Here is a 1,019,118-nt window from a genome sequence, read left to right as displayed (position 1 = left end):
AGAGAGATCATACATCCACTGGTTCACTCCCCAAATGGCTACAACAGCCCAAGTTGAACCCATCTGAAACCAGGAGCCAAAGCTTCTTCCGGGTCTCCCACTTGAGTGCAATTGGGCCATCCTCTGTAGCTTTACCAGGCATACTCTGGATCAAAAGTAGAGCAGCTGGGACTTGAACCAGCATTGCAGCTGGCAGCTTTACCTAATATGCCATGGCACCAGCCCCTATAGATAGAATTCTAAGAAGATAACCATATTTCCCTCCCTCCCATCCTCCTCCATTCTCTCCCTCCTTCCCTCCCTTCCTTCCTTTTCCTTTAATTTTTGCAATAACATACTTAAAATTTACTTTGTAAACACAGGCTTCATGTACCACTAACTATAATGTTCAACAAGTAAAAAGTAGAGAAAGATCACTGTTCCACAGGAATATAGAAAAAAAGCCATAAACAATAATCAAATCATAAGATGTCAGTTTGATTCTTATACTTTTTTGTATTCTATATTTGCTACCACATACCAGAGAAAATGTATTTGTCTTGGGGACTGGCTTATGGATACTATAGTTCATTATATAAGGTCTGAGTAGGTAGAGCGGGAAAAGATCAATAAATACTTTAATTAGGAAAGACAAATCATGAGAGATGCATAGGAGTTCTGTTCTATAGTAATTCTGAGACCCTGCTTGACTGACTTTGGGCTTCATAGCCAGAACTGTGGAAGGGCCTTTCAACAAGCCCTGGTTCTGATTTCGGGGAAGGTCTCACTTCTCTTTACTCTGTGGCCCGCGGCTTCACTCTCAGGAGATTTAAAACTCTTTTCTCCCAATAATCTCTTGGTCACTATGAAATGATATTTATGAATACACCTTTCTTGGGGCTTAGTTCATGCTTCTAGGCGGTTGAGGAACTGATGGTGGTTGGTTCCTGATTAATTTTGAGAACTCTCTCAAAAGTCCAGCAAACTACTTATCTAAGTCAATTCTTTTGGGATCATAATTCCTAGAACACCTCTATTTCTTTGCTTTTTGATTCCTGTGACTTTCTCTCCTTCTCTTGATTAATGGTAGATTACTAAAGCTATATATTCTGATTTTTATTCAATTAAAAGGACTTACTAGATGCTTCATTTTGACTCTTGCCCTTAGGAAATTTATTTGGTTGAAAGATTTTGCTGGGAAATTCTCTCTCAAAGTCCTTTTCAATCTTCTGCTTTTGGAGACTATAAATAGTTGTGTTTTTTCACCCCCAGCCTTGCAGGGCTCTGAATTCTGGACTTCATTCCTTTTCATTCCTATTAGTAAACTGGCCAACTCTTTCCTGAGCTTTTATCTTTCTGGTGTTACTTTGCCAAATGCAGAACACACAACTAACAAAGAGGTTTTCTAACCTCTTTCTCCAGAGCTACAAGTTTATTGGATACAAGATCTGCCCCAAGTTACCAGAGGCAATAGTTTTACAAAATGTTTGGCTATTGTATAACATGGATCATCTGTTATCACCCTTCAGTTTCATGACCTGCCACCTGAACATTGTTACAATGCCATTATCTTACTCTTTTGTTATGGTAGCACCTTACTTTTGGGCATCAATTTCTGTATCTCCAGATATACTGCTATGTCATGGCAGCATAGTTTGATTAGATTTGCCTTTTTTGGAATGAGGATAAAACCTTCTGAAAATTAGATTTATAAGCTAAATGTGTACATTTATACCATCAATAGCCCCAATAATTTCATGTTATTATCTTAATGGTTTATACATGTGTGTCCATTTTCTTTCCATAACTAGATTTTGGAGCTAATTATGGTAGAGACTCTATTAGCTTTAATAGTAGCCCCCCAAAATATGTAGTATCACTTGAAACACATAGAATAAAAGTCTTGTTGATTTCAATGTTCAACCAGCTATACTACTTTGGCACATGTAAGGCTGTGCGAAATTCATTCCTAAAACTACAAGTCTTCTGATGTTTCATTTGGGGAGCCATTAGGAAGCCTTTGGAATTAATGTAAGGTGGCCTGGTCCCTAGTGTGTTGTGTTGAATGACAGCTCCAGTGTATCGCTGAAGCTCTAACAGCTGGTGACAGCCTGAACCATGAGTGGTGGAGAGCAAGTCAGTGAAGAGCTTCTACCATAGTCAGCTGAGTGCTCATAGTGTCCCCAGTATTGTACATGATTTATATTACAAGAGATGTTCCATACATGTTAGATGAAATAATCATCAGTTACTAGTTTGGCATCCTGATATTTTTACTGTGATGTGTATGGAGGTATGTGTAGAAAACTTTACAACCACTGAATGTAAAAGTCCTTGTTGCTTCCCTCTCTACATAAAGGGCCACTTCATTCTTCCCTTCAATCCTGGGAAGAATCAGTGTGCTGAATTAGTTACTCCTAGTTTGAAGTGATTTGTTTATTCCTTCCTTCAAGAGAGCTGGTTTTTCTATGCATTGAGAGATGGTTCTGAATGGAGAAGAGACACTGAAGAAAGGGAGTCACTCAACCCACTTAATTTAATCTACATTTAAGGGTCTACTGGATATTTTTCTTTGGAAGCATGAATGAAATAAGCAAAGCTGAAAGCATGGCTCTTGATTTCATGGAGCTACCTTCACTGTGTATATGGAAGGTCATATCTTGTGAGGCCTTGAAAATTCTTTATGAGATGGGCTTAGGATCATCAGTCTGGCTAGAATGGATTTGCTAGAGAACTTGAGGATGTGTTTGCATAGAAAATACACTGCGTAGACTGTGTATTTCGGAGTATATATTTAGATAAGGAGGGTGGATAAGATTACCTGGAGATTGCAAAAGTTACCCCAAAACTAAGACCTTATAGACCCATTCTAAAACACATGATCAAGTGCAAGGTAGACTAAACATAAGGGAAAAGATGATGAGAAAGGGATAAGTCCTGAGAGGATGATTTGAAAAAATTATCTTGGAGTTTAACTTCTGATTGTTTTAGAAGGGAGGTGCAGAGAGGACTCCATAGATAAGGGGAGGGTCAATGTGGATGAAAAGACTGTGACTACAGAATGTTGAGTAGTTTTGGCCTCCTAATGAACCCAATTACAGCTTACTCTTCATTTGCTTCAGTTAAAATAGAGGAAAGTTGTTCAAATGTGCTATGATAGAGGAAAATGACTTTGCTCTGTAGAATGTGCCTTGCCTTTTGAAAAGCATATACCTAGTGTTAATGGTTTTTTTTTTTTTAAAGTAAGTTGCTGGTTGTTTGCAGATTTATGTATAAGTATATTAATAAATATATTTAAATATAAATATATGTACCCTGGGGTATAATTCCTGATAGATGTCCTATACTTAATAAATTTTTGTTGACCTGAATATAATTGAGACAAATTAACTTTGTGCAAGTCATTTAAAATTACATGCCAGAATGTCTAACTTGCTAATTCATTTTGGTTAAAAAAATTATCCCCGAGCAGAGATAGTGAAGGTAATGGTCATTGATATGTTGAATGAATAATGATTATTTATTAAGTACTAGTAGGAGTGTAACTGTAGGATTAAAAAAGAATTGGTGGCTCTACAGGCTAATCCTCTGCCTAGCGGCACCAGCACACCAGGTTCTAGTCCCGGTCGGGGCGCCGGATTCTGTCCCAGTTGCCCCTCTTCCAGGCCAGCTCTCTGCTGTGGCCCAGGAGTGCAGAGGGAGATGGCCCAAGCGCTTGGGTCTGCACCCACATGGGAGACCGGGAGAAGCACCTGGCTCCTGCCTTCAGATCAGTGTGTTGCGTTGGCCGCAGTGTGCCGGCCATGGCGGCCTTTGGAGGGTGAACCAACGGCAAAAAGGAAGACCTTTCTCTCTGTCTCTCTCTCTCTTACTGTCCACTCTGCCTGTTAAAAAAAAAAAAAAAAAAAAAAAAAAAAAAAAAAAAAAAGAATTGGTGCCTGGAGACCATGAAACACCCTAAGGAAAGAATTCCTGAATCTCTCACCGATGCCATTCATTTCTTTTGTTTAGTTTTCCTATCCATAAAATAGAGGTAAAGATAATTCCCTAGTTTAATACCAAGGCTTCTGTAAGGATGACTTATCTCCCATTGAAATCATGGTTCATATTGCATGATTGGAAAATAGAGCATGTGGTGCATGACAAGGGTGTTGGCAATCATGACAGTAATTTGTGACATGGTTCATTTCTGTAGTAAATCGGTGAAGAATTTCACTATTATTTAGCGCAGTGGGGGTGGAGTGGGGTAGAAGAAAGGGAAGATTTGGTCCTTTTTCCGTCATCTCCTTTTAGGGTCCCCCTTTGCTTCCCCTTCAGGAAGTGGAATAGAAAAAAAGAGTCTGCATTCATCAGTAGCTCTGGGTAAACCACAACTTAAAGACAGTAAGCAGGTCAATCAAAATGAGGACAGTGTTTGCTATAAAACCGACAGGTACTGTCATTGACACACACAGACACACACAGGAAGACAATATCACAGGAGAGCTTCCTACCTCGAGCAAGCAACCAGAGCAAAATGACAATGAAGATGATGAATGACACAGCCATGGTGAGTAGTAGCAATTCTTATTTAACAACAGTCATCTGGGATTTCAGAAGAGCCGATTCTTAAAGAAGTGGGCTTGATTGGGATCTGGTGGAGGAAAAATTAGAAAAGTTATGGTGGGGTACAAAGCACAGCTCTTTGCCTGGTGATTAGTGCAGTGCTGTTAGCATGTACAGGTCTTGGGACCATAGATACTTGCTATGGTCTCTGTTGTGGCCACCCATTATAGGGTTAGGTTGACCTAAAATTCTTACCCACTGGTAGGAGCCTAGCTTACTCTTTATTGCATATATATATATATATATATATATACACACACACACACATACACATATCTATATCTTTTACCTGTGCCCTTTTTTCTCCTTTTCCAAGATAAAGGAAATATAAAGGAGCTTAGATTTCATAAGAGGTACATGACATATGACAATGGGGACACTTTTATATTTATTTGTTATTTTAGAGAGCTTAAGAGATGAAATAAAATACAATATCTAGAATATAGGCTTTGGAGTCAGAGAGATCTGACTTTCCTACTTGCTACTTTTGGATTTCTATACTGTCTAATGACAGATCTGACATGCTTAGTTTTTTAATTAATTTGACCATTCTAACATACAGCTGGAAAAGATAGAGCATTTAATGTGTTAACTATTTTTTAAAAGATTTATTTACTTGAAAAGTGGAGAGATGGGGGAAAGAGAATACAAAGAGAGAAGGAGAGAGAGAAAGAGAGGGAGGGAGGGAGATCTTCTATTCACTGGTTCATTCTGCAAATGGCTGCAACAACTAGGGCTGGGCCAAGCCAAAGCCAGGAGACTGGAACTCCATCCAGGTCTCCCAAGTTGAGGGGAAGGAGTCATCATCTCCTGCTTTCCCAGGCATGTTAGCAGGGAACTGGATTAGAAGTGGAGCAACCAGGATTTGAACTGGCACTCATATGGTATGCCCATGTCACAGAGGCAGCTTAACCTGCTGTGCCACAATGTCAACCCCAATAAGTGTTAGCTATAACTAGTGATGGTGTTATTATTACCCTTAAAACTCTCATGAATTCAGTGAAAGTGGGGATTACTTTTCCCATTATACAGATGAGCAAAAGCCAAATTAAGTGATTTATTTAATATGACTGGATACTGTAGGCATAAGAACTAGGACATGAACCCAGGTTTTCTGGCTGCAAGTACTATATGCTTCTCTGAATGGTTAAGAGGCAAGATTTCTGAATTTAATACCATTTCATCCAAGCAAATCTCTTGGGTAGTTTTCTTTTCCAAAGACATTTCCGTTCTGGTTTATCTGAAGAAATCTATTGAGTTGTCAACAAGAAATATGATACTACAAGGGGAATATGAATAGGATTAGAAACTGAGAGGTTGGGACTGGCGTTGTGGCATAGCCAGTTAAGCCTCTGCCTACAACACTGGCATCCCATAATGGGCACCAGTTTCAGACCCAGCTGCTCCACTTCTGATCCAGCTCCCTGATTATGCACCTGGGAAAGCAGTGGGAGATGGCCTGAGTGTGTGGGTCCCTGCACTCTCATGGGAGACCCAGAAGCCAAGGAGACCCAGGCTCCTGGCCTTGACCTGCCCCAGCCCGAGCTGTTGCAGCCATAGAGATATGAGATGTGAAAGTGGTTTCTAAAATATTCTTAAAAGATGAGGCTATTTCAAAGAGTTTACAGAAAAATGAAGTGAAAATATATTTATTTTGCTGCAAAATTTTTTGTCATCCATACAGTTTTTTCAGAATTTTTATTTTCTGTGACCTTTTTGGCCAAAATTAAACTTTATTTTTAATATACTCTATGTATTAACTTCCACAAGATCCCACCTATGTGTTTATTTTGAAAAATTTATGCACCAAAATAAACAAATTTTCCATGACTTTTTTTAGGTACCTCATATAAAAATGAATATAATGACCTGTTAAAAGCATGGTAGTTATTGCTAATGTATATAACTCCAAGGTGCAGTTACTTTACCATTTTGATAGTGAAAATTAGAAATGATTCTGTGAATATCATACAGAAAAGATTAACTTCAGAAACCCAAAGAAGTGATTGATAGGCTTGGGAAGCGATCCAGGGATCCTCTTATCTAAGTTGGTTTCCTTTTCTTTCTTTCTTTCTTTTTTTTTTTTTTTCTTTTTTGACAGGCAGAGTGGATAGTGAGAGAGAGAGAGAGAGAAAGGTCTTCCTTTTTGCCATTGGTTTACCCTCCAATGGCCGCTGTGGCTGGCGTGCTGTGGCCAGCGCAACGTGCTGATCCGAAGCCAGGAGCCAGGTGCTTCTCCTGATCTCCCATGGGGTGCAGGGCCCAAGCACTTGGGCCATCCTCCACTGCCTTCCCAGGCCATAGCAGAGAGCTGGCCTGGAAGAGGGGCAACCGGGATAGAATCTGGTGCCCCAACCGGGACTAGAACCCGGTGTGCTGGCACCGCAAGGTGGAGGATTAGCCTGTTAAGCCACGGCGCCGGCCTCCTTTTTCTTTTTACAGCGATGTATTGCTCAGTCAAGACAGAAGGTGAATGAGGTAAATCTCACATCTCTCTCATCCATTTTCCAGCCTTATCATAATATTAGCTTCATAATTGCCACCTGTATTGAATACTTGCCACGTGCTGTCAGGGCTTTCCTGCTTTCTGTGGATCATCTCATCAAATTTTCACACTTTCTGGTGGAGGAAACTGAGTCACAGCTTCTAAAGTCCTCAACAGGCCCTGGCCATCTGCCTCTAGAGCCCCTGCCCTGAGCCACTAGAGACAAAAACTAGTTGTTAAATGAATCAGTGCATGATTGTGCAGCTGAGAGTAGATGAGTGCTGATTATCTGAAGGCAAATCGGTCTCATTCTGGGTCATCTAGGTCAATCTTGCTTTCAGCTGCTATGACTTCAAAAATTGATGCCATGACCTTTTGGTTTACTCTGATCACTTTTGTCCCCAATATCTGCATTATATAAAAAGAAGGCGGCCTCTTCCAGATGTGAATGTGAACAAATTGCTCCCAGAGCTTCAGCTCCTGTTCAGTGTCATCAAGGGCCTTGTCCGTGTGCAGGAAGGGTTAGTAATGATGGTAGGATAAATCTTGGTAGACAGCCAGGTTTTCAGCTCTTCTTTTAGCTAGGTCTTCACAAAGCACTTTGCTTCTTTGTGCAATCCTATATAGCACCAGATGAACTGATATCTCCATATAAGTATAAAAAATATTTTTTTGGGGCCAGCATTGTGGCCTAAGAGGTTAAGTCGCCACCTGCAATGCCAGCAGCCCATATGGGCACTGGTTTGAATTCTGGCTGCTCCATTTCCATTCTAGCTCCCTGCTAATGCACTTGAGAAAGCAGCAGAATATGGCCCACGTCCTTGGGCCCCTGCACTCATGTGGGAGGCCTGGGTGAAGCTCCTGGCTTCAGCCTGGCCCAGCCCTGGCCGTTACAGCCATTTGGGAAGTGAGAGAATGGAAGTTCACTCTTTCTCTCCCTCTCTCTCTGTAACTCTGCTTTTCAAATAAAAAAAAAAAAAATCTTAAAATTTTTTTCCCCAGAGTTAAAGAGAAATAGTTTCCATATTCTTTGTTGTGCATAATTAGTGAACCTGCTTCTTTTAATTAGTATGGATAATTAGAACCTTGCTATAGTTGGTTTTGCATAATGTTTCTCTTAACACATTCAACTTAACTATATTACTTAAAGTATTGTTTTGCTCATTCATTTATTCACCTACTCATTCATTCAGAAAGTATTTATGTAACACTTGCACTATGCATTTTCTCCCATGGGAACTTAGAATCTAATGGGTGTAGATCTGACTTTAACTCAAACAATACATTTCCAGACAATAAAAAAAATGCTGTTTGATTGCTAGATGGTAAAAGCTTTATAGTTTTAGGAAAATAAACTTCTGATTGAACCACTTTAGAGATGTTTCTCAGAGGAGACTACATCTGAGAGGCAGCATAATGGAAGAATGGGGTTTTGATAGACAGAGGTGGGACAGTGTATTTTAGATGGAAGGAAGGACTTGTGGACTACAAGGCTGGAAATATAGACAAGAGCTGTTATTTATTAAATCTATTTTTGTTGGAGGATGCTTTACATAGAGCATTCTATTTAATCTTGTTAATTTTGTTATAAAATGTTATTATTTAGCTGGGAAGAAGGGAAACCAGCAAGGAAGCCAGGACAGGATTTAAACCCCAGTCCCAGACTCAGACCCTGACATCTTTCTGTCTCCCTGTTTAGGAGCATTTAGTCTATGGAGGGCTTCAGTTGCCAGGCTGACTTAGTTCTCAGTTTGGTACCCTGATATCTTCAGGCATAACTGTTCTTATTTGTGGATGAGAACCTAGGATTGGGAGAGAAGACCTGATCCCATCCAAGGACCAGAAGTGCTTGGGTTAGCAAGAGCATCTGTTACCTCTTGCCAGCAAGTGGCTCCCATACCTAACCAACTGCAACCTCCTCTGTTTCCCAGGTCAAGTCTCTGCTGCTGTTGATGTTGGGACTCACCCTCCTAAGAGAGGGGATGGCTCGGAAAAATCCCAAAGTGGGGGATGCTACCCTCCTAAATCCTGGGAATTGTCCCCCTCTGGAGGACAACAGTGTGAGAGTTGACATTCGCATCCTCAGTCAAAACCAGGGAGTTTCCATCAGACATGACTTCCAGAACCGCTCCATCTCCCCCTGGGATTACAAGTAAGTGCAAGGGAGACTGATTTGTCACATTCCTTTGAAAAATAGGTTAGCTTAATGTAATCACAAAGTAGAAAATTTAGAATACAGAGAAATCCCACGTTTTTTGGGTTTTCACATTTTGCTGTTTCAGGTTAGGTCCACCTATGTGGGTGAAGATCCTGAGATTTTGCTTCCACATTCTCCACTCTTTGCTTTTTCCTGCTTCAAGCAGGCCTGGGTAGAAATTTACAAGCTTTCTATGTTGGGAGAGGGGACTGTATAAAGCATCACACAAAATTACCTCTGCATAAGGGTAGCAGAAACCTCGGGGGTCTAAGGTTAAGGAGTTCCATCAGATTAGACATTTTCCTTCAAGGAGCAGGGCTAAGGAAGCAGTGAAAGTTAAGGGCTATATTAGGAAGTGGGTGTTAAGTGGGAACTTTCAGAGTATAATCTTGTGGTTTTTGTCTCTAGAGGTTCTTGGCGCATCAGGCACCCACCTATACCCTCCAAAAGTAAGCCTAAGTACAGATGCTTCTGGGGTTGCCACATAGCTTCCCCCATGAGGGAAGTGTATATAGTGGCAGGTTGACTGGATTGATTTGTCTGCATTTGTGCTTCCAGTAGGGGAGCCTGTTGAGGGAGAAATTTAATTTTTATTTGTGTGTGGGACAGGGAGAGGGAAAGGCATAAGCAGAATGGAATTGGGATCCTGGAACTCAGTCTGGTTCTCCTAAGTGGATGGAATGGACCTAGATACTTGAGCCAACATCTGCTGCCCCCTAAGGTGCATATTAGCAGGAAGCTGGATGGGAAGCAGAGGACCCAGGACCCAACCCAGCTGCTCTGAAATGGGTAGCTGCAGTCCCAATCTTTTTTTTTTTTTTTTTTTTGGACAGGCAGAGTGGACAGTGAGAGAGAGAGAGACAGAGAGAAAGGTCTTCCTTTTGCCGTTGGTTCACCCTCTAATGGCCGCCATGGCCGGCGCCCTGCAGCCGGCGCACCGCGCTGATCCGAACCCAGGAGCCAGGTGCTTCTCCTGGTCTCCCATGTGGGTGCAGGGCCCAAGCGCTTGGGCCATCCTCCATTGCACTCCCTGGCCACAGCAGAGAGCTGGCCTGGAAGAGGGGCAACTGGGACAGAATCCGGCGCCCCAACCGGGACTAGAACCCGGTCTGCCAGTGCCGCAAGGCGGAGGATTAGCCTGTTGAGCCACGGCGCTGGCCTGCAGTCCCAATCTTAATCTTCACAACCAAAGCCCTCCCTGAGAGAGAAATTGAGAGAAGGCGCTGATTCACCGTCCTCTGGGCTGTTGGTTTTCCTTTCCAAGTGGCAGTCTTGTAGATTGTTCTTGCCGCTAGAGATGTTCAATCTCTAGGTGAAGGATGAACAACAATATAATCATAATAATGCAAGTAGAAATAAGCTAAAAATCTAAAATTAACTGAATGCTTACATAGTATAGTGGGGTTTTAATGTGCTTTTGTATCACTAAATGTTTCCAGCAGTCCAAGGAGGCGATGGTATCTGAGAGTCCCCATTTCATAGCCAAGGAAACTGAGGCTTAGGGAGTTCAGCAAAGGCCAGAGGGCTGTGTATGAATCCAAGAGCGTCTGGCTCCAGATCCCATGTCACAGTCTGGGTTACTCCAACTGCCTCCCTCTCAGGCAATGTCCAGTGCAGCAGGCTCCCCTTCTCTGTCGGTTTCCCTCCACTGGCCTCACCCTTCTGCCTTGGCTTCCTCCTGCAGCATCACCCGGGACCCCAATCGGTTCCCTTCGGAGATCGCAGAGGCACGATGCAGGCACTCAGGCTGCATCAACGCCCAGGGGGAGGAAGACAGCTCCATGAACTCCGTTCCCATCCAGCAAGAGTTCCTGGTTCTCCGGAGGGAGCCCCAGGGCTGCTCTCGATCCTTCCGGCTGGAGAAGGTGCGGGTGACCGTTGGCTGCACCTGTGTCACCCCCATCGTCCGCTATACAGCCTGAGAGCTGCCATCAAGTCAACTGAAGATGCTACAGGAGTGCCTTACCTCACCCCAGTGTCTGGCCATGAATCTTGGTCCCCAATTCCCTCCACTTCCTAGGACCCCCAATAAGACACACATGGAATCCTCAGAGCTCTATATTATAGGATTGATACTCTGGGTGCTTCAAAATTCTTACATAGGCCCAAGAGGTTCATAAGTCCCAACCCCTGAAAATGGATGGCCCTTGGTCCATTCACTCAATGTTATATTATGGCTGCCTTCTGGTCACCTGATCGCCCTGACCCAGTGCCAGTCCCTGGGAGCTCTGCTGGCAAAATGGGCCTGTTTCATGTAGATGGAAATGCTGAAAATATGATCACAGTGTATGGGTATACAGAAGGGGTTGTGCAGGGTGGAGTGCGATAGCAAGGATGGGGCTAGGGATCTGGCACATAACTCTACTAGATAGTTGGCTATAGAGGGTGAGAAGAGCTACTAGGCACTTATATTTGAAAGGAAATTATCCTTATATTTATGACCTAATGATTATATAAAATGTTAGAAGAAAAATTAATATATCCATTACTAATTAATAAAATATTAATAATCATAAATGCTTCAAGTGTTTGTTTCTGTACGCAGATCTCGCCCTAAAGCTGTTGACTTCCTTTGTACTTGTGCTTTGTCATTTCCTCATCAGAACTCTGGGGTTAGAGTCGATTTATTTTTTTATTTATTATTATTATTATTATTATTTGACAGGCAGAGTGGACAGTGAGAGAGAGAGACAGAGAGAAAGGTCTTCTTTTGCCGTTGGTTCACCCTCCAATGGCCGCTGTGGCCGGCGTGCTGTGGCCAGCGCAACGTGCTGATCCAAAGCCAGGAGCCAGGTGCTTCTCCTGATCTCCCATGGGGTGCAGGGCCCAAGCACTTGGGCCATCCTCCACTGCCTTCCTGGGCCACAGCAGAGAGCTGGCCTGGAAGAGGGGCAACTGAGACAGAATCTGGCACCCCGACCGGGACTAGAACCTGGTGTGCTGGTGCCGCAGGCAGAGGATTAGCCTAGTGAGCTGTGGCGCCGGCCTAGAGTCGATTTATCACTAATAGTGCTTGGGGGTTTGTTTCATGGCCAGTCAAGAAAAGGGTACAAATAAAAAGTCTGGCTCCCTGGTAACTCTTTACTGCTTCATCAACCTGCCTACATTGTTTCAAAAAGCAAACACGTATTGGCATTGTGTTAGCCACAGGAGATACAAAGAAAGGCAGAAACTAGTGGAAGGGTTCCAGTGTTGGTAGCAGCTATCCACAGAGGGCCTGGTCAGTGGTCATTTTGATCCTCCTCGTTCTGACTTCTGGGCCCTTTGTAGGAGTCACTGGTGTGTTCTGTCCGTTATTTATGTTTCTTGAGGGCATGTGAGCTCCCGGTTTCTGCTCTTTTTGCCACTCTGGGGAAGCTCAGAGGCACCCTGTGCCTCTCTGGCTCATGTAGGACACATCACATCTTCTTTACTGCTGCTGTGCCACTGGCTCAGAGTTCCTCCGCTTTGCTTCTGCCTTCCAGGTTACAGAGAACAGTGGGATATAAATTTTCACTCCCACCTGGGATTTAACTGGAGAATGGCAAGTGGCAGAAGTCTGGCCCTCATTTCTAACTTTTTACCCAACCACTTGGTGGGTGTGGGAATGGGAGTGGTTGGGGAGGGTGACCCTTCATGTCTTTGTTTCAGAATATTTTGCATTAAGTATACATATTGGCTTTTCTGTTTAAAATGTTTAGGTTCCTGACACCCATTAGAGTCTTTCTGTCATAGCTCTTAGCTTTGGAAGTTCGTTGTGACTCTCACACGTCTGTTTTGATGCTCAGATTCGTAAAATCACTCTTCCTGTTCTCTGTTCATTTTGGCAGTTATAACCCTGCTAAAGTTCTTGCATATAGAAAGCCTTTTGTCTGAGTAGTAGGGGTGGTACAGACAGAAAGGAAATGGCAAGGGAAAAATTATAGCCCTGATATTCAAGATATTTTTCATTACCCATATGCAGATTTAATGTCAAGGCAGTGTGCTTAATACTGTGGTCAGAGTTCAGATTGTTAGATGACAGCTAGAGAATGACAGCTTACTGGAAAATTTCAGAAAAGCTAAGACTTGTCTGAGATGAATGTGAGTTGATCGGAAAGAAGATGAAAGAAAGTCATCCCTAGCAAAGGGAACAGCATAAGCAAAGGCAGGAGGTACAAAAAGAAGCCTGTTATGTTAGGGGAATAACAAGTAGTTCCATGTGCCTGGGGTAGTGTGGGGCAGAGCACAAGGGACAGAATAGGGAACACACAGCAAACATTTGTGGAATGAATAATGACTTAACATGTCTACAGGCCTAAGAACTACTTGCAAATGGATCATTTGTGGATGATTTTCTATGCTCTATTACAGAAGTGACAAGAGCATAGCCATATTTCAGAAGATAAGATTGGTGACAGTATACAAAAAGGATCAGAAATCTGAAGGGCAATCAAAAATTACAGAGAGGGCAGTGTTTTCCAAAGGCAGACTTGCATTGTTAGAGCTGCAAAGATCCCTGTAGAGCATCTGTTCAAGTTTCAGCAGATACGGCTGAGAGGAATTAGGTGACTTGCTCAAAGCTCCTGGGGTAGTTAGTGACAGACACAGGTTAGCCAACTCCAAGTTCATGACTTTTCATATGGGTTTTGCAGCTACATTATAGGTGCCCAGTAAAGACCCGTTTCTACTGTTTCTCTATGTGGCCAAGGGCTGGCTCTGGGAGAGGGGACAGAGGTACTTCCACATCCCACGTCTCCAAATATATTGTGCAGGATGCCCCTGGAGTGCTCTGAGTCACACCTCTCTTTTTCACTAGGACTGAGGGCTGGCTTTCCTTCAGAAAACTGCAGGTCCTCTCCTGCTCACAAGGTGGCGTACTGCACCCCTTTGATCCCAGACTCCTCATCTTAGGGTAAATGGAAATAAATGGGTGCTTCGTGATGGGAGAATCTGTTCGTCTCAGCAAATTGAGACTTGGCTGAGGCAGGATGAACAGGCTGTGTTCTTCAGTTCCTCGTCCAGCTGTCTGGGACTCGAAGTCTCTTGTATTTCCTATACAAGAAATGGTCCAAATTGAATAGTTCATATGTTCAAGTACAATGTTATCATCATATAATATGTAATGTAACAGAATTTTTAAAAATGTTAATGACTTAATATGTGCTCAGGAAATAGGAGGCTTAGTATCTTGTCATTATCTCAAGAGACGCAAAATGGATTGTTTCCCATTTTGTTTGGCTCAAGGAAACTCAGAATTAACTTCTGCTTAAACACTACAGGTGTATTATTTCTCATGGTTATTAAATTTACTTTCTCTACTTGATTTTTATACACTTACACATATATAATGGGCTTAATACAGTTTAAACAGAATCTATGGGACATTTGTAAAAAGGGGGCTGGTGCTGTGGTGTAGCTGCCACTTGTGGTGCTGGCATCTCATACGGGTGCCAGTTTGTGTCTTGGCTGCTCTACTTCTGATCCAGTTCCCTGATAATGTGCCTGGGAAAGCAGCAGAAGATGGCCCAGGTTCTTGAGACACTGCCACCTACGTGGGAGACCCAGAAGAAGCTTCTGGCTCCTGGCTTCAGCCTGGCCCAGTTCTAGCCATTTTGGCCATCTGAGGTGTGAACAAGTGGATGGAAGATCTCTCTCTCTTCCTCTATCTCTCCTCTTGCTATAACTCTAACTTTCAAATAAATAACTTTTATAAAAGGTTTCTAAAAAATTGAAATTAAAAGATAATTTTGGTATATTTTTTTTGAAACTTATGCATAATTTTTTCATGATACCCATTTCCATGAATATTTTGAATATCCTTCTTATGCATGGATTTCAAAAATTTTTGGACCAAAATACACTTGCTTTTTACACTAATTAATTGCACTTATTGGAAAGGCAGAGATAAACAGAGAAAGAAAGAAAGGAAGGAAGGAAGGAAGGAAGGAAGAAAGAAAGGAAGAAAGGAAGAGAAAGAACCTACCATCCACTGGTTTACTCCTCATATGTGTGTAACAGCCAGAGTTGGACCAGGTTGAAGCCGAGAACCAGGAACTCAATCCGGCATCCTAGATCGCCCACATGGGTTGCAGGGATCCAACTACTTGAGCCATCACCTGCTGCCTTTCATGGTGTACATTAGCAGTAAGCTGGAATCCAGAGCAAAGCTAGGGCTCAATCTAGGCACTCTGATGTGGGATGCAGGTGTGCCAAGCACTGTCTTAATTGCTACACAAAATGCCCACCTCCATTTTCCAAGAACTTTTTGAAGTGTCCTCATATATGCTAAATGTATAGATCCCTTGTTTAAACTGCATATCCACTGTGAGAGTCAAGAAAGTTGTAGATTTAACTCATTTGAAAATTCCCTTTTGGCTCAAATGTTCATTTTAACCTACTCCGGTTGTATAATGGGAAGAAAAGCCTGTTTGATTCAGTACTTTAGGGGAGTGATAAAAGTTGATCTGGGTCAGTATGTACTTGACAACTTGTGACTTACTGTGTCTTTCAGGCAGCCAGTTAGTTGGTACTGATTCTGAGAATTTTGCTTGGTATTAAAGAAGAAACTATTTTGATATTAAAAGAATAACCACGATTTGAGCATTAAGTTGTTGCTGTCTACAAAATGCTTAGCCCTTCTCTTGGGCCATGCAAACCTCACAGTATGATGAGTAATTGTAGACATTGTGGCCAGATGCCAGGTTAATATGGCAGCTCTGGAACTTATTGATTATGTCTATTACTAATCATTGTGGGCAATTCACCTAAATTCTTGTTGTCTCCTTTTCCTCAATTGTAAAATGAGAGTTATAGTACTTACTTTATAGAATTGTTGAGAGTATAGAATAAGGAAATACTTGTCTATACAAGGTGCTTTGAATAGCCTGCCATGATGAGTGTATTGTTCAATGCATTATTAAAAAAGAGAAAGTTTATCTATTTTCCAAATGCACTAACATATCACTTTCAATATTTTGTTATCTCCTGCTCATTTGCATCCCAAATAGATACTTTATAAGACTACAACTGTTGGCCGGCGCCGTGGCTCAACAGGCTAATCCTCCGCCTTGCGGCGCCAGCACACCGGGTTCTAGTCCCGGTAGGGGCACCGGATTCTGTCCCGGTTGCCCCTCTTCCAGGCCAGCTCTCTGCTGTGGCCCAGGAGTGCAGTGGAGGATGGCCCAAGTGCTTGGGCCCTGCACCCCATGGGAGACCAGGAGAAGCACCTGGCTCCTGCCTTCGGATCAGCGCGGTGCGCCGGCTGCAGCACGCCAGCCGCGGCGGCCATTGGAGAGTGAACCAACGGCAAAGGAAGACCTTTCTCTCTGTCTCTCTCACTGTCCACTCTGCCTGTCAATAAAAAAAAAAAAATTAAAAAAAAAGACTACAACTGTAACATATAGACAATTTGTATTTAGAAATTTTAAACTTATAATTGTATTTTATATAATTTCCTTGTTTCCTTATAGTGTTCACAAGAATTTTTAAGATTTATTTACTTATTTAATTATTTGGGAGACAGAATGGCAGAAAGGGAGGGAGACACATGTACACACACAGTGAGAGCAAGAGCAGGAGCATGAGAGGGAGGGGACAGAGAGAGAGAGAGAGAGAGAGAGAGAAAGATTTACCAATTACTGGTTTATTCCCCAAATAGCGGTAGTAGCTTAGTGCTGGGCCAAGCTGAAGCTAGGAGTCAGGAACTCCATCCTGGTCTCCATGAATGGCAAGGGCCCAAGTCCTTGGACTATCTTCTGCTGCCTTCTCAGGTGCATTAGTAGGAAGCTGCATTGGAAGTTGAGGAACTACAACTTGAACTGACACTCAGATATGAGACACCCAGATCACAAGCAGCAGCTTGACCTGATGGGCTACAAAGCCAGCCCCACAGTGATCTTTAATGACTTGATATCATTCTTTCAAGTTGATAAGTCAGAATTTACTTGGTCATTACTTTATTTTTAAGACTTTCATTCCCATTAAAAAATTAGATAATGCTTATGGGTGTTTTATAATATCTTTAAAAATGTATGAATTATATAATACAGACAGAAGAGTGTATGTTTTTATATCTATTTAGTTGGCTTACCTGTTAAAGTACTATGTGTATATGCTTGTGTGTTTCTCTATCTAGAGCCTACTTTTGGCAAATTACATTTCTCTGAGCCTCAGTTTCCTCAAATATGAAATAGGATGATAATAATATCTACTAATAGGATTGTGATATAGGTAGGAAAAGAATAATGCATGTGAAGCATTTGGAGCAGTTCTGAAGCTCCAGCTAGCTGTTACTGGTCTTACTGGCTAAGCAGCAGTGGTGGGTGATTGTTCCTTTCTTTTAATTCTTATTTTCAAAGTCAAGTAAGTCAATGCACTAGAAAAAGATGGATTTATGAGTTGTTCTGGCATTGTGGCTGTCACAAAACTCAGAGACATGACTCCACTGGCTTACCTCTGTGGTTTCCTTACATGGTGTCTGTAGGTGACACACCACAGCCCTTTGTATGGCCTGGAGGTGAGGACCAGAACGTGATTGTAGTGGTGACAATACCAGAAGCCCTGTAACCATTTCCCTCAACCACATTCTCATGGCTTTGACAGACATCAGCTCTGGACGGTCTGTGAGTGCTGAATGTTGGAGTTGGATCCGAGTGTGACTGGCCCACATGGTCACGGAAAAGTGTTTAGTGTTCTTAAGATATGGAACCATCAAACAAAAAAGGTCTGGGGTCCCAGCACCTGCTGCTTCCACATTCCTGGGCTTCTCAACATCTAAGAGAAAATTGGCCCACATTTCCCACAGACCACTTGTCAAATGCCTGGCTGCCTTTTGCGGTCACCTCAAACCCCAAATGGAATCCAGTAAGAAAGCAAAGTTTGCTTCTGCCTCTTGCTTCCGATTGAGTCTGCATATGTGATGCCAAACTTCTGAGTACTGTATTTGAAAGTGCACAGAAAATAGAATTAAGTATAAAATGAATCTTTTCTTTTGGATCTGTGTGGCTTAGCTTTGTGAGATTAAGTATAAATGGTCCTTGATCTGTGATAGTTCGACTTAAGATCTTTTGACTTCGTAATGCCAGAAAAATTATCTGTATTCAATAGAACCATACTTGAAATTTTGAGTCTGGCTCTTTTTCTGGGCTAGCAATAGGCTGGACAATATGCTTTTGTAATGCTGGGCAGCAACAGTGAGCACAGCTCCGAGCCACTCAGTCACAAGTGGAGACACCCAACACTCTACACTGTGCCATATTGCTAAGTAGGATATTTGGTAAGTTAGGTGTATCACATGCATTTTCAATTTGCTGTGAGTTTGTTGGGACCAGCCTCATCCTAGGCCAAAGAGCATCTGTACTATGATCTGGGTTTAAGAATTTGCATGAATTGCGATTCTTGTCTTATGGGAGTGAATTTTACCAGATGACGCAATATAACTCCTACTGTACAGTAGTAGGTGAGTACCAAGAGATCCTTTATTACTCTCATTAGTTCTGGAATTCTTGTTAATAAAAGCTAACACTTGTTCAACCAGTGGAGTAGATAGTCTTCTAACTATACACACATTTACTCATGCCATCACCATATTAACTGTCAAGTAGGAGATATTATAAATTGAGTTAATATGTTTCTTAAGATTTTCATAGCCATAAGTTGGTAAACAATGCATTTCATCAGCAAGCCATATTGCTTCTTTGTAGAAAACCCACCACAAACCAATTGCCTGTACTAGATTCTGAATCATGGCATTTTCTCTGAGGCACATTCTCTGTGAATGTTCAGGGAGAGCACATTTATTTCAGCATTTGCTTAGTCACATAATTATAGAATTTCAACCTTTATGGAAAGCTCATTGGAAATGTAGGCAATAGATCCTGAGTTTAATAGCTTCTGCAAATATTGCAAATAATAATGGCTCCCACCTTGCGTGTCTGCAGGAAGTTTGCTCCTTTATAAGGTCCTCTTTCCTGGGAGTGCCTGGGGCTATCTGAGCAACACCCTAATTTACATAAAACTGTCCACCTTTTGGCCAATTGTCTCATTTTGGAAAGTCAATCCCTGCCCCATCCAGCTACCTGCGGGTAGACGCCTGATAATTTCTATAAGGCTTTGTGTTTTCCAAGACTAGGTAAAAAAGTCTATGGTAAAAAAAAAAAAAAAAAAAAAAACATTTAGTTTCTGCAGTAATTTCTTCAGATGCTCTCGGGAAAGCTAACTGTCATGTAAGAAATCCAACTACCTTGGGAATGCCATGCTAGAAGGGCATAGGCATAGGCATAGGTGTTCTGGCTGACAGTCCCCTGTGAGTTCCTAGATGACAGCCAGTACCAACTGCCAGTCATGTGAAGAAGCCATCTTGGATGTCCAGTCCAGATGAGATTTTAATTGATATAGCTCCAGTTAATCTCTGTTGAAAACTGTGCCTTTATACTTTTGCAGCATTTCAGACTATCTCAACGAAAAACACATAAGCAACACCTCTTTAATCAACATAGGATAGGGATAGTTAGGCTTTTTTTTTTTTTTTTTAAAAATAAAAAATTCAGAACAGGGTCTACAGAGAGGCAACTTTACATTTTATATCATCTTTTACAGACAGCAATTTAATCCCTAAGAACCACAGCTTTCCCAGATGCTCTGCTTCCATTTGCATAATTTAAAGGGCCCAACAGCATGCATTTCTCAGAAAAAGTCTGGGGTTTCCAGACATGTTTCAAGCAAGGTGGAAAAATGCTTGCCTTTTGGAAATGCAGCTTTACAAATGCTATCATTTGCACCAAGATTCTGAAAGATAAACAAGCTTATGCCTCCCAATTGTTTCTGAAGTCAGATAGAGCTGAGCCTCTGGTTATTTATTTACCAGATCTCAGTATTTAAGAACTTTACTGTGAGCCTAGAATATGGTGATGAATTGACATTTGTGGTGTTAGCAACCTTAGATGTTGTTTTCTTTCTTCTTCTTCTTTTTTTTTTTTTTGACAGGTAGAGTGGACAGTGAGAGAAAGAGAGAGAAAGGTCTTCCTCTTCCTTTGGTTCACCCCACAGTGGCTGCTGTGGTCGGCATGCTGTGGCCGGCACATCGCGCTGATCCGAAGCCAGGAGCCTAGTGCTTCCTCCTGGTCTCCCATGCGGGTGCATGGCCCAAGCACTTGGGCCATCCTCCACTGCACTCCTGGGCCAGAGCAGAGAGCTGGACTGGAAGAGGGGCAACTGGGACAGAATCCAGCGCCCCGACAGGGACTAGAACCCCGTGTGCTGGCGCTGCAGGCACAGGATTAGCCTATTGAGCCACAGCGCCGGCCTAGATGTTGTTTTCTATGAAACAAAAGAATATTATGTTCAGTTGTTTTAGAGCACTATGTGTGTGTCTGATTTTCTTCTTTGAAAATTTTTCCTGTATGATATACTGGGCTGAATGGTCTTCCAAAATATCCATATTCCAATTCCTAGAACCATTGAATGTTGGTTTGTATAATAAAGGGAACTTGTAGCCGTGACTAAGTGAAGGTTTTTCAGACGGAGATGCTATTTTGAATTATTTGGGTGTACCCTAGATGTACATCTAGACAGAGGGAGATTTGACTGCAGAGACAGAAGGAGTGTGAGGACTGAAACAAGATGCTACACAGTTGGCTTTGAGGGGGAAGAAGAGATCAGGGGCCAAGGAATGTAAGGACAGCAGCTCTAGAAGCTGGCAAAGGTCAAGGAAATGATTCTTCTGATTTTCCTCCTGGGCCCCTGGAGGGAGCATGGCCAACTGACACCTTGAGTTCAGCCTAGTGACCTGTAAGAAAAATAGTAATTGCTGTACTTATTTGGTGATAATTTGTTATAGTAGTGATAGGAAACATGTAAGATGCTCTTTGTAGAGAATGTTTGAAAGTCTTGCCTGGGTAGTTCTGCATGGCTTCATTAGCCTGAATATTCTGTTCCTAGGCTGGAAGAGCGTTCACTCTCGGAATTACTAGATACAATCTACTCATTTGTAATCTGTACCAGCATCCCCTGCTGCAGAGAGTTTGGGCTTGTGGTATCCAAGCCTCCACTCTATCCAATGAGTGTATTCCAGACAGTTTGCTTTATTTGCTGGCCACCCCAGTTGAATACCATCTCTGATACAGCAGCAGATGCAGGCCGGGAAATGTCTCTGACTCACCCATGTGGTGGCTTCTGAAAAGAAGCCGTAAGGATGCTGTTTCAGTTTGACTGCTGTGTGCCTTGTGTGGGAGAGAGCAGAGCATTCTAGGACCTGAAATTGGCTTCTTATCATCTGACCAAAATAGGCAACTTATTACAGTAACCCCAGGGGAAGGAAGTTAGTGTCAGCGAAGCGCTCCTTCCACGCACCTAAACTGAGATGGCTGACCTACATAAGCTACCTCAAAAATGACCTGCGTTCTATTCAGAAGGGTTCAAGGGTAAACACATAAAGGTAAACAAACACATAAAAGTAAACATCATGATTATTTGACAATTCTTTGACTTCATCAAACTTTTTGAAATTTCCAACAAAATGGCAGTGGTTGAGAGTTTTGCCCTGGGTCACATAGCTGGTAAATCCATACAGCCAGGAGTCAAATGCAGGACCGTGTGATCCACCCTGATCACTTTCCACTGAAATGGCCAAAAGATAAACAGACCAGAGACTCCTTCCTGCTCACCTGTTGTAGAGCTGGCTCTGTATTACAGGGTATAGGCCCAGAGGCCCAGGGTCGGGCAGCCTACAGTTCACTGCTTCCCAGCTCTATGACCCTGGACAAGGGCTCACCTCTGTTGTGTGCTTCTTTCTCAGGCTGTCTTTGTAGGTGTGTGCTTTCACGTCTTTAGGAAAACCTTCCCCCTCCACCTACAGGACCTCTTAGTCTTTGTCACCATTCTTATATGGGTCCAGGAATTTCAGTGTTGGATGGGTTGGGTCTCAAGCTTACCACAACAGACCTTTTTCTGTGTGGTGTGATTTGTGGGGGCTCTGAGTGAGGACTCTGCCTCCGAAATATATCTGTGCTCTGCTGAAATTCTCTTTGAAAAGTTGCTTTTGAGAGCTTTTTGAAAAATACACATTAAATGGATGGGTAGATTAAATTTGCTAGACATCTTGTAAAAATTATTCATTTGAAGAGGCCAGCACTGTGTCAGGCATGAGGGAATAAAGATTAATAAAGCACCATTCTTTCTATTGTAGCGCTCAAGCTCTGGAATGGGAGACAGAGAAAAATGTTAGCAAATTTTGACCCTGTCCTCTGAGGTCAACATGTCCATTGAAGTTTAGGCAGAAGTTTGTTCCATCGACCTGGTGGCTCTCCTCCTATTCCTATGAGCATTTCTCAAGAGAATTTTAAGTTTCTACCAATGTCATGATTTCTTAAGGCATTGCATCTATCCTGATCTCAGGGTCAATCTTTTGTGAGATGGCTGCATTTGCCTGGATGCTCTGCCTTCTGAGAAAAGGACACTGGGTATTTGTGTGGTGGCAGAAGTCCCTGAAGCTGTAGAATGATTGAGGAAGGTGCACAGCAGCACTGCAGGGTTAACTTAGCACTCAATCATAACTAGCCTCGTTCCGAGTGGGAAACATTTCTCATAGATTCCTGGTCCTTTTCTTATTAGCACTGCCCCTGGTTCCACCTCTCCTCTCTTGGTTCTCATTGAGATCCCATTGCCTGTTACCACACTCTAGTACCTTCCATTTGCAGTATGGTATAGCCATCTCTTTGTTCCTCTGTTGTCTGCTTAAGCAAGAGCTGGTGATTTTACCTTTATGGACCAAATGCTATCTTTCAAAATTTTGCAGATACTTCTATTCTAGGAGCAAAATTCTACCACTCCAGGACAAAAGCAATTAAATTGGTTGTGCTTTAAAATAGAATTTTTTTCCAATTTAAATTGTCCTATGCAAATGTTTCCAATATAGTGTGATAAAAATTAGACACATAAGAGGAACTGAGGACAGGTAAGTAATTGAATCAATAGTGCATCCTCATTGCCCATATCTGGGTGGAGTATGGGGTGGGAAGAATTAAGGAGTTGAAGAAAACTTTCAGAGATCTGATGGAGCATATGGGTAGAAATATCTGTTTAGAACCAAAGAGAAAAATCTTCCTCTGCTAGCTCACTCCCCAAGGCTGGGCCAGGCCAAATCCAGGAGCCAGGAGTTCCAACAGTGTTCCCATGTGAATGACAGGGACCCAAGTACTTGACACTATCTGTTGCTTCCCAGGCCTTCCACTCAAGAAGTTCTGGGGAGCAACAAGTGCTTGAGAGTGGGGTTGGGGTCTTGGATACAATAAAAAATTGGCACAGCAAGCAGAGATTGCTGGAAAAACTGTTACAAAACTTATTCAAGTAACACAATACTTAGATTTATGTCCTCTGAGAGGTACTGATAAATTTAATGGCCATCTTATTAATAGTACTTACTAGGTGCAAGCATTGTGATGCAGTGAGTTAAGCCACTGCTTGAGATGCCTCTAACCCAAATCAGAATGCCAATTCAAGTCCCAGCTGCTCTGCTTCTGAGTCAGATTCTTGCTAAGGCATCCAGGGAAGCATTAACCTAAGTACTTGGACTCTGACATCCACATGGAAGACTCAGATGGAGCTCTTCATTCCTGGCTTTAGCCAGGCCCAGTCCTGACTGTGGCTGGCATCTGGGGAGTGAACCTGCCAGTGAACAATCTCTCGCTCTCTCTTATTCCTCTTTCTCTGCTCCCCTGCCTTTTAAATAAATAAATAAATATTGAAAGAAAATAGTATTTACTGCAACTTACTATAATTGTTGAAGTATGCATTGTTTAGACATGTGATTTTGGATAAATTTACATGTTCTAAAAACAATATACAGTCAAACATTTGTCCATAAAAAAAAAAATCACTCTGTAAGATGAGTCACAGTCTCTGTCTCTGAAACTTGCCCTTCATATTTGTTTGCCACAGATCTGACTAGGAATGAGAGAGTGGCCGAGCCTTGCTTGTTCTTGGAATGGATGGACCCGATTCTCTTGTACTTGCTGCTTACAGAAACATGGGTGATGAAGTTCATTGCTTTTTTAAGTCACGACTGATTATTCAGCTCATTTGTAGACTTCTTTGTTGTCTTAGTTCTCTTAGATGTAAAATGCTGAAAGCCCATTGCAGAGCATTTGAGGAATAATCCCAACCGAGACAGTTAGAAATATCTTATATGGTGAGCAGCAGTTTCCCCATAGAACCAACTCCCTCCATGCCTAAGAAAGGCAAAAGTCTCAGCGGGAAGGGGAAGAAACTCCATATAGGAGGCATTGAAGGAGCTCTCTTTCAGTCTATACTTTATTCAGCAATATGGTTATTTAAAATAAGAATTTCTGTTGCACTGCAATGGAGAAAGTATATGCATTTTTTTCATCCTTTTTTTCTGTCTGGATCTGAAAGCAGGGCTATTATATTATTGTGGTGAGCATCACTGTGGTGAGCCATCAATTGATCAGGAGGGTGGTAGACAGTTTGGTTAACCACACGGCTTGCTAAGAGACAAGACGCACCGAAGTGAGGGAGGCAGGATCTTGTGGGAGTCAATTTGAATGTGATGCAGAGATAAAGTCTAGGTTATCTAGGACAGTAAAGAGCTTCAAGAACATTTTGCTGAGTAGTAAAATATATTCAAGTGCAAAAAAATAAAGTCCAGATATTATATTATGTGCTTCTCAGGTTATTTCAGAAATGTTGGCAAATAATCTTAAACTCATTGTTAAGGAAATATCAAAGTAAAACGGTTGCAGATATTATACTTCCTGAGGGAATATATCTATATCTATATCTATATCTATATCTATATCTATATCTATATCTATCTATATCTAAAGTACCAGAAAATAAAAAGGAAAATATTTGCAAGTTAACAACTTTATGTATATATATGTGTATATGTATATGCATATATATATATAAATAAATATTTTCCTTTTCTGGAACTTTCCCTTGTGCAAAATTATTTGCTTACTCCTGATATAATGAAATGATAGAATGTATGTTTCTGATATATATATAGCATTTTTTTAAAAGATTAATTTTATTTATTTGAAAGACAGAGCCACAGAGACAGGTAGAGACAGAGAGAGAGGCCCTCCAACCACTGGTTCACTCCCCAGATGGCCGCAATGGCCAGAACTGCGCCGATCTGGAGCCAGGAGCCAGGAGCCAGGAGCCAGGAGCTTCGTCCAGGCCCCCATTTCTTTTCTTTCTTTCTTTTTTTTAAAGCTTTATTTTTTATTTATTTGAAAGACAGAGCCACAGAGAGAGGTAGAGACAGAGAGAGAGAGGTCTTCCATCCTCTGGTTCACTCCCCAGATGGCCGCAACGGCCAGAGCATGCGCCAATCGGAAGCCAGGAGCCAGGAGCTAGGAACTTCTTCCAGGTCTCCCACCTGGGTGCAGGGGCCCAAGGACTTGGGCCATCTTCTACTGCTTTCCCAGGCCATAGCAGAGAGCTGGATTGGAAGTGGAGCAGCCGGGACAAGAACCAGTGCCCATATAGGATGCCAGCGCTTCAGGCCAGGGCTTTAACCTGCTGAGCCACAGCGCTGACCCCTATACAGTGTTTCTGCCTTCAAATGCTCTACCACTGAACTATACCTCCTCTCTATACAGTGTTTCTTACAACAACCTTCGCTGAAATTTGGGCAGCAAGTTGTTTGAGGTTGGATTCTCCAGCAATTGCTTCTTTCACTTTAGCCTAATGATTTTAAGATTGATTCGTGTTGTTGTGGGCCAGTGGTTTATTCTTTTTGAGTAGTATCCTTCTGTATGGATATGCAAAGATTTTTTTTTTATTCATGTAGCAGTTCATGAGTATGTTTGAGTTGTTTACAATTTTGGGCTGTTATGACTAAAAATTTACATATTAGCCTTTGTGTAGATACATGCTTTCTTTTTTTTTTCTGGCTACATACCTAAGAACAGGATCACAGAGGCATATGGTATCTATCTAACTGCCAAACTATTTTCCAAAGCAACTTGTTAAAAGACAAACTTACAGCAAATTTAGCTAAAATCTATTAACTGGCCTTTTGTTCTTTAGGTTGTAGAATCAAATAACACCTCATTCTGTAAAATAGAATGAGTGAGATGGCTGGGTCATAAGGTAGATCTATTTTCAGATTTCTGAGGAATCTCCATACTGGTTGTACCAGTTTACATTCCTACCAACAGTGTATTAGGGTACTTTTTTCCCACTCCTGAGGAATATACCCAAAGAAAATGAAATTACCATATGAGAGTTATCTGTACCACCATGTTTATAGCAGCTTAATTAACAATAGCTAAGACATGGAATCAACTCAGATGTCAATCAACTGATAAGATAATTGGATAAAGAAAATGTGGTATATATAAATGATGGAAACATACTCAACCATTAAAAGAATGAAATCCTGTGTTTTACAACAAAATGGATGCAGCTGGAGACCATTATGCTTAGTGAAACGTCAGATTTTTTCCATGATTTGTGGTAGCTAGTATGTAAGTGCAAAATAAAAACCTTAATGTATATGAGTGAAATTGACATCTTACGATTTAAATACTATATAATGGCCTTGTCTATATTCCTGCTGAACAGTGATCTCTCTGCTTTTTACTTGTTGAACTATTTATTTAGTGGACCATTAAGCCTCTGATTATAAAGTAAATTGAAAGTATGCTATTGCAAAAATTAGAAGAAAAAAGAAATGAAGGAGGGAAGTTTCATATACTTATAATTACAAATTTGAAATACATGAAATCTGTTTTCTTTATATTAATAATTAAAAAATAAAAAGAAAAAATGAAATGAGTGTTCCAATGAGCCGAGCAGATGAAGCTAGTTTTATAGGCAGAAAAGGACTGAAAAGAAGCAGAAACAGAGAACAAAAAATGGATTAATCACTTCAAAGTTACTTTTCTTCCTTCTTAAAAAAACTTTATTAATTTTACTTGAAAGGTAGAGTTATAGGGAGAGAGGAAGAGAGACAGATGACAGACACAGAGGTCTTCTATCCACAAATACTCATTACAGCCAGGGCTGAGCCAGGCTACAGCCAGGAGCCCAGGGCTTATTCCAGGTCTCTCACATGGGTGCCAAGGACCCAAATATTGGAATCATCATCTGCTGCTTCACAGGGTGCATGTGAGTAGGGAACTGCATCAGAAGTGAAGGAGCTGGGACTCAAACAAGATACTATGATACAGGATGCAGGTATCCCAAGTGGCGACTTAACTGCTTTGTCCAATGCCTGCTCCAGGACTTCCTCATTGTGCTGAACCAGGCTGACTTAAGTCTCCTGGTTTTTAGGAAAAAAAGGACCTATTTCAAAGTTTATTTTGGTTACATGGAACTTAACACGAGTGACTCCGTTTTGACTTGGGCTGGTCTGTTTCAGTCTAGTGTAGGAAGCGCATCCAAAATAATGGTCTCCCCTAACCTTTGTTTAATAAACTGTTACTCTTTGCATCCTTGCCAGAAATGTATGAAAGTTCTAATTGTTTCCACTCCTTTTCCAGAACTTGGTATTGTCGGTTTTTAAATTTTAGTCACTGTAGTGAATATGTAAGGCTATCTCAATGTAATTTTATTTATTTAATTCATTAGACACACATGGGTATAGGGAAGCAAGCAGAGATTCCATCCCCTGGTTCACTCCCCAAATGCCTGCAATGACCAGGGCTAGGCAGAAGCTGGGAGTTAGGAACTCAGTCTCTGTCTTCTGTGTGGGTGGCAGGGACTCAACTACTTGAACCATCATCTGCTGCCTTCTAGCATGCCCACTAGCAGGAAGGTGGAACTGGGAGCAGAACAGCACTTCAACCAAGGAACTCCAATTTGGAAGGGTCCAAATGGCATCTTAACCACTGCACCAAAGGTCCACCCATCAATGCACTTTTAATTTCCATGTCACACTATATGTATTTAAACATTTCTGGCATAAAAGAGCTCTGTTCTTTCATTTACGTGTTATTGTTTGGGGTCTATATGCGCAAGTGGTGCATTCCACGGACCAGCAGATCCATGTTAGATGATGATGCCTCCATCAGAAAAATTGACTTTTCACCTCTCTTCCTCTAACTCCTTGTCATGAGCTTGTGAGAGTACCAATGAGCTTCTCTGCACAGGATATATGGTGTCTTATGTATCTTTTATACTGAACCCATCTTTTGCCTTTTTCTTATCTCCTGGTAGATAGGCATTCATCTTTATTCTGAACCCAGGCCAGGTGGTATTGAATTTATGGGCTTCCCTATTTGTGCGATAGTCAGTTGATCATGGTCACATAAATAGAAAGGTTTGGTCAGTTATCATTGATCATTCCCATTCTCCAACTGATTAGGTGCTATTCACAATGTCCAGTGATTCTGATGGATCTGTTATATTTTTAGTAAATGTCTTGGGACTGAGACTTAGACCAAAGTTCTAGGAAGCTGAATCCACATTGTAGAGAGATTGGAGGTAATTTTGGATGCTTTGTTTATAAAGATAACAGCTGAATCCACAGATCTGAAATTATGTCCACATTTAGGGCTCAAGACAAAGAAGTGAAACCAATATGGTAACAGAAGAAATTAGGATTGCTAAGACCTGGAACCAACCCAAATGCCCATTAACAGTAGACTGGATAAAGAAATTATGGGATGTGTACTCTATAGAATACTATACAGCAGTCAAAAACAATGAAATCCGGTCATTTGCAACAAGATGGAGCAATCTGGAAAAAATCATGCTGAGTGAATTAAGCCAGTCCCAAAGGGACAAATATCATATGTTTTCCCTGATCAGTGACAACTACCTGAGCACCAAAGGGGAAACCTGTTGAAGTGAAATGGACACTATGAGAAGCAGTGACTTGATCAGCTCTTGTCCTGACTGTTGATGTACAATGTAATACTTTATCCATTTTAGTATTTTTTTTTTTGTTCTAGTACTGGTGGTTGAACTCTGTAATTAACACACAATTATACTTAGGTGTTTAAATTTTAACTGAAAAGTGATCCCTATTAAATATAAGAGTGGGAAAAAGAGAGGGAGGAGATGTACAATTTGGGACATGCTCAATCGGACTTGCCCCAAATGGTGGAGTTAGAAATGTGCCAGGTGATTCCAATACAATCCCATCAAGGTGGCATGTACCAATGCCATCTCACTAGTTCAAGTGATCATCTTCAGTTCACAATTGATCACACTGATAGGTCTAAGAGTCAAAGTCTGCTAATACTAACTGATAGATCCAAAAAGGGAGAGAACGATCCAACATGGGAAGTGGGATACACAGCAGACTCATAGAATGGCAGATGTCCTAAACAGCAGTCTGGCCTCAGAATCAGCCCTTAAGGCATTCGGATCTGGCTGAAGAGCCCATGAGAGTATTTTAGGCATGGAAAGCCAAGACACTCTGGGGAAAAAAAAATGACCTAAATGAAAGATCTCTGTGAGTGAGATCCCAGTGGAAAGAACAGGGCCATCAAAGAAGGAGGTACCTTTCTCTGAAGGGAGGAGAGAACTTCCACTTTGACTATGGCCCTGTCAGAATAAGATTGAAGTCGGCGAACCCTAAAGGCTTCCATAGCCTTGGCAACTCATGACTAAAGCCTAGGGAGATTACTGATGTCATAAGCAAGAGTGTCAAATTGTTAAGTCAACAACAGGAGTCACTGTGTACTTTCGTCTCATGTGGGATCTGTCCTTAATGTGTTGTCCAATGTGAAGTAATGCTATGGCTAGTACTGAAACAGTATTTTTACACTTTGTGGTTATGTGTGGGTGCAAACTGATGAAATCTTTACTTAGTATATACTGAATTGATCTTCCACATATAAAGATAATTGAAAATGAAAAAAAAAACTTGGTTTTAAATTGGAAATTGCATAGAAAATTAATCAATTTAAAAAAAATATCATGTAGGATCTCTGTCCTTAATGTGCTGTACATTGTGATTTAATGCTATAAGTAGTACTCCAATAGTATTTTTCACTTTGTGTTACTATGTGGGGGCAAACTGCTGAGATCTTTACTTAATATATACTAAACTGATCTTCTGTATATAAAGAGAATTGAAAATGAATCTTGATGTGAATGGAAGGGGAGAGGGAACTGGAAAGGGGAGGGTTGTAGGTGGGAGGGAAGTTATGGGGGGGAAGCCATTGTAATCCATAAGCTGTACTTTGAAAATTTATATTCATTAAATAAAAGTTTAAAATAAATAAATAAATAAATCTTTAAAAAAAGAAAAAAAAAGAAGAAATTAGGAAACAGATGAGGTCAAGGTTCATAATATTACAAAAACCAAAGCAAGAGAGAGTTTTAGGAAGGACAGTTGTTCAAAGGGTTCATGTTGCGTGAAAGTTTAGAAGAAGAGAACTAAGAAGTTTCTCTAGAATTTGAAATTAAAAAGTCATTTGATTTTGGAAAGAATAGTTTGTGCAAAGCAGTAGAATCAGAAGCCAGTATGCATAGGAATAGGTAACTGGGAAAAGGAGGAAATAGGACAGATGTGTGATCATCTTTCAGTGGTATGGCAGACATAAGGTACTTCCATCAGAACCATCCTTTGCTCCTTCCAGCAGGGAGGAGGTAGACATCATCCTGGATTGTAGACATAGCAATGCCTTTATTCTCCTGAACTTTCTCCTATGCCTTCAACTTCTTGACCATTTCCTCCCATCATTAACATGCTTAAGAATTTTTAGTTCTCAAAAAACAAAACCATAAAACTACAACTAAGTCACAGGTCCAATGGCCATTATGCTATCATTTTTTTTTCCTATACCCAAGCCACTTAAAAAAAAATCCTTTTCTGTACATCACACTTCCTTCCCTTCCATTCATACCCCAGTCCATTCTAATCTGATTTTGGCCTCCACCACTGCAAAGAAATGTCTCCCTCCATGGCTCAGTGACTTGCTTTGTAATAGCTGACAGACGCTCTTCCACTACCCCCTTTTTAAAGTTCTCTATTCTGCTTCCTTCCCTCTCTAGTTTTCCTTTGTACCTCTTTTGCTGTTCTTTCATAGTCTTCTTCATGATTTTTTCTCTTCTTCTTGACCTTTAGACACCAGAGTTCTCAGAGTTCAATTCTTGTCTTTGAAATCCCTTCCCTCTATAACTTCTATAACTTCATTTTAGAAAACACCAATGAACTCAGGGCTTCTTCTTCTTATTTTTTTTTTTCAAAATGCACTTTTCTTTAATGGGTTTGTCATAATTAATTAAATTATATTTGCCTTTATTTTTCCCCAGAGACCTTTTATTTTAAGGAATACAAACTTCATGCATTTCATAAGTACAACTTTAGGAACATAGTGATTTGTCCCTTTGTACCCTCCCTCCCACCCACTCTTTCTCCTCACTTTCCTATTCCCACTTGTATTTTTTACTAACATCGATTTTAAATTACCTTTATACACATATGATTGACTGTATACTAAGTAAAGAGTTCAACAAATAGTATGAAAAAAAATGTTCTTCAACAGTCCAGACAAGGGCTGTTCAAAATCACTGCATCTTTAAGTGTAAATTTTACTTCTTTTAGGTGTTCTGTTAGTATTAACAGATCAGGGAGAACATAAGGTATTTGTCCTTTTGGGAGCTGCTTATTTTAATAAGTATGATATTTTCCAGTTTCATCTGTTTTGTTGCAAACGACAGGATTTCATGTTTTTTTTTTTTTTTTTTAACCGCCATGCGTGTAGTATTCCATGGTATACATATCCTATGATTTCTTTATCCAGTCTTTAGGTTCTTCAGGTGATAGATATTTGGGTTGAATCCATATCTTAGCTTTGTGAACTGAGCTGCAATAAACACGGGGGCATAGATCAATCTTTCATATGCTGATTTCTTTTCATTTGAGTAAATTCCCAGGAGTGTAATGGCTGGGTCATATGGTAGGTCTATATTCAGATTTCTGAAGTATCTCCATACTGTCTTCCATAGTGGCTGTACCAGTTTACATTCCTACCAACAGTGGACTAGTGTACTTTTTCCTCCTCTCTGCATCCTCACTGACATTTGTTGTTTGTTGATTTCCATATGAAAGCCATTGTAACCAGGGTGAGTTGAAACCTCATTGTGGTTTCAATTTGCATTTCCCTGGTGGCTAGTGGTCCTAAGCATTTTTTCATGTTTCTGTTGGCCATTTGGATTTTATCTTCTGTTTAAGTCCTTTGCCCATTTCTTAACTGGGTTGTTTGTTTTGTTGTTGTTGAGTTTCTTGATCTCTTTATATATTCTGGTTATTAATCCTTTATCAGTTGCGTAGTTTGCAAATAATTGAGAAGTTTCTCAATTTTATGTAATCCCATTTGTCAGTTTTGGCTTTGATTGCCTGTGCTTCCATGTCTTTTTGAAGAACTCTTTGCCTATGCCAATGTCTTGTCATTTGGTCTATAGTGTCAATTAACTCCATTGTTTCCTTGCTGATTTTCTGTCTGGTTGATCTGTCCATTCCTGAAAGTGGGTATTGAAGTCCCCATTACATTTGTATTGGAGTCCATGTTTCCCTTTAGATCTTTAATACTTCTTTTAAATAGGCAACTACCCTGTAATCAATTGCATTTATGTTTATTATAGTCACATCTTCCTGTTGAACTGATCCCTTAATCATTACATAGTGCCCTACTTTTTTCTCCTTTATTAGTTTTTGTGTTAAAGTCTATTTTGTCAGATATTAGGATGGATACACCAGTTCTTTTTTGGTTTCTGTTAGAATGGAATATCTTTGTTGGTAAGATGTGTTTCTTGTAGGCTGCAATTAAATGGTTCTTGTTTTTTTAATCAATTCAGCCAGTTTGTAGCTTTTAACTGGAGAGTTGAGACCAGTTACATTCAAAGTTACTATTGATAAGCAACAATTTGTTTCTGCCATTTTCCCATAAATATTCCTATTGTTTACTTTGGATTTTCTTTGTACTTTTCCTGGAAGACTTTCTGCCTTCACCTTCTTTCATAGTGATGACCATGTTTCTGTGTTTCTGTGTGTAGCACATCCTTAAGCATCTTTTGTCACACTGGATGAGTGGTAACAAATTTTTTCAAATTTTTTTTTGTTATGAAAGGTCTTTATTTCACCTTCATTCATAAATAAGAGCTTTGCAGGTACAGTATTCTGGGTTGACAGGTTTTTCTCTTAAGATTTGGAGTATATCTCACCATTCTCTCCTAGCCTGTAGGGTTTCTGATGAGAATTCAGCTATGAGTCTAATTGGAGATCCTCTGAAATTAATCTGATATTTCTCTTGAGTACCTTTTAGAATTTTTTCTTTCTGCTCTACTGTGGAGAGTTCGACTACAATGGTTCATGGTGAGGATCTTTTCTGGTCATGTCTATTAGGAGTTCTTTGTGCTTCCTGTACTTGGACACCACTTTCTTTCTCCAAATTAGGGAAGTTTTCTGTAACTATTTCACTAAAAAGGCCTTTTAATCCATTCTCTCTTTCCACACCTTTAGGAACTGCTAAGACCCATATGTTGGGCCATTTGATTATATCCATAAATCTCCAACACTATTTTTTGGTTTTCTAATTCTTCCTTTGTATTCTGGTCTGACTGTAAAATTTCCAGAGGTTTGTCTCCCAACTTGAATATTCTTTCTTTTGCCTCACTGAGTCTGTTAAGGCTTTCCACAGCATTTTTATTTGTTCTATTGTATTCTTCATTTCCAATATTTCATTTTTATTTCTCTTTAAAATCTCAATTTCATAGGAAAAGTTTTTAATCATGTCATGCATGGACTTTATTTGTTCATGGATTTGCTTCTGATTACTTCTAAGTAATCTTACAATCAATTTTTTGAATCCTGTTTCTGGCATTTTTTCAATCTCTTCATCTTAACATTCTAGTATGAAGTGTTGTGTTCTTTTGGGGGTGTCATGTTGTGTTGCTTATTTTTATTTCTTGAATTTCTATGCTTATTACTAGGCATTTGTGGAGATATTTATTATTTTTTTTTGCCCTGTGATGGCTTTTGTCTTTGGACTATGCCTCTGTTGCTCAGTGGAGTGTCTGCTCTTTCAGTGAATACTCAGAGGAGTGTTCTGGATGTGCTCAAGGAGTTCTTTTCAGTGCCCAAGAGTGAAGGGAGTGTCCAAGGTGACACCCAAGTTGGGCATGATAAATCTCTCTCTCTCTCTCTCTCTCTCTCTCTCTCTCTCTCTCTCTCTTTTTTTTTTTTTTTATCAGAGGGGAGGTTTGTTCAGCTCTGTTGGCATAGTCTCATGTTCACCTCCTCAAAGGAGACCAATGCCTGGTACTAGTCCCAGTTGGTACAAGATTCATCCACCCTTCCACAAGAACCACACAAAGGATCTGTGCAGTCCTTAGTCTGAATATGGATCCCATGGCAATGAGCCAAACCAAGGAATCAGGGAGCCCTAAGCATGTGGAACCACTCACAGTGATTGTCCAATGTCCCAGCCACATCCTGTGCCCTCCCACACAATCACAGTATTTTCACAGACTCAGAACAAACCTCCCACAGTCACGAGCACCCAGCCCTCTGTCAATTCTCCGAGCCAGACTCAGGCATCTCTTAGCTGGTTGCTGGGTGACTAGACAAACTGGTGCAGCTGTTACACATGTCCAAAATGGCACCCATTCTCTCTTGGCTAGTTACAGGCTGCTGGTGCTGGGTAGTCAGGGATACATTTTTTTTTTCTCTCTCTCTAGGTTGGCAGGTACACTGTCCCCTACAGGGCTCCAAGCCAAACTCTTACCTAACTCTTCCTGCAGCTTTATCACCAGTGGCTTGGGCTGTGGCAATCTGGTCTCACCTCATTTCAAAGGTGATGCTGAGGCTCTTGGCTGCTGGGGTCCTGTTGAATGCCTCTACACCTTCTACATAGGTCCACAGTTTCCCTTTAATTTGCATGGAGCTTCCTCTGTAGTTTTTTCTCTAACTCTTCCCTGAAGTTGCAATCTCTCTAGTTTTTTTTTAAAAAACAATATTCCCCTGGACTAGAGCAGTAAGCTCCTTCCCTATTGCTCCATATTGAAAGCTCTCTATCCTCAGGGCTTCTGGTCTCTACTTGTAGGTACATGCTATGCTTTACATTCCATTTGCTTTTGCCTGAGGGACCTTACTCCCCAAAGATTCTCATGTTCAGACCTCTGTGAGCTTTAGGCTCATTTCTCCTTTTTCCCACTGTACCTCTCTATTTGGATGTCCTACAAATGTCACAAACTTGGTCTATTCAAAATTAATTTAGTACTCCCATAGCCCCTAATCTCCTTCTTTTCCTTACCTTATTGAAGGACATTGTCATCTACTCTATTTATCTGACTCACATTTAGCTAACTCCTCCATTTGTTCTTTGGCTCCCATCTCCTCACTTCTTCTTAAGTTAGTTTATAGTTCAAGAATTCCCTCCTACAAAGGTATGTTTGAAAATTTTGTTTAATATACTTTGCCACAGAGTTCCCCCAACTGGAAATGCTACTTGGCTATGTAAAATTTTTTCTCCAAGGATTTATTTATTTATTTAAAATGCATAGTAACAAACAGAAATTGGAGAGAGAGAGAGAGAGAAAGAGAGAATCATCCATTCTCTGGTTCACTCCCTAAATGTTCACAACATCCAGGGCTGGGCTAGGCTTAAGCCAGGAGCCAGGAACTCCATCTGGATCTCCCAGATGGGTGGCAGGGTCCAGAGCATTTCTGCTGCTGCTTGCACATTAATAAGCAGATGAATGGAAAATGGAGCAGTCCGTTCTCAAACTGGTGCTCATGTGGGATGCTAATATTGCAAGTAGTGTTCCACTACACTGGCCCCTGTGATATACAATTTGTTGAATATAATTTAATATAGTATTATCCATATAGGATGATATTGTGGCTAATGTTGCTTTATTCCTGAGTCTATTACATTTGCTTGCGTTATTCCTAATTAAAAAGTAAGGTTATTATGACTTCTTTACTATCTCATTGCATCTCTCTATTTTACTACTAATTCTTCACTACTTCATCTCCCTAATTCACTACTAGTTGTAGTGAGTTTTTATACAATAGTCCATAACACAAATCCAAGACAGAATGATTTTGGTTGGACATTGAGAAGGACTTCTTGACTTGGAGGGTAATTCATCACTGCATTGTGAGATTTGCATATTTAAAGTTCTTAAAAATAGATTTAAACTGATGAGATCTTTACTAATTATATACTGAATCGATCTTCTGTATATAAAGATAATTGGAAATGAAAAAAAAAAACCTGGTGTTAAATTGGAAATGGCATAGAAAATTAATTTTTAAAAAAATATTATGTAGGATCTCTGTCTTTAATGTGCTGTACACTGTTATTTAATGCTATAACTCGTACTCCAACAGTATTTTTTTCACTTTGTGTTGCTATATGGGGGCAAACTGTTGAAATCTTTACCTAATATATACTAAACTGATCTTCTGTATATAAAGAGAATTGAAAATGAATCTTGATGTGAATAGGAGGGGAGAGGGAGCGGGAAAGGGGAGGGCTGTGGGTGGGAGGGAAGTTATGGGAGGGGGGAAGCCATTGTAACCCATAAGCTGTACTTTAGAAAATTATATTCATTAAATAAAAGTTTAATAAATGAAAAAAATAGATTTGATATATTTACTTGTGAATAATATCACTTTGTCTTATCTTTTGGCAGAGAAATGAAGTGGAAGATGATTCAGTTTCTTTCAGGATAATGATTTCATAATTAGCCTTTTAATCTTCCAGTAAGTCAACTAAGTAATTCTCTAAGAAGGCATTGGGCAGGTAAAGGTGAATGGATCAGCCTTCCCACCATTATCTTACCAGTAGTTAACACCACAGGTGTCCTCAATAAATGTTAGTTATGATGAATCTTTATCATCATCACCGTCACCATCACAATCATCATCCATATTCAGCACTCATATGGGATAATGCAAACCACTGTGTGGTGTTACTCCTTCCAGGAACTCATGAGAGTAACCAACCTGTGGTGTTCCGGCATGAGATATGTGATGTACAGGTCACCTTTGATCTGAGCCTTTCAAGCCTGTTTGCTTTTAACCACAGACATACATTGATTTCCCCAAGATCATGAAGAATGACACACTTTAAGAACCAACCTTGTCAGTTCTGCTCTAAGTTATACAACTGATAAGAGTTGGCCCCTGAGAATATTTGCATGTGTGTTGATGAACAACCATCCTTGCAGTATCTAGGCTTCTTTTTAGTGGTTAGCATAATCCTTCCTTATTCTTTTTATGACAGGTTTTGAGCTTCCAAACTTGGATCTAAATGTGCATTTATAGTCAAAGAAACATGAAAAACACATGCCATGTTCTTTCTCAGGCTTGCTCTTGCTCTTCTAAATCTTCAATTCCTTTTCCCACTTCTATTCCCAGTTGCTCTGAAATGTTGCCCCAATACAGTTCAAATTCCGTCCCCTGGGTGAAGCTCTTCCTCACCATCCCATTAAACAATGAAGTTCTTTTCTTCTGAAAGTCTTTTATACTTACAATCTGTCCCATCAATTTAGCCTGTGTCTTGCTTTGAGATACCAATTTTTTTTATAAGATTTTATTTATTTATTTGAGAGGTAGAGTTACAGACAGTGAGAGGGAAAGACAGAGAGAAAGGTCCTTCCGTTGGTTTACTCCCCAAATGGCTGCAATGGCTGGAACTGCGCTGATCTGAAGCTGGGAACCAGGTGCTTCTTCCCAGTCTCCCAAGCGGGTACAGGGGCCCAAATGCTTGGGCCATCTTCTACTGCTTTCCCAGGCCACAGCAGAGAGCTGGATTGGAGAGGAGCAGCCGGGACATGAACCGGCGCCCACATGGGATGCCAGCGCCACAGGCAGAGGATTAACCTACTGTGCCACAACGCCGGCTCCATACCATTTTTTAAAAAATTTTATTTGTCTTACATCCTCACTTCCCTTTGCCCCACTAGACTATAGAGTTTTTGAGGATAGGAACCTCATCATTCATTTTTTAATCTCTTCATAGCCCCTACCTCAGTGTTTTTCCTCCCCAAATAAGTTCTCAACATAATTTTAAAAATAAATTGACCAATTCATATTGCATTTGATCCATGTCCTTGTAGACAACAATTGTGGTGTATGAGAAAAATTCAACTTTATCTGATTTTTTGGGTTTGCTTTGATGGAGACCAATCAAGACAAGCTGTAGTTGTTGAAATCAAGTGCTCTCTGTCTCATTGCAAGCCTTCTGCACCACTGGTACTCTGAAATGCCTGCATTTGGTTCCAGTCCTAGTTGTCTGAGCCCACTTGTGATCTTCTCACCACTCCCTGTCTTCTCAGAGCACCTCCTTTCAAGATGCAACAAAAAAGAGGCCTGAGACTTGTATCCCAAGGATGGCTTGGGATGTACAGGGAAGAGTTTTGTTGGTAGTAGGCAAAGTGCAAAGCATGGAGCTTGAAATATGAGGACAGGAATGAACAAACACATCACAAGAATGTTTCTCAGAAACTCTGTCGTTCCTGTAGAATTTTCCTTAGGCATAGTCCACTTGAGATCCTTAGGGGCTGAGCCTTGGAACTTAAAGGAAGAGGTTTCTGATGTATGCAGGTCCTTTTGACTTAAAACTATTCAGCTTGGAGTAACTTAGCTGGGAACTCTGCACACTTTAGACTCTGAGAAAACTAACAAGAAACTATGAGTTACTGAGTTATTTCTCTGTGAAAATACTTGGCTTGGAGGTAGCTAAATGAATGATTGGATTTCCTTGACTGACACCCTGATTGGGGCTCAGAGAGTTTAAGTAATGTACGCAGACTCACAGAGCTACACAATAGATATCTAAGATTTAAACCCAACTTCAGCTGGGACTGTTTCATTCTATAAGCCCTAGGGCACAGTGCATAGGGCTTAAAAGCTTCTTTAGGTCCTAAAATATGCTTGAGAAGTAGGAAAAAAGAATAGATTTGCTGCAAACTGCTAAAGCCAAAAAGACTTACATGAAGTTAAATTATGAGCTTTTATAAAATCATATATCATGTTAATCAGTTGCAATTGTTCAACTCAAAAAGTTATACGTGGGATAAGTGTTGTGACAAAGATGGTTACACCACTGCTTGGGACACCCTCACCATATCAGAGTGCCAGTTCAAGTCCTGGCTACTTTGGTTCTGATCTAGCTTCTTATTAATGCATCCTGGGAAGGCAGCAGATGATGGCCCAACTGCCTGGGCTCCTGCCACCCCACTAGGGCTCCTACTTGGAAGATTCAGCTGAAGTTCCTGGTTCTTGGATTTGGCCTGGCCCAGCCTGAGGTGTTCTGGATATTGGGGAGTGAACCAGTGGATGGAAGGTCTCTTAATCTCTATCTGTCTCTCCCCTTGTCTCTCTGCACTCTGTCTTTCAAATAAATAAGTAAATATATATATATATTTGGCCAGGCAGAGTTAGACAGTGAGAGAGAGAGACAGAGAGAGAGTTATAGACAGTGAGAGACAGACAGAGAGAAAGGTCTTTCTTCCATTGCTTCACCCCCCAAATGGCCGCTACGGCCGGTGCGCTGCACCGATCCGAAGCCAGGAGCCAGGTGCTTCCTCCTGGTCTCCCATGCAGGTGCAGAGCCTGAGCACTTGGGCCATCCTCCACTGCCTTCCCAGGCCACAGCAGAGAGCTGGCCTGGAAGAGGAGCAACGGGGACAGAATCCGGCTCCCCGGCTGGGACTAGAACCCAGGGTGCCGGCGCCGCAGCCAGAGGATTAGCCTAGTGAGCCATGGTGCCAGCTAAATGAGTAAATCTTAACAATTATACTAAATAACACTTACTGTTGGATGTGGGGTCTATTTTTATTGTTGAGTCTAGTGTGAATTGGCTTTCAAAGGAGTGCCTAAGTCTTCAGACGTTTGTAAAATGGACCCTTCTATGCATTCCTACTTCTAGAGAAGCTGTCCCTCTTGGTGAACTTTTATCTTAAACAAGCAAATGCAGAAGAGGGGAGGAGGAAACTCAGGAGTGGTAAGCATCACCTCCTCTAGAGAGATGGCTGTATGTTTCCCCTTTTCTGTTATAAAGACATAGTATAAGAACGTGCACAGATTAAGTACTCAATAGATATTTTGAAAATTGAGAAACTCATCAAAATAACAAACCCCACATTATTTTGAATTTTGCATCTCTTTCCTCTTATGCCTGATTAGGGCTAACAAAAGGCAGAAAGTGTGGGGCAGACTGACCTCCACATGGATATATCCTAGAGAAGGGAGTGGAAAGAACTTTGCAGTAGTAGCAGAAACCCACCCCAGGAATAAGACAAATTGTGAGGCAGCAGATGTTGACTTAGCCCTTTCTATTTTCTCTGTACTCCACCATATTATGGAGACGCGGGATTTCCTATTGGACACTCTTGTACATGGTATAACCAGTGGCCTATCAGGTATGAAAAAAATAACACATGTATTGAATGTTTCTATATCCTAGGCACTACCACCACATCATTTAACTTTCAGAACAAATTTGAGGTTGTTTTTATTGTTCTCTTCATTTTCCAGGTGGGTACCTGAGGTTGTAAGATATCAAATAAATTGCCTAAGTTCACAAAATGACTAAAACTGAGGCTGGAATCCAACAGAGATGTTGAAAATGAGCTTAGGCTGCTCACCGTATACTCTGTTGCCTCTAGTTCTTGGTAATTTAGAAAAGGCTTCTTTGCTTTGCCTATTGCTGATGCCTGTGTATCCCACTATGAGAGCAATTCTTCTGGGTTACTAGAGATCCACTCTGGGAATGGAGATGTGTGAGGATTGATGACAGATGTATGTATGCTACTCATGTCCTGATGTGGACTAGAAAGCTCCAGCAAAATAGCTGAGACAAGGACTCAGAGAAAATAGAAAACTAGATTTGTTGGAGAGAGGTAAGTAAAAGGATAATTTTGAGTCACAGGAGGAAGAGCCTCCATTTATCTCATCATCGTTGTGTAAAACAGTTTGAATTTTAAATATTTCCTCCATTGCCCTCTGGAATCCATCCCCAAAATTTCAACAGTTTAAAGTACTTTTTAAATTTAAAAAAGTATTTATTTATTTATAAAGGAGAGAAGAAAAGAGAGATCTTTAATTTGCTGCCTCACTCCCAAAATCCATGAAACAGCCAGGGTGAGGCCAAGCCAAAGCTAGGCAATGGGAATTCAATCTCAGTTTTCTATGGGATGTCAGGAACCCCAGTACTTGAGCCATCACTTGCTGTCTCCCAGGGTGAGCACTAGCATGAAGCTGCAGTTGGGAGAAGAGCTGGAACTCAAACCCAGGAACTCTGAAATGGGATGTGGGTGTCCCAAACAGCATCTTATCTGCTATGCCAAATTCCTACCCCAAAACTTTAAGTTTCCATGTCTTCACCTCAAATCCTTCTCCCCTAGAAACTGTTTCCAAACCTCTTTTAGACCTCATGTCTTCATGTACTTTCCCTTTGTAAATATGGTTAGCGTGGGGAACTGCAGCTGGAAGCCAGTAGACAAATCACTGGGGAAAGGAATCATTAAATGGCCCAGGGAAGCCAGATTTCATCCCATTCACAATTTTATCTAGGGCAGGCTTACTGTGAGTCTATTAGACAGGGCATCTTGATAGGCACTATGAAAATCTTTCAGAGCCTAAGACATTTAACTACAGGTACTCCAGGAAAACAGATGATAGATGATCTTCCTAACATGAAGTCCAGCCAGGTGCACTGGGTTAAGTGTTGACTATAGGAGTCCCACCTCGGGGTAGGGTGAGCCGCAAGAATCATGGATTTCCCTAGTTCTCTGGGGCCAAGTTTAAAGTGGGTCATTTGCTTCCCTCTAGGAAAATAGCTCAGACTTTGCTGGCAGCAGAAGAAAGAGGCTTCTGACACAACCTGCCTGCCACAGCCTGAAGAGGAGACCAAGAGGAAGGTTGGCTGGGCCTGGAACTCAGGTACTTGTGACAGGTATGTGGAGTTTGATGCTGAAGATAGAGGAAGGGTAGCCCTGAGGACTAACTATGTTCACCTGCCTGTCATGCAGAAGAGCTCGTAAGTGTGAGATTTCTTTACTTCATCTTTGTCATTAATGCTTCAAACACAGTCATTTCACACCTGAAGAAAACTTGCGGGTGGGAGGGTTAGAGGTGGAATGGGAGGTGGGAAGAAAAGAGAAGGAGGACGTGCTCAAGAATCTCAGGTGTGACTGAGAGGCAGATTAAGATGAGGACAGAGAAACGACATTGAAATCTAGCAGCACTGAAGCCACTGGTGATGGTGACAGGAGCCATTTTGGAGAAAAAACTGAGTGAAAGCTTAATTAGAAGGAGTGTGATAATATTTTGAGAACACTTACAATTTGAGAGGTGGAAAATTACTCTTGCTGCCTCAGCGTTTCAGTTTGTGAAGTTTTGGCACTTACGAGCTTCTACTGAACCCAGTTTCTTCCTGTGTCCCCACATCCACCCCTACACTGCCACCACACATTGCTCTTGATTATATTGAATTGGTTTGTCACCTTAGATGTCTCAAAGCTGAAAAAATGATGGAGATGTGGCAGTGATGACCTCATTTGATCATTAGTCCATTTGGACAATTGATGCCCTAAGTAGACTTGCTGAGTTCTTCAATATGAATGGTTGCTTAATTGTGCTATAGAATGCATCATATTTGGCTCTAGATCTTTGGTTCTGGGGAGCCAATACTGATGACATAAAAAGGAGGAAAACGCCTGTTAGTTAAGGATGGCTTTGTATGTACGAGAACTTTTCCCTGCTGTTTTGGAGATGAAGCTTTTTTTATGGCGTATTTGCTATATATTGCAGTTTTATTCAAACTTGAGTGGGTTCTCATTTTGTTCTTTCTCTATTTTGTTATGCAACCACCAGGGGATGCAATAGGCCATAACCTAGGAAGACTGTTGGACTGTTTTTTTTTTTTTTTTAACTTGATTTTTAGAGCCTTTTCCACACAACCTTCTTCATTATACTGTTGCTCTAAGAATGAAAGTAACTTATCTAAATTATTCAATACAATTATTTTTAAAGCTGCTGACTTTCAGATTATGAATTTAAACTCCCCATTTTAAAAGAAATAGATGCTCACTTACAATCAAAAATTACAAAGAAAAAGTCAAAATTATCCTTTTTCAAAACATAGAGTAATTCCTGGGAGGCAGCAGATGATGACTTCAGTAAATAGGTCCTACTACCATGTGGGTACCTGGATTGAGTTTTGGATTCCTGGTTTCAGCCTGGTGGAGCCCAGGCTGCTACAGGCATTTTGGGTAGTGAACCAGTGGATGGGAGATCTATCTATATCTTTCTTTCTGTCTTTTCAATAAATAATTTTTTAAAAAAGGAAGTTGGGTTCTTGAATCCCAAATGGAGGAGACATGTCCTGCCCACTGACCAGAAGCACCTCACTTGAACTTTTATATTGGTGAGAAATAAACTTCTGTTTGCACATTGTGAATTTTGGAGTCTGTTCTTCAGCTCTCTAGCCCATGTTAGTCGATTGTGCAGGTTCTTGATGTCAAGAAGAAGTACGGTCAAGATGAGCAGGGGACCAGCGCTGTGTCACAGTGGGTTAACGCCTGGCCTGAAGTGCTGGCATATGGGTGCTGGCATATGGGTGCTAGTTCAAGGCCTGGCTGCTCCACTTCCAATCCAGTTCTGTTGTGGCCTGGGAAAGCAGTAGAAGATGGCCCAAGTCCTCGGGCTCCTGCACCCACACGGGAGGCCCAGGAGAAGCTCCTGGCTCATGGCTTTGGATTGGCACAGCTCCGACCATTATGGCCAATTGGGGAGTGAACCATTGGATGGAAGACCTCTCTCTCTCTCTCTCTCTCTCTCTCTGCCTCTCCTCTCTCTGTATAACTCTGACTTTCAAATAAATAAACAAATATTTTAAAAAAAGATGAGCAGGCAACTCTTTATTTTCTTGGGTTGAGTCTACCATGCCCAATCTCCCATTTTCAAAGATAGATGCTTTTATACATTGGTGGGAGAAATGAGAGCCTAAACTAATTAGGCCGTGGGGCAAGGAGGAGACAAGAGGAAGTTCATCAGCTCACAGCCAAGAGAGATCAGGTATAAATAAAAGTCTGGGATAGAATTACCTGGACATTCTGTCCTCAAATTCAAAAGACATCTGAGTGGCAGAGGGGATGCTGCTGACAAATCTTCAACATGTCTGTCCTTGGATCATATGGCGCCAATCTGGACTGGGTAATCTCTACCCCTGGTGCATAGCTGTCATATTCTTAGACCTCCTTCTGAATCTTAGCAGAAAATCTCTTAACCTGCTTCCTGTGCATTCAGTTTCCTAACTTGGCTGGTTTTCTCTATTGCTTTGATGTAGTACATCCTCAAGGAATTTCATTTTTATTAATTTATTAGCTTTTATTTATGAGAGAGAGGGAGGGAGAGAGAGAGAAATCTCCCATCTATCTGTTGGTTCACTCCCTAAATGCCAGGGCTGCACCACTTAATCTGGGGACCTAACCCAAGTGTTCCACATGGCTAGCAGGGACCCAAGTCCTTAACCCATCACCTGCTACTTCCCAGTGTGCACAGAAGCCAGAAAGTAGAACAGGGTCAGAGTTGGGACTTGAACCAGGTATTCAGATACGATGTGCCGGCATCTTCTTCTTCTTTTTTTTTTTTTTTTGACAGGCAGAGTGGACAGTGAGAGAGAGAGAGACAGAGAGAAAGGTCTTCCTTTTTGCCGTTGGTTCACCCTCCAATGGCCGCTGCGGCCGGCGCATCGTGCTGATCCGAAGCCAGGAGCCAGGTGCTTCTCCTGGTCTCCCATGTGGGTGCAGGGCTCAAGGACTTGGGCCATCCTCCACTGCCTTCCCGGGCCATAGCGGAGAGCTGGCCTGGAAGGGGGGCAACCGGGATAGAATCCGGTGCCCCAACCGGGACTAGAACCCTGTGTGCCGGCACCGCAAGGTGGAGGATTAGCCTGTTAAGCCACAGCGCCGGCCTGTAGCATCTTCATTGCTAAGCCAAATGCCTGTCTCCCAACTAGTTTCCTGAGGAAAGTTGCATGGGCAGCAAATTATTTGAGATCTGGCTTCTCTGAAGAATTTCTTCTTTCTTCTCTCATAATACAGTTTCACTGTTTGGCGTTCTATGTAAAAAAAGATTTTCTTTTGGAATTTTGAATATATTGTCCCATTGTGCTCTATTTTCCTAGAACCATAGTTGAGAATTCTGAAGTTGTTCTGATTTTGACCTTTTATATATGATCTGTTTTTCTCCCAAGAAGCCTGTGGAACTTTCTCTTTCTCTTTTGTGTTCTGAAACAGGGTAGGAGTTTGTTTCATTTAAACTGGAAACTGAGTCCTTCTCTGGCAACCCGTTTTTAAGTTCTGGGAATTTTTGGTCATGTGTTTAGTTACTAGTTTCCACTCAGTTTCTCACTGTCCTTTCTATCTTTTTTTTTTTTTTTTTTTGACAGGCAGAGTGGACAGTGAGAGAGAGAGACAAAGGTCTTCCTTTGCCATTGGTTCACCCTCCAATGGCCGCCACGGCCGGTACGCTGCGGCCTACGCACTGCGCTGATCTGAAGCCAGGAGCCAGGTGCTTCCTCCTGGTCTCCAATGCGAGTGCAGGGCCCAAGCACTTGGGCCATCCTTCACTGCCCTCCCGGGCCACAGCAGAGAGCTGGGCTAGAAGATGGGCAACCGGGACAGAACTGGCGCCCCGACCGGGACTAGAACCCGGTGTGCCGGCGCTGCAGGTGGAGGATTAGCCTAGTGAGCTGCGGTGCTGGTCTGTCCTTTCTATCTTGATAGAATTCTTCTTGGATAGTCTCTTTTCTTTTCTCTCCTATTTTTCATCCTTCTGCTCTGCTTCCTGAAACATTTTCTCAACGTGCTCTTCCAGCATTCTTTTCATTGCTCTATTTCTGCTACAATAGTTTCAATTTCTGAAAGCATCTTCCCCGCCCCCCCCCCCCCCAATCCTTGGTATTTTCTTTTTTCTTGTTTCATCCTATTTTGGTTTCATAGTTCCGTGATTTCATAGATATTCTTTGTCTGAAGATATATTTCTTCTGCTTTTTTCTTGAATATTTTTAGCTTCCTCCCAATTCTCTTTTCTGTTTATTTTGGTGTCTTCATGTTAGATGCCTGTTCATGAGAAATATGAATTGGGGGGTCGGCACTGCGGCACAGCGGATTAACGCCCTGGCCTGAGGTGCTGGCATCCCATATGGGCGCCAGTTCTAGTCCCGGCTGCTCCAATTCCAATCCAGCTCTCTGCTGTGGCCTGGAAAAGCAGTAGAAGATCGTTCAAGTCCTTGGGCCCCTGCACCCACATGGGAGACCAGGAAGAAGCTCCTGGTCTTCTGGATTGGCTCCTGTCTTCGGATTGGCGCAGCTCCAGCCGTTGCAGCCATTTGGGGAGTGAACCAATGGAAGGAAGACCTTTCTCTCTGTCTCTCCCTCTCACTGTCTGTAACTCTACCTCTCAAAAAAAAAATAAATAAAATCTTTAAACAAAAGTGGAGTCTTTGAGATACACTATGAATTTTATACTTATAGTACCACTTGATCATGACTAGCCAGATTTCAGTTATCCATAGTCATGAGTGCTTGGTGGCTGCACAATTAGACAGTGCAGTATAGGTTCTGCTCATCTGAGAATGTGGAGTCTGTCAGCCTGGATTCCTGAGTGGCTCAGTGGAGACCCTGGTTGGACAGTAACATGCACAAGAAATAACCCTCTGTCCATTTTAGCTTTTACTGTTGCAGAGCTCTTAATTCCTAATCTCTCCAGACTCCTCTTAAAGTTTTAGAGACATTAAGTGATTAAATATAAAAAGCAAAGCAGAGAGACCAGTGATGATCATATTATAGCAACTACTTTGGAGTTAGGAGGGGAATACACAAGAGACATTGAAGTGGGGCTTGTCACTGATTTGAGGAAATGGGGGGCAGAATGCCATGTTTCTGGCTCAGGTGATGCCATTCCAGGATACAGAAAAAGCAAGAAGAGCAGCCAGTTTGGGAGTAAAGCTAGAGTTTAGTTGTATCTCTGTTGACTTTTTTAAAAAAAATATTTACTTGTTTATTTAAAAGTCAGAGTTACAGAGAGACAGAGGCAGAGAGAGAGAGAGAGAGAGAGAGAGAGAGAGAAAGTGTCTTCCTTCCACTGGTTCACTCCCCAAGAGGCTACAATGGCCGGAGCTGGGCTGATCTGAAGCCAGGAGCTTCTTCCGGGTCTCCCACGTGGGCAAAGGGGCCCAAGCACTTGAGCCATCTTCAACTGCTTTCCCAGGCCAAAGCAGATAGCTGGATCAGAAGCTGAGCAGCCAGAACTCAAACCATCACCCATAAAGGATCCCAGCACTGCAGGTGCCATGTTTACCCACTACGCCATAGCGACAGCCCCCTCTCTGGTGACTTTGAAGTGCTTATCAGCTACCAGTTCAAAGTTCAATTCAGTATTGATCATCTATCTTTTGACATGTCAGGTGTTGATGTCCCTGATCTCAAGGGACTGCAATTGGTTAAAAAAATTAAAGCCAATATAATCTGCAGGGGAAGGCATTTGTCCTAACAGTTGATATGTCTATATCTCACATAGGAATGCTTGGGTTTGAATCCTGTCAAACCTGTTTAAATTCCTGATTCCAGCTCCTGGCTAATGCTGACACTGGGAACCAATAAGCTGTGTCTCAAGTACTTGGGCCACTGTCAAACACCTGGGAGACCTGGATTGAGTTCTGGGCTCCTTGCTTGAATCTAGCCCAGTTCTGGCTCTTGTGGGTATTTCAGGGAGTAAGCCAGCATATGAGAGCTATCACTCCTTTTATCCTTGTCTCTTAAATAAAGAAAATAATTGTTAAAACCAAACAATAATTAAAAATATAAAGTCTTTAAGAGCAATTATAAAAGATAACCATAGCACTCTTGGAGCTCAGAAGAGAGAAACCTATTGATGAGTCTGGAAGCCAAACACCCCCATCTAAGCACTGCATTGGCTTTGTCTCTCTCTCTCTCTCTTAAAGATTCATCTTCATTTATTTGAAAGACAGAGTTACAGAGAGAGGTAGAGATGGAGAGAGAGGTCCTCCATCTGCAGATTCACTCCCCAAATGGCCACAACAGCCGGAGCTGCACTGATCCAAAGCCAGGAGCCTGGAGTTTCTTCCGGGTCTGCCATGGGGGTGCAGGGGCCCAAGGACCTTAGCCATCCTCTACACTTTCCCAGGCCATACCAGAAAGCTGGATTGGAAGTGGAGCAGCTGGGACTCGAACCGGCACCCATATGGGATGCTGGCACTGCAGGCCAGGGCTTTAACCTGCTGCACCACAGCACTGGCCCCAGCTTTATCTCTTTCACTAGCTTGTGGTCCCTTGAGATGAGGGACATCAAGGCCTGACTTGGCACATTGGTAGACTATCAATACTAAACTGAACTTTGAAGTAGCTCATAGACATCTCAAAGCCAACAGAGGTACAACTGAACTCCCTAGTTTTACTTCTGAATTAAGTGGAGTCTTAAAGCATGAGCAGAACAGTGCAGGGTGGGTAGGACAGGGCAGGGCATGAATAGAGGAGCAGCAGAGGTGACCACATGACTCCAGGATTGGGGTCAAGAATAGCACTGGTGTGAACCACAGGAACCACAGGAACCTCAGTAAAATGGGAGGGTACACCAGGAAGGAGGTGGCATGAAATAAAGCAGGAGAGGCAGCAGACCAAGTTACAGAGGGTGCTTTTTGTCACATTTGACTTTGTGCTGTAGGTAGATAGTAGAGGATTGATTGAGGGGCACAGGAGCAATGGCCGCAAAGGAAATGAAAAATGGTGAGATCCTGAGCCTCGACAGCATGGTATTGATAGGTAGAAAGGGGTTCATCTGAGAGCTTTTGGGAAGTGAAACCACTGACTTTGATGATGTGTAGGCTTAGGAGAAAGGGAGGAGAAGGGGGAAGACTCAGAGAAGCTTCACAGATTTATAGCTTGAATTTTTGGGTGGACAGTGGTGCTCACTGGGGAAAAAGAACAGTGAATAAAAGCAAAGCATTTCAAGGGAGCAGGGACATGGAAGCAACTTTTCCCATTCCAAAAATTTTCAGAGAAACAATCATGTGAATTAATGGTTAGGACCATAGGCATATAAGGGGTCAAAAAGTTCATGGAAAAGGTGTATTATGAAAAAAACTAAGGTTGGAATTTAAATTTTTTGCGCCAAAATAAACATCTTTTTAAAATGTTCAATTTACTTATTTGAGAAGGAGAGAGAGGCTCCTATCTACTGGATCACTCCTTCAATGCCTCCAATACCTAGAGCTGGACCAAGCTCAAGATATTAGCTAAAAACTCAATCTGGGTCTCCCATGTGGGAAGCAAGAACTCAATTACTTCACCCATCACCTGCTGCATCCCAGAGTCTGCATTGGCAGGAATCTGGATCAGGAGCTGGAGTTGAGGATTGAACCTAGGCACTCTGATGTGGAATGTGGGCATCTTAGCTAGCCTGTTAACCACTAGGCTAAAATACCCATCCTGAAATTCATTTTTTGATTCCACTGTTTTACAAACTTTTCGAAGTACATTTGTATATATGCCCTTTTGTTGCCTTCTTCCTCAAAAACCGAAACCAAAACCAACTTTTTTTTTCTTTTTTAACAATTTACTTATTTATTTGAAAGTCATAGAGAAAGTTACACAGAAAGAGGAGAGACAGAGAGATGGAGAGAGGTCTTCCATCTGCTGGTTCACTCCCCAGTTGGCCGCAATGGCTGAAGCTGTGCCGATCTGAAGCCAGCAGCCAGGAGCTTTCTCTGCGTCTCCCACACTGGTTCAGGGGCCCAAGGACTTGGGCCATCTTCTCCTGCTTTCCCAGGCAAGTAGCAGAGAGCTAGATCAGATGTGGAGTAGCCGAGACTTGAACCAGTGCCCATATGGGATGCTAGCACTGCAGGCAGTGGCTTTACCCGCTACACCACAGCACTGGCACCCGAACTTTTTTTCACTGTCACCATTCAAAGCGGAAAAATGAGCAGCAGATCTCACTGCATAAAGGCCATGAGAAACTGCTAGTGGAAGCAGCCAATGGACTTCTTGTAGTAAGAGGGTAGGAATCAAGATGTAGTAGCTTAAAATGACAGTGAAGGGAGGGGCTAGAGAAGTTAACCTCTGGATTTGGAAGGGTAAAAGGAGTAGAGAAAAGTCATGGACTTCCGGCTGGGTCTGGAGCAGGCGGGAGGGTGAAGGGGACAAGCCTGAGAGTTTCCAGGGCCTCCAGAAGTAGGGCAAGGCAGCACAGTGGGCCAAGGGGCGGAAATGGTTGTGACTCGAAACTTGAAACTACTCTGGAATTGACTATGATTCCGTTTTTATTTTCCCGGGGATGAATTTATATCAGCTCCATATTTGTTTTGCCACATTGGGTCCTTTATGTTTCCTAGGGTTCACAGAATCAGAAAGAGGACAGATTCCAGGAATGTGGCCTCAGCAAGAGAGGCATCCCCCTGTTGATCTCTGGTGTGCCTTAATCTTCATTACCTCTGTCTCCTAGGATCTACATTAGCAGCAAGCTGGAATTACGAGTGGAGTCAAGTATAAAACCGGGACACTAATGTGGGACAGAGGTATTTTTTTTTAAAGATTTTATTTATTTATTTGAGAGGCAGAGTTACAGAGAGAGAGAGAGAGAGAAAGAGAAAGGTCTTCCATCTGCTGGTTTACTCCCCAAATAGCTGCAATGGCTGGAGCTGAGCTGATCCGAAGCCAGGAGCCAGGAGCTTCTTCTGGGTCTCCCATGTGGGTGCAGGAACTCAAGCACTTGGGCCAAATTATGCTGCTTTCCCAGGCCATAGCAGAGGGCTGGATTGGAATTGGAGCAGCTGGGACTTGAAACGGCACCCATATGGGATGCTGGTGCCCTAGGTGGTGGCTTAGCCTACTATGCTACAATGTCGGCCCAGGGCACAGGCATCCTAAGCAGCATCTGTAACTGCCAGGTCAACCTCCCCTAGTTCACTTTTATTTTATTAGTTTTTAAATGTAGGATATTTATTTATTTAAATTTGAAAGAGAGGGTATTGGGGAGTGAGGGGGAGAGAGAGGCAGAGATAGAGAAAGAGAGAGAGAGAGAAGATATGAGAACTTGAAATCTTGCATCTTGGTTCACTCCCCAAATCTTGAAACTTTGCATCTTGGTTTACTTCCCAAATGCCCACAACAGCTAGGGCTGGGCCAGGCTAACACCTGGAGCTTGGAACTTACTCTGACTCTCCCACATGGGTGATGGGGATCCACCTGCTGGATTTATCATCTATTGCCTTTTAGGGTGCAAATTAGCGGGAAACTGGCTTGGAAGCAGAGTCAGGACTCGAATGCAGGGACTCTGTTTTAAGATGCATCTGATATAAGATGTCCTAAGGTGTGTCTTAACTCCTGTGCCAAACACCCACCCTTATTGTACTTTTAATGACCAAGAATAAGGAAACAAATTTCCTACACAAAATTTATTATTACAGAGTGATTTTATTTCTTTAGCAGAGCACAGTTAGACTTGTCATCTCTTGTGAATTCTCGACAATTTACAAAATTTAAGTTAATAAATATTAAAGTAAGCTTAGTTGTTCTGTTTAGCCATGTCATGCACTTTCAAGAGAAAAAGAAGAAAAAACACTATTTTTGTATGAAGTAAATACTCAGAAATTTTCAACTGATTCAATTCTATCAAGGATAGATTCTCTAGATGTCAGAACTGATAACCAGTCTCCCACCTTTCTTTAAAGACTGAGCAACATAAATAGATTCATAAATATCTCATATAAATATAGGTTTATCTTTTAAATAATAAAATTCCTGAGTCTTACATCTTGTCTTCTTTTAAAAAGAAATACACGCTAAAAGCGGCAATTCATTAAAACAAGTTCTTAAGATTCAAAGTTACCTCAGGACATATTAAATACATAAATAACTTAAAGCCCTTAGAAGAGCAAACAAGAAGCAAATTGATATGCAGTCCAAACCTTTCATCTTGGGGAGAGGGAAGGTAATTCAGATCCCATCTCAGAACCAAAGTGTTGCCTCTGGAGCTTCAACTGGATGAACTGTTTTAAGAACCCTAGTGAATTTGGTCAGAAGTGGGGCTGGGTTTTTGAAAGATCAGTTCTTGAGGGTCTGGAAAGACTAACAGTTGCAGGTTGCTTTGGATCTGGCTCCAAGCCCTCAGGCCATGTGATGGATGATGGGGGTTACACAGGTGCATCCCACAGCCACCAGCATCTTCTCCAGCCGGAATGAGTGGGGGCAGTGCTGGGACTCCCTGCGTAGGACCAGGATCTCTTGCTGGATTGGGACAGAGTTCATGTGGTGGTCCACATTCCCTGCGGCACTGACACAGCCCAGGTGGCGGCACTTGGCCTCCCAGATCACAGAGGGGTATCTCTCAGGATCCTCGTTGCGGCTGCAGGGGAGACAAAGGCCAGGAGGAAAGTGAGTTCTTGATACTAAAGAAGGAAATCGAACGGGACTAAATGAAGGGAGATACATTTACAGGGTGACAAAATCTCTAAGTGATACTAGCCTGAAGAACTTTGAACAAAAACTTAGATTTTCAAACACACGATGTGTAACAATTTTTTCCAATTGCTTTGAAGAACGAACAAAATAAAATAGGCTGAGGCTACAGAAAGAATTTAAGCCTGACACAAATGATAATTTTTTAGGGTAGATTTGGGAAAGTGAAAAAGACTGAGGAAAGAATTGATTGGAGTTATTTAGGAACAAAACAGCTGTTTATCTGACTAGATAAAATCCATCTTCAAAAGACGAAGTGCAGCAAAATTTTGCTAGAGCTGATATGCCTGACCTGGAAAAAAACACCTCAAGACCATAACCTTCTCTTCCCTCTCTCCCTTATCTGTATAAATGATTTGCTTTGACTGTTGAGTTAACTATTAGCAATGGGAAAGAGAGATGAAATCCTATAATGAGCAGAATCTGTAGACATCACTTAACTGATGCTCATTTCATAAAATCAAATAATCAAAGTAGATTTTGTATTTAATCCTTAATGGCTCGAAATACTGAGTATACTAAAGACACTTGCAGGTGTCAAGTATGTTGGGGGATGTATATAAAATCTTACTCAAAATGAGGTGGAAGCACCCAACATGATACTTCTTCCATTAGAATTCTAGCTATATTTTCTTAGAGTTAATATGATTTTTAAAAAAGGCACAGAAAACCTGGTTGATGACTAATTTTCAACAAGTTAATTCCAGCCTTAATCCCCTATGATAAACTCTTTGCATTTGTTTTGGCCTTAATCAGTAGTAGACTCGAGATCTCACAAATACTAGCATAATGGCTGCCATTAATTTGCGTTGGATTTTGGTGTCAGTAGTAATGAGAGTTAGCAGGATAGATGTTACAGTGGGGGAAGGTGGTGTTCTGTGCTCTGATAGATCTGTAGAATGAAAGCTTGAGGATCCTTGCTTTGCACAATGTCCCTTGCTTGATGATTCTGAATGAACAAAATCACCCGCAAGATGATTTAATTGTTAGGCACATAGGAGGATTGAAGAATATGGAGATTTTATCTGGGGCCCTTACGTACTGGAGAGTCCAAGGTGAAGTAGATCGATTGTAGTAGTCTGAAGGCCTTCGGGAATTTACACTCTTGTTAAGGATGTTCAGGCTGACTTGTACATTCTGGGGGAAGTTCTTGTCCTCAGCGTTTGGACATCCTGGATTTCGTGGCATTGCTACTCCAGTCTTCACAGTAGCCACCAAACACAGCAGCAGCAGCAGTGACTGGAGCTAAACAGGAAAGGACAGAGAGGTGGGAGAGTGGATTAGTATGTGGTTTTAATTGACAGCTTAATTCTGACAATGATTATATTGTTAATCATAGAACACATACACGTTTTTGGCCAATATTTACTAAATTTCAGATCCTTTAAATAAACAATAGTTTATATGACAAAAAACAATGTTGAGATCATGGCATTTTTTTAAACCAGGTTTCAATTTTCTTCTTTTGGCCTAGGAAAGACACATTATACATTGGATGTCAATAAATAAAAATGTCAAGTCATGCTGTGTCATTAAACTGTTAGCACATGGATCACTGTCAGGTCCTTGGGAAAATAATGACCCTGAATTTGTAGGAGGAAATGTCTGTCTACATCACTGTTTTCAGTCTTAGCATTCTGGGAAACCTATGTGAAGTGCATCTTGGAAGAAAATGCTGTAGAACATCTGTGTGCTCTCAGTATTCATGTTAGAAATGGTGTGGTATCCCTGCCAAACATCCGATTGTAAACTAGGTCCCCATTACATCTTCTTAGGTATATTTTCTAATTGTTCTGAATTTACCATGTATTGACTCTGTATTAAAATCAGATTTCAAAAAAGAGGGAGGTTTTAGATGAAATATTTTTAAAACCTATTATTCTGAAGCATGGTTACACATATATTTAATTATTAAATAGTTTTTGATGTTCCAAGATATGAAATAAGATAATGGAAACAATGGTTGCTGCCCTAGCTTTCAAATCCTTAGGAACAGTGACTCCCTTTATTATGGATTAAAGATGTCATGGGAGAATTATATTAAATCCTTTGTACTCAGGAAAGCAGACTTTCTACAAATATTTTTTTTTCTTATCGCTCAGCATCATGTGATGCTTTTTGTGTGGTTTAGCCTCAATATAGCTATCTTTCAGTTTTAATCTCATCTTTCACACTGATATGCATCAGTTCTTAAAAATGCAGCACAATGACTTAACTATCTACCAAATATTTCATTTCCTATCCTACATATTCAGTATTCATGGATCTCCATAGTCAGATTGCAACATGCAAGCCACAGTACAGAAATATTATCTAATATAAAGTAATGAGCACATCGAACATTGGTGCGGGACTCACCACAGATGAAATCCTCCCAAGCGACATCGTTGCTTCTCTTGATCAACTGGGGTTGGACAAGCCTGTGTCTGCTGTGAGGTGGACAAAGTGTGGCACTACATTCTCTCTTTTTATAGGTCTTTACTCCTTCTGTGGTCACTTACGTTGGTGTCACAGTGGGTTCAGAGGTGACACCATTTTGGTTAAAAGTTCCAGCCCCAATTGAGGTCAGAGAAGAACCTTCCCTTTATGACAGGTAATATGAGGGTACGTCAAAATTATTCACGGAAAAATGGAATTAAAAGTATGAGTTCATTGAGATGTAAAAATTTTTGCTTCAAATTTTTTATCCACAATATATGGAAAATGCATATTATGAAAAAAACTACGCATGAATTTCAGAAATTCTTTTGCACTAAAAACCTCATAGTTCCAATTCTATTTTTTCATGAACATTTTGAAGTCCTCTCATATCTGTTTCTGAAGGAAAATGGGAAGAACAGAAGTTCACATTTCTAAAAACTATGTCCTCTCTTCATTCATCAAATTATTATTACTTGAACAAAGGTGCTTTGCTGAGGGTTAATACCAAGTATTTATGAATATGTGAGGGAACTTCAAAATGTTTTTGGAAAATATAATTAAAGGTAAATTTGTTTTGGTACAAAAATTTTGAAATCCATGCATATGAGGGGTATTCAAAAAAGTTCATGAAAAATTTGTATCATGAAAAACTATGCAAGGACTTCAAATTTTTTTTATGCCCAAATAGACTTATCTTTGAATTCCATTTTCCTAAGAACATTTTGAAGTACTTTTATATATGAAGCTGTCAAAAGAGCTAGTATCTGTTATAATGGCTCAGAGTGAAATAAAAGTTTGACATAACATACAGGTCTTCTAGGGTTACATATTTTACTTCCCACTTGATTTTTCTTTTCCTCACCAGATTCACTGACCATATGTTGTAGAGACAAAGTAAAGACACTTCTCATATAAACAAAATAGATAAATAATTTAATGATGATAGGATACAGTCTGTTTAACTGCATTTAACAACAGTTTTGTTGGGTGTCTATCTTGCCCAAAGGGCTATCAACTAGGTTCCAGAGACATGAGATTTAACAATACAGGCAGATCTAACACTGCATGCTTCCAGGCACCTTGGTACTCTGGGTGTTTTGAGGCTGTCTTTGGGAGGAGTGAGATGGAAAAATGAGAGTGAAGGGATTTGGCTGGACAAAGTGAGGAAGGAAGTTAAAATAAAGATAGAGACTGCAGAAAGTGACAGGAGATAAAGCAGGCAAAAGGGAATATGGAGTAATGAGAGCATGTAAGAGGAGGCATGAGGGGGATGGAAGAAAGGAGCAGCTCTCTTCTATGTACTCTCTAAGTGAGATGGGCTTTGATGTTAGGTCCTTGAGACTAGTTCTTCCCCAGGAATGTAGAGGATTCAGACAAGGATGATAAAGAAGGCAGATTGGTGGATACAGATGTGGCTGACTTACATTACCCTTCTCCGCAGCCTAGTGACAGTGAGATGAATGATGTTTCTCATATTCCACCCAGTACCTCAGGAAGTCTGATTAGCAGTTCCAGCTCTGCAGTTGGAGTGAATAGTAAGTTTGCTGGATTCTAGATCTGAGTGTTCTAAGATCCAGTCCTCCCTACTTTGCTCCATTCCATAGCTCAGAGGACTCACCCTGTAAAGTTACTTTATCAGACTCCTTTGACAGCTGGATTTCATTTGCATTTAGCCAAATGGAGAGTGAAAATGGGGAATAGGAAGATGAGTGAGAGGACAAGGCCTTTCTCCCTCTCTCCTATTGTTCCCTTTGTCCCTCCAAGCCTTAGGATAATGATAACCCTTTGCTGATGGCAAACTCAATTACTAGTGTAAGTGTTATGGGTGAAATGGCAGTGGAGAAAGATTACCTCAGTTCTTTGTCTCATGTGAAATAAGAGTTTGCACACAGACAAAGCAGAGATTAAAGCAAGATTTATTTAAATCAGAAACATCCTGCCAAAGCAGCTGGGAGGGGCGATTCTACACTTCTGAGTTCCCAGTTTATTGTGAAAACCTACCCCACCCTTTTGATGGCTCTTTTGTTTTATCATAAGCAAGCTAGACAGGGAAAATAAGATTACAAATCAGGCTGTCCGGTGAACTACTCATTGCTGATGCCCCTGCTCCCAATAGGGCACTCAGGCCAGAGGAGAGGGGAAGAAGCAGAGGAGCTATTCGTTTATGTAAGCAGAAATGGCTGGAGATAAGAGAGGACCTTTCTGGTCCAGAAAGGTGAGAGCAATAAATAAGCATTTTTGCCACATATCCAGTAAAGGCCTTATGTATTTAGGAGCTTAGCTCATATTGAGGTCATGTAGAGGGGTTGGATTTTAGAGTTTTTATATGGGAATGAGGCTTAATATGTGCCTTATAGATGTCAGAGATTATAATGGGGGAATAAGCACAGGTTTGGCTTTGGACAATGAGCTCTTGGTGTGTTTGGCCATCCAGGCATGAGTTGGCTCAGGCCCAATCTTGGGCTGGGGCAGGCTGGTTGTAAATTGAACCTCAAGTGGACTCGCATAATCAGTAGTGGTGCTGAAGTTTTGTTTGCTAAGGAATAATAACTTGGCACATTTGGGAAACGGTGTTTTTTGGAGGGGAAGAAAAGGAGCAGCAGCAGCAGAACAATCAAGGTAGTCATATCGGGATGCCAAGAAGAGTTATGATTCCTGCTGGGTAAAGTCAGACAGGATTTTTTGAAGAAATAGGAAAAGAATAAAAATCCTTAAATTTGGAGGAAGATAGATGATTTGTGCTAGAGGGAAATATAGGAGAAGTTTCTTTCAAACAAGAGAGGATGGAGACTGACCATGAGCTGTGTTCATGAGTCTTGAGAGTTAGGGTGAGGATTACCTGAGCCTTGTCTTAACACTAAGTGCAAATCTCTGACAGCTTTGCTGCTCTATTTTGTGGATGAATTTCCTCTGGGGGAGAAGCAGTCTTGACCCTAGAGAGATGGAACCATGGGGAAAAACCTCAGAGCTTTCTTGCTGTTGCATTGTTAGAAGAACTTGATGGGGTCTGGTCCAGACAGTTTCTAAGAGTTTCTTTTCCTGTGATAGAGCTTTGAGGTATAGCTTAAAGCTATATGTGCAAGCTCCATGTGCAAGTTTAGGGAGTATGTGTGTCCTGAGGAAGTATAATCAAGCCTTGGGCTATGTTGACTTTGATAGTTATTTATGGCCTCCATAATTTGCCCTAGAGATCGGATATGCTTCGCCAGGTAGTGGTTTCAGGGTCTAACAAGAGGTCTGTCTGGAGGAAGGGTTTCCCATAGAGAACTTCAAACAGGATGAGATGTGTCTAAGGTCTTGGGGGTGTAGTTTGGGACCACTGACCGGTTGCCCCTCTTCCAGGCCAGCTCTCTGCTGTGGCCCGGGAGTGCAGTGGAGGATGGCCCAAGTGCTTGGGCCCTGCACCCGCATGGGAGACCAGGAGGAGGCGCCTGGCTCCTGGCTTTGTATAAGCGCGGTGTGCCGGCCGCGGTGGCCATTGGAGGGTGAACCAATGGTAAAGGAAGACCTTTCTCTCTTTCTCTCTTACTGTCCACTCTGCCTGTCAAAAAACAATTTCCATTGTATTGTTCTCATGTGTATAAGCCTGTCTTCGGGTCCTCTTAGCCAGCCCTTTGGGGTTCAGATTAAGCCTTTCTCTAAGGCCTTTTGGGCCTCTTCCTGGTGAACTAAAGGGAGGAAGAGGTCAAGTTGGGAAGGGACAGTCTGGAGGCTGCCCTGGCCAGCTCGTCAGCCTTGTTGTTTGCAGTGGAGATCTCATTGTCCTCTCTGTGACGGGCTTTGCAGTGGAAAACAAAAACCTGAGCTAGGAGCAGGAGAGCCCCCGACAGGGCTAGAATTTCCGGGGTGTGTTTCAGAGGGATTTTGGGGTTGCCATTCTCACCAGATGGCAACATGAGCATGTACCACCTGGAAGGCAATAGCCAAGTCAGTGTGGATGTTGAGTTTTATACCTGACATTAATTGCAGGGCTCATGTGAGGGCAATGAATTTGACCTTTTGTGCTGAAGTGGTTTTTCCTGAAAGGGGCCCTGGTTCTCTTACTTCAGTAAGGCTGGCGATGGCATATCCTGATGGTTGAGCTTCCACTTTCAGGTTGCTGCTGCTGTCTGTGACAGATTCTCAGGGTTGGTGAGGGCCATATCTTGGAGATCTGGCCATCATGACATGTTAAACGTAGGGTTTCTAGGTCAAAATGTTCCAATGAGGTTTCTGGATTTGGGTCTGGCATAGGGTGGTAAGGTTGAGGGTTTGATGTTTAGCTCAGGGGTTTGTAAGAGAAGATCTGATATCTGTTAGTTCTAGCATTTGAGATCTAGTAGAAAACCTTGCAGTTAACGATGTCAGTTACCTGATGGGCCATGTAAACAGTCATTCTTTGACCCAAAGTCAGCTTTGAAGCCTCTTCAACTAAAACAGCCACATATGTCAATGCCTGAAGGTAGAGGCCACACTCATGTCACTGGGTTGAGATTTTTGGATAACCATGCAATTTGGTCTTGGGAGGGTCCAGAGCCTGAGGGCAATGCTTTTGTGGACACACAAATGAAAAGGTTTTCCTCATATCTGGCAATGCTGAAGCTGTGGAAAGAACCTTTCCATTCCCAGGCTCCATTCTAAGGGATCATTCTTTGGTCCCTGTAAAGCCTCATAGCCCAAATTGGGGTACAGAAGTTTGACAAAAACCTGCATATCCGGGAGGGAGCACAATTGTAGTTTTGTTGATTGGACTGTCGTATTTAAAATAAGGCCTTTGCAATGGTCTGATGGACACTGTTCCAGTATTAAGTAAAATCCTAGAAACTGTCCAATTTGGGAGGAAATCTGGGCCTTAGAAAGGAGACATTAGAAGGAGACAGAATATAAGGTGCTAACTTTTATAATACCATTATAGTGTTTGCGTTTGAGATTCTTTCATCTTGGGTGTATATAAACAAATAATCAACATATTATAACAATGCACTACCATAGGGGAGCTAAAGGGTAGACAGATATTTGTCTAGGGCCTGTCCAAATAAATGTAGGCTCTCCCAGAACCCTCTGGAGAGGACCATCCTGGTCAGTTGCTGTGTGACCTGGGTGGAAAGATCCTGCAATTCAAAGGCAAACAAAAACTGGGAATCAGAGTGCACTGGGATATAGAAGAAAATATCCTTGAGATGTAACACCATACACCAGGAAGTGTCAGAAGGATCTGCTATAGAAGGGTAAATTGAGTAGGGACAATAGGGATGTAGGGATTACTGCCTCATTGATGGTTCTCAGATCGTTCACCATCTGAGAGGTGCCATCTGATTTCTTTATTGCCAAAATGGGGTTGTTGCACTGTGAGTTGCAGGGAGACAGTAAGCCAGTGACCAAAAACTTATCAATTAGGGGCTGTACATCTCTTCAAGCATCTTGCTTTAAGGGGTATTAGAGTTTTCTGGGAAAGAAGCTAGGGCCTTTTAAATGAATTCTTATGTGATCTGCAGATAATGACCATCCTAGGGTGGAGATGTTCCATCCTTTTGGAAGGACCTGTTGGAGAATAGAGGACTAGCATATTAGAGGCCAAAAGTTCTGATAAAGGGCAGGCAAATTCATTTAAGTAAAGATCAGTGCAAAGCTTTGCTATAATACCCCTTCTGAGTGAAGGGTGGAATAGTAAAGGTGTAAGTAAAGGTATTTCCTGTAGGGTACATACTAAAGGCTAGGTTGTCCATCTACATTGGAAAGGATGATTAAGAATTCAAAGGTAAAGTAGTAAGAGAAAGTAGTAAGGGCAAAGTGTGTGGCCCCCCACGTCAGCTAAGAGCTCTATTTTGTTACATGTCACATCCAAGGTGACCCAACGCTCAATTATGCAGGTGGAGAAAAACAGAGCTAGCATAGCCCTCTTCTGTTTCATTGAGTTCCTCATAGTCAGGGAACAGAGTCAGTGGCATTTACTGTCCCTGTGGCTGACAAATCAGCAGAGTCCAAGAAGCAAGATTTGACAGTACTGAATTATGTCCTGGTTGGTGGTAGTAGGAGCAAGTATGAAGTGCCTTGGCAGATGTTGGTCCCTCAGCCACTGGCTTCTTCTTGCACCCCTGAGTAGGCAAGAAACCAATGATGGTAGAGGAGTTCTTGGTTCATTGTGAAGAGGGTGGTTCGGGGTGAAAGTAAAAGAAGGGTCATTTAATATGCCAGGGTGGTCCATGTGTCCATGAAATTTAGCAAAGTACATTCTGCAGCATTTGGATAGGTCAGGGTTTCAGTAGGGCCATGAATACTTGAATGTAATGGACCTCAGACCATTTAGAAAGATTGCAATGGAAGCAGAAGGGCAGTATTGTAGCTCAGAGTTCTGTTCAAGTGCCAGGCCCCTACTCCAGAAGTTTACATCGGGGCCACACAACATTACAAGAGAAAACTAGATGCTTCCATTTCAGGATCTGTGTTTCAAAGTGATCTTAATTCTTTGGAATGTGTTTCAGGGGTGAATCAAGAAGGATGGAAGGCGATTGTCCCATTCTTCAAAATAGCTCAACTAAGTGGTGAAGAAAGGCTCAACTAAGGGACTACCAGTGTAGACCCTGTCTGGGGTGTTCCACTGGAAGGGAGACACTAAATTTAAATGGGTACCCACTTCAGCAGTAGCGTCCCACCCACTGAAGTGTACCTTTAGTGCTCCTTTGCCTAAAAGGAAGCCATGACATGTCCCCTCAAAGAGAGAAACTCTTTGCTGCTGAGTAGCCAGTCCAGGTCTGGAAGAAAGGAACATTAAGTTGTATTTACCCTTGAAGCATAAATCCTTCAGGCTCAAATGATTCCAAATGGGTGGTTAGCCAAAAAATTGGAGAGCAGTAGGCCTTTGACCTTTGTGAAGGACAAAGAGAACCTGCTAAGATGGAATGGAAGGGCTCCTCATCCCCAGGGTGATGGGTACGAAGTATCCAAGAACAAGGCCTTTGAATCACTAGTTGCCCATGCACTGGCAATCTATCCCCCAGGGACCAGTAATAGATGAGAAGGAAGGGCTAGGAGTGATCAGGGGGCCAACAATGTGTGTGGATTTGCCCAAATGACCTGCCATTGCCTATTACACCACAAATAGGAAGTTGGCTCCCTATGATCAGAGTAGTCCCTGTGTGGACCTCCAGAATGTCATGAGAAGTGATCAGTTGAACAGAGCAGTCTGATAGAGTTGGCAGAGTTAGATTTGTTAAATATTCTTCAAGGGATCAGTGGACAGTCAGGACAACTAGGATCTGGCTGCTGCCCAGAGACTACTATATATAAAAATATATGTATATAAAAATATATTTATTATAATATAAATTTATTACATTATATTATTTATTATATTATTTCCTATATTATATTATTTATTATAATATAAATATATTATATACTTATATATTATTTATAATTATATCTTAATATATATGTATATATATATATAAAGTAGTTTGCTCTTGGCTAGGAACTTTTTTTTCATTTGTAGTGATTGCTTTATTGCTAGAAATTTTCACTAGTGTCTTCCTTATTGGTGGACCTTTTCTCTAGTGACTTTCTTATCATTAGGTGACCAGGTGACCTCCCTACCACAATTGGTTTAAAATAAAGATGGAAGGGCTAGCATTGTGAACCAGTGGGTTCGTTTGCAGTGCTAGCATCCCATATAGGAGTGCTGATTTGAGTCCCAGCTGTTCTGCTTCTGATCCAGCTGCCTGCTAATGGAACTGGGAAGGCAGCAGAGCATGGACTGAGTACTTGGGCCCTGTCACCCATGTGGGATGCCATGATGGAGTTCCTGGCTCCTGGCTCCTGGCTTTGGCCTGGTCCAGCCTTATCCATTGTGGTCATTGAGGAGTGAACCAACGGATGGAAGATCTCTCTCTCTCTCTCTCTCTCTCTCTCTCTCTTACTCTGACTTTCAAATAAATAAATAAGTAAATCTAAAAGATAAAATCATGATGGGATTCATTCTTTTTTTTTTTTAAGTTTTCTGATTTTAATATTAGTTTGACATAGCATTAGTAACCATGCTCACTGAAACATGTAATGATACAATCTGAATCATATAATTCATTAAATATTATACCCCGCTTCCCCAGAATATTTAGGCTGGTCATAAGTTAACATTGTGTAAGTAAGTACATAAGCATGATCAGGGACAGCCTCTTGTTTAAGTTGCTCTTTAGCAATACACAAACTGCCTCAATGATTTATGCTTATAGGTAGACATTCAATTATACTAATAAAACAGCATGTCCTGAAAATATGGGCACATTTTAAAACATATTAAGACAATTCTGTTAATCGTAATAGTCCCACAGTATGACTGAGTAATAAGATCCTACTTTAAAAGCAAAAATCTAATCAGTATAGTGCATGATTGATTCAACATAGTTCCCAGGGAAGAGACCAGTCACTCGATTGCAGACTCCTTTATACCAGCCATCATCATTCTTCTTTATAACATAAATGATTGCACCCTCCATGAAGGACAGCTCATCATCCTTGTCTTTTGTGTAATCATATATTGCAACAACTTTCTCAATATAATTCTTGGGGGCCCAGGCAGGATCCCCATCTGCATATGGATCGTTATACTGGACCACAGCAGCCTCCTCGTCTTCGTAGTCCACTGGAGGTGGTGGTGGTGGAGGCGGAGAGTCATCAAACATGGGAACATCATCCGGCGGAGGTGGTGGTGGGGGCGTTGGACTATCAGCAACTGGTCCAACTGTCGGTGGCGATGGTGTAGGCACAGCAATGGGAATGCCAATACTACTACTTCCACTGTTTTCTCGACTTCCACTTCCTCCACTACTTCCACTGTGTGTTCTTGGTCTCTGATTTAAAGAAGCTGTCCGGCCTGGACTATGTTGACTTCCAAGCCTAGCAGGACTTGTCATGTAGTCATTAGGAACTGTTGGGGGTTTAACAGGTTCCAGGGTTTTATACGGAGTATTCCGTCCCAACGTTCCCCGGCCTGACATGGGAGGACTTGGTGGTTTCTGAGTAGGAGGATTTGTTCTCGACAATGTGCCAGTTCTTGCAGGCTGGTTATTTCCATGCTTGGCTTTTAGCCACTTGACACCATGGCCCACATCATCCAAAACTGTGTAGTCAATAGGTTTCCGAATATACCTTACAGGGCGCTCCATATTTGCAGGTGCTATTATTTTGTGAGTTCTTGATGTATTCTTATTGGTTGTCAAAATACCAATCTCTCTTCGAGCCACTTTCTCTTTATGAATATCCACAGTCTGTGAGATATGATTGATGGAAGACTCCATTCTCCGAAGCTGGGAGGCTTGAATGTCCAGCAATTGGAGCACATTGTTGGCCAGTGCATTTATCTGATAAGCAACACTAGCTAGAGATTGGGTTGTGTAGGCTTTGGTCTCTTCTAAAGCTTTTCTCTTGTCTGTAGCCTGTATGTAGTTGTTTTCACAGTAGTCCGCCACCCGGGTCAGGTTCTGGTAACTCTCTATCAGCGCCCTCTTGCCAGACGGGATCTCCTCCTCTAGTAACATCTGCAGCTCTGCCATTTTCCACCCCTCCGCATCGCTTCCTCGCGCGTGAGAGAGACAGGGGCAGCAAGGTCCGCCGAGGCTCGCAGCACCTCACAGCCCGGATACACACCCGGGATTCATTCTTTTGACATGGCGATTGGAATTGGGTGTGCTCAGCCTTGAGTAGGGCTGATTTCCTTGGCAAGTGCTTGAACTGGAGAACATCTGGAAGTACAGAGAGGGTGGTAGAAGCTCTTTCTCTGGGGTTGTTTGCAGAAGCAGCTGACTCAGGTTTGCATCACAGTCATTTGAGGCAGAATGAAGGCTGGACTGAGAGAGCAGATGGAACGCGGGAGAAGAGGGCACCATTGTTTTAATTTGACTTGGCTCTGCTTCTTTTAGGCTTAGTTCATCTTTCTGAGACTTCCTTCCTTCCTTTGTAAAGTGGGTCTTTAAGTCAGCTAATCTTTGATTATGAATTTTAGAGGAAAAAATTAAAGACATTTTATGACTTTTTGGAAAAAGAAAATAATAAAGAACAAATGGGAGCAGTTAATTTAGGCATGATAATTTTGCCTAGTGATTATCTTTAGGTTTATCAATCCAGCTTCTCTGAGGGCTAGAACCAGATGACCAAACACAATAGGGGACTGCATGTTGAGAGTTGGAAGCTGGGTAGCTGGGGAGAAATTATGCAACTTGAGACTAGGAAATGTTCCCAGGAGCCAGAAACATTTTTGAAGAGGTGATACTGGTGAAATGTTTGTAGGTTTACTGACTTAGGGAAATGATTTTCAAGGCTTCTTGAAATTATTAGTCCATTTAACAGGATATCTTTCTATTTACAGTAGAGAATAATACAAATAATGAAAGAAAAAATTCTTCCTTTTGTATCCAGGAAAGTATTGTAGAGCCTTTTGTGTAATTGTAACATAAAAGTAAGACTGTTACTAAAATGTTAAATAAATAAATAAATATTTTTTGTTTTTGTTTAGGTGATAGCAGTCCTTTGAGAGACTATTTGCTTTCTATTTTACTTTCTAATTTCTATTTTACCAGCTTTTAAACAAAAATTAACAATGATCTCCACTTAGGAGGAGTATGGTGTGATTATTACTGGTTAATGTGTTCTATAGTATTAAGACAATGGCTATTCAAGGAGGTGTGTTGCATTTTGTTTAATGCTATGTACATCATGGGGCAAGACTTCTCTCTCGCTCTTGATCTTATATGTAGAGAATAATGAGTAGCTGGAAGGCATTCTCTCAGGTGGCATGGTCTTTTGAAAATGGGCCGGCATACAAGAAGCAATGTCAAACAGACATTTAAAAGGAAGAGATGATAAGAGAGGAGAGTATTTGCAATAGAGAACCATCTTGATGGCATTGGAAGGTTTGTAAAGGAGGATTTAATTGAGATCCAGATTTAGATGTAGTTTATCAAGATCTGGAGTATCTACCCTAACTTCAAGGCTTTCCTATTGTTACATACCAGAGGTTCATCTCTGAGGTTAAAGATATTGTCTTGCAAGAATTCGAACTTAATAGATTTGAAATTAATATGGTTTGTTAAGTAGGAAATAGCAGTCTTAGTATCAGCCCTGAAGTGTCATTGTTCTCACACATAATGTTGTTATGTATTTTCTGTGGCTGTGAAATCTTGTAAAAGGAATTAATGGTAGGAACACTCCAGGGGCAGGTACAAGGGAAATCCCTGTCTTATATGACATGATGATTAAAGGCATGAAGACTTTTTAACTGAGTTGTTAATGATCTGGTAAGGGCTAAGAGACTGGAGGCAGAATCTTTTCTCAAGATTTGGATTCTGTGTTTTTTCACCTTTGGCCATGGATCTGTGGGTTAGTGTCCTCCTTTGGTGAAAATCATCTGTGAATATGTTCTGTAATTTTCTTTCCTCTACTACAATTTTTTGATGTTTGCTCTACCTAATAGAGACTAAGCTTGCTTTCTTTCTTTCTTTCTTTCTTTCTTTAGATTTATTTATTTATTTGAGAGAGTTACAGAGAGTGGGAGAGACAGAGAGAAAGGTCTTTCATTCACTGGTTCACTCCCCAAATGGCTGCAAATCTGATACCAGGAGCCAGGAGCTTCCTCCACGCCTTCCACACAGGTGTAGGGGTCCAAGCTCTTGGTATATCTTCCACTGCTTTCCAAGACCATAACAGAAAGCTGGATTGGAAGAGGAGCAGCCGGGATATGAATTGGCAGTTGTATGGGATTTGCTGCAGGTGGAGGCTTAGCCCACTTATCTTAGCCCATCTGCTTAGCCTACTATGCCACAGCGCCAGCCCAGGCCAGACCGAGCTCTCTTAATATGATGGAATCAGATCACAAAATGCTTTGGGCTTCATTAAAAAATAGACCTCCTCTGTATGACCCAAAGAACTTTGAGCAGCTATGATGTTATCTATGCTAGGCATTTGACTGAAAGGTATCCTGTCCCTGGTGACTTTTCAGTAGTGTGTAATGCCTTTACTACGTGAGTAAAAGAGGCTTGCTCTTCATTCATCCTGTTTCCCAGCCCCGAATTACTGATGTAGAGCCCAGAAGTGTAAAAAGACCTATCCATGCAAAAAAGATGTGTCACCTCATGCCATATCAAAGCAACCACAATCCATCAGTGTTTCCCCAATCCCTACATTGCGATCTACAAACAAATCATACGAGCATGTCAATTTCTCCTTTGAGTAATGACTACTGACCTCATGGAAACCAAGCCTCTTCAATATGTAAATTTCTCAGTAATCTTTTACTGAAACACTGATTTAAAGTGGGTCAGAAAACTTTCCATTTTTTTTCCAAATACATTTACTATTAGATACGTAAACATTAGCAGTTATATGCAAATCTGTTTCATGACTGGTCTTCCCTTTGGTAATAATGACTTCATCTTACACTCTAAGAATTAAGGTCAACAAGTGACTGAACGGATGTCACTGAAAAGTAAAGCCTAAAATTAAACAAGAAAACTAAACCAAATATTGCTGTTGGACAATTGTTATCAGCTTTATTTTCTTTTTAACAATTTTGAAATTAATATGATTTAGAAACAACCATACAATGTGTTTGAAAGGACAGTACAGCATGTGAATTTGGAACAAATTACTAATTGGTCTTTCTTTAAACAGTATAGAGCATTCTACAAGGAGGTGACAGATCCATGAATTGGAAATATGGTAAAATCAAGACACAATGATGCTAATTTCTCTTATTCCAAAGGCTTTTGAAGGATTTGAGATGATTTATAATAGAATATCAGATAATAAAATTAGAAATAAAAATATGAATGTAGAAACAGTCAAAGTCAACATCTGGGAAAAGAAACCCCAAAGTCACAGTCCCTAATGGCCAATACAGTTATATTTGTCTCTGAGCTTCCTGGTAGCCAAAAAGAAAAGGAGTTACATAGTTACATAGCTGTCATTATTATAAATGAAGATGCTAATTAATTACATAAGGGAGGTGCATTTTTTCTACCATTACATTTTGAAATAAAATTTTTGTCTGAAACTTACAAAAGTATCTTGGTTAAGGATAAGTTTTTGGCTTCAGGAATCCTGTGATCAGATCAGGTCCCAGTTTCACTGTAGTAGCCTTGGAGGAATGATATCACCTATATTTCAGATTCCATGCCTACAAAATGGGAAAAAAACAATAGAACATGCCTTGTAGTTACATAGTTATGAAGAGTAAGTTATATAATGCATGTGGTCTGGCACATGTGTCAGATGTATTATGTGCTCAATGATTATTGATAAATGCTAACATTTATATGAATGCCAGGGCGTGAGAATCTGTCAGAGGGTCTGAGGGATGTTGCTTGTCTGCTTACTTGAATGTCCACTCTGAGGAAGTAGGGGGCTTTCATCAGGCTTATATGAACTAGCCTTTCATTGAAAAAGTGTTTCTTGAGGGCTTATTTTTTTTAAACTTTTATTTAATGAATATAAATTTCCAAAGTACAGCTTATGGATTACAATGGCTCCCCCCCCCCCTTAACTTCCCTCCCACCCACAACCCTCCCCCTTCCTGCTCCCTCTCCCCTTCCATTCACATCAAGGTTCATTTTCAATTCTCTTTATATACAGAAGATCAGTTTAGTATATACTAAGTAAAGATTTCAACAGTTTGCCCTCACATAGTAACACAAAGTGAAACATATTGTTTGAGTACTAGTTATAGCATGTACACAATGTACAGCACATTAAGGACAGAGATCCTACATGATATTTTTTTAAAATTGATTAATCTTCTATGCAATTTCCAATTTAAAACCAAGTTTTTTTTCATTTTCAATTATCTTTATATATGGAAGATCGATTCAGTATATACTAAGTAAGGATTTCATCAGTTTGCACCCACACAGAAACACAAAGTGTAAAAATACTGTTTCAGTACTAGCCATAGCATTACTTCACATTGGACAACACATTAAGGACAGATCCCACATGAGACGTAAGTACACAGTGACTCCTGTTGTTGACTTAACAATTTGACACTCTTGTTTATGGTGTCAGTAATCTCCCTAGGCTCTAGTCATGAGTTGCCAAAGCTATGGAAGCCTTTAGGGTTCGCCGACTTCAATCTTATTTAGACACAGTCATAGTCAAAGTGGAAGTTCTCTCCTCCCTTCAGAGAAAGGTACCTCCTTCTTTGATGGCCCTGTTCTTTCCACTGGGATCTCACTCGCGGAGATCTTTCATTTAGGTCTTTTTTTTTTTTTTTTCCAGAGTGTCTTGGCTTTCCATGCCTAAAATACTCTCATGGGCTCTTCAGCCAGATCTGAATGCCTTAAGGGCTGATTCTGAGGCCAGAGTGTTATTTAGGACATCTGCTATTCTATGGGTCTGCTGTGTCTCCCACTTCCCATGTTGGCTCGTTCTCTCCCTTTTTGGATCTATCAGTTAGTATTAGCAGACACTAGTTTTGTTTGTGTGATCCCTTTGACTCTTAGACCTATCAGTGTGATCAATTGTGAACTGAAGATGATCACTTGGACTAGTGAGATGGCATTGGTACATGCCACCTTGATGGGATTGTATTGGAATCCCCTGGCACATTTCTAACTCCACCATTTGGGGCAAGTCCGATTGAGCATGTCCCAAATTGTACATTCTTGAGGGCCTATTATATGCGTGGCACTGTGCTGGACCCTGGAGATGCAGTAGGGCACAACAGATAAGATCATCCTTTCAAGGAGCTGACATTCAGGGCTAGGCTTATTCATATTCTATGCTCATCATGCTATTTGCTGGCTAACAGATTAGGCTTCTCAGGTGGATAACCCGGTAACCAGGGCCCCGGATAGCAGACATGGGCATTCTACTTACTGGAAAGGAATTATCCTTTCCACAAAATACTAAATTGTCCTTCTGGTTTATAAATTAATTCACTGACAATAATGGGATTTCAAAGTTTACTACATACTATGTTGAATTTAAAGTAAATTGCCATTTTCTGTGTGTATATTTTATCTTTTTCTGTCTTATCTATCTATCTATCCATTCTTTCATCTATCTATACAGCACACTTAAGAGAAAGAAATCATAATTAATTCATAATCCTAGTTCTTAGAAATAAACTTTTGGGGATGGCACTGTGGTACAGCAGGTTAAGCTGCTGCTTGTAGAGCCAGCAACCATATGGGTGCCAGTTTGAGTTTTGGCTGCTCCACTTCTGATCCAGCACCCTGAAAATGCTCCTGGAAAAGCAATGGAAGATGGTCCAAGTGCTTGGGCCCCTGTCGCCCACATAAGACATCCGGATGAAGCTCCTGGCTCCTGGCTTTGGTCTGTCCCAGCCCTGACTGTTGTAACCATTTGGGGAGTGAACCAGTGAATGAAGATCTATCTCTTCTCTGTCTCCCCCCATTTTTCTGTAACTGTGCCTTTCAAATAAATAAATAAGCCGTTTTAAAAAAGAAATAAACTTTTAGAGTATGCTTCCTGTATTTCACAAAATTGAGACCATCTTAAGTGTATTGTTTTAGGTTTAAAAACATCATTTAAAAGATATTTAAATACTATTATATAACAAATAGTATTATTTAACAAAATTGGGCCATATAGTAATAATATTTTTAAATATTTACTTATTTATTTAAAAGGCAGAGTTACAGAGGGACAGTGAGAGATCTTTTATTTGCTGGTTCACTCTCCAAATGGCTGCAATGGCCAGAGCAGGGCTGGTCTGAAGCCAGGAGCCAGGAGCTTCTTCTAGTTCTCCTAGATGGGTGCAGGGGCCCAAGGACTTGGGCCACATTCTGCTGCTTTCCCAGGCACATTAGCAGGGAGCTGGATCATAAGTGGAGCAGCTGGGACTCAAACCAGCACCCATGTGGGATACTAATGCTGCAGGTGACAGCTTTACCTGCTGTGCCACAATGCCACAAATAATAATATTTTTAACCTGTCACAATATATTATAAACATTTTGCCCTCTTTTTAGTTTTTTCTATATGTGTTTATGCACATGAAATAGATTGGATACCAAATATCTTGAGAAATGAACAAGACTATTTAATAATTGCCTACTCAAACAGTTTGCTGCTAAGTTTTCATAAAAAATGAAAAATGAAAAACTTTGAAAAACTTTGACTCTCTATGCTATCTCCTCATAGCAATAGCAATCCTAATATTTGAGTGCTAAGTAGAATTATTGTTGAGTTCTACACTTGCAGAGTCTGGATTTGCTTGAACAGTAGTACTGTCAAGTCATACAAGGAAAGAGAGAAAGACATATAGAGTTATGCAGATTGGTTGCAGAAGTAGAGCAAACTTTGTGAACTCATAACACAGGGAAATTATGACTGCTTTGAGTGATAATTGACCTCAGAATTGAGCAAAAATTAAAAGAAAAAAACAACTTGATGACAAGACCCACCAAAATGAATTAGGAGGACAAAGCTTGCTTTGTTGTTGTAGTAGTATGAAAAATTCAATTAAAATGGAACACGTTCAGTATTATAGTGGTTATAGCAGATAAATGATTAAAAACTGAAAGATTTCATAGTTCAGGCTTTTCTAAGTTGCAATGATCTGCTTTGTTCTTTCCTGAGGTATACCGAAAGGCTTAGTAAATACTTTGATATTTATTTTTCCACCAAGTTTTCCTTAGCAAGCACTATGACTTGAATATGATCTATCCCCTTGAACTCATGAAGGAGTTAAAGCCCCCAAGTTATATGTTAATGGTATTAAGAGGCCAGACATGTTATCTGACTATGGTGTTTAGAAATGGGGCATTTGGGAAGTGATTCAATTAGATTAGGTCATTAGAGTGAAGCTCCCCTGGTTGAATCCTGGTGGCTTTATCAGGAGAGGGAGAGATCACACAGCGATACATGTGTACTTCTGCCTTGATGTGATATAGCCCAAGGAGGCCCCTGCTACAGCCTCTCTTATGCTGTTTAGACTTTGAATTTCCAAAATTGCAAACCAACTAGCCTGCCTCAAGTATTTCATGATAGTATTGAAAAGCTGACCAATACAGTAAGAATAAATAGAAACTGTACTGATATCAACACCTGTATTAAGGAAAGTATGCTCTCTTGTCCAAATGAGCATGACTACAGTGTACTACAATCTATTCACAGATATGTGACTATCAAGTCCGATGATAAAAATAATGCTAAAGATAAATTGATGGAGACTTACGAAGTTTTCTATATAGTATTATCACAGGGCAATAGTCATTAAAAATTGCCAGCAAAATATTTAAAACAGAAAGGCCAAAGACTATGAAAAACAGTGGCCTGCCATATGGTAAGTGGCAAATGTCAATGATACAAGTATTGTCACTCTGAAGAGCAATACTTTTTTGTATTTATCCATTTTCTTCTCTACAATAACGTATAGGATACTATTATCCAAATTTATAGAAACAAACACTAAAGGTCAATGGGTTTTAGTAACTGGTCCAGGGTTATCTGGTTAGTAGGTGGTGGCCCTGATCCAGATATATAGCTGACTCCCGAATCCATGATCTTTTTACCATAACAGACCGAAACACTGATGTTTAAAACCCATTTAACACTTAATTCTGGAGCTGACTTCCTGATACTTGCAGTTTCAAAAATTATCAGATTATCTTTGGTTTATCTGTTTGATGATATCACCTCCTTCATTTACCTGTTTCCATTTTATAAATGATTCTCTCTGCTGGTACTACACCTGTGTCTAGACTAAGTCAATCAAAACATGTGTTGATGTTACGATCTTCTCAAAGTAGACATTCCATAAAAGTAAATAAAGGAAGATCAGAATTAGGTGCAAATATGGCCACATTTCACTGAGGATCAAGTGAATAACCTTTGCTTTCTTTTGATGGTTTTTCTGAAAAGGAGGGTTGGATGCAGTTGAATGTAAGCATGAGAACCACACAGGGAAATCTTACATGATGCCTAATGAATCAGATTGGTTTTGTTCTGAAAAAATAAGACATTACAGTCATCATGCATTTTAGCTATGGAGAAAAAATTTGCGTTAGTCAAATTCTAAATTTTGGGCCAGTTTTGAGTTAAATATCATATAAAGTGTAACATGATGGCAGGTAAAGAGAAACTAATTTCAAGAACTCTCTGATGTGCATATTTTTAATATTTGACTAGAAATTAATATTTGACTAATTTACTCATTTAGCCTAACATTAACGCATTGTAAATTAATTCCAAATTATTTGTTATTAACCAAAACAGTGATAAAAAATCTTATTAGTTAGAACTTTTCTTGTATTCATATGATTATTATAGGATATATAAGGATTTTTTTAATTGCTGCCAATGTTTTGTTAAAAATAACCATTGGGGGCTGGCATTGTGCAATAGTGGATAAAGCCTCTGCCTGCAATGCCAGCATCCCATATGGGAGTCGGTTTGAGCCCTGGCTGCTCCACTTTCAGTCCAGTTGTCTGCTAATTTGCCTGGGAAAACATCAGAAGATGGCCTAAGTGTTTGGGCTTCAGTATCCATGTGGGAAACCTGGAACAAGCTCCTGGCTCCTGGCTTTAGCCTGATCTGTTGCAGCCATTTGGGAAGTAAATCAGTGGATGGAAGATGTCTCTCTCTGTCTCTCCCTTTCTCCCTCTCTGTAACTTTGTTCCTCCCCTCCCCTTCACTGATTTATTCATTTACTTGAGAGACAGAGTTATAGATAGAGATAGGGAAAGGTTCTCCATCTACTGGTTCACTTCCCAAATGGCTGCAATGGCTGGGGCTGGGCCAATCTGAAGCCAGGAGCCAGGAGCTTCTTCTGGGTCTCCCAGGTGGGTACAGGGGCCCAAGCACTTGAGCCCTCTTTCACTGTTTTCCCAGATCATCATCAGGGAGCTGGAATGGAAGTGGAGCAGCTGGGACTCGAACTGGTGTCCCTATGGGATGTTGGCGCTGCAGACAGATATTCAACCTACTAGGCCACAGCGTTGGCCCTGTAACTCTGCCTTTCAAACAAATAAATCTTAAAAAATAACCTTTGATGACGATATAATTTCATTCTTTGCTTCTTTACTCAATTGAGGGACGGCCATTTGGCTGCTTGGGGTACAGGAATCCCATATTGCGGTGCCTGAGTTGATCCCATCTCCACTCCTGATTCCAGCTTCCTGCTAACGCACATCCTGGGAAGAAGTAGGTGATGGCTCACACGATTGAGTCACGGCCACTCTCACAGGACACTGTTTTGAGTTCCAGGCTCCTCGCTTTTGCTTGGCCCATCCCTGGCTGTTGTGGGCATTTGAGGAGTGAACCAATGGATGAGAAACTTCTTTCAGTTTCTGTGTCGTTTCTCTGTCCATTTTTTCTTTAAAACAGATAAAATTGTAAAAAGGAAACTCAATTGAGATAGATTTAAGCAGAATGGGATTGTGGAATTAATTATAAGGATATAAAGGTGTCTCAAACAAGCAAGGGAAGAAATCGCAGCAGGGATTTAGGAATATACTAGAACAGCAGCTAAAAAACAAGTAGGGGTCAAGGCAGTTGCTTTCTTCACCTCTCAAACTCCCTCTTCCCCTGACCTCCTGACCTATGTCAATTCCCTCTCTCTGCAGATTCCTGCTTCTCTGGCTCTTTGTCTTTCCCAAGTTCACACATTCCCAGGGGCACTGTGATAGGCATTTCTCATTTCAAGCCATAATTTCAGCAGAGTCTGATGTCTTGAGTTGCATGCCTCATAAGCTATGATAGAAGAGGATTACGTGCTACAAACAGGGATGCTCAGGTCTGACCTCATGGTTAGGTTAGTCCATTCTGGAAGAAGGGAGTTGTAGATGGGCATACTTTCTAGAAGATGTGTGTAGTCTAAGTAAACTCCTTCCTGCAACAGAGAAAAAGCACATAGATAGCGAAGTAATTTCTTTCCTTTGTGCTATCAAATCTTGGCAAGGATGCCACCAGGTCTGAAAACCTTATTATTTCACTTCAGTCTGAATGATTTGACTGGCCTTTATTTTGTTTATGGTAATATATTTAAATTATTTTTATATATTTTGTACATGTATGTATATGTTTATTATGAAATTTATATATATGTGTGTATCTATACATTCTTGTGTATCTTGATTTTAAACTTATTAGGTTTTAATTCTTAGCATTTTGAAAAGTACAAATGATAGATTTTACTATCTTTGCAGGATATTCTCCCTGTCTGGAAAGGTCAGATGTAGACCTATATGTCACCTTTAAAAATAGTCACATGCTTTATGTAGGTCTATCTCAATCTTGTTGAACTGATGTGGTTTTTAAACTTTTCTTTGGTAAAATTTGCTGCATAAGGCATTGTAACCAGTTGTGGTGAACTTAACACCTACAAGTGAGAGACAGAGAGCCAGGGCCCCATCTGGGCTAAACCTAGCATCTACTGGAGATGATGAGTAAACAACCATTGAGGAAGTGGTTGGCAGACTATTTGGCACAGGTGAGGAAATCTGTCATCTCCTGCCTTAATGTTTGTTGCCAGGAGAATTTAAGGAGATGCCTTGTGCACATGTAGTAGCACTCTATTTTGTTTGGGAGCCTGAATCTCTGCAGAAATGTGTTGCCTACTGGCTATGCTAATTCATCAAATACTTCTATCCATCCATCCACCCATCCATCCACCATCCATCCACCATCCCATCTATTCATCCAACAAACATTTGAAGAATTACTGTATAAAAAGCAGCTGAATACATGGTTTTAGACAATCACTGGGTTAAACACATATTACAGGTTCACAAACCATAGGAAAGTTTTGGAGTTAGACACTTTTGAATTCACTCCATTGTGTAATAGCTATGTGACCTTAGTCAGGTTACTTAATATTCTTTCAGCCTTAATCCTCATTTTAAAAATGGCAATAAGAGTATTAGCATTTGCATTATAAGGCTACTGTAAGGATTATAATAGATAATGTGTGTAATGCTATTTGGACAGAGACATAAATGTTATACATTGTTATTTTTAATCAGTCACCATACTCATAATCAATAACAATGACTTTTATTGGAGTTCAAAATGATATACCTTGTAGAATATGTATTTATTCAAGAGGTAGAAAAAGAGAAAGAGGCACTCCCATCTTCTGGCTCACAAATATCCAGGGCTTGGCTGAGGCTGATGTTGGTACCCAGGATCTCAATTCAGTCACCTATGTGGGTAACAGGAGCACAGTTACTTGAACCATCACTGCTGTATCTTGGGATCTGCCTTTCTAAGAAGTGTAGTGAATTGGAGCCAGAAATGGAATCCAGATACTATGATGTGGGGTACGGGCCTCTTATCGTCTAGGCCTGAGGCCAACTCTGCATTATGAAACAGAAAGAAATGTAAGTCCTATCTGCTACAAGCTGTCTCAGTAAGAAATTCCTCCTGTGAGTGCATCCATTAAAATAACAAAACATTCAAATAACAAAAATCCATGTCATCAGAATACTTTGTTTACTTTTTGCTGGATAGTACTTGTTTACGCACTATAACATTTGGATGGGCTAAGTTTTTCACTTTTCATCTTTAGATTTGAGTAGCTTGCAGACAGGGCTGTAGACTCATAGACATGCAGGATAACAATGGGAATAATCCAGAGAGCTCCTCTGATGATCTTCTAAGTGTTCTTCAAAATTTGTTTTAGGCTAGCGGCGCCGGCACACCGGGTTCTAGTCCCTGTCGGGGCGCCGGATTCTGTCCCGGTTGCCCCTCTTCCAGGCCAGCTCTCTGCTGTGGTCCAGGAGTGCAGTGGAGGAGGGCCCAAGTGCTTGGGCCCCATGGGAGACCAGGAGAAGCACCTGGCTCCTGCCATTGGATCAGCGTGGTGCGCCGGCTGCAGTGCGCCGGCCGTGGCGGCCATTGGAGGGTGAACCAATGGCAAAGGAAGACCTCTCTCTCTGTCTCTCTCACTGTCCACTCTGCCTGTCAAAAAATTTAAAAAAAAGCAAAACAAAACAAAACAAAACAAAACAAAACAAAAAAACTTGTCTTAGGGGCCATGCTCTATTTAAACACTTTGAGAGAAAGAAAAACCATAACTGCCCTGGAAATTTACTCTGCTTTTTTTTTTTTTTTTTTTTTTTTTTTTTTTGACAGGCAGAGTGGATAGTGAGAGAGACAGAGAGAAAGGTCTTCCTTTGCCGTTGGTTCACCCTCCAATGGCCGCTGCGGCCGGCGCACTGCGGCCGGCGCACCACACTGATCAGAAGCCAGGAGCCAGGTGCCCCTCCTGGTCTCCCATGTGGGTGCAGGGCCCAAGGACTTGGGCCATCCTCCACTGCACTCCCGGGCCATAGCAGAGAGCTGGCCTGGAAGAGGGGCAACCGGGACAGAATCCGGCGCCCCGACCGGGACTAGAACCCGGTGTGCCAGTGCCGCGAGGCGGATTACCCTGCTTTCTAACTGAACTCACACTTCAATTGTAAATCCAATTCATTTGTTTTGTTTTATCCTTAAGCAGTATCTTCTTCTTCTTCTTCTTCTTCTTCTTCTTCTTCTTCTTCTTCTTCTTCTTCTTCTTCTTCTTCTTCTTCTTTGTAAGAAGCATCATGTTATCTTGTATATTCTTTAATTTTTTCTTTAGAGATTCAGACCATGATTAAAGAAAAGAGGGCTGTATTATATTGGCTCCCTTCAGCCCAGTGTTACATTTATTCCCTCTTTTTAAATCTTTTTTTTTAACTTTTATTTAATGAATATAAATTTCCAAAGTATAGCTTATGGATTACAATGGCTTCCCCCCCTTAACTTCCCTCCCACCCGCAACCCTCCCCTTTCCCACTCGCTCTCCCCTTCCATTCACATCAAGATTCATTTTCAATTCTCTTTATATACAAAAGATCAGTTTAGTATATATTAAGTAAAAATTTCATCAGTTTGCACTTACATAGTAACACAAAGATAAAAATATTGTTGGAGTACTAATTATAGCATTAAATCACAATGTACAGCATATTAAGGACAGAGATCCTACATGAAGAGTAAGTGCACAGTGATTCCTGTTGTTGACTTAACAAATTGACACTCTTGTTTATGGCATCAGTAATCACCTGAGGCTCTTGCCATGAGTTGCCAAAGCTATGGAAGCCTTTTGAGTTCACCGACTCTTATCATATTTAGACAAGGTCATAGTCAAAGTGGAAGTTCTCTCCTCCCTTCAGAAGAAGGTACCTCATTCTTTGATGACCTGTTCTTTCCACTGGCATCTCACTTGCAGAGATCTCTCATTTAGGTCATTTTTTTTTTTTTTTTGACAGAGTGTCTTGGCTTTCCATGCCTGAAATACTCTCATGGGCTTTTCAGCCGGATCCAAATGCCTTAAGGGCTAATTCTGAGGCCAGAGTGCTGTTTAGGACATCTGCCATTCTATGAGTTAAGCAGTATCTTCTGAATCAACCAAACCCAAACCCTTTTCATTGTCATTGACTTTTCATTATCTTTTTCTCTTCCGCTGCTACTTCCCTCTAAGTCTGCCACCAATTTCAGTTGGTTCCCAGGTCCTGTTGATTGTCTGGTGTTCTGACAGGGAGGGGGTGAAGTTCTTTTCACTCTGGTTTAGGTCCCACTACCTCCTGCTTTTACTTTACTTATTGTCTCCTACTATGGACTTCAAACTTCCAGAGCCTCTTTCTAGTCTGTCTTGCTCCACAAAACCACATCTGTCTTCCTTAGCCTTTTCACAGGTTTTCCTATGTGAAATTCCTGTAGGCTAAATTTTAGACTTCCCAATTTTTGATCAAGTCCTCCACAATGGGAATTTTCTTCTAATCCACCTCTGTCCTTTGTGATTCCCAGTTCTTCCGTGCTACCCATTTTCTGTCTTTCAAATACAGTGCTCCCCTCTTTCGCCAAGGATTTGCTCCCATCACTCACTTCCTCAGAAAATAGACAACCCCTCTCTTTTTGATTGTTACATGGCCGAATGGCTCAAAAACTGTGCAAGTAGTAAAGGTTTGAATTTTTGCTAGTAACCCATTATAGGAGAGAGAGATTGATAGGAGAGCAGGATAACACAGGATATATGGATGTTAGTGATCTATGCTTGCCTGTCAGCTTTGGTTTCCTCAGACCAGAACCTGGGAAGATGGGAGGTTATGAGACAGAGGTGCCCATCTAGGGTGTGAAGAGAACCCCTCTTCTGCACTGATGTTTGTCATAGTGGTCCTTCACTTACAGCACGCCTACCCCCAATATCCATAGCCTACGCGCTCTTTGATCATAGTCACATCCATGGGGCTGTATCTGTACTGAATCTTGGACCAATCACTCACTCCCCAGAGCAGTGCATGCTAACCAGGGAGGAGTTTGAGGAGCTTTTAAAAAATACTCTCCCCACTATTCACTCCAATTAAGGACACATACTGTGTGTACCACATGTTAAAAAAACATGATTCTAACATTTATTTCTCTGTGTATGCACATGTTGCCTGTGATTATATTTCCAGTAATACTGTAAGTTCTTTCAGGGTAGTTGTAGCCAGGTACATGAGTTGAAATCCTAGCTCTTCTATAGTCTACGTTATTTAAAATGAACTACACAAGCTCACCAAACCATGGTTCCTCATCTGTAATTTATCAATCCCTAATTCAGGATAATGTGATAAACTCCCTGAAGGCATTTTAAAATATTTTATACTGAGAAGAATTTAGGTTGATAGTATTTAAGAACAAAAACATTATACTTAAGACTGAGATAACTGAAAAAAATGTGTCCTAAGTTACTCATGTACTAAATGTCATAAAAAAGTAAGGCTTTTTATTTCTGAAGTGACACTTCAAATATGAGTGAATTCAGATTTAATTAAGTAGAATTCACTGGCAAATTAGATCCCATATTAGAACTATAAGGTGTAAGAAGATAATGTTTAACATATTTCTGATAATCAAGTAGAAATAAAGGCAAAGAGAGGAAGTATATATAGTTTGTTTATTAAGGAATATTATTAAAATTATTAGGATGAGGAGTCTATAGTTTATGTCACCTAGCATGATAATTAAATGTTGCTGAGTTAACAAAATAGGTCAATACTTCCAATATGTAAATCTTTCAATGTTAGTAAGATGGATGAATTCAAAAGAATTAAGATTATTTTATGATCTATTTTCTAAGGAGATAAAGTTTCAAGTTTACTTTCAGAAACCATGCAAATGAAGAGATTGTATCTCAATAATGACAAGTCAATAGGATGAGAGATGTTAAAGGGATATAATTTCCCAGTAAAAATTTTTTTCTGACTGAAGTTAAAAATGCAATTCAATCCCTACAAGACATAAGAATATATGAATATATATATATATATATATGAGAAATTATGGAATGGCTTAGCAACTTTCGTAGGCTTGTGAAGATAAGAAAAACAGCATGTAATAGGAAAGATATAATTGAAAAATAATTGAATGAGTTTGAATTTATGCCTCAAACAACATAGCAAATAAAGGAACAATGTGGAAAGTGTCTCGGATAGATAAATGTTGGGAATCAATATTGTGGCACAATGGGTTGATTTTTACAATGCCTACATATCCTATATGGGAGTGCCAGTTCAAATATTGGCAACTCTGCTTTAAAACCATCTTTCTGTTCATGTATACTGGGAAACAGAACATGACAGCTCAAGTACTTGGACCTCTGCCACCCACACTAGAGACCCTTATGGAATTTTGGGCTCCTGGTTTTGGCCTAACCCAACCGTGTCTGGTTGCAGGCATTTGGGGAGTGAATCATTGAATGGAAGATCTCTCTTTCCTCTCTTTCTACCTCTCTCTTTACACATCTTTCTCTCTCTCTCTGACTTATGCTTTTTAAGCAGGTGAAAATGAAAACAAATATTTTTTTAAAAAAGCTAAATGTTTAAAATTTAAGAATGGAATTGTAATAGCAATGGACTCTTCATTGTTACAATACTGAATATTTTATTATTATTTATTCTTAATAAAATAATTATTTAATGTCAGTTATCACAAATGTAAGGTAAAAAAATCAAAAAAACAATTTTTTTTTGAAAATTTTAAGGAACTTTTAAGAAAACAAATGTAACCGTGGGTTTTGTTCTTCAGATGTCTTTGATATAGGAGATTGCAGCATCTTATCATGACTTAAGAGGAGATGCTCCTTTTCCTAGCAGGCAACACTTTAAGAGGCCTGAGATAGACTCAGATGCCTTTTGGGTACCTGACCCTGGATTAACAGGTGGAGAGGTGTGGCTTCTATGGTACATCCACGGTCATCAGAATGTCCACTTCCACAATACAAGCTTTTGCAACTTTGGGAACTCAGAAAGTCACATTCCATTTTTTTAAACTTGTGGCAATGGTGTATTTTTTCACCAGGAACATTTTATTTGAGGTATACAAACTTCATGCATTTCATAAATACAACTTGAAGAACATAGTGATTCTTCCCACCATACCTGCCCTCCCACCCTTATTCCTCTTCCCTCTCCTATTCCCATTCTTATTTTTTATTAAAATCTATTTTCAATGAACTTTATTCATAGAATACTAACTCTATACTAAGTAAAGAGTTCAACAAATAGTATGAAAAAAAAAAAAAAAAACACCAAAAACCTGTTCCTCAACAGTGCTTTGTTTCTCTTTCGATTTTTTCTGTGACCCATGGTTCATTCAAGAACATGTTGTTCAGTCTCCATGTGTTTGCATATGTTTTAGAGATTCTTGAATTGCTAATTTCCAACTTCATTCCACTGTGGTCCAAGAAGATGCATAGTATGATTTTGATTTTTTTGAATTTGCTGAGACTTGCTTTATGGCCTAGCCTGTGGTCTATCCTAGAGAAAGTTCCATGCACTGGTGAAAAGACTATGTATTCTGCAACTGTAGGATGAAAAGTTCTGTAGAATCTATTAGGTCCATTTGGTCTATAGTATCAATTAACTGTTCTTTTCTACTGATTTTCTGTCTGGTTGATCTGTCCATTGCTGAAAGTAGGGTATTGAAGTTCCTCATTACTATAGTATGAGAGTCTATGTCTCTCTTTACATCTGATAACACTTCATTTAAATAGCCAGGTGCCCTGCAATTAGGTGCACATATATTTATTATAGTCACATGTTCCTGTTGAATTGAACCCTTAATCATGGCATAGTGCCCTTCTTTGTCTCTTTCAACAGTTTTTGTGTTAAAGTCTATTTTGTCTGCTATTAGGATGGCTACACCAGCTCTTCTTTGTTAGCAGAATATCTTTTTCCATACTTTCACTTCCAGTCTGTGTGTATTTTTGTTGGTGAGATGTATTTCTTGTAGGCAACAAATAGATTTTTTTTTTTAATCCATTCAGCTAGAATGTATCTTCTAACTAGAGAGTTGATACCATTTACATTCAAGGTGACTTTTGATAAGTAATGACTTGGCCCTGTCATTTTTCCATAAAGATTCCTATTGTTTACTTTGGCTTTTCTTTCTACTTTTGCTGGGAGATTTTCTGCCTTCATCTTCCTTCATAGTGATCACCATGTTTCTGTGTGTAGCACATCCTTAAGCATCTTTTGTAAAGCTGGATGAGGAGTGACAAATTCTTTCAATTTCTGTTTGTTACGGAAGGTCTTTAGTTAACCTTCATTCATAAATGAGAGCTTTGGGTTGACAGTTTTTTTTAAATCTTAAGACTTGAAATATACCTTGCCATTCTCTCCTAATCTGTAAGTCTAATTGGAGATCCTCTGAAAGTAATCTGGCATTTCTCTTGCGCACATTTTAGAATCTTTTCTTTATGTTTTATTGTGGAGAGTTTGACTACAATGTAGTGAAGATCTCTTCTGGTCATGTCTATTAGGAGTGCTATGTGCTTCTTGTACTTGGATGTCTCTTTCTTTTTCCAAACTAGGGATGTTTTCTATAATTGTTTCACTAAAAAGGCCTTCTAATCTATTCTCTCTTTCCATGCCTTCAGGAATTCCTAAGACCTACATTTTAGATCATTTGATAGGATCCCATAAATCTCCAACACTATTTTTTTTTAAATTTTCTAACTTTGTGGGTTTTTTTTTTTTTTTTTTTTTGGTTTGACTGCAAAATTTCCAGAGATTTGTCTTCTAATTCGATATTCTTTCTTCTGCCTCAGTGAATCTGTTTTTAAGGCTTTCCACCACATTTTTATTTGATCTCTTGAATTCTTTATTTCCAATATTTCATTTTTATTTCTCTTTAAAATCTCAATTTCATGGGGAAAGTGTTCATACATGTCATGTATAGATTTATTTAATTTGTGGATTTGCTTTTGATTAATTCTAAGTAAATATACAATCAATTTTTTGAATTCCGTTTCCAGCATTTCTTCAATTTCTACATTTTCACATTGTAGTAATGAAGTGTTGTTTTGTTGCTTTGAAGACATCATGTTGTCTTCCTTATTCTTGTTTCTTGAATTGCTATGTTTATTTTTAGGCATTTGTAGAGATATTTGTTGGTTTTTTTTTTTTTTGCCTTTTGATGGCTTTTGTCTTTGGACTATGCCTCTCTGGATTAGTGGACCATCTGCTCTTTAAGTGAATACCCTGAGGCATGTGCTGCATGTGGCCAAGATCTGTTCAGTGCTCTAGGGTGAGGGGAGTATTCAAGGTGACACCCATGCTGGGAATGGTAAGTCTCCTCTTTTTTATTTCTTTAAAGAGGGGAGGTTTGTTCAGCTCTGTTGGTGTAGGCTCATGCTCACCTTCTCTACTCCAAGGAGACCAGTGCCTGGTCACTAGCCCCAGTGGGTATAATATTTGTTTGCACTGCCACAAGAACCACACAAAGGATCTATGCAGTCCTTTGTGTGAGCACAGATCCTGAGCAATGATCCTCACCAGGGAAACAGGGAGCCCCAAGTGTGTGGAGCCTCCCACAGTGACTACCCAAAGATGCTGCCTTACCCTAGACCCTCACATGCAGCCACAGTGTTTTCACAGTCCCAGGACAGAAGACTCCCACAGTCATAAGCACCCAGCCCTCTGTCAATTCTCCCAGCCAGCCTCAGGCATCTCCCCTTGGCTGGTTGCTTGGCATGTGGAAACGAGCTGGCGCAGCTGTTACGTATGTTCATATGTCCAAAATGGCGCCTGCTTCCTCTCAGCTAATTTTAGGACGCAGGTGCAGAGTGGATGGGGAGAGAGAAATGTGAACCCTCTGCCTTTTTTCCCTCTAGACGGGCAGGTATACTGTCCCCCACAGGGTTTCAAGCTGGATTTGGAACCTTTAATGAGAGTTGCTCCATGTTTGGATGAGCACAGACCAAGCCAATCTTGCAGGCATTAAGATATCAAGACCAGGGACTGATAAACCACATTGGGGAACAACACCTTCTTGCTGTCCACAGGGAAAGAAAACAGAAAGTTTAACACTTACATGCCAAAACCCAGGTAACATTTGCATCTAGGGAAGCTAGAGTGGTTAAAAGGCTAAGGAGATAATTCCCACCCACACCCCCACAATCTTTACTATAAGCTGTAAGTCTCTTTTTATTAAAATTAAAGTAGAATGGTAATAAATCATGCTCAGGGTGGTGTGAGTTACTTGAGAAGGGTCTTTCTTGATTCTTCAAGAGCACCTGGGGATTGCACAGAAGAAGCATAGGCATGTGTGGGGTAAGGGTAGAGTAAGGGTGCTGAATGGAGTATTGTAAGGGCAAAGGAGATAAATTTTCCTTCTCCCTCGCCCACTCAGAGACTAGTCTTTTTAATCTTCAAATCTTAGACTTGAGTAGAACACCTTGACCTGTAGCCACTTTAAAATTCAGCACCAATTGGAGTCCTGGACATCTTCAGTCACATGTCCGTGCTGATTGCTACTGGCTTGGAGGAACATTATGGCAAATAGCACTTCTATGCACATTTTGGTAAATTGAACCCTATACAAAAATATTCACATGGTAATAAAATTCACCACTCATTACCTACATGTAAATGACCTTAACTTTTTGTTGCATTTCCCCGTTTCTATGTCTATTGTTTTCTGTAGTTGAGATCCAGCTGGTTATACAATTTTATAACTGACAGGAGTTGGGGAAGGGGTGAGTTAGCACACAAGTTGATGGTTGCACACAATGAAGGAGTGTGCAGAAGTTTTCTTCCCAGGAACTGAAGGTACTCTGTCACTGGAGGAGCATCCTGTATATTTTGCTGAATCTGTTAATATAGATTGTTTTAAAATTTCCATCCTGGAGAATGGATTCTGATAGCATGGTTTAATCATGAAACTTTAGTATGTCAAGGCATCTTAGGATGCATCTGACTCTGAGGAAGTAGGTCCAAGGAAATTAAAGCACCTGGTCAAGGCTATGATGCGATCAGCATCCTGCCATCTGACTTGACTCCCCATTCAGTTATCTCTTCACTGCAACATATGGATTTAGTCATTTGAATTGAGAAATTCACAGTCTGACCAAAACAATAAATTTTCATTTAACAGAGAGATATTTTTATACTGCTTGTTTTTAAATTGACTAAAATTAAACAAAATTTGAAATTCACTTCCTCTATCCTGTTAGCCACATTTCAAGTGCTCAATGTGCACATATAACTAGTAGCTATTTCACTGGACAACATGGCTTTAGAATATTCCTTGACAGAGGTCATTTTCTAAAATAATTTTTATTATTTATTTGAGGCTTGGGTGGGGAGGGAGAGGGAGAAGGAGAGGGAGAGGGAGAGGGAGAGGGAGAGGGAGAGGGAGAGGAAGAGAGAGAGAGAGAGAACACTTCCACGTACTTATTCACTCCCAAATGTCTACAATGGCCAGGGCCAGCCCAATGCCAGGAGCCAGGAACTCAATCCAGGTCTCCCACTTGGGTATCAGAAACCAAATTACTTGAGCCATAATTTCTGTCTCCCAGGGTCTGCACTGGTAGGAAGCTGGAGTTACAATCTGGAACCAAGATATGAATCAAGGCATTACAATTGGGTCACAGGTGTCCTAACCAGTGTCTTAACCACTAGGTTAAATGTCCACCCCAACAGGCTATGGTTTACTTCTTTATACCAATTCTCTGCAGTAATCCTACTCCTCCCCTCCCCTGACACACACACACACATACACATACACACACACAACCCTGAAGTCTGCATATCCATTGGTAGCATAATTTAGTTTGGAAAGACTAAGGTCATGGTTCTTGGGGTTTAATCAAACTTATACAACCGTGTTTTCTACATAAATCTTGAGAATGACTTTTCAATGCTTCAAATAAAAGACAGTCAATAGTGGGAACTGGGAAGATGGAAAAATGAGAAGATGTTATTTAATGGGTATAGTGTTTCAGTTTGTAAGATGAAAGATTCCTGGAGATCTATTGCACAACAATAGGAATATAATTAATACTACTAAAGTATACACTTAAAATGGTTTAAATGGTAAACTTTATGCCAAAAATTTTACCAAAAATTTATTTGAAATGAGTCTCAACAATTTTTATTTGAGACTTATTTACCAAAAATTTTTTTGGAAAAATCATTAAAAATAAGTCAAAATCAACCAGGGCTGGAATCTGAATTTTTTTGCAGATGCTTGGAATTTTATTTCATGAACAACTGCTTATATTGGTTTGGGCATAGCTCATTCACTGTGAAAATCTGGTTTAATGTAAATCTATAGTTCTTGAATTTTTATTGGCATTTGTGGGTATCCAGTTTAACATGATTACAGCCATCTTGGCTGTACACATTCTTGTTGCTCTTCATCTGATGTCTGGAATGTCTCTTATCTGACAATTAGAATGTCTCTTATAAATGTTAATATTTTCTGATGAATTCCAGGTACATTCTGGTTGGCCACAAGCCATCTTTGTCTATAATTATAAACTCTCTTTCTTCTGCCTTTTGGTCAGAGATCCTCACATCTTGCTGCCACCCAAGACATGTTTGTCTGTAAGTCCCTAATAAATTACAGTCTGTGTAATTCTGGATTTGCTCATCTCTTGCTTCAGTCCCTTGGCTCCTTCTGCTTTTGGTAGTTAGGCTTCATACACAGGGTTTTTCTAAAATTGTGGTGTTATCTCAAAATGCCTGATAACTACATGCATATTAATTAGAGTGTGCTCTTCCATGTTTAAATACTTGTTGGCAGCATGCATTTTAGGCTAAGAATTGTTGAGACTCAGAACAAAATGCACCGAATAATGGTACCTTGGCATACTGTGTGCTTTGAATTGAAGGAAACTGTGAGGATCTCAAAGCCAGGTCTTTCTGACCATCTCCCACTTTCCTCTTTCCCACAAGCACCTCACAGAAACTAGCATTTCTCTATACCAAGGCAGATCATAGAAACAAACTAAAGTGACCATAAAACCTAGGAAGGTCTTTGGCCTCCTCTTTTCCCCCTCCAAGGCCCTCATCTGACAGGTGTCCTCTTCCATTCCCAGAGGGAAGCAATAGCTTAGAGGGGCACAGAGGAGAAAAAGAATCTGGGCAAAGAGGTTTTGCTGAGCCTCCGTCACTCCCATCTATTCTCATTACATCATATCCCTTTTTGTCCAATCATATTTCTTCACAAGTCTCCTCCTCCTTCACTGGACTTAGCATAAAAATACAGTGATCACTAGATGAAGGCTTCTCCATCATATACAACTTTGTTAAATGGACGTTATGCTTTTCTCTTCTGTTTTTAATCTGTCTTTTGTTATGACTGTCAGCCATGACACTTGTGATGAGAGGGGAAAAGATACATTTTTTTTCTCTTCTATAACATTCTAGGGAGTAAAGGAATTTGATTCTTCAGCAGGATTTTACAAAGGTGTGTGCTTAATAAATGCTGAACAGATGCCCTCAGGAAAGTTTCAAATGGAGGAAACATTGGTCAGCTGTCCTGGGCTGTTTTTCCCATTGTCAACTGCTGTCACCTGGTGGCAAGTTTGAGGAATAGCATAAGTCTTCCAAATCACAGTGATTCCCTCTCTATGTTCAGCAAAATGAATTGGGTATTTTCACTGTATTTGCCTCTGGTGTATGAAAAACTAAGTGGTTCTTGACAAAGTTAAGATTTATTATAAGCTAACACCTTAGGTTATCTTTCTCCACGTAATAATAATAATAAACCATATTCGTTGAGTGTGCTGAAGACCAAGTCGTGCTGTAAGAGCTTCAGATGGGTCACATATCTCATTTAACATTTATGAGACTTCCGTGAGCTATATATCATTACTGCCTGTCTTTATTCGATTGAGGCATTGACAGGTTGAGAAACTTTCTCAAATAACACTAATGATAAGTGGTAGAGCTGGAACTATAATCCAAAGAGATCCTTTTCCTGTGCTCGTGCTTGTAACTACTGCTTTACAATGGACACTTAAACTAAGCTGGCCAGTGATAGGGAATAAACTGCAAGTGGGAACTTGATTGTGACTTTTAGCTCAGTTTCCTAGTTAATAATAATTCTTTGTTCCAAGACTTAGGTCAGCAGATATCTGAGCTTGGCCATATTTCACTTTTGTGATCATATTCCCATTTCTTGTTTCTAAAATCATGGGGTCGGACAGGATCATTGACTTCCAAGCTGGGATTTGTGATATACAAGTTGTTCAGCATACATGAGGGATATAAAGGAAGAAGATGCTTGACAGGTGGGACTAAGGGCCTTATGCCTACCACTGCCACTTTCCCTTCTTTTGCATAAGAGTCTTCTAATTTAGCTTTTGGTTCTAGAAGCTGTGTATGTCTAAAAGAAAAATTTAGAAAAAACAGGGCCAAAGCCTTCTGGGGATTCTCAGAAATATTTGGGAGGAAGATTGTGCTTAGACAATTGTATGTGGGGCAAGCCATTGAGACAATGTTTCAGTGGTCTTCAGGGGAAATGCAGTTGACACTCTGTTCCTACTTCCATGCCTCCTGCATTTTGAAATGTGGCAACCTGGTTGTTTCTGTGGAACATGTAATCACTTATTTATTTGTGGATTTTTATTTGCTTTTGCTTATTTGAAATGGAGGGAGACAGAAAGATATGTCCAGGGGCCGGTGCTGTGACATAGCAGGTAAAGCTACCTACTGCAGTGCCAGCATCCCATGTGGGTGCTGGTTCAAGTCCCGGTTGCTCCACTTCTGATCCAGCTCTCTGCTATGGCCTGGGAAAGCAGTAGAAGATGGCCCAAGTCCTTGGGACCCTGCACTCACATAGGAGACCGGGAAGAAGCTCCTGGCTCCTGGCTTTGGGTTGGCACAGCTCCAGCTGCTGTGGCCAGTTGAGGAGTGAACCAGCGGATGGAAGACCTTTCTCTCTCTTTCTGCCTCTCCTTCTCTCTCTGTGTAACTCTGACTTTCAAATAAATAAATAAATTTTTTTTTTCAAAAAGTGATCATCTATTTTATTTATTTTTTAACTTTTATTTAATGAATATAAATTTCCAATGTACAGCTAATGGATTACAATGGCTTCCCCCTCCCATAACTCCCTTCCCACCCACAACCCTCCCCTCTCCCGCTCCCTCTCCCCTTCCATTCACATCAAGATTCATTTTCAATTCTCTTTATATACAGAAGATCAATTTAGTATATATTAAGTAAAGATTTCAACAGTTTGCACCCACATAGAAACACAAAGTGAAACATACTGTTTGGGTACTAGTTATAGCATTAAATCACAATGTACAGCACATTAAGGACAGAGATCCCACATGAGGAGCAACTGCACAGTGGCTCCTGTTGTTGACCCAACAAATGGACACTCTAGTTTATGGCACCAGCAACCACTCTAGGCTGTCGTCATGAGTTGCCAAGGCTATGGAAGCCTTCCAAGTTTGCCGACTCTGATCATATTTAGACAAGGTCATAAAAGACAGGGTGAGGATAGTAACCAATGATCCTAAGAGTGGCATGAACCAAGTCTGAACAATTATACAGCATTAAGTGGGGAAGAGGACCATCAGTACACACAGGTTGGGAGTAGAGCCATTGGTGGTAGAGTAGAGGTTATGATTACAAAGGAATGAGGCCCAAGTGTGCTAGACAGGGTCTAGAACAAAGGACAGAGTCATTATTAGAGGAGCTAAGAAAGGTGCTGTCTAAGCTACAATTAAATTTTCTGATTGAGAGGCAAATAGAACCTGATAGAAGGGGCTTGATAATAATCTGGTGGGCTTTAGGCCTTGTAAGTTAAGAGGCCCAGACCTATCTATCTCTTCACATGGGGTACATCCTAAGGGAGGTGTGAACCTCCTAGGGGAAGGCACTCTGTTGACTTTCATTACTTAGCTGGCCTGGGGTGCATAGCTCTTAACCACACCATTTAAAACAGGGAGGGCACATATTACAACATATTTTTGTGGGGTTACTTTCCTTGCTACCATAACCGTTAAAAACTATGCCAAAGAAGTTCAGCAAAAACTCAGATCTTTGAATTGCTGTAAGCAAAAAGATGGTGTGAGAATAAAACAGTTTTTGTAGCATTAAAAAGAAGATAACTGTTTCTAAATTTTTAAATTTTTAATTGACATATAGTATTTATACATACTTACAGGGCACAGTGTGATCATTTGATACATGTATACAATGGGTAATGATCAAATAAGACTAGTTAACATTTCCATCTCCTTAAATAGGTATTCATTTTTTTGGGGGGGAAATATCTTCTAGTTCTTTTTTTAAAAAAAGATTTATTTTATTTATTTGAAAGAGTTACAGAGAGAGGTAGAGCCAGAGATAGATAGATAGATAGATAGAGAGAGAGAGAGAGTAAATGAATATTTTTTAAAAAGATATTTCCACTGGTACACTTTCCAAATGCCTACAACAGTTGGGGCTGGGCCAGGCTAAAGCTAGGAGCCAGGAATTCAATCTGGGTCTCCCAAAGGTGGCAGGGACACAACTACTTGGGCCATCATCAGCTGCTTCCCAGCGGGCATATTATCAGGAAGCTGAATCAGGATCTGAGTTGAGAATTAGAACTAGGCACGCTGATATGGGATGTGGGTGTTACAACTGGTGTCTTACGTGCTGCAGCAAATGTGGGTCTTCTATGGAGTGTGTAGAAGATGCATTTATACTATACTTAAAATATTGCAGAAATCTTTGTTGACACAAAGAACCTAAGAGGAAGGCTATTTGTTTTACATTTGGAATAGGGCACATATTTAAAGCCAAAACACTTGCTTTAATACTTTTTGGGGGAGGAAGAGGTTAATTCAGAAGCAGTAAAGGAACAAACAAATCATATAGTATTAGTCTTAATGTTTCAGAATTTCTTTTGCCTATCAAAGATAATCAACTATTACAGATATATTTATATATAATTTTATTTTATGTCACATTATCTCACTTATGCATTATAGGCAGTTGTACATCCAGTCTTTGAAGGTTTGGTTATGAGAAGTAAGTTTTATCTCAAACACAGAAATCTGTATCTATTTTTACCACAGTGCCTGGTGCATAGTAGGTGTCCAGTAACTATTGCAGGAATATTATCCTTGAGTGAACATGCTGTATTGGATACTATTAAATTTTATTCTCTGGCTTTAGGCCCTACTGAGTATTCATTTATTTATACAGTTAATTTTCATTTACTGGATTCCTCATTTTGTAGAAATTTCCTGGCTTCTGCAATTTACAGAAATTTACGGAGGCCAGGAAAACAACATTATTTCAAAGTGTTAGAGAAATTCAGTCAGAGAGAATCAGAACCTAATTTTTTCTGATGGCTCTATGTCAGGACACCAAAAATCAATATCCCAAATGCCAGTCTGTCAACTGATCAATGCATCATGTTGTTTATTTCTGACTACACAGATTTGGGTGACCTACTTTCTCTTCTTTAAAAATTTTTATTTAAGAGGCAGAGAGAGAACAAAAGAAAGAGACACACACACACACATACAGAGAGAGGGAGAGAGGGAGAGAGGGAGAGAGGGAGAGAGGGAGAGAGGGAGAGAGGGAGAGAGAGAGAGAGAGAGAGAGAGAGAGAGAGAGAGAGAGAGAGAGAGATCCACTTCCCAAATGGCTGCAATGGCTGGAGCTGGGCCAATCTGGAGCCAGGAGTCGGGAGCTTCTTCCAGGTCTCCCTTGCAGGTGCAGGGGCCCAAGAACTTGAGCCATCTTCTACTGCTTTCCCAGGCCATAAGAGAAGCTGTATTGGAAGTGCAGCAGCCAGGGACTTGAACCAGTGCCCATATGGGATGCCGGCACTACAGGCAGCAGCTTTACCTGCTATGCCACAGTGCTGGCCCCGAGTGACCAACTTTCATAATTGTATTTTATGGGACATTAAATTTGCTCTTGCCTCTGCTTCTGCTGCTGCAATTGGGTACTGAGGAGTGCAAGGAGGTAGGGCTGAGGAAGGGATAAGGGTGATAGTAGGCTTATTCATAGAAAAAGATTTTTATAAGAAAATTTCATTTTAAAGAGTACATTCAAAATTCGTCATGAGCATATTCCCTCATCCTCTTTGAATAACAAGGTTGAGTTCATCATTCTTAATTTATTAAACATTAGCTGTGGTTGGCTTAAGCCCTCTTTCTCTTTGCCTCTCCCTCTTTCATCTTATTCCCTCATCCTCTTCTCTTACTGTCATCCCATCCTAAGCAAACATTAAAATGAGCTTAATGTGTATGTTTTTCCTTGTATGAGTTCTTGGGGAATGTGTGCTGTTTTGTGCATATGCTTTTTTTTAAAACTTCCCCAAATGTTAATTGTACTGTAGATCTCATCCTGTTTCTTACTTGGTTCACTCAGCACAATGTTATAAGGGCCATCCAAGTAACTGCTTGCAAATCTTGACCATTGATACTGACCCCATGATGTGTATCCTCCCCATTCTACCCAGCCCCTCTCTCAGTGTAGATTCCAGGTTGCTGTCAACTTCTCCTTTGCTCCACCACAAGTAAGAATGCAATAAATATCCTTATACATGCTCATTTACTGTTCTTACTGGGGATCTCTTTAAGCTACACATATAGTAGAACTTCTGTATCATAAAGCATGGTCACATCTACTTATTGAGATGTGCCAGAACCCTCTTCGACCTTCACTTCCTCTAGAAGTACATGAGGGCTCCTCTATCCAGGTTTATATATAATATTTTGCAAATCTATTAGGTGTCAAGTTATATCTCACTGTTGTTTTCATTAGCATTTCTTTGATTACAACTAGTTTTGAACATCTCTTTCTAGGCTTGTTAGCTTTTCATATTTCTCATCTTATTGCTGAATGGCGAGATCTGCTTTTATGTTATAAATACAGTATTAATTTTTTTAACTTGCACTACCTTATAAAAACTTGTTGTACAAAATTGGGTCATTCTTGTCATATCCTACTAAATAGGAGGGTGGGACCATGGGAAAGAAGAGGAAACACTCAGGTTCCGGGTGCTGCTCCAGTAGCTTTGCTACAGAACCTAACCTAGTAAACAGCCTGTCCTATTTTTACTTGGCAATTGACCAGCTACAACCTAAGACTAGCTTTACGCAGTAACTGCTTTCACTTGCCAATCAGACCTTACCAGCTCCCTTAAGCACCTAACACGCCAATGAAATTTTCTTCATAATATTTTTTCTCTATTCTAGTAAAACTGCCAGTCTTTCTTTTGTTCTCCAGACATAACAAAAGGCACTCTAATCCTATTCTTTATCCCAAATAAATCTCTTTTATCAGAAATACAGTGAGAGAGAGAGAGAGAGAGAGAGATATCTTTTGTCTGCTGGTTCACTCCCCAAATGACTGCAACCATCAGGGCTGAGCCAGAAGCCAGGAGCTTCTTTGAGGCCTTCCATGTGGGTGCAGGGGCCCAAGCACTTTGGCCATCTTCTGTTGCTTTCCCAGGCACATTAGCAGGGAGCTAGATCATAAACGGAGCAACCGGGACTTGAACGGTCACCCATGTGGGATGCCTGCATTGCAGGTGGAAGCTTAACCTTCTACTTAACTGAGTCAGCCCCTAGAGATTCATTTCTCTACTTGTATGCATAGATTTAGAAAAAGTTTTGCACCAAATAAACATATTTTAATTCCTTTTGTCATGAACTTTTTGAAGAACCTTCCTATTTTTGCTTGACTTTTTTAAAAAGATTATTTATTTATTTGAAAAGCAGAGAGGAAGAGGCAGAGGCTGCGAGAGAAGTCTTCCATCTGCTGGTTCACTCCACAAATGGCTGGGAAGGCTGGAGCTGGGCTAGACTGAAGCCAGAAGCTTCTTCCGGGTCTCCCACATGGGTGCAGGGGCCCAAGTAGTTGTGCCATATTTCACTGCTTTCCTAGGTGCATTAGCAGGGAGCTAGATCATAAGTGGAGCAGCTGGGATTCGAACTGGCACCCATATGGTATGCCAGTGCTGCATGGGGTGGCTTTATCTGCTGCACCACAGCACTAGACCCTTTTGTTTGATTTTCACAACCTGATTTATGCATTGAAAAAGTTTTCTGTAACTCTATGGTCTATTTGATGATGTTTCCATGATTATACTATGAATTTTATTGCACAGTTGAATGTAATGAATTTTGAATTTATGAATTTTGCTTCCTAACTGGAGATTTAACAAATATAAAACTAATTAATTAATTTGAGAGAGAGTGAGAGAGAGAGAGTGTACTGAGACTGGGGCCTAGGAAAAGTCAGGAGCCAGAAACTCAATTTAGGTCTTCCACATAGAAAAATCAATTGAGCCATCACTACTACCTCCCAGGGTCTGCACTGACAGGGAGCTGGAATCAGGAACTGGAGCCAGGAACCGAACCCTGGTACTCTGATGTGGGACTCAGACATGTTAACCGCTAAGCTAATGCCCTGCTCCCATGGTTGGAAATTTTAAGAGTTGCTTCTCCAAACCCAGGTATCAGGGATATTCTTTATTGCCTTCTATTAACTTCAGAGCTTTATTCTTCACATTTAAATCTTTATTTGAAGTCCACCTTTGCAGGTGTTGTTAGGTGGAAATCTGGTTTCATTTATTTACATAAAGTAATCCAATTTTCTCTCCACTATTCTTTTCCATTGACTTATAGGACTTGTTTTTTAAATAACTCATTGTTTCTTTATGCATGAGGATCTATCCATAAAATTTTCATTATTTTATTTTTCCATTTTGGATCAATTCTACATGGAACTAACTTAAAGCATGGTTTTCTGATCGGTCTTATCATGTACTGTGGAAAGATACTTATCTCATTTTTAGGTTGACTTAACCAGCTGTTAGAATTTATTCTTTCATTATTTTGTAGCCAAATGGAATTCATTTCTAAAAGATAAAGAAAGCCAAGTATCATTTCATGTGAGATTACATTAAATGTTTAAGTTTATGGGGAGAATTACTCTACCAACCATCCAATAAAAGGGCAAAAATCACATATTCAGTTCATTCTTTACTGAGTTTAAATGTATCTTATTTAAGGAAAAAAAAAAAAGACAAAGGATTGGTGCTGTGGTGTAGCAGGTAAAGCCATCATCTGCAGTGCTGGCATCCCATGTAGGCACTAGTTTGTGTCCTGGCTGCTCCTCTTCCAGTCCAGCTCTCTGCTATGGCCTGGGAAAGCAGTAGAAGATGGCCCAAGTCCTTGGGCCCCTGGACCCACATAGGAGACCTGGAAGAAGATTCCAACTCTTGGCCTTGGATCGGCCCAGCTCTGGCCATTGCAGCCATCTGGAGAGTGAACCAGTAGATGGAAGACCTCTCTCTTTCTCTGTTGCTCCCTTTCTCTGTCTGTAACTCAGCCTTTCAAATAAAGAAAGAAATCTTTTTAAAAAAGACTTAAAAAATAATGTGAGAGGAAGAGAGACAGAGGAACAAGGAGATCCTGGGAGATAGAGACAGAAAGCTCCCTTCTGCTGGTTCACTCTCCCAAAGCCTGCAAAGGCTGGGCTGGCCAGGACTGAACCAGGAGCTGGAAACTCATTCTAGGTCTTCTCCATGGATATCAAGAACCCAGTTGCTTGAGCCATCACCTATTTTCCTCCCAAGGTCTGCAATAGCAGGAAGCTGGAATCAGGAGTGGAGTTGGACTTGAACTCAGGCCTTTGATATGAGATGTGGTGTCCTAAAAAACAATGTTAATATAGGCCAAATGCCCACCTCCCAAAATATCATACTTGAAAAACATATTTTGCAGTTGGTTGTTAATGTTGAGAAATGCTGTTGCTTTTTTTTTTTTTTTTTTTTTTGGTGAACAAAATCTTACTTCCTTCAACCTTGCCAAACACTTTTTTCCTTTTCTTTTCCCAATAGTTTTCCTGTTAATTCTGTTGGTATTTTGTAGGGGGATGATATTATCACCTATACATAATTATAATTTTTTATCTTTCCTTCAAATGCTTAAACCACCTGGTGCCAACATGTTGTCTGGAATCTCCAACACCATGTTTGACATAGTAATAAGGGCAAGGGGAGAGGAGGCAGTGTTTTTTGCCTTGTTCACGAACTTGAATGGAATGCACTGAAGTTTTTCTATGAAGTGTTTGCTGTTGTTTTTTGGTATATAGCTTTTTACCAAATTGAAGTATGATTTAGTTTGTGTTTAAAGTTTTAAATAGTCAATGAGATACCAGATGCTTTTTCTTTCCTATTGAAATAATCAAATGATTTTGCCTTTTTTCCGCTCCGTTAATTTTACCTTTTATTAATGTTGTAGATACACACATATATTTTAGAAGTCCAACTATATCACTTCTAGGAGGAAAAGTCTACTTGATCCTGATATATTATTTTTGTTTTATTATTTGTTTTATTATTCTCTGGATTTTGTTAGCTGATATTTTACCTAGGACTATCACACATTTGTATTCATAAGTGAAAAGGAGAGTAGAATTTTTTGTTATCGCAGTTTGTAAATGGTTTTAGTATCAAGATTCCACTATTCTCATAAAACAAATGGGTAGCATTTGTTCATTTCTATTTTCTGGGCAATCTGTAAGTGGAAATTAGCTCTATTTTGGTAGCATTAACCTATACAGGTTTCTCAATGTAGGGGGAGGATTTTGTGGTTTAGATGACCTTTATATTCATTTAATACTTGCTTGCTTCATTATTATAGTTATCATAAGTGTGTATATAAGAGAAATTTATTCATAGGAATATATTCCTTGGAGATTTTTGTGATCATTTGGTATGCTGAATATTGTACATTGGCCTATTTATTTTCTTGGTCATCCATTGAAGTGTATGTTCCTTTTTAACATTTAGCACCATTCTATATTTCTTTATGAAAACAATTCTAAAAGGAAGTCCTTTTGCATAAACCTTTGAGGTTATAATTTCACGGATGGGAACATATGTTTTAGTAGTACTGATGAGTGAGGTGGATGGTGAGATCCGCCACTCAGATTTCTGTGAGGGACTTGACCCCATGGGACTCTGATGATGCCCTGACCTTTTCTAAACACATCTTTTAGCATCTTTATCTCTAACAAGCAAATGCAGGTGATTCATTAAGCAAGTAATATAATGATCAAAATGTGAAGCTATTTTGTTCTTTGGGCTTTGTTGTATTTCCCCCTTGCCTTGGCTGCCAGGAAGCTCCTAGCTGGGTTTAATGCTTGACTGCAGTGACCATCTTTTCCTAAGTTCTAGGTTGCTCTGCTTGCATAAATATTTCAGTTCTTATCTCTGACTCTCTGCTTTCAAAAGCTCTTGAACCTTTGAAAATATCTAAATCTCAAGTACATGATTATAGTATGTGGTTTGCAAGTTAATCACCTTCAAAATGGAGACAAAAACAGCCATCTGCTAGGTTGCTGTGAGGATTGAATGAGACCATGGACGAAATGAGAACCCCTAAGTCTGAGGGACAGAAGAGCAGCCTGCTGGGGTTCCCTCACTTCCTAAATGACTCACTTCTCTACAACAGCCTCAAAAGGAACAGAAGTTCCTGTTTCAGCAAAATTATAAATTACTGTCATGGGCTTTTGGAGTCACTTACAAAATCAAAACTACAGCCCAAGGAGTTACTACTTTTGAGAAAGTAGTATATACACAAACTGCAGAATACTGGAGAAAGAAGGTGCCCCTTGGTGGCCCTAACCAATAATTTATCTAAGTTCTCATTCCCAGGATGCTCTCGGCTTTGTTTACATCTCCCCTTTCGCTCTCAAGCTGATGTCAGACAAGATGTCTGGCTCAGTCCTTCCACTATTTCAGCCAGTGTGAAGCTTGGAATCTCTGGCTGGAAGGACCTTCCAGAAAATCAATGAAGTTCTGAGGGCAAGTTGAGATCCCATCCCTGAGGAACCGTGTCTTCCTCCTGGGTGTGATGCCCACAGAACCAGATCAATCCCATGAGACTGGGGCCTCTTGTCAAGTACAGGATGAAGGCAGCCACCTCCCACAGAAGTCCAATGAGGTGCAATCAGGGAGGGATGAAGGAAAGCAAGAGAAGCAAATAATGTTACAAAGATACATACCCGCAGCTAGTAACACGTGTGGGTTTTGGGTAGTGCTTATTCTTTCCGTTGGTTTTTTCTTCTCTAAGTTTTTGCCTCTTGTTAATTTCCCTAATCCGTTTACTTGAGACTCTTTTGGATCCTTCCTCCTTCATTGAATAATACCTCTGTGGATTAAATAAAAACAAAGCTACATTGTTGGAATTTGCAAAGGAGTTAAATCCATGGGGCTGGCGCTGTGGCATAGCAGTGGGTTAAGCCATCGCCTGCCGTGCTGGCATCCATATGGGCGCTGGTTCTAGTCCTGGCTACTTCCACTTCTGGTCCAGCTCCCTGCTAATGCACCTGGGAAAGCAATGGAAGAGGGTCAAGAGATTGGGACCCTGCAACCACTTGGGAGACCCAGAAGGAGCTCCTGGCTTTGGTCTGGCCCAGCACTGGCCATTGTGGCCATTTGGGGGGTAATTGGTAATCAGTGGATGGAAGATTTTCTCTCTCTCTCTCTCTCTTTTTCTGTAACTCTGCCTTTCAAATAAATAAATAATTTTTTTTAAAAAAGGGGGATTAAATCCTGTTTAGAAACTTCTCAACATAAAACTACTTATTTGAAAGATTTATGATTCAGAAGTGCAGTGTTTACGCTCAGTATTTTTTTAAAAAAACTTTTATTTGTCTTCCATTCTCCCTCCTCTACTCTTCTGTCTCCACTCTTTCATACCCTTCCCAAATCCTCTCGTCCCACCACACTCCATTCCTTGCACATTGGTTGGCTTCAATGGAGAGTGACTGAAAGGACCATTTGTCCCACTTGGAAGGGCTAGGATCTAAAGGAATGTCTGTACTACAAAAAGTTTATTTTTTTTGAGAAGGATACTCTTTCTCTATTGCGCATATGTGTGTGTGTGTATTTGTGTGTGTGTGACAAGGACCTCTCTTTGTCATAGGCTGTCAATGTTTTATTTTGGCATGGGACTCTGGCTGCTGTGGAACATTCCAGTCTGGATAAGTTGAGCAGAACAGTGGGTCACTTTGGCTGACATGTCTTATCAAGCGCCCTTGGTTTGGGAGGTCGAAGCCCAGGAAAAGCTGGTCAACAGGTGGCTCTTTTTTCTAGGATGTCATTTTTCCAGTTCTCCAAGGTTCCCACAGTTGCTGCTTCTGGAAGAGGATATGGAAAGATAGGGGGACTGGGAGGGGGAGACGGAGGCTATGAGTGCTGTTGTTAAGTGCTGAACAGCTGAGTTGAACAGGGTCAGGCAGCTTCAAGGCCATTCCTATGAGCTTAGGCCACTGGGCTAAATGTCTTTGACCAGTAATCCTCTCCACAAAGTCGAGAAAGGAACAGAAATATGCTTATTTGCTCAGAAGATACCACTGTCTTGGTTAGCAAAGCAGTGCTCAGGGGGCATTTGGAAATCTCAGAGAAGGTTCCAGAGAGAAAAGGAAGGCGAGAGGGCGACAGCAAGGGAGGCTTCAGCTGGGCAGAGTGTATTGCTTTCTTGCAGGGTTGCTCTCTAAGGACTGAAAGACCACTGAAACTTTCTGCTTCAGGTAGCTCCTGGGACCCTGGGCCTCCATCAAGCTTTTTTGGGTGCTGAGGGCTATTTTAAAAGTTATTGTGGTATGGCTTGTTGGCGCACTTCAATGGGAACTGAAAAATGAGGCATGGATAAATTCAAGTGATCTTCATCCTTCTTCCCTGGATGATCACAGAGGAGACAGAAATCTGGGATTGGAGGGAGTTTCAGGCTAGAGAGAGATCTGGGGGAAATGTGGCTATACATATAACTTTGTTATAAAGAACAGTTGAAAAGTTGATGGCTGGTTTGTAGAGTCATGATATGGATATAAACATCCACATTCCACTGAGGTCAAAGCAATGGCCACAATAAAATTTTGGATATACAGGCTAATATGAGAAAACAGAGAAGTAAGGAAATCTTACATAGCAACATTTTTTCTCTCACATAGATTTTTTTTTTTATCCCCCAGAATTAGGAGTTAAACAGACTATTCTGCCTCTTTGCCAACTGAAAGAAAAATCCAGCTTCCTTGCACTACAGAGTGATCAGGTATTTGGTCAACATCATTCTGGATGTTTCTATGGGAGATGACATAGACATTTTAATAGCAGGTCAAATGAAAAGAGGATAGCCTCCTATACATGGGTAGGGTTGGATGTGGTTGGGCCTGGCCAACCAGCTGAAGGCCTGAATAAAACAAGAAGGTTGACCTGCTCCCAAATAAGAGAACTCCTCCTATGTGGCTAACTTGGGACAGGAACTACACTCACAGAACTTCTGGATCCTGAAGATCTTGGGACTCAGTTTCCCTAAATGTGAGTCAATTCCTTACAGTAAATCTCTTTATAATAAAGGGTACATCAAAGATTTTAGGAGAGTTGGAATAAAACTTGTTTTCAAAGACTTATTCCATTTTAGTGTATATACTTATGTCTCATAAATTTTAGTTAGACCAAAGTGTCCGACTTCATTGCTTGTTTTTTTTTTAGGTGATTCTTTAATTAATGACAAAATTTGTTCCCAAAGACTTACTGTCTCTTAAAGTATTAAGTGAAGGATACTCATGTCTCATAAGCTACAGTTATGTCTAAGTGCTTGCAAAAGATGTATCACTCTTGGGTGCTTCTTTAAAGTTAATTAAGTTTCTCAAAAAAAAAAAAAAAAAAAGGAAGAGAAATTAACATCGAGATGCAATGACTTTGAACAGCCCTTGTCTCAACTGTTGAGAAAATTTCTTTCTTATTTTTCTTTTACTTTTTTTTTTATCATACAAATTGATGAACTCTTTACTTACTATAGACTTAATCTTCTGTGCATAAAGTTAACTGAAAATAGATCATAGCATAAAATAAGACTGGGAATAGGAGAGGGAGGAAGTGGAGGGGTGGTGGTGAGGTGTGAGGGTGTGTACTGTAGAAAGAATACTATATTCCGAAAGTTGTACTTAAGAAATGCATGAAGTTTGTATTCATTAAATAGAAGGTTTCTCTGAAAAAAATTAAAAATATAAAAAATTTTTAGAAAGGAAATGAAAAAATATTTATTTTGGTGCATAAATTAGAAATTCAAGTATAATTTTTTTGTAATGTACATTTTTCCTGAAATTTCTGAAAACCTTCCCCCACCCTCATCCTATTGGTTCTATTTCTCTGGAGAGCTTTACTAATAGATCTATGGAAATATTTAAGCTTTTTATGAAGACAATTATTTGAGCATTGCCCCTTGAGTCTAGCTTTGGAATAGCAGTGAGTTGGGCTTTCTATACATATCTATATTTTTAAAATGTAGTTCCACAAGTGCACTTTTTATTCATAACTTATTCTATTAAAAGAACAAGAATTCATTCTATTTCACATAAATACAGGGGACCCACTTATTGATCTTCTATGGAAGAGAGAACTGAAAATTATTTTGGGGTGGAACATGCAACTGTTATTAGTTTCCCCAGAGAAGAACTCAATGGGAAATGAGTTTAGAAAGCAGTAGGGGGATTTATGTGGGGCATAAAGGAGAGTTTTTAGAAGCAAGGTCCTTTCAAGGGTATATGTGGAGTCCCTCCTTGGAGAACAGGATGGTCATGAAGGTTCCACATTGGGTCTTGAATGGAGTGGCATCAGTGACTCCATCTGCCACTTCCCAGGCTACTCCTGTCTGCAGGGACTCAGGGGGCACTGTACAGGGACCGAATCTGTCAGAACCAGGCCTGCCTCTGAAGAGCCATCAGGCTCTTTAGTCACGTGTAGAGCAGCGATGGCCAGATCTGACCCAAGGGAGATCTTCAAACTGCACTTCCAACAATGACCTGTGTTCTTTTCTTAAATATATTTTATTGTTTTGAATGTTGATACTATCATGAGGTGAAAATTGGGGGTGGTCCAGGAGACTCCTGTTTTTCCCAATAAGCTTTACAAATTTCAACCTGGTACACATGTAGCTCTGAGAGAAATTTTTAAAAATATAAAAAAATAAAAAATGTTGCTGTTTACTTTTTGTACTACATGTTAACCTAGCAAAATTTATGGCAGAGAAGTCCTGCCCTCAAAATCTACCAGCTAGAAATATTTACTATTGACCTTAGTTCTAGAAGCTTCTATATTTTTCTCAAAGTATACACATAAGTATTTTTTATAAAACAAGAATGGATCATGTGAATCTGCTGCTATGACTTGACATCTTTAGAATAAACTCCTATGTGTCAAGGGTATGTGTCTGAAACTATAGGAGCTAGGAGCCATTTGTCTCCAAGTGATAGAATTTCAGTGTTAAGTGACTTAGGTAAAAAGGGCTATGGATCTAAGGAATTGGGTCTTGGGAACAACCAGGTTGAGGACATAAATGTCATCAGGCCTCTGCATCTCTTTTCTCTTCAGTATCTTCTTGTGTAACTGGTTTATTTTCTCTTACTGAACACTGGTGGGAAATATTGGCATTCGTTGGGGAGCTTCATATCTTTCCATTTTGGTTCCCCAGGGAAATATATCCCTTATCTATACAACTCACAGTCCAGACTTGCATGAATGGGCTCGCTGGATAGCTTACATTAGTGGAGTGCAATTGTGAAAGGGTCTTGTAGGAACCTGGTGAAAGGAGAAAACCAGAGTCATTTTCAGGATGGCAAGGAAGGGAGAATGAGTTATTAACCGAGGAAGAGAGGACTCAGGTCAAGCACGATAACGTGAGGATTCTTCAAAAAGTTTGTGGAAAGTGAAATTGAAAGACAAGTTTATTTTGATGCAAAAAAATTGAAGTATATGTATAGTTTTTCATAATACATTTGCCAAGAATGTAAAACCTTTTGTTTAAAAGCTTTGTTTGGTTTATTTATTTAATTTACTTGAAAGAGAGAGCAAGTTCCCATCCACTGGTTCACTCTCCAAATGCCCACAACAGCTGGAGCTGGGCCAGGCTGAAGCCAGGACCCCATAACACAATCCAAGTCTCCCATATTGGTGGCAGAGACCCTGGTACTTAGGGTATGCATTAGCAGGGAGCTGGATGGGAAGTGGAGGTGGGACTCTAACCCAGGCTGTCTGATAATGGGATACAAACACCTGCCCTTCCATGAACTTTTTAAAGATGCTGCCTATGCGTGGATTTCAAATTTTTGGCACCAAAATAAGCTTACCTTTAATTCCATTTTCCATTAATTTTTGAAGTCCCCACAGTATCCTCAGTGGATATGTTGATAAATTATGTTTTAAAAAACCTATACCTGTGTCTACTCCCTCTCACAGCATATAAGCTTCCTGTTAGCCAACAGCCTTGCCAGCACTGGGAATTACCATTACAAAGAAAACTCTTTGGTGAACTACATGTAATGAGATTTCCTGTTTGAATTTCTGCAAGATAGACAGCCTTAGCATTATTTTCCATCAAAACCTCTGGGGAGCTTGTGTGCTGTTACTTTCCCTTCTTAGAGACAATGCTCTCCATACGTGAGGGTAGTATCCAGAGATGTCGTATCTGTGCAGTGTGATGACATGCGTCTGTCTCTTACTGGCACAGGAATGATTATACAGGAACACACGTGAAGGGGCACAGCAACCAAACCGCATGCCACGCTGAGTGGCCTAACCTAGATTTCTGCCCTGAAAAGGGGCTGTGGAAGCATGAGCAACAGCAGCCCTGGGGCAGGAAGTCCATTTCTTTGATTTTCTGTGATTCTTACTAAAATGCAGAGTTTGATGTTATGGAACACTTGGACATGAGTATCAAGACCATTCAGACTTACCAGAAAATGTACGTGTTCTTAAAGTTTTTGTCAGTCTTTTTAGTGGTGAGTAGGAGCAGGAATATATTTGTTCCTTTTCTGGTTTTATGCAAATCAAACAGAAACTTGTACTGAAGTTGTAGTTGCAAGGAGCTGAATAAGAGGGCCCAATATGGTGTCATGACTTTGGATGCAGGCGGTGGCTAGAACTGCTTCTGCGCTGTGGCTCTTTAAGATGTGCTGGTCAGAGAGCAAGGTGGGGAATGAAGCTTGCATGGGAATGTTCACGTCTTGTTCTCCAACACTTGCCAGCCGTCCTGTTACCTGCCAAAAGCAGCCAGGAGGTGGATGTGGCTAGGGGCCTTCCAACTCTGTGGGTTTGTTTCTTTCTAGCATTGCTTACTCTTAGTCTTATTAGTCCTTCCAGTTTTACCAGGCATTTTAGCCATAAAATCCCAAATTTGAAAGTGGCTCTCTTTACTCTTCTGTTACCTGTATCTGCCATTGTTCAACCTAATTTTTACCTACCGATCCTTGCCCTCTCAGGTGGAACATGTCTCCTCTGTTAAGCACATCTAGTATTTGACCTTGGAATATCTGTTTTGATGTGATTTACCCCTTCTGTTCTTCAGGGTGTCTGCCAGGTGGCAACTGCCAAGACCACGTGCCGAGATCACCCCCTTCCATCTCAAGAGACTTAGAGCTAGCTCCAGGGAAGGCTCCATCACACCAGAGAACTGGGGAGGCAGAGAGAAGCTGGCCAGCGGTCCTTCTCCTTTGCTACTGGTTTAAACCCATGTGCCATGTTTATAAAGATAAGCAGAAATAGTTGAACTGCAAAGTACATGATTCCATAGTTTGTGTTTAGAACAAAGAAGAGGATCATTTATTAGATATGCTTTTATTGAATACCAATTTAATTTCAGGAACGCTTTATGTACATTGTCAAAGATGAAAACTCTTGAGAACTTCTTATGTACCCAACATTAGTTTTAGGCCTTTACATGTATTTTTATTTCATTCTCATGAAAATCCTATGAGGGAAATACTATTATCAATATCTGCACCCCAAAACATGAAGAAATCCAGACTCAGAGAGGTAAAAGACTTGCTCAAGGTGACACGGTCAGTAAGAAGGAGGCTGAGACTCCAGCGAGGGCAGCGTGGCTTCAGCGCCCATGTCCAAGCTCCACTTTGTGCCATCCTTTGGGATTTACACTCATGGTCTTCGCACACCCAGGAGGATGTGATGCCAGATTGGATCTCAATGGCACTCACAAATGAAGGCTTCCCAGATGGGATTTTCTTTTATTTTTTAAAGATTTGTTTATTTGAAAGTCAGAGTTAGAGAGAGAGAGAGAGAGAGATTCTCCATCTACTGATTCACTCCCCAAATGGCCACAATGGCTGGAGCTGGGCATAGGGAGCCAGGAGTCAGGAGCTTTCTCCAGGTCTCCCATGCAGGTGCAGGGGCCCAAGCACTTGGGCCATCCTCCACTGCTCTCCCAGGCCACAGCAGAGAGCTGGATTGGAAGTAAAGCATTTGGGTCTTGAACTGGCGCCCATATGGGATGCTGGCACTGCAGGCGGTGGCTTCAGCAGCTATGCTACAGCACTGGCCCCCGAGATACTCGTTTTAAATGATAATATCAATCTCACATAAGACGCATATTTTTAAAAGTGAAACTTGTCATATATTAGTCATTTGTATTAGGGTGAATGAATGCTACATAATATTAGAATTAATAACTGGAATATAAAATACCCTGTAATAGGGTCTTATTTATTTTTTGAGTTATTTTATTTTGATATTTGGCCTAGTATTTAAGATGCCAATCAAGACGCCCACATCCCGTATCTGAGTGCCTGGGTTTGAGATCCAGATCCACTCTGAATTCTAGCTTCCTGCTAATGCATACCCTGGGAGGCAGCAGGCAATTGCTGAAGTAGCTGACACCCAGGAGACCTGGATTGAGTTCTCAGCTCCCAAAGTTGGCTCAGCCCACCCCAGACCTTTTTGGGCATTTGGGAAGGGAACCAGGTGATAGGAGGATTCTCTTCTATCTCTGTCTCAAATGAATAAAAGTTAAAAACCTCTCTGTCATTGAGAATGTCTTACAAAAAACTTGTCCAGGTATGAGTGCCCATGGACAAAATGTTGACCTTGTGCTGTTGTCATTGATAATGGTAGAACCACAACATGTACCATTTATTCAGGGCTTATATTTAGCTCTCTAAAAGCATTTCTATTTAAAAACTTACATTGACATAAGTATCTTTGTCTCCATTTTACAGATGAAGAAACTAAGGTTTGCACAGTGTTAACTACTGAGGTTCAGAGAGGAGTCATCACAGCTAAGGAATGAGAGGGGTTGCATTCAAACCCAGATCTCCCTGACTCCAGAACTTGTATGGGTGACCACTGTGTGCTCTGTGTGGACACTATGAAAAGCTGTGGGCATTTATGTTACCACATTGTGTCAGAATACAGCTTATGAACACACGTTTGTAGAACTGAAAAAACCACATGCTTCTCCAGCACTAGCTAAGTAGCATCCTAGAGATGCTACTAGAAATACCATCATAGATATAAGTCTTGGAGGAGAAATTGGAAGACCAGGTTAGGAGTTCCCCTTGATAACAGGTAACAGCTTTTGAGAGCTTTCCATCTCCTTTCCATCTATTCTCATTTCATTCTGCACAAAGTCGAATGTGGCAGATACTATTGTTATTACCTCCATTCTGTGGATCAGGAAACTGAGGCATGTGCATGTTGCTTAGTGCATAGTTATCCTGGGCTGAATGGGTCAATAGAGAGTTGATGACACATGATGTACCAGGCATATTTAGTGGGCTATATAAGAAGGCTATATCTAAGAGCAAGTAGCCATGATTTGCCCTGATTTGCAATGCCATTGACTTGTGCCATAAACATACATCCAGTTTCTTTACTTAGACTATCTGTACATATTAGTTGTCTTCTCTGGTTCAGCTCTTCTTCTGGCTGGTCAGGGCTGGCACAAACTCCATATTCAAACTCTTAACTGACTGTGTGTCAAGGGCTTATGAGTGTTCTAGCTGTGAGTGCTCTGTGTTGGACATGAAAATCTTGCTCACTTTTATCCCTGGGGCTCCTCTCTTCTTCCTTCCTTTGGAGCGTGAGAGTAGGGTGACAAAACCTGAGTGGTTTTCTCAGGGAAAAGTCTTAGCAGGTGACTTCAGCTGCAGGTGACTCTCTTCTGTCTCTCCAAGGACCGGGCATTGCCAGCCCTGCTGTAGCTGGTTGAAGGGGACCAAACCTCTCAGGAAGACGGACTTGGTTCCGTTTGACCAGCCAGAGCAGAGGGCAGCTCCCTTGGGAGGTGACTGCAGCCTCTTGGTGTGTAGTAAATCTTAGTGTGGAGATACCTTGGAAGGTCCCAAGCATCACTTGTCCAAGCCTGTAACACAGAGAGCACCAGCATTAGCATGTATCAAAGCCCAGGAGGTTTCTTTGCCCAGGGTTTGTCCTCTCACAAGGTTTGTGACTTAATATTTTTTTTCAATAGAAATGTCATAAAGAAAAAAATGGTATGGGATTATTGAATATGGAAAATGACAGTATCCCATAATTCTTTATTTAATCTTATAAAATATATTGGACATTTTGGAGTACTCAAATATTCTTTGAATATCTTACATCTTAATTTGTTTTATTTTTATTAAAATATTTTTATTCAAATACATGTAAAAATATATGTATTACATATGCCAGTAATGACACAATGATAAAACCAACACCCACAAACAACCATCTACCTGAATATATAAGAACATTTTTCCTGTTCTTCATGTATACTGTTTAAGTTTTCTGAATACTTTTCCCATTTCATCTCTTTATAGTGCTCCCCAAGGGTAACTCTAATGTGAATTTCATTTTTCTTATAATTTGAATATTTTTCTTTATAGTATTTTCCATTTGTGTGCCTATATTCCTAAGCAACATATGTGTCTATTTTAGCATATAATGGTATGATATTACAGGTTTTCTTCTGTGACTTGATATTGTCTCTTAAAATGATATAGTTAAGCTTCATACATATTGATGTGGTAGCTGTAGTTGATTAATTTTCATTGTCTTCTGATTTTCTACTATTTGACCATAATGCAGTTTATTTATTTCTTCCCCCAGAAATAGACATTGAGGCTATCTGATTTCACAAATGGGTAGAATCGACTAAGTTTCTCAAGGGAGGTAGGGAAATCTTTTATTCTTGTCTATTTTAAAGAAGGCTGGGTTCCAATGTGAAAGAGCCCGTAGGCTGATCTTGCAAAGGAAAAGCAACAATTTGCCAGGTCCAAACATCTGGGGAGGGGGTCTAGAAATGTGTACTATGACTTGCCCATTAGATTTTGATACAGCCACAGGTGGGGAGCCACCTCCCGGTGGAGTCTAATAAAAGGGGCAGGGGAATGATTCGGAGAGAAAGGCAGCCTACCTGACTTTAGGACATATTGGAGCAGGTGGGGAAGAGGTAGGCAGAGGGGACAGTTTGAATGATGTCAGAGAACTGCTCTCCTCCTTTGGGGCTTAGCATCACATGTCTTTTTACTTCCCTTCCCTGATGAAGAGCTGTGTCATCAAATGGAAAGCATGTGGCCTTGGAGTCACACTTCTGGGTTCCAATTCCACTGATGGCTTCCTGACTCTTTTACTTTAGGAGGTTGTGTGACATTTAAACCACAATTTCTACACCTGTACAGTGGGGGAGCATAACCACTTCACTGGCTTGTTGCAAGGCAGACAGTGTTAGGGGTTGTGGGAGCATCCTTAGAGACAATTCTGACTGCTTTTGAGGCCTGTCCTTTATGTGTTTCTTTTCCCTCAGCTGCTAGGATTTTTATTTCTTCTCTGAAATTGTTGAAACCACTGATCAGGAAACCCAAAACTGGTTTAACCATCCAAGCAGACTCCCAGCAGATGACTCCAGCTTGGGAGCTCTGCCTAAGATAAATAAGAGCTCCCAGACTTCAGCTCACTCAATGAAGCACCATAGAAATGACACCTGAGTGAAAACACACTGTGTGTGTGTGTGTGTGTGGGGGGGGGTAGTATGAATGCAGGGTAAAGTGAAATATGGCTTGGCTCTAGAACAGTCCATGCAGGGTGATGTTAACAAAGCTGCTTTCTTGTAGCGAGGCCCCTCCTACGTGGTATGCATCCTCCTGACTCTGCAACCAGGCACCTACCTTCTCCTTCCCCTCCTCCCAGCGGCATTGCTGCCTTGGGGCTGCTGCCTGCCAGCCCTTCCCCTGGCTGCCCTCCTCTCAGCCCACACTGTTCCCTTTCCAGTTCCTTCTGTAGAACAACGGAGTAGGCAGCAGAGAGTAACCAGGCAGACTGAAACCAGGCCTGAAAAAGCACACCTGTCCAGCTCATCAGAGTGACAAGCCCTGTTCAGTGACCTTTCTTCAGTCTGGACACTGGTCTTCAGCCATCCTTTATCCATGTCTTGTCCCACCTCCAGCAACACACCCACCCATACAACATGCCCCTGATTTCTGAGCAGATGCCATAAAACCAACCTCAGGGATAAGGAAAGAAAACCATCTTTAGAGCAGTTATGATTTAGGAGAGGTAAAGGGCTGTCCTTGGAAAGAAGCACAACCCTGGGCCACAGACATGAAGATTAAGGTTCAGGGAACAGAGGACAGGAATGTTCCCTGGAATGCATGGGGTGCCATAGAATACTGATGTCCGATATCTCATTCATTCCAAGCACCACCATCCCCAGCAGGGCTTCTCAACCTTAGCATTCTGCCATTTGGGATCGGGAAGGGGGTTGTCCTGTGCATTGCACAGCATTTAGCAATGACCCTTGTTTCCACACGCTACATATCAGGAGTTCCCCAGCTGTGACAACCAAGAATGCCTCTAGACATTGCCAGATGCCCCTTGGGATATAAAATAGGCTCTGACTAAAGAACCACAGGTCTAAAGCCATATGTTTCTATGTTCAGCCCTGTAAGGGCTGCGTCTCTATGAATTCCCTGATGTTCTTCTAAGACACCCCTCCCCTTTCCTCTGCAGAGCACAGGATGGTGTTTCATTGAAGGCAACGCCACAACTCCACAGCTCCTGGAAGAGGTAGCTGGGTGGTGTCATGGGTGCTGCTGCAGCCCAGATGGGGATGGTGGGAGATTCTCTGCCTAGTGTGTGTGCTTCAGGCTGCTGCTTCTGAGGGGATGAGACACTCTGTTTCCAGCCCTCTGTGGTCCTCTGCCTCTGTGTGTAAACACAGCCTTTCCTCCATCCTTCCTTCCCTTTCTTCCTCTCCCTGGATCCTTGTCCTGTGCTGCTAAGTTCCACTTACAGCCTGCTTTGTGCATCTTGGTATGTATCATAAGCCCTGTGCTGTTTCGTTGTGTGGGCTGGTATACATTTAGTGTGGTGCCATTCCATCCCATCCCATCCCATCCCATCCCATCCCATCCCATCCCATCCCATCTCATCTCATCTCATCTCATCTCATCTCACACATACCTTTCCTAAAAACAAGGAGGCAGAGGCATTTGAAGCCATCCTGAGACTGGGGTTCCCGTGAGAGAGAGAGAGACCACTGCCTTTTCCTCCCTCGCTCTGGAACTCTGCACTGGGAATGGGACACACCTTGTGTGACTGTGGTCTCTGCTCCAGTACAGGCCTTCCCTCTGTAGGTCCAGCTCCTGCTTGGTGTGGGCTCAGGTCCTTGAGAATCGGAACTAGCAACACAGGGGCGCAGGGACCAGAGGAGAAAGGAACTTGGTCCATCAGAGCAATGTATTGCTATTTTCACATCTCAAATCTTTTCCTCAAACAGCCTTGCCAGAGGCTTCACTCGTGCAGTGCATGCGTGGAAATGACAGCAGAGCAGGGTCAGGAGATGGGGACCCAAGGTGACTCGCTTTGCTCTGGCTGTGCTTTCCCGAGTTTCTAGCCCCATATTTGGACAAAACACCTAGAAAATTTGCAAACTGCTACAGACACATGATGCAGTCACAAAGAAACTGCCATCCGATTCCTTAGAAACGTCTCATTTCAGGAACTGTATGGCCAGAGGAAGGAGCCAGGAGGGCGAGGGCTGAGTATGTGAAAAACATTTGGGGTGAGGAGTAGGGTCTGAGAGGTGGGCTGTGGAGGGGACTCCGGGACATCAGTCAGTGTGCCTACAACTTCAAGAGGGGGAGGCATTGGAGAAGGAGGAACCCTGAATGAGGGAGACCCCTGCTGGCCTAAGCCCTGATGAAGAAGCAAGTCATCAAGCCTGTTCTCTGGGTGGGTCCATGGGGCCAGCGAAGAGGCGCCTGCCGAAACCACACACTTCCTTACATTCCATAGCAAAGTAATCCGTATGGGGATATAAAGAAGCATGTGGCCTCGGGAAGCAGGGTCATCCGAAGCAGTCCAGCATCTGTGATGGGGCCGTGCACATCTTTCCTCCTTGCCCAGGGCTTGAGGGAGATGCTTAGAGTGCAGGCCCACTGGAACCTGGTCTCATCCATATTAAATTGCACCCTCCACCCCTCAAGCTGTCCTAGAATAAATCTACCATGAGGAATGGGAATGGAATCTCTTCCGCTCCTCTTTGTTCAGACTGGAACTGCATTGACTTTCACTGATTTACAATCTATCAACTCCTTTGTTTGTAACTATGAATTAATTTGCTGTGGCTGCTTTGTGTAATGCTCGGATTTCAGTGAATTAGTAAAGAGAGAGAGAATCCAACAGAGACATATTCTGTGTGTGCATGGAGTGGCACTCATGTTTAAGAGCATGTCCAGGCCCTACTGTACTTCTTACTGTACGCCTGCCCTGCGGCCTGTGCATGGGCTGCAGCTGCTGGTGCTGCATTCCAAACACAATGGTTCATTGTGGGAAGGCTCCTTTTGTTTGGCTTCCACTCCCCCTAGCCCATCACCTGCCCCACAATCTGTGAGGCCTGAGCTGTGGAGGAGGGAGGGACACTGGCAGCTGTCTGGCCAGGCCACCCCTGCTGGAGAGAGCTGGGGTTTTGAGCTTCATGGCATCTGGTTCTATGCCAGGAAACAGGGATAAGCAGGCCAGGAGAATAGGATCACAAAGAAGGTTTGAGGCTCACAGCACTGACAAGGGTGGTGATGAAACCTGATAACAGACAAGAAAATAAGGAGCAACTTTTTCAAAGCACATCTTCTATGACAGGATCATTTTCAGTGCTGTGCCTGTGTAAGCTCCTTGAATCCTCACTACCCTATGAAGAAGCTCTCTTAGCTGGCTTCATAGATGAGGAAATAGAAGGTCATGGAAACAAATTAATTTACACATAGGTAAATGGCAATTCCTCTTAAAAAGATTAACTGGGTTGGAGGCGCAGCCTTGGATCTACTTATGGAGACAGAGATGGAGAGAGAGAGAGAGAAAGAAAGAGAGAGAGAGGCATGGAAATGAGAGGTGTTGAGAAGGCAGGCAGGCAGGCAAGCAGACACCAGGGCTTTGTACCTTTGTCCATTTACTCCTCTGTAGCTTTGCAGGTGGGGCACTGGTGGTGCTGGCTTAGAAACCAGGCTTGTTCTTAGGAAAATAGGAAAACGTCTTAGACATCCCAGTTGAAATCTCTCGGACTGATCTTGGGAATTATCCAGCAACTCATTTAATCCAATCCAATTGGTGAATAAGCTCTGCTCCTAAGCCAGTTTTCTCCCACGCTCAGGTATAAGCTCCATAGGTGTGAGAATTTGGTACTTGGGGTGGTGGTATATCAAAAACACGGTGTCGGGGCAGATGGGGAGGGGAGGTGGCTGGTCTCCAGCCAAAGGAGAAGAGGAGGTTGTGCCTTTGAGAAAATTGTCTTATCTCTTCCCAAGAACCAGACCAGGGAACTTAAGAGCTGAGCAAATGTTCATTTTAACTAGCTAGACTAGTTAACTAGTTAAATCTGTCAGGTCAAGGACCTCTGAAGTGTCTGACATATGAATTGTTAGGAGTGAGGAGTTGCATAGATGACAGGGACCATGGAGGTTTATGGTCCAAAGAACCAGAAAGAACAAATCTTAAAGGCCCAGAAGGCATGAATTCATGTGAGAAGACAAAATGGAAAGATTTCTGGGATAAAGATTTTAGATGACCAAGAGAGTACTCACCAACCCCTGGCATTATCCCCAACATTTGATGTGAATTGTTTTGTCTTCATTAAGCCCAATCTTATATAGTCAAATGTTTCTTAAAAGGGGGTATCAGTGGGAGCCCCAGCACTTCCACTTCTGATCCAGCTTCCTGCTATTGCATCCTGGAAGGCAGCAGGTCATGGCTCAAGTACTTGGGTTCCTGACACCTACCTGGGAGACCCAGATGGAATTCTGGGCTCCAGGTTTTTGCTTGGCTCTGTCCTGGCTGTTGTGTGCATTTGGGGAGTAAACCAGCAGATGAAATATTTCTGCCTTTCTTTTTTTTTTAATTAAGATTTATTTATTTATTTGAAAGGCAGAGTTACAGAGAGGCAGAGTTAGGGAGGGAGGGAAGGAGGGAGAGAGAGAGAGAGAGAGAGAGAGAGAGAGGTCTTTCATCCATTGGTTAACTCCCCAACTGGCTGCAATGGCTGGAGGTATGCTGATCTGAAGCCAGGAGCCAGGAGCTTCTTCCAGGTTTCCTACGTGGATGCAGGGGCCCAAGGACTTGGGTCATCCTCTACTGCTTTCCCAGGCCATAGTAGAGAGCTGGATCAGAAATGGAGCATCTGGAGCTTGAACCAGTGCCCATGTGGATGCCAGCATAGCAGGCAGTGGCTTTACTCGCTATGCCACAGCACCAGCCCCATGCTCTGCCTTTCAAGTAGATGAAAATAAATACAAAAAAGGTAAAAGTTCACTTTAAAAACTGCAGAAAGACATTTAAACATGTTAATGATCCATTACTTGATAGTTTATGAGTTCAGGAAACCAAATTCTTAATAAGTTTGAACCCACAAAGAATTTTGAATATCAAGAGAAAGTTTGGAATGAGAACACCTATGATAATGAAAGTTCTATCTAAACCCTCATTCCACTTTTCCTGAGCATCTAACTTAAGATGCAAGGGGGGTTGACGCTGTGGTGTAGCAGGTAAAGACACCACTTGCAGTGCCAGCATCCCATATGAGTGCTGATTCGAGTTCCAGCTGCTCCACTTCCCATCCAGCTCTCTGCCGTGGCCTGGGAAAGCAGTAGAAGATGGCCCAAGTCCTTTGGCCCCTGCACCCACATGGGAGACCCAGAAGAAGCTCCTGACTCCTGGCTTTGGATAGGCCCAGCTTCAGCCATTGCAGCCATTTGGGGAGTGAACCAGTGGATGGAAGACTTCTCTCTCTCTCTGCCTCTGCCTCTCTGTAACTCTGCCTTTCAAATAAATAAATAAATTTTAAATAAATAAATAAATAAATGAGATAGAAAAAAATAGAAGAAAAACAATGAATTTGGAGGTGGAGAGAGGATGATAGTCTCAGAGCATTTTATTCCTATACCCTTTGGCATTCTTGGATGTGGACTCAGAACCAGGCATATCCACAGTTTGCTGTGCAGTTGGTCAGGACCTGACCAGTCAGCTGAATGAGTTAATATGAGGGTTCTTCAAAAAGATCATGGGAAAGTGGAATTAAAAACTAAATTTACTTTCATGGAGATACCTTGAAATCTGTGCATATAAGTGGTCCTTCAAAAAGTTCATATAAAAAAAAGATGCAAGGAAGGAAATTATTGGAACAGATTGCAAAACGGAGTATAAAGGTAATGCCTCCAACCCAATTAGTCTTTCTAAAAGGAATTAGCATTTACTTATATATAGATTAATTTATACATAACCCAGTTTCCTGATCTATGAAACCAGATAAGAAAATTACTTCATAAGCTAGTGAGGATTTAAGGCATTTACATAGGTAAAGCATTGAAAATGATCCTGTTATAGAAGATGTGCTTTGCAAAAGTTACTTCTTATTTTTATGTCTGTTAACAGGTTTCATTCACCACACTTGTTAATGCTATGAGCCATAAAAGGTAGACCAGAAAAACAAAACAAAACAAGAACTGCAATAAAACTAACATATTTAAGACCAGGAAAACACATGGAGGATAGGAGGAAGGGGTAAGGACAGGAGTCTAGAATGAGGAACATAAGATTTCTCTGCATTTAGCATAGGACAAATGACATTGATACAGCAACTAGATGTAGGTTTTTCTGAATTACTTAATTTCCTACCTGATCGAATCTTTTGACTTTAGTAGATAGGATTGGGAAGTTTAATGTGTCACCTGGCCTCAGATGCGCTGTGTGATACCAGTAAAATCACCACCTTTCTGCCTCTCATCCCTGTAACTGATCCCGTGTATTTTGTCTGTAAATAGCAGTTGTGTAACCCCATCTGCCCACCACATGGTGGGTTGGAGATAAATGAGATAACATATGTGAAGATCTTGAGTTTTTTAGAACAGGCCAATGGTGATATAAAATGTCACTCGACATGTTATTGAAAACAAGATTTATTCCTCTGCATCCAACTCTGCCCCGTAAGCAGACAATTGTTCAAAAGCTTTAAATCACTAAGCCATGCTTCCCTGTGTTTCTGAGAAGCGAGTACCATTTAAAACATTTACGACTTAATCAACAATAAAAGGAGTTTCAGAAACATCAACGGCAGTCATGGTTCCTGTTCTATTTCTTTCACTGCACAGCACACTGTTTGAAGGTAAACGACCGAGACCCGACGTTACAGTGACATAAAGATGGTGATTCCCACTAATGGTCCTGAGACAGTTTCCTGCATTTGGGGAAAATCAAGGACAGATTGAGACAGAGAGAAGTCTGAATTAGAGACTAACACAATGCTGTAAACCTCAAGGTTATTGGCTGGTGAGGGGTGCAGGGAGGAAGAGCATGGCTTGTGCATCTGTGACCTTGATCAAGCTACTTAACCTCTTCGAGTTTCAGTTTCTCATCTGTAAAGTGAGAATAGTGTGGATGCATTAGAGGGCTCCATGAGATATATTTACGTAAAGTTCCATGATCATAATATTAGCAGTCTAATCAATGATCTCTAGTGCTACTAGAATATTACCTAGTATCAGTTAATATTAGACTATAATGACATTTTAATATTACTACAGCAACTGAATCTATCCCACTCTATGGTGTTTTATGTTTGATCTTCTTAAAAGGATTTCATTAGCATGACAATTGTTTTATGCCAGAAGGAACTGAAAGATACTTGGGAAAAGTTTAAATAAATGTTAACAAAAAATTCCTCCCATAGTTTTAGCCTGCTTTAAAAAATATCATTTTCAAGCATTTTTGTATGTTTGAGAAGGCTATGTTAGAAAAAGGCACTTGTTTGTATCATTTCTAACAAGAATCATTAGAGATTCTGAGTTCCCAGCCTCATTTTAAGGGCCTTTATGAGAGGATATGTATGTTGAGATTTTCACATTGTCCTTTATTGACTACAAAGCGTTTTCCTTTGATACCAGCTCTGACCTAAGTTCATTAGCTCTTTGCTGGGTGAACCAAGGAAACTCTACGGACCATCACCTGTAGCTCTCTCTTGGAATTTCTGATAAGTACCAATATCCTAGCATTCCTATTCATTCTCTACCTTCAGACAGGCCTGGAAGTTTTAAACAACTGTTGATAGCTTTTTAAGATGTGATCAGAACTGCATATTTCAATGGGGACTAGAACCCCGCAAGTATCTGCAGGAGGAGTGGCCGGCCCAGGTGCACCCATTCGGAAATCTGAGAAGCTGTGACCTTAGGCACTGATATCTACCTCTGGTGTTCTTGGTGGCTGTCCATGAAACAGAAGCTGTTCTGGAGCTCACCAAATAAGAGCCAAATTATTTGAGGCTTACAGTCATCTGGCTGAGGAGGTAGGAAATAAAGTAGAGGCAATCCTTGTAAGGCACTCCTGGTGGCATGTTGGGGTAGGACTTCCCTTCTTGTTCCTGGGACTCGGCCAGTATGTCTTGCTATTTTTAGAGGACGGGCCAGATTCGAATGCTGATTCAATCACGGGCGTGGGTTATATGTTAGCTTCCCAGAAGCAAGAGCAATGCCAGTTCTGAGAGCCCATCTTCTTTCTCGGCAGAAAACGATTGCCCCTTTCTCAGAAGAGGTGAGTGTTGCTGACATTTCACCTTCACTGCTGCCCTTGTCCTGGTCCTCATCCAAGAGAGGTGGAACTGGAACTTCAGTGGGGGAGGGGATCAGGAGCAGAGAGGGGCCAACATTATAGAGAGCCATTTCTTAGAGTGTGTATGCTTTCAGCAGCCCTATGAAGTACATTTTATTACACAGGAAAAAACCATCTGAAGCACGTGAAGTAATTTTGAGGCAGAGAGTGGTTAGGAAACTTAATAACACAGCAAGTAGATGGCAGATATACCACTTGACGTTTCTCTCTAACCCAAGGCACATGTTCACTCTAATACCTCACATTTTCCAACTTGCCCGATTCTTAGTGCCATCAACTATATTGAAGAATCCTGTTCCCTACACTGTGCTCCAGGGGCACAGAATCAGAATCTGCTGAAATGACTGGGGATCCAGCTTTTTAACAGGCACTCCCAGATGACTTCCATGTTCAGTAAATCACAGCTCTCAGGGAATTGTTCTCAAATGTGAGTGAACGTGAGACTCACACAATTCTTTGCAGATTCTTCTAATTGCTCTTGAAAATGCTGACATAATTGATCTGGGTGAGGGCCCAGGAATGTGCATTACCACTACTTCCATTTTATTTTGTTGCAAGTGGTCAGAGAACTTTGAAAAGCATTGATCTAATAACATACATATAGAGAGAGGGGATTCTAAAGAAATGAAATATTTAACACTGGAAAGGACTCTCTTCACAATGGTCTAAGGGAAATTTTGCTTGGACTGAAGGAAAAATTTCTGTAACACTGATAAATGGTTAGAATCAGAAATAGGGTATCACCATGAGAAATTCCTATTCTAGTAACAGAAAGGCTACAACTGATGTCTTATTTTCTCAATGTTTCTGATGCTTACTTTCTACCTGGAATATTCTTTTTCCTTACTCTTTGAGTTAAAATTCCTCTTTCTTTAAGGCTCAATTCAAACAAACTTTCTTTACCACATTTTCTCTCAGTTGTTTGTCCCTCTTCTCAGTTCCTCTTGTGCGTCATCGGGCACACATTGTATCACCTCTTACCTTGCAGTCTAATTCCTTGTGTACCCGAAGTGCATAAGGAGCTCCCCTCCTGGAGGGCTGCGTCCTGGCTGCTTCGAGTTTGATTTCTTAACCCAACTGGTAAAGGCCTTTTGCACAATAAGGTTGAAGCAGATTCCCCACTCCAACGCCATTATGAAATACCTACTGCATGCAGCAATGTTCTAAGCACTGTAACATAACGGGTAATTTGTATTAGAAATATTCTTTTTTTTACAGATGAAGGAAAACAAGAACCACGAGAGTGTGTTTATTAAGGACTCTCCTTTGGGAAGTCTAGCCTTTTAGGCAATAAGCATTACATGTGTAAGAGATCTGAATACTGTGGGCTTAGGAAACCATGCTTAAAAAATCTTAGCCTTCTAATTTAGTGCATCAGAATCACCTGGAAAGCTTGCTAAGTCACAGCGCACTGGGTCTCACTGGCAGACTTTCTGATTCAGGAGGTTCAAGGGTGAGATGAGGGAATGTATGTTTCTAACAATTCCCAGGTGATGCTGCTGCTGCTGGTCTGGGACCATACTGTGAGGCTGACTACTCTAGGTAGGTGTTAATGGCACTGCACAATCCTAATGTTCTGAGCCGCCTAAAAAACCAGGAGGCAAGGAAGACCAGGAAAAGCTACACAGAAACCCATGTCAAGGATGTGGTTGTAGGCACTTTCTTCGACGAGGGTGTAGACAGACCAGCAACATTACAGAGAGGGGAGACCCACTCTTCTTTGGGACATTACTAAATGCTTTCGGTTTGGGCAGTAATGTGTCATTGCTAATGATCTCTTTAGCTTCCAAGTTTTACAAGTGCATCTCAGTGGGGCTTGGTGAATCATGTGTAAGAGAAGTGACTGCTGAAGTCAGCCCAGTAGAGGGCTCACTGACTCATATGACCACACATGATTGCAGAAGGAGCATACTATAGTAGTAGAGCACAACAATAAAAATCTTTAGCCCCTCAAAATCAAAACCAATCTCTCTCTGTAGGTCTCAAGTGCACTTATTAAATTGATAATAAGCATTGCTTAAGGCCCAGGGACCAAGTTAGGAGCAATGGGTCTTTATCCCAGTTTTCCTAAGAAATACATGCCTCAGAAACTTCATTTATTAGTTTGTCAAAAAGATGTTAGCAGTTCATGTTTCTTAGTGGGAACAACTCTGGGGTCATCTGACACCCATTCCCATTCAGCAATGGAGTATCTGAGACACATTACTTTTTAAATTCCTTTGAGTTTCTTGGAAGAAAAATTCAATATACATTAAACATATTTTGGCAAGGCAGTCAAAGGGCAAGCCACAAGTTCAAGGTCACATGCTGTCCAGTTCTCATCCACTCTCCCCTCCCCCACAGCTGGCTTTTAGGGAGCTGACAAGCCCTTGGGTGACTGCTGTAAGTCTCACCCACTAGCTGCCTTTCATTGCCCCTGTCTTCCAGGCTCAACCTCCGCCCCCTCAGCAGCTACTTCGAGCCTCAGCACACAGAAGCAAGTCCATTGTCAGTGCTAGCCAACAAGTCACTCTCATGCGTGGACCTTGTGGGCCGAGGCGCCATTTTTCTCATTCATTTGCCCTCCCCGCGCTCTGCCTGATGGACCTGGATTCCAGCAGTCTCCCTCCCTGCACAGCCCCCATTTAGAGACACAGAACTGGGAGCTTCACCTGCTCCTGAAGACACTGCAGCGCTGGCTTCAGATGACAGAAGCTGATTGCCTGCAGGGCTTCCCAAAAATTCACAAAGAAAGAAAGACAGATGGGCAAGGCAGGAACAGCCAGAGGACAGTTAGAGGAGAAAGCAGCGCAGCAGCAGGAAAAGCTCAGCACCTACCTGGGGAAAAGTTGCAGGCAGGTCCCTCCTCCTCTGTGGGATTTCTCCCCGCTGGCAGGCCTCAGCCCCGGCTCCCCCGTTGACGTGTTTAGAACAAGGATCGTTACTTATTTATTTATTTCTTTCCCAGCGCTAGCAGGGTTGGCTTGCGTTTCTACACCTTCCTGTCAGAATTCTCTCAAGGAAACGGCAGCTGGTGAGCTCCGAGATGTCAGTCAGAATCTTGGCCTAGTTTGGGGCCTTGAAGATTCTTACGGAAAGTTAAAAAGGTTTCTGGGCCAATGTCTCCTTTGGGTTTTCCCTCTCCTGCCTCTCACCTTTCCCATTTTCTTTCTTTCTTTTTTCCTTTTTTACCCTGGTAACTAGCGACTTAAATTGCCTGCTTCTGTCTTTCCGATGGCCCCTCTTGGGGCGGGCTGTGGCTCTTCTTCCGGCTCAGTCCAACAGCCTGGTGATTTTCTGAGCATTTGAGTCGGTACTTGTGCGCTTCTTACTTATTTTCTCACCTCACCTATTCCCTTTTTACTCCTCCCCCGCCCTGGCCTGCATGCTTCTTATCTTTTTAATCTCTGTCACAGTCTCACAGAAAGTTCTCGTCTTCCTCTTTCCTTTTCTTGAATTCCCTATCCTCACCGAATAGTCTGTCATTTCCCCCACTAGGCCCTGTCCACCCGTTTCTCTTTTCTTTGGTTCCGTCATTTGTTCCAGCATTACCTCTGACTTGTGTCCTGCTCACAGATGTGGCCTAGCTTCGGGTCTCCTCTTCTCTCCTCTGCTCGGGCAGTCTCAACACCCTGCCTCCTCTTGTCTCTGCTCTCCAAAGGCAAGCTTCCTCCCTTTTGAATGTTCCAGCCCTCTGCCCACCCCCAGCACATTCTCCCACCTGTTTGTGTCTTTTAAGGGCCATGGTCATGTCCATGCCTTCTGTCCACCTCAATCACCCTGGTGACGGGCCTCTGAAAGCTGTTAAATTACACCTCTTCAGCTGTCTCGGGGCAGGAGAAATGTCCTTTGCTAAATCCTTTCTCAGATAGGCAAATCCATATTAATGCTTCTGTTGATGGAATATACTGAAATGGTGCACGCATTATTTCAGAGTAAGACCATCACTTTTTTCAAATGAATGAATCCCCCTCTCTTGGTACTGGGTTTCTTTTGGACTATAACAATATAAATCACTTCAAATGCAGCTATTTTATCTTGTCTATAACTTGTTTGGTTCATTTTTCCAGTGGGAAGATGGTTGCGGTAGAGTTAGGGAAAGCATGAGTAGCTTGGAGCTTCACTGGATACTTAAAAACATATGAGAGTACTTTAAAAAGTTCATGAAAAATGGAATTAAAAGATAAATTCATTTCAATACAAAAACCAATTTTAAATCTATCCATATAAGAGGACTTCAAAGCATTCATGGCAAACATGTTTTATGTAAAAACTGGCGCTGCGGCTCAATAGGCTGATCCTCTGCCTGCGGCGCCGGCACCCCGGGTTCTAGTCCTGGTCAGGGCACCGGATTCTGTCCCAGTTGCCCCTCTTCCAGGCCAGCTCTCTGCTGTGGCCCGGGAGTGCAGCGGAGGATGGCCCAAGTGCTTGGGTCCTGCACCCCATGGGAGACCAGGAGAAGCACCTGGCTCCTGCATTCGGATCAGAGCGTTGCGCCGGCCACAGCGCTCCAGCCGCCGCGGCCATTGGAGGGTGAACAAACGGCAAAGGAAGACCTTTCTCTCTGTCTCTCTCACTGTCCACTCTGCCTGTCAAAAACAAACAAACAAACAAAAAAACACAAAAAACTGCATGAGATTCAAAAAATTTTGGCACTAAATATACTCATCTTTTGTTTCCATTTTCCATGAAATTTTGGGAGTATCCTTATATATTTAGTTCCTGCCAGATTGTAGCATACCATATTTCATTTTATTCTTGAAGGTTTATTTATTTGAAAGGCGGAGTGACAGAGCAAGAGAAAGAGATCATCCATCCAATGGTTCACTCACCAAATGGCTGCAACAGCCAGGTCTCAGCCAGGCCAAAGACAGGAGCCAAGAACTTCATTCTAGTCTCCCACTTGAGTTGCAGGGGCCCAAGTACTCTGCTTTCCAGGTACATTTAGCAGGGAGCTGAATCAGAAGCAGAATAGGTAGGCCTTGAACCAGTGCTCTGATATGGGATGCCAGCATCGCAAGGGGAGTCTTTCTTACCCTGCTGCATCACAGTATGTCCTGTGTATGTATAATATATTAAGCTTGAGAAGAATGTAGAAATGTTTATGTTCCTTGCTTTTAAAATATTTACTGTTTTTTTGTTTTTTGTTGTTGTTGTTGTTGTTGTTGTGGGTTAGGACTTGAATGTGGGAGGAGAATATATATGGAACATAACTGGTGACTGATAGTGCAGAGAATATGTCCTATTGGCATTCAGAAACAGAGATCAGTAAGTGGTGGACCAGGTAGTATCACTTCCTGGAGGAGGCTGGGTTTCAGCTAGGTCCTGAGGGATAGAGAGGGATTGCATACAGAGCGAATAGCAGGGGTGGGGGGCAGGAAGCTTTCTCCTATGGGGAAGGGAGAGTGGCTTGAACAAAGGACTGGAGGTAGGAATGTGTAGAGTATGTTCAGAAAATACTCACTAACCTGTAACTGGATCCAGTGCTTTGTGAAGGGTTAGCTTGTGGAATACCTTGGGCACAAAGCAGCCATTTGGATAAAATATATTGAGAGTAGGATATCTCAATTTTTAAAAGCGTTCTATAGATGTCTTTTCATTTGATTATTATTTATAGCCCTGGCCTATATTCCTGATGAATTATGATCTTTTTTACTTTTTCTTTGTTAAACTCTTTATTTTAGTATGGCATTAAGCCTTTGACTATAATGCAAATTAAAAATATGTTATCTCAAAAATAAAGAAGAAAACAAAAATGAAAAAAATGATTCTTTGAAACAACCCATATACAGGCAACTTCATTTGAAAAGGGCTATGGTTTTGATGGGATTTGCCATATGAATATGAATTTGAATTTGTTGATAATTGTCATCTAAATAACCATGGTCTGAAATCTATTGTTATTGAATATTCAGAAAGAAATAGACTTTTTTTTTCTAATTTATAAAATATTGAAAATATCTATTTTCATCTGGCATTTGTTACTGAGAATCTACTGTAGAAAACTACTAGCCCGACTCATTCACCTTGTATCAGCAGTTCTGTCTCCTTCCTACAGCCTGCCTTGAACTCTAGTTAACACTTTTTTTTTTTTTTTTGACAGGCAGAGTGGACAGTGAGAGAGAGACAGAGAGAAAGGTCCTCCTTTGCCGTTGGTTCACCCTCTAATGGCCGCTGCGGTAGCGCGCTGCGGCCGGCGCACCGCGCTGTTCCGATGGCAGGAGCCAGGTGCTTCTCCTGGTCTCCCATGGGGTGCAGGGCCCAAGCACTTGGGCCATCCTCCACTGCACTCCCTGGCCACAGCAGAGAGCTGGCCTGGAAGAGGGGCAACCGGGACAGGATCGGTGCCCCGACCGGGACTAGAACCTGGTGTGCCGGCGCCGCAAGGCGGAGGATTAGCCTGTTGAGCCACGGCGCCGGCCTCTAGTTAACACTTTTGCCTTTACTGAAAGCTCAGATCCAAGCTGCCTGGATTACACATTTGTTATGGATCTGCATATGCTTCAACATGTCATTATACTGTTTTAAAATTTATTTTACTTTTTTTGGGTGCATGTGTAAGTCTAGAATTCACAACACAGTGAACTCCTGGAGGTCAAGTGTACACTAATTTTGATTTTTCTTGTTTCTAGCATAATATAAAACATACTATGGGCTTCCAAAGAATTGGACCAAAGGTTTACTAAGAGGGTACAAGAAAATATAAACCCACCAGGTACCCTATTAAGAAGGTAAGCATATTTTTAATGTAGTATAAATCTTTTAGTTCTTCTGATACTTACCTAGTATCGAAAGAGGAAACTGATGGTGATTTAGTGATTTATATGTATGTAGGTTTATGCTTTACATTTTAAGTTACAAATCCTCCTGTGTCTTGTAGACTGGGGTGGATGTCAGCGAGGTCTTGATATTCCAATGTAGAAGATGGGAAATCAGCAGTATACAGCAATGAGGAGACTTGCTGAGGACCACATGGATAATTTTCTAAGAAATTTTCTTTTTTTTTGATAGAGACAGAGAGAGAGAGATCAGTCTTCCATCTGCTGGATCACTCTCCAAATGGCCTCACTGTCCAGGTCTGGCGCAGGCCGAAACCAGAAGCCTGGATCTCCACCCGAGTTTCCCACATGGGTGGCAGGGGACCAAGTATTTGGACCATCCTCTGCTGGCCCCCTCCATCGCACCCTCAGGCATATTAACAGGGAGCTGGATCAGAAGCAGAGCATCTGGGACTCCAACTAGTGCAACAGTATGGGATGCTGGCATTGCTGGTGGCAGCTTAGCTCACTGTGCCACGATGCCGGCCCCACAAGGCTAGTTACTGAGAAATATGGAATCAAACACATGTGTAATGACTCCTAATCAATTCTGTTGTTCACCTCAGTATGTTTTAGTTCAAGAATTCTGACTTCATTTGATAAAGAGCCACTTTTGTTTTCCCTAAAGTCTTGTATGAACCAGATTGGTTGTTAAGGATGAAAACTGATAAGTGAAGTAGTCATTAAAAGTGGAGTGAGGAGAATCTCCCTGAGATCTTTCTAAGTAAGGTGCTGTTTCCCATGGAAATCTCCAGGAGCCAGAAAAAGTGTAAAATTAGCCTGATCTAATTTCAGTTCACAATTGATCACACTGATAGATCTAAGAGTCAAAGGGATCACACAAACAAGACTAATGTCTGCTAATACTAACTGATAAAACAAAAAAGGGAGAGAAGGATCCAACATGGGAAGGGGGAGACACAGCAGACTCATAGAATGGCAGATGTCCTAAATAGCACTCTGGCCTCAGAATCAGCCCTTAAGGCATTCGGATCTGGCTGAAGAGCCCATGAGAGTATTTTAGGCATGGAAAGCCAAGACACTCTGGGGGAAAAAAAAAAAAGAAGAAGAAGAAGAAGACCTAAATGAAGGATCTCAGCGAGTGTGATCCCAGTGGAAAGAACGGGGCCATCAAAGTAGGAGGTACCTTTCTCTGAAGGGAGGAGAGAACTTCCACTTTGACTATGACCCTGTCGGAATAAGATCGAAGTCGGCAAACCCTAAAGGCTTCCATAGCCTTGGCAACTCATGACTAGAGCCTAGGGAGATTACTGATGCCATAAACAAGAGTGTCAAATTGTTAAATCAACATCAAGAGTCACTGTGTACTTACGTCCTATGTGGGATCTGTCCTTAATGGGTTGTCCAATGTGAAGTAATGATATAGCTAGTACTGAAACAGTATTTTTATACTTTGTGTTTATGTGTGGGTGCAAACTGATGAAATCTTTACTTAGTATATACTGAATCAATCTCCTGTATATAAAGATAATTGAAAATGAAAAAAAAAAAAACAAAAAACCTTGGTGTTAAATTGGAAATTACATAGAAAATTAATCAATTTTAAAAAAAATCATGCAGGATCTCTGTAATTAATGTGCTGTACACTGTTATTTAATGTTATAACTAGTACTCCAACAGTATTTTTTCACTTTGTGTTGCTATGTGAGGGCAAACTGTTGAAATCTTTATATATACTAAACTGATTTTCTGTATATAAAGAGAATTGAAAATGAATCTTGATGGGAATGGAAGGGGAGAGCGAGTGGGAAAGGGGAGGGTTGCCGGTGGGAGGGAAGTTATGGGGGAGAAGCCATTGTAATCCATAAGCTGTACTTTGGAAATTTATATTCATTAAATAAAAGATAAAAAAATAAAAATAAATAAAAAAGTAAAAAAAAAAAAGAAAAAAAAGAAAAATACCAGAAAATAAAGAAGTTAGAAATAAAAAAAATTAGCCTGATCTGAGCAAGAAGTATCCTTCAAGACTCTCTCACTCAGTTATCTCATTTAGCAAATAAGGAAACCAAGGCTCTGGTTAGTAAGAAGCCATGGCTTTGGTCATAGCACCAGGGTTCCCTGACTGCCAGGTTGGGATGCTTTATATCAGTGATGATCATCTCCTGCTTGCTGGAGAACCCATCTAAGGACCTTCTCCTTCTCAACAGGCCCACAGGACTGGGTGGTGGTGATGAAGGGAGAACTCAGGCTGGCTTATTCATGGCTGGAAGTCATCTCTTGTAGCTCTTCAACAGTGAGTGGAAACTGAGGGAAAAGGGACCACACAACTGTGAGGGGAGTGTAGAGAACAAATTGTTCCCTGTTGAAAATGGTTTCAATGCTTTGTAGTAGGCTCCTGAATTTCATAAGGGTGATAATAATAATAATGAAATCATGGGTTGATAATAATAAATCCTTTGAGATGCTGCCAGAATTACATATTGCAGGCATTAGAAGCCAATGAGCAGCTGCTTGGCTAAATGTGGCCCCCAGTTGTCAAGAGAGACCCACCCTGATACAGAAGAAACAAATCAACAGGGATGTGCAGGGTACACAAAGGGCAGAGCCACCTGGAGATAAAGGCTTCAATTCAGACACTATCTCTGCACTTAAGGAATTAGCAATTTGAAAATGTGCTGGAAATTTCAAGCTTGACACAGAGACATGTTTGTCTTCATGAACTGGCTGGCACAGATCAGGGATCAAATAAAGTATCAAGTGCCCTAGCTGATCATCCTGTTTCCAACCAAGTGGCTGACAGTTGTCAGTATGGTGGAGGGAAGAAGAATTAACCTTCAGCTTCTGTTTTGTGTTTCCAATATGGTTGAGATTCCTCAGAGCTAGAAGGTAGGGCTTTTTTCCCCTATAGGGTGATTGCCAGAATTTACTGATCCGTACCTCAATATCCGCTTCTAAAGTCTAGAGGTCATAATAATTGAAACATGACCCATTCCCTTTATGTTTGTTTAGAAGATTAAATGAAGTAGCTTATTTGGTTTGGGTTTATTTGTTTCAGTTATCTTTTGAGTGGTAAACAGCGAGTGATATGTTAAAAATAAGAGACCAGTTTGGGTCCCATCAAGGCGCATTCAGCTTGGGGCACCACAACTATATATTAAGGGAAGATCTAATCCAAATTTCTCATTTTGTAGTAAGGTAATGGAGTCCTGAGAAATGAAATGACTTTTTTAATGTTATTTTTGTTTATTTATTTTTTACATTGCCACTCTTTTTGGAATAAGCATCAGAGAGAGATAGCTAGGATCAGAATATAGACCTTTTGGCTCCTGACTTATGATAAAGAGCTGGGCAGATCTGTTCTTCTGACGGAGTGGGATCAAATGAGATGATTGTGACAGTTATTTGTCAGCAGTACAACGATACACAAATGTGAAGTGTTATTTTATTGAAATATGTCCTGCAAAGCTTGTTATGGCAGAAAGCTAATATTCACCCTGGGTGATGGCAGAGATAAAGGGCCTCGAACACCAGCTGTTCCTCTGGAGGTTTTTCCAGCTGCTACCAAGGCCTGATCTGTGGTGGAGGAGCCCAGAAGTGGGGTATTCCAACAGTGCAGATTCCTTATAGGACTGGGCCAAAGCAGGTCAAAAGCAAAACAGTTGAAACTATTTGGCGTAACAGGTGGGAACAATGGAAAATTCATTTGGTTAAATGTATGCTTAAGTCAACACAAGTTGACCCAGTTGCTTGGTTTTGGAGGACAGTGAATATAGTGTTTAAAACCTTCCATCTGGGGCAGGTGTTTGGCACAGTGGTGAAGATGCTGCTTGGGATGCCTACAGCTTTTATCAGAGAACCTGGTTCAAGTCTATGCTTCCTGTTAATGTGTACTTTGGGAGATAGTAGATGATGGCTCAGGTATTTGGGTCCCTATCACCTACCTAGAAAACATGAATTGAATTCTTGTCTCCTGGCTTTGGTCTAGCACACCCGGGCTGTTATGGACATTTAGTGACTGAACAAGTAGATGGTGATTTTTGTCGGTCTCTCTGCCTTTGAAATGAGATAAGAAATGTTTTAAATTTTAAAAATTCCATCAGTGTTCTTCCTTCCTTCTTTTCTTCCTTACTCTTTCTCCCATTTCCTCATCCCCTCACTCTCCATTCCTTCCCTTTTCCTTTCTTCTGTTGTTATTAGCATTTGAGGATCGTTTAGAATTTAAAAGAAACCTGAAAGATGATTTAACTCTTTAGAGCTTATGAAGTGTTATTAAGTGAAAGTTGATTCATGTGGTCCACCCCTCAAAGTAACATGAGGATATGTGGTTTCATTGAACCAAAAGAATTTTAGTTAAATATAAGGTAAACTGAGTTTTATTAGGTTGTTGGGCTGAGAAACTCCTAGCCAGCTGGTTTCACCCTTTTTTTTTTTCTCATTTAATCCTTATAAAACCTCTCTTTTTCCCAAAATAGATGCTGAACTCCAGGGATTATTTTCTTTGTCCTTCATATCATGCTGCAACTTTTTGAATTTGGATTGTTATTTTAAAAACACAGCCTTATTTGTGTACTGCTTAAAAATAAGCTTTTTAAATGACACATCCTCACATGGCAACATTTATATCTGTACTTCAAAATTATAATTATTTGAAAGAATTAATTTCTGGGGTATTATAAATACTGACATTTAAAGTTCAAATGTTATATCATTCTTCTAAGTATATCCAATGAAACCTAATCCATAGCAATTTGACACTCCCTATCTTTCATAAAGGAAAGACAAAAGCAAGCTCTTCTAAACAGTTGAGAACTCTTCTTTTTCTTCTGGAACTTGTATTACCCCATTTTATTTCCCACAAGAAAGTTTATCCTAATGTAGTACAATCTATTTGCAAGTATTTTAACACCTTATGACAATTTGCTATGAAAAATGTATGTAAAAATATTGAACTACTTAAGCTCTAATTAAAGATAAAAACTTTTAAAATTTCCTGTACAGGAATAGAGCTCAGTATAAAAATTGTCCTTTTAGATTGAATTATAATTATTATTATTACACAGTAACTTAAAATAGTATAAATGTGTTGCAGTTATAATTACTAAACATAAAAATTATTTATTGGAAATACATCTTATGAAGTTAATAGGGATTTTAAATTTTCCATGAGTTCATGCATTCAGAAATTGTTAGAGTGAAGGTTTGACATCAATTCTATTCTTTTTTTCCATTTATAGATATGAGCACTGAGAGTATTTGCTCACATAAGCAAGAAGGTATGAATCAAATGTTCTTATGGCAATTTCACAAAATACTTTGAACTACAGTTGTGTTTTAAGCCAGAAATCATATAGTATTCTATTATCAAAATCATCATTAATGATCCATCACTGAGAACTTCATGAATTTCTCCTTCAATTTTGTTAAAAGAACTGGAAATGGCAAAAGTTGGAGAACTTGTTACCTTATCATAGGAGTATTTTCTTGGGAGGCACAATCCACCACAGGTCCTGAATGTCCCTGCATATTCTTGCTGGGTATGTGAAGAATGCAAGGCTCTCACTGCTTTTCACCAGAGCCATTCCTCAGAGCAGTGAGAAATCTCAAGAGGAGGTTGTATCTTTTCCCACCCAAAGAGCAGGCTTGCTTCTTGCAAGGAAAGTGGTAAATCCCCCAACTTCAGTGTGGTGGAATAACATACCATATGAGACACTATCTTCTTTTGTCTGAATTATTGCCGTAGCCTCCTAATTGGGAATAAGACAGAGCCCTGTTTCTGCTTGTGTCTTCTTATAGCTATTTTTCAACAAAGCAGCCTAAGGAATCACTTAAAACCATTGGTCAGGAGACGTCCATCCTCTGCACAACCCTCTGCATCATTCCCCTTTCACCCAGAATAAAAACCATTGTCTTTGACCTACAAGATCCTACAGATATCTCCCATTGCTATTCCAATTCCCGGTCCCCTGATATTCTCCCCTCTTTTCCACTCCCCTCATTGCCCTCCTTGATGCTCCCTCTGCATCCTGAAGATACTTCTGTTTTAGAATTTTGCATTCATTGTTTCCTCTGTCTGACATATTTTCCACAAGTATTTATATGGTTGATGTCTTTATCTCCCTCAGATTTTTGTTCAATTGTCATTGGCAATGAGACCTACTTGGAGATTATTATTAAAAGCTGCAAGAATATCTCTTGGCTTAGAATTCTCAATTGCCTCTTACCCTCTGTGGTAGATTGCCTATCTGATAATCCCCAGTGATCTACACTTCCAGGTATTCCTAGCCTTGTGTAATCCTTTCTCCTCAATCAACTTGTTTTAAACTAATAGAGTATGGCAAAGTTGAGGAAAAGTCACTTCCATGATTATGTTATATAACATTTTGTCTTCTATCTTGCTAGCAGACCCCATTGCCTTCTCAATGTGTATGCTTTGATGAAGCAAGAAGCCTATGTGACAATAAAGTGAGGAGACCTCTGGCTACCAACTGATAGTTGCTTCGACTCTCAGTCCAACAACTTGTGAGGAACTGCACGCTGAGTGGACCTGGCAGTGTGTATTTCACGAGCCAAGACTTTGGATGAGACTATAGACCCTGAACTGACACTTTGTGAAACACAGAGAAACAGGATCACAGTGAAACCTTGTGAGAGACAGTGAAGCAGAGGATCCTGACCCACAGAAACTGCTAGGTAAAAAATGTCTTACTTTAAGCCACTAAACTTTGGAGCAATTTGTCACTGATAACAGATAACTAATATCCCCTCCATATTTTTATCTTTATAAGCTCCATGAGGGTAGAAATCTTTGTTTTCATACTAATATATCCTGACTATTCTTAGTAGTGCTTGGAACTTAGAAGTTACCCATATTTGTTGGATGAATGAATGAATGAATCACTGAGTCTTGTCATCTAGCATCTTTGCATCTACTAACAGTGCCTCAAGAATCAAACTTTTTCTGCAATCATATAACCCAAAAGTTATTTTACATTCTTGCCAATACTCTCAGTTTTCATCAACAACAACTTAATGTGTTGTTTCCAACAACACATTTCCACTTGTTTAATGTTCAAATTTAGATGTTTGATGTTTGTCATGTTGGAGCTATTTGGTTTCTTCACTGTGGTGTTTTTTCTTGTTACACTGTGGCTCTATATTAAGTGGACTGTCTGCTTTCAGTGGAGCCTTAGATTAGTGGAGCTTGAGATGAGTGTGGCCTGAGAGCTCTGTTTGGTTCCTCAGGGTTGAGGGTATGTCAAAGATGACACTCCCAGGTTAGGCGTGGTAAATCTCTCTTTCTTTCTTTTTTTGATTCAAAAGGGAAGTAATTCCGCACAGCTGAACGTAATTGGAGGTAGTTAGCAGGCAAATGATATACCCACAGGAGCCAGAGATTGGAAGCTCTTTCCCAAGGACCACACAGGGAATCTCTGCTGCCCTCAGTGTGGGCTCCAATTCTCCTGCAGTCTCCCACTGGGTTGCCAAGTTAGATGCTAATCTCCTGTTATTTCACCCCTCCCGCCAGAGTCAGGTTTTTCTGCTAGGCTCAGGGCTGGTGCAGACCTGAGGTCGCCCTGCTTATGATGTATGTCAAAATGGCGCCTGCTCTTTGTCTTGCTCACCTTTGAGGGGTGAGCGGAGAGAAAGAAACTTGTGTCTGTATCGGTCACTTTTTTTTTTCCTCTCTCTCTCTTCTAGTTAGCCTGGTGAACTTTTCCCCACGGAGTTTCAAGCCTCGTTCCCTCTAGTCTCCTCTTTCCGCTTGCCCGCTGGTGTCTCGGGCTATTGAGGTTCGGCTCACCTCGCGTTCCAGCGCTGGTGTGTTGATTCTGCCGCTGGTGTCCCGAACTTGGGCTCCCACGCTCTCCACGCAGATCCACTGTGAATCACTAGTTCCGGAAGAGTTTCCTCTGCTGTTTCTTCCCCTACTCTTCCTTGACCCTGCAGTATCTCCACTTTTATTAAACTGTCTCTGCCCCTGGACTAATAGTGTGCTCCCTTCCTATTCCGCCATCTTGCTGCTCTCCCCAAATTTAATTGTTTGAAAATAAAATATATCACAAGGTTCCATGCTATTGCTTGTATCTACTGTTAGGTGACTCAGGAGCAATGCATTATTTGATAATAAGGAATTAAGGAGATTTAATCATTAAAATAAAATTGTCCAAAAAATTGCCATCATTCCTCTGACGTTTTTCTATATATCTAAATTCAGAGCATCCTAATGTTAACCTAAAGTTTCATTTCTAATGTCAAACTTTGTTGTAGGAGAAATATATCAAAGAAGAGAAAAACAGGTAGCTTGCTCTATTGTAGTTTCATAGGGTCTTGACTTAAAAAAATATTTATCTATTTGAGAGGGAGAGAGAGAGAGGGAGAAAGAAAGTGACAGAGAATGAGAGGTACGGGAGAGAATGAGAGATGGAGTGCTCCCATCTTCTGTTTAACTTTCCAACTACTGTCAACAGCCAAGCCTGGGTCAGGCTGAAGCCAGTAGCTGGAAATGCAATCTAGATCTCCTGTGTGAGTGGTAGGAACCCAATTACTTGAGCCATCACTACTACCTCCCAGGGTCTGATTTAGCAGAAAGCTGGAGTCAGAAGTCAGAGCTGGGAATCTACTGTGGAACATGGGAAGCTTAACTAGTGTCTTAATTACTAGGCCAAACACCCATCTCTATGGGGTCTTGACTGAAGCAGGCTAGTCAGTCACCAACATTTCAAATTGCTCCATTGTCTAGAATCTCAGAAATGCAGCATAGGAATAATCAGAAGGGATTGAAAGTATATATTTCTTTGCTTAGCCTGGAATAAATAGGACTGTGAAAGCAGAAGTAGCAAAGGACAGCTAGATTGAGATAGTGAAAGATGAGTTTTAGCAGAGAGTGTACACAGGAACCAAGATCTAGGAGGAGGTTGCTGGAGAACTTTCTATGTCCATAGCTGTTGGGAAGCCTCTGTTTACTTAGGTTTTCAGATCTCAAGGCTAATCAATGGAAAAATGGTTGCTTGCAGTTGGCCTGCAAAGAAGGGTTGAAGATTCATGTGCTATTTTCGTGGTATAGCTGACTGGGCTGACTTCCTTCAAGTTAAAGACTTTCACTGTTAAGTCATGAAGCTAAGTATAGAAAGTTTTGTCCTCCTCAGAGTCTACAGCATTTGAGAGTCATAGATTTTATAGATTTAAATATATTAGCATATACAAGGATAAAATAAGTTCACTCCAGTGAAAATGTCTAAGCAAGCAAAACCATCAAAATTGGAGGGCGACATGAGAGTATTTCAGGCATGGAAAGCCAAGACACTGTGGCAAAAAAAATGACCTAAATGAAAGATCTCTGTGAGTGAGATCCCAGTGGAAAGAACAGGCCATTAAAGAAAGAGGTACCTTTCTCTGAAGGAAGGAGAGAACCTCCACTTTGACTATGGTCTTGTCTAAAGAAGATTGGAGTTGGTGAAATCAAGAGGCTTCCATAGCCTTGGCAACTCATGGCAAGAGCCTCGGGTGATTACTGACATCATAAATAAGAGTGTCAATTGTTAAATCAACAACAGGAGTCACTGTGCACTTTCTTCCCATGTAGGATCTCTGTCCTTAATGTGTTATACTATGTGAATTAATGGTATAACTAGTACTCAAACAGTACTTTATACTTTGTGTTTCTGTGTGGGTACAAACTGTTGAAATCTTTACTTAGTATATACTAAATTGATCTTCCATATATAAAGATAATTAAAAATGAATCTTGATGAAGAATGGGATAGGAGAGGGAATGGGAGATGGGATGGTTGCAGGTGGGAGGGTGGTTATGAGGGGAAAAGCTGCTATAATCCAAAAGCTGTACTTTGGAAATTTATACTTATTAAATAAAAGTTAAAAAAATGGAGGGTGAGGTCAAGCAACTACCTTTAATATTTTTATTTTTTTTAACCCAGAAACCTTTTATTTAAAATATACAAACTTCATTTATTTCATAAATACAAATTTTAGGAACATAGTGATTCTTCCTACCCTACCTCCCTCCTACCTGCATTCCCACCCTTCTTCCTCCTCACTCTCCTATTCCCACTCTTATATTTTACTAAGATATATTTTCAATTAATTTTATACATGTAAGATTAACCCTACACTAAGTACAGAGTTCAACAAATAATATAAAAAAATACTCCCCAATAATCAAGACAAGGGTTGTTCAAAATCATCACCTCTCAGTGTCAATTTCACTTCTAAGGATTACCTTTTAGGTACTCTATTAGTTATCACAGATCAGGGAGAACATATGGTATTTGTCCTTTTGGGACTGGCTTATTTCACTATTATAATGTTTTCCAGTTGCATCCATTTTGTTGCAAATGACAGGATTTCATATTTTTTTTTACTGATGTGTAGTATTCCATGGTGTACATATCCCATAATTTCTTTCTTTCTTTCTTTCTTTCTTTTTTTTTTTTTTTGACAGGCAGAGTGGAGAGTGAGAGAGAGAGAGACAGAGAGACAGAGAGAGAAAGGTCTTCCTTTGCCATTGGTTCACCCTCCAATGGCCGCCATGGCCGGCGCGCTGCGGCCAGCGCACCGCACTGATCCGAAGGCAGGAGCCAGGTGCTTCTCCTGGTCTCCCATGGGGTGCAGGGCCCAAGCACTTGGTCCATCCTCCACTGCACTCCCTGGCCACAGCAGAGAGCTGGCCTGGAAGAGGAGCAACTGGGACAGAATCCGGCGCCCCGACCGGGACTAGAACCCAGTGTGCCAGTGCCGCAAGGCGGAGGATTAGCCTATTGAGCCACAGCGCTGGCCACATAATTTCTTTATCCAGTCTTCAGCTGATGGACACCTGGGTTGATTCCATATCAGAGCTATTGTGAATTGAGCTACAACAAACATGGGGGTACAAACAACTCTTTCATATGCTGATTTCATTTCCCTTGGGTAAATTCCCAGGAGTGGGGTGGCTGGGTCATTTGGTAGGTCTATATTCAGATTTCTGAAGTATCTCCATACTGTCTTCCAGAGTGACTGTATCAGTTTACATTCCCACCAGCAGTGGATTAGGGTACTTTTCCCCTACATCCTCACCAGCATTTGTTGTTTGTTGATTTCTGTCTGAGAGCCACTTTAATGGGGGTGAGGTGAAACCTCATTTTAAAATCATGATTTAAAAACCAACTTGATTGAGATCAGATTGGATTCCATCATTTTGAATTGTACTTTTTATCCTAGTAGTTTCACATATTATGAGTTCAACTAGAGAGACTTATATGAGAATAAGTAGGGGATATTTCTGTCTGTGAGTTTATTAATATTTACTCTATGTAAAATAGGTACAAATTTATAGAATGATTCAGAGGAGGTGTGTTTGAGTAGATTCTATGAGAAGTAGCATTGCATCTACTTTTTTTTTTTTCTACAGTACCCAAGGAATTGTCATTGGCACCAAACAGAGGCCTTTGGTAGCTTGTGCACTTATTTGTGAATATATAACCACCCCCCACCCCCAGGCATCTCAGAAATTGTGATGTATTTAAGGGAAATTGTAAGAAGCCAAAGTTCTGCTGAGCATGTAGAAAAGAGCAAGTGCCAGGGACATCTGAGCTAATGATACCACATTTGCCACCACATTCCAATGTAGGGGGCCCTGTGGAAACTCCGGTTACATTTAAAAACTTTCGTTCTTTGTGAGCAACAACTGGTGAAAGTCCTTCTTTCTTCCCTATCAGCTGTCTCTTGAGTTGCCACCCCTAGAGCCCTCGCCCTTTCACAAAAACCTAAGACTGGGAGCTACTATTTTTTCAATAATTCTGAGTGAATTAAGCCTTTATTTTCCCTGATTTTTTTTCCAAAGCAAAACTGAACCTTCTCTGTGAACCCTCTGCTGGACTAGTTAGAACAGATCTCAGTCTTCCTGGCAATCACTTGAAGGAGACAAGGGAGGTTAGCCCTCTCGAAGGCTGCAGGAGAATGGTGAGTGCGAACTGCCTGGCCTCCTTCATCTGCGGACAGTGTCACTGCCTCCCACCTGTTTCCTCACTCCAGCCATGCCCTCTCGGCCTGAGACTGGCATGTTGCCTGGTTAATGTTTAAAACAAAAACTTGTCGAACAGAAGGAATTTTCCTAAAGCACAAAAGGCCTTCTTGCTAACCACCCCCTCCCACCCGCCACTGCTGCTGGCCCCCACTTGAATTTCCTTTTGGTGGAGAACACCATTTGTATAATTTCAAATAATGCCTGATAGGTAGAAATTCAGCTTCTTGGGAAGAATATTTTTAGCGTTTATGTCATGAAAGATACTATAGACTTTTAGGGCAAGGTTGGAAGTAGCACTGAGATCAGAGGTCTCTGGACACCAGTGTGGGTCTTGGGTACTTTGAACACAAACAATTTAAAAAGTAGGCCATGAAGTGAGCCCATAAATCAGCAGAATGGTCAATGGAGGACTCAGGCAGAGTGGTTTCTGGGAAGGAACATCCATCAACTCTTTCGTGATGAGACAATCATTAACTAGTCCTAACCACACTTGAAGAGTGTTTTGGAATTTTGATTTAATGTGGGAATCAGGAGAAAAGAACTAAGTAAATGTTTGACATTGAGCCTGTGCTCTGGAAGAGAGGAGGTGAGGAGAGACTACTGAAATAAACTAGTTTATTTTGAAATGTTTAATAAGACTGAAAGAACATACGCTAGGAGTGTCTGCATCTCTTCTTCCCCAGATTGAAGTATCCTAGCTGACCATTCATGGACAGCCTCCCTTTCCCACTCTGCTAAGGATCTAGAGGTGGTCTCCTGGGGTTACAAATGTCTAGGGCATATCAAGATTGACCCCACAGGTGGACAAATGAATAGTTATTAGAGGATATTTACCTGCATGGTCATGCTCCTATACAGGCACTGCCTGGACAGTAGAGGAATAGTCTTAGTGCACAGGTAGGATAGTGGATAAAATAATACATTGGATGTTTTATTCAATGATGTATTCTAAATGATTAGGACTTGTTTGTGAAACAAATGGTTCTGCTCACATAATGGCCTGCTAAGGCTTCCAACACCTGAGTACTTCACACAAGAGTTGTTTCCCTCATGCACTGCTTCTGCATCTTCTGGGTCATAGCTCAACTTTGTCACAACTCTGGGTTGTGACCCAGGCATCCAAATTCCTGTGCATTTCCAGTGCCCTGTCCCAGTGCTTTCTCACAGTCTGTCTCTCTTGCCTACCATCTTAGCCTTCCTACACTACAGGTAAAGGAAGTATTGATTTTACCCCTTTTCACAAATGATAGCATTCCTTCTTCTTGTCTTTTTTTTTTAAAGACTTATTTTATTTATTTGAAAGACAGAGTTACAGAGAGAGGTAGAGACACAGAGAGAGGTCTTCCATCTGCTGGTTCACTCCCCAATTGACTGCAATGGCCAGAGCTGTGCTGATCTGAAGCCAGGAGCTTCTTCTGGGTCTCCTTTGTGGGTGCTGGGGCCCGAGGACTTGGGCCATCTTCTATTGCTTTCCCGGGCCATAGCAGAGAGCTGGATTGGAAGTGGAGCAGCCAGGAGTAGAACCGGCACCCATTAGGGATGCCGGCACTTCAGGCCAGGGCTTTAACCCACTGCGTCACAGTGCTGGCCCCCCTTCCTCTTGTCTTAAAGAGAGCTTTCCTTATCCCTATGTATACCTCCTCTAAATAGGAGCTAGCTTTACAGTTTTAAGATGAATAAGCAAACACACAACTGCATAATCTTTCAGGATTTTTGCCGCATGTGAAATCTGGCTGCCCATCCCCATGCTCCCACCATGTACCTGATTTCTAAAGTTTCCCAGGTAACATAGATACCATTTGCAGTTATTTTATGGGCTAGAAGTAGCTATTCTTTATTCCATGGGCATAATAATTGGCCTGGCATCAGCTAGGCTGATTTGTGATTTATTTCATAGTGATAGAATTGAGGGGCCGGCGCCGTGGCTTAACAGGCTAATCCTCCACCTTGCAGCGCCGGCACACTGGGTTCTAGTCCCGCTTGGGGTGCCGGATTCTGTCCCGGTTGCCCCTCTTCCAGGCCAGCTCTCTGCTATGGCCCGGGAAGGCAGTGGAGGATGGCCCAAGTGCTTGGGCCCTGCACCAGCATGGGAGACCAGCAGAAGCACCTGGCTCCTGGCTTCGGATCAGCGTGACGAGCCGGCCGCAGCGGCCATTGGAGGGTGAACCAACGGCAAAAAGGAAGACCTTTCTCTCTGTTTCTCTCTCTCACTATCCACTCTGCCTGTCAAAAAAAAAAAAAAAAAAAAAAAAAAAAAAAGAATTGAGGAACAGGAAAGCAAAAAGGGAAATGCTATTTTCTCTCTCTCTCTTTTTATTATTATTATTATTATTTTATTTTTTTTTGGATAGGCAGAGTGGACAGTGAGAGAGAGACAGAGAGAAAGGTCTTCCTTTTGCCATTGGTTCACTCTCCAATGGCCGCCACGGTAGGCGCGCTGCGGCCGGTGCACCGCGCTGATCTGATGGCAGGAGCCAGGTGCTTATCCTGGTCTCCCATGGGGTGCAGGGCCCAAGGACTTGGGCCATCCTCCACTGCACTCCCTGGCCACAGCAGAGAGCTGGCCTGGAAGAGGGGCAACCGGGACAGGATCAGTGCCCCGACCGGGACTAGAACCTGGTGTGCCAGCGCCGCAGGCGGAGGATTAGCCTAGTGAGCTGCGGCACCGGCCATATTTTCTCTCTCTTATCATTAATTCATTCAACGGACATGTTTTGCATACTTAGTGTTAGGCAGTGTTGCTAGAACTTGGGAATACAGTATTAATCAGGGCAAGATCCCTGTCTTCCTGAAGCTTACAGTTTATCAGATAAGTTAATGCTTTCTTTCCTGTGTCAGTGGATATAGGAGTCATATATAGTTGGAAGGCTTATAGTCATCTGTGACTTCTACCAAAGGACTCTAATTAGAGGGCTGGGAGTACTTGGGTGCAAATTAGCCTGATGTAGTCCAGATTGTGTTAATTCCTGGTGAGGCCTAACCTGATTCAAGGAAAAGAATTAACAAGATCATATACAAAAAAGTTTTCTAGTCAAATCTGGAAGTAAGAAAGGATGCATTTTTTTTTTTAGCTCCAGTTTAGTGTTGCAACATAAGCTAAACCAATGGAATAAAAGAAAAAAATATTTTTTTTTCTATTAGAAGAATACAAAGGCTATCTTAAAAGACTACAAATTGGGAGAAAATATTTGAAATCTACCCATGTATACTCATATATCAGCAAAAGTAATATATCTGTAATAAATAGAAAGCCAACATAAATAAAAAGACATAGAGTAACATAAATAAAAAGGCAGAGTAAGATTACAATTCAAAAACAGGTATAGATTATTGTGTTGGTCAAGTCCCAGAGGAAACAAGGACTATTCAAAGGATTTCAGTGAAGAAGAGTTTATGAAGGGACTGTTGATAGAGTTGTAGCCAAGACTAAGAGGATAAATAAAAAAGGCATTAGCAAACGCAGTAAGTATTACCATTAGTAGCTCTGAAGACACAAGGGGAAGAATGACTTCATAGAGCTTGGAGAGAGTTGGAGTTCTGGTTGAGGGGGTTTCCTTCCTGTAACAGTCTCAGGAATGTAAGTCAGCATCCCTGGTCAAGGCCAAGGCATAGAAGGGTGACGAATGGATCTTTGGTGGAGGTGGGGACAAACAGAATAAACAGGACAGTCATAAATAGGAATCCCCAGCTTAAAAATACATGTCTAATAAATCTTTATGTAGAAGCTCCTCAACATCACTAATAAGCAATGAGGTGTAATGAGATATAATTTTATCCCATTAGTTTGGCAGCATTAAATGAAAGTATACTATTTAATATTGCTGGGATGAGAGGAAACAAGAATTCTAAAATTATTGGCAGTACAAAGTTGATAGCTTTCTGCAGAATAATTTGCATGAACAGCAATTTGACCCAGCAATCCAGCTTCTTGAAGTGGCATCTTCCACTGAGCAACAGTAGAGCTGAATTAGTGGAGCTGTGGTTTTCAGATGTCATCCCTGTCCCTCTGGAGGTAACCATCTATAAAGGAAGATAATCCTTTCTTACCCCTTGCTAATAACTTGCATCCCAAAGATGGAGGTCAGAAAATATTTACAGGGTACCTATTGTATAACAAAGTTTTTAGAAGGAAATGAAGATAAGAAGTGAATAAACCTTGGACCCTGTCTTTGAGGGCTTACAATTAAATGGCAATAAGGTTATGCACCAGATAATTTAAATATAAGGTAGTAAAAATGGAAGTAGCAGGCACATTCACAGAGTCAAGTCGGGCAAAGAGGAAAGGGAGAAACACTCAGCCCTGGGATACAGGGGATATTCTTAGAGGAATTATCATGTAAAATGAGTTTTGAGAGATAAACAAGAGAGCTATCCAAATCAATAAGGAGGAAAAGTCACTCTGAATAGAAAGAATAGCTTGAGAGAATCATGAAGGCAGGAAACAGAATGGCATATTGATTAGAAACAAGATCAGCTTAGCAGAGATTTCTGCTACCAAAAACTCAGTCAAAATACATTAGACACGTTTTGAAAAAGCTGTACATCAGGAAGTGGACAGTAGTTCTTCAGAGACAAAAACAAACGAGGTCCTAAGATATACCAAGATTCCTGTTTTGAGAATGTGTTCAGGCTGTGGAGCAGGGAGTAGGAGCCCCGATGGAGCTGAGTGCAATCTGTTGAGTTGTGGAGATGTAGCTTAGAGTCTGGGGAGGCCAAAGGGCCTATAAAGTCATATGTTATTTAATGACAGAGATGGGTTTCATTATATGGACTTAATAAAGTACCCTTACACAAACCCATCTGCATGATAGAGCCTGTTACACACCAAGACTATATATATATATATATATATATATATATGCTTGTATGAAGTTCATTATTGACTGAAATGTCCTTGAATGAAATGCCATTATGCAACACTTGCCTATGTTTCATTGATATTTGTAAAGTGTGATTAAGAAAAATTGAAGCAGATCAAATAATGGAGAGATATATGTATCATTCATGTATTGGAAGACTCAGTATTGTTAAGACATCAATTCTTCCTAAGTTGATCTATAGATTCAATGCAACCTCAAACAAAATCCCTATAAGATATCCATTCCATTCTATTCCTTGATATTTCTTTCTTTTTTTTTCACATTTTGAGATTTGATTTTTTTTTGTTTTTTTTTCTTTTTAAACTTTTACTTAATGAATATAAATTTCCAAAAGATATTTCTTTAAGACAAAAGAAAAAGCATGTATCCATTCAAATACTTGTACATAAATGTTCATAACACCTTTATTTGTAAAGACCAAAAGTTGGAAACCATCAATTGTTCATTAACTGTTGAGCTGTAAAAAATTGTGACCTAGACATACAATGGAATACTACTCAATGGTAAAAAAAGAATGACTTTTTTATGCATAATACAACATGGATGTATATAAAAATAACTGTGCTTGCTGAGTGAAAAAATTCAGATAAAAATAATAAATATTAGATAAATTACTTGTTAAAAATTCTTGAAAATGTAAATAAATCTATGGTGATAGGGAGAAGATATGTGGCTGCTTGGAAAATTAGGTTGGGGGTTGGTGAGAGGGAAGTATTACAAAGGGGTATGAATAAAGTTTTGGGAGTGATAGATATTTTTGTTATCTTGATGCTGGTGATAGTTTGATGTATATATTTATATATGTAAAATGTATCAAATGGAACATTTTAAATAAATACAATTTATCATGTATTAATTATACTTCAACAAATCATTAAAACTGTCAGTCAGTGTACAATGATGGAAGTTAAGATTGGAGAGGTAGGCAAAGGGTAGGGTGTGTAGGGTCTTGTATGCCATCATCTTTCAGATCATGCTATCTTTTGTACAGCCCCTTCTCTCAGTTGTGAAGAAGGTGAATTTGAGAGTGGCAAGGTTTGGGCTGGGCTGAAGCTGAAGCCTGGCATTGGGAACTCAATTCAGGTCCCCACATGGATGCCAGGAATCTAATAGGAAAATGGTTAGGAATGGAGCCGTGAGGAGATACAGAGATTTAGGGGTATGTGTTGGAGGAAGAACCCTCACGAATTTAGAGAGCATAGAGGGTGGACAGGGAGGAGTCAAGGAATAAAGGGTTTGAAGAAATTAATGATCAAATTCCATTTTCATTAATTTTAATACTAATAATAGTATTAGAGCTTTTTATTAGTTCCTATTGCTGAGTAACAATTTACCATAACTTATGTGCCTAAAACAACACACATTTATTTTTGTAATTGAGGTAATGAGTGAGAGATTCTCCTGCTGACTTTGAACAATCAAAACTGCTGCGTTGTGAGGTGCTTATGATAAAGGCTAAAAGGAGAAGGCCTATGTGTTATCTCTAGGAGATAAGGTGGGGAGGGTCTTTAGCTGAGAGCCAGTAAGAAGCCAGGGTTCTCAATCTTGCAGCGATAGGGGAAATAATTCTGCCAAAACTCTGAATGAATTTGGAAGCAGATATTTGTCCAGTCAAATCTCCAGATGAGAATCTCCATTCATTACCTGAATGACCAAGTGCAGTGTAACTGGGTCTTTGCAGGGGTGGGTGAATGTCTGTCCTGCGGAACCTGTAAGGCTGGCAAAATCATCTGGTCTGGCTTGCTAAGGCAACTGCAGGCAGGTGCTGCAATTCAATAAATCTGCAGCAGGCTAATTTTTAAGTTGATAATTCTGTATGGCCTGTAATTGACTTTATAAATACCCAAATGGTCCTTGGCAGAAAATGGAGTCCCCACTCCTGGTAGGGTCTCTTAAGACTGCAATCAAGGTATTGCCTGCTCTGCATTCTCATCTGGAGATTTGAATGGATAAGAATCCACTTCCAAATTCATTCCAAGTTTTGGCAGAATTCATTTCCCCTCTAGCTGTAAGACTGAGCATCCTGGCTTCTTACTGGCTGTCAGCTAGAGCTCCCCCCTCCCTCATTTCCTACAGACAGAACATAGGTCTTCATTTGGCCTTCACAATAGGCTGCTCAATATAGCCATTTGATTGTTCAAAGTCAGCAGGAGAATATCTCACTCATGTTTGCTCAAATGCATTCTTATATAAAGCAACATAATCAAAAGAAGGTCATCCATTATCACACTCTATTGGCTAAGAAAAAATCATGGGTTCTGTAATCACTACGAGGGAGGAAATATAAGTGCATGGTGCATTGGAGTCACTTTAGGGTGTACCTTCTACAGTCCTATTAGGTACAGGGATTTCCAAGACTCAGAGAAGTGAGGCTGGTTAGGAGGTGGTGACAGTAACACAGGTACAGGGTGCTGGGAACTGAACAATGTAATGACTGTGGACAAGATGAGAGCTGGCTGGGTTTGAGAGACCAAAAAAAGACCTTAAAGACTTGGCAATTGTGGGAGGATTGGAGAGTAAGGAGGCAAATTTCTGGCAGGGGCATTGTAAAGGTAGACAGTGAGCTCAGTTTGAGCATGTTGTAGTGATATTTAGTAGCATACATGATAAATAGTTTGAGGGGAGAGAGTGACAGAAAGAGAGAGAGAGAGGGAGAGATAGATAAATAGATGCATGGATAGAAAACTTGTTTAAGATGAAGATTTGAGCCTCAGCAACATATTTGCTTTACTATAAGGCAAAGAAATTGTCTAGTCCTCTCTTTCAGTCACTTATATCTGTGTCATAGAATAAAACAGTGTGAAGAACACTATACCATGTTACTAAGTGAAACAAGTCCAAGTCCATTTTTCTAGCTTATTTATGACCAGCAGACATAAAGACAGACTTGACACTCTTATTGTTTAGATGGCAAGGGTGGAGAGGAGAGACCCATTAGTCATACCTCTCCCCCATTCAGCACATCTGCTACCCCTGTGATGGGAAGGCTGGTAGTACAACTCCTAAACACTGGCTGATATATGAGGGCTACACGGGACTGAGCTGGTGGCTGAAACTAAAGAAATCCCAAACCAGTTGTCAAAGCAGCTGCATGAACCATAAATTGCTTGTAGAAGCAGACCCTGTGGCTGTTGATGGGAATGGAGTGAAACAGGAGCAGCTACAGTTGGTATAGGTTTCCCTATCCAGCTTAGAGCTGCAGAATTCTGGATTCTTTCTTGCGGGTGGAAAAAATCCATAGTTATAGTTTCCTTTGGTGTCCCCTAATCAGGATGGTGTAGACAAGCTTCCCTATGGTAGCTGGTCCTACCACTGCAATGACTCATTACCAAGGGAGCATTGAGAAATTTCTGTCCTGTGAGGTCAGTAACAAGGCAGCTCTTTTCTGAGTCTTTCATTTTTTTTAAAACCATGTTGCTGTTAATGGCACCATGAATGTCTTTTTACAGATGAGGGGAAGCAATCTTGTAAATTCATCTCTGTTTAGTTTCTTCCTTTGCAGATGGCAACTTAAAACTTTGGCCAATCAAGTGGAATCCTTTGTGTGTATCTAAGAGAGTAGCATAAACAAGGCAGGAATCATATATTTTTGCATTTTGTGTGTGTATGTGTTGAGGAGAGGTGCCTCATTAATAAATTCATGTTTTAATAAGGGCTTTAGTTTGTTTGGTGTTACTGAACTTTAAAGAATCTTACTCTCTCTTTCTGTTTTCCCTTTCTTCTTTCCTCTATTCAACAAATCCTTACTGAGTAGCCGATATGTGTATATTATTATATTAGGTGCTGTGTGTATGAGATAAATTAGAGGCATTCCCTATCCTTGAGGAGCTATCCTTAGAGCAATCCTACATTCAGAAGCAGGTTTGTTGTATACATCAGTCAGTAGTAACCAGCTGCGTATTTCTTTGGTGCCATAGCTGACCTATTTTCATCGTAACCTGCATTTGGATCTTTTTTTTCTCAGCTGAGCCAATTGATTTGAGATGATCTGCTGTCAGATGGCTAGGTCCAGGTTCTTATTTCTGATGCAAGAAAGGATTCAAGGATATGATGTAGGTAAAGGTCATCAGAGAAGCAAGATTTATTTGCAAGCAAAGTGAAAATACATACTCAGTAAGGAGCATGGGCATGTTCAAGAGAGAGCTGCATTCCGTGAGGTTCAGATTCATCCCTTTATATCATCTAGAGGCATAGGAGGTGGTACCTAGGGTAGAGTTTAACTGAATATTCACAAGGGCTTGGGTTTGGGCTGGGGCTTGAGTACCAACATTTTCTTGCCCTTTTTTGGAGCATTGTCAAGGCATGAGGTGCATCATAGGAGTAGGACAGTCAGCATGATCATTTTATTATAATGTCTTTATAATTAGATGAAGATTTTTTAGGGAAATAAAGACAGCAGCCATGTGTATTATTTTTGGGTAGCATAGAAACCATGGATTTCTGGTACACAGAAAAAGGGGAGAGTTTGGGAGGTACAGGTGAACTTCAATGCAGGCAAGTCTGCAAGGAAAGGCTGGGAACCTCAGCTCCTCGCTGGATACCTCTTTACATGTATCATCTTTTTTCCCCTTCAGAAATTTTCATCCCCTAATCTTTTTTTTTTTTGTATTTTTGACAGGCAGAGTGGACAGTGAGAGAGAGAGACAGAGAGAAAGGTCTTCCTTTGCCGTTGGTTCACCCCCCAAATGGCCGCTTCGGCTGGTGCGCTGCCACCAGAGCACCGTGCTGATCCGAAGCCAGGAGCCAGGTGCTTCCTCCTGGTCTCCCATTTGGGTGCAGGGCCCAAGCACTTGAGCCATCCTCTACTGCCTTCCCGGGCCACAGGAGAGAGCTGGACTGGAAGAGGAGCAACCGGGACAGAATCTGGTGCCCCAACTGGGACTAGAACCCGGGGTGCCAGTGCTGCAGGCGGAGGATTAGCTAAGTGAGCCATGGCGCCAGCCAGGATTTCACTTTTTTTTTTTTTACCACTGTGTAGTATTCCATGGTATACATATCCCATAATTTCTTTATCTAGTCTTCAGTTGATGGACATCTGAGTTAATTCCATATCTCAGCTATTGCGAATTGAGCTGCAATAAACATGGGGGTACCGATAACTTTTTCATTTGCTGATTTCAAGGAGTGGGATGGCTGGGTCATATGTTGGTCTATATTTGGATTTCTGAAGTATTTCCATAATGTCTTCCACAGTGGCTGTACCAGTTTACATTCCCACCAGCAATGGATTAGGGTACCTTTTTCCCCTGTCTTTGCCAGCATCTGTTCTTTGTTGATTTCTGTATGAGAGCCATGCTAACAGGGATGAGGTGAAACCTTATTGTGGTTTTGATTTGCATTTCCCATATGGCTAGTGATCCTCATCATTTTTTCATGTGTCTGTTGACCATTTGGATTTCCTCTTTTGAAAATGCCTGTGTAAGTCCTTTGCCCATTTCTTAACTGGATTGTTTTGTTTTGTTGTTGTTGAATTTCTTGAGCTCTTTATATATTCTGGATATTAATCCTTTGTCAGTTGTATAGTTTGCAAACAACTTTTCCTATTCTGTCAGTTGCCTCTTCACTTTGTTTTTTTGCAGTGCAGAAGCTTCTCAGTTTGATGTAATCCCATTTGACAATTTTGGCTTTGATTGTGCTCCTGGGGTCTTTTCCAAAAAGTCTTTGCCTATGCCAATGTAGTGCAGGGTTTCCCCAATGTTCTCTTATAATTTGATGGTATTTGGTGCAGAGTTGTAAATTTAGGTCTTTGATCTATTTTAAGTGGATTTTTTTGTAAGGTGTAAGGTAGGGGTCTTGCTTCATAATTCTGCATGTGGAGATCTAGTTTTCCCAGCATCATTTGTTGAAGAAACTCTCCTTGCTCCAGGGGTTCATTTTAACTCCTTTGTCAAAGATAAGTTGGTTATACATGCATGGATTGATTTCTGGAATGTCTACTCTGTTGCATTGGTCTATAGTTTTTGTGCAAGTATGAGGTTGTTTTGGTTGTAACTTCCCTGTAGTATATGACACAACTCTTTGAGGATAGAAGCCTGCGTGGCAATTCAGAACAGAGTAAATGGCTCCTTTATCAGTTAGAAAAATCGACACTCATACGTGTGACATTCAGTATCACCCTGGACTCCAGAACGTGGTGGTTATATGGGTTATGGAAGCTAACTGAATGTCTGGGCCCCATCAGCTCTTGGGTAAGGACATAAGGGAGTCTTCTTCTCTCTTCAAAACCGAGGGAGATCCCATTTTCAGTGTCCCTCTTGTTTACACTGGTGAGATTTTAAGGTGGGAACATTCCTTACACCAATGTCCCAGCTTTCCACACCCAAAACATTCTCTCTTGGAACTTTCGTCCATAGTTGGATGCCCCCTGTGTTGGAAGTGAGGTCTCAGGGCACTAGTTAAAGTGACTGCTAACGTATATGAGTCTATTTTTTGGACTGTTGCTTCCCACGCCGGAGTTCCTTTCCTCTTTAGCCTTGTCTCCATTATTCAACACCCCAAAAGCTATATCTAGCATCTGGCTCATGGGGCTCCATTGTCAGTTTCTGGATTTTCCTCTGAATATTTGGGGCTGACTGACTGATGAAATAGGTACTGAGTAAGCCCTGTCCTTCAGGGTTTATAGGGTCTTTTTAAGTCTTCTAACATTCATCCCTGGGATAAGGCAGGATTCTCTTTCCTATGTTGTATTACCTCCCCGATTTTGTCATAATGATAATATATTTTTTTTCATTGCAACCTTATGATCTAAGCACACTGGATCCTCATGAACGCTTTGATAGTCCGAATTAGTATCTGTTTGTGGGACTGCTGTGGCACTCACAGAATTTTGGTTGGGCTATTAAGCTGTAAGGGAGTCAGCATGGGCTTGAATTTTGGCTCAGATTTGCTATTATTTTAGGGGTACAAGAAATGGGCAAGATAATGTGTAGGTCACTCCAGGTTAAGTTAAAGGCCAGAGTTAGGGCCTGAAATTCTTCGGTTAAGTTTGGTATGATTTTCTGAAAGCCCCTCTAGCTTTTGTTTACTTTGATTTCAGTCAGTCATAGAAAAAGGGACATATACCATCTTGTTTAAAGTAAAACTTAAAAGCCTTACAATAACCTCGTCCACAAATTGTATAGACTTGCTGACTTTTCTCATATTAGTCCTTACCACTTTGCCCACACACTAATCTCTAATCACACTGGCCTCTGTCCCACTCCTAGGTACTCCTTCTCATGCCCACTTCACTCCTGCTGCAATTATTATTCTTTTGTGTGGAATCCTCTGCACCCAGATCTTCATGTGCCCAAATGCTACTTGACATTTTTGTCTCAGTGGACACATCATGGCCTCAGAATGGACTTCCGCGTAAATTTGAAGATGCTAGAGAAGCTCATCTCCCCAATGTATCATTGTGTTTTACTTTTTATTGTCAATTTTTTTTCAATGAGATTTTCTTGTTGATGTATTATTTTTGGTGTATGACCTGCTTTCCCCCAGTACAGTGTGACCTGGGACAAAGACCTTAATTGTCTTATTTAGCATGCAATTTCCAGCATGCACAATAAAATGCAGAGTAAATGCTCTCATGTCACTCTTCTTCTGAGGATCCTATACTTCTTTCCACCTTATGATCAGTAAAATCTTGTACTTTTGCCAACCTAAAAGGTCCTATATGATCTGAAACATTTTCTCTGTCTTCCATCCCTCAACCACCTCTTTATGAGATAAGAGAAGAGCTTACCTTCTTTCTTTCTCACTTCAGTCCCACTGGCCTGCTCACTAAAAGTTGAAGAAACCAAGCAAGGCCCTTTCTTAGGTCTTTATAGTTTCTGTTCTTCAGCCAGGTGCTCGCTTACTGAAGGTATCTATGGATTTGTCCCTTTATTCTTTCATTTTTTTTTTTTTGACAGGCAGAGTGGACAGTGAGAGAGAGAGACAGAGAGAAAGGTCTTCCTTTGCTGTTGGTTCAACCTCCAATGGCCACCATGGCCGGCGCACCACGCTGATCTGAAGGCAGGAGCCAGGTGCTTCTCCTGGTCTCCCATGGGGTGCAGGGCCCAAGCACTTAGGCCATCCTCCACTGCACTCCCTGGCCACAGCAGAGAGCTGGCATGGAAGAGGGGCAACCGGGACAGAATCCGGTGCCCCGACAGGGACTAGAACCCGGTGTGCCGGCGCCACAAGGCGGAGGATTAGCCTATTGAGCCACGGCGCTGGCCTCTTTCATGTATTTTTAAAAAGATTTATTTAGTTATTTGATAGGCAGAGTAATAGAGAGAGAGAGAGAGAGAGAGAGAGAGAGAGAGGTCTCCCATCTGCTGGTTCATTCCCCAAATGGCTGCATTGGCTATGGATGGACCATATCAAAGCCAGGAGCCAAAAACTCCATCCAAGTCTCTCATGTGGGTGTCAGGAGCCCAAGCATTTAGACCATCCTTCCACTTCCTTCCCATTTGCATTAATGGCAAGCTGGATCAGAAGTGTAGCACCTGGGACTCTATCAACAATGCTCTGGTATGGGATATCAGTGTTGCAGGCACCAGCTTAACTCATTGTACAACCACACTGGCCCTTTTGTGTCTTTACTGGAGAGCTTCCCTCAGTTTCTCATCACAAACTTTAATTTCCTTCCTGATATTTTGTCTTTTCTTTATTTTTCTCCTTACTAAATGCAACCTCACCTGCTTCATATCTTATTTATTGATTTATTTTCTGTTTTTCCCACTGGAGTGTAAGTTCACTAGTGGCAGAGATTTTGGTTTGTTGCATTCACTGCTAAATTTCAGTGTTTAAGTAGTCAGGCACAGAAACATCCTCAGAAAACACTTATCTAGTGAATAAAAAATCATGGAGAGCCTCATAGTCTCTTAAAATTTTGTATTTCATTGGAAAGCCATGAAAAAATTTAAAGAAAAATATGTAAATTAGATTTCCATTGAAAAAAGAGTCGAGATAAGTGGGTTGGAGAATACATATGGACATTGAACGACAGATCAGGAGAGACTGAGGTCACCTAGCTAGTGGTGTGGCAGTAAGGATGGTGAAGGGTGGTAAATCTGAAACGGCTCAGAGGCTGAATTTATAAGATTTGGTGATAGGTAGGAGTGGGAAGCTATACTGTGTCACAATGAGTCTAAATTTTCTAGCGTGAGTACCTGTGTGAATGACTGTTCTATTCCTGGAGACAGAAAGCACTGGAGGAGGAAGAGATTTCAGGCAGATTAAGGGCTCAGAGTCCTTGGCCTTGCTGAATTTCAGGTGTCTGAGAGATAGCTGAGTGGAAATAGTGTGTTGGCAGTTGGATATTCAGGTCAGGAGCTCAGAAGATTTGAGTCATCAACACATAGATAGTACGTGAGGCTACGGAAGTGGATGATAAACTAAAACCAGTATCAGATTGCACGTGTGAGATCAAAACTCCCTAAATATTTTTGTACTTCCAACATTGCTATTTCTCTCTGGGAAGATGTTTGCTGTATTGAATGTCTTAGTATTCGCAATCTCCAACTGGAAACTTAGAGATGAATTTCTTCTTCCTGCTGAGTCCTACCTGGGACCTCCTATCAAAGGCTACTCTGGACACATAGTCAGTCTTCCAGATCAGTAGGTTCTAAATACATGGATTCAGCTTTGGACTAAAAGATTCAGAAAAAAGTTGCACTTTACTAAACACGTATGGATCTTTTTCTAAACAAATACAGCATAACAACTATTTGCATATTTACTATTTATATTGTAGTAGGTATGAGAAGCAATCTAGAGATGATTTTAAGTATATCAGGTGATATACCTAGGCTATATGCAAATACTATGTCATTTTATTTAATAAGGAACTTGAGTATGCATGAATTTTTATATTCTTCTTGAGTTCTAGCACTGGTTCCTGCAGATACTGGCGATGACTGATATGGAAACCCTGTGTTTCAACTCAGTATGTTTTTGAGTCTCCTTTCTGCCTTACTCCAGAGTTTGCCCTATTAACAAACTGACTGTGAAGGAATGAAGGGATGGTGACCATCATTCAGCCCAGCTACAAATGGGAGCATTTTCTTCTTTTGGTGGGGGAGACATCTGTAAGAGAGTACTTCAGAAAGTTCATGGAAAAGGAATGAAAAGGTAAATTGTTTTTTTGGTAGAAAATAATTTAAATCTGTGCATACCAGGGATTTTTTTTTTTTTTTGACAGGCAGAGTGGATAGTGAGAGAGAGAGAGAGAGAAAGGTCTTCCTTTTCCGTTGGTTCACCCTCCAATGGCCGCCTTGGCTGGCGCACCGTGCTGATCCGATGGCAGGAGCCAGGTGCTTCTCCTGGTCTCTCATGGGGTGCAGGGCCCAAGCACTTGAGCCATCCTCCACTGCCTTCCCTGGCCACAGCAGAGAGCTGGCCTGGAAGAGGAGCAACCAGGACAGAATCCGGCGCCCCGACCGGGACTAGAACCTGGTGTGCGGGCGCCACAAGGTGGAGGATTAGCCTAGTGAGCCGCGGCGCCGGCCACTAATACCAGGGATTTTCAAGAATGCATATTATGAAAAATCTATATAGATTTCAAAAATTTTTTATATCAGTTAAACTTGTCTTTTAATTACATTTTTTTTTGGTTTTGCTTTTAAAAATCTCTCATTGGTTCCTGTTATGCAGTGTTACCTGGGAGCAGAAGATGGCTCAGGAATAAAAAAGGCAGGAGTGATGCATATGTCTTCAATTAAAAACACATCTTGGTATAGTTACACGAATATTGTGTTATCTTTGTATAACTGAATCAGTTGTAGGAAACTATATAATGTTTTGCTTTTCCTATTTAAAATACTTTAAATTCAATTAAATATTTACTGTAAAAAGTTCAGAGTAGCAGGGTATAAGTGAAGAATACAGACTCTTTTTTCTCCTCTCTCTCTTTTAATTTGAAATGGGTCCAGTTGATTATCCTGTTAAGTTCTATTTTAAATTCAAATTTGTGTTCAGCAACTCAACACAACTCATTCTGTCCCACTCAGATTTCTTAGGAGCAGCTGTTTGCCATGAATGAATGTCTTGCTTGTGCTGGGGTCTTCCATGTGGCTTCTCCAGGCAGCTTTTGACGCTAAAGCACCTGGGAGTACAGTCAGATCTTTTAATTCTTGGGCAGGAGATGGCTTGCTCTGAGGACAGGCAGCTGCCTCCTTTCAGAAGGAGAAGGAGCAGGTGGGACGAGAGGGCAACGTGCCACCAAATCCCTTGCAAATTTTCCCCCTTCCTCAGCAGAGACTGCCAATCTATCTGAATACCACAGGGAGATTTTTTCCACTGTGAACAACTGTGTCTGGGTTGGCGATCCGGGGATCACATTTCAGGAATCTCGTGTTGCCCTTGAGAAGCCATGCGTGCGGGTGGTTGTCAAGTGTGTGCAGGGGATCAGAAGGCTCCAAAGAGAGATGATTAATCACCAGGCACTGGGGCAGAGAAGGGCCTGGTACCTCCAGTGTTCACTTCAACTTTTCATGAAAGGGGATAATCAAAATCCTAACAGGTCACATTAAAATTAAAAAAGAAAAAAAAGGTCAAAAACAACAAAAAACAGAGAAAGAACGGCTGTGTGTATCAGTATGACTGCAAATATATTTTGACAGTCTTTGTTTTGTACCTTGCTCAATCCAATGGTTAGGAATGTTATATTACTATAATAAAAAGGATAGTTTCATTTACTCTAGCTTTTCCTCTCCTTTTAAACTTTTTCAGTTCATTTCAATTTAGTTTTTAAGCCAATTTGAAATATAGTATTCTGAAATCTGATTTAAATTTAATAATTTATTAAAATTTCATTCCTAGCACCATCCATCTCTGCATTTTAAAATCGCATATGATGTTACCCTCTTAGTAATACTTTCTTTTTTTTAAGATTTTTTAAAAAATTTATTCGAAAGAGTTACAGAGAAAGATAGAGACACAGAGAGAAGTCTTCGATCCACTGGTTCACTCCCCAGTTGGCCACAATGGCCAGAGCTGTACCAATCTGAAGCCAGGAGCCAGGAGCTTCTTCCAGGTCTCCCACGTGGGTGCAGGGGCCAAGGACCTTGGCCATCTTCTACTGCTTTCCCAGGCCATACCACAGAGCTGTATCAGAAGAGGAGAAGCTGGGACTAGAACCGGCGCCCATATGGGGTGCCAGCACTTCAGGCCAGGGCTTTCACCCACTGTGCCACAGTGCCGGCCCCCAGTAAAACTTTCAAATAACACTAATACCTTGTATTTGAGAGTATGTTACAGTTTACAAAGTATACTCATGATTATTTTCTCTAGTCTTCGACATAAAGAGATAAGTTTCCCATTTCTTCTGACAGCACAAATGTGAAAGAAAGCGAGATAGAAGGATTGTAGCAGTCAAAACAGGATCTCCATCCTCTCTATAGTGCCATCCCTCCACCATGTGCATAGCTGAAGGGGAGCCAGTGTCCCAGGAGGGTGCTGCTGACAGACACCCCAAAAGGAGGTCCTTACTAGAAAGTACATAAATGCATATCTTTTGAAAGATGCTGGGAAAACAGCCTTTGCTGGTAGAAACTTCCAGAACAAGTATGGGGCAAGGGAGCAGGAGAAAGAGGCTGCCTGGAGGTGGGAGGTCAAATGGCAAAGCAAATCTGGTCTTGTTCTTAACTTAGTTCAGTGACTGTAAATCACTTTCCCAGAGCTTCCATGTGGCTCCTGAACCTGTCCTGATGCCTTTGTTAAAGTCACCCAGCTCAAATCAGGTGACATTCTTAGATCCTACTCCTGGAGGCTGGGAGCGGGGAGGGAATGTGGTAATGGTGCGGTGATGTGTTGATTAAGGGAATGAACAGGGGCTCAAGGAGGCCGCCAACAACACAAAGTACAAACAGCAAACCCTGGATCTGTGTTGTGACATAGTGGATAAAGCTGCTGCCTGCAACACTGGCATCCATGTGGGTGCTGGTTTGTGTCCTGACTGCTCCACTTACAGTCCAGCTCCCTGCTAATTGCTTGGGAAAAGCAGCAGAATATGGCCCAAGTGTTTAGGTCCCTGCCACCCACATGAGAGACCAGGAAGAAGCTCTTGACACTTGGCTTGCACCTAGCCCAGTTCTGGCTGTTGCAGCCATCTGGAGAGTGAACCAGCATATGGACAATTTTTCTCTGTCTGTCTCTCTCTCTCTCTCTCTCTGTCTCTCCCTCTTCCTGTGTAAATCTTTTTTTTTTTTTTTAAAGATTTATTTATTTATTTATTTGAGAGGCAGAGTTACAGACAGAGAGAGGGAGAGAGAGGTCTTCCATCTCCTGGTTCACTCCCCAAATAGCCTCACTGGCAGAGGTGGGTCGATCCAAAGCCAGGAGCCAGGAGCTTCCTCTGGGTATCCCCTGTGGGTTCAGGGGACCAAGTATTTGGGCCATCCTTTGTTGCATTCCCAGGCCATTAGAAAGGAGCTGGATTAGAAGTGGAGCAGCCAGGAGTCGAATCGATGCCCATATGGGATGTCAGTGCCACAGGTGGAGGCTTAGCCTACTATGCCACAGTACTGTCCGCTCTGTGTAATTCTATCAAGTAAATAAATAAATATTTTAAAAATCCACAACAAACCCTAGGGAATGATATCCACGTTCTAAGCCCATAGCCCTTCTCCACTGGATCCCCTTGAAATTCCTCGTTGTTAAGGCAAGCCAACTAGGTGAGGTGGCTCCCTCTCTTTCCATTCATTTCCCTCCAGCACTAAGTTATGTGTTTTTGAGTTACTTAAGTCAGTATTTGGAGCTCAATTTGTCCACATCTCACTTGCATAGACACATTGCTGAGGGTGAGACTCAGAAAGGTTTGTCCTGGATTCCTGCACTCTAATAAAGAGAGCCAAACCCACCAGGACTCCATCCTCGGGGTCTGGTGAGGGGCCTCGGTTTCATCACTTTCTGCTCCCTGTCCCCTTATCTCAGTTATCAGCGTTAACTCTCATTCTCCCTGTGGTGGAGAATTAGGGAAAACAGCTTATTCTTTTTTTTTCTTCTTTTTTTGTTGACATCTAGTCATTGTGCATATTTATGAAGTATGGTATGATATTTCAATACATATATACAATGTATACTGATCAATTCAGGGTCTTTGGCATATCTGTGACATCACACATTTACCATATATTTGTTTTGGGAACATTCAAAATCCTCTCTACTCAAAACAGCTTGTTAAGGCATGGGGTAAACTGAGGCTTGGGTTTGTAAAAGGAGCCAGTGCCAAAGCTGCAAGAAAAACCACATAGGATTGCCTCCAAGTTTGTTTTCATCAAAGGCCTCCTTTAAGGCAGCTGAGTTGGGTGATGTGGGAAAGCTGTGAGGCGCTGGGCCTGGTTTTGCCCCCAGCAAGCTCTGCGGTCTTGGGCAAATAATTTCTGTTTCTAGGACTCAGTTTCCTCATCATTAAAAATGAAGAGATTAATTACGTGACTGATATTGATAATATTGATATGAGTAATTGACAGATTGGTAATGCAAGCAGTAAGGCCTCCCAGCTCAGGATATTGATCTATGGCTCCGTTTTGCTTTGTAGTCTCCTCCAGACTCCCTTTCTTCCCACTCCACACCAGTGTGTATCTCCCCCACTGCATTCTGTCTACATCTAGATCTAACCTACTTCGTTCTGATGCCCTTTATATTCTGGGAATAGATCCCTGCTGAAGAGCCACCTGATGATGATGACGTTACTAAGCTGCCTCAATTTCCCCCATATGACTGAGAAGAAGCATCTGAAGAGACACATTGGCCACCTGTCTGTAGAAGCTGCTTAAATAAATAAGATCCTGCACATCAGAGTTCCATGGGAAGAGTCCTGTTTATAGGAAACAATGGTGCTTTTGCCTCCTTCCCAGGATGTCTCTAAGTTCCTTCACTGGTCATGCATGCCAGAACTGTTTTTTTTTTTTTTAAGATTTATTTATTTATTTCAAAGTCATAATTACAGAGGAAGAGAGAGGAAGAGACAGAAATCTTCCATCTGCTAGTTCATTCCTGAAATGGCTGCGATGGCCAGAGCTGGACTGTTCTGAAGCCAGGAGCCAGGAGTTTCTTCTGGGTCTCCTTTGTGGAGGCAGGGGCCCAAGCACTTGGACCATCTTCCACTGCTTTCCTAGGCACATTAGCATGTAGCTGGATCTGAAGTAGAGCAGCCAGGACTTGAACCACTGTCCACATGAAATGCTGGTGTTGCAGGAGGAGGTAGCTTTACCTACTATACCATAGTGCCGGCCCCTATGCCAGAATTTTCAAGAACAAATCTCTCTTCTCCTAGCTCATAATACAAGTTTTTTGGTGACTGAAGGATGGATTAGCATTCAAAAGGATGCCTAATTCTTCTAGAAATGGTTGAATTCTACCATTCAACTACAGAAAAAATCAGTTTTGGAAGTCCAACTGGCATTTGTGAGTGTATTGATTCTGTTAGATGATATATTGGGGACTTTTGTATCACAAAGAATGTTAGAAACACTACTGTAGTAATGTACAAAATAGTACATTCGTGATGGAGTAAGTGGGAGATACTTGAACAAACTTAAATAAGATTCCTTTCTTCAGTACTTCTTAGAGATGTTAGTATACATTTAAGTCTTTAGGGAGGGTGTAACTTAGTATCTTCTAAGCTTATTTAACTATAAACCCATTTTCTTATGGATAATTTTTCTAAATCATTGAATTTTACAGAATATACTTCAGCTGAGCTTTAATGCAGCCGGGATGAGAACCGGCTCCCATATGGGATGCCAGCACTTCAGGCCAGGACTTTAACTCGCTGTGCCACATCGCTGGCCCACAAATCTTTTAAAATGGATAATACATGTAAGTAAAATGAAAAAGAAAAATCCAGAATCCTATTACTGAACAAGTAACTGGCACCATTTCCATGTGTATATCCTTTTATTCTTTTTCATCTATACATATGCATACAAATTCATATCGCACCTCCAAATCTAAAAAAAAGGTTTTTCTTTCCCCTAGACTTTTTGGAGATATAATTCATTTGAACTTGAATTAAGATTCTGCTTTTTAAATATATTTTTTGCCCTTCTTAAGGGCCTAGGAGGAAGAGAGTAAAATATTAAAGGAATAACTCAGACCTAAGTAACTCACTATGATTTATACACGGCTGCATGCATGTCTTCCAAGAGGGAATGTATATAGTTGTAAGGTCACCAAATGAGCATGTTTCCTGGCTGTGTTAGCTCCTGAAGGCTGCTGTTTATAGATTCAAACAACACTGATGTATTATCTTACAGCTTTGAAGGACAGAGTCCCAAGTAACTGTCACTGAGCTAAAGACAAGCATTGGCAGGGCTGATTCCTTGAGCTTCTGTGTGGAAAACCTGTTTCCTTGTGTTTTAGTCCTTTTTTTTTTTTGCTATACCAAAGTAACAGCAACCTGAGAAATTTGTAAGGAATTTTATTGAGCTCATGGTTCTGGAGGTCGGAAAGTATAGGAGCAAGGGACTGGAGCATCTGCTCAACTTCTGCTGATGTCCTTCATGTTGCTTCATAACATGCTGGGGGGCAGAGAGAGAGAGAGAGAGAGAGAGAGAGAGATAGTGAGCAAATGAGCAAACCCAAACAACCCACTCATGCCAAAACCTATCCACTCTCATGAGAACAGCACCGATCTACCACCCTCTTGACCTAAACTTCCCACTAGACCTCATCTTTCTACCCTTCTTCATTAGGAATTCAGGTTCCAACACATGAGTTTTTTTTTAAACTTTTATTTAATGAATATAAATTTCCAATGTACAACTTATGGATTACAATGGCTTCCCCCTCCCATAACTTCCCTCCCACCCGCAACCCTCCCCTCTCCCCACACATGAGTTTTGAGGATATGTTCAAGCCACAGCACCTTGCCTTTTTTGACTCCTAGAGGCACCTGTATTCCTTGATGCAGAGCCACTTTTTTTTATTTATTTGACAGATAGAGTTGGACAGTGAGAGAGAGAGACAGAGAGAAAGGTCTTCCTTCTGTTGGTTCACCCCCTAAATGGCCGCTACAGCTGGAGCTACACTGATCTGAAGCCACGAGCCAGGTGCTTCCTCCTGATCTCCCATGCAGGTGCAGGGACCCAAGCACTTGGGCCATCCTCCACTGCCTTCTTGGGCCACAGCAAAGAGCTGGACTGGAAGAAGTGCAACTTCTAGAACCCGGCACCCATATGGGATGCCGGCACTGCAAGTGGAGGATTAACCAAGTGAGCCAGGGAGCCGGCCCCCAGATCCACTTTCTTTTGTCACATCAACCTCTCACTTCATTCATTGTGTTCCCTGCTACAGAGTGACCCTCTTGCCTCCCTGTTTTGAGGACCCATGTGTTTATATTGGAGTTAGCTGAATAATTCCACTCTGAGCCTCTTAACTTAGTCACATCAGCAAAGTTCCTTTTCTTATGTAAGGTAACACAGTCAGCAGGCTCTGAGGATTAAGATTTGGACATCTTTGGAAAGGCTATTATTAAAGCTTCTATGATGAAATTTTGGCTTATTTGGTTTTAAAGATTTTAGGTAGAAATTGGGTGGTTCATTTTCTGGAAATCATGATCTCTAACAGTCACGGATTAATTTGGTGAATATGAAAGTCAGATGGTGGCAGAAAGCCAAATGAAATGCCTGTATTGCCTGCCTTGGCTGAAAACTGCACTTTGGGGATTGACATAAAGGACTTTGGCCATCTACTGTGCTCAGGGGGAAGTGGGACATTCTTGGAGTGGTCAGGGCTAGGTCTCAGAGCTGCTGTGCACTGTGCTTTCCATTTTGAACTTGAGAACTTAGCACATCAGAGTGTTCCCTCTGTATCTTGGGCTTGGCTACGTGCCTCCTTTGAAGTTCTGAACCAGTTGTTGTTTATAAATAAGGCATGCCCCAGTGCCATCAAAGCTTTGAGATGAAGGGAATGGCTCACTTATGAGAACACTGAAAAGGCAGTGCAATGTTAGGGAGGGATCCTGGTTTCACACTTCTTCCCCAACCTCTTCTCAATCCTCCCACCTTCAACTTGGTATAAAATATGCATGAAGGCCCCACAGAGAATAATCAAAGCTCTGTCACACTTGGCAGACTGTTTCTTGCTTCCCTTTATTAGGAAGCAAGAAAAAAGAAAGGAGAACTTGGATTGGAGCCCATAGCCCACATCAGTTCAGACTTTCCCAGAGCAGTGATACCTCCTGCCCATCTCCTCCTGGACATCTCCCTGAGAGGTAGAACTAATGATAAGTTTAATCTTAGCCTGAATCCTGGCAGGAATTCAGAGAGTGAATCATTTCTAGGAATTGCTCCTCTTTGAGATAAGTAAGCGTACTGAACTTTTGTACTACATAGCAGTCAGTCAAGTACCTTCGGGTTGCTTTGGGGGAAAAGTATAATCTTCCAGGCTTTTCTGGGCATGGTGGTTCCAAGGGCTGAGAATAAGTCTCTGGAAAAAGGTGCAGCTATAAGGGAAGCCATCCTCACAGCATCTGGGGCATCAGTCTGATAAAGGGGATCTGCACAGCCCCCACAGTCTCTTAGTCTTTAGACTGCCATTCATCCAGTTTCCCAAACTAGAGATCTCACTCTTCTTTGGTGTCTTTCTATCTCATTACCTTACTGATGAACTTCTTGCTTTCTCTTATTTATTTATTTAAAGGGAGAGAAAGAGAGATACCTTCCATATAGTGGTTCTCTCCCCATATACCTGCAATAGCCAGCCAAGCCAGACCTAGGAACTCCACCCTGGTCTTGCGCATGGATGACAGGGATGCAAGTAGTTGAATCATGACCTGTTGCCTTCCCAGGTGCATTAGCATAATGTCAGGTTGGAAGTGGAGGAGCCAAGACATGAACTGGCACTCAGATAGGACATGCAGCTTAACCTACTGTGCCACAAGGCCCACTCCAAAGTCTTTTCTTTAGATCTGTAGCAGAAATTTCTTTCAAACTTGCTCTCTGTTCTCCATGCCTCTGGCTGCTATAAGAATTGAGGTAGTCATTATTATTATATTATCACTTAAAACATCATTATCATAATTGTATTTATTGATTTTCCTTAGACCATTCTCAGTGCTTCCTCATTTCTTTTTCTGCATCTGTTTTCCCCTCCACCAATCCACACAGCACCCAGAGTTATCGTTTGTGTTTTTATCATTTAATGGTCTAAATCGTTGATAGGATTCCAAAACCCATAGGATAAAAGACAGTTATGTGTTGTTTAATGACAGGGATACATTATAAGAAATGCATTGTTAGAAGAGTTTTTGTTCATTGTGTGAACATCATAGGGTGTACTTATACAAACCTATATGGTTTAGGCCAATCCCTCTATGTGACCTCTTGATGCAGTCAAGAGACAAGATAAACAACAAGATGTCATGAGGCTGCTGCCTATGTGACATGGCATAATGTATAACAGTACACTTGTTTTTGTAACAGTAGGCCATATAGGAATGATAAAAGTATAATATGATAAATGTATGAACCAGTAATATAGTTGTTTACTATCACTGTCAAGTGTTATACACTATACATAATTGTATGTGCTATAGAGTTCTTCAATTGGCAGCTCAGTAGGCTTGCTAACAGCAGCATCATCACAAAGGGATGAATAATTCATTATTCTATGCTGTTATAATGGTTATGACCTCACTGAGTGATATGCAATTTTTAACTTACAATTATTTATTTATTTATTTAAAAGGCAGAGATATATACCAACATGGGAAGTGGGATACACAGCAGACTCATAGAATGGCAGATGTCCTAAATAGCACTCTGGCCTCAGAATCAGCCCTTAAGGCATTCGGATCTGGCTCAAGAGCCCATGAGAGTATTTTAGGCATGGAAAGCCAAGACACCCTGGGGGAAAAAAAAAAAGAAGACCTAAATGAAAGATCTCTGTGAGTGAGATCCCAGTGGAAAGAACGGGGCCATCAAAGTAGGAGGTACCTTTCTCTGAAGGGAGGAGAGAACTTCCACTTTGACTATGACCCTATCGGAATAAGATCAAAGTCGTCGAAGCCTAAAGGCTTCCATAGCCCTGGCAACTCATGACTAGAGCCTAGGGAGATTACTGACGCCATGAACAAGAGTGTCAAATTGTTAAGTCATCAACAGGAGTCACTGTGTACTTACATCTCATGTGGGATCTGTCCTTAATGTGTTGTCTAATGTGAAGTGATGCTATAACTAGTACTAAAACAGTATTTTTACACTTTGAGTTTCTGTGTGGGTGCAAACTGATGAAATCTTTACTTAGTATATACTGAATTGATCTTCTGTATATAAAGATAATTGAAAATGAAAAAAACCCTAGTGTTAAATTGGAAATTGCATAGAAAATTAATTAATTTTTAAAAAATATCATGTAGGATCTCTGTCTTTAATGTGCTGTACACTGTTATTTAATGCTATATCTAGTACTCCAACAGTATTTTTCACTTTGTGTTGCTATGTGGGGGCAAACTGTTGAAATCTTTGCTTAATATATACTGAACTGATCTTCTATATTTAAAGAGAATTGAAAATGAATCTTGATGTGAATGGAAGGAGAGAGGGAGCGGGAAAGGGGAGGATTGAGGGTGAGAGGGAAGTTATGGGGGTGGGGAGGAAGCCATTGTAATCCATAAGCTGTACTTTGGAAATTTATATTCATTAAATAAAAGTTAAAAAAATGTTTTTATTCGGGTCTTCAAAGAAGGAGGTACCTTTCTCTGAAGGGAGGAGAGAACTTCCACTTTGACTATGACCTTGTCTAAATATGATAAGAGTTGGTGAACTCAAAAGGCTTCCATAGCCTTGGCAACTCATGATAAGAGCCTAGGGAGATTACTGATGCCATAAACAAGAGTGTCAAATTGTTAAGTCAACAACAGGAGTCACTGTGCACTTACTCCTCATGTAGGATCTCTGTCCTTAATGTGCTGTACATTGTGATTTAATGCTATAACTAGTACTCCAACAGTATTTTTCACTTTGTGTTTCTATGTGGGTGCAAACTGTTGAAATCTTTACCTAATATATGCTAAATTGATCTTCTGTATATAAGAGAATTGAAAATGAATCTTGATGTGAATGGAAGGGGCGAGGGAGCGGGAAAGGGGAGGGTTGCGGGTGGGAGGGACGTTGTGGGGAGGAAGCTATTGTAATCCATAAGCTGTACTTTGGAAATTTATATTCATTAAAGTTTAAAAATGTTTTTATTTATAAAAAAATAAAAGGCATAGATATATAGAGAGAGGAGGAAAGAGAGAGAGATCTCCCATCTGTTGGTTTACTCTCCAGTTCGCTGTAACAGCTCTGGCTGGACCAGGCTGAAACCAAGAGCCAGGAGCTTCTTCTGGGGTCACGCACATAGGTGGCAGGGGCCTAAGGACTTGGGCCAACTTCAGCAACTTTCCCAGGTGCATTAGCATTGGAAGTGAAGAGGCTGGGACTCAAACTGGCACCCATATGGGATGCCAGTGCTGTAGGCAGACAGCACCAGCCCCAACTTATAATCTTTTTAAAAAATATTTACTTATTTGTTTGAAAGGCAGACAGAAAGGGGGGGGGAGACAGATGCACACACAGTGAAAGAGAGAGAGAGAGAGAGAGAAAGGGAGAGAGAGAGAGAGAGAGACGTGAGAGAGTCAGTCTTCTATCCGCTGGTTCACTTCCCAAATGGCTGCAATAGCCAGGACTGCTCTGTATCAAAGCCAGGAGCCAGAAATAACATCTGGACCTCCTAGATGTGTGGCAGGTGCCCAAGCACTTGGGCCATCTTCTGCTGCCTTCTTATGTGCATTAGCAGGAAGTTGGATCAGAAGTGGAACAGTCAGGGCATGAATTGGCACTCCAGTATGGGATGCTGGTGTCACAGGTGCCATTTTTGACCCACTGTGCAACAAGTCACTTTGTTATAATCTTATGGTATCATAATCATATATACAGTCCATCATTAACCAAAATATCATTATGCTGTGCAAGGCTGTAATGCATGGCTCATGATGCTTTTCAGACGTTGGCCCATCCCACTTGTCCATCAGTATTTCTCTCCTTCTCCTATTGCTTCCGTAACCACATAGAGCTGCTCATCCATTCACCTACTAAGTTTTTGTTGGATGATGAATGAAGAGTGGTTTCCATTTCAGGCATTTAAGAAGAAATTGTCTATTTTTAAAGGATTTTTTACAAGCTAGGTTACTGAAAGCAGGAGCTCTGGTTTTAATTCTAGATCTGAATCACTCTCTCAAGATGTGAACTCCATTTCCTTTTATGATCCATTTGCTTTAATTTGAACTACTTTAGTTAGTGTAGTTTAAGTTAAAGCAAACCTTATTAAGGTCTATTTGCTTGTTTGGGTTTTAAGTATTGGATGATCAGAGATTATTCTGTAATGATCAGAATCTAATCTCTTTTGAGTCTTCCCAGGCTCTGCTCCAAACCCTGCAGTGTTTTCATTTTATTTGACTTAGTTTGGGGATCCAGCTTGGCGTAGCAGTGTGGGATTGAAAAGATTTGCAAGAAATAATGATTTTTAAAGATGATGCTAGTAGTCACACGATAAATAACAAAATACGTTACTAATTATAACAATTTTTCTGCAGCGCTGGTCAGGAGTGCATGGGGCCAGCTAATGGACCAAGGGGATGAAGCTCAGAAAGGAAGCAAGATGCTCCCAAAGTAAGTGTGGCCCAGTACCACTGGACCCCTTCAAGTGCAGTGTTTTCTTTAAGTGCAGTGTTATTCGAGAGTGGGTCAGAAAGGTGAAAGCCATGTCTGAGTCTGAAACCAGAGGCAAATTCCCAAGTCCATGATGAAACTCACTTTAGAAACCTGATCCATAAGCATAACAAGGGAAATCTACTGTAGGGTGGGTGGTTCTTCACCAAATTCTAAGAAAATTCTTATTCTCCAGTGCTCATTAGTTTGTGAGCTGGGAGATCTTGGATGGTACAGCTGTCTCTTTACACCTATGCCTGAGAGCCCAGCTGTAATCAGATGCTTCCTTGGTGGCATGAAATCAGAATTAGGGGCTGCTAATGGGATTTGCATGTTTGAGAGCATCCAGCTTACACACCTGCTGCAACCTTGTCCACAAAGAGTGGTGTACTGGAGTGGAATCAGGCAGATCTCATTAGCTGGATGACCTTAAACACCTTTCTTGGAATCTCTGTGCCTTAGTTTCCCTATGGAGAAATTGGTAGAGCCAACTTGTTAAGGTGATTGTGAGAAATAAATGAAAAAACAAAGAAAGGATTGATGATGAGCTCATTAAAGGCTAGTAATTCTCAGAATTAATGAATATAGACCTACTATATGATCTGGCCATCCCACTTCTGATAATTTACCCAAACCAAAAGAAAACAGTATATAAAAAAGCTATCTGTACCCCCATGTTCACTGCAGCAAAATTCACAATAGTTAAGACACGGAATCAACCCAAATGTCCATCAACTGATGACTAGATAAAGAAATTATGGTATATATACACTATGGAGTACTATTCAGTTGTAAAAAAAAATGAAATCCTGTCTTTTGCAACAAGATGGTCACAACTGGAAACCACGGTACTTAGAGAAATATGCCAGTCTCAAAAAGACAGATATCGGATGTTCTCTCTGATCCAAGGTAACTGAGTACCTGAAATATAATGTATTATATTAGAATGAAATAGACATCTTGAGAAGCAATGATTTTTTATAGCCATTGTCTCTTCTGTTGAGGAACAGCGTTTTGTTTTGTCTCCTCTTTATACTATTTTTGTATACTATATACAAAATACATAAATAAAAAATTCATTGCACCAAAAAATGTGAGATGTGAGTGTGCACTGTTTGCATTCATTTACTTATTCATTCAACAGATATTTACTGGGCACCTATTATGTGCTAGTTGCTGTAAACCCTGTCCTTGTACTGGTGGAGCCTATTCAGTCATAGTCAGTGAACTCTGAGGAGACCAAGACACAGTTGGTGGTGGTCTTCTTTAATTTTTTTTTTTTTGACAGGCAGAGTGGACAGTGAGAGAGAGAGAGAGAGAAAGGTCTTCCTTTGCCGTTGGTTCACCCTCCAATGGCTGCCTCAGCTGGCACGCTGTGGCCGGTGCACTGCGCTGATCCGAAGGCAGGAGCCAGGTGCTTCTCCTGGTCTCCCATGGGGTGCAGGGCCCAAGTACTTGGGCCATCCTCCACTGCACTCCCTGGCCACAGCAGAGAGCTGGCCTGAAAAAGGGGTAACCGGGACAGAATCCGGTGCCCCGACCGGGACTAGAACCCGGTGTGCCGGCGCCACAAGGCGGAGGATTAGCCTGTTGAGCTGTGGTGCCGACATTGGTGGTCTTCTTTAAAATGTTGAGTATCTGACATTTTTGTTCTTAAGTTTAAGCTACAATAGCCAAATGTGGACTGCTGCCTTTTATTAGTTTCGATGAGATCACTAACAAAATGCTTATGACAGTTTTTCTTTAAAAAAGCACCCCACTACCCAGCTTCACAAATAGGCTATTGGTGGGTGGGCATTGTGGCACATCAGGTTAAATGCCACTTAGGATGCATGAATTCCTTATTGGATTACCAGGTTGAGTCCCAGTTATTATGCTTCTGATCCAGCTCTTTGCTAATATAGCTGAGAAACAGCAGGTAGTGGCCCAAGTGTTTGAGTTTTTGCTGCCCATCTGAGAGACCTGCATGAAGTTTCTGGCTCCTGGCTTCAGCATGGCCCAGCTCCAGCTGTTGTTAAAATTTGGAGAGTGAGGCCGGTGCCGCGGCTCACTAGGCTAATCCTCCATCTGTGGCGCTGGCACCCTGGGGTTCTAGTCCCCGTCGGGGTGCCAGATTCTGTCCCGGTTGCTCCTCTTCCAGTCCAGCTCTCTGCTGTGGCCCAGGAAGGCAGTGGAGGATGGCCCAAGTGCTTGGGCCCTGCACCCACATGGGAGACCAGGAGGAAGCACCTGGCTCCTGGCTTCGGATCGGCATGGTGCGCCATCTGCAGCGGCCATTTGGGGGGTGAACCAACGGAAGGAAGACCTGTTTTTCTGTCTCTCTCTCTCTCTCTCGCTCTCACTGTCTAACTCTGCCTATCAAAAAAAACCCAAAAAACAAAAAACAAAAAACAATTAGAGGAGTGAAAAAGATGATGAAGAACTCTCTCTCTCTTTCTCTTTCTCTCTCTCTCTTTCTGTATTTCTTCCCCCTCCTTCCTCCCTCTCTCCTTTTCAAATAAATAAATATACCTTTAAAAAGATATACTATCAATTTAATAATAACTTAAAAAAATGGTTTCTTCACTATATTAAAGAGGCTTTCAGACTTACTCATCAATGTAACCATTTGCTTTTGTTGTCATTGAAATATGAAGGCAATCTTTTTTCCAGATTTCTAGAGTCTCCTCACTTTCATGTCCCTCATGTCAGGTATTGGATTCAATGCTGCTCTATCAGCTGTGCAACATTTGCCAGTAAAGGGCTAACATTTTTCCCATTTTAAAAACAATTTTCTTTAAGATATAAAACTTGACAGTATCATAACATTCTCCTGCTAAGGCAAGCTTTACACTAGGCTGCAGAAATGCAGGACTTCAATGTCACTCATAATTTAAAAACTAACTGTGAGATACGCTTCAGAAATCTCAGTTGGGCTCCTGGACCTCAAATAGTAACATGATATCAAACTAGGAAGAAATTAATTGCTTTCGTGTTGTTGCTCCCTGCTGGTATGTTTTATTTTAAATTCTACTAAACCCAGGGAGCAAGGAGTTGTACTGTAAATCAGAAGCTGACATATGTTGTTTTTTCCCACATCTCTCTCAGAAGCTCTGAATTCAAAGAAAAGAATGTTTCTGTGGTCTGGAAAATGTTGGCTATTGTAACATCTATTTTATCTGATATGGCAGGAATTTAGTTACTTCACAAAAGTCCTGAAGTGTGTTCCCTTTGACTGCTAAGTGTTTTAGCAAATGTTTAACTTTTTTGGAATAAGATTTGTCTAAAGCATACCACACTCATTTTGCTATGGTATTGGATAGAGGATGATCAGCTATCCTAGCTGAACTGTGACTTTCATGATTTCATTTAAAAATCACTTATTTATTTAGTCTTTCTATTAGGGAAGCAGTGATAGACAAAGAGAGAGAAAGAGAGCAAGCACTCTTATCTGCTGATTCAGTTCCTAAATGCCCATAACAGCCCTGGACTGAAGCTGGGACCTGGGAAATCAATCCAGGTTTCCCATGTAGGCAGCAGGGAACCAACCACTTGAGTCATCACTGCTCCAAGGGTCTGTATTATCAGGAAACTGGAATCTAGAGCAGAGGGAGACTCAAACCAAAGCATTCCAATATAGGATGCAAGTATTCCAACCCATATCTTAACTGCTAGCCAAATGCTTGCCCCACTTTCCTTATTTTAACACTAAAAGTTTCATGTCCTAGGAATATTCTTGAACTGAAGCAAAATGTGTAGTGTTCTTACAGCTGGATGTGGACTTGCTTTTATGACTTTCTGAGTTGCAGATAAACTTCCACACTTTCCAGGGGATACTATCACTACTGTTTTAATCATGCTGTATTTGAGTACTTCACTTTTTGAAGTATATCAGATGATATACCATCCTATATCATAACGCCTGAGATGTAATCACTATAGTTTCTGCTCCAGCCTCGTAATGTGTACACTAAAAGGCAGCTAGTAATGGTTCAAGTACTTGAGTCCTTGCCATCCATGTGGGAGACCTAGCTGGAGTTCCTGGCTACTGGCTTTGGCCTGGCCCAGCCCTTGCCATTGTAGGCATTTGGGCAGGGAACCAGTGGATGGGAGATCTCTCTGCCTCTCACTCTTTGTCACTCTTCCTTTCAAATAAATAAAAATAAAAACAAAAATAGAAATAAACCAAACAATGGTGCCTATTTTTAAACAGATAGTTTATTTTGGTTCAAAAATTTTGAAATCCATACAGTTTTCTCATAATACATATTTTCAGTGAACTTTTTGAAGACTCCTCATATTTTTGGGAATTAAATAGTATCTTTTGGGGCATGTTTTCCCAGGTCTATAAATGATCCTTGAAGGTGGAAACTCATTGCTATCAAGTTCTACCAAATTATTTTCTGAAAGGAAATGGTAGAGAAAGGAAATATTAACATATGGTCAGGCACCACCAGACAGGGACTGACATGATTAGGAAGCAGTTGATCTAAATTGGAATTGACAGTAAAACAGGGACAGAGAAGTTAGATATAGGCCAAGTAAGAAGGCTGTGTTGAAGTGGGCATTTAGCTGAGTGGTTGAGATATGCACATCCCGCATTGGAGTACATGAGTTTGACTTCTGGCTCTGGTTTCTGATTCCAGCTTCCTGAAAATATAGATCCTGGGACGCAGTGATGATGACTCAAGTGATTAGGTTCCTACCACTAATGTGGGAGACCTGGATTGTATTCCTCCTGGCTTTGACTCTTGCCCAACCCTGGCTATTGTAGGTACATGGAGAGTGAACCAGCTGATGGGAATTCTTGCTTGCTCTCTCTCTGTCTCTCTCTCTGTCTCTCTCTCTCTCTCTCTGAGTCTTAAATAAATAAATAAGTAATTTTGAAAAAGGAAGTGATGACCTCCCTTGGCACTCTGGTCTGTGATTATTTACCTGGAGACAGTCAAAGCAACAACTCAGACCTATGGTCTTCCTACTAGAATGTGATGGGTGCAAGGCAGGGATTTTCTCTGGTTAGGAAAGCAAGGTAAAACATCTGCATGTTGAAATCCAATTTTCCCAGCACCATTTGTGGAAGGTACTGTCCTTTTTCTAAGTACTGATTTTAGCTTTTTTTTTTTTTTTAAAGGTTAGTTGGTTTTAGGTGCATGGATTAATTTCTGGAGTTCCTATTCTGTTCTGTTGGTCTACACGTCTATTTTTGTGTCAGTACCAGATTGTTTTGATTGTAACAGCTCTATAGTATGTCTTGAAATCTGGTATTGTGATCCCTCCAGTTTTGTTTATATTGTTTAAGGTTGCTTTGGATATTTGGGTCTTCTGTGTTTCTACGTGAATTTTAGGAATTTTTTTTCTGGTTCCTTAAAGAATGTTCTTTGAATTTTTATTGGGATTGTGTTGAATCTGTATGTCACTTTGGGTAGTATGAACATTTTGGTGATATTAATTCTTCTAATCCATGAATATGGAAGATTTTCCCATTTTTTGGTGTGCTTTTTCTGTATCTTTCATTAATGTTTTGCAGTTTTTATTATACAGATCTTTCACATCTTTGGTTAACTGGATTTCCACATGTAGAAGTTTGGAAAGACACCTACCTTACACCCCATACAGAAATCAAATCAACCATGCACCAAAGATCTAACCTTGAAACTTAAAAATAATCAAATTACTAGAGGATAACATATGGGGGAAACATTGCCAGACATTGGACTAGGCAAAGACTTCTTAGATAAGTCTCCAGAAGCTCAGGCAATAAAAGCAAAAATAGACAAATGGGATTACATCAAATTAAGAAGTTTCTACACAGCAAAGGGAATAATTAATAAAGTGAAGAGGCTATATTGACAGGATGAGAGAAAATATTTGCAAACTATGCTCTAATAAAGGATTAATATCCATTGTTATGCTTAGTGAAATAAGCCAGACTGAAACACAATATTGTGTTTTCTCTAATTGGTTGTAACTAATATATAGAATATAAAAAATCAAGCTAAACTATCATCTTGTGATTTGATTGTTGTCTATAACCCCTGTCTATACCCTGCAGAACAGTGGCCTATCTATCTTTTACTTGTAGAGCTCTTTGTTTAGAGGAACACGGAGTCTATGAATATTAAGTCAATTGAAAGTATGATATCACAAAAAATTAAAAAGAAAAAGGGAGAGAGAGGGGAAGGTATCACTGTATTCTTAGAAGCATATCTATTAAATTCATTAAATCTTTATATATTAAAAATTTAAAAATTAACAATCAAAAAATTAAAAATCCAAATTCTGGAAAGAAAAAAAAAGAAGTGTTGATATCCAGAATATATAAGAAGTTCAGAAACCTCAACACCAACAAAACAATACAGTGAAGAAATGGGCAAAGGATATGAACAGGCATTTTTCAAAGGATGAAATACAAGTGGCCATAAGACACATGAAAAACTGCATAGGATCACTAAATGTCAGATAAATGCAAATAAAAACCACTCCAGTTAGAATGGCTATTATCCATAAACCAAAATATAATGAATGCTTGTGAGATTGTGGAGAAAACATATTCAAAAACACTTTTGGTGGGAATGTGAACTGGTAAAGCATACTGGAAAACAGTATGAAGTTTCCTCAGAAAGCTAAAAATAGACCTGTCATCTGACACTGCTATCCCATCCCACTCCTGGGAATATATCCAGAGGAGATGAAATCAGCATATGAAAGAGATACCTGCAGTCCATGTTTATAGCAGCTCAATCCACAATAGCAAAGATAAGGAATCAGCCTACATGTTCATCAAGTGATGATTGGATAAAGAAACTGTCATATCTATACAAAATGGATTATGGACTTAGCCATAGAAAAGAATGAAATTCTGACATTTGCACCAAAATAGATGGAAGTAAAGATCATTACGCTGAGTGAAATAAGCCAGAACCCAATAAACAAATACCACATATTTTCTGATTTGTAGTAGTTAATATATAGAGATTAAGAACTGAGTGGATGTCATATCATTTAGTATTTGATTATATATATTGCTTTGCTGAATCATACCATGTAATTGACAATGAACATTTCTCCACATTATGATCATTGTCATGAACTCCTCACTCTGTGATATTAATATCTCTGTTTTCTTTTTTTTATCTTTAATTAAACTTTTATTTAATGAATATAAATTTCCAAAGTACAGCTTATGGGTTACAATGGCTTCCCCCTCCCAAAACTTCCCTCCCACCCACAACCCTCCCCTTTCCCGCTCCCTCTCCCCTTCCAATCACATCATGATTCATTTTCAATTCTCTTTATATACAGAAGATCAGTTAAGTATATATTAGGTAACGATTTCAACAGTTTGCCCCCATATAGCAACACAAAGTGAAAAAAAAAATACTGTTGGAGTACTAGTTATAGCATTAAATAAGAATATCTCTGTTTTCAAGAAAAAATAGTATACATGTGTATGAATATAATGTCTACATTTATTATTGAAGTGAATGTGGCAAATGTTAAAAAAATAGTAAAACAATAATAATAAAAAGCAAGGTCATCATCAAATTATTAGAGAGCATTGGAGAAACCCTGCAAGATATAGATACTGGCAAAGACTTCCTGGAAAATACCCCAGAAGCACAGGCAGTCAAAGCCAAAATTAACTATTGGGATTGCATCAAATTGAGAAGTTTCTGTACTTCAAAAGAAACAATCAGGAAAGTGAATAGGCAACTGACAGAATGGGAAAAAATATTTGCTAACTATACTACAGATAAAGGGTTGATAACCAGAATCTACAAAGAAATCAAGAAACTCCACAACAACAGAACAAACAACCCACTTAAGAGATGGGCCAAGGACCTCAATAGACATTTTTCGAAAGAGGAAATCCAAATGGCCAACAGACACATGAAAAAATGTTCAAGATCACTAGCAATCAGAGAAATGCAAATCAAAACCACAATGAGGTTTCACCTCACCCCAGTGAGAATGGCTCACATTCAGAAATCTACCAACAACAGATGCTGGAGAGGATGTGGGGAAAAAGGGACACTAACCCACTGTTGGTGGGAATGCAAACTGGTTAAGCCACTATGGAAGTCAGTCTGGAGATTCCTCAGAAACCTGAACATAACCCTACCATTCAACCCAGCCATCCCACTCCTTGGAATTTACCCAAAGGAAATTAAATTGGCAAACAAAAAAGCCGTCTGCACCTTAATGTTTATTGCAGCTCAATTCACAATAGCTAAGACCTGGAACCAACCCAAATGCCCATCAACAGTAGACTGGATAAAGAAATTATGGGACATGTACTCTATAGAATACTATACAGTAGTCAAAAACAATTAAATCCAGTCATTTGCAACAAGATGGAGCAATCTGGGAAACATCATTCTGAGTGAATTAAGCCAGTCCCAAAGAGACAAATATCATTTGTTTTTCCTGATCGGTGACAACTAACTGAGCACCAAAGGGGAAACCTGTTGAAGTGAAATGGGCACTATGAGAAACAGTGACTTGATCAGCTCTTGTCCTGACTGTTGATGTACAATGTAAATCTTTATCCATTTTAGTATTTTTTTTTGTTCTAGTACTAGTGTTGAACTCTGTAATTGACACACAATTATTCTTAGGTGTTTAAATTTTAACTGAAAAGTGATCCCTGTTAAATGTGAGAGTGGGAAAAAGAGAGGGAGGAGATGTACAATTTGGGGCATGCTCAATTGGACTTGCCCCAAATGGTGGAGTTAGAAACGTGCCAGGGAATTCCAATACAATCCCATCAAGGTGGCATGTACCAATGCCATCTCACTAGTCCAAGTGATCATCTTCAGTTCACAATTGATCACACTGATAGGTCTAAGAGTCAAAGGGATCACACAAACAAGACTAGTGTCTGCTAATACTAACTGATAGAACCAAAAAGGGAGAGAACGATCCAATATGGAAAGTGGGATACACAGCAGACTCATAGAATGGCAGATGTCCTAAATAGCACTCTGGCCTCAGAATCAGCCCTTAAGTCATTCGGATCTGGCTGAAGAGCCCATGAGAGTATTTTAGGCATGGAAAGCAAAGACACTCTGGAAAAAAAAAAGACCTAACTGAAAGATCTCTGTGAGTGAGATTCCAGTGGAAAGAACGGGGCCATCAAAGAAGGAGGTACCTTTTTCTGAAGGGAGGAGAGAACTTCCACTTTGACTATGACCCTGTCAGAATAAGATCGAAGTTGGCGAACCCTAAAGGCTTCCATAGCCCTGGCAACTCATGACTAGAGCCTAGGGAGATTACTGACACCATAAACAAGAGTGTCAAATTGTTAAATCAACAACAGTGTGTACTTATGTCTCATGTGGGATCTGTCCTTAATGTGTTGTCCAATGTGAAGTAATGCTATAACTAGTACTGAAACAGTATTTTACACCTTGTGTTTCTGTGTGGGTGCAAACTGATGAAATCTTAGCATATACTGAATCGATCTTCTGTATATAATGATAATTGAAAATGAAAAAAAAATTTGGTGTTAAGTTGGAAATTGCATAGAAAATTAATCAATTCTTAAAAAAATATCATGTAGGATCTCTGTCCTTAATGTGCTGTACATTGTGGTTTAATGCTATAACTAGTACTCCAACAGTATTTTTCACTTGGTGTTGCTATGTGAGGGCAAACTGTTGAAATCTTTACTTAATATATACTAAACTGATCTTCTGTATATAAAGACAATTGAAAATGAATCTTGATGTGAATGGAAGGGGAGAGGGTGCGGGTGGGAGGGAAGTTATTGGGGGGGGGGAGCCATTGTAATCCATAAGCTGTACTTTGGAAATTTATATTCATTAAATAAAAGTTTAAAAAAAAAAGCAAGGTCATGAGGGAGGATGGAAGTTAAAAACAGAGTCCCTTCCTTTTTCTGTTTCTTTAAGCCTCCCCTAAGGTAAATGCATGAATGCTAGCCCATAACACAGATTAGCAACTCTTCTTAATAAGACCCAGAACTCCCTGTGAAGACAGATCAGTCTGTGGCCCTTTTTCATGGGGCCTTTCTTTGGTCCATGACTTACTGGTAAATTCTTTCAATTATTGAATGCTGAATGCTGCTTTGTCTCACTAGATGGACTTTTACTTTAAGATTCTTATCTGGGACACATGCAGTCAGTGGAGAAAAATGCAAAACACTCTCTTTGGTCATTAATAAAGGGCCTGAGGAAAAAGCCAAGGTAGCTTATGTTAATCATTAAACTTGCCCCATGGTCAATTCTGAACTTTTACTCTGGTATGTGTTTGGACAGGACACAAATGAGTTGGGTAAGTTATACTCCAACATGAATTAGTTACCTGCATGGTAGCTGTAGATGAGGCTCTAGCTAGGTAACAGGATCACTGGTTCTTGGTAGAGAGAAACAAAGATCATTTGGAGAGGAAAGGTAATTTCTCCCTTGAATCTCAAGATATAAACAGAAAAAGGTACTGTTCTCTCTTTTCTGGGTATTGCATCTCTTGCTAATATTATGGTGAACAAAAGGAGGTGAGAGATCTATAGTGGCAACCTTGCAACTTCATCTCTCAAAGGTCTCAAAGGAGGGGAAAATGAGAGGGGAGGGAAGGAGAAAGGAAAATGGAGTGAAAACCACAAGAGAAGAGAGAGACAGAAGGAGAAAGAAGATCTGCTTAAATGGACATAGCTATTTTCTGCAGTTGAAAGTTTTCTGGTTAAAAGAATAAAGGGATTGTGAGTTTATCCTTAGGAAGAGTTAGTGAACTGATTAATTCACTTGAAGAAAATTATATATTGATTGTTCTATTTTTGAGGAAAAGATGCAAGTTTGAATATAGGTTTTCAAGAAACCAATGTGTGAATATTTGTTTTCATTGTTATAAGTTGGGAGTAGGCACTAAGATAAAATGTTAAAAATCATGTGGCCAGATCGAAAATAGAATTTTCTGGGCTGAGTATATTCTATTGGGTGCAACAAGCAAGTCAGATCCTGTGCTTTTGGACTATGTAGTAAATACTCCTGCGTGCATTGTCTATGCAGTAGCTGTATCTCTACAAATTGAATGGTTATAACTTGAATTCTATTACAATAGGCCTAAAAGTGTAGGGCATTTTGTGACTTAAGGGAACACTTGCTGAATCTACTTGTAAATTAAAGTTCTTTTTCAGAAATGCAAACAGCTTCCTGTTTGTGCACAAGGACAGGTGCACAGATTATTTGTTTTCCAGATTCCTAGCACAGTATTCCCAGCATACAGTAGTACTATAATAAATATTTTCAATATTAAATTAAATATAAATTTTTGTATTATGGGCTCTCTTAATCAAGGCACACTTATCAGGTAAGTTTATTATGAGTTTTTGGGCAGATGTTCTTTTTCTTGGAGTTTATTGTGGCTTCTATCTTTTCTGAAATTATGTAATTACTTCTGTTTATCTCCACATTTTCTTTAAAAATTAAATGTCTATTGAGGGATACATGCATATATATAATTCTGCAATTTCTTGAACTTTAAGAATTTATCAGAGCTAAGGTCTGTTAGAGGGTTTTGCTGATTCAAGCTGCCTGGGTTCTGGAGAATAGCTTAGCACTCTAGGTCAGAGCGGGCATAGGGTGTTATTGAAAGCATGAGTTTTTAGCCAGGCTTCTGAGGATTCTGCCCATCCCACATGGATATGGAGGTCATCTCTCAGATTAGGTATGGCCAGATTTAGGGTGTTCACATATGTATTCATTACTTAGAATTTACTGAGCATCGTGTGAGCCATCTGTAGTAAGAGGGTGTAGAAATGGGTCCCTGGATCTTGTCAAGGAATGTAGTATGTTGAAGAGGCCTGTGTGTTACTGTGTTTTCTGGTCCAGGTTCTGCAGAGGTTTATTATTATTATTACTTTGAGATGAGGGAGGTTGATGAGAATTGGAATGGCTGGGGAAAGATTCAGTGTGGGAAGTGGCCCCTGAGCTGGGCCAGGTGGGAGGGCCAGGATCTTGAAGAAAGTTTGGAGAAGCCAGGAAGGGAGTAGCAGGAGCTAAGACGAAGGCTGATGTGTGCAAGTCTTGTCTGAGTGATGAGGAGAACAGTATGGTGACAGTACAGGGTTCAAGTAGAACCATGGGAGGGAAAGCTGAAAAGCTAGGGCAAACAATGTGAAAACACACAGTTCCCCAACCACATTAACTAGTATTTTAATAAATAGAATTTATTTTTAAAATTTAAGCTTTGATTCAGTTGATGAAAGAGGTTACTATTATTTAACCAGCTTAAAGATGCTGAAAATAAGCTAGTGAAACAAGAAAGGAGGAATGGTGATGACTGCATATAAAATTCTTGGATGGCCCCTTTCTACCAAGCTTAGAAAGACAGTGGGTCCCTTTGGAGACACTAGGGCCATTTCTGTGTCATCTCCTTAATTACTCAAGTTTTGATACAACAAAGTGATGGTATGGAAGCAAAAATGTTAGTAATTTTTACTTTATCTTTTATATAGCAGAACAGCTATGGTGCATCCATCAAAACAGAAAATGATCTTAATGTCTAAGAAATCTTGATTTAAGTAGACACAATGACTGGCTGGCTGATCTCTCTGATGAGTATTGAAGTACTGCTTTTGGCAGGTGAGTAGAATGTGTGTTGACAGGGTTACAGATAGGAACATCATAGGTTCCCTTGAAAAATATTACTGATACTTAGACATGTACTACTTCTACTTATCAATTGAAAAAATGAATTTATCAAGTTTTTTTTAGTGGCAGAGATGAAGCATCTGCTTCCAGATTTAAATTTCCTGCTTAACTTTTTCCTGATTACTAGCTGAGATTCTGTACTAAACTGTTGTGAATATTTACTTAAACTTTTAATGGCCAGTGGAAATCGCTGTTGTACTTCAGCGCTTTTAGTAATGACTTGTGACCCTTCTTTTATAATCAGCTTTTGGACTTTGTGTTCTAATTAATTTTAGATTTTACCGCTTTTTCTTCCCAAAAGGAGTAACTTATTTTGTCTTAGTGATTAATGCTTGTATTATAATGTCCTCTTCTCAAGCCATGTCTTCAACTTTCTCCGAATTTCTATTATACTCTGTTACATCTTCTTGTGGCATTGGTTTTTGGTTTTCTTAGTTAAAAATATCTCACCATCTCTGACGGCTATGGTTGGGAACTCCATGAATGGTTATGTTGATGTGACTCTTTCTCCATTACCTCAGGTGTGCAGTGTGCCACCTGTATAGCTGCACGTGGAAGTCCTAGGCCAGCCACAGTTAGCATGACCTGCGTGAGCCTTTATCATTTTTTTCTGATATAAAATTGACAGGTGTTCTATAGATAACACTTTCATTGCTTATTTCCTTACTGAATGCCTGATGATTTTTGCTGATTTCCTTGAAATAGCTTTTCCTTTGCCAGGGCATGTCCCTGAACATCTTTAAAGATGGAAGGATTGATAATGGTCAAGCTCAGCTGGTGGTCTATATGGGAAGACTCAATCTATCCCAGCATGTGTAGTCAATAGGGCTTAGCTTTGTGTAAAGGAAACTCCTCCAGCAATGATCCACACACTGGTCCTGCTATGAGCAGGTGAGGCTAAAAGCTACAGAATTTCGCATCCGTCTGGGAATTCACTCTGATCACTTATTCCAGGGGAAAGTAGAGGATGGTGGGTTAGGCAGGAAAATTGAAGTAGCAACAGCTTCCAGAAGCCTCTCCTCCTCTCCCCAAAGTGGAAATATAAGAAGCAAGTGGTGACTTCTACAATTAAATATGGTCCGCTGGTAAAAAGGTGGGAAAGAGAGGGAAGATTCTGTGGATTCAATTAGGGAACAAAGTGAGCCTGTTCCCAAAGGAAAATGAAATTCAGGATTGTCCTTGTGGGTACTGGGTTTTTGAATGTCTAAAATGAGAGGGCTAAGTCAGAGTTTTCCACAAAATCTGGGTTCTGAAGGTGTGGTCCCCAGACCGGGGGCACCAGATTAGAAATGTAAATTTGAGGGCTGATCTCAGATCAACTGAACCAGAAATTCTTGTAGCAGAGCTCATCATCTGCATTTGATCAAGTTCTTCTGGTCATTCTAATGCATGCTAAGTCTTATTTATTTATTTAATTTTATTTGAAAGAGTTACAGAGAGAGGGTACAGACACAGAGAGAGAGAGAGGTCTTCCATCTGCTGGTTCACTCCCTAAATGTCCACAATGACTGGGACTGGGCCAGGCCAAAGCTGGGAGACAGAATCTTCTTCCGGGTCTCCCACATGGGTGCAGGGGCCCAAGGACTTGGGCCATCCTCTGCTGCTTTCCCAGATGCAGTAGCAGGGAGTGGGATCAGAAGTGGAGCAGTGAGGACTCGAACCAGTGCCCATGTGGGATGCCAGTGCTGCAGGGTGGGGTTTTAACCTGCTGCACCACAGCACTGGCCCCCTGCGTGTTGTTTTACTTTAAAATGTTGGGGAAGCTACTGGATCAAGTTTGACCTTCAAAGCCGCTGTTTTTCTCATTTATTGACAGTATCACACCTGACTTTACGTATTGAGCCCAAGGAAGGTAGCCTTGCAGGGGGAACGTGGATCACAGTTATTTTTGATGGTAAGTTTGAATTTTATCAAATGTGAATTTCTTAATGGACACACGATCCTAAAGAACAAAATTTGGTTGTCTTCCTTTTCTAAGAACAAGTGTAAAAGAGGGACTGAAAGGAGAAGGACAGAGGGACTAACATCTTTCTCTCCAGATGCTCACTGGCTAATTCAGAGAAGCAGAACACTTGGTGATGTGTAACATCATAGGACTTCGACAATGTGTTCCCCAGAATCTTTGCTGTCTTCCTTATAGATAATTTTATACAAATGGGTCCCTGACTTACAATGTTTTTTAAAATTTATACATTTACTTGAGAGGCAGAGAGACTGAATGAGCAAGCGAGCTCTCGTTTACTGATTCATTCTCTAAATGCCTGCAATGGCTGGGCAAGGCTGAAGTTGGGGGCCAGGAATGCTTTCCAGGTTTCCCGCATGGGTGGTAGGGAAAAATCCATTTGAGCCACCATCTACTTGCCGCCTCCCAAGGTGTGCAGTAACAAGAAGCTGGAATCAAAAGCAAATCCACGTGTCAAACTAAGGCACTCTGATATGGGATATGGGTATCTTAATTGCTGTGCCAAATACTTATTCCTATAATGGTTTGACTTCTGATTTTTCAACTTCACTATAGTGTGAAAGCAATACAGATTTGCTAGAAATTATACTTTGAGTTTTGAATTTTGATGCTTTTCCTGGATAGCAATATGCAGTACACATACTTTCATGGTGCTGGGTGCTGGCAGTGAGCCACAGCTCCCTATTGGCCATGCAATCAGGAGGGTTAGCAACCAATTCTCTACAGTGTGTGATGTTCCACAGGTGAGGTGTATTGGTTGCATTTTGACCAGGTATTCTCAACTCTTTTCAACTTAAAAAGGGTACATGGAGATGTAACCCAGTGAAAAGGGATGGGTTCTATGTTGTGGACTTTCTAAACCACAGTCTAGCATTCCTGTCTCCCATACAATGCAAAATAACTTTCAGGGATGAAACATTTCTTGGATTTAGGTAGACCTAAAGAGACAAAAATCCCTTTATAAATCCATAAGTTAGAACATCCCAATAGATAGCAGCCATAAATGCCTTTGGAAAGGAGTAATGTTACTTTAATCCTTAGGTAAATTTAGCATAAATTACATTGTCCCTATATGGCCATGTTTTGACATTTCCCTGAGTGTCTCATAACTCTGGTTAGCTGAGATTTCCCCTTTTCCTTTGTATTTAGGCTTGGAGACAAGTGTCCTTTATCCCACCAATGGCTCTCAGCTGAAGATACGCCTGGTGAACATGGTGGTGCCTGCATTGCCCAGTGTCCCCTGTGACGTCTCTCCTGTCTTCTTGCAGTTGCCTGTGGTGAAATGCCAGACCAGGTGCCTATCTGGGAATAGGAAGACCAGACAGGATGAGCATATGAGTGCTTGTCTTAGTAGCCTTTGGTGACGTGTTAAGGGAACTCCTACTGCAATTAATTACCAGTTATAGTTCTCTTTCCTTCTCTCCCCTCCCCTCCCCTCCTCTCCTCTTCTCTTTTCTCTCTCTCAAATCAGAATTATTGAAGGAGAGGGAGACACACACAAACGCACACACACACACACAGAGAAAGAGAGAGAGAGAGAGAGAGAGAGCGCTTCTATCCACTATTTCACTCCCTAAATGGCTGCAATGGCCAATGCTGGGCCAGGCCAAAGGCGGGAGCCAGGAGCTTCACGTGGTCTCCCACATGAGTGTCAGAGGACCAAACACTTGTGCCATCTTCTATTGCTTTCCCAAGGCCATTAGCAGGGAGCTGGATCAGAAGTAAAAGCATGAATTGGCACCCATATGGGATGCTGATGTTGTGGGGTGTGACTTTACCCACTATACCATGACGCTGGTCTGCAGCTATAGTTTTTGAGAATATTCCATGTGAATATCATCCTTTAAAGGTCCCTGTGGGGTTCTAGGGCTTAAGCAAGGATGACAATATGGAGAAAGATTTTGAGATGTTTTTAAGGACGGATTGGATTTTGTTTATGATCTTATGATTTTTTTTTTTTTGCAAAAAGTTCTATGGTTCTTAAGCTTTCAATAAGTGGCACCATTTTGCAATTTGAGCACTAACTGTTTTGAATATGCATAATAGTAATGATTGTGCATAAACCCTAAGCCAGTTAGAAAGGAAATTTGCTTTTAGCTATGCTACATTTGATATTATCTCTGTTTGGGACACATTTGTATAAGGTTGCAGACAATCTATTATTCTATACAGTTTTTTGTGAGGGTTACACTATTTCCTGCTTTGTTAACTCATGTGTTAGAGTGGCTGGAGGAAAGTAGAACATAGGTGAAGAGAAAGAACAATGTCATTTCCTTGAGTTTCCTCTTTCAGGAAGATTCCCCATCTTCCATTTTTGCCTGTTGAAATCTACACTGTGAATTTCATCTCTTCCCTGAACATTCAACTGAGGATAATCTTTCCTTTCTTTGAAAGGGGAAGAAGGAACACCTTTTAGTACTTCATCTACACACACATTTTCTTTTGTAATTTATCATACTGAAAGAAATTCTTTTTTGTAATTTACACAAAGGCACAGCGAATGTAACTTCAATGACACTGTTTTTCAGCCTGTGTTTTCATGACACTTGTCATGTTCATCCTCATAGAATTAAGTGCTTTGAAGGCAGGGGATAAGTTTGATTTCACCATATTCACCCTTTGGTGGACTGCACAAGATTTTACAAACAGAAGATGTTCATTAAATGTTAGTTGAGTAAGGGGCCAGCATTTTGACACAGCAGGTTAAGCCTCTGTCTATGATGCTAATAACCCAGATGAGCACCAGTTCCAGTTCTAGCTGCTCCACTTCTGGTCCAGCTGCCTGCTCATGTACCTGGGAAAACAGTGGAAGATGGCCTATGTGCTGGGGCCCCTGCACCCATGTGGGAGACCTCAATGAAGCTCCAGTCTTCTGGCTTCAGCCTGGTCCATTCCCTGCTGTTGCAGTCATTTGTGGGTTGAACCAGTGGATGGAAGATCTCTCTGTGTCTGCCTCTGTCTCTCTCTCAGTCTTTCAGAAAAATAGAAAAAAAGTTGTTGTTTGAGATTCTTTGTAGCATTATTATTAGTTTTAAACCCTAATTTACTTCAAAACATTTGTGGAAGTTGGAATTAAAAGATGAGTTTACTTTCGTACAAAATTATTTTGAAATTCATTCAGAGTGTTTTCATAAAGTGCATTTCTGTGAACCATTTTAAGAATCCTTTTATGCTTCATTAAGTTTTATGGCATTTAAAAAATATTTATTTATTTATTTATTTGAAAGGTAGAGTTACACAGAGGCAGAGGCAGAGAAAGAAGTCTTCCATCTGCTGGTTCACTCCCCAAATGGCTGCAATAGTTGGAGCTAAGCTGATCTGAAGCCAGGAGCCAGGAGCTTCTGCTGGGTCTCCTACATGGGTTCAGGGGCCCAAGCAGTTGGGCCATCCTTTACTGCTTTCCCAGGCCATAGCAAAGAGCTAGATTAGAAGTGGAGCAGCCAGGACTTGAACTGGCACCCAGATGGGATGCTGGTGCTGCAGGCAGAGGCTTAGCCCACCGTGACACAGCGCCAGACCCCTTTATGGCATATATATATATTTTTTGACAGATAGAGTTAGTGAGAGAAAGAGACAGAGAGAAAGGTCTTCCTTCTGTTGGTTCACCCCCCAAATGGCCGCTATGGCCGGAGCTACACCAATCCGAAGCCAGGAGCCAGGTGCTTCCTCCTGGTCTCCCATGCAGGTGCAGGGCCCAAGCACTTGAGCTATCCTCCACTGCCTTCCCAGGCCACAGCAGAGAGCTGGATTGGAAGAGGAGCAGCCGGGACTAGAACCCGGCACCCATATGGGATGCTGGCACTGTAGGTGGAGGATTAGTTTATAGCATATTTGAACATAGACTTCCTGCAATAACTTTCTGTAAAATAAGCCAAAGGCATAAAGATTTTTGTGTCCTATCTATTTACTTCCAATATTTTTGGATGTACCATTTATATTGTATCATCTTTTTAGAGAAAAAGAAATACTACTCTCTTAAATATATTCATTGATTGAAATATGACAGTAAAGTTAAATTAACATTCAGGTGTAAAAAATATACAGTTTATTACTAATGAAATGCTGGCATGCTTATCATATAAAAAGGCAAAACAGCCCATATGTGAGTAAAATCAACACTGCCCAATCAAGATACAATGTAAATACAAATGTAATTTGAAATCTTCTAATAGCCACATTAAAAGGTCCAAAGAAATAAGAGAAATTAATTTAAAAATATATTTTATATAACTCAATATTTTCCAAATGTTCTTTTTTTTTTTTTTTTTTTTGACGGGCAGAGTGGACAGTGAGAGAGAGAGAGAGAAAGGTCTTCCTTTTCCGTTGGTTCACCCCCCAATGGCCGCTGTGGCCGGTGCACTGTGCTGATCCGAAGCCAGGAGCCAGGTGCTTCTCCTGGTCTCCCATGCCCAAGCACTTGGGCCATCCTCCACTGCACTCCCAGGCCACAGCAGAGAGCTGGACTGGAAGAGGAGCAACCGGGACAAAATCCGGCGCCCCAATCAGGACTAGAACCTGGTGTGCTGGTGCCACAGGCGGAGGATTAGCCTAGTGAGCCGTGGCACCAGCCTCCAAATATTCTTATTTCAGCATGTAATTATGTTTATTATTAATTAGATATCTTAGATCCTTTTTTTGCATACCAACTCTTCAAAATATAGTGTGTATTTTATGCTCCTAGTCTATATTAATTGGAGCTATCCACATTTCAAGTGCTTGGTAAACACATAATGCTAGTTGCTAACACAATAGACACTTCATATTTAAATATTTAAGGTCATAATGAATATTTTGTTGGGAAGATTTGGCAAAGAAGCATAGCTTAAATCTAGCTTTTTTCTTACTCATCATATCTTCCCTATGACAAAAACCCATTGTGGATGGCAGCCTCAGAGTGGCAAAGAGGCCACTGTGATATTTATGCAAAGAGAGAAGAACTAAGTCCCTTTGTCTTGATGGACACATGAGATGTTTAGTAGCTTCTTGGAAGATGTAGATTCATTATTGCTATTTTTGGAAATGAGTAAGATCGATACCTTTTATGAGAACTAGGATTCAAGCCCCTTTTTGTCCTGACCCTTTGGTGTTCATGCACATAAGTTAATCTATCTATAACTGTCATTTTTAAAAGATAGAAACTGGGACGAGAATATCAAAGCACCTTCTAATTCTTAAATGCCTATGAATTGATGATTCTGAGAAACGGGACTTCCCCCCACCCACCCCTTGTAAGAAATAGGATTTTTGTTTCTCTTAAATTTTAGAGACTTTTCAATGACATTGCATTTCCTGAAAGATCCAGTCTTTAAAATCTTTAAAGTCTATGTAGCACAGTGGGTAAAGCCGCGGCCTGCAGTGCTGACATCCCATATGGACGCTGGTTTGAGTCCTGGTTGCTCCACTTCTGATCCAGCTCTCTGCTGTGGCCTGGGAAAGCAGTAGAAGATGGCCCAAGTCCTTGGGCCCCTGCACCCACGTGGGAGACCTGGAGGAAGCACCTGGCTCCTGGCTCCTGGCTTTAGATTGGTACAGCTCTGGCTGTTGTGTCCATCTGGGGAGTGAACCAGTGGATGGTAGGACCTCTCTCTCTCTCTTTTTCTCTCTCTATCCCTCTCTCCTTCTTTCTCTGTGTAACTCTGACTTTTAAATAAATAAATAAATCTTAAGTAAAAAGAATGGATCTAGAAAGTGAAAGGTAGGATGTAATACTTTTGATTAACTCTGTTCTACAAGCAAACAGGGAAAAAACTGGAAGTGATTAAATGAGCTGCTAGCTTTTGGAATTAGTGTTTTTTGATTCATAAGTGTTTCCAATTTCTGCCTTCAGATCTCTGCTTTCTGAAGCCCATGAAGGTCTATACTCTTTGGAAGTGCATTCTGAGGGACGGGTGTTAGAGAATCCGAGTCCAGTATCAAAAGACAGCTGTACTTTCAAGGTGAGTTTTACAGATGGAAGAATGTTTTACACACACATACAGAATTTCAGACAGACAGATGTAGAGAGAGACAGAGATATCTTCCGTTTGTTGGTTTACTCCCCAAATGGCCACAATGGCCAGGGCTGGGTCAGGCTGAAGCCTGGAGCCTGGAACTACACCTGGTCTCCTACATGGATGACAGGGGCCCAAGCACTTGAGCCATCTTCCACTGCTTTTCCAGGTGCATTCCCAGAGTGCTGCATTGAAAATGGAGCAACTGGGACTCGAACCAGAGGACACATGATATGCCAGAATCTCACGCAGCAGCTTAACGTGCTGCACCACAATGCCAGCCCCAGGATGATGGAATGTGTATTTTCTTAGTCTGAGGGTATGCTTGTGTTACCAACACTCAAGTTATAAATTAGCCAGAGTCTGTTTGAAAGAGTAAGAAGAAAGTTAGTGATACAGCTTCATAGACTCTACTATGATTAGAGACAAGTGTTGAACCTTTGTATGTCAGGCTGTAGCTGTTTTATGTAATTGTCCAATTTAATGCTCACAAAAATTTTATGGGTGGATATTTATTATCCTGTTCCAACAGATGCACAATTTGGGCCTCAGGGAGATTAACTAGTTTGCCCATGTCCTGTAGGTGATAAAGGACAGAACCAGGATTTGAACCTTCACCTTGCTTTAAATGTCACCTAAACTGAACCTCATAAAGGAACCATAAAGGCTGTCTTTATGAGATCATGCAAAGTCTCAGGATAGTGAGGGTCCTCAGGGACCCAAGTTCTAATTCTCCCTCTGCTTTATGGTAGCTTTCTGCTACTCTTTGCAACACCAGACTCCGAGGCTGTATGCTGGTGAAATACTTCATGCTCAGATAAACTGAAAGGGAAGCAGAGAGAGAAGTAACAGAAGCAGAGAGAGTCTAGAAGGCCAATGTTGACTTATTTTAAAGCCTCATTATCTATACTGTAGCTTCAGTTTATATTTTGTTTAGTTCATTGGCCAGTTCAGATTAGTTTTTTTTTTTTAACCAAAGAAGAATCTTGGGATGGGTAGGTCCTAGACTTTTCATAAAAAGCAAAAAGCTTTTCAGTACTCTTACTTGACCTGATTGTTCTTTACATAGGGTGCTTCTGTTAAGAGCTGTTCCAAGGAGTATAATCCATGCTCCTTGAGAACAAGACTTCACCATCTGACTTCATCTCTAAAATGGCCCCCATTTTATATAGCAATTTGTGTTTGAAATTTAGTGTTTGCTGTTGATTCACATCTAACACTTTGTTTCTCAGTTAAGAGACCCCTGTTTTCTGGAAATTTTGCTTCTGCACATATGCAGCAGGAAGCAAAAAAACCAAAATCATTCTTATTAAGACCTGTCCACTGTCTCAGGGAATGTAACAGAAGAGATACAGCTGAAAATGTTTCATCACACCATGTTTCTCTTCATCCCAATAGTAGTTTTCCTACTTATTAAAAGATCAGTAAGGAGATAGAAAGGGGAAAAGAAGAGAAACATATCCTAATATTGCACATCAAAGAAACAAGTCCATGAGCAGTTTTTCTAGCTGGGGGAATTGGAAAATCACCAGGAGATGCAGTTAACGAGAGGCATCCCAAGCTCAATGCAATACAGTGTGTCTCTTTGTTTGGGGACTTGGACTCAGGGAACCACACATATGAAAAATTAATTCCACCTTGCCAGTCCACTCCAGAGAGCCTGCTGTGGGCACTGACAAGTTTGCACAGCTCACAGAAGGTTTATCAAGCAGCTGGTGGCTGTGGCTTTGCTGTTCTAATCTGCTGTTTTCCTCTCTCTCTCGGTGTTGCTGACCTCACTTGGGCTCAAGGATCAGCATGCAGGAAGCTTGATTTGGAAGCTTATTAATTTTTCACTTTGTCATGTCTCTAGCTTGGTGGATAACTAGGAGCCTGTTTCTCTTAGAAATGTACGATTTTTATGTTGTGTTGGCTCAGAGAGAATCACAAGTGGAGCCCTTTTTGAAGCTTCAACCTGAGTCTGCCTCACTACTATGAGGAGTTGGATGGAATGATAAAGGAGTGGCAGTATTCCCCACAGACTTTAGTGGAAGGATTAGATCTTACATGTCAAGTCTGAAATCAAGAGATATGCTTCCTTATTTGATTTGGGCTTGGTTGTGCCATCTGCCTCGGTTTCTAACATCTGTGAGAGAGGGCAATGACCACCACTTCACTTCACTAGGCTCTTCTGGTAAAGTTCCAACTGGAGGGAGGTAAAGTCATGGGTGCAAAAGTTGACTGGAAGGGTGGAGTGGGGACTGAATGTTTGGCAAGTGTGCATGAAACTCCATTAATCTTTAGCTTTTGGTGGGATCAGGGCCAGCTCCCAATCTGTGAAATCACAGCATTCTTATTTTGACTTCTGACTGTACGCATTTTCTGTGAACTATTTCCAAACCCTTTCCCTTAGAAAGTGAGGAAACTAGCCTTGATAGCAGACCATACAGCCATATGGATCAATAGTTAACTCCCCACCTGTCAAGCCGCCATCAGCTTTGTAGACAAATCTATCGATTGTCAATGTCTGATTAGGGCTGTTGATTAACAGTGAAGTTATCTTGTGGTGATATTCTCGCCTGGAAATATAGACTGCTAAGGTGCTGGAAGAAGACCAAACTAAACAGTTTGCTGCAGTATGTTTGCCAGTGGGAAGCACTATGGGTTGTGTGGAATGTAGGCATTCCAGGGATCTGGAAGAGGTGGGGATGACTAGGTATCCCTGGGTGAGTTGTTGGCTCATGGTTCAAATCTTTGTCAAGTCAGTCTGTCCTTCTGCTTCTCCATTTCGTCAGATGAGCTGCCATGTGATGGCCTGATGTAGTAATGCCCTGATCTCAGACTAACCTAGATTCTTACGGGTGAGATGGAATTCTGGCATAGTTTCATTCCCTACTCTCCTTCCAGGTAGTATATCAATAATCTCAGAGGAGGACACCCCAGTCTTTCACAAAATTAAATGTCTTCCACATACCAGACTCTGCACAGGGTTTACCAGCAGCTGAGTTGGGCATTGTCTCTGCCTTCATTGAACTCATTATGAGCTTCAGGAGGAGGATCAGTGTAAATGGATCTGGAGTGTCACAACCAGGCTTCCCCAGGATCTCACCTCTCCATCAAAGCTGCTTTCCACTTGCTTGCAGAAAAATGTTGCTTTCCATTTCTTGAATTGTTTTGAATAATTTTCCTCTCAATTGGTACCTTCTATTTCTTCAACAAGCACCTCTCTCATGTTCCTATTCAACTTTCCACTTTTTTATAGTTTGCTGATGCATAACAAAGTTCTGGTGATAATAATTTAAGTTTGAATCTTTCCAATTAAATAAGTGAATTCTTTTCTAGAAAACTAAAAATCTTCATGACCTAAAGACATCAAATTACAACAGTGAAATGAAAAGTTGACATTCTGGATGATAGCGTGCCTATCTTTCCTTCTGCTAAAATATGCTATTGGGTATGCTAGGTGGGCATGTAGAAACAGGCTTGCCAGGGTTTAGAAAACTTGATGCGGGCTAGGGAGCTCTATGACCTTGATCAAATTCTGTTTACCTCATCTATTGAAGAAATAGAATAATACCAGTCATCTGTGCATCATAGAAATATTATGAAAATAAAAGTAAGTAGGTTTGAGGGTGATTTAAGGAAAAATGAACATTTGCTTCCTTAACCCTATGTTTTATGAGGAATGGCTTGTGCTTCTTGTGTTTGTGGTATTCTAATGAAATGCTCACTTGTGATTATCCTTATTTTCTAAACAGTTTTCCAAGGCACAGACACCCATTGTTTACCACGTTAATCCATCAAGTGGAGTTCCAGGTAAGAAATCTTTTAAAGTAAGAGTAGTTGTAAATCCTGTCACCAAAACTTATTGCAAACTCTTCTGCCTGGGTGGTTAGTCTCTGTAAGTGGGAAAATTTAGCTGCTTCTATGTTGCTTTTTTGAAAATAAGTTTCAGTCTCTTGTTCATTTTTAACCTGATTTGGTTTTACCCCAGGTACTTTTATTCTGTTACTTCACTGATAACAAAAAGAATCTAAACACAAAAAGAAAAAGAGACCAACAATTTCAAACCAGCTGATATTGGAGGAAGGAGGAAATATAAGTCATAATTTGTCTTGATTTTATAATCATCCACACATTTTCTTTGGTCTCTGTGTACCAGGTTACATTCTAGGCTTTGCACATACATTAATTCATTAGATTCTCACAAAACCTTAATAAAATCACAGATGTTGTGATTCCCATTTTGTAGATGAGGAGATGAGGTAGCAAGAGGTTAAGTAATTTGCCTATAGTCATAGAGGTCGTAGAGATAGTAAGTGGTATAGCTGTTATTTGACTCAGACAGAGGCCAGAGTAGTCCAAACACCCACAGCTTTATCTTGTGTTGAGGTGAGTTGGACATCACCTGAAGACTATTAGCCCTGATTTTCATTCAGGGGATTTGTTTGTGCATTAGAGAGCACACAGTTTTACAAGAAGTTTCATTTTGAAATTCTTGACCAGTCAAGCTAATCAAAACAATAAGTTCAATTTATGCATTTTGATGCAAGTATAGATAGTTATATTTATATCTATAACTGTAACTATAGATATAGATATGGAAAAAAGATTCTGAAAAGCTGCAGATTTATACAAAAAGAGAACAGACTACAACTCAGAGATAGATTCAGGAATGCTAAATCTGTTTTAATATTGGATGATAAACATGGCTAGGATTATATATAGTTTGCTGACTGATTCTTCATAAATTTATACTTCTATTCCAGGCTTTAAAAATATTTTATTTTACTTATTTTTTGAGATAATTTTTAAAAAATTTGTTTATTTGATTGGCAAAGTTCCACACACACACACACACACACACAAAGAGAGAGAGAGAGAGAGAGAGAGAGAGAGAAAGCTTCCATCTGCTAGTTCATGCCCCAAATGGCCACAACAGCTGGGTCTGGTCCAGGCAAAAGCCAGGAGCCATGAGCTTCTTTCAGGTTTTTCACATGGGTGCAGGGATCCAAGGACTGGAACCATCTTCCACTGCTTTCCAAGGCATATTAGCAGGGAGCTGGATTGAAAGAGGAACAGCCAGGACTCAAACTGGCATGCGTATGAAATGCCAACATTACAGACAATGGCTTAATCCACTATGCCACAGTGCCAGCCTCCAGATTACATATTTTTAATTTACATTATTGTCAAAGGCTTATTGGCACCACTACACAAAGAGTTCAACAGATAAAAAATAAAAAGACCATAGTCCAGCAGAAAAATAGGCATGAGCTATATACAATAATCATAGGAAGGTTTTCAACTTCATTCATATACAGTAAATTTTAAAACAGTCAAAACATCATTGAAACGATAGGAGTATATAATTCCTATCAATTTGTTTGACAAGTATTTAAAATATAGTTTGATAAAAAACAGGGTTTTCATTTGTTTAGGGATTCCAAAATGATATAATTGTAGAAACACAAGTGTTAAATTTATATCTATAGTTGCATCAAAATGCATAAATTGAACTTATTGTTTTGATTAGCTTGACTGGTCAAGAATTTCAAAATGAATATATAGCTTATTGAAAAGTACACATTTTGTGAATGTATGTGTATAAATACAGACTTTAGATATGTGTATTTAAATTGTATTCTGAAGGATATGAATTTGGCATTATCTTATTCATCTGGGTTTTACATAGGTTTGTTCTCTTCTATTTGCATAATCAAGACGCAATAATTTTTTATGAAAAAGAGATGTGGTCTGTGAAAATCACATGCAGACATTTTGATTCCTGCTGTTCTGGGGGTAGAAAACTCCTGTTTAGATGGCAGCAGTTCTTATTAGGATGAGGGATGAGGAAGGAGTCAGCCATTCGAGGTGTGAAATAGGATGTCAGCTAGCACCCAGATCTGTCAAGTCCATTTCTCCCACCAAGCTGGAGTTCTGCGCACTATCTCCTCCACCTTGTGGGAGAAGGATTGGAGGCTGTCCTGGCTGGAGTGGTCCCTCCAGGCAGGATCCACACGGCTACATCTTTCCAATGTCTTTCCAGATGATTGCTCTCATTTCATTTGGGAAGCCTGCCAAGAGTATCAGCCAGCGAGATGGGGAATGTGGATGAGGCAGGCAAGACAACATTTTGTGAGCAGTGAAATTTCTGTATGTGGTTAGCAGTCCTTCACTGTGATGCAAATTCCCTTGGTACCATGGTCTGACTTAGTCATTCATCAGTCTCAGGGTTTGGCCTCTTTATTTAGAAACAAAACAAAAACAAGAACTGATAATGTCTAAAATCCATTATTAGTTTTTTTGAACTTTTATTTAATAAATATAAATTTCCAAAATACAACTTCTGGATTATAGCAGCTTTTTTTCCCCCATAACCTCCCTCCCACCCACAACCATCCCATCTCCCACTCCCTCTCCCATCCCATTCTTCATCAAGATTCTTTTTCAATTATCTTATATACAGATGATCAACTTGGTATATACTAAGTAAAGATTTCAACAGTTTGCACACACACAGATACACAAAGTATAGAGTACTGTTTGAGTACTAGTTTTACTGTTAATTCACATAGTATAACGTGTTAAGGACAGAGATCCTACATGGGGAGCAAGAATACAGTGACTCCCATTGTTGATTTAACAATCAATGCTCTTATTTATGAGGTCAGTAATCACCCGAGGCTCTTGTCATGAGCTGCCAAGGCTTTGGAAGCCTCTTGAGTTCACAAACTCCAACCTTATTTAGACAAGACCATAATCAAAGTGGAAGTTCTCTCCTCCCTTCAGAGAAAGGTACCTTCTTCTTTGATGGCCCGTTATTTATGCTGGGATCCCACTCACAGAGATCTTTCATTTAGGTCATTTTTCTTTTTCTTTTTTTGCCAGAGTGTCTTGGCTTTCCATGCCTGAAATACTCTCATGGGCTTTTCAGTCAGATCCAAATGCCTTAATGGCTGTTCTGAGGCCAGAATGCTGTTTAGGGCATCTGCCATTCTATGAGTCTGCTATGTATCCCGCTTCCCATGTTGGATCATTCTCTCCTTTTTAATTCTATCAGTTATTATTAGCAGGTACTAGTCTTGTTTATGTGATCCTTTTGACACTTAATCCTATCATTATGATAAATTATGAACTGAAACTGATCACTTGAACTAGTGAGATGGCATTGGTACATTACCACCTTGATGGGATTGAATTGGAATCCCCTGGCATGTTTCTAGCTCTACGATTAGGGGTAAGTCCGATTGAACATGTTCCAAACTGTACATCTCCTCCCTCTCTTATTCCCACTCTTATATTTAACAGAGTTCACTTTTCAGTTAAATTTGAACACCTAAGAATAATTGTGTGTTAATTAAAGAGTCAACCAATAGTATTCAGTAGAACAAAAAAATACTAAAAGGAGTAAAATAGTAAGTTGTTCATCGACAATCAGGACAAGGGCTGATCAAGTGTTTGTTTCTCATAGTGTCCATTTCACTTCTACATGTTTCCTTTTAGGTGCTCAGTTAGTTGTCACAGATCAGGGAGAACATATGATATTTGTCCCTTTGGGACTGGCTTATTTCACTCAGCATGATGTTTCCCAGATTCCTCCATTTTTTTGCAAATGACCAGATTTAATTTTTTTTACAGCTGTATAGTATTCTATAGAGTATATATCCCATAATTTGTTTATCCAGTCTACTGTTGATGGGCATTTGGGTTGATTCCATGTTTTAGCTATTGTGAATTGAGCTGCAATAAACATTAAGGTGCAGACGGCTTTTTTGTTTGCCAATTTAATTTCCTTTGGGTAAATTCCAAGGAGTGGGATGGCTGGGTTGTATGGTAGGGTTCTATTCAGGTTTCTGAGGACTCTCCAAATTGCCTTCCATAGTGGCTTTACCAATTTGCATTCCCACCAACAGTGGGTTAGTGTCCCTTTTCCCCCACATCCTTGCCAGCATCTATTGTTGGTAGATTTCTATATGTAAGCCATTCTAACCGGGGTGAGGTGAAACCTCATTGTGGTTTTGATTTGCATTTCCCTGATTGCTAGTGATCCTGAACATTTTTTTCATGTGTCTGTTGGCCATTTGGATTTCTTTTTTTGAAAAATGTCTATTGAGGTCCTTGGCCCATCTCTTAAGTGGGTTTCTTGTTTTGATGTTGTGGAGTTTCTTGATTTCTTTGTAGATTCTGGTTATTAATCCTTTATCTGTTGCCTAGTTTGCAAATATTTTTTCCCATTCTGTTGGTTGCCTCTTCCCTTTCCTGACTGTTTCTTTTCCAGTGCAGAAACTTCTCAATTTGATGCAATCCCAAATGTTAATTTTGGCTTTGACTGCCTGTGCCTCCAAGGTCTTTTCCAAGAAGTCTTTGCCTGTGCCTATATCTTGCAGGGTTTCTCCAATGTTCTCTAATAATTTGATGGTATTGGGTCATAGATTTAGATCTTTAATCCATGTTGAGTGGAGTTTTGTGTAAGGTGTAATGTAGGTGTCTTGCCCATGCTTCTGCACGTGGAAATCCAGTTTTCCTAGCACCATTTGTTGAATAGACTGTCCTTGCTCCAGGAATTGGTTTTAGATCCTTATTCGAATATAAATTGGCTGTAGATGTTTGAATTGATTTCTGGTGTTTCTATTCTGTTCCATTGGTCTATCTATCTGTTTCTGTACCAGTACCATGCTGTTTTGATTATAACTGCCTGTAGTATGTCCTGAAATCCGGTACTGTGATGCCTCCGGCTTTGTTTTTGTTGTACAAGATTGCTTTAGCTATTCGAGGTCTCCTGTGCCTCCATATGAATTTCGGCATCATTTTTTTCCAGATCTGAGAAGAATGTCTTTGGTATTTTGATTGGTATTGCATTCTAGCTATAAATTGTTTTTGAGAGAATGGATAGTTTGACAATATTGAATCTTCCAATCCATGAGCATGGAGATTTTTCCATTTTTTGATATCCTCTTCTATTTCTTTCTTTAAGGTTTTGTAATTCTCTTCATAGAGATCTTTGACATCCCTGGTTAAGTTTATTCCAAGGTATTTGATTGTTTTTGTGGCTATTGTGAATGGGATTGATCTTAGCAGTTCTTTCTCAGCCATGGCATTGCCTGTGTATACAAAGGCCATTGATTTCTGTGCATTGATTTTATATCCTGCTACTTTGCCAAACTCTTGTATGAGTTCCAATAGTCTCTTAGTAGAGTTCTTTGGATCCCCTAAATAAAGAATCATATCGTCTGCAAAGAGGGATAGTTTGAGTTCTTCCTTCCCAATTTGTATCCCTTTAATTTCTTTTTCTTGCCTAATGGCTCTAACTAAAACTTCCAGAACTATATTGACTAGTAGTGGTGAGAGTGGGCATCCCTGTCTGGTACCAGATCTCAGTGGAAATGCTTCCAACTTTTCCCCATTCAATAGGATGCTGGCCAAGGGTTTTTCATAAATTGCTTTGATTGTGTTGAGGAATGTTCCTTCTATACCCAATTTGCTTAGACTTTTCATCATGAAAGGGTGTTGAATTTTATTGAATGTTTTCTCTGCATCTATTGAGATAATCATATGGTTTTTCTTCTGCAGTCTGTTAATGTAGTGTATTACGTTGATTGTTTTGCGGACGTTGAACCATCCTTGCATACCAGGGATAAATCCCCCTTGGTCTGGGTGGATGATCTTTCTGATGTATTGTTGCATTCTATTGGCCAGAATTTTATTGAGGATTTTTGTGTCTATGTTCATCAGGGAAATTGGTCTGTAATTCTCTTTCTCTGCTGCATCTTTTTCAGGTTTAAGAATTAAGGTGATGTTGGCTACAAGAAAGAATTTGGTAGGATTCCATCTCTTTCAATTGTTTTGAATAGTTTGAGAAGAATTGGATTTAGTTCTTCTTTAAATGTCTGGTAGAATTCAGCAGTGAATCCATCTGGTCCTGGGCTTTTCTTTGTTGGGAGGGCCTTTATTACTGATTCAATTTCTGACTCGGTTATGGATTTGTTTATTTTTTCTATGTCTTCATGGTTCAATTTAGGTAGGTTATATGTGTTCAGGAATCTATCCATTTCTGATAGATTTCCCCGTTTGCTGGCATACAACTCTTTGTAGTAATTTCTGATGATTCTTTTTATTTCTGTGGTGTTTGTTTTTACTTTCCCTTTTTCATTCCTGATTTTATTGATTTCAGTCTTCTCTCTCCTTTTTTTAGTTAGTTGGGCCAATGGTGTGTCAATTTTATTTACATTTTCAAAAAAACAGTTCTTTGTTTTGCTGATCTTTTGTAATCTTTTTTGGATTCAATTCTGTTTATTTCTTCTCTAATTTTAATTATTTCTCTTCTCCTACTAGTTTTGGTTTTGGTTTGCTGTAGTTTTTCTAGATCCTTGAGATGCATTGATAGCTCATTTACTTGGTGCCTTTTCAATTTCTTGATGTAGGCACCTATTGCTATAAACTTTCCTCTTAACACTGCTTTTGCTGTATCCCATAAGTTTTGATATGTTGTGTTGTTACCTTCATTTGCTTCCAGAAAGTTTTTGATTTCTCTTTTGATTTCTTCTGTGATCCACTGTTCATTCAGGAGCATGTAGTTTAGTCTCCATGTGTTTGCATATGCTCTAGGGATTCCTGAGTTGCTAATTTCCAGCTTCATTCCATTGTGGTCTGAGAAGATGCATGGTATTATTTTGATTCTTATGAATTTGCTGAGACTTGCTTTATGGTCTAGTATGTGGTCAATCCTAGAGTAAGTTCCACACACTGCTGAAAAGAATGTGTATTCTTCAAGTGTAGGATGAAAAATTCTATAGATATCTGTTAGATCCATTTGGTCTATAGTGTCAATTAAATCTGCTGTTTCCTTGTTGATTTTCTGTCTGGTTGATCTGTCTGTTGCTGAAAGTGGAGTATTGAAGTCTCCCAATACTATTGTATTGGAGTCGAAGTCTCCCTTTAAGTTTCTTAACATATCTTTTAAATAACCTGGGCCCTGTAATTAGGTGCATATACATTTATAATAGTTACATCTTCCTTTTGGATTGCTCCTTTAATCATTATATAGTGCCCCTCTTTGTCTCTCTTAACACTTTTGTGTTAATGTTTATTTTGTCTGATATTAAGATGGCTATTCCAGCTCTTTTTTGGTTTCTGTTGGCATGGAAATCTTTTTCCAACCTTTCACTTTCACTCTGTGTGCACCTTTCTTGAAGAGATATGTTTCTCGTAAGCAGCAAATAGATGTGTTTTCTTTTTTAATCCATTCAGCCAGTCTGTGTCTTTTAACTGGAGAGTTGAGGCCATTAACATTTAATGTGACTATTGATAAGTAGTGACTTTGCCCTGCCATTTTCCAAAAGATATTTCTAATATATGCTTGGAACTTCCTGTGATCTTTTAGTGGGAGATTTTCTTCCTTTATCTTTTTTCATATTGATGACTGCGTTTCTGTGTTTCTGTTTGTAACTCATCTTTAAGCATCTTTTGCAGGGCTGGACAAGTGGTGACAAATTCTTTCAAATTCTGTCGCTATGAAAGGTCTTTATTTCACCTTCATTCACAAATGAGAGCTTTGCAGGATATAGTATTCTGGGCTGGCAGTTTTTTCTCTTAGTACTTGGGCTATATCTTGCCATTCCCTCCTAGGCTGTAGGGTTTCTGATGAGAAGTCTGCGTGAATCTAATTGGAGATCTCTGAGAGTAATCTGGCATTTCTCTCTTGCACATTTTAGAATCTTTTCTTTATGTTTCACTGTGGTGAGTTTGATTACAATGTGTTGTGGTGAGGATCTCTTCTGGTCATGTTTCTTGGGAGTTCTGTTTGCTTCCTGTACTTGGATGTCTCTTTCTTTCTCCAAATCTGGGAAGTTTTCTGCTAGTATCTCACTAAAAAGGCCTTCTAAGCCTTTCTCTTTCTCCATGCCTTCAGGAACTCCTAGAACCCCAATGTTGGATTTTTTAATAGTATCCTGTAGATTCTCAACAATATTTTTTAGATTTCTAATTTCCTCTTCTTGTCTTTGGTTTGACTGTATATTTTCCTGTGCTCTATCTTCTAAGTCTGATATTCTCTCTTCTGCCTCACTGATTCTGTTTTTAAGGCTTTCAACTGTGTTTTTTATTTGTTCTATTGAATTCTTCATTTCATTTTGATTTCTCTTCAATATCTCAATTTCACATTCTATTAAATTCCTCATATGATTTTGATTCCTCCTTAAGATTTCATTTTTATGAGAGAGATTTTTTTGTCATGTCCTGCATTGATTTCAGTAGTTCATCCATTTGCTTTTGATTACTTCTAAATGTTTTTATCATAAATTTTTTGAGTTCCATTTCTTCCATTTCTTCTATCTCATCATCTTTATAATCTTATATTGATGTGTCATGTTCTTTTGGGAGCATCATGTTGTCTTCTTTGTTGTTGTTTCTTCGGTTTTTGCGTTTGTTGTTAGGCATTTGTAATTGGACTGTCTGCTTTCAGTGACTCTCTAGAGGCTTGTGGTGGGTGTGGCCAGAGAGCTCTGTTCAGTTCTTCAGGGTTAAGGGTGTGCCTAAGGTGACACACCCAGGTTTGGCATGGTAAATCTCTCTCTCTCTCTTAAATAAGAAGCGAAGCGATTCTGCTCAGCTGAGCTCTTCTCCTCAATGGCGATCAGTACCTGAGTGCTAGCCCCAGTGGGTATAATATTCATCTGCTCTGTCCCAAGGACCACACAAAGGATCTGTGCAGTCCTCAATGTAAGCTGATTCCCCTGCTATGTCTCTCACCGGGTAGCCAGGGCTACCTGAGCTTATGGCATCTCCCACTGAGACTACTCAAGTCTCAGTCACACTGTGAGTTCTCCCACACACCCTCATTTTTTTTTTCACAGGTGTGGTTCAGAAGCTCCACACATTCACTAGGTCTTAGTCTCCTGTTATTACTCCCCACCAGAGTCAGGTTTTTCTGTTTGGCTGGTTGCCAGGATGGCACAGCTGTTACATATGTCCAAAATAGAGCCAACTCTATCAGCTCATAGACTTTTGTAAGGTGATTGGAGAGAGAGAATCATGTCCGTACTGTCCTTTTTATTTTTTCTCTCCTCTAGTTAGGTGGCACAATTTCCCACATGGGGCTTCAAACCATGTTCCCTCTAGGCTCTTCCTGCCACTTTTCTGCCAGTGTCTTGGGCTACTGCAGTTTCGTCCCACCTCTTTTTCCAGCACTGGTGCGGAGACTCTTGGCAGCTGGGGTCCCAAGCCGTGGGCGCCCATGCCCTCCATGTAGATCCATTGTGTCCTTCTAATTATAAAAGGGTTTTTTCTACCATTTTTTTCCCTAATTCTTCCCTGAGATTACACTATCTTCACTTCTATTAATCTGTCTTCTCCTGGACTATCAGTAAGCTCCCTCCCTATTCTGCTATCTTGGCTCAGCTTTTATCTTTATAATATGTCTCTGTGGCTTAGTGAAGTCTGGTCTTTCAGTGAATACCCAGAAGCATGTGCTGAGTGTGGCAAGGGAGCTCTGTTCAGTGCTCGAGGGTGAAGTGAGTATCCAAGGTGATACCCACATACTACATTGTAAATCTATCATCATTTTTTTTTATCAGAGGGGAGTATTTGATCAGCTCTGTTGGCATAACTCACCCTCACCCCCTCTCCTCTAAGGTGACCAATGTCCAGGCTCTAACCCTAGGGGATGCAACACTCATCTACACTGCCACAAGGACAACACAAAGGATATATGCAGTCCTCAGTGTGAGCATGAATCCTGCAACTGTATACCCACCCCAGGCAAGTAGGGAAGCCCCAAAAGTGTGGAGCTGCCCAGAGACCCAGCCACACCCTGCACCCTCCCACACAGCCACAATGTTTATATAGTTCCAGTACAGAAGGCTCCCACAGTCATGGGACACCGAGGATCCACTCTACTCTGCCAGTCCGTCCCACCCAGAGCCAGCCACCTGTGATGTGCTGGAGGCACATTCCTATGTGGGAGCCTAGTTTCCTGTTAGTCCTTCTATCCAGACTCAGATGTCTCCTCTTGGCTGGTTGCTGGGTGCGTGGACACAAGCTGGTATAGCTGTTACATATGTCCAAAATATCATCTGCACTCTCTCAGCTAGTTGCAGGGTGCTGTTGTCAGTGGGTTGGGGAGAGAGAAACCTGCTCTTTTGTTCCTCTAGTTGGCAGTATACTGTCCCTCACAGGGCTCCAGGCTGGACTCATGCCAGGCTTTCCCTGCAGCTATAACACCAGTGGCTCGAGGTGCTGCAGTCTGTTCTCACATCACTCTCCAAAGATAGTCTGAGGCTCTTGGCTACTGGGGTCCTGTGTCATGTCTATTTTCATGCTGCACATCCACACCCTCCATGTAGATCCACAGTGTCCCTGTAATTTCCCTGGAATTTCCACTGCAGTTTTCTTCCTATCTCTTCCCTGAGATTGCACTCTCTCCACATTTTTTTAAAAAACTATCTTCCCCTGGACTAGAGTAGTCAGCTCCCTCTCTATTCCACCATCTTGGAATTTCTCCCAATGGTTCATCCTTTAGCCATAACTCTGATGCTATTTTATACTATTCCAAAGTTCATATCCATTTGGGTCATCTGTGACATTTATCTTTTACACTTTGAGGTGTAGAAAAAATTAAGGATCCCTGAAGACCCCTTAGATTGTATGAGATGAATAAGTTCATGTCACATATTCATTTTAATAAGTGTTCAAAAGAAAGTCTCATGAAATGTGGAACACCCCAAGGCACATTTTCCTTAAGTCCAATATTGAGCGGATGGTCTACATGCAGCAAAGAGAATGGAACGTGGCAGTGTGTGGAAACAGGCCCTTCTTTGCTGAAATCTTCACTCTTTAAGGAACTGTGAAGAAGATTGATTATTCCTTCTATGCTTTATGCACAGACAATAGAATTGGTTATTTTTAGCCTTTCTAGTGCATAAACTTGATCACTGGGTTTTATCATTGACCATACTGCTGTGGTTTATAACAATTGTTAATTTTCTGGGTCATGACCAACTTTGCCATGTTGGGCATACATATACAAAAAGAAATATAGTTTATGTTGTACATTTAGAGTTTGAGCTTAGTACATTAAATTTTAAAGAATCTTCTTAAAACAGGAAACCTAATACATGTGTATGGCTGGATTTTCACTGGAAAACTGGAAACATTTGATTTTGATACCGAGTACATTGATAGGTAAGTATGTTTGTTTTTGTATTTAACTAGTTATGCACTTGTGTTTGGTGGTAGCTTCATGAAAACAACTTTCCTGATAGCAATAAATCGTAAGCAGTTGTCCCAGAATTGCTGTTTTCCTTATTGCAGTTCATGGTCTTTCATAAGCTGGACTTTAGCAAACTTTGGTAATATAATTGCAACTGGTTGATCAGGTTGATTCATTCATTTACTGACAACTAGTCAGTCTGGGCTCAGTGTGAATTGCACCGTAATTGCATCTGAATTTTCTTCTTTGATTTTTTTATTCTCCCCCCGACCTTGTTTCTCAGTCCAAAGTAAATTCTTATAAGTACCATATGCTACCAATTGTGCCCAAAGTAAATTCTTTAAAAATGATGTATAAACCTCAAAGCCCATTAGAATTTCCTTGTTTGGTTGTTATTTTTATACACTTAGAAATTCTGCTAGTGGGATCAGAGGAAAATGAGGACACAGGTACTATAAGCTATTGGACTTCTAATGTTTTCTGGGAATAACTAGGAGGTCAACATGACTTTTACAAGAGACATCTTAAGAAGATGTCACTATTACCTCACCCATGCTAGGGAGAAGAAAACTAGACTGGGTATTGAAGTTGTGGATTTTGTGGGGCACTTTAATATTTCATTTCAACAAATGAAATAATTGTAGTGGGGCTTTCTAAGGTAGAAGGAACATACTCTCACTAAGCACTCAGCTAGGTAGGTTCTATACACTGTATCTGATTTCATTCACCTCTGGACAGGTTGAAGGTATTTTCCTCTCTTTTGCCCTGTCTCCCTGATTCTGCCATATTTAAAGAAAAATGCGATTTGACTCCTCTCAGGATCTAAATTCCTGGCATTAAGTAATTGTTAACTTGCCTTATAAGGAAATTATCCTTTCTGCTAGGGATAGAGACCCAAAGTAAAACCTTGACAATGTGCTATATCCACTACTTGGTTCCATCTCAATCTTGGTCTGAGATTCAGCCTTAGAAAGGGGGAATAAAGGTGTAAAATCCACAAAAGTGCCACACAGAACCAATGTAATTAGCGTGGATGTGATGAAGATTTTCTTGAGAAAGGGGAAATGATCCCTCTGCAGTGTGAAGTGTGGACCACGAGTTCACCTCTACCGTCTGGTTGAGAATTTGATGGACATAACCTTTGGGCATAATAGTCCTCATATCCTCATACATCGACAACACTGCCTGGTAAATCCAGAGGTGGATGTTCCAACCACGTTTGTTCTGACTTTCATCAGGAATATTTACTAGAGCACTGACCTATTGTTTCCTATCTTTTGTTTGTATTTTTAAATCCAGCCCACTGGTCTTGGAATCTCAAGGAGACAGATGGGTCACTCCTTGCTCTCTTATAAACTGGCAGACAGGAAGCTGGTGAGTGTCTTCTTTTTCTTGCCAACATATATACTTTTCAGTGCTTCCTCATGAATAGAACACATACATATAAATCTGTTTTAAAATATGAATTACAACTGTTGATTGCCCTTATCTTTAGACCCTGCAAAAGACACATGAATTGATTCAAAATGCTGAAATGGATTCTTAAAAATATCTGAGGAAAAAATCATCTAGTATTTATTAGGAGTTGCTCTAATGCCCTGCATTTAGGTCATCCAATAATCTTGAGTGTGTTTGACTATTAGTCTCACTTTATAGATGAGGAAACTGAGGCACTGAGAGGTTAAGCAACTTCTTCAAGTTTCACAGAAAGCAAGTGGCAAACCTGGAATTTAAATTCTGTCTAATTAACAAACCTCTAGAATTCATGCTCTTAGCAACTCTACTATGTTCACTAGAATAACTACGATTATTTTTAAAATGAACGTCTACTCAGTTCAGACAACTGATGTGCTTTGTTTTACTTCAATCTGTATTAGGTGGATTAATTGTTGAGGTTATTATTATAAGAATTATACTCTTTGACTTAGCTTTTGGTACTAGTATTTTTTAAAGATTTTATTTATTTATTGGAGAGGTAGAGTTACAGACAGAAAAAGGGAGAGAAAAAGAAAAAGGTCTTTAATCTGCTAGTTCATTCCCCAAATGGCCATAATGGCCAGAGCTTGGCCCATCCAAAGCCTGGAGTTTCTTCTGGGTCTCCCACACGGGTGCAGGGGCCCAAACACTTGGGCCATCTTCTACTGCTTTCCCAAGCCACAGCAGAGAGCTGGATCAGAAGAGGAGCAACTGCGATACCAACTGCTGTCTGTATGGGATGCAGGTACTGCAGGCAAAGGCTTAGCCTACTATGCCACAGCACCAGCCCCAGTACTGGTATTTAGTACAGTCAATTTCTATGAGACAGTTTCTTCATGATATCTTCAATTTATCAGGTCAATTTTGTCTTTTTTTTTGGCTTTATACTTGATAGCAGATCTTTTTGGATAAAAGGTTTCCTGTAGTTGTCAAATAACAGATTTTGGAAAGATAGGATCAAATGGGGATTAGGCGTAAGCTAAATTTTGTCTCTTACACTGTGTATATCTGACAGCTTATAAACTGATGATAACACTAATTTGTTTTACACAAAGCATTTGCCCCAGTGAGTTCATTATATCTCAGTACCTATCAATATTTTCTCACTAATTTGCCTCTTGTGTTGTGTTTTACATTTCTGGTTAAAGAGTCACAACTTCTGTGTGAGTTGTCTGGTGATTGTAACTTTTGTTTGCTTTTCCATAGCTATCCTATTCAGGAAGACCATGGTCTTGGGACTCTACAGTGTCGTGTAGAAGGAGACTACATTGGTTAGAGAAGTAACATACTTTTAAAGTCTTATCCATTTCTCTGTACCCCCCTCCCCACAAAAAAAATCAGAAACTGATTCTCATGAAGATAACAATAATAACTATCATTTGAGAACTTCCTGAAAAACACTGTACGAGGCAGGCTATATAAAAACTAATTTAATCTTCAACATTAAATGAATTATTTTTACTTTATAGGTGAGAAAACTGAAACTAATAACTAGAGTATTGGGATTTAGATTATGCTTGGTCTAACTCCAAGCCTGACTCTCACTTGTTATGCAATAGTACATTTATCCTTGTGATTAAGTCTTTATTGCTGATGGCACTGAGGCTGTCAGGTGTTTATTTTGGGCAATCTTAAAGAAATTATAGGTTTGGATAGTAACTTGATGACATTAGTGTCTTTGGGTTTATGGTAGCAAGAGCCCGACCTAGGGATTCAGGAAGATTTCTGTATTAATGTCTGTTTCTTTGTGTTGCAGGTTCCCAAAATGTTAGTTTCTCAGTATTTAACAAAGGAAAGTAAGTGTCTGAGAATAGGCAAATCTGTCATCCTCTTATGCTATCCACCTTTCTCATTTTGTTTACTTTCTTCAACCTTTTATCCTTGGGAATTTCAAGCATATACAAATAATGAAACTGCAGGTGCCTTCTCGATTTCTTTTACTGGGTGAACATAATGGTGTCCATGCCGTCATCCATAGGCAATGTAAGTGTTTCAGAGTGGTGACGATACAGAAGTTTTGAAATTACTTCTTTAGCAACTGGAAAGTACTGAGCTTAAACTGTCATAAGAGTCTCATGTGGCATATAGTTTGATAAAATGCCTTGTCCTCATTCCAGGAAATGTCTTCTTCAAGATGAAAAGGGTCCAAATCTTGTCAACCTTTGGAGAGATCATCTATAATTCAAAATTTCTCTGTGTCTTACCACATGTGTTCTACTGTATAATTTGCCTGGCATTTTCCTTGCAAGTTCATTGCCTCTCTGATACTAATTTTATTGTGATGATACTAACACATTAACTATAGCTACATAACTCAGAATATGGAGGTCATCTCACCCCTATGAAAGACAGTATCTTGAGAATCTATCATAGGCCAGCTCTGAATCAGGCCATTTTAAGTTCATCACTCCATTTAATGCTTGTGCTGTGGGTATTATTATTATACAATAATTTTATAGATAAGAAAATAAACTTGAACCCATTGGTGTTGTTCTCTAGTCATCAAAAGGATCAAAATATCCCAAAGATCACTAAAATTGTTAGAAAACATAGTCTATAATTGTAAAATCTATTTATAAGCTGTGTCAAACTACTCTAAATGATGCTAGCAGTTAGTTCACTATTAGTTCACTATCTTCCTTTCAGGAGACCAGTTTAAAAAATGCTATTTCAGATATGTTTTCATTCAAAACACAACTTTTTATCTTTTGAAGGTCAATGGTACACAAGAATGCATGGCTGATCAGTGCTAAGCAGGACCTCTTCCTGTATCAGACACACTCAGGTACTATTTTCCTTTATTCTGTACTCCCCCATCATGCCTCACCCCTTGCTTTCCTTCTGGCTATTTCTATTTGACCATTAACACTTGAAACTGTTTCTATAGTCATGGATGGTCTTTTGGCTTTTGTTGAGATTAAGTTGCCTGTTTCATTGTCAGCTTTAGTCACTGTATTAAAAGAGGTTTGATCATAGATATCTATAGAAAGCAGATAAAGATAATGAAAGAAATGGGAATTATGCCTTCTCATGTGTTCTGAAAAATAACAGAAAAGTGGTGACACTTAAAAATCTAAAAGCACATCTTTCCAGTTGTTCAAACACCCCATATTTGAGCATTTTTTCAATCATTTATGACTTATTTATATGGATGCTAACTTATTACATTACCATATGATGACAAGTAAACCGTCCTACTAAAAAGTAAATGCTGGGGCTGGTGCTGTGGTGGAGTAAGCTAAACCCTCTGCCTGTGGCACCAACATCCCATATGGGTGCTTGTTCATGTCCTGGCTGCTCCTCTTTTGATCCAGCTGTCTGCTTATGGCCTGGGAGTGCAGTGGAAGATGGCTCAAGTGCTTGGACCCCTGAACCCATGTGGGAGACCCAGAAGAGGCTCCTGGCTCCTGGCTTCGGATGGGCACAGCTCCAGCCATTGTGGCCAATTGGGGAGTGAACCAGTGGATGGAAGACCTCCCTCTCTCTCTCTCTCTCTCCCTCTCCCTCTCCCTCTCTCTCTCTCTCTCTCTCTCTCTCTCTGTAACTCTGTCTTTTAAATAAATAAAAATAAATCTTTAAAGAAATAAAATAAAGTAGGTATAGATTAAAAAAAAACCTATACATCCAGACTTATCAATTACTTCCATTTCTATGAACTTTTGTTTTTAAAGATTTCCACATCAAGCACAAACCTGCATTGCAGCATTGCAGCCTCCAGTGGCTTCCCATCCCCTGCAGAAAGAGGCCTAAGCTTCTGATCTCTTCTTTGCCCCTCTAACTGCATCTCTCTCTCTCTTGCATATTCTAGCAACTCTCATATGCACATGCAATCCCCCACACTCAGGCTATATAGTTTATTTATTTATTTATTTATTTACTTTATAGCAAGATTTATTGAAGTCAGAAACCTCCTGCCACAGCAGTCAGGAGGGGGTTCCAAGAGAGGAAGGTTTATTTTACTAATTTGAAAGAGTTACAGACAGAGGTAGAGCCAGAAAGAGAGAATTCTTCCATCAGTTGGTTCACTCCCCAAATGACCGCAACAGCTAGAGATGAGCTGATCAGAAACCAGGAGCCAGGAGCTTCTTCCAGGTCTCCCATGCAGGTGCAGGGGCCCAAGGACCTGGGCCATCCTCCACTGCTTTCCCAGGCTTCAGCAGAGAGCTGGATTGAAAGAGGAGAAGCCAGGACTTGAACTGGCACCACAGGCTGGGGCCTTAACCTGCTGCACCACAGTGCCAGCCCCATCACTTGCTTTAAATTTCCCCACTTCCCCTCACTTGGCCAGTTCTAATTCATCCTTTAAGAGGAAGCATGGATGCTGTCTCCAGAAATTTCCTTCTACTTCTCTATTCCTCCCCAACCCTATTACTAAACTTCTTCGTTCTTCTTCTTTTTCTTTTTCTTCTTCTTTTTTTTAATGATTATTTATTTGAGAGGAAGAGTGGTAGACAGAGACATGGAGAGACAGAGTGGTCTTCCATCTGCTGGTTCACTCCCCAAATGGCTGCAATAGCCAGGGCTGAGCCAATCCAAAGCCAGGAGCCAGGAACTTCTTCTAGGTCTCCCATATGGGTGCAGGGGCCCAAGCACTTGGGCCAAATTCTACTGCTTTCCCAGGCCATAGCAGAGAGTTGGACTGGAAGTGGAGCAGCCAGGACTCAAACCGGTGCCCATATGGGATGCCAGCACTTCAGGAGATGGCTTTACGTGCTACGCCACAGTGCCAGCCCCAACTTCTCTGTTCTTTCCTATACCCTAACTTCACCAACACAAGTTTTATAATTAGTGTACCTCCTTTTTGCCACACTGATCTCCTTGAGGACAGGAACTACTTTGTATGCATCTTTATATCCCTGCTGCCATATACTAGGTGCTCTGTGAAAGTCAAAAAGAATTATAAAATATCCATAACTATGTTGAAAGCTTAAGAACTTTATAAATCATTTTGTCTGTGGTCTGTGAAGTTTTGAATGCATAACAGAAGATTGTATTAATCTCTACATGATGCCTATACAAAATTTCAATGTCAATGTGAAAAAAACAATGAAGAATTTTAAAGGAGTGGGTTAAAAGAAGGTGGTTATTATCAGTGTTGAATTTTGATATTGAGTGTGGAGGATCAATCTTTGCCCCTGTGTTGCCTCTGCTTTGTCTCATGGGCAAAAGCATTAGGAAACATCTTTATAGAATGCACAGTTTGAAGTAGCAACCATTCATGATGCATACCTTCAGTTTATCAGGGAGCAGAAGTCTTCTTCCCCTTGGAGGGAATAAAACACAGAACTGTCAATGTTTGATCATAGGACAGGAAAGGACGAGACAAAATTAAATTCTTGGGGATCTGTCGTATATTATGTTGGGGGGTTTCAAACTATTGGAAGCAACATGAAAGGTGACAAGTGCATGTATGTAAAGACACACATAGCAGGGTAGGTGGGGAAGGGCATTTATCACACTGTGGGGGCCCGAGGACAAGGAGGGCTCACAAGAGTGCCTATTCCAAAGAAAACACTTGGAAGCCCAATTGGAAGAGACATGGATTTATTCTATTTATAGAAGTGACCGATGGCAATCAGTCAGTAATTTGCACCACCTTGTCAGAGTGCACAGCATTAAATAGCAAACAATAAAAGCAAACGTCATTGGTAGTCGCAGCCAAAGCAGCTGAGCGCCAGTGTTCTACAATAACAAGGCGACCGACTCAGGACTCAAGTCACAGCTGCGGTCAGCTTACATTTGCCTTTCCCACCAGATTCTACTTAAGATGTTTACCCTGTGTAAGATGTTTACCCTGTAGGGGCGTCTATCCCGGCAGCCACCACCTCCGTCTCCCCTGGGCACACAGTGCTCTTTCTCATGGGGCAGCGCTGCCTCATGAGCCTTCCTGTGGGCTTCCTGCTTAGAGCAAACTGCAGATTCAAAAAGGTAACTTGAGGCATTACCAATCCAAAGTTGATTTATCCATATGTAACCTACTATTCCCTAAGCTATAAATAGAGTCTCTGAAGTCAAGGGTTAAATTTTCCAAGAGGCACCACAGTGTGTAGTGGTTTTTGTTGATAATACTAGTGACTGCATTTCCCCTTCCTTTCAAATGTTGATCCTATGTACTATACATTGATATATAATTATATATATATATATATATCATATAGTATAAAGTGGCTATTTCTGGGAAAAAAAATCCAACTGTTGCTGGACTTAGAAACTTAAGGTAAGAAATAAATTATGATTGCTTCTATTGTTATCCGGGTCATATTCTGGCCTTAATATGGGAGCTTATTTTGTGTTGAACTCTTGCAGAAATACTATCGGTGTTTCCAGAAACTGGGAGCATTGGGGGAAGAACAGATGTCACAATTACGGGTGACTTCTTTGACAATTCTGCTCAGGTTACTATTGCAGGTAACTGTTGGAATGGCTGACAATAGTTCAGTTTGAAAAGCTGTAGGAGATTGTATGTATGTGTTTCTTCTGGCCTGGGGAATGTGGAAGGAGGCAGGTCTCACTCCTGACTAATGATGCTACCCTGCTCTGAGGTGTTTCACCTGTGTTCAGTTGAGATCAGATGGGATTTCATTCCTGCTGCTCTACCAGTGTAGAACAGCAACAGAATGTCCTGTGGCCATGCTCACTGTACATGGGGGATTCTCTCTGCTATTTCCATTAAGGGAGTGAAGAAAAGGCAGAAGTACAACTGCCTTCATGAAGGTCCACTCTCTCAACCCTTCCCCCCTTAGAAGGAGTGGGTGGGCGTTTCCTCTGGAATGTCCCTCCCACCTTGGCAAACCCTTTTGTGGTACCTGTCTAGAACCTTCTGTTCTGCCAGGTGCGATGCTCCTGTAGTTGGTGTAAGACAGTGGGCTCACACTGCCCTGTCACACTTTCCTTCCCAGCTGAGCCCAGTGGTTCAGTGCACCCCAGCAGATGCCACCGCACTGCTTGGTTTCTTTCTGATTTCTGTAACCTGACCTATGCTCCACTATCTGCACTCTCCCTTTCTTAGTCTCCTTCAGTTGGGATAACCGCTTTTGATATTCTAGGCACATCCAGCTCCTTGCCTTAGAACACAGGCCTGTCTGCCTTAGTCTGGCCCTGCTATGACATCTACATGTCTCTCTATATTTGTATTGGTGAAACTTTTGAATTCTCCTTAGGCATTCCATGTGATGTTCGACATGTGTCTTCCAGGAAGATTGAGTGTACCACCAGGCCTCCAGGAAAAGGTGCAAGGCTCACTCCTCCCCAGGCAGGTAAGGAGGCCATCAGAACTGTTTAGTGAAACTCCAGTTAGACTTTTAACCATGAGAGATTGGGGAGTAGAAAAAAAAGCATTTGAGGATTGTCACCTCTGTGTGTCTGGTTAGCTCAGTGAGCCCTGTCCATAACACCATTGTCAAGGTTTTCATAACAGGGAGGCACTTGCTTTGCTCTGATGCCTTCCAGTACTATACCTTTATCTCTGGTCAGATGTATGGCCAGGGATTCGGGGGAGACCACGATCCTGAACGCCTAGCTGCCGTCAAGACACTGTTAAAGTTGTTGGTGGACACACACAAACTGCTCCCTGCTTACTACAGGTCAGTTGCATGCCCATTATCCATTAAGAAAGAATCGATAGTGTGTTCTTCCATGCTGATCACAATGCCATGAGATTATGCTGCAGCGTGAGGCACACTGGTATGCATTTAAATGTTTTTACTTACCAGTGGGCATATGTCTGCTGCTTTGAAAAGTAGTGGTGGATTGTGACGTTACCACCAGTTTGTGCCTGAAGTAGGCAGAATGGAGGAGACCAGGTGGCAGTTTCCACAGATGCAAGTGGAACGCACAACATTTTCCTGATAAGTATGAGAACAGGAGATATACGTGTAGTTAGGGATTAAGGGTGGATGGCATGTTATCCTGCCTGGAACTACAGATTACCCTCCTGCACACAGGGGCTGACTTAACGGTTAAACTACAGGCAGTGAGCAGAACTCCAGGGGCTCAGTACCTATACATAAAGTTGCCCGGTAGGGGACAAAATCATTCTAAAGAAAGGCCAGTCAGGTGTGAAAATGCATGCAAAGCTGTGGTTTGAGAATTCTCAGGCTCCCCATCTGCAGTTTTGAAAGCTCCCATCCAAGGAAGCAAAACTATGAAGACAAGTAATTGGGAGAATGTGTATTTCACATATCAGGAAACAGTCTGCTCTCTCTGAGCAATTCCTGCTCTACCTATTTGGGTAGTGGTAGGATAATTTCCTTAATGTAGCTGTTTGGGAATTATTTAGAAATTTCCTTTATGAAGAGATTTTTGACATTTCTTCTGTGGAAATCTGGGTGTGTTACTATGTAAAGTAGTGGTTCTCCACTGGGTGATTTTGCCTCCTGGAGCTCTTGACGATGTCTGGAAATATTTTTGGCTGTTATGCCTGGGGTGGTATTAATAGTAGCTTCCAGGGTAAAGGCCAAGGGGACTGTTAAATATACTGCGATGTAATACAAAGGATGGAGTTATTCAGCTTAGAATGTCAGAAGTGCTGAGATTGATAAACCCTGATTTAAGATAATATTCTTAATATATGCTCTCAATTTTCTGCTTATGTGTTATCTTTCTCCATTATAGGAATTAACAGTGATAGTTTAAAAGAACCATACTTATAGCTAGCCTTTATTGAGTGTTTACTATATTTCAGTCTTTTGTATATATCCTGTTTCCATTTGTCCCAGTTTCTATTCTTAGCCCCATTTGATGTATGAGAAATTGAAGACACAGGTGCATTAAGTAACTTCCCCAGAGCTACACATTACCTTGTAGCAAGTGGCAGAGCTGGAATCAGAACCCATAGCTATGAGTCTGGAGTTTTTAACCCTCAACCTAAGTCAGTATCCAATATTGACTGCATCTGTGCCTTTGGCCACAGGGTTTGCTTAATATAAAACAGAAATTTAAAAGTACAGTATCATTTAAAATGCCACTTAATAGCAGCATACCGCATACTTGGCTCTGTGTGCAAGTCCACAAATTAAGGCCGTAGCTCTTGAAAAATTTAAAGATTGCCAATTTTCTGGGAAAAAGGGTTTTGGGGAATAGAATTTCCAGGCTGAACTGGACCTTCAATGGTACTGAAGTGCACTTATGGCTTTCAGAAACATAAAGACAAGTTGTGTCACAAGCACACAATCACATTGTTCTTCTTGTATTCAACCACAGCATTTGTTTGCTCTTCCATATTTTCTCTAAGACCTGGTTCTCTGCTGTAGGTGCTTAAATTAAAAAGGGATTCCTTCTCTCTCCGGTCCTCTGAGAATATCTGCCCTTACTGTTCCTTAACAAGTCTCTTCTGTTTTCCAGTGTATTTTTACTATCTTCAAAGCTTCTCATGTGACTCTCTGGGTTTTGGTCTATTTTCCTTTACAAACAGTACCTGGATTATCTTTCTTGCTGTAATTTGAAATAAAATAATGCTTGAATCTGGGGAGTACTGCCTCTAGTGTTCACAAGCCATGGATCTCTTCCAGGAAATCGAGGACTTCTTTTTGAAGTTGCAGATGCTGCTGAAGGCTTGGAATTGACTGAAACCACACCTGGGTATAGGTGGCAGATTGTCCCTAATGCCAGTTCTCCAATTAGATTTTGGTCAAGGGAAGGACAGCCTTTCAGGTATGTTGTAGGAAAATTGGAAGTTTGTATAAAAAGCATCTTTATTAGCCTTAGTGAGGGTAGAGTAGAGACAAGTAAGACAGTGATATTGTCAGAAGAGAATTTACAATACCAGCCAATTCAACAACAACAGAACTTGACGGTTCTCAAGGGTTGCTCATGCTAGTGACCAATAAACCCTTTGTTGGTATATGGTTAAATTTTTTTTTAGCTTTTATTTAATGAATATAAATTTCCAATGTACAGCTTATGGATTACAATGGCTTCCCCCTCCCATAACTTCCCTCCCATCCGCATCCCTCCCCTCTCCCGCTCCCTTTCCCCTTCCATTCACATCAAGATTCATTTTCAATTCTCTTTATATACAGAAGATCAATTTAGTATATATTAAGTAAAGATTTCAACAGTTTGCACCCACGTAGAAACACAAAGTGAAATATACTGTTTGAGTACTAGTTATAGCATTAAATCACAATGTACAGCACATTAAGGACAGAGATCCCACATGAGGAGTAAGTGCACAGGGACTCCTGTTGTTGACACAACAAATTGACATTCTAGTTTATGGCGCCAGTAACCACCCTAGGCTGTCGTCATGAGTTGCCAAGGCTATGGAAGCCTTCCAAGTTTGCTGACTCTGATCATATTTAGACAAGGTCATAAAAGACAGAGTGAGGATAGTAACCAATGATCCTAAGACTGGCATTTACCAGGTCTGAACAATTATACAGCATTAAGTGGCGAAGAGGACCATCAGTACACACAGGTTGGGAGTAGAGCCATTGGTGGTAGAGTAGAGGTTATGATTACAAAGGAATGAGGCCCAAGTGCACTAGACAGAGTCTAGAACAAAGGACAGAGTCATTATTAGAGGAGCTAAGAAAGGTGCTGTCTAAGCTACAATTAAGTTTTCTGATTGAGAGGCAAATAGAACCTGATAGAAGGGGCTTGATACTAATCTGTTGGGCTTTAGGCCTTGTAAGTTAAGAGGCCCAGACCTATCTATCTCTTCACATGGGGTACATCCTAAGGGAGGTGTGAACCTCCTAGGGGAAGGCACTCTGTTGACTTTCATTACTTGGCTGGCCTGGGAGGAGAGCTGGCCAGGTAAAGGCAGGGGGCATCTCTAACAAGAAATTTACAGTTCTGCCTGCAATGTTGCTGACCCTACTTGGCCGTCCCCTCAGCTGCAGTGGTCACATTGGAAGTTGGGCTGAGTGAAGGGCTTTTCAGCTTAGAGCCAATAAGATCTGTGGCTCTGACCTGGGCATCCTTCGACTCCAGGGCAGGTCCATTTCCAGTGATCCAACTCTTGGCAGAGCTGCCAGGGCTCTTCACAAGCTGACTTCTGCTGAAGCCCAGGCTTGCCACATTGAAAGCCACTGAAGTAGACTGGCCTGTTGGGTCTCCTTGAGGGCAGATCACTGTACAGATCAGCCATTAATAGGCCTGCCACCCATTGCTTCTGATGCCTAGCTTTCTTTTCTTCCTGGTTTTTGTTAAAGCAGACCAGAGGATGCAAGTCAAGGGAGTGCCTGTGTCCCATCTCTAATCTTCTGTGGCCTGAACTATAAGTCTATAGTCACAGGCATGTTCTGTAGTAGTTTTTCTAAGGTAGACAATGCCCATGAGGAAAATTATATTCTCACTTTAAAACTTTCTTTCCCTTTTGTCTGAAAGGGAGGTTTTTTCTACTTACTGTATACTTCGCTGATGGCGAAGTGAATCTAGCTATGAGATTATTATTTAAGTTCTTATTTTGGCTATGCTATTACAGAAAAATGTTAGCCATATCTTTTATAAGGTCTAAAGATTAAATTGTGTGTCCTACAGATTCCTTCATAATAGAATTAGTTTCCTACCTTGAAGAGAATAGAGAAATGAAAGAAGTTGGGCTTAGAATAGAGAAATGAGGGAGCAAGTCCTAGATCGCTTGCTGACAATAGCAATATCACATGAATACTTAGCGAACCGTTTCAACCATTAGATAACAACTTAAGAAAACATTTACCAGAAGGTCCAATGCCTTCTATAAATTTTAAGAATCATGTATTTGGAAACACCTCTTAAATATCTAACATGGTGTAGTTTGTTTAACCAGTAAACTTAAGCACAACGATATAAAATGTTTTAGTTTCTTTCTACCAACAAGTATAAAACATATGATACAGAGAATCAGGTCACATGAATTAAAATGTATCTTTGATTAATTTTAGCAGCTTAAATTTATGGACAATCTTATCTATATGCCAATTAAAATAAAATTCTCAATAAAATTTTCCCATGTGGACATACACTATGTACACACATATAATATAGCATAATAGACCAATGTAGCAATTTTAATAATAGCTTTTAAAATCTTTAACTCTTTTTGTAGATTGCCAATTGATTTGAATTGCTTTTTCTTTTTAGTAACCTCAGTTAACCATACTTTCTCTCAGTTGGTACTCTTAATACATTATTGGCTTCATCTGTTTACAGAGCCATCCCAAATTACTGAATACAATAGAAGTGGCTGGAAAAAGTTCATAGGAATCTATAGGAGGACAGCTAACCACAGAACCAACAACACTTTAGTTTTATGAGCAGCAAATCATATATAACTGTGGATGACAAAAGACTTTAAGTCGCCATGTTTAAAATTATAAACTCATCAACCAACAAGAGGCACTTGCTTACTTCACAGTATTTTTGAAGGATTTTGTGGGATTTTATAAGTATTTAACCCTATAGGCCTCAGGGGCTTTCTCATTAAGATAACTATCATGTCTAGTAACACAAGATCATTAGACTTTTTAATTCTCAAACATGTGTATTAATAGCATTTTCCATTATAGAAACTTAAAATTTAGTACCACGTCACATCTTGACAGCACTTTTAATATAATGCAAATAGCCTGATTAGTTGGTGTCTCTATAAGATGAGAGACATAGGTCCTTCGATTTTTTCAGTTGGGCCCAAACTGGAAAAACCAAAGTCCAGGATTTACTGGAAATTTTAGAGTCCAGATTGTTTGAAACTTTGATTTTTTGAATGCCTGTCAAGAATGCCAAGAAGGCTCAAAATCCAAAATATCTGGTTGAAATAAGATTCCTTAAAATCATGACATAACATAGACCAAATTTGATCATTGTTCCAAGGTAATTATTCAAATCTTTGAAAATAAGCACATATTTAAATAACCCATAGCTCTTAATAAAAATTCAGCTGTTTTTGAACAATTAGAATTTAACAGACATCAAGAGAACATAATGGATTACTTTAACACATTGCTTTAACAGAGCATCAGAGTTTAATTCTATGTCAAAGAGAAATTGAGCTTCCTGTGATCTTTTGCTGTGAGGTTTCCTTCCTTTACCTTCTTTCATATTGATGACCATGTTTCTGTGTTTCTGTGTGTAACACATCTTTAAGCATCTTTTGCAGGGCAGGACGAGTGGCAACAAATTCTTTCAGTTTCTGTTTGCTATGAAAAGTCTTAATTTCACCTTCATTCACAAATGAGAGCTTTGCAGGATATAATATTCTGGGCTGGCAGTTTTTCTCTCTTAGTACCTGGGCTATGTCTCGCCATTCCCTTCTAGCTTGTAGGGTTTCTGATGAGAAGTCAGCTGTGAGTCTAATTGGAGATCCTCTGAGAGTAATCTGATGTTTCTCTCTTGCACATTTTAGGATCTTTTCTTTATGTTTCACTGTGGTGAGTTTGATTACAACATGTTGTGGTGAGGATCTCTTTTGGTCATGTTTATTAGGGGTTCTATAAGCTTCCTGTACTAAGATGTCTCTGTCCTTCTCCAGAACCGGGAAGTTCTCTGCAAGTATCTCACTAAAAAGGCCTTATAATCCTTATAATTCTTTCTCTCTAGGAACTCCTAGAACCCGAATATTGGGTTTTTTAATAGTATCCTGTAGATTCCCGACAATATTTTTTAGATTTCTAATTTCCTCTTCTTTTCTTTGGTTTGACTGTTTCCTTTCCTGTGCTCTGTCTTCTAAGTCTGATATTCTCTCTTCTGCTTCGCCCATTCTGTTTTTAAGGCTCTCTAATGTGTTTGTCATTTGATCTACTGAATTCTTCATTTCATTATGATTTCTCGTCACTATCACAGTTTCTTGTTCTACTAGTTGTTTCATTTCATTTTGATTCCTCCTTAATATTTCATTTTCACGTGAGAGATTTTTCTATCTTGTCCATTAAGGATTTCTGTAGTTCAAGAATTTGTTTTTGAGAACTTCTTAATGTTCTTATCAATTTTTTGAGATCCACTTCTTGCATTTCTTCTATCTCATCATGTTCATAATCTTGAATTGGGGTGTCTTTTTCATTTGGGGGCGTCATAGTGTCTTCCTTGTTCTTGTTACCTCGGTTTTTGTGTTTGTTGTTTGGCATGTTGCAGATATTTGGTTTCTTCACTGTGGTGTTTTTTCTTGTTATACTATGGCTCTAGATTAAGTGGACTGTCTGCTTTCGATGGAGCCTTAGAGGCTTGAGATGGGTTTGGCCTGAGAGCTCTGTTTGGTTCCTCAGGGTTGAGGGTGTGCCAAAGGTGACACTCCCAGGTTAGGCGTGGTAAATCTCTTTCTTTGTTTATTTCTTTCTTTTTTTTGATTCAAAAGGGAAGTAATTCCATACAGCTGAACGGAATTGGAGGTGGTTAGCAGGCTAATGATATACCCACAGGAACCAGAGATCAGAAGCTCTTTCCCAAGGACCACACAGGGAATCTGTGCTGCCCTCAGTGTGGGCTCCAATTCTCCTGCAGTCTCCCACTGGGTTGCCAGGTTAGATCCTAATCTCCTGTTATTTAACCCCTCCAGAGTCAGGTTTGTCTGCTAGGCTCAGGGCCAGTGCAGACCTGAGGTCGCCCTGCTTATGCCGTATGTCCAAAATGGCGCCTGCTCTTTGTCTTGCTCGCCTTTGAGGGGTGAGCGGAGAGAGAGAAACTTGTGTCTGTATTGGTCACTTTTTTTTCTGTCTCTCTTCTAGTTAGCCTGGTGAACTTTTGCCCACGGAGTTTCAAGCCTCATTCCCTCTAGTCTCCTTTTTCCGCTTTCCCACTGGTGTCTCAGGCTATTGAGGTTCGGCTCACCTCACGTTCCAGTGCTGGTGTGTTGAGTCTGCTGCTGGTGTCCCGAACTTGGGCTCCCACGCTCTCCATGCAGGTCCACTGTGAATCACTAGTTCCGGAAGAGTTTCCTCTGCTGTTTCTTCCCCTACTCTTCCTTGAGCCTGCAGTATCTCCACTTTAATTAAACTGTCTCTTCCTGGACTATCAGTATGCTCCCTTCCTATTCCACCATCTTGCCCATGACTTAAACTTCAAAAATGGTTAAATTTTAATATAGAATTTATATTTCTTACAGCTCAGTTTGTAATCTACTGGGGGGGGGGGGTGGAGGATTATCACTTGTAACAATGAACTCCGTAGACCAGGAGACTTGGTTTATGGCAGGGTAAAACTGGCTGCAAGTATGCAGTTGAGAGAGATCAAACTAACACCTGCCTCAAGCCAAGAAAATGCAAGAATTTTGTTTCTGGGAAATGCCCTTTGGGCATATTAGGGAGCAAAGGCATGGCAGCAATAATCCTATTGGAGCAACCACTCAGAGCTGAGGATCAATCCAATGGCCAGTGTATCCCAAGGGAGGCCCTTACAAGCTCTGTAAGACATTGCTTTCTAAAGGACTGATTACATTAGGATTATGACCTTCATGTTTATCACTTTCCTGTTTATTATCCCTTCAAAGATGTAGCCAGCATTTCCAATATTCTAAAGTGAGAAAATGGTCAAAAATTGCTCAGATGAAGTTTCCTTCATGAGTTCTCAGTGTCTATTTAGAGGGATAAATCATTGACCCTGTGACCCATCCTTTCTCCCTGAGAAATCCTTCTCAGAGTGGTTAGTGGTGATTCTTGAATGTGAATTTCAGCCAGGTTATGACCTTTGCCAAGGATTTTAACATTCTTGATCTTGACTCCATTATGGAATGAAAGCCTCTCTTGTTTAGGGAATTTCAAGCATTGAGGAAATCAATTAGGGAGATAATCTGTGAAAAAAGAGCATTTTCTGAAGCCATTCTAACTAGATATTTAATGGGAAATCTATGGTTTTAAAGTGGTGATAATTTGTGATCCATTATAGCACCTAATAATATACCTATAAGTAGATCACAACTTTTGAGGATCATTCACAACATCCAAAGGAATGCTATATTCATTGTGCTTCCCTCAAAAGGCAAAGAACATTTTAACTAGTATGGTAGGATTTGAAGAGATGCCCCTTTTAACTGACATTTTCAGGAGCAACCAACCTCAATTTCCATTTCTTCTAATTTATTTATTTCAAATCTAAAGCTTTTATATAAAATCTGATGTGTTTATTTGGTAAATTTAATATTATTTCATAGGTCTTTAAACTACGAAATGACTCAAGTGTGTAGGAAATGGAATGAAGATTGCTTTGGTGCAGCAGTTTTTGAAATCCACGCATAGTTTTTCATGAAGTATATATTCTGAAATTTTGAAGACCCCATACAGTTATTTTTGAAATTATTTTCAAATTTAAATTTCTAAACAGAATTTATATTAGTGATATGTAGATTTTTAAAAAAATTAGTAGAGAATATATTTGTTAATACAGTTTAATCAGTTTTTAACTACATCTCTACATTAATCCACTAGAGTTTAAACACTTAAAAATGGTCTTATTTTCAAAATATTTTATAAAACTGCCTGCAATCTTCTTAAGTGTTTCATTTTATGGCTTTAAATTTAAAATGGTTTATACCCTGAGTTGACTCTTCTCTCTACTTTTTTTTTCCTTTCAATTGGAGAAATGCTCTGCAGGTGTTGAGGTCCCTGGTAAGTTCAGAACAAATTCTAATTGGTGACCTCTTTTTATTTCTGATAATGCTAATATTTACTGTAGATTGAGTTCCTACCGGGATCCTAGACCTGTGCTGGCTGGGATAGGTGTCTTCTCAGCTGAGCCTCCACAGCAGTTCCCATAACATTCCCAAAGTTGATGCAGCTGCAAGGAGACATGTACCTAGTATGAAGAGGTAGATTGGGACATTGAGACTATGCAAGCACTATAGCTCCTTTTAGCCAACTCTGGACAGTTACGCAGGGGAAAAATAAAGCTCATATCATAAAGGAAAAAAAAAGTATAAGGGCGATCATTCGTTGTTCAGTGATTTAAGCTGTGGTTGCTTTCGCTTGACTTTGTGCTTTTCTGCTTTGCAGAGCACGGCTCAGTGGGTTCTTTGTGGCCCCAGAGACAAATAATTACACATTTTGGATCCAGGCAGATAGCCAAGCTTCCCTGCATTTCAGCTGGTCAGAGGAACCAAGGACTCAGGTATTTACCTTTACCTCATTATCCTTTTCTTTATTACTAGTGCCTCTGAGAAAAGGAAAGAACCGAAGCTTGACACTCTAATGGTCTACAGATCGTTCTTTCATTAGGTGACTGATCAATTACTGAAAAGGAATTTGGCCAAATGCCATGACTCTTACTGTTTCTTGAGCATTTACTGTAAGCCAGGCATCATGTTACATCTTTTCCATGCTTCATCTCTCATCTTTACTATAGCTCTGTGAGACACACATATTTATTTCCATTTTCCAGATGAGGAAATTAAAGTTTAATAAGACTGGTTGGTCAATCAGGACCATTTAGATAATAAGAGTATATTCAGAATTAAAATCCAGATTTGTCTGATTCTAAAACTTGTGCTGGAAAAGGTATAGCCAATCTTCTGTAGGAATTTCCCCATCAACTTTGAAGGATAAGATGCCGTGACAAGCACCAAAATTCACCTGTACAGTTGATCAGGAGGCATTTTTTTTCCAAATTATTAACATGCTTCTTTGAAGCTGGTTTGCTAGAGGGTTAAAGAAACATCATGGATTTTGATATGGCCAAGTCATTGCAGGCCCTTCAAAGACTTCCCCACAGCATCATGTAAACCTAGGGATTTATATTGGCTGGTCCTGCTCTTAACAATGGGACATTGAATATCATTTGAGTACTATCCAAATGAGAGAGGAAGGGAAAGAGTGAGGCAGAGAGGAAGCATAACTAACCAAAGGACCAAAGTGACTGGGCTAACTTGCTGAATACAGTAGAACACTTAAAACATCTCCTGTTAGTGGTATCCAGACAACGTTTCAGAAGAGCGCCTAGGAACTTCATAGCATTCATCCTGATGTGCTTACTTGGGCACAGGTGAAAGTGGCCTCTATCAGGGCTGGCACCGCTGACTGGTTTGACTCTTGGGAGCAGAATGGAGATGAAGGAGCTTGGCAACGGAAGACTCCCAAGTTGGAGCTGTTGAGTGGAGTCCAATACTACCTGGAAGCAGAGCATGTGGGGATCTCCCCTAGCAAGGGGATGAAGATTGGTGTCCAGATTCATAACACCTGGTTGAATCCTGATGTGGTCAACACTTACCTCCGGGAGAAGCACCAGATCCGAGCCCAAGCCCAGAGACTTCCAGAAATACAGGTCTGTGTCTCTTCCCAGTTCATGAACACTAGACTCTAGAAATAAAAGTCTTACCTGGCCAAAGGACCACTGTCTGGGAGCCCAGGTACCTGAGTAATAATAGTAACTCCCAGCACCAATGAAATAGGGTATCTATCCAACATGGTAGTAAAGATGTTTTTTAAAAAATAGTCTATTTATTGAGATTATTTTACTAATTGACTTAGTTTTGGCTATTTAACTTCAAAGTAATTTTTCTTTTAGAAACATAGTCCCCAGAGTAAAGGTCCTTCAAACACATGCACACACACATATGTGCACATACATGAACAAACACATAATTTTTTAGGGATGGTAATAAGTGTTTTTTTGTCATTTTAAACCACTAAATTTGGGAGTTGTTTGTTTTACAACAATGTATGAATCATACAATTGCAGGCACACACATACAGCCCAGACTCTCTTTCTGTGTATGTGGTGGTTTGTAAGTCTACTTTCCAAAGGTCATTCTGTGGGTCTCCTTGTTGTGCCCATGTTTTTCTTGAACACATTAATGCAATTTTTGTTCACATTTTGGTGCACAACAATGAATCAGTATGGACCCTACATTCTAAAGTTCACATTTTAACAACAACATGTATGCAGATAACCATAGGACAAAGTAAAAAATAATAAGTGACTTAAGGGGTTAAAGAGTATGTAGATTTCACTCTATAGCCAGAGTGTATTCTGCACAATGGGGAGCATGTTGGAAGCAAAGTGGAGACTGAACAAGTCTCCAAGACAGTGTGGCATACCACACTTATGGCTTATGACTAGCAGGCCACATCGTGGAGAAGGCATCTGGTGGGAAGGGATGAACCTGTAAGTCTCATACTCTACAAAAAGGGGCATGGATAGATAGGGAGATGGACATGTCTGTTATTTTAGGAAAAGATTTCATTAGGTGATAATACTGTGTCCATCAAGATTCCTAGATGACAATGTGTTTTGAACACTGACATTATAGGGAGCAGAAACTTAGCCATGGGTTTGATTCTGGGCTCCAGCTTCCTGAAAAATGCAGACCTTGGGGACAGGTGATGGCACATGTAATTGAGTTCCTGTCATACATGTAGGAGACCTTGACTGATTTCCTGGCTCCTAGCTTTGTCTGGGCCCAGCCCCAGCTGTTGCAGGCATTTGGGGAGTAAACCAGGAGATAATAGAGCTCTGTCTCTCAAATTTAAAAAAAAATATAATGGAAAATAACAAACTGAGATATATGCCCTGGCTTCCAAGACTGGCTCTCTGGCTTGTTAGCACGTATCATTTAGTCCTGTCTCTCTTGACTTTTTAGATGTTGAACGTGTCAGGCAGAGGAACATTTTTCCTTACTTGGGACAATGTCTCCAGTCAACCAATCCCTGCAAATGCCACAGCACATCAGGTGGGAACTTTCTTCAAATAATCAAGTGTGGGAGAAGTAGAGGTGCTCTCTATGGTCCCAATAGGAGATCCCAGTATGTTTTTTCTTTTTAATAGATTCAAACAACCCTTGAAGAGCTACTTGCAGTAAAATGCAAACTGGAACCCCATTCAGCTAACATCTTGCTCCGACTTGGATTTGAACAAGGTACTACCTCTCTTTTGATAAACTCTGATCTTTTCCCTCATTGTGTTTTTATACTTTTTTCCTATAAAATGGGAATAATCTCCATATCTTATCCAAGGTGCTAGCAGAGTTAAATAAAAAATGAAAACTGGATTTGGACACTGAGTGGCCAAGGAAGTAACCATGAGTTCGGAGGGAGATGGCTTGGTGTGGATGGCAGTAGAAAATAAAACAGTCTTCCTGATGCACCACCTTGTTAGATAGGGCAGAGCACTCCCCAGATACATCCAATGCTATTCATGGGGACAGGGCATAGAAAACAGGCAGAGAACAGAGAACACTGTACAAATTCATTTATCCCAAAATGCATCTAAAGAGATTATTTATAATAATATCTATTAAGATGTTATAATGTTTTAAAAATTTTTAACTGTCAGTTATTTCAAATTCTTATTATTGTAAAGAGAACAGGCTTTATGTGTTTCATAGATCCAATTCTATGAACATGACCATGACCATACCTTCTTTGCTTCAATAGCTCTGCTGTCCTTTATGAAAGAGGTGCACTCATTTGCCACTTTGGGAACCAGAGTGGGTCTTGCTGGGGTGGTGGAGCTTGGGGATAGGCATTTGGTAGAGCATTTAAGTCACTGCTTGGGATGCCTGCATGCCTTATTAGACTGCTTGGGTTCCAGTCTCAGCTCTATTTCCAATTCCAGCTTCCTGCTTATGCACACCTATTTGGGAGACCTAGATAGAGTCCCAAGCTCCTGTTTTTGGTCTAGTTCAGTCATAGTTGTTTTGGGAAATTTGGGAAGTGAGCCAGTGGATGGAAGATATCTGTATATCTGTCTATTTCTTCTCCCTTTCAAATAAATGAAAATAAAAAATTTTAAAAAGTGCTAAGGTGAACTAAATTCCTTTTGACTTTGTTTATATCTCTTTGCTTCTCAATAATTTTTCATGTCTTGGTACACAGAAAAAATGGAAATGGATTTTCCATGTTTTGGGGCAGACAGATAGGATTTCTTAAATAGCTGGAGCCTTCAGGCTGGCGGTGCTGGCCACTCAGGCCCTGCCCAACTCCTCAAGGGCTGAGGTACCAGTAATACAATGAAATCACTACTCAAGTCCTGCACACTTGTTGAGAGCGCTGTCTGTTCTCTTTAAAGAGATTCATTTTACAGGAACAGAGATAGTGATAGGGGAGAGAACAATCAATTGAGCACAAGAGCACTCCATGGTGTGCACTGAGCTGAAGCTGAAACCTGGAGCTGGGAACTCAATTCAGGTCTCCCAGGTAGGTGGCCGCAACTAGATAATTTGAGCCATTACCGTTAAAATGCAGAATTTGCATTAGTAGGAAGCCAGAATCAGGAACTCAAGGTGGATGTTGAACTCTGAATGGGTCATGAACATCTTAAACAACATCTTAACTGCTACTTCAAATACCCACACCAGAAGCTCTGTCTGTTTACCATCAATGCTTGTCTTCCACTTTTATTTGAATCACATCCAGGCCTAGAAGGTTACAGCTCTGATGGAGATCCTACCACTGGGACAGAGCCATTTTGTGGCAGGTTCAGCCTCCGTCAGCCTCAACACCTTGTCCTAACCCCACCAGCCCTCCAGAAAAGCTTTCGGCTAGATCAATATACACACGTGAGTAGCAGGCTATGCTGTCAGGCCACATGGTTGGTGGGAGGGCAGGCATTGGTATGATCCTCTGGATTTGGGACCCCCAAAACAGAAGCACAGAAGAGTGATTTGCCAAAGGCGTTTCAGGTTGAGGTTCTAGGTCTGTTAACTGCTGTTTCAGACACCCCTGGCCTGTTGTATATTGTTACTTGGAAATGCATTTCTATTAGCTGTAAGACCTATGGCAGGTTTAATTGGCTGTATTGTTTTCTTTGATCTCTGGGAGTGCAAACTTAACTCTACCTACATTCCGTGTGCTCTCGATGTCTTACTTAAATATGTGCTATGTTTAGCTTATATAGCCGCAGAATAGGTAACCGTGTGGCACAACTCTCAGCATAACTTAGTAAAGTGCTTGCACAGATGTGAGGACTCAATGAAGACTCATTATTTAGTTGTTCTTGACAAACTTGACTTTTTTTTTTTTTGCTGTCAGTTCTTTCAAAATTCTTATAATTGTGGCTGGTGCCGTGGCTTAACAGGCTAATCCTCCGCCTTGCGGCGCCGGCACACCGGGTTCTAGTCCCGGTTGGAGCGCCAGATTCTATCCCGGTTGCCCCTCTTCCAGGCCAGCTCTCTGCTATGGCCCAGGAAGGCAGTGGAGGATGGCCCAAGTTCTTGGGCCCTGCACCCACATGGGAGACCAGGAGGAGCACCTGGCTCCTGGCTTCAGATCAGCATGGTATACAGGCCGCAGCAGCCATTGGAGGGTGAACCAACAGCAAAAAGGAAGACCTTTCTCTCGGTCTCTCTCTCACTATCCACTCTGCCTGTCCAAAAAAAAAAAATTCTTATAATTGTAAAGAGAATAGGCCTTATGTGTTTCATAGATACAGTTCTAAGAACATGACCATACCTTCTTCGCTTCAATAGCTCTGCTGTCCTTCATGAAAGAGGCACACTGAATTGCCACTTTAGGAACCAGAGTGGGTCTTGCAGGGATGTTGGAGCCTGGGGCAGTAGTTCCTAGTCTTTTCCTTCTTAGGGTCCAGTGGGAGTAGGGGTTGAACAGTTCAGGTCAGGAGTTCCAGTTATCTTCAGCTCCCCCTTTACTGCTGAAGCTCCGGATGGGGGTGATTTTGCTCCATAAGAGAGAGCTGGTGGCTGGTGCCACGGCTCAATAGGCTAATCCTCCGCCTGCAGCACCGGCACACCGGGTTCTAGTTCCAGTCGGGGCGCCAGATTCTGTCCCGGTTGCCCCTCTTCTAGTCCAGCTCTTTGCTGTGGCCTGGGAGTGCAGTGGAGGATGGCCCAGGTCCTTGGGCCCTGCACCCGCATGGGAGACTAGGAGAAGTGTGCCGGCCACAGCAGCCATTGGGGGTGAACCAATGGAAAACGAAGACCTTTCTCTCTGTCTCTCTCTCTCTCACTGTCCACTCTGCCTGTCAAAAAAAAAAAAAAAAAAAAAGAGAGAGAGAGAGAGAGAGAGAGCTGGCAATATATGGAGACAGTTTTAGTTGCCACAATTGGGGAAATGTTATTGGCATCTACTGGGTAGAAGTCAGGAATGCTGCTAAACATCCTATAATGCATAGAGCAGCTTCCAAAACAAGTCCATAGCCCCCAACATGTCAGTATTGCTGACAGTAAAAAAAAAGTCTGTTTTAGATCAGTCCCCTTATTTTCTGTAAAGAGTCCAGAGCTAAAATATGATTTGTAGAAATTCCATCAGCCTATTGGTAAAAATTCCTGAGCTCGAGTATTCTCTTGCCACTAACTTTGCCCTTAATTGGGTTAGAAACCAAGGGCCTGCTTAGTTAGAGTTGAACTGAGGCTCAAAGGGGTTAACAGATTTGCTCATGGTTGCACAGGTAATTGGGTTAGAACAAGGATCTTCCAATTGAGGAAAAATCCTCACTGCCAAGTATGGTGGAAAGCATTAAAACACCTTGGTGAATTACAATTTTTTTTGGTCTCAGAAAAAGCAATTTTGACTTTTCTCTAGCTCTACTGTGGTAAGTAAATAACAATGTACTATACATTATTTGTCTCTTCAGCTAGACTGGTAGGCTCCAGGAAGGCAGGAATCGTTTTGTCTTCTAGCTTGTGGTAGGGTTCTAAGGATTTAGACTCCTGAGTAGATATGGCTTGAATGGCTGCTTCTTGCATTACTAGAACTGAAGGGCTTGTTTGGTATCCTTAGCTATGTATTGCATACAAAGGTCAAACGAGTAACATTCTGAAGATGACTGTGTTCTTCACACTCGGCTTGCAAAACATCATAAAGAATACCACCTGTGACTGGAGTCTCCCTGGGATCAACCCCAACAGGTATCTGATGGATGGGGGCATGTGGGAATTTTGCCTACTGGGAGCATTCCTTTGTTGAGGACAGTGACCCACCCAAAGTACTAATGATCAGGCTTGAATATATTTTATTTGACAAACAAGTTTGATTCAAGAGCAGTTGTTAAGAATATAATACTTGGGCAGACATTATGGTATAATGGGTTAAGCCTCTGCCTGTGATGCTGGCATCCTCTATGGGAGCCAGTTTGAGACCTGGTCGCTCCACTTCTGATTTGGCTCCTGGCTAATGCACTTGGGAAAGCAGCAGAAGATGGCCCAAGTGCTTGGGCCCCTGCACCCATGTGGGAGACCTGAAGAAGCTCTGGGATCCTAGCTTTGGCCAGGAGCCTCTGCTATAGGAATGAACCAGTGAATGGAAGAACTCTCTCTCCTCCTCCTTTTTCTCTAACTCAGCCTTTCAAATAAATAAATAAGAAAGAATATAACACTTGCTAGAAGTGACTTCTGTCATAGGATAGAATCGTAGAACATTTATGGGGCACCTTAGAGAATATTCTTTGACAGGACAGATGTGGAAAACCAAGAAATTTTAGTTAATCAAAAATGCAGTTGGCTAGTAATTCTGGAATAAATTTCAGGTGTCTTGATCCCTTGATCAGTCACATTCTATATATTTTATGTGAGTCTTACAAGAGATTTTAAATCTAAAATCAAGGTAATGTGCAAAATATCAATCTGCTTGACATATCTCTCTGTCTCTCATCTCTCTAACTCTGCCTTTCAAACAAAATAAATCTTTAAAAATCCCACACAATTAAATTGTGATTTGAAAATACTGCTGACATTGAATGTCATGAATGAATGCTTGATTTAAATTCAATCAGTGTTATTACACCAGGTGCCGAGCTGAGTCCATCTTGGTGGAATGTGTGTACCTGTGGCACATGGGGCTGTTTGGGTGCAAGGGATCAGCAGGTCTCTCTTTGCTGCAGAGTCCTTGGGAGACAGCTATAGATGCTTCCTGGGAGGCCCCTTTTCACTCTGTGTTGTTTTGCAGCTGGCAGTTCACTTGTGAGAACCTCTGGGAGACTTGTGTGCATCAGTTCGGGGATCTCCAGCCCCGTTTGGCAAACCCTCCAGTGCTGATTCTTCAGATCAACCTCCTCCCTCTGGCTCCAGAGAAGGGCCTGCTCTACGTGGATGAAGTTATCATTGCAGACACAAATCTGACAGGTGACAACTCCGTTCTTCGTGGGCCTGTCAAATGCCTACTTCAAGCTAGCCTGCCGAGGGTGGTTGTTCTTCTAATGGGGGGAGGAGAGGTGAATGTCTACCTTGCCTGCCTTGGTTCTAGGAAACAGCTGGGGTTGGGATTTGATTGTGTGCCCTTGATTCCCTTTCTCTCTAGCTACTTCCGCCTCTTTTCCTATTTACCAAAGTGTTTGCTCTTGCTCTTACCCCAGTTTTTGCTCTTATTTCAATTTTACCACCTTATTGCTGGGAACCCTTGATTTCCTCATCTATAAAATGGTATGATAAGAACTATGCCTAATTGGATTACACTGAAGATTAACTCACAGTTTAATACAAAGCTCCTGCTATGGCCATTACAAGTCTTGACCATAGTAAGTCCTTAATAAATAGAAGCAATTGCTTGTATCATTATTGTTGCACCAGCAGAATTTGTTCAAGTACTGGAAGGAACAAAGCAATTATCTGATCTTATAAATGCGTTGAAGGTCTGATTTATGAACTTCAAGATGGATAGCAAGATTTGGAGGGTAACCATATCCTTCAGAGAGAATGCCCTTATCCTTTATGTCTATCTACATTCTTCCAACTCATTGTTTAGAGTTCACAACTGACATCTTCCATGAAGTCTCCTTGGACCTCTCTTTTTCAGTTAGTGGTTCCACGTAGCTCTGCTTGCCCAGTAGTCTTAAGGACAAAGTGCTTATCAGGAGTCCTACTGAGGTTGGCTACATATGATGTGTACCCATGGCCAAGACTGATGGTGAAGTGTGCTATCAGGGTTCCCTAGCCCAATTTTTCCACATTCTCTTTACTATCAAATCCCTTATGACTTTGGGATCAGCTTTCCTGTTTTCATGGCATTTTTTCCCTCCCCAAGGTGAAAAAGATGATAGTTATTTATCTTCTGACTTACAGAATGTGCAACTTTTAAACCTTTTGCCTAAAAAATGGAGAGCTGAGGTCAGAAGAGCTTGGAAGTAGGTGGCTATGGGACTCTCTAATCAGTCCTGGAATTAAACATCATCAATACTCATCAAATTCTACCTTTTACCTGTTTTAGTGGTTGAAGTGTTTTTGAATCAGATTGGGCCATAGCTTCTTATCCAAAGCCTATTCATTTTCTGGCACAATTCAAATAGTGTACTGGGATGGCTGATTGAATATCTTGCTGCATAAGATAACTAGTTAGGGGACTTTGACCCCAACTGCTGCCCAGATGTTCAGAGGGCTGAGATGATTGGTATCTCTCTTGAACCCGCTAGTTGGTAAACTCAGGGCTAGATAATAGATGCTTTTTCACTCTCTTTTCTCTTCTTTACATGTCATCCTGCCCTTCCAAACCTTTGAAGGCAAGGATTTGGAACCCTTTTTCATTGCATCCTACTCTTGATCACAAAATGCTCTGTGAATCTGGAATCATCCAGAGGTGAGGTGAGGAGGGGAGATTGAAGGGAGACAGTGGAAACAAGAAAGAAGATTTGGGTTGATTTGGGCGAAACAATTGGCTTCTTGCTTTGTTAGGTTACCCTACTGGCAGTGGCTGTTTCGTAAGAATCATTTAATGGTCAAATAAAATCTATGTGATTAGTCTTGATGTTCATAGTTAATTGTATGTCATTTTTTTATTAATTTAATCATTGATTATATCTCTCTGATGTCTTTTATCTAGTGGTGCTTTCCAATTATTTCTCATTTAGTTGTCAGAGGCCTAAGAGATAGCCCTAGTATCCCCACTCTACAAGGGGTGAAAGCCAAGGCTAAAAGGGGTTGAGTGTAGGCCAGCGCCACAGCTCACTAGGCTAATCCTCCTCCTGTGGCGCCGGCACCCCGGGTTCTAGTCCCATTTGGGGCGCTCTCTTCCCTATTGCTCCTCTTCCAGTCCAACTCTCTGCTGTGGCCCGGGAGTGCAGTAGATGATGGCCCAGGTCCTTGGGCCCTGCACCTGCATGGGAGGCCAGGAGAAGTGCGCTGGCCACAGCAGCCATTGGGGGGTGAACCAATGGAAAAGGAAGACCTTTCTCTCTGTCTCTCTCTCTCTCTCACTGTCTAACTCTGCCTGTCAAAAAAAAGGGGGGGGGTGTTGAGTGTCATGCCCTGAGCACCCATCTATGTTGTTGATGAAGATGGGAACCCAGCCATCCTTGACACCTGTGCTGAACCTACCTGGCTGAATGAATAGTCATTTATTGAGCACCTACTCTGTGCCTAGTGCTGTGATAAGCAATGGACATGCAAAGCTGAGTAAGACAAAGATGTGGCCCCACAACTCTTTGCCATATTGATTGTGAACAATCTTAGGGACTGTGCATAGTAGGAGGGGATAATAATTTTAAAATATGTGGTGCAAGTCATTTTAAATCTGTAGTCTCACTAAAATTTCTTGCTATGATCCTCAGTTTACAAATGTAAAAACTGAGTCTTAGGAAAGAAGGGAGGAGGAGGTGATGGGGAGGCAGGAAATATCATATTTTTAGAATTGTATCTATGAGCTACACTGAATCTGTTTTCTTTGTAGTAATGTCACATTGAGAACTGGTGATTGCATTTGCTGTGACCCTGATAATCGAAAGAATTAATAAATTTCTTTAAAATAATTAACTCTTGGGAGCTTACGTGGATTAGCTGAGTGGGTACCCAAGAGGATTAGGAACATGATTTGAACAGTGGTCTCATAAAGCCTATACTCAATCTGCATACATGCTAACTCAATACTGCGCATCAGCACTCAAGCACCCCCAGTGGGTGCCTGTGTACTCTGTGTTTTTTAGGATAATGGGCCATATACCTGCTAGAGACTGGGGGAAGGAAGGAGGAGAAAGATGACATAAATGATGTATGTAGGGAAGTTCTGTAGCACAGAGAGTGACATTTGGCTGGACTTAGCTATGGAATCAATCTTTCTCTGCTTGAACTATGCAATTTCCTTTTGGCATTAAACCAAATGGTGGATCCTCTGGCCTCCTCTCCCTTTGCTTTATGACACCGTATAGGTAGGAATCTATGCTGTATGTGTGTGCTGGGATCTGAGAAGGTTAGCAACTCTAGTTAAGATTTTCCACACAGCAAGTCTTGAGTTACTTCATACTAACTGGATCATTGGTTTCTAGTTTCTCAAGAAGATTCTGGAACAGCTCGCCCAGGTGGGAATCTGGTGGAATCAATCTCTGTGACAGGATCCCCTCCTGTCTACAATATATCGTTGTTGGCAGGGTGTGTCACAGAGCTCCCACTCATCACTGCACGGTAAGGAGTGGTTTTTATACACCTTTCCCTCCTTGGGATTGCTGGTTGGCTTGGAGGACACAGTAGTAAGAATTTTCTAGAAAAAGCTACCTGTCTTACTGCCTAAAGCAATATTTTCTGTCCTGAGCTGGATATTTTGTTAAAACTCAAATCATGGGGCTGGCTTAGTGGCACAGCAGATTAAGCCAGTATCTCATGTGAGAGCAGGTTTGAGTCCCACCTGTTTCACTGGTGATCCAGCTCCTTGCTAGTGTGCCTGGGAGGACAGTGGAGGATAGTCCAAGTGCTTGGGCCCCTACCACCCACATGGGATATCTGGATGGGATTCTGGATTCCTGGCTTTGACTTGGCCCAGCCCTGGCTGTTGTGACCATTTAGGAGAGTGAACCAGCAGATAGATTACTCTCTCCCTCCCTCTCTCTCTTTCTCTAAATCTACCTTTAGAATGAACAAAAAACTCTTTAAAGAAGACCCAAAATGCTGGGCTCCACCCCCATAATCTGATTTGGTATGTTTTGGGGTAGATTCTCAGAATTTGTACTTTTCCACAAGTTCTTGGGTAATGCTGATCCTGCACATCTGGGGACTACAGTTTGAGAACTAATTTCTATGGCATTTGTTTTTAAAAAGTAACCATATTTTATGCTTCTCAGAGGATCACATTACCAGTGGTTTCTGATTTTTTTCCCCCTCAATCCATTTGCCATATATTAATTGTTTTGAAATTCTTAGAAGGAAAATGAGATAGTCCAACAAAACAGGTATTTCTAAGAACTCACCACCAGATGGCACTAAAACCCCATAAGTGTTGCTTCTTAGGTGCAGTTCCTAAAGCAATAATTAAATATCAGGTTCCTGCAAATCACTGGAATATATGTATGCTTTAATTTACCCTTTTAATTTTTCACTTAAGCCTCAGTAGAGTATGGATAGTTGAGATGCTCTGCCTTTTATATACAGATGCATATATATGGGGAAAGAGGGGGAAAAACACAGGGCACTTCAAAAAAATTCGTGGAAAAACGGAATTGAAAGTGAAAATTTTTGCAGTTCATGCCTAATTTTTTTCATGTTACACATCTTCCATGGACTTTTTTGAATACCCCATATATATTTATTTCTGTTTTTTTCTGCCATGTTCCCACATGAGTTCTCCTACGCGCAGCATGCTGGGGTGGTATATCTAACGCAGGTGCAGAAAACTTGAATCTGTGCTCCACGTTCCTGGACTTAGAGTCTGTTTCTGGTCCTCTGGGTGAAAACAATAAAACCATCAATAGAATGAAGAGGGAAGAGAGCTTCAAGGGCAGACAGGAAGGAAGCTACTGTTTTGGCAGGCTCCAAATGCTGAAGTTACTAAATCTGAGATAATACAAACTTCTTTATGTAACTCTGAACAAGTTTGTATTTGGAATGGATGATTTCAGGATCCCTCTGAGTTTCCTGCAAGTTCTTTAGCTCCTTCTGGAAGCCTCTGGCCTGAATGAGACAGGACAACCTTCAGACTAGATTCTCCTAGGTGTGTGTCCCAACCCAGTCAGTGTCACTCTATTTCTATGCTTCTGTGTATACTGATCAATATGCAGTACTTAAATAATATTATTGAATGTTATTGATAGAAATCATATGTCTATTGCTGAAATTTTAGGAAACAGAGAAAAACACATAAAGGTTAAAAATCATTGAGAATCCATCAGGTGAGAGGTGACTTCTATTAATGCATTGAGTCACATTCTAATGTCCTTTTAAAAGAAATTTTTATATACTAATGCATATATACTAATGCGTAATTCTTAAATTGAGATCATACATTATATTATATTTGTAATGTGTCCTTTTTATATAATGGTATTGATTGACTATGCCCCATTTCATTAAACATCCTTCTAAAATTATTTCTAATGACTTGCATCAACTGCTTTGGCTGTTGTAACATAATAGCATAGATGGAAACCTTGATAAACAATAGATATTTATTGCTCAGAGTTGTGGAGGAAGGCAAGTCCAAGTTTAAGGCACCTGCAGATTCAAGGTCTGGTGAGTACTTGCTTCTGGGTTCATAGACGAGACCTTCTTGCTGAGTCCTCACGTGGTAGAAACTATGTGGGCCTCTCTGGGGGTGCTATGGAGGGCTTCTCTGGGGATGCTAGCCTCATTCATGAGAGGTCTGCCTTCCGTCACCTTTAGGAAGTGACCTAATTATCTCTCCAGAAGCCCCGTATTCTACTACTGCCACCTTGGGGATTCAGACTGGACATGACAACTGTGGGGAAACACAGACATTCAGTCCATATTAATGGCTGAGCAGTATTCTATCTCACAGTGTGTCACAATGTACTGGACCCTCTTGTTATATTAGAAGCATGGTTGGACAGGCAATGTGTTTAAACACAGGAGCTTGGTTACAAGCGAGCCAGCTCAATGGCCATGTTTCAGTCAGGGTACTGGATGGGGAAGCCTCTGGAGAGGGAACACTGACTTTTTGTTTGAACATGCACACAGGGCTAGAGAAAACCAGATTCTTTCAACTCTGCAGCAGGACCAGAACTCTGGTGATCACGTTTACTCCTGCGCTGGATGCCTTGCTGGCAGGATCAGGGCAGTGAGAGGAGTGGAACATTCTCAAATCATCCTGATGCTTCTTATTGTGCTTTTTCTGGTGTTGCAAGAGAGGGACACCCAGTATTTGGGAGTTTGAGCTCAGAGCCTGAAGCCATGGGAGGCAGCCTGATCTTGGAGACAGAGCTGTATTTGGTCTGGATTAGCACGTCTTGATACCTACTGTGAGTAAAGCTTTGCTTTTGACATGCCGCAGCTCTGTGCCCACCAACGGAACCGAAGAAGGACCTGAACTGGTCCAGGGGACAACGCAGAGACTGCAGAGGACAAGTCCACCTTTGGGAGGACACTTTCGCATCCACCTTCCTAATGCAGTGATTCCCGGTAAAGGGGCAGTGGGGGAGTGGTGGTGGTGGGGCTCTTCTCATTTCCGTATTTGGAGGTATTCACAGGGAAGCAACAACTCTCAGGTTGTCAGACAGGGAGGTGGTCTTAAAGCTGCTTGTTTATTTTTCAGTATCTGAAAATGATTTTCTTAAAGATCTGGAAAGGGACTTATTAATATGATTCCAGTCGTTTTATTTTGTAAATGTGGAAACTGAGTGAATTAGCTTCCTGTGCCTATTGTAATAAACTACTAGAAATTTGGTGGCTGAACGTGATCGAAACATGTGTCCTCCCAGTTCTGGGGTCAGAAGTTTCTCTCAGGTTGTCAGTGGGGCCACGCTCCCTTTGAAGACCCTAGGGGTGGATGTGTTTCCTGCTTCCTTGAGCTTCTGGTGGCTGCTAGCACTCCTTGGCTGTGTCTGCCTCTCTCCAGCCTCTGCCTCCCTTGTTGCATGCTGCTGGGGCTCCTGTCTCAAAGCCTCCTCTGCCTGTTGCATAAGGATATATGTGATTGCATTTAGGATAATCCAGGACAAACACTCCAAGATCTTTAACTTAATCAGATCTTTGCCATGTAAGGTTAGATTCTTTTTTTTTTTTTTTCCTTTTAAAGTAATACTCATGTATTCTGGGAATTAGGTCACTAACATAACTTTTAGAGGCCACCACTTAGCAAACTGCACTGAGGCTTGTCTGAAGGTCATACGAAGAGTTGTTGCAACATCTAGCTGTGAACCTGGGCATTTGGGTCTCAGGTCAGTTCTCTTCTCGCTAGAGAATTCTAGACTAAGATCCATGGTGGCCAGGGTGACACCATACACTAGGTGTGGATTTTTGTGGCCACAGAAAATACAGAAGAGCTTTTCGATAGAGTAGAGCCTTTAAATCTTCAAGGAACACACATTTCAAAAAGGACAAAGATTAGAACTGTTAAAGATACAGGGGTACTTTAAAAAAGATGTGGAAGTGACATTAAAAGATAAGTATTTTGATGGAAAATAATTTTGAAATCTTCATGTTTTTCATAGCATGCATTTTTATGAGTATTTTGGAGACGCATCATATGCATGGATTTCAAAAATTTCTGCAGCGTGAATGTTTTGAAGCTGTGTCATATGTTGCTTACTTGGTAGAGTGAACCAGAAAGGCTCAGGAGAACTCAAAAGCAGCTATGTGGCAGGTGCCACGGCTCACTAGGCTAATCCTCCGCCTTGCGGCGCCAGCACACCGGGCTCTAGTCCCGGTCGGGGCGCCAGATTCTGTCCCGGTTGCCCCTCTTCCAGGCCAGTTCTCTGCTGTGGCCAGGGAGTGGAGTGGAGGATGGCCCAAGTCCTTGGGCCCTGCACCCCATGGGAGACCAGGAGGAAGCACCTGGCTCCTGCCTTCAGATCAGCACGGTGTGCCGGCCGCAGCGTGCTGGCTGCGGCGGCCGTTGGAGGGTGAACCAATGGCAAAGGAAGACCTTTCTTTCTGTCTCTCTCTCATTGTCCACTCTGCCTGTCAGAAAAAAAAAACAAAAAAAACAAAAAACAAAACAAAACAAAAAACAGCTATGTAAGATTTGGCGCGTGGTACAAAAGTTTCTTATCCTTCTAGCAGAATGGTGTTAGGCTTGCAAAAGATTTTTCTGGGCTGGAGGAACAGGAGTGTGTATTTACTATAAGAGGGAAACTTAGGATCCCTGGCAATTGGAATCTGATGTGTAGGGGAACCTAGCGCTAACAATGTCCTGCCCCCATGAGGCCCACTCTTGTGCTGTGTTTCTCTTTTCACAAATGAGAGCGTTTACCTGCAGAGACTTCTCTACTCCAACTTTCTATTGTGGATGTTCTTCCCATCACTGCCTGGAAAACAACTTCTCAGCCTTACCCTGGCCTTTTCAAATGGTGAGGATCTGGGGCAGGTGTAGTGGTGCAGAGAGTTAAGCTTCCTTTTAGGCTACTCACATTCCTGACTACTCTCCTTCTGCTCCAGCTTCCTGCTAATGCATCTTGAAGGGCAGCGGATGATAATGATAATTCAAGTGCCTGGGCCCCTACCAATCACATGGGAGATCTGAATGGGGTTCTGGGATCCTGGGTTTGGGCTGGCCCAGCCCTGGTTGTTGTGGGCATTTGGGGAAGTGAACTAGTGGTTAGAAGAGATCTCTCTCTGTCTTTCAAGGAGATGAAAATGAGAAAATAAACTTAAAATGGAGAGCATCCAAATTCTTGCATTAAGTATAGCAAAGGTTTTTTCAAAGGTTGAGAATTTTCTCAGCAAAATTTATTTTGCAAACCTTTTAAGGCAGTCTTGGAATTCAAGAGGAGAGGTCTTGAATAGGCAGAGGGCAACCTCTGTTCTAAGCTAAATCTGACTTTCTGGGTCGGCTTCTGAATGCTGTTGGGTTTCATTTCCTTCATCTCTAAGGTTGCCATTAGGGTACCCAAATTACCCACTTCTCAGGCTATTGGGAGTTGCTAATGAAATGGAAACTTTTGGTAAAGCACGAAGCAGAGTTCAAACTTAGAGCATTGTTATTTCTGTTTGGAGATGTGGAATGGGGAAGCAGGTGGTTGGGCTTAAAGGAAATTCTAATAGAGAAACTGAAGTTAAATGCCAACATTCCCCAGCTGGGTTAGCTAGCTTTTTATGGGTGTCAGCTGCTCTCTGCCTCCCTCACTCCCTGTGAAAAGTGGCCAACTTTTCTCTGTTCACAGGGCCAGCTAATTTTTTCCAGGGAAAATCCAATATTTAATTAGGCTTTCAGTCATTACAAAGGTGTCTGGAGCTAACATTTCCAGTTAACAGTTGAGATTGTTTTGTCTGACATGACTGTGTTCTCTGCTTGCTACACGATATGGTATTGATAAAAGGAATTATGATGTTAAAAGTGGGTATCTACTTGTGTTTGGCTTAATTAGGTCTAACTAGCTAGCGCTTGACATTTTTTTTTTTTTGAGAGGTAGAGTTACAGACAAAGAGAGGGAGAGACATAGAGAAAGGTCTTCCATCCATTGGTTCACTCTCCCAAATGGTTACATTGCCTGGAGCTGAGCCAATCTGAAGCCAGGAGCTAGGAGCTTCCTTTGGGTCTCCCACATGGTTGCAGGGGCCCAAGGACTTGGGTCATCTTCTACTGCTTTCCCAGGCCATAGTGCAGAGCTGGATTGGAAGAGGAGCAGCTGGGAAATGAACTGGTGCCCATATGGGATGCTGGCGCTGTAGGCAAAGGCTTAACCTATTATGCTACAACACTGGCCCCTGGGCATTCTTTTGAAGGTGTATCTTTGAGTCTCCTAAAAATTTAGTAGGCATCCTATTATTTACTTTCTGCTATCCTTGTTGACGAGACCCTGAAAAGTGGATTAATTAGTGTCTTGCTCATCTCTTTTCTCTTTCAAACCCTTCTCTCACAGATGTCCCTGTGCATATTTCTGCTAATTATCTTCAGAAGCTCTTACAGAACAATGCTGATAACTTCACATCCAGATACCTCAATGTCACTGACTTCACGGTAAAGGAGGATCTCAACTCTTGCTACGAACATATTTGGACACTTTCCTGGTCCACTCAGATTGGGGATTTGCCCAATTTTATCAGGGTATGTATGGTATCCCTTTGGTGGTATCAATTAGGTGCCCTAGAGAAACTTGGAAAAAAAATCAGAATTATACAAGTGAAAACTGTCATTAATTATTAATTTTGTTAGAATATTCAAGTAAAAAGATGCAATAATCTATTTCTGGAAGCTTTTAAACACAGTTTGGACCTCATACCCCAGTAAAACAATTTAAATGCAACATCCCCTTTTCTAACTGGGGAAAAGTAGAGAACAGTGGTCAGTGTCCACCATACAATAATTCTACATCTGTTATTGGGTAATTTAAGCAGATGTGATTGACTTAGATTATCATGGAGGCAGATGGCGTAGCAGAAGGAAGTTTAGAAAAGGATTTGCTGTCTTTGGATAATGACAAAACCAGATGCTCTTGCATATTTAGGGTTTTAAAAAATAATCTAATAATCATCTAGCATTCAGTTATTATAAATGAAGCCCAAGATGAAATTTTATCTTGGTTATATGGTATTGCAGGTCATCTGTTTTTCAAAGTCCTGGAGTGGAGATGGAAGACGGATAGTGGTCCTTGCTCTCATCCCATATTGCTGTTTCTTTTCATTTTATTATTTTCAATTGTAAGCATATAAAATAGAGAAATGTATTGAAACTAAATATCTCAAGATTTAGAAGATTGATTTGTTATACCTCTTTGATAATTCAACACACAAGTAGATATTCCTCTAAGCTACTGGGACTTTATTTTTTATTTTTTTTAAAAAGATTTATTTTATCTGAAAGGCAGAGTTAAGAGAGACAGAGGCAGAGAGAGGAGAGGTCTTTCATCTGCTGGTTTACTCCCAAGATACACGCATCGGCTGGAGCTGCACTGATCCAAAGCCAGGAGCCAGGAGCTTCTTCCATGTTTCCCACTCAGGTGCAGGGGCCCAAGGACTTGGGTCATCTTCCACTGCTTTCTCAAGCCATAGCAGAGAGCTGGACCAGAAGTGGAGCAGCTGAGACTCGAACTGGCGCCCCTTTGTGATGCTGGCACTGCAGACAGCGGCTTTACCTGCTTTTCATTACTTTTAGGTTTCTAGATTTCAATTCTCTTTCACCCCATTTTCACTTTTTAGCTATCTGATGTTCTGTAACAGAATTGAAAAATTTATTTGTTTTTAGTTAGCATTGAATTTCTGTTCCATGACTGAATTTATCAGAAATGTAACCCCCTCAGGTCTCCGATGAAGATCTTACTGGATTGGATCCTGTTGCAACTACTCGGGTGGTATATGATGGTGGGGTTTTTCTTGGACCCATATTTGGAGACATGTTGGCTACTGCCAATCAGCACCCTCAGGTGAGAGTGGGTGAGCGGTTTTTTCAAGGTTTATTTTGTTCATTTGAAATGCAGAGTTAGAGTCAGAGGGACAGAGAGAGAGACTAGTCGTCTACCAGCTGGTTCACTCTGCAAATGGCCATAACAGTCAGTGCTGAGCCAGTCTGAAGCCAGGAGGGACTCCCATGAGGACTCCCATGAGGGTGCAGTGGCCCAAGCACTTCTGCTGTTCTTTGGTGCATTTCCAGGCACATTAGCAGGGGGCTGGACTGGAAATGGGGCAGCCGGGACTTGAACCAGTGCCCATATGGGATGCCAACATTGCAGGCGGTGGCTTGTCATGCGACGTCAACCCCTGAGCATTTAAAGTACCAGTTTCCAAGTCTTACTGATACTCACTGATTTGTAATATAGGCTCATGCATTTAGCAGCTGAGGGTAATATTTTCAATCAATAAAACTAAGGCAATTATGGTTGTACTCATTCTACTTCCACAGGGTATGTAAATTACAGTGAAAATATTAATGCTTTGTAACATATTGTGTTATAATTATTGATGCTGTTATTCTGTTGCAAAGAAGTAGAGAACCTAGAGGAAAATATTATCTATGCCTCTAGACAGTGGCATTGGAAAGCAAATGAGCTAAGTCAACTTTTTTGTTTTAAAGGTGTTCCTCTTTCCCATCCATCAGCATTCTGGTTAAAAGTCATTTTCTTTTAATTTGAGAAAAATTTAAATTACAAAAACAATAAGTAGCAGTACAACTAACACCTTGGAACCTGAACAGGGTTAACAAATGTCAACATCAAATATATTTGTATTTTAGGTCTTTATGGAAAGAATAAAGCATTATCAATAAAATTGTAATGTTCTTTATTACCCCTGCCATTCTGATACTATTCACTTATGTAAGGAAGTGCTATCATAAATGTCATATCTGTGCTTTTAATCCATTTTTATAGGTAGAGAATCAATTGAGTCCTATATTTTCCACCTTCCTGATTTCCAAGTATTGAGTTCTGTCAGATTAGCTTTGGTTTCAGTGAATCGGAAAGGCATAGCCTCTTCTTTGGGACCTACCAATCTGGAACAAAAGCGGACCCACATCATATATCCAGGGATGTATACAGTCACAGAGTGATATTATACATATACAGTTACACATATACACATATAGTCATAGACTGATGTTAGAAGACAGGTGCCTACTTTGTTGGTCTTTATTAACAAGCAAAGGGCTTGCAGTGAGTAGCTAGTTGAAAATATGGAGAGAGAAATCCTTGTGCATTTTAAGTTAATGAAGTTTACTTCTAAGTGATAGAGATTTACTCAAGAATTTGCATGTTTAGTTCTGAAATGGATTTTACAATATCCATCATCACGTTAGGAAAGCTTAGTATGTTTTGTGGTATTCATTACAATTTAAGATTTGTACTGTGAAACTAGAAGAAAATGAGAATAAGTCAAATTATTAACACATTTTTATTTGGGGGAAATTCACAAGTGCTTTATGAATACCTTGTGCATATGAATTGCATACTTTTAAAAATGCTTTTGCCTTTTTTCAGGTGGTTGTGCTAGTAAATGACATACCAGCTCATTGCCCAGGGACCTGCTCTTTCCAGTACCTCCAGGAGTCAACACCCTGCATGCATTCTGTGTCGTATTCCCTTGGTATGACTTGAGACTTGGCACTGAGATTGGCATGAACCTCAGAGTTATTTTGCTAGGAGAATATAGCTGGTGATGGGGAAGGGTGTAGATTATACATCAGTTCATTAGTTGGATGTTGAGTGACACAGCAGGAAGCACATTTTTGTCTGTCTAGGGGATATGATCATGAGTTGAAATGGGAAAGAGTAGATTTTTGATTATTTAAAATGTTTAATCTCTAGCAATCCTTCATGACTAGTTTGAGAAAATTTAAAGTGGGAGCTCTATACTATGGAAATACATGTGTATATTCAATAGTTACATTAGTGTTCAACTCTGCACTGGGGAGCAGGGAGGTGAGAAGGAATGAACATTTAATGTAAAAGAGGATTCTAAAGTGGAGTGATATCACTGAGAAAATGTTTTTTTTTTTTTTTTAAATTTCTTATCTCATTTAAGATGGTGACATCAACCTACTGGTTTATATTAGTGGAACTGGTTTCTCTGGTGACTCCAAATCTTTGCAGGTTACAGTGAACAAAACAAGTTGCAAAGTTATTTTCTCAAATCAAACAAATGTGGTCTGTCAGACAGACCTGCTGCCAGTTGGAGTTCATCAGATCTCCATGTTGGTGAAACCCTGTGGTCTCGCTGTCAGTGCCAGTGGAGAAGGCCTCCTTCTCAATGTGGAACCCAGACTGGATGCTGTGGAGCCTTCCAGAGCTGCAGAGATTGGTAATCTGGGGAGGGTTTCCCAATGCATCTGACCTTTGCATGCTAACATTTTGGCTGATCTGTAGGTCCTGAGTGTCTTAAATCCCATATCTACTATAATTCACAGCCTTTGATTTTTTGAGTATTTCTTTTAATGAACAAACTTTTAAGCCTTAAATGAACTCACTTGCCACATTAAGCATTATAGTTTGGCTGGGGTGGAGTCAGGCACAATTGGGTCAGCCACTGAGTCATCGGGGCCACTTGCTTTACTGGAAGCAACATAGGATTGGTAGTTAGCACATATGCTTGAGTTTTTGTTCTTCCCCAAGTCAGATGTGTGAGCCCAGAATTTGCAGTTACTTCTCTGATACTTGGTTTCCTAATAAGGATGATGATGAAAGCCATAATAGCATCACATCGTTTATTTAATACCTGTGCTAAATTCTCACATACCTTACATGTTTAGAACTGCCTGAATGGTAGAATTATTATCCCCATTTTCAGATGAGATAATGCTGGTTCTAAGAGGAGAGTGATTTGCCCAAGGATTCCCATGGAGAGAGACAGAGCTAGAGTGCAAACCAGAACTATCTGATGCCAAGGTCCTTGCTGGCTCTATGAAGAATCTTCAGAAAGATAATGGAAAATGAATATTATGAAAAAATTATGCATGGGTTTAAATATTTTTATTAATAAGCTTATTCTTTAATAATGATGTGGCAAGTGAATTCATTTAAGGATTAAAAGTCTATTCAATTTTTCCATAAACTCTTTGAAGTACCCTTGTATGCACCATGCTGTCTTACAAGATAAGCCCAAACTACTTGACTTATATAATGCTTAGTTCTGTGTGAGGTGGGGAAGCTCCTTTACCTGTACAACTTTTGACAAATGTGAAGTGCAGGCTTTCCTCAACTACTAGGGGATTTACACATAGGTGATGTTTCACAAATGTTTGTTAACTGACCAACACTGGCTGCTTGGTTAGCATGCAAAGCCAATGGCCACTTGAGTAGTGGGGAATACAGAGGGCAGTGGGTCTTGTCAATATCAACTCCATGGATTGGGTAAGTTTTATGGGAAATCAGACTTCTCTATGACTTGCTGCTTTCTAAAGGACAAGACTAATTAAAATCAACCATGCTGGATTTTAAAAATCTGAGGAATACTCATGCTTATGTTTGCTAACATAAGATATGCATACATTCCAGAGCATAAAACTCATTTCCCAAACTTTAGATTTTTGTCATTGCTTATTATAGTGGTCAGAGGCATGCACTTCAGAACATATTTTAGAGCAATGTGTTCTGGCCACAGACGCATTGTTCACAGGAACAGATTATTTGTGACTCTACTTTGCCTGGGATTGTGAATTGTGAAACCCACCCCACCTCATTTCTATAATTAAAACAGAGCAAGCAGCACTTACTCTCATGTCTCAGTGATTTAAGGAAGGACACAGGTGCTATGTGGTGTACACAGGGAAAGTTCATATTCTAGTTTATCATGATAATTGTCGGTTTGTGTTTAAGGCACATACTAGTCTTCTCATGAGAGTCATAGGTGTTTTGATCTTTATAGTTTTACTTTTGCAGTCCAAGCCATGCAACCTTCTTTAACTTCTCTCCCCACCACTAGATAGTAGGTGACTCAGTCATCTTTGTTTCCCCTGTACAGAGTGCTTTGCACACGTAGGTTGGCTAACTCTCAGTTTTCCTGGTACTCAGAGGGATCCCAAGATGCAGGATGTTCCATTTTAAAACTGATTTGCAGAATTCTTAGTGCTAAAACTTGGTCCAAAATTGAAATGAGTTGATTATCCATTAGGGAATGCTATATCCACAGTATTTCATGAAGGGACAGGGAGTTCTGGGAGGATCATATCTCATTGCTGTACATTTCAGCAAAAGATGGAAAACTCTGAGAAGGGGTAATGCCAGATGGATGCAAAGTAACTTTCATTAAAACTAAGGAGAGAGGGAAGGTGAGAGGGAAAGGCTCCAGGTCTGCTTCTTTAAAATTGGATTTAAACTTTCCCTATTGACCCTTTCTGTGCCCTATTACCTACATAGTAGCAACCAGTGTTAATCTGCCACTTACGTACCCATTCAGCACTGATGGAGCCATTCTGCATACCACCCTGTGCTAGATGTTAAAGACTTTGGGCTTCAAGTGTGGTCCTAGACCAGCAGTTTTTGTATCACCTGGGAGCTTGTTAGAAATGCATAGTCTTAGATCCCATCTCAGAATTCCTGAATTAATCTTTGTTTTAGCAGGATCCTCTGGCAATTTCTATAAAGAATAAAGTTTGAGAAATGTGGCTATAGGGAGGTCAAAGAGAACCAGGCTTAGGCCTACCAAAAAGAAATCTATAGCTGAATAGATAGTCAATATATATAATAATGAATTTAATAATATTCTAAATTATCATTTACCTATATATGAAGCAACCCACAATTTTTGAGGAAAAGACTGGTTTTGCCTTATATACTCTTGTGATTCCCTTTTAAAAATTTTTATTTACTTTATGCAAGTTTCACGTATTTCATCTATACAGATCTAGGAACATAGTGATATTTCCCACCCTACCCTTCCTTCCATGCATGCTCTAACCCTTCTTCCTCCCTCTTCCATTCCCATTTTAATTTTTATAAAGATTTTTCATTTTTGGTTTACTTAATGATCATAAAGTTAACCCTACAGTAAGTAAAGGAGTTTGACAAATAGTATGAAGAAAAAAAAAACTTTCTCAATAGGAGAGACAAAGGCTGTACACAATCACCCAATCTCAAAATATCCATTTCACTCCAATACTTTACGTTTTAGGCGCTCTATTAGTTACCTTGGATTGGGGAAAACATATGATATCTGTCTTTTTGGGACTGGCTTATTTCACTAAGTATAATGGTTTCTAATCAGGTAAATTTTGTTGCAAAAGAGAGGAGATACAGGTTTTTCTTCTGAACCAACTTTTAAGGAAAAATCTCCTCCATGCCACTCTCCTGGCTTCTGAGGCCACTGGAGCCTTTGGCTTTCCATGGCTTGTAAAACATCACCTGCCTTTATCTTCACATGGCATTCTCCCTGTGTCTAGTCTGTGTTCAAATCCCGCCCCCCCCCCCCCTTTTTTATGAGGACACCACTCATGTCAGATTAGGGGCACACCTTACTCCAGTTTGACCTCATCTTAACTAATTATATCTACAAAGATCCTGTTCCCCAATAAGATCACATTCTCAGGTGATGGAGATTAGGGCATCAACATACAAACTTTTGGGACACAGTTCAACCCCAAATAGTCCAGCTTCATGATTTTATGTATGCATATGCAGTTGCCTGACTTTGTATTTGGATGAACACACTAGTATATAACATCTCAGAAGTGGAATTGCCAGGTGAAGAGATTATATGTATGTAGAATTTTGATAAATAGAAAAAAAATCATCCTTCAAGGATATATGATTTATTCTTTCTCTCTCTCTCTCTCTTTTTTTTAAAAGATTTATTTATTTATTTGCAAGTTAGAGTTACACAGAGAGAAGAGAGGCAGAAAGAGAGAGGACTTCCATCGGCTGGTTCACTCCCCAGATGGTCGCAATGGCCAGAGCTGCGCTGATCCGAAGCCAGGAGCCAGGAGCTTTTTCCGGGTCTCTCACGTGGGTGTAGAGGCCCAAGGACTTGGGCCATCTTCTGCTTCCCCAGGCCATAGCAGAGAGCTGGATGGGAAGTGGAGTAGCCGGATCTTGAACCGGCGCCCATATGGGATGCCGGCACTTTAGGCCAGGGCATTAACCCGGTGCCACAGTGCCAGGCCCTATGCTTTATTCTCTATGCAGCAAAGCATGAGGGGGCTTTTACAATTTTGTGGAAAAGGGAATCAAAAAGGCCGGCGCCGTGGCTTAACAGGCTAATCCTCCACCTTGCGGCGCCGGCACACCAGGTTCTAGTCCTGGTTGGGGTGCCGGATTCTATCCCGGTTGCCCCTCTTCCAGGCCAGCTCTCTGCTATGGCCCGGGAAGGCAGTGGAGGATGGCCCAAGTGCTTGGGCCCTGCACCTGCATGGGAGACCAGGAGAAGCACCTGGCTCCTGGCTTCGGATCAGTGCGAAGCGCCGGCCGCAGCGGCCATTGGAGGGTGAACCAACGGCAAAAAGGAAGACCTTTCTCTCTGTCTCTCTCTCTCACTATCCACTCTGCCTGTCAAAAAAAAAAAAAAAAAAATCAAAAGATAAGGTGGCCGGTGCCGTGGCTCAATAGACTAATCCTCTGCCTGTGGCGCCGGCACACTGGGTTCTAGTCCCAGGGAGTGCAGTGGAGGATGGCACAAGTGCTTGGGCCCTGCACCCACGTGGGAGACCAGGAGAAGCACCTAGCTCCCGGCTTCGGATCAGCATGATGCGCCGGCTGCAGCGCGCTGGCCGTGGCGGCCATTGGAGGGTGAACCAACGGCAAAGACCTTCCTCTTTGTCTCTGTCTCTCTCTCACTGTCCACTCTGCTTGTCAAAAAAAAAAAAAAAAAGATAATGCAAATTTCCCACAAAATTTTTGAAATACTGGCAAATGAGTATTGTCATATCTTGCTAAGACACTGAATCATCAAACTCTGTAGTAACTGTCATAGGAAAAAAATAATTTTTAATTTTTATTTGAAAGGCAGACAGATCATTCTAGTGAATCTCTGGTTCACTCCACAAATACCTGGAACATGCAGGGCTGAGCCAGGCTGAAGTCAGGAGCCCAGAACTCCATTGCAGTCTTCTGTGTAGGTGACAGGGACCCAAGTACCTGTGTCATCATCTGCTGCCTCCCAGGTGTGCATTAGCAGGAAGCTGGAATTGGGGTTGGAGCTGGGACTCTAACCCTGCACTCACTTCAATGTGGGTTGCAGTGATTTTTAACAGCTCTTCCAAATAACTGCCACAATAAAAATTTTGAGAGACATTTAATGTAGTAAAGAAGAACTTTTTACCCTTATTTTTGAAATTTTATTTTCCTGGTATTTTAATTTTCATTAAATTTTCAAAGCAGCTTATCTAATTTAAACAAAAATCCCATTTATATTTTCTTTGAAATTACATTAATGTTTTTGTTTAATTTGCAAAGATAGGATAGCTTTATGATATTCATTCTATTCATTTATTTTAGTATTCTTATCCAAGTTTTCATCCATCTACTAAGTCCTTTAGCATCATTTCAAAGTTTCTTTGATTTTTTTATCTTCCCAAATTTTTCTTGTCAAATTTGTTCCCAGGCATTATATCTTTTATGCTACTTTTTATATATTGCTCTTTTATTTTATCCTCTACCTTTGAAATCTATCGTAGTCTTGCTTTGGACCCTTTAGGGGAAGTTACACATTCAACTTTAGGGTATTATTGAACCCAGTCACATCATCCTCAAAGGTTTTCCTCAGATTGTGTAAATCCCCCTTTTTCTCCCTGATGTGGCTGGGGAAGGTGACCTTGCTCCTTCACCTTAGCCCACTGTTAAGGGATACACCTCTTTGCTGGCCTTCATTGCCTCTCCATATTCCTCCTGGGGGGTGGCAGATATGAATCATTGAGTTCATCAATAATAAGTGGTTTCTCTGTACATCAGCTGGTCAAGGGTGGCTCCTCCAAATGGGAAAGTGTGACATGATATCAGTAGAATGAGTGCCATCTTTCTTCTTACCAACGTGAACAGTGAAGAGCTGGGAGCTGGGGGTTTCTCTGGTGGCTCTGCAGTGGGCATCATATAAGTCCTGATGGCAGTGGGTAGCAACGCCTGTCATTTCTATACCACCATGGTGCCTAGAGCCTTGTATGTGAGGTATCAAATTGAAAAGGTAGAAGGGAATGCCATCAACAAAAGATGAGGAAAATGGGGACCAATGCACTCTAGGATGATACTACCAATGGCCTGCTTTAAGTGGGCCCACTGCTCTTTCCACATGATGCTTTCTTATATTTGGCATCTGAAGAAAATCTCGAATTTTATGGGGTTGGAAGGAATGATGTTCTAGAATCTAGGGCAGAATTATTTTTCAGAGACTATCCACTTCACTTCTTTGATATTACATCTCCATGCTTTAAGATAAAAGGTCTCCTGGATGCGTTACTACTTCCTCTATCCTCTAGTAACTATCTCTCCCCGATGTGTGTTAGTTTGTCTTTAACTTCAGTTTTTTCTCTTAGTTTGTGTATTGCCTTGTGTTTTTACTGAAGAGTTTTATGTATTGATTCAATTTTATCTCTTTTCAATGATAGATTTTTGCCTGTATGGCCATGCTTCCCCTTTGAATATGTTCTTTTTGCTACAGGAGGAATCTGGGCCACTATCCGAGGCTCTAGTTTGGAGGGTGTTAGCATGGTGCTATTTGGATCTCAGTCTTGTGCCATCGATGTCAGTGCAAGCAATTCACAAAGAATTGAATGCAAAGTTCCTTCCAGGGTAAGTGGAGTTTTTTTTTGGCATCTCTTTGTCTCAGGGTGCTATTTCCTGGGCTGCTAAGGGATTTGAATTCAGACACTTCCCTGGTGCTGTTGGTGACAGTCACAATAAGAGCTGCAGTTGAACTTTCTAATGTTCCTAGTAAAACCATGACTCAAAAGATCTGTCTATTAACAGATTCCCCAAGAGCTAGGATTCATAATACCCTTTAATCAGAAATTCTACATGTTTATCTCTTCCAATTTGTTAAATATTACAAAAAGCTAGCTTTTATTTGTAAACCACCATGTAATTCCAGTATATGGTGGTACAGTAATCTGTTTATCTATTATTTACTATTGGACATTTAGGTACTTTTTAAAAAAGGTTTATTATTTATTTGAAAGGCAGAGTTACAAAGAGGCAGAGAGAAAGAGAAAGAGAGAAAGAGAGAAAGAGAGAGATTGCCCCAAATGGTGGAGTTAGAAATGTGCCAGGGGATTCCAGTACAATTCCATCAAGGTTGCATGTACCAATGCCATCTCACTAGTCCAAGTGATCAATTTCAGTTCAGGTCTAAGAGTCAAAGGGATCACACAAACAAGACTAGTGTCTGCTAATACTAACTGATAGAATCAAAAAGGGAGAGAACGGTCCAACATGGGAAGTGGGATACACAGTGGACTCATAGAATGGTGGATGTCCTAAACAGCACTCTGGCCTCAGAATCAGCCCTTAAGGCATTTGGATCTGGCTGAAGAGCCCATGAGAGTATTTTAGGCATGGAAAGCCGAGACACTCTGGAAAAAAAAAAAAAGAAGAAGAAGAAGACCTAACTGAAAGATCTCTGCGAGTGAGATCCCAATGGAAAGAATGGGGCCATCAAAGAAGGAGGTACCTTTCTCTGAAGGGAGGAGAGAACTTCCACTTTGACTATGACCCTGTCGGAATAAGATTGAAGTCAGTGAACTCAAAAGGCTTCCATAGCCTTGGCAACTCATGACTAGAGCCTAGGGAGATTACTGACGCCAAAGAGTGTCAAATTGTTAAGTCAACAACAGGAGTCACTGTGTACTTACGTCTCATGTGGGATCTGTCCTTAATGTGTTGTCCAATGTGAAGTAATGCTATAACTAGTACTGAAACAGTACTTTCACACTTTGTGTTTCTGTGTGGGTGCAAACTGATGAAATCTTTACTTAGTATATACTGAATCGACCTTCTGTATATAATGATAATTGAAAATGAAAAAAAAATTGGTGTTAAATTGGAAATTGCATAGAAAATTAATCAATTCTTAAAAAAATGTCATGTAGGATCTCTGTCCTTAATGTGCTGTACATTGTGGTTTAGTGCTATAGCTAGTACTCAAACAGTATGTTTCACTTTGTGTTGCTATGTGAGGGCAAACTGTTGAAATCTTTACCTAATATATACTAAACTGATCTTCTGTATATAAAGAGAATTGAAAATGAATCTTGATGTGAATGGAGGGGGAGAGGGAGTGGGAAAGGGGAGGGTTGTGGGTGGGAGGGAAGTTATGGGGGGGGGAAGCCATTGTAATCCATAAGCTGTACTTTGTAAATTTATATTCATTAAATAAAAGTTTTAATAAAATAAAATAAAAAGACTTCTGTATCCTATGCCATCTGAAATAGAGATGCTTCTCCACTTATGTCACTTTTGGAGATATACTACATAAAAATGGCAAGCCTCCCAAGACAACCGGGATAATTTTCTCATGGGTCTTATCACAAAGCAAAAACAACTGTAAGAGATGTACTTTCCATTTTGCTAAGTAGTTATTCATATATAGATTTGTGCTGTTACTTGAGCATTAAACACTTTGACCAAAAAATATTTATTTATTTATTTTGAAAGTCAGCACTGGAGAGGGAGAGGGAGAAGAAGAGAGAGAGACAGAGAGAGAGAGAGACATAGAGAGAGAGACATAGAGAGATCTTCTATCTGCTGGTTCACTCCCCCAGATGATTGCTAAAGTCAGGGCCAGCCCAGGTAGAAGCCAGCAGCTTCATTCAGGTCTCACATGGTGGTTGGCAGGGGCCATAACACCTGAGCCATCTTCTGCTTTTCCTAGAGCATTAGCAGCAAGCTAGATCAGAAGAAAGTCACCATCTTTTAAAAATGTTTCATCATAATACTTTTTATCCTTGAAGCTCTCTATTTTCCTATTTCAATTGAAGTTGATCATTTTCTAGGTTTATTCAATAATTTTTAGCCTAGAACTTTCCTTTGTCTTACCATGTCTGTCTTATAAAAAAAATCATCATGTTAATAAGTTCCATCATATCAATTATTTTTTTTCTTGAAGCTATCTGTTCTCCTTCAATTGAAATTGATTATTTTCTAGATCTGTTCAATAGATTTCAATTTAACACTTTCTTTAATTGCTTTCCTGGGTAAAGTCACTAATATCTTAGAGTTCACATTTTCTTCTTTTTTGATTATTATTTTCTAAGATTGTAATTTTTAGAACCATGCTACAAAAGAGTATGTGGGAGAAAGATTTTCTGAGAATTTACATTACTGGGGCTGGTAATGTGGCATAGTGGGTGAAGCTGCTGCCTGAAGAGCCAGAATCCCATATGGGCACCAGTTCGAGTCCTGGCTGCTCTATTTCTGATCCAGCTCTCTGCTATGGCCTGGAAAAGTAGTAAAGGATGGCCCAAGTCCATGGGCCCCTGCACCTGCATGGGAGACCTGGAGAAGCTCCTGGCTCCTGGCTTTGGATCAGTCACACCCGGGCTGTTGTGACCATCTGGGGAGATAACCAACAGATGGAAGACATTTCTCTTTCTGTCTCTGCCTCTGTCTCTCTGTAGCTCTGCCATTCAAATAAATAAATAAATCTTTTATTTTTTTAAAGTACTCTCATACATATTGGGTAGTTGAGCTAGGTATAGGCATTTATTTGCAGTTTCCATTTTTTTTGTGGGAACAATTGCTATGTTAATTGTGTTATTCTTGTTTACCTCTTAGAGAAGGTCATTTTGCTTCTGTTCAACAATGCATATGCTTAGTTTAAGCACTTGACTGTGTGTGTGTGTGAGAGAGAGAGAGAGAGAGAAAGAGAGAGAAAAAGAAAGAGAGAGAGATGAAAGTCACAACATACTCTACCGTACTCTTTAATAAAAACTTTTAAAAATTTACCTTCTAAGCTAATTTTGTATGGACTTCTCAAATCATTCTTACTTGCTGAGATTTGATTTTTAAAATTGACTTTTCAGGGGAATGATGGACATACTGTGAATGTGACTGTGATCTCTGGGGACTACTCTGCAGTTCTTCACAGTGGGTTTACATTTGTCCCTTCTTTAAATCCAGTGATTTTGTCTCTGAGCAGAAACCAAAGCAGCATAGCAGGTACAGTTCCCAATATTGCAAGATTGTATTTGTAAGTGGATGGGCTTTGCATTTTTAATTTTACTTTTATTTATATAAAGGGAACCTATTTTGTTTATTTCATATATACAATTTTAAGAACATAATTGTGCTCCCACCCTCTCCCTACTCCATCTTGCCTCCTCGTCCTCTTATTTTTCTAATTTTTACAATGACATTCCTTCAATTTTCTTTATAAACACAAGGTTAACCATCCTATAAATTAAGCATTCAACAATTAGTAAGTAGAAAAACCGGTGTTCCTCAAGAGTATAGACAAGAGGTATAAACAAGAATCAAATATCAAAATGTCAATTTTGCTCATATATATTATATTTTTCTACTCTGTATATTACCACAAATTAGGGAATACATGATATGTCTTTTGGTGTCTGGATTATTTCACTAAGCATCTTTTTAGTTAGAAAAGGTAGGATTTCATTCTTTTTTTTTTATGGCTGAATATTCCCTCTTGAGCTGTATTCCATCGTGTATATTTACTGCAATTTCTTTATCTAGTCATCAGTTGATGGACACCTGGGTTGATTCTGTATCTTAGCAATTGTGAGTTTAGCATATGCTAATTCCATTTCCTTTGGGTAAAGTCTCAGAAGTGGAATGGCTGGGTCAAATGGTAGATATGTTTTCAGGTTTCTGAGAAATTTCCATACTGTCTTCCATAATCTTTGTACTAGTTTACATTCCCACCAAATGTATAGGGTACCATTTTCCCCACATCCTTGCCAGCATTTGTTGTTTTTTTATTTCTGGATGATAGCCATTCTAACTCGGGTGAAGTGAAAGCTCATTGTACTTCTTATTTGCATTTTCCTGAAGGCTAGCAATCCTAAGCATCTTCTCATATGTCTGTTGGCCATTTGTATTTCATCCTTTGAAAAATGCCTGTTCATATCTTTATCCCATTTTTAATTAGATTGCTTGCTTTTTGTTGAGTTTCTTGAGCTCCTCATATATTCTGATATTAATCCTTTAAAAGATATGTAATGTGTTAAATATTTTCTCCATTGTGTCAATTGTTCCTATCAAAAGGTGGCCAATGTCCTGAATACAATTTATTGTATTTTGAATGGAAATCTTTTTCCTGAAAGCTAAGAGACTGTTTCTTTCATCTTCACCATTACTGAATCAATCTGTTTATTAATACTTCTCTATTTCTATCATGAAGATAAGGTGGAAATTAAAAGGTAATAATTCAACAATAATAGACATGTAATGGACATCAATCCAATCCTTGCCAATAATTTGCAGGATCATTAGTCTCAGTTTACAGATAAGGAAACCAAGGATTAGAGAGAATAAATAATTTTTTAAAAAGATTTTATTTATTTATTTGAGAGGTAGAGTTACAGACAGAGAGAAAAACAGAGAAAAAGGTCTTCCATGTCCTGATTCACTCCCCAAATGGCCACAACAATCAGAGCTGGGTAGATCAGAAGCCAGGAGCCAGGAGCTTTTTCCAGGTCTCCCTAGTGGGTCAGGGGCCTAAGCATTTGGGCCATCTTCTGCTGCTTCCCCAGGCCATATCAGAGAGCTGGATTGGAGGAGAAGTAGCTGGGACACAAACTGGCACCCATATGGGATGCTGGCACCACAGGCAGAGGTGCCTTTTAATGCCTTTAAATGACTTTTTAAAGATGCTTCCTTTAGTAACAGAGCTGAGATTTGAATTCAGGCAATGTGTTTGTAGATTCTAAGCTGTTAGCCACCTAGAGTTAACTATAGACTACTCATTTTGGCAATAGGTTCTATTGTAGCCATTATTTAATATGATTAGGGAATAAAGTGCTCTGATAACCAAGATATCTTATTACTTGAGACATACTATATATACTAAAACAAGATTCTTTCTCACCAGCTATGTGAAGTAATTTAATCTTTCTTTGGTGATTCAGATCATATGACAGAGTAAAATTATCACAGTTTATTATTATCAGGCAAAGTAGCAGGTAAAGCCCCTTTCTGGTTAACTGAATTTCCAGTTATTAGAGTTTATGGTAGCTGGATCAGGGCTTTATTATAAGAAGACCATCATGCTTCCCAGAGAAAGAGCCTGAACTCAATTTTTTCTGATACTATTTTCATTTTCCATAGTTCAAGAGTACATAAATAAAGGGAAGTGTCCTTTAGCTTCTCAATATTATTCAGCTCAGATAGTGCAAAAGAAGAATTTGCTGCCTCAGGCAAGCGAAGTGTGTAAAATTCCTTAGTGGTACAGGTTCTTCCCAACAAGGTAGAAAGGGGAGGAGGGAGCCCCATGTTATATTCAGATTTCAGTGATTTTGCCTTTTAATAAAATTTCTTACCTATAATGAAACGAATAAATACATTGCATCAGTGCCTCAAAGGCATCTAGGATTAGCTTGACAATTGACCAAGGGCCCAAGAAGCTCATATTATTGATACCTACAATTCAGTGCACTCCTTTCTGAATTTATAGTTGCATTTAAACCTTTCCATGAGCAAAATAAGGAATAACATGCTATAAAAACCCACAAAGTATGTGAGCCTCTTGGGAGTTTTTTTTTTTTTATGTTGGAGTGCTACATTGATGATGGTGAAGTCAAGATAAAATGGAAACCAAAGAGGAGGAGAGCAGTGAGATGGGAGAAAGAATATGAGGTATAGGATTATCAATTTGGTTTTGTAGCCAGAAAGAACTGGATCTGAATTAATCCCAGCTCAACTACTTGTTAAAATGAAAACTTTTGACAAATTCAAATTTTCTTCTCAATAGATAATCTCAGTTTTAAATTTTGTTAAGTATGTGTAATATAAAATTTACCATTTTAGCCATATTTAATTGTGCAGTTTCATGGCATTAACTGTATTTACATTGTTATACAACCATCATTACTATCTGTCTCCAGAATTGTTTCATCTACTGTGTATACCTATTAAATAGTAACTCCATATTACCACGTCATTCCATCCCTTGGTCACCTCTGCTGTCCTAGCTATGAATTTGGTTTTTTTTTTTTTTTTTTTTTTTTTTTTGGATAGCTCACATAAGTACTCATACATTAATTGCCTTTTGTATCTGGTTTATCTCAACAAATTAAACAGATTATTTGAACAAAGGATGACTTACAAATAGGGGAGCTCTGAGTATCAGAAAATATTACAAAATTTTGCTTTACGACATGAGTAGGCACCAATTATAGCCAGAAAAATGGAAGTCGGGGGCAGAAGCAGCTTGATTGGCTCCAGTTCAGTGTTTTCCTTACTTGAGCATGGTCTGGTCAGTTGGCAGCTTGTGATTGACTGATCCTTAGCTAGCTGTTACAAAAAAAAAAATACTCCTGAATTAGGCTCTCAGTTTGTTTACTATTAAGTTAAGGTTGAGGTTCATTATACAGGGACTCAATGTATAAAGGCGATCTCGGGAAAAAATTAGTTTAAGTTAACATATTCCTTGAGCAAGATAGTTAACTTCTTCTATCTTTGGCATTCTTATTTGTTATGTGGGAGTAATTATTTCTATGTAAATGTGAATATTGAAGAAAAAGTAGGTAAAAGGACTTAATCCAGGAACTGACATGAACTAAGCACTCAATACTTTGTTGAAGTGAAAGCTGCCATTTTGCCAGCTACTTAATGCACTATCAATGAGTCGAAGATGAGCTCTGTATGTTGGTTTTATGTTATTTGCTTTATAGCACCCTGGGACCTATTGGGTCAAAAGCCTACCAATGCCTAATTCAAATTTTTATACATCCAAATGGTTTTAAATATAACCAAAAGAAGCAGAATTTTTAGCCATGTAGAGTCAGCATGCTTTACATACCTCACAAAATTCTACCCAGCACCAGCCAGTCATAGATAAATCTTGGCCTGAAATGCTGATGGTCTTTGGGGCTATGTGACCCAGAGACTACGTATGAGGCTGCTGAATGCATCATGTATACATAGAAGCCCCTTTCTGATCTCTATGTCTCCCTGAGAGACTTTTGCATTCCTTCCCTTCTGGGTGGTGGCCCTGTAATGTTGCCTCTGGAACAGCTTATGTCATGAGACTTCCTCCTTTTGTGTGACCTGGTCAGAGACACCCAAATAAAGTTCATTTTGTGCTACTGCCACTTACGGTCATGTATTTTCCCATGGTCCGCCCTGAAATTTCTTGAACTCACTACACTGTAATTCCTGACAGCACAGCAGAGGTTAGGAGGACATGAACAAGTCAAGAAGTTGTGGGGCAAGGAAGAAAATGAAGTTAGTTGAGGTCTTTTTGTGTCTGTGCTATATCAGATGATTCCCAAAATAACTAAGGTAGTTCTTACAACAATAGGATGGGCTTTATTGTTATCTTATTGATGAAAAATCCCAGACTTGGAAAGTCCAAAGTGAGTCACTCAGTCATGGAGGTGGTTAAATGATAGATTAAAGATTGGAATACAGATCCACACTTTTCCAACTTTGCCACATTCCTCTTCTTTGACATTTTTCTTTCAAGCAACCTCTTTTTCCTCTTCACCTGTTTGGCTGTGGCATCCTGCAGTTGCAAGCGCTGCAGTACATCTCAAATGTTAGAATCTTAAGGAACTTTAGGCCAAACTATGGGCACATTGAGGCACAGGAAAGGTAAGTGTATTTATTTCCACTCTGGCCATGCATACTGGATCTGGCCTTCATTTAGACTATAGCTGTGGGCAGATTGAATATTTTGTCTCTTATGTTTTCATTTTACTTTTCTTTTTTTAACTGAAAAGATGGCTTCAATCATATCCTTCATTTGCTTAGAAACCTTTGGAGGTCTCCACTAGCCTCTGAATTAATGTAGATAATCCTCAGGATTAGTGTTCTTCATGTTCAATCATAGAATCACCATCGACTAAGTCTACTCCCATACGTGTACCTGTAGCTACATGTACATTGTTTTCTATAATGTTACCCAGTTTTCTTTTTTTTTTTTTAAGATTTATTTTACTTATTTGAAAGGCAGAACAACAGAGACAGAGATATCTTCCACCTGCTGCTTCATTCCACAGGTAGTTACAACAGCAGGAACTGGGCCAGGCTGAAGCCAGGAGCCTGGAACTCCATCTGAGTCTCCCATGTGGGTGTGACCATCTTTGGCCATCTTCTGTTGGCCAAAGGGAGCTGCATTGGAATTGGTACTTATATGGATGCTGGCATCTCAGATGTTGGCTTAACCTGCTGTTCTACCATGATGGCCCTCCGTTCTTTTTCTCATCATGCCAATAAATGATTGAGAATATGTTACAAAAGACTTCAGATAAAGTTGTAAAATTTAAAAAATAGATTATAAACCTTCTCTATCATTTTCTCTTGATTTACCTTTCAGATTGAATTTCAAGTGCCATCTTGCCTTATCATAGAGCCTTTCCCGATATTCAGAATGCTGCCCTGCTTTGAATAATCCTAATGCTTAATTGTTACGCTTTATAGGATGTCTTCTACTGATGCTATTTTTCACCTATTTTACGACTTTTGAGCCTCTTTTAGGGCAGGGTCTGTCTTTAACTTATTTTTGTGTGCTTTGCATCCTCTTCTTCATGATGTTCTGTTAATACTGAGTTAAAAGGGGTTGAATTAAAATGTTCATAATATACATAATATTTTGGTAGAGTTGCAAGTTAAACTGAAAAGTTATTGAAATACAGAAGTCATTGAAAGAAAATTGCGTCCAGATCTTGACTGTTCCATTAATGAGCTTTGAAGCCATGGTGGTTAAGCCTCAGTTTCCTTAAATGCAAAATGCCTGTCATATTATCTGTCTCATACACAAGCAGGTTTCAAAAGATTCATGGAAAATGGAATCAAAAATAAGTTTATTTTGGTGCACACATTTTGAAACTATGCATAATTGCTCTGTAATAAGGATTTTCCACAAAGTTTTTGAATACCCCCATATGCCATTAAAACAGTTTGACTACCAAATAAGATAATATGCATGAATGTTCTCTGTAAACTATGATGACTGTATTGGCTTGCAGTATCATTGTAAGGCCCAGTGCTCTCTGAACATAAAGCTTAGAATTCTATCATAGAAAATTGGAGGTTAAAGAAAAGGACATGGGTGTTATTTGCTGATTACAAATACTATTAGTCTTGCAAATTACTTCCCAATTTTCCTTTATATGAATATTAGTCTCTCTTCAGTACAATTGTCCTCATAGTTTTGCTTTTCATGCCCTTAAGGTTATAGGCTTTAGTTCTGTTAAAAAGATTGTTAGCAATTTCATGAAAAAAAATTAGGTTGGTATTAGAATTCTTAATTAGAATATTATACATGGTGCAAAGCATGTATATAATCCTAAAAAAAGTTTTAGAAAAGAAAGGTGACAGAAGCCACAGATCCATATCACAGAGGCTAATAGATTCTTTTCAACACAGGAGGTGAAGCACTTTTCATCAGGATGACACAACTGGTGAACTACACAGATTTGGATATGGAAGTTCACATCCAGGATGCCTTGGCTAAGATTCATGCACAGACGGCTCAGGGACTGGAAGTGGTGCTGCCTGCACTGCCAACCGGCCTCTATGGAGTTTCAGTCTCCATCAATGGGGTCAACATTTCCTCACAAGGGTGAGGTGGACAATTGTCATTAATATTGTATATGTTTGATGGTCTATTGATTCAGCTGGGGAAATTTATACACATATATGTGAGAGGCAGAGAGAAAGTAAGAGATCCCCCATCTGCTGATTTATTCCCTAAATCTCGCCAAACTTTGGCTGAACCTAGGCAAGGCCAAAGCTGAGAGCCAGGAACTCAATCCAAATCTCCCATGTGGGTTGCAGAAAATTCTTGAGCCATCACCTACTGCCTTGATGGGTATGCATTAATAAGAAGCTGGAATTGGGAGTGGAGGTGGATTCAGATATGGGAAGTGGGCAACCAGGCAGTATCTTAACTCCTATGTCAAAACCCACCCCTTGAATTCTGTTTTGCTTTTTTCTTTAAGATTTTATTTTATTTATTTGAAAGGCAGAGTTACAGAGAGGCAGAGGCAGAGAGAGAGGGAGAGAGAGGGGTCTTCCATCCGCTAGTTCATTCCCCTGGAGGCCGCAATGACCAGAGTTGTCCTGACCCCAAGCCAGGAACTTCCTCAAGGTCTCCCATATGGGTTCAGGGGCCCAAGGACCTGGACCATCCTCTACAGCTTTCTCAGGCCACAGCAGAGAGCTGGATTGGAAGCGGAGCAGCTGGATCTTGAACTGGCACCCACATGGGATGCTGGTACTGCAGGCAGTAGCATCAACCACCACACCACAGCACAGGCCCCAGAATTCTGATTTTGCATTAAGGCTTTCTCCCCTGACCCTTTTTCTTCTAAGTTATGGTATAAATCATGAGAATCATAACGTGAACAAACCTTGGAGAGCTCCAGACAGCTCAATCCCAAGACTAATTCAGGAGACATTTTTGGCTTACTAGCTGAGGAAATGGAAACTTCATGGAGCTTGGTTGGGGTGAGAGTGGAGTGGGCACTGCCCTGAAATCTCTGCCTGGCATTTCTCAAGTTCCCTCTGCTTATTCTAGAATGTAAAGTCTATGGTACAGATGTCACCACTGAACAGTGGTCCAGGACAGTGTCCCACACATCTTCCCACCACCATTTCCTTTCTTTTCTGTTAGGTAGTATCATTCACACTTGCTGTCCTTCATGCTTGCTCTCCTTTATGCTTCTATATTTTCCCAAAGACATACATTTCTTCTCCCTGATTCTCTTCTGCTTTTCTAGCTCGCTCTATTCTTTCCTAACCACCTTCCCATCTCCTCTAGGGTTGATCTCCACATCCAGTACATCACAGACGTTTACAGCATCCAGCCTTGCTGTGGGTCTCTTCTGGGTGAGTGGCTCTAACACAGCTGGTGTCATTTATCTAGAAAGCCTGTTCCCTGTATATGCAGATTTTGTGCCTGGATTAGTGATCATGGAGGCCAGCAATAGGGGGCAGACAACACGTTAATTTTTTTTTTTAAATTCCACAAAGTGAGTGGTATACTTCAAAGGGTGTCAAAACCCAATGATTCCATAGCTTGGTTAACTCTGGAAATTAAAAGGTGCTTATGAAAAAGTGATGTGTATCTGATTTTCTTCTCATGAAGAAGCTGAAACACCTAATGGGCAGTGCTTTTGAGCAGAGTTAGGAAAATGAAGAGTTTCCATCAGCCTTTTAAACACTGTATGTGCCAGGCAGGAAGGAAAGTGACTTTGATATCTTCACTTGCTTCTCTGGAGGCATATGACAGAGTCAGGAATAAAACACAAATGCAAGTATGGGAGATATCAAGACGAGACTCTAGAGAAATGACTATTCATTTTCAGAAAAGCTGAAAATATGTGGATAACCATTGAGAAAGCGTAGTGTATGAAACAGAAGATTACCTTTTTGAGATCAGTGGAATTGTTTTATAAGGTGCTATGGGTTGTGTTGGTCCATTTCCTTTTCTGAAGATGGGGTTTGATTTTGGATCATAGTTCAATAGGAGAGTAAGACAAGGTCTATGAATATAGCAGCAAATTCATTGGGATGATTCAGTGGTCATTGATGGGTTTTTCATGTACAACAGAAAATATAGAACATATGAGGATATATAATATATAGGATGTTACAATATTATACAGATTAATATAGAAGATAAGTAGAAGACTTCAATGAATTGATTTTTTCATTAGTAAGTTGACTGTATGTAGGACAATATATATATATATTCTACCTAACCTACGCAACAGTAAGGTAATATAGCAGATGATGAGAAAAGTAAAAATTTGATTTTTCCCTAATGTGTGCTGATGGCAGTGGTGCCTTCTAGGATATAAAAGGTGCTTGAAAAGTTTCTCCTTAAGTATTACAAATGGCTATCCTGTATAACAATTTACATATTCTTTTCTGTTATGTGAATTTTAGGACATCTGACAATTGTCTAGTTGACAAGAGGTTTCACTCACACCCTGCTTCGGGGCACCATCCGACATAGGTGCTGTAAGTTCTTAGGTCTGAATATCAGCTTTTCAGCTTTTTTTTCATCTTCACATCTCAGGTGGAACCATCCTCAGCATCTCGGGAATAGGGTTCAGCAGGGACCCAGCTTCAGTATGGGTGCTCGTGGGCAATCGGTCCTGCGATGTTGTGAACGTCACTGAGGTGAGCGTGTGGTGCGAGACTTCGCCAGCTCCTGTGCAGCCAGACGCCAATGCTCTAAGTGTCCCTGCCCCTGTGGAGGTGTGGGCTGGCAGCACATCCTTCACCCATGGATCCTCCCCACATTTGGTGGGGAAGGGCTTTACTTTCATGTACGAAGCAGCCTCAACACCGGTGGTTACCACCATGTGGGGAGAAATCACAAATGATAGCTTGATGCTCTATGTGCAAGGAAATAACCTTTCGGATGCAGTCATCCTTCTGGGGAGCCTGACGTGTGAACTTGAGACACACTCTCTGGGGAGTCGCACGAACCTGTCTGGGTGCGCCTTTCCTCTTCTCAGTTTGGAGGCGGGCATCTATCCTCTCCAAGTACGTCAGAAGCAGGTGGGATTGGCTGATATGTCTGCGGTGCCCCAGCAATTTGTAGTGACACCTCAGATAACCACCATCTCCCCAACACGGGGTTCTGCCTGTGGTGGGACAGTGCTCACTGTGAGGGGCGTGGCTTTCCATTCCAGAAGGAGGTCAGTTCAGGTTGACCTTTCGGGTCCTTTCACTTGTGCGATTTTGAGTTTGGGAGATCATGAAATTGTCTGCCAGGTTACCCTGATAGGAGACCCTTTGCCTGGAGCTTCCTTCAGCTTGAACATCACAGTCCTGGTCAATGGGCTACTCAGTGAGTGCCAGGGGAACTGCACTGTCTTCATGTGGGAAGAGACAACTCCTACTGTGGACTCCTTGGCCACAAACACCAGTGGGTCTCTGACCACAGTGGTGATGAGGGGTCAGAGGTTAGGCACTGCAGCAGATGAGCCGTTGGTATTTGTGGATGACCAACTTCCTTGCAATGTCACGTTCTTCAATGCAAGCCTCGTGGCCTGCCAGATAGGTGACTTGACTTCAGGACGCCACTACTTATCCGTTTTTCATGGAAGGAGTGGATATACTTGTTTTGGGAACATTTCCAGATACTTTCATGTTATGCCTCAAGTGATTCATTATTACCCAAAGAATTTCAGCATATACGGTGGAGGCCTCTTGGCCATAGAGGGCACAGCCCTGAGAGGACAGAACACCACATTTGTCTATGTTGGCCAGCAGGCCTGCCACATGGTGAACATCAGTGCTGAGCTCATCTGCTGCACTGTGCCTGCAGGAAATGGCTCAGCCACCTTGGAAATAGAGGTAGATGGACTTTTATACCACATGGGAGCCATTGGCTACAGCACCGCCTTCACCCCAGAGCTGCTCTCTCTTTCTCAGACTGATGACATGGTAACATTGGCAGTGGGCCGGATCTCAGGAGCGCTGAATGTTGACATTTTTATTGGGACGTCACCCTGTGTGGGAGTCTCTGGTAACCACACCATTCTGCAATGCATGGCCCCTCTCCTTCCTGCTGGACAATACCAAGTCACGGGCTACGACCATACCAGAGGGTGGGCCTCATCAGTGCTGGTGTTCACATCAACAGTTAGGATTTCAGCAGTCACCGAGAACTTTGGTAAGTCAAGTGAATGAGACAGGGCATGTGAGCATATCTGTAGCTCCTCTCTGTTCCGTGGGGAAAGAAGTCAACATAAGTTTGCACACAAGAAGGAACAAGAGGGCTGGCTGGCCTCTTACCATCCCAGTGTTTTCCTGAGACTTTGTTCCATTTATGAGAATTTATATTTTATACCAAGAAAATTATATGTATTCTCTAAGTGCTTGATTACATTTTAATCTGATACATTAACTGGATTTAATTTGTGTTTTAAATGATACCATTTTAAGAGCTCATAATTAGATAATTCAAGCACAGAAATGCCTCCACCTATTTTTAGGCCTGTGAGTATATGCCAATTTGCATTATTTAAAACTTAATATTTCACAGGTGAGCTCATATGCTACCAACAGTAAGCAACTGGCAGAGTATAGCGTCATTGATGCTTTTTCCTGCCTTCTAGAGATGCTGAAGTTCATTGCCTTTTCTTCTGAGGACGGTTTCACTTTCTGATCACTGAAGGCCTGATTGCACTTGAGATAGTTCAAATTTGTGATTTAGAGTGTCTTGGGGAAATTACAGAGGCAGACTATTAGGCTGGTAAAATATTAACCAAGCCATCTCTTAGAACAAATTTGGCCTCAGCTGGGTGGAAAGCCATGGGGATTGGGATTGGCATCTGGAGTCTGTTTCTAACTTAGCTAACTGGGGTTTGATTTTTCTGACTTAGCTTCCTTATTTGATGAAGGAACATGAGATGAATGCTCTCTAAATTCCCCCTTGTACTTTCTAAGATTCAATGATCTTGATGGTAGCAGAGTAGGGGTAGGAAATGCACTCAAAGTTGTCCAAGTGCCTCCTGGACTTGGTATGAGGACTCCTGAGCCCAGAACTCTACTTACCAGTGGGGGTGAGAGGTATGATCTAGTTTTACTCATGCAAATTTCTTCAAAATATATATAGTTATCACAGCACTAGTAATGACAGCAAAAGAGAAGAAATAATGGCAGTATTAATCATGAGGAAAATTGTTAACTAAATTGTAGTGTAATCATGTAATGGAATTCTAAGTGACTATTAAGAGCTTTATTTATATAGGTTTGGAAAATATCTATGCTATACTTTCAAGCAAAACACAAAAAGCAAGTAGAGTAATGTATATAGGATAAAAATTCTGGAAGCAATCATAAGAAACTCTGGACATAGATGCCTACTGGGGAATGAGATAGCAGGTTAGGAGAACTTTCACTTTCGTTTTGTGTTCTTTTGTATACAACATTTAAAAACCATGAGTAACTATTAATTTTCTATATAAAAAGGGTTACATTTTTAAAACGTCCTTCCATATAATAGGTTGTTGGATATGGTTGGGGTCCAGCAGGACCCTGGAGGCCAGAGGGGAAGTGGAGAAGCTGAGGATGTTTGGGACCTAAGGCCAGTTTTGTGGATTCTGCAGGTCATATGAAGAATGGGAATAAAAAAGCAAAGGTTTGAATTTTGAATTAAGCAAGGAGATATTTCCCTCTAAGGTTATGAACTTGTACTTCTGTATTTAAAGGCTGCCTGGATGGAAGGCTGGTGCATGTGTTTGGAGCAGGATTTTCCCCAGGGAATATCTCAGCTGCTGTATGTGGTGCTCCCTGCCAAGTCTTGGCCAATGCTACTGTGTCTGCCTTTAGCTGCTTGGTTCTGCCCCTGGATGGTGAGTAGAAATGCTACTTAGATATTCTTTGGCTGATTTTAGTTTTGTAATTAATGCTGTAATGATCACTATTTTTTCTATGTGTATCTGGGAAAAGAATTTTTCTGTTCTCCATCTGAAATGGTAGTTAGAAACAGGGGCCACCTATTAAAATGGTTCATAGTAACTTCTATCATAGCAATGGGTCATAGTTAAATAACTAATGAAAAATATATCACCTACATTTGCAACTGCAATCATATGATGGAGAAGGTCATTCTGGGTTCTGCATATTCGCTTCAATGATATCAGTAGGCAGTGTGGAAGAAATAAGCTGTGGGTCTTGTTCTAAAGTGAGGTTGCTGGAAAATCTATTTATTAGAGGTAACAGTAAAAGGATGGAGATTATCAAGCTGGACATCTCTTGAGTATTGGCGCTGTGTGTTCCGCTCTTGAATTCCTATTATAGGCTAAAGAGCCAACATTCACATTATTGTCTGGCTCTGCACTGCCCAGTTAGTTACTCAGTCCTTACTCAATAAACTGTCATGATTGTGTAGACAACATGTAAATAGTGGTAAAGGAAGCCTTGTCTTTATGGGGGGAGCAGTTATAGAATAAGGTGCAAAACTTGTGGCTTCACAGAACATGGTAAATATTCACAGAACTTCAGGAAAAAACAAGTGAAAGGAAAGAAATTGTCATTAGGACTATGGGACTTTACTGCAATTGGAATAGCTCAGATTTAACCAGATGATTTTTTTTTTGCATTATCATAGATCTTGTGTGTTTAAGACTTTACACATGTGCTTTCTTGGTGGTATTTAAGCTATGTTCCTATTTTTTAAAAATTATTTATTTCTGGAAGACAGAATGTTGGAGGGAGGGATGGAGAAGGGAAAAGAGGGGGGCAGAAAAAGAGAGAGAAAGATCTTTCATCTGTTGGTTCACTCACTAAATGACCACAATAGCTGTGTCTGTGTCTGGGCCAGGCCAAAGCAAGGAGCCAGGAAGTTTCCTGTTTTCAGCATGTACTCATTTATAATCACAATATTATGGAAGGTAGATTAATTCTACAATGAGAAATTTAAGGTAGAACAGAATAGTAAGCTTCATGGTGTTGTCTGTTTCGTTCACTATGCATATGATAGTGTTGGCACAGAGATGTGCAAAATTGATGCCTGAAAGGATAAGTGAGAGAATTTGAGAAATGGTGAAAAAAGAAAATGTGACTCCATATTGCTAGTTTTGATCCATAATAACTATTGTTTTTAAAAAAGATTTTATTAATTTATTTGAGAGATAGAGTTACAGATAGTGAGAGAGAAAGACAGAAAGAAATGTCTTCCTTCCGTTGGCTCACTACCCAAATGGCCACAACAGCAGGACCTGAGCCGATCTGAAGCCAGGAGCCAAGTGCTTCTTCCCGGTCTCCCATGTGGGTGCAGGAGCCCAAGGACTTGGGCCATCTTATACTGCTTTCCAGGCCATAGTACAGAGCCAGATTGGAAGAGGAGCAGCCGGGACTAGAACTGGCGCCCATAGGGGATGCTGACGAAGGATTAACCTATTGCGCCATGGTGCTGGCCCCTTTAAGTTGTCTCATACACTGCTTAAACTAATACAATTTAAAGTCCATTGACATCACATAAATACACATAATTTTAACTAGAAGTAAAAAAAGAAAAATCATGGTATTGCAATGCAGTGTTGAACAGCAGTAAAGATAAAACAGCTATATTCAGTAATACAGATAATACTGAAATAGATTGAGTAAAAAAAGCATGTACAAGAATATTTTGCATTAATTACATTTTATAACTCCTAGGAATAAAGCAATAAAATTATCTTTCAAAAGATTAAGTTTTGGAAAAGGATTTCTCCAAATCCCTTGATTTATTTTAATAGGAAAACCTGTTAGGAGCTGTAACTCTTATTATTACCACCAGGTGGCACCAAACACTCACCAATTGTATAAGGGACACTGGATAATTTGACTAATTTTCTTCTGTCAGAAAGAAGTCTTTTAAATGACGTTTAACCACATTGTCTAAAGATGAAGAGAAGCTAGTGAGAGTCAACTCCAGAGGATACATGGTAGAATTTCAGGATTCTGTCAACCCTAGGAATTTGGATAAAATATATTGACTGTAGTTCTCTTTTCTAGGAAGTAGGTCCATAGTGGACACCAAATAGTCAAAGGAGATGCATCTCAGAGAATATTAGAAACTACTGGTTAATCCTCCGCGATCAGATGTGATTGCGTATGACCAATGTACTTAAGAATCTGGCATATTTAAAAGGTCTTTCAGGAGAGGACTTCCCAACAGCAATCTCTTCAGGTGCTTCAGGTTCCTCTCAGAGACATCCACCCCTCTGCTTCCCTGATGCTCCCCCACTCCACCTTTTCTAGCCTCAATCAGCCTGTGGCCCTTTGGAAAGCTGAGCATCTCAATCCTCCTAATGTAGCAGTTCTTAAAGTGTGTGTCACGTGAGTGCTGTCAGAAATAGGAATTCTTAATTTTTAGATGTGGATGAATGCGTTTAATTTATTTGAAAGGCATAGAACAGAGACAGAGATAGACACTGTTTCACTCTCCGAATGCCTGCAGCAGTCAAGGCTGGGGTAGGCTGAAGCTGGGAGCCAGGGCCTCAGTCTGGGTTTCTCACATGGGTGACAGGGACCCAAGTATATGAGTCATCCCCTGCTGCAGGATGGTGGAAGTGGGAGTGAAGCTGGATTTGCACCCAGACCCTCTGACAGGGGGATATTAGACCAAATTTCAGCCCTAGAAATTTTCCAAATAAGCATATTGGTATTGCTCCTCTGCATCTTCTGTGAAATTCTAAATTCTTTCCTAGTTTTATCCCCAAACTAGGTACCTACTTTGGGCAAGTGAGTTCTGCCATTCTGAGTAGCATCATAAAATGACTGCATATAATCTAGCCCCATGTTTGTTTATAGAGTCCTTGTTGATTCTAATCTTTTACCTGCTACTATTCAATGCATGTGTGTGTGTTTGTGCGCACACACATGCACGGAGACGCACAGCTGGCCTTTCCTCATATTTATGTGACTTCTTTTATTCTTTTGTAGTTTACTGCCTCCCTCTTCATTGGGTCTTTTGTTTGTTTCTGTTAATTTCTGTGATTTACGCAGGTCACCGAATTACAACCCTTGCTTTGAGTTTTCCTGTGCCGTGTGCACCTCAGAGTGATGTTTCACATTCCAAGCTGTAGATGAGGGCCTAGATTTTAAACTTCCCTCAGCTCTGTTTTGCTTGCCCCTTTGTCACTACCCTGATGTGCAAGGTGGTTACAGCCGAAGCTCTGAAACACTGCTTTTGCTACTTCTGGTGTCACCTGTCTTTAACATCTTCCAAAATTGTATTCTTACAGAAAAGAAAATTTTTACTTTTTCACATGGTGAGTTGTTGAAACATCCTTCTAGGTGGGAACCTAATACTTTGTTTTTGCTTATAATGAGTAAAATCTTTTGCATTTCTTGCATTTAAACTCTGAATTGTACCCCCTGACTCTTTCATGGAGACTGACTTTTGCACGAGACACCACAAGCTGAGCTGAAATTACTAAGGTCACACAGCTCGTCAGAGGCAGAACTGTGAGTAGAATCCATGGATTTTGATTGTCAGCCCTAGGTGCTTTTCTTTCTTTCTTTCTTTTTCTTTCTTTCTTTCTTTCTTTCTTTTTTTTTTTTTGACAGGCAGAGTGGACAGAGAGAGACAGAGAGAAAGGTCTTCCTTTTTGCCATTGGTTCACCCTCCAATGGCTGCTGAGGCCGGCGCATCTCGCTGATCCGAAGGCAGGAGCCAGGTGCTTCTCCTGGTCTCCCATGCGGGTGCAGGGCTCAAGGACTTGGGCCATCCTCCACTCTCTTCCTGGGCCATAGCAGAAAGCTGGCCTGGAAGAGGGGCAACTGGGACAGAATCCGGTGCCCCAACCGGGACTAGAACCCGGTGTGCCGGCGCCACAAGGTGGAGGATTAACCTGTTAAGCCAGGGCGCCGGCCAACCCTGGGTGCTTTTCAAAATGCACCTTTCCGATTCACATCTACTTAATCACCTAAGTGAATTGTTGTTTTACTGCTGTTGGACCTGTTTTTCATTGCTTTAGGGCTTACTCACCAAGGAGGTCTCTTGCTTTGTCTCTCCATGTGAGAGTGTTAGTGTTGGTCATTATAAGCTGGTATAATTTACACAAAACACAATCACAGAGAACCTCCTAGGCGTCAAGTGCTTTAGAATGTGCCAGCAAGGGTTGTGATGTTTGGGTGTGACGGGGTAACTACAAGCTCTCTCACAGGCCCTTGTCTCATCCCTTCCCTGCTGCGCCGCTGTGGCAGGGCAGGTGCGCACTGGCTCAAGCCCATCCTCCTTGATAATATTTGCCACATGCCTCCCCAGCAGACCAGCTGCAGAGGGAGCAGGCAAGAGAAAGTTTTCTTTTTCCCTCTTTACTTTATTAAGGTTTTTCAGACAAAGCTACCCCCAAACCATCTCCTTTAGGAATTTGTTCATTTCCAACTTAACCATTCTGGCCCTTCTGCTTACTGGTGCCTTTTAAAAATTTTTATTTAATGTATACAAATTTCATATATTTCACATATACAGATTCAGGAACATAATGATACTTTCATGTATCTCTGGATCCAAAAAGAAATAGCCTGAGCATGAAAGGACTTCAAATACTTGCTTTGCCTCTTTATAAAACGTCAAAGGCGATAATTACAGGAAAATTAAGAGCTTCTGTTGATCAAGAGATTCCATAAAGAGAATGAAAAGTTTAGCTTAGAAAAGGTTTAAACTTGGAAAAAGTGTTGGTCACCATGTAATCTCTGGAGGATAAGTACCCAGAATTTCTAAAGAATGAAAGTCAATAAGAAAAGGAGACACAGTCTTATAAGGAAATGGGAAAATGTCACAAGAGCAATATCCTAGAAGAAACATGAGTTATTGCTAAACATGAAAAATTGCTCAACCAAAAAAAGCACTGATGAAAATGCAAGTTAAGGTAACAAGGAGGTATCATTTTGTATGTACTTCATTGGCAAAAATGAAGAGTGATAATTTCTTTTTTCTTAAAGCTTTATTTTATTTATTTGAAAGTCAGAGTTACATAGAGAGAGGAGAGGGAGAGAGAGAGAGAGAAAGAGAGAGAGGTGTCTTCCATCCGATGGTTCACAACCCAGATGGCCGCAATGGCTGGAACTGCGCTGATCCAAAGCCAGGAGCCAGGAGCTTCTTCCAGATCTCCCACGTGGGTGCAGGGGCCCAACAACTTGGGCCATCTTCTACTGCTTTCCCGGGCCACAGCAGAGAGCTGGATGGGAAGTGGAACAGCCGAGTCTCCAACCAGCACCCATATGGAATGCCGGCACTTCAGGCCAGGGCATTAACCCGCTGTGCCACAGCGCCAGCCCCAAGAGTGATAATTTCAAGTGCTGTCAATTATGTGGAGTAATGGAAACTTATAATTATGGCTGGTTAGGAATGTACTTTGAAAACAGCATGACACTACCTTGTAAGGTTGAACTTGTACTCACCATTCAATCAAGCAATTTTCTTTATAAGAATGTACCCTTGAGAATAGTTGGTACATGTTTAAAGTGTCAAAGACTCAGAAATACCCAAAAGTCCAATGGTAAGAGAATTGATGAATACATTGTAGTACTTTCGTGCATTGCAATATTGAACAGTGTAAAAATGCATCAATAACTGTATTCAATAATGTGGATGAACAGTGGAAATATACTGAATGAAAAAAGGGTCATGAATATCGTGTTAGGAATTACATTCTATAAAGCTCTGAAACAAGTAAAACTCAATCAGCTCTTGTTTAGGAAAAAAAAGCCATGTGACAAAACTATTTGAAAAATGCCAAGTGGTTATTTCTGAGAACTAAGGGAATACGCTTGGCACGAGTGCACAGATTTAAGAATATCTCTGCTGTTTTCAGATCTGATGTTGGCTGATGGAGTCAGATGAGTGTGGTTTTTTTTTTTGATGATGATTTATATTTTAGAATAATGTTACTTATAGACAGAACCTTCAAAAATTTATAGAAATATGATTTATCTTCTAATTTGTTTTTCTGTGAACCTTTCAAATCCTCTCATATTCTTCTGTGTATGCCCTAGAAACATACCACATTTTATTAAAACAACTGAGCTGGTAACTTCATTTTCTTTTTGGACAAGGAAGGACACGTGAACTTCATTCAGGAAACAATGTGGGCCCCACAGCTCCTTCATGTTTGTTACCTAACCTGTTGTGCACCATGTCCTTAGTGTCCTTGGCTTTCCTGTGTGACCTGAAGCCCGAGGAGGAGAGCTGTGAAGTCGCCAGCCTCACCTACGTGCAGTGTGATTTGACTGTTGCTGTGGGAACGGAGCGAGCGCCTGAGTCATGGCCTTACCTCCACATCTGTGCAGAGAGCTTCCAGAGCCGCTTTGTGCCGGATCATTGGACAGAATCAGCCTTCCCAACCTGGTCGGGCCTCTTCATCAGGTGATGCTATGTTCTCCCTCCCTGAGCCTCCCCACCAAGGTACGGCCAGTGGGCCAAGGGACCCATCAGAACTTGCAGGCCGGGGGGATGCAGCCTCTCACAGGGGCCACTCCATTGTGGATTTCAGCCAGCCTGCATATCAAAGCATCTCCTGTCTTTTTTAAGTGTTCAGGAGAACATCTGAAAAATCTGCCCAGTAAACAGCTCGCTTTGTTCTTGCTTGGATTTTAATATTTATCTTCCGATCCAAAGCAACATCTGGTGAATGCCAATGGGGAAAAAGATTAGACGTTATGAAAAACAGAAGGCTTTTTCCTCCCTTCCTTTTTCTTTTCTTTCCAAACAGATTCGCTAGTATGAAAAAAAAAAGCCATAGAGAAATCCAGCAGATTGTACAATGTTTACTGAAAAGAAGGGGAGGCAGTGCAGGCGGAATTCCTGTAGATCTAGGATTTGGAAGCCGTAAGCTTTAGGGATTTTTTTTGAATTTAAAAAACCCTAACAAACTTTCCAGGCCCCCCCTCTTTTCTAAAAATTATAGGGTGACCCTGTTAGTAACTCTAGATGGCCTTACTTTCAGTAAGCAGTTCTTTCCCTATGCAGGGTGGTAGATATCTCAGGGCATCCTCCTTTATTTCCTGTCTAGATCGAGTGGGTCTGCCTGATTATTTAATCAAGACCTATTTTACCATTCACATAGAAAACTAAACAAGAGAAATGATGCACGATGGAAGGGATAACCCCTCCTTCTAAGGAAATCTGACATTTTGATGTTCTGAAATATTCTGTGTATTCGTATGAATTTGCACCCAGAGGTTTGAGTTTAGCTAGAAAAAAAGAGGGGCCCCTTTACTCCCCATGTTGCTGGTTACTTTCTGGAATGGCATTTAGGAAATGGGGTACTGGGTGTGTACTCAGGTGAGACTGGATTTCAACTCTTCCATAAAGGGCACCAAGAAGTCTGTCAGCAGTTCCTGCCTCCATTGAATGTAGACTTTGGATCCTCTCAGCTATTTCTGGGGAGTTTTCTCATGATTTTTCTCTCACTCTAGGAGGTAGCTGAGCTCACTGAGCCTCAGAACTCATTAAAAGTTAAGCCTTTATTCATTAATATCATTTCAAAAGCGCTGCTCCATGTTCCTGCCATTGCAATAGGCAAAAGTGGGTGTGTTTTCTTAGTAAAAATTAAGAGAAGTGCCCTGTGATTCCAGCAAAGTTTAGGTGTTGATGAGCAGTGTAGGGAAACTGCAGAGTTCTCTATGGCCAGTGGGAAGGCAGCACAAACTCTAGAGGGCTATTGGCGATGCACCAAGAACCTTACACTTCTTCATACTGTGTCCCCTAGCGTTTCACTTGTTGGATTTTAAGAAAGTGGGTGAAAGTATGTAGTGTTTACATACAGCCATGTTCTAGAAGACTCATTCATGCTTGGTTAAATTTATTCTAAGGTTTTTTTTTTTTTTTTTAAGCTATTGTGATTGTGAAAGGGAATGCTCTTGTTTGTTTCTCAGTGAGTCCACTGTTGGTATATAAAGATACAATTGATTTGTGTGTGCTGACTTTGTGTCCTGTGACTTACTGAATTCACTTATCAGTTCTAATAGTATCTTTACGGAATCTTTAGGTTTCACTCTGCACAGGATCGTCACATTTCCAGACAGGACATTGGACTGCTTCCTTTGCTATTTGAATGTATTTTATTTCTTCTTCTTGTCTAATGGCTCTGGGTAAAACGTGCAGTATCATATTGAGTATGAGTGGTGAGAGTGGACATCCCAGTCTGGTTCCAGATCTTAGAGGAAATGCTTTCATCTTTTCCCCATTCAGTATAAAGGTTGGTTGTGGGTTTGTCATTTGTAACTTTTCCTTATAATATTGATGTATGTTCCTCCTGTACCTAATTTCTTCAAGGTTTTTTATTTGTTTTTTAAATCATGAGTATTTAATTTATTGAAGGTCTTTTTAAAAGATTTATTTATCTATTTGAAATTCAAAATTAGGGGAGAGAGAGAGGGGAGAGAGAGAGAGAGAGAGAGAGAGAGATCTTACATCTGCTGGTTCACTCACCAAATAGCTGCAATGGCCAGGGCTGTGCCAGGCCAAAGCCAGGAATTGGGAGATTCACCTGGGTCTCCAATGTGGGTACTGGGGCCCAAGGATTTGGGCCATCTTCCACTGCTTTTCCTGGTACATTAGGGGAGAGCTGGATGGGAAGTGGAGCAGCCAGGACTCAGACTGGTGCACATATGGGATGCCAGTACTACAGAAGGTGGCTTAACCCATTGGGCCACAAGGTTTGTTGTTGTTGTTCTTAATCATGAATAGATGCTATTTTTTGAATGTTTTTAATGTTTCTTTTGGATTGATTGTGAGTTTTGTTCTTTATTTTGTTGGTATGTTGTGTTCATTCATTGGTTTGTTCATTCATTCATGGTTGAACCATCCTTGTATCCCTGAGACAAATCCCACTTATGACTAATGATCTTTTTAAAAATTTGCTTTGCTAATATGTTGGTATGTTTTGCATTTTTGTTCATCAGGGGTTATTGATCTATAATGTCTTTTCTGTCTTTTTTTGATTATATTCTTGTCTGGTTTTTGGATGTAAGGTAATTCTGTTCTCAAATTAATTTGAAAGAGGTTCTGCCTTTTCAATATTTTAGAATAGTTTGAGAAGTGGTTTTAGCTCTTTCTTAAAAATTTGGTAGAATTCAGCAGTGAAACTGTCTGATCCTGGGCTTTTACTGATTTTACTCATTACTAGTCTCTTCAGGTGTTCTGTCTTTGTGATTTAATTTTGGTAAGTTATATGTATTCAAATATTTAACCATTTCTTTGAGGTTTTCTAATTTTTGATGTATAGTGGTTCATAATGCTTCCTAAGGATCCTTTGTATTTCTATGGTATCAGTTGTAAAATCTCCCTTTCGATCTCTGATTTTATTTGAATTTTCTCTCATTTTTCTTAGTTTAACTAAAGGTTTATTTAGAAAACTGACTTCATTTTATTGATCCTTTGTGATTTTATTTTCTATTGTATTTATGTGCACTATGTTTTTACTATTTCTTTACTTCCACTATGGTTTTGGTTTATTTTTGTTTTTTTCTAAGTCCTGGAGATGCATTGTTAGGTTTATTTGTTATCTAGTTTCTAATGCAGGCACTTATTACTATTAACTTCCCTCTTAGAACTGCTTTTACAATATCCCATAAGTTTTTTTTTTTTTTTTTTTTTTTTTACTTTTTGCCAGGCAGAGTTTGACAGTGAGAGAGACAGACAGAGAGAAAGCTCTTCCTTCCATTGGTTCACTCCCTAATGGCCGCTATTACCGGTGCTGTGCTGATCCAAAGCCAGTAGCCAGGTGCTTCTTCCTGGTCTCCCATGTGGGTGCTGAGTCCAAGCACTTGGGCCATCCTCCACTGCCCTCCCAGGCCACAGCAGAGAGCTGGACTGGAAGAGGAGCAACTGGGACTAGTACCTGGTGCCCCAACTGGGACTAGAACCCGGGGTGCCAGTGCTGCAGGCAGAGGATTAGCCTAGTGAGCCACAGTGCTGGCCTCCCATAAGTTTTGATATGTTGTGTTTTCATTTTCATTAGTTCTAAGGAATTTTTAAATTTCTCTTTCAATTTCATCAATGACTCTTTGTTGATTCAGGAGCGTGTTGTTCAGTGTCCATATATTTGTATAATTTCTAGTTTTTTTGTTGACTTTTCCATTTTAATCAAGAAAAATGTATGAATTTTTTTAATAAATTATTGAGCATTTTGTTTTGACCTAATATGTTATCTATCCCAGAGAATTTTCCATGTGCTGACTGGAAAAACAAAAAGAGGAAATTCTATATCTGTGGGATGGAATGTTCTGTAAATGTCTCTTAGATCCATTTGGTCTAGTGTAGTTTAACTTTCATGTTTTTTGTTTTTTTGGTCTGTATGATCCGTGCATTGGTTGACAGTGGGATGTTAGAGTCCCCACTATTATTACAATGAAATTTATCTCTCTCTGGATTGACTAATGTTTGTTTTATGCAATGAGTACACTGGCATTAGGTGCATATACATTTACAATTCTCATACCTTCTGATTGAATTGATCCCTTGATCATTATAGTGACCTTGTCATTTTTATCTGAAAGTCTGTTTTGTCTGATATAAGAATAGCTGCTCCTGTTCACCTTAGATTTCTTTTTGCAGAGAATATCTTTTTCTGTCCCTTCAGTTTCCATCTGTGTCTTTATTGGTGAACTGTGTTTCTAAAAGGTAGCATATTTTTTGGTCTTGTTTTTTAATCCAGAGCTGGTCTGTATCTTTTAATAGGAGAATTTAGTCCATTTATATTCAAAGTTATTGTTAATAATAACTCTAGTCCTGTTATTTTCAAAAATTTCTTCCATTTACTTTGAGTATCATTTGTTCTGTTTCTAGTGGGTTTCACTCTTTTCCATGTCTTTATGATGGCTGATATTTTTCTATAGCTTTTATATATGGGGCTCCCTTAAGCATCATTCATAAGCCTGGTCTGATGTTGATGAACTCTCTCAATTTTTGCTTATCTTAGAAAGTGCTTATCTCCTCTTATTCTATAAAAGATAACATCACCGTGCAAAAGAATCTTGTCTGGCAGTAATTTTCTCTCAGAACTTGGAATATATCATTCCACTCTTCCCTGACCTGTAAAATTTCCATTGAAGTGTCAGCTGTTAATCTAATAGGGTTCTCTTAAAAGTGATCTAGTATTTGCCGGCACTGTGGCTTAACAGGCTAATCCTCCGCCTTGCAGCGCTGGCACACTGGGTTCTAGTCCCAGTTGGGATGCCGGATTCTATCCTGGTTGCCCCTCTTCCAGGCCAGCTCTCTGCTATGGCCCGGGAAGGCAGTGGAGGATGGCCCAAGTCCTTGGGCCCTGCACCCGCATGGGAGACCAGGAGAAGCACCTGGCTCCTGGCTTCAGATCAGCGAGATGCGCTGGCTGCAGCGGCCATTGGAGGGTGAACCAACGTCAAAAATAGGAAGACCTTTCTCTCTGTCTCTCTCTCTCACTATCCACTCTGCCTGTCCAAAAAAAAAAAAAAAAGTGATCTAGTATTTGATATTGAAAATTTTTGTGTTCTTTTGGTATTGAACTTTTGAGAGTTTGACTATAATGGATTGTGGTGAGAATTTTTTCTGTACTTGGATATCCATATCTTTGCCCAAATTAGGGGGAGTATTTAGCTCTTATTTCATCAAATAGTTTTTCTATATTTTAAATTTATTTGACAGGTAGAGTTATAGACGGTGAGAGAGAGAGACAGAAAGAAAGGTCTTCCTTCCATTGGTTCACTCCCCAAATGGCCACTATGGCTGGTGCTGCACCAATCCAAAGCCAGGAACCAGGTGCTTTTTCCTGGTCTCCCATGTGGGTACAGGGGCCCCAGCTCTTGAGCCATCCTCCACTGCCCTCCTGGGCCTCAGAGAGCTGGACTGGAAGAGGAGCAACCGGGACTAGAACCCCACGCCCATATGGGATGCAGGCACCACAGGTGGAGGATTAACCAAGTAAGCCACGACGCTGGCCCGCATAGTTTTTCTAAACCTTTTTCCTCTTTGCCCTCAGGAATCCCCATCATTGGAATATGTGTTTGTTTAATAGTGTTCTACAGGTATTGAAGGATGGCTGCATTCTTTCTCTTTTTTGTTTTGTTTGAAAGGGATATTTCAAAATAACTGTCTTTGAGTTAGATATTATTTCTTCTGCTTGATCCATCCAATTATTAAAGCTTTCAACTGTATTTTTATTTTTAAGATTTATTTGTTTTATTTGAAAGTCAGAGTTACACAGAGAGAGAAGTAGAGGCAGAGAGAGAGAGAGAGAGAGAGAGAGAGAGAGAGAGAGAGAGTCTTCCATCCGCTAGTTCATTCCCCAACTGGCCACAATGGCCAGAGCTGCACCGATCTGAAGCCAAGAACCAGGGGCTTCTTCTGGGTCTCCCATTTGGGTGCAGAGGCCCATCAACTTGAGCCATCTTTCACTGCTTTCCCTGTTTTCCCAGGCCATAGCAGAGAGCTAGATTTTAACTTTGCTCTTTTTTCCCAAAAATTCTCTTTGGCACCTTTTCAAGATCTTTATCTCTCTGCTGAGTTTCTAATCCATGTCATTGTTGTTTCCCCTATTTTATTTACCTATTTGTCTGTATTTTCTTGCATCTCTTTGAGCATGATTATAATAATTCTTTTGAATTATTTGTCAGGTGTCAGACATTTCTTTTTATTGTTTTTTTAAATTGTTTTCCTATGAATGTTTTTTTTTTAAACCCAGAAACCTTTTATTTAAGGTATACAAACTTCATGTATTTATAAATACAACTTTAGGAACATAGTGATCCTTCCCACCCTCAGACATTTCATCAGTCTCTTTTTCTGTAGAATAGAGTCTGTTGCTAAGGCGTTATTTTGTTCCTTTGAAGGTATAATATTGCCTAGCTTTTCATACTTCCTATGTCCTTACATTAACATTTGGGCATCTGTGAATTAGCTTTTTCTATCACTTTTTATAAAAAAATTCTTATTTGACAGGCAGAGTTACAGACAGTGAGAGGGAGAGACACAGAGAAAGGTCTTCCCTCTGCTGGTTCACTCCCCAAATGGCTGCAATGGCTGGAGCTGTGCCAATCCAAAGCCAGGAGCCTGGAGCTTCTTCTGGGTCTCCCATGTTGGTGCAGGGGACCATGTGCTTGGGCCATTTTCTACTGATTTCCCAGGCCATAGCAGAGAGCTGGATTGAAAGAGGAGCATTTTGGACTAGAACTGGCCCCCATATGGGATGCTGGCACCACAGGTAGAGGGTTAACCTACAAGGGCTGAAGTTTTGCTCTTGGTTTGCTGCGCATTGCTGGCAGAGGGTTGGTGAAGGCAGTCTCTTGGCCACCCAGGCTGACACTATGCTGGACTGCGTCTGAGTCTTGCAGCCACAGGATTCTATGTTGTCTTAGAGATGCACATGAAACCAGAGGCTGGGGGTGATTCAGGCTAAAAACTTACCCATTCCACCAGGGTGCAGGTCTCTACCTCATGCCAGGGCGGATCTAGAGGCTGTTTCATTGAGTCCTGGCATGGAGATAGAGGCCTTTGGGCTTTATCTGGTCCTTGGTCTCACTACAGGAGGTCTAACTCTGAGCTTCAGGGAAAAATTTTAAGCTTGCTTTCCTGCCCTGCTCTAACTACTAGGCTACTAGGGTCTTGCTCTGCTGACTGCCACAAATTGGGAGAAGGGTGGTGGCAGAGAAGTGGCAGTCCTTTGGCCACCCAGGCTGACACTAGGCTGTGTCACTTGTGGGTCTCACACACACCAAGCCTGCACATTCCTGGGGGTGCATTTCTGACTTACACTAGACTGGTGGAGACACAAGCAGAAATGAATCCATCTCATCAGGGCTCAAACTTCCTCCTGATGACAGGAGACATCTAGGGGCTGCGTCCGTCAGCACTGACCCTGAAGATAGTCTTGTGAGTTTTACCTGGTGCTGGCTCTCATAGAAGCAGACCCAGCTCTGAATTTCAAGGCGAAGTCCTAAGTTCACTTGCTCACCCCACTCTCCAGTGGCTATAGTCTTATTCTACTTTATGTTGAAGCTTGGGTGAGGAGTAGTGAAAGGAGACTTGACCAAACGCCTAGTCTGTGGGTTCTGGCCTGAGGGCAGAGGCCACGGGTCCTGTCTGACTCTCTGATTCTGTGTTTCGCTGTGGCATATCTGCTGCTGGGATTAAGGGCTATGGTCCAGTTTTTCTTTTCTCTCCCTCTCCTAAGCAGGAGGTATCTCTCTCCCTGCTGTACTACTTGGAGTTGGGGGTGGGGTCGCTTGACAAATCTTTCCTTTCTGCCTTCTTCAATATGTCTTTCCTTATTATTATAGTAAAATCAGCTACTATAGTCTCTCAGCTGGCTTCCGTGGCTCTTGTAAATGTGACTTTATATGTGAATGCCTGTTCAAATTTGTGTCTCTGAGGAGAGAGGACTGGAGTGTCTTAGCTGACAAATACTCTATTTCTTCTTACTTTTTATAAATTTATCTTTGCATTCCATTTTCATGAACTTTTGAAGTATCCATTTAAGTTTTAGTAATAAAGTGCATCCAAATGATACAATACTAAGAAACCTTTAAATATGATAATGCAGAATATTTAATCAAATACAGAAATCCTTATAATGTTATTGCAAAGTGAAAATTCCAAGTCACAAATAGTATATTAAATTAACCATACTGTTGTATATCCTAATATGTTTGCTTACACACAAGTAATTAGAAAAAAAGTCTAGAGGGGCTGGCATTTTGGTGTAGTGGGTAAAGCCACTGACAGTGACATGAGTATCCCATACATGTGCCATTTCTAGTCCTGGCTGCTCTACTTCCAGCTCCCTGATAATGTCATGGAAAAAGGAGCAGATGATGATCCAGGTGCTTAGGGCCCTGCCACTCATATGGGTGACCCGCTAAAGTCCCAGTTCTTGACATCAGCCTGGCCATTGTGGCCCCTGTCCCTCTCTCTCTTCTCTCTAACTCTGACTTTCAAGTAAATAAAAACACATTTAAAAAAGAGAAAAAAGACTAGAAGAATATATTCTAAAATTTTGATAGTATCTATTTCTATTTGGCTAGAGTACAGATCATATTTATTTTCTTCATTGAGATTTTATGTATTTTCTGCTGAATGTATGCTGATTCAGTAACCAGTAAAACACTATATTTTTTCAAGGGACAATAAGAAAATCATGTGCCAAATGGCTTACTTGGTTCCTCTTAAGACTGTGCTTATGAACCTGGAGGACCACTTTCAGAACCTTCCAAGGGAACTGACTCCCATCAAGTGCTTCATCTCCTTGTTAGCTACTACCACTATAGATTTGATGACATTTGATAAAGGCAGATATGTACTGGTAACAAAAATAAACCCAGTCTATCTAGCCATCTAGCCATCATCCACACATTCATCCATGCTTCTATCTATCCATCCACTCTTTCTTCCCTATTCATGCATCTATCTATTCATCCTACATCCATCCATATAGCTATGCATGCATGGATCCTTTCGCCCGCCCATCCATGCATCCGTCCTTGAATCCATCCATGTATCATATAGTATTTATCAAGTGCTTGCTACATTTTACTTGTGCTAGATGCTGGTGAATCAGTAGTGAATGAGACAGGAAAGCCCTCTCTTTAAGGATAGAGGATAAACTCAGAAAATAACAGATAATCATATGTTGTGATAAGTGCTATAAAGAGATGGAAAATGATATGGAGTACTTCAGGCAGAATTTCCAGAGGATGCTTCTCTGAGGAAGTGTCTTTTGTATTGAGTTGAGAAGGTGTTACCGTGGAGAGTCAAGCAGCGGAGGCAGTAAATTCAAAGAAACCATAGGGTTTTATGAACTGTTCAGAAACCAGTAGGTCAGGAATAGGATGAGAAGGAAGGGAACACAGTGTTGGGGTGGAACCCAAGGCTTCTGACTCATGGTGTACTTGGCAAGATGCCATGCTGTAGACACCTGTGATGAAAGCCTTAGCTGAACTGTGTGGATCTAGTGAGCTCTTGGAGCCATAGGAAGCAATTTCAAGTTAAGTGACGGGTATAGAATTCCTGTTAGTGTTTTCATTACTTAGCCTAAAGAGCACACGCAAGAATATTACTTGCTAACTTTACTATCTGATTAGTTGAATGAACAATAGATTAAGGGTTAGGAATATTAGGTTCTAAAACTACCTTTGCCAGCCTTTAGACTAATAATTTTTATTAAATATCCCCCAAGTAATTATGTGTATGCATATATATTTGTATGCATATGCATCTATACCTGTATCTATATCCATCTGCCTTTTCTGTACATACACAGTTTCTTTCTTTTTTTCTTTTTCTTTTTTTGACAGGCAGAGTGGATAGTGAGAGAGAGAGAGAGACAGAGAGAAAGGTCTTCCTTTTTGCCATTGGTTTACCCTCCAATGGCCACTGTGGCTGGTGCATCATGCTGATCCGAAGCCAGGAGCCAGGTGCCTCTCCTGGTCTCCCATGTGGGTGCAGGGCCCAAGGACTTGGGCCATCCTCCGCTGCATTCCCGGGCCATAGCAGAGAGCTGGCCTGGAAGAGGGGCAACCGGGACTAGAACCCAGTGTGCCAGTGCAGCAGGCAGAGGATTAGCCTATTGAGCCGTGGCGCCAGCCTGTACATATACATTTCTATATATGCATACATATGTATGGTCAACTGCACTTTTTTAAAAAAAGATTATTTATTTGAGAGGCAGAGCTACAGACATAGAGAAAGAGTGACAGAGAGGTCTTCCAAATGGCCACAACAGCTGGAGCTGGACTGATCCGAAACCAGGAGCCAGTAGCATCCTCCAGGTCTCCCATGCAGTTGCAGGAGCCCAAGCACTTGAGCCATCCTCCATTGCCTTCCTAGGACATCATCAAGGGGCTTGATTGGAAATGGAGCAGCTGGGACTTGAACCAGTACCCAGTTGGGAAGCTGGCACTGCAGGTGGAAGCCCAACCCACTATACTACAAAGCCAGCCCCTCAACTACACTTATTAATTCATAGAATTATTATGGAAGAAAGCATGGAATAATTGTGCTGGAATGAGAAGGTCATGCCAACATGGCCGCTGACAACAGAAACTTTCTAGCAACAGGCTGTGATTGCATGGCTTCGGAAACCACATGACAACAGAGCCTGACTGACAATAGGCTATGATTGGATGGTTTTGGAAACTACATGACAACAGAACCTGAGTGACAATAGGTCGTGATTGGATGGGTTCGGATACTGCCTGGCAACAGGGTGTGATTGGTTAGGGCATAGACTGCCCCTTGACCAGATTGGCTGCCTTGGCTATATAAGCAGCTGTAGCAACTGAAATAAGCGAGTCTGCAGGCTGCTTGCCTCTGGCCTGCTTTCACCTGACTCCCAGGGTCTGTGTGGTGACTCCACAGCTCTTGCCCCCACCATGCTCTTAAAAATTTTGAAATTTTGTAAATGTCAATGTATTTTTGATATCTTAGTGTTTCAGCTAATTTTGTTGAGCACTTTTCCATGAAAAAATCTGTAGCAAGATTATCAGGGAAAAATACAAAAAGGAATATGAGCTAAAGCTTATTACAAAAAAGTAAATGCTAGAACAAATGGATTTAACTCTTTTAAGAGCAAGAAGAATGTGATTAAGGAAGATGGTGTATTGCTAACAGGCAAACAAAAAAGGAGGACAGAGTGATTCAGCCTATTCTACTTGTACTTTTGACATCAATAAGCCTAGAAAAGGGTAGAAGAAGGCTCTTTGGGAGGGTGGAAGGCCAAGGCTAAAAGGATTTTAAAGAAATTGGTCACTACTTTCCTTTGGTTCATGTCTGTATTGCTAGATCATTCATATACAAGGCATAGAAAACTTGCTTAGGTGATTGATCATCATTTAGACAACTAAGCTGGATACTATCCCTGGCAGAATTCTAGAAAGATTATTAATCAGATGCTTTGTTAGCCTTAGAACTGAAGTCAACTTATCTTTTGGAATGAAATAACAAATGATGTGATGGTGTAGAAAGCTTCTTTGCTGCAAATATAGGAGGTGACTGCATTCATCTGCTTTTAGTTACTTTAACTAAAATGAGAGAGAAAGAAAAAGTTTACTTCAGCTCACAGTTTAGAGCTTATAGTTCAGGATCCAGTGGCCATAGAGATGGGTAACTGCGGATGCTGGTCATGGCAGGTGCAGAGGCACAGTCACATAGTAGATCAAGGAAGGAGAGACAGATCCTAGACCAAACTTGAACTCAAATAATAACCCTCTTGTGAGTACCTCACTCCAAGGGCATGCTCCCAGTGGCCCAAGCACCTCCCACTATCTCCACCTCCTAACTCACACAATTAGACCAAACATCTTCCTTTAATCCACCAACCATCAATATTAAGACATTAAAGTTTGAACAGTTTAAGTACTACAAGAGTTTTGGGGAGACAAGACCTGCTGTGAACATACAGACCTTCTTAAACTATCCCAATAACCTTTCCAACCCAAGTAGCAAAAAAGTTTAAAAAAGTGTTCTGGATACAAAGCCCAAAATGGCCTGAAAGAAACCTCAAATTTCTTTGAAGTCAGGTGTTTCAAAAGTCCATGTGAATTTTGCATTCTATCCTACCATATTTCCATATTTATTTAAATATTACATTACATTTTAATTTAAAAGTTAAATTACTTTGCTTTTCCTTTCTGAGTCTTAGAGTATTACAGACACTCCAGGAGCAAATGCTGTATTTATTCTATGGCTTTGTTTAACCCATGGAAATGGCTCAGCTTGATGGATTTATAGCTAGATTATAGGCTTCAGATTTAAAATATATTTGAGCAATGGGTCCAAATCAGTGAGATGAAATACAACAATAATGAATGTAAATTCCTATATTTACGTTTCCACAATAATGCTATTAACAGAACAACTGCTAAAAACTGTAATAAGAACTGCCTTTATCACATAGTTGCTCTGTTCTAGGTTCTGTGCTAATCATTTTATAAGCTTCATTTTGCTCAATTTTCTCAACACTTCTACAAAATAGATACTGGATTAGCAGTGATTCAGTTTTTTAAGCATGGAAAGGCAAAGGTTACAGATTGATGCCTTCAATGTCATATAGATGGAGAATGCCTGTGCTGGGACCCAAATCTAGCTGATCTTTCTTCAGGTCTAACCTTATCATGCTAGTGCTTCTTGGAAAATTAACTGGGCAAATGTGGCTTGTAGAAATCACTGGGCAATGACAGCTCTGAGAATTGGAATTTATTACACATCTTCATGCAAGTGTGGAGACTACAATGAATACAATAGTGTCATTGGAGGAAAAGGCTTATGTAAAAGGAGAACAGAGTCCCAGTGGTCAGCTCAAACTCTGTATTCAGTTCTGGTGTTGAAATGTTAAAAAACTGACCCTCTCAGTTAGGTCAAAGACAAAGGGTATGGCAGTCACCTCTTAGGTTAATGTAGAGCAGAGAATGAGTTAGCTTGGAAAAGAGAAGATTAAGTGGTGAAATGTGAGTTATCCTGCTTATTATTTCTAGCAAATTGTGGGGGAAACCATTGTGACATTGATTTGATAAAAGATGCTACAGTTCGTTGTGATTCAGTTTCTCAAGAGGTGACCTTTTGCCCTTTCCTCCACACCTCCTGGTGTTCTCATGGGATCTGCCATGTTTTTGGTCTGTGTTCTATCAGCATCTCAAAATCCAGGAGCACTGTTCTAGGAAACAGGACACCTAGGTTCTACTGTTGGAGCTGTCACACTCTTGGGTTTGACTTAATGCAAATCTGATCTTTTGGTCATATTTTTTATACCATTACCTAATTTACAAGCTGAAATGAGGTCATACATATGAAATTGTTGAAAAGCATGAAACATGCATTATTATCCCTACTGGTCTTTGAATTAGTGGCAACAATGCCTAAAGCCAAGATTATTCTTGAATAAGTATCACACCTGTTGGGGACGAATCCCTTCAATGTCCATGCTCTCACTTCTTCTAGACCACACATTGTAAGACTTTGTGTGATGCTAAATTGCTGCATTTTACATCCAGTCTGACTTCTCCCCTTTAAGCAAGAGGACTTTTAAAGTGAGTGGCTGGTAGTATAACTGGCACATATATCGAATCTCCTTAGTCTGGGCTGTTAAGTAAGTTTAATTAATTTACTAAGTTAATGTTCCACTGCTAGCAACAGAGCCTCATTGCCATCAGCTGGGGAGAGGGAATTGCAAGCCTAAATGAGCTCATTTTTTCACAGTTGGAATTAGGGACCAGTTAGCCAGTTGTGTGGGTTTTCCAATTTCTCCCTTTGCCCTAGGGGGAATTCAGGCAATTCACTCCCCCAACACTAAGTGTGAGTAAGAGCAAGAAGAGGGAAGGGAAAAGGAAAACAAAAACAAAAAGTCTCCCCAACATTTGCTTCCATTTTTAGAACTAGAATTGTTGCCTGCATACTGTTTGTTAAGTTGGACTTGGAAACGCTTTTGCTAATGTTGCTAATAGATTTCAAGAGAGAAAGGCCTCAGTGAAAGATATTTACCATGTGCATTTTCATTGCAGAGTGTGCAGATAAAGGGAAAACAAATAAACAATAAAAGAATGGAAACAGAATTACAGAAATTTGCAAAATTTGACAAATGGTGGCCTGTAGTTGCCACAAGCTAATGGCTTGCAATGATTAATAAGAGTAAAAATAATTGCATTTCATTAAGATTGATGACACCCCATTTAACCTCCCCTCTCGTTTCAGCCCTAAAGTAGAAAGAGATGAAGTTCTCATCTATAATAGCTCCTGTAACATTACCATGGAAACTGAGGCAAAGATGGAGTGTGAGACGCCTAATCAGCCAATTACCGCCAAGATTACTGAGATACGGAAAAGCTGGGGCCAGAACACTCAGGTATAATCAAATCTTTTTTACAGACTGATTCAAACAGCTCAAATTAAATTTGTAATATTGTGTACATTAAAAAAACAATTTAGTCCAAATGGCAGCGATATATAATATTAAATGCTCTCAAACTTCGAGAAGCTGGTCTAATGTACAACATCTGAATTCATACTTAACTATGGTTAATCATATATTTTCTCAAAAATAAATGAGCGCTGCCTGGGCTCTCTTAAAGCAAATTCCGAGCAGATAATCTCAGTGTTTTGTCCTGATTTCCGCATGTATGTTTGAAATGGGCTCTCTGGCTTTATTTCTTCATGAATTAGTGGCTTACAGTTGAACGAGGCACTTCTGGAAGGCTTCCAGATCGCTCAGCCATCCTCAGCTTGGGACGGCAGTGTTTGCCGGTCAATCCAGATTATCTCTGTTCTGTGGGGAACAGAGGAAACTTGCCTCTCTGTGAGAATTGCATGGAACTTAGAACTGAAAGGGTTGCAGTGTCACTGGGTTTAGCCTGTTCCTCCCTTTATCCCTTTTGGAATCATCCAACCCCCGCCCTCCACATGGCTCTTGTAAGAGTGTGTTCTTAGCTCCCCAGTGAGAGAGTGTCTACAGCCTCCCCAGGGAATTTGTGAGAATTGAAATCGGAGGCTAAGAGCTCTTTGGAAATGTATCAGATAATCGTTTATAACCCCCCAGGCTTCTCACTGCACACAGATAAAAATAATATTTATTGAGCACCTACTCCCTTAGGTGCCTTTCTTTTTATGAAAGGAACTCTCAGATTTTCCTCTTTGGTCTCTCTTATTTGGAACAAACATTTATTAAGTGCCTATTATGTGCCATACACAAGTCTGGATTCTTTCGTGAATGCTGCTTCAGTCAAGCCATACTTCGAATCCAAAACTGTACTTTCTGGTTTGTATTGCATATTTCTTCTATAAATGTAGTGCCAGTGCTGAACTTGTATGCAATTGCAAATAGCGTTGTTCCTCCTCCCTCCTCACCTTTCCACTGCCCTGGGGCCTTGCTCTCTATCCCATCACTCCTGGGCTTCTCTCTTCCTCCTACCTTCCCTTTCCTTCAGGTGACTTCCCAGGGCTGTCGTTTCATGCATCATTGTGCCCCCTCCCACTGCCTACCACCACTAATCAAAAACACCTTTTCCTTTCAATTCACTGCCAATTTCATTATTTACTTTTATTTTCCAAAATTTTTTTCAATACTTTATATTATAATGTCAATGTATTGTTAACACAGATTCAATTTAGTTCCTAGATGCAATTCTAAGAATATGATGATATTCTCTTCCTCTCTCCCACCCTTCCCCTGCAGTCCACCCTTCCTCCTTCCCTCTTCCTTCCTTCCTTTTTTAGTGTTTGAGATAACACACTTGTAGTTAACATTATGGTCAAGGGCTTAATGCCTCCCTAAATAAAGAAATCAACAAGTAAAAAGTAAAAAGACCCTAGTTCAGTGGTAATATAACAAGGGCTATACACAGTAATCAAATGGGAGCATGACCATTTCGCCAATATACAGTAAAGTTTCAAATAATCACAGATCATTAAAACTATAGTAGTATAACATTTCACTGCCAATTTTAATTCCTCATTTCCAGGAACACTATCTCCTAATCACATCCTCCAATTCACACCATGCCACTTTCTCAGCAGCTGGATGTCGGTGATCATAGTCAGGTGTGACAGTGAGCAATCGTCAAGCCTCTCTGGGCCTTAGTTTCCGTTTGGGTGGATACAAGCCTGGTGTTGGGATATTCATGGGAGCAAATGCTGGTGAAAGGGATGGTGGGCCAGGCTGCCACAGTGGACGTTTCTGTGGGTTTTGGAGCTGGACTGCTCAGCTTGCTCCTGGGAGATGTCAGGCAATTACTTAACTCATCTATGCCCGGTTCTCGCATCTGTAAAGTGGGGTTAATAATGGTAGCCACCTAATAGAGTAATCATGAGCCATACAACATGTGAGCCACTGAGAACCATATCTCACATGTAGTAAATGCCCATCATTATTGGCAGTGGTGGTTCACTATAGCAATGCTAGTACAGAATTATTTCCCTGTAGTGCTTGCTACTTTGACCACATCACTTCACTTAGATTACATTTAATCTGTCACTATTTTGGGATTTAATTATGATTTTTTGGAGCTGAAATACTTTGTAAATTTAAAATATTTATGTCATGTATACAGTTATGTCATAAGTATATATGGTCCTCTGCCACACACTGAAGGAGATAAAATATGGAAACAGATCTCACCATTTAGGGATAATAAGGAGATAAGGGCATATAAGGAAGTAGGTAGGCTACAAAGAAGGGTGTGTAAAGTCAACTCACCACAGATGGACAGAGAATTGGACATAATCCAGGTCAGCCATCTCATTTCAAAGATAACTAAGAATCATAAAAAGAGGTGACTTGATAAAGGTCACACAACTAGTTATTTGGCATAAAGAACTATGTGACCAATAGTCATTGTTGGGGAAGTAAGCCATTTAACCTTAAGGAGCCAGGAAGACATATCTGTCAAAACCTACTAGGCTAGAGCAAGTGAGTAGGAAACTGAGTCCTGAGGGAGTCAAGGGGAAATCGATTCCATATTTGAAAAATGTTGTGGGCAAGTGTTGGTGATAATATTGTAGTTTTAAACTGTCTACTGAGAGCATGACCCTATCAAGTAACCAAGAGTTGTTGTGAAACAATGGTAGGGATTTATAATGAAATCACCTGAGTTGAATGAAATAAGAAACTCATGCACAAGTCATTGTATTGACTGAATCGATATGATAGGAGTGCCTACCATGGTTAAGTGGGCACTTAGTTGCCAAGTGCATAGAAAAACAAAATTCTAGGTCATGGTTAAATTGTTAATTCTTGGTTTCACTCTATTGTAGAATGGCTTGGCTTGCTTCAGAGCTAGGTCTAATGACTTATATAGGTGGCGTCTTATAACTGATATTATAATTTTTTTTTTAACTTTTATTTAATGAATATAAATTTCCAGTATACAGCTTATGGATTACAATGGCTGCCCCTTCCCATAATTTCCCTCCCACCCGCAACCCTCCCCTCCCCCGCTCCCTCTCCCCTTCCACTCACATCAAGATTCATCTTCAATTCTATTCATATACAGAAGATCAATTTAGTATAAATACTTCAACAGTTTGCACCCACATAGAAACACAAAGCGAAACATACTGTTTGAGTACTAGTCACAGCACTGAATCAAAATGTACAGTACATTAAGGACAGAGATCCCACATCAGGAGCAAGCGCACAGTGGCTCCTGTTGTTGACCCAACAAATTGACACTCTAGTTTATGGCGCCAGTAACCACCCTAGGCTGTCGTCATGAGTTGCCAAGGCTATGGAAGCCTTCCAAGTTCCCCGACTCGGATCATATTTAGACAAGGTCATAAAAGACAGAGTGAGGATAGTAACCAATGATCCTAAGAGTGGCCTTAACCAGGTCTGAACAATTATACAGCATTAAGTGGGGAAGAGGACCATCAGTACACACAGGTTGGGAGTAGAGCCATTGGTGGTAGAGTAGAGGTTATGATTACAAAGGAATGAGGCCCAAGTGGACTAGACAGGGTCTAGAACACAGGACAGAGTCATTATTAGAGGAGCTAAGAAAGGTGCTGTCTAAGCTACAAGTAATTTTACTGATTGAGAGGCAAATAGAACCTGATAGAAGGGGCTTGATAATAATCTGGTGGGCTTTAGGCCTTGTAAGTTAAGAGGCCCAGACCTATCTATCTCTTCACATGGGGTATATCCTAAGGGAGGTGTGATATTATAATTTATCACCTAAACCAGGATACTTTTGAGAGCGCAAGGTGCACAATCAATTGTGCTGGAATAAAATGTTACTCTGGTTGGATTTGTGATTATGCTATCTGGACTTGGGAACAACTTCTCACCTACATGTGATGCATATTTACCCTCCCTATTTTGAGACATACAATTTTTCCTACTTTTGGACTTGGAACAATGTGTCACCTGTGTTATGATACAGTTACTTTATCTGGGCTTATATATAAGGAAGAATGGCACTGACAGGTGCTTTATCAGGACTAGAATCCAGGACCCTGGTTTCATGTTCAAGAATTCTCTATGTGAGTACCTTGAGATGCTAGCTCCTTAGAATAGGCATTTGGTGATAGATAAAAGGGTTCCAAAGTCAAAAGCACTAGAGAAAGCTGTGTTAAAAATAGTTGTGAAGGGGCTGGCATTCCATATGGGTGCCAGTTCAAGCCCTGGCTGCTCCACTTCTGATCCAGCTCTGTGCTAATGTGCCTGGGAATTCAGCAAAAGATGACCCAAGTACTTGGATTACTACCACCCATGTGGAAAACCCATTAGAACTCCAGGGTCCTGGCTTCAGACCTGCACAGCTCCGGCTATTGAGGCCATTTGGAGAGTGAACCCACAGGTGGAAGATCTCTTTCTTTGTCTCTTATTTTATTTTTCTCTCTAATTCTGCCTTTAAAATAAATAAATAAAATAAATAAAAAAGTTATGTATATTTTACTGCCAAAGGAATTTTGATAGCTTCAATATGTGAATACATAATATGAATCTCTAAGAAGGGTCATGATGTGGAGTATTCCTCTTGAAGCTGTTATTTGTCTTGTTGCCTTCCTTTTGGGAAGTGTTGCCCTTGCCATGTTTGTTCTGTGAAATAGTAGGAGCTCCAAGATTGGAAAGTCACCTTCAAATGGGCAGTGAACCAAGCTCTGTTGAAGCATTTAGGCATGATGATGCTGACGAAAGGTATTTATGGTGGAGGAACTAGCAAGTACAAAGGCACTGAGCCATGAACTTGGAAGAATGCAAGAAGCTCGGTGCATATATGAAGGGGATTGTTAAGTTATGGATTTGGAAAATTATGTTATGTGTTAAGCATCTGATTTTTTAATTCTGCAGGTGACAATTAATCCTCAAGTAGTCACTGCACGATCAGAGGAATGATCTAGTCATATCAATATGGTAGTTGGGTACAGGATGACTTGGATAGTAAACCCATTGGAGACAGAAGCATCTCAACCAAGTGAGAGGTAACTAGAGTATGGAAATGGCATAAGGAATAGAGAAGAGGAACACACTCAATAGTCAACACTTGCTAATTTCTATTAGACAAAGTAATCCAAGTTATAAGAATTTAAGTATAGTAGATAAGAAAAGTTATGTTCTGGGTTTTCAAAATTTTGAATATTCTTTATCTATGCTCCTGATTCCCAAATTGGAATTTCTGGCCCAGACCGGAACTTCCTCTGAATTTCAAATTCCCATACCTCACTATCTACTGGCATCTCCACTTAGATATCAAAATGTTATCTCTGATTTAACAGATTCTGAATTGGGCTTTTCATCTCCCCTTCTCCCTTCCATTATGCCCTGAACTGAGTTGATGGTAGCTCAATCATTTTACTTAGACTAGATTCCAAATCAGATACATTAGGAAATTCTGTTGGCTCTATTTCTTCTGACAACTTTGTAGCAATTTTAACAGCTACCATCATCACCATCATTTATTTCTATTTATTACCAGGTCTCCCAGCCTTCTTCCTCATCCCTACCTCAACCTTCCTTTGGCCTATTCTAATAGACCACAATGATACTTTCAAAATATACCAGATAATTTCACTCTCCTCTTAGAAAACCTTGCAAAGTCTTTCTCAAAATGAAATCCAAAGTCTTTATAATGACAAAAGACCATTTACTGCATTTGCCTACCCTCACTGCAAGATCCTCTGTGGCTTCACTTCTTTCTTAACTTTGCTTGCTCTGCTCCGGGCACCCTGGCCCTAGTTGTTTCTGGGACATGCTGGGCATACAACCACCCTGGAATGTTTGCATTTGCTGTTTCCTCTGCTTAGAATACTATTTCCTTAAAAGAAGGAGGGCATTTGATATAACTTTTAAGACCGCACTTGGGACACTTGCATCCTATATGAGTGCATGGGTTGGAGTCCTGCCTCTGCTTCTGATTTTAGCTTCCTACTAATGTACACGCAGAGAGGCATCTGGTGACTGCTCAAGTAGCTGAATTCCTGCCAATCATGTTCGAGACCTGGATTGAATTCCTGGCTCCCTAACATTTGAGAAGTGAATCAGCAGATCAGAGTTCTCTGTCTCTGTCTGCCTCTGAGATAAATAAGTAAATGAATGAAATAAATAAACTGGGCTCTTCATCCTCCTTCTTCCCTCGCCTTATGCCTAGAATTGAGTTGATGGTAGCTGTATTTTTTACTTAGGCCAAATCCCAATTCATATCCCCTCTCCTACCCCACTTTTTTCTTTTATTTTTTAAAGATTGTATTATTTGAAAGGCAGAGTTACAATGAGAGAGAGAGAGAGAGAGAGAAAGAGAGAGAGAGATAGTGATTCACTCCCCAAATGGCTTCAAAGTCTAAGCTGGGTCACACAGAAGCCAGCAACTTGAAACTCCATGCAGATCTCCCACATGAATGGCAGTGGCCCAAGTACGTGGGCCATCTTCTACTGCTTTTCCAGGCACATTAGAAGGCACATTAGAGGTTCATAAAAAATAGAGAGATTATTTGTCTAGGGACAGGAGATAGCGTTAGTCTATTGTGGATATTAGGGTCAATGTTAAACTGGACCAAGCTCAAGGAAACTGACAGACTCAGAAACAAGGAAAGGGCAGCATAAACCAGCTTTCTCCTCATTTCAGTATCCAAGGTGTTCCTCTGCTTTTCTCAATTTATCCAGATGTTTAGCCCAGTGATTTCAGTTGAGGACACTTGCAAGGGTTTCTGAACATCTCATGAGTCACATCAGTGGGAAAGACATCAGGAACAGTGCTTATTCTCTAGGATAGGATTTTGAACCTAGAATCTCATATGCAGTCAAATACTATTAGAATAAGAGCAAGATGGCATTCAAAATATATAAAAATTTGGAAAATTTATCATCATGTGCCCACTCTGAAAAATGATGTGCTCTGACAAACTATAAAATTAATCCAAGAGAGAAAATATGGCATATGGAAACTATTGAGGTACAAAGAACACCCCAAACAGCAAGTATGGAGTAAAGTTTGTCAATAATGTGGTGGAGAAGCTTAATGTAGTCATCTGCATGTAAGAATAAACCTATGTCAAGTAGGCAGAAAACAAGAATCGGAGACATAAGCTCTTTCTTTGATAAAATGAGATATTTGTAACATAAACCACATTATGTGAAGATGGAAAGTAAATAGAATGGCAAATGACTTAATAGGATGCAGGAAATAAAAACTAAGCTCTTGTAAAAGGACATTTTTAATGCAATTTTCATATTATATGAGAGATAGAGAGGTACACAGAGATCTTCTATCTGCTGGTTCACTCCACAAATGTCTGCAAGAGGCATGGCTGAGCCAAGTTAGACCAGGGTCCTGGAATTCCATCGTGGTCCCATGATTGAATACTTGAGCCATCTTTTGCTTCTTGTCAGGGTATGCATTAGCGGGAAGCTGCATTAGAAGCAGCTGAGCCAGGACTTGAACCAGGGACTCTGATATAGAACATGGGTATCCCAAGTAGTGTCTTAGCTGCTGGGCCAAACGTCTTCCCCAGGAAATTTGTATAAAGAGGAAGACATTTTACTAGACAGAACACTGGAAAAATGATGAACTTAAAGAAATTTAGGTATCAGAATATAAGCAGGAGGCAGGGGACTACAACTGAGGTTGTTTAACTTTTTTAAACCGTCGTTATATCTACTAGATACTATTCCTAGCTGACTAGGTCAGATAGATATTCTTATCCTACCCTCCAGGAAGCAGATGCATAAATTTTGGGCAAACTGAATTGAAATGATATTATTTAGGTTATTAATACACAGGGAAGATTAGGGGTGGAGAATACTACTGAAATCTGGAGGATAAGTGAAAAGTTGGCTTATTCATTAAAGTGATGACAACTCATTTATCCTTCACAAAGTTCTTTCCTCTGCCCAGGGCCAGAATGCTGGAAAACAAGTCCTACTCCTCCCAGGAAAGAGGCTGGATGAAACTTCCTGGAAAGATTATATCAGAAAAAAGACCCACAGAGACTGGAATTTGGATACTTCATGAAGTATCACTTAAAAAAGTTGGCCACTTAAATTTTTAGTGCATTCCTGTCAAGTATGAATGGATGGACTTCTGGTTTTGGCCATGAGACAGTAATGAGTTTCAGACTTACTCTCTTTCCATATACAACTATAAAACTCATCAAAATTTATTTCAGGCTTTGGATAATGGACAGCACAAGGCTATGATCCTGCCCATAAGGGAAACACAGAAGTGACTTCCTGTCTGAGAAAACACAGCACAGGGAAATAGAACCCAAAGAGAGAGAACCAGTCTTAGCAGAAAAATCAGAGATTGGAGTTCAGGGTTGCTCATGTTGATGGAGTTTGCAGGACATGGTATCAGGGAAGAATGAGCTTTTAAAGAAGTATCTCTGGAAATCTCCCTGGATTCCCTTGAGTCTTTGGCCATATAGTTAACAGTAGTATGTAACAGTAACACCGTGTATTTCCACAATGTCTGTCAGAGACTGGCCACTGGGGGTTTTGAAGTAAATAAAAACAGTAACTGGGAGATTTTTAAATGCTGACAAATTAATGTGGAGAGACCTCATTCAATGACAGGGCGTTGAATTGAGAGCTCAGGAAGAGAACCCCTTAGAAAGAGGCTTAGTTCAGCCCCACAGTAAAGCTACCCTGGACCAATCCAAATGAATCCTGTAAATAGGTACTGACAAAATTAAACTGTTCTAGTAAAGTAATTACCTGTTAGAGAAAAGTCTAACACTGTTTAGAAGAAGACAACTAAATCCAGACTTTCAAGAATATAGCATCCACAAAGCCCAACATCCTGGACCTGGAAAAAAACCAAAAATATGTAATTAACTTAAATAGATTTATGCATGATAGAGATGTCAGAATGTACCAATGACTTTAAAATAATTATAAACATATTAAAGGTTTTAGAGAAACTATAAAATATAAGTTATAGGAAATATCAGTAGGAAAATGGAAACAATTTCAAAGAATTAATGAAAACTATAGAAATGAAAGATGAACATTTCTAATGAGAATTTCACTATATAGGCTTAACATTGGATTGGGCCTTGTAGGAGACAAGATCAGTGTCCTTCAAGACAGGACAATCAAAGCTACTTGAACTGAAGAACAAAAGAAGGAGCAGGTATAAAGGCCAGAGACTCCATGATCTCTGGGACAATGTCAAGTACTCTAATGTTTGTGTAATTGGAGTTGCAGAAGGAAAGGAGAGGTAGAGGTAGAGAAATGCTCAAAGAATTAATAGTAAGGATTTAATAAATTTGGAGAAAGCTACATAGCCACAACTATGAAAAACTTAATAAATCCCAATCAGAAGTAACATAAAGAGAACCATTATTGGTATTTCGAATAGTGTTAAGATGATCCTCCAAACTAAAATGTAGAGTCAATGTAATTCCAATAAAACATCTCAATAGTTTTTTTTTTTTTTTTGACAAAAGTTTCCAGGATCATTTTAAAAGATCAGATGTAAATGCAATGATGTACAATAGTCAAAGCTACCTTTAAAAATTGAAGAACTCACACTCTCTAAATTTGAGTCTTGCTACTAAGTTATCATAACCAATTCAAATTCTAGGCAAAATCTCATAGGCAAAGGATTCTCCTGATAACAGTGTGTTTTAAAATTCTTTCCTAGAACTCAGGCTTGGGGAGGGTTTGAAGTTATGTGTTTTGAGAAATATCAAAAAGTAATATGAGCAGGAGGTCCTTAATGAAATTGGAGACTGTGAGGCAGTATTGGTGGGTGTGAATGAGTAGCAGTGAAATGCGTGCAGATGGCATAGATCACCAACAGGAAACGTAGGATTCAGATAAGGATTGTGACTGAGTAGGAACTTCCTCATGCTTATTCTTGCTATCATTAGTGCTACAGATAGTTTTCTCAAGTTACGTGTGTTTTGATTAATGATGTGGTCTTTTAGGTGTCTTGTTTGATTTGACAAAATCCACCCTCTACATGGCCGGCGCCGTGGCTCAACAGGCTAATCCTCTGCCTTGCGGCGCCGGCACACCGGGTTCTAGTCCCGGTCGGAGCACCGGATTCTATCCCGGTTGCCCCTCTTCCAGGCCAGCTCTCTGCTATGGCCTGGGAAGGCAGTGGAGGATGGCCCAAGTCCTTGGGCCCTGCACCCGCATGGGAGACCAGGAGAAGCACCTGGCTCCTGGCTTCGGATCAGCGCGATGAGCCAGCCGCAGCGGCCATTGGAGGGTGAACCAATGGCAAAAAGGAAGACCTTTCTCTCTGTCTCTCTCTCTCACTATCCACTCTGCCTGTCAAAAAAAAAAAAAAAAATCCACCCTCTACAACATTCTCATCTCATTCATTCTTCTAGTGACTACAAAATACACCTTAGACAACTCTAATGTTTGGATGGTTCAAGCAATGCCATTCTTTTCTGAAATAGTTTTACTTTTATGTTTATTTTGGCTCATCAATGAGAATCTCCACAAGAAAGATTTTTCCTTCCTTTAAAATTGAAGAGTTTTTCTTTCAGGAGATCTCATAAAGATTTTATTGTACTTGTTTTATGGAATCTTTTTTATACATTTCAATCACATGTGTTTTTAAGGTTTATTTATTTGAAAGGCAGAGGCACAGTGAGACAGAGGCAGAGAGAGAGAGAGAGAAAGTCAAAGTCTTCTATCCACTGGTTCATTCTCCAGATGGCTGCACTACCCAGAACTGCACTGACCCAAAGCCAGGAGCCAGAAACTTCCAGGTCTTTCACATGGGTGTAGAGCCCAAGGACTTGGGACATCTTCCACTGCTTTCCCAGGCCATAGCAGAGAGCTGGATCAGAAGAGGAGACTCAAACCGGTGCCCATATTGGGATGCTGGCACTGCAGGCAGTGGCTTTACCCTCTATGCCACTGTGCTGGCCCCTACCTGTACGTTTAAACATCACATCTACCTGAACACTAAACACTCTGAGGGTGTGATCCATGTTGGATTTGTTTTTGATGAGTTGGTGGATTAAAACATGTATCTGTATTGCATTACTGTTAAAAAAGAAAACCATACTTTTTTTTAAGCTTTTTAAGGAGACTATCCTAGAACCATCTGATGATGTGACTCATTTTATATGTTTTTTATCATGTTTATAGGTGTTTACAGGCTAATCTCAAAATATCTTTTATTTCTTAAATATGTTTCTCCTAATTCTGAAACCAAAAACAGTTTTTCTTTTTCAATTTGTTTTCTTTTCTTTCCCTTTGGTTTTTCTTTTATTCTCTCCCCTACTCTCCTACTCCTCCCTTCTCTTTTCCATCCTGCATTTTCTTTCAGATCCACCTCTTTTAATCATCAGGGTCAAGTGTCTGTAGAGTGAGGCAATGTGGAAAGAAGAGTTGAACTAGTTGTTATATCAGAGATATAAAATATAGGAATTTGGCCATTCCCCTATGACCTTGATGAACTGGAGGAAACTTATTGATTCCATGTGACTGTGTTTTGCTTGTGAAATTAGGCTCCCAATTTAGGACAATGAACCTCTCTGAGGTGGGGGATTCTAGGGGACAGAGAGGAGTTGGGAAGGCACCATGTTTCACATCTGAAAGGACTTTACTTCCTTAGGATATTTAGGTAGGCAGCAAAGAGAAAGAGGAGGCACAGTGAACAGGACTCTTGGTGTCTAGTTTCTCTATGACTTGCTTTTCAGTGTAGTGCTGTGACTAGATTTTCCAGCTTTGAGAGGGAGGAAGTCATCACATATGAAAATTCAACAGGAACAGGAAGCAAGTCCAGCAGAGACATTATGATATGCTAGTTATGAGCTTGGGGTCTAGAGCAAAAATAGTATTGAGGCTAATAACTCCTCTACATGTTATAGAACTTGGACAAGTTTTCTTTACTGTTAATTTCAGTCTCACAGTATTATAGTTTGATAAAATACAACATCCTTTCATGATAAAAACCATAAGCAAATTGAGTATAGAAGGAACATTCCTCAACACAATTAATGAAATATCCGACAGACCCATGGCCAGCATTATATTGAATGGTGAAAAGCTGGAAGCATTTCTGCTAAGATTTGGAACCAGACAAAAATGCCCACTTTTATCATTATTATTGAATGTAGTTCAGGAAGTTTCAGCCAGAGACATTAGACAGGAAAAATAAGTCAAAGGGATATAAATGGGAAAGGAGGAAGTCAAATTATCCCTGTTTGCAGATGATATGATGCTATATATATATAGCAGAAGCAAAAGGCTTCATGAGAAGATTATTTGAACTCATAAGAGTTTGGCAAATTTGAGGATATAAAATTAAAACACAAAAACAATAGCTTTGGTATATGCAAACAATGCAATGGCTGAGAAAGAACTTGTAAGATTAGTCCCTTTCACAATAACTACAAATACATTTAAAAAGTTTGGGATAAATTTAACCAAGGGTATCAAAGTTATCTACAATGAAAATTACAAAACATTAAGGAAAAAAATAGAAGAAAGCACCAAAAAAAGGAAAAATCTTCCATGTTCATGGATTGGAAGAATTAATATCCTCAAAATGTCCATAGTACATGAAATAATTTACAAATTCAAAATCCCAATCAAAATACCAAAGATGTTCTTCTCAGATATGTAAAAAAAGACTAAAATTCATTTGGAATAACAAGATACACAAAATAAAGCTGGATGCCTCACAATACCTGATTTCAAGACATATTACAGGGACGTTATCAAAGCAGCCTGCTACTGGTACAAATATCAACACGTGGACCATTGAAACAGATTAGAGACCCCAAAAATTATTCCATGCATCCCAAAGTCAACTTATCTTTGACAAAAAGGCTAAAATCACTCTCTGAAGTGACAGACAGTCTCTTCAATAAACAGTGTTGGGGAAATTGGATGTCTGCATGCAGAAGTATGAGACATGACCAGTACCTTACATCTTACACAAAAATCAACTCAAAATGGATCAGAGATATAGATCTAAGACCTAAAACCATCAAGTTACTGCAGGAAAACATAAATGAAACACTTCAAGATATTGTCATAAGCAAAGACTTCTTGGATAACACCCACCCAGCATAGGAAATAAAGGCAAAAATGGACAAATGGAATTATTTCAGGCTAAGAAGATTCTGCACAGCAAAGGAAACACTCAATGAAGTGAAGAAGCAACTGACAGAATGGGAGAATATATTTGTTTGTTTTTTAAAGATTTTTTTTTTCATTTATTTGAAATGCAGAGTTACAGAGAGGCAGAGACAGAGAAGTCTTCCATCCAGTGGCTCACTCCCTAAATGGCTACAACTGCCAGAGCTGTGCCAAGCTGAATTCAGGAGCCAGAAACTTCTTCCAAGTCTCCCATGGAGGTTCAGGTGCCCAAGGACTTGGGCTGTATTCTTCTGCTTTCCCAGGCCACAGTAGAGAGCTGTGTTGTAAGTGAAGCAGCTGGGACTTGAACCAGTGCCCATATGGGATGCTGGCACTGTAGGCAGTGGTTTTACCCACAATGCCACAGTGCCAGACCCAGGAGAATATATTTGTAAACTAAACATCTGGTAAAGGATTTTTAATATCCAGAATATATAAGGAGCTCACAAAACTCAACAACAAAACAATTCAGTTGAGAAATGAGTTAAGGGTATGAACAGGCATTTTTCAAAGGATGAAATATAAATGGCCAACAGACACATGAGAAGATGCTTAGGATCACTAGGCATCAGAGAAATGCAAAAAAAGCCACATTGAAGTTTTACCTCACCAGTTAGAATGGCAATTGTCCAGAAGTAAAAAAAAATAACAAATGCTGGTGAGGATGTATGGAAAAAAGTACCCTAATACACTGCTGGTGGGAATATAAACTAGTACAAACATTATGGAAGACATTATGCAGATTTCTCAGAAATATGAAAATAGATTTACCATGTGACCCAACCATTCTGCTCCTGGGAATTTACCCAAGGGAAATGAAATCAACATAGGAAAGGGTTATCTCCACCTCTATGTGTATAGCTACTCAACTCACAATGGCTAAGATATATAACCAATTCAGGTGCCCATCAACTGATGACTAGATAAATTGAGGTATATATACACAATAGAATACTACTCAGCCATGAAAAAGTATTAAATCTTGTCTTTCTCAATTGAAGTTGGAGACCACTATGACTAGTGAAATAAACCAGTCCCAATGGACAAATTTTTTCATGATTTGTGGTAACTAATATACAGAGTACAAAAATGTATATGAGTGAAGTTGATATCTTGAGATTTGATTACTGTTTATAGCCTTTGTCTATACTCTTGAGGAACAGTAGTTTTTCTATTTACTACTTGTTGAATTCTTTATTTAATGGAGGGTTAAGCTTGTAATTATATAGCAAATTAGAATTATGTCATTGTAAATATTGAGAGAAAAATAAGAAAGGAAGGAGGAGTGAGGGTAGAGTGGGAAGTATCATTAGGCTGTTAAATAATTATATATGAAATATATGAAATTTGTTCCCCTTATGTAAGTAAAATTTTTTTAAAGAATCAAAAAATGCATGTAGGTCATTTAACACACAATATCTTTTATAGGAAGCCCTCAAAATGTGCCAGGTATTGTATTACTGAGTCTCCATGGAATCATTCCAGTATAGACTGATGGGCTTAGTGGGGAAAAATGGACAAATGTCTTTATAGCCTTTGAATGATTGCTTTCCTCTGTGTCATTAGTGATGTGTTTCCATTCTCACTCACAATCCCCAAGCCCTGAAGATCCTTGGTGGAATATTCTAGTGCTGGGAAACTAATCAAACAGCAATGTTGTAAAAAGTGGAAATCTGTGGGGAGACAGGACTACTTCTAACATTTTTTCTATATGAAGTCTCTATTTCCTCCCAAGAACATTGTGTAATATGGTACACCAAGGAAATTTGTGAAATGACACATATATCTATATCTATAGTCTTTCTCCACATCTATAGATCTGTAAAATCTACTTATAGGTATTTTCCATATGCTTATGCTCTTTCTCTTTAAATTTTACTTTAAAAAAATCTTGTTATGAAGACCAATCATAAGCAAGAAAATTACTTAAATTGACTTAAAGGATAAAGCCACCAGGTTGGTTCAGAGAAAGCTCAGGAGTTTTAGGAATTGCTTGTTCCATCAGCTCAGAGCTCACTATTGAGATGGCTCTTTCCATATTTCTGTTCTGCCTTCTATAATGTCAGGTTCAATCCAAGGCTGCCTTTTCTGTGGCCACAAGATGATTGTCAGTAGTTTCCAGGGGTCTTTGCTTCCGTATTTATATCACATGGAAGCAAAATGGTCTTTCATGGGCAAGATCCTAGAAGGAGGAAGTTTCTATCTCAAATGCCCCCAACAAGTGTCTTCAAATTGAGTTCCTTGACTGCACTGTATGGGGTGTTGCACTTTGTTGTTTTTGGCCAATAAATGCCCATGGTGGACCTTAGAATAAAGCTAATCCCATCCCAAACATGTTGGTGAGAATCTGGAAGCAGTTATACCTGGAAGGAAACTCTTGAGGCTATTGAAAAGCAGGAAGCATGAATGGTTGTTGGGTAGTTATCCAGTGCTTGACCATAGTGGCCCTACTCTTCTCTTAATAGCTCTATACCAAGATCTCTTATCTCTGATTCTCCTCACTGGCTTCCTTTTGATAACATAAGGCATTGCATTTGACAGACATGGAAATAAGGCACCTTTCTAGTATATGGAAATAAGATAAGTGGAGGAGAAAAAGAGTTTGTGGTGGGCATTTTTGGTGAAACATCCTATATCAGAGTGGCTAGGTCTGAATCCTGCCTCTACATTTGATCCAGCTTGCTGCTAGTACACACTCTGGTGCACAGCATATAATGGTTCAATACTTGGGTCGTTATCACCCACATGAGAGATCAGGATGGAGTTCTGCACCTCCTTCAGCCAAACTCCATTATGCCTATTGTGGACACTTGGGAATTGAACCAGAAGATGGAAGAACTCTCTATCTTTCAAATAAACCTTACAAAAAAGAAAACACAGAATACAGTTGGGCAAACCTCGCTTAGAATTCAGTAGAGTGTTTGCTTTTTTAAAAATATTTGATTTTATTTATTTGAAAGACAGAGGTACAGAGAGAGAGAGAGAGAGAGAGAATCTTCCATCTACTGATTGACTCAGCAAATGGCTGCAATGTCTGGGGCTGGGCCAGGCCCAAACTAGGAGCTTCTTCTGGGTTTCCCACATGGGTGGCAAGGGCCCAACTACTCAAGCCATCCTCTACTGCTTTTCCAAGCACATTAGCAGGGAACTGAATCAGAGGTGGGACAGCTGGAACTCAAACCGTCACCCATATGGAATGCTGATGCTGCAGACAGTGGCTTAATCCATTGTGCTACATCACCATTCCTGAGTGTTTGCTTTCAATGAACAAGTAAAGGAGAAAGACTAATGGCTGCATAAAGTGAATATGCCTTCAGTTGCCTACAGGACCACAAAATTAGTTCTCTGTTTCTTTTGTGATATATGCCTTTCTGGTTTAAAATGACAGTAGTTGTTTTGATGATGTACCAGCTCCCACTGAGGATGGCTCATCATTCAGTTCTATTCAAGACAACTCTAATAATATAAGAGCAATAGAAGGAAAAAAATGTTCTGCTTTTATGTTTGCTTCTTATAATGGGTCATCTTAAATTATTTACAAATATTAATTAAATTTCCCAGCCTCTCTTGTAATGAATACTTATTTATAGAGCAGACTAGACCAAATGACTAAAGTCAAATCAAGGACTTTGACTTTTGAGGCTCACAGTCACAATCCCAATCACTCAAAAGCAGTGTCATTTCACTTCTTTTCTTTCCCATAGGGGAAAATATGCAGTCAAGAAGAAGCAAATATATTTTTTCTGTCTCAACTGGCACGGATTCCTTTGACTTTGAAGGACACTACCTAAGGACTTACTTAAGACATAGAACAAATAAAACAATATGGCCAGCAGAGGGGGCATTTTCCTGTGTCAGGAAAATGAGATTACTGTTCTTTAATACTTCTCAAATATTATTTACAGATCACTCAGAGGGCCCCATTCATTATATTAGCAACTCTTTTGGATTTTAAGATTGTATTGATGTTAGTTTAGGACTGTGAAATTTTGAAGGGCTTAAATAAAATTATATATTCAAAATCCAGAGTGTTAGAACTAGTCCAACCCTTGGGATTTTGAAAGGGTTGCATTAATTGTATAGATGAATGATAATACAAGTTCTATCTTGTAGAATATACTATTCAATAAAGGAATATAAAATCCCATGACTATATTATAAGCAAAAATATAATTACAGGATAACAGAGATATTTGTGTTAAGATGTGGAAAAATCAGTGAAAGCAACAACATCTTTTTGTTGGAAAAATCACCTGGAGACGGTGGTCTTTTATCTGAGCCTAAAAGAATGACTAGAAGTTGGATAAGGAATAAAAAGGATACTAGTGTTACTGAGTCCTAGAGGTAGGAAAACAGGGTTTATTTAAAAGTAATTGTATTTGGTTAGGTGTAAGATTTGTAAGAAGGTACTCAGGAAGGGATTGACTGGAAGTAAAGGTTAGAAAACATCATGAAGAGTCTTGAGCACTAAATCAAGGAACATAAGTTCAGGTGGAAACATAGAGCTGTGAGAAGCTTTATAAATTTTGTAGGTGTCACTTTGTCACATAAATGTCCCCTACAGCCCATATCAAAGTCTGAATGATAGTCCTGCTGGATTGTGGCCTATGACAGGTTGGTCTTAAAACATGTAGATGCTTGGATGCGAGTACTTGAAGGGCACTGATGCCAATGCAGCTAAAATTGTAAGGGAGGAGGGGTCTTAAAAAAGCATGTGTGGGAGGATGAAGGATGAATGTAATGGAGGGGAACACAGGCTGACTTCCAGAGAGACAAGAGAGTGTGAGTGAGTGTTGACAGGGTGTTAGATTCTTGATAAGCTACAGAGAGTCAATGGGATGTAGTGGTCTGAGTGCATGGGGTCTGAGTTCTACCTCCCAGGACTACCCATGTGATTGTTTTTTTGTTTTGTTTTGTTTTGTTTTTTTGGACAGGCAGAGTGGATAGTGAGAGAGAGAGACAGAGAGAAAGGTCTTGCTTTTTCCATTGGTTCTCCCTCCAATGGCCGCTGCGGCCAGTGCATCGTGCTGATCCGAAGCCAGGAGCCAGGTGCTTCTCCTGGTCTCCCATGTGGGTGCAGGGCCCAAGAACTTGGGCCATCCTCCACTGCCTTCCCGGGCCATAGCAGAGAGCTGGCCTGGAAGAGGGGCAACCGGGATAGAATCTGGCGCCCCAACTGAGACTAGAACCCAGTGTGCCAGCGCCACAAGGTGGAGGATTAGCCTGTTAAGCCATGGCGCTGGCCCCATGTGATTGTTAATGAGTCCCTGGGAGAACTTCAGTTTCTTCATCCATAATGAGGAATTGGACTAAATACTTTCCAATACTAAATGCTTTCCAGTGTGTATTCTGCAGTTGGGAAGGAAGGATGTCCTGTTATAAAAAAAGCCTTCTGTGTCCAGCAAGTTGGAAGGTAACTACAGACTCCATTCCCCTCTGAGAGTCATCCCGTGTAGCAACATGACAAAGCTGCAGTCCAGCAGGAAGGAAGACAATTTTATTGTTGAAACCAGCCTTTCCCAAATTTACATAGTCATACGAATCTTGTTTTTTTTTTTTTTTCCTTGTGGATCACTTTATGAAACTGGGACCAGGTGGTTCGCAGAGTCCTTCCACTCTCTTGTTTTCTGGAGCTCTGTTACCCTTGGAGGTTTCTTGTCAGTCTCAGGTTTTACAAATCTAAAGAAAGTTTGCTCTTCCAGTCTAGGTGAGCGAATATTGCCACCTACAATAGAGGATTGACTATCATCCCCTAATCAACTTTCTCTCAGTGTTGATACAAGAAGTTCTTAAAAAGAGCTTTGAGATCCTCTGAGGAAGGAAATCCCTGGTGGGTTTGTCATATGACTTCATTAGACACCTTGTATGCTAAGGAGCTATCAACTTCAGCTTCTAGTTTGGAATCATCATATTTCTAACCTACTCTATTAACCAGAAAAGAGCTGAGGGATTATTTTTTCTCCTTTTTTTTTTTTTTTTGCGTTTGTATATAATGTAATTTAACCTAGCAAAAAAGACACTGATTGTCTGTCCCACAGGACTTAATTAACTCCAAGCTCCATGGTGCTCTATGGAAATAATAAGAAAAGTAAAAGTTTGCGTGTTCTGTACCTGTCCACTTCCACCTCTGGTGCATAATGAGGTGTCAGGAACGGTGACACTGATGGGATGTGTAAAAGACACTGATTGCAGGAGGCGGTGAGCTGCCTGCTAGGATCCTGGTAAGTCTGGCCAGGCTGGAAAAATCACAGGCCCAGCCCCAGCAAGGAGCCTTTGCCTCTGGATTACAATTTCCAACATACTCCCCACTTGTCTTTCTGCCCGCTGAGCAGTGGTTTTGTTAACCTTTACCTCTGCTGTCTACGCCCTGGTTGGATATGATGACCATTGTCACGGGGCAGATGCCATGTTTATTAAGCTGCCTGTAGCAAATCTGGACTGGTAGTACAGGATTCTACCAGCCAGCCCTCAGGGGAGCCCATTAAGAAATTGCAAGGCTAATAAAAATCATGCTGGATGAAATTGCAATCCTCTGGTGCCACTGCATGATGGGTTGAATCTGGTTTTACATTTTAATGGGGACAGGGACTGAAGGTTTGAACCAGGACCCTTGCACCAGCAATACTAAATGTGTCCCTTTTTAACCCAGAGCTAGAAAGGGCAGCAAGAGGACCAGCCTGCTTCTCTCTTTGTGTGAGGCTTCTGCACATTTGAGATAGGAATATATTAATGTTTCTGGTATGCTAACGATGCACAGCCTCTGCAGAAAAGCCTCCTTCAGCTGGGTGGCATGAAATTTGTGCCACAGTTAGAGTCATCAACCTTTCATGGAAGCCTTCAGTGCCCGTGCCTGAGGGGAGCCTTGAGAACACACAGGGTGCAGTTGCTTGTCTCTGGGTAAAATTGTTCTGAAAACGTTTACATATGGGTGGCTTCTCGAAAAGGAAGTGGTGTGGAAATTGGGAGAGCTATTCCTGCATTTATACTCATCTTCACACTACACCTGTCCAATCCAGAGACCACTGCATAGGGAAAGGATTCTTCATTCCTTTGCTTCATCCTTCCTGCTCCCAAAATTCTTTACCTCATTTGGATGAATCTGTTGTCCTCACCATTAAAATGAAACAACCCAGTATATAATTGCCACTGGGGGACAACTGAGGAAAACAGAAGGAAACACATAATAGATTATTTAGGACTGGTATGATGGCATTGAGAGAAGTAGATTGTGTAGTTTACAGCAAAGAAATACCACTACTCCCAACAGAAAGTGGTATCGTTTTTTGCTTGCTTCTCACCTGGAACTGTGTGAAGTGCTTTACTTGAACTACCCATTTAATCTTCAGAATGAAGCTTTAGAGTGGTTCCTAATATCATGTCCATTTCACAGGGTAGGAACTGTTCAGGGACCCTTAGCTGGTTTCAGGGCACACAGCGGCTCAGTGCCAGAGCAGGGACTAAACTGAGATGAACAGCCTGTACTATGACTGTTAGTTTTCTTTTGAAAAGAAAAATCTGAAAAGAAAAAAGAAAATTTGTTCTCTTTTGTGAATGTTCTCCAACATAGTTTTGTAAACTTAGAAATTTGTGGAGATAATCATTTTGTAAACTTAGAAATTTGTGGAGATAACTGGATAGTGGAAAACACACAAATCTATGAAAATTTATCTTCTGAGCTTCATCCACAGCTGCGAACGTGGCTTTGACTCCTTGCCTGCCCCTCATGCTGTGCTTCCTATGGGTTCCGGCTCCTTGTAGCATTGTGTTCTAGATCCTTCCAGTGAAATCTTCTGCTTCCTCTAAACTCCTGCTCTGCCAGTTGTTTGAGAAGAAGTGTGTGTGCCTCGGTGGGATAATGAAATGTAATGTAAAGTCTGATTTATTACTTTTCTGTGTTTACTATAGTAGCAAATAAGGTTTTATAAGCAACATTTTTTTGACAAATCTTTTTTTTTTTTTTTTTTGAAAGGCAGAGTTAGAAACTGAGAGAGAGAGACAGAGAGAAAGGTCTTCCTTTTCCATTGGTTCACCCCCAAGTGGCCGCTACGGCCGGTGCGATGCAGCTGGCGCTGTGCCGATCCGAAGCCAGGAGCCAGGTGCTTCCTCCTGGTCTCCCATGCGTGTGTAGGGCCCAAGGACCTGGGCCATCCTCCACTGCACTCCCAGGCCACAGCAGAGAGCTGGACTGGAAGAGGAGCAACCAGGACAGAATTCGGCGCCCCGACCGGGACTAGAACCCGGGGTGCCGGCACTGCAGGAGGAGGATTAGCCAAGTGAGCTGCAGCACCGGCCAAGCAATGTTTTTGGAATCAATCCTTAAAACTTCAATTGTGAGACTTCTAGAAGCTGTTGCTGAGACTATGAGCATCAGAAAAGACGAATAAACCATACTCAGACCAAAGAAATGAGTCAGACCAAGGGTGGTCTCTCTTAGAAGGATCTTCCTACTTCAAAGGAAACCATTTGGTCTCTAAAACAATAATGGTTTCGTCATTTGCTACCTGGGTTTACATACAGATTGCAAAGGCAGAGACATGTTTGACACAATAGTATTCATGCTTTCTGAACTCTTTCATTAGACTTGATAATGTAACATTTGGTACGACATTTTATTTTATTTTGTGTTATAGAGGGAGCCTCATAATTTCCTTTACAGTGTTGTTTTACTGAAGGAATGGGTGGCCAGATCTGTAGTTCTTGGTTGTGTGCTTTAATTTTCTATTTTTTGATTTTCTGAGGAGTGAAGGACGATGTCCTGTAAGGTAGGGGTGATGAATGGTGGTGTGGGAGGTATTGACATTTCATAACTTTTAGGTGTTTTTCTATACTGTCCTATAATTTCAGATTCTATCTTCTTACCACTTCAGCCACTCTACAATACCACCCTATATATATAGGGTGGTGTATATATATATATATATATATATATATATATATATATATATATATATGTATATATATATATATATATATATATATACACTTAGAGTAGAAGATTTGAAAAAAGAATCTTTGAAAGAGAAAGTAAGATCCTTTATCATTTTGGCATACAGTGCTTTGGCTCTGGCCAAGAACGTGTTGCTCAGTGATGGCACAAATGGCTTCCTGGGCACCTTTGCCCTGTGAGTGAGCTCAGAGTAAGCAATTCTGGATTTCAATGTCTACAGCCATTGGGTATAGTAGTATGGTAATATGGTAAAATAAAAGGGCATTCTCTATACATTGAATGAGTAGAATTGGAAGTATCATATAAACAATGTTGAAAATAATTGTGATAATACATTTACTTCTATATGATTATAAATCTACCATAATGTTAATCACGAATCAAATTTTCAGATTGCCTCAATTCATCTTAAGAAACCATCTCTTTAGCTCACATGAGACATTGACTCTTTTCTTTACTTGGCCTATCACAGATTTCTACAACACATTAACTGGAAGTACATTGCAATTGACCTATTTAAGAGAACATATTTATTGGAGCTAATTTTTTTCTTTAACTTTTCAATAAACAATTTCAAACATATGAAAGTAAAAGGAGTAGCATAATAAACTCCATGCACTCATCACTCCGATTCCATAGCAATCATTTTACTTACTTAAAAAAAAAAAAACTTTTAAGAGGATTATGGAAAAACTATCTTTTGATGAAAGGAATCTGATACCATGATTTTAAGGATAAAGGGAAGTTTTGACAGCAGATCTCTCATAATTTAGTATGAAAATGGTGACTATTTTACATTCATTTGAATTCATAGAAGCATGAGACTTCAGGTAATTTAGATAAAAAAAATCAGAGCCACACACACACATACACACACACAAAGTTCCCTTTGAGTCCTTTCATTTTCTTTCTGTTTTTGTTTCTGCCTTCTATTCCACTCCAATTTAAGATTTAGTTCATAAGGTCTAAAGCTTCCCAGGTATGTTTGCGTTTTGAAACAGATTTCTTGGAGATCCAAGTTAAGTGCAATTTTAGTGTAGAAGAATTGACAGTGAAGGTGATTTTTGCATAGGATATGGTCTGTTTGGGACCCTGTCAAATTCCATTGCCTGAGAAACCAGCTATTCATTAACTTTAAGGCAATAAATGGTAGCTCAGATATATTGAACGTTTAAATGTGACAGTCACATGGCACATAAGCATTTTGTCTACATTATTTTCACAGCATTATGGAGTAGAGATTATTAGCTCCATTTTACAGATAAGGAAATGAATGCTTTGAAAGGTTAAGAGACTTGCCCAAGGCCCCATGGCTAATAATGTTGGAGCCAGGAGTTTGAAATGCAGTCTGCCTAACATTAAACTTTCTCTTAACCGTGATGCTGCCTGCTGAAAAAGTTATTAAAAATGAGAGTGAATATGTCAGGGCTGGGAAAAGCTGAGACTGGAAAAGGGTGGAAGAGCATGGGAAATAAATTTGAGTTAGTCTCAAGAAATCTTTTGATAAAATCTCATTTAGTAAAATAACAGCAATACTATGTGAGGTATCAGTTATTCCAAAGATATGACTGTATTTACTAAGAAAAAAAATATTTTTAGTGTATTCTGAAGTTTTTGACTAAAAGGACATGAATCTTTTTGCAGTCCGTCACTGTTTCCCTCCTGAAATACGGAAGGGCTCTCAAGAAGGGGGAGGGGCTTCACTCACTGCTACCCTGATAGAGTGTGAAAAGACGTCAGCTGGAATAAAACAAAGAATTCTGCCAAACAAGGAAAGCAGAAGGCTAGGGAGCAGATATTATCAGTGCTGGGAGAGGCAACATCTGCACAACGTTGTTAAGATGTAGCAAGTCAAGATGGCCGCTGCAGTAACCACAGGCTATGCGAAGAGATAAATGGTTGACCCCAGCCCGTGTCAGGCTACGATTGATGCCACTATCAGCCCTAGTGCCTTCCCAATGATTTTTTTTTAAAAAAAAATCTTTGATAGAGTGTGTTATCTAGTTACTGGCATGAGGGCAATAGCCTGGAGGAGTGAAGGAAAAGGAAAGAATAAAAGGTCACTCCAGGAGGACAATCTGTGTTGGACTAAATGAGAAAAAAAGATCTTGCTTAAAAGAGAAGGAAATAAATAAATAACAATAAAAGCAGCTGCTAGGCTCATGGATGGCATAAGTGAAATGGCTGTTTCCTTTTCTCTCACTTTCCCCCTCTCTCTCTATCCCTTCTCTCCTTCATTCCCTTTTTTACCTTCCTTGTCACTATCTTTCTCACTAGTATAGACATTGAGTTATTACTGTGGAACTTAGCAGATAGAACTATAGATTCTATGTTTTTCTCTTGAACTTTTTAAATGGTCTGATTGAGATTGAGTCTTTTTAAAAAATCCCAGGAAAGGTGAAATAAAGGCCTTCATTAGCCTTCCGTCAGTAAAGTAGTGATAATTTGAGAAGGCAAGATAAAAAATGAGCAAACCAAAACTCTAGATAATAAAACAATATATCATCATATGATATACCATATTAGTTTATTTGTGGTGAATGGGTGAATTCAATTCTGTGATTACTCTCCTGTCTTCCTCCCTGAATGTACACATACACACAGACACACCCACACAGGTATACCCAATGCATGCACAGGTTTTTTTTTTTTTTTTTTTTGACAGGCAGGCAGAGTGGATAGTGAGAGAGAGAGACAGAGAGGAAGGTCTTCCTTTTTGCCGTTGGTTCACCCTCTAATGGCCACTGCGGACGGCACATCTCGCTGATCCGAAGCCAGGAGCCAGGTGCTTCTCCTGGTCTCCCTTGCGGGTGCAGGGCCCAAGCACTTGGGCCATCCTCCACTGCCTTCCCTGGCCATAGCAAAGAGCTGGCCTGGAAGAGGGGCAACCGGGATAGAGTCCGGCGCCCCAACCGGGACTAGAACCCGGTGTGCCGGCGCTGCAAGGCGGAGGATTAGCCTGTTAAGCCACGGCGCCGGCCACATGCACAGTTCTTTGCACAGTTACCTATATCTGCTCTTGGAAGGGCAATAATAAAATTGTTTTTGCCTAGTATTGCTGCATCAACAGAATTCTATTTTATGATAATGGAAACTTTAATTTGCTCCTTTTAGCCTTGAAATAAGTTTTGTAGGGGAAAAGGGAAAGAAGGAAGAACTGAGATATTGTTGTTTTGTTCTATTTTGTTTGTTTTGGTCTATAAGCGTATGACTTTAATTAGCATGAAGTTTTCCTTTTTGTTTAGCCTGGAAAAAAAAAGATTTTTCCCTTTATAAAGTTTTTGTAGAAGGTAAAATGGTAGTGCCAGGGCAAGGTGCCTAAAGGCTGGAGTGTATCCACAGCATTAAGAGTTTCCTATGAGAAGAATCATACTGGATGTTAAAATATTGGTTTCCAAAAAGCAACTCTGGAAAGAGTAAAGAAATATTTTTTGGCAGATTCCATCCTTCTCTAAGCAGAGGTGAGGAACCTTATTTTTACCAAGGAGCATTTGGATATTTATAACATCATTTGTGAGCCACACAAAATTACCCACTGGAAAATTAGCCCTGCTACAGGTTTATTGAATTTTGAGTTCCACTTGCAGTTGCCTTGGCAGGGCCAGACCAAATGATTGTGCAGGTCTTATATGGTCCATGGGCCAAATGTTCTCCACTCCTTCTCTATAGTGACAAGACTTGAACACCTAAACCTTTTATCTTTGGTCCCAGCAGGTAGGGCTCTGCAGCAGCATCTTTAATTGACACAAGTTGGAGGGTCTTGTCATCCCTTCTTCTAGAAAAGGTATTAAGTTAATAATGGGAAAGCATGAGCCTCTGTGCTGGAAGTCTTGGGTGCTAATCCTTGCCAACACCATCTGCCCAAGATGCCTTGTTGGATCCTTGACTTAATTTCTCAGAGCCATGATGGCCCTTAAAATAGTTCATAAAGATGTGGAATCAAACAATACAAATTAAAAAAAATGTTAGTTCTAAACATAAGTTCAATCAAGTGAAAGTTTTTTTTTTTTTGGTTTTGTTTTTTCTTTGAGTAATGATGCCAGTCATTTAATCCGTCCCTAAAGAACTGAGAGTCTGGGAATTTAACCATATCAATGTGGTCTTCACATGAGGGTTATCCAAAATGTTTGTGGAAAATGGAATTGAAAGATAAGTTTGGGGTGGGCATTTGGCCTAGCAGTTGAAATGTGTGTGTCCTATATCAGAGTGCCTGTATCTAATTTCCAGTGGAAGCAGCTGGGTCCCTGTGACCCAGGTGGGAGACTTGGATTGAATTCCTGGATCTTGGCATTTGGGAGTGAACCAATGGATGGAAGCGCTCTCTCCATTTGTCAAATCAATAAATCCAGAAAATTTAAAGATAAAATTATTTGGTGCAAAAAATCATAATCTGTACATACATTCAAAAAGTTCATGAAAATTTCATATTATCAAAAAACTGAATTTCAAGATTTCTTTTCACCAAAATAAATTTATCTTTTAATTCCATTTTCCATGAATGTTTGAAACACCTGTGTACTATGAAGCACTACTCAAAGTCAAGACAACACATTTTCCTCACTCAAGAAGTTGTTTTTCATTATTTTTATTTATGTATATATCATTTGTCATAAATGGTGATGCAACAACTGAATCTTATGAAATCTATTTTTTCTTTGTTTTTGTTTAAGGAAATAGGAGAAAGACAAAAAGTAAACAGTGATATTTATCAAGCACTTGATTTGTGCAAGGCACTGAGGTAGTCTTCACATATATTAAATAACCCATTGAAGGAACTTTTGGAAAATGGATGAGGGGTTAAGTTCCAAGGAAGCTAGGTGGTTAGCAATGTTCACACAATGATTATGTTTGGAGTTAGGATATGAATTTGTGTTGCTTCTCCCAAGCCCAATTTTTTTTTTAATTGGTAAAGTGAACAACTGTTACGAGTCATTAAGAGTTGAGGGACTTCTATGCAATCAAGAAAGTCCTGAAAATCTACATTTTTCAGAAGACATTTCCCATGAGGACAGAAAACTGACTGGATATACCTTTTTAAAGATTTATTTCTTTATTTGAATTGCAGAGAGAGAAAGAAAGAAAGGGAGGGAGGGAGGGAGAGAGGAAGGGATCTTCTATTTGCTGGGTCATTGCCCAAATGACTGTAATGGCCAGAAGTCAGGAACCCTATCCAGTCTCCCATGCAGGTGTTAGGGGCTCAAGCACTCGTGCTATTCTCCACTGCTTTTGCAGCTGCATTACCAGGGAACTTAATTGGGAGCAAGGCAGCCAGGATTTAAACAGACACTCCAATATGAGATCCTGGCTTTGTAAGTAATGTCTTAACCCACTGCACCACAATGCAGCTCAATGATTGGAGATTCAGTGGATTTGATCATCTGAAACTATATTTTTCTTATTGTTTTAGATTTATGAAAACAACCATTATTGAAAAGTTTTTATAGTGTGAAGGAATATAGGCTACTAAAGTCTTAGAGCTCCAAAGCTCTGGCTCAATCACTTTTCTGCATTTTGACTTAGAATATTTTACTTCTGAAAGTCTCGGTTTTCTTATCTGTAAATAGAACCATTCAGGTAGATCCTGGCAAAGTTGATGTGAGGTTTTAAAAGATTATGAAAATGGGCCGGCGCCGCAGCTCACTTGGCTAAACCTCCGCCTGCGACGCCGGCACTCTGGGTTCTAGTCCCAGTTGGAGCACCAGATTCTGTCCCGGTTGCTCCTCTTTCAGTCCAGCTCTCTGCTGTGGCCCAGGAGGGCGGTGGAGGGTGGCCCAAGTGCTTGGGCCCTGCACCCGCATGGGAGACCAGAAGGAAGCTCCTGGCTCCTGGCTTCAGATCGGCGTATCTTTGGCCGTGGCGGCCATTTTGGGGGTGAACCAATGGAAGGAAGACCTTTCTCTGTCTGTCTCTCTCTTTCACTGTCTAACTCTGCCTGTCAAAAAAAATAAAATTATGAAAATAAAGACTTTAATGCAGTGCTTGGCATCTAATAAACCCTTGCTGTTGATCATTATTGTTACTGCTATTATGATTTCCCCCATCCCCATGCCTTCAGCTGAATGTTTTTTAAAATGATTCATTCATTCATTCATTCACTCATTCATTCATTCGTTTTTCCATTCAAATGGCAGCATGACAGAGTAAGACAAGAGGGAAGGAGGGAAAGATCTTTTATCTATTGGTTCAGTCCCCAAATGCCCACCAACAATTTACATAATTTATTACTAGAATGGGGTCATCTGAGTGGGTGAGAAAGTCATCTGACTCAGATTATATCATACACGTGTCTTGTGTATAATCTGGTTGGGCTCTCTGAGCCTCACTAGCTAATGCTCTGTCTTGACACTCATGTGCTGTTTGTACCTACTGCTCTATCTAATACGTGCTGTTGGATTTGATTCCTACTAGATTGTGTATGTGCCTTGGGCGTAGTCCATGTGCCTAATGCTGTGCCTGGTTGTGAGCAGCTGGTGCAGAAATGTTTATCTGATGAATGACATGCCCAAATTTCATCCCTGGCCAAGCTCCTAGTGTTATCGTATATTTGGCCAGCTTCAAGTTTCACAACATCTCGCTCTTGTACTTTCTTGGGGGGATGAGGAATACCACAGGAGATAATTTTCCAGGCAACTGAAAAATTTTCCTTTAAATACCTAACCGTGTTTATTTTGGATATTCTAAAATATAGTGAAGGCTTTCTTGTCTTTTTAATTGAATATAGGCAGTCATACCAAATCGCTTTCTTGATGCTTCTGGATCATCAGCATAAATATTTTACTTTTCAAAATTAATAGGTGCTGACATTGTGGTACAGGGGGTTAAGTTATCACTTGTGATGCTGCCATCCCATTTTGGAGTGCTGATTTGAGTCCTGGCTGCTCTACTTCTGATCCAGCTCCCTGTTAACATGTCTGAGAAAGCAGCAGCAGAAGGCCCAAGTGCTTGGGCCTCTACCACTCGTGTGGGAGACTTGGATAGGATTTCAGACTCCTGGCCATTGGGGAGTGAACCAGTGGATTGAAGATTGATCTCTCTCTGTCTCTGCTCCTCTCCCTCTTTCTCTTTGTCACTCTGCCCTTTAAATAAATAAAATAAATCTTAAAAAATACATCTCCCTTGGTAGGGTAATGAAATTACAGGGAAATGTATGGTTCTTACCAAGCACCCTATGACCCTAATGGTTATATTTTGCCCCTTCTCTTGCTATTAGGGCTGCTGTGTCATGTCTGGATGCTGCGAACAATGCCTACTTTCTTTTAATTGATCTTTCTGTTTTTTCTTCACCAACTGAGAAACTAACAACATTTTAATAGATGTATAGGCAAAATCCTAGGAAAAAGCTTCTGAGGGCAGCCTTGAAAGACACTTCTAACAGAAGTACACAAGGTTTAGTGTGGGTCATCGTGATTGCTACTTCTCTTGCCATTTCTTGTTGGTCATCTTCATGACTGAAACTGTGAAAGATCAGTTTGTGCCTTTCTACCACCAAGATCTAATACAGTGTTTCTATAATACTCCAGCCAAATGCTATATATTACTCACATTTTATTTTTATTAATGTAATAGATACTTATAACAATATAGATCCTTCAAATAGAATGATTCCTGTCTATTCTTCTAAGTTTTTACTTAACTTTCTCTTTTATAACTGAAAATATGGTAGGTTAAAAATAAATTATTAGGGGGGGCCAGTGCTGTGGTGCAGTGGGTTAACACCCTGGCCTGATCCCATGTAGGTGCTGGCATCCCATGTAGGCGCCAGTTTGAGATCCAACTGCTCCACTTCCAATCCAGCTCTCTGCTATGGCTTGGGATAGCAGTAGAAGATGGCCCAAGTCCTTGAGCCTCTGCACCTGTGTGGGAGACTCAGAAGAAGTTCCTGGCCCCTGACTTTGGATTGGCATAGCTCTGGCCATTGAGGCCGATTGGGGAGTGAACCAGCAGATGGAAGACCTCTCTCCCTCTCTCTCTCTCTCTCTCTCTCTCCTTTCTCTGTATAATTCTGACTTTCAAATAAATAAATCTTTTTTTAATTTATTTTTTTATTTTTTGACAGGCAGAGTGGATAGTGAGAGAGAGACAGAGAGAAAGGTCTTCCTTTTTGCCGTTGGTTCACCCTCCAATGGCCGCTGCAGCCGGCGCATCACGCTGATCCGAAGCCAGGAGCCAGCTGCTTCTCCTGGTCTCCCATGCGGGTGCAGGGCCCAAGGACCTGGGCCATCCTCCACTACCTTCCCAGGCCACAACAGAGAGCTGGCCTGGAAGAGGGGCAACCGGGATAGAATCTGGCGCCCCAACCAGGACTAGAACCCGGTGTGCCGGTACCGCAAGGTGGAGGATTAGCCTGTTAAGCCACGGAGCCAGCTGAAATAAATAAATCTTTAAAAAATAAATTATTGGGGCAGGCACTATGGTGTAGCAGATAAAGCTTCCACCTGTGGCACCATCATCCCATATGGGTACCAGTTCAAGTCCCAGCTGCTTAGATTCTGATCCAGCTCCCTGCTAATGTACCTGGGAAAACAGTGCTTGGGCCCCTGCACCTTGGTGGGAGACCTGGAAGAAGCTCCTGGCTTCAGATGTCCTCAGCTCTGGATGTTGTGGCCATCTGGGGGAACGAACTATCAAATGGAAGATTTCTCTCTGTCTCTGTCTCTCTGTCTGTCTCTGTCTGTCTTTCTCTCTCTGTAATTTTACCTTTCAAATAAATAAATCTTAAGAAAATTATTAACATGACGTGTATCAATTGTTAACAATTATCAGAAGTATACTCTGACTCATTAGTGATTACTACAGATTTTTTTTAACTTTTATCTAATAAATATAAATTTCCAAAGTACAGATTTTGGATTACAGTAACTTTTTCCCTCCATAAGCTCCCTCCCACCCACAACCATCCCATCTCCGGCTTCCTCTCCCATCCCATTCACAGCAAGACTCATTTACAATTATGTGGATGCAAACTGTTGAAACCTTTACTACAGGTTTTTTTTTTAAATACTGCCCATTAAGAAATTTCAAGAAATGATTTAGGAGCCATATAGTACATGAAAATAAAAGAACATTAAATATATATTGGGTGTTTTAAAGTAAATTATAATCCAATAATTTTTATGTTTTCTATGGAAAAAGTATCTAGAAATGACAAAAATATCTTGAGATGAAGAGTCTGACTTTCCTGATTATTTCTTGTTCTTTCTCTGCTTGTAAACTCTGCAGCATCTTCGATGATTTGGTGTCATCCTTGAAATGTTTTCCTTTGTGTGGTAGGGTAGCCCATTGCTGGTTTGTGGGTGAAAACCTTGAATTATGTGTTATTTCTAGTTCACAGATTCTGAACTTCCTTTTCTTTGTAACTGAGATTTCCTCTCCATCCCTCAGAGGCATTCCAGGATAGGTTATAATTTTGATTTTACTTTGAGTTGATCCAGGAATGCCCCTGGCAAAGGATACTCCTACAGTCTCCAGCATAACATTGGCTTCAGGGCAACAGTATGGTTTTGAATTTCATACTGATATTGGTATCCACACATGTTCAAGGTCAAGATCCCATAGAAGATCATTGAGCAGAGAACCTTGTTTATTGGACTGTGGTTTGCAATTCAGAATGATTCTCCCACTTTGTTTTAATACATCATGAAGTGGAAACTGACAACATGTAAATTTTATGCAAGACCAGGGTGTGTATGACTATCCTTTTCTTTTTACTCCTTCCATCAACAAGTCAGGATGCCTAAAGCCTTCTTTGTTGAGGAGTAAAGTGAATAGCTTCCTTCTAGTTCCCTCTCTTGGGGAAAGCCCTTCATTAATAATTGATTCATTTTCATTCAATGAACCAGAATTTCAGCTAAGAAGAATCCATGCCATCCTTCTGGCTTCATTGATCTGCTCACTGTGTTCTCTTTCAGGAAAGAATAACTTGAAATGCATTACCAATAAAACATGAGTATTTTTATCCTGTCTTTCTGATGAGCAAATGCTAGGGCTGAAGACTCTCTGTGTCCTGTGTTTTATTGACTTGCGGTGTGCCCCTTTGTCATAACTCAAAGCTTCCAATCTGTCTTTATGATCCAGGTTGCTGCATAGCGAAGAACTTCATTAACGTTTCCCTGCTAGACTTGAAAACAATTAGATCAGTGACTAGAAAGAGTTAAAGAGGACCCCCCCACACACCCCGAAACTCTGAAACCAAACAGACATCACAGAGCAGGGATAGCAGGTAAAGTGGTTGCTATAAACACTTTCTCTTGAAAGCTGTGTCTTTTCAATAAACACACTGTTAGGCCCTAGCAAAATATTTCCAGTTGCCTTCATGGGTGGTGCAGTGCTGGAAGCTGTTAGCTCATGCTCAGTGAAATTTCAAATGTCAAAGCTCATTAATAGTGATTTTAGCCAAAGACAGCTTGTAAGGAGCTGTGCAAACTTAACTTCCTCAAATAAAAGGAGAATAAAGATGACCATTTAACATTGCTTTTCCTCCCCATGCTTTCTTCACCTCCGCTTTGAGTTTGTTTTTGGTTTTATTGACAGTAGGTTTCAAGTTTATATTCCACATTTCCCTTAATTTGCCTTCTCCTTTTATCCACCCCCCCATGGGAAATAGGCCTATTACAAAGGTGTTGTGATGTGTCTTTGAGTTTTAGGAGGAGTGTTTTGTCTGTTTGAAGCAGGCCTGGAGGAGTGTGTGAAAGTGTTAAGGCAGAAGGTTTGGCTTTTGAGAGAGAGAAACACACTGTGATATGATTATGTGCTCAGATGCTGTTTCCAGCCCTGTCTGGATACATATGTACAGAGAGATTCCATTTACACGGTAATGATATTTTAAGTTGAAATATCAAGACAAGCAAGCACCTTCATTATTTGTGATCTGACCAGTTCTCATCACTGTAGTTATCTGGAAAATTAAGTGAGAAAAAATTCTGTTTCACTTGGTCAAAGTTTACTTGTGCAATTGTGACTGTGGGTCAACCCACTGTGTTAAATTCTATGATATAATTCTATTCCAATTACAAATTTGACACTTACTTTGTTCCTCTTATGAGTTGTGGTTTGCAAGCAGCATGCTTTGTGGTGCTCCCTTTCTGAATTTGTAAACACTTGCTGGACACTGACTAAGCCATGCTTGGGACTTCCGCATGTGCTGGAGGAGGCTCACAGAGCCAGGGCACAGGGCTCAGGGATGGTTCCCTGGTAGATTTTGGAATCTACCTGAAAAGTCTCTGTAGCCACAATGCTTTGAGGAATTTGAGCTTGAGTTGCATAATGGTTCTTCTGAGACTCCAAACAGAGAGTAGTGGGAACAGTATGTGGGGTGAGTGTATCAGGGGATCCTGTTGTATCAGAGGTTTCTTCTGAGGGTTTATGGTGATCCCTCTTGGGAGTAGGCATGGATCCAAACAGAGATTGTGACTCTTGTGGCTCCCACTGACCCCTGCACTTTTGGTCAAGATAAGAAAATTGCACTGTCCTTCCAGTCTTTGTCAACAGTTTGTTTAGACTTTTCCAAAGGCTAACTGATTTGGACAAATGTCATGGTGATCCTACTGAGAGCTGTTAAGTGTGAACCATCTTCAAATGAACAAGAATCTAGTTACTTGCTTGAAACAGACTGTATTCAGTTATTGTCCATATTTAACTGACTATGTGGGGCCATGTTAAGTAAAATATGCTGCTCAGAGTATTAAACATTTGCATGATTTCTTTTAAAAGCCAAGTCATTATATATTTCTGCAAGTAGGATCATAGCCTTGGAAGTAATTCTAAGAACACTATATTTTAGCTTTTTTCTTCTCTATCTGCTTCTATCAATGTCCAGGTTTTGCCCCTATAAGAAAAGGAACAAGCTTGTCTTGTTGTAATGATTGGCTTATGTGTATATTTCTTCTCGACAGTGAGCTTCCTGAAAGCAGGGAATTAGGTTATTTATCATTTTATCCTCAGGGTCTAGCACGGTACCTGGCTCAATAAATGTTTATTGGTTGAATATAGTAAAACTTCATTAGTTGATATACTAACAACATTGTAGGAGGAATATTTAACTTAAGAGAAAAATCAATTTTATGGACTCTAGCACATTAATTATTTGCATACAAATGGGGACTGCAAATTACAAATAAGTGCTATCAATTTATTGAAGCTGAGTAGAGGCATTCTGTGGCAGACAGAGTATCAGCAGTTTGAATTGTGCCTTGTTGATTATTTTCTATAATCTTCTAAAAGCATACTAAGTAATTTTAACCAAGTTTAAGGAAGTTGTAAAATTTCAGGCAAAAGAAAGCTTTTGGTGTCTCTGAAGTGCACCGTTTGTTGGCTGGCTGTTCCATATTGGCAGTGAGTTGGTGCATTCATTGCTTTGTTCTAATTAATTTGGTAAGTGCCTACTATGTGCCAGGCATTGTTCTAGTGATTTGAAATACACAGGAGGTTACTATACAGTCTCTTGTAAAACTGAGGTTCCAGCAAGGTACATAGTGATATAAACATGAAGCACACACACAGTGAGAGCAAAGTGCAGACCAGGACCAGCAGATGGAAGATCTCTCTCCCTCCGTCTCTCCCTCCCTCTCTCCTTCCCTCATCTCTCCCTCCCTTTCTCTTCCTTCCTATCTCCCTCATTCTCTCTCTCCCTTCCTCTCAATCTCCCTCCCTCTCCATCTCTTTCTCTCTGTAAAGTGCCTCTCAAATAAATAAATAAATCTTAAAAAAAATCTCCAAGTATGAATCAAATACTAGTGCCTTTTCCATTAAGCTCTCCTATTGGTTCTCTTGAAATGCTTCTCATTTGGCTTCAGGCATGGCAGGAGTAGAAATAGAAAATACTATTATACACCAAGTATTGTGGAGCAGTGGGGGTGGGCACTACAACTGTATGTCCAAAACCCAGTGCAAGCTGTAAGAGGGTTTGGGTGTAGCTCAGCATCAGGTGGGGGTTCTCTAGCAAAAGATTCACAGAGTCAAAGGCATGACCTAGCTTTTGTAGAATGAATGTGCCTGGTACAATAGGGTTGAAAGATTCTTCTAGTTGAAGCTTTAGAGGTAACTCAGTGAGTGAAGATATGGAGAACGGCAGAGTGTGTTTGATGATAGATGAATTCTGTATGCTTTTACAGAGGGAATGGAGGAGAAAGGTAGAAGGGTAAACAGAGACCTAAGGGCTGAAGGCTTGTAGATACACACAGATACACACACAGAAACAGAGCACACACCCACGTTTCACAGAGCAACAAGGCTGCTGTATATGTGGAGGGTTGCCTTTTTTGTTTTTTCAGTCCTTCATTAAGTAACCTTGAGAGAGTGACTTTTGTTCTCTGGGCTCCAGTGCCCTCATCTGCAAAAGGATGAGACTGAATATTCTAAAATTTCCCAATTACAAACTAATTGTAGAAGCTCTGCATGAATTGCAGAACTTTGAGTTTTTTAAAAGGTATTATGAGTGGCTTTAAATCTTATTTATGTATCTAAAAGGTGGCTATCTACCTCTCTGTGTAGAGAGTGGAAAAGCACTCCCATCTGCTGGTTCACTTACCAAATACCTATAATGACTAGGGCTATGCCAGGCCAAAGTCAGGAGCCAGGAACTCAGTCTGAGTCTCTCTTGTGGGTGACAGGGACTCAACTACTTGAGCCATCATCTGCTGCCTCACAGAGGGTGCGAACCTAGGCACTCTGAAAGAGGACTCTGCCATGCCAAGGAGTGTCTTAACTGCTGTGCCAAATGGCTGCCTTTCCTTTTCCTTCCATTGTTATTTTCCTTTGGTGCACAAACATTTTAATTTTGGTGAAGTTCAACTTATCTAGTTTTTCTTTTGTTGCTGTTGTTGGTGTCAAGTCCAAGAAATCATTTCCAAATATAATGCCACAAAGATTTTGCTTTTGTGGCCGGCGCCACGGCTCAACAGGCTAATCATTCGCCTTGCGGCGCCAGCACACCGGGTTCTAGTCCCGGTCGGGGCACCAGATTCTGTCCCAGTTGCCCCTCTTCCAGGCCAGCTCTCTGCTGTGGCCTGGGAGTGCAGTGGAGGATGGCCCAAGTGCTTGGGCCCTGCACCCGCATGGGAGACCAGGAGAAGCACCTGGCTCCTGGCTTCGGATCGGCATGGTGCGCCGGCCGCAGCGTGCCAGCCACGGTGGCCATTGGAGGGTGAACCAACGGAAAAGGAAGACCTTTCTCTCTGTCTCTCTCTCACTGTCCACTCTGCCTGTCAAAAAAAAAAAAAAAAGATTTTGCTTTTGTAAAAATAAATGTTTTCTATTTTAAGTTACCTTAAGTTCTATGTTTAAAATTCAAATCTCCTGCTTAGTCTGCAGATTGTGATTACACTCCACTTATTTTCCTCTTTTAGTACTTTTCTTATAAACATACTTTGGGTGCCACCTTATCTTCTTGGCTGCTTAGGAAGTCAAGCAAGGTTTCCATTGTTTATGACTATTACATTGTCTTTGAATGTTTTCAAATTGTTCAAAAGGTTTATGATAATGTTTTAAAATAAGTATGGTTTAGGTTTAGGTTTTCTTTTTTTTTTTTTTAAAAGCGGAGTTTTTTTTTTCTTTCTTTCTTTATTTATTTTGACAGGCAGAGTGGATAGTGAGAGAGATAGAGAGAAAGGTCTTCCTTTTTTTGCCGTTGGTTCACTCTCCAATGGCCGCTGCGGCCGGCACATCTCGCTGATCCGAAGCCAGGAGCCAGGTGCTTCTCCTGGTCTCCCATGCGGGTGCAGGGCCCAAGGACTTGGGCCATCCTCCACTGCCTTCCCAGGCCATAGCAGAGAGCTGGCCTGGAAGAAGGGCAACCGGGATAGAATCCGGCGCCCCGACTGGGACTAGAACCCAGTGTGCCAGCGCCGCAAGGCGGAAGATTAGCCTGTTAAGCCACGGCGCCGGCCAGGTTTAGGTTTTCTTTGATCTCGTTAGTTGAATAAAGTGAGGAGGAGGTGAGAGTAAGAAGTAAAGGTTAATACAATATATACTTTCTCTCTATTTTCTAAGACAAAAGTAAATACTCCTTTGAGTAGATGCCAGGCAGGGGAAACCTCCTCTGGAGGGAAGATATCAGAACATTGTCAGTTAATAGGAAATGGGGATATAGAAGGCTTAGTTACATGGTCGCCAGCTTTTTCATGGAATCTAATGATTTGACTCCTACCTGTTAGAGTGCAATAGTGTTTGCTCCATCACGAAATTTTTAAAAGAACAGAAATCACTTTGACTTGGATTTTGTCCTGACTCTACCCTTTCTCAATTCATTGGGTAATCTTACAGTAGACACTTCATTTCATGTTCATGAAATGAGGTATTAGAAGATATCTAAGCTTTCATTAACTCTTAATTAGCTCTATTTCTTCCCATTGGAGAAATGGGGAAAAGGTTTGTTTTCTTAAAGTGAAAGAGAGCTACCTGAATAATTAGTTGAGCAATTGATTTTCAGGAAGGGATTAATTCCCCAAAGTTGGGAGAACTGGAGAAAGACTGTTTCTGAGAGGTATGGTGTCTCTGATAACTTTCCAGTATGGCCATTTAAGTTCAGCCTTAAAACACCAGGTAGTTGGTAACTACTGCTATAAGGCTGCTTTCATGAGGGTTTATGTGATTTTTTTAACTTCTAAACCATGAGGGTCTTCTTGAGTGATAACTATGCCTGTGGATTGTTTAGTATTCATCAAGAGTTCTGAGTTTTCTACCTTTAAAGACATATAAGGAAAGTTTTCCTAGTGTTTGTAGAAACTTATGTTTGTATGTTATGCACTCATGTTTATTCTAAATTATGTCAAAGTATACAATGAATTCCAGGTGACTATAAAGCGAATGATTAAAGTGCATTTTGCTATCTGGAAATGATATTGAACTTTATGAATTTTTGGAAGGACTTTGGAAAATGCTTTATAGGGTTTTCTCTGAAGAAGAGTTTATTGTGAAAGAAAATGCATAAATATCATTAATCTTATTTATCATCAGTCAAAACAATAAATTAGGTATATATTTAAAAACATTTTAAGCCCATTGCTTTGATACACTAAAAGCATGATAGTTGATTTTTGAGTATATTATTCTTAATCATCGGGTCATTTAAATTATGTGACCACCTGCTTGTTGCTTCTACCCATATTGATAACAGGCATATGAAAATTTGAAAAAACAAAATACAGATTTTATTTTTCCATCATGTCACTATGGCATGTGGTTTTGATCCTGAGAGTGGAGGGTTTCCATCAGACTGCTATATCTGAAATCTCTGGGTCTATTTCCTCCTTTGCCTGGACTGCTGTTACTGGTAGTTGGTGTTATTCAATTATCTCTACATTTTAACCTTGGTGTTTACCTCTAATGTCGCTCAAGTCAGTAAATGATTCATTGCATCTGGAGCCAATAAACAGGGTTTGGCAGAAAAGGGACAATGTGTGGCGGATGCGTTTGGACTAAAGGGAACAATGCATTTGAAACTGGGCTCTAAGAGCTTAGAAATTCAATTATGCATACATGGTACAGGAGTGGGTACCACAATGCCTGGCTCCAGATGAGCACCTGGTGAATTTTCACAAAAGGTGATGGTGATGATTTTAACCAACGTAACCTGTATAAACGAGAAAGGCATTTGCAGTACCACAGATGAGTTTCTCAAATTCTAGGTTCCTGAGATTTCATCCTAGCTGTGAAATACATCTTTCTGGGGTTCTTCATGTAGGACTGATCATTTTGTGGTGTTAGCATGAGCATGAATTACCTTGTGCATTATCATATACTAGGCAATCCGTGCACGCTCAATGGCACATGATGCTACTTATTGGTGATCAAAATACCTAAATTAACATTCCCTTTGTCCTCTTTAAAAAGTACAATAATCTGTGTTTGAAGCTTAAAGAATTAAGGAATTAGTTTAGTCAAGGCCAGTGAGGATAGCAGGCGCAGGATGGATTTCTTTGTTTTTTTTGGCTTGATTTCCCCCTGTAATGTGTTGCTTTCCCCCTCTTCCCTCTTTACTCCCTTCCTTCCTTAGGAGAAAATAAAAAAGCCAAATCCCTTTCTGTCCTCAGGAAGAAATGTTAGTGAAAGAGCAATGTAATTACTGCCGGTATATTCAAATTTAATTATAACATGGAAATTCAAAATATGAACTTTTTAGAAAAAAGTTTATTTATTTATTTGAAAATCAGAGTTAGAGAGAGAGGGAAAGGCAGAAAAAGAGAGAGGGAGGGGGGAGGGAGGGAGGGAGGGAAAAAGAGAGAGAGAAAGAGAGAGAGAGAGAGAGAGAGAGACAAGAACAAGATCGATCTTACATCTATTAGTTCACTCTCTAAGTGGCTTCAAGGACCAGGACTGGGCCAGGCCAAAGCTAGGAGCTTCATTTGGGTGTCCCACATGAGTGGCAGGGGCCCAAACACCTGGGGCATCTTGTGATCCTTTTCCCTTGCCATTAGCAGGGAACTAGATCAGAAGTAGGGAAACAAGGACACAAACCAGTGCCCATATAGGTTGCAGGTGATGCAGGTGGTTGCTTTACCTGAGATGCTACAACAAGGGAACTTCAAAATGTAGACTTTTAAAAATTATTAGTAGGAGCACTAGTTTGCGTCCTGGTTATTCTACTTGTGATCCAACTCCCTACTAATGCATTTGGGAAGGCAGTGGAAGATGGCTTGAATATTCGGGCTCCTGCCACCCATGTAGAATGGAATCCTGGCTCCTGACTCTTCGGCCTGGCCCAGTCCTGGCCACTGGGGCCACTTGGGGGGTGAACCATTGGTTATTGGATAGAAGATCTCTCTCTCTCTGACTTTCAAATAAATAAATCTTAAAAAAATTCTTAGTATTTCCTAAAGGACACATGTGTGGTTGTATTTAGGTTCAGGAGTATTTTTCATTTCTTTAACAGAGTTAGAGTTTCTGATGATATGGAAGTCCTTGTGGCATTTACTGTGTGTCTTTGGTAGCCCTAACTCTTCCTGAACAAATGAAAGTTCTGCGCCCAGTCTTGTTATCATAAATTTAAAAATTAATGTGATGTTCTGTGTTGGAGGGGGTCATTTATGCAGGAAGAGAACAACCTGATTTTCTGCCTAGCACTGGTATTCCTACATGATCCTGTTGTTATCTGTATCCTTGAGCAATAACTTAAATGAAAAGAGAAAAACCCAAACATCCTCTGTAAAAATTGCTTTCCAGAGAAGACCATATTAGTTTTCTATTTGCTGCATAAAAAATGACCACAATCTCAGTGACTTAAAACAATGTCTATTTATTATCTCACAGATCTCTAGGCCAGAAGTCTGGGCACAAAGTAGCTGGCTTTTTAGGCCAGGTCTCACAAGCCTGAAATAAGTCTTAACCCAGCTTTGTTCTCATCTGGAGAGTTCTTCCCTCAAGCTCATTCAGGTTGCCCAAAGAAGTGAGTTCATTGCAGCTGTAGAAGTTAGGTCCTCATTTTCTTGCTGGCTGTCGGCCAGAGACCACTTTCAGGTTGTTCTGGAGTCCTAGCCACATGGCTGTATGTACCTTCAAGGCGGGGGGAAATCTCTTTTTTATAGAAGCAATAGAGTCCTTAATATTAGGTGACTTGGTGAAGTCTATCTCTCTGTTGATTCATATCAGAGTTAACTGATGTATGAATGTAATAGTACCCACAGAATTCCTCCTGTACTCCCACATAGCAACCTAACTGGGTTCTGATATCCGATCATATTCAGAGACTGCTCCTGTTAAGGGGTGAGGATTGCACAGGATGTGTGTACTGTGGGTGGGGGTCTTGTGGAACACTGAAGAATTTTACTTTAATATATGTCGTATGCAGCATTTATGGCAGTTGGTTTTTTTTCCCTGTGGGGAAGTTTTGCATGATTTCCTGGATTCCATATATATAACTTAGATCTAAGAAAAGGACCTGGTCTGGCTTGTCCTAAAAACTTTAAGGAGGCTAAATTGACAGATTCTAGCTTCCTTAGAAGGGTTCATTCTTGGGGTGCCACCTAAAAATTTGTCCTGTGAGGTGATCTGGAATCTTGGTAAAATATCTAGCCTTACAGTCAGTGTTTATCAAAGATACATCATGTCTGATGCCAACAAGAAAACCAGGAGGATACTTGGAGCTGTGAGGTTCTGATCTAAATGTATTGAATTAGTATGGAGTATCCTTAGACCTAGGAATGTGCCTTGTCCTTTAGGAGCTGTGGACTCAAGTCCTCTGATGAGATAAGAAGAAAGGTGAGGGAACAACAAAGGGAGCCTAATTTGTTAGTGTTAATCAGAGACCTACCCATTCTCCTAATTGATTGTTCACTATGAAGTAGCTTGGCACTTCTTTAGCCTGCAAGCTAAATGTAATCAACTTTTGTTTGTTTCTGTTAAGTTTTTTTTTCCCTTTTCCCTTAAGGAGATCATTATTTCTATTGTATGAAGATGGTAGCCCAAACATTAGAAGTAATTAGAGCAGATGGCAGTGAATACTTTTATGGTAAGATACATTGATGCTTGTACTCTGGCTTTCATTCTCTGGGCTTCTCCCTTTTTACTGTGCTGCCACATATTTATTTTGCTTCCCTTCAGATATAAAGGGGAGGAAAGAAAAGGAGGAAAAAATATATTCCCCTGGTATATGAAACTGAGGAGCTGTCAAAGGTCCATAGCAGGGAAAGTGTGCTCCTGTGTATTCAATCACTGAAATTAACTGTTTTCGAAGGCTGTGCAGTCACGGGTCCATTGCATGGGGAAATAACATGTTGTAGTCCATCACTTAAAATGTTAACCTTGTCTCTTACTGGTGACTAGGAACAGGGACACGTGCGCCATGCTCGATGGTTAAATGGCAGTGTGTCAGCTCTGTGAAAAAGGCTAGCATGTATCTGTCAATCATCTGATTTGGCTCTCTGTGTGTGTGTGCATGAATGCACATATGCAGTTGTGTGTGGAATGTACACACGTACACATTTGTGCTCATACTTCCACTTGTCTTTATGTGGATTTCCATGGCCAGGCTTATTGTTCACTGGAAAATGATAAGAATTGAACCAGTTTCCACTGCTTCGGTATATATTCTTGACTAAGAAATTCTTTTTTTTTTTATTACAGAAGATTCCATTTTGAACATATTTCAATATCGATGGAGTATAGATGTAGTATACTGAGTTTATCATTGATCTTATGTTCATACTATCACCTGAAATAAAACAAGAGTCCCCAAACATTTTCTATAAAAAGCCCAATAGTGAGTAGTTTAGATTCTTTGGGAGCATATTGTCTCTGTCACAAACTTAAAGCAGTGATAAACAATATATAGATGAACTCTCACAGCCATGTGTCAGTACTAAAATAGTGGGTAGGCTAGATTTGGGCTGTGGCTATGGTTTGTGGGTCCTGTTATATATTATACATATTTTATTTAATTCCTTTATCTATGACATATGAAGAACTTGGTAGCATGTAGGTCTTTACACAGTACTTCCCACTGCATCAGCAGAAAGGGTGTGTGTATGTGTGTGTGTATTCCTTTCTTCAGGTCCAGCTGTCCTGTCACTGCTCTTGATGCACTTGCAGTAGTCCACACATGGTCCTTCCTCAGGGCTATCCCCGAGATAGCCTCTAGCTTACACTCTGCTTCTCTGCTCCAATCCTGTATCAGAGGTGCAGCCCCTGGTCATGTGATATCAAATAGCTCCTCCCACCTTTTATTTCTGATCCAGTTTATCCATCTTTTTTTTTTTTCTCCTTAGAGGATATACTATTTGTCTTATTTGTGTTTTATGTTCCTAAAATGTAAGCTCTATGAAGTCATGGCATTGTTTTGTTTTGGACTAGACCAGTGCCTGGAAGCAGTTGGTGCTCATAGATACTCCATGGATGCTGGGATCCATCTAGTGAACAGCTAGAGGCAAGGAGTCTGAAAAGAATCTGTGATTATTAAGTGAGATAGCACCTGTTAAGTGCACTCACTTACTCATTTTTAACATTAAACTGTGGGTGGAGAAAGAAAATACCTACAGTTTTCAGTTGTGAGCATTAAAGATTCTGTAAGTAAAAGTCTAGCACTGCGCCTGGAACATTCATGGCATTTAGCATTCATTAGCTATCATTGTCAGTGTTATAGTTTCCCAGCAAGTGGACTGATGTTCAGATTTAAAATTCAGGAAGAATGTGGCTAGATGAGATTTGAAGATTCAAATGGAGGAGAGATAAAGGAAGAGTCTGCAGATGTGTTCAGTTTGTGGCTTTGATAGTTCTCTGAAGTTCAGGAGTGCTAGTAATTTGCATTTATGAAGGATTGAGCTTGTGTCAGTATTCTGGGAGAAACAATAGAGAACATAAGTATGTAGAACCATAAGATAAGCCAATGAATTGCTTGATTTTTCTAAGGGAGACAAAGGACAAATCTGAATTTGGTACACGTCTCTGGGAAAAGGTGTTATTGACATTTCTTTAAGTAGCCAATGTGCTGGGAATTGTGGAAAGGTTTTCTTGTGTTATCTTCTAATTGTGAAGGGTTTATAAGCACCAAGAAAAGAAAGCGACCACTTAGAGGCAGCATGAGCTTAGTAAGAATAAATTATGCCAAACTAATTTATTTTCCTTTTTGTTCCCTAAAGAGTTGTTAGATTATAGGGCTCTATTCATAATACTGGATTTGTATTTGGTTAACTTTTCTAAAAAAACAAGTATCATTTGTTTCATAATCAGCTGAAATAATCTCAGTTCATGTTAATTTATCTCTAGTGTCCAGATTAAAAAAAGAAAATGTAGGAGCAAGTATTTGGCCTACTGGTTAAGGAACTGCTTGAGATGCTTAAGTTCCAGACTGCAACACCAGTATTTGGGTCTTGGCTCCCCTCCTAACTCCAGCTTTCTGCTGAAGTATACCAGGGAGGCAGCAGGTGATGACTCAAGCAGCTGGATCCTTGCCACTCACACACGTGGGAGACTTAGGTGGAGTTCCTGGCTTCTGGATTCTGCTTGGTCCAACCTTGGCTGTTTCAGATATTTGAGAAGCAAACCAATAGATGGGAGATCACTGTTTATTAGTCTCTCTCTCTCTCTCTCTCTGGCTTTCAAATAAAATAAACAAATAAATAAGAAATAAACATGTGATTTATACACTGGTTTTCAGTGGCAAAACAGTCTCTACCAGGGTCAGTCATCTAATCATCTGAACTCACGTAGCACCTTGGTGATCACATCTTAATTTTCTGATTATTTATATTTTTCTCAATGGTGATATAAGTACCTGAAGAGAAAGGATGAGATCACATTTATTTATTTATTTATTTATTTATTTATTTATTTATTTTTTGACAGGCAGAGTTAGAGAGAGAGACAGAGAGAAAGGTCTTCCTTTTTCCGTTGGTTCACCCCCAAATGGCCACTACGGCCGGTGCGCTGTGCGGATCCGAAGCCAGGAGCCAGGTGCTTCCTCCTGGTCTCCCACGCGGGTACAGGGCCCAAGGACTTGGGCCATCCTCCACTGCCTTCCCGGGCCACAGCAGAGAGCTGGACTGGAAGAGGAGCGATGGGGACAGAACCGGCGCCCCCAACAGGGACTGGAACCCGGAGTGCCGGCGCCACATGCAGAGGTTTAGCCTAGTGAGCCGCGGTGCTGGCCGAGATAACATTTATTTTGGGAGAGATACCTTTGCATGCTCATACACAAAAAGGATTGGGATTTAATTGACTACCAAGCTTAATATTCAGCATTTATTGTACAATGATCAATATAACCAAGAGTAGCAAATACTATTTCATAAGTGATATTAAGATACACAGTTAACTATTTATGGAAAAGCAAGAAGAAAAAACCAAAAATCTGAAGATAATTGAGGAATAATGTGCCAATCAATATCAAATCATACAAATCAGTGCCAACACACAAGCATAAGTGTCAGAATAAAAGAAGGATATCACAAAAATGTAATACATTAAAGATGTTTATTTTTTTAAGAGAGAGAGAGAGAGAGAGAGAGAGAGAACCTGCATCCATTTACTTACTTCCCAAATGTCTGCAAGAGCTAGGGCTGTGCCAGTTAGAAACCAGGAGCTGGAAACTCCATCAAGACCTCCTGTGTAGGTGACAGGGACTAAAATGCTTGAGCCATCATCCGCTGCATCCCAGGCACATTAGCAGAAAGCTGGATCAGAAGCAGAGTGGGACTCAATCCCAAGCACTCCAATATGGATGCAGGTATCCTAAACAGTGGCTTAACCACTGCACAACAATGCCTGCCATTGTAAATAAATTTAGTTTCATAAAAATTAAAATATTTCTATGCCAAGGGATACTAAAGGACAAAATAAAAAATACTGCCTTATATCAAATTAAGTTGAATATTCATTGGTTGAAATATATGTTGGGGTGCCCACTGCATGCCAGGCATTGTAGGTACTGGAGATTCAGAAGAAGACAAAGACTCTCTTGTGACATCTACATTCTATTAGGGGTTGACTGGCCATAAAAGGATATAAAATGTTTTGGGTGGCAATAAGAACTTTGGAGAAAATAAAGGGAACAAAATGATGGAGAAAATGTTGATTACGGGGACTGTCTTTTCCTGTTTCCAGGACTTGCATGCTGGGGAAGAAGACATTCTGATGAGGTGTCAGAGCAGTTCTTCCTTGTCTTTGTCAGTCAGGACACACTGTGACTAGAGAGATTCCCATATGCTCCATCCTCTGCCATCCCAGCTCAATGCAGAGACTACAAATAGGCCTGGTGTTCCAACTTGCTGATCAATGACTTCTTTCCAGATAACTCTGGTGGTATTGCAAATGCATTTAAGGTGACATGAAAGATCTGCAGACACTGCACATTCCCCAAAGTTCAGAGAAGTGCTGACATGCTGTAAGAAGAAAACAAATTGCATAAGCTTCCTAGCTGAGACTTTTTTTTTTTTTTTTTGTGGTTTCACTGGGGATTGTATATTCAGGTAAAAATGAGGGCATGTTCTATATAGTTCTTGTGTATTTATTTCCATCCATGAACTCATAGGCCTGTGCAGAAATGATTTTCTTTGTCTGCAGAATAGAAATGGGTGATTTGTTTAACAAAGAAGAAAACTAAAGCTAAAGGCTAAAAGCACCTTGGAGAGAGCCTGTATTAGGTGGAAGCGAAACCCACATAGACCAATCAGCTGTGCTGGTGATATGGAGCCTTGTATTTACCAAAAATATCATGTTGGTATCAATAGAAAAACTCAGAAAATAGTGACATGCAATCTTTTATGATTCTTTCAATATTCTTGATTGGACCAAAATGAGAGAGATTGTTCGATAAAGGTATTGGAAGGTCAACATCCCCACTGTCTCATGGGGCATTTCTGTGGGAGTCCTGTGTCGGGGATGATCCCACTTTCCTTGATAACTGTGAAAATGTAGGGGTGCTAAGGTTCTTATGGCAGCATGCAAATAAACATGGATTATATTGACAATTGGAAATCATGGAGATACATTGCTCTCCCAGCAGTTAAGAAGTTGAAGCTGCATTGATTTTTATGTGCTTTGGAATTTAGTGATTGTTTAAAATGAAGTCATGAATCACCAGTAAATATTTTATACATCTCATGGATAGATTTAGGCACAAAGCAGTGTCAATCTCTTGAAACTGAAAGCTTAAGACTTATATTCTTCTGTCACATTCAATAGAGAAGGGCAAAGAAAAAATTAGTGGAAGATTTCACAGGAATATTAAATTTTATTCTCAGATTCCAATTCAGAAGTAATCTCTATCATTTTATGTCTAATTACAGCCTGAAAATATGAAAAAGAATGTGAAAATATATGGGCTGTAAACAAATGTATCAGGAGATCCACTGTTACAGGATGTAACATTTTTTTAAAAGATTTATTTATTTATTTGAAAGTCAGAGTTACACACAGAGGGAAGGTGAGGGAAGGAGAGAGAGAGAGAGAGAGAGAGAGTCTTCAATCCACCTGTTCACTAGCCAGTTGGCCATGAAGGCTGGAGCTGAGCTGATCCAAAGCCAGGAACCAGGAAATTCTTCCCGGTCTCCCACACAGGTGCAGGGGCCCAAGGACTTGGGCCATTCTATACTGATTTCCCAGGTCATAGAGGAGAGCTGGATCGGAAATGGAGCAGCTGGGACTCAAACCAGTGCCCCTGTGGTAGCACTGCAGGTGGTGACTTTACCTGCTTCGCCATAGTGCTGGCCCCAGGATGTAACATTTTAAGTCTTGAAACTTATTTAGAGTCATGGAGATGTGTGTGTGTGTGTGTGTTTGTGTGGTGTGATATCTATAACAAAATGCCTGGGATTATCATGTAGAACATTCATTTTAAAAATTCTTCAACAATTTGTATTAAGCACTTACTATTTGTCAGAAAGTTTTTAAGAGTATAAGGGTATACCAATGACCAAAACAAGAGGTCCTATTTCTTTTGAGTGAGCTCAATGATAAATACACAAGGAATCTTATATTTTTAACGTGGTATGAAGCAGCATTGAGGGGAGAGAGTTATTGCAAGTACTTTAGAAAAATAAGAATACAGGGGAAGATGTGCTATTTAAGTAGAGACATGAATGAAGTAAGGGAGTGAGCCATGTGGATATTTGGAGGGCAGAATATCCTAGGGAAGGCCACAGGAAGTGAAAGACATCCAGTGAGAGTTTGCTTCACATGACTCCAATCTGTCTCCATTGCTGTGATCCTTAACATATCATTTGAATACTTTGAGCCTTTGCTTCCCCAATGGTAAAGTGGAGATATAATGGCTCAGTATAGATATTTTTGATGGCTGGCAGACCAGATCAAGATGTTATAATATGTGCTTGCTTCGGCAGCACATATACTAAAATTGGAAGCTGTTATAATACATGGAAGCAAGCTAATGGTGCACACAGGTGCTTCAGATAAAGTCTTTGAGGCTCACCAAAAACTAGGTAATAGATATTGGTACTAATTTTAAGAACCTTAAATATTCTCTCTAATTAACAGAATTAATTAATGAAATGGTTTACTTTTGTTGCACTGAAGTACCCAACTAGTGGCTGTTTCTCAGATCTTTTCACTGTCACGAGCCGTAGTTTTCTCTGTATTTTGTGGCTGAGCTACAGATCTCACTCCCAGGTTAAAGTCTGAGACAGCATTCTGTCACTGAGTTTCTTACAGTGGTTATGGTTTGTCCTCACACCACCATGCCCAGTTTGCTAATTTGGGTCTTGGATTGGAGGAAACTTCTTGGGTCCTTTTTTTTGGATGTAGTTCTCCATCCTGTAGTCCTTGCCTTTTAGTCTTCTAGAACTTTGGTTCACCTTGCTTTTCAGTTAACTTTACTGTCTCAGTCTTTTCTACTTTCTCATCTCTTTATTCCACTCTAACTTCCTATCATCTTTCTGTATTTTATAGGAGTAAAAGTATTACATGAATGTAAATGTACAGCCTTATATATATAAAGGACTTTCGGTTCCTTTTCCTCCCTGGTGCCAGTCCATAGTTTTAATCCATGGATCATCATGGAGGGACACAGTTCACATGGCTCACGGGTCACAGGATGCTTGTATATAACCTGTCCTTTTCTCTGTGGTGCCAAGACTGGGTATTATTGTGCCTTTTGCCTTTTTATCTCTTAAATGGGGAGGAGTCATAGACCTTCATTCATCCTTTGCAGATGTAGAAAATGAAAAGACCTTGCTTTTCCTAATCCCAAAACCTTGGTGATTGGATTAGGTCTGTAACTCAGGACTAATGACCTAGAGGTCAGTACTCCCTTCTGGAAAATATGTATACTGGGTCTTCTGGCAACACATTTTTCCACATTCTCTCTTGGAAAGACTCCAGGGCACTATTCTGTATGTAGGTATAGTTGTCGGTATTATAAATATGCCTTCCCTTCTTAATGATCTTCTCCCATCTGCCTCTCATGCGTCACTGAGGACCTTCTAGGCAGTTTATTTCATAGGAACTCAGGCTTCACATTTGGTTGGAATCTGGATGGGAAAATGACTGTGTGAAGAGAGGGATACACATATTGTGTCATTACCTTGAGGGACTCACCTTCTCTAACCTGATTTTCATCATATTTAACATAATGAGAGATGTATAACATCACCAGACACACACTTGTTCTCAGCATCTTGCATGGGGTTAATACTGAATGCTTTCTGTGGTTTTTATATCCTTGTTTTGAAAAACACATGACTTTAGAGTGATTAGAAATTAACAGCAAAGCCAGAAGTTCTGAGCAGGGGACAGGGGCTGGGAAGGAGAGGAGGTGCTTTTTGCTCTATGGTCATTCCCTCATTCTTGTCCCCTGCCCCTCACTCAAAAGTTTGGGGCGATTCAGTTGCCATGCACAATCAGCCTGCATTGCACCTATGCATGCATGAGCTTTGTTCAGCACTGGTGCACCAAGCACAGAGGGCATGCAAAAATAATATCCAAAAAAGAGAAAAAGGCCAATTGGGTGGATGGATCTCAGTGCTTGAAAAGAGGAATGTTCCTATAAAACAGGAACACTTGGCAGTAGAGCCAGTGAAAAATGATATCAATTACATAAAGCAAAATGCCACCTATCAACCAGAACATTTTAATTCTCCCTATTCCAGGCTATTTATGACTTTTTGTCCAAGACTCAATACATGTCTGTAAAAATAAAAAATGGAATCAACTCCATCTGCTAGGTAGAAGGAGGCCTGTACTGAGGGGAAAATGATATTCTGGGGACTGATTTCAGTGGCTCTTCAATTGCAACTTTGCCTTTTCTATGTTTTTTTTTTTTCCTCTGGTTAGTTGTATGAAGAATAGAGAGATGAATAATCTTACTGAGACATTTGAAATATTTAGCTTTCTCTGAGAAATTTATATTTTGATTGGCCAATTATGCTGTCTTGATGGAAAACAGAAAAAAAATAAATCTCTCTGCATAAAAACAAACAAGCAATCCAGTAAAAACAAAACAACAACAAAAAAAAATCACTTCTGTTTTTCAGGGCAACTTTTCCTTTCAGTTCTGCCGGAGGTGGTCCAGGGCTCACAGTTGGTTTCCTGAGAGAGTGCCACAAGATGGCGACAACGTCACAGTGGAGAATGGCCAGGTGCTACTGCTTGACACCAATACAAGCATCCTCAACTTGCTGCACGTGAAAGGTCCGTGGAGCTTGACTGTCAGGAAAGTTCTTCTACACAGTTCTATCACATGTAGGGGGCTGGAAGGAGGGGGACATTTTGGGTTAGTTCCAGAACTTGGTGGAACATTTATTTTCCAAAAAGTGGTCAGAAGGTTCAAAATGAAAAGACTTCCTTATGACTCTTAGAAGCACAGAGTGTGAGTATTTTAAGTTTTACAAAAGCAAGAAGGTTAACAGTGTTCTCAAAGAATATACTGTTTTCTTCAGGCCCTTTGTAGTTTTGCTTAACCAGTGCAGCCCCCACAATATAGCAAAATGCCTTGAAATCGGTTCATGCTGCTGCCTTTGAACTTCCCTGCCAAGAAAGCAATGTCTTCCTGCTCTCCCCATGTTGTGGTTTTGACTACTTGGTCCCATGGAAAGTCATATAAATAGGCTTCCTTATTGCAAGACAAGCCACATAGCTCTAGGGCCTAGGAACTTGGAGGAGACTGAAAATTCATATTTCAGCTCTTCTACCACATCCTTAAATGATTAAGTTGGCTATTTCACTTCCTTGTGCCATTTGGTACCTTATCTATTAAATAATAATAAAAATCTTTCTTCATCTAGTGGCTGATAATAAAGAATGGTTATCAAAGTGTCCCTGTTAATCAGCAAATGAAAATTGCTTGGGAGATACAATTAGTTTGGGGTATCCACAAAATTGCATTGAAACACTATTCTTTAAGGATGTGTTTAAAGATTATTCATTTGTTAGAGAGCATAGCAAGCAAGTTCTTCTATCCTCTGGTTCACTTCCCAAATGCTGGCAACAGCCAGGCACGGGTCAGGCTGAATTCAGGACCCAGGGACTCCATCTGGGTCTCCCATGTGGGTAGCAGGGGCCCAAATACAGCCATCTTCTGGTGCCCTCCTGGGCACACTAGCAGGGAGCTGGGTTAGGAGCAGAACAGCTGGTACTCAAAATGGCATTCTGAGATGGGCTGCTGACATTGTATAGCTATGCTACCACATCTGCCCCAACTTTAAACATATTTAACACTTACTCAGACATTTGTTCATTTTTTGTTTTAAAGATTTATTTATTAATATATTTGAAAGTCACAGTTACACAGAGAGAGAATGAGAGGCAGAGGCAGAGGCAGAAAGAGAGAGAGAGAGAGAGATCGGTGTTCCATCTGCTGGTTTACTCCCCAGTTGGCCGCAATGTCTGGAGCTGCACCAGTCTGAAGGCAGAAACCAGGAGCTTCTTCCTGGTCTTCCCACATGGGTGGCAGGGACCCACGGACTTGGGCCATCCTCTACTGCTTTCCCAGGCCATAGCAGAGAGCTGGATCGGAAGTGGAGCAGCTGGGACTTAAACCAGTGCCCATATGGAATGCCGGCCCTGCAGTTGGCAGCTTTACCCCCTACGCCACAGTGTGGCTGCAGACATTTGTTCTTATGAGAGTAAGATTATGGGTACATGAGGGGGAAGTAAAATGTTTTGAAGGGGATAAACTTATCTAATTTTGATTCCTGTTTCTTACAGACTGTCAGGTTTTTCTGATTGGGTCTTTTTTGCCATTGTACATTCTGGACACTGTTTTTTTTTTTTTCTTCTCTCATACTAAGAATAATTTTTTAGTTAAATCAATCAATCAATGCCCTTTATGGGCAAAATGTCATTCAGCTAAAGCTCTTGTGGTGTGTGTGTCGCTGGTAGCTAAGGGGAGTACTGATTTGTTGACAACAATAAACCTTCTAAGGACTAGCAATGACAAAAGAAAAATATAGACTTAAAGCCTCATTATAGAACAGATGCTTCTGGTGTGCCTTTAATAGGACTCCCCCCATAGGTGTCACCAAGCTTAGAGTCTTGGATTACTGTCTCTGAGTAGATTACTACTCCCAGATAAATGTTTAATCAACGAATGTAATTGATAGCATCAGAGACCAAAGAGGGAGAAACGGCATCATAGAGACAGAGAAAGCAAAGGGTAGGAGAAAGGCAGGAAGATGTAGAATACACATTCGACTTCTCCTCTAGTTTCAAGTTCTGAGCAACCCAAATATCTGCCCCAACCTGTTACCTTTCAAAAGTGATTTTCTTTGATATTCCTCTTTAGGCAATATTTTACTCTCATATTATTCAGAATGAATGAGTCATATTTGGAAGAACAAACTCTTACTCTGTGGAGAGGGAAAAAGTCAGTTTTCTGATGGATCCATTCTTTCTCTTGAGAGAACAGTTGGTAGGCATATAATATAACTAAGTGGGAACTAGCTTCTCTACAATTAGGACACAAAAGTTGTTGGCATTAACATGGGAAGCAGTATACACAGCTGACTCATAGGATGACAAATGCCCTAAACAGTACTCTGATCTTAGAATCAGCCCTTACGGTATTCTGGTCTGGCTGAAAAGCCCATGAGAAAATTTCAGGCACAGAAAGCCAAGACACTGTGGCAAGAAATGTTGTACATGAAGGATCTCTGTGAGTGAGACCCCAGTGGAAATAAGGGGCCATCAAAGAAGAATGTGCTTTTCTCTAATGGGAGGAGAGAATTTATACTTTGCTATGGCTGTAATTAAATACTGATGGAGTTTGTGGACTCAAAAGGCTTCCAGAGCCTTGTCAGCTCATGATAAGAGCCTTGGGTGATCATTGGCATAAATAAGAGTGTCAATTGTTAAATCAACAACAGGAGTCACTGTGCACTTACTCCCCATGTAGGACCTCTGTCTTTAATGAGTTATACTATGGGAATTAACTATAAAACTTGTCTTAAAACAGTGCTTTACACTTTGTGTGTGTGTGCAGGTACAAATTGTTGAAATCTTTGCTCAGTATAGAGTTGGCCTGCTGTATATAAAGTTAATTAAAAAATGAATCTTTATGAAGAATGGGATGGAAAAGGAAGTAGGAGGTGGGATGTGAGTAGGGGTAGGAGGACTGGTATGGGAGGAAAACCACTATATTCCTAAAGCTGTGCCTATGAAATGTGTATTCATTAAATAAAAGCTTTCTTTAACAAAGTTGTTGGCATGGTGGGGAGTTGCGTAGAATGAAACTCTGAGATTTTTATTGTAAATATGTAGGCCTTCGCTTCTAGAAAGAATGAGAACAGGAAAGGACATGCTCAAATTTTGTTCCACAGACAATTTGTGAATGCATATTAAGTGGCCTGGGAAAGCTGTGTGAAATACAAAAAAATTGTGAGCAATAATAGTTAATGTCAGTGACATTTATTACAGAAAAATAGGAAGTAAATAGAATGAAATTTCTGGTTCTAAAACAGGTGATGCAGAGGATGAGACAGAATGTGGACTGAAGATTAGAGTTGGAGAATGACCAGGAGCTTAGGAGTGTATCATTCGTGTCTGAGACATGTTTTGGTCACATGGATATTAATATACACACAAAATCAAATTTTGAGGAGTTTCAGCATCTCCCTTATTGGAACTCCGTGTGTCCAATCAGGCTACAGCCTTAGCAGATCCTAAACACATTTCTTTTTCTCACATCCGATGAGATGATAAATGAGACGGATAAATCAATCAGTCCATTGTTTTAGCTGAATCTTCAACATGTCTCCCATGTATTAACATCTCCACTGTTATCATGCTAATCCTAACCACCATAAATTTGGCCTGGACTATTTCAATTTGTCTCTTAATTAGTTCCTATGTTTCCAATTCTTTGTCTTGTTTAATGGCAGGATTCCAATTTCAGTTGTAGCAATAATGTACCCAGCTACATTTTTCTGACTTCCTTTGTAGCTAGATATAACCTTATAGCTAAAAGCTAAGGGGAAGTGTTATATGAGGTATCTGGGAATTCCCTATGTAGAGCTGACCTAGAAGGAGGCATAACCTATTTCTTCTTATTTCTTTGGTCTTTCACCTTCTGTTGTTTACGTATAATAGCTGTATATTATGTGGCCATTTTGGATCATGAGGTAACTCATTAGGAAAGCAGAATAGCAGAAACCCAGGACCTTGATGACTTTGGAGTTGTTGTTTGACTGCCCACCTCTGAAATTGGTTTTGTGGTAGAAGAATAAGACCTTGAGTGTTTAAGCTCTTGGGTTTGGCTTTTATGCTGTGGACTAAAGTAAGCCCCCAGTAGCTTAGAGTCTATGTCCCAGTTAGTTCTCTCCTAAAACTCTTCAATGGTTTCTCATGTCACTAAGAATAAAGTCCAGAATCCTTATCATTATTTAATCTCTAATCCTTTCATTAGTTTTGTCTTCCTCATTTATGTTGCCCCAGCTCGTCTATGAATATACTTACCTCACAACTTTTACCTATGACACAATGTCCTTTGTCTGGATTTTTCTTCTTTCAGATTGATGTGACTACCTCACTTATTCCATTTGCTTCTTGATAGAAAATATCAATGTACCAGAGCAGGCCCCCTCAGTCTTCTTTTCTAAAATCACAACCCATCTTCATTATTCTTTTTGTTTTGCATTTACTTTTTCTCATAATACTTATTATCACAGGACATATTAGATATTTATTTGCTTGTTTATGGTTTGTCTCCTCTTCTAGAATAAGTTCAAAAAGGCTAAAGACTCAGTTTATTTCTTGTTGTCTCCCTGAGGCCTAGAATAGTGCCTGACATGTGATGTGGGCTCAAATATTATGTGTTGATTGTTGAGTGAATGGACAAGTAAATGGTGCAGAGTTTTGAGGTATATTTTTAAATACTTACACTTTTAAATATTACTTTCCCCAGCTGACTTTCACTGTCCTTTGTTTTTCTCATGGTTACACATACACATGTAATCACTTACCACACATTTATGTATATATGTATATCTGTACATACACCCATACATGCACATTTATTCACTTCTGTACACATACTATATATATACATATATGTATTTAAATGTATAATATGGACACACACAGTTATGCACATATGTATATCACTAAGAATTGTTAGAAACAAAAGTCCATTGGCAAGTTCTCAGCTATTTCTATAATATTCCAAAGAATATATTCTACATGAAGTAAATATACTTGGGACAGATTAAGGATTAATAAAAGAGAAGGTAGATTACTTAACAGTTACATTTGTCACTACTTTATGAACATACTATGTTCTATATATTATTTTCCATTAATGGAAACCAGCATCCTAATATGTAGAGGATAAGACTCTTACATCAGACAAACCAATCCTTCTGTCCTCAACAGTCTTGAACTCTGTGCCCTTCTTTTAATTCCATCTGTAAAATAGAATCACCATTTTTTTTCTTATAACTATGGCTTATTTAGTGGAAAGGAGCATTTTAAATTTCTTTGCAGTTATTGAGAACTAGCACCAGTGACAAAGTTTTGTGCCATCTTTTATGATGATATAAGGTGATTGTTGAATTTTATTAAAAATGACATTTTTGTCACCATTGCATTTATTATTATTCAACTTTCATTAGAAAAAAATCCAGAACTTTGTCTACTTCTTTCTTCTTCCAGTTTTTTTTTTTAATTATTTTTTGGGATACTGTTAAACACAAAAGAGAATTAACCCAATCAATTAATACTAATGAGCTGGATGGAAATAGGCATATTGCCTTGATTTAGTTAATTATATTTTTCATTCTTTTATGTTAAGATGCCCAACGGCCATAGGCATCGCTGAATTAAAATTTATTATTTTTATTCCAAGTAATTATGATGAGCCATAATAACAAAGAAAGAAACATTACTCTCTTGTCAGAGCAGTAGGCATCTCGGACAGAGGTTTTGGGCATGTGATCTGTAATTGGGAAAGCATTCATTTTTCTTAAATGAATCAATGATTCTCTTCTGACCTGGTGGTCAAGCTGCTTGGCATGAAGTAGCCTAGAGATAATGATCGATAAAGAGTCAATTAAGGGAGGAATAAATTCTCCCTTTGGTATTAAGCTTTTGTATTTTAGACTTGTTCTCTCTCTTTCTCTCACTCATGGTTCGCAAGAGTAATGTGAAATAATATGATAATTTGCTTTATCAAAGTAATCACTTCACTATATATACAAAAAGATTGTTGTAAACCTTAAATATATACACCGAAAAGGACAACATTTTGTATTTTTTTTTCCTGCACACAATGCTATTGCTTTAAAATGCTTGATCAGAAACTTGTTTCCAGACTCTATTGCTGCTTAATAGTGCACTGGTTCCCTTTAATGTGATTTTCTATTTCTTGGACTATTGGCATACACCAAGGCAGTTTAATGCTTGGCAGGCTCTTAAGACAGAAAGAACTTAGTCTGAATCTGGGTTCCACTACTACAAACTCTGTGATCTTGAGAAGCTGAGAATCTCGGTAAGCCTCAGATTTTCCCCATTAGGACAATGCCTAATTATCATGACAGCAACATCAATAATGATAGCTACTACATACGGTTGGTTGTGACATATGTACATGATGATGGGTTGCTGACTTCCTATGGACATTTTGAGTATTGAATGGGGGAATATTTGTAAAGCTCTTAGTACAGAGCCTGGTCCAGAGTTAGGAATTCAATTAATGTTAGTCGTTTCTTTTGGGCTGACAGAGATAACAGCAGAGATGGCTGAATATCAGGCTGAAGTTACAATTTTATTTCCAGATAGAGGCTGCTTCTATACACAAGGCAAACTGGATTACTGAAAGAATTAGCTGGGTAATAAAGACCTTGTATTGCTTTTGCCTCTGTTATCTTCGAAATGCATATTGAAGTGTTTTTCTTTCTTTTGTGACAGTAGGAAGAATACAGACTAGAAGTTGCAGAGTCTATCCATCTGATTGCCTACACTCTTCTTGTTACTTTGACTTCGTAGAAGCACTTTTTCCTGGCGCAGCTTAGTATGGGGTTTCATTTTCTTTAAACTCTTTTTTAGTCCACAATTTAAAGACATTCAGATCTCTTTGAGTTTATTTGGGGTTTCTATGGCATACAATTGGCTTATTGAGATGATGCACCTTTGCTTGAACCACTGTTAATTTCTTTGTAGAAATTCTTCATTCATTGCAAAGGTTTAGGGATTTAAAAGTGAAATATTAGGTGCTACACCCAGAACACACTTTTTATTTTTATTTTTTGTCTTTATTTTTTTGAAAGATAAGAGTTACAGAGGGGAAGAGATGAAGGTGGAGGGAGAGAGAGATCTTCCATCTGCTGCTTCACTCCCCAAATGGCTGCAATGGCCATGGGCTGAGCTAGGTCAAAGCCAGGAGCCTGGAGCTTCCTCTGGGTCTCTCACATGGGTGCAGGCCCCCAAGCACTTGGATCATCTACCTCTGCTCTCCCAGGAGCATCAGCAGGGAGATAGATTGCAACTGGAACAGCCTGGTCTTGAACTGGTGCCTGTATGGGAAGATGGCAATGCAGGCAGAGGCCCAACCTGCTATACCATAATGCTGCCCCCTACCCTCCAGAACACTGTTTTAAATGACAGGTATTTTATGCACTGTTACTTCTAGTTAGCACCAAACCAGCCTCAGATGTATGCTTCAGATAATGCTTTACTATGCAATGATTTAGAAATGCAATGAAAGAAGACTTCCATGAGATATTACTTGTGGCCTCTCTGTGTGTCAGGTCAGTTGAGGCACTGCACAGATTACCCTGTGCCTATAATTTTGAGACCTTACAGAGAGTAGGTTGGACCTGAAGGAAATATATCTGAAGGCAGGATGGAGTTTTGAATAAAAATGAAGTATTCCGTATTACTATTGCTTTCTGTAACTGGAGAATATTTTGATCAATACGTGAGGGTTTTGTGGGCTGGTAAAATTTGTCTCACATTGGTAAATTTTAAATAACTTATCTGCAAGTTGGCTATGAAAGAGGACTTACTGAATTACCTCCTATATTAGCTGAAACATAGCAACCCCTCAAGACCAGGAATGGGATGATTATGTATATATACATATACAGTGAGGTATATGTATATGTATATGTATACATATGTATATACAGTGAGGTTGGCTCATTGCAGATTGGTCAGAAATCTTTGACCCGAGTTCAAATTTGAGTCTGTCACATACTCTCTTGTGGATTTAGGAAAGGCTCTAGTCCCCAAATCAAATCAATGCCCCAGATAGAAATGATGGTGATTTCCTTCCCTTTAGAGGAGGAAAGTGGCTTGTGTAAACCCCTACTGGGTGCTAATGCTTGTGTGCGACTGAAGATGAAGAACAGCAAGGGGGATAATAGACTTTCGGCCTATATTTTCAAGCATGGCCCTGCATGTGGGGCTGGTCTTTGCCATTGTCCAAAGCAGAAGCTTGAGGAACAAGTCAGTATCAGAAGGAATTAACCTTAGATTTGCTAAAGTGTAGGTGTAAGTCCCTTTCCCTCGTGTGTCTTTCTTGGCCAAGCTTTTCTTGGTGACAAGTTAATGTGACTTACTTTTGGGAGCGGATCTTTGCCTATGACTTAAACTAATTGGACCACTGATAGAATTCTGAATTGATTAAGAACTTGAATTACTTTTTTTAAATTATTTATTCATTTTTGACAGGCAGAGTGGACAGTGAGAGAGAGAGAGACAGAGAGAAAGGTCTTCCTTTACCATTGGTTCACCCTCCAATGGCCGCTGCGGCCAGCGCACCGTGCTGATCCGAAGCCAGGAGCCAGGTGCTTCTCCTGGTTTCCCATGCAGGTGCAGGGCCCAAGGACCTGGGTCATCCTCCACTGCACTCCCGGGCCACAGCAGAGAGCTGGCCTGGAAGAGGGACAACCGGGACAGAATCCGGCACCCTGACTGGGACTAGAACCCAGTGTGCCAGTGCTGCAGGCGGAGGATTAGCCTATTGAGCCACGGTGCCGGCCTTGAATTACTTTTGTGTAAATTCTTTACAAATATGATCTTTGGGTACTTTTTTCTTCCTTCTACCTTCAGGGCAGCATATGGTGATCTAGGACGTAGATAAGACTATCTATGTCTTATCATAGATAAGCAGGAATCAGGTCAGTTTTTCTTCACCTTTGCATTACCAGCACCATTGCACTTCCAGGCAGGGAACAAGTACTCAAGCAATTGTTGAGAAGTGAACTAATGAATGAGCTTCTGACTTGAAGAGGCAAATCAGTGGTAGTTGTGAGGTTCTCTATGACCAGAGTCCTTCCTGGTACCCTCAAATGTTAGTGGGTAAGTCCAGACACCAATTTCATTTGCTATTTGTGTATCAGGAGATCAGAGACAAAGGCTTTTTAATGTGGGGGACACTTGGCTCTGAAACCCCTTATTTTTCCCAATCAGACGATGACTTAAATAATTTACCTCCAGAGAACAGTCCCAGACACACTTGATTAGCCTTAAATGAAAGATAAGCCATTGCTATGAGAAAGGACATGCTTCCAATAGATGGGCAGACAGACAGATAGATAGATATTAAACAATTTACAGTTTTATGTCTTGACAACTTGGATATTGTAATATGAAAAATGCTATTGAAAGGGACCAGTCCCTTCCTAGCACAGAAGGTTATAATATTTTCAGTAATGAAAGATAAATGTTTCAAACTTCCTTACTTAAAACCCTTCATTGGCTTTCCATTTAGCCCTTAAGTTCAAGTCTAAACTTAATATGGTTTATAGGGTCCTCCAGGACTTGATCTCTCCTTACCTCTCTATCTCATTTGTTGATTAATGATCCCTAGATCCTATTTATCCAGAATGGGAATGGAGCTAGAAATCTGGAATATTTTTGTATCCAGGATTCTTGTACAAATGAAAATATTATAGAGACTCAGCATTTCATTGTTATTGTTTCCCATGTATCAAATAATATTCCTGGGGTCAGGTAGACAGGAGATATTCTCAATTTTTCAGTTAATGAAATTATAAGGAAGCACTGTTATCTTTCATATCCAACACTATTATCATTTATAGCCAAGTCATGTCTACAATATTCAGAGAAAAATACTGTTTGGAACCTTTTGGGAAAAAAAGATGCTCAGAGGAGTGTATCAAATTGCAGGCTGACAAAAAATTGTGATTAAGTTGATGCTAATTGAACTTTGATAAAAGAGAAGGGAGAAGATTATTTGAAAGAACTTGGTAATGAGAGGAATATTTTTATCTGCTCAGTATAGATATTGGGGAAAAACTTTTTTTTGTCTTTTATGTTTCTCTTTAGAAATAAGTTTCTTTCTGAAGTCTTAAGTGCCTTTTTAGAAACCTATAGGGCAGCTGAGGGCCTGCACATTTAAATGCCAGAAGGCTTGTAAAAAGGAAGTAATGGATTTTCAGAGGTAGAAAAGAAATTCAGATATAGTTTGGTAGTAATTGCTAACAGTAGCTATAATAGCAAGAGATTTATTTGTATCTCAGTGTTTTTTCTTTTCTGAATTTCTGTTTCTGTTTATGCTTTATATTGAGTATACTGTTAAAATAGGTTAATTTGTAAAAACAGTCAAAACCCAAGTCATGATCTTTATCTTTTGTCTCAGTTATCTGTACTTTGGCCAATTCACTAAAACCTGAGTATCTTCATTCACTCAAAGAAACTCAACTTCACTGCAATTTTTCCAGGAGTGAAGACTGTATTTTTTTTCTTTTATTTTAGCACCCAATAGAGGAGCAGGAAAACAATGGTAAATGTTGATTGAATGATTAAGATAATTTATAGTTCTGGGTTTGTATTTATTAGAATGTGTTAGGTGATATCAAGTATTGCAACACAGTAGATGCCTAGAGAATCACTTAATTTACCCTTGGCAGTGGCTTTCAAAGTGTAGCGCTCAAAAGCATGTTTCTTAGCACTTGAGAACTTGCATGAAATATAAATTTTGGGGTCCCACAGCAAACCTACTCTGGAGGTGAGGCCACCAGCCTGTGCTTCTGATGTATGCCTAAAACAATAAAGGGAACCGTGTAGCATTCATTGTAAGGATTAGAAGCCAAATAACCCAGCCTGGCTGCCTTTTTCCCGAAGGCTACTTGAATCTTTGCAAAGAATACTGGAAAGTTGTCTGACCACATTGAATGTGCTTCTCCTGAGCATAGCATTTCTAGTTGCACGTAATTCTTTATCCTACCAGAGAAATCTGAACTGATGACAACTATTGCTCCCAACTGCTGTTATCTGCTGCTCTGAGTCAGAGACTTTATTTAGATATGTTTTTCCCTTGGCATTACCCATTTGACTGCAGCACCAGGCTAATTAAAGAATTAGTATGTGGCATTCATTCTGGGGAGGTGTATGGTTCTTTTCCTGCTTACAGAGAATACTTTTGTAAATACTTTCTAGTTCATATTTTCTTTTTTTAATCAGGCAAAGACATTACAATTAAAATACCATTAAAGTGATTCTGGCAAGTATTGCGATAAGCCTGTTTTTTAATTAAAGGAAAAACAGGGGGATGCATAAGCAGCATCAGCTAAAAAGGAAAATTTCCTCCAATATCTATTTTGATTGAAACAAAAAAGCAATGGAAATGCAGAAGCAGCAGCCTCTTCCTCCGTGTGTGGCTCCATCCCAGGTTGCTAGGTTTAGGTGTTCTGTGCTTGATTAATTAGTAGCCAGCCAGAGAGTCCATTCCCTTTGCCCCCAATCCTTAAAGCCTGATTTATGCCTCACATCCCCCATGAATATGTGAGAGCTCAGGCATCTATTTCCTGAGCTGCTAGTGGATAGGATTATGGAGCGTGGACTGAGCTCTTGGGGGCTCTCGTTTGCCAGCCAAATTGATTTTCCGCCTCTCTGGCTGGGGACAAGCCCACCTCGAAGGCTTCCAGGCTCTGCTCCAGTGGATCAGACACAAGTCTAATCCGGATCTTGCCAACAAAGGAAGCTGTGTGCATCCCCATCACAATGCAAGCTTCGGGCTGTGACTGCCTTCCCTAAATGCTACTCTCCTCTTCTTTACCTCCTTCTGACTGCCCTCCCCAAAGCAGCACGATGTGGTAGGGCACAGCAATGTACCCCAAGTCTGCTCAGATTAATCAGCTGATGCTCCTTATGACTCAGGGCATATTGTCCATCTTCGATGGATGATCATCTTAATTCTTCAGGGAAAGGAAATTCCATAGGCTCCGCTGATGATTCCTTTAACTATTTAACAATTCAAAGGTAATGAGATATAGGCTGCTGAACATTTCATTCTTTTTTTTTTTTTTTTTTTTTTATTTATTTTTTTTTATTAAACTTTTATTTAATGAATATAGATTTCCAAAGTATAGCTTATGGGTTACAATGGCTTCCCCCCTCCCATAACTTCCCTCCCGCCCGCCACCCTCCCCTTTCCCCTTCCATTCATGTAAAGATTCATTTTCAATTCTCTTTGTATACAGAAGATCAGTTTAGTATATATTAGGTAAAGATTTCAACTTTTTGCCCATATAGCAACATCAAGTGAAAAAACTACCATTGGATTACTAATTATAGCATTAAATAGCAATGTACAGCACATTAAAGACAGAGATCCTACAGAATTTTTTTTTTCAAATTAATTAATTTTCTATGCCATTTCCATTTTAACACCAGGTTATTTTTTTTTTTCATTTCCAATTCTCTTTATATACAGAAGATCACTTCAGTATTTAATTAGCAAAGACCTCATCAGTCTGCGCCCACACAGAAACGCAAAGTATAAAAATACCGTTTCAGTACCAGTCGTAGCATCACTTGGCTTTAGACGACACATTAGGGACAGATCCCACATGGGGTGTAAGTACACAGTGACTCCTGTTGCTGACTTAACAATTTGACACTCCTGTTCATGGCGTCAGTAATCTCCCTAGGTTCTAGTCATGAGTTGCCAGGGCTATGGAAGCCTTTAGAGTTCGCTGACTTTGATCTTATTCCGATAGGGTCATAGTCAAAGTGGAGGTTCTCTCCTCCCTTCGGAGAAGGGTACCTCCTTCTTTGATGGCCCCGTTCTTTCCACTGGGATCTCACTCACAGAGATCATTCATTTAGGTCTTTTTTTTTTTTTTTCCCATGATATCTTGGCTTTCCATGCCTGCTATACTCCCATGGGCTCTTCAGCCAGATCCGAATGCCCTGAGGGCTGATTCTGAGGCCAGAGTGTTGTTTAGGACATCTGCCATCCTATGAGTCTGCTGTGTATCCCACTTCCCATGTTGGATCTTTCTCTCCCTTTTTGATTCTATCAGTCAGTATCAGCAGATACTTGTCTTGTTTGTGTGATCTCTTTCAGTCTTAGACCTGTCAGAGCTATCAATTGTGAGCTGAAATTGGTCACCTGGACCAGTGCGATGGCATTGGTACATGCCATCTTGATGGAATTGTGTTGGAATCCCCTGGCACGTTTCTAACTCCACCATTTGCGGCCAGACCGATTGAGCATGTTCCAAATTGTTCATCTCCTCCCTCTCTTTTTCCACTCTTAGATTTAACAGGGATCACTTTTCAGTTAAAATTTAAACACCTAAGAATAATTGTGTGTTAATTACTGAGTTCAACCAATAGTACTAGAACAACAACAATAACAACAAATACTAAAATGGATAAAGTATTACATTGTACATCTAAAGTCAGGACAGGAGCTGATCAGTTCATTGTTGCTTATAGTGTCCGTTTCACTTAACAGGTTTCCCCTTTGGTGCTCAGTTGTCACCGATCAGGGAAAACAAATGATATTTTTCTCTTTGGGTCTGGCTTAATTCACTCAGCATGATGTTTTCCAGATTGCTCCATCTTGTTGCAAATGACTGGGTTTCGTTGTTTCTTACTGCTGTATAGTATTCTATGGAGTACATGTCCCATAATTTCTTTATCCAGTCTACTGTTGATGGGCATTTGGGTTGGTTCCAGGTCTTAGCTATTGTGAATTGAGCTGCAATAAACATTAACGTGCAGATGGCTTTTTTATTAGCCAAATTAATTTCCTTTGGGTAAATTCCAAGGAGTGGGATGGCTGGGTTGTATGGTAGGGTTATGTTCAGGTTTCTGAGGAATCTCCAGACAGACTTCCATAGTGGCTTAACCAGTTTGCATTCCCACCAACAGTGGGTTAGTGTCCCTTTTTCCCCACATCCTCTCCAGCATCTGTTGTTGGTAGATTTCTGAATGTGAGCCATTCTCACCGGGGTGAGATGGAACCTCATTGTGGTTTTGATTTGCATTTCTCTGATTGCTAGTGATCTTGAACATTTTTTCATGTGTCTGTTGGCCATTTGTATTTCCTCTTTCGAAAAATGTCTATTGAGGTCTTTGGCCCATCTCTTTAGTGGGTTGTTTGTTTTGTTGTTGTGGATTTTCTTGATTTCTTTGTAGATTCTGGTTATCAATCCTTTATCTGTAGTATAGTTTGCAAATATTTTTTCCCATTCTGTTGGTTGCCTCTTCACTTTCCTGACTGTTTCTTTTGAAGTACAGAAACTTCTCAATTTGATGCAATCCCAAATGTTAATTTTGGTTTTGACTGCCTGTGCTGTTGGAGTATTTTCCAGGAAGTCTTTGCCTGTGCCTATATCTTGCAGGGTTTCTCCAATGCTCTCTAATAATTTGATGGTTTCGGGTCGTAGATTTAAGTCTTTAATCCATGTTGAGTGGATTTTTGTGTAAGGTGATAGGTATGGGTCTTGCTTCAAGCTTCTGCACGTGGAAATCCAATTTTCCCAGCACCATTTATTGAATAGACTGTCCTTATTCCAGGGATTAGATTTGGATCTTTGGTCAAATATAAGTTGGCTGTAGATGTTTGGATTGATTTCTGGTGTTTCTATTCTGTTCCATTGGTCTATCCATCTGTTTCTGTACCAGTACCATGCTGTTTTGATAACAACTGCCCTGTAGTATGTCCTTAAATCAGGTATTGTGATGCCTCCGGCTTTGTTTTTGTTGTACAGGATTGCTTTCTTTATTTAAGAGGCAGGAAGGGATGGTCGTGGGAAAGAGAAACAGAGACAGAGAGATCTTCCATCTGCTGGTTCACTTCCCAAATGTCCACAATAGCCTGGGCTCTGCCAGGCCAAAACTGGAACCAGGGCCTCTGTCTGAATCTCCAAGATGGGTGTCAGGGACAGAAGCTGTTGAGTCAATTTCTCTATCTCCTAGAATGCACATTAATGGGAAGCCAGAACTGGAAAGAACCCAAGTACTCTATATGGGATGCAGGCATCCTACATGATGTCTTAACCGCTACGCCGTTCCTTAATAGTTCTTAATGCCGGTGACTCCACAACTTTCCAATTCTCCTAATTCAACTATTTATTTTACTCATTTTTAAGAAGCTTTTAATTATTGATGTTTGATAATTTTTCTCCCTCATCTCTCTTCTGCTTATACTCCCTAAAAGATTTCACTTATTTTTGTCACTTTAATTCCATTCTTTCAACAATGACTTAGTGAATGATTATCACATTCTCCAACTGCCAAGAACTGTTCTAGGCACAGAAACTATGATGGGAACAAAATAGACCAAAACTTTGCTCTCATGGAGTTTACTTCTCTAAGGCAAATAGTCAATAAGAAAAAAAAAAAGTATACATGTTTTTAGACTTGTTTGGTGCCATGGAAGAAAGCTGCAGAAAAGTGAGTAGGGATTTCACATAAGGGAGGTAGCTTGGGGAATTTCCACACAGTAAAGGCACAAGTTGTGAGCTGTGGGAGCAAAAACTTCGGTGTGACAGGAGCACCGTGAGCAAGGGAGAGGGCGATAGGCATTGGGCCAGAGAAGACCAGCCCTGAGAGTGTGGTCAGCTTCCATTCTGATGGTCTTGGGAGCCTCTGGAGAATGTGGAGCAGAGAGGTGATATGCGATAGGCTTAAATTAAAAGAAAAGCCAACAATACTGGTGCTGTTTTGAGAACTGACCTTGAGGTGAGGGAAGACATAGGAAGCTGAATAAGGAGTCTGCTATAGTAATTCAGGAGTGGCATGCAAGTGATTAGGCTCCAGCAGTATATTGGAGATGCTGGGAAGTATTGGATCTTGGGGTTATTTTGAAGGTAGGATACTTAAGTTTCCTGAAGGATAAGTTGTGGGGTAAGAGACAGAGAAAGGTCACTAGAGTTTTTGGATGGAGCAAATGAAAGAATGGGGTTATCATTTACACAGGTGGGATAGACTGTGGACATGACGAGGAATTCATCTTTTGAGATGCAAGGTTAAGAAGCCTTTTCAAGTAGAGATGTTGAGTAGGTGGTTGTGTGTCTGAGTCTTCTGCTGAAGTCCAAGGTCAGGGTTGGTGATATCAATTTGGGAGTGATCAGCAATTAGCATCCTATGGTATTTAAAACTTTGGGAGAATATGGATCAACCAAAGTGGAGTTCATAGATTAAGAAGTGTTCAGAGGACTGAGTCTTGAAACTCAAGTTTGTTGTTGGAGGATCAGGAGCATCCAGCAGAAGGGGCTAACAAGGGAATACCTGGGAAGTGGGAAGAGAACTAGGAGAACACAGTGCTGGATGCCCGAGGGGAAGGATTTCCAGGGAAAAAAGAGTGAAAAAGTGTATCAAATGCTGCCAACTACTCAGAAAACTGATGATTAGGCACTGGACTTAGGATTCACCAGTGTGGTTGCCATTTATGATCTAGACAAGAAAAATTTTGGTAGAATGCTCAGGCAAAGGCTTGACTGGGGAGAGTTTGGAAGAGAGTGGAAGGGAAGAGTTGAAGTTAGCAGGTATTGCAGCACTTTTGAAGGGTATCATTGTAGGGTAATATTTACACTAATTTTTTTTCCTGTAGGGTGAAACAGTATAACTATGTACATATTTTCTTTAAAATAAAAACCAACAAATTATTTTGTGGCTATTTTAGAGGATGGTTAATTGTAGGGTTAGCCGAAAACAGGTTTTGATGTTTTTAGCTGCTAAAAGTCTCTTTATTTTCTCTTTAAAATAAATTAAAAAGATGTTTAATGGGAAGAAGTGATTACATGTAAAAAGTCGTGTTCATTTATTTACTTTAGAGGGGAAGTAACAATAATGATGGTTGATTGATTTTTATAAAATTACCCAAGGTCACTTGTGGGACACAGTCAGCTCTCATGAAAGTCATAACAAGCAATTTAAGGGTCACAGCCAAAGACTGATTTCTACCCTGCTCTTCACTCAACTTTCAGAAATGGGGTCAAGCTCTATAAAGTGGAGAAATAAAGTCCTCCCACTGCCCTCTCGTACTCAGGCAACTATTCTTTGAGGCAGTTCACTATATATTTATTTTAAGCTAATGAAGTGTGAGGTTGAAAACTTTGGCACAGAGTTAGGTTAAACATAAGCTTTACGTTCTTTGCCATGAAGCAGCTTTCATTTTGATTAACCCTAAATTCTTCATCAGCCTCTCTTGTGTACGTAGATGTCCTTATACCCACTGATAAAGTGAGGAGGAGCTCCTTTATAGCAGGGGTTAATAATGTCCATATCAATTAATTAGTCCTGCTTACAGCCCTCTTGACAACACAAATCATTCATTTTCTTGGGGCTGAGCTTTTCTCCCTTCATTAACATCATTATTAGTTCCTGTCAGTAAATGATGGTTCAAAATTTCTACCAATTTGTTTCAGTGTGTTTACTATTTTGCTTAATGTCACAAAGGACAGAGTACAGATTTATACATTTATCCACTAATCCTTGTAATCTGCTTCAAATTCATTTTGGAATGAGGCAAGGTGTACCTACATTAACAGAATTGAAACAAATCATATATAAACAAGCCATAGGCAAACTTACTTAGGTTAGCACATGTTTTCTTTTAAGTGTAACCATGAAAACAACCCTAATTAATGAACAAGCTACCAGGCAGAGTTTGTGGAAATGGATGGAATATGAGCATTTCTGTCAGGTAGTGCTAGGTTCTAATGCTTGGCTCTGCCTATTCTGAGTGGAAGAGATCTGAGCTTCTCTTAGCCCACTTACTGCTCTGTGAATTATGGAATGTGACACTGACCTCCCAGGTTGGTTTCAAAGGTCATTTCAGGCAACAAATCTAAAGATTTTGGCACCTGGTAGGTACTTAATAAATGTTAGTCTTCTTGTCCTCCCTGTAGTCTTATTTGAATTCCTGACCATGCATATAAAATCGTTCTCAAGTGAAATTCAAAGTTCACTGCAGCATAGGTGGTATCAAAAAACATGAATTTCTATCACCATTACTGTCCAATGCATATCTGACTGCATTCTTAAAGATACAGATATCAAATGTTCTAACACTCAAAGGAGCCTCAGGAAGTGCGACATTCTGTCTTCCACTTGTTTTAAGGATTTGTTTTATTTATTTGAAAGAATGACAGAGAGAGGGAAAGACAAAGAGAGTGAGATCTTTCATCCATTAGGGTCGCTCCCCAAATGACTGGGATGCTCGAGGTTGGGCCAGGCTGAAGCTAGGAGCCAGAAATCCCATCCAGGTTTCCCATGTGGGTGACAGGAATCAAAGCATTTGGTTCATTTTCTGATGCCTTGCCAGCCTCATTATAAGGGAGCTGGATTAGAAGTAGAGCAGCTCAGACTTGAACTGGTGCTCCTGTGGGATACTGGTGTTGCAGGTGGTGGGTTATACTGCTGTACCACAATGCCAGCCACAGTTTATCTTCTACTTCTACTTTTATGATTAGAAAATAGATCATTCCTAGGCATTGAGTAGGGCATATATGAAAACTGAGTAATCTGAGTCCCAGAAATTTTGTAGGAATTATCTAGGTTCATTGAGAGGTAAATAGCATCAGGACAGTGACCCTGAATCTGTGCCCCACCTTCACCACTTATTCATCAAGGTCAGTTCGGATTTCCTGACTGTTTATGATAAGGGAGTCCTGACATGCAAATTCCTGGTATATCAGTTGAATGTAATTAGTTAGGACATTAATAACATGTGGCTGGGAGTGAAAAAGGTTTAGTAAACATCACAGGTCACATTTATTCCTTCTTGTTCACAGCAGAATTCATGTTCATTACTGCATTTCTATGTGTGATGACAATGGAGGGGAAAATTCAAATTTTTAGTGAATCCTTTAAAACTCTGGGAAGCAATGCGGTAGTTTTCTGGCATTAAGCCTTCAGGTTACCAAAGGTTAGTTCCTTGCTTCTTAAATTGTTTACTTAGAGTACAATGTATGTGACATATCTTAAAAGGAATGTTAAGACTAGAAATAGTGAGACGTGGGAAGAGGATGGTAGGGTAGCACTAAAAGGTGGGGCAACTGTAGAAGAAATAAGGGAGAAATATAGATGGTGAGTATGATGATGGCAGCACACATCATCACAGTAAGTGTCAGGTGGGCATCAAACCCTCGACCAGGGATCTGAAGGTATTATTTCAACAAATATCACCATAATTCTTTGAGGGAAGAAATCTTACCAGGCACAGTTACAGAAGGAGAAACTGGATACCTAGATGGAGTGTGTCTTTCATAACTGGAACAGTAAAGGAAGAGAAATTTAATGGATCTAGTCCAAGTAAACATACCGTGACTGTTACTGATGGTGTGTGGCTTGGGTTTTAGGATGAGGAGGCTTAATGAAAGAAGCCAAGAAACACTGAACAAAAGGTTTGATTAAAAGGTTAGGGGAAAAGTGGCCTCCACATCCATCTATTGGGTTCAAATATTTATTGATCACAATCTCTGCGCTAATATGATGGTAAACAAAAATGCTCAATTTAGAAATAAACTTAGGGCCGGCACTGTGACTCAATAGGCTAATCCTCCGCCTGCGGCACCGGCACACTGTGTTCTGGTCCTGGTCCGGGTGCCGGATTCTGTCCCGGTTGCCCCTCTTCCAGGCCAGCTCTCTGCTGTGGCCAGGGAGTGCAGTGGAGGATGGCCCAAGTGCTCGGGCCCTGCACCCTCATGGGAGACCAGGAGGGGCACCTGGCTCCTGGCCTTGGATCAGCGCAGTATGCCGGCCGCAGCGTGCCGGCTGCGGCGGCCATTGGAGGGTGAACCAACAGCAAAGGAAGACCTTTCTCTCTGTCTCTCTCTCTCACTGTCCACTCTGCCTGTCAAAAAAAAAAAAAAAAAAAAGAGAAATAAACTTAGGTAATAAGTCTTGCTCTCCGTGAACCCTCACTAAGATTTTACTTATTCATGGTAGAATCTGCCTTTTACGCCATTTCTGACATTCTGCTTTCTCCCCAACCTTTACTTTAGCTCATTGAAACAACATATGGGCTTATAGAGTAAACATAACATGCTTTTTGAGAAAGTGGGGCTCTGTGTGTGTGTGTGTGTATGTATGTATAAGGAAATTCAACTGCTTAAATCAGATTCTTAAATTATGGACAAATTTGTTCATTTTCATTCATTTGACAATTATGTGTTAAGTTTCAGCTACTTGTCAGTTACTGTTCTAGACACTAGGAATGAGAAATGAGCAAAACAGCTAATTGTCCTGATGTATGCACATATTGTAGAGGTGGGGTGTGGGAAGGCAGGAAACAAAGGCAGAAACATTATATCTGATGTCACGAGCTATGAAGAAAAATGTATTTGGGTAAGGGACTAGGGCTTGTTATTTTTATATAGACTGGAAAGGAGAGATGTGGATGAGAAACTAATATTTGAATGGAATCAAGAGAGATGGAGAGAGGGGGCCTTGTGAACGTCTGACAGAGGCATTTTCCATATCAATGGAAATTCACACAGATTCAGAGGACTGTTTGAGAATGAATAAGCAGGGCAGTGAATTTGGAGCAGATGAGTGAATAGGTCTGTTTAAGAAGATGATGTTGGAGGGGCTGCCATTGCAGTGCAGCGGGCTAAGCTGCCACTAGAGTCCTGGCCACTCCACTTCTGATCCAGTTTCTTGCTAATGCACTTGGAAAGCAGTGGAAAATTGCCTATGTGCTTGAGCACCTGCTAACCCATGTGGGAGACCTGGATGGAGTTCCAGGCTCCCGGCTTTGGGCTGGCCCAATCCTTGCCATTAAGGCCATTTGGGGAGTGAACCAGCAGGTGGAAGATGTCTCTCATTGTTTCTCTGTCTCTGTTACTCTTGTCTTTCAAATAAATAATTCAATAAATAAATCTTAAAAAAAGATTATGTTAGAGAAGTATTCAAGATGGGGTAGCAAGTCATGAGGGGCTTTTTGTAGCCCCATAAAAGGACTTTGACTTTTATTGTGAGTGAGATGCAAAGCTATTGGCGGGGTTGGATAAGAGGATCTCTGGGGTTCCCATGTAAAGTCACAACTCTGGGCACTTTGTCACAGGGTGGATGAGTCCAATTTATTACTTTTGCAAACCACTCATAGGAGGAAGGTGGATTTGGTGACTAATTTAGTTTGAAGTGCTTATAGGGGATGTTTTAATTTATTTTGACATTGTTGAGAAAATTATATGTGAAGTGTAAATTTCTTAAATCATTTTAAGGAAAGGTGTTAGAAGACAAAAGTTTTCAATATTTTGCAGACAATGTGATTTTATGAAATAATATTCACATGTTATGGCAATTTTGGACAGTAGAGTAAAATGATATCTGTATTTTGTTATTAAATGACAGAAAACAAGTCTTTGTTAAGAAATGGAAATTTTTTAAAAAGGTATTGTGTGGGCCAGCGCCGCAGCTCAATAGGCTAATCCTCAGCCTGCGGCGCAGGCACCCTGGGTTCTAATCCTGGTCAGGGCACCAGATTCTGTCCCGGTTGCTCCTCTTCCAGGCCAGCTCTCTGCTGTGGCCTGGGAGTGCAGTGGAGGATGGCCCAGGTCCTTGGGCCCTGCACCTGCATGGGAGACCAGGAGGAAGCACCTGGCTCCTGGCTTTGGATCAGCGCGGTGCACCGGCTGCAGTACGCCGGCCACAGTGTGCTGGCCACAGCGGCTGTTGGAGGGTGAACTAACAGCAAAGGAAGACCTTTCTCTCTGTCTCTCTCTCTCTCTCTCTCTCTCTCACTGTCCACTCTGCCTTTAAAAAAAAAAAAGGGTATTGTGTGACTTAATGGAAGTCAGTCTGGAAAATCAGGCACAGGAATTAGGAAAGAATCAATGCATTTGGGAGATAGTGGGAGATTGGCCGGGAATAGCCTCTTAAGCAAGGATGCGCTCTTACGCCTTAGAATGTCACTACTGGAAGACATTTTGCGTCTTCTATTCCATTTTGCTCCTCAATCCTTTTGAAACCCAGGTATTAGGCTCAGGCTTTAGGAGGATAAGAAGTTCATTGACAGTCCTACTCTTTTATTGAGGCTGAAGAATTCCTCAAGGAAACGAGGGTCATTATTAAAGCATAATGGATGCCAGTCAGCTAAAACACTACAAATGTCATGATGTTAGATCTAATTGTACATCAGTTTACCGTAATTCTTATAGTTTTGGTACATTTTATTATATTTCCATCTCTTATATACTTGTTTCTCAGTCATTTTTAAACCTTAATTTTATAAGTTGCTTTTATCTCTTATTCGTTGGTAAATTTAGTGACCTTCTTATTCCTTATTTAACTATGGCTAAATTGTTGAACATTTAGATTATTATCTTAAAATATTTTAAAAAGTATCATTGTAGTGATTCAAGATAGCTAACTTAAACTGGCTTGGTAACATAGCACTTCTACTCCTGGGTATCTGATCTACCCTTTTGTGCTCCTGGAAGAGAGGGTAATATAAAGTAAGTATAAATTTCTTCAGGGGTTACAAACACAGATTTCCTCTGACCTTGGAATGATCAAAATAGGGTGAGTCTCAGCCTTCCAGCGACTGACAGTTTTGCTTTGTTCATCCCATTAGGAGGCAAGCTGATTTTCATGGACCTAGGACCCATCGAGCTCAGGGCCCATGCCATCCTTGTTTCTGATGGTGGAGAGCTCCGGATTGGATCTGAGGCTGAGCCCTTCCAAAGCAGAGCTCAAATCACACTCTATGGGAGTTCCTACTCTTCCACCTTCTTTCCCTATGGAGTCAAGTTCCTGGCAGTAAGGAATGGAACTCTTTCCCTGCATGGTGAGTGAAAGAGAGAGAATGAAGTTTATCTGTGTCTAGAAAATCTGTGGGCAATGGAAAAATGATAAAACTATTTAAAATCTTTGGCTCTATGTTGCTGAAGCAATAAGGTCAATTACAACATGGCACCATTTCCCTAAATAACAAATAAAATTGTTATGATTCCTGTGACAGAGTATTCTACAGATTCAGATTACTTGCTCTTCTTTCTATAATAGGATTACTCACCTTTGCCTACTCTCTGGTTATTTTCAATGCTTCCCTATGAGTGGACCACCCTTCCCTGCCCACTGAGAGTAGGCTTAGCCATGGACGTGCTTTGGTTAGAGAAATAAGCAGCAATGATGTACATGACAAAGTGGATGTTTCAGGAGCTGTTGTGATGCATTTATTCTTTTCTCTCTACTTGAGAATAGAGGGGGGCAGTTCCTTCAGTTTGAGAATCTGAATGAAGACCATTGGGACAGAGCTGAGCTGACCTACTGCCATTATGGATGTGAATGAGGAATAAAACTGTGTTGTCATAAGTCACTGAGATTTTCATTTGTAACTACAGCATAATCTAGTGAAAACTGATGGATACAGTTACTTAGCACATACTGAGGTTGTCTCTACATGCAATAGCCTGGCACCACAAACAAAACAGAGATGACTTTATTTTGGAGCTGTTGTTGAGCCCTCTTCTCTATACTCATGAATATGGTTCAATTACAGTTCTACCTATAATCTTCTTACAGATGGGTTGGGTAATCATAAATTCCTAGGAGAAAAATAGAGATTATACTATTGTCTATTTCTGTTCCAATCTTATTGGCTTTCTAATCATCCAGTTACCCTTTGCAAAATGGACATACTTTTCTCTTGAGAGTCAGGAAATTAATAAATCTGCCAGGACAACCCTTAGTATTAATTGGAAACTCTAAGTATAAATTGATGAATGTTTAGTATATGACAGCTAAAAGTTATGGGCTCCAGGGGTAGATATTTTGTACAGCAGTTAAGTCATGGTTTGAGATGCAGCATCCCACATAGGAGTGCCTGGTTCAAGTCCTAACACTGCTCCTGACCCATCTTCGTGCTAAAGCACACACTGGAAGGCAGCAGGTAATGGCTCAAGTGTTTTAACCCTCGTCACCCATGTGGGAGACTGACAGGAGTTCTGAGGCTTCTGGCTCTGGCTTGGCCCAGCCCTGGCTGTTGTGGACATGTGGTGAGTGAACCAGCAGATGGAAAATCTTTGTCTGTCTGTCTGTCTGTCTGTCTCTCTCTGTGTGTGTGTCTATGCCTTTCAAATAAAATAAAAACAAAATAAAAATTGAAAAAGCATGATGCCATCTGCATTGGCAGGTCTATAGTTGCATGACAAAATAAGCTGCCTCTTATTATTGAATAATTCTTTTCCATGTGGTTATGTGACTGTGCTGAAGAGTCTGTCATTTTTCTCTGCCTTGACTCTTGTGTTACAAACTGTGGGCCTCAATCATTGACTACCAACAGGCATTCTCTCCTCTCTTTTGACTTATTACTGGGGAAGCGAGATCTCTTAATATATTTCTAAAGTTTTTGTTATTTATTTGAAATACAGAGCAACACACACAGAGAAGGAGAGACAGAGATCTTTCATCCCCTGGTTCACTTCCTAAATGGTTGCAACAGCTGGGACTGAGCCAGGCTGAAGCCATGATCCAGGAACTCCATCTGGGTCTGCCATCTTCTGCTGCTTTCCCAGATGCATTAGCAGGGAGCCATATTAGAAGCAGAGCAGCAGGGCTGCCACTGTGGCACAGTGGGTTAAAGCCCCAGCCTGCAGTGCCTGCATCCCATGTATGCACCAGTTAGACTCCTGGCTGCTCCACTTCTGATCCTGCTCCCTGCTAATGCACCTGGGAAAGCAGAGTAGGATAGCATAAGTCCTTGGGCCTCTACACCCACGTGGGAGACCGGAAGAAGCTCCTGACTCCTGGCTTCGGTATGGCTCAGCTCCGGCCTCTGCAGCCATTTGGGGATTGAGCTAGTGGCTGGAAGACCTTGCTCTCTCTCTGTTTCTACCTTTCTCTGTAACTCTGTCTTCTAAAGAAATAAAATAAATCTTTTTTAAAAAAAGAGGCAGAGCAGCTGGGTATTGAATCAGCATGCCAATATGGAAAAGGTAGCTTACCCTGCTGTGCCACAACAGTGGCCGTGGAAGGAAGAACTTTTCCTCAAGTATTAATTAATATTGATCATGGGTCAGCCAGTGTGTTAGACTCAGGGGACCAAATTTTATAAGGTTTAAAGATCCCTAGCTATCTGGACAGAAATTCAAAATGCCTACTGTATTTATTCTTATGTTCTTCCAAAGAGATTTGTCTTCCTCTTATCATCAGCAAGTACCTACCCTGACTTTGTAGTCCAGGGTTCATGGGTGTCTTCCCTCTGTTCACACATCAGTCCTGGGCTTCAAAATTTGCTTTAGTCCAGTGGTCACTTAGAATACCAGTCCAAAGTGCTACGGTTTACCACTGAAAAAACATAGGTGTAGAGCAATAGGGAATAGATTAGGGCTTTAGCAGGCCACAGGACATCCAAGGATCCTGGGGTCCCCAGGTTTGAGAGCCTTTACCTCCTAGAATGAGGTGTAAAGTGGAAGTCAAACAAAGAAAGGTGAGAACTCTCCTAATTCCTTTACTCTGCCTCTTTCTTTCTTTTTTTTATTGTTAAACAAATTCTTTTTTTTAAACTTTTATTTAATGAATATAAATTTCCAAAGTACAGCTTATGGATTACAATGGCTTCCCCCCACCCCCGCCCATAACTTCCCTCCCACCTGCAACCCTCCCCTTTCCCTCTCCCTCTCCCCTTCCATTCACATCAAGATTCATTCATTCTGACCACTTCTCTTTTCTCAAGCTTTACTATAAAGAATAAAAAAAAATATTATATGTAGGATCTCTGTCTTTAATGTGCTGTACACTGTTATTTAATGCTATCACTAGTACTCCAACAGTATTTTTTTCACTTTGTTTTGCTATATGGGGGCAAACTGTTGAAATCTTTACCTAATATATACTAAACTGATCTTCTGTATATAAAGAGAATTGAAAATGAATCTTGATGTGAATGGAAGGGGAGAGGGAGTGGGAATGGGGAGGGTTGCGGGTGGGAGGGAAGTTATGGGAGGGGGGAAGCCATTGTAACCCATAAGCTGTACTTTGGAAATTTATATTCATTAAATAGAAGTTTAATAAATGAAAAAAAAAAAAAAAGAATCAATCGGGCTGGCGCCACGGCTCAATAGGCTAATTCTCCGCCTGCGGCGCCTGAACCCCAGGTTCTAGTCCCGGTTGGAGTGCCAGCTTCTGTCCCGGTTGCTCCTCTTCTAGTCCAGCTCTCTGCTGTGGCCCAGGAGTGCAGTGGCGAATGGCCCAAGTGCTTGGGCTCTGCACCCGCATGGGAGACCAGGAGAGGCACCTGGCTCCTGGCTTTGGATCAGTGCAGTGCGCCGGCCGCGGCGGCCATTGGAGGATGAACCAATGGAAAAGGAAGACCTTTCTCTCTGTCTCTCTCTCTCACTGTCCACTCTGCCTGTCCAAAAAAAAAAAAAAAAAAAAAAAAAAAAGAAAAGAAAAGAAAAGAATCAATGGAGGAACTGGTGAGTTAAATTTTGTGTCTCTCTCATGTAAATGTACCCTGCACTTGTAAGCCTTTGTGAGTAAGCAAATATCAAGAAAATCCCCAGTGCTGCTGCTTACAGTCACAATGAAGCAATTAAAGCAAAGCTGACACTTCTAACATGTTTTGAGAGTTCTGAAAGCTAAAAAAATCTTTTTTTTTTTTACTCCAGTCACGTGGAGTAAATGAAAGGGAGACCTCCTCTTCCTGTGCTTTTTTCATTTCTATTTTCTCCCTCCTCTTCTTTTCCCTTTTATTTTCTTCTATCATCCCCCTCTGAATCCTCCTGATCCTCTTCCTGCACCTCGCCTTTCCTGTATTCCTAGACTTGACTGTCATCAACAACTGTTTAATCCACTGCCCAAGGCTCTTCCCACAGAGGAGTCACTAGACTCTCATGTGAACCACAGAGCTGGCACAGTGAACACTGGCGAAATCAAACTGCTTCCTTTTTGATGTGATGCTGCCACATCTCATTCACTAGAAAGAAATACTATGTGGAAAAGAGCTTGGCCATTTGGGTGAGAGGCATTCGCTTCCTGCTGTATCTGTCAGAGTCCCAGCCCCACGTGTGCCCCATCAATCCTTGCCCTTCACTGTTCCTCACCACCTGAGGTCTCAAACAGATTCCCCCTCGGGCAGGGTGGTATATCATGTTTAAAATCGTTACGTAATTTCGCTGGCCTTTTCCCAGGGCCAAAGGTGGGTCTGGTGACACTGGGACATTAGGGAAAAACTAATTTTCTTTTGCTGTCAAGTATGCAAAGTAGGGAGTAACTTGATTCACTGCCTTGTACCCAGAAGGTCCTTAATGAACCAACATTCACTGAGCTTCCCAGAGCAGTGTAGTGAGGACAGTCACCAATACTGGTGTGCAACAGACTCTAGTAGGGGTGTTTTTAAAATACAGACTTCTGGACCTCATCCTCAGAGTCTGATTCAGTGGGATGTGCGTGGGCTAGAGTGGTGCCTAGGAATGTGCATTTCAGTGGGATCCTCAGGGACTTTGATTCAGATAACCTGCTGACTACACTTGAAGATATACTGATTTTAGTGGTTAAGAGTTTTGGAATCAGAAATTAGTTGTATTAAAACATTGATCAGCTATGAGCTGGAACAAATTAATCTCTGTTAAAAGTAGGAAAACCTACCTTGTAGGATTAGTGTTCCTGAAGGTGACAGAGTATAGAACCCACAATAACATGCAAGCAATGTAAGTTATCATTATTTTGATTGCATTATTTTTTCTTTTCCCCTAAGCCCTGAGTCCCTAGTACTATTGACTCCAAATTTACTTTTCGGGGTAAGGGAATGTGGGAAGGGTACAGCAAAGGCTTCTATTTTAAAGTTTGACATGGGGCTAGCTTTGCTTAGAGGTTTTTCTCCTTAATACTAATCTGAGACTAACAAGGACTTTAGCTTTTGGGACCAGGAGGTGCCAGTCTTCCCAAGCATCCTCTGCTTTGTTCCCAACACCCACAGAACACCTTGAGATTTTTAATCTCTGGTGGAGCAATTGCTTCCCAGCTGTGGATAGCCTCCATTCTCAGGCATGGTCACAATGAAGGCTTCCTAGAAACTGTTTGCAGGGGTCCTGTGTAGCCAGACTCAGACTCCTACCCAGCAAGTCAGGCCCTTTGCAGGCATTTATCTCCAATATCCAGCAGTATGCAACTGACGGATCCTGATTAAGCTCCAGCTTGGATCATATAGAATTGCACAAATAGGTCTGCGTGTCAGTAATAAGCTCCCCCGCATCTACCTCGCCCCATCTTGTTCTTCATTATTACCCTCTGTAACTCTTATGCTCCAGCTGATTTTTTATCATAGATTAAAATCACAAAGCAAATAGGCTTGCTGTTCAGCTGTCACAGGGAAAGATGGAGTTGGAAGCAGATTTCACATATTTCTTTTAGTGTGGAAAAGCTCACATGCTTCTACACTATATAGCTACACTTGTGTACTGCAGTGCTCACATGTGTGCACACGCACACACACTTCTTTCAGTCTATCTGGGAGTGGATCAAGACAGGGGTGTTCCAAATCTCTGGTGGAGGTTGTCTAGAGAGTTCTGTCAGCTGCTCACTTGGTTATGTTAATATGACTAAAGGGTTGTGGATTCCTCTAGAGTGGTAGTCTGGGGTTTGGGTGACTGTAGTCAATAAGGAAATTTCTCTCTTGCCTTTTGTCTTGCCCACCTTGTCTGCCAGTCCAGGTTAACCCCCCAAACAGAGTGCCAATCACCTGTCACTTTTCAAGGGGGTCGCTGTCAGCCTGGGCCACTTGAATTTTTGACAATGTAATTATGGCTCTTGCTTCCACAGTGGGAGTCTGAGCAGAATGGTGGGGTTTTTATTGATTGTTCAGCAGGGAAATTTATCAATGTCTCTCATTTCATTTCCAGTTCCTCCCAGAGAAATTTGGCTGACAGTTTCTCAAGAGAAAAGGAATCTTATGGCATTGACTGGGCTTGTGTCTTTGTCCTTTTCAAAAGATTGTAAGATACAGGAATTAAGTATAGATGGAAATTTCTGAGAAGAACTAGTTTATAGGGCATGTTTGAGGAAAACACCAGTGCAATTGTTATGAATGTGAAAGTGGTAGGAATAAAGAAAAAAGGGATAGGCATCAGCAAGTTTGGATATGGTTTGTTTTCCTTCTAAAATACCTAGTGCCTGTATGTAAACCCCATGCTTCTTATAAGTATTTTAGGCTTTCTTCCTATAGTTGCTCAAGAGCATCAGGCTGAAACAATGTATGCGGGGCAGGCTCTTATTCCTCTTCAGTGGCTTCCATATTAGGCTCCATAAAATCCAGATATGTCCTGGATCAGGGGCTCCACAAGCAATGAAATATTTGCGAATCATGCAATAGAAGTTTAAATTTCTCAAGTGCCTGATTCCTAGATTTTATCTTTATTGCATATTTCTGTTCAAAGTAATTAGAAGAAAGAGTTCCACTGTTAAAATTGTGATTTAAAAAACCCCTACGAGGTCATTGTTTTAAACCATACTGAATGGGTTCTTTTGAGGGATCCAGGGCCTTTGCTTGATTAAGCTCCAGGGTGTTTTGTATAAATCCTGTTCTTTGATGTAGGATGAAGCTTCCTGGAACCCATTTTCACCTCATGACAGTTCCTGTCAATGCAGCAATCTGTTTTTAGAACTCTTCTCTTTGTCATGTGTACCAGTCACTTCTGGTCCTTTCCTTCCTCCACTTCTAGCATCTCCTCTTGCCAAGGCTCCTTCCAGACTACAACGCCTCCATTTTTTGTTCTCTCACTCCCTTAGGTTGTAATACAAATCATCGCTGTGATGTATTTTGTATGTAACTGTGTTACTCTGAAATTCTTTGGTTTTAAGGGACAGAAGCATAGTGTAAAAACGCTAGGTAAAACAAAGGATTTATAATCTCTAATAATCACATTGCAGCATAGGCAGGAATGCAACTGACCTTGGCTCTAGCTGTCACCAGGTATACTCATGGCATCAGGACACTCTGTCTCCCACCTGTGGGTCTCTTGTAAGGTATTGGGTTTCATTTTCTCCTATTTCTTGTTGACTGCTCTGTTTGGCTTTGGGCATGTCTTGATTCAAGTGAACTTTGATTTTCTACCACCAAATAGGGATCTCTGTGTTCTTTTAAAAAAATATCCAATGCTGGTTGATTTACCCTGCATGTTTACATCATGCACTGTGATCCCCACCCCCCCTCAGGTCACCGTCTCACTCTTTTACCAACTGTTGTGACCAAGAAGGCAAGGCCATGTGAGAAGATGCAAGTTTTTGTTGCCCAGAGGTGGCCATGAGGTGTGGGATTCTGCATGTGTGTGTATGTGGGGGGAGGCATGTGTGTGTATAAGTGTATGCTTTGGGAAACTATTCACCTAAAGAAAAAGTTATATCTAGCCCCAGAAAGGAGTATATCTAGCAGAAAAGAAAAAAAACACCACAGGTCTTCTGTAGAGTAGTTTAACTAAAATCTTAACCTTTTGACTCAGTCTCTGAATCTCTAGGTGACTGAAGCTCATTGGCAGAAATATTCACATATAATACAGTATGTACTGTTGTGCAGACTCTGTGTGACATTTAGGCTTCCTTTAGGCTGAATGAAGCATATTGTGAGACCAGGTAAACAAAAATGCCCATTTTATTCCCAGCACAGAGCTTAGAACATAGAAATGTTCCATCAAATGACAGAAGAGGTAAATACATATATCTATTGCTGAAAACATTTGCTGCAGTTAGATCCAAAATATAACATTTCAGAGTTGCCAGGAATTTGAAAAGCTCTGTCCTAGGAACTTCATGGAATCTAATTTTCTAGGATATATGCATATTAGGATTTTTCTTTTTTCTTTCCAGAATTTCATCATTACACTATTGAAGAGGTAGAGGTTCTCTGCCTTCCTCTAGCATTTATTACCACAAAATGGTATCTGGAATTTCATGGGTAAACTTGAGCTGGTATGATGTAGAAATCTGCCATAGGGCTACACAAATGGAAAAGGTGCATGGTGTTTAGGAGATGCAAACCTTCTAGACAGAAGTCTGACTCACAAAAGCCCCAATTTTTCTTTAGTCATTATTTCCATCTATATTTTGATGGATAATTTTTTCCTGTCCTTTAATACCTTGGGCACCATAGCATTCCAGTTGCTACCAGATATTAAAAAGGCCAGTCATAATTAGTCCAGTTTAAAATGTCAGTCTCATCTTTGTTTACCATTCCTTTCCTTCCCATCAAGGTTGCAGCTTGAGTGTTTTGGAGCAGCAGGAGATGTTCTATTCCTTCACTCTTTCCTTTCAGTTTATAGGCAACAGAGATAAGATAAGAAGTTTAACAAACTTTTAACTGTGCAATGGTATCCTCTGTTGGGTATTGCTGTCTCTCTGGATGGTACTGGCTGGCTTTTGATTCTTTCTCTTACGATGCCTGCATGAGAATGTTGGGGCCCTGTAGGAAGATTTCCACTCTACAATTTTCCACTGTTGAAGCCTCACCTGGGTTTGCAAAGGGATTAGCTTCCACCCTGGAGGTGACCTTGAGTGGGATACCAGAAAGTTAGTTCAACCAAACCACTTTCTCTAGAGTTCACTTGATCCTGAGGAAATGGCCACACCAAAGATGTCCTAGTAATCACTCCTTGTGCTCTTCCATCTATACCCCTTCCCATTCTTGCCCCTGCTTGGGTAGACAGAAGCAACTTAGTAAATATGTTGCATATGCAGACATTCAACCTGGGAAAATTCAGCCAGTCTCCCGTTCTTACAGGAACTCTATGATCAGTACTTATGAAGCCCTCTTTTTTCACTTTAGTGAAAAGCTAAGAGAAGCTAGATAGAGAAGCACCCACAACTCCCTCTAAAGGAAGGAGAGGTGAAGACCATGTCCACCTAGCCCAGGCTGTTAACTCATCCTCATCCCCAAGGATCTCTTTTAGTTACTCACATAACTGAAAGGGTGCAGAGTTTGCTCCAGGGATGGCTGAGGTGGCAGAGTTAGAAGGGAGACATGGAGGAAGGAGGATGGGGAAAATGTAAGGCCTATTTGCTGATTTCTGTAATCTTAAATTTAAACAAAGTTCAACACAACTCTGGGGATCTGAGCAGCTGGTAGGCATGGCAGATCATAGTTACACTGCTAGGTAGACACTGGTCAGGATGGTTCCAGTGTACCTGAAGCCCTCAGGGTGCCAGGATGGCCAGTGAACAGATAACTAGTTTTCCCTTCAGAACAGAGGAAGATTAGTCCGAAATATAACCAACATCATGAACAAAAGCAAAGACAGGAGTCTTCTTTGTTCTAATAATGCTTCAAAAAAGTACAAAATGCAACTGTTTTGTGCACAGTGGCAGAAGGATATCTGCTGGAATCTCATTGATCTGAACACGAGTGACCTTGGAACTATTTTTAAGAAAGGGTTCCTTTAATTAATAGTATAAAACCACATTTTAAGGAACTCGTTTAAGCACATTTAAGTAAACATGCTGTTTTTAAGGTCTTTTAATTTTAGGTGTTTATATGTAAATGTATGCTGCTAATTAGAAATGAGTTCTAGCTATTCAATAATCCAAATACAGCAGGAACCCCACTTAGAAACACATTGTAAGGTGCTTCAAGTTTCTATATATACTTGAAAGTGTTGGCATTTATCAGGTCTTTTTTGGTGGCAAGTGACAAGAAACCCAATTCAAACAAAAAATAGGGGCGTTTATTGCCTCCTATAACTGAAAAAACTTGAGGCACAGCTGAGTCCAGGTGCTACAATGAAATCATTAAGACTTTGTTGCTTTGAAACTCTTGGTTATATTTCCCCTTGAGTTGGCTTCATCTCTAGCCAAACTTCCTTCACAGGGGAAGAGCTGCGGCCCTGTGGCATGGGGTGAAAGAGAATTTTTTCTGTTTCCCAGTGGCTATTTGACCTCTGACCTATTTTTAACATTCCCACCATTACATTGTATATCCCTCCTTCTGTTATTTCTGCCATAGCATTTAATCTATTGTGTGTGTGGTTTATTTATCATATTTATTATACTTATTCCACTGTCTCAGTACAATCTATATCTATCTATCTATCTACCTACCTACCTACCTACCTATCTATCTACTATCTATCTCCTATATATATCCTGAGGGCAGAGATTTTTCAGTGTTTTTTTTTTTTTTTCATCTATGTGAAATCTACATTTCCTACATCACTGCCTTGACTCATAGTTGGCTTTCAAGAAATATTTATTTCAGGACTGGCATTGAGAGACAGCAGTTGGGATGTCCACCTCCCACCTCAGAGTGCTGGTTTGAGTCCTGGATACTCCACTTCTGATTCATCTCTCTGCTAATGAACATAGGAAACAGCAGATTATGTGTCAAATGTCTGAATCCTTGACATCTTCTTGGGAAACCAAGATGGAGTATATGGCTCCTGGCTTTGGCCTGACCCAGCCCTGGCTGTTACTACTGTTTAGAGAATGAACAACTGCATGAAAGATCCATCACTCTCTTTCTTTGTCTCCCTATTTCTGGCTCCCACAGCCTCTCTCTCTTCCTCTCTATCCCTCCTAACCTCCTTCCCTTCCTCCCACTCTGTTACCCTGCCTGCCAATATAATAAGTAAGTAAATCTTTAAAAAATTATTTTCTGAATGAAAACTTGATCAATAATCTCAGGTTTGACTTTGACTTAATTTGAGCCGTAAGCTCTTTGAGTCTCTGAAGTAGCAGTGATTAGGGAAGTAGTACTTCCATTGTCCAGGTGGACCATGTGACCTTTGCTGGAGCCAAGGATGTGGACAGTCTTCCAGAGCTACTTTCTAGGTCTGAGAGTAAGGGTAATTTCTTGCAATAAAAGGTGTGTTATCTAACCAGAATAAATGGGAAGGGGCAGATTAACGAATAGTCTACTTTTTAAATATTTAACAATCTAATATTTTTATTAATTTATAATTGCAAATTAATAAGATTTTACCAGATAGCCTGCATTAAATATATTTCAAATTTGCTTAGGGTGGCTAGGAAAAAACTCAGTAAACTACTCAATTAAGTAAAACCTTAACACAATTAGTAGAAAATATAGGATTAAAATTATATAGGAGAGGAAATTCAGGGGGCAGAGAGAGGATGGCTAATAGCTACAAAAGTGTAGTGGGACAGGAGGAATAATGTCTAATGTTGTATAGCACAGTAGGATAAGTATAGTTGACAAAAATTAATTGTGAATTTCAAGATAACTAATGGGAGAGTTTTGAATATTCTAAATACATTAAAAATGAAATGATTTCTTTGCCAATTACCCTGATCTGATCATATATTGTACATATGTATTGAAATATCACCACTAGGCCGGCGCCGCGGCTCACTAGGCTAATCCTCCGCCTCGCGGCGCCGGCACACCGGGTTCTAGTCCCGGTCGGGGCACCGATCCTGTCCCGGTTGCCCCTCTTCCAGGCCAGCTCTCTGCTGTGGCCAGGGAGTGCAGTGGAGGATGGCCCAAGTGCTTGGGTCCTGCACCCCATGGGAGACCAGGAGAAGCACCTGGCTCCTGCCATCGGATCAGCGCGGTGCACCGGCCGCAGCGCGCTACCGCGGCGGCCATTGGAGGGTGAACCAACGGCAAAAGGAAGACCTTTCTCTCTGTCTCTCTCTACTGTCCACTCTGCCTGTCAAAAAAAAAAAAAAAAAGAAAGAAATATCACCACTATACCTGATATATGTGTATAATCATTATGTCAATTAAAAATAAAATGTCTTAATTGTCTAAATATGAATGTATATATAAATATGAATATATATATATGTAAGTAGAAAATAACCTAATGATACCTTCTACATTTGGTTATGTCCTGAAAGTGTCATTGATAGGGTGAGGTTGATTTTAAGATGGTTTTTCTGTCAGAGGATCCAGGACCATATGACTGGACATTCTTTTTTTTTTTTTTTAATATGCCACACTTTCTGTGGGTCAGGAGTACAGGCGTGGCTCCCCTGGCTCCTACAAACCTATAGTCAGAGTGCCAAACAGTCTGTGCACCCACCTGGAGGCAGGGCTGGGAAGCACCTGCTCCTCAGCTCACTTGGTTTGGGGCAGAATGCATCTCCTTGCTCCTGCGGGGGTTGCTTCTTCAAAGCTGGCAACAGATTTGCTGGGCTGTTGCACGAGACTGCTGGCGAGATGGAGTTCTTGGAAGGTGCTGCAATTGCGGGAGCGACATGCCATCCCTTCATTACGTTCACAGTACAGGTCTTTCTCTCTGAGTTGCAAGCAGTCTGCAGCGAAGACCAGGTTCTGTTATGACAGTCCCCCAAGGGAAGGCAGAAGGAAGCTCTTGCCATCAGAGAAGAGCAATTTTACCTTGAGCTCCTAAGAACTGGTGCAAGCACTCCTTCAGCTCCCATGAGCCTTTAGTCAGTCCCAGGTGCTCCTGCATGTGCTCAAGTTAGAGAGACGAACCCATTCCTCCTGCTTGCTCCCTGAAAGCCCCACCTAGCACACCTATCACCCCTCAAGGGGTTCCCCCAACAGGTGCATGCTTTCCATGCTTGTTTTAGGAGCAGAGACCAGCATGCCCCATGCCCTCTTCACTCATTGGACATTCTTTTTTGTAAATAGAACATATCCATCAAAGAACACAACCATGTAAATAGGAGAGTGATAACCATCAAAGGCACTGATATGAGCATTGAATATTTGAATTTTGACTCTAGTCAAGAAGAGAATCATTATAGAGCAAAGATGTATCATATGATCAATCCTTCTTTTTATTTTTATTTGACAGGTAGAGTTAGACAGTGAGAGAGAGAGACATAGAGAAAGGTCTTCCTTCCGTTGGTTCAGCCCCAAAATGGCCGTTATGGCTGGTGCTGGGCCGATCCGAAACCAGGAGCCAAGTGCTTTCTCCTGGTCTCCCATGCAAGTGCAGGGGCCCAAGCACTTGGGCCATCCTCCACTGCCTTCCTGGGCCATAACAGAGAGCTGGACTGGAAGAGGAGCAACCGGGACTAGAACCCAGCACCCAAATGGGATGCTGGCGCCACAGGCGGAGGATTAAGTGCCTTTACACTTAAGGGCACAACACAAAACTGGAACTTCACTGCTCAAGTCGAGGACAGCCATCCAGTCCAATAGGAGAAGAGAGCAAACTGACCTAGATAAGACCAGTGTCTCAATCCATGTAGTTAGGAAGAAATTGCCTGTATTCATATACTTTTTATTCTATTGAGATTTTCAACTGATTGGGTGAGGTCTGCCTACTTTAGGGAGGATGATTTGCTTTATTCAGATGTAAATGCTAATCTCAGCCAGAAGACTTCCACAGAGAAACTCAGAATGTCTGGGCACCCTTGCAGCCCTGCCAAATTGATGTATAAAATTAAGCATCACAGTCACTAAAGAGGACACCCATTTTCTACATGGACTCTGTTTTGTATCTCAGACAAATAATCTGGGAAGATATCGAGCCTCTTGCTTTGATAGAAATCTTCACCAGGAGAAATAACTAGATCCAAAATTCATCTCTTTCTGTTGAGATTTCTAAAGTTTCCTTTTTTCCCCCTTTCTTAACTGTGAGAATCTTTGCTGATATTTTGCATCTTTTCTAGGTGACCTTGACTTTGCTCTTTCATGGAACACTCCCATCTTTCTCTGGATTAAGTTTTAGGATCTTGGATTCTGGAAGTAGTCTGCAGGGGTCCAAATTCCTGTGTCCACCACTATCTGGTGGGCTTTGAAAAAATCAACTCTTCCGTGTTTCAATTTCCACATCTACAAAATGGAAATGATACTTAAACGTTCCTCATGGTGGTGTTGTGGGGTTTAAGTCAAATAAAATATAGAAAGTACTTAGTACAATTCAAGCATCAAGTGACTACTCAGCAAATGTTAGTTATTGTCACTGTCATTACGTGCCTACAGTTATGATTTGGTGAAGTTCCCTCATTTTTGTTCTAAGGATTATAGGTCACTGTTTTCCAGTAATCTGTCAGCCAAAAACCTGGTTGTAATTCTTTATACCTCTTTCTCTATTGTTTCCTTTTTTGTGTTCATCAAGAAATATTGTCTACTTTCATTCCTGGATAACTCATGAGCCCATATCCTTTCTTCCTCCTTCACTGCTGTCACCTTAGTTTATGATAACTTCAACTTGTGCCTAGAATACAGTGAACGCTGTCTCATTTGTCTTCTAGTTGCTACTTTTGTCTCTATAAGTTATTTTTTCTTCCCTTGGAGCCAAAATTATCCTATATCATGCTATTGCTCAAAACTCTTCAGTGGCTTCCCATTGTTCATATAAATATGTCCAAAATTTCTTCCCTTCCTGCACATTCTGCCTTGTTTTCCATGCTAATTCCTATCTTTGCACCCCAGTAATATCCTTCTTTCAGTGTAATAAATGGTTAATGTAGTCTTGATTTTGCATTTTTTACATTTTGAGTACCAAAAGAAACTCTACTTTGTTAAATAAATGGAGAGCTGCATAGGCAGAAGCTCATAATTTTGCCTTCAAAGAGAATTCTTCTATTTGCATCATCAAAGCAATACTATTAATAGTACTGCTTTCAGCTTGTCATGGAGAAAGAGTATCATTGAATTGAGTATTATATTCAGTATTTGTTAAAATTGGATTTTACCTAGATCCTGGCACTTTAGAATTTTCAAAGCTTTTTCCCATTCTTTCCTCTCATCTAATTCCCACAACAACCCTGTGAAGTAGGAAAGACTGGGATTATTACTTTCATTTTGGAGATGATGAAACCTGTGCCTTGAAGAAAGGGGAACTAAATTCATTTCATCCTCTTCATTGGCTTAAGGTGTGCACGAGGGTGCTTCTGTTTTATGTATACATAGCTGTTATTTACCTGTGGCAGAAAGACTCCGTTTTATTTTAATTTTTATTTACTTGTAATTTATTTGGGGGAGAGAAAGAGAGAGGGAAAAAGAAATGAGTGAATGAATGGATGAATGAGAATGCATCTCCCATGCTCTCTGATTTGTCCCTGAAATGCCAACAACAGAGGATGGGAGCTCAGTTTGGGTCTCCCATAAGGGTAGCAGGGATTCAGATACTTGAACCATCAGTTGTCGTCTCCCAGGCTGTGCATTAGCAGAAAGTTAGAACCAGAAGTGGAGCTGGGACTTAAACCCAGGCACTCTGGTATGGGGTATAGGTGGCCCCAAAAATGTCTTAACTGTTCCTCCAAACGCCATCTTGCTTGGGCTTTCGAAGCAGTCTTCTCAATTTTAATTTTTCAGATTACTTTAGGATCCCAAGCGGGCTTTTATTGCTCATGGCTCCCTTTGTATCTCTTGATAGAGGCATAAAGAACCTTGTTCTTTCTATTTTCCCTCCAGTATTTTTATAGAGTTTCATGAGCTCTGTGATGACATATCTGCAAATATTTGCTTTTATGGTTTCTGCCTTTAATTCCATGTTTAGAAACTGTTTTTTTTTTACACAGACTATCTAAATATTTACTTGTTTCTTAGTATGTGTATTCTTTCTCTTTTTCTCCTCTTCACATTTGTGTCTTTAACTAGGATCAGTAAACTCTGGCCCCTGGACCAAATATGGCCCACTGCTTGTTTTTGTAAACACAATTCTATTGAAGCACAGCCGTGCCCAGTTGTCTAGGCATTATTTTTGGCTGCTTTGCACTGCAGTGACAGAATGGAGCAGTTATGACAGAGTCCACATGGCCTGCAAACCCCAAACCCTTTATTGTCTAGTTCATTACAGAAAAAAGAGTGCTGACTTCTACTTTAATCAATCTAGAATTTATTTTGAAATAGTTTAGGAGTCAGTTATCCAATTTTTAAAAAAATGGCTATTTTTTCAACACTGTTTATTCAACCACGCAATTGTGGTAGGTTGAAAAATTGCCTTCAAATGTGTTTACTTCCTGATACTTGGCACCCGTGAGTGTTGCCTTATTTGGCAAAAGGGACTTTGCATATGTTATTAAATTAAAGATCTAGAAACAGGAAATTATCTTGGATCATCCAGGTGAGTCTGGTGGAGTTACAGTGGTCTTTGTCAAAGCAATGCAGAAGCAGTCTGAGAAAACGGCCATGCAAGCCAAGCAGAGGCAGGATTGATGGGCTCTGAAGGTGAACGAAGGGGCCGCCGTCCAAGGCAGCCACTAGAAGCTGAAGAAGGCAAGGGAGTGGATACTTCTCCCAGAGTTTCTGGAAGAAATCACCCCTGCCAACACTTTAATTTATATCAGCAAAATAAATTTGAGGCTTCTGATCTTCGGAACTGCAAGATAACGCATTTTTATTGTTTTAAAATGTAACTGTTATGGTCTTTTGTTACAACAGAAATTGGAAATGAATAAAGCAACATTTCTCTAGAAATGTCAGATGTTACCTTTTTCATACACTAAATTGTTATTTGGTTAAGATACAGATTAAGGTATAGGCATTTGGTGTAGCAGTTAATATGCTGCTTGGATTACCCACATCTCATATCAGAATGCCTGGGTTCAAGTTCTGGCTCTGTTCCTGAGTCCATCTTCTTGCTAATATTATCCCTGGGAGGCAGCAAGAACTTGAATCCCTGCCACTCATGTGGCAGACGTAGATTGAGTTCCTGGCTCCTGGTTTCTGTCTGGCCCAGTGCCAGTTATTAATGGGCATTTAAATAGTAAAGAATTAAGTTTGATAATGTTCATAATTACATTTTTATATGAGAATAAAATATTTGTGATATATTAAATAAGGAAAAATTAAGAATCCACGTATAACATATATGTCTTTTAGATAAGGTACTGTGATGTCATCATGTTGTCAAATAATATATGACTATAATACTACTAAAGGATGTTCCCAGCATATTAAGTAAAGGAAAATTACAAAATGGTACATATAGAAATAGAGTTTTCTTGGGGCCAGCGCCATAATGCAATAGGTTAATCCAGTACCGGCATCCCATATGGGCACTGGTTCTAGTCCTGGCTGCTCTTCCAATCCAGCTCTCTGCTGTGGCCTGGGAAAGCAGTAGAAGATGGCCCAAGTGTTTGGGCCCCTGCACTCGCATGGGAGCATGGGAGACCATGAAGAAGCACCTGGCTTCTGGCTTCAGATCAGCGTAGCTCCGGCCATTGTGGACATTTGGGGAGTGAACCAATGGAAGGAAGACCTTTCTCTCTGTCTCTCCCTCTCACTGTCTGTAACTCTACCACTCAAATAAATAAATAAAAAAAAACCTTTAAAAAAGAATTATAGTTTTCTTATGTAAATATGAACAACATATGAACAAAAGAATGGGACAATTTGAAACATATTGACCTGTTACATTTAGATTGTTGGAAGTTTTATGTACTTTTTTGGCTTCTTTATATTTTTCCTTTAAACATTGCATATAGGTTCCTTTTCTAAAAATAAATTGTTATTAAAATTTAGCCATTTTTATCTTTACTGTCACCTTGACCCCAAAGCATAACCCTTAGCAATGATTATCGAAGCAATTATCTCTTTGAGAATGTACCTGGAGTTCTCTGTACTTTCCGGATAACGAACAGCAGCCTGAGCACTGACCATGTGGATTTTCTACCTCCATCTGCAGGATAGTCTTGCTGAAGAACCTGAAATCCTCACAGGAGCTTGGAACAGATCCCAGATGTTCTCACTTATCTTACCATGTGCTATTTCCTGGATTTTTGAGTTTTATTCTTTGATTACTTTCAGTCACTTACTTTGAATCAAAGGAACAATAGTAAAACTCCAATTGGGTAGAAACAAAGCTTCGCTTTTCTTAGCTACTTCTAGAAAATGCTGTCAATCAAAATGTGGCTTATTGCGCCATCCAAATACCTTTGGTTAACCTTGGACTCAGCACATGTGCCCAGAGAATAGTGGACTCTGTCTCCACACTGGAGCAAATGTGCTAACTCTTTTTCCTTGCAGTGTAGAACTATTTGCTTATCAAGTGTGAATGCAGCCAGCAGCTCTGCATGCAGAGGATTGCTCTGGCAAACCTTTCCCCTGCTGCAGGCTCAGGGTCCTTATGCAATCAGGACTCCTAGTGATGAACCCAAAGAGATGCAGGAAGTTCACATAGGGATTCGTGCACGATCCCCTGCCAGGTTTTGTCTTCACCCAAGGAATGAACCACAGCAGCTGGTTCTTAGGGACAGAGGGAAATGAAAGATTCCTGTTTTCCATTTCTGCCCATTTTGTCTTCTGGTTCATGTCAGTCTCTTCTACAAGAGCCAGCTCAGGGATCAATCACCTCTTCTGGGAAGCATCGCTAGAAGCAATGTTCTGTGTCTGTGTACCAAGAGACCCTGGGGTCCTTTCCTCTTAAAACTTAGCCTTGGGGTAGGTGTTGTGGGCACAGTTACAATGCTAGCATACCATATCGGAGCACAAGTTCAAGTCCCAGCTGCTCTGCTTCAGATTCGACTCTTTTTTAGTGAAACTGGGAAGGCTGAGGAAGATGGCCCAAATACTTAGGTGCCTCCACATGGGAGACCTGGATGGAAGTCTTTGCACCCACCTGGCTTGACTTGGCCCAGCCCCTACCAGTGTAAAACTTTGGGTAGTGAACAAGCAGATGGAATATACCTTTCCCTCCTTCCCTCCTCTCTCCCCACATTTCAAATAAATAACTATATAAATCTTTACCAAAAAAGGGGAGGAGTAGCCAGAGTCGTGGTGTAGCATGTTAAGCCCACAGATGTGATTCTGGCATTCCATCCCATATGAGTGCATTTCTTTTTTTTTTTTTAACTTTTATTTAATGAATATAAATTTCCAATGTACAGCTTATGGATTACAATGGCTTCCCCCTCCCATAACTTCCCTCCCACCCGCAACCCTCCCCTCTCCCCTTCCATTCACATCAAGATTCATTTTCAATTCCCTTTATATACAGAAGATCAATTTAGTATATATTAAGTAAAGATTTCAACAGTTTGCACCCACATAGAAACACAAAGTGAAACATACTATTTTAGTTACAGCATTAAATCACAATGTACAGCACATTAAGGACAGAGATCCCACATGAGGAGCAAGTGCACAGTGACTCCTGTTGTTGACCCAACAAATTGACACTCTAGTTTATGGCACCAGTAATCACCCTAGGCTCTCATCATGAGTTGCCAAGGCTATGGAAGCCTTCCAAGTTTGCCGACTCTGATCATATTTAGACAAGGTCATAAAAAGACAGGGTGAGGATAGTAACCAATGATCCTAAGAGTGGCATTAACCAGGTCAGAACAATTATACAGCATTAAGTGGGGAAGAGGACCATCAGTACAAACAGGTTGGGAGTAGAGCCATTGGAGGTAGAGTAGAGGTTATGATTACAAAGGAATGAGGCCCAAATGTGCTAGACGGGGTCTAGAACACAGGACAGAGTCATTATTAGAGGAGCTAAGAAAGGTGCTGTCTAAGCTACAATTAAGTTTTCTGATTGAGAGGCAAATAGAACCTGACAGAAGGGGCTTGATAATAATCTGTTGGGCTTTAGGCCTTGTAAGTTAAGAGGCCCAGACCTATCTATCTTTTCACATGGGGTACATCCTAAGGGAGGTGTGAACCTTCTGGGGGAAGGCACTCTGTTGACTTTCATTACTTGGCTGGCCTGGGAGGAGAGCTAGCCAGGTAAAGACAGGTGGCATCTCTAACAAGAAATTGACAGTTCTGCCAGCAATGTTGCTGACCCTACTTGGCCGTCCCCTCAGCTGCAGTGGTCACTTTGGAAGCTGGGCTGAGTGAAGGGCTTTTCAGCTTAGAGCCAATAAGATCTGTGGCTCTGACCTGGGCATCCTTCGACTCCAGGGCAGGTCCATTTCCAGTGATCCAACTCTTGGCAGAGCTGCCAGGGCTCTTCACAAGCTGACTTCTGCTGAAGCCCAGGCTTACCACATTGAAAGCCACTGCAGTGGACTGGCCTGTTGGGTCTCCTTGAGGGCAGATCACTGTACAGATCAGCCATTAGTAGGCCTGCCACCCATTGCTTCTGATGCCTAGCTTTCTTTTCCTCCTGGTTTTTGTTAAAGCAGACCAGAGGATGCAAGTCAAGGGAGTGCCCAAGTCCCATCTCTAATCTTTGGTGGCCTGAACTACAAGTCTATAGTCACAGGCATGTTCTGTAGTAGTTTTTCTAAGGTAGACAATGCCCATGAGGAAAATTATATTCTCACTTAAAAACTTTCTTTCCCTTTGGTCTGAAAGGGAGGTTTTTCTACTTACTGTTTACTTCGCTGATGGTGAAGTAAATCTAGCTATGAGATTATTATTTAAGTTCTTGTTTTGGCTATGCTATTACAGAAAAATGTTAGCCATCTCTTTTATAAGATCTAAAGATTAAATTGTGCGTCCTACAGATTCCTTCATAATAGAATTAGTTTTCTACCTTGAAGAGAATAGAGAAATGGAAGTACAAGTTGGGCTTAGAATAGAGAAATGAGGGAGCAAGTCCTAGATCGTTTGCTGACAATAGCAATATCACATGAATACTTAGCAAACCATTAGATAACAACTTAAGAAAACATTTACCAGAAGGTCCAATGCCTTCTATAAATTTTAAGAATCATGTATTTGGAAACACCTCTTAAATATCTAACATGGTGTAGTTTGTTTAACCAGTAAACTTAAGCACAACGATATAAAATGTTTTTAGTTTCTTTCTACCAACAAGTATAAAATATATGATACAGAGATTCAGGTCACACGAATTAAAATGTATCTTTGATTAATTTTATCAGCTTAAATTTATGGGCAATCTTATCTATAAGCCAATTAAAATAAAACTCTTAATAAAATTTTCCCATGTGGACATACAATATGTACACATATATAACATAACATAACATAATAGACCAATATAGTAATTTTAATAATAGCTTTTAAAATCTTTAACTCTTTTTGTAGATTGCCAATTGATTTGAATTGCTTTTTGTTTTTAGTAACCTCAGTTAACCATACTTTCTCTCAGTTGGTACTGTTGATACATTATTGGCTTCATTTGTTTACAGAGCTATCCCAAAGTACTGAATACAATAGAAGTGGCTGGAAATAGCCCCTAAGAACTTATAGGAGGACAGCTAAACACAGAACCAACAACACTTTAGTTTTATGAGCAGCAAATCATATATGACTGTGGATGACAAAAGACTTTAAGTTGCCATGTTTAAAATTATAAACTCATCAACCAACCAGAGGCACTTGCTTACTTCACAGTATTTTTTAAGGATTTTGTTGGATTTTATAAGTATTTAACCCTTTAGGCCTCTGGGGCTTTCTCATTAAGATCACTATCATGTCTAGTAACACAAGATCATTAGACTTTTTAATTCTCAAACATTTGTATTAATAGCATTTTCAAATATAGAAACTTAAAATTTAGTACCACATCACAGCTTGACAGTACTTCTAATATAATCCAAATAGCATGATTAGCTGGTGTCTCTATAAGATGAGAGACATAGGTCCTTCGATTTTTTCAGCTGGGCCCAAACTGGAAAAATCAAAGTCCAAGATTTCCTGGAAATTTTAGAGTCCAGATTGTTCGAAGCTTTGATTTTTTGAATGCCTGTCAAGAATGCCAAGAAGGCTCAAAATCCAAAATATCTGGTTGAAATAAGATTCCTTAAAATCATGACATAATATAGACCAAATTTGATCATTGTTACAAGGTGATTATTTGAATCTTTGAAAATAAGCACATATTTAAATAACCCATAGCTCTTAATAAAAATTCAGCTGTTTTTGAACAATTAGAATTTAACAGACATCAAGAGAACATAATAGATTACTTTAACACATTGCTTTAACAGAGCATCAGAGTTTAATTCTATGTCAAAGAGAAATTGAGCTTCCTGTGATTTTTTGCTGTGAGATTTCCTTCCTTTACTTCTTTCATATTGGTGACCATGTTTCTGTGTTTCTGTGTGTAACACATCTTTAAGCATCTTTTGCAGGGCAGGATGAGTGGCAACAAATTCTTTCAGTTTCTGTTTGATATAAAAAGTCTTAATTTCACCTTCATTCACAAATGAGAGCTTTGCAGGATATAATATTCTGGGCTGGCAGTTTTTCTCTCTTAGTACCTGGGCTATGTCTCGCCATTCCCTTCTAGCTTGTAGGGTTTCTGATGAGAAGTCAGCTGTGAGTCTAATTTGAGATCCTTTGAGAGTAATCTGACGTTTCTCTCTTGCACATTTTAGGATCTTTTCTTTATGTTTCACTGTGGTGAGTTAGATTACAACATGTCGTGGTGAGGATCTCTTTTGGTCACGTTTACTAAGGGTTCTATGAGCTTCCTGTACCAGGATGTCTCTGTCCTTCTGCAGACCCAGGAAGTTCTCTGCAAGTATCTCACTAAAAAGGCCTTCTAATCCTTTCTCTCTCTCCATGCCTTCAGGAACTCCTAGAACCCAAATGTTGGGTTTTTAATAGTATCCTGTAGATTCACAACAATATTTTTTAGATTTCTAATTTCCTCTTCTTTTCTTTGGTTTGACTGTATACTTTCCTGTGCTCTGTCTTCTAAGTCCGATATTCTCTCTTCTGCTTCACCCATTCTGCTTTTAAGGCTCTCTAATGTGTTTGTCATTTGATCTATTGAATTCTTCATTTCATTATGATTTCTTGTCACTATCACAGTTTCTTGTTCTACTAGTTGTTTCATTTCATTTTGATTCCTCCTTAATATTTCATTTTCACGAGAGAGATTTTCTATCTTGTCCATTAAGGATTTCTGTAGTTCAAGAATTTGTTTTTGAGAACTTCTTAATGTTCTTATCAATTTTTTGAGATCCGCTTCTTGCATTTCTATCTCATCATCTTCATAATCTTGAATTGGGGTGTCTTTTTCATTTGGAGGCATCATAGTGTCTTCCTTGTTCTTGTTACCTCAGTTTTTGCATTTGTTGTTTGGCGTATTGGAGATATTCTTTGGTTTCTTCACTGTGGTGTTTTTTCTTGTTATACTATGACTCTTGATTAAGTGGACTGTCTGCTTTTGATGGAGTCTTAGAGGCTTGAGATGGGTGTGGCCTGAGAGCTCTGTTTGTTTCCTCAGGGTTGAGGGTGTGGCAAAGGTGACACTCCCAGGTTAGGTGTGGTAAATCTCTCTCTCTCTTTTTTTTTTTTTTTTTGATTCAAAAGGGAAGTAATTCTGCACAACTGAATGGAATTGGAGATAGTTAGCAGGCGAATGATAAACCCACAGGAGCCAGAGATCGGAAGCTCTTTCCAAGGACTACACAGGGAATCTGTGCTGCCCGCAGTGTGGGCTCAAATTCTCCTGTAGTCTCCCACTGGGTTGCCAAGGTTACCGAATTGTAGCGTCTCTGGAGAGTACTCACGTGAATTCTGTGAGTTCTCTCCCCCACAGTGTCTTTTTTCACAGTCTTAGTTCATTAGCACCACACATTCATTAGATCCTAATCTCCTGTTATTTCACATACATACCCCCCCCCCCCCGCCCTCCGAGTCAGGTTTTTCTGCTATTCTCAGGGCCGGTGCAAACCTGAGGTTGCCCTGCTCTGATGTATGTCCAAAATGGCACCTGCTCTTTGTCTTGCTCTCCTTTGAGAGGTGAGCAGAGAGAGAGAAACTCGTGTCCGTATCGGTCACTTTTCTCTCTCTCTCTCTCTCTCTTCTAGTTAGCCTGGTGAACTTTTCCCCATGGAGTTTCAAGCCTCGTTCCCTCTAGTCTCCTCTTTCCGCTTGCCCGCTGGTGTCTCGGGCTATTGAGGTTCGGCTCACCTCGCGTTCCAGCGCTGGTGTGTTGAGTCTGCCACTGGTGTCCTGAACTTGGGCTCCCACGCTCTCCACGCAGGTCCACTGTGAAGCACTAGTTCCGGAAGAGTTTCCGCTGCTGTTTCTTCCCCTACTCTTCCTTGAACCTGCAGTATCTCCACTTTAATTAAACTGTCTCTTCCTGGATTATCAGTGTGCTCCCTTCCTATTCTGCCATCTTGCTGCTCTCCTCTCATTAAATATTTGATGGATGAAAGAAAGGAGACAGGAAAGAAGGCAAGAATGTAGGAAGTAAGACGGGACTGGAGGAAGAAGAAAGGAAGGAAGGAATGAAGGAAGGAAGCTGAGTGTATTTCTGATCTAACTCTCTGCTACTGTACCTGGGGAAGCGGCAGACGACGCTCAAGTACTTGAGCCATGGCCATCCAGGTAAGAGACCTGCATGGGGTTCCAGGCTCCTGGATTTGGCCTGGCCTAGCCTCGGCTGTTGTGGCCATTTGTAGAGTGAGCCAGCAGATAGAAGATCTTGCTCTGTCTTTGTCACTGTAACCCCACCTTTCAAATAAATCATAAGAAGCAGAAAGAACTTACCATGATACACTTACGATTTTTGTCTGCCTGTTTCTTTTTTCGCATTTAAAAATTATTACTATAAAGAGGACAGATTTCATGTATTTTGTAGATATGATTCTAAGAATATGACACTACTTTCCTTCCTTCATCTCTCCCTCTTCCTTCCTTTTTTCCTTCCCTTTTAATTTTTTGTGGTATTCTAATTTCAATTTACCTTATAATCACGGGCTTACTGCTCCTCTAAATAAAGAGTTCTACAAGTAAAAAGTAGAAAGACCACTTTTCTGCAGGAATATAGACAAGGGTTATAAACAATAATCAAATCACAAAATATAAATTTCGCTCATATATATTAAATATTTTTTCCTTTTCTTTGCATTCTGCTTGTTCTTGTACTGGCCAAGGGCACTGAAGGAAATGAATTCTTTTCTCGTTATGTTTATCTTGGTATTTGCTTGACAAATGTTCATCTATGCATAAGAAAAGATAGCATTCATTGTTTTGCTGTGCATAAGATCAAGCTACATCTAGAAATAAGCAGGAAAAAATTTCCATATATTTGAGAATAATATTTCTAACTCTTTTGTGATTCCTTTATAGTTATGATGTGAACATATTTTAAAACATGTGTATGTGTATGTCTATGTCTATGTGTATGTCTATGTCTGTGTGTATAGTGGCACCGTGGCATGGTGAGCTAAATCACTGGCTACAAAGCCAGCATCTCCTAAGGCACTTTTTTGAGTTCCTGCTGCTTCGCGTTCAAACCAGCTCTCTGATGATGCATCTGGGAGGCTAGTGGAAGTGCTTGGGCCCCTGCCCTTATGTGGGAGATCCAGATGGAGTTGCAGGCTCCTGACTTTGGCCTGGTCCAGCCTGGCTCTAACAGCCTTTTGAAGAGTGAACCAGTGGATAGAGGATGTGTCTCTTTGTCTCTCCCTTTTTCTCTCTGTAGCTCTGCATTTAAAATAGATAAATCTTTTAAAAAACTATATATATTTCCTAGTTGACAAATAGTAATTGCACATATTTATGGGTTACAGAGTGACATTTCAATGCATGTATTCAATGTGTAATGATCAGATCAAGGTAATTGGCATATCTATCACCTCAGATATCATTTCTAGTGTTGGAGACGTTCAAATTTCACTTTAATGAAGTGATTCATCCTCTCTCTCTCTCTCCGCCCTTTCTCTCTGCCACCTTAAATGCTTTGGGAAGCTGTTGGCCGTTATTCACTTGGAACAAAGATTTAAGTGCTACAAAATAAAGAACCAGGGGACAACTAGTGATTTGAAGTGTGTTAACCCACAAAGATTATTTTCTTTCTCTCCATGCCCATTTGGTGAGAATGGTTCTCTGGGACTGTGTAATTATGGATGAATGGCACTGAAATGCTCAAGTAATAATTAGTAGGAAATACAATTATGAGTAGAAGTCATTAGTGGGAGTAAATGAATAGTTTGTTGGTTAACAGGTCAACATTGAAAGCCCAATGTGGTTACACATTGTATTAAATTACAAGTTAATAGCCTGGCCCCTTTTCATTTGAGCATATTTATAAATTGTTGAGCTTTTAAACTGTGTTTTATATGTTTTTTTGTTTGTGGCACAGAAAGGAAGGAGCCACCCATTCTGAGTTTCAAGAGTTCTATAAAGAAAAATGACTCATATTTGAAATGTGTACAATGCTTTCTTCATCAGAGAAGTCAATCTACCTTGTGTGGCATTTAAATTATAATTATGAAGTAATGAATATAATTTTTGAGGATCAAAGCTAATTTTATACAGTTAACTTACAGTTATTTCCAGGGGCTGGGACTTCCATGACTTGCCTCATTCTCTGTCCCTAGTTTCAGAAAATCCAATTTCAAGAACTTGTTGCTGATATCTCATTTCTATATGATCCCCTCCTTGAAGTATTTGAAATCCCTATTTGTGCGGTCTATTAAAATAAATCCCAAAAGTAAACAAAAATCTCAAACAATTCTCACTTCAGAATAAAATTATTTAGCATCAATTGGAGTTTCTCTAACTCCTCAACAGATGTGTATGTTTTATGTTTTTTTTTTTTTTTTTTTTTTTTTTTAGATTAGATATTATATAGTCCCAGGGTGCTGGTTTCCATTATTCCCAGGTTGTGAGCCCCAAAGGTGTGGGAGCCTCCACACTCGTCAAGGTTTTCCTGATCACCTGGACTTCAGGATTTGGGGGTACTTTTTTCTCCCTCTCATTCATGATTATGCTTATCAACATATTTGTGGGGCTATGTTATATGCCAAAACCGTGAGGAGTGTTGGTGCTTGATGGTGACGAAGGAAAGGTATGGGCTTCCCTGTCATGTTTAGTAGAGGAGAAAATGGGATTACAGAGTGGCTAAATGGCAGTTGGGTTAAGTAGTAGGAAGGAGAGGGACATAGTACCACAGTTTGTCTTCTCCAGACCCCTGTTGGAGTTTAAGCCCCATTGTGAGCTGTTTAGAGGGTAAAAATTTAATCTGACTATTGTGTCTACAATTGGGGTGTTTGCGAAGTATTTAGGGTTAGATAAAGTCTTCAGGTTGGAGCCCTTATGACTAAAAACTAGTAACTTTAAGAAGAGAGAGAGAACAGAGGAAATACATTTGCATGCATGCTTCATGTTTTTCACCATGTGGTGCCCTGAGCTGCCTCAGGTTTGGGGTAGCAAGAAGGATGTCACCAGATGTGGGCCCTTAGCCTTGGACCAGAATTGCCAGCCAAATGCAACTCTTTTCCTTGTAACTACCCAAGTCTGTGGTATTGTGTTACTAGAAATAGAAAATGAACTAAGCCGCAATGTGATATGGCAGATTGTAATACAGGGTTTGACTAGTCAGTACGGGTTGGCAGCATTTCCTGAAATCAGGTTGAATATGGTTGAGCGTCATCCTAAAGAATGTGGCAGAGTGAGTTCATGAGGGAATCCCAGACAGAGGAGCATGAGGTGCAAAGCTTCCTGGAGAGTTCCTTTAGGGTCTTCCTTCAGATTTAGTCATGGATCCATGTGGTAGTAAAGCTATGCAGAGGCAGAACCCACGTCAACTCTGTAATCCTCTTTCCCCATTTGTTCCTCTTTGCAAGCTGCTTCTCCCATGCAAAGCAACTCAGTGGTCCACCAACCACCCAGATTTGCTTGGGCCTGCCTCTACCCCAGATGTACATAGAGATTTTGCTCAAGTTAGGATTTTACATCTTGGTAAGGTCTGCAGGAGGAGATCGAAGTGCTTTCTGAAATTCATGGAAGAGTTGGGGTTTCTGCTATGCTTTGGAAGCAGAGTTGAGAGGAATAAGGAGCTCACGTAAGTAGAAGGGACAGAATTGGTAGAGGGTAGAGGTGGCAATGATCCCATCAAATGAGAAAAATTAAGGAATCTGGAATTCCTGGAGTAGAGAGTTTATTATGAAGTCAGAAACCATGCTTTGGGATATGAAATTGGGGCTTTGTTACTGTGTATTATAAGGAGATATTGTAGGCTAATGAACAAAGAAAGAATGTAATTAAAAAACTTACCAAAAACTTTTTCAAATAATGTAATGAGTAGTTAGAAGAATAAAAACTGCAGAGTGGCCTAACACAGGGAATTTTTATAATTATTTTGCTATCTTTAGTTTGGGATAATGGTAGCTCATCCAAATGTGATTATCTCCTATGTATCTAGAAACATAAGAATTGGCCGGCACCGTGGCTCAATGGCCTAATCCTCTGACTGCAGCGCTGTCACCCCAGGTTCTAGTCCCGGTCGGGGCGCCGGATTCTGTCCCGGTTGCTCCTCTTCCAGTACAGCTCTATGCTGTGGCCCGGGAGTGCAGTGGTGGATGGCCCAAGTCCTTGGGCCCTGCACCTGCATGGAAGACCAGGGGAAGCACCTGGCTCCTGGCTTCAGATCAGTGTGCTGCGCCGGCTGCAGTGGCCATTGGGGGAGTGAACCAACAGCAAAGGAAGACCTTTCTCTCTCTCTCTCTCTCTCTCTCTCTCTCTCTCTCTCTCTCACTGTCAACTATGCCTGTCAAAAAATAATAATAATAAAATAAAAAAAAAAGAAACATAAGAATGGTACTCAGGAAACATCAGGTTTGATGTTTTATGCAAATACGTATGAATGTTATTTTTTCAGTAAAATATTTCTGGGATTTCACTGCTTTCTAGCAGCTCTGTGAACATTTGAAAAGGCATAAGTTTGTGTTGATGGTTAAAAACGCACTTCCAGGATCCTATGTGATTTTTTTTCATTCATTCTGACTCGGCCGTATTTATAAGAATGATTAGTTAAGAAATATCTTTGTTTTCTCTACTTTTTTTTTTTTGGACAGGCAGAGTTGACAGTGAGAGAGAGAGAGAGACAGAGAGAAAGGTCTTCCTTTTTCCGTTGGTTCAGCCCCCAATGGCCACTATGGCTGGTGCTGTGCCAATCCGAAGCCAGGAGCCAGGTGCTTCCTTCTGGTCTCCCATGCAGGTGCAGGGCCCAAGCACTTGGGCCATCCTCCACTGCACTCCCGGGCCACAGCAGAAAGCTGGACTGGAAGAGGAGCAACCTGGACAGGATCTGGCACCCCAACCGGGACTAGAACCTAGGGTGCCCGCGCTGCAGGCGGAGGATTAGCCTAGTGAGCCGCGGCGCCGGCCAGTTGTCTCTACTTTTGATTCTGCCAAGTGCAGCTTTTGTATTCTTAGGCACATAAAGAGTTGATTGTTGCATATTCACTATTGTGAACAACTGATCACAGAGTTGATAGCATTTTTGTTTTTGGTAAACATTTTTCTCTGTGGAAGAGATTTTTCAAGAACAAATCAGAGTAATTCATATATATATATATATATATATGCATATATATAATAAAGAAATTTTATTTCATTTTACTGTTCCCAAAGGTTAAGATATATGAACAAGGAATAAAATTAAAATTATTTTCTTTTGAGATGATTTATGTCTTAATTTTCACCTGCCCTATAATTAGAAATTTTGAACTCTGTAAATTTTTTTAAGATAAAATTATTGCCCGAGTAAACTTCAGAAATTACATCATTAACCCAGTGACCTTTCTAAACCTAAAACAACATTATTGGTACAAAGTGCCTGCACACACACAGACAAATAAATAAAGAAGAAAGTTTAAAATAATTTGAAAATGATTTATCGTTGGCTGCCTCTGTAGTTAAAGATTCAAGTATTATTACTTTACTTTAGTGCAACAAGGGAGGACAGTAACTTGCTGTGGGCTAAAGGTAAATTATGATCTATTGCAAAGGAGGAAGGAAGTGTACTGAAGAAAGAGAAGGAGTTGGGAGTAAGCCATGTATTTTCTGAAGGATTGCATTGAAGGATGCCTTGAAAAAAATCTTTGCCTTGACCCTTGCTGGAAAAGGCCAGAGTACACTGAGAGATAACTTTCTTGAATCTGAGACAGTTAAGGACTAATGTGCTGTGATGGAGATAGTCAGATGGATATGCCAGAGTGTAACACAAACTAAGATATCTAGAGTCACAGATTCCCCTTTCTTTGACATTACTTAACAATTCTATCCTGGATGCACCCAGATTTAAAGTTTGAAGTAATCACATGCACAGAGACTTAGGATAACTGTTGTGAGGTAATTTTGTTTTTCCACTCGACTTACATAGTTTGGGAAATGGGTAGAAGTCTTCATATTGAAAATTAGTTATAGGTTCTTACATCAATGAGTGTAAGAACTATATATCCTTATTTGAAATAAAAAAAGTAAAATTTCATTCTTAAAATAGAGTGTGATTCAGGGAAGGCAGAGAAAAGACTAACATATTTGGAAGGTTTATTGTGTGGCAATATCCAAGGTAGATGTTTCATAGGTTCCTCAGTTAATTCTCCTAAAATCCTCTGGTGGAAGACCCTGTTCCTTCTGTTTTAACTGAGGAAACTGAAGTCCACCCATAAGTGTGTTACCCAAAGGGCATGGCAGAATGAGGCAAAACTGTGGTTCAAGTGTAAGTTTAGTCTTATTACAATTTCTGTGTTTTTCAACACCTTGCAGTGCTCTCAGACTGCTTATATTAGTACCTTTTATAATATTCGGGTCACCCCCCAAAATTTTAAAAAATTGATGCTTATTGATCCTGAAACTTTCTTTTCCAGGTTTTTCTTTCATAGGATTCTTCAACTGAATAACATCATATTGTTAATAACTATTCAATTTTCTAATCAAGAGGAAGTCACCTGGATTTACAGTTAAAATGCCAGTTAGGGTGCCCAAACCTCATATTGCAGTGCCTTGGTTTAGTACCAGTTCTGGCTCCTGATTCCAGCTTGCTACTAATACTGGTCCTTGAATTCAGTGGTGATGGCTCAAGTAGTTGTGTTCCTGCCACCCATGTACATTGAATGTTTTTGGCCATAGCTGGGCCCATTGAATGCATGTGGGGCAGCGAGCAATCAGATGGGAGTGCTTGCACTTACACACACACACACACACACACACTCCATCTCTCTCTCAAATAAATATATAAAGAAAAATAAATTTGAACAAATTTTCCTTGGGCTGTTTTAGGTTTGCTACCAGAAGTACTTGTTACTCATCTTCGAGCAGCTGCTCAGGCCCAAGACACAGTGTTGGCTCTGGAAGATGCTGTGGACTGGCACCCTGGGGATGAAGTTGTCATCATCAGTGGGGCAGGTGTTGAAGGTGCCAAACCAATGGAAGAGATTGTTGTTGTGGAAACTGTGCATAATGCAGACCTTCATCTTAGGTCACCCTTGAGGTACTGAATATTGGCATTGGGACGTTTGTCTTTTTAAATTTTTTTGTTTGTTTGAGAAATTTATTTACTTGAAAGGCTGAGTTACAGAAAGAGAGAGAGAGGGAGAGACAGTGAGAAGGAGAGAGAGAAACAGAGAGGTCTTGGATGTGCTGATTTTCTCTCTAAATGGCTGTAATAGCCTGTGCTGGACCAGGCCAAAGCCAGGATCCAGGAACTTCTTCTGGATCTCCAACATGGATGCCTTCACAAGTACATTAACAGGGAGTTGGATCAAATGTCCAGCAGCAGACTTGAACTGGTGCTCATATGGGGTGTCAGCACTGCAGGCTGTGGCTTAACTTTTGAGCTACAATGCCAGTCCCAAGATATTTGTCTTTTAATGATGCCTTCTTGCATTAAATAGTTCTAGATATTTTGATAAGAACGTTATAAAGTATAAAACACTTTAAAGATTTAGACTTCTTAATTACCTTTCTTTTGTAGACTCTAGAACTTCTGTCTCATAGCAAGTGTACAGTGTAACACAACAAATATTCTAATATCCATGTGCCTCTGCCCATCATTCACTCTTCTGGGTTGGAGTCTCTAAGGAATCAGACCCTCAAAGGGAGAGGGGCACACATTTAGGGGCTTACTATTCCTGATAAGATTTACAATGATGTCTTTAGATTATCTTCTGCTTTTACTTTTTTTTTTTCCCTAGATATTCTCACAGCTTCACAGAGAATTGGGAGGCTGGGGAATACCACGTCCTAAAGGCCACCGTGGCTCTGCTTAGTAGGAACGTTATCATACAGGGAAATCTCACTACTGAGAGGAAGAGGCTGCTTGCTTCATGCCAGGAGATCAATGCTTTAGAAGGTAGGAAAGTATTTTTTTGGAAAATCCAGTGTATGCAAAAGCATATTTTCACTGTCAAATGATATGTGGCATTGCTTTGGTTGACCACTTCTGAGATAGAGTAAGCCTTTAATCTTTGAATGTCCATAATATGGTGTAGCTTTCAGGATGCACTTGATAAATTGTCATCTAACACTTTATGATCCTTCTTCCCATGCAGTCTGACAACCTGGTGAGATGGATAAAAGGAAAATAAATCAAATTAATTATTTCTTTGAGAAAAAAATCCTTGTGAAGAATTAAATCAGGAGAGCCAATTAGCATTTCTATGTCATATGTTATTATGAAGTTGATTCTAGGCTCTTTCTAAGATTCAGAGAAAAACCATAATTCCAGAATCGTTGGCTCAGGCAGCACTTTCTTATTGACTAGATTTGGAGCCCCTACCCCCACCCCACACACCCTTGCACCTTTGGGTTGTTTTCTAAGGGAACTACCACATATTTTAGGTAAGTGGTGGAAAAAGTCAATTTATCTTCTACTAGAATAACAGGCACTGAATCACACTGATGTGCCTATTAAACATCTATTTCAGGGATGGTTAGTTTAGTAGGTTATGTTTTGGTTTCCCAGGCTGTAGATTATGAGGCTTTCATATGTGGTGAAGACATCATTTGTCAACTTTGGTCTAGGATGGTGTGGATGTCAAGGATGACTTCCAGGCATGAGCTGTGGATGGATGATGAGGCTGTTCACTGAGATGGGAAGAGGAGCAGGTTGTGGAGTGGGAGAGTAGCAATCATGAGTTTAATTTTGTACATGTGGAAACTTGGATGCCAGACTAGCAACAGAGATGTCAAGAAATAGCAAGATTGGAATGAAGATTTGAATCATGTGTGCATATCAGTGCATGTTGGTATAAAGGTTTGATGTCATGGTTGGGGAGTTATTAGTACTGGAGATGAACTTTGACCTTATCCCCCTCCTCCCATGTCATCAAATCACAAATGTGTCCTTCTGAAGAAGACAGCTTTAACAGTAATGAATTAGAATCTACTGACTGACAAATTTAACAATTCTGCCAAATTGAGATTTGCTTTCTATTTTACTCTCTTGATAATTCTCAATTCAGTTGTTCTCAGATTGCATTTTGGAATAACTTTGCATTTAATCAGCTGCCAGTGAGGCCACACTTTTATGTTTGAGTCTAGAAGTGTTATAAAGTTTTTAACTCCTAATGGAAAATCACTGATTTTATCATCACAAATCTTAAACAAGTCTACCGTATTCTCACATTAAGTCATTCTTTTGTGGGTGGTAGAAATATCGAACAGGTTGACTAAATCCAGTGTGATGAGACCTGGATACTGAAACAATATGGTTACTGGCACAAATAATCAGCTTAAATCATCTAAAAATAAAACATCTCTTCATCTTTCTTTTACATTGTATATCCATTCATTCTCTTGATATTAGCAAATGAATGGACTCTGAAATTTACTGGAGAGTGGTACATTGTTTTTTATTACTGGTCCCTGTTTGATTCATTAATGTGGGCAATAAGGAGTTGATTCTGGATACTCTTTCATGAGGTTGGTTCACGTCAGGAAATGCCAGTTGTGAGTAGAGAATGTTCTAAATCCTGAGGTCATAGCCCTTTGTAGCAGCAGTAGCTGTAGGTATTAGGTTCACGTAGTTTGCTTTCCTCACTAGCAGTGCAGCAGGTAAGGAGGTGTTGTTAGTTCAGGAGTTCTGGAGCCCTTCGCCATTTGTATAGTTACATTATTACTAAGTCCCCAAATCATAAACAACACAATACAAGGGAAACCCCATTGGCCAGCTTAACACTAAAATAGGCTGTTATTACATTCAGTGGCTCATATCTTTTCCCTACATTTATCAACCATGAGAAGGCCATTTTACTTCATACTGTCTCAAGGGAATCTCTTCAATTGAAGTCAGTAACTATTTTTGGTTGGATTTGTGGATTTTAGTTTGCCATTTTTGTGACAGTAATTAAGGTGATTGGTTTGGGAGTTTCTGAAAGAGTAGAGAGGAGGCCACATCATGTCTTACAAAAGATAATCAAAGTAAAAGGGAATTAAGCTTATTAAGAAAAACAAACAGTAATTGTCCTTTTGTACTGACAGTGCCTTTCATATGGGAGATTTGTCCCATATGAAAGCATGTTCTACAAGCTTTAGGTCTCCTAAACGTCATTCTGTATTGCAGGTAATCTGCAGAACTGTTTGTATTCAAAGAGTGAGAAGATATTGGGATCCAGGGATCTGGGGGCCAAAGTAATCATTCAGGCCTTCAAAGAGGAACCCAGCTGTGTCCAGTTGAAGGGAGTGCAGTTTCGAGATTTGGGCCAAACTTTCCGTAGGCATCTGAGCTCTCTCACTGTGGTGGGAGCTGTGAAAGGTAAGGGGTCCATACCTATGCCTTTTCATCTTCCTTTCTTCTGTCATGTTAAAGCACTGCTTTAAGAAGGTCATGATAAGTGACACTGGGATTTGAGGGATTCAGAGATTGTTAGTTGTTTATAGTCTAGGTCAGTTATTCTTAATCTTCAATAAGCCAGAACAAATCACTTGGGAGCTTATTAAAATTCAAAGTTATAGACATTCTTCTGACAAATTCTGCTCCAAGGTGGGCCTACCAATCTGAATTTTGATAATATAAACCTTATGATTCTGGAGCAATTAGTCCAAGAAGTTCACTTCAAGAACCATGACTATACATGTGGAGTGAACCACACAACCCTTAGTTTTGAATCCTGCCTCTATGTAGCATTTATTAGCTCTATGACTACAGGCAAATTGATATTGAATAGTTCAAACAATCAGGCCATTAGTGTGGTTGTGCAGGCCCAGCAGAAAGCACTTTTACATGAAGTTGCCTTTACTCAGAAGAATCTTTTTCAAAAAATTATTTATGTTAATTTTATTTAGAAAGCAGAGCGGTGCAGATCTTTCATTCACAGGTTCACTTCTCAAATGCCTTCAACAGTTATGGCTGGGCCAGGTTGAAGTCAGGAGCCCAGATCTTCCCCTGGGTCTTCCACATGGGTACAGGGACTCAATTACTTGATCTATTACCTGAGTGAGCATTAGCATGATTTCTGGATTGAAGGCTGAGGAGCTAGGATTTGGAACAGGCACCCTGATATGGGATACTGATATCCCAAGTGGCAACTTAACCACTGCACCAAGCCCCCACTTCACTCAGAGAAATCATCTGCCTGGGAAGATGGAGATAACTGAGCTTTTTCTGGGAACATGGAGGAGGCAGATCTGCAGATCTTAGCCAGAGCTGAAGACAGAAAAAAGGAGCAGGAAACATCACATCCATGTGAAATTAGCTAGTGAAAAACAAGATCAGAACCAGAAAAAAAAAAAAAAAAAAAAAAAGAACATGGCCAGATGCACCAATGAAAGTTGTGAAGAGACAGGGGCATCCAGATAAATACCCAATGTCAAAAGCTGATATGCAGAGTCATGGACTTGGGGGCCAGATAATAAATAATGAGAACTGCAGCTCTATTTCTGAGTGATTCTCACCATGCCTCAACATCTCCAGCATCCACACATGCAAGTTTTGCCTTTATGGAATGCAGCGAAGTCTGCACTGTCGGGGAGAGTGGGGCGAGGTGTTCTTCCACAAGAAGCAGGGAGACAGGCTTTGGTGAACATGTCCGTCTTTATTCACAGCCACGTGCGCTTTTAAAGGGCAGGCAGAAGGGGCCTAACTAACTCAGGGGAATACTAACTCTATAGGACAGAACTGACACTGGCGCCAACATGCCTCGCCAAACAGCTTGAAGGTCATGTAGCTAGGGTAACTTTCCAGGTGTAACTGGGCCACACCTGGGAGCAGCTTACCTGATTGGTAGAAGGCAGGGGTGGGGAAATATGCCTGGGAGTCACACTGCCTGCCAGCAGTCAGGCTAACCGCATGGGCATTTTCCTTATTTCAAATGATCTTCATGCCGAAGATGTTTATTTATCCTAATTTTCCAGGACTGTATTTATGTATGTGTTTTTGTATGATAGTCATTTAGGGGGATGGTTTCTAACAGCCCCTTCCCTAGTACATGGGTTGATTTGTGCCTTTCTCTCTGGTTCTGCAGTCTGCTGTTGTTTATTGTGCTGCAGAATATTTGCTATGGCAACTGGCTCCAGTAAAAGAGAGGGAAGCAGTCACATGCGAGTTTCAATTGAACATAAACAAAACCCTCTCTTGCTCAAAATTCAACAAATCTGCTTCTAAGACCTCTGCTTCAACCAAAGAAGCTGTGCTTTTACCTATTCATCCTTATTAGGTTTGTTTGGAAAAGGGTTCACTGCTTACAAAAATATCATCATTAATACATTGTCCTCTGTAAATACCTGTGAAACGCAGATGTACTGCACAGAGGGGTAACACACTACCCCAGAAGTTAGAGTCTTCTGGGTGTTCTACCAAGAATCTTTTTGTTTAATGCCCTGAAGACCTTCAATATCTGAGTGGCCAGTTACTCCAGAGGCTAGAGTTAGAAGGCTTAGAAGGCATTAGAACCTTTGCATAACATTAGCAGAAAACTGGAATCAAGGACCAGAACCAGGAATTAAACCTCCCATATGAGTGCTGAGACCCAAGGATTTAGGCCATCCTCCACTGCTTTCCCAGGTGTATTAGCAGGGAGCTGAATTGGAAATGGAGCAGCTGGGACTAGAATCAGAGCCTATATGGGATGCTGGCATTCAAGGTAGCTGCTCAACTGGTTATGCCACAGCACTGGTACATTAATCTTTCTTTCTCTTCTATAATGTACAATTATTAAAACATATACAGTCATGTGTTACTTAACAATGGGAATACATTCTGAGAAAGGTGTTGTTAGGCAATTTTGTGTTTATGAAAACTTAGAATGTATAAGGGTACTTCAAAAAACGTGGGAAAATGGAATTAGAAGGTAAATTGATTTTGGTTTAAAACATTTTTGAAATCCATGGATATTTTTTATTATGATATGCATTTTCTAAGAACTCTTTGAAGATTTCTCATAAGCATAGATTTCAAAAATTTTTATACCAAAATAAATTTATCGTTTGATTCCAGTTTTCAAAGATTATTTTGAACTCCTTGTATAAACAGAGTATAGATCACTCAATGTGGCCTCTTGATACAATCAAAAAAACTGATAAATGTGAGATGTATGAGGCTGAGGCTATTGCTATGTAATGCAGTATGCTGTTTTGCAATAAGCTCCTTTTTTTTTTCTTTCAAAATATAAGTAGAAGTATACTGTAAAATAATGATTAAAAGGATAGTAAAGGGGCCACTGCCCGCTGTGCCAGCATCCCATGTGGACACTGGTTGGAGTCTCGGCTGCTTCATTTCTGATCTATCTCTCTGCTGTGGCCTCAGAAAGCAGTAGAAGGTGGCCCAAGACCTTGGACCCCTGTACCCACATGGAAGACCTAGAAGAAACTCCTGGCTCCTGGCTTCAGATTGGTGCAGCTCCGGCCACTGTGACCATCTGAGGAGTGAACCAGCAGATGGAAGATCTCTCTGTTTCTCTGCCTCTCCTTCTCTATCTGTGTAATTTGACTTTCAAATAAATAAATAAATCTTTAAAAAAAAAAAGTATAGTAAATATATAAACTGGTAACTTGGTTATTTATTATCATTACCAGTTTTATGTGGTGTATGTAATTTAAAATTCTTTAAAATTATTTTATTTATATGAAAGGCAGAAAGAGAAGAGATCAGCCTTTCATCTGCTGATTCATTCCCCCAAATACCTGCAACAGCCAGGGCTGGGAGAGGTGGAAGCCAAGAGCCTGAATGCCATCTGGGTCTCCATAGTAGCAGGGATAAGCCATCACTCTGCCTCCCAGTGTGTGTATCAGCAGGAAGCTGAAATGGAGAGCAGAGCCAGGATTCAAACCCAGGCACTTGGACATGGGATGGGAATGTCCTTAGCATGCCTAACTGGTATGCCAAACAGCCACGGCATGTACATAGTTGCATGTGCTGTGAGTAACATGTTAACTGTTACACCATCACTAGACGATAGAGATTTCCCAGTTTCTTTATAATCTTGTGGGACTACTATCACACATGTATTGGCTGAAACATTACATGGTGTTTAACTATAGTTGATACTCAGTAAATAGTTATCCACTGACTGATCCAGACCACATAACTTGATTTGGGGACCACAGAATATGCCTGTGGTTCTAGTGTAATAATTTCTCTAAATGGCAACTTCTTTTACCAACATGAGGAATGGTTCTCACTTAGCTTCATAAACCTACATTTAATTATGAGAACCTGGGCTGGTGCTGTGGTGCAGCGGGTTAACGCCCTGGCCTGAAGCGCTGGCATCCCATTCGGCATCCCTGGCTGCTCCACTTCCAATCCAGCTCTCTGCTATGGCTTGGGAAAGCAGTAGAAGATGGCCCAAGTCCTTGGGCCCTTGCACCCAGGTGGGAGACCCGGAAGAAGCTCCTGACTCCTGGCTTCAGATCGGCACAGTTCCGGCCATTGCGGCCAATTGGGGAGTGAACCAGCAGATGGAAGACCTCTCTGCCTCTCTCTCTCTCTCTCTGCCTCTCCTCTCTCTGTGTAACTCTGGCTTTCAAATAAATAAATAAATCTTTAAAAAAAAAAAAACTATGAGAATCATTATCCTCAGGGCAGGCTTTGGCTTTTTAGAAAAAATTTATAATTAGAATCTCTGGTCATATTAGCCCAAGAATATTTCTTGGTACATTGTAAATATTGATTCACAAGTCAAGAAACAATGATCGTATCTCCTCCTACCTAGTACACTCTTCCCATTGTCTAACCCACCATCCACCATGTGGTGATGAGGCTTGATGGCAAAGATGGTGGCCAGTTGGGAATCTTGAGTCATATGTTCTTTTATGGTTGGACCATGCTTTCTCTTTCTCAGACGATTTTCTCTTCTAGTAGTCGATCCTTGAAATTCAACGTGTTCATTTTTAGCCTTAGTTTCATGCTTTCTTCATTTGATTGCTGCCTCCAACTCCTATATCTTCCATTTCATTGTTATGAAGGAGAATATTTTTAGCTAGAATATAGATATGCTCAACAGACTCTGAGGAGCCTTTGAGATCTGTTTCCCTTGCTCTTTCCTACTCAGATTCTTATATACAAGGCTGCACAGTGTGGCGCTCCTTCAGCAGAGGTCTCAGCATGGATAGCACCTGGGGCCTGAAGGTGGACAATAATGTGTTCTACAACATTCTAGGCCATGCACTGCTGGTGGGTAAGTGAAGCAAGCTTATTTAATTTCTGCATTTTGGAGTAGTCACAGTTTTCACAAGAATTCTTCCCAAAGTTTGCCTTTCCAATTTATAAAAACATTGGCCTTCTGACCATTCGAAATAAGTCATAGTTAAAAGTTCTAAAGTTAAATTTAGTCATCACTGACTGGCTCACTGACCTTTACTCACAGGAAACTGGCCTTTTAAAGGTTCAGCTCAGGTTAATAAATATATAATGGGAGGCTCTTAAATTTACTGCCAGCAATTTTCACAATAATTGAAGTCACATAAATATCTTCACTCAGCTTCACAGATTGTCAAACTTGGATGCTGGCCAATCTTGAATTCTGTTTTTAGCTGCTCTTGTGACTTGCTTGAAAAGTCCATTTTTTCAGGATCTTTCAATTGGTCACCTATGTCTGCTTTCATTAACACGCAAAACCTGTAATTATCTTTAAAATCTCAAATTGTGTCACATGACTCCTCTCTTTAAAATCCTTTAACTGTTTCTTGTTGCTTAGAATACAATCCAAAACTTTTAACCTGGCTTAAAAGATTCTTCCAATGATTTTGCTTTCTTAACTTCTGTAAATCTGTCTTATAATTTTTTTTTCATGTCCACTAGTGGCAATACTGATTTCTTTTTAATTCTTTCAAAAGTCTACACTTTGCCCTGCCTTAGGGCCTTTGCACACACTCTTTCCCCTCTGTTTATGCCGTTCCCTCTTCTACAAGATGCTGTTTCTCAGATCCCCAAGACAAGTCCTACTTTTTAAAATCTTTAAGCACCAATCAGCACTTCTTGATTTAAAAGTACATGTCACGTTTGTGATCATCAGGTTAATGTGCTTTTACCAACAGATTTCATGAGGACATTGCTTCCTTAGCACTTTATATATCAATAGGTGCACTGTTGAAATATTTATTGAAATGAATGCATGAGTGAGTTAGCAAAGGGTTTCCAGTCCTATCATAACAAAAAAGCGAATCAGATATTTTCACTGAAAATAAGAATAAAACTATATTTGTTAAATAGGGTAATAAAAATAAATTTACTCTGTGATATCAGTGGGAAAATACATATTTCATTTTGGAAAGCTTTTTGAGATAAAAGCTGTTAAAGCTCTAATCCAGAGAGGACAACTGTTGAGTGAGGAAATGGGGATCTTATATACTTGTTTCAATACAAACTTCACGTCTTACATGCAAAGGACAATTGAAGGGATCAGGCATGGAAAATTCATTTGATTAGCGAAAGACGGCCACAGGGAAGCCAAGCTAACAGGTATAGGACTGAATTTCTTTTTTTTAATTTTTATTTATTTATTTATTTATTTTTTTATTTTTGACAGGCAGAGTGGACAGTGAGAGAGACAGAGAGAAAGGTCTTCCTTTTCCATTGGTTCACCCTCTAATGGCCACTGCGGCCAGTGCACCGCGCTGATCCGATGGCAGGAGCCAGGGGCTTCTCCTGGTCTCCCATGGGGTGCAGGGCCCAAGAACTTGGGCCATCCTCCACTGCACTCCCTGGCCACAGCAGAGAGCTGGCCTGGAAGAGGGGCAACCGGGACAGGATTGGTGCCCCGACCGGGACTAGAACCCGGTGTGCCGGTGCCGCAAGGTGGAGGATTAGCCTAGTGAGCCGTGGCGCCGGCCAGGACTGACTTTCTTATTACTATTGTCTCTGCAAGAGAAAAGATGGGACACCAAGCAAAAATTTGAAAGTTGTCCTCATAATATTTATTATTTTAGTAGAAAACAATTACATGACATAGGTATTAACCAGGCAAGGAAGAAAACCTGTGGAGAGAATTTAGTCATTAGTGCCTAAATCTTGTGAATTATTGGCATTGACATCTGATATATCGCAAGTAAAGGGATTAAAATCTTTGTTTACTAATGCATTATAAAGTACTCAATTTCCCATGTAACAGGTTTTCAAACCTAGATATATGAAATGATGTGGGGAGTCCAGATATCTAAAGACCGACCTAGTAATGAAGAGGTTTGTGGGGTTTCTCCCTAGTGATACTACTTAAATAACAAGTCTTTGTAGCATGGGTCATGCTTGCTATTTTATTCCAGCCACAGTGACTCCGCTGTGGTGATCTAGCCTGTTCTCTCAGACATTCTGGATCTTTCTAGGGGCATGCAGGTGAACAACCTGGGATGGGACAGACACAAGATATGTGATTCTTAACTGTGGAATAATATTGTTCTTCTTTCCAGTTAAAATTAACTTCTGATCCGTGATACTGTAGAATAAAAAGCCCATGTGGTCCTTTGGTTCATCAATTAAAAACATAAAAAGCAATTTGTACCCAAAGAAGAAAATAGTACTGCAGTGTCCCTTGTGGTTCTGAGTGATTTCAGATGGGCTGAGGTAACATTGTCTTTTTTTCTCAGGGACATACATGAACATAAGACCTATATCTTGGGAGGCTATTCCTGGAAGAAAATATGGTAAATATGTAAATTAATTTTAAATCTATTAAAGTCCATTTAAAATTGTCATACATTTTATACACAAGCCTAATAGCAAAATGTTAAATGTGTTAAATTTTTGAGCATACTAAATGTTTCCTAAATACGTATATATGCATATACTTATATATGAAATATATATCTGTATTATGTAAACTCTGATGTGAATTAGTAGAATCAAGAGTGTTAAGTTGTGTAAATTTTAATGATGTTTATGAATCCACTTGATTTCTCTCTTTTTAAATTAGACTGGTCAGAAAAGGGAAATATGATCAGAAACAATGTGATCATCCGTGTTTCTGGTGCCGAGGGACTCTCCAGTTCCGAAATGGTGACACCATCTGGCATATATATCTGCAGTCCCACCAATGTTATAGAGGTAAGACCTTCAGCTTCACCAGGCAAGTCAGACCTCAAAGGGCATAGCATTCACTCCAGAAGCTCAGGGGTTGCTACACATAGTACTCATGAAGAAAACAACTTATGATTTTGTGTTAAGTGCTTTAAGATAAATGTAATCATTTCTCTCAGGGTTTCTGTAAATATTCTTTGTAGAAATAGCTATACAGAGAAAAATAAAGTAGACATTGGTCATTTCTGGTCATTTACATCAATGCGAATTTAAGCAGCTTCTTGAGTTATCCACGGTGGGTGCTGATTTTTGTCTCTCTTGATTCTGATACCATGCACTTACTAAACCTGCACTGTCTTACTACATTAATGTTGTCATATTGCTGCTGCTCTTTAAGAATGCTCAAAACTGAGTAGTGGATATATGAGATCATGCCAGATTCCAAGAGGATGAAGTACACTTTAATGACCTTGATTTTGTACCTCACCTTTTATTATATCTTTGTAAATTTCTGTGTAAGCATTTTAAGAAGTTCGTTTTCTTAGGTCCAGTTTAATCATAAGTATGTGAATGAGGAATCTCATCAGAGTAATAGAAGGCCATATGGTTTCTCCTTTTCCAATTATTTTATTCTATGGATCAGCTATGAAAGGGGATTAGTGCCCGTGCCTTCTAGGACACTCCCTGTGAATCCATTGTGCTGTGACAATTGTGTCATGTTTCTGCAGAACTCAGAGGATGAGCATCTTTGTCACCGATCATCTGTTTTTAATTACCATCAACTGAATAACCTCTAATAAAAGTTGTGGTTATCTCTTCAGCCCCTTTAAGACTCTTAATTACGTTTGTTCCAAGCACAGCACTTACACACCGTTTTAGGTGCCTAATGGGGGTAGCTAATACACCAGAGAGGAAAGGAGGCAGAACTGCATGGATTGCAGGAAACCAAACTCTCAGCCAACAAAAACTGGAGCTGCATTTCACTTCTTGGTCAGCACTGGGCTTGTCATACAGCTATTCCAGCAATTTTGGGGGTCTAAGGAGCTATCTTTTTATGTATTTTCTTGTATAGCACAATCCTGATTACTATGAAATGTCCAGAGGGAAGTAAACCTCCAGGGTTTGCCAAGTTCATCTTCCCATGTGAGGCTAGAACATCTTTGCCTCACTGGGTAGATAATGCATTATCTCCTGGACAAGAGTCCTGGCCACTAACAGAAAAGAGAGTTCAGCTGGCCGTAAGGGCAGAGAACCAGAGGGGGCATTCTGAAAAGCTTGAGGGTAGGCATGTGTCACAGCAGGTAAGTTGCTACATGTGACACCTGCATCCCATGTCAGGGTGCCTGGTTCAAGTCTTAGCCACTTAGCTTCAGATCCAATTTCCTGATAATGGACATCCTAGAAGGTAACAGAAGATAGCACAATTACTTGGATCTCTGCCACCCACACAGCAGATCCAGATAGACTTCCAGGCTTCTGGCTTCAGTCTGGTCCAACCCTGGCTGTTACAAGCATTTGGGGAGTAAACCAGTGGATAGAATTCCTTCCTCCCTCTGTCCCTCCCTTTCTCTGTCCCCCTCTCCTTTCCTCTTTCCCTCCTTCCCTCCCACGTCCTTTCTTCTCCCTGCCTTTCAAATAAAAACATGAAAAGACACCTGAGTCTTTGCAGACTGACATGTGGAATGATGCCCAGGCAGATTGGGAAAATGTAGCCAAACTGTTTTTCCCTCCTCAGATACTCTCCATCTCCACTCACTTACTTTCTCTCTCTTATATTTGCCTTACAAAGCTGAAAACAGTTTGCCCCCATATAGCAACACAAAGTGAAAAAAATACTGTTGGAGTACTAGTTATAGCATTAAATAACAGTGTACAGCACATTAAAGACAGAGATCCTACATAATATTTTTTTTAAATTAATTAATTTTCTATGCCATTTGATGTGATTGGAAGGGGAGAGGGAGTGGGAAAGGGGAGGGTTGAGGGTGGGAGGGAAGTTATGGGAGGGGGGAAGCCATTGTAACCCATAAGCTGTACTTTGGAAATTTATATTCATTAAATAAAAGTTTAATAAAAAAAATAAAGTGCTCTCTAAACTGAAAAAAAAAAAGCTGAAAACAAACAAACAATGCATGTGTTTTGAGAATGAGATTTAGGTTAATTAATCGAGTAATCCACAGATTCATTAGGTATATTCCTGATGTATTTATCTTTGATGACGTTCAAGTTCTGAAGTTCTGCTTTTGTTAGCTCATTAGCTTTTTTTTTTTTTTTTGACAGGCAGAGTGGACAGTGAGAGAGAGAGAGAAAGGTCTTCCTTTTCCGTTGGTTCACCCCACAATGGCCGCTCTGGCCTGTGCGCTGCGGCCGGTGCACTGCGCCGATCCAAAGCCAGGAGCCAGGTGCTTCTCCTGGTCTCCCATGTGAGTGTAGGGCCCAAGCACTTGGGCCATCCTCCACTGCACTCCTGGGCCACAGCAGAGAGCTGGACTGGAAGAGGAGCAACTGGGACAGAGTCCGGTGCCCCGACTGGGACTAGAACCCGGGGTGCCGGCGCCGCAGGAGGAGGATTAGCCTAGTGATCTGCGGCACCGGCCATTAGCTCATTAGCTTTTAGACCCTACCATAAGGTCCAAAATAGTCATTGCTCAATTGAAATATATTGGATATAATAAATGAGTGTAGATATAATCATACAACCAAAAAACAGGGTGAAGGAGAAGAAGAAAGTATAGATTTCATGATTCCAAAATCATTCGATGACTGAAAAGCAAGAAGTTTAAATCAGTAGCAGCACTTAGTCCTGGTGGACTAATCTGTTAGTGTCAAAAAGTCCAGTCCAATTTTTCAGCCATGCTACTGGATTTCTGCTCCATTGTGACCTTTGTCTGAAATGTGCCTTCTCTAAAGACATAGATGATAGCTGGACATACATGGGAAAAAGAGTTTCTTTTGATCCATGGAGCAAATGAAGGTCATTTTAGTCATTGGTCCAGTGGTAAGTTAATGGTTATTGAGTGTGTCCTATGTGCATAATACAGAGTATTTTGAAGAAAATAGTTTAGAAACATCCCTTTATTCCAAAGGGATAATAAGAAAGTGACAGTAACAATAATATGTATACACATATGTGTGTGTGTATGTGAATGTGTAATATATGAAACATAAAGTAAAGCCCCTACCCTCCTTTCTCTTAGAGTTGTTCTAGAGTTAGGGACAGAAAGATTCTTTTACTCTGAAGAACTCTTTCACAGGTGGGGAGTTTATATCCTGCTAAGCGGATGTTTCAGGCTTGCACTGTCCCATAAGATAATGTACTCAAGGTGGTTTTTTTTTTTTTTGTCAGTATTACTGTAATTTGGATTTTTTTTGTTGCTATTTTAAACTTTAAATATTGAAATAGTTTCAGATCAATAAGAAGTTATAGAAATTTATGAGTTTCAGTATTAGTTTCCTTGTATGACAACATACTCATCCTCCTATTCATGGAACAATATCAAAAGCAGGGATTTGACATTGCTGTGATACTATTAACCAAACAAAACCTTCAGTTAGATTTGAAGAAGACAGCTTAATCTTCATGGCTGGGCAACCAACCCTGAAAGCCTAAAAACTCTCCCTTCCCACATTCATTAGTCTGACCTGTCATCCCTGACCTGGCAAAGGAGCACTGGAAGAGAGCCCTGTGTCTGTATAGGGGTTTGTGGGTTTTGTTTTATTCCTAAATCGCCCTGATCCAGAGCTTAGGACCAAACTCCCAGCAACAATGTAAGGAATTCACCTTTGCTTCCAGTCAGTCACCTTGGTAGTTCAGTCACCTGCAATCCTGCATGGTACAAAGGAATCTTGGGTACAGTATCCCTTATTAATTTTCATAGTCACAAGTAGTCTGCCTCTCTGGGCTGCAGCTGAGCTAAGTCCAGAAACAAATCCTGAGCTTTAAGCCTTCTTGCCTGCAAGGACTCTGGTGTGGTGTCCTGCTGGAGTCTCCAGTGGCTTTGTGGTATCCCTCTGTATAGTCCTTAGGACTCTGCCATGCTTTCCAACAACAGAGATTCCTGGTGGTTCATCTGGGTATCACCTGTATCCTTCTTCAACAGCTCAAGCATCTGAGTCTCCAAGTATTCCTGCAGGGGATCCTTATCTACTCTTCAGAGACTCTGTCTCTCCAGAAGATATGTCCCATGTGACCTGTTCTCATTCCTGCAGTGTGCAAAGTCTTTGCTCCCAAACATCTAGAGACTGCTCGTTTCCAGAGCTTGAGAGCATCCCATGTTTATGTAGGCACTAGAAATTTCCTGTGGTCAGACGCCTGTTTAGGATAGTCTGTGGAAAAACTCTGAAGAAGAGCCCTTTGGAGACGTGCGTTTAATTTGAGGGGAATTTGTTCTGGTTTGTGAATCAATTTTGTAAGGAACTCTGTGTTTAAAGGCCCAACCTCAGTTCTCCAGCTCTCCCTACTCAATAGGTAATGCATATGTAAGAGCTGCCTGAAGGGTTAACTCACTTTTTTTCTAGTAACTATAGATGCACACCTCAAGGAGCTGGCTAACGTGGGCAGTTAATTTTTCTCTGGAATTTCTCTTGCTTGAATGTCCATAATACATTGACTTCTGCATAGAATTGATTTCCACACAAAATTCCCTGCTTGCCTTAAACCCTTCCCCACATGCCTCTGGCTGCCTGCATAAATATGTGGTTTTTCCTCATGAATCGTTTGTCGCATACTCAATTGGAATGGAGAGTAAAAAGGGCTGGGAGTAATGTGAGCCAACTGCTCAAGTGCTTCTTTTATAAGAAAAGTGAGCCTTATTGGCTAATAGAGAACCAAAGTTGCAGTCTTCTGCCCAGGTATAAATGCACTTGGACAATGTTTATGCCTATACATGATCACCATGATTCTCCATAAATGCTAATGGCACTAGGGCAGACGATTCAACAAATTCATTCACCAAAAGTACGTGATATTAGGGCAGATGATTCAGCAAATTCATTCATCCACTGAAAATACATGCTTTCTAAGCACCGGTGCTGACAAAGTTGATGATTAAGGATGCAGCCCCTGGAATAGAGTTGAAATGCTGGAACCTTTCTCTTCCTTCTAAAGCCTTGGCAGTGAAACAGACATGCTTGTCCAGATAAGCAATCACTTTTATCCTCTAGTGCACATTTCTCATTGTTTCTATACTTATAGAAAAGGTGGATGTTTAAGAAGCCCGCATCTCTGATCCTCAGACCCCTTCTCAGACCCTTATATGTCTGTGACCTTTCCTGTGAGTCAGAGGTGTTGTAGAGACACAGGTATGGTACAGAGTTTATTTGGAAGGTGTTACTTCATGTGTACTGCCCTTGGAAAGGTTTTATTTATATAATGAACAACAGATGTATAGTTCTTTTGTTTATCCATGAGGGCTGGAGAGATGTATTGGACATTTATATTTGTCAACTTAAAGACAGCGACTCTTCCCAAGGCTGAGAACCATGAGTACAGATACTGTATTTCCATAAAAGGGAAGAATCAGGATAATCTATTTAATGCTAATTAAAATATTATTTTGGGGGATGTTTAATATCAGGTTTGATTGTTTTTAAAGATATAAATTTCTGGCTGGCACTGTGGCATAGCAGTAAAGCCACCACCTACAGTGCCAGCATCCCATATGGGTGCTGATTCGAGTCCTAGTTACTCCACTTCCAATCCAGATCTCTGCTATGGCCTGAGAAAGCAGTGGAAAATGGCTCAAATCCTTGGGCCCCTGCACCCATGTGGGAGACCCGGAGAAACCTCTTGGCTCCTGGCTTCTGGCTTCAGATCAGTGCAGCTCCAGCCATTGTGGCGATCTGGGGAGCGAACCATCAGATGGAAAATCTCTCTCTCTACCTCTGCCTCTCTGTAACTCTGCCTTTCAAATAAGTAAATAAATCTTTTAAAAAATGTATGTTGGAAATATGGAATTTGACCAAGTTAGAAGATGGGGTGGATGCTGGCAAGTAGGTATGGTTGTTTTGATAATACAGCTGGCTTCAGTGTACCATAGACCTGGGTTTCTTAACTATGGCAGTATTGGCATTCTGGTAGATAACTCTCTGCTGTGGAGTGCTGATCTCTGTGGAGCAGTGACCCTGATCTCTGTCTATTGAATATCAGTAACACTCTTCTCCATCCTCTAAGTGGTGACAATCAAAATGTTTCCAGAGATTTCCAGTCGTTCCCGGCAGAGCAAAATAATTCTTGGTTAACAACAACCCTATTAAACTATATGCTACTTCAAGATCATTGATGTCCCAGAGAGGGCCTGGTTCCCTAAAGTCATGTTAGCATCTTGAGTTGTAATTCAACTTAATAGCCAATGATATCAGAATCCACTTTTGCTAAGGACCATGTGGTAGGCAAATCATGTGATTACAATTTTAAATGGCTCCAGGAAATTGGAGAATTACCCAAAATCCAAATTAATGAAGTGGAGAATGAGAAAATTAGTCCACACACACACACAAATTTCTGTAGCTGAATAAAAAATGAGGAATGACTGTGTATTTTCAAATGCCCAGTGTAAGAGTCTCCTTATGAATAATAAGCTAAAGTTAAACAAGAAGCATAGGCAATTGTGTCAGTGGTCACTGACTCCCTGACCAGGTCTGACCTTTGCCTGCTGGCCAGGCTCCAGTTCTCAGAATAAACTCTGACCGGACTCATGCTGCCTCAGAGACTGAAATGCCCCATTGGGCATTGGTTTCTCCTTCTACATGAAGCAGGAGTTGAGTGTTGTTGGTTTAAAAATGACCAGTGAGGGTACTTCAAAAATTTTGTGAAAGATGGAATTAAAAGGTAGCAGGCATTTTCTATAATCTTTTTGAAAACCCCTGGTATTTTAGTTTTTTCCCCCAATATTGGGCTTTGCTTGGTCCTGTGTGTTTCTGTATGTATTCCTTGTGGAACATGTGGTGCCTGCAAAAGACAATAAGGTATTTAAGTTACTTTTTATCTGCTGACTATAGGTGCAAATTAAAATTTAATTGGACTTTATGCTGCCTGAATGTCCATGATATGTTGACTTCTGCAATGTATGCTGTTCAGTATATTTTGTCCACTAATGGATAGGCCCAGCAAATGTTTATTCTGCCATTGACTTACAGGCAGGACTTTATTTTGTGTTGACATTCATGTTTCATCACTTCCACCCTATTTTTGGCATCCTTATTCTGGGTTCTGTCTTCATGCCTCTACCCTAGGCTATAGTCTATGACATTTGCAGGATTGGATTAAATGGAACTGGCTCTAACCATTATTTGCTTTGTGGCTTTGGGGATGCTACTCAACATCTATGAGATTCAGTCTCTTTGCTGTGAAATTGTAATAACACATAACTCAATGAATTATTGTAAAAACAAATGAAACTCTAGAATCTGGTTTTTGGATTATAGTGGCTTTCCTCTCAATCTTTACTATGGTTATTATCATATATTTGATCGTAATTTAACAAAAGATTAATAATAAGAACAAAGAAAATAATTCAGCATAAGCATCACTTGTAGTGAACAAGGAAACTTTTTTCCCAGTAATTTTATAACAAATTTCATCCTGACTTTCTAGGTTTCTGTCCTCTTTCAGTTTTCAGCAGTGACTTCCATTTTCAGTGTGTTTCCAAAGAAACTCATGCCAAGATAACAGGAGATGGGATCATTCTAGTATCTTTCTCCTCTCTGAACATCTCTTTCGACCCTTGGTAACTAGACAGTATAGAATTATTTTATAAGTCATCTCTGGAGAAGTAGATCTCAAATTCTGGTCAAAAGATCACCTGCAGCAGAACTAGCAGAGCACCTTTTAGTACTCAAGAGTGTAGAACACCAGCTCCATCCCTTCACTATCACCTCTACCACCTACTAAGCACAAGTTGTAGGCCTGAGGAAGGTTGAGCAGCCTGTTTCTTGACTTTGATTCTGCAAGTAGTTGTGGACATCTTGGCCTTGGGTCAGGCACTCAGAGAGAGAGACAGACATAGGCAAATACATAGGAAGTAGATAGGCATCTTGATCAACAGCCCCTTCATTCTTGCTGCTAAAAGCACCTCCCTACTGCAGCAGCCCAATGGGACTCCCAGTTGTTATCAGAGTTCTGTCCTCCTGATGGTGGAGAGAAGAGAAAGGGTGTGGATTCCTCTGAGATGTGAGAGGATGCTACTGAGAGGACTTAGATGTAATTTAGGAAAACAAATAGAAACTTCCCTAAAACAGCCGTTACAACATTTGTCTTACTGTCTGGAGTTGAGATATTGCAAATTCAAACACCTACAGGGACTAGGCAGGCATCCAAAGTGAGTGAAGCAGGAAAGGAGGCAACTATGGTAAAATAATCCCTAGTTCAAGAAGGCAGACCCTTATTTCCAGCTGATCAACAGCTACATCACAGGAATTTGGGCTCAGAAAAAGCTGAACATCTGAATGTTTATATGAAGTCTGCTGATATTAAAATATAAGAATAAAAATTTGTTAGAAACAAAAAATAAACACTGAAATGGCCAACAACAATAAATCTGTATATGGTGCTAGACCTGTCAGAAAGTCAGTTTTCTAGTCTGTCTTATAGTATGTTACATATGATGAACATATTTTAGACACTTGATAATTTCATTGTGCTCAACTTTATCAAGATTAGATCTCAAAACTCTATGGTCCAATGGAAAATTTAGATTTTATGTGGGTATGTAAAATACATTAAATTATTTAGATAGTAAGTCCTATAATCAAACGTGTGGGTGATTTAATAATGTAATTAAGACAAAAGTACATTAAGTAGTTTTGTTTGTATTTGAAATCAGCCACTGTGTCCCAGAATTAAGCCATGGCTAGTGCAGTCATGTGACCTTTAACTTATAGCCAAGGAATTGATTTATTCAAAGGAATGGACAGAATATTTTATGTAGCCTTGGCTTCAGGATAGGAAGTATTTAGACAGCTTATGGAACACGCACATATCTTTTAATCCTGTTTTTCCCATGAACTTTGTGAAGTATCCTCATTTGTCTTTTCCTTGGAAAGCCACTGTATTCACTACTCACATATTATTGAATGCACTGGGGAGATGAGGAGGCTTAGATTAGATGTCACAGGTAACTTTCTCACCATGAAGGCTAAGAAGGAGGCTTTGACATGAGTTAGTTATTGTGATAAGCAAGTTAAAATCTAGTTAAACTTCCTGGAGGAAGGAGAATGAAGAGTGCTATTTTATTCTAAAAGGGAGATAAAAGAATAAATGGGTACAAAATAGTTTCAGTATACATCTCCATAAGTGAATAATAAAGTAGAATGGCCATAAATGAGAACCTTTCTTTCCAGTACCATTATCATATACAGAATAACTATTTATAAACTGTCTTTAAATTCTGCAGGGAAACAGAGTATGTGCTGCTGGTTATGGCTACTTTTTCCATCTTGTGACCAAGCAAACATCACAAGCTCCACTTCTCTCCTTTTCTCAGAACGTTGCACATTCTTGTACGAGGTAACTTTGGGGAAATTCATCTCTATTCTGAATGTAAGGCTTATGAGTTAGAATTTTTCTCTCAAGTACTCACAAAGAAGGTGTAGCTTTTGGCGTTTGTTATATAGTCTATATATATTATTATAGATAGCTTTCTGTTTATCAATCATTTATTTTAATGTACACAACCTAATAAAACTTGGAGATAAGTATATACCCATGAAACCATCACTAAAATCCAAGATAAAAGCATGTTTATTGGTTCTAAAAGTTTTCCTTGAGACCTCTTTATTTCATTTTTATTATAGTAAGAACTCTTGACATGAGATTTAATCTGTACATTTTTAAGTATACAGTACAGTTTTGTTAAGTATAAACATTATACTGTATAGATCTCTAAGAATTATTCATGTTTTAATTCTAAAACCTAATATCCTTTGTCTAATACTTCTTTATTCCCACCCACTCCCTCAGCCCCCAGTTCCTAGAAACCCATTCTAATCTATGCTTCTATGAGTTTGGGTATTTTAGATTTCTTATAGAAGTGATATCATGTAGCATTTGCTCTTCTGTGCATGGCTCAGCTCATTCGTTACAATATTCTCCAAATTCACCCATATTAAAAGAAATATCAGAATTTTCATTTTCTTTAAGGCTAAAATATTATATTGTAAGTAAATACCAAATTTTCTGCATCTACTCGTCTGTCCATGGACACCTAGATTGCCTCCATATCTTGGTTACTTTGAATAATTTTAGGCATTTTTGATTATAAAACTTTAGTAATGAAAGGTGTCACTTGAGAAGGTAGCAAGAGAGAGTGTACCTTTTAGGACCAGAGAGAATTCAAGAGGGAGAGAAGTTAAACTTCCCTGAGATTAAGACTGGCTGACAGAGCCTCTGTGACACTGTCTCAGGAGCAGAGATATGCCTTTGGAGAAAGGCTCCTTGCCTGTGACTTGCTGTCTGTAAAATGAGAAGAGATTTGTTGAAAATCATTACTTTGTAGAGGGCAAAGCTATCTTCTAAGAACAAGAGCACAGAGAAACAATGTGGGGTCGGGGATTTGGAAAGCATGGGGAAATGCCAACTTGGGCCCTGATTCAAATCCTGACTCTACTCTTAATAAATTCTTGGAAAGCACTAGGAATATAGTAGGTATCAATTATTGAGAACTATAAATAATAATAATAATAGTAATTCTGCTATGATGAAAAGTGAGAAGAGGAATGGAATAAAGATTGGAAATAATTTGTAAGCAATGGTGAAGTCCCAAGTGAGGCTGGGGGTTAGTATTTGTTTAATAATATTATTATGACAATGAAAGTTTTATATAGTGGCCCTTGGGTAAAGGGAGAAAGTATCCAGGGTATTGCAATTATAGGACAATGTAGGCAAGAAAAGTTGAAGGAATGACATATGCTGGTATCATTCTCCTACGAAGGGATGGATTTAGAGGGACTGATAGAATAACAGGGTCCATGTCCTGGAGGGCTAGGCAAAGGTCAGCAGATTAAGTGATAAACCTAGAGGTGGCTGATGGAACAGCAGGGGAATCCTAACAACCCCAAGGCCCAGAGCAAGTCACGGAGGTTAACACAGTAAAACGGCTGAGAGATGGGAAACCACAGTCATAGATGATGACCACAGATATTATCTATCTCCAGTCTCCTGTATTCATTATTTTATATCTGAAAAGGAGTTAATATCTAGAAAAATAAATAATAATAAATTAATAATAAACTAAAGAACAAATTAAATAAAATAATAATAAATAACTCAATAACAAAAAAATGCCATATAATCCAATTAAAACTGGGTGGTAGACCAAATAGACATTTATCAAAAGAGAATATCTAAATGGTTAGGAAATATATTTAAATATGCTCAACATGACTATCACACACAATAGAATGGCTAATATGAAATACATGAACTTTGTTCACCTTAGATAAATAAAAATTCTTTTAAAAAGATAAAAAAATTAACAAATACTGGGAGGATGTAGAAAAACTTTGGCAGAAAGAATATAAACTGAGACAACCTTTAAAGAAAATAGCATGAAGTTTCCTCAAAAAATTAGGAGTAGAACTGTGATGCCATAGTCTCACTAAATGTTTTATATCCAAAGGAAATGAAATCAGTATGTTGAAGAGATATCTGCACTTCCATGTTTATTGCAGCACTATTCATAGTAGCCAAGAAATAAAGACACTCTAAGTGTCCATCAACTAACTTATGGACAAAGAAATATTCTCTTTCTCTCTCTCTCTTTCAAACACACCCACAGAGATGCACAAATGTACATGGTAAAATACTAGTTAGTCACAAAAAGATGAAATCCTGTCATTTGTGCTTGATGTAACTGGAAGACATTATACGAAGTGAAACAAGCCAGATACATAAAGACGATTAATATATGATCTCACTTTTATGTGGACCCCTACAATTGTTGATCTCATAAAAATCATTATAATAATAGTGGTTAATAGAGGCTGAAGAGAGTAGGAAGGAGGGAGGAGAGGTTTGGGAAATGTGGATCAGCAATATTAACTTACATAGGAGAAATAATTTCTGGTGTTCTATTTCACAGTAGGATGAATACAGATAATATATTGCATATTTCAGAAAAAGCTAGAGAGTTTTGCATGTTGTTACTACTAAGAAATGATATATGTGTGAAGAACTAAACATGCTCACCATGATCTGAATATTACACAATGGAAACTATCAAAACATCACACAGTACCCCATAAATATGTACAATTATTATGTGCCAATTAAAAAGTAAAAAATGTGTTAAAATATTTTGTATTTTCTAATGAGAAAAAGTTAGGAGTTGGAAACATAGAAATTAGCTCATTTCATTCTTTCATTACCTTTCTAGGTGTGGTCTATTTGTGTATCCTGAATTTCAGCCACCTTGGGATAATGGACCTGGTCCTACCCTGTTCCGAAACTTCACAGTTTGGAGAAGTGCAGGTGGTGTCCAAGTGAGTTTCTTTAGCTTTTCTTTTTAAATCAAAGCTGTCATTTTCTTTCCCATGGCCATTTATTATTCGTCTCTATTTCAATAAGGACAATGTAGCATTATAACAGAATCCCAGTTTTAAAGAGCCAGTGACATCTGAAGTGTGTGTGGAATAGTTGTTGATTGAACAAACTCTTAGCTAGTAATCCAGGGGTACATCATTTCCTCTTGTGGTGACTTTCTGACAACTGTAATAGAGAACAATAGGATCATATACAACCAAGAGGGAACATACAGGTGCACCTATTGTTTCCTTCTTATCCCTCCTTAGAAATAAGAAATAAAGGCTCAGAAAGTAAAGGGACTTATTGAAGGTCATACAGATTGGTAACACAATTAGGTACAAATCCCAACTTCAAATATTATGCATTTGATACCCTAATATCCTGAGTAATACATCTGTCAATCTTGAGACAAAGCACTGTTAAACATTGGAATACAAAATGTCAATGCCATTCTTGCTTACCTGAAAAAAAATCATGTTTAATCATTTAATTTTAATTATCACAATAATTTTCTTATAAGGAAGATTTGCTTGCTCATTAACAATAGATAAAAATTATTCAGAGACACTGTTTAATGAAATTCTGCTTCTGAATTAAATTTTTTTAGAGTCCACATATAAGTGACATCACATGGAATTTGGCTTTCTGTGTGTGGCTGAACAACACAATATCCTCCAGGTTCATCACAGTCATGGCAAATGACGAGATTTGCTTCTTTTTTGAAGGATGAATAACACCCATTGCATATATATGAATATTCTACATTTTCTTTGTTCTTTCATCAGTTGATTAACACTTAGGTTGATTTTCTGTCTTGACTAATATAAATAATGCTGCAATGAACCTGAGGGTTCAGAATTCTCTCTAGCATAATGATATCATTTCTTTTGGATATACCTAGTAGTGGAACTTCTGAAGCATATGGTAGTTTTATTTATAATTTTTGAGGAAGTAAACAATCATCTAATCTCAAAATGTCAATTTTGCTAGTATGCATTACTTTTTTCATACTCTATTAGTTACCACAGATCAGGGAAAGCATATGATATTCTTCTTTTTGGGACTGGCTTATTTCACTAAATATAATGGTTTTCAGTTGTGCACATTTTATTGCAAAAGACAGGATTTCATTCTCTTTTATGACTGAGTAGTACTCCATAGAGTATTTAATACCACATTTTCTTTATCCAGTCATCAGTTGATGGACATTTGGGTTGATTCCATATCTTAGCTATTGTGAATTGAGCTACAGTAAACATGGGGGTACAGAAAAGACTTTCATATGCTGAATTCATTTCCTTTGGGTAAATTCCCAGGAGTAAGATGGCTGGGTCATGTGGTAGATCTATTTTCATATTTCTGAGTATCTCCATACAGTCTTCTACAATGTGATAGTTTACATTCCTACCAACAGTGGAATAGGGTACCCTTTTCATCACATACTTGCCCTCATTTGTGTGTTGATTTCTGCATGAGAGCCATTCTAACTGGGGTGAATTGAAATCTCATTATATATTTTTTGCATTTCCTTGATGGCTAGTGATCCTGAGCATTTGTTCATGTGTCTGTTGGCCATTTGAATTTCCTCTTTTGAAAAATGCTCATTCAAGTCCTTTGCCCCTTTCTTAACTGGATTTTTTTTGTTGTTGTTGAGTTTTTTTTTTCCCCTCCCATCTCCCACTCCCTCTCCAATTCCATTCACATGAAGATTCATTTTCAATTATCTTTATATATAGAAGATCAATTTAGTATATATTAAGTAAAGATTTCATCAGTTTGCACCCACACAGAAGCACAAAGTGTAAAATACTGTTTCAGTACTAGTTATAGCTTTACTTCACATTGGACAACACATTAAGGACAGATCCCACATGAAGAGTAAGTACACAATGACTCCTGTTGTTGACTTAACAATTTGACACTCTTGTTTATGGCGTCAGTAATCTTCCTAGGCTCTAGTCATGAGTTGCCAAGGCTATGGAAGCCTTTTGAGTTTGCCAACTTCGATCTTATTCAGACAGGGTCATAGCCAAAGTGGAAGTTCTCTCCTCCCTTCAGAGAAAGGTACCTCCTTCTTTGATGGCCCCATTCTTTCCACTGGGATCTCACTCGCAGAGATCTTTCTTTCTTTCTTTTCTTTTTTTTTTTGCCAGAATGTCTTGGCTTTCCATGCCTAAAATACTCTCATGGGCTCTTCAGCCAGATCCGAATGCCTTAAGGGCTGATTCTGAGACCAGAGTGCTGTTTAGGACATCTGCCATTCTATGAGTCTGCTGTGTACCCCGCTTCCCATGTTGGACCATTCTCTCCCTTTTTTATTCTATCAGTTAGTATTTGCAGACACTAGTCTTGTTTGTGTGATCCCTTTGACTCTTAGACCTATCAGAGCCATCGGTTGTGAACTGAAATTGATCACTTGGACTAGTGAGATGGCATTGGTACATGCCACATTGATGGGATTGTATTGGAATTCCCTGGCACATTTCTAACTCCATTATTTGGGGCAAGTCAGATTGTGCATGTCCCAAATTGTACATCTCCTCCCTCTCTTTTTCCCACTCTTATATTTAACAGGGATCACTTTTTAGTTAAAATTTAAACACCTAAGAATAATTGTGTGTTAATTACAGAGTTCAACCAATAGTACTAGAACAAAAAAAAATACTAAAAGGGATAAAGTATTAAATTGTTGACCTTATGGCAACTTTGGTATGCATGTACTGATATTGATGGACATAGCCACTTAAATATTGTATAGCATTCAATTTATACTTAATAATTAAAGAAGTCAGAAGTCTGTAAGAAACACCAAGTTTCAGACTTTCACCATAATATATGCTTTTATTTTATAGATTTTTAGAAGTAGTAACCTTCACCTGAAGAACTTCCAAGTGTATGAATGCAGAGATTTTGGAATAGACATCTTGGAAAGTGATGCAAATACTTCAGTTACTGACAGCTTATTAGTGGGTCATTTTACACACAAGGTAAGTGCCTTATTGTGATTATCTTAGGCTGTCCAGCAAAACAGAATCATATGTGCTAAGCTGCCTGATGATGTATGATATGCAATTCTAATAGCACTCTTTGGTGAATCTTGTATTTAAGTTGTAAAATTTAAAGGGGCTTTTTATTAGTAACAGTGGTGATATTATTAATAAAATTCAAATAGTATCAGGGTTTCAATGTTATGAAAGCATATAAATTATGAAGATTATGGGTAATTCATAGAATTTTTATTTGGTTGCAGTTTAGAATTGTTATTCATACAGATGCAATAACAAACTTAATAATTTAGCTTAAACTAAGTATTGTGAAATAGTATGATTCTATCTTGTTTCTCAGCTCTATAGTTTGACAAATTTCTACATCAACATCTTATTCAGAGTCCTTCCTCCAATTAGACTACACTTCAAATTGGGTCATATAAATTTACATGGTGTATTATAGTATATTGAGATTTTCTATATGATTCCCCAATAATTGCCTAAGTGCAGGTTTCTCTCTGATAAAAATCAGACTGAAGATGACTTCATCATTGCATGGTCAGGGTACCAATTCCCTAGTTGAGAAACCCTAGTTGTCTTTCAGGGAGGTCTGTGGCTACCATTGGTCTCTTAGGATTCAAATATGTCATGGCTCCCTTGTGTTCTTGTTTTCATAAAAATAACATGCATGTGAGTAATCTAATTGTTGTGAAAATCATATATGGAAGAGACCTACAGTATTCCTGAATGCATTGTCCAATTGAAATATACCTATTGACATCTGTGCTTTTATTGGACATTATAGCTACAGATATATACTAGGATTTAAAAATAATTTCTTAATCACCCTCATTTTCCTATATTTAGTTTTCTTATTTAAATCTCTTTTAAAAATATGAGAGAGAGAGAGAGAGAGAGAGAGAGAGAGAAAGAGAGAGAGAGAGAGATAGTTAGTGAGATTCTATCTAGTAGTTTACTTCCCAAACATCTGCAATGACCTGGCTGGGCTGGGGAGCCAGAGCCAGGAGCTGGGAACCTACTACTGCCTTCCTGGGTGGATAAGAGCAGTAAGCTGCAGTAAAGATCTGGAACTGGGAAATGAACCCATGCATTTCAATGTGGGACATGGGATTCTGATGTCTACACCACTAGGCTAAACACCAACTCCTAAATCTCTTTTGAATCATCGTTTTCAGGAGTTTTATACTTGACAGTTCTTACTTTCCTCCCAAGGATTACCACCTGGAAGGTTAATTCAGATTCTGTATATTCCAAGTTTCCAAGATAGGATGGCACCTAGATTGTTTCTGTGATGCTGGTAGATCCAAAGCCTTTACATTTCCCAGAAAAACTTGAGTGTAGATTCTAAAAGCAAAATGCTCATCAAACTGTGTAACCAACTGTCCTGGTAAATTAGTGTTGCAGTGTCTTAATTGATGTTAAATAGACATCATAACTAATGGGAGAGTGACATAAATTAAATTATAAATTATGACAAAAGGGTACTTATCATGAGAAAATCAAAAATAATCATACCCCTGGGGTGTGAGTTACCAGGAATGCAGTGTAGCTGAGGGCCTTTCTTCCTCTTAGCAAGTGAGTAGAAGAGTCCCCTAATAGAAAATATTAAATAGTGCATCAATATATATAGTTTTGTTCGAGGTGTCTCAATGCTGATATGTCACCCAAATATTAAGACTAGGCAGTTTCAGAGTTAATTGTCACCTAAGAGATGATCTAGTTAGAACACTTTAATTTATAATACGGAAATGGAGGTTTTGGAAAGTCTAATGATAACTCAAGATTGATTCCTAGTTTTATGGAGCTAGGACCACAACTGGCTTCAGACTCCTGGAAAATTACTAAATGGCTTTGGCAGTGGACATTTGTTGGTGCCTTTGGCAGTATTCCCTGAAGTACTATTTATGAAAGGCTAGCCCCAAAAGAGTGTGTGGGAAAGGAAATTCATTGGATAATTACATTTAGACTGAGCTGTTTACTGTACCCTCTATTCCTCAAAATCTCCAGCACTTCTGGAGATCTAATGTATAATGTAAGAAGTATAGTTAATAAAATTATATCATATTAGTGATTTTTGTTACTAAATATATTTTAGCTACTATAATCACACCCACAAAATAATAACAATATGAGATTATAGATCTGTCAACTTGTTTCCATATAATAACTATTTTACCATCTGTATGTGACTTATAACATCATGTTTTAAACCTCAAATATACACAGTAAAATTTGTAAAATCAAGCAACAAAAATATTAAAGGATCTGAGACATTCTAGTGTTAAAATAAACAAAGAAGAAAAATATCCATAGTATTTTCAGATTTATGTGGTAAGCAATTGATTGCCATTTGTCAGTTTAAGAAAAAAAATTCCTAACCTCTCTGTGCAATTATGATTTTAGTTTTTATCTTTTGTGCTGTGCTTTTAGAAATCTTTATCTTTTATGCTGTGGTTTTAGAAATCAAGATTTTTAGAGAATTCAGTCTATCTGTTCATAGACCACCCATCCGCATGTAATTAGTAGTATATAATGATCAGTTTAAGTCATATCCTAAAACAAACATCTGTTTCTGGAAGAATTTTTTTTAATTGGATGATATTTCTTTTTCCTCTAAACTTATTTGTATATATGTTGGTACTCTTATTCTCAATATTACCTTTACATTACTACGGATAGAAAAGTTTTCAGTGAGGATAGTTTTATTGAGAAGAAATGCAATACAGCATTTATGTATATCCAGGTTTATTGGTATATCCAGGTTTAAATCTGTTGTCCCAGAATTCCATCTAAATAGTCACTCCCTTCACACTCAAAAATATCCTGGTACCAAACGTGAAGTGGTTAATAAAGTCTAGCAAAATGAACTAAAAAATACATTTACACAATGCCATACACATATAATTCAGATTGTTTTTAGCCACATGGATTCATTCTGTGGCTTTTATTTAAAAGTTGGAAAAAGAATTTTCACGTATTGGAGTGTTTCACATATTAGAGTACTGTCTGAATTGAGGGATTACAAATTCAATTTAAGTTTTTTGGGAAGAGTTTTAAAAGGAGTGCGAACCTCAGCAGATTCTCTAATCTGATGGCCAGGACTGTAGAAGTGCATCCTCCCTCACTGTGGAGACCTAAATAGCTTCTACACCTGAGGACAAGTCAGGAAGTCATTTTGGAACAGTGGAATTTTTTGAGAGTGGGGTAGGTGAGTAGAGTATGTCAAGTGGACAGATAAAGGATTGACACATTTAGCAGATCCTTTTTAAAATAATTCTGTCAGTTCATTCTTGTGTGTTACCTCTAGAAAGTAAATTATACATTTTAGTTTTAGTAACTTTAAAAGTGTTACTAGTAAGGAGAAGGATTTGAATACCAAACATGTTTAGTTTTGATGATTTAACCTTTCTTTATGAACAGTTAATTGAGTTATTGATACTGTGAAATGTCGGGGTCTCCTCGAATAGCCAAAGCAATCTTCTACAACAAAAACAAAGCCAGAGGCATCACAATACCAGATTTCAGGACATACTACAGGGCAGTTGTTATCAAAACAGCATGGCACTGCTAGAGAAACAGATGGATAGACCGGTGGAACAGAATAGAAACACCAGAAATCAATCCAAACATCTACAGCCAACTTATATTTGATCAAAGATCCAAAACTAATCCCTGGAATAAGGACAGCCTATTCAATAAATGGTGCTGGGAAAATTGGATTTCCACGTGCAGAAGCTTGAAGCAAGACCCATACCTTTCACCTTACACAAAAATTCACTCAACATGGATTAAAGACTTAAATCTACAACCCGACACCATCAAATTATTAGAGAGCATTGGAGAAACCCTGCAAGATATAGCTACAGGCAAAGACTTCTTGGAAAAGACCCCAGCAGCACAGGCAGTCAAAACCAAAATTAACACTTGGGATTGCATCAAATTGAGAAGTTTCTGTACTTCAAAAGAAACAGTCAGGAAAGTGAAGAGGCAACCGACAGAATGGGAAAAAATATTTGCAAACTATACTACAGATAAAGGGTTGATAACCAGAATCTACAAAGAAATCAAGAAAATCCACAACAACAGAACAAACAACCCACTTAAGAGATGGGCCAAGGACCTCAATAGACAATTTTTGAAAGAGGAAATCCAAATGGCCAACAGACACATGAAAAAATGTTCAAGATCACTAGCAATCAGAGAAATGCAAATCAAAACCACAATGAGGTTTCACCTCACCCCGGTGAGAATGGCTCACATTCAGAAATCTACCAACAATAGATGCTGGAGAGGATGTGGGGAAAAAGGGACACTAACCCATTGTTGGTGGGAATGCAAACTGGTTAAGCCACTATGGAAGTCAGTCTGGAGATTCCTCAGAAACCTGAACATAACCCTACAATACAACCCAGCCGTCCCACTCCTTGGAATTTACCCAAAGGAAATTAATTTGGCAAATAAAAAAGCCATCTGCACATTAATGTTTATTGCAGCTCAATTTACAATAGCTAAGACCTGGAACCAACCCAAATGCCCATCAACAGTAGACTGGATAAAGAAATTATGGGACATGTACTCCATAGAATACTATACAGCAGTAAGAAACAATGAAACCCAGTCATTTGCAACAAGATGGAGGAATCTGGAAAACATGATGTTGAGTGAATTAAGCCAGTCCCAAAGAGACAAATATCATTTGTTTTCCCTGATCAGCGACAACTGAGCACCAAAGGGGAAACCTGTTAAGTGAAATGGACACTATAAGAAACAATGACCTGATCAGCTCTTGTCCTGACTCTAGATGTACAATGTAATACTTTTTCCTTTTTAGTATTTGTTGTTGTTGTTGTTCTAATACTAGTGGTTGAACTCCGTAATTAACACACAATTATTCTTAGGTGTTTAAATTTTAACTGAAAAGTGATCCCTGTTAAATTTCAGAGTGGAAAAAGAGAGGGAGGAGATGTACAATTTGGGACATGCACAATCTGACTTGCCCCAAATAATGGAGTTAGAAATGTGCCAGGGAATTCCAATACAATCCCATCAATGTGGCATGTACCAATGCCATCTCACTAGTCCAAGTGATCAATTTCAGTTCACAACCGATGGCTCTGATAGGTCTAAGAATCAAAGGGATCACACAAACAAGACAAGTGTCTGCTAATACTAACTGATAGAATCAAAAAGGGAGAGAAAGATCCAACATGGGAAGTGGGATACACAGCAGACTCATAGAATAGCAGACGTCCTAAACAACACTCTGGCCTCAGAATCAGCCCTTAAGGCATTCGGATCTGGCTGAAGAGCCCATGAGAGTATTGTAGTCATGGAAAGCCAAGATACCATGGAAAAGAAAAAAAAAAAAAAAGAAGAAGACCTAAATGAAAGATCTCTGCGAGTGAGATCCCAGTGGAAAGAACGGGGCCATCAAAGAAGGAGGTACCTTTCTCTGAAGGGAGGAGAGAACTTCCACTTTGACTATGACCCTATCGGAATAAGATCAAAGTCAGTGAACTCAAAAGGCTTCCATAGCCTTGGCAACTCATGACTAGAGCCTAGGGAGATTACTGACGCCATGAACAGGAGTGTCAAATTGTTAAGTCAGCAACAGAAGTCACTGTGTACTTACATCTCATGTGGGATCTGTCCTTAATGTGTTGTCTAATGTGCAGTGGTGCTATAACTAGTATTGAAACAGTATTTTTACACTTTGTGTTTCTGCGTGGGTACAAACTGATGAGATCTTTACTAATTATATACTGAATCGATCTTCTGTATATAAAGATAATTGGAAATTAAAAAAAAACCTGGTGTGAATTCGAAATGGTATAGAAAATTAATTAATTTTTTAAAAAAATATTATGTAGGATCTCTGTCTTTAATGTGCTGTACACTGTTATTTAATGCTATAACTAGTACTCCAACAGTATTTTTTTTCACTTTGTGTTGCTATATGGGGGCAAACTGTTGAAATCGTTACCTAATATATACTAAACTGATCTTCTGTATATAAAGAGAATTGAAAATGAATCATGATGTGATTGGAAGGGGAGAGGGAGTGGGAAAGGGGAGGGTTGTGGGTGGGAGGGAAGTTTTGGGAGGGGGAAGCCATTGTAACCCATAAGCTGTACTTTGGAAATTTATATTCATTAAATAAAAGTTTAAAAAAAAAAAAAAAAAAGAAATGTCGGGGTCTCAAGTCCAATGCTAGCCCCTGACCAGCAGGGGCAGCGCAAGCACTCCCCAACAAGGCGAACAGGAGAGGTAAGGTCGATGGGTGATGAACACACCACAAGCACCCGTGAGTCCTGTCAAAGCAGGAACTGCCTTATTGAGGAAGCGTACAGGCTTATAAAGCTTACGAGGGACATGCGCAGTAGGGGAGCCAATCAGAGAAAAGGTCACACAGGCATGGGTGGACCACACACAGTGGCACCTTAAGTAAAGTATAGGGATCATGTACTGTCCACGTGTGCGGAACTAAAGCAGACCTATCCCTGCCGGTGATCTGATCTTACGTAGCTTAACCACAGAGGCTGCAGACACACCCCTCAAACATCCATCAGGCGCCATATTGTAATGGAGATTTTAGGCAATGCCCAACAGTGAAACATATTCATTTGATTTTGATTTTTCTACTTGAGCAAATTTTTTTGCTATTTAATATTCTACTGGAACAGATTTAAATATTTAGCCACGTATGTAACCTCCCCTCCCACCCCCCACTAAGGAACATTAAGACTTGCCAGACATAAGGTATACCTGATATGTCAGTTGTGAAAACCAGCACCTATTAAATTTCACTTCTGGAATAGAATTTATATACATGTGTTGGTTACTGGAAATCTGAGGGAAGTCTTCAAGTTTTGATATTTCCCAGAGGTCAGGGGTAGAGGGAAACATTCTTCAATGTCTTATGTAGGTTATTATGACTATTAAAAATGTAGTCTGTAGCACAATTGTGCCAATACTGTTTTTGTGACTACAATCCTAGGCACGTAGAACCAGGGCCTCTAACCCACACAGGCAGAAAGCTGCATGGTGTATCCCAACAAATACTAGTTTGTCTGGTATCTTTCGAGCCTTGCTCTGTTGAGGAGACTGTCAACTGAACATTATGTCTGCTGTAACTTTGATGAACATTCCATTTTTTGTTATTTATTACTAGTATCTCTATTAAAGTACCATTGTAACCAAAAAATCTTGATTGGGTTTAAATTATGGTCACCTTGCTTTTGGAGATATCTGCAGGATGAATGTGTTTTTGTTGTTATTGTCATTAACTTGAGCAGATGCTGCTACTTTAAAAATACCGTATTCAGACCAACGAATGTGAGATTGCCTCATTCTTCCTCCCGTTTCTGAAGAGGTGATATTCCATTTTCACTTGTGGATATGTCTTGCTAAATTTAAACCTTTCATCATTTTGTTTCTCTAAATTCTATTGTAGCATCCCTTTTCTTCTTAGTATTCTTGCTCTCCCTGGGAGAAATCTCATTTTCTCTAGTGGTTTCAATAACCATCCACATGCTGATGTCTCACATAGGTTTGCATTTATTTTTACTATCTTATTTTGTGCTTTCAGTCTCCAATTCATTTTCTTTCTTACTTTTAAAATTTTTTTTCCTAACTTGATTTTTGCTTGCATTGCATAGTATTTTTTGTAGTTCCTCATTTAAAAGTCATTCATTTTGTTCTGATTGATTTAATTTTGATCTTAAATTTTTAACATGCCTCTTGTCTTAACAAAACATCAGCTGTTAAATTTTGCCTGAACCACAAAGGACATTAAACTCCTTTAACTTCTTGCTTTACTTTCCTATCTTTTATAATAATTTTCTCTAGTATTTGGTCCTTTTTAAAAGTATTTATTTTTTAAAAGATTTATTTATTTATTCAAAAGTCAGAGTTACACAGAGAGAGGAGAGGCAGAGAGAGAGAGAGAGAGAGAGAGAGAGAGAGAGAGAGGTCTTCCATCCAATGGTTCACTCCCCAATTGGCCACAAAGGCTGGAACTGCGCTGATCCGGACCCAGGAGCCAGGAGCTTCCTCTGGGTCTACCACGTGGGTGCAGGAACCCAAGGACTTGGGCCATCTTCCATTGCTTTCCCAGGCCACAGCAGAGTTGGATTGGAAGTGGAGCAGCCGGGACTAGAACCAGTGCCCATATGGGATGCTGGTGCTTCAGGCCAGGGTATTAACCCACTGCACCACAGCGCCGGCCCCTAAAGTGCATGTTTTAAGGTGAGATAACATTTATGGAGAAAAGTACACACATCAAAAGGGGCAAGCTTACTGGATTTTTATAAGGCGAATCAAGCATGTGTGTATCACCACATGAACTAGGGCATGACCAGTTTCACCCCTTCAAGGACCCTTCTATTCAACCCACCCCACAACTCCCTGGGCAAAGGAGAGGTATTATTCAGACTGTTATGAACGTTAATTACTTTCTTTTGCTTTGGAACTTTTATGAATGGAATCATATAGAATATAACTATTGTATGTTTCTACTTTGGGACAACATTGTGAGATTGACCCATTTTTTTGTGTGTGTTACAATAATTTATTCTAATAATAAATGTAGTGTTCCATGTCATGAATGTTTTATTATTTCATTATTTTGCTTTTGATGTTTATTTCCAATTTTTAGTTATAATAAATAATGATATTAAGCTCAGTCTTTGATAAGTCTCTTGGTGTTCATGTGCATATTTTTCTGTTGAACAAATGGCAACGTGTAACATGTCTGAGTCACAGGATACTCCTTTAGCTTTAGTGGGTAGTGTCCAGCAACAGCCCAAGATGTTGACCCCTGCACCTGCAGATATGAGAATAATTTAATAGCTACATCATGAACTCTCCCTTGGCCAGTATCCTGGCGATTTCCTTCCTGTCAGTAGTATTGAAATTCCTATTCCTGATTTCCATGTTTTCCTCATTCTAGTTTAATTCACCATTGGTTAGAGTATAGCCTAAAGTAATTTTCTGAGAAAATGGCCAACTATGGACGGTAAAGTTTTTGAGCTACATCTGGAGACCCTTTATTGATAGGTTATGGTTATAGAAGACTGGGTTAGAGTTCACTTTGCCTTGAAATTCTGAAGGCAGTATTCCATTGTATTCTAGTTTCTAGTCTTGAGGATAAACAATTTTAAGACCCTCTGATTCTAAGGTCTCTAGGCAACCTTTTGTTTTTTTCTCCTGGAGAGCTCTGAGTTCCTTGTCCTTTCCCATGGTGTTTCACAATTTCAACATGATGTGCCTTGGTCTGACTTTGTTCTAATAAAAATGTCTTTAAGAGCTGGATGTAAACTTCAGTCTGGAAAAGTATATCTTTTCCTTCTGGGAAGTTTTATTCAAGTATTTCTTTGGTAATTCTCTCTTATAATTTTCTCTTTTTTATTTCAAATATTATTTGGATAGTGGACTTGTGGGTTTGTATTCCTAATATTCTTTGCTTCTTCTGAATTTCCATATTTTTGTTATTGTGTTCTACTTTCCAGTGTATTTCTTCAATTTTTTTCCTATTGAATTTCTTATTTCTGCTCTTTTATATGTATTACCTTTTTCTTTTTGAAAATCCCATTTTAGACTTCCTTTTGTTTCATGGATATAATATGCTTGTTTCTCTAAGATTGGTAAAGATTGTGTTTAAGTTTTCTTCTGATTCCTTTATTACATTTTATCCACTGGTTCTGTTCTCTGTTGTTTGTCTTTTTTTTTTTTTTTTTTTAAGATTTTATTTAGGTCAGTGCTGCAGTTCACTAGGCTAATCCTCTGCCTGCGGCACTAGCACCCCGGGTTCTAGTCCCGGTCGGGGCGCCGGATTCTGTCCCGGTTGTTCCTCTTCCAGTCCAGCTCTCTACTGTGGCCCGGGAGGGCAGTGGAGGATGGCACCCACATGAGAGACCAGGAGAAGCACCTGGCTCCTGGCTTTGGATCGGCGCAGCGCGCCAGCCGCAATGCACCGGCCATAGTGGCCACTTGGGGGGTGAACCAACAGGAAAAGGAAGATCTTTCTCTCTCTCTCTCTCTCTCTCTCTCTCTCTCTCTCTCTCTCTCTCACTGTCTAACTCTGCCTGTCAAAAATAAAAATAAATTAAAAAAGATTTTATTTATTGGGGCCGGCGCAGTGGCGCAGCAGGTTAACACCCTGGCCTGAAGCACTGACATCTCATATGGGCACTGGTTCTAGTCCCGGCTGCTCCTCTTCCAATCCAGCTCTCTGCTGTGGTCTGGGATACCAGTGGAGGATGGCCCAAGTGCTTGGGCCCATGCACCTGCGTGGGAGACCTGGAGGAAGCTCCTGGCTCCTGGGTCCGGATTGGCGCAGTTCTGGCCCTTGTGGCCAATTGGGGAGTGAATCATTGGATGGAAGCGCTCTCTCTCTCTCTCTCTCTCTCTCTGCCTCTCCTCTCTATGTGTAACTCTGACTCTCAAGGAAAAGATAAATAATTTTAAAAAAAAAATTTTATTTATTTATTTGAGAGGTAGAGGCTGGAGCTGCGCTGATCCGAAGCCAGGAGCCAGGAGCTTCTTCTGGGTCTCCTTTGTGGGTACAGGGGCCCAAGGACTTGGGCCATCTTCTACTGCTTTCCCAGGCCATAGCAGAGAGCTGGATTGGAAGAGGAGCAGCTGGGACTAGAACCGGCGACCATATGGGATGCCAGTGCTGCAGGTAGAGGATTAACCTACTGTATCATGGCGCCGGCCCCTGGTTGTCTATTTTTGTCACTGTTTTTTATATCAGAGGCTCTTGTACAAATCCTGGTGATCCTCAAATGAACAAATAGTTTTAACAATGAAGTCCTAACAATTTGCGTGGACTTTGTTGAAGAAATTTAGTGGAAAATTAAGCTGGAAGCAGTTTTTGCTTCTTTTTAGGATTTACTGAACATTCTTTTTTTATGTTAAGTACAACAAAACTAACTTTTCTTATGTTTGTCTCTGAACTTGAGCACAGTTGTGGAGCTATAGAACCACCACCACTACAATCAAGATTCAGCATAGTTGCATCAATCCTAAATCCCTCATGTTCCATCTTCATAGTCAAAACCTTCTCTTCTAATATCTGACAATCTCTGATCTATTCTCTACACTATAGTTATGTCTTTTGTCATGATGATATAAATGAAACCATGAGTCACTTTTTGAGACTGGCTTTTGCTTCTACATGACAAGTTTGGGATTTATCCAACTTGTTGCATATATAAGTATTTTTTTTCTTTGTTATGGCTGAGTATTATTATACTACATGGGTATAGTTTGTTTATCCATGGGACATTTGAATGGCCTCCAGATTTAACAATTACAAACAGAACTATTATAACAATTTGGGTAAGGATTTTGTATGAATCCAAGTTTTCATTTCTGTAAGATAAATATGTAGGAGCTGAATTGCTAGATCACATTATGAGAGTATATTTAAATGTTCAAGAAATTGCTGGACTGTTTTCTAAAACAGCTGTCCCATTTTGCATTTAACCCAATGTATGAGAGATTTACTCCTCATCCTCATCAGTACTTGCTGTTTTCACTATTTTGGGGTCTTATTTTGCTTTTAATTTTCATTTACCCAATGAATAACTGTGTACTTAACTTGCCATCCTTATGTCCTCTTTGTTGAAATGTCTTTTTAAGTTATTTTTCTGATTTTAAATTGAGTTTTCAAGGAAGAGTATTTGGCCTGAGACATCTGCATTCCATATTGGAATATCTAGATTTGAGTCCTGCTTTGCTGCCAATTCTAGCTTCTCACAAATGTGTCCCCTAGGGGCAGAAGGTGATGGTTCAAGTAATTGCACTCATGTAGGGTACCTGGATTGAGTTTTTGGCTCCTGGACATTTGTGGATGGGAGAGCTCTCTGCCTATCTGTCTCTCTGGCTCTCTAAATAAATAAGTAAATAAATAGATACATACAGAAAGATTGGACTGCATTCTTATTATTCTTTCTATATTTTGCATACATATACTTTGTCATATATGTCATTGACAAATATTTACTCCTAGTCTAGGGCTTGTATTTTTGTTTTTATTGTTCCTTTTATTCTTGCATCATGAATTGTATTTCATTTGGCGAATTCTCTTATTTTTCTTTTCCTTTTTTTTTTTTCTTTTAAATAACAGGGAAGCCTGTGCATGTCAGCTGGGATTAAAACTCCAAAAAGGTGGGAACTGATGATTTCTAACACAACCTTTGCTAATTTTGATCGCATCAGCTGTGTGGCCATCAGAACCTGTTCAGGGTGTTCTCAAGGACAGGGTAAGTTGTTTGAACAGATATGACCAATGGCAAATAAGGCCAATAATCAACTCAATATGATAAACAGTGACAAAGCCTTTGTGACTCATTATTTATTTTCATTATAAGATTATATCAGAATTGCACAAATCTAAAAAAAAAATAGTATGGTCCTCCCATTGTGTTATTTGTGTCCCCATGCTCCTTCTATGATGGTGCCCATCACATTCTATCATGATGCTGCTGTGTCTGTTCTGGGTTCTGTGTTTTATAAAAGCAGAGATCACATCTCTCTGGCTCAGAATTTGATTATTAGTAACGGAGAATCTAGTGTGTATTAGGCGTTCACCGATTAAATTAATTAGTGATGTTGGATGAGTTGACACATGGGCATACACTAACCTGAATACAACATTTCCTGCAGGAGCAGAGTTCAGGTAGCTAATGTACCTGCCAAAAGCTTGATGCATGCATGAGAACCATAGGAATTTTTGCTTACTTGTTAACCATACTCAGAGGCGATGAGAAAATCCTTAGAGATCTCATGTGCCAAGGTGAAAAGAGGTAGAGCTCAATCTAGTTGATTTTATCATTGTAATCAGCCAAGCAACTAATTCAAGTAAATATGCTCTTGTGGTTTGAATCACCAATTGAGATAATTTTTTTTTTAAATTAAATGAATAATCAGCAAGTCTCTGCTTTACTTTTTTTCCCCTCCTCTGTGGGCAGAACCAATAATTGCTTTTATTTGGATAACATCTGAGCTTAAGGTTGTATGAATAATAATAGTAATAAGAAATGTCGGGCCAGCGCCGTGGCTCAATAGGCTAATCCTCCGCCTTGCGGCGCTGGCACACCCGGTTCTAGTCCCGGTCAGGGCGCCGGATTCTATCCCGGCTGCCCCCCTTCCAGGCCAGCTCTCTGCTGTGGCCTGGGAGTGCAGTGGAGGATGACGCAAGTGCTTGGGCCCTGCACCCGATGGGAGAGCACCTGGCTCCTGGCTTTGGATCAGCACGATGGGCCGGTCGCAGCACGCCGGCCACAGCGGCCATTGGAGGGTGAACCAACGGCAAAGGAAGACCTTTCTCTCTGTCTCTCTCTCTCTCTCACTGTCCACTCTGCCTGTCAAAAAAAAAAAAAAAAAAAGAAATGCCTCATGGCAAGTGCTTAAAAATCACAATTCTTTCTTAGCTTCACCATTTGATATCATTCATAAGGCCCTGAAAATAATCACAAAAATTAAAAATTTAAAAAAAATTTTAAAAATTAAAAATTTTTAAAAAAGATTTATTTAATTTTATTTGAAAGAGTTACAGAGAGAGGTAGAGACAGAGAGAGAGAGAGAGGTTTTCCATCCGCTGGTTCATTCCCCAGATGGCCACAACAGCTGGAGCTGTGCTGATCCAGGTCTCCCAGGCAGGTACAGGGGCCCAAGGACTTGGGCCATCTTCTACTGCTTTCCCAGGCCATAGCAGAGAGCTGAATTGGAAGTGGAGCAGCCAAGTCTTGAACCGGCGCCCAAATGGAATGCCAGCGCTTCAGGCCAGGGCTTTAACTCACTGTACCACAGTGCCAGCCCCCACACTACTCTTTATGAACTCGAATCCTTTGTCATTGGATGATCTGGGCTAAATCACCTCTCCATTTGCTTAAAAACTGTTTGTGGGGTGAGCATTTGGCACAGTGGTTAGGTCACTGCTTGGAATGCTTACATCCCATGTCAGAATTCCTGGTTCTAGTCCTGGCCACTCCACTTTCAATAGAGCTTCTTACTAATTTACATCTTGGGAGGTGGTAGATGATGGTTCAAGTACTTGGGCCCCCATCACCCACATGGGACACTTGGCTCCTGACCTTGGCCTTATCCAACCCTGGCTATTGTTGGCATTTGGAGAACAGGCCAGTAATGGAATCTCTCTACATCTCTTTCTGACTTTCAAATTAAAAACAAATAAATTAAAAAATTTTAAAACCCTGTCTATTCCATGGTGTACTTAAGAATGAAACTGGGATGAGGAGAGTACAAAATTTTAAAACACATAGCCCCTATTTTCCAAACTCTTGATATAAACTGAAAAATAAATGTCTAAGCCTGCCATTGTAAGAAAGAGTGATGATCGCAATGCTAGAGGATTGGACAAGGTCAGTGGAGTGACTATAGAGAGTATTAGGTGAGATTCTCAGGGAGGTGACTCTTGAATAGTATTTTTAAATGTGAATAGGAATTTACAATGGGGAATTGACAAAGGGAAAGTTTCCACATATTAGGGACAGCATTAAAAAAATAGATTTCAAAGAACAAATAGTGCCACAGGAATCATATCAAAGTACAATATGCCCAAGGTGTGGAACTGCAGGTGATTATAATATTAGATGACCTAGGAAGTTATAAGAGATGGATTTTTGAAGTCTTTTATGCTTGACTTAATTTACTACATGTACTCTATTTGGATGTAGAATGAGACCATTAGTCTCTTATACATTTTACAGCTATCTTTTAAATTTTTGAATGTCAATGCAATATACTCTAATGCAAAAATATATGGGGAAGTTCAAAATCAACATGTTACCACATCCAATTTTATTCATTTTTGAGAAAAAAAAAGAAAATTTCCAATTTCAAAGGAGAACATATCACTTATAGCTGGATTATAATATCCTTCTTAGGTGATTAGTTTAATGTCAGACTTATCTTTCCATCAGTTTAAGTCTTGACTTTTGGGGTAAAACTTAAAAAAAAAATGAATTATTACCAAACAGTTTAAAGCTTACATGAGGCCAATTATAAGTTAGATGTCAAATTTCAGTAAATTAGCTATGGCTCAAAAATTAAGATAATCATAATAATCATGCATACCAACTACCAATGTGCAACCATTGCTACTCAAATGTACAGTCATCTGCACTTATTGTTGTGTATAATACCACAGTATAGTAGTATATATGCTGGGAGATGTGGACTTAATTTGTGCTTTTAGTGCCATCAGTGTATGAATTAGAAGACCCCTGCCATAGTTTCTGTCTCATCAGTTTGGCTGGTAGTACCAAAGAATCATGTGGCATGTGTGTTGAAGATTGCCAAGATGTACAGCCTTGGAGCTAATTCTTAGAAAGTGTGTTATTGCTCAAATGATTAATTGAAGGCTACTTTTGAGGGTAAATGTTTAAGTGTAATATTAAAGATATTTTGATGTAATGAAACTTACTATAGAGGACTAGAAGTCAGCAGATAGAAAGATAAACCATAGAACCTTTAATGTTTAGTATTTAGTGTTGTCTATTTCTGTTTACCCCTAGATCACTTTCTTAACTTTAGCACTTTAGGAATTTTGGGCCAGATAACTTTTTGTTGTGGAGACTGCCTTGTTTGTTGTGGCGTGTTTTGCGGTAGCCCTGGTATTTGCTCATTAATGCCAAAACTCCTCCCACCATATCCAAGTTGTGTCAGCCAAAAATTATTCAAAATAATGCCAAATGTTCCCTGGAGGGCTAAACTTCCTCTAGTAGAAAGTCACGACCCTAGACCACAGGCTGCTCATGGCAGGGTTAGTGCCACCCCTGTTGTGTTTACTGTGTCCAGTACAGAGACCCTGGTGTTCTTGAATGAATAAGCAAGGTGTAAAACTATAAATGTGCAATTTGAAGTACTGGAAGCATTCAGTAACTTAGTTGTCATTTTTGATAGTTGCCTTTTGTGCCATTGTGTAAAAGCCTTTATATCTTCCAATTTATAGGTGGATTTACTGTGAAGAGCAACCAGTTGACCTTCATAAATTCTCCAAACTTGGTAGCTTTTCCATATCCTCATGCAGCAATTTTGGAAGACCTGGATGGATGTCTGTCTGGAAAAAATAGAAGCTACATTCTTCCTTCTATGGAAACCCTTCCAGCTTCTTGTTTGGACAATGTGAGCTTTAGTCAGACTGTCCATGGCAGCATCTGTCAGGGAGATGTTCTCTTTCATCGCATGTCCATTGGCTTGTAAGTAGAATTCACTGTCCTTTTTAGCTTGTCAAAATGCATGCATATATCATTCAGGCTGTTGAGGTGTGTAGAAGGAAAATTGCCTCCTAGATTATTTGAAATATTTAGTTCTATGAAAGTGAAATGAGAGTAATTTTGATGGTTGCCAAATTATGAATTCATGGTAGTTTTAGGCTGACTGTAATGGTAGCTAGTTTTCAAGATGGTTGGAGCAGATCTCATAGCCCATGACCTCTTATTGACATTTTGAGTTAACAGACCCTTTTAAAAAGGAGTTACAACCAATAATGAACTTGAAATGAATTAAAATTAAAATTATTATTAAAAATTTTGAATAATCTCCATTCTAATTTATATACATGTACTTTCCCCAAGCCCTTTTTAAGTGTTCGCTCCAGGGAAGTAATTGCTGATGCCACCTATTACTTGCAAAGTTGCTTCACTTCAGTTCATTTTCCTTGTTAATCTCATGAACTATTGGGTTTATACAATACATATCCTATTAATATCGGGGCAAGCAATCCTTGGCTATGCTTCTGAAACTACCATTAAATCAGCAGCTGGGCTGTTTATAATGCATAATAGGATTGCTTGTGCCCTCTTTAATTTGCAGGTAATGACTGCTGAGTGTCTAGGGTTCTGTGTTTTACCTATTTCAAATGCATTGTATATATTTAGCTACATTTATTTCCTTCCTTTAAGTGTCCTAATTCCATGAATATTAAGTTGATTAATTCAATCAGACCACCTTGGTATCTTATTTGAACATGTAAACTCCAGAGAGTGAGAGTCATTGTGGTCAGGATTGTACTAACTCTGCATTTTCGATGTATATGGAATCGATATCTTGACCTTAGAAATACACTGTCAGCACTGAATAGGATGAAACATTTTCATTTTTGCTTTCCAGACTGTTCGTTATATCTAAGTTTAATGGGCCCAATTCCAATGAGTTAAGTATGGAGGGATGTGTTTTTATTTCTAATTTTGGTTGTGCAAAGCATGACTTTTTCCATCATTCTCAGAAATGTATCCTGATTTATATTATTCCTGTGATGATTTTACAAAAATAAGTGTTTTGAGATTTACAAAAGTTAGTGATTTATTTCCTATATGCATTCTTTCAAATAGCCTTGTGTAGCTAAAAGGAACAGTAAATGCTTCTATGATATTTATTTCTATGTGTTCCTGATACTCTTGTTATGCCTTTGAGATCTACTTAGGCTGTCACTTGTGGAGGCATTTGTCAAGGTAGTATTAGAAGGCTCTTCAGAGCCTCATTCTTGACTAGGCATCACTCTTTGAGATCTTTAGGATGTGTTCTCAGCTTGGCAGTAGGTCATTATCCCACCATTCAGAGACAGACAATGTCAAGAACATGATCCTGATTCCATATTATAATTAGACTCAAAAGGTTTCTGGTAGAATGAGAAATTCTTCTTGTTTATTTCTGGAATTTTCTTGGTTTCCAAAGGGAAAATTCCATGTCTTGGAAATATTTGCATTCCCTCAAAAGCTAGGATGAGTAAACACGCTACTTCTACTTAAAATTTTCAGATTGTTCCACAGGTCTATGACCATTAGTTAACTGCCTTATATTAGCCTGTAAGTAAGTCTCTGCATGCTTCTAGGATGTTTTTTGGCCATAGTTCCCTCACCTATAGAATAAAGTAGACTAGCAGTATCAGCATTACCAGGGAGCATCTTAGAAAGAAGCTCAGACTAGACCCCAGCTGTCCTGAATCAGAATATCCAGGTGACTCAAATTATCTGTTAGAGTAGCACTGCTCTAAAGTCCTTCTAATTTTAACTTTCTATGATTCTATCCCTAGCTATTTGTGTTCAGTGGCTTGATCTTTGTCCCAGAGCATTATAACCTCATTAGAAACATGTCAGAGCTAATGAGCAATTTGAATTAAGCTTAGATACAAACTTTGCTGCATTTCATGGAGAAAGGATTAATTTGTTGTGCTATTTTGCCCTCGGGCAAGCGCCCTAAGAGTTGATTTACAAAACTCTCACAGTCATGATCTTTTGGGGTTGCTTGTTGATGGAGATCTTATATGGCACAAGCACCCTGCAGTCTTCACTTTCAACTCTTACTCTCTCCCTCAGCAAGAAGTCCCAAGAGAGCAGGGAATGAGGCCTAACATCAACATTTCCTGGCCCCCTTTGAGAAAACCGAGAGCTAAGAGTCTGAATTCTTCTTCGATAGGCCCACTCTCTGGTATATTTTCATGTACATCTTTTTACGATGTTGATAATCTTCTATTTTTGTTCTTCACTGCCTTGTATGAGTCTCATGGGTGCCCACTTTTGTACCACTTCCATTTTTATTGGTTCCTATAACTCAGTGCCAGCAGCTGGGTTGACAGAAGCATATAAATATTTTAAGTTAGCCATAACATTTAATATTTGGGTGAATAAAAAACTGCTACTATCAATAAGGCAGAGTCTAGTTTATATTTTATTAAAAGGATGACATATTTGATCTACATGTGAATGCTTCTGATATTGTTCTCTTTGACCAGTTCTAAAAAACATACTTTCTATAAGAGCCACAGGTTTACTGGAGAAGGTTCCTTTCCCAGGTTTTGTTTCTACCAATCTTCTTCCTGTTGAGGCAAGGGTGGTGGTAACCCTACCAAAGCAAAACCAAGATCTTATTTTAGAAATGTATACCAATAGCCATTATTTTTTTTCTGCAGGGATCCAATAGTGATGATATGCCCACTATAATTCTTGAATTTATACGTCTCAAAATTTAGTAAAATGAATTTTTCTAAACAGAGATCATTATACAGAAGAAGGATACTATTATCAATAGCTATTTTGTGTGTGCTCCTTCTCAATTTCCTTGTAAACTTCTCCTGAATGCTTGTATTCTTTAGGATTCTGTTAGGATATGTTTTTTGCTCTCATGCCATATGTGCTTCCCTGGTGACCAGGTTTCTTTTCATGCATCAGTTAACTTTCAATAAGGATCCCTGATTTTTCCTTACAGTCTACACTACTGTATTGCTCTCCAGACCCTTCTATCCGACCACTCTTAGAATCTGCACTGTCCAGCATTATAGCCATGAGAAACGTATGGCTGCTGAGCATAGTAGTGCAATGTAGCTAGTACAAACAGATGCATTGTTACAGGTAAATTGTGTACCATATTTCTAAGACAGTATGAAAAAAATAATGTAAAGTATCTCAATAGTTTGCTTATATTGATTATGTTGAAATGATATTTTGGATATGAGGTAAAGCTGTTATTCAAATTAATTTCACCTGTTTTTTTTTTTTTTTACTTTTTAAAATGCGACTACTATAAAATTTAAGATGATATCTGGGACTTGCATTAATAGGTTATACTACATTTATTTTGAACATCAATATTGCCAATATTTCCATATATTGTTTAATAACCTTCTCAAACTCATCTTGACAATGGTCTTTCCCTGGGTTTTCATAATCCCACTGAGATAAATACTGTCTAAACTAGAAACAAGGAGTCATCTCTGACTCATCTTCTTATGCTATTTCCCACATTAATTACCCACCAGCTACATTTTATATCCTAAGAAAGTTTCTCTTGAGTCTTTATAAGTCTTCCTTTCTAACTTCCCCTTCTTTAGTCCAGGCTGCTCTTACTTTTCACCTACAAAACTTCATGCCTTGCTTTCAGGGTCATCTCTCAGTGCTCCACCCTCCCTTCTCTGCATCCTTCCCTTAAGCACATTTAACTTCTTTACCCTTTTCATTTCATAATGCTTAGCTTCCATGGTCTAGAGCACTCTATAGCCTTTTCAGCTATGATCAACTTATTTAGATATTAAAACAAAAAAATCAAGCCTTGATTCTGTCTTCCAATTATTGACTAGATTGATGTTAGGAAAAATTGGAAGAGTTTGCATGATATTATAGTCTGGCACTCAGGATTTCTGAGTTTTTCATAGGTTCTTCATAAATACAGTCAGCACATATTCATAGTTGTGGAATTGTTTTTCAGAAACTGAAGAATAGAGAGGTGATTAAGACTCATTTGTGGGTATAAGTCAGAGTTTCTCTCCTTATGTGTATTTTGCCTTATTTTGCTTCATTTTTTCAGTAAAATTTTTAATAAAGTGGACATATAGCATTTATCTCATAAGGTCATTGACTGGCATGTAGTAAATGCCCAATAAATTCTGTCTTTCAAATGTTTCTGTCTTGGGGCCAGCGCTACCCTGTGGTGCCAGCATCCCATATGGGTACCAATTCGTGTCCCAGCTGCTCCTCTTCCAATCAGCTCTCTGCCTATGGCCTTAGAAAGCAGTAGAAGATGGCCCAAATGCTTGGGCCACTGCACTCACATGGGAGACCCAAAAGCTTCTGGCTCCTGGCTTTGGATCGGTGCAGCCCTTGCCTTTGCAGCCATTTGGGGAGTGAACTACTCTGTGTAACTTTACCATTCAAATAAATAAATAAAATCTTCAAAAAAATGTTACTATCTTACCTTTGTTATTCAAAAAAGCAATGCACAGCACATTACTAATTGAGAAAAAGTCTGTGGACTTTTATGTTTCTGTAAAATCAATGCCTGGCAAGACAATGAAATTTACTCAAATGTAACTTAGTCCAATTCCTGAAAAATAGAGAATAATGTCCAATAATCTCATGACATTGTACTGATCTAGCAAAACCTCCTGGTGGTCATAAAATCTGGAGTCTCTCAGGACATACTCTGATTCACTGTACCTCAGTACATTCTGCTGCTTCCTTCCTGCCTTTCCTGGAAAAGAAGTGGTTAATGTTCTTGTTGATCATGTTGATTCTTGGATCTTGCTTAATATCCTCTCCTGTAGTGCTTGCGTTCAGTTTTCACCTATGTAACTGCTCTTAATGTGTCACCATTCAAAGTATGAGGCACCCCCTACCTCTGTAAATGCAAAAGTAAGGAAGAGTTCAAATGGAAATTTTGGCCTAGCTTTCCCCCTAGTAATCACCTACCTCTCCTTCCCACGATAAATAGACCTGGCTCCATTAATGGTATCTTTTCAGTCCTTAAAAAAATACCGAATGAGGCAGGAAAATTGTAAGATATATTATCCTCTCTTGCAGCAGAAGTTACAGAAATGGAATAAAGATCTAAAAACCAAAATGGACCCCAAACTGAAGAATATCAGCAGCACTATTACATGGCTTTTAAGTTTCATGAATAATAAAAGGGCACAGTTATGTACTGGTAAATGTTTAACCACTTAGCACTCTAGACTAAAAAAACCTTGACTTGTAGCATCTGCCTAATACTGTGGTAAAAATACTCTCATCTTCTTTATTGGGAGCTAGAACATGATAATACTAAATAAAGAGTTGGGAAGAGAGGCAAGTCTGTAAGCTGATGTCTGTAAACTCCACCATAGCACCAGGTGTGTATGTGTATGAGAGGAAGACAAGCTTCTTACTCTAAATTCCTATATGATGCAAAACATTGTTTCCAATACTCCTGACAAATGGGTATCTCACTCTGGTTGCATAGCTCCAACAATGGTATTCTTGTGTTCTGAGGCAGCCCTTCATGCTGGGCTCAGTAGATCAAGTATTTGTCCTAATGTGACAACAGAAAGTATGTTGCAAAAGCTATAGCTGCTACCTTAGAGGAGGCAGGTGCCAATTTGATTTTTAGGCTTCTCTACAATAATTTTTTTCTTGACCATCTTTAACCAAAGATAGAAATATACATCTGAAATGCCTTGGAGGAGTGATGTGTGGGCTATGCCCATTAGAAACTCAAGAATTATTATATAATATAACTTTACTCTCTACTGACTATATTGTATCTGAATTTAAAGATTAAAAAAAATTGGAGAATGAGTATTGTAGCTTCTTTCATTTTTGGTTTCTTATCTATTTGGAGAAATATTGAAGTATTTCTGAGACAATAAAGTTATGTATAGAGAAAGTTGCTGGGGCTGTACTGTGGTATACTGGGAAAAGCTGCTGCCTGCAGTGCTGGCATACCATATGGGCGCCAGTTCAAGTCCCCACTACTCCACTGCTATTCCAATCCAACTCCCTGCTAATGTGTCTGGGAAAGCAGCGGAGGATGGTCTAAATGCTTAGGCTCCTGCAACCACATGGGGGACCTGGAAGAAAATTCTGCCTCCTGGCTTTGGATCGGCCCAGCTCTGGCCATTGTAGCCATTTGGGGAGTGAAGCAGTGGATGGAAAATCAATCTCTCTCTCTCTCTTTCTCTGCCTTTCAAATAAATAAATAAATCTTTTAAAAAAAGAAAAAAGATGAACATAAAATATGCCTTGATGGTGGCAGGCCAGCATATGGAATGGTGGTTCTGTGAAAAAGACTGTTATGAGCTCAGTTTCTTTCTTTCTTTCTTTCTTTCTTTCTTTCTTTCTTTCTTTCTTTCTTTCTTTCTTTCTTTCTTTCTTTCTTTCTTCCTTCCTTCCTTCCTTCCTTCCTTCCTTCCTTCCTTCCTTCCTTCCTTCCTTCCTTCCTTCCTTCCTTCCTTCCTTTCTTTCGACAGGCAGAGTGGATAGTGAGAGAGAGAGAGAGACAGAAAGGTCTTCCTTTTTGCCGTTGGTTCACCCTCCAATGGCCGCTGCGGCTGGCACATCTCGCTGATCCGAAGCCAGGAGCCAGGTGCTTCTCCTGGTCTCCCATGCGGGTGCAGGGCCCAAGCACTTGGGCCATCCTCCACTGCCTTCCCGGGCCATAGCAGAGAGCTAGTCTGGAAGAAGGGCAACTGGGATAGAATCCGGCACCCCGACCGGGACTAGAACCCGGTGTGCTGGCGCCGCAAGCCGGAGGATTAGCCTGTTGAGCCACGGTGCCATCCAAGCTCAGTCTACTTTCAAAAGATGCATATGCAAAGCCATGATACAGATATTTGTTGGCTGTGCTCAAATTTTTTTTTTCCTTTTCATGCAGTAAAAAGATGGGAGCAACAGCAGCAACCACAAATATTCACGAGATGCTTGCAGCACCATTTGAGACTAGCTATTTTGATGTGTCTGGCTGAGGAGATGTGTAATTATAAGGGGTTTATTTCGCAATTGTTCCAAATCAAGAGTATTTAGCGCTCAATGCAGTGTTTTTCTTAATACACAGAGATATGGACCCTGAGGAAAAGTAAGCTAATGGTAAACACAAACCAGGGAGTTAATATTTGTTCTCATTGGTATTGTTGATTGGCTAGCAAATCCTTTGTGGGCAGTATACATTCAACAGTTCTGCACAGTACATGGGCACTAAATTACATAACAGTTTAAGCAACTTGTATGGTAAACTGGTGTTTTTTTTCTGGGAAGTCTTCTCAAGTAATAGTGTTATATTTATAACAGAACATACCCCTTAATTTAAAACAGGTTTGATTATTTTTTATAAAGCATAAAAATTACGGTACCCCAGGGAAAATAGAAAAGCTTCATGTAAGCCTTATAGACCTTTTCTGTTTCCGATTGTCCCCAGGCTCTGTTGCTGATACAGAGGTAAGGGTTAACACTTCAAACGGACTGGTTGCCTTCTGATTTCTTGCACATAAAGCCATGAGAAATTCAGGGAGAGACTTCTTCCCTTAGTAATGAAACTCTCTGCTGCTAATGGCCCATGCAGACTCCCTTGGCTCCTCCAAATTAGAAATACTTGTGTGCTCCTTTGCTTCATTAACAGTAAAGAGAGGGAGATTGGTGGCTATTTAGGGCACCGGGAAATTGGTGGCTATTTAGGGCAAGCGAAAATTGTAGTAATTATGGTTGGTAAATTTTCTTCATGGTGTTCTTTGACTATTGATGTTCTTTTGGTGCTTTTAGGAGAGCCCACCACTGTCAGTGCTGGCATTTGGCCTAGATGGCTAAGTGCTGATCTGACGTTGGTTGTTTTTGGCCCTGGTAATGGTCAATCAAGGCATCTTGCCTATTCAGGGATAGGTCTTTTATGTTTTTGACTTTCAGAGTGTACCATATGACCTTTTCTACTACTTGCTGTGATGAAGGTATATTTGATAACATCCTTCTTAGGCTGTACAACAGAAAGCTAGTGCTGCACATGAGTGCCTATGGAATTGGATCCTGAATAAATTTGAATTCATGTAGCTGAATAAATTCAGAGATTTGAAAGACAATGCGGGGACCAGTGCTGTGGCACACTAGGTTAATCTTCTGCCTGCAGTGCCGGCATCCCATTTTGGTACCGGGTCTAGTCCCGGTTGTTCCTCTTCCAGTCCAGCTCTCTGCTGTGGCCTGGTATTGTAGTAGAAGATGGCCCAAGTGCTTGCGTGCCTGCACCTGGCTCCTGGCTTCTGATCAGCGCAGCTCTAGCCATTGTGGTCATTTGGGGAGTGAACCAACGGAAGGAAAACCTTTCTCTCTGTCTTCTGTCTCACTATCTGTAACTCTACCTGTCAAATAAGTAAATAAAATATTATTTTTTAAAAAGGCAATGCATGAGGGGAATAATGCATAGGATAAGGGGAAAGAAGAAAGGATTATAGTATCAGATTATTAGATGCTGGTTATAAGGGAAAAAAAGCATCAAAATACATGTACAGAAGACAGAAGGAAAAGTACAGCCTGGTGGTTTGATACTATCTCGAGAGGGGTTGATGTTTATAGGGGCCTTCAGAAACTGAAGAGAGACTCTGAAAAATGATTCCTTTGAAAATTGTATCTGCAACACATGGAAACTAAATAAGAACATAAAACACTCTAAAAATTGACTTATAAATATTCTGCTAATGGAAAAAATTTGAGAAATAATTAAATCCATTAAAGTGAACAGAGGGATTTTTGTGGTCACATTGCTGGAATTAAGAAAAATCTTGGAAATATCTACCCAACTAATTACACTATCACATAAAACACTTATGTAACTGTCAAGAAGGTAGGAATGATAGGTAAGAAAAGAATGGCAAAAATATAGGTTATTAAGGCAGGGAGAATTATATGTAAGCTTATGGAAACATTTGAACAAATAGTGTTCTTCCTCTGGTCTATAGTAATACTATAAAAGTGGCTTCACTGAGACAAGTTGACTAGAATAGGAGACACATGCATTTTTAAGGAAATCTTAGCATTTTCCTAAACGAGAATCTCAAATTATTATTATTTTTTTTAGTGTGTACTGTTTGTATGTGATCCATGGCAATTTTCTGACTATTAAATGGATGTTTAAGTCCTGTTGGCAAATATCCTATTGATATGGGGTTGCCTACATCAAACTCTGATAACTTACAATCAATTAGTTATTACCTTTGATTAGTAAGTTTCTAATAAATCTCCTGGCACTCATTGTGACTTTCTGAATAGCCTTCTCTGGTGGAGAGAAATAACATTCAGTAGTGAGTTGAAGTGTTTTGATACATTTAACATTTGCTTATTTACTTATCAAAAAGTAATAAATGTTTTATTTCTTACTGTAAATCATCAATTGGACACTTTGATATATCAGTCCTCTCTTGGATTTAGGTCTTGTGATTAATTTTTCAGAGCCCATGTTTCCCAATGAGAGCTGAAAGGATGTGCTTTCAAAAATTGAAAAATGTGGAATTATTTTCTAGTGGACCATGGGGAATCTGATTTTAAATACCAACCCCAATACCTACTCTAGCCAAACTTATCTATTTTTTTAAACTTTTATTTAGTAAATATAATTTTCCAAAGTACAGTTTATGGATTACAATGGCTTTTTCACCCCCATGACTTCCCTCCTACCTGCACCCCTCCCATCTCCCGCTCCCTCTCCCATTCCATTCACATCAAGATTCATTTTCAATTCTCTTTATATACAGAAGATTGATTTAGTATATATTAAGTATAGATTTCATCAGTTTGCACCCACACAGAACATAAAGTATAAAATACTGTTTGAGTACTAGTTATAGCATTAATTCACATTGGACAACACATTAAGGACAGAGATCCCACATGAGTAAGTACACAGTGACTCCTGTTGTTGGTTTAACAATTTGACACTCTTGTTTATGGCATCAGAAATCTCCCTAGGCTCTAGTCATGAGTTTCTAAGGCTATGGAAGCCTCTTGAGTTCGCTGACTTCGATCTTACTTAGACAAGGTCATAGTCAAAGTGGAAGTTCTCTTCTCCCTTCAGAGAAAGGTACCTCCTTCTTTGATGGCCCATTCTTTCTACTGGGATCTCACTCACAGAGACTTTTCATTTAGGTCCTCTTTTTTTGATATTTCTTACTTCCAATTTGCCTCTTCTTACCAAATCTAATATAAATTTATTTCTTATAAGATGATTTTCATTGAATAAATATATTGGTTGGGACTATTGTGCTAGACAGACTCTTGATTCAATAGAAGAAGAAAGAACTAGGATGACTGAGGACAAAAGGTTAGGAAATATAATGGGGAGAGCCAAGATGGCTGAATAGGGAAAAGACATGGGAAGATAATAGAAGAAAATCAAAATAAATGCATTTCCATGGGAGAATTGGAAAGAAGTTTGTAGTGGAATTTTAGAGAAAGAAGAGACGCCATGGGATTGCATACACAGTGCAAACATGCAGCAACACCTGATTGGACACTAGGCTGGTAACTCCTGCAGCCAGGGACTGGAGAAGATGCCACCTTCTGGGACTGAGAACAAGCCTCTGGATATCCACTGAAAAACAGACACTCCACTAAGCCACACAGGCATAGTTCAAAGATAACAGCCGCCAGAGGAAAAATCCAACAAGTATTTCTACAAATGCCTAAAAATAAATGAAGAAATACAAGAAACATGAACAAAGAAGACAATGTGACTCATCGAAAGTAACACAATAACACTTTAATATCAGAATGTGAAGATGAAAAGATTCATGAAATGCCTGAAAAGGAATTCAAAAGAATGATCATAAGATTGCTCAAAAACACAGAGAAATAAATACATGAGATAAAGAAATCCATACAAAACATGGATGAAAAATTTTGCTGGGGGATAGAGATTTTTTTTTTGACAGGCAGAGTTAGAGAGAGAGAGAAAGGTCTTCCTTCCGTTGGTTCACTCCCCAAATGGCCACCACAGCCGGCGTGCTGTGCCGATCTGAAGCCAGGAGCCAGGCACTTCCTCCTGGTCTCCCACGTGAGTGCAGGATCCAAACACCTGGGCCATCCTCCACTGCCTTCCTGGGCCATAACAGAGAGCTGGACTGGAAGAGGAGCAACCGGGACAGAACCGGCGCACCTACTGGGACTAGAACCCAGAGTACAGGCGCCGCAGGCAAGGATTAGCCTAGTGAGCCGCAGCGCCAGCCAGGGATAGAGATATTGAAGAGAAATCAAATCGAAATATTCAAAATGAAGAATTCAATATGTCAAATAGAAAATACACTGGAAAGCCTAACAACAGACTTAGTGAGGCAGAACACAGGCTATCTAAGCTAGAAGGTAAATCCAGCTAGAACACACACAAAAAATAGAAATACTGAAAATAGTGTTTGAAATTTATGGGATGCTATCAGATGACCAAACATAGGTATCTGAGGATTTCCTGAAGGTATGGAAAGACAGAATAGATTAGGAAGCCTATTTAGTGAAAAAGCAGCAAAACGTCCCTAATTTGGAGAAAGATAGGGACATCCGAGTACAGGAAGCACATAGAACTCTCAATAGACATGACCAGAAAAGATCTTATCCATGACACATTATAGTCAATCTTTCTACAGTAAAGCATAGAGAAAAGATTTTACAATGTGCACAAGAGAAACATTAGATTACATTCAAAGGATCCCCAGTTGGAATAACAGCTGGTTTATCATCAGAAACTCTACAGGCTAGGAAAGAATGGAGAGATATAGTCCAAGTATTAAGATAAAAGAGCTGTCAACCCAGAATACTGTATCCAGCAAACCCTCATTTATAAATGAAAGTTAAATAAAGACCTTTCCAAACAACAGAAATGAAAGAATTTGTCATCACATGGCCAGCCTTTCAAATGATCTTGAGGATATGCTACACAGAGAATCAGAGCATGATAGTCATCATTAAGAAAGAATGTGAAGGCAATGCAGAAGTACAGAACTAGACCCCTACCTTACACCTTACACAAATATTGACTCAAAATGGATCAAAGACTTAGATCTATGAACCAATACCATCAAATTACTAGAGAACATTGGGGAAACGCTGAAGGACACTGGCATAGGCAAAGACTTCTTGGAAAAGAAATCAAAAGCACAGATAAATGGGATTATTTCAAGCTGAGAAGCTTCTAAACTGCAAAAGAAACACTTCTCAATGTGAAGTAATAACTGACAGAATGGTAGAAAATATTTGTAAACTATGCAACTGATAAAAGGTTACTATCCAGAATCTACAAAGAGCTTAAGAAATTCAACAACAACAAAACAAAGAACCCACTTTAGATATGGGCAAGGACTTGAACAGGCATTTTTCAAGAGAGGAAATTTTACTGACCAACAGTCATATGAAAAAAATCTTTATGATCACTGTCCATCAGTAAAATGCAAATCAAAACCACAATGTTTCATCTCACCCCAGTTAGAATGGCTCTGATACAGAAATCCATAAGCAACAAATGCTGACAAGGATGTGAGGAAAAAAGTACCCTAGTCTGCTGTTGGTGGGGATGTAAATTGGTGCAGCCACTGTGAAAAACAGTATGGAGATATCTCAAAAATCTGAAAATAGACCTATCATATCATCCAGCCATCCCACTCCTGTGAATTTACCCAAACCAAAAGAAGTCAGCATTTGAGAGTTATCTGTACCCCTCATGTTCACTGCAGCTCAATTCACAATAGCTAAGATATGGAATCAACCCAGATGTCCATCAACTGAAGACTGGATAAAGAAATTATGGAATATATATGATTCTGGAGTACTGCTCAGCTGTAAAATAATCAAATCCTGTCTTTTGTGATACAATGGATGCAACTGAAAACCATTATACTTAGTGAAATAAGCCAGTCCCATAAAGACAGGTTTCATGTGTTTTCCCTGATAAGGGATAACTAATAGAGTACCTAAAATATAATGTATTAGAGTGAAATGGACATTGTGAGATTTGATAATGGTTTGAAACCCTTGTCTCTGTTGTTGAGGAACAGTATTTTTTTCTTCATACTATTTGCTAAACTTTTTTTACTTAGTATAGGGTTACCTATACAATAATTTAGTAAACTGAGAGATCTTTGTAAAAATTAAGGGTGAGAATGGGAGAAAGAGGAGGAAGAATTTTTGCAGCATGGGTGGGAGGGAGTTGGGGTGGGAAGAATCACTATGTTCCTAAATCTGTATATGTAAAGTGCATGAGTCTTGTATGACTTAAATAAAACTTAAAAAAGAATGTGACAGGAGAAAATCTAGTAAGAGTAGAAAAGAAATAAAAAGCAGACAGTAGAAATATTTATAAAAATTGACAGGACCATGTAGTTACATATCAATAATAACCTTGAATGTAAATGGCCTAAATTCTCCAATTCAAAGATATAGACTGACTGAATTGATTAACAAACAAGACCCATCATTTTATGCCTACAAGAAACACACCTCACCAACAAAGATTCATACAGACTGAAAGTGAAAGGATGGAAAATATAATCCATGCTAACAGAAAGCAAAAATGAACAGGTGTGGCCATTCTGATACCAAACAAAATCAATCCATTTTAACACAAACAAAAACTGTTAAAAGAGACAAAGAAGGGCATTATGTAGTTATAAGGGATCAATTGAACAGGAACATGTGACTATACTAAATCTATATGCACTCAATATCAGCTGCCTGGCTATTTAAGCAAACATTACTAAATCTAAGTGGACACATTGATTCCAATACAATAATAATGGGGGACTTCAACATCCCACTTTCATCAATGGACAGATCAAATAGATAGAAAATCAAGAAAGAAACAACAGAGGTATTCTACACTATGGACCAAATGAACCTAATTAATAACTACAGAACATTTCATTCCCACAGCAATATATCTTCTTTTCATCAGTGCAAGGAACTTTCTCTAGGATAGACCATATTATAGGCCATAAAACTACTCTCAACAAATCAAAAAAATTGAAATCATACTATGCATCTTTCCTGACCATAAAGGAATGAAGCCATAAATCAATAACTCAAGAATCTCTAGAATGCATGCAAAAACACGGAGACTGAAAAACATGAATCTTAATAATCAGTGGGCCATAAAAGAAATCAAAATAGAAATCAAAAAATTTGTAGAAAAGAATGAAGATGACAACCTTACATATAGAACTTATGGGCTGCAACCAAAGCACTCCTAAGAGGTGAGTTTATAGCAATTAGTGCCTACATCAGAAAATTGGGAAGACATCAAATAAATGATCTGATAGTGCATCTCAAGGACCTTGAAAAGCAAGAACAAACCAAGCCCAAAATTAGTAGGAAAGAAACAATTAAAATTAGCGAAGAACTAAATAAAATTGAAACAAAAAACACAAAAGATCAGCAAAATGAACAGCTGGATGTTTGAAAAAAATAAAATTGATACACCATTGATATAACTAACCCCACCCCCCCAAAAGAGGGAGAAGACCCAAATTAATAAAATCAAAGAGGAAAAAGGAGATGTAACAACAGATACAGCAGAAATGAAAAGAATCATCAGAAATTTCTACAAACAGCTATATGGCAAAAAAATTTGAAAAATCTAGAAGAAATGGATAGATTTATGGACACATACATTCTACCAAAATTAAGTCATGAAGACATAGAAAACATAAATATACCAATAATCAAGACAGAGATTGAATCAGTAATAAAGACCTTCCCTGCAAGGAAAAGTCCAGGACTGATGGCTTCACTGATGAATTTTACCAAACCTTCAAAGAAGTAGTAATTCCAATTCTTCTCCAACAACTGAAAGGGAGAGAATTCTCCCAAATTCCTTCTATAAGGCCAGCACCCCCTTAATTCCTAAGCCTCAAAAAGATACAACAGAGAAAATGAAATATAGACCAATATTCCTGATGAACAAATACAAAAATCCTCAACAAAATGCTGGGCAGTTGAGTCTAACAACACATCAGAAAGATCATTCACACAGATCAAGTCAGATTTATCCCTGGTATGCTGGGATGGTTTGCATATGCTAATCAACAAATGTGATGCATCACATTAACACACTGAAGAACAAAAAGTATGTGACTACCTCAATAGAAACAGAGAAAACATTTGATACAATACAACATCCTTGTTTGATGAAAACCTTAAGCAAATTGGTTATAGAAGGAACATTCCTCAACATAATCAAGGCAATGTATGACAAACTCACAGCCAACATCATATTGAAAGGGGAAAAGTTGGAAGCATTTCCACTAAGATACCGAATCAGACAAGGATTCCCACTCTCACTATTACTATTCAGTGTAGTTCTGGAAGTTTAAGCCACGGCCATTAGGCAAGAAAAAGAAATCAAAGTGTTCCAAATTAAAATGGAGGAAGTCAAATTTTCCCTGTTTGCAGATGACATGATCATATAAATAAGAGAGCTGAAACACTCCACTTGGTGAATTTCGGAACTCGTTAGAGAGCTGTAGGATATAAAATCAACACACAAACATCAATAGCCTTTGTAAATACAAACAATGCCATGGCTGAGAAAAAATTTGTAAGATCAGTCCTATTCACAATAGCTACAAATGATTAAATGCTATGGAATAAGTTTAACCAAGGAGGTGAAAGATCTCAATGAATGTTAACAAAATATTAAATAAAGAAGTAGAAGACACCAAAAAAAAAAGTAAAATCTTCTGTGTTCATGATTTGGAAGCAATAATATTATCACAATATTCATACTACCCAAAGAAATTTACAGACTTAATGAAATTCCAATCAAAACACCAATGAATTCTTAGAACTAGGGAAAAACATGCTGAAATTCATATGAAAACATAAGAGACCCCAAATAGCTAACAGAGTCTTAAACAACAAAAACAAAACTGGAGACATCACAATACCATGTTTCAAGACTTCTTACAAGGCAGTTATAATCAAAACTGGTACAAAATAGACATGTATACCAATGGAATAGACTAGGAACCCCAGAAATAAATCCATACATCTATAGCCAACTAATCTTTGAAAACCAGCTAAAATCACACCATGGAGAACTATGAAACAAGGCCCCTACCTTATACTGTATGGAAATATCACCTGAAATTGGATCGAAGACCTATATCTATGATCCGATATCAAGAAATCACTAGCGAAAAACATCAGGGAAAGTCTTCAAGACATTGGCCTAGGTAAAGACGTCTTTAAAAAGACTCCAGAAGCACAGGCAATAAAGCAAAAATAGATAAATGAGATTACACCAAGTTAAGAAGCTACTGCACTGCAAAAGAAATATTGGACAAAGCGAAGAGGCACCCAACAGAATGGGAGAAAATATTTGCAAGTTGTAGAACTGGTAAAGGATTAGTATCTAGGATCTATAAAAGAATCTCAACAACAGCAAAACAAATAATCCAGCTAATAAACAGGCAAAGGACATGAGCAGGTATTTTTCAAGAATGAAATACAAATGTCTGTCTGACACATAAAAAATGCTCAGGATGGCTAGCCTGAGCTAGTAATGCAAGTAAACAATGATGTTTCATCTCACTCCATTTTGAATGCCTGTCATGCAAAAATCAAAAAATAATAAATACTAGTGAGGATATAGGCAGAAAGTACCTTAGTCCATTGTTGGTGGGAATATAAATTTGTACAACCATTATGGAAAACAAAATGGAGATTTCTCAGAAATCTAAAAATAAATCTACCATATGACCCAACTATCCTACTTGTGATTATTTACCCAAATGAAATTAAATCATCATATGAAAGGGTTATTTGTATCCCCATGTTTATTTTCGCTCAGTTCACAATAGCTAAGACATGGACTCAACCCAGATGTCCATCAGCTGATGACTGGATAAAAAAAATGTGTATGTACACTATGGAATATTACTCAACCATAAAAAAATGAAATTCTGTCTTTTACAGCAAAATGTATGCAACTGGAAACCATTATGCTTAATGAAATAAACCAGTCTTTCGTTCTTTCTTTTTTTTTGACAGGCAGAGTTAGACAGTGAGAGAAAGAGAGAGACAGAAAGGTCTTCCTTCTGTTGGTTCACCCCCCAAATGGCCGCCATGGCTGGTGCGCTGCGCCGATCCGAAGCCAGGCGCTTCCTCCTGGTCTCCCACATGGGTGCAGGGCCCAAACACTTGGGCCATCCTCCGCTGCCTTCCCAGGCCACAGCAGAGAGCTGGACTGGAAGAGGAGCAACTGGGACAGAACCGGCGCCCCAACTAGGACTAGAACCCGGAGTGCTGGTGCCGCAGGCAGAGGATTAGCCTAGTGAGCCACAGTGCCGGCCAAAATAAGCCAGTCTTAAAAACACAAATACCATATGTTTTCTCTGTTATTTGCAGCTAATATAGAATACAAAAAATGTGTAAGAATGAAATGGACATCTTATGATATAATTGTGCTTTTTAGCCCTTGTTTATTCTCCTGTGTAACTGAGGTCTTCCTAGTTGTTGAATATTATGGTTGGTGGTGAAGTAAGCCTGTCAAGGTAGTGTGGATTAAAATGCAAAGACTGATGAAAAGAATATAGGGGAGGGAAAGTGAGGGATGGGGAGGAGGGAGGGAAGTGTGGTTGCCTCTTGGAACTGTACATATGGAATGTATGCAATCTGTTCTCTTAATATTAATAAAAAAGAAGTAAGGTAAATGTGAAGGGACTTTAGCATTCTTATAGTTTTCTGAAGATTATAATTTAAAAATAAATTCCACAAATGTAACAGTCTTCTATTTGAGAATGTGAACAAGCTCAGCTAGAAGATGGGAAAGGAAGAAATATCACAGAGGGGTTTATGCAGTGGAGTGGAAGTTGGCACGTATGGCTTCAGGACCATTCTGATTCTCAGATTATTAGATAATCATGAGTTAATTATTGTCCTCTAGTTCCGACTTAAGGCCTGATGTAAGTGGTGGGGAAATATCCTTAAGTATCTGAGGCCTAAAAACTGGAAGATGTTTTTCCCCTTCTGCAAGATCTGAAGGTTAGGTGAATAATGCATAAGAAAATCTGGAGGGGGGGCAGCACTGTGGCTCAGTGGGTTAACACCCTGGCCTGAAGTACTGGCATTCCACGTCAGCGCCAGTTCTAGTCCCAGCTGCTCCTCTTCCCATCCAGCTCTCTGCTGTGGCCTGGGAAAGCAGTAGAAGATGGCCCAAGTCTTGGGCCCCTGCATCCACGTGGGAGACCCGGAGAAGGCTCCTGGCTCCTGGCTTCTGGTCAGCACAGCTCCAGCAGTTGAAGCCAATTGGGGAGTGAACCATTGGATGGAAGATCTCTCTCTCTGTCACTGCCTCTCCTCTCTCTGTGTAACTCTGACTTTCAATAAATAAATAAATAATCTTTAAAAAAAAGAAAATCTGGGGAATGAATAGTTATTTTATTTCAAAATGCCTTGAGCATTTCTTTGTCCATTTTATTTCATTTAATTAAGAGATGAAATGAGCATATTTAATCTTAAAAGAAATATATATGCTGCATAGCTAGGGTCAGTGCTCTGTATTGGGAAAGGTTTGGCGTATGATTTTAAATGATCAAATATCCTGGGTAAAATTCCAGACACTGAGATAAGTTATACAGAGTGACCAATCTGGCACAGTTGAGGTTCTGTACCAGGTGAATTGTATATAGGCATTGATGGGCATGGTTAAGGCTACTGAGTGCTTTACATTGTTTAAGTTTCACTGCAGCTAAGTAAATATATATTTACAATGATGAATTTTATTTAAAGAAGAAACTAAAGCTGAAAAAGCATTGGTATCTGTTCAAGTTCACACCCTCCATTGTGCACAGATCTTTATTTCCAATTTATACCCATTTAATTCTGGCTTCAATGCCTAGCATTCAACACTGAAAGTTGCTTTTTATAATATGCCATGGTTTATTAATCAGCTTTAGATACACTTGTGCCCCACCTCAATGTGCAAACAAACATCCTCCTTTGTCTTATTTTCTTCTGCTTTGAGAATTTAATTATCTGCCTACAGCAAAACACGACAGTTAAAGATTCTCATGAAAACCAAAAAGGGAAAGGACAATTACAATGTGTGTTTTTTTTTTCTTTCTGACATTCACATTATTTTAATTTCTATTTTGACTTTGTTTTAGGATCTTAGCATGTGGATAAAAATATTTATATTTTAGTAGTCTTAAAATCACTCACTGGATGGGCTGTATAGAATAATTTGGGGGATACTGGGTCATAAATTTATAGCTGTAGCCCATGACATTCACATATCACTTTTACCATATTCTGCCTCAACTTCCTCATTTGGTAAAATGCAGTTTTTCTCAAAACCCTTTATAAACATTAGGAAAATGGCCCTGACTACTTTTAAAGTAAGATCTTATCCAGCATTTTTCATTCCAAAATACATATGATTTGAATGCCATTGTGTAAAGTGCCCTGGGCCAGGGCAGAGGATTTCAAGAGGAAGACATCTCTAACTTAAGGATCTCACAACTTATGTCCATTTTTTAAATTTTAGATCTATTTTCATTTTATTTCAAGAGGAGAGAGATAGATATCTATCTATCTATATCTATCTATTAGACATCTTTCATTGACTAATTTACTGTTCAAATGCCCTCATTAGCCAGGGCTGGGCAATGCTGAAACCAGGAGCCCAATCCAGGCTTCCACACGAGTGGCAGGGCCAGCTGCCTCTAGAGAGTGCATAAGCAGGAAGCTGGTGTGGAACTAGAAGAGCCCGTACTAGAACCAGCACTCTGATTTGGTATGCATACATTCCACGCATTGTCTTAATTGCTGCACCAAGTGTGCACCCACAATATTTGTTTTTAAGAAGTAAATTCAAGAACACTAAGGTTCTATAATGGCAGTGAGCATTGGAAATTTGATAAACTGCAAGGAGAAGAGCTAGGCTACCTCATTATCAGCTACAAAGCCACTCCTGCTGGATGATTGCAGCAGGGTGTCTGAGTATCCAGGCATGTCAGGTCCTGAGTCTCAGTCACTGCTCACTATACTCACTATAGGAATATGTCATAATAAAAATAATATATTCTCCATTATTGATGAAGCTGACCTATGGCATAATTCTGCCTGTGCACATTTCTTTGTTAAAGTATGTGGTCCTGGTACATATAAACTCATTAGGGTAACATTTCTTAGTGGCTTAAGATCTGAGCATTCCCATTAGCAGATATTAGGCCAGTGAAATGTGCAAGAAATTCAATGACAGCTATCCAGTGGGCTGTTTTGAACTACATGGTGATTACCAAAACCTTCATTGATGTACAAAGAATATAAGAATTAAAAAAAAAAAAAAGAAAAAGTGTATTATATTTGGTGAGGGGAGAATTTGATTGGGAATAGGCAAATAACTTTAGAACTCATTTGTTCCATTTGTTTCTCTTTTAAAATCAACCTAGAACTGATGCTCCTGATGTTTCTTACAATTTAACCTTGACTGACAGCAGAAATAAGTCAACCACTGTCAATTACGTAGATGACACATTGTCTAACCTTCATGGCTGGATGGCTCTGCTCTTGGACCAAGAGACCTACTCATTGCGATTTGAGAATCCTTGGATCTACAGCTCTCTGCAGGTAACCCCAGGACTCCATTCATTGAAGTGCCCCATTCCCAATAAGGAATTCTGATTTTTCTTCTGGGAAATAGGTTGCAAATATTAATCATTGCCTGATGCTGATAAAGAAAGCAACAGCTGCATGATGAGTAGATGTTGGATGTAAGATTTGGATTTTTTTAACTTGGAAATTTAAGAATCTGTTTAAATCTCAATCTTGAGTGCAGAATGGTTTTTCTTGAAATTTTAAATTAATTAATTCAATGAAAATTAGTCTCTAAGAACACTGTAGAATTGCATTTTTTTTAAAATTACAGATCAAAACCCAACAGATCCCAATAGAAGTGTCTGCAGCCAGAGAAAATGTCTTAACCAGGCATTTACACATTTCATACTGCCACCTTGTGGTAAAAAGTTAAGTTGCAAAAAGAGGTCCATGTGAGTTCCCAGGCTGGTTTAGGTTGAAGGAATTTTACCTAGGGGAAGTAAAAATAGGGACAGTCATGTGAAAAGTGGATGCATTTTATGCCCTCCCCCCAATGGAGTGGATTCTCTCAGCTTTTCTTCCTTTCAGTACATTTCTGTCCTCTTGTGTTGTCATAAATATCCCCTAACGGGATAGCATATGATAGATGGAAGTTGCTTCAGGTATACCATAGTTAGGAGGAATTCAGAACAGGATCTTGTTCTTTCCACTATGACTGTCAGAAAGGATGTGTCCCTGTTGTTCATTTCCTTGAGATTCCCATGTGCACATTTTGGGGAATTTTCATAAAGTGAAGGCAGTAGGGTATGATTCTAGAGGTGGAAACCTTGGGCCCAGCATGGCCCTGCTTTGTGACATGGGGCAAGTTACTGAACTTATGCCTGTGTCAGCTTCATCAGCTATAACGTGGGACAGGAAAAGCAACCACCAAGGCATAAATGACTCAAACGAAGACTGCCTGATTGTCTGATAAGTGCTCCAGCACTGGTAGTATTGTTGTAAATAGTTGACACTCATCGTTGCCTGCCTTTTCAAGTTGTGGGGAAAGCTGAAAAGGAATTCAAGACCTGTGCCTGTGTCTTTTAGCTGTCCAGGTCTACATTATCCTATTTCTAAATGGTTCTAACTATGTTTTCTATAGTTCATTTTGGCACAACTTTCTTACTAATTGAACACTGTTGTATTTTTTTCTCCTTTCCAGTACTCAGCAACATTTGACAACTTTGCTCATGGGAATTACCTCCTGCTGGTGCACACAGATGTGCCACCTTATCCTGACGTCCTCATACATTGTGGGAGTCAAGTGGGCCGCTCCCTTCTGTCTCTTCCATCCCCTGGTCAGGACCAAAGCTGTGACTGGTTCTTCAGCAGCCAGCTGAGACAACTCACCTATCTGGGTAAGTATCTGACTGGAGAAGTGTCTTAGGGGGCACAGGCAGAAACGATGCTTCACTCTTAGACTACGGACATGTATGCTATGAAGGGAGGGCCTGGTGTTGGGGTTAAGTGAGTATGTCCTGAAATCAGACTCCCTGGGTTTAAATTCCAGCTCCAGTGCTTACCAGCCAGGGGATACTGAGCAGGTACTCTTTCTTTCAAGTCTCAGCCTTTTCATCTGAAAAGCAGGATAATAATAGGGCCAATCTTAAAGGATAGGAAATTAAATAAAAGATAACATGTAAAACTCATAGTAAGACTGCTAATACCACAGCAAGTGCTTAGTATACGTTGGTAGTATTTTTTTTTTTTTAATTTTTGACAGGCAGAGTGGACAGTGAGAGAGAGACAGAGAAAGGTCTTCCTTTTGCCGTTGGTTCACCCTCCAATGGCCGCCCCGGTAGGTGTGCTGCGGCCGGCGCACCGTGCTGATCCGATGGCAGGAGCCAGGTGCTTATCCTGGTCTCCCATGGGGTGCAGGGCCCAAGCACTTGGGCCATCCTCCACTGCACTCCCTGGCCACAGCAGAGAGCTGGCCTGGAAGAGGGGCAACCGGGACAGGATCAGTGCCCCGACCGGGACTAGAACCCGGTGTGCCGACGCCACAAGGCGGAGGATTAGCCTAGTGAGCCGCGGCGCCGGCCGGTAGTATTATTTTTTATAAAGGTTTATTTATTTACTCGAAAGGGAGAGTTATAGGGGGGTGGAGAGAAAGAGAGAGAGAGAGAGAGAGAGGTCTTCCATCTGCTGGTTTACTCCTCAGATGGCTGCAGTGGCCAGAGATGCGCTGATCTGAAGCCAGGAGCTTCTTCTAGGTCTCCATGCAGGTGCAGAGGCACAAGCACTTGGGCCATCTTCTACTGCTTTCCCAGGTCATTAGCTAGGAGCTAGATCAGAAGTGGAGCAGTCAGGACTCGAACTGGTGCCCATATGGGATGCCAATACTGTGGGTGGCCGCTTTACCTACGATGCCGCGTCACTAGCACCAGTAGTAGTATTTTTAATTCACTGTGGGTTAGCGTTGTATTCATAGTAAAAAGAACTCTGTATGAGATGCATGTAATCTAAGAGGAGACAGCGTAGTTAAGACATCACAGTCAGGTGTTGTAGGTTAAACTGCCACAGGAAGTTCTGCTTCTGATCCAACTTCTTGAAACTGTGCCTGGGAGAGCACTGGAAGATAGTGCAAGCACCTGGATCACTGTCACCTCCATGGGAGACCAGCATGGAGTTCTAGCCCTGGCCTTAGCAGCCATTTAGGTAGCAGGCTAGCAGTTGGAAGATCTCTTTCTTTCCCTCCTTGCCTCTTTTTCTGTCACTCTGTCTTTTGAGTGAATAAAGATCTTTTTTAAAAAGGCACCAGAGTGGCCGGCGCTGCGGCTCACTAGGTTAATCCTCCGCCTTGCGGCGCCGGCACACCGGGTTCTAGTACCGGTCAGGGCACCGATCCTGTCCCAGTTGCCCCTCTTCCAGGCCAGCTCTCTGCTGTGGCCCAGGAGTGCAGTGGAGGATGGCCCAAGTGCTTGGGCCCTGCACCCCATGGGAGACCAGGAGAAGCACCTGGCTCCTGCCATCGGAACAGCGTGGTGCGCCGGCCGCAGCGGCCATTGGAGGCTGAACCAATGGCAAAGGAAGACCTTTCTCTCTGTCTCTCTCTCACTGTCCACTCTGCCTGTCAAAAAAAAAAAAAAAAAAAAAAAGGGGCACCAGAGTCCATGTGGGTTTCTCCCCGGGATGAAGGCTCATGGGCAGGGTTGTGTATACAGAAGCTGGGAGAGACTGCTGGACCTCTTGCAGGTGCGCCAAGTTCCACGTCAGATTTTCGGCAGGCACTGCTCCTTTTATTGGCTGCCTTTTTGTTAGAGTGCTGCTTCACTGATAACTGGCCACATTTCATTCATTTGTTGACCACTTCTTTGGTTATTGTTTGCTCACAACATTACCACAATCTCTTAGGATAGGAACTCTGGGAAAAAAAATCATAGACCTCTACACTTCCTCCCTTTGGCTGCTCCATGTGTGGGTTAAGACAGCTGACTACTCTTAGGCCCATCCGAGAGTGGAAGGGAGCAGAACCCAGGCATTCTGGCTCCTGGCTTTGGATCCCTCCACTAGAGTGTGCTGCCCACTAAATAATCACTGACCACCAACTGGAAAGGATTGGGGTAGGGAGTAGGGTGACCAGCCAGGGATGTGGGAGAAAACTTCTCACTGATCCTGTGCCAGAGAAGAAAAGCCTGCACATGTGGTAGGTTTTGCCCCTTCATTTCTGCCTTTCAGTAGGGCAAGTTTTGCTTTTGTTCAGCAAATATCTTTAGGAAGTACAACTTTTTTTTGGAACACGCAGGACCAGAGCTTAAGGCTTTTGTTTTTGTGTTTTCAAAGGAGATTGATTACTTTATTTCACTTACCAATTAAAGGCAAACATTTATAGAATTTTGTGAAAGTGGAGCATCAAAATTACTTACCAAACAAAAAAGGAAAGGTAGTCATAGAAATGTTAGCCACCCTCTGTGATTGGCTGGCTCTTTTACCTGGTGTCTGGCATTACAATCATTCCATGCTCCAGTAGCTTCATTTACATAAGGTGAAGAGTATTGTTTCTTGGTGGTACAAAAGCTCCACACGTATTAGAATATGGTAAGTTCTAGTGAAAATATCATTCATTGCACTAAAAATTCCTCAAAGGATCATTTCTCTGGAGTCCCTCCTCAGCCACCTAGAATATTAACAATATTCTGTGTCTCAATTTCAGTGTACATGTGAAAACCTTTCAATTTTCCTATTTTACTAGATTTATAACTGAGATCCACAATAATATGTCGTGTACGATATATTGTCCTCATGATTTAAATGTTATATCATTGAGCAATTCTTATCCACAGAATAAGATAACATCACACATTTTAAAGTATCTTTTAAGGAGATGAGTTTGGTTGCCTTTTCTCACACTACTGAGCATTTTGCCCAGGGAACTATGTAAAGAGCAGACCCTTGGCAAAGCCCCTGTGGACTACACTTTGCGTCAGAGCCCAACAGGGGGCAGTATTCAACGTGACAAACCATTGGGAATGGCAGTTCCCAACTGGAACTTCCCACGTCATGCTTGGGGATGGAGGTGACCACAGAACAAGTGTTCTTTCCTATCAGCAAGGTTGGAAGTGAAATCCAGCAAGCCCATTTTCCTGCTCACACAATCTGATTCTCTGATAGCTCTTGTCTGCCTTTCTGAGTCATTTCCCGCTGCCTCCTTTCCCTGCTGTTTTTTCCAGGGATGTTTCAGTTCATGGTGAACTATTTTTATTTTTTAGTTACATTAACGCTATGAAATAATTAGTCAGCTAATTAATCTGGTTTACAAGCTTTGTAGGATTCTTCAGCTGTCAGTCAGCCCCAGGCCCGAGGCCTCCATCTAGTCTCAGCTCTCTCGCCCATGTGATTCCTGTTGCCATGGCTACTGGCTACATCTGCTGACACCCCACTCTCTATTTATTGCTTAATTAAGAATTTCACGCTCAGCCCTTATCTGCCTGGAAGAACAAGCGCACACTGTTAAGAAATTCCAAATTTAGGCCCAGGCACAAGGGGAGCCTTTCTTACAGGCTTGGCTGGATGGAGCCTCTCTAACGATCCTCTCGGCAGCCCAGCCGCCACCCTTCAATCAAAAATCATTAAATGGGGCAGAGATAATGAGCATGTAGCATATCGAAAGGAGGATGTTTGCTTGGTCCAAAGGAGGAGAAGCTGCTGGGCCTCTTGCTCAGCTCCACTTCAAAGGCAGACGAGCCCTCTCATCATGGGGGCCCGATAAAGCCTCATTTGTTCTGGGCTTGACTTATGCAAAAGGTCTGGTATGTCCCAGTGCCATCTCACAGACGTGGCTTCCCCCACCTCTTGCCTCCACCTCTACCACCCCTCCCTGGCCTTCCGAGTGCTCGTGTGTCAGCACTTAGGCAGCTGGGTCCCCCAAAGCATCAGGCTGGAGCGTATAATCACTGACTCTCCACTCACAATGGCCACTTGTAGGGGGGTGGCCAGGAGGAGGTCCCCATCACAATAGGAACACAATTATTGCAGCTGCTCGGGAGGGCCATGCTTCTTCCTGTAGCAATAGAATAGGACTTGCTCCAAACAGGGGGAGAAGGGCTAGGGGGAGGTGTTCTGGGTGGAGAGGGGTGGAGAAAACAATCTTGAGTTGATTATTCAGATTCTGACTCTTGGAAGCCCGATGTGGAGCCAGTGGGGTTCCAGCAGCTGCTGGTAGACAGCCCTCTTCTAATCATTGTACATTCTGTCAGGGGTCAACTTACTTTTGACCCTATCCTTTCATATTGGGAAAAGGCTCTTTAGGGCAAACTGTTGGGTTGTGGCAGGGTGCATTAAACACTCAGAGCCCCTTCTCCTTGCTTTATCCCCCACCCAACCAGCAGCCGGTGATAAATTTGTATCAGATGTTGTGCCATTCACAGTTGTCCTCCTGCGTTCACACAGCCCCCACTCACACCACAGAGAGGCAGCCGAGCTGGGATATTGTGTGGGGCGGCAGCTGAGAAGGTCTGCTCGAGAGGCTCTGGGGCTCCAGCCGCACCACCTTCTTCTGCTCTGCCTGGGAAACCACACTGTCTAGGCAGGCTGGCCAATACATGCGTTCAATACAGGCTGGCCAATACATGCCCCCTCACCAAGAGAAAGGCTGGCTGTGTGTGGGGGGAGCCAGGCTGTGGTCTCTGAGGAAGAGGACAGATGGACTTTATGTGTGTGCCAACCTCTCTGAAGGACTAAGTCTCCTTATGCAGACGGTTTAGAAGAGATGCTGTTAGTGTGGGAGATGCTGAAAATAAGGAATGTGCCCCTGAGTCTGAGGCTAGGCTTGTTGTGTTAGCTACTGTCTCGATCACCTGTTCCCAAAGCAGCAAGGATGCTGGGAGGAGCAGGACTGCCACCCATGCTCTTCGTTCATCCACAGGTCTGGAAGACCCCGTGCATCTTGAGAAGGAATCCTGTTAGTATCTAAGGAGGAGAGTAGACTCCCGGCTCCCCAGAGCTCTGCAGGAGGATTGGAGGCAGAGCTGAATCATAATCTTTTGCAACTCTGCAGCCATCCCCATGCTGAGGCCCTCTAAGGCAATCTATAGCATTCTAGTTAATAAATTAATTTACATTCTTGTAGAAAACTCATTCCCTAAAGATCCCCAAGGATTTTTACTGGTAATGTAGAGGACTGACTTGAGGGAAATGCACTACCTTTATGGCAAAATTATAGATAATGGCACAGGAGGTGGGACTGTGAAAAAGGATTTTGCCTCACGGTTAGAAGTGACTTTTCTAAAAGGAAAGGGAAAGAAGGAGGAGAGAGGAGAGAAGGGAAGATGGAAGGAAAGAAGATAGGGATGGGAGAAGGAGAGAGGGAAACTTAGAATTCAGAATTAAATAGATTTCTAGGAGTCACTCAGGCAGAGGAAATAATTCTTAGCAATGCTAGGTGGCTGGTGTATTTCTTTCAGATCATAGGTGGTACAGCTAGCAGAATTTGCAAACTTAGCTTTTCCGACTCCAGGTTGAGTACTTTTCTGGTATCTAATTTTTTTTTAAAGTATCTAAGCTTATATACCTACCCTTGTAAACCAGTTTTTCCTTTTATTTACAGGAAAGTTGTGTCTTTTAAGTAACATTTGTTTTCTAAACTAGATTTTTGAATACAATCTAAAGTTTGTCATGTCCTTATGCTTTCTGTACTATTATTTGCTTAATAGTTTTCTTTAGTCAATTGCTACACTGCCTTTTTTTTTTTTCAAAGATTTATTTATTTGAAAGGCAAAGTTACAGAGAGGGAGAGGCAGAGAGAGAGAGAGAGAGAGAGAGAGAGAGAGAGAGAGAGGTCTTCCATCTGCTGGTTCACTCCCCAAATGCCACAACGGCCAGAGCTGGGCCAATCCAAAGCCAGGAGCCAGGAGTTTCTTCCAGGTTTCCCACACGGGTGGCAGGGGCCCAAGCTTCCACTGCTTTCCCAGGCCATAGCAGAGAACTGGATTGGAAGTGGAGCAGCAGGATCTTGAACTGGCGCCCATATGGGATTCCAGCACCTGCAGGCTGCAGCTTCATTTTCTATGTCTCAGCACCGGACCCCTTATTTTTAAAACCAAACCTCTTCTTAAACAATAATATTTATAAAATTGTGGGTCTAATGGGCTACTTGTTTTTTCTAAAGTATATTCAATTTGTAACCACTAAAATAAAACATCTTATATCACTAAAATTGCTACTGCCTAATTTATATTTAATACGGGTCTGCAAGTTTGGGGTGTCATTGATGAAGGGTAGCAATTGTGAATACAGTGATCTTTTCCATTAGGGTCTTTCTCTTTACTGGCTAAGAACAAACCATATTTTTAAGAGTATAATACAAGGGAAATTTTATGATTTTTCAAATCAGTGTGTGTGTGTGTGTGTGTTTACTTGCTCTATGGCAAACATCTGGAATGCTTGTTCCTGGGTCTCTCTCTGGAAGCTTTGTTTCAACAGGTCTGTGACAGAGCTCAGGAAATCACAAATGCTCCCATGTAAATGAGGTAAACATTGCTCTCAGTCAAAATAACAATTGCTATTCTTTGAGTTAATTAAGAAGGTTTAATTGAACAAACTCTCAGGACTGTGGTTAATGCAGATATATCTGTTGACATCTCAATCAAGTTCTTTTATGTTTAAAAAATTTATACTCTTACATGGATGTTACTGGGGTTACTAGAAGACCCAAAGGTCATCACAGGATTTTCATTTAATATTTCTGAGAATGTCTTTAAAAGATCATATGTTATGAGGGCCATGATAACTTTTAGGCTGTTTCTGTGAAACTGAAATCAGACTGGTCCTATGTTAGGTGCCCAGGGATCAATTGCAAACAGGTCTTCTTTGTAGCTAAGTCAAGAGATCAATTTCTGGGGAATGAGATCAAGTTCCCTAGCAGGACAGGAGACACACAACCAGAGAATGCAGGTATGTGAAGTGGATCAAGAAGAGATGGAGGTAACGGACCAGGCAAGGTGAGATAGGCAGAGAGAAGACCAAACCCAGTAACTGGATCAGGAAGACAACACTGGATTCTGGGTCCTGGGCAGAGACTGGAGGTAAAGGCAGGAGTCAGGGTGAGGTTGGATGAAATTTACACACACCAATTGCAATGCTGTTTTTTGTTCTTTCATGGTGTGGTCAGTGGCTGATCCACATTAGGTAAATGTGGATAGAAGGGGAGGTTCTAATATGTACAGAAGCTGAAATAACAATGTGGGAATGGGGATAGGCATGGAAGAGTGAATTAGGGAAGGAGCCTATTGCTTACTAAGATGACACACATTTTTCTGATTTTAAATGCAAAGTACTTATTTTTCCTTCATAGTTTCAAAAGGATACTAGACTTAACTCTGAAGGGAATTAGTTTCTCTTCCCTGATGATCTAGTGAGGACAAAATTAACCAGGCATAACAATTTACCTGGGTAGTCACTTATATCACATCTGGTTTTATGACTCTTTTCTCCTACAAGAAGCCATTTTCTTAACACATTTCTCTCTTTCTCCTCCGTGTCTGTGTTTATAGCAAGTTTAGATCACATAATGTTCATCAGAAGAACTTGGCAATAATTGACTTAAAGACATTTTGTCTTTGCAAGGACCAGAGCCTCTTACAATCTGGGAAGGATCAACTACAATGGGACTCCATTTATAAACAAGAGAGATTAACCATTCTCATATTACAAATACAAAATCAAAAATCCTAAGCACTGAGAAAACATATGTACAATATCACAGCCTGTGTAATACTTTTTAAACTCTTCCCAAGTCAATACCTTTAATCTCAAACGATTTTCCTCCCTCTCTGCATTTGTTCAAGTTGGAAATGACACTTCATATTTACAGTGTTTTAGAGAGTCAAAACACCTAGCAAACTTTCACAGATCTGGATGCATTGCTTACAACTCTGTAATGCTATGATTCATCATGATTAGGTGCAGCTGCAAAAAGAGTAAAAGCATATTTCTTCTGCCTGTTAACTGGTGCCTAGAATAATGAGCCTGTTATAGTCACAGTATTGACAAAAGCTAGCAATGTTCTTTATGTGTCAGGCACTGTTCTAAGCTTGTTCTAAGAATTCCCCTTTCTTTTCTTCCCAATCACTCTGTGAGGTAAATAGTACAATTATTCCCATTTTCAAGTGAAGTGAATGAGGTTCAGGAATGGCCAATTGTCATTTGTATGTATCTAGAAACTCCAAGGGTCAGGACTCAAATGCAGGCTATTGTGTGACAGCATCCACATTTTATACTTTCCACATCCACATGCATATACTTTCTATGATCTCTCATGGCATAGAATGCTGTTTGGGAAGGAGTAGCCATCTGACCCATACTTAGGCACCCCAAAACCAGCACCAGACAAATATGCTGAGGTGGTGACATAGGAAATCACACACTTCCAATTGTTCCTACTTTTGGGAACTATTTTCTTTGATCCAGAAATTGCTTCTCTTCTCTGAATGACATTCACGCATTCAACTTCATAAGGTGAGCAATAGATTTTTCAATATCCTGTTTGGTTTTCCAATGTCTGTTTTAGGAAGGGTTCTTCTGGAGGTGGGGAATCATTTGTGCATGTGTGGAAACTGATGAAAATCAGTGGCCACTCAGTCCAGAAGCCATAAGTGCAGGCTAGTAGAGAGCTGTAGACATTATACAATATCAAGCCAGTATACTTTGGCTCACCAAGAATAGTGCTGGGTAAGGGATTCAGAAAATGAATAAATAGAACAGCCTTTGTTACGAGTCAGAAATGCTGGAACTGGCATTGTGGTGCTGTAGGTAAAGCTGCTGCCTGCAATACTAGCATCCCATTTGGGCACTGGTTCATCCCCGGGCTGCTTTGCTTCCAGTGCAGCTCCCTAATTGTCTGGGAAAAGCAGCAGAAAATGGACCAAGTGCCTGGGCTCCTGCTACCCACATGGGAGACCTGGATGAAGCTCCTAGCTCCTGACTTTGACCTGGCTCAGAATTGGTGATTGTGACCATCTGGGGAGTGAGCCAGTAGATGGAAAGTCCCTCTCTTTCTCTGTAACTCTGACCTTAAAAATAAATAAATAAATAAATAAATAAATAAATAAATCATTTTTGAAAAAGAATCAGGTATGCTGAGCTTAATTTCTTCAGTTTTAGTGATAATCGTCACTTAGCATATCTTTTTTTTTTTTTCACTTAAGGGGTTTTATGTGCATTGATTATTTTCCCTTCACTACCAATTTCTTCATTTAATGAGGAAAAATAGTGTTCAGTTCTTCCCTCAACCATTCTCCACATAGGTGTAATTTATGCTTGTTTTGGGTTGAATAAATCATTGTATAATGAATAGAGGGGCGTTGAGAAGGATCCTCGATATGTGGCTATTATTAGTTATTATCACAGTAATTATACTATTATGTTAGTGTCTCTGTTTCAAAGAGGAGGGTACCAATGCCCTGAGATATACCCTCATAGAAGTCATAGAAAGGAATGATTTTTATAATATCTTTAAGTGAACTGACTTGTCATTACAGTGTTTCCATGACTTTTTTTTTTTCTAACTTGCTTTTCTTAGAGTTTGATCCTGTAATGATATTTAACTCCTTTGTCTGGTAGAAGAGTATTCTGTTGTAGATTTTTTTATGTACTTGGATGCCATCATGGCCACATTCTCTTACCCTTTTCTTTCCAGTGATGCTTGACTTTTTTATTATTTTTCTCCTGATTTTAGTAGAGTACATAGAATATATTTAAATTATCCATTGAGTACTAAGTATACAGAATAGAGCTCTGTAAACCCAGGATTTTTTAATTGATCCATGAAAACTAAATATGAGTATCTGCATTTCCAGTAATATCTAGTGACAAAAGTTACATGACAGAAGTCCCTCCTCAAAAATTTGAAGACACAGTTAACAAAGCAATTCTAAATTAACAGTATATATTCAATAAATGTTTACTAAATTGATAATGATTTTGGGTTACATATTACATTATGGAATTACAAGTGTTTTTCAACATTAGTCAATGTGAACAGAAGTGGATGAGTTTGATACTACAGGAGAAAAATGAATAGATTTGTAACTGGTAGCTTTATTATTGTTATCATTACTACTGATTATTAATCTCAAGTGTGGGTGAAATATGCAATGGATAAATTAGCAATTTAAGGAGTCTTATTGTTGTTGTACCTGTTCTCAAGATGTTACAGCATAAGGATAAAGCCACAAACTCATGCTTTTTATAACTGAAAAAAAAAAAAAAAAAGATAAACCAACCAAAATAAGAAAAAAAGCAATGGAGAGGTCTCTTCATGGATCTCTTTGGGGATTATTTTCTTTGTAATGTTCTGAGACTCATGTCTTGTAATTAGAAAGAACAATATTAGGCCTATTCCATTTACAATTTTGGAAAAGGTTTAAGATCCCAGGGAAAAGTCCAGCGCCGCAGCTCACTAGCTAATTCTCCGCCTTGCGGCACTGGCACACCGGGTTCTAGTCCCGGTCTGGGCGCCGGATTCTGTCCCGGTTGCCCCTCTTCCAGGCCAGCTCTCTGCTATGGCCCGGGAGTGCAGTGGAGGATGGCCCAAGTGCTTGGGCCCTACACCCGCATGGGAGACCAGGAGAAGCACCTGGCTCCTGGCTTCGGATCAGTGCGGTGCGCCGGCTGCAGTGCGCTGGCCACGGCAGCCATTGGAGGGTGAACCAACGGCAAAAGGAAGACCTTTCTCTCTGTCTCTCTCTCTCACTGTCCACTCTGCCTGTCAAAAATAAATAAATAAATAAATAAAGATCCCAGGGAAACAAAAATGGAGAATATGAGTTTGGTCAAGGGCCTGAGGCTGCAGTCTTCAGCAGTGTTGGGCCCTCCAGTGGTGGGAGGTGCGGGCTGATATGACATCTGATAAGACAGAAAAGTAATTAACCGATAAAGGTGTTACAGGAAAAATGGAGTTCCCGCACCTGATTACTAATTAATCAGGCGTGAGAGCACCTTGTAGATGCATTCGCTACTTAATTATAGCAGCTTCTCTTGGCAAAGGAGCATATGTTCCCAGCTTAATCTACTGGTTTATACTGACATCAAATTGTCATTATCAGAAAGAATCAGGCCTTTTGATTATTTCCACTAATTTATTGAACACTTAAAATTAATGAACCCCAGGCCTTTTAAATGTGCTCAGTTGGTTTGGAAGATGGGAGGAGAAAGGGGGGTAGAGAGAAGCCTTCATTAAAAGGACAATTTGGATAAAGGTAAAGAAAATACATTTCATGGGTGATGTGAACTCTATTGGTGGAAAAAACATGAATTCTAAGAGCTGAGCCTACAAAATGATGGGGAGGAAATAGGATATAAGGTATACCCTGCTGGACACCATTGGCCTCTGAAGAACAAACATATGGCTAAAGGTTTTTTTTTTTTTTCTTCCTTCTAATTATTTATGTATCAATTCTCTTGGAGACCTCATTGCAATTAAGTTTAATTGAATAAAAGCAGTCAAAATCAAATGTTGGGAATCAATTGTCATATTAACTAACAAGGACTTTATGTTTTTATTTTGAAAATATAGTTAGTTTGGGCAGAATTTAATATAAAGTCATCTCTGTCATAGGTAAATATCTTTAGTATTCAGTTAATTTTTTACATCACTCCCAACTTGTGGTTGTTTGTATTCAGTTTCAGGTAAAGGCCAAATTCAAGTAATTCTACAAGTGAGGGAAGGCATACCTCCAACCATTGCAGGTGAGTATTAATGCAATAAATAGAAGTGCTGGTGCAGCAGAATGTACTCCAGTAGTTCCAGGAATTCCTCCTCCTGATTTTGTTTATAAATAATCAGGTATCCTCCCAAAAGCTTTCATGCCTAACAACTCCTTATTGTGTCACTCCTGGAACTAAAATATGTGTCTGCATGTCAAAGAAAGATATAAGGGTCCATTTATTTTTCAAAACAATGGAAAGTAAGAATTGAAACATGTAAATAAGCACATTTCATAAATTATGGACCATATGTGCACACAGGACTCCAGATCTACAGATGGGCTATTAGGCCCCCTCCACATGGAAAGAAAAATTCAGGGTACCTCTAAACTTTAATTGTTCCTGGTAATTTCAGGAAATCAGGATAAACAAACCCTCTCTCCAAAGTCAGATGGTTGTATGAAATCTTTTTAACTCAAAAAAGCCAAATTCTCAAAGACTAAACATGAGCATCTTGTGATGTATTTCAGTGTTCACTTTTGTTTATCTTGAGTCAATTTATGCATTTACAGAAGAGATAAATATTTTCAAAGAAAAAGTCTTTCTTTGTTTTCAGTAATATTTTTGTGTTATGTCGGAGTAGAGCCTATGCTAATCAGAAAATGATTGAATTCCTCCATTTAAATTAATAAATGAAGCAAAGTCACTATACTATAGCTATAAACTAGATGTACTGATGGTATCACCCACTGCTTATTGAACTGTGAAGAGTCTGATTCAAGGTTACTTTCACCACAGCTTTTGAGTTTTGTTTTCATTTTATTGTTTATGTCCCTAGTCCTTAATCCCTCCTTTTCTTTAAGAGTCTTAAAATCTCCTGTTCATTGAGTGTCTCTCATGCAAGTTATAGGGAGGATACAAAAATGAGCATGATAGAATAGTCCTTGACTTCATGGGAATATTGTGGTCTGTTGGGGATGTCAATAAATCACTAATCAAATAATCAATAACATAACCAAAGAATAATATTCCATCTTTCTTTTCTGAAATTCCTGTGTTCAAATCACCCTAGAGAAGATTTGATAGGCTGGGTCAGTCCCAGTTTTGTAAAGGACATACCTGTTGGTGATGCTGCCATGCCAGATGCCTCGGTGGATTCTTGGCCATGTATATTAGTGGCCCCTTCTGGTTCAGCAGCTATGGTTGTCAGGGTGGCATGTCAGCATTTAGCATGAAGATTTCTATGTTAAAGATTCTTGGAAAGGATAACATGACTGACCAGCATCTAAGGCTTTCCAGAAAGGGTTAGTTTATTTGGGAGATGGTTCACTTAGCCTGTTAATTAAAGCATGTAAGTAAATAGAAAGCCAAAGCTTCATAAAGTTATAGAACTTTAACAAGTTAAGGAATTTTGAAGTGCCTCCTGTCCAAATGCCTCATTCTTACAAATAGGGACATGGCAGCCTCGAGATTAAGTAATTTACTTAGCCATGGTCGTAGTCAATGGTAAAGCCTAGGTAAGGATTCAAGGGTCTTAGGGGCCAGCATTGTATAAGAGCAGGTTAAGTTGCTGTCTTTGATGCCAGCTTCCCATATGGGTTCCAGTTTGTGTCACATCTGCTCCACTCTGATCCAGCTCCCTGATAATGTGCAAGGGAAGGTAGAGAAAGATGGCCCAAGTGCTTGGGTCCAGAAATGCATATGTGAGGTCTAGATGAAGCTCTTGGATCTTGGTTCAGCTTGGTCCAGCTCTGGCTGTTGTAGTCATTTGGATAGTGATCCAGAAGATGGAAGATTCTCTCTCACCCTGTCTCTCTGTCTCTGTCTCTCCCTCTCTCCCTCCCTCTGTGTGTGTGTGTGTGTGAGAGAGAGAGAGAGAGAGAGAGAGAGAAAGACTCTTGTTCTCTGCCTTTCAAATCAATAAATACATCTTAAAAAAAGAATTCCAGAGCCTCAACTGAACCCAGTGCTCTGTGACACCATGAATCCTATAATCAGATGAAATCATCTTTTAGGGCGTACTAATTTATAGTTAGATTAAACTCTATAGCCAACTTTCCTGGATAATCAAGTATAGTTTTGGATTGGAAATTATTCCAAAAACACAAGGGTATACAGAATTAGTATATTATCATTAGTCACAAGATTGAGTGATATATAATAAATAATATGGTTCCAAGACATTGCCTGATTCCTCTTATGTGGGGTATGTACATTAATGTCAAAATTTAAATTTAGGAATAAGCTTTGCTTAAAACAATATCTATACAATATCAAAAGCAATGTCAAAAATTCTTTGCCAAAAACAAGAATGGAAGGATTAGTGAAACTAAATCTATATGGTGACTCAAAGATTCAATACTATTATGCAATTTTGGTATTTTGCTAAACAGAACGTCTCAGTTCACTCAGTTAATTGAGAGCATATTCTAAATACAATATTGTGCTAGTCGTGGTGGAGACATTGTGGTCCACAAACTTCAGAGGCAGCAGAAATATGGGTACATATGGGACAATGTTGGAGATAGCTAAAGGAGGTGGTGGGGTTTAAGTTGTGTGGATGCTTAGTGAGTTTGGCATGAGAACTTAGGCTGATTTGGGTCAAGATTCATTCCAGATTTCTGAAGACCTCAATGGAGGTCTTTTATGCTCCTCTAACATTGTGACTTTATTGGCTTCCTTTCAGTGTCCACAGGTCTTTATTTTTAAATAAAATATGAAAGGGCTGTGTGTATGTGATGCAATTCTCTTTTCACTGTGGGGCAAGAGAAAACTATGAAAAGTCTGCCCCTCAACCATGTTGTTTTTCAAGGGGCCCAATGGCAAATATTGTTCACACTCACATGAGAACATTCAGAGCATCAGTAGTTCTCTTCCTAAGTTTGCCAAACCTTTACTCACAACCCTAAATTTGTGTCTTTTCCTTTGGTCTCTGAGAATCAGGCATCCTTCTCTTGTTTAATGTCAGTACATCCCTCCCAGAATCTTCTGCACTTTGTCCCTTCAGAAACAACTGTTTTTCTTGTGTAACTAATCATTCTTTCTTTGCTGTGTGCTTCTAGTTAGTGTATCCCTATGACACACAGACACACACACACACACATACACACACACAGAGCAAACTATAAATACCAGTATCTCTCCCACAAACTCCACAGACTTTTTTTTTTTTTTTATGCAGAGCCATAAAATGCTGGAGTGGGTGAAGAAGCCAATATCTGATTCAGTGATCAATTCAAGACCATCTTAGAGTTTGTCATTGATTAACAAATTTGTACAGGGAAACAGGGTGAAACCTCATTGCTAAGGTTGATCCTGATTAAAATGCATAGGATCTAGTTTCAAAATAGGATTAATTTTCCAAAGACTGGGAAAATAGATCAAAGGTTGCATGTCTCAAATCGCAAAGCTGTCCATTCCTCAATAAGATTTTTAGATGATCTGATCCACATCTTCCCATCCTCACCCTTAAGTGCTTGCTTCAGTCCACTGTAACATGGTTTTCACCCCAACCACTCACTTGGGGCCACCCTGATCTTGATCTCCCATGTCACGATTGCTAAATTCAGTAGTTACTTCCAATTTCTAATTTTGATAGAACAAGCTATTAACAAGGCTACTTCTGTTTTCTGGACATAATATGTTTTATGTGCCTTCAAGGAAAGATATGTGCTAAATCTCACTCTTGCCTCTCTAACTCTAGTAAACCTCTTTCTTCTCCTTAACTTTCAATGTCAATTATGCTCAACGGAAACTTGATGTTACTTGTATAGAAATCTAATAATTTTGTCAGAAGAGTGAAACATGTTTCATTCCCCTTTAGGTTTTGTTATCTGAGGGCTGAGTGGTATAGAATAATCAAGTTTGTGCTTGCTATTCCGTCATTAGAATAGTTATCTTAAGGTCTAGTCTGTTTAGTTAAAGACAGCTTCAATTCTCCTATAAACAAGAGTGAAGATAGCAAAAGTAAGAAATGTTTGTTTCTACCATCTGTGATGCATTGTTGAAGAGATGAGAGGTTTTTGAAGCTCGGTGTGAGGTTTGGAAAAGCTAGATATTGCTTGTTTGAAATATCTGGAAATATTCTACTTGGTCCTGTGGAGCTATTATGGTATTGACCTCAACAGCTGCCCTTATCCACGCCTGGATATTTTGGCCATTATACTGTGAAAGAGGAAAAATTTGAGAAAACTTAGAAAGGTCTTATAGTGTTGGTGTTTTATAAGGATTTATTTATAAACCTCTTTTTGAGTGAGACTTATCTCAAGATATTGCCTTAATCCCATGGTGCATGGTATATTTTGTACTAATTAAATTGCTTACAATTTCTGCTTGACCATAATCTATATTCTTTTACATTGTCCTGAGGCTCCAATTAGACCATGACTATTGGAGAAATTTGTTCTGGTAGAGAAAATAACTGAGATTTATCCATGGTACTAACATTAGACATTTTCTTTTTTCACCTTGTAATCCTCTGGACCTATCACAACCATCTCAGAGTTTTAAATACAACCTATAAGTGGATTATTCCAAAATCCCTCTCTCTACTTAGAGCTCTCTCCATATTCATTCACTGCTGCCTGTGTATCTCCACCTGGAGATTTCAAAGGTAACCCGAATATTTTAAAGCCCAAACTGAATTTGTCAACTTCTATCTTAGTAGATTGGAAATCCTTGGCATTCCCACTTTTATTTCCCTTCAGGCTCAGGCCTCTGATTATTTCTCCAGCCACATTGCATACCTCTAACTCTGTGGTTAAGCAAAACACCAACTTTATATAGTTCCTCCACTTGATCTTTTACTTCTTTCCTTTACTTATACACTTCCCTCTGTATGCAGTACAAACCCCTTGGTATACCCTCACCGTAACCCTTTAAATAGTATTTGAGGTTTCCACATCCATGGATACAACCAACTGCAGATCAAAAATATTTGAAAAAAAATTTCATCTGCACAAACATTTACAGAGGGACTGGCATTGTGGCACACTAGATTAAGCCACCATCTACTATGCTTGCATTCCATATCAGAGCACCCATTTGAGTCTTGGCTAATATGCTTCCTATTCAGCTCCTTGTTAATTCACCTGAGAACAAAGTGAAAGATGGCCAAGTGCTTGAGAGACCAGAATGTGGGAGACCAGAATGGAGTTCCTAGATCCTGGTTTTGGCCTGGCCCAGCTCTGGGCATCACAGCCACTTGGCAGAGTGGAAGATCTCTTTCTCTCTTCCTCTCTGTCACTCTGCATTTTAAATAAATAAAATAAATCTTTTAAGAACTTTTATAGGCTTTTGTTTCCATCCCCTCTTAAATGATTTGGTATATAACCATGTGCATAGAATTTACATTGCATTAGGTAAGATAAGTAATCCAGAGGTGATTTTAAGTAATTGGGAGGATGTGCATAGGCTACACACAAACACCACTGTTTTATATGAAGGCTAGAGTGGCCTCAGATTTTGGTATGTGCATGGAGGCTCTGAGAGCAGTCCTACTCAAGTGCCAGAAATGATACATACGTGTGTTCAAGCGGAAATTGTAGGCAATTTAATTCACACAAAGTATGAGTACCTCCTTCAGGAAGCTTCTCCCAGTCTGACTTCCTTTGCTGGTGGAGTATGTTTAAAAACAACTGTCCTCAGTGCCTGTGCATATTTTTTGTCCTCCCAGTATTTGTGTGGAGGTAGTTAATACAATGTTATTTATATTAAAAAGCAAGTGGAAGGAACCTAAATGCAAGATGTTAGAGATTAAGTAAATTATGGATGACAATAAGAGCTCCTTGGCAGCAAGTGGGCAATCTCACCCCCCACCCCTTTTTGTTTCGAGAAAGTGTTCACTGTCTATGCTTGTGAAAATGGCAGGAAAGAATGAAACACCTTGCCCTAGGATAAGAAGAAGTTTTTTCATCCTACCATTTGGAGACAGTCTCTCTGTCCTTTTGGCTCTGTGTGCGTGGATACATCCCAAAAATAGTGTAAGTGGGTCCAACTCAGTATGGTGCTTTGTGTCATGGGATGCTTGTCAGTCCACACTGGAAATGGCCAGACTTATTTTTCAGTTCTCTGTTGGACATGCCAGTGGAATGATTTGAAAGAAAATGTCATTTGATCGTCAGAGGCAGAATCAACAAAAAACAGTTGGAACATACGATCTCTCTGTATGTTCCTACCCTAAGAAATCCCAGGATTATTACCCTGCTTTGAACAAATGTTAAGAGCATTGAGAAGATCATATCTTTTGAGTCAGTCATTTCATTGAGGAACCTATTTTAAGAAGATGATCAGGATTACTGGCAGATTTGTGTGGAGATAATTAATACAATGTATTTATATTGAAAAGCAAGTGGAAGGAACCTAAATGCAAGATGTTAGAGATTAAGTAAATTATGGGTTTTTATATGATAGAATATTATGTAGCCACTAAAATTATATTAAAATTATATTTACAAGGGGGTTAAATGATTTTAGGAAATGCATAGGAAAAATGACTAGGCTGAGTAAAAATAAGAACTGGTTGCCAAAATAAGAACTGGCTATGATAATTATGTAAAAATGCTGAGAGATGCTGGATGGAAACACAAAGGTTGATGGTTATTATTGCTATGTATTGAGATTATGGACAATTACAAGTGCTTTATTTTCATTTTCCAAATATTCTGTGATAAGCATATATAATATTTATAATAAGCCCCAAACATTTTATAATAAGAGGAGAATTTATTTTTCCTAGAAATGGAGGTAATCTAAGTATTGGATAATTACTTGATCCCTAGCTAACCATATATTTTTGTAGTAACATAAAATATTAAAAGGCAGTTATATTGGGAGGTAAAGATATTATCAGCATCCTAAAATAAGGACAGGATTTGGAATTTTCCATAATTAGCCAATAGTCATTTTTACAATTGCTATTTTCTTTTATTTTTTTAGCTTCTACATCTGTTCCTGAATCAGCTTTAAAGTGGTCCAGCCCTGAAACATGGCAAGGCATAGAAGAGGGCTGGGGAGGACACAATCATACCATTCCAGGCCCTGGAGACGATGTCCTGATTTTACCCAGTGAGTGAAATGAACCACGAGATTGAACCAGGTCCAAGCTGACTGAGGATTATATTCATTCATGCTGTACAACACAATAACAGATGTGGAAGTACATAGACAACTATATAGGCAACCTTCTCTTTTTAGCTTGATGAAGGAGAATTTCATAGTCTAGTGAAATCCAGAAAAAATACCCTAGGCTATCCTCATTAAAAGTGAAATAAGTAATCATCAACCAAAGGAATTGGAATAATCTACTGACTAGATTATTTTCTTCATGTGTCCGTGTATTTACAGCTTTCAGCATCCTTAAGATTGCAAGAAACAGGATATGGAAGAGAACCATGTGCCAAAGCCTCCTTACTTTTTGCATTTCTGAATTTTGACATTTAGAACAGAATAAAAATGGGAAGCTACAAGTTTTGAAAATTCTTGAGAAGAAGTAGATTACTAAAATATAAAATCTGTCTATTTATCCACTGAAAATTATTCCCCAGTGTTAGGAAAAGAGGTGCAGAATAGAGAGGAGGCAGTATCCAAATCTCTAGCCAGATAGAATTTATTCAGAGAAAATAAATTTGTAGAGGTGAGAGACCAACTGCTGGCATGCACTTTGATGGAACACGTGGTGGAAGGCCCGGACCCCCTGGGGCCAGGCCTTTTTATATTTTAGGAGGGCTAGGATGGGGATGGGGGTAGAAATAACTGGCAGAGATAAATTCCTGGAACTGGGTGGGGCATTGGGAACCTGGAAAAGAATGTGGAATGGGGTATGAAGGCAATAGGGTGAGAGACCCAACTGAGATTCTTTCGGCAAGGAATGCATTCCAATGTTTATCTATCTTTTGGGCAATGAGGGAGAATGGCTGAGGTTTGTACCTCTGTTCCATCACCCAGTACATGACACATATAAAAGAAAGATGATTCCTCATATATACAGAAACACACACTCATAAAATTATTCTTCCTTAAAACATATTTCTTCAAAGCCCCAGAAAGTGTTTCTAGCCTGAGAACAAGATGTTTTTCATAAAATAATTATATTTCTCTAAAAGGCCTAATTCTGTTTATGTTTAGTTTGAACCTCTTAATGTAATAGTGAATAAAAGATTTGCATTGAAAGAAGAATGTTAGGCCATTTGCAAAATGACAATAACGGTACCAACAATGTGCCAAGAACTGTTCTGCATTTGCCACTTTAATCCTTACAAGAACCTTGAGAAGTTAGTAATATGATTATTATTCCCATTTTAACAGACAGTAAAACAGAGGCACAGAGCACTTCAGTAACTGGTTCAGGGTCACACAGATTGCAATTCAGCAGAGTCAAGATTTGGACACATGCAATGTGACTCAAAAGCTCTATTCTTAAGCAATAAAGTACACTCCTTTTCTTAAAAAACTAAAGTGAAATGAGAAAGAGTCATTGTGTTGTCGGGTTTATTTAAGATGGCGGAATGAAGACAGAATAGGACAAAGCATGCTGGCCACCTTCTGGACATTGTACCTATGTCTGAATAACTGAACAGAGAGAGGAGGGACAGGAGGGAGTGGGTTGACCAACACGCAAGTGAATTGTTGTCATCCCTCCTCCCCATCACTCATCTCTCTTCAATGGAGGATATAACTTTTTTGAATAAACAAGGACTTGAGTCATTTCTATATAGAAAGGAAAAATCTGTTCTGTCTCAGCCATCTCTTTGATGAATCTACCCAGCGGATTTGCCCTGGGCTATGGTTTCTTCCCACTAAGCAAGCTGTTTCCCCAACCCTAGGCAGGAAGAAAGTAAAGCTTTTGAAGGTTGCCAAGCTTTTAGTATCCTTTAAAGCTTGTCTACCAATCTGAGCCATCTTGCTTGGCACTGCAATTGACTGTATCCACTGTGTGCCCCAGCTACAGCGCCTCTGGCAATCTCCATTACTTTTCTTTCTTTCTTTGTGGTCAGCTCATAGATAGGCCTGAATTCTCCAAGAAGCTGCTCTTAAATAGCACAAGTTTGTACTTTGGAAAAAGAGGGGACATACACATTGGAAGTATAAGGTACCTTCCAACTGGCCTTTCAGTGTTACTGTGTCAGAGAAGCTTTTGGTTTTTTTTAAAGATTCATTTATTTATCTGAAAGGCAGAGTTAGAGAGAGAGAAAGAGAGATCTTCCATCTGCTGGTTTATTCCTCAAATGGCTTCAATGATAGGAGCTAGGCCAGAGGGAAGCCAGGAGCCAGGAGCTTCTTCTGAGTCTCCCACGTGGGTGGCAGGGCCCAAGTTCTTGGGCCATCTTCAGTTGCTTTCCCAGGCACATTAGCAGAGAGCTGGATCAGAAGTGGAGCAGCTGGGACTCAAACCGGCACCCATATGGGATGCTGTCCTTTCTGTAGTGACTTTACTTGAGAAGTTAATATTTTAAAAACATGCATAGATATTGTCCATTATTTTTAGCTTTGAAGTGAAAAGGTAGATATGAGAAAGCAGTCATGTAAGATGCATTAAATGGAGGCTAGTGCTGTGGCATAGAGGATAAAGCTGCCGCCTGCAGTGCACACATCCCATATGGGTTTCAGTTCCAGTCCTGCTGCTCCACTTATGATCCAGCTCTCTGCTATAGCCTGGGAAAGCAGTAGAAGATGGCCCAAGTTCTTGGACCCCTGCATCCCCGCGGGAGACCCAGAGGAAACTTCTGGCTCCTGGCTTTGGATTGGCACAGCTCTGGCCCTTGCGGCCATCTGAGTGAACCAGCGGATGGAAGACCTCTCTTTCTGTTTCTTTGACTCTTTCTCTGTGTAACTCTTGCTTTCAAATAAATAATATTTAATAAAAATATTTGAACTGTTTAAAAAAAAGATGCAGTAAATGAAATCTTGCTCTTTGTCCATTGCTTTCTCCTTTTCTCTCCTAACCTCTCTTCTGACTCCTTTAAGATACCTGTGATTGGCCAGCATTTGAATCCATTTTTCTCTTTAGTTTTGGATCTCATGAAGGAGCTGCCGTGGCTTACTTTTCCCTTCTGATTTTGAAACAACCTATCCTACTACTTTGACCTGGGGTGGACTTTCTGCAGACTTTACTTCCCTTTCTGTTTGAACTTTTGCCTCTCCCTGAACTCTTCATCTTGTCCTGACTCTCGTTCTTTCTTTCATTGTCAGCCTTCTTAGAATCAAGTGAGATTGCTCACCTGAGTCTGTCATGGTAAGTGTTGCTTGGGTAAAGTACATGAATACAATGTTGCCATCAATAATTTTATAGCACAAATTAATATTTGAAACTGTCAGGTTTAACACAGTACAGCTATAAGACTTTACATGTCTATGAAAATAACGTCGTATCCTTTGAACAGATTCCTAAGAATATGGAATAATTATTTTCATGATGATAGTGATGATGACAGTAGTAACTATAATTTGAGTTCTTGGTGTGTGCCATGGTTGTGCTAAGTACTTTACATGGATTTTCTCATTTAATTCTTTTTTTATTAAAGATTTATTTATTTATTTGAAAGGCAGAGTTACAGAGAGGCAGAGGTAGAGGTAGATGCAGAGAGAGAGAGAGAGAGAGAGAGAGAGAGAGAGAGAGAGATCTTCCATCCACTGGTTCACTCCCCAAGTGGCTGCAACAACTGGACCTGAGCTAATCTGAAGCTAGGATCCAGGAGTTTCTTCTGGGTCTCCCTTGCAGGTGCAGGGAACCAAGAACTTGGGCCATCTTCTACTGCTTTCCCAGTCCATAGCAGAAGCTGGATCAGAAGTGGAACAGCCAGGACTCGAACCAGTGCCCATATAGGATGCTGGCACTGCAGGTGGCGGCTTTATCCACTATGCCATCATGCCGGCCCCTCATTTAATTCTTACAGCTACTCTGTAAGTGGGTCCTGTTATTATCCTTGTTTATACAGATGAAGAATATGGGGCATAGAGAAATCTTGTCTCATGTAACTTTCAAGTTTTACCTAGCTAGTAAGTTAAGAAGCTGAGTTAGGAAATCTGAGAGTTTGATTCAGAACCATATGTTTATTATGTCTTTAAAAAATGAAAATCGGCTTCCCATCTCTGCCTGCTCTGATTCATTCAAATCAGGCTGCATTTTACACTAAATTTATAATTCTCAGTTTACTGTTCACATTATTCCCTACAATTAGGGTAAAAAAAAAAATCCTGCAACTACTAGCATTGTATATCCACTATATGTCAAATAATTCAAGGAATTTAATCATATAAAATACACTTGGAGAACTAAAGTAAATTTCCAAAGAGTTATCTAATAAAATGAAGCATTGCTAAAAGCATTTTCCTTGAACCTGGTAGCAAATGTGGTTGTGATTACAATTAATACTCCTTTCTCATTAAGTTTAATATTTTTTTAAACATTCACTGTATTCAAGGCACAGTTTCATTTGCTCATGATCTGGGTTCTAAGGGAAAGGATGTTATAGCAATGACTTTAAATAGCTAGTGATTCTATTTGGTAATCACACATGTACCACATAAAAATATAACAAATAACTATAATAAACAGAATGTATTTAGAATCAAATTGTCTCAAGTGAATAGAGGAGAGAAAACTTCATGGAGGAAGAGACATTCTGTAGGGAACTTTGGGAGATAGGGTAAGGACTTGGAGAGCAGTTGTGAGGCACAAAGCTATGTTGGGACCCTTCTCTGGATATGGGCTGCCAGCTAGGATAAACCTGGGCTCACACTGGGATTCTGATGTTTACCTACTGTGTGACATGGGCCAAGATGTAAGTCTTTGACCCTTATGTATACCATGAAGGCTATAATTAACATATCATAATGTGAAGCAGATTAAATGAGATAACATCAGAGCACATGACTACTGCATAGCATCCTGATGGTAATGGAATTACAGATAAAAGCTGTGATCTGTAATGTATCAGGTGTTCTTTTCCTTCATTTTTCCATCTGGCTGCCCCTCTTGGCCTCTGGTATTAGCAACACTTTGTATTTTCTTTCCAATGGCTTATTATTTAATTTTCACAACATCCTTGGGAGCTAAATAGGTAATAACTATTATTACAGTAAAAACCCATTTTTACATAATACGATTTTAATGGAACTGCTGATTTTACAAAATGAAAGTGACTGGTAAAAAAGATTTAAGTGATACTTTTGAACCTCTAATATAATTTTATGGTGTTTTGTGTATTTTAATTCATTAATAAAGGAAATGTGTAGAACATTCCCATCATTATTCAAATAGAATAGCATAATTTTTCAATAAAATTCTTAGGGTAAATTGCCTCTTTCCATTTTCTGGGAAATCAATTTTATGGAATGACCTCAGACCCATCCTATCCCATAAAAATAGGATTTTACTGTACTAATAAAAGATATCACTATCTTAAATATGGTACCATTTTCCTTCAAGGCGTTCTATCTTTATAGACATTGGATTTTGAAAGAGCTGTAAATTCTTCTCTGTGGTATTATATGGAGTAAGCTGAGGTAATCATGAAGAATTTGCTCTTGCAGTTTAGTTTATAGTGATATTGCTTTGTAAAAACAAGTATGTTGGATTGTCTTTGCCTTCTAAATATTGAAAGAAAGAATTGTTCTAAATGCATTCTAGATATCTTAAGTGGTAGGAACAAGTTTTATTTAATTCACTACAGAAATCTCAAACTTTTATAAGGCATAGTTGGTCAATTGGCAAAATAATCTCTCTTCTCTATGCTTTGTCTTCAACTGACCTGAGGGAATTTGTATACAATGCTTCCAGTGTTTTCTCTGATGGACTTTCAGCATTGGCAGGATGATACCTTTTTCACATAGGACAGGGGTGATGGAAAGAAAATATGTCATAATTCTAAATGATAGGATTCTCTTCTGAAGAGTACAGATATGATATAATGTAGCCTCCAACATTTGTGTGTGTGTGTTCATAGTATTCACTGTTTCATTTTGTATACTACTTTGAACTCTCCTTATTGGAAGAAATGAATGGGAGAGAATTGTGGTTCTTTTATAACAGTTCTACTGTTTGTTCTGATTTTCAATACTCCATAACTTTAAATGTCAAAGAGACTCATCAAAGTCATGTGATGTTCAAAGACGGCAATGTTTAACACAATTTCTTGTTAAGTTGCAACACATTATGATAGATTGGTGATGTGGGGCAAAATGATCTTAGAGCAAGAAGTAGTTTTTTAAAAAATTTCTCTATGGGGGGGGGCAGAGAAAGAGACAGAAAAGAGACAGTGATGGTGAGAATGAGAGAGCATGTAAGAGTGGGTACACCTGTGTGAGAATTGTTGTACTTTCCAAATGTCCATAGTAGCCAGGGCTGGGCTGGGATAAAGCCAAGAGCCTGAGCTTAATTCAGGTCTTGCACACGGGTGGCAGGTACCCAATTATGTGACCTACTACCTGTTGTGGTGCTCATGAGCAGGAAATTGCAATCAGGAGTAAAGCTGGGCTCAAACCCAGGTACTCTGAATGGGATGTGAGCATCCCAAACAGCACCTACACTGTTAGGCCAAATGCCTGCCCTGAGGAACTAATTTTTTGAAATGAGGAATTTTGACAAAATGTTGTGGTTATAGAATTATTGGTTTTATTTACTTTTTTATTATCTGGGACTATGTCTAATTTAAGACTCCTTACATAAACATGCAGACTTGGGTTTTCAGTGGCAATTGGAAACCAAACATTATAAACGTTAGTATTGTGTCTCTGGAGCTTGAATATTTCTCAAAATTTGGTCTTGTATTATTTGGTTGGGACTGAGAAGTACTATAGACCACCACTGGACATATTCTGGATTACAAGCAGGTAGGATGGCAAGAAACATAGACCTGAGTTACCAGGGTCCTTTCTAGGCCTCAGAATGGTGACAGTGAGAGTATGAATATTGCATCATTACCCAGAAATCTGCACAGAAACCTAAAAGATTAAACACACTTTTTATTTTGTTCACAATTTTATAGGGAAGGGCTAGGCTTGAGTGTTCTTGTTCAGATTCAGGTGGTGGTATGGGTGTGGTCGTCTAAGGGATCAATTTTGGTTCAAGAGCCAAGATGGCTCACTCACAGGGTAGGGAGCTGGTGCTTGTTGTTGCCTGGGGGTTTCTCCAGGGCAACCTACTGAGGGACTTCAGGTCCTCTTTTCATAGCTTTAGCTGTGGGGTTGCTTGGGTTTCCTCACAGCATGTGTTGTGGATTCCAAGAAAGAGTAGCTAAAGTGAGAGTGCTCCAGGAGTGAGTGTTTCTAGGAGCCGATGGCAGGTGCATGCCTTCTGAGACAATCTTAGCAGGCTAAGAACATCAGAACCATCACATTGTGCTGGTCAAATTACAAGCTTCAGCCCCCATTCAGGGTAGGAGAATTCGGCTCTCATCTCAATGGGAAGAATAGCAAATAATTTGTAGATGTCTTCAGTCTACCACTGTCTATGTGTTTATTTGTGTGAGTGTTGTGTGTTCTAATTAAAAGTTGATGTATCTGAGTTAATTAAGAAGGGGTGAATTTTAGGCTCCTCATCTTCCCTGCCTAGGCAGAATTTATTTAAATTTTGTTGTCTTGAATAAATAAAAATTATAGAATACTGAGAAAATAATTGGTCAAAGGATTTTAGTTTCCTTAATTTTTTTTTAATTACCTGTAATGTTTGGTGTCATTTGCTGCCTCTTCTCTGCCTATACTCTCCGAATGTAATTGGACCCCTGATTTGAGATTACTCATTTTGAGATGAGGTGGGTTGCAACCTGGGGTCATACATATCTCTCCGTGCGTGACTAGAGGAGCTTTTTTTCAGAAGAGAGGAGTATGGTGGAATGAGGAGAGGAATGGAGGCAAAAATAGTTTAAGCATTTTATTTCATGGAATAAATTAAAGGTCCAGAGTGAAAACAAACATTCCTTTGGCTTTATTTAGCACACGAATGAGAAAGCTATTTTTTAATATTTTATAGGGAAAAACACAATTTTTAAGAGGCACTTCTGATACAGAAATTTTAAACCACATTATTACTGGATAAAAATAAACAAATAAAAAGGAAATCTGAAATCGAAGATGATGGGATTGGTAGAAACTGCACAACTCCTTCCTGTTTGGCAGTTTCTTAGAGCTTAATGAAACTTGTTTAATGGTGAAAAATGTCCTTCCCATGAGAAGTAAAATTCAAGATTTCAGACTCTGTGGAGCAGATATTCCCACAGACATCCTGAAACAGTTTACTTTCAAAATATTGAATATACATTAAATTTTCATATATTAGGCCATTTAAACATATACTATGGAAACATACTTTGTAAAGCAATCTGAGTATAAAATCCTTTACAATTAGATTCCTGTAATGAAATGAATGATTATTTAATAATTGATATATTTTGAAGTGAATTTACTTGAATGACTAGTGAATAAATATTAATATACATTTTAAAATATAAGCATATGAAAATTTGAACTAATAGAAAACATAATGTCAATCTAGCCCAACTAAAACAAGCTAATATAATACATTGTTAGAAATTGTTCTGTGTTGGGGGCTGGCGCTGTGGCGCAGTGGGTCAACACTCTGGCCTGAAGCTCTGGCATCCCATGTGGATGCCCATTCTGGTCCCGGCTGCTCCTCTTCCCATCCAGCTCTCTGCTATGGCCTGGGATAGCAGTAGAAGATGATCCAAATCCTTGTGCCCCTGCACCACATGGGAGACCTGGAAAAAGCACCTTGCTCCTGGATTCAGATCGGCCCAGCTCCAGTCCTTGCGGTCATCTTGGGGGTGAACCAGCAGATGGAAGACCTCTCTCTCTGTCTCTACCTCTCTCTGTAACTCTATCTTTCAAATAAATAAAATAAATCTTTAAAAAAATAAATTGTTCTGTGCTATGAAATATGTTGATATTATTACCTATATTTATATTATGTTTTGTACCAAAGCTAAGAGGAGACTTTCAGTTTCCATGTTTTCAACCCAGTGTTGTCAATTGCCTCCTGAAGTTTGTAAGAAGTAACAATTGCTTTATATGTTGTGTTTTAGATTTGTGGCATGTGTGCAGTATTTAAGAGGCACAATACTTGGATACCAGAGATTTCCTTCTACATTGCAGTGAGCTTGATTCAAATTTCTTTTTCTAAATGAACAGAACAAGTGTGCTAAGGCCTATGACACAATGTCCTTGTCAGAGCTGGGATTCTTTTGAAAACATATGTTTTCCTCTTAAAAATGAAAACAATTTCAATAAAAACAACAGCAGTAGTTTTTATTTCCTAGAAGTGGCAAAAAGAATATAGAAATAAGTACAGTGATCAGAAAGTTCATGGAAAATGCCTGTTATGAAAAAAAAAAATGCCTAGATTTCAAACATTTAACTTATTAAAAACTTCTTTAAAAATTTGTTTAAAAATAAAACTATTGACATTAACTTATTTTTAACTGATTATTGGAACAACCTTTTTTTTTTTAAGTAAAAGATTTATTTATTTATTTGAAAGGCAGAGTTTCAGAGGCAGAGGGAGAGAGAGAGCTCTTCCATCCACTAGTTCACTCAGATATCTGAAGATCAGGAGCTGCCCCAATCCGAATCCAGGAACCAGGAGCCTCTTCTGGGTCTCCTGTACTGGTACAGGGACCCAAGGACTTGGGCCACTTTCTTCTGCTTTCCCAGGCCATTAGCAGAGAGCTGGATTGGAAGTGGAGCTACTGGGACTCGAACCAGTGCCCATTTGGGATGCCAGCAACTTTACCTGCTATGCCACAGTGCTGGCCCCTTATTTGTACAACCTTTTAAAAGTCCCTTTGTATGTTGAAATATGTCCATACCTGTTCTCTTATCTCAGTTTATCAATCTCTGTTTGACTCAATCTTGGTGTTTGTTTCTGAGCTAATAAGAACTCACTTAGAGTCTTCTCTTGGATGGAGCTGGTGCTGTGTTGTGTAGCAGGTTAAAGCTGCCACCTGCAGTGTCGGCATCCCATATGGGTACTGGTTCGAGTCCCAGCTGGTCCACATCTGATGCAGCTGGTCCACATCTGATCCAGCTCTCTGCTATGGGCTGAGAAGGCAGTAGAGGATGGCCCAAGTCCTTGGGCCCCTGCACCTGCGTGGAAGGCCTAGAAGAAGCTCCTGGCTTGTGGCTTCGGATCAGTTCAACTCAGGTCATTGCAGTCATTTGGGGGATGAACTAGTGGATGGAAGACTCTCTCTCTCTCTCTCTCTCTCTCTCTCTCTGCCTCTTTCTCTCTTTGTGTAACTCTTTCAAATAAATAAATCTTTTGAAAAAAGTATATTCTTTTGGGATCCAATGTCACCTAGGCACAGACATTTTTTATACTTGATAATTTTCTGGAGCTAATTAGAGTTTTACTCTAATCAAACAATTTTCCAAACCCTTTCCCCTATTCTCACCTAAGATGTACAGTCATTATCATAGTTCATTAATATTAGCATCATAGATTATAGCAGTTTTTAGCAGTGGACATACTTCCCTAGGGTGCACAATATCATGATTTGGGCAGGGAGTAGTAGCATGTAGCAGTATATAAGAGACTCAGGTTTATTTTGGTACTTACCCTCACACAGAGAATAACTGCTCTTATATCTTCACATATAATTGCCTCAGTCCCCCAGAAGTGCGACCCTGCTGGGTACCTTGTATTCCAGCCCGAGGAGAGCCTAACAGGTAACTCTGCAAAACATTCATGATATTTTCCTTCTGTTGCAATAGGTGTGATTTTTTTTCCTACTATAGAAGCTTCTTTCTGCTATATAACCTCTACTGGTTTCCAACTGCTGTTTGCAACTACTTAAAGAAATTAGGTAATAGCCTCCTCAAGACTTTTGAGCAAACTTTGCCTTTAAAAAAATGTTATATAATTCATAGTAGTAGTAAATACAGTGATGGCTGCTAGGGAAAAATATGATATATGTCATAACATTGACAAAAAAGCAGAATTAGCAGGACTTGGCAATTTAGCAATTGTGCAGCCTAAAGGAAAATGAACATGAAAAGATGACCAGAACTTTTGTGTGCAAGTGAATGGCTAGGATTGCCATCAATAGAAATAGAGTATGTGGGAGAAAAAATAGCTTCAAGAGGGAAGATAATAATTTCTATAAACATAAACTAAATTGCATATGAAAATGCCTGTCAGGTGACAGGAAATGTGGACTAGGAGTTGGGAGGCAAGTCGTGTGGGAATCCAGATTTGGAAGCCTTTGAAGTTGAATGTATAAAAACCAACATGAGAGCCATTGCAGAGAGGCATAAGGAAGGAGTAGAAAATGACATCTTGGAGGAAACTAATTTACGTGGCAGGAGGAAGTAATTGGATAAGAAATACTCATGAAGTCGGAAGTAGAACTAGGGCAATGGAGGCAAGAAAGGAGAAAGAAATGCCAAAGTGAGGGAAGCAAGTGATGGTAACAATTGCAAGGAGGACTAGGAAGATGAACACTTAGAAATTGTGTGAGAATATACCTAGCCACTTTCTAATGGCTCCTGCAAACCAAATGGAAAATTGAATGCAACATCTCTTGCTTGTCTTTGTCTTACAGTATTGCACATCTGGATTGGATTGGTATCTTCGAGGGAAGTAATCACTCTCTGAGTAACAGTGGCATTCTCTTGTTAGAATACTGCAAGATGTTCTAAATTCAAAGGTTCATGTGATAGGTTCAATCCAAGTGAGCTGATTCAATTGTACAGATCAATCAGTTTGATAGGAAAAGCAGAATAGATTGTATCACTGTCATTTCCTCAAAGAGTACAATATTTCAAAAATTAAAACCACTCAATAAATATGTGTTTAAGATACTTAGGGGTTTATATCTCACAATGAGTTCAATCTTTGAGGTAAAAGTTGAAGTTCATATTATTTAAAAGAGAATTAGTCTACTAGTGAACACTGGTTAATTTCTTTCAGTTCTGGCATACTGAGATCAGCATCCAGAGATTTTGATATTTATTTGGGGATGTTGATATTAGGAACTAATTCTTTAAAGTCATTGGTAAATTGAGTGATCTGGTTTGCTCAGGACTGAGGGGCTTTCTGGGACATAGGATTTTGGTGATAAAATCCAAAAAGTCTGAGGTCAACTGGATTCGGTATGTTGCCATTTTTAAAAATCACCTAATTTAGGGCAGGAATTTATCAGGATGGTTAAAATGCTGGTTGGGATGCCTGCATTCCATATTGGAGTACCTGGGATCAAGTCTTGGCTCCTTTTTTTCCAATACAGCTTCCTGTTAAAGCATGCACTGGGAGATATCAGGTGATGACTAGAATATTTGAGCCCCTGCTACCCATGTGGGAGATCTGCATTGAGTTTTGTGTACCTAGCTACAGCCTGGCCCAGCTCTGACTACTGCTGGCATTTAGGGGGTAAACCAGCAGAAAGAAGAACTCTCCTGTCTCTATGTCTCTGCCTTACAATTAAAATGAAAATAAATAAAATTTAAAGGAGAAGTCACCTTTAAAATTCATTCTAACCTCATATTCTGTGTTTTGTATTGTACAACTTTGCTGATGGTTATTGAAATTTTTCCATGACTTAAATACATAAACTTGTATTTTACCTAATTCTCTTCTCCCAAGAGCTTTGTCTCATGGAATTAATATTCTTTGAGGAGACACAGGCATTTCTTACAAGAAAAGGGAACCTGAGTGATTGCATATGGATTTTACACTTCTGGTTGGGGTTGGGGAAGTAGAAGCCAAGTTAGCAACCCTATTCATGGAGGTTTTTAATGGAGAGCAGAACTCTTTCACTTGCTGTAATTGAATTACTCCTTTTTCTCTTCATTTCATGGTCTGTTTTCCTTGCAGATATTTTTGGAATGTAGAATTAAATAATTCATGATTTCTCAATTATTGGTTTAAGTATTGTTGCCATTTCTTGAGTTGATTATACATCCTTGAGGGTGCTCTTGGAGTCTTCTCATATGCAGAGGTTTAAACATAAGAAGTTTGCCCAATTGCCAAGGCCATTTCAGGGACAGGCAGGGCAGGAGGAACAGGAACAGCACTGGAGGCTCTTTGCTGACTGCACTTTTACACAACCCAGGGACTCTTAATTTTTGTGTGTACTGTGTCCTTTGGCAAGCTATTGAAGTCTGGATCCATTCTCAGAATAAGATGTTTTTGATGGCTAAAGCAGTTTGAATTATGGAAGAAACCATCACCATTGATACAGCTGTAAAAGTCATATTGTAGTGACGTGACATGTTTCCAGAGGACTGCTTGTCTCTGTTTAGTGCTGGCTCTAATAGCTGTCATGATTTCAGTGTTATTGCAGATATTCTCCAAAAGGAGCTGCTGTAAGTGTTGTCCCTTCTTGTAAATAGCTGCCCCTCTCAAGCAGAAATGAGGGTTCACTTTCCCTCTGCTTTAATCTGGGCTTTAGTGACTTGCTTGAGAAATGGAATATAGAACAAGTGATGTTCTGAGACTTTAAAGGCTATGTCATGAGAACTCATGCATAAGAAGACACTTTTGCCTGTGAGTCTTACTTTCTACTGGAACACAGTTCTCAGCCCATGGAAATCCCAAGTCATAGGGAGAGAGGCCAGTGTTGTACTGATTGACAAGCCCAGATAAACTCCAGCCAGAATCAACCTCAGTTTGCAGCCAGTAAGTATCTGTCTTGGATAATGAGGCTGGTTGAGCCCAGTAGTGGTCTTGCTGACACTTCTGAGGTTTTCCTTCCTTATTTGCAAATGCGTTAAAATCTCCTTTTTAATCCTTAGGTCAATGATACTCAGGATGTCTTATTTCTATTATGTAACGTTCCCTTCAAAGTAGTGGTTTTTTTTTTTTTTTTTTTTTTCCCGACAGGTAGAGTGGACAGTGGGAGAGAGAGACAGAGAGAAAGGTCTTCCTTTTTGCCATTGGTTCACCCTCCAATGGCCGCTGCGGCCGGCACACTGCGTTGATCCGAAGGCAGGAGCCAGGTGCTTCTCCTGGTCTCCCATGCAGTGCAGGGCCCAAGCACTTGGGCCATCCTCCACTGCACTCCCGGGCCACAGCAGAGAGCTGGCCTGGAAGAGGGGCAACCGGGACAGAATCCGGCGCCCCGACCTGGACTAGAACCTGGTGTGCTGGTGCCGCAGGTGGAGGATTAGCCTAGTGAGCCGCAGCGCTGGCCAAAAGTAGTGTTTTAATGTTCATTTCATTAGGATTACATGTGGACATTGACAGAGTTAATGGCCCACATGCTTTCTAAAAGCTCTAAAGGAGATTAAAACCCCTCTTCAAAGTGAGCATCATCTTTTTTTTATGAAATTGACTTATGCTTATTTTACTGCCATATGCAAACTGTGCATAGTATTAAACTAGAATTCAGAAATCATGCATTTATTGAGCAATTTTTTACTGGAAAAATCCACTTATTATGTGCCATACAATTTGTTCATGTTGAGGATGAAGTGGTAAGCAAAATGATTAACTATCTACTTGGAACTTGCTACCTAGCGAGAGAGTCAGAAATATAACCATACATATAATAAACCAACAAAGCTCAAATATGCTATGGGAAATATTCAGAGTGTAAAGCAAGCCTTTGCCATAAGGACCTGTACTGAAATGGCAGAGAATCCAATTATGATTAATGTGATAAAGAAGAAAGCAATCATTTAGATATTAACTATTACTAAGAAATTTGACCTACTCTCCTCAAAATGTTTCCCATGAAACTAACTCCTTACAAATATCACATGGGACAAAATGAATAAATTAACAAAACTTTGAAATTTTGGAGTTTAACACAGGCAAATAGGTATTTTTGCATTGAGTTTTCAAAATCTTTTATATGGTAATATAGATTGTGTAACTTCTAGTGGGAGATATATTATGCTCCATATCTCAAGTATGTTTGACCATGTGATCCTTTTATTCATTGTGCCATTATTTTATAGAAATCCTTTAAAAACAAAGTATTCTCACATTTAATCTCATTTCCACAATCATTTTATGACTTTAACTAATTGAATTGATATGGTTAAGTGATTTGTGAATAACCAAGATCTAAAAATAGCTTATATTCTATAGAATAATTATGTTTACAGTATTGAGATTTGGTCTCTTTCTATCTACTTGCTCCACTGTGTGTTGCTTCCTTTCTTCAAGCCAACATGTGGCCCAATATGTGTGTGGGAGCTTCAGTCATTATATTTGTGTTCCAGAGAGTGGGGAGGAGAAAAGCTTCTTCCTATATGTCTCACAGGAAACTTCTTTTTTGTTTACATCTTATTGGTTTAAATTTAGCCAAATGGCCACATCTAACAGGAAGAGAGACTGGGAAAGTAGTCTTTGGCTCAGTGACAGTGTATTCAACTAGATATTGGAGTTCTTATTATTAAGGTAGGAGAGACTAAATACTGGGAGGCGACTAGTGATCTCTGCCACAGTTTCATTTTACAGCTGAGGAAAATAGGCACAAAGCAGCAAATGTAAGAAAGAGCTCTGAGATCACAGGGACGCTAGAGATTTACATTTAGGCCTCTGGATTCCTTGACTCTCTTGATTTCATTACACTACTCTTATTTAAACACAGGGAGGACTTGAAATAGAGCATCTCAAAGGCTGCTATATAAAGGACCATGGTGATACAGGTCATACCACTGTGAAGAATACTCAAAGAGAAAGGTAGGAATATCTTTCTTGGAAGCATATCCCTAGAGTTGGAAATTAATGTCACTTGATTAATAAAAAGCTGTAAGTAGTATTTGACTGCCTTCCATTTTGGCAACAATATTCAGGCCAGGATTGTCTGTCAGGCCGATATGCAAGCCGTTGCCTCTTCTGTGTCTAATTGCTGATCCTCAATGACTTCATTTGTGTCCTCTGTGATGTTCTGCAAGCTCTGGATCTCCTCTGAAGCTATCTTTTTATCCCTTTCTCTCTTTTTAAAAGATGTATGCATTATTTTATTTATTTGAAAGGCAGAGCAAAGAGGGAGGGAAGGGATGGAGTGACACACACACACACACACCCACACACAGAGCCTCCATTTTGTGATTCACTCCCCAAATTCCTGCAGCAGCTGGAGGTGGGTCAGGCCAAAGCCAGGAGCCTAGACCTCCATGCAGGTCTTCACATGGATGGCAGAGAGCCATCATCTGCTGCCTTCTAGGCACGGATGAAAGCAGAGGCAAGACTCCAACCCAAGTTCTGCAATATAAGATCAGATGTTCCAAATGGTTGCTTAACCCAGTGTAGTGCATCTCCCACTGCTTGCTTCTTCATATGATCAGGTCACAAGAGGGATAGAAAACATTTCTTTAACCCAGGCTGCGCTAGGTTTTTTGTCTGGGTTAACAACAGCAGTCTAACCTGCCCAGTTGGCATTAGTGTGCAGAGAGATGTCATTGAAACCCAGCAGCAGAATTTGCCCAAGACTCATGATTGTGTGGCACTGTGCAGCATGGAGGGTGGTGCTAATGGCAGGTATCTCTGTCCTCTAGCACATTATCAGCACCAACAAGGTCTTGTTATCTTTGTACTCCATCAGTAGAATTTCTTGCATATTTTTAAAATGAGTGAGTGAATGAATGAATGGTGAACTGGATGAAATGCTGACTAAATCTTATTGCTGGCATAACTGCTGGACTTGTGCTGGATAGACAGGAATGATTGTTGTTGACCCAGTGCCTGAATGCTTTAGGATGCTTGCTCTGGGAACCTGGGTGTAGTCTAGGATCAGCCCTGGCACTTCAGTAAGAACCTTCCTTCTCCTGGAGCCAATCCTTGGGCAGGGAGTTGTGTGTGGCAAGGTGGAGGGATAGATAGATATAGATAGGTATCTGGGAGAATGAGTGCCTAGAACTGCATTTCTTCCTACAAGTTCAGGTATTGGTAATTCCAATCCTCAGCACAATGGCAGTTTTTTCTTGGAAAAACCCCATGGAAAAGAAAAATGTCCCAATCCCATAATGGCATAAATCTTATAAATAAGATTTGTTTAACAAAACCACCTCCAGCAAGGAAGCGTAGATATGTACTTCTGATGTCAAGTTGTTTCCAAATGGTTGACTTTTTAAAATATGTATTTGATTATTTGAAAGACAGAGAGAGAGAGAGATCTTCCACCTGCTGGTTCAGTCCCCTAAATGGCCACAACTGGGTCTCCTATATAGGTGGCAGGGGCCCAGGCATTTGGGATAGCCTCTGTTGCTAGAAGTATTACAGGGAGTTCAATCCCAAGTGGAGCAGCCATGAGTCAAACTGGTGATGTGGAAAGCCCAAGTAGCAAGCTACAACTTAACCTGTTAAGCCACAATGTTGGTCCACAAATGGTTGGCTTTTAAGTCCTGAGAAAAATGAGCCTCTCAAGAAGCAAATCTGTCTCCAAGAGTTGTGGTAATATGGGAAAGAACACCCATAGCTGAGGCTGTCCTGAAAGCCATGGGACTGTCCCCAGAATCTCAGGTGAAATGTGCCACCTCTGTCCCTCTGACTCACCCCAGGTTGCTATTCTTGGAGTTGGAAGTGGACAGAGTTCTTGTGTCAAGATCTGTGTCATCCTTCACAGAGACCCCAGGGATCTGAGAGAAAGACGTAATTTTCCAATCAGTTGTGGTCTACTGCCCATAGATCTTGTTGGCTACGTGGTCCTCTGGCTGGACTTGGCCTGTTATCTCATTGCCGTCATTGACTATTCTTCTGGTTTTTGTTTTCCTTCATTTGGTTGCATTGGCTTACTGAAGGTCATTCTGACAACAACATGTACACACACAGAGTATAGTGGAGAAGGGGCTGGCCTTTCCTGGCTGTCCAAAGCATGGGGTTTCCAGAATGGGGTCTGAAAGATAAACCACTGAAGAACAGATGGAAAATATTGGAGCCTTTATTTTCATTTATTTTTATACTATCCATTGAACATTTTCTCATTGTGTATGTAGGTAGCATTTATTACATTGGTGCTATAGTAAATGTATATAATTATAGGTATACATTAATTAAATAATACAAGCACTGTATGGTTAATATCTTACTCCTCTAGAGAAGAAATATTTGGCATTTACTTGAGCTCTACTATCCTTTCAATGTTTATTTACCATAGTAAGTGCACCTTTAAAGACAGACACTTATTAGTAAAACATGTGCTATATGTATATATGAGATTGTAAAATTTAGTGACAAAATATAAATGAGAAATCAAAATAAGAGGTAGGGCTAGACTATGAACTTCAACGGGTTTTATTTTTCTATTTTATGTTGAAAACAATGTAATCTTTATAGAAACCTTAGGAAACCTAATTGTCAAAAGCATCAGCTTTTCATTGCCCTAAGGCCTTGCTCTTGTATATTGATGTTGTGGAATATTTTGGGGCTTCCCAAGACTTTCACGGTAAATTTCAATCTCATTTGGACTGAAGAGTTCTGTGTGATCTGGCATCATTATCTACTGTTTCTCTGCCATCCAATCATTTTTATCTGTTTCTTGGATAAAAGCAATTATTTCTTTTTTCCAGTTATATATCTTTGCTCTTCTCTCTGCCTGAGACTTTTTCAATTTTCCTCTCACCCCTCTCCACCTTAATGCTCTCTTTCAACTTATTTCTTTTTGTTCTATAATACTCACCTTATAATCTCTTCTGCTAGGCAGTGCCTCTGAATCCCCATTTGAGCTAATTCTCCCCTCCCACCTGCCATGTTCCTACAATACCTTGGCCATATTTCTGTCATCTACTGTTATTTTCTATTATTTATCTTTATGCTGCCTTGAGTCTTCTATCTTTTTTAAAAAATATTTGAGAGGTACAGAGGGAGAGGGAATAGGGTAAATAGAGAAGGAGAGAGAGAGATCTCCTATCAACTGATTCAGTTCCAAATGTCTTCAGTGGCCAGGACTGAGCTAGGCTGAAGTCAGGAGCTGAGAACTCAATCCAGGTCTCCCACATGGGTGACAGGGACCCAAGTTCTTGAACCATCACCTATTGCCTCCCAGGGTCTACAATAGCAGAAAGTTGGAATTTGGAGCAGAACCGGGGCCTAAACCCGGGTACTCTGATATGGAATGTGGCTTCCTAATATGCCAAACCCCTGCCCCCTCGCCACCTTTTAGGTTATGAATTCTTTTGTTTCTTAGATCTTCAATCACAGCACACAGTTTGGCATATGACAGGGATTCATTAAGTGCTATAGTGAGCAAATGAAAGAGATAGAAGCACTGACCAATCTGTGCTTACTAATGTACTTAAAGGGATTTGGGGAAATGAAGGGAGAAAGGTCCCTGCCACACTGAGAATCATGGCAAATAAGGAATGGTTGGAGGGTAGTCAGATCAGGAGGTGCTGACCTTGTCAGGGAGACCTAGGGCATCTACTGCAGAACCTGGCTGGGAATCATTCAACATCAGCATTTATTTAGAACCCCTGGGCCAGAAATGTACTCTTTGTGAGCTGTGCTTCCCTGCAGGTAAGATGTTCTATGCAGGAGAGGATGATGGGTTCATGCCTTTTCTTAATGGATTTCTCTGAACTCTAGTATTCCCAGTAGGTGCCTCTCATTTCCCTTCCCCCCTGGTGAGTGGTGGTCTTCCATTCAAACTCCTGCACACAGCTTGCCTCCTCCCTTCTCCCTACACCTTCCACCTGAGCAGTCAATGGGCCTCCTGCAGCTCAGCACCTGAGGACCTGATGGGCCTGGTGTGGCTTGCCAATCAGGAGTTTAGAGCTCCCTCTTGGGGATTTACTGCCTCTGCAGCCTGCAGGCCTCCTGGGGCTTAGCATCCAGCCATTGACACACCTCCTGTGGTTTCAGCTAGTGAGCAGCTTGTGGATCTTCTGTTTGCTGTGAAATGGTTTCAGAGGTTACTTTTTCTCATTTGCATAGTGTGGATGCACCTGCTTTTGTTTTTATTCTTTTTTGGTGAAACTTTAAAATGGAGTATGTAAATGCAAAAATGTTGATGTGGCTTAGAGCTATGATACTGGCTACTACAGAAGGACTTAAGTTTTGATTTTGAAAAAAACAGTTGGAGCCTAAATCCTTATACTGGTGAGGAAATTGTGACTGAGGTGCTATAACTCTTTTAGGCTCCTAGTCTATGTGCCTAGTGTGTATTTAATGATATCTTGCTAGTCTGAATGAATTTAAAAGGCTTCTAACACTTCCTAAATTATCATACTCATCTGAGAGTACCCTCCAGGGAAGGCTTTAAGCAGAGCAAACTGGCCCTGTAGTTCAAACTGGAACAGGAAGGAAATAGTTAAAGGATTTTAAGCTGTTAAAGAGGGCTTTTACATTTTTCCTAGGAAAGCAGCAATTTGCATGGAAATCACAGCTTTTATACATTAAGTATGGTTATGAGTCTGTTTCTTCCCCAAAGCTGTGTGAGAAATGTGGACTTTTTTCCCACCAAAGGAAAAGGAGAACCAGGACCAAAGACTTATGTAGCTTCCTGCGAAGCCTTTTCAGGTAACAAAGAGAAAAGGGAGACTGGTTGGTTTTCAGAAATAGATTTTATTGATAACAGTTTTTGCCATGCTGAGTCCTAAGTCAAAGCCTCACCTAGAGAGGAAAGCATCAACTGTGATTTTTATAAGCTCTACTATTCCAGTATCTTCTCTTTTCCTATCCTAATTCCATCATTTCTCATCATAGGCAAGCCAAGTCACATTGTGTTCATAAAGATGATGCCAGAATTTCAGTACCAAGTTCTGCACTTGCCTTTTCAAGATATCAGGTTAGTTTAAATACTAGTGGTCAGAGGGGCTAGGTTGAAATTAGAAGGTCACAAAAAAATACAAGCAAGAAATAATGCAGGAAATAGTGGAGGTGTTCTAATTTAATTGTTTGAACCTAAATAGGGTGCAAAATTGACACACATAAGGACATAGAATGATAAGAAACATTGAGGAGGTAATCAGATTCTTCATTTAATAATAGTAACAATAATTACTATACTATGGTTATAGCAGTAGTAGTGTTAGTAAAAGCATATCCCTCACTATAATAAGAGTAACATGAATTAAGTTTTTTGATATGCCAGGCACTATGTTAAATATTAATTTTATCTCACCAAAGCATCATAAAGGTGGTGTGACAAAGGAATGATATTTGATACACAAAGAAAGCAAGATTGAGAGCAGAAGTTCTAAAATGGTAAGTTAGCATGCTTAAAAATCAACTAAGATGGCTTTAAAATGCAAGTGACCTATATTTTGAGCCAACTCTGCAGCTAGTATTGAAGCAGAATGTCCATCAATTATACTTTGGAAAAACTCTGCCCTAAGAGGTCAGGAACATTCTCTGGGTCTCATAGCAGAAAATACCCAAGCATCATCTGAATCCAGGTGTGTCTATTCCAGATGATTGGTCACCCTCTCCATCCTGTTGTTTTGAACCTGAATGAAGTTTTAATATCTTCCCTGTTTTTCTTTTCTTTCTTTTTTTTTTTTTTTTGACAGGCAGAGTGGACAGTGAGAGAGACAGAGAGAAAGGTCTTCCTCTGCCGTTGGTTCACCCTCCAATGGCCACGGCGGCCAGCGCACTGCGGCCGGCGCACTGCGCTGATCCGAAGCCAGGAGCCAGGTGCTTCTCCTGGTCTCCCATGGGGTGTAGGGCCCAAGCACTTGGGGCATCCTCCACTGCACTCCCTGGCCACAGCAGAGAGCTGGCCTGGAAGAGGGGCAACCGGGGCAGAATCCGGCGCCCCAACCGGGATTAGAAACCGGTGTGCCTGCACTGAAAGGCAGAGGATTAGCCTGTTGAGTCACGGCACTGGCCGGTCTTCCCTGTTTTTCCTATGCATACAATTCTATATGACTATTGGAATCCTCATGATATTATTAGGCTTGTTTAACTTTATTCTTTAAAAGAATTTTAATAATGCATGAAATTTTTGTTATGCAAAATAATCAATATAAAGATATGCAAAACAGAATTTATAATTACTTTTAGCCCTCTCTTCTTGTCTTCTTTTGGTTAACTGCTGTCTCAGTTGGGATTATGTTTTTTTTTTTTAATTTTTTTAAAGTAATGATTGTCTTTTTAGACATTTCAACAAGCACACCAACACCATACTAATTGCTGTGTACACAGGGCATTGTTTTTGGTCTAGACTGCTGCCTCTAACCCTGTATCTGCTTTTCTGCTTTGGATATATTCCATGAAAGAAATGTCAAAACCCAGATCCTCTGTGTTCTTGCAATACTGCAGATTTGAATATGAACCCCTGCCTATTTTTATTCTTTATCAAAAAGTGTTGAGTATCTACTCTTACCAGGTACTCTGCTAAACACTTCACAGTGGTGAAGAAAACAAACAAAAATATCTTCTCTTGGATCTTATGCCTTGAGGATAGGAAGTAAAAAGACTAATGAAAATTAAAAATTAAAAATATGGAAAAATATGAAAACATAGAAATGCAGGGCTGAAATTAGAGCTAGAAAAGAGATAGGATGATAGAATCACACTTAGTCAAAAAGTTTTTCTAAAGCAGTATATGTTCTTCTTTTTCAATGTGTGCATCTATTTATATTATATGAACTTCAAAATATTAATTAGCTGAATATTTTACCATTTTTCAGTTTTCATCCTAAGCATTTTAGATCCATTCAACTTTTCAATCCTTCTAAAGATATTTGAGGCACTATTCCTGTCTCTATCAGGTGTCTGAGGAAATAGAGATACAGAGATCCTAAAGCTGATTGGTAGAGGGACAAAATTTGGAGCCAATAACCTGATTCTACTGTTCTTTTATATGAGGCTAATATGTCCCTCAATTCATCAATGGAAAGAAGTGTGTTCTGAGTCTTCATATGTGACTTTTAAAAAGTTTAATCATGTATCTTAGAGAAAATATCATATAAGTAAAGACAAATCTAATAAATCCTTTTGAATGACTGCATAGTATCCCAGCAAAGGAATATAGTATGATTTATTGAACTTTGTTTTCTACTTCCCCAATTTTTTCACTTCTACAAACAATACAACAGGAAATTTAGGGCTTACATGTGGGAGAGTTTTTCCAGGCTAATTGATTCCCCAAGTGGAATTCATAGGCCTTACCAACCTCTGAGGTCATCCAGGACATTTCCTGAAAAATGCAAAATACACTTGCATGGAACACATTATTATAAATGTTCTTAGAATAGAGAAAAAATAGAAAGTTTCCCAAATCATTCTTTTTAAAAATAAGATTTATTTATTGTTTGTTTATTTGAAAGGCAGAGTTACACATACACACACACACACACAGAGAGAGAGAGAGAGAGAGAGAGAGAGAGGTCTTCCATCTGCTGGTTCACTCCCCGAATGGCTGCAATGGTCAGCCACAATGTATATAATGAATCAGAGAATGGGCATAATAGTTTTATTATACCCGTTTCCCTTGACAAATGCAACACTGGCCTCCATTTATACTACTGTGTCTCTCTACCTGAGTATGGGCTTTTGGACATCCAGAATGTCCAAGGTCCCAAGTCCCACAGGACCATGGCTGTGATTGATGGAACTTGCTCGTTTTAGTGGATTAAGTGTGAGTGATCATAGAAAACTAATTCTAGGCCAGTGGGGCAGGGAGAAGGATGGGACAGGGATGGTAATGGAAGGAGATGGACTGAAAACAAAGTACAGGTTGATAATAGTATCCAATCACAAGTTTCTCAGCATATTTGGGACACTGAGAAGAAAATTTTTCCTAATTATTTCATAGAAGCCCCTACAGCAAAGATTTATGAAATCTAAGAGGGCTTTCAAGACAAGAATTTGAAGGCATTTCATGATGTGGAAAATATGCAGTCCTCTTGAATGGAGCACAAAGCTATGTATATGCCTTGCTTAAGGGCAAAAGTTAATAATAACTATGTATTGAACTCATCTGTTTCCCATCAGAAGGAAAAATATTTACATGATGGTATTGTGAACTTTGCAGGATATTTTTTCCAATGGCTCTCAAATCTATAAAGAAAGAAAACATTTGGTAAATTTCATTATCTACTCAATAACAAAAAGTTATTAACCTAGAAAATAGAAAAAGAAAACTGAATTTCCCTTAACTTGATATAAAGTATTTATAAGAGATCCACAGTAAGCATAATTAACTGTGAAAGATTAATTGCATTATTGTTAAAGTCAGGAACAAAACATGAATGCCTGCTATGGTTCTTATTAATGGAGATGCCAAACAATGCAATAGAATAAGAAAAATATAATGAAAGGCATAACCATTACAAAGAAGGACAAAACAATTACTAGTAAACTTAACATTTTTGTTTTCAAAAAAATATAAGAGATTCAAGTCAAATACTATCCACCGAAAGATGTTGGCAAAATGGCCAGCGACAACATCAACTTATCATGAAAAAAATCATTCCTGTATATTAAGAATCATCTATTAGAAAACAAAATAGAAAGAAGATTTTAGTTTTTTAAAATATTATTTATTTTAAAAATCAGAATTACAGAGAGAGAAAGAGAGAGAGAGAGAGAGAGATCTTCCATCCACTGGTTCACTCCCCAAATTGTTGCAATGGCCAGGGCTGAGCCAGTCCAAAGCCAGGAGCCAGGAGATTCTTCTGGGTCTCCAATATTGGAGCAGGGGCCAAAAGACTTGGGATATCTGCGGCTGCCCTTCCAGGTGCGTTAACAGAGAGTTGAATCAGAAGTGGACCAGCTAGGAATTGCACTGGTTGCCCAAATGGGATACCAGCATCACATGGAATGGCTTTACCTGCTACACCACAGTGCCAGCCCCAGATTCTAGTTTTGGTAAGAAAAGATAAAAATACCTAGATACAGATTTAATAAGAAACTCATGTGATATATATTTCAAAATTTTGTTGTAAGTGAAAAGACAGTACAGGATGACATTATTGCAAAGATTTTTCTCCACTTGAATCCAAGTAATCTAAGTTTAAATTATACCTACTTTTTTTTTAAAGGGAATGATTTTTTTTTAAATGATTTATTTATTTATTTGAAAGGCAGTTACAGAGAAGCAGAGGCAAAGAGAGAGATGATGGTTTTCCATCCTCTGGTTCACTCCCCAGATGGCCACAATGTCCAGAGCTGTGCTGATCTGAAGCCAGAAACCAGGAACTTCTTCTGAGTCTCCCACACAGGTGCAGTGGCCCAAGGACTTGGACATATTCCATTGCTTTCCCAGGCCATAGCAGAGAGCTGGATCAGAAGTGGAGCAGCAGAGACTTGAACTGGCCCCCATATGGGATGCCTACACTGCAGGCAGCAGCTTTACCTGCTATGCCTCAGTGCCAGCCCCAAAAGGAATGATTTTTTTTTAATTATCTATATTTATTTGAAAGATTTTACTTATTTGAGAGAGAGAGAGAGAGAGAGAGTTTTCCTATTCACTGGATCACTCTCCAAATGCTTGCAACATGTGTGACAGGGTCCTGCTGGGAACTCAATCCAAATCTATCACAAGTGACATGGATCCCAGTACTTGAGCCTATTGCTTCACAGAATTCACAGTAGCAGGAAGCTGTAATCAGGAGTGGAGCTGGGACTACAACCTAGGCTCTCCAATATGGGATGTGGATATCCCAAATAATAGCTTTAACTACTATACCAAATGCTAACCCTCAACCTAGATTTTAATTTTTGTTTAAAACTATTTATTTATTTAAAAGGCAGAGTGATAGGAGGGAGAAAGCGAAAGGCCACTACAAAACACACCAAACACCAGAGTTAGAGAATAAGTTTATTGTTTGGGCAGGGGAGAGGGGTGGGAGGGTAAATTCAAGGCTGGAGGAACAGAGCGAAAAAGAGGGCCTGTGTGGCAAAACAGGTCTTGTTATAGCCTTGCCAGGATAAGGAAGTGGGCACAGCGAATCCCATTAGGGATTTGACACCTATGATTGGGCCAGTTAGTCACCTGACTTCTAGTTAGCCTGGCTGGATTTTGGAGAGGCTGAAACTTATTATACAAGGTTATGACTGGGCCAGAGCCTAAAATGGCACCTGAGGTTTGAGATGGCACCTTAGGTAAAGTGGCACCGGTTTTACTAACATTTCCCCTTTTATTTTTCATAAAGCAAGTGTTTTATGATATTACATCAGCCCCAAAAGCCCAGGAGGGGTGAAGGGATGATGATCTGTCTTTTAGAGCTACTTCCTGTTGCATGGGGTAATGTGTCACTCTCTGCTGGTGTGGGGCAACATCTCAAGTCAAGATCTCCTGGGTAGGGAGCTGAGTATATCCCCATAGCAGCATTTGGTTGACCATGAAGGCTTTGGTTCGTTCCATTATCACCTCCTATAAACACTTTAACAGACAAAGTAGTATAAAAGCCAGCATGAGAATAGCAGCCAATGGTCCTAGGAGTGGCATTAACCAAGTAATGAGAGGACTCAATAGTGAGTGAGAGAGAAGGGGTTCTTTGGGTCCTAGGGAAGATTGTTTAATAGATGTGGCAATCTGTTGGCACATTTTAAAGTTTTGCTATACTTGGCCCAATTGATTAACATAATAGCAACATTGTTCCCCTAGAAAAACACAAATTCTCCCTTTTCAGCTGTTATAAGGTCCAAAGCTTGTCTGTTTTGTAACACTACAGCCGCTAGTCAGGTGATCTGATTTTGAAGACCTTGAATAGCATCTGCTGAAAGTTTCAATGGATCTGGTGACCTCCTCTTGTAGCTGTTGGAGTTGTTCTTGGAAGTGGTTAATAGACGCAATACTGTGGTCTAGAGCAGTACCTGAGATCACCACCAAATAGAGGGAAGCTGTAAAGCTGATTCTAACCAAAACAGGGAGAAAGATCACTCTTCTCTTGTAGGTAGAGGGATTAGTCTCTAAAAGGAACTCTGAGTAGCCATATAATGTAAAATGGGGGGAAAGGATCACCAATACACATGGAATGGGTGTAGAACTGTTGACACAAATGTAGAAGGTATAGTTACAAAGAAATGAAGTTCCAGGTAAACTGGAAAAGGAAGCTATGGAAGTGATGGTTATGTGGATGACACAGGGACTGTTATGTGGCATAAACTTGTTGGGTTGTTCTGTTATGTTGGTAACCCAATGTGTTGCATCTTGTTCTCCAGAATGTAGAGGAAGGTGACTGGTGGTCTTCTGAGGATTGGGAGTAAAGCAGTTTGTAGAAGCAGAAACATTAGTGAGTAGGGGAGCTGCGATGGGAGGTTCCTGAAGGGAAGTGCATATAAAGCATTGTTGTTGGTAAAGGGTCAAGGGTAAAGCAGAATTGGGTAGTTGATAAAGTAGGGTGAGAGACTTTTCATGAGTTGTAGCCATGTTAAGGGAAGTTTGGCCAGGTTCATTAGTCAGAACAGGTGTTTAGAGGACTCCTTTATTTTATCAGCCATCATATCTATGGAAGCTGTCAGGAACTGAGTGTAGACCCTGATAATTTGTATGATTCCCTGGGGACCTTGAATGTTAGAGCCTATATATAGATTCCATTTTGATTCTCTTGATTCCATCCTGCCAGATCTGAAGGTAGGGATCAGTTATAGTGAAGGCTAAAAGGGATTGGACTTAGTGGTCTTTGTCTACCCTTGGCATCCAAGCTAGAGTGTTTTTATCTTGGGGCAAGAGCTTTCCAGGAGGCCATATCTATGTTCGGTATAGTAGTTCTTAAAGGACCATGATGAGCAGCCTTCCCAGGAAGCATCGTTACATGATCCTGTGTTGTCTTTAGTTAGGCAAGATGTTATAGATGTGCTTCAAATTGAGATAAAAGATATCTAGTCCAGTCAAAACAATTATGCATGCAGGTCTGAGTGAAATTGAAGTACAGAGTGATAGGGCCTGCACAGCCTGTGATGGGGCAGAAGGTAGCATTAAGTAATTTAGCAGGAACAGAAGTGGTGTAAACCTGAAATTGCCTTGTGTAACATGTTCCAGAGGCTAATGCGGATACAGAACAGATACAAAAGAGCAGAAGAGATGAGACTATCAGGAAATTCATCTTGGTGTATGGAAGAGAGAGTGAGACAAGAAGAGGAGGTATGGAAAAGTGTAGATCTCAGAGGGAGCGAAGTCTGAGAAGGTTCCCTGGAGGTGTAAATCTTCAATATCTGAAAGGAGCCAGGAGGAGTGGATAAGGCGAGGAGTGTGTTTGATACTTTCCACAGAAGCTGTAGGAAGGGTTGTAACACTGTAAGAGAGGATCAGTACTTATCTAGTGTTGGAAATGGTGGGTGGTGGGTAATCACTGTTTCTTGTAGATGGATTCATCAAGGGTAGAAGGGTCTGAGTGTTTAGACACAATTGGCAGTGGAACTTGAGTCCAGGTAAACTTAGCTGTGAGTGCAAGTAGCTGTATAATGAGGGTGGGGAGGGAGCTTAAGGTGGGTGAAGTGGACCCAATGAGGAATTCCATGTAATTTTGTTGCTGTAGGGGTGGCAGGAATAGCCCGCTAAGGTCCAGTTCATTTGGCCTGTAGTTTAGTGGGAGTCGGGGGCAAGGAGGGGAATGAAGAGGATGTGAAGACCTCGTCTCCCACTGTAATAGGAGGGAGCCTCTCTGAGGTGGTTGGGCCTGGAGCTGGGCATCAGGTGTCTGTATATTTCCATAAATCATTCAGAGATATCTGAGGAGAGGCAAGAGCAGATGGGGCAGTGGGAGTGGAGATTGAGTATTTAGTTGGAGGGACCAAGGGACATTTGTACAACAGTTCAAAAGGCAAAATATTGAGAGGTTTTTTTGGAAGGGCCCTCATTTACAGCAGGGTCATTGGAAGTAGTCTAGGTGAAGCTCAAGGGGGAGTTTGATTAGAAGGTTTTTTAGTCTATGATTTGTTCTTTCTACCTCTCCTGAGGACTGGGGGTGATAAGGAATATGGAAATGCCAGGGGATGTTGAGTGCCTTACTCAATAGTTGAGTTACCTGTGATGTAAATTCAGGACCATTGTCTGATTGGAGGGAGGCTGGGATCCCAAATCAAGGAATAATCACCTGAAGTAGGACATTGGAAACTGTTAGTGCCTGCTTGTTGGTAGGAGTGAAGGCCTTGACCCACACAGAGAAGGTATCTACCAGTACCAAGAGATATTGAAAGTGCCATACTCTGGGCATATGGGTGAAGTCAATCTGTCAGTCAGAAGCCGGCATGTGCCCTCTGGTTTGATGAAGGGTTGGGGGGGGGGGAGGGAAGGTGACATATAGAACAAGAAGAGGTGAATTGTTGAAGATATTTGGTATCTTCTAGTGAGAGAGGAAGAGACTTTTTGACAAACAATAATAAAGAAGAAATGTTGGGAGGAAACAAATGGTGGAGATAGAATAAGATGGCCTGAGTGGAAGGCTGTTGGGATTGTTGATTTTGAAGGTAGTTTATCACCATAGCAGATGGAGTGGAGGATGAGCTAAGGAAAAAGAAGACTGTGCCACCTGATGGGCCGCCTGGTCTGCCCTGTTATTAGCAGCTGTGATGACAGGGTTATCAGTCTGATGAGCCTTACAGTGGACAAATCCGGTTAGTGTTGGAAGATGGACTGCTTCTAAGAGATGTTGGAGATGGCTGTCCCCTTAGTGGTAAGAAGGCCTCTTTCTTTCCCAGTTGCCAAGTGGAATAGGAGGATGTGAAAGGCATATTTTGGGTCAGTATAGACAGTGGTGGTTTTATTTTTTGTCAGCATAAAGGCACAGGTTAAAGCATAGTGCTCAGCCTGCTGATTAGTGGAATTGAAAGGGAGTGGTCCTATCTCAAGAGTATTGGTGGTTCATACCACAGCATATCCTGCCTTTTTTTTTCTCTTATGAAAAATAGAGCTACCATCTGTGAACCAGAGTAGAGTGGGGTTAATGAGGGGACCCTCCTGGATGTTTGAGGGATGAGGTAGCAAGTGTTTGATAGTTCACGCAATGTAGGAGTGAACAGGAGCCATGTGATCTGGAGATGGAGGTAGAGGGGGTAGAAGAGTAGCTGGGTTAAGGAGAGGAAAAGGTTTAAAAGTGAAGGTAGGGACCTCAGTTATTGCCACCTAAAGGGCCAGAATGTGAGAGGGTAGGAGAGATTGGAGGCCCTTGTAAGTTAAGAGTTCTTGTTGTAAGGAAAGAATGGTAAGTGGTGAATCAAAAGTGAGTTTTTTTTTTAAAGATTTATTTATTTATTTAAAACTCAGAGTTATACAGAGAGAGGAGAGGCAGAGAGAGAGAGAGAGAGAGAGAGAGAGAGAGAGAGATCTTCCATCTGATGGTTCACTCCCCAGTTGGCCACAATGACTGGAGCTGCGCTGATTCAAAGCCAGGAGCCAGGAGTTTTAAAAAGGAGCATAATCTGGCTTGCTCTAGATAAATTTGAGCAATCAAAGTGGCGTGATGCTGTTGTAAGAAGGGGCAAGAAGAAAGAGAGGTGAATGAAGCACAGTACAGTTCAGAAACAGATGAGTAGGGATAAGGGAATTTCCTTGGTGATGAGGATGGCACTCAAAAACAGGTGGAGAAGACTAAATTTTAGTAAATCATGTTGTAATAATTTTCTACCCATATGTTAAAAATATCCCATTATTAAATCCCACTATGCCACAGGAACTAAGAAGTCCTGTTATGAGACTTTTGTCTCATAATTGAATTGAAATGAAATATAAGGGACTTTTTTGTGCTCTTATTTATTCTGCTTCCAAAGTTTGTCTGGGAATATGCTTAAGCTAAATTTTCCATTTGCTCTGTTTAATACCTTGATTACTGACCATTCAGTATCTCTCTTTTGTAGTTCGATAATTTTAAGCTTACAAGTGCTTCTTTGCTGACTCATGAATTCTTGTTTTGGGATGTTGTTTCCAGTAATTATGGGTGAGAAACTTTTCAGTAAAGAGAATTTTCTAGAGAGCATTGTAATCTATGCACATTAGTAGACTTTGGTCTTATGCTAATGTTACTGTAGCAAGAACAGAAGTCAGAATAAATCAAAACATCTTAGTGGGGCTGGCATTTGGCCTCGCCATTAAGATGCTAATTAAGAAGCTCACACCCCTCATATCAGAGTGCCAGCATTTGACATACAGCTCCAGCTCCTGACTCCAAGGTACATGCTAATATGGATCTTGGGAGGCAAAATTGATGTCTCAAGTAATTGGGTTCCTGCCTGGCAGGTGAAAGATCTGGGCTGGGTTCTTGGCTCCTGTCTTTAGTCCAGCCAAGCCCCAGCTGTTGTGGGCATTTGTGGAATGAGCCAGTGAATAGGAGCTCTCCCCCAACTCTGGATTTTCAAATCAATTAATTAATTAAAATGAACCAAACTCCAAGTTCATACCAGTGACAAAGTCAAGTTTTTTGGAGTTTACAGATACTTTGTGGTGTGAAGTATTTCTAACAATATTTGAAATGGCACAGATGGTGATAAAATGGGAAAACAATATTACATATCAAAATGTGTTAGAAATAAGAAGTCAGCTGAAGAGCCCATGAGAGTAGTTTAGGCATGGAAAGCCAAGACACTCTGGAAAAAAAAAAAAAAAACGAAAAAACAAACAAACCTAAATGAAAGATCTCTGTGAGTGAGATCCCAGTGGAAAGAACGGGCCATCAAAGAAGGAGGTACCTTTCTCTGAAGGGAGGAGAGAACTTCCACTTTGACTATGGCCTTGTCAAAATAAGATCAAAGTCGGCGAGCTCAGAGGGCTTCCATAGCCTTGGCAACTCATGACTAGAGCCTGGGGAGAATCCTGACGCCTTAAACAAGAGTGCCAATTTGATAAGTCAACAACAGGAGTCACTGTGCACTTACTCCCCATGTAGGATCTCTGTCCTTAACGTGTAGTTCAATGTGAATTAATGATATGACTAGTGCTCAAACAGTAGTTGGCAATTTGTGTTCCGTGTGGGGGCAAACTGATGAAATCTTTACTTAATATATACTAAATTGATCTTCTGTATATAAAGCTAATCGAAACTGAATCTTGATGTGAATGGAATGGGAGAGGGAGCGGGAGATGGGAGGGTTGTGGGTGGGTGGGAAGTTATGGGGGGTGGGAAGCCATTGTAATCCATAAACTGTACTTTGGAAATTTATATCTACTAAATAAAAGTTAAAAAAAAAAGAAATAAGAAGTCAAAGGAGTTAGGTCAAATAAGAAGAGAATACATACCTTACAATCTTTTTCAAGGCATTGCAGGTAGTGGAAGAAAATTTTAAATCTGGCAAGGACAGAGAGAATTCAAGAAAAGAAACACATATGTGTGTGTGTGTGTGTGTACACAGAGGACTAAAATTTGCCTATAGGAAATAAAAAAGTTACAAGTCTATTTTTATTCTGAATTTGAATAAAAATAAAAATAAATAGACAAAACATCTACCTGGTTCAAAATTTAAAGGCACAGAATAATACTCACTGAGCAGTCTCCCTTAACCTCTGTCTTTATGTCATCCAAGTTCATTTCTTGGGATAAAAACTTAAATAAAGAAATGAAAACAATGCTATTGGTCCTTTGGATATCCTTTCAGAGATATTCTATGCTGATATTGAAAACATGAGAAAATTATACAAACATGTACATAGTTTCTTATTACCTCTTTTTACATATTATAAATTGTGTTGTGCCATATTTTTAAAGAAATAATTTGAGGCTGGTGCCATGGCTCACTTGGCTAATCCTCTGCCTGCGGTGCCGGCATCCCATATGGGCTCCAGGTTCTAGTCCCGGTTGCTCCTCTTCCAGTCTAGCTCCCTGCTGTGGCCCGGGAGGGCAGTAGAGGATGGCCCAAGTGCTTGGGCGCCTGCACCGCATGGGAGACCAGGAAGAAGCACCTGACTCCTGGTTTCGGATTGGCGTAGCTCCAGCCATAGCGACCATTTGGGGAGTGAACCAATTGAAGGAAGACCTTTCTCTTGGTCTCTCTCTCTCACTGTCTATAACTCTACCTGTCAAATAAAAAAATGGCAAAAAAAAAAAGGAAAGAAATAATTTGACTATTCCCATATTGGAACATAAAATGCTTCTTCATTTTTAAGAGCTATTTTGAAGTATGATTCACAAATCATATAATTTATCCATTTAAAGCATACAATTCATGGTTTTTAGTGTATTTATAGAGTTGTGTAACCATAACTGCAATGAACTTTAGAGCATTTCATCAAGCCCTAAAGAAATCTGCATCCCTTAGCCATAACTCCCTAATCCTCCATCTTTCCCAGCCTGGGGCAACCACTAATCTACTTCTGTATCTGTTGATTTGCCTTTTCTAGACATCTCATATAAGTGGAATCATACAATAGCTTCTTTCACTTTGTATAATGTTTTCAAGGTTCATCCGTGTTGTAGCATGTAACCATTCTCTGAAAATGGATGGCTAAAAAATTCCCATATGGAAAATAAGCATTTGGTTTGATATATGGTTGCATAGGCATATATATTCTAATTATATTAACTGTTTTATATGTTTATATGGTGGTTAGTCATTCTTATGTATAGTTCTCATTAATTACTTTTCAAAGAATTCTATTCAGATGTTATTAATATCATATGATTCATATGGAGTCATTATACCAAATAGCCAAATGCTCACATATGGAGATTTATCACACACACACACACACACACGTACACAAACAAGGAAAGGGAGGGGGGAGGGAGAGAAAGAGTGATCTATAACAGAGAACATTCATCATTGGTTTTGGCAACTCTGGTGTCTACATTATATGGCTGTAAGTCCCAAGGTCACAGTCAGTTGAAGGGTATTTTCATGTTTACTATTGCTGCCAGTCCTCATGTTCCTCCTGAAAGGAGGCAAGTGTGTATATACTTCAGTGCCCTCATCTTCTTCCCTCCTGTAGTATTAGCAGAAGCCTTCTACCTTTTTCCTGGACAGGTCCACCTGGTGTTCTCTGCATCTCATGCTATTCTTCTTTTCAGGACCCTCAGTCCATTAATTGTCTCCTTGTTGCTTAGGTCTACAGTCTTTTCCTATCTACAGGATATTTTGTATTAGCACACACACACACACACACTTTATTTGTATGTTCCATGTGATTAAAAATTCCCTTGACCCCTTTTCTACATGTAGACATTGAGTCTTCTCTCTTCATTCTTGGTGATTTCTGAGAATACATATTTGTTAGTCATGAAGCAATGGATGTTATTTGAAACCATGGAAACATTTTTTTTTCTTTTTCCAAGTATCAGACACATATGCCTACCTGTCAACTTGAAATCTGTACTAGGATGATGTACAGGTATCTCAAACTAAATAATCCAGTGGGGGTTTTCTATTCCTATCTTCTCCTCCCACAAACTTGTCACTCCTAGTTGCCAACTTGCTCTCTCTCCATCCCATAGTTGTATTATTTCAGCATAGTGGCCATCTTCCTTTCCTGATTGTTCTGAGCTGTTCTTTTTTCAGGTTTACTTATTTATTTATATTTATTTGAAAGGCAAAGAAGCGCAGAGAAAGAGACAGAGAGGGAGATATTTCATCTTCTGTTTCTCTCCCCAAGTGCCTGTAAGAGGGTTGGACCAAGCTGAAGTCACGAGCCAGAATTCTATCTGGGTCTTCCACATGGGTAGCAGGAACCTAAGTACTTGAGTTATCACAGGGCATCCATTAGCAGAGGGCTGGATCATAAGTCAGGGTGAGACTTGTTACAAGGCACTGCACTGTGGGATGCAGGCATCCCAAATGGCAGCTCAACCTGCTGTGCTACAACACCATCCATCAGAGTTGGGCCTGACACTTCAACCAATCCTGTGTTTTGCTTACCAAATATTACTCAAATATATACTTTCTTGACATCTGCTGTGCAATAAAGCCTCTTGGGTGAGTTACTAGGATGGCCCTTAATTGTTCTCTTATTGCTTCCCTTATTCCCATCTACTCCAATCTCTCTGACTTAGCCAGAATGATAAAAAAAATACCAACTGGTTGTTTAATTTCCTAGCTTACAACCCAGTAGTGGCTTACCATCATTTTCCAGATAAAATCTCACAGTGTTTACAAGACTGCTGAAGTCCCACCTGGTCTGCTCCCTTCCTACTTTTACTGCTTTCCTCCATGTTCTGCCATCCAGGCACTCTTTTGAATGGAGCTCTCTCCCACTTCTCAGTTTTCACATAACTCCCCCCTTTCTCTGGAGCACTTTTCCCCCAACTCAATACCTGGTTAACATGTTGATCTCTCAAGATCAAGATTATCTCATTCCTTAGGTCTCAGCATTTTCATCCTCACTGTTACTCTCATAGTGTTATGTATTTCTTTCCTACCTACCAATTTTACACAGCTTGTACCTGGGTAGTTATTTGTGTGAATGTATTTAATGTCTGTTTCCTCCATAAAGTATTAAGTTTCATGAATGAAGGGACTTTGTCTCTGGTTCATGTAATAGTAGTGATAGATACAGAGTAAGTACTCAGTGTACATTGGGCATAGCTAATAATTCCATGTCTATTGTGTGCTGGGCACCATAATTCTGTTATATGTAGTAATGTATTTAATCCTTTCCAATAAACTGTTGTTTTTCTACTGGATGGAATGGGGGTGCAGTTAAGGAATGATTGAAGTTACTCAATTATTTACACTCTGGATGTGTGTGTGCTATTTGTTGGTGGGTTGTCAGTGGGATTCTGGCTGCTAGGGAGTTAGGAGTGAATGAAGGCAGTCATTCTTCAGATGGATGGGCGCAAGAAGGACCGAAGCAGCAGGTGCAGATATTCAGTTTCCCTTTCGTTGAGCTATTGTCTGGGTCATGCATCATCATTTATTTATTTCTTTATAAAAATTCTTCTGATTGTTACATCAGAAGCAAGTGTCAAAAAGGCTTTGGATCTCCTTCTATCCAAACTCAATTGATCAATTTCATTAAATTTTACTTCTCAATAAAATGGCCAATTTGTTTAATTTATGTTTGTTTCCTTGGCAACAACTCTCTGAAAAGCATTTGACAATAGGTATTAAGTAAATGAATGGATGGATGAACAAATTTATGGATCAGTAATAATGCTTACTTTTACATATCATTTTTCTTCTGGGGACTTCCAGAAATCCTGAATTATAAAGAAAGAGTAATTCTAAAAGGATTTCAGTATCACTATCAGGAGGTATAGAGATATTTAGAGTGCTGAGTTTTTATTGAGATAGTAGGATAAGGATATTATTGTTTTTAAAAAAACATCCTTGGTTTTGTGAAAAAATGTTCTAAGAACTTTGGTAAGATCTGAGACAGTATTTGAATCCAAGAGAAAAGAAATATATTTTGGAAACCTCAAGCAAGAACTCTATGTTTAATTCATGTCATATGATAGAATTAAAAAGAAAACAACAACAAGGGCTGGCACTCTGGCATAGTGGGTAAAGCCATAGCCTGTAGTGCCAACATCCCATATGGGTGCCAGTTGAGTTCCACTGCTCCATTTATGATCTAGTTCCTTGCTAATTCTCCTGGGAAAGCAGTGGAAGATGACCAAACTGCTTGGGCCCCTACACCTACTTAGAAAACCTGGGAGGAGCTCCTGGCTCCTAGCTTAGATTGGCCTAGCTCTGGAGTGAACCAGCAATGGAAGCACTCCCCACCTTCTCTCTCTCTCTCTGACTCTGCCTTTTAAATAAATAAATAAATATTTAAAACAACACCACCAACAAAACAAAACCAAAAAACATTTTTTTTTAGGATTTTATTTATTTGCAAGGAAGAGATACACAGAGAGAAGGAGAGAGACAGAGAAAGAGAGCGAGAGTGCTTCCATTCCTGGTTCCTTCCCCAATGGCTGCAATGGCCAGAGATAGGATGATCCGAAGCTAGGAACCAGGAGCTTCTTCTGGGTCTCCCACATGGGTGCAGGGGCCCAAGTACTTGGGCCATTTTCTGCTACTTTCTCAGGTGCATTAGCAGGGAGCTATATTAGAAGTGGAGCAGTTGGGACTCGAACTAATGCCCATATGGGATGCCAGCACTGCAGGCAGAGGCTTAGCCTTTCTACACCACAGTGCTGACCCCAAAAAACAGTTCTTAAAGGCTTCAGGACTTTCAACACAAATGGAAATATTAAGAATAGTGACAACTTCTATAGTAGTTACTGTTGTATTTGTGTGGAATATAAACACTTCATGAATTTAAGAGCATAACACCTAAACTGGTTTGCTCAGAATTTATAAATATTGAGGTAACAAATTAAACTGTATATATGTTATATACATTATTTGTATATACAATATATAAAACATTCATTAGTCAGATATGTACTCTGAAGTCTCTCAAGCCTTGATTATATATTTATAAAATAATATATAATTTTACAGAACAAAGAGAATACATGCACCTTTCTTTGGGGAATTTAATAATGTTTTGGAGGTTTTTTTTTAGTTAGAAGAAACAGTTCGGGCCAGTGTTGTAACCTAGCAGGTGAAGCCACCACCTGTGGCTCCAGCATTCCATGTTGCACCAATTTTGGTCCCAGATGCTCCACTTCCAACCCAGCTCCTGCTAATGCACCTGGAAAGCAGCAGGAGATGGGTTGGGGGAATTGGGTCCCTGCCACACATCTAAGAGACCAGAAGGAAGCTCCTTGCTCCTGACTTCAGCTTAACTCAGCCCTGGTAGTTGTAGCCATTTGCGAAGTGAATTAGTAGATGGTCAAACTTTCGTGTGTGTTGCTCTCTCTCTCTCTGTAACTCTGCCTTTCAAATAAAATAAATTTTTAAAAAAGAAAACACAATTGAAAACTAGAAAAAAATAGTCAACAACATTGAAGAAAAAGAAAGAATCTCAGTTTTCTGGACAGATAGGCTTCTCAAGTGTCAAGCAGAGACAAGATGAGATTTATTTCACTAAAGTGCTAGCAGAGGGGAATAAATTTATTGAATAGGTTTGCTACAGAAACCTTTGCCTAAATAGCTTTATTCAGGCTTGTATCACATCTTTTTTTCTTATTTTTTTTAAAAATATTTATTTATTTATTTGAAAGGCAGAGTTACAGAGAGAAAGCTTCCATCCCCAAAATGTCACAACAGCCTGGGCTTGGCCAAGCCAAAGCCAGGAGCCAGGAGCTTCTTCTGGGTCTCCTATGTGGGTGGTAGGGACCCAAGCACTTGAGTTATCTGCTGCTTTCTCAAGTGCATTAGTGGGTAGCTGGATCAGAGATGGAACAGCCAGGTCTTAAACCAGTGCCCATATGGGATGCCAGCATCTCAGACAACAGCTTTACCTGCTGTGCCAAAATACAGCCCCATGAATCACTTATGTCATAGAATTTTGCACTTTTTTCTTCAGGGTTAAAGTGTGAAAACATATTTGCTTAGAAGTCAATTTCATTATTTCGCTTAAGAAAATAAATAAAATAAAAAACCACATAGGAAAATAAGTTTTATACCTGGTTTGGTTTTAGTACTAACTGCAAATTGTAAAAATTAAATAATTGGATCACCTGAGAGTTACCAGTTTATACCTTTTCTCAAATATAAGCAACATTCAATATTACAGTTGAGGAGGAATTTTATTCCCATATTGCACACTAGCTAGGATTCATTAATATACAGAGGTAATAGAATTCTGTGGGTAAAGCCAAACTATAGTTTAACATCTGACCTCAAGTTTGTCAAATGCATACTCTTCAGTTTTTATATCTGAACATTGTAAGATCTAGATTGATGTGAGACCTGAGCCATGTGTGTAGGCAGAGCACCTTGGGCCTTGTTTTAAAAGGTGACACCGTGTTGTCTGCTCTGTATTCTTTGAGTTCTTATGGAGAAAATAGGAGCAGAATACCATCTCTTGATAAACAAACATAAAAAAAGCAAAAAAACCTGGGATGAGAGAATGCACTTTGTGAAAACAGCAGCAACTTCTGATATTTTCCTTTCATCATTTGCAATGCAGAGGATGAATTTGATAGAGCTGATAATTTTACTGAGAATCCTTCCTATTAAATAGATTCAAAATATTTTTGAAGAACAGATGGTATAGACTAGGAGAAGAGATAAACATTGTATGTTAAACATTTTATTGATCAATTAAAATATCATAATTTAAAATGTTGATTCTACTATGAGAATTACATGTGCCTGTGTGTGGATGAGAAAGACAGAGAGGATATGTGAGGTGTGGGATGAAAATTTATTATCCAATGTTTAAATGAGCCTCTTCCCATGAGGTGAGAATTAGAAGAGCATTTGCCACTCTCACTCCTTCTTTTTCTCCTTTATACACACATGCACATGCACACACACACATACACACACCGGGCAGATGGTTTTTTTCAAGGTGTTGGGAAAATAGATTTGAATCTAGGCACTTTGAAAACTGCCTCTTCTGCCTATTTTTAAGACCAGTTTGAGAAAAATGATAGGCAGAGTAGAATACAGAAACCACCTGTGTGGATTTGATGGCAAACGCAGACTCTAAAGTTAGTAGCTCTTTGAAAGACTTTTGTTATAGAAAGAATGCATCCTTATCTACTAGCGCTTCATTCTTCAGAGAACGAATTCCTGAGAACTGAACATCATCATCTCAGTAGTCTGTTTGACAGCAACTTTCAATCATGTTAACCTTTCATCCCAGGGAGTTACTTATGAATGAGTGCTTCCATTCTATTTTAGGGGTACTTTTCTTGGCTGTATCAGTCATCTTCATAAATGATGATAGACTATTTGAGTAAATCATTAGAGCCCCCCAAAGTTAAACAAGAGCACAAATTAAAAATTTACTGCCAATCATTGTGTAACAATGTATATTTAAGTGCTTATGGCAGTCACATCTGAGCTAAAAACATTCTCTTTAAAAAAGAACACTGAATCATCTAATAGTGATTCAAACAGGGTTAACATTTTCTTTCCTTTGCTCACATATTTATATGAAAATATCAGAGCCAAGACTGAAAGTTGAAACAAAATCATTAGTTATGAAGATATGGGAAAATAACTAGCCTACACATGGTCCTCGTGTCCTGCTCTGCCTTTACATGCCTTTAATCTCCCTCAGAAGTCTGAGCTGTGTCCAAAGATGGTGTAGACTGTGTTCCTGACAATAGCAGAGTTGTAGTGAAAACTGTCTTCACCACCTAAGTTATGGAGCCTGATACAGTGAATACCATACAAACAGGGGGCCATCCTGCCCTGAATCATGTCTGTTCATATGACCCCATCATTATTACCAGGATCAGTGCCCTTTGCCCTTGATCCCATTCCTACAGGATTTAGACAAGTGTCAGCCCTTTGGAATGCTACATAATAGTGACCTTGATTCCCTAATTTTGCTGGGGAAAACTGAGTTTAAATCTAGTGTTGAAATTATATAATAATATCTATTATAATGTTATAATATTGTAATATAGTAGTCAATTTATTCCTGACACAAAAGAAGCCCTAGAACTTTGTCAGAGATATCTGTCTTTTGATTTGGCTCATTTTTAAAATGTTATTTAAGGTAAGCAAATGCATTTATAAAAGACTAAATCTTCTTTGTGGGTGTGTTTTTTTGTTGCATTTGGTGATAGCAAAATGCAGCAGGTTCTTCCTGGTGTTGACTTTCCAGATATTATTTTTAAAACTTTCTCCTGCTAATTGTAAATCCATTCATTTTTCATGTATGAAACATCACTTGGTAAAAGATACTAGGATTAGAGTGGTGAGTGTTTAGTGCTTGATGGATGAACAAGTGGTAAGACGGTGTGACTCGGAACTAAGGAGCACTGCCCCATGGCTCATCCCTTTGGGGGCGGGGGACAGTCTTTAATTACATCTGGAACTCATTATTTCTTTTTGGAGCTTCTTTCCAGATCAGCTCCCCCATCAGCCTCCCAGTGAGCAACAGAAATTCCAGATGGTTCCCTCCATATGCCAGTGTGTATTCCCTCAAGTAGGATAGATCGGTCACTGACAGAGTTGGATAGAATAGCCATGGCCACAACAGGACAAGTGCAAAGCCTTGATCACAGTTCAATCATTGACATTTGTTAAGTACGTTGGAAAAAATAACTGTTTTTGTGTGATTAATCTGAAATGCCTTGAGTAATTTTATGGAAATGATACTAGGTTTAGAGTGTTCACACCTAGAAATAAAATGAAAGTCTCTGTAAGTAGTTATTATGGCTAAGGAATGGTCAGTTTGGGCTTCCAGCTGTTGTTCTCTTGAGATTCCAGAAGAGTGAATCTTTTTGCTTATGTCACTTGCAACTACAATCTGTAATCTCTATTATTGTGATACAAGAACTACTTTATTAAAAATTCCTTTCAGAGCATGTATTTATTTAATTATAGCAGAGTTTTAATGGGCACGTTGATAGTCAATCTACATATAATTCAAAATTACATGATCATTTCAACTATATTGTACTATGTTTATATATATATTTCATCTAATGGGAAACTGTCTCTCTTTTTTTAAAAGATTTATTTATTTTGTTTGAAAGAGTTACATGGAGAGAGAAGGAGAGGCAGAGAGAGGGAGGGAGGGAGGGAGAGACAGAGAGAGAGAGAGAGAGAAAGAGAGAGAAAGAGAGAGAGAGAGAGAGAATTGAGAAAATCTTCCATCCATTGGTTCACTCCCCAGTTGGCCACAACGGTCAGAGCTGCGCCATCTGAAGCCAGGAGCCTGGAGCTTCTTCTGGGTCTCCCACGTGAGTACAGGGTCCCAAGGACTTGGGCCATCTTCTACTGCTTTCCCAGGCTATAGTGGAGAGCTGGATAGGAAGTGGGGCAGCCAGAACTCAAACCGGCGCCCATACGGGATGTTGGCACTGCAGGTGGCAGCTTTACCCGTTATGCCACAGCCCAATACATCTCACATATTGTGAATACACATCACATACCTATATTTGATACATCTTGGGGAAATGTGGGTAGATGGATGGAGGAAATTTAAAAGTCAAAAGTGTAGCATGAAAAGATATTAGGACAGTATTTCTGCTCTTGTCTTCATCCAATACCTTTCCTGTGACAGTTTTGGTGTTATTTTTGGGTAGCTCTTATGTGCTATTTACTGTTGTTAAGTCTTGAGAATATGAAAGTAGGGATGGCAGCTGTGTTGTCATGGGGTTAATATAAATCTGTGACTTGGGAAATTTGTTTGTACATTTGGAGTGGGCAGACTAATTAAATGGAAAATTTTCTTCTAAGAGGGTATGCCATGAGTACTGAAGGGAGGAATAATATTTTCTATGTACTTGTATTTTAACCAAGAAATATACCTAAAGTGTCTATATCACTGTGTATGTCTGCATATGTGTGGGTGGTGGAGGAGGGGGGGAGGAAACCTTGTAGAAATGAATTTGTTTAACTGATTTTATTTTTTTGCATAATCAGGTTTGATAACCAGAATTGATAGACTGAACTAGAGTTTGGAATAGATAAATAACATTTGTATAGCACTCTTTTTTAAAGTTTATTTATTTGAAAGGCAGAGGATCAGAGTTAGTGAGAGAGAGATTCTCTCTCACACACCCACACCCACACCCACACCCACACCTACACCTACACACACACACACACAGAGAGAGAGAGAGGGAGAGAGAGAGACAGAGAGAGAGAGAGAGAATGAATGAGAATCTCTCTTCTGTTGTTTCACTGGCCCCACAAGGGCCAGTGCTTGATCAGGCGAAGCCTGGAGCCCTGCACTCCATCCACATCCGCCAGGTGGGTGCCAAGAACCCATGTATTTGAACCATCACCTGCTGCCTCCCAGGGTGTGCATTAGTCTGAAGCTTGATCATAAGTGGGATAGAACTCAATTCTATGCACTTTGATAACACTCTTGTTTTTTTTTTTTAAAGTGTTTTCTTTAAGTAGTTTTTCTTAAAGTTATGAAGCCATAAAATGTGTGTTAACCTTACAACATTCTCCAGATATTTCTCTTTTGTCTGAATGTTTGAAATCAGAGATGAGATAGAGATATATTATTTATTATCAGTTTTCCTCAAGCATTCATTTTTGTACCAATTACTAATGAATTCTTTAATTTAAAGTGCCTAGGAATTTGGATTCAATAATCTTGGCAACATTTATGTTGTTCATTTTTGACATCACAATAATGTGTAAGGATTTTTTTTTTTAAAGTGAGTGTTCTCTTTCTTTAAGGAAGTAATGATGGGACAGGAAGAGGTAATTATACAAAGAGCCAGGTCAGAGATAGTTGCCTCCCTACCTATAATAAAATATATGTGTCATTTGAATAATATGTTTTAGTTTTCTGATGCAAGAATGTATAGGGTGTCTTTGGAGTGTGAAAGAGAGAGATTGCTTCTCATGGAGAGTGGTGGAGCCAACATATGGATTGGGAACTATAGCAGAACTCACACTTGCATTGCATCCTGATGGATGAGTGGGTGTTGCTGAAGAGGCTGGACCATGACTATACTTTGAGAATCAACTCTACATCCAATTCAGAGAGAAGTAGATAGTGAGAGGGCATGCAGTATTTATGAACATTGCTTGCCTGGAAGTGTCATACCTCAGCTCTGCTTACATTCTACTAGCCACAACTCAGTCACATTGCTTCATCTAACTACAAAACAGGCTGGAAATGATAGTCTAATTATGAACACAAGAGGAAAAAGGAAGTGTTGGTTTACAAGTTTGTAGTTTCTACTGTTGAAGGGCATGGTTGTTCTTATAACTGAGGAAGCAGGCATGGGCCAGGAAAGACAATTCATGAGAGTTAATTTTCTTGGGTAGTCAGGTCTTTAAGAACAGTAGGGTGGGCTGGCACTGTGGCATAGTAGGTAAAACATATGCCTGTGGTGCCAGCATCCCATATGGGCACTGATTCTAGTCCTAGCTGTTCCTATCCAGCTTCCTGCTGTTGGCTTGGGAAAGCAGTAGAAGATGGCCCAAGTGCTTGGATTCCTGCACCTGCATGGGAGATCTGAAAGAAGCTCCTGGCTCCAAATTGACCCAGCTCTGGCCCTTGTGGCCATTTGGGGAGTGAACCAGCAGATGGAAGAACTTTCTCTCTGTCTCTCCCTCTTTCTGTAATTCTGCCTCTAAAATAAATAAATAAATCTTTTAAAATAAAAGAACCTTTAAAAAGAAGAACAGCAAGGGTGCATTTCTTGCTTGAATGAGAAATGATATTATTTTAAGAAAATAATTCTTTACAATTTTTTTACATGTCAGTGATTATATGTTTGAAATTTAAGCTGAAATTTTAATTTGATATCTTTAATTTGTTACTTAGAATTACAACTAAGCTTCAGAAAGTTACACTTAATACTTTGGCTCACATGAAATATTTACTATTTTAAATGAGAAAAATTTTATTCCTATTTTATTCTGTTTTTAATTTCAGATAAAATCTACGATTATTTTTGAACTTGTATGGAAACTGCGCAATGAAAGGGTAGATGAGGAATAATGGCTTTAAGTTGTCCTTTGAGCTCTATAAGCATGCCATGCTAATGGACAACAGTGCAGATAATGTTAATGTCCTGCATTTCTTTAGAGGCCCCACATGTTTTGCCTTACACTGTTGGAAATGGGGATTCCAGATGGTTTCCTGGTATTGTGTAGGCACTTTAGATCTATTAAATCATTTAACCCCTATAAGAAATCTATAAATAAAGCAGATATTTTTATTATTATCCCTCTTTTACTATTAGATAATGAGGCATAGAAAGATAAGGTTGCTGACCTATGCAACTATAACTGGTAGAGTTAGGGGACTCACCCAAATAATCTTCTTATAGAGGCAAGGTCATATCTACTTTTCTGCACCTCCCTGAAATTTCAATCCAAATCAAATGGACAGATACAAAGGTAGGAAACTCATTTGATTTGTGTGTGTTCGGCAAAGCCTGTTTGAAGCAACCAGTTGGGTGGATAACAATGACTTTTGGCCATAACACTTTATTTGTTAAGCAGTAGAAACACTTATTGATAATAGCTTCTGATCTCCCCACCCCATCTTTCTAGAACCTAACCTTTAGCAGGTTATCTGTAATTTTAGTCACTGTACCTGTCTTAGATAATATTATAAGCAGTTCCTGAATTGCTAGGTGAACCAGGGTAAATCACTGGGAGAGAGAAGGGGATGGGGATTTGTATTTTGGTTACATGCCTGAGCACTTTTTCTTCTTTAGACAGAACTGTCCTGGTGGATACAGATCTTCCAACCCTAAAAGGACTTTATGTGATGGGCACTTTAGAATTCCCTGTGGACCGAAGCAATGTTTTGAGTGTGGCATGCATGGTCATTGCAGGCGGGGAGCTGAAAGTTGGTGAGTAAAAGCACAAGGATTGGGAACACAATGGGAATGAAGCTCTGGGAGAAATGACTCTAGCAAGTTCATGGTATCACCAAGTGGTTTGCTTAATGGAATTTGGGAAAGGCTAAGGCTAGGAGTGAGAGAGTTTACCAGTGAAGCTTTTCCTTGGAGAGCTCTGGATGTGGATAAAGGTGATTTCTACTGGTCCTTCTCACGTGCCCACCATCATCAGACCCTGTTTCTAGTCCCAGGATCTTTGTTGTACAAATGCTGCTCATTTCAGAGTTCCTTTTGCTTTGCCAGATTATACACCAGTTCTCCCTTTTGTTATTTATATCAGAATTTACCCATGACCCATTCTTTCAAAGATATCAGAGGATAGGTTTGATATCCTTTCATCAATTGACTCACTATAAAAACTTCAGTTGCTGTCTTAATAAGGTTCCCTCCAAATAGACCTGAAAGCAAGCCTGATGTGCTAACACTTTATTGGGACAAATGATCCCAGTGACATGACAGTGAAGGGAAAAGGGAATGGAAGGATAAAAGGAGCGAAAGAAAACATAGTACAGTCAAGGAAAACATGCTTAGTTTGCTTGGTTACATGTAATGCTTTGAGAAAAGCCTTATAGAGTCACAACATGTTGGGACAATATGAGGCAGATGGTGCAAAGAGGCAAGAAATTCACTGGTTCCATGCTGAAGCTGTGAACTAACTTACTTCCTCTCTCTCTCTCTCTCTCTCTCTCTCTCTCTCTCTCTGCTCCTTGGGCTGTTAATGGAAGGGCCAGAGATTCAATAAGTTCTAGAAGAGACCCCTATGGCTGGGAAGTGAGATATGCAGCTGAAGTCACAGGACAGGCAGAACGTAGTAGATCTATTGTAATACGTTAGCAATATCTAGTATGATGACTTGCCTAAATCAGAAACAAACAAATACATGAGCTGTTTTAGGCAGACTGTCTACTTGAAAGGGTTGTAGGCAGTAAGTATAAAAGCTCAAATGACATGTACCCTAACCCCTAAGGAACTACTTTTGAATTTAAGAAATCATTCTACTTTCCCCTCTAAAAGATGATTTCAAAAATAGATGTCTAGATATAATAATACCTTATCCCAAAGAAATAAATCTCTGATTGATACAGGAATCTTTAAATATCATTGTTTGATATCATCTGAATTTTAAAACCTCATGGGTGAGATTTCTTTGCCTAATTTTCTGTATGATTCTTAAACCACTGGGAAGAATGATTTCCAAGTCTCTTCTTAACTACTTCCAGTGACAGAAAATTCAAAAATTTCCCCATTGTTTGAAAGTCTATTAAGTTTTTTTTTCTTTTTATTACATCAAAGTCTATCTTCCTATAGTTTTTGTGGGTACAGGTTCTTCCATTCTAGTCATTGCATTTTCCCAAGCATCAAATCTTCTTTCCTTCTAGGGCCTTTCATTCACATTTGTTTCAATCTTCTGTCTTAGGTTATGTAAGTCCTATTACTTTAGACATGGTTCATAATTATTGCTGTTTTTAAATTTTATTTTTCAGGCCAGCGCTGCAGCTCACTTGGCTAATCCTCTGCCTGCGGCGCTGGCACCCCGGGGTTCTAGTCCGGGTAAGTGCGCCGGTTCTGTCCCGGTTGCTCCTCTTCCAGTCCAGCTCTCTGCTGTGGCCCAGGAAGGCAGTGGAGGATGGCCCAAGTGCTTGGGCCCTGCACCCGCATGGGAGACCAGGAGGAAGCACCTGGCTCCTGGCTTCAGATTGGCGCAGTGCGCTGGCCATAGCGGCCATTTGGGGGGTGAGCCAACGGAAAAAGGAAGACTTTTCTCTGTGTCTCTCTCTCATTGTCTAACTCTGCCTGTCAAAAAAAAAAAATTATTTTTCAGTGGATTGTACAAAATAGGAAATTCACAAAAGCAAATATAAAGTTACACAGAAGAAATGAAATGGTTACACATATTTCTAAGAGTAAATATAATGTTTTGATTTTTTTTTCTCAAAATCATTTATTTCCTACACATACAAGTACACACACACTTTCAAGCACAGGATATACAGTTTGATCATCTTTTTGATTATAAATTAACATTGTGAGAATTTCCACAGTTCATTGTTCAAAGGAAAAATTTTAATACTTTCAATATTATATAGTATATACTTGCATGTGAATATATGCATTTAAATATGTATATAATACTTAATAATTTTATGTTGTTAAAAGTCTGAGTTATTTTAGATTTTGCCCTTGTAAGTCATTCCGCAATGAACATTCTAGCAATTTAATCATTGTTAATATTTCCAGTTCCTTAAGATAGACTTCTGTAAGTGGAATGAATAGGCCTAAGGGTAAGAGCATTTTTTAAGGTATTTGATAGATCTTGAAAATTTCATTTCAGAAAGAACATATAAATTTCCGCACCTTCCACATTTCTCAGGGTTGTGAGATCCCTACACTTGTCCTGGTATTGCCTCTAAGCTCGCTATGTTTTGTTCATTCCTCTGAATGCATGAAGCCAGAGTAATAGAACTATTCCCTGGTGGGACCTGACCTATTCTGAACAGGATGACCTGAGTGTGGCAGTTAACAGCACGGCCTCTAGGTCAGATAGTCTGGGATCAAATCCAAGCTGGCCTCCTATTTACTGTTTGACATTAAATGAATCAACCTGTGGACATCTCTGTTTCTTCATCTGCAACATACATAAGAAAAAAACAGAAACTACCTTAGAGGGATGTTGAAATCATTAAACACAACAGCACATACTACATTCTTTGCCAGTCATTGTTCAAGAAATGTTAGTTTATTGGCCAGGGTGCCAACACAAAGTCATGTAATACAAATTGGGTAAATCGCGGAGAATCAAGTAAAAGATTTATTTATCAAATTCCAAGTGGGATGGGGCACATCTCGGGACCAGAAAAGTCGTGTATCCCTACTACCACTTAACATGAAAGAAGAAAGGAAGTCATCATTGGAATGTAGAGGTAGAAGGGGATGTGCTGACCAGACAAAGACATGGCCGTTTCTATGAATGGGATGTGGCACAGAGAGAGACCTATGAGAATAAATTCTGTGACCTTACTTTATTGCTTCCCTCCTGTTTCTTGTTCATACTACCATTTGGCTGCATCCGATCAGAAGTCATCATAAAAGAGAATCCATTAGTGCAGTACGTGTAAGTCGTTAGTAATATGGGAGCACTATTCAGAGTAAAGAAGGGAAGGGTTTGGAAATGGAGATGTCAATAGAAAAAGTCCAGTAACTCAGCTTCCACTTACCATGACTGCTGTGTGATTCTTCAATTAATACAGTCAAAGATTAAACTCACTTTTTTAGTCTGTCATGTCGTACTGTTTGTCCTGTCAACTATATTGTCAACTCTAATTCCTACTTTTTTCCATTTCCTACCTCAAATACATATTTCTACCTTGTATACTTGTGTGGAGCTTATATTGATTTCTCTCGAGTTTTAGAAAAGTTTTTATTTACCTCTCCATTTGATTTCTTCAGTCCACCTTTCCATTCTGGGGACACACCTTTGGATTCTGATCTTTTCCTACCGGATTTATACTATTTGCTGATTTGCTTAATATTCTATAAAATCCTCATATGGTGTTTGTCTTTTTGGATCCTGTTTATTAAGTATAATGATTGCCAGTTGCATCCGTTTTGTTGCAAATGACAGGATTTCATTATTTTTTATGGTTAAGCAATATTATATGGTGTATATATACCACATTTTCCTTATCCAGCCATCAGTTGATGGGCTTCTGCATTGATTCCAAATCTTAACTATTGTGGTTTGAGCTGGAATAAACATGGAAGTAAAAAATGTAATGTATGTTTGTGTGGTATAAAATTATTGTTCTGCATAAACTGTTGAGAGGAAATGGCTTACAGCCTAAATAAACCTAATTGCTATCTTGTAATCACACAGGAAATATTTAGATGTTACATTGTCTTTTCTGTTTCAGTGAAAGAAATTATGAATGAATGAAGAAAAAAACTGTATATGTGTGAAATGGTCATTTTCCCATTCAATTATTGCTTATAGCCATTGTCTATATTCTCATTAAATTAGGGTCTTTTTGGTTTTTATTTAAAGTTCTTATTTGGTGAAGGCTTAAGTGTTTTTGCAGTATTGCAAATTTAAAATATTTTATCTCAAAAACAAAAAAAAAGGTAGAAAGAAGGAGAGTGGGAGGAAGGTAATATCATTATGTTCTTAAACTAGTAACTACAAATCATATGGTATCTGTTAAAAATTAATTAAAATTTAAAAATGAAATTAAAAGAAAAAATTCTATAAAATCCTTATCTAATTAATTGATAGAAATATTTTTTAACTTTTATGTAGTAAATATAAATTTCCAAAGTACAGTTTATGGATTACAATGTCTTTCCCCCCCCGCCCCATAACTTCCCTCCCACTTGCACCCCTCCCATCTCCTGCTCCCTCTCCCATTCCATTCACAATTGATAGAAATATTCAATAAAATTTAGTCCTGTTCTTGTTACAGAAAATTTATTTCAGGTTGGCATCGACTATTACTAAAGTTTTCTTTTGTGTTGTTTTTAGGCTTCTGAGGTCACTTATTACTATAATATTTAACCTGTGGCCTAAAAATCTGTATCTTCACAGAGAAGTAATAGTGTGCCACTTTCCAGTTTTACTTTGTATGTTTCAGATCTTATTGTTAAGTTTCACCACTCCCAGCTGTATTTTTACTCATCACTGGATAATGATGTATTCTTTTTTCCCTGCTTCATCCATGTGTTCCAAGCCTAAAGGTTGCTTATTGAAACCCATCTGCCAAATCCTATGTGTATAATGCCTGAAGGAAGACTTTCAACCCATCTGTCCAATTTCACCACACCCCAAAGAAATCCCAACATGAAATAGATAATAGGACTAGTTAGTAAACAAACTTAATAGATGTGGACATTGGCACGGAGTGCTGCCAGAACATGTCTGCTATCTCATGCCATTTGATCCAAGTCCTATCATTGTGGAATTATATTTTTGGTGGTCCTGCTTTTGGGAGAATTGGTGCTAGCAAATGGTATCAACTGAGTTTTAGTAGTTGCTATTGTAAAAATTAAAAGAATAAGAAAGGAACCTCAATAGCCCGAGACACCAGCGGGCAAGCGGAAAGAGGAGGCTAAAGGGAACGAGGCTTGAAACTCCATGGGGAAAAATTCACCAGGCTAACTAGAAGAGAGAGAGGAAAAAAAAATAAAAAAAAGTGACCGATACGGACACAATTTTCTCTCTCTCCGCTCACCTCTCAAAGGCGAGCAAGACAGAGCAGGCGCCATTTTGGACATACGTCATAAGCAGGGTGACCTCAGGTCTGCACCGGCCCTGAGCCTAGCAGAAACACCTGACTCTGGGGGGAGGGGTGAAATAACAGGAGATTAGCATCTAACTTGGCAACCCGGTGGGAGACTGCAGGAGAATTGGAGCCCACACTGAGGGCAGCACAGATTCCCTGTGTGGTCCGTGGGAAAGAGCTTCTGATCTCTGGCTCCTGTGGGTATATCATTTGCCTGCTAACTACCTCCAATTACGTTCAGCTGTGCGGAATTACTTCCCTTTTAAATCAAAAAAAGAAAGAGAGATTTACCACACCTAAGCTGGGAGTGTCATCCTTGACACACCCTCAACCCTGAGGAACCAAACACAGCTCTCAGTCCACAGTCATCTCAAGCCTCTAAGGCTCCACGGAAAGCAGACAGTCCAGTTAATATAGAGCCATAGTGTAACAAGAAAAAACACCACAGTGAAGAAACCAAATATCTCCAACATGCCAAACAACAAACGCAAAAACCAAGCTAACAAGAACAAGGAAGACACTATGACGCCCCCAAATGAAAAAGACACCCCAATTCAAGATTATGAAGATGATGAGATCGAAGAAATGCAAGAAGTGGATCTCAAAAAATTGATAAGAACATTAAGAAGTTCTCAAAAACAAATTCTTGAACTACAGAAATCCTTAATGGACAAGATAGAAAATCTCTTTTGGTCATGTTTATTAGGGGTTCTATAAGCTTCCTGTACTAAGCTGCCTCTGTCCTTCTCCAAACCTGGGAAATTTTCTGCTAGTATCTCACTGAGAATGCCTTCTAATCCTTTCTCCCTCTCCATGCCTTCAGGAACTCCTAGAACCTGAATGTTGGGTTTTTTAATAGTGTCCTGTAGATTCCCGACAATATTTTTTAGATTTCTAATTTCTTCTTCTTTTCTTTGGTTTGACTGTTTCCTTTCCTGTGTTCTGTCTTCTAAGTCTGATATTCTCTCTTCTGCTTCGCCCATTCTGTTTTTAAGGCTCTCTAATGTGTTTGTCATTTGATCTATTGAATTCTTCATTTCATTATGATTTCTCGTCACTATCACAGTTTCTTGTTCCACTAGTTGTTTCATTTCATTTTAATTCCTCCTTAATATTTCATTTTCATGAGAGAGAATTAAGGCACTGTAGTTAAAGAGGAGAGAATGAATTAGAGAAACATCAGCAAGATAAATATCACTAGAACCTGGTAACCATTTTTATGTGAGGTGAGGTAGAGTTATAGACATGTTCTAGGTTTCAGTTTAGGAGATCTGGGTCATGGGGGAAATGAGTGAATTCCTTTTCCACCACTTATTAGTTGAGTGATCCTGGCAAGTTACATGAGCTAGCTCTACCTCAGTTCCCTTTTCCCTTCAATTAGAGTAAAAGTACTTATTTCACAGAGTTTTGTAAAAATTAAATGAGTTGGTATTTACTACAGTTCTTGAACAGTATAAGGCACAAGGTAAGCCTTATACAGTGGCTCATTAAATACATAGACTTATATGTCTTAAGTTTAAATTTCAATGGAATGTATAAATAGTAACATCTAAAGGAGAAGTAGATTTATGAAAAAATAACCCAGAAGGGAAATTTATACTAAGTATGTCATTCCTAAATGTACTGTATTTAACATATTGAGTAGTCACCACACCAAAAATGAAATTGAAATTGTGTATATAGTCACATGTATTATGTTGTTATAATTTAATAGGTATAGACCATTCTGGAGCAAAAAATGTAACTTCAGACTATAGATACAAGAAGCAGATAGGCCAACAAAGATTTGATCATGAGAGATTTAGACAAGATGAAGTATTAGTGTAAAAGTCTTAAGACAGGAATGTGTTTTGCATAATTGAAAGGTAGAAAGTTAACCATGGTAGCTGAAGAATAGTGATAAACAGTAATGAGTTTATGGTGAACATGATGAGTTTCATGATATAGTCTGGATTATAAGATTGGCAATGTTATTGTCTAAAACAAAAGAACAAAATATGCAAATTATGCTGATAATTGCTATTTTTAGATAGTTTCATGAGTATGGCTTTAACTGTATGGAAATTAAGACCTTCAAACATACAAAAATTCCAGAGGCCTGGATTATAATTCTAGGTTAGCAATTCATTTTTCAACTTGTGAAAAAATCCACTAACAGGACTCTGTGATTATGTGAATCATCCGTCTTGATGCAACTGAGATCCAAAGAGATTATCCATCTGTTCCCAGGACTATGCTCTAGTCAAGATCATGACCAAGGTTAGAGGCTCTTTTAGTTCCCTAAAACACTCTTCCTTTCAGCCTTTCCCCAAAATATACATTTACAATCATCCCTTTCTCCACTTAATAGATTCCAGTGATCTCTTTTAGTCCCTCTACTAACTCAGATTGTTATGACTGTTTATATTTTATTGCCATGAAACGGTATGGTTTCATGAATGTCGATTCTCTATTAAATAATTGACATTTTCAGAACATTTTATAACCCCTGCTGCATAGAGGTCTTTTGATAATATGCTTTATAACTAGTTAATGTATATATGAATGATTGGATATAACTAGGTGGGTTTTTTTTTGGTTAAGCTCAGTGCTTCTTTCTAACACATTCAATTTCCTTTTACTTAAATATATACATCTGTGAGGAAGGAATTAGACTGTGTTTAAATGACTACAACATGTTTATCTTCTCATATAAAAGGATCAAAGTAAGTGTAAAAACACATTGAAAAAGTTGGTGATCTTGTACAAAACTATTTTCAATTTTTATAGTCTGTTAAGGAAAACTGACAAAAATTCCCATCTCAAAGCCTTTTTAATAAGCACTGGTTGGTGACTGTTTTCAGTGTTTGTGTTTGCCCATAAATAGCTGGCTGAACCCATTCTGTTTCTCAGTGTCTCTTCTTAGATGAGATTCTCTTCCCATTTTTTTTTTTTTTTTTTTTGGACAGGCAGAGTTAGAGAGACAGAGAGAAAGGTCTTCCTTCCCATGTTTTAACATGTCCTCCCTAATATCTGTGATATCAGTGATGTTAAAATGCTATTGATCCAAATATTCAATTCAGTGGAGACTATTTTAATTTCCTACTTTTAAAATTTCTGATGTAAATTTTTCTTATAATATGTTATAGAGGGGTTTCAGAAAGGTAACTAGTAATAATGGATTTGTATAATACATTATAAAATAATGTAAAATAATAATAAATAAAATAGAGAGTGGATATTGTGGCACAGCAGGTTAATACACCACCTGAGATGGCTATATCCCATATTGGAATGCTGGTTCAAGTCCCAGCTACTGTACTCTGGATGCAGCTTCCAGACAATTCACCTGGGAAGGCCGCAGATAATGGCCCAAGTACTTGGGACCCTGCCACCTACATGCGACATCTGGATGGAGTTCCAGGTTTCTAGCTGCTTCCAGGCGTTGCCCTGGCTTTTGAAGCCATTTGGTGCATAAACCAGTGTATGAAAGATCTGTTTCTCCCTTTCTTTTACTCTTTCCAATAAATAAATGTTTTAAAATAATCTAAAACTGCATTTATACAAATAATTATGATTATACAAATAATTATATAAATTATAAATTTGTATAGTTTACTTTTCTTGTGAAAATACACTTTTTGTAATAAATATTCTGGTAAGTATTTAAATCTTAACATATCTCTCCTTGACTCCTAAATCAGCAAGACTGCATCACACATCAATGTAACTAATTGTGGATATAGCAGTTCATTGCTCCTTTGGCCTGTCACAATTAGGTCATGTGATGCACTGCCTAGTCACTCAGTAATTACACTAGGAAGTCAGGCCTCTATCCTAAAACTTGTCACATATTGTTTTTCAGGTCTAGTGATGGGTATTTGTCAGCCCTGTCTCACATTTATAGCCAGAAGCCTAAGGTCATCATTAGCACATGGCTTTGATTGTCAGGAAATGAAGTACTCGGTCTATGGAAGTTTCTTTCATTGCTTCCATGATCAAGACTTTCTCAATCCTAAAGAAGAAAAATCCATACCCAGTTTATTGCCTTCCACACTGACAGTTCTGTAAGGTTCATTGGTTGATTAAGTAATAAGAAGGAGACAAACCTGAGAAAAGTGTAGATTAAAACATATCCTGCAGCCTAAAGCCACAACACCCAACAGTCACATCCATTCAGCAGCCAGATAAAATCTTGTGTGTGTGCTGTTTGTTTCAAAATAATATATTGAATAAAAATATGTCAATGTCCTCTTCCACATTTAACTACGATTGGAAAATAATACAAATACCTACACATGTATTGTGTAAAGATGAGTGTAAGTGTACATAGATACCTGCAAAATAGGTGGTTTGTAAATTAGCTAATGTGGATCATATGTCAGCAAATCAGGTTGTTGGGGCAGGCATGGTGGCACAGTAGATAAAACCACAGTCTATCATGCTGACATCACCTATGGGCTCTGATTCAAGTCCCTGCTGCTCAACTTCTAATCCAGTTCCCTGCTAAGGGCCTGAGAAAACAGCAGAGTATGGCTCAAGTGTGTGACCCTTGCTGTTTGTGTGGGAGACCAGGAAGAAGCTCCTAGCTCCTGGCTCAGCCCTGGGGCCATTGTGGCCTTCTGGGGAGTGAATCAGCTGCTAGAAGATCTCTTTCTCTCTCTGACGCCCCCTCTTCTCTGTAATTCTTATTTTCAAATAAATAAATTCATCTTAAAAAATCAGTTTGTTTCCACTGACAGTTCTCTAACGAAACTAACAGTTCACTTAAAAAAAAAGTGACAACAAAGGAATAAGGTGTGTAAATGTCATTACTTAACTATAAGGGCAAAAGTGTAAAAATTTTGGCCTTTACAAATATTGATAACATGAGCTCCAATTTCTGTACTTGGAAAGTCAGTAGTGGGCTGACAGCCAACAGTAAGATCGGATGTATTTTTAAATGAGATTAAACATGGGAAGATCTGTTTATTTGCTCATGGATAGCATTGTCTGAAAATTTATATACTTTTAAATTTATATTTAAAATTTATATACTTTTAAATATGTATGAATATTTTAAGCAAAACACCATACAAATCAAGTTTCTTCTCTCTCATGGGCATCAGTAAGTCTCTAAAATAATTATCTCTACTTTAATATCTTAATATTTGCTAAATCAGTGTTTTCCTAAACTGTGTTTTTGACATAGGGACCTCTATAATAGCAATATAAGGCTCTTAGACTTCTACTTAGTTGTTAAAATAATCAATATTAATTAATTAATAATAAAAATGCAAATTTTAAAATCTGTTTTTTTGTTTTAAATGTTGGTATTTTCTAAATATTTTATTTATACTTTATTTGAAACACAGAAGGAGGGAGACAGAGAGAAAAAAAAAATCTTGCAGCTGTTGGTTCACTCACCAAATCTCATTACTTTCTACAAAGAGTTTGCCTTATTTTTCTTAATTTCCAAACCTAAAAGTTAACTTTGAAATCAACATATCTCCATTGTTACTACTATTTTTAATACAATTACTACCGAGAGTCAACATTTTTAACAGCATGTGGTATATACACTGTGCTGTGTGCTATTAACATGCACCAAATCATTTAACCCTCACAAAAACTGGGTGCTGTTTTTGTTCCTATTTTTCTATTGAGAAAATCAAGGCTTAAGGAAAGGAAGTAATTTGCTTAACCCTGTCCATGGAGTTTAAGGATACATGCCTCAAATGGTGAATAAATAACATTTTAATGTTTAATATTCTGAAAATGATAGTCCTCATTAGTAATAAAAAATGATCAGACTGAATAAAGTCACTCTATGAAGGCTAGACATTGTCACTTGATGATGCCTACTGACTTTTTAAAAGCTTACTCATTTGAGAGGTAGAGTTACAGAGAGAAAGAGGAAGACAGACAGAAAGGTCTTCCATCCGCTGATTCATTCCCCAAATGGACACAATGGCCGAAGCTGAGCAGATCTGAAGGGAGGATCCAGGAGCTTTGTGGATCAGCCCCAAATGCCTGGGCCATCTTCCACTGCTTTCCCAGGCTATAAGCAGAGAGCTCAATCAGCCAGAACACTAACCGGCACCCATATGGGATGTGTCAGAGTGCCAGCCCCTTGTAAGCAGCTCTTATTGCACTGCATTGCAAGTCCTTTCCAGCCTTCATTTATTTTCAGGTGGAATTGGTTCTATTGGGGTGGGATATTTCTAGGGATAAGAAATTCAAATATATAGCTGAAATTAAAAAGTAATTTAGAGTAAAATGTGTGTCATATGTTAATTGGTTCAGCACTACTTGCCAGTTTGGGCTTAACAGTTGGAATGTTGTGGGGGTCCTGTTTTGGAGAAAATTGCTGTAGTAGAACATGAGGAAATATTTATTATTTGGGAGAAACACAACTTCCAAAGTCATCGCCATATAACCTACTTATGAGAGCAGGAGACAGGTGTAAAATTGATTTTAGGGGAAATTTCTTATTTTCAATGTATACTCATAAAATTTCAAAGTTAACTCATGCAAAATACAAGTTATTTAAAAATATAATTTGTTTCTTTAGATTCAGTGAATAGTACATGAGCAGTTATTCAGGAGGCATGCCTAAAATTTTGGTCAGTTTCCATTCTTTTGATCAACAGAAATTTACTAATCAGTGTTCTTGGAACTTAATAGCTATTTAAATACATTTTTATTTTTGTGAAATTCTGGCCAACATGTGCAGAAAAGTTTTATAAAACAAAAATATATAGCTCAATTAAGCATTTTAAATATATTCTAGTTGTTATGGGATGAGATCTATTATTGCTTAAATTTTTACTATTTCTAATGAGATTAAGCAATTTTTATTTATTTCAGAAGATCTTGTTGGGTGAAATAGCTGTTATTTTACCCTTTTTAACGATTAATTGATGAATGATTTTATATTGATTTATTAGAGTCATTTGTATATTTTGGCTCGTATTTTATTGGTTACATGTATTACAGATAATTTTCCCCATGCTGTGAATTGATTTTTCACCATCTTGAAGATTTTTTAAAAGAATTATTTGAGAAGTAGAGAGCTAGAAAGGGAGAGAGAGAGCTCTCACACATTGGTCACTTCCCCAATGGCTCTAAGAAGTCTTCTGCCAGGTGGGGGATGGGGGCTCAAATACTTGAGCCACCATTTTCTGCTTCCCAGGAACACTGACAGGGAGTTGGATTGGAAGTGGAGTAGCTGGGATTCAAACTGGCACTCCTGTATAGGATGCAGGCATCACAAGCACTGGCCTAACCAACTGTGACATATTGCCTGCCCCTCCTGCCATGATGCTTTAAAAAAAAAAAAAAAAGCCAGAGTTGAGAGAGAGAGAGAGAGATCGTCCATATTTTAGTTTACTCCCCAGATGGCCCAACAGCCAGGTCTGAGCCAGGCTAAAGCCAAGAATTTCATTCAGTTCCCCATGTGAATGGCATGTACCCAAACACCTGGACCATATTCTGCTGCTTTTTCCCAGGCCGTTAGCAGGGAGCTGGATCAGAAGCTGAGCAGACAAGACATGAACTGGTGGGTGCCAGTATCTCAGGCAGTGGCTTTACCCTCTATGCACAACACCAGCACCCCTTATGATACTTTTAATAATTGTATAAATGTTTGTTTTAATATAGCTTGTTTTTAAAATATTTTCCATTTTATGTAAATAAGCCAAGCTGTTAGCTGGCTACCTTTTAATTTAATTAATTCATTAATCTGAGAGGCAGAGAGAGAGAGAGAGAGAGAGAGAGAGTGGAGTGAACTCCTACCTTGTGACTCACTCCACAAATGCCTTCAGTGGCCCCTGACTGAAGCCGAGGCTGGGAGCTGGAAGTTCTCTGCAGGTCTCCCAGATGAGTGGCAGTATCCCAATTATTTGTGCCATCACTGCTGACTTCCAGAGTAGAACCAAGTATGGAACCCAGGAACTCCAATTTGAGACAAAGGCATCTTACCCAGTAGATCAAGTGCTTACCCCTGAATTGTACATTTTGATTGGATTATGATCAGAAAGCATATGCTATGTAATCAACATCCTTTTAAGTTTGTGAAGCTTGCTTCATGATCATCATATAATCAATTTTTATAAATGTCTTGTGCATCCTTGAAAAGGTTATGCATTCTTTGTGAGTTTACTTTTCCATCTTTCCTATCTTGTCAAGTTTGTTAATTGTATTATTTAAAACGGCTGTGCCCTTAATATTTTCTGTGTACTCTGTGAGAGGCTGTGTTGACTTTAATATTTTTATAGACATGTTTATTTTTCCACAAGTTTTTTAGATTTTTACTCTATATAGTTTCATGTGAAGATGCTAGGTGCATATGGGTTTAAAATTGTTATATCTTACTCTTAAAGTGAGTTTCTTTATTACTATAGAGTGTTTCTCTTTATTTCAAAATGTTTTCTGCAGGAAAGTTGATAAATATTACCTAGGTCACAATTTCTGGGTAAAATATTTTCAAGTTCAAGTGAATTCTTCTGGCAACACCCAGTTTCATTCAGAGAAGGAGACAATGAGGCAAAAACACTTACAGTACAGTTTTCGAAGTATGGAGGTAAATCATAGCATGTTGTGACTGTCATGGAGGACCACTTACTGCAGAGTTAGTTGATGAGGAAGGATCTCCAAAGGGTGGCGTCTGAACTGGGTTTGAAAGTACATGAGTTAGTTGTGAAGAAAACGGGACTGGCAGTGTGTCAGGCAGTGAAAGCAGATACAAAGAAGCACATGACCTGTTTAGGGATTTGTGTGGTTCAACAACAACAACTACAGCAACAAGATTAGAGAGAGGAAGGGATTCTAAAAGGACAAAGGTGTTCTGTTTACTCTTTTAAATGCATACAATTAGAAATAAGTACAACTGCAGTGAACAGCATTGGGTATTAATCTTTACCCATATTCCATATAGCAGACAACTTCCTTTAAGTGAAATTACTGCAGCAAGGGCATGGACATTTTTGTGTTGAAAGGGGGTCACCTAAGTTTAGACCATAGAAAGCTTTTAGAAATAACTTACAGTGGGGCCAAGTTTTGAGGGACGATTAGGAATCAGGAAAAAAAAAACAAGGCTGAGGCCCTTCTAAGAAAGTTGAGGGAGTGGTCAGAGTTCCCATTGGGTTTGCTTAGTACAAGCTGTGAGGAGTCATCCTGATACAGGGGCTGAAGTGTAAGCTATGTCTCTATTTGCTTCCATCAAAGAAGTTTTGTAATAAAACAATTAAAAGTCCTTTGAATCTATTCTTACCTATTCAAATTCATGGAATCCATTTGTATCATATTCCCCATACCATTACAGTAGTTACCTTTCCTATACCAGAAGTTATTTTCTTCCATCTCCCCGGGAGATTTTAGCATCTGGAACATATTCTACTCCAGTTCCATTGCCCACAATAGTAGCCTCCCATTACTCCTTTCCTATTCTTCCATATTCACATGTCCTCCGTGATACTTATGAAATCTACAGTCCAAATCCACCACTTCATAGCTGTGTAATTCCTGACAAGTTACTTAAGCTCTCTTTGCCTCAGTTTTCTCATGAGAACCTCAGTAATATTGACTGTGGGGTTATGAGAATGAAATAAAAATATACATTTAAAAACGTATGGAATGTCTTTGCAGCCCAATGAAAATTAATTTTCCCTCCATTATGAGTATATAAATTCATTAAGTTTTTGACCACTTGCTACAGGTGAGACCAACTAGCAGGAGGCTTACAGCTTAGACTAGTGATAAACAGTGCTCCTAGCATCTTCTTTGGCAGGTGGCTATTCCCATTTAGGAGCAAAACACATACTGGAGAGAGTGCCTCCTCTTTCTTTGATTGCTGGAGTTGAGAATAAAATGAGTATCTCAGCCTTGAAAGCTTCCTGTTCCCCAGCTTTTATGAATTTAAGAAGCTTTGCATTTTAATGTTGAAGTAGCTTGGCTTTCCTTCTCAACTCTGCTTATTTCTACCTGGCTTCTAGTCTCCATCTTTTCCTTGCCCCTCATTATAGAAAAGAATTGAAATCCTGGTCATCTGAGATACCGAAAGATCATGGCAGGCTGACTAATTTTGCCCAGGCTTTCTGTGAAAGCTCCACATGTGCTGTAGTTTTGGGTTGCATAATTGATTTAATCTCTGATTTTAAAAGAATGCTGAACTCTTTTTGTGGGACTCTGCATACATTTCTCTAGGGCAAAAACTGTCCTACTTTTTTCTCTCTGGTATCTGTTTAGTGCTAGGCCATTTTTCCCCAAGACTTTAAACTACCCTCCGTGAAATAAATGAAATCACAGTTGGAAAACAGCTTACTGGACAGACTTATAACCGCAAGATAAGAGTTACACCATACACATTTGCTTAACATTCTCCCCCTCCCCTGCTTCCCTTCTTTCTGCTCTAGCACATCTTTGTTTTGGCTAAGAGGAGACATTAGTCTCTCAATTGAGGCCTGGCATTACCTACACAGAGCAGGGGCATACCTTAGCGGCTTATTTAAGAAACACAGGCTGTGGGTTCTGATCCTTGCTTGCCCATTGACCTGTTTTACGACTCCAGGCAGATTTATTTCCTCTCTGAACCCTGCTTCCAACAGTCCCTTCTAGAATAATGTTTGTAAAGCCTGGGCTATTAAAATAGGTACGTAGCAGCTTCAAACTCACCTTGAATCTTTGCAGGGGGATTATTTTGGGCTGCCCTAGAAATTACTTCATTTTTGGTATTGTTTTCAGAAATTTCTAAACTGGAAAGTTTTGTTTCAGAGCATACAGATTTTGTGAGCCTATTTGACCTAGTATATAATTTGGGGTCTGTTCAGTTACTCCTTAAACATTCTTTGTAATAGTTTCTGTGCTCTCAGATGCATATTCCAAAGAAAATAGTCTTCCTTAGATCCATACTCATTAACACTGTTTCAGAATTTTCCCTGAACAAGTCTCACACTGTAAAACTGACAGACACCATTGTTTACATTAGCAGCATAAGATCAGAAGTCATTCCAAACTGCTGTGGGAGTATCGTAACATTATGTCTTTAAGCTGCTAACAGAATTTAGATTTAGAATATGACCTACTACTTTCTTAATGAAACACACCAACTAGATCTTTCTTCAAATAGATTTTGTTACTTATTGGATAAATTTAGACAAGTCCCTTAACCTCTAATATCCTTTATGTATAAATATTTAAAACTTGGATCAGAATCATACTTATCAGGTTCCTTGCAAGGATTAAATGCTAAAACACATTAAAGGAATTTGGGAATCAACTAGCCTTAGTGTATCAGCCAAGTATTTTGCTGTAATAATGGTGTACAACAAACAACCCCCAAATCTCGGTGGTTTTCAACAACAAATATTTGGGTTAGACTCAGATGGACTTGGCTTCGACTTGTGTGTTCTATCCAGCTTTGATCTGTAAGTCTCTTCATTCAAACCCTATAAGCTCTTTGAGGAATTCTTCTTTCATGGCAGCACACATCATTGCAGAGACCTGGTAAAAACTTGCCAAGTGCCTTGAAGCATCCACTGGGAACTGGCATTAATATCCCTGCCACCCAAATTTCATTGGATAAAACAAGTCATATGGCCAATAAACATTAGGAAGTCAGGAAACCATGATGTGCGCTAATGAAGAAAGAAGAGTGAACATTGCTGAGCAGTAATCTGGTCTCCTTCAGAAAATTATACTGAATCATGTTTTTCCCCCAATTCTGTGACTATGGTCTCTGTTGCATGTATTCTACTTCCTAGCATCAACTTCACACTTCTGAAATTACATCACAATTTGTATCTCTCCCTCTTAATTTCAAATTGTGTTGAATGATATACTTTTCTTTATAAACAGGTACTTTAGAAAATCCCCTACAGAAAGAACAAAAGCTTACAATTCTCCTTAGAGCCTCAGAGGGTGTCTTTTGTGATCGTGTCAATGGAATTCAGATTGACCCAGGAATAATTGGTAAGAGTATGAAGTAATTTTTATTAAAAAAATAAGTAAGCGTGTGTATATATGTGCTTGTGTGTGTCTCATAGAAATGTCATTCATAGATTACTTACTAAATTCCAGGCATTCTTCTAGATAATTTATTATTTCCCCTACTAGGTTTTCCGTGAGCAGTGACCATTTTATGGAAGTCATAACTCAGATTTATGTCAGCACTGTGGCATAGTAGTTTAAGCCACTGCTTGCAGTGCCAGTAGCATAGATAGGAGTACCAGTTTGAGTCTTGAGTCCTGGCTGCTCTGCTTCCAATCCATCTTCCTGCTGATGTTCCTGAGAAGACAGCAGAAGATGGTCCAAATACTGAGGCTCCTGCTATCCATGTGGAAGGCCAGGATGGAGTTCTTGACTCCCAGTTTTGGCCTGACCAAGAATAGGCTGTTGTGGCCATTTGAGGAGTGAACTAGTGAATGCAAGATCTCATTCTGCTCCCCTGACCTTCCTCCCCACCATTGCTCTGCCTTTCAAATAAATAAACAAAGCTCAAAAAAAGCTAAGACTCGGGGATGATGAAAAATATGCATAAGACCACATAGTTTTCTAGTGACAGAATGTAGATTTATAAACAGGTTATTTGGACTCCAAAGTATGTCTGAAGTAAGAGTCTATCTACCTTGTATAACCATGATGTAAGTAAGAGCTTCAAAATAGCTCAGTTTTAAATAAGAAAAGAATGATTATTATATTTTGAATACTCTATCACTTTTTCTTTATGATAATTGCTAATTTTATAAGTAAAGAGGGATAACCCTTTGTATGAAGCAATTTCCCTTTAAGAATATTTACATTTTAAAAACCTGATTCTTTTGTTATTTTCTTTCCCTTTGATTATAATTTATCACCTTTTAAAATATTATATTGTTACATACCTTGAATGTATTAAACAGATAGAATATTGACGTCAATGGATTCTCTATAATATGCACTATTGTGTTGAATTTTTTTAATTTTTTTTTTAAGTTTATTTGACAGGTAGAGTTATAGACAGTGAGAGAGAGACAGAGAGAAAGGTCTTCCTTCTGTTAGTTCACCCCCCTAAATGGCCACTATGGCTGGAGCTACACCAATCCGAAGCCAGGAGCCAGGTGCTTCCTCCTGGTATCCCATGTGGGTGCAGGGCCCAAGGACCTGGGCCATCCTCCACTGCCCTCTGGGGCCACAGCAGAGAGCTGGACTGGAAGAGGAGCAACCGGGACTAAAACCCAATACCCATATGGGATGCCAGCATCGCAGGCGGAGGATTAACCAAGTGAGCCACAGCACCGGCCCCATGTTGAATGTTTAAAGTGATTCACTTTGTCTTGTGGCAAAAGAGAAAGGATCGTCCTATTTGAGGTTTCTGTACACCATGGGATAGAAACTTAATATTCATCTACGCTCAGCAGCTTCCTCTCTGCATTTCAGTACTCAATAAAACAGAAAATAATATTTGGACAATAGTTAACTTAGCTATCTGACAAATAATCATTGCTATGTAATACTTTGATAGTGTTTTATAATTTCTGAAGATTTTTTTCATGCATGTCATTTATTTTATCTTCCCAATAATATGAGATTCAACAATTTAAAAAAATTTCCAAGTTGACAAAGTAGATGGATCACAACAGAAATGTTCAATCTCTTTTTAGCTATGTAGTAGCCACTCTGTTTTACTGCAGTGGTTATAATGGATCAAATATTCTGTTAAGGATTTCCACAGAGGCCTTTCCTGATCCCTGAACCCAGCCATATGATCACATTAGTGCTTTTGAAAACTTTTGTTACCAGACTGAAATAAAAAACAGAATATTTGTTTCATTGCATGCTTAAATTTTTATGGTATCATAAGTAAATGATGGATTTTAATTGTTTTAAATCCTTTATAATCTCCTTGAAACAACTGAAAAATGGTGTCATTTTTCAGTAATCCTTTGATGATTGGAAATGACCAATAAATTTGCTTTTCTGGTAAATTGAATTTTCTGGATAATTCAAATTTAAGGACGTGAACTGCTTTTTGTTATCAACGTTGTTGGAAATCTCTCTAAATTGCTTCAGGATCCTTATCTGCCTAGGTTACTTAGCCTATAATGAAAAAGATGGATTTCATTTTTTTTTTTTTGTGGATGGAAGAAGATGATAATGATGGTATCTTGTGAAATATGTTTATAAATTATGATTATGGAATACTGATTGCAGAATATGTCCCAAAAGTGGGATTTTTTTTAATAAACATTAACACCAATTTTAGTTTTTTCATCTTATAACCTTTTCCTGTATTTGGGTATGGGAAAATTGTATATATATATATATATATATATATATATAGTTAGATTCTAAATAATTGAGATTTTTTTGAGTCCATTTTTATGTAAACCCAAGGCATATTACTTGTGCATTAGTAATATTTAAGTCTTTCATTTGTGCTTTTTTTTTTGCTGAAAATTGTGAAGTTTTGAGATAATGCCTTGCAACAAAATGCAATGTCTCCATCTATGAATTTGTAAGCAATCCAAATGGGTGCAGATAGATAGTATAGAAATTCTATTCAAATATATGAATATATTCATATACATGAGCATACTTATTTATCTGAAATAATAAATATTATCTAAAGCTATCTAAATAAAATGAATATACATGTGTTGGGAGCACATGATGACATTTTAGTTTTACTGCTGAGTTTCATGGTCAAAACATTTTTAGACCACTAGACTATGAAGAATTATGTTTAGTATGGTTGAAAATGGCAATGGAATATGTAAGAGGAAAGACCTGGAGGAATAAAACTGGGCTGCATCAAGCATGGCCCTCGTAAGACTTTAATTTGCAAGTCTGAAATAAATTATATTTTGAAATAAAGGACGTAGAGATCTCTCTCTTGATATCTGTAATAAGACAAAATATTAAGTCCAACCACGGAAAACAAAGCTAATAGTAACAAAGCCCTATCCTTAGGAAATAAAATTATGCATGCCCCTTGGAGAATCTACTATATAACATAAAATATCAAAACCAGTTAACTTCCCACAGAATTGCAAATGGTTTGGAGTCACTTATAGGTAGGAGGAGGTACTTTTTCAAATGTAACTAGTTAACTATTACAGTGGTTCTTTTCCCCAGCTTTTAGATTATTGTCATGTGGTATAGCATTCGTTTCTTTATAGTTTTTGAAAGAATACTATTTTTGGTCATGTGTGATATATATGACCTCTTGTAAAATAGAGCACTTAAATATTCATTTTTGATAAGATGGGCTCCTTAATATACAGATTCTATATCACATTTTGCACAATTATTTATGGAATGAATTTCACTTATCTGACCTTAATTTTTCTGAAGGATTTTCCTGTTCAACCATTGCTCTTTTTATTTTCAGGGGTTTATGGGAAAGTTCAGCTTCACAGTGCTTATACTAAAAAATCCTGGACACATCTTGGAGCTGATATTGCCTCAGGAAATGAAAGGTGAGGAATGAAACTAAGTTACGGCTATACACACACACACACACACACACAAGATACACACACACCTATATATAGTTTAACATCTTATTGAGGCTTGCTATATAAGATATAAAAAATCCCATAACATAATAGAAATAGAAACATGCAAAAGGAAGTGGAGAAACATAGTTCATTGCAAGAGTAAATTTTAGATCATATTTTTTTTTTTTTGCTGTCAAGTAAATCTCAAAAAATCTGAATCCTGTAAGAAATGAATAATCTGAATTGCAACTGTGTAGACAGATGTAGAAAGATGTAGACAGAAGCAGGACAGAAATGATAAAAAGCGTATGAAAGATCTTATTAAATTCAATAATGCAGTAAAGAACAGAAGCAACACTGCCTCAAACTGAACAGGTGGCGTGAAGAACCGATTGATGTATATCTAGTGCCACTAGAATGTAGAAAGCAAAATAAGACAATAAAACTAATAAATGATAAGATACTAGAAATAGAAATATACAAATGGAAAGCTACATATAGGTAATCGTTCTTTTCAATAAGAGCCAAGAATAAATAAAAAAGGAACAACAATAAAAGCTATAAATGAATTATGCATAGAAAACCTAGGAGTAGCTATGTTTAATTTGGACATATCAGTATTAAAAATAAAAATTGTTGGGGCCAGCGCTGTGGCGCAGTGGGTTAAAGCCCTGGCCTGAAGCACTGGCATCCCATATGGGTGCCAGTTCTAGTCCCGGCTGCTTTCTTCTAATCCAGCTCTCTGCTATGGCCTGGGATATCAGTAGAAGATGACCCAAGTAGGCCGGCGCAGCAGCTCAATAGGCTAATCCTCCGCCTGAGGCGCCGGCACACTGGGTTCTAGTCCTGGTCGGGGCACCGGATTCTGTCCTGGTTGCTCCTCTTCCAGTCCAGCTCTCTGCTGTGGCCTGGGAGTGCAGTGGAGGGTGGCCCAAGTCCTTGGGCCCTGCACCCACATGGGAGACCAGGAGAAGCACCTGGCTACTGGCTTCGGATCAGTGTGGTATGCTTGCTGCAGAGCACCAGCCGCAGCGGCCATTTGGGGGGGTGAACCAACGGAAAAGGAAGACCTTTCTCTCTGTCTCTCTCTCTCTCTCACTGTCCACTCTGCCTGTCAAAAAAAAAAAAAAAAAGAAGATGGCCCAAGTCCTTGGGCCTCTGCACGCACGCATGTGGGAGACCCAGAGGAAGCTCCTGGCTCCTGGCTTCGGATCAGCACAGCTCCCGCTGTTTCGGCCATCTGTGGAGTGAACCAGCAGATGGAAGACTTTCTCTCTCTCTCTCTCTCTCTCTCTCTCTCTCTCTGCCTCTCTTCTCTCTGTGTAACTCTTTCAAATAAATAAAATAAATCTTTTAAAAAAAGAATAAAAATTGCTACTTTATGTTAAACTCGCTGTAAGATGGGAAAAAGTAAAAGAAATATAGAAGGGAACGGAAAGCTTTTTGGCCTTAGAATTCTTTATAACAGTAAATTTAGAAACATAGTGGTATAATATCTATAAATATTTGGGGAATAAAGATGTTTGGCTCAGCGGTTAAGATGCAGCTTGGGATGTCTGTATCCCATATTGGAGTACCTGGTCTGAGCCCTAGCTCCTGATTCCAACTTCCTGCTAATGTCTATCCTTGAAGACAGAGATGCTAGTTCAAGTCCTTGGGTCTTTGCCACACACATGTGATACTTGGATTGAATTCTTGGCTCCTGGCTTTGGCCTGGTGCAGTACTAATTGTTGTGGGCATTTGAGAAATAGGCCAGCTGATAGAAGTTTCTCTTTAGGTGTCTCTGTCTGTCTTTCAAATAAAATTAAAAAAGAATATTACCAAATAATTAGGAATCCTGCGAAGATGCATTGAACATGTAAAATAAAATATACATTGCCTTGAAAAAATTACAAAAAAATACAAAAAAAGCATTCTAATTAATAGATTCAACTGAATTTAAAACCCAAAAATGGGAACAAAATTGAAGAATAATATAAAGAAGTGATAAGAATTCTTGAAATACTGCAAATATGATAATGTAAATATGGTTCATAAAATTTGACAAATTCTAATGATTGTTCTTGTAAAACTGCATGAAATTTGAAAAGCTAATAGATTAATTAGGGTTTTATTTTTATAAAATCATAATATAACCAGTAGATTGTGTGTGTGTATGTGTGTGTGTAAGCCTATCAGTACATACAATCTCATCTCTATAGCTCTCCACACACATACACAGACACACATACTACTTGACTTATGATGAGGTCATATCCTGATTATCCCATTGTAAGTTGAAAATATTGTGAGTTGAAATGAGTTTTTTACACTTAATTTACAGAACATCGTAGTGTAGTCTACTCTACCTTAGATGTGCTCAGAACACTTACATTAGCCTGTAGTTAGGCAAAAATCATTTAACACAAAGACTATTTTATACTAAAGTGTTGAATAGTTTATATAATTTATTAAGTACCTATATCTCCAAGGGCTGGCAACATAGTACCTTGGAGAATATCTGTTGTATTCCCTGGGGACAGCATGGTGACTGGGAGCTGCAGCTCACTGCCGCTGCTGGCATCATGAGGAAACATCACACCACATATTGCTAAAGTGAGAAAGGGCAACATTTAACATCTGAATTACAGTGTCTCCTGAACGTGCACTGCTTTTGCATCATCATTAAGTCAGAATATCTAAGTAGAACCATCACAAATTGGGGACAATCTGTGTACTTGTACATAGTGCTCATACATATGAAGAAATTATTTCAAGGAATAGACAACACAGTCACAGGGGTTGGAAAGTCTGTAATCTGTAGTGTGGGTTGGCAGAGTGCACAGTCCTGAGCAGGACTGATGTTGTACTGTTTAGGGAAGTATTCTTCCTCAGAGAAACCTCAGTGATTAACAAGGATTGCTCACATTATGGTGGGGAGTCTCCTTTCTTAAGGACAACTCACTCTGTTACCCATGCACAGAAAACACTTTCACACCAACACCCAATTTAGTATTTGATTGAACTTAATCTAATTAAGTTCATGCATAAACTGATCATTACAGTTTAAAATTCATATAAAAATCTAAGACTGTAACTATAGCCAACTGGAGATACCACATGAGAGTCACAGACAACGAGTATGAGTGTCTCTTCCATTAGAATTGAAAGTAGAATGCATACCTTCCAGATCACCAGAGGGGAAGAAAATGATGTAAATAATACATAAAACAAATAGGAAATGGCCTGCGCCGTGGCTTAACAGGCTAATCCTCCGCCTTGCGGCACTGGCACACCGGGTTCTAGTCCCGGTTGGGGCGCCGGATTCTATCCCGGTTGCCCCTCTTCCAGGCCAGCTCTCTGCTGTGGCCCGGGAGTGCAGTGGAGTGCTTGCTCGAGTGCTTGGACCCTGCACCTGCATGGGAGACCAGAAGAAGCACCTGGCTCCTGCCTTCAGATCAGCGAGATGCGCTGTCCGCAGCGGCCATTGGAGGGTGAACCAACGGCAAAAAGGAAGACCTTTCTCTCTTTCTCTTTCTCACTATCCACTCTGCCTGTCCAAAAAAAAAAAAAAAAAAAAAAAAAAGGAAAATAAATAGGAAAAGAGAAGAAAACAAAGTGGTGAGAGGATAGAACAAAAAAGTCACGCAGCAGAAAACAAATGAGAAAACAAGAATAGATCTGCCAGTTATAGAAATAAAATACTTGGTAAAAGAGCCCATGAGAGTATTGTAGGCATGGAAAACCAAGATACCATGGAAAAGAAAAAAAAGAAGAAGACCTAAATGAAAGATCTCTGTGAGTGAGATCCCAGCGGAAAGAACGGGGCTTTCAGAGAAGGAGGTACCTTTCTCTGAAGGGAGGAGAGAACTTCCACCTTGACTATGACCCTATCGGCATAAGATCAAAGTCAGCGAACTCTAAAGGCTTCCATAGCCCTGGCAACTCATGACTAGAGCCTAGGGAGATTACTGACACCATGAACAGGAGTGTCAAATTGTGAAGTCAGCAACAGGAGTCACTGTGTACTTACATCCCCTGTGGGATCTGTCCTTAATGTGTTGTCTAATGTGCAGTGATGCTATAACTAGTACTGAAACAGTATTTTTACACTTTGTGTTCCTGTGTGGGTACAAACTGATGAAATCTTTACTAATTATATACTGAATTGATCTTCTGTATATAAAGATAATTGGAAATGAAAAAACAAACAACCTGGTGTTAAATTGGAAATGGCATAGAAAATTAATTAATTTAAAAAAATATTATGTAGGATCTGTCTTTAATGTGCTGTACACTGTTATTTAATGCTATAACTAGTATTCCAACAGTATTTTTTCACTTTGTGTTGCTATATGGGGGCAAACTGTTGAAATCTTTACCTAATATGTACTAAACTGATCTTCTGTATATAAAGAGAATTGAAAATGAATCTTGATGTGAATGGAAGGTGAAAGGGAGCGGGAAAGGGGAGGATTGCGGGTGGGAGGCAAGTTATGGGAGGGGGGAAGCCATTGTAACCCATAAGCTGTACTTTGGAAATTTATATTCATTAAATAAAAGTTTAATAAATGAAAAAAAAAGTGACCCAATAATGGCAAACATCGAGTTAAAATTTAAAGTTTAATCATAACTTTATTAAAGCTATAATTTTTTAAAAAAATATTTATTTATTTGAAATGTATAATGACACACATAGGTAAATAGAGACAGAGAGAGAAAGATACCTTCCATCCCTTGGTTTACTCCCCACATGTCTACAATGGTTGGTGCTGGGCTAAATGGAAGCCAGGAGCAAGGAACTCCATCCAGATCGCCTATGGGGTTGGCAGGGACCTAAGTATTTGGGCCATCTTCTGCTGCTTTTTCAGGTGCATTAGTGAGGTGTTGGTTCTGAACTGGAGCAGCCAGGACTTGAACCAGACTTCTGATATGGGATGCTAGCATTGAAAGTGGTGGCTTAACTTGCTACACCACAATGTTGGCCTAGTAATAATGTTCTTACCAGAGATAAATTTAAAAGCAATTCAGGAAAATTTTAAGGTTAAATGGATCTTGGAAAATAAAAAAAGAACCTCAAAAGTATTTAAAAAAAGTAAACTTCAAAGTACATGTATCAAATTGTTTAAATAATTAAATTTTACTTTAATAAAAAAAATTGATCTCCAGTCAGACCACAGAAGTCAGAAAAGTTTTATACATTTAATACAGTATAGAAATATATTATGCAAACCTCTGAAAAATACAAGGGAAAATTCACAAGAGCAAAAATAGTAATCTAAGACATGTCCATACCTCTTTCAGTTCTCACCTTTGACTTGAGTTGAAAAATATTTGAAAAATATGAAGAATGTGAATAATATAATAAAATTAATTTATATATTAAACTCTTTAATATATATTCATTATTAAAACCTGAATAAATTTCAATGATACTAGGATATGAACAAAGTATGATAAATATAGAAATTAAAAGAACATATAAACCAACAATATCAGTTTCCTGTGAAAGTAAAGAAAAGAAAAAAAATAACTCTTTCCTAAATAACTTTTATATTAAAGAGGGCATCAGAAGAGAATACTTGGGAAATAGCAATAGTGAGGATATCGAGCCTAAGATAGGACCAAACATGCAATACATCTTTCACATTGCATGCTTTCAGGATTGAATATGAAAACAAAAAATAAGCAAAATAAGCTATCAATAAGAAAAACTGGAAATAGAATAACAAGTAAGTCTAATGAAATCAATGGATGCCAGATGAAAGTAGAAATTAAGAAACTAGTACAGTTGAATTTTTTTTCAAGTGATGTAACGTAGTCACCAATGATTTTAAGTGTATTTTAAAAACCCAAGATATAAAGCAGAAATGAGAAATGAAATATAGCAAGTATAGAAAAGAGTAAAATTGTACCACAAAATATGTATATTGATGTAGTGTCACTTTGACATTTTTGAAAGAAAAAAATGAATTATATATAAGAAAACTAGCTATTGTATATGGATAGAGAATAGTAAAACTAAAGGAACCAATGACAGTGAAAGATAAAGTTATTAAAGACTTATCCTCATGAATAAATTTGGCTCATATAAGTTTGTAGCATGTAATTTTTAAGGTTTTTTTAAGATTTATTTTATTTATTTGAAAGACAGAGTTGTAGAGAGAACTAGAGACAGAGAGAGAGAGAAAGGTCTTCCATCCCCTGATTCACTCCCCAGATGGCTACAACGGCCAGAGCTGCACCGATATGAAGCAAGGAGCCAGAAGCTTCTTCTGGGTCTTCTACGTGGGTGCAGGAGCCCAAGGAGTTGGGCCATTTTCCATGCTTTCCCAGGCCGTAATAGAGAGCTGGATTGGAAGAGGAGCAGACCAGGGCTAGAACCGGCGCCCATTTGGGATCCCGGTGCTTCAGGCCAGGGCTTTAAATCTCTGAGTCACAGCGCTGGCCCCAGCATGTACTTTCAATCATTCAAAAACCAGGATGTTATGTTACATATTCTCATTTATATCATATAAAAAGATTTGAAGTATCCCAATTATTTTATGGGAACATGCATAAAATAATTTTTTTTCACTTTTATTTAATGAATATAAATTTCCAGTGTACAGCTTATGGATTACAATGGCTTCCCCCCCCCAATAACTTCCCTCCCACCCGCAACCCTCCCCCCTCCCGCTCCCTCTCCCCTTCCATTTGCATCAAGATTCATTTTCAATTCTCTTTATATACAGAAGATCAATTTAGTATAAAGATTTCAACAGTTTGCACCCACATAGAAACACAAAGTGAAACATACTGTTTGAGTACTAGTTATAGCATTAAATCACAATGTACAGCACATTAAGGACAGATATCCCACATGAGGAGCAAGTGCACAGTGGCTCCTGTTGTTGACCCAACAAATTGACACTCTAGTTTATGGCGCCAGTAACCATCCTAGGCTGTCGTCATGAGTTGCCAAGGCTATGGAAGACTTCCAAGTTTGCCGACTCTGATCATATTTAGACAAGGTCATAAAAGACAGAGTGAGGATAGTAACCAATGATCCTAAGAGTGGCATTTACCAGGTTTGAACAATTATACAGCATTAAGTGGGGAAGAGGACCATCAGTACACACATGTTGGGAGTAGAGCCATTGGTGGTAGAGTAGAGGTTATGATTACAAAGGAATGAGGCCCAAGTGCACTAGACAGGGCCTAGAACAAAGGACAGAGTCATTATTAGAGGAGCTAAGAAAGGTGCTGTCTAAGCTACAATTAAGTTTTCTGATTGAGAGGCAAATAGAACCTGATAGAAGGGGCTTGATAATAATCTGGTGGGCTTTAGGCCTTGTAAATTCAGAGGCCCAGACCTATCTATCTCTTCACATGGGGTATATCCTAAGGGAGGTATGAACCTCCTAGGGGAAGGCACTCTGTTGACTTTCATTACTTGGCTGGCCTGGGAGGAGAGCTGGCCAGGTAAAGGCAGGTGGCATCTCTAACAAGAAATTTACAGTTCTGCCTGCAATGTTGCTGACCCTACTTGACCATCCCCTCAGCTGCAGTGGTCACTTTGGAAGTTGGGCTGAGTGAAGGGCTTTTCAGCTTAGAGCCAATAAGATCTGTGGCTCTGACCTGGGCATCCTTCGACTCCAGGGCAGGTCCATTTCCAGTGATCCAACTCTTGGCAGAGCTGCCAGGGCTCTTCACAAGCTGACTTCTGCTGAAGCCCAGGCTTACCACATTGAAAGCCACTGCAGTGGACTGGCCTGTTGGGTCTCCTTGAGGGCAGATCACTGTACAGATCAGCCATTAATAGGCCTGCCACCCATTGCTTCTGATGCCGAGCTTTCTTTTCCTCCTGGTTTGTGTTAAAGCAGACCAGAGGATGCAAGTCAAGGGAGTGCCCGTGTCCCATCTCTAATCTTCGGTGGCCTGAACTACAAGTCTATAGTCACAGGCATGTTATGTAGTAGTTTTTCTAAGGTAGACAATGCCCATGAGGCAAATTATATTCTCACTTTAAAACTTTCTTTCCCTTTGGTCTGAAAGGGAGGTTTTTTCTACTTACTGTATACTTCGCTGATGGCGAAGTGAATCTAGCTATGAGATTATTATTTGAGTTCTTATTTTGGCTATGCTATTGCAGAAAAATGTTAGCCATCTCTTTTATAAGGTCTAAAGATTAAATTGTGCATCCTACAGATTCCTTCATAATAGAATTAGTTTCCTACCTTGAAGAGAATAGAGAAATGAAAGAACAAGTTGGGCTTAGAATAGAGAAATGAGGGAGCAAGTCCTAGATCGCTTGCTGACAATAGCAATATCACATGAATACTTAGCAAACCGTTTCAACCATTAGATAACAACTTAAGAAAACATTTACCAGAAGGTCCAATGCCTTCTATAAATTTTAAGAATCATGTATTTGAAAACACCTCTTAAATATCTAACATGGTGTAGTTTGTTTAGCCAGTAAACTTAAGCACAACCATCTAAAATGTTTTTAGTTTCTTTCTACCAACAAGTCACAGCAGACTTCTCATCAGAAACCCTACAAGCTAGAAGGGAATGGCGAGACATAGCCCAGGTACTAAGAGAGAAGAACTGCCAGCCCAGAATACTATATCCTGCAAAGCTCTCATTTGTGAATGAAGGTGAAATTGAGACTTTTCACAGCAAACAGAAACTGAAAGAATTTGTTGCCACTCATCCTGCCCTGCAAAGGATGCTTAGAGATGTGTTACACACAAACACGGAGGCATGGTCACCAATATGAAGGAAGGTAAAGGAGGGAAACCTCACAGCAGAAGATCACAGGAAGCTCAATTTCTCTTTGACATAGAATTAAACTCTGATGCTCTGTTAAAGCAATGTGTTAAAGTAATCTATTATGTTCTCTTGATGTCTGTTAAATTCTAATTGTTCAAAAACAGCTGAATTTTTATTAAGAGCAGTGGGTTATTTAAATATGTGCTTTTTTCAAAAATTTGAATATCTGCTGCTCATAAAACTAAAGCGTTGTTGGTTCTGTGTTTAGCTGTCCTCCTATAGGTTCCTATGGACTTTTTCCAGCCACTTCTATTGTATTCAGTACTTTGGGATGGCTCTGTAAACAGATGAAGCCAATAATGTATTAACAGTACCAACTGAGAGAAAGTATGGTTAACTGAGGTTACTAAAAAGAAAAAGCAATTCAAATCAATTGGCAATCTACAAAAAGAGTTAAAGATTTTAAAAGCTATTATTAAAATTGATGTATTGGTCTATTATACTATATTATATGTGTGTACATATTGTATGTCCACATGGGGAAATTTTATTAAGAGTTTTATTTTAAATGGCTTATAGATAAGATTGTCCATAAATTTAAGCTGCTAAAATCAATCAAAGATACATTTTAATTTGTGGGACCTGAATCTGTGTAGCATAAAATAATTTTTAAAACAGCTCCTAAAGGTAAGTTTTTTTTTAAAAAGTGAAACATCTAAACATAAAATGTAAAATAGAAAGCAAAAACCATGGAGGAGCAACAGCAAAATCCTATAATATATGATTGAAGAAAAACTAACCACGTTTGTGTGTGATTTATTCAAGTAAACCAGGATAGTAAAAAAGGAAATAATCAATTAATATAATTTATCTCAAAAAATCCTGAATCAAAAAGAAAGATATTGTGCATACAATGTGGACAACGGGAGTAGTCTATAGCGGATTCACAAATGCTAATTAGGAAACCAAAGGAAAAGAGAGGATACTCTGTAGTCAAGAGCTGCAGTGGCAAAAGAGAGAAGTAGGTAGACTTAGAGACAGGAAAATCTGTATGAAGTTGTATAGGGTTCTCTAGAGAGAACCAATATAGTCTATATGTATTTATATATGATAAGTATATAAATATAAAGGATATAAGTACTGTATGTGTTATATATATTTATGTGAGATATACTAGTACGTAAGAGAGGAAATTTATTAGAGGAGTTGGCTTATGCAACTATGGAAGCTGATCACATAGATCAGTACAAGGACCAAAACTTCAGATTCAGAGAAACTGATGGTGTAATTGCTAGTCTGAGACTGATGCCTGATGTGGCCTCTGGGGTGCCCCAACTCGAGGTGAGGGATGGTGTGTGGGCAGAGAGAGAAAGAGAGAGAGAGAGAGAAAGAAAATTATATTTGCGTTGTCTGGAGCCTTAGCGTATAGGGTAGTGCTTTCTCACGCTGAGGATGGATCTTCCCTGTCAGTCTACTGACTCACATATCAGCCTCCTCTGCAGGCAACCTCACAGACACAATCAAAACTGATACTTTACTAGCTTTCCAGATATCCCTAATCTAATCAAGTTCATATTTAAAATTAACCAATACAGAGGCATTGGGTGGAAAGTACTTTCTTGGTTTCTGGTTTTTGTAAATAGATGATGGTGTCATTCACTTGATGAGGACTAAGTTTGGACAAAAGATTATATACAGAATTCAGATTTGGTCATGTGGACTTGAAGTGCCATTTGATACCAAAAGGATTTTTAAAGTAGGCATTTCTAACAAAGATTGGTAAAAAATGTTAATTATAATTAAAAGGTTAGCAAGTTGGAATTTGACAGAAGCCATATGAATGGATTTTCTTATAAGAATGTGTTGAAAACCTTATTCAGAGTCTGAGCTACAGGCTATTTTGAAAGAAACTCAATTTTATTAATTAAAACTATCCATAGTAATTAACTAGCTACCGCTCATTGAGTTCTTATCATGTGGCCTTGCTTTATGTCTGGCCTCCACCAAGCATTTTATATATATTATCTCATTTAAATCTTTGAGTGCTATAATTTAGGTATTATCTGTATTTTATGGATATGAAAACTGAGGCTGGAGAAGTTAAATTTCCCAAGTTCATAAAGCTAGAAGTTCCTGAGGCTGAATTTTTACACTGCTTTGTCTGTTTCCATTGCTTGTGTTCTACATATTAAAAATATTAAAAAGAAAATTTCTTAGAATCAGTCCTGAGGAGTACTTTAATTAGTTTATCTAAATGATATGAAATTATCAGAATGCTTTGTTTTTTAAACCTTTGTAAAATGTTTAAAAATAATTTAAGACTCACCAAAGTTTACAAATACTCTGGCAAATTGATAATGGTACCGAATTAACTAACATACAGTTAATTCAAGCTATTATACAAGTTATTACTTTATGCAAGCTATACTTATTCAAGCTATTAGTTTAAACATTGCTCTGCAATCTCCCTATGTTAAAGTCAGTTAAATAAGCCTTTCCAGAGGCAGAAACATTGGAAGAGAAAGGCATTTGGCTTAGTGGTTAAGATGCCCGTGTCCCATATGAAAGTACTGAGTTTGACATCTGGCTTTGGATCCTGACTCCAGCTTCTTGCCAATGTATACCCTGAGGAGCAGTGATGGTGCTTCAAATAGTAAGTTTCTTGCCACAATATGAGAGAGATGAATTACATTTTCAGCTCCTGGCTTTACCCCATACCTGCCTACATCACTGTAGGCATCTGGGAAGCGAACCAGCAGATAGGAGATCTTGCTGACTCTCTGTCTCTGCCTCTCAAATAATAAATCTAAAGCCTTGGAGCCTGCACCATGGCACAGCAGGTTAAGACCCCAGCCAGCCTACAGCACTGACATCTGATATGGGCACCAGTTCGGGTCCTGGCTACTCCTCTTCCAATCCAGCTCTCTGCCATGGCCTGGGAAAGCAATGGAAGATGGCCCAACTCCTTGGGCCCCTGCACCAATGTGGGAGACCCAGAAGAGGCTCCTGGTTCCTGGCTTCAGATCAGCTCAGCTCTGGCCATTGTGGTCATCTAGAGAGTGAACCAGTAGAATGGAAGACCTCTCTCTCTCTCTCTGGCTCTACCTCTCTGTGTAACTCTGTCTTTCAAATAAATAAAGAAAATCTTTAAAACAAATTTTAAAAAATAAAGCCTTGTCCTGGGAGCATATTTCATTTGGACTCCTCTATGAATTTTCACCAATTAACTATCTGAATTTATTTGTATTTAATTAATGTATTTTATGAATAATGATAATATGAAGCCTTCAGAGCATAAATTTTATGTTAATTTTATAAGCCTCCACTCATTTCTTATAATACCAACCAAACCAAGTTTAGCAATTATATATATAATTTAATTAATTGAATAATTTTATTTATTTAAGATACAGAGAGAGCTCCCATAGCTGGGCCACTCCCCAAATGGCTGAACCAAGTGACAATTCAGCTAATAGTATGCAAGAGTTTACTTTTCTCTATATCCTCACCAACAGTTGTCTTCTTTTTTTGATAATAGCCATTCAAGTGATTTATTAACATAGTCTGTTATTTATGAAGAAATTACTCTGAACTGAAAACAAATCAAGTAATTTATTACCTCATCCTTTTCTCCAGGACTCACTGTTTATTTCTTTAATTTGACTGTCATTATTGTGTATGTGTATGTATGTTTATATATATATATATATATGTATATACATATAGCTATATAGTTATCTCACTAATCTAATTAGTGATGTACTTTTGGATACACTTCATTTGGGATATTTTTTCCCAATCAATTGTTTGAAATATGTCTTGTCCCACTCCCTTTGGTTACATTCTCACTTTAATACTTCATTCATGGTTCACTCTGATAACTTTTGTACCGGGTCCAAGTGTCATTAGTAGACCCTTGCCTATTCTCTTTATCTTTAGGTGTCTGACTTACCCTTAAAGAGTGTATCATATTCTTCACAAGGCTTTCAGTCTTCCCTCCAGTGTAAATTGTCCCACCATCTCATCCACTATAGCATGGAATTTTATGATTTGTTATTTTAACAACAATATGCTCCCTAATGCATGATAATAAGCTGCTTAAGTATATATAAGTGTATACATATACATATACATATATATATACATATATATATATATATATATATATATATATATATATTGTTCCTCCAAATGACTCTACAGGAGAAGGAAGTATTTTGTTATTGATTAGCTGGACCATTTAGCATATGGTACAGAACAGAATGTTGAGAAGCTTTCCAATAAATGCCTCCCACATTAAATTGGGGTGTCTTTTCTGAAAATCAGAACTTACTTAGCCTCTTATTTCAGTCACATACTATCTAGTAAATTGTAATATAATTTTCTTGAATATATTTTCAAGATCTAAAATTTATTTTTTATCACCCAGACTTCATTATGATAACAACTTAGTTGAAGTGTTAGAATATAGTCAGTGGCTTCTTTCCTTTCTTGACAGTTGAGGATTTCATGTGTAGCCTCTCAAAGAAGACACTTCCTTCTGGTCCAATAAAGTACCTGTATCCATCATGGGAAAAGGCATATGGATTTCTTGGGGAAGTATGTTGGATATAGTGTTCTAACATGAAAAAGTGAAGGAACTTTGAGATGAGGCAAACTAAAATAATTTTACTTGAAAAAAACTAAATGTGTGACATTGGGTAAATTATCCTCTCTGAGCCACACTTTCTTTTTTTTTTTCTAATTATGAGCATGATAATATCTAGTTACTAGATAATTACAAGGATTAATCAGTGAATTAATGTATGTAAAATGTTTAGCTCATTTTCTGGCGCAAACTAAGTCTCAAAACAGGGTAATGTCATAATCAGGGTTCTTTCAATTGAAAATAAAAGTAAAAGTAACCCTTAGTCCATTTGTGAGATCTCAAAAGGCCTTTCTTCCCCTTCCCACTCTTGTATTTCCTATTTTAACCTTTTTTGACTACTTAAGAATGGGTTTTGCTACTCTGTAGGGTGCAAGTGATCTCAGAGTTTTTGGACTTTTCAGAGCTTCACTACTGGAGAGAAAATTGTTCTTCCTCTTCTGTTTCATTAAATAAAATCCAGAGAGAGAGAATTTCATAGTATTTTAAATTTACTTTTATTAATGTGAAAGGGTGGAGGTGAGGTAGGTGCGGGGAGAGAGAGAGAGGAGAGAGAGAGGAAAGAAAGAAAAATAAATATTTCAGCTACCCTTTTACTCAACAAATGTCCACAGCACCTGGGACTATGCTTGGCCAATCCAGGATCTTGGAATTCAATCTACCTCTCCCACATGGGTGGTAGGTTCTAGTGCCATCATCTGCTGACTCCCAGGGTACATATTATCAGGAAGCTGGAATCCAGAACAGAGCTGGGACCTGAACTTTGTCACTCAAATATGGTATATGAGTATCCTGAGTTAAATCTTTTTTTTTTAAAATTTTTTCAACTTTTATTTAATAAATATAAATTTCCAATGTACAACTTTTGGATTATAGCGGCTTTTCCCCCCATAACCTCCCTCCACCCACAACCATCTCATCTCCCACTCCCTCTCCCATCCCATTCTTCATCAAGATTCATTTTCAATTATCTTTATAAACAGAAGATCAACAGTATATACTAAGTAAATATTTCAACAGTTTGCACCCACACAGAAACACAAAGTATAGAGAACTGTTTGAGTAGTAGTTGTACAGTTAATTTGCATAGTACAACACATTAAGGACAGAGATCCTACATGGGGAGGAGGTGCACAATGACTCCCGTTGTTGATTTAGCAATTGGCACTCTTATTTATGACATCAGTAATTACCCGAGGCTCTTGTCATGAACTGCCAAGGCTATGGAAGCCTCTTGAGTTTGCAAGCTCTGATCTTATTTAGACAAGGCTACAGTTGAAGTGGAAGTTCTCTCCTCTCTTCAGAGAAAGGTATCTCCTTCTTTGATGGCCCGTTCAATCTGCTGGGATCTCACTCACAGAGATCTTTCATTTTAGGTCATTTTTCTTGCCACAGTGTCTTGGTTTTCTGTGCCTGAGAAACTCTCATGGGCTTTTTAGCTGGATCTGAATGCTTTAAGGGCTGATTCTGAGGCCAGAGTGCTATTTAGGACATCTGCCATTCTATGAGTCTGCTGTGTATCCTGCTTCCCATGTTGGATCGTTCTCTCCTTTTTAATTCTATCTGTTAGTATTAGCAAACACTAGTCTTGTTTATGTGATCTCTTTGACTCTTATACCTATCATTATGATCAATTATGAACTGAAACTGATCACTTTGATTAGTAAGATGCCATTGGTACATGCCACCTTGAATTGGAATCCCCTGGCATGTTTCTAACTCTACCATTAGGGCTAAGTCCGAGTGAGCATGTGGCGAACTGTACATCTCCTCCATCTCTTATTCCCACTCATATTTAACAGGGATCACTTTTCAATTAATTTTAAACACCTAAGAATAATTTTCTATTAATTAAAGAGTTTACATCTTAACCAACTGCTGTGCCAAACCCCGACCTTCAGAGAAAGTATTTTGATAAAGGAATGGAAGCTTCATCTCATGCCTACCTTTAGATGAGAGAAATGTCTTCCTTTGCCATTGGTTCACCCCCCAAATGGCCACTGCGGCCAGCGCACCGCGCTGATCTGAAGCCAGGAGCCAGGTGCTTCTCCTGGTCTCCCATGCAGGTGCAGGGCCCAAGGACTTGGGCCATCCTCCACTTCACTCCCGGGCCACAGCTGAGAGCTGGCCTGGAAGAGGGGCAACCGGGAGAGAATCCAGTGCCCAGACCGGGACTAGAATCCGGTGTGCGGTGAAACCAGGATCCTGGAACTTCATCCAGGTCTCCCACATGGGTGCCTTGACCTGAGGACTTTGGCCTTCTTCCACTATTTTCCCAGGCGCTTTAACAGGGAACTGGATTAGAATTGGAGTAGTTAGGATTTGAACCCACACTCTAATATGTGATGCAAATGTTGCAGGCTGTGACTTAACTGGTTACACTGCAACACCAGCCCCAGACTCCAATTAGTATTAATCAGAGAACTATAATATGGCTAGATTCTGACTCAAATAATCATTAAGTTAGAATTTCTTGAAATGATTACATGGTAGCCATAATGGTCAAAAACTGGGACTAAGAGTAGTGAGTGTTAGAATTTAAGGAAAGCTGACACGTGGTTAAGAAAACAAACTAAGCTATTCATATGGGGACCATACTTTTCTGTGAAGTTACTCCATTGTTACCAGCTCAGAATAGAGGGGGAAGGGATTACACACCTTTAATATTTTTGTATGGTTCTCATGACATGTAGAATTCTGAAGCTTCTAGAGTATAGGGGAGAAATACATTTGTACGAAACTATGGGTTTTGGAAGCTTTAAATGGCTACTTAGTATGGCTACAAAGAATGGCTACATTCTAAAGATCACAGCCATTTCATAATTTAATGGGTTATCATGATATCATTCTGAAAGGCAGGAGTGCTGTTTTATTAAATTACTTTTTAGCAAGGGAAGAAATAAGAATCACACTGGTAAGGTGATGACATTTGCTAGCAAGAATGCTGGACTTGAATAGGAGTCTTCATTTTGATCTCTAACTTCATTCAATGGTCTAATCTTGAGTTTCATTACCTAATCTCTTTGGATCTCGATTTTCTTTCCTCTAAAAGCTGGCTGTTGCTCAAATATTGTGATTCTTCCAGGAGCTAGGATAACACTCAATTCTTTCATTAAAATTGCATCAGTTGTCAATGGTATTTTTTCTATCACTGACCCACACATCCCCCCCCCACCTCAGGTGTACAAATTTGAATTAATTATAATCATACTATTGGCCTATGTTTTTGTTTACACTGTAAACTAAACATCTATGACTCTTCGACCCACAGAGTATACTTATCAAGATTGTCTGCTAAGGAAATCTAAATTATCATCTTATAATATAAGTGACATATTTTTTATTTATCATTATGTCTCTGGCACCTAGTATAATGTCTGGTGCATAGCTGTGACTTAGTCAGTATATGTGGCATGGTTGGGCAGCCTGCACATGGAACTTTTTGCCTGAATGAACATTTACTGGTAGAGGAGAATCTACTCTGAAAGCCTGCTAAAACCTTTGCATTAGCCAAAGAGCTAGGTAATTAAAATAAACTTATGTTGCTGAAGTTGGTAATGACTGAATGGAGAATAAAGCAGTCATACTCACTAAGAAAAGCTAGGCGGCAGTGAAAGACTGGACAAAAATCTTATTAAATGTGAGTTTAAACAAAAACCCAAACTGAACAGAATATAACACGATGAAAGCACAATGCTTAGAACATAGAACACTTAAGGATGCTGGAAGGAACATATACCTGTAATACTTTTCAGATGACAACATGACATTGAGAAAAGTTTCAAGACTTCTCAAGGTCACACAGCTGGTTATCTGCACCTTCAAGATTCACATTTGTATCTGACAAGGAATATAGTAGCCTTAATACACAATGAAAAATTGTCCAAAAATAACATTATTAGATGTTTAGAAAGTATGAGAAAATATTTCCTCTAAATGCCTCTATTATTGTTTCCCAACCAAGAAGGAAGTTTGCTGCTATATAAGATTGCATGTAGGTACACTTATTAAACTCTTACTGTTTCTTGTTCCTTTGACTTGTACCTAAAGTTCAGAGAATATCTTTGCTATACCCATGATGTTTACAAGGGTTAAAATTTCTGTGTTAAAAATGAAATTAGGAGCCAGCACTGTGGCATAGCATGTAAAGCCGCTGCCTGCAGTTCTGGCATCCCATATGGGCATCAGTTTAAGTCCCGGCTGTTCCACTTCCTATCCAGCTCTCTGCTATGGCCTAGGAAGGCAGTAAAGGATGGCCCAAGTCTTTGGACCCTTGTACCTGTATGGGAGACCTGAAGAAGCTCCTGGCTTCTGACTTGAGATTGGTCCAGCTCCAACCATGCTGCCATTTGTGGAGTGAACCAGTGGATGATAGACCTCACTCTCTCTGCCTATGCTTCTCTGTAACTCTCTGCTTTTCAAATAAATAAATAAATCTTTTAAAAATGAAATTAAAAGCCAGACTCTATGGGGAGTAACAACTTTTGAAATCTATGCCTATTTTTTTTAGACTTTATTTTATTTATTTAAGAGTTACAGAGAGAGAGAGAGAGGGAGAGACAAAGAGAAAGATCTCCCATTTGCTGGTTCACTTCCAAATGGCTGCAATGGCTGGGATTGGGCCGATCTGAAACCATGAATTGGGAGCCTCCTCTGGGTCTCCCTTGTGGGTGTAGAGGCCCAAACACTTGGGCTATCTTTCACTGCTTTCTCAGCCCATTAGCAGAGAGCTGGATTGGAAGAGGAGCAGCTTGGACTTGAACCAGCACCCATATGGGTTGTCAGTGCTGCAGGTGGAGGCCAAGCCTACTATGCCACAGCACTGGAATCACTTAATTTTTTCATAATATATAGTTTTCATGAATTTTTAAGGCTGTACATATGCATGGATTTCAAAAAATTCTGTGCACCAAAATATACTTATCTTTCAATTTCATATTCTGTGAAGTTTTTCAAGTGACTTGTACATTTACAATCCAGATAATTTATTCAATTAGTATTAAACTTCTTGAAAAAGGCATTTTTCACTATTTTCTGTTCTTACTTCTACTTCAGTCTCTAGTGGGATGTGTTGGTCCCAGTGGATTTTCTTCTCTGTGGAGTAAGTAGGCGGAATGTATGTCACTCTCATAATATTTGATGCCATCTTTATCCTGTTACAGAATTATCATTGAAGATGCAGTGGACTGGAAACCTCATGACAAAATTGTTCTTAGCTCCACTTCTTATGAGCCTCATGAAGCAGAGGTCCTCACTGTCAAAGAAGTCAAGGGTTACCATGTTGGGATCCGTGAACGGCTCAAACACGGGCACATTGGTAAGGCTTTCGTTTACTGGTGGTGGGAAGTAAATGCACCAGGAAGAATGTGTACTTGACCTGCCTAGGGACGTTGGAGCTGATCACCATACAGCAGGGACGCATAATACCTTACTGTTGCCCTAGACTCATGTTAGAAGGCTTTGTGCCTATTTCTTCATTAATTTTATTGCCTAATTTTAAAATAGTTCCTTAATGTATGGGGATTTTTTAAATATAATATCAAGTCTAAGAGCAGAAGGCTTGAGAACCTCAAGGTCACTGGGCAGTTTTATGACTAAGTCAAAACAAAACTCACTGGCATAGAATTTCCAGTTGATTTCCTGGTACATTGAATCAAACAATCCTTTAGAATATGGTAATCATTATATATACTGATTTCATTTTCCATCATTAGGAATAGTGCTCCCTGATCTGACATACATTTTATGTATTCACTACTACTACTGAAAAAAAGGAAAGAGCAAATTCTAATATCTTTCAAAAAGAAAAATTCTAGTTTTCTTTCTAAAAAGCTACAGAATATTTTATATAGTAGACACTATTACCATGTACTGCATATAAATAATAGAAATCCTTATCTTTCTGGTTTAATCTAATAAATAGATCTAATACAGGAGATATAACAAATCAGAAATAAAACTTGGAAATGAAGGGATGATAGGGTATCTTTTTGTCTCTTACGTGTGAGAAGGAAATGAATAATTTCACCAGGACTGTCTCCAACTATTTCTAAATCATACTTCCAAGGATGATTTCTTCTTTAACAAGTGGCAGAGAAAGAGAATGTGGAGCAAACATTGCCAATTAAACTCAAGGTGAAATGCAAATAGAGATGGTGAAACAAATTAGGAAGACTCTTCAGTTCCTGGAAAAGTGGTTTCAGGCAGTGGTGAGCGGAAGCTGGCTGGGCAAGGCTGCTGTTGCTGCTTGGTGCCACTTGGTTTTTGCCAGTCACTCTCACGCATTGCTACTTTCCTTCTGTCACTGCCTCCCTCAGCTGATCGGGCATTCCTTGTTCTCATGAGAAAGATCCACGGACAATACACAACCAACCACTGAATTTTCTCTTTGATACATTTAAGGCAATAGGTTGGGGACTCTCCAAAATGGACAACTGCACCTGTGTCTGTCCCAGCACCCACAGCTATTGAGAAGAAATGAATTTTTGCTCAAACACTTTCACTGTGATCCCAAAGAGAGACAAAAGGATAGGTTTTTCATTTCCCAGCTGACATTGTGGAGAATGCCTGAGGAAAAGCAGACCTTCATGTTGGTAGGACTTCTGAGGGGGAATAAATGTTTTCATTTGTCAGGTTCACTGGGTCCCTAGCTAGTGATTTCTGAAATAGGCTTTTAAAGATTGTTTTCACCCAACTCCTATTGCTGTAGGAAGTGTTCATGTCATCGAGGATGGTCGACACGTTAGTTTGGCTGCCGAAGTTGGACTACTGACTCGAAATATACAAATTCGGCCAGACACATCCTGTAGGGGGAGACTGCTGGTAGGGTCCTTCAGGAAGAGCGACAGAGAGGAGCTCTCAGGTAAATGAAAATGTAAGTTACTCAGCATTACCAGTTGGGACTTATTCATCTGGGAACTTCAGAATTCTGACGGTACGGATTTTCATTTATAAAAAACAACTTCAAATGAAACAGTTCCTTTGTACTCTGAGAAGCTATGAATTTTTCAGTCCTAATCTGTGCTTAATTATCAGTGTGATATTAAAATGATGCACTAGAAATCAGCACATATGCACATTTTTACCTCAAAGCAAACATCTTTAGCAGATGTAAAGTTTCCTCTACTTTGAAATCATAGATGACTTAATAGCCACTTGAATTTTATCTTTTTCCTGAATTTCTATCACTTTTTCCTAATAGCATGCTATATCTGATGGTAGGCATCAGGCCCATGCTATAAATTAATAATAGTACAAATATAAGTAAACATGATTTCCATGTTCTAGACTGCTATAAGAATCAGTTCAATATTTTTTTATCCAAAACTTAGCATTTTTTGACTGCTACCAAAATATTTGATTAGGACTTTCTTTTTTAATTTGTTAATTTAATTTATTTGAAAGGTGGGGTGGGGGAAGATATCTTCCGTTCTCTAGTTTACTCTCCAAGTGCCCACAATAGCTGTGGCTGGGCCACACTGGAAGCCAGGACTCCAGTGTGGCCCACGTTTCCCACATAGGTGGCAGGGACCCAAGATCTTGAGCCATCATCTTCTGTTTCCCAGGGTGTGCATTAGTAGAAAGCTAGATTGGAAGTGGGGCCAGGAATTCAACCTGGGGATTCTGATACGGATGTGGGCATTCCAAGCGGAATCTTATCTGCTGCATCAAACACCTACCAAGGACCTTGTTTATTGAACTTGTTTTCCCTAACCATTATTCCAAAGTTGTTTCCTGACTAGTTTGAGAAAGTCATTGTGTACATGAATCGAAAATAAAGCATCAAACTCCTCATATGTATGCAAAATAGGATTCGTCTTGGCATATCTATTTCATCAATTTGAAAAAGGGAAATGTTTAGACCTTAAATCAGAAGTTTAACATTCATAATCCATGAAAGAAACTGTCTCCATGAGCTATCTGGTCCCAAAAGTCAACAGCATTGAAATGAGGAACCCTCTTCTGGAAGACTGAGGCAAAGGTTTGATCCTGGTCTTGTAGAAGTGAGACTATCCTCCAGTTAATGAAGACAGAGAACCAGGGAAGGGAGAACAAGGCATCACTAATAGATACTGCAGGTCAAGCTGGGACATATTTGTAGTAAAGGGAATATGGTCACTTCTTAGAACTGAGCAACAAGTCAGAGCTGAACCTGCAGCAAGACTGACCTTATCCTAAACCTCGAACGTTGCTGATCCAGGTCTTTTTAAATCATCCCCAAAGAAAGAAAAAGAGAAATGATACTGATTGTTTCTTAAAGACCTGAAACTGTGTGGGATTTTACACAGTGGAAATTTTATCTTATTTAATTCTACCATTTCTATGAGAGACATGCTTTATTTTCCTGTTGAAGGAAACAGAGCCTATGATACAATTACCCATTTATTTTTCAAGTCCCTCATGAGTTTGTGAAATTCTTAAAGGTAATGTTGGATCTTTCATGTCAGGTTTCTTAGTGTGGTGACTACCATGTATGAGGTGCTTAATAAACATGGATGGATAGAATTAATGAAGAATATGAAACTTCATCCAATTTTTTCATGTTAGCTTCAAGCCTGATTCTGAAGCCCTTGTTAAACAGACTTTTATGTTGTAACAATTTAAGATTTATAGAAAAGTTGCAAAAATAGATATGAAGTTCCTGTATAGCTTTCACCTAGTTTCCTCTGTTCCTAATATCTAACATAAGATTGGTACATTTGTTAAAACCAAGAAATTAACATTCATAAGTTGTTATGATTAAATAAACTTTTAACAAAATTTTTGTATCTGATTAATTTGTTTACTAATGTCCTTTTTCTGACGCTGAATCCAATCCAGGTTCCCACGCTGCATTAAGAACCCTTGCATTTTCTTATAAAATATCCTAGAAGAGGTGGGATGCAGGTGCGGGCCAGGGATACAGCTTTGGGTGATGAATGGTTATTAGGTGAAACAGCAGGGCCAGGATTTACAATTCCACTTTGTTGCTGGAGGATCTCATCATTCTCTTTTTGACCAAAACAATCTAGCACATTATCTTCAACTTGCTGGAAAATTTTTCAAAATAATAACTTTAAAAAGAAAATAGGAAAATAGTTGTAAATAAAATCACATTTAATTCTCCATGTAAATATTGAAGATATTTTAAATATTCATAATTGATTAATTTTCAGTAATTTGTTAACACTCACACAAGTAAAATCTTGAACAATTTAAAACTCTCCATGATAACTAGATTAAGTATAAAACATAACAAATAATTAATAGTGAGGCATTGCCTTGACTGAGATTCTACTCCAGAACATAAGGTTCAGTTTTGCGGATTCACACTTACTTTGGTATCCATTGTGCCAGAGTTCTATGGGGCAGGGTTTGCAGCCCTCTCATCTATGTACTATGTTCTATGTACTGTTGGTGATGCATATCACCAAATAGTTTTGATGTTTTATCCTTCTGTGAATATTTCTACACCATCCACCAATGCATCCTCAATCAATGAGAAATTGAGATACCTGGGAATCCTGTTGTCTGAACTTAAGGAGATGTGCATGGTCTTTTGTTCTGTCTGTCCCAGGTGGTTTGCAAGGGTTCTACTTCTAGTGTCTCATCTATAAAAAGGCAATAGAAAAGCAGAAGGTGTAGGCTTGACTACTTTTGAGTTTTAAGCACTGTTACTGAAGTTCAGTGAAATTGAAACTTCAAATGTATAGCTCCCTCCATTTTTTAATGATATGCGAATGAAGAAATTTTTGATGATTTAATGCTGATTTAGTATCTTTTTAATTAAAAAGGAGACAAATCCTTTTAAGTCACATGCCTATATTATCTATTCAAAGAATAGTTTTAAACAATAATGTATAGATAAGGTTCAGTCATAATGCTATAGCAACTGGATCCAAGATCCTCTCTCCCCAAAGGCAGTTCAAACCTATTCTTAGTTCTTACTCCCTCCATTTTTGGTGAGAGAAATATCATTACAGTTAACATCTGTATACACTTTAAAGAACAATGAAACAAAACAATAGTGACAAGGGCTGAAGTTGTGACCTACCTCACAAAGGATGCATGACTAACGATTGGCAATAGCTATAGCCCAATTATTTAAATTCCATTGCATTGTTGCTCCTTTTCTACCACCAAGTCTTCTGTTGTACTCAGTATACCTACTGTTGTACAGTATACCTACCTAATAATAGTTTCTCATCCATATGCCTAGGTATTAGTTGTTAACCTTTCTCTGCCTCAGTTTCCATATTGAAAAAAATGAGAATAGTTATATGTACTTCATAGAATTTTTGTGAAAATTATATATAAAATAATTAGAATATATATATATATACATATATATATATTTAGAATTAGAACAGAACTCTACACATAGTGAGTAATGACTGTTACGTTAGAATTAGGTGTTATTAATTCACTTCATTATTAACTAATATTAATTCATTTATATTCATGTTATTAACAGTGACACCAAGGACAGATCCACTGACTCATTAATGCTCATTACTTTTTAAAATCAACCTACTAGTTTATTTTATTTATAATAATATTTATCTAAAAATCATAATTCACTATTTTTTCCTGATGTAACAGATGTCAGAACAAATGTTATTTTTATGAAAACAAAACAAGGAACCTATTATGGCTAGCATAAAAAGTTCTAAAATAGTTTAAAAACATTAATTCCATTACATCCTGTTCAAGCAGTGGATATTGATATCATGTTTCTGGATATCAATTAGGCAGAAGTAAATTGTACACTTAGTTCTTGTTAAGGATTGCTAACAGCATTTTATAGGATTAGCCTTATATTCATTCATGCAATATATTTGTGGACTTGGTTGTGGCCTTTTCACATGGGGTTATAGACACACAGAGAAAAATATTACCTATGAGTTGAGCAGCCAGGAATCCCTATTTTCTTCATTCTGATCCAGTTCCTGACACAGACTTTGGACAAATACTCAGAATCTTTAAACTAGCTGTATCTGTGGCACAGTGGATTATGCTGCCTCTTGAGACACTTGCATCCTATAGCAGAGTGCTTGCTCAAGTCTTGTTTGCTCTGCCTCCAATCCAGTTCCCTGCTAATGCATCTCGGAAAACAGAGAATTATGGCCCAAGTGCTTGGGGCCCCCGCCACCCATGTGGGAGACCAGGCTGGAGTTGCTGGCTTCTAACTTCATCCTGGGCCAATCCAATCTGTTGTGGCCATTTGGGGTGTGAACCAGTATATGGAGGGTCTTTCTCCCTTCTCCCTCCTTCTCTCCCTCTCCCTCTCTGTTTCCCCTCTTTGTCTATGTTGAGATGCTTTTAAATAAGTAAATTAATTAATTAATTAATTAAATATTTTTAAAAAACCTACTAGTGGTTCCCATCTCCAAAGCCCATTTTGTTTCCTTTTGTCTCCTCTTCTCCCCTCACATTGTATCATCAGACCATCTAGATTGTACATAAAATCTGTTCAGGTCTCAGGTGATATTTCTGACTCATATTCTGCTAGTGAGAATCAATTGTATGAAACATAGCACTGGTATTGAATATAAAATTACGTTTTAATTAAGAAACTATATCTTCAGATATCCTCTAATTGGCTGAGAAGAAAGTAGCTGATGACCTGTATTTTTTTGTAGGTGTCCTTCAACTTTTAAATGTGGAAATACAGAACTTTGGAACACCACTGTATTCATCCATTGAATTCAATAATGTATCATCAGGATCATGGATAATGTCTTCTACTGTACATCAAAGTTGTGGTGGGGGAATTCATGCAGCTGCCAGTCATGGAATAATTTTAAAGGACAACATCGTGTTTGGTGCTGCTGGCCATGGTATTGACCTGGAGGGCCAGGCCTATTCTCTTACTAATAACCTTGTGATTCTAGTGACACAGTCAGCATTGTCCACTGTTTGGGTGGCAGGGATCAAAGTGAACCAGGCAAAGGAAATCGACCTCCATGGTAATGTTGTAGCAGGATCAGAGAGACTTGGCTTTCATATAAGAGGCCACAGGTGCTCCTCTCCTGAAGTGCTTTGGTCTGACAATGTGGCCCACTCAAACCTTCATGGCCTTCATCTCTATAAAGAAATTGGACTTGACAATTGCACCAGTGTCTCTGGATTTCTGGCTTTCAAGAACTTTGACTATGGTGCTATGTTACATGTAGAAAACAGCATGGAGATAGAGCATATCACTCTGGTAGACAATGCTATTGGTCTATTTGTTGTGGTGTATGTGTCTTTTGTTCCACAGAGCTCCCGCCGAGATGTGCAGATTGTGCTAAGAGATTCAGATATTGTGGCCACTAGCTCCTCTTTTGATTGCATTCAGGACAAAGTAAAGCCTCAGACAGCCAACATGACATCCAGAGACCGAGCTCCTTCCAATCCAAGAGGGGGCCGAGTTGGTATCTTGTGGCCTGCATTCACCTCACAACCGAACCAGTGGCCCCAGGAGCCATGGCACAAAGTGAGGAATGGCTATTCAATTTCAGGAATCATGAAACTTCAAGGTAGGATGTTTTGGTTTATCTAAGTGACAGTTTCAACCATTCCTGAGTAGACTTTTAATAGCATTCTGAAATTACAGCAACAAAAATATTCATTATGGTCTAGTTCTTGCTGTCTTATTGACAACCTGCAGAGAATTGCTAACCACAATGCTAGTTTATAATGACAGTGAGTGATTCTTTAGAAAAGTGACTGCTTTTTACATATACCATGAAGAGCTTTCACAGCAATTATTTAACTTGATTATATGACAGGTATTATTTTTCCTATTACAGACAAATGAAGACACTAAGATACAGAAATTATGCCTTATTTGTGGTCCTTAATAGTCAGTTTTACAACTAAGACTTAAATAAAAGTTACACAATGAGAAGTGCAGCTCATTTTCTGCAAGATCTCTTTCAGATCATTGCATTCACTCCCTATTCACTTAGTCTATTGGGCACGAAGTTTGTCTTTCTGTGAATGAATTTTGATCAAGCCATCAGTGGAAAGTTTTGCTCTTAAGACTTTAATGTGTTGGAATATCCTTATTTTTTTACATCTGACTCCCATATGTTGAAGAATGACAGATATTTTATATCAACATTTGTATAAAGTTCAGAAACTGTCCTATATAGCTTAAACTACCTCCTAGACATGCACTGTATTATAATAATATTTAATTGTGTCATTTATTTATAAGTGTGGTTGATGGTTTACATGATCTAATGTTATTATTTTTTTTTAAATTCCAGATGTGACCTTTTCTAGTTTTGGGAAGAGCTGCTATAGTGATGACCTGGATATTTGCATTCTACCAAATGTACAGAACACAGGAATAATGCACCCAATAACAGCAGAGAGGACCAGAATGCTAAATATGAAAGATAAAAATAAGTTCTACTTTCCTCCATTACACCTCAGGTACTTTTAGAATTTATAATAAGCCAAATTTATGAAGTACTTGGAAGCTCTTCAAATTCTGAAACATGTTTATAATTTAAAAATCACTGGTAACTCAGATTCTAATTATTCAGCCTTCTTTGGGGTGTCTGGAATCTTCAAGAAGCCATGGGAGCTTTTGTGCAGGGATAAGTAGATACAAGGAGAATGATATGCTGCCAAGAATTCCTGCACTATGCGGTGGGGCTTCCACAGGCTCAGACCAGGTATAGCTATGGTTCATAGAAATATGATCTGGCAGGATTATTTAAAGATCTGAAAATTTTCGCTGGAAAATGTGGAAAGTGAGCTGGTGTTCTGGCACAATGGGTTAGGCTACCACCTGTGATGTCGGCATCCCATAGGCTTGCCTGTTCAAGTTCTAGGTGCTCCACTCCTAATCCAGTTCCCTGTTGATGTTCCTGGGTAGACAGCTGAAGACAACCCAAGTCCTTGTTCCCCTGCACCTATGTGAGAGACATGGATGGAGTTCCAGGCTTCTGGCTTTGGTCTGGCCCAGTGCTGGTCATTGTGACTATTTGGGGAGGGAACCAGTCGATGGAAGATTTCCCTGTCTGTTGGTCTCTCTCTCTCTCTTTCTCTCTAACTCTGACTTTCAAATAAATAAATAAAAATTCAAAAAAATGTGGATAATTAAAGTTGGTGGGAATGTAAACTAGTACAGCCAATATGGAAGACAGTATGGAGATATCTCAGAAAGCTGAAAATAGGTATACCATATGACCCAGCAATATCACTCCTAGGGATTTTTCCAAGAGAAATGAAGTCAGCATATGAAAGAGTTATCTATATACCCATATTTATTACAGTTCTATTAACAATAGTTAAGATATAGAATAAACTCAAATGTCCATCAACTGACTGGATAAAAATATTATATATACACTATAGAATACTACTCAGTCCTCAAAAGAGAATGAAATCCTGTCTTTTGCAACAAAATAGATGCAACTGGAAACCATTATATTTAGTGAAATAAGCCACTCCCCAAAACACAAAAATGTTTTCCTGATCTGTGGTGATGAATAGCGTACAAAGAAAAGTATAATGTGTATGAGCAAAGTTGATAATTTGAGATTCTTGTCTTGACTGTTGAGTAACAGTGTTTTTTTTCCTTCTTACTATCTGTTGAACTCTTTACTTAGTGCAGGTTTAATCTTATGAGTATAAAGTAGATCACTGTAAAAATTAAGAGAAGGAATAAGAGAAGAAGGAGGAGGAGTGTGGGTGGGGGGGTAGGTAGGGTAGGAAGTATCACTATGTTCCTCAATCTGTATATATGAAATGCATGACATTTGTGTATCTTAAGTAAATTAATTAATTAATTAATTATGGGAAAGTTGGGAGCAGGGAGAATAGGCTTCTCAGCTGTAACATGGGGGAAAACTCTTGATTAGAGGGGAAAAATATCTAAAGAAATCACCCTAACTGCAAAGTTCAAGTTTTTATCCTTAGCTCTAGCATTGCTTTATTGCTCATCCCTGAATCATTTTAGGTACCTAAACACAATTTGGTGTCCAGTTTTGTTCATCCTGTTGTTTTGTTCATCCCTGTGTTTGTATGTCACCAATGAGCTTCAATAGTTGTAAAGATACATGTTGGTCCATTTTGCCACTTTTACAAAATAATGCAGACTAGATGATTCCTAAAGAACACATATTTATTTCTAATAGTTCTGGCAGGCTGGGGGCTTCAATATTAAGGCACTTATTATTGGTGTCTGGTGAAGGCTACTGACTGCTTCCAAGGCTGTGCTTTGTTGCTGTGTCGTCCAGAGGGGAAGAACACTGTGCTGACAGGACTGAAGGGACAGAAAGACAAGAGAGTACACCCCTCTAACTCAAACTCTTTGATAAGTGATGATTGCACTCATGAGGACTCCACCTTCATGACTTACCTACGTTTCAGGTGGTACTTCTTAGTACTGCTGATTTAAGGGTTAAGTTTCAACTTGAGTTTTAGAGACACCATCATTCAAACCATAGTGCAACATAATCTTTGCTTCTGATTCTTTATACCACCAGTACCCAATATGTGGTTGGCATGCTGTAAATATTAACATTATCATTAATGTTTTATACAAATTTTAAGGCAAAGCAAATATATTCTCTATAATTCAATGTTATAATTTCAATTGCTTGTTTCTATATCCCACTTAACTCTACATTCTGGTGGTGCAAGACCATTTCTAACTTCATTACCATTGTATTTCTCAACTTGTCACTAGCAAATTTTCAAGAGCTATTTGTTAAATGATGATATTTATTTGTACTTTGTTTATATATACCACAAATGTAATTGATATTTATAGTGATAATTCTAAAATACTTGAAAGCTCTGAAGTTCCATAAAGGAATGATTATCTTAGGTTCAGTAGATATTGGAGTTAGGAACATTTTATTTTATTTTGCTTCTTAGAAAATCAGCAATCCATGTAAATATTATATATCCAAATATCAACATTATTTTGCTAATAAGAATGTTTTTCTTCTCAGCCAAATAATTGGAAATTACTGATATTTATAGAGTTTTATTTAGTATATATATAATACATTATCAATAATAAAATTCAATTGAATTTATTTTATCCAAGATCTGTACTACCAATATATTTTCTTCATGCTGCTTATCATGAAATAAATGAGTTGTTTCTATCTCCACAGGAAAGATTTAGAAAGAGTAATCTGTATGGATTCAGGTTGTGAAAATCCAAGAAAATATCTCTTCAAGGATCTGGATGGGAATACCTTGAATCTTCCTGCACCAGTTTCTGTATTTCCTAAAATTGAAGCAGAATGGACTGGATCCTTCTTCAACACAGGTCAGTTGTGCCTGAATGCAATGTCTGTAGTAACAGCATGTAATGGACGGAGATGGTTGCCTATGTTATTCAGTAGGAGCAAAATACACTAGAGAATTGAGTTTGCACTGGAGTCTGTGCTAATATGATCCCTACTTACTTAAATCACGTGAGCACCAAGTCATTAAGAGATGGCCATTACAGCCGTGCCCTCTATGGAATTCTCTGTATTTATATTAATGTGTTGATTGCCATAACCCAGCAGTGTACATTGGTGAGAAAACAACCCTCTCATTAGCTGGGTCATCTGGGCTTGAAGTTGTCCTCATGCTTCACATTTCACAGTACTGAACACAGGACCTGCTCCTCTGGCTTCTGAGCCTTCCTTTCCTTCCTGCCAAGACTTAATGATTCACACTCTGTAGAGGGTGGTTGGGTAGATGCCATGCAGTTTTCCTCCTCTTTTCTCAACACTCTGGGTGTCCCTCAAACTTTCCTGTGTTTACCTTTTTCTCTTGCTTATGCAACCAAAGCCCCTTTATATGTCAGTTTTTATAGGTGAGCATCTTGGCAGATCTTTGTCTTCCTATTTCCACTAGCAATAAAACTGAGTTCTCATTTGAATTCTCCTGAAATCTGCTGCAGACAAATACAAATAACTTTCCCTTCATTATCCCTTCTTTACTGATTTATTAATTTCTGGACTCCCTCCTTTTTCATATGTAAGTGTGCTTTACTCTCAGGACTGTATCTTCAGACATTTTTGCTTCTTGCCCTCTTTTGTTCCCCAGGTCCAAAACTGAGTTATCACTCAGTACTGATGTCTTCCAATCCATATGACCAGTCCAGACATAGAAACTTGGTCTAGTTTCTCCGACTGACTCCACTAGGAAGTGTAATAGGCATCTCAACATGCTTCAGATAAAGTCTTGATCTCTACCTCTATCCAAAACCTACTTCTTTCCTGGCTGCCATACCTCACGTATTCGTTACCACCATTCACGAGGTTAAGTAAACAACCTAGGCATGCTCCTTTAATTCTTTTTTAACCCAAATTCTCAAACATCCTTTTCTATCCCATTACTACTCTGACCCAGTCATAATCATCTCTCAGCTGATAAGGGGAAAACTTCCTCACTGTCTTCTTCTATTCCCCTACTCTGTGTACTGTTCGCATAACAACCAGGGTGATATTTTTTCCTTTCCAATGGCTTTCCATCTGCTCATAATAAAATCCAAATTCTAAGACTGCAAGACTTGATTTATTTGTTTCCTGCTTACTTTTTCACTTCAATTCTTGCTTTTACTTACTGCTCATCCGTTATTTTTTCTTTCATAGTAAGCTTATTCCTATCTCAAAGCGTTTGCAATGGCTGTTTCCTCTGCCTGGAATATCTCACCACTTCTTTGAGAGCTGGTTTTCTCCTGTTCAAACAATGGTACCTCAGAGAAGCCATCCTTGACCACCATATCTAAAATAGTCACATGATCACTATTCTCTAATTCTACTATGGCTGCTTAATTTTTTGTCAGTCTCATTACCTGGTATTATATTATAAATGTCATTGTTTTAAAGATTTTTTATTTGAGAGGTACAGTTACAGTGAGAGGGAGAGACAGAAAGGTCTTTCATCCTCTGGTTTGCTCCCCAAATGGCCTCAACGGCCAGAGCTGGGCCACTGCAAATCCAGGAGCCAGGAGCTTCTTTGGATTTTCCACATGGGTGCAGGAGCCAAGCACTTGAGCCATCCTCCACTGCTTTCCCTGGCCATAGTGGTGAGCTGGATTGGAAAAGGAGCAGCAAGACATGAACTGGCAAACATATGGGATGCTGGCACTGCAGATGGAGCCTAGCCAGTCATTATTTACTTTTGATTGACTGTTTACTCCTTTAAAATACAAACTTGATAAGGGCAGGAATTTTGTCCTTTCACAATGCTCTGTATTTAGGACAATGCTCTATAAATATTAACTGACTATTCAAATGAATGACTTATGGATAACCAGAGAGAATGTTTCTACTATTTGTCCCAAATAATTTAAGATTGTGTAGAAGAAACTGAGAACTTTAGGACATTGGTTTAATAATTTATTTGTAGGGGCTGGTGCTGTGTCCTAGAAGGCTAAGCCTACACCTGTAGCACCAGCATTCTGTGTGGACACCAGTTTATGTCTCAGTTCTTCCTCTTTCAATCCAGGTCTCTGCTATGGTCTGGGGAAGGGGTGGAAGATGGCCCAAGTGCTTGGGCCCCTTCACTCACCTGGGAGACCCAGAAGAGGCTCTGGGCTCCTGGCTTCAGATCAGCTCAGCTCTAGCAGTTGTGGCTATTTGGGGAGTGAACCAGTGGATGGAAGATGTTTATTTCTGTCTCTACCTCTCTCTGTCTATAACTCTATCTCTCAAATAAATAAATAAAATCTTTTAATATGGAAACTTGAAATGTGGACTGCTCTAGGTATCTTTTTTTTACCACCTTTCTTGTATCTGCTCTAGTGCTATAATATAACATGTACTTTTAGCACTGTTTCTACATACAGTTTTTTTAGTTACCATCAAATGTCTGCTTGAATAGTTATATTGGCAATACAGCAACAAGGTATGAGCCTTGCAGTATACATGTTAAAGTCAGTGCTGAATGCAAAGAAATCCTCAGGACAAACTCATGTTGATATGCTTGTTACATCTTGAATATAACCAGCAAATACATTATTTTCACAGAGGAGTTAAAGAGATAGGCAGCTACTCTTTCATTTTCTCTCAGATATATCAGTTTTCTATAGTATTCTCTATTAGTTTTAAGAATTCCACTACCATAGGTTTTTTTAATTTATCTTGGTTTTTTAAAATTTATTTTCTCCACAAAGAAACATTTTATTTAAGGAATACAGACTTCATACATTTCATAAGTACAATTTTAGGAATATAGTGATTCTTTCCACCATACCCGCCCTCCTATCCACTCTCCCATCCCTGCCCCTCCTCCCTCTCCCATTCCCAGTCCAATTCTCCACTAAGATCCATTTTCCCTTAACTTTATACACAGAAGACCAACTCTATACTAAGTAAAGAGTTCAGCTATTTGCAAAGGAAAAAAAAAACATAAAACAAGAAACAAAAGAAAACTGTTCCTCAATAGTCAAGACAAGGGCTGTTCTAAGTCTTTGTATCTTGAAGTTAATTTCACTTTTTTTTAGTAAATTAATTAACTTTAAAGAAACACCCAAGAATGATACATCTTTTGTGAGCACTTTGGCATAATCATAATGAAACTCTTTGAGAACAGAGGCCCTGCATGAGGCATTAGTGCACAGTGACTCCTGTTGTTAATTTAACAATTAACACTGTTACGTATGACATTAGTGATCACCCGAGGCTCTTGACATGAGTTGCATAGGCTATGTAAGACTTTTGAATCCACAACTCCATCACTATTTAAATAATGCAAAAGTGGAATTTCTCTCCTCCCTTCAGAGAAAAGTACCTCCTTCTTTGGTGACCACTTCTTTCCACTGGAGTCTCACCCACTGAGGTCCTTGATGTTGGAAATTTTTTGACACACTGTCTTGGCTTTCCATACCTGAAATGCTCTCATGGGATTTTCAGCCTGACCAGAATGCCTTAAGGGCTGATTCTGAGGTCAGAGTGCTTCTTAAAGTGATTGTCATTCTATGAGTCTGCTTTGCGGACTGCTTCCCATGTTGGAGCATTCCCTCCTTTTTAATGTTATCTATTTTTATTACCAGAGCCTTAATCCTATCCATATGATCACTTTAACACTTAAGATGGTATTTTTTTCCACCCAGCTGAAGGGGACTTGAGGTCCCAGGGCAAGTTTTTAATTTGCACCCTTAGAAGTAAGGCCATAGGATTGTATCCAGAACTATACAGCTTTAGAGTTACAAGATTCATACACTTCATAATTACAGCTTTGGGAATGTGGTGATTCTTCCCAACATGCCCACCTTCCCACCCGTATTCCCAAATCCCTCTTATTCCAACTCCTAGATTTTACTGAGATCTATTTTCTATTGACTTTTTATACACCTATGTTTAACTCTATGTTAAGTAAAGAGTTCAACAAATAATATCAAAACAAAACAAAACAAAAAACCAAAACACTGTTCCTCAGCAGTTAACACTATGTCTGATCAAATAATTATTTCTCAAACTGTCCATTTCACCTCTACAGATTGCCTTTTAGGTGATCTACTAGTTATCATAGATCAGGGAGGACATACGATATTTGTCTTTTGGGGACTGGCTTATTTCACTAAGCACAATGTTTCCTAGATAGATTCATTTTGTTGTAAATGAACAGATTTCATTTTTTACTATTGTGTAGTATTCCATAGCATGCATAGCCAATAATTTCTTTATCCAATCTTCAGTTGATGGGCCTTTGGATTGATTCCATGTCTTAGCTAATGTGAATTGACCTGCAATAAACATGGAGGTGCAGATAAAATTTCCATATGCTGATTTCATTTTCCTTGGATAAATTCTCAGGAATGGGATGTCTGGGTCATATGGTAGGTCTATATTCAGATTTCTGAGGTATTTCCATACTGTCTTCCATAGTGGCTTTACCAGTTTACATTCCCACCAACAGTGCATTAGGGTACTTTTTCCCCCATAGCCTCACCAGCATTTGTTGTTTGTTGATGTCTGTATGAAAGCCATTCTAACAGGGGTGAGGTCTTGATTTGCCTTTCCCTGATGTCTAGTGATCCAGAGCATTTTTTCATGTGTCTATTGGCCTTTTGGATTTCCTCTTTTGAAAAATGTCTGTTTACATCCTTTGCCCACTTCTTCACTGGGTTGTTTGTTTTAATGTTGTTGAGTTTCTTGACCTTTTATATATTCTGGTTATTAATCCTTTGTCATTTGCAAAGTTTGCAAATAATTTCTCCCATTGCCTCTTCGCAATCTGAGTGTTTCTTTTGCAGTACAGAAGCTTCTCAATTTGATGTAATATAATCTTTTGCTTTTGGCTTTGATTGCTTATACATTTGGGGTCTTTTCCAAGAACTCTTTGCCTGTGTCAATGTTTTACATGATTTTCCCAATATTCTCTAATAATCTGATTGTATTAGGTCATAGGTTCAGGTCTTTAATTCATGTTGAGTGGATTTTTGTGTAAGGTGTAAGGGGTGAAAGTATTGCTTCCTGCTTCCAAGTGTGGAATTGCGATTTTCCCAGTACCATTTGTTGAAGAGACTGTCCTTGCTCCAGGGAATGATTTTAGCTCCTTGGTTGAATATAAGTTGGTTTTAGATGCTTGGATTGATTTCTGGCGTTTGTATTTTGTTCCATGGGTCTATCTATTTGTTTTTGTAGCAGTACCAGGCTGTTTTGACTATAATTACCTTGTAGTATGTTTTGAAATCTGGTATTGTTATGCCTCTGTTGTATAAGATTGTTTTGTCTATTCCTGGTCTCCTGTGTTTCCATATGAATTTCAGCATCATTTTTTTCTATATTTGAGGAAATGTCCTTGGTGTTTGATTGATATTGCCTTGAATCTGCAAAAATGCTTTTGGAAGTATGAACAGTTTGACTATATTGATTTTTCCAATAAATTAATGTGAAAGATTTTTACAGTTTTTTGTATCTTCTTCTATTTTTTTCTTTAATGTTTTGTAGTTCTCATTGTAGAGATCTTTGAAATTCTTGGTTAAATTTATTCCAAGCTATTTGGGTTCATTTTCTAGCTATTGTGAATGGGATCAATCTTAGAAGTTCTTTCTCACCTGTGGCATTGTCTTCATATACAAAAACTGTTGATTTTTGTGCATTGATTTTATATCCTGCTACTTTGCCAAACTCTTCTATGAGTTCAGAAGACTCTTAGTGGTGTCTTTTGGATCTTTATATATAGAATCATGTCTTCTGCAAATAGGGATAATTTGACGTCCTCCTTCCCAATTTGTATCCCTTTGATTTTTTTTCTAGCCTAATGGCTTTGGCTAAAATTTCCAGGATTATATTGAATAACAATGGTAATCGTGGATATCCTTGTCTGGTTCTGGATCTCAGTGGAAATGATTCCAACTTTTCTGTTTAGGTTTTCTGCATCTTCTTGGCTCAATTGAGGTAGGTTGTATGTGTCCAGGAATCTATCAGTTTTTTCTAGGTTTTCTAGTTTGCTGGCATTCAGATGTTGTAGTAATTTCTGATAATACTTTTTATTTCTGTGGTGTCTGTTTTTACATTTCCTTTTATTTTTCTAATTTTATTAATTTGGGTCTTCTTTCTCCTTTTTTTTTTTTTTTTGGTTAGTTGGGCCAATGATTTATCAATATTGTTTCTTTTTTCAAATTATCAGCTCTTCACTTTGCTGATCTTTTGTATTGTTTTTTTGGTTTTAATTTTGATTTTCTTTACTCCTACTAGCTTTGGGTTTGTTTTGGTATAGTTTTTCTCGATCCTTGAGATACATTGATATCTCATTTATTTGGTGCCTTTCCAATTTCTTGATGTAGGCACCAACTGCTATAAACTTTCTTCTTAACACTGCTTTTGCTGTATCCCATACGTTTTGACATGTTGTTTTGTCATCTTCATTTGTTTCCAGAAATATTTTGATTTCTTGTTTTAAGAAGACCTCTCTCTCTCTGCCTCTCCATCTTTCCATGCCTCAGGAACTCCTAGAACACATATGTTGGGTCATTTGATAGTATCCTGTAGATTCCCAACAGTATTTTTTAGTTTTCTAATTTCTTGTTATTTTTGTCTCACTATAAAATTTCCTGATTTATCTACTAAGTGGGATATTCTTTCTTATGATTCACTGATTCTGTTGTTAAGGCTTTTAACTGCATTTTTTATTCATTGCATTGAATTTTTTATTTCCAAGATTTCATTTTTTTTTTCTATTTAAGATCTCAGTTTTGTGGGAGAAATTTTTTTTCATGTCATGTGCAAATTTCATTAGTTCATGTATTTGCTTCTGATTACTTCTAAGTAATCCTATGATCAATTTTTTTGAATTCCATTTCTAGCATTTCTTTGAACTTTTTATCTTCGCCATCTAGGATTGAAGTATTGTGTTCTTTTGAGGGTGTCATGTTGTGTTTTTATTCTTATTTCTTGAATTAGTATGCTTATTATTTGGTATTTGTGGAGATACTTGGTGGTTTCTTCTTTGATTTTTTTGCTGTGGTGGTTTTATCTTTGGACTATGTGTGGATTAGTGAAGTGTCTGCTTTCAAGGAATACCTAGAGGCAAGTGGTATGTGTTGCCAGGGAGCTCTCTTCAATGTTCCAGTGTGAAGGGAGTGTTAAGTTGATGCCCAGGTTGGGTGTGGTAACTCAATTTTTTTTTTTTTAAATCAGAGGGGAGCTTTTTCTGTTCTGTTGGCATAGACTCTGTTCATTCCCTCTCCTCAAAAGAGACCAGACCCTGCACACTAGCCTCAGTGGGTATAATATTGGTCCTCACTTCCACAAGGACTACACAGAGCATCTGTGCAGTCCTCAGTGTAAACAGATTCCCCAGCAATACCCCTCACTAGGGAACCAGGGAGCCCTGAACATGTAGAGCCTCCCTTAGTGACTGTTCAAAGACCCAGCCACACCCTGACCTTTCCCATGCAGCCTTAATGTTTTCAAAGCCCCACAGTCTCAGTGTTTTCACAGTCCTGGCACACAAACCTCTCAAGTCATGAGCACCCAGCCCCGTCAGTTCTTCCTGCCAGATTCAGGAGTCTACTCAGCTGGTTGCTGAGTGTGGATAGGAGCTTGCTCAGCTGTTAAGTAGGTCCAAAATGGTGCCTGCTCTCTATTGGCTTGTTACAGGACACTGTTGCAGGGTGATCAGGGAGAGAGAAATTTGCCCCCTCCTGCCCTTTTTTTTCTCCTCTAGTTTGGCAGGTGCACCATCTCCACAGGGCTAGAAGCCAGATTCCCTCCAGGCTTTTCCTGCAGCTTGGGCTGCTGCAGTCTGATCTCACCTCTCTCCAAAACTGGTGTGGAGGGTCTCTGCTGCTGGGGTCCAGATTTGTGCGTATCCCCACCCTCCATTTAGGTTCACTGTGTCCCTCTAATTTGCAAGGAGTTTCCTCTGCTGTTTTCTTCTTAACTCTTCCCTGAGACCACACTCTCCACTTTTTAAAAACTATCTTCTAGACTAAAGCAGTAAGCTCCCTCCCTCCTCCTCCATCTTAATGTGATCTATCATAGATTTTTATGCTATAGGGAAAACATCCTCATACTTTAGAATAAGTACATGAGTAATTGTGGGATTTTTCTAGAGTTATGGTCTTTGGTAAGAATCACATTTCTGTGGAACCAATGACAAGGAATATGTGTTCCAGAGTACTTAATGAAAATTACATTTCATACTAACAGAAACGCATAGGGATTGCATATAGTATCTTGGTTTTGGTTTCCCAAGAAATAGACTCTGATATCTCCAAAAGTAGACCCTGACACAAGGTTTAGAATCCAAGAAATTCCTCCCCTGTGTGTGTGTGTGTGTGTGTTGAGAAGAAGGGAGCAGGTGGAGTGAGGGTAGAGGGTTAGGGTGATCCCTCCAAAATATCAGTAGGCCAGTGACACTGGAAAAGAAATAAAGCCAATAAAACATTTCCAAACTGGTTATGACTGTGGAAGTTGGAGCCCAAGTCTAATGTGAAACTCTTGGTAACAAAGGAACATGACCCCATTCTATTGCAGCCAAGCCACAAAGAAGCTAATATACTTCAAATCCCTGCTAATAACTGGCTGAGGGATGCTTCTGGGTACTTTAACTCTCTGTGCCTTTGGCTTTCCCTGGTCACAGCCCAAATGTGCACTTTACTGTGACCAGGGAAAATGTTTCTCAAAAGGAAGTCATAAGTTTTTACATTAGCACCCTTTGGTGTATGAAGATGAGTGCCCAAAAGTGCCCAAAATATGTGGGTATGGCATCAAAAGCATCTGTTACAAATAGGAAGTAAAATGTCAGTGAAGTATTCCAATTTCTCTCTCTCTCTCTCTTTCTCTGCTTTATTTATTTATTTGAAATTCAGAGATATAGAGAGGGAGAGACAGACAGAGAGAGAAAGATCTTCCGTGTGCTGTTTTACTCCCAAGATGGCCACAATGGCAGGGCCTGGGCCAGGTTGAAGTTAGGAGCTAGGAGCTTCTTTCAGGTCTCCCATGTGGGTAGCAGGGGAGATGGCACTTGGGCCATCTTCCACTGCTTTTCCCAGGCCATTAGCAGGGAGCTGGATCAGAAGTGAAGCAGCTGGGACATAAACTGGCATCCATATGGGATGTCAGCATCACAGGATGCAGCTTAACCCCCTATGCCACAATGCATGCATCATGATATTTAAATCATAAGAATATTCCTTTTATGAACTTTAAGGTGGTTGCTTACCATGTGGTGTGATGCATATACTATTTAGACACACATATGCTGTTCTGGTTGCAGACTCAATATGTTTGATTTTTCTAAGCTCTCTGCTTTTTCTGTGGAATATGATTCAATGGTAAAATATTACCCATTATTAACTGTCTGTCAGCCTGTGGACAAGCATATAAACATGTGGAAGGCTGATTATCTACATAGAAGTATATGTGACTGACTGCTTCAACTCTTGATATTTTAAAGCTTTATAACATCTTAAATGAGTTTGCTACACGTACTAACTGCAGGGATTCCCACAGTGGAATCTGATGCTTATTGCACTAAAAAATAAAAACTTGTGTCCTCTTTCAATGAAAGAGTACATAGTAAATAATGCCTTGGGGGTGCTAATGGAATTGCAGTGTTTCCTTTGACTTCTAAAGTATGAGTAAATCCCTCCTTCCTTGATGAACAAAATTCACTTTTCATTTTTTAAATATTTGCTTTTAAGCTAATTTCAGTTCTTATCTGCAAGGTAGTGGATGAAAAACACAAATTTAATCTTAATAAATGTTTATCTTATGTTTTCCCTCTTTAAAACAAATCTATGATTTTTTTTTGCAAATCAGGGCAAGAATACACCTAAAATTAAAATGGAGTCCACTAGAATAGAATCTCATATGTATTTCAAGTGTCAGTGAGCTTGATACACTCTTATGTCTTTCTCTATTTTATTAGCAAATCTCTTCAAACCATTTGGAGTCCATTGCCTTTGAGGTTTATTTTTAATTTGGAAAATAACAGATTTATTTGCACATATAAGTTCATGCAAAAATTACCCATTCAAATAGATATCCACAGGTCCTAGCATATTGTCATATACTCTGGCATCAGAGCAAAAACCATCCATGTGGATCAGCTATGGGGAATACTGTGCCAGTGGGTTTTGCTATCTGTGTAGTGCAGGGTGTGTAGCCAGGGGATAAGTGAGCTGTTAATTTTGTTTTATACTTATCTGTAAGTTTGCATTTGCAGTCAACATTGAAACATTCAAGGCAGTGGAGTATAAGAAAGCTAATCCCAAACAGGTGATCCTTTGAGAACCATTACATTTTATTTTGGTAAAGATTTGACTATGGAGGCATCTGATGATCTGAAAATCCAAAAGTCTTTTAGAAAAACAAAGTCATGAATCTCGTATCCCATTTAGGTGGGATTAAACAGGTACCAGAACTTTCCATTATGGCATCTTATGTTTGTATAGAATGCCAGTATTGTTGGGAGGGAATTGAAAGAGGTCAGAGCTGTGGTTCCTAAGGCATTTAAAAATTTCTCAGCTAAGCTAAAGAAAGTAAAAGGGAGGTAAAGTGGAAGCTATCATTACTTGAGCCATCATTAGTTTTGTATGCTCAGTGGCATTTTCATCCAATCAGCTAATATGTTTTGCTCACATATAACCTGCCAGTGTCTTTGTAGAGTTGGGAACTATAGTAGTGAATAAGACAACATCCATGTATTTTGTCAAACTTATGATTTAGTAGAGAGAGATATGTAAACAAAAATATTTCAGTAGACATGAGAGGGGTGAAGCAAACAGAATGATATTTTGGGCTAAAGAGGTAATCTGAGGGGAGTGTGTGTGTGTGGGGGGGTAGCAGAGTGGACAGTGAGAGAGAGACAGAGAGAAAGGTCTTCCTTTTGCCATTGGTTCACCCTCCAATGGCCGCCACGGTAGGCGCGCTGCAGCCGGTGCGCCGCGCTGATCTGATGGCAGGAGCCAGGTGCTTATCCTAGTCTCCCATGGGGTGCAGGGCCCAAGGACTTGGGCCATCCTCCACTGTACTCCCTGGCCACAGCAGAGAGCTGGCCTGGAAGAGGGGCAACCGGGACAGGATCGGTACCCCGACCAGGACTAGAACCTGGTGTGCTGGCACCGCAAGGCGGAGGATTAGCCTAGTGAGCCGCGGCGCCGGCCAGGAATTGCTATTTTAAATAGAGTTACACTGAAAGTGATATCTGAGAGAAGAGGCACTGTTTTTTTCCAACTTTTATTAATAAATATAAATTTCCAACGTACAGCTTTTGGATTATAGCGGCTTTTCCCCCCATAACCTCCCTCCCACCCGCAACCATCCCATCTCCCACTCCCTCTCCCATCCCATTCTTCATCAAGATTCATTTTCAATTATCTTTATATACAGAAGATCAACTTAGTATATGCTAAGTAAAGATTTCAACAGATTGCACCCACACAGACATACAAAGTATAAAGTACTGTTTGAGTAGTAGTTTAACCATTAATTAGCATAGTACAACATATTAAGATCAGAGATCCTGCATGGGGAGTAGGTGCACAGTGACTCCTGTTGTTGATTTAGCAATTGACCCTCTTATTTATGACATCAATAATCACCCAAGGCTCTTGTCATGAGCTGCCAAGGCTCTGGAAGCCTCTTGAGTTCACAAACTTTGATCTTATTTAGACAAGGCCACAGTCACAGTGGAAGTTTTCTCCTCCCTTCAGAGAAAGGTATCTCCTTCTTTGATGGCTCGTTCTTTTTGCTGGGATGTCACTCACAGAGATGTTTCATTTAGGTCATTTTTCTTGCCGCAGTATCTCGGCTTCCCATGCCTGAGAAACTCTCATGGGCTTTTAAGCCAGATCCTAACGTCTAATAAGGGCTGATTCTGAGGCCAGAGTGCTGTTTAGACATCTGCCATTCTATGAGTCTGCTGTGTATCCCACTTCCCATGCTGGATCATTCTCTCCTTTTTAATTCTATCAGTATTAGTAGACACTAGTCTTGTTTATGTGATCTCTTTGATTCTTAGACCTATCATTATGATCAATTATGAACTGAAACAGGCCACCTTGATGGGATTGAATTCGAATCCCCTGGCACGTTTCTAACTCCACCATTAGGGGTAAGTCTAAGAGAGCATGTGCCAAACTGTACATCTCCTCCATCTCTTATTCCCACTCTTATATTTAACAGGGATCACTTTTCAGTTAAAATTTAAACACCTAAGAATAATTGTGTGCTACTTAAAAGAGTTCAACCAATGGTATTAAGTAGAACAAAAATACTAAAAGGAATAAAATAGTAAGTTGTTCCTCAACAGTCAGAACAAGGGCTAATCAAGTCACTGTTTCTCATAGTGTCCATTTCACTTCAACAGGTTTCCTTTTATGTGCTCAGTTAGTTGTCACAGATCAGGGAGAACATATGATATTTGTCCCTTTGGGACTGGCTTATTTCACTCAGCATGATGATTTCCAGATTCCTCCATTTTGTTACAAATGACTGGATTTCTTTTTTTTTTTTTTACTGCTGTATAGTATTCTATAGAGTAATAGCCCATAATTTCTTTATCCAGCCTTTTTTGATGGGCATTTAGGTTGATTCCGTGTCTTAACTATTGTGAATTGAGCTGCAAAAAACAATGAGGTACAGACAGCTCTTTTATTTGCCAATTTAATTTGCTTTGGGTAAATTCCAAGGAGTGGCATGGCTGGGTCATGTGGTAAGGTTATATTCAGGTTTCTGAGGAATCTCCAAACTGACTTCCATAGTGGCTTTACCAGTTGGCATTCCCACCAACAATGGAGTAGTGAGCATTTACCCCCACATTCTTGCCAGCATCTTTGGATGGTAGATTTCTGTATGTGAGCCATTCTAACCAGGGTGAGGTGAAACCTCATTGTGATTTTGATTTGCATTTCCCTGATGGCTAGTGATCCTGAACATTTTTTTTCATGTGTCTGTTGGTGGTTTGGATTTCCTCTTTTGAAAAATGTCTATTAGGTCCTTGGCCCATCTCTTCAGTGGGTTGTTTGTTTTGTTGTTGTGGAGTTTCTTGGTCTCTTTGTAGATTCTAATTATTAAACCTTTATCATTTGCATAATCTTCAAATATTTTAGCCATTCTGTTGGTTGAGAGGATGCACTGTTATGAGCACTGAGTGGACCCTTCTGGGTACAGGGACCAACCATGGGAAGCCCCCAAGACAGGAATGGCCTCAGCATGTCTGAGAGGTCCAGGAAAGGAGACCAGTGCATGTTGTTAATAAAAGGATGAGTAACTGAGGTGGCCAGGAGCCAGGAAGTTCCTAGGCCATGATGCCTGCCTCAGCTTCTAGTTTCTTTTGTGAAATGCTCATGAAAATAGCTCCAAAAAGTAGTTTACTATCAGAATAATCTAAGACATTAAACCTTCATTTGCATGTTGATCAATTTGAGTTAATAGGATACTGTGAAGGTGACTTTTTTTTTTTTAAAAAAAAACACACTAAAAATAAATCTCAAGGGATTTTTTTGTGTTAGTTTTGAGAATTATTGCTACTCAGTTATATGCCCCCTTTGGAGCAAATCAAAATGTTAATAATCTTGTTAATATAGAAAGTGAGTGACTTGAATTTTTTTGAATAGTCACGAATTAGCTCTCTGTGCCAAATACTAACGGACGTAAACATACTTGCTTCTTTGTATATACTAGATCTATTTCCAAAAGGGAAAAGAACATTAGCTAAAAAGATATAGGAATATTTACAATTTAAATGAAGCTTCTGAATCAAAGGAAATAGTTAAACCTTTTATTGTTTTTGAATATATTATTTTTTCCTAGTATTGAATTGAGTTAAATGACCTCACTTTCATAGTATATCACTGGATAAAAATGGGTTCAAAACCAAGTTTATTTTTAAATGGCTCATTGAACCACAATATTAAAAATGAAAATCATGATAAGCTTTTCCAACACTATCCTTGACATTATTCTCAACAAAGTGCTGTGGTCTGACCAGAACTTCTGACCACATCTACCTTCAGGGCAGGTGAGAGTTTCCCATTCTTTCCCATGAGAGGGAAAGAAACATTTTTCAATTGTGTTACTTCTTGGAAATTTTTCAAGAAAGAAAATTATAAACCATTGTAGAAACCTTAAAAGTGACTTGCCTCAATTCAGAAATAAAGATTAGGTTGATAAAAAAGAAAATAAATTTGGTAGTTGACTGTTAGCATGGAATGATGAAGTGGTTTTTAACAGAATGGTGGGAAAGTTCAAGTCCCACAGAGACATAAACTCATTGCTCAGCAGAGTAGCTAGCATTTTCTCAACTCTAGATCTCGAAATGCACCTTTTCTTTACACTTTCTAGGCTTCTTGTTTTGCCCATTTGTGCTGGGAATGACAGAAGATGGTATTGTAAAGTGGGAGACTGGTAAGGGAGGGAGCAAAGGAGAGGCCAGCATGGAGAGAGGAAACGGTTGTTAGAAAATTTGTCTGCCAATATCTGTGCTTGCAGAGGTCTTTTTCTTCTAGCTAGAGGGGAAAATGCCATTCTCTTTTCCCAAGCAATTATAGGCCCCAAAGATTGAAACTTGGTATATAGCTCTTTAATCTCAGCAGATATTTATGGTTAAACATTAGACTTTTAAGATTCCAGATGTCAGGGCATTAAAATATAAAGGCACACTGGAGTCTCAGAAAATATTAGACTCTGGGATATGTGACTGCAAGGGATTTTATCCAAAGTAGAAGAGAATAAGGCTTCCAGTGGTACTTTGTAATACCTTAAGAGCACCTTTCTTCCACCTTATTTTCTCACTCCCCCATGACTTGTCTGGTCTCCAGGCAGTGAATGACATAACAATATCTAGATTGCATTTTGAAATAGTCCATGCTGTGAGTTGGAATGATTTTCATGTGTGATTTGGAAAGGATGATTTGAAAAGGTGTTTGATTCATGGGAACAATTTCCTTTTCTTTTCTTCCATTTAGATATTTTATTACTGTGATTGTCTTTTCCCTCAAATCTTCTATTAACAACAGCAACTAACACTTGTTGAATATTTACCATATTCTTCATAATATTCTAAGACTTGTATATGAATTATTATTTAATACCTTTAATAGGACTGAACCTGTGACATAGGGACTCTGCTTGTCTTCATTTTGTGGATGTAGGAACTGATCTAGACTCTAGGTAACTTGTCTAAGTTTATGGCCTAATAACAGAAAATTCAGGACTCAACTGTGGTTTTGAAACTATGCTATACACAGTCCCCAAGTTTTTTTTCTCTTCCTTCTCTACATTATTCAGTGTTATCTTAGATCAATCAGCTATTTTTTTTAACACAGGAGAGAGCAAACTAAGACAGTGCAATTATTCATCCAGACTAGCAATAATAATAGTTACCATTTATCTAGTATATCCCATGTACTCAGCATTATGCCAAGTCACTTATAAACATTCTCATTTAGCCTTACAACAACCTTAACATGTAGGGATTATTATCATATTTAAGAAGTTGGGGAAATAGGGATTTGGAAAAGTAAACTAATTTTTCATTGTTGCACAGCTAGAATGTACAGAACTAAAATTTTCTATTTTTTTTTAATTATGAAGACTGGGCATACAACCACTTCTAGATAATTATGATTGTGTGATCTGAATTATCTTTTGAGAACATATGCAGAGAGTTGTGTAAATGAATAATTCATACACTTCCACTTTACTTGGTACAAATAGGTTTTTAGATTTTAAAATGTAGCAATAAATTACTTTGCCATTCTTTAAAGGCAGTATAATAACAATGGTATTGTTTAGTTCCTCCTCTTTATATAGGCATACATACATATATATACATATATTCATATATATTTAAAATGGACATTTCTTCATATGCAAAATAAATGAACTATGTTGCATCCAAGAAAATGCATTTTTCCAGTGTTAACCACAAGAAGCTGGCTTTGCAATGATAACGGATTAGTATGAAGAGGTGGCTTTGGTCACAAGCTCAAAAATTTATTGTGGAAATAGCTTCCCCCTTTGAATTGATGTCAATTATTCTTCCCAATCTGAGCTCACAGCACCATTGAGGCAGAGATTGTACACTGGAAGCAGATTTGAGGAAACCATAAATTAGGGTGTCACTCAGTGGTGAAATGGTGGAAGAAAACACAGGCTCTAGAGAAAGTAAGTCAACTGCTTAGAATTCCTGGAAGGACAGCCACAATTAGAGACAGATTACAAAGACTAGGAAAAAAAATAGTCATTCAATGTGCAGGTGCATATCATATGCCAGCAAGCATCAACAATTTTCAAAGTGGGCCAGGTGTTAGGATGCAACTGCTTAAGCTGCCACTTGGGATACCCACATCCTATATTGGAGTATCAGTTCGAATTCAAGCTACTCAGATTCCAGTCTAGCTACCTGCTAATGTGCCTTGAAAGCAGCTGCTATAATGACTCAAGTACTTGAGTTTAAGCAACTTGTATCCATAGACATGGATGGAGTTCCTGGCATTTGGCTTCATCTTGGTCTGGCCACAGTTGTTCTGGCCATTTGGAGAGTGTACAAGCAGATGAAATATATTTTTATCTTTCCCTTTCTTTCTCTATAACTCTGCATTTCAAATAAATGAATACTTTTTCTTTAAAAAAAAGGAAATCTTAGGGAAACATAACCTCACCTAATGAACAAAATCAGATGCCAGGAATCAACCACCTTGACTGATGGATTCTAAATTGCTGTTTCAAGGAAGCTCAATGAGCTTCAACATAATATAGAGAAATTATTTAATATTATATTGGAGGGACTTGACAGATAGATGAGAGTAATTTTTAAAAAATAAATAAAAACCTTTCAAATGAAGAACATGCTAAGCAAAAATTAAAACATGATCGATGACATCAATAGTAAAGTAGATCAAACAGAAGGAAGAATCATCTCAGACAAGACATTTGAAAATACACAGTGGAAGGAGAAAATGGAGAAAAGAATAAAGAGGAGTAAAGGAGGCTTATATGAACATTGGGACAACATGAAAAGAGCAAAAATCTGAGTAATTTGGGTTCAAGAGAGGATGCCAGAGAGGTAGAAAGCATATTCAAAGAGATAATTACAGAAAACTTCCCAAACTTAGAGAAAGATACAGCTACTTAGAGACAGGTATGTCGACATCACCAGTAAGATCTGATTCAACCACAACTACCCAAGACAAAGTAAAATCATGCTCTCCAAAGATAAAGATAAGGAGAAGATTCTCAAAGCTGCAAGAGAAAATAAACAAATACCACATAAAGAAGTCCCAGTTTACCCGACTACAGATTCTCAGCAAAATGAGACTTTCACAGTACAGAAGAAAAAAAATAATAAAAAAGTCAGTTATGAATATTGTACTTGGAAAATCAATACTTTAAATATAAAGGAGAGCAATGACATTCTCAGAAAGATATGAAGGAGTGATAGAGGCATTCCCAAATAAACAATGAGAGAATTTATCACTATCATACATGTCTTCCAAGAAATGCTCAAGGCGATTCTTCAAAATAAAAGAAAGAGAAACTAATGAGTAAGAAAAAATATCAGAAGCTATAATAGTCACTGATAAGAATAGCACAAATCCGGAATACCTAATATAGTAAATGTAACATATAAACCAATCACATCTTTAGTATGAAGACTGAAAGTCAAACCGATTAAAATAATAACTATATTAATAAGATTAGGAAGGCATTATAGGAAGATGTAAAACAGGAAAATAAAATGTGGGGAGGAATTTCTCTCTCTCTCTCTGTCTCTCTGTCTCTCTCTCTCTTTGTCTCTTTCGCTCTGCCTCTCTCTCAATCTCTCTCAATTTGTTGTCCTAGCTTTATAATCAACATCAAGTTGACATCATTTTAAAATAGCTTGTTATGACCAAAATATGTTTTTGATAAGTCTCAGGGCAACCACAAAATAGAAATCTGTGTTGGCTTAATGAAAAAAATAAGGAAGGAATCATAGAATATGACTTGGTGAAAATCACTTAACTACAAAGGGATATTGTGAGACAGGTCAAAAGAAAGGAATTGCAGTAAAGTTAAACAGCAAATATTGAATATTCAGTAGTAATAATTTACCCATCAATAATTACTTATCTTGAGGGTCTGATGTTGTGGCACTATAGTTTAAGCCTTTTCCTGTGATGCAGACATCCCATATGAGCATTGATTCAGATCCCAGCTGCTCTACTTCCAATCCAGCTTTATGCTAATGTCCCTAGGAAAGCAGTGGTAGATGAACAAAGTACTTGGGGACCAGCTATACATGAGAGAACTGAATGGAGTTCCTTTCTTCTGGTGTCAGCTTGGCCCAGTACCAGGTTGTTGTGGCCATTCTCTCTCTCTCTCCCCCTCCCCTCCCCCTCCCCCTCCCCCTCCCCCTCTCCCTCTCTTTCTCTCAATGCTGCCTTTCAAATAGAATTAATAAATCTCAAAAATTTACCTTAAATATAAGTGAAATAACATTATCTAATTGAAGCAAATAGCGTGAACAAAATATGAAAGAACAAGACTCAACTATTTGCTATTTACAAACAAATTCACTTCACTAGTAAGGGCACACTTAGACAACAAGTCAAAGGATGAGGTAAGATACTTTATGCAGGGGCCTGCAGTGTGGCTCAGCCAGTTAAAGCCCAGGCCTGAAGCACTGGCCTCCCATATGGGCGCTGGATCAAGACCCGGCTGCTCCTCTTATGATCCAGCTCTTTGCTATGGCTTGGGATAGCAGTAGAAGATGGCCCAAGTCCTTGGGCCCCTTCACCAATGTGGGAGACCCGGAAAAAACTCCTGGCTCCTGGCTTCGGATTGGCACAGCTCTGGCCATTGCGGTCATCTGGGGAGTGAACCAGTGGATGGAAGACCTCTCTCTCTCTCTCTCTCTCTCTCTCTCTCTTCTCTCTGTGTAACTCTTTCAAATAAATAAAATAAATCTTTTAAAAAAAGATACTATATGCAAACCTAAAGAAAATAGGCATATCGGTACAGCTGATAAGTACCCATACTTAGATAAAATCAATAGCAAAAGTAAGAGGGAAGTTCATTAATAATGATAAAGTGTTCAATCCAGTCGAGAAAATAACACTTAAGAACATGTATGTGCCCAAAATTAGAATATTCAAATACAGAAACCACATGTTTATAAACCTGGACAGATAGACTCTAACACAATAATAGTAGGGTCTTTTACACCTCATTTCCAGAAATGGACAGATGACTCAGGAAGAAAGTCAACAAAAACAGGCAGTTAAATTGTGCCCTATATCAATTGGACCTAATAGACATCTACAGAATGTTGTATCTTAAAGCTCCATAATACACATTTTTCTCTATAGTACATGAAACATTCTCAGAACAGTCTCAGCAAATTTTAAAAATATACATTTTATCAAGTATCTTTTCTGACCGCAGTGCAATAAAACTAGAAAAAAAAAAAGAGTAGTATTGTGGCACAATGGGTTAAGTCACCACTTGTGATACCTGCATCCCACACTGGAGTACCAGTTTGACTCCTGGGTACTCTGTTTCCAATCCAACTCCTTGCTAATGGACTTGAGAAGCAGAAGATCATGGTTCAATTTCAATTTCTTGTCACTGCCACTAACATGGGAGACTTGGACAGAGTCATGGCTGCTGGCTTTGGGCCTGGCCGAGTCCTGAGTGTTGCAGCCAAAATTCCAAGATCTCTCTCTCTCTCTCTCCCTCTCTCTCCCTCCCTCCCCTTCTCTCCTCCTCCCTTTCTCCCTCTCCTCCCCTCCCCTCTGTCCCTCTCTCTCTCCCATCCCTCTTCCTCTATTTCTCTTTATTTTACTCCTTTCATCCCTCCCTCCCACCCTGTTATTCTACCTTTTAATTAAATAAATCAATTGTAAGAAAACTAGAAATAAAAAGACAGCTATGGAAACTACATAAATACATGAAAATTAAATAACTTACTGTTGAACAATGGATTGAGGAAAAAATTAAGAAGGAAATGTAGAAATTTCTTGAGCTCAATGAAAATATAAACACAACAACCAAACCTTATAGGATACAATAAAAGCAGTATAAAGAAGGAAGAAGTACTAAGAGCAATCATTGACTACATATAAAAAGCAGAATACAGCTTATCGCTACACAATGAGGACTTATAAAAACAAGATAAATCAAGCACAGATTAGTAGAAGTAAAAAAAAAAATTCGGAGCACAAAATAAATGACATAGAGACTAAAAATCTATCAAAAAAATCAATGAAATGAATATCTGGTTTTTTGAAAAGATAAAATTGACAAACCTTTAGCTAGACTAAATAATAGAAAATAGACAAATGAAAAGAGAGTCATTACAACCAACACAATAGAAATACAAAGATTATTATTAGAGATTATTATGAACAATTATGTAGTAAAAAATTGATAACCAAGAAAAAGTGGACAAATTCTTTGACGACGGGAGGGGGGAAGCCATTGTGACCCATAAGCTGTACTTTGGAAATTTATATTCATTAAATAAAAGTTTAATAAAAAAAAAAATTCTTTGACGAATACACCTCACCAAAACTGAGTCATGAAGGCATAGAATGCTTAACAATAATAGTAATAATAATTAGAGACTGAATCAGTAGTAAAAATCTCCCACCAAAAAAAAGTCCAGAACCAGATGACTTCACTATTTCTACAAAATATTTAAAAATAATTAACATAAATTCTATTTAAATTATTTCAGAAAAAATAGAAAAGGAGATAGTTATTTCAAGCTCATTTTATGAGGCCAGCATTGCCCTGATATCAGATCCAAACAAGGATATGAAAACAAAGGAAAGCTACAGGCCAGTTTTCTTGAGCATAGATGTAAAAATCCTGATCACTATACTGGAAAACTGACTCTAACAGCATATTAAGAAGATTTTTCACCACTATCAAGTAGGATTCCTCACAGGGAAGCAAAGATGATTCAACATACACAAACCAAAAACACGATACTTCGCATCAACAGATTGAAGAATAAAAATAATACAATTATCTCAGTAGATACAGGAATAGGTCTAGGAGGATCCTGCTTCAACACAGAAACAGCCATATAAAACAAACCAGTGGATAACATCACACAGAATGGAGAAAAGTTGAAGGATTTTTCTCTAAGATTCAAAACAAGACAGGGATGCTGACTTTCACCACCTTTACTCACACAGCACTGGAAACCCTCATGAGAGCAATTTAGGTAAAAGAGAAATGAAGGACAACAAACTTGGAAAGAGGAAGTCAAGTTTCACTGTTTGCAAATGAAATAATTTTGGATATGGAAAATTCCAAAAATTACAACAAAAATTTGTGAGAACTAGTAAATGAATTCAGCAAAGTGCAGGATACAAAAATCAATGTATAAAAATCATTAATCTTGCTATATATCAATAGAGAATTATCTGAAAGAGAAATCAAGTAATCCCATTTCCATTAGCTACAAAAAATTAAAGTAAAATACATAGGAATACATTTAACCAAAAGAGCTGAAAGATTTCTGCAATAAGAATGATAAAACACTGAGGAAAGAAATTGAAGAAGACACAAAGAAATGGACAGACAACTCATATTCATGCATTGGAAGAATCAGTTCTGCTAAAATGTTCCTAATACCCATCATAATTTACAGATTTAATGGAAGCCCTATCAAAATACCAAGACATTTTTCACAAAACTAGAAAGAACACTACTAAAATTTTTGTGGAATAACAAAAGATCCCAAATAATAAAAGTAATTTTTAGCTAAAAGAACAGAACAGGTGGCAATATACTACCTGACTTTAAGATATATTACACAGCTGGAGTCATTAAAATAGCATGGTGTTAGCATTAAAACAAAATTGTAGAACAACACAAAACATTAGATACTGTAGAGGTTAAACCTCACATCTTAGTCAGCAGATCTTTACCTGAGATACTAAGAACACTCATTGGACAAAAAGACTTTTCAATAAAAGATGCTGGGGAAATTTAATATTCAGATGCAGAGGAATGAAATTAGACCTCCATTGTCCCATTTCTAACCATATATGAAAACCAAATCAAAATGGATCAAGATCTGAATGCAATCCTTAAACTTTAAAACTACTAGAAGAAAACATAAATGGAAGGTGCTTAAGGACATTGTAATGAGCAGGGATTGGAGGATGTGTCAGACCACAGAAGCACAAGAAGCAAAAACAAAAATAGATAAATGTGATAGGTGATTTTATCAAATAAGAGAGTTTCTTCCTAGCGAAGCTAACAACCAACAAACTGAAGAGATAAACTACAGAATGGAAGAAAGTTTTTGCAAATTTTATATCTAACAAGAGGAAATAAACTCACTCAAACAACTCATTCTGTAAAATAAAACAGAGAAGCTAATTAAAAATGGTCAGGAGATCTAAACAGACATTTCTCAAAGGGAGAAATAAAAATGGCCAACTTATACATGAAGATGTTCAACATCATTCACAGTCAGGAAAACGCAAGTCAAAACCACAATGAACATTATTTCACTCTAGTTAGATTGGCTGTTGCCAAAAAAGTGAAAGATAGTAAGTGTTGTGTGGTTTTAAAGGGACGGTAACAAGGATTCTTGCCCACTTTTGGTGGGAAAGTAAATTCATTTAGCCATTGTGGAAAACAGTATGGAGAATCACTGAAAAAGTAAAAATAGAACTATCATAGGTCCAGGAACATCATCATGGAATATAAATCCAAGGGAAATGAATCACTCTGTTAAAAAAATGTCTGCACTCCTATATTTATTGCAAGATTAATCACAGTAGTAAAGGTATGGAAACAGCCTAAGTGTCTGTCCACTAATGAGTATATAAAGAAGTATTATACCTACACATGATGAAATACTATTCAGCCATAAAAATCATGACATGTTGTCATTTGCAATACCATGGATGGAAATGGAGGTCATTGTGCTAAGTTAAGCAAGCCAAGCACAGAAAAACAATTATCACATAATCTCACTCATATGTGCAATATAAAGAAGTTAATTTCACAGAATTTAAGAGTAAAATAATGATTAACACAGCTGGGAAGTTGTGGGGTGAGTGGTGCTGCTGAGGGAGTGGGAAAATTATGATTAACAAATACAACATTGTACTTATAGAATAGTAAGATATTTGGGGGTTCTATTGCACAGAATAGTGACTATAAATAATGATAATGTACTGTGTAGTTCTCTTAAAAACAAAAGATTCTGAATGCATTCATTATAAAGAAATGTTGTTTGAGGAGATATATTTACCCTTGTTGGATATTATGCATATTACATTATACCCATTAATATGTATAATGCTTAATGTGTCCATTAAGAATAAAATAAAATTTTTAAGAAGACACTGTCAGTTAAAAGGTAACCCACTGAATGAAGAAAATACTTGCAAATGATAAATCTGGTAATGGGAAATTTCAGTTACTGATATTGTGGCATTTGACTGATCACTAAGGCAGAGTAAACCATTTGAGAATTTGTATCTTTCTTTTATTAAGAATAAATTCCCTATGTGTTAAAGACAAAAAAAAATCTATATAGTTACCAGAAATCTTGATGAAGTTTCATACTTTTGGATTTATGGAGATATTTCTTTGCATGAATCAAAGTCTAACAAACATGCATGAAAATGTGAAAATTTTATCATGTAAGAACTAAAAATCTATGTGAAGCAGAGAATATTAAAAATGAAGCTAAAGACAGAGAAAAACTCCCATATGGGATGCCAGCGCTTCAGGCCAGGGCGTTTACCCACTGCTCCACGGTGCTGGCCCTTTAGCGATACTATAGATTCTGTAAGGCCTAAGTTTAATCACACATGGTGAAGAAAAAAAGAAATACAAATACTGATCCGACCTCTGTAAGAAATTTTGATCTTTCAGGAAAGGATTTATCTTATTTCAGAAATAATGTGTGAACATGGAAGATTCCATAACCACTCTGCAGGTTAAACATCAGGTTTTGATGGAAAAATTGTAAATGTAAGCTGGTTGTCTTGACATGATTATGTAATATTATGAATCTTAAGCTGACTTTGGTCTCAGTTTTGTTATAAGAAAACATTTTGAATCATTTCAAGTTTTTAAATATTTATTTATTTTGTAAGAGAGACAGAGTGAGAGAGAGAGAGAGATCTTCCAAAATTAGTTCACTGCCCAGATGGCTGCAACAGTCAGGCCAAAGCCAGGAGCATCAACTGGGTCTCCCGAGTGGGTTTCAGGAGCCCAAATACTTGAACCATCTTTCCACTACTTTCCCAGGTCATTAGTAGGGAGCTGAATTGGAAGTAGGGAAGCTGGGACCCAAACTGGCACCCTAATGGGATGCCCGCATCACAGGCAGTAACTTTTACCTACTATGACACCATGATGTTCCCTTGATGCATTTTAAATGTGCATTTTACTGGATATCTTTTAAATAGAATTTTTTATTATAAACTAGCTTTGCTGTGTTTACTTACTATGCTGTAGCTTCAAAATACAGCCAGAATTTGCCTTATCTACCAATTACCTCTAAGTTAATGGATCCAGAATTTAGGCATTAGAAACCACTGGATGTCCAGTGCCTGATGGTGCTTGGTGACACAAATGTGAACCTTAATAATAAAGAGAAGTAGCTCATTTTCCCTAGATCTCTCAGACTCATCTATGGCCCACCCAAATAGCTGAGTATGAGCTTGCAAAAGCTTAGATGAGAGAGCACTGCATTTTGCAGCAATTAATTTTGCAGAGGAAGCAGTCTGTTTAAAGATGCCTGCAGCAGTCACTAAAATGGGGGTTGTTTTTCAAGGCCACCGGAGCTGTATTTGGCTAAGGCTGGCTCATCAACAAAACAACGATGCTAAAATATGGCCTCCTGGGTTTTGCAAAAGAAGGGACTAGAGGGGCAATGAATTATGCTCACCTGCTAGAACTCGGTGAAGATTGTAATTGTTTAGCCCCCTAGCACAACCCTGCAAGGGTTAAAATGACAGAGATATTAGTTCGTGATGGCTAAAATTGTTGGTTTGAAGCTCTCGGCAATACACAGACTGTTATTTACCGGACTTGGTCGATTTACTTCTTAATGCAATAATGACCTGTGAAATGAAACGTGAGCTAGACAATTGTTCCTCATTGTTTCCAGTAAAACATTCTTTCATACCCCATTAAACCACCATTAATTCCATATGAAGGAGAGTCACGCATAAACACCCGATGGTCTTTTTTTTTCTTTCTTGGACTTTCTTGCCCTCATACTTATTTTTTTTTTCTTATTTTTATGTTTTAGATTTTCTCTGTTCTTCCTCTTTTCCTCCATGTCTCCCAGTGCAGTATGGACAGAGCAGGGTACATGGTGATGAGCTCCTCTGAGGAACACCCTGGGCCACATCTCTTCCAACACAGAGGCCAGGTTTCAATTGCTGAGCATCTACGTGGCTCTCTGTCTTGGACATGAAAATAGCAACAGACACAGAAAAGTTTTTGAAAATGAGGAACAATTATTTATTCCTGTTTAAAAAATTCCAGATGCCTATTCAGGATGAGTGAGTGCATATCCTCCTACTCTGTGTGCTCAGTAATCATCACTGGGAATCCAGTCACGCTAACCGGCTAAGTACCTCTGCCAGCCCGGGGAGGGCCCTTTCCACAGCAGGAGCACACACAGGTCACAGGAAGCCCCTCTGTTTTCCAGTAGCCTGACTGCTTTTGACCATATCACCTGATTCATGGCCCTATCCTAACTTTTTCGTCACCAAAGGCTGCAACAAAAGGACCCACCTCACAGGGCATGAAAAGGAAATTTGCAGACCTCTGATCCTCTTCTCCCTATAGCCTAACAGCTAGGGGTTGTCTTACTGCATGATGGGAAATTTTTGCTATCGAGATTGCCTCTTGCTATTAGCACAGTCATTGTATCACACTAATTGGTGTGCTTGTGGTCATGATGCCTTCTTTTTTTTTCTATAGTTAAATCTCCCTCAGCCTCCCATGAGAACACACGTCGTTATATTTAGAGTTCACCTGGGTAATCCAGGATATTGTCCCCACCTCATGATCCTTAATCATGACCACAAAATCCCTGTGTCAAATGAAATAACATACACAGATGTTAATGACTCGGGCATTGCATATCTTAGGGCCATTATTCAGACTAACATATACAGTGATTCTAAGATTATACACACAAACACACATACACATTGAATATATATTTTGAAAATCATACACACATACACACAAATGTGAAAAAATTAAAGCTTGTGGAAAGATTGAATTAAAAGGTAATTTTGTTTGGGTATAAATTTTTTTTTGAAACAAATTGGCTTGGGTCATACTCTGGCCTGGATCAATAGGAAAATAAATTCCTCACCTTCCCTTCTCCAAAGAGGAGCATGCGTGCTGGGGCATGAATCGTGCAGGAGGTTGAGCACTAACAAAGGTTTTGTCTGTATATGACAGAGGAAGCTCTTTGGGCAAACCATATGAACTTGCTATGAATCTGTTGTGAAATGGGGCTTGCCATCTCACTCCTTCCTAAGCATCTTCTGTAGAAAACTTATCCACATTTATTATTTTATAGCTGATATTATGGAGGTCCTAGGAATAGAATTACTTCTTTAAGATCATACACCCTATCAAACCAGATATCCTTTTAGTCTCTTATTCAAGTCAGTATTGTTTTTTGTTCTGTATTAGGATGCCTTTAATAAAAAAGTAATTAAAAAAGAAACCAGTAAAGTAATTAGTGAAGTAAATAAATGATTAATGGCTCATTTAAAGCAGTCTTCATTTTTTTTTAAGCAAAACCAAATGACAGTAACCCTTTACTGTACAGAGAAGGCCTATACCTGAGGGTGTTCCATGTTGCAGGGGTATTTGTATGACGCACTCCGTGTCACGCAAGCGGTGCCTTTCCCACTCTGGGAGGGAGTCTTCCTTCTCACACATCCTTGAAACTTACCAGTGATGTCATTCATTCAGGTTACCTTTTGCTCAGAATGGTGACTAATGTTAATAGATGGCTGTGATTCTTTTCCCCAGCTAGATTATAACCTCCTGGAGGGCAGGAAATATTTTTATGCTGATTTTAGTTTAATTTAACAAATACATATCAATTACCTGATATAAAGTAATAATAGTTATTACTGTCACAGTAGACCTCATTTACAGAGTTCGTCTTACATTTCAGACATTGTGTTATTTGCTTCATATATCTTTGTGGTAATTAAATCTCATTTTAATCATTCTAAAAATGATTAAACTGAAGTTGATAGGGTTAGGGACTTTGTTTAAATTTATAGATCAAGTGGCAAAGCCAGGATTTATACCAAAGTCTGAATGCAATGCCTATATTTTCTCTTAGTGTCTGTGACCTTCCCTGTATATAAGCCCTCTAGGAAATTATGAGTTCAACCTTGAACCTCAAGGAGATAACAATTTAATAAGAATGCTAATACCTGGAGCTAGCACTGTGGTGTAGAAGGTAAAGCCACCACTTACAGTGCCAGCATCCTAAACAGGTGCTTGTTCGAGTCCTGGCTGATGCACTTCCAAGCCAGCTCCCTGCTAATGCACTTGTAAAAGCAGGGAAAGATGGTCCAAGTTCTTGGACTCCTGCACCCAAGTGGAAGACCTGGAAGAAACTCCTGGCTTTTGGCCTCATATTGGCCCAGCTCCAGCCATTGTGGCCAGGAGGAATGAACTAGAAGATGGAAAATCTTCTCTTCTCCTCTTCTCTTCTCTTCTCTTCTCTTCTCTTCTCTTCTCTTCTCTTCTCTTCTCTTCTCTCTCTATGTGTATGTAACTCTGCCTTTCAAATAAATAAATATTTTTAAAAAATGATAATCCAAATATCTGACTACAATATGAAGTGATTATAAAATAAACAACTTTGCCTACACAAACAGTAATCTGAGCTCATTCTATTGGTGGGATTTTAGCTGGAGAAAAGGACTTTCCGTACTGAGGGTAGGCCTAAACAAAAAATTCAGATAAAACAAGATGCAGGATATTTTCATTTGGATACTGTGTGGAAAACATGTTGAAAAGAAAGAGAAGGTGGAGCCATATTTTGGGAGAGCATTCAGTGTCAAATTGCTTAAATTACTTCTATTTGCTTCAGTGAATATTGAGAAAGCTTTGAAGCTTTCAAAAGAGAGAAGGAGGCTTTAGGAAGCTGGATTTTAGAAACATTAATCATGTAGCAGGAAGCAGGGAGAGAAATGGGCAGCAGCATGGGCCAAATGCAAAGATTTGTTAAGACACTGTTCCCATTGTTTAGCTTTAGAGGAAATGCACTGAGGACCTGGAGGAACTGGGAGAGATTGATGGCAATCAGAATGAGAGGATGGTACAGATCAAAGCAATAAAGATGAGAGGAAGTATAAAGGGTTTGCTTGCTCCTGAGTGTTGGAAACAGTGAAGAGAAAGACAACAGCGACTTCACTGTCATGAACAGGGTATCTTGAGGAGTGGGGTTTTCAAAAGCAGATATGGGGTCTTAACAAAATAGAGAATAATTGCCTCAGCTCTGCCTTTGGTGCATTTGGGGTGTCTACTGTATGGGAGAGAAGCTATTCAGGTATCTAGGTGATGGTTGGAATTTCTGGGAGATAAATTGTAACTAGAGGTGAAATAGGTATTATCTAGAGTGATGTGATAAGTGAAATAATGTGGTAAATAATATTGGTAAAGAAAAAGAGAAAGATCATCAACCGAAGCAAGAATTTTAGGGAATGCATGATATTTTGAGGTAGGAGAGCCTTTGTTTGAAAGTGCTTGCAAGCAGATGAGTGATACATAACGTTTCACTGTTCGTCACAGAGACAAGAGCTGCAATGGTAATACTACTCACTCTGAGAGTAAAAGTTCTGCTGTGTGCTTACTTTGCGGGTGTCACCCAGTAAGAGGAAAAGCCGGGTAGTCTGCTGCATTAATGGAGACTCTCTTTTTCATTCACAAAGGGTTTATAGAGACAAGCCATAAATATAACAGGAACTGTATTAGGCTCTGGGGATGCAATTGTGAATAAAAATGATCATAAAGAATGATTCTGTTCCGGAAGAGCTGCCAGCCATTGCCTTATTGTTGAATTTGGCTAAGAGTATAACTGAATTTTTGCTGTAAGAAAGCAATGCCATTTGTTATATAATGTTATCTTTCCAATTAAAAGACTGGGAAATTAGCTCTATTATTGTATAAAAGGGATGATGTTTTTAAGGTAGGTTGCAACCTACATAAAAATTTACACATTATCTGTTTTGATTTTCACAAAAATCCTCCAAGTCAATGGTTCTTATTTGGGAGGGAGACTAGTTTTGCTCCCCTTCCAAGGGACATTTCACAATATTTGAAGAAGCTCTTGTTTGTCACAACAGTAGAGGTGTTACTGGCATCAAATGGGTACAGGATAGGGCAGCTGTAAAACACTTTACAATGCACTGGATATTCCCCCACAACAGAGAATTATCTGGCCCAAAGTGTCAATAGTGACTTCTTTTTTGATCTTTAAGGAAAAAAATACCTAAAACATACTCTGAGTTGGGCAACTTTATATTATATATTGCCTGTTACACAAACTTAATATCTGACAAACTTTCAAGTTAAATCTATGTTGTATGTATACTTAAAATTGGCGCTTCCTTGCATATTCTATGAAGGTGTCATGTAAATATATTAGTATGTGGTTATTGTAGCAAGCTAAAGTGTTCACAAGACTGTTGGAGCTATATATTGAATTAAATAAAGTGATGAAATGTAAGAACAGCTTAGGTATGGAAAAGTATAACCCCATGCCACATTATATACTTATATGATCATTTCTCACAACATAAGCAGGAAATAGACTCCAAACACGTGATCATTGTATTTGTATCACTTTGTCTCGATGGATGTAGTGTACTTGTATATGCCATCATCCTGAATGGCATTATCAACTTTAGAATGCTACTTCCATACTTTTTTAGTTGATTACATTTCCATTTATAGCTGTTCCAATTTTGTGTGAAAGAACCTGGAAACATCATAAAATAAGTTTCATTGAGATCTTCTCTACCTATAGATAAAATGGCAGATGATAAATGCTGTTGAGTGATTGTGCCATGATATAACAGCACAATATCCTCTATATTTTCAAATTCACCTCTTACTCTATAATGCTTAAACTTCAGGTAGATATTATGAAAAGAAGTTTTAAATATTGCTTTGTATACTTTAGAAATTGTACCTCCTAAGCGGCAATGAAGATTCACATTTATGGGCTGTGAACATCAGTGACAGCATTTCAAGATTCAGTTGAAGCATAAAGGCACCCTCTCACCCCACCACCAATTTTCCTTTCTCAGAGAAGGTAATCATCATCGAATAAGTGTGCCTATGGTTACTAGAATACAAGAGAATGTCACATGTCATTAGGTGAATGTGACAAATCGTGTACAGTGGAAGAGCATTTATGGAGGCAGAGAATAAGACCTACTTGTAGGTTAAGTAAACAGTTATCCTCATGGCATCATTTGAAAGAATCCAGGAACCAATTCCTCTGCCCCTTAGAAAATCTACTCAACTCACCTGCCCTCACTGTTTCAATTCCAACAAAGTGGGGCTGACATTGTGGCACAGTGGAATAAGCCACAAACGGGGAGGCTAACATCCCATATCATTGTGCTGGTTCTAGTCCCAGTTGCTCTACTTCCAATCCAGTTCCCTGCTAACGAGTCTGAAAAAGCAGTCAAGGATGCCCTAAGTTCTTGGGCCTGAGAAACCCATGTGGGAGACTGGGAAAGGATTCTGGGCTCCTGGCTTCAGCCTGGCCCAGCCTGGCCCATCCTGGCCATTTGGGGAGTGAACTAGCAGATGAAAGATCTCTCTCTCTCTCTCTCTCTCTCTCTCTCTCTCTGTGTGTGTGTGTGTGTATGTGTGTGTGTGAGAGACTCTGACTTGCAAATAAATAATATAAATCTTAAATGGCTGGCTCTGTGGTTAAGCCATAGCCTGTAGTGCCGGCATCCCAGATGAACACTGGTTCAAGTCTTGACTACCCACTTCTGATCCAGCTCCTTGCTAAAGTGCCTGGGAATGCAGCATAAGGTAGCCCAAATCCGTGGGCCCTTGCACTCATAGGGGATCCAGATGAAGCTCCTGGTTCCAGGCTTCAGCCCTGCCCAGCCCTAGCCATTATGGCCTTTTCAGGAATGAGCCAACGGATGGAAAATCTCTCTGTATCTCCCCTTCCCTCAGTGTCTAACATCACCTTTCAAATAAATAAATCTTTTTTAAAAAAAGACAAAATCTTTTTAAAAAAATCCAACAAAAAAGGATGATCCGTTGGGAATATTGAAGAACTTTTTGTCTTGAGCAAGACACTATTAAAATATTAATGCTCTGAGATAAAGCAGGAATTTTAATTATAATAACAAAAGTCCTTAGCCAGATTTCCCTTAACCAAATATTTCTGTATTTCAATATCTTGGAAAGAGCAAGGCTCTCTGGAAATGAAACACTCTGGGTAGGTACTAGTAATGACAGTCAAAGCAAATAAGGTCTTCTTGCCCTGGACTTTACCCACTGACTTTATTTCTTAACATACCCCATTCCTTTGAACTCAAGACAGTTTCTTCTGTAATTACCTTGTGCTTTCATTTGTTTAATCCTTAGACTGTCTTCCCAGAATCTCCTTCCTCGGCATGCCTGTCAAGTGGTCTTTTACTCAAAATGTTAATTAGAGTAAGGCAGTGAATCATAATACTAGAACCTACACAGCACATAAATATTTGCTTATGCCTCTGAAAAGGACACTTCAACCTCCAACAGAGTTGAAGACCTAGGAGAACGAAGACCTTAGAGGACTAATAGCAAGTGTGGCCAAGGAGTCACTGATGTTGGCCCTCTCTCTTTCTCTTTTCTGCTAGTCTCTGCTTATCAAGACTCTTGTTCTTAATTCATCTTGCTGTTGCCACAAGAATTTTGCTTAATGCATAGGTGGCACAGGGAGGTTGATACTGGAGTAGTAACTCCAGGTGAATTATCCCAAGTGAAAAAGATTTTTTTCTCTTAATGGCTAATCATCAGGCCTAGGGAAAGATTGATAATTCTTCTCTGGCTGTTATGCCCATTTCAGGACCAATCACTGGGTCCAAAGGAATGGAGAATATGATTTGCCACATCTCAGTTATACATCTACTTTTGTGACCAGAGATCAGTATTCATAAGCAGAAGAAGGGATTAGAGCAAAGATCTGCTATCAGTCAAGCAATAGCTGACCTTGCATTTGAGAACCACTTAGGGGGTAATTTGTGAAGCTTTTCCTGACCCTGAGGTCAGAATGGTCACCCATCCCTCAAGCCTTCACCTATCAATAAATCTGAAGGATTGTATTATATTTGCATATATACATGTGCATAATTCTGAAAGGCCGAAGTTGACCATGTTTTGGAAATATATTCAGGTAATTAATTTATCTCCCCTTAGCTCCTCTGCCTGTATCAGGAGTATATTAGTAACTCATATGCAGGATGTGGTGAAAGCAAATGAGCAGAAATCATTTCAATTCCACACCCCTCTTTTACTATCACATGTGGGCAAAGATATCCTTACTCAGAGAACATTGTGAGTTTTAGCCTTCTGATGGCCTTCTTATATAAAGCTACTTCAAGCAAATATGTTTAGCCTGTTATAATTGTGTATATGAAATATGTGAAATCTGTTTTCTTTATATTAATAAAAATTTAAAAGTAATCCGTGGCTCAGCAAATGGGCCTTCAGTAACTTACCTTTTTCAAATAAAAAAAAAGATTTTTTGATAAATTCCACCTTTCCATGACATAAAGAAAAACAGAACACCAATGTACCTTCCATGCATCTCTAGGGAAAAACTTAACAAACTTAGAAAAGGGAACTGACCTCTTGTGATTTCATGATTCCAATTCTGCCAAGTGGCAGCATTGGCTTTACTAGTGTTGTTAATTACAAAAGAAGATGCAAAGGCTGGCACAGTAGCTCACTAGGCTAATCCTCCACCTGCGGCTCAGGAACCCGGGGTTCTAGTCCCGGTCAGGTTGCCAGATTCTGTCCCAGTCACTCCTCTTCCAGTCCAGCTCTCTGCTGTGGCCCGGAGTACAGTGGAGGATGGCCCAAGTGCTTGGGCCCTGCACCTGCATGGGAGACCAGGAGAAGCACCTGGCTCCTGGCTTCGGATCAGTGCGGTGCGCCGGCCGCAGCGGCCGTTGGGGGGTGAACCAACGGACAAGGAAGACCTTTCTCTCTATCTCTCTCTCTCACTGTCCACTCTGCCTGTAAAAAAAAAAAAAAAAAAAAAAAAAAAAAAAAAAAAAGAAGAAGAAGAAGAAGATGCAAAACAGGAAAGTGGTGATATGCTTATCAAAAAACAAACCTAGGGGCTGGCATTGAGGCACACCCAGGAAAACTGCCACCTGTGACACCAGCATCCCATATGAGTGAAGGTTCCTATCCTTGCTGTTACACTTCTGATCCAGCTCCATGCTAATGGCCTAGGAAAAGCAGTGAAAAATGACCCAAGTGTTTGCATCCCTGACGCTCATATGGGAGACCCAGATGAAGCTTGTTGCTTCAGTCTGGCCCAGCCCTGGCTGTTGGGGCCATCTGGGGAGTGAACCAGCAGATGAAAGTCAGTCTCTCTCTCTCTCTCTTTCTCTCCCCATGCTCCTCTCTCTTTAATTCTGACTTTGAAATAAATAAATAAATCTTAAAAAATTAAAATTCCCAACCTCTAGTGTGTTTTTCAAGTTCTTTATCAAACTAGTTGTTTCTCAATATCTTGCTTATAAAATGGCCTTTAATTTTCATTCTAAGTGTACTAGGTATGTAGTAGGACATGTGAGGGGTCTTCCAAGAGTGTGTAGAAACTTCGCATTATGCAAAAACTAGTATGAATTTCATTTTTACACTAAAATAAATGCTTTTAATTCTATGTTTCCATGAACTTTTAGAAGCACTCTCATATGTATTTGATAAAAAATTGTTGTAATCTTTGACAGTGGCTCAATACTGAATTCTTGCCTTCTTTTTCATTAAAGATTTAATTTATTTGAAAGACAAAAATACAGAGAGAGGTAGAGAGGTCTTCTATCTGTTGGTTCACTCCCCAAATAGCCACAACGGCTGGAGCTGAGCCAATGCAAAGGCAGGAGCCAGGAGCTTCTTCTGGGTTTCCCTCAGGGGTGCAGGGGCCCAAGGACTTGGGCCATTCTCCACTGCTTTCCCCGGTGTGTTAGCAGGGAGCTGGATTGGAAGTGGATCAGCAAGACTTGAATTGGCACCCATATGGGATGCCAGCTCTGCAGGCTGCGGCTTTAACCTACTGTGCCACAGTGCCGGCCCCTGAATTCCTGCTTTCTATATGTGTCAGAATTTGTTTTCAAAATTTTTCCTGTCTTTCAGAAAGAAGCATAATGAGGTGGAAGGAGCTTGGGAATACCTGGCTCTATCAATCATTTGTTTTATGACCTTAGATAGGTCCTGAATGTTCCTTGAGACCATTTCTTCCTTGGTGACATGGGTACACTGATACCTGTTCTACCTATGCTTCAGATGTGCCCTATGAAAAAAGTGAGTTAATTCATATGGTTTATGGACTGTGGAATACCATAGCTATAAAGGATTATAGGTTTGCTGGATGTACGTCTGTGTACCACTATGGGATTAGAAAGGAAGGAGATGCTTACTTTCTCTTAGTAGGTTTTTTTCTTACACCAAAATTTCAGTCACAGGAATTATACTACATTATACATGTTATTTGCCAAGGAAGACATTTTCTGTCTTCTATGTCTCGTCTTTCTGTTAACTCCTGGCTCCAAGTGGAATCCTGGAGAACCAGGGACCTCACAGTGAGTATAGAAGGAAGAATCAAGGAAACAGTGGAAAGCCAACCAAATTTTCCCCCATAACAGATTTCCCAGCCTGAGGTAGGTTCAGGTTGAGGGAAGGGAGGAATGTGCAAAAGAATTTGAGATAGATTTAGATTTCACTGGAATTTTTCATATTTGTCATAAAATGTTATGTCATTTGCCTAGAATTTTACTCAGGATCTTAGAAAAATCACTTGACAGCATGAATTTGATTGGGAATTTGTTCAAAAAACTAAATTTACCCTCTTTCACCTGCAGAGTCTGGCTCATTCAATAAACTGATTATAATAATAAAGATAATTGTACATTATTACATTATTAATGACACATTAATAATTATGATGAATAGCTAACACTTATCAAGTGTTTGCAATTTGCCAGGCTTTCTTATAAGAATTTTATTTGTTTTAACCCCTCATCTGAAGATACATATGGAACTGATTCCTATCTGTCTAAGTCCAGACACTGAGCTGTAAGACTTTCTGAATTACAGTGGAAGATCCAATCACATTCTGGAAAACCATTATCATTTAATATTTATTAAACACAGTCATCAAACATTTCATGTGCATTCTTCATTTCCTACTTTAATAATACTATGAAATAATTACCAGTTTCATCCATTTTTCAGTAAGTAAATTGAGGTTCAGAGAAGTGAAGTCAATTTACCTAATGGTGGGGTAAGGCTGAGGATCTAGGGCTACCAGGCCTCAGTGCTTTGCTTCTTGCCAATACTCTACATCAGAAGAAAGGACTGATTATAGCCAATTTTCTCTTTTTGAAAGAACTATGTGAATTACAAGGCATAAGAAGTATTTTGCTCAAGCAAAATAAAAAAAATGGTATATATGAACATTGTAAACTACTTTTTGGATTGCATATGGAATAATGAATCATAAAATGAGTTTCTTCTCATGATAAGCTTTTAACTTTATTGTAAAGAAAAGTATACAGAAAATAGCTCCAATTCACAGTCATGTATTACTACAGATATACTAAAAACAAAACCAAAATGAACACTTCATTTCTGATCCCCTTGAGTACTCATGACCCTTCAAATCTTCTTCCTCTCCACTTTATTTCACTGTTGTTCTTAAAATGAATTCCAAAACCCAAGAGAGGGATAAGGCTCTTACTAAAAAAGAAAAGGAAGAGGCTATGCTGTTACGGTTCAGTGTATTCTGAACTCTTGAAATTTGGGGCCTATTTATACTTCAAGACAAACAGAGATCATGTTAACAATAGCAGATGTTGCAAAGGAAGGATAGAGTTTATTACAGGCTGGTCTATGTGTGATCAGAGGCAATAGGCTTTTCCTGTGGAGGAAGTTGAGTGGGAAGCTGCAGCTCAACTAGAGAGAACTTGTTATTGAGTTACGCTTTTGGTTGAGACCATGGTGTGGTACCCCTCTTTGTTAGTTGGATGCACATGTAGCTACTCCTGGTATAATTTTATAGTTGTTCCCAGCATTGCTTCCAAACTAAGTAGGTTGCAAGGAAAACATCTATCCACTTTGAAGGAGATAGGAGATGCTTCATATTTGCAAATATGATAAGAAGCATTTATCTTCCCCACATCTTCTAAATATTAGCATTTAATAAAATACACATTTCTTTCATTTATTTTGAACTCCCTCCAAGGCCAGCAAATACCAGAACCTCAAATGTTATGATAGGATAGATTCTTTATTGGTTTGTTTTCTTTTCATTCTTTCTGTTTTTACTGTGTGATTCTTTTTCATTATAAATCCTTATGTTTCCAACTCAAGGAGCCTGACTAATCAGAAGGGCTTCCAGCAGAGGTAGACAAATATTCTCAACATGGTCTTGAGACCCTACAGATGCAGAGAGCTCTGCTATTCACAGGAAATGAAGAAGTCAGGTCCATCCGAGACAAGGGATTTCCTCTTCAGATAAAATATGATAGCTGTTGCATATTAGTTCTATAAAGCTCAGGGATAGAGACAAGATGATTTCAGAGGGTGAGGGAATTGGCCTCTTCTGATCCTGAATGCCGCTGTAAGCACAGCCCGAGACAAAGGCTTGCACAAGGGTTATTTATTTGTGAGGTGGTCCCAGGGAACAGGAGTTGGGGGACAGCAAAAGTGAAACAAAGAAGAAGGATAGCAGCTCAGGATGCCTACAGGAATTGATGATCTTATGAGGATTTTAGAGGACCTTTGTGGAACATATTTCAAAACTGCCCAAATGGGGAAGACAGATTCACTTATCTGGTTAAAGGTAGCCCCATCACCAATACTTCCTGGTTGCACATGTGTGAATGCATACTAAATGGTTCATTTCATATAATATCATGGGCAGAAAGCAAGACAATTAGTTTTCTCCTGCATGGAACTGGGAATCACATCAGTGATTTGAGTCAGAGATAAGAGTAAGAGGATTTGAAGTAGCACACAAGAGGTATCTAACACAACTACTTAATGAAATTGTTATTATAGAGTTATTCACAGTCAACTCAGGAAGTCTCAGTTGAGGCCCTGCTCACATCACTTCCTAGCTGTGGGTAAAATTATTTGCTGCTATCTCCAGTTTTCTCATTTTTATGTTGATGGCACTTAACTCATTTGGTTGTTGTGGTGAATAGAAAAATCACATAAGCCTATTGCTTAGTACATTGTACATGTTAAGCAAATACTATCATTATTATTACTATCATTAGTAATAGATGTATATCTGTTGAGTTTGGCCTGGACCTCCGACAAGTGATGGTAAAACACTACTTTGAGAAGAAATAGAAAGGAAATCTAAAAAAGAAAGTAGGATTCATACCTTTAGATGGGCAAGATTCAAATACACATAAAGTGCAATATAGATTTCTATTCAATGAATCTGAGGAACATAGATTCCAAAGTATTCAATAAACAATTAAAATAACATATTTTTATTATTAAACATGTACATTTTTTAAACTTACAGAAAATTATTTAACCAAGCCTGTTGCTGATCCCAAAGGAGAGTTACGTATCATAGGAATACTTGACTCTTTTGTCTTCTGTATTCATATCCAGAAAGTGTTGGGGCAGAAGAGTTTTAGATTAATTTCCACTTTTAAATTATTTGTCGCCAAATAACTCTTATGTTGTCCCTGATCATTGATTAGCCAAAACATCTGATTTTTCATTCATATCAAAAGAAGAAAGGGTGACCCAACTGTATATAGCATGCACAAAAATGAATTTATCATAAAGGTACCCATTGCATATAATTATATTGACTGTTCCAAACTTAGGATGAATTGATTTCCAAAAATTGGTTATCTGCATTGTGTTTTCACACAAGGGCTATGTTAATAGGTAAATTTCCAGATCAATGAACAAAAGCATATCTTAGTCATGTGCAATATTTTACTACTATTTTTCTGATTTCTGAACACTATGTGTTAAATTATTCTTTGCACAATAGGAAGAGTCATGACTTTTGATACAAAGGTTGCTAACATTGTTATACTGAGAATCTAGGACATCTTTCCTCCTAGCCTACAGTAGGACCTAATAATCCCACCTTCCTTCAAAGTGGAATGCTTTGGAGGGGAAAGAGGGAGTATTAATACTTTTTGCTGAAAATACAAGCAAGAATCATCATTGTGTTGAGAAAAAAGGGGATGTTTGGTTGTCCCAGTCATATACCCCTGGAAGTGCTTCCATAGCCTATTTGTATACCCCTGAAAGAAGGTAGTTATTTAAGTTTTAATTTTGGTTTACTCAACAAATATTTTCAAAGGTTCTGTTATGCATAACATATTTAAGATATAGTATAATAAAGATAGACATGGTATCTGACTTTGCAGATCTTAAGAGTCTACTAAGAAAAGGAGATGTGAAAGAGCTAATTATAATACACTTCATGAACTTAATATCTGGGGAAGTTCAGAACAGCAACAATACACTTAGTAGAGGGATGTAAACTTTGGATTTAAGGTAGGGATTAGCACAACTTTCTGTAAAGGGTCAGAGTAAATATCTTAGCCTTACTTATTTTAAAATCTTTTTAAAAAATGAATGATTCTTTGCTTGAGAACAGTTCCAAAAGAGACCACAAGCAAATTTGACCTATGGATCATATTTCTTCAATCTTTGATGTGGGAAATCAAGGAAAGATTCATAGAAAAAGTGATATTCGAGCTGAGATTTGAAGCTTGAGTGAGTTAGCTTGGTAAGTAGGAACTATAAGGAAAAATACCCAAAATAGAGAATGTGTTCAAAATTCCAGAGACCAGAATTGTCCTATCTTTGAAGAATGAAAAGGAAGCCAATCTGGCTGGAAAATGGGCCAACATGAAATTAAGATGTGAATGATGGGTTCCATGAATGTCTAATAACTCACACTAAGCATTTTCTACTTGATCTTAAAGGCAGTGGAACATTTATAAAGCATTGTAAATGAGGGAGAATTGCGGTTAGATCTGCATGTTTAAAAGAGTATTCTGGGCCAGCGCTGTGGCTTAACAGGCTAATCCTCCGCTTTGCGGCGCCGGCACACCGGGTTCTAGTCCTGGTAGGGGCACCGGATTCTGTCCCGGTTGCCCCTCTTCCAGGCCAGCTCTCTGCTGTGGCCCGGGAAGGCAGTGGAGGATGGCCCAAGTGCTTGGGCCCTGCACCCGCAAGGGAGACCAGGAGAAGCACCTGGCTCCTGCCTTTGGATCAGCGAGATGCGCTGGCCACAGCGGCCATTAGAGAGTGAACCAACGGCAAAAAGGAAGACCTTTCTCTCTATCTCTCTCTCTCTCACTATCCACTCTGCCTGTGGAGAATGGATTGGATGGGGCAAGAGAGGAAGCAGTGAATCCAGGAGAGTAATGAGGCAGCATAGAAAAGAATGATGACTAATGGATTCAAGAGAGATCTGTGGAGTGAAATTTGCTGGATTTGTTGATTAATTGGATGTAGAAGATGAGAAGTGAGGCAAGAATTATTTCCTTGTTCTTCGTATAACTATGTGGCTGTTGGTGTCATGTACTGAGGGAGAATCCTGGAGAAGGAGAAGGTTTGGAGATGGAGAATTCAGTTTTTTAAAATATATATATATATATATATTTGAAATATATATATTTGAATATATATATTTTTGAATATATATATATATATATTTCAAAGACAGAGTGACAGAAAGTGAGAGAGGGCAAGGGCGAGGGAGGGAAAGAGGGTAAGGGAGAGGGAGAAGGAGTGGGAAGGGGAAGAATGAGAGCGAGAGAGAGAGAGAGACAGAAGGAAAGAATGAATCTTCCATCTGCTGCTGATTCACTTCCTTAATGGATGCAACAGGTAGGTCTGGGCCAGGCAAAAGGCAGAACCCAGGAATTTCATCCTGGTCTCTCATATAGGTGACAGGGGCTCAAGTACTTGGGCTATCTTCTGCTGGTTTCCCAGGCACATTAGCAGGAAACTGGATTAGAAGCAGAGCAGCACTCTGATATGGTATGCCAGCATTGCAAGCAGCAGTTTAGCCCACTGGGCCACAACATTGGCCCCAAGAATGAAGTTTATGTGAGGAAGAGATAGGTATGTATGAGGAATATAGGGAGATTTTAGAGTCATTAAATGCATAGCATGGAAGCATTTCAAGATGGGTGGGATGCTACAGTATTAACTGCTGCTACTGGCAAAACAAAATAAGCTTTGAAAATAATGACTGGAACTAGTAACAGAGACTTTATTGGGAATACTAATATAAGTAGATTCAGAGAAGTGGTAGGACTGAAAGTTAGATAGGAATGGGTTGGGGGTAAGTGGAAGTATATAGAAATAGTGAAAATTTAGCAAATATGGAATGTTATGGAGGAAAAAGGGGATACAAAATAGTAGCTTACATTGGATATGAGACCAGGGAAGGGATTTGCAATAACTCAGAAAGCCTTGAATTAGCTTTAGTGCCTTTGAAAATAAGTAAATTGATAAATAGGGAAGCAAGGCTCTTTGGGAAAATGGGGGGATGTGAGATTCAGAGCACAGGAGAAAGAATGCAAGTTTCCCAATAGGGTCCATCAGGGCTGCCATGCGAACATGGCTCTGCTCACTAAGTCATGCTTCCTGGCATAGACTGGAATCTCCTTGTTCTTGTTTGCAGAAGGTCTCTCATTGGGCTAGAGGTAGCTTTAGAAAGAAAGGAGAGCATCTCAAGTGACAGTAAAACACAAAGCAGAATGAAGAAGATGATGTAATTCTTTCAGATACCATTTTCATTCCACCGTTCTTCTTCAGAGTAATTCTCAAATATTTTAACTGGGAAACTTCACCTTCATTTAATGTCAAAAAACTTATTAGACTATCATAGTAGTGATACTTCTTATTTATTGATATTGAAAATAGAAATGTTGATACAAAGCTACCAGATAAGAAAAGCCAGTAATTCTTTTAAGTAGATATTTCTGATAGAATATGGTTTCTTTCTTTTTTTTTTTTTTTTTTGACAGGCAGAGTGGACAGTGAGAGAGAGAGAGAGACAAAGAGAAAGGTCTTCCTTTGCCGTTGGTTCACCCTCTAATGGCCGCCGCGGTAGCGCTGCGGCCGGCGCACCGCGCTGTTCCGATGGCAGGAGCCAGGTGCTTATCCTGGTCTCCCATGGGGTGCAGAGCCCAAACACTTGGGCCATCCTCCACTGCACTTCCTGGCCACAGCAGAGAGCTGGCCTGGAAGAGGGGCAACCGGGACAGGATCGGTGCCCCGACCGGGACTAGAACCCAGTGTGCCAGCGCCGCAAGGCGGAGGATTAGCCTGTTGAGCCACGGCGCCGGCCAGAATATGGTTTCTAATGACTCCTGTACTACCTGTTCTGTCTCCTACTCCTCGTCCTTCTTTCTCCTCTCTGCTTTAATCTACATGATACCCATTTTCTATCATGAACCAATCCTGACATGAGGTGAGCATTAAAGATGATACACATGTAATTGTATTTGACAGGTTTGGGAAAGGACATTTGATTTGAAGTAGAGAGAAAGGACCTTCTTGGGACTGAGTACCACTTAAATTGGTTAAAAGAATCATTTCTACTTGCTCATTCACACAAAGGTGTATATATATATAGATTGAAACCACATGCATTTTGAATTGTCTACCTTTACATATGTGAAAACAATACTGTTCCTCTCAAGCTATGACCAGAAGAAAGAGAGCATGACTCGGTTAGCAGCAGACACAACAGGCTCTGGCATCAATTAGTTGTGCCACTTGCTGAAGAACTTTCAAGACAGAAAAATCACCTGTTGAGACACCATCAAGACTGACTTCTGTGACTATAAATTATAGGTAAAATTATATATGATTCCCATAAATTTAACCCTGTGACATTTAACATTTGTAAATGCCATCTGTATTGTGTAAGTGACTTTATTTTGATCCAAAGTAATTTTAAATTTATTAAGTGGAGATTTCAGACATTCTTAGAAATTGAGACTTTGTGTATTGTACTTGTCTGTATGCAAAGCATAAGAGATAACTTCAGCTAGCCAACACCAGTGATTAATCAGAATTTCCCCTCTATGCTCTTATCTGAACACATACAATTTTCTTCTATCACTACCAATTGAATTCAGGGCCAGCTCAGGAAAGATTGTGAAGCAAAGTTTTTCTTTCTTTTGGCATTTTCCCTCTTACTTCCCCTTTCTGCTTCAAGCATCTGTCCTGGCCTCATTTTCAGTTGTTACCTGGATATTTGCACTTTAATAGAAAATTGCTGCCAGTAAAAAGCCTTTAAGGCCCAACTAAATGAATCTTTCACAGTGGACTTTTAGATGGAAATGGGGCCCTATGGGAGAGACTTTTTCCAGAGAAGGGCGGCCATCAATTTGTGCTTCTGGCATGGCAGGTATATCACACCAGATTCTGAGCAGTAGCTCTAAGACAGGGCCTCTGCTTGCGTAGTCAAACTACTTTGGAGGCTCTTTGACCCAGCATATCCTGGGGCTAATGCCATAACCTTCCTCATCTCATCATAGTCAAACTTCTTTAGAGAAAAGCCTGCCCTCATTGACTCTTCCCCACTTCTCTCTCAGTCTCTCCCCACTGCAGTGTGGCTGCTTCTCCTATTGCTTCATGCAAATTGCACAAGCATTACCAATTACCAAATTGACTGGATTGTTTTGTCCTTATCTGTATGATCTTTGGGGAAATGGACACTGAATACACACACTTCCTCCTTATTAAAAATCCATTATCCTTTGATTTCCAGAGCAATACATTCTCCTTGTTCTCCTCTAAGTACCAGTGTTCCTGAAAGGTGAAGCTGGGCTAGGAATATAATACCCATCCACAGCCCCCATTCTTTGATGTAGACAATTGAATTTTTCAGTTCTTATATTGAGAACTATGCAGATGATGATTGCTAGTCTGAATACTTCCAAAATAGGAATTTAGAACCACTACTACCCCACCATTGCCTCATATTCTCTATCTGAATTTTCTTCTATCATTACCTTCAAGGGTAGTGTTCTCTAAAGTCTTATCATTAACCATCATCTCTTTCTCTTCTTTTACCTCCTGATCTTATTGATGCCCTGGACTTCAACTGCCAGGTCATTGCTTAAGATGCCACAATCTCTATTCTCGATTCACCCCTCAACACCCCCAGGTATAAAATTTATCCAGTTTCTCTACTCTGCCTATTTTACAGTGCCTTATCTTCAGCTCTCTCAACCTCTCAAATTTGTAGTCACTTTTAACTGCTCCTCCTTCTTAGTCTTTTCCTTAATATAGTCACACAAATTTGTCAAGTTAATCTTAATAGCTGTTGGATCTACCCTTTCTTTCCCATTTTATTGCTACTGAGTTGGTATGAGCTTTTATAATAATGAAAGAAGTAAATATTGTTCTCCTGTTTGTTAATCTAAATCCCTATACTTCTATAGACTGTACAAAGGAGTCTCTTTCTAGAGTGCAAATCTGAACTTGTGTCAGCATAAAATCCTTACTGGCTCCCATTTATTGTAGAGAATACAATTCTGTTCATTCATAACACATCTAATGAATTTTGTAATCTAACCTCATGAAAAGGCTATGACCTCTGTAAGCATCACATCCCTTTGCAGTGTAACTAAATATTTTATGTTGCATGGAGCCTGTGCATCTTTGGACAATATGTTATTCTGGATCGTTACCATAGGTTCATGAATGTCCATGTCTATCTTTCTATTTAGAAAATAGATTCAATACTAAAAAGTGGTGTGGAATAGACCCCCTTTCTACAGCTGTTGATTGCGGTGCATGTCAGAGAAAGGATTAAGGAAAATGTAGAGGACATCACATTTTTCATATGGTGATTGCCTCCCACTAGTTTTGAGATAATTGGTGTGACTCAGGGGCAGGCATCCTTCAAACGAGGGACATGAGAGCAGACTTGGAAGTAGGCTTCATTCCCTCAGACACAGCAGAGCATCTTGACTTGTTTATGTTTATTGCCAGGTGATGTTTTTAGGAATTCAAGCACAAAATTTGGGCCAACTGATGCTTTGATTTCGTCAATGAAGCATGTTGCTTCATTTTAGTCAGTTCAGGATAGTTCCTCAGGAGGGGTGAGGCTTGAGACTGTGGTTGAACTTACATAATGAGTGTGTGGCTTTGGTAGTTATTGCCCTATTCTGTGATACATTAGTTTAAATGATAAAATAATAACATTAGTACATTTTCCCTCTCTTCTGGCTTGGAATCTAAATGAATAATCTGGATTTTTTGTATATATATCTAGTTTTGTCAGTTCTTATTTTAATTATTGCAGTTGCTACAGGGAAAGTCTATATTACAGAATTCTATATAATACATATATACAATAATACATGTATAAAACTTTCTATATATTATGTAATATAAAAATATATAGAATTCTATATAATAGAATTTTACTTATCAGGACAAAAGGAAACTTACAATAGATGTATTAAAACATATAAACAAAATATTTCTGGACTGTATCTCCATTATCCCTTCTGATTCAGCGAATTACCTAGAATATTCACCCTACAAATTTACACATTTAAAATGGACCAGAACCATCATTCAGAAGCAATGAGGAATTATCTATCACCTAAGTTTTCTTAAGGTCCAGTGTCTTTATTACTAAGACAGTAGGGGCAGAAACATACATTTAGAGAAAAGCCTTCAAGGTTGTCTTCATTAAGTCCTCTTTGTGTGGCACCTTGATGGAAAACAAGCAGTTATAGTAGCACGTATTGCCTGTCTTTGTCTACCTTCTCCTCTCTGATTTTGTGTGTTGAATATGGGCAGTTATTTGACTATGTTTCATTACCTACCATAAATTCTAGGAAAATTCAATTCCTATTTAACTGAAAGGAAACTACCTGCAGAAATGAATTTCTGATCATTCTGATTCCCATAGAAAAGTTAGTACAGTTGAATTCTCCATTCTTTATTGAAATTTTAATAAGCTAAAATATATAGTGTTTACCTCTGAAAATTATACTGACATATAATAAATCTTAAACAATTTTTGAATTTTATCAATAAAAATTCTGTAAATTTAATTTTTGTATAATCTTACAATTATAGACATAATATCCTTGACTTGGCCCATTTGTCCACAAAGCCTAAAATGCTATCTGGGACCACCCAGCAAAAGTTTTCTAAACTTTTCATATGAACTTATTACTAGTTGGAGAAATAACTAATGTCTAAAACTTGTCTGAATGCAATATTTTAACACTAGTCAAAACACTGAAATCACAAATCCTGTCTCATATCTATCTCTAACCCTTTTTATTGTATCATTTTGCTTGGCATAAGGCTGAAAACATAACAGATACACAATAAAAACTGGTTAATCAATTTATGTATCTAGCTGCTGGTTGTATGAAAAGACTTTGCTTCACCCTATCAAAATTTTAATTAATAGAATTCAAAAAATATAATATAAATGCAAATTTGCATAGAGAAGCTTGTTTTAAATGATTTGGCTGAACAATGAGGAACAGACAGATTTAAGTTTCCTAAACATTCAAAATTCGTGAATTCTGTAAGTGACTGACTAAGGGTAATAACTCAGATAGCCTAAAACATTCTTTTAAATAAATATGTCAGGTCAACTAGGCATATTTATGCTTAATTCTAGTTTAATAATTTTAAATGCAGCATAACTGTTGACATCAGCTATAAAAATGCTTAAAAGATCTCAAAATTAGATAACTGTATGGCAAAGGGGATTTCACTGGATAAAGTATAACCTAGAGCTAATGTCTTGGTTATATAAGATTAGCATTAGCATCTTATTAAAAATTTTATCTTTTTCCCTTTTGATTACAAGGAAGTCCACACTAATTTCACTTGTTATAGACAGTACATATTAGGCCTCCTGGATTGTAAATCCTACCTAAATTTAACTTGAATAAACCAGTCAAGAATTTAACCTCTATTTGACAAACTAATTGGCTGGAGGTTTAAAACCATCAGTTATGTAATAAAACCGTATGCAATCAATTAGGGTGAACTGATTATGTTCAGGCAGATTCGTTTCTGAGGAGTCTTGTTAGCAGTTCAACCGAGTTACTTGCTGAACTCACAGAAAATGACTCAGCTTTTGTATAAACATGAGGTTTTCAGTTCCCCACAAATTTCACAGTACTTTTAGGTAAGACTGCATTTACCAAAGAAGAAATGTTACATGCACATGAAGAGAATGGTCCTGGCCTATGAGCCATTCCTTGGCAAGTCACAAATGAGCTGTTGATGTCGGATTCCCCTGCTGGAGGACTCAAATGAAGGGCTAGGGTATAGGGAATTAGAAGTGTGAAATAGGACAGATCCCTTTTTTCATGGTCTGGAGATTTGCTCTGGGGAACTGCTGATATGATAAAGAGGCAGTGAGAATCAGAATCTTGTTATATTCCTTAATAAGAAGATGGAAATCTGGAAACGTACACAAGAGATAGATTTCAGAGCAGAAGGTTGAAGAGGAGGGGAGTGATGACATTCCTCAGCCAGAGAGGGGACCAAGTTTAAGCCATGGATGACAGTCGAGTTCTTTCTCCATAATATCGAGATTTTATCTTTTAACACACCTTTAGTGGCTTTCCTTATGTCTATATTCTTGATAGGCTTTTTCTGCAATATTGGAATTGGGCTTCTTATTTAGCTATTAAAATTCATATTTTAATTTTAATTTACAGTAATTTCTCAGAAACACTTGGTAATTTCTTGGCTGTGAAATCAGCATTAATATACAGTTAATATCTTCTACTTATGCTTCTTATGAGTGAGAAAATGGGATTGATCAAACCAAGGTCAATCTCCCCTAAAACCTCCCCAGGTAATATACCTTATGCGTATTCTTGTAATGAAAAATTACTCATTCATTGGATTATTATCATTTATACACAGATACACATCCTCTGCTTGTGTGTACAGAGGTCACATCTATACTCTTCTCTACCATCCTCAGAATAATGGCTCTTAGCAATAGTTTTTTGAGTTAATGAATGTGGTTCTGGTCCTTGTTAACTTCCCAAAAAGCAGGGAGTACGTTTTTATAGTTAACACGGAACAAAAGTAATTAAGCACATCATTCATGGCCCTTATTTCTTCCCTCGGACAAATTATATAGCACATGTACAGGGATCTTATATTATTGTATTAGATACTTTAATATGGTTTCAAATGTTTGGTTCCAAAGTATTTTCCACAAAATACCTTATTAGAAAATAATATAGTGGGCTTTCCCACTGGGATGGGATGGCTAGCTGCTTTCTAATAAACCCAATTTGCCTTATGGACATTGGTAGAGTTTTGTTTTAATAAAGTCATTCTAGGCCGGCGCCGTGGCTCAACAGGCTAATTCTCCGCCTTGCGGCGCCGGCACACCGGGTTCTAGTCCCGGTTGGGGCACCGATCCTGTCCCGGTTGCCCCTCTTCCAGGCCAGCTCTCTGCTGTGGCCAGGGAGTGCAGTGGAGGATGGCCCAAGTGCTTGGGCCCTGCACCCCAGGGGAGACCAGGAGAAGCACCTGGCTCCTGCCATCGGAACAGCGCGGTGCGCCGGCCGCAGCGCGCTACCGCGGCGGCCATTGGAGGGTGAACCAACGGCAAAAGGAAGACCTTTCTCTCTGTCTCTCTCTCACTGTCCACTCTGCCTGTCAAAAATTAAAAAAAAAAAATTAAAAAAAAAAAATAAAGTCATTCTAGCATTCTTAGGTTAATGGTTAACTTATAGTACTGTGTACTGGTAAGGATGTGGAGCAACTCAAACTCTGATACATTGCTGGTAAAAATGCAAGGTTAGGCCGGCACCATGGCTTAATAGGCTAATCCTCCGCCTTGTGGCGCTGGCACACCGGGTTCTAGTCCCGGTCGGGGTGCCAGGTTCTGTCCTGGTTGCCCCTCTTCCAGGCCAGCTCTCTGTTGTGGCCAGGGAGTGCAGTGGAGGATGGCCCAAGTGCTTGGGCCCTGCACCCCATGGGAGACCAGGAGAAGCACCTGGCTCCTGCCATCGGATCGGTGCAGTGCGCCGGCCGCAGCGCGTCTACCGCGGCGGCCATTGGAGGGTGAACCAACGGCAAAAAGGAAGACCTTTCTCTCTGTCTCTCTCTCACTGTCCACTCTGCCTGTCAAAAATTTAAAAAAAAAAAAAAGTTACACATATGTTGTTCACATATGCCCCAGGAATCCCACTCCAGGTTATTTACCCTAGAGAAATGAAACATCCACTCACACCCAACCATGTAGATGAATATTTATAACAACTTTTTTTGTGATAGCTAAAAACTGGAAACAACTCAGATGTCCTTCAACTGCATAGTCAATAAACAATGTATATCCATGTAATGAACTAATGTTCCAACATAAAAAGGAACCAATCACTGATACATGAAACAATTTGAATAATTCTTGAAGACATGCACATTGAGAGAAGCTGTCATAAAAAGACTACACATTGTATGGTTCCAACTATGTAATGTGCTGGAAAAGGAAACACTTTAGAGACAGTAAAACAATCTGGTTTCAAGAGGTATGAGCATGGCGCAATTATTACCATAATGGGGAGCACAAGGGAGTTTTCAGATGAGAGAATTGTCATGCATAGTGATTGTGGTGGTAGTTACACAAATCTACATATTTGTTGAACTGGAGTAACTGTGTACCAAAAGAAACAAACTTACCATAATTAAAAATTCTATCTACCTGTAAGATTTAGATGACTGTTTAAACAACTCAGACTTACTTATAGTCAGGTGGTCTCTTCTCAGGAACATTAATTGAAGAGCAGGCATTTTGCAAAACATAGTATTGTTACTTGAGAGGTTAAAAGGTGGAAAAGTCAGCTATGGTATAAGTTTTGATAAATAAGTAGAATGTTATGAACAAAAAAGAAATTTGCCTGTAATTATTCAAAAAGCAGAGTGAGATTTTGTTTGAACCCATCACTTTATTGTCCAGTTCTGTGAATTTCCCCCTCTGGCACTTATTCTGGCATTAATTAATATAATAGCATTTGAAAGAAAGATTAGAAATGTGTTTTGTTAAAAATAGCCTTGCTTTAAGGGACATGCATATTGATATACTGGGAAAACTTGAACAATTTTCTCACCATGAGATTTTTTTTTTTCATCCACTGTGGAGTTCGATGGAAACCACATATTTATTAAATGATTGATGCTTGTGCTCCTTATGAACCATGGGAATTACCATCCTAGATCAGATCATTAGTCTGCCTCGTCTAACATCTTGCTTCTGGCATAGGTAATTATCTGATACTTTTGAGGGACATTTAACTCTTCCTTACAAACCACTTGACCAGTGTTTCACATAGTGTTCATTCTCATTGTTGAGTAGATGGCATGGCTGGACTGAAGATAAGCAATACAACTTATACTAAGTTATGTTGTATTTTTAAAATATACTCTTGTTATTATAATTTTGATGATACTGGTTAAACTCAAATGATAAGTTATGTTGTGAAACACTTGATCTGATCCTCAAGGATTTAATTTTCTATTCTACAATAATGCTGTAAGAATAACTAGATAAAGATCCTGTTGAATGTAATAGGTTTTATACCTCTAGAAGTTCTGTATTTTTTGAAAAGATTCATTTATTTATTTGAAAGGCAATGCTACCGAGAGGCAGAGGCAGAGGCAGAGGCAGAGAGAGAATCTTCCATCTACTGGTTACTCCCTAAATGGCTGCACAGCCAAAACTGAACTGATCTGAAACCAGGGGCCAAGAGATTCCTCTGGGTCTCCCACATAGAAGTAGAGGCTCAAGGACTTGGACCATCTTCTACTACTTTCCCAGGCACATTAGCAGGGAGCTGGATCAGAAGAGCAGCTGGGACTTGAACCAGCACCCATATGGATGCCAGCATCTAAGGCAGTGGATTTACTTGCTAATCCAGAGTGCCAGTCTCAGAAGTTCTAAATTTTATAAATTCATTACCTTTCTTCATAATAAGATTGCACAGTGCTATTTAGTAATATTTGGTTATTTAGTATATTTAGCTATTTCCAGTTAATTATTTCCTAATAACTGTTAACTCTTTATATAATCCACTCATACCATTTGCTTTCTGATATATGCTATCATTCCCTAAGAGTGACAGTTTAATTGGCTGAAGTAATGTGATCCTTTCTGCTTTCCTTTCTTATAGGTGAATGTTGAATGTGTAGATATTGGTTTAGTGCCAAAAGCAATAATATTTATATATTTTGAATGAAGACTTTTAAAACAGAGATACAAACCACAAAAAGTCAACCTTTTGTCACTATATGAAATAAATGATAAAATTAATATTGTAAAGAGAAAATTGTATTTAGCTCACGTTTTGGAAGTCCAAGTTGAAAATACAGTGGCTTCATTGGTTTGACCTCTGCAGCACACAGCATTGGTGGAGTATGGATTGCACATGGAGGATGAATCACACAGTGAGCCAGGAAAAGAAACAGCAGCTAAGCTTGTCTCAGGTTTTTATAACCAACCCTCTTGTGAGTGCTGCCTTCCAAGGGCACATGCCAATGACCTAAGGGCGTCCTGCTAGGGCCACCTCCTGAATATCATGATTGAATTAAGTTTCCACCCTCTTACTAATGTCTTTGGAGTTTAAACATCTGCATGAATTAGGAGCTATAGCCTATTCAACTCAGAGCACCAGATGAGAGACAAAGCATTTTGAAAATGCTCAGGTATAGGCTGGCACCATGGCTCACTAGGCTAATCCTCCACCTGCGGCGCCAGCACCCCAGGTTCTAGTCTCCTTTGGGGCGCCTGGTACTAGTCCCGGTTGCTCCTCTTCCAATTCAGCTCTCTGCTGTGGCCTGGGAGGGCAGTGGATGATGGCCCAAGTACTTGGGTCCCTGCACCCGCATGGGAGACCGGGAGGAAGCACCCGGCTCCTGGCTTCAGATTGGCACAGCGCCGGCCATGGAGGCTATTAGAGGAATGAACCAGCGGAAAAGGAAGACCTTTCTCTCTTTCTCTCTCTCTCTCTCTCTCACTGTCTATAACTCTCTTTCTGTCTCTCCCTTCACTAACTCTGTCTGTCAAAAAAAAAAAAAAAAAAAGAAAAGAAAATGCTCAGGTGTTAGAATTTAGAGAGTCTATTCATTTAGCATATTTGTTACTGTTGTGTTTGTAAGTAGATTTCTAGTTGAATGTTAAATTGGTAAGAAGGCAACTATGCCACAATAATAGTAAGCAACCTAAGGACAGAATATGCAAAGAATCCTTCTACAGCAATGATTTCTAACCAGGATAACTCCCCCTCCAACCCCCAAACCCTGCCAGGGTATGTTTGACAATGTCTGGAAACATTTTTGGTTCCTACAGCTGAGTGTGACCGGTGTACCCACTGGCATTAGCAGGTAGAGGGTAGGGATGCTGTTAGGTATCCAACAATGCACAGGGCAATCCTTTAGAATAAAGAATTATGCAGTTCAATATGTTGGTTCTTCAAAAATTTCATGGAAAAATACATCTTATGAAAAAACTAGGGATTTCAATAAAAGTTTTTGTACCAAAATAAGTTTGTCTTTTTTTTTTTTTTTTGGACAGGCAGAGTGGACAGTAGAGGGAGACAGAGAGAAAGGTCTTCCTTTTTTTTTTTGCCGTTGGTTCACCCTCCAATGGCCGCTGCGGTAGGCGCGCTGCGGCCGGCGCACCGCACTGATCCAATGGCAGGAGCCAGGTGCTTCTCCTGGTCTCCCAGGCGGGTGCAGGGCCCAAGCACTTGGGCCATCCTCCACTGCACTCCCTGGCCACAGCAGAGAGCTGGCCTGGAAGAGGGGCAACCGGGACAGGATCGGTGCCCCGACCGGGACTAGAACCCAGTGTGCCAGCGCCGCAAGGCGGAGGATTAGCCTGTTAAGCCACGGTGCCGGCCAATAAGTTTGTCTTTTAATACTATTTTTCTGTGAACTTTTTAAATTCTATTTTTCTGTGAATTTTTTCAAGTATTCTCATATATCAAAAGTGGTAACATTGAGAATGTGTTTTTAGCATGGTGGGTATGGAATATGTATTGATAGAATTTTCTCAAGGGACATCATAAATTGGATTCAAGTCCTAGAAAGAGAGTATTATTTTAATCAAGCAAATTGCAAAGAAATGTTAATTTAACACAAATTTCATGATATGCATTACAGTTATTTCATAGCATGCTTGATTAGGCACACACACACACACACACATAGCAGCTCATTTAAAGAACTATTGCTAGTAGCTAAATATTATTTTCCTGTCTTCCTTAATATAATTTTCAGATATCCTTCATCAGTTTTTTTTCCCTCTCTTCCACCATTAATAACAAACTTTCTAGAGCTCATGTGCCACCAGCCAGGATTCTCTTGCTTCTACCTGCAGTTCTCCAGGGCTGCATTGTTCTGTGTTTCATTTGGAATCTTGTAGTTTCTATTTCTCTCCTTACCTGCTTGATACCCAAACTTGAAGAATTTTTGAGCAGGAAATCCAGTTGCCTCATCTTTCTCCCTCTGAATTTTGAATTTTTAAATTAATTATTTATGATGAGATAGGAAATAACAGGGTAAGATATCGGGATCAGGAAGTGTTTATATTATGGTTTATCTAGGGCAGAGCACAAAGGAGAGATCAAGTGTCTTAGTCTTTGGCTTAGGTTTGAAAATCACCCTATTCTGGACATTTTGAGCAGAATTTTACTTGGTTGTGTGGTGTCTGTGTTTGCTCTCCTAAATCTTCAGATCAGTCTTCCAAGTGTTATCTGTTTGAAGACATGGATAAGATCCTTTCTAAAAATCGCAATATTGCTGGAAACTTGGTACTGTTAATTTCTTTTAAAAACACAGACATTTTTAAAAAGTTCAAACTCAGAAATACAAATTGGAAATGCTAGCTTATTACAACAAATCTTACCAAAATCCCAACCAGGATATCAGAATCTTTTTCTTTTGAAAGAATAGAGGATAATTTTTCAACTCCATGGCAGGTTGAGTTTAATTTTCTGGGCACAAAAAGGGCCATATAAAGCAAACTTTTCCTACTTCGAAATGTCACTTTGGGCTTTTGCCCTTTTTCTTCTACTCTTCACTTCCAGATGTACATAAGATATTACATAGTAAGTAAGGGAAGGAAAGGGATTATTTTTTCTGTCCTGGAATTCACTGTTATATAAATAATTTGATCTACTTTGCAGCCTCTACAAAACAAAGAAATTTATAATTAAAATGCTTCCCCAACACATTCGCATGTTCCCATGTTGTTATTATTTTAAACCAATGATAGGAGACAGCCATCAGTCACCACTTTCAAAACTTGTGGGGAAAAAAAAATGTTTTGAGGATGTTAAGCTATCAGTTTCTGAGTCTTAGGTAAATGCAACATTGCTTCAAGCAGAAAAACTGTGGTAATGAATCCTTAGTATATGTTTGATAGATCAAAGATATGGCTTGATCACTATCAATTTGATAGCTTATGGACTATGAGATTGTACCTTCTTCCTCCTCCACCTCCTCCTCCCTCTTCCTTCTCTTCTCCTCCCACTTTATCCTCCTCTTTCTTTTTTCACTGAGTGGTCTTTATGTCTTTGAAATAACAGTATTAAACACTATAGAAAGGGTTAGAGGGTTGAGACTGAGGTTGCATCATAAAGACAAGTTAAAAGCTTTAATTTATACTTGAGAATAACAAGATATGAAAGGATTTTGTGAAAATCCTTTGTTCATTAGATAATGTTTATTTAACAAGATGAGTGTTTTCAATGAGATTAAACTGTGGATTTTATTGGAAAGACTTTAAGAAGTAAGGTCTCTGTTCTTTAAATCCCGCTGATTTAAAGAAATATTACTAAATACTTTTAAGTCCATTTTCATACAGCTTTTTCTACTTTCCACTGGTTATAATAGACTTAGAAATTTAGATCTTGTTCCTTTATTCTTTATTTTCTGTTTAAAAATTTTGGCAAGATTGTTTTCTTTGTGCTTGTTGTTATTCAAAGTTCCCAGCAGAATCCTGATTTTTCTGTAGTCAGTGCTGTTGGAAGAAGAGATAACATCACTGCCAGTGGGAAAGCTGTCAGTGAGGAAATCTCTTCAGTGACACTGTAGCTGTTCATCTGCTTTGTTTTCTGTGGGTCAGAAATGATGTAACCACATTGGCTGGTTTGTCCAACGTGGGCCAAATTTGTACCTGCTGTTCCAGTAGAATTGGAACAGTTTGCACTCCCAAAACAACACGTTAGATAGTCACTCTAGACTCAGTAAGTTATATGGAAAGAGTGCTAATAGTCGTTTGTGTTTTTTGCCTTATTTTTTGTTTTGTGGTGGAAGTATAGCTTGTGAAAAAGATCAGACAAATTAGAGTATCCAGGATGAGACAGAAAATGGTAAGATTTTTTGGGAAATGGGAAAAAAGACACTTGTTATAAACATTGTTATAAACCAAAACATTGTTATAGACCAACAAGCTAAAAGAAAGTGTGGAAGGGGGAAGAAAAATGAGAACAGTCTCAGCAACCTTATTAATTACTGGGGTAAAGCCAGGTGGCATGGTGATGATGTTGCGGGTGTGTGAGGGGGAGTGCAGAGGACCTGGTACTCTATCTTAGTTTAAGTGTTAATATAGTAAAATAATATACTATATAGGTCAAACATATGGGCTTTGATTTGGACTCTCTAGAGTTCATGTACTTCAAGCTACTTGAAAATGGAGGGAAAAACTTAAAGCATAAATGCCTCATTTCTTTCATCTGTAAAGGAGGAATAATAAAAATACCTATGCCATAGAGTTATTGTAAGGATTAAATGAGTTAAATTTCATAAAGCACTTGAAATGGTTATTATCACATTGTAAACACTCAATATATGTATATGTAGTCTGCTATTGTTGTTGTTATTATTATCCTAAAATCATCCAATGTAGGCTTGAATGAAGTTGCATATATTACATAAATAACTCTACAATAATAACCTGAGACAGATTTCTGTCTCTTTGGACTTGTTTCTGAACTTCACTTTAGTTTATCTCTACATCTTTAGATGGAGATAGACAGCTTAGACTTTTTAGGCTTACTCTCATGATTCAATTGCCTACAGTCCTTGTATGTCACATAGTCCCAGGTACGTGGTAAGTGCTAAATAAATGTCATGAGTTCTTTTAAAGGAACCTCTTTGGATAAATTTGCATGTATAATGAGGGGTAAATAGTTACTTGCTTTCCGGATCTCTTAAGTCTAAAATTTTTAAGTGGTCAGTAACAAGCAAATGGTTCATATAGAAGCCTGGGGCTGCAGGAAAGTGATATATTTGAGGGGAGTGTGAAATGCCTTAATTGAGAAGGGTAATTAAAAGTACAGTTTTGTCATTTGGGACGGATGTTGAGTTTGGGGCCTGTTAGCATATCTGTGTCTGTGTGCGTGGATGTGGGTTTGTGCAGGCACTTGTATGTTAACAAAGGACTGAATCCTGAAGATAACATTCTTATAAATGATTGAGTGAAGAAAAGTCACCAAAACAAGCACCGCCAACCAACAACAACAAAAATCACAGTTGAGGAGACATAGGAATTAAAGGGATTAAGGAGAAGAGAAGGGCAGGCTCACTAGGCTAATCCTCTGCCTGTGGCGCCAGCACCCTAGGTTCTAGTCCCGGTCAGGGCACCAGATTCTGTCTCGGTTGCTCCTCTTCCAGTCCAGCTCTCTGCTGTGGCCTGGGAAGGCAGTGGGGGATGACCCAAATGCTTGGGCCCTGCACCCGCATGGGAGACCAGGAGAAGCACCTGGCTCCTGGCTTGGGATCGAAACAGCCCACCGGCTGCAGTGCATCGGCCTTAGCGGCCATTTGGGGGGTGAACCAACAGAAGGAAGACCTTTCTCTCTGTCTCTCTCTCTCACTGTCTAACTCTGCCTGTCCAAAAAAAAAAAAAATAGGGAATAAGGAGGTAATGATGTTCAAATAATCAAAGCAAGAGAACATTTCAATAATAGCAATTATAAGTGCTATGATTAAGTCAAATATGACTGAAATCAGAAAAATATACTAATAACATTACTTGATAATGGAGTTAGTGGAGTGATGGGAAGGAAATTAGATTTCTCAGGTTTGAAATAGTTCTAGGGGCTGGCATTGTGGCATAACAGGTACAGCCACTGCCTGTGATGCTGGCTTTGCACACCGGTGCTGGTTCATGTCCTGGCTGTTCCAATTCCAATCCAGCTCTCTGCTAATGGCCTGGAAGAAACAGCAGGCTATGGCTCACGTTCCTGGGCACCTGCCACCCATGTGGGAGACCTGGATGAAACTCCTGGCTTTGGAGTTGTTATTGCGGCTATTTGGAGAGTGAACCAGTAGACAAAAACTTTCTGTCTTTCTGTCTCTCTGTTTCTTCCTTTCTCTCCCTGCAACTCTGAATTTCAAATAAATAAACAACTCTAAAATATGTCTAAAAGTAAGAAAATTAGATAAAAAATTCTGTTGTAAAACAAAACCCTAAAAAAACCTATCTTTTCAAGAAGTATAACAATAAATGGAAGGAAATAAAACTAATGTTTATTGTTTTTATATGGGGAACTTATTCATGCTCCAGGATTTGGAAACAAGTTTGAACATCTAAGAAGCAATGGCAATTAATGCTGAGGCTAATTTGTGATATTCAAGGGGCAGAAAGTAGATCTTGGGAAGCAGAAGGATGGTCATTTCATTGAACCAGATGAGAAGATAAGGAAGAGTGTATATTTGAAAAAGCACAGAGAACAAGTGAAAGTACAAAATCCCAGTGTCCTCAGAATTTTTTGTAAAGTCTATAGTTAGATCACAGAGGTGAATAGATAGGGAGTGCTTTGAAGAGAAAAGAACTTTAACTAAAGTTGAATGGAAGATGGGTTGAGCAGTACTGAAGACACTGTTAAGGTTGGATATAAAGTACAGGTGGTCCCTGAATTAACGATTGTTTGACTTACAACTTTTCTATTTTATGATGATGTGAAAGTCATATCAGTGGAATCTCTACATTGAAATTCAAATTTCATCCTTTTCCTTTTCAATGTGATATTCTATACTGTAGTGTTAGACAGTGGCAGCAAGCCATAACTCCAAGTCAGCCATGAAGTTACAATGGGGTATCATGGCTACTCTGCAGTGTGTTGTTGCCAGGATGTATTGCATTAGATGCATTTTTGACTTAAAATATTTTCATCTTATGATGAATTTGTCAGGACATGACTCCATAAGTCAAGGAGAATTTGGATTTGTGAAAGCACTGAATTACACAATTCAGTTATGTACTTTTTTTCTAATTATGTGATTTATCATAGAATTTGTACAGAACTTCTCAGGTGCAAGATAATGGAATTGGGTACACAGCTTGGTCAAGGACTGGGGAGTTTCAGTGTGGATATGGGAGAAGAATGAGATATGAGAGATGGGGATGACTGGGAATACTATTCTGAGCAGGGTGAAAGAAATGATGAGGAAAGAAGTAGATGTTAGGTTAGAAATGGAAGGGAGCCAGGAGGGGACTGCAGAAAAAAACAAACAAATCAATGAGGTAAAGGTATTGGAGCGGCAAGAGAGTAAATAGACAAATAAAAAAGCAATTTTGTTGGAGAAATATATTTCCTTATTTAAGATGCTGGAGATGGACGGGCTTTGAGCTATGAGAAGGGCCAGGACTGTGCTCTGGCACTGTGATCTCCACTGTGGTAAATATTGAAGAGACCTTAATGATGACTTATTTAACCTAAGGCCACATTTATGATGATGATTCAGAAGTCTTGAGACATCAAGCAATTTATTTAAGAACAGGGAATTTTGGTAAAACTGCTAGTAGAGCATAGGTCATCTTTTTTTAGTAGGGAGCTATAGTTAATAAACTATGCTATTATATACTTGAAATAGTATAACCCTCGATTGTGCTTAGAAATTAACAAACCGATCTTTTTCTGTACAGTTCATCAAATAAATTCATCGTGTCAAATCCTGGCATCCTACCATGACCAATAACATGTACATCAGAGAGAAAATGTAATCCAGGTGACAGATGACACGAAAGAGGTCACATTGCCTAGCACCAGCCCTTGCTCAAGTCTAGTTAATTAGCGCCACTTTTTGGTTAATTCAACTGGATGGACCTCAAGGCAATGCTATTTGTGGACTAGAGTCATACCGCAGTTTCCCCCTACTTCTAATTTAAAAAGCTCTGATTATTAATCTACATGGTTTAAAAATATGAAAATAATTTTAGGACAACTTTGGAAATTACAGTGTCAAACCTTAAATGATTTATTTATTAATAAATCAATGCATTGCTTGAGAAACACTAGTTTTTTTTCAACTTTTTATTTAATAAATATAAATTTTCAAGGTACAACTTTTGAATTATAGTGGCTTTTCCCCCTATAACCTCCCTCCCACCCCCAACTATCCCATCTCCCACTCCCTCTCCCATCCCATTCTTCATTAAAATTCATTTTTAATTATCTTTATATACAGAAGATCAACTTAGTATATACTAAGCAAAGATTTCAACAGACTGCACCCACACAGACACACACTGTTTGAGTAGTAGTTTTACCGTTAATTCACATATTACAACACATTAAGGACAGAGATCCTACATGGGGAGAAGGTGCACAGTGACTCCCATTGTTGATTTAATAATTGACACTCTTATTTAGAGCTAACACCCAGAGCATCATGTCATGGCAAAATATTATGGCAAGAACGTTGAACAAAGATGTTAGAATGCAAACAATTTTTATTGATTCAGTCTGTCTTTGGGCAGGACCACAATATATGAAACTTGGTTTTATTATTAGGCAAATGAAAAAACCACTTCTTATAACAACTTTCACAATTGTGCAAGCAAAATAATAGCTAATGAAATGGTAGCAAAATACAGAGCATACTAGCTATAATAAGGTTTCAGATCTTGACTTACCATGGAATAGATGCATCTCTGTGATTATTTAACTGCTATGAGCTTTGGGTGAATAATCTGTAAAGCAGAAATGAAAGTGTTATCTTTCATGTTGTTAACATTCTATATAATGCACACACTATTTTTATAACATAAAAGAACTATTTTAATATATTATAACAATTTACAGCTATTATTTAAAACATTAAAAGTACCATGCAGGCCAGCAGCTCAATAGGCTAATCCTCCGCCTTGCGGCGCCGGCACACCAGGTTCTAGTCCCGGTCGAGGCACTGGGTTCTGTCCTGGTTGCCCCTCTTCCAGGCCAGCTCTCTGCTGTGGCCAGGGAGTGCAGTGGAGGATGGCCCAAGTGCTTGGGCCCTGCACCCCATGGGAGACCAGGAGAAGCACCTGGCTCCTGCCTTTGGATCAGCGCGGTGTGCCGGCCGCAGCACGCTGGCCTCAGCGGCCATTGGAGGGTGAACCAACGGCAAAGGAAGACCTTTCTCTTTGTCTCTCTCTCTCGCTCACTGTCCACTCTGCCTGTCAAAAAAAAAGTACCGTGCAAATGTATTTTTCTTTTTCTCCTTTTATCTTCCAGTTTTTATTGAGATCTTTCCCAGATCTCCGTCTTCATACCCCATTCTTCAGGCAATTTGATTAAATTCATACACCAAAGTTGGTGACCTTCTTGTCTCATGTTTCCTTCATTCCTCTATGGGAGGAGGGTTCTAGAAATAGTACCAACAGTTTTTTCCTTGTTCCTGTTTTCCCATTTCCTTCTCATTCACTTTGACAATGAGAAAACTTATATCTAATTTTTGGTACTAGGATTTCAAGAGGCCCAGAACACCAGCCATTTTGAAAACCAAAGGACAATGATGTATCTAAGAAAATATAAATTCATATCCGATACCTGAATGACTTATGGAAACCTTGATATCCAGTCTATCGTGGAAAATATTTTTAGAAAGATGCCCTTGTAAATTTCTGACCCAATCTACACATGTGGAAGAAATTTATCTACAAATGAATAGAATATGATGTTGACTAAAATTTCAGTCTAAATATGAGTAATGAGAAAAAATCTATAGCATTTTGAAAAAAATTGGCATGTTAACTTTATTCAAGTTAACAAATATTGACTGTCTTCTTTGGGTTTGACACTCTTTTTAGATGGTTGAGATACATATGTGTAAAACTAGTCAAAGATCCCTGTCCTCGTGGAACTAACCTAGAGAGAAAGATTTAGTAATAAATACAACAAATAAGTCAACTATCTAGTAGATTAGAAAGTTGTACATGTTATGGGTGAAAGAAACAAATGAAGAGCCTCCTTGTGGGAAGTAAGAGCACTTGTGTGTGTATAGGGCGAACAAAGTTGGCCTTGCTGAGGAGAGCTTGGAGCTAAGAAGACAGTGTGGGAATGAGTCGGGTTCGTGTGGGAGAGGAGTGGAGAGACTTGTCTTGGCAGATGCCTCAAATGGACTGTGTGCCTAAGGTGTTGGAGGATCAGCCAGGAGATTAGAGTGGCCTGAGCAAGTGGCCCAAGAAAGGAAATAAAAGAAGATAAGGTCATAGGTAAAGTGCCTTTGCAAAGATTTTGATATGGTTTTAAAGATCACCCAGTCCTAAAAAGCAAATATTGTGTTTTCCCTGATCTGTTATAACTGAGTACAAAAAAAAATGTAATGTATAGGAGTGAAATTGATGTTTTGATATTTAATGATTGTTTATAGCCCTGACTCTACTGTTGAGGAACAGTGTTATTATTATTATTATTATTATTATTATTATTTGAATTCCTTATGTAGTAGAGAGGTAAAGTTTAGGATTATAAAATAAACTGAAATTATATCATTGTAAAAAATATAAGAAAGGAAGGAGAAGGGTGGGTGGAAGTGTGGGTGGGAGAGTGAGAAGTATCACTATGCTCCTAAACCTCTATATATGAAATACATGAAATTTGTTCACCTTACATAAATTAAAAAAATTGAAAAAAAAATAAAGTTCACCAAGTCTAATCTTGTCCATATATAAAGCAGAGGGGGCAATTTCCCTTATTTACAAGGGGAGCATGACTGAATGGTTCAAGAGGCTTTTCACACTTAATCACTTGTGCCTTTCTAAAGTTAGAGGAGGTAAGAGGACAGCATTGTCAGTTTCAGAGAAAATGATGGAAAGAATTCTGTCAGCCAGTGATCTGCACAGAAAGTGTTAGGAAAATCTTCTTAGAAGCTTAGAATATATCAACTATGGATTGGTAGATGGAATTTGTATAGAATTCTGGCTAAGGCAGCAACATCAAAAGTTTCACCTAAGGGCTGATAAGCAAGGTGTTTGTATCGTATGTGTGGCTGCATTTTCTTGCCAATAAGTTTCGTCAGGGGCTCTAGCATGCCTGCCACGCCTCACACAAGTTGACACTAACCTATTACTTTATTTTCCCCCATGACCTGGGAATGATTCCTGTGACAAACCCTGGACAGCCACAGCCACAGCACATAAAGGCATCAGCCCTTCTTAACTAGAACAGAGAGTTTGCTTTGGAAAATAGCAAGGTAAAGCTCAAGAAGCATGGGGTGGAAGAACTTTGGTTGTAAGTCAAATCATTTACATCCAGACTGACATATGTACAGATGGGACCTGTGGATGATGAGATAACAGGAGTGAGCGATATTAGAAACATTGAGAGACAAGAATAAACATTTTCAGATTTTGTAAGCAATCATAAAAATTCCTTCTTTTCTTTACCCCATTTCATAATATGAGAGCAAATATGCTCTCAAAGTAGCAGTGGGAAAATATAAAACAAATAGGAGGAAATACTTCTTCACTTAGTATATAATCAGTCCATAGACTTTTCTGTGGAGGAAGGTCAGGGAGTCAAATGCTAAGGAAGAAAAGAAAAGAGGGGGGAAATCTGGCTAATTTTATGACTAATAATAACATTGTAATTATGCCCTAAGATAAGAATAATGAGGTTGAAGCTTTGGGGCATAAAATGATCGTCTCAGAGGACAGGAAGGAATTCTCCCACTCTTACCCCTCAGAATGAGAATGGCACCACAGCACTGGCCAGATGCATTGTGGGATATGATATCTTCCCATGAGGCAGCTCCTATTTAACCTGGAAAACCATTCGTGAAAGACCAGTGGCTAGTTTTATCTGAAAAATCCTGTATTTCAAGGGAAATCAACCTCGAGTCCAAGCAGAAAGAATTTTGCAGTTGGTGGAATGATAAACTCCCCAGTGATGGACATGATCTAATTTTACTTTTGACTCTTTGTGTGAATTTCTCTAAACATAATATTCATATAACTAACTTAGTGTATCATAATGAATGGAAACTGACCTTTGACATAGAGCAGGTCCGATAGAAGGCATATGAGCTGTCCCTTAGGACTTATAAATATACTCTTGCCCTTTTGCCAAACTTTTTTTCCAAGTTCAAATCAGCTGCTTGTAGCATCTGACTTTGCTTCTTGATATGCAATTGGCTGCTTGAACACTTGCATTTTCCATCTTATTGAAGCTCTGAATTCTGAGCAGTCTCTAAGGGTTCCCAAATTAATTTTGAGCTGGGCACCAAGTAGGGAATACCTATGAGGACAAAGCACCCCTGTAGCCGCTTCTTAGTAAACTTTGAAGAACAGAAAGGACTACAGTTCCCCTTGGAGGCTCCTTAAATGATTGATGCAGTCTGAATTAGAAAGTCAGGACACTTGGATTGGATTTCCTCTGAGTATTGCTCCCAAACTAATTGGGAACTTAACATTGATTGTTATTTGACTTTCTTACTCGATTTAAAACATTTTTTATTAACCTGTAAGAAAAATAGTTATACGGTGAAAAAGAGTTGTTAAGGTTAGTTGACAAATGATCTCCTATATTCAGTTGTCTAATAAAAGAAAAAGTTTTTTGTCACTTATATTTCAACTTGAAGGAGGTTAGGCGGCCACCTGACCTCTGTTCTGGTGAAGACACAGGGATCTAGTCATTTTAACACCTGGCTTTGCTGTCTTGGAATCCATCTAGTTCAGTGTCATTATTTGGAAAATAGAAGCAATAAAGATACAACTCTCAGTTTGTTAAGACAATTAAGAAAAGCTAGACATGTTGGTTGACTGACTTTCACAATGCTTGGATATTTATTCCTTCTTGTGTATATCAGGCACTGGTGAGAATATATGGGCGAGGAGGGAGACATGCAAAGATGAATAAGGCTATGTGTATTAAATTGCTCATGAGTCTCTAAAATGAAGGCAAAATTGTTTCTAGAAATATGATTCTGAGTAAGTTATGTGAAGGCCAGCATTGTCTCTTTCTTTTTATTTTTAATTAAATTTCCAAAGTCTAGTTCCCAAGGGGGTAATTGTAAATGGTTGATAAAAAAGAGTTAAAACAATGCTTATTATGTAAGAATTAGACAATGGAAATGCTAGAAAATAATATTCTTTCCATTTTCCCTTCCTATCACTCAACCTAGCCCTAGGATTTATAAAACTCTGATGTCTAGATGTTTCTGGATTTCTTGAGGCTACATCAGATTTTATCAGAATTGAAGAGATTATCTTGAAGAATTTCTATATTTAGATCATAGTACATAATGGCTTGAAATTTTTAAAATATTATATATGGATGAATATACCTAATATTTTGCTTAATCAAATGCTGTTTTCATCCTATCCCTATATATTGTATGTACTGTCTGTCATCTATGGATATATTTTTCAGTAATTGTTCTTATAATTCTAGCCACAACTTTGTCTTATAATTAATATAAAGCCTTGATTTAAGGGAACTGGTGCCGTGGCTCACTTGGCTAATCCTCCGTCTTGCGGTGCTGGCATCCCATATGGGAGCCGGGTTCTAGTCCCGGTTGCTCCTCTTCAGTCCAGCTCTCTGCTATGGCCCGGGAAGGCAGTGGAGGATGGCCCAAGTCCTTGGGTCCTGCACCCGCATGGGAGACCAGGAGCAAGCACCTGGCTCCTGGCTTTGGATTGGTGCAGCGTGCCAGCTGCAGCACACCGGCCGCAGCGGCCATTTAGGGGGTGAACCAATGGAAGGAAGACCTTTCTCTCTGTCTCTCTGTCTCTGTCTCTCTCTCACTATCTATCTGTCAAATAAGTTAAAAAAAAAAAAGCCTTGGTTTAAAATGTGCCCTTCTGTCACAAAATATTAAATACAAATTGTGCTTTTCAGAAATCTAGCTGTGATTTGTGGTTCAAAATTAAATTCCAAATTGTTGCTTAATTGTGATGCATCTACATTCAGAAGGAGCCATTAAACTCAAAGAATGACTTGTAAGTAAATTACGTAGGATCTACTGGCCTAACAGTGGGTTTATTGAACTGAATAAAAAGTATCTGATTGATGTCCATGTTTCTCACCTACTCTTTCTTTTTGCTCCTCTTTATTACCCTTGGAGATCAGATTCTTGGGTGACTGTTTCCTATTTCAATCCACTTTCCCTGATATGTTTCCTATATACCAGTGTCCTTAACTTGCCTGCAATGTCCCTATGTTAGATAATTATGAAGCAATTCATATAAAGCCTTGCTTTATATGTATGATAAGAACACTGAGGTATGTGGTAGTCTCTCTGTTGTCAAAGGTCACCAGGAGTATGAAGAAAATAAATTAAAATTAATACTTAAAAGGAGTGTTCCTGTTCATCATATAACAGTTCTTCTCTTGGCGAGTTTCTCTTTGGCTCTCCATTTTATAACTCAAAAAAGGAACACAATGATCTCATTGTATCTCTGTTACTCTCTGTTCCCCCTGCTTGCTCTTCTGTGCGGCTGAAAGGAATCATTTTGTTTTCTGCCAAGAAATGGACCTATTTCTTTTTCTTCCAAATTAGAAGATCCAGTATAACAAAATGAACAACTATATGCGTTTTCACCTGAAATCCAACTGCCAAAGTCCAAATGCAGACACTCGTTCTGAAAGATAGCATGCCGATTCTGGGCTTATGGAAATATTTTCTCTTTTTAAAGATTTCATTTATGTATTTCATTTACTTGAGAGGCAGAGCAACAGAAGGGAGGGAGAGATTTCTCATCCTTAAATGTCCTAATAACTTCAATAACTTGCATACACTATACTGAGGAAGCTTCATCTTTAAAACACAATGGCAAAGAATGAAAAGATATAGTCATAGAAATAGCTTTTTCAAAGAGCTTGAGTGGAGAAGATTGTTTTTCAGATATTACATGAAACAAATATTGCAATAAATTAAAATTTGTGTTTAGAGAGGAGAAATTTCCAGCCCAAATATTGGTTGAGAACTTAACACACATTCTGTCTTGAGCCTCAGTCTCCTTAGGATGCAGAGTTCCTTTGTCCTCCTTTTCCCCTTCCTAAAGTAGGATATGGTATACATGCTCAGAGACAAAGATACATCTGAGCATACCATTCATGCTGAGTCCATTAGGGTAGGCTAGATTGGGATGCTCATTTTAACAGTATATTTATTTTGTCTTCTCTTTGTTCATCATTGTTTTATAAACATGGTTTTTTATCCTCCATTGACACATATCCACGTTTTATTAACATTACTCTATAAGTGAAACTTTAACAGTTTGTTTATTTTTACAAACTCAATTCATTAATATTTTTTACTTTTCTCCATAGAAGTTTGGCTAGATAAAGAGAAATGTATCCTACATGGATTCTTTAGTTGTTTAAGATAGAGACTCTAGAAAGCTGTTGTATAGATAGAATACTCTCTATAAATGCAAATATTTATTTATATTGACTATGATCCAACCTAATATATTAGGGCACTTTCTTGTGTATCATCATATAAGAAAAACATATAAAACTAATTTTATAATTAAATTACAAATAGAAAAAGAAAATATACCTTGAGCAGTATCTGTTAGTTACTTTCAAAATTTTTGCTCCTAATCAGTGACATTTCTATGGAATTTGAGAAAATTCTAGAAGCAATGATTAATCAGCCATGACAAAATGTACCACCTAAGTAGTGAAAACAGAAGTGTTCATCTAAAAAAGTTTCAAGATCCAGATGATATTTATATTCCTAGTATTATTATATTATATCATTAGCTTAAAGAAAGTTACTGTTTTGGTTTTACTCCAAAAGTTAAATTGCAATTCTGAGGTTAGGTACCAATATCAAGCTGACATTCAAAGGGTACCTAGTCTTGCTAAAAAGACTATTTTCCAAGTTTCTCTAGTTAGCAAAATAATGGTGATAACATTAACACACACTATGTGCTAGGCGCTGTTCTGAGCCTTTTATAATATGTTTAATTACCAGAGCCTCCCTATAAACTTGATAACACTCCATTATTTTTCCCACTTTAAAATGGAAGAAAATGAGGCACAGAGAGATTGAGTTACTCCCTTAAGGCCACACAGAAAGTGAGAGAGCCAGAATTAGAACACGTCGTTTGCACAGAAGTCCGTGTAGATATTCAGAGTTGTGAGAACAGCTATGGTATCATACCAGCCCTCACAACAGGAACAACAGGATTGGCGCTGACATGCAAGGTCTTACAATCAACCCATATTGGTGGGGAAATCCATGTTCACTTTGTGCTTATCTTAATTGACCACAAGTTCATCAAATATAGACAACTTCATTTCACTGACTATGGAGATTAAGGGAGAAGCTATCTCCTTTCTTTGGGGAACTATTTGGCATAGAGGTGTCTTGTTTTTGCAAAAAAAAAAAAAGCACTATGAAAGGAACGGAAGCACTCATCAGCTTCAGTTTACTTTCAACAGGTAATCAGTTGGTAGATTTCATTATTTCTGCCTGTCTTCCTTTCCACCTGACATGTTTTGCTTGCCTTTCTGTCACCAGCTTTCTTGGAAACTCTGTGCTGTACCTAGGTTCCCATGTGACAGTCTTGCCTTGCAAAGAAGATTAATATAAAATATCAGTCAAAGGTTTTGTATTTCCAGCCCAGATCTTTATCTTAGAATAAAAGGGGGAAATTTATCTCCTGTGAGTCATGGGCACTGAGGAGCTGGGAACATTTCCCTGGCAGGGAAAGTTGGCAAAAATAGTCCTAGTGGATTTCCAGTTTATTTGACTAATTCTTTCACCGCTTGTCAAACGAAACTACTTTTGTTTAGGTAACAAAACAAGCTGTTTCCTCTGCCATTTCTCCAGTGAGTAGTATAGGCACTTGTGGCGAACACACATTACTGCTAACTGTTATGATGTTTGCTGTCAAATTCATTTATTTATACAACTGCTGTAAAAAGCCTGAGGCCTATAAGCAGCCATGAAAGATTTCAGAGTCATGGTGTGGGGTCATGAGAGGGGAAAAAAAGTCTCCACTGGTTATGAGAAAGGAACTGACACAGGAAATGCTCACATATGGCGCAGATTTATTGTGTCCGGGGCTTCCCATTCAAATCTCATTATAGCCACAGCTCAGTGCAGGGCATGGCACAGGCACATTCATTTCAGTCTTGGCATCCAGCAGAAATTACTGCCGCCATTGCAAACCGAGGGCTGGTGAGGTGAGAAGTTTATCATTCTGGGAAAGGAGTGACCCAAGAATTGGATAAGGATGCTGTTGGCTTCTTACCCTGCCTTTCAACTAACCATGAACACCATTTTGTTTAAAGCTGGCAGGCAGGGTTTACTACCAAAAAAAAAAAAAAAAAAAAGGAGGGTAGAGACAAAGGGTGAGGAGTGGCGAAGGGGTTGTAAGTATTGCAGAAGAATTGAAGGGAAAAGTTAAGTCTAGATGAAAGAGAAAATTATCTTGGATTTTAAGGTTTTTTGTTTTTGTTTTTTGAGTAGTGGAGCAAATATTTATGTTCTACTTACAGATACCCGCATTCGTATTATGTACATGCATATGTGTACATGTATATATGCGTGTGTCTCTTTCTTACATTTTCTAAAAATGTAGATTCTTGTGTCTACCTTTGCTCATTTTCTTCACCTGTATCTTCCCTCTTTCAACACCATTTATCATGAATGTTTGCAACATTGCAAACATGGATGTTGTTTTAGACTATGAAGCAAATACTATTTTAAGAGGATAGGGCCAACAAATTGTCAGAGGAGAATGTCAAATGGTTATAAAGATAGGATTTCAGATGCTTTTACCATAAATAAATGTTAAGTATTTGAGAAGATAGATTGGACATTATACAATGTATGCAAGTATCAAAGCATCACACGATACTCTATAAACAAGTACAATTTTTATGTTTGTTAAAACTTTTTAAAAATAATTTTCATTGCAGCAAATGTAGCAACTTACATTTAGTAGCATTCATTTGTCAAGGACTCTGTGCATATCTTGTTTCATTTAACCATATCCATTACCCTATGAAGTAGGAACAATTCTCACTTCCTTTGAGGAATCAGAAAACTGAGTCAGAGAGAAAAAGCAACCTATCCACTGTTTTGCAGCTAGAAAGTGGCAAAGGCAGGACGCAATGCAAACTTCTCCAACTGGAAAACCTGATCTCTCACTTTCTATGCTGTCTTTCCTGTAGGGTCAAATAATAAATAAAATAAATAATAAAAATCATAATTGGAACCATATCTGCCAATGTTTACAGATGAAATCACATTACAACAAAATAACAAAAATATAAAAACATTTTCTATTTGCCGATTATTTGAAGAAGTATGTAGATAATGACATCTTAGTATTATACAAATACAAAAGTTATTCAAATTTGTTTGAATGGACGTCTATCAATAATATTTTTTTATTGGGGCTGGTGCTGTGGCATAGCAGGTAAAGCTGCTGCCTGCAGTGCCAGCATTCCATATGGCACCAGTTCAAATCCTGGGTGCTCCTCTTCTAATTCAGCTCTCTGCTATGGCCTGGGAAGCCAGTGGGAGATGGTCCAAGTGTTTGGGCCCATGCACCTGCATTGGGGAACCCAGAGGAAACTCCTGGCTCCTGGCTTCAGATCAGCTCAGCTCCAGACATTGCTGGAGCATTCCATTTGGGGGCTGAACCATCGGTTGGGAGACATCTGTCTCCCTCTCTTTCTGCCTCTGCCTCTCGGTAACTGTGCCTTCCAAATAAATAAATAAATAAATCTTTAAAAAATTTGGTTAAAAGAAAGTTGATTTGAGAAAAAAAGCATGTTGGATACACATGTGACCTTCTTCCCCCTCATCTTCGCTGTCTTTTCATCACTTACTCTTATCTCTTGGTCATTTTCCTCCTCAAAGTAACATTTTCATTAAAAGAGAACTTCACAAAAATAGAGGGGCCTTTCAAAGAAGGCCTTGCCTGCATCTCTTGCTTCATGCAATGGCTGGTTTTATGTGATTTTCCGTTTCTCTCAGATTAATTTGGAAATGCATCCCCATGAAAAGCAGACCCAAGTACAAGAACTTTGGTGAAATTGCTCACAGAATTGTGACAGAACCTGTGTATGTAGCTAACCAGTCCATTTCATATCCACAGACACATCTATTCCTCATCAAGCATCTTTTTGTTGTTATAGAACTATCTTTACACGTGGGCATCTCATGACTCCTGAGTGCTAAGAGCTACTTCTCTACAGCAGTCACTAGTTGTTAGAATGCTGTCTTCCTCATTGAGAGTGGGACCAAGGGTGATGATACTCCTAAATGCCACTGTCTCATGAAAACCATCTGGAAATGTGTTCATTTTGAGGCTTCCGGAACTAATCATTGAATACAGGTCATGCTTTTTCCTTCTAATGAACTTTAAGTGTCTGTAGTTACTTATAACAATAAATATCTTGTAATAATAATAACAACTAATAATTATACTTAAATTACTTATAATAATAATATGTGTATATATTTGCAAGCATATGTTTCTCTTTTATTAATAAGAGCTACCATCTTGTGGTCATTCAACAGATATTAAAGATGTTTAATTCTAGCCTCCAAATTAGAAAGGTTGTGCTTCCTGACATCTCTATTGAATCTTTTATTTATAAAAACCTCACCCTTAATTACCTTCATCTTATAAAAATAACGCACACCTATTACCCATTATTTTTGAAAAAATAATTTTAAGCTGGAATTCTTCATTCTAAAAAAGACCCTTTTCTGTATTATTTCTACTATGACCAAAGCATATTTTCTGAAATAATTTATAGGTGGGTCTTGGCTACTTACTTTGTATGTATATTTAGCAGCACAGCTTTGAAATTTTGGCGTTGCACTCCTTGTAGCCTGACGATCAATGACAACACACACACATGGGGGTAAATTCAACCTGTCTTCTCTTTATTTGACCTGTGGCCATTTGTATTTGTTAAATTAGAAATAATGAGGTCTAAATGGTATTTGACAGAAAATAGTGGTGAATGATTTTTTTCATTTCTTCAAAATAAAAGAATGATTATATATATTTTGTTTTTGTCAAAATCTCCTACACTTCACTGTGTTGCAAATTATGAGATCTATCACAAAATGACTAAAAAAATTATTGAGGGAAATTGTAGTGCTATCCTCAAGGAACAAATCATTAATGTTGATGTATTTCATTCAATTTTAAACATATAAATTTTTCTCTTTTGTTGAAAGCACTAACATAGAAGGATTCTTTGTGCCTTTGAGTCAAAACATTTATTTTAAAAATACTTTGTTTTTCTTTCCCTCTGATCCATTTTTCTAAAAAAATAGAAGTTGTTCCTTTATTTTTTCTTTTCTTTTAATTTTTCCCCTAGCAAAAATGATCCCCTTGGCATATTTTCTTTCCAAACGTGAAATGAGGTGGAAAATCCTCATTTCACGACAGGAAGGACAAATATTGACACAAAGTTAATATTTGTTAGAACCCTGGAAGCAACCTGAGTATACATACACACTCACAGAGCACACCCGCCTTCTTCCTTCTTCTCCACCAGACAACCCTATGTTGCCTCCTTTCTTGGTTTTGAGGTCTAGGATTTCCAGTCTAGTCAGAGCACATTGTATGGCCAGTATATTTTAGAACAGTGGAGTATACACAAAACAAGTGCTCATGTGCACACATGCACACATAAATACAACCTGCTTAATCTAATTTCCCCCACTTAGAGAAGGGCTTCTGGACTTTATCACTGTTCTTGTCCATCTCGAATGCAATAGCATATGCCAAGCCAATACTCACTGGTCACTCAGCATTTATTAAGTCCTGTCCACTCTTGCCTTTCTGAGAGGAATGCCCTGGGGTGCCTGGGCAGCGGCCCTGACAGGCTGTATCACTTATCTATTCACATTGATTATCAAAGTCAGCTGTGGCCAGACCTGGCTTTTTCTCCTTCTTCTCTCAGCCCCTCTTACAAGCACCCCTGCCTGGATTTTCATGAGGAAATAATCAGATTAGGCCTTTCACGGTGAGTTCATATGGAGTTCTCTTTCTCCAGTGTGCTACTAACTGAATAAACGTGTTTAGTGGTAAATTGTAAATGACATTATGATTACCAAAGCCAGCATGGGTTTCATTTAAAAGTGATCAGAATTGCAGACCACAAAAATTGTGACTGGCAGATAAAGCCATTTAGAGAAGTGGGAAAAGAAAAGACAAAAACAAATGAGAAAGATAATCATTACACAAAGCTAAGCCCTCCCCAAATAAGAGAAGTAGGAGGGAAAGAGTGGAGAGGACGCAAAGCCTGGATGCTGTTCAGGAGTAACACTAGGCTAGACGGTCCCAGTGTGCTCCCACGGGCTGTGGCCAGGAGGGTGGAACTGTGAGGTCTGTCTGCCAGTGGGCACAACCTCCCTTAAGTAGTCATGTGTGCTCTCTGACACGGTTCAGAACCACACCCATTTGCAGTCCTCAGCGGACTGCTGCTTTGTGTTTCGTTTTTGCCACATGCCAAAATTAAACACCAGGATTGATTAACTCCAGAGATGACACAGGGAGATGAATGGTAAGATAATGATGAACCAGCCCATCTCTTGGAAATAAATACAAAAATTAAATAATATTTCTACTTTATGATGATAGGATTCCAAATTTGACCACAAAGATGAAGAATGCTTATTGATCATCTTCAGCCTATGCCTTTGTTAAATGAGTGGCTAGACCTTTATACTCCTGGAGAGTAGGATAAAATATTTAAAGGCCAAATGATAATACAAAATAGCAATTGGGCTTTTGCCAAACTGGTGATTTGACAAATAACCAAAAACCTTCTCATGTGTGCCCGTCAATAGATTGTGATGAGAGAATTTTCTCCTGATTGTTACAGCCTCTCTCTCATAGTGTTTATCATTACATGATACATACACATATAATTCAAAAGGGAAGTTATCTACATTTAAATGTTTCCATTTCAACTTTCCAGAAGCACAAATAGAAGTGTAGAAGTATGCTTTTTTCTTCCTCTTCTCCTCATTATTACTACTAAGTTATGACTTAATTTTTTCTGCCTATGGACTAGGGATAATTAAACTTGTTATTAGAACATTTTAGGGAAAGAAATAAGGAGGGAGGGAAACAGTCCTTATTTCCACACTACTAAAGAAGAGTATGAGGCTGCAGTATTTTTGCTTGATGTCTTTGTTTGCCTCTGTCACTATTCAAAAGTCCACCACTCACTATCTACTATTTCCAGAATGCATGTCTTAATGTATTTATGAGTTTATCCAGCCTTTTACTGCCTTCCTCCAAAATTTACTCCTGGGTCTGTTTGGAATTCTGAAATTGGAATCAACAAAATCTTCTTATCTTCAAAGAACACTCTTTTTGCACTTTTGCCTCACCTGGAACCTAGCCATCCTCTAAAGATGACATTCCATTTAAAGCCTCTTTACGTCACATGCTCAAACTGTGAGGTATTTTCCATGTTCCTGTGCTGTTCTCATGCTCTTTATGATATGTACTATACATTAAGTAAACTCCCTGCTCGCCAGAGGCTCACATCAGCTGGTTTTCTATGTGCTTTCCCTACTTCATGGGTCTTAGATTGCCATGATGGGCATTGCTCTCCACTCAATGAAGGCCATAGTAAGTGACTTTTTCAACTTTGTTGTGATTAACAAGATGGAGAACCCATCTAAAACCTCACCTACTGTGGAGGTAAACAAAGAGCATCAAAAGGAGAACAAGCAAAGACTATTATAAGCTTGCTACCATTAGGAAGGCAGCCACTATCACTTTCATATGGTAAAACTCAAAATATAAGTAAACTGATTGGAGGCTGTTGGAATGAAGAAGCTGTAGGCAGGCTAACTAGAAGTGGGGCATCTTATATGATTGTGTAGGTATACATATTTTGTTTTCTCTGATTGGTTTTGGGTTGAAAACTGTGGCAAAATTAGGAAATTACTGAGGAAAATTTTGGAACTGTCAACTATTAATCAAAGTTCAGGCTATTGGCGCTTCATTATTTCAGAGGTTATTGTGTGATCTTCTGGACTAGTTGCTGCAGATAATGGTTTGGCTTCCTGAACTGGCCACTCTAGACTGGATCCTAGTTCTGTTTTCTATATGGTGTGACCATTGTCTGTCTGTATTTTCAATCTCTCATTGCTCAATTGATCTTCAAGTCCTCTCTAGAAGAGTATTTGACACAAGAACAGACTTCAACAAATTTTAATGATTATTGTTATCAGGTATGCTTTTTTCCCTCTTTATCTTACCACTTACATAATCATGACATCAACATTGTCATCACCACCAACCTTCAAAATCTTGAACTCAGCCATCCTACTTTCAGACCATAACTTGTCATTTTTTATCTCACTTGTTCAAGAGCCTTTCCTTATGACATTAAACCCACTGTCATTTGTATTTTTCTTTTTTCTTTTTATTTTTTTGTATTTTCCTAATATACATAAGTTACCTCCTCCATTTCCTTCTTTATGCAACTTAAGTGGAACTACGTTTCTTTATAGTTATTTGAAAATACCTATAATACCTATGATGCTTTGTCCATTCCTCCCCATAGCCAGACACGAGCTCAACCACAAACAAACTCAGACGTCATATTTATCCATGGCATTTGCTCAGTCATTCACACCACACAGGTTCACTTACTGTGAAGATGGTGAAATGTATGTTTCAGGGCCTTCACTTCTATGAACCCTTTCCAAGTCTCCCAGAGAAGTCCTAGCATGGTGTTTACATGGACCTATGTTTTTGTAAAATGCTCCAAAGCAACATATTTTGGCTGAGATTAAGTAACTCTCCCTTCCCGCTCTAAATTCTCTTTTTGGCAAAGTGCTGTGGGGTTTGGTGGCTATGGACTAGTCACAGCATCTTAGGGATCAGCCAAAGGGAAGGTAGCCATACAATGAATTTGGGTTTAGTAGGACACTATATTTGTGGCTCACAATCACTTCTATGTAAAATGATTACCAGGAATCCAGGTTGATTCACCCAGTGCTGTGTAACAAAGAAGACAGACACTAAGTCACACTTTCTAAGGCGTGAAGAAAATCTGAGAAGTAGAGGAGAATTAGCATTTGATGTGACAGTACCACAATAGCTAGCCTGAGAAAATTTATTCTAATATTATAGTTCATACATGAAGAAAACTTTCTAATAAGTTTTCCATATTTACAACAACTCTAAACATTAATACATCCCAGTGAATTATGAAGCTGAAAGAAACTATTGATGGAAAATAAAGATCAGTCATCAGGCTACAGGAAATCTTGAACTATAGTTTTATCTCCAATTTGGAAATATTACAACACTATTGTCGAGATAAGAAGCTATATAAAAGTGAGAATAAAAAAACAGGAAATAAGTAACACAGAAATGTATTGTGTAAAACTGATAAAAAAATGTTGCCCTTCTTCATATTTTATCATGTTTATGCTGCTTATGAGGAGGTATTATAAACTTCTGATTTTTTTTCTCATTTGAAATAACATCCACTTTCACACCTGATTTTGATTTATATATTTGTGCCTGCTTTTATAGAATGGTTCTCTCTCCTTGTATAAACAATGCAGAAATACTGAGTTTACTTCTATTCTGCAATGATGGTTTTACATAATTTTCTTTTCTTAAAAAAATATTTATTTGTTTATTTAAAAGTCACAGTTACAGAGAGAGAGAGGGAGAGAGAGAGGAAGAGAGAAGAGACAGAGATCTTCCAACCACTGGTTCACTCCCCAAATGGCAGCAATGGCTGGAGTTGGGCCAGTCTGAAGCCAGGAACCAGGAGTTTCTTCTGAGTCTCCCATGTGGGTGCGGGGGCCCAAGCACTTAAGTCATCCTCTGTTGCTTTCCCAGGCAATCAGCAGGGAGCTGGGTAGGAAGCACCACGGTGCATGCCCCAAAGTTTTATCAGTTCACAAACATTCAATGCACCCTTGCTCCTCTGCTTTCAACTCTCAACACCCTCCCTCACTTGCAGTTCAGTTGCTGACCTTGCTTGGTTCACACTCCCATGCCCTCTCAGCAGATGAGTGTGCCTTCAACCTCCCAGTGCAAACACTGTGCCCTCTTTCCTACTGCATGGAAAAGAGACAAAGTCTTCCAGCCTATCCCATCCCACCTACTTTAAAAGGAGCTTGCTGTCTGTCATCCACCCATTCCAACGTAAGTCTCTCCCTTTTGATGACATCTCTCCTGCAGAATTTCCGTTTGTGTTTAAGCACAACAATTTTCCCCCTTGCCCCTACCCACCCTGCTATATTTTAAGGAGCTCTGAATCATCATACCTAAGCCTTAGCTGCTACTCACAATTTGATTTTGATTATTAGATTATTTACTCCAATAAAGTTAAAGATTTATTATTTTTAAAGACCTACTTTTCAGCTCATGTAGGATATTTCCTTTGAATATAATCCTGATTGTCAAGACTTCAAAGTTGAAATACCTATTAGAAAGAGTTATAAAACCAAAAATGACTACATAATTATTTAGTGGGATTATTTTATTTGTATTCTGTCTGTTTCAACTTCCTTTCTAAAAAGGAGGATTTGAGGAGTATGCATAATAATGTATTCACTGTGTAATTTTTTCCCCAGTAGATAAATTCTACTTGTATGCAGTCTTATCTCCTTTATAAATAGAGAAGTCACATCCTAATCTTCATTCTTATACTGTGGTCAAAGGAACTCCAACTTTGACTCCTGAGAAGCACAGGGCTGGAGAAATTCTCTTTTATAAGCATAGATAGCTCTAAAATATTATTTATTACATATTTTGACAATACTATTCCTAGGATATCAAAAGTTGTAAAGAATGTATGATTTGTTCTTTTTTAGTAGGCTGTTCATACACAGAAGTTTAAAGTATAAAAATAGGAAATTATGAATACGTACAGTTAATATATTGGCACTGAGTTAGGTCATTGGAAATTAAGAAGCGGATTGGCAAAGTTTAAACATGTGAATTGTTAATTGAGAAGCATGTGCGTCTGGACTTTAGTCCCTAATCCCAGCACAGTGCTTAATAATAATAAGCCAGGTAGCTCCTTATTAAAGAGGTGAAATAGTACAATATTTTTATTGTTAGTAAGTTAAGCAAATACACATAATCCAAGTAGATGTTTATGCAATTTCTTACTTCAGTTCTAACTCACACAAAATTCCCAGGGGTCATGTAGATTTGTGATTTTTCATACTCTATCACCCTAACCCTGGGCTTGGTGTTGAGTCTGAAGTGGGCTATCTAGGGTGCACATGTACTTTGCAACTTGCACCATCAGCAGAGATGGTGACTTCTTGCTCCCACATTCAGACCCTTTGGGACTCTTCAAATCTGAACCCTTTATCCTCCTTTCTCTTATTCTCCCTCTTCAGATCCTGCCTTTTCTGTGTCCTCTCTCCGACACAAATGATCAGTCATATTCTTATCCATCCAGTGTCACTGCTGAATAGGGTATAGGGAGAGTTGGATCGTGAGGGCAGAGATGGAGTGAGGGACCAGTCTTTATAGTGTGCTGGCGTCTGGGTAGAACATGCAAAAATAAGTAAATAAATGAAAATAATTCTGACACTGGACCTCTTTAAAGATATACCTTCTACTAAGAAAGTTTCTGGGAATACTCAAACCACATTATTTTTTTTAACTTTTATTTAATGAATATAAATTTCCACTGTACAGCTTATGGATTACAATGGCTTCCCCCTCCCATAACTTCCCTCCCACCCGCAACCCTCCCCTCTCCCGCTCCCTCTCCCCTTCCATTTGCATCAAGATTCATTTTCAATTCTCTTTATATATAGAAGATCAATTTAGTATAAAGATTTCAACAGTTTGCACCCACATAGCAACACAAAGTGAAACATACTGTTTGAGTACTAGTTATAGCATTAAATCAAAATGTACAGCACATTAAGGACAGAGATCCCACATGAGGAGCAAGTGCACAGTGGCTCCTGTTGTTGACCCAACAAATTGACACTCTAGTTTATGGCACCAGCAACCACCCTAGGCTGTCGTCATGAGTTGCCAAGGCTATGGAAGCCTTCCAAGTTTGCCGACTCTGATCATATTTAGACAAGGTCATAAAAGACAGAGTGAGGATAGTAACCAATGATCCTAAGAGTGGCATTTACCAGGTTTGAACAATTATACAGCATTAAGTGGGGAAGAGGACCATCAGTACACACAGGTTGGGAGTAGAGCCATTGGTGGTAGAGTAGAGGTTATGATTACAAAGGAATGAGGCCCAAGTGCGCTAGACAGGGTCTAGAACAAAGGACAGAGTCATTATTAGAGGAGCTAAGAAAGGTGCTGTCTAAGCTACAATTAAGTTTTCTGATTGAGAGGCAAATAGAACCTGACAGAAGGGGCTTGATAATAATCTGGTGGGCTTTAGGCCTTGTAAGCTAAGAGGCCCAGACCTATCTATCTCTTCACATGGGGTATATCCTAAGGGAGGTGTGAACCTCCTAGGGGAAGGCACTCTGTTGACTTTCATTACTTGGCTGGCCTGGGAGGAGAGCTGGCCAGGTAAAGGCAGGTGACATCTCTAACAAGAACTTTACAGTTTTGCCTGCAATGTTGTGACCCTACTTGGCTGTCCCCTCAGCTGCAGTGGTCACTTTGGAAGTTGGGCTGAGTGAAGGGCTTTTCAGCTTAGAGCCAATAAGATCTGTGGCTCTGACCTGGGCATCCTTCGACTCCAGGGCAGGTCCATTTCCAGTGATCCAACTCTTGGCAGAGCTGCCAGGGCTCTTCACAAGCTGACTTCTGCTGAAGCCCAGGCTTACCACATTGAAAGCCACTGCAGTGGACTGGCCTGTTGGGTTTCCTTGAGGGCAGATCACTGTACAGATCAGCCATTAATAGGCCTGCCACTCATTGCTTCTGATGCCGAGGTTTCTTTTCCTCCTGGTTTGTGTTAAAGCAGACCAGAGGATGCAAGTCAAGGGAGTGCCCGTGTCCCATCTCTAATCTTCGGTGGCCTGAACTACAAGTCTATAGTCACAGGCATGTTCTGTAGTAGTTTTTCTAAGGTAGACAATGCCCATGAGGAAACTTATATTCTCACTTTAAAACCCTTTGGTCTGAAAGGGAGGTTTTTTCTGCTTACTGTATACTTGGCTGATGGCGAAGTGAATCTAGCCATGAGATTATTATTTAAGTTCTTATTTTGGCTATGCTATTACAGAAAAATGTTAGCCATCTCTTTGATAAGGTCTAAAGATTAAATTGTGCGTCCTACAGATTCCTTCATAATAGAATTAGTTTCCTACCTTGAAGACAATAGAGAAATGAAAGAACAAGTTGGGCTTAGAATAGAGAAATGAGGGAGCAAGTCCTAGATCGTGACAATAGCAATATCACATGAATACTTAGCATACAGTTTCAACCATTAGATAACAGCTTAAGAAAACATTTACCAGAAGGTCCAAGGCCTTCTAGAAATTTTAATAATCATGTATTTGAAAACACCTCTTAAATATCTAACATGGTGTAGTTTGTTTAACCAGTAAACTTAAGCACAACCATATAAAATGTTTTTAGTTTCTTTCTACCAACAAGTTTAAAACATATGATACACAGATTCAGGTCACACAAATTGAAATGTATCTTTGATTGATTTTAGCAGCTTAAATTTATGGGCAATCTTATCTATAAGCCATTTAAAATAAAACTCTTAATAAAATTTCCCCATGTGGACATACAATATGTACACACATATAACATAGCATAGTAGACCAATATATCAATTTTAATAATAGCTTTTAAAATCTTTAACTCTTTTTGTAGATTGCCAATTGATTTGAATTGCTTTTTGTTTTTAGTAACCTCAGTTAACCATACTTTCTCTCAGTTGGTACTGTGAATACATTATTGGCTTCATCTGTTTACAGAGCCATCCCAAAGTACTGAATACAATAGAAGTGGCTGGGAAAAGTCCATAGGAACCTATAGGAGGACAGCTAAACACAGAACCAACAACGCTTTAGTTTTATGAGCAGCACATCATATATAACTGTGGATGACAAAAGACTTTAAGTCGCCATGTTTAAAATTATAAACTCATCAACCAACAAGATGCACTTGCTTACTTCACAGTATTTTTGAAAGCACCTGTAGGATTTTACAAGTATTTAACCCTTTAGGCTTCTGCGGCTTTCTCATTAAGATAACTATCATGACTAGTAACACAAGATCATTAGACTTTTTAATTCTCAAACATTTGTATTAATAGCATTTTCCATTATAGAAACTTAAAGTTTGGTACCACATCACATCTTGACAGTCCTTCTAATATACTCCAAATAGACTGATTAGTTGGTGTCTCTATAAGATGAGAGACATAGGTCCTTTGATTTTTTCAGTTGGGCCCAAACTGGAAAAACCAAAGTCCAGGATTTACTGGAAATTTTAGAGACCAGATTGTTTGAAACTTTGATTTTTTGAATGCCTGTCAAGAATGCCAAGAAGGCTCAAAATCCAAAATATCTGGTTGAAATAAGATTCCCTAAAATCATGACATAACATAGACCAAATTTGATCATTGTTACAAGGTGATTATTCGAATCTTTGAAAATAAGCACATATTTAAATAACCCATAGCTCTTAATAAAAATTCAGCTGTTTTTGAACAATTAGAATATAACAGACATCAAGAGCAAGATGGCGGAATAGGCAGAAGCACACTTAGTCCGGGGGGAGAGAAAGTTTAATATAAGTGGAGATACTGCAGGGTCAAGGAAGAGTAGGGGATGAAACAGCAGAGGAAACTCTTCCGGAACTAGTGATTCACAGTGGACCTGCGTGGAGAGCGTGGGAGCCCAAGTTCGGGACACCAGCAGCAGACTCAACGCACCAGCGCTGGAACGCGAGGTGAGCCGAACCTCCATAGCCCGAGATACCAGCGAGCAAGCGGAAAGAGGAGGCTAGAGGGAACGAGGCTTGAAACTCCGTGGGGAAAAGTTCACCAGGCTAACTAGAAGAGAGAGAAAAAAAAAATAAAAAAAGTGACTGATACGGACACAAGTTTCTCTCTCTCCGCTCACCTCTCAAAGGCGAGCAAGACAGAGCAGGCGCCATTTTGGACATACGTCATAAGCTGGGCGACCTCAGGTCTGCACCGGCCCTGAGCCGAGCAGAAAAACCTGACTCTGCGGGGAGGGGTGAAATAACAGGAGATTAGCATCTAACTTGGCAACCCAGTGGGAGATTGCAGGAGAATTGGAGCCCACACTGAGGGCAGCAGAGATTCCCTGTGTGGTCCTTGGGAAAGAGCTTCTGATCTCTGGCTCCTGTGGGTATATCATTTGCCTGCTAACTACCTCCAATTACATCCAGCTGTGCGGAATTACTTCCCTTTTGAATCAAAAAAGAGAGAGATTTACCACACCTAACCTGGGAGTGTCATCTTTGACACACCCTCAGCCCTGAGGAACCAAACACAGCTCTCAGTCCACACTCATCTCAAGCCTCTAAGGCACCACTGAAAGCAGACAGTCCACTTAATATAGAGCCATAGTGTAACAAGAAAAAACACCACAGTGAAGAAACCAAATATCTCCAACATGCCAAACAACAAACGCAAAAACCAAGGTAACAAGAACAAGGAAGACACTATGACACCCCCAAATGAAAAAGACACCCCAATTCAAGATTATGAAGATGAGGAGATTGAAGAAATGCAAGAAGCAGATCTCAAAAAATTGCTAAGAACATTAAGAAGTTCTCAAAAACAAATTCTTGAACTACAGAAATCCTTCATGGACAAGATAGAAAATCTCTCTCGTGAAAATGAAATATTAAGGAGGAATCAAAATGAATTGAAACAACTAGTGGAACAAGAAATGGTGATAGTGATGAGAAATCATAATGAAATGAAGAATTCAATAGATCAAATGACAAACACATTAGAGAGTCTTAAAAACAGAATGGACGAAGCAGAAGAGAGAATATCAGATTTAGAAGACAGAGAACAGGAAAGGAAACAATCAAATCAAAGAAAAGAAGAAGAAATCAGAAATCTAAAAAATACTGTCAGGAATCTACAGGATACTTTTAAAAAATCTAACATTCGGGTTCTAGGAGTTCCTGAAGGCATGGAGAGAGAGAAAGGATTAGAAGGCCTTTTTAGTGAGATACTAGCAGAAAATTTCCCAGGTTTGGAGAAAGACAGAGACATCCTAATACAGGAAGCTCATAGAACCCCTAATAAACATGACCAAAAGAGATCCTCACCACGACACGTCGTAATCAAACTCACCACAGTGAAACACAAAGAAAAGATCCTAAAATGTGCAAGAGAGAAACACCAGATTACTCTCAGAGGATCTCCAATTAGACTCACAGCTGACTTCTCTTCAGAAACCCTGCAAGCTAGGAGAGAATGGCGAGACATAGCCCAGGTGCTAAGAGAGAAAAACTGCCAGCCCAGAATATTATATCCTGCAAAGCTCTCATTTATGAATGAAGGTGAAATAAAGACCTTGCAAAGCAAACAGAAACTGAAAGAATTTGTCGCCACTCGTCCAGCCCTGCAAAAGATGCTTAAAGATGTGTTACATACAGAAACACAGAAACACGGTCACCAATATGAAAGAAGGTAAAGGTAGGAAACCTCACACCAAAAGATCACAGGAATCTCAAACCATATATTAGAAAGTATCTTTGGCTAATGGCAGGGCAAAGTTACTCCTTCTCAATAGTCACATTGAATGTTAATGGCTTGAACTGTCCAGTTAAAAGACACCGATTGGCTGATTGGGTTAAGGAACAAAACCCATCCTTTTGCTGCTTACAAGAAACCCATCTATCCAACAATGATCCATACAGGCTGAGAGTGAAAGGCTGGAAAAAGATATACCACGCCAACAGAAATGAAAAGAGAGCGGGCGTAGCCATCTTAATATCGGACAACATAAACTTTACCACAAAAACTGTTAAGAAAGATAAAGAGGGGCACTATTTAATGATTAAGGGATCAATTCAACAGGAAGATATAACGATTATCAATGTATATGCACCTAATTACAGGGCACCAGCTTATTTAAAAGACTTGTTAAGGGACTTAAAGGGAGACTTAGACCCCAATACAGTAGTACTGGGGGATTTCAATACTCCACTCTCAGAGATAGACAGATCAACAGGACAGAAGATCAACAAGGAGACAGTAGATTTAAATGACACTATAGCCCAAATGGATCTAACAGATATCTACAGAACTTTTCATCCTACATCTAAGGACTTTACATTCTTCTCAGCAGTACATGGAACCCTCTCTAGGATTGACCACATACTAGGCCATAAAGCAAGTCTCAGCAAATTCAAAAGAATTAGAATCATACCATGCAGCTTCTCAGACCACAAAGGAATGAAATTGGAAATTGGCAACTCAGGAATCCCTAGAGCACGTGCAAACACATGGAGATTGAACAACATGCTCCTGAATGAACAATGGGTCAAAGAAGAAATTAAAAGAGAAATCAAAAATTTTCTGGAAGTAAATGAGGATAACAGCACAACATACCAAAACCTATGGGATACAACAAAAGCAGTGTTAAGAGGAAAGTTTATATCAATAGGTGCCTACATCAAGAAATTGGAAAGGCACCAAATAGATGAGCTTTCAAGTCATCTCAAGGATCTAGAAAATCTGCAGCAAACCAAACCCAAACCCAGTAGGAGAAGAGAAATAATTAAAATCAGAGAAGAAATCAACAGGATTGAATCCAAAAAAACATTACAAAAAATCAGCCAAACGAGGAGCTGGTTTTTTGACAAAATAAACAAAATTGACACCCCATTGGCCCAACTAACTCAAAAAAGAAGAGAAAAGACCCAAATCAATAGGATCAGAGATGAAATGGGAAACGTAACAACAGACGCCACAGAAATAAAAAGAATCATCAGAAATTACTACAAGGACTTGTATGCCAGCAAACAGGGAAATCTATCAGAAATGGACAGATTCTTGGACACATACAGCCTCCCTAAATTGAGCCAGGAAGACATAGAAAACCTAAACAGACCCATAACTGACACAGAAATTGAAACAGTAATAAAGGCCCTCCCAACAAAGAAAAGCCCAGGGCCAGATGGATTCACTGCTGAGTTCTACCAGACATTTAGAGAAGAACTAACTCCAATTCTTCTCAAACTATTCAGAGCAATCGAAAAAGAGGGAATCCTCCCAAATTCTTTCTATGAAGCCAGCATCACCTTAATTCCTAAGCCAGAAAGAGACGCAACATTGAAAGAGAATTACAGACCAATATCCCTGATGAACATAGATGCAAAAATCCTCAATAAAATTCTGGCCAATAGATTGCAACAACACATCAGAAAGATCATCCACCCAGACCAAGTGGGATTCATCCCCGGTATGCAGGGATGGTTCAACATTCGCAAAACAATCAACGTAATACACTACATTAACAGACTGCAGAAGAAAAACCATATGATTCTCTCAATAGACGCAGAGAAAGCATTTGACAAAATACAACACCCTTTCATGATGAAAACTCTAAGCAAACTGGGTATGGAAGGAACATTCCTTAATACAATCAAAGCAATATATGAAAAACCCACGGCCAACATCCTATTGAATGGGGAAAAGTTGGAAGCATTTCCACTGAGATCTGGTACCAGACAGGGATGCCCTCTCTCACCACTGCTATTCGATATAGTTCTGGAAGTTTTGGCCAGAGCTATTAGGCAAGAAAAAGAAATTAAAGGGATACAAATCGGGAAGGACGAACTCAAACTATCCCTCTTTGCAGATGATATGATTCTTTATTTAGGGGACCCAAAGAACTCTACTAAGAGACTGCTGGAACTCATCGAAGAGTTTGGCAAAGTAGCAGGATATAAAATCAATCCACAAAAATCAACAGCCTTTGTATACACAGGCAATGCCACGGCTGAGGAAGAACTTCTAAAATCAATCCCATTCACAATAGCTACAAAAACAATCAAATACCTTGGAATAAACTTAACCAAAGACGTTAAAGATCTCTATGATGAAAACTACAAAACCTTACAGAAAGAAATAGAAGAGGATACCAAAAAATGGAGAAATCTTCCATGCTCATGGATTGGAAGAATCAATATCATCAAAATGTCTATTCTCCCAAAAGCAATTTATACATTCAATGCAATACCCATCAAGATCCCGAAGACCTTCTTCTCAGATCTGGAAAAAATGATGCTGAAATTCATATGGAGACACAGAAGACCTCGAATAGCCAAAGCAATCCTGTACAACAAAAACAAAGCCGGAGGCATCACAATACCTGATTTTAGGACATACTACAGGGCAGTTGTTATCAAAACAGCATGGTACTGGTACAGAAACAGATGGATAGACCAATGGAACAGAATAGAAACACCAGAAATCAATCCAAACATCTACAGCCAACTTATATTTGACCAAAGATCCAAATCTAATCCCTGGAATAAGGACAGTCTATTCAATAAATGGTGCTGGGAAAATTGGATTTCCACGTGCAGAAGCTTGAAGCAAGACCCATACCTATCACCTTACACAAAAATTCACTCAACATGGATTAAAGACTTAAATCTATGACCCGAAACCATCAAATTATTAGAGAGCATTGGAGAAACCCTGCAAGATATAGGCACAGGCAAAGACTCCCTGGAAAATACTCCAACAGCACAGGCAGTCAAAACCAAAATTAACATTTGGGATTGCATCAAATTGAGAAGTTTCTGTACTTCAAAAGAAACAGTCAGGAAAGTGAAGAGGCAACCAACAGAATGGGAAAAAATATTTGCAAACTATACTACAGATAAAGGATTGATAACCAGAATCTACAAAGAAATCAAGAAAATCCACAACAACAAAACAAACAACCCACTTAAGAGATGGGCCAAGGACCTCAATAGACATTTTTCGAAAGAGGAAATCCAAATGGCCAACAGACACATGAAAAAATGTTCAAAATCACTAGCAATCAGAGAAATGCAAATCAAAACCACAATGAGGTTCCATCTCACCCCGGTGAGAATGGCTCACATTCAGAAATCTACCAACAACAGATGCTGGAGAGGATGTGGGGAAAAAGGGACACTAACCCACTGTTGGTGGGAATGCAAACTGGTTAAGCCACTATGGAAGTCTGTCTGGAGATTCCTCAGAAACCTGAACATAACCCTACCATACAACCCAGCCATCCCACTCCTTGGAATTTACCCAAAGGAAATTAATTTGGCTAATAAAAAAGCCATCTGCACATTAATGTTTATTGCAGCTCAATTCACAATAGCTAAGACCTGGAACCAACCCAAATGCCCATCAACAGTAGACTGGATAAAGAAATTATGGGACATGTACTCCATAGAATACTATACAGCAGTAAGAAACAACGAAACCCAGTCATTTGCAACAAGATGGAGCAATCTGGAAAACATCATGCTGAGTGAATTAAGCCAGTCCCAAAGAGAAAAATATCATTTGTTTTCCCTGATCGGTGACAACTGAGTGCCAAAGGGGAAACCTGTTAAGTGAAATGGACACTATAAGCAACAATGAACTGATCAGCTCCTGTCCTGACTTTAGATGTACAATGTAATACTTTATCCTTTTTAGTATTTGTTGTTGTTGTTGTTGTTCTAGTACTATTGGTTGAACTCAGTAATTAACACACAATTATTCTTAGGTGTTTAAATTTTAACTGAAAAGTGATCCCTGTTAAATTTCAGAGTGGAAAAAGAGAGGGAGGAGACGAACAATTTGGAACATGCTCAATCGGACTGGCCGCAAATGGTGGAGTTAGAAATGTGCCAGGGGATTCCAACACAATTCCATCAAGATGGCATGTACCAATGCCATCGCACTAGTCCAAGTGATCAATTTCAGCTCACAATTGATAGTTCTGATAGGTCTAAGAGTCAAAGAGATCACACAAACAAGACAAGTATCTGCTAATACTAACAGAATCAAAAAGGGAGAGAAAGATCCAACATGGGAAGTGGGATACACAGCAGACTCATAGTATGGCAGATGTCCTAAACAACACTCCGGCCTCAGAATCAGCCCTCAAGGCATTCAGATCTGGCTGAAGAGCCCATGAGAGTATAGCAGGCATGGAAAGCCAAGATATCATGGAAAAAAAAAAAAAGACCTAAATGAATGATCTCTGTGAGTGAGATCCCAGTGGAAAGAACGGGGCCATCAAAGAAGGAGGTACCCTTCTCCGAAGGGAGGAGAGAACTTCCACTTTGACTATGACCCTATCGGAATAAGATCGAAGTCAGCGAACTCTAAAGGCTTCCATAGCCCTGGCAACTCATGACTAGAGCCTAGGGAGATTACTGACGCCATGAACAGGAGTGTCAAATTGTTAAATCAGCAACAGGAGTCACTGTGTACTTACACCCCATGTGGGATCTGTCCCTAATGTGTCGTCTAAAGCGAAGTGATGCTATAACTAGTACTGAAACAGTATTTTTATACTTTGCGTTTCTGTGTGGGCACAAACTGATGAGGTCTTTACTAATTATATACTGAATTGATCTTCTGTATATAAAGAGAATTGGAAATGAAAAAAAAACAACCTGGTGTTAAAATGGAAATGGCATAGAAAATTAATTAATTTGAAAAAAAAATTATGTAGGATCTCTGTCTTTAATGTGCTGTACATTGCTATTTAATGCTATAATTAGTAATCCAATGGTAGTTTTTTCACTTTGTGTTGCTATATGGGCAAAATGTTGAAATCTTTACCTAATATATACTAAACTGATCTTCTGTATACAAAGAGAATTGAAAATGAATCTTTACATGAATGGAAGGGGAAAGGGAGCGGGAAGGGGGAGGATTGCGGGCGGGAGGGAAGTTATGGGAGGGGGGAAGCCATTGTAACCCATGGGCTATACTTTGGAAATTTATATTCATTAAATAAAAGTTAAAAAAAATAAATAAAAAGTAAAAAAAAAATAAAAATAAAAAAAATAGATTACTTTAACACATTGCTTTAACAGAGCATCAGAGTTTAATTCTATGTCAAAGAGAAATTGAGCTTCCTGTGATCTTTTGCTGTGAGGTTTCCTTCCTTTACCTTCTTTCATAATGGTGACCATGTTTCTGTCTTTCTGTGTGTAACACATCTTTAAGCATCTTTTGCAGGGCAGGATGAGTGGCAACATATTCTTTCAGTTTCTGTTTGCTATGAAAAGTCTTAATTTCACCTTCATTCACAAATGAGAGCTTTGCAGGATATAATATACGAGAAATCATAATGAAATGAAGAAATCAATAGATCAAATGACAAACACATTAGAGAGCCTTAAAAACAGAATGGGCGAAGCAGAAGAGAGAATATCAAACTTAGAAGACAGAGAACAGGAAAGGAAACAGGCAAACCAAAGAAAAGAAGAAGAAATTAGAAATCTAAAAAATATTGTCGGGAATCTACAGGATACTATTAAAAAAACCAACATTCGGGTTCTAGGAGTTCCTGAAGGCATGGAGAGGGAGAAAGGATTAGAAGGCATTTTCAGTGAGATACTAGCAGAAAATTTCCCAGGTTTGGAGAAGGACAGAGGCATCTTAGTATAGGAAGCTTATAGAACCCCTAATAAACATGACCAAAAGAGATCCTCACCACGACATGTTGTAATCAAACTCACCACAGTGAAACATAAAGAAAAGATCCTAAAATGTGCAAGAGAGAAACGTCAGATTACTCTCAGAGGATCCCCAATTAGACTCACAGCAGACCTCTCATCAGAAACCCTACAAGCTAGAAGGGAATGGCGAGACATAGCCCAGGTACTAAGAGAGAAAAACTGCCAGCCCAAACCACATTATTAATAACCCACTTTTGTTATTTTGGCCTTGGAAGTCATCTCTCACTAGGAATGAAAGTACAGTTAAAAAATCATATTCCAGCCTGTATATTTATTTTGAAGGAGTGAGTGAGTTGTTTACAAAAATATATCACATCAGAAATTTTGTAGGCAATTAAATTATGTGTTTTAAGAGCAGAAGAAAATTCATGTCAACATAATAAGGCATAATTTCAGTCTTACGGGTTCATATGAAATTGATTTCTAAAAGCGTTGAGCTATCATACTCTCATACTAGGCATCAATTGAGGGTCGCAATCAATTTTTGTTATATACATGATCATTATTGTTATAACTTGGATTAAAATTATATTTGAGCTACAGATGATAGTCTTACAACTAGACAACTGGCAATTGTGTAAGATGATCTGAAGAATAGGAATTTTGAAAAGATCATTACATATCAATCAATCTTTACATGTTAAGGAACATCTTCTGTTTCAGGTTGGATTTGAACCTTGTGGTAATATAAACACGAGACGTGTAGTCTTCAGAAGTAACCCCTTAAGGGCACTGATGCCTACTAAGCTGTAATTTATTTGACACATAGTTAGTAGCACAGAATGGTTAGGAATCATACAACTAAGAGAATAATAATTTTTGTTGAGCGATAGTTCTAAGAATTTAGCAATCTATAGAGGTCACTTTAAGAGACATTTTATGTCCCAGATGAGAAGCTGGAAAAACAAAGGCAGAGAGCTTTGTGAATTATTAATCAATGGCATCGATATGGTTGGAAATAATGGAATAAAGGAAGGTTAGTAAGCCATCGAGTTTATACCAGGGGAATCAGTGTGCTTGACAGATTTTCCATGAGGATATTTCACCTTAATATATCCTATTAGGGAAGGATATAACTGTAGTAGAGATTCATGCATCAGGATCTTAAAGCACACATTATATGGCCATTAAAATTAGGCAATTAATTCCTGCCATGCTTTTGAAAACAACTTTTGATTTAATATCAGGATTTTAATGTTGTGTGATGATAGGAAGTGAAGTGCTATGTTAAAGTGAATATTGCGGACTCAGCACTGTGGCATAGTGGGTAAAGTTGCCACCTGCAGTGCTAGCATCCTATATGGGCACTGGTTCAAGTCCCAGCTGCTCCACTTCTGATCCAGCTCTCTGCTGTGGCCTGGGAAAGCAGTAGAAGGTGCCCCAGGGGCTTGGGCCCCTGCACCAGTATGAGAGACCCAGAAGAAGCTCCTGGCTCCTGGCTTTGGAGTGGCCCAGTTCTGGCCATTGTGGCCATCAGTGGAATGAACCAGAGGATGGAAGACCTCTTTCTCTCTCTTTCTTTTTCTCTACCTCTGCCTCCCTGTAACTCTGCCTTTCAAATACATTAAAAAAAAAAAAACTTTTAAGAAAGTGAATATTGCTTTATATTTGATGTCAATTTTCATTTAAATTTGTAATTAAGCATGCAAATTAATCCAATTTCCTTTTTTAAGGTTTATTTATTTTAAAGAGTTACACTAAGAGAGGGAAAGAAAGAGAGAGATCTTCCATCTGCTGATTCATTCCCCATATGGCTGCAATAGCCAGCAGTGGGCCAGCCTGAAGCCTGGAGCCTAGGAGCTTCATCCACATCTCCCACATGGATGGCAGGTACCCAAGTACATGGGCCATCTTCTGCGGATTTTCCCAGGCTGTTAGCAGGGAGCTGGATTAAGTGAAGCAGCCTGGATATGAACCAGTGCCCATACGGGTTGCCGACATTGCAGATGGTAGCTTTTCCTGCTTTGCCACAATGGTGGCTCTCAATTTGTTTTAGAGACATAGAGCAATTCAAACTTTCTGGATTGATTTGGTCAGTTTTCAGGGAATGAATTTCACCTTAATTGTTGGATGTATTATCATTTGTTTATAATTGTTTCCTATCCTTTGTCTGTAGGATCTGTAATGCTAATATTTATTTCATTTTTGAAATTGGCAATTTATATTCTCCTTTTAATTTTGAGAGGTTAACTAATTTTGTCAATATTTTCCAAGAGCCATCTTGCTCACATTCTCTGTTGTTTGGTTTCATTGTTGTTCTTTTCTACTTCATTGATTTCTACTGCCATGTTTATTACTTCTTCTCTTTTGCTTACTGAGTTTTGTTGGGCTCTTTTTCTAAATTCTCTTTTTAAAAATGATTTGCAGGTCATTAGTTTCTTTTACAGCTCCAACAAGATATAATTGACAAATAAAAATTGTGTGTGTGTATATGTACACAAATAGTGTGTATTAATACACATATAGTGTATATAATGTGATTTTTTATATACAGACACTGGAAAATGATGAGTAATGTGGTTTCAATATAATTAATTTTCTTCCCAAAACTCAAGCAGAAGTTCAAAGTCTAAAGTTTTATGCTAATAGTATTAAGTGGGTAAAAACTTAATCCAGCAATGATGTTTCGAAGTGGGGCCATTACGAAACCATTAAATTAAATTAGATCATTAGAGTGGAGCCTCCATGAATGAATTATAGTGACTTTATAGAGAATAGTAGGGAAACCATATAGGACAGATAGAAGTACACATGTAGGTCAGCCATGATGTGATGCAGCCCAGGCACATCCCTGTAACTGTCATCTGAAACATATAGTAAAGAAATTTCACAGCGTTTCCATAAATATGTACATTTTATGTCTATTACGTTTTTTAATTTGAGAAATTTTTGAAAAGGAAGATCATTTTTGAGAGATTGTGGATGTTTTGTCACTTATTTATTTTTCTTTATATTATAGGTACATTTAGAGAAAAGAAGAAATGCACATACCAACCACTGATGCAGGGTTTCATCTGCAAACAGACAGACCAAGTGGTCCTAATTCTTGATAATGCTGATGTAACATGGGCAACCCAGGAATTATATCCAGTCGTATCTGTGACTAATGGTTTTGTTGACACCTTTAGTCATGTAAATGCCAACCCTCCTTGCTCTACTTTTAGGTCTGTATCAACTTTCTATTCCATTTTGCCCACTGGGAAAATCACCAAGGTCTGTTTTATGGATCAGACTCCTGAAGTTTTGCAATTTTTTTTGTTGGGGAACAAAAGTACCTCCAAGCTTCTTCTGGCCATATTCTACTATGAGCTTCAGAGCCCACATGTTTTCTTACGGGAAACTTTTATTCCACCAACTTTGGGTAAATCAGCTTCTTCATTGCTGGAAGAGACTATAGGTACCAACTATTTCAACATTATGGATAACTTTTTGTATGTTGTCCTACAAGGAGAAGAGCCCATTGAGATACGTTCAGGGGCTTCCCTTCATTTGGCCTTCACTGTGATGTTTTCAGTGGTAGAAAATGGCTGGGAAATAGTGATCCTTGAAAGATTGACAGACTTCTTACACCTTCACCAAAACCAAATCAGAATTATTCATACAATGCCTGGCAATGAAGGGACCTTAAAAGCCATTGCTGACAGTAGAGCAAAAAGAAAGCGCAATTGCCCAACTGTGGCTTGTGCCAGTTACTATAGTAGAGTTGGTCAGCGTAAACCTCTCATGATGGAAATGAGCTCATCACATAAGGTCTCACCACCAACAACTATGGAAACTGTCTCAACAGTGATTGTTATTGAAATTAGTGATCTTCCATCAGTAAAGAACACTGGACTGATTCCATCCTTGTCAAGTAGCAAACTGCAGAATTTGGCTCACCAACTCATCACTGCTCAACAGACTGGAATATTAAAGAATGTCCTGAATATAACTACAGGGGCCTTACTGGTGACTCAGCCAAAGGGAATCATTGGCTCTGGGTAAGTAGCAATTAGAGTACATCAGAATTAGGGCTGATTCCATGAGTCCATATTGACATATGTTGTAAATATTGACCTACTTACACTGAATCACATATATGACTTTTCTTTTTGAGATAAATTTGAAGCCATTTAGAGATATATTATTAACTTTTATATTTATTAAACTGACACTGTTCATGAGAATTTTATTTCCAGGTGGGGAAGACACTATGTTTTGATATCTTTAAGTTAAAAGCATATAGGTAGATAGTATTCTGAAGCAACTTGTTTTCTTCACTTGTTTATTTGCATAATGAATTTATGTAGTGCACTTGGTTCTTGGGTTCCTAAAGTGAAACAGATGTTATTTGGTGCTACTGTTCTTTCATCTTAGTTGTAGTAATGCTAATAAATAAGGAATTAATATTTAATGGGCAGTAATTACTTCTATGTCACTATCTCCAAAGGATACAGGATTCACTAGAACTGAAATAAAAGGCAAACCTAAAAGATATGTTTTCACATTTGAAGGCATACTCAACTAATATATTGATTGCCTACCTATACACAAAGTGACATCAAAATAAAAGCTTAGTTAAGTTTTTATATTATGTTTTCCCACTCTTTGCAATGGAGATAGGTATTCCTTTTTTTTTACTCTTTATTAATATGTATGGAAGATGAAAAGAAAACTCAACTAATTTTTCTCTTGATCTAGTTATTTAAGGACTTTGAGAATTGTTAACTTAGGATTTTAGAAAGTACTTATAGTTCATGATTTTTCATATTCTTTTTTCTTGCACATATGGTAGGATTTCTTATTATAAGCTATAAAAATAACTGATAATTTTAAACTAAATCAAGGTCATATGCTTAATATTAGGTGTTGATTATGGCTAATAAATCATTTATTTTCCCCTTCTCACATCCCAAGTTTCAACCCTATTAGCATACATGTATTTTCTTTTTTTAACTTCTATTTAATAAATATAAATGTCCAAAGTACGCTTATGGATTACAGTGGCTTTCCCCCCCATAACTTCCCTCCCACCTGTAACCCTCCCATCTCCCGCTCCCTCCCCCATTCCATTCACATCAAGATTCATTTTCAATTAACTTTATATACAGAAGATAAATTTAGTATATATTAAGTAAAGATTTCAACAGTTTGTGCCCACACAAAAATACAAAGTGTAAAGTACTGTTTGAGTACTAGTTATAGCATTAATTTACATTGTACAACACATTAAGGACAGAGATCCTACACGGGGAGTAAGTGCACAGTGACTCATGTTGTTGACTTAACAATTGACACTCTTGTTTATGGCGTCAGTAATCTCCCTTGGCTCTAGTCATGAGTTGCCAAGGCTATGGAAGCCTTTTGAGTTCACCAACTCTGATCTTATTTAGACAAGGTCATAGTCAAAGTGGAAGTTCTCTCCTCCCTTCAGAGAAAGGTACCTCCTTCTTTTATGACCCGTTCTTTCCACTGGGATATCACTCACAGAGATCTTTCATTTAGGTTTTGTGTGTTTTTTGTTTTGTTTTGTTTTGTTTTTTTTCCAGAGTGTCTTGGCTTTCCATGCCTAAAATACTCTCATGGGCTCTTCATCCAGATCCGAATGCCTTAAGGGCTGATTCTGAGGCCAGAGTGCTGTTTAGGACATCTGCCATTCTATTAGTCTGCTATGTATCCCGCTTCCCATGTTGCATCATTCTTTCCTTTTTAATTCTATCATTTAGTATTAGTAGTCACTAGGCTTGTTTATATGATCCCTTTGACTCTTAATGCTATCATTATGATCAATTGTGAACTGAAACTGATCACTTTGACTAGTGAGAGGGCATTGATTTTTCACACTCTATTAAATATTAGATATTTTTGCCAACAACCAAACCTTCACCATGTTAATGATGTTGTTATGATATACACAGTGGTATGAGAATTCAGAATCTGAAAAAAAAAACAAAGCTAATATATCTTAGCTTATATGTGATTTATTTTTCTTCCCTTTAGTCCAACTTCATTTAGATCCCACTTAGGTCTTACAAGTATATTGCATGTATGGACACTATTGCTTAATTTTATTTACATTTTACAGTACTAAGTTTTCCTAACAGGCCATCTTACAAAGATTACTGATATCATATACTATAATAAAGCACTCAGTGAATAGCCAGGCTTTGAATAGAAGGAGGGAAAGTCAGCAAGTTGAAGCAATTGAGGTACATAAGAGGGGAACCTGTGGAGGGTGGATCTGGCAGAAGTTAAGTCTATGCACCCATGCATGTGAGCCATATCATCTTACCGTGAAGAAATGAGACAACTTCAGGAAAGAGACCACCTTTATATTTTACCCACCATCTGCCATAGCCGTCATGTTTTCACTTTTAAGTCAGTTTAATGAATTCCTGATTTGATAGGAAACTGCTGAACGTGTATATTACAGCATTGATTTCCTATTGGAATATGTTATATCCTCCATTTCTCTCTGTTTCTCTACCATTTTAAGAGAGACTTTTCTCCACAGATGACAACTGTAAATCTTCAAAAGATAAGGAAATGCTGCTTTCTAAGGATATCTGGGATAGTATTCAGCTCAACAAATTGTTGCCATTTTAGATACATTTCCAGGAGAGTAATACCTACTTTTAAGAAACCACTAACTTCTGCTTTATGGAGAGAAACAGAGTTTCTATCTATTTTAAGTAGATAAATACCTAGTGAATTGTCCTCTTATGGTCTTTATCCTGTGCTGGAGGTATCTGGATATATGATGCCTCTGTTTGGTTAAAACATTTCAAAAAACTGTTTCCCAACTTTGAAAATTTTGTTGACCTATATTGTCATTTGTTGTTGCAACACCTTTTGTTGTTGTTGTTGTTGTTTGTTATTTAATGAGCTTCCCCTCCGAAATCGGAACACCAGTTTGTGAGGGTAAACTCCGTTCATTAGAGCAAAGACAGATCGCAGGGATCCCTGGAGCTGCGCCACAGCCTGGATCTTCGGCAGTATCTGCGAATCCACAGCTTTCTGATCAACCTTGCGCTGCTCTGTTACCTCGTATTTCTCCTTCTCCGTGTGGAAGATCTCGCCTTCCTGGTGTCTGGGTCTCCGCAGCTGCTTCTTCTTGAAATAAGCATCGGTGAGATGCTTTGGGATTTTCACACCGCTGATGTCAGTTTTCGTGGAGGTGGCGATGACACATTTCTGGTGTGTTCTACGCAGAGGAACCCGATTCAGGGAAAGAGGCCCAGCCACAAGCAGCAAACCGCTGCGCAGCTGCTTCAGGAAAACCACCCTCTTGCCCCTGTGGCGCCCCGTGAGGATGATGAGGATGGTCCCAGGGTGATGCTGGCCCGCAGCTTCCTCACGTGCTGACTGAAGGGCTTTTTGCCGTGGCTCAACAGCTCCTGACGGACATCTTCGGTGGGATAGTATCGCGGCATTTTGTGGAGCTTGACCACCCTGGTGCCACCATTCTTGTCGCTGGTTTCGTGACGGTAGCCAGCACCTTCTCCCTCTTCTTCTTCCTTTCAATCCTGGACTTGGGAGCCGTACTTCCTCTTGTACAGGGCTTTCCTGGAGTACATGGTGGACCGGGAGTATCTGCCAATCCCTCTCACCAGGATGGGGTTCCGGCTGCAGTGGGGCTTCCCCTTCTTGGGCTTTTTATCTGTGAGGGTCTGCTTCTTCGCCTTGCCGCGGGCATGATCGGCTTTCTTGGCTGGAGATGTCTTCCCAGCGTCCGGCTTTGGGGCTGAAGCTTTTTCACCCGCCATCTTGCAAGACAGGAAAGATGCAACACCTTTTTTATCCTTCCAGATTTATACCATTTTCAACAGTTAGGCAACTTCAGTGGAATTTGTAGAGAACGAGAACAGATAAGCACTTATCCGAGTTGCCCTTCAAAACTGGGTTTTCCCCACCAGGCTACTACTTCTGTACACTCTCTTCTATTTGTTATCCAGGAAGGATGCATTTGTATTGCTTGCCTTCCTTTTCCCTTTTCCTTTCCTTTCGTTCTCTTGAATGTCTTTCCCTCCTTTATCTTCTTATTTTTCTTGCCTCATTAAGTTTCACCCTAGAAAAAAAAAATCTAAATAATATTCTTTGCTATATAGTAAATGCCAAAATGTATGTGATTGACAAAATTTCTAAACTGCCACCCAGAGTTGTGCCCTTCTCATCCCCAGAACCTCTAAATATGAAAAGATAGCACTCTTAAGATACTATGTGATATTTTACAGTTGATCTTAAGATAGGGAGAATATCTTGAATTGTCAAAGTGGGCTCAATCAGACATACCAGCCTTTAAAAGAGAAGAGTTTTCTGAGGGGGCAGAAGAAAGAAATAGAAGAAGGCAGCAAGATTCAAAATATGAGAAGGATTTTATGTATCACAGCTTTTAAGATGGAAGAGGGTACATCGTAAGGAATGCAGATAAACTGTATGCATAGAGAATGAATACTGGCAGCCCGCCAGCCAGCAAGGAAACAGGGGCCTCAGTTCTACACCAAGAGGAAATATGTCAACAACCTGAATGACTTTGGAAGTGGATTCTTTTTGATAACTTCTATGCAAGCAGGGAAGCTATCCAAGCCTATCTGGACTCCTGACTCACTCTTGATGTATAATATGACACTGTGGAACTGTCTATCTGTGTGTGCAGGTGTGTATGAGTGTATGTGTGTTCTGTTGCATTATGGCTTTGTAGATCCCCCTGTTCTGCATGAAGACCATCCCATACAGGTGACTTGGGATATAGAAAGCCAGGAGATCCATCGGGTTATTCGAGTCTATTGGCACCAAGTTACATTTACTCTCTCCTCTTCTTCATCAACCTGTGTTTCCTAGATGCCTGCTTTCTAGGAAACAGCTAGCTGTATGAAGCCTGTAGGGATAGAATCTTTTAGTCAACATCAGAGAATGTTCTCTTCAGGATTGGTAAAATGTGCATCCTAGAAGAGATTCCAGTATTGCCAGCTTCTCTTTCCTTCCTTATGGCAAAACCAAAACTCTATAATCAAAGAATATCTGTATGTCACTTTTTCTTTTACTAATTTGTTAAGTTGTCTAGATAGCAAAATTCTCATAATATTTCATGTATGTGTCTCTGAGGGAGAATGAAATGTTCTGCATAAACAAGCTCTCTCTACAATTAAAAATTGTTCTTTAATCACTAGCATTTTCAAAAGTCTTCAACTCCCAAAAAATACAAAGATTATATAGTAGTTAGCCTTATTAAATAGGAAATATGTGGACCATTCAGATTTTTATTGATGATTCATAATCATTTAAACTATCATTTATTTCACAGCCCTGTTTCTGCAGTTATGCCCTTGGGGACTATTGTTCTTACACTAAATGGTCCTAGACCACTAAATCTTTAATTCTTGCTCTGTGCCTTATTTTTTTCCTGCTATTTTCCTTATGAGCAAGATTTTAATTGTAATCTATTGCTTTTGTTGACATATCTGCATCCAAGCACACGTATTCTAATTCTAAAATTGAGCCTCAGTATTTGAAAATCAAATAATTTAAGATTTATGTGAATATAAGGTGAAGTCCTAGGTAAATATAATAGAATCATGACAGCTTACATTTCAATGCTTTTATTCCTGCAATATTAAGCAGTTATTATGTCCAAAATATTATATGACCCCAGTAAAATCCTAGAGATTTAAAAATTTATTTCTAAGGAAGACCACATTTACTCAACTGCTTAATGAGAATATTTTATGTTAAATCACATTCCACATCTGTTATTGGACCTGCTTAATCATTAATCTAGTTTCTCCTAAAATTGAGTATATTTTAGTTTTATAATATTTATTAGGTGGTAAAACTCTCAACTTGCTGTTATATTTTCCACAGTATCTAAGCACATAATCTTTTATAATAAATTATCATTCAATACTTATCACAAATAATAAAATGTAGTCTGTTTCATTTCTCTACTATTTTTAACCCATATCCGTATTTAATCTCTTCCATTAGAAAGATTTCCAAAATCAAAGACTACCAAACACTGATAGATGCAAATGTAATGGTTTTAAAGCAAGGAGTCTAAAACAAGTACATTCAGCTCAAAGTCAAGAAATAAGAAAACTACCTGGTCTTTTTCTTATAAAAAGACTTCCAGTTGTTTCTGTTTCCTGGCTAGACTCTGTATGTATGACTGTGCAGTTGCTCAGTACAAAGAGAGAGTTTTTAATATATTATATAGGATCTTTAAAAAACTCTGCATTTCTATTCTCCTAGATGAAATGTTCATGCCATATTTATTGTAAAATGTTTAAAATGATTGACTAATTAAAATACTTAAGTTTGGATCCTCTAAATTTTGGCTTATAATTAACATTATTTGAAGATGTACCATTTATTCTGTGTCTTTATATTCTCTTGGTACTGCAATCTACACTTAGGGTCACTCAAGTCACAAATTAAAATGACATATTCCAAGGAATCACAAAAGTTTCATCTTAAGTATTACAGGAGTGAATTAAGCACTTGCTTGAGGAGTGCAGCGGAACATGAAATTGGCCAAACAAAAGTGGGTGATTGTCTTCCAAAGGCACTTAGTGACCTAAGAGCAGAGGGGTTGCATGACTTGGAAAAATGTTACTACAGAAACAGATACTGAGTGCTTACAGTGTGCCAGGTATGGGATACTAGACCACATTGCCACAGGAAAACTGACACATCAGAAGATAGTTCTTTTGTTCTAGGAGTACACAGCCACTAAGGGAATCTGACTAGGTTAAAACAGGAGCATAAGGAAACTAAATGAAGTAAAATGGTATACATTAACTCAGAAGAGTAGCCAGGAAAGTAATTTTGTTTAACAAGTTATATGGCAGATATTCCTGAGGAGCAGAGGTTATGAGATTTTATTTATCTTTGCATATCTTATAGTGCCCTAGAGAAGTTTGTATATAGCAAGAGAGTTAATATATGTTTATTAAATGGAATTGACTAGAAAAAGTAGTTTTCTCCCAGGGTACAGAATCATCCAAACTTTGTTTATGGAGTTGGGAAGACAGAAAGAAAGGGGGGAGGGAGGGAGGGAGAGAGAGAGAGAGAGAGAGAGAGACTGAATCTCCCATCCACTGATTCATTCCTGCAAATGCCTGCCACAGTAGGGCTGGGCCAGGCCAAAGCTCAAACCTGGAAACCATTAACTTAATCTAGGCCTCCCATATGGATAGCAGAGACACACCTGAGCCATTCCTTGCTGCCTCCCAGGGTGTCCATTAGCAGGAAGTTGGAATCAGGAGCAGAGCTGGGACTGGAACTCAGGTACTCTCATAAGATATACAGGTGTTTGAAGTGACATCTCAACTGCTAGTACAAAACTATGCCGTCATCCAGACATTAGAATTCAAGTCCCCTCTTAAATATATAGACTATCCTGCCTTATCTACCCTATTAAAACAAGAGAGAAAATGCTCAGAACACCCTGAAGTATTTATTCAAAATGTAAGGCCCTTTGACCAAAACCTGGCTTAGTAGTTTTAAGGAGGAGAAGGTTGAGAAGGGAGTATCTAATCACCCACCCCCACCCCAAACCATTCATCCATCTACCACAGTTAGTTTTTCCCAGGGTCAATTTTTCACCAATAGCATTTACTTGTTTATCTGCTGGATTTGTCATAAAATAGAAATAATCCTGTGTGCCACAGAGCAAACATTTCTGATCTGTGCATTAACATGCCAGAGTTGGAGTGAACAGTGGCGAGCTTGGAAATCTCTTGATTTTTTTTTTCTTTTTTATCTTACTCTTAAGCATTAGATGAAAGAAAAAATTCTTCCACATACCTGAATGGGTATAGGAAGCTGTTAAAAAGTGGTTAAAACTGAGAGAGATGGAGGGAACTTTCCTCCCCATTTTTTAAAGTTTGGCTGTAGGTCCTTCTGCCTGCAGGCTACAGTCACATTAGCTGTTGGAAATTGGATAACGACAGCACAATGACAAATCCAGGTTGCTTGCAATAAGTTGCTAATCCCTTTGCTTTAATATTGGAGCAGCGTGTAATGATGTTTGGACATCACTCCAGTTTACTGACGACCCCACTGGGGCCAGCAATAGAACCTTACAACTGTCTAACAAGGTGTCAGGTGACTCCCGTCGTCACAGCAACGGACACTGGAATCTAATCTTCCCTCTATCCCTTCTAGCACCCAATAACGCCTAGATTATATAAGTGGCCCATCATTGCTTGGTAACTTGAATCAATTAACGTTAATTCGCACAATGCTATGATGTATTGTGATCACTTTCATTTCAGGGAAGGGGGAGAAATTGCTATAAGTCACCTAAAATGAGGTTGTCTGTGGTGCTGAGGTATTAATTGGGTGTCCATATTAAATGCAAAAGGAGCCCCATTGTGAAAGGAAAGTGGATGAGTGACTCTCTTGGCTGCTATTGACCTATCAGAAGAAGACAGTGCCCTTTTCCTTTGCTTTTATCTATTACAGTTTTCCCTATTGCGTGTCAAGTTGATGTATTATAAAAAATTCATTTGGTGACCTTTCACCCCCTTAGCAGATTAAACAATTTCACTTCGATGGCATCATTAACAGGACCCTGCATTTAATGATGATTTCTCTAAAAGGCCACGGAGATTCGATTTTAAGCTAACAGATTTATTGCACTATTATAACATATCGTAAAAAACTGTACCACCTACGGTCAGGTTTTAGGATAGAAACTGCTTAAGAGTTTATGTGGAGCTTAAAGTGGTATTACCTTGGGATATGCTGTAGCAGCAAGTCTCTGACCTCCAGTGAGATGCTGTTTACATTTAATAAGAGATGTTTGCTCACAATAAACTTTAAAGTGTGTCAGGGATGGGCCTTTCTGCGGGTGTTCAGGCAGCTGAACACCATTCCTTCATCCCGGACAGCAGTGTGCTGACATCAGAATCTTTGATGGGGTCTTTCAGGTTCTTTAACTCAGATTGCTTGCCTGCATCCCTCATCAGAAAGCATTTAAAGAGTAGAATAAGGCAGAAATGGGGTCAGAAAATAAAGTAAAAGTTTTCCAATAACCTGGAATCTATAAAATTAATACCATGGATTTTTTTAATGTGGTTTAAATTGTTCCCTTCACAAAATGAAAGGAGCCTTAAACACTATGCCATACAACAACATGATGATTGGGCTAGAATTTGTTGAATTGCCAGGCATTGACTTCAGCATAGAGATCAGGGTCCTAGTTGGTTGAAGCTTCCTATCAAAACTTCCTATTTTGTGCTCCATTGTATTTGTTTTCCCACTATTTTCTTTTTGGCAACTAATCTTCCCCTTTACCTGACACAAACCCTCCTGTGATAAATAAATTCTTTATTCTCTCATGCTTGCATAGTGGAGGGAAAATTTGGTAATAGAATAGTTGCTTCACAAGCACTGAAAATGGGGAATGGTGGGTGTCTTAAAATTTATTTTAAAGATGGATCAGCCAAGTAACTGAGAGAAAGAAAGTGAGAGAAAGAGAGGAGAGATAGAAAGAGATAGAGAGACAGAGAGAGAGAAAGAAGAAATATATACAGAGATAATATGACCATCTACTGGTTCTCTCAACCACCTGGTACCAGAGCCAGGAGTTAGGACCTCAATCTGGACCTTCCAGGTCTGAATCATCAGGACTGGGATTGGGAACCAAAGATGGGCATTGAACCCAGGTACTCCGATATGAGACACAAGTAAACTTAACTGCTAGGCCAATCTCCCACCACCCCCATTTTTTATTTGCTCTTTAAAATAAAAGCCTTGTTAGATCTGCAGGAGGTTATTTAATGGATAACTCACCAAGGGATGCTCTATGTTAGGGTATTATATGATTTCTAGGTATTTCTATTAAATTGCCAAATTATCTGTTGCATGGCTTTGATGTGTAATACCCAATAAACTTAATGGAAACATAAGTGTATAGTGTTCTTTTAATAAAGCTAGCTCTATCACCAAAATGCCAAACCTCTGGGTAAAAGATATTATGAAATGTCATGAATTATCTATTTTTATGCATTCCATTTTATTGCTAATTACATCAGCAATTAAATGCTGCAATGAGTTGAGAGACAATAAAGCTCATTCATTAACCACTAAAGACCTGTCCAGTACTTTTTGGTTGCTTAGGCAAGTTACTTAAGCCTATTTAGAATTCATATTCTTAATATATAAATAAGAGTACCTACCTTATAGTATCATTTTAACAGAGCAAATGAGTTTATACATGAAACATTTTTAATAGTACATGGTTTAAGTAAATATCAGTTATTCAGCAAGTACTCCATGCAATTAAAATAAAATAATTAATGGTGTAGTTATTGAAGCTACTTAGGGCAAGCACATTAGGAGAATACAATGTGAAGGGGTTGTTGTGAGGATTATGTGAGCTACTTTGTGGAAAACAGTGGTGTGCTGGAGTTTGCTCTTGGGCATCTCTTTCCAGGTAGATTGAGTGATGTCATCATGCTTCCTTAGAATCAGCTATGACTGGAGGACTTATACCATGGAAATTGAAACACCTTAGCCATCAGGGCATTTTGCGGAGGGAGAGTTGACTTCATAGCCTAGTAGTGAACATGTTGATGTCCTCTAAGTATTTTATTCTGGTACATTCTTTCACTGAGGCTTTGGAGGGGGGGCATATAGGGAGGCTGATCATGATAAAGACATAAATTCAGAATTTATGCTTTTCCCCATTCCATTCATTTAAAAAATCATGGCTAAATTAACTTTTTAAAAATTATAAAATTATTCTTTGGTGTGGAGTCCTATTCACTACAGAATATAGGCAACTGAATCTTTTCACTGGCCATCAAGGATGAATATTATGGAAAAGAGCTACTGTAGATATATTTGGTATCCAACGGAGTCGTTCTATTTGTTTTTCTATCTTCCAGAAACACAAGCAGTTTTAAAACTGGGAACTTGATATATATTCAACCCTGTGCTCTCTCAGTCCTAGTCCAGCCTTCGGATGGAGAAGTGGGAAAAGAGCTTCCTGTGCAACCACAACTCGTTTTTCTGGATGAGCAAGTAAGATTTCTTGGGGAACAAGCTTTCTGAGGAGCTGGTAGCATGTTGCATTTAGCCTATAGTTTGGTTATCGTCATCATCAACACATGTTTTCAGAGTGCCCACTGTGTAAAATCTGCACTTAGAACTTTTCACTATTTTTATCCTTTTCCTTTCAGTTCACAGTCTGCCTACCTTCTGTTTTTCTGTGAATGTTCAGAATTTGATCAAGGGTAAATAAAAAGTTCTGATAGTTTTCTTTTCAAAGCATTTTTGGAGTAGGTCTCTTGAAATGTAGTCTTCTCAAAAAAAGTGCATGTGAAGAAACCTCTTCACATGCTAATAAAGGAACATATGATGTCACATAAGAATTACAGTTTTCTGTTACTTTGAGTTATCTCTCTAATGTGAAGTCAAATATATTATGAGCAAAAGGCTTCTTGCTTAATTCCTTTTTTTATAATTTTAGTAGTGACTTAATTTTTTTCTTTTTAAATTTTAATTGTACTTTTTGTGAAGATACGAAGTGATGCTTCAATATGTATATACAGTGTATAATGATGAGATTAGGGTAGTCAGTATTAAAATCGATGAATGTGTAATAATCTTTATATTTCTGGGATACAATGTGATTTTTCAATACATTTATATGAAGTGAACTCTTCAAATCTAGGTAATTTGTATTTCCATCTTATCATTACTTTGCATCTTTCTATCTGTTCTCTTCAGTTTATAACATATTTAATAGGTTATTGTGAAATATAGAAACCCCTACTATGCTGTTGAATACCAGAACTTATTTCTTCCATATAACAAATTTGATAACTATTACTCAACCTCCCTCTATCTCCACTCCACCCCTTTCCTAGAGGCTAATAGTTACTGTTCTGTATTCAGATCCATTTATTTTTAGCTTCTACATATGAGAGAGAACACATGGCATTTGTTTTCCTCAGTTTGACTGATGTGTTCTGTGTTTACTTTTGGTTTCAGGCTCCATATCCTATGACTCTATATTTCTCCCTCCCTCCCTCCCTCCCTCCTTTCCTTCCTTTCTTCCTTTTTTCTTCCTTTCTCATTTATTTATTATTTATCTATTAATGGTGAAAATGTGAAATATGACCTACTGATCAGCCTTCTACTATTTAAAATACATCCTCTGACATATTTGCAGGAAGAGGTCCATGGAGCTGAGGTCTATACTTGAAAACCTGTTAATTTTGATCTACTCAGTCATTCACCCAACTCTCTCCTGCTTTCTTCTCTAAACTGTTCCTTCATTATTAATCCCCAATGCAATACCCCTCTTTTATGAACTTACCTTTCCATTCTCCTCCTTCTCTGCCGTGATCCAACTTTCTTATAATAATCTCCCTTCTCTTCTTTCAATAAGCTAATGTTTATATATTCTTTCTTTAAAAAAATATTTATTTATTTATTTGAAAGGCAGAGTTACAGAGAGGTAGAGGAAGAGACAGAGAGAAAGGTCTTCCTTGCTGGCCCACTCCCCAATTGTGCGCAGTGGCTGAAGCTGTGCTGATCTGAAGCCCGGAGCCTCCTCCATGTCTCTCATGGGAGTACAGGGACCCATGGACTTGGGCCATCCTCTACTGCTTTCCCAGGCCATTGCAGAGAGCTGGATTGCAAGTGGAGCAGCTGGGACTAGAACTGGTGCCCACATGGGATGCGGGCACTGCAGGTCGCAGCTTTAGTGGCTATGACACAGCACTGGCCCTATATATTCTTAAGAATCAACTTATTTAGCAATTTTCTTCCTTTGCTTATTTCTACTGAATATATGCTTTCCAAAACTTCTGGGGCAGGAGTTATGGCCTAATAGGATGCCAGTTGGGCTGCTCATATCCCTTGTTGGAGTGCCTGGCCCTGATCTTGACTCCAGCTTCCTGCTAGTGTGAACCCTGAGAGACAGCTGTGATGGTTTAGGTGACTGGGTGCTGGGGAAGGTTCCTGCCACCATATGGGAGATATGAAGTGAGTTCCTGGCTTCTGGCTTTGGCCCAGCCCTGGCCATTTTGGGCATTGGGTAGTGAGTCAGAGGATAAGAACACTCTATCTCATGCCTCTAAATAAAAAATTAAAACATACACAAAACAGTTTCTGAGTGTCTTTTCTTTTTAACATAACTTAAAAAAATTATTATCTGAATCCATCTCTTCCCCACCCCACATTTCCAGAATCGAAGAGTGGAATCCTTGGGACCTCCCTCAGAGCCTTGGACTGTTTTAGTTTCCCTGGAAGGGACATCAGATTCTGTGCTAAAAGGTAGATATCTGTCACTTTCTCATATTGTTACTTTATCTGCACATAAAAATGTTTGCTTCTTTTAGGAATTTATAGTACAGTTGGGAAACTGAATTTCTTTGGTAATTTGGAAAGAATCTCTTCATTCACATGTCTATAATGCCAGTGTCTCTGGAAAGGTAGTTTGGGAATGAAATACTGCTCAAGGGGTCATCTTCTCTTCTCACTTCCTTTGTGTAATAAAGAAGCATTTTTATCATATTTGTATCCTCCATATGATGTAAGCAGGAGAGCATGAGATCTTTGGTTCTTAAATTCCAGTTTTTCTACAGACTAGTCAGTACCCCAGTGACAGACACTTGTTTGAAACAGCGTCATGGGCAGGACTTCGTAGCAATGCCCCAGAGTTACTGCGGTCTCTGTGGCGAAAGAGGAACTCCTGCTTTCAATATTATCAACAGTAAATGTGTTGATAAATCCAATAGTACCTGAAACAGACAAGCCCTCAGAATTAATTTCTTCTTTCCATCTGCCACCCTCCCACCTTCTTGTTTGATCCCAGCACCACTGATAGATCTATCTACATTCCTTGAGGTTATATGTATGAAAATCAAAAGGAGTATTATTTAAAATGAGGATTCCTAAGAAATGGCTCAAGATAGTTTGATTAGATATTCTGTATACAGAAAGCATGGATGTGAATTTTAGGATCTGGCCTAGCAAAAAGCATGTACTACATGATTTTATGAGGAAAACATTTTTTTGAGTGCTAATTCCATGTCTTGCTCACAGAAAACAAGCAAACAAACAAAATCCTCTTGAAATGCAACCAATCAAAGAGATAAGAAGGTACCTGCAAGTCTTGTAGTGGACTATGACAGATTGGCAACTTAGAATCCATAAAAATTAGTTCTGCAACTGCAACAGGTTCATCCCATTTTTATTTTAGAGTTTAAAAATGCATACTCTTTTATTAAAAACTAGTTCAGTCATTGTGTTTTTGCATTTTAAAACAGGAAAAGATGTGATCCATAGAAAAAAATTTAAGGAGAATGTAGAAACATAAAGAAAGAAAGGGACCTAATAAGTGAGACAAAGCAAGGAAGTCAGATAGATGGGCTGGAGCTAAACAACAAAGGACACGGAGACCACAGTGGAGAGTGTGGACTGTGCTGACTGTCTGATGGGAAGCCCTCTTGAAGGGTTTTAAGCAGGCTCCCTTACAAGATCTGATTTCCATGTTTAGAAGATGTCTCGCTCTGTGGATGGTGGATGTGAGAATTACAGTGCAACTGATAAACCAGCTAGAAAGTAATTGTAAATTACTTTGTAATTGTAAATAGAAAGTAAAAAGGCCAGGCAAGAGATGACAGTGGAGATAAAAGGTCATTGACACTGAGTGTGTATTAGGAATGAAATCAACAGGATCCACTTAAGTAAAGGAATAAAGGACGTAAGGGTGACTTTTAGGTTTTGACCTTGGAGTATTGGGTCAATATTTGGTATTCTTCGATGAAGCAGGGAGCACCAGGAGAGAAGCAAAAAGCAAGAGTTTTCATGAGAAGAAGCACAAAAGAACTAACTACATTCCCACTGTTGAGTCAAATCAAGACTAAGACCTCTTATTGCAGGAGAGATTTAAGTTTTAAGGCAATACAAATAAGATGTTTCTGGTGTACAATTTTTTTTAAGATTTATTTATTTATTTATTTGAAAAGCAGAGTTACAGAGAGAGAGAATAAAGAGAGAGAGAGTGAGAGAGAGAGATCAAGATCTTTCACCCTCTGGTTCACTCCCCAAATGGCTTCAACCACCGGGATGGGCCAGACACAAGGCAGGACCCAGGAGGTTCTTCCAGGTCACCCACACGGTTGCAGGAGCTCTAGGACTTGGGCCATCCTTTGCTGCTTTCCCAGGTGCATTAGCAGGGAGTGAGATTGGAAGGGGAAAGCTAGGCATCAAATGGGTGTCCACAAGCGATGCAGGTGCTGAAGCCCTTGACTTTAACCTTCTGTGCTGGTCCCTAATTTACAATAGTTTGCAATCTAGAGAGTCAAAAGTTTCTTATACTACTACTCACTCCCTTCCAATTGACCCCACACATTAATAGTCATTACTTCTCCTAGGAGTCTTCTATTGATTGTTTACAATCAACTGAACCTCTCCCAACACAGAGATCTTTACTGAGAGCTACAAGCTCTCTAAGCAAAATGGGCCTAAAGGTCATATAGTACCCTGGAATTTTTTTCTGTTTCAAGATTTTGTACTTCCTTCTCAGCTGAGGGAATCCCAATTATGTACAACCACACTTCATTTCTGGGATTTTACCTTGAGGTGAAGAGAAATTCATTTTTGATAACCTTGGTATAGAGGAGGATGGCTTAGCGTGCCATTCTAAAATCATTTCCTACATTTGAATAAAAGTTGATCGAATCTGTTAAAGCCAAACTAGTTTCAATGCAAAAATTAGTAAAATATCCAAGAAATTCAAGCTGATTAAAAATTACTTTTAGTATAGGTCATGGAAAATATTCTTAGAAAGAAAAGAACTCATCTACAAACCTACAACCTCTATTCCAGACAGCGCTCATCAAAAATCCTTATAAGATAATTTACTTAAAGCAGTACCGCCTACACACCACTGAATTAAATTGTTGCATGATTATGTCCAAGAGCTAGGACCCAAGTAATTCTCTAAACTAAACATTTATATAAATATTAGTGTTTCATATTAGAAAACTTTCTAAATATTAGCTTAGTTGTGGTTCAAAATAATAATAAATGTATTCCAAATATGCATATTCAAGAGATATATGTCAATACTGATCAAACACACAAACAAAAGGAATAACAATTATTTGTTTCAAGTACAATCATCTATTATTATCTGTTATTTGTAGAAGGGAAGAAGCAGAGAGTCTTGTCAACTTTTGCAAATCCCTCTTTTAATAAATATGATATAAAACACGGGGTATTTATGTAGAGTTCCTGCTGTTATTATATTGATGTGATGCATGCTTTGAGAATTTTCAGTAACATGTGGAAAAGATGTTTCATACCATTGAATCTTTGGTGATTTTAAATTGCTATGATGTGCATATTTTTTTATAATTGATAAAATAGCCCTATCCTATACAAACTTGAGAAAATATAAATAACTTGAAAATTTTAGTTTTTCATATTTCTTATGCATTTCATTGACCAGCTCTGGTATTTGTATTAGGTGTGTATTGTCCAGCCCTGGAAGGTGTGGCCAATTGGGTAGTAAAGAAGCAGATGCAAAATCTCTCTCTCTGTCTCCCCCTCTATCTTTGTCACTTTGCCTCTCAAATGAGTAAATAAATCTTAATAAAAAGAAAGTAAGGTAATTAAGCAAATACATCCAAAGTTAACCAATCAGAAATCTGAACATTTAGAACTTCAGAGTTTTGAATCGCCTGTTTGGATGCTGTCATTCTATGAATTCTTCAACTCCATTTTGTTGCCCTTGCTTAGAAAATGCCTAATATATGAAAGTAACTCATATATTCATCTTGAAACATACAACAGTGTCAAAACCATGCATTTTCAGCTATTTTTTATGTTCTAGTGATATTTGCAACAGACACCCTTACATGACTGCTAAAACTACCTTCCCCTACCCTGTCTCCTACTGCACAACTTAGGAACTTATTCATACTCCCTGACTTACCAGAATTCCCTACCTTACTCACATACCATACCCTTGTTATAGTCTGTGCTTTACCATACTCCTCACTTTTGCTATATTCCATACATTATTATAGTCTACACCTTACTCCTACTCTATATGTTGCTGTATTTCATATATTATCCATACCCAGTATCTTATTCCTGTACTTTACTTTACTCAGACTCCATACTTTGTCCCATTTCTGATACCCTCCCCCCATCCTTCATTACAGACCAGTGGAAAAGTATGAGGAATGAGTCAAGGGTATCTTCTGTTCATGATTTTGTGTGTGTGTACATCCTGAATTAAGAAAGAAATAATATGTAGTTTTCTGTTTTTTGGATGTCAACACTAAAACATCCTATTTCATATGATTGAATTTCTCTTAAGGCTATTGTGAAATTCTTCTCCTTAATTTTAGAAAGAATGGCATCTAAAGCCATTTGGGATGGATTCTCTAGTTTAAGTATTTCCCAGAGAAAATAAAAATACTAATAGTAATAACATATCTATATGTCTAGTCTAAATCTTTTATTTTACAATTTAACTTGATGCTTTTTTTTTTTAGTAGACCCTCATCTATGAAAAAAAATTATTAGCAATACAAATGAATTTGTGTAATCCAAGACAATTATTTAGAGTTCCTGTAGGGGGCCAGCATTGTGGCTCACTTGGTTAATCCTCCGCCTGTGGCGCTGGCATCCCATATGAACTCTGGATTCCAGTCCCGGTTGCTCCTCTTCCAGTCCAGCTCTCTGCTGTGGCCTGGGAGGGCAGTGGAGGATGGCCCAAGTGCTTGGGCCCCTGCACCCGCATGGGAGACCAGGAGGAGGCACCTGTCTCCAGGCTTCAGATTGGCGCAGTGTCAGCTTTAGCGGCCATTTGGGGAGTGACCCAATGGAAGGAAGACCTTTCTCTCTGTCTCTCTCTCTCTCTGTCTATAACTCTACCTGTCAAATAAAAAAAAGTCTGTCATAGAGTTCCTGTAGATCCTTTGACATTTCATTATAAATCATAGTTGCAGAAAATGTATATTCTTAATATTTTTAAAGATCACATGTCAGCATTACTAATGTAACAATTTGCTAGTGTATTTAAGTAATGGATGATTGAGGGGATGTTTTGGACGGCAACGGTATTTTAGATACCATAGAAACACATTCAGGTAGCACCCCTTGGTAGTCATGTAATCAATCTCAATCTTACTGCAAGCCCCAAACTCAACCTTACCCCAAGTCGTCCCACCTAGTACATTGTTTATGCCAACTTGATTAGGGGGCTTGTCAATGGCATTTGTGTATTTTATAATAGTGATTTCAAAGATATAATAAAGCCTAGACTAATGTACTGTACTTGGCAGCAACTGCCTTGGCTTTTGGGCACATATGCTTCAAATCTGAGAATATTATAGAGATATATGGAATCTTGGTAGATCTCTTTAAGGCAAGCTGGTATTTAACGCAAAAGCAAACCCATTTGAAACTAAAGCACTTTCCATGAGGCTGTTTGGCGGCTGTTCTATGAGGCAAACTCACTGTGCTTGACGGACACATTTCGATTAAATGCTGCTTTGTATTCTTCCAAAGATGGGAACAATAAGGACGTTTGTCAAAGGAAAAACTGCAGCAAACGATTTCATGTTGAACATCTGTATTCTGCAGTTCATTGTTTGCAAGAGTTTATTGACCATAATTTTGATGCATATAGGTTTTAAAGAGTCTAAACTGCATTTATCTTGGGTGCCTATCGTTTATTTGAGTCTTGGCTTATTTATTTCCATTTTTCTGGGCATTTTATTTATTTGGGGACTCTGAAGAGAAGAAGAAAAAGATGTTTCCCAAAATGGAAGTTTTAGTTGCTCTGCAAAATTGATGAGGAAAGACAATGTTTTTATAAAAAAGGATTGAGCAATTGAATTGAAAAATGTAACATTAAACATATTATATCTTTATGATACCTTTCAGCCTTAGTGATATTAAAACAATTTACAAACTTTAAGACCACTCTCCTAACTCTTTGACCACCATAACAGAGTGACATTTCAAAGTAATATGTAGCAGCTGGCAACTGACAAAGTAATTTAGGGATAGTGGAATCAAAAGACAATTAATAGCATTGTGAATTTCATCCTGAGTTAAGTTGGCTTCTTTCACTTTATAAATAGATGGTCTACTGTTAGAAAATGCAAGCTTTCTTTTTTCTTTTTTCTTTCTTTCTTTCTTTTTTTTTTTTTTTTTGTACTTTATTGAGGGAAACCAAAGCCCAGGCTATCCAAGTTGGAAAATAAGTCATTTTATCAGTCTTGGTTTGACAAACTGTTGTAGCACTGATCTATTAACTTGTCTCTGCTACCATATAAACTACAGATCCTCTGTCTGAATAGACAGGAGAAACTGATTACCTAGAAAGATAATTAATTTTTGATTGCTATTCAGTAATAAAATAGCCTATCTATAATGGTCGTTAAGAAAGCCAACTTTGAAATCTGGTGTATTTGGACTATAACCCCAGCACCAAGGAATTAACTTGATCTTTTATGAAAATATTTCGTATTCTCTATAGTACAGATATCAGCATTTATTTTAAAAATGTATTTAGTTATTTTACTTGAGAGAGAGAGAGAGAGAGGGAGAGAGAGAGGGGGAATACTCCCATCTACTGATTCACTTCCTAAATGCATGTGATGGTTGAGGGCTGGGACAAGCTGGACTCCAGGAATTCAGTTCAGGTCTCCCACATGACAGGAAGGGACCCAAGTAGTTCAGCCATCACCTGCTGCCTCCCAGAGTGTGCATTAGCAGGAAGCTGAATCAGGAATCTGAGACTCGAACTCAGGTACTCTGATGTGGGATTCAGTCATCCCAGGCAGAATCTTAACTGCCAAACCAAACTCCCACCCAAATAATAGGATATTTTGTAGTTTTCTGTGTGTACTTCATGTACCATGATAGTGATGAGGCACTGCCTGGCATAGTAAGCTTTCAGTATATTGCTAGCTGCTATTATTCTGTCTTGGATTGCTCAGTCTAAGAAGATCCTGATGTATTAAGTAAATTTTTTAATTAAAAAAATGTTTTTCATTGCCCAATTGCCTGTCTTCAGAGAAGACTTGAAGATATTGTCATTGAAGAGAAAATTCGCATCTATTTTCTTTCTTTGTTTTAGGATACACCCTGGCAGAAACTCAAGATGGTTATGTAAGCTTCTCCAACTTGGCAGTCCTCATTTCTGGGTCAAGCTGGCACTTTATTTTTACTGTGACTTCCCCTCCAGGTAATTTCAGCATAGCGTGCTTTTGTTGTCTGTTTCTTTGGGAAAAGCAATCCCTTCTCTTTTATAATTGGAAGAATGAATAAGACACCATCATAGTTTAGAGAAAAAAATCACTTGACTATCATCAAGGCATGAGAACAAAGAGCACATGGGGAAATTAAACTTCAGAAGACCTCTGGTAAGGGGAATCCAAAGGTACATCCTCCTTTAGATGCTAACATTTACTTTGGGGGTTCAACTTTTTTTTTCTTTTTCTAGGACATTTGATTGGATATTAAATAGATATTTTTAATTTAAAAGAATCATAGGACATAAATTTTTAATTTGTAAGACAGTCATACAGTGTTATGGAATCTTATTTTTGGATCTTGCTCTCTTCATCACCTCCCTCCCTGCTGAAAATTGGGACCATACTCACTAATATCTTGGCACCAGAAACACAGATAGTGTATTTAAATAGCTTATATGACCCCATTACTTTTAATAAAATATTCTTAAAATTCTTTAATGAAAATGTATATGAAGCACTTGTCAACATGTTATGTAACTCGCTAATGAGGGAACCAGAAGAACAGCAACTCTGATTCAAAAGCCATTGGAAGATAATGACTATAAATCCAGGAAAGAAATACTGAAATAAATTTGCTGAATTAAATACAAGGCTATGAAACTATAACCATCCAGGTTGCATATATACAGATATTATTTGCATATTACTCAACAAAAATCATCTGTAGCTTATTTGCATTCTAGAAATGAGCATACCAGGGCCCTAATTCATAATAAATATTAAATCAAACAAATTCTGGAGAATCTGATAAACTTTGAATTGGCCTATTTGAAAATACTGTAGTATGACATTTGTTAGATCTGCAATATTTTTTGCTCTTAATTCTAAGCTTGAGATCATTTTCTTTAACACAGGCCATCTTCTGAAATTAGCTACTATTATTAAATATTAATTTTTTGCAGATATTCTTTTAATCCCTATGAAGATGTACAAATGTATTAATGGAGAAACATGGTCACTGTCCTTGACATCAGCTTTTCAAAGACCTTGCCTTATACTTTTTTTATTTTATTCATTTGAAAGGCAGAGTTACAGAGAGGCAGAGAGAAAGAGAGACAGAGAAATCTTCCACACATTGGTTCACTCCCCAAATGGCAATAACAGCTGGAGCTGCGCCAGTCCGAAGCCAGGAGCCAGGAGCTTCTTCCAGGTCTCCCATGTGGGTGCAGCGGCCCAAGTGTCTGGGCCATCTACTACTGCTTTCCCAGGCCATAGCAGAGAGCTGGATCAGAAGTGGAGCAGCTGGGACTCGAACCTGCACCCACATGGGATACTGGCACTGCAGGCTGCACCCTTACCCACTAAGCCACAGTGCCAGCCCCACCTTATTCTTCTGTTTCTTTTTTTTTTTTTTTTTTTTTAAGATTGATTTATTTATTTGAAAGGCAAAGTTACAGAGAGGCAGAGGCAGAGAAAGAGAGAGAGATTGGTCTTCCATCCTCTGATTCACTCCCCAACTGGCCTCAATGGCCAGAGCTGTGCCGATCTGAAGCCAGGAACCAGAAGCTTCCCCCACACAATTGCAGGGGCCCAAGGACCTGGGCCATCTTCTACTTCTTTCCCAGGCCATAGTAGAGAGCTGGATCGGAAGTGCAGCAGCCAGGACCTGAACCAACGCCCACATGAAATGCCAGCTATACCACAGTCCTGCGCCCCACTTTACTTTCTTAATGAATATGTTATAAAGAGTAACACATGCAGAGATGGATATTTAGTCCTAGATTTGTCTGAAATTTAGAACTTTGTCCTTTAATTTCCTCAGTACTTAACTACTAAGGACTTCATCAAAGTTGTTTTAAGGCATAAGTTGTAAAAGTAAGTGTAAAATGTAGACAGAAGCATTTCAGTAACACTTGTAATTTTCAGCCAGTCATGGTGTTCATATTTGGTAGGCTGTTTTTGTGTTCCAACTTATAACTTCTAAAGTAGGCAGGAATTATTTTTGATTTAAATTATTATTCATAATTTTCAAAACCAGGTTTAGTTGATGAGGCCATTTCAGAACATTTATAAAGGAAGCCAGTCCCCAAAGACAAATACCACATATTTTTGTTGATCTGTGGTAACTAGTAGAGTACAAGAAAAATGATGTGTATGAGCAAAATTGACTTTTTGAATTTAATTTTTGTTTATAGCCCTTGTCTCTATTTTTAGGAACAGCATTGTTTTCTTCTTACTATTGAATTCTTTACTCAGTGGAGGGTTAATCATATGATTATAAAATAAACTGAAAGTATGTCATCGTAAAAATTAAAAGAAAGAATAAGAAAGGAAGGAGGAGGGAAAGTGGGATCATGGGCGGGAGGGAGGTCAGTGTGGGAAGTATCAATACGCTCCTAAATCTGTATATCTGGATACATGAAATCTGTTCATCTTATGTAAGTAAAAAATGAAAAAGAATAGATGGAGGATGAAAAGTAATGAAAAATATTCAATGGCCAACACTTATTTACATCATATTGATTAATGGTACAAATCTGGAGAGTAACTATTTCAAAGTGTCTCAGTTTCCGGTGTGAGAACTTCTGATAAAGCAGCATCTATTCACATATTTATGCCACTAAAATGCCTTATTTCTTTTTTTTAAAGGTTTATTTATTTATTTGAAAGGCAGGGTTATAGAGACACACACACACACACACACAGAGAGAGAGAGAGAGAGAGAGAGAGAGGAGGTCTTCCATCCACTGGTTCACTCCCAAAATAGCTGCAGCAGCTGAAGCTGGGCCTATCTGAAGCCAGGAGCCAGGTGCTTCTTTCAGGTCTCCCACATGCATGCTAGCACCTAAGGTGTTAGGCCATCATCTACTGCTTTCCCAGGCCCTAGCATAGAGCTAGATTGGTTGTGGAGCAGACAGGATTTGAACTGGTGCCCATATGTGATGCCAGCACTGCAGGCGGCAGCTTTACCTGCTACATCACAGTGCCAGCCCCTAAAATTCCTTATTTCTAACAGACTTCAATAAGCTTTGATTCATGTTACTGTTGTTTCATTCACTTGTGAATCAAGCAGAGAACTTGGAATAATTTTCATTACTTTCTGTCTTCTCCCTGTTATCTTAGAGATAGGAAAGCTATTATTTCTAGTTTAGAAATTTTTTAAAAAATGGAGAACTGAGAAGTTACATAGGTCTAAACAAGTGTGTGGAATCCTACTAAGTCTTTCTTACATATTAATAAATCTAGTATATTTATCACCTCTGAATTCACTGAGAAACCCCAAGAAACAAGGGCTTCTCTAAGTTTGTGTATTGACTTTCTTTTTTTTTTTAATTGTCTTTTTACGTGAAAGGCAGAGTCCCACAGAGAAAGAGAGAGAGAGAGAGAGAGAGAGAGAGAGAGAGAGAGAGAGAGAAGAGAGATCATCCATCACGGGTTCACTTCCTAAATGGCTACAATCATCATGGCTGGGTCAGATCAAAGCCAGGCTCCTTCTACTCCATCCGGGTCTCCCACATGGATGTAGGGGCTCATGGACTTGAGCAATTGTCTTCTTTTTGCTCCAGGCATTTTAGCAGGGAGCTGGACTGGAAACAGAGCTTCTGGAACTGGAATCAACCCCCATATGGGATGCCAGCATTACAGGTGGCTCTTTAACCTACTGCACCACAATGTTGGTCCCTATAGTAGTGTCTTTCCATACCCACTGTCCTTCCTGAAGTCTAGGCAGCGGCTGTTCTGGATATTTCCCAGAGCCAAGGAGTTTTCCAAAGGTACTCAGGATGTCAGGATCTGCTGGGCTGAGAATAGATTGAAGAAGTCAGGCATCCTCCATGCGCCCTCCGCCCACCAGCACGCACATAGTCTTAATCCACAGTAATTCCAAGTGTAACTGTCGCTTGCTTGCCTGGAATGTTCACCCTCCACAGATTCACAGGGCAGTCTCATGGCATTGCTCAGTTTTCAGCTCAATTGTTAGCCTCCAATTCCTACCCCTGCCTCCAAATTTCTATCTTCACTTTAGTTTTCTTCATGGCAATCATTGCTTGCTACATTGTGGCATCCGTGTCTTTGCTTTTTTGTCTACAGTCTATGTGCAGGATCCTGCATTAGGACATAAGTTCCAAGAAGGATAGGAATTCTACTTGTTATGAACCAGTGAGCATATTAAGGTCATTTTCAGTATTGCAATTTACAACATATTCTGCTATTAAAATTGTTGACCATCGGTGGTCTCCACCCTGGGAATGAGGTTCTTGCTGTAGGCACCCACTGCAGAGCTACAGCCTTGATTTCAGCCTCTGTTGTTTTCTGTGCTCAGCACACCTTTATTGACTGATCTGTATCCATTGTGATACCCGTACCTTCTAAGTTCAGAATCTTCCCATTATCCAACAATCATCAAAATGTTTGCCTAGCATTAAATGTCCACCAAGCAACCCCAAATGCTTTTTAGCATTAATACCAAATATTCTACAGCTCTGGTTTCCTAAAAACCAATTTCTGGGGCCGACACTGTGGCATAGTGGGTAAAGCTGCTGCCTGAGTCCCTGCTGCTCCACTTCCGATCCAGCTCTCTGCTGTGGCCCGGGAGTGCAGTGGAGGATGGCCCAAGTGCTTGGGCGCCTGCACCCGCATGGGAGACCACGAAGAAGCTCCAGGCTCCTGGCTTCAGATCAGCGCTGTTCCAGGAGTTGTGGCCACTTGGGTAGTGAACCAGCGGATAGAAGATTGATCTCTCTCTCTCTCTCTCTCTGCCTCCCCTTTGCTATCTGTGTAACTCTGCCCTTCAATTAAATAAACCTTTAAAAAAATTTAAAAATAAAAATTACAAAATCAATTATATTTTCTTCTTTTTGTCATCATTTACCTGTTAACTCAGTCTTCAAAGCCCCTTCTGCAGGATGCTTCCCCTGATCAAATCAATGGAAAATACCCTTCTACAGCAAGTGCTTTTCAGTATTCTGGTGGCATATGTCACATTCTAATTTGTTTCACAAATATTTGCTATGTGTACTTTATTCATTTAGTAGCTTGGAAATATCATGAGGATGTACAGTAACTTATCCACTTAATGTAAACAATCACTGAACAGTTAGTGGAAAATTGGATAAAACAATGCAGAATTTTGTTTTTACTTCTGTGAATTCCTACTAAAACCCACTCCTCCTCTCCAAACTTCATTGATATTGTTAAGATGCCCACAAAATGTAACCAATTTATAACAAACAAGTCAAATATGCTTCAAGCTTGAGATGTTTGCAGAGGAGAACCGTTTCTAGCTCATTTTAAATGGAAGGTTTGGGATCCAGGCAGCCAGAAGACAAGAGATTCAAGATTTGACTTTGGCTTCCAAACAATTCCAGGTTCAACCCAAGGAAAGCAAGGCAGAGAGAAACTTGGTGTTAACTTGAGCCATCTTCTGCTGCTTTTCCCAGGCACATTATCAGGGAGCTGAATCGAAAGTGAAGCAACCAAGACACAAATCAGTGCCTATAGAGTATGCTGGTTTTGTAGGCAGCAGCTTTACCCACTGCACCACATGCCACCCTCCTTTATTTATTTATTTATTTATTTATTTATTTTGACAGGCAGAGTTAGACAGTGAGAGAGACAGAGAGAGACAGAAAGGTCTTCCGATGGTTCACCCCCGAAGTGATCGCGCTGCGCCGATCTGAAGCCAGGAGCCAGGTGCCTCCTCCTGGTCTCCCATGCGGGTGCAAGGCCCAAGCACTTGGGCCATCCTCCACTGCCCTCCTGGGCCACAGCAGAGAGCTGGACTGGAAGAGGAGCAACCGAGATAGAACTGGCACCCCAACTGGGACTAGAACCCGGGGTGCCGGCGCCACAGGTGGAGGATTAGCCTAGTGAACTGTGGCGCCAGCCCTCCTTTATTTTTATTTATTTATTTATTTATTGACAGGCAGAGTGGACAGTGAGAGAGAGAAAGATTGACAGAGAGAAAAGTCTTCCTTTTTCCATTGGTTCACCCCCCAGTGGCCGCTGCAGCCGGCACGCTGCGGCCGGAGCACCACGCTGATCCGAAGCCAGGAGCCAGGTGCTTCTCCTGGTCTCCCATGCAAGTGCAGGACCCAAGCACTTGGGCCATCCTCCACTGCACTCCTGGGCCACAGCAGGGAGCTGGACTGGAAGCGGGGCAACCGGGACAGAATCCGGCGCCCCGACTGGGACTAGAACCTGGTGTGCCAGCACCGCAGGAGCAGGATTAGCCTATTGAGCCATGGTGCTGGCCCCTCCTTTATTTTTTAAGATTTATTTATTTATTTTGAAAGTCGGGGTTACAGAGAAAGAGAAAGACAGAGACAAAGAAAGAGAGGTATGAATTAACTACTTTTAAAATGTTGGCCTTAACTAAGCCATGATCATAATGCCAACCTAAATCACAAAAGAAATAACATCCAGAGAAACACAGGTAGAAAGACTCTCTAATGATATTTACTTGGGAATACCAGATCGTGGCAGTGGGAATGACCCTGCCTTGGTAAATTACAAGGAAGATGAGGCAAGGGAAAATTTTCAATAGCAAAAATGAAGTAGATATTATGGGATATTTTGAAACAGTAATTTTGGCCACAATGATTGATAACAGGGTGATGTTAGTCCAAGACTGGATGCCAATTGACAGGCAGATGTCCTTGTAGAGGTACATTTTTGTATAAAGTTGTGGTGGTCTCTGTGTGAACGCTTGTTCTGGCAGTCACTTGTGATTATTACTACTAGGTAATTATGCACAGGAAGTCTTTCTCCAAAACCTCCTGGCTATGTTTTTGTTAGGGATGGCTAGGCTAACTCCATTTTGATTCTGCTATCTTTTTTGTTCTTTTTTTTTCATTTTCAATATTTTATATCAAGATATAATTGGCATGTGTATTTAAAGCATATCATTTGTTTAATTTTAATGAATGTCTACTAAGAGATCATCACCATAATTAAAATTATAAATATATTCATCATCCCCAAAATTATGAGCAACCATAAAAAATTTTGCTTATTGATTTGCTGTAAAATGTACCTTTTTGGTATTTACTTTCATGATTTCAAATATATGTATGGTGTAATGTAACCACTACCACAACTGGGATACATATCACTTCTGTCAAACAAAAAAATCTCCCTCATGCTGTTCCTGTTTTCACATTTTCTCCTTCCTGTTGGTACCCCGTGGCAAGCAGTGATCTGTTCTAGAGTGTCATATAACTGGAATCATATAACATATATGAGATGGGCTTATCTCACTCACCATAACGCCTTTGATGTCCATCTTAGCTGTTACTGGTTATTAATAGTCCCCCTCTCCTTCCTCCCCACCCTTTGTTTATTCATTCTCCTGTTCAAGGACACCTTTGGGTTTTTCTGTGTTCTGGGAACGATGAATGAAGCTGCTATAAACATTTACATACCAGATTTTGAGTATATCAATAAATTTCTTGTTTAGTTTCTTTCCCAATTATGTCCAAAATAATGATGACACAAGAACCAAAATTTTCAGACTACAAAATGAGGAAATTGGGAAGAGTTTCAAATGAATTCTTAGACAGACAAGAAGTCTCCCATTTTTCTCCATCTTCCATGGCCCGAGCAGCTCTAACTACCATTGCTTTACTTCTAGTTTTCCAGATAATGACATTCTTTTGGACATTAGTAAGTCTCTTGATTCTTTAGTAGGAGTCTCTATGCTCCTGTTTTGATGTGTCATATGCCATATTTTAAGTAGACACATATATCAGAGCAACTAATTTCATGTATCCCAGACCCGAGAACATTTTTTTCTGCATATAAGAGTATCTAAGCTGCAGTTTTGCAATGGGAGTAGAAGGTAGGTCTGAGAATAAAAGGAAATAGTTAGAATTACCTATCAGTAATGGACAGAATCTATAAGAATGATTATGAGTTATTGTTGGAATTGTATAGTTCTTCAGAAATATAAATATTGAATTTATTATTAATTCATTTATCTGGTCATTTAACACAATAAAAATTTATTGAACATCCATTATGTTTTAGGCACTGTTTTAAGTTTCTCTTTTCCACAACTTTTTTTTTTACATTAGCATCTGGCTAACGTATTATTGAAATTTTATTTATTGATTTATTTTACAGGAGTCAATTTTACAGCTCGATCCAGACAATTTGCTGTTTTGCCAGTAACTGAGAAGGAGAGCTCAACCATCATCTTGTCTGCTTCACTGTGCTCAGTGGCGTCATGGCTGGCTCTGATCTGTCTGGTTTGTTGTTGGTTCAAGAAGAAAAAAACCAGAAGTATGTGATTTTTTTTCCTTTTTGGAAATTAAATATCTTAGGAAAATGTCTTAAACATTAATGATTCCTTTTCTTCCTGAAAAAAAAAAATTTCTATGAGCTTCTGCAGGATATAAAAACCAAATGAACCAAAGGAGTCCAATTAATATAATAGATGTAAGGTTTGCCTGCCCTTAAATAATAAAAATAGGTCATATTTATCGAATATTTCACTCTGGACCAGGTTCTAAGTACTTTAGATAATGAATCTATTTAGTCCTTGCAACAACCAAATGAAAGGTAGCCGCTAATATGCCTCAATTGTGGATGCAGACAATGAGGCAAAGAAAGGGTAAGTTGCAAACAGCCTGGCAATTTGCGTCCAGATTCCACTCTATGAAACATTGCTTCACTGCCAGCTGACCCTCCATACGGGGTTTAGGAAGCAAGGGAAAATGGTCCTTTGCCTCTCTAAAAGTAAAGAAAGTGCCTGGTGTGTTTTCTCTAGAAGCATAGAAATTAAGTCTTCCTCATGTCTAAAACAGTATCTCGCATGAAGAATAGGTATGTGTGTATGTGTGTGTATGTATATATGTATGTATATATATTCAATTTTCTATCTATTTGAAAAGCAGAAGGAGAGAGAGATAGAAAGACAGACACAGAAACACATTTTCCATCTGCCAGTTCATTACCCAAATGGCCACAACAGCAGGCTGGACTAGGCTAAAGCTGGGATCTAAGAACATAACCTTAAGCTATCATCTGCTGCCTCCAAGGGTATTTATTAACAAAGCTGGAATCAGGACCAGGACTGGTTCTTGAACATAGACATTCTGATATGGGATGTGGCCATCTCAAATGCTGTCTTAACTGGGATACCTAACTCCTAAAATACAATTTTTAATGAATATATTTGTAAAATAGATAGAAGGTGAAGTATCTCTCAGAGGTAGACTGAAAATACAAAGACTTCAAAAGCACACAGAGTGGGCAGCGTTGTGGTATAAGGCTAATAAAGCTATTGCCTCTGAGGCCAGTATCCAAAATAGGCACTGTCTACTGGCTGGGCTGCTCCACTTCTAATCCAGCTCCCTGATAATGTCCTGGAAAAGGCAGCGGAAGATAGTCCAAGTACCTGGGCTTCTGCCATTCATGTGGGAGACCTGGATGAAGCTCCTGGGTCCTGGCTTTGTCTTAACCCAGCACTGGACATCACAGTCATCTGGGGGAGTGAGCCAGCAGATAGATTCTCTCTCTCTCTCTCTCTCTCCCCCCCCCTTTCCTCCCTCCCTCTCTGTACGTGTGTGTCTGCACCTCCCTCTCTCTTTCTCTGATTCTTTCAAATAAATAAATAAGTAAATAAATCTTTTTTTAAAAAAAAAAAACACATGTCTGCTTGGTGCTTTAGATTTTACCAATGTCTGATTCCTGGTTTTGATATCATGCTATAATTACACAGGCTGAAAATGAATGGAGAAGGCTGGGTGAAAAGGCATATATCATCCCTATATATTTCTTGGCTTCTTTTTTTCTTTTTGACAAGCAGAGTGCACAGTGAAAGACAGAGAGACAGAGAGAAAGGTCTTCCTTTACTGTTGGTTCACCCTTCAAAGGCCACCGCGGCCGGAGCACCATGCTAATCTGAAGCCAGGAGCCAGGTGCTTCTCCTGGTCTCCCATGCGGGTGCAGGGCCCAAGGACTTGGGCCATCCTCCACTGCCTTCCCGGGCCACAGCAGAGAGCAGAGGGGCAACCGGGACAGAATCCGGCGCCCTGACCGGGACTAGAACCCCGGTGTGCCGGCGCCGCAGGTGGAGGATTAGCCTATTGAAGCCTCTTGGCTTCTTTTGAATCTATAATTATCTGTGCTTATTTCAAATAAAAATAAAAAAAAGTATTAGTAATATTTTGTTTCTAACTAGTTCTGTGCAACAGAAATATAACATGAGCCACAAATGTGAGGCACATTGTAATGTTCTTTTCTTTTCTCTCTTTTTTTTTTTAAGACCTATTTTATTTATTTGAAAGACAGAGTTACAGAGAGAGGTAGAGACAGAGAGGTCATCTATCCACTGGTTCATTCCCCAAATGGCCGCAACGGCCGGAGCTGCGCTGATCCAAAGCCAGGAGCCAGGAGCTTCCTCTGGGTCTCCCACTGCTTTCCCAGACCATGGCAGACTGGATTGGAAGAGAAGCAGCAGGGACTAGAACCGGCACCCATATGGAATGCCAGCGTTGCAAGCCAGGGCTTTAACCCGCTGCGCCACAGCATCGGCCCCAGTATTCTTTTCTTTTTAAGATTTATTTATTTTTTTGAAAGGCAGAGTGACAGAGAGGGAGAGACAGAGAGAAATATCCTTACATCTGCTAGTTTACTCCCCGAACGGCTGCAACAGCTGGGGCTCCTCTAGGCTGAAGCCAGCAGTCTGGAACTTCATCCTGGTCTCCTCTGTAGGTGGCAGGAACCCAAGTACTTGGGTCACTTCTGCTCCTTTCCCAGACACATGAGCAGGGGTCTGGATCAGAAGCCAAGGAGAGAGGACTCAAACTGGTGGTCATATGGGGTGCTGGTATCACAGGCAGTCAGGCAGTGTTTTAACCAGAGTCGACCCCACTGTAACCTTAGTTTACATTTTATCAAGAGCAGCTGTGTATTTCATATGAGTGCTCACAGCACATCTCAATTTGAAGTAGGCACATTTGAATAATCAGTAATGATCTGTGGCTACAACCGTATGGGACAGTTCAGATTCATACTGCAAAGCTGATCAGTAGATTGAAGTGTGTGTCATTATTTCTTAAGCTCTGAATTTATTATATGCATTCTATTCTATATTTGAGGATACTTCAAAAAGTTTGTTAAAAATGGAACCAAGTTTGTATCTATTTTAGTAAAAACATTTGAAATCATGCATAGCTTTTCATAATATACATAATATCCAGGACCTTTATAAAGACCCGTTTTATATCTCAATGATGAGTGGGGTTGAGGAGTACAAGGAAAACTTCTTAGCACTTACAGCCCACTTGCAAATAGTAACGTCCTTTTAATAAAAAAACAAAACAAAACAAAACTAAAAGGCCTGTTTTTGTCTCCATGAATGCAGAAACAAAACCTGAGGAGATATGTGAATCTCAGGCTAATGATCCAAAGAATCATATCCAAGTTTCCTCCAAACATCAAGGATCACAGGTAGATACTGCGAAAGAAGACATTGTGATGGGAGAAGGTGAGCTTGTACCATGGGGATGGTTGCCACAGGAGAACCCACTGTGGTTGATCTGCATATCCCTTGACCTTGGTTGTGGGTTTCTGAAGAAATCTAATTATAGCTATAGTGTTTCCTTCAGTCTCAGTTACTATTTCTCAAAGTAATTATACCCTAGCCTAGGAACACATAGATGCAGCTGATTCACTGAGCTATTATCCAATTATTTGATTTGACATTTATATATTTTTCTTAGTTGCTTTAACATTCTAGTTTGTTACATAGATAAAGGGGAAAACCAGAGTACAGGCATATAATCTTTCCCTTAGCTATTGTAAAGCTGCCAATTTGGCAACGTTATTGAATTTGGGGAAAAAAGAGAGTGTGGTTGCCCAATACCTACTATGCAAATTAAATGACATAGTGAACCCTCAAGAAATAAGCCAGTTTTTGTCAAGCTCTGCTTTGTTGTTTTGTCATACTTTTAGCAAAATATATTCTTTGCCTATGTTGTGCATTATGGCAGACGATGTTACTTGTTATATGGTTAAATTGCCATTAGAGTTGTTGGCAAGCAGAGAAAAGATAAGCATTTTCCTAGAACGGTGCTTTGCCTGTGTCCTACAAAGGATGTAGAAAACAAGAAGACAATGAAGGAACACAAGATGGCTTGGCCAAATATAGATGTAGTGTGAGAAGTATTCACATAATTTCCATGAATCTGAAACATTTTAAAATATGTCTAGAGAGAAGAATCTTGCTATTTTTTTCTAAGAGTCAATTATCATGCTTTCTGTTTATAGAGGAATACCAGACCTATTGGTTCTGTGTGCATGTTTGACTGAAAAATAGCAGTTCAATGTTGTTCTGCTCTAAATAGATGAATGAGCTCTGGCATGTATATGTGTATGTATGTGTTTGTGCCTATGTACATCTATACATGCATGCATGTGCACATGTGTGTCTGTCTATTTGTTTGATTCTTTTTCCATACAGGAAATGAAGTGTATTTTTCAAAAAAATTAAGTAACCATACTCCAGCTCTTGGACTTATACGGAAATGTGGTGGGGAGTATGGGGCAAGATGGTTGTGGGTGTGGTGAAAATAATGAGGGTAGAGAGAAACATAGGAACTTTTTCTAGGTTCCAACTATAGTCATTTTAATTTTAGTTTGTTTTCCATATTATTGATGGACAAGCTTCCTGTCCACATCAATGCATGTAAAAGCAAGACCCGTGTTTGAAAACTGCAGTCTCAATCCAGCTGTTCGTGTTCTGTCATATTCTTCAGCAGATCTCTACCCTCATCTACTATGACTGTCTACATGCATCACAGTTGCCCTTATGACTTAACTACACTAAGCAGTCCACAGTGCCTGGATGTTTTTATTATGGAACACTTTTAGGTGTTGGGCCATTAATAAATTATTAGTAATGAGACAAGTTATAGGGATTCTGCTGAAGAGTTTAGATTGAGGAGACAGGAGCATCAAAGAGACCATTTTTTGAGGACATCCAAGTTAAAAATAAAAATATGTGTTATCCAAATCCTCCCCTGGGGATCATAGCAGATTGCTTCCTTATCTTCTAGGCTTTGTCCAAATCTTTAGTGCATTGTTTCCAAGGCAAGTAACGAGGCATCGCCTGCTTTTCTTTGGAAGTTATTTCCAGCTACAAAACCCTTAATTATTGTTAGCTTGAAATAGATTTGGTTTTATTTCATTATGTTCAAGCTATTTTAGTTTCCCTATTCCCTCTGTGTTTTTTAAAATTTCAACATTTGCTGATAAAGTGATCAGCTGTCGCTCTCAACAGCACTTGGCCTTCACTAAGTAGTATTTAAGATTATTTAGTAGATGCAACTGAACTTTACTGCTAGATTGTAAACTCACCACATTACAGCTTTTACCAAAAATTGTATGAATGTAGCCAGAGAGCTATGGAGAAAATTACCATGGGGGCAGAGGAGAGTAAAGTATGAAAGGTCTTTGAAAAGTTCATGAAAAATGCAATTATGAAAATACTATATGCATCAATTTTGAATTTTTTGCATCAAGATAAATTCTTTTTTGAAAGATTTATTTATTTATTTGCAAGTCAGAGTTACACAGAGAGAGGAGAGGGAGGGAGGGAGGGAGGGAGGGAGGGAGGGAGAGAGAGAGAGAGAGAGAGGTCTTCCATCCGATGGTTCACTCCCTAATTAGCCGCAACATCCAGAACTGCGCCAATCCGAAGCCAGGAGCCAGGAGCTTCTTCTGGGTCTCCCATGCAGGGAAAGGGGCCAAAGTCCTTGGGCCATCTTTTACTGCTTTCCCAGGCCCTAGCAGAGAACTGAATCAGAGGTGGAGCAGCGGGGACTAGAACCCATGTCCATATGGAATGCTGGCACCTCAGGCCAGGGCGTTAACCCACTGCACCACAGCACCACCCCCGAGATAAACACTTAAATCCTTGTTCCATGATGTTGAAATTCTTCATATATGTCATTCCTACTATACTATTGCTGGAATTTTGCATATAAAGCTATCTAGAGTATCTTTGAAAATTCCTATCTGCTTGTGGAACTCTGTTACTAAAGATTTAGGGAACACACATCATGATTTGAGGCACATGAAAATATCACAAGTAAGATCATGGAAGCCAAGAGTCAAACTCTGGAATTAAATCTGATTTTCCTGTTGCCTAACTTTGTGATTTTGACACTTCTCTCTGTGCCCTTTAATTTCCTCATTAAGAAAGTTATCATAGGGGCCAGTGTGTGGTGTTGTAGGTTAAGCCACCACCAGCATTGCTGGCATTCCATATGGGCACCAGTTTGAGTTGTGGCTGCTCCACTTCCCATGCAGTTCCCTACTAATGCACCAGGGAAAGCAGCGGAGGATGACCCAAGTGCCTGGGCCCCTGCACCCATGTAGAAGACACAGAAGTCCTTGGCTCCTGCCCAGTCCTGGCCATTGTGGCCATTTGGGGAGTGAACCAGCAGATAGAAGACCTCTCTCTGTGTCTCCCTCTCTATATAACTCCACCGTTCAAATAAATAAATTAAATCTTTTAAAAAAGAAAATTATCAATAATATGATTCACCTTAGTGTTGCTTTACAGATTTAGTGAATTCACACCAGTGAAGAGCTCACACACAGTCCTTAGTATGTTGTATGTGTTATTTGTGGTTATTTGTCATTGTTGTTTTTTCTTGTTGATATTTAAGACTCAAAGCTCTCTAAGACATAAACTATCCTATCTTCCTAACCTTATTTTGGATTTCACCCTCCTGCACCCCACTCACACTCACCACTCTAGCTCACTCATCCTGAGACTTGTCTAACACTTTCCTGCTCATTTGTTTTCACAGTTTCTTCCAGTTTGAATGCTTGTCTTTCTTTGACAAAACCTCCACAACATTTAAACACCAGCTGAGATGCATGTTTCCTCTTAAAGCTTTCCCCTGTCCCTCAAACCTCATCAAAATGAGAATTTTCTTTAGTGGCTTAAAAAACCAAAACTGAATGTGGGCCTCTGTTGTAACACTTATGGTCTTTGTAATTCACTGTATATGTGTTCTGTTCCCAAAGGCCACTGGTTTTCAACCAGGGCGATTTTGCTTCCCCAAACCCTGTACAGATGGAGTGACTAGCTGATCCCATCCTCATTTTCATATTGAAAGTCTTGTGTCCCATGAATTCCCTGAGTCCCAGACAAATCAGAGCAGTTTGGTCTCCTTAACTCCCACTGGACATTTGCAGAATCCAGACACATTTCTTTTCACATAGTTTGGTAGAGGTGGAGGCCTACTGGTAGTGAGTGGAGAACAGTGATACTGTATCTATCTTCCAATGTGAAAGGTCACCCCCACAATAAATATTACCTGGCTCAAAATGTCAGTAATGTCAAGGATGAGCTATCTTAGCAGAAGTTGTTACATCTTTGTAAAATTTAGATGAGAGCCTGCTGGAATATATAAATGAATGTAATTATGTCTTACCTTGCAATAAATGTTAATTAAGTACTTATTTATCTCCTGATATTTACTTAGGATGCTATAAGATCCTTCTCAAAGAGATGATATCTGGTATCTGGTCCTTTATGAATTTTCAATATGTTTGGGGCATAATACTATTTTAGGGGAAGAACAGAGAATGATTACAGACAATAAACCATTGAGTAGAAAGCAATAACAGGAAACAAGATGTGTTTGAATATTTTTAATGTGGAACAGAATGCTAAAAGAAACAATACTATTATCCTAAGTTACATGTTTATCCCTTCTAGTTTGTAAATCACATCACTCTGTTGTGAATCCCACTTGCTAAGGACTTGGTTGTTCAGTTACAGAAATTGAGGTTTGTAGAAATGTCAGGCAAGGAGTTCTTTGCATGGTTAGGGCTCAGTTTTCCGTTGCTCCTTCTCAAATGACCTTTGTTCTCATAAATTGATTAGTAATCCTTAAACCTTCCCATGTGGACACTCAGTGTTACCCTTTACTCATACTTCTTTCTTTGTTTTTTAATCTTACAATTTTTTTTTTTTTTCTGAGAGAGGCTGAGTTCTCTCATCTGCTGCTCACTCCATAAAAGCCTGCAACTGTGGAGAGAGCCAAAACTGGGAGCTGAAAACTCAGTCAGGTTCTCCTGTGTGAGTGGCAGAGACCCAACTACTTGAGCTATCACCTTCTGTCCCCCAGATCTACAGTAGCAAATAGCTACAATCAGAAGTCAGAATCAGGAGTCAAATCCAGGCATGGCCATATGCCCACCCCTTACTTGTCAAGTTTTATCAGTTCTACAATGTCTCTCTCTCCACATCTCTGTTCCATTTCACAGGGTATGTCTTTGGCTATCTAATTTCATATACTACTCTACTCCCTGTCTTTTTCTCTGTGGGACAGCATTTCCGTTTCAAAATATGCTTCTCTAAATTAGCCACCTAACAAAAATTCCTTTTTTTCCCATCTGAGAACAAATATGTCTCATCATCTATTTTTAAAATTCTTTTATCTAGAAGTAGTTTCTTCTCTCCATTTTTATAATAGTTCCCTCTTATTAATATATTTTGTATGTAACAGTTTTACTTGTATCCAGATCCATTGCTATAAATTCTGTATCTTTGCTAATCCCAACAGGGCTTTTACCATAGGGATTTATGATATAAGACTCCTGATAACTATCATTGAGTAGATGATAAAGGCAGAGATGAAATAACTCTTCCTTATTTCCATTCTATCTTTCCAGAAATCCCTGGATTCCAGTGGTTCTTACAACTCTTGAAGAAATAATTATGCATCTCTTCTAAAAAGCATGTAGAAAGTTCATACTGATTCACAAAATCAACTGCAGGCTGGTGACTATACATCTTTTGGTTGTCACAATGAGTGAAATGTGACTTCCAGCTTCCAGGCAGTGTTTTCTGTTGGCCACTTTGCTTCCTCTTCCAGTTGCCTTATCATCACCTTTATATCTGCAGGACAACTACTGCTCCAGCCTCAGTGCTGCCTTTTCCAGATCATGTACTGACCTTTCTCTGAGCACTGTCCACTGTGCTTCATAGAGCCCGTGCGCCCCATGTCAGGAATGGAAAACTAACATGTTAAAAAGGCAAACTCTGGACATGAACTTCAGGAACTCCTCATGTCTAACACTTTAGAGATCTGTTGACTACACAATGCAGTTTTATCATAATATGCATTTTTATGAACTTTTTGAATGACTCCTCAATATATGGATTTAATTTTTTGCACCAAAATGAACTTATTTTTAAATTATGTTTCCAAGAACCTTCTGAATTACTCTCATATATGATATGCTTTGTAAATGTGAATTAAAAGGAACTCGCAACTTTTTTAAGTACAAATATGTAAGAATGACAAGGAAATGGGGGAGGGGGGAGACAGATGGTCTCAAGATGCCTGGAAACAAAAAAAAAGCATAACAGCTGAGGACTGGAAGAAATTTCCCCAAATTCTCAGGAAGGAAAAATTATATTATTATTTGGAAATTATTCATAAATGGCATGCCCATATCACACAAGAAAATGATATGAGTATTTCTTATTTTAAAAACATGAATGAAATCTAACACTTATTCCTCAAGTAACCTTAAGAACAACAACAACAACAACAAACACTGCTAGGGCAGGCATTGTGCAGCAGCAGGTTAAGCTGCCACTTGCAAGGCCAGCATTCTATATCAGAGTGCCAGTTCAAGTCCCAGCTGCTCCATTTCCTATCCAGATCCCTGCTTTTATCCTGAGAAAGCAGTGGAAAATGGTTCAAGTACTTTGGCCCTGCTATCCATGTGGGAGATCCAGATGGAGTTCCTGGATCCTGGCTTCAACCTGGCTCAGCCCTGACTGCTGCAGCCATTTGGGGAGTGAACCAAAGGATTAAAAATCTCTGTCTCTTTCTCTCTGTCTCTCTGTCTCCCCCTTTCTCTCTCTCTGTATCACTCTGCCTTTCAAATGAATAAAATAAATTAAAAAAAAAATCTCTAAATAAGATACAGTCCCAATGCTATTTGCAACCAAGGTGCAATAACACATTTAACAATGGGTAATTAGAAGATTTCCTACTAAAACGAAGATAAAACACATAATTCATTCGTATTAGAATTTTATAATACCTATTTTGTGATGCTAAGAAATACAAGCAGATATGAAATAATACTGTTGGAGAAGGTTTACAGATGATACAATTGTCTAAAAAGAACTTAAAGGATTCAACCCTTAATTACTACAGTTTATAAATATAATGAATAACAAATATAATATTAATCTACAGCAATAATATTGTATAAGCCAATTGAGCACAGTTGGAAAGCATTATGAAATATGCAATAGGAATCAAGATATACTATCTTGAAAACAATTATTAAGAGATATGTTGCACTTGTATTTTAAAAACACATTTTACTGAATTAAGAGAATATTTAAATACATAAGGAATTATACACTATTTCTACCAGCGTTGCAGGCAGAGCTTAACGTGCTACGCCATAATGCCAGCCCTGTATGTTACTATTCTTAAAACAATGTAATATTCATACAAAAATGTGTGGTCACATTGAGTGGAAACATACTGGTTAGATATAGACTTTCTATTTAGAAGTGTTATGTATGATAAAAGAGAAAATGAATAAAAAGTACAGAGCCTATAAATGGAGTTTGCAAATTTCACTGCTTAGAACACTTACCAGTCTACATTCATGCTTTAAAAAAAGTAAATTCCAGATAGGTAATAAATTAAATTAGGTTGACTGAAATACATGAATTGCCAGAGTTTCCAAAAAACAATATCACAATATAATAGAGATTATCATGATACAATGCAGGAGCCATTGTATCATTTCTTTTTCCCTTCTGTTTATCTTTCTCTAATTTTCAAAGTTTTCTTATTTATAATGCATGCACTGCCTACTAAAAATAACTGATATATTTTCACTTAGAGTAATAAATAACCTAGATAATATTAAGCAATAGAATTTGTTAGTTATTATGTATACATTTTTAATATGTGGGCAGAATTATCACCCTTATGCATAAATGACAAATCAAGATGGGTACATAATTTTCATTGGCTGACTAGCTTTCAGCCCTCTGTTTCAGACTCAGTTTAGGTTCAGTTATAACTTTTGTGTTGAATCCAAGTAATCAAGCACTGAAGCTTCACAGGGAACTGGGCTGGGAAGACCACAAACAGTCTAGAGGGAGGTAGAGAGAGGAAAGGGACTCATCACTAATGTTCTTATTGCAAAAGAAGCCAGGATTTAGCACCCACAGAAGTTTTAAAAATCAGGGGGACAGCATATATTCATTGTTCAAAAAGTTTTGGAAGTGAAAAGAAGTTTAAAACATCTGGAGAAGTCATAGCTGAGTATCGGTGGACCTGGAAGGACCCAGCTTGGAAGGAATGAGTCCTTGTTTTGTAGAGAAGGAATATGAGTTCCCCGTATTTTATCCCATTCTCCAAAGCTCGATCAAGTCCTCCAAAGGGACTGGTAGATGCATGGAGGGGCCGCCTGAAATTCCATCCTTCCATTTTAATGGGGACTCATCTACAGGGTGGAGGTGGAAGATAGGCATTCCAATTCATATGTTTTGATACTCACTATCCTTCCTTCCCTAAAACCCAAACATTCAGCTGCATGCCTTAGGACACATATCTGCTATAAATTCATTTTTTATCTAATTTGTCTGAGATCTAAGCTTCCTGTGGAGGTCTGAGATCAAAGGATCTGATTCCTTCTGATGTCGGCACTGACATATAATGTGTGCTGACTTAGTTCTGTCTATAACCTCACAGTGGGAGGCAGCCAGCCTCCCTGGGCACCTTTACACAGTGAACTTTCATTTTGGCTGGGGAGTCTGTCAGGTATGTTGCTGATTGGAGCTGCCATGTAAATAATTCATGGGAGATTTTTAAATGGTTTTGGATCTGCAAAGAAAAGCTATGCTTGCATTTGTCTTTCATGAATAGATACAGACTTGCAGAACAAGGGGAAACAGCTTTCCAATGAGGGTCTCTCAAAACTGGAATAACAATGTCTTCAATAGATTGACTATAGGTGACTTGCAGTGTTAGATCCCTCTTAGATGAAGTGTTATTGGTTTTACCAAGGGATTAACATTCAAAGCCTTTCTTCCTTTTTAAATTTTGCTTCTACCTGACAATTTATTATTCTTGTTCTTTGGTTATTTGCTGATCCTGGTAAACTACATCTTTCCTCCTGGTGTGAGCAGTAATTATGGAGATGAAATCAAGCACAGTGCTTGACATAGGAGTGGGGCAGAATGAACAAGGTTGATAGCATAAAAAAATTTTTTTTTTCTTCCCTGGGATAAATCTATGTCTGAAGAGGAAGATAAGACTAGTACACAAGGAAAAGTAACCAGTAACAAGCATTTGTGTTGGAGATCAAATGAGAAACTCCAGTCAATAAGTATTGAAGTGCCAATCTATATAATTTGAACTGTCAAGTAATGTTTCCGAAAAAAAGTTTCAGATCCAATAGGAAAACAGGTAATCTGAAAGTTTGCTTGACTTTAAGGAAGAGAATCATCCAACAGTTAGGTGACTTTGGCTAGCCAAAAGAATTGAGGGCAATGAAAGGGAAAATATGAATAATATGGGTCTACTGGTGTATTAGCCAGTGCATCATGGAAACAATATGAACAGGATGAATACTTTATCTCATTTTACCTATATTCATAAGTCATTACTACCTTCTCACATCCTCATCTCATTTTCTACCCATTAGAAATTAAATTGGGATAAGGTTGGTATTCCTACCCCAAGTTATGTCTCTTATGGTATGATGTAGATATCATTACTGTCTGCTAACACAAACCAAGGCAGTTCTCAATAAATTGACAAAGGACTGTGATACTCAGCTTAGTAAATGAGCATTTGCATTGTGTATAAAATAGTGGTTAATGAATTTACTGGTAAAATGTAGGAAAAGCATGGATGATCAATGGAAATGAAGGAATTGCCCATTATCCCTCCAAGGATTTAGGACAAGTCTTGAGATTTTTTTTTTCTTATTCAGCGTTTGAATGATGCCATTTGCATGCATGGCATACTCCCATACAGGGATCCAACTGAGAAGTTTTCTTCATAACTGCCCATTGCTGTCCTTAATTTACACAGTATTATATGGTGCTTAGAGAATTCAACTCAAAAGTCGTAAATTCTGTAAAATAAATAATATCTGCCATTGCTTTTTTTCATGGTCTTGGGAAGTTACTTAATCTTCCTGTTCTTCAGTTAATGACCTTCTAAAAGGGACATAATAAAAGCACTTACTCCAGAGGGTATAAGGACTCAATCTTATATGTAACTTAGTTCTAAGCATGTGATAATTATTTAATTGCCCTATAAGTGTTACTTCAAATTAGTACAGGAAACTTGGGGAAAAACACACCCCCAAATACACATTTTAATATGAATTTGTATAGTGTTTCTGTCTGTGTATGAAACAAGATAGCCATAGAGCTATCAATTTAGGGTATATCTTATTAAAATAAATCCTATACAGAGTAAAAAAAGATACTTCTAGAGTATTTGATAACTTTCTTAAGTAGTTATGTGTGATGTTTGAGCCTCACTAAGTTTGAATCTCATATCCCTACTTATAAGGTTTATGATTAGGGCCAGTCACATAACCCTCTGTGTATTTCTTTCTCCATCTGTAAAGTGAAGATAATAATAAAACTAGCTTTATAGCTAATTAAATGAGTATAGGAATTAAATGAGCAAATCATTGGAAAGCATTGGCATGAGTGCTTGACAGACATGAGTGTTACTTAAGTATTAACAATCTGAATGAGGATAATTCCATAAAAATCAATACAATGATGGTCTTTACCACATTGTAGGCTCTGGGTAGAATTTTGTATGCTTTCTATTATTTCATCTTCCAACAATCCTATGAAGTGGAGACTATCATTAAGATTGTCTTACAGATGAAGAAACTAAAGCATAGAGAGGTTAAGTACAATTTGTACCTTTATTCAGCAACTAAGAGATGAAGCAGGAAATCAACCACAGGTATTTAATTCTAAGCTTGGACTGTTAGCTAATGTTATATAGTTTCTATAAACCATATTTCATAATAACATCATCAACCATTTTGGTATGTTTGACTTACTGTGTCAATAAAATTCTTTATACTCCTATTTCATCATCATTTATTACACCAGTAACATGATAGATTAATTAACCCATTTACATATGGCAAAATCAAGTTGTTAAATGCTTGTATAATATACCCTTCAAAGAATTGGGACCAAATAGGACAAAAATGCCTGAATCATCTGCTTACCAATTTTGTACACTTCTGAGTTGATTTTTAATTCTATTTAATGGGAAAATAACATAAATAGAATGTTAAGGGATACCAACAATAATTAAAACAAGATTGTTAAATGAAGTATATGTTAGTAAATTATTAAGTAGCACCTGAGAAAAATATAAAATTATACAACTGAAACCCATAGAGGTTAAGCCACAGAATGAAAGTCACAAAGCCAACTGGCAAAGGGGGAACTTAAACTCTAATGTTGTGATCTGAGTCTAGTGTGACTTCTCTCCTACTATTACACAATCATGCATAGATGATTTCTTTACATCACACCTACATGTGATTATATCTATGCTTTTATAAAAATCAAAAATAGTGAAATTATAAATTTGTCATAAAATCTATAGTAATAGACAAGACTGATTTTTAGAGTTCACATTTATTAATATAGATATTGTAGTGGATTGTCTTGTACAGAGTAGACTCACTGGAAAGTCCTAACTGTGGTGTAGTTTTCATATTTAAGTCTTATAATTACAACAACAAAAAAAAACCCTAGTTGATATAACCTGTTTTTCTAGGAAAGCAATATTAGCAGACTTCTATTAGATATATTTGGGCATGGAGTATGGTGCTATATTTTAGGATGAATATATTTCCAAAGTTATTTGGGAATCTGTGAGCTGATATATAATTCCAACTTTAGTTAGATGACCATATCTTGTCAGTAATGCTAAATAAATAAAATGCATAATCAGCTGGTTCAAAACTAAATCCATTTTTTCCCTTACTTCTTCTCTTCACAGATATGCTAGGCAAACTGAACCAGCTGGCTCACCAGTCACTGAACGGAGTATCCAGAAGGAAGGTTGGCCGACCCACTACAGGACAGGAAACAACTGCTGCCCCTGTTCCCAGTGTCACTGGCATCACATCCCACAGGCACAGCTGCTCCCCAAGTTCTCCTGCTCAGCAGGTGTACATGCAGGAGAGCGGGAACTGGAAGGAGGCCCAGGAGCAGTTGCTCAGATATCAGCTGGCACGCCAGAATCAGCTGCTGCTGCTGTGCCCAGACCTCAAAGAAGGCAGACTGCAGTTGCAGGGGCAGAGTCAGCTAAGCAAAGAAGGTGGCAGCTTGGGGCCTTCCCAAGAGAGGAAAACTGCCTGCGATGCCAGCGTGGCAGTCCATCTCCATTCAGCGCACCCAGATCCTATTCCAGAACAGCTGTGACCAGGGAGCGGAGTGGGCATCTTGATTCAGAAGCAGGATATTGTAGATATTTCAAGATAATAAACACAGGATGTGAGGCCTGACCTGCAAGAACAACTAAGAAGGGAAAATGTGGACTTTAAATCCCCTTTTCAACATTAAAATGGAATAGGTTTATATGAATAGTTGTAAACAGTGTCTAGCAGATCTTGTGTCTATCACTGATCCTAGATAAGAGCCAGGCAAATAATAGATTATCAATCATTTGTTAATGTTCTACTTGTTTTTAATTTAAAAAAAAATGTAAGGCTGTTATGTTCTTGATTTTGCCAGCTGAGTGATGTAATTCTGACTTCTGCCAGCTGGAGTTGTTATTAAGCTTTCTCTGGGATGATCATCCACAGTGCTTTGTGGTTCTCTTATGAAAAGAGTCATGAAAAGCCCTGGTCAGGTACAGTTAATTCTGTAGTACTACAGAAACCCAATCATTTATCTATGAGGGGCACTTTAAGGACAGAACACCCTGCCTCTTGATCTTCAGAGCTTGTCTTCCAATTACAAGACAACTTCCTAGTTTTTTAGCAAGTGGATTTTATTTCATGGTTTAATTTCAGTTGTTATTGGGAGCCCAACAGAATTGCAGACATAACAAGTCTGTGCCTGATGAGTTATTTGTACATGAAGATTTACAGAAAAATATGTAAAAGTATTAACTCTGAAAAGGAAATTGTCCAAGGGCTTCAGTTATATTTTTTCAGCAATTCTTTTTATTAGTAGTTGGGTCAAATTTACAACTGAAGAAAAATTTATTGGGAGACCAGAGATAACAAAGCCGTCAAGTGCATTATCTGTTACTCCTTTATCAAACAACTGCTTTCTTTGGAAAAGATAATGCATAGAGGTCTCTAATGCAGTTGCGAGGGTGGGCAAGAGGGCAGGAATTACATCAGATGCAACCTCTTTAGGTGATAGAGGTTCTGATGGGGATCAGGACAGAGGATCAAATGATGCTGATAAATTAGGTAAAGATACTAACGGCAAGCTCACCTTATTCATGTGTTCATGCAGGGCCCATCTAAAGGGTATTTAAGTAGCTTGTCTGTCCTTGGCCCTGAAAACAGAAAACCTTATGATTAAGGGTGTAATACTCATAGCAGACATTACGAGAATAATCCAGAAGGGCATTGTTCTCAGATTTTCATGACATGTGAACCACACGTTTCCAGTCTCTGAAAGGTTAAACAACTATCTTAGGCTTGAGTTGGAACAGAAGATTAAAACATATTCTCTTGCTGAATTTTCAATAATGATGCCCTGGAATTAGAACCCTTAGAGGGAACTTACAGAAAACCATCATCTGCAGGGTATCAATAAGAAGGCATGTTTTATCCAGTTACAAGTTGACAAGAAGATTCGCAGCCTCTTGATCCATTCTGTACATATCTTGTGGACATCTCAAATCTCAAGACTGCCCTGGAAGGAAGGAAGCAGCCTTCTCTGTGGTACTGCATTGGCTTCTGAAGGAGAGAGTAGTTGGACACTGAGGTCAGTGCTCTCCAAGAGAGGTCAGTCTATGCTGTCTGTGTGTTGGGAGTGTATTAAAGAGCAAACTGGTGAGAGACATTTGCTCTGCAGGTATAGGCTGGCTGCCAGTAAGGTAAAGCCTCTTTGTAGATATATTTTGTTTGGGCACTGACAAAACATAACAAAGCAAAAATAACTTGAATGTCTTGAGTAGAACATTCCTTCCCTAGTTTAATTAGCCCTTGCCATAACTAGCTCTTTATGACATGTTGTAGCTCCCTGTTCTATGTAGCCATTTGCCTTTGTAACCTCTACCTTAGTGCATACATTGGACCCCCAAAGAGCTGTAATCTTTTTGTATAAAAACTTTTCAGAGGTTAACAATTTTGAGGACTCTTACATGGCAGCATCCTTTGCGCACTGCCTGCTGAGAGCTGAGGGTTTATGCTTTCTCCCTCTTATTGCAGTGACTTCTTTCACAAGTTCAAATTCAAGCCCAGATCTCTTTCCTGAGCTCTGTAGCTTGCCTTTAGCTTCTGAATGAGAAGTCCTAGTAGGTTATCCCACAGACACAATGAGGTTAACACAGTCCTCATCCTGCTACTTCTCACGCTTGCTTTTTCTAATTCAATGAATGACAACACTGCACACAGACCAGAATTATAGAAGTCAACCATGACTCCTCTTTCAATCTCACCCTTCCCAAATAGTTAGCTAACCGCTCTGTTATTTCTGCCTCTTTATCCTTCTTTCAATCTCTACTATCTCCTCATCCATCCTCCATGCACTGCAAGACTAATCTTCCTGGAAGGCAAGTTTTATCCTATCCCTCTCTTTAGGAAAAATCATAATTAACCTCTTCATTCCACCCCAGCAAAGCTTGAGAGCCCTGAGGCCAGAATTGACTCCTTAGACCTGAACAGCAGCCAAGCACATCCAGGACATTGGCAGGGCTTTTGCATGAGGTATGGGATTAAGGAGTCTAGCCAGAATCCCCTCAACCATAATGAAGCTTGTCCTCTTTCTCCTCCCCGCCAAAATGAGAGAATTGGGCAAACACTGGGAGCAAAAAAGAGTTGCTTTCAATTCATTCAGGTTTGGGGAAGGGCCTATTAAGACATCACCATAAACCAACCCTAAATGTGTTTAGATCATTAGCATGGGTAGCCTAGTAAATATTTCCCAGTAGTGAAAATATATCTTCTATCCAGAGAAACAATTGAAAACTGTCTTATTTCTTTGTTACTTCAAATAATCTGTTCTTGCCTCTTATTGCTAATTTTATGTGTTTTATAGATTCCTTTATTCTAAAAGACTGACAAGCTAAATTGGTAAGGAATTCAAAAATATTTGAGAGCAGATTTTAAGTCTTCACCACAAAAATTATAATTGTAAGATGAGGCAAATGTTAATTAGCTCAACTGAGCCCTTCTACATTGTATACATATTTCAAAACACATTGAACGTGATAAAAATATACAACTTTTGCCAAATAAATAAATACAAAAATAGTTAAATAAGTATGGTTCTCAAAATTGAAAGGGAATTGGGAAGGAAGCTAGAGTAGTATCAGACCATGTTTCTATTTTTTGGGATTGTGTTCATGGAAGATGATTTTGAAAGAACTTCACGTATCTTCTAGAATGACAGACTGATCCTGGTGTACCCTGTGGCAGATTGACCCATGATTTTGTCCAATATGGCCACATAATATCATGAATCCTTTAGCTCTCAGGCCTAACCATTTGAAGGACTATTCAGCTGAATGACTGCTATTCATCTAGCAGTCTAACTCCAAATGTAGGAAATAGCTATACATTGAAATGCATGCAAACTATATGCAAAAATGAATATGGAGAAATCGAATGTAAATCACATGCAAATGTTATTCAAGGAAGATTCTACAAAATGTACATCTCAATAACAGTAAAGAATGTTAATTAATTCACATTTGAAATTCATGCATATCTTCCATATTTTACTTCCAGATCTGTAATATATTCAAAATTAATTTTTAAAATAAATTTAAGAAGAAGGAATTAACATTATTAGTATAGCATAGCTGGTTTTAACCTACACCATAGCACTTTCAAATATATACTATATTTGAGAGGCAAATTGTAATTTTTAAAAAGGAACAAAACATTTTTGTAAAATTAAATGATTGAATTGGTAGAATACAGAGATTTGTGAGTTCACAAATATTCTTCTAGCATTTGTTGTTTTTAAGCTTTAAGTAAGTTATGGAAATTGAGGACTTCTTTGTTTAAAATAATTCAAGAAAAAATTATGGCCACTAATTTTTTTTTTGTCGTTTCGAGACACAGACACATTCATCATAAATTTTATTTCAAAATTAGTAGCTATAGCAAGAGGTGGTAGAATCAATTTTCTTGGAAAATGTGAGAAATCTCCACTCTTCTGTTCATTTTGTAGATGAAGATATAAAATTATTTGCCACAACTGCCAGTCTAAGGCAAATTAGGAATTCTTTTTGATTGTGTTCCTCTTTAAAAATTTCCTCAATTAATGGTACATCCATCTAGTTGAATGAATGATGTAGAAAATTAAATTATACTGTTACACTAAACAAAAACAAATTAAAAACACAACATACATATTGTACTTTAATCTATACATAAGAATTATCTCTGAGGAATGAAGTAGGATTATAGCTTTATTTATATTTCAAATTTTATATCCTTTTATATTTGTATGGCATTATAAATACATATTACTAATAAAATAAATTGTAAAATATTTTCTCTGAGTTATGATTGACCAGGGATTAACATTCTCTTTAGATGCCATTCAGTGGAGAAAGAAAGAGAGAGAAGAATAAGAAGGGGGGGGGGGGAGAAGGGGTGGGGAAAGGAGGGGGAGAAGGAGAAGGAGAACAGTATAGAGAGTGAGAAATGAATAAACCAAGGAAAAGGAAGAATAAAAGGAAAAGGCAATTCTATGGGTGAGGAAAAGAATGTGCAGTGGTGGATAGTGGTAAGAGTGTGGTCAAATCTGTTTTCTACCATGATGTCTCTGGAATATTATAAAAAATAAGCTACCAAAGGTCCCATTTGTGTAAGGCCCTGTGAAGAAAATGATGCATAGCTACAGTTGTCTTTTTAATGAAGGAGATTCCTCCCCATCATTCATTTGAAAGAAATGCTTTGGAGGTGGATAGTCATCTAAATTAAGTAGGGACCCAGCATGATACCCATAGCAGTGAGAAGTGCCATATTGTGTGCTTCTTCCAGTTCACTAGCACAAGAACTTATTCTAGGGGGCTGGCGCTGTGGTGCAGCGGGTTAAAGCCCTGGACTGAAGTGCTGACATCCCATATGGGCGCCGGTTCTAGTCCTGGCTGCTCCTCTTCTGATCCAGCTCTCTGCTATGGCCTGGAAAAGCAGTAGAAGATGACCCAAGTCCTTGGGCCCCTGCACCCCTGTGGGAGACATGAAAGAAGCTCCTGGCTTCTGGCTTTGGATCGGCGCTGCTCTGGCCATTGCAGCCATCTGGGGAATGAACCATCGGATGGAAGACCTCTCTCTCTCTGTCTCTACCTCTCTCTGTAACTTTGTCTTTCAAATAAATAAAATAAATCTCAAAAAAAAATAACTTATTCTAAACCTACACCAAATAGTATTATAACCTTGAAAACAAAAAGCTGACCCTTGGGAGCAACTATTACTGCACAGATTTCAGGAAAGTTCCAGAGATTCAAGCTCATGTGACAGAGATTTATGTCAAGAGGCTGTGAGCTTTAATTTATTAATAATGTTGGTATCTGATGAATAAATAATCCTGGGTGTCTATCTACCATTTTGGCAACTCAAAAAGTATTATAATTTGTGCTATAAATCTATATCACTTTTATTTTCTTCCCAATGATTTCATGGTCTCAATTATTATCTTTTTCTAACATCATTTATCTCTCCCCATCTCTCAATTGTTGTCTCTCTCTTGTTCTGTCTATAATCTATCTATCTATCTATCATATATCTATCTCTACTTCTCTTTCAGTATCTCTATCTGCCATGTGAGAACACTGAAAAAGTTGGTCATCTGCAGACTAGCATGAGAGCTGTCACCAGGAAATTAATTTGCTGGAATCTTGATATTGGACTTTACAGACTTCCGAACTGTGAGAAAGGAATTTTGTTGTTTAAGTCACTAAGTTTGAACTGCCTAAGAAACTTTATTAACATATGAAGGTACTTCAAAAAATTTATGAAAACTCAGATTAAAAGATAAATTTATTTTGGCACAAGAACATTGAAATCCATACCTACTTTTCCATCATTTACAATTTCTATGAACTTTTGAGAAGCCCTCAAATGCATGGATTTCATGTTTTTGTACTATAATGTACTTATTTTTAACTCCATTTTTTGTAAACATTTTGAAGTACCCTCATAGGCTCATATCGTCAATATATGAACGTGCCTTTTGTTATATTCTTGCTATTATATATTTCACAGATTTTAAAACCGGGAATGACATTTGTTATTGTTTCTAATGCATTATATTTGACTTACTTTTATAGTCTTGCCTCAATTCAGTCTCATTCAGTCAAGTTTTTATTGTATTTTGGTGTCAATAATCACAAACACAAGTTACATTGAACTTTTCCTTTAGTAATTGTATTTCTTTGAAAAATGATTTAAACGTTTTCATTTTCTTTCATAACCAAATTGTAGCAACTATTTAGATGTATATGTGTAATTTGTGTTCATAGAAGTGCTTTTATATTGTGATTTACCCATTTATGACATATTACCTGTATCTTACCTTAATATATTGAATTACATCTACATTTTTTCTTTTTATTAAATGTATTTATTTGAAATGTAGATTCAGGCAGATAGACTGATAAATAGGTGATATATCTCCCATCTACTGGTTCACTCCAGAAATGGCCACAACAGCCAGGTCTGAGCGAGACCAAAGTCAGGAACCAATAACTTGTTCCTGTCTCCTACATGGCTCGCAAGGGGCATAGTACTAAGGCCATCTTCCACTGCTTTCCCAGGCACATTAACAGGAAACAGGACCAGAAACAGAGCATCTGACACTCAAACTGGCAATCTGACCTGGGGTGCAGGTGTCACAATCTGCAGCTTAACCAGCTGTATCACAATACAAGCACTATTCTATTAATTTTTTTCAAGAAAGGTACATGGGATGTATCTTTTCCAATATGTAAAATAGTCATAAACAATGACTATTATCCATCAAAAAACAACTTGCCTCAATACAACCTTTTAGTCACAACCTGTACTTTGGAATAGTCTATAAATAGCATTTCTGTGTTTTTCTGACTCTAATGTTTTAGAGGAAATGTAAGAAACTAATGTGAGTTTTGTCCTTCTAGGAGCGATTGTATAAACCATATCATCTATGCATATTGTTTTAATTTAAACACTTTGACAAGTCTATAGATGCGGTTCTCTCTATTGCCCAATTTTTATGTATATTTGGTTATAGCAATTAAAAAGGATAATAATATATGTAAGAAAGGAAAAAAATCTTCATAGAAAAAGAAAACTTAAGTTAGACTTAGTAAAATAAATAAAATTTAAAATGGAGAGGAGGATATTTCAGGTAGAGGAAAATATGTAAGTTTAGAAGAGTTAACTCTAAATCATGAATTGTTTCTGTTGAAAACAGGATATAAAAAGGTTGACTAATTAATAACCACTTTAAGCATGCAAAATTACATGAAAATATGGTAGAATCATTTCCAAGTTAGAGTGGGCCAGATGAGAGAGCACTTGTTATGACCTAAGAGATGAGGTATTAGGAAAAAAACAATTCTCAGAAGATATTAAAAATATTAAGTCTACTCCATTGGGATTTTAAGATTATGGCTAAATGCTATTTCCCTTGATAATTTATACACTAAATATCATAGAATAAGAGAGCTCTGAATTCTCTAATTTCCTCATATGCTAAATGAAGCTCAAATTAGAGATATATGGCTTCCCAGCCACTACTGCCATTAGATCTAGTCAGTAGGAATTTCTGCAAGAGGCTATTTCTAGAGGGCTCCAACTTGATTTCCTTCTCTCCAAAGATGCACTTCTCATACCAATGTCAAGTCCATGAAGTCAAAGGGATGTGCCCATTCACTCATCATGTCTTTCCTCTGGATCCCTCCTTTATCATATGAAGTCAAGTAGAGCAAGGACTTTGAATTTGAGAGAATTTAAAAAATGTATCCTCTTGTTGATACTTCTTTTCCCATGAATATTTAGTTTATTTATTTCAGAGGAGAGAGGAATGGAGGGAGGATGGGTAGGGGGAGAATCAGGATCTTTCATCCAATGGTTCATTTCCCAAATGACCATAGCATCCCAGACTGGTCCACGCCAAAGCTAGGAACCAGGAACTGAACCCAGGTGTCCCACATGGCTGACAAGAGCCTAACCACTTGAAGTATTACCTGCAGCCCCGTAGCGTCTTCATTGGCAGGAAGCTAGAATAGGGAGTGTACTTGACATGGAAATCCAGGTTCTCTGATATGGGGTGAGGGTATCCCAATCGCTATGTCAAATACCAACCCCAATTTTCCATGAATTTTTTGAAGTATCTTGTACATAACTCACATACCTTCTTCAATAGCCACCTGTTTAATAAGATCTTAGATTCCTCTGGCAAATAATTCTTATTATTTCCTAGGTTTGACAAAAGAGCCCCAAATAATTCTCCCTGTGATTCATAATGACCCTTTAGACCACCCTGTTTCTTAGATGTCAGAAGATGGAGAACCTCATTAATTTCCTTGCTTTCTAACCTCTGGATCTCCAGATTTCTCAGAAACCACCAGCTAACCATGGCAACAGCAAGATGCCAGTCTGCCTCCTCTGGGCTGGCTGGCACCCATGGACTACACCAAGGACAAGGTACTGTGGGGAAATTAGGCACACATGGCAATTCAAAGATGGCACCTGTGGGGAAATTAGGCACATATGGCAGCAATTCAAAGATGGCGCCCAAAGGAAGGAAGGTGGGCGGTATCCAAAGTCGTCTACCACCAAAGCTGATTGCCTGCACAACATCAGGGGAGGTGATGACAACTGATGATGAGTGTACAGACATATGGCTGGTCCTGTAAAAAGTCGCCCCGTAAAATGACCTTTTAAGTAATTGGTTGGTCCTTATGCCCTGCCCCAGTAATCCTGCAGTCTTGTGCTTTAAAAGGCTTTTTTATGTGCGCAATAAACCAAGTTCTTGGTTGCTTGACTTGACTCTCCGCTGCGTCTGACTGTCTCCAGAATCAGGAGGCTGGGGAACGGGCGAGCGGTGCACTTACCTTTCTTCGGATCCAGTCCATCCTCGTTCGTGTGGACTAAGACCCCGCAGGTACAATCAAGATTTTAAAGTGACTCACATTATCTCAGCTACCTGATGCTATACCAGTGATTAAGTGGCAGAGGGATATTGCGGTTGTGATTAGACTTAGTAGAGTTGAACTTATAGAGAAAATATATAGGTGGTTTCACTTTAGCACAGAACCCTCCAAAGAAGGGTTTTCTCTGGCTGCTGGATGAAGAGGAATCAGAAATGTTGTCTTACGTGGGATAGATACTGTTTCCCTGCTGCTTTCAGGATGGAGAACCACCTGGCAAGGGATGCAGGTGAGAACGGCCTCTAGAAGACAGCTAAGCTCAGGTGGCAAAGGGGACTGTAGTCCTATCTCAGCAAGGAAATGAATTCTGCCAATTGCCTTAACAGGTTTGGAAGCCAACTCATCCCCAGAGGCTCCAGAAAAAATCCAGCCTGGCTAACATCTTGATTTGAGCCTTGTGAGATCCTAAGAAAATCTGGATGAGCCTTCTCAGTCTTCTGACTTACAGAATTGAGATCTAATGAGCAGTTATTGTCTGAAGACATCAAATTTGTAATGCAGCAATAGAAAAAATTAAAGACTACATTTTCACTGAAAAATGGAGAGTTTGTTCCTGCCATCCTGCCTTTGCTTCTTTCTCTCCAGTGTCTCTTGATCTCTTTTGCAGTTGCAATGAATTACTATTTCCAGTCTCTAGAAGCTTAAACTCCTCATTCAATCTACAGATTTGCCCGGTGTCCCTTGTGTGCAGTGGGATCATGACTATTCCCCAGGGTTTCAGCTGGCACACCTGCTCTCTCCAGCATGGAAGTGTCCAAATATCAGCTCCCCGGGCCTCAATGGGCTTTTTCCTATCACTGAAACCAGAGCACAAAAACATGCTAGGTTGTTCTTTCTTCCCTCTCTCTTGGTCTTCTTTTCCCAATCTGCTTCTCCAGCTAGATTCTGACAAAAGTTATTTGCAGCATTCCCATCAGTTCCGTGAGTGACAGGAGACTGTTGTCAAGTGAGAAAATGAAATGTAAATTTTATTAAACAACCCCTCTCATCTCTGCGTATCAATCCAGATTCTAGGCGAACATAGCAAATCAAATCCTGTCTATGCCAGGCCTCAGGGCAGACGGGAAATCATTTCTCCTTAATACCATTCCCTTCTAGTAAAATATTTTTCTGTTTAGTAAATGAAAATTTTAAATGCAAACCCTGTTTTAATCCCAGTGAAAAGTATATCTTCAAAATGAACATTTGAAAGAGGGAGCAGAAAAGAGAAGAGGGAGGATTTGGGGGCAAAGTGGAAAGAGAAGGAATTGAGAAAATGAATTGTATTTAACTGTGTCGTGAGCAGTCTTGTCTGGTAGCTGTGCAGGGATGCATAGCCACAGAATAAATGGCAACATTTTTGAGAGCTTGGACCATTAGAACATTTATCTACATGCTGTCTTGTCTTAGAGATAATAAAGATCTAAATCTGATACACTGCCTCAAAATAGCGTTAGAAATATCAATGCTTCAAGCGAGATGTGAATATATGGACAATTACTGGTTTGTCTGGGTTTTTGACAGGTGATGTCTGTGCATACAGAAAATTTTAACTTGAGGTTTAGAAATGGGATGAATTTAAAAGGAAAAAAAAGTATATTTGTACATTGAAGTAAAGATATAATTGAGCAAAAAATTAACATTAAAATACCACTTCAACTTAAAACATACATTCTATTTAATCTGTTTGGATGGAAATTCCAAATAATGCTCTTTGTTTAATAAGAAGTTAATTTTTTAATTTGATCATTTTAAGTGGCTAAAGCAATTTTTTAAATTTTTATTTATTTGAAAGGCAAGAACAGACAGAGATAGACAGCTATCTCCCATCCACTGGCTCACACCCCAGATGCCATACAATATAGCTAAGGCTGCGCCAGGTGGAGACAAGGAGCCAGAAACTCTATCCAGATATCCTACATAGGTGTCAGGGGCCTAAATACTTGAGCTGCCTTCCAAGCTTTCATGGACAGAGAAAAGAGTCTCATATCTAGGCACACTGATAAGGGATGCAGATACCTTAAGCAGCATCTTAACCACTACACCAAACACATGTCTTAACCATTTTGAAATGACATTTTGTCAGGAATTTGTTTGAATTGGGGTCATCTGTTCTGTTTTTCCTGATGTTACAGCAAACCAGGATGAACTGGTCACGCTGAGCTAGTAATTCCTTATACATCTTATATACATCTTTAGATTGTTAATATCCTAGACTATATATATATTTTTGGGAAATGATCTTGAGCTAAATGAATTTCTAGCTATGAAATGATGTGATTTTTATTTGATCAAATGTGACAGACACAATCCAGATTTCCAGAAGATGGGACACACAACTGTAGCATTACTGTTGATAGCTCAGAAAAATTATGTTCTTGTCTTGGTCTTTCCTCGATTTGTGGTTAAGTTTAAAAACACATTCTTCTTGGGGACGGGCATTTGGTGCAATGCTTAAAATGCCTTTTGGGATATCCACATCCCATGTCAGAATGCCTCACTTCAAGTCCCAATTCTGCTTCCAGTTCCAACATTCTTGCTAATATGTGCCCTGGAGGCAGCAAGTGATGACTCAAGTACTTGGGTCCTTGCCACCCACACAGGAGACCTTCACAGAGTTCCTGGCTCCTGGCTTCAGTCTGCCCCAGCCCTCTTGAGTGAATGGAAGATTCTCTCTGCTTCTCTGATTCTCTACATTTCAAATAAAGTAAATAAGTTTAAATTTTAAAAGGCACATTCTTCCTAATATGGCTATGAACTGTTTATAAGAATCTGTGTATTGCTTTTAGATACTTAAGAACACACTTGATGCCACATAAACAAATACCTCTTGTTAAAAGATCCAATTTAGATGTATTTCTGCCTTTAAGATCTGAAAATATAAATCAAGTGTTGGGGAAACATCACATTCATTTCCCAAAAAAGCTATATTGATTCTCATCTAGTAGAGGCCTGGCCCTTGAAACAAAAGGTATCGTATTTAGAATTTAAGAAATGAAATCATATTCTCTAGGTCATAAAGAGTTTATATAGTTATAATATAAGCATTTTAACACAAATGTCTGTATTTGGATATTTGTATGATAATTGTCCTATTTTATTATTAGTTATTTTCGTTAACTCATTACTGTACCTAATTTATAAACTAAACTTTTTTATGGGCCTTCATCTATAGAAAAAAACAGTATATTTGGGGTTCAGTAGTATCCATAGTTTCAGACATTGGAACCTTTCCATCATGGATGAGAGGAGATGATTGTATTTGTAAATAAATACCTCTAAATATACATGATTTTCCTAGGCAATGAGAAGGAGAGTAAGTGCTCAGTAAATATTTGTTGATTAACCTCTACCTTAAGTCCTATGATAGGAAAAAAATTGCTGAGTTTCACTATTTAGCTAGCACTACTTAGTTTGTATTTTTTTCCAGACTTTTCTGTGCCAAAATGGTTGGAATTTTAATATTAAATAAGCATATGAACACAGAAAGATGTGATCCCATATTCTCCCATATATGAAGGAGCTAAAATATATTAAAAAAAAAAGTTTAGGCACTCCTCTGTCAAAACAAAAAAAAGATTGCATAACCATTGTTGATGAGAAATAATTAAATCAAAATTAGTACATACATGATTAAAGATTTGATTCACTAAGAATTATATTTTCAGGAGTGTGTACCTCGGCTAGTAGCTAACATTCCCACATTCCACATCAAAGTGTCTAAGGTTGTATACCTGGCTCCAATTCAGGACACCAGCTTCCTGGCAATGCAGACTCTAAGAGGAAGCAGTGATGGCTCAAGTAAGAGGAAGCAGTGATGGCTCAAGTAATTGGATCCTGCCACCCGTGTGAGAGGCCTGGATGGCATTCCCAACTCTTAATTCAACCCCAGCCCATCCATTGTCTCTGTGGGCACTTGGGGTATGAAACTGTGGATGGGAGTTCTGTCTGCCTCTCAAATAAATGAATAAATTATGCTTCAGAAAAGAATTAAACACACTTCATTTCTAAATATTAAATGAAACATGTAGGATGCAAAGAGAATGTTACCCCATCTTAAATTTGGAATGAATTTTTTTCTACTTTTGTATTAGTGTATGCACCTGTTAGCAAGAGTAGTCTCTGAAAGAGCTTTATCTGAATTTTTCATTTTCTTCATTTGTTTTTGCATTATTCAGAATTCCAACAAATAACAAGTTGCCTCTTAGTGAAATTAAAAAAAAAAAAAAACTCACCAAGTTCTACTTAAATGAGGACTAGAAACTCCAGTCTCTTCACTGATAAATAATTTCCTTGGTGCCAATCCAGGGAACGCTCACCTGTTCAAATTCACATCATACTAGCAGGCTTGCCTCCTACCCTACTGTGGATTAATCAGCTGTCAGGGATTGAGCACAGCCTGCTGCCTGGAGAATACAGGAGAAACATGCCACACTTGAACAGGTCATGAAGTCAGTGGCCTTTGGGAAGTTTTTCTTATTTCCTGCTTTTATTCATCTTCATATTGTCACCCTCGTCCTGAGTTAGGATGAACTTGGTCTGCTCATTGAAGTAGAATGGAGGAAATTTCCCACCAAATTCAGCTGGAAAAATGCTTTCCTGATTACTTCTTTCCTGATAGCTGCCTGGCAAGCAGACATGGGAGAAGTATGTTAGTGTACAACTGGCAGAGGGTGGAAGTGGTAATAAACATGAGCATTGACTAGACCCAATATTAGTGATGGTGCTGGGAAGCTGTCCTGGCTTGGGGCTGCCTGAAGGCAGTGGTGATCCCCTGCTTGTCCTATCTGTCAGTCTATTTGATCTCCAAATGAATTGCTTTTGATAACAGCTATATAAATGCAGAACTGATCCGCTGGGCCTTCTTAAATGAGACTCCTCGCTTTCATCTCCTAGTCATTTCAAAAAGCAGATAGACTTGTTAGAGGTTTTAATGCAATGATTTATGTTTTATCTGGCCTGGTTTGAGGCAGCATTTATTTAGCACTAAATTCTTCCCAAGCCTCTATGTGAAGGGAGAATTGTTTGAACACACACATTTGGGGTTTCTTTTAAGAAAAATAAATTCAAAATAATATATGCTTTTCTATTTTATTTTCTTTAGGAAAGGCAATAATCTTTATTTTTCTATAAAGGAGAGAGAGATAGGAAAATGTCACTACACAAAGCATTTTCATTACCACATACTTGACAAACTAATAGGGAGCCAGAAAGGAGTAATACCAACTCTCAAATTCTATGAAAGAAATAATTAAGGTTGCCTAACCCAATGACTGTCAGAAAAAAAAAAGTTACAATTAATTTAATACAATCAAAAGCAGACAACATTTCTTTTGGTTTGTCACATGTTTGCAACATCTATGAGAAAAATCTGTGGAAGTTTTAATTATTTCTCTTTTTCCTTTCTCTCCTTATACCTGACTTTTTAGGGCTTGCCACATTCCCTTTTCTCATTGTATGAATGAAGAAAACACTTATAGAAAAAAAGAGTACAGCATCATTTATAACACACAGAATCTTTTGTGAGAAGCTTGGTTATCTACTTCTCATGGAATATAGGTAAGTTCATTTAAGAGGACATGCTTAACAGGGGATGACACAACCGATTGCAACTGGAAGTGGAATAGTACTTTACTTCCATCACATTAGAGAAATCCCTCACATCAGAAATAATTGCTGTGAGAAGCACAATGCAAATGGTATATGTGTGTATAGATCAATCTAAGCGAATTGGGTCAGCTTGCTACTTTAAATGACAATTTCCAAATAACATTATAATTTTCAAAAGACAATCAGCCTGAAGCTGAATTTTTCATTGATTGTAGTTGGTTGAAATGAGAGCATTCTTTCATGAAACACTACACCAATTTATTCCAATCAGTAAGCTAGCCAACAATGAGAGCTTCTTAAGAGGTATACAATAGAGCAAAGAAAAGGAAATCATTTGATATTAAAAACTTAGCATCTCTCTCTGTAGGAGAAGAAATTCATTTTTTGAGAGATAAGGGCATCATAGCTTATAAATGTCAAAGCTATCTGGAGATGGGCTAAGAAGATTTTTTTTTTCTAGTAAATAGAAAAACATTTGGAAGATCCCAAGATGATGAATTAGGGAATGACATACTGCACTAGGCTAGGGATAAATAGTTAAAAAAAGTGTAGAAAGTGCACTCTCAGGGGATAACTGGAGAGAAAACTGCATTGGGAATCCTGAAAGAGAAAGAGCAACGCTGTGGACCTATATGGATTGTGTGGACATGCAGCACTAACACAAACACAACACACAATTGCAGCAGCTGAGAGAGCAGGCAGCAGCTTCGAGACAGAGATGAGACTGGACTGCAGCAAACCTAGGTGATATTGCTAGAGGGAGAGTGTGGTGTGAGCCTACTGGAGTCCTGGGAGCTAGTGGTTGCTAGTGATTGCCTGCAGACCCCTCTACTGCAGTGGAAATAGGGGGGTCATGTTTATCTCACCCAGCTTCCCCACAACAGCACCCAATGCCCTGCTGATAAAAGGTGGGCACCATTCTGGGCTTGGGCAGGAGCTGCAGAAGAAGGAGACTTTGTGCACACAGTAACTAACTGAGACAGGATGCCATCTTCTCTGCAGAATTGGTGGCAGTGGTGGGGAGAGAGCATTTGGCCAGTAGCTACTGTGTACACATGTGATCCAGAGATTCTAGTGGATGGAACAATCTGCAGGCCCCACTGACTTCAAGCCATGCTGGGAGGTGTCAGGGAAACCATGTAGACGGTGAGACACCCACAGACTCCCAGGATCAAGATACCTAGGCGTAGCTGTCTCAGGGATCATCTGCCTCTGTGGACTGAATGGGCTGTTATGGCAGAGAGAAACCTGGGCACGAAGTGACTATGACAGCCTGATGTGCTGAGACTGTGGGGACTCAGTGGTTACATGGGAAGGTGTAGGGTGTAGCTGGGTCTCTGGGCAATCAGGGTTCAAAGCTCCACATGTTCAAAGCTCCTTGGTTGCCTAGAGCAGGTCATTGAAATGGGAACTGTTCACAGTGAGGACTGTGCAGATCATTTGTGCAGTTCATATGGCGGCATGGAACACACTAGGTACTAACACTTGGATATAGAGATCTACCATACTCAACTTGGGTGTTACCCTGGATACTCTCCCCACCCTGGAGCACTGACCAGAGCTTCCTGGCCATACCTACCACACACCTCTTATAATTCACTGAAAGTGCCTACATTCCACTAAGCCAGAGAGGCATAGCTCAAAGATAAAAGCCATCAGAGGAAAGAAAAACAAAAATCAACTCCAGAAATTACTAAAAACAAATACAGAAATTCAAGAAATAAGAATAAGGGAGACACCATGATGCCCCCCTGGACAAAAGAACACAATAACATTTCAATATTATAATGTGAAGATGAAGAATTGAGGAAATAACAGAAATGGAATTAAAAAAAAGTAATCATAGAATTTCTCAAAAGCAATCAGGAGCAAATCCATGAACCGAAGAAAAGCACATATGACATGAATGACAATTTTCCCACGAAACTGATATTTTAAAGGTAAAACAAAATTAATTATTAGGAATGAAAAATTCAATAGACCAATTAAAATGTAGTGGAAAGCCTTAATAACTGACTTGGTGAGGTAGAAGAAACAATATCTGAACTAAAAGACAAATCTTTGGAAATCTTAGTCAGATTAAAAAAAAGCTAGAAGAAAATAGAAAACTTAAAAACAGTCTTGGAGATCTATGGAATACCATCAAGCAACTCAACATGTGGGTCTCAGGAGTTCCCAAAAGGGTGGAAATAGAGAATTGCCTGTAAGTCCTATTTAGTGAAATAATTACAGAAAACTTCCCCAGTTTGGAGAAATAAAGGAGCATCCAAGTAGAGGAAGTACCTAGAACTCCTAACAGGCATTACCAGAAAAGATCTTCAACATGACACATTGTAGTCAAACTCTCTACAGTAAAGCATAAATAAAATATTCTAAAATGCACGTGAGAGGAACGCCAGATTACTTTCAGAGGAGCTCCCATTAGACTTATAGCTGATTTCTCATCAGAAACCCTACAGGATAGAATGAAATGGCAAGATATAGTCCAAGTCTTAAAAGAAAAAAAACTGTCAACCCAGAATACTGTACACTGCAAAGGTCTCATTTATGAATGAAGGTGAAACAAAAACCTTCCACAGCAAACAGAAATTGAAAGAATTTGTCACCAATCATCCCGCCTTACAAAAGATGCTTAAGGATATTCAACACACAGAAACACAAAAAGATAGCAATTATTATGAAAGAATGTGAAGAGGGAAAATCCTCCAGGACAAGTACAAAAGAAATCCAAAGTAAATAATAGGAATATTTAGAGAAAAATGGCAGGGCCAAGTCATTAGTCATTACTTATTAATAGTCACCTTGAATGTAAATGGCCTCAACTCTCCAATTAAAAGATACAGACTGGCTGAATAGATTGAAAAACAAGACTCATTTATTTGCTGCCTACAAGAAACACATCTTATCAACAAAAATGTAGGCAGACTGAAAGTGAAAGGATGGAAAAAGATATTACATGCTAATTGAAAGAAAAAAGGGCAGTTGTTTCCATCTTATTATCAGACAAAATAGACTTTAACATAAAAACTGTTGAAAAAGTTGATGACTGGCATGATGTAATGATTAAGAGATCAATTCAACAGGATGATGTGACTGTAATAAATGTATATGCACCCAATTACAGGACACCTGGTTATTTAAAAGAAATGTTAATTAATATATAGGGAGACACAGACTCCAATACAATAGTAACAGGAGACTTTATACCCCACTTTCAGCAATGGACAGATCAACTAGACAGAAAATCAACAAAGAAATAATAGAGCTAATTGAAAATCATGCACCAAATGGACCTGATATCTACAGAAATTTTTACCACAGTTGCAGAGTATACATTCTTCTCATCAGTACATGGAACTTTCTCTAGGATAGACCATATTCTAGGCCATAAAGCAAGTCTCAGCAAATTCAAAAAAAATTGAAATAATACCATGCATCTTCTCTGAACACAATGGAATGAAACTGGAAATCAACAACTCAAGAATCTCCAGATAAGAGGAAAACACATGGAGACTGAATAACATGTTCCTGAATGAGCAGTGGATCATAGAAGAAATTAAAAGAAAAGTCAAAAAGTTTCTCTAAACAAATGAAGACAACAATACATCATATCAAAACTTATGGGATACAGCAAAAGCAGTGTTTAGAGGGACATTTATATCAATCAGTGCTTACATGAAGAAATTGGAAAGGTACTAAATAAATGAGCTATCAATGCATCTCAACGACCTAGAAAAAGAGTAATAAACCAGGCCCAAAATTAGTAGGAAGAAAGAAATATTTAAAATCAGAAAAGAAATAAACCAAATTGAAACCAAAAAACAATACAAATATCAGTGAAATGAAGACCTTATGTTTTGGAAAAAAAAAAAAATGATACACCATTAGCCCAACTAACCAAAAATGAAGAGAGAGAAGAACCAAATCAATAAAATCAGAGATGAAAAAGGAAATGTAACAAAAGATACCACAGAAATAAAAATAATCATCAGGAATTACTACAAAGATCTGTATGCCAACAAATTGGGAAACAGAAGAAATGGGTAGATTTCTAGACACATACAATCTACCAAAATTGAGTCATGAAGACATAGAAAACCTAAATAGACCAATAACCAAGGCAGAGATAGAATCAGTAATAAAGACCCTCCCCCCCCCCCCAAAAAAAAAGAAGCCCAGGACTGATGGCTTCACTGCTGAATTCTACCAGACATTTAAAGAAGAACTAATTCCAACACTTTTCAAGCTATTCAAAACAATTGAAAGGAGGGAGTCCTCCCAAACTCCTTCTATGAAGCCTGCATTATTTAATTCCTAAGCCAGAAAAAGATGCAACAGAGAAAGAGCAATATAGACCAATATCAGTGATGAACATAGATGCAAATATCCTCAATGAAATATTAGCTCAGGATCACTGGTCATCAAGGAAATGCAAATCAAAACCATGGTGAGGTTTCACCTCACTCCAGTCAGAATGGCTCTTATACAAAAATCAACAAATGACAAATGCTGCCAAGGATGTGTGGAGAAAGGTACCCTAATCCACTGTTGGTGGGAATATAAACTGACGTAAACTGGAAGCCAGTAGGAAGATACCTAAGAAACCTACCATATGATCCATCGCACTCCTGGGAATTTATCCAAATAAAAGAAATCAGCTTATGAAAGTGTTAGCTGTACCCCATGTTCATTACAGCACAATTTGCAATAGCTAGGATATGGAATCAACCCAGATATCTATCAACTGTTGACTGGATAAAGAAATTATGATATATATATACACTATGGAATACTCCTCAGCTGTAAAAGAAAAAAACCGAAATTCTGTCTTTTGCAACAAGATGGTTACAACTGGAAATAATTATACTTAATGAAATAAACCAGTCCCCAAAAGACAGACATATATTTTCCCTGATCTGAGGTAACTGATAAAGTATCTGAAATGTAATGTGTTGGAGTGACATAGACATTTTGAGACCTGATGATTGTTTACAGCCCTTATCTCTTCTGTGAACAAACAGTGCTTTTTATTTTCTTTCATATTATTTGTTGAATTCTTACTTAGAGTAGGGTTAACTATATGATCATTAAGTAAACTTAAAGTAGATATTTGTAAAAATTAGGAGTGGAGATGTGAGGGAGAGGAGGAGGAAAGGTTGGAGAATGGGCGAGAGGGCCAGTAGTACAGAAACTTCACCATGTTCTTAAATCTGTATATATGAAATACATGAAACTTGCATAACTGAAAATCTTAAAAAACTGTTAAAAATGGTTCATGGAAAATGAAATTAAAATATGAGCTCATGTTGTGCAAAATTTTTGAAATCCTTGTATAATTTTTTCATAATACATATTTTCCACAAACTTCTTGAAGACCCCTCATATGCATGGATTTCAAACAAAATAAACCTATGTTTATATTCCACTTTCAATGAACCTTTTACAGTGCCTTCATACACAGGTAAATTATGATGTGTCTCTATAAAGCACTAAATCAGAACTATTAAAATTTTACTTATATACAATATTGAAGGTTTCATATAAATTTATATAAATGTTATATAAGACTGAAAAAGCACATTTGTGGGGCTGCACTCTGGCGCAGGGGGTTAACACCCTGGCCTGAAGCGCCGGCATCTCATATGGGCACTGGTTCTAGTCCTGGCTGCTCCTCTTCCGATGCAGTTCTCTGCTATGGCCTGGGAAAGCAATAGAAGATGGCCCAAGTGCTTGGGCCCCTGCACCCACATGGGAGACCCAGAAGAAGCTCCTGGCTCCTGGTTTTGGATGGGTACAGCTCTGGCCATTGCAGCCATCAGGGGAGTGAACCAGCAGATGGCATCTCTCTGTAACTCTGCCTGTCAAATAAAAAAAAAATAAATCTTTTTTAAAAAAGCACATTTGTATGTTACATAGTACTTTTATTGGAATTTTCTTATCAGAAGAGGAGGTCAAAGAAGCTTTCAAAATTCTTGAACATTTGGTTAAAGCAGCCTAAGTAATCCCAACATTCAATGCAACAGGTTACAGCTATTGATGATAACTAGATTGAATTGTGTGAATGTTTTTTCTTATTTTTCTTTTAAAATGCTTATATAAATACTCAAAAATTAAAGCTTCTTGAAACAGAATATGCAAAGAAGAATTGACAAGTATATAGTTTTCTTAAAAACAACTTGTGCTAATAAAACTATAAACATAGTGAAAATAATAATGATGATAGCTTTGCAATTGTGAAATTATTTTCCAATGAGGACAATATGCTAAAGAAACAGGTTGATTCCCATTTTTCAATCGAACAAGCTGATATAATAAACTAAAAGCCATACATCATTCAGGAAAAACTGAGAAAAAAAAAAGTTGCCTACATCTTTGCATTGCTGCCTTTCCAGAACACAAGATGGTTTATGCTTTCTTTTGAATGTGTTTTGATAAAATATAAAGTGCCATATAAATGAATTAGGAAAGTACATTCATAAAATTATAGTATTGTTTTATATTCTATAAGGAGAAAACATTGTTAAAACTATTTTTTAAAGATTTATTTTATTTATTTGAAAGAGTTAGAGAGAGAGAGGTCTTGCATATGCTGGTTCACTCTCCAACTGACTGCAACAGCCAGAGCTGAGCTGATCTAAAGCTAGGAGCCAGGAACTTCTTCCAGTTCTCCCATGTGGGTGCAGGAGCCCAAATGCTTGGGCCATCTTCTACTGCTTTCCCAGGCCATAGTAGAGAGCTGGATAGGAAGTGGAACAGTCAGGACTAGAACTGGCGCCCATATGGGATGCTGGCGCTGCAGCCTGGGGCTTTAATTCACTGTGCCACAGCGCTGGTCCTGGTTGTAACTACTCTAAAAAGCTTATAAATCACAATATTTAAACTGATCTGTGAAATCACACCTATTCAACAGATTGAGTGCCTATCATTAATTCTGTGGATTACAATGTGAGGCATTTTATTTCTGTAGTTTTTGACAGCATCAAATTATTTTTGTCTTGAAAATACTGGTACTCAGAAATGTCAATGATTTACCTAACATAGTGAAAGCTATTAGGGCTAGTTCTGAGTTTTAAATAAATTAGGATCTCTTGTCTTTAACATCATGAACCTACCAGCCCAACAGCACTTGAGTTAAAGGAAACTCCAGTCATTCTCATGATCAACTCTTCTAAGTTGGCGCTGTGCTAATGCTCCATTTTGTCCCACCACAGAAAATCAGTCCACCAGAGGAAACCAGCACTCAGTTTGTTAAAAGCTGCAGATAGCGGACCTCTTAAAAAATCAGTCATCCTTTTGATTTGTATGCCCAACTCCCACATGATCCAAGACTTATTTCTGGAGGAAAATGTCATGAATTTTATTATCCCTGTGTATTTCAAAAATGATAGCCAATTGGGACAAGATCATATCTCAGCTAAAATATATTTTACTCTTTCTTGAAACTCTGTGAACCTTCTTATTCTACCAGTAACATTTGTGAGGGTACTTCAAAAGGTTCATGAAAATGTGTATTATGAAACAAGAATCTGCATAGATTTCAATTTTTTCACACCAAAGTAAACTTATTTTCTAATTCCACTTTTACCTGTATTATTTATAGTGTCTTTGTGTATACTATTCATTTATGTCATTGCACATTTTCTCTATGTATATTGTAATTACCTAAGAATGCTGTTTTCCTTATATATGAAAACTTTTGGGTTCACAAGTGTCTTGATTTTCCTCCATAGATATTCACAACTTAAGACTGATGGACTTACAGAATTTTAAGGAACCTAAGAATTCATTCATATCTAATGTTCTTATATTAGACAGAAGGAATAAAATCTAAATAGAATCATTACAATTCACAAAGAACCAGAGATAATTTAAATTTTCTGATCCTTAAGCTTTCTACTCATCTACTCACATGGTTCTAGTGGTGACATTCAAAAATTAGAACGCTCCTAAAATTTTACATGGGTCTCAGCCATAAAGCAACTTCTCTCCTCCCTCGTCTTCTTCAATTTTTTTTTACACATTAGCTAAATGTAGTCAGGTGTTTAGTTCAATGTAGTCAGGAGTTATAAATCAGCTTAGTGGCTAGAAAGGAAGGCTCCAGAGTCAGCTGTTGGGCTTTGATGGTTCACCACTTCCCAGCTCTACAACATCAGGCAACTTGGCTTAACCCCTTCTCACATTATTTATTTTAATTGATAAAGACATATATATATATATATATATACACACATATATATAAAATGCATAATGTTTTGATATATGTATACATTGTGGGATGGCTAAATCAAGCTATTTAACATATTTATCAACTCATATACTTGCTATTACATTGTTAAGAACACTTCAAGATTTACTCAGCAATTTTGAGGTGTATAATATATTAACTATGGTCACCATGATATGCAATAGATCTCTTGAATTTATTCTCTTGTCTGATGGAAATTTTGTGCCTTTAACAAACATGTCCTTACTCTCCATTCCCAAAATCACCCATCCTTGGATAACTAGCATTTTAGTCCCCATTTCTATGAGTTCAACTTTTTTTTTTTTTAACAATTTACTTTATTTATTTGAAAGAGTTACAGACAGAGGTAGAGACAGAGAGAGAGGTCTTCCATTCACTGCTTCACTCCCCAATTGGCCACAATGGCTGGAGCTGTGCCAATCTGAAGCCAGGAGCTTTTTCCGGCTCGCCCACGTGGCGCAGGGGCCCAGGGACTCGGGCCATCTTCTACTGCTCTCCCAGGCCATAGCAGAGAACCGGTGCCCATACGGGATGCTGACGCTTCAGGCCAGGGCTTTAACCCACTGCGTCACTGTGCCGGCTCCTATGAGTTCAACTTTTTAACACTCCATTCATAAGAGATTATGCATTGTCTTTCAGTTCTTTGGTTGTTTCAGTTAATGTAATATACTCTAGGATTACTGGTCTTAGGTCAAATGACAAGATTTCCTCTTTTTTAAAAAAAGTTGAATGTAGGCCGGCGCCGTGGCTCAGTAGGCTAATCCTCTGCCTTGCGGTGCCGGCACACCGGGTTCTAGTCCCAGTTGGGGCACCGATCCTGTCCCGGTTGCCCCTCTTCCAGGCCAGCTCTCTGCTGTGGCCAGGGAGTGCAGTGGAGGATGGCCCAAGTGCTTGGGCCCTGCACCCCATAGGAGACCAGGATAAGCACCTGGCTCCTGCCATCGGATCAGCGCGGTGCACCAGCCGCAACGCACCTACCGCGGTGGCCATTGGAGGGTGAACCAACGGCAAAAGGAAGACCTTTCTCTCTGTCTCCCTCTACTGTCCACTCTGCCTGTCAAAAAAATTAAAAAAAAAAAAAAGCTGAATGTATTCCATTGTGTATATATACTCATTTTCTTATCTATTTACCCATTGATAGACAACTAAATTGATTCTATGGCTTTTGTGAATAATGCTACCCTGAACATGGAAGTGCAGATGTCTCTGTGACATGCTAATTTCATTTCCTGTGGATGTATGTATACCCAGTAGTTGGAATGCTGCATTGTACCTTCTCTATTCTTTACTATTCTGTTAAATGGGGATGATGGTTGCAATTGCATATTGGATTGGTATGAAGTAAAATTAGTAAATCTTTGTAAAGAGTAGCATTGCCTCAATCATGGTAACATTTAATAAATGATTGTCATCATTGTTACTGTAACTAATATGAGGTTACTCCAAAATACTTGTGGGAAAATTGAATTAAAAGATAAGTTAGGGGGCCAGAATTATGGAACAGCTGGTTAAATTGCTGCTTCCATGCCGCATCCCATATTGGAGTACTAGTTCTAGATCTGGCTGCTCTACTTTAGCTCCAGCTTCCTGATAATACATCTGGGAAAGTAATGAAAAATGGTCCAATTACTTGAGCCTTTGCCACCCACATGGGGGACATGGGTGGTGTCCCTGGCTCCTGGTTTGGCTTGGCCCAGCCCCTGCTGTTGCAGCCGTTTGAAGAGTAACAAGCAGATGGAAGATTCTCTTTTTCTCTCTCTCCCACTCTCCTGCCTCTGGGCCACATCCTCCTCTTCCTCTCTCTGTCACTCTTCCTTTCAAATAACTAAGTAAATCTTCTTTTAAAAGATGTTATATTTGATGCAAAAAATAAAATCATGGTTTTCCATAATGCACATTTTCATGAACTTTCTGAAGGCTCAACGTATGCATGATTGCAAGTTTTTTTGTTTTTTTTTTTGGTCCCAAAATAAACTTAATGTTTTCCTCAACTTTTTTGAAATCTCTGCAAACATGAACCAACCTGGAGTATGCTACTAATCAAAATGTAACTCTTGTGTGCCTTTCACCACCCTTTTAAATTTTGTGGGCTGGAGAAAAATTGTCCCTTGTCATGAGCTGAAAACACTACTATGTACTTTTTATGCCCTTCCGTGGGTATTTGATAGGCCTGTGCTGAATGTCTGATACAAAACCAAAGCTATGATTCAGAAAATAAAAGTGTATCATTAAATGAAAAGTAAGACTCTTACCTACCTCCCATGCGTTTGCCTTGGAGAAAGAGTATACCTGGTTTTTTTCTTTCTTATTTATTTTAAAAATCACAAATGAAAATTTTTACATATTTATGATATATAGTATGGCCTTTGCTCTCTTACTCTACTCATCCCTTCCTACTGTTCAGAGCTACTGGAATGAAAGTGGCATTTTAAACAAAGGACAAGAAAGTTCTTAATTGCCAAATAATAGATAGCATTGGAAACTGACTTTAGCCTCCCTAGGACCTCTCTTTGGAATTTTTAATGCAATTTCTGTGTTGTTAAGAGACAATTCTTGATAGATTTCTTCCATTTTTTGTTCTAGATTATCTTTTCAAGGATGCTTAAAGTGAAAAGGTTTGGAAGGTAGGAATAGTGTTTTCCTCCAGAGAAAATGATAGACATGTTTATTGTTCACTATAAAATATTTAGAATCCTTGGATTCAGAAATTCTATTTAGTACCACAATCCATTGTTCATACACTGTTATCTAACCCTTTTTTCATCTCCCTGGGGGAATCAGGGATTGGTGAACTAGTGCAAAAAATGCTGATGATTTGGTACTGCTACTGATGTGAGTAATAAAATATTTGTTCTTAGACCCAAGAGGTTTTTTTTTCTGCCAGTATCCATGGAACTGGAAAACTAACTCATTATTATAAAAGGATAAAAACTCAGATCTCTCATCCTGATAGTGGGATCATTTTTGGATCCCTAGAGCTCTCTGCTTTCAGAAGCTTCCCCTAAGTTTTTCTTCTCATAGTCAGTGTTTTTCTTGCAACTCTCTACTCTCCCAGTGATGCTTAATTTTCCTTAGACTCAATGCTACCTTAACTCTACCTGTAAAAAGCTGCTAACTCTTAGGACATTAGAACTAATAAAGCTTCAAGCCAAAACTTTCTCCCATGTAGCCAACATCTGGTGCACAGGAAGTACTAATGCATATCTTTTTTTTTTTTTGGTCAAACTTTGCAAAGTTAATTCAATCCTAGAATTAATACACTCACTCCAGCTCTTCCAGGCATGAATCACACACCAATATTCTATGTTATCCTGAAAAGCACATTTTCCAAGTTTTGCGAGAGATCCCATAGAAATCACATTCATTGTTAGCAGCTCTATCTCTCCCTAAATGTGGCCTCATGCAATGATGATAGCTTTCTCTAAAGAAAATACATATCTTTTTATGATTTAATTTTCTTGTGGAATTTCACAAGGGATTCTTGGTAGAGGAGCCCACATGCCATAAAATCGGTTGTGATACATTTCATTTTAAGTCTTAGATGTGGGTAAATGCCTCATATTCAATTCCATATCTTACTTCTATGATGTTAGTGTCTTGGGAGAAATTGAGACAAAAGGGCTTCATTTTACAAGACTTCTCCATTATTATAGTCATTCAACCATTGAATAAATGACAATCATCTTGTGCAGATTCTCTGTGCGTGTCTTTCTGCTGATCAGCATCAAATATGGTATTGCCATGGAAGCGAGCAGTGTCTCACCAGCGAATCAAAAATAAGATGGAGCCCCAAAGAATTAGAAAATACTGAGAGATGTAAAATAGGGAAGTGCCTGAAAGCAATCCAGTAAAGTTGTTCGTCAACTCCAGAGCTAACTACCTGCTATGTTGGACCTAATCCTATGTAACATAACATAGTTTTGGGAATTGAGTTAATTAATAAACCTTCAAAGGTGGCACATACATAAGACTGATCTAAAGAGTCTTACAAAAGCTTTTATAACAGAACTGATATTGGAAACTGCTCATGGCAGATATTTGTTTAAATCTAATCAACTAAAATAAAAATATCAACATTCTCCATCAGGTTTATATAAGACCCAGAGTTTCATAAAATAATATTTTAACTGTCCACATTTGCAAAAAAAAAAAAATTACTCATTCTACATGAAAGTAGTTTTGTTGCAAAGACAGTGTTTTGTCAAATTTTGTTTTAAATCTTTGTCAAATTGATAGAAATTATATTCTACTATAATGTTAATTATTTTATGATTGTTTTTAAAATTTACTTAATTCAAGTAAAAATGAACATATTTGCATTTAGTTATTATATATACTTTGACTATTTTCCTACTGAATCCTGGTCTATTTGTTTAATTCCTTACTTATTGGAGCATTAAGTCTTCGACCATAATGTAAATTAAAATTATGTCATCTCAAAAAAACAAATATATATATATATTATATACATATAAAATTTAAAAATACTAAAAAACAACTTGTGGAAAGAAATAGAGTCAACAAACCCAAGCAATGAGATGGCACAGGTATTTTAATTACCAAACTATAGCACAACTCCTCAAATGAGCAACTGCAAGCATTTGGATTAAACATTAAAATCATTTGTATCAGGGACCAGCGCTGTGGTGCAGCAGGTTAATCCTCTGCCTGCAGCACTGGCATCTCATATGGGTGCTGGTTCTAGTCCCAGCTGCTCCTCTTTTGATCTAGCTCTCTACAATGGCCTGGGAAAGCAGTAGAAGATGGCCCAAGTTCTTGGGCCCCTGCACCCGCGTGGGAGACCTGGAAGATGCTCCTGGCTCCTGGCTTCGGATTGGCTCAGCTCCGGCCCTTGCGGCCATCTCAGGAATGAACCAGCAGCGCAAAGACCTTTCTCTCTTTCTCTCCTTCTCACTGTCTGTAACTTTACCTCTCAAATAAATAAATAAAAAATATTTTCAACAAAAACATCATTTGTATCAGGAAAAGTAAAGATGATGTTTATGTTGAAAAGATTTTTAAGAAGAACCAAACTGAATTTTAAAACATTTATTGTTTGTTTACTAAATTTGTTTGAAAGGAAGACACACAGAGAGAGATTTAAAGATAGAGAGAGAGAAAGTGAACTTTCTCTGCTACAGGTTTACTACCCAAATACAACAGCTATGGCTGGTCCAGTCCTCAGCCAGGAGTTTTAGTTTCCCATGTGGATGACAGGGACCCAACTCTTGAGCCATCACCTGTTGCCTCCTAGAGTGTCCTCAGCAGGAAGGAAGAGTCAAGAAGGAAACTAAAAACTTGAACCCAGGCACACTGTTATGGGATGCAGGTGTCCCAAATGACATCTTAAGCACTTTACGAAACACCTTCCTTCTTCTTTTTTTTTTTTTTTTTGTTTTGTTTTTAAATAATATTTTAATTCAAGTTTTACCCAAAAATTTTTTTTCTTTTTTTTTTAACTTTTATTTAATGAATATAAATTTCCAAAGTACAGCTTATGGATTACAATGGCTTCCCCCTCCCATAACTTCCCTCCCACCCGCAACCCTCCCCTCTCCCGCTCCCTCTCCCCTTCCATTTGCATCAAGATTCATTTTCAATTCTCTTTATATACAGAAGATCAATTTAGTATAAAGATTTCAACAGTTTGCACCCACATAGAAACACAAAGTGAAACATACTGTTTGAGTACTAGTTATAGCATTAAATCACAATGTACAGCACATTAAGGACAGAGATCCCACATGAGGAGCAAGTGCACAGTGGCTCTTGTTGTTGACCCAACAAATTGACACTCTAGTTTATGGCACCAGCAACCACCCTAGGCTGTCGTCATGAGTTGCCAAGGCTATGGAAGCCTTCCAAGTTTGCTGACTCTGATCATATTTAGACAAGGTCATAAAAGACAGAGTGAGGATAGTAACCAATGATCCTAAGAGTGGCATTTACCAGGTTTGAACAATTATACAGCATTAAGTGGGGAAGAGGACCATCAGTACGCACAGGTTAGAAGTAGAGCCATTGGTGGTAGAGTAGAGGTTATGATTACAAAGGAATGAGGCCCAAGTGCGCTAGACAGGGTCTAGAACAAAGGACAGAGTCATTATTAGAGGAGCTAAGAAAGGTGCTGTCTAAGCTACAATTAAGTTTTCTGATTGAGAGGCAAATAGAACCTGATAGAAGGGGCTTGATAATAATCTGGTGGGCTTTAGGCCTTGTAAATTCAGAGGCCCAGACCTATCTATCTCTTCACATGGGGTATATCCTAAGGGAGGTGTGAACCTCCTAGGGGAAGGCACTCTGTTGACTTTCATTGCTTGGCTGGGCTGGGAGGAGAGCTGGCCAGGTCAAGGCAGGGGGCATCTCTAACAAGAAATTTACAGTTCTGCCTGGCAATGTTGCTGACCCTACTTGACCATCCCCTCAGCTGCAGTGGTCACTTTGGAAGTTGGGCTGAGTGAAGGGCTTTTCAGCTTAGAGCCAATAAGATCTGTGGCTCTGACCTGGGCATCCTTCAACTCCAGGGCAGGTCCATTTCCAGTGATCCAACTCTTGGCAGAGCTGCCAGGGCTCTTCCCAAGCTGACTTCTGCTGAAGCCCAGGCTTACCACATTGAAAGCCACTGCAGTGGACTGGCCTGTTGGGTCTCCTTGAGGGCAGATCACTGTACAGATCAGCCATTAATAGGCCTGCCACCCATTGCTTCTGATGCCGAGCTTTCTTTTCCTCCTGGTTTGTGTTCAAGCAGACCACAGGATGCAAGTCAAGGGAGTGCCCGTATCCCATCTCTAATCTTCGGTGGCCTGAACTACAAGTCTATAGTCACAGGCATGTTCTGTAGTAGTTTTTCTAAGGTAGACAATGCCCATGAGGAAAATTATATTCTCACTTTAAAACTTTCTTTCCCTTTGGTCTGAAAGGGAGGTTTTTTCTACTTACTGTATACTTCGCTGATGGCGAAGTGAATCTAGCTATGAAGATTATTATTTGAGTTCTTATTTTGGCTATGCTATTACAGAAAATTGTTAGCCATCTCTTTTATAAGGTCTAAAGATAAAATTGTGTGTCCTACAGATTCCTTCATAATAGAATTAGTTTCCTACCTTGAAGAGAATAGAGAAATGAAAGAACAAGTTGGGCTTAGAATAGAGAAATGAGGGAGCAAGTCCTAGATCACTTGCTGACAATAGCAATATTACATGAATACTTAGCAAACCGTTTCAACCATTAGATAACAACTTAAGAAAACATTTACCAGAAGGTCCAATGCCTTCTATAAATTGTAAGAATCATGTATTTGAAAACACCTCTTAAATATCTAACATGGTGTAGTTTGTTTAACCAGTAAACTTAAGCACAACCATATAAAATGTTTTTAGTTTCTTTCTACCAACACGTTTAAAACATATGATACACAGATTCAGGTCACACAAATTAAAATGTATCTTTGATTGATTTTAGCAGCTTAAATTTATGGACAATCTTATCTATAAGCCATTTAAAATAAAACTCTTAATAAAATTTCCTATGTGGACATACAATATATACACACATATAACATAGCATAATAGAGCAATATAGCAATTTTAATAATAGCTTTTAAAATCTTTAACTCTTTTTGTAGATTGCCAATTGATTTGAATTGCTTTTTGTTTTTAGATTACTTTAACACATTGCTTTAACAGAGCATCAGAGTTTAATTCTATGTCAAAGAGAAATTGAGCTTCTTATGATCTTTTGCTGTGAGGTTTCCTTCCTTTACCTTCTTTCATATTGGTGACCATGTTTCTGTGTTTCTGTGTGTAACACATCTTTAAGCATCTTTTGCAGGGCAGGATGAGTGGCAACAAATTCTTTCAGTTTCTGTTTGCTATGAAAAGTCTTAATTTCACCTTCATTCACAAATGAGAGCTTTGCAGGATATAATATTCTGGGCTGGCAGTTTTTCTCTCTTAGTACCTGGGCTATGTCTCGCCATTCTCTCCTTTTCATAGGAAACACCTTCCTTCTAAGTTGACTTTTATAAGTAAAAAATTACTCATAAAATAATCAAAATAGTCACTTGATAGGCCCAACAATAGAATGTAGGTGGACGAAGGATAAATCACTAAAGTTAAAGATTTGTCCCTCAGAATTATCTAATCTGAACAATCAAGCAGAAAACATAAATATGAACAGATGCTGATAAAAAAACATGCTATCTTGAGCAAATTTACTTTAAATACAATTATATAAGTACAGTACAAAAAAGGAATCTAATGTAGAAAAGATGGAAAAGGATGAGAAAAGATATACAACACAAATAACTAATCATAAGAAAGATGGAATTGCTCTCTTATTAGAGAAACTAGATTTCAAGGGCCAGTGCTGTGGTGTAGCGGGTAAAACTGTAGCCTGCAGTGCCAGCATCCTAAATGGACACCAGTTCGAGTCCCGGCTGCTCTACTTCCAATCCAGCTCTCTGCTATGGTGTGGGAAAGCAGTAGAAGATGGCCTAAGTTCTTGGGCCCCTGCATCCGTGTGGGAGACCCAGAAGAAGCTCCTGGCCTCTGGCTTCGGATTCATGCAGCTCTAGCCGTCGTGGCCAACTGGGGAGTGAACCAGCGGTTGGAAGACCTCTCTTTCTCTCTGCTTCTCTTTCTCTCTCTGTATAACTCTGACTTTCAAATAAATAAATAAAAAATCTTAAAAAAATAACTAGATTTCAGAGCAGAGAAAATTACCTAGGAAAAATACATACTGTGTTATGAAACGGGTTGTCAAGAAGATATTACAATCATAAGTGAATATGCACATTAAAAATTCAAAATGCACAAAATAAAAACCTGATTCATTTCTTTCCCTATAAAATAAACCTTGTAAGGAAAAAATTGGCAAGAATATAAAATTAAAAATGTCACCAATTACTGATCCTGGCATGTATAGAACATTTTATTCAGCATCAGCAAAATATGTGTTCTTTGCCTAGTACTCATGTTATAATCACTGAGATGTCTCATAAAGTTCATTTTAACAATATTAGAAGGATTGAAATTATGAAAAGAATGGTCCCTGACCATGATGTAATTAAATTAGAAGTCAAGAATAGAAATATAAGAAAATTCTTCAAATACCTGTACATTGAACAGCACTCTGCTATGTATCTGGGCTTGGGCCAAAGAGAAAGTGAAAGAAATTTATAAAATATTTTGGATTGAATGAAACTGAAAACAAAACTTACCGAAATTTCTGAGATACAACTAAAGCAGTTACAAGTGGGAATTGGACAGTTTACCATTTATATTAGTAAAGGAAAATTAACCAATAATCGAAACTTCTTTTATATATAATTAGAATAAAAATATAAACTCAAGTCAAGCAGAAGAAAGGAAATAATCAGAATAGAAAGCAATAAAACTGAAAGTCAAAAAGCACTGCAGAACATCAGTGAAAGTAAAAATATAAAGCAGAATTTTCAGAAGAATTTTGAATAAATACAGACAAGATGGTTATAAAATACATATGAAGAAAAAAATCAAAAATAGCTAAAGCAATAATAAAGTAGGATAAATGATACTTTTGCATAAGAATTACAAAGCTATATTCATATATATAGTATGTTATTGTCAAAGGTACGAATACATTGATCAATGAAACAAATTAGCGAATCAAGAAACAGATGTACAGAAATATGATCTTTTACTTTCTAAAAACATTTATTTATTTGAAAAAACAGAGGAACACACACACACAGAGGGAAGGACAGAGAAGGAAAGATTTTTCATACATTAGTTCATTCCCCAGATGGTCACAACAGCCAGTTCTAAATCAAGTGGAAGCCAGGGGCCAGGAACTTTATCCAGGTCTCTCACATGGGTGGCAGGGGCCCAAGCACTTGGGCTATCTTCCTCTGCTTCTCAGGCTTATTTGCCCAGAAGCTGAGTTGAAGGCAGTGCAATTAGAACTTGTTCCGGCACTCTGATTCAGAATGCTATGTGTCAGTTTCCTTGATTAACAGAGATGCAAAACTCCCCAGTAAAATATTACCAAACTGAATTTAGCAGTACATCAAAAATGTTATGTACAGTGTCCAGTGGTATGCAAGGTTGGTTAAGATACACAAATAAATCATTGTGAGATACCACATTAGCAGAATGACAAAATATTCATAATCATCTCAATACATATACAAAATGCATTTGAAAAAGTTCCACATCCATTCATGAAAAAATTCTCAACCAAGTAGATGAAGAGGTGATGGAAAGGAATGCCATGACCGGTGCCGCGGCTCACTAGGCTAACCCTCTGCCTATGGCGCCGGCACACCTGGTTCTAGTCCCGATAGGGGCACTGGATTCTGTCCACGTCGCTCCTCTTCCTGTCCAGCTCTCTGCTATGGCCCGGGAGTGCAGTGGAGGATGCCCCAAGTGCTTGGGCCCTGCACCCTCATGGGAGACCAGGAGAAGCACCTGGCTCCTGGCTTTGGATCACTGCGGTGCGCCGGCCATAGCGGCCATTGGGAGGTGAACTAATGGAAAAGGAATACCTTTCTCTCTGTCTCTCTCTCTCAGTATCCACTATGCCTGTCAAAAAAATAAAAATAAAACAATTTTAAAAAAGAAAAGAAATGCCACAATAAAATATAATGCATTTATGCAAAATCTCATAGCTAACATTATACTCAATGAGAAGACTGAAAGCTTTTCCTCTAAAATATAGTACAAGCAGGGTAAGAACATCCACTCTGACTGCTTCTTGTTCAACACTGGAAGCACTAGCCAGAGCAATCAGATAGGAAAAAGAAAAAAAAATCAAAATTTGGAAACAAAATAAATTTAATTGTTTGTATTAACGACTTCACAAAATAACAGAATTAAGGAACCAATTCAGTAAAATATTAAGACATAAATTCAACATACAAAAATCAATTGTGTTTTTTAACATCAGTAATTAACTATCCAAAAAGGAAATAAACAATCCCACTTACAGTAGCACCAAAGTTAAAGATGTGTGAACAAAATAAACAAGAAAGTGAAAAATTTTTCCTTGTTGAAAACTATAAAACAACAAGGAAGGAAACTGAAGACACAAATAGATGGAAAGATGATTAATGTTCATGGAGTGAACAAAAACATAAAAATCCATTTTAATCCAAAGTGACATACCAATCCAATACCATTGATACCAAAATTTAAATGGAAAAAAATTTAAAAAAAAACTCTCAGTTCATACAAGAAACACAAAAGACTCCAAATAGCCAAAGAAATCTTTGGGAAGAAGATTGAAACATCACAATTCCTGATTTCAAATTTTATTTCATAACTATAATAATCAAGTAAAGCAATGACACAGAATGGCAAAAATATGAGTCACTTAGACTAGTAGAACAAAACAGAGATCCTAGGAAAAAACCCAAGCGTATAAAGTCAATTGATCTTCAACAAGGACATGGAGAAGACACAATGAAAAAAGGATGGTAACTTTAATAATGTTGAGAAAATTGTATAGTCATAAACAAAAGTACTTAAAAGTGCACAAAAATCAATACAAAATGGTTTAAAGACTTAAATATTAAGACCTGAAACTGTAAAACTCCTAGAAGAAAACAAAGGAAAAGCACATTGGCATTGGCCCTGTGCTTTATTGCACCAAAAACTAAGGAACAAAGAACAGAAATAAATGAGCAGGACTGCACAAACTGAAAACCTTCTGCATACCAGTGGAAGTAGTCAACAAAATGAAGACAGTCTTTGAACTGGAAGAAAATATTTGAATCCTTATATCTGATAATGACCAAATATAAAAGGAACTCACACAGCCAGAGCAGCACAAAGAGTAACATCTTCCACTCTCTGCCTGCAGCAGCTCAGACTGGGCCAGGCCACAGCTTTCTAGATCTCCCATGTGTGGCAGAAAGCCAAGTACCTGAGTCATCACCTGCTGCCTTCCACGGTGCACGTTAGTAGGAATCTGGGATTGGAAGCTGAGTCAGGACTTGAACCCAGGCACTCTAATACAGGATGAAGATGTCCCCAGTGAATTTATAACAACTGTAGCAAACTCTCATTCCTATACATTTTTTAATTGCTCCATGAAAAAATATTAACAGAATTAAAGACAAGCTACAGATTGAAAAAATACTTTCAACTCACATATGCAACAAAGTATGTATACTTGGAATATAGTAGAGAATTCTCAAAAGTCCACAATGATAAAACAAAAAATCTTACTTAAAAATGGACCAACGGCACTACTTACTTAAACACTTCAACATAAACATCAAAAGAAGAACAAATAAACTCGTGAAAAGATGTTCAACACCACTAACCATTAGGGAAATACTATTTAAACCTACTCTGAGATAGCACTATACATCCATTTGAATGGCCAAAATAAAAAATGCACAATACCAAATATGGGTAAAGACGTGGAGCAAACTAAAATGTACATTTCCAGAGAGAATAAAAATTGGATCATCCACTGTAGAAATGATTTGGCAGTTTCTTATGAAACTAAACATACATTTGCCATATAATTTAGTAATTCCCCTCCTAGGTATTTACCCTAAAGAAATGAATATATATGTATACTAAATAATATGTACATGAATGTCTATAGTACTACTATTCATAATTTCCTCAAACCAGAAGAACAATTAAATGTCCTTCAATGAATGGATGAATGGTTAAGCTAACAGTAGCATCTCTCTACAACAGAGTATTGCTGCAGAAAAAACAGGAACTGACTATGAATGCGTGAAGCATGGAAGTATCCTAGGGGCATATGCTAAAGGAGAAGCCAGGCCTAAAACGTCCTATATTTGATGATTCCTTCATATGATATTCTCAAAAGGTCCGAATGATAGTGACAGAGAACAGATCAACAATTGCTAGAGGTTGGGGGCGGGTGGAGGACAATGTGAGTCAAAGAGTAGAGAAAGTTTTCAGAGTGAAGGAATTTTTTTGTATCCTGTTTATGAGAGTGGTTACATAGATATGTGTGTTAAAATTCATAGAACTGACCAGTGCTGCAGCTCACCAGGCTAATCCTCTGCCTGCGGCGCCGGCACACCAGGTTCTAGTCCCGGTCCGGGCGCTGGATTCTGTCCACGTCGCTCCTCTTCCTGTCCAGCTCTCTGCTATGGCCTGGGAGTGCAGTGGAGGATGTCCCAAGTGCTTGGGCCCTGCACTCGCATGGGAGACCAGGAGAAGCACCTGGCTCCTGGCTTCGGATCAGCACGGTGCGCCAGCAGTGCGCCGGCCACAGCGGCCATTGGGGGATGAACCAACGGAAAAGGAAGACCTTTCTCTCTGTCTCTCTCTCTCTCACTATCCACTCTACCTGTCAAAACAAAAACAAAAACAATAACAAAAACAAAAAAATTTCATAGAACTGTATTAAAAAGTTAATTTCTCTCTATGATAAGTAATAGGTAAAATCAATTCAACTCTATAAGGTAATTGAGTAAAATTCATTTTAAAAGTTATTTTGCAAACTACTACTTTTGATTTTTAGATCATTAGCACATATGCTGTGTTTTTTCATTGTTTAAAATATCGTGCCACTTCTGCTTAAAAGCGAGGACTTTAGGGTGGTTAATATATTTTTATAAAAAGTTTGCCACTCACATACAAACTGCTTTACAAAAATTGACTCACTGATATTCTCCATCACACAAAGAAGTCCTATGTTCATTTACTGCTTTGAAGTTGTCCATTTCTAAAGTAATGAAGGTGACTTCCTTGTCAGCACTGAGTATTACTGAACATTTAGTAAATGTTATCTCTCTTTATCATTTAGCTTTTCTTAGGTGAAAGAGTTAGATTTGATTTTTTGGCACTTTCTGACAAGTCTAGATCTGAGATCCTCTCTGAATTAAGTGACTCTAAGGTTCTGACGTTTACGTAATTTTTTTTTTTTTTAGAATCCATCCAATTTGGTAGAATAAACCTGAGTATAGAGATTAAATTATTTTAGGACTATGTTGACAATGGAGCTATTATTTTATCATAATATATTTATTCTATAGGTTAGAAAACATGTTAACATTGCAATAATGTACCTCTTAATAGGATGAATGAATTCATTAAATTTTGGTATAATTTTTCTGATAAAATTATTTAAGAGTATGATTCAAAAAACTTTACATTTGCTTCATGTTTGAATTTTACTTTGTGGTGATAAAAACAATAAATTTCACAAAACATGATCAAATATTTCATATTTTTTCCAAAGACCCAATTTGATACTCTGGAATGCAAATTATTCACTTTTGAATACTCTACAATGGCATTCTTTAAAAAACATTACTTATTTATTTTAAAGTCAGAGTTACACAGAGAGAAGGAGAGGCAGAGAGAGAGAGAGAGAGAGAGAGAGGTGTTACATCCATTGGTTTACTCCCCAATTGGCTGCAATGGCCGGAGCTTTGCCAATCCGAAGCCAGGAGCCAGGAGTTTCTTCCGGGTCTCCCACATGGGAGCAGGGACCCAAGAACTTGGGCCATCTCCTACTGCTTTCCCAGACCATAGCAGAGAGCTGGATCAGAAGTGGAGCAGCAGAGACTTGAACTGGCCCCCATATGGGATGCCTGCACTGCACGTGGCAGCTTTATCTGCTTACACTACAACACCCGCCCCTACCATGGCATCCTTATTGCAGGGTTTCTCTTCTTTTATCTGGTCCAACTCTGCCCAATCATCATTAATAAAGACCTTTGATTTGAATAGTCCTCTTTCATCAGTTTCATTAGCTTCATAAAATCCTTCCCTGATCATGAGTCAAGTTCAATATTAACCGATGTTATTTGTTCTCAACGATTCTCTAGAGATATGATTGGCTCAAAACCATGGACATCACCTTCTGTTCCCTAAGGCTAGACTAGGCTGGACTCTAGGTTTTTTCCTGTAGGAAAGAAGAAGCTATCTCCAACATCTTGGCATTTTCCAAGGACTATCCAAGATATTTCCAAGCCAAAACCCTTCATCCACACACTGCTTCTTTCAAATTTTCCTAAATATTTTACATTGACACTGAGGATTTAGCTGGTCAACACTGCAGATTGAAAGTGAAGGAGGACACATGTGTACTGAGTGGGCTATCAACTTTTAATGTCAGAATGTAGACGATAACCAAAGTATTGTAACCCTGTTTGCCTGGCACTCTCCAGGGTTTAGCACTAAAAGTCCCAGGAAACTCTTCGGTTTGGAGCAAGTTGAAGCAGTTAGTCATCTTAAAGGATTTCTAAATTCTCACAACCTTGGTCAATGACACCTATTGAACTTTTTTCTGTGCTTTTCAAATGTGACTTCCCAAATTACAGATGATCTTTTCACTCATTGCTATAAAGCTGTTTATGTATAACATGCAAATAATCAAGGTTGTTGTTGTTTTTTTTTTTTTTTTTTTGCCTGTATATCCCTGATTTAGTGAAAAATCTCATCCAATTCAGACACAAGAAATCCAAGTGATAGGTGAGGCACATAAAGATAGGAAACTCTGGGCAGCCCAAATACTTTGTTAAATTGTCAATTCATTAGAATATCAAGATAGTGGTAAATAGGTCACAGGTCTCATGTCATTTGGGAAGATAAGTAGGCAATAAAATAAGATGAGAGCCAACTACTGTGTGCTTAGGTCCAAAGTCTTGTTTTTATTTTTATTTAAGGTATACAAATTTCATGTATTTCATATATACAGATTCAGGAACATAGGGATACTTTCCACCCTACTCTCCCTTCCACCCAAATTCTACCCCTCTTCCTTCTCTCTCTCCTATTCACATCCTTATTTTTAAAATTTTATTTAAGCTATACAAGTTTCATGTATTTCATATATACAGACTTGGAGACATAGTGACACTTCCCCTACCCTCCATCCAGAATCCTAACCTTCCTCCTCCCTCTCACACTCCCAGTCTAGAATTTTACGAAGATCTATTTTCAGTTTACTTTATGATTGAATAGTTAACCTTACACTAAGTAAAAAGAGTTCTACAAATAGTATGAAAAAAACAAAACAAAACACTGTTCCACAATGGAAGAGACAAGGGCTATATACAATCGTCAAATCTTGAAATTTCTATTTTACTCTAATACATTACATTTCAGGTACTCTACTAGTTACCTCAGATCAGGGAAATATATGATACCATTTTTGGGGGACTGGCTTATTTCACTATGTATAATTGTTTCCAGTTGCATCCATCTTGTTGCAAAAGACAGAATTTTATTTTTTTCACAGCTGAATAGTGCTCTAAAATGTGTATGTGGATATATATATATATATTATATAATATTATTATATAATTATATACCTTATTATATAATTATATAATATTATAAATATATAATAATCACTTTTTATTTAATGCTGGCCTCTATGTTTCTAGTTAAAGTCCTTCTTTTCTATCTTCCACATTGCTTGGAAAAATAATCTTCATTAAACCAAATTCTCAATATGTCAATATCCTGTACAAACCCATTAAGTGTGGTAGTAATGTAAATTTATATTGAGACATTTTAGTTCTTTCACAGTTCCATTTTCCTAGAATTTTTTTTAAAGATTTTAATTTATTTGTCTGAGAGGCAGAGTTACAGATAGAGAAAGAGAGAGACAGAGAGAAAAGTCTTCTACTCATTGGTTCACTCCCCAGATGGCCGCAACGGCTGGAGCTGGGCTGATCTGAAGCCAGGAACCAGGAGCCTTCGCCAGGTCTCTCACACAGGTGGAGGGGCCCATACCTGAACCATCTTCCACTACTTTCCCAGGCCATAAGCAGAGAGCTGGATAAGAAGAGAAGCAGCTGGGACATGAACAGGTGTCCATATGAGATGTTGGCACTTGTAGCAGAGGCTTAGCCTGCAACCCACAGCACTGGTCCATCCATAAAATTTCTAAATCAACACTTACATTTGGAAATAAACAATTATTTTAATTTATCATGTTTAGACATCTTAATGAAGTTGTAATACTGATAGTATAGAAAATATTATACATTTTTATTTTTATGTGAATTCTGTTACTTATATTGTGATTTCTTATATTTCTTCACATTATAATGAGACAATAAATTCAAATGATTCAAACATCTGAACTATATAAGAAATATTTACATTGACAAGCCTCATTCCCTCTCTCCTTCCACCCCATTTTCTGTTCTTTTGTATGTTGAAATGTTTATGCAAATATATGAGAGTCCTTAAAACTTCCTAGAAGAATAGAATTAAAAGGTAAGTTTGGGAGCAGCTATTTAGCCTAGTACTTAAACTTGCTTGTATCCCAATTGGAGTGCCTGGGTTTGGTTCCTCTGATTCCTTGTTCTTTTTTTTTCCCCAGAAACCTTTTATTTAAGGAATACATGCTTCATACATTTCATAACTACAACTCTAGGAACATGGTGATTCTTCCCACTGTACCCGCCTTCCAACCACTCTCCCACACCTCTTCCTCCTTCCTTTCCTATTCCTACTCTTATTTTTAACTAAGATCTATTTTCAATTAACTTTATACACATAAGATTAACTCTACATTAAGTAAAGAGTTCAACAAATAGTATGAAAAAAAAAAAAAAAACTTCCTCAACTGTTGAATCGCGGGCTGTTCAAAGTCATTGCTTCTCAAAGTGTCAATTTCACTTCAGATTGCCTTTTAGGCACTCCATAAGTTATCACAGGTCAGGGAGAACATATGGGATCTCTCCCTTTGGTACTGGCTTAAACTTTTTGCTCACTGCTTCCTTGAGCCCTGCTCCATGCATACAATCTCTTTGATAGACTCTTACTGGATGCTTCCATCATCTTCCTAGAAAATACCTTCTTTCAAAAAAAATTGAAAATCAGAAAGATAGTGATAGAGAGTAAACTGCATGCTGATTCACTTCCCAAATCCCTAAAATAGCTGAGGGTGGAGCCAGGCTGAAGCCAGGAGCCAGGACTCAATCCAAATTTCCCACATGAGTGACAGGGACCAAAGTGAGCCAACAGCACTGTCTCCCAGTGTGTGCATTAGCCAGTAAGCTTGAGTTAGAAGCACAACCAAGGCCGGCGCCGTGGCTTAAAAGGCTAATCCTCCGCCTTGTGGCGCCGGCACACCGGGTTCTAGTCCCGGTTGGGGCGCTGGATTCTATCCCGGTTGCCCCTCTTCCAGGCCAGCTCTCTGCTATGGCCCGGGAGTGCAGTGGAGGATGTCCCAAGTGCTTGGGCCCTGCACCCGCATGGGAGACCAGGAGAAGCGCCTGGCTCCTGGCTTCGGATCAGCGCGGTGCGCCGGCCGCAGCAGCCATTGGAAGGTGAACCAAAGGCAAAAAGGAAGACCTTTCTCTCTGTCTCTCTCTCTCTCACTATCCACTCTGCCTGTCAAAAAAAAAAAAAAAAGCACAACCAAGACTCAATCCTAGATACTCCCATATGGAAAGCAGACTTCAAGCAGCATCTCAATTACTGTACCATAAATGCCCTCCCAATGCCTTCCTTTTTCTTCTGTCGCATATGAATTTCTTTAAAAAAATATTTATTTATTTTATTTGAAAGACAGAGTTACAGAGAAGCAGAGGCAGAGAGACAGACAGAAGTCTTTCATCCATTGGTTCATGCTGCAGATGGCCCTGATGGCTGGAGCTGCGCTGATCTGAAGTCAGGATCCAGGAGTTTCTTCAAAGGTCTCCCACACAGGTGCAGGGGCCCAAGGACTTGGGCCATCTTCCACTGCCTTCCCAGGCCATAGCAGAGAGCTGGGTCAGAAGTGGAGCAGCCAGGGCCCAAACTGGTGCCCATATGGGCTGTCGGCACTACAACCAGCGGCTTTAACGACTACGCCACCTTCTCAAAAAGTCCATCTCCAACTATCAGTGCTTCTGTGTGTCCCCACAGGGTATTCCACGTCCCTCTTTGCAGTTAAGTGAGTGATGCTGTATAATTTATCCTCCACTGTGGTAGCTCAGACCTGATCACAGTGCCTGGTGTAAAGCAGACACCAAACCTTTCCTGAGTGAGGGAGTGAATGAGTCGGCTGTTGGGCAGGGCTGGTCAAGATTTCACAGATTAAAGAAAACAATACAAAAGTAAGTTTATGAACATAGTGCTCAATCCAAGTTCATGAAAGAGGTTCACCTCTTGTTTCTAGAAAACCTCTGCTACACTGCTAACTTGGTCAGATTCAGACACTTCTCACATTGTTGTATATTGCTGATCAGCCATTTTAGTTGATGGAGTGAAGACATAGCTCAAAATAAATGGGACATACTGAAAAATCACGAGAAGTTGCCAGAAATAACTGATCTCAAGGCCATGCTTCTTCGATATGTCAAAGATGTGTCCAACTCTTGCTATGTCAATTACCCACAACATCCCACTTTATTGTAGGCCAATTGTCATGTCATCAGGGACCTCCATGGGTTAGCCGTGTTTCCATTTTGTGAAGATTTCTAAAAGACTGTTAGCTTGTGTGGGTCCAGTGAATGGACAAGTCCATCTGTCTTTGGAAATCTTTGGTTTATCCAGCTTTCCTTGCTAATCTTCAATAACAAATAAAGCAATTTTCAATATTATTCCTTGATTTTAGATCAAAGAACGTTAGCAAGTACTTTGCTACTTTATTTACTTGACTCCTGCTTTCCTAATTTTGCTGTTGGCCTGAAACACCTTCTTTTTCCAGTGTTTGGCAGTTGGGGAGGGGTGTTGCTTTAAAGTAGAGAGTGCAAGAGCAGGATGTGGCATTTTTTTGCACTTCCCCCTGTGTATCACTTACTAAGCTCCTGTTGCCCTGACCATTGTCGCTTCTCACTGAAGTCTGGTTTATTTACTTGAAAATCTGATTTGTTTCATTTTATTACTGTGTTTGCGGAGTAACTGATATCAGATTCGGAGGGAAAGAACTGCCATTTACCAGCAGGCTGTGATGGCTTTGCCTCGGTCTGCAGGCCTGATTTTGAGGCCTCCTCTGCCCTGGGGCTCCCACAGAAATAAGATTACTGGCAATAACTGCTTCAACTGCTTTGAATAACAGACACAACTCAGAGAGCATAAAATTAGCATAAACACAGCACTAGTGTGTTCCCTCAGCGGATATGAGACAGGCAGGCTATGGAAAATTGACTGAAATGGGGTCAGACAATGTAGAAATCTGAAACATAGGAAATACTGTCTAAGAGATATGAGGTATTACCACCTCTCTCGTTTTCCTTTATCTTTCTCTCTATATATTCATGCAGTTTTAATGATAAAATGCTAGAACTGATGAAAATTAAAGATGCAAAATCACTACCCCTCTAAGATGGCTGCATTATCTCTCTAGACAAATTATTATTAATCATTTCTCAGCTTTTTAATCCTGAGGGTAGAAAAATAAACACATTTTCACAGTCATTTTAAATTGATTTTTCTTTTTAGGGGGATATTAGTTTGAGGATAGAGAGTTTGCTTCAAAAAGGAGGTGAACAGCTGAAGCAGTACAGGATTGTAGCTTGAAACAATTCGTCCCGTATCTATTTATCAAATATTAAAATGGAATATGCTGCCGACAAATGCAATAAAGTCTAACATTACAGGGGAAGGAGTGACGCTGTGCGTTCCTACAGGCAGATGGAAGCTATGATTTTGCAGTTTTAATAATCTGTTGTCACATATGGAATACAATTTTCAATACCGCTGCATAGAGATGGGGCCCCTTGCTTATTTGTTTATTTTTGGTGTGATGCTGGCAGAGGTGCAAGTTACCATTCCAGAAAATGGAAATATTCTTGGGAGTGCACACTTCCTGCTCTCATCCTGATCAGAGAGTGTGTTAAAAATTGCTAACCCAGCACTTCACATATAGATTATGGAGAAAAGGTGTAAATGTATAGTAGCAACCTACCCCTGCAAGATGAGCTTTAGGTTCCTCTTTGATAGTCCATAATATTCTTTTTCGTAGTATTTTCATATTTGGAATTAATTAGTTAATGTCAGTCTTCTCCATTAGACTGTGCATGCCAAAAAGCCAAAGACCCTTATTTGAATGCTGTACTACTATATTTTAAGTGTCCAAGACTGTATTTAGTGTTTATTAGGCACTCAATAAATGTTTATTGAATGCACCAATAATGCAGATATACACCATGAGGAATAATACAAATTTTAGATGATTCTTATGTTAGCTCTGTCAAAATTTTAATTATTAAAAATTATAATATTTGGCTCATTATCTTTGGATTCTAGAAAATAATGTTCATTAAAATCTATAAAAACAAGCCATAGAATAACCACCACTGTTTCCCTAAACACTAGCAATAGAAAGCATATCTCACAGAGTAAATCCCAAGAGATTCCAAAGTTATAAAAAACAACTGGCACATAATATTATTTTATTTAATATATTCATAGGTAACAAATTTAGATTACCAAGACTATGTTCAAATGTTATTATGGTGCTATGGTTTGGATATTAGTTTAATGAAATTCATTTTGGGGCTGAGAAATTCTCCTTTATCTGGTACTGTTAGCATAAATGGAGGTAATATGTACTTCTAATAAGAAGAGATGTCAAGAAGTTTGTGGAAATTAGAATTAAAAGATACAAATAAAAAATAATAAAATTAATTTCTTTTTTAATATTTCTTTTTAATTTTTGATTAGTTTTAACAGAAACAAGGTGCTTGGAAGATCAGTTTCTAAGAACATAATGATATTCCCTTCCTCCCTCACCTCTCTTCCTCTCATCCTTGTTCCTTCTCCCTTTCTTTCTTTTTTTTTTTTAGTTTTTGAGATAACATATTTTAAAATTACATTACAGTAAAAAGGCTTAATACTTCACCCAACTGGAAGTTTAACAAGTAAAAAGCAAAGCACAGAAAGACCCTAGTTTACTGGAAATATAGGCTGTGGCTACAAACAAAAATTGAATGGAAAAATGAATATTTCACCCATATACTGTAAATTTTAAAATAATTACAGACCATTAAAACTTAACGAAAGGTTTGACAAAGATACAAAACAAAGTTTTACAAAACTATATTTGCAGCAATACTGATATACACATTTCTATCTTCTTCTTCTTCCTCTTCCTCTTCTTCCTCCTCCTCCTCCTCTCCCACTTCTTATTCCTGTTCTTCCTCTTCTTCTTCATCTTCTCCTTCTCCTTTTTAGCTTTTAAATTTTAGCTCCCACATGTAAGGGAGAACATTGCAGTATTTGTTTTTTTAGTTCTGGTTTATTTTGCTTGTCATGATGTTCTCCAGTTGTGTCCATTTTGCTGCAAGTGGTACAATTTCATTCTTTCATTATTAGATCTGAATAATATTCCATTGTGTACAGACACTACATTTTCTTTATCCATTCATTTGATGATGGATAACTTGGTTGATTCCAAATTTTGAAATTTGTTGAAAATTTATTGAAAGCGTTGCTGTGAATATGCCAAGTGCCTTCCCCTAGAACTATTTTTAAAAGTTAAATCTTGGAGCTGGCGCTGTGGCATAGTGGATAAAGTTGCCGCCTCCAGTGCCAGCATCTCATATGTGCAGTGGTTCAAGTTCTGACTGTTCCACTTCCAATCCAGCTCTCTGCTATGGCCTGGGAAAGCAGTGGAAGATGGCCCAAGTCCTTGGGCCCCTGCACCCATGTGGGAGACCCTGAAGAAGCTCCTGGCTCCTGGCTTCGGACTGGCACAGCTCCAGCCATTGAGGCCAAGTGGGGAGTGAACCAGTGGATGGAAGACCTCTCTCTGCCACTCCTTCTCTCTCTGTATAACTCTTTCAAATAAATTTAAAAACAAAATTAAAAGAAAAGAAAAGAAAGTGTTGCTGTGAACATAGTGCTGCAGTATTTCTTTGATACATTATATTCAAATCTTTTGGGTATATACTTGTTAGTGGGATTGCTGGATCATATGGCAATTCTATTTCTAGTTTTTTGTTTTGTTTTGTTTTGTTTTAAGAAATCTCCATACTGTTCTCCACAGTGGCTGCACTATTTCAGATTCTCACCAATAGTGTATAAGTGTTCCCCATTCTCTACATCCTTGCCAGTGTTTGTTACTCTCTGTGTTTTGGATTGTAGCCATTCTGACACGGGAGAGTTGATATCACATTGTAGTTTTGATTTGCATTTCTCTAATGGCTAGTGATGTTGTGGTTTTTCTATGTCTTTGTTGGCAATTTGTATTTCTTCTTTTGAAAACTGTTTATTCAAGTCCTTTTTCTTTTTTTTATCTTTTAAAAACATTTTATTTTTGGATAAAACTTATGGAAAATAAGTTATATCCACTTAAAGTGTACACTTTGATGAACTTTCACAGAGGTATTCACATTAATAATGATGAAACATGGCCATCATCAAGGTATCAAATATTTCATGCCCCTAATATATTCCTTATAACCTTTGCAGTCTGTCTTTGTTATAGGTACAGCAGGATTTGTCTCCCCAAAATGCATGCAGCTGTTTAACTCTGCTGTCTTTTTTTTTCTTTTCCATGTCTTTTTTTTAAACTTTTATTTAATGAATATAAATTTCCAAAGTACAGCTTATGGATTACAATGGCTTTCCCCCCCTATAACTTCCCTCCCACCCGCAACCCTCCCCTTTCCCACTCCCTCTCCCCTTCCATTCACATCAAGATTCATTTTCAATTCTCTTTATATACAGAAGATCAGTTTAGTATATATTAAGTAAAGATTTCAACAGTTTGCCCCCATATAGCAGCACAAAGTGAAAAATACTGTTGGAGTACTAGTTATAGCATTAAATAACAGTGTACAGCACATTAAAGACAGAGATCCTACATGATATTTTTTAAAAAATTGATTAATTTTCTATGCAATTTCCAATTTAAAACTATCTTTATATACAGAAGATCGATTCAGTATATAATAAGTAAAGATTTCATCAGTTTGCACCCACACAGAAACACATAGTGTAAAAATACTGTTTCAGTACTAGTTATAGCATTACTTCACATTGGTAAAGTCCTTTTTCTATTTCTGAACTAGATTATTTTGTATTGAGTTTTTAAAGTCACTTATATATTTGGATATTAATCCTTTGTCAAATAGGTGGTTTCCAAATATCCATTTCCCATTCTGTTGGATGTCTCCTTACTCTATTGTTCATTTCCTTCGCTGTGCAAAAGCTTCTGAGTTTGATACAGTCCCATTAATTTATTTTTGGTTTTGTGCTTTGGGAGTCTTGTCCAAGAAGTCATCCCCCACATCAATGTATTGAACTGTTTCCCCTATGTTTTCTTCCAGCAATTTCATAGTCTCAGGTCTTAAATTTAGGTCTTCAATCCATCTTGAGTTGATTTTTGTATATGGTGAGAGGTATGTTTTAATTTCATTCTTCTACATATATAAATCCAGTTTTGCAAGAACCATTTGTTGAAGAGACTGTTGTTCTACTGTATGATCTGAGCATTTTTGTCAAAAATCAGTTGGCTCTAAGTACACAGAATAATTTTGTGGCTGTCTGTTCCATTCCATTGATCTATGTATTGGTTTTTATGCCAGTACCATACTTTTTTAATTACTTTAGCTTTGTAGTATGCTTTGAAGTCAGGTATTATGATGCATCCTGCTTGATTTTTCTTGTTCAGGATTGCTTTGGCTATTCTGGGTCTTTTCTGATTCCATATAAATTTTAAGATTTTTTCTAGTTTTGTTAAAAATGGCACTAATATTTAGATAGGGATTGCATTGAATTTGTAGATTGCTTTTGGTAGTATAGGCATTTTAATGATATCGGTACTTCTGATCCATGAGCAAGGAATATCCTTGAAGATTTCTTTCATCAACATTTGATAATTTTCATTGTAGAAATTTCAGCTCTTTGGTTAAATTTATTCCTAGATATTTGATTTTTTGTGGTTATTGTGAGTGGGATTTCTTTCTTGATTTTTCTTTCTGTGAGTTCATCATTAGCATACACAAAAAAGCTACTGTTTTTTGTGTTTATTTTATAATCTGCAATTTTACTGAATTGATTATCATTTCTAACAGATTTTTGGTGGAGTGTTTAGGTTTTTCCATGTACAATATCATGTCATCTGCAAGCATGGATAATTTGACTTTCTCTTTTCCAATTTTTATGCCCTTTATTTTTTTTTCCTCTCTAATTGCTCTTGCTAAAGCTTCTAGTACTATCCTGAATCAGAGTGGTGAAAATAGACATCCTTGTCTTGTTCCAGATCTTATGGAAAATGCTTTCAGCTTTTCCTCATTCAGTATGATATGGGCTGTTGGTTTGTCATATATATGTCTTTATAAATTTGAGGAATATTCATTCTATTCCTAATTTCTGGAAGGCTTTATCATAAAGTAGTGGTGAATCTCACCAAATTCTTTTTCTGCATCCATATGGTTTTTGTCCTTCATTGTATTGATGTGATTTATGATGTTTATTGATTTGTAAAAGTTGAACCACCCTTGCATTCTGGGATAAATCTCACTTCATCAAGATATGTGATCTTTTTGATGTGGTTTTGGATTAAGTTTGCTAGTATTTTTAAAATTTTTTAAAAAATATTTTCTCTCCTTTTTTAAAAATTTCATTTAAGGTTTGTGTATTCCATAAATACGAATTCAGGAACATAGTGATACTTTCCATGCTTCCCGCCCTCTTGTCCACACTCGCACACTTCCACACTTCTTCCTCATCCCTCTCTTATTCTCATTCTAATTTTTCATAGAGATCTATTTTCAGTTTTCCTTATACTCATAAGTTTAACCTGACACTAAGTAAAGAGTTTAACAAATAGTATAAAGGAAAAAAGAAAAATTTATTCCTTAACAGTAGAATCAAGGCTGTTAAAATTCATCACATATCAAAGTGTCAATTTCACTTCTATTGATGACATTTAAGGTACTCTATTTGTTACCACAGATCAGAGAGAACATATGGTATTTATGTTTTTAGAACTGGATTATTTCCCCAAGTATAATGGTTTCCAGTTGCATCCATTTTGTTGCACAATTTGCTAATATTTTGTTGAGAATCTTTGAATTTATGTTTATTGAGGATATAGGTCTGTAGTTTTCTCTTCATGTCATGTTTGCTTTTGGTACCAAAGTAATCCTTGCCTCATAAAAATAGTTTGGCAGAGTTCCATCCTGTTCAATATTTTGGAATATTTTGAAGAGTATAGGATTTACTTACTCCTAGAATGTTTTGCAGAATCCAGTAGTCAAGGTATCAGGTCCCAGACTTCTGCTGGGTGGAAGACTTTTGATTAAAGCTTCAATCACATTACTTGTTATGGATCTATTTAAATTTTCCTGATTTAATCTTGGTAAGTTATATGAATCCAGGAATTTATCCATTTCTTTGAGGTTTTCCTGCTTATCAGTATCTAGTTCTTCAAAGTATTTTTTTATGACCTTTTGTATTTCAGTGGTGTCAGTTGTAATGTCTCTTTTCTCAACTCTAATTTTATATATTTTTTCTTTTTATTCTGGCTAGAGATTTATCTATTTTCTTAATCTTCTCAAAAAAACTCTTATGTTTTGTTGATTTTTTGTATTTTTTTAATTTTGATATTATTTATTTCTGCTCTGATTCTTATTATTTCTTGCCTCCTGCTGATTTGGAGCTTGATTTTTTCTTGATTTTCTAAGTCTTCAAGATGCATCATTAGATCTTTGAGACATTTCTCTTTTTATTGTGAACACTTAATGCTATAAAATTCCTTTTTAATACTGCTTTTGCTGTATCCCACAGGTTTTTATGTGTTGTGTTTTCATTCTCATTTGTTTCAGTTTATTAAGTGACCCATTGATCATTCAGTAGAATGTTGTTTATAAATATTTATGTGTGTTCTATTGTTCTTATTGTTGGTTTCTAGTTTTATTCCTTTATGGTCATAGAAAACACATGGTATGATTTCAGTCTTTTTAAATTTACTGAGACTTGATTTGTGGCCTAATATGTGGTCTATCCTAGAAAATGTTCCATGTGCTTATGAAAAGAATGTGTATTCTGTAGCCCTTGGGTGAAATGTCCTGTAAATGTCTGTTAGGTCCATTTGTTCAATAGTATGTTTCAACTCCGATGTATCTTTATTGATTTTCTGTCTGGATGACTTTTCCATTGATGAGAGTAGGGTGTTGAAGTCACCCATTACTATTGTATTGGACTCTGTATCTCCCTTTAAGTCTAGTAGTATTTGCTGTATATATTTGGGTGGTCATTTTTTGGTGCATATATATTTACAATTGTTACATCTTGCTGAATCAAACCTTTCATCAAAATATAATGTCCTTCTTTATCTCTTTTTACAGTTTTTGATCTCCATCAAGTTCAACATACTTTTGTAAATAATAGCACCAGCCATTTAGGCATCCTCAAAAATCTAAAAGCTCTAGAAATTCAGCCATGTCAATGCAGTCTTTAACATTATTAATGGAAGAGAAATTAGTAGACTTCACAGTGTTTTTTAAATATTAAGAAACAAAAAAGTTGTCAAAAACAACCCAATAAGGACTTTAAGGGGGATATCTAATGATTTTTCATCAAAAAATCTCACAAAATTACATTTGATTGATTAAAGAAATTACCAAGAGTGTTGTCATGGTGGAGAATGGACTCTCTGATAAAGCTTTCCTTGGTGGTTTTCTGCTAAAACTTTGACTAACTTTTTCAAAACACTGCCCTAATAAACAGATGTTATGTTGTTTGGGCTTTCCAAAAAGTCAACAAGCAGAATTCCTTGAGCATTTCTCCTGAATGACTCCTCAACAGCTTTGCTCTTGGCTAGTCTATTTTTGCTTTGACAGGACCAGTTTCATCAGTTGATAGCCATTGATTTGATTTTGCTTTGTTTCAGGATCATAAACCCATGTTTCATATCTTATTATAATTTTTAATAAAGAATTATTTTAGGATCTTATATGTACTTCTTTAGAATTTCTGTGGAAAGTTCTATTCTTGCTGCTGCTTTATGGGTACAATAGTTTGGGCACTCATCCAGCAGAAAGTCTGTTCCATTTAAATTTTTAAGTCAGCTTGGTGTAATCTGAACCAATTGAAATTTCTATAATGTTGGCTGTTGTTTCTGCTGTTAATAGTTGCTCTTCTTAATTTAGAGCAAGAACAAGATGATTTTTTCCTTGAAATTGTTATTAATGGTCTGCTATTGCATGCTTTATCTTCAACATTGTCATTCTTACAATGAGTTACCCATTGGTTGACTGATGATTTCTTTGGGAGAATATACTCATAGACTGTTTGTAAAACATGAATGATATCACCACACTTGCACTTAAGCTTCACCATAAATTTGATATTTATTTTTGCTTCAATTTTAGCAGAGTTCATGTTACTCTGACAGAATTTATTTTCAGTCTGATGTCTTGATCTCAGAGGCCCAAAGTAGATCTTGTCCAGGCATGCTATAACCATTTAGTACAGGTTAATTTTGGTGGAAATTTTAAAAAAAAATTCATGCATAGTTTTTACATATGTGCATTTCCCATAAATATGTTGAAGATTCCTTATATCTGGGCAGCTATCTTTCTCTAGTGAATAGCAGAGAATATCTCTCTGCTAAGAAAGAAAGGTCAAATAGATAATAGGTCAATTAGGCGTTGTGTTGGCTGCAAGGAACAGAAACCCAACTACTGTGGCTTGCTTTAAATTCTCTTTTTCCCACACGATAAAAGCTGCAGAGATAGAAAGTCCAGGACTGATGAAGCATCCACATGTCTTGCAGTTTTCTGCTCCACTATCCTTAGCATGTGGTTCTCATTCTCTTGGCCATAAGATAGTTTTTCTATCTCCAGGAAAGTACTTAACTTCTGGGCAGAAAGGAAAAAGGCCAACACTGTCAGAGTTTGCCTCCTTTAGCAGCCCCTGGAATTTTCCTCCTGATGGCTTCTACTTCTACTTATATCTCATTAGCCTGAAAAATATCTGTCAATACATAGCTACAAATTTATCTGGGAAACTAAAATTTGAAGCTAGACAATATTGTGTCTCTGAATAAAATTGAAGTTCTATTGATAACGAAGAAAGAATATACAGAGAATAGGTATTGAACAAGCACCTGCCAGTGTAGGCTACAGATTAAAAAAATATATAATAAGAAATAAACTAGGTTTTCAGTAGCTTAAGAGAAAGAGAATGAGCAGTGTTTATTGGTGTGCACTCTAGGTTTCTTATTTTCTACCTCAATCTCTTATCAGGCTTGGCTACCACGTTGCCCCTGAACCTTTAGTGCCTTTATTGGAAGTTATTTTTCCTCCTTTACTTACTCTAAATTAAGTTGTTTTATGCATTTTTAAACAAAATATTTCTTTTTTAAACATTTATTTAGTAAATATAAATTTCCAAAGTACAGTTTATGGATTACAATGGCTTCCTCCCCCCCCCCCATAATTTCCCTCCCACCTGAAACCCTCCCATCTCCCGTTCCCTCTCCCATTCCATTCACATCAAGATTCATTTTCAATTATCTTTATATACAGAAGATCAATTTAGTATATATTAAGTAAAGATTTCTTTCATTAATAAAGTGGTCCTATAAATAAATAAGAAAAAAGAGTCTGTCAGTTATGTCTTTTTTTTTTAAAGGACAGATTTCATTTTTTGTGGAGTTTTTTTAGATTCACAGCAGTATTGAGTGGAAAATACAGACTTCCCATAGAATTTCTGTTTGCCCATGTGTCAACAAGTGCATAGTCTCCTCTCAATATTCTGTATCTGAGTAGTGTATCTGTTACATTAATGAATCTCTGATGACACACTGTAGTTACCCAGAATCCATGGCGTACATGCTTCACTCTTGGTGTTGTGTATCATATTGTTTTGGGCAAATTTATAATGACATGCATCTTCAATTATAACATCATATAGAGTGTGTTCACTGTCCTAAAATTCATCTCTGCCCCACTTATTGATCCCTCCCTCCCACGAACCTCTGGCAAATATTGATCTTTCTGTGTTTCCATAGTTTTACCTTTTACAGAATATTATCTTATTGGAGTGAATTAGTATACAGACTTTTCATATTGTTGTCTTTCACTTAGTAATAGGAATTTGTTTCCTCCGTGTCTTTTCACGTCTTGATAGCTCATTTCTTTGTAAGGCTGAATAATTATATATTGTCTCAACGTGTGACAGTTTGTCCAGTCACCTACTGAAGGACATCTAAGTTGCTTTCAAGCTTTGTCATCATAAAGCTGCTAAATATCCGTGTGTAGGTTGTTGTGTTGACATAAATTTAAAAGTTACTTCAGTAAATACCAAGAAGTGTGATTTCTGGATCATAGTCTCCTTTCTTTTTTTCTTTTCATTTTTTTAATGTTTTTTTTTAACTTTTATTTAATGAATATAAATTTCCAAAGTACAGCTTATGGATTACAATGTCTCTCCCCCCCCCCCACAACTTCCCTCCCACCCGCAACCCTCCCCTTTCCCGCTCCCTCTCCCCTTCCATTCACATCAAGATTCATTTTCAATTCTCTTTATATACAGAAGATCAGTTTAGTATATATTAAGTAAAGATTTCAACAGTTTGCACCGTCATAGCAACACAAAGTGAAAATACTGTTGGAGTACTAGTTATAGCATTAAATAACAGTGTACAGCACATTAAGGACAGAGATCCTACATGATTTTTTTTAAATTAATTAATTTTCTATGCCATTTCCAATTTAACACCAGGTTTTTTTTTTTTAATTTTCAATTATCTTTATATACAAAAGATCAATTCTGCATATACTTAGTAAAGATCTCATCAGTTTGCACCCACACAGAAACATAAAGTGTAAAATACTGTTTTAGTACTAGTTATAGCATCAATTCAGACTAGACAACACATTAAGGACAGATTCCACATGAGATGTAAGTACACAGTGACTCCTGTTGTTGACTTAACAATTTGACACTCTTGTTTATGGCATCAGTAATCCCCCTAGGCTCTAGTCATGAGTTGCCAAGGCCATGGGAGCCTTTTGAGTTTGCCGAGTTTGATCTTATTCCGATAGGGTCATAGTCAAATTGGAAGTTCTCTCCTCCCTTCAGAGAAAGGTACCTCCTTCTTTGATGGCCCTGTTCTTTCCGCTGGGATCTCACTCACAGAGATCCTTCATTTAGGTCTTCTTCTTTTTTTTCTTCCAGGGTGTCTTGGCTTTCCAGGCCTAAAATACTCTCATGGGCTCTTCATCCAGATCCGAATGCCCCAAGGGCTGATTCTGAGGCCAGAGTGCTATTTAGGACATCTGCCATTCTATGAGTCTGCTGTGTATCCCACTTCCCATGTTGGATCGTTCTCTCCCTTTTTGATTCTATCAGTTAGTATTAGCAGACACTAGTCTTGTTTGTGTGATCCTTTTGACTCTTAGACCTATCAGAGTCCTCAATTGTGAACTGAGATTGATCACTTGGACTAGTGAGATGGCATTGGTACATGCCACCTTGATGGGATTGTATTAGAATCCCCTAGCACATTTCTAACTCCACCATTTGGGGCAAGTCCGATTGAGCATGTCCCAAATTGTACATAGTCTCCTTTCTACATAAGAAATTTTATACAGAAGTTCTGCAATTGGCAGGACTGTACATATGTGTGTGTGTCTTAGCCATTCTTTAATGAGAGAAGCACATCATGAACTATTATATATATATATATATTTATTTATTTATTTATTTGACAGGCAGAGTTAGACAGTGAGAGAGAGAGAGACAGAGAGAAAGGTCTTCCTTCCATTGGTTTACCCCCCAAATGGTCACTATGGCCGATCCGAAGCCAGGAGCCAGGTGCTTCCTCCTGGTCTCCCATGCGGGTGCAGGGCCCAAGCACTTGAGCCATCCTCCACTGCCTTCCAGAGCCACAGCAGAGAGCTGGACTGGAAGAGGAGCAGCTGGGACAGAATCCGGCACCTCAACCGGGACTAGAACCCAGGGTGCCAGCGCCACAGGCGGAAGATTAGCCAAGTGAGCCGCGGCGCCGACCTACTATATACATTTAATACAAATAAACCAATATGCTAGTACCCAAACTGTTGCCTGGTTTAAGTTTTAAGTTCCATGTTATATTGCCCTTTTTACATTCATTGAACTAAATTCATTACAGCAGACTTTTTTTTTTTTTTTTTGGCAGGCAGAGTGGACAGTGAGAGACAGAGAGAATGGTCTTCTTTTTGCCATTGGTTCACCCTCTAATGGCCGCCGCGGTAGGCGCACTGCGGCCAGCGCACCGCGCTGATCCGATGGCAGGAGCCAGGTGCTTATCCTGGTCTCCCATGGGGTGCAGGGCCCAAGCACTTGGGCCATCCTCTACTGCACTCCCTGGCCACAGCAGAGAGCTGGCCTGGAAGAGGGGCAACTGGGACAGAACCCAGTGCCCCGACCGGGACTAGAACCCGGTGTGCCGGCGCCACAAGGCGGAGGATTAGCCTAGTGAGCCGTGGCGCCGGCCAACAGCAGACATTTAACAATACTTGTATCATTCAAGAAGTCATAGCAGAATAATGATAAGGAATAATAAATTTCCTTCCAAAAGAAGTATATAGGCAGTGTATGTATATGTGTATGTGTATATATATATTACAAATAAATAAAACAATTTTATTTAATGTTTAGAGTTATGGAAATGTGAGTGAATGTAACATACTCCATTTTCTCCATGTTTCAGTCTCTGGATAACTTCACTGTGTTTCTTTCCCAACCTTAGCTACTCATACAGGAAATACCTCTTGGATAAGGACTTGAGATCTACCCACTTGTTTTTGTTTTTGTTGTTTTAACTGACTCTGGCCATTTCCTAGTTTCTGTTTTGGTAAGCTATTGTTGTAGGCACATCAGCAAGAATTTAAATTAATAAATCACAAAATATTTAATATGTGCCTGGGTCAGAGAACATATTTGATGAACATTTGTTGAATTGGATCATTACTTCAACAAATATTTATTGGGCACCTGCCATGTTTTCCCTACAGTTTGTCCTCCATTGTGAGCTATTAAGAAAGTGGAAACAATCCAGCTATGGTATTTAGAGGTGAGGTCTTTGAAAATTCATAAAGTTTATATAAAGTAATTGGGGTAAAGTCCCCATGATTGAATCTTGGTGGCTGTATAAGAGGAACAAAAAGCTGGTTACACATATACCTGTGCATACACCCTGTCGCTCTCTTCATGGTGCTGTGCACTGTCATAGAACTTTCTGAGTACGGCCTTCCCCAGGTGAGACCCCAAGACTGTGCACCTCCAGAACAAGGAGCTAAAAGAAACCTCTTGTCTGTATAAAGTAGCCTGCTTCAGGTATTTCATTCCAGTAATGGAAAACAAACTAATAAATTACCTCCTCTCTGTCATTTACTTTTTAAGTAGTCAATATACATGGTTAAGGAAGTAGATAAATCCCTCTCCTACAGAGTCTACATGAAGGGGATGGCCACATACACCATCCATTAGGAGGATTTCTCTTCACCACTGTCATTTAAAGCCATCCCTGGGGGTGGCTGTCCTATTAGGCAGTCTGTTTCAGTTGGTTCTCACACTCATCATGAAACAAGATTGACTTTTCCTTTCCTGACAGCTGGCCATTAGGGAACACACCTCTTTTAGACACAGTGTAAGCTGAGGGACAGGTATGATGTAATAGTGACAGATGATAGAAGAATCTGGCTGCTGCTGGGGCAATTCACTTGTGCCTTTTGATCTTGCTCATGTTTTATCTTAGGTGTACTACACATATTAGTATAGATTGCCTCTGGGTCTTGGCAACTATATGAACTGGTGATTCTAACAGATCCCAACTAATAATGGGAAATTTGTATACATGATCACTTGGTATTCCATAAGTTATTTTCTCCTTTTTAACCATGGCCCAGTAGCATATGAGGAACAGATTTTTTAAAAAAAAATTTATTTGAAAGTCAGAGTTACACAAAAGAGGCCCAGACCTATCTATCTCTTCACATGGGGTATATCCTAAGGGAGGTGTGAACCTCCTAGGGGAAGGCACTCTGTTGACTTTCGTTACTTGGCTGGCCTGGGAGGAGAGCTGGCCAGGTAAACGCAGGTGGCATCTCTAACAAGAAATTTGCAGTTCTGCCTGCAATGTTGCTGACCCTACTTGACCATCCCCTCAGCTGCAGTGGTCACTTTGGAAGTTGGGCTGAGTGAAGGGCTTTTCAGCTTGGAGTCAATAAGATCTGTGGCTCTGACCTGGGCATCCTTCGACTCCAGGGCAGGTCCATTTCCAGTGACCCAACTCTTGGCAGAGCTTCCAGGGCTCTTCACAAGCTGACTTCTGCTGAAGCCCAGACTTACCACATTGAAAGCCACTGCAGTGGACTGGCCTGTTGGGTCTCCTTGAGGGCAGATCACCGTACAGATCAGCCATTAATAGGCCTGCCACCCATTGCTTCTGATGCCTAGCTTTCTTTTCCTCCTGGTTTGTGTTAAAGCAGACCAGAGGATGCAAGTCAAGGGAGTGCCCATGTCCCATCTCTAATCTTCGGTGGCCTGAACTACAAGTCTATAGTCACAGGCATGTTCTGTAGTAGTTTTTCTAAGGTAGACAATGCCCATGAGGAAAATTATATCCTCACTTTAAAACTTTCTTTCCCTTTGGTCTGAAAGGGAGGTTTTTTTTTTTTCCTACTTACTGTATACTTCGCTGATGGCGATGTGAATCTAGCTATGAGATTATTATTTAAGCTCTTATTTTGGCTATGCTATTACAGAAAAATGTTAGCCATCTCTTATAAGGTCTAAAGATTAAATTGTGCGTCCTATAGATTCCTTCATAATAGAATTAGTTCCCTACCTTGAAGAGAATAGAGAAATGAAAGAACAAGTTGGGCTTAGAATAGAGAAATGAGGGAGCAAGTCCTAGATCACTTGCTGACAATAGCAATATTACATGAATACTTAGCAAACCGTTTCAACCCTTAGATAAGAACTTAATAAAACATTTACCAGAAGGTCCAATGCCTTCTATAAATTTTAAGAATCATGTATTTGAAAACACCTCTTAAATATCTAAGATGGTGTAGTTTGTTTAACCAGTAAACTTAAGCACAACCATATAAAATGTTTTTAGTTTCTTTCTACCAACAAGTTTAAAACATATGATACACAGATTCAGGTCACACAAATTAAAATGTATCTTTGATTGATTTTAGCAGCTTAAATTTATGGACAATCTTATCTAAAAGCCATTTAAAATAAAACTCTTAATAAAATTTCCCCATGTGGACATACAATATGTACGCACATATAACATAGCATAATAGACCAATATCAAAATCCAAAATATCTGGTTGAACTAAGATTCCTTAAAATCATGACATAACATAGACCAAATTTGATCATTGTTACAAGGTGATTCTTCAAGTCTTTGAAAATAAGCACATAGTTAAATAACCCATAGCTCTTAATAAAAATTCAGCTGTTTTTGAACAATTAGAATTTAACAGACATCAAGAGAACATAATAGATTACTTTAACACATTGCTCTAACAGTGCATCAGAGTTTAATTCTATGTCAAAGAGAAATTGAGCTTCCTGTGATCTTTTGCTGTGAGGTTTCCTTCCTTTACCTTCTTTCATATTGGTGACCATGTTTCTGTGTTTCTGTGTGTAACACATCTTTAAGCATCTTTTGCAGGGCAGGATGAGTGGCAACAAATTCTTTCAGTTTCTGTTTGCTATGAAAAGTCTTAATTTCACCTTCATTCACAAATGAGAGCTTTGCAGGATATAATATTCTGGGCTGGCAGTTTTTCTCTCTTAGTACCTGGGCTATGTCTCGCCATTCCCTTCTAGCTTGTAGGGTTTCTGATGAGAAGTCTGCTGTGAGTCTAATTGGAGATCCTGAGAGTAATCTGACGTTTCTCTCTTGCACCTTTTAGAATCTTTTCTTTATGTTTCACTGTGGTGAGTTTGATTATGACGTGTCGTGGTGAGGATCTCTTTTGGTCATGTTTATTAGGGGTTCTATAAGCTTCCTGTACTAAGATGCCTCTGTCCTCCAAACCTGGGAAATTTTCTGCTAGTATCTCACTGAAAATGCCTTCTAATCCTTTCTCCCTCTCCATGCCTTCAGGAACTCCTAGAACCCGAATGTTAGATTTTTTAATAGTATCCTGTAGATTCCCGACAATATTTTTTAGATTTCTAATTTCTTCTTCTTTTCTTTGGTTTGCCTGTTTCCTTTCCTGTTCTCTGTCTTCTAAGTCTGATATTCTCTCTTCTGCTTCGCCCATTCTGTTTTTAAGGCTCTCTAATGTGTTTGTCATTTGATCTATTGAATTCTTCATTTCATTATGATTTCTCGTCACAATCACCATTTCTTGTTCCACTAGTTGTTTCATTTCATTTTGATTCCTCCTTAATATTTCACTTTCACGAGAGAGATTTTCTATCTTGTCCTTAAAGGATTTCTGTAGTTTAAGAATTTGTTTTTGAGAACTTCTTAATGTTCTTATCAATTTTTTGAGATCTGCTTCTTGCATTTCTTCGATCTCATCATCTTCATAATCTTGAGTTGGGGTGTCTTTTTCATTTGGGGGCGTCGTAGTATCTTCCTTGTTCTTGTTACCTCGGTTTTTGCGTTTGTTGTATAGCATGTTGGAGATATTTGGTTTCTTCACTGTGGTGTTTTTTTTTTTCTTGTTATACTATGACTCTAGATTAAGTGGACTGTCTGCTTTTGGTGGAGCCTTAGAGGCTTGAGATGGGTGTGGACTGAGAGCTGTGTTTGGTTCCTCAGGGTTGAGGGTGTGTCAAGATGACACTCCCAGGTTAGGTGTGGTAAATGTCTCTTTCTTTTGTTGATTCAAAAGGGAAGTAATTCCGCACAGCTGAATGTAATTGGAGGTAGTTAGCAGGCAAATGATATACCCACAGGAGCCAGAGATTGGAAGCTCTTTCCCAAGGACCACACAGGGAATCTCTGCTGCCCTCAGTGTGGGCTCCAATTCTCCTGCAGTCTCCCACTGGGTTGCCAAGTTAGATGCTAATCTCCAGTTATTTCACCCCTCCCCCCAGAGTCAGGTTTTTCTGCTAGGCTCAGGGCCGGTGCAGACCTGAGGTCGCCCTGCTTATGACGTATGGCCAAAATGGCGCCTGCTCTTTGTCTTGCTCGCCCTTGAGGGGTGAGCGGAGAGAGAGAAACTCGTGTCCGTTTCAGTCACTTTTTTTTTTCCCTCTCTCTCTTCTAGTTAGCCTGGTGAACTTTTCCCCACGGAGTTTCAAGCCTTGTTCCCTCTAGCCTCCTCTTTCCGCTTGCCCACTGGTGTCTCGGGCTATGGAGGTTCGGCTCACCTCGCGTTCCAGCGCTGGTGTGTTGAGTCTGCTGCTGGTGTCCCGAACTTGGGCTCCCACGCTCTCCACGCAGGTCCACTGTGAATCACTAGTTCCGGAAGAGTTTCCTCTGCTGTTTCTTCCCCTACTCTTCCTTGACCCTGCAGTATCTCCACTTTTATTAACCTGTGTCTTGCCGAAGAATATCAATGTGCTCCCATCCTATTCCGCCATCTTAGGGAGAGGGATATTCAAAGAGAGAGAGAGAGAGAGAGATACATTTTCCACCTGCTGATTCACTCCCCAGATGGCCACAAGGACCAAGGCTAGGCTAGGCTGAAGCCAGGAGCCAGGAGCTTAGTGTGAGTCTCCCACATGAGTGGCAAAGGACTAGTCTTTCTTATTAGAAGCTTGTGTTTCATACTTGCTTGAAGACAGTCAAAAGACCTCTGCATTTCAAAGCAAGAAATGGCTACTTGGGATGCTCTAACCCAGCTGGGCAAAAGCTAGGCCTGCTAAGGGAAGTAAAGAAACTACAGGATCTATCCCTAAATTACCAGAAAGACCCTGGAGACTTCATATGAGACTGTATCATAAGAATGCAAATTAAATTCAACAAAGGTTTGTTGATCAATATGAGAACACCATCTCATGATATAGATATGCTTTATTTAAATTTGTGTGTCTACATACATATGCACACATATGTATTTGCCATTCTACCACTTACTTTATTGTGTCTGGCTTAATTCACTTAGTTTAATGTTCTCCAAATTTACCTATGTTGTAGCAAACGACAAGATTTCCTTCATGTTTAAGGCTGAATAGTATCCCATTTGTGTATATATATATATATATATATATATATATATATATATATTCCGTCTCATGATATAGAACTTAGCACTCAGGCACAGATCCTAGGAAATGTGCCAACACGCTGGTAGAATGGCTTTCAGCTAGAACACATACAAAGTGAAGTATAAATGTCATAATTTCCATGGCTGATAATGGATGACTCAAATACTCAGAAAAGTAAACATTGTAGAGTGGATATACTAGGTAAGAACAAAAAGCCTCTTTCAATAATTATGATCTTGGAGAAAGGTCTGGGTATGCTTCATTTGTTAAAATACTGGAAGATATGCTGGTGACTGGAACACAAGATCACTGACAGGGTTTGAGAAGGAGATAGGATATGTCACTTTGGAAGCAGCATCTGTGATAATAATGGGGATGATTTGCCCCAGAAATAACAGAGCAATGAGTTTGTATGCAGGAGCTTTATTAGGAAGCGTCCATGAGATAAGTGCCTAGGGAAAGAAGCAGGAGTGGCTTCAGGGCTACAGTACAAGCCAATTGTAATGGTGGTCTTTGGTGGTCCTCAGAGGACTCCAAAGCTCAGGAGGACCTGCAGAATTGATGCAATTGAAATCTGAGAGAGGATTGGCTTTTTTCTTCTTATTCATTAATTAGCCCATCATTGGATCCTGCTTGCAGCTCTCTTCAATGGAAGGTAATTCCTGGAAATGGCAGAAATCAGAGATTTCAAGGTAGGCAGCACTTCCTAAGATGGGCAACAGGTCCCTCCATCCAGGAGGGAGAGATGGGCAGCACCCCACAGCATGCTGTGCCTACTCTAGCTGCATTAAATGGGCTTAACTGTGTATCCACTCTCTCTGCACATGCAGGTAGGAGGACAATATAAGGGAGAGTGAGCATTTTCTGGAGATTTCTTCCTACACTGCTGGGAGTATGGATGGCGCCGCTTCTCTTTTATTTGGGAGCAGGAATATAGGGCAGGCTGTGGGATGGTGATTTCACCTGCGACAGGAAACAAACAACTGGCTCAGCTCTGTGGCAGAGCTGAGAAGAAAGAATAGTTAATGGAAGTATAATGAGGAAATAGTAATTTTCCTAACAGCTGTTGCCAGGGTTTTTCTTAGAAGAGGAAATATCTTTGTTTAGAAATCTATCTTGAAAATTCACTTAGGGAAGAGTGTGAAAAGTATATTGAAAGTCACAGGGGACTAAACAATAATGGATGTCACTACAGTGTTGTATATGAGCAAAAAATAAGAATAAAGAACATTGTTCTGCTCCTAAGAGGAAATAGAATTGAAAAGAAATTATAATTATGTTATTTCCACTTCTTAGTACCAGGAACTTGATTCTTATAGGCTGACATAGCAGTACTTACATCCCTGAAAGTGCGGAAGTGCGGCCGCTGCTGAAGTTGACTGAGGTAGTGGCTCTGTCACAACATAAGGGACCCAGGTGTTATCTCTTTGCTTTGCGACTCACAGTTCTGGCTTCTTTATGCTGATCAGGCAGCTGCCAGTGAACCTATGCAGCTTGTTTCTGAAAAGCAAGGGAAAGAGCATCTCTGCTTCAAGAATCTCTCCATTCAGCTTAACTGAGTCTTCTTGGACGGCCTAAGTCACCCTGAACCCATGGCTATACTCAGTGCAGCTTCTGTGTTGAGCACTATGCTTTCTTTAACCTCTAAGTCTGCAGAGGATGGGGAGAGACCTAATAAAAATGAGGTTCAGTTTTCAGGGAAAGAGGAGTAAGAAATGTTGGGTAGACAATAAATTTGGATCCTCTGCAAGAACAGAGAAAGAAGAGGAAGAGAAGTGTTTGCATATTCAGCAGAGCTGAGAAGGTGAGGTTGAAAGGCCAGAGGAAATAAATTAATAGCAGGGTGGCCAAAGGATGTTATAACAATAATGCCTACTGTCTCATATTTATATTATGATAGGACATCTACTCTCTTCCCTCCCTGGACTTAAAACTCCTTTGAAAACGTATGCTCATGTGTATGTTGTATGAATAAATTATTTTATTTTTTAATTTGAATATTTAAAAAATTTGTTAACAATTGAATAAATTTATGTAATACAATGTGATGTTTTGACATATGCATTAGAAACATTATGTCTAACTAATGAACATGTCTGTCACCTCACCTACTTATTATTTTGGTACTAGTTGTTGTGAGAATATTTAAAATCTACTCAGTAAGTTTGAATAGTATAACAGTGAGCACTGTAATCACCATGCTATAAAGTAGATGTTGAGGAATGCACCTCTTAGCTGAAATCTTGTACCCTTTGATCCACCTTTCCCCATTCCCTCCACCCCTTCTTCACTCACAGCCTCTGGTAACTACCATTCTATTCTCTCCTAGAAGTTTGACTTCTTTAGATTTCTACACATAAGAGGAAAGATAACAATTTTTGGAAAGAATGTGGAGAAAAAGGAACGCTGGTGCACTGTCAGCATTGGAAATCATGCAATTTTGGAAAACAATGGATGTCAGTATGGAAATCAGCAATTTTGGAAAACAATGGATGTTCCTCACACACCTCAAAATAGAACTGCAGTTTGATACAGCAATCTAATATTTTGGATATATAGCAAAAAAATTATCTACACTCCCATGTTCATTTCAGCACTATTTAGCACTAGCCGAGACATTGAATCAACTTAAGTCTCTACCAATAAATAAGTGGATAAGAAAATACATATACAAAATGGGATACTATTCAGCCTTAAACATGAAGGAAATCTTGTCGTTTGCTACAACATAGGTAAACTTGGAGAACATTAAACTAATTGAATTAAGCCAGGCACAATAAAGTAAGTGGCAGAATGGCAAATGCATATGTGTGCATATGTATGTAGACACACAAGTTTAAACAAAACAAATTAAAAACTGGGAGAAATGTAATAAAGTTCCCTAGCTGGTCACAAAACCATTTATGAAGTTTTTGAACTTTCATAGGGCATAGGATTAAAATTTGAGCAGATTTACCTAGATCTCAAAGGGCAAGATACCGCCTGACATGTAGACCACAAATAGTATGTTAGGATCATGCATAAAGACAATGTTTAAGATTACTAAAAAAATTCTTCCAAAAAATCTTTCAGTTATTAGAGATGATAAGTCACATACTCCTTAAAATATTTTATGTAGATTTCTATGGGCATACCAAAATATTGGTGCACACTAAAATAATTTTAAATGACTTCCACTATTACACATAATACTTTTATACTTTTATAGTCAATAACAGTGTATAGTATACTTTTATACTTTTATAGTCAAAAAAATCAGTTAATCTATAATTACTTAATGTCTACCTTAGCAAACTTTCATTGTACTGAAAAACAATTATTGCTGCCAGATTATACACAAGGAAATTGATGCCTGAAAGTCTCTGAGGTCTCTACCTGCTGGTTCTACTTTTGGTTGATTTTATCTTTTCCAGGATTCTGGAGAAAAAAATTATTTTATGGATCCTAAATATTTAAGTATTCCAATTTTTGTATTTCTTGATATCCTAGCAACTCAGGAGAATTTCAATACCCCTTTAGCCTGCCAAATGTTTTCTATGCACTAAATAGTAGGTCTTGCACATAATTTCTGCTTTTCCAATATTGTGCACATTGATATTATATATATTATGTAATGCATATATTTTATATATATTTTGATGTTGAGATTATGAATAAAATATAAATTTACTTAAATTATTATAGGACTATAGTCTTCAAGACTGTTTTCCTAATCAATGTACATACACTTAAAATATAATTATTGCCAGTTCATCCACAATAATCTTTGACATTAAAACTAGATCTTCAGCTTTTAGAAGACCAAGAAAAGAGAAAAAAATACCTTGCTTTATGGATGTTTTTAAGGGTGAAGAAATATATTCATATTTAGAAGAATGTTTATGTGTGTTTGTGTGTATTTAAAAAAAATCATCTGTGTTAAAAAAACAAATCATCCAGGGCCAGTGTTGTGGTATAGCAGGCTGAGTTGCAGCCTGCAATTCCAGTATCCCATATGAGTGACAGTTTGAATCCTGGCTGTTCTACTTCCAGTCCAGCACCATGTTAATGTGCCTGGGAAAAACAATGGAAGATGACCCCAGTGCTCAGGTCCTTGCCACCCATGTGGGAGTCCTGGATGGAGTTCCAGGCTCCTGGCTTTGACCTGGTGAGTCATTGTAGCTCCAGCCATTGCAGCCATTTAGGAAGTAAACCAGTGGATGGAAGATCTCTCTCTCTCTCTGTCTCTCCCCCTCTCTTTGTAACACTGCCTTTCAAATAAATAATCTTAAAAAAAATAAACTTTACTAATTATATACTGAATTGATCTTCTGTATATAAAGATAATTGGAAATGAAAAAAAAACCTGGTGTTAATTGGAAATGGCATAGAAAATTAATTAATTTTTAAAAAAAATATTATGTAGGATCTCTGTCTTTAATGTGCTGTACACTGTTATTTAATGCTATAACTAGTACTCCAACGGTAGTTTTTTTCACTTTGTGTTGCTATATGGGGCAAACTGTTGAAATCTTTACCTAATATATACTAAACTGATCTTCTGTATATAAAGAGAATTGAAAATGAATCTTGATGTGAATGGAAGGGGAGAGGGAGTGGGAAAGGGGAGGGTTGTGGGCGGGAGGGAAGTTATGGGAGGGGGGAAGCCATTGTAACCCATAGCTGTACTTTGGAAATTTATATTCATTAAATAAAAGTTTAATAAATGAAAAAAAAAGTAGTCAACCACCCACCTATACATATATAAATAAAATAATTACACTGGTTCAAATTTACATGTGAAATAAATTTTTTGAATGTATTAGTATTAAAATATCAAGTAAGAGACATAGCTTATCATTCTTACTCTGCAGAAAACTCTGTATGTGTATATGCGTGTATGTATATGCACTAATAAAATGAAAATATAGATAACATATATTAAAGATGTGTCAGATGAAGAGAAATCACTGACATAAAAGTATTTAAATATGCTGATGGCTTTCTCAGTTTTCTTTTAGTGGGATGAAAATTGGTCTGGTGTGTAGATTAGATAAAAGAGTAATATTTCCTCTGTTTTTAATGACAACATTGAAGTCTTAATTATAAGCACAGTGTGTAAGGAGATCATGAAGAGATTTCAAAGTCTCTTCCTCTAGGCTTCAAAACACATATATACACTCCTGCAACTCCCCAAGAAGGCAGTTTTCTCTGTAACAAAGAGCCTTCTCAGTGTTCTATACCCACATCTTGAACACTAATTCCTAAGCAGCCTTGAAATCAATCTTGAAAGTTCTTTATTGCATTTTACATATAACATAGGTACAATAACTAAATAGGTAATTTTTTTAAAAAATGAAGACCCCCTTATTTGATTTCTGGATTTTCAGATAAGTTTTAAAGTTCCAGATCTTCTCCTTTTCATCTTATTGAAGTACATTTTACAATTTGCTGTTTAGCAAATCACAATACACCTTGAATCAATTCATTGATACCATACATATAAATATGAGAATACTTTTAAACTGGTTTGAAAATGATTGATGTTATAATAAGCCAAATAATCAAGATCTAAAAAGGCTATTGATTTATTAGATTTATGTATCAGCTCTCATTTTTCATTTCATTAGTTTGCTCTTCATGTTGTCCGGAATTATTTCAACTGGTTGGGTTTATTTGAACTGAAATTTTTGAAATTAAAATTAAAGAGACAAACGAACTCTGTTCCTACCTCGCCATCAAAAAATAATATGATCTGGTATTTCCTTTCCTTTCATACCTATAAGAAAATCAGAATCAGCCCTCAAGGCATTCGGATCTGGCGGAAGAGCCCATGAGAGTATAGCAGGCATGGAAAGCCAAGATATCATGGGAAAAAAAAAAAAAAAAAGACCTAAATGAATGATCTCTGTGAGTGAGATCCCAGTGGAAAGAACGGGGCCATCAAAGAAGGAGGTACCCTTCTCCGAAGGGAGGAGAGAACTTCCACTTTGACTATGACCCTATCAGAATAAGATCAAAGTCAGCGAACTCTAAAGGCTTCCATAGCCCTGGCAACTCATGACTAGAGCCTAGGGAGATTACTGACGCCATGAACAGGAGTGTCAAATTGTTAAATCAGCAACAGGAGTCACTGTGTACTTACACCCTATGTGGGATCTGTCCCTAATGTGTCGTCTAAAGCGAAGTGATGCTATAACTAGTACTGAAACAGTATTTTTTTATACTTTGCGTTTCTGTGTGGGCACAAACTGATGAGGTCTTTACTAATTATATACTGAAGTGATCTTCTGTATATAAAGAGAATTGGAAATGAAAAAAAAAAACAACCTGGTGTTAAAATGGAAATGGCATAGAAAATTAATTAATTTGAAAAAAAATTATGTCGGTTCTCTGTCTTTAATGTGCTGTACATTGCTATTTAATGCTATAATTAGTAATCCAATGGTAGTTTTTTCACTTTATGTTGCTATATGGGCAAAATGTTGAAATCTTTACCTAATATATACTAAACTGATCTTCTGTATACAAAGAGAATTGAAAATGAATCTTTACATGAATGGAAGGGGAAAGGGAGCGGGAAAGGGGAGGGTTGCGGGCGGGAGGGAAGTTATGGGAGGGGGGAAGCCATTGTAACCCATAAGCTATACTTTGGAAATTTATATTCATTAAATAAAAGTTTAATAAAAAAAAAAGAAAAGTTATCTTTACACAGATGTTTCCCTATGCATGTCTACTTGGAATCTCAACACTAATAGAACCTATTATAGGTTGTTTTGGTTTAAATTCTAGAGGCAACAAGCTAAATAAGTCAAGCTGATTCCAGAAACTCACTGTTACAGGCTGTTTAAGGATATATATATATACATATTGGGATCATACTTTCATTTGTCAGTGTGTTTTAGATCAGCACTTCCTAACAGGCAGGTGATTCTGTCACACAGGCACATTTGGCAAGTTCTGGAGACAGTTCTGTCTGTCATGACTTTGGGATGGGTGAACAGTGTGCTGTGGGTATTTAGTAGATAGAGGTCAGAGAGGCAGCTAAACACCCTGCAATTCAGGAAAGGTCCAACAAAAAGAAATATCAAGCCCCAAACCTAAAAGCACAGATGTTGAGAAATTCTAGGGAGGGGAAAGAATATGGATTTTGCTTGAAGCCCTGGATTAGAATGCAAACCTGTTGACCAAAGGACAAATTATATCCTTTAATCTTTTCTTTCTATAACCATGGTGAAGCTATTTGACCCAATGTAGAAAATCAGTATGTGTTAGTTAGCTTTTCATCACTGCAATATAACAGCTGACACAGGCTTCTTTTGAAGAAAAGAGACTTTCATTCAGCTCCCAGTTTTGGAGATCCAGGGGCTTGATGGCTACAATGGCTCAGTTCTGGTGAGGAGCTCATGGCGGATGGCAGATGGCAATGGTCAAAGCAAGCAGTCACATCTGGAGCCAGGAAGCAAGAGAGCTGAGAGAGGCCAGGTTTGCTCCTTTTATAACAACCCATGGGAGAACTTCTTCACAGAAACTGAATTCCAATGATGACTTAAGGACCTCCCAGTAGGCTTTACAGCCTATCAGTTCCACTGCTTCCCAGTAGGGCCACCCTGAGCATCAAGTCCCCTACCCATGAACTTCTGGGAGGACACTAGCCATAGTCAAATCATGCCTACTATAAAAAGCTCTTACGAGATTAGATGGGATATATGTGAGCTTACTAAAATTTCCTGACTGTTAACCCCTCATTCTAATAAGAAATCCAGAACTCTATAAAATTAAGGAGTTACTTTTTTATTTTAAAAATTTTCAAGGTAATAAAGATAACAATCCTTCCCTCTTTGATTTAAGGCTGCATTATTTCCCAAGAAGCTCTTCAGCATATCCTATAAATAAGTTTATGAGAGACTTCCAAATTTACCTTAGCCCCATGTATCTCAGACTCTATTCTACTGTATATAACCAACCTTTTAAAAATAAAAATATATCATACATAAATTATCCATACTTTTTTGTATATCTTAAGAAATAATAATCTGTAAACACTATATATTCACCACTCATCTTATAAAATGAAATGGCCCTCATTTTCATGAGGAAAGAACATACCACAAAAATGTATAGAAGATATAATGTTATTTATACAAAGTTAAAAAATAAACAAAACCCAACACCTGTATCTTCTTTTCTAACCATGTGTGACCCCTTGTCTCTTCTAGAAAATGAAAAAATTTTAATTGACATAAAATAGTTCTACTTATTTACAGGGTACAGTACAATAATTTGATAGTTGTGTGTATGTGGTACAACGATCAAATCAAGGTAATTAACATTTCCTTCTACTCAAACATTAATTGCTTCTACACTTTGGGAAACATTGGATTCTTCTATTTATTTTGAAATATATCAATAATTGTTATAAGCAGTAGTTATCCTGATTGGCTGGAGAATAGCAGAACAAATTCCTCCTAGAGAACACTGTATTTTGGTGCCCCTTATCTAATCGCTTTCCATCACCCAGCACCCTCCCCAGTCTCTAGTGACCATTATTCCACTCTCTTCTTCTATAAGACTGATTCCATTATTATCATTTTTGGTTTTCACATAAACACAAACACGGTTTGCTGTTAATAATTTATATGTTGTAACATATTTTAATATATTGTTATTCATTTCTTGATAATTTATTCTTTAATTTTGTCTGCTTTTCATCTTTATATAAACAAAAACATGGTCTAAATGTTTTTGTGACTGAATTTTCTCCTCCTGGAAATTATACTTGCTAAGATTTCTCCATGGCAAAACATGTAGTTGGCTTTATTCATTTTCATGAATATTTAACTTAATTTAAAAAAAAAATAAGCTACAGACAGAGAGAGGGAGAGACAGAAAGAAAGGTCCTCCTCTCACTGGTTCACTCCCTTAATGCTGCAAAGATAGGAGCTGGGCCGATCCCAAGCCAGGAGCCAGAAGCTTCCTCCTGGTCTCCCACACAGACGCAGGGGTCCAAGCAACTGGACAATTCTCTGCTACTCTCCCAGGCCACAAGAAGAAAGGTGGATTGGAAAAGGAATAGCCAGGACTTGAACCTGCACCCATCAAGGAAGTCAGCACTGCAGGCAGAGGCTTAGCCCACTGTACAACAGCATAGGCCCCTTAACTTAAGTTTTTAAAGATTTATTTATTTAAAAGCAGAAGGAGAGAGGGGGAGAGACACAGAAAAAGAGAGAGACAGAGAGAGAGATGCCTTCTATACACTGATTTTCTGCACACATGGCCACAACATCCAAGGCTGGGCCAGGCCTAAGGTAGGAGCCACGAACTCCAACCAGGTCTCTCATGTGGGTGGCAGGGGCTAAGAATTTATGCCATCACCTGCTGCTCTCCCAGGTTTCTTAGCAGGAAGCTGGACTAGAAGGAAAGCAGCCAGGACTCAAACCAGCAGGTTGATAAGGGATTCTGGAGTCACAAGTGATGTAGTAATTCACTGAACCACAATGCTAGCCCCACATGTTTCCCATTAATCTACCTGGAATTGGTTTTTGTCAAGTGTGAGCTAAGGACATCATTTTGTTTCCCACCAATAATTAAGTGTGATCCCCCCATACCTTGTGTTAAATCATCAATCATTTACTCACTGAAGTGCTATGTGAGCTTTGTCACATATCAAGATCCCATACTTGTACATGCATAGATAAGTTCTGTGACTCTAGTTCTGTCCCCTTCCCTTATTATTTATCCTTGGAACTGTATATATAATTATAATAATTATTACAATAAAATATAATGATAATAATAAGCTATCATCTTTAGTGTGTAGTATGTTTCCCTCATGCCACACATTTGTTCTACTTCAGTAGTAGTGTTTGGCTATTCTTACTGATTTACTCTTCCATTCAACATTTATAAATAACTAGTCAATTCTCATTTTTTAAAATTATGGCATTTTTATCCAAGAAGGATGCACTTTTCTCTAACTTCCACTTTGTTTATGATCTTGTCTAAGTACTGATGGAGTTTGTGGACTCAAAAGGCTTCCATAGCCTAGGCAGCTCATGTCAAGAGCCTTGGGTGGTCACTGACATCATACATCAGAGGGTTAATTATTTTTTTTTTTGACAGCTAGAGTTAGACAGTGAGAGAGAGAGACAGAGAGAAAGGTCCTCCTTCCGTTGGTTCACTCCCCAAATGGCTACCACGGCTGGAGCTGCACCGATCCAAAGCCAGGAACCAGGTGCTTCCTCCTGGTCTCCACCGAAGGTGCAGGTGCCCAAGCACTTGGGCCATCTTCCACTGCTTCCCGGGCCACAGCTGAGAGCTGGACTGGAAGAGGAACTCCCCATGCAGGACCTCTGTCCTCAATGAGTTTTATTGTCAGAATTGGCTGTAAAACTAGTTCTCAATCAGTTTTGTCTGTGTGTGTGTGTGTGAGCAAATTGTTGAAATCTTTACTGAGTATTGAGTTGGTCTTCTGTGTACAAAGTTAATTGAAAATGAATCTTAATGGAGAAGGGGACTGGGAAGGGGAGAGGGAGGACGAGGTGGTGTGGGAGTATGGGTAGAGGGCGGGTAAGATGGGAAGAATCACTGTATTCCTAAAGTTGTACTTATGAAATTCATATTCCTTAAAAATAAATTTTAAAAATAAATATGTAATGAAAAAGACATCTGCAGTCCTGTATCAAGCTACCTGGATTTGGCTCTGGCTCCGGATTCTAGCTTCTTGGGACTCAGCAGTGATGGTTTAAGTCACTGGATTCCTGTCACGTATGTGGGAGACCTGGATTGAGTTCTGGCTCTCAACTTGAGGACATTTGGAGGATAAACTGGCAGATGGGAAAAAAATTAAGGCATTTCGACAAAAATTTTATTGAATCTGTGTATCAATTTGGGAAAATGTGTCTTTATGATATCAAGATTTTGTATCCATGAACATAGTATATGTCACTGTTTTAGAAAGTTTAATGTTTTCAATGAAGTTTATAATATTCTCTATGAAACTATTACATACATTTGCATAGACTTATTCTTAGACATGTCATGTTTCAGATTGCTATTATAAATCATAGCATTTTAAATTTTCCAATTATTACTGATGTAGGGAAATGTAATCACTAAGTGACATTTTCTATTTTGTGAATGTAATAAAATAATTAGTAGTGTGTGATCTCTCAGTTAAACAGAAATCAATTACCTCTTACCTGGTTATTTTATATATTTCTTATCTATCTTAAAAATAATTTTCCCTTTATTACGTTCTCTCTCCTTAAATGGCAGTATTTATTAGACTGATCATGCTGCCCAAAAAGGTGCCATTACTTTGACTTTATATATAGAGTATGTTTCACTGCTACAACCTTCTTCAGAGTATTTTCTTATTTTGTGGTGACAACATCACTATTTAGAATCAAATTCCTATATGGAGTTCATTTGTAATGATATATAAGATCTAGTTCTGATATATTTAAGCAGCCATAGTAAGTCAAGTCTTTGTGGCCATCTTTATACTTTTATTATACTGCATAAAAATTTAAGTCATGTTTCTTCTACTAACAATTACTACAGCCTCTCCTTAGGAAGGAACATACTCGAATTCTCGAATTTTAGAAGTTTGACTTTTCCATATTGGCATTTTGTTATATGAGATGAATCCAGACTGAGAGGAACATGGTCATTTATTTAGAATGTTAACCTTTTCCTTAACTAAAATTTCACTGTTCCCCTTAAGTAGATTTTTAAAAATCAAAATAGTAAATGTTCTAATTCACCACTTCTGTTTTCACACCCAGTCCTTCTAGCTGTAACTGAGCAAAGGTAACTAGACAACCTAGAACTTTTTTGTTATCTCCACAAGTACAGTTTGAGAAATAGTATTGAGGGAACTCTGATATAAAGTATGTGCCCAACTCTTTTCTATTAGTTATAGTGAGGCATCAGCAGCAACAACAATAAATCAAATAACAACATATTTTCTTCCTAGAGGTACAGGCATTTAACTTGTATTTTGGTACAGAAACCATTATTTAGCTAACTCCACTTTTACAAAAACTAATCAATGTAAGCCCTAGTCTAGACAGCAAAATCAGTATGAGTCTCTTGTATGCACCTCTGTCTCACATCCATGGGTATGCCACTAAGTATTTCTAAAGGATACATATTAACATTTCCTATTACGTTTACTGGAAGTGAGAGTAAGGATTGATGAAAGAGCACATAGTTTCTGCCTTTACACATATATATTTGTGTTTTTATTCTTAGTTACTATTTTTATTTCTTATTTCAAGCCACATTCTTGTGGCATTTAAAGCACAACAGTAAACTAGGGGGGTCTATTGATAGTTACCTGATGACATATAACCCCTATCTTGTAACCAGAAGAAGGAAAACTGCATTGGATATCCTTTTCTTTACCACCTAATTAATCCTCTGTTAATACTCCCTTTGATCTCTGAAGAACTAACCCAACAAAGGTAGAGGAACTCTAATGCGTTTCCCTCTTTGCCACCGTTCTGTGTTTTATATCCCATTTCATCAGGCAGAACAGGAAAGAGGGGAAGTGTTACTTCTGTTATTTCTCCCAGGCAAGACGAAATAAACCTGGCAGGAGCAGATGTTAAATGGAAGCCTATGAAAAGTTAACACTATCTTCTGTAATTGAAACCTTAGGGAGGAAGGCTTGAGACTATTGCCAATGGACATAGAAAACCAAAACACTAGTTTGCTCCCAGAGTCATTTCTTGCCCCCTCCTACAGGAAAGGAAAGCAACCAATTGCCGGGCAGTAGGTGGGTAGGAAGTGATCTGTGCTAATGAACAGAAGCTTTAAAAGACACCCGAGTCTCAGCTCTCATTCCAAAGAGCACACAGCCAGTTTTTCTCAGTGAACATTTCCTAGGCATTTCAGGCAAGGAGGGAAGCCCCTGTTAATTCATATCTCCTTTCTCAGGAGAACTTGTACCCCCATATTCATGGAATTTCTAGAATGTGTTCACCTTTCCAGTGTTTACTTAAATGGAAAGCACTCAGGACATCCATCCAGACTGAAGCTAGGAAACAATACTGTCTTTTACCTTTTAGCACTCAGACCTTCCAGACTAGTATTAAACCTCTCATGACAATATATACTGTGTTTTTTTCCTACAATTATTTTACTTGGTTACAAAAATAGTTTTTATTGTTCATAAATCAGAATTCTATATGCTAGTTGCTTGTTTATGGTATATGTAGGCACATATGGCCCATTTATGATTCTCAAAAGGAAAGAATATTAAGAGAACTTTTGGGATTCAGAACTGTGAGCTCTGGTAAAGCCACAGTGGAAATCAGTTGGGAGATTCCTCAGAAACCTGAATATAACCCTACCATACAACTCAGCCATCCCACTCCTTGGAATTTACCCAAAGGAAATTAAATTGGCAAACAAAAAAGCTGTCTGCACCTCAATGTTTATTGCAGCTCAATTCACAATAGCTAAGACATGGAATCAACCTAAATGCCCATCAATAGTAGACTGGATAAAGAAATTTTGGGATATGTACTCTATAGAATACTATACAGCAGTAAAAAAAAAAAGAAAGAAAGAAAGAAAGAAAGAAAGAAAGAAAGAAAGAAAGAAAGAAAGAAAGAAAGAAAGAAAGAAATCTGGTCATTTGCAACAAAATGGAGGAATCTGGAAAACCTCATGCTGAGTGAAATAAGCCAGTCCCAAAGGGACAAATATCATATGTTCTCCCTGATCGGTGAAAACTAACTGAGCACCTAAAAAGAAATCTGTTGAAGTGAAATGGACACTATGAGAAACAATGACTTGATCAGCCCTTGTCCTGACTGTTGAGGAACAACTTACTACTTTATTCCTTGTAGTATTTTTTTTTTGTTCTACTTAATACCATTGGTTGAACTCTTTAATTAACACACAATTATTTTTGGTGTTCAAATTTAACTGAAAAGTGGGAATAAGAGAGGGAGGCGATGTATAGTTTGGCATATGCTCAATTGGACTTACCACTAATGGTAGAGTTAGAAGCATGCCAGGGGATTCCAATTCAATCCCATCAAGGTGGCATGTACCAATGCCATCTCACAAGTCAAAATGATCAGTTTCAGTTCATAATTGATCATAATGATAGGATTAAGAGTCAAAGGGATCACATAAACAAGACTAGTGTCTGCTAATACTAACTGATAGAATTAAAAAGGGGAGAATGATCCAACATGGGAAGCGGGATACACAGCAGACTCATAGAATGGCAGATGTCCTAAACAGCACTCTGGCCTCAGAATCAGCCCTTAATGCATTCGGATCTGGCTAAAAAGCCCATGAGAGTATTTCAAGTATGGAAAGCCAAGACACTGTGGCAAAAAAAAAAAAAAAAAAATCTAAATGAAAGATCTCTGTGAGTGAGATCACAGTGGAAAGAACGGGCCATCAAAGAAGGAGGTACCTTTCTCTGAAGGGAGGAGAGCACTTCCACTTTGACTATGGCCTTGTCTAAATAAGATTGGAGTTGGCACTCAAGAGGCTTCCATAGCCTTGGCAGCTCATGACAAGAGCCTTGGGTGATTACTGACATCATAAATAAGAGTATCAATTTTTTTTTTCTTTTTGACAGGCAGATTTAGACAGTGAGAGACAGAGAGTAAGGTCTTCCTATCCGTGCTGCGCCAATCCAAAGCCAGGAGCCAGGTGCTTCCTCCTGGTCTCCCATGTGGTTCACTGTGGCACCAGGCCACAGTAAAGAGCTGGACTGGAAGAGAAGCAACCGGGACAGAATCCGGCACCCCAGCTGGGACTAGAACCCGGGGTGCCAGCGCCGCAGGCAGAGGATTAGCCAAGTGAGCCGCGGCACCGGCCCAAGAGTGTCAATTGTTAAATCAACAACAGGAGTCACTGTGCACTTACTCCCATGTAGGATCTCTGTCCTTAATGTGTTGGACTATGTGAATTAACAGTATAGCTAGTACTCAAACAGTACTTTATACTTTGTGTTTCTGTATGGGTGCAAACTCTTGAAATCTTTACTTAATATATACTAAATTGATCTTCTGTATATACAGATAATTGAAAATGAATCTTGATGTGAATGGGATGGGAGAGGGAGGGAGGGAGATTATGGGGGGAAAATCTGCTATAATCCAAAAGTTGTACTTTGGAAATTTATATTTATTAAATAAAAGTTTTAAAAAAAATTTAAAAAGTAACAAAAAACAGAATTATCACTCCAGCTCATTTTTAGTTGTGTAATTTTGGGCAAACTACTTTTTTTTTTCTTTTAGGTTTTCACCTCTGTAAAGTGAGGAAAATTATATCTTCATCCTAGCCTTAATCTGAGGATTAAATGTGTTAACATGTGAGAAGCATCCAGGAGAGGATGCTGTTTTGCTTTTCACAACAAGATTTGAAAACCACCAACTATTATTTTTTATAAACATTTGAGTTGACTTGCCTAATAATGCATGCATAGTATAATAAGGATCCAGTACTTTAAGGTGCAAGATACAATGTATCACTACTATCTCAAGGTCTGTCATTTACACAGTATCTCGCAGAGAAATTGATAGTTTTTATTTTTTCCTACTGTATCAAGGAAGGTAAGAGGAAAGGAAGACTGGAGTTCACTTGCAATATGTAAGTGAACAAAACAGAAAGAAGTGCAAGACGGAATAAATTTTACCAGTTTATACTGATCATTCCCAGTATTTGTGAGTAACATGTTTTCAATAAAAAATAGATGGTGAAAACTCTCCAGAACAGAGAGTTGAATGTCTGAAAGACAACTGTGTAGAATTTTTCTTAGGAAAATAATTGTTTCCAACATCTTTGTTGCTATGGATGAAAATTGTGTTCATCAGGTTTGCAAACATATTTCAAGTCCTAAGGGGAAGTGGGAGGAGAAAGAGCAACAGGAGTTGAAGCTGATGTGTGGTGGGAGTTGCTATGAAAAGGTGTCGCTGTGATGGTGCTGACCTATTTGGGTGCAGGAAATATGGCATAAACATCATAAGAGAGGGAAGAGAGCTCATGAAGCTGTTTCTTCATTCGTGTTTTCTCTATTTCCTTAAGGTGCAAAATTCTCCCGAGTCTTCCATTCCCCTCCCACCCCGCGTTCTTTCTTACCAACTCCTCTCCTCTGTGCTCTGCAGTTCCTGCCCATCCTCATTCTACACTGCTTTTACCTCTTTCTTTTTTTTTTCTTTTTTTTTTAACTTTTATTTAATGAATATAAATTTCCAGTATACAGCTTATGGATTACAATGGCTTCCCCTTCCCATAATTTCCCTCCCACCCGCAACCCTCCCCTCTCCCGCTCCCTCTCCCTTTCCATTCACATCAAGATTCATTTTCAATTCTATTTATATACAGAAGATCAATTTAGTATAAATACTTCAACAGTTTGCACCCACATAGAAACACAAAGTGAAACATACTGTTTGAGTACTAGTTATAGCATTAAATCAAAATGTACAGTACATTAAGGACAGAGATCCCACATCAGGAGCAAGCGCACAGTGGCTCCTGTTGTTAACCCAACAAATTGACACTCTAGTTTATGGCGCCAGTAACCACCCTAGGCTGTCGTCATGAGTTGCCAAGGCTATGGAAGCCTTCCAAGTTCCCCGACTCTGATCATATTTAGACAAGGTCATAAAAGACAGGTTGAGGATAGTAACCAATGATCCTAAGAGTGGCATTTACCAGGTTTGAACAATTATACAGCATTAAGTGGGGAAGAGGACCATCAGTACACACAGGTTGGGAGTAGAGCCATTGGTGGTAGAGTAGAGGTTATGATTACAAAGGAATGAGGCCCAAGTGCACTAGACAGGGTCTAGAACAAAGGACAGAGTCATTATTAGAGGAGCTAAGAAAGGTGCTGTCTAAGCTACAAGTAAGTTTTCTGATTGAGAGGCAAATAGAACCTGATAGAAGGGGCTTGATAATAATTTGGTGGGCTTTAGGCCTTGTAAGTTAAGAGGCCCAGACCTATCTATCTCTTCACATGGGGTATATCCTAAGGGAGGTGTGAACCTCCTAGGGGAAGGCACTCTGTTGACTTTCATTACTAAGCTGGCCTGGGAGGAGAGCTGGCCAGGTAAAGGCAGGGGGCATCTCTAACAAGAAATTTACAGTTCTGCCTGCAATGTTGCTGACCCTACTTAGCTGTCCCCTCAACTGCAGTGGTCACTTTGGAAGTTGGGCTGAGTGAAGGGTTTTTCAGCTTGGAGCCAATAAGATCTGTGGCTCTGACCTGGGCATCCTTCGATTCCAGGGCAGGTCCATTTCCAGTGATCCAACTCTTGGCAGAGCTGCCAGGGCTCTTCACAAGCTGACTTCTGCTGAAGCCCAGGCTTACCACATTGAAAGCCACTGCAGTGGACTGGCCTGTTGGGTCTCCTTGAGGGCAGATCACTGTACAGATCAGCCATTAATAGGCCTGCCACCCATTGCTTCTGATGCCTAGCTTTCTTTTCCTCCTGGTTTGTGTTAAAGCAGACCAGACGATGCAAGTCAAGGGAGTGCCCGTGTCCCATCTCTAATCTTTGGTGGCCTGAACTACAAGTCTATAGTCACAGGCATGTTCTGTAGTAGTTTTTCTAAGGTAGACAATGCCCATGAGGAAAATTATATTCTCACTTTAAAACTTTCTTTCCCTTTGGTCTGAAAGGGAGGTTTTTTTTTCTACTTACTGTATACTTCGCTGATGGCGATGTGAATCTAGCTATGAGATTATTAGTTAAGTTCTTATTTTGGCTATGCTATTACAGAAAAATGTTAGCCATCTCTTATAAGGTCTAAAGATTAAATTGTGCATCCTACAGATTCCTTCATAATAGAATTAGTTCCCTACCTTGAAGAGAATAGAGAAGTGAAAGAACAAGTTGGGCTTAGAATAGAGAAATGAGGGAGCAAGTCCTAGATCACTTGCTGACAATAGCAATATTACATGAATACTTAGCAAACCGTTTCAACCCTTAGATAAGAACTTAATAAAACATTTACCGGAAGGTCCAATGCCTTCTATAAATTTTAGAAGGTAAAGGTAGGAAACCTCACACCAAAAGATCACAGGAATCTCAAACCATATATTAGAAAGTATCTTTGGCTAATGGCAGGGCAAAGTTACTCCTTCTCAATAGTCACATTAAATGTTAATGGCTTGAACTGTCCAGTTAAAAGACACCGATTGGCTGATTGGGTTAAGGAACAAAACCCATCCTTTTGCTGCTTACAAGAAACCCATCTATCCAACAATGATCCATACAGGCTGAGAGTGAAAGGCTGGAAAAAGATATACCACGCCAACAGAAATGAAAAGAGAGCGGGCGTAGCCATCTTAATATCGGACAACATAAACTTTACCACAAAAACTGTTAGGAGAGACAAAGAGGGGCACTATTTAATGATTAAGGGATCCATTCATCAGGAAGATATAACGATTATCAATGTATATGCACCTAATTACAGGGCACCAGCTTATTTAAAAGACTTGTTAAGGGACTTAAAGGGAGACTTAGACCCCAATACAATAGTACTGGGGGACTTCAATACTCCACTCTCAGAGATAGACAGATCAACAGGACAGAAGATCAACAAGGAGACAGCAGATTTAAATGACACTATAGCCCAAATGGATCTAACAGATATCTACAGAACATTTCATCCTACATCTAAGGACTTTACATTCTTCTCAGCAGTACATGGAACCCTCTCTAGGATTGACCACATACTAGGCCATAAAGCAAGTCTCAGCAAATTCAAAAGAATTAGAATCATACCATGCAGCTTCTCAGACCACAAAGGAATGAAATTGGAAATTGGCAACTCAGGAATCCCTAGAGCACGTGCAAACACATGGAGATTGAACAACATGCTCCTGAATGAACAATGGGTCATAGAAGAAATTAAAAGAGAAATCAAACATTTTCTGGAAGTAAATGAGGATAACAGCACAACATACCAAAACCTATGGGATACAACAAAAGCAGTGTTAAGAGGAAAGTTTATATCAATAGGTGCCTACATTAAGAAATTGGAAAGGCACCAAATAGATGAGCTTTCAAGTCATCTCAAGGATCTAGAAAATCTGCAGCAAACCAAACCCAAACCCAGTAGGAGAAGAGAAATAATTAAAATCAGAGAAGAAATCAACAGGATTGAATGCAAAAAAAACATTACAAAAAATCAGCCAAACGAGGAGCTGGTTTTTTGAAAAAATAAACAAAATTGACACCCCATTGGCCCAACTAACTAAAAAAAGAAGAGAAAAGACCCAAATCAATAGGATCAGAGATGAAATGGGAAACATAACAACAGACGCCACAGAAATAAAAAGAATCATCAGAAATTACTACAAGGACTTGTATGCCAGCAAACAGGGAAATCTATCAGAAATGGACAGATTCTTGGACACATACAACCTCCCTAAATTGAGCCAGGAAGACATAGAAAACCTAAACAGACCAATAACTGACACAGAAATGGAAGCAGTAATAAAGGCCCTCCCAACAAAGAAAAGCCCAGGGCCAGATGGATTCACTGCTGAGTTCTACCAGACATTTAGAGAAGAACTAACTCCAATTCTTCTCAAACTATTCAGAGCAATCGAAAAAGAGGGAATCCTCCCAAATTCTTTCTATGAAGCCACCATCACCTTAATTCCTAAGCCAGAAAGAGACGCAACATTGAAAGAGAATTACAGACCAATATCCCTGATGAACATAGATGCAAAAATACTCAATAAAATTCTGGCCAATAGAATGCAACAACACATCAGAAAGATCATCCACCCAGACCAAGTGGGATTCATCCCCGGTATGCAGGGATGGTTCAACATTTGCAAAACAATCAACGTAATACACTACATTAACAGACTGCAGAAGAAAAACCATATGATTCTCTCAATAGACGCAGAGAAAGCATTTGATAAAATACAACACCCTTTCATGATGAAAACTCTAAGCAAACTGGGTATGGAAGGAACATTCCTTAATACAATCAAAGCAATATATGAAAAACCCACAGCCAACATCCTATTGAATGGGGAAAAGTTGGAAGCATTTCCACTGAAATCTGGTACCAGACAGGGATGCCCTCTCTCACCACTGCTATTCAATATAGTTCTGGAAGTTTTGGCCAGAGCTATTAGGCAAGAAAAAGAAATTAAAGGGATACAAATCGGGAAGGACGAACTCAAACTATCCCTCTTTGCAGATGATATGATTCTTTATTTAGGGGACCCAAAGAACTCTACTAAGAGACTGCTGGAACTCATCGAAGAGTTTGGCAAAGTAGCAGGATATAAAATCAATCCACAAAAATCAATAGCCTTTGTATACACAGGCAATGCCACGGCTGAGGAAGAACTTCTAAAATCAATGCCATTCACAATAGCTACAAAAACAATCAAATACCTTGGAATAAACTTAACCAAAGACGTTAAAGATCTCTACGATGAAAACTACAAAACCTTACAGAAAGAAATAGAAGAGGATACCAAAAAATGGAGAAATCTTCCATGCTCATGGATTGGAAGAATCAATATCATCAAAATGTCTATTCTCCCAAAAGCAATTTATACATTCAATGCAATACCCATCAAGATCCCGAAGACCTTCTTCTCAGATCTGGAAAAAATGATGCTGAAATTCATATGGAGACACAGAAGACCTCGAATAGCCAAAGCAATCCTGTACAACAAAAACAAAGCCGGAGGCATCACAATACCTGATTTTAGGACATACTACAGGGCAGTTGTTATCAAAACAGCATGGTACTGCTACAGAAACAGATGGATAGACCAATGGAACAGAATAGAAACACCAGAAATCAATCCAAACATCTACAGCCAACTTATATTTGACCAAAGATCCAAATCTAATCCCTGGAATAAGGACAGTCTATTCAATAAATGGTGCTGGGAAAATTGGATTTCCACGTGCAGAAGCTTGAAGCAAGACCCATACCTATCACCTTACACAAAAATTCACTCAACATGGATTAAAGACTTAAATCTACGACCCGAAACCATCAAATTATTAGAGAGCATTGGAGAAACCCTGCAAGATATAGGCACAGGCAAAGACTTCCTGGAAAATACTCCAACAGCACAGGCAGTCAAAACCAAAATTAACATTTGGGACTGCATCAAATTGAGAAGTTTCTGTACTTCAAAAGAAACAGTCAGGAAAGTGAAGAGGCAACCAACAGAATGGGAAAAAATATTCGCAAACTATACTACAGATAAAGGATTGATAACCAGAATCTACAAAGAAATCAAGAAAATCCACAACAACAAAACAAACAACCCACTTAAGAGATGGGCCAAGGACCTCAATAGACATTTTTCGAAAGAGGAAATCCAAATGGCCAACAGACACATGAAAAAATGTTCAAGATCACTAGCAATCAGAGAAATGCAAATCAAAACCACAATGAGGTTCCATCTCACCCCGGTGAGAATGGCTCACATTCAGAAATCTACCAACAACAGATGCTGGAGAGGATGTGGGGAAAAAGGGACACTAACTCACTGTTGGTGGGAATGCAAACTGGTTAAGCCACTATGGAAGTCTGTCTGGAGATTCCTCAGAAACCTGAACATAACCCTACCATACAACCCAGCCATCCCACTCCTTGGAATTTACCCAAAGGAAATTAATTTGGCAAATAAAAAAGCCATCTGCACATTAATGTTTATTGCAGCTCAATTCACAATAGCTAAGACCTGGAACCAACCCAATTGCCCATCAACAGTAGACTGGATAAAGAAATTATGGGACATGTACTCCATAGAATACTATACAGCAGTAAGAAACAACGAAACCCAGTCATTTGCAACAAGATGGAGCAATATGGAAAACATCATGCTGAGTGAATTAAGCCAGTCCCAAAGAGAAAAATATCATTTGTTTTCCCTGATCGGTGACAACTGAGCGCCAAAGGGGAAACCTGTTAAGTGAAATGGACACTATAAGCAACAATGAACTGATCAGCTCCTGTCCTGACTTTAGATGTACAATGTAATACTTTATCTTTTTTAGTATTTGTTGTTGTTGTTGTGGTTCTAGTACTATTGGTTGAACTCAGTAATTAACACACAATTATTCTTAGGTGTTTAAATTTTAACTGAAAAGTGATCCCTGTTAAATCTAAGAGTGGAAAAAGAGAGGGAGGAGATGAAGAGCTATGGGTTATTTAACTATGTGCTTATTTTCAAAGACTTGAATAATCACCTTGTAACAATGATCAGATTTGGTCTATGTTATGTCATGATTTTAAGGAATCTTATTTCAACCAGATATTTTGGATTTTGATATTGGTCTATTATGCTATGTTATATGTGCGTACATATTGTATGTCCACATGGGGAAATTTTATTAAGAGTTTTATTTTAAATGGCTTTTAGATAAGATTGTCCATAAATTTAAGCTGCTAAAATCAATCAAAGATACATTTTAATTTGTATGACCTGAATCTGTGTATCATATGTTTTAAACTTGTTGGTAGAAAGAAACTAAAAACATTTTATATGGTTGTGCTTAAGTTTACTGGTTAAACAAACTACACCATGTTAGATATTTAAGACGTGTTTTCAAATACCTCTTTCTTTAAAGGTTAACTTTTGACCTCTAATTTTTCTACCCAGGCCATTTGAGTTCTTCTCATGCTTCATGTTGATAAGAGAAAAAGTTACACATAAATATTCTCAAAGGTATTAGTTAAGCTCCTGTCTCCTGTATATATTTTTCTTGATGGCTCATCAGTCTTATTTGAATTTCCCTATGCAAAATCGTGGTTTAGTTGTGATCCTAATAACAGAGTGTTCTCCAGGTTTCCACATTGCATTCTGTTCTTTCAATGTCTCGTTGTCTTTGTTCATTCTTTTTCTTCTTCATTTATTTAGATGTTGTTTGTCTGTGAGGAGAGAGCCCAAGCAGGGACGGGATCTTTCTAACAGTGCGGTGTGCTGTTACCTGAATCTGACAGCACATTCTCTCTGCCCCGCATGCAGTTGTGAAATATTGCTTGGACTCTAACCTTCCTGCTGCCACCAGCAGGGCACTGGAGGGAATGGAGATGCAGTCCATGTCAGGCTTCCTTCCCCTTTACATATACAGGCAGTCATAGGAATCCACCCAGGACATTCACACTGTAGCAGATTTCCCAACAGTTTACTTGCTGCTAGCTTTCTCTTCTCATCAGCCAGTGAAGGGAGTTTTGGCTTTCTGGGTCAAAATCCACTTGCACAAAATGCTGTCTTTCCCCAGCTTGTGAAGGAAACAAAATGCATTTGAGTAAGAAGGATGCAGAACATGCATCCATTCCTTTGAATTGTAAATAGAACACTGAGAATCCAATGGCCACTGTAATTTAGGAGCGGGAGAAATTAATTTTGTAACACTCACAGAACTCTTGTTTCCTTTGGGGCCAGCATACTACTTTTATAGAAAGTTGATTTGAAAGATAGCATCACTTTTATATCCATTTTTCAAAGATAATGGATCTATGAAGGCAATCTGTAGATTGCCAACTCAGAAACCTCTCTAATTTTAAAGTGAGCAATACTTTATTGGTGCAATTATGTTATTTTTAATAAATATTTACCTAATTTTTAAAAAAATATAGAGAGTTAAGGGATCTTTGCTAGGTATTCAAGAGCCGCTTTATTTATTTATTTTAATTTATTTATTTGAGAGCTAGAGTTACACACAGAAAGAGGAAGAGACAGAAAGATCTTCTATCTGCTAGCTCACAATGATCTGGGCTGATCCGAAGCCAGAAGCAAGGAGCTTCTTTCTTTGGGTCTCCCAGGCCATGGCAGAGAGCTGGATAAGAATAGGAGCAGCAGGACAGAAACTGGCGCCCATATGGGATACTGGCACCTCAAGCGGAAGCTTGATCTACTACACCACTGCACCAGCCCCCCAAGAGTCCCCATGTAGCCTCCTTGCCGGCTCCTCAAGAGCTCCTTTTAAATGATCTTTCCAACTTCTGTGAATATTTCTCACTGTTAGCTGCAGCCTTTGGCTTTCTTTTTCCATAAACTCTGTTTTAATATTTCATCCTTGTCTTTTGCATTTTCTTTCCACTACTGCCAAAATAGAGCTTGCTGCTCAAAATCAAATTCAGATCTCACAAACTCAGTTACCTGTGATGATCACCTTAAGAAGATCTAATCTACCCCCTCTACTGCTTGTTTGGAGAACTTCTAGTCCTTCATACTTTTATATATTGCAAAAATTCACAAATGTTTTAAATACCTGTAAAATGCAGCTTCTGAGACTCCATTCTTCTGAATCCCTTACTTAAATAAATCTTGAATGATAATGAGGTATATGCATTTTAACAAGCATATTAAATGTACCTGATTTCGATGGTACATAGACTTTGTTCTGTATATATTGTTAGTTTTATAAGTGTATATGTTTCTGTTTCCCTGACATATTATATAATAAAATGCGGGGGTTGTATTTTACAGTACTTACTTCACACAATGTTTTAACTCTAAAAAATCTGAATAATATCAAAAGACATGTCAAAATCAATTTTTTATACTAAGAACGGTATTAGGAATAGGGTTGACCTGTAAAGTTACTTAGATAGAAAGTCAAAATAAAATATAAAGGCAATGTTTGTTCGTTTTCCAATTAAAAGAAGAATGAAGAAAGTTCAAACCAATGGTTATGCTTAAATATGGATTGACTTGGGGTCAGATATTCTCCTAAACTTTTGGCACACTCACTTTTAGGGGACAACTAAGCCCCTTTATTTTCTGACCTTCATTCATCCCTTGTGGTAAAAGTGAGTAGAAAACTGAAGCCAAAAAATTATAAGGGTGCCGTAGGACATCTTGTTGAACGGAAACCAATTTTCCTGGTGAGAAACTTGGTTTCATTTTTTATTTTATAAATGTTGGCTTAATACTGATTATGTGTCATGGAAAAGCCCCACAACATTTGCTACATCAAATGCTGTGAAAATTATCCAGCTCATATTATACCTCTAAGCACTTCACCAAACTCTAATAATTTCCTGAAACATAAAAGAAACTTTTCCCCATCTTTATTTTTTTGTCAAGTGAGAGTACTGGGTTTGTACTTTAATTCTTGCATTCAAAACTAGAGTCAGTGAAACCACTTTATTTCTTTTCACTGGCAGTGAAATTGAGGGGCTGGTAGGGTGAAGCAGGAGTTCTGAAATCTCTGCCTTAGGATCACTGGTTCCGGTTTCCTGGATGTCAAAGCAGACAAACCATCTCTGTGATGCCCAGACAAGATGAGAATCCACATCACTGACTTAAAGAACCAGAACATTCAATTTCTGGAAGGTTCAATGCATATATTCCCGTGGTCTGGAAGAAATTTGTGTAGATGTATTATAAAAATAGCTGTAAACTTTTTTCCAAGAAAGATGGTTCCACAGCCTCCCTGAAGCCAACACAGAAGCCCCTGTGCCTTGTCACACACCCATATTTTTTTCTTTCTTTCAGCAATTATCACACATAGATTGCTTTTCTACCTACACCTCATCACCTATACCTCCTTAGAAAGCGTATGCTATGGGCTAGTGAAAGGTATTAAAAGTGGATCAGCCCACCCCAGCCTTGCCAATGAACTGCCAAGAAGAGACATTTTACAAATGTGTCTGCCCAGGTCTCCATCGTTCTCTCTCTAGAGTTTAGCTTTGAATTGATCGCCATGAGCTTTTTGTAAGTTTAACTCTCTTGAGCAGAGATACTCTTTGTTGAGACTTCTGGCTGACTGCTACACCTTCTCAGCTTCTTGTTTCTTATCCTGGCTTAGTTCACACATTGCGTCTTAAAAGCATGGAGGTCTACCTACTGTACTTTGGGTCAGATTGGACCTTGTATTGCCTTCCTTGGAGAGTGCCTCACTTTGTTATTTTTCCGTGCTTGTACAGCTTCACAGGGAAGTTCTAAGCCTTTCTGCTACCTTCCTAGCAGATTGCCTGAGGTCTTATATTCCTGAAACCATCTGTAGGTTGAAAGTATGATGATAAAAGCCTTTGTTTTATATGGAAGGGGTTAGATACCAAGGTTTCTTTTCCCAGGACTGATGATCTGTAGAAGTACTTTTTTTTCTTTATTCTCAATTTTTCCTGTCTTCATTCATTTTCTTTTCCTCTCTTCTTCCTTTCTTGCCTTCCTTCTATTCTTTATTTGTGATGCTTGGGAGATATATATCACTTAAGTGACCACAGTAATTCACCTAGTTCTTCAATTTTCTAAATACATGCAGTTTCTATCTACTTTCTCCCATGTCACTCTTCTCTACCACCACATACCTATTCTGTTGCTAAGACTGTCACTTCATGGTCCTCATTCCTTTGCTGTTTTCAGTAGTGCTCCATGTCATCTCATTTTTTATGCCAATATTTCCTTCAAAACAGGCATGTCACCTAATGCTGATTCATGAATGTTAAAAGTCCTGTGGAGGTTTCCAAGAATGAACAATTTTGTAAGCTTTTTTTTAACCACTTAGTAGTATACCAAATACTTTCTACATTGTCAAAGAGCTCACAATGTTTTCTTATATTGTTTGTGCGAGAATATCTAATTAGCTTAATTATTTAAATGTTGAACAACTGCCAAACAGTTTATTTTTTATGTTTCACTACTATATATATTAGAAATATAAATATATATATATATATGTATACACACACACAAATATGAGAAATAGTATTCCGAGAAGTGCAATTGCTAGCTCAAAACAAGGCAATATTTGGCTTCCAAAGCACATAATAACTTCAACTGACACTGGAAGTTTAGAAATTTTCAGCTCCAGGTGTGACCCTTTTTTGCTAGTTTGTTTGAATTTGCTTTTCTTTAACTCATGGTTAATCTGAACATTTTTTCTGATATACTCACTAGTATTTTGCATTGACCATTTTTCATATATTTTCTTTTGTCAATTATTTATAGACAATCTTATTTTAAAAGAAAAGTATTTGGGAGTTTTCATATAAACAGTTTTTGTCCTGGCCTTCATTACGGAACATAGTTTTGCTTTCCCATTTGGGCTACCTTATTTTGAGTACAGCAGTTTGTAACTTTAATGTAATTCAATTTGTTTATTCTTCCTTCAAGATTTCTCTGATTGTTTTTCAGTGTAGGATGTTCTTTCTCAAATCCCCCAAATCTAGTGAATATTAAATTCCTCATCTGGTTTTTCTAACATTTTATTGTCATATTTAATTATTTTATCCATCTGGAATTCCTTTTGACCAACATTCAGAGTTACAGGTCTTGATTTATTTTTCTTTCCAAAACGCTAACCAGCCATTCAACTGCCATTTGCTGAATAATCCTTTGCTTCCCTGCTGCTTTGATAAAATAAATCTTACATATAATAAAGTCTGTTGCAGGACTCTCTTCTGCTCCATTTAGCTTTGCTTTGTAGTTCGCAAGACACTTTAACATACATTATCTCATTTCATCCTTCCTACCCCACACTGATTGCCTGGCTCACCCCCTGCTGTTCCTCCTGCACTGCAAACATCAAACAATCTGACTCATCCCATCCCTGTCTTAGAGTGGAAAACAAAATCTTGAAAGGTGGAGCCACTCATTAACCAGCCCTCCCAGCCATTCAGTATTGGGGAGAACTGGGAAATTTCAGCCTCCACTCACCCTATGCCCCAAGACTTCTCATCCCAGCACTAGGGAAAACCCTGGTCAGCTGGCATTTGTATTGCGTTCAGATTCCTCTGTGAGCCTTCTTTTGGAATCCCCCTAAACTCTGAACCACTTGGTACACACACACTCAGCTTTCTGGATACTCTGATAGCGCTGCTCCCTGTGACAGCAGAGGGGAAACAAGCTGTGGGTGCAGACACAGCCGCCTGTGTCTGTGCTGCCCAGCCTGCGTGTGTATTTGGCACTGACTGAGAACTCTGCTTTCTGTCAGTGCATTTGTGCGGTGACACATATTCTCCGGTGATTAGATTAACGCTGGCAAAGCCAATATGAAAAACCCACACAGATTACCACTGTCACCCGCAGTAATTACATTTATTCATTTCCATTTAGCCAAGTTTTTACAAGCCGAGCAAGGGGCCAAATAAGCAATAAACACAGAGGCAAGAAATTAAAATGCTGATCTGTTTGCTGTGAAAACAATCAAACTATCATCTTTCTTTAGGCACCTCATTCATCATCAGAGAGGGCCACACTGGTGAAATGGAGGTTGGGAGCCTAATGTTATTACATGTAAATTCACTAACATGAAATTACTGCCCCTGATGTGATTTTACTAATAAATTAGTTCATTTCTACCTTTTCGCTAGAGACTTTAGGGACCGTGGAGAATTGTACATGTGTCTTCCGATCGTGCTGCTTTATTTCAGGCTGGCTAGCTGTTAAATTTCTATTTCTTTTCACTCCCTCCCATCTGATACTGTAGCTTTCTTGCTATGCCTTATTGGATAAACATGCCATACAATTTGTTGTCTTCACATGTAGTTTGAAAATAAGCAGCTTAAGGACAAATTCTCTTTTGCAGGCGATGAGAACAGCATCGGGAAGCATTATGAATATAATGGTTCTCCAAGCTAGTTGGCAGCTATTATTAATTCACTGCTGGGTGTGGTGGTTTTTCTCATTTCTGTATAAATTTTCAATTTGAAAACAGAATGGAGCCAAACTTTGCCATGTCAAGTAGCTATTGAAGCAGGGAAATCAATCTGCAAGCAGCTCCCTTGACTTCCCAGCCCCTCTGCTGTGTCTTTCCAGCAGCAGCAGCAGAGTGCACAGTAGAAGAGCAGCCGATGACTTACAGAAGACAGATGCGTGGTCTCCCCTTCCCTGGGACTCCCATGGTGCTTCACTTGCTTATTGTTAATGGCCCGTGCCCACACATAGAATATTCCATTTATTTATTTGTTTGTTTATTTATTGAGATTTCATCTGCTCTGCTGTTTATCCCCATTACAACATCACAATCTATTTTTGCAAGCTTACAAGTGGTCTCCGTGAACAGAACTTTGATGTTACCAAGAAAGGACCAGAGATGACACGAAGAGAGCTGTAGAGAAAGGAGAGTCAAGTCTTTGGAAGAGAAGACCCCACCCCATCTCCATACTCCTCTTGCCCCCAAAAGGAAATTCTGTGAGATGTGGCCCAATTGCAAGCCCTTAGAACAATGTAAAATATGCACAATCGTATCTCATGCTTTGTTCAGCAAAAATGTGTTTAAAAATTTTTTTTGGATGCAGTGACTAATTGAAAATCAAAGGCATAGAAGTAGAAAGCATTCTACATTACACCCACTTCACATATGATCATTGAATAAAGTTCCTTCAGCTCCTTAAATTGGCATATTAAGGAAATAAACCAACATGAACAGGATATAACTAACTTCCACACTCCTTGAACTGAATTTAACTGAATTTCATAGAAAATGAATGATACCTCAGATTTCTTCTTTTTTCCAAAAAAATAAAATGAGAATAATAATAAATTAGGTGATAGAATGTTCTGACCAATTGACATTTTATTAATGAATAAAATATCCGGACTGTCGATTTGAAAATAATTCCATTCAATAGCTACATGATCAACTACTATGTACAGAACCCTATGCTGTCAAAAGAAAAAAAAAAAACTATTTCTTGTTTTTTAGGGCATACAGTAAATTCAGGAACTTCCAGTTCCAGTAGTAACCATTGTGGCTCATATATCGTTGTACACCCACAGATAGTTGTACTTTTGCTTGCTAGTTCTTACTACACATGTTGTCATTAATGATTTCCTTAATGTATCTTCCTAATTAAACTGTGCTGTTCTTAGAGCAAAGATTTCTTCAATCTCTTTCATTATTGTATCATCAATGAGTCCATATTGAGTTTTCAATAAATATTGATTAAATGGACCAAAAAACTGAATTATATAGCCCTGTAGAAACCGAGATAGTATAGAATTTGCTATAAATCAATATTGTCCCAAGACAAATCACTTAACAAATATGGTTAAAAACTATTTAAGGGCCAGTGTTTTGGCAGAGGGGGTTAAGCCACAGCCTGTGATGCCAGTATCCCATATGGGTGCCTGGTTCATCCTGGCTCCTCTACTTCCTATCTAGCTCCCTACCAATGTGCCTGGAAAGGCAGCAGAGGAAGGTCCAAGTCCTTGAGGCCCTGCACCCACATGGGAGACCTGAATGAAGCTCCTGGCTCCTGGCTCTTGGCTTCAGCCTGACCTTGCCTTGGCCATTGCAGCCATTTGGAGAGTGAAACAGTAGATGGAAGATCAAACTCTCTCTCTCTCTCTCTCTCTCTCTCTCTCTCTCTCTCTGTTTCTCCCTCTTCCTCTGTAACTCTTTCAAATAAAACAAATAATTATTTTTTAAAAAAGAGCTATTTAGTGAGCATATAATTTTTGTTGGGTGCTCTTATAAGTCCTAAGAAAGCAGAAATAAACAAGTCAGTCATAAATACTCACCCTCTTAGAGCTTATATTTCTAGGGATAGTGGGTAAAATAAGGAATACATTTCTAGTCATGAGTGATGATTGTTATATTTTTATGTAAACCTTATATCAGATGTTGGTCTTATCTTTTGGAGCCAGGATTTCTGCCCCAATTTTGATCATTTTAACTTCATTGGAATAAGAAATTGTATAAATTTACCAGCTTATATATGATATACATTCTCATGTGTATGATATCCAGATATATTCTCATAGTTAACATACAGATATATATATATATATATATATATATTCTCATATTTAACAAAATACTTTCCAGTATACCGTAGCATTGAGTACCTCTTTCCTTATGCCATCCCATACTTTGTCTAATCCTGATTTTTTTCATACTGAATGCCTTTGAGAGTAACTTTATTTCTATTCTAACTGATTCCATTTGTTTGTTGAATTTATCATATAAGATGTGGATATCACGGTGGTCTGAAAATGGGATTCACTGAGGTCCACGCTGCTGAAGGAGTGCCTCACTCTCGGCCAAACGCACTCCATCCTTCCCTGTCTCCCCACCTTTTCTCCTGCTCTCTATTCTTTTGCCTCTCCAAATTCACTCACGTATTAATTCCTTCTTTGAGCATCAGCTTCTTCATAAAGGCTCCTCTGTCCCTAAAACTAAATAAACTCACTGCTGGGTTCTCTGGCAACTAATCATGTTCTGCTGGTAACAGTCCTACACTTCCATCTGTATCATTAATTCAAAAAATATTTCCACATTTTCTTGCACTTTTTGTTTTTTATCTCCCATCAGAATCTGAACACCTTGGGGGAAAGAATTTGTGTTATCAATAGCGCCCACTACAGTGCTGTACCTCTGATAAGCACATAGTAAACTTAAATTTTTAAATTAGTATTTATTTATTTTTAATTATTGTTATTAATTTGTCAAGGCCAGCACTGTGGCATAGCAGGTAAAGCCGCTGCCTGTGGTGCCAGCTTCCCATATGGGCGCCGCTTCATATTCCAGCTGCTCATCTTCTGATCCATCTCTGCTACAGCCTGGGAAAGCAGTAGAAGGCAGCCCAAGTGCTTGAGGCCCTGCAACTACCAGGGAGACCCAGACTAAGCTCCTGGCTCCTGGCATCAGATCTGCCCAGCTCTGGCCATTGTGACCATTTGGGGAGTGAACCAATGGATGGAAGACCTCTCTCTCTGTCTTTCCCTCTCTTTGACTCTAACTCTACCTCCCCAAAAATAAATAATTTTTTAAAAAATTATTTAATTGTTTTGATTTGAAAGATAGACTCACAGAGATAGACAAACAGATAGAAATCTTTCATCTACTGATTCAGTCCCCAATTGCTTGTAATAGGTAAAGCTAGGCCAGGCTAAACTCAGAAGCTTGTAATTCAGTCCAGGTCTCCCATGTGAATGGCAAGGACTCATGTAGGTCAATTAACACCTGCTGTCTCCTGAGGCGCATGTTAACAGGGAAGCTGGAATTAGAAATGGAGCTGGGCCTCAAGCCTAGGCATTGCTAAATGAGATGTAAGTATCCCAAGCAGCATCTTAACTACACTCCACACAATCAAGTTTTGTTAAATGAATAAAAGGATGAATGGATGGAGTTTGGCCTATTCTTCTGAAGATTTTCAGTGGAAATTATGGATTGAACTGACATTATACTATGTACAGCAAGAATCTCTTAGCATCGTTTTACCTTTTTTTCTGCTCCAGAATAAAAAATGAAAGGATGAGTCATGTTATTTGAGCTCTCTGAAATACCTGAGATGCCTGAACAGGTGAGTGAACTTGGATACATACAGTCACTTGCATTTTAAGCTTCCTCCAACAACGGCATTTTTTTCAATAAGCTTTCTGCCCATATTTAATTTCTAATTATTAAATGTTAATGCATCAAAATGGCTACATTAATACAAAAGAAAAACATTGCTTTAGAAACAGATACTTAGGGCAGGCGCCGTGGCTCACTAGGCTAATCCTCCGCCTTGTGGCGCCAGCACACCGGGTTCTAGTCCCAGTTGGGGTGCCAGATTCTGTCCCGGTTGCCCCTCTTCCAGGCCAGCTCTCTGCTCTGGCCAGGGAGTGCAGTGGAAGATGGCCCAAGTCCTTGGGCCCTGCACCCCATGGGAGACCAGGAGAAGCACCTGGCTCCTGCCATCGGATCAGCGCGGTGCGCCGGCCGCAGCGCGTCAACCGCGGTGGCCATTGGAGGGTGAACCAACGGCAAAAAGGAAGACCTTTCTCTCTGTCTCTCCTTCTCACTGTCCACTCTGTCTGTCAAAAAAAATAAAAATAAAAAAAATTTTTAAAAAAAGAAACAGATACTTAGTACACTGACACTGTTGAGCAGCCATCACCACTATCCACCTCCAGAGTTCTTCCAGCATCCCTAAGCTGAAACTCTCTATCAACAGTGCAATAGTTACTCACCAGTCCCATCAGTGAGTATTACTTTTCATCCTTGAAATACTGGTAACATCTGTAGGGAGTGTTTATTCTTTATTGAGATATAAATCTATAGCATATCATTGAAGAATAATTTTGATTTAGCTGAAAATTGTGTACTTCTTCACAGAGGAATGATTGTACATTGGAAAAATAAGAACTCAGGTAGCTAAAGTTAGAAACAACTTACAAAAGTAGAAGCTCCTTCCTATATTTTGTAGTGCTTTCTCTTTTTTAATAATTTTTAAGAATTCAAATGGAGGAAATTAGCAGCAGCTATAAACCAATACTTGAAACAAAAGTATGGCATACCCCCATATTGTGTTTTATTCTGGGATGGCATGAAAAGATAGAGAGCACTGGATGTTGTGTGTTTGATCCCCCAGATCTTCTTTATAAGGATCCTTCAAAATGTTAATGCAAAATGGAATTAAAAGATACGTTTATTTTACGCAAAACATTTTCAAAATCTATGCATTATTGAAATCTTTTTTTTTCCTAACAAACATTTTTCATGAACTTTTTGAAGATCCCTTACATTATCAGTATGTGGCATAATCCTGCTCTCCTTTGACAATTTTTAAAATATTTTTGAGTTACTTCATTCCTGCAATTTCCTTTCTGATCTATGGCTTTCTTGGTTCATCATGAATATCGTTAAATGACTTAGCTACCTTCCACACATACTCATAGTAGGCAGAGGTACAGTTGAGTGTTGGCTTAATAATATACTGTTATCTTGCTCAACAACTGTAATTTCCCTGTTTTTATTGATTGTAATTTATAACATCATTAGCTTTCTAAACTGCCATTAACTAATGATGGACTCTTTGGGCTTAACAGCTCTTTGAAATCAGTGACTGACAAGTTGGCCCCAGAAGCATTTATCAAAAGGGTAATGGATCCCTATTGGAGTGGCAATAAATTAGGTTATGCTCTTATCGAATTAAACAATGGATGAGGGAAAATTAGCTATCAATAAACATCTATAAAGCCTTCCCAATTATTCCCAGTCAATTATATCAATTAGAGATCAAACAGGGAACCCCTGCCGTACGTTAAATAGGACTAACCAGACCCAAAGAGGCCAAATCGCGTTACAAAATGCAACACCAGGGGCAGCTGCAAAAGAGGTAATCATTCCCGCCATTGACAAAAGGACTGCTTTATTAGAACATGGGGTACCGCCTGGAGGCTTGTTTCTGGCTAAAGGACAAAGACTCCCTAATAAATGTACAAAGAAGCAGCAGGAGGAGATGTGGGAGAGGAAGAACAAGGAGAGAAAAAGGAGAAAACTGTGTGGCAGAGCACACAGTAGGATGCACAAGGATCCTGCAAAATTATCTGTGGTATGCAGCTTTTCCCTTTTCCGGTACAAAAGAATTAAGCCTCTCGGTATATAAGAATGTTTCACCAGATCTTTGCAACCAATGACTTTTGTGGGGCCATTATCATCTTTAGAAAGTTTTAATTATACTCAAACATACATACGTATTTCTGTGTGGTGTCTACACACCCAAATAGATAAGGATACAGAGAAATAATGATATAGATGGTATTAAAATAGATGAGGATACTGCAAAGGTCTGTGGAAAATGAAATTAAAAGATAAGTTTCTTCTGGTGCAAAAAAGTCTCAAAATCTACACATAATTTTTCATAAAACATATTTTCCATGAACCTTTTGCAAACTGCATGGCTTTCAAAAATTTTTTCTGTGAAAGTCAATATATTTTAATTATATTTTCCTTATACTTTTTGGAATTCCCCTGTATATATAAAATAGATAACTAGAACATTTATAGGTAGATACATACCCATAGATGAATACATATTCATGCTCTAGTCTATTTCATGGCACATTTGTGCTGATATTTATTAAGTTTCTTCATTTAAACATTTGCAAAACTTAAGAAAAATGGAAAAAATAGCCTTCCAGATGACTTGAGGTCATTGATGAAAGTTCAGGAAGCTGAAAACATGGTAGGTTTTTCTAATGGTTATAATTTAATTTCCATAAACATTATCCACGGTAGACTGTCATTAAACACCTGTTGTTTAGATTTTTTTTAAAAGCTTGAATTTCACATATGGCTAGGGAGGAAATCACAAAACCCAAGAGAGTGTATTGGTCATCTGAGGCTGAGAGTTTGATTCTCTTCTGATGCTGTGCCTTCTTGGTCTTGCTGACATAGCTAATCAGGGACGTACACCTCTTTTCTCCATGCCTTTGCATTTTATGTACATTTATCATGCATTTCAGACAGATTCCACTGTATTGCTCTCCAAGAGAAGTTACTCACTGGGAGCAGCTACAGATTCTTGGTCTCTGCACATTTTTCATCTTTCCAGAAACATCCTGATCCCATCTAAGTAACTTAGATTGCCCACTCCCAATTATGATTCTTAGAAAACTCTTTTGGGATTGGCATATGGTCCTCAACAGCCAGACGGAAAAGAGAGCCTTAAAGACTGCAGAAAAATGTCAAGACACAATGGCCTTGGAGCCACACAGAGCAGGAACAAAATTCCATTTCTGCCACTTATCATTTTCCTCATCAGTCAGTTTATTTCCCTTCTCTGTATCCTCATCAATAAAATGGAGACAACAAATCTGATGTTACAAAAATGCTGTGATGGTTGGTGGTGATATTTATATGATGTCTCCCAGCAGCACCAAACTTCTCAGGGATTCTCTTCAATTCAGCTTTAAGTCTCCTCATCTGTGAACAGATGATCCCTGACATCTAGGCATTTTGTGTGAAGTGCAGAAGTGATATTTGAAAAATACTGGCCGGTGCCGCAGCTCACTAGGCTAATCCTCCGCCTGCGGCGCCGGCACCCTGGGTTCTAGTCCCCATTGGGGTGCCGGATTCTGTCCCGGTTGCTCCTCTTCCAGTCCAGCTCTCTGCTGTGGCCCGAGAAGACAGTGGAGGATGGCCCGAGTCCTTGGGCACCTGCACCTGCATGGAGACCAGGAGGAAGCACCTGGCTCCTGGCTTTGGATCGGCGCAGCGCACTGGCCGTGGCGGCCATTTGGGGGGTGAACCAACGGAAGGAAGACCTTTCTCTCTGTCTCTCTCTGTCTCTCACTGTGAACTCTGCCTGTCAAAAAAAAATATATTGTATCAGCTATGAAGCACTAAACGTTAGCTACTATATGCTATACTATATGCATGTGTATATATATATATATATATATAAACATATAGCTACTATATGCATGTGTGTATGTATATATATATATATATATATATATATATATATAAACATGTAAACATAAAGTGCTGGTATTGTGGTGTAATGGGTTAAGCCACTGCATCCCATATGGAAGTTGGTTAGAACCTTACCTGCTCCACTTCCAGTCCAGTCCCTACCAACGTGTGTTGGAAAGCAGAGCAAGACAGCCCATGTGCTTGAGCCACTGGACCCACATGGGAGACCCAGATGAAGCTCCTGTCTCCTGGCTTCAGACTGGCCCAGCCCTGGCTGTTGTGGCCATTTAAGGTGTGAACCAGCAGATGGAAGATTCCCCCTCTCTCTCTCTCTAACTCTACCTTTCAAATAAATAAAATAAACCTTTAAAAAATCATAACAGCTAACATTGCAATCTCCTTTTTGTTCCAGTGAGAAGCATGTTGATTCTCATGTGATGCCTTTCAAGAAACATTGGGGCCAAGCACTGTGGCATAGCGAGTAAAGCCACTGTCTGCAGTGCCCGTATCCCATATGGGCGCCGGTTTGAGTCCTGGCTGCTCCACTTCTGATGCAGCTCTCTGCTATGGCCTGTGTAAGCAATAAAGGGTGACCCAAGTCCTTGGGCCCTTTCACCCATGTGGGAGACCTGGAGGAAACTGCTGGCTCCTTGCTTCAAATTGGCTCAGCTCTGGCCATTGTGGTCATCTGGGGAGTGAACCAGTGGATGGAAGACCTCTCTCTCTGCCACTCTTTCTCTCTCTGTGTTCTCTGACTTTCAAATAAATAAATAAATCTTAAAAAAAAAGTAGGAGCAATAACTCCTCATCCTGCTTCTAATTTTTAAATGAGGAGCTACAATCTTCTGCAAACATAAAAGCTATTCTTTAACAATGTTTATTTTAAAAGTCTTTAGTATGGATGGATGTTATATAACAAAAGCATTTAGAAACATTAAATGCAATCTCAACATTGGGAAAGTAAAAACACATGCTTTTTCCTGAGCAAGTAGGTAGTTTAGTAGTTACAGAAGTAGCATGGGATGGCGGCCCTGTGGCATAGAATGTTGGGTCTCCGCCCAGGTTGTGGCCCAACAGGGTAAGCTGACAAATTCTATTCTTGCATCCCATATGGGTGCCACTTTGAGTCTTGGTTGCTCCACTTCCAATCCATTTCTCTGCTAGTGGCCTGGGAAAGAAGTGGAAGATAACCCAAGTGTTTGGGCCCCTGCACCTGTGTGGAAGAGCTGGCAGAGGCTCCTGGATCCTGGCTTCGGATTGGCCCAGCCCAGGCTGTTGCGGCCATTTGGGGAGTGAACCAACAGAAGGAGCATTTTACTCTCACTGTATGTAATTCTTCCTCTCAAATAAATAGATAAATCTTTAAAACAAAATAAGAAGTGGCTTGAAAACTAACAGTTCTGCCCTGAGGCTATGGTCATCTTGTAGTGATGTGAGTATATAAGAGTACTTCAAAAAGTTTGTTTGTGCAAAAGTGAATTTAAGTTAATTTTGGTGTAAAATATTTTCAGAATCCATTCATAGTTTTTTTTTTCCATGTGCTATTTCATGAAATTTTTGAATACTATTTATGCATTTGAATTTTTTGCATCAAAATAAACTTATTTTTAAATTCCACTTTCCATGGACATGAAGTCCCTTCATATTTATGCCTCTAAATGAAGGCTAGAATAGTCATGGAGGTGCACATGTATCCATGATTTTTGTTTCTGTAGATTTAGTGCAATCACTACTACCTATATAGCACTGTCTTCTGCACCAGAAGGTAGCAATGTGAGAGTGATAGACACGTCTAGGGAGTGGTGGGAAAAATGTGAGAATCAGATATAAACTGGTGACCTGAATTTGAGAAGAAAGGGAGAAAGAATGAGCATACAAAGGACACAAGTGGAAAATTGAAAGCATGTTATCAACATGGAAAAAATTACAAGAGAGTAATGAAATTTAAATCAGGTACAGAAAAGAGTTATTTAAAAAATCAGCTCTTCAAAAATGCGTGCTTGACTACATCTGCTCGGATCCATTTGACAATGATACTTTTCTTTACAGGTTTTTGGTTTTTTTGTTTATTTGTTTTTTGTGTCCCCCCCCCCCCGCCCCCCCCCCACAGCCTCTTTAATGTTCTCAATACAGTCTGGGGAGTCATATGTAGACAACAATTAACATTAATTTTAGCATACTTTCCCAAAACACATTCTTTTGTCACTCCACATAAGAGAGAGAAATTAAAGGAAGAGTTTACTGAACTCCTATCCAGCTTTACATTTACTACCTTCCCGAGTTGTCCCAGGCAGACCTAGAACAGGTCAACTCTGCCTAGTAGATGTATGAGTCGATAAGACAGATTCTACAATGTACAAGGAAAAAAAAATCCAGTTTGCACAAATGCTTTCGAAAGCATAAATATGTATTTAAAACATTCGTAGTTGCACATTACAAAATGCATATTAATGTTAGCAGTAGACAAAATGATACACAATAAAATGCAGATTTTGATTCAATACAACATCTAAAATTAGCCAGTTAAATGAGCTACAGTAGTTAAAGTTTATAAATTAGCTTCATTGAAGCTACACAAGATTTGTGAAAGACACATTAGCAGTTGAACATGCATTTATCACTCTGAAATAGACACACTCTGCCACATTGCTTTTGAAATCATCTGGGCGGCCTTGAATGAACTTGTGGCAGTTTCATTAAAGGCTTGATGGCATAATTTAGTCTGTGATTTCAATTTGTTCAACTGGCCACTTTAAACAAAGTTAATTTCTCCCTATGTTTAAACTTACTGCTTGCTACTCCACCATTAGCATATCAAATCTCTATGAAGGATTTCTTTCTTTGATAACCAGAATTTCCAAAAATTCATTCAATGCATATTATTAAGTACCTACTAAGTGCCAGATATTCTTCTCAGGCCCAAGGATACAGACATGTAAAAAGAAACAATTCTGACCTTAGAAGCTTTTATTTCACTTGGAAGATACCAAAGATGAACAAGATAAAAAGTAAAATATTGAACAATGTCAGGCCCATAAGAGTGCAAAGAAGAAAGACAAAGCAGGGCTGGGAGAAGCATGAAGGCTTAGGGAAGGGAAAACAATGTTGGAAAATTAGATGAAAGCCAGGGAAATCCTCCTTGAGTAGGTGAAGCTTTGACCAACCAAGACCTAAAGGAAATGAGGAAAGGAGCCATATTGATATCCAGGGAGATAGAAGGGAGCAGAAATAGCAAATGCAAAGGCCCTGAGGCAGGAGTGTTTTGCAAATCCTTAAGGAATAGCAAAGGAGGGAATGACTGGGAAAGTATAGGAGCTGAGATCACATAAAGGGGACAGACCAAGGAGGACCATGTTAATCATGGTTAGAAGTTTGTCTGTATGTGAGATGCAAAGTAGTTAGTAGATTTGGACAAAAGAAAGCTAGTTATATTAAGAATGTCTCTGAATCGTTCAAACTACAGATCAGTGTGGACAATATTCAGAGTTCACAGAAAATGTACATTATGACAAAATTGTGCATGGTTTTCAAAAATGTTTTGGACCAGAATAAACATCCTTTGATTCCATTTTTCTTGAACCTTTTTTTGCAGTGCCCTTCTACTTATCATGGCCATGTTAGTGAACACCTTGGTCAGGAATACAGAGTGAGGGTCCCTCATGTGATGAGTGGCAGCCGTGATGAAGGAGAGAGCCTGCTCATCTCTGCCCTCAGCAGTAATGCACATAGTAATCAATAGCAATCTCCCCGCCATGTCTCCCAATGCTCTATGTCATACCAGAGTTGCAGATGAAGCCAGGAAACAAGAGGTTCTTCACATCTCCAACCATTTCCAGGTAATGAACTTTTATTAAAGAATACAGGCCTGATAATAACTTTCCAAGGCTACAAGTCCTCAAACTAGATGTCTTTTTAATAATTTTTTTACAATTTATTTAAAGATTTTTATTTATTTATTTGACAAGTAGAGTTACAGACAGTGAGAGAGAGAGACAGAGAGAAAGGTCTTCCTTCCGTTGGTTCACTCCCCAAATGGCTGCTACGGCCGGCACTGCACTGATCCGTAGCCAGGAGCCAGGAGCTTCCTCCCAGTCTCCCATGCGGGTGCAGGGGCCCAAGCGCTTGGGCCATCCCCCACTGCCTTCCCTGAGCCACAGCAGAGAGCTGGACTGGAAGAGGAGCAACCAGGACTAGAATCCTGCCCCCATATGGGATGCCGGTGCTGCAGGCGGAAGATTAACCTAGTGCACCACCACGCCGGCCCTTAGATGTTTTTTTAAATATCTCTCATTTTTTTTTGACAGGCAGAGTAGACAGTGAGAAAGAGAGACAGAGATAAAGGTCTTCCTTTTTGCTGTTGGTTCACCCTCCAATGGCCACCGCAGCTGGAGCACTGCGACCAGCACACTGCGCTGATCCTATGGATGGCAGGAGCCAGGTGCTTATCCTGGTCTCCCATGGGATGCAGAGCCCAAGCACTTGGGCCATCCTCCACTGCACTCCCTGGCCAGAGCAGAGAGCTGGCCTGGAAGAGGGGCAACCGGGACAGAATCGTTGCCCCGACCGGGACTAGAACCCGGTGTGCTGGCGCCGCAAGGCGGAGGATTAGCCTACTGAGCTGCGGCGCCGGCCTAATATCTCTCAATTTTTACCACTCATACATGTTCACTCCTATCCTGAGTCCCCTTGCAGATGGGAGTGTATAGCCTGTGCTCAACCCAGTTTTAACTCTCCAACTTGCTTGTCACCTAGGAGGCGAACAACCATGAAAAGAGTGAAATAGATATTTGTTAATATTCATCTAGGGGAAAATCATTGCTATCTCAGACAAGCATCTGTATATCTGTGTGAAAAATAAACTTGAAAGTGAATTCTTCTCTTTTTTATATTTTATGTATTGTATTTTATTTTTAAAAAATTTAATATAAAGAGAACAGATTTCATGTATTTTTAGGTACAATTCTATGTAGATAACCATGTTTTCCTCCTTTACCTCTCATTCTCTCAATCTCTCTTCTTCCCTTCTTTCTTATTTTTTAATTTTTGCAAAAACATAATGTCAATCCACTCTATAATCACAGGCCTAATGCACCACTAACCATAAAATTAACAAGTAAAAAGTAGAAGACCACAGTTCCACAGGAGTATAAACAAGAGCTAAGAACAACAATCTAATCACAACATATCTGTTTCATTCCTATTCATTTTTTTGTTCTGTATTAACTATCACATATCAGAGACACCATATGTTTGTCTTCATGAGATTGGCTTATGAATTCTTTTTTAAAATATTGAAAGGTAGAGTTACAGAGGCAGAAGCAGAGAGAGAGAGAGAAAGAAAGGTCTTCTATCTTCTGGTTCATTCCTCAAATGGCTGCAACGGCCAGAGCTGGTCCAATCCAAAGCCAGGAGCCTGGAGCTTCTTTCAGCTCTCCCACGCAGGTGCAGGGGCCCAAGGTCTTGGGCCATTTTCTACTGCTTTCCCAAGCTATAGAAGAGATCTGGATCAGAAGTAGAGCACCAGGGACTCGAACTGGAGCCCAAATGGGATGCCAGCACTGCAGGTGGCAGCTTGAGCTGTTATGCCACACTGCTGGTCCCAGCTTATGAATTCTTAAAGCATGGAATTGCAATGCATAGATTGCAATGAACTGATCCAGGTATAGCAACAAAAAGATCCCTAGTGTCCTATAAATTAGTATGTGATTCCTTTACTGTTTAAAGATTAAGCAATCTCCAATTTTGGAAGGGAATAGTTTAAAAATTATCTTTTTATCCCATGATTTGGAACTCTCAAGACATTTTTTTGAAAATAAAGATGATGGATAATGTTTGGGTTCCTAGGTGAGCTCCTGAAGCCTCTTTGACACATAGTATGGTCAAATTTCAGAAAAAGATGGGATGCCTTCAAACAACAAGTCAAGCAAATGGCAAGAGGGAGGAAGGAAAAAGGAAACAGAACAAAAAAAGAGGAAGCAATTTCATCTCTCCTTTCAGAATGGTTGAGACATATCCAGGCAAAGCATTGATATTGATTGTTGTAGTTGGTCCCTTCTCCATCTGTTCTGCCAGACATCTCTTTCCATCTGATTAGTAGCCCTCTTGCTAAGTCCCCAAGGATCTTAACCCCAAAATCATATTACTGATATGGTACTCCAAGATGATCCCCAATCAAAAATGATTCACCTCACCTCTGCACCAGACAGAATCCCCAATGTTTCTTAGGACATCTGGTCTAAGCTACAAGTTGGGAGAAAAATTTGTTAAACCATTTCATTCTGAGGAGAGAATAACAAATAGATCATATATGCATTAACTCTTTAAAAGTGTGAATTCTTATGCTAGTAAACCCAGAGTTTATAGAAGTGCTGTCAGTTAGATGGTATGAAGTTAAACAACTTGAAAGTTTAGTAGAGAGTGGAAGAAGGGATTCCACGGAGAGGATTACCCCAGAGGTCAGCTCTCCTAAATGACCCTACTTTCTTTTCTTCTTGTTTTTTTTTTTTTTTAGATTTATTTACTTATTTGAAAGATGGAGTTACAGAGAGGGAGAGGGAGAGGCAGAGGGCAGAAAAAGAAGTCATCCATCTGCAGGTTCACTCCGCAAATGTCTGCAGCTGCCGGAACTGGGCCAATCCAAAGCCAGAGGCTAGGAGCGTCATCTGAGTGGATGCAGGTGGATACAGGGGCCCAAGGACTTGAGCCACATTTTGCTGCTTCCCTAGGAGCATTAGCAGGGGGGATAGATCAGAAGTGGAGCAGCCGGGACTTGAACTGGGACCCACATGGGATACAGGCACAGAGATAGTGGCTTAACCTGCTACACCACAGTGCCAGCTCCTTCTCTCAGTGTTTTCTTCCCATCATTTTGAGCCTAGGTTAAGGGTTTAATTTTCAGGACAGGTAAAACAGAAGTGGCTCTATCAAAATGCTAGACTAAGGTTCTGATGGGCCTGGGAATGTGAAGAAGGAGTAAGATGGGTGGGCAGGTGGGAGAAGACTGGAATTTTTTATTGTTCAGTGTCAACCCCAGAAGATAAGCTACCCCTAAATCTCTGACAGTCATTATGTCAATTGATGTTCACTTTACTTTCATATATTTTTTCCAAACCAAATGAATATGAGTTTTGAGAAAAGCAAATTGTTTTTAAAAACAACTTAATGTTATCCTCATAAAAATAAAGCATTACAATAACTTACAGGAAGAATATATAAAGCCTTCCTCAAGTTTTTTATCTTGTCTTGGTGTCTGGGAGCTAGTGATTTTATGACACTTCTCTTTCTTAAGTGGAATATTACCTTTTGGTTTAGAAATGAAGAGTAAGCCCCAGAAGTTTTAACTTCATAGAAATAAGTAAGAACCATGCCTAAAATAAGAAGCTAGAATAGTTGCTTTAAAAAAATGGCATTTGAGCAACTACCATAAAACAAGACTAGAAGAATCCCCCAAAGGTAGCAATTTACATAGCTGTAGTCAGTGGCATAGTTGAAATTCCATAGTCTCCAAGCATATTTGTGCATAGAAACATGGCTATAGTTTCTTCTCTCCTCCAGTTTAACTCACCCCATCATAAACACTCAGAATTACTCCATGATGAAGCTGAGGGTCACCCTGATGCACAACCCCTTAGTGACTATCTAGAATAGCCAGGCTGCAGGGACACCCCTGAGAGGGAGCAGTGTGAGTGCGATTGAAAGTGAAGACTTGGGAATTTTGTTGATGACTTCCGCCTTCCAGTTTCCCATCTGCCTTCGCATAAGTTGCATACAACTAAATTAGTTACTGTTTAGGCCCTTGGAACTTGTGAGATGTGAGGTAATCATTCCCTTCTAAAGAGCACAGTGGGGGGAATTCTTACTTTTATTTGCTTTCTTTTACATTCACAGTATCTCTTTTTTTTTCTCCCTTAATTCTTGCTCCTACAGTTTTTCCCTCTGTGCCTCAGCTATATATTTACTTGAAAAATCAATAAATCCTTTGACATAATAATGCTCACCTATTCTACCTCAGAGGGGTGCTGTGATGCGTAATTAATTAATGTGTGTTAAGAGCAGAGGGATCATGCAACACAGGACTCCCTGTAAGTGTGAAGAATCATTAGTAATAAGTGCTATTACCCAAAGCCTCTAGATGTCAGCAAAACATCTTTCTAAAACCATAATTGGGCAGCCTGTTTTGAAAAGCCTAGGTTCATTCTTTCCCCCACGTCAGGAAGACCCGCAAAGCTAGGAGAGCCTTTTCTTTAGGCTCAGGAAGGCTCATTTAATCTGGAAGATGAACTTTGGATGGAAGTAAGCATTGGAACAAAGCAGCACTTGAAAGCCCTGAGGTCTGAATGGGTGGCAGGCTGGGTCATTTTCTGGACAATTCAAATGAAAGATCAGTATTCTCTCCAAAAATAGCATTTCATTTCCTCTTCTCTGATGCAAATGGTGTTGGCAATGAATGGTAATGACAGTGAATATATATATGACATATATATATATATATATGACATATATATATATATATCCCCTAATGTCCTTATACGTGTATATATACATATGTGTTATATATATACTTAATCATATATCCTCATATGAATGTATATATCCACACACACATACATATTCATGCATTCCTTAACAACAGAGATAGATTCTTAAAAATGAATCAGATGATTTAGTCATTGTGCAAACATTATGGATTGTATTTCTATAACCTAAGATGGTAACAATGCCATATATATAATATATATGTCAGTATATATATAATCTATCTATATATATATCTATATGGATATATATAGATATAATCTATTCATATATGTGGTCCATTATTGACCAAAGCATTATTATGTAGTGCATGACTATATAAAGATGCATATACATGATTATAAATATATATATTTAAATGTTTGTACATTTTGCCTCCCCCTGCTTGAACATGTATATGAGGAATTCATAACACAGACATAGCTATTAGCAATTTTAAATTGTTGAATCTGATAGTGGGTGTTTAGCCTAGTGGTTAAGATACCTGCATCCTTATCAAAGTACCTGGCTTTGATTCCCAGCTCTAGGCTCCTGACTTCAGCTTCCTGATAATACAAACTCTGGAAGACAGTGGTAATTTGGATTCTTTGGATTGAGCTCCTGGCTCCTGATGCCAATAGTATGCCCAGCCCCAGCCACTATGGGCATTTGGGTAGAAAATCAGCAGATGGTAGTGCTCTCTCTCTTTCTCTCTCTCTCTCTCTCTCTCACACACACACACACACACACACTCTCTCTCTCTCTCTCTCTCTCTCTCCCGCCTTGTCTCTCAAAAAAATAAATAATTGCAAAATTTTAAAAAATATGTTGAACCAACTGGCTTACTTCCCTGATAGAAATGTAAAAATGAAAACTATGGCCATTGCTTACAAAGTGTGGGCAATGACATCTCAGATTTGTTGTCAATAGAAATGATATAGTAAATAAATGACCAGTTGCTGATGCTGATCTCAGCCACTAGTTATTCCTTTTTCTGTTTTCTTCTTGGGCATCAGTTGGTTCAGAGATGGAAATGTGAGATGTGGACACTAAAGAAGAAAATCTTAGCCAGGGAAAAATGTTGAGGCTTCTCAATGTGTAGGTGGCTGAGGGTAGAGAAGTGCAAAGGAACAAATAAACCCAGATAGAGAAGGACATTCTATCAGATTTGTTTTTATTTTTATTTAATTTATTTTTTTTAATTTGTGATGCAGTGTTACAGAGAGAGGAAGAGACAGAGAGATCTTCCATCTCCTATTCACTTCCCAAATGGCCACAACATCTAGAGCTGGGACAGGTCAAAGCCAGGAGCCTGAAACTCTATCTGGGTCTTCCACATGGGTGTCGGGGGCCCAAGTAGTTGGGTCATCTTCTACTGCTTTCCCAGACACATAAGCAGGAACCTCGATCAGCAGTGGAGCAGCAGCGACATGAACCAGCACTCACGGGATGCACAGCATCTTAACCTGCTGCACTACGATGCCGGTTGTGATCAGATTTATTTCAGTTCAGTTCAGCACACCCTGATTTTGTGGCTAAGTGCTAAGGGAAGACATTAACAAAGCAAACATTTCTCAGAGAGGTAAAAGTTTTGTTTTAGGAAATTTCACCATGAAAGAAATAGTTTCTAAATATTATATTTAAGTCAAGTGTAATGTTGTAAATTATTATTTTTTCTAATATTCCACAGACTTTGTTTGACAAAGAGGAGGCTGACTTACTTGCTCTGTTTTTGTCTTAGGTGACAGGGAGAATCCTTTAGAGACCAACTTGCTGTAGTAGAGCAGACACCAGCCTGTACCTCACCGATGTACAGCTGGAGGCATATGCCTATTGGGAAAAGGCAAAGGGACTGTTGATGACATTGGGATAGCTTTCCCTGGGCAAGAGCATGAGGCTTCAGACTTCACAGATATAATGGACTGTGGCCTGGGCTTGGCATTTACCATGAACATGGTCATTTCCTTTACTTGATTGTGCCTCAGTTTTGCGGCTGAAAACTTTGATCCCATGAGAGATGGACAGAGGAAGAAAGAGATGACAACAGAAAAAGAGAGAAGGAGGTACAAGCATTGTCTAGTAAGTCTTTTCTTTCGTAAACTTAAAATCACATTTAGAACATTGAATTAAGTAGAGCACTGTTATCATTTTGGAGTGACGCCACAGGAGCATTTTAAAAGGATTCAGATATGAAATTTTCTGCCAGGTGAATGACTGCTTAGAGAGCTCTGAATGTACAGCAGCCATCAATCCCTGTTCCCTGCTTAGCCTCCCTGCCTGCCACCTCCTCCACTATTGCACTGCTCTTCCTGCCAGGTCTCCTTGCCTATGTAGAGATTAAGCCAATCTCTCACTTTCCCAGCTCCCCTCATGGGATTGTCATAAAACTTAATTAAATATTGTTCATAAAGCATTCTGCTGCTCAGGTGTCCCTGGATAGAATGCAAAGCACAATATTATTGTGATTATTATTAATTAGGATGATCCTGTCTGAGGCAAGGGAATTTTCCCATCAGCTTTGGAGAGTTCTGCTCTGACCTTTAGTTTGGCACAGAGAATTTACAGTTGAGATGACTGAACTATAATCTTTGAGCTTAGAGGACTCTTGAGACGGCAAGAAAGAGCCACAAGAACTGAAGATCTAGAGTTGCCAGGCTGATTTTTAAGAGGATTTTACAAACTATCAAAGTCTTTTATTCTAGTACTTGTCTTCCACAAATAATCAAGACTGTTTATTAAAGGGCTGGTTTTATAATCCCTGGAGAATGTAGTAGCAACCATTAAAACCCAACATTGGTCACCAAAAACAAGCCATTTCTTCCATTTCAAGTCCTTCCTTTGATGGGATCCTTAAACCAATATTTAGGGAAATGTAATTGCCATAGAAGCAAAAGTTTGGGAAAACATCTGAGAAAGCATTGCATGAGAGCATTATGGGTACATTTAAGGACCACAGATTGCCTGTGGGTAAACAGTGTACAGACAAGAGCAGCTATGGGGCACTGGGAACTGGGTTGCAATAGCGCTAGGTAGCAGTCTTCCATTCCAGATTCCATCCCACCTAGCCCAACATTTTAAATTAATGACTTAAATACCATATTAAGTTTCCATTCCTTTGAAGCTTACACACTCTAAAGGCTACTCCATACTGCTGTAGAGTGCATCTACTGCACAGTTCCAGGACTCCCTAACCATTTCCTATGTGAATGCTCCCATCAGAATTTTGCAACTTGGCAGCTCTGAGCACTCTCAGTCCCCATATGATCCTGTTGTGCTTTAGGATCCACTTTGTCCCTCCATCACATGGAAATCTTCCTTCACTTGGAGATAGTGATCATATTATTCTGTGGGTTCTCTTTTCCAAGTTAAACATAATAACTTTGATCAATCCTACTTTGGATGGCAGGTTTCCAAATTTCTTCATTCAGCAAACACTTATTAGATCTGTCCATAGTGTCAGGTGGTATGCTAGGCTTTAGTGGACCCAGGTGAATAAAGCACAACCTCTATCCTCAAAAACTCAAAAACACGCCCCAGTTTTTTGATATCCCCTCTATGTTCTGTGTAGAACAGAGCAGCACACCTGGTTGATGAAGTCTTGTTTGTAGCTAGCTTTATTGATTGCTGCAGGCCACTGCCAATTTCCTAAGGGCCAAAACTCTCATATCCCATGCTTGGCCATCTCTTCCATCCTAGTCTTTTACAGTTTTTTTGGCAATGCTTTATAATTGTTCCCACTGAATTATGGCTTATAAAATCTGAAGATTCTATGAGCTGCGTTCAGACCTAGACATACATGTCGGTCTGTTTTTCCAAATTTTGGGCCTTTGTAAAGTTGATCCAAGAAGTTCTTGTCTTGGGGCCTGCCTTGTGCTACAATGGTTTAACATGCCTCTTGGGACACACTTGAAATGCTTGAGGTGGAGTCGTGTCTCCACTTCTGATCCTGCTAATGCACAGTCTAGTAGGCAGGAGACAGTGGCCCAGGTACTTCAGTCCCTGATACCCATGTGGGAAATGCAGAATGAGTTCCAGGCTCTTGTCTTCAGTTTGGTCCAGCTCTGGTTATTGTAGGCATTTGGAGAGGGTAACAGTAGATGGAAGATTCTCTCTCTTTCACTCTCTCTCTATCTCTTTCTTTTGCTTTGCCTTACAAATAAAAATAAATAAACTTAAAAAGGCAATAATGATATCCATTTCAATTTTAACTGGGAAATAATTACCTAAATATTTTCCCTTGAAGAAGAGGGAGCTTGCATGTTGGTTGTTGTTTGCTGTGATCATGCATATGATTCAGCCCCTGGAAGCTGGCCATCCACTAGGGAAAAATAAACCTGTAATTTTGATGATTATGCGTTTTAGAATCATTCTTACACTTCATCAGTAGGCTATGATATATATATATATATATAGTGACATAAAGTTAGCATTTAATTTTAATATAAGTTAATGAGAGGAATATAAGTGATCACTTAATATATGTACAGTATATGGTAGGCACTGTTAAAATTGCTTGAAAAATGTTAGTTCATGTAATCCTCCTATCATACTCATGAGATATGCTCCACTACTATCCCTGTTTTGCAGGTGAGGACACAGGCATAGAAAATTGAAGCCATTGGCTCAAGGGCGCAGAGCGGGAAAGATGCATGGTGGGGAAAATGCAGAAACAGGGAAGGTGGGTTTCAATTCAGGTTTCTTGCTCCAAGGTTCACCTCCTGAACAGCACACTGTGCTAGCTTTCTACAAAGGCATCACAGAACATACATGGTATATTCATATGATCAGCATTCTTAAATTACTCTGTCTCCAGTCCTTCAAAATAAATACAGGAAACACAGCAATGATTATGACCAACTGGTCTGTTCATTTGTTGGGAATAAAGATTATTTATGCCTCAGACGTATTACTTGCATAGATGTAAGTAGCAGCCCCAAGCCTTGTTTCTTGCCTTGTCCTTTAGAAACATGACAGAATAAATATTATAAAATTACTAGTTCCTGGGTCATTTAGTCCAGTGGTTAAGATGTCAGTTTAAACATTCACATCCCACATCAGGGTACCTGGGTTTTATATCCAGCTCCAACTGTTGACTCCAGCTTCCTGTGAACCAGACCCCAAGAGTCAATAGTGAGAGCTCAAGTAGTTGGATCCCTGTTACCCACATGGGAGACACTATTTAAATTCCAGCATCCTGGCTTCAGTCTGATCCAGCTGTTGTGGGCATTTGGGGAGTGATCCAACAGATGGGAGCTCTCTCTGTGTCTGTTACTCTCTTTCTGTCTCTACCTCTCTAATATAAAATTAAAATTAAAACCAATAATTTTGTTATGCAAAGTGAATGAATTCCAATCAAAAGGTGATAGTAGTATTTATGATGCCATAAAAATAGTTAATTCTCAAACCACATTTTAATACAAGTGGTCCTCCAAAAGCACAAATTCAGCATATTTGTGAAAAATTTATTTGTGCAAAACAAAGTTTTTGTCTTATACAATTAAATGATAAAATTAAACTCTATATATTTTTAAGTGAGAAAAAGTAAAACATTTACTTTATGTGTCATAAATATTAAGTGGTATATTAGAACATAATTTAGAATTATATTTTGTCCTAAAATATATTTTTCAAATTTCCTTATCCTATACATGTAAAATCAATGCAGTGATTTCAAAATTACTCAAGGTTATGTGTTTCTCAAGATTATGTTCTATTAAAAGGATTCACAAGTTTTTTTTTTTTTAAGATTATCTATTTATTTACAAAGCATAGTTACAGAAAGAGAGGGAAACACACACACACACATACACACACAGATCTTCCATCTGCTGGTTCACTCCCCAAATAGCCATAATGGCCAGGGCCAGGACCACATCAGGAGCCAGGAACTTCTTCTAGGTCTCCCACATACGTACAGAGGCTCAAGCACTTGGGCCATATTCTACTGGTTTCCCATGCATGTTAGTAGGGAGTTGGATTGGAAATGGAACAGCTGCAATTTGAACTGGCACCCTTATAAGGTGCTAGTGTCATAGAGGGCAGCTTAACCTGCTGTGCTATGGCTCTGGCCCTGGGATTCATAGTTGAAATGTTTTAAAATACTATTATCAAGTGTTCAAGAAAAGATGAAATTGAAGTTACGGAATATTGAAGACCTTTGTCCTTTTGGTGTTTTATGTCATAACATCATGTTTTCACTCTTTTTGCTCACTGGGTGAATTCAGAAAATTTACAGGAGTTCATCAGGTTTATTCCAATGAGAAAACAGCCAAGTTTAGCTCATAAGTTTGTGGTTACAGTACTTATCCAAATCCTACTCATTTTTCCTTTCCCAATTATGATTTCACCACACCCAGGCCATCTCCGACTACAGCGGTCTCCTTCCTCTTACTAGGGAATTAGTGTGGTTTCTTAGGCACCTGGTGACTTGTTTTGTTATTTCAGGAGAAAGTCTCTAGTCTTTCTTTTGCAATCTCCTTCAGAAGATTCTCAGTTGCAGTTTTAAACCCAGTACCTAGCTCTAGGGCCACTCTCCTTTTCAGAAAAAGAAATGTGTTTTTGTTCTTTGTTTCCCTTGGCTTGTGGTAGCACATACCTCAGCTGTATGGACCTAGCTCAGGGTGGCCACAGTCTCAGGCTGCTCTGAAGACTAGATGATAGTCTTCAACCTTACATTTCCTCATGTTGTATTTTGCAGCCTTAACAAAAGCAAAACAACTTAGCAACTAATACTTTTTCTAGCTCTCTGCTCTGTGGAGTAAAAGGAAATTTAAAAAAAAAATCTGAAGCGCCAGACAAGGGCAAGATTGGAGCAGGGAAGCCTTCTCCTAATCACCAGGATTCATCTCCAAGTCTCTTCTCAAAATTACAGTGCTAATTTATGGCCTTCAATATCACTAGAGCCATCTACTCTGTTTAATTTCACAAAGTTTCACTTCCCTTCCCTCCATAAATCTCTTCCTTCCCAGTCTGATGCCAGAGATGGTGCTCAGCAGCTGCAATAGCTCAGAGTCATGAGAAGTTAGAAAGTAACAAATGACCCAGTGTTTCCTGGGAGAATTTTAGAAAATAGCCCTGACGATTGAATTACTCGTCTTCACACTCTCAGTGCATTGTGTCAACCCTGCCCACTATAAATGCTTTCTCCATTTTAGCATACTCTACTGAAACTTTACCACATTATCTCTCAGCCAAAAAAAAACCAGAAGGTCCTTAGAGGAGAGGACAGAAGCTGGTGATGGGAAGATGAGAACAAAGGAAAATGGAACTGTGCACCTGCTGTAGTAGTATAGAAAAAATCTAGAAGATGCAACCTGTTCAGTGACCTCTATTTCTTAGCTCTTTTCTCTTTCTCTCCCCTCACTTTCTCTGTACTGGCCCAAAGGACCCAGCAGTTAAAAATGGAGACACTCCTTGCCACTTAATAGCGTCTCTGTTGTTCTTTCTCCAGTAGGTGTAAGTATTGAGAGCAACAGCACCTCTTGTCCCTGGCCAGGGATAGGGAGTGGCTGCCTCAGGGGAATCTAAGCCTAAGAACTCCACCACTGAGAAAAGGTAATAACAGAAGTCTGTTGCTGTCTAACCTGCCATATAAATGAAACAATCAAACAAGACAACAAAGGAAACTCCAGTAACCACCAGAGGCAAAAGCAGTTGGTGTAATATATCCTGGCTTCAGTGACTACTTTTAGTTTCCTCCCATCCCCCCTTTAAAAAAAAAGACAACAACTCTAATTTAGATTAACTGGGGGGAAAACATTAAATAATTCAAGAGAGGCATAGAAAGAAAGGTGAATAGCAGAGAAGCAGTGAGGGCACACACATAAATGAAATAAAAAGCACACTGATACCTTGAGATGTGTGTGTGTGGACTTGCTTGCAATCAATGAATACTGGTGAGTGACCAAAGCAGAGGTCACCCTTCAGAATTGCATACTGTTTCTTTCTTCTTGTTCCTAAATCCATATTCCAAATGCATCAAGTTCACTCACAGAAAGTATTTTCATGAATGGGAGGAAGAGAAATTGTCATTTGTCACAATCATTATTGTCAGCTGACCACGTTTGGCTCCCTCTGGATAAAGCCCTGTGAGTACTGCCCACAATGAACCAATGGATCCAAAATTACTTACCAGAATTTCCATGAGAAAAATGCCTGCAAATGTTACTAAATGGTTCTTGAATGAAGCACATGTTTTGGTACCATTTGACCCAGCATCCTGGTATTTGTGGGCAAGGCTGATGAATGAATACTCAAACTGTGGAATCCTTTGGACTTAAAAAAAAAAAAAATAATTGCCTCAAACACAAACTTATGGAGTTTCAGGCAAGGATGAGGCTTTCTCAGAATTTCCTATCATTGTACGTATATCGATTGCAAAAGGATTCCCCTGAGGAAGGAGTAATGACTAGAAAGCCCGTTTACCCTTTCACTCTTTCATGACTGGATAGCATTTGTTCCAATAGGAAATTCCTTGCAGTGTAGAATTTTGTTCCAATCAATCAAATCTTCAGCCCTTTTTGTATTGGTTCCTTTTCTCTAAACTCCCCATATGTTCACCAATAACTTAATTACTGACCCTGCTCTGTGCGGCATTCACATTAAGAAACGGACACCCCATGGTGGAATGTCCAGACACCAAGGCAGATCAGTGGTGAATAGAGCACAATGGAAGGTTGTGCTCCCCAACATAGGAAATAACAAGGATGTTATAGAAAAGAAAGAGAACCTGGAAAGAGAAGAGAAATGTTCCTTTTAAAAAAAAATATTTATTTGAAAAGCAGAGTGATTCAGAGAGAAGACAAGACACACACACACACAGAGAGAGAGAGAGAGAGAGAGAGAGAGAGAATATCATTCATGTGCTGGTTCACTCCCCCAAATGCCTGTAACATCCAGGGCTGGACGAGGTCAAAGCCAGGTGCCAGAAATTTTATCCTAGTGCCCCCATGTGGGAGGCAGGGACCCAAGGACTTGTGCTGTCTTCTATTCCCTCCCCAGGTGCATTAGCAGGGAGCTGTATGGTAAGCAGAGTAGCTGGGACTCAAACCAATACTCTATTATGGGATGCAGGCAGCCCAAGCAGCATCTTAACTAACTGCACTATAATGCCCACCCCAATAAAAAAGTTTTGTAGCGACAGAGGTAAAGATAACATTTAAGATTCACTTGATTAATAATTCACCTAAGTCTAGCCTTGATTGTCTTCACTGTTGTCACTTTTATATAAATCCCATCTTTTCAATTTTGAGACATTTATGAAGCAGCAGGGTTCTACCTGATACTGTATGAGAAAATAATTTTCAAGACCAGAGCCTTTAACCTTATGGCAAAGGCATGGAGCAACTGTACAAGAAACTCAGAAGAGGCTACCTAGCCCCCCAAAAGTAAGAGCTCTGAAGAAGGAATAGGCCAATAAATTGAGAAAGCAGAGGTACAATCTGACAAATCACCAGCAAGTAGACCTCAAACATTTCCTCAAAGGGGATCTGAGGATCTGACAGAAGATAATTAGCAAAAAGGACCTCAAAACAAACAGATGTGAGAAGCTATGGCTGAATGGGAGATAGGCCTGGAACAATGGTTGGATTTCCAGGGCTAAAGGAAAGTGGCTGCAGCTGGATACTACAATATCCTTATGGTCCTCTATGTAGCTAGGTTGCTTTAAGGGTCAGGGCTCTGGCTTAGTCACTGGGAACTTCCAAACAGACAGAAGAGCAATGACATTGAATGCAACCACACAGAGGTCTTTCTGGAAATCCCTGGTAAGTGTATTTCAGTGCATCTTCATTATTTTGTTGTGCTGCACAAAACCACGTTCTTATTAGCATGGTATGTCTTATTTAAGGGCAAGGTGTGATGATGTATTCACATAATATGTAGAAACAGACACCATGAGCAATGTTGTCAATTCTGTCCAGGCAGATGATCAAACACTTGGCTTAGAACTGTAGTCCACGTTGGCTCTCTTCTGTGACCAAAAAAAAAAAAATCATTATTTTGCAGTGATACCTTCAAATGTTTATCTTTCTTAAGTAGTGTAAGTTCTATCCCTTTGTATTTGCAGCTACTTTTCTCACTAAGCCTGAAAATTTTACTACATCTTTTGTATCATTGTTTCTCTCTTCCTCTATTCTACTCACCCTAAAGTTCCCTAAAATTATTCCTGGCTCATTTTCCTCACCTTTCTGCATTTCTCTCATAGACAATGTGTATAAAGTTCTCAGATATAAAATAACCTGCATTTCATAGTAACCATAGCTGATATTTGTGGCTTTTATAGACATGTATGGATGACTAGTAATCACACCTGACCTGACATTACAGGGCACATTTAGGCAAGGGACTTACATGCAGTCTTTCACTCCTCATTACTGCCCTATCTATTCAGCAGGTAAATTCCATAACACACAAGGAGACCAAGCCAAACATGGCCAACAGGAAATGGAAGAGCTAGGATTTGAACTCTGGCAACTTTCGCTCTATCCAAACTCTTAAATTTAAATTTATCCAATACTGCCCCCTTTATGAATAGTGTGTGCTAGAAAACAGCCAATTGGGAATAAGATATATAAAGTTCTTTCCCATATGCTATTTCATTAAATTTCTGCCTCTAAGAAAATGGGCACTTTAAGAGAATGGAAGATTTGTGTTTAGGATTCTGCAGACCTGAGGCTTGGATTCAGGTTTTGTGATCTCATTTGGGTGCTTTTTCCCAATTCAGCTGCTTCAACTGCAGAATGGCTTGTCCTGGTAGGACCCGGATGGTAGTGTGGGTAGGATATATAAGCCCAGTTCATGGAAGGAGCGTGAAACAAGTAGTGGAAGAAAGAGGTGAAAAGGGATATAGGTGAATGTGAAAGAGTTTTGGAGGAGGGTTTGCCTTGAGCCCAAGAAAGAGCTTTGAGTGTAGTAAAAAAGGAGGGAGGGAAGGAGGGAAGAATCATTATATTCTTAGAATTGTATCTATGAACTACTTGAAATCCGTACTCATTGTACTAATAAAAATTCATTTAATTTTTTTTGAAAAAAAATTAATAATAAAAAAGAAAAACTGAAAATGATCCTCTCTTGAAAAGCATCCTAGCAGTCAGGAGTACAGACTTCCCTGGTGCTTTTGAAGCACTAATGTACACTAGAATCACTTGCAGATTTAACTGAAATATAGACTCAGATTTAGAAGAGCTGGAGGCCGGCACCGCGGCTCAATAGGCTAATCCTCCACCTTGCGGCACACCGGGTTCTAGTCCCGGTTGGGGCGCCGGATTCTGTCCTGGTTGCCCCTCTTCCAGGCCAGCCCTCTGCTGTGGCCAGGGAGTGCAGTGGAGGATGGCCCAAGTCCTTGGGTCCTGCACCCGCATGGGAGACCAGGATAAGTACCTGGCTCCTGCCTTCGGATCAGCGCAGTGCGCTGACCGCAGCGTGCCGGCCGCGGCGACCATTGGAGGGTGAACCAAAGGCAAAAGGAAGACCTTTCTCTCTGTCTCTCTCTCTCTCACTGTCCACTCTGCCTGTCCAAAAAAAAAAAAAAGGAAAAAAAAAATAGAAGAGCTGGAGCAAGGGCTGAGATTCTGCCTCCTCACTCCCTTGTCCCATTCCAGATGCTCATGATGTTCATCTGTGGACCAACCTTGTTTGACAAAGGTCTGGATAACTCCCAAGTAGATTCTCCTGCCTTAGCTTTCCAGATTCTAGCAATGTTTGGATTCCTCACCAGTCTAGCATCCCTTTTAGTTCATTGAGTCAATCTATCCACTGCTGAGGCTGAAAAGCCAATTTCACAACTCCAAACATAGAAGTGCACTCCCACTTTTACTCAGGGAGTGTCGGCATGGTGGGGCCACTACTCTCAGATTCTGAGGAAGAGGAACTTAGATCTTTTTGTCAGTTAAGAAGACAATGAATATGTCCTTTTCAGAGTCTCCCCTCCCAACATTTTTCTAGAAGGGTTTTTTTTTTTTTTAATACCTCAGCACACAACCTGCTCTGAGTGACCTACATTCAAGTAACAAGGTAAGTGAGAGTGGATGCCCAGCCCCTGCCCCAGCCCTTCCTGTCTGGGGGAGCCCAGAGTTCTCACTCACAGATCACACAGGGCTGAGCTGAAGTGCTCCTAGGGCACCCCCCACCATTTTGACAGAAGCCCTTTGAAGTGATATTAGCGCTGGCTAATGGTGTGTAACTGTGCTAGAATGATGCCACCTAGTGCCACGGATGCCATTTCCCCTTGTGAAGTCACACTGGCTGCACCACAGCAAGCCAGAATATAATTAGCGTTAATTTGGTTTTCACTGAATGACTACTGCACAGCATTCAAGGTCTCCACTCCCTGCTTATTTGGGAATTTTTTTTTTCTTTTCTTTTCTTTTTTTATTAACATGCTGAAGAATGGGAGCAGGACAGTTAGGGTGGCAGATTACCTGCTTCATTCCTCTTTTGGCTGATGTTTTAGAGGCACTGGATGAATAGATAGGTGTTAGTATTTTTATTTTTTTATTTTTGGATTTTATGGCTTCATATGGATCTGGAAAAAATCCCAGGAAAAAGATTCTCTAAATCCTTTGCATTATCCCCTTAGGCAAGGTGACATCCAAATCTTTCCAGCTAGACCATCACCCATACCTTTATAAACTAGTTCAAAAAGCCTTCAAAGCAATGACTATGCTTACCAACAGACAAAATCTGGTGCACTTAACAGAGCCATTAACTTGAAGTATGATTTTACTACATTAAGGCTTAAGTTCCATTTCTTTTAAAAAATCATACTTATATTATACTACTGCCTACTTGCTTTTAGGACTGAAGTAGTTTCTTTCAGGTTCTGGGTGCTGTGACTTCCAAATAATGTTATGAATGTTCTAACTTTGCTACTGAGAGTCCTACCAAGGCCTATGATATAACGGGCCTCAATGAGGAAGCCGATCTTTAAGTCTGACTATGGCTTCTTTTTGGCGTCTCAGGAGAAATAGGGAATAGACAGGCCCATTGATGATTTCTCCTACTTTGTGGTAGAGCTAACTGGTGATGGGCCCTGCAGCTTAGTGTATGATGCTTGTGGAAATATACCAGTAGTATGTGTCTACCTATCCAAGGACTTTCAGGGGTGATCTTTCCAGATGCTTTGCTGCATGGGGTAAGGTGCCAACCGCTGTACATTACTGATCCTCCCAAACAGCAGAAGGCAAAAGTATCCTTAGCATAAGACCTTTCAATATCAGTGGTGGATACTTTGAAGCATACCATTGAGAGTTCTGAGTTTTCCCATGAATCTCCAGGATTAATATAAGAAAAGTACTTGCAAACAATCCTTTTTTAAAAAATTATTTATTTATGTTTTTGATAGGCAGAGTGGACAGTGAGAGACAGAGAGAGACAGAGAGAAAGGTCTTCCTTTTCCGTTGGTTCATTCCTCAATGGCCACTGTGGCCAGCGCACCGCGCTGATGCGAAGCCAGGAGCCAGGTGCTACTCCTGGTCTCCCATGTGGGTGCAGGGCCCATGGACTTGAGCCATCCTCCACTGCACTCCCGGGCCACAGCAGAGAGCTGGACTGGAAGAGGAGCAACCGGGACAGAATCTGGCGCCCTGACCGGGACTAGAACCCGGTGTGCTGGCGCCGCAGGCGGAGGATTAGCCTATTGAGCCACAGCGCCGGCCGCAAACAATCCTTTTGACTTTCTTTTATTTTAGTTTAATATGAAAGGGATGTTTTATATCACTACAGAACTCGATGAACATTAGCAGTAGATTGGATCAAACATAGCCTACCTTTGCTGAAGAAGGTCAGTGTAAAAGCATCTGAACTTGAAGGAGAGTGGTGTTGAACCCCAGGCTGGAAGCAACCAATGTCAAGGTACAAAATCACTTTCTCTTGGGGCTAAGTCATTGTCCTGTGAAAATACTTTATTGGAAGGGACTTTGTTGGTGTGGTAATGCTCTTCCTATTACAGTGGGCTATTTCATCATCTGTGGATTTTAAACCTGGACAGAAATTTCAAGTGGAGAAAGTTTGGTGATGAATCCCAAGAACCGTGGGAAAGAAGAAAGCACACTGAGAGATTCAGAGACCTCAGATCACACCTTGTTTTCACAGTATGCTAATGAGACATCAAGAAGTCTCAGTATTTGAATTTGTCTAAGCAGCCAATTCAGTCCAGGTGCCATGGGTTCAAAGCTCGCATCTCCACTGTGGCATTTTCTGTATACAATTATCCAGCCTTCAGGTGCATGCTCTGAGGGATTGGGATTCTGTCTATTGTGGTCCAGTTCCTTCCTAATTCTAGGACAATTGTGAAGCTGACATTCAGCAACCAACATGATGAGAAACCAAAGTTCTAAGTCAGCAGTGGATGGCTCTGTCATCTTAGGCTATTTATTTTCTCCCCCTGAGTCCCACCACTCCATTAGAGGAACTTCCATCTGTTGTTAAATTCTTGGCAGGTGTGTTCATGAGGAAGTAAGGAGGAATAGAAAACCATCTCCGCAGCTGCTGGGCAGAGACCTCCTAGCAAGGCAAATGGGATTTTAGACTCTGCAGTGTTTTAGCAAACTGGTCATCCTGCTATTTTTTCTGAAGTTCATGCCATTACCTTCCAATCTAAGGGGCCACCAGTGTGGACTCAGTTTGTCTCTTCTTCTATGGCCCACACTGCTAATGACTGCCTCCAGCTCACAATGCCTGGGAAAGCTAATCTGATCGTTCCAGCCCCACGATCTAGTGACAATGATCTCGGCCAGGCAGAACTCTTGCTCAGGATCCCTCAGTCTGTTGCCCTTGGTTTGGACATCCATAATGTTGTCTGTAATATTTACTGGGCTCCTGCTCTGTGCTGAACTCTATTGCAGGCACTAGGGATTCAGGGATGAGCCTAGCAAAGTTCCTGACCTTCACTCCCTCCGTAGGAGAGAGAAACAATAAATGGGTAGAAACTGAATCAACATGTTTATTTCGGACACTGATACAGTTTATATAGACAATGAGAAAAAAATGATGATAGAGAGGAGAATGGGGTAGCAGTGACCACTGAGCTTTCATGGTCGGGAGTTTCCTGCATAGGAGGCATTTGAAATGAAACCTGAGTGCAAAGGTCCTGAGATGAGAGAAGGCTTGTTGTGACTAAGCAACAGAAGGAGGTCAGAGGGCCTGGGGAGAGTGAAAGGGATGAGGCAGAGAAGGGGATGTAAGAAGAGGCTGACAAGCTATTAAAAAAATATTTTGTTTTATCTTCATTGTATGATGAATGCCACTAAGTAATTTAAGAAAGGAGTTTTTGTTTTGCTTTATCTTTTACTTTTCTTTGAAAAGAAATAACATGAGGAGTGGGCATTGCAGCACAGCAGGTTAAGCCATTGCTTGGGATGTGTACATGCCCCATTGGAATACTGTTTTGAATCCTGGTTCCTTCATTTCAAATCAAGCTTCCTGATAATACAACTGGAAAGGCACTGGTGAACGCCCAAATTCTTGGCCCCCTGCTGCTCATGTGGGAGACTCAGATGGAGTTTTTTTTTTTTTTTAATTACTTTTATTTGAAAGAGTTATATATAGAGAGAAGTGAAAGATCTTTCATCTGCTGGTTTACACCCTAGAAGGCTGTAACTGCCAGGGCTCTGCCAGGGTAAACCTAGGAGCCTGGACGTTCTTCCAGGTCTCCTGCATTGGGGGAAAGGGCCCATGTACTTGGGCCATCTTCTGCTGCTTTTATCAGGCCATTAGTAGGGAGCTAGATTGAAAGTGGAGCAGCCAGGACACAGGCAGAGGCTTCACCAGCTATGCCACAATGCCAGATTCAACCTCGTCCAACCCTGATTGTTTTGGGTATTTGAGTACTAAGTCAGCAGATGAAAGATCTTTTTTTTCTCTCTCTCCAACTTTCAAATAAATAAATAAATAAATCTCTTTTAAAGGAAGAACATGATAAAAATGCTAGAGATTAAGATTTAAATCCTGTCGTGAAGCTCTTGTGGTAGTTTGTACAAAAGAAATTGGTTCTTCAAATGGGGCTTAAGAAATTTAGGTAGTAAGAAATAATGAAAATGGAGATTTATTTTGGAGGTGAGACAATAGAATCATTTTGGTTTGAATGTGGAATATGAAAGCAAGAAAAATCAGTGATGACTCCCAGGCTTTTATCTAACTAACTGAGTGGTAAATAGTGCCATTTATTGAAATATAGAAGACTTGGAGAAACACAGTTTGGAGAGTAGAAAGCAGTAAATAATTCTAATTTGGACACATTAAATTTGGGGTCTAGGTAGATGTGTGACGTCTGCAGCAGGATATACAAACATGGAATTTTAGGAAACAGTCAAGTTGGAAACAGACTTAAAATCTGCAACCTAAAGATATTATCAGAAGATATGGTCCCAGCTTTAAAAGTCTATTGGAAAAAGTTATATGACTCTGAATCAGATCACCCAGAGAGAATACAAAGCAAAGATTCTACACAGATGCATGGGTTATCCAATCCTGAGTAGGCCATAGAATTGAGTAGCCACAAGGGAGACACTATGCAAATCGCAGAGTGCCGAAATCTGAAAAGAGGAGTGCTGCAGAGGCCAAGAGAAGAGAGTTTCAGTGAGAGTGGTAACACGTTGAAAATCCTATGAAGAGGCTCGGGAGAAGATAGAGTGTCCATGGGGAATGGCGCAGCTGAGCTGGACAGCATCGTGTCCACTACATAGCCTCACTTGCTTGTGAAAAAATCAAACAGAACACTGCAGTGAAGGTGCTTTTCAACCTATGAAGTGCTGTGTGTACATAAACTAGTCAAGAGTGAGCCATTCTCACCCCTGTGGCCTTCTGCCTCTTAGCCCTTATACTCCTGCTTAGTCCTACCCAGTATCTTCATTTGGTTTCTTCATCAAATCTAAACTTAGAAAGGCTTTGTTGATTCACTCAGCTGCTCACCCATCGACCCCCTGCCAGCATGTTTGATGACCCTCCAAGGGCTTTCTCTGTACAGAATCCCTCGGATAGCACTTATTGCACAGTGTCATAATTACTCATTTGTGTACTACACCCACTGTGCAAAAAGTTTCTCAAAAATAAAAATTTCCACATTTCCAGCGTCTAGCCTAGCACAAAGTTGCTCCATAAATGTTTGTTGCATTTGAGTATTCTCCTTTGTACTAAAGTGAATACTCCCCCACCTCTCTCCCCAACCCCTTAGGTGCCCAGGTGACTCTCGGGTCCTTCCTCTAGGCTCTCATTATCACCAGGGCCTTAGTGTGGCTGAGTGCATCTTCTAAGGGTCTCAGCCTCAAGCCCAAGGCTTTCCAGAAAGGAAAGGAGGTCAGATGCTGGTGGGGATTCGAGCATTACATATATTTTATTTATACAAAACAATCATTTTTGCTTAGTTTAATTTTGCTTGCTTCTGAGTGATATAGGCTGGCTTTTCCACCCCAAATGATGTATCATCAGAACAGCCAGGGAGACTACAGCCTATTAGAAACCGGGAACTTGTTTATCAGTCAGTCAACAACAGTTAGTGGAACCCACTGGGTTGCAGGGCGCTGTGCGCGGCGTGCAACAGCAGTTATATTGGAGTTAGGCTGAATTAGTTTCATTTTCACAAACGTATAAAGTCCCTAAGAATCCTCACAAACTGTTAATTCTACTCTTGTTTTATGAGTGGACTCATGGGGCAAACAGATGTGAACCACACTGGACTCTGAAGAAAACAAAAAGTGATTGTGAATTTAGCACTAATACTTCTGCAGAGGACGCCTGGGGTGTGCTTGAAAACTCACTCTCAGAAGGCAGCCTCCACACACTGCCACCTGTCATGTATTAACCAGATTAGCTTAAAACCAGAGAGCTCAGCTAACATTTTAACTAATGTAGTATTGGGGATCCCCGTTTGCCTAGTGCTGTGAAAAAAAAAAAAAAAAAAAACCTAGAATCCCAGGGGAAGAATAGCAAACATTGGAATAAAATGACACTACCTGTAGTTGTCCTGGGCACAAATTGTAGGGCTGCTTGCAGTCACTCTACAACATAGAGCCAATTGCAGCCAAACAGCCCCGTGAGTCAGCTTTCCTGGATGTAGTAGGAAGGCTGTGAGAGCCAAGCCCTGTGTTTGGGTGTCAGGACTTGTAATTTTCTGTTATAACCAATTACTGTCTACAAAGGAGATGAAATGTCCTCCTGTGGAAGGAGTCTGATAAGTCAAAAACTTTCACCAGGGTTGTTGGCTTTTGATTTCTTTGTCACATGGTCTTTTCCCTTTGAGTTTTGATAAAACCACTTCTTCCCCACTTTTGTCCTTCCCTGACTAGGCGGGTCTCGGAATGGAGGATTTTGAGGATCATGGACTCACATATGCACATGCTCTGTTCTCCTTCTGACTTGCCTGCAGCCTCTCATGGTGTCCTGAGTGAAATGTTCCAAGACTTATAAACGCTGCAGGGAAACACACGCACGAGGCCTTGGGAGGTCACATTTGCTAAGAGGTGAAAAATAGACCTTCCTCATCACTGAATCGACAACCAGAATATTATTGGAAGTGAGGTATACAATTTTTTGATGGCTGACAAACAAAGAATACAAGCTTCAGAGATAGTCTCTTGGGGAAAATTCTTGAACTCAAATCTGCACAGCCTTTATTGGGTATGTACTGTGAACAGGTGCTGGGCCTGAGTACACACACAGAACACAGGCCCTGCCCCTGAGGAGTTAGTGTCTACTGTTGCTAAGACAAGTGCTGACTAAACATTGACTTTCAGGATTTTTCAGTCTGCTCTACTATTCATCATGACCTGTTGCTTCCCTAAAACATGTTGAATTGTTTGTCAAAGACAAACAAAAATGCTCACTGTACAATCTTGGGTACAACTAGATACACTTCGTGGAAGTCTCTCAATTCCTGGGGACTGTGGTTTCAGGAATTGAGGATCAAAGAAATACTACAGCCTCATTTTTGTTCATGGGACAGATATGTCCCAGAAAACATGGGTTGCATTCAGTGAGACTCAGTGTACGAATCCCGAAGACCTTCCTAAGTCTCAACACCCAATCATTTCCCTAACTTTAAGCAGGACTCTCTCTCATCCCATTGCTTCTCATTCCTCTCAAATGTGATTATATATTCTTCAGGCCAGCTCTGTCCCTTGAATTTGGACTGGGAAGAAAATATAGACATCAAGCTACCTCCTAATAAATGTACTTTATACAAGGAGTTAAGATGTGGCTATTCTGCATTCTGTTCTTCCATAGGTTCTCTCTAATGAGCAAGGGTTTTGTGGATCAGGGTTCAAAGTCATGAATTCCTTAAAGATTACAATCTTTACCCAGCAAAGATTACAATCCTCAAAAATAGTAGACTAAAGAGAGAACTCTAGGTAAGTTAAGAGAAAATGGGTGTTTGGAGCTGTATAAACTTGGATCTGTCAACTTAATTTCTTGCATTTTTATTCTTATTTTTAAATTATAAGAAATAAAAATGGAAAAGTAATATCAACTTCATAATATTAAAGGAAGGACTAGATACACACAACGGACCTATTACAATGCCTAGTAGTTATTCAATGACATGTGCCTTTCCTCCCATTAAAATAAGTTAAATTGTACATTAAATCTTCACTGACTTCACAAAAGAACAATTAGGCTTCCCCTCTGACAATCCCCACAAATCAATGCTCTTAGTATCTCACATTAACTGTCATAGCTCCATGTCCATGCTGTAAACATTTTGTGAACAAGTGAATGAATAAAGATGTATTAGAATAGTAAAAACTGCAAGTTGAGGGAAAGCAATTGGCCTAGCAATTAAGCCACCCCCTGGGATGTCCGCATTCAGTACTGAAGTGCCTAGGTTTGAATCCAGGCTCTACTCCCGATTCTAGCTTCCTGCTAATGTGTTCCATGGGAGGCAGCAAGTGATGGCTCATGTAGTTCGATCTTGCTACTCATGTGGGAGACTTGGATTGAGTTCCTGGCTCCCAGTTTTCGCTTGTCTCAGCTCTGGCTGCTGCAGGCTTTTGGGAAGTGAACCATCGGGTAAAAGGCCTCTCCCTACCCCCACCCCACGTATATGTGTGTGTGTCTCTTAGATTTAAAGGAGACAGACAGAGAGAGAGAGAGAGAGAGAGAGAGAGAGAGAGATCTGTGTGTGTGTATGTGTGTGCTTCTTAGATTTAAAGGAGAGAGAGAGAGAGTTTTCTGTCAGAGTGGGAGGGAACCTTTGTCTGCCAAGGGCCATTAGGATATTTATAACATTATTCACAGGCCATACGAAATTATCAACTTAAAAGTTAGCCTGCTATAGATTCATTGAATTTTGAGTTCTCCCTGTGGTAGCCTTGACAGGGCTAGACAAAATGATTTTATGGGCCTTATACAGTTCATGGACCAGACGTTCCCCACCCATCTTTTTTTTAATTAATTAATTCTTTCCCACCCATCTTTTTTAACTTTTAGGAAGTCACTAAAAAACAAACAAACAAAACACCAAAGAACATAATACACATTAAGAGTGCGCTTGCCTGCCGAGGAATTGGTATCTCACCATATAAACCATGGGAGACTGGGCGAGCCAGGCTCCAAGTGTTATTTAGGATGGGCAGGTGTTGGGGTTTCTGGCTTGCTAGCTAAAACAGGGCATAGGAAAAAGGATGCCTCAAACTGCTTTAATTGACTGAGAGAAGAATTCAGCTGCCACAAGCACCTGGCTAATTCCCAGAGAGGCGCTCATAAGGCCAGCTAACCTGACTCATTGTATCATTGTCTTCCCCATAAGGGACTGCTTCTCTCCATGGACATTATATAGAGCAGAACACTGAGACCCTGGGTGACAGAATGCTATTTGGTGTCACACTGTTAGTCAGCAAAGTCCAAAACTGTGAAGTGATTTATATTCAAGCATTTACACATGAATGATCATGTACAAATTGTGTATACAATGCACATCAGCAGACAGGAAATATTAAAAAGGGCCATACAGTACAGTAATTAAGAATGTGATCCATAGAGGCACATTGCCTGGGTCTGTAGCCAAGACTTTCCATGCAGTAGCTGTGTGACCTAGCACAATGCTAAAATTGCCTGTGCCTCAGTTTCCTCACTTGAGAAGTCAGTATCATGAAAGTATTAACTTCATAGGATTGCCGTGTCCAAAAATAGGATAAAGCATCAGAGGCAGGTGACTAGTAGAGATTAAATATTACCATATTTACCCAAGCATGTTCTTTTCTGCTGCAAACTAGTTCCATAGAATAGTAATCTGCATTATGGAAAATATGGAAAAGCAATACAGGTCAAAATAAATTGAATGAGCAGCATACTAAATAAATAAATAATAGTAAATGTATGTGAAATAAATGTGAGTTTATTTATGTTTACAACCACAAATTTTAGGTGCAGTTCCTAAACTTTTATAATTGTTTTATATGTGTTGGGGCTGGCATGGCACCCAGTCTCTCAAGGCAATTGGGAGCAGGACCCAGGGCCCTCCTGACTATGTTCTTATACGTAGCTGGACCCCTTGGTAAGGGGCTTTTATTCAGAGGCCTCTTTTTTTTTTTTTTTTTTTCTGACAGGCAGAGTTAGACAGTGAGAGAGAGACAGAGAGAAAGGTCTTCCTATCCATTGATTCACCCCCCAAGTGGCCACTACGTCTGGCGCGCTGTGCCAATCCGAAGCCAGGAGCCAAGTGCTTTCTCCTGGTCTCCCATGCGGGTGCAGGGACCAAGCACTTGAGCCATCCTCCACTGCCTTCCCGGGCCACAGCAGAGAGCTGGACTGGAAGAGGAGCAACCGGGACTAGAACACGGTGTGCTGGTGCTGCAGGCAGAGGATTAGCCTAGTGAGCCATGGCAACAGCCCAGAGGCCTCTTTATGTGGCTTTTGGCCAAAACCATTTTTCAGGCACCTGTGCCCAGACCTCCTTGTGGGGAAGAGGATAGTGAAGATACTTTTCTCCATTCCAACTCCATACTCAATATGCTTCCACTTTCAGCCTCTTCTTTCTTGCTTTCTCTGCTCTGAACGCCAATCATACCCATGTTAATAAAAGTGCAGGATTCTTGTTTGAAATTTCCTTTGCAGCTAAAGTAACCTCGTAGCTGTGATGATTCACCAGATCTTTGTCTGGTGCCATTGCATAGTAAGGGGAAATAAAAGGTAGTCAATGTTTTCTGTGATTAAGCCTCTTGCGTATATTATGAGTATTACAGTAAGTGATAAAGGCTTGCCTGTTACTTTCATTGTTGCTTTTCATTCATTCATCTATCGTGACACCTGGCAGCTCAGCTCTCTGCAGCTCCAGTGTGCTACTGATAAATTGATGCAGTGAGCAGGGTGGTAGCTTAAACACATCACCATTTTGGAGGAATAGAAGAACTGAAAGGCCAACATGGCACTTTTGGAAGATGGTAGCAGAGTTCAGAGGGTCTTGCTAAAGGGGCATAACAGATCAATTCCCAGAGTCCGAGGAAACCTCGGAGCACTTCACAAACGGGTCTATGGAGTGACTAGTCTAGTATCTAGACTTTGGAGGGGAAAAGGAAACTATCAAATGTAATTTCTCACCTCAAGGAGCTCAGTTTACTTGGGGGTAACAAGACGATAATAGGTATGGAAATACAAAGAGAACTTCAGTCCATAATTACCAGCTAATGTGGGTGATTAAGAATTTAAAGGTTGTAGACTCCAAAGGAGGGAGAGAGATAAAGGAGTAAGGAATAACCTAAGAGGATTCCCCATATTTTGTGCTGGGGATCCTCCTGCTGCCTCTGACAAGTTGCTCATTCATGTTCACTCCTCTTCAACCATTCCCCCAAGACTGTGTCTCTCAGCATGTAAGACTAGCCTATTCAGTTATTTTTTATTTATTTTAAAGGCAAGATACAGAGGGAGAGAAACAGAGACAGACAGAGATCTTCCATCTGCTGACTGACTCCCCAAATGCCTGCAACAGCAAATGCTTCTGTTCTGACTCTCCCCCTAAAACCTATCCTATGTAGCAAAAGGGTTTTTTTTAAGATTTATTTTATTTATTTGAAAGGCCGAGTTACATAGAGAGCAGGAGAGACATAGAGGGAGAGAGAGAGAGTGAGCTTCCATCCACTGGTTCACTCTACAAAGGGCCACAATGGCCAGAGCTGGGCCAGGCAGAAACCAGGAGCCTGTAACTCCCTTAGGGTCTTCCATGTGGGTTGCAAGGGCCCAGACTCTTGGGCCAATTCTGCCTTTCTAGGCACATCAGCAAGGAGCTGAATGAGAACTTGTGCAGCTAGGACTGGAACTGACACTCATGTGGGATGCCAGTAACATCACAGTTGGTGGCTTCACCCTCTGTGCCACAATGCTGACCCCACAAGAGTTGTTTTTAATCAGTCTCTATCAATTTAATCAGTGATACCTATTGCCATTTTAAAATGTATTGATTAGTTAGTTGAGAGGCAGGGAGACAAAGATGGGGGTGGGGGGGGAAGAGGGAGGGGAAGGAGGAGGGAGAAGGAAAGGGAGAGGTAGAGGAAAAGGGACTCTCACTCATTAGTTCACTCCCTAAATGCTTGCAGTGACCTGGGGTTGGTCTAGGCAAAAACACAAAGCCATAAACTCAATCAAGATATCTCACACAAGTGGCAGGGATGCAACTACTTAAGCCATCATCTACTGCTTCTAAGGGTGTGCATTAAGAACCTGAAATTGGAATTGGAGCCAGGACTCAAACTCAGGAACTCCAATGTAGGATACAAGTGTCCCAACTGCACATCTTCACCCCAGGTCAAAAGCCTAACCCTCCTATTGACATTTTTGCAAAAACGAAATATAATCATTGTTACATATAATAATCATACTTAACAATATATTTAATCAATTTCTCCGCCCATTTTTGTATATAGTGAATAAGCATGTGTCTTCCAGAGCCAGCCTACTGAGGCTCAAATCTCAAGTCTTCCAATTCCTATCTGTGAGGAAGTTAAATCTTTCTCAAGTATCGGTGTTATCAACCATGAAGTGGAGCTAATAACAGTACCTACCTTATTGGTTTGTCACAGGGATTAGTTGCTCTAATGAAATATCACTCAGTAGCATGCTCAGTACAGAATAAATATAAGTAATCACTAGCTCTTATTGCTATTACCGCTTTGCCTTCCCCCTGAAATCACCTTTCTTCTTTAGGAACATTTTCCAGGCCGGCACCGCGGCTCACCTGGCTAATCCTCCACCTGCAGTGCCGGCACCCTGGGTTCTAGTCCCGGTTGGGGCGCCGGATTCTTTCCCTGTTACTCCTCTTCCAGTCCAGCTCTCTGCTGTGGCCCGGGAGTGCAGTGGGGGATGGCCCAGGTCCTTGGGCTCTGCACCCGCATGGGAGACCAGGAGAGGCACCTGGCTCCTGGCGCTCCGGCCGTAGCGGCCATTTGAGGGGTGAACCAACGGAAAAGGAAGACCTTTCTCTCTGTCTCTCTCTCTCACTGTCTAACTCTGCCTGTCAAAAATTAATTAATTAATTAATTTAAAAAATTAAAAAAGAACATTTTCCAGAGACTGGCGCTGTGGCATAGTGGGTTAAGCCACTGCCTGCATGCTGGCATCCAATAAGGGCACCAGTTCGACTCCTGGCTGTTCCACTTCAGATCCAGCTCAGTGCTAATGCAATTGGGAAAGCTGAAGAAGATGGCCCAAGTGCTTGGGCCCCTGCACCCACATGTGAGACCCCAATGAAGTTCCTGGTTCCTGGCTCCTGGCTTTGGCCTGGCCCAGCCCTGGCTGTTATGGCCATTTGAGGGGTGAACCAGTGGATGAAAGACTTCTCTCTCTCTGCCTCTCTCTCTCTCTCTCTCTCTCTCTGTAACTCTGCCTTTCAAGTAAATGAATAATTCATTTTTAAAAGAAGATTCATTTTAAAAGAAGAGAGGCAAAGAGTGAGAGGTCTTCCATTCAATGGTTCACTCCCCAATCGGCTGCAACGGCCGGAGCTGCACCAATCTGAAGCCAGGAGCCAGGAGCCTCTTCCAGGTCTCCCAGGTGAGTGCAGGGACCCAAGAACTTGGGTCATCCCCCACTGGTTTCCCAGGCCACAGCAGAGAGCTGGATCGGAACTGGAGCAGCGCCCATATGGGATGCTGGCGCCTCAGGCCAGGGCATCAACCCACTGTGCCACAGCACCTGCCCCAAATGAATAAATCTTTAAAAGAAGAAAGAAAAAAATATTACCCATTGATGGATTCAGTGAGTTTTCGATTTACTTTCCTAGTTTTGTATGTCTTCAAATATATTATTTTGTCCTCAAATGTAAATGACAGTATACCTGGACATAGACTATTACATTGGTCTCTGTTTTCCCTCACTGCTTTTGAAGGTATTAATTCTTTTGGTGTTTATTATTGCCTATAGAAAGTCTACAATCAGTCTAATTTTTATTCCTTTTAACATAATATTTCTTTTGTTCTGATACTTTGAGTATTTTCTCTTGTCTTTGATGCATTACACTAATGCTATAATGTTTCTAGATGTAGCTTTATTATTATTTATCTCAATCAGTGATTATCATGATTTTTCTCTAATTGTGGAAACTTCTTTGTTATTTATTACCTCTCTCTCATTTATAGCATTTCCTCTATGGGAAGTCTTGTTAGACGCTTACTGAAGTCAATCATTGTCTCCTCATTGAACATTAACTGCACTTTCATATTTTATCTCCTTGGATCTTGGTTTTAGGTTAATGATCTGGTAATTTTATACTTTCTTCTATGATTCTAATCCATAGTTTAGGTTGTTCATTGAACTCTGTGCCATTCACTATATATTTTTTCATTTGTAGTGTTTATAATTGGCTTCTTTTCATATATGTTTTTTTTAATTTTTAACTGTTTCTGAGTCATAATCAGCTATTCTTTTAAAATGAAAGTTATACTTTCAATTTCTTTCTGTAAAATCTTCAATATACATATTTCAAAGCCTTTGTCAGAATGATCTATTAAATGAATTAATCTGGATTTAATTTCCTTGTTAGTAGTCAATTTTTCCCATGTTTTAGAAGTTTGGTTTGAGAGATGAGTTTTCTGTTTGTTTCTTCTCCTCCTCTAAACTAAGTTCTTCTGCTAGCCTTTTATCCGGGCTCTTCCTTCCAGCCCCTTCTATACAACTAGATCTTGTAAATGTGTCTCAGAGCTCCCGTGCTTTTACTTCTCTCATCATCAGATACTATCTGGACTGTTTCCCCAGTGGTGTGACATCCCAATTGTCTCCTTACTTCCTATTTTGTTATTTTCCACCAGCATCTTTTTCTAAGTTCCACCTTTTCTGTCCTTCTCCAGGCTTCTACAAGAAGCTGGGAATGTCTTGGTCATAAATTAGTTCACACTGGAGCCCAGGAAGAAATTGCTCCTGTCCATTTGACTACTTTGCACACTTAAAGTTCGCACAAGGTGGACCCCATTCTGTTTCCATGGCTAAAGGAGACCCCAACAAGCTAAGTGGCAAGATTTCTTCCCAGGCCTTCATCTTGCAGACCTACCAGGAAAAGCCCTGAGGAAGAAACTCCCAGATTCTTTGTCAGTTTCGACAAATTCACCAAGAGATGATGGAACAGATGGAAGACCATGTTTGCAAAGAAAAAGTTCAAGTTTGAAGATAAGGTAAAAAATGACAGATCTCGCTATCACAAGAGAAGAAAAATTATCATCCTTCCCAAATGTGATAGGAAGGGAAAGAGAAAAGATCTCTGTGCTCCTAAAAGACCACTGGCTGCCTTCTTCCGGCTTTGCTCTGGACATCGCTCAAAACCAAAAAATTTGGGTAAATCATGGTCTGAACACATAGCCTAAATCAAACAACCACGTGAACACTAAGCGGCCAAGTGAAAGGAGAAATGTGCAATAGAATATTACTGCCTATTGTGCTGAGGGCAAAAGTGAAACTGGAAAGGGGATATCTTTTAGGCCACAGATTCAAGAAAGAAAAATAAGCTGAAAGACAAGGTGGAAGAAGAGGAAGGAGAATAAGATGAAGATGATGAGGAAGACCGTGAGGATGAAGAACCTGTGTGTATCCTGTAATGATACAGTATGTGTGTGTGTGTGTGTGCGCGCGCTTAGGCAATTGTTTTGCTAAGAATGCAGCCTAAAGCACAGCTTGATATTAACTTCAGCATTAAAACTATACAGATGTTTGTATAGCTAACAAGATCCTCTATGAAAATACTTTTTAAATAGTTTAAGTTGTGGGGCCAGCATTGTGTCATATGGTTGAAGATGCCACCTGAGACAGCAACATCTCATATGGACAGCAGTTTGAGTCCCAGCTGCTCCATTTCCAATCCAGCTCCCTGCTAATGGCTTGGGAAAAGCAACAAAAGTGCTTGGGCCCCAGCACCCAAGTGGGAGACCCAAAAGAAGCTCCTGGTTCCTGGCTTTGGATTGGCCCAGCCCTGTCCATTGTAGCCATTTGAGGAGTGAAGGAGTGGATGGAAGACCTCTCTCTTTCTCTCTCTCTCTCTCTCTCTCTCTCAAATAAATAAATCTTTAAAAAAAGGAAACTCTAAAAATTAAAAATCTGGGGCCCATTCTGTGGCGCAGCAGGTTAACGCCCTGGCCTGAAGTGCCAGCATCCCATATGGGTGCCGGTTCTAGCCCCAGCTGCTCCTCTTCCAATCCAGCTCTCTGCTATGGCCTGGGAAAGAAATGGAAGATGGCCCAAGTCCTTGGGCCCCTGCACCTGTGTGGGAGACCCGGAAGAAGCTCCTGGCTCCTGGCTTCGGATCGATGCAGCTCTGGCCATTGCAGCCATATGGGGAGTGAACCATCAGATGGAAGACCTCTCTCTCTTTATCTGCCTCTCCTCTCTCTCTGTAACTCTGACTTGCAAATAAATAAATAAATCTTTATAAAAAAATTAAAAATCTGATCACTATACTCATCCCCTTATCACTCTCCAACAAATCATTGATTTTGTATCTCTAGGATTGCACCTGTATATGACTTTAAAAGTATTTCATGGTGGGTTACCTTCCATCTTCACCAGCTTCATCATCCACTGTTGCCCACTTTCACTCTATAACTGCCATATTTAACTTCTTGAAATATTTTGAATGTGTTGTGTTTTCTCAGAATATCTTTGCTCTATTCTTTCTAATTAAAACATGGCACTCTACCCTTATTCTCTGGCTAGTTGATGCAAATCCATAAGTCAAATTCCTCTTAAGATTTGACCTTTGGGGCCGGTGCTGTGGTATAGCAGGTGAAGCCACCACCTGCAGGGCCAGCATCTCATATGGGCGCCAGTTCAAGTTCTGGCTGCTCCACTTATGATCCAGCACTCTGCCATGGCCTGGGAAAGCAGTGGAAGATGGCCGAAGTCTTTAGGCCCCTGAACCCATGTGGGAAACCCAGAAGAAGCTCCAGGCTCCTGGCTTCAGATCGATACAGATCCAGCCGTTGTTGCCAGTTGAGGAGTGAGCTAGCAGATGGAAGACCTCTTTCTCTCTCGACCTCTCCTTTCTCTGTGTAACTCTGACTTTCAAATAAATAAATAGATCTTCGAAAAAATTTGACCTTCTCCAGAAAACTATTGGTTTTGTCCTCCAGCCTACTTGTTGCCTATTATTGTCTTTCACATAAAATGGGTACAATCTATATGTAGTATTTGGCTTTCCTCCATCACCATGTTTATTTGGTTGCTGTATTTTCCACAATCATTTGAATTTCTGGAAGTCAGGAGCTGTCTAGCCTCTGTCTCCAGGGTCTAGCATTGTGCCTATCCTGGAGCAAGTAGTCAGTATTTTGTGAGTTAATGTGTGAATGAATGAGGGGAAGTCAGAGGCATCCTGAGAAACTTTTGTCTGTTACATAAAAAAATGGGAAAAGAAGAATCAGGAGGAGTCTGACGAACATCCTTAGAGCATCAGTGTTGCCCAATGCCAACAATGCCAACGTGGGACTTTGTTAGAGCTGATGGTGTGGAGCCCAAACATCTCCTGACAACTGGCTTTTCCATGTCCGCAGTAATGTTGAGATATGGATATGAAGGAGACAAGGCTTTTCCCTGACAGAACTCACAGTCTAATGGAGGATACAGAAGAGTGAAATGATAATGTCAATACAGCATGGTAACTGCTAATATAGATGAAAAGAGGGAAGAAGGAAAACAGATGAGAAAATGGATGACAGCCTATGGGAATCAGAAAAGACTTAATGGAGGAGGTATCATTTCATCTGTGTCTTCAAGGATGAGCAGGCCTTTTGGCAGAGAAGTTAATGAAGACCTTAGAGATGAAGGTGGTATGGAAGACCATGTACAAAAGGTAAAGTAGCTAAATGTTGTGTATCAGAGTATCAAGACATGAGAACTTTTCGAAAATTAGGAGATACGGAGTTGTATACTACATGGTTCTACCCTTAGTTTTTTAAAATCTGGGTTCAGGTCCTGGCCTCCTGCCTGTACGTCTACATTATCCTGTGATGGTTCTTTTGAGCACACTATTGACTTAAGCAAGGCTTTTAATGTTTCTGACTCTAGTTTCATCAACCACAAAAGAATAACCGCACACTATACCCTGGGAACATCTTAATAATTGTAAGAGATTTTTATGAATCATGAAGTTGTTTATTTTGATTAGGGTAATATAAATATTTAAGAATAACCAAATAAATATGGGATCTTTATCTTTAGCCAGGATGCCTGATGATTAAACAGGCCACACACATTTTAATATGCTGAAACCTTAGAACCAAAAAAGTAAAATAATCCAAAAACAGTCTCTTAGAGTTATTTAACTCCCTCTACAATTAAGAAATCCTCTGTCCTTTCAATTGTTCTGATTTTCAACAGGATGGCAGTGCTTCCAGGTTTAATTCAGGTACTTCTGAGTAAAAATTCTCAACAGTTCCAAAAAGGCTGAAATTTCTATTTTGTGAGTACCATTGAGCCACAAGGGGGTAGGGATGCTCTGTGTAAGTCTTTGCCATGTGCTCTTCCTAATCAAATCTCTTAAAAAATAAGATTAAGAAAAACTCCACATTGAATTTTAATGGATATTTAATTTAATAGCTATTTTCCATACTATCTGCATTTCTACTATCATTTTTCTTATAATTAACATCTGGAGACCACAGCAAAGATACTGAAGAGCAACATATTTAAGGTCTTTCTTTCTGTCTAATGTTCAACAGGATAGTCGTAGAGGACCAGAAAGGGTGACCCTCGGGTTGGAAGATTTGGTTACAAAGGCCACCTTTCATTAATCTGAACAGATAGCCACAGGGCAACGTGAATCTTCCACAACTGGATTTTATCACAGCGAGTTCCCTTCCATGTACACCCATTAAAAAGAATTCAATGAAAAAAACTTGTGCTTTTTTTTCATCTTTTGTTCATTACATACTTCTTGAATGAGGACGAAAACAAAATGACTAGATGAAAGAGGAAAAGACTAATCCCTTAAAGTATGCATTAAAAAAATGTTCACAATGTGTGTACCTCTTAAGCAACATGCCCTTAAAACACATAACTAGCTGAAGCATGCAGGAATATGGAATGGCATCATTTCTGATAAGGTGTTCTTCCTCAGTGTCGAGGCTGTCCAAAGCATAAATCTACAGAGGTACCTGTGTGGTTCAGAAAGCCCAGCTGGGACGCTGGGACATTCCTTCTAGGATCCACAGAGCAAGTCTGATTATGTACCTACACTGTTACAGAGCTAATAGATTCCACCTGCTATACTTTGGCCATGATATCCCTTTTTCTTCTATTCACTGAGACACTGAACTCCCAGAACCCACCCTTTCTTTGTATTTTCTTACTCTTTAGCTTGGGATATTAACCCATCCAAAGCCGATGTTCTGATGTTTCATTAGTTTGGTGGACTTCAATGATGTCATTAGGATTTCACATCATTGTATTTTAAGTGCTTAGAGAAGGAAACAAAGCTGTGTGTACACTGGGCAGAGATGCAGGCAGTCACAGTGTTTTCCCCCAGCCCCTCAGTGGCACATCGCCATTCTGGGCTCATGAGCAATCTGTCTGTAATAAGTGACAGATTCTGCCTCCCATAAAGGAAAGGGCTGGAGGAGAGAAGCCCAGATCCAGTACAATAGCGAGGCAGGTGCTCCGGTCAGACTCCGCTCTACCAGGAAACGCTTCTGGAATGCATGACCAATTTGGTTTCAGAACAGAATACTCTCTTTAATGGACAGAAAACACTAACCTTTTCTTTTTCTTTTTTCCTTCCCTCAGACTCCCACCCTACTGACTCCCCAGTTTCAACAAGCCCCCTTTTCACTTTAACCCTTTCAAAGGATAAAAGGTCAGGCTTCAATCTGCACACAACCATCCATCTATATGTTGCTTTGCTAACAACCCAGGAACAGGAGTGAAAATTCATTACCCAGGAGGAAAAATACACTCAACAGCACAGTGAAATGATGGCCCACTTTTCTTTTAAATTCTGAGTTTTAAATAACTTCAGGAAGCATACTTCTAGGGGAAGAACTAAGAGTACAGTATTTCTGGAACCAAGAATGGCTGTTATGGGAAAATGCACCATTAAATCTGAAATAGTCAAAATCACATTAAATCATATATATCCTTGTAGAGATTCTGTAACATTTAAGTGCAATTTTCAAAATGCTCTCTTTAAGGGGTTCTGATTTTGGTTAAGTTGCATGATACTGACTGAACAAGATAGTAAATAATACCAGCAGCATTACTACGGGTGTTGCCCACACGGATGTATACACAACAACATTGGATTGCACATGATCCAATATACCGAGCTCCCTACACACAAGAAAAATAACGATGACTTGGGAGAAAATAATTAGCCAATATTCGGTTAAAGTTTACTGATGCATACCCCGACTCTATTAACAAAGCAAGATTTCAACAGTCTTGGAGGGCTTTTTTTCCATGCAACAGTGTTTGAAATGCAATAATAGAGAGTAACATATATTAACAGTAATAAGGGTTTCCCCTCTGAGAGTTGTTGTAACTTATCTTTGAAGTTAAGCTCATTTATCATGGGGAGAACAGACCCCAAAAAGTACAGCAGCAGCCGCATCCTGCCTGAGGCAGTTAGATATTTCCAATAGCTGCTGTAAAGAAACATTTTGAAAATCCTTTCACTACCACACTGACAAATCTTAAAACAGAAGAGTTTTAATTGCAGAGGGTAGCAAAGCCAGATTTTCCAAATGAACCCAAAAAGTATGACTTAAGAGAACTCTCCCCACCCCCAACTCACGCTGCTCAATACCATAAGTTCATACATCTCCTTCATCAGGGAACAATAGTTTGCTTTTTAAGCAGCACTCCTGGTGGATCTCTTCATTTGTACGTTAGTATCGGGGAAGGCAGAGGAAGTGAAATATAGTAATTCAATCTGTATATACAGATGAGGAGCAAAGGATATGAGAGGTGCACTGTGAGTTGTTTGGGGGCATACTGCAGATTGTATTCGTGGAAGAATGTGTTATGCCTTTGTTTGCAGTTTTCTTACATGTATGTGTGTATATGTGTGCCTCTATGATTGATCCTCAGTAGCCTGCTTCTTTAAAGAAAAGAAAAAAAAATAAGTATCATTTGTGTCCTGGGACTAAAAATGAGCTCTTATTTCTTCAAGAAAAAAAAAATTAAGCCTAATCAAATTAGGGGTTGTTTAAATCAGAGGCAATTAAAATGCACACATTTCTTTTCCAAGAATCTGCAATTGTATTCAACGTTTGCAGTACAACGCCTGCCTGTAGGATAAATAATTTAATGGGTTTTGTGATTTGGTACTAAAAGCATAACAAAATCCTACAGCTGTAGCCTCATTTTTCTCCACACTCAAACTGTTCACTTCTTAAATTGCATATTTGGTACAGTTTTATTTTTTTCAAGAACACCAAGTAGGTTCTACATCTTTGAGAGCCAATTTCCGACATAATAGGTAATTGCACGTAATTACAGGAGTTTCAGAAACTGAAACAAGAAAACAAAACAAAATCTTTCTCACTCTGGCTCTTCTTCCTTCTTAAGGATTGGAATTTAATCACTATCTGTTTCCATTCAGTTTTTGCCCTTTATTACAAAAAATGGTATGTGCTGAGAATAATAAAAAGTGAAACCCACCCTAATGCTTCTGTTTTCTAGTCATCTAGTATTAATTTAGCAGTGCAATTATACAAATAAGGGGATAGGTTTTCATAAATTTTCCTCATTTTCGCATTTTTAGCACATGTGCCATGCTACAGGGGAATGTGGTCAGCTTATGCCTTTGAGATAATGTGGGCTGCATTTTGAGTTTCCACCCATCCTCTGCAAGTGCACTCTTCAAAGTTCTTCCTGTTATTCAAGAGCCCTCACACACCAGGGTTGAGATGGACCAAGAGAACATCAGCTTCTGGGGCTCAGAGAGAGGGCATTGAACTTTCAGACTAGGAGAGGAAAGGAATGAGCGTTAGTGAGGAGTGGTAACTTGACTTCTCTCAGCTTTTTATTTTTATTTGGAGCTGTTGTGATTACAGTGGGCTTGAGACCTGGAAGAGGTAAGGTCTTGCTCCAAGGCAGTCGTGGGAGTGAGTTACACAGCTGGAAATCAGAGCCTCCGGGTTCCCTGCCTGTTTCTGTTAGGCAAGTGGCTCTTTTTTCTTTCCACTCCCTCTCCCTGACAGGAGATTGTAGATGGGAAGTTTAAAGAGAATTTTTAGAACTTCCGACCATCTTCTCCTACCTCCCTGACTAAAAATAAGCAGGTTCCATTCAGGGGGTAGGTAAAATTGGCTGGGTTTTCTTTCAGCATGTGTAGTAGCTGTAAAAGCTGCCAAGTGGTTACTAACTGGCCATTTCTGAGGGTTTAGGGTGGGCATTTGCTCTCTCAGCCCAGAGAATTGGTTGATATTCATTTGTAAGGCACATATTTTATGCCTATCTCCAAGTTATTTCTGTTTCTTTCTCCTATAATGCTAAAGTATGGAGCACCCCAAATAGATAAAGTACAGATCAAAAGTGTCCAGTTATGTTCTTCAACCAGAGAATTCAAAATTAAACTATCCTTACCATCAAAATTAAAGTTAAATATCTGCATCAAATGTCTATGAAAGAGAATGTATCAATGACTTCAAGTCCCTCTTTCTTCCAGTGAAGTCAGGAAGCATTATGGATACCGGTGATTCAATATTCATTCCTTCACGTAGGATTAAGTTAGGAGAGAGGGCTACAGTCTTGACCATGAGGAAAAAATTTAGAAATATTTGTCCCCACCAATGTGTAAATGATACCACAAAACAACAACAATAACAGCAAAAAGAAACTCCAATGAAATCCATGAATAGTAAAGAGGTAAGCATTTTTAGAACAAGCAGCTTCCAATTTCAAACTTCAAGTAGGAGAAGAGGAAATGTCATTATTCCATCATTTGGCAGATCTGGACACTGAGAGCTCAGGTCAAAGCTTGGATTGTAAGATCAGAGAGATAGTATAATGGAGAAAAAACTGCCTTATCCTTGAAGAATCCAGAATATTTTCCTTAAATAGGGACTGAAAATTCCTCTGAACTTCACTTCCTTCAATTGCAAAGTGGGAATACTACTACCACTAAATCTAGATGGGCACAGAGACATACACAACTTTAGAATTTGTCATGCCATGATTTGGTCCTTGGTATGTCTCAATTGTGCCAAGCTATGAAGTGTTTATCCACATTTCCTTACTCTTCTAGAGTACCTGACACATAAGCATTTCACAGGACCTGACAAATGATTAAATGAGTGGGGGATTAACTTTCTTGATGTCTTTCATCATTTTTTAGATCTATGATATTTGATATATGATATTATTTCATTAAGGAAATCATAAGTAAAATAAGCTCTAGTATTTTGCAAACAATGTTACAATTGCTTCTTGCCTAATTCTTCCCCCTAGGAATCCTACCTCACCCCCTTCCAAAAACTTATAAAACTACTGAGTGTGGTGAGGTTGTCCTACATTTTCTCTTAGCTCACACACAATGCCTCCCACAATTTAAGAACTTAATGCATGTTTAAATAAAATTAGTAGTGCATCTATAATTTAAGGCAAGGTTGGCAAAATATCCCAAGATGGCCTACTACCTATTTTTGTAAACAAACTCTCGTTGGAACAATCTATACACATTTAAAAATATTGTTAATGGTCACTTTGCTCAATTATGGCAAGATTCAGTTATTACAAAAAAGATCACGTGGGCTGCAAATACTGGAATGTTTGTTATCTGGCCCACTACAGGAAACATTTGCAGCTCCTAATTCAGAAGATGGCCTCTTGTTTCCACTCACACACTCTCTCACAGAGACGATGTGTCCTGACCTCTGACCAGTTAAGATGAATGGTAGCAATGTTATTAATGGGAATTACTTGCAGCATCCCTGCGTATCCCCTCAACCAAAAGTGAGGCAGTGTTAGGATACGGTTGTCATGCTTCTCGAGTAATTTACGGGTACACCAATTTTTCCCACTTTTTTTTCAGAGAGCTTTCTGGAAAAATCTATTGATCTCATACTTAATCTTGTGATACACTAAGCTGTGTTGTAAAATTCCAGTATACAAGCTATTATATGAGCAAATAACAAATATTTGTCTTGATGGCATTTAGCTTAGATATAGATGATTCTGGGATGAAGAGAGTTTAGTTTGGGGGACCTAAAAAGGAATTAATGATATGAATATTTGTATAAACTTCACTGAGGCTATCTTTTTTCCTCAAGTAATGTGGTTTTTTTTTTTTGAAGATTGATTTATTTATTTGAAAGTCATAGTTACAGAGAGAGAGAGACAGAGACGGAAACAGAGAAATCTTCCATCTGGCTCACTGCTCAAATGTCCCCAATGGCCAGGATGAAACCAGGAGCCAGGAGCTTCCTCCTGGTCTTGCATATGGGCACAATGGCCTAAGCACTGGTCCATCCTCTGCTGCTTTCTCAGATGCATTAGCAGGGAGCTGGATCAGAAGTAGAGGAACTGGGACTCAAACCAACACCCATATGGGATGTGGGCACTGAGGTAGCAGCTTAATCCACTAAGCCACAATCTGGCCCCTCCAAATAATGTTTTTATTCTCAAACTTTTGAAAAGTGGTATATGGAAATTTTCAGATGGAGAGTTAAACCACATGTGATTATGTTTATTATTCTGCAAAAGCATTTATGATATAATTTTAGACTGTGTAGTTTGTGGTTTATGTCTTACAGGTAAAGTTGTATACATCTTTGGCAGACACATATAAGCTAAATTTATACTGTGTGGATTACAGTTTAGTATTAAATTGACATTTTAGCTATTATTGCCACAAAGCTCTTCTATCTACAACATGCTACTGTGAAGCCAAGAAATATAGCCATTGGGTCAGAAAAGATGTCCAGAATTGTCCTGAAGATTAAACACACACAGTCAATACCTGGAGCTAAAGAGCACAGACCTGTTTGAGTTTATATAATGTTAATGATATGGGGGAGGGAGGACTGTGTTTTAGCATGGTTTGTTAAGGAAGAGATTATCAGTACAGGATCAGTATTCATGCATTCTGGATCCATCCTTTATGTATGACTTTTTTTCAAAAAATTATTTATTTATTTGAAAGGCAGAGTTATAGAAGGGGAGAGAGAGAGAGAGAGACAGACAGACAGAGAGAGTTTTTCTGTCCTCTGGCCAACTCTCCAAATGACTGCAACAGTCAGGGTTGGGACAGGCCAAAGCCAGAAGCCAGGAGCTTCATCAGTTTCCCACGTGGTGCCAGGGTCCAAGGTTTTGGGGTATCTTCTGCTGCTTTCCATGGCACATTATCAAGGAGCTGAATCAGCAGCCAAGGAGCCAGGGCTCAAACCAGTGCCCATATGAGATGCCAGCACTGCAGGCAGTAGCTTTACTCGCTATGCCACAGTGCTGGCCCTTTATGTATGACTTTTTGAGAATTACCTCACTCACTTGTTTCTCAGTTTCTTCATCTATAAATTGGAGATACTAATAGTGCCTTCTGGTAATAGTGCTTTGATGAGCTCATACAGGCCATGCTCTAACAGCAGTACCTGGCTCCACAAATAACAGTCACCTAGTACTAGTTTATCATTTCTAACTCACATGTATTATTTTGTAAAGAGAAGTTTGATGGTAGGGGATAGTCTCTCCAATACACCTTACAGGGTTTTTTTGTTATTGTTGTTTTTGCTGTTACAATTTTGTCTGGGGGGGGGGCGGGGCATGGAAATAATTATTTAAAAATCAGAGGTTGATAGGGACATCAGCTCTGTGAAAACCAGAAGTTACAAAAATAGTGAATATGGGGGCCAGCACTGTGGTGTAGTGGGTTAAGCCTCTGCCTGCTGTGCTGGCATCTGATTTGGGTGCCAGTTCGAGTACCGACTGCTCCACTTCCCATCCAACTCCCTGCTAATGAGCCTGGGGAGAGTAGTGGAAGATGCCTTAGGTACCTGGGACACTGCACTCATGTGGGAGACCCAGAAGCAGCTCTCAGTTTCTGGCTTCAGATCAGCCCAGCTCTGGCCATTGTGCCCAGTTGGGGAGTGAACCAGCAGATGGATGATTCTCTCTCTCTCTCTCTCTCTCTCTCTGTCTCCCTATCTCTTTCTCTCTCTTTCAACTTCCTTCTCTCTATGAATCTCTGCCTTTCAAATAAGCAAATAAAAATTTTAAAAAAATATGGTCATTGGGGCCAGCACTGTGGAGCAGCAGGTTAATGCCCTGCCCTGAAGTGCCGGCATCCCATATGGGCGTCGGTTCGAGATCTGGCTGGTCCACTTCAGATCCAGCTCTCTGCTATGGTCTGGGATAGCAGTAAAGGATGGCCCAAGTCCTTGGGCCCCTGCACCCACATGGGAGACCTGGAGAAAGCTCCTGGCTCCTGGCTTCGGATCGGTGAAGCTCCATTGGGGAGTGAACCATCAGATAGAAGACCTCTCTCTCTCTCTCTCTCTCTCTCTCTCTCTCTGCCTTTCCTCTGTGTAACTCTGACTTTCAAATAAATAAATAAAATCTTTAAAAAAAAATATGGTCACAGGTCTCTATAGTCACTGGAATGTTAAAACACACACACACATCCCAGGTTTCGACATTAACATCTACACTCACTGTGGAAATGATACTGTTATCATCATCAGATAATAGCATCTAAGGTGCTGCCACACATAATAAATCAAGGTTTATTTTATTTTTTTAGGTTCATTAAAAATATTTTTTGGAAATGTAGCAATCACAATTTCCATGTAAGTGGCTTTAAGGAAAATATTTCAGTGCTGAGTTCAGGAGAGTTTGATTCCAGATCATTTAACCTTGGCTGCTCACACACAGTATTCAGATTGCTTCTTTCTGGATATAGCTGAAATTAGACCAGAGAGAGGAATTTCAAGAGTCACCATAAAAAAGAGGCAAGAGTTCAGGCTGAGTTTTTGAGGTTAAAAAGATTAAACATTGGACAAGACTCCAGTGAACATTTTGCAGTGAGCCACATTCACCGTCAATTAGATTCACCCACCAGAGGTCATTAGATGATCAGGTGACATAATCCCCATCATCTTTTGCAAATGAAGCATTACCACACCCATTTTAAAGAAATTTCAATGGTCTTTTTAAAGAAATTGCAAGTTAGTCACCAAAATGGGTTAAATGGAGATGAAATTTTGGGGGGACAATAAAACTTTGCACTATGATATTTTTTTTTGGACAGGCAGAGTGGACAGTGAGAGAGAGAGACAGAGAGAAAGGTCTTCCTTTTTGCTGTTGGTTCACCCTCCAATGGCCGCTATGGCCGGCACATCGTGCTGATCCGAAGCCAGGAGCCAGGTGCTTCTCCTGGTCTCCCATGCGGGTACAGGGCCCAGGGACTTGGGCCATCCTCCACTGCACTCCCGGGCCATAGCAAAGAGCTGGCCTGGAAGAGGGGCAACCGGGACAGAATCCGGCGCCCCAACCGGGACTAGAACCTGGTGTGCTGGCACCGCAGGCGGAGGATTAGCCTGTTAAGCCACGGCGCCGGCCCGATATTTTGTTTTAAGATGAATTACTTCATTCCTGTTGGGGCACTGTGGCTGTGACTGGCCATGTAATAACATAAAATCAGGAAAAGAACTTGGTACATTTTGTAACCAGACTACATCCACCTAGTTTGCTACTGTGTAGTACTGTGCTAGAGAGGGAAGTCCCATTTTCCTGTTGTTGTTATTCCATCACTACAACTTACTATGTAATTTTGGACAATCAGTTAAGATTTACAAATCTCTGTTTTCTCACTAAAGCAGATATAATGACACTTGCCACATAGGTTATTGTGAAAACTAACCAAAATGCTCCATGTGCATTAGTTATCTATTGTTGAATAACAAATTTCACCCCTCCTTCAAACTTAGTGGCTTAAGCAATAACATGTGTTGTATCACACTTTCTTGGGTCAACAACCCAACTATGGCTTATCTTTGCCCCTTAATGTGGAATCTCCCACAGTGCTGCAGCTGAGGCGCTGGCTGGTGCAATGGCCTTCTTAAGACTTAGCTGGAGGAGGCTCTTCTCATTTGCATGGCTGGTGGAGAATTGTTTGTTAGAAAGATGGCCTGGAACACACTGGATCTTGGTTAGAAGCCATGTCAGTTCCTTGTCACATGAACCTCTCCATAGGGCTGTTCACAACATGGCAGGTCACCTCGTATGAGGGAGTAAGAATTGTGTGGTCATGTGCACACATGCATACAAAAGGGAGCAAGGGCATGGTGCCAGGAGAAACAGAAAAAGAGAGAAAGAGAAAAGAGAGGAGACGGGAGGAGGGAGGAGGTGAGAGAGGAAGGGGGGGGGTGAAGAGGAGGGAAGGGGAGAGGAGATGAGGAAAGGGGAGGGGAGAGGAGGGCAGAGGAGAGGAAGGAAGGGGAGTTGAGGGGAGAGAGAAAGGGAGAGGAGGGGAGGAGAGGGAAGGAGAGGGGAAGGAAGGGAACTCATTATTGGCTCACTTAAGTCAGCTTCTCCCAATATTTACGTTTACAGCTGTGATAATATCAAGCTTCAATTCACCTTAAAGTACACCATTTTTATTCCTAATTTTTTTTTACATTTGAGTTTTTATGTTCTTAAGAATCTATCTCCCTTATCCAATCTATCCCCTTTCCTACCTTTTAACTCTCACTATTCTGCTTTAGATTCTAGTCCATGGACTACATTGTCCTCAACACAGTTTTCATACTAAGGGAATACTAAGCATTTCCATCAAATAATCATCTAAGACATACTTGCCTATCAATTCAAGAATAGCCTCTTTGTGCTAGTTCAGGGCTCTTCCTACCATGATTCCAAACCATACTGACTTATGCATCCTATTTACCCACACCCTCTACATCACTCTAACCCAGGTGCCCTAGCCACTGTTCAACCCCCAAGGCTGTATTTCATCATATCATTGCTGACACTATTCCCTCAAAAAAGATTGTACACATCCCTGCTTATCAATTCTTACCCATTCTCATGTCCTATTTCAAATGAACTGTCAATCTCATTTTGCTTGATTCCTTTAACAGCATATGAGTTTCTAACACACACACACACACACACACACATGATTCCTTGTACATTTTTATATCATTTTTATATTTTTCATTCTAGTAATGATTGGTACATTTTTTATCTCTACTGATCATAAGCACCCTAACCATACAACTCTATTTTCCTAGGTGTACCTATAGTACACTCATTATAGAGTTCTCTGTATTGAACAGGAATGAATTTAATTCTTGGGTTACTAGCCTGCATGGTTTTTTGGATGCATTCATGGAGTGTGTAAACTTACATAAAATTCTCTCCTTGAGCTTGCTGAATGCCATTTTGTACCCTGAAAAATCCACCACCATACTTATTTGGTTTACATATGAAGAACATATGAAAAACTAGAATGTAGTACCAGGGAATGAACTTAATACCAAGGTATCATTTGTTCTAAGTGCTTTACATTTGATAATTTCAAGATACAAGATAATAAAATATAAAAACATATGAAAAATAGAAACAATTACAGTATTTTACCCCCTATGAGATTAAAGTAGTTCTCATATAAAATTGAGAAATGAAACAGAAGTAAAACTAGTAAAAATATTACATTATCTAGTATCAAGATATCATCTAATTTGTAGATAAACAGAAAACATTTCATCTAGCAAACTAGATAACAATTTGATATCGTATATTGCTGAAATTCCTTGCAGCCATGTTTAAAAAACTAATATTTGATCATTTTAATTTTCAAATGCTGTGACACTTCTCTGCACCTTTGGAGTCAGCTGTAAACTAATGAATCTGAAAATGATCAATTCATCTTTCTTTCCTTAGTAACTTCTTATCAGAATTTGCCTGAAGCAAGGTATCTTCCTTAGTGCATGTCCAGGAAGTCTGAAGCATTTTCTCCTTTGTGACCCAGATTCTCTGATCTGTTTGTCTGTATCTAGCTTCCAATTATGTAGAGCATCTTCTTGTACATGCTGTGTAGTCCGTATTAGTGAGGAAAAACAAGTAGCTAAAACATTGCTGGTTGTATTCTGCAAAGGACACTTGAAGGAAACACTGAACATAGAGTATTTTTGATATTTTTGCTGCTGTGGTCTGAATATTTCTGTACCCTCAAAATTCACATGTTGGAATCCTAACCCCCAAAGAGATGACATTAAGACATGGGAACCTTTTAGAGGTGATTAGATCACAGGCATAGGGTCTGTTGCCCTTCTACCAAATGAGAAAACAAGAATTTGTCATCTATGAACCAGAAAATGGGACCCCACCAGGTATGGAATCTTCCAATACCTTGATCTGGGACTTCTAGTAATTTGACTTGGGACTTCCACCCCTCTATAATTGTAAGAAAAAATTTTTTTTTGTTTTTTAGAATCCAGTTTATGGTATTTTGTTATAGCAGCACAAGCAGGCTAAGACAACTAGCTATATATACAATATGGGTAAGCAATATTTCTCTAGCTATTTCTTGCATCATTCCATGTGGAATAAACATACTACTCCAAATCCTAGTCTTAAAGCAAGCGTGGGTGATCATGCCAGTATGTGTGTGTGTCTGCATGTATTCTGAATTTTGAATCATTTGTCACCCAACGCTCCTGCCAGGCACACTGTCCCTTCTAGGCACTGTCTGGTCCACTAGGCAGTGCTGTCTTGTGCTGGACATCGCAGACTCCATCAGGGCATTGATGTAGACACACAAGGTCTCTCATGGTGTCAAAGACTCATGCACACCCAAAGGGAAGTGGGGAAAGTGCTTCCTGTTCTACATCTAGGACACCCTGCGAAGAGGATGCTGAGACGCTGCTGCTTTGCATCGAGTTGTAACTAAACTATCTGGGTCATTTTTCCCCTGATTTCTCCCACACCACTTTGGCTCCATAGGATTTAAACATGACTCACTATTTTCACCAAAAGGCAAGGCTGAAGGACATTAATGTTGCACTCAGATGACTAAAGTTCTGTAGACAAATTGCCTCTTTACTGGGGCTGCTCTTTCCCAGATGTTTTCTGAGCCCCCCATGCAAATAAAGGCCTAGCAAGCTAGCCTTGCTACTTTTCTAAGCATGCTTGGACACATTAGAGCTCACGTGGTTAAGCTCAGACTAGAGCCCTTGCTATAGGACTGAAACGAAATGAAGTAACCTGGCACATGTGAAAATGCTTAGCTCGGAGTGGGTGCTTGGGCAATGTTCTAGCCTGATGCCAAGACTTTCATCATAAAGAATATGAAGCTCTTCAAAAAGCAACACTATTAACTGTGGATTTATTTCTATTTACAGAATCTGAGTAGAAGTGAGAATACTTGATTTTGACATGAGTCAGAGTGGATAAAATATGTGTGACTCAATAGCTCAGTCATTAAACTTACAGGGCATTGGGATATCATTTGTTCAAAAAACTCAAAGAGAGTACAATATTGTACCCTGAGGACCAGTAGGAGTATGTTACTGAGCTAGGGGGCTGTTTCTGTGCTTTGATTCCTTGGGAATATTTTATTTACCACAGAACAGTGTCTTCAAAATTTTTGAGTGATATTTTCAATAATAAACATATTTTTATGGAACAACCCAGGACATAGACACACACACTCAAATCCTCACATATATATGTGTTTGCATGTGGTTATGTGTATATATATACACACACACACACACATAACAACTTTCATAAAATACTATCTACCCTCTTTACACATGATGTAATCTGACATTTTTTCTGGACTGTATTTTTTCCTCTCTCTTTCTTTTCTTAATTTGTAGGTCAGAACTCTTGTGGGATTGTGACTGCTGCTTCAGAAGCACTGCTCAAGAAGAGGTCATGGGATTTCAAATACCTGAAAGGATGTCAAGACTAGTTTGGATGGAATTCTGGGAAACTAACAGTGACTACCAAATTTTGTTTGTCTGTTTGTACGTTTGTGTTTTTTGTCAAGAATCTGATAAAGTAAACCAGTCTGAAGATAGCCCCATTTCAGAGGCTGTTGCATCACGCAAGGTGGCACTGTGGCTTTTTAAAATTATTTGTTGATTTGCATGCATTTCATAAATACAACTTTAGGAGCACAGTAATTCTCCCCACTGTACCTACCCTCTCACCTACACTCCCACCCATCATCTTCTTCTCTCTCCTGTTCCTGGTCTTGTTTTTCACTAAGATCTATTTTCATTTAACTTTATACATGTTTCTTCATTTTTGAAACTTCATTGAGGGAAAACACAGGGATTATACAACAAAGATAGAGATCAATGGTCAATGCAAAAAGATCATGGAAACTTATTTTAAATGTGTGCTATCCTCAACCCTGAACGAATTGACAATATTAATAATGAAGTCTCCAATCTACCTGAAAAATGAGTAGAAAGGCTAAGTTATTAGCTGAATATTTTTCTCTCTCTAGTGTTGAAGATTGGTGTGGGGAAGTGATAAGGGAGAAAAGGACAATAAAGAATTTCCCTACATAACTATTTGTGCACAAATTTAGGGGACCCATAGTTTTCTTTGCTAGCCCAGATATGAGAAGAGAAACAGTTAGGGAACTATCAGCATTCTAAGTTTGTGTAACCCTCTCCAAACTTCATTTCTCATTTTCTCCTCAGTAACCCAAACCAAGCTTCACTCAGTGTGAAGTCAGGGGTGTTGGGCTACGGGTTCTTATCAAAAGCCTTCTCCTGGGAATGATCCCTTCTCTCTCCCAGGATCTAGGAGGTAGGAAAACAAGAGTGGCTCTTCTTTTTTGTGGGGCAGGTAGAGTGGGGTGGCGTAGAGGGGACAGGATCCTGTGCCTGCTATTTCTGATTCAGTGGTGGGAAAACAGGATCATGATTATCTTGTAGTTGCCTAATGCCTTTATTTGGGATGTTCTCTGTAGCTCTTTGCAGATACTTTATTCTTTCCTTCAGTGGTCCCTGTAGAGAACTCCTTCTGAATCTCATTTTTTCTAGACCTAAAGGTCAAAAGCAGATCCTTTTTTTTTCACTCTGTGTACATGCAGTGATACATAAGTTCACAGTAAATCAGTTAAAATAGTATATGAATGTCCATTAAATGAGAATGAAAATAATCCCATGTAGACAAGCAATTTTCAAAAGGTTCTTTATATATACACACATATATATACATATATGTATGTATATATATGTATATATATATATATATGTAAACATAGATTTCAGTTTCTTTACACCAAAATAGATTTATCTTGAATTCTACTTCCCATGAACTTTTAACAGTCCTACATTCATCACTGTAAATAATACCTGCACCTCCTTTCCTTCACTGCCAGGGTGTTTTAGCATGAGACTTCACACAGGCTATGTGGCACAAGGATGGGTCCAAGTAGGGGTTCATGTTGGCCAACTGAAGTAGTGAGAATGTGGCCCATTGACTTTGAATCACTGGGTATTCCTTTGCCAGAGGAAGTACATGTCCTTACTCACATTCGGAATTCCATGAAATGCTAAAGCTCTGTGCTAAGTGTTGTACTCCAATCAATGACTCACACATTGTGTGTGCTGGAAGATAATTGTTGATGTAGCCCATTCCCTGGGGAGGGTCAAATGGACCCTCTTCATGAAGAGCTGCAGATTGGGACCCTGTCATGACATTTGAGAACCATTCCTGAAGTCACTGCTCCAGGGCTCAGTGGTAGCATGGAGCCCAACAGAAGTTTCATACTGCTGCCTGGACTGCTTGGTGAATATCCAGTGAGCAGCCTAGATAAGAAGCTGCAATTAACAATTATTCTTAGGTGTTTAAATTTTAACTGAAAAGTGATCCCTGTTAAATTTAAGAGTGGAAAAAGAGAGGGAGGAGATGTACAATTTGGGACATGCTCAATCGGACTTGCCGCAAATGGTGGAGTTAGAAATGTGCCAGGGGATTCCAACACAATCCCATCAAGGTGGCATGTACCAATGCCATCTCACTAGTCCAAGTGATCAATTTCAGCTCACAATTGATGGCTCTGATAGGTCTAAGAATCAAAGGGATCACACAAACAAGACAAGTGTCTGCTAATACTAACTGATAGAATCAAAAAGGGAGAGAAGGATCCAACATGGGAAGCGGGATACACAGCAGACTCATAGAATGGCAGATGTCCTAAACAACACTCTGGCCTCAGAATCAGCCCTTAAGGCATTCGGATCTGGCTGAAGAGCCCATGAGAGTATTGTAGGCATGGAAAGCCAAGATACCATGGAAAAAAAAAAAAAAGACCTAAATGAAAGATCTCTATGAGTGAGATCCCAGTGGAAAGAACGGGGCCATCAAAGAAGGAGGTACCTTTCTCCGAAGCGAGGAGAGAACTTCCACTTTGACTATGACCCTCTCGGAATAAGATCAAAGTCAGCGAACTCTAAAGGCTTCCATAGCCCTGACAACTCATGACTAGAGCCTAGGGAGATTACTGACGCCATGAACAGGAGTGTCAAATTGTTAAGTCAGCAACAGGAGTCACTGTGTACTTACACTCCATGTGGGATCTGTCCTTAATGTGTTGTCTAATGTGAAGTGATGCTATAACTAGTACTGAAACAGTATTTTTATACTTTGTGTTTCTGTGTGGGTACAAACTGATGAGGTCTTTACTAATTATACACTGAATTGATCTTCCGTATATAAAGATAATTGGAAATGAAAAAAAACAACCTGGTGTTAAATTGGAAATGGCATAGAAAATTAATTAATTTTAAAAAAAATATTATGTAGGATCTCTGTCTTTAATGTGCTGTACACTGTTATTTAATGCTATAACTAGTACTCCAACGGTAGTTTTTTCACTTTGTGTTGCTATATGGGGGCAAACTGTTGAAATCTTTACCTAATATATACTAAATTGATCTTGCGTATATAAAGAGAATTGAAAATAATTCTTGATGTGAATGGAAGGGGAGAGGGAGCGGGAAAGGGTAGGGTTGCGGGCGGGAGGGAAGTTATGGGAGGGGGGAAGCCATTGTAACCCATAAGCTGTACTTTGGAAATTTATATTCATTAAATAAAAGTTTAATAAATGAAAAAAAAAAAAAAAGAAAAGAAGCTGCTTCATTAAGCAAACAAGGCTGAGTTCTAAATAATAAGCCAAAAACATTCTCATCTCGAATGAGCTGCCAGTTACTGTGTACTGTAGAATTAGCTTTTCAGTCACCTCCAAAATCTTCATGAGGGAGATATTCCTAGATCATCTTAGAAATAACAGATACCTGGCAAATGATCCTTTTTTCTACAGTAGTCACAGAAGAAAAGAGGAGTATCTTGAATGCCCCATCTTAGCTTCCCAGATTTGCCACCAGCTTATCCCTGCACCAGTCCTTGGCTCCAGGCACCTCAGGATAATTCCTGTCCAGTGCACCACACCGTATGCTTTCTAACTGCTCTGCCTTCTTATTTGGACTATTCTCCTCCATGGCAATCTATTTGTGCAAACATTGCCAATCCTGTAAGGCTCAAATCAAATCCCATTTCTTCATTCAAGATTTTCATGTCTTTCAACTTAGAAATGCAGCTTCTTTCCGACTCTGTTACATTAAGTTGAAATTCATAATTTACTTCTTCTTTGGGTAGCCATGCTTTGCTACTCAACTTTAGGACACTGTCTTAAATGAAAAGACTAGATCAGAAATGTCTTTTCCAGGGCAGTTTCTTAAAGATAAGGATGAGCTGCACAAAGCTTCCTCTCTATCATCACCAGGTGCACAGTAGAGCTTTGCAAAAGGGAGCCTCCCAAGGGATACATGTTGCCTCTTGGCAACTCGCAATTCTAGATCCACTTAGGAATTTATGTTTAAGGACATCAAATCTAGGAAATACTCAGATGCTGTTAGATGGCCCAACCTTCCTGAATTGTACTTACTGCTCATAAGAAATAATTCGATTTTGGGCTTTATCCTCCGGTGCTTGGCTGGGCCAGCCAAAAGGCAGAGGAATGTCACAATGAGCAGATTGATGAGCAATCAGAGGGGTGGTTATGGATCCCCATTCAAGTTCTTGGAAAGTATCTGCCTATGATGTGATAAAAAGGACTGGGTTTGAGGCCAGAGGGTGTGAACGGCTCCACATGTCCCCTGCCTCCTGCTGCTGGAAGTCTGAAGAACAATGAATAGTCCAAGAGGCAGCGGCACGTGGGAGGCAGCTGACTCCAGCTGATTGAAAATAGGCCATTTGTCCTGTTCAATGCTAATGTGTCCAGGAGCCTGCATAATTGGGCCTGCAAAGCAAGGCAGGCAGGGAGGTGGTTGCATTTGTGTATGCATATGTGTGTAAGATGAAGCTCTTTTTCTTTGCTTTTTAATCAACTTTCCTTACCCAATAAATTATCAATAAGAATAGCCTATGATCTCACCAGCTTTTCAAGCTGGCAAAGGAATAAGTGCTCTGACTTTGCCAGCCTAGAAAAAAAAAAAGAAAACAAATAACTTGAACTCAAATTCTACAGCTAGGTGGGGCCCTTTTGTATATTTCTCAACCAGAGGAAAAAAGATGATTGGAAGAGTTAATATCTCTAATGTCAATAAAATGAATCAGAAAGGGACTTTAAAATAGTTTACTATTCTAATTACCTGGATTTTCTCTCTAAAATATTACTTAACCAAATATGCACTCACTGGTTATAGGAATCTCTGGGTCATACCAAGATTTCCACGGACATGATATTTGCAGGCATGACAATCTGCTCAGTAGTGTCAACCTTCAGGGGTCACTGACTCATAGTCAGTTGGGCATTGTCACATCACCCGGAACCTTAGGAGATGCAGTATACAGTTAGGCCACTAGAGGAAGAGTCAGTAAACTGTTTTCAGTTTGCTTGTATAAATAATCCCAGGCAAAGTGTGTGTGTGTGCACATGTGTGTACATGCACATGTGTGTGCATGTGTCTGTGCCCGCTTGCATACATATACGCACATTGAGGGGCTCAAAAATGAGGGAGTGACCTATTGTCTTCTTTTTTAAAAAAAGATTGATTTATTTATTTGAAAGGCAGAGTTACAAAGAAGCAGAGAGAGAGAGAAAGGAAGAAAGAGAGAGAGAGAGAGAGAGAGAGATCTTCCCTCTGCTGGTTCATTCCCCAAATGGCCTCAACATCTGGAGCTGGGATAATCCAAAGCTGGAGCTTCTTCCAGGTCTCCCACATGGGTGCAAGGACCCAAGGGCTTGGGCATCTTTTGCTTTCCCATGCCATTAGCAGAGAGCTGGATCAGAAGTGGAGCAGCCAGGACTTGAACTAGCATGCATATCGGATGCTAGCATGGCAGGCAGCGGCTTTTCCCTCTATGCCACAGCTCCAGCCCCTGACTTATTGTCTCTTATCTGGATTATGAAGTGATAGAGTCTTCACTCTGGCACCCTCAAGAATCATCCAGTTGAAAAGCAATGTGGCCCAACTCCTTTTTCTGATCATACAGAACTGAAATCTACTAAGGTTAAATGTCTGCTCCAGAGCCAGTCAAAGATGGTTGTCCCTTCATCCTGTGCCAGAATCTCTGCCAGGTCAATGCCAGCTCAGATCTCTTGGCTCCTGGAGTAGGACTTTGTTTCATACCATCAGCGTCAACGTTGCTATAGTGCACCTGAGCTAAGTGTGTGAAAACTCTGTCTCTGAAACAAGGCTAGTGGTGTTGACCCAAATGGCCAAATATCTGTTGGTTGTTTTTATATAATCATTGACCCCTGTTATTGATCTGGAAGTTAAAGGTTGGCTTATGTGTACTGAGCTGCAAAGTGCGGAAGTGTGCTACAGACTTAGAAAGGGATTGCATCTCATGGCTTTGAAACAAGCAGTGCTACTCCCAGAGTCCCTATAGCAATATTTTGTCAGCTTTCCCTTTTGTTTTTCCATTTTTTAACCTTCTAGGGGATTTTCAAAACACTGACAAGTCCTATTTTTAAAATTACCCTTGATAATGAACACATAATTTTTTCTTAGGGTTGCACCTTCCACCAAATACTGGTGTTAACTCTTTTCTGATGCTCCTTCAGGAAAGCCTGAAAGTTATAGTGCAGAGGGAAGGTCCACTACCTTCCATTTCCCATTGTTTCTTATACTTTGAACTCAAGGCTTCCACTAAGAGTGCATGGGGATTCAAAAATGAATAAATATCTAGCACATAGAATTGTTTGAGACAGATGATATTACTGACTTCTCCTTCTGACCAGGCCCTGCTCTAAGGGCTTGGAGTCTGTTAGCTTCTTGAACATTCTGCCCCTCTAATCAGTGATGGTGGGGATATCTTCAAGGTTGATTTCCATTTTTTAAATATTTATCTATTTATCTAAAAGACAGAGAGAGGGAGAGAGAGAGACAGAGAGAGAGAGAGAGAGAGAGAGAGAGAGAGACAGAGACAGGGAGAGAATCCTGCATCTGCTGATTCACCTCCCAAACACCCATAGCTGGGGCTGGGCCAGGCAGAAGACAGGAGCCTGGAACTCCACTGGGTCTTCTATGTGAGTGGCAGAGCACCAATACCTAAACCATCATCTACTGTCTTTCCAGAGTGCATGTTAACAGGAAACTGGATTTTTGAAATTTCATCCTGTAAGTCATATATAAAGAAGGAATAACGCTAGCCACTAGTATCTCTAAATCTCAGTAGTTTTGTGAAATATACATTTTTTTTTCTCACTCTGTGATAATCCAAAAGAAAATCCCTCTTTGGGCAGCTCTCTAAACAGAGATTCACGGGCTCAGGATTATCACATCTTGTTTCTCTGCCACCAATTCAAGTTCATCCCAGGGCATTTACTCTTTCTAGTCAGATAGAAAATCAATGGTATTGATATGCATGCATGGAAGGATTTTATGGGCCAGCTCAGGAGTGGCATATGTCACATAACTCATTTGGTTGAGTTGACAGGAACCAAATCATGTGGCCACCACTGGACACAAGGGAGACCTGGAGATGTAGTCTCATGGTTGACCCAGGAAGATGTGATGAGTATGATGATTACATGAAATTCTCCATGGCATTCCTTACAACATCAGTTTCCCAATGGATTGAATTTCCAAAGAATACCATTATTTTTTTTTTAAAAAATAGATACACCTTTTAAAATCTGGGAATACTATGTAAACAGTCCTTTACATGTGTAGATAGAATAGGATGAGTGAAAGGAAAATCTTACTTCTGTCTGTTTATCTTCCTGTTAATCATACAGAACTAGAGGTGCATAATGGAATACAGTTCTAATTCTTGACTCTTTTCAGCATATTTTCTGGATATTGACTACTACTCAAAAAGATGAAAAGAATTTCAGTTATTTGCACATAATTTCATCTTCTTTCAGCTCTTCTAAAACTTATCCTAAAAATATTATCAAATGTGCATAGAGATTTTAGTAAATCTTTATAATGTACTTAAAGTCTTTGAATCTTAAATTTTTAAGTTATGGATTGAAATTAAAGATATTAGTAATTCCTAGGAGGCATTTCACTGAAAATTGTTTTCATTACTTCCATCAATATTTGAGTGTGTATTATATGCCAGTAATTCCTTATGACAAATAAGCTACAATTTCACCCTCAAAAAATGCCCTTCCATAAAATAGACTTAGCTGTTTTTCTCAAGAGTAGATCTTTACTTTTGCTATTGTCATTCAGATCGTCCCTGCCTTACAATGGCCCCACTTACAATTGTTTGACTTTATAATTACATGATATACATTCAGTCAAAACCATACTTCAAAATTTGGATTTTTATTTTTTTCCTGGGCAAAAAAAGTATCCTACACATAGTAGGATACTTTCTGTTGATTCAGGAGAGCTTCTATGAAACACAGCCCCCAGGAAGTCATGTGAACACAAAAGTCAACAACTGATACTCTACAGCATGATATTTTGCTAGCTGTGATGTTCAGTAGGTTAGCTATATTAAACACATTTTTAGTTTATGATATTTTCAGCTTATGATTGGCCTGTTGGAGGTAACTCCATTGTAAGATGAAGAGCATTTGTATTTATTTTAGGTACTTTATAAAAATTTATTTTCATTTGAAATACAGAGAGAAATAAAGATATAGACTAAGTCAGAAAGAGAGAGAGAGAGAGAGAGAGAGAGAGAGAGGGAGGGAGAGATTCCAGGAGCACGGAACTCTATCCTGATCTCCCACATTGGTGACAGGGGCCTAAGCATTTTGGCCATCTTCTACCACTTTCCCTGCTGCTTTAGGAGAGTTGATCAGAAATGAAGCAGCTGGAACTCAAACAGGCACTCTGATATGGGGTGCAGTGTCTAAAGCACCAGCTTAACCTACTCTACTACAACACTGGCCCCATATTTCATGCACTTTTAAAATTGCTGGTTCATTTGCCCATATTCTACCTTCTTTGAGTTAATTGATTGCATGTAGTACTCATGGCCACACCAGTATCTATAGGGTTCATAACACATGGGAGTTTAGAAAAATGCATTCTGTAATAAAGGAATAAATGAATTGCTTCTTGGCTTTTTGGCTAAGATCAGACGTAGGAATAAATGAATAGGTCCCTGGTTATACTTTAGAAGAAAATAATCAGAAGTGCAAAGGCATTAAGGCATGAACTATTGCAGTGAAGTGATAGAACTAGCAGAAATTCAGTCAGTGATGTCTGTGATGCGAAGTGAGCAAAATGAAGTAAGAAAAGATAGGAGCCAGTTCAGGAACAAGAACTGCAGGCTTGTTGAAATAAATATACTACCAGAAAAATGACCTTTTTAATGTACCTGGCTTGGTTGAAAGCAATGGTTGAACTTGGTAGGAGGTAATGGGTATTTTCCCCATTATTTAATCATACGTCCACTCTAAGAGGTCCTGGCTAATGGTCAGGAGAAACTTTACTTTGCGGGCCTTCAATAAGGGAAATATTTGATTATTTTAAATCCTTCCACTAAAGAATTCTAGTGGATTTGCTAACTATTTGGAAGTGGATTAGGACCCTGTCATAAAGTAAATATTCACAGCCCATAATAAATATAATATACGATTGTTCAACCTTTCATTATTGGTATTGCCTGGAGCACTGTTAGGCAAACATTTGAGGGATATATTTTGAATGTGTTTCCTGGTCAGATGTAAATCAGAGTTTACATATGACAGAGTAAGGAAGGAGGCAGTAAAATATCAATTCAATTGTGTTATGTTAAGAGAATAAGTACTGTGCTGGATTAAGGATTAAGGAAATGAGGCTATCCTCAGAATTCTAGTGAGAATAGCCACTTGTTCCAGCTGACTTCACCTATTTGATCACACTCGGGTTTTGGGAAGGTCAGGGAAGTGCGTTGCATTCTGAACCAGGAAATACATCTTCTGGAACAACTCTAACTAGACATAAGATCTTTGCCAAGTCATTTAATTTTCCTGAGCTTCAGTTTCTCAGTCTCCTCATCTAAAAGATGAATTTAAATGAGACTATTAGACAAAGTAATCTAAGACACCCTTCCCAATTTTAAAAGCTATGGAGATTTCAAAGCCCACATCTTTAAAAAAAATGATTATTTGCTTATTTTATCTGAAAGTCAGAGAGAAAGAGAGACAGACAAACAGACAGAAAGAAATCTCCTATCTCTGGTTCACTACCCACATGCCCAGAAAATCTAGGAATGTGCTAGCTTGAAGCCAACAGCCAGGAAATCAAACCAAGTCTTCTATATGGGTGTCAAGGACCCAATTACCTGAACCATGACCTGCTACCTCCTGGAGTGTACAGTAGCAGAAAGCTGGAGTTGGAAGCATAACCAGGACTCAAACCCAGGTACTGTAATATGGAATGCAGTGGTCCCAAGTGGTGTCTTAACCAGTTTGCTAAATGCCCACCTATCAAATACTGTCCTTCAGGTTTTTTACACATGACTTTCAATACCTTGTTTAGAATGATGTAGCATTACATGCGTATCAGTTTCACCTTTATTATTCAGGTAATCCGACATTATAGCATTGGATTTGATAGGAAGAGTGAGTCCTAAGATTACGAAGACAGGTTCCTTGGTATTATTATCGGTGTAACAAAAGATAGATAATCTTCAACATTCTACAAACTGTAAGGACTGGATTAGAAGATGAACATGGGTTTGGTAGAAAGCTAGGAGAGAGATGGATGAAGGAGGGGTGTGGAACAGCTGTATTAGTTTTTCTTAGCTGCTCTGATAAACTAACACAGACTCAGTGGTTTAAAACAATACAAATTGTTCTAGAGGCCAGAAGTCCAAAACTTATCTCACTGGGCTGAAACCAAGATGTTAGAAGTGTGAATTTCTTTTTTGGAACTTAAGGGGAGAATTCACTTTCTTGCCTTCATCAGATTGTAAAGACCACCCATGCTCCTCGACTCATCACCCACTCGCTGTATCTTTTTTTTTTTTTTTAAGATTTATCTATTTATTGGAAAGTCAGAGTTACACAGAGAGAGGACAGGCAGAGAGAGAAAGAGAGAGAGAGAGAGAGAGAGAGAGAGAGGTCTTCCATCCACCGGTTCACTCCCCAATTGGCTGCAATTGCCAGAGCTGCGCAGATCCGAAGCCAGGAGCCAGGAGCTTCTTCCGAGTCTCCCACGTGGGTACAGGGGCCCAAGGACTTAGGCCATCTTCTGCTGCTTTCCCAGACCATAGCAGAGAGCTGGATCAGAAGTGGAGCAGCCAGATCTTGAACCGGCAGCCATATGGGATGCTGGCACTTCAGGCCAGGGCATTAACCCGCTGTGCCACAGTGCTGGCCCCAGTCTTACTGTATCTTGACAACAAGCCACAGTTGCATCTCTCTGATCATTCTTCTGTAGTTACATCCCTCTTTTCCACATAAGGACTCTTGTGATTCTATTCAGCCCAATTCTATAAATAGAAAAAAAATCTAGATTTCAAGGTTAGTTGATTAGCAAATTTAATTTCATCTACAGCCTTAATTCACTATAGACATATAACCTAACATAATCACAGGTTCTGAGGATTATAATATGGGCATTAATTAAGCCAGCCATATTGGTTCTATATGAATCTAGAGGAACATAAATATCTGCTTGCTGCATTCCTAGTTAGTCTATTCCAGAAACTATTTTTTTCTTGAAATGTATGTGTAATATAAAAACATAAAATATAAATTAGACTTTGGATCAGAAATAATAAGTTTGAATTCTGGGTAAGTTAATAAGCAATTTATATCTGGATATGTGAATAATAGTACATAGCTAATGTGACTGTTATGAGGATTAAAATGTTTGGTAAATTAATAAATTATATTCTATCTATAATTATTAAAATATTTACAGTAATTATTGATGCTTTTGTGTTTGCTTTTATGAATTGTGTTAATTCCCTCTTGTTATTCAAGAGTAACACTTATGCTGCAGGTCTTCAGTTTTGTTTTTTGTTTTTGTTTTGACAGGCAGAGTGTACAGTGAGAGAGAAAGACAGAGAGAAAGGTCCTCCTTTTCCATTGGTTCACCCCTCAATGGCTGCCGCTGCCAGCGCACTGCGGCCGGTGCACCGTGCTGATCCGAAGCCAGGAGCCAGGCACCTCTCCTGGTCTCCCATGTGGGTGCAGGGCCCAAGCACCTGGGCCATCCTCCACTGCATTCCCAGACCACAGCAGAGAGCTGGACTGGAAGAGGAGCAACCGGGACAAGAACCTGGTGTGCCGGCGCCACAGGCAGAGGATTAGCCTATTGAGCCATGGTGCCAGCCAGTCTTCAGTTTTTTAAACTTAAGCAGTAGACACATACACACACACACACAGAGAGAGAGAGAGAGAGAGAGAGAGAGATACACTGACTCCCCATCCACTGGTTCAGTTCCCAAATGACTACCATGGTCAGAACTAGACCAGGGCCAGAGCCAAGATCTGGGAACTCAATCTAGGTCTCCCAGGTGTGTTGCAGGGACTCAAGTATTTCAGCCATCACCACTGCATTGGTGGGAAACTGGAGTCAGGAACTAGAGCTGGGAAACGAATTTGGGTACTCCAATGTGAGATGCAGGTGTCTCAACAATTAGGCTAACCTGCTGCTCCAACTAAAGATCTTGATGATTCATAAATAGTAAGTCACATCTAGGTTTGCTTTTCATGCACATGAGAAAATAACAAGATTTTAATTATCTTTCTAAAGAAGAGTACACACTTCAAACATATAATGCATCAGAGCTTTTCAAAGAACATAAATGTTTATTGGTTCAAACAACACTTTAAAGAAAGTTTATTTACAAAGCTTGCCTAAGACTAAACTAAATCATGTTCATGATAAAATACAAGTACATTGTACTAAAAGTCAAGCTTCTGACTCAAGATGTTAGCTGACTTTTATACCTGGAATTAATTCTAAATATGGAAGAGGGATGATGAATATCAGCAGCTTTTAAGCACTCAGCATGCCCATCTAGGAGCTCCAAGGACTTCTGTGCTATTGTTCATTCATCTTATGATGAAGGGAATTATCATTTACAGAACTTAACACAGTGGACAAATAAACATTATGAACTTTTCTAACTCTCACTCTGAGCCTTCTTGATACTGTGAGGACACAAAAATCTGTTACTGGGTTAGTCATTCACTTAATTTTGTCTTTATGATTTAAAAAGAGACAATTTTCTTTATGCCTTTTTTTAAAGCACAGGATTTTTGGAAACTGGATCACATATGTAATGTTTCTAGAGCATATTTGAGTGGAATACTGTCAACGTGTACAGATAGAGAGCTGAGTTCTCAAGGAGATTATTTTAAAGAATTGATTTAGATGTACAGGATGCTTCAGAAATTTTGTGGGAAAATGAAATGGAAATATAAGTTTGTTAAGTCAGCAACAGGAGTCACTGTGTACTTACACTCCATGTGGGATCTGTCCTTAATGTGTTGTCTAATGTGCAGTGATGCTATAACTAGTACTGAAACAGTGTTTTTATACTTTGTGTTTCTGTGTGGGTACAAACTGATGAAATCTTTGCTAATTATGTACTGAATCGATCTTCTGTATATAAAGATAATTGGAAATGAAAAAAAAACTGGTGTTAAATTGGAATTGGCATAGAAAATTAATTTTTAAAAAATATTATGTAGGATCTCTGTCTTTAATGTGCTGTACACTGTTATTTAATGCTATAACTAGTACTCCAACAGTATTTTTTTCACTTTGTGTTGCTATATGGGGGCAAACTGTTGAAATATTTACTTAATATATACTAAATTGATCTTGCGTATATAAAGAGAATTGAAAATGAATCTTGATGTGAATGGAAGGGTTAGGGAGCGGGAAAGGGGAGGGTTACGGGTGGGAGGGAATTTATGGGAGGGGGGAAGCCATTGTAATCCATAAGCTGTACATTGGAAATTTATATTCATTAAATAAAAGTTTAATAAATGAAAAAAAAAAGAAAATGAAATGGAAATATAAGTTTGCTTTGATGCAAACATTTTGAAACCCATGCATGGTTTTTTCATAATATACATTTTTTAAAATTTTTTGAAGACCTACCATATGTTTAATCATTTGTTTATGGCATCTCTAAAAGGAAAGGTGGCCTGTTTACTAAATTGTTTGGTACAGCTGGGAGAAACCATAAATGAAACATTTCATTTGCTGCTTGCAAAAATGACTACACATATGAAAATATTCATAGGTAAGTCAAATATCAGAATAGTACTTTGGGAAGCATGACAAATCCTTGTTGACAACCGAGGACTTGGCAAGCCTTTAAAGCAAAAAGGGTGGAGAAGAAATTTTGCTTTCTATTATTTCTTTCTCATCTCCACTCCTGTCCTTCATCTCTTGACTTCTACCATTTTTAAGGCTGTTCCTTTAAAAAAAAAAAAGATTTTCTAAAGATTCACTCATTTATCTGAAAGTCAGAGAGAGAAAGTGAGAGAGGAGAAGACTTCCATATGCTGGTTCACTCCCCGAGTTGCCTGCAACCTTCAGGGCTGGGCCAGGCCAAAGCCAGGAGCCAGAAGCTTCATCCAAGTCCCCCACATGGCTGGTAGGGACCCAAGCAGAAGATGCTGCTCTTCCCAGGCCACCAGCAGGAAGCCAAATGGGAAGCAAAGCAGCCAGGACTCAAACTGGCACCCATATGGGGTGCCAGCATCCCAGGCAGCTGCATTACCTGCTATGCCACAGTGCCAGCCCCAAAGCAGATCCTTTTAAAACCAGGTTTTCATCCTGATCTTGGGAAACTTAGAAGGAAAAATGATTAACTACTCTTTCATAGAGTTTCTCCCTAGGGAAGGGAGAGCAGTGATTCTCAGGAATATTTACATTTAAAGAGTTACCCAATAAAGGGACCATGCGTATACTCTTGAAGGAGATGTTTTAGCACCAAGAGACTCCTTTAGGCACCTCATAATTAAGGTCATCATCTTACACCAGTCTGCTGACCACAGAGCCTGAAACACCAACCAATGTGATTCACGAGATGGCAGAATACAACACTTGGATTATTGTCCATAGACACTATACTCTATGATAATAACATGACTATGAAAGATGCTTTGTTGATTTTCTAGTATTAGTGAAATCATAGAATCTTACTGTGGGAAAGAAATCAGAGGACATTTAGCTGTTTACTACAGACCCTGAGGGACCTGTGCTTTTCTGCTCTTGTCTTTTGCCAAGTCTTCAGTTATGCTCTCAAGCCATACACCCTCACAGTAGGTTAGAACACAAAAATGCCCCCTATAGAAACTTTTTTCATAACAACTTGGAATTTCTTCAGCTGATGATTTATTTTTATTTCATTTCATGTAAAGGGCCACATTTATATCTAAACATTTTCTTCCTAGATGCCCAATTATCTTTGAAATTTGGTCTCACTAAACCAGATCTCAAATTGCTTAACCCTTTTGTTGAAAATATAAAATAGGACAGGCCGGCGCCGTGGCTCAACGGACTAATCCTCCGCCTTGCGGTGCCAGCACCCAGGTTCTAGTCCCTGTCAGGGCACCGGATTCTGTCCCGGTTGCCCCTCTTCCGGGCCAGCTCTTTGCTGTGGCCCAGGAGTGCAGTGGAGGATGGCCCAAGTCCTTGGGCCCTGCACACGCATGGGAGACCAGGATAAGCACCTGGCTCCTGCCTTCGGATCAGCGCGGTGCGCCGGCCGCGGCGGCCATTGAAGGGTGAACCAACGGCAAAAGGAAGACCTTTCTCTCTGTCTCTCTCTCTCTCTCACTATCCACTCTGCCTGTCAAGAAAGAAAAAAGAAAATATAAAATAGGACAAGACAAAGAAAGAAAATAAAAACCAAAACAGATTTTAGAAGATACTAAATGCTCTCTCTTTTTGCTTAGCAATTCAGGTGTTGCTTATGTGTATGGCTTGAACATGACACTGATCTCACCAGACTCTGTCACTTTAACAAAATATGCCACTACCGTTTGCTTTGATTTGATTCATGTATTTACTTTCCTGGACTATTCTGCATCAGGATGTATCCTTACGCACATATCTGGAATCATGATCCAATATAGCAAGAAAAATCCATTTCTCAGCCAAACTATGTTTCTCAATCTATTTTCCACAGGCACTAAACTTGGTGGTTATATTGAAATAAGTGAGTAAGCCACTCACAACTCCAGAGAAAATTATGTTATTATTACGTGCATTATCATACTTTTACCTTGCCCCTACATTTAACTACCCACAGAAATTTAAGGAGCTATTGTTTAGTTTTTCCTTCTTATTTCACAAGATGATAAAACAGCAATATGACCTGGCAAGAACATATGGAGTTATGCAACTATTGATTATTAAGAAATAATAATCATTTTGATTCTTATATTGATGAGTCTGCATGATCCCTTACTTCTTACCTCCCCAGTTTTGTAACAAAATGCTCTTGGTTTGATTTACTAATGGAGATGTGGTAGAGAAATGGGAATTGAGAGGAAAGCTTTATCCTCGCCTCCCACAAATTGTAAATTATGGAAATTCTGAACTGTTCAATATTTTTCCTACAAAGACCTAAACCAATGCCATCTCATACCTCTCTCAAAATTTATCTAAGGCAGAATGGCTGAAGCAGACTCAGTTGATGTAAAGTCAGACATTCTTTATTTGCATCAGTTTCCTCAAAATGGTGTTTAGCTTTAACCAGTTTTATTGTTCCATATTTCTCCACAAGAAATCGGCTGTAATGCAGGAGGCTTTGTTCTCTAGTGACTCACAAAATATTCCAAACCAAACTTTTACCTCCTGCAAGACTTCAGTAGATTTCATTTTTAAGTTCAGAGTCATTGCTTTGTGAGTTACTAATACCAATTTGTCTTTCTTTCTGTTTTTTTCTCCACTGAACAATAAAAGGAACAGTTAGAGCTTTAACAACTAAGACATAAATAAGAAGAACAGCTCAAAAGCAGAACACTGTGTGGCTGTTAAACGATCAGCTCCTTTCAGGTCCTCTGTAAGGATTAAGAACTAAATGAATCTTTTCACATATTGTTACTCGGACACAAGGCACAGAATCCACTTCATTCTTCTCCTTTGAACCAAAACGACAATCGTACTGGGAAGCCCCCCACCATCCCCTGAGTCAATTAAAGATCCTGTTACTGGAGTTATTTTAAATGGGTGTGTATAAAGCACTAGGGGACAGATTGTAGAATATAATCCTCAACTGACAGAGGGGAATGTACTAAAAGTCCCTCAGGAGATCACCCATCTTGATTTTTTGTGAGACACATGGTAACAGAGATGGACAAACCAATTTGAATGAGATAAGGAAAGCCAAGCTTTCTCTACCCTTCCCCCAAATCCTCAGCCACCTCACAAGCTGAACCTTTCACATACACTTAGTGCTGAGGCAATTTGACATGGGTGGTAGATTAACACACCCACACAATGCAAACAGGGATAGCACCTCCCTTACTGATGCTGGGTTTGCAGAATCAGCTGCTGCACAGTAGGCCAAAAGCCAGCTTGGAAGGACCAGAAAGACTGTCTTTATTTCAGGGCTCAACTGGGATTCTGGGAGAAGAAAGTTTCATAGCTTTGCAAATGGTCTTGAAAAACATCGAAATTGACTATTGTTCTCTTTTTATTTTGTTGTGTTTACATGTGGTTTTATTTTTCTTTTGGTTAAATAATGGGTTAAAAAATCACCTCCAAAATATGCTTGTTTTCTTATTGGCTAAATTGTAGTGTACTCAGGGATCCTTGGTGGGAAGGAGACAAACGAGAGATTATTAGAGATCAGTATTCACCCAAACCCAGGCATAAAAACAGAAGCCTTGCAGGTTTTTCTAATTTCTATATATCCTCTTTATGCTATCAATTGTAACTCTCATCATTCTGAGACCTTTAATCTGTTTGTTCTGTCATAATCCTTGGAGGAAGAAACAGGAGCAGATCTCCACCTGCACACAACCATGCTCTGTAGCCTTGTTTTGTGTGGATTTCTACCCATATGGTACAGGAAGGGAAGATCATCTACAGTTTCAACATGATCCAGTAAGGCTGTCTTGCTGCTTTCTTTAACATCCATTAAGAACAATGGAGTTAAACAATAATTTTAAAATAAGTTGCTTAGAGACCATTAGATTGGCCAACAGATGAGTAGTGCATTTGTTTCTAAAGATTTCATGGACTGTAACCCCAAACACATATTGTCCACTCTGCAAGTGACACAGACCACTGAGTTTATTCTTGGAAATTTTGTACTCCTTCCATTTTCCCTCCCATACTCCTTACTAAAATGATTGAGATAGTGGCAGAATTTCTATGGCGTCCATTCAGGACATCACTGTAGGCTATAGAAGATGAAGAGTAAAGATATTTTGTCTTTCTTCTTTACCCAGATTTTATTACTTACTTTGGTTGATTTATATCCTATACATTTTTTAAAATCCCAGTGCTAAATTTTGTGTTGAATATGATTTTTTTCAGATTTGCCACAAAATGTTGGTTTTTTGCTTGATATTATTGATATTTCATTAAAATAGAGAATATTTGTGACCCATTGAGATAAAATATAATAATGTGGTTAAAGGAAATAAAGTCATACAAAGCTGTCAAAACAGTAAAGAACAAATGTGAATTTTCTCAGTGTCTCATCCTTGATTTTTAGGGTAAATTAAAAATTGCTTATATCTAGGAAGTACAACCTGGAGAAATAGAGATCAGGCTTGGCTAGGGTATTGGTATATCTACTTCATGGAAAACACAGATTTTATTACAGCAGGAATTTTCTCAGGAATTCATAAATATTTTTCAGAGATGACAAAACTCAAATCCAGAAACAAAGCTGATAATCTGGAGCCAATATACATACTGAAGTCTCCTAAGCCCTTTCAAAACACATTGCAAAGATACCATAGAAAATTTTTCAGCCTTCAGTGTGCTGTGTGAAGGGACTTACTCAAGCAAAACCTTATGGAACTGTTTTGTTCTATCCATCTGCATCAGCTCATGCTATTGGAGCACATTTCTTTAAGTCCTCAAGTACTGGCTGGTAGTGCCTCCTACCATTTATTGGTTTCTTGGAAGGACCTTTAGCTTCTCAGGATGCTACTTTTTCAGCCCATTCTCTCCTTTTCATTTTTTTATATTGCCTATTACATACACATATAAGAACATGTTGCTGGAAGTAATCATGCACTTTCCCATGGTTTCCCAGCAATTGTAAGTAACTTCTTAGTTATGAAAAGAAGGAACAAGGAGATCATTATTATGAGGCCTACTCACAAAGTGTATAATGCTTTTAAATTGCTTAACAGCAATAACATCGATATTCTTGTTGTATAACACATTGAGAGATACTTTTGACCTTCTATTTGTCTCTCTAAATAATAACTAAAAATTTAAAAAAATACAAATCATGCATACCCCTGTGTTCACTTACCAAAATGATGGCTCTAAATATGTGTTCCAATTATTTATTATTCATTTAAATAGCTCAGTGAAAGAATATTCTTTTATCTGTTGTGTAGTCATTCTAATGTTCTTACATATTAATTTTAACTATGGCTCCAATAATGGTAAAATTTTCTGTAAAGCACTTGTCATTCTTTTCTTGTTCTTCCATATGTTTATTGATTGATGAGTGTTATCACCCTTGTAGATTTATAAGATGTTTGGCTGTTTTGGACCTTATGCCATTAAACTACATGGTTTACACTATCTGCCAAAGTACCTAGTACAGTGTCTTGAGACAAATTGGTGCTAAAACAAGTTCATTTAATTATGTCTCATTCCCCCCCCCTTCTTTATTTACAATTAGAATATGCTGGAGAATTGTGGTAGCTGAAAGATCCATCCTCCATCTGCACTAGAGGAGTCTCCTTTCCATATCTGAAAGTGCTAGGTAAATGAATCTGTTATCCCACATTACACAGTACAATTGCACACCTTCCTGTGATACTCTTGTGGCTATTAGCAAAGCAGACGGTGGAAACAACTTTTGCTAAAACAGCATTCATTTTTGAAATTATTTCTTGCTTGGAATAATTCACATAGCTCTTTTTAAAGATTTATTTATTTATTTGAAAGCCAGAGTAACAGAGAGAGAGAGAGAAAGAGAGGTCTTCCATTCATTGGTTCACTCCCCATGTGACTGCAAATTGCTAGGGCTGTCCCCTGGCCAAGGCCAGGAGCCGGGAGCTTGGAGCTTCATCCATGTCTCCCACATGGGTAGCAGGGGCTCAAACACTTGGGCCATCTTCTGCTTTTCCAGCACATTAGCAGGGAGCTGGATCAGAAATGGAGCAGCCAGGTACTGGTAAAGGCATATGGGATTCTGGGTGGTGCAGGCAGAGGCTTAAACCATTATGCCACAATGCTGGCCCCCACAAATATTTCTCTAACTATTAAAATAACAAAATCAGAGCAAAGCCACCAAATACTGAATGAAGTTCTGCTTCGTATTTTCTTCCATTTCAAATTCCATTGACTTAACTTCAGTGCATAAAACTACTCTCCCACCTTGGGCAGTCAATCATGCCACATGGAGCAGGAGCCCTCAAGCTGGGGATATTGGATACAGTGAAGAAAATACTATAAACTGTAAATCAAAGATGATGTCTAGTTTATGAGAATTTTGCCTGAAGACACATTTTTATTCCCAAAAGCCTCTTTGCTAAAGCATTTATTACGGTTCCTAATTTCTCTTGCAAACTTAGTTAATACTCATGGATATCTTTTGCATACAGAGCAGGGTACATGCCATCAAAACTGATGTGTCTGTCTGGCAAGTACAGAGCAGAGAGGCATTGATTACAGAGAGGAAAGCAGACAGCTGAATGTTACGTGCTGCCTAGAAAAAGTGAAGTAAAATCATCCATCTTGATAGCCTGTGTCTTAGGACCATCTCTCTAGGATCACTGGCTGGAAAGTTCATATTTTGAGAAGATATATTTTTCTATTTTTTAAAAGCAAAATCATGACTACTTTTGAAATAATTTGAAAACATTTGCTTTTTTTCTTATCAGGCTCCCTCAATTATTTAATTCATATTTCTGAAGTTTTCTGGCTTGGTTTCACTTGAAAGTCAACATTCTTTGCCTTTCCCTCTTGTCTCAGCATGTTCAAGTTGAGGCAATACTTTTTCTTCCTTTCCTTGGAAGCTCTTGGCAAGTCACTAAACATGCATCACTTGTTCATCTTCTGGGATTCCCCCAAAATAAATACATGTAGTCTCCCAAGGAGCTAAAACTAAAAAGTTTGCTATCTTAATATATGAGCTGCAATATTTTCATGTACTTTTCTTTTTAAAGCTTTTATTTAATGAATGCAAACTTCATAAGTACAACTTTAGGAATATAGTGGTTCTTCCCCCAATACCCACCCTCCCACCCTGCTCCCATCCCATTCTTCATTAAGATTCATTTTTCTTTTATTTGACAGGTGGAGTTATAGACAGTGAGAGAGAGAGAGAGACAGAGAGAAAGGTCTTCCTTCCATTGGTTCACCACCCAAATGGCCGCTATGGCCGGCGCTACGCAGATCCAAAGTCAGGAACCAGGTGCTTCTTCCTGGTCTCCCATGCAGGTGCAGGTGCCCAAGCACTTGGGCCATCCTCCACTGCCCTCCCGGGCCACAGCAGAGCTGGACTGGAAGAGGAGCAACTGGGGCTAGAAACTGGCACCCATGTGGGATGCCAGCACCGCAGGCAGAGGATTAACCAAGTGAGCCATGATGCTGGCCCCAAGATTCATTTTTAATTAACTTTATATACAGAAGACCAACTCTACACCAAGCAAAGATTTCAACAGTTTTAATTCTGTCTATTATTATTACCAGGTACTTGATGCTATTTTTATGATCTCTTTAATACTTAATCCTACCTATATGTTCACTTTAACACTTAATATGATCATTTTAACAATTAAGATGGCATTTTACCACCAATTTTAATGGAACTTGGAGTCCCATGACAAGTTTTTAAACTGTACCCTTAGAAGTAAGTCCGTAGGACCATATGCAGAACTATATAGCTTTACAGTTACAAACTTCCTCCTCCCTCTCTTATAGCTACTCTTACCATTAAATATCTCTTCATTCCTTCTTCATCTCCAGGTCCATATCAAGACATGGTTGATTAACCTGTAATCACCTCTGTATTACTAGTTGTCATATCCTATTGCAAAAGAACCATGTAGACAGATATTTCCATGTCTTAGCTTATTTCCCCTTAATTTAAAGATTTATTTATTTGAAAGTCACAGTTACACAGTGACAGGAAGACACACACACACCACAATGAGAAAGAGAGATCTTCTGTCAGCTGGTTCTTTTCCTAGATGACCACAATGGCCAGGGCTGGGTCAGATCAAAGCCAAGAACCAAGAGCTTCCTCCAGGTCTTCCATGTAGGTGGCAAGTACAAAAACACTTGGGTCATCCCCTACTGCTTTTCCCAGGCCAGCAATAGGGAGCTGGATCAGAAGTAGATTAGCCAGGACACAAACCCATGCCCATATGAGATGTTGCTGCTGCAGGTGTCTGCTTCTGCAGGTATTCCACAATGCTGGCCTCATGCATTCTAACTTTTGGTATAAGAATTTTGTGTAAACTCTTAAGCAACTGAATTCTGAATGGATAGAGGCATATGGATAGCAACCTTGGGAATTTCTTGAAAGAAAATTTGACCTGGATCGAAAAATGCAATATTTTCCTGACTCTTAGAAAGATACATTTGATCCATTTAAATATATTTAAATATGCAGTAGGTTAATCCTCTGCCTGTGGCGCTGGCATCCCATATAGATGCCAGCTCTAGTCCTGGCCGCTCCTCTTCAGATCCAGCTCTCTGCTATGGCCTGGGAAAGCAGTAGAAGTTGGCCCAAGCTCCTGGGCCCCTACACCACCATGGGAGACCTGTAGGAAATTCCTGGCTCCTGGTTCCGGCCGTTGTGGCCATTTGGTGGGTGAACCAATGGGTGGAAGACCTTTCTCTCTGTCTCTCCCTCTCACTGTCTGTAACTCTACCTCTCAAATAAATAAATAAAATCTTTAAAAAAAACTATCCATCATGAAAGCAGTTCTGGAACACAAAAGTCTCTCCCACTTATCACCTCTAACCATCTTTAGTGTTTGCTTTGTAAACATAATCACTATAAGGTGCCATTTTATTTTTAATTTGTTTATTTCTCTCTTTTGGATCTTATCTCTGTGAAATTCAAACCCTTTGAGGATGCCAAAGATTATGTGTCTTACATTAGCTCTTTAAATTACCAATACTACTAGGCACTTGATCCTACTCTTGTGCATATTCTTGTGCTTCTGATGCACAGGACTAATAGAAAGCTCTGGATTAAGCAGAATAAAGTCAATGGAAAAGAAACTGACCTCTGACTTATAAATAGTCTCCTAGGAATTTTATCTTGGAGCTGACTCATGCAGGAAGGGAAACCACTCCCAGATTCAGGTACAGCCTTCCCCTTCTTTCCTCAACCCAGAAGGAAAATATTGGATTTCAGAGTTATTTTTACTCTGCATTCTGCAATTTTTCACCTTTCAATAGTGCTCAGGTTCCTTGTGTCTGTATAGCTTCTCTCTCCCTCTCATCTTTTCTCCTACCATATTGCGCTGAAGTGTTACATATTAATATTAAAGAATAAATGATAATAGCTATATGTGGAGAATGCAAATGGCATTTTTGGTATTTAAATATACAAAAAAAGTCTGAAACTGTTACTATAATTTCAAATAATTAACAAAGGGGAATATAGTTACACACACACACACACACACAGAGGCTATAACCGAGAGCCTTAACACTATGCAGCGTAGTGGTAAACTACCCTACCTACATAATCTCTGCATGAAAAAACTAGAACTTTATACTTCATGGCACTTTCCCATGAATACCCACTTCCCCAACCATAGCAGCCCTAACCTTGAAAGAGAGGACAAATATGGAAACATATGATTAATTGTCTGAGAATCAGAGGCATTCTAGCAGAATAGTGTAATCCAAAGAGCCATTTAATATTCTAAAGATTCCATATCAGACTAGTGGTAGCCTCCAAATTCCTTTATTTTAAAAGAATTCAGATTTGATGACTCACTGACCACAGAAGTCCATATATCTTACAACAACATTCATTCATCCATTTTATGAAGAAATTGAAGACTTTTTCACTAGCTAGTTATTCTGGGAGGCCATGGACTGTATTTATCAACCATAGTCTCCTACCACAAGGCAGTGCTTATTGAGATATTCAGTAAATATCTATTGAAAAGTCACTTTATGACAGACAGTGTTCTAACGCCTGTGAAAACAGTGGTCAGAATTTCAAAACCCTTGTTTGCATGTAGCAGATTTTTTTTGTGAAGCAAAGAATTTCTAAGACATTTTTGCCACACAGTAGTTTCAAAATAATTCCCAAGAAAGCACCCTCACTTAATTCACATCCCAGCACACTTTTCTAAAGGGAAGAGATTTGAATTATTTCCCTATGTTCTTCCCTTCCAGTTGTCCCTGTCATTAGTCTGGTGGTGGAAACCAGGCTGAGAGATCCCTGCAAGAGAGGCACTAAAATGAAGGAGATCTGGTTGCCACTCTCAAGGCGCTCACCCTTTAGTAGTGCAGGCCTCAAATACATAAGTCAGGGAACAGTATGGCAGCCATCAACAGACATATGACCAAGGCTTAATGAGACCTCCAGAAAAGAAGCATGTCAGTATGATCAATGTCTTGCTTCTTCAGATCTACATACCTGCAAGCCACCCACCACCATTTTCCTGAGGATGTCATACAGATCTCTCCGGATCAATGTCTGCAAGGCCAGTTTTATTGTTTCCTGGGAAAGCTGATGCTTTCTTGTTTCAGTAAATTCTTCCAATTTGGCTGAGATTGGTATCCTCTCTTGTCTTCAAAATCATCCTGTCATCCTGTTTTATTAATAAGATCTTCATGGTTCATACTTCAGTAATTATTTTTAGTGCTGTTGTCATTCATAGGCCTTACTTCAAATCTACGTGATTTACGTAATTAATTCAATGGTCTCTTAACCTGTCCCTATATCTCCATGGTACCACTCTCACTCTTTATAATTTACCAGGGGAATCTTTCTAGAATGTAGAACCAATCACATCACTTTACTGATAAATTTATAATGATATCTTCTCTTCAAAGTAGCACCACCCTATACTGGCCTTGCTTACCTGTCTAGTCTCATCTCCTGTCAATTCCCTCCCAATGATTTGAAATCAGTCTTCTTCATAAATAAAAGTGTCAATTGTTAAATCAACAACGGGAGTCACTGTGCACCTGCTCCCCATGTAGGATCTCTGTCCTTAATGTGTTGTAGTAAGCGAATTAATGGTAAAACTACTACTCAAACAGTACTCTCTACTGTGTGCGTCTGTGAGGGTGCAGTCTATTGAAATCTTAGTACATACTAAGTTGATCTTCTGTATATAAAGATAATTGAAAATGAATCTTGATGAAGAATGGGATGGGAGAGGGAGTGGGAGGTGGGATGGTTGCAGATGGGAGGGAGGTTATGGGGGGAAAAGCCTCTATAATTCAAAAGTTATACTTTGGAAATTTATATTTATTAAATAAAAGTTGAAAAAATGGGAAAAAAAGAAATCAGTCTTCATTAACTGATCTCTCTCTCTTCATTGAAATTTGCTTTGCTTCTCTCTGTGAAAAATGCCTTTCCATACTTTTAACCCTGGCTAGGTTCTCTTCATTCTTTAAAATTCAGTTTAGGAATCCTGTCTTCATGAACTTACCTACCTGTCTCCAGCTTGGGTAAGATTCCTGTCCACTAGCTTCCAACTTCTGTGAGCCCACCTGTGTTGCAGATTTTACTATCATACAGCACATTGGACCAACTACTTGTTTGTGCCCCAAATTAAACTACGATAACTCTCTGAGAGCAAAAACTGTGTATCTCTCCTTGTTGTATATTCAGGACTGTAAACAGTAACTGGCATGTAGTATATTCTCAATATACATTTGTTGAATAATCATGTAAATGGGTGGATTGGTGACAGAGTGTAAAATTATTATCTAGCATCATATCCTGGAAGAACAGGTTTGTACTAAAGAAATAGCTACAATAGTGAATAAAATTTCCCCCATCCCCTCAAAAGAAAAACCTCTGAGAAATAGTTTGATTTAAAGTTACAGTTTTGTCCATGAAATGTTTTAGGAAGTCACTTTTAACCTGTTAAATCTCGAGTTTTCAATTTTGTAAATATTTCAACAAAATTGATACAAGTACTTTAAAGTAGATTGGAAATCATCATCTAGAACTTATATTTTCTTTATTATCACTAAGAATAAAATACAAATTGTCCTATAAGTAGAACACCAGGACAATATAGTATCTTTTACATATACATAAGCCATACTATGAATAAGATATGGGGCAAATATAATGTCCTTTCATATATCACACAGTATACAAAGAAATGACTATTCATGATCTGTTCAAAAATTGTTTTTGGTAGAAATGAGCAAAATGCTTCTAACAACGGTGATATTACATTTTTGACAGTGTGACGTTGGATTCACACAATATGGCTTATTTTGAAATCATTTTTCTTGCCATTTGAGGATAATATGGTTTTTCATGTCAAATCTGATATCTTCCTGGATAGTGGTAGGTCTGAGCATATAATGCTTTCTTCCTTCTGATGGTTTCTCATTCCATCATTTTTGGTATATTAAACAGATATGTCTCTTGAAGTCCAAAATATATATGAGAGCTTTCACAAATTTGTGAATAATCCAAGCATTTGTGATACACATATCAATTATTCAAATAAACGAAGGCCAATAGCATTTTTGCCTCTAATAAAAATGAATATTTGGAAACCAATCATGTTTATACACACCACTATTAAAATTGGTATACATTATGTCACATTGGCTCTACTCTATTTCTTTTTTCTACTCTGTAACTTTGCCAAGTAGTTCCATTGTATGGTGATTGGTTTGAATAATGATACTTGTACTAATATTTTATAATGAGAATTTCCTTATTTGTATTTAATGTGTAATCATGGAACACACACTGGCTTATTTTTTCATTGATATTGTTAGTTTCAGAGGACAGTTGTCTACTCTGTTCTCTCTCATGTGCCTGTAGGTGGAATTCAGTATTTCAAAGGTGTATCTCATAACAAGTGACTAGATTGTTGAATAAAGCCAAGTGTGATTATGGATGTGCTACCTCTTCAAGCATTAGTAGAACTACCTTACCACCAAACACACAGGTCACAACTATCACCAAATTACCACAAATAGCCACATGTCAGAGTTTGTCAGACAACAGAGCAGTAAACTACACATTACTTAAAATATTAATATATGTTATCCCAGAATCTTATTTATAAGACAGCTATCTCAAACACTTCCAAGTTGAAATACAGTGCATTCCTTGAATCAAAATGAAAACCTAATTCTGGAAAACACTTTCATGAATGTATTTCTTATATTACATACCAGTTATGTATGGAATTTTTCGTTCAGTTGAACATTTTTGCCAGTCAAGTTTATACAATTTTCACAGTAAATTTTAAAATATTTTAAAATGCTCTAATCACTCACCTATTACTTTTCTCATAAGAACAGAACTATCAAAGCATATTTATTTCAAAGTTAGCATAAGTTGTATTTTTATTGCACAATTTAAGTTTTTGTATGTGTCTTATATATAGTACAATAAGACAAGATGGGTTAATAAAATTGAGTACATTTTAGATTTAGCAATCCCAAATTTCATTCAATTTCTCATACTAAATTAAGAACACAGGTTTTAAAACGATAAAACCCCCACTAACATAAAACTCAAAAACAATAATTCTCAGTTCTTAGTTGGATCCACAACACACTGTCATCATTAGCTTCCATTTGGTTATCAGAAGCAGTTTAAAGTTTTAGCATCCAATGACCATAAGAATGTCTAACATTGGGTATAACAGCTAATGCCCCTCATCTCAAATCACAGTGCCTAGGTTCAGATCACAGCTACATTTCTGATTCTAGTTTCCTGATAGTGCACACCCTGAGAGGCAATAGGTGATGGTTCAACTGGTTGGATCCCACTACTTGCATGGAAGGCCTGGGTTGAGTTCCTGACTTCAGCCTGGCTCAGCCCCGCAACTGCAGGCATTTGGGCAGTGAACCAGTGAATGAGATCTTTTTGCACGTTCTCTTTCTCTCTTCCTGTCTTTCAAATAAATAAAATAAGTAAATGAAAATTTAAAAAAATAAGAAAATAATTTTATGCCACTCTCTCTTCTGCCTACAATGTTTTTCCGATAGACATCTACAAACTCATTCTCTGATATCTCATTTGCTTCAGGTTTTTCCTGGAATGTCACTCTTCTATTTTGAAATTATCCTCTGACACTTCCTAACATATTCCATTAATTTACCTGTTCTCCCAGTGCTTATCCCTTTTAAACATACTAGGTTAGATGTCTAATGAAAGTTCATAGAAAATGCATATTATCTTTAATGCCATTTTCCCATAAACATTTTGAAGTACCCTCACATATTTATTTATATTTCTGCTTTACCATCCATTTCATTACAATATAACCTTCATGACAAGAATTTTTGTTTTGTTACAAGCTATCTCCCCAGTCCTTACAGTCATTACCAGTATCTAAGAGGTGCTCTGTAATTATTTCTCATGTGTACTTATGATGGATCCAGAATCCGAACTGAGTTCTGACCAGAACCTCTATCCCAGCTTTTGTTTGACTTGGGTGGAGATGGAAAGAACTGATGATTCTGTTGCTGAAATTTCTTCTTCCCTTTGCTAATCCTTGCCATCTTTCCTCCACATGTTGGGTACATTTCTCCCATTCCATAATCATTTGGTTCTTCTTTGATGGAAGCTGATTGCCAAGAATTGAAATTTGATAAAGCTCTGAGCAGACTCAGATATTTGGAATTACAACATTTAAAAAAATACAACTAATGATCTTATCACCTTTGCTGGATCTTGTTTTTCCTAACTTTCAAGAACTTCCTCTTCAAAATCAGTGTTTCCCATTACCTTTAATTTACCTGAAAGAGAACCCACCAGGTGCTAAGTGACAGGACTAGACAGTGATGTGATCACTTTGAAAGTTTTTTATCCACCATCTTGCCTCCTTCCTGCAGAGCCTGCCTCATCTTGGGCCCCCATTTTTCATTTTAGCCTTCTGCTTCTGTTGATAGATAGACCCTGTCTCCAATACATCTTAAAGCAACTGCTTGATTCCAGCAGTAGTTATTTCAGGAAGATAGATAGTTAAATGTGTTTGGTTACACGTACAAAACGTTTCAACTGACATCATTTTAAAAATTTCCATCAGTGCTTCAGGTTTTCACATTAACTCAGGTAAAAGCTAAAAGTTGAAAACCTGCACGACAAGGGGGAGGAGGCAAGAGAGCCTCACCTCAAAGCACCTATCTTTATGTTTCACAATCTCACAAAACTGCAACTGTTGCACTTGAGAAAATTTACTAGTTCAGAAGTGGAAATGCTGGGCAGACCAGCACTTCCTACTTGAGTTACTCAGAACATCACTAACTAGGGCCATATTTTATTAGCAACAAAAGTGGAAGTCGACAGAGCAAGGGCATTTTTATCAGCATCTTTCTACAGGGAAGCTCACTACTCCGTTAATTTCTATAACACTGTGCTGATAACTTTGAAGACCTCTGTAAGGACCAAGAAGTGATTAAGGAGGGAAAAAGTGAAAGCCAGAGTTTTGAAATACTATCTGTGGGTGTCTTTGTGAATCCCAGATAAAAACAAGTTTCTCGATGTTTCCAAGAGTTGAATGTCATCTTCGATATAAATTGTGGGAACTTAGTGCCGTAGGAACAAAGGGGATTTACAATGCAGAAAGTTGTAAAAGGAGCACACACCATCTGAAATTATGAGATTTAAAAGGGGTGAACTGGAGATCTCTGAACACATAGAGACATTGATATCTGCCTTTCCCACAAATTTACCCTGGCTTAAGCACTTCCTATAACTTTTAACTTGTTATGTTCCCTGACTTTAGTGCACAAAATCCCATATGATTCTGTCCTGGCTTGTAAACTGCAGGCCAGTCCTTGGTGGTGTTTATGTCTCATTTCCTTTATTATGTTACACACTAAGCAGCAGCATGTTCTCTCCTCACCCTCTGCCTCTCATCCCATCCAGGGCTGAGCTGTGCGTGGTGTGCAGTCAGAAATGCCTATTGAATGAACTTCTTGTCTACGTTGATCCTATTAACCAGATAATTGCCTAATCTCCACTTGGCTTTGTGCTCCATAGGCACAACATAACAGGTGAAGTGAATAAAAGCTCTCTTCAAGCAAATACTCTCATGAATGGGGTCTTTTTTTGAGAGGATATGGTCGCCTGTACCTCTGGAAGACAATGTTCATCTCACACCAATGAGCAGATTAGACCCAGAGCAAAGTTGACCCAAAAGATCAGATTTACTATCAACACAAATGAACCTTTATAGAGGAGAAATCAGGAGGAAGGCTGCATACCCAACGAGACTGTCCCTTTCCATTCCCACTTCTCTCAAAAAAAAAAAAAAATTTGAACCACAGACATTCCAATCACCATCAACACTGTTTACTTGGGCTGAGGCAAAACTCAATAACATCGATTCCAAGCTACAGAGCCAGATATATAGAGGAAGAGAACTGTGGTATGAATACAGAGAGAGAAAGGGAGAGAAAGAGGGGATCTATGCGAGCATGTATTCAGGCAATATTCAAGTTGCTAAACAGTTGGGCAGTCCTGAGTTTGTGGGGGATCCGTCACCTCTCCAGAGATCCTCAGCACCAAGGCTGAGTTAACCTGATACAGGTAGCCAGCATTGCATGGGACATTCTACACCTGCTGCAAGTCAAGAATATCCCTGCCAAGAAAGTTATTCAAGCAGCTACCTGTATGCCTTATATCCTAACCTTTGATACATAAAAGTGTAAATATGTGACAGATCATAATATTTTCATATTGGGTAACTACAGAGAATATTTTGGCAAGGGTGCTTAATCTAAAATGTTCAATTTTAATCAGTTTGAACTATGGTCTGTCTTTCTGTGAACTGAAAGCCACCAATCAATTTTCCTTTATCTTTTTTTCTGTTTTTCTTACCCAAGGCAATGCCTTTTGTAAAAGGGTATTTATTTTTAATGGATTTTTTAATGAATTTTTCAGTCAAGCTATTAATAATGCCATTAATTATAGGCAGCTTGTATTAAAGTGCACGCTGGCCTCTTAATCCTGACCCCCAGCTATTGGCTTGCAGCTAATCCAGCCTGGTGCTTGGCAGGGAAGGGCAGGCCTCAGCCAGCGGCTGCTAGGAAACAGGACGGAAAGGCAGAACCAAGGGATAAGAGGGAGGAGGGGACGAATAGAATGGTTCCTCTCTTCTTTGCCAGAGGGCCTGAAGTTTAAAGCCAGATGATGTGTGAGTGGGGTGGGATAATCCCGCGGATGCCATGCAAGCACTTAGGAAGAACTTCCCACTGGAAGGGCTTTACTCTGCCTTCAAGGCCTGGCCGGTTTGATAACCCCACAGGAGCACTGCGCTCCCTTACCTGAGGCGGTTATGTGCGACTGCCTCCGCTGCAATCTGCTTAAATCGACCAGACAGAAGCCTCAGCCGCATAATGGATTCCAATCCCTGGCTTTCTGTCCGTCACCACCCCAGCTTCCCAGTTTTAGGAAAAGTGTTTAATTACCATTTGCTTTCAAGATAATTAAATGTTCCAGGATTTCATCCTTCAGTGGAAACGCTGCTGTGGGTGTACGTGGATGTGTATGTTGTCCTTGTGTGTGTTTTAAGTGGGCACGTAGCACACGTCAACTCTTAGGTTCCGATGAGTAACAAGCAAGCTTTCGGGCATTTGGGTGCCTTTGTTGACTGTTATGGCTGACATGGTGAGTTCCTTTTGAAAGAAGAAAGTTCAATCCGAAGTTGATGGAAAAAAACAAACAAACAAAAAAAGGCTTCAAGGGACAATCGCAGCACAAACTGGAGAAATGAAATTTCAACAACTGGAAACTAACAAGAGTAGACCCACAAGGTCAAATAAAAATTTTTAATGTTAATTGTGGAGCAAAAAGTCAGGAAAATAAACTCATGAGTCGTCCGGAGAACAACTTATTTTGCTCTTTGAAGGCTGTGGTTTCATGTCATTGATAAGAGAGAGAAATATTGTTTCTAATAACAAATTTCTTCTCATAAAAATAAATAATAATCCTAGTGGCAGTAGTCTATGAAGGACAATGGTATAGCTATTTTCTGGTGAAATGATTTTGACAAAAATTAAGGTGAAACTTCACTTTTAAATACACTCAAAATAAGTCTAGTTTCAATTCTCAAAAAAAGGAGACATTTTAAAGGGTTTGTTTCATATTAGATTATGAAAAATATTTACTTCATTTATAGAGGTGGAAGGGTGGGGCCGGCACCGTGGCATAGTGAGTATAGCTGCTGCCTGCAGTGCCAGCATCCCATATGGGTGCCAGTTGGGTCCCGGCTGCTCCAATTCCAATCCAGCTCTCTGCTATGGCCTGGGAAAGCAGTAGAAGATGACCCAAGTCCTTGGACCCCTGCACCTGCGTGAGAGACCTGAAAGAGGCCTGAGGCTCCTGGCTCCTGACTTTAGAACAGCCCAGCTCTGACTATTGTGGCCATTTGGGGACTGAACCATTGGATGGAAGACCTTCTCTCTCTGCCTCTCTGTAACTCTGTCTTTCAAATAAATTAATAAATCCTAAAGAGAAAGAGAGATGGAAGAGTTTCAGGAAGAATTGAATTCACAGCCAACTTACTTATTTATGACACTTTGCTTTTTGTTTTCTGACTATAAACATTATCTGTTTCTCACCTGCTTGAAAGGATTTCTTACATTAAACTAAATATTTTACATTACAAACTAAATTTCTTACATTTAAACTAAATGCCAATGGAATTTTTATTAGAAAAAATTTGGAAGCATCACATTTGATTAAACTACTTCTTCATTTTTAACTACGGTGTATTAGTCTGAGATTAAATTTTGAAGATAGACTGATGAACAAAAATTGTATAGACCTATCATTGTAGAGGTCAAAGTTAACCAAGGTGTCTTGATAGTGCCAACATCTATCCTCTTTCTCAAAACAGGTTTTCTGTCCCTCATCATATAAGACATGATAAATAATTAAGGGCTTGATGGTATCCATGCCTAAGACCATCATCAAAGCAATTATCAAAGTATTTCTAAGGAAATCTTGGATAGTCTCATATGAAGGACATGGAAAATAAGTTTGTTCTGCCATTATTTTTAAGTCTGATGAATCTAGAATATTTTTGGGTTATAAGATGTATATTTTACTTCAGTTGTAGATTTCATCTGTTCCAGGAAATATGGAGAAATCCTCTAATTCATCATTATTTTGCCTTTGTCCATGGTCCTTTAAGCTCTTAATGATCAACTCATACCCTGGACAGATTAGGAAGGAATGTTCTTCACATGCCCTGAAAAATTATCCAATGTATTAGAGAGAGAGAGAGAGAGAGAGAGAGATTCTGCCCTCTGATTTACTCCTCAAATGCCCACAACAGCCCAGAGCTGGGCCAGGCCAAAAGCAGGAGATGAGAATTCAATTCAAGTCTCCCACCTGGGTAGCAAGGACCTGAGTACTTTAACTATTATCCACTGCCTCCTAGGGTGCACATTAGCAGGAAGCTGGACTAGGAAACAGATCAAGGATTTGAACCCTGGCACTATGACATGAAATGCAGGTGTTTCAAGCAACATCTTAACTACTGTGTGAAACATTCTTCCCTCAACTTTTCTTATTTTCCTGGTGTATGGGAGAATTTGACTTATGATTTTGGAAGACAAGAAAGGTTTTTCTGTTTATTACTAATAGTTTATTCATATGTTAGTCTCCCCTCAAACTCTGAGGAGCACAAAATGTTTCTTTCTTCTGAGTTCTCAGTCTAGGACAATAAAAAAAAAAAAAAAACAGAGTTGTCATTCATTTGTTGAGTGAATAAAAGTGAAATGTCAAAAGGAAGGATGGGTGTTTGGCTTGGTTGTTAGCACACTGGTTGGGACCTCCATATCCCACATTGAACTTTCTGGATTTGTGTCTCAGAGCTTTGTCCTGATTCCAGAATCCTGTTAAAAGTCACCCAGAGAGGCAGCAGGCAATGACCCAAGTGGTTAGGTCCCTGTTACCCACATTGGAGAACTGGATTGAGCTCCTGGCTCAGCTTCAGCCTGGTCTAGCCCCAGCTTTGCAGGTATTTGGAGGGAGGGGGAGAAGGGAACAGGCAAAAAGGGACTCTGTCTCTGTCTCATCCTTTGTCTTTTTGAAAAAAAAAAGCTGAAAAAATAAATGAAATGAATGTAAAGTAAGATATGAAGTAATTTTAATGTTATTCTCAAGACTGCTAATTCCCATTGCACCTTTGATTCTTATATTCCTTATTTTGATCACCAGTGTTAACAATCCAAAAATGTAATAAACTTGAAAATTGAATTTAAATTCACCAGTCTTCTGTTTACTATTCCTTAAAATGGGAATAAAATTCTCCTACTTCTCAGAGTAATACAACTTAGTTAATGTAAAATGTACATAAAAAAAACATATGTGGATGCTTAGTATGCAGCAATAAGCTTATTGTTACACTTGTTGCTCCTGAAACAATATGAAGTAGAATCATCCTAAAATGGCATTCCTCCTTTCATATGTCCTTTCTAAGAAAATATAGTTATACTCATTCCTTGATTTAAAACCGGTGTGTATTATTGCATGAGCTGGATTTAGCTGGAGTTTAGATCTCCTTGGCCATTGTATTACTGCCATATATTATAAAAGTTGAAGCCAGTTCCAGGCAATTCAGAACCTCAAGGACAAGCAAAACTCTCACTAAAACATTACTCAGCATTTTCTGGGTTCTTTTGTGAATTACCACATGCCTTAAAAAAGTGAACTCATTTTTTTAAAAAAGGTAATTAATATTACTTATGGGTTATAAGGATTTGGGTTCAAAATCAACCTCAGTGGAGACAAACTGTTCTAATCAAGTTGCTGTCATTCTGCTACCCGACTGGAAATTACAGGAAGAGTCCATATATTTTTAATTTTATGAGCACCTGATCTGGAATTTACCAAAGGAATATTTTGTACTCCAATTTGATAGGTAGGCATTCTTCCCTCTAGCTTTTTGGACTTGTAGATTATGTCATGAAACAAGTGGTGGAGTGGTAGTGTAAAGTGAAGTTAGATTGACGGTGACAGACACAAATTGTAGAGACCCAGATTACGTAATATGGCAGTGTTTCTCCTCAGAACATGTCAACTGAAGTGCCATTGTGAGTGTAGGCCCAAAATGTCTGTTTTCTTTTCATATTCTGTGCTGACTGAAAATTTCCAAAAGCAATGAAACCACATACTAGGTTGCACAAGTTTCATCTCCGCCACCCAATATTTTGGTGGTTTTATCACTTAACTAAAAGTTCTAATGATTTTACCTTAGCTTTTCTCAGGAAAACTGGGTTCCCTGTTGCTATTGTGGGAGCTTTCTTCAGAGTTACCTCAAAGTTCAGCACTGGATGTAGCTTCAAGCTCAAGCCAGATCCATTCAGAGCCCCGGAAGATTACTAGTCTGTTGAAATGGTTTTAGCACAGATCAGGGCTGTGGAACAGAAAGAGAGAGAGAATGGTTCCCTTATCCAGGATTTATTTTGGGATAAAAGAGGACTCAGAGGCCCAATCTTTCTGACCACAAAAGCTGCATTTAGTTAATTAGACAATGGGTGTCAATGAATATATATTTTATGTCTCTATTCATCCTAGCTTCAGTGTTCTTTCAATTTTACCTCAGGTCTTCATATTTTCATATTTTTGCAGATTATATAGAAAGCCAATTTTAACTTCCAGTAAATTTTTCTGAAGAGAATACTTATGAAGAAAGTATAATCTTTAACTTCAACTTAATTTTTATGACTATAATGGATGATCTCCATAGTCTTCCTCTTGTATGAGAAATAATACAACTATATACACTGCAAAGCCTACAGCAGAATATCCATTCTATACTTAAATAAGTCAGGTATAGAATTAAATAAATTCCTTTAAAATAAGATTAAGAATTATCTATTTGCATACAAAATAAAATACAGAAATGTTTGGTATTTCAAGGTTGACATTATCAGAAAAGGAGCTAAGGAGCTTAATTTTATAAATCTTCTGTTCCTTTCTTCTTCCTCTACCCATCCTCAAATAAGTAGATCTAAAAAAAAAAAAAAATTTCTGTCTGAAGAAGAATGCAGCCTATGTTTATAGATGTTATCCTCTGTGAAAGTCAGGACACTGCTTACAGCCATGACTCACTGTCTCCACTTCCTTGTTCCAGATGCTATGGCACTTTGTAAGCTGGAGTGGAATAGTTCCTTGTTTTCCTATAACAGTTTACGTATAGTTCACAAGGTACTTTTTTTTATCTTTTTTTTATTTCATAAATGTGAATTTACAAAGTGCAACTTTTGTATTGTTGTGGCTTCCCCCCCAACCTCCCTCCCTCCCGTGGCCCTCCCCTCCCCTCTCCTTCTCCCATCCCGCCCTTTATTGAGTTTCATTTTCAATTACCTTCATATACTGAAGATCAACTTAGTATATACTAAGCAAGGATTTCAACAGGCTGCACTCACACAACAGCACAAGGTATAGGGTACTGTTCGACTAGTAGTGTTTTTACGTTTCATAGTAAAACACATTAAGGACAGAGATCCTACGTGGGGAGCATGTACCCAGTGACTCCTGTTGTTGATTTAACAATTGGCACTCTTATTTATGACATCAGCAATCACCCGAGACTCTTGCTATGAGCTGTCTAGGCTATGGAAGCCCCTTGAGTTCACAGACTCTGAATTTGTTTAGTCAAGGCCGTATCACAGTGGAGGTTCCTTCCTCCCTTCAGAGAAAGGCGCCTCTCTCACAAGGTACTTTTATGTTCATTTTTTTCAAACTATCCACGTAACAATCCTATGATAGGGAGAGAAGAGGAATTGTTATTCCCACTTAATGGATTAGAAAATTAAGACTTGGACAATTCAAGTGATATTCACCATCCTACAACTTTAAGTGGAAGAATTAGGATCTGGCCTCAGGTCATCTAAGTTCCCACCCAGTGACACTTTTCGTCATGCTAACTACACTATGGTACTTAATTTTGATGGAAGGTAACCTGATTTTCTATGATTTGGGGAACAATACTATAATAGAAATTAGGATGATAAATTGGATTACATGGAGTCACAGTTGCCTTTCAGCTCACAGCATTCTGTGTTTCTGCAGCACTTTGGAATGTTTAGTCTATGCTCTGAGGAATATGAATATCCCATCTACAACCATCCTTCTCTTTCTATACAGGCACTGGAAATACTTCTCACAGAGCTTTTGGTTCCACATCAGCTAAGAGAAGAAGAAATTCAACACCTGCAGTAGAAAACTATAGAAATTGAAACTGAAACTTTGAACTAGTAAATTAAAGAAGGATAGAAAATTTATATAAGATGTCTTAGAAAATTAAGTAGCTACCTAAGGATTCTGAATGAAAGATGATGGCCTACAATGTCCTCTTAATATAGCTTTAGCATTCTTACATTCTGTAATATCCCTGAATCCAGCTAATGCAATTCAGTTCCTCCCTTAACTGGTGGTCAGTGGTGAGGGCTTGGCAGGGGTGGGGATTGGGGGTTCATAGAGTATTATACAAGTTGACTCACATTCTCCAATTCTGGATGGAAGAAAATGACTCTTGTTAAAGTACAATCAGGGAAAGGGAACTCAAATTTCTGGACTTCTCTTCCTTGCATCTTTCATTTTAATTTATTGGTAGGGCTTATTGCTATGTTGCCAGACTTTCAAACTTTTTGCACAATTAGTCAATCATCTCTCTCTCTTTCTCTCTCTCTCTCTCTCTCACCCTCTCTCCCTCCCTCCCCACCCATCTGTCTTTTAGTAACCTTCAAAGAACATGTGCATGACAGTAGGGCAATATTGTCAAAATCAATATTAAATTGTTAAATTGTTTGTTTTTCTTGCTTATTCTTGCCACCCCCATTACATCCTGATGGCATGAATTTAAAAATATTTTCCAAGCATCTCTGGAAAATAATTTGATGTTGTTCTGAATCCCGCTACTTCCCTTTTCCAGGGGAAGTTTCAAATGGCAGTTGCTTTATTGTTTCACGTCACTTGCTAGTTATTTGACTTTCACAGAGCTGGGTTATGGATTCAAGAAAGGGAAGAGTAAAAGAACAAAAGGAGTCCAGTTCATGCTTGAGATTCTCTGTCTTCCCAGTGGGACTATGTTTTTGTTTGTTCTTCACAGGAATGATGAATACTGATCAGACCAAATTTAAGACCCACAGGGAAGTTGTATGTACTAAAAAATTCTTTGGGTCCCAAACAGGGTAACACACTTTATGATTTTACAGAGTACTGATGAATCTCAGTAAAGACCTGGGGAAATTTTTCTTTAAAGCAAAGTAAATAGAGAGCTCCTGGGACTGGAGTTCTCGCTCATTCTCACTTTCTCTGTTTTCTCTTAACTCTTTATGGTGCCTACCTTTCCAATATTTCTCTAGGGAGCTATACAATCCCCAAGGTTATAGCAAAACAAAAATGACACTCACTGAGCTTTCAGAGTAAACAAAAGCTGTGCTTGTGTACAGAATTTGTTTTATTGGCCCAATTTAAAAATTGCAGGAATCAGGACATGGCTCCTGGAAACCAGGACTATCTTATGGAATCCTGGGAAAGTGAAAACAATTCGAACTTCCAGTTCAATCTGATTTCATCACACGCATATAGACATGGTGTATCATATAATTGTAAAATGGTTTGTGGGAAGAGGCACAGATGTAAACACATACTTCAGGTGATTTGTGGATTCCAAGAAATCATGCTATGCCTGTTCTTTACACTTTACGGCTTTGCCACTTGTAAGGCAAACTGGAATGTCTAACATTTTCAGTAGATCTGTACAGATTTTATTTGATAGTCAACTTTAGAAATCAATTTGATAAACATTAATATTAACTCATTTGAATAGGCCATAAGAAAGTAAAATGCTAAAGGATGATTTGTTCACTTTGTTTCTGCTTGTTCTTTCCCTCTTTGGCAATAAGGCACTCTAGTCTAATCTATTACATTACAGTCTAACATGGTACAGTACTGTAGAGGATGATACAGTATAGCAAAACATGATAGTATTGTATAGTATATTACAGTGCTGTATATAGCTTAATGGTCCACTAACAATAATATTCATCAAGTAAAAAGTAGGAAGAGCTCTGTCCCACAGGAATATAGATAAGGGCTAAAAACAATAACCAAATCTAAGAGATCAGTTTCATTCTTATACTTTTTTGCATTCTATATTAACTACCACATATCTGTATATATTAACTACCACATATTTGTCTTTTGGGACTGGCTTATTTCACTAAGCATAATGCTCTACAGTTCACCCATTTTGATGCAGAAGACAGGATTTCATTCTTTTTTATGGGTGAGTAGTATTCCATAGTATATACATGCCACATTTTTAATCCAGTATCAGATCTAAAATATTCTTTATCCCTGTTGCCCTTTGTCTTTAACATCCCAGTAGCCAATACAGAAGGAATATTTATTCATCTCCATGCAGCACAACTTGGAGCAGTAAATGAGAAATATCTCTCTCCCTGTCCAGAATGTGAAGCAGAGGGAGACAGAGAAAGTTGCCTCTGGTTTCACAGTGACACAAAAGGGCTGGAATGGAATTTGCAGCCCTACTTTTTAAAACCAATTCTGAACAACCCACTGTGAAAAAGATCAAGATTCAAACCATATTACAGGAAACAAAAGAAAGTGGAAGGGTGGAACATGAGTGTAATCACCATTGTAAAATTGGTATTGGACTCTTTTAGATGAAATGCCACAGGTTCACCTGTAAGTATAGGAGAGGATTGTGGACTGATGAAAATTATCATGCGATAACGCTTCTGGAAAACCTCTGCAAGACTAAATTAAGGCACAACAAATCCCTGTGATGCCACAGGGATAATTATAGCAGGAATTTGCCAGTCTTTAGAGATTAACACCATTATAAATGCCATTAGCTCCTTAGGTGATAAGTTATTCCAGCTCCCTCCCCCAGTTTTTCTCATATTGGAAAATAAAAGGCTGCACCGATGTTGATCACTAAGGTGTGACTCATAGCTTTGGAAAACAAACATCTCTGTGATTTTCTAACTCACTGGGCTATGAACTTCTAAGTTACATATATGTGGCCTTTGGGTATTAACTATCAGAATTTGGAATTGAGCCCTAAACTGGAAAACAAGTGACCTTACACAGAACAAAAAGAAGCAACACATGTGCCAATGACTGCAGTGACTGTTAATTTATCTTTTAGAGTAAGCCATTGCCCTCACCAACTATTTATTTTGTTTTATTAAATTCTGAATGCTTTTTTATTATTCCATGGCACTGGCACTTTTACAAATACTTTTGAGACAGAATTACCAGGGCATTGGTTCTTATAATAAGCTTTGGGAAGAGAAAATTCAGGTGTGTGTCTTCCATCTGAGGAGTGCTCTGAGCACATCCAAGGCCCAAGAACAATTGCCCTGAGTCAGGGGTAATCAGCAGCTAGTGGTTTCACATTTTTCCCTTGTAGAGGATAGGATTAAGGAAAGGTATGAATTGCCCTTCATCCCTTTTTCTTGTATTACTGATGTTGTATACTATAGGAAATCCCTGCCCCCACAGGCCACACACATTGCTGGGCATCTCTGTATTTAGCACAGGGAGCCCGATCAATTAGTCCATTTAACAGGAACTCCCCAACCAGCCTCCCTCTGGAAAATAGGTGAGAAATTCTGATATTCCTCTCAATATGTTAATCAGACAACTGGTATCACAGTTCTCTAACTGTGTAATACCAGTCCCCCTTGGCAGATATATTTTATTTGGATAATGATGTGAAATTTAAGATCTACGTTTCAATTGTGCAGAGCCATAGGCAGTTGTCAATTTTAGTGACAGACATAGACCTCGAGCTAAATTCCTGTGCACAAGCAAAAATTCCAACAAGCGTAGCACAATTCTGGTCCCTTAATAGAAATACATTTTCTCCCATTGAGGGGCAGTATTTTTAAACTCTTCATTGCATCTCTTGGTACCAGCAAATCATTAATGCTCTCGAATATTTCCTTGAACATGAGCTTTGGTGACTTGAGCCATCAACCAGCCTGACAGGAAATCAGATGGTTATAACCTGATATCCTACTTCTTCTCTAGCAGAACATTGCTGAATATATACCATCTTTTATCCCTCTGCAGTTTCTCTAGCAATGTTGCTAGTTAACTCCAAGGCAAAAAGAAGAGCTCTCAACTGCTCAATTTCTAAGACCTTAGGATCCACATACCAGGGAGAATTCCCACTGCTGATCTTGCTGTTAGCAATTGCATTAAAGAAACAGTCAGCAAGTGGACCCTATGGCCTGGAGCATTGGAAATGTGATGGGCAGCTTCCATCTTGAGGTCACTGGTTCAAATCCAACCATGGCTAACAGGGACTGAACAGTGTATGGTATTCTAGGTAAAATTATTTGTCTAATTTGTGAAAATAGATAATAGAACCTGAAGCAACTAAACATCACAATTAATCCTAACCATTTATTATGATTCAGCATTGAGTGAGTTTTACCCAGCCAACTTGAGGAGAAAGGAAAAAAACAAAAAACAAAAAAAAGCAAGAGCGTCTACAAAGTGTGTGCTTCTCATAAGAAACTGACTTTGTACTGTGACCTAAAGGTAAATAAACTTGGGCTTTGTCTAAGCAGAGAGCAAGGGAGTTTCAAAGAAAAAGCTCCACTTCCCTGAAACGTAAATCAGGGACATCAGTAAAAGGAGCTGGCTGATCTTTCACACTCCGTGGTGCACAGGGAGAAGCCTGACATGTTCCAGGTTCAAACTGGAGGGACAGTAGCCAGTGGGACACATAGGAAGTCCCAGGATTTGGGCTTGGTGCATAAACACTGTCTCTTTCTCTCTGGCCCTTATTTCCTCATCTGTGATATAAGGGATTTAGAGTGAAAAAAAATCTCAAAATCCCCTAGTACCTCTGTGAATCTGCTTTTTGAACTGAAAGCTCTAAGTTCTCCTATCTAAGCAACTTATAACTCCCTTGGAAGGACAAGCATCACCGTTCTCCTCTCCTCAGCATGCTTGAGTTCTCAGTTGTGAGACCCAGGCTCAGTCAGGGACATCATGAGGACCTACGTGAAATCTTGGCTCTGCTCCGCCCAGCTGTGTGTTCCCCTGCAGAGGACTTCGCCTTCCTCAGCACAGGTTCCCCAGGGAAATTATATCTATCTGAAGGTGTTCTATGGATTGAAGAAGATAAAAAATCCAGAACAATGTCCAAGACTCAGTGAATATGCAACAAATAGCATGCATTTGATTGGAAATTACTCTTTTACCTCTACCCCCAAGAATCACTATAGAATTCATTACAGCATATTCACTTACTCAAGGAGTCCTAAAAGTTAGACTTTTCTTTTTTCAGTTACATATAATCAGCAAAAGTGAGCCATCTTGAGCTGTTTATCATGGCTCCCTCATTTCTTCTGAATAAATCGAGGGTGCTCATTTTATTTAATTTGAAAGATGACAAAATTTAAATTGCCAAAATGCTTTGAATATTCAAATATGCATGAGCAAACCTATGGTTAGAACAAAGAAAGAAATCAATGGTATTTTCAAAACTGGATTTTTTTCAAATAAAAGCCTACTGGGGGAAAATAATCAATTTAGGATGAGTGATTAGAGATGGCTTGACAGCCTGTGTTCAATTCCGTTCTGAACTTGGCTTATTTGTCCACCTGCATCAAGTCTTTTCATGTCTCCTCCACTATATCACCTGAGTTGCTAACTGGAATGATTCACCAGTTGACATTTCATGGATAAAAGAGAACATTCTATCAAAGATAAATGAAGCTTTCTCTTATCTACCTAAATTCTTAATCCCATAACCTGTGTGTCCAGAATCGATTTTCTCAACTTTAGTACTATTGACATCTTGAGATAAATATTATATTGCTTTGTTGCAGGGCCTCTTGTGGGCATCCTAGGACATTTAGCAACATTCTTGGGGTCCACACACCAGATGCCAATAGCACACCCCTCATTGTGACAATCAAGATATCTCTGGACATTGTCAAATACCTTATGGGGTGGCAAGATCAGTCCAACAGAGAACTACTGATTTAAAGGCTCCACTCCTCTCCAAGCCATCTGGGAAAGTAATACCAATGGAAGATAAATAATTGGCATTTTTCAGAGAACAAAAGATCTGTAGTTTGTGTTGTTTACTCATTTTCAAGTTACCTGTAGCAATTGCTTGCCTCTCTGGTCTCTTCCAATCCTGTGGAGGGCTGTAGATAGATATGTTTAGTTTTAGCAGTACCTTGGGATTTGGAAACAGGAACTGGGGGATTGGCGTTTGTTTTTATTTGACAGTTTTTGAGATTCTGAGTTTTTTGATCTTTGATGTCTTCCAGATGGAACATATAATAACATGCAGTCCTGTTGTTGATTAAAATAAGAAAAATCACACAGCAATTACCAAGAAAAAAAAACTATCAAAAAATGAGTGTAGCAAAATTCCAGCCACAAAGGAACATCAGTGCAATGGGAACTAACAGAGAGGTGGCACAGAGAGCTAGAGTCACCCAGAGACAGCCTAACAGCCACAGTCCTGTACCTTCCAGAACTGTAACAGATCCTCTTAAGATTGACTAGCACTTAAATTTTATTATGAGGAGGATATGACGATAATCACAGAAGAGAACTGCAAACATGCAAAGAAAATTATTGCCCAACAGCCTCCATAACTCAGAGAGGAAAACAAGAAGAGTAGTAGTCCAGCCACAGGATCTGCACCAGAGTCTGAAACTGGTTAAACTGGACTCAGAAGCTGCCTGGCAGGCTGTACTTTCCAAATGCTACACTGTTTTGGACCATACATTAGGACATAAATGTAACTGATGTCTTCAAAAGTCCTTGATTGCCAAGTATCCTTGTCAGATGGTTTGGCAGTGCGCCCAAGCCTCCTCAGGTGTGTGTCATTATGTGTCAGCTACAGAAATATGCTACTGAGTTTGTGGGTGTTTTTCTTTTCTTGGTGTGTTCTATGCTCTGAAATAGTAAACTCGCAGTTGTCCTTGCCTTCTCTCATTTTCTGAAGGATCAAATTCAGAAGAGACTGAGGAATGATATATTGGGAATATATCCCTCTTAGGTTTTCCCACTTTGCTTGTGCTAATGGTCTAGGAAAAGCAAGGAGAATCAGAATGAAGGAGATGCAAATCTTGGACTAGATTCAAATATTTTCTATCCGTTTGTTGAAAGGTCATTGTAAGCTTCCCTCCCTCCCTCCTCTTTACTTGCCAGTAGCTCACTCCTTATAGGAAATTTGGGTGTGTTCATCACTTCAGACCAACTAAAGGGCAAGCTGCTGGTTCTCGCACTAAGACTTTTCCTTGTAGAAGTTTTCTCAGATTTGGAACTAAATGATCAGCTGTTTTCTCCAATTCCCTATCCAATTCCTATAAGGAATTAAAAATACACATTTTGCCAGCCTGCTCCCCACTCCAAACAGCACCAGTGTGACTATATGCAATTTGATACACAGTAACTCCTTCTTTGAAAAAAAAGTTGCCACTGTTAAACCTGCACAGGTGTCCCCACAAGATGGTTAAATCTTTGCCTGTGATAGAGAAATGTCCCAATGTTATTGCCAGCTTAGTACAGGTTATAATCATAGTCAGATTCATTTCCTTCAAAAATAAAAGAGCAGCAAAACATACATTGTGAACACTTCAAGAATTCATGAAATTGCAGCTCAGTGTCTAGTGCATTCTTTTGGCAAATCCAAGTTGTAGAATGAAGGTAAGTTGTGTGATGGTCTATCTACTATTGCCTGGCAACCTTGTTAAAGTATGGGGTGATACATTAATTGCATCATGCATGTAAGAAGCTTTCACCACCATTATTTTCATTAAATGCATAAAGTAACATGTGGCCCTGGGCTTGTTGTCACATAAGCAAAGGAAACCACTGGAGAGGATGCATGGTAAGCAAAGTCATCACAAAACACTGCCTGCATTCACATCTTAGTTATAACTTTTGTTTGCTGTGTAATATTTTCCAGTTGCCATTTTTTATGAACACTATTCTACTCCCTAAAGGATTTCATATGAGAGATAATAATTATATGAAAATGATCAGCTTAAGTGCAAATATTAAAGAAACAGATGCCTAGTAAATTTTCTGACAGACATGTAACACAAATAAATTTCTTGGGTACTCAAGAGAGACTGCATTGTGGAAGGAGGAAGAAGACTATAGAAATGGAAAAATTCCTCTTCATTTAACTTCCCACGATTTCTCTTTGTAAGCATTCTCTCTCTTTTTTGATTTGAGAGGCAGAGTGAACAGTGAGAGAGAGAGACAGAGAGAAAGGTCTTCCTTTTCCGTTGGTTCATCCCCTAATGGCTGCTGCGGTCGGTGCGCTGCAGCTGGCGCACCGCGCTGATCTGAAGCCAGGAGCCAGGTGCTTCTCCTGGTCTCCCATGAGGGTGCAGGGCCCAAGAACTTGGGCCATCCTCCACTGCACTCCCAGGCCACAGCAGAGAGCTGGCCCAGAAGAGGGGCAACCGGGACAGAATCCGGCGCCCTGACTGGGACTAGAACCTGGGGTGCCGGCGCTGCAGGTGGAGGGTTAGCCTATCGAGCCACGGCACCAGCCTGTAAACATTCTCAAATTGAAACATTTCTTTCTTTGGTCTTTAAGACAGACTCTTCGTTTCTTCAACAATATCTCAGAGAAAATTGTCAATTTGTGAATTTAAAAACTCCATAATTTCTATGTCTACATGTTAAGAGAAAGAGAAATTAAACCTTTCTGATTATACTCTTTTATGCCATTACTTAAGGCAACAAGATATTAATAAAGAATAAATATCTAGGCCGGTGCTGCGGCTCAATAGACTAATCCTCCACCTGTGGCGCCAGCACCCCGGGTTCTAGTCCCAATCGGGGCATCAGATTCTGTCCCAGTTGCTCCTCTTCCAGTCCAGCTCTCTGCTGTGGCCCAGGAAGGCAGCAGAGGATGGCCCAAGTTCTTGGGCCCTGCACCCGCATGGGAGACCAGGAGGAAGCACTTGGCTCCTGGCATCGGATCAGCGCAACATGGCACCTGCTCTAGCAGCCATTTGGGGGGTGAACCAACAGAAGGAAGACTTTTCTCTCTGTCTGTCTCTCTCACTGTCTAGCTCTGCCTGTCAAAAAAAAAAAGAAAAAGAATAAATATCTAATCTACTTAATTAGTATATTTGAGCTCATGCTGTCTCATTCCAAATTATCAATGGGATATTCCTTTCTTCCTAGTAATGATATATCTATATAGGTTTACTAAAATACATATTTAATATAGATCTTTAAAAGGAGAGGTGGCATTATTTTTACATGAAATTTGTATTGGATGACCCTTGAGATAATCCTCATTCTAAGGGAGTTTCTGCATATTTAAATCATATGATAGACTAAAAATCTAAAAAGAATGGCCTATTTCAATATTGTTCATCTTGTTTACGATTCTGTTTGTCTTATTTTATAATAGGGTGGGATTTTTCTAAGTCTTTATGATAAGTAATTTATAATAAAGAAATCAAAATGTTTTACAAGTGAAACAAGTAACCAATACTAAATTATAGGTAATAAACCCAAATTCCACATAATAGCAGTGAGGAAATCTGCTAATTTATAGCCAATATATTAAAATGCTAAACAGTGATTCATTTCAGTTCTGTCTTCACTTGGAACTGGTTGACTCATGAGTCTCATCAAGGATCCATTAAGTGCCTAAGTTAGGCCCCATGGTAAGAGAGCAACACAGACCTGTTTCCTGTTCCCTTGAGGCTCAGAAACCAATTTATATAGTAGTAATGTGGGCAAAACGTTACAGACAACAGGGAAAAAGTGAAGGCATCATCTGTGTTTGTCTCACATGTAAATAATTTCAGAGAGGAGAAAGAAGAACCCTACACACAGTAGGCATCTAATGAATGTTTTCTGATTATACTTAGGAATTGTTAATGATTTTATGGCCATAAGCTGCAGTCCTGAAGCTCTAAAATAGACCCTCTACTTGGTAGAAAGCCTCACAAAGGATCTGCAAGTGTCAAAAGCCAAAGAACCCACAGTCAATCTTCTTTGCTTCTTTAAAAAGATTTCCCATCCTAGAAGGGAGGGTTGTATGCCTGTAATGGCTCCCCTCATAGAAATGCAGAGTACAACACTACTGTTCTATAAGAAAAAGGGAAATGACAATAAGATTAAAAGCAGGGGGTGTGGATCATTACAGCCCCAGAAATACTTTAGTTCTCTCCTCCCTTCAAACCTAATAGATATCAGAAACCGATGGTACCTCTTTTGCTATTTGTTCCTGGATGCAGAATTCTTCATTAAAGTTGAGGGATTAAATATAGCACTTTAGCTAATTAATTATAGTTTGATTGTTTTGACACCTCCAAATGACTCAGCCACATACCTTGAAGCTTTGTCAACTCAATTGCATCTTTATTTTTGTTGCCTTTAACCAACAATGAAGACGAATGCCACTCTTTCTAGTTTTCAATCACCTCTACAGAAGTGCTCCCCTGGCAATGTGCAAGGACAGACCTAATTAATCCCTCATCTGCCCTCCGTGGTGTCTATACATCACACTGGCAGTTGGAACTGCTGCTTGTTTTAAGGCTATTGCTGGAATGAAAAGCTCATCTGTTTTTCAATAATTTTACCACAGGTGGTGATTTGTAATTAGAAAGGGCAGAATCCAAATGTTGGTGTGTGTGTGTGCGCGCGTGTGCCTGCATGTGTGTGCCTGCTCACATGTAGGCTTGCATGTGCTTCATCATTTACACAGGGGGCTTATTGTAAAAGAAGAAAGAACTGAAAAGCAGTAGCAGAGCAGGAAAAAAAGCCTTAACATTTAGCATCAAGCCACTCAACAGGATTTTCAAAGAACTAATATTTTCGGTTTTGATTTTTCATCATCTCCTTTGTTTAATTGATATAGTCATATACAGGTTAGAGATCAGACACTTGAGAAACTATAAAGACTGTGAGATCCTGGAACCTTTAAGGACTCACTGCCCCCTGGAGCAGGTGTATGCTTGTGGGCAGCATGTGGATGCAGATCAACTTGGGTCAAGTTGAAAACCTCCTCTTTTCACTATGCTCTCCTGGCTATCTGTTCTTACTGTGGGAGTAGACATTTGCATTTTTGTTTTAATCCTAAATGTAACTTAGGTGTAACATTCTTGGTTTAACAAGAAAGGTAACATAAGGAAGCGGTCTGGTTGACTAGAAAAACAGCCTGGAGAGCAGGCATGCTCTTAGAAGAATGAAATACTCTATCTAAAGTGACTGAATTCCAGTACTTTATCTATCAACAGCCATTATCTTGCCATCCTCTGATTCTCACCTTGAGCATTTTCCTTGCTATCCTTCTGCTTTTCCACTTGGAGGTACTGCTCTTCAGTGAAATCTTCCTCAACCATCCCCGCCTGCCATTCAGCATCTTCAGACCATGTGACTTAAGGTCTTCTTTTGGGAGACAGTCTGGTACTCTCAGCTGTTGTGCCCATTTGGGGAGTAAGCCCATGGATAGAACTAACTCTCTCTCTCTCTCTCTCTCTCTCTCTGTATTTCAAATAAATCTTTAAAAAAGGGGAAGAGAGGATGGGGTCTAGTGGGATAGATACAGAGAAATACAACACTGACTCAGAAGTATTTCTACTACCTTTTCTTCATTTGCATGAAAAGAGACTATTTTAAACTCTTTGGCATCATCATGCTGCCATAATTTGAGGTCTATGTCAGAGTTCAGGATGCTCTTTTATGTCAAGAGAATTCCCCTTTAAAAAGAAGCCCTTCCCCTGTTCCCTCAGGCTTTCTCTTCTTAAAAAGCAAACTCACAGAACCACAGCAGAGCTGATCAATATCCCACTTCTCATTTCATCATGTCTCTGTCCTCTTATACCTGGTGATTGTTGGAAAGAGTTAATTCAGATAATTGGATGGCATACAGACTCTAAAATATGTTGTCCTCCTGTTTAGTCGTCTGGATTTTGTGTGCACAAAATATCCTCACATTCTTAATTTAACATTTATGAACAATAATATCTGCTATATTCATCAAAATGAAGATGGGAAGATGCTATGAATGTAAAGCATGTATGTAAAACATAACATCAATTATTAAGGCTGCATGTCTCATATTCTTATTTGGGTTTTGTGTTAAGTACTTTGGTTTTATTTTGTTTCCCAAATCACCTTATATCATTTAGTTCAGACTGCCTACTCAGGTACTAATGCCTTATTCTATTCTGTAGCTGGTGTTTATTTCCAGTCTGATTCCTTGCTATTTTCTACATGGATTTTTTCTTTAATTAAACTTTACTCCTTATACCCTGTAGACACATACTCTGTGTCACCATTGTTAGGTTTTACGGATACCTTCTGTATATGGGACAGTCCCCCATATATTCTTATTCATGATAAAAATCTCACCTTTTTTCAGCTGGACTATTCCACTTGATTATCACACTTCTTTTTCTGACTATAAACTTATTAGCACGTGTACTATATCATTTAGCTCTATGCTCAATACCAGAAAAATGAATATTAATTTTCTGTAAGATATCTCTGTATTTCAGTATTATTACTTTACTCTGATAGGATCATTTTATGTACCAAAGGTTTTTATTTAATTAAATTATAACCATTCTTCTTCTTTGTCCTTTTTTATAGCATAACATAAGTAGACATTCAATAAATGATTCATAACTTTTTTCAATAGCACATGCAGTATTATCATATTTCCTGCATCATTTTCTTTAACCAAAGAGAAAAAAATATAAGATATTGAACATCTCTACAAAAATATGAGGAAGCTAATTCCTATAACATAGAACCAAGAACAATGAAAATAATTGTGCTTTTGCAGAATTGAGAAAATCTTGGCGGCTGTGACATAGCCAGTTAAGATATGCCCTACAATGTTGGCATCCTATATGAGCACCTGTTTGAGACATAGCTGCTCTACTTCCAATCCAGCTCCCTGCTAAGGTGCCTGGAAAAGCAGTGGAAAAATGCCCCAAAGTGTTTGGGCACTGCATCCACTTTGGAAGCCCAGGAGAAGCTCCTGATTTGATTTCTGCCTGGCCCAGCCCTGGCTGGCTGTTGCAACCACTTGGGGAGTGAACCAGTGGATGGAAGATATCTTTCCCTTTCCTTCTCTCTCTCTCTCCCACTCCCTCTTACTTTCCCTCCCCCCTCCCTCCATTCCTGTCTCTCTGTTTTTCTCTTCTTCTCTCTTTCTCCCTCTTTGTAACTCTGCCTTTCAAATAAAATAAATAAACCTTAAAAAGAGAACTGAGAAAATCTTTCAGAACTATCTTGAGTTGGAAGGGATCTTAGAGTTAATCTTCTCCAGTTCCCTCTTTCAACAAATAAGAAACCTAAGATTTGAATAAGATACCTGATTTTATGTCTTTTCACACTGTACCTGGAAAAATGACTAATAATATAATTGAATACAATCTATTTTCTTCAAAGCATTATGTGAACATTGATTTTTCCTAAGTGTAGCATTGTAAGATGTTTGTTATAATCTCTGATATTATATTTAAATTAGTAAACTTCTAAAATTTCACTTGCTCAGTTCACACCAGAGTCAGAACTAAGACTTGCATCCTAGATGATCTCTTCTATACTCTGAACAGTCAGATTTGCATTCCAACTCAGAACTCACTACCAGTGTTAGTATGTGTGTGTGTGTGTGTGAGTGTGTATCCCTCCCCACACACACTTCTCTTCCTTCACATTTCCACTTGGATTTCTCAAAAACTCAATATATCAACAACTTAACTCATTATGTTTTCCAAATAGCCCAACACCTGTTCCTGCTCCAGTGTGCCCTAGCTTGGTGAAGAATGTCTCCATTCATCAAAATGTGAAAGCCGGAAATCTGTTACTCACCTTGAGCATCTCGCTCATCCATTGTATCAATTCATCATGAAAGAAGCCTGCTGATTCTATCATATAAATATCGCTCCACTACACTCTTTCCCTAGATAGACCATCATCTCTATCCTATGTTACTATTGGGTTGGAAAATACTGTTGGTAGAGAAGAAACACTCTGGGCAGAGAAAAGAATGTATGCAAATCTGTAAGTTGAGTGGGAACACATCAACTCTAAAGAATGGAAAGAAGATTCCTGTGTCTGGAGTACAAACAGCAACAACAGAAAAGCACATAAAAGTCATGGACCCAAATGTTAAGGGACTTTTAGCCCCTGGTTAATCACCTTTGCGTCTAGAGACCACCAACACTTGTATCAACAGGGAGCTCACTTAACTGGACTAGTCTCACTTATACCATAGTTCTACTCCATATATCCACTTCAGTCTGTTTTTCCTCACTGCATCCACGAGATATATATAAGTATTTAAGTAACCTGCAGAAACCTTGAAATGTTTTCCTCTAAGTATTAGGATTAAAATCCTTTAATCAGTTTTAGATCAATATCTCCAAAAGTTTAATGTGTATAGGAATTACCTGGAGATTTTTTTAAAAATGGGGATTTTGGCTGGCACCGTGGTTTAACAGGCTAATCCTTCGCCTTGTGGCACCGGCACACCAGGTTGCAGTCCCGGTCGGGGAGCCGGATTCTATCCCGGTTGCTCCTCTTCCAGGCCAGCTCTCTGCTATTGCCCGGGAGGGCAGTGGAGGATGGCCCAAGTCCTTGGGCCCTGCACCCACATGGGAGACCAGGAGAAGCACCTGGCTCCTGCCTTCAGATCGGCACGATGCGCCAGCCGCGGCGGCCATTGGAGGGTGAACCAACGGCAAAAAGGAAGACCTTTCTCTCTGTCTCTCTCTTTCACTATCCACTCTGCCTGTCAAAAAAAAAAAAAAAAAAAAAAAAAAAAGGGATTTTGATTTTGTAGTTCAGGCTAGGACCTAAGATTTTGCATTGAAAAGTCAAGGAATAGAATTCCAACAGTCTGGTCCACCACCTTCACACGATCTTCTGGTCTTGTTCTCTATACTCTAGCCATAGCAGCATCCTTTACAGTCTTTGGGATTAACATAATCACTCCTAACTCAAGCCCTTGAATTTATTCTTTTCTCTATTCATAGTGTTTCCTATCTACCTTTTTTTCCTCCAACCCAAACTCATATCCTTCTTACTCACATGCACCTTCTTACTCACATGAAGAGCTTATCTTCAAACCAGATCAGATGTCTTGCTATAATTTAGTGTATAACACTTAGTTTGTATTCAAAGCTGGCATCACATATGGGTGCCAGTTCAAGTCCCAGGTGCTTCACTTCCAATCCAGCTCTCTGAAAATGGCCTGGGGAAAGCAGCAGCAGAAGACCCAAATACTTGGGACCCTGCCACCATGTGGGATACTGAGGTGAAGCTCCTGGTTCCTGGCTTCAGCCTGGTCCAGCCCTGTTACTTAGAGAGTGAATCTGTGGATGGAAGATCTTTTTTTCTCTGTTTCTCCCTCTCTCCGTGTAACTCTAGCTTTCAAATAAATAAATAATCTTTTTTAAAAAATTAAAAATTTGCTTTTTGAAAATAACAACTCAACACATTTAGTTGGACTAGTTTAAGAAAAGAGAGAAGGCTAAAGTTAATAAAATAATTATAATCAATATTACAGAAATATAAAGGTTTATAAGACACTATTATGAACCATTATATACCAATAGAGGAGAGGATAAAGTCCTAGAACATAAAACCTATCAAGATGGAATCATGAAGAAGTGCATAATCCTGGGACAGGCATTGTGGTGTGGTGGGTTATGCCACCACCTGCAATGCCAGGATCCCATAGGGGTGCCAGTTTGAATCCTGGCTGCTCCACTTGTGATCAAGCTTGCTGCTAATGTGCCTGGGAAAGCAGCAGAAGATGGTCCAAATGCTTGGGCCACTGCCACCTCTGTGGGAGACCTAAATAAAGGTCCTGACTCCTGGCTTCTATTTGGTCCAGTCAAAGCCATTGCAGCATATGGAAGATCTCTCTGTATTTGTCTTTGTCTTTGTCTTTGTCTTTGTCTTTCTCTCTCTCTCTTTCTCTCTCTCTTTATGTAACTCTGCCTTTCAAATAAATAAAATAAATCTTAAAAAATAAGTATCTAATCCTAACTTACCTATAATGAAGAAGATGCTTAAATAAGTAATGCACTTTTGATCAAACAAAAGAAGAGTATCTGAATGGCTTTGATGTTAAATTTTTCCAAATATTCATAGGACAATATCAATAATTCTCAAACTCTCTTAAAAAAATTCAAAAAGAGGGAATGTTTCAAACCTACTCACCTATGCTGGATGTTGGGAGGTATGATGTAAGAGATAGAACTAGATATCTTTCTTAAAGTGACCCTCAATATTCCTCAAGTAATTTCATGCAAGATGAGATCATCTCCCAACAGTTCAGAGCATTAAATGTTACCCTTATAATCTGTATGTATCTATGCTATCTTCCTAATTTCCATTTTATACCACTGACATTATAAAATATTGGTGATTAAATTGAAAAGCAGTGCACAGCCGTTGCTTAGCTGTTTATAACTCCTTCCTCACACATCCAATGGAAGAAAATTAGAGAAAATGTTTCAAGCATTCATGCTTCTAGTTGTGACTTCTCTTGGATGCTTTTCCAAGTTCCAGTTTTACTACCTACCTGAGAAAGTAAATAGCTAAGTGATTTTCCTAACACTATCCAAGACCGCCTTAAAGATTCCCTATCAGCCCTTGTGTTTGTATGCTTTATGCCTTAGAGGGGGTTGGACAGTGCCAGGAAAGGCATATAAATTCACCTCTGGGTGACATGGCCAAAAGTCCAAAAGTCTCTTGTTTCCCCAAGTGATTTACTTTGCCATTTATTTTCAGTTTTGGAGTTGGGTGGTGCGGTTGCAAGTTGAAATCCCAACATTCACCTGACTGTGTTCTGAAGTGGCAACTGACTAAAGCTGATGTGTGCTGAGCCTGGTGACAGCCGCTATGTGACAGACTTTGTCAGAAGCACAGGCAAGGCCTCAGGTTGTAAATGTAGGCTGACCCTTCCAGATGAATGAGAACTGACAGGAGTGATCTCTGCAACATGGAAAGAAGTGATGGCATGAAAACAATGGTGTGTCTGGTATTGAAACATGACTGCAGATATGTCACTTATAATGGCCAGAGACATGACAGGGAACCAGTACTAACTTTACTTGATTGGTTTAAAGATGTGCTTTGTGCTGAGAGTCAGAGTTTATGAGCAGAGCTAGTCATGTATTGGTTAAAAAACATTCCCTTCTGGAAACAAACCCTCCCCAATTTAATCTAGCTACAAAACAACCAATATCCTGTGCCATTACTACAGTGGTTCTTCACTTTACCTCGATGTTTGAATCACCTGAGCATTCACATGCCCAGGAATTTCTGATATAATTGACTCGGCTTGGGATACAGTCATTGGCTTAAAAACTCCCCGACATGATTCTAGTGTGTAGCAGTTGTTAAGAACCACTGACTACATTAGAAAATGGAAAATGAAAAATAAATGCTCTGGAAAATGAGCATAATTTTTTCCCTCAGTTTTCCATATTTTATTTTATATTTTAATAGGCATACTTTTCTAATCATAATAACATAATGAATCCAGATTGCCCAAGGATCTCAAACTCTTTCCTATTTTATCACTTTGTTATATTTTAAGTCTTGTTGGCACCTGAATCTAAGCATTGATTATCTTGATTTAATCACCAAGTTACTTGGATCTGGGAATACCAATCTCACCACCTTCATCTCCAATGTCCTTTCTCTGACCTAGAAGTGAATGGTCATTGTGAGTCCAAACAACTCTTACCTGTGCCCTAGCTCAGACTGAACTCCAAGTCTTAAAGAATCTGAAAGGAAAAAGTGCACCAGAACTATTTGTTCAGCAAACATTTTTAATGTGGAAGAAATACAGATCACACAAATGGTAGCAAAAGCAGACACTTCTCTTGTTTATTATAGCTGAAGTAGTAGTTAGCATATATATATATATATATATATATATATATATATATATATATATATGGTCTTCCATTTGCTGGTTCATTCCCCAAATGGCCACAATGGCCACAATGGCTGGAGCTGGGCTAATCTGACGCCAGTCGCCAGGAGCTTCTTCCAGGTCTCCCATGTGGGTGTAGGGGCCCAAGCACTTGGGCCATCTTCCACTGCTTTCCCAGGCCATTAGCAGAGAGCTCATCAGAAGAGGAACAAACAACACATGAACTGGCACCCATATGGGATGCAGGCACCCCAGGCACAGGTGTAGCCTACTGTGCCACAGTGCCGGCCCCTGCATCTACCTATTTTAACTCAGGCATGGGGATCTGAGAGTAGAGTGAGTCAATACTACAACAAAGACCAAGGTAAGTTGATCATGCCTTCTAATCCTCTGCCTCCGGTTGGGCATTCCTTTTAAGTCTGTGATGAAAAGGGAGACAGCTAAGAAGAGGGAGAGAGGGAGGGAGAAGGAGATGGAAAGAGACAAAGAGATTTCTTCCTTCTGTTGAGTCACTCCTCCAAAGCCTGAAAAGACTGGGGTTGGGTCAAGGCTGAAGCTGGGCATCAGGAACTCAATCCAGGTCTCCCATGTGAGTGGCAGGAACCCAACCATTTAAGATATCAACCTGGCCTCCCCATGTCTGCATTAAGTAGGAAACTGGAAGTAGGCTCCAGAGCTGGAGGACTGAAACTAGGCACTCTGATGTTGGATGTGACTATCTTAACTACTAGGCTAAATGTCTTCATCTCCAATTTCATGTTGAATCTCATGTCAAAATCTGCCACTCTGAAAGGACCAAGATTGACCATTTCCTTGTCAATCTATATCTGGTCCTAGGATTATTTACATTTCAAAGACCATCACTAATGTACCGAAAACAATTCAGGAAACAGAAATACAGAATTGGGTGAGATAGATATGATAGATGATAGATTAATAAATTACAAAATGAGAAATGAAAGATAGATGTCAGATAGAAAGAGTTTCATTGTTTGGGCTTCCCCATGGAATTCTATAATGTAGATAACTAATTCTAAGTATTTCTGAAACTAGAGAATGTGAATATGAAAGCTATTCCATATTCTATACCTCTTCCTTCTCATGGTCTTAGAGGCTAAGGAAGAAAATGTATAGGCACAAGTTATGGGTGGGTTAAGAGACTTCAAAACACATTGCCATAACTGTCACTTAAATATCTTACCACCTTACATCATTTACATAGTAGTGATTGCCACAAGGGCATGAAAGTGAAATTAGACATTAATGCGTTAAGAATTGTGAGACAAATTATAACTTAGAATTATTTTTTACCAATCCATTAAACATCAATTTAACAAATAAAAATTTCTGCCTTGTACATTTTAATTAAAAAGGCAGGGGAAATGAATAGTCAAACAGACTATTTATAGTAAGAATGGTCATATAATTTCTTGATTGTGGGAACCAATGATCTGGATTGAGAAATATGATTGTCACTGAGATGTTAGTCTCCAAACATACGCTTGTAAATATCTAAATTGCAAATGCACTGAGATCATGATGGCAATTAGAAGTGTGTGTCTGATTCATTTCCATTTACCCAGGAGAACATACAAATAAGTAATGTAATGTCTCAACAGACTGGAAAATTAAGGTAATTGATGAAAATTTAACAATTTAGTAAAAGAATTACCTTCAACTGTAGCCCAAATGGAATGAATCAGGAAATCTCATGCATCAACTCATGTCAAAGCCACTCAACCAGACTATTAAGAAATGTTGAAAAACTGGGGCTGGCACTGTGGCATAGTGGGTTAAGCCTCCACTTGCAACAACAGCATCCTATATAGGTGATGTTTCTAGTTCTGGTTGCTTCTTTTCCAATTCAGTACTCTGCTTGTCACTTGGGAAAACAGTGGAAGATGGCCCAAATGCTTGGACCCCTGCACTCAAGAGGGAGCTCCTGGCTCCAAGCTTTGGACTGACCCCACTCTGACCATTGTGACCATTTGGGAAGTAAATCAGTGGATGGAAGACCTTTCTGTCTGTCTCTCCCTCTCTCTGTCTCTAACTCTACCTCTAAAATAAATAAAAAATCTTATAAAAGAAGAAAAGAAGTGTTCAAAAACTAAACAAAGCCATAATCACCCTTCCCCCCACCGCATACACACACACACACACATACATAAACACTCCTCCTCAACTTCTCTTACTGAATTGGGCTGTAACCATCAATAACTTGGCCTAGGGTAAATCCCAATGATTCAGGTGCTTGGAAGTGTCTGTTCCCTCCTAAGTTCTGTGCATTAATTCTTGCCAGAGCCTCTATTGTGGGCCCTCTTTGAAAAGGATGTCTGAGCTGTGGCTGGGAGTGAAAGGTGTGAATACTCATGCCCAGAATTCCCAATGTGTATGCTGAGTTAGATATGAAGGGGTAAAATGCACAGGGTGAGCACTGAGAGGTGTCTGGAAAAAGAAATGCTAAGCTTTTAAAAACATTCATGAATAGATTTAATCTCCCTGGAGTTGCTGAACATGTGCAAGAAGAGCAACAAGTAAATAACAGTAACATCTAGATATATTTTAGGAAAACTTTCTCTTAATGTAATGACTAAAAAACAGCCAAAGGACTTAAAAAAAGGAAAAAGATGAAAATAATTTTAAAAAAGTAGAGGCAGGACGAGTTAGGGAGAAAAATGGCAGAGGAAACTTCACACAATTAAAGGGACACAACAGGCCTATGTGGAGGGTATGGGCATGCACAAATCAGGACCCCAACAGGCAAGAACCTCCACACCAGCTTTGGAAAGAGGTGAGATCAGACTGCAGCAGCACAAGCCACTGGCAATAAAGCTGCAGGAAAAGATGGGAGGGAATCTAGCTTGGAGTCCTGTAGAGGATAGTGTATCTGCCAAACTAGCGGAGCACAAAAACGGGGGTGGGGACATGTTTCTCTCTTTCAAATCACCCTGCGATGGTGTCCTGTAACAAGCCAATACAGAATGAATGCTGTTTGGGACATATGTAACAGCTATGCCAGCTCGTGCTCATGCCCAGCAACCAGCCGAGTGCAGATTCCTGAGTCTTGCAGGAAGAATGGATGAGAGGCTGGGTGCTGGTGACTTGAAAGGTTTGTGTGCCAGGACTGTGAAAACACTGAGACTGCGGGGCTTTGAAAACATTAAGGCTTCGTGGGAAGGCTCAGGGTGTGGCTGGGCCTTTGGACAGTCACTGTGGGAGGCTCCACATGCTCAGGACTCCCTGGTTCCCTGATGAGGGACATTGCTGGGGAATATCAATTTCAGCAACTGACAGATCAACCAGACAGAAAATCAGCAAGGAAACAACAGACTTAATAGACACTATAGACCTAATTGACCTAAAAGATATCTACAGAACTTCCCATCCTACAGCCGCAGAATACACATTCTCCTCAGAATTGCATGAAAATTTCTCTAGGAATTACCACATGCTAGGCCATAAAGCAAGTCTCACCAAATTCAAAAAAATCAAAATCATATGATACATCTTCTCAGACCACAATAGAATGAAGCTGGAAATCAGAAACTCAGGAACCTCTAGAACATATACAAACACAGAGAGACTGAAAACCATGACACTAAATGTACAGGGGGTAATTGAAGAAATCAAAGGAAACATCAAAAAATTTCAGGAAACAAATGAAGATGACAATACAACAAATCAAAAGGTAAGGGATACTGCAAAAACAATATTAAGAGGAAAGTTTATAGCAATTTATGTCTGCTTCAAGAAATTGGAAAGACACCAAATAAATGAGCTATCAATTCATCTCAAGGATCTAGCAAAACAACAGAAAACCAAACCCAAAACAGGTAGGATAAAAGAAGCAATTAAAATTAGAGAAGAAATCAATAAAATTGAAACAAAAAAATCAGAAAAATGAAGAGCTGATTTTTTTAAAAAAATAAAAACTGGCACACTGTTGGTCCAACTAACCAAAAAAAGCAGAGTGAAGACTCAAATTAATATTATTAGAGATGAAAAAGGAAATGTCACAACAGATACCACAGACATAAAAAATTCATCAGAAATTACTCTAAAGAGCTGTATATCAACAAACTGAGAAACCCAGAGGAGATGAATAAATCCCTGGACACATACAACCATGAAGACACAGAAAATCTAAACAGACCCAGAATCAAGACAGAAATGGAATCAGTAATAAAGACCTTCCAAACAAAGAAAAGCCCAAGACCAGATGGCTTCACTGATGAATTCTACCATACATTTAAATAACTAACTCTAATTCTTCTCAAGCTATTCAAAACAATTGAAAGGGAAGGAATCCTCCCAAATTCTTTCTATGAAGACATCATCACCATAATTCCTGAACCTATAAAAGATACAACAGAGAAGGAGAACTACAGACCAATTTTCTTGATGAACATAGATGTAAAAATCCTCAACAAAATTCAAGCCAATCGAATCCAACAACACATCAGAAAGATCATTCACCCAGACCAAGTGGGATTGATTCCTGGTATGCAGGGATGTTTCAACATTCACCAATCAATCAATGTGATACATCACATTAACAAACTGAAGAAAAACCATATGATTATCTTAATAGATGCAGAGAAAGCATTTGATAAAATACAACACCCTTTCATGATGAAAACTGTAAGCAAATTGAGTATAGAAGGAGCATCCCTCAAAACAATCAAGGCAAATTATGACAAACCCACAGCCAGTGTCCTATTGAATGGGGAAAATTTGGAAGTATTCCCACTGAAATCCAGAACCAGACAAGGACTCCCACTCTCACTATTACATTTCAATATAATCCTGGAACTTTTAGTCAGAGCCATTAGGCAAGAAAAAGAAATCTAAGGGATTTAAATTGGGAAGAAGGAAGTCAAAGTATTCCAATTTGCAGATAACATGATTCTATATAGAAGATCCAAAAGACTCCACTAAGGGACTACTGTAACTCATAGAAGAGTATGGTAAAGTTGCAGGATATAAAATCAATACAAAAATCAACAGCCTTTGTATACACAGACAATACCATAGCTGAGAAAGAACTTCTAAGATCGATCCCATTCATAATAGCTACAAAAAAAAATCAAATACCTCAGATAAATTAACCAATGATGTTGAAGATCTCTTCAATGAAAATTACAAAACATTAAAGAAAGAAATAGAAGAAGATGCAAAAAATGGAAAAATCTTCCATGTTCATGGATTGGAAGATTCAATATCATCAAAATGTCCATACTACCAAAAGCAATTTGCAGATTCAGTGCAATACCAATCAAAATACCAAGGACATTCTTCTCAGATATAGAAAAATGGCATTGAAATTCATGTGGAAACATAAAAGACCCAGAATAGCTACAGCTATATAGTATAACAAAAACAACAAGATGGAGACATCACAATACCAGATTTCAAGACATACTACAGCCAATTATAATCAAAACGACCTGGCACTGCTACAAAAGCAGGTGGATAGACCAATGGAACAGACTAGAAACTCCAGAAATCAATCCAAGCATCTACAACTTAATTATATTTCACACAGGAGCTAAAATCAATCCCTGGAGCAAGGACAGTCTCTTCAACAAATGTTGCCAGGTAAACTGGATTTCTACTTGTGGAAGTATGAAGCAGGACCTTCACACTTTACACTTTATATAAAAATCCACTCCAAATGGATTAAAGGCCTAAATCTATGATTTGACTCCTTCAGATTATTAGAGAATATTGGGGGAAACCATGAAAGATATTAGCATAGGCAAAGACTTCTTGGAAAAGACCCCAGATGCACAAGCAAAGCAAAAAATCACAAATCAGATTACATCAAATTGCAAAGCTTCTGCACTGCAAAAGAAACACTCAGGAAAGTGCAGAGACAACTGACAGAATGGGAGAAATTATTTGCAAACTTTGCAACTGATAAAGGATTAATAACCAGAATATATAAAAAGATCAAGAAACTCAACAACAATAAAACAAACAATCCAGTGAAGAAATGGGCAAAGAACTTAAACAGACATTTTTCAAAAGATGAAATCCAAATGGACAACAGACACATGAAAAAAATGCTCAGGATCACTTGCTGTCAGGGAAATGCAAATCAAAACCACAATTAGGTTTCACCTCACCCCAGTTAGAATGGCTATCATACAGAAATCAACAAACAACAAATGCTGGCAAGGATATGGGGAAAAAGGTACCTTAGTCCATTCTTGGTGGGAATGTAAACTGGTAAAGCCGCTATGGAAGGCAGTATGGAGAAACCTCAGAAATATGAATATAGACCTGCCATATGACCCAGCCATCCCACTCTTAGGAATTTGTCCAAGGGAAAGGAAATCAGCATATGAAACTGTTATCTGCACCCCCATATTTATTGCAGCTCAATTCACAGTAGCTAAGACATGGAATCAACCCAAATGCCAGTCAACTGAAGACAAGATAAAGAAATTATGGGATATGTACACTATGGAATACTACACAGTGGTAAAAAAATGAAATCCATTTTTTTACAACAAAATGCATGGATCTAAGGAAAACATCATACTTAGTGTAATAGGCCAATCCCAAAGTGACAAATAACACATGTTCTCCCTAACCTATGATAACTAACAGACCATCTAAAAAGTAATCTGTAGATGTGAAATTGACACTTTGAGAAGCAATGACTTGAACACCACTTGTCTTGACTGCTGAGGAACAATTTTTTTTTAATACTATTTGTTGAACTCTTTAATTAACATATAATTAAACACATGTGTATAAAGTCAATTAAAAATAGATATCAGTAAAAAATAAGAGTGGGAATAAGAGAGGGAGGAGGACGGAGGTTAGGAGTATGGGTAGGAGGGTGGGCACAGTGGGAAGAATCACCGTGTTCCTAAAGTGGTAATTATGAAGTGTATGATATTTATAACTGTAAAGCTGTATAGTTCTGCACACATTCCTACAGAATTACTTCTAAGGGTACAGTTTAAAAACTTGCCATGGGACCCCAAATCCCCTTAAGCTGGATGGTGAAAATACCATCTTATGTGTTAAAGTGATCATATGGATAGGATTAAGGGTCTGGTAATAATAATATAATTAAAAAGGAGAGAATGCTCCAACATGAGAAGCAATCCAGACAGCAGACTCATAGAATGATAATGGCTTTAAATAGTACTGTGACCTCAGAATCAGCCCTCGAAGCATTCTGGTCTGGCTGAAAAGCCGATGAGAGCATTTCAGGTATGGAAAGACATGACCACTGTGGGAAAAAAAAAAATGTCCTACATCAAGGTCCTCAGTGGGTGAGACCACAGTGGAAAGAAGTGGTCATCAAAGAAGGTACTTTTCTCTGAAGGGAGAAGAGAACTTCCACTTTGCTTATGGCATTATCTAAATACTGACAGAGTTTGTGGATTCAAAAGGCTTCCATAGCCTAGGCAGCTCATGTCAAAGCCTTGAGTAATCACTGACCTCATACATAAGAATGTCAATTATTAAATTAACAAGAGTCACGGTGTACTAACTTCCCATGCAGGACCTCTGTCCTCGAGGAGTTGTATTATACCTATGTCTAAGTGCTCCCAAAAGTGTATCATTCTTGGGTGCTTCATTACAGTTAATTAAATTTCTAAAAAATGAAATTAACTTCAAGATGCAACGACTTTGAACAACCCTTATCTCGACTGTTGAGGAACAGTTTTTTGTTTTGTTTTGTTTTGTTTTATTTTTTGGTTTTTGAGGTTTCTTTACAGTACACATTGTTGAACTCTTTACTTGCTATAGAGTTGGACTTCTGTTTTTAAAGTTAATTGAAAATGGATCTTAGTGGAGAATGGGACTGGGAATGTGAGAATGAGGAAGGTGGAGGGGTAGAAAAGCAAGTGGGAGGGTGGGTATGGTGGAAAGAATCACTATATTCATAAAGTTGTACTTATGAAATGCATGAAGTCTGTATTCCCTAAACAAAAGATTTATCTAGGGGAAAAATAAATTTAAAAAATTTTAAAGAAGAAAAAGAAAGTGTTAAGGAAAGAAATTAAGGATGATATCAAATTTCTCTTGCGGACTGGAAAAGTTCACAAGTTGAAAACATTCCAAGTTATCAGTAAAATAGATACAAAAGGGTTTTTTGCTGCAAAATGTTTTTAATAACAGTCATTTTGAGATGGCACTGAGTTGATTATAGTAATAACATAATACAAGGACTTAATGAGCAATAAATAGATTTGATAACTATGGTCCTCTTTCCTAAGATTATTACACAGTTATTAAAACATTTGCAAAATAATACTCCACAAAATATGAAAACACCCATAAAATATTAATTAAAATGCAGAATATTAAATATGACATATATATATACTTTACAGAATCCTGAATTTTCAAAAATCAAAATGAAATATACATATAGATAATCTGAATCTTACCTATCCTATGTTTTATAATATGGAATCATGTTTAATTTTTATTTTTTCATGGTGTCCTAAAGTATTTAAAATTTTCTATTAAAAGTCCATAATATTTTATAATGAGAAACAATTATATATTTTAAGAAATAAAAAAAAGCCCGTGCCGCGGCTCACTAGGCTAATCCTCCGCCTTGCGGCGCCGGCACACGGGCTTCTAGTCCCGGTTGGGGCGCCAGATTCTGTCCTGGTTGCCCCTCTTCCAGGCCAGCTCTCTGCTGTGGCCAGGGAGTGCAGTGGAGGATGGCCCAAGTCTTTGGGCCCTGCACCCCATGGGAGACCAGGAGAAGCACCTGGCTCCTGCCATCGGATCAGCGCGGTGCGCCGGCCGCAGTGCGCCAACCACGGCAGCCATTGGAGGGTGAACCAATGGCAAAAGGAAGACCTTTCTCTCTGTCTCTCTCTCTCACTGTCCACTCTGCCTGTCAAAAAATAAATAAATAAATAAATAAATAAATCCTCATCACACAAATACCTAGTTTCTATGGTATAAGAAGTGAGATATCAACTGATTGTTAAATACATCCAAAAATGTCAAGTGACTGGTACAGGAAATGAATTTTCTGGAAATTAAAAGCAATAGAGCTAGCACTCCAGAAAAATGAAATACCTCATGAAATGTAGTTGAAATCAGATTTAGAAGGCCTTGAATGCAAGACTACAGAAGACAGACTTGATTCTGATGCAAGTGGAAGTCCTTGAAGAGATTTTTGTAGCCCTAATTAAGGAACATCCTTTGTTCTTCTCCATTAAAGCTGGTACATTGAAAATGTATATGCACATGTGTATTCATATCTAAACGTGTGCACACTAAATGTATTCACCCTTAGGCAGGAAATAATGTGTCTATAAAGAAGAAACAGGAAGAACGATTAAGGCATTCGCTAATTAGAGTCCATTTACATCTCCAGAGTCAGCTAAAATCATCCACTTATTTAAACAGAAATCTCTTCAGTTTATTACAGCCATTATTACTCAACAGTAAGAGATAACTAGTTTGAATTTCACAAGAAGAGAAAATTGCATATTGTATCACTTCTCTCATGGGTCACTATTAGTCTACTTTTGAGTAAAGTTACACTCCCTAGAAGAGTAAATTAGTGTTTATTAAGTACCTACTATGTGTAGAACAATGTAATAGAATATATTTCATATAAAAATAAAATCTCACTCAAGCCTCAACACAAGATTGGGATTCACAATCTTCATTTTATGGTAAATAGTTCTGAGAAAGATGTTACAAAAAGTCAAGAAACTCGTCAGTAGGAGCCTTATTAAAACCAGAATTATTAAATTCATTAGTGGCCGGCGCTATGGCTCAGCAGGTTAATCCTCTGCCTGTGGCATCTGCATCCCATATGGGTGCCAGTTCTAGTCCCGGCTGTTCCTCTTCCAATCCAGCTCTCTGCTATGGTCTGGGAAAGCAGTAGAAGATGGCCCAGGTGCTTGGGCCCCTGCACTTGTGTGGGAGACTGGAAGAAGATCCTGGCTCCTGGCTTCAGATTGGCGCAGCTCTGGCAATTGCAGCCACCTTGGGAGTGAACGAATGGATGGAAGACCTTTCTCTCTGTCTCTCCCTCTCACTGTCTATAACTCTATATCTCAAATAAATAAAATAAAAATCTTTTAAAAAAAGTAAATTCATCATTCAGTATAAGCCAATGGGTAATAATTGATCACAGTATATATATAAATTCATATGTGTTTAACTTTATTGATGGTTATATATTTTTTGAGAATTTCTTTATACATATGCCACATGTACATATGTGTCTATGCCAGTATAGTGTGCATATATCTTATATACCAATGTGTTTATGTGTGATATGTGTAAATGCATTATAATAACAAACAAATGTAATTATAGCAATTTATTAAGTACTTATGATATGCTTTTTATACACATATGTCATTATATATAACTATATGAAAGTATATATTAAATGCTATATAATGTATTCATATATAATTATACATAAATTATATATGAAATATATTTAAGCAACTATTTTATGCACACAAAAACGTGTAAAATTATTTTTCCACTGCCTTACTCAAAAAAAGAACATGGCTGCCTAAGTGGGAGAAACTATTTCATTATAGGAGAAGCATTGCCTTCACTATAAATTGAGTTCCTACTCTACCTAACCCAATTTTGCTGCCCTGGAGAAAAAGCAGATGTTTGATGCCTGCCCCTTGAGTCTACTGGCCATACAACCCCAAGAATGACCTAAGAATCCCCCTTCCCCCTTTGGCCATTCCCCGTTCCTAGCTCCATCAACACCCACCTGTCCCAACATTCACATCATGGAAGTCTAGAGTTGGAGGAATGGTACCAGGGCCCCTTCAGCCCTGCTCCAATTCTATTCTGTAGGCTCAGAAGATTAGCTCTAAATCTGGACCCTGCCGTGAAAGGACAATCACCTACTAGCTAAATTCATTCAACTCTTTATTCAACAAAACGATGTAGCATTTTCATCAATGAACCGACTGAACAATCAGCCCTACAAAAAATAAAGTGTGGACTGGGGCAGAAAAGAGGCCTTCGTGGGAGTTTGCAGTTCCATACAAAGGCTGGGGAGGCTGAGCTGTCACTCCTTTTCTTCATCCCAGGATCCCATGCATAGCACCAGCTCTAGCGTGAAGGGAGATTTAAAAGCAACTAAGTACATATAAACATTTCTCATTCATTATCCGGGGCTTCCACTACTGGGTGACATATCATTAGTCCTAGTGTAAGGCAAGCTTTAAAAACGTAATTACTTAATCATGCAGTTAGCTTCCCATCAATCCTAGCAGCATTTGTTCTTAACTAGCTTTTAAGAACAAAATTAGGAGTAATTTGTAAACAAAAGTAATTGAAGAAAGGCAGATATTGCCAAGGTGTTGACAGCATTAACAGACATTGTTCCCCTTAATACCAACACAGTGCTGCAGTTAACAATAGGTAGCTGGCAAAAGGCAGAGCTAGGGAATTAGCAGGTGGAAGTCTGAGGAACTATAGCAGGCAACGTGGTCTCAATCACATAACTCCAACAGGTAGGTTGGTGCCCTGCTCATCCATTGATTTGCATTATAATTAAGTGACTTGGAGATCTATGGTGTGATTTCACATTTTAGCATCATCATGGAAATTAACTAATCATGGTTTTCATCCCTTCTTATTAGGTAGTAAGCCAATAATTTTCTGAGAAAGGTACACTCATATTCACATGAGCCATGGATGTACAGCTTTCATTGGGCAAATCCAGGAAGACACAAAGGAGCTTTGTCTATCCCTATTTCTCATTCTTTGTTATAGAGTCAGTGGATTTACTGTGCACTAATTCTACTTTTGACATTTGAAGGCTTTTTAGGGCCTCTAACTGAAATCACGAAGAAACAAATGTTTTAGAGTACAAACAGGAGCTTGTCAGGGCCAGGGATGAGGAAGTTACTCTGCTTGTATTACAGAAGAGTAATTGAGTCGGAAATTGATTAAATAACTTAATGAAAATCATGCAAATAGATAAGCAAAGTGGGGACTTAAATCCAGTTATTTATTTTCATTACCACTGTTGCTATCATAATAACAAGTCCAACTACCTTTTCAGGATCCACTAGAAATCAACAGGTGTCTTGAACCTAGAGTCACGATTTGCAAACTCAATTATGCCTCTCTTGCCTTCTATTGAGTGACTTCAAGCAAGTTATGAAAATTCGCCAAGCTTCAGGGTCTCTTAACTGTAAAACTTAGTATAGTGGCACCTTTTTCTCAATATGTTGCAGTAAGAATCTAATGGGATGACGAAAGTAAATGTACTTTGCAATTTTGCATACAGGATGAATATATTATTGGCATGTGCAATTTCTTTAAAATGAAAATAGGAAAAATGACCTGTGGTCATTGAAATTAATATATGATTGCTTCTGAATGGTTGAGAATTGGCTGGAAAAGAGCACACAGAACTTTCCAAATCAATGGAAGTGTTGTGTATCAATTGTTAATATTTACCAAGTTAAGGATTTAAAATCTGTGTGTTTTGTATCATGTAAATGCTACTCAGAATTACATTGGAAAACAAGATATAATTATTTATAGTAATGTTTTTCCAGAACTGAGTATAACTTTATAGAAATTGCTGCTATTTGAGGAGTGTTCATTTTGGATTTACCTTAGGGAACAACAGACTTCTGAAAGACAGCACATAGACTGATACCCCCACCTGGACTGAAAATGGGTATCACCTCCTCTTTGCTTCTGCAAAAGCCAAAGAACAAGGACTCATCACGAAGTTTCAGTTGACTGACTTTCACATAATCACAAAATATGAAAATTTTATCTTCTACCTTTTCCAATGGAGAAAAATGTTCAAAACTTAAAATGTATCCACCAGAGAATGGTAATAATTTTAAGTTTGGTTCAGGATTGGATAAGAGAAAACTTCTGATTCAATATATCACTGAACAGAGATTGCTATTAAAGAAAGTACCATGTCTTTCCCCACTATTTAGGATTGGGTAAGTGCTGCCATATTTCAATATTTTTAATGATCAGAGCAGTTATTATTCTTTTCAGAGTTTTTCTACTCTGACATAAGCCACAGTAAATAAATACATTTTTTTCTTGAATGCTCAAGGCATTTGGTTTTCAGAGTTATCAGAATGAGTTTTTCAGTCAGGAGAAATTGATCAATTTTTTTTAAAGATCAACAATTTTTGTTGAATATATAATAGGAGCTCAAAACAGTAAAGTTGAGGTTGAGATAATTATTCAGGCTCCAAAGTGACGTTTATTGGTTTATACAGATCATTTAGGCAGAAAGGGGCTTTTGTTTTTTAATTATCTATAAACTAAACCACTGTATCATCAGACTGGCCAACTTCTTGAAAAGCTTAAATAAAAATTATTTGAAATGGATGTAAGGGGCCAGCTTTGCAGTTCAGTTGATAAAGCCAACTGTCTGCAATGCCAGCATACCATATGGGCACAAATTGGAGTCCCAGATGCTATATTTCTGATCCAGCTCCCTGCTAATGTGCCTGAGAAAGCAATGGAAGATATCGCAAGTGCTTGGGCCACTGCCATCCATGTGAGACGTCTGCCAATGGATTTCCAGGCTCCTGGCTTTGGGCTGGTACAGCCCTGGCTGTTGTAGCCATTTGAGGAGTGAACCAGTCGATGGAAGACATTTCTCTCTCTCTCTTTCTCTGTATCACTCCCCTCCCCACCTTGTGTAACTCTATTTTTCAAATACAGAAGTAAATCTAAAATAAAGGAAATAGAAGTAAATACCATGGCTGGGAAATATTTTTTCCAAACCACCAGAACTTGAAAAAATACACTAACTTAAATTTAATGTCTATACATTGGTAATGTTTAAAGAACTCTCCAATCTCCAATCCCAAGAATTGATCAATGTTCATGACACATACACATACACACATACATATTATTGCCTTGTTTTCAAGAGAAAGAAAAAATAAGTTGACCTGTAGTGACCAAAGTAAAATTATACGCACTTGTGGGTCAAGTAGAGCTTTGGTGTGAGCTAAACATTTATGTATCACCTATATTCTTTTTTATGTATTACTAGAAGTTTAGGATATTGTTATTTAAAAAAAAATTTTTCTCCATCTATATACCACAGTAAACACCTCTTCATCCATGATCATCATCATCATTAGATTGAGATGGTGACCTACTGAATCCACACTGAGATATTGGCCTTTTGCCCTGTCACTCTGCTCTCCTCCATGACAAGGAGCTTAGGATATCGAAAGAGCACAGTGTCCAGAATTAAGAAGGTGCACTCAGAGGTCAAAAGTGGACATGGTGGAAAAGTTGAACTGCAGTGAAAACTACTGGGGGACCCTGCCTCACCCTTGCTCTTCTGTGTGTCTTTATGGAAAAATCTTCACCTTGACCTCAGAATCAGAGCCAGACAGGACAAAATACAAATGCTAGAAACTGGCAATGGTACACTGCTCCACAGTAAAGAACTCGCAATTTGGAGGCAGAAGCAGGTGGGTCTGGTTGTACACTCTGTTTCTAGGCAAGTTATTTAATCAACATAATAATAACAAATGTTTCACACATTTTTTTCAATCCTAAACTCAGACTTATAAGCTCTTTCCTGGGTGCTTGAGTTGCTGGCTTCTCAGCTCAAATCTCATTTTTATTTTTTATACAGAGAAGACTGTTCCGCCATGTCACTGCTCATTTTATTTTGTCATATTAATAAAAATATTTTTTGAAGATTTATTTATTTGAAAATCAGAGTTACACAGAGACAGAAGAAGAGGCAGAGAGAGATCTTCCATCCTCTGGTTCACTCCCCAAATGGCCGCAAGGGCCAGAGCTGTGCCGATCTGAAGCCAGGAGACTGGGGCTTTTTCCGGGTCTTCCACGAGGGTTCAGGGACCCAAGGATTTGGGCCATCTTTCACTACTTTCCCAGGCCATAGCAGAGAGCTGGATCCGAAGTGGAGCAGCCAGGTCTTGAACTGGCACCCATATGGGATGCCAGAACTGCAGGCGGTGGCTTTACCCGCTAAGCCACAGCGCTGGCCCCTAAAAATCTTTTAAATCTGTTTATGTATGTATTTTCTACTGTCTCCACAAAATTAAAGCTCGGGAGAGCAAAGTTCTTGTCTGTCTGTAGTTCCTGAAGTAACATTACTGTTCAACAACAATTATTCCACAAAGGAAAGGAAGTATATGCTTCCAGGGGTGAAAGCACCATTATCATTCTCATTTTACAGATGAAGGGAACATATAGAACTTGTTGGTAAATAAGAGCCTTCCTGGATTCCTACTAGAGCCTTTACCTCCACAGCCCCTCCCATAATGCCTGAGCTTATGACTCACAACTGTTTCATCACCTCAGAAATCCTAGGTACTATTTGTGTGTTGGGGTTGCTTTAAAGACAAAGCTCATATATGTAAAACTCCTGACACCTGCTACTCAGTCAGCACTGTCACCTAGGGGGCCTCCAGAAGAGTGCAAATCTGTGTTCTTTGTTAGGATGCTGTCTGCAACTATTGGCACTTTTCCTCCAAATTGGAGTATTCACCTAATACTGTAACTTGGAACTAACTTACATGAAATTTAAGTATGAAGGAAAAAAAAAAAAAACACCACTCATTTTCTATTATGTGTCAGAAACACATCAGCATATTTAAATTTCCAAATAGTTCTGTGAAGTAATCATTCTTAATAGGTAAGAAAATTAGGTTTGGGGCCGATGCTGTAGTGTAGCTAGTTAAGCTGCTGCTTGCAGTGCTGGTATCCCATATGGGTGCCAGTTCGAGACCCAGCTGCTCCACTTCCGATCCAGCTCTCTGCTATGGCCTGGGAAAGCAGTAGAAGATGGCCCAAGTGCTTGGGCCCCTGACCCATATGGGAGACCTGGAAGAAGCTCCTGGCTCCTGGCTTCGGATTTGCCATTACAGCCAACTGGGGGAGTGAACCAGAGGATGGAAGACATTTCTCTCTCTCTCTCTCTCTCTTTTCTCTCTCCCTTTGCCTCTGCCTCTGCCTCTCCTTCTCTCTCTGTGTAACTCTGACTTTCAAATAAATAAATAAATATTTTAAAGAAAATTTAGATTCAAGAGAGGTCAAGTGACATGCATGTGAATGCACACCAAATACTACATGTAGGTCTCTGGGGTCCAAGCCAATGATTATGCCTCAGGGATGATATGTACAGCATATATCATCAGTAAATTTTGGCCAAAAAAAAAAGTAGCAAAGTAAAGTGTTCTTTACAATGTGCCCTAAAACTTAACACAGGTTCAAGAAAATTTCTCAGGATTATGATTTGGGATACAATGCAAAAATCTAGGAAAATAATGGAAAGAGCTGCATCAGATTGAGAATGAATGTAGCCCTTGTAATTCTACTCAGGAAATAGATTGTTCAGAAAGCAACTGGACTAGGTTTGAGGGTTTATTCTCCAACGTGAATGCCAACAATTGCTACTATAAATCTCCAAGGTCTTCGTATATTAGGTAAACTCACTCACAAACCAATCAGTCAATAAATTAATCGACTATTATTCATTGTCCAGAGTTGGGAACTGAGAAATATAATATTGATATTTTATATTTGCTTTGGGTCTATATATATAAATGACTTTTAAATGTGGTCTACTTTCTATTTAATTCTCAATACAACTCTTTGAGTTGGGATTTATGTCACAGATGAAGAGACAGGTTCAAAAGCTGGTTTGCACTGGTGGTTAATGTCAGGGCCTGAGGTTGGATTCATGCTTCAGTTTCAAACTTGCACTTGGTAATCACCACAATGAGAAAAGAGGCTTTCGGATAAGGACCTGGATTTTAAGACTCTGTGGCTCAGTTGTGATGACATCACAATTGCGAAGAATGACACTGGATTAGAAGAGGAGACAGATTGAATGAAGAGATGTGTGTTGTGATCCAGACGTGGTTGTGCTTTGGCTGTGCTATTTGGCAGGGAACTGGAAATATGTTGAACCTCCAGTCTGACATTTTTGTGTCTTTCGTAGTTACTGATATAGAGAATACATAGAATAAAAGAGAATATATATATAATATATAATATAGAAAATAAATAAAAGCTAGTTTAAATGAAAATTATTTGAAGCAATTGAGTCTATTTTTTAAATTTTTTTGAAAGATTTTTTTATTTATTTGAAAGTCAGAGTTACACAGAGAGAGGAGAGGAAGAGAGAGGTCTTCCGTCCGATGGCCGCAATGGCCAGAGCTGTGCTGATTCGAAACCAGGAGTTTCTTCAGGGTCTCCCACGCGGGTGCAGGGGCCCAAGGACTTGGGCCATCTTCTACTGCTCTCCCAGGCCACAGCAGAGAGCTGAATCGGAAGAGGAGCAGCCAGGACTAGAACCGGTGCCCATATGGAATGCCTGCACTACAGGCTAGGGCATTAACCCACTGCGCCACAGCGCCGGCCCCAATTGAGTTTAAATTGATGCTAGAATATCCAAGTAAAAATTGCAACTTTGGGTGAGAAGCCAGAACTTATAACTACAATACTATGAGCTTATTGTGAGTAGCGGTGCCGGCACCCCGGGTTCTAGTCCCGGTTGCTCCTCTTCCAGTCCAGCTCTCTGCTGTGGCCCGGGAAGGACAGTGGAGGATGGCCCAAGTGCTTGGATCCTTGCACCCATATGGAAGACCGGGAGGAAGCATCTGGCTCCTGGCTTTGGATCAGCGCAGCACCAGCCGTAGCGGCCATTAAGGGAGTGAACCAACGGAAGGAAGATCTTTCTCTCTGTCTCTCTCTCTCTCACTATCTATAACTCTCTCTCTCTGTCTCTCTCTCACTGTCTAACTCTGCCTGGCCAAAAAAAAAAAAAAAAATCATCTTACTGGGGGCTGGCGCTGTGGCGCACTAGGTTAATCCTCCGCCTGAGGCGCCAGCACCCCATATGGGTGCTGGTTCTAGTCCTGGCTGCTCCTCTTCCAATCCAGCTCTCTACTATGGCCCTGGGATAGCAGTAGAAGATGGCCCAGGTGCTTGGGTCCCTGTACTCATGTGGGAGACCAGGAGGAAGCACCTGGCTCCTGGCTTTGGATTAGCGCAGCTCTGGCCATTGTGGCCATTTGGAGAGTGAACCAATAGAAGGAAGACCTTTTTCTGTGTCCTCTCTTTCTCACTGTCTATAATTCTACCTGTCAAATAAATAAATAAAAATCTTAAAAAAATCATCTTATTGGGGACAGCATTGTGGTGCAGCAGGTTAAGCTGCTGCCTGTAATACAGATATCCCTTATGGGAACTAGTTTGAGTGCTAGCTGCTCTACTTCAAACCCAGGTCCCTGCTAATACACCTGGGAAAGCAGCAGAAGATGGACCAAGGACTTAGGCCACTGTCAATCAAGTGGGAAACCTGGATGGAGTTTCTGGCTCCTGGTTTCAGCCTGACCCAGCCCCAGATATTGCAGAAATGTGGGGAGTGAACCAGAACATGGAATCTCTCTCTCTCTCTCTCTCTCTCTCTCTCTCTCTCTCTCTCCCTTTTTCTCTGTAACTCTTTTAAATAAATAAGTAAATCTTCCCAAAAATAAAATAAAATAAAATTCATTCTATCCATTTGCTGGACACATATTTGGGCTAAATAGGTATTGTAAATTATTTTAATGAACAAATGATTGATTTAACTATTTTTTTCTGTTGACTTCCCTGGAATAAAAAATACACCCACCACAAAGGTATTTGAAGCAAAAATAGATAATTAAAATCAGTGAAGCATTTATACAATCCACCATAGTTGACCCATTCTCTTTTCTGTTTTTGTGGGAACTATTTGCTGTAAGCCAGATCTTCCGATCTTTTGTGAAGTGGTAAGTGATGAGAGAAGCAAGAAGATATGCTAACACTCTTAAATGCAGATAAAGACAATATAGACAGAGTACAATTCTCTCACGTTGTTTTTGTGTTTATTTCTAGAAGAATTTCTGCAAGACCCTTCCACACAGTCAAGACTCCCAAATGTCTTGCAACATGCAGGCCATCCTAATATTGAAGGATGGCTCTTGCTTAAAAACTGCACAATGCAAATGGTATCTGGTATTTAATGAAAAGCACTGAAATTGCTATATGGTGCCACAGATTCACTGATGAACATGTCATGAGGCAACATTTTATAGGCATTGTAAAATCTTTTTACCACACACAGCTGCATTATCCAAAATTACTCAAATCTGCAGGGCATCTGAAACTCACTCTGTAACAGTAATAGGCTTTGCTGCTTAAAAAGTGATTATGACTAATGCACAAAAAACAATTATAGCTAGACTCAGTTGCCAAGAATAAAGAATGTATATATATATATATATATATATATATATATATATATAAATTCTCACTGAAATTTGAATAATTAAAGGAAAAACTAAGTGATTTTCAAAATTTAAAGAATCGTTAAACAAAACTAGGAAAAATGGTTTTTAACCTGTCAGCCTATGCAAGAGGATTTTATTGGCAGTACCTTTATAAACTTCAAAATTTTATTGTTTTTAAAACACACTTTCGGTTAATTAGAGACACTCTCAAAACTCTCATTGAGTAAAACTGTAGGATTAGCATTATAGCAAGAGGAGATAACATGAAGAGTTGAGAAGAGTCTAGGAATGGAACCTAATAAATCCGGTTCCTTGTGTCGTTCAGTCCTAGGCAATTCCTTTATCTCTCTGGGCCTTACTTTCTTCTATACCAAGAGAACTTTGGGCTAAGCATTGTAGGGACTCCTCCTGTACCAGTTTGCAATGATCCTAGAGGACCTCAAGTAGAAAACATTTATTGCCTACTTTTGTCCCCTTCCTCCTTCTAAGAGGAAACATGATAGAAGGTTTGGTGGAAAAGGTGGTATGTGCTTTGCCTTAGGGAATTTCATGGAACACAAAGTGATTTGGATCATTTAAAACATAATGGACAGTCTGATAAAGGCAGCTTGGTGACAACGTAGAGAGGTTCAAGAAAGAGCTGGAAAAGTACATGGAGACCTGATATTCATGAAATGTAAAGTTAATGATTTTGATTTCCTCCTGTACATGTGGCAAAGAGCTTCTAGGCGCTCAGGAAAGTTCCCATTCTCCTCTTTGACCTGGCCTTACGGAACGTGAGTGGAAGTAGTGTGCCACTTTGGCACCTGGTTCTTTTTTTTTTTTTTTTTTTTTTTTTTGACAGGCAGAGTGGACAGTGAGAAAGGTCTTCCTTTTTGCCGTTGGTTCACCCTCCAATGGCCGCCGTGGCCTGAGCGCTGCGGCCGGCACACCGCGCTGATCCGAAGGCAGGAGTCAGGTGCTTCTCCTGGTCTCCCACGCGGGTGCAGGGCCCAAGCACTTGGGCCATCCTACTCTGCACTCCTGGGCCAGAGCAGAGAGCTGGCCTGGAAGAGGGGCAACAGGGACAGACTCTGGAGCTCCAACCGGGACTAGAACCGGGTGTGCCGGTGCCACAAGGCGGAGGATTAGCCTGTTGAGCCACGGCGCCAGCTGGCACCTGGTTCTTAACAGCCATCTTCTGTCTCTCCTCCATGCTCTTTTCTCTTGACTGACCAAGCACAGATGACCTCAATGAAAACTGCGGATAATGAGAGAATTCCTTCATCAGTTTGGGTTTCCAAATGACTCAAACCACTCAGCATTGTTAAGTAAATGGAACACAAACTCAAAGGTGGAATATTTCCTTTTCATAGAGTAGTTTCAATATAAGAACTGTCAGCATAGTCATCTGTTATTGTTCACCACACAGAGAGCAATTGTTATAGTGTGGTGGTGACAGAAGGAAGAGTCTGTTGGAGATCAGGTGGGAAAAATGGTTTACAATGAAAAGCCTACATTTTCATGAATTTTTGCAGTGAAAGGACAGATTGTAGGAGTTCATGTACTGGGAAGGGAGACATTCAAGCAAGTCAAGTATGTTTGGGGTGGCTAAGGGCTTTAGGCTCAGCCTCTGGGATCAGATGAGCTGAATTTGTTTCCCAGATCCAGTCTTTGATACGTTTGACCTGGTACAGGAACGTTTGATACAAATGTCAGTTCATCCTCATAATGACCCTATGAGGTAGACAATCTTATTAATTCTACCGTAGACATGAGGAAACTAAGGCTTAGAAAGTCCATAATCTTAGAAAGTCTATAATCATTTATGGCCAACAACAAAGCTGCAATTTAAACCCGGGAATATCTGACCCAAAAGTATACAGTTTGTGAATGGATAGGAACAAAGTTGTTCTGTCACTGGAACAATTAACAAGACACCATCGGGATTCTGAGCTGAAATCTCAGAATACCCAATTGTTCTAAAGTTGACTCGTTCTGTGCTATCTGGGAACATTGACAGGAAGGAATGATAGTCAGAGGCCTCTAAGCATAAAGCACATTTGGCACTTTGATCACTGGGCCCATCATTGTCTCATACCACATCAGGTGAAATTAATGTCCCTTGCCACAAAGAAATCCAGAAATAGCTACAGAAGACCAAAAAAAAAAAAAAATCATTCTTAACTCACATTTCTGTCTCTAGAAATCAGCTGCAAATAAATTGCTGTTGCATTTCATTGCATTTTACTACTTTCTAACTTAATGTAAAATCAAAAAGGTCTCTATTGCTCCTGTGGGCTATGACTGGATGGTCTTAATTGAACTCTGGCTGAATGGTTCAGTGATGTCTCTTTTGAGTTTCTCTTATTCTTGTAATTCTTGCCAAAGTTAGAATATATGATTTCATTAAATAACTCATCTAAACATGTGCTATTTTTATACTGCGTACTAAGAAATTTGCTAGGAAATTGGAATCTGGGGAAAGTAAGATATGTATTAAAGAAATTCATAATTTAGTGGAGAATGCACACACGTTAGACATAATTTATCTATAGTATAAGGGTTAAGCACATGGGTTATGAACCAGGCTATATCAGTTTATTTTTTTAAAGAATTATTTATTTATTTGAAAGTCATTGTTACACAGAGAGAGGAGAGGCAGAGAGAGAGAGAGAGAGAGAGAGAGAGAGAGAGAGAGAAAGGTCTTCCATCCGCTGGTTCACTCCCCAATTGGCAGCAATGGCCAGAGCTGTGCTGATCCAAAGCCAGGAGCCAGGAGCTTCTTCCAGATTTCCCACCCGGGTGTAGGGGCCTAAGGACTTGGGCCATCTTCTACTGCTTTCCCATACCACAGCAGAGAGCTGGATCGGAAGTGGAGCAGCCAGGTCTCAAACTGGTGCCCATATGGGATGCCGGCACTGTAGGCCAGGGTGTTAACCCTCTGCGCCACAACATCAGCTCCACTATATCAGTTTAAATCCTATCTCACTCTATTACCAGTTGTATGAACTTGGGTAAGTTGCATCACATTTCAATTTGTCAGTTCTCTCATTTGCAAAATGGGAAATTAGAAACTAAGCAAACTAAAATCTTTTATGTTAACTTTTAAAATGACATTTTGATGAACATATAAAATTAGAGAAGTTAAATACATCAGAACAGTTGAGTTTGTTGGAAGTGATAACTTAGTTGAGCACTAAAGACACAAAAGGCAGTAACCAGGAAGGCAAAGTTGTGAAGGCTTTCTAGGCAGGAGGTGACCTATTCTTGGAAACTGTGAAAGAACTCGTATGATATGAAAGAAACCCAAGAATTCCTGTGTAGCCAGAGGAATAGTGTATCTGAGGGAGGTGAAATAGATAAGGCCAGAAAAGAAGGCAAGGACCCCTCACAAGGAGCCTATTAGTCATAATCAGGGTAGATACTCATTCTGAAACCAGGACAGTGACAGATAGATGCCAGTGGACTGATACTGGGACAACAGCCTCAGGGCTGTCTGAGCTAGAAGCATTTTATGAAGATGGGCACAAATGTGTTGCACAAGTAATTTTTTTCAATATGTACAGATATTCAAACCAGACACCTGGGAGAAGTGAAGCCTCCCATGTCCTATTAGCCACTTTAGATTTAATCCTTTCTCCCAGCTTCATATACACTAAGAACTGACATCAGATTCCATCCGTACTTGCCCTGAAGGTACCATAAGGACAGAGCACTAAATTAAGTACAGTGGAGTTCATAAGAAAATAAAAGTCCAGATCTTGTTCCTGATGGGTTTAGATTCTGATTGGCTGAGAGGAAATCAAATCATACAAATATACAATGAGATATAAATGAGAAGTGGTTCCTAAGCTAGTGAGCTCCTCTATAGCAGTGTCTCATCAAAGTATGATCTGCTGGCACCAGCATAAGAATTACCTGGAACACTTGTTTAAAATGAAGGTGACTAAGCAATATCTAGACCTGATGAATCAAAATATGCATTTTTAAAAAGAAAAAAACTTGCTTATTTGCGAGGTAAAGTTACAGAGAAAAGGAGGGACAGAGGGCAAGGTCTTCCATCCACTGGTTCATTCCCCAAATGGCTAGAGGTAGGCTGATCAGAAGCCAGGATCCAGGAGCTTTTTCGGGGTCTCCCACATGGGTGCAGAGGTCCAAGCATTTGGGCCGTCTTCTACTGCTTTCCCCAGACATATCAGAGAGCTGGATCAAGGAGGAGCAGCCAAGACATGAACCAATGCCCATATGTGATGTCGTCACTACAGGCAGAGGTTTAGTCTACTTTGCCACAGCGCCAGCCCCTAGAATCTACATTTTTTAAAAAAAGATTTATTTATTTGAAAGTCAGAGTTACAGAGACAGAGGTACACACACAGAGGTATACACACACACACACAGAGAGAGAGAGAGAGAGAGAGAATCTTCTATCTACTATTTCTCTCCCCAAGGCCAAGGCAACAATAGCCAGAGCTGGGCCAGGCCAAAGCCAGGAGTTTTATCTGGGTATCCCACATGGGTGACAGGAACCCAAACACTTGGGTCATCTTTTGTTGGTTTTCCCGGGGCATTAGTAGGGAGCTGGATCAGAAGTGGAGCAGCAGGTTCCCCAACTGGCACCTATATGGGATGCAGGTGGTAGCTTTACCCACTACATCGCAACAATGGCCCCTAGAATCTGAATTTTTTTTTTTTTTGACAGGCAGAGTGGACAGTGAGAGAGAGAGACAGAGAGAAAGGTCTTCCTTTGCAGTTGGTTCACCCTCCAATGGCCGCCGCGGCTGGCGCACTGCACTGATCCGAAGGCAGGAGCCAGGTGCTTCTCCCAGTCTCCCACACTTATGCAGGGCCCAAGGACTTGGCCCATCCTCCACTGCATTCCCGGGCCACAGCAGAGAGCTGGACTGGAAGAGGGGCAACTGGGACAGAATCTGGCACCCCGACCAGGACTAGAACCTGGTGTGTCGGCGCCGCTAGGCGGAGGATTAGCCTGTTGAGCCACGGCGCCAGCTAGAATCTGCATTTTTTTTTATTTTTTTATTTTTTTTTATTTTTATTTTTGACAGGCAGAGTGGACAGTGAGAGAGAGACAGAGAGAAAGGTCTTCCTTTTTGCCGTTGGTTCACCCTCCAATGGCCGCCACGGCCTGCGCGCTGCGGCCGGCACACCGCGCTGATCCGATGGCAGGAGCCAGGGGCTTCTCCTGGTCTCCCATGGGGTGCAGGGCCCAAGGACTTGGGCCATCCTCCACTGCACTCCCTGGCCACAGCAGAGAGCTGGCCTTGAAGGGGGGCAACCGGGACAGGATCGGTGCCCCGACCGGAACTAGAACCCGGTGTGCCGGCACCGCAAGTCGGAGGATTAGCCTAGTGAGCCGCGGTGCCGGCCTAGAATCTGCATTTTTAACACATATTTCAGCTCACTTGCAACACTCTAAAGCTAAAGAGCAATGTATCTACATAATCCCTTACTTTAAGTAATTATGCATAGTTTATACTATCTATGACCCAACAACTGTAATTACTGCTTATCTGTTTTTCAGTGTTCTGTGCCTTTAACTTTAGAGGGTGATGATTCTTATAGGAAACTCTCATGCCTCTCTTACAGCTTTCAAACCTCTTAACCTCATAGATCAAGGTACTGCAGATAATAGAAGTAACAATATTTGTTTGAATGATAAGGAGGATCAGTGTTTTCAAAGAGTGGCCATAATGTTTAAAAGAGGTCTACACTTCATATGAAATGGCAATCATTTAAGGACAGCCTCCTCATATTTCCTCAGCCAGCGTTATTGAGTACCTACACATGCCAGGTACTAGTGCCGAATCCCTGCATGGCAATGAGGAAAAGAGGAATGAGATCTGATCTCTACCTTGGTGAAACCATATTCTTTTTACCTCCTTCTTTTTTGATCAGAGGAAAGGAATGGCACGGGAGAAAGACATGTAAATAAATCAGATGAACCCAACATTAGAGATAGTCCGCATGAGACACAGTGAGCTTGGTAGTTGAAAAACCTTAGCACTTCAGGGAATTCTTAGAGAGGAAAGAGATTACTTAGAGATTACTTCTGGCAAAAGGGCAGGGTGCTCTTCCCTTAGGTGACAAATAGAGGAAGGGATGCAAGGCAGGGAGACTTCCCTGGGTCAGTGCAGAATCACGTGCCTCAGGCAAACAGTAGTCCCTGCATTTCCTTTGAGACCTCTCACCAACCAAATTTCTTTATAAAACTTAGAAGGTCTGATAAAAGTATATATTATAGATATCAGACTATTTCCATTTACAAGTGAATAGAAATACTTCTTAAAACATCAAAAATGAAAAAACGAATCCAAATCATTTCATTTGAAATCAATTGGCATTTTCATTTACTTTGTCCTAATAAAGAAAAAGCCTATATTTTCTTTGTAAAAAGACATTTCAAGCATTTTATAGACATTACAAAAGAAAAATATATTTTAATTAGGTTAATTCTATTTCCTCACTCCTCCCTCTGGCCACGTCTTTCCCAAATTGATCACTTTTTAGAGAATAGCAGTTATTCAAAACAAAATATGTTAGTGTATCTTGCAGCCAAATGAAATAGATTTACAAGGCACTGTAATATGAGTCAACATTAAATTAATGAATTTGTCCAGTGTAAATGTGACTTGAGCAGCTTCGTTGATCATTTTAAATGGTAATGGCAATTTACTTCTTTACTATTGAGATATTTATGAATAATGGGGCAATGCTATTTAAATTCAAAACGTTCATTAATTTCAGCTGTTTTTCATCATTAGGAAAAATAATTCAGAAGAAACTTCAATATTTTCCAAGGGCAACATATTAAACAATACTAGAATGCTACCATACACAAAAGGCCCCTTCCTCAGATATAGGATTCTGCCAAAACCAAGCCTCAAAAGAAGTTCCATTAGGTAATTTCTGGATTGCATACAGATTTGCAAGGACTCCTTAAAATAAAAAGACTTCTTCTAATTCTTAGTTTAAGTTGGTTTCAGAATATTATTAGTCCCATTGTGGTTGGGATGAGTAATATATAAAGGCTACATTTATGCCCCATGTAATGGAGGTCATATGACAAAAGTGATATTTTTTTCCTTGAGTCCATGAGTGACTCAAGACTATCATAATGTTCACATTTTATAACAGGAAATAGAAGGTTAATTGATAGCTATTTAGAGCCATAAAAATCCTTTTGTAAAAAAAAACTTACTTAGACATTGAAGAATTATTTTGTATGGATCATAGAAAATAGTTTATTAGGACTGATTTCCATATTCATTATTGAACCCACAGACTACTGACGCTAATTGTTTACTTAAATTCAGTCACTCCAACTCTAAGTCAAAATGTTTTTCATAGTTTGAAATTGGTTTTAGCTTTTTACCTTTCAGAATTGATGGGCATAAGAGTTCCACAGGATATCCGCTCTATTTTTCCCCCAGTCTCAAAAAAGTTCTCAATTGTGTGAAGCCAGGGTTTTTATTTTATTTTTGTTCTGTTCTACATAATCCTGTCTTTATGCATGGTTACAGATGTGGAAAGAGTTACATTTATAGTCGTGTTTACATATAATCTCACTATTTGTTCTTTCAAAATAAGGTTAAAGAATGGCAGTTATTGTTATCAAATACTTAAGCAGTAAGTTATATAGTAATACTAAGTATACACTACTGCTAAATTAATATGTACATAGCAAATATCATGCTCAGGCTTGGGTCATCTTGTATATTAACTGGGAATGTCACTCTGTCATGATGAATTAATCAATAAATTGTTATATAGCCTTGAATTTAGCTAAGTAGAACATAATGTACATATCTACAAAATCATGGTGACCTAAGAAAACTGTCTCCAACTCCTGATGATATTAGCTTTATTTGCTTGATTAACAATAATGATAAAATACTCAAGTGAAGATGCCTGAAACTGCAGAGAGAAAGACAGGGGACCATTGGCAGAGTGAAGTGTGGAAGAGAAGGCTTGGTTAAGCATTCTTCATGGCTGTTACAAGAGATCATTGAGCTCAGCTCTGGGACATCCAGAACTGTATGGCTGACTTATTCCTGAATTTAAGCCAAGTGAATGTGAGACAATTGCACCTGCTTCTAGTTCACAAGAAAACCTCTGAAATTTAAGAGAAAAGCAAAGGAAAAATCAGAGAATAAATTTGTGTGGACCAGATTTACCATCAGAGTGACTGAAATAAACTAAGAACACCTCCAGCAAGTATTGTTCTGGTCAGATACTGCTATGGTGTAAACTATCCAATAGTTAGTGGTTTAAAACAACTATTTGTTATTATTTCCCCCGGAGGGGGTTTCTTGCTAGGGACTTTCATAAAATTACAATTGGATATTGACTGGGACCACAGTCATCTCAATTCTTGACAGACTGGACTAGTCACCCAGTCTAGTTAGGCTAACGTTGATGCTGGCTGTCAAATGGAAGTTCAGTTGGAGCTTTTAACTGGGGCACCCGACACATGACTCATCCACGAAGCTTAGGGTTCACATTGTATGGTGGCAAGGATCTTATTTTTTGATCAGAACATGTATTGTGTGACTAATCATTGAAATTCTCCAGATGAACAGGATGCTGCAACAGTTACCCTCTTTCACGAAAGCATTCATTAAAGCCTTACTGCACTTCTTAGATGTCTCTAAAAATCTTGTTTTCACACTTACACCTTTTTGCAATGCTATTTCCACCTTCATTCCTCCAGCTAAATAGCTTTCATCCCTGAACACTTGTCTCAGATATCCGTTTATTTGGACTTAACTCCAACAATCATCCTCACTTCCTTTTTGATAACCCTTGCTGGATTAGTCTTGCGCTGTAGGCTACAGTATAGTGAAGTAAACTGTTCCCCTCTTCCAGCTATGATTTCTTTGGAGATTTGGGAATTGTGTTATTCATCTCTGGAGTCCTGCCACCAAGTCCAGAACCTGGCTTGTCACACATACTACGTAAGCATTGTTGATAACATTAAATTAAGCAAAGGGAAAGGAAGAAAACTGTAGGCGACTGAACAGTGGTAGGAAATGTCAAAGGGCTAATAACACACTGGCCTCTTCCTTTTAAACACATTAATTTTGTTGTTGCTGCTAAGCTCCAAGTACATGTGAGTTTAAAGAAATGTCACCATTATCTAAAATGTTAAGAAAATAATTTAAATAGGAGTTATTTAGTGAGAAGGCATGAAATCAGACATTTTCTACACTCTTTTTCTGTCACACCAGTGTTCTTCCTCCTGTGCATTTGCTCAGCCATACAGTTCAGGTGCAGAAAGTAGGCATCAGGTGCATTCCAGAGAATTCTGCACTCTGTCTGAGCAGAAGGAGATTTTCATCCATGTATTTCTATAATTGTAAATTTCTCTCATTCTCATATTTACGTAGGTATATCTACATGTATGAAATTACTATTTTGTGTGTTTGGGAGGTGTCTTTCACAGGCATATAGAAATGTGAAGTGATATCTGCAATACACAAAACTAAATTATTAGCAGAAAATTTTTACTTTAAAGGGAACGCATCAGTGTCACATTTCATGATTTCTTTTTTTTTAACTTTTATTTAATGAATATAAACTTCCAAAGTACAGTTTATGGATTACAATGGCTTCCCCTCCCCCAAACTTCCCTCCCACCCGCAACCCTCCCCTTTCCCACTCCCTCTCCCCTTCCATTTTACATTTCAAGTATTTAATTAAAAAATTGCTATGTCGTACTTTTCTACTTTTTTAAAGAGAAGTGAAATAAAAAAATAATCTTCCAGTCTTATTTTGTTCACTGCAAACAGACAATAATTTTAAAATACACCAAAGAAAACTTCAATTCAGTAGAGTCATTCAGCACCCAGTTAACTGCCCTGTTATATGTCCCATTTGAAATGTCTCTGTAATTTCAGCTTTTTAGATGGGAAAGACAGTGCAAATCAAAAGAACAGATTGAGCACTGGCACATTACATGCAACATTTGCAAATATTACCAGGTATCCTACAATATGGCCTGATCAACAGTTTTAGAGGTGGTGGCACTGTGGCATAGTAAGTTAAGCCTCTGCCTATGGTGCTGGCATCCCATATGGGCACCAGTTCGAGTACCAGCTGCTCCACTTCTGATCTAGCTCCCTGATGATAGCCTGAGAGAGCAATGGGAATATGACCCAGGTCCTTGGGCTCCTATACCCATATGGAAGATCTGAAAGAAGCTCCTGGATTCTGGCTCCTGGCTTCAGATTAGACCAGTTCCAGCCATTACAGCCATGTGGGGAGTGAACCAGCAGATGGAAGACCTCTGTCTCTCTCTCTTTCTCTCTATTCATAACTCTGCCTCTCAAACAAATAAATAAATCTTTTACAATTTTTTAAATATATAAAAATAATTTTAGAACAAGTGTCTGGACTGGTGCCATGGCTCAATAGGCTAATCCTCCACCTGTGGTGCCAGCACCCCGGGTTCTAGTCCCAGTCAGGGCACCGGATTCTGTCCCGGTTGGCCCTCTTCCAGTCCAGCTCTCTGCTGTGGCCTGGGAGTGCAGTGGAGGATGGCCCAAGTCCTTGGGCCCTGCACTCACATGGGAGACTGGGAGAAGCACCTGGCTCCTGGCTTTGGATCAGCGCGGTGCACTGGCTGCAGCACGCCGGCCGCAGCAGCCATTGGAGGGTGAACCAACGGCAAAGGAAGACCTTTCTCTTTTCTCTCTGTCTCTGTCTCTGTCTCTCTCTCTCTCTCTCTCTCTCTCACTGTCCACTCTGCCTATTAAAAAAACAAAACAAAACAAAACAAAACACACAAGTGTCTGTGCAAAACCTAAGAGATTTGATGGTGGGAGATGGTGGGAGATGGTGGATGATGGTGGATGAGTTAAGTTAATGGAAAGACAAGAAAACTAATTTATAGTATAAAATATGACTTTGTAATGCTGTGGCAAATTAGGAATTGAGCTTTCTAATCTTGGAACTTCTACAAAGTAGAAGTGAGTTTCAGAAACAGACTTAGTTCTCTGCATATATGCTTCTTCTTTGAAAGAATGAGACTAGCATAAAATTTTAAAAATACCACAGTGGTAGAAGTTTTAATGTATACTATAGAAATGTCAGATTGAATCTGGCACTAAACTTTTCATTTCCAGAAAGAACAGATACATCCACTCTGAATACCACAACTTCCATCAGTCCATGTCTATTAGAGGCCAAGACTGATGTACCACATTTAACTGCTCCTCAACTCTATGGTTTACTCTGTAATCTAAAGCCAACTCCCATAAAATTCAAGCTGTAGCAAGTAACCTTGCAATACAGGTCGTTTACACAGATTTGTCTTTTGGAATTTGTGGGAAACATCAGGAAAGCCAACAGAACACACCAGGCTTGGTGTAGACTCATATCATTCCTTTTGGGTAATGGTAGGCTTTTGGTATCATTTATGAAAGTCAATTCTTAGAGTAGTCAGACAAAAGAACTTCTAATATATCTACTCAGGTCTGCCTCATGTCTAAATTGTTTTCATAGATAACATCACTTAGAAATATTTTCTTTTTTCTTAAATCTCAAACATTTCATCTCTCTTTCAGTGTTGTTGGAGTGAGCATTTGGCCTAACAGTTAAGCAACTGTTTAGTACATCACATCCTGCCTCATACTTTAAGTGTTCATACAACCACCTTTTTATCTCCTACAAGACTGGAAACCTCCAGAGGTCAAGACCTTTGTCTAGTTCATCTTCTAATTTTTTATCAAGTGTAAGTGTCTAATATACAGTAGAGTTACTCTACATTCATTTAATGAATAGATGAAAGGATAGATAATTTTTTTTTGAAATCCATCCATAGCTGTTTCACAACATACATTTTTCTTTTTCTTTCTTTCTTTCTTTTTTTTTTTTTTTGACAGATAGTTAGACAGTGAGAGCGAGAGAGACAGAGAGAAAGGTCTTCCTTCCGTTGGTTCACCCCCCAAATGGCCACTATGGTCAGAGCTACACTGATCCGAAGCCAGGAGCCAGGTACCTCCTCCCAGTCTTCCATGTGGGTACAGGGGCCCAAGCACTTGGGTCATCCTCCACTGCCCCCCCGGGCCACAGCAAAGAGCTGGACTGGAAGAGGAGCAACCGGGACTAGAACCCAGTGCCCATATGGGATGCTGGAGCAGCAGGCTGAGGATTAACCAAGTGAGCCATGGTGCTGGCCCCCAAGATAGATAATTTTAAGACTATATGGCATGTATTCACTTTTGGAAAAAGCCATCTAATTTTGTAGTAAGAATCCAAGCTAGAAGATATGAATAATCTTCAAAAAGTTCATGGACATGCATATTATGGAAAATGATTCATGAATTTCAAAATTTTTGTACCAAAACACACTTATCTTTTCTCCCAATTGTCCACAAACTTTTTTGAAGTACCTCTTACAATAAGAAGCCAGAATTTGTGAACTTAGTGTCTTAAAATACCACTTAAAAGAAACTTGGAAATTATGTTATAGAGACGCCAAATGCCGCATTGCAGTAAGAAGAATTTTTTGACCAAATTTTGACTTATCAGCAAAGAATAATAAGATTGATTAGGCATTTCTATTTCCATGATGAACAGTAAGGGCACAGAGACATCTTTTGAAATACCTGCTCATATTCAGACACCTTATTTTGAAAATGATGAGATGGAGATCACAAAGGCAGAGTTACCTCCCCGAAGTCAAACTTAGGACTGCAATCAAGAACTCAGCTCTTAAGATCCTAGGAAGGACTCAAGTATGGAAGAGTCCAATGAAGAATATTCTTCTGGAAGGAGCAAAATTGTTGATCCAATATAGGGGTAACCACATTTCCAACATTTGGCCAGCAGCAAGCCCAGAGTTTCCATTGTTGTTATCTCTCATTGTTAATAAAACTATAGGGATGGAGAATGAGAGAAAAGTAAGTACTGATATAGAAACCAAGACTTACTCAAGCAAGCCTGAGCCTCCTAAAGCCAGTGAAGACTGAATTTGAAGGCAAAGAAATCAGGGGAGCTCTCAGCTGCTCCTCCAAATACCAGCATGTCCTCCTGGTTAGCCTTTATAAAAGGACCACAAGATGTTGGGAGCTCTCCCTGGTGCTGCCACAGCACACATCAAATCCAAAATTTGATATATTTTTCTGTTCTAGCTCTAATTTCTATTGGTAGTTGCTTAAAAGCAAAATAAATCTTCTCTTCCATATGCTTTGTTAAGGACATTTTTGTACCTATCTGAACTGGGGAGAATAATAAAAAAGAAATCTCTCATAAGACTTGTCTCAAAGTTTGTGTTTTATCATGTTTGACTGTTTCTTCCCAGACCATCTTATTATTTTGCCACATACAATCATCCCTACAGTCTCAGCCATGCCTAGTCAATAATTCAGTATGATCCAGACCTCTTACTACCTTCCTAAAACTTATATCTCACTTTAACCTCAGACCAATAACCCATAATTCCTACATCTGTCCATTAGTCCATTAATTTTTTGTATTTTATTTAACTTTTACTTAGCATTTATTAGGTACCCACATATTATGCTGGTTATTAGAGATATAATAACTAGTACCTCTCAGCTATCATCCTGATGGAGGTAATATAAGATCTAATAGAGTATCTGATCATATTTGGAACCATGCTGTACATATTCTATTCTTCTGCACTATACCTAAGACTGGAAAATAGTTTCAAGGGCAGGACTGAAACTAAATTTCAAAGCATTGCATTTCTATGACACCAGTTACTCAGTGAGAAGTAATTGGCAACTTTTGATTAGATACATGCTGTTTATTAATCTAATATGTAATTTAACCAATTTTTTGAATGAAATAATTACTATGTCATTCAGGTGGCATTGCAAACCAACATAGAACACCCTTCAAAGGAGATTAATTAGTATTTCTGACTCGAACGGAACTAAGGAGCAATGCTAGGCAGTGGGTTTTCAAACCAGGAGGCAGTGAGTGATATTGCAGGAAAAAGACCGTATGATGATCCAATGAGAGACATGAGTCTAACAGAGCCTCTGCTCATATTTAGATGGTAACCTTGGGCAAGTAATTGCTACTCTTTGGATTGCAGCTTTTTCCTCATAAAACACAAGAGCTGGACTTAATAATCTCTAGGATTTCCAATATGTTATATGATCATGCTTTTCTTTGGCTTGATCTTAAAGCAAATTAAATGACTGTATTACCTCATGGCTATGATTGTCTGTGAGTTGTGATTTTCCCCCTGTACTCCCCTTTCTGGGAGTTAATGTTAAAAGACTCTAGAGACAATTCTTTCCAAGGTGACCATGTAAATCTCTGTAACTCTAAAATGGATGTGATGGTCAAAATGCTTTCTTGTGGAGCAGGTATTCTGAGGCACCAGTTTGGACAACTGCATCCTTCACTGTCGTCCCTGGATTTGATGCCTGCCTCTGGCTCCTGACTCCAGCTTCCCAATAACATAAACTCTGGGAAGCAGTAGTGGAAGTTTATGTGCTTGTGGCCCTGTCACTTATATGGGAGACTTGGATTTGGTTCTCAGCTCCAGGCCTGAGCCCAGCCCTGGACCCTGCAGTCATTAGGGGAGTAAACCAGACATGTGAACTCTCTTTGTGTGTGTGTCTCTATCTCTCTCTCTGCCTCTAAAATAAATAAATAAATTTTAAATGTTCTCTCATGCCTCATCTCTTTCCATTCAGCTGAAGCAGCTGGTTCAAGTAGTTATCATCATTCTCACGTTTTTAGAAGAGAGAACTGAGACTGTGACAACCCAACTGATATCATTTGAAAAGCAATTGTTTTTTCCACTACTCAAATTTGTATGCGTAAAGAGCTTTCCTGAAATAGTACCCCACCACCTTTGCCTTTTTGTCTTTTTCTTTCTTCAATTTATCTCACCTTAGAACATGGTGAGCTAGGGGTAAAGACAAGTATATATGCATATTTGCATATATAAATATACAATAAAGACCCACTAATGAGCAATTGTGTATGAATAGATCTTTTCATCAAATAGTAAATGTGCTACAAGACTATTTAATGAAGGATACTTTTATACATAGGAATAATTACACCTTATCACCCTACCATAATAATTTGCTCTGGAAATTTATATTCTCCACTACAATGTGAAATGAAATAAAAGTATAGCTGCATTCTAACTAGACCTACATGGGATCCTGATAAATACATCTCTTCTTTGTGAATTTGAGGGTCCACAACCTTAGGCCAGCTTGCTTCAAGGCATCCTTCATGCTATACCATCTACTTGGAAGCTCCATTGTTCTTGGCAATTGTGCTGTTCTTACATCATTTTAAGTCAATTAAAATTATTAGTGTAGTTTTAAGAGTCTGTGATCCCTGAGGCCAAGTAACAAATGACGCAATTCAAAGAAGATTGAATAAATAAAGAGAAAATGAATGAAATAAGTCTAGAACAGAAAAAATAGAAAATAGAATGTTAACAAAGCTATTCATATAAAAGTAATAATAAGTATTACTTGAAAACCAGCCAGGATACAAGATAGAAACTGTATTAAAGCTGACAAAAGTGGTGGTAACTGACAATGATTTGCTTCTAAAGACACTGGGTGACCATCAGAATCTATGTTCATCAACCTTACTGACGTAGGAGAGGATGCAGTCAATTCCTTTATCTCCCACTAAAGGTGGCCACTGGAGGGATAATGCATTAGGCTTTATTTGCAATTTATACCATGTGGATGAGATGTTTTAATTTGTAAATTTATAGCTTACATTTCACTTTTAAATAGACAACTGTGATATCATCCAGCCTTTGCCTGCCTATATCAGTTGCGTGAATGCATTTGTACAACCTCAAGCATCTGTGTAATGCTCTGATATCTGCTTCCAGAAAGAAGTTGGAATGAACATTAAAGAATATACATGTTTAATACATGAAAATAAGGAATATGAAAATATCTGTGCAATGGATTTATGCAGATTGAAACAGTAATGCGAAAATGTCCTGGTAGTGTTGGCTAAAGTAGTTTGCTCAATTGCCACCTAGACCACTTCCTGACAAGTGGATCTTGGACAGCTTGCTTAGCTTCTGTATCAGTTTTTTCATTGAAAAATGAAGCTAATAGAGAAGCTACTTCAGAATGTTGGAATGAGTAAATAATATCATGCATACAAAATATTTAACACAGGGCTTGACATATGTTTACATAATAAGTCATTATTATCATTGTTTTCTTTTTTCTCAGAAATGGGAAAAACTGAGCATATTAAAGAAAAATATGTAAATGGGTGAAGTTAGCAATCATAGCAGATACATCAGATACTTTCTACTTTTACTAAAGTCTAGGTTCTATTAGCACTTTGGTATTCATAAATAATTACAGCCGGCATTTAATGAGAGCCTTCATTGTTATGAGAAGAGTTCTGTGTGTTTTCTATGAACTTTCTCACAGAATCTACACAGTGATCTTTAAGTTAATTGTTATTATTATGTAACCATATCCCAGATAAAAAAATCAAGATGTAGAATACTTAAATAATTTGCCAAAGATAATAGACCTGCATAGCTAACAATGGTAAACCCAAGATTCAAACTCCAGATAGTCTGGCTGTGGGTCTCTCATGCCTTGTCAGTGGACCACATTGCCACTATCATCAGCTGATATTCAATAACTACAGAGACATCATTCCCTACTCAAGCTGCCATAGATAGTCCTGCATTTGTGCAAAGTAAGTGCAGGTCTAAGTGACAAGCTGAATGTCTGTGTCTATTATGAGTTGGCAACTTTTCCTAATCCACTGGTCTAGAATACAAACTTCAAGTTCTCCCAAAGCCTCTACTTTGCCCAGGGCAGGCCCTGGGTCTAAGTTACCTCTTGTTCACATGCCTAGCAGATACTCTGCCTATGTAGTAAGTCCTGGCTGCTTCTGTTGCAGCAAGCATGCTGTTCTTCATCTAGGTGTGTTTGGAAGAGACTAATCATTCAAAAACTTTAGCGAGGAGAATGGGTCCCCTGGTGTCACCTGATCAAGGTGAATGGAGCACATGAAACGTATGGGAGCACTCTTGCTGTGGAAATGAGTCAGGTGACAGAGCTGGGCTGCTGTGGCATCATACAGAAACAGTAACAATTCTCAAGTGAAGGAGAATATGGCAGATGGCCAGGAAAAGGTGCGGAGGGTGCCAGATCCCCAACAAAAGAAAGGCTTCAGTCAGGCTTCTTGCTATAACTGTCTCTCCGGTTTTCTCTTTTTAAAGCTATTTTTCCTATTATAAATAATCTCATTAAAAGAGGATTATTGTCTCTCCTTTCACACAAGAGGGCCATTCAGAGCCTTTAGCAGTAATGAAAGGGAAAGCACACACAATCAAAAAGATGAGGGGTGTGGTGTGTTCCACCAACAGGGACACAGGAGATGGAGGAGGGGCAGAACTGGGCTGAATCTGGAATGGCCAGTGTGTTATACTTGCCCAGCTATTGGGAAAATATTATGTGAAATATCTCCATGGATAAAGCTGGTTCCAAGAGAGAAAAGGTGCATAGAAATGGAAGCTAGATATAAGGATCTGTGCTATGGTTTCACATAACTTTGGGAGCCACTAGGTAGGATCTTAATTGATATAAACAGTAGTGAGATCTGGTGCCCGAAAGAACATACTTTCTACAACTTATGCCATGAAGATTTAGCTCCAATTAGTCTTAGTTCTCCTGGACAGCATTAGAAAGAGTTTATTTGCTATTATACAAGGTAGATATTTCATAAGAGAGATAACCAGCTGATTTTAAAACAATATTTCTAAAAGTTTGCTGAAAAATTTTAAAGTTCTTTAGAGATAGTTTCTCCTCAAGGTTCATAGTTATCTTTTTACAATAGATATTAAGACCAGATAGGCCAATCACCAAATTTTCTCTTTTAGTAAATAATATATTTATTTGAGGAGGAGGTTGGAAGGTGGTGGGGACAGAGAATTCCCATCTTCTGGTTAACTCCTCAAATGTCTGCAATGGCCCCTGGGCGTGGCCAACAACGAGAACTGGGAATTCAAACCAGTTCTCTCATGTGGCTGACAGGACCTCAACTACTTGGACCATCACCACTACTTTCCAGGGTCTACAGTATCAAGAAGCTGGAATCAGAAGTCAGTGAGAATCAAACCTAGGCACTCTGATGTAGATGAGAGTGTCTTAACCAGCCTCCTACCCATTAGCTCACAGGCCTGTCTCAACTCTAACCCTGGAAACCTGGGTGATATGATTCAAGAAATGCAAAGGAATAGTCAGGGAAACCACGAGGCATAGTGACTGAAAGAGAAGGCTCTGGAACTGTATTCTAGGAATTCAGATCACTTGTTCCATTTACTAATGTGCAACCTTAGCAAGCTACTCAATCCCTTTGTATTTCTGTTAGTTGTCTGTTCTTAGAAAAAAATAGAAAATACCACAGAAGTTTGTTGTGAGGATTAAATGGGTTAGTATTGGTGAAGTACCCAGAAGAGTTTCTGGCACATCATAAATGCTCAATAAATGTTTGCTGTTATTATTAGAGAATCAGTAAGAAATAGAAAAAGACAAACATCTCCCCATATGTTGTCACATAAAACTAATCCTTGAGCAGAGAATGCATGTATGCCGTGGTTTTACTGTAAGTTTACTCTCTTTGATTTTGTTCAGAACAAATACAAATGTATCTTTTATTCTCAACAAATTTGAAGCATTTTGACATAAGTTGTCACTCTAGTTGGATACAGAAGTTTCAGCTTTTCTTTCTTTTTTTTTAAAGATTTGTGTATTTGAAAGAACTACAAAGATAGGGAGGGAGAGACAGACAGAGATATTCCACCAACTGTTTCACTCCCCAAATGGCCACAAAGGCCAAGGCTGGGCCCTGCTGAAGCCAAGTGCTCCATCTGGGTTTCCCACATGGGTACATGGGTACATGGGTCCAAGTTCTTGGGCCATTTTCCATTGCTTTTCCTAGGCACATGCAGGGAACTGGATTGGAAGTGGAGCAGCCGGGACTTGAAATGGCACCCATATGGGATGCTAGCTCTGAAGATGAGGCTTATCTGGCTATGCCAAAACACCAGACCCAAAAGTTCCCATTTTAAAAATCTCAATTGCTTCTTATTGTGAGGAATCAGCAAATCTGGCTGGTCATTCTAAACCCTATATTTTGGAGGCTTTGATAACTTCTGGGCAATGGCCTGTGTAGAATAAATGAGTCCTAGGAAAAAGTCCTTGAATCATACTCATACCAATACTTTCTGTGTCCCCAAAATTAAAACACAAAATTCAGGAAAGACTGCTCCTTCCTGAAATCCTTAAGACTATGAATTATACTTTAGTGACTTTTTTTCCCCTTGAAAGTTATCCCTTCATACATCTTTGCTGTAATTTTTCTGTGTACAAAGTCTCACTGGGCCATGTGTGAACCTCATTAGCAACAAGATTGAGTACTACAAGGATGTTAATTACTGAAGCTGCTTTCTCTGAGAGATGATCTATATTTACCATTGTACTGCATTCTCATTACTTGAGCTATGCTGCAGAGGGTAAGACTAACATATTATAATACTCAGAGATTTTTAGACTGCTGTAACTGGACCAGACAAGCCAAATGTTTCAGATTCATCTACACTATTGCATTTATGAGATAAAAGCAAGACATCTCAGTTTATAGGTAAAATATTTAAATGTGGACAAAAAACAATTGTGTGTGTGTGTGTGTGTAAAGTTTTCACAAAAACAAGACTATTGCTCATTCAAATCAATCAAGTAGAGAGTGAAGATTAGTAAAGGAGCAATAGTTATTCCATGCCTTCTGTCACTGGTTCTCAAAGAAAGGACAAGTCACTAACTATGCCTTGGAAATTTGCAGGCATAATTTTGATGTCCCTGTAACTGAGTATACTGTTGGAATTTAGTGGAAGAGATCCAAGGATGGCAATATCTGTTGTGGTTGTCCTACATTCTTCATGACATTTTTGTATTCCACTGGACATCCATATATATCCAAAAACCTGAAAATGTGTCTAGCTTGTTCTCCCTACTTCAGTTAGGGTTATTTTCCTCCTTTTCTCACAACATGTTAAGAACTCATCTGTTATTAATGTAACCTAATACTACTTTTTATTTTAGCATTTGTCTCTACTTCTGCTCTTTCACTTCCCTATTCAGCTAGACTGGAATGGCTTCTCATGTTTTTATAGCTTTTAATCCAAAAGCTGTATTTTATTTTATTTTTTTTTTTTAACTTTTATTTAATGAATATAAATTTCCAAGGTACAGCTTATGGGTTACAATGGCTCCCCCCCAACTAACAAAAGCTGTATTTTAAATGGATAAAGGAAAACATCTGGTTTCCAAGATGGCGGATTAGGGAATGACATACTGCACTAGACTAGGGATAAGTGGTAAAACAAGAGAAGAGAAGAGAAGAGAAGAGAAGGGAAGGGCAGGGCAGGGAAAGGCAGGGAAGGGCAGGGAAGGGAAGGTAAAACATCTAATTAGCCACCATAATGGCTACTGTAGTCGTGCCCAAGATTTCAAGATTTTTTAAATTAAAATAAATATTATTTTATTATTGTTTTCTATTTATCTCTATAAAAAGGCATGTTATTAGTAATTAAAATTACATGTCAAATCACATTTTATATTTAAGAATTTCAATTCAGAATAGACAGAGGAGCATATTTATAACATATATAAAGACAGACTTTGTGAACTGTTATACAAATGTGTGTATTATATGTGCAAAGGAACTTCAAAAAGTTTGTGGGGGAAATATAATTAAAATAAAATTTATTTTGGTGCAAAAATTGAAATCTCTCCATAGCTTTTCATATTCAACTTCTATGAACTTTTCAAAATCCTTTGTAGGCACGGATTTCAAAATTTAATTTTAAAGATTTATTTTATTTATTTGAAAAGCAGATCTAGAGAGAGGGGGAGACAGAGAGAGAGGTTTTCCATGTTCTGGTTCACTCCTCAAATGGTTGCAATATTAGGGGTTGGGCCAGGCCAAAGCCAGGAACTTCCTCTGGGTCTCCCAGTTGAGTGAGGAGCCCAAGGACTTGGGCCATCCTCCACCCCTTTCCCAGGCATATCAGGAGAGAGCTGTGTCTGAAGTGAAGCAGCTGGGACTCCAAATGATGCCCAGATGGGATACAGGTGCTGCAGGCAGCAACTTAACCTGCTACAACACAACACCAGCCCAAGATTTTCAAAAAATTTTTGCACCAAAATGAACTTATCTTTTAATTATATTTTCCATAATTTTTTGAAGTTTCTTTGTGTATGTTCTGAAGTATGTGTTATGCTATATATATATGTATATATATATATTTACACACACATATATGCAATACATAGTATTGGTATTATGTTATAGATATATATTATATAAGTCTACATATTATATAATATTCTACAAATATTATCCATGTGATATAGATTATATATTTACCTGTTCACACAAACCTATTATGTGTGTGTATACCATGTACACATGCCTTACAATGACAAATATACACAGATTATATACATACCTATTACATGTAGGTGTATTACTCTATACACATGTATACATTGTTCCCATTATATATGTGTCCATGCACATGCATACATGTGTAAGACACACATAAAATGTATGTGTAATATGTTGCATAGAGTTTTAGATCACATACATTTTATGTGTGTCTTGTACAAGTTATTTAGATTGTTCATCTTTGATTACAATCATGTTATATGTTATTAATTATATTTCTATATTATAAATAATATGATAGAAAGGAAGCATATTTATAACACATATTTTTATGATAAGGGGGTAGCTCATGAAGATAAAGTGCCTATAAAGACCTTGCTATGATGTTATTTAGTCTGATGTCTCCCCTCAAATGGTAAGTTATGGGTTTACAACTTTTAGCATTTGAATCATGCATTTCAAATGAGTCTCAACAAGTCTAGAAATATTTGAGGAGGAAAGACAGCAGATCTATGAGTGAGGTAATACAGTACTCGCTCATTCATCACCACTAACATTACTGAAGCTTTGTTGGAAACAAATATTTCAGCTACTTTGCTTATCCCTGTCTGAAATATTTATAGATCTGGGACAGAGGTAAATGGTCCAGATGCATTCCATTACTTTGATTTGCATTTCTGTATTTGCACATAATGCAGTTTCCTTTATTCAACTGAGGCTAGGGTCAGAAGTGCCCAAATAAATAAGTAGTAAAATAGCAAGTTAGAGAAATTAGACATAAATTCATCGAAACACACTGGAGGTGAAACAGGCCCAGAAGACATCTTGAGAACTCCATTTCATACAAAAGCTGCCCCTGCCAGTCTCCTGAGAAATGTTATCAGTTAACAGACACCATGCAGATCTTCTACTCCTCTTGACATACAAGTGACTTCTTTTATCATATTCTAAGAACTAACCCCTGTTGATAACACTTGTTGCAAAGTATGACTCAAAACACCCAGTGGATCAGTTATACTCTTCCGTGAAGTCAGCTCCAAGATTGACTAAATATGTTGCCCTTCAGGTTTCATATGATAATAGTCAGAAAATGAGATTTTCTAGGCAGATCACTGAAGTTGAGTGAGTCTATAAAATAGTTAAATATTGTCAAAACCTTGTATTGGGTTTAGCCATAACTGAGTTGAAGATTTTGCTTCACAAAAGCATAGGGAGCACTATCAAAGTGATTTTTGTCCCCGACTCACCCAGATTCTCAAGGTTAGCCCTGCCTAAAGGTGACCATAGCACAGATTCTGAAGAATGGCACATTATTAAGAGCTGTTGAAGCCGATTAGTCATTATCTTGGAATGGTTGAATCTTGCTAGAAGTTTCAAAATTTCAGAAGATCATCCACATTCAGGTCTCAAGGAAATCAAATAGGTAATGAAGAGTCCACAGGGCAAAGATACAGCAAGAGGTAGGAATAAGTTCACTGACATTTTCCTGATATACTGAAATCCTACCCTTCTAACATAGCCTAACCACTTCGAAGACCTGCCACAGTCCTGGAGAGTTCCAACTGTTCTACACTCCAGATTCAGCAGTGCATTTCACAGGCTGCTTTAACCTATTGAAAGTGAGCGTAACATGGGACTAACAAGGAGTAGAAACCTGAATCAAGCCTCAACCTATGAAGGAATGTGTGTGTGTGTGTGTGTGTTGAAAGGGTCCATTAGAAACATTCATATCCGTGGGATAAAAAAAAAACTGAGCCATAAAATTTATTTTTCCCTCTACTTAAGGCATTCTTTAGAATTAGACTCTAGTGCAATAGTCCATTAAGCATCATTATCATTGTATTTCCCCTTCTTTTCTATTCTGTCAGAGAATACAAATAAACAAAAGGGAAATACAATCATTCCTCTGTAGTATGTGTCACTGTCTATCTGACTGGGTTCTGTCTGTTGCCTGTTGCCCTTCTGGCTAACACAAAGAGCAGGAAAGGCCACCTGCTGCTGGTGCTGGTTGCACCCAGGAGAGCCACGTTCAAAGGCAGGATACTTATGTTTCATGGTCAGAGCATGATCCCTGTGAAAGGAAGAATCCAGATGGACTTTCAAAAACAAATTAATTACTCACACTCTAGATATTTTCCATTTGCCATTTTAGATCTACTCATCACTGCTTTCTATATTGCTTGGATTTAGCCAATGAAGTGGGGATGAAGTGGAAAGGAACTGGCAAAAGAATGAAGCAAGATGGATGAAAAGTGGGGTTTGCTATTTATTCCAATTCTATCATTCCTGAGTCAACCCAGTTTAATAACCCCAAATGATAGGAAATTGCAATGTTTATCAGGAAGCATTCTGTCCAGCTTTCAGTAACTGCTCATTTCCCTTGCCATTCAGTTAAGGATCAGTAATATCTTCACTGCACTTGCTGGTCTTGAGGTGCTACACTATTCTTATCATCTCTCTACCTTCTTTCAACTTTTAAGTAATCTTTACTACTTCAATCCTCATTATCTAGCTCATGGATGCCAACTGATCATAATTGAATCTAAATGATATAGAATCCATGCTTCTGATCTTCCAGCTCATTTTATTAAACAAAATTCTTTTTGAAATAATTTATCCATGTAAGGATTGTGGGAAGCACAACAATGGTCCTAAGGGAGTTTATGTCCTGGAACTTATGAACATATTGCCTTGTATGACAAAAGGAATTTTGAATATGTAATTATGCATAGGACCTTAAGATGATGAGATGCCCAAGACTGCTTGGGTCATCCCTTTATAATTATGGGGGTCCTTAAAGAGCAGAGAACATTTGAGGGTGTGTTCAGAGGGAGATGTAACTACAGAAGAAAGGTAATGGATATGCAGTACTGATGGCTTTGAAAATGGAAGAAGGAGACTATGAGCCAAAGAATATGAGTTGCCCATAGAACCTGGAAAAGTCAAAGGTATGGATTTTTTTTCTACAGCTTCCAGAAAGAATGCAACCATGCATTTTTTGATTTATCCCAGTGACAACCATATTGAATTTTGACCTACAAAATTCTAAAAAAATAATAATAAATACGTGTTTTGTTTTAAACTACTGTTGGTGATAATTACCATGTCAATAGTAGGATATGAGTATAATAGTAAAAAAACCATCTTTTAGACTCAGACCATAGATATTTTACTTATTCAAGAAATGATGATTTGACTATAAAAGTACCCAAGTATTGCCAATATGTGGCAACAAAATTTGAGTGATACTGCAGATACTCTGTCAAAAAATATTTCTCCTAGTATGTATAAGAACACTATTACAGTGATCATTTTATAGAGTTAATGTTTCCCAATTAAAGGCAAAAAAACTGAAAAGGTAGTACCTTATCACTTATTGATTATTAAACCATAGAGAAAGGTAACTGAATGCATAAATGCATTGTATTATTATTAACATTGCTAATGATGCTCATTACAAGGAGAGTAAATACTCAGTGCCAAACTGTTCAATAAGTTTGACTTTACCCCTTTATTCAACTTTCAGTGTGAGTGCATAACATGTTGAATGTGGACAATGGAGAAATAATAAAATAAAATAAAATACTTTGCCTTCCAGCTTATCTCACTCTAACAAAGCAATGTGCATGTTTGCCCGTGAGAAGCAAACTTGAAAAACAAAGAAGGGAGAGTTGGGGGAAAGAATTGGGGTAGGTAGAAGACTAACCACCATTCGTACTTATGCAGAAAGTAAAATCTGAACAAAGGAGCTCTGCTTCCCATCATCCTTTGCTTGCAGCTCCATGGGGGTCAAAAGACAATGCATACATAGTATTCAGCCTGGAGAGTGGTAAGATGAATGTGCTTTAAAGAACAGAAGGGTGACTAAATTTGAAAGTCAACCAATCTTAAGAACTTCCATGAGTTTAAAACATGCTTCTCAGTCAAGAATTCTAAAACACACTAGTTTTTCATTTTGTAAGTTTCTGTTTCCAGTTTTTAAGTCTGCAAATAAGATTCAGAATGCTCAGTTTCTTACAGAACTGGGTAAAGTCACAATAGATAGATGATGGATAAAAAAACTACAGTGAATTCTAATTAATATTATTAATTTACTGATATGTAAGACAACGTCTCTCGAAGCTCATGTTATGTTTCCAACTCTTTGTATGAGCAAATTAAATTTACTTTCTTTAATTTTATGGGAAATTCTAAACTCTTTCTTTAATTTTATAGGAAAAAAATAACTCAATGGGCTACACAGACATTGCCATTAAACAGGTAAGGCAGTGATGGACTCACAAGTATGGGAAGAATTCCAAGAGACTACCTAGTCCTTCTTTTTAGAAAACTGAAGCTAATGAAAATTAGCTATTTTTAAGAATGCAAATAACCATTAAGTACAACTTGGAACAAGGACATATCTCTTGATATTATCATGTCTTGGATTTGCTGCAGTATCTGAGTACTTTGGAAATCTAGCAAATTTAAAGAGCAAATCTCTTCTTGTGAAAGAGGAAAAATAAAAAATGAAGAAAAGCAGGAAAACAAAATGAGTAATATGGGCCAAGTCATGGCAAGCCACAAATGTTAAATGCTTTTCTCGAATTTTCAGAGCCTCAGACTTTCTAAATATCACACATGGAAATGAGTATCTCCTCACTGAGCTCTCATGGAACATACGTTTCTTTTCATTGAGCTTCAGACTTTATTAATTATTCTGGCGTAATGTTATTATAAACTGTTGTTGATTATCTGACTCTTCTGGGCATTTGAGTGGTTCCAGAAAGTCAGTTTTACATTAAAAGGATGTCGTTTGTGAAAACCAAATACAGAAATAAAGTATGTGTTTAATTAAGTCTTTAAACTCCCCCGAGTTCATTATTTAGAAAGCGGGGTATAGCCCAGGATGCCTATGGGGTTAATAATATTTTCCTAAACTTTTTCTTATTCTTATAATAAATATTAGTAAATATCTGTTTGTGTTAGTAATTAACTTTAATAGCTTGATATTATTTTCCCTCTCTTGATTGTATTTTCCTGTCTGGATACACATAACCTAACAGTGTTATCTATGTGTTTCGCCAATTTTTTAAAAAGCCAAATATAAATGGCACTTCGCAGACAGCTTCAAGAAAATAACCAGATGGAAAACTGATCGGGAATACAGAAGAGGAGCAGGAGAAGCAAGTCTCTCTGCAAAGCTGGAAGAAAGTGGGAAAGAATATTAAAGACAAACAAGAGACAATTGTTTAACCTCGTGGCTGAGACACCTGTGTCCCAGATGGAAGTATCTGGGCTTAATACCCAGTTCTGCCTCCTGTCTCCAGCTTATGAATGATGCAGATCTTGGGAGAGTGTGGTGATGGCTCGAATAATCGTGTTCCTATCACCCATGTGGGAGTCCTGGATTGAGTATCTAGCTCCCCTTTTCTGCCCAGCCCCAACTGCTGAGGGCATCTGGGAAAGTGAACCAATGAATAGAACATCTCTGTCCCTCTCTCTCTGCCTCTCTCTCCTTGTGTGTGTGTGTGTGTGTGTGTCTGCCTGCATGTCTGCTTGTCTCTCTGCCTCTCAAATAAATAACTTTTTTTGAAAATAAAAGAAATAAATAGGTGCAGGGGTTTGGCCTGGAGGCTAAGAGGCCAGTTAAGTTGCCTGCATCCCACATCAGAGTGCCCACCTCCAGCTTCTGATTCCAACTTCCTGTTCATGCAGACCCTGGGAGACAGTGAGAAACAGTGATGGAGTTCTTACCACCCTCACAGAAGACTTGGATTGAGTTCCTGGCTCTGGGCTTTGACTCAGATGGATCTAGGCCATTACAGGCATTTAGTAGAGTGAACCAGCTAATGAGAGAGCTCTCTTTTTATCTTTCCTCTGTGTCTCTCGTTGCCTTTCAAATAACAAAAAAATAAAAAATAAAAAGTAAATAAATAAACCAAGCAAAATGCCAGACAGAGAGCTGGAAAGGAGAAGGGGAAAGCCACTTGGTGTTGAACTAAGGCCAGTGTCAGCAAACCTCATGCCTCCCAAGGGAGCTAGGTTCCCCCAGTGACTGACAGTCCCAGGCAGAGTGAAGGTAAAAGGAAGTGTCGGGAAATTACACCCACTGCAAAAGGGTGCTTCCTTCTGCAGGTGTCCAGGGAAACTTTTTGTCACTTAGTAGGCTGCAGTTAGTAATGACAATGGACTCACCATTTCCTCTGTGGCCTTCCACAGCTCAGTCACAGGAGCATCTTCCTCCCTCTCTCCTCTGTATGAAATGCTACTTAGGTAAAAAATGGCAGAGCAGGGTTGCTGGGAGGGGATCCATGCCCTCTCCTGTTTGCAGGGGAAGGAGAGTAGGGGAAAAATAGATGGGCCCAACTGATGCTGTAGGGCTGATTGTGGCTGGGTTCAGAATAACAGCTCCTCCTTCTTTTGTGATAAAAACCAGTAGCTTTAAAAAAAAAAAAAAAAGCCATCGTTTCCAAAATAGGTCAAATGTTAAAACAGTATAAAAAATTCTATTTTTCCATTTTTGTTCCAGCCGTGGCCCTGGAATGCTTGCTGACATAGCCCCACTTAGGCTTTGGCTTCTGGAGGCTGCCCTTGAGTTCTAATGATAACTGTAATGATATTTTGTGGGTCCCCCACTGCTTAAACAAAGACAGAATTTATAATGTGCCTCAGAGCATCAAAAATGGATGTTAGAAAACATTAATATTACTATTTTTATCACTATTTAGTGAGCAGTGCTGGAAGATATTAATATTACCATGATCATTATTACGGTGAGATAACGAAGAAGCGGAACTCCATGTGGCAAAGAGATTGTTGAGGGGGGAAAAATGGATGAGCCTGTTTTTCTTTAAGTTCTTTAAATCAGGCTTAACTGGAAAAATAATCGCAGTGGCTAACAGAGTCAGGAGTCAGGGTAATTAAGTGGGTAAATGAGGCCGGTGTCATTTGAATTTATGCATTTTCCTTCATCCCTTTGTTTGCTCTGCCTTTCTCTTTCACCAGGTCTCCACTGCAATGTTGTTTATTCATGGAGGGCATGCCACAGTTTTTAATACTGGAGGGAAAATCTGAAACCCTTCATCCGACTGGCCAACGTGTAGACTGGAGAGAACACAGGGGGATCAAAGTGATATGAAGACAACAGGGGTTTCATTAAAATGTTCCGTTCTCTGCCTGAGGACAGAGCAGTGAGAAAAGGGTGAAAAAAATCATCTAGCCCAAACAAGTTTAACTTAAAAAAAAAAGCAACGAACCACCTGTGGTCTCCTTGGAAACAGGCAAGCACACCCTCCAGCCACCTTTTAATGAAACCCCAGAGCCCCTTTATTAATTTATTAAAGAATCTATTTTCTGAAGATTCATAAACCTCATATAACTCATATTCCAACACATCTCTCCTACGCTAATGGCATGCACTTCTATGAATAATTAATTATTTAATTAGTAATAATTAGAGGTTGTTGTACAGGTCAAACCATTGGACTGACAGCATGCTATTGTCAAAATGTCACTTGAATTAATGGAACAGCATTTAAACAGAATGATTCATCATTTAGGGTAGTTACCTACCCACCCCCTCCTTTCTCCACCCCCAAATATCTTTCATAGAATATGCCATTTTAAGATTTGTATAACATGTAAAATGGAACATTTAATATTCAGCATTTTACAGAAAGTGTGTAGCTTCAATACTGTGTTACACACTCAAGACAGGATGAGTTAAGCAACTTAATTTATGACAGACACCACAGCAAGAGTACATGGGCTTACCCCATTTACATATAATTTCTAGGACATTTTTTAATGTCATTGGACCTAAGTGCTCATAAAGAATGAATGCACTCAAAGTGAATAATTTCTCAAATACATTTGTTGGGTAACTCTGGTAAAATAATCCTTAAAGATGATTATTCTAAATCAGTGTAGCATTATTATGTCACTATTCTGTTCTGTTCCAGGTCTCCATGACAGATTTCTCATTCAGTCCCTACCCCAACCATGAGAATGAATCTTTTTGAGCTAGGGACCAAGCCTGGCAGTGCCTTTTCAGTCATGCTCTGGTTTCTTTATTTGCCACATGAAATCAATGATAGTAGCTACTTTGTATCTGCAGATTCAGTGAGATTACCCATATAGGCAGCAGGACTCATGGTCTTAATGTTGGTAATGTATTTAACCCAGATAGTATTCCTTTAAGTTTACAGTATCTAAGAGAGAATAGGATATACATTTTTATTTTTATATGTGAAAGTCAAATTTACTATTAGTGTGCCAGTGTAGATACTGTGTAAGGAAGTCCTATAATGGGAATATACTTTTTATACATGTCTAAATGTTTATAGACTATACATATTGCATCAGTACTGCCTTTCTCTTAGAGCTTATGGTAGCAGAGAATAGAAGAATCTACTTTCTACCTTAAAAGAGCATAGTTTAAAATGTTTATCCTTCTTCTTATTCTCATGGTTGCAACAAAATATCCAGAGAGAGCTTGAGGGAGAGAGCTTACAGTCAGGGTGGTACTTCTTGATCCCAGCTGGAGTTCCAATGCCCCGACCTAACTTCCTCTCCACAGCCTCCAAGATGGATGGGCAGCGTGGGAGTCCCTCTGTAGGAAAAGTTGCTGAAGACGTGACTAGAGACCTTATACTTCAGCTATCCAGTCAAAGAGCTTCAAAATAATAACAGAGCATAAAAGCAGTAACACACAATATCTTATGGAATTTTATAAGCAAAGATGCAGATGCCACATTACTTTCTTTAAATTGGCAACCATTCTGATAAATATCAAAATAAACTGAACAACAGCTTCAGATGTTGGGAAAAAAGATACTACCTATAATTTTTGTGGAAATTTGATCCAAGAAATTACAACAAGGGATATCAAATCACTCTTTGCTGCTATTGATGATAGCTATGTTTTTACAATTACAGCAACTTGAAAATCCAATAGCTGTCAGTTTATATCTTTTATAAATAGCTGTAGAAAATGTAATTGTGCAAATGAGAGATCAGCTAAGAAATAATTGTCAGATCAGAGGTCATTTGGACATCCAACTAAAAGCTGTTGACACTTGAACATAACAAACTTAGCAGCTTAAAAAAACACACACATTTACATATAATTTCAAAGTTACTTGGTCTATGAGTCCAGGTACATTAGACTTACAAGACAGCAAATGAGATGTCAACCAGGACTAGGTTCTTATCAGATGTGCAAATGGAAGATTCACTTCTAACTCCCTAAGATTTTTGGCAGAATCCATTTTCTTGCACTGTGAGATTCATACCATCTTGCTTATTCAAAGCCAGCAATGAGGAGAGAAAGACTTTAGCAAAAACAGAATCTATGTAACATAGTATAGTCATGGGTATGGCATTTAATCACTGTTGCTATATGATATTGGGTATAAGTCAGTCACAAGTCCTTCCCAAGTTCTCTCCAAGGGTAAGGAATGACAGATGAAAGCTTAAGGTCAGTCCATCAAAACTGTGTCATATTTTGCAACATAGGTACAAGTTGAAGGAGAAAACCTTGGGTCTACTATTTTCATGACCACCAAAAAGTTTCTCAAACTCTCTAGTACTCATTTTCCTCTTCTGAAAACTTTAGACAACACCTTGTTAACATGGCTGTCACATCTAAAATAATATGTGCAGATGTCTTTTCTAAACACTGGTTTAAGTTGACTTAATTGGTCACTCAGGCTTCCTCTTTTCATGTTCCTCTACTCCAAATGCTTTCTACTGAGGTGGGGGTTTGTGGTGCAGTGGTTAAAATGCCAATTTGAGAGTCAGTGTTGTGGCTTAGTTAGTAAAGCCACCACCTGCAATGTCAGCTTCCAATATAGGCATTGGTTCATGTCCTGGCTGTTCCACTTCTGAACCAGATCCCTGCTAATGGCCTGGGAAAAGCAGCAGAAGATAACCAAGTATTTGGGACCCTGCCACTCATGTGGGAGATCCAGATGAAGCTCGTGGCTTTTGGCTTTGGCCTGCCCAGCACTGGCTATTGCTGTCATCTGTGGAGTGAAACAGCAGATGGAAGATCCTTCTCTCTGCCTCTTCCTCTTTCTCTGCAACTGATTTTTGATATAAATAAACTATATCTTTTTTTTTGACAGGCAGAGTTAAACAGTGTGAGAGAGAGAGAGACAGAGAGAAAGGTCTTCCTTTTTCCATTGGTTCACCCCCCAAATGGCCACTATGGCCAGTGCGCTGTGCTGATCCGAAGCCAGGAGCCAGGTGCTTCCTCCTGGTCTCCCATGTGGGTGCAAGGTCCAAGGACTTGGGCCATCCTCCACTGCCTTCCCGGGCCACAGCAGAGAGCTGGACTGGAAGAGGGGCAACCGGGACAGAACCGGTGCTCCAACCGAGACTAAAGCCTGGTGTGCCGGTGTCACAGGCAGAGGATTAGCCAAGTGAGCTGTGGTGCCGGCTAAACTATATCTTTTAAAGAATTGATAAATATAATACATGAAGGATCTTCAAAACAGTCATGGAAATGCATATTTTGAAAAAATAACCTATAGATTTAAATTTGTACCAAAAGAAATCTTTAAAAATTCAAAAAAAGTGACATTTAGGACACTTGCATTCCACAGAAGATGGCTTGGGTTTGAGTCCTGACTTTGCTTTTGATTCAGCTTCCTGCTGATGTATATCCTGGGAGGCAGCAAATGATGGCTCAGGTACATGAGTTCCTGCCATCACATGAGAGACTGGCAGTTCTAGGTTCTGGCTATTGTGGGCAGTTGTGGAGTGAACTAGTAGATAGAAGAGTTTTCATTCTCTCTCTCTCTCTCTCTCTCTCCACACCCATCTCCCTCTCCCTCTCCCTCTCCCCCTCCCCCTCTCCCATCTCCCCTTATTTTTCTTTCTGCCCTTCAAGTAAATAAATGTTCTCTACCTATACCTTCATTGTATCTGAATCTCTACCTCTGGATCTGAAATCTAAGACTTAATATTTGAGAAACATGGAAGGCTTCTGCATTTCATATTAAAATGTGAATAACAAATTCTAAGGTGCATGGCTCTGTCTGCCTCCAAACTGCTGTGAAGAAGTAGGATCAATGCCACCTGTCCCTTCTGATGTGGTCATTTAGAATACTTCATGTGGCCAAACACTTAGTGACAGATTGCTAAAACTTCATACTTCCTTTTCTGGGATAGAGTTGTTGCTGGCCAGCAGCTACTTAGCCTGGGATTGTATTTACCAGTCCTTTCTTGCATGTAGGGAGAACTATGTAGTTGATGTCTGACCAGTGTCAGACATTGAGAAATGAGAAAATTAGATACCACTTCCAGGCCAGGATCAGGGAAAGCATCTCAGAGGATCCTCCCTCCACTCTCTTTCCCCCTTTTCTCGTGGGGTACTGATATTTATTGTGATTTGGGAAGGCCACTGTTGAAGACAACTGTGTCACCCACAAGCCATGACTGTATAGAACGTAGTGCTTTGGCCATCAATTAGACTTCTAAACTGAAAAGCAATTATTTTCCTTGTAGTAAACCAGCCAGAGTTTTCAGAAATTACCTTTTATAAAAGCCAACGTCGCTTTGACTAATGCATCTTGAAAAGGATCAGTGAAAATTTTTTAAAATATTTATTTTCATCTATTTCAAAGGCAGAATGAGAGAGAAAGTGAGGAAGTGAGAAAGAATCTTCTACCCCCACCACTCTCCAAAGGACTGCAGCAGCCAAGTCTGTGCCACACCAAATCCAGGAGCATAGAATTCTGGTGGAGTCTCTCACGTGGGTCAAAGGGGCCCAGGCACTTGAGCCATCATCTGATGCTTCCCAGGGACGTTATACAGTTAGCAGGAAGTTGGGCCAGAAGCAGAATCGATAGGACTTGAACTGGCACTGGACATGGAATGGGGGAATCCCAAGCAGCAGCTCAATCTGTTCCAGCAAAATGCCCACCCCAAACTTCTTAAAACACACTTATATCTTCCTCTGACAAAGTGCTTCTGCAGTTCTAACAGACGGCCCCACTGCATGACACTGGGATTGAGACCTACTTTGACCAACAAGGCTCCGGCAACAGTCCTCAAACTTCAGTGCTTACCATCATCCACGGAAGCACTTTTCTTTTTTTTTTATTTTTAAATTTTATTCAAGGTATAGAAATTTCATGTATTTCATATATACAGATTCAGGAACAGAGTGATATTTGCACTTTTTTTTTAAAAGATTTATTTTATTATTTCTTTGAAAGTCAGAGTTACACAGAGGGAGAGGCAGAGAGAGAGAGAGAGAGAGAGAGATAAGGAGAGACAGGTCTTCTTTCCACTGGTTCACTCCCCAACTGGCCACAACAGCCAGAACTGCGCCGATCTGAAGCCAGGAGCCAGGAGTTTCTCCCTGGTCCCCCAGGAAGAACCAGGGGTCCAAGGACTTGAGCCATCTTCTGTTGCTTTCCCAGGCCATAGCAGAGAGCTGGATCAGAAGTGGAGCAGCCGGGACTCGAACTGACGTCCATATGGGATGCCAGCAGTGCAGGCGGCTTTACCTGCTACACCACAGCACAGCCCAGATACTTTTAAAAATATGGGTTTCTGGTTCCTATTCCCAGAGTTCTGAGGTCAAGGTTCAACAATTTGTATTTCTAACAAATTCCCACTTAATGCTGTTGCTATTGTTTCAGGCTGTATTTTAAGAATAGATGACCTAAGACATTCTGACATAAAGGTTTTCCTACCGGGGCCAGCGCTGTGGCGCATCAGGTTAAAGCCCTGGCCTGCAGTACTGGCATCCCATATGGGCGCTGGTTCTAGTCCCAGCTGCTCCTCTTCCATTCCCACTTTATGCTATGGCCTGGGATAACAGTAGAAGATGGCCCAAGTCCTTGGGCCCCTGCACCCACATGGGAGACTCAAAGAAGCTCCTGGCTCCTGGCTTCAGATCAGCACAGCTCTAGCCATTCCAGCCATCTGGGGAGTGAACCAGCAGATGGAAGACCTCTCTCTCTCTGTCTCTAACTTTCTCTGTAACTCTGTCTTTCAAATAAATAAAATAAATCTTAACAAAAAAGATTTTTTTACCTTCTAGAGCAATTCACTGGTCCTCAGCGTATTATCTGTTATTTGTTTGTTGGATAAAAAAAAAAATAGAACACTTATGTATGGACCAATATAAATAAATATAAATAAAGTAATTATTATTACTGGAGTGTTTTTTTTTTAAATTTTTTTTCTAGTATTGATTCCCAGGGCTCAGTCCAAGGTAATTGAATCTGAATCTTGGTGTGAGGGGAAGCACTGAGCATTAGTACTTCTTTAAAGCCACTTATGTTATTCTATTTAAAAACTAGGTTTTAGAATTAATGCCTTAAAGAAATCCCAAGTATCAGCAGACTGAGAGAGGACTAATGATGTTCCTTTAACTATTTAGCTATTTATGTGAAGACCAGCCTTATCTAATTCTTTCTCTAACCAGTGTTAGACAGCTGAACTTCTCTAACATGTGGTTTACATTATTGCTATTAAGTAATGCTCTTCTGGCCTTTGACAGAGGGTTAAATGAAGCTGAATGGATGCAAAAGAAATTCAAGGAGGTTATACAATTTAAAAAAAAATTCAGGTAAATGCTAATAACAACAGAAAAAGGAGAAGAGAAGAGAAGGCAGGAGAGGGGAGGGGATAAGATAGGAAGGGAAAGGGAGTCATTTCCTGGAGAAATGGAAGTTATTTTGCTCCAAGTCAAAAAATAATTCCTTCATTCTATCATAAATCATTTAGCTATTCACACATTGGTGGATAGAGTTGGATATTGTAGTACTTTAGTACTAATGATAAACTAACGCAGTGATGGACTCCTTTGGAATCGACACCACAAAGAATGTTTTCACCAGATGATTTGAGTGCATTGACAATTCTCCATTACCAATTGCAGGAACTGCTCATTTCTTGGCATGTGCTAGCCTCCAATCTATGCACTATTATAGGAACACATCATCTTATGAGCAACCCATAAAATTTTACCCATGAAGAGATTAATGGATAATGAGTACAGTTTGTTCCATCCGATACTTGGGGTCACTAGCTGTGCATCCTTTGAGGTGAAGCAGCATGCCTCTGTCCCATATCCATCTCAACCCCTCACACTTGACCACAGGCGCTGAGAAGGCCTCATCTTCCCAAGAGTGTTCCATGTAGCTAGTACATGTGGTCTATAAGAAGTCTTACTGACTCTTCCCAATAGAGTTTTATGTAATAAAAATGTGGACAGACAGGGCAACACCATGGCCAAAGAAATGGGTCTGAATCCTAACTCTGTACTTAATCATTTAATAGAAGTGGGGAAACTTTTTTTCTGCCAATGGCATGTGGACATTTATAACATCATTCATGGGTCAAGAAAATGTATCAATTTAAATAGTAGCTACTGTAGATTTGTAGGCTTTCAAGTCCCACCTGTGTTTGCCTTGCCAGGACCAGACCAAATGATTTTATGAGCCTTATATGACCTGTAGACCAGATATTTCCCAACCCTGATATGGACATTTTCCTTGAATTGTCCTTCCCTTGGAATTCTCATGAGGGCAAGCAAGATGTTGGTATACTGTCAAGCACATGGCAAATGTGCAGAGGTAGCAATCATTTAAAAGAAAAAGCCTGTTGTCAATGGTCCAGGTTCAAGCTGCTCAGCCCCTTGATGCACTTCAAGGATAGCAACTTGGACTTTCCTCTTTTTCTATGCCAGTTCTCTCCTTACATCCCCAGCTGCCAATCCCCAGTTACAAATCATTTGAACAACAACTAAAAGGATTCATGCTTTTAAGGCACCTGGATTGCACCTAGTCAAAGGACTTTTGGCTTGAATAAAGGTGTCAGCAAATAATTCCTATACAATATTATGCAATTATAATACAAACCATAATAGTAGTGTGAATAAAATGCAGAGGGAGTGCAAATGAGGGAGATCTAGCAGGACAACAGGAAGAAAGTTGTTTTCCTCACAGAATAGGGACTCACATTGGTTGTTCACTCACTGTGAACCTCAGCCCAGCAACATCAGTACCATCTGGAAATTTGTTAAAGATTGAAATTCTCAAGTCTCATCCTCAATGGGCTAAACTGGGAACTCTGAGATGTGGGTTCCCCATCCGTTTTTAACAAGCCCTCCATGGATGTCTCATGGACCCTGAATAGAAGAATGAATGCCCTAGACCAACAGAAAGGAGGGAAGAACTTGTGACAGAGAGTTGGATGGCCACTGAATTTCAAGTTGAGCCCTATAGGGTGGTAGTGACCACTCAGAAGTAGAAATGCAACAAATAGGAAAGGACATGATTCATTCATTTGAGGGGAAGAGGGCTGGTGAAAGTTGGGAAGAGTCACAAGGCAGTAACATGTGGGGAAAAAGAAACCAAGAATGAGTGGCAAGGTGTGGACAAGTGGACCAAGCCAAGTAGTAAAATACCAAGAACCTAAAGTTTTGAGGTTACCAGAGACCAAGACTGACAGGATGTAGTGCAGAGCCAAGATTGGATGAACAGTGTTTTAAAAATTGCTTCCTTTGCTATCCATGTCCACGTTCTACTGATCCAGGACTCAAAGCAAAGAATGTGACAGGAGTCCCTTCCCCACACTGGACCGCCTCAAAGGGAGGGGAGATCAGAAACTTGAACATGTATCTAGGCTTCAAAACCAACCTTTCAAAATTAACAATCATCCAAAACAATTAAGAAGGTTGCTCCCTGGGGATAACTGCACTCTGCCTGATGCCACTCAGACCCTCTCCTCTGTGCTTTCCCTGCACCCTGTACCCTCCTGTCCAACAGCCCTATCTCCAGGGAAGAGCAGTCTGATTCAACGAGGCCTTCACAGGGGGAGCTGGTTTACAGCTGCTGGTTCCTTGTCCACCATCACTTCCAGATGCTGTGGATTGCATTTTCGGCCCACACCCTGAAAATATTCTCATTGTCTTCTTGCTCTCATTTTACTGGTGAGAAATCTGATCTCCAGACACACAGCATTCCTTTGTAACTCCATCCCTAATTCATGGTTGGCAATCTGCAGTTTTCCAAGATAGACCTTGTATGGGTTAGTTTTAATTTGCGCTGAGTGGTATCACTGTGCTCCCTGGGTCTGAAGGTTCACTGAGTATCTAGTTCAGTAGATTTTTAGTCATGATTGATAAAATTAAACATTTCTTGGATCGCCACGGCCTTTGTACATTGCTTCGGAATCTTCTCGTTTTGTCTGAGTCTCAGCCTTCACAGGACACTTAAATCTCTTTCTCTGCTTGACATTAAGAGTAACTGCCTTAAAAATGTCTTTCTGTTCCTAATGCTTCATCTAAGTTTAATCAAATTAAGTTTCAGCCAGCGCCACGGCTCACTAGGCTAATCCTCTGCCTGCAGCACGGGCACCCCAGGTTCTAGTCCCGGTTGGGGCGCCAGATTCTGTCCCAGTTGCTCCTCTTCCAGTCCAGCTCTCTGCTGTGGCCCGGGGAAGGCAGTGGAGGATGGCCCAAGTGCTTGGCACTGCACCCACATGGGAGACCAAGAGGAAGCACCTAGCTCCTGCCTTTGGATTGGCGCAGTGCGCTGGCCATAGCAGCCATTTGTGGGGTGAACCAATGGAAGAAAGACCTTTCTGTCTGTCTCTCTCTCTCACTGTCTAACTCTGCCTGTCAAAAAAAAATTAAGTTTCAGATAATTTCAACAACCATGTTTTTGTTTCCAGAAGTTCTATTCAGATCTTTTTTTCAATTATGCCTGTTCTGGTTCAAAATGGATTCTTCTTTCTTGTGGATTCCTTGCTATTTTAATTATTTAAACCAAATTTATTTATAGTCTGTTCTGGAATTTTCCACTATATCAATATCTTAGAACCCATCCTGCCCTCATGTGGCTTTTAGTTTTTACTGAGAGCTCACTTTAGCAGGTTTTGTTTCTTTTTTCCGAGGAATCGGAAAATGGTGAGAGTGATGCTATGCAGAACTTTGGCATTTGTGTCTTAATGGCACAGGGGACATTTCTCTGGTGAAGGGTCCATTTCACTTTCATTCACATTCCTGGGTAAAGTCTTGCAGTGTGCATGCAGTGAAAATTACAGCACATACCTGTGTGTGCAGGAAAGCCTGCTTTTCAGTTTTCATAGGAGACTTTTTCTGCACCTATAGCCTCAGGCAGAAAAATGCATCTAGGTCACTTCTTTGGACTTGTGAGAGGAATCATTCTGGTTCTATCATTTAAGGATCCGTCTTTATGTAAGTTTAAATTCCCTACCTCACACAGGCCTAAGGCCACTCTTGACCTTGTTTGGGTATTCAAGCCCAATTCCTTACACCCTAGAACCTATATCTGATAGCCCTCTGGGCACTGATGGCATCAGTTCATGAAATGTGTTTTGGCTTTGGTTGGCTTTATGTATCTGATACAGGGAAACACATTTTCTCCCTCCCTTTCTCCCCTCTCTCCCTCTCTCCCAACCTTCTTTTTTCTTCCTTCCTTTCCTCTCTCTTCCCTGCCTTCCTGCCTCTTCTTCCTCCTTCTCTTCCTTTTTCCCATTTGCCTGTCTTTCTTTACTTTCTCCCCTCCTTCCTTCCTCCTCCTTATCTCTCTCCTCTCCTCTCCTCTCCTCTCCTCTCCTCTCCTCTCCTCTCCTCTCCTCTCCTCTCCTCTCCTCTCCTCTCCTCTCCTCTCCTCTCTTCTTATTGCTAGACCAGCTGTATATTTAAAGGTTTAGCTAAGTCTAAAGCATTAGAAACAATGGGAGGTAACAGAGTTCAGGGGTCTCTGTTCAACAACTTTAACTCCTTTCACAGGCTCAAATGTTAAGCAAGAACTGCTAGCAAGAGTTATTTGAACTAGTTCTACCCTAGGTTTCTCTTTTGCTGTGGCCAGATTGGAATGGTGTCACATTTTTTTCATTGTTGTGTCTTCGATGCCTGACACACCACATACCTTTCACTTTATTTTGTTTTCAAATGAATTACTGTGCTATTATGAGAAACTTAAATAAATAAATAAGTAGGTGGTTTCTATAGAAAGGAATTCAGTTGGGCACCCAAGGTATTAAATGCTTGTCAAAGAACAAAACATCTTATCTGAAGCTAGGGTGGCTACTACAAACCTGGGTTATTTCCTATTTCCTCTCTTATTTCTCTGTCCACAGGCAGTTCCTTAACCTGAACTGACAGACCTCAAAAGTACCACTTTACTTTAATATTGCACACCTTCCAAGTACATTTAATCAAGGAGCATACTTCTCCCTGTATCAGTCGGAATACATTAAGTTATGCAATTATAACAAACACCCAAAAGTCAGTGGCCTAAAGCAGTAAGATTTTTTTTTTGGTCATCTCCACAACTTCTATGAGTTATAATATGCATTTCTATTTGCGATTCAAAGCAAGTCACATAGCCACCCTTAACTTCAAGGGTGCAGGTTCAAATCCTACTGCCTGCTACAATGTAGCAGCAATATGTGGTGAACAGCAATATATGGTGAACAGAACCCATCATTACCAAACCACTCCCCCCTTCCAACTATGCTGGGGCAGTAGAAGTCCTTTGACTACTCTCACAATCAAAGCAGAGAATCCACAAGGCAGTGATGCCATGGAGAAGAGGAATCTGCCAACGAGGAGAAGCATGGTATTCCAAAGACTGCACCCAGACCTGCTCTGATCAAACAGAAGCTACACCATGTTTCTTATGCACCTTCCTTAAGTAGCAACTACTGACTCATTTGAATCAGAGACATTCTAGAAAGCTACACTTATTGTGATGTAAAACAGCAATATTTCTGCCTGTATTAGAAAGCCATATGATTTTACTGCTTGTGAGTCTCTTTAATTGCATATTCCGAGAAGGAAGTATTCTTTGTCCTTATTTTATATGTGCTCAAACTAAGACTAATAGAACTAAGAGATAAAGTTAGGTTTTCCTCCGTTTTCTCATCTATTAAGTGGAACTAAGCATATTCATATGTCAGGATTATTGTGACATAATTATTGACATCTATAAAGTATCAACCATGTTATGAGCGCTCAGCAAATACTCATTCAGGCACAGCGTATTCCTGGTGACTGGTGAGCTGGAAAGTAGTATTGTTTCAATACCCAAATGTCACTTTTTCTTTTTGCATCTGAATTTCTTCAAGTTCTTATACATAAGTTTGTGAAATTTCCAGATTTTTAGTACCTATGAAATATTTTATGCAATTGTTAACACCTCACATCACAACTGGATCACACATACTGCAATCCTACTTATTGGTTTAGCAGAGTGAGTGCACTGGAACTATTTTACTGTAATTTCAATTTATTTCACCATTTAGATATGGCCTCAGTCTCCTTTTAAACTCTATAAATGGTGCTGAGACAGCCTGAAGATGTTATTTCAACTGATTACACACTCATGTAAATATGACATTAACAATTATTTAGACCTAGACAACTTATGGTCTAGTCTCTGGTCTTTGTCAAAGGCAAAACTCTTTTGTTCAGTTCTATGTAAACTTGATTTTATTTCTAAGGCCATTTCTAAATATTTCCATAGTCAAGTAAGTGTTTTGGAGAGTGAATATGGAAGTAAAAATCCAAGTAATTCCTCAGGATCCAATAAAATCCCAGGGGCATGGCTCAGCTAAATTGCCCAGGTGGAAGGGCCTTCAGGTGAATAATTCTACCCAAGGAAATGGCTAAATAAGTCATCTGTGGTGTTTCTGTATGTGCAAAAGCACTTACCACCAATACAGAGGACTATTCCAAAACAAACTACAAGTGAAAGAAATGTAGACATATAGCTAGAAGATAATCATTAGTATCTAAAAACATTATAAAATAGGTAAAAGACAGTCATCTCCTACAAATGAAACACAACCCCTCAAAATTGCTCCTTAATCACCATGCAACCAAATAATTTGAATCAGGTCTCCAGTCTCTCCTGTTTGACACCCAGTGGTTGAGGGGTTAATAGAATTGAGAGTAGTGGGGTGGCTCCCAGAATAAGTGAGGAGTGGTTCTTGCATGAATAAGAATTCCTGAGTGGGAGGAGATGTGCCACCTCCCTCCCCATCTCAAGGTACTTCAGGCTCAACTGGATATAAAAATTAGACAGTGTTCTTTCTGCTTCATACATCACCCAGCAGAGCACAGCTGGTTGTTTGGCTCCAGGGCAAACACATTTGAATAGATGAAAATATGGGCTATATTAGGGTAGTGTGACTGAATTGCCCTTCAACCTGATTTTTTCTTATTCACTTATTTATCCATTCATTCATTTATTTACTTGACTAGCTAGGAGGCCTTTGAGAATTCTGCCAATTCCCAAACCACCCCTTCTTTTAATTAAAAAAAATGTTTCTGAGGAAATACTGTGTTATCAGTGATCAACACATTCACCATCAGCATCATCTATACTAATCACCGTGAATCCCAAAGTGATAAGGAAGCTGCTGAGACTCAGTTGAGAAGGCTTAAAATCCAGGTGGACATAGTCCAGATTTATTCAAAATAGCTCCTCCTTATCTCCTGAGATTTAGGAAATCAACATCATTTTACAGATCTAGTGCCACTCTCCAAAAGAGGTCCATCAAAATTGGCACCTGAACTGGCTACGTGTACCTATCCGTGTTCTGGGGAGCTGCTCTGCTCATTCAGAGGTGGGTGAGTCTGCTTCACTGACTGGTCATTGTTCATAAAGGCAATGATGGGATTTTCAAAGGTGGGAAAGGTTAAGGATGGATGACAAGAAATCCGGTGCAGCAGAGGTGCGTGGAAAGAAGGAAGGTTTGACTCTTGGAACTGGAATTCCAGAGCTCCTGCCTTTCATTTTCCATAACCAGCATGAATGAAGGAAGAATGTTCATGTTTTATCAAATCCTAGTAATGTATCTCATGGAAAAATTAAAGAATTTACCACCCTTGATCCAGGAACTTTGCAGGCCTTGCAGGCTTAACTAGAGTCCTATCGAAGAGAGGGAGAAAACTATAAAAACAATAAAATTTTTCCCCAACTATGGTTGAATTGACTCTGTCCATTTTTATGCAAAAAAGTATTTGATAACAGTATTGAACATTTCAGAGCCTGTGAACAATTGTTGAAACACATAAGACAAAGAGGAAATGTGGGTTCCTCCAACAAAGAGAAAAGCATTCTATAAGCTACAGAATTAGATCTAGATACATATTAAGCTTATAACTTTTAACTTGAAAACCTCTAGGTTTTCTCTTTTAAAAATAATCTTCACACACTTTGCAATGCCCACATAATGCTTCTGAACCTTAAATGTTGCCTTATATTAAAAGAGTTTATTTGCTTTTCTGCTTTGGTGTATGCTTGTGTATGTATGTGTGCGCACATATTTTAATGACTATTTTATGAACGAATGTCACAGTATCTTTGAATAGAAGTATCTAAAATATTTTTATAATTACTAGAATAACAAAATGCCTTTTCTTTTCTCCTTCCTTTCAATTTTTTTCACATTAGACTTAAATAAAAGAGTTTGACAACTTAGGATGGTGGGGGAAGACCATTTTTTTAAAAAGATTTATTCATTTATTTGAAAGAGTTACACAGAGAGAGGAGAGGCAGAGAGAGAGAGAGGTCTTTCATCTGCTGGTTCACTCCCCAGTTGGCCTCAACGGCCAGAGCTGCACTGATCTGAAGTCAGGAGCCAGGAGCTTCTTCCAGGTCTTCCACCCGGGTGTAGGGGTCCAAGGATTTGGGCCGTCTTCTACTGCTCTCCCAGGCCACAGCAGAGAGCCGGATCAGAAGTGGAGCAGCCACGTCTCGAACCAGCACCCATATGGGATGCTGGCTCTTCAGGCCAGGGCATTAACCTGCTGCGTCACAGCACAGGCCCCAGACCATTTTTGGCCAATGAGTGTTTTGATTGTGTACCCAGCCTGGCCACCCCAGTCCTGTAGTTGATCTAATATTTGTTACCATGACTATGAATGAGTTTTTCCAGTATTTTGGAGCACAGGGATTTCTGCCAGAGAATATATGACAACTGAAGACAAGAGTATAAACCTATACAAATTGATAGGGAGGCCTTGTACAGTAAAAATTTTGGTCAAATTTGAGAAATTATATGATGGCACCAGAGTGGAAGGTTTGAGAACTGGAAGGTGGTCAAGAGAACTGGATTTGGAAGAATGGAGCAGGAGTCTACGAACTCTTAAAAGATGAACTCTGCAGAAGGGGGCAGGGAGAGCAGAGATGTGGATGATTTGATTTTGAAGACGACTTCAGTGACTGATTTTGAAGATGAGGGGAATACATTCATGAGAACTTAGACTATGACAATGATTCCCATAAGAGATAGCTACAATGATACCTTACAGCACTGCACATGTCCACCCATCCCAGAGAGTCTCCTGTTGTCCCTTCAGGGTCATGTGTTTCCAAGCAGCCAACCCCCAAACTTCATCAGAAGAATTCACAATCAAAGACTCTTCTGGTGAAGAAAGAGTTAAAAAACATGGAACTTTATATAAAGAGAATTGAAAATGAATCTTTATGTGAATGGAAGGGGAAAGGGAGTGGGAAAGGGGAGGGTTGTGGGTGGGAGGGGAGTTATGGGAGGGGGGAAGCCATTGTAACCCATAAGCTGTACTTTGGAAATTTATATTCATTAAATAAAAGTTTAAAAAAAAATAAAAAAAAAACATGGAACTTTTGAGACAGTGATACAGATTCCAGGAAAGATATTTGTCTAGTCAGGTGCTGTTTTTGTTGTGCCTTACATTACAGAAACCTCTGCATCCTATGATGTTGGCATCTCCGGAGTATCTATTGTCTTCTGTTTTCCATACTCTTCCTGGCTATTAGAAGCCTTTGTAACACAGCTTACTGAACTGTGAATTTTGTTTGAGAAGATATATTAGATGAGCTAGAAGACTAGAAAAAGAAGAAAATGATAAAAAATGAGTGCCTGCTATGTGGCAGAAATTTCCAAAGAATTCTACATAGCTCAGTGAGTGCAGTTTTCACAAGAACTGTACAAGACCAACATTTGTATAACTAGTGAGAAACTAAATCTCACCGAGGTGAGTTCACCTGACTAAAGCTACATAGCAAGGGAAAGGCAGGGACAGAAATGTCCCACCGTAGCTCTGTGTGTGATTCTTGTGTCCCAAAACCCACGATCCTGCTTGTAGACTTGTTCATTCACGGCCCCTGATATAGGGGCCACTCACCATCGGGATGACACACATGAGGGGCGCTCACAGAGGGGTCTGTATGGCATAGTGACTAATCTGGGTGAGGGTAGAGGCCAGGAAATTGTACACATGAATTCACTCAATGAAATATTTGTGTCTTTGTCTTCATACTAGGAACTCGATACCAATATTACATGAACACCATCCTGCCTACTATTTGGGAGGAGAGGATTTCATCACATTCATTGGAATAATTAAATGAGCTATTTCACTCCTGCTATGTTATGTTTAGTATGGAGTGTGGCTTGTTACACACTCCTCTTGTCCTTTTCCTGCATTTTCTGACTTCATCAAGTTTCTATTCATTCTCTTTGTCCTCTTTAGTGATATGGAAGTACTACTATGTTTTTAAATGTAACTAGTTATTGCTTTCCTACTTGAATTAACCTAAACATGCATTCCTCAATTATTATATTTCAATATAAGAAGCCATCTTCTTCCACAACAGAATGCTTCTTCTTTTTCAAAAATTACTATCTAACAAATGCATTACAAATTTGGACATTTCTCCACTATTTCTGTTAACTGGTATATTGCATTATTTGTTGTTTGCCAACACTTTCATTTTGCTTCCTGCGACCCTTTCTGTTATGAATCAGCAGTTGATTACTTAAATATTCCTTGAGTTTTTCCTCAGAAAAATGACATCTAGTCTGCCTTGCTCACTTTTTGTTCTAAGTAATCATTGTTATTTCATTATGGACTTTCAGAACTGTAGATGAAAGATATGATGGTAGCCTGCTTGCCCATTACTTATAAATGACCTGCATTTTCTGTGTGGAAGCTTATGACTCATTCTTGTTTTTCTTAGATTCAGTACACACTGGATGTGTATTAATTCTGCCCAAGAGTAAAATTGGCTCACTCTCCTCATTTAAATCCCTATTGAGATCAGAAAAATTTTCTATCATCTACACAAGTGTTATCTTTCTTTCTCTGTTCTTAACTCTTGTTTCTTGCATGTTATTCTTGAACATCTCACAGCCTCTTACCTTCCCTCATAATTTCTAGATCTGTACCTGATTGTGGTGTAAGCTATTTTTCCACTGATTTTATAGACCATAGCTTGTATTTTCTTTTTATTATTATTTATTTGTTTCTTTATTTATTTGAAAAGAAGAGTAACAGAGAGAATGCAATCTTCCATTCTTCCATCCACTGGTTTACTCCCATATGCCTGCAAAGCCAGGCCCTGGCCAGGCCAAAGTTAGGAACCTGGAACTCAATCTGGGCCTCTCGCATGGATGGCAGTGACCCAGATACTTGCAACATCACCTGCTTCCTCTCATAGTACACATTAGCAGGATCTTGAATCAGAATTGGAGCCAAGACTAGAACCATATTCTGATATGCGAACTAGGCATCCGAACTGGTGCAAATCCTGTTTTCAACAAGATCTATCTTCCTGTTCAAATCACTTAATGCATTTAAGACATAGGTTATGTTTCCTAAATGCAAAGCAGAAATATTTGGGATGTGTGACCTTCTATTTTATTCATTTGAGAACTTTACTATTTTTGATGAAATTTCTCAGCTGATGTTCTTGTTTCTACCTCTATGAGAACTGTGTCTTTTACACAATCATATTCTTCCACTCTCAGATTGCTAATGCTCTTGAATTGTACTTTGTGTTTGCCTTAATATGATATTCCAGACCTGTAAAGTACATTCCAACTATGATGTATTTTGAACATGGGAAACCAGAAAACTGGGAAAGACAATGCAGTCTCTATTCTTATGGGACATCATAGAACTCACTGGGAAATAATTAACCCTCTGCTGAGGCTTTCTGCTATAGGACCTCTTAGGAACAGGTGAACAACTCAGCCCACTCACATAGTTGCCCTCCACATTGTCAAGGGTCAAGTGGACTAGGAAGCTTTCCCAGGATGTTGGAAATTTACTCAATGTTACATTTATTGAAAGCAATCTTGTTAGCCAACTGCTCTAGAAGGTACAGAATTTTAGATTTCTCCTTAGTATTTGGGGATGAATTAGACCTTCCCTTTCCCACTGGTATCCTGGATCCTGCCATTGTCAAACTGAAAACCCTGGTCCTATTCTTTCCTTAGCACCCAAATTCTAAGACCTACCCTTCAGTGTCTATTAGTCTGCTTTCCCTAGTGAGAAAGAGAGACAGGCAGGAATGAGAGTCAGGGGTATATGTCATGGCAGAAGGGGCTAAATTTTGGCTTTTTTCCATATTTAAAAGATAGAGAGCTTCTGGCATTGTGGCATAGCAGGTAAAGCTGCTGCCTATGACACCAGCATCCAATATGGGCACCAGCTCAATTTCTGGACTCTCTACTTCCAATTCAACTCCCTGCTAATATGCCTGGGAAAACAACAGAGCCTCGCCCAACTCTTTGTGCCTCTGAGCCTACGTGGGAGACACAGATGAAGCTCCTGGCTTCAGCTTGGCACAGTTCTGGCCATCGCGACTATTTGGGGAGTGAACTAGCAGATGCAAGATTCTCTCTCTCTTTTTCTCTCTCTCTCTCCCTTCCTCCCTCCATTTCCCTCTCTCTCTGTGGTTCTGCCTTTCAAATAAATAAAATAAATCTTTTTTTTTTTAAAAAAGAATATACTTATTAAGCACCTAATATGTTCTCTGGGACATCCTGAGATGGAATCATCACAGACATTTATAGATGAATTTGTAATACAAGATAATTTAATGTTTATTTTTAAAAGTTGTTAAAATTATAATTTAAAAAGCTGAATGGTTTTACACAATCTCTGAAGATAAATAATACAAGAGGAGAAAATTTACATTTTATTTTGTTATGCATGGAACATTCAATAATGTGAAAAATCTGACATACCACACACTGAAGGATGCAGTGGACTCTAAGAATATTCTAGAGTGTCTCTTGTTCTTTGGTAGTACTTCCGAGCTGGAAAACCAAATTCAATAATATCTCATAGATTCCCAAGAGCATAAATGATATAGGTTTTATGACCATTGATGTATCCTTGATGGAAAGATCATTGAGTCCATAGTTCTGGGTAGGTTATATAACTTGCTAAATAAATAAAAATAAATGGAACTTAAATCTTCTTGTGCCAATGGCCAACTGCAACAAGTCTCCAGAATTCCTACCATAGGATCCCAATGTCATTGAATACTGATAGCATGGTAAATGCCACCTGCAATTTCCTAAGGCAATGACTGTGCTTCTGTAGTATAGTAAACTGATATTTATACTTCAGTAGAGTATACATTAACTTTATAATCCAGAGATGGATTAACAGGTAGATTATCTTTCCTCTCAATAACTAAGCCTGTAACACATTAGACAAGAAAATTGTAGGATACACACAAGCTTCAATGTCATCTTCCAGCCACCAACTTCCCAGTAGGGGAGAGTAGAGAAGAATCACTACCACGGGAAGGAATTAGGAAGTATTGTCACTTGCCTTTCTGAGTATTAAAGTGTACCTGTGAAAGGTAGAGAACATCAAATGTCTTTCTGGATTTGCATGTATCCCAAAGAACTGGAATCTTCCTTTGCCGCCAGGAGAGGGACAATGCTCTCATTCAGCAGATGTCAAACACACAGTATTAACATACAAACCAGGTAAAAGTCCTGATAACTGTAGATCCTCCATCTATATTGGGGCAAATAGCTAGAATTCTGAAACCTGTCAAGATTGGATAGGCATGTAAGACCACATTTCCCAGATAGCCATTCTTTAAGTATGCATAACTAAGCACATGTCACAACTTTGAACATGCTGTTAATAATCAAGTTGTATCAGTCCACATTATATGTAAGTCCAATAAGCTTAACCAATTAAAGAATGAGCTCATTAACCAGGGTGTAGCACTGTTTAATTTAGGTCCCCAAGTGCAAAGTGTTCTATCAATGCAAGTACATAAACACACACCTCACCTTATATTCCATAATACTGGGGTGTTTTAGCAATTGCACAGTAACTACGTTTCTTTAACTCTTATCCTCCCTGCTCCATCAGTCTCATCATTCCCTACATACTTCTTTTCTGATTTGAATGCATCTTCTCCAGGAGCATATTATTTCCCCAACCATAGATAAGAAATTTATAGCAACTATCAACTAAAAGTAAATCTTTTTTAACAATTCACATTCATATATTTAATTGTCTTTACTTTTTTTAAAAGAAAGAGATAGATAAGCAGCAGAAGGTGACTCAAGTAATTGGACTCCTGCCATCCACATGGAAGAGCTGGATGGAGTTCCAGGCTCCTGGCTTCAGTCTAACCCTACCCTGGCCATTGGAGCCATTTAGGGAGTGAACCAGCAGACCAGCAGATAAGATCTCTCTGTCTCTCTCTGTCTCTGTCTCTCTCTTTCTGTGTGTGTGTGTGTATCCCTCTTTTTCTGTAACTCTGCCTTTCAAATAAATAATCTTTTTTTAAAATTCCTTACAAATATTGTTTACATGAGTCTCCTATTTCTGAGGGAACTACTCTAAAATGGTCATTACATGCTGGTACAGGATCATTGAGAATTGAGAGGTCGAAAATAAGATGAGCTGGGTTGGATGGTTGCTGTTCTAATCATGTATAAAGGAACTGTTGATTCTGCATTTGTTAATACAAGTACCCTACAGTAAGGAACAGATAACATTATAGAAAAGGGAAATGATTACTCATATTTTGTTGATTAATTAGTTTTTTCTACTGATTTAACAAAAAGGGTCTAAATCAAAAAGGTATTCCCTAGATTGCTCAAATCATTTCCTGTGTGGAGTCACTATAATAAGTTAAATGAGAAAAGGAAATTTTCCTAAACTTTACACTTAAGAATCTCAAAATTGAATCATTTATAAGTTCTTTAGATTCCAGTTCCTGGTTTAAAAATATCTTTTTATTATAGTGGGTTTTTTTGTATTATCATTATATTTTTTATATCCTGTAACTTAAACTCTTAAAAATGTTTCTGGTAAGTGCCAGCATTGTGGCACAGCAAATTAAGCACCACCTGCAATGCTGGCATTCCACATCACAGCCCCAGTTTCAGTACTCTCTGATCCATTTCCAATCCAATTCTCTGCTAATGCACCTGGGGAACCAATTGAAGATTGCCCGAACTCAGGCACCTGCTCTGCACATGAAACACTTAGATGGAGTGCCTGGATACTGGCTTAGCCTGGCCCAATCCTGGTCATTGCAGCCATTTGGGAAATAAACCAGCAAATGGAAGGTGTCTTTCTCCATTTCCCCATGTCCCACCTGGTTACTCTGCCTCTCAAATAAAATAAAGTCTTTAAAAACTATTTCTGGGATTTTTCTCTATTAATTGGTAATAATGATTTTCAAATTAAGGGGAAAAAATTAAGAGGAAAGAAGTCACTAAAGTGTACGTATATGTCTGCATGCATGCATATGAATATATGCAGGTGACATATGCATCTATACAGTGACCAAATAGTCCTAAATCAATAGTATTTAAGAGAATTTGAGGGGCTAGCATCATGCTGCAATGAGTTAAGTCATGGTCTGCAATGCCAGCATCCATATGAACACCAGTTGGAGCCCCAGCTGATCCATTGCCAATCAATTCTCTGATAATGTGTCTGGGAAAGCAGCACAAGATGAACCAAGAATTCTGGTAAGAGAGATAATGCCTCTGTTTTTGCAAATTCTCACAGATGAGAATTCAGTAAATGATTCCCTTGATTATCAGTTTTTTAAGTAGTAGACCATGTTCCTAGAATCTTCTAGATATTTCATTGAGTCAAAAACACTTCTGTCTGTTTGGGGCATGTGGCAAACTGATAATCAAGGGAATCATTTAACTCTGACATTGATATGTTTTGGTACTACCTTATCATTTTACTGAATTCTCATCTGTGAGAATTTGCAAAAACAGAGGCATTATCTCCTGAATAACCCTCACTAAAATCCACATGATTATTACTTGAAGAAAAAGTTGAATCTGATTTGGTGAGGGTAGGTCTTTTGAAGACTGTACATTTGCCTCTCTAGGTTTTTTTTTAACCAAGTGTGAGGTGAGTAATTGCTCCACTGATTCAGAGTGCTGTCTTACTTCTGCATAACCAGTAGGATCCATATAACATATATAATCTTATCTATAGTTATATATTACATATATTATACTTAGTAGCATAATATATTATATACACTTATATATGTTTTATATATAAGTACATATATATATATATATATATATATAAGCAAAGAACAGGAAGAGAGGGACAGGCTAAACATATTGCTTGCTATTTAGTAAGTGCTTTTCAATACAGAAACATAAAAACTGAACATAGAAATGATCAAGGTCAAGTAACTATAAAATACAGGTTTGTGAACATGGAAACGTTTACCTCTTGCAGTCACTAACTCAATAACTAATCATGTTTGGAAGGGCTTTTTAATATTTATACCCAAGCCTTTTTGACCTAAGCTAAGAATAGCAGATATATGGGGTTGATACTGTTGGACAAGACAGATAAACAAAAACACATTAACCTCAAGAGATGGTTTAGTTTGAATATCTAATGGATTTATCATATATATTTTTACCTGCATTAATTGATTGATCTTAAATCTACTAGATTTAATATATAGCTTCACCTGTATCTCTTGATTAATCACTTTTTTGGAAAAAGCATACCAGGGAATACCACCAACTATGTTACTTCACTGGACAAGCACATTTGTCACTGCACAAATTTCCTTAAGCACATTTCTAACATCACTGAGGTCAAGGTCAGCCTTGGGCTGATCATGACTCCATTTATATACCTCATTAAAAAAAAAAAAAAAGTACTCTGTGCTTTTGGCCTAGCTATGGTTATCTTAGGTCTACAGCCTACTAGCTCGACTTAGAAAATGTATGAAGTTCAGAGACAAAATGAGAGACAATGTATATCCATCCACACTGGTAATATCTTCATCAGCCATCTTTTCAAATCATTGGAGATCAACATGTCTGTAGCAGTATTACCCTGCTATTTACTCTCCTTTTCTCAACAGTAATGCACCTGCCTGTAGAGTCAAAAAGACCTGAGTTTGTGGCATGACAATTCCTTTTACTGGACATAAATCTCAGTTTCCCTATATGTAAAATGAATTTTATAATAGTAGTCACTTTATAGAGAAGGTATTAAATAAGATGACTTCTTAGAGTGTCTAGACAAATATGTACGTTAGCTATTATAATAATTATTCAGAAGTTTTATTGTCCAGTTGCTACTCAGTTTCTCCATAGTGGTAGGGCTTCCGCCTTTCATGGTGGTAACACTATAATCCTCTTTTTAGATCATTTGCAAAAAGGAACAGAAATAGGTAAGCCCATATTATTTACAGACTTCAACTAAAATATTCTTCCTCCCTTTTTGTTCAACTCACTTTTATGCTTACATATTATGTTCCAAATACTATTATTTGGGGTTGAAATTTTCCATGCATGATCTTAGTGAAGGTGATTTTTTTATAATGTTGAATCAAATTCACTCTGTTCACTTTTGAATTAGAAGCAGATGAAAGTAACTTACTTTATTTTTCTGCCTGAAAGAAACAAAAGGCTGTTCCTCTGCTGAGATAATTCACTAGTAGCTGGAAGTATCCATATATCTCATCTTCACTAAGGAAGTTTTCTGGCTAATTATGAAAAATAATAATTAAGTTAAGGACAATTGAAAAAAAGTTACTTTTGAACCTGCTTAATGTGAGCTAGTATTGAATTAATACTGCATTTTTGTAGAGTTTGCTTTCAGAAACATCTGGGAATAAATTCCCATCAAATACAGCAATAAATGTAAGATTTTATTTCTTGGGAAAGAGATGAGTTTTAACTCTTTCAGTGCACTTGACTCTTGGAAATAACTTGGAAGTTAAGTTTGTTGAAAAAACATCTTAAAATATGCTGAAACTCTTTCACAACATATTGTTTTTTGTGTTCTTGAGACTGTCCATTTACCTCCTCAGATGTACTGTCCACAGCCACCACCCACCCACCCCCGCTCTATGCCCTGGGAGCTGACCCTTATGGAGGGCTTCCATAGATTCAAGGGTCCTCCAACTCCTGGTTTCAGTCAATAGAATCTTTAGAGGGTGGAAGATGGAAAATTTGTGGATTTACTTCCTGGTCTCCATGTTGCTGTGTGTTGGCTGGATCCCTCTCAAAGGCTCCTCTCCCACTCCTGTTTCCATCCAGCCACTTTCTGTGATCCTGACTCATCACTCCTTCTCCTCTCCCTTCACCCTTGTAGGTTTATGGATTGTAATACATCCTGCTCGTACTAGCCCTGTGGCATTGCACTATTCTTGGTGGTTTCCTTAAACCTCATTCATGCTGTAAGCTTCCTCAAATTATCATCCATATATGCCAGAGTAAACTTAGTCTTACGTCTTTCAAGTTTATTCAAATTATTTTTCTTCTGACTAGCCTACCATGTCTTACCTGGCAGGAGAACACCCATTCATTCTTTTGAGGAATAACATCAATGACAGCACTTTTGTGAAATATTTTCCTTTGATCTTCTACACAATGTGTCATGCCTTTCAAAGGCCTCAGGTTTTGAGCCAGTTGCCTGGGTTCAAATCCTAGTTCCATAGGTTAGTAATTGTGTGACTGACACCAAATGAGCTGTTTCTTTCCTGGATGTCAATTTTTCATTTGTAAAATAGAAACCATAATGATAACTCCTTCATAGGATTACTATAAGAGTTAAACTAGATAACACTTATAGTCTGCTCAGTAAACTTCCTAAAACATTGAATCCACTAACATTATTACAACAATTGTTATGACTTGCAATATACCTATTACTTGCAAACTATTTCACCAGCTACTCATACTACTCATCTTAGTCTCTCTGGTCTTGGCCCATCATCAGAGGGTTTTCAGGGTGCATTGGATCTTGGAAACCATGAATGCTGAAGCACACAGTCCCTTTTCTGGGTTGCTTCCCATCTCCAAGGACACAGAATTCTACATTAAATTTTATGTGGAGGTGTATTTGAAGAGGTAATGAAGAGCTGACATGAGTGTCTGGTATACTTGGGAACCTCTGGGAAACTCTTTCATTTAACATTATAACGAGATAACAACAAATGAAAAACAAATGCTTCTAGGAGTTCCAATATTTGCTACTGTATTTTAGAAACACATAGAATTGAAGAGTTAGAAAAGAAAATCCATCATTTATAATGCTTCAAAGTAACAAGTACCAAATATCGGTGAGAGTTGGAAGGATGCCTATGAAATATTTCTGGTTCTCTAAAAGACAAATTTTTAGTAAAATGACTGGAACAGTTACATCCTTCTAGAGATCTCTGTTTCTAGATGCATCAACCACAGCTATCCCTGGCTGTTCCAGAAACAAGGTCCAGGCCTTCCTATAAAAGAAAATGTAAACTTAAGAAGAGAGAAGGAATAGAAGTAAGTTAATTATATTCCATTTGCCTATTATTCATCAGAGTGATTCACTAAAAACTTCATATGTATTACCACTTTAATTATAAACTCATTAACAGTAATCTTAGGAGCTTTCTTATTATTACTCTTATTAAACAAATGAAAAAGCTGAGGCCCAGGGATAAATAGTTTGCCTAAGGTTGCATAAATAATAAATTCTCTTTATCTTTTCACCCATTTTACAATATTTACCTGATTAAAGTTTTTCAATCATAGGCAGTGCCTCCTCTCCTGCCCCAAAGGAGTACTGGGGTAATAGTACCCATGGAGCATTTTTGTTTGTGACTCATTTGCTTGGGGTTTTGTAATATTTAGTGTGTGGCCACAGATGCCACACATCCTGCAAAACAAGGGACAGCTTTTCACAGAGAAACAAAGTCTACCTCTAGTACCTTTACACGTCATTTAGAAACATTGTGCTTAAACTCTGGAAGATGATTTCTGTTTAACAAAAATTAATGATGAATTAGATAATTTATCCAAATAAGACATCTATCACAACCATTAAAAACTCCGAATCTTGACATACAGATTGAATACAATTCCATCTCTAAGAGTAGATATTTGTCCAACCAGAGAGCCTATGTGTCTGATCTTAGACCAAAGTCCAATTTTCATTCCATTTATTTAAAATAAACTAAAACAAGAGATTTTACAAAGCCTTTCACTAGTAGTCCCTGCTGGAATTCTCAAAGTGAACCTGAGACTGAAAAGTTGACATTTTTTAATTCTATTAACAAGCCTGTCATACTTTAATGCAAACAATTTAGAAATTTCTTTATAAGGCAACCAGTTTGTGATTTCGAGAAGTACTTCAGGCCTTTACATCAGAAAATAGTACTCTTGAAAAACATCACTCTGTAGTTGATACACACATTCCAAAAAGGCTTACCAATTATTCTAAGTGCCTTTTGTCATTCCTCGCCACAAATGTTCCTAGATCCTACATACACTCATTTCAGTATTTTCAAATGTATATTTTGTGAAAGCATTTAACTTTGAGTAATAGCGAGGAGTTGGTTGGAGTCAATTCTTCATCTATTATGCTTAATTTTATTGACTTAAACAAAAATATATTGTTCAAGGAGTGTGATAGGATACAGATGAGATAGGCAGAAATCTCCAAAAAGATGGATGATCCTTCTAAGTAACAATTTTCTTTGGCTAAATTTAGATATGAATATAAACTTATAGGCTTTATGTCTCAAGTGACTGAAACTGATTGTACTTCCCCAAGTGGAACCCCAAAATTAAAAACATCATTGGATTGGGTACAGAGAACAATATTCAGTTAAACATCTACTGCCTGTTACCTCTTTTAGAAATCACTTTTATTAAGTTACAGGCATATTTTGGTTTTGTTTATCCAATTTGCTTCCTAGAATTTATTTGTTCCTATTTGAAGGTATAGATTGTATTTCTTAATAATCATTCAGAACAAAATGGTCCCTACACTATGAGCTCAAATGAATGATTTTGGCAGAGGCATAAAGAACATGGCAGACTAGAGACTGAGGGCCATTGCTGGGAGCTCTCCTGGGGGCTTAATCTCAGAACAGTAAACATGTGGGACAGATGACATATCATTTTCTCTTGAGTTTGCTACCCTGCCATGACTACTGGTGTGAGAATTGACTACCAAATAGTGATGAAAAAGAACCGCTTAAATATAAAAAGTGAGACCAGAAGGTAATAAAAGTGAAAAGCTACAGGAGACAAAATCCTGTATTCCAGGTTACTCTGCAAACGCACACCTGTGTGTGACTTTGGGCAAATTATTTGACATCAGTGGGCTTAAGTATCCTCATCTATAAAATGAGGGCATTCAGTTCGGTAATATACGTTAATCTTTTCACTTAAATATTGCATTGTTTTAAGAAGACAGAAACAAAAATTAAATGAGCTCATATAATAGAGATAAATATCTATGAAATTCAGCAACCTCAGTAATAGAAACTGGGTCAGACACATTTTTGAACTGTGAATCTAGATTCAACACATTAATAGATTTATGACCTTGTAACCATTACAAATGTGACCACCCTCTCCTCCTTTCATGAACATCTTATCTCCCACTTCTCTGCTCATCTTCCAATCAAACTTTCACGATTCATTACAATGTAGGTCAGACTATTCTCAAATAATCCAAAGTTTATGAATTTCCTTCAATGTTTCCTTTGAAGGAAATTCCTTGGATTGAATTAGTAGCAAATTGAAGATTTTCTTAAACATTAATTAGGGCAGTCCTTCTTTTTATCTAATTTACATGTTCTCATCCATGATTTTTAGCACTACCCCTTGGTGTTCTCTGACTCAGTTGAAATAGAAACTTTGAATGTCTCAGCCATCCTCTTGAAGAGGGTTTATAATGTATTCTGTGGATAAGATGTCCTTGGGAGGAAACCAGAGGTCACTCATGCTGTCAAACAAAATCTTTGTCAATATTGAAATGAGAACTAATTTGATTTAATCCAAGCTGACAGTGATAAAAAGAGCTCAGGATTGGAATAAATTCACCAATGATAATGGAATTGGAAGACTATGAAAACAAAATACATCCACAACGTGAGGGAAGTTTTAAAACATTTGGTAATTATAAGAAGTTTTATGAAAGAAGTAACAAAAATAAGAATTCTGTAAGTTATTTTCTATTTATAACTGGAGAAAGTACCAAGTCTTCAAATGGCTACATTTTATATTTTATTTATTAATTGCTATTTTGAGTGAATGGCATTTTGTTTTAGGATTAACAGAAGTGCACTTAACAGACCTAATAATTAAAACACACACACACACAGATTATTACATCAGTTTATAAATAATTCTCTGGAGTTTATTTTATGTACACTCTTTCCAGAAGAAAGACAGCATCCCCTCACTCCATCGTGGGTGGTTTATTATATTTTTGGCTTGGTTCCCATGCTGTAAGTAAGGAAATGCTATTTAATGATAATTGACATTGTTATGGCAAATGTTTTGATTAGTATCATAATCAAGATCTTAGTTACACAATTATCATTATTATTCCTGTTTCATCTTGATAACAAGAGGGTCACTTAGTGATCTCAGACACCTGTTGACTTAACCATGGATTGTCTGACAGAAAAGTCAGAATTGTAACAAAATCTGTCAGAACTTAGACAACGTAATGGTAGGATGGCCAACTTGTCTCAGTTTGCCTGGGAATTTCATAGAGATAGAGCTGAAAGTTTTGTGTCCTGGAAAATCCATCAGTCTTAGGAAAATTGAGGGTGACTTAGCCCATGTGATGGAGTGGGACAAGATATGAGAGATGGAAGGTCTGGATATGATCAAACCCATCACTCCTTATCTGATTACATCCCTCTGAACTTTAAGGTCCCACTTAAGATAATGTGCTTACTTTGAGACAAAAAAAAAAAAAAAAAAGAAACCTCTAGACAGTAAGACAACTAGTGCCTTTTGGAAACTCAGGTTTTATGTATAAATATTATAATATTACATTTCTATCTTACAAAGCAGCAACATAAATAGATATGCCCATCTGAGTCACTTGGATTGTCATAGTTTCTGTTTAACATCATCAAATATCATAATTCATTGAGGTATATTTGAGGTGAAGTTTTGGCTTAACAGTCGTTAAGCTTACTTTATGTTCACAGAAAAGTTATCTTGTCTATTCTGATTTAAGGAGATATATGGCATAGAAGAAAAATTATGGGATTAATTTTTGCCTGTCACATATAAACCATGTGGTTTGGGGTGAATCATCTAACCTTCTCATTTTCAGGTTCTTTGCTTAGAAAAGAGACCATAATTTTTTTTTTTTTTTTTTTTTTTGGACAGGCAGAGTGGATAGTGAGAGAGACAGACAGAGAGAAAGGTCTTCCTTTGCCGTTGGTTCACTCTCCAATGGCCGCCGCGGCTGGCGCGCTGCGACCGGCACACCGTGCTGATACGATGGCAGGAGCCAGGTGCTTCTCCTGGTCTCCCATGGGGTGCAGGGCCCAAGCACTTGGGCCATCCTCCACTGCACTCCCTGGCCACAGCAGAGAGCTGGCCTGGAAGAGGGGCAACCGGGACAGAATCCGGCACCCCGACCAGGACTAGAGCCCGGTGTGCCGGCGCCGCAAGGCGGAGGATTAGCCTAGTGAGCCGCGGCGCCGGCCTAGAGACCATAATTCTTGTAAAACACTTCTCAAAAGTAGTTTCATGAAATAATAAATATGAAGATGTATAAAGTAACATTTAAATATAATATAAAATGTTTATTAGAATGTATTATTTATCATTATTAAATATGAAGAATGCCATTAGCTTGAGGCAGACCACAGCTCAACTTAGTAAATAGCTATAAACTAACTTAGTAGCATATTTCTAAAAAAAGGTAGCCTGGTTTCAGCAAATTATAAACAAACAGCCAACCTACAGCCAATCACAGACAAGCAACTTGGCAAACCATGCAAAAGTAAAGCAGTCATCCAGCTGTGGCCAACAGGTAACTTCTCTACTTTGCTGATGTGTTCCGTCTATAAAAGCTCGTGGAGTGCTCAGAAACTCCTGTGGTTCTGAATGTGCCTGATTCATGAAATCTTCTTTGCTCAAATAAACCTTGTTAAGCACAATTTGTCTAAAATTTTTCTTTTGACATTATAAATATCACTATATGTAAAAGCACAGGCATCAGTTTCAAGCTACATACCAGGACTTTTTCCTTCAACCATCATACCATGATATTCACAGCTCAGTATGTTTTAGGGAGAAATTATAAACTTATGTGTGAGTATAGAATACAAAAGCTTGAAAAAAGTCTTAGATTCTCTCTGGCCCAACCCCTGAGGTACATACTTGACAGTCTGAAGCCCTGAATGTAAAGTGAATTTGATCCACTCCACAGCTAATTAAAAGTGGACATGAACCCTTGTCCCTTGAAATCAAGTCTCTTTCAGTATATGCCTTGGCATCTCATCCCAAGAACTCAATTAAAAGTCATATGTTAACTTTGGTTTTGTACCTGTACCTAGTTATTCTGCATATATTTGTCTCATTATCCTAAAATAATTGAAACCTCTCAGTTTAAGAAGCCACTGAAAGTTGTAAAATTACTACGTATACAAAAGTGTTACTTCTTGGGGGCTGGTCCTGTGGTGCAGCGGGTTAACACCCTGGCCTGAAGCGCTGGCAACCCATATGGGCACCGGTTCGAAACCTGGCTGCTCCACTTCCAATACAGCTCTCTGCTGTGGCCTGGGAAAGCAGTAGAGGATAGCCCAAGTCCTTGGGCCCCTGCACCCACATGGGAGACCCAGAAGAAGCTCCAGGCTCCTGGCTTCAGATTGGCGCAGCTCTGGTCGTTGCCGCCGATTGGGGAATGAACCATCAGATGGAAGACCTCTCTCTCTCTCTCTTTCTCTCTCTCTCTGTCTCTCCTCTCTCTATGTAACTCTGAATTTCAAGTTAATTAATTAATTAATTAATTAATTAAAAAATATAATTCTTCAGTTCTTTCACCAATTCATGGTCTTTAAGACACAAAGAGTGAAGTTCAAGTATATTGCAGTTGGCATCTAGCCAGGATTTCTAAATATATAATCCATGTCCTATTACCCTTATTAGGGAAAAACTGTCAGAGAGGGTGGTATGGGGAAAAGTATCACAAATATATGAATTAAGCTAGATGCAGAATGCATTAGCAGGAGGTGCTAGACACTATATCTACTGCATAGAAGTGAAGTCCCACTCATACTGACCTGTAGTTAAGAATGGGAAAATACTCAAAGAAAACTGTGTGAAATTAGGGATATTCGCAGATAGCTGTGGTGAGTAACGACAATGGAAAATGAACTCCAGGACGTTGTATAGGCTTCTAGTAAACAGAGTCTTGAGCAGATTAGAGCTAAATTAATATAGGCAGGGATTTTCAGACTTTATGTATATAGAAATTGCCCTAGAGAGCTTATAAAATAGAGCTTCTGGACTCTCGTTCTCAGAGATTCTGACTAGGTAGGTGGAGGAGGTGGTTTTTGAATCTGAATTTTAACAAATGCCCTTGTTGATTCAGATAGGGCATCTGTAGCCTACATTTTCACAGAATGACCTGTGAAATCCTTGTGTTCTTCTAAGTGTCCCCTGACTTTCAGAACCCCCAGCCTCCGAAAAAGATTTGACAGGACAATTCACAGGGCCAAGCCACTAGGTGTGCTTTGCAGAAAAGACAGAAGAAGTTACCCAAAGACTTTGGATGAAGCCACAACTTGGATCTCTGGATGACCACAGTGATGATGGCTATGATAATAATGGCAGTTATCTCATCAATGCTTAAAATGTGCCAGTCACCATGGGAGTAATTTTTACCAAGCCTTGGTCCATTTCTCCTGCTATTGGAGAGTAGGTAATTTACAAGTAACAAGAATTTTATTTTATTTTATTTTATTTCCCCTAATTCTGGTGGCTGTGAAGTTCCAATCAAGCTGCCAAAAGAATCATTCTCAGATGAGGGTGCCTTATGGACTCCTCACATGTTGTAAGAGCAGAACAGGCTCCTACATGGTCTTTTCAATCTTTTTTATAGAGTACCAACCCATTCATGAAGGTGGAACCTTTGTGATCTAATCACCTTCTTAAAACCCTCACCTCTTAATACTATCACTTTACGTATCAGGTTCCAACCTATGAGTTTTGGACAGACACATGCATTCAAACCATGGCATATGTGATGAATCAGGATTCTTACAGCAACACTACAAGAGCAGAATCAATATCTTCATTATACTTCAGAAGAAACCTTGGCTTTGAAAGGTAAAACAATTTATCCAACGTTACACAGCTATGAAGAAATGAGTCAAATTCAGCTCAGTTTGACTAAAAATCTCATGTTCTTAAACCCTGCATTTATAGCTTTTTGTGATTTGTCTTTTAGACAAGACTTTTTCTCCCTTTAAGACTCAAGTGTCTACTCAATTCTAAAGCTTTCACTGATTCCTGTCTCTCAGGAGCAATGTCTCCCCCAGTTGTGTGGCCATCCATAACATTTTACATAATACAATTGTATCTGTGTTATCCTTATCAGTTTATCCTCTGTCTCTCTGGCTCGATTGAGAGTTACTGGAAGACAGGAACTATATTTTATTCTATCTTGCATCCCCTGCTAGACAACAGTATCAACTCCCTAAGCGGTGGCCGAATTGAGCATTCAGATAAAGTTATCTTCGAAGGTAAAGTCTCTAGAAACTGTTGTTGCTGTTATTTTCAACATCATTAAGACTTTGGAGATTATAAAGCTACAATGTGAGAGTGATGGAAATTAGGAGAGGATAATGATTAGAGTCACCGGTTTTCCCCCTATCTTATGACAGAAAATTTAGAGGAACATTCCTGAAGTTTGAAAGGAAGTTCCTAACTACAACTAAGGTAACATGTGGAATTTATTATGCTGATTATTTATAAGAGCTGAAAGTGAAAATAGGTACAGGAAGGGTTTAGATAAATTCAAAGATGATAGCCGTATAACAAATTGTTAGTTGAAAATTAAAGTGGTTCAAGGTTGGAGACCGCACTGTGGCTAAGCAGGTAAAGCCTCCACCTGCAGTGCCGGCATCCCATGTGGGCGCCGGTTTGAGTCCCAGCTGCTCCACTTCCAATCCAGCTCTCTGCTATGGCCTGAGAAGACAGTGGGAGTTGGCTCAAGCCCTTGGGCCCCTGCACCCATGTGGGAGACCTGGAGGAAGCTCCTGCCTCCTGGCTTTGGAACAGCATAGCTCCAGCTGTTGTGGTCATCTGGGGAGCGAACCAGAGGAAGGAAAACCTCTCTCTCTCTCTCTCTCTTTCTCTCTCTCTGTAGCTCTGCCTTTCAAATAAATAAGTAATTCTTTAAAAAATGAAAAATAAAGTGGTTCAGGGCATGTTTATCATTTCTTAGTGAAGGTAAAACTGTCCTCTTCCCTCTAAGAGAAGAGACCTAATGTTAAAGAGCTGGGCCAGGGCCAGTGAAAGCTTGTTAGATTTAATTTTGTGTTTCAGTCTACATAAACATACACAGATGAAGGGCTTCAAAGAATTCATGGAAAATATGCATTATCTTTTAATGTCATTTTCCATGAATTTTTTTTAATTTCCCCCATGTATATATGGTTTGTGTGTATGTCTTTTGTACTTTCATTTTGATCCTCTTCTGTGCTAAGCAAGAATTGGCACTAAGGTTGTAACATAGTTCAAGCTGTACCAAGCACAAAACAAAGACAGAATGACAGAATCTTGGTTACTTTTCCTGAGGGTCACCAAGAAAACTTTCACAAACCTCATAGGGCTCAAAATAATTCAATACCAGAACAAAAATCATTGGAATTATTTATTCAAAGTACCATGATCAAACTATGGTATCCAAGAAGATTAAAAAAGAAAATATTGATCTTAACAATTATGTTTAATTTATCAGCATTACAGAATCATCCATCCCAAGAATCACCAGAATAGACATGATTGGATCCAAATCACTATGAAGTCCGTAAGTCTTGAAGGGTCAGAAAGGTATTTGGAATGCTTTTTCTCCCTTTGTATTAACCATTCCATTCCATTACATATGTTATTAAAGAGAAAAATAACACTTCAATTTGGAAAGAAGTAGGGACACAGGAGATAACTCCCTCTGTGGTCCTTCCTAATGATTCTGTTATTGACTATTGACTGATCATCCTTCATACAAAATTTATTTATCAGACTTCCATATATGTACTTATTATCAGCTATTTCATCAAGGGAAACTCTTACATTATGTATCATATCTGTTTCTTCAAAAATTATATTATTGCATGAAATTTCACTTCCCTCCAGAAATAGCAGTACAGCTGGTTAAGCTGCAATTACTAACACAACTGCACTATGAAATTAGTTGTATGCTTCCACAGGCCCTTTTCATTTCCCCAACTCTCTGTGGGCATGGATAGTGCAAAGTTAAAATGCTTAAAATCAAGATAATTATATCACCACTTTGTAACTAAAGTGTAGTTGCCTTTACAAGGTAATACTGTTCTCACCTGTGAAGAATGAAGAAGCTATAAGCAGTGCTACTGCTGCCATCCCTGTTGAGTTATTAGTAGCAAAAGAAAGAACACTTGCCCTTGGCACATAAGCTATCACACTTGAAATAGATTTTTCCAAAAGTTCAATCTGATCATTCTTGCTGAATGTCTGTAAACTCAAAATTATCACTGAAGTTCTAAGGTGGACTGAGATTTCTAGAACTAAAAGGCCCATGGGAATGGGTATGTGCCCATATTTTTGTACAATACACATTCTCAGTGCACCCAGAGAAAAGGCTAGTTGTTCTCTTTAATCAGTAACTAATAATTTTCAAGTTCTAACCTTTGGGATATAACCTCTACTGTGCTGGGTACTGTGGAGAGGGGTGTGTGTGTGTGTGTGTGTGTGTGTGTAGAGGGGATGATAGTAAAAAATAGATATTATCCCTAAATCAAAAAGTTGTATAGAATTTGTAAGGGAGGCAAGAAAATAACAATTACTAAGATAATTTATTATAAATATTTTTGTTATTAAATGTGACAAATGCTAAGTCTATCAGTCATTCATATATTCAGTTCAGCAAGACTTTCTTGAACACTTCCTAAATACAACGCCCTCTGCAAGGTGTCCCTGGATAAAAAGAGTAAGGTTCAGATATTATTAAGAAGGGGTAGACAGAAAATCATGTGTTGGTGGAGCTATGAAGCAGCCCTCCGCTCATTGCTTTCAGTCTGACTAAACACCCAAAGTAGTCCCCAGGGCAAACAGCAACACCACCATTTTCCCGATGAGGAAGCTGAGGACCGAATTAGTTGTTAGAGATTCTACCTGCTGCTCCAGTCAAGGTTCTGTCGAGGAAGGCCCGTGTGGACTCACTGGCCACACTAGACTCCCTCCTTCTCCATCACTAGAATTGGTCCTTCAGGGTGAGAGCACTGACCTGCAATGATATTGTTGGCTCATTGCAGACTGAAAACACAAAACCAATGTTGTGAGATTTTCAGAAATCTAAACTGATTAAATGGAAGCAATTGTATGAAGTTATTTCCTTTTTCCTTTGGTGATATTAAAAGCCCATTTAGGAAATGATGGTGCCAGTTGATGATAACTGTTGCTATCTTTTCTGAAAAGTAAATTCAAAATTTGTACTAAATGTCAGTTCCTCTTGTATTTTTTCATTGTTTTTTTTCTAAATGATTCTTAAAATCCAAAATCTGCTATGCACTGATTAATTAGACAATATTGAGACTGGTACTGGTACAGAGTTTAGTGATATGAAAAATTCTGGAAAAATTCAGTGGATTTTTTAAGAGAAAAATATTCTAGCTTTACCTCTATACTATACTATACTCTACACTATTTTCCAGCTCTTCATCATCTACTCTATTTGGCAAATTGCTCAAACCACAGAAAAATGCCCCATTTTGTGACCTCCCTGGCACCTTTCTGTTTTTTGACAACTTAGATGAATATAAAGAGAAAAATCAACCTGAGGAAAGAGAGTCACTTCCACAAACACAGGCAAAACTGTCAGCAAAATACACGGAAAGGAAAGAGTTATTACTCCTAGTTAGTTTATTTTTCTGGTTTAAAGGATAAACACAGCCCCAGCCATTTCAGTTTGCTTTTCCTGATGATAAAAAGCTACACTGAAGCTGTCAACTGACTCCAACCTCAAAGTCAACAACTCACACAGTCTACACCTCTTCCAAAGCACAAAGGTATCAGATGGGATAGGCAGAGGAAGCTTGGTATGTCCATACTGGAAAAGAAACTAACGTCATTCTCCTGGCATTGCCACAGGGTCTGCCTGCTTGATAATAAAGGCAGAGCAGTGGTGGGAACAGCTATGGTGAGTTTCAGAAGAAAAAATTTATGGGCTCAGCCAAAGTAGCAAGAGCTTGGACTTTTCTACCCTAATGTCATTTTGTCAATAGCATGTTTCCCTCTTCCAAACTCAACTCTGGGGGATACAGCCTAGAAGGAAGAACAAAGAATCACAAATATGTTCCAACTTGTGGTTGTGTGCTTTGTTTGTCAAGCCTGGGAAGAGGCAGAACTGGTGCTGCCAGGCGCCAGCCTTCTGCAGAGTAGGCCACACCAGTACAACTCCACCCAACACAGGGGCAGCATACCATTCCTGCAGTGCCCTGCAAGACCAAGGCTCTGAGCTACCTAAGGGAAGTGACCTAGTCATTTACCTTTGAATTCCCCACTTCCTGGCACCCAGTAGGTGCTTAATAGATTCTTGGTGAATAAGCAAAGGAAAGATATGCAAGAATTCCGCTGGCTTAGTCAGTTTATTACTGGAGGCCCAAGAATGGGTCAACAGAAGTGGCTCTTGATTTATGGAAAGTTAGAGTAATGTCATGATTACTCCAAGTTCGTTTTTTGTCTATGTGTATTGTGTTCATCTGCCTCTGCATTGCACTCGCTCTCTCTCTCTCTCTCTCTCTCTCCCCCTGTCTTGATATATCTCATGTGTTTCCCTCTCAGTGCCTTGAAGCAGTCACAACAGAAAAGCTTCAGAGGAAAAATTTCCAAGCTACTGTTTCCTTTGTTGAACAAGGATTGGGCCCAAATTTGTAACCCGATCTACCCTTTCTTCTCTTTCTCTTTCAGCTTCCAGCCCCAAACCCCTCAGTCCTCTGGCAGCAGGACCATGGCCTTGTGAGCTCTGAGAATGCTTTTGTGGCCCCTGTCATTTATTCTAACCCTGAGAGTCTCTGTAAAGCCACCAGGAACAGAACGCATGAAAGGTGTAAGGGTTTACTCTGGATGGCTTGTGAAATTGGCCTAAAAGAAAAATGCTCAGCAAAAATCACCAACGTACTCTACCAAATGAGGCTCATCATCACATGCAAGGGACAAAGAGAGTCCGTTTCGTTCGCTACAGTGTCTTCAATTCTATTTTATTTTTTTTACGTGCTGCTTTTTTAGACCGTTGGTCTGACTGTTACAGGAAAGAGGAGATGCCACAGCTCAGCAACCTCTAATGTGAAAGTGAATGATTTTCAGATTTTCTCTTGTTATGAGCCACTCCTCACTGACTCCCAGGAGCATAGGCTGCCACAGCCTGTTCACACATCCCACACCAGCCTCCCACTGACCTGTGACCATATCCATAAGCAAGAGAAGCTAGGCCTCATAACTGGCAGCCTCACTGCACATGCGGGCAACACAGGGGCTGGAGCCAGGACCTTGCTCAAGGGCCCTGTAGTCAACTGCACAGTGGAACAGATCTGGACTGGCCCTGCCTTTGCCACTTGTCTCTGAGACTAACTTTGACTGCATCTTTTGTACCAGGAATAATTTTTTTCTTGCAGCCTGAGCTTCACACCCTCTGTAGAATCTATCATCCTCCAAGGAAAACTCATACTTGGCTAACTTTCTCCGCAGAGCTTCCCTCTGACATCTGTCTCCATTTACCCACCTTTTAAGTGGCTCAAACACTACCACCTGCATTAATTCTTCCTTAGTTTGTACCAGTTGCTCTTCTCATTTTCCACAGCATTATTCTCTGTGGGCCTCTGACAAATATTTATGGACATCCAACCACAATTTTGTCATTTGTATAACAGGATGCAAAACGTATAAGAAAAAGAGTATTTTTGAGAATGAAATAACACATCAAAGTGCTTATTTTCATTTATTCACATACTACAATTTTACTTTCATTATAGTTATGTGTGCATATCTTTTACCTGTAGTATATCATAAGCACACAGAGGGCATACATCATCTTATTTTCCTTTGTAAGTTGCCTAACATAGTTATTCATGTGGAGCTTCCTTGAAGTATGTATACTGAATGAATAAATTTACTCTGCCTCAGTGTTTTTATCTGTAAAATGGGAGTAAACATGGCTTCGTTATTTTACATCATTATTAAAAGGAAAAATTCGGATGGTCCATGTAAAAACATTTAGAAAACTAAAAATGGTGAAATACTAGCCAGGAATAAGCTGTTGTTTGATTTAAATTATAATAGATGGACAAGTAGTAATGCCACATTACCCAATTTATCCAGTAGAGGGCAATGACACCTACATGTGGATATTCATATTCTTTGTAAGGATCCAAAACCACAATTTCTAAGTGAGAAACCCTTGGTACTGCACAAACAAAATAAAATGATTTTTCTGGATTCGGTTGTTGGGTTCTTTTCTTTTATTGTTTTGCCAACTCCATTTATATATGTAGAAAGAAACGTACTCTCCATTGAGTGCCTCCTGTGTGTTGACCTAAAGTTCCAAATGCTCTCACACCTTCGCGCAGGGTGAGGAATGGCTGCAGCTGCTGGGGAAGGAATGCAGTTTTCACTAGTGTGAGTACCTTGGTCCTGTGCAGAAGAATTTCTGCAATGCTGGCGAGAGCTTGGCCCAGCCCTGGAGAGGGGCTTCGAAGGACTTCCATGCTGGGGGAGGACTTGGAAAAACAACGCCAGCCATTGTTTCTTCAGCCTGCTTTGGCTCCCAATAGTCTCTGGTGGTAAGACAGTGTCTCTATTGATGAAGACACTGGCATTTTCTTAGCATGGGGCAAGTCTCCTAGAGATAAGGGAAAGAGAGCGGTAGATGGATGAACACAGGCCACAGAGTATATCCACTTTGCATGTATGTGTCTCTGTTCACCACTTGATCATGAACGTAGCTTTAAACAGAAAAATGACTAGAAGATGGACTTAAGAGTGTGGCATTTGCCCCTGAAGAATTCAAAATTTAATATGGGGCCACTAAATATAACTCAGATGAACAAAATTTGAACGACATATTGAATGTTTCCTGTTTGTTAGACACTAGGTTATGGAGGGACAAATGATACTGGGATGATAGAAAGATGAAATGGGATTCTTACCTCCAAGGAATTCATATTCTCCTCTAGAAAACATAGGCTCATACATGAAAGCAATCAAAACAAATAGATGCAAATACAGTCATAACAGAAATAACTGCAGTCAGTTATGCTATAACACATATTTTCAAAAACAACAATTTGTTCCAAGCATTGTTAAATCAGAGAATCTTTTAAACGTCATGTGAATTTTACATCAGTAAGAAACACCGGATGAATATAGAAAACTGCACTTAGATGAACTCAACCAGAAAAAGAATACTGAAAACTGCACACAAGCCTGCATCCGAATGTGCAGCCAGTCAACAACCCTCCGGGTACTGAGCCACACCTGTCCTCATCTGGTGCTACTTTTTGTTTAGTTTCAGACAGCCCCTTCCATGACTTCACCATAACTTAGAAGCTGAACCCCTTTTGATGACCACTTTCACAGGCAAATTTCAAGTGTTTTTCAAGGTGAAGTACCACATTTATTTTAGTATTTCTGAATTTCTTAAGATATTTATTATCTAGCTATCTTTCTAGACTCTGTTTCTGCCTTCATTTAGTTTCTACAAACAAAATCTTTGAATGTTGAGCTCTATCCCCATTTTCCCCACAAGACCTATAGTTTTTATTCCTTGACTTTGAAAAGCACAGTACTTGTTAGCAATGCATATGTGGTTATTGTAGCAGAACAGGTTATATGGCAAGTCCCTCAAGTACAGTAAAAAGGAACTTCTCACTGTGGGAGAGGGAAGAAGGATTCCAGAAACAGCTTACCCAATGTGAGAGCATGGAGAATCATGGCAACATGGGAAAGCCTGAGTGTCTTGCTTTCATTCTTGGAGGGAAGACCTTTCTCTGTCTCTTCCTCTCTCTCTGTAACTCTACCTCTCCAACAAATAAATAAAATCTTTTTTAAAATGCATTTAATATAACAAGGCAAAATACATGCAAAATAATTTAAAAGTTAGGCAGAGAGAAAATTACAAGAGAAAAACAGATGAATCCTAGTGTCGGGTAAATTTACACAAGGACTGTTGTAACTTCCAAAAAAAGATCTGCCAGAGATGAGTTGAGCCAGATGTTTGTCTCTCAGCTTCTTAACATCAATGTCTGGCTCTTTATGGGCTTGATTTGATCCAGAGAGGACTTTTGCAAAGTCTGCACCACAGTATACAATATGACAGTCACTACCCATATGAAACTATTAACTTATGAAATGTAGTTAGTACAAATAGTGATATGCTAAGTGTAAAACACACACTAAATTTCAAAGACCAGCACACACACATATAAATAATGTAAATTAGCTCATTAATAATTTTATAATTATTGTATGTTAATATGATGTTTTATAATAGATTAGCTAAAACACATTATTGGAATTTAATTTATATCTTTTTTATTTAATGTGGCCACTAGAAAATTTTAAATTATCTACGTTCCTCATACCTGTGTCTCTCATTACATTCTTTTTGGACATGCCTAGCCTAGAAGAGTTAGAGACTACATATGATTATACCTTCCTCCATGAAGCCCATTTCTGAGCAATGAGGAGTTCAAATGATATTGCCTGACAAGTGTCTATGATGAGGACTTCTATGTGCACAGTGGGCCAGATGCTGTGGCAATCAGCTAAAATGAGAGTAGCATGAATGTGCTCTTGGGAAAAGCATAAACCTGATTAGTTCATGAACCAAATAAAAGGCTATCCCACCTTGCTGGGAGTGAGATCAAAGAAGGAGAAGGATTAACCTGCATGAAATGGAGTGTGGGGTGTGTGTCATTGCATATCTGCCAATATCTGACTGTGCATACGTCCCCATGTGTATCTTTCTATTCTGTGTGGCCCTATGTGCCTGTGTGTCTGTTTGTGTATACTTCTGCATTTTCTTACACAAGGCTACTTCTTATAGAAAATATAATTAAAAGATGAGTTAATTTTGGTGCAAAGAAATTGAAATCCATACATGATTTTTCATAATAAGCATTTCCATGAACATTTTGATGACTGCTCAAATGCATGTATTTCAAAATTCTGCATCAAAATAAACATATTTTAATGACATTTCCTGCAAAATTTAAAATACCCTGATATATATTACGTGTCAACACATGCTAATGTGTATGTGTGCATGTACATAGATGTGTATTCCTTGCATGTACATGTGTATATCTGTGCATGCATTTTAGTATGCCAATGTACATATATATGCATGTATTTGTATTGTACACCCTTGTGTAGTTCTGTGTGTGGACATGCTGGTTCTGTGCCCATGTGTATAGTTGTCTGCATGTCCTTTTTATGTATCTGTACATTTTATATGTGTGCCTACCTGTAGTGCATGCCTGTCCTTTTGTATATATGTGTCCTTATGTATGCGTATGAGTCATGTATGTGTAAAAAGATGCGTGTCCTTATGTGGAGTGTGTGCCCACATGCATGTGCCTGTGTGTGTATTTTTGTGCATATGTGTATATATCAAGTGCATGTAGTATAAATGAGGGAATAGAAGAGGGGAAGAAGTAGGCATGGAAAGACGTACTCAGTGCCCAGAGGGTGGAGGGTATTACATATCAGTCTTGGAACTTATCCTTTAGATATTGACAGGTTTCAAACCAGAAAATGTTATGAATGGATAGATGTGCCTTTTTTTGGCAGATCCTGTTGGCTGCAGCAATGAAAGAAAAATTATAAAGGAAGACTTTTAATCACATTGTGATAAGTTGTTTAAAAATCAGAAAACATGATGTTTAAAGCTGACACTCTTATATACCCTATGGAGTGCATATCTTTTTGCCTTAGGTAACTAAAAACCTGAAACAATTGCTGGAACTATTCATTAACATGTCAGTCCCAGAGGGGTGTGATTTAGTATGTCATGCACTTAATCATTAAGTTTAGGTAGTAATGTTGTTTTTTTTCTGCCCTCACTATCTGCAAAGACATTTCAGTATACTTTCTGTGTTATCTTGTGTGAAGGGCCCCACAGTTCTCATTCACCTTTGACTGAAAAGCAAGCCAATTGCCATGCAGTAATAAGCCTTAACCTCTGTATGCTAAAGCCAGAGTTAAAATTGAACTCAGAGCCAGAGCAGAAGTTGTGATTTGGAAACATACCTGCTGCTCTGCGCCAGCACATGGGAAGACATGAGTGAGGACTGCTTTCCGAGAATAGGAGGGGTTTGCTGCCCCACCTCCTCTGCTGCCGCCCAACTACTTTTACCTCTGACCCACTCCTTTCTTAATCTTCTTAATCTAATGCATTCACATTAACACAAAGGGGTGATGTGCTTAGTGTATCTAGGCCATTTAGGAAGGTTAACATCAAAGGACAGTTTTATTCTTCCCGTATCTCAGGGAGTGTCTAAGTTTGACTACTTGGCTCTTCCATATTAGTAGGTTCTGCTTCATCAGTGGGGAAAACTCTGGACAGAGGCCAACTAAATGCTCAGGAATTCTGATCCATCTTCTAACTGTCATGTTCTTATCTGCCTGCCTTTTGGAATGCTATACAGCTTTACAGAATACGAGGGCCGGGAAGACTTAGTGTTCACAAGATTCATTTAGATTTATGCCCACTTATGTGTTAAACACATTACCAAATATTTTAACTGTGGAGGTGAAAACCATCAAACTACTCATCAAAAATATCCATGAGAAAAATGAGAGCAGCCCAGCATGTTAATCCCTAAGCTAAGGAATGTAGAAGCACTGTAGGGAAACATCATGACTTTGAACAAAGAGGTAAACACAGGCCAAAATAGAGATAACCTTTATCAGATGAGTCTCTGGACAACTTATGGATGGCCCTAGTTTAAAACTTTAGTAGGGGAGCTGGCATTTGGGCACAGCAAGTTATGTTTCCGGCTATGATGCAGGCACCCCATAGACTGTTCCACTTTACATCCAGCTCCCTGCTGGTGAGTCTGGGAAACCAATGAAAGGTGGCCCAAATACTTAGGCTCCTGCCACACATGTGGGAGACCCTAATGGAGTTCCAGGCTCCTGGCTTTGGTGTGGCCTAGCCCAAGCCATTGTGGTCCTTTGGAGAGTGAACCAGTGAATTGAAGATTTCTCTCTCTCTTTCTCTCCCCCACCCCTTTCAAATAATTAAAATAAATCTTTTTAAAATAGATTTCTGCAGTGGAAAGTGACTGGTGGAAAGCCTGAGTAGGAGACACCCTGGCAAGCTGTCAAAGCGTTTGAAGATCAACTTTCTTTTGCTTTGGTCATTCTTACTCATGCCACCGTGACCAGTGGGATGATGTTGGCAGTGAGAGGAAGCTGTCAAGATGTTCTAGAAAGAAAGCAGTTAAAACTTTCAAATCAATGATGATGGTCATGATGAAGAAGGGAACAAAAATGTGAGGGTTAAAAAGAAACTTCATAAATTATTGGACTTGGGACAGTAAATGAAGGACCAGGATGGAGTCATGGTACTGTTGTTTAACTGGGCAGATGGCAAGGCAATTGGAAATACTGTAGAAGTAGAACCAGAGTTCACAGGAGGAGGGGGAGTTCAGTTTGGAACATTTTGCCTTACAGTGGTTTAGGACTTCTCCTGGGGATACTCCCAGTAACCTGTCAGATATATGGTGCTGAAGTTTGATATACAGGTGTATACCACATCCACTGATGAGCGAGCCTTCAGAACACTAACACAGAGGAAACCATGGATGTGGCTGAGAATAACCTGTGGGGCTTTTTGACTAAGAAAAGCCATGGCTGAGACTCTGCTGGAATCTGGGAGTCCCCACATCCCAGGCACAAAAGACCCAAAAGGGGAAAAAAGACCAGAAAGGAAGTACAGTTTGAGAAGGACCAGGCAAGTATAGAAAAAATTGGCAAAGCCTATGAACAAGGTGCTCCCGAGCTGAGCACTGAGTTCCACCAGGAAATTACCCTGAAGAAGCAGAGCAAGGACATCTGAAGAGAAAACCAATATTATGGATGTGATCCCCCTAACAATTCTTTCTGCAATACTACCTCTTTCTCTTCCTGTAAGATCAGTGCAAAGCACTACGCTTTGTGCAATGCAAGGGCATACATGTAAATTTATCAATATGAAGTGAGTTTCATAAAAACTAAGTGGCCAAATTGAATGTTCCCTGATTGAAAGTCAGAATAATTATATATAATATTTATATGTAACTTTCTAGATGGTGTTTTTACACACTTCATCTCATTTAAATCACCCAGAAATGCCCTGTCCTAGGTAGTACTGCCATGTTCACTTGGATGAAGAACTTGAAGTTGATAACTTGCTTAAGGTCACCCTGGAACTCCAGACTTCCTAATCCAGACCCAGGCTCTCTTAAGTGTATCACACTGAGCTGTTTCTTTGGTGAGTCCTAAGAACCACAGTATGCACAGAACTTAGCTCTACTTCACCTCCAGGTTTACAGCACAGAGTCATGTACCTCAAGTGACAACACTGACTTGTGGCTGTGCAAACTGGAACTTCCACTGAGTTGGTTTGAAGCTGCTTCCTTGTGTACAGTGTTAGTCCTGTAATCAGCTGTTCAGTGACCATACTCCCCACGAATAGTCACATTTGTGTTGGCAATGGTGATGTATTCAGAACAAGTACTCAACTTACTCCCACCAAAGTCTTCCTTATGGCGGAGAGTGGCCATGAGACAGGTTGCAGGGGCACAGCTAGCTGTCATACTTTCTACTCTATTTTCTCTATGCCCTTCCTCCTTGGAACATGAACACAATGGTCAAAAATTTTATGAGCATGAAGATGGAACAGGTTATCGATGGTGAAACAGCAAATGAAACCTGGTCCCAGGCAGGGGTTGCCTACCTGCAGACTTCATGTTCAGTGTGAAATCAAAGTCCTAGGGTGGGTGTTGAGTGTAGTGGTTAAAAAGCATCACATTCCAGAGTGCCTGGTTCAAGATCTGTCTCTCTGTCCAAGTCCAGCTTCTTGCTCATACTCACCCTGGGGGTAGCTGCTGATGTCTCAAGTAGATGGGCCCCCACCACCCACATTGGAGATCCAAGTTGAGTTCCAGACTCTTGTCTTCAACCTGGCCCAGTCCCAGATGTTGTGGACATTTGGGCAGTGAACCAGTGTAGAGATCTCTCTTTGTATATCCCTGTCTTTCTGTATATATGTCTCTCTTTATCTCTCTCTCTCTCTCTCTCTCTCTCTTTCTCTCTCTCTCTCTTTCCCATTCTCTCCCTCACTCTCTCTCACTCTCTCTCTCTTTCCCTTCTCTCTGTCTCATTGCCTTTTAAATAAATAAATAAATAAATTTAAAATTTTTTAAAAAACCAAAGTATTTATTTATTTTAGATGTGGTCTTTCACATATTGTATTAAGCACTCAGTGTGGTCCTGACACAAGAATATATATGCATATTAAGGAACAATAGTTTTTTTTGGTTGTTTGTTTCTTTTTTCTTCATACTATTTGGTGATTTTCTACATAATGTAGGGTTAATCTTATGAGTATAAAATTAACTGAAAATAGATATTTGTAAAAAAATAAGAATGGGAATGGGAGTGGCAGGAGGGAGAAAGGTGGGCCTATGGGCAGGAGGGAGGTAGGATGGGAAGAATCACCATGTTTCCAAATTTTTATATATGAAATGAGTGAAGTTTGTATTCTTTAAAAATTTTTTTAAAAAAACAAAGAATATATATGGCAGCATTTCACTGCCCTGTCCAGCCTACATTACTCACTTACATCTCCAACCTTTCAGAATCTGGGTTTGCAACTCAGTTCACAGGCACAGAAGGAGGCATAATTTCTTTAGTGATGGCAACAAGCAGGCAGCTTTTGTTTAGGGAAGATATTTTCAAACCATAAAGTTGTACTTCTTTGAAAATAAAAATAGTAATAAACTAAACTCCAGGACACTGTATAATAAAATAGAAGTAACTTGTTGTCACAGAATAACAGTTGTGAACCTGAACTTTGAAGTTATACAGACTGGAATGCATCTCCACACCACTTACTAGCTGTGTTATCTCGGTCAAGGTGTTTAACCTCTCTGAACCCTGGTTCACTTACTGCAGACAGATAATTATACCACTGTTATAAGATTGTTTTAAGGACCCAGAGGGAAAATGTATATAAGGTGTCAACCACAGTGTTTGACACAACCAACAAATTCTGTGCTTCTTGCAGCCTAATACACTGTGGAAACTATGTGCTCCTTCATTCACTGATAGTGGCTCTCCAGGAGTAGAATGGGTTGTGATGATTCATTTACTGTCTAACCACATCCTCTTTGGAAACAATAGAGGGAGAGGAACAACGTGTGTTAAAGAGATGTCTGAGACACAAACAGAAAGGAAAAGCTTGAGGTGGTGACCATTCCAGCATCTAGTTAGAGAGAGATCTGATGGAAGAAGCAGTGATTCTGAGAATTGAGATGTCCTGCAGGCTAAAATTAGGGCCACTGTTGGATGATTTTCATAGAGTCTAACCCACAGGCAGAAAGCATCTACACTGAGTCAACACAAGAAAAGCAAAGTGAACTCCTCAGTGGAGGCCAAAGGCCCAGGATCCAGGCCACTTTCCACTCCCACAGTTCCTGTTGGCTCTCAAGAAACAGAATCAACATCTCTCCTGCAAAGATGCCAAGTTAGTGTATGGTGTCTTTGGAACTTTCTTGTGCAACATGAAGATAAAAAGAGATACCAATTGTTATTTATAAATATAAGTGTAATGTCATCTAATCCAGGAATCTTAACCCTTTTGGACTCTTGGACCTCTTTGAACTTAGATGAAAGTTATTAGCCTTTTACAAACATGTCTGTATACACCTGCTAAACTCCACTAAATTTTGCTTCTAGTTTTAGAGAGTTCAGAGACCCCTGAAGTTGATCCATGTACTTGCTAAGGGTTCATAGATTCAGGTAAGTAACTTCTAAGTCGAGGCCTTCTTTCTCCCTTTACAGCCATGATCATCAATCAGAGTCTCACTATTTTAAAGTTTAATTTTAAAGCCTTTGCAGTGTAATAGAACAGTGAACGGTACTTTCATTGCATCTCATGAAGGCCTGACTTTTTGGATCTCGGGATCATAATGAGTCAAATCCTATTTCAGGTTTCTTTTATTAGGGGGGAGGACATGGAGGGGAAGGCTCTTTTTCTTCCAAGTCAGAGGCCAACCCCAAGACTTATGCTGGAGCAACGTTCAATGGGAAAGGAGTGATCACTGCCTCCTGCCTACCTCTGAGACAGGGTGGCCCACATCAGCAGCTGCCTTGGCCAATGGGGAGCTTCTCATTCCCGGCTGCTTTCTACCCTGCTCCTTTGCTGATGGTGATCTTGAAACAGATGCCTACACCAGAAGGCGAGGGTAGAACAGGAGACAGAGGAAAAACCCTTTCAAAATGCAGTGTGTTTGATTCAGTAAATAATTGCAGTGTTAACCCTGATAAAACTGATGAGCAGCTGCAGTTAACCGTATATCATGTACATTCCTAAGCAATTAAAATGGATTTTCTCATTTAATCTTTGCACCCTCCCTATAAAGTACTAGCCACATATTAAAGTTGAGGAAACTGAAGAAAAGAGTTAACGCTCTAGAATTTACAGGAAGAGGAGGAAGGAGAGAGAAAGTATTGTGACTCTCCTTACGATATTAAATTTAAATCGTTATATGAGGACATGTATTGTGAAGAAGCTAAAGCTCACTACATAGAATGGCTATGCTTGTGTATGTATAGCACCAGTAACACTGTAAATACTTAACCATATCTAAGTGAGAAGCCATAAGTGCTAAATTGGGACTGAAACTCAGGGCTCCAAGTCCTTTTTCATTATATCATTCCTTACTCTTTAGTATAACCAGGTTTCCCAATATATAGACAACACAGATGCTCCTCTACCTGCTATGGGTTAGCAGGTTTAAGTTGGAAATGCACTAAATATGCATAATCCACTGAACACCCCAGGGTAACAACACCGTACAATGTAGAGAGAGTATTGGTCATTTTTCCTCTTGATTACAGGACTCACTGGGAGCTGCAACTCACTGCTGTGGCCCAGCATTAAGAAAGAGGATTGCACTGCCGATTACTAAGTTGAGAAAAGATCAAACTGTAAACTTGGAAGTATGGTTTATGCTTACCTTTTTCATAGCATGGTAAAGTCAGAAAATCCTAAGTTGAACCTTCATAAATCAAGGACTCTCTGTTTAGTGTTTCTTCAAAGTTTTCAGGTACAGCAAACCTAAAACATGGAGAAGTCAGAAGATCATGCCATACCTGGGGCAGAGCTTATGGCATAGTAAGGTGAACCAATGCTTGAGATGCCGACATCTCATACCACTGGTGTGCAGGTTCAAGTCCCAGCTACTCTGCTTCAGATCCAGGTTCCCATTATGGTGTTTGGGAGACTGCAGGTGATAGCTCAAGTAATTTGTCCCTTGCCATCCATACGGGAGAACCAGATGGAGTTCTGGGCTCTTGGCTTTGGCCAGGCCCAGTCCTGGCTCTTTTGGGCAATGGGGGAGTGAACCAGCAGATGGAAAATCTCTCTCTCCCTCCCCCTCTCTGTTTTCCTCTCTTTGTTGCTCTTCCTTTCAAGGCAATGAAAATAAATCAATAAGTAAATAGACATTTAAAAAACATGCTTGTCCTGATTTTAATTATGTTTCATTAGACATCCACACCAAGATCGTTTTCATTTTATTCTTATATCTTTATTTTCTTCCCTGCCCTCTATCCTTTAACTACAAAGGCCCTTGGTTCAACCTACCTAAATTATCAGATTATTTTCATGTAACAGAAAAACACAGTGCAGACATGAAATTTATCTTTGGATTCCTAAGTTACTGCTTTCCTGTATTACCCACCTCTTTACCCTAGCCAGTATCAAAACTTGTCCTGTGCACCAGGTCCAAGAGAAGCCCTTTACACCTTGCTGGGGATTCTGAAGCACATCTAACCCTCTCAGGAACATTCACATTTAACCACTAGCACTCATAATAACAGCAAATGGAAGTCTTCTTGTGAAAGGCATTTGAGATACTAACACTTCTCTTGCCGGAGCAATGTTTTGGGGGTTGCTTGATTCTTCCCTGGGGCTTTTGAATTGAACACTCATATATCCCACTACTCCCGTTTCAGGTAAGAACTTTCTGAAGAAGCATTTGCAGACAGTCTCTGATTTTCATGAAAATGTGATTGTCACCCTCCTCCTGGAAACACCAAGTTCTTTTAGGGCACTGAAATTTTCTGCCTGGAAGAAGCGGTAAAATGGATTCACTCGCCAAGAGTTACGCTTAAGAAGAGAGTCTGGAAGTGACAGGTACTTCTAAAAACTATTTGGAAATTGTGTCTTCCTGGATTTATTTTCATTTATCAAATATTATTTTGCTACCGTACCTAAGGTGGTGTAACTAATGTCTCCAATTGCACTTCCCCGCACCCTGGCCTTGTGCCCGCCAGCCCTGTGGGAGAAGGGCGTCAAATGACATCGGTAAGACTGCTCTTTAATAGCCGGCATTATTTTATTAAGGAAAATTTGTATTGCCCTTTTTCCCTCTCAAACGTGCCAAATGGACAGATTTTGATTTTTCTTGGCCGAGGGAATTAAAGACCAGGGAAGTGGCTTTGCTCCCCCTCTGGCGCTTCCACCGCAAGTTCAGGAGGCGCCTGCTGAATCCAATCACTTTGAGCAGCTAAAATTTCAGGTTTGAATTTCATCTCAGAAACGCACAAAGCCTGAATGTTGGTGACAGTATCAGAGTGGGGGTTGTTGCCAGCTACCTGTTATTCTGTTGCTACTCACAGCTGGCCCAGGTGTATCCCCCCCAGGTAAGGCAGGAGGCCCGGCTGAATGCCACATCTCTTTGTTGCATATCTTGTTAGTTAAGCTGTCAAGAAAGTTACCAGTAAGGAGGTTGGGCGGTGGAGGGACACACAGAGTTTAATCCAATTAAAACTTCACTGGCTTTTCCACATTCCTGATATCCTAGTTCAAACTAGGAAGAGTCTTTTAAATATGGGGGTATCAAAGATGTAAAGAACTACTCCAGAGTGTTGGTGTTGCAGTGAGTCAAAATATAAAGCATAAGGCAAAAGAGAAAGTGTTTGCACTATGGTAGATAAAACGAGCTCACTTTTAACTGTGTCCTCTGTGGCCTCAACGCAGTGCAGTTTTTCATGTAAAAAGATTCACTGAGCAAACGAGGCAGGAAGGCTCTGGGAAGCTCTTACCCAAGAGGTCTTTTTCAATCGAGTTTTGACCTGAGTTCTAAGATGGCATTGGGGATCCCTGGAAGATCTTTCTTCTGAGGACCAGAGGAAACAATGACTGTAGCAGGGAATGCCTTGGAATTAAAACTAACAAATATGCTCAGATTTAAATCTACATCCTCACATATTGACACAGATGGTACATTTTAGTGCTAAATCTATTTTTCTTTGCTCACAATGGAAAACATGCCATGCAAGCTCACTTGACAGAATGGGTTCTGAATGAAATCTCTATGAGAAGCCAACTTACATGTGCAACAACCTTGGAGTCTTGCAAGGACTTCAAGGTTTGAGAAGCGCAGGGCTCTGTCTTCTCTTGGAGGGAGGTGGGGGACCGAAGGCCAAGGACTGTGAAGTACATACATGCAGAGGAGACAGAAGAGAGGCCTGCTTTGAGGAAAGCAGCTCGCTTTGATATTCAAAGACTACATTTCCAAGTCTGCTTTATAGCAACTATGCTCCTTACAAGAAATCCTGATGCTTTCATAAAATAATACCACATACTTTCTCAAAAGCAGTTTTGGAACTAGAAAAATATGCAAGATATATTCTTAAGTGAGAAAAGGAAATTAAATTGTGTGGTTGAGTGAAAAAAAAGTTACACATATGTATCTGTGCTTGGCCCATATATGAAATGTTGTTCATATTTCCCATCTATAGGGAATAGAGAAGATGAGTGGCAAAAATAAGGATATTTACTTTATGTAATTAAAAAACTAGATATTTCATTTAAAAATTAGGTAATTAGGGCTACAGTGGGTGAACTACTGTTTTCTCACAGTACTGAACATTTCCTAAAGAGCAAGAGAGCCTTGTGTTCCAGTACTAGAGGAAATTTTGTGGTTAATGGTAAATATCAATTAGTAGTTAACGTTAAACTAAAGAAATCTCCTTAGAAAACAAACTTCAAGTCTCATCTGGCTTGAAAGTCTTGTTAAAATTTTGGATAGGGTTGAGCCACCACTAGAGATGCCCATATCCCGTATCAGATTGCCAGTTTGAGTCCTGGTTACTCCACTTCTGATCTAGCGTTCTGCTAACGTGCCTAGGAAGCAGTGGTTGATGGCTCAGGTACATGAATTCCTGCCACCTACATGGAAGACCTTGATGGAGTCACTGGCTCCTGGCGATGGTCTTGTCCAGCACTAACTGTTGCAGCCATTTAGGGAATGAACCTGTAGATGGAAGATCTCTCACTCTGTTACCCTGCTTCTCAAATAAGCAAATAAATGAATATTTTAAAAACCTTGATTGATAACAGCTAGGAAAAGAATTATCTTTTTTTCTGAGAAAAGTTAGTACCTTCTGACAGGAATTTATATATATATATATATATATATATATATATAGTGTGTGTGTGTGTGTGTGTGTACTGAAGTCATTCTTAAATAGAAGAAAGATTAGAGGTCAATTTTATAATCTAATTTTTTTTGACAGGCAGAGTGGATAGTGAGAGAGAGAGACAGAGAGAAAGGTCTTCCTTTGCCGTTGGTTCACCCTCCAATGGCCGCTGCGGCCGGTGCATCTCGCTGATCCGAAGCCAGGAGCCAGGTGCTTCTCCTGGTCTCCCATGTGGGTGCAGGGCTCAAGCACTTGGGCCATCCTCCACTGCCTTGCCAGGGCCATAGCAGAGAGCTGGCCTGGAAGAGGGGCAACTGGGATAGAATCCGGCGCCCGGACCGGGACTAGAACCCGGTGTGCCGGCGCCGCAAGGTGGAGGATTAGCCTGTTAAGCCACGGCGCCGGCCCTATAATCTAAATTTTTAAATGATCTATGTCTGTACAAAAATTTAAAGCCTGAGCATAAAGTACTGCTTCTCATTTGCGGTAATCCACGGAGACGTTGGAACCTTTCCAAGGACCAACCTCCCTGTGGATGGCTTATACTATGTATGCTCATCAGAATCACTTATGAAACTTACTGAGTTTGAAATGATTAACATTAGGTGTGGAGAAAGGGAGACAGGGTTGTGTTTTTAAAACTCTTTAAAGGTGGGATTTGTTTACCCCCAAGTGATCATGTCTCCTCATTGGAGTCCCTGATTCTTTGGCTAAGAACCTTTCCATGTAGTTTTATCTCAGTTTCTGCTTTTCTGTTGTTCTAATGAGGAAGGAATAAGGAGCTCTGAAGGAAATCAGCTGAAATCTACCGGGAGTGTTTTCAGCAGGAAGCTGTAAATGAGAGTAGGCTGGAGAGTGACTCTCTGTGAGTAGCTGAGAAGTCCTCTAGAGACTTGGCATGAACAGTTGTTCAGGTGAGGCACTCTATGTAGCCCCAGGGCATAGTGTTGTAACTCCCAAATCTCCCCAGGAGAAATGGTTCTCAGCTGCTCTACGCATATACCAACTTCAATGATACTCACTCGTCCAAGTCCTTCAAGACCTATGTCTTGGGACTAAAGCTAAGAAATTGTGTAGGCTCAATCATTAATTTGAGCCTCACTTCTCAAATCTGACTGCAAAACAGAGTCAGTTGAAGGAGATCCTGAAAATCCTAATGCTTTATCATATCCCAGACCAGTTAAATAAGTATCTCTGGGGTGGGAACCAAGCCATTTACATTCTACAAAGCTCCTGGGTGTCTCAATGTGCAGCCACTGTTTTACAGCCCTTCTTGGGGAAGCTTCCCTCATCGTTTGCCTGAAATCATGCAGACGTGAGATTTCACCTACAGACTAAGTGTACATCATTCCTGTATCACGTGTAAGCCTTTTAGTGAAGCCAAGGGGTCAAAAATTTATAGAATGAAACTAAGGATTCTTATCACAATGTCTCCTCATTTCATTTTGCTATAATCTTTTTTGTTTTAATCTCTCTTCAAATCTATATTAGCATGGAAAAAGCAATCCTTGTGACTAACAACAAACAGCAAAGCTTTATGGTGGTCAGTTATCCATGAGGTAACCATCTCACGGTTTAGGAACTTCATAAGTAATTACATATGAGTAATTAGTTATGAGTTAATTCTATCATTCCAAAGTTTCTCAAAAAGTCAAAGTATTAGAAAATCTTTTACCTTAATGGTGAGATATTTAAGGCATCTTCAAAAAGCTCATGACAATATGTAAAAATGGGTAAATGTACAAAAACTGAAATATCTATAAATCCATGTGTTCCCTGGCTTTCAAATATTCTACACAAAATAAACCCATCTTTAGCTGAAATTTCCATGAACATTTTAAAGTACCCTCATATTAGATGGTGTTTATAAGTTAACCAGCACTCTTTTGCCTGTATTAGGAAAAGAACTCAAAATAGCTCAAGTAACAATACAAAATGAAAAACAGTAATTTATTGATTCATCCACTTGATTGAAGTAATGCTTGAACCAAGAGCTCAACAATGTTATCATCTTTCTTTTCTGAACAGCATTCAATTCTGGGTTCACTGTTGTTTGCTGTGTTTCCAGACACCTTTTACCAAGTGGAAACAAAATGTTTACTGGGTATCTAGTCTTCCTGGTCCCCAAAATCATTATCCTTGTAACACAGAAAGGACCCTTTACTTCCAGCATCTTTATAGCCTAGCTAACAGTAGGACTAACTCTGCTTTGTGACTCATTGTTGTGGCCAGAAAGATAGTGTTCCATGACTGGCCAGGTTTGAATCACACGATCCCTTTAGCCTTAAAGGCAGGATGGCACTGTGAGTGACAGTCTCATCAGAACCATATGGGAGAAGGAAAGCACAGCTCATAAACAGAAGTAGTGCAGGCAAATATCATATATTAAACATATTTGTAAATGGTGCCCTATCATCCTATTTTTTACCAAGTATAAAATTAGAACAAAACTACTTCAAGTATTATAATCAATCACTATCTAACAATGTACTATATTCAACTTTCTCAATGCTATACCATGAGATACTAGACTGAATTTCAGCAGAGTGATTCCCATCAGAGTAATTCTTCAGTTATTAACAAAGGAAAACATCATTACAAAACAGATCTGGTAGAAATATGCACCATCAGGGCCTGTGCTGTGGCACAGTGGGTTACCCACCTGGTCTGAAGTGCAGGCATCCCATATGGACGCCAGTTCATGTCCTGGCTGCTCCACTTCTGATCCAGCTCTCTGCTATGGCCTGGGAAAGCAGTGGAAGATGGCCCAAGTCCTTGTGCCCCTGCACCCACGTGGGAGACCCGGAAGAAGCTCCTGGCTCCTAGCTCCTGGCTTTGGATTGGTGCAGCTCCAGCTGTTGTGGCCAACTGCGGAGTGAACCAGCAGATGAAAGACCTCTCTCTCTCTCTCTCTCTTTTTGTGTAACTCTGACTTTCAAATAAATAAATAAATCTTTTTAAAAAAAAGAAAAAAGAAATATGCACCATCACTGTCATATATTTTGCAATTTATAAAACAGTATAAAACCTAAATTAGCAGTGGATGAACAATTACAAAACACTATTCATATAACTGTCAATATGACTGTCACTCACGTCAAAATATGCACATCAGGGTGAGCATTTGCTATAGAGTTAGGACATTTGTTGGGATGCTTATATCCTATAATAGAGTGCCTGAGTTAAGTCTTGTCTCTGGCTTCCAATTCCAGATTCCTGTTAATGTACATTCTAGGAGGCAGAAGGTAATGACTTGGGTAGCTGGGTCCTTGCCATCCATGTGGATAACCCACATGGAGGCAGTAACTGCCATGAGCCTGGGCCTGCCACAGCTGTGGGATTTGGGGAATGAACCTGTGGAGAGGAGCTTGCTCACACTCTCTCTCTCTCTCTCTCTCTCTCCAAATAAAGAAAAATGTATATACGTATGTGTGTATACATATACATATATACATACACACATCAGCCCTCCAGGGTTCCCCAGGTGTACCTTTTTACTTTCTTTTTTTTTTTTTTCTTTTTGACAGGCAGAGTGGACAGTGAGAGAGAGACAGAGAGAAAGGTCTTCCTTTTGCCGTTGGTTCACCCTCCAATGGCAGCCGTGGCTGGCGCATTGCACTGATCCGAAGCCAGGGGCCAGGTGCTTCTTCTGGTCTCCCATGCGGGTGCAGGGCCCAAGCACTTGGGCCATCCTCCACTGTACTCCCGGGCCATCGCAGGGAGCTGGCTTGGAAGAGGAGCAACAGGGACAGAATCCAGTGCCCCGACCAGGACTAGAACCCGGTGTGCCAGCGCCGCAAGGTGGAGGATTAGCCTATTGAGCCACGGCACTGGCCAAGTGTACCTTTTTTCATAACATCACAATCCCTACATCTAAATTAGAGGTGATCCTTTCTTTATAGTTTTATCATTGATGTAAGCTTTTCTAGAAATCTAGAGGGAATCCTGTATGTATATATAATTTCATTTTTTACTTCATATGTTCTGTATTGCTCAGAAGATTTACCCATATGGTTGTAAGTAACTGTTATTTCCTTATTTTCATTGCTACATAGAATTCCATTGTATAAATAATCATGATTGATTTATCTAATCAGTTGGTGACAGATGTTTGGAATTTTTCCAATTTGGAGTTTGCATAAGCAATACTGTTATGAGCATTTCTTTGCATGCAAGTATATCCTGATATACTTTAACATGTATCAAGATCACCCAAAAGTTTTGCTAAAATAAAAATTGCTGAGTTCCATCTCCCCCAGAGTGATTTAGTGTTTCAGGGTTGAAGCCCCCAAATTTTTATTTCTAACAAATTCCCAGGTGATATTGATGCTGCCGATCTTGGAAAACACACTTTTAGAACCACTGCTCTGCCCTAGCTACTCAAAATTGGCTTATAGCCAAAATTGTATAGACACATGTAGAAAAATGAAATTAGATTCCCACCTTTCACCATATAAAAAAATCAACTCAAGATGGATGAAAGATCTGAATGTAAAACCTTAAACCATGAAATTGTTAGGAGAAAACATAGGAAAAACACTTCAAGACATTAGTGTAGGCAATAATTTTTTTGATAAGACCCCAAAGGCACAGTCAAAAAAAGCAAAACTAGACAAATGGGATTATATCAAACTAAGAAGCTTCTGCACAGCAAATAATCAATAGAGGGAAGGGAATCCAATAGAATCCAAGAAAATATTTTCAAGCTACTTATCCAAACAAAAGATTAATATCAAGAAAGTATCAAGAACTAAAAAACCCAATAGCAACAAAAAACAGCCAATCCAGTTAAGAAATGGTCAGAGACCCTGAACAGACATCCCCCCAAAAAAATTTCAAATATATTTTTAAAATGCTCAATAGCACTAGTCATCAGGGAAATGTAAATCAAAATAACAATGACATATTACCTCACTCCTGTTAGAATGGCTCTTATCAAAATGGGAGAAAATAACAAGCACTGGCCAGGATGTGGGAGAAAGGGGAACCATGTATACACTGCTTGTGGGAATATAAATTAGTGCAGCCACTATGAAAAACAGTACAAAGATTGTTTTTAAATACTAGAAATAAAACTGCTACATGATTTGGCAATCCCACTACTGGGTATATATCCAAAAGACATGAAATCATTACATCAAAGGTAAACGTATACCATCACAACTATTGTATCACTTTTAGTAATAGTCAAGATATGGAATCAGCCAAGGTATCCACCAATAAATGAGTGATGTTATGAAGTCTTAGCTCCCCAAACTCATGTAGATGCTTAAACCACAAAGTCTTACATTAATGGCTCATGGGTTAAGCGTAAAGACTTAATCTAACTATATTAGCTGATAGGTGGACCTAGTAGGAGGTCTTTAGGCCACAGGGGTTTGCCCATGGAAAGTAGCTCTTGTGAGAAGGTTGGTTGTGTAGGCAGAATGTGCTTCCTGTGTTTCTCTTGGCTTTGTGACTTGCCATTTGATCACTCTTTGCATATGTTCTACCATTGCCAGTTTCCATCAGAAATCAGACTAATGGGGCCTCCAAATTGTTTGTGGGCTGAAATAAACATTTTTTTCCCAAGAAGATCCTCTAGGTTACTGTAGTTAAGAAGTAAAGGAAGGCTGACTAATATAGACAATTGGTAGCAGGATTGAGATCATTGCTATTAACAATACCTGATTATGTGGAGGAGTCTTTGGACTCACTGGAAAGTGTTGGAAGAGTTTGGAAGAGCAGGCTTCAGAAGCATGGAATATTGTAAGCAGAGTGTTCCAGGCAGATCTGATGAGGGTTCCGAAGACTGGAATGCTGGCAGAAATGTGGACAGTAAAGACTGTGCTGATGAGGTGTCTGAAGGAAATGAGGATTATATTGGCATGTTACATGGGCAAAGAACCTGGCTTCTTTATGTCTATGTGGTGGGATTTAAGGGGACACTGAACTTAAACAAGGTGGACTGGTTTGTTTGCTGGAGGAGACTTCAAGCCATCAAAGTGTTGAGACTGCAGCATGGATGATAATGACTGCTGTTTGGAAGTTTTATAGTGAGAATCAGGAGCAAGGGGGAGCACAGAGGAAAGACTTGGAAACTTTGCAGCCTGACATGGTAAGGAATGAAGATAAAGCTTGTTTGGAACAGGAAAGTGAAGTGAAAAAAAACTCTTGCTAATGAGGTCAGTGAAAGTAAAGGGAGCCACTTGTCAATGGGTAAGACAAAGGATGAGATACCCTGATCGCATCTGAGAAATCTTTGAGGCAGATCTTCCCATTACTGCCCTGTCAGAGATTAGATGGGTATATTTGTTTCAAAGCCTTTCCAGAACATAATTCTGTCAGGGGAGAGCCCCCAGAGCTCCCTGCTCACCCAAGACAAGCTCAAATTTTGGCTTGCCAGGCCTAGGCACCGATCCTGCTGATGATGGCAGGCCTTGGTGTTGTCCAGGTGATGCTGGTCTTGTAGGCATTCAGGGTACACAAGTCATGGGTTCATGGCAGCTTCCAGCAAGATTTCAAAAGAAATCCTGGGAGGACAGGCATCGTTATTTTTCAGGATTGGAGCCCCTGCATTGAGCAATGTGCAGTGAAGTTCTAAGATTGGAGCTACAGAGGAGATTCCAGAAAAATAGAGGCGCCAGCAACATGAGACACCCTCTGAGGGAAGCTACAAGCTGGATGCAGATATTAGCATATAGCCTCACTCAACAGCCTTGTAAGCAGGGACCGACAGAGCCGTGTACGTATGGAGCCCTCTACCTAGATTTCAAAGCATATTTCAGACAAATTCGGTGTCCTGAGATCAGCCTCAGGGCAGAATCATTATGAGAAGTCTCTACCAGGGATCCATGCAAAGCAGAAATGTTTGGTCAGTCTTCCTGCAGTCTCCACCAGGGCAATACTTAGTGGAGATGCAGAGATAAAGACTCCAATCTGTGAGTGCCAAGTAATGGGCTGTGAGCAAAACAGATGTAAGGGTGGGAGTGCCCGTGTCACTGGGTGCAGAGTCCCCCACACAGTGAGCCCAAGATGCCAGACATGGAACTTCAGGACTTAGTGTTTTCCCTGCTTGTTTTAGGTCTTGCTTTGGCTGGATTCATCTTTTCTATTTCCTTGTCTCCCTGTTTGGAATGAAAATGTATATCATGTGCCCCTCTCCTCATTTATCTTGGAAGTATGTAACCTGTTTTTTTTTTTTTTTATTATGCAGGGGTTTATAGTTAAGGGAGTTTAGATGAGACTATGCACTTTAGTTCTAAATTAATGTCAGACTGACCTAAGATATTGAGACTTCAGGGAACGAAATGATGGTGTCTTATATATTAGAAGGACACCGCTTTGGGAGAGCCAGGAGAGGAATATTATGGATTGAATAGGACTCGGCCCCCTGAACGCGTGCAGATGTCTAAACTTTAACATCTTATATTCATGATTGTTGATTAAGGATAAAGACTTGACCTAATTATGACATCTGTGAGGTGGACCTGGTAAGAGGTGTTTAGACCATTAGAGGAGTGACGAAAGGTAGTTTTTGTGAGAGGGTGGGTAGCATATGCCGAATGTGCTTCCTGTGTTTCTCTCTGCTACCTGGCTTGCCACATGGTTGTTTCTCTGCATGTGTTGTCCCACTGCCATCCTTCATCAGATACCTGTTTAACTGGGCTGCCCAGTCTTAGACTATATCTCCAACCTGTAAGCCAAAATAAGCCTTTTTCTTCCAAGAAGCTCCTATTGGGCATTTTAATTAAAGTAATGAAAAACCAACTAATAAAAATAAATAAAACGAAAAGCGGTAGGGGTCAGCACTGTAGTGTAGTGGGTGAGGCTGCTGCCTGCAGTACCAGCATCCTATATGGCCACCAGTTCAAGTCCCAGCAGATTCACTTCTGATCCAGCTCTCTGCTATGGCCTGGGAAACCAGTGGAGGATGGCCCAAGTCCTTGGGTCCCTGCACTTGCATGGGAGACCTGGAAGGAGTTCCTGGTTCCTGGATTCCAATCAGCAAAGCTCCAGCCATTTCAGCCATCTGGGGAGTGAACCAGCAGACAGAAGACCTCTCTCTCTTTTTCTCTTTCTCTCTCCTCCCCCCTTCTTCTCTGCCTTCAAATAAATAAATAAATTTTTGAAAAAGAAAAGTGGTATACATGATGAAATATTATTCAGTCATAAAAAAGAATGAAACCCTGACTTTTGCAACAAAAATGATGAAACTGGAATATACATGTTCATACACAGAAAGATAAATACTGTATGTGGTCTCTAACATGTGGAAGCTAGAAAATCTCATTCTGAATAACAATTACTGGAGGATGCGAGGGATAGAAGGGGATGGAGGGAGGTTGCATAATAGGCACCAAACTAACCCAGAGTTAGATAGAAGAAATAATTTCTAGTGCTAATACAGCATACTGTGGTTACTACAGGCCACAATAATCCATTATATGTTTTCTGAGAAAATAGAAGAGAAGCACTCTAACTCTCCAATTATAAAGTAATGTCATGGGGAGGGAAAAGCCGATTACCCTGATTTGATTAGTGCAGATTGTGTACATGCATTGAAATGTTTCGTTGTGCCTCATAAACATTGGCAATTATTGTCAATATTTTTTTAAATTGGTCCAAGGCTTCATAGACATCACCCAATAGATTGCCAGAAATGAAGAATTTTAGATGCTACCTCGGTCCTCCTGAATTAGAAACTTAATTTTACCGAGATCTTCAAAGTAATTTGGATGTGCATTGGAATCTTGGAGAAAGCACTGTAGGATACGTACTCACATACACATCTTGAAGTAGAATTTGCTCAAGTCATAGTAATGTGGATATCATTTACATTTTTAGATAATGTCATTCTGTTTTTTGAAGATGTTCAATTTACACATCCACCACTAGAAAGATGTTTTTCAAATTAACAAAGAAAAAGAAACAGTGGTTTACTTTTTTAACTTTGATAAACTTTACACAAATATTTCTATTTTATTTATTTATTTTTTGATAGGCAGAGTGGATAGTGAGAGAGAGAGGAGATAGAGAGAAAGGTCTTCCTTTTTCCATTGGTTCACCCCGCAATGGCTGCTGCAGCCAGTGCACCGCACTGGTCCGAAGTCAGGAGCCAGGTGCTTCTCCTGGTCTCCCATGGGGTGCAGGGCCCAAGCACTTGGGCCATCCTCCATTGCACTCCCTGGCCACAGCAGAGAGCTGGCCTGGAAGAGGAGCAACCAGGACGGAATCCGGCACCGCAACTGGGACTAGAACCCTGGGTGCCAGCACTGCAGGTGGAGGATTAGCCTATTGAGCTGCAGCGCTGGCCACAAATATTTCTAATTCACCATCCATAAAACCTTATTGTCATTATCTTATGTGGGCAAAGTTTTGTAGGCATGTAAACCCTTTAGTTATTCTAAATATTCCACTTTTCAGTTTAGAGAACATGAAGCATTCTTAAAGAATTTTAGAAAGCATTATGAAACCACAGGGGATGCAAAACAGTTTTCAAATAAAGCTTATGATAAATAATTTATCTTGACTAGGTGATGGCCATTAATACATAAATGTCATAAATAGCTATAACACAATTTTTAAAATATTTTATATAATTATCAGTGAATTAAATTTTTAAAAAACATGAAGAAATATCGGGGGGTCAGTGTTGTGTTGCGCTTGCAGTGCCAGCTTCCCATGTGGGCTCCAGTCGTAGTCTCAGCTGCTCCACTTCCAGTCCAGCTCTCTGTGATGGCTAGAAAAACAGTAGAAAATGGCCCAAGTCCTTGGTCTCTTGCACTCACGTGGGAGACCTGGAAGAAGTTCCTGACTCCTAGCTTTGATTTGGAGCAGCTCCAGGCATTGCGGCCATCTGGGGAGTGAACCATCAGATGGAAGACTTCTCTCTGTCTCTCTCTGCCTCTGCATCTCGGTAACTCTGCCTTTCCATAAATTAATAAATCTTAAAAAAAAGAAATATTGGAAGTACTTTGAATTTTAGAATGAAATATTTCAAATAGAAATTATGTAATCTGAACTTTTTTCAAATTTCACAAATTTTGCATAGTAAGTTCATTGGCTTACATACTTGGCCAGCACCGCGGCTCACTTGGCTAATCCTCCGCCTGCGGCGCCGGCACCCCAGGTTCTAGTCCTGGTTGGGGCACCGGGTTCTGTTCCGGTTGCTCCTCTTCCAGTCCAGCTCTCTGCTGTGGCCCGGGAGTGCATTGGAGGATGGCCCAAGTGCTTGGGTCCTGCACCCGCATGGGAGACCAGGAGGAAGCACCTGGCTCCTGGCTTTGGATGGGTGCATCGTGCCAGCCGCAGCTCACGGGCTGTAGTGGCCACTTGGGGGGGGGGTGAACCAACGGAAAAGGAAGACCTTTCTCTCTCTCTCTCTCTCTCTCTCTCACTGTCCAACTCTGCCTGTCAAAAAAAATTAAAAATTGAAAAATTAAAATAAAAAACAAGTATTACATACTAAGTTTAACATCTATAAAACATTTGTGTTTACTGAAAATTTTCTTAAAATAAAATATTTTTCTTATGATGATGGATCAAAAGCTTGGTGCAACACTCTCATCTTTGCTTTAATTTCCTTTTTTTAAGATATACAATTCAGATCTCTAAAGAAGTCAAGTGTGTAAACAAACATAATGCAAAGAAAACCATAATTACAAGGAAATTGTGACTAACAGGAAAATGTAAACGTGAATGAACTACTTCTCAATTTCTCAGGCTTAGATGTATCTTAAATATACTTCCCTTAAAAAATGAAAATCTCATCCAAAGGAGTGTATTTAAATAAAAATATCTTAAATATTCCACTTAATATCTTTTCAGTTGTACTAACAGTATTATGATGGTTTCCAGCCTCATTAAGATAATTAAGAATGGACAACAGCTTAAAAAAAAAAACCCTCCTTTTTATAATCTAATATTGTAGGCAAAAATAAGCTTTCAATGGAATGCTCTGTAATAATGTACTGTATCATTCCACATAATAGATATAAATGGAAAACTTTACTAATAAGACAGTTCTGGGCATTTTCATTTATTTGTTAATAAATATATTCTAATCCATGAAAGAAGTTCATTTGTGTGGTCCTTTAGGTCGATAGGTGTTTTCTTTCTTGGAGGTGTTTGGTTTCTCATAGCTCAGATGGCCTTACTTACCAAGATGATTTTAGTAACCACCCAGGTGATCACTGTCATGGAAAGTTTTGATCTTGATCACCAGAACTAATCCTTAACTATTCTCAAAGTTGTACTGCCTCTCTAAGGTAGAACTAGATTCACTGGACTCACTGACCTCTCAATCACATTTTCCAAAGAATAAGTCATCTCACTGTTCTTCCCTGACTATCCAATTTGATCCAAGCTCCAGACACTCAGTCAACTGTGTTTTCTTCTCATGACTTGAACTGCCCAGATGGCCAGCAATGACCATTATCCATATGACTGCAAGCCCTTGCTAATCCTCTGTGTCTTACTGCTTGGTTCTATGAGTTAAATGAATTCTTACCTAGTTAACAACAGTTATATGTAATTACCTCTTCTTTCAAGAATGTTCCTGCCACTTTTGTGTCCACAGTACATCCTGTAAGCACAAATGGACAGAGTATTGACTTTTTTGAAGCCCACTATCAAATTTAGGTGTCTCTCACCTACATCAGGTGAGAAGTTATGATGGACAGCATAAGACTATATGACCTTTCAAAGGGAGAGAGAGAGAGAGAGAGATTTGCCATCCTGTTTCACCTCCCAAATAGCCTCAATGGCAGGGATGGGGCCAGGCTGAAGCTAGGAGCAAGAAACTTCATCTGGGTCTCCAATATGGGTACAGGGGCCCAAGCATTTGAGCCCTCCTTTGCTGCATACCCATGTTCACTAGCAGGAGTTGAACTGGAAGTGGAGTAGCCAGAACTTAAATGAGATGCCAGAACTGTAGGCAGGGACTTAAGACACTAAGTTACAACACTGCCCATCCTCTCAAGTCTTGACAAACATTATCCTACTGCTATACTACTTTATCTTCTATATTGACTGAAGCAATAACTTCATCCCAATTAGCCTTTGGTTGAATACAATCACCAGGGCCTATGAGAAAGTACTACGCTAACTGTGTCCACTTTACACTTCTTCCTCTAAGTCCTCTCTGCTTCTAACTGCATTCACTTAGTACAGAATAGTGATTTCTTTCCACTCTAAATTGTGATATTTTGTTCCCAAATAATGTGCTGTGAACTATTATAAATCTGGGTTGATCAAATAGATGTTTCCCCAGGTACCATGTTATATGAATCTTCTAGCATGATCTTCATCAAGTCCTTATGAAAATATACATTATCAGAGAACAGAGTTCAGATGTTCAAGCTGCCCTCATCTTATTCTAAGCGCCAGAATTCAGTTTCTAGCTCTGCTCCGGATTCCAGCTTTATGTTAATGTGTATCCTAGGAGGCACTGGGTAATGACTTAAGTGATTGGATCCCTGTCTTGAATGTGGGAGACTTGAATTAAGTTCTGTCCTAGACAGTTGAGGAGTAGGTCAGAGGGTGGGACTTCTGTCTGTCTCCATCTCTCTTCTGTAACTCTGCCTTTCAAATAATTTTTAATTGATAAAATATAAATTATGCAGAGGAGAAGGAGTCTATATAGAACTACTCAACACCTATTTGGGGGCTATTATGACTTTGGTTAATGGTGAGATTTAATGAATCATAAAAAAGACATTTTGGTTAGAATAAGAAATGGGGAAAGTGGAGCAAATGTTATTGTCCATATTTGTTTTCTCTGCGGGGAGGCTCCTAACAATCTTGGATAAGTCTATGCATATCTGAGAGCCCTCAGAAAGGTAGTGTAGTTGAGAGAGAGCCCCAGAGACACAGTAGAAGTCTAACGTATTCAATCTCACTAACTATTTACAGCCCTGAATGTAAGAGTGCCCTTACCTTACCAGAATGAGATGCTCTGAGAATTAGGATGGGAAGTTTTGGTTGTTGAGATAATCTATCCTATGTGGCCTGTCAGCTCCCAGGAGACTTGGACAAAGATCAGAAAATGTTCAAATCTGCCTTTTAAAAATAAATAACAAACCACAAAACAAAACCAAAAAGCCATCCAAACCACTAGTCCTGAGGACCTGAATATTAAATAACCACATCTCAGCAAAATTCATATAATTGAAATATTTAGTAGCATTCCTATTACATGCATGTGAGTGTATGCATGTATGGGGAGGAGAGAAGTAACTTTGACTTAATGAAAGCCTGAATCATATTGTATTTCACTGCATTCAAATACACAACACAAAGAGTTCCTGAAACTAAACATAGTTTGCCTCCCAAGAAGTGGAACTCCCAGCCAATTTAATGGACAGCCATATCACAGTTGACAATATTCCTATTTATGTATGTATTTTTAAAAGAAAACCCTTCAAAGGTATAAAATACACAGAAAATGTAAGCTTTAGAATCAGTAATGTTGAATTAAAAGAGATATGAAGTCACTAAAATAATTGATGAGATCTTACAAATTTATATTTGAAATCAAATATTGTAGTTCTAAATTTATTCATTCTTTCTTTAGACTTCAAGGCATGGGGAAATTTGATCATAACTTTAGTAAAGTATAAAAGTTAACATTCCACCATTTGGGGCAAGTCCAATTGAACATATCTCAAATTGTACATCTCCTCCCTCTCTTCTTCCCACTCTTATATTTAACAGGGATCACTTTTCAGTTAAAATTCAAACACCCAAGAATAATTGTGTGTTAATTACAGAGTTCAACCACTAGTACTAGAACAACAACAACAACAACAAAAATACTAAAAAGGATAAAGCATTACATTGTACATCAAGAGTCAGCACACGAGCTGATCTGCCCCAAATGGTGGAGTTAGAAATGTGCCAGGGGATTCCAATACAATCACATCAAGGTGGCATGTACCAATGCCATCTCACTAGTCCATGTCATCAATTTCAGTTCACAGTTGATGGCTCTGATAGGTCTAAGAGTCAAAGGGATCACACAAACAAGACTAGTGTCTGCTAATAATAACTGATAGAATAAAAAAGGGAGAAAACGATCCAACATGGGAAATCAGATACACAGCAAACTCATAGAATGGCAGACATCCTAAACAGCACTCTGGCCTCAGAATCAGCCCTTAAGGCATTTGGAGATGGCTGAAGAGCCCATGAGAGTATTTTAGGCATGGAAAGCCAAGACACTCTGTCAAAAAAAAAAAAAAAAAGACCTAAATGAAAGATCTCTACGAGTAATACCCCAGAGGAAAGAATGGGCCATCAAAGAAGGAGGTACCTTTCTCTGAAGGGAGGAGAGAACTTCCACTTTGA

The 1,019,118-nt window shown here is 39.3% G+C and overlaps 4 protein-coding genes and 1 pseudogene across 4 annotated transcripts; 2 read left to right on the top strand and 3 right to left on the bottom strand.

Moving 5' to 3' along the window:
• Window positions 1–4,495: 4,495 nt before the first annotated feature.
• IL17F (interleukin 17F) lies at window positions 4,496–11,206 on the top strand. Its single transcript, XM_062187532.1, has 3 exons — window positions 4,496–4,528; window positions 9,001–9,221; window positions 10,951–11,206. Exons 1-3 carry the CDS (start codon window positions 4,496–4,498, stop codon window positions 11,186–11,188), a joined length of 492 nt encoding a protein of 163 aa, XP_062043516.1. The 3' UTR covers window positions 11,189–11,206.
• A 41,152-nt stretch (window positions 11,207–52,358) lies between these two features.
• IL17A (interleukin 17A) lies at window positions 52,359–55,094 on the bottom strand. The gene is made up of 3 exons (XM_062187531.1): window positions 55,068–55,094; window positions 53,752–53,948; window positions 52,359–52,596 (listed from the first exon to the last, which is right to left on the bottom strand). Exons 1-3 carry the CDS (start codon window positions 55,092–55,094, stop codon window positions 52,359–52,361), a joined length of 462 nt encoding a protein of 153 aa, XP_062043515.1.
• An 8,257-nt stretch (window positions 55,095–63,351) lies between these two features.
• Window positions 63,352–64,744, bottom strand: LOC133755965 (abl interactor 1-like). The gene has a single exon (XM_062186249.1). It carries the CDS (start codon window positions 64,655–64,657, stop codon window positions 63,476–63,478), a length of 1,182 nt encoding a protein of 393 aa, XP_062042233.1. The 5' UTR covers window positions 64,658–64,744; the 3' UTR covers window positions 63,352–63,475.
• A 109,245-nt stretch (window positions 64,745–173,989) lies between these two features.
• Window positions 173,990–705,838, top strand: PKHD1 (PKHD1 ciliary IPT domain containing fibrocystin/polyductin). The gene is made up of 67 exons (XM_062186248.1): window positions 173,990–174,074; window positions 176,095–176,221; window positions 178,107–178,184; window positions 179,403–179,547; window positions 184,081–184,189; window positions 187,981–188,038; window positions 199,324–199,402; window positions 200,730–200,804; window positions 202,113–202,177; window positions 202,663–202,702; window positions 203,621–203,691; window positions 207,213–207,314; window positions 208,067–208,162; window positions 210,416–210,557; window positions 217,808–217,922; window positions 218,793–219,071; window positions 220,390–220,479; window positions 220,575–220,665; window positions 222,164–222,306; window positions 224,486–224,613; window positions 225,650–225,825; window positions 228,954–229,089; window positions 231,905–232,032; window positions 235,434–235,618; window positions 236,811–236,933; window positions 238,482–238,587; window positions 239,026–239,301; window positions 245,584–245,714; window positions 248,942–249,077; window positions 255,471–255,666; window positions 256,867–256,934; window positions 258,130–259,737; window positions 261,278–261,421; window positions 267,708–267,927; window positions 282,223–282,373; window positions 332,435–332,591; window positions 355,177–355,389; window positions 386,368–386,578; window positions 387,282–387,439; window positions 389,651–389,842; window positions 394,575–394,700; window positions 397,105–397,161; window positions 397,431–397,561; window positions 406,927–407,039; window positions 409,906–410,011; window positions 412,907–413,041; window positions 425,196–425,331; window positions 429,045–429,291; window positions 449,751–449,928; window positions 451,097–451,292; window positions 463,054–463,119; window positions 470,014–470,142; window positions 515,008–515,145; window positions 532,281–532,394; window positions 535,795–535,882; window positions 554,448–554,602; window positions 555,995–556,147; window positions 560,907–561,785; window positions 562,521–562,689; window positions 565,392–565,549; window positions 656,816–657,836; window positions 668,730–668,865; window positions 671,040–671,127; window positions 677,963–678,070; window positions 686,202–686,360; window positions 689,449–689,571; window positions 701,150–705,838. Exons 2-67 carry the CDS (start codon window positions 176,170–176,172, stop codon window positions 701,572–701,574), a joined length of 12,207 nt encoding a protein of 4,068 aa, XP_062042232.1. The 5' UTR covers window positions 173,990–174,074; window positions 176,095–176,169; the 3' UTR covers window positions 701,575–705,838.
• Window positions 660,658–661,609, bottom strand: LOC133756344 (large ribosomal subunit protein eL6-like; annotated as a pseudogene).
• Window positions 705,839–1,019,118: the final 313,280 nt, after the last annotated feature.

Source organism: Lepus europaeus, chromosome 3 (genome assembly GCF_033115175.1).
Source record: "Lepus europaeus isolate LE1 chromosome 3, mLepTim1.pri, whole genome shotgun sequence".
Lineage (NCBI taxonomy): Eukaryota > Metazoa > Chordata > Mammalia > Lagomorpha > Leporidae > Lepus > Lepus europaeus.
Note: the sequence above shows the minus strand (reverse complement) of the source record. Positions and strands in the feature narration are given on the sequence as shown.

Bases quoted from the DNA above. Each gene is read 5' to 3' on its own strand.
- IL17F (XM_062187532.1), top strand. From the start codon at position 4,496: ATGACAATGAAGATGATGAATGACACAGCCATG. The intron at 4,529-9,000 runs GTGAGTAGTAGC...TCTGTTTCCCAG, and splicing joins TGATGAATGACACAGCCATG to GTCAAGTCTCTGCTGCTGTT. The intron at 9,222-10,950 runs GTAAGTGCAAGG...TTCCTCCTGCAG, and splicing joins ATCTCCCCCTGGGATTACAA to CATCACCCGGGACCCCAATC.
- IL17A (XM_062187531.1), bottom strand. From the start codon at position 55,094: ATGTCGCTTGGGAGGATTTCATCTGTG. The intron at 53,949-55,067 runs GTGAGTCCCGCA...GTTTAGCTCCAG, and splicing joins TTGGGAGGATTTCATCTGTG to TCACTGCTGCTGCTGCTGTG. The intron at 52,597-53,751 runs GTACGTAAGGGC...TCTCCCCTGCAG, and splicing joins ACTTCACCTTGGACTCTCCA to CCGCAACGAGGATCCTGAGA.
- LOC133755965 (XM_062186249.1), bottom strand. From the start codon at position 64,657: ATGGCAGAGCTGCAGATGTTACTAGAGGAGGAGATCCCGTCTGGCAAG.
- PKHD1 (XM_062186248.1), top strand. From the start codon at position 176,170: ATGACTGGCTGGCTGATCTCTCTGATGAGTATTGAAGTACTGCTTTTG. The intron at 407,040-409,905 runs GTAACTTTGGGG...TTACCTTTCTAG, and splicing joins GTTGCACATTCTTGTACGAG to GTGTGGTCTATTTGTGTATC. The intron at 515,146-532,280 runs GTGAGTAAAAGC...CTTTATAAACAG, and splicing joins AGGCGGGGAGCTGAAAGTTG to GTACTTTAGAAAATCCCCTA.